We start from the raw sequence: 1030719 nt of genomic DNA, 5'->3' as shown, positions 1-1030719 counted from the left end.
ATCCTCCATCCTCCCCCTCCTCTCCTCCTCCTCCTCATCCTCCATCCTCCTCTCCTCCATCCTCCATCCTCCTCCTCCATCCTCCATCCTCCATCTGCCATACTCCTCCTCCTTCCTCCTCCTCCATCCTCCTCCTCCTCCTCCATCCTCCATCCTCCTCCTCCTCCTTCTCCTCCTCCTCCTCCTCCATCCTCCATCCACCATACTCCTCCTTACTCCTCCTCCATCCTCCTCCTCCTCCTCCTCCCTCCTCCCTCCTCCTCCTCCATCCTCCTCCTCCATCCTCCATCCTCCTCCATCCTCCATCCTCCTCCTCCTCCTCCTCCATCCTCCATCCTCCATCCTCCTCCTCCTCCTCCTCCTCCATCCTCCATCCTCCATCCTCCTCCTCCTTCTTCCTCCTCCATCCTCCTCCTCCTCCTCCTCCCTCCTCCTCCTCCATCCTCCTCCTCCTCCATCCTCCATCCTCCACCTCCATCCTCCATCCTCCTCCTCCATCCTCCATCCTCCTCCTTCTCCTACTCCATCCTCCATCCTCCATCCTCCTCCTCCTCCTCCTCCATCCTCCATCTCCTCCTCCTCCTCCTCCTCCTCCTCCTCCTACATCCTCCATCCTCCTCCTCCTTCCTCCTCCTCCATCCTCCTCCTCCTCCTCCTCCATCCTCCTCCTCCCTCGTCCTCCTCCATCCTCCTCCATCCTCCATCCTCCTCCTCCTCCTCCATCCTCCATCCTCCATCCTCCTCCTCCATCTCCTCCTCCTCCTCCATCCTCCTCCTCCTCCATCCTCCTCCATCCTCCTCCTCCTCCTCCATCCTCCTCCATCCTCCTCCTCCTCATCCTCCATCCTCCATCCTCCTCCTCCTTCCAACTCCTCCATCCACCTCCTCCTCCTCCTCCTCCCTCCTCCTCCATCCTGCTCCTCCTCCATCCTCCATTCTCCATCCTCCTCCTCCTCCTCCTCTTCCATCCTCCATCCTCCATCTCCTCCTCCTCCTCCTCCATCCTCCTCCATCCTCCTCCTCCTCCTCCTCCATCCTCCTCCATCCTCCTCCTCCTCCATCCTCCTCCATCCTCCTCCTCCTCCTCCTCCATCCTCCATCCTCCTCCTCCTCCATCCTCCTCCTCCTCCTCCCTCCTCCTCCTCCATCCTCCATCCTCCTCCTTACTCCTCCTTCATCCTCCTCCTCCTCCTCCTCCTCCTCCCTCCTCCTCCTCCATCCTTCTCCTTCTCCATCCTCCATCCTCCTCCTCCTCCTCCATCCTCCATCCTCCTCCTCCATCCTCCATCCTCCTCCTTCTCCTACTCCATCCTCCATCCTCCCTCCTCCTCCTCCTCCATCCTCCTCCTCCTCCTCCCTCCTCCTCCTCCATCCTCCTCCTCCTCCATCCTCCATCCTCCATCCTCCTCCTTACTCCTCCTCCATCCTCCTCCTCCTCCTCCTCCCTCCTCCCTCCTCCTCCTCCATCCTCCTCCTCCTCCATCCTCCATCCTCCTCCTCCTCCTCCATCCTCCATCCTCCTCCTCCATCCTCCATCCTCCTCCTTCTCCTACTCCATCCTCCATCCTCCCTCCTCCTCCTCCTCCTCCTCCTCCTACATCCTCCATCCTCCTCCTCCTTCCTCCTCCTCCATCCTCCTCCTCCTCCTCCTCCATCCTCCTCCTCCTCCTCCCTCCTCCTCCTCCATTCTCCTCCATCCTCCATCCTCCTCCCCCTCCTCCTCCTCCATCCTCCATCCTCCTCCATCTCCTCCTCCTCCTCCTCCTCTATCCTCCTCCTCCTCCATCCTCCTCCATCCTTCTCCTCCTCCTCCATCCTCCTCCATCCTCCTCCTCCTCATCCTCCATCCTCCATCCTCCTCCTCCTTCCTTCTCCTCCATCCACCTCCTCCTCCTCCTCCCTCCTCCTCCATCCTCCTCCTCCTCCATCCTCCATTCTCCATCCTCCTCCTCCTCCTCCATCCTCCATCCTCCATCTCCTCCTCCTCCTCCTCCATCCTCCTCCATCCTCCTCCTCCTCCTCCATCCTCCTCCATCCTCCTCCTCCTCCATCCTCCTCCATCCTCCTCCTCCATCCTCCTCCTCCTCCATCCTCCATCCTCCTCCATCCTCCATCTCCTCCTCCTCCTCCTCCATCCTCCTCCTCCTCCATCCTCCTCATCCTCCTCATCCTCATCCTCCTCATCCTCCTCATCCTCCATCCTCCATCCTCCTCCTCCTTCCTCCTCCTCCATCCTCCTCCTCCATCCTCCTCCTCCTCCTCCCTCCTCCCTCCTCCTCCTCCTCCTCCATCCTCCTCCATCCTACATCCTCCATCCTCCTCCTCCTCCTCCTCCTCCTCCTCCATCCTCCATCCTCCATCCTCCATCTCCTCCTCCTCCTCCTTCTCCTACTCCATCCTCCATCCTCCTCCTCCTCCTCCTCCTCCATCCTCCATCCTCCAACCTCCATCTCCTCCTCCTCCTCCTCCTACATCCTCCATCCTCCTTCCTCCTCCTCCATCCTCCTCCTCCTCCTCCATCCTCCTCCTCCTCCTCCTCCTCCATCCTCCTCCATCCTCCTCCTCCTCCTCCTCCTCCTCCATCCTCCATCCTCCTCCTCCTCCATCTCCTCCTCCTCCTCCATACTCCTCCTCCTCCATCCTCCTCCATCCTCCTCCTCCTCCTCCATCCTCCTCCATCCTCCTCCTCCTCCTCCTCATCCTCCATCCTCCTCCTCCTTCCTCCTCCTCCATCCACCTCCTCCTCCTCCTCCCTCCTCCTCCATCGTCCTCCTCCTCCATCCTCCATTCTCCATCCTCCTCCTCCTCCTCCATCCTCCATCCTCCATCTCCTCCTGCTCCTCCTCCATCCTCCTCCATCCTCCTCCTCCTCCATCCTCCTCCATCCTCCTCCTCCTCCTCCTCCTCCATCCTCCATCCTCCTCCTCCTCCTCCTCCTCCATCCTCCATCCTCCATCCTCCTCCTCCTCCTTCTCCTCCCTCCTCCCTCCTCCTCCATCCTCCTCCATCCTCCATTCTCCACCCTGCTCCTACTCCTCCATCCTCCATCTCCTCCTCCTCCTCCTCCATCCTCCTCCATCCTCCTCCTCCTCCTCCTCCATCCTCCTCCTCCTCCTCCTCCATCCTCCTCCATCCTCCTCCTCCTCCTCCTCCATCCTCCATCCTCCTCCTCCTCCTCCTCCTCCATCCTCCATCCTCCATCCTCCTCCTCCTCCATCCTCCTCCTCCTCCTCCTCCCTCCTCCTCCTCCATCCTCCTCCTCCTCCATCCTCCATCCTCCTCCATCCTCCATCTCCTCCTCCTCCTCCTCCATCCTCCTCCTCCTCCATCCTCCTCATCCTCCTCATCCTCATCCTCCTAATCCTCCTCATCCTCCATCCTTCATCCTCCTCCTTCCTCCTCCTCCATCCTCCTCCTCCATCCTTCTCCTCCTCCTCCTCCTCCCTCCTCCCTCCTCCTCCTCCATCCTCCATCCTCCATCCTCCATCCTATTTCCTCCTCCATCCTCCTCCTCCTCCTCCATCCTCCATCCTCCTCCTCCTCCTCCTCCTCCTCCTCCATTCTCCATCCTCCATCCTCCATCCTCCTCCTCCATCCTCCATCCTCCATCTGCCATCCTCCATCCTCCATACTCCTCCTCCTCCCTCCTCCTCCTCCATTCTCCTCCATCCTCCATCCTCCTCCCCCTCCTCCTCCTCCATCCTCCATCCTCCTCCATCTCCTCCTCCTCCTCCTCCTCTATCCTCCTCCTCCTCCATCCTCCTCCATCCTTCTCCTCCTCCTCCATCCTCCTCCATCGTCCTCCTCCTCATCCTCCATCCTCCATCCTCCTCCTCCTTCCTTCTCCTCCATCCACCTCCTCCTCCTCCTCCCTCCTCCTCCATCCTCCTCCTCCTCCATCCTCCATTCTCCATCCTCCTCCTCCTCCTCCATCCTCCATCCTCCATCTCCTCCTCCTCCTCCTCCATTCTCCTCCATCCTCCTCCTCCTCCATCCTCCTCCATCCTCCTCCTCCTCCATCCTCCTCCATCCTCCTCCTCCATCCTCCTCCTCCTTTATCCTCCATCCTCCATCCTCCTCCATCCTCCATCTCCTCCTCCTCCTGCTCCATCCTCCTCCTCCTCCATCCTCCTCATCCTCCTCATCCTCATCCTCCTCATCCTCCTCATCCTCCATCCTCCATCCTCCTCTCCTCCTTCCTCCTCCTCCATCCTCCTCCCTCCGTTCCTCCTCCTCCTCCTCCCTCCTCCCTCCTCCTCCTCCTCCTCCATCCTCCTCCATCCTACATCTACATCCTCCTCCTCCTCCATCCTCCTCCTCCTCCATCCTCCTCATCCTCCTCCTCCTCCATCCTCCTCCATCCTCCTCCTCCATCCTCCTCCTCCTCCATCCTCCATCCTCCTCCATCCTCCATCTCCTCCTCTCCTCCTCCATCCTCCTCCTCCTCATCCTCCTCATCCTCCTCATCCTCATCCTCCTCATCCTCCTCATCCTCCATCCTCCATCCTCCTCCTCCTTCCTCCTCCTCCATCCCTTCCTCCTCCTTCCATCCTCCTCCTCCTCCCCTCCTCCCTCCTCCTCCTCCTCCTCCATCCTCCTCCATATTACATCCTCCATCCTCCTCCTCCTCCTCCTCCTCCTCCTCCTCCATCCTACATCCTCCATCCTCCATCTCCTCCTCCTCCTCCTTCTCCTACTCCATCCTCCATCCTCCTCCTCCTCCTCCTCCTCCATCCTCCATCCTCCAACCTCCATCTCCTCCTCCTCCTCCTCCTACATCCTCCATCCTCCTTCCTCCTCCTCCATCCTCCTCCTCCTCCTCCATCCTCCTCCTCCTCCTCCCTCCTCCTCCTCCATCCTCCTCCATCCTCCTCCTCCTTCTCCTCCTCCATCCTCCATCCTCCTCCTCCTCCATCTCCTCCTCCTCCTCCATACTCCTCCTCCTCCATCCTCCTCCATCCTCCTCCTCCTCCTCCATCCTCCTCCATCCTCCTCCTCCTCCTCCTCATCCTCCATCCTCCTCCTCCTTCCTCCTCCTCCATCCACCTCCTCCTCCTCCTCCCTCCTCCTCCATCGTCCTCCTCCTCCATCCTCCATTCTCCATCCTCCTCCTCCTCCTCCCATCCTCCATCCTCCATCTCCTCCTGCTCCTCCTCCATCCTCCTCCATCCTCCTCCTCCTCCATCCTCCTCCATCCTCCTCCTCCTCCTCCTCCTCCATCCTCCATCCTCCTCCTCCTCTCCTCCACTCCTCCTCCTCCATCCTCCATCTTCATCCTCCTCCTCCTCCTTCTCCTCCCTCCTCCTCCTCCTCCATCCTCCTCCATCCTCCATTCTCCATCCTGCTCCTCCTCCTCCATCCTCCATCTCTCCTCCTCCTCCTCCATCCTCCTCCATCCTCCTCCTCCTCCTCCTCCATCCTCCTCCATCCTCCTCCTCCTCCTCCATCCTCCTCCATCCTCCTCCTCCTCCTCCTCCATCCTCCATCCTCCTCCTCCTCCTCCTCCATCCTCCATCCTCCATCCTCCTCCTCCTCCTCCTCCTCCTCCCTCCTCCTCCTCCATCCTCCTCCTCCTCCATCCTCCATCCTCCTCCATCCTCCATCGCCTCCTCCTCCTCCTCCATCCTCCTCCTCCTCCATCCTCCTCATCCTCCTCATCCTCATCCTCCTAATCTCCCTCATCCTCCATCCTCCATCCTCCTCCTCCTTCCTCCTCCTCCATCCTCCTCCTCCATCCTTCTCCTCCTCCTCCTCCTCCCTCCTCCTCCTCCTCCTTCATCCTCCATCCTCCATCCCCTCCTTCTCCACCTCCTTCTCCTCCTCCTCCCTCCTCCATCCTCCTCCTCCATCCTCCATCCTCCATCCTCCATCCTATTTCCTCCTCCATCCTCCTCCTCCTCCTCCACCTCCATCCTCCTCCTCCTCCTCCTCCTCCTCCTCCATTCTCCATCCTCCATCCTCCATCCTCCTCCTCCATCCTCCATCCTCCATCTGCCATCCTCCATCCTCCATACTCCTCCTCCTTCCTCCTCCTCCATCCTCCTCCTCCTCCTCCATCCTCCATCCTCCTCCTCCTCTTCTCCTCCTCCTCCTCCTCCTCCATCCTCCCATCCTCCTCCTTACTCCTCCTTCCATCCTCCTCCTCCCTCCTCCCTCCTCCTCCTCCATCCTCCTCCTCCTCCATCCTCCATCCTCCTCCTCCTCCTCCATCCTCATCCTCCTCCTCCTCCATCCTCCATCCTCCTCCTCCTCCATCCTCCATCCACCATCCCTCCTCCTCCTCCTCCTCCTCCTCCTCCATCCTCCATCCTCCATCATCCTCCTCCTTACTCCTCCTCCACCTCCTCCTCCTCCCTCCTCCTCCTCCACCTCCTCCTCCTCCATCCTCCATCCTCCTCCTCCTCCTCCATCCTCCATCCTCCACCTCCATCCTCCATCCTCCTCCTTCTCCTACTCCATCCTCCATCTCCATCCTCCTCCTCCTCCTCCATCCTCCAACCTCCATCCTCCATCCTCCATCTCCTCCTCCTCCTCCTCCTCTCCTCCTCCTACATCCTCCATCCTCCTCCTCCTCCTCCACCTCCACCTCCTCCTCCTCCTCCTCCTCCATCCTCCTCCTCCTCCTCCCTCCTCCTCCTCCATCTCCTCCATCCTCCATCCTCCTCCTCCTCCTCCTCCTCCTCCTCCATCTCCTCCTCCTCCTCCTCCTCATCCTCCTCCTCCTCCACCCTCTCTTCCATCCTCCTCCTCTCCTCCATCCTCCTCCATCCTCCTCCTCCTCCTCATCCACCATCCTCCATCCTCCTCCTCCTTCCTCCTCCTCCATCCACCTCCTCCTCCTCCTCCCTCCTCCTCCATCCTCCTCCTCCTCCAACCTCCATTCTCCATCCTCCTCCTCCTCCTCCATCCTCCATCCTCCATCTCCTCCTCCTCCTCCTCCATCCACCTCCATCCTCCTCCTCCCTCCTCCTCCACCCTCCTCCATCCTCCTCCACCTCCATCCTCCTCCTCCTCCTCCTCCTCCTCCATCCTCCATCCTCCTCCTCCTCCTCCTCCTCCTCCTCCTCCTCCATCCTCCATCCTCCTCCTCCTCCATCCTCCTCCTCCTCCTCCCTCCTCCTCCTCCATCCTCCTCCTCCTCCATCCTCCATCCTCCCATCCTCCTCCATACTCCTCCTCCATCCTCCTCCTCCTCCTCCGTCCTCCTCCCTCCTCTTCCTCCATCCTCCTCCTCCTCCATCCTCCATCCTCCTCCTCCTCCTCCATCCTCCATCCTCCTCCTCCATCCTCCATCCTCCTCCTTCTCCTACTCCATCCTCCATCCTCCATCCTCCTCCTCCTCCTCCTCCTCCTCCACCATCCTCCATCCTCCATCCTCCATCTCCTCCTCCTCCTCCTCCTACATCCTCCATCCTCCTCCTCCTTCCTCCTCCTCCATCCTCCTCCTCCTCCTCCTCCATCCTCCTCCTCCTCCTCCCTCCTCCTCCTCCATTCTCCTCCATCCTCCATCCTCCTCCTCCTCCTCCATCCTCCACCTCCTCCTCCTCCTCCATCCTCCCTCCTCCTCCATCCTCCTCCATCCTCCTCCTCCTCCTCCTCTATCCTCCTCCATCCTCCTCCTCCTCCTCCTCATCCTCCATCCTCCATCCTCCTCCTCCTTCCTCCTCCTCCATCCCACCTCCTCCTCCTCCTCCCTCCTCCTCCATCCTCCTCCTCCTCCATCTTCCATTCTCCATCCTCCTCCTCCTCCTCCTCCTCCATCCTCCATCCTCCATCTCCTCCTCCTCCTCCTCCTCCATCCTCCTCCATCCTCCTCCTCCTCCTCCTCCACCTCCTCCATCCTCCTCCACCTCCATCCTCCTCCTCCTCCTCCTCCTCCTCCATCCTCCATCCTCCTCCTCCTCCTCCTCCTCCATCCTCCATCCTCCTCCTCCTCCATCCTCCTCCTCCTCCTCCTCCTCCCTCCTCCTCCTCCCTCCTCCTCCTCCATCCTCCTCCTCCTCCATCCTCCATCCTCCATCCTCCTCCTTACTCCTCCTCCATCCTCCTCCTCCTCCTCCGTCCTCCTCCCTCCTCTTCCTCCATCCTCCTCCTCCTCCATCCTCCATCCTCCTCCTCCTCCTCCATCCTCCATCCTCCTCCTCCATCCTCCATCCTCCTCTTTCTCCTACTCCATCCTCCATCCTCCATCCTCCTCCTCCTCCCTCCTCCTCCATCCTCCATCCTCCATCCTCCATCTCCTCCTCCTCCTCCTCCTACATCCTCCATCCTCCTCCTCCTTCCTTCTCCTCCATCCTCCTCCTCCTCCTCCTCCATCCTCCTCCTCCTCCTCCCTCCTCCTCCTCCATTCTCCTCCATCCTCCATCCTCCTCCTCCTCCTCCCTCCTCCATCCTCCTCCTCCTCCTCCTCCATCCTCCTCCTCCTCCATCCTCCTCCATCCTCCTCCTCCTCCTCCTCTATCCTCCTCCACCTCCTCCTCCTCCTCCTCATCCTCCATCCTCCATCCTTCTCCTCCTTCCTCCTCCTCCACCACCTCCTCCTCCTCCCTCCTCCTCCATCCTCCTCCTCCTCCATCTTCCATTCTCCATCCTCCTCCTCCTCCTCCTCCTCCATCCTCCATCCTCCATCTCCTCCTCCTCCTCCTCCATCCTCCTCCATCCTCCTCCTCCTCCATCCCTCCTCCATCCTCCTCCTCCTCCATCCTCCTCCATCCTCCTCCTCCTCCTCCTCCTCCTCCTCCTCCTCCTCCATCCTCTCATCCCCTCCTCCTCCTCCTCCTCCTCCTCCATCCTCCATCCTCCTCCTCCTCCCATCCTCCCTCCTCCTCCTCCCTCCTCCTCCTCCATCCTCCTCATCCTCCATCCTCCTCCATCCTCCATCTCCTCCTCCTCCTCCTCCATCCTCCTCCTCCATCCTTCTCATCCTCCTCATCCTCATCCTCCTCATCCTCCATCCTCCATCCTCCTCCCTCCTTCCTCCTCCTCCATCCTCCTCCTCCATCCTCCTCCTCCTCCTCCCTCCTCCCTCCTCCTCCTCCTCCTCCATCCTCCTCCATCCTACATCCTCCATCCTCCTCCTCCTCCTCCATCCTCCATCCACCATCTCCCTCCTCCTCCTCCTCCATCCTCCATCCTCCATCCACCATCTCCTCCTCCTCCTCCTCCTTCTCCTACTCCATCCTCCATCCTCCATCCTCCTCCTCCTCCTCCATCCTCCATCCTCCATCCTCCATCTCCTCCTCCTCCATCCTCCTCCTCCTCCTCCCTCCTCCTCCTCCATCCTCCTCCATCCTCCATCCTCCTCCTCCTCCTCCTCCTCCTCCTCCTTCCTCCATCCCCCTCCTCCTCCATCTCCTACTCCTCCTCCTCCTCCATACTCCTCCTCCTCCATCCTCCTCCATCCTCCTCCTCCTCCTCCTCCATCCTCCTCCTCCTCCTCCTCCTCCTCATCCTCCATCCTCCATCCTCCTCCTCCTTCCTCCTCCTCCATCCACCTCCTCCTCCTCCTCCCTCCTCCTCCATCCTCCTCCTCCTCCATCCTCCATTCTCCATCCTCCTCCTCCATCCTCCATCCTCCATCTCCTCCTCCTCCATCCTCCTCCATCCTCCTCCTCCTCCATCCTCCTCCATCCAACTCCTCCTCCTCCTTCTCCTCCTCCATCCTCCATCATCCTCCTCCTCCTCCTCCTCCTCCTCCATCCCTCCATCCTCCATCCTCCATCCTCCTCCTCCTCCATCCTCCTCCTCCTCCTCCTCCTCCCTCCTCCTCCTCCATCCTCCTCCTCCTCCATCCTCCATCCTCCATCCTACTCCATCCTCCATCTCCTCCTCCTCCATCCTCCTCCTCCTCCATCCTCCTCATCCTCCTCATCCTCATCCTCCTCATCCTCCTCATCCTTCCTCCTCTCCATCCTCCTCCTCCATCCTCCTCCTCCCTCCTCCCTCCTCCTCCTCCTCCATCCTCCTCCTGCTCCATCCTCCATCCTCCTCCTCCTCCATCCTCCATCCTCCATCCTCCTCCATCCTCCATCTCCTCCTCCTCCATACTCCTCCTCCTCCATCCTCCTCATCCTCCTCATCCTCCTCATCTTCCATCCTCCATCCTCCTCCTCCTTCCTCCTCCTCCATCCTCCTCCTCCATCCTACTCCTCCCTCCTCCCTCCTCCTCCTCCTCCATCCTCCTCCTGCTCCATCCTCCATCCTCCTCCTCCTCCTCCTCCTCCTCCTCCTCCTCCTCCCATCCTCCATCCTCCTCCTCCTCCTCCTCCTCCTCCATCCTCCATCATCCTCCTCCTCCATCCACCTCCTCCTCCTCCCTCCTCCTCCTCCATCCTCCTCCTCCTCCATCCTCCATCCTCCATCCTCCTCCTTACTCCTCCTCCATCCTCCTCCTCCGCCCTCCTCCCTCCTCCTCCACCATCCCTCCTCCTTCTCCATCCTCCATTCTCCTCCTCCTCCTCCATCCTCCATCCTCCTCCTCCATCCTCCATCCTCCTCCTTCTCCTACTCCATCCTCCATCCTCCATCCTCCTCCTCCTCCTCCATCCTCCATCCTCCATCCTCCATCTCCTCCTCCTCCTCCTCCTACATCCTCCATCCTCATCCTCCTTCCTCCTCCTCCATCCTCCTCTCCTCCTCCTCCATCCTCCTCCTCCTCCTCCCTCCTCCTCCTCCATTCTCCTCCATCCTCCATCCTCCTCCTCCTCCTCCATCCTCCATCCTCCTCCTCCTCCTCCTCCTCCATCCTCCTCCTCCTCCATCCTCCTCATCCTCCTCCTCCTCCTCCATCCTCCTCCATCCTCCTCCTCCTCCTCCTCATCCTCCATCCTCCATCCTCCTCCTCCTTCCTCCTCCTCCATCCACCTCCTCCTCCTCCTCCCTCCTCCTCCATCCTCCTCCTCCTCCATCTTCCATTCTCCATCCTCCTCCTCCTCCTCCTCCTCCATCCTCCATCCTCCATCTCCTCCTCCTCCTCCTCCATCCTCCTCCATCCTCCTCCTCCTCCATCCTCCTCCATCCTCCTCCTCCTCCATCCTCCTCCATCCTCCTCCTCCTCCTCCTCCTCCTCCTCCATCCTCCATCCTCCTCCTCCTCCTCCTCCTCCATCCTCCATCCTCCTCCTCCTCCATCCTCCTCCTCCTCCTCCTCCCTCCTCCTCCTCCATCCTCCTCCATCCTCCATCCTCCATCCTCCTCCATCCTCCATCTCCTCCTCCTCCTCCTCCTCCTCCATCCTCCTCCTCCATCCTCCTCATCCTCCTCATCCTCATCCTCCTCATCCTCCTCATCCTCCATCCTCCATCCTCCTCCTCCTTCCTCCTCCTCCATCCTCCTCCTCCATCCTCCTCGTCCACCTCCCTCCTCCCTCCTCCTCCTCCTCCTCCTCCATCCTCCTCCATCCTACATCCTCCATCCTCCTCCTCCTCCTCCTCCATCTCCTCCTCCATCCTCCCTCCTCCTCCTCCCTCCACCTCCTCCATCCTCCTCCATCCCCATCCTCCTCCTCCTCCTCCTCCCCTCCTCCACCTCCTCCTCCACCTCCTCCCTCCATCTCCTCCTCCTCCTCCTCCTCCATACTCCTCCTCCTCCACCTCCACCCATCCTCCACCTCCTCCTCCTCCACCTCCTCCATCCTCCTCCCCCCTCCACCACCTCCTCCTCATCCACCATCCTCCACCTCCTTCCCTCTCCTCCATCCACCTCCTCCTCCACCTCCCTCCTCCTCCACCTCCTCCTCCTCCATCCTCCATCACCATCCTCCTCCTCCTCCTCCTCCTCCATCCTCCATCCTCCCATCTCCTCCTCCCTCCATCCATCCTCCATCCTCCTCCTCCTCCATCCTCCACCACCTCCATCCTCCTCCATCCTCCTCCTCCATCCTCCATCTCCTCCTCCTCCTCCTCCATCCTCCATCCTCCATCCTCCATCCTCCACCTCCTCCATCCTCCTCCTCCTCCTCCTCCTCCCTCCTCCTCCTCCATCCTCCTCCTCCACCATCCTCCCATCCTCCAACCACCTCCATCCTCCATCTCCTCCTCCTCCATCCTCCTCCTCCTCCATCCTCCTCATCCTCCTCATCCTCCTCATCCTCATCCTCCTCATCCTCCTCATCCTTTATCCCCTCCATCCTCCTCCTCCTTCCTCCTCCTCCATCCTCCTCCTCCCTCCTCCTCCTCCCTCCCCCTCCCCCCTCCTCCATCCTCCTCCTCCATCCTCCTCCTCCCTCCTCCCTCCTCCTCCTCCTCCTCCATCCTCCTCCTGCTCCATCCTCCACCTCCTCCTCCTCCTCCTCCTCCACCCATCCTCAATCCTCCATCCACCATCCTCCTCTCCTCCATCCTCCATCTCCTCCTCCTTCTCCTCCTCCATCCTCCTCCTCCTCCTCCTCCTCCATCCTCCTCCTCCTCCTCCTCCTCCATCCTCCTCCATCCTCCTCCATCCTCCTCCTCCTCCTCCTCCTCCTCCTCCTCCTCCTCCTCCTCTTCATCCTCCATCCTCCATCCTCCTCCTCCTTCCTCCTCCTCTATCCCTCCTCCTCCTCCCACCTCTCTCCTCCTCCTCCTCCTCCATCCTCCCCTCCTCCATCCTCCATCCTCCTCCTCCTCCTCATCCTCCATCCTCCATCCTCCTCCTCCATCCTCCATCCTCCTCCTTCTCCTCCTCCTCCTCCCTCCTCCTCCTCCTCTACATCCTCCATCCTCCATCCTCCTTCCTCCTCCATCCTCCTCCTCCTCCTCCTCCATCCTCCTCCTCCTCCTTCTCCATCCTCCATCCTCCTCCTACATCCTCCATCTGCCATCCTCCATCCTCCTCCTCCTTCCTCCTCCTCCATTCTCCTCCTCCACCTCCTCCTCCTCCTCCATCCTCCATCCTCCTCCTCCCTTCTCCTCCTCCTCCATCCTCCATCCTCCTCCTTACTCCTCCTCCATCCTCCTCCTCCTCCTCCCTCCTCCTCCTCCATCCTCCTTCTCCTCCATCCTCCATCCTCCTCCTCCTCCTCCATCCTCCATCCCTCCTCCTCCTCCTCTCCATCCTCCATCCTCCTCCTCCTCCTCCTCCATCCTCCATCCTCCACCTCCATCCTCCATCCTCCATCCTCCTCCCCTCCTCCATCCTCCATCCTCCTTCCTCCTCCTCCATCCTCCTCCTCCTCCCTCCTCCCTCCTCCTCCTCCATCCTCCTCCTCCTCCATCCTCCATCCTCCTCCTCCTCCTCCTCCTCCATCCTCCATCCTCCTCCTCCATCCTCCATCCTCCTCCTCTCCCCTCCATCCTCCATCCTCCTCCTCCTCCTCCTTGGTCCTCCTCCTCCATCCTCCATCCACCATCTCCTCCTCCACCTCCTCCTCCTACATCCTCCATCCTCCTCCACCTTCCTCCTCCTCCATCCTCCTCCTCCTCCTCCTCCTCCATTCTCCTCCTCCTCCCTCCTCCCTCCTCCTCCTACATCCCTCCTCCATCCTCCATCCTCCTCCTCCTCCTCCTCCTCCATCCTCCATCCTCCTCCATCCTCCATCTCCTCCTCCTCCTCCTCCTCCATCCTCCTCCTCCATCCTCCTCCATCCTCCTCCTCCTCCTCCTCCATCCTCCTCCATCCTCCTCCTCCTCCTCATCCTCCATCCTCCATCCTCCTCCTCCTTCCTCCTCCTCCATCCACCTCCTCCTCCTCCTCCCACCCTCCCTCACCTCCATCCTCCTCCACCTCCATCCTCCATTCTCCCATTCTCCTCCTCCTCCTCCATCCTCCATCTCCTCCTCCTCCTCCTCCTCCATCCTCCTCCATCCTCCTCCTCCTCCTCCTCCTCCATCCTCCTCCTCCTCACATCCTCCATCCTCCACCTCCTCCTCCTCTCCTCCTCCTCCTCCTCTCCTCCTCCATCCTCCATCCTCCATCCTCCTCCTCCTTCCTCCTCCTCCATCCACCATCCTCCATCCCCTCCTCCTCCTCCCTCCTCCCTCCTCCCTTCTCATCCCTCCATCCTCCATCCTCCTCCTCCACCTTCTCCATCCTCCTCCTCCTCCTCCTCCTCCTCCATCCTCCATCCTCCTCCTCCTCTTCACCTCCACCATCCACCATCCTCCCCCCTCCTCCTCCTCCATCCCTCCATCCTCCACCTCCTCCTCCTCCTCCACCTCCTCCTCCATCCCCCTCCTCCACCCTTCATCCTCCTCCTCCTCCTCCTCCACCTCCATCCTCCATCCTCCTTCCTCCATCCTCCTCCTCCTCCTCCTCCTCCATCCACCTCCTCCTCCTCCTCCCACCTCCTCCATCCACCACCTCCTCCATCCTCCATTCTCCATCCTCCTCCTCCACCTCCTCCACCATCCTCCATCCTCCATCTCCTCCTCCTCCATCCTCCTCCATCCTCCTCCTCCTCCCTCCTCCATCCTCCTCCTCCTCCATCCCCTCCACCTCCTCCTCCTCCTCCTCCTCCTCCATCCTCCATCTTCCTCCTCCTCCTCCTCCACCTCCATCCTTCATCCTCCATCCTCCATCCTCCTCCTCCTCCATCCTCCTCCTCCTCCCTCCTCCTCCTCCATCCTCCTCCTCCTCCATCCTCCACCTCCATCCACCTCCATCCTCCATCTCCTCCTCCTCCACCTCCTCCTCCTCCATCCTCCTCATTCTCCTCATCCTCCTCATCCTCATCCTCCTCATCCTCCCACATCCTCCACCTCCATCCACCTCCTCCTCCACCTCCTCCATCCTCCTCCTCCATCCTCCTCCTCCCTCCTCCCTCCTCCTCCTCCTCCATCCTCCTCCTGCTCCATCCACCATCCTCCTCCTTCTCCTCCTCCTCCTCCTCCTCCATCCACAACCTCCATCCTCCATCCTCCCTTCTCCTCCACCTCCATCTCCTCCTCCATCTCCTCCTCCATCCTCCTCCTCCTCCTCCCCTCCATCCTCCTCCATCCTCCTCCTCCTCCTCCTCCTCTCATCCTCCATCCTCCATCCTCCTCTTCCTTCCTCCTCCTCTATCCTCCTCCTCCTCCTCCTCTCTCCTCCTCCCCACCTCCACCTCCTCCCCACCATCCACCACCACCCATCCTCCTCCTCCTCCTCCTCCTCATCCTCCATCCTCCATCCTCCTCCACCTCCTCCTCCATCCTCCATCCTCCATCCTCCTCCTTCTCCTCCTCCTCCTCCTCTTCATCCTCCATCCTCCATCCTCCTTCCTCCTCATCCTCCTCCTCCTCCTCCTCCTCCTCCTCCATCCTCCTCCTCCTCCTCCTCCATCCTCCATCCTCCTCCTCCATCCTCCATCTGCCATCCCTCCATCCTCCTCCTCCTCCTCACCTCCATTCTCCTCCTCCTCCTCCTCCTCCTCCATCCCACCATCCTCCACCTCCACCTTCACCTCCTCCTCCATCCTCCATCCACCTCCTTACTCCTCCTCCATCCTCCACCTCCTCCTCCACCCACCCCTCCACCATCCTCCTTCTCCTCCATCCTCCATCCACCTCCACCATCCTCCATCCTCCACCTCCTCCACCACCCACCATCCTCCTCCACCCACCTCCTCCACCACCACCTCCACCACCCTCCATCCCTCCACCTCCAACCCTCCATCCACCTCCTCCACCTCCATCCTCCATCCTCCATCCTCCTTCCCTCCACCACCATCCACCTCCTCCTCCCACCTCCCTCCACCTCCTCCATCCACCTCCTCCTCCATCCTCCATCCACCACCTCCTCCTCCTCCTCCTCCTCCATCCACCAACCTCCTCCTCCATCCTCCATCCTCCTCCTTCTCCTCCTCCATCCCATCCTCCATCCTCCCTCCACCTCCTCCTGCTCCTCCACCTCCATCCTCCATCCTCCATCCTCCACCTCCTCCTCCTCCTACTCCTCCTACATCCTCCATCCACCTCCTCCTTCCTCCTCCTCCATCCTCCTCCCTCCTCCTCCTCCCTCCATCCTCCTCCTCCTCCTCCTCCCTCCTCCTCCTCCATCCTCCTCCATCCTCCATCCTCCTCCTCCTCCACCATCCTCCATCCTCCTCCATCCTCCATCTCCTCCTCCTCCTCCTCCTCCATCCTCCTCCTCCATCCTCCTCCATCCTCCTCCTCCTCCTCCATCCTCCTCCATCCTCCTCCTCCTCCTCATCCTCCATCCTCCATCCTCCTCCTCCTTCCTCCTCCTCCATCCACCTCCTCCTCCTCCTCCTCCTCCCTCCTCCTCCCTCCTCCTCCTCCTCCATCCTCCATTCTCCATTCTCCTCCTCCTCCTCCATCCTCCATCTCCTCCTCCTCCTCCTCCATCCTCCTCCATCCTTCTCCTCCTCCTCCTCCATCCTCCTCCATCCTCCTCCTCCATCCTCCCCATCCTCCTCCTCCTCCTCCACCATCCTCCATCCTCCTCCTCTCCTCCCTCCCTCCTCCTCCATCCTCCATCCTTCATCCTCCTCCTCCTCCATCCTCCTCCTCCTCCTCCTCCCTCCACCCTCCTCCTCCTCCATCCTCCTCCTCCTCCATCCTCCATCCTCCTCCTCCTCCTCCATCCTCCTCCTCCTCCACCTCCATCCTCCATCCTCCTCCTCCTCCTCCTCCTCCTCCTCCTCCTTCTCCTCCTCCATCCTCCATCCTCCATCCTCCTTCCTCCTCCTCCATCCTCCATCCTCCATCTCCTCCTCCTCCTCCCTCCTCCCTCCTCCCTCCTCATCCTCCATCCTCCATCCTCCTCCTCCATTCTCCATCCTCCTCCTCCTCCTCCTCCTCCTCCATCCTCCATCCTCCTCCTCCTCTTCCTCCTCCTCCATCCACCATCCTCCTCCTCCTCCTCCTCCATCCTCCATCCTCCATCCTCCTCCTCCTCCTCCTCCTCCTCCTCCTCCATCCTCCTCCTCCACCCTTCATCCTCCTCCTCCTCCTCCTCCATCCTCCTTCTCCATCCTCCTCCTCCTTCCTCCTCCCTTCTCCCTCCTCCTCCCTCCATCCTCCTCCTCCTCCTCCATCCTCATCCTCCTCCTCCTCCTCCATCCTCCTCCTCCTCCATCCTCCATCCTCCATCCTCCTCCTCCTCCTCCTCCTCCTCCTCCTCCTCCTTCTCCTCCTCCATCCTCCATCCTCCTCCTCCTTCCTCCTCCTCCATCCTCCATCCTCCATCTCTCCTCCTCCTCCCTCCTCCCTCCTCCCTCCTCCCTCCTCATCCTCCATCCTCCATCCTCCTCCTCCATTCTCCATCCTCCTCCTCCTCCTCCTCCTCCTCCATCCTCCATCCTCCTCCTCCTCTTCCTCCTCCTCCATCCACCATCCTCCTCCTCCTCCTCCTCTATCCTCCATCCTCCATCCTCCTCCTCCTCCTCCTCCTCCTCCTCCTCCTCCATCCTCCTCCTCCACCCTTCATCCTCCTCCTCCTCCTCCTCCATCCTCCTTCTCCATCCTCCTCCTCCTCCTCCTCCTCCCTTCTCCCTCCTCCTCCCTCCATCCTCCCTCCTCCTCCCTCCATCCTCCATCCTCCTCCTCCTCCTCCATCCTCCTCCTCCTCCTCCATCCTCCTCCTCCTCCTCCATCCTCCATCCTCCATCCTCCTTCCTCCTCCTCCATCCTCCTCCCTTCTCCTCCTCCTCCTCCTCCTCCTCCCTCCATCCTCCATCTCCTCCTCCTCCTCCATCCTCCATCCTCCTCCTCCCTCCTCCTCCTCCATCCTCCATCCTCCTCCTCCTCCTCCTCCATCCTCCATCCTCCATCATCCTCCTCCTCCTCCTTCTCCTCCTCCTCCTCCATCCTCCATCCCAGTGGTGCTCACCGCCAGGTCGTGATCACGCTTATGCGTGGATTTACGACCATTTTGACGCATTCCACCTCGGACACGCTAAGCCGTGAATAGATTTTCAACCACGAAAATCTACTTCGGCTTCGCGTGAATGCGGACAGAAATCCGCATTCACGCTCGCGAAACCCGGTGCTGAAGTCGTGGTTTGCGGAAATGCTTCAAACTATGCGGAAGTGACACGCCAATCAGAGTGCCCCAGCCAGGCCCTAGCAACCAATCACAGGAGGAGAGCTATGCCCTACTCTCCTGAATATAAAGCGGCGGCCATGATGGAAAAGCTCTGTCCTTGCTAGACTGTGGTGCTGAGAGGATTATCTTCCAGGCCATTGTTGTTTGAGCAAGTGCATTTATTGTGGTTAAAAACAAAGCGTTTTTTTTTTGCTAACACTGCTCTTAGGGCCCTTTTCCACCAGCGCTTTTGCGCTGGCTGAATCGCAAAGTCGCAAACCGCTAGCGATTTTACAATCGCTACGGTTTGCTTTTTAACATAGGAATCGCGGGTAGGTCATTTCCACTACCGCGATTCGTTTTTTACCCGAACGCGAACGCGCGGCGATTTTGCTATGCAGTGCATAGCATAGCAAAATCGCAGGCCGCAAAACATCGGGGAATCGCCGGTTTTGCGATTCAGCAATCGCTAGCGTTCAGCGTGAACGCTAGCGACTGCAGGTGGAAAAGGGCCCTTATACTGTACACAGTTAGCTAGTCAGTGAGTGATTGCCGTAGTTAGTTGTAGTCAGTGTAGTGTAGTGGGAGTGTGGGAGTCTAGTGATTATTTAACTGTGTGTAGTGCAGGCAGGTTCAGTGCTGCAGTGTAGTCAGTGTAGTGGGAGTGGGGGATTATCTGTGTGTAGTGCAGGCAGGCAGGTTAGTGCAGCTGCAGTGTTCACTTGCATATTCCAGTGACAGTTATACACTTGTACTATTTGCAGGCAGCCAGTCACACCGCCGGCGCCGCCACTCTCTGCCAGCGCTGTTCATTCATTCTGTCAGTGACCTTGTGCCATGCCCAGTGCCCACTGCTCGCTCGCTGGCATATGAGCATCTCATTACACAGTGTGACATCCTTGTGTGCCCACTGCATCCTTCAGTGACCTAGTTGTATATCCAGTGCCCACTGCTGTGCCCACTGCATCCTTCAGTGACCTTGTACTGTGCCCACTGCATCCTTAAGTGAGCTAGTTGTATATCCAGTGCCCACTGCATCCTTCAGTGACCTTGTACTGTGCCCACTGCATCCTTCAGTGACCTAGTTGTATATCCAGTGCCACTGCTGTGCCCACTGCATCCTTCAGTGACCTTGTACTGTGCCCACTGCATCCTTCAGTGACCTAGTTGTATATCCAGTGCGCACTGCTGTGCCCACTGCATCCTTCAGTGACCTTGTACTGTGCCCACTGCATCCTTCAGTGACCTAGTTGTATATCCAGTGCCCACTGCTGTGCCCACTGCATCCTTCAGTGACCTTGTACTGTGACCACTGCATCCTTCAGTGACCTAGTTGTATATCCAGTGCCCACTGCTGTGCCCACTGCATCCTTCAGTGACCTTGTACTGTGACCACTGCATCCTTCAGTGACCTTGTACTGTGCCCACTGCATCCTTCAGTGACCTAGTTGTATATCCAGTGCCCCACTGCTGTGCCCACTGCATCCTTCAGTGACCTTGTACTGTGACCACTGCATCCTTCAGTGACCTTGTACTGTGCCCACTGCATCCTTCAGTGACCTAGTTGTATATCCAGTGCCCACTGCTGTGCCCACTGCATCCTTCAGTGACCTTGTACTGTGCCCACTGCATCCTTCAGTGACCTTGTACTGTGCCCACTGCATCCTTCAGTGACCTAGTTGTATATCCAGTGCCCACTGCTGTGCCCACTGCATCCTTCAGTGACCTTGTACTGTGCCCACTGCATCCTTCAGTGGCCTTGTACTGTGCCCACTGCATCCTTCAGTGACCTAGTTGTATATCCAGTGCCCACTGCTGTGCCCACTGCATCCTTCAGTGACCTTGTACTGTGACCACTGCATCCTTCAGTGACCTTGTACTGTGCCCACTGCATCCTTCAGTGACCTAGTTGTATATCCAGTGCCCACTGCTGTGCCCACTGCATCCTTCAGTGACCTTGTACTGTGCCCACTGCATCCTTCAGTGGCCTTGTACTGTGCCCACTGCATCCTTCAGTGACCTAGTTGTATATCCAGTGCCCACTGCTGTGCCCACTGCATCCTTCAGTGACCTTGTACTGTGCCCACTGCATCCTTCAGTGACCTAGTTGTATATCCAGTGCCCACTGCTGTGCCCACTGCATCCTTCAGTGACCTTGTACTGTGCCCACTGCATCCTTCAGTGACCTAGTTGTATATCCAGTGCCCACTGCTGTGCCCACTGCATCCTTCAGTGACCTTGTACTGTGCCAACTGCATCCTTCAGTGACCTTGTACTGTGCCCACTGCATCCTTCAGTGACCTAGTTGTATATCCAGTGCCCACTGCTGTGCCCACTGCATCCTTCAGTGACCTTGTACTGTGCCCACTGCATCCTTCAGTGACCTTGTACTGTGCCCACTGCATCCTTCAGTGACCTAGTTGTATATCCAGTGCCCACTGCTGTGCCCACTGCATCCTTCAGTGACCTTGTTCTGTGACCACTGCATCCTTCAGTGACCTTGTACTGTGCCCACTGCATCCTTCAGTGACCTAGTTGTATATCCAGTGCCCACTGCTGTGCCCACTGCATCCTTCAGTGACCTTGTACTGTGACCACTGCATCCTTCAGTGACCTAGCTGTATATCCAGTGCCCACTGCTGTGCCCACTGCATCCTTCAGTGACCTTGTACTGTGCCCACTGCATCCTTCAGTGACCTTGTACTGTGCCCACTGCATCCTTCAGTGGCCTAGTTGTATATCCAGTGCCCACTGCTGTGCCCACTGCATCCTTCAGTGACCTTGTACTGTGCCCACTGCATCCTTCAGTGCCGTTGTACTGTGCCTGGTGCATCCTTCAGTGACCTTGTACTGTGCCCACTGCATCCAGTGATTCATTACTAGCAACATGTCTGGCAGGGTTTTGCGGGGTGAGAGGAAAGGGAGATCAATTGCCTCAGCCACTTCTGGGACTGCTCCACGTCCAGGGAGAGGACGCCCAGCTGTACATGGTCGTGATGCAGCAGAACGGGGGGCAGCAAAGCCTGGGCCGAGTCAGCGGACGCCATTGTCCAAATATTTTAAAGTTTCTGGTCCCCGTGTGGTGGTTGAGCAAATGGAACCTGACGTACTCATGGACATCATGACTTCCTCCCAGACCTCTACTGTGAGCACCACTCCAAGCAGCAGCCAACGTCCCACGCTTGTTGTGACATCCACCCCAGCACCCACTGGTCAGCAGCCCTCCCAGGATGACAGCGTTCTGTCCCTCAGTCCGGCTTCTGGGAACCTGCTGATGCAAGAAGCTCAGGACTTACTGGGGACTGATGTGGCAGAGATTGAGATCGGGCCACAATCACAAGCGTTGTTGAGTTCTGGTGATGAAGAAGAGGGGTCTGTGTCTGGGGGTGTAGGGACAGAAGAGGAGGCGGGGGAGTCAGAGGAAGAGCTGGATTATGATGATGCTGCTGATGATGACGACGTTGTGGACCCTAACTATGTGCAGCCTGCTGAGTCCGTGGAAGAATGGTCAGAGGCAGAGCAGGATGACGAGTCACCTCGGCCTAGGCAAGGATATCGCCATATGTCAGGCAGGGGCAGGGGCATCGGCAGCAGTGGGCGTGAAGGAAGTAGACAGGACACTGCTTCAGCCGGCACCACCACCATGCAACCCCCGGCAACTACTACCACACATTGTTCCGCTGCACCCTCTGCTAGTGGGGGCGTTGGTGTACACACCGCTCTACCCACCAATCGCTGTACTGTGCAGGATTAGGTCAGCAAAGCCCACAGTATACGTCAAAGGAGGAGGTCCGCACCAGTTCAGGATTCTAGGTGTGTATCTTTATTCAGGACGTATCCAATATAAAATAGACACATGCATCAAATGCTGACATGTTTCGAGCTATCTCAGCTCTTAATCATAGCTGGTTTAAAAATGGCAACACCCCCTATATAAATAGGAAGAAGTCATGTATCCGCCTTCCAAAGCCCCTCCCCCCGAATGGAAGTGGGAGGAAAGGCAATCTTTCACAATAATAAACAGATACTAAATCCATACCATCTACCACAATACAGGATGCTGTGTACAGAAAGATAAAATATTGTTCACATATGAAGATGCAAAATACAAAATATAAAAATTGAAGATTAAAATATGACTGGAAGAGCGTGTGAGTCAACTATATATAATTATACCCGGGTATCACCAGCCAGCAGTAGGGCTTAAGGGAAAAAGGGAAGGAGGGGGGGGGGGGGGAAAGATGGGAAGGGAAAGGGGAAGAGGGGGGGGGAGGGAAGAGAGAAGAAAGGAGAAGTGGAGAAAAGGAAAAAGAGTCACTGAGTGATGAAGGCCAGGTCCCACCTGGCATTAAGACCATGGGGCGACCTAGTCCCCAAACGGTATATCCACATGGCCTCTCTTTTGAGAAGGATCTTATATAGGTCACCCCCTCTTCTTGATGACATGACCTTCTCTACCTCCTGAAACCGGAAACCCGTCATGTCACCCCCATGCACTTCCCTAAAATGCTTAGCCACGTTCGAAATGTGAGTGGAGGACCACCCTGCCCCTAAATAATGTTCGGCAATTCTCTGTCTCATAGGCCTGGTGGAACACCCAACATATTGGAGGGAACAAAGAGTGCAGTCAATGAGATAAATAACATAGCGTGTGCCACAATTAATGAACTGCTTAAGACTATAAGTGTGGCCATTAGAGACAGAGACAGCCGTCCTGGTTTTATTATGGAGGTGGCAGTATCTACATGTGGCTATCCCACACTTGTAGGACCCCTTGACTGTCAGCCAGGTGTCCATTGTGGCACTAGACGTGAATAGACTAGGGGAAAGGATTTGTCCCAAAGTGGGGGCCCGCCGACTAGAAAACCTGACTCCATTCCTCAGAATAGGCAAGAGACCTTCATCCCCTTCCAAAATAGGAATTGGTATTGTGGTAGATGGTATGGATTTAGTATCTGTTTATTATTGTGAAAGATTGCCTTTCCTCCCACTTCCATTCGGGGGGGGGAGGGGCTTTGGAAGGCGGATACATGACTTCTTCCTATTTATATAGGGGGTTTTGCCATTTTTAAACCAGTTATGATTAAGAGCTGAGATAGCTCGAAACATGTCAGCATTTGATGCATGTGTCTATTTTATATTGGATACGTCCTGAATAAAGATACACACCTAGAATCCTGAACTGGTGCAGACCTCCTCCTTTGACCTCTGCTAGTGGGGGCCGCAGTAAATTAAAGTCACCAGTGTGGGATTGCTTTGAGGAATGTACTGATGACAAAAGGTATGCGGTGTGCAGGTTATGCAGCAAAAGATTGAGCCGTGGGAAAAGTCTGAGCAAGATGGGTACCTCATCCCTCCAGGGCCACCTGAGAAGTTGCCACTGCCGCGAGTATGCGGACTTTAAGAGGAAGCAGGCACTGCTGGCAGGGGTTCCTGAGAGCAGAAGGCCCACCAGCGCAGCAGCATCATCCCTCCCTCAGGGTCGTGAATCCCCCACAGCAGCAGCAGTAGTAGCACGCAAGCGCTCTTCCACCTCGGCAACTCAGGACACAGACATTGAGGCTGGCAGCCAGTGTTCGTCTCTCTCCTCTGTCTCCCCTGCATCCCAGCGTCGTCAGACCCTGCTGAGCGACACCTTTCAGGGTCTGACCAAGCCTCTGCCTCCAAGCCACAGGCAGATCCGCAAACTAAATGGCTTGCTGGCCCGGGCCATGGCATCACAGCTGCTTCCCTACTCCCTGGTGCAGGAGGGGAGCGCCATGCGGAAGCTGCTCCAATTTGGCATCCCTGAGTGGCAAGTCCCCAGTCTCCACTATTTCAGTAGGAGCGCGATCCCAGCACTCCACAAGTTTGCGGTGGAAAACGTGGCCCGTTCCCTGGACTACCCTGTGGGCAAGCGGGTCCACGTGACCATGGACTCGTGGAGTAGCAGATTTGGGACAGGTCGCTACCTGTCCTTTACGGCCCACTGGGTGACACTGATGGAAGGGAGGGAGGACAAGAGCTTATCAGCCCAGCTAGTGGTGCCACCACGCGGGATCAGGGGGGATGCAGAAGGGTCCTGTCACGACACTCCCTCTGCACCCGGAAAGCAAGCCCACCTCGGCAGCAGCAGCGCCAAGCTTCGGCACTGCCAAGCCCTTTTAAAATTGGTGACCCTGGGGAAGGAGAGGCTTATGGCCACCAACGTCCTGGCCGCCCTCAGAAAGCAGGAGCGGAGGTGGCTGACCCCCAGAGGCCTGGAAGTGGGGTATGTGGCAGCCGATAACGGGGCCAACCTGGTGGCAGCAGTGCAGCAGGGAAACCTCCAGCACATCCCCTGCTTGGCCCACGTGCTCAATCTTGTGGTGCAGCGCTTCTTGCGCACCTACCAGGGGATGAGCGAGCTGCTGCAGGATGCCCGGGCGGTGGTACGCTTTTTCCGCCTGTCAGCCACTGCCTCTGCACTCTTGTCCACCTTACAGCAGCAGTATGGAAGGCCACAACACCGGATGATCATCGACATGCCAGTTCGCTGGAATTCGACTCTGGCCATGTTGGAGCGGCTGTGTCAGCACAGGCTGGCTCTTAGGGCCTACATGCTAGACCCAAGTGTCCCCAGCAACCAGCAAGTCCCCATGATTACTGCCACTCAGTGGACACTGATGCAGCAAGTATGCCTGGTGCTGAGTCCCTTCCTGGAGGCAACCAAGATGGTCAGTGAGGAGTGGGCCTCTGTGTGCCAGTGGGTGCCCTTGGTTTGTCTACTGGAGCAGGCAATGGACAATTTAATTGAGCGTGGGGTGAAGCCCTGAGGCAGTTGGAAGAACAGGAGCAGATGGCAGCACAGTCCAGCTCAGAGGAGGGCTCACAGCAGGTAGTGGAAGAGTTGGAGGTCCCTAACCTGAATGAGGAGGAGGAGCAGAGTGCAGCAGGTGTTGTACGTGGATGGCGGTTTGAGGAGGACAGGCATGTGTTATGGGACAATGGCGAGGACGAGGAAGATCTTGCTGGCAGGGCCCACTTGTTTCCCATGGCTGTGCACCAGTGGTGCTCAGCAGAGCTCGAATATTCGAGTAGCTCGAATATTCGAGCTCTTTTTCAGCTATTCGAGCTCGGTATTCGAGCTCCGAATAGCTGCAGCTATTCGAATGGGCTATTCGAGTAAACGCGAATAGCCCATTCACTATTCGAGCTATTCGAGCAAACGGCGCTATTCGAGCTCGAATACCGAGCTCGAATAGCGTCATAGCCCAGATTGATGTCCTTAGAGCCAATCAGAGGGCTCCCAGGCCCTCTGACGGCAGCCAATCACAGAGGGGGACCCTGGCCAGCCCCTACCCTATAAATAGCGGCCGCCATGTTCCGTTTCTCGGTCCTTGCCTGAGACTTGCATAGAGAGAGAGTTGCTCCTTTGTGCTTTGGCTTAGCAAGAGCTCTATTGTGGTCATTTACCTAGCGTTTTTGCTCACATACACCTCCTATACACACCTATATTGTTGTTAGTTAGATAGCCATTGTATTTTAGTTAGTAGCTTTTGTGTTACATAGAGACAGGCCAGCTGCTGCTGCAGGCTTACAGCTTTAGGCCTCAGGGCCTGCCTGTGTGGGCAGCTGTCCTCCTGTCCTCTGTTAGTTTATTTCTCATTAGTATTAGACAGTATTAGACAGTATTAGATAGTATTAGACAGTATTTCTGCTGTCCTTTACTACTTAGTGATTGTATTTTGTATTGTAGTTATATACTGTAACTGTACTAGGACACTCACTGACTGTCACTGTTCATAGGCTAGCTCCTGCGTGTGCTTGCACTCACTGTCTGTGTACACACACTCTATTTCCTTCTGAATAGTTATATACTGTAACTGTACTAGGACACTCACTGTCACTGTTCATAGGCTACTAGCTCCTGCGTGTGTGTGTGCACTCACTGTCTGTGTACTGTACACACACTCTATTTCCTTCTGAATAGTTATATACTGTAACTGTACTAGGACACTCACTGACTGTCACTGTTCATAGGCTAGCTCCTGCGTGTGCTTGCACTCACTGTCTGTGTACACACACTCTATTTCCTTCTGAATAGTTATATACTGTAACTGTACTAGGACACTCACTGTCACTGTTCATAGGCTACTAGCTCCTGCGTGTGTGTGTGTGTGCACTCACTGTCTGTGTACTGTACACACACTCTATTTCCTTCTGAATAGTTATATACTGTAACTGTACTAGGACACTCACTGACTGTCACTGTTCATAGGCTAGCTCCTGCGTGTGCTTGCACTCACTGTCTGTGTACACACACTCTATTTCCTTCTGAATAGTTATATACTGTAACTGTACTAGGACACTCACTGTCACTGTTCATAGGCTACTAGCTCCTGCGTGTGTGTGTGTGCACTCACTGTCTGTGTACTGTACACACACTCTATTTCCTTCTGAATAGTTATATACTGTAACTGTACTAGGACACTCACTGACTGTCACTGTTCATAGGCTACTAGCTCCTGCGTGTGTGTGCACTCACTCACTGTCTGTGTACTGTACACACACTCTATTTCCTTCTGAATAGTTATATACTGTAACTGTACTAGGACACTCACTGACTGTCACTGTTCATAGGCTAGCTCCTGCGTGTGCGTGCACTCACTCACTGTCTGTGTACTGTACACACACTCTATTTCCTTCTGAATAGTTATATACTGTAACTGTACTAGGACACTCACTGACTGTCACTGTTCATAGGCTAGCTCCTGCGTGTGCGTGCACTCACTCACTGTCTGTGTACTGTACACACACTCTATTTCCTTCTGAATAGTTATATACTGTAACTGTACTAGGACACTCACTGACTGTCACTGTTCATAGGCTAGCTCCTGCGTGTGCGTGCACTCACTGTCTGTGTACTGTACACACACTCTATTTCCTTCTGAATAGTTATATACTGTAACTGTACTAGGACACTCACTGTCACTGTTCATAGGCTACTAGCTCCTGCGTGTGTGTGTGCACTCACTGTCTGTGTACTGTACACACACTCTATTTCCTTCTGATTACTGATTGATTATTGTAAATTCTACTTCCTGACAGTTACTACTTACTTACTGTAGTAGGGACACTCACTCAGTCACTGTTCATAGGCTAGCTCCTGCACGTGTGTGCGCGTGCGTGCACTCACTGTCTGTAGTGTACACACACTCTATTTCCTTGTGATTACTACTGATTATTGTAACTTCTAGTTGTACTTCCTGACTGTTACTACTTACTTACTGTACTAGGGACACTCACTCACTCTCTGTTCATAGGCCAGCTCCTGCGCGTGTTTGCGCGTGCGTGCACTCACTGTCTGTAGTGTACACACACTCTATTTCCTTGTGATTACTACTGATTATTGTAACTGCTAGTTGTACTTCCTGACTGTTACTACTTACTTACTGTACTAGGGAGTCGGGACACTCACTCAGTCACCTCACCCACCAACCCACTCCATTAAAGTACCCCACTTTTCACCCGCCCTTTTCAAAAACTTTTGTGTTTACGCCCAAAACATCGAAGATGTCTGGAAGTGGCTGCCAGCGCGGTTTGGGCAAGGGGAAGGGCAGCAAGGGAATCAGGAGGAGAGGGAGCAGCATTGTGGCAAGCCGCGGGCGCGGCCGCGCCACCATGCACAGTTCCGCAGCAGCGTCAGTGGCTAACATTCCTCCCATAGCCACTGGCCGTGGACGCCTTGGGCGCCGCCCAGCAGGAGCATCTGCAACTCATGCTGCAGAGACACAGCAGCAGCAGCAGCGTGTAGCACCTGCTCCGATTTTCCTCCAGCCGGGTTGGAAACGTCCCATTGAGGAAAAGGATGCAGACACTGTGGTGCAACTGATGACGGAGGATGAGCAGCCCGCCATCAGCTCTGCATCCGAGGCCTCCACCCTCACCACCACCACCACCACCCCTGTTCGCAGCAGCCGCCCAGCAGGGCCTGGGGAGGAGGCCAGTTCACCGTCAGTCGCCGACCTGTCACTCAGCACTCTTTTGACCCCAGGCATGATGCGTCAATTGTCTGCTGTTGTTGGCGATTTGGAGGAGGAGATGCTGATGGGCACTTTGGGGGATGAGGGATTGGACAGCAAGACTGTGGCGACAGTCAAGCAGCCCATCCATGCATCAGGAGAGGAGTTTGGGGGGTCATCATCCCAGCAGGACATGTTTCAGGAGGGGGAGGCTGATGATGACACGGTGACAGACAGAGACTGGGTGCCACCACCTCCAGGGGATGTCGTCCTCAGCAGCTCTGAGGAGGAGGAGGAGGATGCGCTTGTGGGCCTTGCAAGGAGGCGCATCATTGCAAGCATTGGCAGCAGTAGGCAGGTCCCACAGCCTGCTGGTGTCTCAGGCTCAGCAGCAGCAGCAGCAGCATCTGCCAGTACCACCACCAGCCGCACCCAAGCCCCCCCCCCCCCAACCACCACAGGGAGACAGGCAGCAGCGGTTCCATGCCGTAGGGGGTCGTTTTTGTCACCAATCTGGCGTTTTTTCACCATGCCCACAGTGTACAGCAAGTACGCCACTTGCAACCACTGTCAGCGGAAGTTGAGCAGAGGTGCAGACCCCTTAAAGTTCAGCACCAGCTCGCTCATCAACCACCTTGCTGTGAAACATTTCCACCAGCATGAGGAGTTCCAGAGGCTGAAGGCATCTGGTGCTGGCAGTGGCACCACACCCATCACTGCACGGCCTTCAGCAGCAGCAGCAGCAGCAGCAACAGCAGCCACCCGCCCTCCTCCTCCTCCAGCAGCACCAGCAGGAGTGCGGAAACGCACTGCTCCTCCCCCCTCTGCAACTCCTGCCGCCGACACTGAGGCCTGTTCTGGCAGCCAGTCCTCAGTGGCCTCCTCTGCTGTGTCTGCTGATTCCCGTGCCAGCAAAAGGCCACGCCAGAGCCTTTTGAGCGAGTCCTTCCAGGGGGTGGTTAGGGCTCTGCCTCCCAGCAGCCGTCGCGTGCGGCAGCTGAACGGCTTGCTGGCACGGGCCATGTGCTCCCAACTCCTGCCGTACATGCTTGTGCAGGAGGGGAGCGACATGCGTGCGCTGCTTGCTTGTGCAGCCCCAGACTGGCAGCTCCCCAGCAGACACTTCTTCGCCCGCAAGGCCATTCCTGCACTGCACCGCTTTGTGATGGCCAATGTGGAGCGAGGGCTGGAGCACGCGGTTGGTGAAAGGGTCCACGTCACCATGGACTCCTGGAGCAGCCGCTTCGGGACAGGCCGCTACCTGTCTTTCACTGTCCACTGGGTCAGCTTGGTGGAAGGGGGTGAGGATGGGAGAGCAGCAGCGGGCACAGCAGCAGCAACACAGTGGGTGGTGCCCCCCCCACAGGGTCAGGGGAACTGCAGCAGGTTCCTCCGATCCTCTGCCATCCTCCGGCACACCTGGCCAAACCCCCCGCCTCAGCAGCAGCGTGAAGGCCCGCCACTGCCAAGCGCTGCTGCACTTGGTCAGCCGTGGGAAGACCAAGCTGACGGCAACCCATGTGTTGGCCAAACTCCAGGAGCAGGAGAGGATTTGGCTGACCCCCAGAGGCCTCAGAGTCGGAGAGGTGGTGGCCGACAATGGGGCCAATCTGGTTGCCGCAATAGACAGGGGAAACCTGACCCACATCCCCTGTCTTGCCCACGTGCTGAACCTGGTGGTGCAAAAGTTCTTGCGCACCTACCAGGGGATGGGCGAACTGCTGGAAATGGCAAGGAACATTGTGCGTCACTTCCGGCGCTCGGCTGCAGCCTGTGCGAGCCTGGAAGACGTGCAAAAGGAGCTGGAGCTGCCATGCCATCGGCTGATCCTTGACGTTCCGACTCGCTGGAACTCCACCCTGGCGATGTTGGAGCGTCTGGTTGAACAGAAGAACGCTGTCAACCAGTACCTTGCCCTGGCCACTGTTTCCGCCGCTCGGAGAAGGGACAAGACCAGCAACATCCCGTCCATCGTCCCCGATGATGACTGGAGGCACATGCAGCAGGTGTGCTTAGTGCTGGCTCCCTTTCTGCAGGCCACTAACATGGTGAGCAGGGACCATGCTATGGTCTGCGAGTGGGTGCCCCTGGTTTGTCTGCTAAACAGGGCCCTCGATGCTTTGCTGGAACAGGGAGCGGCAGCCTTGGACCAGCAGGAGCGGCAAGCAGCTGCACAGTCCACCTCTGAGGGGGAGGAGGAGGAGGACTTGGTGGAGGTCCCTGACCTTGCTGCTGATGAGGGGGATCAGCACAGCGCAGCTGAGTTGGTGCGGGGGTGGAGAGAGGATGAGGCAGCAGAGGAGGAGGATGAGGATGACAGCACTGCCGTCGATGTGCCAGCACACGTGGCCCGCCTCTTCCCAATGGCAGCGCACATGCTGGCGTGCCTGCGCAAGGACCCCAGGGTGATCCAGATGAAGCAGAGGGAGGACATCTGGATCAGCATGATGTTGGACCCACGCCTCAAGGGGAAGTTGAGCCAGTTCCTGCCGCCTGCAGGAGGAGACCCAGCGCAACAAATAAGGAGCTTGCAGCAGGCCCTTGTTGAGCGCTTGGAGGAAGCCTCCCCCCAGCCTTCCACCCCCACTGTCCAGCAGCCAGCACAGAGGCAGCAGCAGGTGCCTGCATCCAGCAGCAAGCGCCCCACAGACCTGCTGTCTCTCAGCCACGAGCTCTACAGGACTGTAGAGGCTCCGGCAGCAGTGACTAGAGAGGAGGTGCATGATGCAGCAGCATCCTCCTCCGGTCACAGCCAGCGCCTGACCCGCATGGTGGCTGACTACATGGGGTCCTACAGCGGGCTTGACAGCGATGCCCTTGTTGATCCCATGGAGTATTGGGTCAAGCGCCTGGAGATCTGGAGCGAGCTGGCGCAGTACGCCCTGGAAGTGCTGTCCTGCCCCCCTTCCAGCGTGCTGTCCGAGCGCTGCTTCAGTGCAGCTGGTGGCGTGGTCACCGAGAAACGCTCACGTCTGTCTCACAAGTCTGTGGACAGACTGACGTTTCTCAAGATGAACCAGGCGTGGGTGGAAGGCGAGTTCCTGGCCCCTGTTGTCGGCGAGAGGGGGACAAGAACTGGCTAAGAACCATCGTTAATGTGCCTTACCACCCTTTACCACCTCCTGGCTCCTGCTCACTAAGCCAGCCTGGTTCAGTTTGACTATTACGTCGCCTGCAGCCACACATTTTACACCTACAGTGGGCTGCTGTGTACTGCCCTTCTGCTGTCTGTCTGTGTTTCCCACTGCCAGGGTACACAGAATTACATTCTGCTGCCACTCTGCCACCAGCTATTACGTCAAACAATAGCTATATATCTGTGTAATTGGTTGTACAAACAAAACCAAAAAACTATTAAAAAAAAAAAAAAAAAAGGTTTAATTTTTCTGAGGTGCCCGGGTTGAAAACTGTGTTGTCCCAGTTGTGTATTGGACACGATGTGGGCTGCACGACCGCTGTCTGGGACCTCCTGTTGTGTTTATTTACAGCCCTGTTATCACCGCTAGGTACCAGGGCTATTATGTCACGCTGCCTGCCTGCTGCCACACTCACACTACTCCTCCATTCCTCCTGCTGCTGCTGTCTGTCTGTGTTTCCCACTGCCAGGGTACACAGAATTACCTTCTGCTGCCACTCTGCCACCAGCTATTACGTCAAACAATAGCTGCTCACATTACTCCTCCATTCCTCCTGCTGCTGCTGCTGTCGGTCTGTGTTTCCCACTGCCAGGGTACACAGAATTACATTCTGCTGCCACTCTGCCACCAGCTATTACGTCAAACAATAGCTATATATCTGTGTAATTGGTTGTACAAACAAAACCAAAAAACCATTTAAAAAAAAAAAAAGGGTTTAATTTTTCTGAGGTGCCCGGGTTGAAAACTGTGTTGTCCCAGTTGTGTATTGGATACGATGTGGGCTGCACGACCGCTGTCTGGGACCTCCTGTTGTGTTTATTTACAGCCCTGGTATCACCGCTAGGTACCAGGGCTATTATGTCACGCTGCCTGCCTGCTGCCACACTCACACTACTCCTCCATTCCTCCTGCTGCTGCTGTCTGTCTGTGTTTCCCACTGCCAAGGTACACAGAATTACCTTCTGCTGCCACACTGCCACCAGCTATTACGTCAAACAATAGCTGCTCACATTACTCCTCCATTCCTCCTGCTGCTGCTGCTGTCGGTCTGTGTTTCCCACTGCCAGGGTACACAGAATTACATTCTGCTGCCACTCTGCCACCAGCTATTACGTCAAACAATAGCTATATATCTGTGTAATTGGTTGTACAAACAAAACCAAAAAACCATAAAAAAAAAAAAAAAAAGGTTTAATTTTTCTGAGGTGCCCGGGTTGAAAACTGTGTTGTCCCAGTTGTGTATTGGACACGATGTGGGCTGCACGACCGCTGTCTGGGACCTCCTGTTGTGTTTATTTACAGCCCTGTTATCACCGCTAGGTACCAGGGCTATTGTGTCACGCTGCCTGCCTGCTGCCACACTCACACTACTCCTCCATTCCTCCTGCTGCTGCTGTCGGTCTGTGTTTCCCACTGCCAGGGTACACAGAATTACATTCTGCTGCCACACTGCCACCAGCTATTACGTCAAACAATAGCTGCTCACATTACTCCTCCATTCCTCCTGCTGCTGCTGCTGTCGGTCTGTGTTTCCCACTGCCAGGGTACACAGAATTACATTCTGCTGCCACTCTGCCATCAGCTATTACGTCAAACAATAGCTATATATCTGTGTAATTGGTTGTACACACAAAACCAAAAAACCATAAAAAAAAAAAAAAAAAGGTTTAATTTTTCTGAGGTGCCCGGGTTGAAAACTGTGTTGTCCCAGTTGTGTATTGGACACGATGTGGGCTGCACGACCGCTGTCTGGGACCTCCTGTTGTGTTTATTTACAGCCCTGTTATCACCGCTAGGTACCAGGGCTATTATGTCACGCTGCCTGCCTGCTGCCACACTCACACTACTCCTCCATTCCTCCTGCTGCTGCTGTCGGTCTGTGTTTCCCACTGCCAGGGTACACAGAATTACATTCTGCTGCCACACTGCCACCAGCTATTACGTCAAACAATAGCTGCTCACATTACTCCTCCATTCCTCCTGCTGCTGCTGCTGCTGCTGCTGTCGGTCTGTGTTTCCCACTGCCAGGGTACACAGAATTACATTCTGCTGCCACTCTGCAACCAGCTATTACGTCAAACAATAGCTATATATCTGTGTAATTGGTTGTACAAACAAAACCAAAAAACCATTAAAAAAAAAAAAAAGGTTTAATTTTTCTGAGGTGCCCGGGTTGAAAACTGTGTTGTCCCAGTTGTGTATTGGACACGATGTGGGCTGCACGACCGCTGTCTGGGACCTCCTGCCTGCTGTGTTTATTTACAGCCCTGGTATCACCGCTAGGTACCAGGGCTATTATGTCACGCTGCCTGCCTCATTGACTGCCTGCTGCCACACACTCATCCTCCTCCTCCTGCTGCTGAATTTACCTCCTGCTGTCTGTGTGTTTCCACTGCCAGGGAGCACATACAATGGCGCTTCCAACATGCATGCGCCACCAGCTATTTGTTACACTCAAAAATAGCTGCATTTCTTTAAAAAAAAATTGAAAAGAGAAATAAGTGAAGAAGAAGACGATATAGAAGAAGATGAAGAAGAAGAAGATGAAGAAGAAGAAGGAGAAGAAGATGAAGAAGAAGAAAATGAAGATGAAGAAGAAGAAGATGAAGAAGAAGAAGGAGAAGAAGAAGAAGAAGATGAAGAAGAAGAAGATGATGAAGAAGAAGAAGATGAAGAAGATGAAGAAGAAGATGAAGAAGAAGAAGATTAAGATGAAGAAGAAGAAGATGATGATGAAGAAGATGAAGAAGATGATGATGAAGAAGATGAAGAAGAAGAAGAAGAAGAAGAAGAAGAAGAAGAAGAAGAAGAAGAAGACAATATAGAAGAAGAAGAAGATATAGAAGAAGATATAGAAGAAGAAGATATAGAAGAAGAAGATATAGAAGAAGAAGAAGATAGAAGATAAAGAAGAAGAAGAAGAAGAAGAAGAAGAAGTATATACAGTACTGAACAAAATTCTGGACACAACTTCTCTTTTCACCTTTTTTTTTTTTGAAGGAACATCCCCACATAATCACTTGCTGTTGTTACTTGGAAAAAAAGATGTTTCTTGCATCATTCACCCTCAAAACAAGTGTTGGAAGCTATTTAAGGCCAATTCGAATAGTCAGCTCGAATAATGAGCTCGAATACCGACTCGAATAGTGAGCTCGAAGTCCGAGGTCGAATCGAATAGTAAAAATGATTCGACTCGAATATTCGACTGACCTCGAATAATTTACTATTCGAATTCGACCAAACTCGAATTTTAAAAAGGGGTATTTGAGCACCACTACTGTGCACATGTTGCGCTGCCTTCGCAGGGACCCCCGGGTGATCCAGATGCGTTCAAGGGAAGACATCTGGATTACCTTGATGCTTGATCCCCGTCTGAAGGGGAAGCTGGGAGACTTAATGACGCCATCCACCACCGAGCAACGCACAAGGGAGTTGAAGGAGGCCCTTGTGCGCAGACTACTGGAAGCATTCCCCCAGCCTTCCACCCCCACTGTAACTGCTCTGCCAAGCCAGCAAGAGGTGCCTGCCATTGCCACTAGCAGCGCAACAACAACCACCAGCAGCAGCAGCAGCAACTGGCGCCCCGGAGACCTGAAGAGCCTAAGCAAGAGCCTGTATGCAGTGCAGCAGCCCAGAACAGAGGTGCCCGCCACAGCATCCACCACCAACCAGCACAAGCAACGACTGACCACCATGGTGTCTGACTATATGGGGTCATCCAGTGGGCTCAATGACACCGACAGCCCCGTGGACCCCTTGGAGTACTGGGTCAAGAGACTGGACATCTGGAGCGAGCTTTCCCAGTACGCCCTGGAACTCCTATCCTGCCCTCCTTCCAGTGTCCTCTCAGAAAGATGCTTTAGTGCGGCCGGTGGCGTGGTCACAGAGAAGCGCTCTCGGCTCTCCCACGCCTCTGTGGACAAACTCACCTTCCTGAAAATCAACCAGGCTTGGGTGGAAGGTGAGTTCCTGGCCCCTATTGTCGGACACAGGGGGATATGAAGTGGCTGCTGCATGTGCTGTTGTTAACTATGCCTGCCTTTATAAAGACAGTTACTACCTGCCTAGTGCCTACCTTGGTTAATTTTTTGGTGTTATGGTACTACTACCAGTAAGTTGCCATGGTCCTCCTTCTGAGCTGCTGAACTGACCGCCCGCTTTGTCCTCCTGACTCAGTCGCTACTACACTCTGCGTTCACACTGCCCGGGTCACTGGGTGCATTTAATTTTTTGGCCAGCACTATGACGCTGTGCTACTACTACTACCACCAGTATGTTGCCATGGTCCTTCTGTGCTGCTGAACTGACCGCCCGCATTGTCCTCCTCCTCCTGACTCAGTCGCTTCCACCAATGTACTCTGTCTGCGTTATCACTGCCCGGGTCACCGGGTGCATTTAATTTTTTGGCCAGCACTATGACGCTGTGCTGCTACTACTACCACCAGTATGTTGCCATGGTCCTTCTGTGCTGCTGCTGCTGCTGAACTGAACGCCCGCTTTGTCCTCCTCCTGACTCAGTCGCTACCACGGTACCACCAATGCACTCTGTCTGCGTTATCACTGCCCGGGTCACCGGGTGCATTTAATTTTTTGGCCAGCACTATGATGCTGTGCTGCTACTACTACCACCAGTATGTTGCCATGGTCCTTCTGTGCTGCTGCTGCTGCTGAACTGAACGCCCGCTTTGTCCTCCTCCTCCTCCTGACTCAGTCGCTACCACGGTACCACCAATGTACTCTGTCTGCGTTATCACTGCCCGGGTCACCGGGTGCATTTAATTTTTTGGCCAGCACTATGACGCTGTGCTGCTACTACTACCACCAGTATGTTGGCATGGTCCTTCTGTGCTGCTGCTGCTGAACTGACCGCCCGCATTGTCCTCCTCCTCCTGACTCAGTCGCTTCCCGCTGCTGCACTCTGCGTTCACACTGCCCGGTTCACCGGGTGCATTTAATTTTTTGGCCAGCTCTATGACGCTGTGCTGCTACTACTACCACCAGTATGTTGGCATGGTCCTTCTGTGCTGCTGCTGCTGAATTGACCGCCGGCATTGTCCTCCTCCTCCTGACTCACTCGCTTCCACCAATGTACTCTGTCTGCGTTCACACTGCCCGGGTCACCGGGTGCATTTAATTTTTTGGCCAGCACTATGACGCTGTGCTGCTACTACTACTACCAGTATGTTGCCGTGGTCCTTCTGTGCTGCTGAACTGACCGCCCGCATAGTCCTTCTCCTGACTCAGTCGCTACCACCACTGCACTATGCGTTCACACTGCCCGTGTCCACTGACAACTCTGCTGCGATGTCATTGCTAATTGCTGCAAAAAAAACAAAAAAAAATTACAAAAACCTCTCTGGGGCCTTTTTGGCGTCAGCCACTCATCCTCCTCCAGCGGTACCTTCGCCGCCAAGTGCCATTGGAACTCGCCTTCACCTCTTTGACTGCTTAACGCGTATATCCCTTTTTAAAACCACTTATTACCAATTAAAAGCCCCATTTAAAGTGTTGATTTCACTTTAAAATCCATTTTCTCTAGAAAAAAAATGTTTGGGGAATTTTTTATGTTGAAGTTATGTTGAACCTTATCACCTCGATAATCCATGCAATTTGGGGGATTGTAGCATGTATGGGGGCTTTGTTATTAATGTTAAAAGAAAATCCGCCTCCGGGCCGGAATCCACGCGTGATTACGCCATTCACGGCAGAAAATCCGTGTGGTTGCGTGGACGCGGACGAAAATCCACATGCGGCGGGGCCGAATGCGGATTTTTTTTGCAACCACGCGGATTGCCGAATTCGTGGATGAGGCACATCCGAGCATCCCTGCTCCATCCTCCATCCTCCTCCTCCTCCATTATCCTCCATTATCCTCCTCCTCCATCTCCATCTCCTCCATCTTCTCCATCTTCTCCATCTCCTCCATCTTCTTATATAATCAAGTAGGGAATTGCAGATTTTCAAAACACCTTAAATACCATAGCTGGGATTAGACCCCAGGACTCAGTGTGTAGTAGGTCTCTGTCTTACCCACTAGACCATCAGCCACACTACATGCTAAAGCTGGCCTAGCATCATTGTACCATACTACTATTATGATCAATTCAATAGAAAAAGTAGCATGATTAAGGATTTGTACTTTTTGAAAAGCCAGATAACATAACACAGCTGGGATTAGAACCCAGGACTCAGTGTGTAGTAGGTATCTGTCTTACCCGCTAGACCATCAGCCACACTACATGCTAAAGCTGGCCTAGCATCATTGTACCATACTACCATTATGATCAATTCAATAGAAAAAGTAGCATGATTAAGGATTTGTACTTTTTGAAAAGCCAGATAACATACCATAGCTGGGATTAGAACCCAGGACTCAGTGTGTAGTAGGTATCTGCCTTACCCTCTCGACCATGAACCACACTACATGCTTTTCAAAAAGTGCAAATCCTTAAACATGCTACTTTTTCTATTGAACTGATCATAATGGTAGTATGGTTTATGCTAGGCCAGCTTTAGCATGTAGTGTGGTTCATGGTCTAGAGGGTAAGACAGATACCTACTACCCACTGTGTCCTGGGTTCAGATCCCAGCTATGGAATATAAGCATGCTTTTCAAAAAGTACAAATCCTTAATCATGCTACTTTTTCTATTGAATTGATCATAATGGTAGTATGGTTTATGCTAGGCCAGCTTTAGCATGTAGTGTGGTTCATGGTCTAGAGGGTAAGACAGATACCTACTACACACTAAGTCCTGGGTTCTAATCCCAGCTATGGTATATTATCTGGCTTTTCAAAAAGTACAAATCCTTAATCATGCTACTTTTTCTATTGAATTGATCATAATGGTAGTATGGTACAATGATGATAGGCCAGCTTTAGCATGTAGTGTGGCTGATGGTCTAGTGGGTAAGACAGAGACCTACAGAGTCCTGGGTTCTAATCCCAGCTATGGTATATAAGCTGTTTTGAAAATCTGCAATTCCCTACTTGATTATATAAGAGGATGGATGGATGGATGGATGGATGGATGGAGAGAGAGAGAGAGAGAGATTTTTCCGACGGAATTCCGAATACGTTGGAATTCCGCGGAACAGCTCCGGAATACCATCGGAATGAAACGGTAGCGGTATGACGGTATGCGGAAATGGGCTCTTCCGATCATGCCTACCAGAGACCCCTCCCACCCTGGCAGCCTCTTTTTTGAGCTCCTCCCATCTGGTCGGCACTTCCAAACTATCCCTTCCAAGACCACCAGGCGCAGGAACTCCTTCTTCCCCCAGGCAGTTCTACTACTCAACAACACCGACCCCTGACTCTTCCCTCCTAGACTGCAATCAGCATGCGTGCCATAGGAGCTGCTCTTCTGCCTTCTCTTCTGAATCTCTAACACGCACTATTACTTAGATGTTATCGGACCGTTAATGCTGTGTATGTGTAATTGTAGCTGTAAATTTACTGTTAATGTTGTCAACATGTGTAATCTTGCTGTATACAGTATGTAACATGTACAACTGTTGTTGTGTACTTTGCCTAAGCCATATGTACCACAAGCAATTCCAAGTACGGCACCACCATACTTGGCGAATAAATCCATCTTGTAAATTTTGCCTGCAGGCCGCTTGACTGCCTTCTCCGCCACCACCAACAGGGTCCAGGACTCTGGTGCGTGTACATGCCTGCCTAATTTTTCTGGCTGTACTGTGGCTGCAACAACAAGAGAAAAGGCATGTACATGTGTCAATTCCCCTTCGTGATCGTTGCCGCGGTGAAGGGGCTTGCGTATCACAATGAAGCAATGACCGGCTATATGAGTGTGTTGGGGGGCACACCCAAGATAGTAAGGTTGTTGCTTCATTGTGGACAGACCAAATTCGATCAGCTGGACAGTCACTGTTGTTCTGTCATTGAGCTACCTCAGCCCAACCATATGGGCTTGAAAACCACCATCGCCTGCACTCTCGCCATGGTGCGCACCAGTCCAGCACGGCTATCACTACACAAACAGCTGTTTGCAGTGCGTTACACAGTGAGTTTGATCGGTCAGTGTGAAGCAGTACACTACTTACACCAACTGCTGATCCATGTATACACATGCAAGATATTTTCAAGCACTTTATGCCTCCAATTTAGGAATGCAATGTGATTTCTTCCCTTTAGGGACTATAATCCTGCTGTGCATCAAATCCGTTATTTTCCCCAGGACTTTTGGCGTGTATCCCACTGTGCCATGCCCCCCTCCAGGTGTTAGACCCCTTGAAACATCTTTTCCATCACTTTTGTGGCCAGAAACCATGTTTCTAGTTTTTCAAGTTCGCCTGCCCATTGAAGTCTAATGCAGTTCGCTGAGTGCGGCGGTTTATGAACTTTTGCGGAAGTTTGCATTCGCGGTACGCAAACCAAAAATCTGAGGTTCGAGCCATCTATAGTGCTGGGGGCTTTGCAGGGTGATGTGCTGGGTAGTGTTGATCGAGCACCCAGGTATTCGGGCTCGGGTCGGCTCGGCCGAACATGATCCAGATGTTCGGGATATTCGGCCGAACACCGAGCCTAATGGAAGTCAATGGGGACCCAACTTGCAAAATGAGGGAAATTTCTGCAAAAGTTTTCAACAATAAGCAACAGTAAAATGCAATAAAGTGTGTTTATGTTATGGGCACAACTGATCCCAGTTGGCACTGACAGTACTGTTTTTTTTCCCAACAATAAGCAACAGTAAAATGCAATAAACTGTGTTTTTTATGGGCACTGTAGCTGCTGCTAGTGGTGAGGCTGGGGCACTGTGGCTGCTGCCAATGCCTGGCAGTGGTGAGGCAGGGGCTCTGTGGCTGCTGCTGGCAGTGGTGAGGCAGGGGCTCTGTGGCTGCTGCTGGCAGTGTTGAGGCTGGGGCACTGTGACTGCTGCTGGCAGTGGTGGTGAGGCTGGGGCACTGTGGCTGGCTGGCAGTGCTGGCACCTAACCGCTAGCTCTGTATCCCTACCTACCCCAAGCTAAACCCCAATTCGAATGGCGGAGTGAGCCGCGCGTTCAGGTATTTATATACCTGGAACACGTGACCCGCTCGGCCAATCACAGCTATGGTCACAGCCAGCTAGGCTGTGTGACCATAGCTGTGGAAGAAGCATCGTCACAGCTTATTGGCTGCCTGTAAAGACGACAATAAGCAAGGGGAGGAGACCGAGCAGCGCGGCGAGCACCATGCAGTGCTTGGCTGTGCTCGACCTGAATCCAAACACCGTAATGTTCAGGGAATAACGAACAGTATCGAGCACTGTTCGATCAACAGTAGTGCTGGGCTCAGGGCTTTGTTGGGTTATTTGCTGGGTGCTGAGTGCTTTGCTGTGCTGGGGAGTGCTGAGGCTTTGGTAGGCAATTTGCTGAGTACTAGGCTGGAGGCATGGCTGGGGAGGGCTGGGGGCTTTGCTTGGTGATTTACTGGAGGCTTTGCTGGGCAATTTGCTGGGCACTTTGCTGGCCTGGATCCTTACTGGGTGCCTTACTGGGCTGGGGGCTTTGCTTTGTGCTTTGCTGGGCTGTTGGCTTTGCTGGGCACTGCACTAACGCTATTCGCAGACCTCAGATCGTTGCGACCAGATAGAGGCAGAGCAGGGTGCATGCAATTGGCCCGGACCCAGTACACTTCACATGCAGGAATGACCAATTGCGTCACTTCTACTTTTGAAGCTTCCCATCCACAGTTAGTGTGCACCCTCCTCTGCCTCTTTCCAGTTGCCGCTGATCTGAGGTATGATTAAGAGAGAGGCAGCAAAGGACCACAGGCAGGCACAAGTGGTGACGCAATGGTGAGTGGGGTGGCAGGCCATGCACACCTCCAGATATGCAACTGTAGCTGAGATATGTGAGGGTGCACTGCAGGCTAACACTTCAAATAAATCATGAGGCGGCACACCACTGGCTGCAAATATGCTTGTATTAAGAAACAGAAGCACTACATGTTACGGAAAATCCTTCATCAGGTGCATAACAATGTCTCACACCACCAACAAACAGATAAAGACTGGGGTAAGCATGCCACACCCGAGTCCACCTCTGGCTCCACCCATATCATTAACCCACAGTGTTAGCCTTATAAATACAATGTACAAAAACATACAAAATTGTGCAAAAATGTGCAACTTATACAAATAGTCCAATGCTCCATTCAAGGGCACTCCTTTGGGCTACCCATGGTATAATAGTCACTGACCGAGATTCTGGGCACTCCCATTACAGTCTACCCTCTCACAAGAACAACCTGTAAAAATACAAAATAAATAATAATACAAAAGTGCATTAAAAACATGTTTCACACTATTGCACTAGCAATCAAGATTGACACATTACACGTTGTTGCACCAAAGCTGATAATCCCTATTATTGTATATTGAATGGGGGCTGAATGCTTAAAGTTGTCTCGTTTCACACTACTGCACTACTACATTTAAACTAACGTTCATAAAAAGCATTTCAATGGCAGCCTCTCATTCATGCCTCTTGGATGAACAACATCTAGGTCATGAATCCATTTGGATTCTTTCCTTTTTAGTCTTTTCTCCAAATCGCCTCCATCATCTGACTTTTGCATAGCCTCCAACACACACCATTTTAATTGCGCTGCGTTATGGCCTTTTTCTTTGAAATGTCTTGACACTGATGTTTCATAATCACTTTCCCCTTTAGAAAACCTAGTTATGTCCCTTTTGTGTTCTTGTATACGCTTTTTTACCATTCTAGTCGTTTCTCCTACATACATAAGACCGCACGGACATTTGAGGCCGTATATCACCCACGGGGTTGTACAATAATATCTGCCCTTGATTTTAACCTTCTGGCCAGTGTGCGGATGACAAATAGCATCTCCTTTGATAATAGCATTGCACACATTGCAATTTAAGCACGGATGGGTACCCATTTTGCCAGTAATCACTTGTTTCACCTCGGGTGCTGTGTCCACCTTTCTCACATAATCTTGAATGGTTTTCCCCCGTCTTAAGGAAAACACCGGCTCGTTCTGAAACAAAGTTCCAATCTCCTTATCCGTGCTTAATACCGGCCAGAATTTGCGCACAGCGTTTTTTATCCTTGCGGTGTTTTTACCTAAGCCCATTACCAAAGGGACCCCTTTGCGTTCAGTGGGTCTGCTGTTCCTCTTCAACAACGTGGCTCTATCCATAGCGCTAACCTGTTTCCTCACTTCCTCAATTTTGTGTCGTTTATAACCTTTCTGTTCAAATTTATTCATGAGCTCCAGGCTAGTTTTGACGTAATCCGCTTTTTTCATGCAGATTCGTCTGGCTCTGAGGAACTGACCCCTGGAAATGGCTTTAACTACATGGCCATGATGGTAGCTGTCAAAACGTAATAGATTGTTCCGGTCCGTGGGCTTCCGGAACAATCTGGTAACGAGGCGTCCCTCAACCCGTTTAATCGTCACATCGAGAAAATTGACCTCCTCTCTGGACGTCTCCAGGGAGAACTTAATGGTGGGATGTGCATTGTTCGCCGCCTCAACCATTTCCATGAGCAATTCCTCAGAGCCATTCCACAACACCAATATGTCATCGACAAAACGGTAATAGCCAAACACATTGGGCTTGTATTTGGGATTGTTTAGAAACACTGTTCTCTCTAGGGATTCTACAAAAATGTTAGCTATGGAGGGGGCTGCTGGGGATCCCATGCTCGCTCCTTGTCGCTGGAAGTAAATGTCAGTATGAAACCTAAAATAATTAGATTTTAAAATTAGTTCCAAGCTATCCAGTAGAAAGTAAACTAAACCATTTGGCAGGTTCGTCTCCAGTAACCTATCCTCAATGATGGTGATAGCCTCGTCTTGGGGTATGGAAGTGAACAAACTCTGTATGTCAAGACTACAAAATATCAGATCCTCTGGTAACTCCGTTATCGCTTCTAATCTGTTCAGGAGGTCAGTGGTGTCCCTTAAACAATGTTGAAATGTTGACACAATGTCCTGTAAATGCACATCTAAAAAGCCTGCCAGGGGATACAGTACCGACCCCCTGCTGGCCACAATGGGACGTCCCGGTGGATTGTATAGCTGTTTGTGTATCTTCGGGAGGAGGTACATGAGGGGGACCTTGGGGTGATTTATCATCAGTCCCTTAGCTGTCTTTGGATCCAGGACTTCATCTTCAATGGCAGAACTGAGTAATCTATCGACTTTCTCTTTGATAGATGTGGTGGGGTCGTTGTCACATTTGGTGTAATGGTCATTATTCTGGACATGTTTGTGTCCTTCCTCCAAGTAGCTAGTGGTGTTCTGAATGACAGTAGCCCCTCCTTTAAAAACAATAATGGTGCACAAGCCAGCCTGGGGCCCCAGGAACTCTCACTGCCCGGGGCCCCAGAACCAGCATGCAACACCATATGTGAGCGCAGCCAAGCCCTGGATCTGCCACACCCAGGAGCTTGTCCCCAACTGCTCTAAGACTTACCAAACACACAGGAGATACTCACTTCCCAAACAGTTCTCTGCTGCTTATATAAAGCCTGCAGGCTGCTTGTAAGCCAATCAAGAAGTGCACATACACATGACACCTAGTCTGCAGTGATTAATTCAAACAGAAGCTGAGCTACTCAGCTAGTAATTGGAGAGGGTTTCAGTTGCATATAGACAATGGCTATATGGCCAGCAGGGGGCACCAGCGTGCAGGATATACCCTCTCATCTGCCCCTCCTTTGTCTGTCTTAGTAATAATTATATGGGGGTTCTTACTCAAGCGAATGAGCGCTTGCTGCTCGGCAAACGAGATATTGCGACGTGAGTGCCTGCTGTTGTCCCACTCTCGCAATACCTCAGATCTCACTGCCTTCTCAAAAGTTTCAATAGCTTTAAACCTTTCCTCTGGAATCCAATCAGATCTCTGTAAATATCTTTGCACTCTATTGTCCCCATCTTCATATGCCTGATCTTTAAAAAATGCTTTTAACTTAAGTCTCCGGATGAACTTAAAAAAATCAATCTCCCAATCAAAGACAGAATCGCTGTGTGTGGGCACAAACCCCAATCCCTTCTCCAGTACAGAGAGCTCAATCTGGTCTGGCACAGATTGTGAAATATTAATCACATTGCTCACCTTTGCTCAGTTCTGCCATTGAAGATGAAGTCCTGGATCCAAAGACAGCTAAGGGACTGATGATAAATCACCCCAAGGTCCCCCTCATGTACCTCCTCCCGAAGATACACAAACAGCTATACAATCCACCGGGACGTCCCATTGTGGCCAGCAGGGGGTCGGTACTGTATCCCCTGGCAGGCTTTTTAGATGTGCATTTACAGGACATTGTGTCAACATTTCAACATTGTTTAAGGGACACCACTGACCTCCTGAACAGATTAGAAGCGATAACGGAGTTACCAGAGGATCTGATATTTTGTAGTCTTGACTAGTGTTGGGCGAACAGTGTTCGCCACTGTTCGGGTTCTGCAGAACATCACCCTGTTCGGGTGATGTTCGAGTTCGGCCGAACACCTGACGGTGCTCGGCCAAACCGTTCGGCCACATGGCCGAACTAAGAGCGCATGGCCGAACGTTCCCCGAACGTTCGGCTAGCGCTGTGATTGGCCGAACGGGTCACGTGGTTTGGGCCCGAACGCGCTCTGATTGGCCGAACGGTCACGTGGTTCGGGTAAATAAATACCCGAACCACGTCATATCTCCGCCATTTGTCTGTGGGTTTAGCTTTGGGTAGGCAGGCAGGGTAGTTCGCTCTCCAGCCACGCTAGCCAGGGTCCCCCCCAGTCATTGTGTGTCGCTGCTGGGAACAGTAGTACACCGCTCGCTCAGCCACACTATATATAGCATTGTTTACTGCCACTGTGTACCTCGCTCAGCCACGCTATATATATAGCATTGTGTTTTCTGACACTCTGTGTACACGGCTTAGGCTAGCCTGACTAATATAGCATTGTGTGTACTGCCACTGTGCACCTCGCTCAGCCACGCTATATATAGCATTGTGTGTACTGCCACTGTGCACCTCGCTCAGCCACGCTATATAAAGCATTGTGTGTACTGCCACTGTGCACCTCGCTCAGCCACGCTATATATAGCATTGTGTGTACTGCCACTGTGCACCTCGCTCAGCCACGCTATATATAGCATTGTGTGTACTGCCACTGTGCACCTCGCTCAGCCACGCTATATATATAGCATTGTGTTTTCTGACACTCTGTGTACACGGCTTAGGCTAGCCTGACTAATATAGCATTGTGTGTACTGCCACTGTGCACCTCGCTCAGCCACGCTATACATAGCATTGTGTGTACTGCCACTGTGCACCTCGCTCAGCCACGCTATATATAGCATTGTGTGTACTGCCACTGTGCACCTCGCTCAGCCACGCTATATATAGCATTGTTTGTACTGCCACTGTGCACCTCGCTCAGCCACGCTATATATAGCATTGTGTGTACTGCCACTGTGCACCTCGCTCAGCCTGACTAATATAGCATTGTGTGTACTGCCACTGTGCACCTCGCTCAGCCACGCTATATATAGCATTGTGTGTACTGCCACTGTGCACCTCGCTCAGCCACGCTATATATAGCATTGTGTTTTCTGACACTCTGTGTACACGGCTTAGCCTGGCTCTATAGCATTGTGTGTACTGCCACTGTGCACCTTGCTCAGCCACGCTATATATAGCATTGTGTTTACTGCCACTCTGTGTACACCGCTCAGCCAGACTATATACCGTTGTTTACTGACACTCTGTGTACACCGCTCAGCCAGACTATATACCATTGTTTACTGACACTCTGTGTACACGGCTCAGCCTGACTATAAAGCATTGTGTGTACTGCCACTGTGCACCTCGCTCAGCCACGCTATATATAGCATTGTGTTTTCTGACACTCTGTGTACACGGCTTAGCCTGGCTATATAGCATTGTGTGTACTGCCACTGTGCACCTCGCTCAGCCACGCTATATATAGCATTGTGTTTACTGCCACTCTGTGTACACCGCTCAGCCAGACTATATACCGTTGTTTACTGACACTCTGTGTACACCGCTCAGCCAGACTATATACCGTTGTTTACTGACACTCTGTGTACACCGCTCAGCCAGACTATATACCATTGTTTACTGACACTCTGTGTACACGGCTCAGCCTGACTATAAAGCATTGTGTGTATTGCCACTGTGCACCTCGCTCAGCCACGCTATATATAGCATTGTGTTTTCTGACACTCTGTGTACACGGCTTAGCCTGGCTATATAGCATTGTGTGTACTGCCACTGTGCACCTCGCTCAGCCACGCTATATATAGCATTGTGTTTACTGCCACTCTGTGTACACCGCTCAGCCAGACTATATACCGTTGTTTACTGACACTCTGTGTACACCGCTCAGCCAGACTATATACCATTGTTTACTGACACTCTGTGTACACGGCTCAGCCTGACTATAAAGCATTGTGTGTACTGCCACTGTGCACCTCGCTCAGCCACGCTATATATAGCATTGTGTTTTCTGACACTCTGTGTACACGGCTTAGACTGGCTATATAGCATTGTGTGTACTGCCACTGTGCACCTCGCTCAGCCACGCTATATATAGCATTGTGTTTACTGCCACTCTGTGTACACCGCTCAGCCAGACTATATACCGTTGTTTACTGACACTCTGTGTACACCGCTCAGCCAGACCATATACCATTGTTTACTGACACTCTGTGTACACGGCTCAGCCTGACTATAAAGCATTGTGTGTACTGCCACTGTGCACCTCGCTCAGCCACGCTATATATAGCATTGTGTTTTCTGACACTCTGTGTACACGGCTTAGCCTGGCTATATAGCATTGTGTGTACTGCCACTGTGCACCTCGCTCAGCCACGCTATATATAGCATTGTGTTTACTGCCACTCTGTGTACACCGCTCAGCCAGACTATATACCGTTGTTTACTGACACTCTGTGTACACCGCTCAGCCAGACTATATACCGTTGTTTACTGACACTCTGTGTACACCGCTCAGCCAGACTATATACCATTGTTTACTGACACTCTGTGTACACGGCTCAGCCTGACTATAAAGCATTGTGTGTACTGCCACTGTGCACCTCGCTCAGCCACGCTATATATAGCATTGTGTTTTCTGACACTCTGTGTACACGGCTTAGCCAGACTATATAGCATTGTGTGTACTGCCACTCTGTGTACACCGCTCAGCCAGACTATATAGCATTGTGTTTACTTCCACTCTGTGTCTGCTGGGCCTGGGAACAGTAGTACACCGCTCACCCGCCACTGTACAGCATTGTGCTCTGTGTCGCTGCTGGGAATAGTGGTACTGTATAGCATTTCTGTACTGCCACTGTACTGCTGCCAGTCAGCGTGTACTGTAAGGATAAGTGAAATGAGGAAGAAATCCGGTGAAAGAGGAAGGGGCAAGGGAAGAGGTGTTTCCCCTGACGGTTCACGTACAGGCCACAGGGGAGCACCCAAGAAAACCCACTCAATACCGCCCATGTTGTCCAGGACAACAACCCTCACAAATCCAAAAGAACAGGACCAGATAATTACTTGGATGACCTCTCAAGCGTCCAGCAGTGGGTTAAGCAGCACCAGCACATCACGCACGAGGTCCGAGTCCTCAGCCAGTTACAAGGAGCCAGTGGGCACAAAGCTGACACAACCGGCAGCGACACCACGCACACAACTGCCAGATAACCAGTCCTATGAATTACCTCAGGACACAATGGGGTATTCGCAGGAGCTATTCCCAGCCCAACAAACTTCCACCTATGAAAGGTCAATGGAGGAACAGCCAGAAATGTTGTGCCCGGATTCACAACCATTAACTGTGGGAAATGCACCGCGCACTGAAATACAAGGCGAGTCCGAGGAGGACTCGGAAACCCAAATCCCAGAGCAAGTTGGGCAGGAGGGGTTGCAATTGCAGGAGGTCGGCCGACAAGATCTGGAAGACGACGTTGGAGTGAGCTGCGCAGAGGTTGTTCTGGGGAGCTCTACTCCACGGCGGCGGCCCCCCACAATGACATATGACGAGTTTGAGGAGATGGAAGAGGAGGGTATGGACAATGTGGACAGAGACCCAGATTTTATTTGTGAACGAGAACATCGCCGTCGTAGCAGCAGCACAGATGAGTCTGTTGAAGAACCCACTGCTGCACGAGTTCGCCTTGTGCCACAAGGTAGGCGGCGCGCAATTTCAGGCACCACAAGCGTGGAAGTTAGAGTGAGAGGCAAAAGAGGAGGAAACAGAAATTGCCAGCAAGGAGGCAGGTGCTCCAAAGTCTGGGCTTTCTTTGAAGACTGCACTGAGGATGTTACCATGGCGATTTGCAAGGTGTGCAAGACTCGCCTGAGCAGGGGGAAAAGTATTAACAACCTCTCCACCACCAGCATGAGCCGCCACATGCTATCCAAACATCCCACTCTGTGGGCAAACGCGGCAGGACAGGGTACCAGCAACACTGCCTCCCTTGGGTTCACCAGACTCACCACCAGACCCGCCTCAGCAGCAGCAGTAGCCCAGCCATTGCGTGGTTCACAACATTCACAAACATCAGACGACGCTGACACTGTCACTTTCCGGAATAGTGCTCTTGAGGTCTCCCAGTGTTCATCAAACACAACAACCAACAGCCCTTCCGTGTGCAGCGCTACGGTTCAGTTGTCTGTGTCGGAGATGTTTGAGCGCAAGAGGAAATTGCCAGCAAATGACCCCCGGGCCGTGGCAGTAACAGCCAGCATAGCCAAGCTTCTGGCCTGCGAAATGCTGCCATATCGAGTGGTGGAGACCAACAGCTTCAAGGGCATGATGTCAGTGGCCATCCCACGTTACGTGGTTCCCAGCCGCTACCACTTTGCGCGCTCTGCAGTGCCTGAGTTGCATGAGCACGTGGTCAGCAAAATAACCCGAAGCTTGAAGAATGCCGTTGCCTGCAAGGTTCACCTCACCACTGACACTTGGACGAGTGCGTTCGGCCAGGGTCGATACATCTCCCTTACCGCGCACTGGGTGAACCTTGTGGAGCCTGGCAGCGATTCCTCACCTGCTATGGCGCGGGTGTTGCCCACGCCGCAAACAGTGGCACCGCCGTCCCTCCCACTGGATAACAACAGCAGCACCTACCTCTCTGACTCCTTCTCCTCCAACGCATCTCAAAGCTGTACCTCATCCGGAAACGCTAACCCAGCAGCAGTAGGATCGTGGAAGCAGTGCAGCACAGCTGTTGGCATGCGTCAGCAAGCGTTGCTGAAGCTGATCTGCCTTGGGGATAAGCAGCACACAGGGGAGGAAATTTGGAAGGGAATAAAGGAACAGACGGATTTGTGGCTGGCACCGCTGGACTTGAAACCGGGCATGGTTGTGTGTGATAATGGGAGTAATCTCATTCGCGCTTTAAGGTTGGCTAAGCTGACACACATCCCTTGCCTGGCGCACGTGATGAACCTAGTAGTTCAGCGGTTCCTGAGGACATACCCAGGCGTGGCCGATCTTCTGTTGAAGGTGCGTCGAGTGGCCAAACATTGTAGAAATTCCAGTACTGCTTCGGGGGCACTCGCCAAGATGCAGGAGCGCTTCAATCTCCCCCACCATCGCTTGCTGTGTGATGTCCCTACGCGCTGGAATTCTACGCTGCACATGCTAGCACGCTTTTGTGAGCAGAAGAGTGCAGTGGTCCAGTACATGACGGCGCAGTACCGAGGCGCATCCGGCCAGCTGCCAAGCTTCTGTGGATCCGATTGGGCCAACATGTTGGACCTCTGCCAAGTCCTCCAAAATTTTGAGCAATCCACGTTGCTTGTGAGCAGTGACAACTCTTCAGTCAGCATTACCATACCACTGCTGTGTTTACTGAAGAGGTCAATGTTGAAAATCAAGGAAACAGCTGTCATGATGCAACTGGGGGAATCTGAAGGAGAAAACGATCAGCGTGATGGTACCAACATCAGGCCATCCGCCTCAGGGAACGCTGGCCCCAGCAGCTATGACGAAGAAGAGGAGGAGGAACAGCTGGAGTTGGAGCAGGAATTTCATGCCACCACTGACGAGGGCCAGAGCGGTGCACGTTGGACTTCCACAATTCAGCGCGAATGGTCAGCAGAAGCAGACCAGGAGGAAGGTGACGACTATGATGCATCACAACAACTATCACAATGCTCACAAGAGGATGATGAGGATTCTGGTAGGACTCTTGCACACATGGCTCAATTCATGCTAGACTGCATTGAACGCGACCCACGCATTGTGCGCATTCTGGACAACACCAATTACTGGGTTTATACCCTTCTGGATCCACGGTACAAACACAATGTTCCAAAACTGCTTGAAGAAAGAGTCAGACAGGTCAAAATGGAAGAATACCAGCAGGCCCTTGTGGAGACTTTAGAGAGGAGATTGACATCCTCCCCCTCCTCTAGCCAGTTGTACGCCGACAGACTGACTTCCGCAAACCCAGGACGACCAGGAGGGCAGCAAACAACGCAAGCCGCAGCTAGTGCCCAAAAGGGAACGGTATCGGCAGTGTCCTTGGAGTGGGAAAATTTTCTGACACCCATGCAGCAGCAGCCCACTGAACAGGAAGCGTGCAGATCCACCTCCAACACCGATCGCCTGGAGAAGATGGTCAAGGACTACATGTCAGATGACGTAGCTGTGTCGAACAATCCATCTGCACCCTTCAACTATTGGGTATCGAAGCTAGACACCTGGCACGAACTGGCAATGTACGCAATAGAGGTGCTGGCTTGCCCGGCAGCCAGCGTTTTGTCGGAACGCTGTTTCAGTGCTGCCGGAGGCATCGTCACAGATCGGCGTATCCGCCTCTCCACAGAAAATGCAGACCGTCTGACTCAAATTAAAATGAATCAATCCTGGATTGGAAACGACTACGCAACACTCCAGGACCCCAACCAAGTAACATGACCAATGAACATCTGGGATGGTGTAGCGTTACCGGTCCCTGTTTATTGAACCTCTCATCTGTATTACATTTATGACTGCATGGCGGCAAAAAGCATTGCTGCTATATCCGCACGCTTTTTGTCCTCATGCAAGGCCTGGGTTGTTGTGTCTCAAAAAGCATGGCCTTCTCCTCCTGCGCCTGCTCCTGTTCCATCACGTGTGCTGCTGCTGCTGCTGGGTTAGCGTTGCCGGTCCCTGTTTATTGAACCACTTATCTTTATTACATTTATGACTGCATGGCGGTACAAAGCATGCTATCCGCACGCTTCTTGTCCTCATGCAAGGCCTGGGTTGTTGTGTCTCACAAAGCGTGGCCTTCTCCTCCTGCGCCTCCTCCTGTTCCATCACGTCTGCTGCTGCTGGGTTAGCGTTGCCGCGTGGTCCCTGTTTATTGAACCACTTATCTTTATTAAATTTATGACTGCATGGCGGTACAAAGCATGCTATCTGCACGCTTCTTGTCCTCATGCAAGGCCTGGGTTGTTGTGTCTCACAAAGCGCGGCCTTCTCCTCCTGCGCCTCCTCCTGTTCCATCACGTCTGCTGCTGCTGGGTTAGCGTTGCCGCGTGGTCCCTGTTTATTGAACCACTTATCTTTATTACATTTATGACTGCATGGCGGTACAAAGCATGCTATCCGCACCCTTCTTGTCCTCATGCAAGGCCTGGGTTGTTGTGTCTCACAAAGCGTGGCCTTCTCCTCCTGCGCCTCCTCCTGTTCCATCACGTCTGCTGCTGCTGGGTTAGCGTTGCCGCGTGGTCCCTGTTTATTGAACCACTTATCTTTATTACATTTATGACTGCATGGCGGTACCTCATGCAAGGCCTGGGTTGTTGTGTCTCACAAAGCGTGGCCTTCTCCTCCTGCGCCTCCTCCTGTTCCATCACGTCTGCTGCTGCTGGGTTAGCGTTGCCGCGTGGTCCCTGTTTATTGAACCACTTATCTTTATTACATTTATGACTGCATGGCGGTACAAAGCATGCTATCCGCACGCTTCTTGTCCTCATGCAAGGCCTGGGTTGTTGTGTCTCACAAAGCGTGGCCTTCTCCTCCTGCGCCTCCTCCTGTTCCATCACGTCTGCTGCTGCTGGGTTAGCGTTGCCGCGTGGTCCCTGTTTATTGAACCACTTATCTTTATTACATTTATGACTGCATGGCGGTACAAAGCATGCTATCCGCACCCTTCTTGTCCTCATGCAAGGCCTGGGTTGTTGTGTCTCACAAAGCGTGGCCTTCTCCTCCTGCGCCTCCTCCTGTTCCATCACGTCTGCTGCTGCTGGGTTAGCGTTGCCGCGTGGTCCCTGTTTATTGAACCACTTATCTTTATTACATTTATGACTGCATGGCGGTACCTCATGCAAGGCCTGGGTTGTTGTGTCTCACAAAGCGTGGCCTTCTCCTCCTGCGCCTCCTCCTGTTCCATCACGTCTGCTGCTGCTGGGTTAGCGTTGCCGCGTGGTCCCTGTTTATTGAACCACTTATCTTTATTACATTTATGACTGCATGGCGGTACAAAGCATGCTATCCGCACCCTTCTTGTCCTCATGCAAGGCCTGGGTTGTTGTGTCTCACAAAGCGTGGCCTTCTCCTCCTGCGCCTCCTCCTGTTTTATCACGTCTGCTGCTGCTGGGTTAGCGTTGCCGCGTGGTCCCTGTTTATTGAACCACTTATCTTTATTACATTTATGACTGCATGGCGGTACCTCATGCAAGGCCTGGGTTGTTGTGTCTCACAAAGCGTGGCCTTCTCCTCCTGCGCCTCCTCCTGTTCCATCACGTCTGCTGCTGCTGGGTTAGCGTTGCTGCGTGGTCCCTGTTTATTGAACCACTTATCTTTATTACATTTATGACTGCATGGCGGTACAAAGCATGCTATCCGCACGCTTCTTGTCCTCATGCAAGGCCTGGGTTGTTGTGTCTCACAAAGCGTGGCCTTCTCCTCCTGCGCCTCCTCCTGTTCCATCACGTCTGCTGCTGCTGGGTTAGCGTTGCCGCGTGGTCCCTGTTTATTGAACCACTTATCTTTATTACATTTATGACTGCATGGTGGTACCTCATGCAAGGCCTGGGTTGTTGTGTCTCACAAAGCGTGGCCTTCTCCTCCTGCGCCTCCTCCTGTTCCATCACTTCTGCTGCTGCTCGGTTAGCGTTGCCGCGTGGTCCCTGTTTATTGAACCACTTATCTTTATTACATTTATGACTGCATGGCGGTACCTCATGCAAGGCCTGGGTTGTTGTGTCTCACAAAGCGTGGCCTTCTCCTCCTGCGCCTGCTCCTGTTCCATCACGTGTGCTGCTGCTGCTGCTGGGTTAGCGTTGCCGGTCCCTGTTTATGGAACCTCTTATCTTTATTACATTTATGACTGCATGGCGGTACAAAGCATGCTATCCGCACGCTTCTTGTCCTCATGCAAGGCCTGGGTTGTTGTGTCTCACAAAGCGTGGCCTTCTCCTCCTGCGCCACCCTCCTCCTGTTCCATCACGTGTGCTGCTGCTGGGTTAGCGTTACCGGTCCTTTTTCCTGGAACCTCTTATATGTATTACATTTATGACTGCATGCCGACAAAAAGCATGTTACCTGTGCAAAGAAAACAGACATTTCCCGCATTTAAAAGACAGTTTTCCCTTTGAAACTTTAAAATCGATTTTCTCAAAAACTATAACCTCTTTTTGCTAAAAAAATTTTTCCTCTTGTACCCACTCCCAAGGTGCACATACCCTGTAAATTTGGGGTATGTAGCATGTAAGGAGGCTTTACAAAGCACAAAAGTTCGGGTCCCCATTGACTTCCATTATGTTCGGAGTTCGGGTCGAACACCCGAACATCGCGGCCATGTTCGGCCTGTTCGGCCCGAACCCGAACATCTAGATGTTCGCCCAACACTAGTCTTGACATACAGAGTTTGTTCACTTCCATACCCCAAGACGAGGCTATCACCATCATTGAGGATAGGTTACTGGAGACGAACCTGCCAAATGGTTTAGTTTACTTTCTACTGGATAGCTTGGAACTAATTTTAAAATCTAATTATTTTAGGTTTCATACTGACATTTACTTCCAGCGACAAGGAGCGAGCATGGGATCCCCAGCAGCCCCCTCCATAGCTAACATTTTTGTAGAATCCCTAGAGAGAACAGTGTTTCTAAACAATCCCAAATACAAGCCCAATGTGTTTGGCTATTACCGTTTTGTCGATGACATATTGGTGTTGTGGAATGGCTCTGAGGAATTGCTCATGGAAATGGTTGAGGCGGCGAACAATGCACATCCCACCATTAAGTTCTCCCTGGAGACGTCAAGAGAGGAGGTCAATTTTCTCGATGTGACGATTAAACGGGTTGAGGGACGCCTCGTTACCAGATTGTTCCGGAAGCCCACGGACCGGAACAATCTATTACGTTTTGACAGCTACCATCATGGCCATGTAGTTAAAGCCATTCCCAGGGGTCAGTTCCTCAGAGCCAGACGAATCTGCATGAAAAAAGCGGATTACGTCAAAACTAGCCTGGAGCTCATGAATAAATTTGAACAGAAAGGTTATAAACGACACAAAATTGAGGAAGTGAGGAAACAGGTTAGCGCTATGGATAGAGCCACGTTGTTGAAGAGGAACAGCAGACCCACTGAACGCAAAGGGGTCCCTTTGGTAATGGGCTTAGGTAAAAACACCGCAAGGATAAAAAAACGCTGTGCGCAAATTCTGGCCGGTATTAAGCACGGATAAGGAGATTGGAACTTTGTTTCAGAATGAGCCTGTGTTTTCCTTAAGACGGGGGAAAACCATTCAAGATTATGTGAGAAAGGTGGACACAGCACCCGAGGTGAAACAAGTGATTACTGGCAAAATGGGTACCCATCCGTGCTTAAATTGCAATGTGTGCAATGCTATTATCAAAGGAGATGCTATTTGTCATCCGCACACTGGCCAGAAGGTTAAAATCAAGGGCAGATATTATTGTACAACCCCGTGGGTGATATACGGCCTCAAATGTCCGTGCGGTCTTATGTATGTAGGAGAAACGACTAGAATGGTAAAAAAGCGTAAGAACACAAAAGGGACATAACTAGGTTTTCTAAAGGGGAAAGTGATTATGAAACATCAGTGTCAAGACATTTCAAAGAAAAAGGCCATAACGCAGCGCAATTAAAATGGTGTGTGTTGGAGGCTATGCAAAAGTCAGATGATGGAGGCGATTTGGAGAAAAGACTAAAAAGGAAAGAATCCAAATGGATTCATGACCTAGATGTTGTTCATCCAAGAGGCATGAATGAGAGGCTGCCGTTGAAATGCTTTTTATGAACGTTAGTTTAAATGTAGTAGTGCAGTAGTGTGAAACGAGACAACTTTAAGCATTCAGCCCCCATGCAATATACAATAATAGGGATTATCAGCTTTGGTGCAACAACGTGTAATGTGTCAATCTTGATTGCTAGTGCAATAGTGTGAAACATGTTTTTAATACACTTTTGTATTATTATTTATTTTGTATTTTTACAGGTTGTTCTTGTGAGAGGGTAGACTGTAATGGGAGTGCCCAGAATCTCGGTCAGTGACTATTATACCATGGGTAGCCCAAAGAAGTGCCCTTGAATGGAGCATTGGACTATTTGTATAAGTTGCACATTTTTGCACAATTTTGTATGTTTTTGTACATTGTATTTATAAGGCTAACACTGTGGGTTAATGATATGGGTGGAGCCAGAGGTGGACTCGGGTGTGGCACGCTTACCCCAGTCTTTATCTGTTTGTTGGTGGTGTGAGACATTGTTATGCACCTGATGAAGGATTTTCCGTAACATGTAGTGCTTCTGTTTCTTAATACAAGCATATTTGCAGCCAGTGGTGTGCCGACTCATGATTTATTTGGAGTGTTACTAGGAGACCGTGTGAGCAATCTGGTCGAGGCTCGGCACCGGCAAACTCCAGGATACAAAATACCTGGCACTGCTACCGTGGAATTGTACAGTTTGTGCACTGCAGGCTAGTGTAGTACCATATTTTCTGGTTGAACTCAAGGTGCGTATATTTTTTTTCAACCCAACTTACTGTGTTGTTAAAGGGGAACTGAAGAGAGAGGTATATGGAGGCTGTCATGTTTATTTCCTTTTAATCAATACCAGTTGCCTGGCAGCCCTGCTGGTCTATTTATCTGCAGTAGTATCTGATTAAAACCAGAAACAAGCATGCAGCTAGTCTTGTCAGATCAGACTTATAAGTCTGAACCACTGAAACACCTGATCTGCTGCATACTTGTTCAGGGGCTATGGCTAATAGTATTAGAGGCAGAGGATCAGCAGGGCTGCCAGGCAACTGGTATTGTCTAAAAGGAAATAAACATGACAGTCTCCATATACCTCTCTCTTCAGTTCCCCTTTAAAGTAATATAGAGTGTAGTCCTGAAATATGTTGTATGTCTAATTTAGAGGGCCATCAACAAAATAGATAATGGTATACAATGCTTTCCTTACACAAGAATAATCTGGAAGCTAAACTATGTTTTTATGATGTACATACAACATTAAGCAATTAATGCAGCTATAACAAATAAATTAATACACATAAAAAACATCAAACAGCAGCTGTTATTTTATTGTAGCTTAATGTTATTTAAGCAAAAAAATAATATTATTGGCATACATGTATACATTTTATAAACATAAAGTGAAAACTTTTACTGAATTTGTAATTTTACAGTCAATACAAATAATTTATTTTTCATGAATGACTTGTTTCTTCTGAGGATTTTTGCAAGGAAAAGTTATCCAGTGCTTCAGACTCTGAAAATAAGATGTCAAACATACAGATGTTAAATTATGATGAGATTAGCATGAAAAAAAATATTTACTGATATTTACTGGTAAAATCAAAATAATAGAAAAATGCTTACATTTCATTTCCAAGTTTTTACATTTTGTACCAAATATACCTTCAACCATTTCACATAAAGGATAGCTAAATGTTAGCTTGTGTGAGTACCAATAAAGCAAATGCCTGTAACACCTGCAGACATGTCAAGGTTGAGTTGCATTACTGCTAGACGCCTTCTAGCTTTCAAATATATAGTAGGCATAAATGCTGCCTGCCTGCTTTTTTGATAGCTTTGGTAGTGTCTGAATCAAACAGCTGAAACAAGCATGCAGATTGTGTGTTAAGACTTAAAGTGATCCTTAAGGCTAGTTACACACCAGGACGTTGCGTTTAGGGGACGTTATAGGGCACATAACGTGCCCCTAACGCAACGCCTGGTGCTCTCTGGTGTGGACGTCGGAGTGAGCCGCGTTGTGCAGCTCACTCTGGTGTCCGTGATGCCGTGATGCGTACTCTTGGACGCATGCGGCATCACGTGGTCCCGCCCGGCCAATCGCCGCACAGAGTGGCCGCTCCAGGAAGTAAACACTGCACGCTACTGAGTGCAGTGAATATTAATTAGCCATGTGCCCGGCCGCTCTCCCCTCCTCCCCAACATGACTGAGCATGTCCAAACAGTCTAGCCGCGTAGAACGCACAGCATGCAGCACTTTGCTGCATAACTATTTAACGCAACGTGGGCAGTGTGAACAGCCCACTTGTGTTACATTGCTGTGCGTTGGGGGAGCGTTACAGGCTGCACTAACGTGCGCCTGTAACGTCCCTGTGTGCAAGAAGCCTAAGTCTATAAAAAAAATGAGATTTACTCACCTAGGGCTTCCCTCAGCCCCCTGCAGCCAATCGGTGCACTCGCAGCCCAGGAGGCCGCAATAGCCAGCATAGGGGGTGATATTATGGCTGGGAACGCGGAGAATCACTCGCGTTCCCATGCCTGTCGGCAGGTGACGGCCAAACCGGAAGTGTTCGCCGGCGGGTGCAGGAGCATTTGAGCGGGGCTGCAAGGGCACCGATCGGCTGCAGGGGGCTGAGGGAAGCCCCAGGTGAGTAAATCTCATTTTTTTTATAGACTTAAGGATCACTTTAAGTCAAAACATTGGATCTGCATAACTGTTCTGAGTATGCGGCTTAAAGTGTAACTGTCAGGCATAAAATCAAAAAAATCAATTCTTTATTTGTATCTGGTAAACAAGTAATGAGGATGCTAACCAAGCTATCCAAAAGTTAGAAAGCACTCCTACTTTTCTTCTCCATAAAACATCATTCTCCTGTTTCCCTGGCTCTTATTTTGCACATCTGCTGCACAAAGGAAGTTGCAGGGTATGCTGAGTTTTTTTTCTTCTTTACTTCCCCTCAGACATAACTAATGCAGCTGAAGCCTCTCCCTCCCGTTTTCCCCTCCCACACCTCTGTTCCTCTCTGATTGACATGACCGGATTTCTGGCAAGGCCACAAAGGCCATAGCCTAGGGCACCAGGAAAGCAAGGGACGGGCTGTGGGCAGCAGGGTGGCATTAGCAGTTAGCGTGCCGAACATTTGTCCTGCAACACAGAGTTTACACATGGCGGTGGGTGTCTACCAACAGCCGGATCTGGCACTCAGTGGATGAAGGGGCAGCAGACAGGCACTAGTGTTCTCTGAGCTGCCTGTCAATCACCAAATGTGCCGCCCGCCAAGGAGTTTACAATCTAATCCCTTCCATCACTAACTGTTCTCAGAGGACCCTACAATTTAATCCCTGCCGTGTTGGGGGGGGGGGGGGGGGAGTTTAGGATGCTGTTGGTCCGGTGGAAGAGGGTCATAGTGGGCCTTGGGCGGCAAAAAGTTCAAATCTGGCCCTGCTGATTGGCCAATCTTTCTCATGCTGAGACAATGCACTTTCTACTGCACAGCTGGGTGGGAGTGTTTGAAGTCTGGGAGGAGGATGGGCAATGATACACAGACAGATTAAGGGAGGAAATTATGTCAGGATTGGCTTCAATATAGACACAGTCAAAATGGAAAATCCTAAAAAGGATTTTCTCTTCTTTTACTATAGAAAAATCACTTAAAGGAGTCATCAGGCAACATACAGTAAAATGAGTGGTACTTACCGGGGGCTTCCTCCAGCTCCAAGCTCCCAGGATGTCTCTCACCGCAGCTCTCCCCGCAGCCGTTTGCCGCAGGTCTGTCCCGGTCCCCGGCGATGACGTCAGAGCGACCTGGAGGTCGCTCTGTACTGCGCCTGCATGAGCGGCGCTGTCAATCACCGCCACGTGGGCCGGAGCGGACTGGGCTGGCGCAGTAGTTCCGCGCTTGCGCAGTCCGCTCCGGGCCACATGGCGGTGATCGACAGTGCCGCTCACGCAGGCGCAGTACAGAGCGACCTCCAGGTCGCTGTAATGTCATTGCCGGAGACTGGGTCGGTGCTGCAGTGAATGGCTGCAGGGAGAGCTGCGGCGAGGGACATCCTGGGAGCTTGGAGCTGGAGGAAGCCCCCGGTAAGTACCACTCATTTTCCTTTACGTTGCCTGATGACTCCTTTAAATAAAAATGTGGACAGTGCAATACATACTGTATGTTATGTAAGTAGAGCAAGTATTTATTTACTTATATACAGTATGTGTTTTTTTTTTCTGAGATAGTATGGCTGACAGCTGCTCTTTAAAGCATTAGAAGCACAGGGTCAGTGGCAAAGTTGGGCTTTGTCAAAATGAAAACAGATCTTGTTGACACTCTCAGGTGTTCTGCCCAGAGTGGCCATGTAAAGAACACATGAGAGCAACACCAACCCTAATTTAGTAACACCCACAACCATTACACAACACCCAGATTGGGGCCAATACATATCAATATCTATCAATATTATTTATCCAAGGCAACACTACAGCCTCAATATAATAGGTGCTAACAGATGAGGTCTCAACTAGTGTTGGGCGAACAGTGTTCGCCACTGTTCGGGTTCTGCAGAACATCACCCTGTTCGGGTGATGTTCGAGTTCGGCCGAACACCTGATGGTGTTCGGCCAAACCGTTCGGGTTCGCCCGAACTACTCAATGCCCGGGCCCTGTTCGGCCGAACAGGGCCCTGTTCGGCCGAATACGGCCCCCCTATGGGGTCGCAGGCATAAGGGGGGAGCATGCCCCGATCGCGGAGGGGGGGTCGGAAATTCCCCCCACCCCCTCCGCTAGCGCTCCCCCCTCTGCCCGCTTCCCCATAAAAAAGTTGGCGTAAAGTTAAATATTACCGGTGGTGGCTGCTGCAGTGGCTGGCTGGCAGTGGTGTGAATGAGGAGGAGGAGTCCGAGTATGACGCATTGAGGCCGGGCAGCGGGCGGTTCAGCGGTAGTACCCTTGTGGTACTTCCGCCCTTTCTCTGACCTCACGTCCTCTACGTGATGACGCATACGAGGGTACGCGTCATGCGTACCCTCGTATGCGTCATCACGTAGAGGACGTGAGGTCAGAGAAAGGGCGGAAGTACCACAAGGGTACTACCGCTGAACCGCCCGCTGCCCAGCCTCAACGCGTCATACTCGGACTCCTCCTCCTAGTCCTCACTCACACCACTGCCAGCCAGCCACTGCAGCAGCCACCACCGGTAATATTTAACTTTACGCCAACTTTTTTATGGGGAAGCGGGCAGAGGGGGGAGCGCTAGCGGAGGGGGTGGGGGGAATTTCTGACCCCCCCCCCCACGATCGGGGCATGCTCCCCCCTTATGCCTGCGACCCCATAGGGGGGCCGTATTGCGGCATGTTCGGGTCCCCATTGACTTGCATTGAGTTTGGGGTTCGGGCCGAACATGCCGAACATCTGGCCCATGTTCGGCCTGTTCGGCCCGAACCCGAACATCCAGGTGTTTGCCCAACACTAGTCTCAACCCATGTTATCATTTCTCTTCTTATGCTATAGTGAGCAAGTTAATTGTTATGTTAAACTAGTAGCCCTGGTATTCCACCCCTATCCTCCCCACTAACCCGTTACTTAATTGAATAAGCGTCATATGATTTCAGGAAGATACAAGTGGGTAAACGACAAAATGTGAATGTCTCCATGTATCATGACGGCTACGCAGCTATGCTTACATGTGTCACAATATCAGATGTTGTAGTTATTAGAGTTTATAGTGTTAAATTAAGCTTCATAGCAAAAAGTATATCTATAAGCTGCATCAATATGGAATTATTTGTATTGCAATCATTTCAATGTCAACATTCTTTTCATTTTTATGTCAAACAGTTGTCTTTTCATCAAAATGTTTTCTTATCCTGTGATATGCTATGAAACTGAATAAAAAATATATATATATAAAAAAAATGAAAACAGATATGACAGCCTCCACATCCCTCTCACTGCAGGCTCACAGGCTCACTTGTGTTGCTGAGGGCTAGTGGCTGTCAGGTTCATGCCCCCCCCCCCCCCTTCCCCCATACGGTCTAATAAGGGTCGGAAATCTTCTGTCTTGTCAACCTGTTAAGCTTGGAGGTGTAATCTCCACAGTCAGCACGCAACACACAAGCCGACGTGAAGGAGGTACACACACCAGCACAAGGAATCAGGATATCCCCAGTTTAGTGGAGGAGAGGACTGACTCCAATAGGAGATTGTGGTGCACAGAGCCGGTGCAGATCCGAACAGCCACAAACAACACTTTCGTAACAACGTCTCAGCGCAAAGTAGCACTGAGCGCATAAACCAGGACTGAGGAGATCAGGACAGGTAGACAGAATGAACGCTTGCTTAACTAGCCACTACTTAGTGACAGCAAACGTCCACAATAAAACAGGCTGGAATGAGGTAGCCAATGCGTTTGCAGCAATGGCGTGCCTCACAAAGACAGGACAGGATAGTCAGGAAATAGCAGGATCAAGATAGATGAACGTAACACAGATAAATATACAATAAGTATGATTTCCTAGCGTATTACAATTACAGCTATCAATGAAACTATTTGTAACGTCTGACTAACATATTGTTATAAACTGTTCTTATCACCTTGCTTCCACATTATCGTCTCACAGACTGTGAGATCACTTGACTCTCCACACAGCAAACAGGAAATAGACTTTCTCAGGCTTCTCCAATGTTTCCGTTATTTATTCAAGTCACAGAAAGACAGATAGATACAGTCATCATATCCTAGCTATGCAAATCTTCATGTTGCATTACAAGCTCTTGATTAGACTCCCTACCGAAGTCTATCAGGTACCTTCTTCCTACCTACGTTACACTAAACTACCTATGTACATAGCATACATTATATCAGCTTACATAAAGGAAGAACATGCTTAGAGAAATAATTGGGTTCCAGTCAGTATTGCGAGCTAGTGCGGAAGGAAGAAGCCGAAGTGCCCTCTCCATCGCTCGCTCCAGATTTAATACCGACTAAGAAAGAGTTAAATCTGACATCATCTTCGCCACCCCCTATATCAGTCTATTGGTGGACCCACTCGTGGCGTCATCATACCCGCCTACTCGATTAATAATCAATGAGACATTTGACATACATGCAGGAATGTGAATATTTACAAAACATGACTGATGTTTATTGTTCCAGGCCCAGGTCAGGGAGACCTGCGGCCTTGTTCAGAACAGCTTCTTGGTATGTTCTAGTTCTGCTGACAGAACTGCAGATTTTCTCTCTTCAGAGAAAATCCCCTTAAAGGGCAGGTCTGCTCATCAAGCCTTTTTGACTAACTCAGTCCAAATAACTGAGGCCTACTTAAATTATAACAATCCCCCCTAAAACGGCTTGACCCGCAGATCCCAGCGTCTGAACCTCCCAGTACCTGGTTTCTTTCGTTTATGTTTCACTTTTCGATGTTCGTGCTCACACAACTTCTCTGCTCTCGGTGGTTACCCCTGGAAGAGAGAGAGCAAGACCTCTTGGTCTTCCTGGAACCAGGCTCTCTGGGGAAGCCCTACTTCTAAGTCCCTCAATACCACATGCTCAGCATTTGCGTCACTTGCGTATCACTCACAAACTTGCATGACCACAGAAAAGTGAAACTCGTTTGTTTGTTACTCGATGGAGCAGGGCCAGGTGCCGTCTAAAAGAGCGCCTTTATACAATCAGCTCCATCACAGGTACTACTAAACCTATACCCGTAACCCTGTATATCCCTTAATTTAAACTATTGGTTCAGTAGATTGTTTATGAGGCACCAATCTCTGGACCAGGTTAATTTATTTTACGTAATTTTAACCCGCAACCTCACCTGGATAATGATGCCTAAAGTTGTCATCCCCATCCAGACGACCAGTGGGTGTAGAAAGAACTTTGGAACTGCAGATGCCCCGTCCGAGTGTCCCTGGAACATCACCGGAACCTTTGTTCACCAGGGCAGACTGGAACTCACCTGCTCATTTTTGTGTTCTACCTCGTTAAGATCACCTGTATCATGGTGAAATCTTACCTCTAACTTAGTGTACTGTTTGTTTAACCTTTGTAACAAAATGTGGTCGTCATGGATCAAAACCTGTTCCCCTTTGTCCCATGTCGTGTTCTCTTTCAGGACGGGAACTACCCGTGAAGCTTTGACCTTCAGAGTTCTCTTAACAATTTGAGAAACAACGTCATCAAACCTGGATGACAGGATCCATATGGGATCTCCACTCACACAATATGTTCCCCTTGGAAACTCCCCCTTATCGGAACAATTATGAGAATATACCTTGAATGTATCATTAGACCTTATGTTAAAAAACCAAACCTTTCCTTCAGCCACCGGAACTATTGGTTTGGCTTCAGGGTGGATCTTTTGAATGGTAGCCTCGCATTCTGCGTTATTGAGCCTGCAGGCTTCTTCACTAAATTTGGCTTGCCCCGGCCAACCAGATACTTCTGCAAGAATTGCCCGCATGAGGACAACTCTACTTGCTTCACCTCCCCGTCTAGCACCAAAAAAGGTTGACCTCTCAGGTCCTGGTGTAAGACACGGGTTGAGGTGGGAACTAAGGAAGTAGCGGTGCCTAAAGGAATGTTGCACCGTTTCCATTTGTTCACCCAAACATCTCGAAGCTGCCATGCAAAAGATCCTTCTCCAGAAAAATTAATATACCTCCCCTTGTCCAATCTCTCGCTGACAAAATATGTCCCCAGCTGTCCTGATTGGACCTCTTTCCCCCTTATGTCCTGAGGCACACTATGTACCTGAGGTCGGGAAGACGGTACTCTCTGCAATCGTTCGATTAAGAGTACCTCTTCACTTACCCAACTATCATGAGGATAAGCTGTTGCATATGGACTGTGTAATATCGTCCCCTGTTGTGACCCGTGTGGTGTGAATGGGGTTCCCTGTGTGGGCTTTCCCTCCCCCGCAGCAGGAATAATCCCATAAGGAACCCAGTACAGACCACTCAGTCAAGCTCTGGCCCTGTCCACGACAAAAACCGGAAAAAAACGTTACCGCTCTGCAGAAGCGGCGACGGAAACCCGAATTGGTCAACTCCCGGGTTTCGGCACCACTGTTATAAACTGTTCTTATCACCTTGCTTCGACACCATCGTCTCACAGACTGTGAGATCACTTGACTCTCCACACAGCAAACAGGAAATAGACTTTCTCAGGCTTCTCCAATGTTTCCGTTATTTATTCAAGTCACAGAAAGACAGATAGATACAGTCATCATATCCTAGCTATGCAAATCTTCATGTTGCATTACAAGCTCTTGATTAGACTCCCTACCGAAGTCTATCAGGTACCTTCTTCCTACCTACGTTACACTAAACTACCTATGTACATAGCATACATTATATCAGCTTACATAAAGGAAGAACATGCTTAGAGAAATAATTGGGTTCCAGTCAGTATTGCGAGCTAGTGCGGAAGGAAGAAGCCGAAGTGCCCTCTCCATCGCTCGCTCCAGATTTAATACCGACTAAGAAAGAGTTAAATCTGACATCATCTTCGCCACCCCCTATATCAGTCTATTGGTGGACCCACTCGTGGCGTCATCATACCCGCCTACTCGATTAATAATCAATGAGACATTTGACATACATGCAGGAATGTGAATATTTACAAAACATGACTGATGTTTATTGTTCCAGGCCCAGGTCAGGGAGACCTGCGGCCTTGTTCAGAACAGCTTCTTGGTATGTTCTAGTTCTGCTGACAGAACTGCAGATTTTCTCTCTTCAGAGAAAATCCCCTTAAAGGGCAGGTCTGCTCATCAAGCCTTTTTGACTAACTCAGTCCAAATAACTGAGGCCTACTTAAATTATAACACATATGTATATATCGGCAATGAACCGATATATGACATAAGCAGGAACTCTGACTAAGACTGGAGTAATACAGGGAACAGGACTCAGAAGGATTCGCTATCTCTTCGCAGAGATGAACGCAATCCACAAACAGGACCAGGAACAGGATAACTAGCTCAGCGTGCTGGAACGCTGACTAACGGAACACAGGATATAAACAGTTCGTGTACGTATATATCAGCGACACTGATGTATCAACGTAACATGAATACAAGGAAAATAATAAACGTGCAAGTATGCGTATATATTGGCGATGAACCAATATATGACACAAGACAAGCAAAGTAACAACTTCTAGAAACAAGAGCAGAACTAGGAGGACTCGCTGACCCCTTCGCAGGAGTCAGCGCAGTCCACACGGACTAGGAACGAGGTGGGGCACGAGCAGAGTAACAGACAGGATCTGAGACTATGGTAGCCCATGAGACATTGCAGGAAGCAGTTCTTTATACTGAGGTCATCCAATGGGAGCAGACCTGCAGATTCCCACACAAGTGAATGGTAATTAATCACAGGCTGATAGCAGGAAAAGGCAGACAATGATATGCAGCCTGCAGGAAAGGGATTGCCCCTCCATTGCAGCAGACAATGTTTGTTTACACAAAAACATATTAAACTGTCATTAACTTCAGAGCGACTGCAGATGGAATCAGCAACTAGTTTAAGTGCAAACCAAACTATGCAAGCAAATGCATGTAATGACATTAGAACTGCTTGGTTTGCAATACCACTGCAGTCAGCAGTAAACGCTGCAGAAGCGATCATAACAGTACCCCCTCCCTTAAACGCGGCCTCTGGGCGCCTATAAAAACTGACATATTTCTCCTGAACCACCCAAACCAAAAAATCAGAAGTAGGAAATCCAGCAAACTGATCTGACTGAAAATTCATGAAGGTCGGATCAGCCCGACAAAACCAAATTCCCGAATCAGTCTCACCAAAACTAGACCAATTGGAACCAGAACCTACCGAACCATGCCCATCAGCACTACAAGCCTCAGTGTGATACCCATCGCCTTCCAGGGACTGTCCAAAAACGCCAAAGACTTTGCAATGCCCACCGGAACTGTCCTTACCAACACAAAACCCACTGTTGAACCAGTCCAAGGTACCAGGACAAGTTTCCTCAGAGATCTCCCAGAACACTTGGAAGCTCCAAAGAGATCCCCACAGGTCAGAACGCCCCTTAGGCTCACATGGAGAACTATCAAGAACCCCTATGGAACCCAGGGCAACTCCAGAGTCAGGGTCACAAGGACAAACATCAAGATCAGGGCTTTTAGGGACCAGAACCATCTCCGGGCATGCAGGCCAACCGGCAACATCAGAACATGTCTCCACTAGGGAAGCACGTGAGCACGCTAACACAGACACATCTGGGCACTCTGGCACAAGAGAAAGCTCTGGGCATGTCAAGGAACTGCGAACCTCAAAGTCAGTCAAGACAGGACCGAAACCAGAACTGGGCAAAAAAAATTCATCATGACTAGACTTCACAGTTACTGGATTCTCACTAAAAACTGTAGGATCAGACTTAGATGTCGCTGATTCCAGCAGGGTTATTAACAAATCATGTTCAGGGGCATTTACAAGACAGGGCAAATCTTCTGATGTATGCACTGAACTAGACAAGGTTCCCATAGCTTCTTCTGGACTAGACAGAGACTCATCAAATACACTGGATTGGAGCTCATGAAGGGCTGCAAAACAAGTCAATATTGCAGCAATCCCCACTGAACTAGGCAAAACTGAGAAACTCACTGGACAGGAAGGGGACTCTGGAACTACTGCCACACCGGGCAGAAAAATAGAATTTTCCAGGATACAGGGCTGGGTTTCAGAAACACTCATTAACCCGGACTGAAATTCTGAGATTTCTATTATTTTTTCCAGCGAGTCAGAATTATCCATGTTACAGGGCAAGACTTCTGAAACATTCAGAGGACAGGGCTGGAGTTCCTCGGCTGTTACAACACTGGAGAGGGACTCAACAACATTGGTTAAATCAGACTGTGTACAGGGCAAGGTATCTAACACACTTGCTGACGAGGACAATATTTCTATGGCTTCTGCTTTGCTGGGCAGAAATTCATCAAGTTTTATTAGAGCAGACTGTAATTCCAAAACAGCTGCTAGACAAGTGAATATTACTGCAACACCAACTGAGGTAAGCAGTGCCTCAGACTCCTCTGCTAGAGGGTTTGAAGTATCCAAAGTACTGGGTGAAGCATAAGACTCTGCGACCACAGCTTCACTGGACAGGATCACTGAACAGTCCATATTGCAGGGCAAAACCATGGAAGCACCTGCTGGACAGCATAATGATTCTGTGACCTGATTTTCATTGGGAAGATCTACTGCACAATTCATGGTACAGGGCAAATTTACTAGAACATTTTCTGAACAAGGTAATAATTCTACGATTTCAGGTTCACATAGCAGATGCTCTGAGCTATTCATGAAACTAGAGCGAGGTGTAGTGTTGGGCGAACAGTGTTCGCCACTGTTCGGGTTCTGCAGAACATCACCCTGTTCGGGTGATGTTCGAGTTCGGCCGAACACCTGACGGTGCTCGGCCAAACCGTTCGGCCACATGGCCGAACTAAGAGCGCATGGCCGAACGTTCCCCGAACGTTCGGCTAGCGCTGTGATTGGCCGAACGGGTCACGTGGTTCGGGCCCGAACGCGCTCTGATTGGCCGAACGGTCACGTGGTTCGGGTAAATAAATAAATACCCGAACCACGTCATATCTCCGCCATTTGTCTGTGGGTTTAGCTTTGGGTAGGCAGGCAGGGTAGTTCGCTCTCCAGCCACGCTAGCCAGGGTCCCCCCCAGTCATTGTGTGTCGCTGCTGGGAACAGTAGTACACCGCTCGCTCAGCCACACTATATATAGCATTGTTTACTGCCACTGTGTACCTCGCTCAGCCACGCTATATATATAGCATTGTGTTTTCTGACACTCTGTGTACACGGCTTAGCCTGACTAATATAGCATTGTGTGTACTGCCACTGTGCACCTCGCTCAGCCACGCTATATATATAGCATTGTGTTTTCTGACACTCTGTGTACACGGCTTAGCCTGACTAATATAGCATTGTGTGTACTGCCACTGTGCACCTCGCTCAGCCACGCTATATATAGCATTGTGTGTACTGCCACTGTGCACCTCGCTCAGCCACGCTATATATAGCATTGTGTGTACTGCCACTGTGCACCTCGCTCAGCCACGCTATATATAGCATTGTGTGTACTGCCACTGTGCACCTCGCTCAGCCACGCTATATATATAGCATTGTGTTTTCTGACACTCTGTGTACACGGCTTAGCCTGACTAATATAGCATTGTGTGTACTGCCACTGTGCACCTCGCTCGGCCACGCTATATATAGCATTGTGTGTACTGCCACTGTGCACCTCGCTCAGCCACGCTATATATAGCATTGTGTGTACTGCCACTGTGCACCTCGCTCAGCCACGCTATATATAGCATTGTGTGTACTGCCACTGTGCACCTCGCTCAGCCACGCTATATATATAGCATTGTGTTTTCTGACACTCTGTGTACACGGCTTAGCCTGACTAATATAGCATTGTGTGTACTGCCACTGTGCACCTCGCTCAGCCACGCTATATATAGCATTGTGTGTACTGCCACTGTGCACCTCGCTCAGCCACGCTATATATAGCATTGTGTGTACTGCCACTGTGCACCTCGCTCAGCCACGCTATATATAGCATTGTGTGTACTGCCACTGTGCACCTCGCTCAGCCACGCTATATATATAGCATTGTGTTTTCTGACACTCTGTGTACACGGCTTAGCCTGACTAATATAGCATTGTGTGTACTGCCACTGTGCACCTCGCTCAGCCACGCTATATATAGCATTGTGTGTACTGCCACTGTGCACCTCGCTCAGCCACGCTATATATAGCATTGTGTTTACTGCCACTCTGTGTACACTGCTCAGCCAGACTATATACCGTTGTTTACTGACACTCTGTGTACACCGCTCAGCCAGACTATATACCATTGTTTACTGACACTCTGTGTACACGGCTTAGCCTGACTAATATAGCATTGTGTGTACTGCCACTGTGCACCTCGCTCAGCCACGCTATATATAGCATTGTGTTTTCTGACACTCTGTGTACACGGCTTAGCCAGACTATATAGCATTGTGTGTACTGCCACTCTGTGTACACCGCTCAGCCAGACTATATAGCATTGTGTTTACTTCCACTCTGTGTCTGCTGGGCCTGGGAACAGTAGTACACCGCTCACCCGCCACTGTATAGCATTGTGCTCTGTGTCGCTGCTGGGAATAGTGGTACTGTATAGCATTTCTGTACTGCCACTGTACTGCTGCCAGTCAACGTGTACTGTAAGGATAAGTGAAATGAGGAAGAAATCCGGTGAAAGAGGAAGGGGCAAGGGAAGAGGTGTTTCCCCTGACGGTTCACGTACAGGCCACAGGGGAGCACCCAAGAAAACCCACTCAATACTGCCCATGTTGTCCAGGACAACAACCCTCACAAATCCAAAAGAACAGGACCAGATAATTACTTGGATGACCTCTCAAGCGTCCAGCAGTGGGTTAAGCAGCACCAGCACATCACGCACGAGGTCCGAGTCCTCAGCCAGTTACAAGGAGCCAGTGGGCACAAAGCTGACACAACCGGCAGCGACACCACGCACACAACTGCCAGATAACCAGTCCTATGAATTACCTCAGGACACAATGGGGTATTCGCAGGAGCTATTCCCAGCCCAACAAACTTCCACCTATGAAAGGTCAATGGAGGAACAGCCAGAAATGTTGTGCCCGGATTCACAACCATTAACTGTGGGAAATGCACCGCGCACTGAAATACAAGGCGAGTCCGAGGAGGACTCGGAAACCCAAATCCCAGAGCAAGTTGGGCAGGAGGGGTTGCAATTGCAGGAGGTCGGCCGACAAGATCTGGAAGACGACGTTGGCGTGAGCTGCGCAGAGGTTGTTCTGGGGAGCTCTACTCCACGGCGGCGGCCCCCCACAATGACATATGACGAGTTTGAGGAGGTGGAAGAGGAGGGTATGGACAATGTGGACAGAGACCCAGATTTTATTTGTGAACGAGAACATCGCCGTCGTAGCAGCAGCACAGATGAGTCTGTTGAAGAACCCACTGCTGCACGAGTTCGCCTTGTGCCACAAGGTAGGCGGCGCGCAATTTCAGGCACCACAAGCGTGGAAGTTAGAGTGAGAGGCAAAAGAGGAGGAAACAGAAATCGCCAGCAAGGAGGCAGGTGCTCTAAAGTCTGGGCTTTCTTTGAAGACTGCACTGAGGATGTTACCATGGCGATTTGCAAGGTGTGCAAGACTCGCCTGAGCAGGGGGAAAAGTATTAACAACCTCTCCACCACCAGCATGAGCCGCCACATGCTATCCAAACATCCCACTCTGTGGGCAAACGCGGCATGACAGGGTACCAGCAACACTGCCTCCCTTGGGTTCACCAGACTCACCACCAGACCCGCCTCAGCAGCAGCAGTAGCCCAGCTATTGCGTGGTTCACAACATTCACAAACATCAGACGACGCTGACACTGTCACTTTCCGGAGTAGTGCTCTTGAGGTCTCCCAGTGTTCATCAAACACAACAACCAACAGCCCTTCCGTGTGCAGCGCTACGGTTCAGTTGTCTGTGTCGGAGATGTTTGAGCGCAAGAGGAAATTGCCAGCAAATGACCCCCGGGCCGTGGCAGTAACAGCCAGCATAGCCAAGCTTCTGGCCTGCGAAATGCTGCCATATCGAGTGGTGGAGACCAACAGCTTCAAGGGCATGATGTCAGTGGCCATCCCACGTTACGTGGTTCCCAGCCGCTACCACTTTGCGCGCTCTGCAGTGCCTGAGTTGCATGAGCACGTGGTCAGCAAAATAACCCGAAGCTTGAAGAATGCCGTTGCCTGCAAGGTTCACCTCACCACTGACACTTGGACGAGTGCGTTCGGCCAGGGTCGATACATCTCCCTTACTGCGCACTGGGTGAACCTTGTGGAGCCTGGCAGCGATTCCTCACCTGCTACGGCGCGGGTGTTGCCCACGCCGCAAACAGCTGCACCGCCGTCCCTCCCACTGGATAACAACAGCAGCACCTACCTCTCTGACTCCTTCTCCTCCAACGCATCTCAAAGCTGTACCTCATCCGGAAACGCTAACCCAGCAGCAGTAGGATCGTGGAAGCAGTGCAGCACAGCTGTTGGCATGCGTCAGCAAGCGTTGCTGAAGCTGATCTGCCTTGGGGATAAGCAGCACACAGGGCAGGAAATTTGGAAGGGAATAAAGGAACAGACGGATTTGTGGCTGGCACCGCTGGACTTGAAACCGGGCATGGTTGTGTGTGATATCTCATTCGCGCTTTAAGGTTGGCTAAGCTGACACACATCCCTTGCCTGGCGCACGTGATGAACCTAGTAGTTCAGCGGTTCCTGAGGACATACCCAGGCGTGGCCGATCTTCTGTTGAAGGTGCGTCGAGTGGCCAAACATTGTAGAAATTCCAGTACTGCTTCGGGGGCACTCGCCAAGATGCAGGAGCGCTTCAATCTCCCCCACCATTGCTTGCTGTGTGATGTCCCTACGCGCTGGAATTCTACGCTGCACATGCTAGCATGCTTTTGTGAGCAGAAGAGTGCAGCGGTCCAGTACATGACGGCGCAGTACCGAGGCGCATCCGTACAGCTGCCAAGCTTCTGTGGATCCGATTGGGCCAACATGTTGGACCTCTGCCAAGTCCTCCAAAATTTTGAGCAATCCACGTTGCTTGTGAGCAGTGACAACTCTTCAGTCAGCATTACCATACCACTGCTGTGTTTACTGAAGAGGTCAATGTTGAAAATCAAGTAAACAGCTGTCATGATGCAACTGGGGGAATCTGAAGGAGAAAACGATCAGCGTGATGGTACCAACATCAGGCCATCCGCCTCAGGGAACGCTGGCCCCAGCAGCTATGACGAAGAAGAGGAGGAGGAACAGCTGGAGTTGGAGCAGGAATTTCATGCCACCACTGACGAGGGCCAGAGCGGTGCACGTTGGACTTCCACAATTCAACGCGAATGGTCAGCAGAAGCAGACCAGGAGGAAGGTGACGACTATGATGCATCACAACAACTATCACAACGCTCACAAGAGGATGATGAGGATTCTGGTAGGACTCTGGCACACATGGCTCAATTCATGCTAGACTGCATTGAACGTGACCCACGCATTGTGCGCATTCTGGACAACACCAATTACTGGGTTTATACCCTTCTGGATCCACGGTACAAACACAATGTTCCAAAACTGCTTGAAGAAAGAGTCAGACAGGTCAAAATGGAAGAATACCAGCAGGCCCTTGTGGAGACTTTAGAGAGGAGATTGACATCCTCCCCCTCCTCTAGCCAGTTGTACGCAGACAGACTGACTTCCGCAAACCCAGGACGACCAGGAGGGCAGCAAACAACGCAAGCCGCAGCTAGTGCCCAAAAGGGAACGGTATCGGCAGTGTCCTTGGAGTGGGAAAATTTTCTGACACCCATGCAGCAGCAGCCCACTGAACAGCAAGCGTGCAGATCCGCCTCCAACACCGATCGCCTGGAGAAGATGGTCAAGGACTACATGTCAGATGACGTAGCTGTGTCGAACAATCCATCTGCACCCTTCAACTATTGGGTATCGAAGCTAGACACCTGACACGAACTGGCAATGTACGCAATAGAGGTGCTGGCTTGCCCGGCAGCCAGCGTTATGTCGGAACGTTGTTTCAGTGCTGCCGGAGGCATCATCACAGATCGGCGTATCCGCCTCTCCACAGAAAATGCAGACCGTCTGACTCAAATTAAAATGAATCAATCCTGGATTGGAAATGACTACGCAACACTCCAGGACCCCAATCAAGTAACATGACCAATGAACATCTGGGATGGTGTAGCATTTCCGGTCCCTGTTTATTGAACCTCTCATCTGTATTACATTTATGACTGCATGGCGGCAAAAAGCATTGCTGCTATATCCGCACGCTTTTTGTCCTCATGCAAGGCCTAGGTTGTTGTGTCTCAAAAACCGTGGCCTTCTCCTCCTGCGCCTGCTCCTGTTCCATCACGTCTGCTGCTGCTGGGTTAGCGTTGCCGCGTGGTCCCTGTTTACTGAACCACTTATCTTTATTACATTTATGACTGCATGGCGGTACAAAGCATGCTATCCGCACGCTTCTTGCCCTCATGCAAGGCCTGGGTTGTTGTGTCTCACAAAGCGTGGCCTTCTCCTCCTGCGCCTGCTCCTGTTCCATCACGTCTGCTGCTGCTGGGTTAGCGTTGCCGCGTGGTCCCTGTTTATTGAACCACTTATCTTTATTACATTTATGACTGCAAGGCGGTACCTCATGCAAGGCCTGGGTTGTTGTGTCTCACAAAGCGTGGCCTTCTCCTCCTGCGCCTGCTCCTGTTCCATCACGTGTGCTGCTGCTGCTGCTGGGTTAGCGTTGCCGGTCCCTGTTTATGGAACCTCTTATCTTTATTACATTTATGACTGCATGACGGTACAAAGCATGCTATCCGCACGCTTCTTGTCCTCATGCAAGGCCTGGGTTGTTGTGTCTCACAAAGCGTGGCCTTCTCCTCCTGCGCCTCCTCCTGTTCCATCACGTCTGCTGCTGCTGGGTTAGCGTTGCCGCGTGTTCCCTGTTTATTGAACCACTTATCTTTATTACATTTATGACTGCATGGCGGTACAAAGCATGCTATCCGCACGCTTCTTGTCCTCATGCAAGGCCTGGGTTGTTGTGTCTCACAAAGCGTGGCCTTCTCCTCCTGCGCCTCCTCCTGTTCCATCACGTCTGCTGCTGCTGGGTTAGCGTTGCCGCGTGGTCCCTGTTTATTGAACCACTTATCTTTATTACATTTATGACTGCATGGCGGTACAAAGCATGTTATCCGCACGCTTCTTGTCCTCATGCAAGGCCTGGGTTGTTGTGTCTCACAAAGCGTGGCCTTCTCCTCCTGCGCCTCCTCCTGTTCCATCACGTCTGCTGCTGCTGGGTTAGCGTTGCCGCGTGGTCCCTGTTTATTGAACCACTTATCTTTATTACATTTATGACTGCATGGCGGTACAAAGCATGCTATCCGCACGCTTCTTGTCCTCATGCAAGGCCTGGGTTGTTGTGTCTCACAAAGCGTGGCCTTCTCCTCCTGCGCCACCCTCCTCCTGTTCCATCACGTGTGCTGCTGCTGGGTTAGCGTTACCGGTCCCTTTTCCTGGAACCTCTTATATGTATTACATTTATGACTGCTTGCCGACAAAAAGCATGTTACCTGTGCAAAGAAAACAGACATTTCCCGCATTTAAAAGACAGTTTTCCCTTTGAAACTTTAAAATCGATTTTCTCAAAAACTATAACCTCTTTTTGCTAATTTTTTTTTCCTCTTGTACCCACTCCCAAGGTGCACATACCCTGTAAATTTGGGGTATGTAGCATGTAAGGAGGCTTTACAAAGCACAAAAGTTCGGGTCCCCATTGACTTCCATTATGTTCGGAGTTCGGGTCGAACACCCGAACATCGCGGCCATGTTCGGCCTGTTCGGCCCGAACCCGAACATCTAGATGTTCGCCCAACACTAGCGAGGTGTAGAGACAGGAAGATCAAGACACAAAGTTTGTGCATCTGAAGCACTATTCAATTGTAAAATTGGAAAATTCAGATGCTGGGGTTTGAGGTTTCTAGACAGGATTGCTGGGACTCAGAAACTAATGTAGTGCATCTACTGGCATCTGCTGGATCAGACAGAAGTTGAACTTTATTAACACAGGTAATTTCTGCAGAAGTGTTTGCAGAGACAGGCAAGATTTTTCTGGTGTCTGTTTCACTGAACAAAGACTCATAAGTACTGGCTAGGCTGGACTCAGAAGTCAACAGGACCTCTGGATTCTCTGCTGAGAAATTTGTGCAGGGCAAAGTTAAGAAAGTATCAGTGGCTTCTGTTTTACTGGGAAGTAACACTGAGTTATCCATGGTACAGGGTGGAGTTAGAGGAACATTCACAAGACATGGCAGGGACTCTGTCAATTGGAGACTGTCCCACTTCTCCAGTTACTGTGTGTCTTCCCTGGTATCAACTGATTGAATCGCATAAAAATCGTCCAAAATCATCTTCCACACATCGATCAATGGAGCCACAAAGTCATACCCACACACACCAGTTTTTATTAGGTTATAGGCAGACTTAATGCATGCATTCAATACTAATTCACTTTTTGCACTGTAAAACTGACAAAATGAACTTGCATCTTTCTTCCATTCATAGACCAGGGCTTCCATCTCTCCTTTCTCAAATGGAGGATCCCATGCATATTTAAAAGCTGGGCATTCAAGCTGATCATAGTTTGCAAATGTGTTAGTGGCAGAAACATACATTGGGTTATTTAGCAGGTGATTGGCCGATTTCTTATTCCTAAGGATCTCCAATACCTGTAGCAAGTGTTGAACTGTAGTGTATGCAAATTTCCCTTGCTGCACGAATAAATTGATCTGTTCAATACTCTGTAATATATCTTCATAATCATATTCAGATAATTCATTTAAACAAGAACTTTTATTTTCCCTGGCTAGCAATGAAAGTTCATTAGTAGTTTCATAGGTCCATTTGACTCCCCTGAATGGTGACTGAATTTCATTATCTGCTACTGGCGGAGTCTCATTACAGATCTGATGCGCAGTCGCCAAGGGCAACGACTCCGCTGATTGTAACGCTTTTCTTTTGGAGCGTTTACGTTTGGCTTTAGACCCTGCTGCCTTAGCAGAAGAAAAGTTATCAGAACAATTATCTGCTTGCTGATTATTTTTGTAGGCAGTAGAAGGAGCAGCTGATTGACAAGCTGCCAGGAGCTTATCAAAAGGGCTAGGCAAATCGGTTTTGCGCAGCCAGTTATGGATCACAAACGCTAGAAATTCCAGTGGTCTCTCTTTTAAATTGGTATGATCCAAGACATCGTACGCCCACTGGAACAAATTTCCCTTAAACAAAACATAAATTAACTGGGGGGGCCCACGTTGAAACAGGAGTAGCCTGGAGCTCGGGATTGGCCAAAAACCTGGTACATTCAGAAAAAAACTCATTTTCTGTTTCAGAATTTAGTTTCTCAAATTTCTTAAAGGAACAGGAACCATAACAAACAGTGTCATTTTTGCTGGGAACCCCCCCCCCCCCCCCCCACAATGGGGATTGGTAATGGGGCTACCATAATGTTAAGCTTGGAGGTGTAATCTCCACAGTCAGCACGCAACACACAAGCCGACGTGAAGGAGGTACACACACCAGCACAAGGAATCAGGATATCCCCAGTTTAGTGGAGGAGAGGACTGACTCCAATAGGAGATTGTGGTGCACAGAGCCGGTGCAGATCCGAACAGCCACAAACAACACTTTCGTAACAACGTCTCAGCGCAAAGTAGCGCTGAGCGCATAAACCAGGACTGAGGAGATCAGGACAGGTAGACAGAATGAACGCTTGCTTAACTAGCCACTACTTAGTGACAGCAAACGTCCACAATAAAACAGACTGGAATGAGGTAGCCAATGCGTTTGCAGCAATGGCGTGCCTCACAAAGACAGGACAGGATAGTCAGGAAATAGCAGGATCAAGATAGATGAACGTAACACAGATAAATATACAATAAGTATGATTTCCTAGCGTATTACAATTACAGCTATCAATGAAACTATTTGTAACGTCTGACTAACATATGTATATATCGGCAATGAACCGATATATGACATAAGCAGGAACTCTGACTAAGACTGGAGTAATACAGGGAACAGGACTCAGAAGGATTCGCTATCTCTTCGCAGAGATGAACGCAATCCACAAACAGGACCAGGAACAGGATAACTAGCTCAGCGTGCTGGAACGCTGACTAACGGAACACAGGATATAAACAGTTCGTGTACGTATATATCAGCGACACTGATGTATCAACGTAACACGAATACAAGGAAAATAATAAACATGCAAGTATGCGTATATATTGGCGATGAACCAATATATGACACAAGACAAGCAAAGTAACAACTTCTAGAAACAAGAGCAGAACTAGGAGGACTCGCTGACCCCTTCGCAGGAGTCAGCGCAGTCCACACGGACTAGGAACGAGGTGGGGCACGAGCAGAGTAACAGACAGGATCTGAGACTATGGTAGCCCATGAGACATTGCAGGAAGCAGTTCTTTATACTGAGGTCATCCAATGGGAGCAGACCTGCAGATTCCCACACAAGTGAATGGTAATTAATCACAGGCTGATAGCAGGAAAAGGCAGACGATATGCAGCCTGCAGGAAAGGGATTGCCCCTCCATTGCAGCAGACAATGTTTGTTTACACAAAAACATATTAAACTGTCTAGAACAAAAAAACATAGCCACGAAAAAAGTCCTTTAATATTCTTAATTAACCATTAATACTTACCTGTCCCTTTAAATAAATGATCCCTCGCAATAGCCTCGGAAATGTTCTATCAGTTACAATGTAACAAAGTTATTACAATGTAACAACTTTGTTACATTGTAACTACGCCGCACCCGACGTCACTCGCCGGCTCCCGCTGCCCTCCCCGCCTCTCCCACATGTCACCCACATGTCACCCACATGTGGGTGACATGTTGGTGACAGATGTGGGCGGGGTGGACAGCGGGAGCCGGCGGGGACTTAGCGTCCTGCAAGGACGCGTAAGTGTATGCGGCGGCTGAGCGGCGTCGGGTGCGGCGTAGTTACAATGTAACAAAGTTGTTACATTGTAATAACTTTGTTACATTGTAACTGATAGAACATTTCCGAGGCTATTGCGAGGGATCATTTATTTAAAGGGAGAGGTAAGTATTAATGGTTAATTAAGAATATTAAAGGACTTTTTTCGTGGTTATGTTTTTTGTTCAATTAAAATACTTTTTCTATGTGTTTGTGTGTTTATTTACTTTTAACTCTTAAAGGAAATGGGTAAGGGGTACAAGTACCTCTATACTCATTTCTCCTGGGAGGGGGGGTGGGCATCTGGGGGACCCCTTTTTAAAGGGGACTCCCAGATGCCACCATGAACCCCCCCCCCCAGGAAATCACGGCCTCCACCTCCACCGCCCATCGGAGGTGGAGAAGAGCCCCTTGTCCTTGGATTGGACAAGGGCTCGGAGGGGGAGGGGAAAGCTTGGCTGCCCCTCCCCTTCCGAGACCCCCCAATCCATGGACCACGTGGGCTGGTATAGTCAGGGTGCGGAGCCCCACGCGGCTGGTGCTCCGCATTCTGGCTATCCCAGCCTGCATGGGGGACAAGGGGTTAAAGAGGTCTGGGAGGGGGGACCCCACATTGTTTTTTTTTTATATTTCCCACACTCAGAACGAAGTAAGTAAAACTCTTCCCACTTGGGGGAATCTATGAAAATAATAAACTATTGTTACCTGTGCAAAAAAAAACTGACATTTTCCGCATTTAAAAGACATTTTCCCCCTTGAAAATTAAAAATCGATTTTCTCAAAAACTATAAGGTCTTTTTGAAAAAACATTTTTTCCTCTTATTCCCACTGATCCCCTTAATATACCCTGGGAATTTGGTGTTCCTAAACTTTAAGCAGGCTTTGCTATTAACCGTTAAATTCGGCGGGTTTTTCAATGTATACATTTTTCCTTTGAAACTTTAACATCTATTTTCTGAAAAACTATAAGGTCTTTTTGAAAAATTTTTTTTTCCTCTTATTCCTTTTGATCTCCTTAATATATTCTCCAAATTTGAGGCTCTTAGCATTTAAGGGGGCTTTGTTATTAACCCTTAAAGTCAGCGGCTTTTTTATACGGGAGCGTTACGGTTTAATGCAAAATTACGGTATGAACGAAACGCGAAATTACGCGTTGAAAATTACGCTTACGGTATTTTCAATTACGATTTTAATGGCAATTACGCTACCGTAATTTCGCATCGTAATACCAAATTTCGCATGCGTAATTATTGTAACGCGAAATTTCGAAAATGTCAGCTCAACTCTAGTGACGCACAACCTTCCTTGCCGCCTCAAGGAGTCGGTCCATCCCCTGGTAGGTCCGCAGGAACTTTTGGACTACCAGGTTCAGGACGTGCACCAGGCAGGGGATGTGGGTCAGGTCTCCCCTGCTGATGGCAGCAACCAGGTTTGCCCCATTGTCGGACACCACCTCTCCGACTCTGAGGCCTCTGGGGGTCAGCCAATTCCTCTCCTGCTCTTGAAGTTTGGCCAGGACGTGGTTCGCCGTCAGTTTGGTCTTCCCCAGGCTGACCAATTCCAGCAGCGCTTGGCAGTGGCGGGGGATGGAAGCGGATCAGAGGAACCTGCTGCTGTTCCGCTGACCCTGCATGGTGGCACCACCCACTGCGTTGTTGGTGCTGCTGCTGCTCTGACAGTGCCCGATGCTGCTCCCCCCTCCTCACCCCTTCCACCAAGCTGACCCAATGCGCGGTGAAGGACAGATAGCGGCCTGTCCCAAACCGGCTGCTCCACGAGTCCATGGTGACGTGGACCCGTTGACCCACCGCGTGCTCCAGCCCTCTCCCGACATTGGCCATCACAGAGCGGTGAAGTGCAGGGATGGCCGTGCGTGCTAAATAATGTCAGCTGGGGATTGGCCAATCGGGGGCTGCACACATCAGGAGCGCACGCATGTCGCTCCCCTCCTGCACAAGGGAATAAGGCAGGAGTTGGGAGCACATGGCCCGTGCCAGCAAGCCGTTCAGCTGGCGCACGCAACGGCTGCTGAGAGGCAGAACCCTGACCACCCCCTGGAAGGTGTCACTGAGCAGGGTCTGGCGAGGTCTTTTGCTGGCACGGGAAGCAGTGGAGGGAGCAGAGGAGGCCACTGAGGACTGGCTGCCAGAACAGGCCTCAGTGTCGGCGACAGGAGTTGCAGAGGGAGGAGGAGCAGTGCGTTGCTGACGCACTCCTGCTGCTGACGGCTTCGCAGTGGTGGCGGGTCTGCCACTGCCACTGCCAGCTTCCTTCAACTTCACGAACTTCTCATGCTCGTGAAAGTGTTTCCCTGCAAGGTGGTTGACCAGAGAGGTGGTGCCAAACGCAGAGGGCTCCTTCCCTCTGCTGAGCTGCTTGCGGCACTGGTTGCAGGTGTCATACTTGCACTCCGAATATGGAAGGGTGAAAAAATTCCATATTGGGGAGGTGAAGTTGCCCCTTCGGCTGGAAGGTGCTGCTGCCGCTGGTCTCCCTGTGGTGGTTGGGGGGGCAGAGGTTCTTGGTGCGGCTGGTGGTGGCACTGGCAGAACTCGTCTCCTGATCAGCACGCTGTGTTAGCCTGCATACCACGCCCACTTGTGATCCTGCCCATGTCTGCGATGCTGATCATTCTAGCAAGGCCCGCAGACGCATCCTCCTCCTCCTCAGAGCTGATGACATCCCCACTCCTAGGACTAGTGTTGGGCGAACACCTGGATGTTCGGGTTCGGGAAAGTTCGCCGAACATGGCCGCGATGTTCGGCATGTTCGGGCCGAACCCCGAACTCCCCGAACATCCCGCTTTTGGGGGCCCTATGGGGTCGCAGGCATAAGGGGGGAGCATGCCCCGATCGCGGGGGGGGGGGGGGGGGGTCGGAAATTCCCCCCAACCCCTCCGCTAGCGCTCCCCCCTCGGCCCGCTTCCCCATACAAAAGTTTGGCAAAAGTAAAATAGTACCGGTGGTGGTGGTGGCCTTGCACTGTGAAGTGAGTGAGGAGGAGTCCGGAGAGTGACGCGTTGAGGGAGGCCGGGCAGCGGGCGGTTCAGCGGTAGTACCCTTGTGGTACTTCCGCCCTTTCTCTGACCTCACGTCCTCTGCATACGAGGGTACGCGTCACGCGTACCCTCGTATGCGTCATCACGCAGAGGACGTGAGGTCAGAGAAAGGGCGGAAGTACCACAAGGGTACTACCGCTGAACCGCCCGCTGCCCGGCCTCCCTCAACGCGTCACTCTCCGGACTCCTCCTCCTCCTCACTCACTTCACAGTGCAAGGCCACCACCACCACCGGTACTATTTTACTTTTGCCAAACTTTTGCATGGGGAAGCGGGCCGAGGGGGGAGCGCTAGCGGAGGGGGTGGGGGGAATTTCCGACCCCCCCGCGATCGGGGCATGCTCCCCCCTTATGCCTGCGACCCCATAGGGGGGCAGTATTCGGCCGAACAGGGCCCTGATGATGGGTGATGTTCTGCAGAACCCGAACAGTGGCGAACACTGTTCGCCCAACACTACCTAGGACCTGGCAACCAGTCTTTGTCCTTCACAATGTCATCATCATCCTCCCCCTCCACAAACATGTCCTGCTGGGATCTCCCAAACTCCCCTTCTGCATGCATGCGCGGATGGACAGTCACCACTGTCTGACTGTCCAAAGCATCATCCCCAAAGTGCCCATCAGCATTTCTTCCTCCTCCATTGCAAACTCTGCCGCAACAGCGCTCCATAGCCCCGCTGTGCTTGGGGATAAGAAGGTGCTGAGTGACAGGGTGCTGGTGTCGCCCGCTGGGGCTGGAGAACTGCACTCCTCCTCCTGCTCCCCAGGCAGTGCTGGGTGGCTGCTGCTGCTCTTGCGAACAGGAGTGGTGGCGGGGGTGGAGGACTCGGTTCCAGAGCTAATGGTGGCCTGCTCATCCACCATCAGTTCCACCACAATGTCTGCGTCCTTCTCCTCAATAGGACGGCTACGACCTGGCGGTGGGAGGAACATCTGGGCCACACGCTGCTGCTGCTGTGTCTCTGCAGCGTGACTCCCAGCTGTTGGGCGTCCAAGGCGTCCACAGCCAGTGGCTAATGGCGGAATAGCCACTGGTGCAGACGCAGAACTGCGCATGGTGGTGGTGGCGCGGCTGCCACGCCCACGACCTCCTCTCTTGGCGATGCCCTTGCTGCCCCTGCCCAGACCGCGGCTGCCAGTGCCAGACATTGTATATTTTTAATATTATACAAATGAAAAAAAAAACTTATGTATGTAAAGGCGGGTGGGACAAGTGGGGTACTTTAATGGGGTGGGACTGGTGGTGGTGGGTGTGTGAGGTGACGGACAGGTGTACTCTAGTGTTGGGCGAACAGTGTTCGCCACTGTTCGGGTTCTGCAGAACATCACCCTGTTCGGGTGATGTTCGAGTTCGGCCGAACACCTGACGGTGCTCGGCCAAACCGTTCGGCCATATGGCCGAACTAAGAGCGCATGGCCGAACGTTCCCCGAACGTTCGGCTAGCGCTGTGATTGGCCGAACGGGTCACGTGGTTCGGACCCGAACGCGCTCTGATTGGCCGAACGGTCACGTGGGTCGGGTAAATAAATACCCGAACCACGTCATATCTCCGCCATTTGTCTGTGGGTTTAGCTTTGGGTAGGCAGGCAGGGTAGTTCGCGCTCCAGCCACGCTAGCCAGGGTCCCCCCTGTCATTGTGTCACTGCTGGGAACAGTAGTACACCGCTTGCTCAGCCACACTATATAGCATTCTGTTTACTGCCACTCTGTGTACCTCGCTCAGCCACACTATATAGCATTCTGTTTACTGCCACTCTGTGTCTGCTGGGAATAGTAGTACACCGCTTGCTCAGCCACACTATATAGCATTCTGTTTACTGCCACTCTGTGTACCTCGCTCAGCCACACTATATAGCATTCTGTTTACTGCCACTCTGTGTCTGCTGGGAATAGTGGTACACCGCTCGCTCAGCCACACTATATAGCATTCTGTTCACTGTTCTGTGTCTGCTTGGAATAGTGGTACACCGCTCGCTCAGCCACACTATATAGCATTCTGTTTACTGTTCTGTGTCTGCTGGGAATAGTGGTACACCGCTCGCTCAGCCACACTATATAGCATTCTGTTTACTGTTCTGTGTCTGCTGGGAATAGTGGTACACCGCTCGCTCAGCCACACTATATAGCATTCTGTGCACTGTTCTGTGTCTGCTGGGAATAGTGGTACACCGCTCGCTCAGCCACACTATATAGCATTCTGTTCACTGTTCTGTGTCTGCTGGGAATAGTGGTACACCGCTCGCTCAGCCACACTATATAGCATTCTGTTTACTGTTCTGTGTCTGCTGGGAATAGTGGTACACCGCTCGCTCATCCACACTATATAGCATTCTGTTCACTGTTCTGTGTCTGCTGGGAATAGTGGTACACCGCCCGCTCAGCCACACTATATAGCATTCTGTTCACTGTTCTGTGTCTGCTGGGAATAGTGGTACACCGCTCGCTCAGCCACACTATATAGCATTCTGTTCACTGTTCTGTGTCTGCTGGGAACAGTAGTACACCGCTCGCTCAGCCAGAGTATATAGCATTGTGTTTACTGCCACTCTGTGTACACCGCTCAGCCAGACTATATACCATTGTTTACTGACACTCTGTGTACACCGCTCAGCCAGACTATATACCATTGTTTACTGACACTCTGTGTACACCGCTCAGCCAGACTATATACCATTGTTTACTGCCACTCTGATTCTGCTGGGAACAGTAGTACACCGCTCGCTCAGCCAGACTATATAGCATTGTGTTTACTGCCACTCTGTGTACACCGCTCAGCCAGACTATATACCATTGTTTACTGACACTCTGTGTACACCGCTCAGCCAGACTATATACCATTGTTTACTGAAACTCTGTGTACACCGCTCAGCCAGACTATATACCATTGTTTACTGCCACTCTGATTCTGCTGGGAACAGTAGTACACCGCTCGCTCAGCCAGACTATATACCATTGTTTACTGACACTATATAGCAGACTATATAGCATTGTGTGTACACCGCTCAGCCAGACTATATACCATTGTTTACTGACACTCTGTGTACACCGCTCAGCCAGACTATATACCATTGTTTACTGCCACTCTGATTCTGCTGGGAACAGTAGTACACCGCTCGCTCAGCCAGACTATATACCATTGTTTACTGACACTCTGTGTACACCGCTCAGCCAGACTATATACCATTGTTTACTGCCACTCTGATTCTGCTGGGAACAGTAGTACACCGCTCGCTCAGCCAGACTATATACCATTGTTTACTGACACTCTGTGTACACCGCTCAGCCAGACTATATACCATTGTTTACTGCCACTCTGATTCTGCTGGGAACAGTAGTACACCGCTCGCTCAGCCAGACTATATACCATTGTTTACTGACACTATATAGCAGACTATATAGCATTGTGTGTACACCGCTCAGCCAGACTATATACCATTGTTTACTGACACTCTGTGTACACCGCTCAGCCAGACTATATACCATTGTTTACTGCCACTCTGATTCTGCTGGGAACAGTAGTACACCGCTCGCTCAGCCAGACTATATACCATTGTTTACTGACACTCTGTGTACACCGCTCAGCCAGACTATATACCATTGTTTACTGCCACTCTGATTCTGCTGGGAACAGTAGTACACCGCTCGCTCAGCCAGACTATATAGCATTGTGTTTACTGCCACTCTGTGTACACCGCTCAGCCACACTATATAGCATTGCGTACTCTGCCAGTCAGTGTGTATATTGCTGGGATCAGTAATACTCCACTCACCGTCAACCACTATATGAGCTCAACATGAGTTCCCCAGAGACCTCCGCTGTGAGCAGCACTCCCAACAACAGCAACAGCCAACGCCCCACGCAAGCTATAACATCCACCCCAGCAGCCAGTGGTCAGCAGCAGCCCTCCCCGGAGGAGAACGTTGTGTCCATCAGTCCGTCGCCAGAGCGATTAATGAGGGCTGCCATTGAGGAGATGATGGGGCCTGATGTGGAGGAGGAGGTCTGGCTCAGGCCAGCATCCCAAGTTAATGTTGAGGACGATGAGGGGTCTGTGTCTGGGGATGTTGGGGTGGCAGAGGTGGTGGGTGGGTCAGACTCAGGAGAAGAGTTGTATGATGAGGATGATGATCGGGACCATCTGTATGTGCCTCAGAGTCCGACCCCGGAAAACATGTTGTATCGTGTGTTTAGGTACTAAAATCTGCGTTCCCTCCCAGTAGTGTTGGGCGAACAGTGTTTGCCACTGTTCGGGTTCTGCAGAACATCACCCTGTTCGGGGTGACTATATAGCAGACTATATAGCATTGTGTTTAATGCCACTCTGTGTACACGGCTCAGCCACACTATATAGCATTGTGTTTACTTCCACTCTGTGTCTGCTGGGAACAGTAGTACACCGCTCACCCGCCACTGTATAGCATTGTGCTCTGTGTCACTGCTGACAATAGTGGTACACCGCTCACCCACCACTGTATAGCATTTCTGTACTGCCACTGTACTGCTGCCAGTCAGCGTGTACTTTAAGGATAAGTGAAATGAGGAAGAAATCCGGTGAAAGAGGGAGGGGCAAGGGAAGAGGTGTTTCCCCTGACGGTTCACGTACAGGCCACAGGGGAGCACCCAAGAAAACCCACTCAATACTGCCCATGTTGTCCAGGACAACAACCCTCACAGATCCAAAAGAACAGGACCAGATAATTACTTGGATGACCTCTCAAGCGTCCAGCAGTGGGTTAAGCAGCACCAGCACATCACGCACGAGGTCCGAGTCCTCAGCCAGTTAAAGTCTGGGCTTTCTTTGAAGACTGCACTGAGGATGTTACCATGGCGATTTGCAAGGTGTGCAAGACCCGCCTGAGCAGGGGGAAAAGTATTAACAACCTCTCCACCACCAGCATGAGCCGCCACATTCTATCCAAACATCCCACTCTGTGGGCAAACGCGGCAGGACAGGGTACCACCAGCAACACTGCCTCCCTTGGGTTCACCAGACTCACCACCAGACCCGCCTCAGCAGCAGCAGTAGCCCAGCCATTGCGTGGTTCACAACATTCACAAACATCAGACGATGCTGACACTGTCACTTTCCGGACTAGTGCTCTTGAGGTCTCCCAGTGTTCATCAAACACAACAACCAACAGCCCTTCGGTGTGCAGCGCTACGGTTGAGTTGTCTGTCTCTGAGATGTTTGAGCACAAGAGGAAATTGCCAGCAAATGACCCCCGGGCCGTGGCAGTAACAGCCAGCCAGCATAGCCAAGCTTCTGGCCTGCGAAATGCTGCCATATCGAGTGGTGGAGACAAACAGCTTCAAGGGCATGATGTCAGTGGCCATCCCACGTTACGTTGTTCCCAGCCGCTACCACTTTGCGCGCTCTGCAGTGCCTGAGTTGCATGAGCACGTGGTCAGCTAAATAACCCGAAGCTTGAAGAATGCCGTTGCCTGCAAGGTTCACCTCACCACTGACACCTGGACGAGTGCATTCGGCCAGGGTCGATACATCTCCCTTACCGCGCACTGGGTGAACCTTGTGGAGCCTGGCAGCGATTCCTCACCTGCTACGGCGCGGGTGTTGCCCACGCCGCAAACAGCTGGATAACAACAGCAGCACCTACCTCTCTGACTCCTTCTCCTCCAACGCATCTCAAAGCTGTACCTCATCCGGAAATGCTAACCCAGCACCAGCAGCAGTAGGATCGTGGAAGCAGTGCAGCACAGCTGTTGGCATGCGTCAGCAAGCGTTGCTGAAGCTGATCTGCCTTGGGGATAAGCAGCACACAGGGGAGGAAATTTGGAGGGGAATAAAGGAACAGACGGATTTGTGGCTGGCACCGCTGGACCTGAAACCGGGCATGAAGCTAGACACCTGGCACGAACTGGCAATGTACGCAATAGAGGTGCTGGCTTGCCCGGCAGCCAGCGTTATGTCGGAACGCTGTTTCAGTGCTGCCGGAGGCATCATCACAGATCGGCGTATCCGCCTCTCCACAGAAAATGCAGACCGTCTGACTCAAATTAAAATGAATCAATCCTGGATTGGAAACGACTACGCAACACTCCTGGACCCCAACCAAGTAACATGACCGATGAACATCTGGGATGGTTTAGCGTTTCCGGTCCCTGTTTATTGAACCTCTCATCTGTATTACATTTATGACTGCATGGCGGCAAAAAGCATTGCTGCTATATCCGCACGCTTTTTGTCCTCATGCAAGGCCTGGGTTGTTGTGTCTCACAAAGCGTGGCCTTCTCCTCCTGCGCCTCCTCCTGTTCCATCACGTGTGCTGCTGCTGCTGCTGCTGCTGCTGGGTTACCGTTGCCGGTCCCTGTTTATGGAACCTCTTATCTTTATTACATTTATGACTACATGGCGGTACAAAGCATGCTATCCGCACGCTTTTTGTCCTCATGCAAGGCCTGGGTTGTTGTGTCTCACAAAGCGTGGCCTTCTCCTCCTGCGCCTCCTCCTGTTCCATCACGTGTGCTGCTGCTGCTGCTGCTGGGTTACCGTTGCCGCGTGGTCCCTGTTTATGGAACCTCTTATCTTTATTACATTTATGACTACATGGCGGTACAAAGCATGCTATCCGCACGCTTTTTGTCCTCATGCAAGGCCTGGGTTGTTGTGTCTCACAAAGCGTGGCCTTCTCCTCCTGCGCCTCCTCCTGTTCCATCACGTGTGCTGCTGCTGCTGCTGCTGCTGCTGGGTTACCGTTGCCGCGTGGTCCCTGTTTATTGAACCTCTTATCTTTATTACATTTATGACTACATGGCGGTACAAAGCATGCTATCCGCACGCTTTTTGTCCTCATGCAAGGCCTGGGTTGTTGTGTCTCACAAAGCGTGGCCTTCTCCTCCTGCGCCTCCTCCTGTTCCATCACGTGTGCTGCTGCTGCTGCTGCTGCTGGGTTAGCGTTGCCGCGTGGTCCCTGTTTATTGAACCTCTTATCTTTATTACATTTATGACTACATGGCGGTACAAAGCATGCTATCCGCACGCTTTTTGTCCTCATGCAAGGCCTGGGTTGTTGTGTCTCACAAAGCGTGGCCTTCTCCTCCTGCGCCTCCTCCTGTTCCATCACGTGTGCTGCTGCTGGGTTAGCGTTGCCGCGTGGTCCCTGTTTATTGAACCACTTATCTTTATTACATTTATGACTGCATGGTGGTACAAAGCATGCTATCCGCACGCTTCTTGTCCTCATGCAAGGCCTGGGTTGTTGTGTCTCAAAGCGTGGCCTTCTCCTCCTGCGCCACCCTCCTCCTGTTCCATCACGTGTGCTGCTGCTGGGTTAGCATTACCGGTCCCTTTTCCTGGAACCTCTTATATGTATTACATTTATGACTGCATGCCGACAAAAAGCATGTTACCTGTGCAAAGAAAACAGACATTTCCCGCATTTAAAAGACAGTTTTCCCTTTGAAACTTTAAAATCGATTTTCTCAAAAACTATAAGCTCTTTTTGCTAAAAAAATTTTTCCCCTTGTACCCACTCCCAAGGTGCACATACCCTGTAAATTTGGGGTATGTAGCATGTAAGGAGGCTTTACAAACCACAAAAGTTCGGGTCCCCATTGACTTCCATTATGTTCGGAGTTCGGGTCGAACACCCGAACATCGCGGCCATGTTCGGCCTGTTCGGCCCGAACCCGAACATCTAGATGTTCGCCCAACACTAGTGTACTCTACAGCAGAGATCGGTGTAGCGCTAACGAGAGAGTGCGCACTGTGCACACAAAGACCCTAGCTGACGCTGACTGACGGTGTCCCTATACACAGACTACAGTACAAGTCAGCAAATACACAATAGAAGTAATATATAAACAATAGGACGGGTGTAGCACTAACGAGAGGGTGTGGACAGCGCAGACGTGCACTGCGCACACAAAGACCCTAGGTAACGCGGTGACGGACGGTACCTATACACAGACTAGAGTACAGTACACTACAGTACTACTAACTAAACAATAGAAGAATCTAGCTAATTAATACAACAGGTGTGACTAGATTACAGAGAGCAGATACAGCAGGACAGGTATAGCAGTAAAGCTGGGCCTTGCTAACTATAAAATAGTACAATATCTATCTAACACAGAAGTAGTACAGTAAGGACAGGTGAGAGCACAGGTGAGGTGAGGTAACTAGAGACTAGAGCAAGAGCACAGAGCAGGGCAGGCACAGGGCCTAGCTGCTGGCTGCAGGCCTGCAGCAGCAGCACCAGTGACAGACTCTCCCTCCCTAGTCCCTAATCACACAACCTAAACTGCCTAAAATACAATCTATCTACAATACAAAGCAATACAGTTGAAGATCAAGTGTTGGAGTGTAAAAACGCTAGGTTTAGAACAATAGCAATGCACTTGCACACAGACAAAAAGCACTGGAGCAGTCTCTCAGTACAATCAGTCAGTAAGTCGTAACTTCGTAAGCAGGACGAGTGAGGCAAGATGGCGTCCGCTATTTATAGATTGGCCAGGCTCCCCCTCTGTGATTGGCTACAGTCAGAGGTCTTGGAGCTTGTGAGGACTCGAGGTGACGTCTGTCTTGACGCTATCCGAGCTCGTGACGCTATCCGAGCTCGGATAGCCTAGGATATCTCCGGATAGCTGCTTGCTATCCGAGTGCGATCGGATAGCACAGCCCGGATAGTTAATACTATTCGAACTCGGTATTCGAGCTCGAATAGTGAAAAAAGAGCTAGGATATCCGAGTAACTCGGATATCCTAGCAACTCGGATATCCTAGCTCAGATGAGCATCACTGCCGCCGTGGGACCACCGCTAGGTCCCATGGCTTACGCAAAAACTCCTGCTGCTCCAAACCACACTTATAATGACCGCCGTGGAACACCACGGCTTACGCGACAACTCCTGCTGCAAAAAAAAAAAAAAAAAAAAACCCAAAAAACAAATAAATGACCGGTGGAACAGCCACTAGGTTCCATGGGCTACCATTTAGCACAAACGAGGTTTCAATTGTGATTACTTTAATTTTTCTGCCAGAATGCGTAATTCTGCGGAAATTTGCAAAATTTCACGGAAATGTAATGGCGACGGAATTTAGCTCTGGCGGAATTCCGGAATTCCGGCTGAACGGAATTCGGACGTTCCGATCATCCGAGTGAGTGTTGGTGTGCTGGATATTTTGGTGCAGTGGAGTGCTCCTCACTATTAAGTGTTTTTAGGGTAGGGGCATGTGCTTTTTGTATTTTGTCATATTGAAATAAAGGTGGTTAATTTAATTTACCAAATTCCCTGAGCGGTAGCATAATTTATTATTGTATATTGCTTATTCAGTCCTTTTTATGAGGCTGCTCCTGTTTGAATACAATTGTGGGTATTATGAATTGGTGAGTGACAGGGGCGTCGCTAGCCCTATTTTGGGGTTGCACGTGCCCCCAATCTGTCCTGGGGTGCCACGGATCTCAGCGGCTCCCTCCAGCCGCCGCCGCCGCGTCACTCAGACCTCAGGATCAGGCGGCGAGCCGGCGTCCAATCGTGCGGGCGCTAGGACCCAGCGCCCGCACTGATATGCGGAAGTGACATCACTTCCGCATATAGAGCGGGTGCGTCCGGCGCCCGCTCGTACTACTGGTCGGGTCGCCGCTGATCCTGAGGTCTGAGGGGGGCCTCCCTGTCACTCACTCACTACCTAAAGGGGCTCCCTGTCACTCACTCACTACCTAAAGGGGCTCCCTGTCACTCACTCACTACCTAAAGGGACTCCCTGTCACTCACTCACTACCTAAAGGGCCTCCCTGTCACTCACTCACTACCTAAAAGGGCTCCCTGTCACTCACTCACTACCTAAAGGGGCTCCCTGTCACTCACTCACTGCCTAAAGGGGCTCCCTGTCACTCACTCACTGCCTAAAGGGGCTCCCTGTCACTCACTCACTGCCTAAAGGGGCTCCCTGTCACTCACTCACTGCCTAGAGGGGCTCCCTGGCACTCACTCACTGCCTAAAGGGGCTCCCTGGCACTCACTCACTTCCTAATGGGGCTCCCTGGCACTCACTCACTACCTAAAGGGGCTCCCTGTCACTCACTCACTGCCTAAAGGGGCTCCCAGGCACTCACTCACTGCCTAAAGGGGCTCCCTGGCACTCACTCACTGCCTAAAGGGGCTCCCTGGCACTCACTCACTCCCTAATGGGGCTCCCTGTCACTCACTCACTTCCTAAAGGGGCTCCCTGGCACTCGCTCACTACCTAAAGGGACTCCCTGTCACTCACTATCGGGGTCCCTGTCACTCACTACCTAACTGGAGGCGCCTGTCACTCACTAGCTAACCTGGGGGTCCCTGTCACTCACTCACTACCTAAAGGGGCTCCCTGTCACTCACTACCTAAAGAGGCTCCCTGTCACTCACTCACTACCTAAAGGGACTCCCTGTCACTCACTCACTACCTAAAGGAGCTCCCTGTCACTCACTCACTACCTAAAGGGGCTCCCTGTCACTCACTCACTCACTACCTAAAGCGACTCCCTGTCACTCACTCACTACCTAAAGGGGCTCCCTGTCACTCACTCACTCACTCACTACCTAAAGGGCCTCCCTGTCACTCACTCACTACCTAAAGCGGCTCCCTGTCACTCACTCACTACCTAAAGGGGCTCCCTGTCACTCACTCACTGCCTAAAGGGGCTCCCTGTCACTCACTCACTGCCTAAAGGGGCTCCCTGTCACTCACTCACTGCCTAAAGGGGCTCCCTGTCACTCACTCACTGCCTAAAGGGGCTCCCTGTCACTCACTCACTACCTAAAGGGGCTCCCTGTCACTCACTCACTACCTAAAGGGACTTCCTGTCACTCACTCACTACCTAAAGGGCCTCCCTGTCACTCACTCACTACCTAAAGGGGCTACCTGTCACTCACTCACTACCTAAAGGGGCTCCCTGTCACTCACTCACTACCTAAAGGGGCTCCCTGTCACTCACTCACTGCCTAAAGGGGCTCCCTGTCACTCACTCACTGCCTAAAGGGGCTCCCTGGCACTCACTCACTGCCTAAAGGGGCTCCCTGGCACTCACTCACTCCCTAATGGGGCTCCCTGTCACTCACTCACTACCTAAAGGGGCTCCCTGTCACTCACTCACTGCCTAAAGGGGCTCCCTGGCACTCACTCACTGCCTAAAGGGGCTCCCTGGCACTCACTCACTACCTAAAGGGGCTCCCTGTCACTCACTACCTAACTGGAGGCGCCTGTCACTCACTAGCTAACCTGGGGGTCCCTGTCACTAACTCACTACTTAAAGGGGCTCCCTGTCACTCACTCACTACCTAAAGGGGCTCCCTGTCACTCACTCACTACCTAAAGGGACTCCCTGTCACTCACTCACTACCTAAAGGAGCTCCCTGTCACTCACTCACTACCTAAAGGGGCTCCCTGTCACTCACTCACTACCTAAAGGGGCTCCCTGTCACTCACTCACTACCTAAAGGGGCTCCCTGTCACTCACTCACTACCTAAAGGGCCTCCCTGTCACTCACTCACTACCTAAAGGGGCTCCCTGTCACTCACTCACTACCTAAAGGGGCTCCCTGTCACTCACTCACTGCCTAAAGGGGCTCCCTGTCACTCACTCACTGCCTAAAGGGGCTCCCTGTCACTCACTCACTGCCTAAAGGGGCTTCCTGGCACTCACTCACTGCCTAAAGGGGCTCCCTGTCACTCACTTACTACCTAAAGGGGCTCCCTGTCACTCACTCACTACCTAAAGGGGCTCCCTGTCACTCACTCACTACCTAAAGGGGCTCCCTGTCACTCACTCACTACCTAAAGGGGCTCCCTGTCACTCACTCACTACCTAAAGGGACTCCCTGTCACTCACTCACTACCTAAAGGAGCTCCCTGTCACTCACTCACTCACTGCCTAAAGGGGCTCCCTGTCACTCACTCACTACCTAAAGGGGCTCCCTGTCACTCACTCACTACCTAAAGGGGCTCCCTGTCACTCACTCACTACCTAAAGGGGCTCCCTGTCACTCACTCAATACCTAAAGGGGCTCCCTGTCACTCACTCACTCACTACCTAAAGGGGCTCCCTTTCACTCACTCACTGCCTAAAGGGGCTCCCTGTCACTCACTCACTGCCTAAAGGGGCTCCCTGTCACTCACTCACTGCCTAAAGGGGCTCCCTGGCACTCACTCACTACCTAAAGGGGCTCCCTGTCACTCACTATCGGGGTCCCTGTCACTCACTACCTAACTGGAGGCGCCTGTCACTCACTAGCTAACCTGGGGGTCCCTGTCACTCACTACCTAACTTGGGGAGCTACCATATTAAGGGGGCATTCTGCCTATTTATGTGAAATGCTGTCTATTTATGTGCCTCGTCATGACTGCTGAATTTGTCTTGTTGGGAGCCTTATGATTTGTTGGGGGCCTCAAGATTGCTGAATTTGTCTTGTTGGGGGCCTCATGATTTGTTGGAGGCCTCATGATTGCTGAATTTGTCTTGTTGGGGGCCTCATGATTTGTTGGGGGTCACATGATTGCTAACTGCGAGACTATGGGAAAAGCTGAATCCTTAGCATATGAGACAATAGCATTAAACCTACTTTTTTAGCTTTTTAAAACAGAAAATGAAACTGGGAGGTTCTAAAAAATTGAATACATTTTTCAGGAGTAGGATGGATGAAATTGTTTATCTTCACAGTTTATTTTCAACTTGGATTTTCCATAATGTTCATGTATGAGTTAAGACGTTTGTACTGTATTTAGTTTAAATTGCTGTTGCCACTTTGCGATAGATAAGTGAATTTTGGGTTGCAGTTTGGGCACTCGGCCTCCAAATGGTTTGCCACCACTGTCATAATCTAATGTCCCACCATTGCTAGGTTCATGTAAATTTGTCTCCACCCGTTACCACACCTATATTCTGGTCCATGGCCCACCCATTTTTCGGTGCGGTGCGATAAGCACGCCGCACAACGTGATCCTCATATTTTTGGCACGCTAGCTGCAGTGTGCTGAATTTTGCTGCCTACAGTATACACAGTATACGCTGTTCTCTAGTGCTTGCACTGTATGCTTATCTACCTCCAGTGTGTACAGTGTAAGGTGTTACTCTGTGCCTTTACTGATTGTAAACCAGCTATATTGTATGCTGATCCCTGCTACTTTCAGTATGTACAGTATTAGCTGTAAAGCCTGGTACACACATACAATTTTGATTAGCCAATTTTAGCTCTGTTCATAAAATTCATTGTCTGTTGGCCCACTTACTGCACAGGGGTGGTAAAATTGGGGGTCAGTGATTGACCAATCAAAATTGTATGTGCGTATACATCTTTGATCTATGCCTATGCTGATTGTAAATTATCCAAATAAAGGACAGGGGGCTCCATCCAATATTTCGATGGGCAGGCCCGTTATCCGTAGCTTACACCGCTGCTAAGTTCATGTACATTTGGCCCCACCCATGACCACGACCACTCACCCCGTGGCCACACCCATTTTTTGCCGCGGCGGCGCGCATATACCTCCCCACCTGGCGCCCACAGGTGCCCCCGATCTCCAAGGACCCTAGAAACGCCCCTGGTGAGTGAGATAGACAGGTGTATCATTTAATCGAGCCATCTCTAACCATGAGTTTTTCTCCTTTATGCCAAACGCAGCCAATGATGCAGGGGTATTCCTTGCAGCATGAGGTGGTGCATTGATCATGAATGAAGATGATCAAAGAAAGCCCAGTTCATCTTTTTGTGCCATGGCATTAAGACCCCGTTCAGACTATGTGCGTTCCTAGCCATTGTAACAGAACACGTACAGACATATTTTGCACATAGAAATGGCTACTAATGTTTTTGAATGGCCTCGTTCACATGTATGCGTATGAGACACATACGTTTCTCATCCGCATTGCTGCACGCAGTTCTGTGCGTCACGCACAGAAACGGACGCAATGAATGTGTATAGACGCGTATCAAAAACACGTACTATTGCGTTTTAGCGAACGTTTCCCTCTGCGTTTCTCATAATTCTTTTCTGTTTCCCGTGTCACGTGTGTGTGTGCAAAACGCAATAGAAAACACATTCGAGAGCCTGAATCAACAGCGCAGAAAGAGACTTGGCAGGCCCCTCTAATAACAGACGTAGGCGAAGATCCACACAAGAGGATGCTTGAAAACACTCAGTAATGAGGCGATAAGAAGTTCCTTCCTCAGAACTGACAGAGGGATTTTTGGATCTACCGAGAGTTTTGTGTATGATACTATCACTGGATTGCGTTTTGCGGTATAACAGCGTTTTTGTTTTTCAGTTTTTCTTTGTAATATCTGCACCATAGAACTACCATTATATGGTTAGAGAACATATAATTCTGGGATTTTGCCTGTCGTGAGCCTCATTCCCACGTGAAATATGGCTGTGGGGATGGGATTTACGAAGATAGAAAGAAATATGGATGAGTGAGAGGAATTTCACACGATGAGCCCATTGTTTCCAAGTTTCAGGTGCTGTAACCTCCCCAAGGAGTCGGACTGGAGGAGGTACCATATATAAATCTGTGTAAAAGACAGCAAATATTAGCTAATACTAGCATATCGTGTGACTAATATGGTAATGCAGGTTATTAATAGCATTGGATGTTTCTTTTAGATAAGCAAACCTTGTTGGGTTTTAAAAGTTAGATATGGCGGGGATAGACTGTGGAGCCGTTGCCAGTCACGTTACCCCGAGAGGTGAGAGGGCGGTCTGGTTTTAGGTGGAAAGGCCGCAGCGATGTAATATCGCTTAGTCCTTGGGGCCCATTTTCTGGACTCCGAGGATGTGCTGCTGGGGTAAAGATCAGCTGGATAGCTGAAGGAATACTGGGAATGGGTGGGGGGAGGGGCCTCCTCTCTTGGATTGCGCAACAGGGAATATATATTCGGGAAAATCCTAGTCAGACATGACAATCAAGGTGTGCTCTTTAAATGCGAATGGCCTCAATGAACCGGTTAACCTCCTGAGCGGTATGGACGAGCTCAGCTCGTCCATCACCGCCAGAGGCTGCCGCTCAGGCCCTGCTGGGCCGATTTTCCTCAAATAAAAAGCAGCACACGCAGCCGGCACTTTGCCAGCCGCGTGTGCTGCCTGATCGCCGCCGCTCTGCGGCGATCCGCTGCAAGCAGCGGCGAAAGAGGGTCCCCCCAGCCGCCCGAGCCCTGCGCAGCCGGACCAATCAGTTCCGGCCAGAGCTAAGGGCTGGATCAGAGGCGGCTGACGTCAGGACGTCGGCTGACGTCCATGACGTCACTCCGCTTGTCGCCATGGCGACGAGGAAAGCCAAACAAGGAAGGCTGCTCATTGCAGCCTTCCTTGTTACTTATGCTTGCCGGAGGCGATCGGAAGAACGCCTCCGGAGCGCCCTCTAGTGGGCTTTCATGCAGCCAACTTTCAGTTGGCTGCATGAAATAGATTTTTTTTTATAAAAAAAAAAAACCCTCCCGCAGCCTCCCTGGCGATCTCAATAGAAAGCCGGGGAGGTTAAAAGATGCCATATATTATATCGCTGTCATAGGGAAAGGGTGAAAATGCTTATGCTGCAGGAGACGCATTTTAAAGAAGGTAAAGCTCCTAATATGACCCACAATAAATATTATCCACATTGGATTTGTAGTTATTATAGGGAAGGGAAATCTAGGGGGGTGGCAATTGCTTTCCACAAAACATGCAATTTTGAGCTATTAGATAGCAAAACGGACGTGCAGGGCAGATATATCTTCGCTAAAATTAAGATCTCAAATATAATACTCACCATAGCAAATGTATATCTTCCAAATATTGACCAAGTTAATGCACTCTGTGCAATATTAACGCAGTTAGAATTATTTAGCGAAGGAAGAGTGATTGTAGGAGATAATAATTTAACTTTAAACCCAGCCATGGATACCTCCCGGGGTTCATCCTCAATCTCCCGTTAAAAGCTAAAATCCATAAAAAAAATCCTATTTGAACAGCAACTGGTTGACATTTGGAGATTGGGACATCCGAAAGATCGGGACTACACATTCTATTCGCACTCACATAATTGTTACAGTCGGATAGATCTCTTTTTAACCTCCCATGCATTGCTCTCATGGAATGCCACTTCATACATTGGGAATCAGCTATGGTCAGACCACTCCCCGATATATTTGAAGTTTGATATACCGGGGGGAAGCCCCCCTAGATTCTCATGGAAATTAAATAATGCTTTATTACATGATCCTGAGTATAAAGTTCGAATTTCACAAGCCTTACAGGATTACATAACACACAACTCCCGTGACGAAGTGTCATTCGCAATCTCCAAATGGTATGCACATAAATGTGTGATGCGAGGAGTGTTTATCCAATTCGGGGCAAAAAGGAAAAGAGAAAAAGCTGCCCAAATTAAAACCCTTATAGAGGAGATATATAGGCTGGAATAAAGCCATAAAAGGCTAGGTGAGCAGCAAATTATGCAGAAGTTGCAAGAAACTAGAGCTAAATTAAAACAGATCTTGGAATTTGCACGAGTGGATTAGAGTTGGGCCGAACAGTTCGCCTGCGAACGGTTCCATGCGAACTTCCGTGGTTCGCGTTCGCGTCCCGCAGGCGAACCTTTGCGGAAGTTCTGTTTGCCCCATAATGCACATGGAGGGTCAACTTTGACCCTCTACATCACAGTCAGCAGGCCCAGTGTAGCCAATTAGGCTACACTAGCCCCTGGAGCCCCACCCCCCTTATATAAGGCAGGCAGCGGCGGCCATTACGGTCACTCGTGTGCCAGCATTAGTGAGAGTAGGGCGAGCTGCTGCAGACTGTCTCTCATAGGGAAAGATTAGTTAGGCTTAGCTTGTTCCTGGCTGCATACCTGTTCTGTGAACCCACCACTGCATACCTGTACTGTGAACCCACCACTGCATTCCTGTTCAGTAAACCCAACACTGCATACCTGTTCTGTGAACCCACCACTGCATACCTGTACTGTGAACCCACCACTGCATACCTGTTAAGTGAACCCACCACTGCATACCTGTTCAGTGAACCCACCACTGCATACCTGTTCAGTGAACCTGCCACTGCATACCTGTTCTGTGAACCCACCACTGCATACCTGTTCTGTGAACCCACCACTGCATACCTGTTCTGTGAACCCACCACTGCATACCTGTTGTGTTCAGTGAACCTGCCACTGCATACCTGTTCTGTGAACCCGCCACTGCATACCTGTTCTGTTCAGTGGACCCGCCACTGTATACCTGTTCTGTTCAGTGAACACGCCACTGTATACCTGTTCAGTGAACCCGCCACTGCATACCTGTTCTGTTCAGTGAACCTGCCACTGCATACCTGTTCTGTGAACCCGCCACTGTATACCTGTACTGTTCAGTGAACCCGCCACTGCATACCTGTTCTGTTCAGTGGAGCCGCTACTGTATACCTGTTCTGTTCAGTGAACCCGCCACTGTATACCTGTACTGTTCAATGAACCCGCCACTGCATACCTGTTCTGTTCAGTGGAGCCGCTACTGTATATCGGTTCTGTTCAGTGAACCCGCCACTGCATACCTGTTGTGTTCAGTGAACCCGCCACTGTATACCTGTACTGTTCAGTGAACCCGCCACTGCATACCTGTACTGTTCAGTGAACCTGCCACTGCATATCTGTTCTGTGAACCCGCCACTGTATACCTGTACTGTTCAGTGAACCCGCCACTGCATACCTGTTCTGTTCAGTGAACCTGCCACTGCATACCTGTTCTGTGAACCCGCCACTGTATACCTGTACTGTTCAGTGAACCCGCCACTGCATACCTGTTGTGTTCAGTGAACCTGCCACTGTATACCTGTTCAGTGAACACGCCACTGCATACCTGTTCTGTTCAGTGAACCTGCCACTGCATACCTGTTCTGTGAACCCGCCACTGTATACCTGTACTGTTCAGTGAACCCGCCACTGCATACCTGTTCTGTTCAGTGAACCTGCCACTGCATACCTGTTCTGTGAACCCGCCACTGTATACCTGTACTGTTCAGTGAACCTGCCACTGTATACCTGTTCTGTTCAGTGAACCCGCCACTGTATACCTGTTCAGTGAACCCGCCACTGCATACCTGTTCTGTTCAGTGAACCTGCCACTGCATACCTGTTCTGTATACCTGTACTGTTCAGTGAACCCGCCACTGCATACCTTTTCTGTTCATTGAACCCGCCACTGCATACCTGTTCTGTTCAGTGAACCTGCCACTGCATACCTGTTCTGTGAACCCGCCACTGTATACCTGTTCTGTTCAGTGAACCCACCGCATCAGTGCGCATACCTGTGCAGTTAAGTGAACCCACCTACCTACGTGAGTGCACGCAGTGTGATATACTACTCCGTGCATACCCGATATGGACAAAACAGGTAGAGGAAGAGGTAGTGCCAGAGCCAGAGGAAGGCCACCCGGCAGGTCTGCGCGAGGTCGTGTAAATGTAATTTCGTGTGGACCTGGCCCACAGTACAGTGCTCGGAAGAAGGCACGTCCCATCACCTCCCAAGATTGTCAGGACGTGGTTGAGTATTTAGTGACACAGAACACCTCATCTTGCTCAGCCACCAGCGCTACTACTAGCACCACTTCCGCTGCATTTGACACTTCGCAAGAATTATTTAGTGTTGAAATCACTGATGCACAGTCATTGTTGTTACAGCCAGATGAATTTTCACCAGCTCATATGTCTGAGTTACGCGGCAACACTATGGATGTAACGTGTAAGGAGGATGAAGGACCTACTGATGGTGCATGTTTGGATTTGTCTGAGGCAAGCGAAGCTGGGCAGGATGATTACGATGATGACGATGATAGGGATCCTCTGTATGTTCCCAATAGAGGAGATGAAGAGGGGGACAGTTCAGAGGGGGAGTCAGAGAGTAGTAGGAGGAGAGAAGTTGCTGAAAGAAGCTGGGGCAGCTCTTCGTCAGAAACAGCTGGTGGCAGTGTCCGGCACCATGTATCGCCACCTATGTACAGCCAGCCAACTTGCCCTTCAGCATCAGCTGTTGAGGTCCCCATAGTGCCCACATCCCAGGGTGGCTCAGCGGTGTAGAAATTTTTTAATGTGTGTGCCTCAGATCGGAGCAAAGCCATCTGTTCGCTCTGCCAACAAAAATTGAGCCATGGAAAGGCCAACAAAGTCACGTAGGGACAAGTGCCTTACGAAGGCACCTGGAGAAAAGGCGCAAACAGCAATGGGATGGCCACCTGAGCAAAAGCAGCAGCAGCACACAAAAGCAAAGCCACCCTCCTTCTCCTCTTCCTCCTCCATCAGGTGCATCATCTGCTTCTGCCGCTTTCTCCCTTCCACCTTCACAGGCACCCTCCTCCACTCCACCTCTGCCCTTGAGCGGTTCCTGCTCCTCTGCCCACAGCAGCAGTCAGGTGTCCGTGAAGGAAATGTTTGAGCGGAAGAAGCCAATTTCGGCCAGTCACCCCCTTGCCCGGCGTCTGACAGCTGGCGTGGCGGAACTGTTAGCTCGCCAGCTGTTACCATACCGGCTGATGGACTCTGAGGCCTTCCATAAATTTGTGGCCATCGGAACACCGCAGTGGAAGATGCCAGGCCGCACTTATTTTTCGAGAAAGGCCATACCCCAACTGCACCGTGAAGTTGAGAGGCAAGTGGTGTCATCTCTTGCGAAGAGCGTTGGGTCAAGGGTACACCTGACCACGGATGCCTGGTCTGCCAAGCACGGGCAGGGCCGCTAGATTACGTACACAGCCCATTGGGTCAACCTGGTGGTGAACGATGGCAAGCAGGGCGCAGCGGACCAAATTGTGACACCTCCACGGCTTGCAGGCAGGCCTCCTGCCACCTCCTCTCCTCCTGCTACATGCTCTTCGCTGTCCTCCTCCTCCTTGGCTGAGTGGCAGTTCTCCTCTCCAGCTACACAGCCCCAGCTCCGCAGGGCCTATGCTGCATGCCAGGTACAACGGTGTCACGCCATCTTAGACATGTCTTGTCTCAAAGCGGAGAGTCACACTGGAGCAGCTCTCCTGGCTGCTCTTAAGAAACAGGTGGATGAGTGGCTGACCCCGCACCACCTGGAGATAGGCAACGTGGTGTGCGACAACGGCAGCAATCTGCTTGCCGCTTTGCATATGGGGAAGCTGACACGCATACCCTGCATGGCACATGTCATGAATCTAGTTGTTCAAAGATTTGTGGCAAAGTACCCTGGCTTAGCGGATGTCCTGAAGCAGGCCAGGAAGGTCTGTGGGCATTTGAGGCGGTCTTACACAGCCATTGCACGCTTTGCGGAAATTCAGCGGAAAAACAACATGCCGGTGAGACGCCTCATTTGCGATAGCCCGACTCGCTGGAATTCGACCCTGCTCATGTTCTCCTGCCTGCTAGAATAGAAGAAAGCCGTCACCCACTACCTCTACAACTACAGTAGAATGAAACAGTCTAGGAAGATGGGGATGTTCTGGCCCGACAACTGGACACTGATGAAAAATGCATGCAGGCTCATGCGGCCGTTTGAGGAGGTGACCAACCTGGTGAGCCACAATGAGGGCACCATCAGCGACTTAATTCCCTACGCTTACTTCTTCGAGCGTGCTGTGCGTAGAGTGGCGGATGAAGCTGCGAATGAGCGTGACCAGGAACCGTTACGGCAGGAACAGGCATGGGACCAATTTTCATCAGACCCAGCTGTTTCCTCAACACCTGCGGCAGCACAGAGGGGGGAGGAGGAGGAAGAAGAGAAGTCGTGTGCAGAAGATGAGTCAGACTCAGAGGATGATGAGCAAGGTGTTTCTTTGGGGGAGGAGGAGGAGGAGGGGACGGCGGCAGGCGAACACCCGCAGCAGGCGTCGCCGGGGGCTTGTGCTGCTCAACCTTCCCGTGGTATTGTTCGCGGCTGGGGGGAGGAGGTTGACTTACGTGACGTCACTGAGGAAGAGCAAGAGGAGATGGAGGGTACTGGATCCGACTTTGTGCAGATGTCGTCTTTTATGCTGTCCTGCCTGTTGAGGGACCCCCGTATAAAAAACCTCAAGGGGAATGAGCTGTACTGGGTGGCCACACTACTAGACCCTTGGTACAGGCACAAAGTGGCGGACCTGTTACCAACTCACCTGAAGGTGGAAAGGATGCAACACATGCAGAACCAGCTGTCAACTATGCTTTACAATGCCTTTAAGGGTGATTTGACAGCACAACGCCAGCAAGGTACCACTGCCACTAATCCTCCTCCCGTGTCCACGCTGTCAAAGACAGGACGCTCCAGCGATCTCATGGTGATGTCGGACATGCGGACGTTCTTTAGTCCAACGCCTCGCCGTAGCCCTTCCGGATCCACCCTCCACCAACGCCTGGAACGGCAGGTAGCCGACTACCTGGCCTTAAGTGTGGATGTAGACACTGCTGTGAACAGCGATGAGGAACCCTTGAACTACTGGGTGCGCAGGCTTGACCTGTGGCCAGAGCTGTCCCAATTTGCCATCCAACTTCTCTCCTGCCCTGCCGCAAGCGTCCTGTCAGAAAGGACCTTCAGCGCAGCTGGAGGCATTGTCACTGAGAAGAGAAGTCGCCTAAGTCACAAAAGTGTTAAGTACCTCACCTTTATCAAAATGAATGAGGCATGGATCCCGGAGGGCTGCTGCTTGCCCCAAGACTAAGTCAGTCCCCGCACACACAGCATCTCTGCCTGCACGCCGTGTGACTGGCTGCCTGGCCTGCCCCAAGAAGACTAAGTCGCTCCCAGTCCCTCCACACAGCATGTCTGCCTGCAGGCCACTTGACTACCTTCTCCGCCACCACCAACAGGGTCCGGGACTCCAGGCGGATTGCTGAATTTTTTAGGCCGCTGCTAGCAGCGGCCGCTGTAATAATTTTTCTGGTGCGTGTACATGACTGCCTAATTTTTCTGGCTGCACTGCGGGCAGCTGAAGCAACAAAAGAAAAGGCATGTACATGCGCCCATTCCCCTTCGTGATCATTACCTTGCCGTGGTGAAGGGGCTTGCGTATCACAATGAAGCAATGACCGGCGCCTAGATGAGTGTCTCGGGGGGCACACAAAAGATAATAAGGTCGTTGCTTCATTGTGGTCAGACCAAATTTGATCAGCTGGACAGTCACTGTTCTGTCATTCAGCTACATCAGCCAGGCGACCATATGGGCTGTAAAGCCACCAAAACCTGCACTCTCGCCATGGTGCGCACCAGTCCAGCACGGCCGTCACTACACAAACAGCTGTTTGCGGTGCGTTACACGGTGAGTTTGGTGTGTCAGTGTGAAGCAGTACCTTAATTACACTACCTGATTGATGTATACACATGCAAGATGTTTTAAAGCACTTTAGGCCTGTCATTTAGAATTCAATGTGATTTCTGCCCTTAAAACGCTGCTTTGCGTCAAATCCAGATTTTTCCCGGGGACTTTTGGCGTGTATCCCACTCCGCCATGCCCCCCTCCAGGTGTTAGACCCCTTGAGGCTGCTTGCACACCAAGACGTTACAGGCGCACGTTAGTGCGCCTGTAACGCTCCCCCAACGCACAGCAATGTAACACAAGTGGGCTGTTCACACAGCCCACGTTGCGTTACATGTAACGCTGCACGTTCTGTGCAAAGTGCAGCATGCTACGGCGTTGGAGCGGCTATAGCCGCGTTAGACTGTTTGCACATGCGCAGTGGGGGGCGGAGGAGGCGGGGAGAGCCAGCTACAGTAGCCGCGCACATGGCTACTTAATATTCACTGCACTGGCGGCAGCTGATTGGCCGGCGGGACCACGTGATGCGGAGTGTCTCGCTCCGCATCACGTGGTCCCGCTGGCCAATCAGCGCCACTCTGGGAGATATTATGGGCATCGAGCAGCCTAACGCGGCTCACTCTACCGTCGGCTTTTGCAGCACCATACGTTGTGTTAGGTGCACGTTATGCGACCTTAACGTGCCACCTAACACAATGTCTTGGTGTGCAAGAAGCCTGAAACATCTTTTCCATCACTTTTGTGGCCAGCATAATTTTTATTTTTTTCAAAGTTCGCATCCCCATTGAAGTCTATTGCGGTTCGCGAACTTTAACGCGAACCGAACCTTCCGCGGAAGTTCGCAAACCCGGTAGGCGAACCTAAAATCGGAGGTTCGGCCCAACTCTAGAGTGGATAATGTTATGAGATATAGGGGTCATATTTATGAGTATGCCAATAAATGTAGTAAAATGCTGGCGCTCTCTTTAAGACACAAAAGAGCATCTAGATATATTCCATGCATTACGAATGCTCAGGGAGGCAGGGTTAACTCGTCTGAAGAAATTGCTAAAGTATTTCATAAATATTACTCTAATTTATATAAATTAGCAGTAAAAGAGCCTTCTAAAGCAGATCTTAACGAGTTTTTATCTCAGAATAAATTACCATCATTGTCCCCAGAGCAAATTGAAGATTTAAATGCACCAATTTCAGAAGACGAGTTTCTTGCCTCAGTTAGCAATATCAAAGCAGGGAAAGCAGCAGGTCCGGATGGTTACTCAATAGAATATTTTAAAATGTTTAAAGGTATCCTGGCATCTTTGTTCGTACCGGCTTTCAATTCTTTGGGCTCTGGTTCTTTTCTCCCAGTAGAGGCACAGCTAGCACACATCACTGTCATTCCAAAGCCGGGGAGGGATCCAGCTTTTAGCACGAATTATAGACCGATCTCTTTAATTAATGTAGATCTTAAGATCTATTCGAAAATTTTAGCAAATCGCCTGCTACAAATTATCCCATATATCATTCACTCTGATCAGGTCGGATTCGTGCCTGGCAGAGAAGCGAGGGATAACACCATTAAGACGCTTCTACTCTCTAATCATGTTCAATATAAGAAACAACAGGCTTTATTATTATCCATCGATGCCGAGAAAGCCTTTGATAGGCTTTCCTGGAAATTTTTAAGGGGGTCCTTATCACAGCTGGGTCTCTCCCCGGATTCGAGATTTTATGACAGTGTTGGTGCTCTATATGATCAACCATCAGCGCAAATTAAAATCAATGGCACCCTGTCTGAGAGAATTATGATCCAAAATGGCACAAGACAAGGGTATCCATTGTCACCATTATTATATATTATTTCAATGGAGCACCTAGCTATTGCATTGAGAAAGGATACAAATGTGCATGGTATTAAAGTAGGAAACAGCCACTACAAACTGTCCATCTTCGCAGATGATCTGCTGATCTATGTCACGGAACCTCTTATCACATTACCTAATATTTTATCAATCTTTAAGACTTTTGGGGAAATGAGCAATTTTAAAGTCAATCTTTCAAAAAGTGAAGTGCTTAATTTATCTATCCCAGACCGTTTAGCTGCTGACTTAAAGAAGGCGTTCTCTTTCTCTTGGAAAGAAGATCATATCACTTACCTTGGTCTTAGATTGACTAAAGACCCCGCCAAATTATACAAAGAAAACTTTATACCTCTCCTTCATAAATTCACAGAGGACTTGAAGAGATGGGACAACATGTTTCACTCATGGACAGGCCGGATTAATATTTTAAAAATGAATCTTATGCCGCGACTGCTGTATCCTTTGCAGACACTACCTATATACATCCCAAATAAGTTCTTTAAAATGATTTCATCTATGTGGTCAAAATTTATTTGGAGAGGTTGTCGCCCTAGATTGGCAGCAAGGCTGCTATATAGAGCCAAAGAAGAGGGAGGACTAGCGCTCCCAGAGCCTAAATTATATCGGTTAGCCTCTCATTTAAATAGAATAAAAGATTGGGAGTTGGGCACCCGTCAGTGGGCAAAATCAGAAGACGAGTGTAACGATTGTGGAACTTTCTCCGTGATCAGCGCACAACGCGTGCGCTGACACGGGGGAAATCCTCCACAAGCGTGTAATTGCAGGCACCCAGCAAAAGGTGCTACGCACCTGTAGAGGGAAATTCCTGTCGGCAGATGGCGCTGGGGAGTGCAAAGGAACCAATCCTCTGTACCTCCACAAATGCCAGACAGGAATTGTACGAAGCGCAGAACGCAATCGCAAGAGAGGCGATTGCGAATGAGAACGAGCAAAGGGACAGGCTGTATGTGTGTGCGCCAATCCAGTCGCCACCCCGCGACCGCGCACATACAACAGCAGATATGAAATAGGAACGCGATCGCGAGAGGTGTGATCGCCAGACGTGACACAAGGCAGATCAGGACAGAATATGAGGGTAGCAAAGGCACAGCAAATAAAACAAATGAGGAGATACGGAAAATAACAAACGCTAGCTAACCGCGAACACCGCACTCATTCGCAACAGTGCACGCGGTTATGCGCGGTCTCCACGTGATAAGCACAATAGAGACAAGCACGCCTAACTAACCATTAACAGACAAACATGAAACAGAGGACGCGAGCGCTTGCTTAACGGTTACCTCACCGAGCCTCCAGCAAGCGTAGCAGACAAGACAGACACACGAAAACAGGGACAAGCGAAAGATAGGATCCACAGCACTAGCGAAAAGTGGCTAGCGCGATCCAGGTACAGAGTAGCAGAACAGAAGGATCCCCAGCGCCAGCGAAAAGTGGCCAGCGCGATCCCAGAAGACAGAACAGAAGGATCCCCAGCGCTAGCGAAAAGTAGCTAGCGCGATCCCAGGAGACAGAACAGAAGGATCCCCAGCGCTAGCGAAAAAGTAGCTTGCGCGATCCCAGGAGACAGAACAGAAGGATCCCCAGCGCTAGCGAAAAGTAGCTAGCGCGATCCCAGGAGACAGAACAGAAGGATCCCCAGCGCTAGCGAAAAGTAGCTAGCGCGATCCCAGGAGACAGAACAGAAGGATCCCCAGCGCTAGCGAAAAGTAGCTAGCGCGATCCCAGGAGACAGAACAGAAGAGATAGCTGGTAGCAACCGCTGCACTAGCTATACTCCAAGAACAGAGATCAGAACCATTTCCTGTCGACCACCATTGGGACTGGACAATGGCAACAGGCAAGACAAGACAGAACAGGCAATACAGATAATACAATCCTAACTGCACTAGGGAAATCTGCCTAGCGCAGATTCAGGAATTACTCTAAGCTGATGTTCAAACAGAGAGCAAGGCTGACACCCCACCAGGAGTGTTACATAGGACAAAATCCTTATGAACAGCGAAGCATTGTGGGAAAGACATAGTACTTATAGTACACGCCTCCAATGAATGTGGCCAGGCTATTTGCATGACAACGTATGCAAATTCCTCTGCAAGCACAAGCTGCAAAACTGACAGAAGCTCTTCTTTCCAGAGTCCTGCAGCATGCAAATCAAAACAATGGTCAAAAAGCTGCCTGCCTGCACAGGCAGCTGAGCAAATCATCACAGTACTCCCCCCCCCCCCCCCCCTCCAGGGTCGAATTCCAGACAACCCTCAAAACTGCTATTAGCAACAGACTCAAACTGAAGACTCATGAAGGTCAGGACAGCCCGACAAGGTCCAATTCCAGAGTCAGTCCACCCGAAACCGACCTCATCGGAAACAGAAGCCACCGAAACATGCCCATCAGTACTACCAGTCTCAGTATAACACCCATCAGGACTGTGAACGCCAGAGAAGAAGCCATCGACACCCTCCAGACAATACCCACCACCTTCCAAGGAGCGTCCGAAAATACCAAACCTGCCACAATACCTGTTCGAAGTGTCCCTTACAACACAAAAGCCACCGTTGATCTTATCCAGGGTACCAAGCAAAATTTCTCCCGGAATCTCCCAGAACCTTTTGAAGCTCCACAGAGATCCCAAGAGGGCAGAACAATCACCAGGCTCACATGGAGAATTACCAAGAACCCCCATGGAACCAATGACAATTCCGGATTCAGAATTACGAGGACCCCCATCAAGATCAAGACTTTTAGGGACCACTTCTGGGCATGCAAGCAGGCAGGCCATATCAGAGCATGTCTCCACCGAGGAAGCATCGGAGTACGCTGGTAACCGAGGCACACTTGGGCTTTCTGGGTCACAGAGCACACTGGGGTACACCAGCACAGGAGAAACCTCAGGACATGTCAGGGAACTGCCAACCTCAGAGTCCAGCACGAGGAAACCAAAACCAGGACTGGACAGAGAATCATCACGAGCAATGGTCTCAAGCACTGGACTTTCAAAAGAAGACTCGGATTCAAATTCGAAAATTTCTGTGACTGCAATATCATCATTGACTACACATGACTGAAGCTCCACCAGAGCTGAAAAGGTAGCCAGCAAGGCAGCAATGCCTACGGAAGAGGGCAACACCTCAGAAGGACTTGGGGAACAGGAGACATCTCCTACAAGTTCTGCACCCTTTGGGAGGAACTCGGAAACCTCCAGATCAAACAAGACCTCAGGAACATCATTTTTCAAGTTTTCTAGGAAGGATTCTGAACTATCTATGTTACAGGGCAAAACTGGAACTTTATTTTGTGGACAGGGCAGATGTCCCAGGAATGGTTCCACCATAACCTGAGACTGGATCTCATCATCATGAGGGGAAGGTACAGGTATATTTACTGGAACACACACTGACTCCCTAACTTCATTCTCACTGTACCCAGAATTCTGTGTGGCAGTCAAACTAGCTTGTAACTCCAAAACTGCAGAAAAACAAGTAAAAATAGCAGCAATACCTAGACGAGCCTCTAGGGGCAGGGCAGGAGATATTGTACAAGGCAATGTTGACTCATCCAGAGTACAGGGTGGAGAGTCAAAACTTCCCTCAGAGCAAGAAAGGGACTCACAAATGTCAGTGTGATTGGACATCATATTGTTATTCATGGTACAGGGCAGGTTCAGAGAAAGCGTCTCTGAATAAGGCAAAGAGGGTTCAGCATCAGATTCGCAAAACCGAAGTGCTGTCTCACTCTTAGATTCGGCTAACAATGTTGAATCCGAGGAATCAGAACGCAAAACCTGCGAATCAAAATTCACTTTAGGTTGTGAAACTGACGCTTCTATAGCGCAAACCTCCGCGATCTGCGGAGCAGACTGCAAGGCATCTAGGACCGAAACGCTGGAGCAACTGTCCCCAGGCAACGGGCCCTTACAGGTGTGAACAGGGTGAGACAGAGACTCATCTGCAGAAGAAATAGTGACATCAACAGGACAAACTTTATTAGGCATATTAAATTTACTTTTGACGCTGCATAGTCGAGAACTTTTCCCCATAGCAGGGTCACAGACGGAAGATCTCAAAGATCTGTTTCTAAATGACAAAGGATCCCACACATCCTTGAGGAAACCGGCAGACTCATGCCGATCACAATCTGCAGGAACATCCGAGAAACAGGCATCAGATCGCACAGATTCAAACTGCACACTGTCAGGAGCGAATCCTTCAGGATTCGCACAGGAATCAACCACAGCGGCACACTCATTCATTTCAGATTGCACAAAGTCAAGACTCACATGCTTTACCCCAGAAAGGCAGGAACAATCATCCGACAACGATGTCTCTTTATTGGAATCAATTGGTTGGTGTGTGTGCAACTCATCCAAAATCGTTTGCCATTCATTGATCACCAGATCCACATCATCCTTGTCACATTCATCAGAATCGATCAGAAGGTACATAGAATCGAGACAAGCATTCAAAACATCTTTGCTTTTTGCGATGTAAAAATCGCAAAAGGCTTTCCAATCAAAATCGAATTCTTCCAGCAAGGCCCCAATATCCCAGGAAGCAAATGGGGGTTCAAACAGGCCAGTATCCAAATAATCTCCATAGGGGTGGAGTTCAGGAACAAGAACAGATTTTTTAACTGCTTTAATGTAGTGTGCGATCCTACCTATAGCAGGATCCACATAAGCTTTGTATTGGGGCAAAAAACCCGGAGACGGAACAACATCATTACAAACATCAATAGGAAGTGTTTTATTCCGATGCTTGTGTTTTTTAGTTTTTCTCTTTTTCGCCACTTTGCATGTCTGGTGTTTAAAACCTGAAGTGGCAACAGACACATTGAACTGATTGTCATACTGAAAAGTTTTGCATGGAAGGGAAAGATCAGCTGACTTATCAGCAGCTACACACTCAATCAGAGCAGGTGGTAAGCCAGGCAGTTTAAACCAGTGAGAGAATATCACTGCAAGCAACTGATACAGAAAACCATTCCAAGAATTGATTTTTAACAGATTATATGCCCAGGTGAACAAATCGTCTTTTAAGAGCACATAGGCAAACAGAAGAGTCGACGTGGATAGATCAGAAATCTGAAAGGTGGGATTCAGACAAAACCTCACACATTCAGAAAGAAATTCCGCCTTGGTCTCTGAATTTAGCCTTTTAAAGCTCTTAAAGACACAGGACCCAAACTCGACAAAATCGTACAAATCAGAAATTCCGTCTACACTGGGGTTTTGGGTTACGCTGTTCATACTGTAATGATTGTGGAACTTTCTCTGTGATCAGCGCACAACGCGTGCGCTGACACGGCGGAAATCCTCCACAAGCGTGTAATTGCAGGCACCCAGCAAAAGGTGCTACGCACCTGTAGAGGGAAATTCCTGTCGGCAGATGGCGCTGGGGAGTGCAGAGGAACCTCCACAAATGCCAGACAGGAATTGTACGAAGCGCAGAACGCAATCGCAAGAGAGGCGATTGCGAATGAGAACGAGCAAAGGGACAGGCTGTATGTGTGTGCACCAATCCAGTTGCCACCCCGCGACCGCGCACACACAACAGCAGATATGAAATAGGAACGCGATCGTGAGAGGTGCGATCGCCAGACGTGACACAAGGCAGATCAGGACAGAATACGAGGGTAGCAAAGGCACAGCAAATAAAACAATGAGGAGATACGGAAAATAACAAACGCTAGCTAACCGCGAACACCGCACTCATTCGCAACAGTGCACGCGGTTATGCGCGGTCTCCACGTGATAAGCACAATAGAGACAAGCACGCCTAACTAACCATTAACAGACAAACATGGAACAGAGGACGCGAGCGCTTGCTTAACGGTTACCTCACCGAGCCTCCAGCAAGCGTAGCAGACAAGACAGACACACGAAAACAGGGACAAGCGAGAGATAGGATCCACAGCACTAGCGAAAAGTGGCTAGCGCGATCCAGGTACAGAGTAGCAGGACAGAAGGATCCCCAGCGCCAGCGAAAAGTGGCCAGCGCTATCCTAGAAGACAGAACAGAAGGATCCCCAGCGCTAGCGAAAAGTAGCTAGCGCGATCCCAGGAGACAGAACAGAAGGATCCCCAGCGCTAGCAATAAAGTAGCTAGCGAAAAGTAGCTAGCGCGATCCCAGGAGACAGAACAGAAGGATCCCCAGCGCTGGCGAAAAGTAGCTAGCGCGATCCCAGGAGACAGAACAGAAGGATCCCCAGCGCTAGCGAAAAGTAGCTAGCGCGATCCCAGGAGACAGAACAGAAGAGATAGCTGGTAGCAACCGCTGCACCAGCTATACTCCAAGAACAGAGATCAGAACCATTTCCTGTCGACCACCATTGGGACTGGACAATGGCAACAGGCAAGACAAGACAGAACAGGCAATACAGATAATACAATCCTAACTGCACTAGGGAAATCTGCCTAGCGCAGATTCAGGAATTACTCTAAGCTGATGTTCAAACAGAGAGCAAGGCTGACACCCCACCAGGAGTGTTACATAGGACGAAATCCTTATGAACAGCGAAGCATTGTGGGAAAGACATAGTACTGATAGTACACGCCTCCAATGAATGTGGCCAGGCAATTTGCATGACAACGTATGCAAATTCCTCTGCAAGCACAAGCTGCAAAACTGACAGAAGCTCTTCTTTCCAGAGTCCTGCAGCATGCAAATCAAAACAATGGTCAAAAAGCTGCCTGCCTGCACAGGCAGCTGAGCAAATCATCACAACGAGTTAGTGCAACATGGCATTAGGTCAGCGGTTTGGGTTAATAAAACTGATCGGAAAAAGTTACACGTATCATGGCCACAAATCACAAGAGTAACATTGGATTTATGGGATAGATTCTTATGCCAACATCGCGCCTCGTCATATATGAGTCCTATAACACCACTCTGGAATAACTATTTGTTTCAGCCAGGGTGCAGCTCATCTTTTCTGGGTAGGATACTCCTGGGAGAAGGAATTAGGTTAAAAGACTTGATGCCCATAGGTCTACCCCTCACGCGAGCAGAGATGATAAATAGAGGAGAAGGGAAAGCACTTCCACAATTTGCATACCTACAACTAGTTCACTTCTTGAGATGGTGTTTGAAAGTGGGATATAGCAGTCGAGACCCTTCAGATATTGAAAGGCAATTTTTTATTAGTCCCCCAGAGAAACAAGCCCTCTCACTTTATTATAAAACTCTCCTAGAGATAGTGTATGACCCAGCTCCATCATTTATTAAGAAGTGGCAGAATGAACTTAACATTGAATTTTCAGAGAAGGCGTGGAGCAAAGCATTTACTTTTGTTAATAAGGTATCTATATCGGGTAGGGGGAAAGAGAACGCTTTTAAAGTTATATCTTGTTGGTACAGAATCCCATTAGTGCTTTACAAAATTAATCCAGATAATTCACCTTTATGTTGGAGATGTGGTATAGAAGAAGGGTCAATGACTCATATCTGGCATGCTTGTGAACGAATACAACCATTTTGGTTGAAAATTTGTAAAATAGCTCAAGACTGCCTAAATTTCGAGCTGAAAAATGATCCTGCTTCACTGTTACCATTAATGATACCTATGCCAATAAAGAGATTTAAAAAATCTCTGTTAAGACACCCTCTAACGGCTGCAAGATTAATTATTCCCAAATACTGGAAATCTATAGAAACACCGACTATCAAAGCTTGGAAAGCTGAGATGGACTACATTGAGCGAATGGAAGCTCTGGTACAGGAGGCACATACAAAACCTATCTCACACTCAAATTCTTGGTTGCTGTGGCTGGCACATTTACGCAGAATCGGATGCAGGCAAACTAATGCTATCGGTAACTGGATAGATAGGCTATCTGGTTGTTGATAGAGCGGTCGAGAGTCTATTTGAATATTGACATTGTGAGGTCACTAGTACAGGTTTTTTTCTTTCTGTCATGAAAGCGGGAACATTGTTTAATGTGGCGCAGGAAAAGAGAGGAGGTGGAGAGGGAGGGGGAAGGGGAGGGAGATGAGGATGGGAGAAGTTTTAGGCGGGAGGGGAGGAAAGGTAAGGGGAGGGAGGAGGGGAGGAAAACAAAAAGGGGTATTGATCTGCTTCTCTGACACAGTGGGGGTATCATTAGCCTCAAATATCCTGCATAGAAATATCACGATAAATATTGTGCTTTCTCAAGTTATTGTGAATAGCCTACGATGTTATTTTATATACTTGCTAACGTGTGATGTACCTCACTGTTTTGAAGGTGATAAGTGTGTTAAACAAACCCAATAAAACTTTTTTGAAATCAAAAAAAGAAAACGCATTCGAACGCAAGAAAAACACATTCAAACGCATGCGTTTTGCAACTCGCATTTCTTTGAATTTCTATGCGTTCTGCAAACGCTGAAAGTATGAACAGGGTCTTAGTGGTCAGTCTTTTCAGAGGTCATTAGCACACCGTCAGGGACCCTAACTCTCCCCATGATTTCAGCACAAAACATTACTCCACTACCTTATTGCTGACGTCTTAGCCTTGTTGGCATATGGTGACCATCCATCACTCCATCCTCTTGGACTGTCCAGGGATGCATGGCACTCAACAGTAGGGATGATCGGAAGAGGCAATTTCCGATATTGCGGTAATTCCGCGCACCGTAATAACGAAATTCCTCTATCGCTACATTCCGGCGTTATTCCGCAGTATTCCGCATTCCAGCGGTACAATTTCTGTAATGTTAAAAGGATTTCTGTAAATTTCTGAGGTGTTACTCACAGGCTCATTTGAAACATTGTTTTTGAAACATCGTAGGCCATGGGACCTAGAGGTTGTTCCACGGTGGTCATTACAATTTTTTTTTTTTTGGAGCAGCAGAAGTTGGCGTAGACCATGGGACCTAGAGGTGGTTTCAAGGCAGTCATTACAATTTCTTTTAGGAGCAGCAGGAGTTTTAGGCCATGGGACCTAGAGGTTGTTCCACGGCGGTCATAACAATTTTTTTTTTGGAGCAGCAGAAGTTGGCGTAGGCCATGGGACCTAGAGATGGTTTCACGGCAGTCATTACAGTTTTTTTTAGGAGCAGCAGGAAAAGTTGTAGGCCATGGGACCTAGAGGTTGTTCCACTGCAGTCATTACAATTTTTTTCCCCGCCTCTTCACCTGTCATCCTCACCTAGCCTGGCACCTGGTGAACCCATAGGTGCACTGGGTGCCACCCTAGGTGAGGGTGGCAGGTGCAGGCAGGTGGGGAGAGATTGCGGGAGCCGGTGCTATGCGTCCGCACAGGACGCATTCTAAGGTATAGTAACCGGCTCAAAAATGAGGCAGTTCTTTTTGTATTGAATCAAATGAATCGATTCAGAGCCGGTTCATTTGATTCGATACAAAAAGAACCGGCTCATTTATGAGCCGGTTACTATACCTTAGAATGCGTCCTGTGCGGACACATAGCGCTGGCTCCCGCAAATCTCTCCACACCTGCCTGCACCTGTCACCCTCACCTAGGCTGGCACCAGGTGCACCAGGTGCCAGGCTAGGTGAGGGTGACAGGTGAGGAGGCGGGGAGGACAGCGGGAGGTACAGGTAAGTATTTCTGGTTAATTAAGATTATTAAAATACTTTTCTCGTCGTTGTGTTTTTATTTCATTTAACCCTTTGTGGAAATGGGTAAGGGGTACCCCTATACTCATTTCTCCTGGGAGGGGGGTGGGCATCTGGGGTCCCCTTCTTAAAGGGGACTCACAGATGCCACCATGAACCCCCCCAGGGAGTGGTCGCCCCCACCTCCTCCTGGGGCACCGGAGGTGGGGAAGAGTCCCTTGTCCATGGATTGGACAAGGGCTCCGGGGGGAGGGGGGAGGCTTGTCCGCCCCTCCCCCCAGAGCCCCCCCATACCATGGACCATGCAGGCTGGTATAGCTCAGGGTGCAAAGCCCCAGTCGGCAGGGGCTCCGCATTCTGGCTATTCCAGCCTGCATGGGGGACAAGGGATTACAGAGGCTCAGGAGGGGGGACCTCACATCATTTTTTTTTCAGATTTCCCACATTCAGCACATAAAAAAATATATATATTTTTTAAAGGATTTCCGAGGCCACAAGTATGAAAAAAGTTAAATACCATTTCATAATCCAGATCCACGGAGGACGCCATCCGCACCCTCCCGTTCATTCCGCCATGGCACCCACAGTAATGCCGGGGCGGTGCTGAATTTTTGCCTTTGGCTTTTATTGGGCTCCCTATTTCACTTTCAAAAATCTCAAATCTTTTCAAAGGGTGATGGCTCAGCAGTGGCACATTTTCTAGCATTGTAGGGATTCTTAGGGGGATCATGACTGGTGAGTTTCGGGCCCCTAGGCCAATGAGGTCATAGCCTAGGGTCACAAAAAACTGTTTATTTTGGCAATGTTAATGGTAGAGATTCTGACAAATATAAATCGCAGCCATGGCCGTTAGCAAAGTCTGAATCTCACGACATGTTTCATGCAGGTAGAAGGCATATTGTTGTACTTGCACTCCAGTGTTGGGTTCCCTAAATCTCTGCAAACCAGAGTTACGGGGGTGCAGCAGTGGCAAATTTTCTAGCATTGTAGTAACTCTTAGGGGGTAGAGATGTCCCGAACCTCCGATTTTCTGTTCGCAAACCGGGTTTGCGAATTTCCGCAAAAGTTCAGTTCGCGCGAACTTTCGCGAACCGCAATAGACTTCAATGGGGAGGCGAACTTGGAAAACTAGAAAAAATTATGCTGGCCGCAAAAGTGATGGAAAAGATGTTTCAAGGGGTCTAACACTTGGAGGGGGGCATGGCGGAGTGGGATACATGCCAAAAGTCCCGGGAAAAAAATCTGGATTTGACGCAAAGCAGCGCTTTATGGGCAGAAATCACATTGAATGCTAAATGACAGGCCTAAAGTGCTTTAAAACATCTTGCATGTGTACACATCAATCAGGTAGTGTAATTAGTGTACTGCTTCACACTGACACACCAAACTGTTCACTGAACAGAACAAGAAATTGTTAAAGCTTACATCTATTTTTTTTACATTACATTTTCTGCTTGCGGTTCAGTACCTGCAACGAGAATCTATTATGGAGGGCAAGTCTGCCACTGTGAGTGACCACAGGTAATAGCCGGGGAATCCTGGTTCTATTCCGGTCCGGAGTTGGAGCCTAAGAAACGGCTACCACCACACACAGCTAGGGATGGTCGGAAAATTCCGCGGAATTATTAACCTGCCTGGCGTTCTATTAAGATCGCCAGGGAGGCTGCGGGAGGGTTTTTTTTTTTAATAAAAAAAAAACTATTTCATGCAGCCAACTGAAAGTTGGCTGCATGAAAGCCCACTAGAGGGCGCTAGGAAGGCGTTCTTCTGATCTCCTCCGGCGGCCAGAAGTAACACGGAAGGCCACAATGAGCGGCCTTCCGTGTTTCGCTTACCTCGTCGCCATGGCGACGAGCGGAGTGACGTCATGGACGTCAGCCGCCTCCGATCCAGCCCTTAGCGCTGGCCGGAATTTTTTGTTCCGGCTACGCTGGGCTCAGGCGGCTGGGGGGACCCTCTTTCACCGCTGCATGCGGCGGATCGCCGCACTGCAGCGGCGATCAGGCAGCACACGCGGCTGGCAAAGTGCCGGCTGCGTGTGCTGCTTTTTATTTGAGCCAAATCGGCCCAGCAGGGCCTGAGTGGCAGGCTCCGGCAAAACTGGACGAGCTGAGCTCGTCCAGACCGCTCAGCAGGTTAATTCCGTGATTCCGGCCGGAATTAGCTAATTCCGATTCCGGTGGTCGGAACGGAATTCCTATACCTCTTAAACGGTATTCCGCTGAAATTTTATAATTCCAACGGAATTTCACCCAAAATCTCTCTCTCTCACTCTCTCACTCTCTCTCTCTTTTCAAAACAGCTTATATACCATAGCTGGGATTTGAACCCAGGGCACAGTGTGTAGTAGGTAGTCTTACCTTCTAGACCATGAACCACACTACATGCTAAAGCTGGTCTAGCATAAAGCATACTACCATTATGATCAATTCAATAGAAAAAGTAGCATGAATAAGGATTTGTACTTTTTGAAAAGCATGCTTATATACCATAGCTGGGATTTGAACCCAGGACACAGTGTGTAGTAGGTATCTGTCTTACCCCCTAGACCATGAACCACACTTCATGCTAAAGCTGGCCTAGCATAAAGCATGCTACCATTATGATCAATTCAATAGAAAAAGTAGCATGAATAAGGATTTGTACTTTTTGAAAAGCATGCTTATATACCATAGCTGGGATTTGAACCCAGGACACAGTGTGTAGTAGGTATCTGTCTTACCCTCTAGACCATGAACCACACTACATGCTAAAGCTGGCCTAGCATAAAGCATACTACCATTATGATCAATTCAATAGAAAAAGTAGCATGAATAAGGATTTGTACTTTTTGAAAAGCATGCTTATATACCATAGCTGGGATTTGAACCCAGAACACAGTGTGTAGTAGGTATCTGTCTTACCCTCTAGACCATGAACCACACTACGTGCTAAAGCTGGTCTAGCATAAGGCATACTACCATTTTGATCAATTCAATAGAAAAAGTAGCATGAATAAGGATTTGTACTTTTTGAAAAGCATGCTTATATACCATAGATGGGATTTGAACCCAGGACACAGTGTGTAGTAAGTATCTGTCTTACCCCCTAGACCATGAACCACACTACATGCTAAAGCTGGCCTAGCATAAAGCATACTACCATTATGATCAATTCAATAGAAAAGTAGCATGAATAAGGATTTGTACTTTTTGAAAAGCATGCTTATATACCATAGCTGGGATTTGAACCCAGGACACAGTGTGTAGTAGGTATCTGTCTTACCCCCTAGACCATGAACCACACTACATGCTAAAGCTGGTCTAGCATAAACCATACTACCATTATGATCAATTCAATAGAAAAAGTAGCATGAATAAGGATTTGTACTTTTTGAAAAGCATGCTTATATACTATAGCTGGGATTTGAACCCAGGACACAGTGTGTAGTAGGTATCTGTCTTACCCTCTAGACCATGAACCACACTAAATGCTAAAGCTGGTCTAGCATAAAGCATACTACCATTATGATCAATTCAATAGAAAAAGTAACATGAATAAGGATTTGTACTTTTTGAAAAGCATGCTTATATACCATAGCTGGGATTTGAACCCAGGACACAGTGTGTAGTAGGTATCTGTCTTAACCTCTAGACCATGAACCACACTACATGCTAAAGCTGGCCTAGCATAAAGCATACTACCATTATGATCAATTCAATAGAAAAGTAGCATGAATAAGGATTTGTACTTTTTGAAAAGCATGCTTATATACCATAGCTGGGATTTGAACCCAGGACACAGTGTGTAGTAGGTATCTGTCTTACCCCCTAGACCATGAACCACACTAAATGCTAAAGCTGGCCTAGCATAAAGCATACTACCATTATGATCAATTCAATAGAAAAAGTAGCATGAATAAGGATTTGTACTTTTTGAAAAGCATGCTTATATACCATAGCTGGGATTTGAACCCAGGACACAGTGTGTAGTAGGTATCTGTCTTACCCCCTAGACCATGAACCACACTACATGCTAAAGCTGGCCTAGCATAAAGCATACTACCATTATGATCAATTCAATAGAAAAAGTAGCATGAATAAGGATTTGTACTTTTTGAAAAGCATGCTTATATACCATAGCTGGGATTTGAACCCAGGACACAGTGTGTAGTAGGTATCTGTCTTACCCCCTAGACCATGAACCACACTACATGCTAAAGCGGGCCTAGCATAAAGCATACTACCATTATGATCAATTCAATAGAAAAGTAGCATGAATAAGGATTTGTACTTTTTGAAAAGCATGCTTATATACCATAGCTGGGATTTGAACCCAGGGCACAGTGTGTAGTAGGTAGTCTTACCTTCTAGACCATGAACCACACTACATGCTAAAGCTGGTCTAGCATAAAGCATACTACCATTATGATCAATTCAATAGAAAAAGTAGCATGAATAAGGATTTGTACTTTTTGAAAAGCATGCTTATATACCATAGCTGGGATTTGAACCCAGGACACAGTGTGTAGTAGGTATCTGTCTTACCCCCTAGACCATGAACCACACTTCATGCTAAAGCTGGCCTAGCATAAAGCATGCTACCATTATGATCAATTCAATAGAAAAAGTAGCATGAATAAGGATTTGTACTTTTTGAAAAGCATGCTTATATACCATAGCTGGGATTTGAACCCAGGACACAGTGTGTAGTAGGTATCTGTCTTACCCTCTAGACCATGAACCACACTACATGCTAAAGCTGGCCTAGCATAAAGCATACTACCATTTTGATCAATTCAATAGAAAAAGTAGCATGAATAAGGATTTGTACTTTTTGAAAAGCATGCTTATATACCATAGATGGGATTTGAACCCAGGACACAGTGTGTAGTAAGTATCTGTCTTACCCCCTAGACCATGAACCACACTACATGCTAAAGCTGGCCTAGCATAAAGCATACTACCATTATGATCAATTCAATAGAAAAGTAGCATGAATAAGGATTTGTACTTTTTGAAAAGCATGCTTATATACCATAGCTGGGATTTGAACCCAGGACACAGTGTGTAGTAGGTATCTGTCTTACCCCCTAGACCATGAACCACACTACATGCTAAAGCTGGTCTAGCATAAACCATACTACCATTATGATCAATTCAATAGAAAAAGTAGCATGAATAAGGATTTGTACTTTTTGAAAAGCATGCTTATATACTATAGCTGGGATTTGAACCCAGGACACAGTGTGTAGTAGGTATCTGTCTTACCCTCTAGACCATGAACCACACTAAATGCTAAAGCTGGTCTAGCATAAAGCATACTACCATTATGATCAATTCAATAGAAAAAGTAACATGAATAAGGATTTGTACTTTTTGAAAAGCATGCTTATATACCATAGCTGGGATTTGAACACAGGACACAGTGTGTAGTAGGTATCTGTCTTAACCTCTAGACCATGAACCACACTACATGCTAAAGCTGGCCTAGCATAAAGCATACTACCATTATGATCAATTCAATAGAAAAGTAGCATGAATAAGGATTTGTACTTTTTGAAAAGCATGCTTATATACCATAGCTGGGATTTGAACCCAGGACACAGTGTGTAGTAGGTATCTGTCTTACCCCCTAGACCATGAACCACACTAAATGCTAAAGCTGGCCTAGCATAAAGCATACTACCATTATGATCAATTCAATAGAAAAAGTAGCATGAATAAGGATTTGTACTTTTTGAAAAGCATGCTTATATACCATAGCTGGGATTTGAACCCAGGACACAGTGTGTAGTAGGTATCTGTCTTACCCCCTAGACCATGAACCACACTACATGCTAAAGCTGGCCTAGCATAAAGCATACTACCATTATGATCAATTCAATAGAAAAAGTAGCATGAATAAGGATTTGTACTTTTTGAAAAGCATGCTTATATACCATAGCTGGGATTTGAACCCAGGACACAGTGTGTAGTAGGTATCTGTCTTACCCCCTAGACCATGAACCACACTACATGCTAAAGCGGGCCTAGCATAAAGCATACTACCATTATGATCAATTCAATAGAAAAAGTAGCATGAATAAGGATTTGTACTTTTTGAAAAGCATGCTTATATACCATAGCTGGGATTTGAACCCAGGACACAGTGTGTAGTAGGTATCTGTCTTACCCCCTCCAAGGAAGGCAGCAGGCATGGCATGCACATCCTGAAGTAGTGACCAAAAATAACAATACAGGAGGAGGACTTTCGAGGCCCTGCTGTATTTGAAATGAATTAACTTTAAATCCTTTAACGAGAATCTGTTGTGGCGGACAATGATGACACCACTTGCCTTTCACCAGAATCTGTTCTGGAGGGCAAATCTGCCATTGTGACCAGTGGGTAATGGCCGGGGAATCAGGGTTCAATTCTGGACCGAAGTGGGAGCCTGAGACCCATGCTGTATAAGTAATGTACCTGCCCTGACTGTGCTTTGCAGACCAGGCATCTGTGGTCAGATGGGCCCTGGCCTTGACCCAGCAGAAGATAAACCAATTTGAACGCATTTGCCAAGAATGTGTTATGGAGGACAAGTCTGCCATTCATTCAACTGTGTGAAATTTTTGACTGACCAGGGGTAATGGCCGGGGAATCCCGGTTCGATCTTGGTCTGGAGTGGTAGCCTAAGAAACGGCTACCACCACCACACATCCAAGGAAGGCAGCAGGCACGCTGTGGGCAAAGGAGCAGGAACGGCTACCGCCACACATCCAAGGAAGGCAGCAGGCATGGCATGCACGTCCCGAGGTAGTGACCAAAAGTAACAATACAGGAGGACTTTCGAGGGCTTGCTGTATTTGAAATGAATGAACTTTAAATCCTTTAACGAGAATCTGTTATGGTGGACATTGATGACACCACTTGCCACAACAGCTAGGTATATGCAGTGATGAGGTGGGTTCACTGAACACAAAAGCTAGGTATATGCAGTGATGAGGTGGGTTCACTCAACAAAACAGCTAGGTATATGCAGTGATGAGGTGGGTTCACTGAACACAAAAGCTAGGTATATGCAGTGATGAAGTGGGTTCACTCAATAAAACAGCTAGGTAAATGCAGTGATGAAGTGGGTTCACTCAACACAAAAGGTAGGTAAGTATATGCAGTGATGAGGTGGGTTCACTCAACACAACAGCTAGGTAAGTATATGCAGTGATGAGGTGGGTTCACTGAACACAACAGCTAGGTATATGCAGTGATGAGGTGGGTTTACTCAGCACAAAAGGTAGGCAAGTATATGCAGTGATTAGGTGGGTTCACTGAACACAAAAGCTAGGTATATGCAGTGATGAGGTGGGTTCACTGAACACAACAGCTAGGTATATGCAATGATGAGGTGAGTTCACTCAGCACAACAGCTAGGTATATGCAGTGATGAGGTGGGTTCACTCAACACAAAAGGTAGGTATATGCAGTGATGAGGTGGGTTCACTGAACACAACAGCTAGGTATATGCAGTGATGAGGTGAGTTCACTCAGCACAACAGCTAGGTATATGCAGTGATGAGGTGGGTTCACTCAACACAAAAGGTAGGTGTATGCAGTGATGAGGTGGGTTCACTCAACACAACAGTTTGGTATATGCAGCAATGGGTATTACAATGTGCAGCTGCCTATCACACACACAGGTAGTCACTGAATGTGCTGGGCCTGGCAGTGGCACACACACAGTATGAATTACAAAAGCTGTCCATGCAACACAAGTGTCAGTTAGATCAGTGGGACACACCGAAAAAAATAGATCATAAGAACAAGATTAGCTCTCAAAAGAGCTGTTGTGGGGTGCTATTATAGCAATAAGAATCAGCCAGGAGCAAGCTAACAAGCCAAGAGCCTAACTAATCTTTCCCTAGGAGAAAGAGTCTGCAGCAGCTTCCCCTTCTCTCACTATAGCAGGCACACGAGTGAGTGTAATGGCCGGTGCTCCCTGCCTTATATAAGGTGGGAGTGGCTCCAGGAGTGAGTGTACCCTGATTGGCTACAAAGTTGACCCTAAGGGAGCATTATGGGGAGAAGCGAACTTCCGGGAAGGTTCGCGATCGCATGCGAACGCAAACCACCCAAAGTTCGCCTGGAACCGTTCGCCAGTGAACCGTTCGGGCCATCTCTATTAGGGGGATCATGACTGGTGAGTTTCGGGCCCCTAGGCCAAAGAGATCATAGCCTAGGGAAACAAAAACCTGTTTATTTTGGCAATGTTAATGGTGGAGATTCTGACGAACATAAATCGCAGCCATGGCCGTTAGCAAAGTCTGAATCTCACGATATGTTTCATGCAGGTAAAGGGCATATTGTTGTACTTGCACTCCAATGTTGGGTTCCCTAAATCTCTGCAAACCAGAGTTACGGGGGTGCAAAAGTGCTAAATTCCCCTATAGGCTTTCATTGGGCCTCCTATATCACTTTTCAAAATCTCACATTTTTTCAAAGGGCGATGGCTCAGCAGTGGCAAATTTTCTAGCATTGTAGGGACTCTCAGGGGGTAGAGATGGCCCGAACCTCCGATGTTCTGTTTGCGAATTTCCGCAAAAGTTCAGTTTGCGCGACTTTCGCGAACCGCAATAGACTTCAATAGGGAGGCGAACTTGGAAAACTAGAAAAAATTATGCTGGCCACAAAAGTGATGGAAAAGATGTTTCAAGGGGTCTAACACCTGGAGGGGGGCATGGCGGAATGGGATACATGCCAAAAGTCCCGGGGAAAAATCTGGATTTGACGCAAAGCAGCGTTTTATGGGCAGGTATGGGTATCACCACTGTACTATGTTGTGTATCACCACTGTACTACATTATGTTTGATGTATGCTACCTGTTATCTCTGTTGCCTGTCCTTTTTTTCTGTACCTGCTTGTGCCAAGCCCAATTCCGGGCACGACCAAGTCGTGCTTGGCGATAAATAAAGTGATTCTGATTCTGATTCTGATATCACAGTGAATGCTAAATAGCAGGCCTAAAGTGCTTTAAAACATCTTGCATGTGTATACATCAATCAGGTAGTGTAATTAGTGTACTGCTTCACACTGACACACCAAACTCACTGTGTAACGCACCGCAAACAGCTGTTTGTGTAGTGACGGCCGTGCTGGACTACTGCGCACCATGGCGAGATTGCTCTTCCTCACTCAGTGATGTCAGGTTAGGTATTGTCTGACTGCCTTATCAACTTTCCATGGTTCTTTCTCTACCATTGTTAAAGAGACACTGAAGCGAAAAAAAATGATGATATTATGATTTGTATGTGTAGCACAGCTAAGAAATAAAACATTAAGATCAGATACATCAGTGTAATTATTTCCAGTACAGGAAGAGTTGAGAAACTCCAGTTGTTATCTCTATGCAAACAAGCCATTAAAGGGAACCTTAACTGAGAGGGATATGGATGTTTCCTTTTAAACAATACCAGTTGCCTGGCAGTCCTGCTGATCTCTTTCGACGCAGTAGTGGCTGAATCTCACACCTGAAACAAGCATGCAGCTAATCCAGTCTGATTTCAGTCAGAGCAACTGATCTGCATGCTTGTTGAGGGGTTGTGGCTAAAAGTATTAGAGACACAGGATCAGCAGGAGAGTCAGGCAACTGGTATTATTTTAAAAGGAAAAAATCTGTATCCTTCTCAGTTTAGGTTCCCTTTAAGCTCTCCGACTAAGTTAGTCGTGGAGAGGGCTGTTATCTGACTTTTATTATCTCAACTGTTCCTGGACTATTTACTTTTCCTCTGCCAGAGGAGAGGTCATTACTTCACAGACTGCTCTGAAAGACTCATTTTGAATGCTGAGTGTTGTGTAATTTTTTTTTTCCGCTTCAGTGTCTCTTTAAAGCTTACATCTATTTTTTTCTACATTACATTTTCTGCTCGCGGTTCAGTACCTGCAACGAGAATCTATTATGGAGGGCAAGTCTGCCATTGTGAGTGACCACAGGTAATAGCCGGGGAATCCTGGTTCTATTCCGGTCCGGAGTTGGAGCCTAAGAAACGGCTACCACCACACATCCAAGGAAGGCAGCAGGCAGGCATGCACGTCCCAAAAACAATATAGGAGGAGGACTTTCGAGGCCCTGCTGTGTATGTGAAATTAATCAACTTTAAAACCTTTAACGAGAATCTGTTATGGAGGGCAAGTCTGATGGTGCCTTCACTGCAATTCACCAGGTTGGTCTCCTCCTCAAGGAGGCAAGAATCTTTTATGGAGGGCAAGTCTGCCATTGTGAGTGACCACAGGTAATAGCCGGGGAATCCTGGTTCTATTCCGGTCAGGAGTTGGAGCCTAAGAAATGGCTACCACCACACACATCCAAGGAAGGCAGCAGGCATGGCATGCACGTCCCGAGGTAATGACCAAAAATAACAATACAGGAGGAGGACTTTCGAGGCCCTGCTGTATTTGAAATGAATTAACTTTAAATCCTTTAAGGAGAATCTGTTATGGCGGACAATGATGACACCACTTGCCTTTCACGAGAATCTGTTCTGGAGGGCAAATCTGCCATTGTGACCAGTGGGTAATGGCCGGGGAATCAGGGTTCGATTCCAGTCCGAAGTGGGAGCCTTAGAACCATGCTGTATAAGTAATGTACCTGCCCTGACTGTGCTTTGCAGACCAGGCATCTGTGGTCAGATGGACCCTTGGTATCCTTGTCAGGCATGAGGTCCTCTGCCAGTTCTATGAAGACAGTGGGCACAAAGGTGACACAACCAGCAGCTACAACAGGCACACAACAACCAAATACAGAGTCTGAACAATTCTTGTACGACACACTGGGCTATTCGGAGGAGCTATTCGCACCCGCACAAACTGCCATCTGTGAAAGGTCAATGGAACAGCCACAAATCTTGTGCCCGGATTCACAGGCAGTGGATGATGAAAATGCACCAATCACTGAAAGGCAAAGCGAGGACGAAGACACCCAAATCCCAGAGCAATGTTCGCAGCAATTGGAATGGCAGGAGGGCTGCACAGAACATGAACAACAGATGGGATTGAGGTGCACAGAGGTTGTTCTGATGAGCTCTACTCCACTGCACACACATGAGGACGACTCGGAGATGGAAGAGGAGGTTTTGGACGATGATCGCACAGACCCGGATTGGCCAACAGCAGCACGTGGCCATCAGGACAGCAGTACAGATGAGTCAGCTGAAGAACCTACTGCATCAAGAGTTCGCATTGTGCCACAAAGGAGTCAGGGAACATCGGCCACAACAAGCGCATAAGTGAGATGCAAAAGAGGTACGCGCCAAACTCCCAAGCAAAGCAGTAGGTCCTCCAAAGTCTGGGATTTCTTTGAAGACTGCAGCAAGGATGTAACCATGGTGATTTGCAGGGTGTGCAGGAAGACACTGAGCAGGGAAAAATGTGAACAACCTCAGCACCACCAGCATGCGCCGGCACATGGAAGCCAAACATTCCACTCTGTGGTCAAACGCGCAAGGCCAGGGTACCGTTGGCTCGCTTCCAGCCCCCAGCAACACTGCCTTCGGTGTGGACACCAGACCCTCCTCAGCAGACCAGCCATTACGTGGTGGACAAACATCCGTACCAACCGATGTGAGTTTAAACAGTAGTGCTCTTGACTGTTCCCAGTCATCGACAACAACCAACTGCCCTTTAGTGTGCGAGCCTACTGTTCAGCTATCTGTCCCGGAGATGTTGCAGCACTGGAGAAAAATGCCAGCAAATGACCCCCAGGCCATCGCACTAACCGCCAGCATTGCCAGGTTCCTGGCCTGCGAAATGCTTCCATATAGAGTGGTGGAGACAGACAGCTTCAAATGCATGATGTCGATGGCCATACCATGTTACGCGGTTCCCAACCGCCACTACTTTGCGCGCTGTGCCGTGCCAGCATTACATGATCACGTGGTTGGCAAAATCACTCGAAGCCTGAAAAATGCCATTGCCTGCAAGGTTTACCTCACCACTAACACCTGGACGAGTGCGTTTGGCCAAGGTCGGTACATCTCCCTTAAGGCGCACTGGGTGAACCTTGTGGAGCCTGGCAGCGACTCCTCACCCGCTACAGCACAGGTGTTGCCAACGCCGCAAATTGCCGGACCTGCTTCCCTGTGAGTCAATGACAACAGCGACCTCTCTGGCTCCTTCTCCTCCACCGCCTCTCCAAGCTCGTCTCATCCGGCATCGCTAACCCAGCAACAGGAGCGTGGAAGCGGTGCAGCACAGCTCTTGCCATGCGTCAGCAAGCCTTACTGAAGCTGATCTGCATTGGAGATAAGCAGCACACAGGTGCAGAAATTTGGAAGGCAATCAAGGAACAGACCCAGTTGTGGCTGGCACCGCTGTACCTGGAACCAGGCATGGTTTTGTGTAGTGTTGGGTGAACATCTAGATGTTCGGGTTCGGGCCGAACAGGCCGAACATGGCCGCGATGTTCGGGTGTTCGACCCGAACTCCGAACATAATGGAAGTCAATGGGGACCCGAACTTTTGTGCTTTGTAAAGCCTCCTTACATGCTACATACCCCAAATTTACAGGGTATGTGCACCTTGGGAGTGGGTACAAGAGGAAAAAATTTTTTAGCAAAAAGAGGTTATAGTTTTTGAGAAAATCGATTTTAAAGTTTCAAAGGGAAAACTGTCTTTTAAATGCGGGAAATGTCTGTTTTCTTTGCACAGGTAACATGCTTTTTGTCGGCATGCAGTCATAAATGTAATACATATAAGAGGTTCCAGGAAAAAGGACCGGTAACGCTAACCCAGCAGCAGCACACGTGATGGAACAGGAGGAGGGTGGCGCAGGAGGAGAAGGCCACGCTTTGTGAGACACAACAACCCAGGCCTTGCATGAGGACAAGAAGCGTGCGGATAGCATGCTTTGTACCGCCATGCAGTCATAAATGTAATAAAGATAAGTGGTTCAATAAACAGGGACCACGCGGCAACGCTAACCCAGCAGCAGCAGACGTGATGGAACAGGAGGAGGCGCAGGAGGAGAAGGCCACGCTTTGTGAGACACAACAACCCAGGCCTTGCATGAGGACAAGAAGCGTGCGGATAGCATGCTTTGTACCGCCATGCAGTCATAAATGTAATAAAGATAAGAGGTTCCATAAACAGGGACCGGCAACGCTAACCCAGCAGCAGCAGCAGCACACGTGATGGAACAGGAGCAGGCGCAGGAGGAGAAGGCCACGCTTTGTGAGACACAACAACCCAGGCCTTGCATGAGGTACCGCCATGCAGTCATAAATGTAATAAAGATAAGTGGTTCAATAAACAGGGACCACGCGGCAACGCTAACCCAGCAGCAGCAGACATGATGGAACAGGAGGAGGCGCAGGAGGAGAAGGCCACGCTTTGTGAGACACAACAACCCAGGCCTTGCATGAGGACAAGAAGCGTGCAGATAGCATGCTTTGTACCGCCATGCAGTCATAAATTTAATAAAGATAAGTGGTTCAATAAACAGGGACCACGCGGCAACGCTAACCCAGCAGCAGCAGACGTGATGGAACAGGAGGAGGCGCAGGAGGAGAAGGCCACGCTTTGTGAGACACAACAACCCAGGCCTTGCATGAGGACAAGAAGCGTGCGGATAGCATGCTTTGTACCGCCATGCAGTCATAAATGTAATAAAGATAAGTGGTTCAATAAACAGGGACCACGCGGCAACGCTAACCCAGCAGCAGCAGACGTGATGGAACAGGAGGAGGCGCAGGAGGAGAAGGCCACGCTTTGTGAGACACAACAACCCAGGCCTTGCATGAGGACAAGAAGCGTGCGGATAGCATGCTTTGTACCGCCATGCAGTCATAAATGTAATAAAGATAAGAGGTTCCATAAACAGGGACCGGCAACGCTAACCCAGCAGCAGCAGCAGCACACGTGATGGAACAGGAGCAGGCGCAGGAGGAGAAGGCCACGCTTTGTGAGACACAACAACCCAGGCCTTGCATGAGGTACCGCCATGCAGTCATAAATGTAATAAAGATAAGTGGTTCAATAAACAGGGACCACGCGGCAACGCTAACCCAGCAGCAGCAGACATGATGGAACAGGAGGAGGCGCAGGAGGAGAAGGCCACGCTTTGTGAGACACAACAACCCAGGCCTTGCATGAGGACAAGAAGCGTGCAGATAGCATGCTTTGTACCGCCATGCAGTCATAAATTTAATAAAGATAAGTGGTTCAATAAACAGGGACCACGCGGCAACGCTAACCCAGCAGCAGCAGACGTGATGGAACAGGAGGAGGCGCAGGAGGAGAAGGCCACGCTTTGTGAGACACAACAACCCAGGCCTTGCATGAGGACAAGAAGCGTGCGGATAGCATGCTTTGTACCGCCATGCAGTCATAAATGTAATAAAGATAAGTGGTTCAATAAACAGGGACCACGCGGCAACGCTAACCCAGCAGCAGCAGACGTGATGGAACAGGAGGAGGCGCAGGAGGAGAAGGCCACGCTTTGTGAGACACAACAACCCAGGCCTTGCATGAGGACAAGAAGCGTGCGGATAGCATGCTTTGTACCGCCATGCAGTCATAAATGTAATAAAGATAAGTGGTTCAATAAACAGGGACCGGCAACGCTAACCCAGCAGCAGCAGCAGCACACGTGATGGAACAGGAGCAGGCGCAGGAGGAGAAGGCCATGCTTTTTGAGACACAACAACCCAGGCCTTGCATGAGGACAAAAAGCGTGCGGATATAGCAGCAATGCTTTTTGCCGCCATGCAGTCATAAATGTAATACAGATGAGAGGTTCAATAAACAGGGACCGGTAACGCTACACCATCCCAGATGTTCATTGGTCATGTTACTTGGTTGGGGTCCTGGAGTGTTGCGTAGTCGTTTCCAATCCAGGATTGATTCATTTTAATTTGAGTCAGACGGTCTGCATTTTCTGTGGAGAGGCGGATACGCCGATCTGTGACGATGCCTCCGGCAGCACTGAAACAGCGTTCCGACATAACGCTGGCTGCCGGGCAAGCCAGCACCTCTATTGCGTACATTGCCAGTTCGTGCCAGGTGTCTAGCTTCGATACCCAATAGTTGAAGGGTGCAGATGGATTGTTCGACAAAGCTACGTCATCTGACATGTAGTCCTTGACCATCTTCTCCAGGCGATCGGTGTTGGAGGTGGATCTGCACGCTTCCTGTTCAGTGGGCTGCTGCTGCATGGGTGTCAGAAAATTTTCCCACTCCAAGGACACTGCCGATACCGTTCCCTTTTGGGCACTAGCTGCGGCTTGCGTTATTTGCTGCCCTCCTGGTCGTCCTGGGTTTGCGGAAGTCAGTCTGTCGGCGTACAACTGGCTAGAGGAGGGGGAGGATGTCAATCTCCTCTCTAAAGTCTCCACAAGGGCCTGCTGGTATTCTTCCATTTTGACCTGTCTGACTCTTTCTTCAAGCAGTTTTGGAACATTGTGTTTGTACCGTGGATCCAGAAGGGTATAAACCCAGTAATTGGTGTTGTCCAGAATGCGCACAATGCGTGGGTCGCGTTCAATGCAGTCTAGCATGAATTGAGCCATGTGTGCAAGAGTCCTACCAGAATCCTCATCATCCTCTTGTGAGCGTTGTGATAGTTGTTGTGATGCATCATAGTCGTCACCTTCCTCCTGGTCTGCTTCTGCTGACCATTCGCGCTGAATTGTGGAAGTCCAACGTGCACCGCTCTGGCCCTCGTCAGTGGTGGCATGAAATTCCTGCTCCAACTCCAGCTGTTCCTCCTCCTCTTCTTCGTCATAGCTGCTGGGGCCAGCGTTCCCTGAGGCGGATGGCCTGATGTTGGTACCATCACGCTGATCGTTTTCTCCTTCAGATTCCCCCAGTTGCATCATGACAGCTGTTTCCTTGATTTTCAACATTGACCTCTTCAGTAAACACAGCAGTGGTATGGTAATGCTGACTGAAGAGTTGTCACTGCTCACAAGCAACGTGGATTGCTCAAAATTTTGGAGGACTTGGCAGAGGTCCAACATGTTGGCCCAATCGGATCCACAGAAGCTTGGCAGCTGTCCGGATGCGCCTCGGTACTGCGCCGTCATGTACTGGACCACTGCACTCTTCTGCTCACAAAAGCGTGCTAGCATGTGCAGCGTAGAATTCCAGCGCGTAGGGACATCACACAGCAAGCGATGGTGGGGGAGATTGAAGCGCTCCTGCATCTTGGCGAGTGCCCCCGAAGCAGTACTGGAATTTCTACAATGTTTGGCCACTCGACGCACCTTCAACAGAAGATCGGCCACGCCTGGGTATGTCCTCAGGAACCGCTGAACTACTAGGTTCATCACGTGCGCCAGGCAAGGGATGTGTGTCAGCTTAGCCAACCTTAAAGCGCGAATGAGATTACTCCCATTATCACACACAACCATGCCCGGTTTCAAGTCCAGCGGTGCCAGCCACAAATCCGTCTGTTCATTTATTCCCTTCCAAATTTCCTCCCCTGTGTGCTGCTTATCCCCAAGGCAGATCAGCTTCAGCAACGCTTGCTGACGCATGCCAACAGCTGTGCTGCACTGCTTCCACGATCCTACTTCTGCTGGGTTAGCGTTTCCGGATGAGGTACAGCTTTGAGATGCGTTGGAGGAGAAGGAGTCAGAGAGGTAGGTGCTGCTGTTGTTATCCAGTGGGAGGGACGGCGGTGCAGCTGTTTGCGGCGTGGGCAACACCCGCGCCGTAGCAGGTGAGGAATCGCTGCCAGGCTCCACAAGGTTCACCCAGTGCGCGGTAAGGGAGATGTATCGACCCTGGCCGAACGCACTCGTCCAAGTGTCAGTGGTGAGGTGAACCTTGCAGGCAACGGCATTCTTCAAGTTTCGGGTTATTTTGCTGACCACGTGCTCATGCAACTCAGGCACTGCAGAGCGCGCAAAGTGGTAGCGGCTGGGAACCACGTAACGTGGGATGGCCACTGACATCATGCCCTTGAAGCTGTTTGTCTCCACCACTCGATATGGCAGCATTTCGCAGGCCAGAAGCTTGGCTATGCTGGCTGTTACTGCCAAGGCCCGGGGGTCATTTGCTGGCAATTTCCTCTTGCGCTCAAACATCTCCGACACAGACAACTGAACCGTAGCGCTGCACACGGAAGGGCTGTTGGTTGTTGTGTTTGATGAACACTGGGAGACCTCAAGAGCACTACTCCGGAAAGTGACAGTGTCAGCGTCGTCTGATGTTTGTGAATGTTGTGAACCACGCAATGGCTGGGCTACTGCTGCTGCTGAGGCGGGTCTGGTGGTGAGTCTGGTGAACCCAAGGGAGGCAGTGTTGCTGGTACCCTGTCCTGCCGCGTTTGCCCACAGAGTGGGATGTTTGGATAGCATGTGGCGGCTCATGCTGGTGGTGGAGAGGTTGTTAATACTTTTCCCCCTGCTCAGGCGAGTCTTGCACACCTTGCAAATCGCCATGGTAACATCCTCAGTGCAGTCTTCAAAGAAAGCCCAGACTTTGGAGCACCTGCCTCCTTGCTGGCGATTTCTGTTTCCTCCTCTTTTGCCTCTCACTCTAACTTCCACGCTTGTGGTGCCTGAAATTGCGCGCCGCCTACCTTGTGGCACAAGGCGAACTCGTGCAGCAGTGGGTTCTTCAACAGACTCATCTGTGCTGCTGCTACGACGGCGATGTTCTCGTTCACAAATAAAATCTGGGTCTCTGTCCACATTGTCCATACCCTCCTCTTCCATCTCCTCAAACTCGTCATATGTCATTGTGGGGGGCCGCCGCCGTGGAGTAGAGCTCCCCAGAACAACCTCTGCGCAGCTCACTCCAACGTCGTCTTCCGGATCTTGTCGGCCGACCTCCTGCAATTGCAACCCCTCCTGCCCAACTTGCTCTGGGATTTGGGTTTCCGAGTCCTCCTCGGACTCGCCTTGTATTTCAGTGCGCGGTGCATTTCCCACAGTTAATGGTTGTGAATCCGGGCACAACATTTTTGGCTGTTCCTCCATTGACCTTTCATAGGTGGAAGTTTGTTGGGCTGGGAATAGCTCCTGCGAATACCCCATTGTGTCCTGAGGTAATTCATAGGACTGGTTATCTGGCAGTTGTGTGCGTGGTGTCGCTGCCGGTTGTGTCAGCTTTGTGCCCACTGGCTCCTTGTAACTGGCTGAGGACTCGGACCTCGTGCGTGATGTGCTGGTGCTGCTTAACCCACTGCTGGACGCTTGAGAGGTCATCCAAGTAATTATCTGGTCCTGTTCTTTTGGATTTGTGAGGGTTGTTGTCCTGGACAACATGGGCGGTATTGAGTGGGTTTTCTTGGGTGCTCCCCTGTGGCCTGTACGTGAACCGTCAGGGGAAACACCTCTTCCCTTGCCCCTTCCTCTTTCACCGGATTTCTTCCTCATTTCACTTATCCTTACAGTACACGCTGACTGGCAGCAGTACAGTGGCAGTACAGAAATGCTATACAGTACCACTATTCCCAGCAGCGACACAGAGCACAATGCTGTACAGTGGCGGGTGAGCGGTGTACTACTGTTCCCAGGCCCAGCAGACACAGAGTGGAAGTAAACACAATGCTATATAGTCTGGCTGAGCGGTGTACACAGAGTGGCAGTACACACAATGCTATATAGTCTGGCTAAGCTGTGTACACAGAGTGTCAGAAAGCACAATGCTATATATAGCGTGGCTGAGCGAGGTGCACAGTGGCAGTACACACAATGCTATATAGTCAGGCTAAGCCGTGTACACAGAGTGTCAGAAAACACAATGCTATATATAGCGTGGCTGAGCGAGGTGCACAGTGGCAGTACACACAATGCTATAGAGCCAGGCTAAGCCGTGTACACAGAGTGTCAGAAAACACAATGCTATATATAGCGTGGCTGAGCGAGGTGCACAGTGGCAGTACACACAATGCTATATTAGTCAGGCTAAGCCGTGTACACAGAGTGTCAGAAAACACAATGCTATATATAGCGTGGCTGAGCGAGGTGCACAGTGGCAGTACACACAATGCTATATATAGCGTGGCTGAGCGAGGTGCACAGTGGCAGTACACACAATGCTATATATAGCGTGGCTGAGCGAGGTGCACAGTGGCAGTACACACAATGCTATATATAGCGTGGCTGAGCGAGGTGCACAGTGGCAGTACACACAATGCTATATTAGTCAGGCTAAGCCGTGTACACAGAGTGTCAGAAAACACAATGCTATATATATAGCGTGGCTGAGCGAGGTGCACAGTGGCAGTACACACAATGCTATATATAGCGTGGCTGAGCGAGGTGCACAGTGGCAGTACACACAATGCTATATATAGCGTGGCTGAGCGAGGTGCACAGTGGCAGTACACACAATGCTATATATAGCGTGGCTGAGCGAGGTGCACAGTGGCAGTACACACAATGCTATATTAGTCAGGCTAAGCCGTGTACACAGAGTGTCAGAAAACACAATGCTATATATATAGCGTGGCCGAGCGAGGTGCACAGTGGCAGTACACACAATGCTATATATAGCGTGGCTGAGCGAGGTGCACAGTGGCAGTACACACAATGCTATATATAGCGTGGCTGAGCGAGGTGCACAGTGGCAGTACACACAATGCTATATTAGTCAGGCTAAGCCGTGTACACAGAGTGTCAGAAAACACAATGCTATATATATAGCGTGGCTGAGCGAGGTACACAGTGGCAGTAAACAATGCTATATATAGTGTGGCTGAGCGAGCGGTGTACTACTGTTCCCAGCAGCGACACACAATGACTGGGGGGGACCCTGGCTAGCGTGGCTGGAGAGCGAACTACCCTGCCTGCCTACCCAAAGCTAAGCCCACAGACAAATGGCGGAGATATGACGTGGTTCGGGTATTTATTTACCCGAACCACGTGACCGTTCGGCCAATCAGAGCACGTTCGGGCCCGAACCACGTGACCCGTTCGGCCAATCACAGCGCTAGCCGAACGTTCGGGGAACGTTCGGCCATGCGCTCTTAGTTCGGCCATGTGGCCGAACGGTTTGGCCGAGCACCGTCAGGTGTTCGGCCGAACTCGAACATCACCCGAACAGGGTAATGTTCTGCAGAACCCGAACAGTGGCGAACACTGTTCGCCCAACACTAGTTTTGTGTGATAATGGGAGCAATCGCATTCGCGCCTTACAGTTGACAAAGCTGAGACACATCCCTTGCCTGGCCCACGTTCTGAACCTAGTTGTTCAGCGGTTCCTGAGGACATACCCAAACGTGGCGGATCTTCTGCTGAAGGTGCGGTGAGTGGCCAAACATTTCCAAAAGTCCAGTGCTGCTTCGGCCACACTCACCAAGTTGCAGCAGCGCTTCAGTCTACCCAACCATTGCTTGGTGTCTGATGTCCCCATGCGGTGGAATTCTACGCTGCACATGCTAGCAATGCCTTTGCGAGCAGAGGAGTGCAGTAGTCCAGTACTTGACGGAGCAGTACCGAGGTGCATCCGGTCAGCTGCCAAACTTCTGTGGATCAGAATGGGCCACCATGTTGGACCTCTGCGAAGTCCTCCAAAATTTTGAGCAATCCACGTTGATTGTGATAACTCTTTAGTCAGCATTGCAATACCACTGCTGTGTTTACTGAAGCAATCAATGTTGCAGATCAAGGAAGAGGCAATCAGGATGGAAGAGGAGGAATTGAGAGAGGACAACGATCAGCGTGATGATACTATACATCAGGCAATCTGCCTCAGGAACCACTGGTCCCAGATATGATGAAGAAGAGGACGAGAAACAGCTGGAGTTGAAGCAGGACTTGGATGCCTCCACTGCCAAGGAACATGGCCGTGCACGTTTGACTTCCACAATTCAACGGGAATGGACAGGAGAATAAGACCAGGAAGAAGGTGCTGGTGATGGTGCATTACAACAATCAAGCACAGAACATGATGAGCATCCTGGTGGGACTCTGGCACACATGGCTCAGTTCATGCTAGGCTGCATTGAACGCGACCCGAGCATTGTCAGAATTCTGGACGACCTGGATTACAGGGTTTATACCCTTCTGGATGCACGCTACAAAGAAAATGTTCCCATACTGATTGAAGAAAGTGTCAGACAGGTGAAAATGGAGGAATACCAGCAGGTCTTTGAGGAGAAATTAGTGTGGAGATTTGCATCCTCCTCCAGCCATGTCAACAGACTGACTTCCGCTAACCCAGGACTAGGAGAGGAGCAAAGAACACAAGCTGCAGCTAGTGCCCACAAGGGAATGGTATCAGCAGTGACCAAGGTGTGGCAAACTTTTCGGACACCCAGGCCGCAGCCCACAGAACAGCATTCGGCCAGTTCCACCTACAACGCCGATTGCCTGCAGAAGATGGTAAAGGACTACATGTCTGATGGCGTAGCCGTGTTCAACAATCCATCAGTCCCCTTTAACTATTGGGTCTCTAAGCTAGACACCTGGCACGAACTGGCAATGTACGCAATAGAGGTGCTGGCTTGCCCTGCAGCCAGCGTTATCTCCGAACGCTGTTTCAGTGCTGCCGGAGGCATCATTACAGATCGGCGTTTCCACCTCCACAGAAAATGCAGACCGTCTGACACAAATTAAAATAAATAAATCGTGGATTGGAAACAACTTCGCAACACCCCACGACCCAGCACCATGAACATCTGTGCTGGGTTAGTGTTTCCGCTCTCTTTTTAAGGAATATCTCATTCTATTATATTTATCACTGCATGGCGACAAAATGCTTTGCTGTACGCGTGCATTTTGTCGCCATGCCAGGCCTGGGTTGTGTCACAAAGCGTGGCCTTGCTCTCCTGTAGTACCTCCTCTTCCATCCTGTGTGCTGGGTTAGCATTGCCGCTCTCTTTTTAAGGAATATCTTCTCATTCTATTATATTTATCACTGTATGGTGACAAAATGCTTTGCTGTACGCATGCATTTTGTTGCCATGCCAGGCCTGGGTTGTGTCACAAAGTATGGCTTTGCTCTCCTGTAGTACATCCTCTTCCATCCTGTGTGCTGGGTTAGCGTTGCCACTCTCTTTTTAAGGAATATCTCATTCTATTATATTTATCACTGCATGGCGACAAAATTCTTTGCTGTACGCATGCATTTTGTCGCCATGCCAGGTCTGGGTTGTGTCACAAAGCGTGGCCTTGCTCTCCTGTAGTACCTCCTCTTCCATCCTGTGTGCTGGGTTAGCGTTGCCATTCTCTTTTTAAGGAATATCTCATTCTATTATATTTATCACTGCATGGCAACAAAATGCTTTGCTGTACGCGTGCATTTTGTCGCCATGCCAGGCCTGGGTTGTGTCACAAAGCGTGGCCTTGCTCTCCTGTAGTACCTCCTCTTCCATCCTGTGTGCTGGATTAGCATTGCCGCTCTCTTTTTAAGGAATATCTTCTCATTCTATTATATTTATCACTGTATGGTGACAAAATGCTTTGCTGTACGCATGCATTTTGTCGCCATGCCAGGCCTGGGTTGTGTCACAAAGTATGGCTTTGCTCTCCTGTAGTACATCCTCTTCCATCCTGTGTGCTGGGTTAGCGTTGCCACTCTCTTTTTAAGGAATATCTCATTCTATTATATTTATCACTGCATGGCGACAAAATTCTTTGCTGTACGCATGCATCTTGTCGCCATGCCAGGCCTGGGTTGTGTCACAAAGCGTGGCCTTGCTCTCCTGTAGTACCTCCTCTTCCATCCTGTGTGCTGGGTTAGCGTTGCCATTCTCTTTTTAAGGAATATCTCATTCTATTATATTTATCACTGCATGGCAACAAAATGCTTTGCTGTACGCATGCATTTTGTCGCCATGCCAGGTCTGGGTTGTGTCACAAAGCGTGGCCTTCTCCTCCTGCACCTCCTCTTCCATCCTGTGTGCTGCGGGGTTAGCGTTGCCGGTCCCATTGGTAGTACTACGACAGCTTTCCAGGATCTCATTTGCCCCCCCCCCCCCACTATTCCCAAGCCATTTTGCAGAAGTTTCCCTAATTTTTTAAGGTTTTTCTGGTCTGCAAAGCAGAAATATTCAGGTCCCCATTGACTTGCATTGGGTTCAGAATTCAGCCCGAACATGCTGAATATCGGGCGACATTCGACCGAACCGAACATTTTGGTGTTCGATCAACACTATTAAAAAGGTATTATAGGTACGGGGGCGCATGCACGGCGCGGAGAGAGGCGGATGCCGACTCCGTGAGCTCTGACCATAGCAAGGACCTTTGATGGCATAACTCCCGATCCGAAGACTCAAAACGGGCAGTACCGACACAGGAATATAGTGGACAACCTGCTCCTACACTGTATGCCGTCCACTCAGAGCAAAACAAAAGAATTAGTGCCCAAATCGCTGGACTTTTTCAAGCCGCGCGGCACAGCTGCAGCTAAGATGGCCGCCGAGAAACCACAAGAACCACGCGCTCTCACAGAGAAGAAAGGCGAAATGGTACACCGGACTGACTTCTCCCTAAAGGACATTACAGATCTTCTATCGGATCTTAAAGCCTCCTTCACCAATGACATAAGAGCTGCTGTCTAAACACTGTCTGCCCAATTGGAGGATTTAGGGGACACAACGAGCAGGCTGGAATACAAAATGGATGAAGCAGCTGACATTATTACAAGCCTCCAGAACCAGATCGCTGCCCAGGAGGAAAGACAGCTCAGCACGGATAACAAAACTAGAGGACTTAGATAATAGAGGAAGGAGGGAGAACTTAAGTCAGTTCCTGAAACCGTAGAAGATTTTAAAAGCTATGTGACTGCTCTGTTCAAAGCTCTCTTACCTAACCATCCTGATAAAATGTTTAGATTCAATAGAATCCATAAGACCCTTAAAGCTCCAAAGAATCCAGACTGGCCGAGGGATATTATCTTAAAAGTGCACTACTCTGAAACCAAAGAGGAAATTATTAGAGCTGCTAGAGATATGGGTCCGGGCGGAATTGGAGAACACAAGGTGCAGATCTTCCCAGACCTGTCACCAATAACCCTGGCAAAACGCAAAGCTCTAAAGTCAGTAACCTTAGCACTACAACAGAGAGCGGTCCAGTACAGATGGAGATTCCCCTTTGCACTGGCATTCAACTTTGGCCCAAAGAAATACCAAAGTCCATACTCTAGAAGAAGGCCTGAGAGCCCTCAAAGAAAATGGAGTACAAGACATACCAGTCGAGTCGCTATGGATTCCTCCAGTAAAACTTAAAGGCTCAACAGAGACTGGAGTGACGTACAACACTCAAAATACAAAAGAAGCAAAGACGGACACTTGACCCCCTCTAAGATACCGAGAGAGCGCCTAGATCCAGCAACGACAATGACTGATCCAGCATTCACCCAGCATGACTAACTGGCACAGCAATCCTGAAATAGAACCTTCTCCTTTACCGGCTAGTAAGAAATACCACACAGAAGCCCAGGTGGTAAGCAAGTTGTCTGCTCCTATAGACACCTATAGACACTTTAAAGACTGCCCGATTGAAGTCCGAGGTTAAGTAGTATATAGGTTAAATGTTTTATGTCACAGGTCCTGCTATGTTAATTGTAGCTCCAAAAGTTCCCGATTTGACAGGAATGTGTTCAATACTTAGTGTTCATTCATGTGAGATTTCATTGTTATTGGTTAGCATAGTTCACCTACTCTTAAACAGACATATCAGCTTGTCCCAAAAGTATTACCAATCTACTCAACAGAATGGGTTACTAGATATACACAAAAGCCCGCACTTTCTAAACTCAAAATCACTTTATGAGGGATCATTCAGAGTTATCTATTTGTATATGCTCATGCTCAGATAATATTCCAAGGTTCTCACAAGTGGGGAAAGATAGCAACTATACCTCTCAGACTCCCTGATACATGAAAGTAATTTCCCATAATGTTCAGGGCCTTAACAGCCAAACCAAAAGAGCAAAATGTATGCGCTTTTATGGCACTAAAAATCCCTCTATAGTCATGTTACAAGAAACCCACTTTACTAAAACATCATACCCAAAATTTTTCCATAAGACCTTTCCTGAAGTCTACCTATCCAACCATACAACAGACAAAAGAGGCGGAGTTGCTATCCTCTTCCATAAAAACACGCCCTTTACACTAAAGACGAAATTAACTGACAAAGAAGAACGCTACATTGTCTTAGAAGGTGAACTAGCAGGGACCCCAACTCTTTTGATCAATATATACGCGCCCTCAATCAAGAATGGAGCCTTCTTTACAGAAATAATCGAGATCATTCAAAAGTTTGATACAAACTACATGATCATAGGAGGAGACATGAATCTTGTTATAAACCCAAAATTAGTCTATCAGGCTACCTCTAACACCTCCGTCAGATCTACTCCCCCGAAATAATTTATAAAGCAACTGAAGGAATTTAATTTAGCAGACACATGGAGAGAATCACACCCTAAAAAGATAGATTTCTCCTTCTTCTCTAATCCCCATCACAGCTTCTCGAGATTAGATTATATTTTCACCTCTAAACTATATACCATTAGGATAAAAAGTTAATTAATCATTCACACGCCTCTGTCAGACCATTCAATTATATGTACAACTAGAGTTGGGCCGAATCTCCGATTTTAGGTTCGCGAACTTCCGCGGAAGGTTCGGTTCGCGTTAAAGTTCGCGAACCGCAATAGACTTCAATGGGGATGCGAACTTTTAAAAAAAAAAAGAATTTATGCTGGCCACAAAAGTAATGGAAAAGATGTTTCAAGGGGTCTAACACCTGGAGGGGGGCATGGCGGAGTGGGATACACGCCAAAAGTCCCGGGGAAAAATCTGGATTTGACGCAAAGCAGCGTTTTAAGGGCAGAAATCATATTGAATGCTAAATGACAGGCCTAAAGTGCTTTAAAACATCTTGCATGTGTATACATCAATCAGGTAGTGTAATTAAGGTACTGCTTCACACTGACACACCAAACTGTTCACTGAACAGAACAGGTATGCAGTGGCGGGTTCACTGAACAGAACAGGTATGCAGTGGCGGGTTCACTGAACAGAACAGGTATGCAGTGGCGGGTTCACTGAACAGAACAGGTATGCAGTGGCGGGTTCACTGAACAGAACAGGTATGCAGTGGTGGGTTCACTGAACAGAACAGGTATACAGTGGAGGGTTCACTGAACAGAACAGGTATGCAGTGGCTAGTTCACTGAACAGAACAGGTATACAGTGGCGGGTTCACTGAACAGAACAGGTATACAGTGGCAGGTTCACTGAACAGAACAGGTATGCAGTGGCGGGTTCACTGAACAGAACAGGTATGCAGTGGCGGGTTCACTGAACAGAACAGGTATGCAGTGGCGGGTTCACTGAACAGAACAGGTATGCAGTGGCGGGTTCACTGAACAGAACAGGTATGCAGTGGCGGGTTCACTGAACAGAACAGGTATGCAGTGGCGGGTTCACTGAACAGGTATGCAGTGGTGGGTTCACAGAACAGGTATGCTGTGGTGGGTTCACAGAACAGGTATGCAGTGGTGGGTTCACAGTACAGGTATGCAGTGGTGGGTTCACAGAACAGGTATGCAGTGGTGGGTTCACAGTACAGGTATGCAGTGGTGGGTTCACAGAACAGGTATGCAGTGGTGGGTTCACAGAACAGGTATGCAGTGGTGGGTTCACAGAACAGGTATGCAGTGGTGGGTTCACAGAACAGGTATGCAGCCAGGAACAAGCTAAGCCTAACCAATCTTTCCCTATGAGAGAGAGTGTGCAGCAGCTCGCCCTACTCTCACTAATGCAGGCAGGCAGTGGCACACGAGTGACCGTAATGGTCGCCGCTGCCTGCCTTTTAGTAGGGGAGAGTGGCTCCAGGGGCTAGTGTAGCCTAATTGGCTACACTGTGCCTGCTGACTGTGATGTAGAGGGTCAAAGTTGACCCTCCATGGTGCATTATGGGGCGAACCGAACTTCCGCAAAGGTTCGCCTGCGGGACGCGAACGCGAACCACGGAAGTTCGCATGGAACCGTTCGCAGGCGAACCGTTCGGCCCAACTCTATGTACAACCCTCATCTCTCAAAGTAAATCTGCAGGCACACGAAGGTGGAGAATTCCACCCTTCATTTTAAATAATCCTAAGTAGGTAGATAGACTCTCACAGCTACTAAAAGAATACTTTCAATTCAACAACCCTGAGGATACAAAAATCAGTAACTGGTGGGATGCCCACAAAGCCTATATAAGGGGCCATCTTATCAGCCTCATGACATCTGTGAAAAAAGATAAGGAGGCTAATAAGACGGCCCTGGAAAAGGAACTACAGACTTTGTGGGATAGGTATCAAACCTCTAAATCAATATCTCTCCTGAAACAAACACAGTGAAGGAACAACTGGACACTATTATTTATTTATTTATTTATTGTATTTATAAAGCGCCAACATATTACGCAGCGCTAAATTAGTTCAGAAGAGGTAGCGAGATCATTTCGCTGGCTGGGCAGCAAAAATTACCACTAAGCTAATTCAAAACTAGCTAAAATATTGACTGGCCAAAAGAGAGCTTCCAGATTCTCCCCAATTAAACTACCTAGAGGGGGTGTAACACATAACCCAGATAGGATCGCTGAATTATTTAGGGAATTTTACGAAAAACTGTATGCTAATAACAAATCCTCCACACCGGACGCTATACGGGATTTTCTGAGCCAGATTAATCTCCCCCAACACACACAACAACAGATGAATTGCATTAATCAACCCTTTTCTCTAAAAGAAGTCCTACAGACTATCAAAAATCTAAAACCTTTGAAAAGCTCCAGGCCCTGACGGCCTAACAGGCCAATATTATAAAACTTTTCAAGAAATTGTTGCCCCTCAATTATTGTTATATCTATCCGCAATTAGAGATGGACACCCTATCTCTCAATTATCAAACAACGCAACAATTACAGTGATCCCAAAAGAGGGCAGAGATAACACACTCTGCAAAAAAAGGCTTCCAGGTGGGCTCAAAGTCATACAAATGCAATGCATTTGCAGATGACCTCCTATTGACGCTCACAGAACCCATTGTCTCTTACCTAATGTTCTTAAAATATTAAAATCTTTTGGTCTAGCCTCAGGCCTAAAAGGCAATCAAGAAAAAACTGAAGCCCTTCTTATAAATCTTCCTATTGGACTAGATTCACAGATCAAAGAAAACTTTCAATTTATATGGAAAGATAAAAGCTGAAAGTATCTGGGTATCCAAATTTCTAGATCACTCAAAACCCTTTACGAACAAAATTATCCCCCTCTGTTCAAAGCCCTCTCACTTAAACTAAACTACTGGAGCAGACTGAACCTGTCATGGATAGGCAGAATTACCTCTACAAAAATGATTATCCTACCTAAATTACTATATCTTTTTAGATCCTTACCCATAGAAATCCCCTTAACACAGCTCCAAAAATTTAAAAGAGAAATACTTAGATTCGTCTGGAATAAAATAAAATCTCGTATAGCATCAGATATTATGTTCAGACATAGAACGGAGAGAGGACTGGGAGTTTCCGAAATAACAAAATTCGTTCAAGCTGCCAGAATCTCTCAACTACTAAGCACATCATCTAAAAGTCACGCCTCATAATGGAGAGATATTGTAAACTCCTCATCCACACCATCCCGCATACAGGACATGATTTGGGTAAAGAATATCCCCCAGGCAATTATGAGTTCAAATAACCCTTTTACAGCATTGTCTTTTAAACTCTGGAACATTCTGAGATTCAAATATAGGCTCATATCTGAGGTCTCCCCCATGGCTCCTATAATAAGGAACCCTGAATTTACCCCGGGTCTAGAACCCAAAAACTTCCACTTGTGGTCCTCTAATAATATTCAGACCTTTCATGATATACTTAAGAAGGGGAAAGGTAATATCCAAGATACGATATCCCCTCCGACCTCGGAAGTATTCAGATCTTTACAACTGCAACATTATATATCGCAACACTGGAAGGCCAATTATGTTCCTCCACTAACCCTGATAGAGAAAACATTAGGTAATGGAGAAGACCTATCTAAATCAATCTCATTAATATACAAAATACTCATTACACCACTAGCCCACAAGAAAAAGCTCTCCCAAAAGCACTGGAAAAAAGATCACGGTTATGAAATTACAGAAACACAATGGACATCCATATGGAAGAACACCTCTAGATGCTCAAACAATGTTTCGTTATCTGAAACGTCCATTAAACTTTTATTCCACACTTACTTAACTCCTTCGAGAATAAGTAAATACAACACACAAAAACCTAATACATGTTACAGAGGTTGCTCGGTTTTAGGTGACCTCCTCCACATTTGGTGGAGCTGCCCGGTAGTACAAACAATTTGGTCTAAGACCTTTTACTTAACGAAAAAGCTATGGAACAAACCTTCCTCTCTCAACCCCTTGCCAGCCTTACTTAATATAAGCATGCCTAACTTATCCCGCTCAGAAAACACCTTATTTACGAAGATATTAGTAGCTACTAGATCACATATAGCACACAATTGGCTTTCTAAAGATCTGAGCTGGGAAAAAGTAGTACAAAAAGTTAACTACATTTGTCTGAATGTATTCATAATGGCTCTAACAAATGGGGATATCTCATTGTTTTATTTTATTTGGACCCCCTGGTTGTTATCAGACCATGGGAAACACATCAAAAGAATTATGGACAAATACTAACTGCAGATAACGCTTTGTTTGACCCCTACTTACTATAAAGATAAACCAATAGAGGAACCTGAGTGGGCAGGCACCTATCACGTTAACTTACAATAGTATCCCTGATTCGATTGCAATTACAGCTTGTTTGCTCTGTTTATAAAAATATACACTGTTGTTTAGATGTTTCTATGCTAATACTTATCCCTTGTACCATCTAACGGGAATTTATAATGATTTGTTTGTGCTACCGTTTTGTCTGCTATACTGTTATTAGCACTGTACAAACTCTTTTGTTCTTCTGAAAAATTAATAATAATAAAAAAATTTTGAAAGTAAAAAAAAGGTATTATAGGTACATTCATGGGAAGAGGAAAAAGGACACGGGTTAGCTATAGGTTACAGACGATGGATAGAAAGGGAAGGGGACTTGCGATACCGGACTGTAAGCAATATGCGGAAGCAGCCACCCTAGTCCGAATTATAAACTGGAATAGAAATTAAGGGGAGAAAAGGTGGGTCTCTATGGAAGAAAAAATAGTGGGAGGTTTCATTGGTAATCTACCATGGATACAGGAGAAGAGTAGGACAATCAGTTATAAAAAAAAAGGGGCAGAATTGGTGAGAGGTACATTGAATATTTTCGATAAATGGAGGAAAAATCCAGGTATGTCGCCTTGGCCCACACCAATGACTCCAATCTTTGGTAATTTAAAATTCCCCCCGGGATTAGATTCCATTAACTATACACATTAGAACAAGTCACAGGACTTGAGGGCTAATTCAGGAATTAGTAAATGTGGGAGGTAGGGGATACCAGGATGAATGGAAGTACATTCAGATAAAGTCCTATTTGAGAAGTTGTGGAACGAAAGAGGCCCTGATTAGGAAACTAACACCATTCGAGGAACTATGTAGAGACAGGGAACAAAATAGAGGAATGCTGTCAAGGGTGTATAAGATCCTCAATAAGGTTGAGGACCCCACAGCGGCATTGAGGGGGAAATGGGAGAAGGACCTAGGGAGAGAGTTCACAGAGGAACAATGGAACAAGGTGACATCCCTGGCAAGTAGGGCAGCTATCCCCACTAAAGGGCAAGAAGCTGGATATAAGATTTTTGCGAGGTGGTATTATAGACCGATAAGCTAAGTAAGATGTTCCCAGATACTTTGTCGTTGTGCCGGAGGTGTGGAAAAAGTAGGGGTGACCTGATACATATTTTTTGGGGATGTAAAGAAATTGGGAGGTTTTGGACAGATGTAAGCAAGCACGTGCACAGGGGGGTGCTCTGGGTGCCCAGGCACCCCCCTTTTTAAAATCTTCAAAAAAGGCCCCTCTCGCCGAGCAAAAAAAGCTCCGCCCCCGACCGCGATAAGCCCGCCCACTCGCGGGAAGCTCCGCCCCTGCCTGGGACACTTTTAAGTGAAGAGGCCCAGACAGGAACCCTAGTTTGGCATACTGACCTCTCCCTCCACCTAGGACCCATACTGACCTCTACCTCCCCCAGCACCCATAGTGACCTCTCCCTCCACCTAGTACCCCGTGACCACTCCCTACCCAGTACTCACAGTGACATCTCCCTTCACCTAGCACCCACAGTGACCTCTCCCTCCCCAAGCACCCACAGTGACCTCTCCCTCCACCTAGCACCCACAGCGACCTCTCTCTCTTACCCAGTACCCACAGTGACCTCTCCCTCCACCTAGCACCCACAGTGACCTCTCCCTCCACCTGGGACCCATAGTGACCCCTCCCTCCCCAGCACCCACAGTGACCTCTTCCTCCACCTAGCACCCACATTGACCTCTCTCTTACCCAGCACCCACAGTGACCTCTCCCTCCACCTGGGACCCATAGTGACCTCTCCCTCCCCAGCACCCACAGTGACCTCTCCTTCCACCTAGCACCCACAGTGACCTCTCCCTCCACCTGGGACCCATAGTGACCTCTCCCTCCCCCAGCACCCACAGTGACCTCTCCTTCCACCTAGCACCCACAGTGACCTCTCTCTTACCCAGCACCCACAGTGACCTCTCCCTCCACCTAGCACCCACAGTGACCTCTCCCTCCACCTAGCACCCACAGTGACCTCTCCCTCTACCTGGGACCCATAGTGACCTCTTTCTCCCCAGCACCTGCAGTGACCTCTCCCTCCACCTAGCACCCACAGTGACCTCTCTCTTACCCAGCACCCACAGTGACCTCTCCCTCCACCTGGGACCCATAGTGACCTCTCCCTCCCCAGCACCCACAGTGACCTCTCCCTCCCCCAGCATCCACAGTGACCTCTCCCTCCCCCAGCACCCACAGTGACCTCTCCATCCCCCAGCACCCATATTGACCTCTCCCTCCACCTAGCGCCCATAGTGACCTCTCTCTTACCCAGCACCCACAGTGACCTTTCCCTCCACCTGGGACCCATAGTGACCTCTCCCTCCCCAGCACCCACAGTGACCTCTCCCTTCCCCAGCACCCACAGTGACCTCTCCCTTCCCCAGCACCCACAGTGACCTCTCCCTCCCCCAGCACCCACAGTGATCTCTACCTCCACCTAGGACCCACAGTGACATCTCCCTCCACCTAGCACCCACAGTGACCTCTCCCTCCCCAGCTCTAGCAGTGATCCTGCCTACCCCAGAATCCACACTGACCTATAACTCCCCCAGCACCCACAGTGATTTTTCCCTCCCCCAGTGGCTACCCTCCCGTCCCCTGCAGCACCCACAGGGACCTCCCATCCCAAAAGCAGCACCTACAGTGACCTCTCCCATTGCCAGCGCCCACAGTGGCTTCTCCCAACATCCAGCATCCACTCCCTCCTCCAGTAACCACACTGACTTCTCCCAGCACCCACAGTGGCCTACCCTTGCCCCAGCACCCACACTGACCTCTACCTCCCTTAGCAGCAACTATGCCATTCATAGCAGCACCCATAGTGACCTCCCATCCCCTACACCCACAATGACCTCTACCTCCCGAGACCCACAGTGATCTCCCCCAAAGGACCCACAGTGACCTCCCTTTCCTCCAGCATCCATACTGACCTCTACCTTCCACAGCACCCACAGTTACTTCTCCCCCCAGCACCCACAGTGACCTACCCTTCCCCATCAACCACACTGACCTCAAGCTCCCCTAGCAGAAACTATGCCATTCATAGCAGTACCCACAGTGACCTCCAACTTCCTTGCACCCACAGCAATCCCACCAATATTCAGCACCCACATTACACTCAACCAGTAACCCCCACTATAGCAAGCACCCAGTACTTGCACCAAGCACCCTGCACCCAATACTCACATGCGGCCTCAATATGGCACTTAGTACTTGCATCAAACAGCCACATGACACCCAATACCTGCACCCCTTTACCTTATAGCTGGCACCCAGTACTCAAACCTACATGGCACAGTACTTGCACCCAGCTCTGACATGTCACTCACTACTCACACCTGCACACAGGCCACATGGCACCCACTCACATAACCAGTGCTAGCACCCGAAGTACCTGCACTCAGAACCCACGTGACACACAACACCCACCCAGAGCTAGCACCCAGTGCCGGCATGGCACCAAGTATTTGCACCTATGTGATACCCGGTACCTGCACCCAACACCCACATGTTTCATCTGCAGTAGTTCCAGTTGCACTAAGCCTCCACTTGGTGCCCAGCACCCACAGCAAGCACTCACATAGGACATCCAGTACTTGCACCCAGAACTCAAAAGGGACTGAGTACCTGCAATCAACACCTACATGATGGTTGATACACACCCATACAGCCAGAATCCACATGACACCCTGTGCCAGCACCTAGAACTCACATGGCACCCAGCATCTTCCTTTAGCACCCACATGACAACAAATACCCCAGTAGCCAGCACCCATCACCCATATGTCACCATGTACTCACTCCCAGTACCCACTTTGCACTCAGTATTTGCACCTAAGACCCACATACCCCCATAATCAACACCCACATGGCACAGTACTCACACGTCATCAAGTTCCAAAGTCATTATATGCAGCTAGTACCCATCCATGGTCAGCACCCAAATAGTACCCAGTACCCATCCTTGGTCCGAACCCATATGAGACACGGTACTCTCCCATGGCACACATCCAGACCACACATGGCACTCCCTACTCACTCATGTCCAACACTCACATGGCTCCCTGTACCAATTAGCACTCACATGGCACCTACTATTGTTTATCACCATCTGCCACTCATTCAGCACCCAATACTGCATAGCACCCACTGCAAATAAACACCCAATACAAACTGGACCTTGGTACCCAAAGCAGCTTGACACAGACTTTACTTTGGTATCTCGGCACCCACTGCAACTTACCACAAAGTGAATCTTTGTGTCTTACCATCTACTGCATCTGGGCAGTGCTGCTCGGATACCCCTTTTCAAAATCCGGATCCGATTCGGATCCAGATACCCCGCTATCCGATCCGGGTCGGATATCCGAATTCAAAATTTTCCGATCCGAATCCGATTCGGATATCCGACCCTAGTATCCGATCGGATTCGGATATCCGTGTTTAATCCCGGAAGTGGCCTTTAAATTGCTTTAAAAAGGTTTTTTAGGGTATATGAGGCATGTAGCATCATAATTTTGAAAATGGAAACACTGATGATGTGGGGAGTGGACTTAAAATCCCCCCCCCCTAAAAAAAATGGCTGTCAATCAACATCAGAGTGGTATCAGGAAGCAGTCGTACTGACGCAGTTGGGGCCTCCCCACAACTCGGACAGCAGACACCTCCAAAAAAAATTACACAGCTATTGTGTTTAGATAGTTGACCATGGCACTGTTGTAGGTACCACGGCACAGTAAAAAATTAGTAGAGGTTCCAGGAAGCGGTCGGTCGTACTGCCGCAGTTGGGGCCCCACAACTCGGACAGCACAGACACCTCCAAAAAAATTACACAGCTATTGTGTTTACATAGTTGACCATGGCACTGTTGTAGGTACCACGGCACAGTAAAAAATTAGGAGAGGTTCCAGGAAGCGGTCGGTCGTACTGCCACAGTTGGGGCCCCACAACTCGGACAGCACAGACACCTCCAAAAAAATTACACAGCTATTGTGTTTACATATTTGACCATGGCACTGTTGTAGGTACCACGGCACAGTAAAAAATTAGGAGAGGTTCCAGGAAGCGGTCGTACTGACGCAGTTGGGGCCTCCCCACAACTCGCACAGCACAGACACCTCCAAAAAAATTACACAGCTATTGTGTTTACATAGTTGACCATGGCAGGTACCACGGCACAGTTCAAAAAATAAGAACCTGGCTTCATGAAGATGGAGTCAGGAGGTTGTGGTGGTAAAGGGTGGTTAAGCAGCAAGCAGGCATAGTGATAACCACTCAGCCACTTCATTTCCCCCTCTTGCCAACAACAGGGGCCAGGAACTCACCAATTGCCCAAGCCTCGTTCATCTTTAAAAAAGTCAGTCTGTCCACAGACTGGCCTGACAGACAAGAGCGCTTCTCAGTGACCACGCCACCGGCCGCACTGAAGCACCTTTCCGACATAACGCTGGAAGGCGGGCAGGACAGCACTTCCAGGGCGTATTGCGCCAGCTCGCCCCAGATATCCAGGTGCTTCACCCAGTACTCCAAGGGGTCCACAGGGGTGTCGGTGTCAAGCCCGCTATAGGACCCCATATAGTCGGCCACCATCCGGGTCAGGTGCTGGTTCTGGCTTTGAGAGCCGGATGCTGCTGCAGGCACCTCCTCTGTAGGCAGCGGTACTGGTGTGGCATAGAGCGCCTTTGTCAGAGACAGCAGGTTTGTTGGGCGCCTGCTGATGCTGGATGCAGGCACCTGCTGCTGTGCTGGCTGGACTGAGACAGCAGGGGGGGTGGGAGTCCGGGGGAAGGCTTCCTCCAAGCGCCGAACCAGAATCCGCTGCAAGTCCCTGATTCGGCGCACAGGGTCTCCTCCTACAGGCAGGAACTGAGCCAGCTTCCCCTTCAGCCGTGGGTCCAGCATCAGGGTGATCCAGATGTCCTCCCGAGCACTCATCTCCTTCACCCTTGGGTCTTTGCGCAGGCACTGCAGCATGTGCACTGCCATGGGGAAGAGGGCTGCCATCTCTGCTGACCTATCATCTTCTGCACCGCTGACAGTGCTGTCGTCCTCCTCTGATTCCGGAGCCTCATCTTGCTCTCTCCACCCCCGCACTACTGCAGCTGCACTCCGCTGTGCCCCCTCCTCTTCAAGGTCAGGGACCTCCAACTCCTCCAAGTCCTCCTCCAACTCCTCCGAATCCTCCTCCTGCTGCACAGAGGTGGACTGTGAAGTGTGCTGCTGCTGCTCCTGCTGCTGGATCAAGGCTTCCTCTCCCACTTCCAGCAGAGCATCGAGGGCCTTGTCCAGCATGCACACAATGGTCAACCACTCACACAGCGACGCATGGTCCCGGCTGACCATGTTGGTGGCCTCCAGGAAGGGTGCCAGCACAAAGCACACCAGCTGCATTTTTCCCCACTCAGCAGGGCGGATGATGTCTGGGAGGTGGGTGGTGCCGGTCCCCAACAAGTTGGCATCCATGGTGGCTCTGGCCAGGTACAGGTTGACAGCCCGCCTCTGTTCAACCAGACGTTCCAACATCGCCAGGGTGGAATTCCAGCGTGTTGGAACGTCTATAATGAGGCGGTGCTGTGGGAGGTTCAGCTCCATCTGCACGGCTGTAAGGGTCGCTGTGGCACCACCCGAGCGGCGAAAATGACCCACCGTTTTCCTTGCCGCTCCCAAAAGAGTGTCCATCCCCTGGTAGGTGTGCAGGAATTTCTGCACCACTAGGTTCAGGACGTGGGCCAGACAGGGGATGTGGGTGAGGTTTCCCCGCTGGATGGCGGCAACCAAGTTTGCACCATTGTCGGCCACCACCTCTCCGACTCTGAGGCCTCTGGGGGTCAGCCAACTCCTCTCTTGCTCTCGGAGCTTGGCCAAGACGTGGTCTGCCGTCAGCTTGTTCTTGCCCACCGTGACCATCTGCAGCAGCGCTTGGCAGTGGTGGGCCTTCACGCTGCTGCTGAGGCGGGGTTGTTTGGCGGCGGATGGAACCGGATCAGAGCTGGAAGCTGCTGCACTTCCCCTGACCCTGCTGCGGGGTGGCACCACCCACCGTGGTGATGATGCTGCTGTCTCCTCTTCACCCCCTTCCACCAAACTGACCCAGTGCGCGGTGAAGGACAAATAGCGGCCTGTCCCGAACCGGCTGCTCCATGAGTCCATTGTCACATGGACGCGCGCCCCAAGCGCATGATCCAGCCCACGCTCCACGTTGGCCTTTACAAAGCAGTGCAGTGCTGGGATGGCCTTGCGTGCGAAGTAGTGCCGGCTGGGGATTGGCCAATCCGGCGCTGCGCACTGCAGGAGCGCACGCATCCGGCTCCCCTCCTGCACAAACGAGTACGGGAGGAGCTGGGAGGACATGGCCCGTGTAAGCAAGCCGTTCAGCTGGCGTATGCGACGGCTGCCGGGAGGCTGAGCCCTGACCACAAAAGAGTCACTCAGCAGGGTCTGGTGGTGGGGGCGTTTTAGGCTTGCACGGGAAGCTGAGGAGGGAACAGAGGAGACCACTGAGGAGGACTGGCTGCCTGAACAGGCCTCAGTGTCAGCAGGAGTGGCAAAGCTGGTTATAGTGCTCTGACCTCTGCAAGGGCCAGCGCCAGCTTCCTTCAGCAGCTTGAATTCCTGATGCTCAGGTTTGTGCTTATTGCCCAGATGGTTGATGAAGCTGGAGGTGCCATAACTGGAGGGGTGAGACCCTCTGCTCAGCTTCACATGGCATAATTTGCACGTTACAAATTTGCTATCCAGTGAGGGCAGATGGAAAAACTGCCATATTGGGGATTGGAGTTTTCCCTTACGTGGCTCAGAACGGGATGCTGCTGTGGATTTTCTCCCGGTGGTGGTTGGGGCCTGGGGTTGAGTGGTGCGGCTGGTGGTAGTCGTGCCACTGACAGATGGAGCAGCAGCCTGCGGGTCACGTATTCCATGCCCACTGCTGCTCCTGCCAATCCCTGCAATGCTCAACCTGCGTGCCATACACACTGACTCCTCCTCCTCAGAGTCAGAGCTGACATGCCCCTCCGGTCGCTGGTAGTCCGGGTCCTTCACCTCATCATCAAACTCCCCTTCGTAAAACTGCTGGGATGATGAGCCCGCCTCAAACTCCTCTTCTGCTGACACATCATGGATGGGCTCCCCCCCAACAATTACTGTCAGCATCTCAGACTCTTCTGTAAAGCCAATTTTGCTGAGAATATTTTCTCTAGGGCTAGGGCTGGTGGTGGTGGCCTCACTGTCACTGGCTTGCTCCTCGTCATGCGCCATCTGCTGCATCACAGACGCGGCGTCCTTCTCCTCCAATCTGCGCCGCTGACCCTGCTTGAAAATTGACGCAACACGCTGCTGCGTCTCTGCAGCGTGACTGCCAGTGGGTAGCGGCGGAATGACTGATGCGGCAGAACTGCTGCCAGAGGCCGCAATGTTGCTCACTCTCCTTCTGGCCTTGCCCCTCCCCCGTCTCACACTGCCAGTGCCAGACATAGTACAAGACTCACTGTCACTGATGAGTCGACGTCACAGATGATGTGTGTGGGGTACTTGGTGCACTTTTATTATTGGCGGCGGGCTTGGAAATGATCAGCAGATTGACAGACAGGAGTACAACAACTAAACACACTGACACTGCTCACTCAGCAGCAGCACAGCAGCAATAATCTGTAGTACTAGCACTGTCTGCAACTACACAATATAAAACCACAGTAGCAGTAGTAATAGCAGCCCAGCCAGCAGCAAGGAGCCTGGAGTGTGTGCACACAGACACAGCACACACAAAGACACAGGACCTAGTAGCAGGCACAGGCAGCAGCAAGGAGCCTGGAGTGTGTGCACACAGACACAGCACACACAAAGACACAGGACCTAGTAGCAGGCACAGGCAGCTGCTGCAGCTGAAAGACTGACTGACAAGACTGACTGACACTAACAAATTACACAGACTAGCTAAGCTAACTACAACACAGTAAAACAGTAAAACCAGAAGGTGTTTTAGTGTTAAAACGCTGGGTTATCACTGGGATAATGTACTTGCTTCAGCCAAACACACTGGACAAACTATCTCAGTGGCAGTCACAAAGCAAGGACGAGATTCTTAACATGCCCCCCTCCTTATATACAGGAGGGACTGGCCAAGGTTCCCCTCTGTGATTGGGTGCTTGGGCTTAGGCTGGGAGCGCTCTGATTGGCTGAATGACGTCATGGACATCATGTCCATGGTTACAGTACCCGGATTCGGATATCCGATCGGTATCCGCGGATATCCGGGTTATGCGACCAACTATCCGCATAGAGCTATCCGGATTTCCGTCCAGCTATCCGGAATCCGGATCCGATCGGATAGGCCTAAAAAGTTCGGATATCCGAGTCTATTCGGATATCCGGTATCCTGATGAGCAGCACTGCATCTGGGCACCCACTGCACCTTGGCACTTACTGCAGTTTCGCATCTACTTATGCTTAGCAACCACTGCATATTGGTAAACACTTGTTTGCCTGAAAAGAGGCTTGGGTGCTGATCAAGAGGGACAGAGGTCCCAATAATGAAAGGTGAGTCTGTGCCTCCACAGTGGGCTCCACTGTGCCAACTCTAACCCACAGTGGGCACCTATCACTGCTGATTTGAGGGTGGTAGCACCGAAAGAGTTGGAAGGAGACACAAAGTCTGCCTGATACTGCTATACTGCTATAAAGGTGTGTGTGTGTGTGTGGGGGGGGGGGGGGGGTTAAGACTGCCTTATTGCTTTCTGGAGAGGGGGAATTACATATACAATTTAACACGATTTATCGATTTCAAATTTGAGCACGACACCCTTGAGGATCTTTTGCATGGCCCTGCCCCTTCCTGCAGCACCCACACTGACCTCTACTTTTCCCATCAGCCACCCCTTCCCCTCATAGCTGGCAACCAGTACTCACATTCACATGACACCAAGTATCTGCACCCAGGCGTAAAATTGCACCCAGTACTCACACCTACAAACGGCATTTACTATCTGCACCAAGTATCCACTTAACCCGTATCCGCACCCAAAGTACCTGCATTCATAATGTGATGCCCAAAGCCCACCCATAGCCAGCACCCAGTAGAGGCATGGCAGCACGTATTCGCACGCATGTCACACCTGGTACCTGCACCCAGCACCCACATGACATCCAGTACATGCACCCAGACTTTACATGGCACTAAGTTTTTGCAATCAACACCCGCATGACACTTGATATCCAACCATAGCCAGAACCCACATGACACTCAGTACTTACACACAGAACCCACATGGCACCCATCATCGGCATTCAGCAGCATGACAATCAATACCCCCCTAGCCAGAAACGAGGAAGGGGGGGCACATGCGGGGCAAGGCATCGACAGGCCCCTTCTTTAAATTTGAGCACCCCCCACTTAAGGACCCTCTGCACTGCCCTGGATGTAAGAGCCCTTATAAAACGGATAACAGGGTTAGAGACACAAGAGTACCCAGCATTTTTTCTCCTCCATAGTAACAATTGGTCAGTGATAAATATAAAAACTCTTTATTGAAATGTTTAATAAGGGGCGCCTCTAGCCATTTTGTCACAGGCGAGTAAACCTGTGGCGCCCCCCCCCCCCCCCCCCTCCATGAAAATAATCGTAAGGCAGCAATTTTCACCAAAAAAGAATCGTGATGCAGCAATGTTTTACCATAAAATAATCGTAATGCAGCAATGTTTCACCATAAAATAATCGTAATGCAGCAATCTATCACCAGAAAATAATTGTAATGCAGCAATCTATCACCAGAAAATAATCATAATGCGCCAATGTTTCACTAGAAAATAATCGTAATGCGCCAATGTTTGTCCAGAAAGTAATCGTAATGTGTCAATTTTTCTCCAGAAAATAATCGTAATGTGCGCAGCGTTTCACCAGAAATTAATCACAATGTAGGCAGCGTTTCACAGGCACCCCTGGGTACAGGAAAGGGAGAGTGGGAAAGAAAATAAGTAGATAGGCGGGAGAGATGTTGGAAAATGGAGGAGATGTTAATGAGTGAGAGACAGATGTGTCTCACCACAGGTGGTCCTGTTTGAAGGGGCATGTTGAAGCACTTGGGGAATACAAGAGGAGGGAGGGAGGGGAGGGAGAGAGGGGGAGGGAGATGGAGTATATGGAAACAGATTCCAGCAGGGAAATTACACAGACCAGCCAGACACACGAACTTTACAGTGGCTATTACCTTCTTCAATGTGTCTGTGTCTCTGCTCCTGTCATCAGGAGGGGGGCCGTCTCACACAGCTCTGTCTGCTCACATGAGACCTCCTGTCAGATACTGCTGCGCTGGTGCTTCTGACCCTCGTCTGACTGTCCCTCTGGCTGAAGCTCGCTCGCTATCTCTCTCTTCTCTCCCCCGCTCTGCTGTCCATCGGGGGATGCAGGGGGGCACAGACTGGCAATCTCCTGAAGTAAGGGGCCAGAGGTCAGCAGCAACATCCAGCCTGGCATCTATGGTAACTACAGGCATGAATGGCGGTGGGTGGAGTTAGGGGTGTGGCTACATGCAGTAAACACTGCGTCTGTGGCTGGTTAGAGGAGGAGAGGCATGGAGCAGAGCATTCCTCCCTGTCTATTGGCCGGCCAGCTCCAGGGGGCGGAGGGGAGAGACATGAGTGCGGCAGCACGCTGCACTCACGTGCATCATCACCCGGATGCTGGCTGCCGCTGCTGATGGAAGGGGACAGATATAAAATATAAATTAGTAGCTGCAGGCGGCCGCAACTGCGCCTTGTGATTGGACTCCGCCCAAAGCGACTGCCTATATTGCCTATGGCAAAAGGCGCCCCTGTGTTTAATTAACGCCGCAAGGGTATTGGTGGCAAGACACTGGAAGTCCACCCAAGGTCCTACAATACAGGAATGGCTTGGAGAAGTGACCGAAATACAGAGAATGGAAGAGTTCTAGTTTTGTAAGGAGAGATGGTCAAATTTATGAAGGTAGATGGCACCAGTGGGACCAGTTTAAAAAAAAACAAGGGAATATGATAGACTATGGAATTAGAATAGATTAATAGATGTCCCTCTAGGCATCAGTGGTATGAAATAATGAAATAAACATCAATATATGTTATATTAACAAAATTTGGTTTGACCCAGAGAATGAGTGGAATGGGATAGCAGTGAAGGAGAATATGGGTAGAGTGTAACGATATGACTGTTATGGATGAGGAAGAATGTGAAAAGAGGTAGATTAAAAAAAAAAAAAAAGCTGTGGATAGTTCCCTTTTTCTTTTCTTTTTTTTCCCTTGTTGTTTTATAGGCAATAATTGGAAATAATACAGGATCATGTGGTGAGATATATTTGGTAGTATTTTATATAGTATACAATAGGGACCTGCTCCATTGGCTTTGTATGGGAGGGTTAGATTGTTGTACCACTTTTATATAATTTTATATTTGAAAATTGCATAAATAAAGATATAAAAAAATAAAATAATGGGTTACTAGGCTAGGTTTGCGTTAAAAATTAATGGGGAATTAAAAAAAAATACTTTTTATTTTATTGGGACTATGTCACTTTAATTTTCTTTTGTTTCTTTTACAACTTTTTTCCCCCTAACTTTATTGAATGATTGTTGCTAGCTAACAGCAACAATCATTCACTGAGCCATCCACGCGACTGTGCACGAGCGTGCACGGTCACGTGCACACGCGGTCATGTGCACACGTTTAACGTGGCGGCAGATGGCGGGAATTAATGCAGGACGTACATTCTACATCCTAGAACACACAGGGGAGCTAATTAGGATGTAGAATCTACGTCCTGAAACTTTAATCAGTTAATATTATTCTATGAAAATTTCCAATAAAACTAAAGATAAATAAAATACTGCTAACAATTTAGAAGAAGTAATAATAGGGTCCTGTGAAACATTCTCATCTACCTTAGCAACTAAAAATACTACTCATTTAACTCCTTGCATGGAAATTTGATTAGGAAAATATCTATATGTTTTTCAAACAAAGTATGTGTCGCAGAGCCGGCCTTTGGGGGGGGGGGCAACTGGGGCAATCGCCCCAGGCCCCCCCCCCCGGCCGCATGCCCAGGAGGAGAGCAGCGCAGTGTAAGGAGATCTGTGGGCAGCGGCGGAGAAGGGGGCCCATCTCTCACCTTAGTGCTCTCCCTCCCTCGCTCTCTCCTCCAAAACTAATGTGCAGGTGGCTAGCAGTGGGCGGAACTTGCCTTCCGTCTCACTCCAGCGCCGGAAGTTCTGCTGCCGCTGCTCTGGTCTGGACCAGAGTAGTGGCAAATCCATCCCGCGCCGGCCCTGCATCAAGACGGATGTAAGTTCTGCCCGCTGCCTGCCAGCCACCGCACATTAGTAGTCATCAAAGGTCCGCACCATCCAATATTCAAGTTTCTTTATTTATAGCTCTTATTAAAAAGACATGTGTAAAAGCAAGTCTGCATAATGATAACGCACAAGCGTTTCGATCTCTCTTCTTCAAATCATTGCAGAGTCTGACAATCCATTACACATCACACACATCTTATATTGGTCTCAAGAGGACCTGATGGAAGACTTACAATTTGCATATTCATGAGTGAGATCTACCAATCACAAAGCTATAATGTGAATTTGATAGCAAATTTAGATATTTTTTCACAACATATCAATCATGATTAAAATCAATTCTAAGTTCCAATTCTGACATAAATTCACATTTCAAACATTTAAAAACACCCTCCAATGTCTCACTTATTGTTTCTCTGGCTCAAAGAAAGCAATTACCATACTGTGGGACACCCAACCAATCACCTGCAAGCCTACAACGTCCGCTTCAAAAATACGCGGATACGTAATGCACGTACGCATGGAATATGCCAACAACGTCCGCCTAAAGATTTCTACCCATCACATCCGTATATACATACGCATTGGTCATAGCCAATCGTGATCATGCCTACAGCGTCCGCATAAAGACTATTGACGCGACACACCCGTACAAATGTACGCGTCCAGTCACAAAAAGCGCCTAAAACATCCACAAAACGACATATACGCGGAACAAAAGTGCATTCAAAAGCGTAAAAATTGCAAAAGAAGGATGCATTGATTGTAAAGTGTCCCCACAGATGGCAACAACCTCCCAAATAGACCTCCATCTATTCAGCTTGAGATCAATTATATAATAAGTTTGCAAATATTGTATTCACGATTTAAACCTTTAGGTTCCAAGGTATCAAATATTTTTATCCCAAAATACTCCCTTTTTAGCAATTCCTTAAGTCTGTCACCTCCCCTCCTCTGTGGCGGCACCCCTTCCAAAACCTGCACCCTTAATTGAGACACATTGTGTTCAAATTTACAAAAATGTTTAGAAACAGTCAGCTCTTGATTCTTAGTCCTAATGCTAGATTTATGTGAAGCAATTCTGTCCCTGAGGCACTGGGTGGTTTGACCCACATATCCAGTGCCACAGGGACATTTCAGCAAATAGACAACATATTTCGACTCACATGTAAAATACTCATTAATTTTGAATTTTGACCCTGTACTCGGATGTGTGAATGTGTCCCCTTTGACAATGTGACTACATAGGTGGCATCCAAGACAGGGAAAAGTACCCTTCCTGGTAGTCACCCGTGCAATCTCAGTACCGATGTCACCCTTAACCATCTTATCCCTCAAAGATGGTGCTCTTTTGAAGGACAAGAGTGGATGCACATGAAATTCACGTTCAGTGGGCAATCCTTGTTTTAAAATCGACCAGTGTTTATTAACTATAACACCTGTTTTTTTCTGACAATACATTGTATGTTGTAACTAATGGAATTCTATCCCTAATCTCTGCCCTTTCACTTCTTAATGTAGTTTTTTGGACCCCAAATCTTCCTTTGCAAGCTCTAATGTCAAAGTCTTTTTCCAAGCACATCGCCGGGTAGCCCCTAGCCAAAAATGTATATCTCATCTCTTTCAGCCTTTTTTCCCTCATCTCCAGATTACTTACAATTCTTTCAACTCTCTGGAGTTGACCCTTAGGAATATTTAATTTTACATGGGGAGTATGAAAGCTGGCAAAATGAAGTATTGAGTTCCTATCTGTTGGCTTTACATATAGGACTGTCTCCAATCTACCTCCTTTCTTGATCACCCAAGTATCCAAAAAATTCACTCTCTCATGATCACAATGTACTGTTAGGACAATCTCAGGACACTTTAAATGTAACTCTTCAACAAAGGAGTCAAGGCTTGAACGTGGTCCCGCCAACAAACAAAAGATATCGTTGATATATCGACGCCAAAAAGGGCATATTTACAAAAAACTTTGCTAGAAAAAACAAAAACCTCCTCGAATAAACCCATAAATAAATTAGCATAGGACGGGGCCACGTTTGAGCCCATTGCTGTACCCCTTCGCTGTACATAGAATGAATCTCCAAAAAGAAAATAGTTCTTTCTCAATACAATTTCTAATAAAGCAATCAAAAACTTTCTTTCAGCAATAGAGAAATCTGTATATACCTCTAAATAATACTTAATTGCCTCCACACCCCCTTCATGGGGTATGGAAGTATACAAAGCACCAACATCAATGGCTACAAGTAACACTTCCTGTTTTACATTTTCAATTTTTCTGATATCCTGCAAGAAATCTCCCATGTCCCTAGTATATGAGTCCAAAGTGAGGACAATGGGCCTCAATATTCTATCTAAGAATATGGAGATATTGGAAAAAACAGAATCTATACTAGACACTATGGGCCTTCCAGGAGGATCCTTCAACCTTTTGTGAATTTTGGGCAAAATATATATAATTGGAACTCTTGGATATTTTTTAATCAACATTTTTTTAAAATCACTATCAATTAAACCCTGACTCTCTGCTGACATCACAACTTCTTCAATTAATTTCTGAATGTCTCTAGTGGGATCACAAGATAATTTCTCGTATACATCACCATCCTGTAGTTGTCAGAAGATTTCTTTCTTGTAGTCCTCAGTGTCCATTATAACGACAGCTCCACCCTTATCGGCTGGCTTCACTGTGATTAATTTGTTCTTTGATAACGAGTCCAACGCAACCTTTTCATCCATTGTCATGTTCCATGGGATATTCTTGATTTTTTTAGATTCAAACAATTCTTGTAGTTCTTTGATATCCTGGTTCACCTTGTTAATGAAGCTATCAATTACGCCATGTGATGTAGGAAGAAAGGTACTGTTGTTTCTTAGACCCCATTCTTTCAATTTGATACAATCCACAGCGGGTGGTAACGAGTGAGACAAAAAATGATTAATTCCCAAAAAATATTTTAACTTCAAGGATCTATAGAATCTAGCTAGTTCCACGTCGAGTAGAAAGAAATCGGGATAGTTCGTAGGACAAAAGGACAGTCCATAGTTCAACACCTTGTGTTCCACTTCAGTCAAACAATACGAGGATATATTGACCACTAAATCGACAGGAATTATTTCCGATTTCTCAATTCCATTTTCAAACTGCTTTTCTTTTTGTCTTTGTTTTTGCCTTTGATATCTTTTTCCTCCCCGCCGCTTGCACTGTCTGATTGCAGTGATTGTTCGTCTCTTGTGGTTAAAAAATCAGTAGAGGAATGTCCTGTGTTGTCACCTGGAGGACGGGGCATTGGAGACTTCTTGGGTTTCTGTGGCCTAATAGGCCGTGGGCATCTAGGATAGGCACCTCTCCCTCCTCTTTGCCATCTGTATACATAACCCGTCAGATAGTCTTGGGTATCTCGATGGAATTTGCTTCTTTTTGCCTCCTCTAGCGACATTTCATATTCCTTTAGTGTCACATCCAAGGTCTGTTTAACCTTGTCAAAGTCCTCTTTCTCCATCATCTCAGCTAATGATTGATATAATTTAGAAAGTTGTTCCTCCAATAACGGCAATTCTTTCATAATTTTCTGAATAGTACACAGCATTGCATCAAATGATGCTCGATTCCAAATTTGTTCCCATGTCTCGACATGTTCTTTATATTTAGGAAACAGGCTTGGAGGAATCTGTATACGCTTGCTCCTTGGAATTTTCCCTTCCTTATAATACTCTACTAGAGTCTTTGCATGCAAATCAAGATCAATATATTTTTTCTTTAAGCTCTCCAGATCCCGTTTTATCAGCTTGACATCTGGTTTCTTCAGAAAGCCACCACTGGACGAGACCGAGGCCACAATACTAGCAGCTTGTTCTTGGGAGTATGCAAATGACTTGCTTGACACCTTGTCCCCCAAAGCCTCCATTGTGCACAATAACAGTACTCCAAGTACATCAATCGAACCAGCGTTGCTGCACCAATGGGTTAGATGTGCAGAGAGTCTGAGACCACCCCTGGAGTCACAGGGAAATATCAGTAGTCATCAAAGGTCCGCACCATCCAATATTCAAGTTTCTTTATTTATAGCTCTTATTAAAAAGACATGAGTAAAAGCAGGTCTGCATAATGATAACGCACAGGCGTTTCGATCTCTCTACTTCAAATCATTGCAGAGGCTGACAATCCATTACACATCACACACATCTTATATAGGTCTCAGGAAGACCTGATGGAAGACTTACAATTTGCATATTCATGAGTGAGATCTACCAATCACAAAGCTATAATGTGAATTTGATAGCAAATTTAGATAAATTTTCACAACAACATATCAATCATGATTAAAATCAATTCTAATTTCCAATTCTGACATAAATTCACATTTCAAACATTTAAAAACACCCTCCAATGTCTCACTTATTGTTTCTCTGGCTCAAAGAAAGCAATTACCATACTGTGGGACACCCAACCAATCACCTGCAAGCCTACAACGTCCGCTTGAAAAATACGCGGATACGCAATGCACGTACGCATGGAATATGCCAACAACGTCCGCCTAAAGATTTCTACCCATCACATCCGTATATACGTACGCATTGGTCATAGCCAATCGCGATCATGCCTACAGCGTCCGCATAAAGACTATTGACGCACCCCAACCGTACATATGTATGCGTCCAGTCACAAAAAGCGCCTAAAACGTCCGCAAAACGACATATATGCGGAACAAAAGCGCATTCAAAAGCGTAAAAATTGCAAAAGAAGGATGCATTGATTGTAAAGTGTCCCCACAGATGGCAACAACCTCCCAAATAGACCTCCATCTATTCAGCTTGAGATAAATTATATAATAAGTTTGCAAATATCGTATTCACGATTTAAACCTTTAGGTTCCAAGGTATCAAGTCTTTTTATCCAAAAATACTCCCTTTTTAGCAATTCCTTAAGTCTGTCACCTCCTCTCCTCTGTGGCGGCACCCCTTCTAAAACCTGCACCCTTAATTGAGACACATTGTGTCCAAATTTACAAAAATGTTCAGAAATAATCAGCTCTTGATTCTTAGTCCTAATGCTAGATTTATGTGAAGCAATTCTGTCCCTGAGGCACTGGGTGGTTTGACCCACATATCCAGTGCCACAGGGACATTTCAGCAAATAGACCACATATTTCGACTCACATGTAAAATACCCATTAATTTTGAATTTCGACCCTCTACTCGAATGTGTGAATGTGTCCCCTTTGACAATGTGACTACATAGGTGGCATCCAAGACAGGGAAAAGTACCCTTCCTGGTAGTCACCCGTGCAATCTCAGTACCGATGTCACCCTTAACCATCTCATCCCTCAAAGATGGTGCTCTTTTGAAGGACAAGAGTGGATGCACATGAAATTCACGTACAGTGGGCAATCCTTGTTTTAAAATCGACCAGTGTTTATTAACTATAACACCTGTTTTTTCTGACAATACATTGTATGTTGTAACTAATGGAATTCTATGCCTAATCTCTGCTCTTTCACTTCTTAATGTAGTTTTTTGGACCCCAAATTTTCCTTTGCAAGCTCTCATGTCAAAGTCTTTTTCCAAACACATCGCCGGGTAACCCCTAGCCAAAAATGTATATCTCATCTCTTTCAGCCTTTTTCCCCTCATCTCCGGATTACTTACAATTCTTTCAACTCTCTGGAGTTGACCCTTAGGAATATTTAATTTTACATGGGGAGTATGAAAGCTGGCAAAATGAAGTATTGAGTTCCTATCTGTTGGCTTTACATATAGGACTGTCTCCAATCTACCTCCTTTCTTGATCACCCAAGTATCCAAAAAATTCACTCTCTCATGATCACAATGTACTGTTAGGACAATCTCAGGACACTTTAAATGTAACTCTTCAACAAAGGAGTCAAGGCTTGAACGTGGTGCCGTTCGAGACTTGACCACATTCGAGCCTTGACTCCTTTTTTAAATGTTTGAAATGTGAATTTATGTCAGACTTGGAAATTAGAATTGATTTTAATCATGATTGATATGTTGAAGAAAAAAAGGTCCGCACTTGTCACGAAAGGTGAACTTTATTGAAGGACGTATCCATAAACAGCCAAGGCAACATCTATGTATTCACATTATAGCTTTGTGATTGGTAGATCTCACTCATGAATATGCAAATTGTAAGTCTTCCATCAGGTCTTCTTGAGACCTATATAAGATGTGTGTGATGTGTAATGGATTGTCAGACTCTGCAATGATTTGAAGAAGAGAGATCGAAACGCCTGTGCGTTATCATTATGCAGACCTGCTTTTACTCATGTCTTTTTAATAAGAGCTATAAATAAAGAAACTTGAATATTGGATGGTGCGGACCTTTGATGACTACTGATATTTCCCTGTGACTCCAGGGGTGGTCTCTGTACATCTAACTCATTGTGCAGCAACGCTGGTTCGATTGAGCCACCGCACATTAGTTCTGGAGGGGAGAGCGAGGGAGGGAGAGTACAAAGGTGAGGGAAGGGGGGGGGGGAGATGTCCGCCCTTCCCCGCTGTCCCCACAGCTCTCCCTCTTCTCTGCGCTGCTCCCCTCCTGCTGGGGGCACACCTGGCTACCTATTCTGGGACATATACCCCGACTACATATACTGGGGACATATACCCCTGCCTACATACTGTATACTGGGGACATATACCCCTGGCTACATATACCGGGCACATATACCCCTGGCTACATATACTAGGTGCATATACCCCGCCTACATATACTGGGACATATACACCTGGCTACATATACTGTGGACATATACCTCTGGCTACATATACTGGGCACATATACACCTGGCTACATATACTGGGCACATATAACCCTGGCTACATATACTGGGGATATATACCCCTGACTACATATACTGGGCACATATACCTCTGGCTACATATACTGGGGACATATACCCCTGGCTACCTGTTCTCGGGACATCTCTACCTCTGGCTACCTGTTCTGGGGACATCTATACCACTGGCCACCTTTTCTGGGGACATCTATTATTATTATTATTATTATTTATTTATAAAGCGCCAACATATTCCGTGGTGCAGTACAATGTAAGAAAACAAACAAGGGATACATAATGATACAGACAATGATATACATCAAATATGAACACTGATACAAGATACAGCACTGCTGATTACAATTTGATGTAACATGATGACTAAAATGTATAAATGTTAACAGTGTGCAAGCAATTAAATTAATAACATTCCATGACACAAAAGGGTGAGAGCCCTGCCCTTGCGAGCTTACAATCTAAAGGTACAATCTATACCGCTGGCCACCTATTCTGGGGACACCTATAGACCTGGGGCTACCTATTTTTGGGGAACCACTGCTGTCAGATTGAGTGTATTTTGGGGAACATTCTGCCTATTTATGTGAAATGCTGTCTATTTATGGGCCTCATGACTGCTGAATTTGTCTTGTTGGGGCCCTCAAGGTTACTGAATTTGTCCTATTGGGGGCCTCATGATTTGTTGGGGGCCTCAAGATCACTGAATTTGTCTTGTTGGGGGCCTCATGATTGCTGAATTTGTCTTGTTTGGGGCCTCATGATTGCTGAATTTGCTGAATTTTGCAAGACAAAAGTTACTACAACAATGTGAATTTTGTAAAAAACATGAACCTTAGAATTTCCAAATTAATTGAAGCATGAGCTCCCCCACCCCCGCACTTAAAACCACAATGCAAATGTTTGTTTTTATATTGGTTGGCTTAGTGGCCCTTACCTGACATAATTGTTTTCAAACAATAATAATAAGGAATACTGCGGTAAAGGTGGACAAGCCCATGAACGTGGCGATACGTTATATGGCCTACACTTATGGCTCTATGCCCCGCAAGTGACACTCGCCCCAGGCCCCGCATACTCTAAGTCCGCCTCTGATGTGTCCCCTACACCTTTTATATCAAATAGTTTGCACAAAACTGAAGTTAAGCTTACAGATCTATAATTTCCCAGATCTGATTTTTTTTGCCCTTCTTAAATAATGGGAAAATGTGGGCTGTACGCCAATCTGTTTGAACTCTGCTAGTTTAAAGAGCGTCACAAAAGATAGGATAAAGGGGATTATCAATAACTGAATTTCATTCCCTTAGGACCCGAGGATGTATGCCATCCGGGCCAGGTGCCTTATCTATTTTGTATTTATTAAGTGTTGCCTTCTTCCTGTGTTAAGTATTTAATATTACAGTTGGAAGATTGAGACCCTTCCGCATCTGTAATTTGCAACAGCGATAATTCCATTGTGAAGATAGAAGCAAAGAAAGCATTTAATAACTCCGCCCCACCTTGGTCATCCACCATTGAGTTCCCACCCTCATCCTTTAATCTCCCTAGTGGTAACCGCGAGCCGAGCTCAGGATAGGAAAAACTTGCTGGGAGAGGTAATCCTGAGTTCAGCTCCAAAACTTATTTTGCTTGAAATAGTTTTTTATTTTAGGTGGGTTTTTTTTGGGGTGGAGGGGCGGTGGGGGGAATAGCAAAACAAAATAAACCAAGCAACAGTTAATGTGTTGAGTTGGAGTATCCCACTCAACCGGGCTTGGGCATCACAGTATGCTTACTAAGAGGAGCATGCAAACATCAAGAGGAGCTAAGGGTTTAAAAGTGGTGAGACCTCGCCTAACAGTTCCATCACTTTGTGCTTACAGAGAGGGTCCAGTAGCATTGCCACCCAGTACAGGTCATTCTCCTTTAACCATTTTTATACGGGGGTACCTCCCTCAACGGCCAGGACAGCATGAAATACCCCATTTGAACGAAGATGGATGCAGAGATGGCCAGTTCCTCTTCCACACTGAGGTCACAAAAGATCTCCTCCCTCCAAGCCCCTCAGTGACAGTGTTGTGTCTGTGGAGTATCACACAGACACAGAGCTATGCAATAGTGAAAACACAATACAGTGATAACAGAGGCCCTGGAGCTCCACCATGGTAACTAGTTATGGGACCATGCAGCCACACGATATTGGGCAGTAACAGGTCTGTAAGGCCCTTAGCTCTGCCGGTGCTGCATGCACCCTCAACTGAATGGACCAGCTTGGGCGTTGTTATTTATAAAAAAAAAAGTATTTGTTTTTTGAAAAAAAAAGTCAATGTCATTTACCAAAAAAAGAAGTAAGTTAGTGCGTTATGCTCAAGTAAACGGACCAGTGTAGCGCCATGATGTCACATGTACCAGAGGCCTAGATGGGATGGGAAGTTAATTATAGAACTTTATGATGGTAGCAAACAGACAGGCTCACTGTACAACCTATTATTTTCTTTGTTTTTCTTAAAGCAGGTTTGTCAAATTTAACAAAAATTATTTTTAACGTTTATTTGTGTGCTGCTTTTGTGTGCATACCATTGGTGTTTGTGTTTTGCGATCAGGTCCCTTTGCAAAGCAGTTGTCCCTAGTTGGGTGTTGGGCTTTCCACAACTCAGTTTCTTTTGGCAGAGGCTGCAGATGGCATTGCTGGTATCAGAGGCACACAAACAAAAAAAATGCCACACTGGTGAGCTTTGGGATGTTGGCTTTTGGGTGGTGGCAACAGCAGGCATTGAAGGGCGTGTTGGCTGGATGACCCCAAGTGTATCACTAAATGCAACATGTGTGAATCACTCCTCTGACACATCAAGCCTAGCTAATTGTCCCTGTCTCTCTGTGGGCTGTATGCAGTGTGAACCACAAAGGGAGCTATGGTATAGTACGTTCAATCACAGATACAGTGGAAAGGTATGCACTGGTATAATACAGTGTGCTGTCACACAGGTACTTAGGAAGTGTATGCACTGGTATAAAAGAGTGTGCTGTCACACACGTACAGAGGAAAGGTATGCAGTGGTATAATATAGTGTACTTTCACACAGGTACAGAGGAAAGGTATACACTGGTATAATAGAGTGTGCTGTCACACAGGTACAGAGGAAAGGTATACACTGGTATATTTTTATTATTATTATTTAGTATTTATATAGCGCCGACATCTTACGCAGCGCTGTACAGTATATATATATTGTATTGTCACTAACTTTCCCTCAAAGGAGCTCACAATCTAATCCCTACTATTATCATATGCCTCTGTATGTATTATGTAGTGTAAGTACTGTAGTCTAGGGCCAATTTAGGGGTGAGCCAACAAACTTATCTGTATGTTTTTGGGATGTGGGAGGAAACCGGATTACCCGGAGGAAACTCACGCAGACACGGGGAGGACATACAAACTCCTTGCAGATGGTGCCGCGGCTGGGATTCAAACTGGGGACCCAGCGCTGCAAAGCGAGAGTGCTAACCACTACGCCACCGTGCTGCCCACTTGGTATAATAGAGTGTGCTGTCACACAGGTACAGAAGAAAGGTATGCACTGGTATAATAGAGTGTGCTGTCACACAGGTACAGAGGAAAGGTATGCACTGGTATAATAGAGTGTTCTGTCACACAGGTACAAGGAAAAGGTATGCACTGGTATAATAGAGTGTGCTGTCACACAAGTACAGAGGAAAGGTATACACTGGTATAATAGAGTGTGCTGTCACACAGGTACAGAAGAAAGGTATGCACTGGTATAATAGAGTGTGCTGTCAAACAGGTACAGAGGAAAGGTATGCATTGGTATAATAGAGTGTGCTGTCACACAGGTACAGAGGAAAGGTATACACTGGTATAATACAGTGTGCTGTCACACAGATACAGTGGTAAGGAATGCACTGGTATAATAGAATGTGCTGTCACACAGATACAATGGGAAGGTATGCACTGGTTTAATACAGTGTGCTGCTAGTATTGGGACTACAAATCCCAGCTGGCCTGGTAACTGTCTGAGGGCTCTATCTACAGTATGGTTGTAGGGAGGAGAAGAAAGCGCCGGCACTGCTGTTACACACTTTATTATAACGTTGATAAAATCAATACAGGGACATTCATCCAGACAAATTGGAGAAACACATACCGTGGGTGGGTGTAGAAGGTGCGGTGGGTGCGGTGGGTGCAGAGCCTGACGGCCGTTTCGCGCTACAAAATTCAGTGAGGAGCAAGCTAACAAGAACCTAACTAACGCTTTCCCTATCTCTCCAGCAACCTCTCCCTTCCCCTCACTATAGCAAGATCAGCAGACTGAGAACATGGCCGACACTGCTGCATTTTTACAGGGAGGCGGGGGTCCATGGGTGAGTGCAGCCTGATTGGCTGCCATGTGTCTGCTGACTGTGATGTAGACAGGGCCGGATTTGTACTTTTTACTGCCCAAGGCCCACTAACACCTGCCCCCCCCCCGACAACAGTGGAGTTAGAAAAGGTTTAACAGACATGGAAAAGTGGAGAGGTTAGGGATAAGGAGGAGTTAAAGTAAGGTAAAAGTGACAAAAAGGTGGTAAGGGGAAATTAAATGCTAGGTACTTGGGAAATTTAGGATGAGGCTAGGAATTTGAGAATAGGATAATGGGTAAATGGATTCAATTAAGTATCAAGTTAGGGTTACAAATCAAGAGGTTAGGGTGATTAAATTGACTAAGGACAGTTAAGGTAGCCATACATTTAGCTATTTGGCGGTACAATCAACCATTTGATTCGAGTGATGAGTCGATCGAACAGGATGTGCAAAATATCGGTTGATCGCACAGGGATCAGCTACTGTTCACGTATTGTGAAGAAGCGCGGAAGAGCCGCCGCCATGAGTCAGCGGCAGGCGGCTCTTTCCGCGCACGGCGGGGCAGAGCACGGGAAGGCAGCCGCCTCCACTCAGTCTGAGGCGGCTGTCCCCGTGCAGGGCATGGCGGAGCGCGGAATAACCCCATTACTGAGGCACCGCAGAGCGGTGCTGGTGTGGCTGGGACACATAGTCCCTCTAGGTTTAGAGTGACGCGCGCGCGCACTCAGGCAAGGAAAATATGACGGCCAGAAATGAGTCAGCTGACCAGGCTGGTCAGCTGACTCTGGCTCCACTCCTCATTGGTCCAGCACTTAGGGAGGTGCTGGAGGGATACCTGTGTATATATACTGCCAGCTGTTCAGTTGCTGGTTGTCTGGCATTGCGAACACATACGTGGGAGCACTCAGACCTGTAGTCAGATCCTTAAGTGTGCCGGGACCAGCTGGAGCTGTAATCCTACACTTAGCTAGATTCTGTTGATAGCTAAAGTACTAGTTTGATTGTGATCATCTGTTATGACTTTTTGCCTGCCTGACTATCCTCCTGAACTCTGATCTTGTACCTTGCCATTCTGATACTCTGTTGTCGAACCCCGGCTCGTCCTTAGACTCTGCTTCTGCCTCCTGATCTTGTACCTCAATATTTCTGATACCCTGTTGCCGAACCCTGCCTGTACCTAGACTCCGCCTCTGCCTTCTGAATCTGTACTTTATCTGTCCGTGTGTTTACGACCTGGCTTGTCCGACCTCGAGAACCGACCTTACTATTGGAGGGGTTCCCCGTCCTGTTAGTGACACTTCCTCCTGAGTGTCACTTTCAGACAATCCTTCCTACTCTCGACCTGACTCTTCCCGCCTTGGAGAGTTCAGGTCTTCGGAAGGAATCCGTGCAGTACTTCTTACTGCGCTGAGGTCTAGTCCTCTAAGTGTTATTGTTGCACCTAACACTACACTCTACTCAGGTGAACAGAGGTTAGCTGGTATATCGGATTATCGATGATACTGCAGATCACTTATAATCTGGTATATATCTGTATTCCCAGTGATACTGCAGATCACCGGTAATCAGATCCTCTCTGTGCTTCACCGATCGTTACACCTATCATTCAATCGACTCTGAATCAATTTTTGCATTCAGAGCATGGAGGTACAACATAGGTCAGATCGACTAGTGAAGGTGAATCGCATAGGATATCACTTGTAGTGTGTCTGACACTAGTCGCTTAATACATTTTATTGCTTTATCGATTGAATCAGAATCACTAGATGTATGGCTATCTTTAGTGATATGACTGTGTACTCTGCTGCAGAAGATGTTAGTGCTACAGAAATACATAATAATAATATGGTAGAACATTAGACTATGACTATGATAGATTAGTTTGTGAGCTCCTTTGAGGACAGTCAGTGACATGACTATAGTTACATATTTAAATAGTGATCTGGGTTGAAAAAAGACATACGTCCATCGAGTTCAACCAGAGAACAAAGTACAACAGCAGCCTGCTCCCTCAGTAATCCCTGTTGATCCAGAGAAAGGCGAAAAAATCCTTAAAGGCATGGTCCAATTAGCCCCAAAAGGGAAAAAAATCCTTCCCGACTCCAGATGGCAATCAGATAAACTCCCTGGATCAACATCACTGGGCATTACCTAGTAATTGTAGCCATGGATGTCTTTCAACGCAAGGAAAGCATCTAAGCCCCCTTTAAATGCAGGTATAGAACTTGCCATAACTACTTTCTGTGGCAATGCATTCCACATCTTAATCACTCTTACTGTAAAGAACCCTTTCCTAAATAGATGGCTAAAACGTTTTTCCTCCATGCGCAGATCATGTCCTCTAGTCCTTTGAGAAGGCCTAGGGAAGCTCATCCGCCAAGCTATTATATTGCCCTGTGATGTATTTACACATGTTAATTAGATTCCCTCTAAGGTGTCTTTTCTCTAGACTAAATAAACCCAGTTTATCTAACCTTTCTTGGTAATTGAGACCTTCCATCCCACGTATCAATTTTGTTGCTCGTCTCTGCACCTGCTCTAAAACTGCAATATCTTTTTTTGTAATGTGGTGCCCAGAACTGAATTCCATATTCCAGATGTGGTCTTACTAGAGAGTTAAACAGGGGCAATATTATGCTAGCATCTCGAGTTTTTATTTCCCTTTTAATGCATCCCAAAATTTTGCTAGCTTTAGCTGCAGCGGCTTGGCATTGAGTACGATTATTTAACTTGTTGTTGATGAGTACTCCTAAGTCCTTCTCCAAGTTTGATGTCCCCAACTGTATCCCATTTATTTTGTATGGTGCTAGACCAGGCATGGGCAAACTTGGCCCTCCAGATGTTAAGGAACTACAAATCCCACAATGCATTTGCCTTTATGAGTCATGACTGTGGCTGTCAGACTCCTGCAATGCATTGTGGTACTTGTAGTTCCTTAACAGCTGGAGGGCCAAGTTTGCCCATGCCTGTACTAGACCATTGGTACGACCAAAATGCATGACTTTACATTTTCAAACATTTAATTTCATCTGCCATTTATGTGCCCATATAGCCATCCTATCCAGATCCTGTTGCAATATGTCACTATCTTCCCGAGAGTTGATGATTCTGCGCAATTTTGTATCATCTGCAAAAATAGCAACATTGCTTTCTACTGTAAACTGCTGAAGATGTCAGTGCTATTTAAATACATAATAATAATAATAATAATATGGTAGGACTTTAGACTATGACAGGATTAGATTGTGAGCTCCTCTGAGGACTGCCAGCGACATGACTATGTGATCAGTAAAGTGCTGAGAAGATGTCAGTGCTATAGAAATACATAATATTAATAATAATAATAATAATAATAATAATAATAATAATCTGGTAGGACATTAGGCTATGACTATGGTAGGGATTAGATTGTGAGCTCCTCTGAGGACAGTCAGTGACATGACTATGTACTCTGTAAAGTGCTGCAGATGTCAGTGCTGTACACATACTTATTAAGGTGGTTCTGTGGTCTGGAAAAACAAAAAGTGTCACTTACCTGGGGCTTCTAACAGCCCCCTGCAGATATCCTGTCCTGCACCATCACTGAAGAATCCTCTGTTTCCCACTGCGGGTCACCATCCAATTATTCGTCTAACAAGATGAATGTCACAGTGGCTGCGCAGCCGTGGCTGTGCATGTCCTCGCTACCATCTCCGGGAGCTTACTGTACAGGTGCAGTATGAAGTTTTTTCGTACTGCATAGTAAGCTCCCGGAGATGCAAGTGGAAGCAAGGATGCCACGGCTGCGCAGCCGCTTTGATATTCATCTAGTTATACAAATCGTGACAGGTAAAAATGGTGCCCAGCACCAGAGGAATGAAAATGGCGCCGCATAGACTTACATCATATAACGCTATTTTGCGTTATAAGTGTTAAAAAATGGCGCAGGCAGCGTGCCTTACACTTATAACGCTAAATAGCATTATAAGTCTTCAAAAATGCAGAGGGCAGAGGGGTCGGGAGGGGGGGAGAGGCAGCGGACACTGGAGGGAATAGGCATCGGTGGAGGATGTGTGCAATATGCATACATTACCTTGTCCTGGGCCGCCGATCGCTCCTTCACTCCGCTCCTTCACTTCTTCCATTAGTTTGCTGTAGTCCTGCAGCTGGCCTATCACCATGTGGTTTCAGTCCCTGCATGGTGAATGGCTGGCTGCAGAACTACAGCAAACAAACTAGGCAGTGAAGGAGCGGAGGGAAGGAGCGATCGCCGGGACAAGGTAATGTATGCATATTACACACATCCTCCCCCCCTCTATGCCTATTCCCTCCAGTGTCCCGCTGCCCCTCTCCCCCCAACCCCCGCTGCTTATACTAGCCTCCTGCTTTTTTTTTAAAGACGCACCATTCTGCAATAAATGTATCATAAAACGTTATTTACCGTTTTAATATATTTACATTAAAATGATAGATAGCGGTTTATGATAAATTTATCGGCAGAACGGTGCGCCATTTTTCTCCCTGCGCCATTTTTAGATGGACGCATACAAATACCCACATTAGATGGTGACCCGCGGTGGTAGCAGAAAAGTGTTTTAACACAAGCAAACATTAGCTAAACGAGCTGCCACCAACTGTCTACAGAAACCCATCTAAATCATCCCTTCTCCTGCTTCGGTCCCACTGCCTCTGCTAGAAATCCACAGAGCCCAATTCCAAAATACTAGCATGTAGCATCCGCAATAATATCTCGCGTTTAGCTTTGTGTAAGATGTGAGATACAGGCATTACTTTAAAAAAAATTGTGGATTTCTCAAAAGACAAAGTCACCATAATTTACTACAAAGCAGAACAACATAACTAACTTAATGTTGGCCAGCACTGTGTAGGATTGCAGCACGCTTCATGTTTTTTGTGTGACCCCATTCATAAGACTAGTTAAAAAAAAAATGCCCTAGCATAGTACCTTTGCATACCACTGTGCAAGTTCAAGTTCACATTCCTGCACACTTCTTGCCATCTCTAGTGCTGGATGGAGCACAGGCAGCTTTCTGTCCTCCTGGCTGGCTCCCTCCTGCTTCTGTGTTTGTGCCCATGCAGAGGGGCGGGGGCGGGGCCGATGCAGATCACGTCTCCCCTGCCAGGTCACATTCTCAGATAATGGCAGGGGAGAGCGCGAGAACCTGGACAGCCTGCAAGCAGACCAATTAAGCTGCAGCTAATAAGAAGCATAAAGTGCAGGAGAGTGCTCTCTTTGCTTTCAGAATGCAGCTGTGGACAGACGGGCCTGAGGGATGTGCGTGAGGCTGTATTGTTAGGATAGGGAATTGTGTGCGCAGCTCCCCGTCCGCTCCTTTAAGTAACAAAGACGTCTTCATCCTATTAACTTGCCTAGTGGGCCTGCCCAGAAATCAGGCCCTGGATGTAGAGGGTCAAAGTCAGCTCAATGACGAGGCATAGGAGGCGGGATGTGTTCGCAACCTGCCACGGGCGCGGTTAGCTGATATCAGCCCGAACTACCCGCGGGGTGAACCGTTCAGGCCATCTCTACTGGTGGATTGTTTGAATATATTCCAGTCAGTTAAATCAAAGCAGCTCTGTAGTTTTTCTACAGCAGGGCTGCCCAATAGGTCGATCGCGATCTACCGGTAGATCGCGACCGCCTGTTTGGTAGATCGCGGCCTCATGGCCGCGTCCCATTGAATTTTGTTGCTGGCAGTTGTAGAATCCCATCAGATTCAGCTGCTGGCCGCTGTTCTCGCCAATCAGGGGAGGAGAGAGGCTCGGCTGAGAGGCCAGGGGCGGCTCTGCCATGACGTAGTGTCATGGCTGGGGGCAAAACGGGAAGCAACACTTCCGCCCAGGGATGGATTTACAAGAGAACAATGGTGCCTGCCTGGTCTGCTTTTGGAAAGGCTTCTCCCTCCCATCCCCGAGTGTCTCTCTCTCTCAGGCTTTCACAGACACGTGCCGCAGCTATGCTCTGACCGGAGAGCAGCTCCTGTGTAATGTACATCCCGCCTCCCCCTCCCTCCTAACGGGGCTGTCTGTGGCGAGATCCAGCAGGGAAGAAGTGACACTACTTTGGAGAGAATGTTGATTAGCCGTCACCCTGCCCCCTCCACTCTAAGCAACAGTAGTGAAGTGATAAGCATCCCACCAGGACTGACAGAAGTCATGCTGCAGGGTCCTAAATGTTGGTCTATTGTTATGTAAGTAAGTAAAGAGCAGGTTACATAGTTACCTAGTTATTTTGGTTGAAAAAAGACATACGTCCATCGAGTTCAACCAGTAACCAGGTTTTTTTATGTTGATTCTTCTCTCTCATTTACTCCTCACATTAACTCCCTAACCAGCTCCTGCCATTTCCAACTGAAAAACATAGCACGTATCCGACCTTTTCTCTCCCATGACACAACCAAAATGTTAGTACATGCTCTTATTATATCTCGATTGGACTATTGCAATATATTGCTTGGTGGACTTCCAACTAACCGACTAACACCGCTCAATTCTGTACTGAACTCTGCTGCTTGACTCATTCATCTCTCCTCTCGCTCTTCCTCTGCTGACCCTCTCTGTCAAGCTCTTCACTGGCTACCAATTAATGAGAGGATTCAGTTCAAACTCTTAACCCTAACCTACAAAGCTCTCCACAATCTCTCTCCCCTGTACATCTCCTCACTAGTCTCCAGATACCAACCCAACCACAATCTCAGATCTGCACACGAGCTTCTTCTATCATCTTCTACAATTACCTCCTCACATTCACGTGTACAAGACTTCTCACGTGCCTCACCCCTCCTCTGGAATGCCCTTCCACAACACATTCGCCACTCTCCCACCTTTGAAATTTTTAAACGCTCCCTCAAAACCCACCTTTTCCGACAAGCATATTCTCTAGCTTAGGCCATGCACTCACTAAATAACCTAATTGCGCACTGCCTGTACATATACTGTATACATCCCCACCTCTTGTTTCCACCCCATTCCTTTAGATTGTAAGCTCGCAAGGGCAGGGCTCTCATCCTTTTGTGTCATGGACTGTTATTAATTTAATTGCTTGCACACTGTTAGACATTTATACATTTTAGTCATCATGTTAAATCAAATTGTAATCAGCAGTGCTTTATCTTGTATCAGTGTTCATATTTGATGTATATCAATGTCTGTATCATTATGTATCCCTTGTTTGTTTTCTTACATTGTACAGCGCCATGGAATATGTTGGCGCTTTATAAATAAATAATAATAATAATCACTGATACAGGAGCTAAACTAAATGTCTGCAGATTTACTTATCTGGGGCTTATCCAGCCCCTAGCAGCCTCTGTGTCCCTCAAAGCAGCTCCACTTTTATCTTCTCTCCTGGGGTCCCATCCATAGTGGCCATTGAACGTGCATGCGCATATCTATCTATCTATCTATCTATCTATCTCTGCATCAGGATATGATATTCATCCAGTAGATGACGCATACTATATCACTTGTAATGCAGGTGATATAGGGCTCAATTGGGGCTCAAACTGTGCTGCTCTAGCAGCATATATTAAAAGACAACTTGCACACGCTAGGTGCAGCCATGCTGCATAGCAAACGTTCCTTAGTTACGCTCATTGTCTACTTGGTTGGTAGATCTCCTGGCCTTGGCAAATTTTAAAGTAGCTCGTGAGCCGAAAAAGTGTGGACACCCCTGTTCTACAGCTTCGCTAGTCCATTACTTAACTGTGGTCACTATAGGTTTGGAAGTTTTTAGTCTTTGTATGTATGTTGGAATAAGCTGTATAACAGCATGATCCAAGTAGAGATGGCCCGAACCTCCGATTTTAGGTTCGCGAACCTTCGCCAAACGTTCGATTCGCACGAACTTTCGCGAACCGCAATAGACTTCAATGGGGAGGTGAACTTTGAAAACTAGAAACATTTATGCTGGCCACAAAAGTGATGGAAAAGATGTTTCAAGGGGTCTAACACCTGGAGGGGGGGGGGGGGGCATGGTGGAGTGGGATAGACGCCAAAAGTCCCGGGGAAAAATCTGGATTTGATGCAATGCAGCGCTTTAAGGGCAGAAATCACATTGAATGCTAAATTGCAGGCCTAATGTGTATACATCAATCAAGGAGTGTAATTAGAGTACTGCTTCACACTGACACACCAAACTCACTGTGTAACGCACCGCAAATGGCTGTTTGTGTAGTGACGGCCATGCTGGACTTGTCAGAATTCTAACGGTTTTATTTATGCAGGAAAAACTGTCATATGTATAGGTTATACATTTTAATGTTCTATGCAAAATTTCATTGTAAACTGTAAAGTTGGGTTACTTCTTTAAAATATTGCTATGTGACATTTAAGCATATTCCAGGCTGTAAAGCTTATGAGATTATTTTAACTTGCAAGCTGGCAGATAATAGACATACTGGTTACAAGAAGCCAGAACATTCTTGTTTATGTTAGTGCGTGGCCTTGACATTTGAAATCACATTACTGCAGTAAAATCACATTACTGCAGTAATTATATATGCACATTTTCTTAATTCTTACGCATAGATATTATTAATCTAAATATTAATAATCAATACAGTCCTTCTAAAGAAAGAAATAGTTATTGTTAAACCCTAAAGAAAAGAATGTATTACTTTGAATTACATGTAAGCTGTATTCTACCCGTGAAAGATGAGACAGTAAGACATTCTCGTGAGATTGTTATGATTCTGGAAGGTTGTTGACGTGCTCTAGTCTCAGAAAGCTGATAACACATGATGTTTTGGGAACAAGTTATATAAATATTAAACAAAGAAGGTGTTTTCCCAATTAGTTAAAGATGATTCAATGATGCCACTTGGTGGTTTCATAGTCTTATAAAATTAATATTATTTGTTATGAAAGGCTGACCTCTGCCGGTTGAAGTTATTATATTTATATGGAAAAATGATTTTATATATTAAGATTTAAAATGCAATTATTTCTTATATGATTAATTGTTTTAAGAAGAATTATATAATGAGCTTTATATTTAAATAAGTATATTAAAAGCCCTGTATGTTTTAATAAGCCTTAAATTGCTGAAGACTCTCACAGGTCTGGTTACAGTGTCAACCTGATCAATCTCATGTCTGGGGAAATACCAAGACATTCCAACCTAATTAGCAGTGAACACTTTATCAGAAATGCGTCATGAATGACATTGTTTAGTCTCAATGTCTGGGGCAGCCAGCAGATAAGATGGCTGGTGATGTCCATTTTTAATTAACTGCATCAAATATGACCTTTTTATCAAATGTCAAAATGTCAGATGACGTTAATTCCCACAAGATAAGTTCATTAAGAATTTATAAACAATAATATTGTGATTTAGGTATTCAAAACATAGATAGCGTTTGACGCACGGAAGCTTTAGCCAATCAGAGTCTGAGATCCAGGGAAATTCCAGATTAGGCAGTCATATTGCATCCTGCCCCTATAAAGGTAGGGGCTGAAAGCTCATAGTTTGCAGCAGCCAACAATCTCCTGAGAAGACACATGAGGCAGAAGCTACCTTCCCACAAGTGGTTCTAGATGCTGAAGAGTAGAGTTGGGCCGAACGGTTCGCCTGCGAACGGTTCCATGCGAACTTCCGTGGTTCGCGTTCGCGTCCCGCAGGCAAACCTTTGCGGAAGTTCGGTTCGCCCCATAATGCACCATGGAGGGTCAACTTTGACCCTCTACATCACAGTCAGCAGGCCCAGTGTAGCCAATTAGGCTACACTAGCCCCTGGAGCCACTCCCCCCCTACTAAAAGGCAGGCAGTGGCAACCATTACGGTCACTCGTGTGCCTGCATTAGTGAGAGTAGGGCGAGCTGCTGCACACTCTCTCTCATATGGAAAGATTAGTTAGGCTTAGCTTGTCCCTGGCTGCATACCTGTTCTGTGAACCCACCACTGCATACCTGTTCTGTGAACCCACCACTGCATACCTGTACTGTGAACCCACCACTGCATACCTGTTCAGTGAACCCACCACTGCATACCTGTTCTGTGAACCCACCACTGCATACCTGTTCTGTGAACCCACCACTGCATACCTGTTTAGTGAACCCGCCACTGCATACCTGTTCTGTGAACCCACCACTGCATACCTGTTCTGTGAACCCACCACTGCATACCTGTTCTGTGAACCCACCACTGCATACCTGTACTGTGAACCCATCACTGCATACCTGTACTGTGAACCCACCACTGCATACCTGTACTGTGAACCCACCACTGCATACCTGTTCTGTGAACCCACCACTGCATACCTGTACTGTGAACCCACCACTGCATACCTGTTCTGTGAACCCACCACTGCATACCTGTACTGTGAACCCACCACTGCATACCTGTTCAGTGAACCCGCCACTGTATACCTGTTCTGTTCAGTGAACCCGCCACTGCATACCTGTTCTGTTCAGTGAACCCGCCACTGTATACCTGTTCTGTTCAGTGAACCCGCCACTGCATACCTGTTCTGTTCAGTGAACCCGCCACTGTATACCTGTTCTGTTCAGTGAACCCGCCACTGCATACCTGTTCTGTTCAGTGAACCCACCACTGCATACCTGTTCTGTTCAGTGAACCCGCCACTGCATACCTGTTCTGTTCAGTGAACCCGCCACTGCATACCTGTTCTGTTCAGTGAACCCGCCACTGTATACCTGTTCTGTTCAGTGAACCCGCCACTGCATACCTGTTCTGTTCAGTGAACAGTTTGGTGTGTCAGTGTGAAGCAGTACCTTAATTACACTACCTGATTGATGTATACACATGCAAGATGTTTTAAAGCACTTTAGGCCTGTCATTTAGCATTCAATATGATTTCTGCCCTTAAAACGCTGCTTTGCGTCAAATCCAGATTTTTCCCGGGGACTTTTGGCATGTATCCCACTCCGCCATGCCCCCCTCCAGGTGTTAGACCCCTTGAAACATCTTTTCCATCACTTTTGTGGCCAGCATAAATTTTTTTTTCAAAGTTCGCATCCCCATTGAAGTCTATTGCGGTTCGCGAACTTTAACGCGAACCGAACCTTCCGCGGAAGTTCGCGAACCCGGTTCGCGAACCTAAAATCGGAGGTTCGGCCCAACTCTACTGAAGAGATGACAGAGAAGGGGTAATATGCTAAATTTGCTGGTGATTTACTTTATTAAATTTTTCAGCATTAAGTTTTGTTAAGATGTTAGCAAGAAGTTTTTTTAGAAGCTATTTTTTATGCTATTTCTTTAAGAAGATTACTACAAGTTTTACACTGCTATTATATACACAGCTATTGATACAGATGAGACTATTTGTTATCTTATTCTACATAACACAACTGTTATATTCTTTTTTTAATGTACTTAGAAGATTGATGATCGCTAGGCTATAAATCCTTGATGAGATGGAATACTGTTAGAAGGAAAAACTACTTGGAACTGTTCATATTTTGTATATATGCTGTATGATAAGCAAATACAATTTTTTTATATAAAATCTTATACTGAGTGCTCTGATTCATTTCAAGGTACACCGTCAATCTATAATTACTGTTATAGAGGGTTCAGACCCCACTATGCCGGATTTATATGATAGCAACGCTTTAAGGGCTGGTCCTTTACTGAGTTAGCAACCATGAAAAAGGCAAGAACCGCTCAGGTTTTTGACAGTTGGAGCCCAACAGTTGATGGTTATCTTGATTGTTATCTTGAAATATACTTTCTATGGTGGAAGTATAGACCATAGTTTTCTATCGCGGTAAGAGAATAAAAAAGTACTTATATACTCAAATATAGAATTGGATATGCATATGAAGCATCCAAATATCTAAAGCAAAGAAGGAAGATATTCTTATGCTTTAAAGTCTCATAGAAGAGAAATGTTAATGAGCACACTCAGTTTATAGTCTATGAAAAGACTCAGAAGAGAAAATAAATACTTTGGCCTATTAAACCTGAGAAAAGGAATAGTGCTACATGTATTTTTATATCTGACAAAATGAAGCAGATTATATTGGAGCAGCATACTGAAGCAGAGTATATAACTATACATTATGAAAATGGCTACCTTAGAAGTACAGAAAAACTTTTTTGAGACAAGCTCAGTGAAAAAGAAAAATGAGAGAGCAGTTTTTTTCAAACAAAGAACATTTTTTTTTATATATGAAGAGATTCTACTATCAAAAGAATTAACATTGTTTTTATACTAGACAATTGAACAGACTTTGTGATGAAAGCAAAATCTCCTATAATTTTTTTTGAAAGAAAGAGAGAAAAATCCTGTTTTAAAGATGTATGTCTCTTTTAAATGTAGAAAACTGCAGATACAAAACAAGTTGCAACAGGCATAAATGAGATGTAAGAAGACATTTTTATTTTTGTATTTTTTTTATGAGAACAAGAATCTTTAGTGTGTGGTTAGCACTACCAGATGCCGACACAGGAGAAGACAAGACAATCCTCCAACTGACAGCAACACAACATGCATTCAGAAATAGACTTAAAGAGATATGGCACTTGATTTTTTTTTCCTCTCAGACTATAAATGAAGGATTTTTTTTATATGACTGCTGATCTCAGTTTTTAGGTTGAAGAAAAAAAAACTACTACAGTCTTTTTATACAGAAGTTACTCAACAATTATGCTCAGAAGGAAATAGAAGAAGAATGCACTAGTGAAGATTCAAGTTTTGTTTTTGTTTTTTTGTTTGTTTTTTAATTTTTTTATGAGAAGCTAAAGGAGTAATGAAGACTCAGATATAGCAGCTGCCATGTTTTGATGTAACAGATGAATACACAGAAGTGATAGTTAAACAAGAAGGTTTTTCATTTTTATAGTCCTAGCCTAAAGGGGGGAAACATCTACTTATTTTTGAGGCTAGATCATATTAAGAAGCATCAAGAGAGACTCTATTTTTGTGATGACATTATACTGAGAAGGTTTGACTACAGAATAATTTAAAATGTTGCTATTGAAGCTTGGAGGTCTCACAAGATAATCTCCTTTGTCTAAGCCAAAGAAGACTCCAAACAAGCATTCCTTGCAGGCACCTAGAAGAAACCCGCTAAGATAAGCGATGAAAGCTACATGCTAGAAGACTATGCAAAGACATCAACATGAAGACAAGCCATTGAATGAGGCTATGTTATAAGAAGCTCTGATCTGAAAACAGCTGAAGAAGAAACAATTGGAACTGGAGTAACCAGAGAAGTGTGAGGACTAAAAAGTACTTTTACTTCTTTAACAACTCCAACCACTGGTTGACGCACCATCTGAGAGAAGATCAGCACTAAGAGAAAAGTGGGCCTGAAGGTATACAAGAAAAGAAGATCAGACAGAAAAAGACACCAGGTTAAATATAAATGAGATTATCAGGTGAGTGAAGAGAGAGCATTAGAAGATGAAGATGGAGATATTCAGTTTTTACAGATAAAATCTGATGAACTAGAAGAGGACAGATTTTTGACATATAAAATACCAGAAGATGAGTGAAAGAAAGTTTTGATAGACATTTGAAACTACGATAGAGACTGTTACATCATATCAAGATTTCAGGATCAAGACTAAGATGTCAAGATTATCCAGTCATTGAAGAAGCAAGCCAATGTACACGTTTTTGAAAAAGACTGATACGTATACTTAGATATTCTATTTGTGATTCCATAAATGAAGAAGGTGTGAAAGATATAGATTTTTCTACCTATGCAGTGATACACTGCCATGCTACAAATACAGAAGCTGATGCAATAAAGTTTTATGAGAAGTTACAGGAAGAAAGCCATACTACAGGAGAAACAAGGAGATAACTGTTCACAATAAAGACATACAGCAATCAAGCTGGTACTACAGAAGACTGCACTTAACTACATTACATGTATAAGATGATTAAAGGCCTAATGTGAAGAATGAAGCCTGCATTGATGAAGACTTTTAAATACATGAAGGAGAAAAGAAGTTATGTACACCAAGAGACTGGAAGAGAAATCCATGCTTTGGGCAAGAGACTGACGAAGTTCAAGAAGAACAGTTTCAAGATGAATACTCTATTCAAGAAGTGTGATACTGAGGACAACAGTTTACAAAAGTGATGAACAACAGATAACAAGAGAAAATGTTTTTGTAAATGGACAAGGATTTACTTACTGATGTAAAGCTAGGAAAAAGCCACGACACGCATGAAGCCACCAATGAAGACATGTATGATATGCTATCGATGGATTCTTATGCACAGCTTAAAAGAAAGGTTTTTTTTATTTCAGAAAAAGAAAATGAACACTTTTCAAAGAGAAGACATATCTCAACATTTACAGAAAATGGATAATACTACTTTGATTTTTACAAGACAAACTAAGATGTACTTAAGGAAAGACATAAGCAAGAAGAGAATGAACCTGCTGTTATAAGTTTGAACACTAGAGCAAACTAGTAAGAATGCACTCAGCACCATATAGCATCACAGTGTTTTTCTTTTTGAACCACAAGTAGGAAGGTAGTAGTGAGTTTAGTTTTTTTTATGCTGAAAATTCACCAGAATGTTGCATATTACTTTTTTGTGTTTTCCCCTTCTCTCCTCTTCCTTTTAATTTTTTCTCATAGGTGCTGAGAACAATACCAATTATCTGCAAAAATACCCATACAATGGGGTTTGCTGTACATGATACATTTGATGACTACAAAAGCTGAACTTTGCAACTTACCAGGAAGACTTCAAAATAAATTGAACTTGATGCATCAACAGTATGCCCAGCGCCTGAACAAGAGTGACTGCTGGATTTGCTCATACAGCCTTTACCCTTGAAGATGATGCCCAATCTAGCCATTCCAGTACTATCTGAAGAGTTGGAAACCAGAGTGTCCGGAGGAAACCCACACAGACACCGAAAGCACATACAGACTCCTTTCAGACCCAGCGCTGCAAGGCGAGAGCATTAACCCCTACACCATTGTGCTGTTCACATGAAGTTAAAGAAAATATTCTTCAGAAACATTCAAATATGCAATACATGGACAATTAAAAGAGAAAATCCAATTTACAAGAATAAAGGATAGTTTAACATTTGTTTGTATCCCAAGGGAGATGAAAATATCCTAAATGATGAAAAGATATGTTCAGCAAGGGACTATCATAAATCTGCACACAGCTCTGCATAGTGAATGGCAACTGTACTAAATTGCAACCCGACTAATAAGGAGAACAATACAAAGATCTCTTTGAAACTTGTAGATGACCGTTGTTACTCATCCCTTTCAAGTTTCAAGAAAGCATCCTGGCACAAATGAAATTGCCCTATGACTGGTTCTAGCATACAAGTTATTGCGTGATGGTGGATGCACCATAACAAGAGGAACACCCGCTACATGACTTAAGGAGCAAGAACAGCTCAAATATCAATTAAATACCCAATCCGTATATATACAAGAAAAGTATTGAAGAAACTAAGAGAGTGAAACGCCTTCAAGGTCCATGTTATGCAAAGATCGCCGTATACACTAGACTTATAAATGCAAGATGACTAGCTATAATCAACTCAGAAAATATTTATAGAGTTTTTTGTGTGACTATTTGATATTACAGATGAAATGTTCTAAACAACCTGAACTGTCAATAATGTGTTAAAGTGGCAGACTTAACTGCTAGTAAAACACTGGACTGATACTAGATTGCTATAAAGTGGCACAAGGGGGGATCCTATCGTGCTATCAGGAGAACTGCATACAAGATTTACAGATACTTGACTGAAGCTATACGAACCATATGATACCTGTGAAAGAAGTTTCCAGAAAAGAAAATTCTGAATGACTACTGATTCCAATACTAATGATCGATTGGTGCGGAGAACTACTTCAATCAGAGAGAAGATCTACACATGACATATCCAGGATCAAGCATGTAACTACATTAAATATTGCCATGAGAAGAGATTGTGCTTAACAAGAAAACAACCTTATATCAAACTTAATCTACAAGATAATCTATCACATTTGACTTTTTGTGAAAATAAACATGCATTATTTACATACAAGAATGCTGACAGTCTACAACATAAGTTTCAAGAGACTTTTAAATCAACAGTAAAGATCATGATCAATTCAAGAGAGAGAATTACTGCAAAATACTGGAAACATGAAGTGAAGAAGCAACTTCAACAATGAGATGTTAATATATATATTTTATTGAGAACATATTTGAAAACAGCTACTGCAACTAGCTAGCTTGCAATTTGAATTGCTAAAGAACTTTTCAATGCTTACATTTTTTAATATATCTATATTTAAATAGAAAGATGACATTATTTTATGGGATTCTGCTAGCAAACTACACATACTTTATTTTACTACATACTGTAACGATCGGTGTCAGCACGCAGAGAGAATCTGATTATTGGCGATCTGCAGTATCACCAAGAATGCAGATATATACCTGATTATTGATGATCTGCAGTATCACCGATAATCAGATATATTGCTAACCTCTGGACACCTGAAGCGTGTGAGTGTTTGGTGTAACAGTAGAAATTGGACCACCGGGGTAGCAGGTGGTCCAATGAGTAGAGACAGACTCTACTGCAGACAAAGACTCCAGGGAAAGGAGACCTTGACTGATTTATCAGCAGTGCCCCCTCTGAGAGGCAGAGGGCCCCTGCAGGGAGGCTGAACACCCAAGGGGTGGGTGACAGCCAGAAAGGTCAAACAGGCCGGGTCGGTAACACACTGACAGATAAGGTACAAAACAGTAAGCTGATTCGGTATCCAAGGCAAGCGGGGGTTTGGCAATGGAATATCAGAAATGCAAGGTACCGAATCAGAGATCAAAAGGAGTGGTCAGGAAAGCAATACGTCATAACAGATATCAAACAATGCCTAGTCTGGGTGTGAGGTCCGTGGTCTCTACACCCTGGAACTAGCCTAGGAAATAACACAGATGGTACACAAGTTCCCTAGTCTGGGTGTGAGGTCCTTGGTCTCACACCCTGGAACTGGTCTAAGAAATAACACAGATGATACACAGTATTTCTAGTCTGGGGTGTGAGGTCCGTGGTCTCTGCACTCTGGAACTGGTCTAAGGAATAACACAGATGATACACAGTATTCCTAGTCTGAGGTGTGAGGTCCGTGGTCTCTACACCCTGGAACTGGTCTAATGAATAACACAGATAATACACAGTAAACACACAAAGTGTGGATTCCCAGGTCCTCCTGGTTCCACCACACTGAAAGATTCAGTCTGAGGTCTGAGTGCTAACACATAGGTATTCGCAACGCCAGACAACCAGCAACTGAACAGCAAGAGATATATATAGTGGAGCGCTCTCCAGCGCCACCCAGCTCCCATCAACCAATCAGCAACTGAGCTGGAATCAGCTGATCGCCTCGATCAGCTGACCCTTCTCCTATTGGTATAAAGAGCCTGTCTTGCGGTGCACAAGCGCGTAGCTCTCCATCTGTGTGCACTACTGGGTCCAGCCAAACCAGACACATGTTGCTGTGGGGAAACTGCCACTCTGTGCGCGGAAACTGCCGCCTTGTGCGCGGAAACCGCCGCCTGACTGTCAGAAGGCGCGGCGGTTTCTCCGCTTTCCATCACACATACAATTTGTGAAAGAAACCTTGTGGTATAAGAAAGGTGTTATTAACTGTATTAATACATAATACTAACCAACTAACTAACCAATGTAAGCTAACAATAAAATGTTGAATGTATTGTGTTCCAAAGAACCTAGGGGCCACATGAACGGTATAATTCCGGTTTATACATTTTGAACTTTAAGTTTTACTACATGACTTGACAAATATTGCCTAGATTTTTCCTACATATCTACACAAGCTACCACAGTGATAGAAACTACAAATTAAAGGGTGAATTCATACATATGTCATATATAAAGACTATAGCCATATCTAGACCAGCAAAAAATGTTTATTGGAGAAGATATTAATCTTACTATTGAGTCTATTGTCAGGCAGGCAACGCAGCTGACAACGCTACTTAATGAGCAAGGTTTTGCATGAATGAAAGATTGCATTAATTTTAAATTACAGAATTTTTTTTCCCCGGAGAAATATAACAACTACGGAGATTGCGAATCATCTGCCATCATTTTCCTGCAAGGGGGGATGTCAGAATTCTAACGGTTTTATTTATGCAGGAAAAACTGTCATATGTATAGGTTTTAAATTTTAATGCTCTATGCAAAATTTCATTGTAAACTGTAAAGTTAGGTTAGTTCTTTAAAATATTGCTATGTGACATCTAAGCATATTCCAGGCTGTAAAGCTTATGAGATTATTTTAACTTGCAAGCTGGCAGATAATAGACGTACTGGTTACAAGAAGCCAGAACATTCTTGTTTATGTTAGTGCGTGGCCTTGACATTTGAAAGAGGCTTCTGTGTGAAGACAGAGAAGCAAGTTAAACTCACATTACTGCAGTAATTATATATGCACATTTTCTTAATTCTTACGCATAGATATTATTAATCTAAATATTAATAATCAATACAGTCCTTCTAAAGAAAGAAATAGTTATTGTTAAACCCTAAAGAAAAGAATGTATTACTTTGAATTACATGTAAGCTGTATTCTACCCGTGAAAGATGAGACAGTAAGACATTCTCGTGAGATTGTTATGATTCTGGAAGGTTGTTGACGTGCTCTAGTCTCAGAAAGCTGATAACACATGATGTTTTGGGAACAAGTTATATAAATATTAAACAAAGAAGGTGTTTTCCCAATTAGTTAAAGATGATTCAATGATGCCACTTGGTGGTTTCATAGTCTTATAAAATTAATATTATTTGTTATGAAAGGCTGACCTCTGCCGGTTGAAGTTATTATATTTATATGGAAAAATGATTTTATATATTAAGATTTAAAATGCAATTATTTCTTATATGATTAATTGTTTTAAGAAGAATTATATAATGAGCTTTATATTTAAATAAGTATATTAAAAGCCCTGTATGTTTTAATAAGCCTTAAATTGCTGAAGACTCTCACAGGTCTGGTTACAGTGTCAACCTGATCAATCTCATGTCTGGGGAAATACCAAGACATTCCAACCTAATTAGCAGTGAACACTTTATCAGAAATGCGTCATGAATGACATTGTTTAGTCTCAATGTCTGGGGCAGCCAGCAGATAAGATGGCTGGTGATGTCCATTTTTAATTAACTGCATCAAATATGACCTTTTTATCAAATGTCAAAATGTCAGATGACGTTAATTCCCACAAGATAAGGTAATTAAGAATTTATAAACAATAATATTGTGATTTAGGTATTCAAAACATAGCGTTTGACGCACAGAAGCTTCAGCCTATCAGAGTCTGGGATCCAGGGAAATTCCAGATTAGGCAGCCAAATTGCATCCTGCCCCTATAAAGGTAGAGGCTGAAAGCTCATAGTTTGCAGAAGCCAACAATCTCCTGAGAAGACACATGAGGCAGAAGCTACCTTCCCACAAGTGGTTCTAGATGCTGAAGAGATGACAGAGAAGGGGTAATATGATAAATATTCTGGTGATTTACTTTATTAAATTTTTCAGCATTAAGTTTTGTTAAGATGTTAGCAAGAAGTTTTTTTAGAAGCTATTTTTTATGCTATTTCTTTATGAAGATTACTACAAGTTTTACACAGCTATTATATACACAGCTATTGATACAGATGAGACTATTTTTGATCTTATTCTACATAACACAACTGTTATATTCTTTTTTGAATGTACTTAGAAGATTGATGATCGCTTGGCTATAAAGCCTTGATAAGATGGAATACTGTTAGAAGGACAAACTACTTGGAACTGTTCATATTTTGTATATATAAACAACAAGTGTCAGCGCCAAGGCAGAAGGCGACCGCAGCCGAGAAGGACAATGTCCAAAAGTCCACACAAGCAATGAATATATAAAGTCAGCGCAGGTCTATAGTAATACAGCTTTCATCATTTTTTGGTATACAGGATCTTCGAACAAAAGGGTAAAGAAGCAAGGCTTACCAGATTCCAACAACCCACATTATAAGGTTGTAAACGAGTTTGATAGGTGGTCCGCAGAACTTTCAAATACTGTCGTTTCACCAGCGATGTTGCACACTACAGATTCCTCCGGAATATAGTAGATATCCTGAGATCGCAAAGACTCACCAAAGGGGAGTCCAGTAGGATAGTGACATGAAAGAGATGTACGGCACATCTAAGTGTAAACCGTCTTTATTACATAACAAGTAAAACAATTAAAAACAAGGATAAAGGAAAACTCACATACGAGGCCCGTGCACTGGGAACCCCGAAAAAGTAGCGCGCATAAAATGGTCAATAGAAGACCTCAAATAAAATGGTGCCGCCTGTCGCCTTCCCGACCGGTTTCGCAATCTTGCGTCATCAGGGGAGAAAGGCGACCAGGCGGCCAGCACCAACTTTATAACATTTTTGAATTAAAAAGTGGGAGTGGTTAGGCTCCACCTTATTCAGACTACACTAGTCAAAGGCAGAAAGCATCAAACATGAAATAAAACATTGTGACAAATTGCATTGTGTCAGAGAGACAGTAGCAAAAGATCTCTCAGATAGTGTGAATAAAAAGAGGTGAATGCAATATTACCTGCATATTCAATTCGTAGTAGGCGAGTTAAGGCTAAATTAAAAGCTAGATTGATTACTCTGCCCTAGGGATATGAATTGAATATGCAGGTAATATTGCATTCACCTCTTTTTATTCACACTATCTGAGAGATCTTTTGCTACTGTCTCTCTGACACAATGCAATTTGTCACAATGTTTTATTTCATGTTTGATGCTTTCTGCCTTTGACTAGTGTAGTCTGAATAAGGTGGAGCCTAACCACTCCCACTTTTTAATTCAAAAATGTTATAAAGTTGGTGCTGGCCGCCTGGTCGCCTTTCTCCCCTGATGACGCAAGATTGCGAAACCAGTCGGGAAGGCGACAGGCGGCACCATTTTATTTGAGGTCTTCTATTGACCATTTTATGCGCGCTACTTTTTCGGGGTTCCCAGTGCACGGGCCCCGTATGTGAGTTTTCCTTTATCCTTGTTTTTAATTGTTTTACTTGTTATGTAATAAAGACGGTTTACACTTAGATGTGCCGTACATCTCTTTCATGTCACTATCCTACTGGACTCCCCTTTGGTGAGTCTCTGCGATCTCAGGATATCTACTATATTCCGGAGGAATCTGTAGTGTGCAACATCGCTGGTGAAACGACAGCATTTGAAAGTTCTGCGGACCACCTATCAAACTCGTTTACAACCTTATAATGTGGGTTGTTGGAATCTGGTAAGCCTTGCTTCTTTACCCTTTTGTTCGAAGATCCTGTATACCAAAAAATGATGAAAGCTGTATTACTATAGACCTGCGCTGACTTTATATATATATTTTGTATATATGCTGTATGATAAGCGAATACATTTTTTTATATAAAATCTTATACTGAGTCCTGTGATTCATTTCAAGGTACACCGTCAATCTATAATTACTGTTATAGAGGGTTCAGACCCCACTTTGCCGGATTTATATGATAGCAACGCTTTAAGGGCTGGTCCTTTACCGAGTTAGCAATCATGAAAAAGGCAAGAACCGCTCAGGTTTTTGACAAACTGATGCGCATCATGATGAGAGTGCAGGTGATGGTGGCTTTCCAGCCCATATGGTCACTGGGCTGAGGTAGCTGAATGACAGAACAGTGACTGTCCAGCTGATCAAATTTGGTTTGTCCCCAATGAAGCAACGACCTTATTATCTTGGGGGTGCCACCCCCTGAGACACTCATATAGCCGCCGGTCATTGCTTCATTTTTATACGCAAGCCCCTTCACTGCGGCAAGGGAATGATCATGAAGGGGAATGGGCACATGTACATGCCTTTTGTTTTGTTATTGCAGCTGCAGTGCAGCCAGAAAAATTAGACAGGCATGTACACGCACCAGAAAAAAATCATTATAGCGGCCGCTGCTAGCAGCGGCCTTAACAATTCAGGAATCCACCTGGAGTCCTGGACCCTGTTGGTGGTGGCGGAGAAGGCAGTCAAGTGGCCTGCGGGCAGAGGTGCTGTGTGGGGAGTGACTTATTCTTGGGGCAGGCAGTCACACGGCATGCAGGCAGAGATGCTGTGTGTGGGGACTGACTTAGTCTTCGGGCGGGCGGTAGCCCTCTGGGATCCATGCCTCATTTATTTTGATAAAGGTGAGGTACTGAACACTTTTGTGACTTAGGCAACTTCTCTTCTCAGTGATAATGCCTCCAGCTGCGCTGAAGGTCCTTTCTGACAGGATGCTTGAGGCAGGGCAAGACAGAGGTTGTATGGCAAATTGGGACAGTTTTGGCCACAGGTCAAGCCTGCACACCCAGTAGTCCAAGGGTTTATCGCTGCTCACAGTGTCTACATCCACACTTAAGGCCAGGTAGTCGGCTACCTGCTGGTCCAGGCGTTGGTGGAGGGTGGATCCGGAAGGGCTAAGGCGAGGCGTTGGATTAAAGAATGTCCGCATGTCCGACATCACCATGAGATCGCTGGAGCGTCCTGTCCCTGCCTGAGTGGACATGGGAGGAGGATTACTGGCAGTGGTACCTTTATTGCGTTGTGCTGTGACATCACCCTTAAACACATTGTAAAGCATAGTTGTCAGCTTGTTCTGCATGTGCTGCATCCTTTCTGCCTTCAGGTGAGTTGGTAACATGTCCACCACTTTGTATATATCTATACCGAGGGTCTAGTAGCGTGGCCACCCAGTACAGCTCATTCCCCTTGAGTTTTTTTATATGGAGGTCCCTCAACAGGCTGGACAGCATGAAAGATGCCATCTGCACAAAGTTGGATCCAGACATACTATCCATCTCCCCTTGCTCTTCCTCAGTGACATCAGGTAAGTCTTCCTCCTCCCCCCAGCCATGAACAATACAACGGGAACGTCGAGCAGCACAAGCCCCCTGCGATGCCTGCTGTGGTTGTTCTTTTGCCGCCGCCTCCTCCTCCTCCTCCTCCAAAGAAACACCTTCCTCATCATCCGAGTCTGACTCCTCACACGACTCTTCCTTCTTCTCCCCCCTCTGTGCTGCCGCAGGTGTTGAGGAAACTTCTAGTTCTGATGAAATTTGCTCCCACAGCTGTTCCTCCCATAACTGTTCCTGTTCACGCTCCTCCACAGCTTGATCCACCACTCTACGCTCCAGGAAGTAAGCGTACGGGATCAAGTCGCTGATGGTGCCTTCACTGTGACTCACCAGGTTGGTCACCTCCTCAAACGGCCGCATGAGCCTGCATGCATTTCGCTTCAGTGTCCAGTTGTTGGACCAGAACATCCCCATCACCCCAGATTGTGTCCTTGTACTGCAATTGTACAGGTACTGGGTGATGGCTTTCTCCTATTCTAGCAGGCGAGAGAACATGACCAGGGTCGAATTCCAGTGAGTCGGGCTATCACATATCAAGCGTCTCACCGACAAGTTGTTTCTCTGCTGAATGTCCGCAAAGCGTGCCATGGCATTATAAAAACGCCTGAAATGCCCACACAACTTCCTGGCCGGCTTCAGGACGTCCTCTAAGCCTGGGTACTTTGACACAAATCTTTGAATGACTAGATTCAGCACATGTGCCATGCGGGGTACATGTGTCAGCTTTCCCAAATTCAAAGCGGAAAGGAGATTGCTGTTGTTGTCAAACACCACGTTGCCAATCTCCAGCTGGTGCAGGGTCAGCCACTGATCCACCTGTTTGTTAAGAGCAGCCAGAAGAGCTGGTCCAGTGTGACTCTCCGCTTCGAGGCAAGACATGTCTAAGATGGCGTGACTCTATCGTACCTGGCATGCAGCATAGGCCCTGGGGAGATGGGGCTGTGTAGCTGGAGAGGAGATCGCAGCACCAGTAGAGTTGAACTGCCACTCAGCCAAGGAGGAGGAGGAGGACGATAGCGAAGAGGATGTAGCAGGAGGAGTAGGAGGAGAAGGAGAGGAGGTGGTAGGAGGCCTGCCTGCAAGCCGTGGAGGTGTCCCAAGTTGGTCCGCTGCACAGCCACGTACTCCCTGCTTGCCATCGGTCACCAGGTTGACCCAATGGGCTGTGTAAGTAATGTAGCTGCCCTGACCGTGCTTGGCAGACCAGGCATCCGTGGTCAGGTGGACCCTTGACCCAACACTGTGTGCCAGAAATGACACCACTTGCCTCTCAACTTCACGGTACAATTTGGATATCACCTTTTTAGAGAAATAATTGCGGCCTGGTATCTTCCACTGCGGTGTCCCAATGGCCACAAATTTATGGAAGGCCTCAGAGTCCACCCGCTGGTATGGCAACAGCTGGCGAGCTAACAGTTTCGCCAAGTCAGCTGTCAGACGCCGGGCAAGGGGGTTACTGGCAGAAATTGGCTTTTTCCGCTCAAAGATTTCCTTCACGGACATCTGGCTGCTGTGGGCAGAGGAGCAGGAACCGCTCAAGGTGAGAGGCGGAGTGGAGGAGGTTGGCTGTGAAGGTGCAAGGGAGAAAGCGGCTGAAGATGCTGCACCTGAAGGAGGAAGAGGAGAAGGAGGATGGCTTTGCTTTTGTGTGCTGCTTTTGCTCAGGTGCTCTTCCCATTGCAGTTTGTGCCTTTTCTGCATGTGCCTTCGTAAGGCAGTTGTCCCTACGTGGGTGTTGGCCTTTCCACGGCTCAATTTTTGGAGGCAGAGAGAACATATGGCATTGCTCTGATCTACAGATGACACACTAAAAAAATTCACCCCCTGGGGTGATGGCACTATGGTGGCATCAGCAGCTGACGTTGAAGGGCATGTTGGCTGACGCCCGACACTGCCACCAGCTTTTTCTGACAATGAGCTCCCCCTGCTTCTTTCAGCAACTCGTCTCCTCCTACTCCTCTCTGGCTCCCCCTCTGAACTGTCCCCTTGGTCATCTTGTCTCTTAGGATCCCACGTGGTATCCGTATCATTGTCATCATCATAATCATCCTGCCCAGCTTCGCTTGCCTCAGAAACCTCCAAAACTGCACCAACAGCAGGTACTTCATCATCCCCATCCTCACACGTTACGTCCAAAGTGTCGCCGCCTAACTCAGACATATAAGGTGGTGTAACTTGCTTAGCGCCTTCATCTGGTTGTAACAATAATGGCTGTGAATCAGTTAATTCCCCACCAATTAACTCCTGTGAAGTGTCAAATGCAGCGGCTGTGGTGCTTGTTGTAGCGCTGGTGGCTGCGGAAGATTAGGTATTCTGTGTTAAATAGTCAACCACGCCCTGACAATCTTGGGAGGTGATGAGACATTCCTTCTTCTGAGCACTGTACTTTGGGCCAGGGCCGCACAAAATCACATCAACACAACCTCGCACAGACCTGCCGGGTGGCCTTCCTCTGGGTCTGCCTCTACCTCTGCCTCTACCTGTTTTGTCCGTTTTGTCCATATCGGGGGGGATGAAGTGAAAGGTATGCACTGAGTTGACTAATACAATGTGCAGTCACACAGGTGCAGTTAACAGGTATGCACAGAGTGGTATATCACACTGCGTGTGCTCACGTAGGTGGGTTGGGGCACAGTGAACAACAGGTAGGTATATGCAGTGGGTATTACAATGTGCACCTGTCACACACAGACAGGTACCGGACAGGCACAGTGACACTGCGTGTGCTTACGTAGGTGGGTGGGGGCACATTGAACAACAGGTAAGTAAATGCAGTGGGTATTACAATTTGCACCTTTTACACACAGACAGGTACTGGACAGGCACAGTGACACTGCGTGCGCTCACGTAGGTGGGTGGGTGCACTGCGAACAACAGGTAGAAAGGTATATGCAGTGATGGGTATTATAATGTGCACCTGGCACACACACAGGTAGTCACTGAATGTGCTGGGCCTGGCAGTGGCACACACAGTAGGAATTACCAAGGCTGTCTATGCAACACAAGTGTCAGTGGGACACACACACACAAACACAAAAAAGAGATTACAAGAACAAGATTAGCTCTCAAAAGAGCTGTTGAGGGGTGGTTTTTTTTTAGCAATTAGAATCAGCAAGGAGCAAGCTAAGAAGCCTACAAGAGCCTAACTAATCTTTCCCTATGAGAGTCTGCAGCAACTTTCCCTTCTCTAATTACTAAAGGCACACGAGTGAGTAAAAAGCCTGACGCTGCCTGCCTTTTATATGGGGGTCGAGGGCCTCCAGGAGGGAGTGTACCCTCCTCATGATGCACTATGGGGGCAAATCGCTCTTCCGTTAAAGTTTGCGGTTCTCCGCGATTGCGAACCCCGGAAGTTCGCCGGGAACCGTTCGCCAGTGAACCGTTCGGGCCATCTCTAGATCCAAGCAGGGTTGAGCAGAAACTACGCCAGTGCGAATTTACGCATCGTATTTCGCATCTACGCATCGTAGTTCATAGGCGAAGTTTCAAACCTACGCTTACGAATTTACGCGTAGCGAAGTACTGTTACGCGTAGCTTACGCCCACTATGCGTAGTTAACATGTGTATTGCGTAGTGAACTACGAATGCGTTACTCGCGTCTAATTTTCCGCATGCGATTGTATGCATACAAATTTACGCGTTGGAAAGGGGAATGTACGCATAGAATGGTTCCCAGTATATGTATTGATAAAGAAATTAATGCGTACAATTTTCTGCATACGGGCATAAGTATCTGCATACACTACGCATCGCACTACGCGTAATTGCGTATTTTAACGCGTATTCTACGAAATTCATACGACGCGAATATTTGTTTTCGAAGCCATAGTTTGGCGAAGCGTAATTGCGTAAAACTACGCGTATTTCCAGTGTAGCGAAGTTGGCTGACTACGACCATCCCTGGATCCAAGTTCCCCAAGGCTGCTCTGCTGACAGAGTGATACGAGTCCTTAGTCAAAGTGTAACAGTGATCAAGTGTCTTACCTTCTCCAGTTGCGCTTGTGACATGTTGCCTGTATTTAGGGAGTTCATTGGAAAGGTTAGCACTGTTGATATTCCCTAGTCAGGGGAGTATCAATAGGGGTTGCAGAGGTTGAGACCACATTGGGGCCCTTGGGCCAGGGGGGCCCCAAAGGGCCCCCCCTCAACTGCAGCATTAGCTCTTTTTTGGTCCTGTGCTGATAATAATTACTTCTATAGATACTTTGAATGGTAGTAATCATTAACAAACTGTTCCCCATTCCCTTCTGGCACCTCAGACACTGTAGTTGCCACTAGCAGGTTACATAGTTACATAGTTATTTTGGTTGAAAAAAAGACATACGTCCATCGAGTTCAACCAGAGAACAAAGTACAACACCAGCCTGCTCCCTCACATATCCCTGTTGATCTAGAGGAAGGCGAAAAAACCGGCATGGTCCAATTAACCCCAAAAGGGAAAAAAATTCCTTCCCGACTTCAGATGGCAATCAGATAAAATCCCTGGATCAACATCATTAGGCATTAATACCTAGTAATTGTAGCCATGGATGTCTTTCAACTCAAGGAAAGCATCTACCGTATTTTTCGGAATATAAGACGCACTTTTTCTTCCCCAAAACTGGGGGGAAAAAGTGGGTGCGTCTTATATTCCAAAGGTACGGTATTTTCGCCCCATAACATACTTACCGGATCCTGCCGCCGCGATCCTAGCCTCCTTCGTCTGTCCGCCGTCATCCAATGTCGCAGCAGCCGTCATCAGAGGGTCCAGCAATCCCATCCAGTATCCTCGACTGATCCCCGCTCTTTAAGTGTCCAAGTCGCCGGCTCCTCTTCACTGCAGTCATGCTTGTATGCAGGCTCGCGGTGATTACGCGCTGCCGGGGCCGCCTTCCTCCATAGTTACGGCGTCCTCTTCTTAGATACAGTGCCCCCTTCTGTGTGACGAGCGGCGCATGTGCGCCGGGGTCACGCATGACGTCAGGCGCACGTGCGCCGCTCGTCACGCAGAACGGGGCAGTGTATCTAAGAAGAGGACGCTGTAACTATGGAGGTAGGCGGCCCCGGCAGCGCGTAATCACCGCGTGATCACCCCGGGGCTGCATACAAGCATGACTGCAGCGAAGAGGATCCGGCAACCTGGACACTTAAAGAGCGGGGATACTGGATGGGATTGCTGGACCCTCTGATGACACCTAATGGGACCCTCAGATGACGGCGGCTGCGACTCTCGGGTGATGACAGGCAGATGGAGGAGGGGAGGATCGCGGCGACAGGATCAGGTGAGATGCAGCAGGGGTGTAGTGTAGTGTTGTTTGGGTTGGCTGAAGGGGTTACTTAGTGAAGTGTAGTGTAGTTTGGGTTGGCTGCAGATGTTAGTGAGGGAAGTGTAGTATACTGTAGTGTAGTGTAGTGTAGTGTAGTGTAGTTGTAGTAGGGGTTAGTGAAGTAATGTGTAGTTGATGGGGGCAGCAGGGGTGAAGTGAAGTGTAGTGTAGCAGGTGTTAGTATAGATGGGCAGTGTAGCTTAGATAAATACAGTTTTGGGGGAGTTAGAGGTCCATAAGAAGCCCCTGCACCATAGACGCACCTAGGTTTAGTTTATTTTTTTTTCCTGATTTTTGCCCTCTAAATCTAGGTGCGTCTTATATGCCGGAGCGTCTTATATTCCGAAAAATACGGTAAGCCCCCTTTAAATGCAGGTATAGAGTTTGCCATAACGACTTCCTGTGGCAATGCATGCCACATCTTAATCATTCTTACTGTAAAGAACCCTTTCCTAAATAAATGGCAAAAACATTTTTTCCTCCATGTGCAGATCATGTCCTCTAGTCCTTTGAGAAGGCCTAGGGACTAAAATCTCATCCGCCAAGCTATTGTATTGCCCTCTGATGTATTTATATATGTTAATTAGATCCCCTCTAAGGCGTCTTTTCTCTAGACTAAATAAACCCAGTTTATCTAACCTTTCTTGGTAAGTGAGACCTTCCATCCCACGTATCAATTTTGTTGCTCGTCTCTGCACCTGCTCTAAAACTGCAATATCTTTTTTGTAATGTGGTGCCCAGAACTGAATTCCATATTCCAAATGTGGTCGGGCTGCCCTCCCTGCAGCTGCGGCTCCCCCTCCATTACAGCGCTCCCCTCCCAATAGCACTCAGGGCGGCTGCATGGCTGCACGGCCCTAGAAACGGGCATGCCCAAGGTCTCCTACTGAATAGGTTCTGGCTTACTAAACAGCCAGAGCCAAAATTCAAACCCAGGTCTCCTGTGTCAGAGGCAGAGCCCTTAACCATTGCACTATCCAGCCACTACTGGACTTGCATCAGGGCCCAGAGCTCCTTAGCTACACCACTGCCCCTGGTATGATTAAAAAAAGAATCATGGTACTCCCTTTCCACCTCAGTAATTTGATCTGCGAGATGTTGGAGCGCAGGCTGCATACATGTTTGCGGAGGGATGTACACAGCAATCAAAATAAATGAAGAAAACTCATGGGGTGAATAGTAGGGTCTACAGTTTATGAAGAGTGTTTCCAGCGCAGCCCAGCATGTCCTCTTAATAACTGTAACATCCGTGCACCACCTATCATTCTTCCAGGGCTGCAGGAAATCACAGCAGCACGACCTTGAGGACAAAAAATTGGATGAAAAATGGCAGATATCAAAATATATCCGCCATAATAAAATAGTATATCTGGATAGTATAGTCATGTGGGAGAATGTGCCCCCCCAAAAAAGAGGGGAAAGGCATCTGCCAGGAAATAGGAGCTGCACCCATCATCCAAACCCTACAGAGGCGCTATTCGTGACCTTGAGAATTTACTGTGTACTTCTATCTGTGTATTGCCTGAGGAAGCGGGAACATACCCGTGAAACACGTTGCACTGCTTGTTTTGTAGTATATTAATAAACCTGTTGTCATAAAACTGACGGTATCTTGTCTGCTTCGAGGAGGCGAGTCCACCACCACCTCCTGAGGGATTTTAAGCCTTTTAGAACCTTTTATCCTGCTGGCGCCTCTGTTCACTCTTACATCAAACTGGCAACAGTTTCTTCATCCACATTGATCGATGTGAATGGAAAAATCGGGTTTGCCAAGGCATGCAAGCTGAAGTGGGTTTCACTTCAGCTTGCATGCCTTGGCAAACCTGATTTTTCCATTCACATCGATCAATGTGGATGAAGAAACTGTTGCCAGTTTTGTTACAAAGTGCTTGCCAAAGCATATGAACTCCCACACTGCCCCTCAGCTCATATGCCTTGGCAAACATGTTTTTTTGTTTGTTTGTTTTTTACTGCGGAGGAGAAATCTCGTCTGGCAATGCTGCATGCACTGACTTTGTGTAACCTGGCAGATACGCAATGCTTCTGTCAGGATCCATATATCAGTGCTTCAGCTGGTCGGTCGTTCTCCTTCTTCTTCTTCATTTTCATCTTCTTCTTCTCCTTCTTCATTTTCATTTTCATCTTCTTCTTCTTCTCCTCCTCCTTCTTCATCATCAAGTTCTTCTTCTTCTTCACCATCTTCTTCACTATATTCTTCTTCATCTTCTTCCCCAGCTTCTTCTTCTCCATCTTCATCTTCTTCTCCATCTTCATCTTCTTCTCCATCCTCTTCTTCTCCATCTCCTTCTCCTTTTTCATATTCTCCTTCTTCATCAAGTTCTTCTTCACCATCTTCTTCTTCATCTTCTTCTCCATCTTTTTCTTCTTCACCATATTCTTCTTCTTCTTAATCATGTTCTTCAACTTTAATGTTTTTCTCTTTGTGGCAGTTTTTTTTTCTTAAACAGCATAGCTATATTTGTGGTGTAATAGCTAGTGGCGCATGGCAGCAACACCTTATTCTGTGGACCCTGGCGGTGGGAGCACAGAGAGCAGGAGGTAAAAGCAGCAGCAGCAACAGGAGGAGGAGGAGTAACGTGTGGCAGCAGGCACTCTAATAGGCCATGGCACCTCGCAGTGATACCACAGCTGTAAATATAAAACAGAGAAAACAGCAGGAGGTTCCAGACAGCATCGTGAAGCTCACATTGTGTCCAATACACAATTGGGGCAGCACAGGTTTCAACCCAGACACCTCAGAATGTATTATTTTTTTACAACAATATATAGCTATTGTAGTGGCATAATAGCTGGTGCCGCATGGCAGCATCACCTTATTCTGTGGACCCTGGTAGTGCACGGCCATCACTACATAAACATTGCCGCAGAGAGGACTGACATGTCCTGAGAGTGTTAAGTAATGAAAACCCTTTGCAGCTTTTTGCGGTGGTGCGTTAAACAGTGAGTTTGGTCTGTCAGTGTGAAGCAGTACACTACTTACACTACCTGATCGATGTATACACACGCAAGATGTTTTAAAGCACGTTATGCCTCCAATTTAGCAATGCAATGTGATTTCTGCCGTTTAGGGATTGTAGCAAATATATGCCAAAAACATAATTTTTCGAGGGACTTTTGGCATGTATCCCACTCCGCCATGCCTCCCTCCAGGTGTTAGACCCCTTGAAAAAACTTTTCCATCACTTTTGTAACCAGAAATAGTCCCTGTATGTTTTGAAATTCGCCTACTCAATGAAATTCTCCTGCCCATTGAAGTCTATGGCGGTTCGCCCAGTTCGCATAAACACAAACTTTTGAAGAAGTTCGTGTTTGCAGTTCGTGAACCCAAAATCTGAATTTCGGGCCATCTCTACAAAATATGTGCTAGGTCTTATTTTCGGGAGGTCTTATATATTCTATTAGGGAAGCAAGATCCCCTTTCCCCCACTGCCACTTTACTTCCTGATGAACCCCTTCTCCATAAAGACGCATCCCCGTTCTACCCTGCCCGACATACCGGTAATTCAAGAAGCAGATCAGTGGTAAACTGACCAGGAAGTAAACAGAGAGATTTCACTTCCTGTACATTGAAGCACTGTTACAGTGTAACTAGCTGCCTTCACCGCAGTTTACCGCTGATCTGCGGTTTGAATTATGCCAGTGGGCAATGGAGGATGGGGCCAGCAGAAGATAAAGCAGCGGTGGAGAAATCAGCAGTTTACTGCTGATCTGGGGCTTGAATTACCGATATGTCAGGCAGTGTAGAACGGGGATGCGTCTTTCTGAAGGAAGGGGGTTATCAGGGGGTAAAGTGGCGACGGCCGAATGGGGGGGGGGGGGGGGGTCTTAGACAGATGGGACTTCCACAGCCACTAGGGCTTATTTTAGGGGTAGGGCTTATATTTCAAACTTGCTCAAAATATGTGATAGGTCTTACATTAAGGGGATGTCCTACTTTCGGCGAAACACGGTATACACACACACACACACACATGTATATATATATATATATATATATATATATATATATATATATATATATATATATATATATATATTTGTATCCACTGCTACAGTGGGTGTCCTCCTGTGTAAGACTTCACTGGCAGGCCCTTTATTTTGTGGTGATTGTTGCACATTGCAAATGAAGTAGGTAGAAAAAAACAAAGTTTTGTAAAAGTAATACCTTTTATGGCTAACTAATAAAGTTAAATTATGCAAGCTTTCTGGGATCTAGTGCCCTTCTTTAGGTATATTCCAGATGTTAGCTGATTTTTGCATCAAGAAAAGAGTTACTGCTCACTTCTTGTTCATGGTTGCATTGTATAGTTGAAACACCCTAAATGAACAAACGCTGCTGTAATGTATTTAAACAGTGTTTATGGCAAACCCAAGCTCGGAAGACAAAACAAAAAAACCCCAAAACACTTATCTAGGTAGACAAGAGCTTGTCGGATATGGTCTTGTGGCCATCAGGGGTGCTCGGATACCCCTTTTTAAAATATGAATAATGAATTGATTTGGATCCGGATACCCAGATATCTGGATCCGAATCGGATATCCGAATCCGAACTTTTTGGTATCCGAGTAAACTCGGATATCCGAACCTAATATCCCGCCGGATTCGGATATCCGGATAGAAAACCGAAAGTGACCTGAAAATGGCTTAAAGAGACTCCGTAACAAAAATTGCATCCTGTTTTTTATCATCCTACAAGTTCCAAAAGCTATTCTAATGTGTTCTGGCTTACTGCAGCACTTTGTACTATCAAAGTCTCTGTAATAAATCAATGAATCTTTCCCTTGTCAGACTTGTCAGCCTGTGTCTGGAAGGCTGCCAAGTTCTTCAGTGTTGTGGTTCTGCTATGCACTCCCCCCTCAGGGGGGAAAGAAACAAATGATCTCTTGAGATTCAAAAGGGAATCTGTATACAGCCTGCTTGTGTATGGATGTATTTTCTATGTGTGGACATACTGTACATCAACCTACTTCCTGTTTTGGTGGCCATTTTGTTTGTTTATAAACAAACTTTTTAAAACTGTTTTTAACCACTTTTAATGCGGCGGGGAGCGGCGAAATTGTGACAGAGGGTAATAGGAGATGTCCCCTAACGCACTGGTATGTTTACTTTTGTGCGATTTTAACAATACAGATTCTCTTTAAAATGCTTCCAAAAGTCTCTTCAGATGGCAAAAACCCATTTTGGAGGTCTCTCTGTGAAGGATTGCGGAATAGCCGCCGTGTGATCTGACGGCGTGGCGGCTATTTCCGCGTCCAGTCCGGCGGTTTACGCACGGCGACATGTGTCTGATCTGGTACAGCCTTCCTGTGCACATAGGCTGAGGAATACACGCACGCGCGCACGGAGAGACAGAAGCTTTATGGGAAGCAGAGAGGGATCAGCTGACTCCTTTGGTCAGCTGATCCCAGGATGTATGCGGATTGGCTGGCAGGGACTGGGCGGCGCTGGTCAGCGCTGCACTATATAACCACTCGTCCCTCAGTCTCACATTGTCTGCCGTTGCGAATGCTTTATGTGTTAGCCCACAGACCTCAGTCAGATCCAACAGTGTGTTAGAACCAGGAAGGACCTGGGGATTCACACTGAGCTAGAATACTCTCGCAGGTTATGCTATAGACTAGTTCCAGGGTGTTGTGACTACGGACCTCACACCCAAGCCTAGGAAACTGTGTCAATGCTATGTTATGCTATAGACTAGTTCCGGGGAGTTAAGACTACGGACCTCACACCCAAGCCTAGGAAACTGTGTCAATGCTATGTTATGCTATAGACTAGTTCCGGGGTGTTGTGACTACGGACCTCACACCCAAGCCTAGGAAACTGTGTCAATGCTATGTTATGCTATAGACTAGTTCTGGGGTGTTGTGACTACGGACCTCACACCCAAGTCTAGGAAACTGTGTCAATGCTATGTTATGCTATAGACTAGTTCCGGGGTGTTGTGACTACGGACCTCACACCCAAGTCTAGGCTACTGTATCATTCTATGTTATGAGCAGGGACGGCTCTAGACTTTTTGCTGCCTGAGGCAAACTTGTGAGGATGCATTCCCCCCTCCCCCCACCCATTTTGAATGATCACACGGGCACCCGACAATTAACTCTGCTTCATTCAATATTGTTACATGACATGCTGAAGCTCAACACAATAGCACATTGGCTGGATGTGGGTCTGTGACAAACAAACTGCTTTCCACAGCTACTCCATTCCTCCTCAGTCAGGACAGCAGAGCCACCTCCTCCCTTCTGCTGTGCAAATCAAATGAAACACTGCTGCTCTCCTGCCTCCCCCCTCCTCACTCACTGTCAGACTCCTCAGACAGCACAACAAGCTGCTTTTCCCCAATGATGACCTCTTCACCTCGCTCTCCTCTCGCTTCTCCTCCTACTCTGACTGCATGCTGTAAGTGTAAACACAGTACAAACATGCCGCCCCTGTCATCTCTGCACCTGATGCAAATGTCTCACCTTGCTTCATGACAGAACCGACCCTGGTTATGAGATAGACTAGTTCCAGGGTGTTGTGACTACGGACCTCACACCCAAGACTAGCACTGTGTACCTGTATTATCTTGGCCCGCCACTAGGGTGTAGAGAGCTAGGATCTCGCATCCAGTAAGGGCAAGTCTGTTCATCTTAGCAGCAGGGCATCCTGCAACCAAGCCTAGGCCCCTCTCCTAGGAAGCCTTTGGCCTATAGGGATTCACCCACAGTCTGGGGTGAATTCCCTTCTTCTTCCTACCTCCAGTTCCTCTGGTAGTTCTCACTCAAAGTGCTACTGTTACACCGTACACTCATATCTCAGGTGTCCAGAGGTTAGACATACCTGGATTATTAGTGATTCTGCAGATCATTCATAATCTGGTGTATATCTGCATTACTGGTGATTCTGCAGATCACCAATAATCAGATTCTCTCTGCGTGTTGACACCAATCATTACACTTTCTCTTTCTCTCTTTCTCTCTCTCTTTCTCTCTCTCTCTCTCTCTCTCTCTCTCTCATTTTTTGCCATTGAAGGTGATTTTGGCTTCTGCTCGGATATCTGAACTAACTATCCGCCCGGATTTCGGATTTTAAAAAATATCCGAATTGCTATTCAAAGTTCGGATAGTGGAAAAAGTTCGGATTATCTGGGTAGTTCAGATATCCGAAATCTTGCTGAGCACCACTGGCGGCCATGATAGGCTCCATGCTACTGCCCAGGAATGGCCACACTAGCACAGGTACAACGTGGGTGTTCTGTTCTCATTCACAAAATAGTGTGTGCCTGCAATCTGTCAGAGGGTCCCGGCCAGTGGCAGTGGGGTCAAGGAGGACGTGGGAATACTCTAGACTTTCCAGAGGTTTCCTGCTTATTAGGTAAGTATCCAACTTTTTATTTGTTTTACAGCTCAGGTTTTCTATAAGCCTAAATAAACTAATTAAATACAGATAAACAAGAAGTAGCAAAATGCTGCACTGTAGTTAATCAGTTCTTAAACACCCTTAAAATTGATGAGGGTGAACAATAACTAAATGATACACTGTAAATAAATACTACCCAAAACCTGTTCTCATTGTTCTTTCATTTGACATAAATTATTCAGGTTTGTGCCCAAAATAAACATAGGTCATAGGCAGTCCCAGATTTACCTCAGAGAAGCCTATAGGCACAGATGTCCTGGCACTTTAGACTTTGCCCTCCAGGAATCGACAAACCCCCGCTGAACCGCACAGCAAGTGTGCTGGCTGTCCCAGCTGTCACATCTGCCTTACTTTCCTTGCCCATCAGAGGTAGCTACAGGTGTCCCCTAGTATTAGGTAGTCAGACATATACTCACGCATGGATTTGCTTCCATTGTTTGTATTGTGAGATGCATTCGTTCTTAATGCACCTGTTCCACTCCAATGAGCACACTTGTGCCTTTGAGAGGCGTATTAGCCCTATGCAGTGAGTGTCTATCAGGTGCATCTTGGTTAGATGCGCGACCATTTCATTTTCTCCCCTATTGCATAGTGTTGTATCTTTTTTCTTTGGGTTTTTCCTTTGGGTTGGATTGTGGTTGTGGGCGGTGTCCCCGGGCAGTGAGAGTTCCTGGGGTGCCGCCCACGCCACACCCCTTCCCCTTTATATGGCCTGCTGCTCCCAAGTCAATGTTGCTAGCATGTTCCCATAATGTTGGGTGATTTTACATTTAGGTTAGGGTGGGGACCCCGAGAGAAGGCTGCATGAGCCGTCCCTGCTAACATGCTTTGCAGCGTGGAACCGATGTCTCTCTCAATAAGAGAAGGGTAAATCATGTGTAACGCATGGATTTGCTTCCATTGTTTGTATTGTGAGATGCATTAGTTCTTAATGCACCTGTTCCAAGGCAATGAGCACACTTGTGCCTTTGAGAGGCTTATTAGCCCTATGCAGTGAGTGTCTATCAGGTGCAGGGCCGGGACAAGGTCCAAGACCAGCAGAGGCTGAGCTGCCCAATAGCGCCCCCCCCCCTTACAGTCCAAGTCCCTCCGGCCAGCATTGGTGATCACCACAAAGCTGGCCACACAACCAGGAACCACTCAGTCAGGAATCAGGATGAGGATCTAAGTACTTGCAGTAGTACTACTAACTGTAAATTGAAAATATTACCGCGGGTGTCAGTCCCCACTACACAGCCAGCAGCCAGAAGACGCCTGTGAGGGACATTCATGAGAAGAAGGCAGGCGGTCTCAGGCAAACACACAACAACAGCCAGCCAGCGTCAACAGAAGGGGGTGGAGCAGGAGTCACGGGGGAGCCACCAGGAAGCGTCAGGCACAGTAAGCATAGGCTTACGTGAGATGCAGTCACAGGATCAATTTCTTCCTATTAGCTGTGTGCCAGCACTGCCCGGCGCCCGCCCCGCTATTTGCCTCTGTTAGTTTGGTGTTGCGAGCGGCAGTGGCGCAGATTGCCTTGTACTCTCTCCGAGAGAGAGTGTACAGTGGTTGCCATGGTGACGAATGTCGTCGGCGCCGCCCCCCGCCCAGCCGCTGCCGGTATTTTTGTAACTAATCATGCATTAGTTACAAGAATACGCGGCTGGGTGGGGGGGTGGCGCCGACGACATTCGTCACCATTAGTTTTGGGTGAACACCTGGATATTCGGGTTCGGGTCCGTTCTGCCGAACATGGGCCAAATGTTCGGCATGTTCGGCCCGAACCCCGAACTCAATGGAAGTCAATGGGACCCCCGAACATGCCGCTTTTGGGGGCCCTATGGGGTCGCAGGCATAAGGGGGGAGCATGCCCCGATCGCGGGGGGGTCGGAAATTCCCCCCACCCCCTCCGCTAGCGCTGCCCCCTCTGCCCGCTTCCCCATAAAAAAAGTTTGCGGAAAGTTAATAGTACCTGGTGGCTGGCTGGCTAGCTGGCAGTGGTGAGATGAGTGAGGAGGAGTCCGACTAGGAGACGCGTTGAGGCCGGGCAGTGGGCGGTTCAGTGGTAGTACCCTTGTAGTACTTCTGCCCTTTCTCTGACCTCACGTCCTCTACGTGATGATGCATACGTCATATGCGTCATCACGTAGAGGACGTGAGGTCAGAGAAAGGGCGGAAGTACCACAAGGGTACTACCGCTGAACCGCCCGCTGCCCGGCCTAAACGCGTCTCCTATTCACTGCCAGCCAGCCACCAGGTACTATTAACTTTCCGCAAACTTTTTTTATGGGGAAGCGGGCAGAGGGGGGAGCGCTAGCGGAGGGGGTGGGGGGAATTTCCGACCCCCCCCCGCGATCGGGGCATGCTCCCCCCTTATGCCTGCGACCCCATAGGGGGGCCGTATTCGGGCGAACAGGGCCCTGTTCGGGGGGCATTGAGTAGTTCGGGCGAACCCGAACTAAAAGGCCGAACACCATCAGGTGTTCGGTCGAACTCGAACAGCACCCGAACAGGGTGATGTTCTGCAGAACCCGAACAGTGGCGAACACTGTTCGCCCAACACTAGTCACCATGGCAACCACTGTACACTCTCTCTCGGAGAGAGTACAAGGCAATCTGCGCCACTGCCGCTCGCAACACCAAACGAACAGAGGCGAATAGCGGGGCGGGCGCCGGGCAGTGCGGGCACACAGCTAATAGGAAGAAATTGATCCTGCGCCCCTCAATGACCTCACTGACCAGCGCTCAGAGGCTGTAGCCTTGCCTTCCTATTAGCTGTGTGCCCGCACTGCCCGGCGCCCGCCCTCTAGTGGTGTTTCATGTAGCTACCACTCTGGTAGCTTTACATGAAACAAAAAAAATAAAATAAAATAAAAAAATGGATTTCTGCCTATTTGGCAGAAAAAAATCAACCACCAGGAGGGCTCGCTGCAGGGCCGCACAACTCAGCACACAAGTGATCTCTCCCCATTTCCTGCCCACCAACAGAGCTCGCTGTTGGTGGGCAAGGACTGTTCTTAGGGTGTTTATTTTTTTTTTTAGTTAATATTTATTTCATTATTTTTGTAACAAAAAAAGCCTATTTATTTCAATATTTTTTACAATCCCCCCCTCCCCCCCCCCACCAGCCAATCACCGTGATCTGCTGCCAGGCATCAGCCTATGACAGCCGATCACTGCTGAGCCTCTAGAGGGGACAGCCGTGTCACATGGCTGTCTGCAGTACAGCGCTGCCTTAGATCACAGCGCTGTACTGTGTCAATAGACGGCAGTTTCGCCATCTAACAGTCTCCGAGCGGCGATCGCCTCTGGGAGACTGAAGGTGGAGTAGAGCTCCATCAACAAAGTGGAGGTTCACGCATCGGCATGCACAATCTCCTGCAATCCACGCCCCAAGGACTTTATGCTGATCGGCATTAGGCGGTCCTGGGCTGGCGCCACGTGCACGCCCATGGGCGTGACGGGCTCGCCTACTGGTTAAGGGACTAGAGTTGCCCCCAAGTATTAAAGGAACCAGAGATGAATAATTAAAAAGATTTTATACATACCTGGGGCTTCCACCAGCCCCATCTGCTTGGATCGCTCCCAACCGCCATCCTCGGCTGCCCGCATCTACGAGAACCAGGTTCATTGACGTCATCGAAGCCAGCCTAAGCAGGAGAAGTGCATCTTTTATGTATCTCTCCAGTGGCTACTGGAGAGATACGCAAACAGTGCACTTCTCTTACGCTAGATTGGGTGCGACTGATGGAAGTGCAGTTGAATGCAGAGAGTGGATTGAGTAATCTCTCATTTACTATCATCAGGACTCTGCATAGGGAAGGAGGGAGGGTAGCACTCGGGGAGGGGAGTGGGCCACCTTTCCATCATCAGGCACCTGTAGGCACATGCCTACAGTGCCTTATGGTAAATCCAACCCTGGTCATAGGTAATTTTTGGTTACAGATTGCCTAGCAAACTCATAGTGAACCAGAACTCCCAGGAGTGTGTAAGGGGCTAAAAAGGACCAAAAAGCCCTCTTGCTAAAGCAAAAAAAAAAAAATTTGAAAGTTGAATGCCAGGCTCTGGTACACAAGGTAGGAATGCTACAGTTATAGCCATAGTTAAAATATTAATATTTCAGTGTATTATTTTATAAAACCAATATACATCCCTTACCTTTGAGATGCAAGTTCAGATAAGATAAAAGTTCAAGAAGTGTATTCAGAACATTATCATCAGACAGGAACTTATAGAAGTTTCCTAAAACAAGATGCATTTGTACAATATTAAAATTCAAACTTTTACAGAGTTTATATAAAACATTTCATTTGTAAAGAATTATCTCCATGGTGTGGCGGCAAATCATGGAGCCCCCTGCAAAAATTAAAGACCCACCCATCTACAGTGTACCCCCCTTTCTCACTAGTAAGTGTGCCAGTATAAAAAATAAGTCTTTCCTGACCCATTAATTTAATAAGTGTGCAAATAATATACACAAGCACAATTTCTATATAAAAGTCAAGCAAGGTCTAGCCTTCCATCATCACTATCATCACAACATGTATATACTGTAAAGAATTTCAGCTTGCACTCTGCCAATGATAAATTATGTACAATACAATACAATACAATAACATTTCTATAGTGCTTTTCTCCCATAGGACTCAAAGCGCTTAATGTAAACTTACTTAGAGAAAAATTGGTTCTGGAGTGAATGCAAAAACTTTCATATAATTTTTATCCAATACATATTGTGCAAGAAGACCCAGTTTCTTAAGAAAACACACACTAAGTGCTCCATTAGAAAATACACCATATTTTTAGGAATATAGGACAAACTTTTTCTTCCTCAAAAGTAGGAAGAAAAAGTCAGTGTATCTTATAGTCGGAATAACACAAATCCGACTGGCACCTTGCGTCCCCCCACAAGTATATGCTGCAGTGTCTGCTGACATCAGATCCTCTAATCATGGCCACCCACTGCCATGTGTTTTAACTGGTGCTGATGACCTCACAGAGAGGACCAAAGCTCTCATTGGGACCAATCACTGCACTCACTCAGCAGCAGTGACCTATCAGACATCAGCTCCAATTAACATAGAAGTGGGTGCCTACCCCGGGATGCTGCGTGCTGGCCCGGGATGCTGCGGGCTGGCCCCCCTCTCTTATGCCGCTCTCCTGTGTCCGCAAGTATGAACACAGCGGAGGGTCTTTAGAATTTCACCTACTCTGATGCTCATCCATCCTCATCACCAGCCAGCTGCTCTCTACTTCCTGGTTCTCTTCCGTGTCCCATGATTAAAGATTCAAGCAGAAAGAGAGAAGCTAGCTGGTGATGAGGGTGGACAAGTGTCACAGGAACCCTGGTGGTCAGACCGCAAATGGCCTTCCAAACGGTGCCAGCGCACAGTTCGTGCGAACTCTGGTCGCAGTCAATGCGCAGGAACCGTTAAGAATTAGCCGCAGACAAACCAGAAGGGAGCCTGTGAGATATGGGTGATTACAACTCACACACGATTCAGGGTATACTGCCACCACCACGGGTAGGGGCCCGTGGACCTGACTGCCTGACTGATCCTGCGAATAAAAATGGTTAAAACACGCTGTATTCTGTCTAGCCAAAAACAACCAATAGTAGCGTCTCTCCAGAGACCCGGGATCAGTTCTGTGTGTGCTGATAAGCAGGGTAGCAGACAGTGAATGACTTGGATAAAAGTCGTTTATTCACGGCAATATAAATAATTAATATATACAAACAATTATTAAAATCAACAATTATTAAAACAGTAATAGCCAGTATAAAAAATAAAAGAAGGGAGAAAAATACTTAGTTCCTGGAAAGATGTCCTTTTTGTGGGAAGAATCAGAGTTCTTGATTTCAATCAAAGCTCAGAGTTCAGACCAGGTGGATGCCAGCATATCCTCAAGCTGGCACAGATGAGTTCAAGATGTTTCAGGGTGGAGGACACTGAGTTTGGGTCCTCTGCCATTCTTATGCCCCTGATTTAGTAGGAGGGAGTGAGGGCGGGGCCACACACCCCCTTAGAACATGAGATGAGTCCTCCCCTTGTCCTGGGTACCAGAAATCATACCTTAACCATATATGGGCTCTATCTCACAGAACCGTACAGGTCAGGGCAGATTTACTAATATTTTCAGGTCTGCCTCGATGTACCCAGCAGCCTGATACCAAACATGAGGGGTCGGACCCCTGTGGTATCATTAGGGCACTGTTGAACTGCCTAACTGACAGTCTTTACCTCAGAATGTTCTGAAATGTTCTCAGAACCAACGCCAGACAGGGCCCTCCATGCTCTGTTAGTTTGGAGGGTCTGCCAGCCTGGCAACACAGAAAATATGACACATATAGCAGTTTATGGAATATGATCTACATCTGGGATTGATAGCAGGTCATTCCTAGGTGAGGTCCTTTTGAAGCTGGCAACAGCAAGCCACATGTCAGCTCCCCTGCTGGGGGAAGGAGCCAGAGGGTCTGAGTTGTCCCACTCTAGATTGCTTCTGTCATGGTGCTTGCCACCTCTATCTGATGGATGGCCCATCAGCACAGCTTGAAGCCAGGGACTCTTCTCCAGCAGATTAGGCCCCAGGCTCATTAGCATATCAAAAGAGCCATCCTGCAGTCAGGCTGATGCTATCTCTTTGCTGAGAAAAGACTCAGCTGCTCCTACACACTCAACCCAGATTCTATCGATCTGAAGCGCAATCGATGCAGAGAATCGAGTGCGATCGCTTTTCCTTCACGGGTGGTTCCAGGACGCGTCTGCGGCCCCGCAACCGTCCGTGACAGCCCCCCCTCTGGTCTGCGGCTTAGAAACACATCCGCAAGATGTGTGGCAGCGCCGCTAACCTGGCTGATGGGTCTCGAGCTGCTGGCGCGGCGGGAAAACCCATTGGCGCCTGCGGCTCGGTTCCACTGGATAGGTCGCGGTCTGCCAGGACTGCTGACAACGGGCAGTGGTTTGGGTAGGTCAACAGCCAGCCCACGCAGGGGTTCCCTGCGAAGTGGCTGTGGACCTAAGGGAACCCCGCGGGAATCCCTGGACCTTCCCAGCTCCTGACAGGCGGCACATGCTTTGCAGTGGTTTGCTACATCCCTGTTCATCCTGGGCCAATAAAACTGTTTCCGAATACCGGCAAGTGTCTTGTGGACATCTGAGTGCCCTGTCAGGGGATTACCATGTGTGGATTTCAGCACATGTCCCCTGAACGCACTCGGGACCACAAGCCATTTGGTATTCGCGTGTGATCTACCTGTAGGGGGCTGTACAGACTCACTGTACAGTCTCCCACCTTCCCAGTACACCTTGAAATCGGCCCCGTCTGCGAGGGGCTCAGCGGCTTGCTGCCTGAGCACCTCCAGGCTTGGGTCACTTTGTAGTGCGGCTGAGAATACGGCGCTGTCAGTTTCAGCCAACTGGCTCATGTCACACGAGGCCAGCGGCTGAAAGGTCTCATCCCTGCAGTCAGAGGAGGGGGAGGAGGCCGGAACCCCCTCCACCTGTTCTGAGCTCGGGTTCTGAGCAGTGCAGCTGCGCGGTACTGCTAGCACAGGTACACTGTCAGAATGGCACAGATGGACATTACTCAAATCATCGTTGCATGCCGTAATGACATTGACAGGTATAGACATTTTTTCATTACAGACAGGTTGTACAGTAAACTCAGGTACAGTTACAGCATCATCACAACAGACAGTCTGTACATCAAACTCAGGTGCCTTTGAAGCAGGCACTATTGAACCGGGTACCCTTGAACTGGGCACATTCAACCCACCTCCCCCTGGTGCTCCCCCAAGTGTATAAAGTACCTGGTGGTGGGCGGAGAGTCCGTCTCCTTCCGTGAGCGACAAGGCGGTCGTGGCAGGTTCATAGTAGGACACAAGCTTGCCCAAATCAGTCCCCAGCAACACAGGGACTGGGAGATCCTTCATAACCCCAACAACCCTTTCTTGGATTCCAACCCCCCAATCCATCTTCACTCTCGTGTGGGCTATGTGAAAAAGGGTGCCCTCTACTCCAGTAAGGGCAAGGGATCGGCTGGAGCTGATGCTCTCCTTTGGCACAAGGTGTGAGTGAACTAACGTGATGTCAGCTCCGGTGTCTCAGAATCCGGTGACAACTTTGCCGTTCACTCTAACAAGTTGCTGCTGGTCGGTTCGGTCGCAGATTTCCTTTCCGCGGGCAAACAGGATAAAATCTGATGATCCAGGCTGTGGTTCGCTGGCGGGTTGCCTCTGCTGTGGGTGAGGTGCAGGTGATGCAGATGATCCAGGTGCTAGTGGTGTCTGTCTCCGCTCCGGACAGTTGAATTTCATGTGTCCGGGCTGGCGGCAGTAGTGACAGGTGACCTCTCCAGGGGCTGCAGACCTGGGTGCAGAAGCTGTATGGGAGGCCTCTGTGGCTGACGGCTCACAGGGGCAGGAGAGTCTGCCGAGGTATTGGGCTGACCTCCTCTCCAGCTGGATGGGACAGTTCTGCGTGTATCAGCCACCCGGGTAGTCGCAAAAGTCTCAGCAAGGTCGGCAGCGACAGTTGCTGACGCCGGCTTGCGTTCTAGCACAAACTGTCGTACATCAGCAGGGCAAATGTTCACAATGATGTTCCCAGGCGATAAAGATTTCTGCAAGGGATGGGAAGGGTTCTGGAATAAAGTCGCTTTAGACTTGTGATGATTTGCTCAGCTGCCTGTGCAGGCAGGCAGCCTTTTGACCATTGTGTAGGTTTGCATGCTGCAGGACTCTGGAAAGAAGAGCTTCTGTCAGTTTTGCAGCTTGTGCTTGCAGAGGAATTTGCATACGTTGTCATGCAAATTGCCTGGCCACATTCATTGGAGGCGTGTACTATAAGTACTATGTCTTTCCCACAATGCTTGGCTGGTCATTCCTTCAGGGTTTGTAGTACACACTCCTAGAGAGTGTCAGCCATGCTCTTGGTTTGAAGATCAGCTTAGAGTAATTCCTGGAAACTGTGCTAGGCAGATTTCCCTAGTGCAGTTAGGATTGTTTATCTGTTTTGTTTGTCTGTTGCGATTGTCCTGTCCCAGCGGTGGTCGATAGGAAGTCGTTCTGATCTCTGTTCTTGGAGCATAGCTGGTGCAGCGGTTGCTACCAGCTATCTCCTCTGTTCTGCCTCTCTGGATCGCGCTAGCCACTTTTCGCTAGCGCTGTGGATCCTTCTGTTCTGTCTCCTGGGATCGCGCTAGCCACTTTTCGCTAGCGCTGTGGATCCTTCTGTTCTGCGACTCTGTACCTGGATCACGCTAGCCACTTTTCGCTAGTGCTGTGGATCCTATCTCTCGCTTGTCCCTGTTTTCGTGTGTCTGTCTAGTCTGCTACGACCGCTTGCTGGAGGCTTGGTGAGGTAACCGTTAAGCAAGCGTTCACGTCCTCTGTTTCATGTTTGTCTGTCGATGGTTAGTTAGGCGTGCTTGTCTTTATTGTGCTTATCACGTGGAGACCGCGCATAACCGTGTGCACTGTTGCGAATGAGTGCGGTGTTCGTGGTTAGCTAGCGTTTGTTATTTTCTGCATCTTCTCATATTATTTGCTGTGCCTTTGCTACCCTCGTATTCTATTCTGATCTGCCTTGTGTCACGTCTGGCGATCGCACCTCTCGCGATCGCGTTCCTATTTCATATCTGCTGTTGTGTGTGCGCGGTCGCGGGGTGGCGACTGGATTGGCGCACACACATACAACCTGTCCCTTTGCTCGTTCTCATTCGCAATTGCCTCTCTTGTGATTGCGTTCTGCGCTTCGTACAATTCCTGTCTGGCATTTGTGGAGGTACAGAGGATTGGTTCCTCTGCACTCCCCAGCGCCATCTGCCGACAGGAATTTCCCTCTACAGGTGCGTAGCACCTTTTGCTGGGTGCCTGCAATTACACGCTTGTGGAGGATTTCCGCCGTGTCAGCGCACGCGTTGTGCGCTGATCACGGAGAAAGTTCCACAATTGTTACAAGACTCCATTTTGTTTACAATCGTGAGAATACATCGAGAACTACAGGTGATCGATGAAAAAGTGAAAGCTCTAGAGACGGAACTGAGCCATGCACTGACACCTATAACCTTTCAGAACACCTGGATTACTTGGGATGGCAAAGATTTAAGCTGGATTGGATCTTCCTTGGTATCACACACGGCTGAACACTGCACACCTTCCTTGGAATTGACCTGAGACCTTAAAGACTTTCTGCCTCTTTGTGCCTGCCCTCTCCCATCCTGTGAGTAACTTTCATCGATTATCTACAGCATCTATGCTCAATAGACTATATTTTTCTACATATATTATACATTATATCTTCAAATTCCTAAACAAAGAACTGTGTTTTCAAATTCATGCTGTCCATCCATACATCTCTGTGTAAGGGCAATTCAGTCTATACAGGCCCTTTGATCTCTGCAGGATACCAGCCACAGCTGACAAAATTCACACCTTGACTCTAAATAGGACCTATCTCAGCAGGATCCCTGAGCTGTCTCTTGTCCATCCTAATGTGTAAACATCAATATTCAGCAGAGAGACTTCTAGCTGTATACCAACCAAGAAATATCTATCCAATTGACAAATCCACAATAATTCTACTGAAGTCTGTTGGAATCTTCAGAAAGACAAAGAGAGGCTCGAGAGGACGTGGGAAAAGATATTCTTCACCGCAGAACCAAAATAACTCTGTGACAAAATCTACAGAGTACACCCAGCCAACAACCCTAATAGCTCCAGCACAATCCAGCAGAGATGACAGCCACACATCTGGAGACTGTTCTGTCTTGGAGTCAACAATCTCAGACCCTAGCTCCCAGGGTAGCCCCATCAAGGCTGTCCTCTGTAATGTCAGATCGATAAACAACAAAACAGCAATCATACATGATCTAATAGAGTCTTCTGATCTGGCCTGCCTGACTGAAACCTGGCTTTCTGAACCAGTTGGCCCCATCCTGGAGGCTGCCGTGCCAACAAACTATTCCGTGATATACTGCAACAGGAAAGAACGCAGGGGAGGAGGGGTTGCACTTTGCTTTAGATCAGCTTTGAAAATCAGACCACTTACTGTAGGTCCTACCAACTCGTTTGAATGCTTGGGGGTGCAACTTTCAGCTGAGAAAAACATTAACCACCTGAGCGGTCTGGACGAGCTGAGCTCGTCCAACACCGCCGGAGGTCGCCGCTCAGGCCCTGCTGGGCCGATTTTAATCAAATAAAAAGCAGCACACGCAGCCGGCACTTTGCCAGCCGCGTGTGCTGCCTGATCGCCGCCGCTCTGCGGCGATTCGCCGCGAGCAGCGGCGAAAGAGGGTCCCCCCAGCCGCCTGAGCCCAGCGTAGCCGGAACAAAAAGTTCCGGCCAGCGCTAAGGGCTGGATCGGAGGCGGCTGACGTCAGGACGTCGGCTGACGTCGATGACGTCACTCCGCTCGTCGCTATGGCGACGATATAAGCAAAACAAGGAAGGCCGCTTATTGCGGCCTTCCTTGTTTATTCTGGGCGCCGGAGGCGATCGGAAGATCGCCTCCGGAGCGCCCTCTAGTGGGCTTTCATGCAGCCAACTTTCAGTTGGCTGCATGAAATAGTTTTTTTTTTATTCAAAAAAAACCCTCCCGCAGCCACCCTGGCGATATAATCAGAACGCCAGGGTGGTTAACATATTGCTGATCTACCGCCCACCAGAAAAACACTCAGACTTCCTTAAGGAACTTGTAGACCTCCTATGCAACCTAACACTGGAACACCCCAGATGGATTGTTCTTGGAGATTTTAATACATGGGTGGACGACTCCTCTTCACAATTTGGAAAAGAGCTACCTCGTGCCTTACATGAACTGGGCTTCCTCCAATCAATCAGCTCTGCTACTCACAGGAAAGGCCACACTCTGGACCTTATATTCCATACTGGGCTGTCAATAGCCAATGTGGAAATTAATCCTGTTGCCTGGTCAGACCATCACACTATCCACTTCTCCCTCTCAATACCAGCTGTCAAACACCAGGTCAAGAATCAAATAAAATATCGCCGCTTAAAAGGGCTAACACCTCAACATATCCGAGATAACCTTAGCTTTGATGAATTGACTGACTCCAGCTTGGACCCTGATACTCTGGTGTTTAAATACAACAAATGTGTGTCCTCCACCTTTAAGACCATTGCTCCTCTGCGCACCAAATATCTTACTCCACACCATCATGCACAGTGGTTTGATAACGCTATAAAAGAGCTGAAAAGACAAGGGCGAAAACTTGAGAGACTGTGGCGCAAATCTCAGTCCCCAGAAGACAAACATGCCTTAATCCTCCACTTGAAGAGCTACCAAAAGGTAATCACGGGAAAAAAAATCATCCTTTCTATCACAAGAGATTGCAAATGCAGTTAACAAACCAGCCCAACTGTTCCGCACAGTGGAAAAACTCTGCAACCCGGCATGTCAAAAACTTAACATCGAGTCTTCAAAGGACCTCTGTGACCAATTTGCCCATTTCTTCACAGACAAAGTCTCCACTATAAGGTCCGCCATCCAACTTACAGCATCTGAGCCTAATATAGCGGCGAAGACCATTAGCAGAGACAATGTAACACCTTGGTCAAACTGCAAAGAAATTGATGAAGAAGTCACATCAAGCATCCTCCTTCACGTCCGCCTAACTACCTGTGACCTAGATCCTGGCCCAACACAGTTCATGTTGAACTGCCCCGACCTGTTCGTACCGGTATTCCTAAAAATTGTTAACTGTTCCTTCAAATCAGGGATATTTCCTGCTTTACTGAAGGAAGCAATCATCAGGCCTCTCCTCAAAAAACCCTCCCTGGACCCAGATGCAATGACCAGCTACAGACCTGTCTCTAACCTCCCCTTTCTGGGCAAGATAATTGAAAAAGCTGTTTACCTCCAGCTAGAAGCCAAAATCCTACAAAACAACAGTTATGACCCATTCCAGTCTGGCTTCAGGAAACACCACAGCACTGAAACTGCCCTCATCCAAATATGCAACCACCTGCTCATGGCAAGAGACAGAGGAGAGTGCTCCATCCTCATACTGCTAGACCTTTCTGCAGCCTTTGATACAGTTGACCATGACATCTTGATAAACAGGCTACAGGAATACTGCGGCATTGATGGCATAGTTCTTCAGTGGTTCCAATCCTTCTTGCGTGGCAGAACCCACAAAGTGTCTATGGGGCCCTTCCTGTCCACCCCTGTATCACTTAAGTATGGGGTGCCCCAGGGCTCAATCCTCTCTCCCCTGCTTTTCACGGTTTACATGTTACCGCTGGGAAAACTAACCCAAAAACATGGCCTGACATACCACTGCTATGCAGACGACACCCAACTATATCTTTCCTTCAAGCCTGGTGTGACAGACCCAACTCTAACTATAAACGTCTGCTTACGTAAACTACAGCAATGGATGAATGACAACTGGCTGAAACTAAATGCAGACAAAACTGAAGTCCTTCTGATAGGAGGGCAGAGCATGATAACAAAACAACTTAACTTGCAGTCTTCACCACTGGGAATAGGAGGCACGGATCTGCGCAGCTCTGATCATGTGCGTAGCCTGGGAGTTCTAATTGATTGGGATTTAAACTTCAGAACTCAAATCTCTGCTGTGGTGAAATCATCCTATTTTCACCTGAAGAACATTGCAAAAATCAAGCACCTCATACCCCCAGAAGATCTGCCAACCTTAGTCCACGCCTTCATCACATCCCGACTGCACTACTGCAATGCTCTCTACACTGGCCTTCCAAAAAAGGTCTTGTACCGCCTACAGCTGATACAGAATACTGCTGCCAGACTGCTAACCAACCAACCCCGTCACTGCCACATAACGCCAGTCCTGCACTCCCTTCACTGGCTACCTATAGAATGGAGGGTCCTATTCAAGATCGGCCTACTGACATTTAAATCCCTGAATAATTTAGGCCCTGGATACATGAAAGATATGTTGCAGCTGCGTAGCAATCCCCGCATTCTCAGATCGACAGGTTCTAATAATCTAGTCATACCCAGAGTCCACTTGGAAACTTTTGGTCCCAGAGCCTTCTGTCATGCTGCCCCTACGTTTTGGAACACCTTACCTCAACAGATCAGGACAGCTCCATCCCTGGACGTGTTTAAATCCAGACTGAAAACCCACCTGTTCAGTTTGGCATTTGCAGAAATATAACTTTTGTTGTGTGAATACTTCATCCTACTAATTACTGAATCTGAGAGAGCCTAAGCGCTTTGAGTCCTATGGGAGAAAAGCGCTATAGAAATGTTATTGTATTGTATTATTGTATGTCTCCGACTATACAAGTGGATATGTGTACACATGGCAGAAGGTTCCCAACCCTGCAGCGGGCAGGGGACGAGGACGCGGCAGACCCAGACCTCGTAACCCTCCACGCCCGAAGTGTGAAGCTACAGGTAGTTCCGCTGAGGAAAGTAACACATCTGAGACCTCGGTACCCTCGGGGGACTCCTCACCTGCAAGCACAGGAAAAGGAGCCGCAGGGGTGGTAGGAAACACAGGTGCAAAGGGCAAAAACAACAGGAGAAATCAAATGCAATTACGCCAGAGGAAAACGTAGTTTCCCTCGTTGTGAACATCTCAGATTCTCCTCTTAGTGCAGTTGAAGAGAGGGTTCTTAATTTTGGAATTTCTTTTTGTCCAACCAATTTCCCCAATTTTTTCTTTTGGATACTGAATTACACAGTTTCTTTAGATCAGTGAAACTCAAGAACTTTTTTCAGCAATGCGTTGGAAAGTCCGGTTACTCAGGAAATCAAAGAACATGGCCTGTCCCTTAAAAATACTGGTCTTAGGAACAAGAGTGCTTTTAAGCCACCTTCCAATCCTGCCATCAATCTCTTTATGCCCAATGTTAAGCGAGAACAGGCCATTATTGAGGCGGAGTGCAAAAATGGTCTACGGAGTGTCCAATTTAACTAGTGAGGAACGTCTGGTGGTCACTAGCCTTCAAGAGTGGAAGGATATCATGATTCGTCCTGCTGACAAAGGAGGGGCGGTAGTGGTCTTTAATACATCGTACTATGTGGAGGAGTGTAACGATTGGTGTCAGCACACAGAGAGAATCTGATTGTTGATGATCTGCAGAATCACCAATAATACAAGTATGACTAACCTCTGGACACCAAATGAGTAAAGTACTAGATGAACTGAAGGCTATCTCCCGAGGAGCGGGAGATATAAATGGCTCGGCCAAGAGCCACCTGAGGGGCAGGTGGCTCTGGGCAGTGCAGAAACTATCTCCTAGATAGCAAAGGCCTAGTAGCCAGGGATCAGATGGTAAACTGTACTGCAGCCAGAGGAAGAGACCACTGGCTGCTAACAGGCCGGGCTCTCTGACAAGCGGGAGCCCTGTATGCAGCCAACACCTGGTGGAATGGTGTTACTGCTAGTACAGATAGACTTAGCACTCTGGGAGAGTGACAGCTTGTGTGGTCGGGCAGGCCAGGTTGGCAACACACGAGCAGATTAGGTACAGAGAGAGAGACTGATTCGATAACCAGGTACAGGCAGGGTCTGGCAACAGGTAGGCAGATATGCAGAGGTACCGAATCAGAAGACAAGAGCAAGGTCGACAGAGCAAATGGTCATAACATATCAGTATAAGAAAATCCTAGACTGAGGTGTGAGTTCCTTGGTCTTGACACCCTGGAACTAGTCTAGAGTATAACACAGTATTGGTACAGTGTTCCTAAACTTGAGTGTGTGGTCCTTGGTCACAACACTCTGGAACTGGTCTAAATGATAACAAGGCAATGGCACAGTATCCCTAAGCTTGGGTGTGAGGTCCTTGGTCACAACACCCTGGAACTGGTCTAAAGTATAACACATCAATGACACAAACGTAATCTGGCTTAGTGTGAATTCCCAGGTCCTCCTGGTTCTAACACACTGTGGGATCTGACTGGTCTGAGTGCTCACACGTTAGTATTCGCAACGGCAGACAACCAGCAACTGACAGGCAAGACGTATATATAGAGCAGCGCTCCTCAGCGCCGCCCAGCCCCACTCAGCCAATCACCCACTGCGCTGGGATCAGCTGATTGTCCTGATAAGCTGATCCCTCTCCTATTGTCATAAAGGTCCTGCCTCCTAGCGCGCGCGCGCATAGCTCTCCATCTGTGTGCACTACTAGGCTCAGACCCACCAGACGCATGCTGCTGTGCGGACACCGCCAGTCTGAACGCGGAGACAGTCGCCCTGCTGCCAGACCGCGCGATGGTGTCTCCGCAATCCAGTACAAGGAGATACTTATGCAGTTGGCTAATGGCAATGTGTATGAAGAACTGCCTTGTGATCCTACACACCGAGTACAACAGAAACTCAGGAGATTAATTGACAATGCTGCTAGTCAGGGTGTTGTGGAAGAGGACTTGCAACAGTTCTTGATCAATGAACATATTCAGTTCCTTTATTTTACACATTGTCAAAGTTACATAAGGACCTCCAAGGCCCCCCCGGAGGACCAATTGTTGCCACAGTGGACTCAGTGTTCACTCCTGCAGCTCAATTTTTGGATAAGGTGTTACAACCATGGGCCATATGCAATTCGAGGAGATAAGAAGCTGAAAACATGCGAGCTTCTTATCTCCTCACATCACTCAGGATTTACCGGCAAATTCAATTGCCAGTTTCACCTGAGCGATGTCCTTGCGTAAAGGAGCATAACTCAGGCGAATACTAGGTATTCGCTGAGCGATGCTCCTGTGTGGCCAGCGATGTGGAGTAAGGCATTAGTGCTGGGGAGCTGTCCTTCAGCACCACACCACTGCAGCCTCGCTCCCCGGGAGATGCTCGCATTGTCGCAAGGCTCTTACCTGCCGCCCGTCGCCTCCTGCCGCTCGTCGCTGCTGGAAAATTCTGAAAAAACATACCTCCATCGTTCCGGCTCGCCGCATGTCCCACGCTGCTCCTCCACTCATCTCTGTCTCTGTGTGTATTCTTGGAGCCCGGCAAAGCATCTTTGAGTCTCCCGCTGGGGCTCCCCATTCATCCACTAGGTAGCCCAATGAGAATCATCCTGATTCTCTTTGGTCCAATGAGAATCAGGATGATTCTCATTGGGCCACCTAGTGGATGAATGGGGAGCCCCGGCGGGAGACTCAAAGATGCTTTGCCGGGCTCCAAGAATACTCACAGAGACAGAGATGAGCGGAGGAGCGGCGTGGGACATGCGGCGAGCCGGAACGATGGAAGTATGTTTTTTTGTTACATTTTAAATAGGTAAGGAGTCAAAACTGACTCCTTTACCTATTTAAATCCCTGGCATCTGGGGTTTCCTTAGTAAAGGAGGCTCCCAGATGCCAAAAACAGCCCGCAGACACCGGCGATAGGTCTTTTCGCCTGCTCAGAGCAGGTGAAAAGTTAGCACCTATGTTTGGCGGGAAGCATCGCTTCCCGGGGGGTGCAAAATGCAATTGCATAGGGGAAAGGAACTTGCTGGGCGATTATATCGCCCAAGAGAGTTCTTTTCCGCCCTCGGGGGTGTTAAATGCAATTGCATTAGGCGACCTTGCTGACGCCTAATTTAAGAACTCGCCAGCACTTAGCGCTGGCGAGTTTGGTAATTGCATAGGGCCCCATATGTTACACAGTTAGACTCCTATATTAAGGACATAGGAGATTTCCTAAGTAAACTTGCCTCCATTGAGCAGGTAGAAGGTTCGTGGTTGCTGGTCACCATTGATGTTGATAGCCTCTACACCGCCATCCCACACAATGGCAGTGTGGAGGCTGTAGACCACTATTTGTTCACCAGGTCCGATTATGATCACCAACAGCGTGGTTTTTTGATAGCTCTCTTAGATTTGATTTTACGTGAGAATTATTTTTCTTTTGAAGGTCTTTTTTTTGTACAGCGACATGGTACTGCCATGGGGTCCAACGTGGCCCCTTGTTATGCCAATCTTTACATGAGCCTCTGGGAGGAGGCGTTTGTGTATCATGACCCACTGTTCTCGATGTACACCAGAGGATGGTGGTGGTACATCGACGACATTTTTTTATTTGTGGGCGGGGCCACGTTCGACCCTATTAGCGTTCGATGAGGTTTTACACAGTAAATGTAGCCATATACGGTTGGTGGTCAACGTGGACCGGGAGAAAGCGTCCTTTTTGGACACGTGTGTCTAGAAGAAGGATGGGAAGCTCAGCACTGACCTGTTCGTTAAGGCTAAGGACAGGAATTTGGTGCTTCATTTTAATAGCTTCCATCCACATCATCAGTGGTCAGCATCCCTAATAGCCAATACGATCGGGTATCGAAAATTGTTGGGGACACTCAATTGAGGGAAAGGAGACTGGTGGAAATGGGCAGGAAGTTCCATTTGAGAGGTTATCCATCTGATACACTAATGAGATTCCAAAAGAGAAGAGTTAAATCAGGTAGAAGGGGTAGGAATGAGGGACGAATGGCATTCGTCTCTAAGATTATATGGCAGTGGTTCCCCCAAAATAGACAATGTGGCAGCAGCAGTTCCCCCAACATACACATAATTTGGAAGCAGTTGCCCAAAATACGCAAAACCTGGCAGCGGATCACCCAAAATACACGTAACACCCAAAATACTTATAATCTGGCAGCAGTGGTCCCCCAAACATACACAATCTGGCAGCAGTTCCCCAAAATACACGTAATCTGGCAGCAGCTGTTCCCCTAACATACACATAATCTGGCAGCTGTTCCCCAAAATAAATAACAGCGGTTCCACAAAAATGCAGATAATCTGACAGCAGTTCCCCCAGCATAGGTAGCCAGGTCTATAGGTGTCCCCAGTATAAGTAGCCATGAGTAGAGTAGTCCCCAGTATATGTAGCCAGAGGTATAGTTGCCTAGTATATGTAGCCAGGGGTATATAATAATAATAATAATAATAATAATAATAATAATAATAATAATTCTTCCTTTTTTTGTATAGCACCTTTCTCCTGTCGGACTCAAAGCGCTTGCGAGGCAGCAAGAAGAGCGCACTCAGTAGGCAGTAGCAGTGTTAGGGAGTCTTGCCCAATGAACTCCTTACTGAATAGGTGCTGGCTTACTGAGTAGGAAGAGTCAGGACTTGAACCCAGGACTCCTACATCAGAGGCAGAGCCCTTAACCATTACACTATCCAGCCACTATATGTGCCCAGTATATGTAGTCAGGGGTTTAGAAGTCCCCAGTATATGTAGCCAGAGGTATAGGTGTCCAGTATATGTAGCCAGGGGTATAGGTGCCCAGTATATGTAGGCAGGGGTATAGGTGCCCAGTATATGTAGCCAGGGGTATATGTGCCCAGTATATGTAGCCAGGGGTATATGTGCCCAGTATATTTAGGCAGAGGTATATGTCCCAGTATATGTAGTCAGGGGTATATGTCCCAGTATATGTAGCCAGGAGTATATGTCCCAGTATATGTAGCCAGGAGTATATGTCCCAGTATATGTAGCCAGGGGTAGATGTGCCCAGTATATGTAGGCAGGGGTAGATGTGCCCAGTATATGTAGGCAGGGGTAGATGTGCCCAGTATATGTAGGCAGGGGTAGATGTGCCCAGTATATGTAGGCAGTGGTATATGCCCCCAGTATATGTAGCCAGGGGTATATGTGCCCAGTATATGTAGTCAAGGGTATATGTGCCCAGTATATGTAGGCAGGGGTATATGTCCCAAGTATATGTAGTCAGGGGTATATGTGCCCAGTATATGTAGGCAGGGGTATACGTGCCCAGTATATGTAGTCAGGGGTATATGTCTCCAGTATATGTAGTCAGGGGTATATGTGCCAAGTATATGTAGTCAGGGGTATATGTCCCCAGTATATGTAGGCAGGGGTATATGTGCCCAGTATATGTAGGCAGGGGTATATGTTCCCAGTATATGTAGGCAGAGGTATATGTCCCCAATATATGTAGGCAGGGGTATATGTCCCCGGTATATGTAGTCAGGGGTATATGTCCCAGTATATGTAGTCAGGGGTATATGTGCCCAGTATATGTAGTCAGGGGTATATGTCCCCAGTATATGTAGTCAGGGGTATATGTCCCCAGTATATGTAGGCAGGGGTATATGTCCACAATATATGTAGGCAGGGGTATATGTCCCTAGTATATGTAGGCAGGGCTATATGTGCCCAGTATCTGTAGGCAGGGGTATATGTGCCCTGTATATATAGCCAGGGGTATATGTCCCAGTATATGTAGGCAGGGGTATATGTCCCCAGAATAGGTAGTCAGGTGTCCCCCCCAGCAGGAGGGGAGCAGCGCAGTGGAAGGAGAGCTGTGGGGACAGCAGGGAAGGGGGGCCATCTCCCCCCTCCTTTCCTCACCTTAGGGCTCTCCATCCCTCGCTCTCCCTTCCAGAACTAATGTGCGAGCGGGACTTACCTCTTCCTCGTTCCGGCGCAAGAGGAAACTATCCGCTGCCGCTAGTCTGGTCTGGTCTTACCCAGTGCTTGGATCGAGGAAGAGGTAAGTCCCGCCCACTGCCAGCTGCCGCACATTAGTTCTGGAGGGGAGACCGAGGGATGGAGAGCCCTAAGGTGAGGGAAGGAGGGGGGAGATGGCCCTCCTTCTCTGCCGCTGCCCACAGCTCTGCTTCCACTGCGCTGCTCCCCTCCACACATGCCAGGGTGGACGGTGTCCACCCTCTGAAAAAAGCAGGTGGACGTCGTCCACCCGAGTTCACGCAGGACTCCACCCCTGTTGCTGTCATTTCCTAGGTAAAAAAACAAAAAACATAAGTGTAATTGGTCTGAGGTCTTTAACAGCACTGACTAGTAATAAATTATCAGCAGCAAGTCAGGGGAGAGGAGAGCTGATCATTTCTGTCTGTGAATGCGTGCATGAAGAAACAAATCCAAACTCAAGAGTTCTGCTACTTGAGCCCATATATTTTTCTTCACACAGCAGCTTGTATATCCCCCATCATCATGCAGAGGACAAAATCATCAGGTGACAGCAGATGCTGACTGTCATAACACACACTCTGCACAGTAAGAGAGATGCAGGGATCTCTAGAATTCAGGCAGACCAGAGCAATGCAGGAAAGATGATTTACTTTGACATGTGACCTCTTATCTCTCCAAGTCCTACGCCCTGCTGATTATTATCGCATTAGGCAATATCGCCTTAGGCCATGCCCTTTGTGGCCTTCCCAGAAATCTGGCCCTGTCTACCAGGATATGAATAGGGAAGCAGTCACCCTAAACCCAACCCTTACAAATGAATTTCTATCTCACAGCTATGATTTTACTGTACATCACTCAGTTCCTTGCTCTGGTTAATACTAAAACCTTGTTAACCACTTCACAATTGAGGGGTTTTACCCCTTGAGCACCAGAGCAACTTTTTTACCTTTCAGCGCTCCTTCCATTCATTCATCTATAACTTTATCATTACTTATTGCAATGAAATGAACTATATCTTGTTTTTTTCGTCACCAATTAAGCTTTCTTTAGGTGGGACATTATGCCAAGAATTATTTTATTTTAAATGTGTTTTAATGGGAAAAGAGGAAAAAATGTGGGAAAAAACATTATTTTTCAGTTTTTGGCCATTATAGTTTTTAAATAATGCATGCTACTGTAATTAAAACCCATGAAATGTATTTGCCCATTTGTCTCGGTTATAAAAACGTTTAAATTATGTCCCTATCACAATGTTTGGTGCCAATATTTTATTTGGAAATAAAGGTGCATGTTTTTCAGTTTTGTGTCCATCCCCAATTACAAGCCCATAGTTTATAAAGTAACAGTGTTATACCCTCTTGACATACATATTTAAAAAGTTCAGTCCCTGGGGGCGCATGCGCGGAGCAGCATCACAGTCCCCAAACAGGACAATTCAGCTCTCCTTAATTCGATACAAAAGATGCTAAAGAGAGAGCTCGACAGTGCAGTAGCAACTATTAACAACAATATACGAGACTTGGGGGATCGGGTCCATGTGATCGAGCAGAGGTTGGACTCATTTGCAGACGCACTGGCCGAAGACAAGAAGCGCCTGGATATCCATGACCAGAGGCTAGATGCGATTGAGGCAAGGCAGGAGGACCAGGAAAACAGGGCCCGTAGATCCAACATACGGATACGAGGCTTACCCGAATCCTTCACGGACCTCCGCACAGTTGCCGTCAACTTATTCTCGGCCATCTTGCCTCAGGTAGAGCAATCTATGTTCAGACTGGACAGAATACACAGGGCTCTGGGCAGGCCGCGAAATCCTGATCTACCCCGAGACGTAATCCTTAAATTTCACTATTACGAAACTAAAGAACAACTAATGCTGGCCGCCAGAAACCTGACCTCCTTGCCGGGGGTCCCCGGATCAGTGCAGCTTTATGCAGATCCATCGCCGCTGACTTTACAAAAACGGAGAGCCTTCCGGCCGATTGCACAAGCTCTGCTTGCGGAGGGCATTCGCTATAAATGGGGCTTTCCATGCTCCATGATCTTCCCACTTCAAGGCACTACCCATCGGATCACTACAGTCGAAGAGGGTAAGCGTTTACTGGGAGCCGCTAACATAACAGTAAATACTACGCAGGCTCCGGAGACGCCTAGGCCGCAGAGACCAGAACGAGAGTGGCAGACGGCGGGAAGAAGATCTGGATCACAAGCAGGGACACCGTCCTCGTCTCTGAGATGACTTCAGATTTGAATACAGATTTGTTCCTGACCAATGCATCTTCAACACCAGTCCTAATCATATAAAGCAATGCTTTGTGAGTACACTAATTTCTTTTTACAGTAAAAGCCGTCGCTAGATGTAGCGAGCGACTAAGGCCTTCCTGCAGTGCTAGCCCAGGGACGGTCCTACCTTGTCTTCAGGACATAATAGCTTTAAAAATGGGTACGAACTTTATACAACCTATCCCTTCTTGATTACTTATTCTTCTGATATTTTTGATATTTTTGAAAATACCGAGACTTTATTTTTATAAATGTGAGATGCTATAAACGCCCGCCATAATGCTAACGGTAGACTATTTTTCGCAACTACCCTCCACTTTTTGTGACTTTCTCTTACAACCGAGGGAGAAACGATCTGGCGCTAGGTTGAAGGGAGGCGTTTTTACACCTGTATGTTTTAATGGGATCCATAAATGCTGTCTGGACGGCTAATCCTCATAATCATTATAAATGTGTTTACAGATCTTAGCATACGTAACTATGACAGGTCATGCCTAATGACAATGTTATTCTAGCATCTTACTAATGCTTATGTTTTTGAATGTTACCCCCTCCAGTACTAAGTCATTAAGAAAGGGGTTATTCCCCCTAAAGCAGACAGTAAATGTATATGTGAAGTTCACAGTAAAATAATTGAGAATGTCCTTCTTCCCTATTTAAAAAAAAACAAAAAAAAACAGAGGGATACTAACTTTATCCCTAATGGTAACTTGACTACTTAAATAGTTAATTACGAAGCTAGGACTACCCCACACATACGAGATCCACCCCAATCAGGCTTCTCACTAGCTAAGTTTACCATATGTGAGGCCGATTACTGCCTGCTATCTTATATATCCTCCATTCACTCAGGGTTCCTATGTTGATTCCCCCCACACGAAGCAGACAACTGAGGTGATTATTAAGACCCTCATGTCTGCCCGAATGTTAAAGGGCGACTCGCCCAGCCATTTAGGTATATTTTCTGCCTGTTGCAATGTTAATGCTAATAAGGTTTGTTTTATTTGTTACGGTGGTTATCTGTGTTATCAACAGGGCTATGACTACACAGCAATCTATATTCTATATCCTGTAAATCCTATACACTCCCTATGGAGACTCTAAAACTTGTATCCCTCAATGTGAGGGGATTTAATTGTCCACAGAAAAGAAGGAAGGCACTAGTGGAGATACTGAGACATAAACCTGATGTAATATGCCTGCAGGAGACGCACCATACACAAACCTCCTGCCCACGCTTCTACCATAAAAGCTTTAAAATAGTGTACCAAGCCCATGCGGATAAAAAACATAGGGGAGTTATGATTCTAATCAGAAACACGTTACCCCTTGATGTCACCACAGTAGAAGTGGACCCTAAAGGCTGCTATATCATTTTGAAAGGTACACTTTATGGTAAAACACTGTATCTAATTAACGCCTATGCACCCCCAGAAATTGCACTACAAACTTTTACTGAAATACAAGAAGGAATTGAAGTAGGGCCCAATACCATTTTTATGTGGTGTGGTGATTTCAATCTGACTTTGCATGAGGGGCTTGATAAGTCCAAACCAACCCCAGATAAGCTAACTAAGACCCAAAGAGCACAACTTAATGCCATGATAGAAGATAACTTTCTGGTAGATGTATGGCGAGAGCTATATGGTTCCAAGCGGGGCTACACACACTTCTCAAGCGCACATAGCACCTATGCCAAGATAGATCACATTTTGGTTACCTCTTCAGTGGTCCCCTCATTACAATATCTACGACATGTTCCAGTTACGTTTACAGACCATGATCTTCTGCTGGTCAGTCTTGAACTACATGCCTCAGCATCCCCACGCACACATTGGCGAATAAATGAATCTATGGTTATTAATCAAAAAACCAGATCACAAATAACTGCGTTCTTAAAGGAGTACTTCAACTTAAATGATACTGAGGATGTAACACCAACCACGTTATGGTTGGCGCACAAAGCGGCAGTAAGGGGCTTTTTCATTAAAACCGCTTCGCAAATAAAAAGACGCTCTCTTGAAATATATGATAACCTACAGTTTAAACTAATGAGGCTCCAACGCATTCACCAACATGAGCCATCACTTTACATCCTTAAACAAATAAAAGACACCAAGGCGCAAATTGATGTACTCCTAGCTAAAAAAAAACAGAAAGAGCACTTAGACTCACTAAGGCAAGCTATTATCGTTATGTAAACAAACCAGACTCCTGGTTAGCTGCCAAGCTGCAAGACCAAAAGAAGTTTAATACTATAAATAAAATTCGCACAACAACAGGCCAAATAACAAGTAACCCCGACAAAATCTATCAAGCCTTTCATGCATACTATTCGAATCTCTACTCAGCACAACCTCCAGACCTAAACATTAACATCCCGGACTTTCTTAAAACCTTAGACCTACCTAAACTATCCCCCAATGCAGTAAAAGATATAAACCGGCCTTTTACTGAAGAGGAGGTTGAAGATACAATTAAAAAGACCAAACTTCATAAGTCACCTGGCCCCGATGGCCTGAGTGCTATATATTACAAGAAATTTACTGAAATCTTGACTCCCTACTTGACTAAAACATATAACAACATAAGAACAAAGCCACTTGGCTATGCAGAATTCCTAGATGCCCATATAACTACATGTCCCAAACCAGACCGTGATAAGCTAAACACCAAAAACTACAGACCCATAGCCCTGTTAAATCAAGATTACAAAATTCTAACAAGTATATTGGCGACACGTATTAATAAGGTCCTCCCCTACCTGATACATAGAGATCAAGTGGGATTTGTCCCCTATAGGCAGGCCACAGACAACATACGCAAAGCAATTAATATACTCCAACATGCAAAAGTAACGGGAACACAGGTGGTGTCGTTGGCCTTGGATATTGAAAAGGCCTTCGACACCATCTCCTGGAACTATATGTTCGAAGTACTGGAACATGTCGGACTGAAGGGGGCATTCGTCCACATAATGTGACAGCTGTACTCGACGCCCAAAGCTTATCTTAAACTACCAGGGTCCACAAGTGTCCCAATCCCTATACATAGAGGTACCCGTCAAGGTTGTCCGCTTTCACCTGCGATATTCGCATTAATTATGGAGCCTTTAGCAACCTCTATACGCCTCAATCCGGATATACAGGGTTACCATATCGGTGGGCATGAGTACAAGCTGAGCTTATTTGCGGACGACGTCCTACTAACACTAACCAACCCAGTCATAACTATCCCCAATCTGTTAAAGTCCCTCAAATATTTCGGAAACATCTCAGGACTTAAGTTAAATCTAACAAAATCAGAGGCTATGTTTAGTAATTTCCCAAAAGGCATGGGCCAGTACATCAGTAACCTTTTTCAGTTCAAATACCAACCACACTACCTTAAATATCTGGGAGTCAGGATTGCAGTGGACCCAGCACAACTTTACTCATGGAACTATACCCCCCTCTGAACTATAATATATCATGGGCAGGCAGAATATCTGCTATTAAAATGACCCTCCTACCGAAAATATTATATTACTTTCGTACCCTCCCAGTATTGATAACAAAAAAAGCATTAGAGCCCCTGCAAAAAAGTATCTTTCAGTTCATATGGGCACAAAAGAAACCCAGGATCACAAGGACCACCATGATGCTGCATAAAAAGGAAGGGGGCCTCTCAGTCCCAAACCTTTATAAATATTATCAAGCAGCTCAATTAGCCTTTTTACCTGCAATATACGCTGGAGTACATTCTCCCCTATGGGTAAAACTGGAAAATGACTGCATGACCCCTTTAAGTTGGAAAGGCATACTCTGGGCAAGTGGGTGGGATAGTTCCATGATTAAGAAAAGGTCACCTTTCACACACCTTACAATCCTAATTTGGAAAAGAGTGAGATTCAAGTACCATCTGCAATCGAACCCCTCCCAGTTAACTGAGATCCTGCACAATCCTGAATTTCCAGAAGGACAAATTGTATCAAACTTTAATTGGTGGCGACAGCATGATCTAACTACCCTGGGGCGACTGTTGCACAGAGGCAGAATTGTCAATCAACAGAATATGGCAACTAACCTAACAATACCGAATAGCAAACTTTTTAGGCTACAACAGCTACACCATTATATAAAGTCATTAGCAAAAGTAGGCCAGGAAGTACTAAAGACACCGTTTGAAAGCATCTGTGCGACAGACCCCCTGAAAAAAAGTATACTGTCCTATATCTACACCACCTTAAATGCCAAAACCCAGGAGTTTAAATCCACATATCAGTTGGCGTGGGAGGGTGACCTTCAAAAAGAACTAGATGACGAAAATTGGACACAATGTCTCGATACGCTCTCAAAAGGGAGTCTCTATGTTACTGATATGGAGGTATCTTTACGTCTGCTCCATAGGACCTATATGGTACCGGCTAGACTGCATAGTATGTTTACTGATGTTTCGGAGCTCTGTTTCAGGGGATGCCAGGAAATAGGTACTACCTTCCATATGTGGTGGTCCTGCCCGATAGCTACTTCATTATGGGAAAAATTAATCCGCAAAATTAAAAATATCTTAGTGATACATTTAGATTTTGATCCAGCAGTATGCCTCCTAGGTTGGCAACCAGAGCATGTTACCAACGCTCAACATAAACTTATACAATTTTTAATGAACTCAGCTAAAACTTATATAGCTTCACAATGGAAGCAGACTAATTTGATATACTCTAGAGTGCTTTCAAAAATGCACACCACTATTCTTAATGAGAAAATAAAGGCAAATCTACTTGATAGGACCGACCACTTTGAAAAAATCTGGCTCCCCTGGATACAGAACGCTTCTACACCAGGAATCAGAAGTTTATTAGAATCCTTCTGAAATATAAGAGAGAGCTACAATACAGTAAAATAAAAAAAAGAGGGAGATTGTGAACCTAACCTTCCCCAATCACAAGGGGGTGAAGTCAATGCCACTATACATAGGCATCACAAGCCCTATTATGCTGAAACTCCATACACAGATAGCCACCGGCCGTTGTTTGTTGTTAGTTTTCTTATTTTTATATAGTTTAATTGTTTAGCTAGCTCAGCTCTTTGGGAGCATAAAATATAAGCACTTAAGTGAAAGTTTCCTCACTCTCCTATAAGATACACCTATGAGAATATAAGGAGCTGAACTACATTTATTGATGCTAAAAATTTATATAGGTAGCATAACCCTCCTATGTATAATGCTACCCAAATGCACTACACTGGCATAAAGCGCTATGTTTCACGATTTATACTACTATATTGTATTAAGTTAAAGAAATACTTTACCTGTATTTTTCAAAGTTTTGAAAGCATATTTGTAATCTATACTGCTACCTAATAAAAAAGATTTGAAACTAAAAAGTTCAGTCCCTAAGGTAACTATTTATGTATTTTTTTTATTGTAATTTTTTTTTTATTACAAAGTGTGGGAGGTAATGAGTTATTTTTTAGTGTAAAACTAATGTATTTGTATATGAAAAATGCTTTAGGGTGTAGTTTTATTATTTGGCCACAAGATGGCCACAGTAACTTTTTGTTTATGCGGCCTGCAAGCGTAGGAAGTACGCTTGCAGGAAGTCTTATGAGGCTGGGAAACTTTTTTTTCACATAGAAGCAGCCGATCATTTTACCCGTTCATTGATCTCCGGGCGAGCAGGTGGTGGCGTGCACAAGAGCAGGAGCACGCGCACAAGCGAGCGGGATTGTGGGAGGTGCGGATATCCGCACCGATGGAGGTAAAGTGGTTAAATGTAAAAACAAAACCATGTTCAGTACTGGCTAGTCCAGTGTTAGCTCATATCTCATACCCCTCCACCATTGACTTTATGGACAGTGTTTTTATAGCAAAAATAAGCCCATTACTATATTTGGCTTTTTTTTTTTTTTTTTTTTTTTTGAAAAATTTAGTAGCTAAGTTAATTATTATATAATAAATGTTACCTGATTTTGCATCCTCTTGTTGTAATTCACGTTTTCCAGCTATTCCATGTTTCTCATTAAATGTTCTGTGATTATCTATTGCATCTGGCAAATAATAAAATAGGTTACATTGTTTGACTTCTGTTCTGCACAACTTATACTCTACAATGCATGATAAAGAGTGAAACATACATTTTTTTTAGTGGAAATAAGATTCAAAATTGATGAAAGCACAATATCATGCAAAACATGATACATTATACTGTATATTTTGTGAAATAACCATTTTTTTAGCTTAATGCACAGGATAAAGTGACAACCTAGTTTAAATAATGTGAAATTAAATAGAGAAAATTGATTTTTCACAAGGCTTCCCAATGTTCTAGGTCTATGTTAAAGAGAGTCTGAAGCTATATAAATTACCTCCTCTTAAGCATTAAAGGGATACTGTAGGGGGGGGTCGGGGGAAAATGAGTTGAAGTTACCCGGGGCTTCTAATGGTCCCCCGCAGACATCCTGTGCCCATGCAGCCGCTCACCGATGCTTCGGCCCCGCCTCCTGTTCACTTCTGGAATTTCAGACTTTAAAGTCTGAAAACCACTGCGCCTGCGTTGCCGTGTCCTCGCTCCCCCTGATGTCACTAGGAGCGTACGGTGCAGGCACAGATCATACTGGGCCCGCGCAGTACGCTCCTGGTGACATCAGCGGGAGTGAGGACACTGCAACGCAGGCACAGTGGTTTTCAGACTTTAAAGTCTGAAATTCCAGAAGTGAACCGGAGGCGGGACCGAAGCATCTGTGAGTGGTTGCGCGGGCACAGGATGTCTTTGGGGGACCATTAGAAGCCCCGGGTAACTTCAACTCATTTTCCCCCGACCCCGCTACAGTATCCCTTTAAGATCAAAGCTTATTTGCTGCATTCCCACGGCAGAACAAGGTATTTATTCCCCGAAATCCAAGGGGCAAAATTGTGCAATTGCAGAACTTTGCTTCCTGGAAGAGGCAGAACTTTGCACAGTAGGTCTGCCTCTGCTCCAGTCAATCTCCGTCGATCTCCACCTCTCCCTGCCTCTTTCAGTCTTCTTTCACTGAGAGGGGCGGGGAGAGGCAGAGATCAGCAGAGACTGACTGGACTGGAGGCAGAGCTACTACGCAAAGCTTTGCCTCCCCTGGGCAGCAAAATCTATGACCATGGAATTTTGCCCCGGGATTCGGGGGAATAAATACCTCGTTCTACTGCAGGAATCCAGTGAATCAGCTTTGATCTTAATGCTTAAGATAACTGGACAATAAAAAAAGTAATTTATATGGCTTCAGACTCTCTTTAAATCAACCAAGGACTGTACATAAATAGGGTAAAAATGGACAACATCGGCCAATTTCAATTTAAAAATACATCAATTAGCGTTTGTTAAAAGATCCCAAAACCCACCTTTTTTGTCAAAATAAGAACATTTGCTTTCGTTAATAGATCATTTTCTTACAAAGTTTCAAAAACTACATTTCAGACATGATACTGTACAAAACTGGATATTACATGCACAAGTGTGTATATATGAGTAGGAATGGTCAATGAGATGCAAATAATTCTGAGTAGTTGTAGGATTATGCAAATGTTATATGGTGTATGGAAATAAATTCATTTTTAAAAAAGACCAAACAACATCTACCATGCCAGGATTGGAATGCTTCATTTTCAAGCTGAATACATTTGCATACAAAATTTGCCTAATTTGCATTAGCTGAGTATTTTTGCATCTCATTGACCATCCCTATATATGAGACATTAGAAAGGCCACAAAAATGATTTTATGCGTGTGTACAGTAGAGTTGGCTGATGGTGTAATGGTTAAGGGCTCTGCCTCTGACACAGGAGACCAGGGTTCGAATCTCGGCTCTGCCTGTTCAGTAAGCCAGCACTAATTCAGTAGGAGACCTTTGGCAAGTCTCCCTTACACTGCTACTGCCAATAGAGCGCGCCCTAGTGGTTGCTGCTCTGCTCTGGCGCTTTGAGTTCGCAAGGAGAAAAGCGCAATATAAATGTTATTTGTCTTGTCTTGTCTAGAGGTGGCCCGAACATCAGATTTTGGGTTTGCGAACTGCTAACACAAACTTAAGCAAAAGTTCTAGTTCACGTGAACCGCCATAGACTTCATTGGGCAGATAAATTCTAAGCTCCAGAACGGACAGGATGGAGCAGGACCATCCACTCTGGCATCCAGCATGACACCCAGTGAGCACAGGCCAGGCACAGCAACACCCCAGGGTGCTGCTTGGTGTGGGAGAGGTCAAGGCACGGGATATGCTGTTTCCCATAGGGCAGCTCCCCCCAGCGGTTCATCCCAGAACCGGGATGACAGAAATTTTGTTTGCGCACGGGAGTTCTAGCCACTCAAAGAAGAGCAAGAACAAAAAAGGGCTCTGGAACTGTTGCTGTTCAGCTCAGGGGGAACAGGCCTGTTTACCCAGCGCTGTCGGAATCACCACATCAGGATACAGGGATGGAGTCGAGATCCGAAGGCGAGGTCTCCTCCACTAAAGCCGAAGACCAGCCACATTGTGGATCCAGCCTGCCTGCTGATCGGGACCGACGTTCAATGCAGCTCGGTGAGTCAGCACCCTTATCTGTTATACATGATGTACCTAGTCTTGGGTAATTATGGGAGGGGGGTTTATCGGGGCTCCTGTTAGGCAGTGCTGCTGACTGTGCCCCAAGGGTTGCCACAGGCAGGGAGGGAGAGGGTTGGCGACTGATGCCACCCTGTCACTCTTTAATTCAGTGATTCTTGGTATTTGGGAAGCATTGTCTAAGGGTGCGGGCGAGTCTGCACCAGCGCACCCAATGGTCGCGTGGACGGGCCCGATGGTTGTTCCCCCAGTGGTGTCTCCGCCTGCGCTGGCAGTGATCACGCCACTAGTGTCGTTGCAGGTTTCCGGTGCGTCGAGTGTTAAGCCGAGTGATGCGGCGGTTAACGACGCCCCCCTTTCAGACGTGCCGCATGAGGAAGTTTACGTATGTTTTGATGGTCCTTTGGGGGTGCATTTAAAACAAGAGGTGCATGAGCGCATATGGAAGGGTGAGTATGTAAAGATATTCTCTCTGCTTCCACTTGAGAAAATTTTTTTGCAATTAAAGTTTATTAAAAGAAAAACTTAGTAATGTGAACAAACGTTAGAAAAATCAGCAGATATATTACAGGTAGGCAACATAGCTTCAATTACATCTAGATGAAAGCAATATAACAGCATTGTTGTGTGAAGACATTGCAGAAACAGGATGAAAATATTTCTGTTTAGCTTATGAATCAAATGAACAACAAAACTGAATATCCATCTTATCAAATAGGGGAAGCAGACACTAAACCTTGTGTAATCCCGTCCCATATAGAGTAAGTATATCTAGAAACCTTCTATCTTTGCCCACACTGGGAGGAAGATAAATTAAAGAGAGTTAGAAAGAGGTAGGGAAAGAAAAGAGAATAAATACATTGTTAGAAAGTACATCTAATCGGGATTCATGAACTGTTTGTATTCATCTGAACACTGGAAATCATTCCAAACTGACCATGTTATGGTGTATTCTTCAGATCTGTCTTGAGACATAAGTATCATGTGTTCCATGGTCGTGACACTATCCACCTGTTTCAACCATGATTTAATAGGAGGGGTTAGAGGAGGCTTCCAGTGTAGAGGGATCATAGCCCTAGCCACATTGATAAGGTGGATCCCAACTTCATCTATCGATTTCTATCTGATTGCATTATTATATGTCTGTTTATAACATACCATGGCCTGTTATCTGACTATGGGACATTCTTGGTTTTAAATGTGTGTCAACCTCTGATCTTTGGTTCCATTCCACTAGTTCCCAGCTTTTGGCCTTATCTAGCTCTTGGCCTTAAATTAACATATAATTTATTGCCTTGCCAGCTGTTTATGCAGTGTTGTATGCTGTGTTTGATCTGTGAGTTACAAATCTGTCCAGCCACACATGCAGAGTCTCCTTTAAATCCAGCCTACAAGGCTGAGACTCCCATTCAAACACTCCACCATCTCACCTGCACTCAGTCTGCAAATTAAGATGCTGGCAGCCTGTATGCATATAGCTAGGATAGGAGGTCAATTTTGAACACTGGTCAGTTTTGAGCATCTGAACTCAAAGTGCATCTGTAACTCTAAGTGTTAAGAAAATACAATGACCAGAATTAGACCAGAATTGAACCAGAAGAGAACAGAAGGAACTGACAGAAAACTCTGCTTCTCTGGTTAGTTGCAAAAATGTTTAACCTAGTGTTTACTATCTGCCTGCTCCCCCCAGCCATCCTCAAATCTCTCCACACACTACATCCCCCTGCTGTCAGCAATATGCTGTACATTTCACCATCCCTCCTATCCACTCCACAGCTCGCCTCTCATGAGATTTTCTTGTACTTACAACCTCACCTTCCTTGTCACACTACGTCTAAATATAAGTCTACACCGCAACTTCTGCTCCGCTATATCTGCCTACTCCTCCTCCTTGTTGCTGGGGACATTTCACCTAACCCTGGACCCCCACTCTCCCCTGCTAATCACACTGTATGCAATAAATCAAATTTCCCTCCCTTTTACTGTAAACCTTATTAATATTCCACTCCTTCCCCCTACACCCCCTCTTATCTCGGCTGCCCTCTGGAATGCCCGCTCAGTCTGCAACAAACTGCCCTTTATCCATGATCTTTTCATTTCCAATGCTTTCACATTCTTTGGGATCACTGAAACCTGGCTGGCCCCTTCTGACACAGTCTCACCTGCCGCCCTCTCCTATGGAGGTTTCCACTTTAGCCACGCTCCTAGAAGTGGGAATAAACATGGTGGTGGTGGTGTGTGGGCATTCTCCTCTCAGATAAGTGCTCCGTCAAGCCTCTCACTCCTATTCCCTCCCTCTCCCTGCCATCCTTTGAAGTCCATGCAGTCCAACTATACTCTCCCTCGAACCTCCAAATTGCAGTTATTTACCGCCCTCCAGGCCCTGCTTCTGTTTTATTAGATCATTTCTCTGCCTGGCTTCTCCAGTTCCTATCCTCTGACATCCCTACCATCATAATGGGTGATTTTAACATTCCTATTGACACCGATAACACTGTTTTCAAAAAACTTCTATCACTCACTTCCTCCTATGGCTTGTCTCAGTGGTCCTCTACCTCAACCCACACTGATGGCCATACGCATGACCTCGTATTCTCTCGGCTATGTTCTGTCACTGACTTGATAATGGTAGAGCCTATCATCCCCTTAATATTTAACTATCCCCCACACAACCCTTCCCCTTCTCTTAACCTAAAAAATAAAACACGGACCACCTTGGCATTGGATTAATTTAGGCCAGAGCAGCCCATCTTTATTTAGCCAAAATTAACAATAAACCAAAACATATACAATTCACTAATCAGAGAGCTGGGGTACAGGGGTCCGGAGGTACCAACTGAACGTCCTTTAAACACCTGAGTGACATGCAGCCTTGTACCCGGCCCACAGCCGCGTCTCCCGACTCGCGGACAGCTGCATGCCCCGGAAAATAATCACCTCATGCCGTGACTTCCCCCAACCGGATTTGTCCCGTGACAAAACCAATAACCGACCTCCGGAGCCCCCTTTTACCCCTCCTGCTGCAATGACATTTTTTTTATAACAGACCCCCCTTTCCCCCTTATTATTATTATCTTTCCTTTTTCTTTTCTTTTTTTTTTTTTTTTTATATATATATACAACCCCCCAACACCCCTTAACCCACCCCCTTTACACACAAAAAGAGGGAGGGAGCTTCTTTCACCAGCTCTGCCAGAAGCCGAATGACCCGCCCCTTCCTTTGGCGCCTACCCCAGCTACCCCCCTGTTCCTTGCACGTACGCATGGAACCACGCCTCCTCCCACTACATTAACCCCTAGCGCTGCCGGGGAATCAGCTACCCCATCATGCAGTGCCTTCCGCAAGTCGCGTGCTCCGCTCCAGGCCCCTTCTTGATAATGGTAGAGCCTATCATCCCCTTAATATTTAACTATCCCCCACACAACCCTTCCCCTTCTCTTAACCTAAAAAATAAAACACGGACCACCTTGGCATTGGATTAATTTAGGCCAGAGCAGCCCATCTTTATTTAGCCAAAATTAACAATAAACCAAAACATATACAATTCACTAATCAGAGAGCTGGGGTACAGGGGTCCGGAGGTACCAACTGAACGTCCTTTAAACACCTGAGTGACATGCAGCCTTGTACCCGGCCCACAGCCGCGTCTCCCGGCTCGCGGACAGCTGCATGCCCCGGAAAATAATCACCTCATGCCGTGACTTCCCCCAACCGGATTTGTCCCGTGACAAAACCAATAACCGACCTCCGGAGCCCCCTTTTACCCCTCCACCACGAAAGGGTATGACCCCTTATACCCTTGAGGCCCCCAACCTCAAAGCTCTCTGTATTCCGTCCTCAATCCCCAGGGCCCACAAATCCATACCAATATCAGTGAGGTGTACTCCATCCCCCCTGAGGAATAACCCGATGTCCTCCTCCAACTCCACATGTCTAATGGCCAACCCACCATTCCTCACAAAAAATCTCGCCACCTCCTTGTTCAGTTTAATCCTGGCCTTATTAACCTTCCGAACTGAATTGGCCAACCCCCAGTACTCCCTTGCCACCACATCCGACCAAACGACCACCGTTTCCGGGAAAAGAGCCCGAATACGAAGGAAATCAAACCTAATTTCCTTAATAATAACCCTGGTCGATCTAGAGGCCAAGTCGTTGCCCCTGACATGCAGCACCAGGACATCAGGGGCCCTATCAAATCTAGCCAACCTGTGTAATTCAGGCAAAAGGCTGGGCCACACCATCCCGGGAAAACCTCTCCAGTGCATACGTACCTGGGCCCTCGGAAAACCCAACTGTCGGCCTTCCGGCCGCACATCGGCCCTCCTGGCACCCCTGCTGACATATGAATGTCCCACAATCCAAACGATGGCCGGATGACCTGCAACAAGAAATCAACGCACTGATAGCAACAAAGAAAAAAAAAACTCTTCCCCCAAAGAAAAAGCTCACTACCCCTACACTAAATGAGGCCTAACATAAGATTTGTAACGCATAGAATCCCAGCGACCGATACGCTTAATAACCCCCTCCCCTAATCCCCAGCGCGACGCCTCCGTAGCTGCCCCGATTCTGAAGGAGTGGGAGGCAAACTCGGAATACGGGAGCCCGAGGGACCCCAGACATTTGCGAAACACGGCCACAAATTGAAAACGGGACAAACTAGACCCGTCCTGATGCGACAAAAACACTGGCGCTTGAGGAGGCCGGACCAACCGGAAGCTAGCGACACTGCCGTGGTGGCACAATGGCCCCCCGATCGGGAAAAAGATGACATCTCTCCCTTTTCCCGACTGATCGGTCTTGGACCGTTGCAACCGAATCACCACCGAATCGCTAAGCAATGTCACATGCTGTGCAAGGATGCCTCCCACTCCCCGTTTGCTGCGGCTCACTAGTTCCCCCACCCTGAAAGCCCCAAAAAAGGCCAGAACAAATGCTGTGGAGAATAAAGTGCACTCATAACTGGAGGAACAAACATCCGGCAAGACACCCAGCAACCTTCCAAGCAACTGGAACGTGACCGGGCGCCTAGCTTCCCGACTAACCACCCCTTTTCGATAACCCTTCAACGCCTGCCGAACCCTAAAGTCTTTAGTCATATCTGACAGCCCTCTAACCTTAAACCAAAAGGCCATTGCTGCCAACTTCTTTGCTACGGCTGACGCGGACACCCCTTCTACAAAATTCCTCCCCAAGAAATACAATAACAGGCACAGTCTATCCTCATCCGAATCACAACCCCCGACCTGCGACATCAAAGCATCCCACGCGTTCCATACCAACATGTATGCTGCTGAAGACGATTCCGACAATGATCTCCCGATCATCTGGGACACAGACTGAAGGGAATCCTCCACACCATGGATGGGCAAGGAACCCCACGCTCTTCTGCCGTGGGAGCCGCCGCCCGGAATCTGTCCCACTGAAAGCGAGAAAGCGCATCAGCAATCACATTGTCAACCCCAGGTACATGCACTGCAAACACATATGTGTTAAGGTGCAAACACTCCAACACTAATTGTCGCAGCAGGCATATCACCGGCGGGGAAGACGCCGAGCAATTATTGATCGCCGAAACCACTCCCATGTTGTCACAGTGAATCCTAACTCTCCTGTTTGCCAGCTGCTGCCCCCAAACCTGCAGAGCCACAACTATGGGGAACAACTCCAACAGTACCAAGTTAGAAGTAAAGCCAGCCTCAATCCATGAAAAATCCCAGGGGGCCGCGCACCATTGCCCCCCCAAGAAAGCCCCAAAACCATGAGACCCTGATGCGTCGGTAAACAACTCCAGCTCCGAATTACTCACCGTGTCCTGCATCCAGAACGCCCTGCAGTTGAACTCCTCCAGAAAAGTCAGCCAAACTTGAAGATCTGCCCGAAGATCCGCCGTCATGCGAATACGGTGATGCGGGGCCACTACTCCTGCTGTTGCCAATGACAATCTCCTGCAGAATATACGCCCCTTAGGCATAATTCTGCATGCGAAATTAAGTTTACCCACTAAGGACTGCACCTCCCTCAATGTCAACTTTCTTCTGAGAACCGCCAGCAAAATGGCCCCCCTTAAGTCATCTACCTTGTCTTGCGGGAGCCTGCATTCCATTGCCATCGTATCAATGGTGATACCCAGGAATTTCAATACCGTAACTGGCCCTTCCGTCTTTTCTTCCGCTAGTGGGACCCCGAGGCGTTCACAAACATGTCTCATCATGGCCAACGCATAAGCACAATCCGGCGAATTACTCGAACCCATGAACAAAAAATCATCCAGATAATGGATGACTGACTGTACACTGGACACGTCCTTCACCACCCATTCCAAAAAAACGCTGAATTTCTCAAAAAACGCACATGAAACCGAACAACCCATAGGAAGGCATCTATCTACAAAATACTTACCTCTCCAAAAACAACCAAGCAAACGAAAACTGGATGGGTGAACCGGTAGCAACCGAAAAGCCGACTCGATGTCAGTTTTCGCCAAACGCGCACCCCGCCCCAAACGCCTAACCCAACTCACCGCCGCATCAAAAGAAGTATAAACCACTGATGCGTCGTCCTTGGACAACCCATCATTGACGGAATCACCCCGTGGAAAGGAGAGGTGATGAATCAATCGGAAGGAACCCGGCTCCTTCTTTGGCACCACCCCCAAAGGTGACACCACCAGATCCGCTAAAGGACAATACTGAAAAGGACCTGCCAAGCGCCCCGCCTCAACCTCCTTTTTAATTTTACTATCTACAACCTCAGGGTGCTCGTTAGCGGATTTCAGATTCCTAAAAGGGGGGCTACACTGCAACAAGCAACTACTAGGAATGACAAAACCGTCCTGAAAACCTGCCCCAAGAAACTCAGCTACCTCCCGATCAGGAAACCTGCTTAGGTACCCCGCCATCTCTACCACCCTCACCGGCGTCGTCCCTTTTGTGCCCAGCGTCTGTATGTCTGCTTCTCTTTTGCTTATAGCATCTAGCTGCTGTATGCGAGCCTCCGCAATTGGAGCACTCATGCTTGAAGCGACAGGACTGGCCGAACCGACATGCTCCATCATTATACTGCCAGCACACCCCTTTTCCTTTTCCGGCCAGCTGACCGCCCGAAACCGATCCACTGGCCGTTGTTGGAAAGGACTGCGGGCTCCTAGAGAGAATCATGAGACGCATCCATAAAGTAATGTCCTTATGGTCCCATCTCACAGCAGACCGAACCGCCTTCGTCTGTCTAAACTGCTCATCGTAACGCAACCAAGCGTTACCGCCGTACGATCGATGAGCCTCACCTATCGAATCCATATAACCAAAAAGAGCCGAGCAATGCTCCGGCTGCTTTTCACCAATCACACTTGCCATAATTGAGAACGCCTGAAACCAATTTTGGAAAGTGCGCGGTATCAACCTATACCTGCGCTCCTCCTCCCTCTTCTTCTCGTCCGGCTTCCCCTTATCTAAGTTGAACTTTTCCAGAGGAAGCAAGGAGAATATTTCTATATACTCCCCCTTCCAAATCCTCTCCTTAACTTCCTGTTTTAAGGGAGAACCCAGGAGACCATTAAAAACACACATACAACTCCGCATGCGCCGCGTCCGCTAACCGCACCTGCCCAGCCCCATCAGACTTCCCTGCTTCACTTGAAGATGTCTCCGTTTGCACCGCCGCCTCCGCCTGTGCTCCCCCCAAACCCAATGATGCCGGTGCCTCCACCTGCACCACACCTTGCGCTAGTGGAACCCCGACCTGCGACGTAACTCCTGCAGTAGGAGCCAGTGTACCCGGGACCCCTGGCCCCGAACCACCAGCCAACTGTGTCCAGGCATTCACTGGCGATGACAACAGACCCCCTGTAACTCCACCAAGCACCCCCGGAACATTTGACCCCCCACCAAGTGCCCCCTGTGTCTGCACTGAATGTGAAGCCCCCAATAAACCAGGCCCACTACCTAAACCCCCGGAATTACCCCCACACATCCCCAACAACATTGTGGCTAACGCCCTAACCACAGCTAAATTGGCCTCACCTGGCTGTTCCAGACGCAAGTCCCTGCCAGCCGTCACTCCGGATCCATCCGCTGCGACCACTTCTCCTTCGCCTGCAGATTCAGCCTCGGAAGTAGAACTGCCCCTGGCCGCCTAGCCACTGGGCCGCCGGTTGTGATGCTCCACCTGTTGCCTCCCGCTGTCCTGCCTTGTCTTGCCTTTCTTCTTGGGCACAGCTGCCCGGCCTCCCGACTTGGACTTGCTGCTGGAACTCCTTCCCCCACCAAGGCCTGAACGGGCCGCCGCCGTTTGGGATGGGGCGGCGCCCGCAGCACTGGCATCCTTGTTCCTGACCCTCTTAGTCTGCCGCGCAGAGCGGGGACTAATGGCCGCATGACCTCCGGCTACCACCACACTCCTGACAGCGGGGGCCACACCTGACGACCCCTCTCCTGGGGAGCCCTGCCGGCGAGTTGGATTCCTCCCACCAGCCCCCTTAGAGCCATCTGACACTCGCTTCGCAGGGGAGGCGGAGGGTCCCCGTGGGGGCTCCCTGCCTGGCGCTGTGCCCTTCCGTGAGGCTCTGGGCTGAGCCGATCCAGTGGGTGGGACGCTCTCCTCTCCCCTTCTGCTGGGGTCGGAACGCTGGTCGCCGCATCTGCAGCCGACTCCCCGGGCGCACCAGTCTCCGCAACTCTGCCTGTCCCCATCGCTGCCAATTGTACCTGGACCCAGGATGGGCCCCGTGAAGCGGCTTCTGCCCGGATCCGGCCAACTAACTCCTCCAGGTTCTCCATTTTCTTGTGCGGGCGTTCGGCTTGGAGCTTCTTTCACCAGCTCTGCCAGAAGCCGAATGACCCGCCCCTTCCTTTGGCGCCTACCCCAGCTACCCCCCTGTTCCTTGCACGTACGCATGGAACCACGCCTCCTCCCACTACATTAACCCCTAGCGCTGCCAGGGAATCGGCTACCCCATCATGCAGTGCCTTCCGCAAGTCGCGTGCTCCGCTCCAGGCCCCTTCTTTACTAATGTAAAAATAAAAAATGGATGATATGGTGGTATGATTGTGGATTGTTGATTGTGGATTACTTTTTATGAGTATAGGATCCTTTTAGGTAAACATTTTTATCGACATATTGTTTCATTTGATCATCTGCTTAAAAGTGGTTGACATTTTAGAAGCGCATGTTCCTTCTTTTTATATTTATCCAATTGAAAAGGTTTGTGGAATCCCCTTTTGGAATATTGCAGCTGAGAGAACCCATTAGCGCCGCTTCTCACTAAGCTCTTGACTTTACTAATGATCCACTACCACTCTCTGACCATAACCTACTTAGCTTCTCTCTCTCCTCATCTTTTCCTACCACCCTGGCACAAGCACGCTCACATACTCGAAGAAACTATCGCAATCTAGACATGCAATCTGTCTCTGATGCCCTGGCACCTCTCCTCACATAATTCTTCACTGACCCAGACTCAGCTGCTATACACTACAACAGCTCCATTACAAAAGTCATGGATGACTTCACCTCCCTCGTCAATGCCTGCCCTCACCGTGTCTGTCACCAACCCTGGATGACCAAAACAACTAAACAGTTAAAAAGATGCTCTAGAGCAGCTGAACGGTGCTGGAGGAAAAGTAACACAAGTGAGGACTTCATCTCATATAAAATTGCCTTGAACAACTTCAGAAATGCACTCTCCGTGGCAAAAGCCAAACTTACCTCGGGTAATGTCTTTTCCAGTAGTCCGAGTGACAGCACCCCTCCTATGAGACTTGTCTCCCTCCTAAACTTTGGACAGGAAGCTAGAAGATACAAATTTGCATAATAGGCAGGCAGGAGTAGTATATAAAGATGTTACCCACCAAAGGTATCCAGTTATAAAAAAAAGACACGGACAACATATGCTGCTGAAACAATACTTTAATTATCCCCTCTAATAGGGTGGGCCGGAGGGGTGCTGTCACTCGGACTACTGGAAAAGACATTACCCGAGGTAAGTTTGGCTTTCCCAGAACGTCCTCCTGACAGCACCCCTCCTATGAGACGATAAACAAGAACATTATACACTAGGGAGGGACTACTGCCTGCAACACTTTTCTTCCAAATGACAGATCAGTATTGGCTAATAAGTTTAGTCTATAATGTTTCACAAACGTATTTTGTCTGGACCAGGTGGCCGCTCTGCAAATCTGCTCTATCGAGGCGCCTGCCCTCTCTGCCCAAGATGTTGATACGCCTCTTGTGGAGTGAGCTTTAATTGAGGTTGGTAAAGGTCTCCCTTGAGCCCGATAAGCCGCAGTGATAGCTTGTCTGATCCATCTTGCAATTGATGGTTTAGAGGCTTGCCTTCCTTTGAATTTCCTCGCAAACAGCACCAACAAGGCATCTGATTTTCTCAAAGATACAGTCCTTTCAAGATAATGAAGGATACACCTTCTAACATCCAAACAATGAAGTTTCTTCTCCTTTTCATTCGTTGGTTTATCACAGAATGATGGCAGAAAGATCTCCTGAGATCGATGAAATCTTGAAGACACTTTAGGAAGGAAAGCAAAGTCTGGACGCAGAGTAATCCTATCCTCTGAGATAGTACAATAAGGTTGCTTAATGGATAAGGCCTGAAGTTCGCTGACTCTCCTGGCTGTGGTGATTGCCAGAAGAAAGGCCGTTTTCAACGTCAGAAGTTTATCCGGAATCTGATCCAGAGGCTCAAAGGGATGTTCACAAAGACTCTGCAACACGATATTCAAGTCCCAAGGAGGCACCTTAGATATCACCACCGGCCTGAGACGTTTAATTCCCTGAAAAAAACGAAGAAAAAACTCCTCCTGAGCTAATCTTCTTTCTAAATATACACTTAAAGCTGCTGTCTGAACTTTAAGAGTACTGGCACTTAATCCCATGTGAAATCCATCCTGAAGAAACTCCAGAGCTGAGGCGGAAAGTGTAGGATCATTATCCTTCCTAGTACACCATTCACAGTAAATGTACCATGTTTTTTGATAAATCTTTCTCGTAACCTTCTTGCGGGATTGTATTAACGTCTCAGAAAGTCCATCCGAAAACCCCTTAGATTTCAGGATTCCCCACTCAATCTCCATGCTGAAAGGTGAAGGCGCTTGAGGTCCGGGTGAAGAACTGGGCCCTGCGACAACAGATCTGTTCTGAGTGGAAACAATATTGGTTGACATATTGCTAACTTCTGTAACAGAGCAAACCATGGTCTTTTTGGCCAGAAAGGTACTATGAGGATTACTTGTGCTCTGTCCTGCATAATTTTGTTCAGAACCCTTGATATTAGAGGTATTGGAGGAAATGCATACATCAGGTTCAACCTCCACTCTATGGAGAAGGCGTCTATCTGCCACGGATTGTCCTTTGGATACAGGGAGCAAAAGTTTTGACACTTTGAATTTTGCCTCCTTGCGAATAAGTCTACTGCAGGAATGCCCCATGCCTGACTGATCTGAACAAATACTTCTGGATTCAGAGACCACTCGTCCTGTAAAATCGCTGACCTGCTGAGATAGTCTGCCACAACATTGCAAGTCCCCTTCAGATGAATCGCTCTGATGGAAGATAAGCTGTTCTCTGCCCAATGCAGAATTCTTGCTGTCTGAGACCACAACCGAGGACTTCTTGTTCCTCCCTGATGATTCAGGTAAGCCACTACACTGCTGTTGTCGGACCGGATCAGGACGTGACAGTGATTGATCTGATCCTTGAAGAATTGAAGGCCTCTCCATACTGCTTCCAGTTCTCTGCTGTTGGAGGATCGTCTTGCCATCGTACTGGACCACTGACCCTGTGCTGGAAGAGAGTCCATGTGAGAGCCCCACCCCCATGTACTGGCATCCGTCGTTATGATTCTTTGAACTGGAAAAAACCACATGCGACCTTCTGACAGGTGAGACAGTTCCTGCCACCAGTTTAATGACACTTTTACACTGTATGGGATCAGAATCTTCCTTTCTAGGGCTGAAATAGTCCTGTTCCAGCTCCTTAGTATCCACAACTGCAGGGTCCTGACATGGAATTGACCCCATTGTACTGCAGGGAAGACTGAGCTTAACAGACCGAGTAATGCCATGGCTTTTCTTATACTGATGGCTCTTGATTCCTGAAAAGAAAGAACAGAATTAAGTACTGCCGAAATTTTCCTTTCTGGGAGAAAAACTCTTTCTTGGCGGGAGGAAAACATAAATCCCAGATATTCCATAGACTGGCTGGGTATTAGTGCAGATTTTGACCAGTTAATTAACCAGCCTAAAGACTCTAGACTGTCAATGCATGATTTAACCTGATCACTTACAGACTGTAAAGAATTACCCCAAATTAGTAAATCATCTAGGTAAGCAATGATGTTAATGGATCTACACCTTAAGACTGCCAATACTTCTGCCATCACCTTTGTGAACAGCCAAGGGGATGAAGCTAGCCCAAAAGGTAACACATTAAATTGGAAATGTCTTACCTCTTCTTGAAGGTGAATTGCAAATCTTAGGAACTGCTGGGACTCTAGATGGACTGGCACATGCAGGTAGGCATCTTTGAGGTCCAGAGAAGCTAGAAAACAGTCTTTTTGCAACAGGGTTATTACAGAATTCACATTGTCCATTCGAAACTTCCTGTATTTTACGGCCTTGTTCAACCCCTTTAAATTTAGAATAAATCTGAAGGCTCCCTGAGGCTTTTTTATCAGAAAAACTGGTGAGTAGAACCCTAGGCCTCTCTGGCAGGATGGTACTTCTCTGATCACTCTTTTCTCCAGAAGTGAAGCCACCTCCTCCTGTAACGCCTCTCTTTGGTCTGTTGACCCTGGCTGCGGAGTTACCACATACTGCTGGGGTGGGGGATATTCGAATTCTATTCTGTACCCTTCCAATATTATTTTCAAGAGCCACTGACTTGTGAACCGCTGGCACCACCTTTCGTAGTAGTGGGAAAGCCTTCCCCCTACTGGAATACTGGCGTCATTGCTTATTGGGTTGGTTGGGCCGGGGAAAAAGAGCCTTCCCTTTTTGGTTTCTACTTGGAATCCACTTTTTCCTAGGTGGGATCTTTGCCTCAGGTTCCCTGTTGCCACTGCGAGCTGGGCCCTTGTACTGAAAAGCTCTCTTTCTTGTAGGGAAATTTTTCTTATAGTCTGAGGTTCTTTCTAGCGTCTGGTCTAGCTTTGAACCAAATAACAGCTCACCTTCACAGGGTAAACCACATAACTTGGAGCGAGATGAATTGTCCCCCTGCCAAGTTTTCACCCATATTCCTCTCCTTGCCGAGTTAACAAGGGCAGTTGTTCTGGCTGTTAATTTAACCGTATCATCCGCTGCATCTGTTAAGTAATTAGTAGCATTAAATAAATTCGGAAAGTCCTCTAAAATCTCTTCTCTGGGCACCCCCGAAGCTATCTTAGACTGAGTCTGCGTGAGCCAAGCTTTAAGGGATCGTCCCACTGCCGTAGATGCCACTGCTGGCTTAAATGTTAAAGATGCTGACTCCCATGCCCTACGCAACAGATTGTCCATCTTTTTATCAATCGGGTCTTTTAAATTGCCAAAGTTCTCAAACTGTAAATCAGATCTTCTGGACACCCTTGAAAACGATGGGTCCAGTTTGGGAACCGGCCCCCAGAATTTTTGATCATCAGGACTGAAAGGATAACGACGAGAAAGAGACTTGGGCCAAAACGCCCTCCTTTCAGGGTTATCCCACTCCTTCCCAATCATTGACTTTAGAGAGGAATGGACTGGGATGAAGCAATTCTGGGGTTCCGCCAAACTCACGTACATCTGATCCAAGGGGGTCAAGGATTTTCGCTCCACTGTTATACCCATAGTGCTCTGCATAGCAGACAACAAGTCCTTCATTAAGTTAGGTGCAAAGGCGAACTTCTGAGGAACCTCTGGGTTCTCCTCCTCTTCTCCAGAAATTTCCTCTAAAGATGAAATTTCTCCTTCCTCTCCTGATAATTCTGAATCCCCTGACTCATTATCCTTCCTTTTACGCTTAGCTGCAATTTGATGCGGTGAAGAGGGAACCTGTAAGGCTTCTAACTGACTGGGCCCCTCCATCACCAGGGCTGGAGGATTTCCGTCTAAAGGAGCAGATATAGTACCAGTAACAGAGGCTGAAGTAGAAGGAACTGCAGACTCCGCCAATGCAGAATCCTTTATCTCTTTAATGGCCGAGGCCATCTCAGACCGCATCCACCCCATCAAGTCCTTAAACACCACTGCGGATTCCTCTTTGACTACTTTCTCTCTACATGACTGGCAAAGTTTCTTTGTAGAGGAAGAATAGAAGCGTGAGTTACACATAACACAGTGTTTCTCAGTTCTGCCCGAAGCTTGTCCACCTTGAGTTTGCTGAGATACCGATTTATCCTTGTCTTTATCACTTTTAGAGGGTTTAGGCTAAAAGAAAAAATAAAGAGACTATCAGCCTTACAAGGTGGACCCAGACACTTACAAACAGCCCTCTCAAAGCCTGATAACCTTTAGCTCACCAGAGAGGGGATAGCGCCAGACTCCGCAGAAGTCAGAGGAGAAGGGCCTACATCGTCCTCCATGATCACCGACAGTAATGGTGATCGTGGCTCAACATATACATATATATATACTCTTCGGAATTACCTGCAGCTGAAGTCAATTCTCTTTTCCCGCCGCGGCCCCTGCCGCTGCCGTCAGCTGACATGTCATGCGGGACGCATGCGCATGACTTCACATCCGCCCGGAACTTCCGGTATGCGCTCCTGCCGCCATAAAGCTTCTGCATTTCTGGGAGAAGCCTCCTCCACGCTGTGCGCTGGACCAGCCGAGTTCCCTGCTCAGCCTTAGTATGCCCGCGCTGCACCGCTGCCCTCGCCGCCTGACGTAGTAGCACTGGAGACCTCTCAAAGTGTCCCGTCCGGGACAGGAAAAACAACTGGATACCTTTGGTGGGTAACATCTTTATATACTACTCCTGCCTGCCTATTATGCAAATTTGTATCTTCTAGCTTCCTGTGCAAAGTTTAGGAGGGAGACAAGTCTCATAGGAGGGGTGCTGTCAGGAGGACGTTCTGGGAAAAAGTCCTATTTTTCTTCCCTAATATCCGCCCATTTACACAATCCAAAACGCTTGTTCAGCATCTTCAACTCCATTCTCCATCCCCCTCCTCCTCCTCCTTCATCTTGCTTATCAGCTGAAAAATTTGCAACATACTTCACTGCTAAAATTGACAAAATCAGAAGTGAATTCTCCACACAGCCCTCAAATCCCACCTCCACACCTCTCATTGACTGTTCTCTAACTGCCTTCTCTCCACTCTCTGAACACTCTCTCTCCTCTGTAATTGCCAAAGCTAATCTAACCACCTGTTCTTTGGATCCTATTCCCTCCCATTTCATTCCGCAGCTATCCTCATCTCTCTTGCCTGCACTAACAACGCTATTTAACCTGTCCCTCTCTACTGGCATCTTTCCGTCCCCACTCAAAAAAGCTGTTGACACCACTACGTAAAAAACCTTCTCTAGATCCTACCACACTTGCCAACTACCGCCCAGTGTCACTTCTCCCATTTGCATCCAAACTACTTGAACGCCATATATATGCAGAATTAAGCCATTATTTATCTGCTAACTCCCTACTTGATAAGTTCCAGTCTGGCTTTCGCTCTAACCACTCCACGGAAACAGCCCTTACCAAAGTGGCCAATGACTTTCTTACAGCCAAATCCAAAGGTCGATTTTTCATACTCATCCTTCTTGACCTGTCATCAGCATTTGATACTGTCGATCACACCTTACTCCTACAAATACTTTCAAATGTAGGAATAAAGGGCCTTGCTCTCACATGGTTATCTTCCTACCTCTCTGGAAGGTCCTTCACAGTCTCCTACTCAGATCAAATCTCTTCTCCTCATGCTTTGTCTGTCGGGGTTCCCCAAGGCTCTGTCCTTGGTCCCCTCCTCTTTTCCATCTACATGCACGGTCTTGGTGATTTATTCAACTCATTCGGGGTTCAATACCACCTCTATGCAGACGATACACAACTGTACCTCTCTGCCCCAGACCTTAACTCCCTCCTTAAACGTGTTCCTGACTAGAGTTGGGCCGAACGGATCGCCTGCGAACTGTTCCATGCGAACTTCAGTGGTTCGCGTTCGCGTCCCGCAGGCGAAGTTTTGCGGAAGTTCGGTTCGCCCCATAATGCACCATGAGGGTCAACTTTGACCCTCTACATCACAGTCAGCAGGCCCAGTGTAGCCAATTAGGCTACACTAGCCCCTGGAGCCACTCCCCCTCTAATAAAAAGGCAGGCAGCGGCGGCCATTAAGCTCACTCGTGTGCCTGCGTTAGTGAGAGTAGGGCGAGCTGCTGCAGACTGTCTCTCATAGGGAAAGATTAGTTAGGCTTAGCTTGTTCCTGGCTGCATACCTGTTCTGTTCAGTGAGCCCATTGGATACCTGCATACCTTCAGTGAACCTGCCACTGCATACCTGTTCTGTGAACCCACCACTGCATACCTGTACTGTGAACCCACCACTGCATACCTGTTCAGTGAACCCACCACTGCATACCTGTTCAGTGAACCCACCACTGCATACCTGTTTAGTGAACCTGCCACTGCATACCATTACTGTTCAGTGAACCCGCCACTGCATACCTGTTCTGTTCAGTAAACCTGCCACTGTATACCTGTTCTGTTCAGTGAACCCGCCACTGCATACCTGTTCAGTGAACCCACCACTGCATACCTGTTCACTGAACCCACCACTGCATACCTGTTCAGTGAACCTGCCACTGCATACCTGTACTGTTCAGTGAACCCGCCACTGCATACCTGTTCTGTTCAATAAACCTGCCACTGTATACCTGTTCTGTTCAGTGAACCCGCCACTGCATACCTGTTCAGTGAACCCACCACTGCATACCTGTTCACTGAACCCACCACTGCATACCTGTTCAGTGAACCTGCCACTGCATACCTGTACTGTTCAGTGAACCCGCCACTGCATACCTGTTCTGTTCAATAAACCTGCCACTGTATACCTGTTCTGTTCAGTGAACCCGCCACTGCATACCTGTTCAGTGAACCCACCACTGCATACCTGTTCACTGAACCCACCACTGCATACCTGTTCAGTGAACCTGCCACTGCATACCTGTTCTGTTCAGTGAACCCGCCACTGTATACCTGTTCTGTTCAGTGAACCTGCCACTGTATACCTGTTCTGTTCAGTGAACCCGCCACTGCATACCTGTTCTGTTCAGTGAACCCGCCACTGCATACCTGTTCAGTGAACCCACCACTGCATACCTGTTCTGTTCAGTGAACCCACCACTGCATACCTGTTCTGTTCAGTGAACCCGCCACTGTATACCTGTTCTGTTCAGTGAACCCGCCACTGTATACCTGTTCTGTTCAGTGAACCCGCCACTGCATACCTGTTCTGTTCAGTGAACCCGCCACTGCATACCTGTTCTGTGAACCCACCACTGCATACCTGTTGTGTTCAGTGAACCCACCACTGTATACCTGTTCTGTGAACCTGCCACTGCATACCTGTTCTGTGAACCCACCACTGCATACCTGTTCTGTTCAGTGAACCTGCCACTGCATTCCTGTTCTGTTCAGTGAACCCGCCACTGCATACCTGTTCTGTTCAGTGAACCCGCCACTGTATACCTGTTCAGTTAACCCGCCACTGCATACCTGTTCTGTGAACCCACCACTGCATACCTGTTCTGTTCAGTGAACCTGCCACTGCATTCCTGTTCTGTTCAGTGAACCCGCCACTGCATACCTGTTCTGTTCAGTGAACCCGCCACTGTATACCTGTTCAGTTAACCCGCCACTGCATACCTGTTGTGTTCAGTGAACCCGCCACTGTATACCTGTTCTGTTCAGTGAACCTGCCACTGTATACCTGTTCTGTTCAGTGAACCCGCCACTGCATACCTGTACTGTTCAGTGAACCCGCCACTGCATACCTGTTCTGTGAACCCGCCACTGCATACCTGTTGTGTTCAGTGAACCCGCCACTGTATACCTGTTCAGTGAACCTGCCACTGCATACCTGTTCTGTGAACCCGCCACTGCATACCTGTTGTGTTCAATGAACCCGCCACTGCATACCTGTTCTGTGAACCCACCACTGCATACCTGTTGTGTTCAGTGAACCCGCCACTGTATACCTGTTCAGTGAACCTGCCACTGCATACCTGTTCTGTGAACCCACCACTGCATACCTGTTGTGTTCAGTGAACCCGCCACTGCATACCTGTTCAGTGAACCCACCACTGCATACCTGTTCTGTTCAGTGAACCCGCCACTGCATACCTGTTCTGTTCAGTGAACCCACCGCATCAGTGTGCATACCTGTGCAGTTAAGTGAACCCACCTACCAGTGTGATATACCACTCCGTGCATACCCGATATGGACAAAACAGGTAGAGGAAGAGGTAGTGCCAGAGCCAGAGGAAGGCCACCCGGCAGGTCTGTGCAAATGTAATTTCGTGTGGACCTGGCCCACAGTACAGTGCTCGGAAGAAGGCACGTCCCATCACCTCCCAAGATTGTCAGGACGTGGTTGAGTATTTAGCGACACAGAACACCTCATCTTGCTCAGCCACCAGCGCTACTACTAGCACCACTTCCGCTGCATTTGACACTTCGCAAGAATTATTTAGTGGTGAAATCACTGATGCACAGCCATTGTTGTTACAGCCAGATGAATTTTCACCAGCTCATATGTCTGAGTTACGCAGCAACACTATGAATGTAACGTGTAAGGAGGATGAAGGACCTACTGATGGTGCATGTTTGGATTTTTCTGAGGCAAGCGAAGCTGGGCAGGATGATTACGATGATGACGATGATACGGATCCTCTGTATGTTCCCAATAGAGGAGATGAAGAGGGGGACAGTTCAGAGGGGGAGTCAGAGAGTAGTAGGAGGAGAGAAGTTGCTGAAAGAAGCTGGGGCAGCTCTTCGTCAGAAACAGCTGGTGGCAGTGTCCGGCACCATGTATCGCCACCTATGTACAGCCAGCCAACTTGCCCTTCAGCATCAGCTGCTGAGGTCCCCATAGTGCCCACATCCCAGGGTGGCTCAGCGGTGTAGACATTTTTTAATGTGTGTGCCTCAGATCGGAGCAAAGCCATCTGTTCGCTCTGCCAACAAAAATTGAGCCGTGGAAAGGCCAACACTCACGTAGGGACAAGTGCCTTACGAAGGCACCTGGAGAAAAGGCACAAACAGCAATGGGATGGCCACCTGAGCAAAAGCAGCAAAAGAAAAGTCACCCTCCTTCTCCTCTTCCTCCTTCAGGTGCATCATCTGCTTCTGCCGCTTTCTCCCTTGCACCTTCACAGGCACCCTCCTCCACTCCGCCTCTGCCCTTGAGCGCTTCCTGCTCCTCTGCCCACAGCAGCAGTCAGGTGTCCGTGAAGGAAATGTTTGAGCGGAAGAAGCCAATTTCGGCCAGTCACCCCCTTGCCCAGCGTCTGACAGCTGGCGTGGCGGAACTGTTAGCTCGCCAGCTGTTACCATACCGGCTGGTGGACTCTGAGGCCTTCCGTAAATTTGTGGCCATCGGGACACCGCAGTGGAAGATGCCAGGCCGCACTTATTTTTCTAGAAAGGCCATACCCCAACTGCACCGTGAAGTTGAGAGGCAAGTGGTGTCATCTCTTGCGAAGAGCGTTGGGTCAAGGGTACACCTGACCACGGATGCCTGGTCTGCCAAGCACGGGCAGGGCCGCTACATTACGTACACAGCCCATTGGGTCAACCTGGTGAACGATGGCAAGCAGGGCGCAGCGGACCAAATTGTGACACCTCCACGGCTTGCAGGCAGGCCTCCTGCCACCTCCTCTCCTCCTGCTACATGCTCTTCGCTGTCCTCCTCCTCCTTGGCTGAGTGGCAGTTCTCCTCTCCAGCTACACAGCCCCAGCTCCGCAGGGCCTATGCTATATGCCAGGTACAATGGTGTCACGCCATCTTAGACATGTCTTGCCTCAAAGCGGAGAGTCACACTGGAGCAGCTCTCCTGGCTGCTCTTAAGAAACAGGTGGATGAGTGGCTGACCCCGCACCACCTGGAGATAGGCAACGTGGTGTGCGACAACGGCAGCAATCTGCTTGCCGCTTTGCATATGGGGAAGCTGACACACATACCCTGCATGGCACATGTCATGAATCTAGTTGTTCAAAGATTTGTGTCAAAGTACCCTGGCTTAGCGGATGTCCTGAAGCAGGCCAGGAAGTTCTGTGGGCATTTGAGCCGGTCTTACACAGCCATGGCACGCTTTGCGGAAATTCAGCGGAAAAACAACTTGCCGGTGAGACGCCTGATTTGCGATAGCCCGACTCGCTGGAATTCGGCCCTGCTCATGTTCTCCCGCCTGCTAGAACAGAAGAAAGCCGTCACCCAGTACCTCTACAACTACAGTAGAATGAAACAGTCTGGGAAGATGGGGATGTTCTGGCCCGACAACTGGACACTGATGAGAAATGCATGCAGGCTCATGCGGCCATTTGAGGAGGTGACCAACCTGGTGAGCCGCAGTGAAGGCACCATCAGTGACTTGATTCCCTAAGCTTACTTCTTGGAGCGTGCTGTTCGTAGAGTGGCGGATGAAGCTGCGAATGAGCATGACCAGGAACAGTTACGGCAGGAACAGGCATGGGACCAATTTTCATCAGACCCAGCTGTTTCCTCAACACCTGCGGCAGCACAAAGGGGGGAGGAGGAGGAAGAAGAGAAGTCGTGTGCAGAAGACGAGTCAGACTCAGAGGATGATGAGCAAGGTGTTTCTTTGGGGGAGAAGGAGGAGGAGGAGGGGACGGCGGCAGGAGAACAACCGCAGCAGGCGTCGCAGGGGGCTTGTGCTGCTCAACCTTCCCGTGGCATTGTTCGCGGCTGGGGGGAGGAGGTTGACTTACGTGACGTCACTGAGGAAGAGCAAGAGGAGATGGATGGTACATCTGGATCCGACTTTGTGCAGATGTCGTCTTTTATGCTGTCCTGCCTGTTGAGGGACCCCCGTATAAAAAACCTCAAGGGGAATGAGCTGTACTGGGTGGCCACACTACTAGACCCTCGGTACAGGCACAAAGTGGCGGACCTGTTACCAACTGACCTGAAGGTGGAAAGGATGCAGCGCATGCATAACAAGCTGTCAACTATGCTTTACAATGCCTTTAAGGGTGATGTGACAGCACAACGCCAGCAAGGTACCACTGGCACTAATCCTCCTCCTGTGTCCACGCAGTCAAAGACAGGACGCTCCAGCGATCTCATGGTGATGTCGGACATGCGGACGTTCTTTAGTCCAATGCCTCGCCATAGCCCTTCTGGATCCACCCTCCACCAACGCCTGGAACGGCAGGTAGCCGACTACCTGGCCTTAAGTGTGGATGTAGACACTGCTGTGAACAGCGATGAGGAGCCCTTGAACTACTGGGTGCGCAGGCTTGACCTGTGGCCAGAGCTGTCCCAATTTGCCATCCAACTTCTCTCCTGCCCTGCCGCAAGCGTCCTGTCAGAAAGGACCTTCAGCGCAGCTGGAGGCATTGTCACTGAGAAGAGAAGTCGCCTAAGTCACAAAACTGTTAAGTACCTCACCTTTATCAAAATGAATGAGGCATGGATCCCGGAGGGCTGCTGCCCGCCCCAAGACTAAGTCAGTCCCCGCACACACAGCAACTCTGCCTGCACGCCATGTGACTGGCTGCCTGGCCTGCCCCAAGAAGACTAAGTCGTTCCCAGTCCCTCCACACAGCATGTCTGCCTGCAGGCCGCTTGACTACCTTCTCCGCCACCACCAACAGGGTCCAGGACTCCAGGCGGATTGCTGAATTTTTTAGGCCGCTGCTAGCAGCGGCCGCTGTAATAATTTTTCTGGTGCGTGTACATGACTGCCTAATTTTTCTGGCTGCACTGCGGGCAGCTGCAACAACAAAAGAAAAGGCATAGCAGTAGGAGAACAGAGGCGCCAGCAGGATAAAAGTGGATAAAAACTTTAAAATTTGCTGGGAGGAAGTGGTGGACTTACCTCCATAAAGCAGACACGAAAGACTGTCTGAATAGTAGTCACATTTATTACTTAGTACCCCAAAACAGTGCAACGTGTTTCGCTGTCCCAGCCCGCTTCATCAGGCATTAAAAATGGGGACAAGACTGTAGACAAGAGACAGTACATTATGCTATAGTAAATTCTGCAAATTTGCATATTAATATATTGCATATCATAAAGCATACCATATGAAATAAATAGCTTCGTGGAGATGGCATAAAAGAGTTGGGTGTGCAAGTAGACAATAGGGGGTAGAGGCTATGGTGCTCGTGACAGTAATGGGCTATGGGGTGTTATTTTACACAGATTTGCAATGAGTGGTATTGGTAATGGAAAAGGGTATATGTCAGCAAGAGTAATGGGTAATAGAGCATTGAGGAGGGAACAGGGGGCCAGAAATACAGGGTAAAGTATGCAAATAAAATAACATAAAGAACTCACCAGAATTTCAGCAATAGCAGGTGTAGTGGTGAGGATGCTCAGCTCCTCATATATACAGGTTCTTGCTAAAAGGGCCAATTAGATGTATGGGAGGTATTTGGTGGGCGGGGTTAGGGTGAGTGTGCGAGCAGCCAATGGGCTCTCGCCACCTGTGTTCAGTGAATTGGGTTTTTGGGAAGGGTGGGTGGGGTTAGGGCGGGCTTGTGAGTAGCCAATGGGCTCTCGCCACCTGTGTTCGGTTTATTGGGTAGTTGGGGGGCGGATACAGGTATCATGGTTACCAAATGTGCAGCTGAATAGTGTACTAGCTGAATAGAGAACTGGTTAAGGGCACTGCCTTTGACATGGTAGGCCAGGGTTCAAATCCCGGCCGGGGCATTATCTACTCATTGGTGTTTGGATGCTGTAAATGGGCAAAAGAATAAATTAAGTAAAAAGGAATATGCAAAGGTCTTTTTCAAGATTTAAATAAATATAATGATTCGATCCAGTGGGAATAAAATTAGTATATTTGACAGAGGGATTGATGTGTAAAAGTATTTAGCTGCCATCTAGTGTTGTGGGTAGTATAGGTCGTAGATAGGGGTCTTGCATAAGGATGTCCCATCGGTTTTTTAGGATATTGCGGATGGACAGATGTTGGGCATTGTAACGAGTGATGAATCTGGGGGGGCATGTAGTATTAGTAGGTTGTTTGGTAGTGGTATGAGCAGTGGCGTAGCTAAGGAGCTGTGGGCCCCGATGCAAGTTTTACAATGGGGCCCCCCAAGCACTCTAAACATAACAATTGATAAGATGCACCAAAACCTGCCAATGGCAACTACAGTGTCAGAGGTACAAGAAGGGGATGGGGAACAGTCTGTTAATGATGACTATTATTTAAAGTATCTATAGAAGTGATTATTATGAGCACAGGACCAATAGAGAGCTAATACTGTAGTTGAGGGTAGAGTTGGGCGAACACCTGGATGTTCGGGTTCGGGAAAGTTCGCCGAACATGGCCGCAATGTTCGGCATGTTCGGGCCGAACCCCGAACTCCCCGAACATCCCGCTTGTAGGGGCCCTATGGGGTCGCAGGCATAAGGGGGGAGCATGCCCCGATCGCGGGGGGGGGTCGGAAATTCCCCCCACCCCCTCCGCTAGCGCTCCCCCCTCTGCCCGCTTCCCCATACAAAAGTTGCAAGAAGTACCTGTGTCCGGGTGGTAGTGGGTGGCTGTCTGGCTGGCAGTGGGCGGCACTATGCAGTGACTAAATGAGGAGGAGGAGTCCGGAGAGTGACGCGTTGAGGGAGGCCGGGCAGCGGGCGGTTCAGCAGTACTACTGCTGAACCGCCCGCTGCCCGGCCTCCCTCAACGCGTCACTCTCCGGACTCCTCCTCCTCATTTAGTCACTGCATAGTGCCGCCCACTGCCAGCCAGGCAGCCACCCACTACCACCCGGACACAGGTACTTCTTGCAACTTTTGTATGGGGAAGCGGGCAGAGGGGGGAGCGCTAGCGGAGGGGGTGGGGGGAATTTCCGACCCCCCCCGCGATCGGGGCATGCTCCCCCCTTATGCCTGCGACCCCATAGGGGGGCCGTATTCGGCCGAACAGGGCCCTGTTCGGCCGAACAGGGGCCCTGTTCGGCTAGTAATTTGGCAGTTCGGGCGAACGCGAACAGTTTGGCCGAACGTTCGGCCGAACTCGAACATCACCCGAACAGGGTGATGTTCTGCAGAACCCGAACAGTGGCGAACACTGTTCGCCCAACACTAGTTGAGGGAAGGTCCTTCGGGGCCCCTCTGGCCCAAGGGCCCTGATGCGGTCGCTACCTCTGCAACTCCTATTGCTATGCCCCTGGGTATGAGGGTTGGGATGTTTGGCTCTGTATCTTGCATCTTTGATCAGTTTTTTGGGGTAATGGCGGTCTGTGAATTTTTTGGTAAGGATCTCTGATTGAATGTCAAATTGTGAATTTACTAAAATACCTCCTGTACCGTTTTTCTTTTATCTTGGCCGCTCTCTTTTACCCTTTTTTTGTCTTGTTTCATGACTTTTTATTTATTGTATTTTATTTTATTTGTCCCAATAAGTTTTAGTGTAACCGTCCATTTTTACAACTACACCTCTGGCTCGATTATAATTCTACATATTTTTATGTCAAAAAGTGTAATTTGGTTTGATTGTATTGTGCTTTTTTACCAGTTGCTACAATTGTCCAGGACTACTAAGTTGATCCATATTTGGTTATTTTTATATTATATTTATGTTTCTATTAATTTTTATGGTGCTTTTACATGTCTATTTATTCTATTAATTTTTATGTTGCTCTTACATGTCTATTGATGCTTGTGTCTTAGGACCGGGTCATAACTTTTTGGTCCACTAGATGGCAGCTAAATACTTTTACACATCAATCCCTCTGTCAAATATACTAATTTTATTCCCACTGGATCGAATCATTATATTTATTTAAATCTTGAAAAAGACCTTTGCATATTCTTTTTACTTAATTTATTCTATTGCCCATTTACAGCATCCAAACACCAATTAGTAGATAATGCCCCAGCCGGGATTTGAACCCTGGTCTCCCATGTCAAAGGCAGTGCCCTTAACCAGTACGCTATTCATCTAGTACACTATTCAGCTGCACATTTGGTAACCATGATACCTGTATCCGCCCCCCAACTACCCAATACACCGAACACAGGTGGCGAGAGCCCATTGGCTACTCACAAGCCCGCCCTAACCCCACCCACCCTTCCCAAAAACCCAATTCACTGAACACAGGTGGCTAAAGCCCATTGGCTGCTCACACACTCACCCTAACCCCGCCCACCAAATACCTCCCATACATCTAATTGGCCCTTTTAGCAAGAACCTGTATATATAAGGAGCTGAGCATCCTCACCACCTCACTGAGGCGCTACACCTGCTATTGCTGAAATTCTGGTGAGTTCTTTATGTTATTTTATTTGCACACTTTACTCTGTATTTCTGGCCCCCTGTTCCCTCCTCAATGCTCTATTACCCATTACTCTTGCTGACATATACCCTTTTCCATTACCAATACCACTCATTGCAAATCTGTGTAAAATAACACCCCATAGCCCATTACTATCACGAGCACCATAGCCTCTACCCCCTATTGTCTACTTGCACACCCAACTCTTTTATGCCATCTCCACGAAGCTATTTATTTCATATGGTATGCTTTATGATATGCAATATATTAATATGCAAATTTGCAGAATTTACTATTGCATAATGTACTGTCTCTTGTCTACAGTCTTGTCCCCATTTTTATTGCCTGATGAAGCGGGCTGGGCCTGAGAAAACGCGTTGCACTGTTTTGGGGTACTAAGTAATAAATGTGACTACTATTCAGACAGTCTTTCATGTCTGCTTTATGGAGGTAAGTCCACCACTTCCTCCCAGCAAATTTTAAAGTTTTTATCCACTTTTATCCTGCTGGCGCCTCTGTTCTCCTACTGCTATACCGTGTCCACCCCTGGTGGAGGGGTGATCTACCCCCTTTCGCATCTACAGAGAGCGACTTCTTATCCCTGAGTGAGGACAGGTCTAATCTCCTCACCTGCCTATACAGTGGTTGCCTGTGTGGTAACCCATGTTTGTGAGTATAATTTTCTCACGATAACCTTTACTTCATTTATGCTTAACATACTACACTATATTGGGCTCTCGGTTTCTCTACACTTTAAAAGAAAAGGCATGTACATGCGCCCATTCCCCTTCGTGATCATTACCTTGCCGTGGTGAAGGGGCTTGCGTATCACAATGAAGCAATGACCGGCGCCTAGATGAGTGTCTCGGGGGGCACACCCACGATAATAAGGTCGTTGCCTCATTGTGGTCAGACCAAATTTGATCAGCTGGACAGTCACTGTTCTGTCATTCAGCTACATCAGCCAGGCGACCATATGGGCTGTAAAGCCACCAAAACCTGCACTCTCGCCGGGTCTAGTTAAAAATGGCGCCAGCCGAATAATGGCGCCATTTTTAGAACGATATTTTAAAATGATATTTATCGTTTTATATAAAAACGATAATTATAGTTTTTAATTGCTCTGCACGAAATTTATAGTTTTTAACGTTAGCCCTAACTATACCGCCGCATTCCCGACGCTCTTATCTAACTAAATCCCCCCTAAATCCCCGGGGGGCAATCTAGCAGCGTTTCCGAGTGAAGCAGGGCTATGAGCTGAAGCCCTGCCTCACAGGTGTCTGTCATCGGCAGATCTCCGCCTCTCCCCGCCCCTTTCAGTCTTCCTCCTCTGAGAGGGGCGGGGGAGAGGCGGAGTTCCGCCGATGACAGACACGAGTGAGGCAGGGCTTCAGCTCATAGCCCTGTCTCACTCTGAAGCTAATACTGTCAGCAAAATCCACGACTGAGAAATTCGTGGATTTTGCAGGTGGACAGTGAGGGGGGAGTTTGGGGGGGTCTACATAGTTTCATGTGGCCGTTTTCTTAGGGCTATTAGGTAATATATGTATTTAAATAAAATTAGGTTTTTACACAATTTTTCTCTTTAAAGCAATAAAATTAATTCATTTGTTTAATATAAATGGATATTTAATTTAATTGACATTTGTATATTTCATTTTAATTATTTTAATAAAAAAAAAAAAAAATCAGAACCTTGAGTCTCGAACTTAAAAAATTGTGATGCCAGGCTTACTAACCCATTCATCTACCCACCATGCTATTTTTTTTTTTTAATTGTTAACAGAGCTAGTAATGTTTTAGTTCTTTTTTTTTTTTTTAAACATACACATTAGTTCAATAGCGCCATCTAGCAATTACATTAAATACAGATTGTTGTAAAGATAAATTAGCTGCTGATATTAATTTAATAATACTTGTAATAGACCGATATGTATGTATCAATATATCTTTATCTCTATATCTCTCTGTGTGTGAATATCATCGAAAATATATATATTAATATTTATAAATATAATTTATGGAAGAAGGTTCATACATGTATTTATACATGTATTCACGTATATTTTTATCCCCTTCCCGACCGCCCACAGCCGATAGGCGGGGTGAAAGTGGTGTCTGCAACGACCACAATACGCCCTTCGTTGGCGGCTCGTTGCGTAGTAGCTGGCCGTGGATCGTGCGTTTGGATGCGCGTGCACCCGTCGGCAATAGGCTCCGCCCACCCACAACGTCAGCCTGCTGTCCGTTCGGCCGCGGGTTGTTAACTCCTTGATCGACGCATACAATGCGTATAATACGCTTTCTAATGTAAACAAAGCGTATTGTACAGGCTGCCTCCTTCCCTGAGGGACCACCAGGGCAGGCTGCAGCCCCCCTATTATGCACCCAAACACACTGATCCTCCCCCCCCCCTGCCCCCTGATCGCCCACAGCACCCCTCATACCCCCCTCCCCCCTGAACACCCTCTCAGACCCCTGTTTGCACCCAATCACCCCCCTACTCACCCATCAATCACTCCCTGTCACTATGATTCAACGCTATTTTTTAGATTAGGCCCTAAACTACCCCCTGGGTGCTCCTGATCACCCCCCCTCACCCTCATATCCTCCACAGAACACCCCCCCCCACCAGGTGTACTGTATACATCTATTCTCCCCTATAATCACCACTTATCACCTGTCAATCACCTGTCAATCACCCCCTGTCACCACCTGTCACTGCCACCTATCAGATCAGACCCTAACCTGCCCCTTATGGGCACCCTATCACCCGCCCACACCTTTAGATCTCCCTCAGACACCCCCCTCCTAGAGATGAGCGTAATGACGTAATTACGATTTCGCGAAATTTCGCGTAATTAGTGTAATTACGATTATGGCCGTAAGTACATAATCGTAATGAAGAAGGATTTCGCGAAATTTCGCGTAAGCGTAATTTTCGCGTAATTTTCGCATTACAGCCTCAAATTTGGAGAATATATTAAGGAGATCAGGAGGAATAAGAGGAAACATTTTTTTTTTCAAAAAGACCTTATAGTTTTTGAGAAAATCGATGTTAAAGTTTCAAAGGAAAAATGTAAACATTTAAAAACCCGCCGACTTTAACGGTTAATAGCAAAGCCTGCTTAAAGTTTAGGAACACCAAATTTCCAGGGTATATTAAGGGGATCAGTGGGAATAAGAGGAAATTTTTTTTTTTCAAAAAGACCTTATAGTTTTTGAGAAAATCGATTTTTAAGTTTCAAGGGCGAAAATGTCTTTTAAATGCGGAAAATGTCAGTTTTTTTGCACAGGTAACAATAGTGTATTATTTTCATAGATTCCCCCAAGTGGGAAGAGTTTTACTTACTTCGTTCTGAGTGTGGGAAATATAAAAAAAAAACGACGTGGGGTCCCCCCTCCCAGACCTCTTTAACCCCTTGTCCCCCATGCAGGCTGGGATAGCAAAGATGCTTAGAGAGCTCTGAGCTATATAGCTCAGAGCTCTGTCGGGTGCGTGCAGGACGCTAAGTCCCCGCTGGCTCCCGCTGTCCACCCCGCCCACATCTGTCACCCACATGTCACCCACATGTGGGTGACATGTGGGTGACATGTGGGAGAGGCGGGGAAGGCAGCGGGAGCCGGCGGGGACTTAGCGTCCTGCACAAACTCGACAGAGCTCTGAGCTATATAGCTCAGAGCTCTCTAAGCATTTTTGTATTTGGGCTCCAAGGAGCCCCATTGGTCCTTAGCAGACCAATGGGGTTCCTTCTGATTTCAAGAAACCCCATTGGTCTGCTAAGGACCAATGGAGCTCCTTGGAGCCCAAATACAAAGATGCTTAGGGAGCTCTGAGCTATATAGCTCAGAGCTCTGTCGGGTGCCTGCAGGTGCGGCGAGTGACGTCGGGTGCGGCGTAGTTACAATGTAACAAAGTTGTTACATTGTAATAACTTTGTTACATTGTAACTGATAGAACATTTCCGAGGATATTGCGAGGGATCATTTATTTAAAGGGACAGGTAAGTATTAATGGTTAATTAAGAATATTAAAGGACTTTTTTCGTGGTTATGTTTTTTGTTCAATTAAAATACTTTTTCAAAGTGTCTGTGTGTTTATTTACTTTTAACTCTTAAAGGAAATGGGTAAGGGGTACAAGTACCTCTATACTCATTTCTCCTGGGAGGGGGGGTGGGCATCTGGGGGACCCCTTTTTTAAAGGGGACTCCCAGATTCCACCATGAACACCCCCCCAGGAAATCGCGGCCTCCACCTCCACCGCCCATCGGAGGTGGAGAAGAGCCCCTTGTCCTTGGATTGGACAAGGGCTCGGAGGGGAGGGGAAAGCTTGGCTGCCTTCCCCTTCCGAGACCCCCCAATCCATGGACCATGCGGGCTGGTATAGTCAGGGTGCGGAGCCCCACGCGGCCGGTGCTCCGCATTCTGGCTATCCCAGCCTGCACGGGGGACAAGGGATTAAAGAGGTCTGGGAGGGGGGACCCCACGTCATTTTTTTTTTTATATTTCCCACATTCAGAACGAAGTAAGTAAAACTCTTCCCACTTGGGGGAATCTATGAAAATAATACACTATTGTTACCTGTGCAAAAAAACCTGATATTTTCCGCATTTAAAAGACATTTTTGCCCTTGAAACTTAAAAATTGATTTTCTCAAACTATAAGGTCTTTTTGAAAAAAAAAGTTTTCCTCTTATTCCCACTGATCCCCTTAATATACCCTGGGAATTTGGTGTTCCTAAACTTTAAGCAGGCTTTGCTATTAACCGTTAAAGTCGGCGGGTTTTTAAATGTTTACATTTTTCCTTTGAAACTTTAACATCGATTTTCTCAAAAACTATAAGGTCTTTTTGAAAAAAAAAAATTCCTCTTATTCCTCCTGATCTCCTTAATATATTCTCCAAATTTGATGCTGTAATGCGAAAATTACGCGAAAATTACGCTTACGCGAAATTTCGCGAAATTCTTCTTCATTACGATTATGTACTTACGGCCATAATTGTAATTACACTAATTACGCGAAATTTCGCGAAATCGTAATTACGTCATTATGCTCATCTCTAGGAGGGGGGTGTCTGAGGGAGATTTAAAGGTGTGGGCGGGTGATAGGGTGCCCATAAGGGGCAGGTTAGGGTCTGATCTGATGGGTGGCAGTGACAGGTGGTGACAGGGGGTGATTGATGGGTGATTGACAGGTGATTGACAGGTGATAAGTGGTGATTATAGGGGAGAATAGATGTATACAGTACACCTGGTGGGGGGGGGGGTGTTCTGTGGAGGATATGAGGGTGAGGGGGGGGGGGTGATCAGGAGCACCCAGGGGGTAGTTTAGGGCCTAATCTAAAAAATAGCGTTGAATCATAGTGACAGGGAGTGATTGATGGGTGAGTAGGGGGGTGATTGGGTGCAAACAGGGGTCTGAGAGGGTGTTCAGGGGGGGGGGGTATGAGGGGTGCTGTGGGCGATCAGGGGGCAGGGGGGGAGGATCAGTGTGTTTGGGTGCATAATAGGGGGGCTGCAGCCTGCCCTGGTGGTCCCTCAGGGAAGGAGGCAGCCTGTACAATACGCTTTGTTTACATTAGAAAGCGTATTATACGCATTGTATGCGTCGATCAAGGAGTTAACAACCCGCGGCCGAACGGACAGCAGGCTGACGTTGTGGGTGGGCGGAGCCTATTGCCGACGGGTGCACGCGCATCCGAGCGCACGATCCACGGCCAGCTACTACGCAACGAGCCGCCAACGAAGGGCGTATTGTGGTCGTTGCAGACACCACTTTCACCCCGCCTATCGGCTGTGGGCGGTCGGGAAGGGGATAAAAATATACGTGAATACATGTATAAATACATGTATGAACCTTCTTCCATAAATTATATTTATAAATATTAATATATATATTTTCGATAGATAGATAGATAGATAGATAGATAGATAGATAGATAGATATTCACACACACAGAGATATAGAGATAAAGATATATTGATACATACATATTGGTCTATTACAAGTATTATTAAATTAATATCAGCAGCTAATTTATCTTTACAACAGTCTGTATTTAATGTAATCGCTAGATGGCGCTATTGAACTAATGTGTATGTTAAAATAAAAAAGAACTAAAACATTACTAGCTCTGTTAACAATAAAAAAAAAATAGCGTGGTGGGTAGATGAATGGGTTAGTAAGCCTGGCATCACAACTTTTTAAGTTCGAGACTCAAGGTTCTGATTTTTTTTTTTTTATTAAAATAATTAAAATGAAATATACAATTGTCAATTAAATTAAATATCCATTTATATTAAACAAATGAATGAATTTTATTGCTTTAAAGAGAAAAATTGTGTAAAAACCTAATTTTATTTAAATACATATATTACCTAATAGCCCTAAGAAAACGGCCACATGAAACTATGTAGACCCCCCCCCAAACTCCCCCCTCACTGTCCACCTGCAAAATCCACGAATTTCTCAGTCGTGGATTTTGCTGACAGTATTAGCTTCAGAGTGAGACAGGGCTATGAGCTGAAGCCCTGCCCCACAGGTGTCTGTCATCGGCGGAACTCCGCCTCTCCCCGCCCCTCTCAGAGGAGGAAGACTGAAAGGGGCGGGGAGAGGCGGAGATCCGCCGATGACAGACACCTGTGGGGCAGGGCTTCAGCTCATAGCCCTGCTTCACTCGGAAACGCTGCTAGATTGCCCCCCGGGGATTTAGGGGGGATTTAGTTAGATAAGAGCGTCGGGAATGCGGCGGTATAGTTAGGGCTAACGTAAACGATAAAAAAAAAAAAAATAGCACAAAAACGATAAATAATGTTTTGGCCGGCGGCGCCATTTTTTAACATAGTAAAACGATAAATATCGTTGAATAATGCATTTATATGGGGCGCCATTTTTTAAAAACGGTATCTGGCGCCATTTTTAATAGACCCGCTCTCGCCATGGTGCGCACCAGTCCAGCACGGCCGTCACTACACAAACAGCTTTTTGCGGTGCGTTACACGGTGAGTTTGGTGTGTCAGTGTGAAGCAGTACCTTAATTACACTACCTGATTGATGTATACACATGCAAGATGTTTTAAAGCACTTTAGGCCTGTCATTTAGCATTCAATGTGATTTCTGCCCTTAAAACGCTGCTTTGCGTCAAATCCAGATTTTTCCCGGGGACTTTTGGCATGTATCCCACTCCTCCACCTGGGGGTCCAGGTGTTAGACCCCTTGAAACATCTTTTTCATCACTTTTGTGGCCAGCATAATTTTTTTTTTTCAAAGTTCGCATCCCCATTGAAGTCTATTGCGGTTTGCGAACGTTTACGCGAACGAACCTTCCGCGGAAGTTCGCGAACCGAAAATCGAAGGTTCGGCCACACTCTATTCCTGACTGCTTGTCTGCTATATCCTCCTTCATGTCCTCTCGCTTCCTAAAACTTAATATGAGGAAAACAAAACTAATAATTTTTCCACTGTCTCTGTCCACTTCCCTGCCTGAAGTAACAATAAATGTTAATAACACTCCCATAACTTCAGTTCCCAAAGCTCGGTGCTTTGAGGTGATATTTGACTCATCTCTCTCTTATTCCTCATGTTCACTCCATAACCAGCTCCTGCCATCTCCAACTCAAAAACATATCTCGCATCCATCCTTTTCTCACTCAAGACACAACTAAAATGTTAATACATGCTCTTATAATTTCTCGTCTGGACTACTGCAATATACTACTCTGTGGACTACCTTCTAACAGACTGACCCCACTCCAGTCGGTACTGAACTCAGCTGCTCGTCTCATTCATCTTTCTTCTCAATCTTCCTCTGCCGACCCTCTTTGTCAAGCTCTTCACTGGCTGCAAATTAACCAGAGGATTCAGTTCAAACTCCTAACCCTAACCTACAAAGCTCTCCACAATCTCTCTCCCCGATACATATCCTCACTAATTTCCAGATACAAACCCAATCGCAATCTCAGATCGGCACATGATCTTCTGCTGTCCTCCTCTAGAATCAACTCCTCAAATTCACGATTACAAGACTTTGCACGCGCTTCACCCCTCCTCTGGAATGCCCTCCCACAATACATCCGTCACTCGCAAACCTTTGTTACCTTTAAACGCTCTCTAAATACACACTTGTTCCGAAAAGCATATGCGCTACCTTAGGCCACTTCCCTTTGTCCTTGTTATGATCACTTCTGCAGCATGTACTGCACGCTGCAGTTTTACTAAAGACAAGCAGTTTTCTATTTCTTTGCGTGCATTTGCTCGCATAGTTTTGCGTGCGCTTACACTGAGCGTTGATTCCATCTGCAGTCGCTCTGAAGTTAATGACAGGTTAATATGCTTTTGTGAAAACAAACATTGTCTGCTGCAATGGAGCTGCAATCCCTTTCTTGCAGGCTGCATATCATTGTCTGCCCTTTCCTGCTGTCAGCCTGTGATTAATTACCATTCACCTGTGTGGGAATCTTCATGTCTGCTCCCATTGGATGACCTCAGTATAAAGGACTGCTTCCTGCAGTGCTCCATGGGCTATCATGGTCTCAGATTCAGTCTGTTACTCTGTCCGAGCCCCCTCCATTTCAAGATCTCGTGTGGACTGCACTGACTCCTGCGAAGGGGTCAGTGAGTCCTTTCAGTTCAGCTCTTGTTATCAGCAATTTTTACTTTGCTAGTCTTGCATCATATATTGGTTCATCGCCAATATATACGCATACTAGCACGTTTGTCATTTTCCTTGTATTCGTGTTACGTTAATACATCAGTGTCACTGATATATACAGTACGTACTCGAACTGTTTATTTCCTGTGTTCAGTCAGTTAGTTTCCAGCACATTTTGGTAGGTTGCGCGTAACGTGATCACCCGTGCTTAGCTAGTTCAGTCCTGTTCCTAGTCCTGTTCCAGTTCTTAGTCAGTGTTCCTTGCTTATGTCATATATCGGTTTATCGCCGATAAATACATATGTCAGTTAGTCGTTTGTAGTTCATTGATATCTGTAATCGTAATACGCTAGGAAATCATACTTATTGTATATTTGTGTGGATTACGTATGTCTTCTTTAACTCTATTGTCCTGACTATTCTGTCCTGTCCTTGTGAGGCACGCCACCGCTGCAATCGCATAGGCTGCCTCATTCCAGTCTGTCTTGTCTTGGACGTTTGCTGTCACTTAAGCAGTGACTAGTTTAGCAAACGTTCATTCTGTTACCTGTCCTGATCTTCTGAGTTCTGGTTTATGCGCTCAGCGCTACCTTGCGCTGAGCCACTACAGTGGAGGGATTGTTTGTGGCTGTTCGGATCTACGCCTGCTCTGTGCGCCACATCTCCTGTTGGAGTCAGTCCTCTCCTCCACTAAACTGGGGATATCCTGGTTCCTTGTGCTAGCGTGTGTACCTCCTTCACTTCAGAATCCGCATTGTGTGCTGACCGTGGAGGATATACCACCAAGCTTAACAGTCCTAAGACCAAATTGCACTCCTACTAGGTATCCTAAAACACACAACCTCTATATATATTTGCTGCATATTACCCCTCCTCCTGTCCCCCCCCCCCCCCCCCCCCCATTCCCTTTAGATTTTAAGCTCGCAAGGGCAGGGCTCTCTCCCCTTTTTGTGTCTTGGTAACCATTATACATTTTATTCATCATGGTAATTTTATCACTGTCATTACCAATTCTATAATTTGTATTTTGTATCATTCTTTGTATTTTGTCACTAATTATGTATCTTGTATTTTGGTGTACACCATTGTCTGTATTATTATGTACCCCATGTTTGTTTCTTACTTTGTACAGCGCCACAGAATATGTTGGCGCTTTATAAATCAATAATAATAACAATTTATTTTTTGTAGATCCTGATTGATTCATGTGTGTCATGAAATAATAGGCAACTTAGAGTAAAATCAATCTTATTACTTGAAATCTTTTCTATAAGGCAATGGACTTCAGACCAAAATGGAGTAATATTAGGGCAGGACCAGAAAATGTGAAGAATGTCCCCCCAGGTGGACCACTTCTCCAACAGAGGTCAGGGAATGATGGAAATATTTTATGCAATATTTGAGGAGTCCTATACCATCTTAAGAAAATTTTGAATCTGAGTTCTTGAACATTAACATTCAGGGATCCCATGTGGTTAAGCGTGAACATTTTTTGACATTGTTCCTCCTCTTGTTCCAGACCAAGATCTTTCTCCCACGATTCCTGATATTTAATTTTGGATGGAGACAAGGTGACCAGAAGCATTTGGTAAATGTAATGATCAGCAGTGATCAGCTCAGCGTGCTACTGACGTCAGTTTACTTTAATGGATGTATTATGCAAGTGATTGGTGCACACGTTACACAACAATATTTATAACAGTAATACAGAGGTAATAACCCCCAGTGGCGAGGACCCACTGGTGGGGATGAGGAGTAACCCCCAGTGGCTAGGTCCCACTGGTGGGAGCAAGGTCAGACAGGCAGTACAGAATCGTAAGGCAGAATCAGAATCAAGAACAGGCAAAGAGTCAACAACAAGTAATCAATACAATGTATATATAGTTCCTAGTGTAGTGTGAAATCCCCGGGGTCCTGCCGGATCAAAGCACACAAGGATCTGACTAAGGTCTGAGCGCTAGCACCGTGAAGTATTCACAACAACAGACAATGGGCTACTGACATCTCCAAGCTTAAATGCAGACAGGCAATTCCAAGCGTCCCGCCCAGAATCCTTCCACCAATCAGCAAAGAGAAACAGCAGCCAGATGTCAGCTGACCGGCCGGTCAGCTGACTCGTCTCCTAAGCCCATAAAGGGCTTGCCGCTCCGTGCGCGAGAGTGCCGACCTGACCCCGATGTGCAGCAGAGAGACCTGTTCTGCCGGAGGCTGTGATAGACGCCTAAGATGATGCGGCGACAGCCGCCATGATGTCAGACGTTGAAGCGGTGGTCACGTTGCTTTCCGCCGCTGAGGTAATTCCACTATCCCTAACATTATCCCCCCCCCCCCCCCCCCCTTGAGGCGTGGACTCCGGACATGCCCAGAATGGTTTCTCAGCATGTGATGAGTGAAATTGTTGTTTTAATTCCTCAGCAGGAAGACGATTGGCTGGTACCCATGATCTTTTCTCAGGACCAGAACACTTCCAGTGGACCAGATACTGCACAGAATTCTGCACCCTGCGAGAATCCAGGATCGCCTCAGTTTCATACTCAGGCTCCCCATCAATCACTACAGTGGGGGGGTGGAGGAATCCCCACTAATAAGCATGCTTGTTTGCGTAATATTGGGGAGGATGATTCTGGAGTAGCAATGCTGCAGCAGGATGTGCTCCTTAGTAACCAAGGGGCAGACTGCTGCAATGAGAAAGGGAATAGGAGTGCAGCTAAGGCTAGACAGGTACTGGTGGTAGGGGATTCAATTATTAGGCGCACAGATAGGTTAATCTGTCGAAGAAACCGTGAATGCCATACAGCCTGTTGCCTCCCGGGTGCTCGGGTTCAGCATGTAGTGGAAAGAATTGACAGATTACTGGGTGGGACTGGGGAAGACCCGGCTGTCATGGTACACATTGGCACCAATGAAAAAGTTAGTGGGAGATGGAAGGTCCTCAAAAAGGATTTTCAGGTACTTGGAGATAAACTTAAAGAGAATCTGTATTGTTAAAATCACACAAAAGTAAACATACCAGTGTGTTAGGGGACATCTCCTATTACCCTCTGTCACAATTTTGCCGCTCCCCGCCGCATTAAAAGTAGTCAAAAACAGTTTTTAAAAGATTGTTTGTAAACAAACAAAATGGCCACCAAAACAGGAAGTAGGTTGATGTACAGTATGTCCACACATAGAAAATACATCCATACACAATCAGGCTGTATACAGCCTTCCTTTTGAATCTCAAGAGATCATTTGTGTGTTTCTTTCCCCCTGCAGCTCACTGAAGAGTTACAAGCTGATTGTTTGCTTACTCTTGCAGACAGCTCTGCCCGGTTGTCTGTTATGGCCCATACTCACGAGTGACATTTGTCGCGCGCGTGTTGCGGCGACAGGTCGCCCGTGAGTATGGGCCGCCGCACGCGCGCGCACCCTGAACTGTCGCTCATGTCGCCAGGCGATTGAAACTTTCAAACGCATGGCGACAGTAGCCGCTGCCCCCCCGCCGCAACTGTCGCTAGTCCGCGTGAGTACGCGGACTAGCGACAGCAACCTCCATTGAGGTTTATGGAGCTTCCGGCGGGGGGAGGAGGAACGTCGGCGACAGCTTCCGTCTCGCCGCTGGTCCCTCTTCCGCGTGAGTACGCGGAGGGACCTGGAGAGAAGCTGTTGCCGGCCTGTCGCCCACACGCTCACGTGTGCTGGCGACAGGCGATTTTTGCAGCCCGTGAGTACGGGCCATAATTCTGCAGTATGTGACTCATCAGTATGTGAACAGAGGATTTATCCAGCTTGTAAAAGATAAGAGAGCAGAGAAAAGCTGGCTAATGTAAATAACACACACACACAGGGGAGTGTGCATTGAGGGGGCATGCATAGCAGATCACACTGAAGAGTTGGCAGCCTTCCAGACACAGGATGACAAGTCCGACAGGGGAAAGATAAGCTGATTTATTACAGAGATGGTGATAGTATAAAGTGCTGCAGTAAGCCAGAGCACATTATAATAGGTTTAGGAACCTTTAGGATGGTAGAAAACACAATGACATTTTTGTTACAGAGTCCCTTTTAAAGCAAGGACCTCCAAGGTGGTGTTCTCTGAAATACTGCCAGTGCCACGTGCTACATCTGAGAGACAGAGGGAGCTTAGGGAGTTAAATAAGTGGCTGAGAAATTGGTGTAGGAAGGAGGGGTTTGGGTTCCTGGAGAACTGGGCAGACTTTGCAGTTGGCTACAGGTTCTACAGCAGGGATGGGCTGCACCTTAATGGGGAGGGTGCAGCTGCATTGGGGGAGAAGATGGCTAAATGGTTGGAGGAGATTTTAAACTAGGATCTGGGGGGAGGCGGGAGGATAAAGTCTCAATACGTAGACAAGATAAGGTAAAAAGACAATGGGAGTCTAACATTATGGGGGGTGGAGAGGGGGTTGGGGGCAGTGTAAAGATTAAGGAGGTTGGTAAAATTTCAAGTAGCCCATTTCATGTAAACAAAATTGGTAAATGTGGTGGTAAAAATATAAAGTGCATGGTAACCAATGCTCGGAGTCTTGCAAATAAAATAGACGAACTAGAGTTCATTCTGAATGACAAAGGCTATGACATTGTGGGAATAACCGAGACATGGATGGATGAAAGCCATGACTGGGTAGCTAATTTAAAAGGATACAATGTGTTTAGGAAGGATAGAACAGGGAAAAAAGGTGGAGGGGTTTGTCTCTTTGTTAAGAATTCTTTTACAGCTATCCTCAACGATGAGATGGAGGAAGATTGCGAAGATGTGGAGTCCGTTTGGGTAAATATTCATGGTGGAAATAAAAGTTGCCAATTGCTTATTGGGGTATGCTACAGGCCACCTCATATTAATGAAGCTGCAGAACTGCGATTACTACAGCAGATTGAAAAAGCTGCAAGTAAAAATGAGGTCATAATTATGGGCGACTTAAACTTTCCAGACATTGACTGGAGTATTGAGGCTACCCATTCTGGTAAAAGCAGCAGATTTCTGGCAGCATTACAGGACAATTACTTGACTCAAATGGTAACGGAACCAACTAGGGGGAATGCGTTACTGGATCTGATCATTTCTAATAGACCAGATAATGTATCAAATGTGCAGGTTCAAGAACATTTGGGAAATAGTGATCACAACATGATAACATTTGATCTGGTGACTGATAAGCCACGGGGCAGCGGGACCACTAAAACTATGAATTTTAGAAAAGCAATGTTCAATCAAATTATCTTTGCTTCTGTCTTCACAAAGGAAACAGCACTGTTGCAAATTACAGAGGCAGAAGAGTCTCAATCTTCTAACTCTAATATGAAATACTTAACGCAGGAAGAAGTGAAGGTAAGACTAAATAAATTAAAATAGACAAGGCACCTGGCCCGGATGGCATGCATCCTCAGGTCCTAAGGGAATTAAGTTCAGTTATAGTTAAACCCCTTTATCTTATCTTTTGTGACTCTCTTTCAACTGGCAGAGTCCCAGTGGATTGGCGTACAGCCCACGTTTTCCCATTATTTAAGAAGGGCAAAAAAATCAGATCCAGGAAATAATAGACCTTTTAGCTTAACATCAGTTGTATGCAAACTATTTGAGGGGTTACTAAGAGATACTATACATGACTTCATAGTAGAAAATAATCTTATTTCTCAGCATCAACATGGGTTTACTAAAGACAGGTCCTGTTTGACTAACATGCTCAGCTTTTATGAGGTAGTGAATGCTAATATGGATATTGGGAATGCTGTAGATGTGATATACTTGGACTTTGCAAAGGCCTTCGACGCTGTTCCCCACAAAAGTCTGGTGCAAAAGTTGAGGATGCAAGGACTGGGGAAGAGTCTGTGTGCATGGATAGGGAACTGGCTAATGGACAGAAAACAAAGAGTTGTGGTCAATGGATCGTGCTCAAAATGGGAGACTGTTAGCAGTGGGGTCCCACAGGGGTCTGTTCTGGGTCCAGTGCTCTTCAATTTATTTATTAATGACCTAGTAGATGCAGTAGTGAGCAATGTTGCTATTTTTGCAGATGATACAAAATTGTGCAGAATCATCAACTCTCAGGAAGATAGTGTCATATTGCAACAGGATCTGGATAGGATGGCTATATGGGCACATACATGGCAGATGAAAATCAATGGTGAAAAATGTAAAGTCATGCATTTTGGCCGTACCAATGGTCTAGCACCATACAAAATAAATGGGATACAGTTGGGGACATCAAACTTGGAGAAGGACTTAGGAGTACTCACCGACAACAAGTTAAATAATCATACTCAATGCCAAGCAGCTGCAGCTAAAGCTAACAAAATTTTGGGATGCATTAAAAGGGAAATAAAAACTCGAGATGCTAGCATAATATTGCCCCTGTTTAACTCTCTAGTAAGGCCACATCTGGAATATGGAATTCAGTTCTGGGCACCACATTACGAAAAAGATAATGCAGTTTTAGAGCAGGTGCAGAGACGAGCAACAAAATTGATACGTGGGATGGAAGGTCTCACTTATCAAGAAAGGTTAGATAAACTGGGTTTATTTAGTCTAGAGAAAAGACGCCTTAGAGGGGATCTAATTAACATGTATAAATACATCAGAGGGCAATATAATAGCTTGGCGGATGAGCTTTTTGTCCCTAGGCCTTCTCAAAGGACTAGAGGACATGATCTGCGCATGGAGGAAAAATGTTTTAGCCATTTATTTAGGAAAGGGTTCTTTACAGTAAGAGTGATTAAGATGTGGAATGCATTGCCACAGGAAGTCGTTATGGCAAACTCTATACCTGCATTTAAAAGGGGCTTAGATGCTTTCCTTGCATCGGAAGACATCCATGGCTACAATTACTAGGTAATGCCTAATAATGTTGATCCAGGGATTTTATCTGATTGCCATCTGGAGTCGGGAAGGAATTTTTCCCTTTTGGGGCTAATTGGACCATGCCTTGTAAGGGTTTTTTCGCCTTCCTCTGGATCAACAGGGATATGTGAGGGAGCAGGCTGGTGTTGTACTTTATACTGGTTGAACTCGATGGACGTATGTCTTTTTTCAACCAAAATAACTATGTAAGTATGCACAGCAGGTTTTAACAATGAAACATGAAAAGATTTTACACCCCTCATACTGGCCGGAAGAGCCACCCTGTATGCCACCTCATTAATCTTTTCAGTAATGGGATATGGACGAATGTATCTAGACCCCAATTTAGCAGAAGGTTGTCTTAAGGCAATATGACGGGTGGAGACCCACACCATGTCTCCTGGTGTGAAAACCCATTCAGGAGATCGTCTTTTATCAGCTTGCCTTTTTTGAACCTCAAAGGATTTCTCCAGATTGACTTTCACCATTGCCCACGTTCTCTTTAAGGACTCTTGCCATCCCTCTAATGCAGGGAAGGGAGAATTACTCACAGGTAATGGAGAGAATTTAGGTGACCTCCCTGTGACTACCTGAAAAGGTGAAAAGCCTGAGGACGAGTTTCTAAGATTGTTATGTGCGAATTCTGCGAAGGGAAGGAACTTAACCCATTCATGCTGAGCATCTGCCACATAACATCTAAGAAACTGTTCAAGGGACTAGTTCATCTTTTCTGTTTGACCAGTCGTCTGGTAGTGATATCCAGAAGAAAAAGACAAGGTCAAACCCAATGACTGACAGAAAGCTCGCCAAAACTTAGAAACAAACTGAACTCCCCTGTCTGAAACCACATTCACCGGTATCCCATGCAGCCGGAAAATGTGAGTGACATATAAGTCAGCAAGTTCCTGGGCAGAGGGAAGTTTTTTCAAGGGCACAAAACGAACCATTTTGCTGAAACGGTCCACTACCACCAATATAACTGTCTTCCCTTCAGAACTAGGGCGTTCTCCCACAAAGTCCATGGAAATGTGGATCCAAGGCTCCGCAGGCACTGGCAATGGTTGCAGTGTCCCTGCAGGAGCTTGCCTGGAAGATTTGCTCAGAGCACAAACTGAACAGGACATCACAAACTCCTTACAGTCATTCTTAAGCAACGGCCACCACACACATCGAGACAACAGTTCCTGGGTTCTGGTTATGCCCGGGTGTCCCATATTCTTATGACCGTGAAACAGTTGTAAAACATGAAAACGCAGATGTACAGATCCTCCTGATGTTTAGTAGCTGCCACCACTACATGCTGAGGTAGAATGTTTACAGGTGATGAGGGCTGAACTGTCTCTGGCTCAAAGCATCGGGACAATGCGTCTGCTTTGATATTTTTGTTACCCGGTTTATAAGTTATTATGAACTTGAATCTAGAGAAAAATAGTGCCCACCGAGCTTGTCTTGGGTTGAGCCTCTTAGCCCCTTCAATGTACTCCAAATTCTTATGAACAGTATAAACCGTGATCACATGCTCAGCTCCCTCCAACCAATGATGCCATTCCTCAAATGCCATTTTAATTGCCAACAACTCCCTGTTACCGATTTCATAGTTTTTCTCTGCTGATGAAAACTTGCGAGAAAAAAAAGCGCATGGGTGCAAACGTCCCTGAATCCCTGAATGTTGAGACAGAACAGCCCCCACTCCTATCTCAGAGGCATCTACCTCCACAATGAAAGGACGTGTCACATCCACATGTCTGAGGATAGGGGCAGAACAGAATAGTGTTTTTAACTGGGAAAATGCTGCATAAGCTTCCTCAGACCAGTTGCAGACATCTGCCCCTTTTTTTGTTAGTTTAGTGAGAGGGGCAACCAAAGAACAGAACCCTTTGATACATTTTCTATAATAATTTGCAAATCCCAGGAATCTTTGTAGTGCCTTCAAACCAGAGGGTTGAAGCCACTCCAACACAGCAGAGACTTTCTTTGGGTCCATGGACAGGCCAGTAGTGGAGATAATGTATCCCAAAAAGGGAACCTCAGAGACTTCAAACAAACACTTTTCAATCTTTTCATACAAACAATTTTGTCTTAATTTATTCAGCACAAACTTAACATGCTCCCTGTGTTCCTCGAGAGTTCTATAGAAAATCAAAATGTCGTCTAAATAAACGACTACGAACCGGCCGAGTACATCTCTGAAAATCTCATTCACCAACTCCTGCAACACAGCTGGAGCATTGCATAGCCCAAAGGGCATGACCAAATACTCATAATGGCCATCAGGTGTATTGAAGGCAGTTTTCCATTCGTCCCCTTGTCTAACTCGTACCAAGTTGTATGCCCCCCTCAGACCCAGTTTAGAGAAAATACGAGCTCCCAATATCTGAGAGAACAGATCATCAATCAGGGGCAACGGGTATCAATTCTGAATAGTAATTTTGTTCAAAGCTCTGTAATCGATGCAAGGACGGAGTCCTCCGTCTTTCTTTTGAACAAAAAAGAATCCTGCCCCTGCCGGTGATTTAGAGTGACGAATGAACCATTTTTCAAGATTTTCCTTGTTTCATGGCAATCTGTTCTGGACCTGAGAGGTTATACAGATGACCTCTGGGGGGACATGGTACCAGGCCTTAACTCAATGGGACAATCAAACTCTCTGTGTGGAGGAAGTTTATCGGCAGATCGTGGGCAAAAAACATCAGAGTAAGCCCGATACTGTGGTGGTACACCATCAATTTGAATGTTAGTAGAACACAAGGTAATTCTCTCCAGACAGTGACCTTGACAAGCAGAAGACCAGGCCAGTAATTGCCCAGAGTTCCAATCTATTTCGGGAGAGTGTTTGCGTAACCAAGGCAACCCAAGCACCACTGTAGAAGAAGCCATCTTTAACACATAAAATTGAATCTGCAGGGCCCCTACCCTCAAACTGAGAAGTGGTATCTGAGAGAGAGGTTGTTTGTTCTGTAGAGGAGAATCATCAATGGCAGTTACATAAACCTGTCTCTCCATAGAAAGTATAGGTATTTTCCATTTTAGAGCAAATTCAAAATCAATGAAGTTAGCTGCCGAACTTGAATCTATGAATGCCTGAGTGTCACAACTCAAATTCTCCCACGAGATAGAACAAGGTAATAACACTTTACCCTTTTGAGGAGGTAAAACTGGTTCGCCTAGGGTAGTACTTCCAACTACACCTAGGCGCAGAAGTTTTCCGACTTCTTAGTGCAATTTTGAATAAGATGACCCTTCTCCCCACAATACAAACAAAGGCCCTCTCTTCTCCTCCTACTCCTCTCCGCTTCAGAGAGCATGGAATGGCCTAACTGCATCGGCTCATCTGAAGTGGACATAACTGAAGGAGTGGAAGATAACCTGTTGAAATGTGCCCCAGACCTGCCCTGTTTGTGGAACCAAATTCTTTGGTCAATTTTAATGGCAAAATGTAACACACGAGGCAGCTGCGGCGAACAGCACCACCGCCGCAGCTGCCTCCATGCCGCCATCCGCCCTGCAGGCGTCTAGGATGCCGAGGACGGAACGTTCTTTTGATCAAGAGGTCACCATCTCACACGGGTGCGCGCACAGACGGGACCTTTATGCGGGGAGGAAGCCCGTCAGCTGACCTGCTGGTCGGCTGACGTCAGAGGAGTCCCACGGCGCCCAGGATTGGCTGATTCAGGAGGGACGTGCCAGTGGGGTCTCCTCTGCTTCTTAAGCCTCGGGCTTCATCCAAATCCAAAAAAGCTTTATTGGCAGGACCAAATACATTTAGCATTGCCAAAGCAAAACAAAACATTAACGTGGGGGGGGGATTGTGGGAATAAGGGAAGGATATGGGTATACAGTCCGTAGGAGGATGTAAGGGATGGTATGGGGGGGATGGGGTATATAGTCCATAGGGGAGGGGGGTATAGGCATACAGTCCATAGGGGAGGGGAGTATGGGGTTATACAGGCCATGTGGTATCATGTTCCTCTCAGTTGGTGGCAGGCCGTGACATATCGGGCAGCTATTTGCATAGTTTTTTCCTTTTCCCCCAGTAGGATGTAGAGTTTCCTCTCCTCATCTGTGGAGGTGAAATCTGCGATGTGGGCGGAGAGTCTTTGGAAATGGGCGGTCCTCAACAGTGTATATTTACTGCAGTGTAGCAGAAAGTGGGCCTCATCCTCCAAAACCCCCTGGTCACATTGCCTGCACAGTCTCTCCTCCCGGGGCTCCCATGTCTGTCTGTGTCGTCCTGTCTCTATCTCCAGGTTGTAGGTGCTCAGACGATACAGGCTCAAGGCCTCTCTATCATTGTGGTGGTGTAGCCTCTCCAGATATGGAGCCATTGTGTACTCCCTCTGCAGGGGCGTAGCAATAGGGGGTGCAGCGGTAGCGACCGCATCGGGGCCCTTGGGCCAGAGGGGCCCCGAAGGGCCCTCCCTCAACTACAGTATTAGCTCTCTATTGGTCCTGTGCTCATAATAATCACTTCTATAGATAGCTTTGAATAGTGGTAATCATTAACAAGCTGTTCCCCATCCCCTTCTTGCTCCTCTGACATTGTAGTTACCATTGGCAGGTTTTGGTGCGCCATATCAATTGTTATGTATAGAGTGCTTGAGGGGCCCCATTGTAAGACTTGCATCGGGGCCCACAGCTCCTTAGCTACGCCACTGTCCCTCTGTAGTGATTGGTAGATAGTGAGTTTCTGGGAGTTCTTTATGTCACTTCTCCATTCCTCTAGGTATCAGTCCTTGCAGCTTTCTATCATTCCTTTTATTTGGGCTTTTGTCAGCCTGTGTTGGTGGTCTTGGCTGGGCTGGCTGTTGACGCTTTGTTTCAAAGCGTGTGGTATGGCCTCCCCACCCTGGCTCAGTGAGGCTTTATGGTGGTAAGTGCTGGGGTTGCTGCTCTGTATATGCGCCCAGTATGAGAGCGCCCTCTGCTGGATAGTCAGCCATAGTGGGAATCTGCTTAGCTCTGCCCGGCAAGCTGAGTTCGAAGTGCTGCGATGGACTTGGAGAAGATACTTGCAGAACTCCAGATGGAAGATTTCTGTTGGGCTGGAGTCCCATTTTGATTGGTCAGGGTAGGTGACCGGGCCCCATACCTCACTGCTATAGAGCAGGATTGGGGTGATGATGCTGTTGAATATCTTTACCCACACTCTCACTGGTGGTTTTAGGTGGTAAAGTTGCCTTCTGATGGTATAAAACGTTCTGCAGGCTTTTTCCTTCAGGGCCTCTACTGCTGGTTTAAAGCTCCCCGTTTGGTTAATTTCCAGCCCCAGGTAGGTGTAACTGTTTGTGGTCTCCAGTGGGCAGCCATTTAATATAAATGAAAAGGTGGGCATTTTTAGATTTTTTTTTTTTCTCTGGAACACCATCACTTTTGTCTTCTTTGGGTTGATGGGCAGTGCCCATGTGGTGCAGAAACTCTCCAGTACTGCCAGGCTGTCCTGTAGGCCCCTTTCTGTTGGGGAGAGCAGCAGGAGATCACCTGCATACAGCAGGAACTTCACCTCATGGTCATGCAAGAGGAGGCCTGGTGCTGGGGAGGATTCCAGGGCTACAGCCAGTTGGTTAATGAATATGTTAAAGAGCGTTGGGCTCAAACTGCAGCCCTGCCTGACTCCTCGACACTGCTTGAAGAACGCGCTTCTCTTCCCGTCCACTTTCACACTGCATTGGTTCCCAGTATATGAACTCTTGATGACATCATAAATTCTACCTCCTATTCCGCTCTCTAGGAGTTTTAGGAAAAGGCCTGGGTGCCACACCGAGTCAAACGCCTTCTTAAAATCCACAAAGCAAGCGTGTATTTTGCTGCGTGAGCTGTGGACATGGGTCTTGATAAGGCTGTGCAGTGTGTACATGTGGTTGGTTTTGCAGTGGTTTGGCATGAACCCAGCTTGGCTTTTGCTGAGTACGTCCTGCTGTGTGAGGAAGGAGAGGATCCTTTTATTGATGATGCTGTTAAACAGTTTCCCCAGTGTACTGCTGACACAGATTCCTCTGTAGTTTGCTGGATCGTATCTGTCCCCATTCTTGTAGATGGGTGTTATGAGGCCTTCACTCCAGGCCTGAGGAAAGGAGCCCGCACTCAGGACAAGGTTGAATAGTCTTGCGAGTGCCTCATGTATGTCCGGGGGGTTGTATTTGATCATCTCCAAATATGCAACCACCTGCTCATGGCAAGAGACAGAGGAGAGTGCTCGATCCTCATACTGCTAGACCTTTCTGCAGCCTTTGATACAGTTGACCATGACATCTTGATAAACAGGCTACAGGAATACTGCGGCATTGATGGCATAGTTCTTCAGTGGTTCAAATCCTTCTTGAGTGGCAGAACCCACAAAGTGTCTATGGGACCCTTCCTGTCCACCCCTGTATCACTTAAGTATGGGGTGCCCCAGGGCTCAATCCTCTCTCCCCTGCTTTTCACTATTTACATGTTACCACTGGGAAAACACCTGACATACCACTGCTATGCAGACGACACCAAACTATATCTTTCCTTCAAGCCTGGTGTGACAGACCCAACTCTAACTATAAACGCCTGCTTACGTGAACTACAGAAATGGATGAATGACAACTGGCTGAAACTAAATGCAGACAAAACTGAAGTCCTTCTGATTGGAGGGCAGAGCATGATAACAAATCAACTTAACTTTCAGTCTTCACCACTGGGAATAGGAGGCACGGATCTACGCAGCTCTGATCATGTGCGTAGCCTGGGAGTTCTAATTGCTTGGGATTTAAACTTCAGAACTCCAAATCTCTGCTGTGGTAAAATCATCCTATTTTCACCTGAAGAACATTGCAAAAATCAAGCACCTCAACCCCCCAGAAGATCTGCCAACCTTAGTCCACGCCTTCATCACATCCCGACTGGACTACTGCAATGCTCTCTACACTGGTCTTCCAAAAAAGGCCTTGTACCGTCTACAGCTGATACAGAATACTGCTGCCAGACTGCTAACCAACCAACCCCGTCACTGCCACATAACGCCAGTCCTGCACTCCCTTCATGAGGCTACCTATAGAATGGAGGGTCCTATTCAAGATCGGCCTACTGACATTTAAATCCCTGAAAAATCTAGGCCCTGGATACATGAAAGATATGTTGCAGCTACGTAGCAATCCCCGCATTCTCAGATTAACAGGTTCTAATAATCTAGTCATACCCAGAGTCCACCTGGAAACGTTTGGTCCCAGAGCCTTCTGTCATGCTGCCCCTACGTTTTGGAACTCCTTACCTCAACAGATCAGGACAGCTCCATCCCTGGACGTGTTTAAATCCAGACTGAAAACCCACCTGTTCAGTTTGGCATTTGCAGAAATATAACTTTGTTGTGTGAATACTTCATCCTACTAATTACTGAATCTGAGAGAGCCTAAGCGCTTTGAGTCCTATGGGAGAAAAGCGCTATAGCAATGTTATTGTATTGTATCTCTGGCAGGATGCCATCGGTACCGCTAGCCTTCTTACATTTTATCAGCTTTGTTCTTTCTCTTATTTCCTCCATCGTGATTGGTGTATCCAGAGGGTTTTGAAAGTCCTTGATTGTCTCCTCCATGTCCTTCAGCTTTGCGGCTATTTGTTTCTGTTCCGGGGTTTGGGCATTTTCTGGGATGTCTTTGTAGAGGTCCCTGAAGTAGTGGAGCCAGATGTGGCCATTTTGGATGTGTAGAGGGCTTTTCTTGGGCTTTGTCCCAATGTGGTTCCAGGTCTCCCAGAATGAGTTGTCTTGGAGGGAGTCCTCCAGCTCTTGGAGTTTGTGGGAGATGTGGCTCTGTTTTTTTCCGCCTGAGGGTGTCTTTGTATTGTCTCTGTAGGTGGTCATGGGCTTCCCTTAGGTCCTGGTTGTTGGGGTCTCTGTGCTTTTGGTTAGAGGCTGCCCTTAGAGAATTACATAGAGCCTTGCACTCACTGTCAAACCATTTTTGGGACTGTTTATTTGTGGATCTCTTAAAGTTGGTCTGCTTGAGGCCAGCGAGTACTGCCATGTTATGTAAGATGTTGCTGAAGTCCTTCACTGCATGGATGACACCTTGGTTTGGTTCATATAGGTTGGTATGAAAGTTTGTCAGCAGTTCTTGGATTTTGGCAGTGTTGGTCATGTTGGTGAATTTGATGGCAGACTCTTTGGGCCATTTGAAGGATGGTGGCAGCTTGTAGAGACCGATCTGGTGAGGTTGCTGTACAGTTGCTTTATCGGTGGATTTCAGGTACAGCAAGATTTGGTTGTGGTCTGACAGGTGTGTTTCAGGGGTGACTGAGGGCATTGATGTTTATGGGGTCTGTGTCTGTGACAGCAGAATCTACCACACTGCTGCCTACATGTGAGTTCATAGTAAATCTCCCAAGAGAGTCACCCCAATTTCGCCCATTCATTATGTATAGGCCGAGGCTCCGGCACAGGTTCAGCAGGGCTTTCCCACTTTTGTTTACTGTCTTATCATAGCTATTTCTTGCTGTCTGCATTGGTTCCTGGTAGTAGCTCTCTCCTCCAAGTATGTATGTGTTTCCCTCAGAAATCAGATAGTCCTTCTCTGTGCCTGTTCTGGCGTTGAGGTCTCCATAGATGAGCACTCTGCCCTGAGACTGGAAGTGGCTGGCTTCTCTTTGTAGGACCTCATAGATGTCAGGTTTGTAGTAAGGGGACTCTGTTGGGGGGATGTATGCTGCACACAGGTACATGTCAGACTGAGAGGTGAGGATGGAGCTGTTTATTTTGATCCAAATGTGGCTGTCTCCTCGTTTGATTGCTTTGATGTGCTCTGTAAGCTCCTCCTTATACCAGATTAGTATGCCTCCTGAACGGCGGCTCTGTTTTTCTGGGCAGATGTGGAGAATTCCCGGTACCCCATGGGTACGAAAGATTCATCCTCTGCCCGGGTCCATGTCTCCAGGAGGATTTGGATATCAATGTTTTCAAGTCTCTTTTTAAAGTCTGGATCATTTGTTTTGGATCCAAAAGCTGAGGCGTTCAGCCCTTGGATGTTCCAGCTACTGATGATAAGGGATGTCATTTTGAGTCAGTTTACTTTGTAATGAGCAGAAATTTTCATAGGTTTCAGTATTTTCAGGGGGAGGGTGGACACTGTTGTGGGTGTCACCTCAATCTGCTTTGTATGTTGATAAGCAAAGTTCTGATTTCCGCCATGATGCTACCCTCTGTTGCTTTGTGTTGCCATTTGGGGCAGGCGGTTTCCTACATGTTTGCCATGCTTGTGGGCTCTCTCTCTGGTGTTGGGACATTGTGGTTTGCTGTCTGATTGTTGAGTTAGGGCTTTCTTGGAGTCTCTGGGGTCTATTTAGCACCATGTCCTTTAGTTCCTTTGCTAGGCGGTTGACTCCTTGTTTGTCAAGGTGCTTGTTGTTGTACAGGTGTCGGTAGTGATTGTGGTGTGCTGTGCCAGTTGTATGTCTGGTGAGGATCTGAGACTGGAGGCCAGCTCTGCATTGATCTGTGTAATTGTCTGGTGAGGAATGTCTTTTCTTGGGAGCAGGGAAGAGAGGATAATCTTTGTGCTGGGGAATTTCTGCTGAGCCCTTTTGACCAGTTGTGACAATTTGTATGTGATGGTTTCTTGGTCTGTGGTGTTTTCTTGTATAATGTCATTGGTGCCGGTGTGCAGGATGAGATGTTTTGGGTCGGTGAAATAAGGCTCATTAATGACCTGTGTTACTTTTTCAATAGTTGAAGTGATGATTTTGATGGCATGCATCCCTGGAAAGAGTCTTCTTATGTCCAGGTATTTTCCATTAGAGTCTATAACCAGCACAATGTCAGGACTGCGATGTTTATAGGAGCAATTTGCTTGGTGTTTAGGCTTGGGCTGTGGGTTGTTGTATGAGGCTGTGTTGGCAGTATTTGGAGAGGGGGCTGGATGGCTGTAATTGTCACTGGTCTCTTGGGTGATTATTGCATCCTGTGTGTTTTGCGGAGCACTGTCTTTGGTCGGCATAGGTTTTGTGGGGGCCTTTGTGCTTTTTGTTGTCTCCTCTAACTTTTGTGGCTGTTTTAATATTTTTAATTTCCTGATCTCCTCTTTAAGTTGTGAGCTTTCCTCCTGTAGTTTTTGTAGGGAAATGTTTATATCATTCAAGGCTGAAGTGTGCTCAGCTTTCATCCTGGCTATTTCTTCTCTCAGTTGATCATTTGCATTTTTCACACCTTGGCTGCTTTTCCTTTCTTCCCTGAAAAGGGTGAAATCTCTTTCTAATTGGGACAGACAGTCTCTGAGAGTCTCCAGGGAGGGGTGTGAGAAGCCTGGTGTCTGGTCTCTGGAGAGGGGCTGTTGTTTTGGAGATTGGTCTTCAGCCTTCTCCCTGGGAACAGTCCTTGCAGATAATTTACGACCATTGTTTGTGTTGACAGAGTTTGTCTGGTTTTCTTTAAAGTTAATTGCAAGTATTTCAATATCAGGATAAAGCTTTTCAAATATATTTAAGTAACGTTCTGCCCCCTGGATCAAGACACTGCCATTGTGGTATACAGTTACTGTAAGTGTAGTAGCTTCTGGGTCCTCCTTGTCTTTTATTCTGATTTGTCTCCCATTCATGATACCATTTTTTTTAATGCTTTTTTCAAATTTTTCACAAATGGCAGTATGCCAGGCTTGGGTGTCATGTGTAAAAAATGTCCGGTTTGTTCTTACTTTAGGGTTAGAGGAATAGTCAGCAAAGAGCAAACAGAGTCTCTGGCATGCTTTTAGTTAGTTTCAATCTTTCTTCTTTCTTTGCATCATTGCTTTTATTGCCAGGAGAGTAAACAATCTCCCGAGTGCCAGACCGCCTGCTGCTAGATGTGCTGGGCTTATCTGCATCCTGGCTTGCCTTTTGATCTGCTGGCTCCAAGGTTTCCATTGTGAATCCCTTGATAAACTTTTTCTTATTTCTATAAGTAATATTCAGCAGAAATGCCCTTACCTTGTTTTCTGCAGGTTTGGTCAGTTCTGGGGTTACTCTCTGCTGGTGTTAGGATCTGTTGGTTGGCTGGAGCTGGCTGCTGCTGCTTGTTGCTTTTCCTCTGAGTGACACAGCTTGTTTATCCTTTTTATAGGTGGTTATCTTCTCCATTCAGAGCATTTGCTTTTTAATCTTTAGTCTTTTTATTCTTTAGACTTCCATAGGCTCCTCTGGTTTCCATGTTATGTCTTGGTCTTGGCTGTGTCTTGATTGTGTCCTTTGTGTCCATTCAGTTGCCCATTACAAGGTAAAATTGGAAAAGTTTCAGGAGCTCATGTTCAGTGCTGCCATTGTCTCTGGCTGCTTCTTATCTACCTTCATTCAGAGGTTGTCTGCTGTCGTGAATACCTCTCGTGTTAGCGTTCAGACCTTAGACTAGACCCCAGGTGTTGATATCAAGGACTTCACACCTAGACTAAGATATTGTTATATTGTACTGATTACCTGTGTATGACTCTTGGCTAAACTCTGACTCTGATCTCGCTTTCTGATTCTGTACATCTGCCTATCTGCCTTATTAGTTGCTGAACCTCTGCCTGATTACCGATTACTCTCTTGCCTCACGATTCTGTACTGATACTTACCTCTCTGTTGCTGAATCTCTGCCTGATTACCGATTACTCTCCTGTCTCATGATTCTGTACCGATACTTACCTCTCTGTTGCCGAACCTTGCCTGTCAGACCATTCTACTCACTAGTGGGCCCTCGCCACTGGTGAGGTGCTAGCTTCACCAGCTCCTCTGGTGAAGTTATTCTTTAGTGCAGTACTGTTTGCGTTTTCTGCTCCTAGGCTGCAGTACAGTCTGAATCACCTGCTTCTCAGGCGATCATTAGTGCAGTACTGTTTGTGTCTCCTGCTCCTAGGCTGCAGTACAGTCTGAGTCACCCGCTCCTCGGGTGATCACTCGGCTACAGTACACTCTGAATCACCCGCTCCTCGGGAGATTCGATCTCTTCAGTATTGTATCTCCAGCTTGCTGGAGCTTGAACTCTATTACACGGTCAGTGTACCGATAGTACCTCACCAGCCCCTCTGGTGAGGTCTCATAAAACTATTTAAGTTACGGTTGCACCAAACACTACACACTCAGCTCTTTGTGTTGCTATACTGGTGTTATTGGTTATTCTGCAGATCACACATAATCAGGTATAGCGTCTGCATTATTGGTGATTCTGCAGATCACCAAATAATCAGACATCTGAGTTGCGACACCTAACCGTTACACCAAAGAGATAGCTTCATCCAGGGATTTAGATTCTGGGTGACTTATCATAACGTCAGCAACAGATTCTGATAACCCTGTGAGAAAGCGGTCTAGCAGTGAATAATGTTCCCACCGAGAAGAGACTGCCCACTTCCTAAATTCAGAAGCATAGTCCTCCACAGTACCATGCCCCTGACGGAGATTTTTTAACTTTCTCTCCGCTGTAGCTGCAATGTTTGGGTCATCATAAATGACTGCCATGGCCTCAACGAATGCCTGCACGGACGTCAAAGCCTCATGTCCGACAGGTAGACTATAGGCCCAGGTTTGTGAGTCACCGTGTAACAATGTTTTTATTAAAGTTACTCTCTCTAATTCAGTGCCTGAAGCCATAGGCCTCATTTCAAAATAAGACATACATCTATTCCTGAAAATATTCAAATCTGACCTGACTCCCGAGAATCTTTCTGGGAGTGCCATTTTAGGTTCTAATACATGAACGGGAGGCAATGTCAGTGCAGGTGCCTGCAAAGAATGCACAGCATCAGACAAAAGGTTTAATTGTGTCTGCTGTGAATTGACAGTGTTGGTCAATTGATTCACTGCCGTGGTTATGGCCTGAACCTGCTGACAAAGTGCCTCCATAATATTGGTCTGTTGTTATGTAATGATCAGCAGTGATCAGCTCAGCGCGCTACTGACGTCAGTATACTTTAAGAGGTAATAACCCCCAGTGGCGAGGGCCCACTGGTGGGGATGAGGAGTAAGCCCCAGTGGCGAGGGCCCACTGGTGGGAGCGAGGTCAGACAGGCAAAAGTTGGCAACAGATCAGATTGGTAAAGGTACAGAATCGTAAGGCAGAATCAGAGTAAGTATTCAGGCAGAAGTCGGCAACAGATCAGATTGGCAGAGGTACAGAATCGTAAGGCAGAATCAGAGTCAAGAACAGGCAAAGAGTCAACAACCAGTAATCAATACAATGTATATATATTTCCTAGTCTAGAGTGAAATCCCCGGGGTCCTGCCGGATCAAAGCACACAAGGATCTGACTAAGGTCTGAGCGCTAGCACCGTGAAGTATTCGCAACAACAGACAATGGGCTACTGACATCTCCAAGCTTAAATGCAGACAGGCAATTCCAAGCGTCCCGCCCAGAATCCTTCCACCAATCAGCAAAGAGAAACAGCAGCCAGATGTCAGCTGACCGGCTGGTCAGCTGACTCGTCTCCTAGGCCCATAAAGGTCCTGCCGCTCCATGCGCGAGCGTGCCGACCTCACCCGATGTGCAGAGAGACCTGTTCTGCCGGAGGCCGTGATAGACGCCTGCGATGATGCAGCGACAGCCGGCATGACGTCAGACGTGGAAACGGCGGTCGCATTGCTTTCCGCCGCTGAGGTAATTCCACTATTCCTAACAGTAAAGCGTAGAAACCAAATGCCTGTTCCGGCTTTCAAAATAGATTGTAAAAAATGTCTGATTTGAAAAAACTGCCAGTTACATGGGGATATGTCTTAACAGGGACATTTCCTGAAAAGTTTTAGCCCTCCCTTGTATAATAAAGTCCTTAACCCTTGGGATTTTACCATTAATCCAGAAAGACAGTAAGGGGATGTCAGCCGCAGGTGTAAAAGCAGGGTTTTTGCATAATGGGGTCAGTGAACCGGGAAACCGTGTCATGCCAGGTAAGTAACGTCTCATATACTTCTCAGAAGCAATCATGAGGGGATTTTGCCATAACGTTATCTTGAGGCCAGGACAATGTGTCCATCCTAATGCCGCAGCGGAGCTCCTTGCTGTTTCTTGCTCAATGCCCATTGCCCACCCATGGTTTAGGAGTATCAGAGGAGTTCCATTCCATCACACTCTGCATAATTGGAAAGCCATATGGTATTTCTGAAGATCTGGCAGGTCCATTCCCCCTAGGTGGTTTACTGCCCCATATACAGTATATTTGTTAATTTGCGTCTCTAAATTTTTCAGGAAGCTTGGAGGAAGTTCTATTGGAATGCATTGGCTTATATATAAAATTCTCGGGAGTACATTCATTTTAATTGATGCCATCCTGCCAAACCAAGAGCTGTGGTTCTGATTACCCCATTTCTGCAAATCTAATTGTATAGTGCTACCAATGTTCTCATAATTAGCTAAGAAAAGTCCCGTCAGGTCGCTAGTAATATTGATGCCCAAGTATTTAAAAGATTCATTAGCCTATTGAAAAGCAAAAGAACTTTTGCAAGCATGTACCAACCCAGAATCTAGAGAAATATTCGAGGCCTGCGATTTGTGGAAGTTTACTTTCAAATTAGAAATATGGCCAAATTCTGTGAATTTTTGGATTAAGTTGGGTAAAGAAATCAGGGGGTTACGCAAAAAAAGAGCAAGTCATCAGCAAATGCAGCAACAACATGGTAGGAGTTCCCAACTGTCAGACTTTGAATGTTAGAGTCTGATCTAACTGCATTTAAGAATGGTTCCAAAATAAGTATATAGATCAAAGGTGACAGGGGGCCCCTTAACATGACCAGATGGATTGGTATTCAAGAGGCCCATCCATCTGCACATAGGTTCTCCTATACCTAAGCATGACAGGACATCATGGGTCTTATCCCACGCCACCCTGTGAAATGCCTTTTCATTGCATTGGTGGAAAGTAAAAAGGCTTTTAAGCCTCTTTTCTTCACAAAGGCCATAATATCAATGGTTCTCATGACATTGTCCTTGGCCTCACCGCCAGGGACAAAGCCCGCCTGATCTGAGTTGATATGACCCGGGACAAACGGGAGGAGGCTGTTTGCAAGCCAGGATTTTTGCATCAAGATTTAGTAGAGAAATCAGCCGATAGTACAGAACTGAGGATCCTTGTCAGGCTTCAGGATCATGGCAATATGCTCCTCCTAAAATTGGGGAGATGGGACAGTCTCAGATGTGATAGCATTAAAGGTAGCTACAAAAGCTGGGGCCAGTTTGTTGGTAAAGGCCTCATAGTATTGACTTGTAAGCCCATCTGGACCGGGTGCATATTATGTCGGCGCCGCTCAGTTCGGTGCGGGGAGAGCTGAATGGCGGCTTTCTCCACTGCCGCTAAACTCAAAGGCGGCAGTAAATACTATTCCCCCTCCAAGTCGTCGCAACTTGGAGGGAGATGTAATTCGGGCTCTGGCAGCCACCAGAGCTCCGAATTACCCCTATGTGGGGCACGCATCATAGCATTGCTGCTATGACGGCGCCCAGTTTCGGCGCTTGGCTCTCAGAGCCGCGCACCGTAATGAACTGATCTGCATCTGGACCTGGAGCATTGCCTGGTTTCAAGGCTTTTACTGCTGTAAAAAATGTGTCCTCTGTTAGCGGCAGTGGCGTAGCTAAGAAGCTGTGGGCCCCGGTGCAAGTTTTACATGGGGCCCCCCAAATGCTATATACATAACAAATTATACGGTGCACCAAAACCAATCAAGGACAACCACAGTGTCAGAGGTGCAATAAGGGGATGGGGAACAGTGTATTAATGATTACTACTATTCAAAACATCTTTAGAAGTGATTATTATCAGCACAGGACCAATAAAGAGTGAATGCTCTGGTTGAGGGAGGGCCCCTCTGGCTCAAGGGCCCCGATGCGGTGGCTACCTCTGCACCCCCTATTGCTACGCTACTGGTTAGCGGGGATATCTAGGTCCTCTCGGTCTGCTTGGTCTAGCTGGAGACCTGAAGAATATTTAGAGAGAAATTCTTCTGTGCATACATTTCTGGAAGAGCCTGTAGGCTGTTTTGTGTTAGAATCATGTAGGTTATACAAGGAGACATAATATTTCCGAAACTCCTCTGCAATATCCTCAGTTCTGTGTAACTTTTTTTGCTGATTGTTAATCAGGCAAGACGTGGGGGAGTGGAGAGATTGTTTGCTCAAAGCTCTGGCTAAATATTTCCCACTTTTGTTACAGTGTTCGCAGAAGGAAGATTGGAGCATGATCGAAAATGATTCTAGAACCAATAGAGGTTCCTTTAATGAGCGATAGATCTCTTTGCGGGATAAAAAAATAATGAATCCTAGAATATTTGTTATGGACACTGGAGAAATATGTGAAATCTTTCTCATATGGTGTAAAGTGGGTGGGAGATTCTCCACGGGTCCATGAGTGTTAAGATTTTTCAGTTTTTGTTTTGATATATCTAATGCTGGGTACACCCTTTACGTTTTTTCGTGCGATTTTCCAACCCGATCATTTTTTTCCGCTCGATTCTGCCCTCGATTCTTTTATCTTCGCTCGTTTTTATTATCTTTTTCCATTCACTTGTATGAGAAATCGAGCGCAGAATTGATCTGGAGTAAAATCATACCGTATGTACCCAGCATAAGAGCTCTATAGGACAGTGTTGAGGTACCATTAGAACAATCCTGGAGGTGGTTCAATGGGATATTGAAGTCCCTGCCCAGAATGAGTAGGCCTCTGGTAAAATCTGCTAGTTTGGTCAGTGCGGATACTATGTAGGAGGGTTGCTGTTTTATAGGTTAGCTAATGTGACTTCTTTGATGGCAATTTACCTCTAATAAACAAAAAGCGACCCTCCGGATCTTGCTCAATATCCTCCAACACAAACGGCACTTCTCTATGAAAGAATATGGACACACCCTTAGTTTTAGACGATGGAAAGGTTGCATGAAATGCCAAAGGAAATCTTTGGTCAAAGCTATTTGGCATATGATTAGTTCGAAGGTGCGTCCACTGGCGTAACAATAGGACCTGCAGCCCCTGCCCCGTGGGCCGTTTTGGGGGATGGAGGGGTCGCAGCATGAGGGGAAAGCCATGCTGCACTTCGGTGGGGAGGGGGGATGGTCCCCCCCTCCCTCACCTCAGGCTCTCCCCTCTGCGCTCCCCTCCAGCATCAATAGGATTGTGTGTACAGCGGCAGGCAGCGGCAGATACATACCTTCCGTGCACTCCAGCGTGGACATTTCTCCCTCTAGTGTCTGACGCGACTTCCTTTTTATACAGGAAGTCGCGTCAGAGGCTAGAGAGAGAGGAACATCCACGCTGGAATGCACGGGTGGTATGTATCTGCCGCTGCCTGCCACTGCACACACAATCGTATTGATGCTGGAGGAGAGCACAGAGGGGAGAGCCCGAGGTGAGGGAGGAGGGGGAGCCGTCTCCCCTCCCCACTGAAGTGCAGCATGGCTTTCCCCTCATGCTGCGACCTCTCCAGCCCCCCAAAACGACCCAGAATTTCTGCAGGGGGGCCCTAGTTACGCCCCTGGGTGCGTCTCTTGCAGAAACGCAATTTAAACCTTCTCCTTACGTAAATAGTCAAATACCGTAGATCGTTTTTCATGTAAGTTTAAGCCGTTTATGTTGAAGGTGACCAGCTTCCAATCTGAGTGTCCGACATCATCTCTAGTATGCTTTGAAGTTTCAGAAGGCATGAGCTCCATGAATGTGGTTCTGTTGAGAGGAGAACAGGGTCTGGATACGTAGGTTAAGTGCAAGGAAGATAAGAGAAAAAAGAGAGTAAAAGAAAGGATGATAGAAAAGCATAAGATCCCGGTGCTGGAGAAGGGATAAGATCTGCATGTGTCCAAAAACCTGAAGGGACAGGAAAAAAAGGGAGGGGGAGGGAGATCCCATGTAAGCACAACTTGGGGAGCCGCACTCACAACCTTCGTGGGTTTAAAATTTCAGTGTATATAAAAAGATACTGGGCTCGATTCACTAAAGCGTGATAACACAGTTATCACGTGTTAAAGCCGTAGGTACAGTGCCAGTTGCAGTCCCCTTTGCCGCACTCCCAGCCGGAGTCCCAGAGGTGGCAGTCACCACCACCACAGTCGCCGCAGCCCCATTCCTCACACCTCAGGCAGCCACACTACGTCACAGCGGGCAAGCACCAAAGACACAAGGGTAAGGGGGATACAGTTCTCAGATACTGAGAATTTGGCGCTTGTCTTATTTTACCCCGAATTGTACGAGTATCTGTCTCGCAAGACAGATGTCCGTACAAAAAAAGAATTCTGGGGGATCATTAGAGATGCTGTCAGTGATGTGGAAGGTGTTCACCAATCAGCGCAGCAATGCCAGAAACGTTTTGCCGATATCAGGCTAAGGCTGCGCAAGAAGCTGACCAAGCTGCAACAGTATGCGTAAGTTCTTATGTATTTATAGTAAACGTATTAACATATACAGTTGCGAATGTATAATAATACACAACTGAAGTTAGAGGGATATGTGTGTAGTAATTTTAGCCCACAACTATAGCACGAAGTATCACGAGATAGAGCATGATGAACATTTTTTAGGGGTGGGCCAGAGAGAAATATGGGGATATCAACATACACAAAGGGGAGACGATTGGGGAGGGGGCCAAGGAAGAACAGACGAGGCACCTGAGGGGGGAGAAGACAACAGATCAAAATGAAACCCAAAGGAGTGGGGATCTTTAATATCAGTGGGATCCCTCTAGATAAGCAACAACTTACACTCCTGGATAAAGGGCTGAATTTTGCCCCCCCCCCCCCAAAAAAAAAGTTAAACAAGTTTGAAACCTATGTGGGGATTAACAAGTACATGAACACAATGTGAAAAAATACTTTTTGAATAAAACAGGATCCACTGTACAGAGAAATAATCCACCCCAGGAGTATGTACATATGCAGCGTAAAATAGATCTATGTTTAACCCCCAAGACCAGTCCAAAGGGGGTACAATAGAAACTTTCAAAAGAGCAGTACTTAACCACCCTGGCGTTCTATTGAGATCGCCAGGGCGGCTGCGGGAGGGTTTTTTTTTTTAAATAAAAAAAAGATTTTATGCAGCCAACTGAAAGTTGGCTGCATGAAAGCCCACTAGAGGGCGCTCCTGAAGCATAATTCCGATCGCCTCCGGCGATCAGAATTAACAAGGAAGGCTGCAATGAGCAACCTTCCTTGTTTGGCTTTCCTCGTCGCCATGGCGACGAGCGGAGTGACGCCATGGACGTCAGCCGACGTCGTCCTGACGTCAGCCGCCTCCGATCCAGCCCTTAGCGCTGGCCGGAACTATTTGTTCCGGCTGCGCAGGGCTCGGGCGGCTGGGGGGACCCTCTCTCGCCGCTGCACGCGGCGGATCGCCGTGCTGCGGCGGCGATCAGGTAGCACACGCGGCTGGCAAAGTGGCGGCTGCGTGTGCTGCTTTTTATTTTATCAAAATCGGCCCAGCAGGGCCTGAGCGGCACCCTTTGGCGGTAATGGACGAGCTGAGCTCGTCCATACCACTAAGGTGGTTAATGATCTGGAAGCACTGGATGTGAAAACACAAAAGAATTCTAAACTATATGTGTTATGATCTGTGCCTTTGTCATCCTGCTGGTGGCAGCACTGAGGAACTTGAAGTGGACTTCCGCTGTCTACCAGCAGATGGCTCTCATATTGCTGGGAGCTGTGCAACTCCACGGATCACCAGCAGATGGAACTGTGGAATATTCTGGCCAGTCACCTGATCAATGTGCTGCATATATAAGGATGGACTTGCTAGCAGCACATTGCTAGGTCATTTTGTCTTGTTCCTGCAGTGTTGTGACTCTGGCCATCACTCCTGTATCCTGAACTCCTGGTATATTGACCCCTGCTTGGCCGACTAATCTCTTGCCTTCTGATTCTGTACTTCTTATCTATTCTGATTGCCTGGTTTGATTACTGCCTGTCTGACTATTCTCTCGTATGCTGATTTGAATATATGCTCCTGTATATAGTGTGTGGTATGTATCATTGTATGTTTTGTATAGATAGACTATAGGGTCAGTTAGTTGTGGTGCACCACGTGTAGGTAGTATAATGATTGTATGTGTTTGGTGATCTGCGTTTGTACACTTTGCATTATTGTAAATAAACACATTTATCATTTCTACTCCGTTGTACAGACGTGTGTATTTCAGTGTGATCTTCTGGTTTTGTTTAAACCTAAAGGATTGTCATGCAGAGATTGTGGATCTTCCAGTCTGGTTCCAGTCACGACCACGATCTGCATGATCGATCCATACAATATGGTGAGCAAATCAAGAAACTGGTGGAAGATAAACATTTAATACTGAAGCCAGCTGATAAGGGGGGGGGGGGGGGTATGCTGGTGATCATGAATGTGCAACAGTACAAAGCCGAAATGACCAGGATTTTCAGTGATGGGGATACATATGAACTTTTGAATAGGAACCCCACTTTTGAATACAAAGGCACCCTAAAAACAAAACTATTAGAAGGAGAAAAGAATGGGTTTATTACCATTGAAGAGTTTAAATATCTGTTGCCTACTAACTCGGATACCTGTCATCTATTTCAACCCAAAAATTCATAAGGATATAAGCAACCCACCGGGTAGACCTATAGTCAGCGGGGAATAACACACAGTCTAACACACAGACTGGGGAATACATAGATGTGTTCCTACAACCAGAAGTGGCAAAACTACCCTTTTTCCTAAGAGACACAAAACAACTTTTACAAAAAAATATCCAACATTGTTATACAACCTGGGGACCTGCTTTTTACAGGGGATGTAACCTCACTGTACACAGTAATCTCACACGAAAAAGGTATACTGTAGAAATTGTGGGGAAATCTTTGAGAAGAGGGGAAGATCTAAAGGAAACTGAGGTAAAGTTCCCGTTGGAGCTATTAAGATACTCACTAACCCACAATTATTTCTGGTACCAAAATGGCTATAACCTACAAAAGACTGGCTGCGCTATGGGGGCTAAGTTTGCCCCCAGCGTAGCCAATCTATACATGGGACAATGGGAAGAAGAAATATTACAAATTAATGGTGGGGGGAATATTATATCCTGGAATACTGGGGAAGAGTCTGTGTTAATGGATAGGGAACTGGCTAATGGACAGAAAACAAAGAGTTGTGGTCAATGGATCGTACTCAAAATGGGAGACTGTTAGCAGTGGGGTCCCACAGGGGTCTGTTCTGGGTCCAGTGCTCTTCAATTTATTTATTAATGACCTAGTAGATGCAGTAGTGAGCAATGTTGCTATTTTTGCAGATGATACAAAATTGTGCAGAATCATCAACTCTCAGGAAGATAGTGTCATATTGCAACAGGATCTGGATAGGATGGCTATATGGGCACATACATGGCAGATGAAATTCAACGTTGACAAATGTAAAGTCATGCATTTTGGACGTACTAATGAACTAGCACCATACAAAATAAATGGGATACAATTGGGGACATCAAACTTGGAGAAGGACTTAGGAGTACTCATTGACAACAAGTTAAATAATCGTACTCAATGCCAAGCAGCTGCAGCTAAAGCTAACAAAATTTTGGGATGCATTAAAAGGGAAATAAAAACTCAAGATGCGAGCATAATATTGCCCCTGTTTAACTCTCTAGTAAGGCCACATCTGGAATATGGAATTCAGTTCTGGGCACCACATTACAAAAAAGATATTGCAGTTTTAGAGCAGGTGCAGAGACGAGCAACAAAATTGATACGTGGGATGGAAGGTCTCACTTATCAAGAAAGGTTAGATAAACTGGGTTTATTTAGTCTAGAGAAAAGACGCCTTAGAGGGGATCTAATTAACATGTATAAATACATCAGAGGGCAATATAATAGCTTGGCGGATGAGCTTTTTGTCCCTAGGCCTTCTCAAAGGACTAGAGGACATGATCTGCGCATGGAGGAAAAACGTTTTAGCCATTTATTTAGGAAAGAGTTCTTTACAGTAAGAGTGATTAAGATGTGGAATGCATTGCCACAGGAAGTCGTTATGGCAAACTCTATACCTGCATTTAAAGGGGGCTTAGATGCTTTCCTTGCGTTGAAAGACATCCATGGCTACAATTACTAGGTAATGCCTAATGATGTTGATCCAGGGATTTTATCTGATTGCCATCTGGAGTCGGAAAGGAATTTTTCCCTTTAGAGGCTAATTGGACCATGCCTTGTAAGGGTTTTTTCGCCTTCCTCTGGATCAACAGGGATATGTGAGGGAGCAGGCTGGTGTTGTACTTTATACTGGTTGAACTCGATGGACGTATGTCTTTTTTCAACCAAAATAACTATGTAACTATGTAACTATGGAATAGATTTATTGATGATCTCTTCCTTATCTGGAGAGGATCAAGAAAGGAGCTAGATATATTTTGTATAGCCATGAATGAACATTGGCCTGAAGTGAAAATCTCAGTGAGTATTGATGAAACAAAAGTAAATTTCCTTGATCTGGTTATTAAAGCTGAAGGCACAAAGCTGGAAACCAGCACATTCTTTAAACCCAGTGATAAAAATGGATATATTCCTAAGGAAAGCTGTCATCATAACATACCTAAGGGCCAACTGATGAGGATCAGGCATAATTGCTCCAAAATGGAGGAGTTTAGGGAGCAGAGTAAAGTCCGTATCCAGAGTAGTGTTGGGCGAACAGTGTTCGCCACTGTTCGATTCTGCAGAACATCACCCTGTTCGGGTGATGTTCGAGTTCGGCCGAACACCTGATGGTGCTCGGCCAAACCGTTCGGCCGCACGGCCGAACTAAGAGCGCATGGCCGAACGTTCCCCGAATGTTCGGCTAGCGCTGTGATGGCCGAACGGGTCACGTGGTTCGGACCCGAATGCGCTCTGATTGGCCGAACGGTCACGTGGTTCGGGTAAATAAATACCCGAACCACGTCATATCTCCGCCATTTCTCTGTGGGTTTAGCTTTGGGTAGGCAGGCAGGGTAGTTCGCTCTCCAGCCACGCTAGCCAGGGTCCCCCCCAGTCATTGTGTGTCGCTGCTGGGAACAGTAGTACACCGCTCGCTCAGCCACACTATATATAGCATTGTTTACTGCCACTGTGTACCTCGCTCAGCCACACTATATATAGCATTGTTTACTGCCACTCTGTGTACACCGTTCAGCCACACTATATAGCATTATATGTACTGCCACTGTGTACCTCGCTCAGCCACGCTATATATAGCATTGTGTTTACTGCCACTCTGTGTACACCGCTCAGCCAGACTATATAGCATTGTGTGTACTGCCACTCTGTGTACACGGCTCAGCCAGACTATATAGCATTGTGTGTACTGCCACTCTGTGTACACCGCTCAGCCAGACAATATAGCATTGTGTGTACTGCCACTCTGTGTACACCGCTCAGCCAGACTATATAGCATTGTGTTTACTGCCACTCTGTGTACACCGCTCAGCCACACTATATAGCATTGTTTACTGCCACTCTGTGTACACCGCTCAGCCAGACTATATAGCTTTGTGTGTACTGCCACCTGTGTACACCGTTCAGCCAGACTATATAGCATTGTGTGTACTGCCACTCTGTGTACACCGCTCAGCCAGACTATATAGCATTGCGTACTCTGCCAGTCAGTGTGTATATTGCTGGGATCAGTAATACTCCACTCCCCGCCAACCACTATATGAGCTCACCATGAGTTCCTCAGAGACCTCCGCTGTGAGCAGCACTCCCAACAACAGCAACAGCCAATGCCCCACACAAGCTATAACATCCACCCCAGCAGCCAGTGGTCAGCAGCAGCCCTCCCCGGAGGAGAACGTTGTGTCCATCGGTCCGTCGCCAGAGCGATTAATGAGGGCTGCCATTGAGGAGATGATGGGGCCTGATGTGGAGGAGGAGGTCTGGCTCAGGCCAGCATCCCAAGTTAATGTTGAGGACGATGAGGGGTCTGTGTCTGGGGATGTTGGGGTGGCAGAGGTGGTGGGTGGGTCAGACTCAGGAGAAGAGTTGTATGATGAGGATGATGATCGGGACCATCTGTATGTGCCTCAGAGTCCGACCCCGGAAAACATGTTGTATCGTGTGTTTAGGTACTAAAATCTGCGTTCCCAGTAGTGTTGGGCGAACAGTGTTCGCCACTGTTCGGGTTCTGCAGAACATCACCCCGTTCGGGGTGACTATATAGCATTGTGTTTACTGCCACTCTGTGTACACGGCTCAGCCACACTATATAGCATTGTGTTTACTGCCTGTCTGTGTCTGCTGGGAACAGTAGTACACCGCTCACCTGCTCACTGTATAGCATTGTGCTCTGTGTCGCTGCTGGCAATAGTGGTACACCGCTCACCCACCACTGTATAGCATTTCTGTACTGCCACTGTACTGCTGCCAGTCAGCGTGTACTTTAAGGATAAGTGAAATGAGGAAGAAATCCGGTGAAAGAGGGAGGGGCAAGGGAAGAGGTGTTTCCCCTGACGGTTCACGTACAGGCCACAGGGGAGCACCCAAGAAAACCCACTCAATACTGCCCATGTTGTCCAGGACAACCACCCTCACAGATCCAAAAGAACAGGACCAGATAATTACTTGGATGACCTCTCAAGCGTCCAGCAGTGGGTTAAGCAGCACCAGCACATCACGCACAAGGTCCGAGTCCTCAGCCAGTTACAAGGAGCCAGTGGGCACAAAGCTGACACAACCGGCAGCGACACCACGCACACAACTGCCAGATAACCAGACGACGTTGGAGTGAGCTGCGCAGAGGTTGTTCTGGGGAGCTCTACTCCACGGCGGCGGCCCCCCACAATGACATATGACGAGTTTGAGGAGATGGAAGAGGAGGGTATGGACATAGACCCAGATTTTGTTTGTGAACGAGAACATCGCCATCGTAGCAGCAGCACAGATGAGTCTGTTGAAGAACCCACTGCTGCACGAGTTCGCCTTGTGCCACAAGGTAGGCGGCGCGCAATTTCAGGCACCACAAGCGTGGAAGTTCAAGTGAGAGGCAAAAGAGGCGCAAACAGAAATCGCCAGCAAGGCAGGTGCTCCAAAGTCTGGGCTTTCTTTGAAGACTGCACTGAGGATGTTACCATGGCGATTTGCAAGGTGTGCAAGACCCGCCTGAGCAGGGGGAAAAGTATTAACAACCTCTCCACCACCAGCATGAGCCGCCACATGCTATCCAAACAAACATCCCACTCTGTGGGCAAACGCGGCAGGACAGGGTACCACCAGTAACACTGCCTCCCTTGGGTTCACCAGACTCACCACCAGACCCGCCTCAGCAGCAGCAGTAGCCCAGCCATTGCGTGGTTCACAACATTCACAAACATCAGACGCTGACACTGTCACTTTCCGGAGTAGTGCTCTTGAGGTCTCCCAGTGTTCATCAAACACAACAACCAACAGCCCTTCGGTGTGCAGTCCTACGGTTCAGTTGTCTCGGAGATGTTTGAGCGCAAGAGGAAATTGCCAGCAAATGACCCCCGGGCCGTGGCAGTAACAGCCAGCATAGCCAAGCTTCTGGCCTGCGAAATGCTGCCATATCGAGTGGTGGAGACAAACAGCTTCAAGGGCATGATGTCAGTGGCCATCCCACGTTACGTGGTTCCCAGCCGCTACCACTTTGCGCGCTCTGCAGTGCCTGAGTTGCATGAGCACGTGGTCAGCAAAATAACCCGAAGCTTGAAGAATGCCGTTGCCTGCAAGGTTCACCTCACCACTGACACCTGGACGAGTGCGTTCGGCCAGGGTCGATACATCTCCCTTACCGCGCACTGGGTGAACCTTGTGGAGCCTGGCAGCGATTCCTCACCTGCTACGGCGCGGGTGTTGCCCACGCCGCAAACAGCTGCACCGCCGTCCCTCCCACTGGATAACAACTGCAGCACCTACCTCTCTGACTCCTTCTCCTCCAACGCATCTCAAAGCTGTACCTCATCCGGAAACGCTAACCCAGCACCAGCAGCAGTAGGATCGTGGAAGCAGTGCAGCACAGCTGTTGGCATGCGTCAGCAAGCGTTGCTGAAGCTGATCTGCCTTGGGGATAAGCAGCACACAGGGGAGGAAATTTGGAGGGGAATAAAGGAACAGACGGATTTGTGGCTGGCACCGCTGGACCTGAAACCGGGCATGAAGCTAGACACCTGGCACGAACTGGCAATGTACGCAATAGAGGTGCTGGCTTGCCCGGCAGCCAGCGTTATGTCGGAACGCTGTTCCAGTGCTGCCGGAGGCATCGTCACAGATCGGCGTATCCGCCTCTCCACAGAAAATGCAGACCGTCTGACTCAAATTAAAATGAATCAATCCTGGATTGGAAACGACTACGCAACACTCCAGGACCCCAACCAAGTAACATGACCAATGAACATCTGGGATGGTTTAGCGTTTCCGGTCCCTGTTTATTGAACCTCTCATCTGTATTACATTTATGACTGCATGGCGGCAAAAAGCATTGCTGCTATATCCGCACGCTTTTTGTCCTCATGCAAGGCCTGTGTTGTTGTGTCTCAAAAAGCACGGCCTTCTCCTCCTGCGCCTGCTCCTGTTCCATCACGTGTGCTGCTGCTGCTGGGTTAGCGTTGCCGGTGCCTGTTCATGGAACCTCTTATCTTTATTACATTTATGACTGCATGGCGGTACAAAGCATGCTATCCGCACGTTTCTTGTCCTCATGCAAGGCCTGGGTTGTTGTGTCTCAAAAAGCGTGGCCTTCTCCTCCTGCGCCTCCTCCTGTTCCATCACATGTGCTGCTGCTGCTGGGTTAGCGTTGCAGGTCCCTGTTTATGGAACCTCTTATCTTTATTACATTTATGACTGCATGGCGGTACAAAGCATGCTATCCGCACGCTTCTTGTCCTCATGCAAGGCCTGGGTTGTTGTGTCTCAAAAAGCGTGGCCTTCTCCTCCTGCGCCTCCTCCTGTTCCATCACGTCTGCTGCTGCTGCTGCTGGGTTAGCGTTGCCGGTGACGGTCCCTGTTTATGGAACCTCTTATCTTTATTACATTTATGACTGCATGGCGGTAAAAAGCATGCTATCCGCACGCCTCTTGTCCTCATGCAAGGCCTGGGTTGTTGTGTCTCACAAAGCGTGGCCTTCTCCTCCTGCGCCTCCTCCTGTTCCATCACGTCTGCTGCTGCTGGGTTAGCATTGCCGCGTGGTCCCTGTTTATTGAACCACTTATCTTTATTACATTTATGACTGCATGGCGGTAAAAAGCATGCTATCCGCACGCTTCTTGTCCTCATGCAAGGCCTGGGTTGTTGTGTCTCACAAAGTGTGGCCTTCTCCTCCTGCGCCTCCTCCTGCTCCATCACGTCTGCTGCTGCTGGGTTAGCGTTGCCGCGTGGTCCCTGTTTATTGAACCACTTATCTTTATTACATTTATGACTGCATGGCGGTAAAAAGCATGCTATCCGCACGCTTTTTGTCCTCATGCAAGGCCTGGGTTGTTGTGTCTCAAAAAGCGTGGCCTTCTCCTCCTGCGCCTCTTCCTGTTCCATCACGTGTGCTGCTGCTGCTGGGTTAGCGTTGCCGGTCCCTGTTTATGGAACCTCTTATCTTTATTACATTTATGACTGCATGGCGGTACAAAGCATGCTATACGCACGCTTCTTGTCCTCATGCAAGGCCTGGGTTGTTGTGTCTCACAAAGCGTGGCCTTCTCCTCCTGCGCTTCCTCCTCCTGTTCCATCACGTGTGCTGCTGCTGGTGCTGGGTTAGCGTTACCGGTCCCTTTTCCTGGAACCTCTTCTCTGTATTACATTTATGACTGCATGGCGACAAAAAGCATGTTACCTGTGCAAAGAAACATGACATTTTCCACATTTAAAAGACAGTTTTTCCTTTGAAACTTTACAATCAATTTTCTCAAAAACTAGAAGTTCTTTTTTAAATATTTTTTTTCCTCTTGTACCCACTCCCAAGGTGCACATACCCTGCTAATTTGGGGTATGTAGCATGTAAAGAAGCTTTACAAAGCACGAAAGTTCGGGTCCCCATTGACTTCCATTATGTTCGGAGTTCGGCGCGAACACCCGAACATCGCGGCGATGTTCGGAGAACGTTCGCGAACCCGAACATCTAGGTGTTCGCCCAACACTAATCCAGAGATTCTTATAAAAAGGTTATGACAAGGAAGTACTACAACTAGAGGTTGAAAATGTGGCAAGTATGCGCCAGGAGGACCTGCTAAAAGATAAAACTGAAACAGACAGGAAATTTGGGGAATTTGACATAGTGTTGGATTACAATAGTCAATATAGGGACCTAGAGAAGATCATCAAAAAACACTGGAACATACTACAGTTAGACTCCACCCTCCAGAGAGCCACCCAGGAAAGACCAAGTTTTAAATATTAAAGAGCACCTAATCTGAAATCGAGACTGATCAACAGCTACATAGAACCCCTGAGAGTTTCATCAAGTAACCTGCTGGGCCAGAATGGCTTTTTTTCCATGCAGGGGATTTAGGGTATGTAGGGAGGTCAGAGCCATTAGGGGGGATCAACTGGTATCTAGGAACACGGGAAAAGTATGGAAAATCAGACAATGCATAACGTGCAATAGTATTGGGGTGGTATACATATTATGGTGCCTTTGCGGGATGGAATACGTGGGGAGAACAACTAGGGCCCTGTGTAAAAGGATAGGGCAACATATTTATAATATTTCTAAAGGGCTACAAACACATAGTATGTCAAACCACTTCAGAGTGGCCCATGGAGCAGACCTAAGTAGCCTCAAATTTATGGGAATAGAAAAATATGTAAAAAAAAAATGGAGAAGATCCAGCCTGGTTAAAGAATCTCTAAAGCAGAGGGAAAATAGATTTATAACCTGGGAACGCTACACCCAGGAGTAGAGATGAGCCAAACCTCCGATTTTTGGTTCGCGAACCTACCGCGAAAGTTCGGTTTGCGCAAACTTTCGCGAACCGCAATAGACTTCAATGGAGAGGGGAACTTTGAAATTTAAAAAAAATTATGCTGGCCAGAAAAATGATGGAAAATATGTTTTAAGCGGTCTAATACCTGGACAGAGACATGGTTGAGTGGGATAGACGTCAAAAGTCTCAATAAAAAACTTAGATTTGTTGCAAATGACTGTTTTAAGGTCAGAAAGCACATTGAATGTTGAATTGCAGGCCTAACCTCCTCCCTTTCTCCTCCTCTGGAGGAGGTGGATGATCTTGTCTTCCAGGGATCTGTAGGATGTCAAAAGCACACTCACATACAGTGACCAGGAATCAAACCCAGGTTGACTGCTTGGAGGGCAGCTATGCTCACCACTATACCACCAACACTACAGTCTGAAGCCAGTCTAGCTGGCCTGGGAAGGATGAAAAGCTAGGTGCCCATGCAACCATTCCTGCTAACCTAAAGCTTACTTGTGTCTTACAACACATTGGCTTAAGACTTTACCAAATCCAATGCTCCAATATGGGGAAGCTTCTCTGTTTGCTTTTTTTTTTTTTTTTCTTAGCCAGGCACGTGCAGAGAGGGGGGCTCTGGATGCTCAGGCACCCCCCTCTTCTATGTTATCTATAAAGAGGCCCCTTTTGGCCACTGGAAAACCCCGCCCACAAATCGCGGGAAGCTCCACCCCCACGTGGGAAAGTGTAGAGTGAAGAAATGCACGTTAATATGCAGGGAGCTCTGATTGGCTGCTGCTGAGAGCTGACACTGACAGAAGCTTGAGTGTGAGCAGTGAAAGCAGCCCCATAGCCTCCTCCCTCATGCTAGTTAGTCAGAGCAGGAAGAAGACAAAACTGTGGTTCAGCAGTCTCCCTACCCTCCCTGCAGTAGAGTCTTCTAGAGTGTGCAGATTGGGTTCTGACTCTGTATGACTCCAGAGAGAGCTGTGATCAGCTCATCAGCTTGTGTGCCTGAGTGTGACTCCACCTCCCTCCTCGTGTTATTGGAGCACAGCTTGGAAACTTTCATCTGTGTCCAGCACTGCCTGTTAGTGTCTCTCATCTCTGCTCCCCAAATCTGCAATCAGTGCAGGCTGCAGTCTGATGTTCCATTGCCAGGAAGATAAAAGGAGAAGGCTGAAGGAATGCATGCTTCTTGCAGGGTACCCCTCTCTCCTGGCTGGGGTGTTAGGGATTTGAATTTGGCTCTGAGATTCTTATGGCTGGCAACTTTCTTTGGTAAGCAAGTAGTAAGTGAATGTACTGTACACCTACTTTTTTCCCTCAATGTTTGCTTCAGGTATCCTTTAAAGGTAACCTTAAGTCGGAAAAAAAATGAGTTTAACTCATCTGGGGCTTCCCTCAGCCCCCTGCAGCTGATCGGTGCCCTCGCAGCCCCGCTCCGATGCTCCTGGTCTCACCGGCGACCACTCCCGGTTTCGCCGTCACCGGCCGACAGGCTGGGAACGCGAGCGATTCTTCGCGTTCCCAGCCATAATAGCACCCCCTATACTGCTATTGCGGCCTTCCTTGAGGTGAGTTAAACTCATTTTTTTCCCCTGACTAAGGTTACCTTTAAGGTGATATCATGTAAAGCTAAAGCCTCATAAGCTCGATAGGCAGGAGGCATTGGAGGCTGCCTCAGCTGAGGATCTAGAGCAGTGTTTCTCAACATTTCATGGGTATGTACCCCTTTTGAAGGCCTGTGCTGGCCAAGTACCCTCTGATATGGTAAGAACTATCTCAAGTACGCTTGATACAGATACACTGAATAGTAGAACTTGATAATTGTTTCTAAACCGTTTCCAAGCATTTGCTATTGTTTTTAATTAGCTGACATACTAGTTTGACTGTTGTTTAAATAGGATTTGTTGTTTTCTGAAACCAAACATTTATTAAACTTAATTAAATACATCAAGCCCAAGTACCCCCTGGACCCATCAGAAGTACCCCCTGGGGTACGCGTACCGCATGTTGAGAACCTTGGATCTAGAGTGCCCACAGGTGTCACATAGAGTTGTTGCCGTCATGACTGCGAAGACGCGGCTGCCTAGGAGACAGAAAAGACGAGAACGTGTGGCCACCGGTGACTGATCCGAATGACTCCACACTGTTGAATTTTGAATGAGAAGGTCCCCCACCACTTGTTACTACTGTGCATTTTTTTGAGGGGGGGGAGGCCCCTTTTTAAAATGTGAGCACCCCCCATTTAAGGACCCTCTGCATGGCCCTGGTGTTAGCTACCGTAATATCTATGTTACGGCAGGGCCCTTATTACACTTTCTCTTACAGGGCTATGAAACCCGTTTTGCCCATCTTTAAGTTTAAGAAGGGTACAGTAGTTAAAATAGTTACACTACAATGTATGTTACAGCAAGGCCCTAATGACACTTTCTCTTAAAGAGAATCTGTATTGTTAAAATCACACAAAAGTAAACATACCAGTGCGTTAGGGGACATCTCCTATTACCCTCTGTCACAATTTTGCAGCTCCCCGCCGCATTAAAAGTGGTTAAAAACAGTTTTAAAAAGTTTGTTTATAAACAAACAAAATGGCCACCAAAACAGGAAGTAGGTTGATGTACAGTATGTCCACACATAGAAAATACATCCATACACAAGCAGGCTGTATACAGCCTTCCTTTTGAATCTCAAGAGATCATTTGTGTGTTTCTTTCCCCCTGTATCTCTCATGCACTGAAGTTTCAGGCTGCTTGTTTCTTCCTGCAAACAGCTTTGCCCTTGTCTGTAATTCCTCACTATGTGAAAGCCCAGCCAGCTCAGAGGACGATTTATCCAGCTTGTAAAAGATAAGGGAGAAGAGAGAAGCTGCTCTAATCTAAATAACACACAGGCAGTGTGCATAGAGGGGCCTGAAAGGAGGAGTTCATAGCAGAACCACAACACTGAAGAACTTGGCAGCCTTCCAGACACAGGCTGACAAGTCTGACAAGAGAGAGATAAGTTGATTTATTACAGAGACTGTGATAGTACAAAGTGCTGCAATAAGCCAGAACACATTAGAATAGCTCTTGGAACTTGTAGGATGATAAAAAACAGGATGCAATTTTTGTTACGGAGTCTCTTTAAGGCCATGGACAGGCAACATTCTAAAATGCATGCAGTGCTTATAATAAAAGCAAGAAGTTTTAAATCAAGATGATACTTTCATGCTTTTACTGATGGCTAACACGGTACAATACCCTACTGCTACTTATAATAAAAAGCACATGTAGGCCACAATAGAAATGGACAATAGCATTGTAAGGCTATGTCCCCCAAATCGTTAATTTACGCTGCATCATGGAGAAAAAAGGGAGCATAAAAAAAAAAAAAAATCAGCAATAATGCTTTCACGCACTTGATTGCCTGCTTGGATTGCCTCGTGGACGTCAGCATCCAAGTCATCAGCATAAACAGATAACTGTGTGTGGGGAAGCCTGTTGCCAGGGAGGTTTCCTTTAATGCAAATGTTATGTAACACACAGCAGGCCACTATAATGTCAATGACCTTCTGTGGTTTGTATAACAGTGCACTTCCACTGTGGTCGAGGCAGCGAAAACAACTTTTTAAGTGGCCAATACAACGCTCTTTAACAGAGCGGGTACTAACGTGTGCTCTGTTACAGGGTTCTTCCTCACTATTGCTTGCAAGGGCAAGAGGTGTCATAAGCCATGGTAGGCAAGGATATCCTGCATTACCTTCAATTAACTATTTCTGCCACCCAGACATGAAGCCCCCATGCCCCCGTGGTGTCCCCCGGTAGCCCTGGGATCAGTGAACGGGAACATGGTTCCCGATCACCGATCAGTGTCCCCCGCAGAAAAACCGAAGCGCTCTTACAAGAGACTTCAGTTTTTCTGCCTGGAAAAATTTTCGCATCCCCCTTGTACTTCCGCTTAGCGAGAAGCACAAGGAGGGGGAAAAAATGAATGTGGCCATCTTGTGGCCAAATAGTAAAACTGTAATGATCTGCTCTGCTGTCTGCACAGGCAGACAGCTTTTTGACCATTTGTTAGGTCTGAGTGCTGAAGGTCCCTGGAAAAGAGACCTGTCTCCACTCTGCAAGCTGCAGAGTTGCTGTTCTGGTGAGGAATTTGCATCCACTTGTCATGCAAATTGCTTAGCTGCTTCCTCTGATGGCTTGCAGTATAAATACCATTTCCTCCCAGAATTCCTTGCTGGTCATGATGGTTTGTTCCTGCTAACTTACCTGGAGTCTCAGCCCTTTGCTTACTGTTTGATAATATTGCTATCTTAGAGTAGTTCCTTGGGAGTGCCCTAGCATTCCTGTTAGCATAGTCAGGTTGTTTGTTTCCTGTATTGCTTTGTACTGTCTATCTGTTGCGATTGTCTTGTTGCCAGCGGCAGTCAACAGGAAATCGTTCTGTCTGTTGGGATCGCATTCGCCTTGTCTGGGAGTGTAGCCAGAGCAGCGGTTGCAACTGGTTGCTCCATCTGTCTGTCTGTTTGGATTGCATTCGCCCTAGCGGTAGAGGCGGTGATTCCTTCTGTATTCTGCCTTTGGAGTATAGCCAGAGCAGTGGTTGCTACTGGCTGCTCCATCTGTCTGTCTGTCTGGAACGAACGCTTGCTGTCGTCTCGGTGAGGTAACCGTTTAGCAAGCGTTCGCATTCTCTTTTGTTTTCGTGCTTCTTTGGTTAGTCAGGGTTGGTACGCTTTGTCGCTATTGCGCTTCTCGTGTGGTGACCGTGCCGCGCATGTGCTTTGTCGCTATTGCGTCTAACGTGTGGTGACCACGTGTAATTAGTCCTGTCTGCTCCTGTGTGTGGGATTACTGTTTGTTATCAGTTCTGTCTTTATTCTGTTCCTTTGCTCTGTATTACTCAGTCTGGTGTCGCTATTAGCAATCTCCATTCTTGCGATTGCGTTCCCACTTGGTTTTCGTTGTTGTGTGTTCACCGTCGCCGGGTGGCGACTAGATTGGTGGACACACAAACATTCTGTCTCTGTACTCTCTCTCTCTCTCCAAGGGCTATCTTGTCCTATATTGTTTCACAACATACAATTCCCATCTGGCATCTGTGGCAGTGCAGAGGGTTTATTCCTCTGCACTCCACAGCTCCATTTGCCGGTGGGAATTTCCCTCTACAGGTGCATAGCACCATAGCTGGGTTCTGTATTTTATACGCTTGTGGAGGATTTCCGCAGTGTCAGCGCGCATCTTGTGCGCTGACCACAGAAATAATTCCCCAATCGTTACAAAAACTACATCTACATATTACAATTTACACATATAACAACATTAAAATGGAAACAATGCACGTTTATTTTCAAATAAAATATTGTCGCCATACATTGTGATAGGGACAAAATTTAAATGGTGTCATAACCAAGACAAACGGGCAAATAAAATACATAGGTTTTAATTATGGTAACATGGATTATTTTAAAGCTATAATGGACGAAAACTGAGAAATAATGATTTTTTTCCATTTTTTTCTTATTAATCCTGTTAAAATGCATTTATAAAAAAATAATTCTTAGCAAAATGTACCACCCAAAGAAAGCCTAATTAGTGGCGGAAAAAACAGATATAGATCAATAAATTGTGATAAGTAGTGATAAAGTTATTAGCGAATGAATGGGAGGTGAAAATTGCTCTGATGCATAAGGTAAAAAATCCCCGCGGGCTGAAATAGTTAAAAAAAAAAATAGCAGAAAATGAAAAATATATAATACAATCACAAATTATAAAATGTTTAATGTAAATTACCAAGCAACCAGCCACCAACCTGATACACTGCTTCAAAGAAATTGAAGAGGCCTGATTGCCTCAAAATATGGGCATCGTGGCAAGAACCAAGGAATTTAGCCACAACGGTGAAAACTTCCATGTCAAGGCCAAACACTATTAGGAAATTCAGTGAATGGCCAAACTTCCTGTTCCTATACATGTATTCATGTTCACTTGGAGGGACAAGTGCAACATGGGTGCAGTCAATGGCCCCGATGACATTGGGCATTTGGGCAAGATGGTAAAATGCCACCTTGACTGCATCCCATTGGGCATGGGAACAAGGAAAGTGGTTAAACTGTCTGCTTATCCTCCGCATGCCCTTCAGGAACTGGGATAGAACCCTGCTCATGGCGAAGCCACCCAACCTTTGAAAGCTCCTATTGGCCAGGAACTGCAGGCAGGCAAACAACTTAATTTGCCCACTAACCGCATGACTTTGAGATGTTAATGGAGTCCAAACGAGCATAGAGCTCATCAAAGGCTGCCCTGTTCAGCCTTGTCAGCCTCAACAGTTCACCATCTGAAAGCAAAGACACATCAGTGCGTTCCCGTAAGAGATGTAGAATGTGTCTCCAGCGCATATCATAGCGGCGTATGCAGTTGACAAACTCAGCCTCATCCACCCAAACCTCAAATGGCTCCATCTGTGAATGAAAATGGAAAGGAAATAACAATAACATTAATTAAAATATAAAAAAATACAAATTAAAGGTACAGGAACCAACAAAATTAAATAAGTACTGTATTATTCATTGCACCTACTTTAATGCAAAAAAAAAACAAAAAACTTCACAACAGCATTACAAACTTACAGAACAAAAAAAAAAAACAAAAAAAAAAAAAACATGGATTATTAATTAACACAGGTGCATAGCAGTAAGTGTTGCAGACGTTCTAACACAATCAGGGCCCCTCAGGGCACCACATCAACTGCAGTTTTTGCTCTCTATTGATACTATGTGCACAATAATGACTTACACAAGTACTATGAATACAGTAAAACAACAAAAACAAAATTTGGAAATGTATACAGCTCATTACCAAAAACACTAACTTTCAGTTCACATTACACCACTACATCGCAATGTCAATGCAAACTTTTACAATTATGACACCAATAACATTAAAAAAGTAATGACAGCACATCAGAAACTACACACTGAAACACTACACACCACAGTTTACATTGTCCTAAAATAATAATAAAAAAATATTACATTAAATACATAAGGGATCCACACAAACCAACAACACTTACTTGCTCAGTCTCAAACCATTCTGAAGCAGGTGGTGATAAGCAAAGCTTTTAAAGGCAAAAAATAGCTGATAAATGTTAAGGAGCAATCATTATTATAAACACATGCATCATTGCATTTAGCGTGCGCAATAGTTTGCGTTTTGCCGCACGCAATAGTTTGCGCGGGCAAAGTTCTACGCTGATCACGTGCAAAGTTAATAACACGCGATCTGTATTCCGTTTGCGTGATTTTCAGTGTTATCACATGATACTGATGTTTATCACACGATTTACCGCCTTTGCGCAAAGTCATTAGTTAATGTGCGCAAACCTTTTTCTTTCGTGTGCGCAAAACCGCTTATCACTGCCGTGATAAGCGTTTGCACTCTTTAGTGAATCAAGTTCACTTTGTGGGGGTTTGGAAGACGTGCTATTAAGCAAGCCCAAATAGATGGAAAAACGGTATAACATGACAAAGCCACTATGTCTTCCACCAATAACCTTATAGGGATCGGGTCAACCCACATGAAAATATGCTCAGATGCCTCGGGCACCTCCAACATTCCCAAAATGCCTGAGACAACCGGATACCCAAAACTAGACCAAGTGTATAAAAAGGAGTGCTTGAGAGGAGAGAAGGATTCTAACATACTAGTCAAAAAAAAACAAAACTCTTAAACCCCAAAAGTACACAGAATGGTCTATGCTAACCACTAAGTACCAAATAAACCAATACAACATATATAGATAGAACATGTAAGACTATTACTCCCATTAGTTGATTCAATTGTGATATGAAGGAGAACATGAAAAATAGCAAACAGTATAAGAGGGATAAGTAGGAGGGAGAGGGGGGAAAGAAGCATATAGAGGGGAACGAGGAAGAGAGAGTCAGAATTGAGCTATGGGCCACCTCATTTGGATCAACCTAAATAATGGCAATTGTATAGCAAAAGACATATAGGGCTTGATTCACAAAGCGGTGATAACTCAGTTATCACGCCTAAAAGACTTTAGGCGTGATAAGCGGTGCAAAGCTGAGTTATCACCGATTTGTGCTGCTCTTCGCGCGAAGCTCCCGCGCGCAAAGTTTTGCGCGCGTAGCACACCGCGCTGCGCGCGCAAAGTCCTATGGGGCTCAATGGACGCTGCGCGCGAAGCACGGCACACTGCGCGCGCAGCGCGGTGCGCTACGCGCACAAAACTTTGCGCGCGGGAGATCGCGCGAGTTTCTTCTTATCACTCCTAAACTGAGTTTAGGCGTGATAAAGGGCTTTTCACAGGCGTGCAAACACTTTGCACCGCTTTGTGAATCAAGCCCTTAGTCTCAATATCTACCCTAAATTTTCTGACTAGTAATAAAGTCGCCTCTAGACTTATAGAGAAAGAATCTGAAAGATGTAGGTTTTAGTTAGGAGGCCATCTCCTACAAGGAAAACTCCTAGAAGGGGGCGTGACTCATCAGGGGCTAGCCCCTGATGAGTCACACCCCCCAAGTGACTAAATGCGTTGGGCGGAGCCTGAGACACGTACGCTGCCTGTTACATCTCCCCAATACACTTGCCAGACGGAGGGTATTCCCGGACGAGGCGTGGAGTGACCTGCCAGTCGCCGGTTATGTGAGATATGCTGTTTTTTTTATTACTATTTGGTACGCAGAACTTTTTTAGCAGGGCTTGTGAGCCATATTAAATGAAATTTTTTAAACTATGAGAAGCGGTCTTTGTGTTTACCTTTAGTAATTCAAGTGATTTGTGATATGCTTTGCTACAAGAAACTATCTGGTGAGCAGGGGACTGACGGGGGAGTGTGTGTGCCCCATCCCTGCACGTGGTGGAGTTAACCCCGACACAGTGTGTGTTCAGAGCACAAGATGTACTGTTGTTGGAAGTTACCCGCTATGTTTTGCATTTGATTATTTTTAGGAATCGTATTATATGCCAGAAAGTGCGGCTGTGATGAATGACTATTTGTAAAAGGAAGGAGCCATGTAACCTTTTGGACAGCAAGCAGCAAGTCGGACAATAACTCTTTTATCTGTAAGGTGGTGAGCGCTGTATCGTTTTGGTGCAAGGGCTGGCTCCAAAGCCCAGGGGAAGTAAAAGAAAGAATTGCAATTACCTCAGCGCAAAATAATAAGCAAAGTCTGAGAATCAGGGGGCCACTTGCAGCTGAATTTGCAGCAAGGCTCCACTCTGCTGTATGCAAAACACCAACTGCCTGGACTCCCCAATCAGGTGACCTCTCCAACTTACTGCTTCCACCTGTTCCACAGTGGTTTCTTCCTCTCAGTGAAAACCCTGGCTGTTGCTTCCTGGCTAGAGGAGATAAAATGGAACAATAGTGCACTCTGCTGGAAGAAAGGGGCGGCACACGGATATCACTTGCTAGAAAAATGTCTTGTTTATTTGCATATAACAAAAGTAGCCTTCACTCTCTCTTGCCTGCACTAACAACTATCATGCATGATGCGGTAACAGATCACACAGATAATACAATACAGTAATAATAGCGAGGTTGATCAGTACTTGTGCACAAGTAATTAGTCGAGGTACCAAGTCGTGAAACGTAATTTAGAGTCAAAGTTCAAGCTAGGTCATTCACGTGTATCAGATGGCTATCGCATTGCAAGGATGAGACGGATGAGAAGGATGAGTCAGGGACAGGCTGAGGTCGGTAATGAGAAATCAGATGACTGAGGTACAAAAGGACTAAACAGAAGCAAGGTCAGAAAACAGGCAGAGAGTCGGTACACAGAAAATTACAATGATAATAATACTCGATAATACCAAAGTAGTATTACGAGAAATTACAGTTACAGCTATCAATAATTATACAGGCAGAGCACGGGGCCAAGAACCAGCGAGCTGATTAGTATCTAGGCCAACGACAAACTGCAAGTTCTGGCCTTATAGACCCAGATGCTAACCCAGAACCACTCCCTCGGGCTGTGTCTAAGTGACATCACAGTTGATGTCACTTAGATCCTCCTTCTGAGCCTATAAGGCACGCTCCAGCTCGCGCGTGCGTCATGCGACCTCGAGGTCACGCGCGAGCCGGAAATCACCGCTGGAGGGATGCCGCCCGTGGGTGTCAGGGCGGCAGTCCCGCCGCACACCCGGACCGAGCGAGAGACGCCGTGGGACCTGCCGCTGGAAGGTAAGATCTGACTCATCCTTCTCATCCGTCTCATCCTTGCAATACGATAGCCATCTGATACACGTGAATGACCTAGCTTGAACTTTGACTCTAAATTACGTTTCACGACTTGGTACCTCGACTAATTATTTGTGCACAAGTACTGATCAACCTCGCTATTATTACTGTATTGTATTATCTGTGTGATCTGTTACCGCATCATGCATGATAGTTGTTAGTGCAGGCAAGAGAGAGTGAAGGCTACTTTTGTTATATGCAAATAAACAAGACATTTTTCTAGCAAGTGATATCCGTGTGCCGCCCCTTTCTTCCAGCAGAGTGCACTATTGTTCCATTTTATCTCCTCTAGCCAGGAAGCAACAGCCAGGGTTTTCACTGAGAGGAAGAAACCACTGTGGAACAGGTGGAAGCAGTAAGTTGGAGAGGTCACCTGATTGGGGAGTCCAGGCAGTTGGTGTTTTGCATACAGCAGAGTGGAGCCTTGCTGCAAATTCAGCTGCAAGTGGCCCCCTGATTCTCAGACTTTGCTTATTATTTTGCGCTGAGGTAATTGCAATTCTTTCTTTTACTTCACCTGGGCTTTGGAGCCAGCCCTTGCACCAAAACGATACAGCGCTCACCACCTTACAGATAAAAGAGTTATTGTCCGACTTGCTGCTTGCTGTCCAAAAGGTTACATGGCTCCTTCCTTTTACATTACAACAACGCTATTTAACCGGTCCCTCTCTACTGGCATGTTTCCGTCCCCACTCAAAAAAGCTGTTGTGATACCACTACTTAAAAAACCTTCTCTAGATCCTACCACACTTGCCAACTACCGCCCAGTGTCACTTCTCCCATTTGAATCCAAACTACTTGAACGCCATATACATGCAGAATTAAGCCATTATTTATCTGCTAACTCCCCACTTGATCAGTTCCAGTCTGACTTTCGTTCTAACCACTCCATGGAAACAGCCCTTACCAAAGTGGCCAATGACCTTCTTACAGCCAAATCGAAAGGTCAATTTTCCATACTCATCCTTCTTGACCTGTCATCAGCATTTGATACTGTCGACCACACCTTACTCCTACAAATATTTTCAAGTGTAGGAATAAAGGGCCTTGCTCTCACATGGTTATCTTCCTACCTCTCTGGAAGGTCCTTCACAGTCTCCTACTCAGATCAGATCTCTTCTCCTCATGCTTTGTCTGTCGGGTTTCCCCAAGGCTCTGTCCTTGGTCCCCTCCTCTTTTCCATCTACATGCACGGTCTTGGTGATTTAATCAACTCATTCGGGTTTCAATACCACCTCTATGCAGACGATACACAACTGTACCTCTCTGCCCTAGACCTTAAAGAGACTCTGAAGCGAGAATAAATCTCGCTTCAGAGCTCATAGTTAGCAGGGGCATGTGTGCCCCTGCTAAAACGCCGCTATCCCGCGGCTAAACGGGGGTCCCTTCACCCCCAAACCCATCCCGCAAGACTTGGTCGCAAAGTTGGTCATGAAAAATCTCTTCCTGGAGGCAGGGCTAACGGCTGCAGCCCTGCCTCTAGTCGCGTCTATCAGACGCGCATCGCCGCCTCTCCCCCGCCCCTCTCAGTGAAGGAAGACTGAGAGGGGCGGGGGAGAGGCGGAGATACACGTCTGACAGATGCGCATGGGGCAGGGCTGCGGCGGTTAGCCCTGCCCCAATGCGGAAGCGCTCCCCCGCAGTACGGAGGGGATTTGGGGGTGAAGGGACCCCCGTTAAGCCGCGGGATAGCGGTGTTTTATCAGGGGCACACATGCCCCTGCTATCTATGAGTCTGAAGCGAGATTTATTCTCGCTTCAGACTCTCTTTAACTCCCTCCTTAAATGTTTTCCTGACTGCATGTCTGCTATATCCTCCTTCATGTCCTCTCACTTTCTAAAACTTAATATGAGTAAAACAGAACTAATACTTTTCCACCGTCTCTGTCCATCTCCCTGCCTGAAGTAACAATAAATGTTAATAACACTCCCATAACTTCAGTTCCCAAAGCTCAGTGCTTGGGGGTAATATTCGACTCATCTCTCTCTTTTATTCCTCATGTTCACTCCATTCATAACCAATTCATGTTCATAACCAGCTCCTGCCATCTCCAACTCAAAAACATATCTCGCATCCGTCCTTTTCTCACTCAAGACACAACTAAAATGTTAATACATGCTCTTATAATTTCTCGTCTGGACTACTGCAACATACTACTTTGTGGACTACCTTCTAACACACTGGCCCCGCTCCAGTCGGTACTGAACTCAGCTGCTGTATTCATCTTTTTTCTTGATCTTCCTCTGCTGACCCTCTTTGTCAAGCTCTTCACTGGCTGCTAAATAACCAGAGGATTCAGTTCAAACTCCTAACCTACAAAGCTTTCAACCATCTCTCTCCCCGGTACATATCCTCACTAATTTCCAGATACAAACCCAATCGCAATCTCAGATCAGCACATGATCTTCTGTTGTCCTCCTGTAGAATCATCTCCTCACACTCACGTTTACAAGACTTCGCATGCGCTTCACCCCTCCTCTGGAATGCCCTCCCACAACACATCCGTTACTCTCCAACGTTTGTTACCTTTAAACGCTCTCTAAAAACACACTTGTTTCGACAAGCATATGCGCTACCTTAGGCCACTTCCCTTTGTCCTAAGACCAAATTGCACTCCTACTAGGTATCCTAAAACACACAGCCTCTATATATTTGCTGCATACTACCCCTCCTCCTGTCCCCCCCCCCCCCCCCATTCCCTTTAGATTGTAAGCTCGCAAGGGCAGGGCTCTCTCCCCCTTTTGTGTCTTGGTAACGATTACACATTTTATTCATCATATTAATTTTATCACTGTCATTACCAATTCTATAATTTGAATTTTGTATCATTCTTTGTATTTTGTCACTAATTATGTATCTTGTATTTTGGTGTACACCATTGTCTGTATTATTATGCACCCCATGTTTGTTTCTTACTTTGTACAGCACCATGGAATATGTTGGCACTTTATAAATCAATAATAATAATAATTAGGGATGGGACGAATCCACAATTTCTTCGAATCCGGATCCGAATCTAAAAAGGTTCTCGAATATCTCGAACCTTTCGAATCCCGAATCTAACGAATCCTGCACATACGAATTGTGCGATCCGTGGTATAGTTGCCCGCAGTATAGGTAGCGAGGTAAAGGTGCCTTCAGTATAGCTAGCTAGGTATGGGTGCCTTCAATATTGGTAGCTTTCAGTATAGGTAGCAAGGTATATGGGCCTTCAGTATAGGTAGAAAGGTATATGGGCCTTCAGTATAGGTAGCAGGGTATATAGGCCTTCAGTATAGGTAGCAGGGTATATGTGCCTTCAGTATAGGTAGCAGGGTATATGTGCCTTCAGTATAGGTAGCAGGGTATATGTGCCTTCAGTATAGGTAGCAGGGTATATGGGCCTTCAGTATAGGTAGCAGGGTATATAGAGGCCTTAAGTATAGGTAGGTATGTAGGTAGGTATAGGGGCCTTTAGGTAGGTAAAGGGACCTTCAGTATAGGTAGCAGGGTATAGGGCCTTCAGTATAGGTAACAGGGTATATAGAGGCCTTAAGTATAGGTAGGTATGTAGGTAGGTATAGGGGCCTTTAGGTAGGTAAAGGGACCTTCAGTATAGGTAGCAGGGTATAGGGCCTTAAGTATAGGTAGGTATGTAGGTAGGTAGGTATAGGGGCCTTTAGGTAGGTAGGTATAGGGGCCTTTAGGTAGGTAGGTAGGTAGGTACGTATAGGGGGCCTTTAGGTAGGTATAGTGGCCTGTAGGTAGGTAGGTAAGTATAGTGGCCGGTAGGTAGGTAGGTATAGTGTCCTGTAGGTAGGTAGGTAGTTAAAGGGACCTTCAGTATATGTAGCAGGGTATAGGGCCTTAAGTATAGGTAGGTATGTAGGTAGGTAGGTATAGGGGCCTTTAGGTAGGTAGGTATAGGGGCCTTTAGGTAGGTAGGCACGTATAGGGGGCCTTTAAGTAGGTAGGTAGGTATAGAGGCCTGTAGGTAGGTATAGGGGCCTTTAGGTAGGTAGGTAGGTAGGTAAGTATAGGGGCCTTTAGGTAGGTAGGTAGGTATAGGGGCCTTTAGGTAGGTAGGTATAGGGGCCTTTAGGTAGGTAGGTAGGTACGTATAGAGGGCCTTTAGGTAGGTATAGTGGCCTGTAGGTAGGTAGGTAGGTATAGTGGCCGGTAGGTAGGTAGGTATAGTGTCCTGTAGGTAGGTAGGTAGTTAAAGGGACCTTCAGTATAGGTAGCAGGGTATAAGGCCTTAAGTATAGGTAGGTATGTAGGTAGGTAGGTATAGGGGCCTTTAGGTAGGTAGGTATAGGGGCCTTTAGGTAGGTAGGCACGTATAGGGGGCCTTTAGGTAGGTAGGTATAGAGGCCTTTAGGTAGGTATAGGGGCCTTTAGGTAGGTAGGTACATATAGGGGGCCTTTAGGTAGGTATAGGGGCCTGTAGGTAGGTAGGTATAGTGGTAGGTAGGTAGTATAGGGGGCCTTTAGGTAGGTATAGGGGCCTGTAGGTAGGTAGGTATAGTGCCCGGTAGGTAGGTAGGTACGTATAGGGGGCCTTTAGGTAGGTATAGTGGCAGGTAGGTAGGTAAAGTGGTAGGTAGGTAGGTGTCGCTCCCCCCCCCATGCCTCCTCCGCTCACCCCCATGGCCTCCTCCGTCCCCCATGCCTCCTCGCTCACCCCTGCTTAAGTATCAACTCACCTGTCCAGTGGAGCGCAGAGCGGCAGACCTCGTCCTTACTTGTCGGCTCCCTCTAGTGGCCGGACCGGCTTTTACTGATGACGTCATTGTAAAAGCCGTCACTAGAGGGAACCAGGAAGTCAGCGAGAGATCTGCCGCTCTGTCTGCGCTCCACTGGACGGGTGAGTTGATACAAAGTATGCGGGCGGCCGGGCGGAGGAGGCGCGGGGCGGTCGGAGGAGGCGCGGGTCGGAGGAGGACGAGTGCGAGCGGCGGATGCGCGGCGATGCAGCGTCGGGATTCGGCGGATTTGTAAAGTGGAAAATGGCGTCGGGATTCGAATCCACGAATCTCGAATATTTCCCAATATTCGAGGGATTCGTGGATTCGCCGGATTCGTCGTCCCATCTCTAATAATAATAATAATACAGCTTGCAGAGTGGAGCCTTGCTGCAAATTCAGCTGCAAGTGGGCCACTGGATGTCGGGATTACATCAAGTTTTTACATCTATGGTGCAGTTTGAGCACGCTTCTCTGGAGGTTTGGTTACTACAGGATAAGGTACTGCAAGTTTTACAATCTCCTGGCTACACTGATTCTCAGACTTTGCTTATGATTTTGCGCTGAGGTAATTGTAACTCCTACAAGGAGTTGAGGGTGAGGCATAGGCATGGAGGAGAAAAAAAAGAAAAGCCATGTTGGTCACGGAATGCACCTTTAATCTGTAATTAATCAAAAGGGCCAGAAAGTGACCATAGTGATGAGAGTCAAAATTGCAGAGTGACCAACAGGGCTTAAGGTAGAGATAGAAAAGGGGGAAAAGATGAGGTCAGAGACATATGGGCCTATAAGATAGCATATATAAAATGAGGCCTCACATATACATATCATCTATCTAAATTAGCAAAAGAAATGCACATGCCAAAAGACATGGGGTTTGATTCACAAAGCAGTGCTAACCTACTTAGCACGTCTAAAGTCTTTAGATGTGCTAACCAGGGTGCTAAGTAGGTTATCACCGGATCTCTCAATCAGATCGCGCGCTAACTTTGTGCGCGTAAAGTTTTACGTGCGCAAAATCTTATGCGCACTAAGTTCCATAGGCTTTAATGGGCACTTCGCGCGGAGCGCCCTGCGCTCTGTGCACTGCGCGCGTAAAGTTTTACGCGCTTAAAGTTTTGGGTGCGTACAGTTTTAAGCGCGAAAAGCTCATTTAGACGTGCTAAGGGGGTTTTCACAGGCGTGCTAACAGTTAGCACCGCTTTGTGAATCAAGCCCATTGAGTATAATCTGTATCAGAATCGTTCTAACATCATAATACGGTTATCGACATATCATACACTATGTGGATCTAAACAAAGCCAAACATGCTTCTCTAGCCTCCCCCAAAAGATCGGCATGTAAAGTTATGTATAGTTAATCAACTTTCAAACTTTCTAGTTAATATGTATATGTGTTCTCTGCGAACAACAAGAGTTCAGAAGAAAGAAAAAATCCAACACAACAGGGAAATAAGAACATAAAAAATTGCCCCATATATAGTTCACATTGCCTCGTTCAAACCAGGGAGATAGTTCAAATATAGACCTGTAGGAGAGATACAGCATTTAAAGAATAATAATTACCATCGCAATAGTCAGCAATCGGTCAGTGTGATTCAGTCAGTGTGTGTCAGTGTCATTTTTATTTGAGGAATTAGAATCATGATGTATACGATCTGGGGATTCATGTCTCACCGACTCCCGGCTTCTGGAGCTACGAGGAAAGGTTTTGCTGTTGATATCCAGAGTAGTGTTGGGCGAACACCTAGATGTTCGGGTTCGCGAACGTTCGCCGAACATGGCCGCGATGTTCGGGTGTTCGCGCCGAACTCCGAACATAATGGAAGTCAATGGGGACCCGAACTTTCATGCTTTGTAAAGCTTCCTTACATGCTACATACCCCAAATTAGCAGGGTATGTGCACCTTGGGAATGGGTACAAGAGGAAAAAAATATTTGAAAAAGAGCTTATAGTTTTTGAGAAAATTGATTGTAAAGTTTCAAAGGAAAAACTGTCTTTTAAATGTGGAAAATGTCATGTTTCTTTGCACAGGTAACATGCTTTTTTTCGCCATGCAGTCATAAATGTAATACAGAGAAGAGGTTCCACGAAAAGGGACCGGTAACGCTAACCCAGCACCAGCAGCAGCAGACGTGATGGAACAGGAGGAGGCGCAGGAGGATAAGGCCACACTTTGTGAGACACAACAACCCAGGCCTTGCATGAGGACAAGAAGCGTGCGGATAGCATGCTTTGTACCGCCATGCAGTCATAAATGTAATAAAGATAAGTGGTTCAATAAACAGGGACCACGCGGCAACGCTAACCCAGCAGCAGCAGACGTGATGGAACAGGAGGAGGCGCAGGAGGAGAAGGCCATGCTTTGTGAGACACAACAACCCAGGCCTTGCATGAGGACAAGACGCGTGCGGATAGCATGCTTTGTACCGCCATGCAGTCATAAATGTAATAAAGATAAGTGGTTCAATAAACAGGGACCACGCGGCAACGCTAACCCAGCAGCAGCAGACGTGATGGAACAGGAGGAGGCGCAGGAGGAGAAGGCCACACTTTGTGAGACACAACAACCCAGGCCTTGCATGAGGACAAGAAGCGTGCGGATAGCATGCTTTGTACCGCCATGCAGTCATAAATGTAATAAAGATAAGTGGTTCAATAAACAGGGACCACGCGGCAACGCTAACCCAGCAGCAGCAGACGTGATGGAACAGGAGGAGGCGCAGGAGGAGAAGGCCACGCTTTGTGAGACACAACAACCCAGGCCTTGCATGAGGACAAGAAGCGTGCGGATAGCATGCTTTGTACCGCCATGCAGTCATAAATGTAATAAAGATAAGTGGTTCAATAAACAGGGACCATGCGGCAACGCTAACCCAGCAGCAGCAGACGTGATGGAGCAGGAGGAGGCGCAGGAGGAGAAGGCCACGCTTTGTGAGACACAACAACCCAGGCCTTGCATGAGGACTAGAAGCGTGCGGATAGCATGCCTTGTACCGCCATGCAGTCATAAATGTAATAAAGATAAGTGGTTCAATAAACAGGGACCACGCGGCAACGCTAACCCAGCAGCAGCAGACGTGATGGAACAGGAGGAGGCGCAGGAGGAGAAGGCCATGCTTTGTGAGACACAACAACCCAGGCCTTGCATGAGGACAAGAAGCGTGCGGATAGCATGCTTTGTACCGCCATGCAGTCATAAATGTAATAAAGATAAGTGGTTCAATAAACAGGGACCACGCGGCAACGCTAACCCAGCAGCAGCAGACGTGATGGAGCAGGAGGAGGCGCAGGAGGAGAAGGCCACGCTTTGTGAGACACAACAACTCAGGCCTTGCATGAGGACAAGAAGCGTGCGGATAGCATGCTTTGTACCGCCATGCAGTCATAAATGTAATAAAGATAAGTGGTTCAATAAACAGGGACCACGCGGCAACGCTAACCCAGCAGCAGCAGACGTGATGGAGCAGGAGGAGGCGCAGGAGGAGAAGGCCACGCTTTGTGAGACACAACAACCCAGGCCTTGCATGAGGACAAGAAGCGTGCGGATAGCATGCTTTGTACCGCCATGCAGTCATAAATGTAATAAAGATAAGTGGTTCAATAAACAGGGACCACGCGGCAACGCTAACCCAGCAGCAGCAGACGTGATGGAGCAGGAGGAGGCGCAGGAGGAGAAGGCCACGCTTTGTGAGACACAACAACCCAGGCCTTGCATGAGGACAAGAAGCGTGCCGGATAGCATGCTTTGTACCGCCATGCAGTCATAAATGTAATAAAGATAAGTGGTTCAATAAACAGGGACCACGCGGCAACGCTAACCCAGCAGCAGCAGACGTGATGGAACAGGAGGAGGCGCAGGAGGAGAAGGCCACGCTTTGTGAGACACAACAACCCAGGCCTTGCATGAGGACAAGAAGCGTGCGGATAGCATGCTTTGTACCGCCATGCAGTCATAAATGTAATAAAGATAAGTGGTTCAATAAACAGGGACCACGCGGCAACGCTAACCCAGCAGCAGCAGACGTGATGGAACATGAGCAGGCGCAGGAGGAGAAGGCCACGCTTTGTGAGACACAACAACCCAGGCCTTGCATGAGGACAAAAAGCGTGCAGATATAGCAGCAATGCTTTTTGCCGCCATGTAGTCATAAATGTAATACAGATGAGAGGTTCAATAAACAGGGACCGGAAACGCTACACCATCCCAGATGTTCATTGGTCATGTTACTTGGTTGGGGTCCTGGAGTGTTGCGTAGTCATTTCCAATCCAGGATTGATTCATTTTAATTTGAGTCAGACGGTCTGCATTTTCTGTGGAGAGGCGGATACGCCGATCTGTGATGATGCCTCCGGCAGCACTGAAACAGCGTTCCGACATAACGCTGGCTGCCGGGCAAGCCAGCACCTCTATTGCGTACATTGCCAGTTCGTGCCAGGTGTCTAGCTTCGATACCCAATAGTTGAAGGGTGCAGATGGATTGTTCGACACAGCTACGTCATCTGACATGTAGTCCTTGACCATCTTCTCCAGGCGATCGGTGTTGGAGGTGGATCTGCACGCTTGCTGTTCAGTGGGCTGCTGCTGCATGGGTGTCAGAAAATTTTCCCACTCCAAGGACACTGCCGATACCATTCCCTTTTGGGCACTAGTTGCGGCTTGCGTTGTTTGCTGCCCTCCTGGTCGTCCTGGGTTTGCGGAAGTCAGTCTGTCGGCGTACAACTGGCTAGAGGAGGGGGAGGATGTCAATCTCCTCTCTAAAGTCTCCACAAGGGCCTGCTGGTATTCTTCCATTTTGACCTGTCTGACTCTTTCTTCAAGCAGTTTTGGAACATTGTGTTTGTACCGTGGATCCAGAAGGGTATAAACCCAGTAATTGGTGTTGTCCAAAATGCGCACAATGCGTGGGTCACGTTCAATGCAGTCTAGCATGAATTGAGCCATGTGTGCCAGAGTCCTACCAGAATCCTCATCATCCTCTTATGAGCGTTGTGATAGTTGTTGTGATGCATCATAGTCGTCACCTTCCTCCTGGTCTGCTTCTGCTGACCATTCGCGCTGAATTGTGGAAGTCCAACGTGCACCGCTCTGGCCCTCGTCAGTGGTGGCATGAAATTCCTGCTCCAACTCCAGCTGTTCCTCCTCCTCTTCTTCGTCATAGCTGCTGGGGCCAGCGTTCCCTGATGTTGGTACCATCACGCTGATTGTTTTCTCCTTCAGATTCCCCCAGTTGCATCATGACAGCTGTTTCCTTGATTTTCAACATTGACCTCTTCAGTAAACACAGCAGTGGTATGGTAATGCTGACTGAAGAGTTGTCACTGCTCACAAGCAATGTGGATTGCTCAAAATTTTGGAGGACTTGGCAGAGGTCCAACATGTTGGCCCAATCGGATCCACAGAAGCTTGGCAGCTGCCCGGATGCGCCTCGGTACTGCGCCGTCATGTACTGGACCACTGCACTCTTCTGCTCACAAAAGCTGGCTAGCATGTGCAGCGTAGAATTCCAGCGCGTAGGGACATCACACAGCAAGCGATGGTGGGGGAGATTGAAGCGCTCCTGCATCTTGGCGAGTGCCCCCGAAGCAGTACTGGAATTTCTACAATGTTTGGCCACTCGACGCACCTTCAACAGAAGATCGGCCATGCCTGGGTATGTCCTCAGGAACCGCTGAACTACTAGGTTCATCACGTGCGCCAGGCAAGGGATGTGTGTCAGCTTAGCCAACCTTAAAGCGCGAATGAGATTACTCCCATTATCACACACAACCATGCCCGGTTTCAGGTCCAGCGGTGCCAGCCACAAATCCGTCTGTTCCTTTATTCCCTTCCAAATTTCCTCCCCTGTGTGCTGCTTATCCCCAAGGCAGATCAGCTTCAGCAACGCTTGCTGACGCATGCCAACAGCTGTGCTGCACTGCTTCCACGATCCTACTGCTGCTGGGTTAGCGTTTCCGGATGAGGTACAGCTTTGAGATGCGTTGGAGGAGAAGGAGTCAGAGAGGTAGGTGCTGCTGTTGTTATCCAGTGGGAGGGATGGCGGTGCAGCTGTTTGCGGCGTGGGCAACACCTGCGCCGTAGCAGGTGAGGAATCGCTGCCAGGCTCCACAAGGTTCACCCAGTGCGCGGTAAGGGAGATGTATCGACCCTGGCCGAACGCACTCGTCCAGGTGTCAGTGGTGAGGTGAACCTTGCAGGCTACGGCATTCTTCAAGCTTCGGGTTATTTTGCTGACCACGTGCTCATGCAACTCAGGCACTGCAGAGCGCGTAAAGTGGTAGCGGCTGGGAACCACGTAACGTGGGATGGCCACTGACATCATGCCCTTGAAGCTGTTTGTCTCCACCACTCGATATGGCAGCATTTCGCAGGCCAGAAGCTTGGCTATGCTGGCTGTTACTGCCACGGTCATTTGCTGGCAATTTCCTCTTGCGCTTAAACATCTCCGACACAGACAACTGAACCGTAGCGCTGCACACGGAAGGGCTGTTGGTTGTTGTGTTTGATGAAGACTGGGAGACCTCAAGAGCACTACTCCGGAAAGTGACAGTGTCAGCGTCGTCTGATGTTTGTGAATGTTGTGAACCACGCAATGGCTGGGCTACCGCTGCTGCTGAGGCGAGTCTGGTGGTGAGTCTGGTGAACCCAAGGGAGACAGTGTTGCTGGTACCCTGTCCTGCCGAGTTTGCCCACAGAGTGGGATGTTTGGATAGCATGTGGCGGCTCATGCTGGTGGTGGAGAGGTTGTTAATACTTTTCCCCCTGCTCAGGCGGGTCTTGCACACCTTGCAAATCGCCATGGAAACATCCTCAGTGCAGTCTTTAAAGAAAGCCCAGACTTTGGAGCACCTGCCTTGCTGGCGATTTCTGTTTGCTCCTCTTTTGCCTCTCACTTGAACTTCCACGCTTGTGGTGCCTGAAATTGCGCGCCGCCAACCTTGTGGCACAAGGCGAACTCGTGCAGCAGTGGGTTCTTCAACAGACTCATCTGTGCTGCTGCTACGACGGCGATGTTCTCGTTCACAAACAAAATCTGGGTCTCTGTCCACATTGTCCATACCCTCCTCTTCCATCTCCTCAAACTCGTCATATGTCATTGTGGGGGGCCGCCGCCGTGGAGTAGAGCTCCCCAGAACAACCTCTGCGCAGCTCACTCCAACGTCGTCTTCCAGATCTTGTCGGCCGACCTCCTGCAATTGCAACCCCTCCTGCCCAACTTGCTCTGGGATTTGGGTTTCCGAGTCCTCCTCGGACTCGCCTTGTATTTCAGTGCGCGGTGCATTTCCCACAGTTAATGGTTGTGAATCCGGGCACAACATTTCTGGCTGTTCCTCCATTGACCTTTGAAAGGTGGAAGTTTGTTGGGCTGGGAATAGCTCCTGTGAATACCCCATTGTGTCCTGAGGTAATTCATCGGACTGGTTATCTGGCAGTTGTGTGCGTGGTGTCGCTGCCGGTTGTGTCAGCTTTGTGCCCACTGGCTCCTTGTAACTGGCTGAGGACTTGGACCTCGTGCATGATGTGCTGGTGCTGCTTAACCCACTGCTGGACGCTTGAGAGGTCATCCAAGTAATTATCTGGTCCTGTTCTTTTGGATTTGTGAGGGTTGTTGTCCTGGACAACATGGGCGGTATTGAGTGGGTTTTCTTGGGTGCTCCCCTGTGGCCTGTACGTGAACCGTCAGGGGAAACACCTCTTCCCTTGCCCCTCCCTCTTTCACCGGATTTCTTCCTCATTTCACTTATCCTTACAGTACATGCTGACTGGCAGCAGTACAGTGGCAGTACAGAAATGCTATACAGTACCACTATTCCCAGCAGCGACACAGAGCACAATGCTATACAGTGGCGGGTGAGCGGTGTACCACTATTCCCAGCAGCGACACAGAGCACAATGCTATACAGTGGCGGGTGAGCGGTGTACCACTATTCCCAGCAGCGACACAGAGCACAATGCTATACAGTGGCGGGTGAGCGGTGTACTACTATTCCCAGAAGACACAGAGTGGCAGTAAACAGAATGCTATATAGTGTGGCTGAGCGAGGTACACAGAGTGGCAGTAAACAGAATGCTATATAGTGTGGCTGAGCGAGCGGTGTACTACTATTTCCAGCAGACACAGAACAGTAAACAGAATGCTATATAGTGTGGCTGAGCGGTGTACCACTATTCCCAGCAGCGACAGACAGCACAATGCTATACAGTGGCAGGTGAGCGGTGTACCACTATTCCCAGCAGCGACACAGAGCACAATGCTATACAATGGCGGGTGAGCGGTGTACCACTATTCCCAGCAGCGACACAGAGCACAATGCTATACAGTGGCGGGTGAGCGGTGTACCACTATTCCCAGCAGCGACACAGAGCACAATGCTATACAGTGGCGGGTGAGCGGTGTACTACTATTCCCAGAAGACACAGAGTGGCAGTAAACAGAATGCTATATAGTGTAGCTGAGCGAGGTACACAGAGTGGCAGTAAACAGAATGCTATATAGTGTGGCTGAGCGAGCGGTGTACTACTATTCCCAGCAGACACAGAACAGTAAACAGAATGCTATATAGTGTGGCTGAGCGGTGTACCACTATTCCCAGCAGCGACACAGAGCACAATGCTATACAGTGGCAGGTGAGCGGTGTACCACTATTCCCAGCAGCGACACAGAGCACAATGCTATACAGTGGCGGGTGAGCGGTGTACCACTATTCCCAGCAGCGACACAGAGCACAATGCTATACAGTGGCGGGTGAGCGGTGTACTACTATTCCCAGCAGACACAGAGTGCAGTAAACAGAATGCTATATAGTGTGGCTGAGCGAGCGGTGTACTACTATTCCCAGCAGACACAGAACAGTAAACAGAATGCTATATAGTGTGGCTGAGCGAGGTACACAGAGTGGCAGTAAACAGAATGCTATATAGTGTGGCTGAGCGAGCGGTGTACTACTATTCCCAGCAGACACAGAACAGTAAACAGAATGCTATATAGTGTGGCTGAGCGAGGTACACAGAGTGGCAGTAAACAGAATGCTATATAGTGTGGCTGAGCGAGCGGTGTACTACTATTCCCAGCAGACACAGAACAGTAAACAGAATGCTATATAGTGTGGCTGAGCGAGGTACACAGAGTGGCAGTAAACAGAATGCTGAGCGAGCGGTGTACTACTATTCCCAGCAGCGACACAATGACTGGGGGGACCCTGGCTAGCGTGGCTGGAGCGCGAACTACCCTGCCTGCCTACCCAAAGCTAAACCCACAGACAAATGGCGGAAATATGACGTGGTTCGGGTATTTATTTACCCGAACCACGTGACAGTTCGGCCAATCAGAGCGCGTTCGGGTCCGAACCACGTGACCCGTTCGGCCAATCACAGCGCTAGCCGAACGTTCGGGGAACGTTCGGCCATGCGCTCTTAGTTCGGCCATGTGGCCGAACGGTTTGGCCGAACACCATCAGGTGTTCGGCCGAACTCGAACATCACCCGAACAGGGTGATGTTCTGCAGAACCCGAACAGTGGCGAACACTGTTCGCCCAACACTAATCCAGAGGTCGGTCACTGTCCTGGCATGTAGTGCCAAATTTTTGGAAAGGAGTAGCTTTATCCCAGTTCGGTAGGTCTAATAGGGGTAGGCCAACATCTTTGTAGAAGTCTTTGGTGCCAGCAGAATTACGGAGAGTCAGGGGCGTAGCAATAGGGGGTGCAGCGGTAGCGACCGCATCGGGGCCCTTGGGCCAGAGGGGCCCCGAAGGGCCCTCCCTCAACTACAGTATTAGCTCTCTATTGGTCCTGTGCTCATAATAATCACTTCTATAGATAGCTTTGAATAGTGGTAATCATTAACAAGCTGTTCCCCATCCCCTTCTTGCTCCTCTGACATTGTAGTTACCATTGGCAGGTTTTGGTGCGCCATATCAATTGTTATGTATAGAGTGCTTGAGGGGCCCCATTGTAAGACTTGCATCGGGGCCCACAGCTCCTTAGCTACGCCACTGCGGAGAGTGTAGATCTTGCCGCCATCAAAGACTGACAGAGAAAATGGAAAGCGCCAGTGATAAGCCAGACCTTTGTCCTTCAGGGCCTGCAGTAGGGGTTTTAGCATACGCCTTTTAGCCAAGGTGATTGCGGATAAATCTTGGTAATGTTGAATAGGCACGTAGTTGAACACAATTCCATCTTGTGTGCGAGCAGCACTCATAATTAGAGATGGCCCGAACGGTTCAACCGCAAACTAGTTCACGCGAACCTCGGTGGTTTGCGTTTGCGAACAAAGGCGAACTTTATGGTGGTTCGACCCGCATTCTATACTACATCATTAAGGTCAACTTTGACCCTATACATCACAGTCAGCAGGCACAGGGTAGCCAATCTGGCTACACTCCCTCCTGGATCCCCCCCCCTTCTAAATAACAGGCAGCGTCAGCCATTTCACTCACTCGTGTGGCTGCAGTAATTAGAGAAGGGAGAGGTGCTGCAGAGACATTAGGGAAAGCATAGTTAGGCTTGTTAGGTTGCTCTTTCTTGCTGATCCTTATTGCTAAAAAGCACTTCTCATCCTCAACAGCTCTTTTAAGAGCTAATGCTGTTCTGATCTATTTTTTTTTGTGTGTGTGTGTCCCACAGACACTTGTGTTGCATATACAGCCCTGTCAGTCATTCTTAGCTGCTGGACCTTGGCCCCTTGTAATTCCTACTGTGCCACTGCCAGGCCCAGCACATTCAGTGACTACCTGTGTGTGTGACAGACAGCTGCATATTTGTAATACCCATCACTGCATATACCTACCTTTTGTTCAGTGCACCTACCTGTCTACGTGAGCGCACGCAGTGTGATATTTAATACCACAAGTTACTGCACCTGTTCATGGTACGTGTGTGTGTGTGTGTGTGTGTGTGTGACAGGCAGCTGCACATTTGTAATACCCATCACTGCATATACCTACCTGTTGTTCAGTGCACCCACCTACCTACGTGAGCGCACACAGTGTGATATTTAATACCACCAGTCACTGCACCTGTTCACGGTACCTGTGTGTGTGTGTGACAGCTGCATATTTGTAATACCCATCACTGCATATACCTACCTTTTGTTCAGTGCACCTACCTGCCTACGTGAGCGCACGCAGTGTGATATTTAATACCACCAGTTACTGCACCTGTTCATGGTACGTGTGTGTGTGTGTGTGTGTGTGTGTGTGTGTGTGTGTGTGTGTGTGTGTGTGTGTGTGTGTGTGTGTGTGTGTGTGTGACAGGCAGCTGCACATTTGTAATACCCATCACTGCATATACCTACCTGTTGTTCAGTGCACCCACCTACCTACGTGAGCGCACACAGTGTGATATTTAATACCACCAGTCACTGCACCTGTTCACGGTACCTGTGTGTGTGTGTGACAGCTGCACATTTGTAATACCCATCACTGCATATACCTACCTGTTGTTCAGTGTACCCACCTACCTATGTGAGTGCACACAGTGTGATATTTAATACCACCAGTCACTTCACCTGTTCACGGTACCTGTGTGTGTGTGTGTGTGTGTGTGTGTGTGTGAAAGGCAGCTGCATGTTTTTAATACCCATCACTGCATACCTACCGGTTGTTCAGTGCACCCACCTACCTACGTGACCACACGCAGTGTCACTGCACTTGTTCATGGTACCTGTGTGTGTGTGTGACAGCTGCACATTTGTAATACCAATCACTGCATACCCACCTGTTGTTCAGTGCACCTACCTACCTACGTGACCGCACGCAGTACCACTGCACCTGTTTATGGTAACTGTGTGTGTGACAGCTGCAAATTTGTAATACCAGTCATTGCATAATTGTTCACAGTACCTGCGTGACCGCACGCTGTGTAATATACCAGTCCGTGCACACCTGTTAACTGCACTTGTGTGACAGCTGCACATTGTATTGTAATACCAGTCACTGCATACCTTTCAATGCACCTGTGTGACTGCACATTGTATTAGTCAAGTCAGTGCATACCTTTCACTTCATCCCCCCCAATTTGGACAAAACAACAGGCAGAGGCAGACCCAAAGGAAGGCCACCCGACAGGTCTGTTCGAGGTCATGATGATGTGATTTCGTGCGGCCCTGGACCAAAGTACAGTGCTCAGAAGAAGGCACGTCCCATCAACTCCCAAGATTGTCAGGACATGGTTGACTATTTAACACAGAACACTTCATCTTCTGCAGCCACCAGCGCTACTACAAGCACCACATCCTCTGCATTTGACACTTCACAGGAGGTATTTGGTCTGAGGCAAGCTGTTAAGCTTGGTGGTATATCCTCCACAGTCAGCACGTAGTGTATATCCTTGACGTGAAGGAGGTACACACACTAGCACAAGGAACCAGGATATCCCCAGTTTAGTGGAGGAGAGGACTGACTCCAACAGGAGATGTGGCGCACAGAGCAGGCTAGATCCGAACAGCCACAAACAATCCTTCCACTATAGTGGCTCAGCGACAGGGAGCGCTGAGCGCATAAACCAGAATTCAGAAGATCAGGACAGGTAACAGAATGAACGCTTGCTAACTAGTCACTGGTTAAGTGACAGCAAACGTCCAAGCCAAGACAGACTGGAATGAGGCAGCCAATGCGAATGCAGCGGTGTCGTGCTTCACAAGGACAGGACAGAATAGTCGGGAAATAGTCAAAGAAGACAGACATAATACAAATATACAATAGGTATGATTTCCTAGTGTATTACGATTACAGCTATCAATGAACTACAAACGACTAACTGACATATGTACTGTATATATCGGCGATAAACCGATATATGACATAAGCAAGGAACACTGACTAAGAACTGGAGCAGGACTAGGAACAGGACTAGCTAAGCACGGGTGATCACGATACGCGCAACCTACCAAAACGTGCTCAAAAACTAACTGACTGAACACAGGATATAAACAGTTTGAGTACGTATATATCAGCGACACTGATGTATTAACGTAACACAAATACAAAGAAAATAACAAACGTGCTAGTATGTGTATATATTGGCGATGAACCGATATATGACGCAAGACAAGCAAAGTAACAACTTCTGATAACAAGAGCAGAACTAGGAGGACTCGCTGACCCCTTCACAGGAGTCAGCGCAGTCCACACGGACTAGGAACGAGGTGGGGGCCAGACAGAGTAACAGACTGAATCTGAGACTATGATAGCCCATGGAACACTGCAGGAAGCAGTCCTTTATACTGAGGTCATCCAATGGGAGCAGACATGCAGATTCCCACACAGGTGAATGGTAATCAATCACAGGCTGACAGCAGGAAAGGGCAGACAATGATATGCAGCCTGCAAGAAAGGGATTGCAGCTCCATTGCAACAGGCAATGTTTGTTTTCACAAAAGCATATTAATCTGTCATTAACTTCAGAGCATCTGCAGATGGAATCAACGCTCAGTGTAAGAGCACGCAAAACTATGCGAGCAAATGCACGCAAAGAAATCAAAAACTGCTTGTCTTCAGTAAAACTACAGCCAGCAGTACATGCTACAGAAGTGATCATAACACAAGCGAAGCTGGGGAGGATGATTATGATGATGATATGGATGCCATGTGGGATCCTAGAGACAAAGGCCTTGATTCACTAACCGGCGCTAAGCCGGGTTCGTGTGCCTTATCACTTAGTGGGCATAAATTACAGTGCTAACCTTATCTGAGGTTAGTGTGCCTTATCTGAGGTTAGTGTTCCTTATCTGAGGTTAGCGTGCATTATCTGAACTTTGTGCATCTTTTAGTGTGCACAAAGCTACTTAAGGGGCACTAAGCTACATCGTGCACTGCACCGCGCACAGCGCAGAGTAATGTGCCGATCTTTGCGTGCGGTGCGATGATAACATCGCACCCGCTATACTGTACATGATGCGACCTTAAGGTCGCGTAGGATGCGTCCTAAACGGCGCATCAGTGCACCATTATCATCGCAACCTATGCGACCTTACAGTCGCATCATATACAGTATAGCGGGTGCAACGTTATCGACGCACCACGCGCAAAGATCGGAGCATTACGCTGTGCGTGGTGCAGTGCGCGATGTAGCTTTGTGCATCTTTTAGTGTGCACAAAGCTACTTAAGGGGCACTAAGTTCAGATGAGGCACACTAACTTAGCTTAGCGCCGGTGTAACAAACGTTGGAGAGGCAGTTGCGGTGAACAGCGATACCACCGCAGTTGCCTCCAGCTCTCTTCCTAGCAATCTATCCGTGCCTCGGGCGTCTAGCACGCCGAGGACGGGTTTGTCCGCTGCACACAAGGTCGTCATGTCGCGTGCACAAGCGCACAGACAGGACCTTTATGCGGGGAGGAGGCGCGTCAGCTGACTGGCAGGTCGGCTGACATCAGAGGAGACACTCGCCGCTCCTCATTGGCTGAGAGGAGTAGGCGTGATAGAGGGGTTTCCTCTGCTTCATAAGCCAAGCTGAATCACTCGCAACTTGTCTGCTGTTGCGAATACTTGGTGTTAGAGCTCACACCTTAGATAGTTCCGGTCAGGGGTCTAGTCCTGGGAAAAGAAGTGAGTGGACTCACCCGGAGAACCTCTGCTTCGCGCTGCGCGCCAAAAAATGGGCGTGGTCAAGCACACCGTGGGCGTGGTCATGGGTGGGGCCAAATATACATGACCTTAGCAGTGATGTAAAAGGTCTGCCAAGGAAGTTTGAGCTCTGCCGTAGTGTATCCTCCAAAAATTGATGTAATCTGACAGCATTTCACCAAAAAGACACATAATCTGGTAGAAGTTCCTCCAAAATACAGATAATATGGAAGTGGTTCCCCCAAAATAGACAGTGTGGCAGCAGCAGTTCCACCAACATACACATAATTTGGAAGCAGTTCCCCAAAATACGCGAAACCTGACAGCGGATCACCCAAAATACACGTAACACCCAAAAGACATAATCTGGCAGTAGTGGTCCCCCAAACATACACAATCTGGCAGCAGTTCCCCAAAATACACGTAATCTGGCAGCAGCCGTTCCCCTAACATACACATAATCTGGCAGCTGTTCCCCAAAATACATAACAGCGATTCCACAAAAATGCAGATAATCTGACAGCAGTTCCCCCAAAATAGGTACCCCCAGGTAGCCAGGTCTATAGGTGTCCCCAGTATAAGTAGCCATGAGTATAGTAGTCCCCAGTATATGTAGCCAGAGGTATAGTTGCCTAGTATATGTAGCCAGGGGTATATGTGCCCAGTATATGTAGCCAGTGGGATATGTCCCCAGTATATGTAGGCAAGGGTATATGTCCCCAGTATATGTAGGCAGGGGTATATGTCCCCAGTATATGTAGGCAGGGGTATATGTCCCCAGTATATGTAGGCAGGGGTATATGTCCCCAGTATATGTAGGCAGGTGTATATGTCCCCAGTATATGTAGGCAGGGGTATATATGCCCAGTATATGTAGGCAGGTGTATATGTCCCCAGTATATGTAGGCAGGTGTATATGTCCCCAGTATATGTAGGCAGGGGTATATGTCCCCAGTATATGTAGGCAGGGGTATGTCCCCAGTATATGTAGGCAGGGGTATATGTCCCCAGTATATGTAGGCAGGGGTATGTCCCCAGTATATGTAGGCAGGTGTATATGTCCCCAGTATATGTAGGCAGGGGTATGTCCCCAGTATATGTAGGCAGGGGTATATGTCCCCAGTATATGTAGGCAGGGGTATATGTGCCCAGTATATGTAGCCAGTGGGATATGTCCCCAGTATATGTAGGCAGGGGTATATGTCCCCAGTATATGTAGGCAGGTGTATATGTCCCCAGTATATGTAGGCAGGGGTATATGTCCCCAGTATATGTAGGCAGGGGTATATGTCCCCAGTATATGTAGGCAGGTGTATATGTCCCCAGTATATGTAGGCAGGGGTATATATGCCCAGTATATGTAGGCAGGTGTATACTTCCCCAGTATATGTAGGCAGGTGTATATGTCCCCAGTATATGTAGGCAGGGGTATGTCCCCAGTATATGTAGGCAGGTGTATATGTCCCCAGTATATGTAGGCAGGTGTATATGTCCCCAGTATATGTAGGCAGATGTATATGTCCCCAGTATATGTAGGCAGGTGTATATGTCCCCAGTATATGTAGGCAGGTGTATATGTCCCCAGTATATGTAGGCAGGTGTATATGTCCCCAGTATATGTAGGCAGGTGTATATGTGCCCAGGTAGCCAGGTGTGCCCCCAGCCCCCCACCCGGAGGGAGCAGAGCAGGGAAGACGAGCTATAGGGACAGCGGGGATGGGCGGACATCTCCCCCCCCATCCCTCACCTTTGTGCTCCCCCTCCTGCCTCTCCCCTCCGGCGTTTTTAAGTGTCGGCCCGGCGGCGAAAGTGGGCGGAGACTTACCTCGTTCCAGCCGCAAGGGACGCTCCGCTCTGTGTGCGGCTAGAAGACCAGACTAGCCGCACACAGAGCGGAGCGTCCCATGCGACTGGAACGCAGAAAGTCTCCGCCCACTTTCGCCGCCGGCCCAACACTTAAAAACGCTGGAGGGGAGAGGCAGGAAGGGGAGCACAAAGGTGAGGGATGGGGGGGAGATGTCCGCCCATCCCCACTGTCCCTATAGCTCGCCTTCCCTGCTCTGCCCCCCTCCACACAAGCCAGGGTGAACGGCGTTCACTTTGAAGAAAAAGTGGGTGGACGCCATTCACCCGCGTTCACGCAGGACTCGACCCCTGGTTCCGGTGTGCTTTGATCCGGGAGGAAACCGGGGATTTCACACAAGATAGAAATTGTTTGATAACTATAAAGATTATTCATTACTGTGTTATTATCTGTGCATGACTCTGGCTCATTCTGACTACTCTTCTGCTCAGTGATTCTGTACCTCTGCCCATCTGATCTTGCTGCCGACTCTGCCTGTTTAAATCTTCCTGTCTCTGCCTTCCGATTTTGTACTGCATCTGTCTGTCTGTTGCCAACCCGATTAGTCTGACCACTCTACTCTCACCAGAGGGCCCTTGACTCTGGTGAGTGGCGCTGTACTGTTAGTACCCACCAGCTCCTCTGGTGAGGTATAGCTAAACCTATCAGTACTACTGTTGCACCAATCACTATACTTGCTATTGCTGTCACATCATCTGTCTGATATACCTGCATTATATTCTGCAGATCACCATATAATCAGGTATATACAGTATCTGCATTATAGTTGATACTGCAGATCACCTAATAATCAGAACTCTGTTTCTTGCTGACACAAATCGCTACAGCCGGTTAGTGAATCAAGGCCAAAATAACCAAGGGGACAGTTCAGAGGGGGAGTCAGAGAGGAGTAGGAGGAGATGAGTTCCTGAAAGAAGCAGGGGGAGCTCATCGTCAGAAACAGCTGGTGGCAGTGTCCGGCACCATGTATTTCCACCTATGTACAGCCAGCCAACATGCCCTTTAACGTCAGCTGCTGATGCCACAATAGTGCCATCACCCCAGGAGGGCTCAGCGGTTTTGAAATTTTTTTTTTTTCAACAATAAAACTTTTATTGGAAAACTTCTTGTACATACAGCGTATTTCAGTAAGCAATAGTGTTCATTTCCGATTTTGGTATCAGTCATTGATCAACTACAGAATGAAGCCAAATCTGTGAGTAATAATCATGTCATTATCATAACAGCAATTACAATGGTGCGTATAGATCAGCCAAAAGTATCTAACAGTTCCCGGTTCCGGTGGCCTATAATGCTCACAAAAGTCATCAGGGGGAGAAAGAATAGTTAACAACATAATCAATCTGTTATAAGACGTTCCTGCAAACCTCTTACAAAAATCTCTCCACCCAAGGTGACCATATCTTGTCAAACCGATCCTCCTCGTCATATAGAGAAGCTGTTATCTTCTCCATCCAATAGTATTCATTGATTTTGTGCATAAGGACGGTTTTTGGCAGGGAAGGAGATTTCCACTCTTTCGCTATAATAGCCTTGGTGGCGTTACAAAGGTGTACTAACAATTTATTGTTATGTTTAGAGAGAAGAGGATCAGAGTGACCAAACAGGGCCACCCATGGGTCAGGGGTAACCTCTGTGTTCAAGACTGTGGAAGCCAGTTGGAAGCACAATTTCCAGAAGTCCTGCACTATTCCGCAGAGCCACCAACAGTGTACATGGTCTGCCTGCTGTGCGCAACCTCTAAAACAGACATCTGTGGGGGAAAGACCCCTTTTAAAGAGAAGTGCAGGGGATCTGTACCAGTCATACAGAATTTTGTACCCTCTTTCCCTAACCAGACTATTCCTAGATGATTTGGCTATATCTAGACAGATAATTTCCCAGTCGTCCAAGGACCACACCTTCTGAAGTCTCTCCTGCCACTTAACCATGGCAGGGGAGATTTCTTCCAGATGCCGATACCAAATTTCATGGTAGAATAGTGATATCATACCGGGAGTATGCTTATAAGAGTGGAACTCTCTAGAGATAGGAGGTGTTGAGGTCTCGAGGCCCTCCACTACGCAACTCTGCACAAAGTGCCTAACTTGAAGATATCAAAAAAAGTCTTGTGCCTGTAACTTAAATTTAGCCTGGGTTTCCTCCCAGGGGGCTATAATACCTCCAGGAGCTATATCCTTAAGTGTAAAGGGTCCCGACTTCAGCCAGTTTACCCATGGTTGGGTTTCCAGTCCCGGTGGGAAGTCCCGATTTAAAAAGATAGATTCATCTAGAGATCGCTTACAGAGGAGCCCGAGACTAGATTGTTGTCTTTTCCAGATAGATAGGGATTCTAGGATTACAGCTATAGGTCCTGATTTATTCAAAAAGGGGCGCTTAGTCCAAAGTAACGATGACAGAGGGAAAGGATGGATTATAGCTGCCTCCAGATCTACCCATCTAATTGTGCCCCTAGGGGCTGACCATTGTGCAAGTTGGGCTAGCCTAGAGGCATAGAAGTATTTAAGTAACATAGGTGCTCCCAGGCCTCCCTGACTTTTTCCTCTGGCTAAATATTGATAGCTTATTCTAGGGGCTTTGCCTGCCCATAAGAATTTCAGAAAGTGCGACTGTAATTTTTTAATATCTAAAAGCAAAATCCTGGTAGGAAGAGCTCGGAAGAGATAGAGGATCTTCGGTAGGGCTGTCATCTTGAGGGCGTTTATATGACCAGTCAGTGAAATATTATATTGGTTCCACTCATTCAGTAAGGAGTGAAGTTTGGAAATGATGGGAGTATAGTTGGCTGTATAGAGTTGCGTAATAGAGGGCGTCAGGACAACCCCTAGGTATTTCAGACCTTTATTTTGGATCTTAAATTTAAAAGAGGTGGCCAAAGCTTCTTGTTGCAAAAGTGTCAGCCCAAATGTCATTGCTTCCGACTTAGTGCGATTAATTTTAAAGCCAGATACAGAGCAAAACTCATCTATAAGCTGAAATAAAGCTGGCAAGGAGGTGTGAGGACTGGAGAGGGTGAACACTGTATCATCTGCAAACAAGGCGATTTTAAATTCCTCCTCTCCAATCCTCACACCCCTGACATTAGTGTCACTTCTGACAAATAGAGCCAAAGGTTCAATGCACAGGGCAAAAAGAAGGGGAGAGAGAGGGCACCCCTGTCTAGTACCATTCATGATCGGGAAAGGTTTGGATCGCAACCCCATATTACAAACCGATGCAGTTGGATGTGTATACAAACTTCGTACACCGTTAAGAAATTCCCCAACTATCCCAAATTTCTGTAAAACCAGGCGTAGATATCTCCAATCAACCCTATCAAAGGCCTTCTCTGCATCCAATGATAGAAGCAGAGAAGGCCCTCTAGTATGATTCATAACCTCTATTGTGCTCACCATTCTTCTGATGTTATCAGTAGTTTGTCGCCCCATTACAAATCCCGTTTGGTCTGGGTGGATGACCTTTGGTAGTAAGCTATTTAACCTATCGGCCAATATTTTTGAGAATATTTTAATATCCGAATTTATTAGAGAAATTGGGCGATAATTTGTGATTTCAGCACAGTCTCTTCCTGGTTTGGGGATAACTACCACTGACGCCTGGAGAAACTCTGGCAATAAATCCTCCTCTCCTAACAGCAGTTTATTGAAGAGAGGGGTTAGCACTGGCACTAATTGTGATTTGAATGTTTTATAAAAAAGAGCTGTGTAGCCATCTGGTCCAGAAGCTTTACCATTCTTCAATGATGAGATGGTAAGCTCAAGCTCTTTGGGAGAAATGGGAGCATTTAGTTTAGATATATCCTCTTGGGAAAAGGAGGGTATTTGGATTTTATCTAAATATTGGAGGATGGAGCGAGCTGTCATCCTAGATTTATCTGTCGTAGTGCCATCATATAAGCTTGTATAATACTGCGAAAAAAGATCTATTATATGGGAGGGGTCATAGGACTTCTTCCCTTGCTGGTCTCTGATAGGGTGTATTCTGTTCTGGGCCAATCTCTGAGATAGTTTGCGCGCTAACAAGGTGTCAGGCTTATTAGCTTTATCATAAAACTTTTGGTTTGTAAGTCTTAAAGAGCATTCTGCCCTCTTATACAGAATAGCGTGAAGTTCTTGCCTTAATGACAGAAGTTGGTCCAGGACATCCTGTCCCCCAGAGTCAGCATGTAGTTTTTCTAGGTCCTTAATTTGGGTTTGGATTTTTTTGGTTTTAAGCTCATTAGCTCTCTTTCTCTGGGAGGAAATTTTGATTAGTGTACCTCTAACTGTGGCCTTCAAGGCTGCCCAATGTATATTCCTGGAAGTGTCATTTGGGGAATTATGTGAGAGATATCGCCTGAGGGATTCACAGACCTCTGCCTGCACTTCATGTTCTTTTAATAAAGATTCGTTTAGCCTCCACTGAAAATGTGTAGGGGGGCTCTGTATGGATATGAGGGCACTGACTGAGGCATGATCAGACCAAGATATTTCTGACATGTCTATTGTGTTAGATCTTTCTAAAAGAGTTGCATCCATAAAAATAAAATCGATTCTGGAGTACGTGCCATGTGGGTGCGAATAGAAGGAGTGCCCTCTCTCTCCCGGGTGTGAAGCCCGCCAAGCATCCCAGACATTAACCTCTTGCAAAAAAGATATAAGGGCTTTACTGGGGGGGTCTACGCAAAGACGAATTTTCGGGTGGCGTGTCCAAGGTTGTATTGAAATCTCCAACTAAAAGGAGTTTGCCTTCTCTATGCAATGCGACCTTGGAGGCAAGAGTATTTAAGAAACGTTTCAACCCTTCAGAGGGAGCATATATGCTTACAATAGTATACACACACCTAGATATTGAGGCTATGACTATGAGGAACCTACCCTCAGGGTCTCTGATTACTTTGGACACATTCAGAGTGACATTTTTCTTAAAGAGCACAGCCACCCCACATTTTTTAGATGGGGCTGAGGCATAGTAAGTGTGGGGATAGGCTTTATGCCAATATTTTGGTTCAGATCCTTTTTTGAAATGGGTCTCAGTGATGCTCAAATACCCCTTTTCAAAATTCGAGTTAGGTCGAATTCGAATAGTAAATTATTCGAGATCAGTCGAATATTCGAGTCGAATAATTTTAACTATTCGATTCGACCTCGGAATTCGAGCTCACTATTCGAGTCGGTATTCAAGCTCATTATTCGAGCTGACTATTCGAAATGGCCTTAAATAGCTTCCAACACTTGTTTTGAGGGTGAATGATGCAAGAAACCTCTTTTTTTCCAAGTAACAACAGCAAGTGATTATGTGGGGATGTTCCTTTAAAAAAAAAAGTTGAAAAGAGAAGTTGTGTCCAGAAATTTGTTCAGTACTGTATATACTTCTTCTTCTTTATCTTCTATATCTTCTTCTTCTTCTTCTTCTATATCTTCTTCTTCTATATCTTCTTCTTCTATATCTTCTTCTATATCTTCTTCTTCTTTTATATTGTCTTCTTCTTCATCTTCTTCATCATCATCTTCTTCTTCTTCATCTTCTTTTTCTTCATCTTCTTCATCTTCTTCTTCATCTTCTTATTCATCTTCTTCATCTTCTTCTTCATCTTCTTCATCTTCTTCTTCATCTTCTTCATCTTCTTCTTCATCTTCTTCTTCTTCTTCATCATCTTCTTCATCTTCTTCATCTTCATCTTCTTCATCTTCTTCATCTTCTTCTTCTTCATCATCTTCATCTTCTTCTTCATCTTCTTCTTCTTCATCATCTTCATCTTCTTCTTCTTCTTCTTCATCTTCTTCATCTTCTTCATCTTCATCTTCTTCATCTTCTTCATCTTCATCTTCTTCATCTTCTTCATCTTCTTCTTCTTCATCTTCTTCTTCTTCATCTTCTTCTTCTTCATCTTCATCTTCTTCTTCTTCTTCTTCATCTTCTTCTTCTTCATCTTCTTCTTCTTCTTCTTCATCTTCTTCTTCTTCATCTTCTTCTATATCGTCTTCTTCTTCACTTATTTCTCTTTTCAAATTTTTTTTTTTAAAAGAAATGCAGCTATTTTTGAGCGTAACAAATAGCTGGTGGCGCACGCATGTTGGAAGCGCCATTGTATGTGCTCCCTGGCAGTGGAAACACACAGACAGCAGGAGGTAAATTCAGCAGCAGGAGGAGGAGGATGAGTGTGTGGCAGCAGGCAGTCAATGAGGCAGGCAGCGTGACATAATAGCCCTGGTACCTAGCGGTGATACCAGGGCTGTAAATAAACACAGCAGGCAGGAGGTCCCAGACAGCGGTCGTGCAGCCCACATTGTGTCCAATACACAACTGGGACAACACAGTTTTCAACCCGGGCACCTCAGAAAAATTAAACCTTTTTTTTTTTTTATGGTTTTGTAGTTTTGGTTTTACAACCAATTACACAGATATAGCTATTTTTTGACGTAATAGCTGGTGGCAAAGTGGCAGCAGAAGGTAAATCTGTGTACCCTGGCGTTGGGAAACACAGACAGACAGACAGCAGCAGCAGCAGCAGCAGCAGGAGGAATGGAGGAGTAATGTGAGCAGCTATTGTTTGACGTAATAGCTGGTGGCAGAGTGGCAGCAGAAGCTAATTCTGTGTACCCTGGCAGTGGGAAACACAGACAGACAGCAGCATCAGCAGGAGGAATGGAGGAGTAGTGTGAGTGTGGCAGCAGGCAGGCAGCGTGACATAATAGCCCTGGTACCTAGCGGTGATACCAGGGCTGTAAATAAACACAGCAGGCAGGAGGTCCCAGACAGCGGTCGTGTAGCCCACATTGTGTCCAATACACAACTGGGACAACACAGTTTTCAACCCGGGCACCTCAGAAAAATTAAACCTTTTTTTTTTTTTTATGGTTTTGTAGTTTTGGTTTTACAACCAATTACACAGATATAGCTATTTTTTGACGTAATAGCTGGTGGCAGAGTGGCAGCAGAAGGTAAATCTGTGTACCCTGGCGTTGGGAAACACAGACAGACAGACAGCAGCAGCAGCAGCAGGAGGAATGGAGGAGTAATGTGAGCAGCTATTGTTTGACGTAATAGCTGGTGGCAGAGTGGCAGCAGAAGCTAATTCTGTGTACCCTGGCGTTGGGAAACACAGACAGACAGCAGCATCAGCAGGAGGAATGGAGGAGTAGTGTGAGTGTGCCAGCAGGCAGGCAGCGTGACATAATAGCCCTGGTACCTAGCGGTGATACCAGGCCGTAAATGAACACAACAGGAGGTCCCAGACAGCGGTCGTGCAGCCCACATCGTGTCCAATACACAACTGGGACAACACAGTTTTCAACCCGGGCACCTCAGAAAAATTAAACCTTTTTTTTTTTTTTATGGTTTTTTGGTTTTGTTTGTAAAACAAATTACACAGATATATAGCTATTGTTTGACGTAATAGCTGGTGGCAGAGTGGCAGCAGAAGGTAAATCTGTGTACCCTGGCAGTGGGAAACACAGACAGACAGCAGAAGGGCAGTACACAGCAGCCCACTGTAGGTGTAAAATGTGTGGCTGCAGGCGACGTAATAGTCAAAGTGAACCAGGCTGGCTTAGTGAGCAGGAGCCAGGAGGTGGTAAAGGGTGGTAAGGCACATTACCGATGGTTCTTAGCCAGTTCATGTCCCCCTCTCGCCGACAACAGGGGCCAGGAACTCTCCTTCCACCCACGCCTGGTTCATCTTGAGAAACGTCAGTCTGTCCACAGACTTGTGAGACAGACGTGAGCGTTTCTCGGTGACCACACCACCAGCTGCACTGAAGCAGCGCTCGGACAGCACGCTGGAAGGGGGGCAGGACAGCACTTCCAGGGCGTACTGCGCCAGCTCGCTCCAGATCTCCAGGCGCTTGACCCAATACTCCATGGGATCAACAGGGGCATCGCTGTCAAGCCCGCTGTAGGACCCCATGTAGTCAGCCACCATGCGGGTCAGGCGCTGGCTGTGACCGGTGGAGGATGCTGCTGCATGCACCTCCTCTCTAGTCACTGCTGCCGGAGCCTCTACAGTCCTGTAGAGCTCGTGGCTGAGAGACAGCAGGTCTGTGGGGCGCTTGCTGCTGGATGCAGGCACCTGCTGCTGCCTCTGTGCTGGCTGCTGGACAGTGGGGGTGGAAGGCTGGGGGAAGGCTTCCTCCAAGCGCTCAACAAGGGCCTGCTGCAAGCTCCTTATTTGTTGCGCTGGGTCTCCTCCTGCAGGCGGCAGGAACTGGCTCAACTTCCCCTTGAGGCGTGGGTCCAACATCATGCTGATCCAGATGTCCTCCCTCTGCTTCATCTGGATCACCCTGGGGTCTCTGCGCAGGCACGTCAGCATGTGCGCTGCCATTGGGAAGAGGCGGGCCACGTCTGCTGGCACATCGACGGCAGTGCTGCTGTCCTCATCCTCCTCCTCTGCCTCGTCAGCCTCATCCTCTCTCCACCCCCGCACCAACTCAGCTGCACTGTGCTGCTCCCCCTCATCAGCAGCAAGGTCAGGGACCTCCACCAAGTCCTCCTCCTCCTCCCCCTCAGAGGTGGACTGTGCAGCTGCTTGCCGCTCCTGCTGGTCCAAGGCTGCCGCTCCCTGTTCCAGCAAAGCATCGAGGGCCCTGTTCAGCAGACAAACCAGGGGCACCCACTCGCAGACCATAGCATGGTCCCTGCTCACCATGTTAGTGGCCTGCAGAAAGGGAGCCAGCACTAAGCACACCTGCTGCATGTGCCTCCAGTCATCATCGGGGACGATGGACGGGATGTTGCTGGTCTTGTCCCTTCTCTGAGCGGCGGAAACAGTGGCCAGGGCAAGGTACTGGTTGACAGCGTGCTTCTGTTCAACCAGACGCTCCAACATCGCCAGGGTGGAGTTCCAGCGAGTCGGAACGTCAAGGATCAGCCGATGGCGTGGCAGATCCAGCTCCTTTTGCACGTCTTCCAGGCTCGCACAGGCTGCAGCCGAGCGCCGGAAGTGACGCACAACGTTCCTTGCCGTTTCCAGCAGTTCGCTCATCCCCTGGTAGGTGCGCAAGAACTTCTGCACTACCAGGTTCAGCACGTGGGCAAGACAGGGGATGTGGGTCAGGTTTCCCCTGTCTATTGCGGCAACCAGATTGGCCCCATTGTCGGCCACCACCTCTCCGACTCTGAGGCCTCTGGGGGTCAGCCAAATCCTCTCCTGCTCCTGGAGTTTGGCCAACACATGGGTTGCCGTCAGCTTGGTCTTCCCAAGGCTGACCAAGTGCAGCAGCGCTTGGCAGTGGCGGGCCTTCACGCTGCTGCTGAGGCGGGGGGTTTGGCCAGGTGTGCCGGAGGATGGCAGAGGATTGGAGGAACCTGCTGCAGTTTCCCTGACCCTACGGGGTAGCACCACCCACTGTGTTGCTGCTGCTGCTGTGCCCGCTGCTGCTCTCCCATCCTCACCCCCTTCCACCAAGCTGACCCAGTGGACAGTGAAGGACAGGTAGCGGCCTGTCCCGAAGCGGCTGCTCCAGGAGTCCATGGTGACGTGGACCCTTTCACCAACCGCGTGCTCCAGCCCTCGCTCCACATTGGCCATCACAAAGCGGTGCAGTGCAGGAATGGCCTTGCGGGAGAAAAAGTGTCTGCTGGGGAGCTGCCAGTCTGGGGCTGCGCAAGCAAGCAGCGCACGAATGTCGCTCCCCTCCTGCTCGAGCGTGTACGGCAGAAGCTGGGAGCACATGGCCCGTGCCAGCAAGCCGTTCAGCTGCCGCACGCGACGGCTGCTGGGAGGCAGAGCCCTAACCACCCCCTGGAAGGACTCGCTCAAAAGGCTCTGGCGTGGCTTTTTGCTGGCACGGGAATCAGCAGACACAGCGGAGGAGGCCACTGAGGACTGGCTGCCAGAACAGGCCTCAGTGTCGGCGGCAGGAGTTGCAGAGGGGGGAGGAGCATTGCGTTTCCGCACTCCTGCTGGTGCTGCTGGAGGAGCAGGAGGGCGGGTGGCTGCTGTTGCTGCTGCTGCTGAAGGCTGTGCAGTGATGGGTGTGGTGCCACTGCCAGCACCAGATGCCTTCAGCCTCTGGAACTCCTCATGCTGGTGGAAATGTTTCGCAGCAAGGTGGTTGATGAGCGAGCTGGTGCTGAACTTTAAGGGGTCTGCACCTCTGCTCAACTTCCGCTGACAGTGGTTGCAAGTGGCGTACTTGCTGTACACAGTGGGCATGGTGAAATATCGCCAGATTGGTGACAGAAACATCCCCCTACGGCATGGAAGCACTGCTGCCTGTCTCCCTGTGGTGGTTGGGGGGGGGGCTTGGGGGGCTTGGGTGTGGCTGGTGGTGGTACTGGCAGATGCTGCTGCTGCTGCTGCTGAGCCTGAGACACCAGCAGGCTGTGGGACCTGCCTACTGCTGCCAATGCTTGCAATGATGCGCCTCCTTGCAAGGCCCACAAGAGCATCCTCCTCCTCCTCCTCAGAGCTGCTGAGGACGACATCCCCTGGAGGTGGTGGCACCCAGTCTCTGTCTGTCACCGGGTCATCATCATCCTCCCCCTCCTGAAACATGTCCTGCTGGGATGATGACCCCCCAAACTCCTCTCCTGATGCATGGATGGGCTGCTTGACTGTCGCCACAGTCTTGCTGTCCAATCCCTCATCCCCCAAAGTGCCCATCAGCATCTCCTCCTCAAAATCGCCAACAACAGCAGACAATACCCTGATGGTGCCTGGGGTAAAAAGACTGCTGAGTGACAGGTCGCCAACTTGTGAACTGGCCTCCTCCCCAGACCCTGCTGGGCGGCTGCTGCGAACAGGGGTGGTGGTGGTGGTGGTGAGGGTGGAGGCCTCGGATGCAGAGCTGATGGCGGGCTGCTCATCCTCCGTCATGAGTTTCACCACAGTGTCTGCATGCTTTTCCTCAATGGGACGTTTCCGACCCGGCTGGAGGAAAATCGGAGCAGGTGCTACACGCTGCTGCTGCTGTGTCTCTGCAGCGTGAGTTGCAGATGCTCCTGCTGGGCGGCGCCCAAGGCGTCCACGGCCAGTGGCTATGGGAGGAATGTTAGCCACTGACGCTGCTGCTGCTGCTGCGGAACTGTGCATGGTGGCGCGGCCGCGGCCTGCCACAATGCTGCTCCCTCTCCTCCTGATTCCCTTGCTGCCCTTCCCCTTGCCCAAACCGCGCTGGCTGCCACTTCCAGACATCTTCGATGTTTTGGGCGTATAGACAAAAGTTTTTTAAAAGGGCGGGTGAAAAGTGGGGTACTTTAATGGAGTGGGTTCGTGGGTGAGGTGACTGAGTGAGTGTCCCTAGTACAGTAAGTAAGTAGTAACAGTCAGGAAGTACAACTAGCAGTTACAATAATCAGTAGTAATCACAAGTAAATTTAGTGTGTGTACACTACAGACAGTGAGTGCACGCACGCGCAAACACGCGCAGGAGCTAGCCTATGAACAGTGACTGAGTGAGTGTCCCTAGTACAGTAAGTAAGTAAGTAGTAACAGTCAGTAAGTACAACTAACTAATTACAATAATCAATCAGTTATCAGAAGGAAATAGAGTGTGTGTAGTGTGTGTACACAGACAGTGAGTGCACACACGCAGGAGCTAGTAGCCTATGAACAGTGACTGAGTGTCCTAGACTCCTAGTACAGTAAGAGTAAGTAGTAACAGTAAGTACAACTAACTAATTACAATAAGCAATCAGTTATCAGAAGGAAATAGAGTGTGTGTAGTGTGTGTACACAGACAGTGAGTGCACACACGCAGGAGCTAGTAGCCTATGAACAGTGACTGAGTGTCCTAGACTCCTAGTACAGTAAGAGTAAGTAGTAACAGTAAGTACAACTAACTAATTACAATAAGCAATCAGTTATCAGAAGGAAATAGAGTGTGTGTAGTGTGTGTACACAGACAGTGAGTGCACACACGCAGGAGCTAGTAGCCTATGAACAGTGACTGAGTGTCCTAGACTCCTAGTACAGTAAGAGTAAGTAGTAACAGTAAGTACAACTAACTAATTACAATAAGCAATCAGTTATCAGAAGGAAATAGAGTGTGTGTAGTGTGTGTACACAGACAGTGAGTGCACACACGCAGGAGCTAGTAGCCTATGAACAGTGACTGAGTGTCCTAGACTCCTAGTACAGTAAGAGTAAGTAGTAACAGTAAGTACAACTAACTAATTACAATAAGCAATCAGTTATCAGAAGGAAATAGAGTGTGTGTAGTGTGTGTACACAGACAGTGAGTGCACACACGCAGGAGCTAGTAGACTATGAACAGTGACTGAGTGTCCTAGACTCCTAGTACAGTAAGAGTAAGTAGTAACAGTAAGTACAACTAACTAATTACAATAAGCAATCAGTTATCAGAAGGAAATAGAGTGTGTGTAGTGTGTGTACACAGACAGTGAGTGCACACACGCAGGAGCTAGTAGACTATGAACAGTGACTGAGTGTCCTAGACTCCTAGTACAGTAAGAGTAAGTAGTAACAGTAAGTACAACTAACTAATTACAATAAGCAATCAGTTATCAGAAGAAAATAGAGTGTGTGTAGTGTGTGTACACAGACAGTGAGTGCACACACGCAGGAGCTAGTAGCCTATGAACAGTGACTGAGTGTCCTAGACTCCTAGTAAAGTAAGAGTAAGTAGTAACAGTAAGTACAACTAACTAATTACAATAAGCAATCAGTTATCAGAAGGAAATAGAGTGTGTGTAGTGTGTGTACACAGACAGTGAGTGCACACACGCAGGAGCTAGTAGCCTATGAACAGTGACTGAGTGTCCTAGACTCCTAGTACAGTAAGAGTAAGTAGTAACAGTAAGTACAAACAACTAACTAATTACAATAATCAATCAGTTATCAGAAGGAAATAGAGTGTGTGTAGTGTGTACACAGACAGTGAGTGCACACACGCAGGAGCTAGTAGCCTATGAACAGTGACTGAGTGTCCTAGACTCCTAGTACAGTAAGTAGTAACAGTAAGTACAACTAACTAATTACAATAATCAATCAGTTATCAGAAGGAAATAGAGTGTGTGTAGTGTGTACACAGACAGTGAGTGCACACACGCAGGAGCTAGTAGCCTATGAACAGTGACTGAGTGTCCTAGACTCCTAGTACAGTAAGTAGTAACAGTAAGTACAACTAACTAATTACAATAATCAATCAGTTATCAGAAGGAAATAGAGTGTGTGTAGTGTGTACACAGACAGTGAGTGCACACACGCAGGAGCTAGTAGCCTATGAACAGTGACTGAGTGTCCTAGACTCCTAGTACAGTAAGTAGTAACAGTAAGTACAACTAACTAATTACAATATTCAATTACAATAATCAATCAGTTATCAGAAGGAAATAGAGTGTGTGTAGTGTGTACACAGAAAGTGAGTGCACACACGCAGGAGCAGCTAGTAGCCTATGAACAGTGACAGTGAGTGTCCTAGTACAGTTACAGTATATAACTACAATACTAATACAATCAGTAGTAAAGGACAGCAGAAATACTGGTATAGAATAGAGAGAAATAAACAGAGGACAGGAGGACAGCTGCCCACACAGGCAAGGCCCTGAGGCCTAAAGCTGTAAGCCTGCAGCAGCTGGCCTGTCTCTATGTAACACAAAAGCTACTAACTAAAATACAATGTCTAACTAACTAACAACAATATAGGTGTGTATAAGAGGTGTATGTGAGCAAAAACGCTAGGTAAATGACCACAATAAAGCTCTTGCTAAGCCAAAGCACAAAGGAGCAACTCTCTCTCTATGCAAGTCTCAGGCAAGGACGGAGAAACGTAACATGGCGGCCGCTATTTATAGGGTAGGGGCTGGCCAGGGTCCCCCTCTGTGATTGGCTGCCGTCAGAGGGCCTGGGAGCCCTCTGATTGGCTCTAAGGACATCAATCTGGGCTATGACGCTATTCGAGCTCGGTACCGAGCTCGAATAGCGCCGTTTGCTCGAATAGCTCGAATAGTGAATGGGCTATTCGAGTGTACGCGAATAGCCCATTCGAATAGCTACAGCTATTCGGAGCTCGAATACCGAGCTCGAATAGCTGGAAAAGAGCTCGAATATTCGAGCTACTCGAATATTCGAGCTCTGCTGAGCACCACTGATGGGTCTCCTGAAGGCAGAGTATGTCTGCGTTCTGACTTTTATAAAAATTGCTCACCATTCTTCTTTTTTGGGGTGCATTCAGGCCTTTAACATTGTGAGTAACAATTTTAAGATCAGTAGGAACCGCATTGGTAAAAGGGATCGAGGAGGGGCCTGTCGTTGAGAACTGACTCATATTAAATGTAAGGTAGCCGTGCTCTCGTATATTAATGACACCACAGGGTTAGATATTAATAAAATCACCATAGGGATAATGACAGTGCAGACTGAATACCAGTTAAGTAGCACATTTTGATGTTTGTACGCTTGTACTGCGACTATAACCTGTAGCCTAGTAAACATAACATAAAGAAACGTAAAAGAATAACATAAAAGCAATAACTCTGCCATGGGGAACTTGGCGAGGTAGGGAGCCATATCTTTGACTTCCCTAATAAACTTCGAGTTAGCTGCGTGAATGGTATGTGCAGCTTCCGTGGGGGTCGGTATGCCTCAGATGCCAAGTCCGAGTGACGCAGGCCTTAGGTCCGACTTAGGCCCTGTTGTAGTAATACGCAGGGCAGACAGACTATTGTCTCTCTTTGTTGGCAGGCCAAAATAGAGAAATACAAGTAGAGACGATAACACAGTCATAGTTCAATATTCAGTGTTAGCGAGGCGGTCATGCTGATTCACATTTCGTACAGATTTCCTGGATCTCACCTTTGTCCAAACGACCCGAGGAGAGGCCACCCGGCCTTGGGGAGTGGTTGCGGGTGATGTCTGACTCTCAGGGGACTCGATACCAAGCTTGTCCAGCGTGTCCTGGATCATATGCGGACCTTGAACCACAAGCTGTTGACCGTTATGTAGCACGATGAGCTTGAACGGGAATCCCCATCTGTACTTGATCTTGTTGCGCACTAATAAAGAAGTTAGGGGCTTCATATCTTTTCTTCTTTTCAAGGTGATCTGGGAGAGATCAGGGAAAAAGGTGATATGGTCGTCTCCAAAAGTGAGGTCAGGCGAGTTGCGTGAGTGGTATAATAATGCTTCACGAGTGCTGTAATAATGGAACCGCAGTATTATATCACGCGGAGGCTCATCATCTCGCGGCTTAGCTCTAAGAGCTCTGTGAGCTCGGTCCATGCGTAATTCAGCGGGTGGGAGATCGGGCAGCAAGGAGGCAAAGAGGGATTCAAGGTAAGGAGTTAGTTCAACAATCGACTCCAGGACCCCTCTTACCCTGAGATTATTCCTCCTGTCCCTGTTCTCCTGGTCTTCCTGACCATCTTTAAGGGCCTGTACATCTGTGCGTATCTCCGCTAGGTCTTGTTCTGTCTGCGTGCAGAAGGCCTTGACCTCATCCACCTCCTCCTCTAGCTCGTGTAGTCTCTCACCAAGCGCTGAAATCTCCCCTCTGATTTCTTTGACCACGCTAGTGTTGGATGTCTTCACCAGTTTTTCGATATCTTGATAGAGCTGCTTCAAGTCTGCTTTGGTCGCCGTGCCTGGGGCGGGGGAGGCCTTGTTCTGAGGCTGTGCTGTATCACCAAGCGGGCGGGCGCCATCTTGGGAGTTCCCCACCTTGTTCTTCCGAGTGAACATATCTGGGATTCCAGGGTCAGTATCGGCTCCATTCTTCTTAGGGCCCATCTCGAAGATACACTGGAGCTTCTCAGCTTCCCTTTAGTGAGAGAGAGGAGGTTTCCGTGAGGCAAGGGTGCTCGGTAAGGCCTGGGTAGTCGGAGCTAGTCCTACATGCGTCCTCTCAGCAGCGCGTCCAGGCTCCGCCCCCGGTTTTGAAATTTTTTAGTGTGTCTGCCTTATCCTTAAAGTGAACCTCCGGACTAAAAATCGACTCAGCAGAACTGAAAAGGCTTGGTGTTTCTTTAACAGTTTCACAGCATCAAAACTTTGTTTCTCTTATATAAGCCTGATTTTTAGCTGCACAGTAGAAAACTGCCCAGGCTTTTTTCCCCTGATGCTGTGCAAAGCATGATGGGATTTCTGATGTTGTTGTTCTCGTTCTGCATTTTTGGTTCAATTTTTTTTTTTTTACATTTTGAATTTGACATTTGAAGCCTAGCGTGTGCAGCTGGGAGGGGTAATCAGGACAAAGGACCGTTGGAACTGTGTCTCCTGCTCCTTGTCACCTTCTTTCAACCAAAACGATGGCTGCCCCATGACAAAGATGGCAGCCCCCATGAATCACAAACATTTGCCTGTTCTTTTAAAACAGGGTGGGTAAGAGATTATATTACCTATCTGTTCTAATTAACATAACTAATGTAACTTGATGACAGTATGTTTGTTTAGGCTGAAGTTCCCCTTTAAGCACGCTACTTTTTCTCGTGAATTGATCATAATGGTACATGCTAGGCTGGCTTCCACATGTAGTGTTGTTGGTGGTATAGTGGTAAGTCAGTTATACAATAACACACACTGAGACTTGAGCTCAATTCCCAGCCTCGGTTCAATTCCCATTGATGGTGAGTTGGTTTTTGACATGCTACAAATCCTTAAAGAGAACTTCAGCCTAAACAAACATACTGTCATGAAATTACGTTATGTTAATTAGAACAGATAGGTAATATAATCTCTTACCCACTCTGTGCAGCTAAAAATCAGGCTTATATAAGAGAAACAAAGTTTTGATGCGGTGAAACTGTTAAAGAAACACCAAGCCTTTTCAGTGCTGCTGAGTCGATTTTTAGTCCGGAGGTTCACTTTAAGCACGCTACTTTTTCTCGTGGATTGATCATAATGGTACATGCTAGGCTGGCTTCAGCATGTAGTGTTGTTGGTGGTATAGCGGTAAGTCAGTTACCTAACTTCTCAAAAAAGGCGATACCTAAACTGTACCGTGATGTTGAAAGGCAAGTGGTGACATCTCTGGCACACAGCATTGGGTCAAGGGTCCATCTGACCATGGATGCCTGGTCTGCAAAGCACGCTCAGGCCTGCCTGAAGACTAAGTCAGTCACCACACACATAATCTCTGCCTGCACGCTGTGTGACTTGCCTACCCCAAGACTAAGTCGGTCCCCACACAGCATCTCTGCCTGCAGGCCGCTTGACTGCCTTCTTCACCACCACCAACAGGGTCCACTAGGACTCCAGGCGGATTCCGGAATTTTTAAGGCCGCTGCTAGCAGCGGCTGCTATAATCATTTCTCTGGTGCATGTACATGCCTGCCTAATTTTTCTGGCTGCACTGCAGCTGCAACAACAAAACAAAAAGCATGTACATGTGTCAATTCCCCTTCGTGATCGTTACCTTGCCGCGGTGAAGGGGCTTGTGTATCACAATGAAGCAATGACTGACGGCTATATGAGTGTCTCGGGGGGGGGGGGGGGGGGGCACACCCAAGATAATAAGGTCGTTGCTTCATTGTGGACAGATCAAATTCGATCAGCTGGGCAGTCACTGTTCTGTCATTGAGCTACCTCAGCCCGGCGACCATATGGGCTTGAAAATTGCCATGGTCTGCACTCTGGCCATGGTGCGCACCAGTCTAGCACGTCCGTCACAACACAAACAGCTGTTTGCAGTGGGTTACACAGTGAGTTTGGTCTGTCAGTGTGAAGCAGTACTCTAATTACACTTCCTGATTGATGTATAAGCAAGAAGTTTTGAATCAGGATGATACCATTTATTGGCTAACTTAGAGATGGATAAACAGTGAGCTTTCGACTTATAAAAAGCCTTCGTCGGACTGGTTCCTGACCAAAACGGAAAAACACAGTGTAACGATTAGTGTCAGCACACAGAGAGAATCTGATTATTGGTGATCTGCAGTATCACCAACAATACAGATATATACCTGATTATTGATGATCTGCAGAATCACCAATAATGCAAGTATGACTAACCTCTGGACACCTGATAAAGTGTAAGTGTTTTGGTGCAACAGTGGGTTGTCTCCCGTGGGGCGGGAGACGCAAATAACAATGAGCATGGACCACCTGAGGAGCAGGTGGCCCTTGGTAGAGGATGAACTATCTCCTAGGGAGGGAGATAGAGATAACCTGCGAGTCAGTGATTCCCTGTAATACTGGAAATCAGACTATACTGCAGCCAAAAGACTCCAAAGGGATGGAGCCCCTGACTGGACTGCAGAGAGGCCTCTCTGAGGAGCAGGAGGTCTCTGCAGCTACCTGACACTTAGCAGAGTAGTGTCGCAGGTAGTACAGACAGATTGAACACTCAAGGAATGAGTGACAGCCAGCAGGGTCAGCCAGGCCAGGTCGGCAACACACGAGCAGATAAGGTACAGAGACATAAGGCTGATTCGGTAACCAGGTACAGGCAGGGGTTTGGCAACAGGTAGGCAGATATGCATAGGTACCGAATCAAAAAGCAGGAGAGAGGTCGAGAGAGCAAAGGGTCATAACAGATAAAGCAGAGGCCTAGTCTAGAGTGTGAGGTCCGAGGTCTCAACACCCAGGAACTGGTCTAAAGTATAACACAGCAATGACACAGTATTCCTAAGCTTGGGTGTGAGGTCCTTGGTCACAACACCCTGGAACTGGTCTAAAGTATAACACAGCAATGAGACAGTATCCCTAAGCTTGGGTGTGAGGTCCTTGGTCACAACACCCTGGAACTGGTCTAAAGTATAACACAGTAGGACACAAGTGTAATCTGGCTCAGTGTGAATTCCCAGGTCCACCTGGTTCTAACACACTGTGTTAGAACCAGGCAGACAACCTGAGACTGACCGGCGAGATTTATATATAGTGCAGCGCTCCTCAGCGCCACCCAGCGCCACTCAGCCAATGACCGTCTGCGCTGGGATCAGCTGACCAACCTGATCAGCTGATCCCTCTCCTCCTGGCATAAAGGTCCTGCCTCCCAGCGCGCATAGCTCTCCATCTGTGTGCACTAGAAGGCTCAGACAAACCAGACGCATGCTGCTGTGCGGAAACTGCCGGTCTGAACGCGGAGACAGCCGCCCCGCCGTCAGACCGAGTGGCGGCATCTCCGCAATCCTTTACACCAGCTTATATACACTGACATACAGAGGAGAAACATTCTTTAGCAAACATAAATGTAATTAGATGTCTCAACTGTTACTGAGGAGGCTTTCCCAGGCATCCGAGCTAAATTGATAAGATCAACAGTTCCCTCAACATGACGGGAAGCAGACTCTGGTGATGGGGAGACATCGTAAATTCCGAGTTCAAATTGTAACTGGGCTGTGTGAGAGAAAACGCGGAAAAGCCGCCCCATGTGCTGCTGAGGAGGCGGCTGATTCCGCGTCCAATGCGGCGGTTTGCATGCGGAGGCGTGCGTCTGGTAACAGGGCAGAACGCGGAAAAGCCGCCGCATGTAACAACAGTAAGGCGGCTGGTTTCGCGTCCAGCGCGGCGGTTTGCACGCGGCAGCATGTGTCTGGTGTGGTTGAGTCTGTTAGTGCACACAGGCTTAGGAATACGCGCGGGCGGCTGAGAGGCAGAACTCCTATACTGCGCAAGGAGAAGTCAGCTGATCATGCCGATCAGGTGACTCCAGAGCAGGATACTATTGGTTAATTAGGGGTGGTGCCGGAGAGCACTACTCCATATATAGTTACTGCTGGCCAGTCTCAAGTTGTCTGCCTTTGCAAACACTACGTGGAAGCACTCAGACCTTAGTCAGATCCTACAGTGTGCTTGAACCAGGTGGACCTGGGAATTTACACTGAGCCAGATTACTTGTACTGTTATTCTGTTTATGCTTAGACTATTTCCAGGGTGTAGAGACCACGGACCTCACACCCAGACTAGGGAACTTGCATTATCAATCTGTTATACTTCAGACTAGTTCCAGAGTGTAGAGACCACGGACCTCACACCCAGACTAGGGACTTGCATTATCAATCTGTTATACTTCAGACTAGTTCCAGGGTGTAGAGACCACGGACCTCACACCCAGACTAGGGAACTTGTGTTAACTATCTGTTATACTTCAGACTAGTTACAGGGTGTAGAGACCAAGGACCTCACACCCAGAATAGGCATTGTTGATATCTGTTATGACTTTACTGCTGTCTTGACTATCCCTCTAATCTCTGATTCGGTACCTCGCATATCTGATATTCCGTTGCCAGACCCTGCTTGCCTAGGATACCGATTAAGCGTTCTGTCTTTGTACTTTATCTATATTAATATTATTATTATTTATCTGTCAGTGTGTTGCCGACCAGGCGTGCCCGACCTCGAGAGCTATCTCTCCACTTAAGAGATAGTCTCCAGATCTAATAGTGACATCCACCTTCAGGTGTCACTCACTCTCTGGTCCTACCCATCTCCAGCCTGACTCCACCCCTTGGAGAGTCTCAGGCTGCTGGAAGGGTCCTGTGTCCTCAAGAGCAGAATTCCAGGCTGCTTCTGATCACCTGCTCAGCAGGTACATGTCTCAAAGTATTACTGTTACACCAAACACTCACATATCTTAGGTGTCCAGAGGTTAGCAATATATCTGTATTATCGGTGATTCTGCAGATCATCAATAATCAGGTATATATCTGCATTCTTGGTGATACCACAGATCACCAATAATCAGATTCTCTCTGCGTGCTGACACCAATCGTTACAGAACGGCAGACCAAACCCAAATGGACGCACTCCGCAGCCGTCTTGATGCACTCACCACCTCGGTGGAAAATTTCATCTCAGTGCTGGGCGATCATCAGAACCAGATCAATGCCTTGTCTGGGTCTGCGCAAGCCCTACAGACGGCTGTGGATACAGTGCGATCTCCTCCTAGCACAGACATACCCATGTCTGTACCTGAAAGGTTTTCGAGCCACAGATCTGACTTTCGGAACTTTAAAAACCGAGTGTTATCATACTTCGAGTTGAGACCTAATTCTTCAGGAACCGTAGCCCAGAGAATTACATTTATCAAGACACTATTGTCAGGAGATTCCCAGACTTGGGCATATAATCTCCCGCCAGGTGATAACGCGCTGGTTTCGGTTGAGGCATTTTTTGAAGCTATGGCTATAATTTATGATGACCCGGACATTGCCTCTACCGCAGAGCGGAAGCTCAAGACATTACGGCAGGGCAAAGATCCGGTTGAAAGTTACGCAGCTGAGTTCAGGAAGTGGGCGGTTTCAGCCAGATGGGGCTTATTTGCATTATTAGACTGTTTTTTGTCAGGGCTGTCAGACGCGGTCTCAGAGTTAATGTTGGGTCATCCTGAGCCCAAATCCATCGATGAGGCCATTTCATTGGCCATCAGAATTGACCGTCGCTTACGATACCAAAGACAGACCCGGGGTAGGAACAATGTGAGACACTTGTCCTACGCAGCGTCTCCTTCTGTTCCATCTCCACCTGCTTCACCTCCACCGGAACCAATGCAGATTGGTCGGTCAAGATTGTCTCAGGTGGAACGGAGACGCAGAGAAAAAGAGAAGCTCTGTCTATACTGTGCAGAGGGGGGTCATAAAGTGCAGAATTGTCCCAAGAAGTCGGGAAATGCTGCCGCCTAGGTGTAGTCGGAGGTAATACCCTAGGCGCGCAATCTTTACCTCTAGATGTTAAACGTTTTTTTCTCCCTTGTACTATATCCTGGCAGGATAAGACAGAGACTACTGAGGCCTTTGTAGATTCTGGCTCAGCAGCTAACTTTATGGATTATGAATTTGCTAAGAAATTGGGGATTCCGATCTCCCCACTAAAACAACAGATCCGGGTCACTGCAGTGGATGATTCCCCCATGCAGAGTAACCACCCTCTCTCCCAGACCCCAGACTTGGGGGTCACAATAGGGGTGTTGCATAAAGAAAGTTTACCATTTTTTGTGTTACGAATGGCATCCTCCACGATTATTCTTGGCATGCCATGGTTACAAATTCACTCGCCTCAGATCAATTGGGCTACGGGTCAGCTAACTAGCTGGTCTGCCCATTGCTATCATCATTGTCTAGCGAAAGTAACCTTTGGTAAAACCAAGATTCACATGGAGGGATTGCCAGATCAGTATTCAGAATTTGCGGACGTGTTTTGTCCCAAGGCAGCAGATAAACTTCCTCCACACCGTCCTTTTGATTGCCCCATTGATCTCAGGTCTGGTTGTATGCCCCCTAGAGGTCATCTCTATAATTTATCTGGGCCAGAGAAATTGGCCATGCAGGAATACATCCAAGAGAACTTGGCTAAAGGTTTTATTCGCCCTTCTCGGTCCCCGGCAGGGGCAGGGTTCTTTTTTGTGAAAAAGAAGGATGGAGGCCTCCGTCCATGTGTTGATTATCGGAGCTTAAATAAAATTACAGTAAAAAAATCGCTATCCTTTGCCTTTAATAGACGATTTATTTACTCAGGTCACCAATGCTAAGATTTTCTCGACACTGGATTTAAGGGGTGCGTACAACCTTGTGCGGATCAGGGACGATGATGAGTGGAAGACGGCCTTTAACACACCCGACGGGCACTATGAGTACCTGGTGATGCCCTTCGGGTTGTGTAATGCCCCAGCCGTCTCTCATGAGCTGATTAACGAAGTCTTTAGAGAAGTATTGGGCAGATTCATCTTAGTATACTTAGACGACATACTAATCTTCTCGTCCAACCTCTCAGAGCACAGAAAGCATGTTAAGTTTGTGTTACGGAAGTTGAGACAAAATATGCTGTACGCTAAACTGGAGAAATGCATTTTCAAAGTAACCTCTGTTGCCTTTCTGGGGTACGTAATTTCAACCTCTGGCCTCTCTATGGACCCTGGGAAAGTTTCAGCTGTTTTGAAGTGGCCCCAACCTGTGGGACTGAAGGCTCTCCAGAGGTTCCTGGGGTTCGCCAACTACTATAGGAGGTTTATAAAGGGGTACTCTACGGTGATCTCACCTCTCACCAGTCTCACAAAGAAAGGGGCAGATACTCATCACTGGTCCCCTGAGGCCAATGCTGCTTTCTCCACTTTAAAGAAATTGTTCTGTACTGCACCCATTTTGAGACATGTTGACACCACCTTCCCCTTTATTGTGGAGGTAGATGCCTCAGAGGTAGGGGTAGGGGCTGTGCTGTCTCAGCGTTCTGGGCTGCAGGGAAGATTACACCCCTGTGCCTATTTTTCACGTAGGTTTTCACTCACAGAGAAGAACTACGATATAGGCAATAGGGAACTTCTAGTCATTAAGTTGGCCTTTGAGGAATGGTGACATTAGCTAGAAGGCGCAGAACATACCATTACTGTCTATACTGACCACAAGAATTTGGAGTACATTGAGGGTGCTAACAGGCTCGGTGGTCATTATTTTTCTCAAGATTCAGATTTGTAATCACGTATACCCCTGGTAGTAAGAGCATCAAAGCTGATACCTTGTCCAGATGTTTTGAGCCCGAGACAGCACAGCCCTCAGACCCAGAAACCATTCTCCCTCAGAAAGTGGTTCTGGCCGCCACTGAGACCTGGAGGGACTGGACAGAAACGTTGGGTCCGTTCCAACCTGATGTACCAGAGGGAAAGCCTGAAGGGGTCATGTTTGTACCATTGCCTTTTCGTCTACAGATACTGCAGTTGTTCCATTCTGTAACGATCGGTGTCAGCAACCAGAGAGAGAATCTGATCCTTGGCGATCCGCAGTATCCCCAAGAATACAGATATACCCGATTATTGAGGATCTGCGGAATCGTCAATAATCAGATATGTCTAACCTCTAGACACCTGAGAGAGTGTAAGTGTTTGGTGCAACAGTAACAACTCTGAGTGAAGACCACCAGGAGAGCTGGCGGCCTAAGACTCCTGAGGAATTCACCCCTGACTATGGGTGATATTCCTATAGCCTGTGGACCCCTGGGCGAGGGACCGAGACTGGGTTGCAGGAAGCCCTGCTGCTAATATGCAAGGTATTGCCCTGAACTGGGCTAAAGTAACACAGTAATAGCAATACTAGTCTGGAGCATAACATGAATGAAAATACAATTCCCTAGTCTTGTGTGTGAGTTCCGTGATCATCAACACCCTGGAACTAGTCTGGAGTATAACATAAATGATAATACAATTCCCTAGTCTTGGGTGTGAGTTCCCGTGATCATCAACACCCTGGAACTAGTCTGGAGTATAACATAAATGATAATACAATTCCCTAGTCTTGGGTGTGAGTTCCCGTGATCATCAACACCCTGGAACTAGTCTGGAGTATAACATAAATAATAATACAATTCCCTAGTCTTGGGTGTGAGTTCCGTGATCATCAACACCCTGGAACTAGTCTGGAATATAACACAAAGACAATACAGTTCCCTAATCTTGGGTGTGAGGGCCTTGATCTCAACACCCTGGAACTGGTCTAACAAATAATACAATTCAATTAGTACTTTAAGCTATCAACAGAATCTGGCTAAGTGTGAATTCCCAGGTCCACCTAGTTCAAACACACTGTAAGGATCTGACTATGGTCTGAGTGCCTTCACGAAGTGTTAGCAATGGCAGACAACCAGCAACTGACAAGCAACAGAATATATAGTTGCTGGACTCTGCCGCCCCGCCCGAGCCATTCAGCCAATCATAAGTCCTGCAGGAATCAGCTGATCTTCCTGATCAGCTGACACTTCTCCTGCTGGTATAAAGGTCCTGAGTTCATGCCCGCGCGCACGTAGCTCTCTATCTGCCTATGTGCACTGACAGACCCAGCCACACCAAGCGCACGCTGCTGCATGCAAACCGCCGCGTTGGACGCAGAAACAGCCGCTTTGCTGTCAGGACATGCGGCGGCTTTTCCGCATTCCACCATACTACCTGACGCGTGTCTATGCGTGCAAACCGCTGCGTTGGACGCGGAGTCAGCCGCCTCGCTCTTGGCACATGCGGCGGAATTTTTGCGTTTTCTCACAGTAACCCCCCCCCCCCCCTGAGGAGTGGACTCCGGACATCTCCTTCCTGGCTTTCCAGGATGTAAGTTAGAGTAGAGAATTTCCTCTTTATCTCATACTCAGGCCGGCCATCAATCAACCCAGGGAGGGAGGGAGTGGAATTCACATGCAGCGCTGACCCGGGCAGGGATACAGAAAATGATTTCTTGTCAGCCTGTTTTTTCGGTGGTAGAATGGTTTTGCGCCCAAAACCCCTGTCTAAAGCGTCTGCTTTGGGGCTTTTGCTATCAGATTTATGCATGAGGGGTAACCATGAGGAACTGGAACCATTAAAAATATCTGTACACTGTCCTGCCTTTTCTGCGACCTGTATTTTTGTTTTATCCACCTCACCCTTCTTCAAACAGTGCTCATGACAATGGGCTGACCAGTTCAGTAGCTGTCCTGAAGCCCAGTCAATCCGCGGAGAGTGAAGTTGCAACCAGGGCATACCGAGAACAACAGCAGAGCCTTTCATTGGCAGGACCAGGAACTGTAAACTCTCTTCATGCAATGCCCCAAAACAACATGACAGTAGGGGGGTCTGGGAAAGAAACTGGGCACTGCGCAATGGAGAGTCATCCACTGCAGTGACCGAAATCTGCCGGTCGGGTGCAGATAACGGTATCCCCAGACTTTTGGCAAAATCATAATCTATGAGGTTCGCTGACGAACCCGAGTCCACCATGGCTTCTGCGGACTTGGTCCGACCTTCCCACGTAACCGAACAAGGAAGGATCAGCCGACCATCGTTCAGGGATGAACCCTGCTCACCTATGGTTTTGACTAATCCTAGGCGATAGCATTTGTCTGGCCTAGTGGAACCATGTAAAGCGTTCCTCTTTGGGCTCCTGCGACTCTTTTCCCCCAGACTCAACCTTGTGTACCCAATCTGCATAGGTTCGCCTGGAGGTGAGGGAGACCAAGAAGAGTCGTGTAAGATAGACCTTCTGGCCACTCTACCATGAACCTGTCTCTGGTGGCGCAAACGGCGATCTATCTGTATGGCCAAAGAGATTGCCTCATCCAATGATTCGGGCTCAGGATGGCCTATCATTACCTCATGAATAGTATCTGACAATCCGGCCAAAAAACAGTCTAGGAGGGCGAATGCGTCCCATCTAGCCGAGACTGCCCACCTCCTGAACTCCGCAGCATAATTCTCCACCGGACCTTTGCCCTGATGCAGAAGCCTGAGCTTCCGTTCAGAAGTCGAGGCGATGTCTGGGTCATCGTAAATCATAGCCATAGCCTTAAAAAATTTATCGACCGAGGTCAGGGCCTGATGCCCAATAGGAAGACCATATGCCCAGGTCTGGGAATCCCCTGACTGAGTCTTAATGAACGTAAATCTCTGTGCCTCGGTATCAGACAAATTAGGCCTTAACTCAAAGTATGATAACACTCTATTTCTAAAGTTCCGAAAGTCAGATCTGTCGCCAGAAAATTTTTCAGGCACGGACATACGGATGACCGTAACTAGAGGAGATCGCACTGAGTTCACAGCTGATTGAAGTTCCTGAATAGCTCCAAATATCTGACATATCTGGGTCTGTTGGTTCAAAACTGCAGTGGAAAGTTGGTTTACCGCGGTGGTCAGGACTTCAACATGGCTATACAGTGTGTCCATTTGGGTTCGGTCTGCCATTCTGTAACGATCGGTGTCAGCAACCACAGAGAGAATCTGATCCTTGGCGATCCGCAATATCCCCAAGAATACAGATATACCCGATTATTGAGGATCTGCGGAATCGTCAATAATCAGATATGTCTAACCTCTAGACACCTGAGAGAGTGTAAGTGTTTGGTGCAACAGTAACAACTCTGAGTGAAGACCACCAGGAGAGCTGGCGGCCTAAGACTCCTGAGGAATTCACCCCTGACTATGGGTGATATTCCTATAGCCTGTGGACCCCTGGGCGAGGGACCGAGACTGGGTTGCAGGAAGCCCTGCTGCTAATATGCAAGGTATTGCCCTGAACTGGGCTAACGTAACACAGTAATAGCAATACTAGTCTGGAGCATAACATAAATGAAAATACAATTCCCTAGTCTTGGGTGTGAGTTCCGTGATCATCAACACCCTGGAACTAGTCTGGAGTATAACATAAATGATAATACAATTCCCTAGTCTTGGGTGTGAGTTCTGTGATCATCAACACCCTGGAACTAGTCTGGAGTATAACATAAATGATAATACAATTCCCTAGTCTTGGGTGTGAGTTCCCGTGATCATCAACACCCTGGAACTAGTCTGGAATATAACACAAAGACAATACAGTTCCCTAATCTTGGGTGTGAGGGCCCTGATCTCAACACCCTGGAACTATGCTAGAGAATACACAGAAGATACACAGTATTCCTAGTCTTGGGTGTGAGGGCCTTGATCTCAACAGCCTGGAACTGGTCTAACAAATAATACAATTCAATTAGTACTTTAAGCTATCAACAGAATCTGGCTAAGTGTGAATTCCCAGGTCCACCTGGTTAAAACACACTGTAAGGATCTGACTATGGTCTGAGTGCCTTCACGAAGTGTTAGCAATGGCAGACAACCAGCAACTGACAAGCAGCAGAATATATAGTTGCTGGACTCTGCCGCCCCGCCCGAGCCATTCAGCCAATCATGAGTCCTTCAGGAATCAGCTGATCTTCCTGATCAGCTGACACTTCCCCTGCTGGTATAAAGGTCCTGAGTTCATGCCCGCGCGCGTAGCTCTCCATCTGCCTATGTGCACTAACAGACCCAGCCACACCAAGCGCACGCTGCTGCATGCAAACCGCCGCGTTGGAAGCGGAAACAGACGCTTTGCTGTCAGGACATGCGGTGGCTTTTCCGCATTCCACCATACTACCTGACGCGTGTCTATGTGTGCAAACCGCTGCGTTGGACGCGGAGTCAGCCGCCTTGCTCTTGGCACATGCGGCGGCTTTTCCACGTTTTCTCACACATTCCCACAAGAATGCTGGACATCCTGGGGCCACCAGTACTCAGGACCTCATTGCGAGATGTGCCTGGTGGCCGTCATTGGCAACTGACTGCAAAGAGTATGTAAGAGAATGTGCAGTGTGTGCTAGGAGCAAACCCTCCCGTCAGGCACCAGTTGGAACTTTGCAACCACTGCCAGTCTCGAGTGAACCATGGACCCATCTGTCCATGGATTTTGTGGGCGAACTCCCCAGGTCTGAGGGCAAGACGGTCATTTGGGTGGTAGTCGTTCGATTCAGCAAGATGGCCCATTTTGTTCCCCTGAAAGGACTCCCAGTCCAATTTGTTTCTAAGTTTTGGAAGGCATTCTGCCATCAGTTAGACATGGAGCTATCTTTTTCATCAGGCTACCACCCACAGACCAATGGCCAGACCAAGAGAACCACCAGTCTCTGGAGCAGTTTCTAAGGTGTTATGTGGCAGATGTTCAAACCGACTGGGTCAAATTCCTGCCATTTGCAGAATTTGCACACAACAATTTGAAAAGCTCCAAATTCCAGGTGGTGACAGGAAGGTCACCTAGGTTCACCCCATTACCAGTGGCTGCCACTCCGTTTTCAGCCCTGGAGGATTGGCAGAAGTCCTTAAAACAAGTTTGGGGAATGGTAGAAAGGAATTTGAGGAGGGCTTTTCAGAGTCAGAAGAAACAGGCTGATAAGAGACGTTCCATAGAGTGGGAATTCCTTCCAGGAGACTTGGTCTGGGTGTCCACACGACATTTGGCTTTGAAGCAACTGTCTCCCAAGTTAGGTCCCAGATTTGTGGGTCCGTTTCCAGTGACCGGGAAAATCAATGACGTCACTTATGCCATTGATCTCCCTACCAGCATGCGAGGTGTGAGATTGTTCCATGTGTCCTTGCTCAAGCCGGCAGTGCACGTGGATTCCGCTCCCCCCCCCCCCCCCTGTGTTGATTAATGACCAGCCTGAGTATGAAATTGAGAAGATTCTGGACTCCCGGCTTGTGCAGAACTCGGTGCAGTATTTGGTGCACTGGAAGGGGTATGGCATTGAAGAGAGAACTTGGGTGCCAGAATGTCGCATGCACGCAGAGGACTTGAAAAGGGAGTTCCATAACTTGCATCCTGAGAAGCCGGGCAGGAGATGTCCGGAGTCCACTCCTCGGGGGGTGGGGTACTGTGAGAGAACGCGGAAAAGCCGCCGCATGTGCTGCTGAGGAGGCGGCTGATTCCGCGTCCAATGTGGCGGTTTGCACGCGGAGGCGTGCGTCTGGTAACAGGGCAGAATGCGGAAAAGCCGCCGCATGTAACAACAGTAAGGCAGCTGGTTTCGCGTCCAGCGCGGCGGTTTGCACGCGGCAGCGTGTGTCTGGTGTGGCTGAGTCTGTTAGTGCACACAGGCTTAGGAATACGCGCGCGGGCGGAGAGGCAGAACTACTGGGCAAGGAGAAGTAGCTGATCACGCCAATCAGCTTACTCCAGAGCAGGATACTATTGGTTGATCATTAGGGGTGGTGCCGGAGAGCACTACTCCATATATAGTTACTGCTGGCCAGTCTCAAATTGTCTGCCGTTGCGAACACTATGTGGAAGCACTCAGACCTTAGTCAGATCCTACAGTGTGCTTGAACCAGGTGGACCTGGGAATTTACACTGAGCCAGATTACTTGTACTGTTATTCTGTTTATGCTTAGACTAGTTCCAGGGTGTAGAGACCACGGACCTCACACCCAGACTAGGGAACCTGCATTATCAATCTGTTATACTTCAGACTAGTTCCAGGGTGTAGAGACCACGGACCTCACACCCAGACTAGGGAACTTGCATTATCAATCTGTTATACTTCAGACTTGTTCCAGGGTGTAGAGACCACGGACCTCACACCCAGACTAGGGACTTGCATTATCAATCTGTTATACCTCAGACTAGTTCCAGGGTGTAGAGACCACGGACCTCACACGCAGACTAGGGACTTGCATTATCAATCTGTTATACTTCAGACTAGTTCCAGGGTGTAGAGATCACGGACCTCACACCCAGACTAGGGAACTTGTGTTATCAATCTGTTATACTTCAGACTAGTTCCAGGGTGTAGAGACCACGGACCTCACACCAGACTAGGGAACTTGTGTTAAGTATCTGTTATACTTCAGACTAGTTCCAGGGTGTAGAGACCAAGGACCTCACACCCAGAATAGGCATTGTTGATATCTGTTATGACTTTACTGCTGTCTTGACTATCCCTCTGATCTCTGATTCGGTACCTCGCATATGTGATATTTCGTTGCCAGACCCTGCTTGCCTAAGATACCGATTAAGCGTTCTGTCTTTGTACTTTATCTGTCAGTGTGTTGCCGACCAGGCATGCCCGACCTCGAGAGCTATCTCTCTGCTTAAGAGATAGTCTCCAGATCTGATAGTGACATCCACCTGAAAAAATCATACAAATCGGAAATTCCCTCTACACTGGGAATTTCGGTTTGGCTGGTCATACTGTAACGATTGTGGAATTATCTCTGTGGTCAGCGCACAAGATGTGTGCTGACACTGCGGAAGTCCTCCACAAGCGTATAAAACGACAGAACCCAGCTTGGTGTAATGTACTTGTAGAGGGAAATTCCCACCGGCAGATGGAGCTGTGGAGTGCAGAGGAACAACCCCTCTGTACTGCCACAGATGCCAGATAGGAATTGTACGAATTGCAACAATGCAGGGCAAGATAGCCCTCAGAGAGAGAGTGAGCACAGCGACAGAATGAATGTGTATCCACCAATCTAGTCGCCACCCGGCACACACAACAGCGTAAACCAGGTGGGAATGCAATCGCAAGAGTGGCGATTGCCAACAGTGACACAAGACCGAATAAAGACAGAGCACAAGTGTAGCAAGAAGGACACAACAAATGACAATGATCAGAACGCCAATGAAAATAACAAACGCACTCGCTAAGCGCGGTCGCCGCGCGAAAAGCAAAACAGCGACAAAGCACGCTAATGGCGCGGTCTCCGCACGAAAAGCGCAACAGAGAAAAAGCACGCCAACCCTAACTAACCAATGTAACACGAAAATGAATAGAGAACGCGAACGCTTGCTAAACGGTTACCTCACCGAGCCTACAGCAAGCATTCGTTCCAGACAAGACAGACAGAAGGAGTAGCCAGTAGAAACCGCAGCTCTGGCCTACACTCCCAGACAGAGTACAGACGGAACCACCGCCACTACCGCTAGGGCGGATGCGATCCAGACAAACAGACAGATGGAGCAACCAGTAGCAACCGCTGCTCTGGCTTGCACCCCTAAGACAGAGTACAGAAGGAACCACCGCCACTACCGCTTGGCGAATGCGATCCCAACAGACAGAACAATTTCCTGTCGACCGCCACTGGCGACAAGACAATTGCAACAGAAAGACAGTACAAGGCAATACAGATAATACAACAACCTGACTACGCTAGAAGGAATGCCTCGTGCACTTCCAAGGAATTACTCAAAGATAATCTTAGCAAACAATTAGCAAAGGCTGAGACTCCAGGTAAGTTAGCAGGAACAAACCATCATAACCAGCAAGCAATTCTGGGAAGAAATGGTTTTTATTCTGCAAGCCATCAGAGAAAGCAGCTAAGAAATTTGCATGACAAGTGGATGCAAATTCCTCCCCAGAACAGCAACTCTGCAGCTTGCAGAGTGGAGACAGGTCTCTTTTCCAGGGACCTGCAGCACTCAGACCTAACAAATGGTCAAACAGCTGTCTGCCTGTGCAGACAGCAGAGCAGATCATTACAGTCCCACTGACATTGGGTTGCATAAACAGCCTTGGTAATGTGTGTGCCACTGCCAGCCAGGCCCAGCACATTCAGTGACTACCTGTGTGTGTGACAGGTGCACATTGTAATACCCTTTACTGCATATACCTACCTACCTGTTGTTCACAGTGCACCCACCGACCTACGTGAGTTGAGCGCACGCAGTGTCACTGTGCCTGTCCGCTACCTGTCTGTGTGTGACAGGTGCACATTGTAATACCCATTACAGCATTTAACTACCTACCTGTTGTTCACAGTGCACCCACCTACCTACGTGAATTGAGTGCACGCAGTGTCACTGTGCCTGTCCACTACCTGTCTATGTGTGGCAGGTGCACATTGTAATACCCATCACTGCATATACCTACCTGTTGTGTTCAGTGCACTCACCTCATCACTGCAAATACCTACCTGTTGTGTTCAGTGCACCCACCTACCTATGTGAGTGCACGAAGTGTGATATACCACTCCGTGCATACCTGTTAACTGCACCTGTGTGACTGCACATTATATTAGTCAAGTCAGTGCATACCTTTCACTTCATTCCCCCCCCCCCCCCAATATGGACAAAACAAAAGGCAGAGGCAGGCCACCTGGCAGGTCTGTTCGAGGTCACGCTGTCGTGATTTTGTGCAGCCCGCGACCAAAGTACAGTGTTCAGAAGGAGGCACGTGCCATCAACCCCCAATATTGTCAGGTCGTAGATGACCATTTAACACAGAACACCTCATCTTTCTCAGTGTCCGCATGGAAGCGTGACATATCTTCCTCCTCCTGTTCTGATTCTGGCACCCCACTTAACACTTAGTCGGCCGCCACCACCAAAATGCCATCACCCCAGGGCTCAGTGGTGTGCACATTTTTTTGTTTGTCTGACTCAGATGAAAGCAATGCCACCTGTACTCTCTGCCACCAAAAATTGAGCCGTGGAAAGACCAAGACCCACGTAGGGACAACTACCTTATGAAGGCACATGATTACAAAGCACAAACTGCAATGGGATGACCACCTGAGGGAAAGCAGCACACAAAAGCAAATCTACACACCGCAGTGGAAGATATGCAATTATTTCTCAAAAAAGGTGATACCCAAACTGTGCCGTGATGTTGAAAGGCAAGTGGTGTCATCTCTCTGGCACACAGCGTTGAGTCAAGGGACCACTTGACCACGTGGTCTGCAAAGCACGGTCAGGCCTGCCCGAAGACTAAGTCAGTCCCTACACACAGTATCTCTGCCTGCATGCCGTGTGAATGCCTGCCCCAACACTAAGTCGACCCTCCAGGACTCCAGGCGGATTTCTGAATTTTTAAGGCCGCTGCTAGCAGCGGGCGCTATAATAATTTTCCTGGTGCATGTACATGCCTGCCTAATTTTTCTGGCTGCACCGTGGCTGCAACAACAAACCAAAAGGCATGTACATGTGCCAATTCCCCTTCGTGATCATTACCTTGCTGCGGTGAAGGGGCTTGCGTATCACAATGAAGCAATGACCACCGGCTATATGAGTGTGTCGGGGGGGAGGCACACCCAAGATAATAAGGTTGTTGCTTCATTGTGGACAGACCAAATTTGATCAGCTGGGCAGTCACTGTTCCGTCATTCAGCTATCTCAGCCCGGCGACCATATGGGCTTGAAAACCGCAATGGCCTGCACTCTCGCCATGGTGCGCACCAGTCCAGCACGGCCGTTACTACACAAACAGCTGTTTTTGGTGCGTTACACAGTGAGTTTGGTGTGTCAGTGTGAATCAATACTCTAATTACACTCCCTGATTGATGTATATACATGAAAGATGTTTTAAAGCACTGGGCTTGAAAACCGCCATGGCCTGCAATCTGGCCATGGTGCGCACCAGTCCAATACGGCCATCACTACACAAACAGCTTTTTGCTGTGCGTTACACAGTGAGTTTGGTGTGTCAGTGTGAAGCAGTACTCTAATTACACTTCCTGATTGATGTATACACATGCAAGATGTTTTAAAGCACTTTAGGCCTGCAATTTAGCGTTCAATGTGATTTCTGCCCTTAAAACGCTGCTTTGCGTCAAATCCAGATTTTTCCCTGGGACTTTTGGCATCTATCCCACTCATCCATGTAAAAACTCAGATGTTAGACCCCTTGAAACATCTTTTCCATCACTTTTGTGGCCAGCATCAATTTTTCTAGTTTTCACAGTTCGCCTCTCCATTGAAGTCTATTGCGGTTCATGGAAGTCCGCGCGAACCGAACTTTTGGCGGAAGTTCGCGAACCGAAAATCGGAGGTTAATCTCTACTGATGATATCATAGCTACCTTCCTTTACTTTATGCTAAACTTATTGCAAACAGGTTAATGCAATGAACCCCCTCCCTGCTATCATATGATCAAGTGGGCATTACCAAGGGAAGGCAGGCCTCCGATGGCACTAGACGTATACTGGACGTGATCAGATATGTAAATCTCTGTCGGATGCCTTCTGTGATGCTTACCTTAGATGCAAGGAAGGCATTCAACAGAGTTCATTGGCAGTTTTTTGAGGCTACGTTACATAAATTTGGGGTTACAGGCCATATAGCTACTGCTATTATGGCTCTTTACACATCTCATTCAGCTAGTGTTAATGCTGCTGGCTTTGTGTCTAAACCCTTTACAATTACAAATGGCACCCGACAAGGCTGCCCGCTCTCTCCTAAAATCTTTGTTCTGCTAATAGAAACTGTCGCCCAAAAAATCTGAACAAATCCACAGATATCTGGTGTTTCAATTGGTGATTCAAACCATCTCATAAGTATGTTTGTTGATGGCGTAGCCTTAATTGTAACCAATCCTGAGAAATCTCTCCACTATCTATTGGAAGATCTTCAATCCTTCTCTCAAGCGTCCTTCTACAAACTTAAAATGCTTAAGTCCTTTATGATGGGATTTAATATGCCTTCCCCACTGGCGCACGGAAGGGGGTGTTCCGGGTGTCTGTAACCACCCCCTTGCACCTGGACCGGAAGTGCCTCCGGAATCTGAGCAGTGGCAGCCACTGAATGTAATAATGCAGCTGCGGCCTGCTCATGTGTGTGCGCAGCAGGGGGGCCCGGGGCCCGCTAGCCGTGTGGGGGGGAGCGCTGTCACCCTCCCTATTGAGGGACCCCCCAGCCAGATATACTGCTTCTTCCCCGCAGCCCCACAGTCTCCCGGAGGCAAAGTAGGGCTACGGCAAGATGGCTGCCGAAGCCCTGCTCTGGAGACTATTTGTGTCTCCAGTACAGGGCTTCGGGAGCCATCTTGTTATAGCCCTGCACTCTGCCTGTCAGCGTGGGACTGAGATGTGCTGCAGGAGGATCGTCGGGGAGCTGTGTGCCAGATGCCGGGAGAGGAGAAGACTTCTGTCAGGTAAGTGAATTGTTTTTTTTTCACAGGTGCATTTTTTTTTCTAGTTTCTGCTGCCCAGTGCCCACATTACGATTATCTGGTGTCTGCTGCCCACATTACGATTTTCAGGTGTCTGTTGCCCACATTACGATTTTCAGGTGTCTGCTGCCCACATTGCGATTTTCAGGTGTCTGCTGCCCACATTACGATTTTCAGGTGACTGCTGCCCACATTGCGATTTTCAGGTGTCTGCTGCCCACATTATGATTTTCTGGTCACTGCTGCCCACATTGCGATTTTCTGGTGCCTGCTGCCCACATTGCGATTTTCAGGTAACTGCTGCCCACATTGCGATTTTCTGGTGTCTGCTGCACACATTGGTATATTCAGGTGTCTGCTGCCCACATTACGATTTTCTGGTCACTGCTGCCCACATTGTGATTTTCAGGTGTCTGCTGCCCACATTACGATTTTCTGATGACTGCTGCCCACATTGCGATTTTCACGTGTCTGCTGCCCACATTACGATTATCAGGTGCCTGCTGCCCACATTGCGATTTTCTGGTAACTGCTGCTTACATTGCGATTTTCTGGTCACTGCTGCCCACATTGCGATTTTCTGGTGCCTGCTGGCTGCCCACATTGCGATTTTCTGGTCACTGCTGCCCACATTGCGATTTTCTGGTGCCTGCTGCCCACATTGCGATTTTCTGGTAACTGCTGCCCACATTGCGATTTTCTGGTGCCTGCTGCCCACATTGCGATTTTCTGGTAACTGCTGCCCACATTGTGATTTTAAGGTGTCTGCTGCCCACATTACGATTTTCTGGTCACTGCTGCCCACATTGTGATTTTTCAGGTGTCTGTTGCCCACATTACGATTTTCTGATGACTGATGCCCACATTGCGATTTTCAGGTGTCAGCTGCCCACATTACGATTTTCTGGTGCCTGCTGCCCACATTGCGATTTTCTGGTAACTGCTGCCCACATTGCGATTTTCTGGTAACTGCTGCCCACATTGTGATTTTAAGGTGTCTGCTGCCCACATTACAATTTTCTGGTCACTGCTGCCCACATTGTGATTTTCAGGTGTCTGCTGCCCACATTGCGATTTTCAGGTGTCTGCTGCCCACATTACGATTTTCAGGTGTCTGCTGCCCACATTACGATTTTCAGGTGTCTGCTGCCCACATTACGAATTTCTGGTCACTGCTGCCCACATTGCGATTTTCAGGTGTCTGCTGCCCACATTACGATTTTCAGGGGACTGCTGCCCACATTGCGATTTTCAGGTGTTTGCTGCCCACATTACGATTTTCTGGTGCCTGCTGCTCACATTGCGATTTTCTGGTAACTGCTGCCCACATTGCGATTTTCTGGTCACTGCTGCCCACATTGCGATTTTCAGGTGTCTGCTGCCCACATTGCGATTTTCTGGTGCCTGCTGCCCACATTACGATTTTCTGGTAACTGCTGCCCACATTGCGATTTTCTGGTGCCTGCTGCCCACATTGCGACTTTCTGGTAACTGCTGCCCACATTGTGATTTTAAGGTGTCTGCTGCCCACATTACGATTTTCTGGTCACTGCTGCCCACATTGTGAATTTTAGGTGTCTGCAGCCCACATTGCGATTTTCAGGTGTCTGCTGCCCACATTACGATTTTCTGGTGCCTGCTGCCCACATTGCGATTTTCTGGTAACTGCTGCCCACATTGCGATTTTCTGGTAACTGCTGCCCACATTGTGATTTTAAGATGTCTGCTGCCCACATTACGATTTTCTGGTCACTGCTGCCCACATTGTGAATTTTAGGTGTCTGCAGCCCACATTGCGATTTTCTGGTGCCTGCTGCCCACATTGCGATTTTCTGGTAACTGCTGCCCACATTGTGATTTTAAAGGTGTCTGCTGCCCACATTACGATTTTCTGGTCACTGCTGCCCACATTGTGATTTTCAGGTGTCTGCTGCCCACATTGCGATTTTCTGGTAACTGCTGCCCACATTGCGATTTTCTGGTAACTGCTGCCCACATTGTGATTTTAAGGTGTCTGCTGCCCACATTACAATTTTCTGGTCACTGCTGCCCACATTGTGATTTTCAGGTGTCTGCTGCCCACATTGCGATTTTCAGGTGTCTGCTGCCCACATTACGATTTTCAGGTGTCCGCTGCCCACATTACGATTTTCAGGTGTCTGCTGCCCACATTACGATTTTCTGGTCACTGCTGCCCAAATTGCGATTTTCTGGTAACTGCTGCCCACATTGCGATTTTCTGGTGTCTGCTGCCCACATTGTGATTTTCAGGTGTCTGCTGCCCACATTACGATTTTCTGGTTACTGCTGCCCACATTGCGATTTTCAGGTGTCTGCTGCCCACATTACGATTTTCTGGTCACTGCTGCCCACATTGCGATTTTCAGGTGTCTGCTGCCCACATTACGATTTTCTGGTGCCTGCTGCCCACATTGCGATTTTCTGGTAACTGCTGCCCACATTGCGATTTTCTGGTCACTGCTGCCCACATTGCGATTTTCAGGTGTCTGCAGCCCACATTGCGATTTTCTGGTGCCTGCTGCCCACATTGCGATTTTCTGGTAACTGCTGCCCACATTGCGATTTTCTGGTGCCTGCTGCCCACATTGCGATTTTCTGGTAACTGCAGCCCACATTGTGATTTTAAGGTGTCTGCTGCCCACATTACGATTTTCTGGTCACTGCTGCCCACATTGTGATTTTCAGGTGTCTGCTGCCCACATTACGATTTTCTGATGACTGCTGCCCACATTGCGATTTTCAGGTGTCTGCTGCCCACATTACGATTTTTTAGTGCCTGCTGCCCACATTGCGATTTTCTGGTAACTGCTGCCCACATTGCGATTTTCTGGCAACTGCTGCCCACATTGTGATTTTAAGGTTTCTGCTGCCCACATTACGATTTTCTGGTCACTGCTGCCCACATTGTGATTTTCAGGTGTCTGCTGCCCACATTGCGATTTTCTGGTGCCTGCTGCCCACATTGCGATTTTCTGATAACTGCTGCCCACATTGTGATTTTAAAAGGTGTCTGCTGCCCACATTACGATTTTCTGGTCACTGCTGCCCACATTGCGATTTTCTGGTGCCTGCTGCCCACATTGTGATTTTATGGTAACTGCTGCCCACATTGTGATTTTCAGGTGTCTGCTGCCCACATTACGATTTTCTGATGACCGCTGCCCACATTGCGATTTTCAGGTGTCTGCTTCCCACATTATGATTTTCTGGTCACTGCTGCCCACATTGCGATTTTCTGGTGCCTGCTGCCCACATTGCGATTTTCTGGTGCCTGCTGCCCACGTTGTGATTTTCTGGTGACTGCTGCCCACTTTACGAATATTTTCTGGTGACTCCTGCCCACATTACGATTATTTTCTGATGACTGCTGGCTGCTGCCCACATTACGATTATTTTCTGATGGTTGCTGCCCACATTACGATTATATATATATATATATATATATATATATATATATATATATATATATATATATATATATATATATATATATATATATATATATATATATATACACTGGCTGTATGCAGGGGGATCTGGCTATATACACTGGCTATATGCAGGGGGAGGCATCTGGCTACATACAGTGGGTATATGGGTATATACAGGGGGGGATCTCTGGCTATATATACAGGGGATCTGACTATATACACTGGCTATATATACAAGGGGGATCTGGCGAAATACAAGGGGGAATGTACTGAACGGGGAGTTATCTGGCTATATACTATAAATGGGGATCATGTGGTTACTTATCCTAACTGGGGGGGGGCTCATCTGGCTACCTGTGTGATAAATTGGGGTCATCTGGTCACCTATACTAAAGAGGGGTGGGGTAATTTTGTTATCCATAATAAAGGGGGGTTATCTGGCTACTTAATCACTGCCACATTATATATATTTTGGCGAAACGCTACTGCATCATGTGTATTTTGTAGGGAAACACTGCGCATTGTGTGTATTTTGTGGAGAAATGCTGTGCATCATGTGGATTTTGTGGGCAAACGCATGCGCGGTAGTGTGCGGCTTGCCAAAAGAGACCTATCAGGAATCCCCCCCTTGAAAATCCTGGATTTGCCCCTGTTCCCCTGTAAAAGCTAATAGAACAACTAAGTTTCAGTTTCCTTGGGCATCCTCAGAAGTGCCTTATTTAGGGATCAAGGAAGGTAACTAAAAACCCAGCTGAGCTTTTTAAAAGGAACTATATCCCCCTTCTATCTGCTATCAAAGAAGAATCCTCTTTGCCATGTCTAAGTTTTGGCTTTCATGGACAGGTCACATAGCTGCATTTAAAATGTTCCTCCTCCCTAAAATACTATACATTTTTTGAACATTACAAATTGTTCTACGCAAATCCTTTCTTCTTGACCTTAAAAAATGCATTAACCACTTTGTTCCCTTTGAGATCATAGTACTCCCCAAACAAAAAGGTGAGTTATGCCTCCCATGTATTGTCCTATTACCACGCCGCCACGCTAGAATCAGATATTATTAGACATTGGTAGTCTCCAAACTCTCTTAAACTGGGTTATTCTAGAACAAACTCTGTTAGGCTCTTCTCTCAAAACGATATTGATGGGAATGATCCTAGGTGCCCCAACCCACTCAGTATCCCTCCGTTCAAGCCTCACTGAAGTCCTGGGAATATTTCCTTAAACATTCTCCAGACCCTTAACACTCTCATACCCCTATGATTACGATTAATGCACTAAAACAATTCGCAACTAACCTAGACCTCTCTCATTGGCACCTTGCCAGTGTAGATTTCTTAAACGACCTCTATGCTGGCCAAAACTTCAAATCCTTCAGCACTCTACAAAACAGTTTTAATTTACCCCATTCACAACTGTACACATACCATAGAATGTATAACCAGGTTAAAACCCGTCATGTTGTCCCCCACAAATCTCTAGTAAAATTTTAATGATGCTAAGGAAGAACGTTTCACCACTTCAGAAGTATGCTCATACTTAGCCTTACGATCTTAACTCTCCCATATCAATTGCTCTCCTGATTAAACCCACATCCTTAATCACCAAATACTCAAGATGCAACTCTCATTGGTAAATGTCGCGCAAACTTTTGTTTAAATGGCACTATACTCCTCGTAAAATTTCAGCATTTACACCCGACATTTCCCCTCTATGTTGGCATTGCTCTTCTTATGTAGGTACTCTACTACACATGGTATGGGACTGCCCCAAAATCAAGACATTTTGGCTACAAACAGAAACTTTAATTAAAAAATTCTTCTTACATGACTTTAACATTTCTCCTAAACTAGCTATATTACTAATAGATAGAGATGATCGGAACAGGCGGTTTCCGATACCACGGAAATTCTGGATTCCGCGTTAACAAAATTCTGTAACCACTACCTTCCAGCGGATCCCCGCGGTATTCCACAGAATTCCACATTCTGGCTAAACCATTTTCACAATGGAACAAATACCAGTTCCCTGGCAGTCCTGCTGATAACTTTGGCTTTATTGGTGGCTGAATCACAATCCTGATTACAATTTTTTTTTTTGGAGCAGCAGGAGTTGTCGTAGGCCATGGGACCTAGAGGTGGTTCCATGGCAGTCATTATAATTTTTGTTTGGAGCAGCAGGAGTCGTTGTAGGCATGGGACCTAGAGGTGGTTCCACGGCAGTCATTATAATTTTTATTTGGAGCAGCAGGAGTTGTCGTAGGCCATGGGACCTAGAGGTGGTTCTATGGCAGTCATCACAAGTTTTATTTGTAGCAGCAGGAGTTGTCGTAGGCCATGGGACCTAGAGGTGGTTGCACGGCAGTCATTATAATTTTTATTTGGAGCAGCAGGAGTTGTCATAGGCCATGGGACCTAGAGGTGATTTCACGGCAGTCATTATAATTTTTTTTGGAGCAGCAGGAGTTGTCGTAGGCCATGGGACCTAGAGATGGTTCCACGGCGGTCATCACAATTTTTATTTGGAGTAGCAGGAGTTGTTGTAGGCCATGGGACCTAGAGGTGGTTCCATGGCAGTCATTACAGCAAAATTTTAATTGAGTCTGTCCAATCTTCATTGTGAATCAGTGAGAGGGGCCTTGTAATTATCACTGATCCATGACTCGTTTATTTTTATGAACGTTAGTATGTCCACATTGTCTGTGGACAGATGGGTCCGTTGGTCGGTGACCACCCCACCTGCAGCACTAAACACTCGCTCAGAAAGAACACTGGTGGTGGGACATGCAAGAACCTCCAGTGCATACTGAGTGAGTTCAGGCCAGGTATCCAGTTGTTTTGTCCAATACTCCATGGAGTCATCATTACTCTCCATATTGTCTGGAGCACTGGCCGGTGCTGCTGCTAGAAGGAGTATCTGGCATTGGCTGATAAAATTCCTTCAACATACTTAGCAGGTTCACAGATTGGCTATTGGTGCTGCTGCTGGGAGTGGGACCACCAGACCTTTGCTGAGCATGATGAGGCTTGGTAGCTTGGGCCTGGGATACAGGTTCAGGAAACGCATCTCTTACCTAACGAAGAAGAGCATCCCGGATCTGGCTCTTCCTGGCGTCTGCTTGGGAGGGGGTTATGAATTGCCGCATTTTCCCCTTGCACCGGGGATCTAAGATGGTGGCCGCCCACATGTCGAGCCTTGATTTTAACGTTTTGATCTGGGGGTCCTTACGGAGGCACTGGAGCATATGCGCAGCCATAGGGAAGAGATGTCTGCCATCAATCACCTCTTCCTGGCTGTCAGAACTGTCGTCATGCTCTAGCTCCACATCAGAATCTTCTTCCCACCCCCGGACAATGGGCTCTTCTGCTTCCACAAGCTCTGCCTCCTCATCCAGGACTTGAGCATGCTCACTCACTCCCCCACTTGACTGACCACTGTTCAGTAGGGCTTCCTTCCCCTGTCTGAGCACTTTGTCAAGAGTCTTGTCCAGCATGAAGATAATAGGGAGCACTTCTGATAAGCTTCAGTGCTCCTCACTGACCAATTTTGCTGCCTGCTCAAATGGCTCCAACACTTTACAGACCTGCCCAATCAGCTGCCACTGGTCCCCAGTAATGTAGTCCAGTGGTCCTGTTCTGGGGGAAGAGGTCTGAGATCGGTATAGCCTGACCGCCATTCGCTGCTCCCACAACCTCTCCAGCATGTGGATGGTCTCTTCCAATGCCTCCCCCCAATCCTTCTCCAGTCTCCACATCTCTCTCATCAACATAGGTGTGCTTTACTTCTGGAGGAGAGTACTGGGAGGAAGCAACCTTGTCAAGAGAAGCAGTTGCGGTCGGGTTCTGGTCATAAGGAACCTGGTGGCCACTACTGGTGCTGCTGCCACTAACTTCAATTTCCTCAGACTGGGTAGAGGGTTCCTGATCTAAATAATCAACAACTCTGTTTGCCTGCTGCTCTGTCAAAATTTTCCTGCGTCCAAACAGAGGGAAGACATCTCTGACCAGGGGGGAATGCTTCCTGATGCTGCTGCCCCCCTCAACCTGATCACGTACTTCACGTGATCCACCAACACCACCATCACTCCATTTTCTTTTAGGAGTGGCAGGAAATTGCTGCTGCTCTCGCTCCATTGCTTTGGGGCCAAAAACTTTATTGTGGAAGGGATATGAGCGACAGAACCAAAGTCAAGTAAATAAAGAAAATAAATCAAAAACAAAATAAAGAAAACAAAACAAATAAAAACTTGCACTACACTCAACTAATCAATCACCTCTCTCACTCTGTCAAACACTAAGCTTGCAGCCTGGCTGGCTGTCTAACCCTCTCCACAAAGCAACCACTAGTATACTACACTACAATCTATCACTCAAACTATCACTAATACACCTAGCTAGCTACTACTAATATAGCTCACACTCAATCTAATTCTCTCACACAGTCTTTAAAAAGACTTTTGGTTTATATACAGTCTTTAAAAAGAGTATTGTTTTATGTTGAAACAACTAATATGGGTCTGTCTCTCCTCTCTCCAACACCAGACTGAAACCCACAAACTTTCGTGCCTGTCACACCTCTCGTATATACAAAATGGGTGGGATAGCTGATGATAGGTAGCTAGGAGCTGCTTGCTAATGTAGAATTGGTTGTTATTTGTTAAGACTCTAATTGGTGCAGAAATTCCATTTTTAATGCAGAAATCTTAATGTGTTAAGCTTCTGTGATGGGTCTATCCCTTCTTATTGGCTAATGCAGCTTTTACACGCTTCTATTTAAATTCCGACGGAATTCCGCGTCGAAATTTTGCTATTTCCGATTATTTCCGATTAGTGCTATAGGTTTCCGTTCCGGCTCAACGGAACGGAATTGCCAATTTTCAACTGGAATCGCGTAAATCTTCATTCCGCGGAATCCGACGAGCATCTCTACTAATAGACCCAGATAAACTGTCTACTCAGGTTCAACCCCAGATATGCCATGTATTACTAGCAGCATTATCCCTTATTTTTAATAACTGGAAATCTGCTGATCAACTCTCTCTACTAATGCTAATATCTATAGTCCAGAGAAACATTTCCTTAGAGAAGAGAATAAGATGCAGATCTCTAGGTTACCAGTTTATCGTTTCCCTTCCTGGATCCTGACTACAATATAATCCATGATAAATGTTTAACATAAAGAAATACGAGCAACACTTATTTTGGTCTAGTGGCTCTATGTGTTTTTTATTTTCTTTTGTTCCTTTTCTTTGTGTTGTTAGTTTGTTCTGGTTCTCTTCAATATTCACTATCCCCACATTTCTAGGGCGGTACGTGTGATTTTCTTACAATTTATGTGCTATCGAAGGGGCTTAGCCCTCTGCTTTCGATGGCGTCAACCTATAATACATGGTGTCAGCCTGATGGGCCATGTTAATTATACCATGTTTGGTTTTCCTTACATTACCTGTACCATAAACTATGTTCCTCATAGGATAGTTGTTCTATGTATGTTTTTTTCCTTTGAATTGTTTCTCTTATGCAGCTCCTCTCGTGATTTCTGCATATTTTGCTGATATACTTGGTATTGTCATATGGAAGTTTTACTGTACTCTTTGGTTTACATTGTGTATGTCAATACCTAATAAAAATGTACTATAACGAAAAAAAAGGAAAAAAAAACAGGCCCAGTGGATAGCAAATCCATAATAAATAGCAGCCTTTTTTCAGCTGCATGATGACAAATATAAAATATTTTACATTTATTGGAGGAACCCCTCCCTTCCTTTCAAATTGCCGGGACAAAATTCGGCAAACTGGTGGAGTAGGTGGTGTCCGGCAATGGAGGAATTGCTAATGGCTGCCACCTGTATAACCCTAGTTATGAAAAGAGAAGGGTGAAAAGCATGCACTGAAATGCTCATCGGTTTGAAGGAGTGTGTAATGATCTGCTCAGCTGCCTGTGCAGGCAGGCAGCTTTTTGACCATTGTTCAGGTCTGCATTCTGCAGGTCTCTGGAAGAAAGACCTTTTGTCAGTTTTTCAGCTTGCTGCTGCTGAAGAATTTGAATACGTTTGTCATGCAAATTGCCTAGCCACATCCCTTGTAGGCTTGCTCTATATATACCATATGATATCACAGACCTTGGCTGGTCATAAGGATTCTTCCTGTGAAACACTCCGGAGAGTGTCAGCCTTGCTCATTGTTTGAAGATTAGCTTAGAGTAATTCCTGGGACTGCACTAGGCAGGTTTCCCAAGTGCAGTTAGGATTGCATATCTGTTTTGCCCGTCTGTTGCGATTGTCCTGTCCCTGCGGTGGTCGACAGGACGTCGTTCTGATCTTTGTTCTTGGAGTATAGCTGGAGCAGCGGTTGCTACCAGCTATCTTCTCTATCTGTCTTGCCTGGATCACACTCGCCTAGCGCTAGTGCTGTGGATCCGTCTGATCTCCATCTCTCTGTCTCCCTGGATCGCACTGGCCTCTTTTCGCTAGTGCTGTGGATCCTATCTCTCGCCTGTTCCTGTTTTCGTGTGTCTGTCTTGTCTGCTACAAACGCTTGCTGGAGGCTCGGTGAGGTAAACGTTAAGCAAGCGCTCGCGTCCTCTGTTTCATATTTGTCTGTCGGTGGTTAGTTAGGCGTGCTTGTCTCTATTGTGCTTATCACGTGGAGACCGCGCACAAACGCGTGCACTGTTGCGAATGAGTGCGGTGTTCGCGTTTAGCTAGCGTTTGTTATTTTCCTTATCTTCTCATTGTATGATTTGCTGTGCCTTTGCTACTCTCGTGCTCTGCCTTGCTGTAGCCTTGTGTCACGTCTGGCGATCTCACCTCTCGCGATCGCGTTCCTACTTTATATCTGCTGTGGTGTGTGCACCGTCGCGGGTTGGCGACTAGTTTGGTGCACACACATACAATCTGTCTCTGTGCTCATTCTCAATCGCCTCTCTTGCGATTGCGTTTCTTCCCTTCGTACAATTCCTGTCTGGCGTGTGTGGTAGGACAAAGGAGCTGTTCCTCTGCACTCCACAGCTCCACCTGCCGACAGGAATTTCCCTCTACAGGTGCATTGCACCTTCTGCTGGGTTTCCTCAAATTATACGCTTGTGGAGGATTTCCGCAGTGTCAGCGCACGCCTTGTGCGCTGACCACGGAGAGAATTCCATAATCGTTACAGACTGTTTATTTATCTTTGTATGTGTCAGAGTGGTACAACTAAATATTTTTAATTAAAAAAAAATGTTTGGTTTGGGTCCGCTTTAAAGATTGAGAAGTTTTATCATTCAAGCGTGTTGCTCCTGGATACTTTATCTTTGATTGTCTAGTGTATATATAAGAGACAGAACCCATAATCACCTCATATCCTTTTACCCATACATAATTGTCATATGGCTGCATATTATAAGAAACATGCCAAATTAAAATCTGAATTCAACCCCGTAGGGGCAATGGTGTCCAGCCGGAAAATCCATTTGGATTCGATTTGAATCAATGTTTTGTCCAGGTTTTCCCCCTGATCCCATTTTTCCATGATTGAATTCCCCAGAAACAGATGTCAAAGCGAGAGTGTGGATGTACCAGATTTATATGTCTTGCGATGGAAGTGTCATTGTTGTGTTTTATATTGCCTATGTGCTCAAGTAACCAGTCCTTGAGAGTCCGAGTGGTTTTTCCTATGTACCACAAATTACATTTGCAGTAGTCTGCGTACACCACCCCACGGGTATCACATGTATGAAGGACAAGATGGTGTATACCCTTCCATCATTAGGTGAGGTAAATGTCTTTTTTGTCGGCATGTACTTGCATGCCTTACATTTACCACATTTGAAGGACCCATTAGGTTTAATTGACAGCCATGTGTTCACTGGTGATGGTGTTTTGGGAAAGGTGCTATGCTATGGACCAACATATCTCTCAGGTTCGGCAACCTTTTATATGTGATAGTTGGATTGGGTGGTAATATATATTTTTCATCATACAATAATTTTATTGAATTTTGAAATATTGGACATACATAAACATAAACAAGCTATGAAAATCATGATTCAGAACATTAACTTTAACATAGCAAAATCATTATTACATACGATAATCAAATTATATGACTAGATGGTTACAGATGAATCTCTTGAACAATATTAGGACCTTAGAATCAAGTGACCAATCAGACCTGAGATACTCTCAATACAGGCATTTACAGTACCTAATAGGTAGCCAGGAAGAGGATATCTATGGAATAGTCAGGATTGTAGATATTCCAGTAAAATCAGTAGGCCAGAACGGGCCTTCACTAGAATAGTAGCCAGGAGTGGATGTCATATAGTATTCAATATAAAAGGAAATAAAACGAGAAAAAAAGGTATCCGAACCTGATTAGGGAATCAACAATATGGGACATATTGTTAGCTATATTATTATCAAACTATAAACTAAACATAAACCATGAACTAGTTTTGAATAATAGGAGTTATCTATGCCTATATCTTGTCTCTCATAGGTGGTGGAGAGCAAAATTGTTATAATTTATAATGGTACTTATAATGGTACTTGATTTAGGAGGTGGGGAGGAGTACCATGGATCTAGAACTCAATTAGATTGGATAGAACTCAGGTAATATTGGTTCATTTAATGACACCACTCTGTTGGCATATAGAAGTTAGAAGTTTCGAGACCTAATCTGCCTCTTGATGCTTGTTCCATACATATATTATTTTGGTGTAGAAAAGGAGTTGGTAAGCGGGTATTTCTTCCTGTGCTTTCCAGTTTGAGGTTAGTAAGTAAAGAGCAGTGAGTATAAGGTGATAAATGGGAGGTCTAATGTTGGAAGGTATATGACCATCACTTATGAGAAGGAGGGCGAATTTTGGCGAGAGCTGGAAGCCGTTTTTAAAAATTCTGCAGATAAGTTTTTCTACTAGGGACCACAGTTTGGAGACTAGAGGGCATTGCCAAAACATATGAAGGTATGTGCCTAGGTGAGTATTGCATTTCCAGCAGATTGGAGAAGCTGAGGCTGTAAAAGAAGCCAGTTGTCTGGGAGTTCTATTCCATGTATACACTATTTTCTTAGTAATTTCCCAATGGGAATTGCAGCGTGATATTTTAGCCACAATCTTTTTAGCTGTTCGTAGATTTGCAACTGAGATGTTACTGTTGAGATCTACTGACCATACTGTAGCATATCTGTTTAGAGGTGATATGTCTTCATTTCTGAGTTGTTTGTACCAGGTAGAGATACCACCTTTAAAATGTCCTGTGTAGTTGAGCATGGTTAGAATATTTTGGGGTAAGGAAGGAATAGTTTAATATTTCTAATTAAATGGAAGATTCTATGGTATGTAAATAATTCGTAATGTGGAAGGTTATAATGTTTTTGTAGCTCCGCGAATAGTTTGAGGTGTGAGTCATTAAAGAGGTCTTGTACATACATTATACCTGAGTTTGTCCAAGCATGTAGATCTAGATCTTTGGTGAAGTGTTTGAGGGCTGATAAAGGAGTTGGGAAATGGATTGTGCTATTATGGGGTGGTGGGTTTTTGACAAAGTATTCCTGGGATCTTAGGGATGCTTAAATGGAAGGATAAACCGATTGGGGTGGTTTGGCGCCCATCAAAATACTGATTAAGATTTCTCTTAGGTTGGATCTCAGAAGAGCACAGTCAAGCTGGACCCAGGGTTTTAGGGAGGCAGGATACCATTAGTACCATTAGTGATGGGGAAGGATTTTGAGATGAAACCAGCTGCGTTTACTCGAGCAGATGGCGCAGAGTAGAGAGCCATAATGGCTGATAATATTGGGCCAGTAAAGCCAAACTTTGCCAGAGTGGCCCTGAGGAATTGCCAGTGGACTCTGTCGAATGCCTTCTCCGCATCCAAAGTTAGGAGCAGAGAAGGCATCTGACAGAGCTGCACATGGACGAGAGCTGTAACCATCCGTCTTGTTGCATCTGAGGCTTGACGCCCAGAGGTAAAGCCCACCTGATCCTGGGCCAGAAGAAAGGGGGTGTACCTCATCAGTCTATTCGCTAACAGCTTAGCATATACCTTTACGTCAGAGTTCAGCAATGAAATTGGCCTATAATTGGTCATTAAGGATTATAGCCTGCAGATATTCCTCTGGTATTGAGCCGGATGTGGCAAATTCATTGAATAGGTCCGTCAAAAGGGGGGATATGGTGGGATTGAAGGCTGTTAGAAATTAATTCCCAAAACCATATGGTCCAGGAGCTTTATTACGTTTAAGGGATTTAATTGTAGAAATAATTTTGTCTGTTTTAAAGGGGGGTGTTGAGGTTGTCTAGTTGTGAGGGGGTCAAGGAGGGGAGGTTTATGGATTTTAAGAAGTTAGAGATAGAGGCTTCATTGGGATGGGTTAAGGAGTCATGTGATTGGAGGTTATATAAAGTAGCGTAATAATCGCAGAATGCATCTGCAATTAGTTTGGGATTGGACACTGTTTCTTTGGTGGAGGGATGCTTAATTAAATGGATATTTGTTTTGGCCTGTCTTAATTTTATTAGTCTGGCAAGATAGGAACCTGCTTTATCACTATGAGTATAGGTATCTAGTTTTAGTTTTTGTCTCAGGAATTCGTATTTGGATTGAAGAATGTTATTTAGATCTTGTCTTAGGTGGAATAGTTCTCTTTCTAGGTCTGGAGAAGGGGACTGCTTATGTTATCTTTCTCGCATCTGGATCTGTTTTAACAGTAGGTTGAATTTGTCAGTTCTTTTCTTTTTCAGGAAGGAACCTTGCATTATCAAAATACCCCTTGTGAATGCCTTTAATGCAGACCAAATCACGGCCACCCCCATACCAAGAGTACTGTTTTCTTGATTAAAGTTTTGGATATCTCCCTTTAGTTTCTTATAGAATACAGTGTCTGTGAGCAAGGAGGTATTGAGTCTCCAAAGCGAAGGTCTAGTGTCAACAATATTGGCATCGAGTGCAATGTTAATTGGGGCATGGTCTTACCATGTCTTAATATCAATGAGGGGATCAGAAGCTTTTTGCAGAAGTATTTTGTCTGTTAAAAAGAGGTCTATTCTGGAATATGTTTTATGTACTGGAGAGAAATAGGCAGGTAATTATCGTTTTTATATATGATGTGCCATATTAGCATATGGCTCATATATATTCCGGATAATTCCAGCCTTAATGTGAGGAAGACAGCATTTTATTGCTGTTTCTCACAGACATGTCACCCAGGAGCATCCTCTGCTGCTTTTTAGCAGCAAGAGAACTCTACGGCCGCGGGTCGGTATAACTATGTGTACGGGTTACCATCGTAACCCGTACAGCGACGTTTCCATAGCGACGCGGATGCGTAGCACAGTGCGCATGAGCATTGCGCATCATCCGTGACGTGTGCGGAGGGCGGGAGGTCCTCTGCCCGCTTAGTGCGGATTGGCTTACCGGCAGCGCACAGCGCTCTGGGTAGCAGGTTGCGATGGCAACTATCGATGGAGGCAGACCCGGCGGAGATAATGGCTGGAACAACGGGAGGCGGTGGTTTGCCGCGATTTATTGAGCCAATGGATTTGAAACTATGGATGATTGACAGGTAATGGTGTGATATAGATTGGGGTACTTACAGTGATCATGCCCATATATTTATGTATGTCCCATGTAACTCATCCTCCTATGCTATGACTATTGCGTATATGTACTTGTTGGAATTATGATTACTGAACTGGAGGACAGTAATGCAATGTTTACATTGAGATGAGGGAGGGATGTACCTTATGATTGGGGGTGGTTCTGTTTAATCACTTGGTGTATATACTTAGTGCAAATTTTTTATTACACTGTTTGTCTGCACTGTTCTGATGAATGGGACCCCTTGTGGCCCCGAAACAATTGTTAACTTGCGTGTTGACATGTGATTGATTAAACTTCGTTCATTGAAGAAACTGGTGTGCTGACCAACCTCCTTACCTCTGTTATGTACTGGAGAGAAATAGGCAAAAAAGATGACCAGCACTTGCCAATTCTTAAAAAGCAGGATATTTATTCACAAAAAAGAGTGAATAAAAATAGCCATGACATCCGGACTCCCAGAATGTAACTATAGCTCTTGGTAGTAAGTATAGCTCTTAGCTGCATACAATGGCATGAGGACTTCCTCCAGGATAGGTTACGCCTCCATTGCAGCCCAATTCTAATCACAACGGACTGTCGCCACTTCGAACGGATAAACCGCTCTTTGTCAAGTGAAAGCATGTCACTATTGCCTGCCTAAACCCTATTTATACCCCTCCCCCCTAAGCTATAGCCAATCGCTACAGAGGTGGACCTGATGGGGAACTGGAAGAAAACTCCAAAACATCCAATCACATACCTGGATAAGCAAATTTGAAAAGCCGTTAACTGGGAGTGTGTAAAACGTCATGTCTACCAATCACAATCCAAAACGTCATATTCATACATAAAAACGGTCGCATTAGACTCGTCAAAAAAACCCGTCGAATAATTATCACGCAAGCCGTATTAGCGTTATGCGTACAAATTTACGCATCACTTACACATATGTACGTATGGATAAATTCAATGCCATCTAGTGGCCACATAAGAGAATGAACCTTTAAAAATACAATTCTGCTTTGCCATAAGCTCTCATCAAATACTAATAGACACATGGGTCCTAAAATTACTGGACATCCATACATACCGCCACATTTAGGTTTCATTTGAGGGACAGCAAAGCAGAATAGAATATCCAGGCATTGTTCACCAGATGTGGAGTACTCCCATCCTATCATCCTAAAAACTAAAAACAATTTTAAATGAAAACGCTTTATAAAAAGAGGGATAAAGGGGTTAAGTAAAAACAAAATGACAAAAATAGTGAAAAAATATAGAATGGGCTGCAATGTGGCGATCAACCTTTACATTAATCAATAAAGTCAGATTACAGGTAACAGGTCATATTCCCGGTTTAGACCCTGGGGATGTAAAGATCCCAATTGTCTGATCCACCATGCTTCGGCCTACAGGAGTAATTTTAAACGATCCCCACCTCTCCTTGGTCTATGAATCTGCTGTAATACTTGGAAACGTAATGACGCCACCCTATGTGACATTTCAGTAAAATGGGCAGAAACTGCCTGTTCCATTCGTTTTTTTCTAATTGCGGATTTGTGGGCAGAGATCCTATCTTTCACCCTCTGAGTGGTTTGGCCCACATATAATAGCCCACATGGGCACTTTATGCAATATACTACAAATTTTGAGTTGCAGTCAAAAAAACCTTTCAGTGGGAAATTTCTTCCACTCAGAGGGTGTCGGACAGAGTCACCACCCAAAACATTTCCGCACTGGACACAATCCCTGCAGAGGAACATTCCCCTCCTTCTCGTGCCTACATTGTCAACTGAAGGACCCAAATCTGACCTTACTAACTTATCCCTAAGTGAGGGTGCCCGTCTGAAGGAGAACAAAGGAGGATCCCTAAATTCAGGAACCCTCGGAAGTCCCTCCCTCAGAATGGACCATCTTTGCTTTATAATACCTTTAACCTGATTTGAAATTGTGCTAAACCTTGAGATAAACGGAATCCTACCACTATTTTCTCTTCTCTTCTTCCCACCCCTCTGGTGCCCATCCCTTACTTTTAAGACCCCTTCCGGGTAACCTCTCACCCTAAATCTATCTCCTAATTCCTCTAACTGTAAATCACATGTGGTTGGATCAGAAACTATTCTCTCAACTCTCAATATTTGAGATCTAGGAATTGCACTTTTTAGAGATAATGGATGAAAGGAGTCAAAGTGTAGAGTGGAATTTCTATCCGTTCATTCTCTAAAAAGGTCGGTGACAAACCTTCCTTTTCCACACTGGACCCTGACATCCAAAAAATCAATACAGGTACTGCTGACATGTGACGTCAACTTAATAAAAGGAAACCTTCCGTGCAGGTCCAGGATAAAGGCATCAAGGCTCAAACGTGGCCCCACCCACAAAAGAAAAACATCATCAATATATCTTACCAACATCCTCGAATGTGCATGAAACAATGGATGCGTATACACGAACGCCTCTTCGTATGCTTCCATAAAGAGGTTCGCATAGCATGGGGCCACGTTCGAGCCCATCGCCGTCCCCCCGACCTGCTCATAAAAGACATCACCAAAAAGAAAATAATTCATCGTCAGCACTACCTGTAAGAGAGACATAAGGAAATCACATTGCTGTTTATCAAAATAAGAACGGGTGTCAAAGACATGTTGTATTACCTCCATTCCCTCCTGGTGGGGAATGGAGGTGTACAAATGCTCCACACCCATGGTGACCATAAGGAATTCTCCTTCAGGGTAAGGTTGAGACTTCAATAATTCCAGAAACATGCCCATATCTCTCACATACAAGGCCTGAATCTGTAAATACGGTTGAAGAACAGCATCAATAAAGATGGCCAGAGGGGATAACACAGAATCCAACCCGGAGACGATAGGTCTCCCCTGGGGGATTCTGTAGATTTTTGTGAATTTTAGGTAAGGTGTAAAACACCGGTGTGATAGGATGTTTTTTTATCAAGAACTTTGCCAGGCCCTCATCGATAATTTCCTTTAGAGTTGCTTCCTGTACTAATCTCCCTATTATTCTTTCAATCCTTGGGAGTGGATCACTATCAAGTCGTCGATATGTAGAAGTGTCCTCCAAGAGGCACTGCACACTCTCCAAGTAGAAGGACTTGTCCATCACAACTAGGGCTCCCCCCTTGTCCGCCGATTTGATAATTATCTCATCTGCGGACTGCAGGGATTGTAGAGCCAGTTTCTCTGTCTGTGAGAGATTGTTCTTATAGCCATGACGTCTCCCAAGTTTTACTTCGGCCTCCAGTTTGTGGACATCCTCCTTCACACAATCTATAAAGTTCTCAATTGTTGGATTGGACGATGGATTAAAGTCACTTCGATATTAATATCTCCTCTCGTGCTCTTTCTGAGGAAGAAGAGGGAGTTCTTAAGAGGGGCTTATCGTTTTGTCCTATGTTTTTACCTGATTTTTTGGAGTTGGACATTGAGTTAACGAGATTTTTTCGGAATATCAGACTCAAGAACTTTTTCGCCAATCTCCCTTCTCGAGATCAAGGATCTGCTGTTCCGGAGTCTTCACTCCCTCTATCCTTGGGTCCTCTTGGCTTAAAAAATCGAAGTGACTTTAATCCATCGTCCAATCCAACAATTGAGAACTTTATAGATTGTGTGAAGGAGGATGTCCACAAACTGGAGGCCGAAGTAAAACTTGGGAGACGTCATGGCTATAAGAACAATCTCTCACAGACAGAGAAACTGGCTCTACAATCCCTGCAGTCCACCGATGAGATAATTATCAAATCGGCAGACAAGGGGGAAGCCCTAGTTGTGATGGACAAGTCCTTCTACTTGGAGAGTGTGCAGTGCCTCTTGGAGGACACTTCTACATATCGACGACTTGATAGTGATCCACTCCCAAGGATTGAAAGAATAATAGGGAGATTAGTACAGGAAGCAACTCTAAAGGAAATTATCGATGAGGGCCTGGCAAAGTTCTTGATAAAAAAAACATCCTATCACACAGGTGTTTTACACCTTACCTAAAATTCACAAAAATCTACCTAATCCCCCAGGGGAGACCTATCGTCTCCGGGTTGGATTCTGTGTTATCCCCTCTGGCCATCTTTATTGATGCTGTTCTTCAACCATATTTACAGATTCAGGCCTCGTATGTGAGAGATACGGGCATGTTTCTGGAATTATTGAAGTCTCAACCTTACCCTGAAGGAGAATTCCTTATGGTCACCATGGGTGTGGAGAGTTTGTACACCTCCATTCCCCACCAAGAGGGAATGGAGGTAATACAACATGTCTTTGACACCCGTTCTTATTTTGATAAACAGCAATGTGATTTCCTTATGTCTCTCTTACAGGTAGTGCTGACGATGAATTATTTTCTTTTTGGTGATGTCTTTTACGAGCAGGTCCGGGGGACGGCGATGGGCTCGAACGTGGCCCCATGCTATGCGAACCTCTTTATGGAAGCATACGAAGAGGCGTTCGTGTATACGCATCCATTGTTTTATGCACATGCGAGGATGTGGGTAAGATATATTGATGATGTTTTTCTTTTGTGGGTGGGGCCACGTTCGAGCCTTGATGCCTTTATCCTGGACCTGCACGGAAGGTATCCTTTTATTAAGTTGACGTCACACGTCAGCAGTACCTGTATTGATTTTTTGGATGTCAGGGTCAAGTGTGGAGAAGGAAGGTTTTTAGAAAATGAACGGATAGAAATTCCACTCTACACTTTGACTCCTTTCATCCATTATCTCTAAAAAGTGCAATTCCTAGATCTCAAATATTGAGAGTTAAGAGAATAGTTTCTGATCCAACCACATGTGATTTACGGGTAGAGGAATTAAGAGATAGATTTAGGGTGAGAGGTTACCCGGAAGGGGTCTTAAAAGTAAGGGATGGGCACCAGAGGGGTGGGAAGAAGAGAAGAGAAAATAGTGGTAGGATTCCGTTTATCTCAAGGTTTAGCACAATTTCAAATCAAGTTAAGGGTATTATACAGCAAAGATGGTCCATTCTGAGGGAGGGACTTCCGAGGGTTCCTGAATTTAGGGACCCTCCTTTGTTCTCCTTCAGACGGGCACCCTCACTTAGGGACAAGTTAGTAAGGTCAGATTTGGGTCCTTCAGTTGACAATGTAGTCACGAGAAGGAGGGGAACTTTCCCCTGTAGGGATTGTGTCCAGTGCGGAAATGTTTTGGGTGGTGACTCTGTCCAACACCCTCTGAGTGGAAGAAATTTCCCACTGAAAGGTTTTTTTGACTGCAACTCTAAATTTGTAGTATATTGCATAAAGTGCCCATGTGGGCTATTATATGTGGGCCAAACCACTCAGAGGGTGAAAGATAGGATCTCTGCCCACAAATCCGCGATTAGAAAAAAACGAATAGAACAGGCAGTTTCTGCCCATTTTACTGAAAGGTCACATGGGGTGGCGTCATTACGTCTCCAAGTATTACAGCAGATTCATAGACCAAGGAGAGGTGGGGATAGTTGAAATTACTCCTTAAGGCCGAAGCATGGTGGATCAGACAATTGGGGACTTTACATCCCCGGGGTCTAAACCGGGAATATGACCTGTTACCTGTAATCTGACTTTATTGATTAATGTAAAGGTTGATTGCCACATTGCAGCCCATTCTATATTTTTTCACTATTTTTGTCATTTTGTTTTTAATTAACCCCTTTATCCCTCTTTTTTTAAAGTGTTTTCATTAAAACGAGATAAACAGAGGAACACCAAGAGCCCCAATAGTGTAGTATGTATTGACAAAGGGGATAATGACAAAGAGTAATAGTTGTTATACTCACAAGCATGGGTCACCAATAGGCAACCACTGTAAAGGCAGGTGGGGAGATTATCCTGACCCCACTCAGGAATAAGAAGTAGCTCTCTGTAGATAGTAGCAAAGTGTCGCAACCCTCCACCCAGGGTGGATACAATATTATATAGGAGAGAACAGAGGCGCCAAAAGGATAAAAGGGGTTTTAAAGGAGCTTAAAAGCCAAAAATGTGGTAATTAGAGGAGGCAGTGGTGGACTTACCTCCTCCAAGCAGACACAACACGACTGTACATTCAGTCTATTTATTAACGAACTCCAGATAAAACAAAGCAACGCGTTTCACGGGTCAGTGCCCGCTTCCTCAGGCAATAGAAAAAGGAGTTACAGCATCTAGAGGTGCCGAGTGTTGTTTGTTTTGCTAGATGCTGTAACTCCTTTTTCTATTGCCTGAGGAAGCTTGGAGGAGGTAAGTCCACCACTGCCTTCTCTAATTACCAAATTTTTGGCTTTTAAGCTCCTTTAAAACCCCTTTTATCCTTTTGGCGCCTCTGTTCTCTCCTATATAATGTTTTTATTAAAAATTCTTTTTAATTTTTAGGATGATAGGATGGGAGTACTCCACATCTGGTGAACAATGCCTGGATATTCTATTCTGCTTTGCTGTCCCTCAAATGAAACCTAAATGCAGCGGTATGTATGGATGTCCAGTAATTTTAGGACCCATGTGTCTATTGGTATTTGATGAGAGCTAATGGCAAAGCAGAATTGTATTTTTGAGGTGCATTCTCTTATGTTGCCACCAGATGGCATTGAATTTATCCATGCGTACAAGACGCTAATGCGGCTTGCGTGATAATTATGCAACCTTTTTTTGACGCGTCTAATGCGACCGTTTTTATGCATGAATATGACGTTTTGGATTGTGATTGGTAGACATGGCGTTTTACACACTCCCAGTTAACGGCTTTTCAAATTTGCTTATCCAGGTATGTGATTGGATGTTTTGGAGTTTTCTTCCAGTTCCCCATCAGGTCCACCTCTGTAGCGATTGGCTACAGCTTAGGGGGGAGGGGTATAAATAGGGTTTAGGCAGGCAATAGTGACATGCTTTCACTTGACAAAGAGCAGTTTATCCGTTCTAAACAGTGACAGTCCGTTGTGATTAGAATTGGGCTGCAATGGAGGCGTAACCTATTCTGGAGGAAGTCCTCATGCCATTGTATGCAGCTAAGAGCTATACTTACTACCAAGAGCTATAGTTACATTCTGGGAGTCCGGATGTCATGGCTATTTTTATTCACTCATTTTTTGTTAAATAAATATCCTGCTTTTTAAGAATTGGCAAGTGCTGATCATCTTTACTTTTTTGCTTGCATCAAGTCTGTATCAGCCACACAGGCTAGACCTGGCACAGCCGTTGAACCAAGATTGGTGTGCTGTCCAAGAAGTACGAAACCTGTAGAGAACTAGGTGTAGTCCTTAGCTGAGGGGTTGAAAATGCGCCAAGGGTCATATAGGTCATGCCACCCGTAGTTGTTTATCAATAGTAATTGTTCCGGGGTTTGGAGGAGGAGTCTAAGATGGAGGGATAGGCATTAAAATCGCCACCTAGCAGTAATTGACCCTTTTGAACAGACTTGATATTTGCAAAAAGTTTTTGGTAAATGGTCTGGTGAGCATTATTGGGGCCATACACTGCTACCAGGGTAAGAATTTGGTCGTTAATTTGTCCAATAAAGATTATATATCTACCGTTGGTATCAGTTATTGTCTCAAAGGTGTTTACTTTAAGATCTTTGTGGAATGCCATCAAAACCCCACGTTTTTTCTTAGAGAAGGTACTATGGAAGATCATTGGTAATTATTTATTAACAAACAAGATGGATATGTTTCTCCTCCAAATGTGTCTCTTGGGCGAATATAATTTGTGAGTTGTGTTGTTTGACCTCATTCCACAGGAGATGTCTTTTATAGGGGGAATTTAGCCCTCGGACATTAATGGACGTAAGTTTTATAGACATGCTGTTATTGACCACATGGTAGATTTGTATAGTAGGATTGTCATATTAGAAACCAATAAATCAGGTATTTGGATTTCAAAATATAGCCACCTAAAGAGACACATACTAGTCAAATTGTTAATATTTAGTATCCCAGTAACTCTTGTGAGAATAGGTATAAGATCAGATTGAGAGCCATAGACTAACGCTAATAACGTAAAACACATATAACCTCAACATTATGAAACAGATCAACCAAAACATAAAATGGCTTAGTATGTAAGCGGCTGGTACTGTTGGAGGGTATACAGATCACATGATCTCTCCATATAGATATAGCAGAAATGATAAGCAATAATGTTAGGCTTAGAAGCCTGGTAGAACAAAATGTTCCTTGCTCTACATCTTGGGGGAGGGCAGGAAAGGACCTGCACAGGTGCATAGAGATAGAAAAGGCACCAGACATGAAAAAATACAGTTTGGCCAGGTGAAAGCAAACTCCGGCTTAGGTAGGTACATTGCGCCAATCTTGATTTATTTTTGAAGAGGAGAAGCTCTTAGGTGAGAGTTCTTCCTGGAGCTGGATTTTCAGGTTTTTCAGTAGGGTGCGACCTGCAGTGATCGATGGTATGATATGTTGCTGGGCCTGTATAGAAAGGATAATTTCCGTGGGGTCACCCCATTTATATGGGATATTTGCTGCTCTCAGAGCAGTGGTGATCGGCTGTAATTTGTTGGCTGATGGTGTAATGGTTAAGGGCTCTGCCTCTGACACAGGCGACCAGGGTTCGAATCTCGGCTCTGCCTGTTCAGTAAGCCAGCACTAATTCAGTAGGAGACCTTTGGCAAGTCTCCCTTACACTGCTACTGCCAATAGAGCGCGCCCTAGTGGCTGCTGCTCAGCTCTGGCGCTTTGAGTCCGCAAGGAGAAAAGCGCAATATAAATGTTATTTGTCTTGTCTGTCTAATTCTTTCTGAAGTTGTAGAGTATGTTGCGATAGGTCTGCAAATACTTTGATTTTATCAAATGGATCAGGCAGTGTTCCTTTTTTCCTTATTGCAAATAACAGGTTATATTTGACATGGTAACACAGGTATCGGATGATAACATCGCGTGGAGTGTGGGTAGGTAAGTGCAATGGCTTAAGCAGGCGGTGCACCCTGTCGATTATCAGTTCAGTTTCATTCGCACCAGGTAGTGCAGTTTTTGTGATCTGCTGAATGTAGGATTTCAAATCACTTGTGGGCACATTCTCTGGGATCTCCCTAAATTTTAGATTATTTCTCCTTGACCTTGAGACATCCACCATAATATTGTGCTCTGCTACAATTTCAGTGATTTTATGCTCTATATCGTCCTCTCTGTCTCCTACATCATTTAGGTTATTGTGCAGTGTGGAGGAGATGGCAGCAATGTCAGCCAGTAGAGAGGATCGGAATGAGAATAGGATCTCCTTGATGAAGGCCTGTGACGCAGGTTGATCTGTGCCCGGGAAGTCAGCAAACATGGCTGGAGCCTGTGCAGTGGGGGATCATGTGCTCTTACCGGTTCTTTGTCGCTGCTGTCATCTACCCGGAGTCTGGATCTCGCCGGGCTGTTGGTAGGAGAGGGAACCGGTGAGTTCAGTGGTTGGATGCCGTCTAGGTCTGGATGTTTGCCTGCAGAGTTCGGGTTGTCAGCGGTGGCGTGGTTAGAGCTGCCGGCGCCATCTTGGGATCTCCGGGAAGGCCTCTGACCCTTTGCACCGAAGTAGTCTATGAGTTTGTGCGGCTTTAAAGTGCCAAATTTATGATTCTTGCTTGCATCCAGCTCTGTCTCCATCTCCTCCTGCAGAGTCTGGATGTTTGTAGCGGTTTGCGCCATGCTGTGAGCCGGTTTATGTGAGCCGAAACTGATCTAGCAAGCATCCGTCTTGCTTGCCGTCGCGGTCACGCCCCCTGTCTGGTAATATCTTAACGAGGTCCTAGTTCTTCTGCAAGATTGGCCAATAGTGTTTCATGATTTCGATGTAGAAAGTGGTCTACATATTGGCTGACTTCGTCAGTGAGATTCCCTCCCACGCCCAGAGACTATTGGTCTTCCTGGTAGTGGAATCCTGCCCTTATACATTTTAGGTATTTTGTCACCAACTCCACTGTAGAGCCATGCATTCCATGCTTCCTAGCCATCAGCAGGTTTACCCAGTGGGCAGTGTAGATGACATACCTGCCCTGACCATGCTTTGAGGACCAGGTATCAGTGGTCATATGGACCCTGCCCCAACACTGTGTACCAGAGCTGAGCTGACTTGGCTCTGCACATCATGGCACAGGTTTGGTATTACCTTTTTGGAGAAAAAGTTTCTGCCTGGCACCTTCCACTGTGGTGTCCCAATCGCTACAATTTTTTTTAAATGTCTTAGAGTCCACCAGCTGGGGTATAGTAAAATGTCTTCCACAGAAACTTGACTGTGGGCAGGAACTGGTCAAGGTGAGAGGCGGAGTGGAGGGTGGTTGAGAAGGGTCAAGGAGCACAGAGGTAGACATTGAAGAAGAAGCAGGACCAGGAGGAGGGTGGATTTGCGTTTATGTGCTGCTTATGTTCATGTGTTGATTCCTTTGTCGTTTGTGATGGGAGATCAGGTGCCTTCACAAAACAGTTGTACCTAAGTGGGATTTGGCCCTCCCATGACTCTTATGGCACAGGTTGCAAATGGAATCGCTGTTGTCAGAGGCACACACGTGCAAAAAAATTCCACACTGCTTAACCTTGCGATGATGGCATTCTGGTGGTGAAGTTGGCGGGTGTGTTGGCTGGCTGACCCTAGGTGCTTTTTGCCATCAGCTTTTTGTGAGTTCTCCCTGCTTTAGACTAGTCTTCTGCTCCCTCTGTCTGACTGTCTCCCCATCTGAACTGTCCTCTTTTTGATCTGTTCTTGTGGGCACCAACATCACATCCATCGACACATTGTCAGCACCAGCTGCTTCACTCACAAAAGGCAGCAGCAAGGACATCATCCATCATCACACCTTATGCTGGATACACACGGTGCGTTCCCGCACTCGATGCGCCGCTCAATTTCCAGCTGCTCGATTATTTCCGAGCATTTCCGAGTGCATTTCGATGATTGTTAGGTCGATTCACATGTAAAGTATGCCAAATCGACCTAACAATCCATCGAAACGCGAATCGGACATGTCGGAAATAATCAAATCGATGGGAATCGAGCAGTGCATCGAGTGCAGGAACGCACCGTGTGTATCCAGCATTACATTTATCTGTGTAATGTCTCCTGACTGAGACATATCAGATATAACATTCTTATCTCCATTCTCTGGCAATAATGCTTGTGCATCACTAATTTCCTCAAACTGATGTGTAAATAACTCCTCTGACACATCAAGTGAAGAGCCTGTGGTGTTAGTGGTGGTGGTGGTGAGTGGTAAGTCGTGGGGTGCCCATATCAAAGCAGGATTAGGATGGTGTGGCAAGGTTCCAAGCAGAAGCAGTAGAAGATGGGGTGTGCTGTGTAAGCCAGTGAAGTATGTCATCAGCATTTTGTGAGTTAAGGGTATGTGTTCTCTGAACACTGGGCATTATTCTATGGTCACAGGTAATCACAGCAGAGGTGTGGCCTGCCTTTGCCTGACATTTTTTTTAAACCATATTAAATAGCAAAAAAAAAAAAACAGGGCCTCTGTTATCATCACTCAATTGTGTTTGAAGTGTTGCGGTCTGTGTGTTATTGCACAGACAGCACACTGGCACAGAGCCGCACTTGTGCCCACCTTCAGTAGTATTGAATTTTGTGCCACATAAAGAAAGCACAAGCATGGTTTTACCACTAGTGCTCCAGAGCCTCTGTTATTGTCAATGTATTGTGTTTGAACTGTTGCGTATCTCGGTGTGTGTCACTACACAGCCCAATGACAACCAGAGCTAATGCTATTGTTGCTGCCATATTCAGTTGCAGGAACCTCCACTGCATTACTTTTCACTTTTTGCAGGCACAGTACCCCAATAAAAAAAAAATGCCAGGCAAAGACAGAGGCAGGCCACCCCGCAAGTGTCCTTGAGGTCATGCTGCTGTGATTTCCTTCGGCCCTGGAAGAATGCACAGTATTCAGGGCACATACCCTCAACCCCCAAAATTCTGAAAATGTGGTTGACTGGCTTACATATGGCACCACATTTTCCACAGCTTCCGCACAGAACCTCCTTGACACACCGTCCTCCTCCTGCTCTGCTAAGTCTGCTTCTGGTACCCCACAAAAACTTAACACCACCACTAGCAACACAGCTGCCCACTTGATGTGTCAGAGGAGATGCATTTAGTGATGCACTTGGGGTCATCCAGAAAACGCGCCCTTAAATGCCGGCTTTTGCCAACATCTGAATACCGACATTCCAAAGCTCACCAGTGTGGAATTTTTTTTTGTGTGTGCCTCTGATACCAGTAATGCCATCTGCAACCTCTGCCAAAAGAAACTAAGTCACAGGAAGCCCAAAACCTAACTAGGAACAACTGTTTTGCGAAGGCACCTAATCGCAAAACACAAACACCAATGGTATGCACACGTTAATAAAAGCAGCACACAAATATACACGTGAGAAATAATTTTTGATACATTTTACAAACATGATTTAAGAAAAACAAAAGAAAATAGGTTGTACAATGAGCCACCAGTCTGCTTGCTACCATCATAAAGTTATGAAATTAACTTTCCATCCCATCCAGGCCTCTGGTACAGGTGACATCCTGATGCTGGTCCATTTACATGAGTGTAACGCACTGACTTAATTGTTCCCAGCACTTAAAGAAAGATGAGCTTATCACACAGCTGAATGGAAGGCTCATGGTGAAGGAACTGCCAGCTTGTGGGCATATTTGCAGGGTGCACTGCTGACTAGAGATGGCCCGAACAGTCCGCCCGGCAGGTAGTCCGCGCGGATATCAGCTACCCGCGCCCACGGCGGGTAGCAAATAGGGATGGTCGCTGGACTCCGAGGAATTAAAAATTCCGTGATTCCGGCTGGAATTTGATGATTCCGTTCCGTTGTGAATTTCCGCGGAATTTTACGGAATTCAAATTTTTTTTCCCACTGAACTGATTTCTGCCTAATCAGAAGAATTTCTTCTCAACAGACTCGTCTTCCAGGGAATTGTAGGATTTCAAAAGCCAGCTTACATACCTTGGCCGGGAATAGAACCCAGGTCTAGTGCTTGGTAGGCAGCTCTCTTCACCACTATACCACCACCAACACTATATGCTGAAGCCAGCCTAGCATGTACCATTGTGATATATCCAAGAGAAAAATGAGCTTGCTTAGGGAATTGTAGGATTTCAAAAGCCAGCTTACATACATTGGCTGGGAATCAAACCCAGGTCTAGGGCTTGGTAGGCTGCTATTCTAACCATTAGACCACCAACACAACACACTACAATGCTACATGCTGAAGCCAGCCTAGCATGTACCATTGTGATATACCCAAGAGAAAAATGAGCTCTCTCTCTCTCTCTCTCTAGGACTTGATGCCATTGAACTGAATTTTCAGCTTAAAACCATCAACGGATACTGGCAGAATTTCGCAGATAATTTCTGAATTCCGCCGGATTGAAAAAGCAATTCCATTCCGACCAAACGGACTGGAATGACCAATTTCCGCCCAAAATTGCGAAAAATACAATTCCGCAGAAAGCGATGATCATCCCTAACAGAGAGAGAGAGATATAAATCTACATGGCTATCTGAGGTTCTCTTCGGACAACTGTTGAACACCAAAGGCAAGGCCATGCCTGGGTGGGCTTGAACCACCAACCTTGCAGTTAACAGCCAAAAGCGCTAACCAATTGTGCCACAGAGACTGTGTACCACAAAGACTGTGCACACAGTTGCTGTTGAATGATTTTATGGGGATGTATGTGTGTCTTTTGGAGGCAGGAAGTAAGTCTGCTCCAAGAAGTTTCAGCATGTAGTGTTGGTGGTATAATGGTTAGGATAGCAGCCTACCAAGCGGTAGGCCTGGTTTTTATTCCCAGCCAATGTATGTAAACTGGCTTTTAAAATCCTACAATTCCCTAAGCAAGCTCATTTTTCTCTTGGATATATCACAATGGTACATGCTAGGCTAGCTTCAGCATGTAGCATTGTAGTGTGTTGTGTTGGTGGTGTAATGGTTAGGATAGCAACCTACAGAGCGGTAGGCCTGGGTTCGATTCCTGGCCAATGTATGCAAGTTGGCTTTTGACATCCTACAAATCCCTAAGCAAGCTCATTTTTCTCTTGGATATATCATAATGGTACATGCTAGGCTGGCTTCAGCATGTAGTGTTGGTGGTGGTATAGTGGTGAAGAGAGCTGCCTACCAAGCACTAGACCTAGGTTCTATTCCTGGGCAAGGTATGTAAGCTGGCTTTTGAAATCCTACAATTCCCTGGAAGACGAGACCCGAGGGAGGAGATAAAGGACTAAGGGAACAGTCAATAGGTTCTTGTAAGGCTTGGTGGTGTATTCTCCACAGTCAGCATGCAACGCATGAGCTGGCGTGGAGGAGGTACACACACTAGCACCAGGAAACAGGCTATCCCTAGTATAGTGGAGGGGAGGACTGACTCCAATAGGAGATTGTGGCGCACAGAGCCGGTGCAGATCTGACAGCCACAAACAATGCTTTCGTATAACGTCTCAGCGCAAAGTAGCGCTGAGCGCATAAACCGGAACTGAGGAGATCAGGACAGGTAGACAGAATGAACGCTTGCTAGCTAGCGGCTACTTAGCGACAGCAAGCGTCCAAAACCAGACAGACTGGAATGAGGCAGCCAATGCGATGCGGCGATGGCGTGCCTCACAAAGACAGGACAGGATAGTCAGAAAATAGCAGGATTGAGATAGATGAACATAACACAGATAAATATACAATAAGTATGTTTTCCTAGCGTATTACAATTACAGCTATCAATGAAACTATTTGTAACGTCTGACTAACATATGTATATATCGGCAATGAACCGATATATGACATAAGCAGGAACGCTGACTAACACTGGAGCAAAACAGGGAACAGGGCTCAGAAGGATTCGCTATCTCTTCGCAGAGATGAACGCAATCCACAAACAGTGACAGAACAGGATTCAGAAGGATTTGTTATCTCTTCGCAGAGATGAACGCAATCCACAAACGGTACCAGGAACAGGATAACTAGCTCAGCACGGGTGCTCACGGTACGCGCAAACTACCAAAACGTGCTGGAAGGCTGACTAACTGCACACAGGATATAAACAGTTCGTGTACGTATACATCAGCGACACTGATGTATTAACGTAACACAAATACAAGGAAAATAATAAACGTGCTGGTATGCATATATATTGGCAATGAACCAATATATGATGCAAAGACCAGCAAAGTATCTTTATAACAAGAAACACGATCGGGGGCTAAAGCGACAGCAAGGCAGGCTTAAGCTGAAGCTATGAAAACCCAAGGAAACCCTGCAGGAAGCAGATCTTTATACTGAGGTCATCCAATGGGAGCAGACATGCAGATTCCCACACAGGTGAATGATAATCAGTCACAAGCTGACAGCAGGGAAAAACAGACAAAGCTATACAGCTTGCATGGAAATAGATCAGAACTGCCTGAGCTGCAGCACTACCTCCAGCAATAGCTGCTGCAGCAGCGATCATTACAGTACCCCCGCCTTTAAAAGTGGATTCCAGACGCTTTTCAAAACTGAAATTTCCAACAAAACAGTCTGACTGATAATTCATGATGACCGGGACAGCCCGGCAAGACCGAATTCCAGAATCAGTCCCCACAAGACTGGACCCATCAGAACCAGAACCTACAGAACCATGCCCATCAGTACTACAAGCCCCAGTGTGACACCCATCAGAACCATGATTTCCAGAAGAAAGCCCTCCGAAACTCCCTGAGCGATACCCACCGCCTTCCAGGAACCGTTCAGAAACGCCAAAGCCTTTGCAATGCCCACCGGTACTGTCTTTACCAACACAAAACCCACTGTTGAACCAGTCCAAGGCACCAGGACAAGTTTTCTCAGAGACCTCCCAGAACACCTTGAAGCTCCAAAGAGATCCCCATAGGTCAGAATGCCCCTTAGGCTCACATGGAGAACTATCAAGAACCCCTATGGAACCTAGGGCAATTCCCGAGTCAGGGCCACAAGGACAAACATCAATATCAGGGCTTTCAGGGACCAGAACCATCTCTGGGCATGCAGGCAGACTGGCAATATCAGAACGTGTTCCCACTAAGGAAGCATCAGAGCACGCTAACACCTTAAACACACTTGGGCATTCTGGCACACAAAGAACATCTGGGCACACTGGCACAAGAGAAACCTCTGGGCATGTCAAGGAACTGTGAGCCTCAGGGTCAGCCAAGACAGGACCAAAACCAGGACTGGCCAAAAAAAAATCATCATGACTAAACTTCGCAACTACTGGACTTTTACACGAGAATGCTGGATCAGACTTAGATGTCGCTGATTCCAGCAAAGTCAGTAACAAATCAGATTCAGGGGCACTAACAAGACAGGACACATCTTCTGATGTATGCACTGAACCAGACAGGGACTCCACAACTACCTCTGGACTGGACAGAGACTCATTTAATACACTGGATTGGAGCTCATGAGGCGCTGCAGAACAAGTCAGTATTGCAGCAGCCCCCACTGGACTAGGCAAAACTGAGGAATTCCCTGGACAGGAAGGGAACTCTGGAACCTCTGCCACAGCGGCCAGAGAACCAGAATCTTTCAGGATACAGGGCTGGGTTTCAGGAACACTCATCAGACCGGACTGAAATTCTGAGATTTCTATTATTTTGACCAGAGAATCAGAATTATCCATGTTACAGGGCAAGACTTCTGAAACATTCAGAGGACAGGGCTGGAGTTCCTCGGCTGTTACAACACTGGAGAGGGACTCAACATTGGTTAAATCAGACTGTGTACAGGGCAAGGTATCTGACACACTTGCTGACGAGGACAATATTTCAATGGCTTCTGCTTTGCTGGGCAGAAATTCATCAAGTTTTATTAGAGCAGACTGTAATTCCAAAACAGCTGCTAGACAAGTGAATATTACTGCAACACCAACTGAGGTAAGCAGTGCTTCAGCCTCCTCTGCTAGAGGGTTTAAAGTCTCCAAAGTACTGGGTGAAGCATAAGACTCTGCGACCACAGCTTCACTGGACAGGATCACTGAACAGTCCATATTGCAGGGCAAAACCATGGAAGCACCTGCTGGACAGCATAATGATTCTGTGACCTGAGTTTCATTGGAGAGATCTACTGCACAATTTATGGTACAGGGCAAATTTATTGGAAAATTTTCTGAACAAGGTAATAATTCTGCGATTTCAGGTTCACATAGCAGATGCTCTGAGCTATTCACGAAACTAGAGCGAGGTGTAGAAACAGGAAGATCAAGACACAATGTTTGCGCATCTGAATCACCATTCATTTGTAAAATTGGAAAATTCAGATGCTGGGGTTCTGAGGATTCTAGACAGGATTGCTGGGACTCGGAAACTGATGTAGTGCATCTATTGGCATCTGCTGGATCAGACAGGAGTTGAACTTTATTAACACAGGTAATTTCTGCAGAAGTGTTTGCAGAGACAGGCAAGATTTTTCTGGTGTCTGTTTCACTGAACAAAGAGTCATGAGTACTGGCTAGGCTGGACTCGGAAGTCAGCAGGACCTCTGGATTCTCTGCTGAGAAATTTGTGCAGGGCAAAGTTAAGAAAGTATCAGTGGCTTCTGTTTTACTGGGAAGTAACACTGAGTTATCCATGGTACAGGGTGGAATTGCAGGAACTTCAACTTCACACAAAAAGAGCTCCGAATCACCTGCTGAATCAGCCAAAGGTGCTGAAGCAGGCGGGTCAGAACGCCAAATTTGCGAATTCGGAGTCACAAAAAAATCATCCAAAATCAGTTCCCACACATCAATCAATGGAGCCACAAAGTCATACTCACACACACCAGTTTTTATTAGGTTATAGGCAGACCTAATGCATGCATTCAATACCAATTCACTTTTTGCACTGTAAAATTGACAAAATGAACTTGAATCATTCTTCCATTCATTGACCAGAGCTTCCATCTCTCCTTTCTCAAATGGAGGATTCCAAGCATACTTAACAGGCAGATCATGGTTTGCAGATATGATTGTGGCAGGCACATGTATAGGGTTAATTAGCAGGTGATTGGCAGATTCCTTATTCCTAAGAATCTCCAATACCTGTAGCAAGTGCTGAACTGTAGTGTATGCAAACTTTCCTTGCTTTACAAATAAGTTGATTTGTTCAATAATCTGTAATATCTCCTCATAATCATACTCAGATAATTCTTTTAAACAAAAATCTTTATTTTCCCTAGCCAGGGAGGAAAGTTCATTAGTAGTTTCATAAGTCCATTTAACTCCCCTGAAAGACAATTGCATTTCATTATCTGTTAATGGCAGAATCTCATTATAGGTCTCAGTCGCTAAGGATAACGATTCTGCAGATTGGACACGTTTCTTAGAACGTTTGCGTTTTGCCTTTGACCTTGCGGTTTTTGGTGATTTATTCAAAGCTGCAGGAAAATTATCAGTAACACTTTCTGCTTGCTGCTCATTCTTGCAAGCAATTGAAGGAGCAGCTGATTGGCCTGCTGCCAGGAGTTCATTAAGAGGAAAAGGCAATGGATCTATGCGCAACCAGTTATGGATCACAAACGCTAGAAATTCCAGCGGTCTATCTTTCAAATCGGAATGATTGAGAACATCAAATGCCCACTGGAATAATTCCCCTTTAAACAAAATATAACTTAGTTGGAGTGCCCAGGTTGAAACAGGAGTCGCTTGGAGATCAGGATTGGTCAGGAACCTGGCACATTCAGAGAAAAACTCATTTTCTGTTTCAGAGCTAAGTTCTTCAAATTTCTTAAAGGAACAGGAACCATAATTAACAGTGTCATACTTTCTGGGAATCCCCCCCACAATGGGGATTGGTAATGGGGTTTTCATAATGTAAGGCTTGGTGGTGTATTCTCCACAGTCAGCATGCAACGCATGAGCTGGCGTGGAGGAGGTACACACACTAGCACCAGGAAACAGGCTATCCCTAGTATAGTGGAGGGGAGGACTGACTCCAATAGGAGATTGTGGCGCACAGAGCCGGTGCAGATCTGACAGCCACAAACAATGCTTTCGTATAACGTCTCAGCGCAAAGTAGCGCTGAGCGCATAAACCGGAACTGAGGAGATCAGGACAGGTAGACAGAATGAACGCTTGCTAGCTAGCGGCTACTTAGCGACAGCAAGCGTCCAAAACCAGACAGACTGGAATGAGGCAGCCAATGCGATGCGGCGATGGCGTGCCTCACAAAGACAGGACAGGATAGTCAGAAAATAGCAGGATTGAGATAGATGAACATAACACAGATAAATATACAATAAGTATGTTTTCCTAGCGTATTACAATTACAGCTATCAATGAAACTATTTGTAACGTCTGACTAACATATGTATATATCGGCAATGAACCGATATATGACATAAGCAGGAACGCTGACTAACACTGGAGCAAAACAGGGAACAGGGCTCAGAAGGATTCGCTATCTCTTCGCAGAGATGAACGCAATCCACAAACGGTAACAGGACAGGATTCAGAAGGATTCGTTATCTCTTCGCAGAGATGAACGCAATCCACAAACAGTGACAGAACAGGATTCAGAAGGATTCGTTATCTCTTCGCAGAGATGAACGCAATCCACAAACGGTACCAGGAACAGGATAACTAGCTCAGCACGGGTGCTCACGGTACGCGCAAACTACCAAAACGTGCTGGAAGGCTGACTAACTGCACACAGGATATAAACAGTTCGTGTACGTATACATCAGCGACACTGATGTATTAACGTAACACAAATACAAGGAAAATAATAAACGTGCTGGTATGCATATATATTGGCAATGAACCAATATATGATGCAAAGACCAGCAAAGTATCTTTATAACAAGAAACACGATCGGGGGCTAAAGCGACAGCAAGGCAGGCTTAAGCTGAAGCTATGAAAACCCAAGGAAACCCTGCAGAAAGCAGATCTTTATACTGAGGTCATCCAATGGGAGCAGACATGCAGATTCCCACACAGGTGAATGATAATCAGTCACAAGCTGACAGCAGGGAAAAACAGACAAAGCTATACAGCTTGCATGGAAATAGATCAGAACTGCCTGAGCTGCAGCACTACCTCCAGCAATAGCTGCTGCAGCAGCGATCATTACAGTTCTATGGGCTACCATTTAGTATAAATAAGGTTTCATTTTCATTTATACAGCCCTGTCTGTCACAGCTTGCCCTTGTTGTACTATTGTGCCAGGCCCAGCACACTGTATTTCCACTGTGCATACCTTTACACTGCATTTGTGTGACAGCACACTCTATTATACCAGTGCACACCTTTCCGCTGTATTTGTGTGACAGCACACTGTATTATACCAGTGCATACCTTTCCACTGGATCTTTGTGACAGCACACTGTATTATACCAGTGCATACCTCCGCTGTATCTGTGTGACAGCACACTCTATAATATGACCTATATGAGTGTGTTGGGGGCACACCCAAGATAATAAGGTCGTTGTTTCATTGTGGACAGACTAAATTCGATCAACGGGAGAGTTACTGTTCTGTGGGCATATTTGCCCTTGAAACAACTTTTCCATTACTTTTGTGGCCAGAAATAGTCCCTGTAGGTTTTGATATTTTCGCCTGCCCATTGAAGTCTATGGTGGTTCACCCGGGTTCGCCTCTTCACAAACTTTTTGGGTGCGTGGACTCAAAATCTGAGTGCTGGCACTCGGATGGTCCCAGGCCAGTTCCAGTACATGTGGCATGATTTGAAAGTCAACCTTTGTAGATGCCCAGGGCTGAGGTTTGCAGTGTTCATCAGAGCCGAATTAAGGCCGAATGGGGCCCTAAGCAAAGTAGCAGGTTTGGGCGCCCTCCCTTAGCCCCCTCTGTTCCCCACCCCTGCATAAAATTATAATTATTTAGTATTTATATAGCACTGACATCTTCCTGAGAGCTGTACAGAGTATATAGTCTTGTCACTTAACTTTCCCTCAGAGGAGCTCACAATCTAATACCTGCCATAGTCATGGCTATGTATGTAGTGTATGTATCATAGTCTGGGGCCAATTTATGGGGAAGCCAATTAACATCTGTATGTTTTTGGAATGTGGGAGGAAACTGGAGTGCCCGGGGAAACCCATGCAGATACAGGGAGAACATACAAACTGCTTGCAGAAGTTTCCCTGGCTGGGATTCAAACCGGGAATCCAGCACTACAAGATGCTATAGCGCTGACATCTGCATCATTTTACAGAGTACATAGTCATGTCACTGACTGTCCTCAGAGGAGCTCACACTGTAATCTTACCATATTCATAGTCTAATGTCCTCCAAAATTATTAATATTATTATGTATTTATATAGCACTGACATCTTCTGCAGTGCTTTACAGAGTACATAGTCATGTCACTGACTGTCCTCAGAGGACCTCACACTCTAATCCTACCATAGTCATAGTCTAATGTCCTACCACATTATTATTATGTATTTATATAGCAATGACATCTTCTGCAGCACATTTCAGAGTACTTAGTCATGTAATTCACTGTCCTCAGTAGAATTCACAATCCAGCTGCTCCTGGCAATGAGGCCAGGAGCAATCGTCAGAAGCAGCCCTTCGAAGTGTGGCCAGGATGGTGACCCCCGCAGGTAACCAATTGCGCTCCTTTTAACCCCCAGGCACCCCTTATGGCAGCTGCTCCCGCTTAACAGCCATGCTTTTGGTGTATATGCAGAGCTTCTGTTTGGGTTCAAGGTGCGTTTGTAGTTCCTGGGGGGGCTCAGCGCATCTCTGATGAAGGCCATTCGGAGGCGGCCTGGTGTTGCGCTGATCCACCTTTTGCGCAATTTTCAATTTTCGATTTTATTTGATTAGCCGCACCCAGGCTATGCATATACATAGGTTAGGATTTAGTTAGTGTTAGGTCCCTCCCATGGAGGATTGACTTCTTTGCAGTGGGAGGGACGAGTACTTAATAGGTTGCATGCAAGCTGTTAATGGAAACCAACATCCTCCTCTAGTGGTAGACAGGTCATGTGTATGCTCGGTGTGTATTCGACCCCACAAGTGGGGCTTGCACTCTTTTGCAGGTAGGCACTAGTCTGTTTTTAAGTAGCGCTGCTCATTTCCTTGCTGTGTACTAATGTAATTCGTTTTGGTCAGCTGCTCCCGCTTAACAGCCATGCTTTTGGTGTATATGCAGAGCTTCTGTTTGGGTTCAAGGTGCGTTTGTAGTTCCTGGGGGGGCTCAGCGCATCTCTGATGGAGGCCATTCGGAGGCGGCCTGGTGTTGCGCTGATCCACCTTTTGCGCAATTTTCAATTTTTGATTTTATTTGATTAGCCGCACCCAAACTATGCATATAAATAGGTTAGGATTTAGTTAGTGTTAGGCCCCTCCCATGGAGGATTGACTTCTTTGCAGTGGGAGGGACGAGTACTTAATAGGTTGCATGCAAGCTGTTAATGGAAACCAACATCCTCCTCTAGTGGTAGACAGGTCATGTGTATGCTCGGTGTGTATTCGACCCCACAAGTGGGGCTTGCACTCTTTTGCAGGTAGGCACTAGTCTGTTTTTAAGTAGCGCTGCTCATTTCCTTGCTGTGTACTAATGTAATTCGTTTTTGGTCAGCTGCTCCCGCTTAACAGCCATGCTTTTGGTGTATATGCAGAGCTTCTGTTTGGGTTCAAGGTGCGTTTGTAGTTCCTGGGGGGGCTCAGCGCATCTCTGATGGAGGCCATTCGGAGGCGGCCTGGTGTTGCGCTGATCCACCTTTTGCGCAATTTTCAATTTTATTTGATTAGCCGCACCCAGGCTATGCATATACATAGGTTAGGATTTAGTTAGTGTTAGGCCCCTCCCATGGAGGATTGACTTCTTCGCAGTGGGCGGGACGAGTACTTAATATGCAAGCTGTTAATGGAAACCAACATCCTCCTCTAGTGGTAGACAGGTCATGTGTATGCTCGGTGTGTATTCGACCCCACAAGTGGGACTTGCACTCTTTTGCAGGTAGGCACTAGTCTGTTTTTAAGTAGCACTGCTCATTTCCTTGCTGTGTACTAATGTAATTCGTTTTGGTCAGCTGCTCCCGCTTAACAGCCATGCTTTTGGTGTATATGCAGAGCTTCTGTTTGGGTTCAAGGTGCGTTTGTAGTTCCTGGGGGGGCTCAGCGCATCTCTGATGGAGGCCATTCGGAGGCGGCCTGGTGTTGCGCTGATCCACCTTTTGCGCAATTTTCAATTTTTGATTTTATTTGATTAGCCGCACCCAAACTATGCATATAAATAGGTTAGGATTTAGTTAGTGTTAGGCCCCTCCCATGGAGGATTGACTTCTTTGCAGTGGGAGGGACGAGTACTTAATAGGTTGCATGCAAGCTGTTAATGGAAACCAACATCCTCCTCTAGTGGTAGACAGGTCATGTGTATGCTCGGTGTGTATTCGACCCCACAAGTGGGGCTTGCACTCTTTTGCAGGTAGGCACTAGTCTGTTTTTAAGTAGCGCTGCTCATTTCCTTGCTGTGTACTAATGTAATTCGTTTTTGGTCAGCTGCTCCCGCTTAACAGCCATGCTTTTGGTGTATATGCAGAGCTTCTGTTTGGGTTCAAGGTGCGTTTGTAGTTCCTGGGGGGGCTCAGCGCATCTCTGATGGAGGCCATTCGGAGGCGGCCTGGTGTTGCGCTGATCCACCTTTTGCGCAATTTTCAACCCCTTATGGCATGCAGTGTTCCAAACCTTCCTTATGGCGAGGTTCAATGCAAAAACATGTTTTATTTTTGTGCACAGTTACCATTAAGCTCCAGAAGTGTGATTGTACAAGGGGGAGGGGGATCACTACACTGTCCTAGGATCAGATACAGGCAACTGAACTCAATGACACCAACCTCAGCTTCTACACAGACATGTCTGATACAGCTGGACAAGACTTTTTCATTGGCGGAGAGAGGCCCCAAAATGAAAGGGACTTACTGATTGGTGGGTGGCAGGGGCAGAAAGAGGCCTGTTAATTTTTTTAGCTCAGCTAGCCTGACTACGCAGGAAAACTACAGTCATGGCAATGAGCTCCATTTTAGGTGGACACCTGTCCCAAAAGGACAGACAGTATGGACACTAACTATTTAGTGTCATTTGGACACACTGCCTCTCCAAATATGGACAGTTGGCAACCCTGATGGGGCCCTTTAGACCCTGAATGGGGCCCTAAGCAGCTGCTTGATTTGCCTGGTTGAAAATCCGGCCCTGGTGTTCATCATTACATACAGGGCCGGATTTGTACTTCTTACCACCCAAGGCCCACTTTCACCAACCGCCCCTCCCAAGTTTCAGTAGAGCCTGTACATGTGAAAATAGCCCTGCATATGATTGCCTACAACACAGGAGCTGATCACATGGTGGGTTGGAGTAATTATATGTTCCTACTATCACATGCCCAATAAACGTGTTCACATTTCTTAAAGTGTACCTAAGACGAGAGGTGTCTCAGGCATCCATACTTACCTGAGGCTTCCTTAAGCCCCCTTAAGGTTGCTCATCTCTCACCATCTCACTGAGTAGTAGTTATTGTCCCCTGCAATTCAGCCCGAATGCCTGGCCGAGTCATGAGTGCGCACCTGGCCGGGCATGCGTGACGAAGTGTGACTCGGCCAGGTATTCTGGCTGAATTGCAAGTGACAGGAACCACCCGGAGAGAAGGCGAGGGATGAGCAGCCTCAAGGGGACTTAAGGAAGCCTCAGGCAAGTATGGAACCCGAGCCGCTTCTCGTCTCAGGTTCCCAGAAATAATGTTTTTTTTTTATTAAATGAGTTTGAAGAGTAATCAGCAGAACTGCTCACTGCAGTTACTCAGTGGAACCTATAATTGAAAAGTAAAATTTTTTCCCATACCTCCCAACCAATAAACAAAACACGGAATACTTATATCACGCTTTTCTCCTGTCAGATTCAAAGCGCCAGAGCTGCAGCCACTAGGACACACTCTATAGGCAGTAGCAGTGTTATAGAGCGTGTCCTGTTAGGGAGCAGTGTTAGGGAGTTTTGCCTAAGGTCTCCTACTGAATAGGTGCTGGCTAACTGAACAGGAGGAGCCAAGATTTGAACCCTGGTCTCCTGCGTCAGAGGCAGAGCCCTTAACCATTACACTGTCCATTATATTATGTGCACAAAATGAATCCTATATAATAATACCTAAGTGTCTCTGCGTCCTGTCCATGTGTGTCCGTGCGTTTGCGCTACTGCGCATGTCCTGCACGGGGAGCCGTTGGGACAGGAGCAGGACAGGCTGGCCGGACTGACATGTGGTGGAGGTGACAGACCTAGAGCCCGTTTTTAAATGGGCTTAGGTCACTAGTAGTTCCATAAGTTCTTTCTGTCAATCACACTGGGCAACCCATGCACAAATGCAGTCTCATGCATGCATTGCAACACATGGAAGTGCACATTGCAATGCGCTAAATCGCATGCGTCTTCCATCCCTTTGAAGAAAAATGCATGAAAATGCGTGCATAATGTGCTAGGATGTTCCCGGCTGCGTTATAACACATCGCACGGGAACGCACTCTGCAGTGTGAATGGTAAGTCTTTAGACAAGTGCAGTGCTGTCATGTCAGTCATGACACACCATAGTGTGAACGAGCCCTAAAGCAATACCAACTGCCAACTGCCAATGAGTGACCAAACAAACCAATTCAATTGTGCTGTATCTTTTAACACCTAACCACCCTAATAACAGCATAAAAAGCAAACCTATCTCCATTATGCATATAACAAGACACTTGTTTCAAGAGTGGAATACATAACAGCACAAAGACAGCCACTAACCAACTCTGCAAGTCTCTGCACACAGACAGTCAGCTCTCACTTCCCTTCCTCTGCCCTTTCAGCCTGTTCTCTTAAATTACACTGCAATGATAGGCAATGTTTCTGCTATCATTGCAAGTGCTAAGGAATTCCAAGTATGCAGGAGGGAGACGCTTTGAAAGGCAACTTCTACAGGACAAGATCGCTACCATGCAGACTCTTCTGGAGGGGACTGAGACTAGCCCAGAGCATGTGTAAATAAAGGCACTCAGCGAGCACACTCACAGACTAGCACAGAAGGTGGAAGCAGATCTGCTGTTGCACCAGTCCATCTGATCAGCGCTTTGATCCTCCATCTCTAATTTCCCGGGGCAGCTCTGACGTCTGACCTGCTCAGCCCCTCCCATCAGTGTCAGAGTGAAGGAAAAGGGCGGAAGAGGAGAGAGAGCAATGCGTGCAGGAAAGAGGCGAGGAGGAAAAAATCAGCTCTGAGCAGAGAAGCAATTATAGAACAGTTGATCTGCCAACAGTTGTAACTCCGCCCCAGCCTTTGCTCCGCCCTAGTCCCCAGCCTGTGTGGCCTGCCCACAAATCCGGCCCTGATTACATACTGTATATAGTGAGAGATCTTTGCCTGACATGGTGGGAGAGCAGGAGGAAATCCACCCAGTCACAGTTGGTGACAGTGTGGACCAACACGTAACCGGGAGCAGGATTAACAAATGCTCAAGACGCGGAGCAGTACAGATTGGTTTTGATCCTTTTCTGGTCTACGGTGACAATCATGCGAGGGTAATAATTTTCAAAAGTACCAAAGCAGGTATGTAACTGTGGGATCTCAGAATTCTGCACTGTGCTGAGCTGTCCATCTGACACTCCAGGTCGGTACACCCCAATCTTCTCTGGCAGCGCATGATTTACCTCAAAGTATTTCTGGAGAGTGGCCCCAACGCACAGCTTCATGCCATCCATAATCTCCTGATGTGGAAGTTGAAAGACTACATGGGAGTAGCAGCAGGTCAGGCAAGAATTTATGCTGGCCACAAAGCCTGCCACTGAACTTGAACTCCGGCCAGCATCATGGTAGATCCATTCTGATTACCATAACATTTTTCAGGGGAATGTCCTCTCCCCAGACCTCTCCTCCAAGCTTGCAATTTATCTGCAGCAACATTTTTCTGTGTGATGCTTCTCAGTTTTGTTAGAGTAGAGAATGTTTTTTTTTTTTTTTTCAATTTTCAAAATGTCAAAAACACAAATATGTTATATATGTAAGTATATTTTTCAAAAATATAGGTAAACTAAAAAAAAGGAGGGTGTCAGTTCACGGCGCACAGCAGCCACCACCAACACCCTCCCTTCTCATTCTCTGTTCTTCAAACACCTTGATGGAGTTTCAGGTAGCCTGCATTTCATTCCTTGCAAGCCTCCACTGCGTGGCTCTGCAGTGACATTGGTGGCACTACAACTAGAGATGTTGTGAACCTCTGATTTTCGGTACGCGAACCCTGTTAGCGAACCTCCGCGGAAGGTTCGGTTCGCGAAAAAGTTTGTGAACCACAATAGACTTCAGTGGGGAGGCAAACTTGGAAAACTAGAAACACTTATGCTGGAAAACTAGAAACTCACTGTGTAACGCACCGCAAACAGCTGTTTGTGTAGTGACGGCCGTGCTGGACTACTGCGCACCATGGCACCATGGCGAGGATTGCTCTTCCTCACTCAGTGATGTCTGGTTAGGTAATGTCTGTCTGCCTTATCAACTTTCGATGGTTCTTTCTCTACCATTGTTAAAGCTTACATCTATTTTTACATTACATTTTCTATTTGCTGTTCAGTACCTGCAACGAGAATCTGTTATGGAGGGCAAGTCTGCCATTGTGACCAAGGGTAATGGCAGGGGAACCACCCCCACCCGAGACACTCATATAGCCGGCGGTCATTGCTTCATTGTGATACGCAAGCCCCTTCACCGCGGCAAAGTAATGATCATGAAGGGGGATGGGCACATGTACATGCCTTTTTTTTTTGCAGCCGCCCGCAGTGCAGCCAGAAAAATTAGGCAGGCATGTACACGCACCAGAAAAATTAGTATAGCGGCCGCTGCTAGCAGCGGCCTTAAAAATTCTGGAATCCGCCTAGAGTCCTGGACCCTGTTGGCGGTGAAGGAGAAGGCAGTCAAGCGGCCTGCAGGCAGAGATGCTGTGTGTGGGGACTGACATAGTCTTCGGTCGTGCAGTAGCCCTCCAGGATCCATGCCTCATTCATTTTGATAAAGGTGAGGTACTGAACACTGTTGTGACTTAAGCGACTTCTCTTCTCTGTGACAATGCCTCCAGCTGCACTGAAGGTCCTTTCTGACAGGACGCTTGCGGCAGGGCAAGAGAGAAGTTGGATGGCAAATTGGGACAGCTCTGGCCACAGGTCAAGCCTGCACACCCAGTAGACCCCTTGGGTACCCCTTCATCGTCGCTGCTCGCAGTGTCTACATCCACACTCAAGGCCAGGTAGTCGGTTACCTGCCGGTCCAGGCGTTGGTGGAGGGTGGATCCGGAAGGGCAACGGTGAGGCGTTGGACTAAAGAATGTCCGCATGTCCGACATCACCCCGAGATCGCTGGAGCGCCCTGTCCTTGCCTGCGTGGACTTGGGAGGAGGAGGATTACTGCCAGTGGTACCTTTATTGCGTTGTACTGTCACATCATCCTTAAAAGCATTGTACAACATAATTGCCAGCTTGTTCTGCAAGTGCTGCATCCTTTCCGCCTTGTGTTGAATTGGTAACAGGTCCGCCACTTTGTGCCTATACAGAGGGTCTAGCAGCGTGGCCACCCAGTACAGGTCATTCCTCTTGAGTTTTTTGATACGGGGGTCCCTCAACAGGCTGGACAACATGAAAGAGGCCATCTGCACAAAGTTGGATCCAGACGTACTCTCCATCTCCTCTTGCTTTTCCTGAGTGACGTCACGCAAGTCCTCTTCCTCCCCCCAGCCACGAACAATACCACAGGAACGTGGAGCAGCAGAAGCCCCCTCTGATGGCTGCTGCGGTTTTTCTTCTGCCGCCGCCTCTTCCTCTTCCACAGAAACACCTTCCTCATCCTCGTCTGACTCCTCTCCTTCCCCACACGACTCCTCCTCTTCCCCTCCCCCCCCCCCCCCCCCCCCTCTGTGCTGCCGCAGGTGTCGAGGAAACATCTGGTTCGGATGAAAATCGCTCCCACGACTCCTCCTGCCATAACTATTCCTGTTCACGCTCCTCGACAGCTTCATCCACCACTCGACATACGGCACACTCCAGGAAGTAAGCCTAGGGGATCAAGTCGCTGGTGGTGCCTTCAGCGCGACTCACCAGGTTGGTCACCTCCTCAAACGGCTTTATGGTCCTGCACGCATTTTGCATCAGTGTCCAGTTGTTGGGCCACAACATCCCCATCTTCCAAGATTGTTTCCTTCTACTGTAATTATACAGGTACTGTGTTACGGCTTTCTCCTGGTCTAGCAGGTGAGAGAACATGAGCAGGGTGGAATTCCAGCGAGTCGGGCTATCGCAAATAAGGCGTCTCACCGGCAAGTTGTTTCTCCGCTGAATGTCCGCAAAGCGTGCCATGGCCGTGTAAGACCGCCTGAAATACCCACACAACTTCCTGGCCTGCTTCAGGACGTCCTCTAAGCCTGGGTACTTTGAGACAAATCTTTGTACGACCAGATTCAGCACATGTGCCATGCAGGGTACATGTGTCAGCTTTCCCAAATTCAACGCGAAAATGATATTGCTGCCATTGTCACACACCACGTTGCCAATCTCCAGCTGGTGCGGGGTCAGCCATTGCTCCACCTCTTTGTTAAGAGCAGCCTGGAGAGCTGGTCCAGTGTGACTCTCCGCTTTGAGGCAAGACATGTCTAAAATGGTGTGACACCGTCGTACCTCGCATGCAGCGTAGGCTCTGGGGAGATGGGGCTGTGGAGCTGAAGAGGAGGAGATGGCAGCATCGCTAGAGTTGAACTGCCACTCAGCCAAGGAGGAGGAGGAGGAGGACAGTGAAGAGGATGTAGCAGGAGGAGAAGGAGAGGAGGTGGCAGGAGGCCTGCCTGCAAGATGTGGAGGTGTCACAAGTTGGTCCACTGCTGGCAGAAATGGGCTTCTTCCACTCAAAGACTTCCTTCACTGCTGTGAGCAGAGGACCAGGAACCGCTCAAGGGCACAGGTGGTGTGGAGGAGGGTGGCTCTGAAGGTGCAAGGGAGAAAGCGGATGAAGACGATGCACCTGAAGGAGGAAGAGGAGAAGGAGGGTGTCTTTTGGGTGCTGCTTTTCCTCAGGTGTTCATCCCATTGCTGTTTGTGCCTTTTCTCCAGGTGCCTTCGTAAGGCACTTGTCCCTACATGAGTGTTGGCCTTTCCACGGCTCAATTTCTGGAGGCAGAGAGAACAGATGGCTTTGCTCCGATCTGAGGTACACACATTAAAAAATTTCCAAACCGCTGAACCCCCTTGGGGAGATGGCACTACGGTGGCATCAGCAGCTGACCTTTAAGGGCATGTTGGCTGCCTGTCCATAGCTGGTGATACATGGCGCCAGACACTGCCCCAGCTGTTTCTGAGGACGAGCTCCCTCTGCTTCTTTCATGGACTCTTCTCCTCCTACTCCTCTCTGGCTCCCCCTCTGAACTGTCCCCCTGGTCATCTCCTCTATTGGGAACCTTTTTGGCATCCGTATAATCGTCATCATAATCCTCCTGCCCAGCTTCGCTTTCCTCAGACACCTCCACAACTGCACCAACATCAGGTGCTTTATCATCCCCCTCCTCACACGTTACGTCCATACTATCGCCACCTAACTCAGACGTATGAGGTGGGGTAACTTGCTTAGTTCCTTCATCTTGTTGTAGCAGTATTGGCTGTGAATCAGTGCTTTCCACACCAAATAACTCCTGCGAAGTGTCAAATGCAGGGGATGTGGTGCTTGTTGTAGCGCTGGTGGCTGCGGGAGATGAGGTGTTCTGTGTTAAATACTCAAGCACATCCTCACAATTTTGGGAAGTGATGGCACGTGCCTTCTTCTGAGCACTGTACTTTGGGCCAGGTCTGCACGAAATCACAGCAACACCACCTCGCACAGACCTGCCTGTGCCAGGTGGCCTTCCTCTGGGTCTGCCTCTACCTCTTCCTCTACCTGGTTTGTCCATTTTGTCCATCTCGGGGGATGCTAGGTATATGCAGTGAGGTGGGTTCACTCAACCCAAAGGTAGTTATATGCAGTGAGGTGAGTTCCCTAAACAAAAGGTAGTTATATGCAGTGAGGTGAGTTCACTGAACACAAACGTAGTTATATGCAGTGAGGTGAGTTCACTCAACACAAAGGTAGTTATATGCAGTGAGGTGAGTTAAATGAACACAAAGGTAGTTATATGCAGTGAGGTGAGTTCACTAAACAGAGGTAGTTATATGCAGTGAGGGGAGTTCACTGAACACAAAGGTAGTTATATGCAGAGAGGTGAGTTCACTCAACACAACAGCTAGTTATATGCAGAGAGGTGAGTTCACTCAACAAAGGTAGTTATATGCAGGGAGGTGAGTTCACTAAACAAAGGTAGTTATATGCAGTGAGGTGAGTTCACTGAACACAAAAGGTAGTTATATGAAGTGAGGTGAATTCACTAAACAAAGGTAGTTATATGCAGTGAGGTGAGTTCACTGAACACAATGGTAGTTATATGCAGAGAGGTGAGTTCACTCAACACAAAGGTAGTTATATGCAGAGAGGTGAGTTCACTCAACAAAGGTAGTTATATGCAGTGAGGTGAGTTCACTCAACACAAAGGTAGTTGAATGCAGTGAGGTGAATTCAATGAACACAAAGGTAGTTATATGCAGAGAGGGGAGTTCACTCAACACAACAGCTAGTTATATGCAGAGAGGTGAGTTCACTCAACAAAGGTAGTTATATATGCACTGAGGTGAGTTCACTCAATACAAAGGTAGTTATATGCAGAGAGGTGAGTTCACTCAACACAAAGGTAGTTATATGCAGTGAGGTGAGTTCACTCAACAAAGGTAGTTATATGCAGTGAGATGAGTTCACTCAAAACAAAGGTATTTATATGCAGAGAGGTGAGTTCACTCAACACAACAGCTAGTTATATGCAGAGAGGTGAGTTCACTCAACAAAGGTAGTTATATGCAGTGAGGTGAGTTCACTGAACACAAAAGGTAGTTATATGCACTGAGGTGAATTCACTCAACATAAAGGTAGTTATATGCAGAGAGGTGAGTTCACTCAACACAAAGGTAGTTATATGCACTGAGGTGAGTTCACTCAACACAAAGGTAGTTATATGCAGAGAGGTGAGTTCACTCAACACAAAAGGTAGTTATATGCACTGAGGTGAGTTCACTCAACACAAAAGGTAGTTATATGCACTGAGGTGAGTTCACTCAACACAAAGGTAGTTATATGCAGTGAGGTGAGTTCACTGAACACAAAAGGTAGTTATATGCACTGAGGTGAGTTCACTCAACACAAAGGTAGTTATATGCAGAGAGGTGAGTTCACTCAACACAAAGGTAGGCATATGCAGTGATGAGGTGGGTGAACTAAACACAACAGGTACTAGTAGGTATACGCAGTACTGTGTAGTACAATGTGCAGCTCCCTGTCACACACACAGGTAGTCACTGAATGTGCTACTTGGCTGCTGGCAGTGGCACACACTGTATGAATTAGCAATGCTGTCTATGCAACAACACAAGTGTCAGTTTGACACACAGAAAAAAAAAAAACAGGATTAGCTCTGAAAAGAGCTGTTGAATGAGGGGTGCTATTTAAGCAATATGATTCAGCCAGGAGCAAGTTAACAAGCCAAGAGCCTGACTAATCTGTCCCTAGGAGAACAAGTCTGCAGCAGCTCGCTCTATTCTGACTAGCAGCAGGCACACGAGTGAGTCTAATGGCCGCCGGAGCCTGCCTTATATAAGGGGGGGGGGGGGGGGGCTCCAGGGCTGAGTGTAGCCGGATTGGCTACAATGTGCCTGCTGACTGTGATGTAGAGGGTCAAAGTTGACCCTCATAGAGCATTATGGGGCGAATCGAACTTCCGGGAAAGTTCGCCTTCGCCAGTGAAGGCGAAGCACCCGAAGTTCGCCGGCGAACCGTTCGGGACATCTCTAACCACAACCAGGAATGGTAGACAGGACTGCTGCCAGCCTGCCACCCACAGTACACCAATGACAACTGACTCTGCATTGGTGTTTGGTGACACCACCACATCACCCCCACCACGTATGGCAGGCAGGCCTCCAGCCATTTTTTGAAAATTATCATTGAAATGTTAAATATTTTCTTGAAATTTTGTATTTTTTATAAATAAATTTGTATTTTTAATCTGTTATAAATTACAAATCTATAAATAAATAATTTTCAAAATATTTTTTTATCAATAACTTTAACAAATAGGCCCAAGAAAACAAAATCAGCTGTACACTGAGGCAGTCTGCCTCAGTTGAGCACGCATGCAGTGCCCACACACCTAGGGGCCTTACATAACTGTTAGCACTCAATCTCGGTAAACACACATTTGGTCTGTCAGTGTGAAGCGGGTATAACCGTTACATTACCACTCTGGACATTTTAAAGCAGCCCTGTTCCTCAAATGTGGGAATGAACTGAGATTTCTGCCCTTTAGGGATTAAAATCACAAACACTGGTTCGCATGACAGCCGCAGGCCCCAGACTCTCTCACTGGCCAGGGCCCCCACACCACCATGCGATACAGAGAAAAGTGCTGGCGAGCCCTGGACCTCTCACCACCAGTTAATTCACCCCCACTGCCTCTGAATTGAATGCTATTGCTAACTGCAACACACACAATTGCTCACTCCCAGCTAAAGCAATTTTCTACTTGTTATAAACTGTTCTAATCACCTTGCTTCGACACCATTAACTTCTTACAGTTGCGTCTCACAGACTGTGAGATCACTTGACTCTCAACTAGTGTTGGGTGAACACCTAGATGTTCGGGTTCGCGAACGTTCGCCGAACATCGCCGCGATGTTCGGGTGTTCGACCCGAACTCCGAACATAATGGAAGTCAATGGGGACCCGAACTTTCGTGCTTTGTAAAGCTTCCTTACATGCTACATACCCCAAATTTGCAGGGTATGTGCACCTTGGGAGTGGGTACAAGAGGAAAAAATTTTTTTAGCAAAAAGAGCTTATAGTTTTTGAGAAAATCGATTTTAAAGTTTCAAAGGGAAAACTGTCTTTTAAATGCGGGAAATGTCTGTTTTCTTTGCACAGGTAACATGCTTTTTGTCGGCATGCAGTCATAAATGTAATACATATAAGAGGTTCCAGGAAAAGGGACCGGTAACGCTAACCCAGCAGCAGCACACGTGATGGAACAGGAGGAGGGTGGCGCAGGAGGAGAAGGCCAAGCTTTGAGACACAACAACCCAGGCCTTGCATGAGGACAAGAAGCGTGCGGATAGCAATTTGTGTTTTGTCGCCATGCAGTCATAAATTTAATACAGATGAGAGGTTCAATAAACAGGGACCGGAAACGCTAACCCATCACAGATGTTCATTGTTCATGTCACTTGGTTGGGGTCCGGGAGTGTTGCGTAGTCGTTTCCAATCCAGGATTGATTCATTTTAATTTGAGTCAGACGGTCTGCATTTTCTGTGGAGAGGCGGATACGCCGATCTGTGACGATGCCTCCGGCAGCACTAAAACAGCGTTCCGACATAACGCTGGCTGCCGGGCAAGCCAGCACCTCTATTGCGTACATTGCCAGTTTGTGCCCGGTGTCTAGCTTCGATACCCAATAGTTGAAGGGTGCAGATGGATTGTTCAACACAGCTATGCCATCTGACATGTAGTCCTTGACCATCTTCTCCAGGCGATCGGTGTTGGAGGTGGATCTGCACGCTTGCTGTTCTGTGTGCTGCTGCATGGGTGTCAGAAAATTTTCCCACTCCAAGGACACTGCCGATACCATTCCCTTTTGGGCACTAGCTGCGGCTTGTGTTGTTTGCTGCCCTCCTGGTCGTCCTGGGTTTGCGGAAGTCAGTCTGTCAGCGTACAACTGGCTAGAGGAGGGGGAGGATGTCAATCTCCTCTTTAAAGTCTCCACAAGGGCCTGCTGGTATTCTTCCATTTTGACCTGTCGGACTCTTTCTTCAAGCAGTTTTGGAACATTGTTTTTTTACTCGTGGATCCAGAAGGGTATAAACCCAGTAATTGGTGTTGTCCAGAATGCGCACAATGCGTGGGTCGCGTTCAATGCAGTCCTAGGCCGAAGAGGTCATAGCCTAGGGTCACAAAAACCTGTTTATTTGGGCTATTTCAATGGTAGTGATGGTGACGTACATAAATCTCAGCTATGGCCGTTAGCAACGTCTGAATTTCACGAAATGTCTCATGCAGGTAGAAGACATATTGTTAGACTTGGATTCCAAAGATGGGGTCCCTACATCTCTGCAAACCAGAGTTACAGGGGTCCAAAATTGGTAAAATCCCCCATAGACTTTCATTGCCTCCCTATTTCACTTTCCAAAATCTTACATCTTTTCAAAGGGCAATGGCTCAGCAGTACCAAATTTTCTAGCATTGTAGGGACCCTTAGGGGGAACATGACTGGTGAGTTTCGGGCCCCTAGGCCAAAGAGGTCATAGCCTAGGGTCACAAAAACCTGTTTATTTGGGCTATTTCAATGGTAGTGATGGTGACGTACATAAATCTCAGCTATGGCCGTTAGCAACGTCTGAATTTCACGAAATGTCTCATGCAGGTAGAAGACATATTGTTAGACTTGGATTCCAAAGATGGGGTCCCTACATCTCTGCAAACCAGAGTTACAGGGGTCCAAAATTGGTAAAATCCCCCATAGACTTTCATTGCCTCCCTATTTCACTTTCCAAAATCTCACATCTTTTCAAAGGGCAATGGCTCAGCAGTACCAAATTTTCTAGCATTGTAGGGACCCTTAGGGGGAACATGACTGGTGAGTTTCGGGCCCCTAGGCCATAGAGGTTAAAGCCTAGGGTCACAAAAACCTGTTTATTTGGGCTCTTTCAATGGTAGTGATGGTGACGTACATAAATCTCAGCTATGGCCGTTAGCAACGTCTGAATTTCACGAAATGTCTCATGCAGGTAGAAGACATATTGTTAGACTTGGATTCCAAAGATGGGGTCCCTACATCTCTGCAAACCAGAGTTACAGGGGTCCAAAATTGGTAAAATCCCCCATAGACTTTCATTGCCTCCCTATTTCACTTTCCAAAATCTCACATCTTTTCAAAGGGCAATGGCTCAGCAGTACCAAATTTTCTAGCATTGTAGGGACCCTTAGGGGGAACATGACTGGTGAGTTTCGGGCCCCTAGGCCAAAGAGGTCATAGCCTAGGGTCACAAAAACCTGTTTATTTGGGCTATTTCAATGGTAGTGATGGTGACGTACATAAATCTCAGCTATGGCCGTTAGCAACGTCTGAATTTCACGAAATGTCTCATGCAGGTAGAAGACATATTGTTAGACTTGGATTCCAAAGATGGGGTCCCTACATCTCTGCAAACCAGAGTTACAGGGGTCCAAAATTGGTAAAATCCCCCATAGGCTTTCATTGGGCCTACTATTTACCGTTCCAAAATCTCACACCATTTCAAAGGGCAATGGCTCAGCAGTGGCAAAACTCACCAGTCATGATCCCCCTAAGGGTCCCTACAATGCTAGAAAATTTGGTACTGCTGAGCCATTGCCCTTTGAAAAGATGTGAGATTTTGGAAAGTGAAATAGGGAGGCAATGAAAGTCTATGGGGGATTTTACCAATTTTGGACCCCTGTAACTCTGGTTTGCAGAGATGTAGGGACCCCATCTTTGGAATCCAAGTCTAACAATATGTCTTCTACCTGCATGAGACATTTCGTGAAATTCAGACGTTGCTAACGGCCATGGCTGAGATTTATGTACGTCACCATCACTACCATTGAAATAGCCCAAATAAACAGGTTTTTGTGACCCTAGGCTATGACCTCTTTGGCCTAGGGGCCCGAAACTCACCAGTCATGATCCCCCTAAGGGTCCCTACAATGCTAGAAAATTTGGTACTGCTGAGCCATTGCCCTTTGAAAAGATGTGAGATTTTGGAGAGTGAAATAGGGAGGCAATGAAAGTCTAAGGGGGATTTTACCAATTTTGGACCCCTGTAACTCTGGTTTGCAGAGATGTAGGGACCCCATCTTTGGAATCCAAGTCTAACAATATGTCTTCTACCTGCATAAGACATTTCGTGAAATTCAGACGTTGCTAACGGCCATGGCTGATATTTATGTACGTCACCATCACTACCATTGAAATAGCCCAAATAAACAGGTTTTTGTGACCCTAGGCTATGACCTCTTCGGCCTAGGACTGCATTGAACGCGACCCACGCATTGTGCGCATTCTGGACAACACCAATTACTGGGTTTATACCCTTCTGAATCCACGGTACAAACACAATGTTCCAAAACTGCTTGAAGAAAGAGTCCGACAGGTCAAAATGGAAGAATACCAGCAGGCCCTTGTGGAGACTTTAAAGAGGAGATTGACATCCTCCCCCTCCTCTAGCCAGTTGTTCGCCGACAGACTGACTTCCGCAAACCCAGGACGACCAGGAGGGCAGCAAACAACACAAGCCGCAGCTAGTGCCCAAAAGGGAATGGTATCGGCAGTGTCCTTGGAGTGGGAAAATTTTCTGACACCCATGCAGCAGCACACAGAACAGCAAGCGTGCAGATCCACCTCCAACACCGATCGCCTGGAGAAGATGGTCAAGGACTACATGTCAGATGGCATAGCTGTGTTGAACAATCCATCTGCACCCTTCAACTATTGGGTATCGAAGCTAGACACCTGGCACAAACTGGCAATGTACGCAATAGAGGTGCTGGCTTGCCCGGCAGCCAGCGTTATGTCGGAACGCTGTTTCAGTGCTGCCGGAGGCATCGTCACAGATTGGCGTATCCGCCTCTCCACAGAAAATGCAGACCGTCTGACTCAAATTAAAATGAATCAATCCTGGATTGGAAACGACTACGCAACACTCCCGGACCCCAACCAAGTAACATGAACAATGAACATCTGTGATGGGTTAGCGTTTCCGATCCCTGTTTATTGAACCTCTCACCTGTATTACATTTATGACTGCATGGCGACAAAACGCAAATTGCTATCCGCACGCTTCTTATCCTCATGCAAGGCCTGGGTTGTTGTGTCTCAAAGCGTGGCCTTCTCCTCCTGCGCCACCCTCCTCCTGTTCCATCACGTGTGCTGCTGCTGGGTTAGCGTTACCGGTCCCTTTTCCTGGAACCTCTTATATGTATTACATTTATGACTGCATGCCGACAAAAAGCATGTTACCTGTGCAAAGAAAACAGACATTTCCCGCATCTAAAAGACAGTTTTCCCTTTGAAACTTTAAAATCGATTTTCTCAAAAACTATAAGCTTTTTTTTGCTAAAATTTTTTTCCTCTTGTACCCACTCCCAAGGTGCACATACCCTGTAAATTTGGGGTATGTAGCATATAAGGAGGCTTTACAAAGCACGAAAGTTCGGGTCCCCATTGACTTCCATTATGTTCGGAGTTCGGCTCGAACACCCGAACATCGCGGCCATGTTCGGCCCGAACCCGAACATCTAGATGTTCGCCCAACACTACACGTGACCCGTTTGGCCAATCACAGCGCTAGCCGAACGTTCGGGTAACGTTCGGCCATGCGCTCTTAGTTCGGTCATATGGCCGAACAGTTTGGCCGAACACCATCAGGTGTTCGGCCGAACTCGATCATCACCCGAACAGGGTGATGTTCTGCAGAACCCGAACAGTGGCGAACACTGTTCGGCCAACACTACTCTCAACACAGCAAGCAGGAGATAGACTTTCTCAGGCTTCTTCAAGGTTTACGTTATTTATTCAAGAGACAGAAATACAGATAGACACAGTTCATCATATCCTAGCCACGCCAATCTTCATGTTGCGTTACAAGCTTCTTGATTAGACTTCCTGCTGAAGTCAATCAGGTACCTTCTTCCTAACTACGTTACACTAGACTACCTACAGTATGTACAGCATACATTATATCAGATTACATATAGAATGAAAATAGAGGTTCCAGTCAGCCTTTAGATCTAGTGGGAAAGTCAGAAGCAGAGTGAGCTCTGAGCACCCACCTAGGTTTTTAATACCGACTAGGAAAGAGTTAAACGTGACATCATATTCGCCATCCCCTAGACCAGACTATTGGATGAGCCCCATCGTGGTGTCATAATACCCACCCACTCGATTAATATTTAATGTCACCTTTCCTTTACTTACTGGAATGTGGATATTTAGTAAATATGGCTGATGTTTATTGTTCCAGTGGCGTACAAGCTGAGGTCAGTGAGACCTGCGGCCTTGTCCATAGAACAGCTTCTTGGTATGTTCTAGTTCTGCTGACAGAACTGCAGATTTTCTCTCTAAGAGAAAATCCCTTAAAGGGCAGGTCTGCTCCTCAAGCCTTTTTGACTAACTCAGTCCAAATAACTGAGGCCTACTTAAATTATAACAATCCCCCCTAAAAAGGCTTGATCCGCAGATCCCAGCTTCTGAACCTAACCGTACCTGGTTTCTTTCCTTTATGTTTCACTTTTCGATGCTCACACAACTTCACTGTTCGTGCTTACACAACTTCTCTGCTCTCGGCGGTTATTCCTGGAAGAGAGAGAGCAAGACCTCTTGGTCTTCCTGTAACCAGGCTCTCTGGGTAGGCCCTACTTCTAAATCCCTCTATACCACATGCTCAGCATTTGCGTCACTTGCGTATCACTCACAAACTTGCATGACCACAGAAAAGTGAAACTCGTTTGTTTGTTACTCAATGAAGCAGTGCCAGGTGCCTTCTAAAAGAGCGCCTTTATACAATCAGCTCCATCACCGGTACTACTAACCCTATACCCGTAACCCTGTATATCCCTTAATTTGAAAATATTGGTTCATGAGATTGTTTATGAGGCACCAATCTCTCGATCGTGTTAATTTGTTTGCGTAATTTTACACACAAACTCACCTGTATAATGATTCCCAAGATTGCCACCCCCATCACCAGGGCCGGATTTGTACTTTTTACCGCCCAAGGCCCGCTATCACCAGCCGCCCCCTGTCCTGACCAATAGAAACACCCCCACCCCACACACACAACTTATACACACAATTGAAAAGCCACTATAACCCCATGAATACAAACATTAGGTTGCAGTAGCTTCCCTAGATACAAGAAGTAGCCACATGCTCTCAGATTAAACAATTACGTATTCACATTACATGCCTATAGATAAAATAATTTAGTAGTCACATGCCTCAGGATAAAAGAATCAAGTGGTCACATGCCCCAAGATAAAAGAATACAGTAGCTAGATGCCAAAGATAAAAAGTAGTGATCCCAGATAAGAGAATTAAAAGACAACTGCAAGCAAGAGGTATGTGGAGACTGTCATATTTTTTTCTTATTAAGAAATTCCACTTGCCTGGCTGTCCTGCTGATCTAAAACGTTTAGCCATAGTCGCTGAACAAGCATGCAACAGATCAGGCATTTCTGACATTATTGGTGTGATTTAGACATTACTGCAGCCAAATAGATCAGCAGGGCTGCCAGGCAACTGGTATTGTTTAAAAGAAAATAAATATAGCAGCCTCCATATTCTTCTCACTTCAGTTGTCCTTTAAGTAATCACATGCCTCCATGTAAAACAAACAGTCACATGCCTGCAGATACAATAATTACCAGTAAGGGGCCAGAAGTTAAATGAAACCACAAGTTGCCTCAAGATAAAATAATTAAGCAGCAACATTATGAATATTATTGATTTATAAGGCACCAACGTATTCCGTGGCGCTGTATAAAGTAGGAATATAAACACAGCGTACATAATAATACAGATAATGGTGTACACCAAATATAGACACTGTACAAAGCACAGAAGTGGTCATTGCAGTGACAAATGTAACTTGATGAATAAAATATGTAAGAAATTGCCCCCCCCCCCGGCCCCCATTTAGTATAGGTAGCCAGATGACCCACTCCTTACAGTATAAATGCTTGATGACCCTACCCCACCCGTCCCCCTAGTACACGTTTCCAAATGACCCCCCCCCAGGACAAAATAGAGATGAAGTTCCCCATACATTATATGTAGCCAGATGACCTCCCCCCTCCTCCAGTGCAGTATAAGTAGCCAGATGACCACTACCTCACCTGCCCCCAGTCAAGTGTAGGTAAGCAAGGTGAGCTCTCCCATCCCCCCTCCCTCCCAATTCAGTATAGGTAGCCAGATGAGCTCTCCCTCCACCCAACCCCAGTTCAGTATAGGTAGCCAGGTGAGCTCTCCCTCCCCCCAATTTAGTATAGGTAGTCAAGTGAGCTCTCCCTCCCCCCAATTCAGTATAGGTAGCCAGGTGAGCTCTCCCTTCCCCCAACCCCAGTTCAGTATAGGTAACCAGGTGAGCTCTCCCTTCCCCCAACCCCAGTTCAGTATAGGTAGCCAGGTGAGCTCTCCCTCCCCCCAACCCCAGTTCAGTATAGGTAGCCAGATGAGCTCTCCCTCCCCCCAACCCCAGTTCAGTATAGGTAGCCAGGTGAGCTCTCCCTCCCCCCAACCCCAGTTCAGTATAGGTAGCCAGATGAGCTCTCCCTCCCCCCAACCCCAGTTCAGTATAGGTAGCCAGGTGAGCTCTCCCTCCCCCCAACCCCAGTTCAGTATAGGTAGCCAGGTGAGCTCTCCCTCCCCCAACCCCAGTTCAGTATAGGTAGCCAGGTGAGCTCTCCCTCCCCCCAATTTAGTATAGGTAGTCAGGTGAGCTCTCCCTCCCCCAATTTAGTATAGGTAGCCAGGTGAGCTCTCCCTCCCCCCAACCCCAGTTCAGTATAGGTAGTCAGGTGAGCTCTCCCTCCCCCCAATTTAGTATAGGTAGTCAGGTGAGCTCTCCCTCCCCCCAATTTAGTATAGGTAACCAGGTGAGCTCTCCCTCCCCCCAACCCCAGTTCAGTATAGGTAGCCAGGTGAGCTCTCCCTCCCCCCAACCCCAGTTCTGTATAGGTAGCCAGGTGAGCTCTCCCTCCCCCCAATTTAGTATAGGTAGCCAGGTGAGCTCTCCCCACCCCAGTTCTGTATAGATACCCAGGTGAGCTTCCAAAAGACCCCTCCCATAGACCATTCTTCCTTGGCTCTTACCTAAGCCCCTCCGGCTGGCTCCCGTCAGTCCTCATTCGCTTCTTGCTCTCCTCCGTCCGGCATTTGGCTCCTCTTAGCTCCCCCTCGCTCGCTGCCTGCTCAGCATACATACTCGCACCACAGATCAGCGCCGGTAGCCGGGGTGCCGCTCACAGAGATGAGGACAGCGAGAGGCGTACAGTGTAGTGCATGCCATGTAGTTCAAATACAAGGACATGACGGTGATGTCACTTCCTGTATACGGCACTGCACTGTACGCCTCTCGCTGTCCTCATCTCTGTGAGCGGCGCCCCGGCTACTGGCGCTGATCTGTGGTGCGAGTATGTATGCTGAGCAGGCAGCGAGCGAGGGGGAGCTAAGAGGAGCCAAATGCCGGTACACCTGACCCCGGACAGAGGAGAGCAGAAGCAAGCCGGGGAGGGAAGCAGGCGGGTGACAGGAGGAGCGGGCGGACATACACCAGACGGGCAGATGCAGATCGCATAGAGGGCGGGCAGAGCAAGGACGCATTGACGAGCAGAGGCAAGCATGAATCGCCCCAGCCATCCCATCGTCCTAGGCTCCGCCCTAGGCCCCAGCCTTGGTGGCCTGCCCACAAATCCGGCCCTGCCCATCACTACGACCAGTGGATGTAGGAAGAAATTCTGAATTGCAGAGGCCCAGTCCGAATGTCCCTGGAATATTGCCAGAAACCGTTTCCACCAGGTCAGACTGGAACTCACCTGATTATATTTGTGTTCAACCTCTTTAAGATCGCCTTGATCATGACGAAATATCACCTCTAATTTAGTGTTCTATTTGTTTAACCGTTTTAACAAAGTGTGATCTTGTGTCAAAACCTGTACCCATTTGTCCCATGGCGTGTTATCCCTCAGGATGGGCACCTCCTGTGGAGCTTTGAACTTTAGAGTTCTCCTCACAATTTGAGGAATCACGTAGTCAAACCTGGATGAATTGATCCGTATGGGATCTCCGCTCACACAATATGTTCCCCTTAAAAGACCAACCCTATCGGAACAATTATGAAAATGTACAATGAATCTGTCATTAGACCTCATGTTTAAAAAACACACTTTTCCTTCAGCCACCGGAGATATTGGTTTGGCATTATGAGGGATCTTTTGGATGGCAGCTGCGCACTCTGTGTTATTGAGCCAGCAGGCTTCCTCACTAAATCGGACTTGCCCCGGCAAACACAGTTACCTCTCTGAGAATTGCCAGCATGATGACAAATCTACTTATTTTACCTCCCCGTCTAGCACCAAAACCGTTGACCTCTCAGGTCATGGTGTAAGACATGTGTTGAGGAAACGGGCGTACCCAGGGATACTACTGGAAAAACTACCTGAGTTTCTCCGCCGCTAGGAACTAAGGAAGTAGCGGTGCATAAAAAATTGTCGCACCCCATACATTTGTTTATCCACACCTCTCGGTGCCTCCATGCAAAAGATCCTTCCCCCGGAAAATCGACAAATCGCTCCTTGTCAAGTCTCAGCTGTAAAGGAGTTTTACCTTCTGATAAGGCTTGAGCCATTATCTTAAAATCTGCTGTTAACTCGGTCTGCATTGACAGGCATGCTGTCTCCCATGCAGTACCCCTAGCATGTTCAATCATCTTCTGAAGAATTATTTGAATGTGCCTTTGAGTGTACCCCTGAACTCTATAGGTGTTGTGCGTTAACTGTTCCAAAACCAAGTTCAGATGGTGTTGGGTACCCACATTCTGTTGTCCCAATGTGCCTAATTGTTGAATGACCTCTGTCATCCCTTCTATGTCTACACTGTTTGCTACCCCCATTCCAGCGCCCATTCCTCCCAAGAGTGTATCTGTTAAATCTCGGGACCTCCTTATGGCTACGCTATTCCCTGTGGAATGCGCCCATGAAATAAAAGCCTGTACCAGGGTGGCAGTGACAGTGCTGCAGTTAGGGTATATATTAGATATTACCCACTCTTCTAAATTAATCTGCCAAGTGATCAATTGAATCTGGGCCTCCATGATAACTGGAGTCGCCCTCAGTTGATTTAACTGGAAAGGGCCACTTTTTACAACCTGATGTATCTCACATGACGGTAGGTGGGGTTCCTGAGTAGTCCCTGGCAGGGTGACTAACTGAGCTTTAGGCGTTGTGTGAACCCCCACTTTTACTGTCACGTAATAACGTTATAACACTACTTTTACTTGGTCAGCAGGCGCCATTCAGCCAATCAGGTGTACTGTTATACACCGATTGCCTGCCGTACCAAATCTAGCAGGAATTGCATAAATTAGGTAGCATTCAGGTGGGAGGCTTCGGTTGGACGTAATCGTAGATTACATCGCTAGCAGGGCAACCCCCTGTGCAGGAAGGTCTCCCACACGGTCCCCTCCCTAACCACTCACCTGTTTACCGCATCCTGGAAGCTGCAAAAAAAGAAATTTAAAATCACAAACACTGGTTCGCACGACAGCCAGGGGCCCCGGACTCTCTCACTGGCCAGGGCCCCCACACCACCATGCAATACCCAGAGGAAAGTGCAGGCGAGCCCTGGACCTCTCACCACCAGGGAATTCACCCCTACTGTCTCTGAACTGAATGCTAACTGCAACACACACAATTGCTCACTCCCAGCTAAGGCAATTTCCTATCTTTATTTGGTCAGCAGGTGCCATTCAGCCAATCAGTTGTACTGTTATACACTCTTTGCCTGTCGTACCAAATCTAGCAGGAATTGCATAAATTAGGTAGCATTCAGGTGGGAGGCTTTGGTTGGATGTAATCGTAGATTACATCCTCGAAGCTGCTAAAAAGAAATTTAATGTGAGAGTCCAGGGCCCCCGGCTGTCGTGCGAACCAGTGTTTGTGATTTTAAATTTCTTTTTTGCAGCTTCCAGGATACAGTTGACAGATGAGTGGTTAGGGAGGGGACCGTATGGGAGATCTGCCTGCACGGGGCATCCCTGCTAGCGATGTAATCTACAATTATACCCACCCGAAGCCTCCCTCCGGAATGCTACCTAATTTATGCAATTCCTGCTAGATTTGGTATGGCAGGCAAAGGGTGTATAAGAGACAGTACACCTGATTGGCTGACTGGCACCTGCTGACCAAATAAAGGTAGGAAATTGCTTTAGGGATTAAAACTTGACTCTGCGTCAACTCCGTATTTTTTGGTGGGACTTTTGGCATGGATCCTCCACCGCCATGCCCATGTCCAGGTCTTAGAGCCTTTGAAACTAGTTTTCCATAACTTTGTGTCCAGAAACAGTTTTAGTAGTTTGTGAAATTTGCCTGCCCATTGAAGTCTATGGAGGTTCACTCGGTTTGTGCGAATCCAAACTTTTTCCGGAAGTTCGGATTCAACATTTGTGAACCCAAAATATGATGTTTGTGACATCTCTACACCACCTCTGCCTACCTCCAGTGCCCTACTATTGCCCTGTTAACTCATCCCCCCATGCTCCCCTCTTTCCCTTCATCTTTATACTCTGTTGACAGCCCTTCACGACCCTTTAGCTCTTGTCCAAGCCACCTTAAAGGAATACTTAAAGAGACACTGAAGCGAAAAAAAAATGATGATATTATGATTTGTATGTGTAGTACAGCTAAGAAAAAAAACATTAAGATCAGATACATCAGTCTAATTGTTTCCAGTACAGGAAGAGTTGAGAAACTCCAGTTGTTATCTCTATGCAAAAAAGCTATTAAGCTTTCCGACTAACTTGGTCGTGGAGAGGGCTGTTATCTGACTTTTATTATCTCAACTGTAATTGAACTGTTTACTTTTCCTCTGCTAGAGGAGAGTTAATTACTTCACAGACTGCTCTGAAAGACTCATTTTGAATGCTGAGTGTTGTGTAATCTGCACATATTATAGAGTGATGCAATGTTAGAAAAAACACTATATACCTGAAAATAAAAATATGAGAATATTTTCTTTGCTGCTAATCTTCTAGTAATTATTCATAGTACACAACCAATTCATTATATCATATATTTTTTTTCGCTTCAGTGTCTCTTTAAGTCTGTTAAAAAAAATGACTTTTACTCACCCGGGGCTCCCCTCAGCCCCCTGCAGCTGAACGGTGCCCTCGTCGTGTTCCTCCGATGCGCCTGAACTCGCCGGCGGCCACTTCCGGTTTGGCCGTCACCGGCCGACAGGCTGGGAACGCGGCTGATTATCCGCATCCCCGGCCGCAATAGCATTATAGAGGGCGCTATTGCGGCCGGGAACGCGGATAATCAGCCGCGTTCCCAGCCTGTCGGCCGGTGACGGCCAAACCGGAAGTGGCCGCCGGCGAGTCCAGGCGCATCGGAGGGACACGGCGAGTGCACCATTCAGCTGCAGGGGGCTATGGGGGGCCCCGGGTGAGTAAAAGTAATTTTTTTAACAGACTTAAGTATTCCTTTAATTTTCAATATCCCTCCCTCCTAGTATAGGGCCCTGTGTCTTTATACTACCGTAGTGATTGGGGGCTTATATATGTGAATGTGCAATATTTTATATATGTAGACATATGTATTGATAGAAAACCTAGGATATGCATTTCCCAGAGTTTGTTTGTCCTTTTTAAAATAATCATCTATTTAATGGTGTATGAATATATCATAACAAATAATGACATATGAATGCACTGCAGATGTTGTATTATATTTTATCTGTAGTATATTGGTTTTCTCCCAGTATATATTAATCTCATTCTCATCCATTGGGAATGCTATATATATATATATATATATATATATATATATATATATATATATATACAGGATCTTCTCAAAAAATTAGCATATTGTGATACAGTTCATTATTTTCTGTAATGTACTGATAAACATTAGACTTTCATATATTTTAAATTCAAATACACACAACTGAAGTAGTTCAAGCCTTTTATTGTTTTAATATTGATGATTTTGGCATACAGCTCATGAAAACCCAAATTTCCTATCTCAAAAAATTAGCATATTTCATCCGACCAATAAAAGAAAAGTGTTTTTAAAACAAAAAAAGTCAACCTTCAAATAATTATGCTCAGTTATGCACTCAATACTTGGTCGGGAATCCTTTTGCAGAAATGACTGCTTCAATGCGGCGTGGCATGGAGGCAATCAGCCTGTGGCACTGCTCAGGTGTTATGGAGGCCCAGGATGCTTCGATAGCGGCTTTAAGCTCATCCAGAGTGTTGGGTCTTGCGTCTCTCAACTTTCTCTTCACAATATCCCACAGATTCTCTATGGGGTTCAGGTCAGGAGAGTTGGCAGGCCAATTGAGCACAGTAATACCATGGTCAGTAAACCATTTACCAGTGGTTTTGGCACTGTGAGCAGGTGCCAGCTCGTGCTGAAAAATGAAATCTTCATCTCTATAAAGCTTTTCCGCAGATGGAAGCATGAAGTGATCCAAAATCTCCCGATAGCTAGCTGCAGTGACCCTGCCCTTGATAAAACACAGTGGACCAACCCCAGCAGAACACCAGCAGCTGACATTGCACCTCAGACCATCACTGACTGTGGGTACTTGACACTGGACTTCATGCATTTTGGCATTTCCCTCTCCCCAGTCTTCCTCCAGACTCTGGCACCTTGATTTCCGAATGACATGCAAAAGTTGCTTTCATCCGAAAAAAGTACTTTGGACCACTGAGCAACAGTCCAGTGCTGCTTCTCTGTAGCCCAGGTCAGGCGCTTCTGCCGCTGTTTCTGGTTCAAAAGTGGGTTCATGCTTCCACCTGCTGAAAAGCTTCATGGAGATGAAGATTTCATTTTTCAGCATGACCTGGCACCTGCTCACAGTGCCAAAACCACTGGTAAATGGTTTACTGACCATGGTATTACTGTGCTCAATTGGCTTGCCAACTCTCCTGACCTGAACCCCATAGAAAATCTGTGGGATATTGTGAAGAGAAAGTTGAGAGACGCAAGACCCAACACTCTGGACGAGCTTAAGGCCACTATCGAAGCATCCTGGGCCTCCATAACACCTGAGCAGTGCCACAGGCTGATTGCCTCCATGCCACGCCGCATTGAAGCAGTCATTTCTGTAAAAGGATTCCCGACCAAGTATTGAGTGCATAACTGAACATAATTATTTGAAGGTTGACTTTTTTTGTTTTAAAAATACTTTTCTTTTATTGGTCGGATGAAATATGCTAATTTTTTTAGATAGGAAATTTGGGTTTTCATGAGCTGTATGCCAAAATCATCAATATTAAAACAATAAAAGGCTTGGACTACTTCAGTTGTGTGTATTTGAATCTAAAATATATGAAAGTCTAATGTTTATCAGTATATTACAGAAAATAATGAACTTTATCACAATATGCTAATTTTTTGAGAAGATCCTGTATATATATATATATATATATATATATATATATATATATATATATATATATATATATGTATATATATATGTATATATATATATTATGGTTTCGCCCGCTACTGGTATGCTAAGCTTATAGCATTGTTGTAATTTTGTTGTGATGGCTTTTATCTGTAAATATTATCATGCAGTTCTGTTATATAATTTTCTTCACACTATGTGATAGTTTGCATCTGATTGCCACCTTTTGTTCTGTTTTCTTTTTCAATTGGACCCGAGGAAGCGGCTTTTCACCGAGAAACACGTCGTGACTGTACTTTATGTAAATAAATATTAGAACCTTTTTTATCTGAACTTCTATCTCTTTAACATTTTTGGGTGCCTCCAGCACCTGTTCCAAAATGAGGAAGGGTTCTGCTAAACAAATACATCAGATTAAGAGAACAGCTGCTAAAATACCATTACAAAGCAGAAAACACATATTTGAAGCTGAGAGTGCCTCCGGAGACCCACAAACATCCAAATGCAGGATTCTTTAAAGAATTTCAGTGCATAAACCTTCTATTCAACCACACCTAACCTAAGCTCACAAGCAGAAGCAGCTGCAGTAGGCCCAGAACTATAGAAAATGTTCAGTCTTGTTTCCTGATAAGTGCCGTGCAACTCTTCATGGTCCAAATGGAGTGGTGGATGTGTCAGAATCTCATATTAATGCAGAGAACTGATCATCCCCCTTGCCCAAATCATATACAAATGTTAAATGTTTTGCAGATAATTTGAGTGAATTTCGAAATTTGTGAGTATGATCAGAAACAGAATTAGATTTTTGGAAGTAAGCTGTTTATTTCTATAAGGTTAAGAATGAGATAGTATTGAAGAGATGTTCACATGTTATGCAGTATTGTTGTGTTAGTAAGTTCAACCATCTAGGGTCAAGATATACACTGCTTAAGCTAAGCCTATTTTATACGCAATATGTTAATCACATAGTGTTCACGCATATCTAATAAGCTGATCAATAATATACACTTTATGTCGGATTGTGTTAAAACAGTAGGCCTTAAGCCTTGTGCTTGCTACTACCACTTATAACCACAAGGGGCATCTAGAGATCCCCATCTAAAAAATAAAAAGTGAGGTCATGTACATGTATTTTTAGAAGGTTATAAAAAGAACATGACTTCATGTAAAATTAGTGTTGGGCGAACACCTGGATGTTCGGGTTCGCGAACGTTCGCCAAACATGGCCGCGATGTTCGGGTGTTTGCGCCGAACTCCGAACATAATGGAAGTCAATGGGGACCCGAACTTTCGTGCTTTGTAAAGCTTCCTTACATGCTACATACCCCAAATTTGCAGGGTATGTGCACCTTGGGAGTGGCTACAAGAGGAAAAAAAATATTTGAAAAAGAGCTTATAGTTTTTGAGAAAATTGATTGTAAAGTTTCAAAGGAAAAAATGTCTTTTAAATGTGGAAAATGTCATTTTTCTTTGCACAGGTAACATGCTTTTTGTCGCCATGCAGTCATAAATGTAATACAGATAAGAGGTTCCAGGAAAAGGGACCGGTAACGCTAACCCAGCAGCAGCACACGTGATGGAACAGGAGGAGGGCGGCGCAGGAGGAGAAGGCCACGCTTTGAGACACAACAACCCAGGCCTTGGATGAGGACAAGAAGCGTGCGGATAGCAATGCATTTTGTCGCCATGCAGTCATAAATGTAATACAGATAAGAGATTCCGTAAAAAGGGACCGGCAACGCTAACCCAGCAGCAGCACACGTGATGGAACAGGAGGAGGCGCAGGAGGAGAAGGCCACGCTTTCAGGCGCAACCCAGGCCTTGCATGAGGACAAGAAGCGTGCGGATAGCAAAGCATTTTGTCGCCATGCAGTCATAAATGTAATACAGATAAGAGGTTCCGTAAAAAGGGACCGGCAACGCTAACCCAGCAGCAGCACATGTGATGGAACAGGAGGAGGTGCAGGAGGAGAAGGCCACGCTTTCAGGCGCAACCCAGGCTTTGCATGAGGACAAGAAGCGTGCGGATAGCAATGCATTTTGTCGCCATGCAGTCATAAATGTAATACAGATGAGAGGTTCAATAAACAGGGACCGGAAACGCTAATCAATCACAGATGTTCATTGTTCATGTTACTTGGTTGGGGTCCGGGAGTGTTGCGTAGTCGTTTCCAATCCAGGATTGATTCATTTTAATTTGAGTCAGACGGTCTGCATTTTCTGTGGAGAGGCGGATACGCCGATCTGGGACGATGCCTCCGGCAGCACTGAAACAGCGTTCCGACATAACGCTGGCTGCCGGGCAAGCCAGCACCTCTATTGCGTACATTGCCAGTTCGTGCCAGGTGTCTAGCTTCGATACCCAATAGTTGAAGGGTGCAGATGGATTGTTCAACACAGCTACGCCATCTGACATGTAGTCCTTGACCATCTTCTCCAGGCGATCGGTGTTGGAGGTGGATCTGCATGCTTGCTGTTCTGTGGGCTGCTGCATGGGTGTCAGAAAATTTTCCCACTCCAAGGACACTGCCGATACCATTCCCTTTTGGGCACTAGCTGCGGCTTGTGTTTTTTGCTGCCCTCCTGGTCGTCCTGGGTTTGCGGAAGTCAGTCTGTCGGCGTACAACTGGCTAGAGGAGGGGGAGGATGTCAATCTCCTCTCTAAAGTCTACACAAGGGCCTGCTGGTATTCTTCCATTTTGACTTGTCTGACTCTTTCTTCAAGCAGTTTTGGAACATTGTGTTTGTACCGTGGATCCAGAAGGGTATAAACCCAGTAATTGGTGTTGTCCAGAATGCGCACAATGCGTGGGTCGCGTTCAATGCAGTCTAGCATGAATTGAGCCATGTGTGCCAGAGTCCTGCCAGAATCCTCATCATCCTCTTGTGAGCGTTGTGATAGTTGTGATGCATCATAGTCGTCATCTTCTTCCTGGTCTGCTTCTGCTGACCATTCGCGCTGAATTGTGGAAGTCCAACGTGCACCGCTCTGGCCCTCGTCAGTGGTGGCATGAAATTCCTGCTCCAACTCCAGCTGTTCCTCCTCCTCTTCTTCGTCATAGCTGCTGGGGCCAGCGTTTCCTGAGGCAGGTGGCCTGATGTTGGTATCATCACGCTGATCGTTTTCTCCTTCACATTCCCCCAGTTGCATCATGACAGCTGTTTCCTTGATTTTCAACATTGACTTCTTCAGTAAACACAGCAGTGGTATGGTAATGCTGACTGAAGAGTTGTCACTGCTCGCAAGCAACGTGGATTGCTCAACATTTTGGAGGACTTGGCAGAGGTCAAACATGTTGGCCCAATCGGATCCACAGAAGCTTGGCAGCTGACCGGATGCGCCTCGGTACTGCGCCGTCATGTACTGGACCACTGCACTCTTCTACTCGAAAAAGCGGGCTAGCATGTGCAGCGTAGAATTCCAGCACGTAGGGACATCACACAGCAAGCGATGGTGGGGGAGATTGAAGCGCTCCTGCATCTTGGCGAGTGCCCCCGAAGCAGTACTGGAATTTCTACAATGTTTGGCCACTCGTCGCACCTTCAACAGAAGATCGGCCATGCCTGGGTATGTCCTCAGGAACTGCTGAACTACTAGGTTCATCACGTGCGCCAGGCAAGGGATGTGTGTCAGCTTAGCCAACCTTAAAGTGCGAATGAGATTACTCCCATTATCACACACAACCATGCCCGGTTTCAGGTCCAGCGGTGCCAGCCACAAATCCGTCTGTTCCTTTATTCCCCTCCAAATTTCCTCCCCTGTGTGCTGCTTATCCCCAAGGCAGATCAGCTTCAGCAACGCTTGCTGACGCATGCCAACAGCTGTGCTTCCACGATCCTACTGCTGCTGGGTTAGCGTTTCCGGATGAGGTACAGCTTTGAGATGCGTTGGAGGAGAAGGAGTCAGAGAGGTAGGTGCTGCTGTTGTTGTTATCCAGTGGGAGGGACGGCGGTGCAGCTGTTTGCGGCGTGGGCAACACCCGCGCCGTAGCAGGTGAGGAATCGCTGCCAGGCTCCACAAGGTTCACCCAGTGCGCGGTAAGGGAGATGTATCGACCCTGGCCGAACGCACTCGTCCAGGTGTCAGTGGTGAGGTGAACCTTGCAGGCAACGGCATTCTTCAAGCTTCGGGTTATTTTGCTGACCACGTGCTCATGCAACTCAGGCACTGCAGAGCACGCAAAGTGGTAGCGGCTGGGAACCACGTAACATAGGATGGCCACTGACATCATGCCCTTGAAGCTGTTTGTCTCCACCACTCGATATGGCAGCATTTCGCAGGCCAGAAGCTTGGCTATGCTGGCTGTTAGTGCCACGGCCCGGGGGTCATTTGCTGGCAATTTCCTCTTGCGCTCAAACATCTCCAAGACAGACAACTGAACCGTAGGGCTGCACACTGAAGGGCTGTTGGTTGTTGTGTTTGATGAAGACTGGGAGACCTCAAGAGCACTATTCCGGAAAGTGACATTGTCAGCGTCGTCTGATGTTTGTGAATGTTGTTGTGAACCACGCAATGGCTGGGCTACTGCTGCTGCTGAGGAGGGTCTGGTGGTGAGTCTGGTGACCCCAAGGGAGGCAGTGTTGCTGGTACCCTGTCCTGACGCGTTTGCCCACAGAGTGGGATGTTTGGATACCATGTGGCGGGTCATGCTGGTGGTGGAGAGGTTGCACACCTTGCAAATCACCATGGTACCATCCTCACTGCAGTCTTCAAAGAAAGGCCAGACTTTGGAGCACCTGCCTTGCTGGCGATTTCTGTTTGCGCCTCTTTTGCGTCTCACTTGAACTTCCACGCTTGTGGTGCCTGAAATTTCGCGCCGCCTACCTTGTGGCACAAGGCGAACTCGTGCAGCAGTGGGTTCTTCAACAGACTCATCTGTGCTGCTACGACGGCGATGTTCTCCTTCACATACAAAATCTGGGTCTCTGTCAACATTGTCCATACCCTCCTCCTCTTCCATCTCCTCAAACTCGTCATATGTGATTGTGGGCCGCCGCCGTGGAGTAGAGCTCCCCAGAACAACCTCTGCGCAGCTCACTCCAACGTCGTCTTCCAGATCTTCTCGGCCGACCTCCTGCAATTGAAACCCCTCCTGAACAACTTGCTCTGGGATTTGGGTTTCAAAGTCCTCGGACTCGCCTTGCATTTCAGTGCGCGGTGCATTTCCCACAGTAAATGGTTGTGAATCCGGGCACAACATTTCTGGCTGTTCCATTGACCTTTGAAAGGTGGAAGTTTGTTGGGCTGGGAATAGCTCCTGCGAATACCCCATTGTGTCCTGAGGAAATTCTTCGGACTGGTTATTTGGCAGTTGTGTGCGTGGTGTCGCTGCCGGTTGTGTCAGCTTTGTGCCCACTGGCTCCTTGTAACTGGCTGAGGACTCGGACCTCGTGCGTGATGTGCTGGTGCTGCTTAACCCACTGCTGGATGCTTGAGAGGTCATCCAATTAATTATCTGGTCCTGTTCTTTTGGATTTGTGAGGGTTGATTTCCTGGACAACATGGGCGGTATTGAGTGGGTTTTCTTCGGTGCTCCACTGTGGCCTGTACGTGAACCATCAGGGGAAACACCTCTTCCCTTGCCCCTCCCTCTTTCACAGGATTTCTTCTTCATTTCACTTATCCTTAAAGTACACGCTGACTGGCAGCAGTACAGTGGCAGTACAGAAATGCTATATAGTGGTGGGTGAGCGGTGTACTACTATTCCCAGCAGCGACACAGAGCACAATGCTATACAGTGGTGGGTGAGCGGTGTACTACTATTCCCAGCAGCGACACAGAGCACAATGCTATATAGTGGTGGGTGAGCGGTGTACTACTATTCCCAGCAGCGACACAGAGCACAATGCTATACAGTGGTGGGTGAGCGGTGTACTACTTTTCCCAGCAGCGACACAGAGCACAATGCTATACAGTGGTGGGTGAGCGGTGTACTACTATTCCCAGCAGCGACACAGAGCAAAATGCTATACAGTGGTGGGTGAGCGGTGTACTACTATTCCCAGCAGCGACACAGAGCACAATGCTATACAGTGGTGGGTGAGCGGTGTACTACTGTTCCCAGCAGCGACACAGAGCACAATGCTATACAGTGGTGGGTGAGCGGTGTACTACTGTTCCCAGCAGCGACACAGAGCACAATGCTATACAGTGGTGGGTGAGCGGTGTGCTACTATTCCCAGCAGGGATGAGCAGAAACTACGCCAGTGCGAATTTACGCATCGTAGTTTGCATCTACGCATCCTAGTTCGTAGGTGAAGTTGCAGAACTACGCTTACGAATTTACGCGTAGCGAAGTACCGCTACGCGTAGCTTACGCTTACTATGCGTAGTTAACATGTGTATTGCGTAGTGAACTACGTATGCATTACTCGCGTCTATTTTTCCGCGTACGATTGTATGCTTACAAATTTACGCATTGGAAAGGGGAATGTACGCATAGAAGAGTTACCGGAATAAGCATCTAAAGAGGAATTAATGCGTAAAATTTTCTGCATACAGGCATAAGCATCTGCATACACTACGCTTCGCACTACGCTTAATTGCGTATTTTAATGCGTATTCTACGAAATGCATACGAAGCGAATATTTGATTTTGAAGCCGTAGTTTGGCGAAGCGTAATTGCGTAAAACTATGCATAGTTCCAGCGTAGCGAAGTTGGCTGACTACGACCATCCCTGATTCCCAGCAGCGACACAGAGCACAATGCTATACAGTGGTGGGTGAGCGGTGTATTACTATTCCCAGCAGCGACACAGAGCACAATGCTATACAGTGGTGGGTGAGCGGTGTACTACTGTTCCCAGCAGCGACACAGAGCACAATGCTATACAGTGGTGGGTGAGCGGTGTACTACTATTCCCAGCAGCGACACAGAGCACAATGCTATACAGTGGTGGGTGAGCGGTGTACTACTATTCCCTGCAGCGACACAGAGCACAATGCTATACAGTGGTGGGTGAGCGGTGTACTACTGTTCCCAGCAGCGACACAGAGCACAATGCTATACAGTGGTGGGTGAGCGGTGTACTACTATTCCCAGCAGCGACACAGAGCACAATGCTATACAGTGGTGGGTGAGCGGTGTACTACTATTCCCAGCAGCGACACAGAGCACAATGCTATACAGTGGTGGGTGAGCGGTGTACTACTATTCCCAGCAGCGACACAGAGCACAATGCTATACAGTGGTGGGTGAGCGGTGTACTACTGTTCCCAGCAGCGACACAGAGCACAATGCTATACAGTGGTGGGTGAGCGGTGTACTACTATTCCCAGCAGCGACACAGAGCACAATGCTATACAGTGGTGGGTGAGCGGTGTACTACTATTCCCAGCAGCGACACAGAGCACAATGCTATACAGTGGTGGGTGAGCGGTGTACTACTATTCCCAGCAGCGACACAGAGCACAATGCTATACAGTGGCGGGTGAGCGGTGTACTACTGTTCCGAGCAGAGACACAGAGTGGCAGTAAACACAATGATATACAGTGGTGGGTGAGCGGTGTACACAGAGTGGCAGTAAACACAATGCTATATAGTGTGGGTGAGCGGTGTACTACTGTTCCCAGCAGCGACACAATGACTGGGGGGACCATGGCTAGCCTGGCTGGAGAGAGAACTACCCTGCCTGCCTACCCAAAGCTAAACCCACAGACAAATGGCGGAGAAATGACGTGGATCGAGTATTTATTTACCCGAACCACGTGACCCGTTCGGCCAATCAGAGCGCGTTCGGGTCCGAACCACGTGACCCGTTCGGCCAATCACAGCGCTAGCCGAACGTTCGGGGAACGTTCGGCCATGCGCTCTTAGTTCGGCCATATGGCCAAACGGTTTGGCCAAACACCATCAGGTGTTCGGTCGAACTCGAACATCACCCGACCAGGGTGATGTTCTGCATTACCCGAACAGTGGCGAACACTGTTCGCCCAACACTATGTAAAATCCCCTACCCCGACACCATATTGGAAAAATTACAATAAAAAGGCCTGGCAGGCTAGCACATTGGAGCATCAAGCCTGAAACTCTACTGAGATCGATTGAGGCCTAGCAAGAGACTACCTTCCATTGTGACTCTGAAACCCAAAGAGAGGTAATATGCAATAATTCTTGGTGAATTCTTTGACAGTTAGTCTATGCAAATGTTAAGACTTGTCATTTTCACACTTCAGCAGTTTTTTGAGTTTTTTAGATAACTTTTTTCTATGCTCTATTTCATATACATCAGTAAGCATTACTGTTCAAATGCAAATGCAAGCTTAGAGATAATTACCAAGCTTTGATTGATTAAGATATATCTACTTTAAGTTTTTTATATAAGAATAGAACTTCATATATCATTTTTAAGGATAAAGCTATATTGTGTGTAACATACACTGTACAATCTCGAGACAATAATTATCGATGAAGGATAAAAGCTACAGTAGAATATTTGCTATATTGAAATGGACTGGTTTAACTAAAGGAACTTTGAAAACGTATTTTTGGATGAAAATGTATTTTTTTGGATGATTGACAACAACTGGAGAGATGTATATTCCTGTATATATATGCTTTATCTAATTTTTATAACAAGATAATTTTATAAAATTCAACAGCTGGGTGTTGCGTATTTCTTTCAGAGGTAAAACTGTTAACCTATAAATATTGTGTTTATAGTGAGATACGCACCCACTATTGTCTAATCCTGGCCCTTTGAGGTAGTTGATAATCATTTTAAGCAGATATCGATCAGATATTTGACAGATGGTTGGTTAACAGCAGTGATCAGCAAAAATGCTAATATACGTTAAATGTGGTGTTTCGTCTGTCAGTGTGAACCGTGCCTAACCCTTACACTACCTGATCGATGTGTACACACGCTGGACATTTTACAGCACTTTATTACACAAATGTAGGAATGTAATGTGATTTCTGCCCATTAGAGATTAAAACATGACTTTGGGTCAGCTGTGTTATTTTTGGTGGGTCTTTTGCTATGGTCCATGTGGTCCATGTGAGGTCATGTACATGTATTTTTAGAAGGTTATAAAAAGAACATGACTTCATGTAAAATCCCCTACCCCAACGCCATATTGGAAAAAGGGAGGGGGGACACCAAGAGCCCAATAGTGTGATATTGTATAGATGATAATTAATAATGAGTAATATAACAATGTAATACTCACAAACCAGGGTTAATCACAAACCAGGGTTACCATTAGGCAACCACTGTGAAGGCAGGTGGGGAGATTAACCTGACCCCACTCAGGATTAAAAGTCGCTCTCTGTAGATGAGAAGAAGATGGGTACAACCCTCCACCAAGAGTGGACTTAGCAATATGTAGAAGCTTTCCAGAGGCGCCAATAGAATAAAAGTCACTTAAACAAGCTTAAAACCGATGGGGCAGTGGTGGGCCTATCCCATCCATGCAGACAAAGCAAACAAAGGAAGGACTGTGGCATCAACAGTCAAACAACAATGTATTTATACTCCACAGTAAAAATAGGCAACGCGTTTCACGGGCTCAATCCCGCTTCATCAGGCCAATCAAAAAGGAGCATACAGCTTAACAGCATCAAAACCACACTGAGCGCCTCTGTCATATTGGAAAAATTACAATAAAAAGGCCTGGCAGGCTAGCACATTGGAGCATCAAGCCTGAAACTCTACTGAGATCGATTGAGGCCTCACCTTCCATTGTGACTCTGAAACCCAAGAGAGGTAATATGCAATAATTCTTGGTAAATTCTTTGACAGTTAGTCTATGCAAATGTTAAGACTTGTCATTTTCACACTTCAGTAGTTTTTTTAGTTTTTTAGATACCGTATTTCGCGCCGTATAAGACGCTCCAGAATATAAGACGCACCCAGGTTTAGAGGGCAAAATCCAGGAAAAAAAAATATAAACTAAACCTGGTGCGTCCATATTTCAGGAGCGTCTTGTACATGACCTCCCCCAAATGGTGTCCTCCTGTGTAATGCTGTCTGCCCCCATGTGTCCTGCTGTCTGCCCCCATGTGTCCTGCTGTCTGCCCCCATGTGTCCTGTTGTCTGCCCCCATGTGTCCTGCTGTCTGCACATTGCTGTCTGCCCCCATGTGTCCTGCTGTCTGCCCCCATGTGTCCTGCTGTCTGCCCCCATGTGTCCTGCTGTCTGCCCCCATGTGTCCTGCTGTCTGCCCCCATGTGTCCTGCTGTCTGCCCCCATGTGTCCTGTTGTCTGCCCCCATGTGTCCTGCTGTCTGCCCCATGTGTCCTGCTGTCTGCCCCCATGTGTCCTGCTGTCTGCCCCCATGTGTCCTGTTGTCTGCCCCCATGTGTCCTGCTGTCTGCACATTGCTGTCTGCCCCCATGTGTCCTGCTGTCTGCCCCCATGTGTCCTGCTGTCTGCCCCCATGTGTCCTGCTGTCTGCCCCCATGTGTCCTGCTGTCTGCCCGGGTCCCCCCTGTGTGTGCTTGCCGGGTCCCCCTGTGTGTGCTTGCCGGGTCCCCCCTGTGTGTGCTTGCCGGGTCCCTCCTGTGTGTGCTCGCCGGGTCCCCCTGTGTGTGCTCGCCGGGTCCCCCTGTGTGTGCTCGCCGGGTCCCCCTGTGTGTGCTCGCCGGGTCCCCCTGTGTGTGCTCGCCGGGTCCCCCCTGTGTGTGCTCGCCGGGTCCCCCCTGTGTGTGCTCGTCAGGTCCCCCTGTGTGTGCTCGCCGGGTCCCCCTGTGTGTGCTCGCCGGGTCCCCCCTGCTTGCCCCCCTCCTCGTATCCCCCCTGTGTGTGCTCGGGCCCCCCTCTGATTGAGAAGCGGCAGCTCTTACCTCCTCCATCTTGCCCGTGGCGATTGAAGACATCCTGCTTCTGTGGGCGTCATCGATGACGCGTCATTACAAGCCGGCACTACAGGAAGCCGCCCACAGAAGCCGGATGTCTTCAATCGCCGCGGGCAAGATGGAGGAGGTAAGAGCTGCCGCTTCTCAATCAGAGGGGGGCCCGAGCACACACAGGGGGGACACGAGGAGGGGGGCAAGCAGGGGGGAAGGAGGAGACGGCCACAGCAGGATACACAGGCAGGGAATCCCCGACGGCGGGTCGCGGTTCGTATCGGCGGGCGTTCGTAAGTCGGGGATTCCCTGCCTTTGCCGTATAAGACGCAGGGACTTTTTTTGGGGAGAAAAAGTGTGTCTTATACGGCGAAAAGTACGGTAACTTTTTTCTATGCTCTATTTCATATACATCAGTAAGCAGTACTGTTCAAATGCAAATGCAAGCTTAGAGATAATTACCAAGCTTTGATTGATTAAGATATATCTACTTTAAGTTCTTTATATAAGAATAGAACTTCATATATCATTTTTTAAGGATAAAGCTATATTGTGTGTAACATACACTGTACAATCTCGAGACAATAATTATCGATGAAGGATAAAAGCTACAGTAGAATATTTGCTATATTGAAATGGACTGGTTTAACTAAAGGAACTTTGAAAACGTATTTTTGGATGAAAATGTATTTTTTGGATGATTGACAACAACTGGAGAGATGTATATTCCTGTATATATATGCTTTATCTAATTTTTATAACAAGATAATTTTATAAAATTCAACAGCTGAGTGTTGCATATTTCTTTCAGAGGTAAAACTGTTAACCTATAAATATTCTGTTTATAGTGAGCACGCACCCACTACTGTCTAATCTTGGTTATGACGACCTCAAGGCTGGCCCTTTGAGGTAGTTGATAATCATTTTAAGCAGATATCGATCAGATATTTGACAGATGGTTGGTTAACAGCAGTGATCAGCAAAAATGCTAATATACGTTAAATGTGGTGTTTCGTCTGTCAGTGTGAACCGTGCCTAACCCTTACACTACCTGATCGATGTGTACACACGCTGGACATTTTACAGCACTTTATTACACAAATGTAGGAATGTAATGTGATTTCTGCCCATTAGAGATTAAAACATGACTTTGGGTCAGCTATGTTATTTTTGGTGGGTCTTTTGCTATGGTCCATGTGTTAGGCCCCTTGAAACAACTTTTCCATCACTTTTGTGGCCAGAAACAGTCCCTCCATGTTTTAGAATTTGCTTGCCCTTTGAAGTCTATGGCGGTTCGCATGGTTTGCCAGTTCGTGAACGTTTGCGGCAAATTCGCATTTGCAAACAAAGAAGTTTGCAACATCACTAGTGTGGACCATTGTGATGTACCCAAGAGAAAAATGAGCTTGCTTATTTACCTAATTTGCTAGATGAAAGCAGTGGGACACAGTGATACTGCGTACAGGCTTCAATTCAAGACTTCAGAAAGATCATGTGCCCCCCTGGATGATGCTGGTGTAACACACACAGCAAAGGACAGCAATTTGAAGTCTGGAAAATTCCAGGGCAAGGGTGTGAAGTATGAAAAGCTAGGTGGCCATGCAACCAATCCTGCTGCTTTTTTTTTTTACATTTAGAATTTGACATTTAAAGCCTAGCGTGTGCAGCTGGGAGGGGTGATCAGGACACAGGACAGTTGGAACTGTGTCTCCTGCTCCTTGTCACCTCCTTTCAACCAAAAAGATGGCTGCCCCCATGACAAAGATGGCAGCCCCCATGAATCACAAACATTTGCCTGTTCTTTTAAAACAGGGTGGGTAAGAGATTATATTACCTATCTATTCTAATTAATATAACTAATGTAACTTGATGACAGTATGTTTGTTTAGGCTGAAGTTCCCCTTTAAGACTTTGCCAAATCCAATGCTCCAATATGGGGAAGCCTCTCTGTTTGCTGTTTTTTGGGTGGTTTTTAAGTGTGGTGTCACAGTTCACTCACCTCTTCAACTACAAGAAAGGCCCAGGAGTAGTCTTAGCTACCGTAATATCTATGTTACGGCAGAGCCCTTATTACACTTTCTCTTACAGGGCTATGGAAACCATTTTGCCCATGCGATAAAGCGAGGTGCAAAAATGAAATCATGCCTAGCAAAGGATGGGTTCAATCCATCAACCTCTGGGTTATGGCCCCAGCACACTTCCGCTGCATCACTCTGCTTACGTTTGTATATAACCTTCTAGTTTAAGAAGGGTACATTAGTTGAAATAGTTACAGTATTATCTATGTTACAGCAAGGCCCTAATGACACTTTCTCTTATGGGGCTATGGCTGGCTTCAGCATGTAGCGTTGGTGGTATAGTGGTGAGCATAGCTGCCTTCAAAGCAATTGACCTGGGTTTGATTCCTGGCCAATGTATGTGAGGTTGCTTTTGACATCCTACAAATCCCTAAGCAAGCTCATTTTTCTCTTGGGTATAACACAATGGTACATGCTAGGCTGGCTTCAGCATGTAGCTTTGGTGGTATAGTGGTGAGCATAGCTGCCTTCAAAGCAGTTGACCTGGGTTCTATTCCTGGCCAATGTATGTGAGGTTGCTTTTGACATCCTACAAATCCCTAAGCAAGCTCAAATTTCTCTTGGGTATTTCACAATGGTACATGCTAGACTGGCTTCAGCATGTAGTGTTGGTGGTATAGTGGTGAGCATAGCTGCCTTCAAAGCAGTTGACCTGGGTTTGATTCCTGGCCAATGTGAGGTTGCTTTTGACATCCTACAAATCCCTAAGCAAGCTCATTTTTCTATTGGGTATATCGCAATGGTACATGCTAGGCTGGCTTCAGCATGTAGTGTTGGTGGTATAGTGGTGAGCATAGCTGACTTCAAAGCAGTTGACCTGGGTTCGATTCCTGGCCAATGTATGTGAGGGTGATTTTAACATCCTACAAATCCCTAAGCAAGCTCATTTTTCTCTTGGGTACATCACAATGGTACATGCTAGGCTGGCTTCAGCATGTAGTGTTGGTGGTGTAGTGGTGAGCATAGCTGCCTTCAAAGCAGTTGACCTGGGTTCGATTCCCGGCCAATGCATGTAAGCTGGCTTTTGACATTCTACAAATCCCTGGAAGACAAGACAAGAGAGGAGGAGGTGGAGGGGAGGAAGAATTACACTCCCTGATTGATGTATACGCTTGCAAGATGTTATAAAGTAGTTTAGGCCTGCAATTTAGCATTGAATGAGATTTCTGCCCTTAAAACACTGCTTTGCGTCAAAACCAATTTTTTTTCCGGGACTTTTGACGTCTATCCCTCTCAACCATGTCTCCCTCCAGGTGTTACACCCTTTGAAACATCGTTTCCATCACTTTTCTGGCCAGCATAATTTTTTCAAATTTTCCAAGTTCGCCTCCCCATTGAAGTCTATTGCAAAAGTTCGTGCGAACCGAACTTTTGCGGTAGGTTCGCGAACCGGGTTCACGAACCTAAAATCGGAGGTTCGGCCCATCTCTATAAGATAATACAGGAATACAAGAATAACCTGATCCCACAGCACAAGGTAATGCTTAGTCAGTCACTGGATGAAAGCATGGAGAATAGGCAAGTCGAGTTCACTCAAGAGTTCTCTCAGATCCATAGGATGGGTGTACGGTAATGGAGATGCATGAACAGGTAGGAGACATAAGGAGGACCTGTTAAGTTGTTTTTGAGTGAAATAGCTTTGGATTTCAGTAAATATGATCTCCTTCCTAATGCAGTAAATTAAACAAATGAACATTTTCAGTTCTTTACAACCTATAATATGTTTTGAAACTCTTTTTTCATGTTTGCAGGGATGAGCAGAAACTACGCCAGTGCGAATTTACGCATCGTAGTTCGCATCTACACATTGTAGTTCATAGGCGAAGTTTCAAACCTGCGCTTACGAATTTACGCGTAGCGAAGTACCGCTACGCGTAGCTTACGCCCACTATGCGTAGTTAACATGTGTATTGCGTAGTGAAATACGAATGCGTTACTCACGTTTAATTTTCCGCATGCGATTGTATGCATACATATTTACGCATTGGAAAGGGGAATGTACGCATAGAAGGGTTCCCAGTATATGCATTTCTAAAGAAATTAATGCGTACAATTTTCTGCATACGGGCATAAGTATCCGCATACACTACGCTTCGCACTACGCGTAATTGCGTATTTTAACGCGTATTCTACGAAATGCATACGAAGCGAATATTTGTTTTCGAAGCCGTAGTTTGGCGAAGCGTAATTGCATAAAACTACGCGTATTTCCAGCGTAGCGAAGTTGGCTGACTACGATCATCCCTGCATGTTTGAAAAACATACTGTTATTATTAGGAGCTTTGTTCAGTAACATTCAAATTATACCCTGATGGTTGATTACTCAGAAATTATGTTGACTGCCGCTTGCATCAATTATTTAGTGAAATAAGAGAAACATATGATTTGCATAATAATTTGAAATGCAGTGTAGTTTGATAATTATCAATAGTGAACTTGTGCATGCTAATATGCTGATGCAGCGTTTGCCTTGTTTCCCCATGTAAAGTCTCATGGAGTATTTTGCACACATGATTAGGTATACCAGGTTTGTAATTCAAACAGGAGACAAACAAACACTGAAAGGGGGAGGGAGACGTTTGAAAGTGAGGTACAGATATTTACGATAACATCTACAGCATGATGATTCTGCATTTTGTGATGGTCAGTTGCTGAAGAACTAAAGAAGTAAATGCACCTCTCTCAGTAAATAAATAAATAAATAAAATAAAAGCACAATGTGATTTCCCATGGATTCATGTTTACCTCTGGACATAGTTCTATTTTTTATTTCATAGAAAAGAATACACTGCAAATCTTTAACCACTTGAGGACCGCGGTGTTAAACCCCCTAGTGACCAGGCCATTTTTAACTAAATGGGCCACTGCAGCTTTAAGGCCTAGCTGCAGGGCCACACAACTCAGCACACAAGTGACCCCCTCCCCCCTTTTCTCCCCTCCAACAGAGCTCTCTGTTGGTGGGGTCTGATCGCTCCCCCAATGTTTATTTCTTTTTTTTTGTAAATATTTTCTTTTTTAAATAAATGTACTTATTTTTTTTTTTATTAGTTTTCCCTCCTTCCCTCTCTCCCTCCCCCAGTCAGCCTATCACAGTGATCGGCTGTAATATGCTTCAGCCTATCACAGCGGATCACTCCTGTGTCCCCCAGGGGGACACCCATGTCATTTGGCTGTCCCCAGTACATCGCCTGAGATCGCAGCGATGTACAGTGATAAAAGCCGTCTAACAGTCTCCGATCAGTGATCGCCGCTGGGAGACTGAAGGTGGAGCTCCGTCATCCAAGCAGAGATGCGTGCGCTCCTGCAATCCCCATAGGAAGCCATTCACGCCAATCGGCGTGGAGTGGTCCTTGTGCTGCTGTCGCAATCATGCCAATCGGTGTGGAGTGGTCGGCAACAGGTTAAAGCAGAATTCAACATTTTAAACATAATTATTGTATGATTTCATCTATTCTTTATTGTATGTATCAAACATGTGGAAGCAAATGGCTTGGATTTTATAATTCCACTTAATAATTTCACCGTATACACTTATTTAAGTTTTTCTGGGATAGAGCTAGCTTTATTTTGGGGGTTTTTTGTGGAGATGATTTGTAGGTAAAGAGGCATGGAGTCAACATACTTAATTTTTAATATTAATGTTTGCTTAGGAGTCATATTTTTTCTTTAAAAAGCTATGTAATGTACTTAGTGTAGTAATTTGTAATTATCACATTCTAAGGCCTCTTTCACGGTGGGACGGTGCGTTTGATGCGACGTTAAGGTTGTATAACGTGTCCCTAATGCAACGCATTGAAAGACTAACTTGGACGTTATAGTACATTCTTTAGCCCTGCATTTGGTGCGCCGTTTTCATCACACAGTAATGGAACGAAAATGGTGCATGCGTTACATAAAAAAAAATAAAAAAACATTACTGAGCATGTGCAACACATACAACACAGCAGATTTATTGCTAAACGCACAGCATGCAGCACTTTCTAAATATTGCTACACGTTACACACAACGGAACGTGTGCACTGTGAATGTTGCACAGACTTAATATTGCTATGTCTTAGTCCACGTTAAAACATTTTGTAACGTGCGACTTTAACGTCACACTGTAAAAGAAACCTAATTGTATGTAATTATAAATACGTGCACAGTAAAATAAATTGGCGCTAGTCTACTTTAGGGGACCCAGCAGGAATCCTCATAATGATCAGTACTTCAATCCCTGTACCCTCTTACAGCACAAAGCATTGTGATTGGTCAAATAGTGTGGGAATAGTTTACTACAACCTATTGGAAGTCTAGCAGCTTCAGAGGGCGCTGCCCATCCAACCGTGTTAGCTGAATTTCATTATGAGGTTTCCTGCTGGGTTCCCTAAAGTAAACTAGCATCAAGAAACTTGGACATGGAAATGCAGAGTATATAAAACTGCTGTTGTTACTTACGTGGTCCTAATAGATAACCTGCACTGTTCAACGTCCAACCACGTTTGTCTTTACCCTACGAAGAAATGACAATTTAAGCTGAAAAAAAAAATGTAAAAGGGTATAACAGGAAAATTAAAGCGGATCCGAGATGAAAAACTAACTATAACAAGTAACTTGTCTATATAGCTTATCTAAAGTTTAGATGGTTTACACAGCAAATCTAGCTGCAAACAGTTTTAATAGAATATGATTATTTATTCCTGTGATACAATGACAGCAGCCATGTTGTTTGTAAACATTACACAGAGGCAGGCTTATCTGTATCTTGAGCCATCAGCCTAATCCCCTCTCCTCCCCTCTGCCTCTGAAATCAATGGCTAGTAACAGGCCCGTTTTTAGCGCCGTGCGGCCCGTGCCGCCGCCCGGGGCGCTGTTGGGAGGTGGGTGCTGAAATGGAGGGGGGAGCCGGAGCCGCGGGGAGGGCAACCCGACCTCTCCCTCCCTCTCCCCGGGCCGCCCTCCGTGCTCCCCCCTCAGATGCAGAGCGCAGCAGCAGCCAGGGAGGAAGCGCTGTAAACAACATACCTCCCTGCGTTCCAAGCGCTGCTCTCTCGCCGCCGGTCTCTTCCTCTCTGCCGCCTATACGATGATGCACACACTAGTTCCGGCTAACAGGAACCAGCGTGTGCATCATCGTATAGGCAGAGAGGAAGAGACCGGCGGCGAGAGAGCAGCGCTTGGAACGCAGGGAGGTATGTTGTTTACAGCGCTTCCTCCCTGGCTGCTGCTGCTGCTGCGCTCTACATCTGAGCGGGGAGCACGGAGGGCGGCCCGGGGAGAGGGAGGGAGAGGTCGGGTTGCCCTCCCCACGGCTCCGGCTCCCCCCTCCATTATGGGGGACAGCTACCTATCTAACCTACGCTGGGGGGCACCTACCTATCTATCCTATACTGGGGGCACCTACCTAAGCTAACCTACCCTGGGGGGCAGCTACCTATCTAACCTATACTGGGGGGCACCTGTCTAATCTAGCCTATACTGGAAGGGGGGGGGGCAGCTACCTAATCTAACCTACGCTGGGGGGCACCTACCTATCTATCCTATACTGGGGGGCACCTACCTAATCTAACCTACCCTGGGGGGCACCTACCTAATGTAACCTACCCTTGGGGGCACCAACCTAATCTAACCTATACTGGGCGGCAGCTACCTAATCTAACCTACGCTGGGGGGCACCTACCTATCTAACCTACACTGGGGGCACCTACTTAATCTAACCTACACTGGGGGGCACCTACCTAATCTAACCTATACTGGGGGGCAGCTACCTAATCTAACCTACACTGGGGGGCACCTACCTAATCTAACCTACACTGGGGGGCACCTACATAATCTAACCTACGCTGGGGGGCAGCTACCTAATCTAACCTATACTGGGGGGCAGCTACCTAATCTAACATATGCTGGGGGGCAGCTACCTAATCTAACCTATACTGGGGGGCAGCTACCTAATCTCACCTATGCTGGGGGGCACCTACCTATCTAACCTATACTGGGGGGAACCTACCTAATCTAACCTACACTGGGGGGCACCTACTTAATCTAACCTACGCTGGGGGGCAGCTACCTAATCTAACCTATACTGGGGAGCAGCTACCTAATCTAACCTATACTGGGGGGCACCTACCTAATCTAACCTATACTGGGGGGCAGCTACCCATCTAACCTATACTGGGGGGAACCTACCTATCTAACCTATGCTGGGGGCAACTATTCTGGCTACCTATATTAGAGGCACCCACCTAGCTAACCTGTACTGGGGCACCTACCTAACTAACTTATACCGGGGGCGCCTGCCTATCTAACCTATACTGGGGGCAACTATACTGGCTACCTATACTGGAGGCACCTACCTGGCTAACCTATAGCGGGGGCAACTATACTGGCTCACCTATGCCTGGCTACCTATACTGGGATACCTATTCTTGGCTACCTATACTGGGGGGACCTATACTAAGTGCAACTAGACCTGGCTAACCTATACTGCGGGCACCCATACCTTGCTTGGGGGGGGGGAGGGGGCGCAATTTTTACACACTCGCCCTGGGTGCATTTTAGCCTAGAAACTGCACTGGCTAGTAACACCACTCCCTGCTCCTGCCCAGACTGAGCTCCCATGAGCCCTTGCTACTGCCAAGGCTCTCTGAAAACCTGTCGGTGTGGCTTTTTTAGTTTATAGGGAATTGGAGTATTAAAACAAAAACAAAAAAGTATTTGGCTTGAGGAATGCCCTATAAACAATAGGAAAGGAACACAATTATGCAATGTGTAAAAGTTCACCTCGGTACTTAAAGACAAAGAAAGAGGCTCTAAACTGCAAGAATATGGAGGATTCCACTGCTTTTCTCTGAAAATGTTACTGTATCTGTCATAAAACCCTAGAATGGAAAGCTGCATAAAAAGCCAAGAACAACAATACTTCTTGCAGATAGATTGACTCTTTTAAAGAGAAACCATGCCTCAAATGTTCAAAGAAGGCATTTTTTGTATGTAAGTCCAGTAGTTTAAGATCTCACGAGGCATAGCACAATAATTTTGAATTTGATGCATCTCCCACATCATTCTAAGGTACAGCATTCTTTTATGTTACCACAGTATGTAGCGAAAGAGAAAGGAAATCATGTTACTCCCCTTTAAGAGGGATGTCCAAAAGATGACATCACTCACTGCTGTAGTTGAGGCTGATAAGTTATACCTGTGAAAATGTTTTAGCAATGCTGCTGTAACGATCGGTGAAGCACAGAGAGGATCTGATTACCGGTGATCTGCAGTATCACAGGGAATACAGATGTATATCAGATTATAAGTGATCTGCAGTATCACCGATAATCCAATATACTAACTAACCTCTGTTCACCTGAGTAGAGTGTAGTGTTTTGGTGTAACAGTAACACTTGGAGGCCAAGGCCTCAGCGCAGTCGAGAGTACTGCACGGATTCCATCCGCAGACCTGGACACTCCAAGACGGGAGGAGTCAGGCTGACAGTAGGAAGGATTGTCTGGAAGTAACCCACAAGAGGAAGGGTCACTAACAGAGCGAGGAACCGCCTCTAACTGCAAGGTCGGTTCTCGAGGTCGGACAAGCCAGGTCGTACACACACAGACAGATAAAGTACAAGATCAGGAGGCAAAGGCGGAGTCAAGGTACAGGCAGGGGTCGGCAACGGGATATCAGATAGATTGAGGTACAAAATCAGGAGGCAGAAACAGAGTCTAGGAACGAGCCGTGGTTCGGCAACAGAGTATCAGAAATATCGAGGTACAAGATCAGAGTTCAGGAGAATGGTCAGGCAGACAATAGGTCAAACAGATAATCACAATCAAACTAGTACTTTAGCTATCAATATCTAGCTAAGTGTAGGATTACAGCTCCAGCTGGTCCCGGCACACTTGCGGATCTGACTACAGATCTGGGTGCTCCCACATATGTGATCGCAACGCCAGACACCCGAGAAATGACCAGCCAGCAGTATATATACACATCTCGCTCCCCAGCACCTTCCACAGTGCTGGACCAATGGGGAGTGAAGCCAGAGTCAGCTGACCAGCCTGGTCAGCTGACTACCTCTGGCTACCATATAGGCCCTGCCTGAGTGCGCGCGCGCGCGCGTCACTCTAAATCTGGAGGGACTACATGTCTCAGCCACAGCAGCCCCGCTCTGTGCCTCCATCGTGGAGGTATGCGCGCTAACCGCCGCGTCCAATGCGGCGGTTTCTCCGCACTCCGCATGCTTCTGCACAGGGACAGCTGCCTCCTGCTGGGAGGAGGTGGCTGCCTCTCCGTGTGTGTGGCCGCTGTACGCGGAAAGAGCCGCCAGCCGCTGGCTCATGGCGGCGGCTCTTCCGCGTTTTCTCACAGTACCCCCCCCAGAGGAGTGGACTCCGGACAGCTCCTTCCAGGTTTTTCCGGATGTAAAGCATGAAATTCCCTCACTAACTCGTCCGCATGCATGCGGTTCCCAGGTACCCATTGCCTCTCCTCAATGCCGTACCCCTTCCAATGTACGAGATACTGTACCGAGTTTTGTACAGTACGTGAGTCTATGATCTTCTCCACCTCATATTCGAATTGGGCATCAACTAAGACAGGAGGAGGAGGAGTGGGAGCAACCTGGACTGCGGGTTTGAGAAGTGATACGTGGAAGGACCTCACCCCCCGCATGCTGGTGGGAAGATCAACGGTATATGTGACATCGTTGATTTTCCTAGTAACTGGGAATGGACCCACGAACCTGGGACCAAGTTTGTCAGAAGGTTGCCTCAGGGTCAAGTGACGTGTGGATACCCAGACCAAGTCTCCTGGTCGGAACCTCCACTCCACTGAGCGTTTCTTGTCAGCTTGACCCTTCTGACTCAGAAATGCCTTTTCTAGGTTACTCTTTACCGTCCCCCAAAGGTCCCTAAATGAGCTTTGCCAGACCTCCAGGGCTGGGAACGGAGTAGAGGCCCCAGGTAATGGGGAGAACTTGGGTGATCTCCCCGTTACTACCTGGAAGGGAGAAAATCCGGAAGATGAGTTTTTTAAATTATTCTGAGCAAACTCTGCGAAGGGCAAGAATCTGACCCAATCGTCTTGCGCCTCTGCAACATAGCACCTCAAGAACTGCTCTAAGGACTGATTTATCCTCTCAGTCTGGCCATTTGTCTGAGGATGATAACCTGATGAAAATGATAGCTTTATGTCCATAAGCTGACAAAAAGCCTTCCAAAATCGGGAAATAAATTGGACTCCCCTATCAGAGACTATGTCTTCAGGAATGCCGTGCAATCGAAAGACGTGAGTAATGAATAACTCGGCCAATTCCTGAGCCGAAGGGAGTCCTTTCAATGGCACAAAGTGGGCCATTTTGCTAAAGCGGTCAACTATGACCCAAATGACCGCCATGCCTTCAGATCTGGGAAGTTCACCCACAAAATCCATGGACAGGTGGGTCCATGGCTCACTCGGGGTGGGCAAAGGCTGCAGAGTACCGACAGGTGCCAGCCGGGAGGGTTTGCTCCTGGCACATATCGCACACTCCCTCACATACTCCTTGCAATCCGCTGCCAGAGAGGGCCACCAGGCACATCTAGCCACCAGATCCTGTGTTCTGGATGCCCCTGGATGTCCAGCATTCTTATGTGTATGAAATACCTCCAGTACCTGGAGACGAAAAGGCAGAGGGATGAATAAAACCCCTGCGGGCTTCCCTTCCGGGATGTCCTGCTGAAAGGGGATCAAAGTTTCCTTCCAATCCTCCCAAGTTCCAGTTGCTGCCAATATCAACCTCTGGGGAACAATGGTCTCTGGAACGGAGGGCTGTGCTGTCTCTGCCTCAAAACACCTGGACAACGCATCCGCCTTAACGTTCTTGCTACCCGGAGTGTACGTAATAATGAAACTAAACCTAGAGAAAAATAACGATCGAGCCTGACGAGGGCTCAACCTTTTAGCCCCCTCGATGTACTCTAAGTTCTTGTGATCGGTGTAAACCGTGATGGTATGCTCAGCTCCCTCCAACCAATGTCGCCATTCCTCGAAAGCCAATTTAATAGCCAAGAGCTCCCTGTTGCCAATATCATAGTTCTTTTCTGCAGGGGAGAACCTCCGAGAAAAGTAAGCACACTGATGCATTCTACCCTGCAAACCTGACCGCTGGGACAGCACAGCCCCCACTCCAACCTCCGAAGCATCCACCTCAACAATAAACGGGAAGGACGTATCCACATGTCTGAGGATGGGTGCTGAACAGAATAGGCTTTTCAGGGTGGCAAACGCCCGTACAGCCTCAGGAGACCAGTGAGTTGTATCCAGTGGCGGACATACGGCCGTGCAGGCCGTGCCGCCGCACAAGGGCCCCTGAAGTTCCGCTGCTTCAGGGGCCCATTAAGTATTGCAGTTTTTTTTTTTTAATTTTACCTTTTATTTTTATTTTAACCTGGGGGGCCCCTACTCCTGTCCTCCCCCCTCACATCGGCCCCCCCCTCCCCCTCATGCGATGCGGCGGGAGAGCAGAAAATACAGGAAGTCTCCGCCGGGGCTGCAGCAGACACTAGAGGCTGCTGCCGCTTGGTCTCCCGTGTCTCCTTTGTACACTGCTCGCTACTAAACCAGGAAGTAGCGAGCAGTGTACAAAGTTGGAGACACGGGAGACCAAGCGGCAGCAGCCTCTAGTGTCTGCTGCAGCCCCGGCGGAGACTTCCTGGATTTTCTGCTCTCCCGCCCGCGCCGCGCATACCGGGAGGGGGGCCCCGAGGTGAGTGAGGGAGGATAGGAGTCGGGCCCCCCACCCGGATAGCTACACACCCATCCACCCGGCTACCTTACCCACCCGGCTACCCACACACTCACCCGGCTACCTACCCACCCGGCTACCTAACCACCCACCCACCCGGCTACCTAACCACCCACCCAGCTACCTACCCGGCTACCTAACCACCCACCCGGCTACCTACCCACCCGGCTACCTACCCGGCTACCTAACCACCCTGCCGGCTACCCACCCACCCACCCGGCTACCTACCCGGCTACCTAACCACCCTGCCGGCTACCTACCCACCCACCCGGCTACCTACCCACTCGGCTACCTAACCACCCACCTGGCTACCTACCCACCCGGCTACCTACCCGGCTACCTAACCACCCACCCGACTACCTACCCACCCGGCTACCCACCCACCCGGCTACCTAACCACCCACACATCTACGCACTCACCCGGCTACCTACCCACCCGGCTACCTAGCCACCCACCCGTCTACCCACCCGGCTACCTACCCACCCGGCTACCTACCCACCCAGCTACCTAACCACCCTGCCGGCTACCTACCCACCCACCCGGATACCTACCCACCCACCCGGCTACCTACCCACCCAGCTACCTACCCGGCTACCTAACCACCCACCCGGCTACCCACCCGGCTACCTAACCACCCACACATCTACCCACCCGGCTACCTAACCACCCACCCGTCTACCTACCCACCCAGCTACCTAACCACCCTGCCGGCTACCTACCCACCCGGCTACCTACCCACCCGGCTACCTACCCACCTGGCTACCTACCCACCTGGCTACCTACCCACCCGGCTACCTACCCACCTGGCTACCCACCCACCCGGCTACCCAACCACTCACCCGGCTACCTAACCACCCACCCGGCTACCTACACACCCACCCGGCTACCTACCCACCCACCAGGCTACCTACCTACCCACCCGGCTACCTACCAACCCACCAGGCTACCTACCTAAAGACCCACCAGGCTACCTACCCACCCACCCAGCTACCTAACCACCCACCTACCCACCCACCAGGCTACCTACCCACCAGGCTACCCACCCACCCGGCTACCCAGCCACCCACCAGGCTACTTACCCACCCGGCTAAGGGCTGCCTACCTACCTACCCACCAGGCTACCTATCCACCCAACCACCCATGGGAGCTGCGCGCTGGATGGAGGCTGGGACAGGAGGTCTGCTGCTGCAGGTGAGTAAATGGTTTTTTTTATTATTTATTTTAGCAGGTGTATGTTCTGGGCAGGTCTGCCACATGATTGCGTGTATGTTCTGGGCAGGTCTGCCACATGATTGCATGTATGTTCTGGGCAAATTTGCTACATGATTGCATGTGTTTTCTGGGCAAATCTGCCGACATGATTGCACGTATTTTCTGGGCATATCTGCCGACATGATTGCACGTATTTTCTGGGCATATCTGCCGACATGATTGCACGTATTTTCTGGGCATATCTGCCGACATGATTGCACGTATTTTCTGGGCATATCTGCCGACATGATTGCACGTATTTTCTGGGCATATCTGCCGACATGATTGCACGTATTTTCTGGGCATATCTGCCGACATGATTGCACGTATTTTCTGGGCATATCTGCCGACATGATTGCACGTATTTTCTGGGCATATCTGCCGACATGATTGCACGTATTTTCTGGGCATATCTGCCGACATGATTGCACGTATTTTCTGGGCATATCTGCCGACATGATTGCACGTATTTTCTGGGCATATCTGCTCACATTATGTGTATTTTCATGAGAAAACCTGCTCACATTATGTGAATTTTCTGGGGAAAGGGTCACCAAAACCTGGGCCCACTGTCTTTGCGTTGCACTTTTCAAGGGAACCTGAGGTGAGAATAATATTGAGGCTGCCATATTTCTCTCCTTTTAAGCAATACCAGTTGCCTGGTTGCCGTTCTGGTCCTCTGCCTCTTATTCTTTCAACCATAGACCCTGAACAAGCATGCAGCAGGTCAGGGGTTTCTGACAATATTGTCAGAACTGAGAAGATTAAGCTGCATGCTTGTTGCTGGTGTAATTCAGTTTATTACTGCAGCCAAATAGATCAGCAGGGCCGCCAGGCAACTAGTATTGTTTAAAAGGAAATAAATATGGCAGCCTCCATATCACTCTCACCCCGGGATCACTTTAAATTACAGTTAGCTCCGCCCTTATCCGGTCATTGCCACGCCCATTTTTTGCCGCGGCGCTACGCGCCGCAGGTTCTATCCACACCCATTTTTTGCTGCGGCGTGCTTCGCGCGTCGTAGGTTATAGCCACGCCCATTTTTTGCCGCGGCGCGCTTCGCGCGCCGCAGGTCAGGGGGGACCCCACAATTGATATTTTGCACAGGGGCCCACTGCTGCCTGTGTCCGCCACTGGTTGTATCTGCCCCTTTTTTAGTAAGACTGGTAAGGGGAGAGATGACCGTGGAGTACCCCTTTATAAATCTCCTAAAATAGTTGACAAAACCGAGAAAACGTTGGAGGGACTTTAACCCAACCGGCTGAGGCCACTCTAGAACTGCAGAGACCTTGGCGGGATCCATAGCCAGGCCCGTGGTGAAAATTATGTACCCCAGGAAGGCAACAGAAGTTACTTCAAAAATACATTTTTCAAGTTTGGCATACAAGGAGTTCTGCCTTAACTGATTTAACACAAACCTCACATGGGTTCTATGTTCGGAGAGGTTGTTGGAGAAGATAAGGATGCCGTCGAGGTAGACTAGAACGAATCTCCCCAACACTTCCCTGAAGACCTCATTGATGAGTTCCTGGAAAACGGCCCGGGGCATTACATAGCCCGAAGGGCATTACCAGGTACTTATAATGCCCATCTGGAGTATTAAAGGCCGTTTTCCATTCATCGCCCTTTCTTATGCGTATGAGGTTGTACGCGCCCCGCAAATCTAGTTTGGAAAAGATCTTGGCATCAGTGATTTGAGTGAACAAATCGTCTATCAACGGCAGCGGATAGCGATTCTTCACTGTAATTTTGTTAAGGCCGCGATAATCAATGCAAGGTCGCAGGCCTCCATCTTTCTTTTTAACAAAAAAGAACCCGGCTCCAGCGGGAGACCGGGATGGGCGAATGAAGCCTTTGGCCAAATTCTCACGGATATAATCCTGCATGGCCAATTTTTCGGGCCCCGATAAATTGTACAAATGGCCCCGGGGGGGTACACAACCTGAACGGAGATCGATGGGACAGTCGAAAGGGCGATGTGGGGGCAGTTTGTCAGCTGCCTTGGGACAAAATACATCGGAATATTCTGAGTACTGGTCTGGCACACCTCCCACCTGAATTCTGGTTTCCAATGTTATCTTTCCCAAACACCGTTGAAAACAATGAGGTGACCAGGTAGTTAACTGACCCGTGGCCCAGTGTATTTGAGGTGAATGAGTTTGCAACCATGGCATGCCTAGGATAATAGTGGAGGTGGACATCTGTAATACAAAAAATCGTAACTGTTCCCCATGTAATACCCCTATGGTGACTCCCACCTCCGGGGTCTGTGACAGTGGGCGCTCTCGTTGCAGAGGAGAATCGTCCACTGCCGTGACCTGAATGGGGGGACTTACTGGAGTGAGGGGAATACCCAACTCCTGAGCAAATTCAAGGTTCATAAAGTTAGCCGCTGAACCAGAATCAATAAACGCTTCAGTGGCTACTGACTTATTCTCCCATGTAACCGTACAGGGGAGAAGCAATTTCTTCTCTTTAAGGGGTGAAAATTGTGTGCCCAGGGTGTCACCCCCCACTACTCCTAGGCAAACTCGTTTCCCGAATTGTTAGGGCAGTTTCGCACCCTATGCCCTGCCTCTGCACAGTATAGGCACAGTTGTTCCGTGATTCTCCGCCTTCGCTCCACCTGGGTCAGTTTAGATCGACCAATTTGCATTGGCTCGGGTGGAGGCAAGGCTGGAGAGGGTGAGACAGGCGGAGCTGCTGTTACTGAGGATGCAGCGGATGGTGCCGCGTACGAAGTCACCCTGACACGGTGACTGCCCCTAGCCTGCCTCTGATGGCGTAGCCTGCGATCAACTCGAATGGCCGATGATATGGCCTCATCAACTGTCTTGGGCTCAGGTACGGTTAACATCAGGTCGGAGACCTCCTCCGACAACCCAGACAAGAAGTAATCCATCAAGGCAAAGTTGTCAAATATAGCGGTGACTGACCACCTGCGGAATTCTGCCGCATAATCCTCGACCGAACCTCTGCCTTGCCGCAAAAGTTTGAGCTTCCGCTCCGAGGACGCAGCAAGGTCAGGGTCGTCGTAAATTACGGCCATGGCCTTAAAGAATTCCTCTACCGAGGTCAGAGCTGTATCGGTAGGGGGCAGGTTGTATGCCCAGGACTGGGAGTCACCGGTCAGCAAAGTTTTAATAAAGATGACCCGTTGGGTCTCAGTCCCCGAGGATCGGGGTCTCAACTCGAAATACGACAACACTCTACTCCTGAAATTCCGGAAGTCAGACTTGTGACCGGAAAATTTATCAGGTACAGGCATATGTATGTCATCACTAGGAGGGGATCGCACTGAATCAACTGACGTCTGGAGGGTTTTCACAGAGCCTGATAAGGCATCAATTAAGGCTTTGTGCTGGCCCAATGCTTGATGGATGTTATCCACCCGAAGTGGCAAGCACAGTCAGAGGATCAGTGCGTGAATCCATAGCTTTGTGGTCTGGCGTTCTGTAACGATCGGTGAAGCACAGAGAGGATCTGATTACCGGTGATCTGCAGTATCACAGGGAATACAGATGTATATCAGACTATAAGTGATCTGCAGTATCACCGATAATCCAATATACTAACTAACCTCTGTTCACCTGAGTAGAGTGTAGTGTTTTGGTGTAACAGTAACACTTGGAGGCCAAGGCCTCAGCGCAGTCGAGAGTACTGCACGGATTCCTTCCGCAGACCTGGACTCTCCAAGACGGGAGGAGTCAGGCTGACAGTAGGAAGGATTGTCTGGAAGTAACCCACAAGAGGAAGGGTCACTAACAGAGCGAGGAACCGCCTCTAACTGCAAGGTCGGTTCTCGAGGTCGGACAAGCCAGGTCGTACACACACAGACAGATAAAGTACAAGATCAGGAGGCAAAGGCAGAGTCAAGGTACAGGCAGGGGTCAGCAACAGGATATCAGATAGATTGAGGTACAAAATCAGGAGGCAGAAACAGAGTCTAGGAACGAGCCGTGGTTCGGCAACAGAGTATCAGAAATATCGAGGTACAAGATCAGAGTTCAGGAGAATGGTCAGGCAGACAATAGGTCAAACAGATAATCACAATCAAACTAGTACTTTAGCTATCAATAGCTAGCTAAGTGTAGGATTACAGCTCCAGCTGGTCCCGGCACACTTGCGGATCTGACTACGGATCTGGGTGCTCCCACATATGTGATCGCAACGCCAGACACCCGAGAAATGACCAGCCAGCAGTATATATACACATCTCGCTCCCCAGCACCTCCCACAGTGCTGGACCAATGGGGAGTGAAGCCAGAGTCAGCTGACCAGCCTGGTCAGCTGACTACCTCTGGCTACCATATAGGCCCTGCCTGAGTGCGCGCGCGCGCGTCACTCTAAATCTGGAGGGACTACATGTCCCAGCCACAGCAGCCCCGCTCTGTGCCTCCACCGTGAAGGTATGCGCGCTAACCGCCGCGTCCAACGCGGCGGTTTCTCCGCGCTCCGCACGCTTCTGCACGGGGACAGCTGCCTCCTGCTGGGAGGAGGCAGCTGCCTCTCTGTGTGTGTGGCCGCTGTACGCGGAAAGAGCCGCCAGCCGCTGGCTCATGGCTGCTTAGAACTTATATATTTAATGTGTTAACGTGTATGCTAAATGTATGCAGGAAAAGTTTGCGGTTCTCCGCGATCGCGAACCCCGGAAGTTTACCGGCAACCGTTCGCCGGCGAACCTTTCGGGCCATCTCTATCCACAGATGTTTATAATTTTTGGACACAATTATCATGCTGTGGTGCCACCAGTGAGGTGCCATTCCCTTCTGTACTGCTGCGACTGAGTGCTGCTAAGTCCTCCCCCTCCTGCTGCCACTGATGATATATTTAACTACTAAAGTCTGTGTTCCCACCGCCAGGGTCCATGGATGGTTACAATTTTCGGTCACTATTATCGTGCTTTGGTACCACCACCAGTGAGGTGGCATGTCCTTCTGTGCTGCTGCAGAGTGCTGCTTAGTCCACCCCCTCCTGCTAATTATGTATTTAACTACTGAAGTCTGTGTTCCCACCGCCAGGGTTCACAGATGGTTACAATTTGTGGGCACAATTATTGAGCTCTGGTGCCACCAGTGAGGTGCCATGCCCTTCTGTGCTGCTGCTGCTGCTGAGTGCTGCTTAATCCTCCCCCGCCTACTGCCGCTGATGATGTATTTAACTACTAAAGTCTTTGTTCCCACTGCCAGGGTGTAATGGATTGCGGAGGCACCGCCGCACGGTCTGACAGCGGGGCGGCTGAATCTGCATTAAGACTGTGGTTTCTCCGCAGCGGCATGCATCTGGTTTGTCTGAGCCTAGTAGTGCACACAGATGGAGAGCTACGCGCGCGCGTGCTAACAGGCAGGCCCTTTATGCCAATAGGAGAGGGATCAGCTGATCAGGACGATCAGCTGATCCCAGCGCAGTAGGTGATTGGTTGAATGGAACTGGGCGGCGCTGGGGAGCGCTCTGCTATATATATTTCTCGTCTGTCAGTGGCTGGTTGTCTGCCGTTGCGAATGCTTATGTGTTAGCACTCAGACCATAGTCAGATCCTTTAGTGTGTTTGAACCAGGTGGACCTTGGAATACATACTTAGCCAGATTACTGTATTACTACTGTGTTATACTTTAAGAGAACCCGAGGTGGGTTTGAAGAATATTATCTGCATACAGAGGCTGGATCTGCCTATACAGCCCAGCCTTTGTTGCTATCCCAAACCCCACTAAGGTCCCCCTGCACTCTGCAATCCCTCATAAATCACAGCCACGCTGCTGACAAACAGCTTGTCAGAGCTGGCTGTGTTTATCTCTATAGTGTCAGTCTGCTGCTCTCCCCGCCACCTGCAGAACTCCAGTCCCCGCCTGCATCCCTTCCCTCCCTGCTGATTGGAGGGAAGGGACGGGGGCAGGGACTGGAGCTATGCAGGAGGCGGGGGAGCAGCTGAGACTGACACTACAGATGTAAACAGAGACTCATAGCACTGCTGTGATTTATGAGGGATTGCAGAGTGCAGGGGGACCTTAGGGGGGTTTGGGATAGCAACAGAGGCTGGGCTGTATAGGCAGATCCAGCCTCTGTATGCAGATAACATTCTTTAAACACACCTCGGGTTCTCTTTTAGACCAGTTCCAGGGTGTTGAGACCACGGACTTCACACCCAAGATTAGGGATACTATGTCATTGCTGTGTTATTCTGTAGATCAGTCCCTGAGTGTTTAGACCACGGACCTCACACTCCAGACTAGGCCTCTGCTTGATATCTGTTATGGCCTATTGCTCTCTTGACTCTGCTCTTGCTATCTGATTCGGTACCTTTGATTACCTGTTGCCAACCCTGTCTGTCCCTGGTTACCGAATCAGCCTTCTGTCTCTGTACTTTATCTGCTCGTGTGTTGCCGACCCAACCTGACTGACCCTTCTACCTGTGACAACCCCCGGTGGGGTGTCCAGTAGCTGCAGGGGCTCCCTGTCTCTCAGAGGTACCTGTCTGCAATCCAGTCAGGGACTCAATCTCATTGGAGTCATTTGACTACAGTAGAGTCTGATTCACAGCTGTTCAGGGAATCACTGACTCTCTGTGTATCTCCAACCTTCCAGGAGATACTCATTATACGGCCTAGGGTCACCTGCTCCTCAGGTGGTCCAGACTCATATACAGTTGCACCAAACAGGTACACTTATCAGGTGTCCAGAGGTTAGTTATACTTGTATTATTGGTGATTCTGCAGATCATCAATAATCAGGTATAATCTGTATTCTTGGTGATACTGCAGATCACCAATAATCAGATTCTCTCTGTGTGTTGACACCGATCGTTACAGAACGGCAGACCTAAAAAACAAAATGGACGCACTTAACAGCCGTCTTGATACACTCACCACCTCGGTGATCCAGACCCAGATCTCTGCCTTATCTGGGTCCTTACAGGTCCTTCAGACGGCTGTAAATTCAGTGCGATCTCCTCCAGTTACAGACTTACGTATGGCTGTACCCGAAAGGTTCTCTGGTCATAGATCTGACTTTCAGAATTTTAAGAATCGTATAATGTCGTATTTTAAACTGAGACCTAACTTGTCAGGAACAGAGGCACAGAGAATTACATTTATTAAGACCCTGCTGTCAGGAGGTGCTCAAACTTGGGCATATAGCCTACAGACAGGGCACGAGGCACTGACATCAGTAGAGGCATTTTTTACGTCCATGGCCATAATTTATGACGATCCGGACATTGCCTCTACTGCTGAGCGGAAGCTAAAAACCTTGCATCAAGGAAAGGATCCAGTAGAAGTCTATGCGGCTGAATTCAGAAAGTGGTCTGTGTCAGCTAGGTGGGGGGCTTTTGCACTGTTAGATTGTTTTTTATCAGGGTTGTCAGACGCAGTTTCAGAGTTGATGTTGGGACACCCTGAACCAAAGACTATTGATGAGGCAATCTCATTGGCTGACGGGTTGACCGCCGTTTACAGTATCAGAAGCAAACTCGTGGTAGGAACGCGGTCAGATATGTCTCTTACACCTCTCCTCCACCCATCTCACCTCTGCCAGAACCAATGCAAATTGGTCAGTCCAAGTTGACACGGATGGAGAGGAACCGCAGGAAAACAGAACAGCTCTGTTTATACTGTGCAGAGGAGGGCCATAGAGTGCAGAATTGCCCCAAGAAGTCGGGAAACGCTGCCGCCTAGGTGTAGTCAGAGGTAATACCCTAGGCGCGCAGTCTTTACCTCTAGACAACAATTGTTTGCTCCTTCCAGTTCTGTCACATGGAAAGGTCAGACTGTTACCATTGAAGCTTTCGTTGACTTTGGTTCAGCGGCTAACTTTATAGATTACGACTTTGCAAAGAAATTGGGAATTCCTATACTCCCATTGGACCAACCGATTTTGGTCACTGCTGTAGATGACTCTCCTCTTCAAAGTAAACATCCTCTGTCCCGTACTCCAAATTTGAGGTTCAGTGTTGGGGTACTACATGAGGAGAATCTGCAATTTCTGGTCTTGCGTATGGCAACCTCCACCATCATTCTTAGCATGCCCTGGTTACAACTTCACTCCCCTCAGATAGACTGGGTTTCAGGTCAGCTAACGAGCTGGTCGACCCATTGTTATCATCATTGCTTAGCGAAAGTAACCATGGGTAATACCAGCATTCAGGTTGAAGGTGTGCCAAAACAATACGCAGAGTTTGCTGACATCTTCTGTCCCAAGTCGGCAGATAAACTTCCCCCCCCCCACCGTACCTTCAATTGTCCCATTGAATTGAGATCTGGTCGTATGCCTCCCAGGGGTCACCTCTATAATCTGTCTGGGCCTGAGCAACTAGCTATGCAGGAATACATCAGAGAAAACTTGGCTAAAGGGTTCATCCGTCCCTCCCGTTCACCAGCAGGGGCAGGATTCTTTTTTGTTAAGAAAAAAGATGGAGGCCTTCGCCCTTGCATTGATTACAGAGGCCTAAATAAGATCACGGTGAAAAATCGCTACCCTTTACCTTTAATTGATGATTTGTTCACACAGGTGACCAACGCCAAGATTTTCTCAAAGCTAGATCTGCATACAATCTGGTGCGTATTAGGCATGGTGACGAATGGCTAGTGATGCCCTTCGGGTTGTGTAACGCTCCGGCTGTCTTCCAGGAGTTAATTAACGAGGTATTCAGAGAGGTGTTGGGGAAGTTCGTGTTAGTCTATCTGGACGACATACTGATCTTTTCGTCCAATCTTTCTGCACACCGCAGGCCTGTTAAGTTTGTACTGGAAAAGTTAAGACAGAATCAGCTTTATGCCAAACTGGAGAAATGCCTCTACGAAGTAACCTCGGTTGCCTTCTTGGGGTACATTATCTCCACCTCTGGCCTCTCAATGGACCCAGGGAAGGTTTCCGCAGTCCTGGAGTGGCCTCAGCCTGTTGGACTGAAGGCGCTCCAAAGATTTTTGGGCTTTGCCAACTACTACAGAAGGTTCATAAAGGGGTACTCTACCATCATCTCGCCCCTCACCAGTCTCACAAAAAAAAGGGGCTGATACTCATCACTGGTCACCAGAGGCTCATGCGGCTTTTTCCACACTAAAGAAACTGTTCTGTTCCGCACCTATATTGAGACATGTCGATGTCACCTTTCCTTTTATCGTGAAGGTTGACGCTTCAGAGGTGGGGGTAGGAGCTGTATTGTCTCAGAGGTCAGGCTTGAAGGGTAAACTCCACCCATGTGACTACTTTTCTCGTAGATTTTCGCCCGCAGAGAAAAACTACGACATAGGCAACCGGGAGCTTCTGGCCATCAAGTTAGCTTTTGAGGAATGGCGACACTGGCTAGAAGGTGCAGAACACACTATCACAGTTTATACATAAGAATCTGGAGTACATAGAAGGTGCTAAGAGACTTAGCCCTCGCCAGGCCCGGTGGTCTCTGTTCTTCGCAAGATTCAGATTTGTAATTACATATACCCCTGGTAGTAAAAACATCAAAGCCGATGCCTTATCCAGGTGTTTTGAACCTGAAACAGTACAGCCCTCAGCCCCTGAGACCATTCTACCTCAGAAGGTAGTTCTGGCAGCCACTGAGACCTGGAGGGATTGGATAGTCACTCTGAGTCCTTACCAACAGGATGTTCCAGAGGGGAAGCCTGATGAAGTCATGTTTGTACCACTGCCTTTCTGTTTACAACTCTTGCAAATGTTTCATTCCCACAAGAATGCTGGTTATCCCGGGGCCACCAGAACTCAGGATCTACTGACCAGATGTGCGTGGTGGCCTACATTGGCAACAGATTGTAAAGAGTTTGTAAGAGAGTGTGCAGTGTGTGCAAGGAGTAAACTCTCTCGTCAAGCCCCTGTTGGCACCTTACAGCCCTTGCTAGTTCCAAGTGAACCATGGACCCATGTCTCCATGGATTTTGAGGGTGAGCTCCCTCAGTCTGAGGGCAAAACGGTCATTGGGTGGTAGTGGACAGATTCAGTAAGATGGCTCATTTTGTCCCTTTGAAAGGACTCCCCTCAGCCTAGGAACTGGCTGATCTCTTCATCCAGCACATTTTCCGGCTGCATGGCATTCCGGAGAATGTAGTGTCAGATCGGGGAGTCCAATTTGTTTCCAAGTTTTGGAGAGCCTTCTGTCATCAGTTGGACATGGATCTTGCATTTTCATCAGGCTACCACCCATAGACCAACGGCCAGACCGAGAGAGTTAACCAATCCCTGGAGCAGTTCCTCAGGTGTTACGTTGCAGATGCGCAATCCGATTGGGTAAACTTTTTGCCGTTTGCGGAATTTGCGCACAACCACCTGAAAAGCTCCTCTTCTGGGTTTTCCCCATTCCAGGTAGTGTCAGGAAGGTCACCTAAGTTTGCTCCTTTGCCAGTCGCATCTACACCATTCCCAGCCCTGGAAGATTGGCAGAGGGCTCTAAAGGAGATTTGGGGAATGGTTAAGAGGAATCTGGGGAAAGCTTTCCAAACCCAGAAGAGACAGGCAGATAAAAGACGCTCTGTGGAGTGGAAGTTCTCTCCAGGAGATTTGGGTGTCCACTCAACATTTGGCCTTGAAACAACTGTCCCCCAAACTTGGCCCTAGGTTTATAGGACCATTTCCAGTGTCCTAGAAAATCAATAATGTCACTTACGCAATTGATCTCCCAGCCAGTATGAGAGGTGTGAGATCATTCCATGTGTCTCTTTTGAAGCCAGCAGTACACGTGGATTCCTCTCCCCTCCCCCTCCCCCCTGTGTTGGTGGATGACCAACCAGAGTATGAAATTGAAAAAATTCTGGACCTTCTGGATTCTTGCTTAGTGCAGAATTCCATGCAATATCTGGTCCACTGGAAAGTATATGGCATAGAGGAAAGATCTTGGGTGCCAGATTGCCGCATGCATGCGGAGGAATTAAAGAAGGAGTTAACTTTCATGACTTACATCCTGGGAAGCCTGGTGGGAAGTGTCCGGAGTCCACTCCTCGAGGGAGGGTACTGTAATGGATTGCGGAGACATCGCCGCGCCGTCTGACAGCGGGGCGGCTGAATCCGCGTTCAGACCGGCGGTTTCTCCGCAGCGGCATGCGTCTGGTTTGTCTGAGCCTAGTAATGCACACAGATGGAGAGCTACGCGCGCGCGCTAACAGGCAGGCCCTTTATGCCAATAGGAGAGGGATCAGCTGATCAGGACGATCAGCTGATCCCAGCGCAGTAGGTGATTGGTTGAATGGAACTGGGCGGCGCTGGGGAGCGCTCTGCTATATATTTTTCTCGTCTGTCAGTGGCTGGTTGTCTGCCGTTGCGAATGCTTATGTGTTAGCACTCAGACCATAGTCAGATCCTTTAGTGTGTTTGAACCAGGTGGACCTGGGAATACATACTTAGCCAGATTACTGTATTACTACTGTGTTATACTTTAGACCAGTTCCAGGGTGTTGAGACCACGGACCTCACACCCAAGACTAGGGATACTGTATTACTACTGTGTTATACTTTAGACCAGTTCCAGGGTGTTGAGACCACGGATCTCACACCCAAGATTAGGGATACTGTGTCATTGCTGTGTTATTCTGTAGATCAGTCCCTGAGTGTTGAGACCACGGACCTCACACTCCAGACTAGGCCTCTGCTTGATATCTGTTATGACCTATTGCGGTCTTGACTCTGCTCTTGCTATCTGATTCTATAAATTCTATAAACTTGGTCACTCCCAGAGTGCACCTCAAAAAATCTGGAGACAGAGCCTTCTGTCATGCTGCCCCTACTCTTTGGAACTCCCTACCACACCCAGTAAAGACAGCACCATCCCTGGAGCTATTCAAATCCAGACTGAAAAGCCACCTGTTTAGCCTGGCATTTCCAGATTTATAAAATTCTTCCCCTGTACCACGATGGTCGGAGCCATGCTTATGCGCTTTGAGTCCCACGGGAGAAAAGCGCTCTACAAATGTTATTTGTTGTTGTTGTTGTTGATTCGGTACCTTTGCACATCTGACTACCTGTTGCCAACCCTGTCTGTCCCTGGTTACCGAATCAGCCTTCTGTCTCTGTACTTTATCTGCTCGTGTGTTGCCGACCCGGCCTGACTGACCCTTCTACCTTTGACACCCCCTGGTGGGGTGTCCAGTAGCTGCAGGGGCTCCCTGTCTCTTAGAGGGTCCTCTCTGCAATCCAGTCAGGGACTCAATCTCATTAGAGTCCTTTGACTGCAGTAGAGTCTGATTCACAGCTATTCAGGGAATCACTGACTCTCTGTGTATTTCCAACCTTCCAGGAGATACTCATTATACGGTCTAGGGTCACCTGCTCCTAGGTGGTCCAGACTCATATACAGTTGCACCAAACACGTACACTTATCAGGTGTCCAGAGGTTAGTTATACTTGTATTATTGGTGATTCTGCAGATCATCAATAATCAGGTATAATCTGTATTCTTGGTGATACTGCAGATCACCAATAATCGTAACACAGGGTCCACGGATTGTTACAATTTTTGGGCACAATTATCGTACTGTGGTACCACCACCAGTGAGGTACCATGCTCTTCTGTGCTGCTGCTGAGTCCTTAGAAATCCTCCTGCTGCCACTGATGTTGTATTTGACTACTAAAGTCTGTGTTCCCACCGCCAGGGTTCACGGATGGTTACAATTTTTGGGCACACTTATCGTGCTGTGGTGCCACCAGTGAGGTGCCGTTCCCTTCTGTGCTGCTGCTGATGCTTAGTCCTCCACCGGAAGTTCGGTTCGCCCCCATAATGCATCATGAGGGTCAACTTTGACCCTCTACATCACAGTCAGCAGGCACATTGTAGCCAATTAGGCTACACTCCCTCCTGGAGTGCCATCCCCCCTTATAAAAGGCAGGCAGCTTCAGGCATTGAACTCACTCGTGTGCCTGCAGTAATTAGTGAAGGGATAGCTGCTGCAGACTCTCATAGGGAAAACTTAGTTAGGCTCTTGTAGGCTTCTTAGCTTGCTCCTTGCTGATTCTTATTGCTAAAAAAGCACCCCACAACAGCTCTTTTGAGAGCTAATCTTGTTCTTGTGATCTATTTTTGTGTGTGTGTGTGTCCCACTGACACTTGTGTTGCATAGACAGCCTTGGTAATTCCTACTGTGTGTGCCACTGCCAGGCCCAGCACATTCAGTGACTACTAGTAGGGATGGTCGCTGGATTCCGCGGAATTAAAAATTCTGTGATTCCGGCCGAAATTTGGTAATTGCTATATCACTATGGCGGAATTTCCGCGAAACAATATGAAATTCCGCGAGATTTTAGGGAATTCAAATTTTTTCCCCCACCGAACTGATTTCAACTGATTTCGGCCTGAAAAGAAGAATTTCTGCTCAACAGACTTCCTGCCTCCCTTCTCCCGGAGGGAGGAGGGTCTTGTCTTCCAGGGAATTGTAGGATTTCAAAAGCCAGCTTACATACCTTGGCCAGAAATTGAACCCAGGTCTAGTGCTTGGTAGGCAGCTCTCTTCACCACTATACCACCACCAACACTACATGCTGAAGCCAGCCTAGCATGTACCATTATGATATATCCAAGAGAAAAATGAGCTTGCTTAGGGAATTGTAGGATTTCAAAAGCCAACTCACCAGGGGTGTTCAGCAGGACCCCGAATGCGAAGTTTCCCCGAAAATTCGGGTGTTTTTTGGGGTTTGCCGAATGCAAACCCGAACCCGAATGCTGCAATCCGAGCCGAACCCGAATACGAAGCCTGCCGAATGTGCGCACTCGAAGTCCGCCGGATGGAGCTGTGGGTTCGGTTTCGGCTTCGGTATTCGGGGATGACGTCATTGGGCCACACAGAAGTCCTCCTGTTGAGGACCTGACAACCCTAGCAACCAATAAGAGGAGGGTAGCCTGGCCCTCCCCTCCTCTATATAAGGTGGCGGCCATCTTGCGGAGCCACGCACTTGTGTGACTGCTGCTGGTACTGAGAGATTCTCCAGTGCTGTGCTGTGTCTGAGCAAGTGCTTTTCACTGCTAAACCTAGCGTTTTGCTTCCTAAACACCTCCTAAACACATTTATTGTTGTCTTATATAGTTAGTTAGTATTTTGATTGTTTTTAGTCAGCTAGTGTATAGTGTATACTGTGCTAGGCTAGTGTTGGTCTGTGTGCAGGCTAGACCTGCTAGCCTAGGTAGCCTTAGCCTACTACTAGCTTAGGTAGGTTAGGGATTCTAGTTAGTTGTGTACTTAGTAGTACTAGTTTAGTTAATTCATACTGCTGTAGTCTGTTACTTTATTAGTTTCAGTACTGTGTTAGTTAGTTACTGACTGTGACAGGCCACCACCAGCATCCGTTGTGAGTGACCTGTGACTGCCTGTCGCCTGCCCGAGCCTATTGATTGCATGATTGTGTATGACCGTGTGTGACCGATTGTAATTGTCACCGACTGACTGCCGCACGACTTACTTATAGTGTAGTACGCTAGGTGTTTCTTAGTTACCTGCGTGCGTGCACACTACTACTAGTGTCTACAACAATACTACTAGTACCCGTTCACTTATTTTTTTTTCACTGTTACTGTGTGATTGTATTATCATCTGTAGTGTGTGTAATAAATAAGAGTTACAACACATACAGGCCACCACCAGCATCCGTTGTGAGTGACTTGTGACTGTCTGTCACCTGCTCGAGCCTATTGATCGATTGATTGCGTGTGACCATGTGTGAGTGATTGTAATTGTCACCGACTGTCTGCCGCACAACTTACTTATAGTGTAGTATGCTAGGTGTTTCTTAGTTACCTGCATGCGTACTACTACTAGTGTCTATTACTATACTTTTAGTCTACTAGTACCCGTTCACTTATTTTCTTTTTTCACTGTTACTGTGTTATTTTATTATCATCTGTAGTGTGTAATAAATAGGAGTTACAACACATACAGGCCACCACCAGCATCCGTTGTGAGTGACTTGTGATTGTCTGTCACCTGCCCGAGCCTATTGATCGATTGATTGCGTGTGACCGTGTGTGACTGATTGTAATTGTCACCGACTGTCAGCCGCATGACTTACTTATAGCGTAGTATGCTAGGTGTTTCTTAGTTACCTGCGTGCGTACTACTATTAGTGTCTACTACTATACTACTAGTCTACTAGTACCCGTTCACTTATTTTTTTTTTCACTGTTACTGTGTGATTTTATTATCATCTATAGTGTGTAATAAATAAGAGCTACAACACATACAGGCCACCACCAGCATCCGTTGTGAGTGACTTGTGACTGTCTGTCACCTGCCCGAGCCTATTGATCGATTCATTGCGTCTGACCGTGTGTGACCGATTGTAATAGTCGCCGACAGTCTGCCGCATGACTTACTTATAGCGTAGTACGCTAGGTGTTTCTTAGTTACCTGCGTGCGTACTACTATTAGTGTCTACTACTATACTACTAGTCTACTAGTACCCGTTCACTTATTTTTTTTTTCACTGTTACTGTGTGATTTTATTATCATCTGTAGTGTGTAATAAATAAGAGTTTCAACACATACAGGCCACCACCAGCATCCGTTGTGAGTGACTTGTGACTGTCTGTCACCTGCCCGAGCCTATTGATCGATTGATTGCGTCTGACCGTGTGTGACCGATTGTAATTGTCACCGACTGTCTGCCGCACAACTTACTTATAGTGTAGTATGCTAGGTGTTTCTTAGTTACCTGCATGCGTACTACTACTAGTGTCTATTACTATACTTTTAGTCTACTAGTACCCGTTCACTTATTTTCTTTTTTCACTGTTACTGTGTTATTTTATTATCATCTGTAGTGTGTAATAAATAGGAGTTACAACACATACAGGCCACCACCAGCATCCGTTGTGAGTGACTTGTGATTGTCTGTCACCTGCCCGAGCCTATTGATCGATTGATTGCGTGTGACCGTGTGTGACTGATTGTAATTGTCACCGACTGTCAGCCGCATGACTTACTTATAGCGTAGTATGCTAGGTGTTTCTTAGTTACCTGCGTGCGTACTACTATTAGTGTCTACTACTATACTACTAGTCTACTAGTACCCGTTCACTTATTTTTTTTTTCACTGTTACTGTGTGATTTTATTATCATCTATAGTGTGTAATAAATAAGAGCTACAACACATACAGGCCACCACCAGCATCCGTTGTGAGTGACTTGTGACTGTCTGTCACCTGCCCGAGCCTATTGATCGATTCATTGCGTCTGACCGTGTGTGACCGATTGTAATAGTCGCCGACAGTCTGCCGCATGACTTACTTATAGCGTAGTACGCTAGGTATTTCTTAGTTACCTGCGTGCGTACTACTATTAGTGTCTACTACTATACTACTAGTCTACTAGTACCCGTTCACTTATTTTTTTTTTCACTGTTACTGTGTGATTTTATTATCATCTGTAGTGTGTAATAAATAAGAGTTTCAACACATACAGGCCACCACCAGCATCCGTTGTGAGTGACTTGTGACTGTCTGTCACCTGCCCGAGCCTATTGATCGATTGATTGCGTCTGACCGTGTGTGACCGATTGTAATTGTCACCGACTGTCTGCCGCACAACTTACTTATAGCGTAGTATACTAGGTGTTTCTTAGTAACCTGCGTGCATACTACTACTAGTGTCTACTACTATACTACTAGTCTACTAGTACCCGTTCACTTATTTTTTTTTCACTGTTATTGTGTGATTTTATTATCATCTGTAGTGTGTAATAAATAAGAGAGTTACAAAACATACAGGCCACCACCAGCATCCGTTGTGAGTGACTTGTGACTGTCTGTCACCTGCCTGAGCCTATTGATCGATTGATTGCGTCTGACCGTGTGTGACCGATTGTAATTGTCACCCAATGTCAGCTGCACGACTTACTTATAACGTAGTACGCTAGGTGTTTCTTAGTTACCTGCGTGCGTACTACTACTAGTGTCTACTACTATACTACTAGTCTACTAGTACCCGTTCACTTTTTTTTTTTTCACTGTTACTGTGTGATTTTATTATCATCTGTAGTGTGTAATAAATAAGAGTTACAACACATACTCACAACGGATGCTGGTGGTGGCCTGTATGTGTTGTAACTCTTATTTATTACACACTACAGATGATAATAAAATCACACAGTAACAGTGAAAAAAAAATAAGTGAACGGGTGCTAGTAGACTAGAAGTATAGTAGTAGCCACTAGTAGTCGTACGCACGCAGGTAACTAAGAAACACCTGGTATACTACGCTATAAGTAAGTTGTGCGGCAGACAGTCGGTGACAATTAAAATCGGTCACACATGGTCAGACGCAATCAATCGATCAATAGGCTCGGGCAGGTGACAGACAGTCACAAGTTACTCACAACGGATGCTGGTGGTGGCCTGTAACTTGTGACTGTCTGTCACCTGCCCGAGCCTATTGATCGATTGATTGCGTCTGACCATGTGTGACCGATTTTAATTGTCACCGACTGTCTGCCGCACAACTTACTTATAGCGTAGTATACCAGGTGTTTCTTAGTTACCTGCGTGCGTACGACTACTAGTGGCTACTACTATACTTCTAGTCTACTAGCACCCGTTCACTTATTTTTTTTTCACTGTTACTGTGTGATTTTATTATCATCTGTAGTGTGTAATAAATAAGAGTTACTGTCATGATTCTGTTGCATTGGTATACAATGCAAGGGAATCGCAAGGAAGATTGCTCTGTCAGTATGCAAGAAACACTGAGACTGGAATTAAAGGAATAAACATAAAGATTTATTGTAATCAGCATAAATGTTGCACATTAAGTTCATGCACAGAGTTATGCAACTAAACAGTTGCACAGCTTACAAACAAACAAACAAACAAACAATCAGCATTAAGATCATGCAGAGAGTCAAACAAACAGGACGCATAAACAAGATTAAGTTTATGCAGAGAATCTGACCATCAGAATGCATATACCATTAGCATTAAGTTTATGCAGAGAATTACTCTATCAGGATGCATAAACAATCAGTATTAAGTTTATGCAGAAAATCATGCAGACATCAGGCAAGTAATATAAGCAATGGAGCAACTGGAAACTAACACATAATCAGAATATATCAGGTATTGCAGATGCTATGGACCCCCTGCATATAGGATAATATGCAAAGGTATCCAAGCATAACAATATAGTGTGCACACTGAACCCCAAACCTGACTAATATATATACATGAGAATCATATACATTATATACAGAGACAAAGCATCAGAATTATAATCGGCAGGCAACGGAACGTCAAACATGCAGGGTCAAACCAGAGATACAAACAAGATACAAATCGCTTAGGCAAAGGGTTAGTCAAAAACAGAAAACAGGTCAAACACGATAATTACAAATACAAAGCTGAGCAAGACAGGAAGGCTAGGACTCAGGATCAGGAACTGACTTTGATGAGCTAGCACAGAGTGGTCTGTAAAGGCAGCTTAAATAGTGTCCAAAAAGTCAGATGACAGAGTCCAGGTGATCACAGAGCTGCCCTCATTAAATCTGCAATAACAGTTCTTGTGAGTGAGACCTCTGCTGGTGGCAGAGGATACTTCCAGCAGTTTCAAACTCTGAGGACACAGATGACATCTGCTGGCGAAATGGAGGAAGTTCATCAATCGTTCAGGAAATTCGCCAGCAGATGCATTTTGTGACAGTTACAACACATACAGGCCACCACCAGCATCCGTTGTGAGTGACTTGTGACTGTCTGTCACCTGCCTGAGCCTATTGATCGATTGATTGCGTCTGACCGTGTGTGACCGATTGTAATTGTCACCGACTGTCTGCCGCATGACTTACTTATAGCGTAGTACGCTAGGTGTTTCTTAGTTACTTGCGTGCGTACTACTACTAGTGTCTACTACTATACTACTAGTCTACTAGTACCCGTTCACTTATTTTTTTTTCACTGTTACTGTGTGATTTTATTATCATCTGTAGTGTGTGTAATAAATAAGAGTTACAACACATACAGGCCACCACCAGCATCCGTTGTGAGTAACTTGTGACTGTCTGTCACCTGCCCGAGCCTATTGATCGATTGATTGCGTCTGACCATGTGTGACCGATTGTAATTGTCACCGACTGTCTGCCGCACAACTTACTTATAGCGTAGTATACTAGGTGTTTCTTAGTTACCTGCGTGCGTACTACTACTGGTGTCTACTACTATACTACTAGTCTACTAGTACCCGTTCACTTATTTTTTTTTCACTGTTACTGTGTGATTTTATTATCATCTGTAGTGTGTAATAAATAAGATTTACAACACATACAGGCCACCACCAGCATCCGTTGTGAGTGACTTGTGACTGTCTGTCACCTGCCTGAGCCTATTGATCGATTGATTGCGTCTGACCGTGTGTGACCGATTGTAATTGTCACCGACTGTCTGCCGCATGACTTACTTATAGCGTAGTACACTAGGTGTTTCTTAGTTACCTGCGTGTGTACTACTACTAGTGTCTACTACTATACTACTTGTACCCGTTCACTTATTGTTTTTTTCACTGTTACTGTGTGATTTTATTATCATCTGTAGTGTGTAATAAATAAGATTTACAACACATACAGGCCACCACCAGCATCCGTTGTGAGTGACTTGTGACGTTCTGTCACCTGCCAAAGCCTATTGATCGATTGATTGCGTCTGACCGTGTGTGACCGATTGTAATTGTCACCGACTGTCTGCCGCACAACTTACTTATAGCGTAGTATACTAGGTGTTTCTTAGTTACCTGCGTGCGTACTACTATTAGTGTCTACTACTATACTACTAGTCTACTAGTACCCGTTCACTTATTTTTTTTCACTGTTACTGTGTGATTTTATTATCATCTGTAGTGTGTAATAAATAGGAGTTACAACACATACAGGCCACCACCAGCATCCGTTGTGAGTGACTTGTGATTGTCTGTCACCTGCCCGAGCCTATTGATCGATTGATTGCGTGTGACCGTGTGTGACTGATTGTAATTGTCACCGACTGTCAGCCGCATGACTTACTTATAGCGTAGTATGCTAGGTGTTTCTTAGTTACCTGCGTGCGTACTACTATTAGTGTCTACTACTATACTACTAGTCTACTAGTACCCGTTCACTTATTTTTTTTCACTGTTACTGTGTGATTTTATTATCATCTGTAGTGTGTAATAAATAAGAGTTTCAACACATACAGGCCACCACCAGCATCCGTTGTGAGTGACTTGTGACTGTCTGTCACCTGCCCGAGCCTATTGATCGATTGATTGCGTCTGACCGTGTGTGACCGATTGTAATTGTCACCGACTGTCTGCCGCACAACTTACTTATAGCGTAGTATACTAGGTGTTTCTTAGTAACCTGCGTGCATACTACTACTAGTGTCTACTACTATACTACTAGTCTACTAGTACCCGTTCACTTATTTTTTTTTCACTGTTATTGTGTGATTTTATTATCATCTGTAGTGTGTAATAAATAAGAGAGTTACAAAACATACAGGCCACCACCAGCATCCGTTGTGAGTGACTTGTGACTGTCTGTCACCTGCCTGAGCCTATTGATCGATTGATTGCGTCTGACCGTGTGTGACCGATTGTAATTGTCACCGACTGTCTGCCGCATGACTTACTTATAGCGTAGTACGCTAGGTGTTTCTTAGTTACTTGCGTGCGTACTACTACTAGTGTCTACTACTATACTACTAGTCTACTAGTACCCGTTCACTTATTTTTTTTTCACTGTTACTGTGTGATTTTATTATCATCTGTAGTGTGTGTAATAAATAAGAGTTACAACACATACAGGCCACCACCAGCATCCGTTGTGAGTAACTTGTGACTGTCTGTCACCTGCCCGAGCCTATTGATCGATTGATTGCGTCTGACCATGTGTGACCGATTGTAATTGTCACCGACTGTCTGCCGCACAACTTACTTATAGCGTAGTATACTAGGTGTTTCTTAGTTACCTGCGTGCGTACTACTACTGGTGTCTACTACTATACTACTAGTCTACTAGTACCCGTTCACTTATTTTTTTTTCACTGTTACTGTGTGATTTTATTATCATCTGTAGTGTGTAATAAATAAGATTTACAACACATACAGGCCACCACCAGCATCCGTTGTGAGTGACTTGTGACTGTCTGTCACCTGCCTGAGCCTATTGATCGATTGATTGCGTCTGACCGTGTGTGACCGATTGTAATTGTCACCGACTGTCTGCCGCATGACTTACTTATAGCGTAGTACACTAGGTGTTTCTTAGTTACCTGCGTGTGTACTACTACTAGTGTCTACTACTATACTACTTGTACCCGTTCACTTATTGTTTTTTTCACTGTTACTGTGTGATTTTATTATCATCTGTAGTGTGTAATAAATAAGATTTACAACACATACAGGCCACCACCAGCATCCGTTGTGAGTGACTTGTGACGTTCTGTCACCTGCCAAAGCCTATTGATCGATTGATTGCGTCTGACCGTGTGTGACCGATTGTAATTGTCACCGACTGTCTGCCGCACAACTTACTTATAGCGTAGTATACTAGGTGTTTCTTAGTTACCTGCGTGCATACTACTACTAGTGTCTACTACTATTCTACTAGTCTACTAGTACCCGTTCACTTATTTTTTTTTCACTGTTACTGTGTGATTTTATTATCATCTGTAGTTTGTAATAAATAAGAGTTACAACACATACAGGCCACCACCAGCATCCGTTGTGAGTGACTTGTGACTGTCTGTCACCTGCCTGAGCCTATTGATCGATTGATTGCGTCTGACCGTGTGTGACCGATTGTAATTGTCACTGACTGTCTGCCGCATGACTTACTTATAGCGTAGTACGCTAGGTGTTTCTTAGTTACCTGCGTGTGTACTACTACTAGTGTCTACTAGTGTTGGGCGAACAGTGTTCGCCACTGTTCGGGTTCTGCAGAACATCACCCTGTTCGGGTGATGTTCGAGTTCGGCCGAACACCTGGTGGTGTTCGGCCAAACTGTTCGGGGTTCGCCGAACTACTGAATGCATGGCCGAACAGGGCCCCTGTTCGGCCGAACAGGGCCCTGTTCGGCCGAATACTGCCCCCCATGGGGTCGCAGGCATAAGGGGGGAGCATGCCCCGATCGCGGGGGGGTCGGAAATTCCCCCCACCCCCTCCGCTAGCGCTCCCCCCTCTGCCCGCTTCCCCATACAAAAAGTTTGAAACAAGTTCAATAGTACCTGGGCTGGTGGCACTGGCTGGCAGTGGAGTGAGGAGGAGGAGGAGTCCGAGTAGCAGAGTGAGGTTGAGGCCGGGCAGCGGGCGGTTCAGCGCTAGTACCCTTGTGGTACTTCCGCCCTTTCTCTGACCTCACGTCCTCTGCATACGAGGGTACGCATCACGCGTACCCTCGTATGGGTCATCACGCAGAGGACGTGAGGTCAGAGAAAGGGCGGAAGTACCACAAGGGTACTAGCGCTGAACCGCTCGCTGCCCGGCCTCAACGTCACTCTGCTACTCGGACTCCTCCTCCTCCTCACTCCACTGCCAGCCAGTGCCACCAGCCCAGGTACTATTGAACTTGTTTCAAACTTTTTGTATGGGGAAGCGGGCAGAGGGGGGAGCGCTAGCGGAGGGGGTGGGGGGAATTTCCGACCCCCCCCGCGACCGGGGCATGCTCCCCCCTTATGCCTGCGACCCCATGGGGCCCCCAAAATGGGCATGTTCGGGGGTCCCATTGACTCCCATTGAGTTCGGCGTTCGGGCCGAACATGCCGAACATCTGGCCCATGTTCGGCCTGTTCGGCCCGAACCCGAACATCCAGGTGTTCGCCCAACACTAGTGTCTACTACTATACTACTTGTACCCGTTCACTTATTGTTTTTTTCACTGTTATTGTGTGATTTTATTATCATCTGTAGTGTGTAATAAATAAGATTTACAACACATACAGGCCACCACGAGCATCCGTTGTGAGTGACTTGTGACGTTCTGTCACCTGCCAAAGCCTATTGATCGATTGATTGCGTCTGACCGTGTGTGACCGATTGTAATTGTCACCGACTGTCTGCCGCACAACTTACTTATAGCGTAGTATACTAGGTGTTTCTTAGTTACCTGCGTGCATACTACTACTAGTGTCTACTACTATTCTACTAGTCTACTAGTACCCGTTCACTTATTTTTTTTTCACTGTTACTGTGTGATTTTATTATCATCTGTAGTTTGTAATAAATAAGAGTTACAACACATACAGGCCACCACCAGCATCCGTTGTGAGTGACTTGTGACTGTCTGTCACCTGCCTGAGCCTATTGATCGATTGATTGCGTCTGACCGTGTGTGACCGATTGTAATTGTCACTGACTGTCTGCCGCATGACTTACTTATAGCGTAGTACGCTAGGTGTTTCTTAGTTACCTGCGTGTGTACTACTACCAGTGTCTACTACTATACTACTTGTACCCGTTCACTTATTGTTTTTTTCACTGTTACTGTGTGATTTTATTATCATCTGTAGTGTGTAATAAATAAGATTTACAACACATACAGGCCACCACCAGCATCCGTTGTGAGTGACTTATGACTGTCTGTCACCTGCCCAAGCCTATTGATCGATTGATTGCATCTGACCGTGTGTGACCGATTGTAATTGTCACAGACTGTCTGCCGCACAACTTCCTTATAGCGTAGTATACTAGGTGTTTCTTAGTTACCTGCGTGCGTACTACTACTAGTGTCTACTACTATACTACTAGTCTACTAGTACCCGTTCACTTATTTTTTTTTTCACTGTTACTGTGTGATTTTATTATCATCTGTAGTGTGTAATAAATAAGAGTTACAACTCATACAGGCCACCACCAGCATCCGTTGTGAGTGACTTGTGACTGTCTGTCACCTGCCTGAGCCTATTGATCGATTGATTGCGTCTGACCGTGTGTGACCGATTGTAATTGTCACCGACTGTCTGCCGCATGACTTACTTATAGCTTAGTACGCTAGGTGTTTCTTTGTTACCTGCGTGCGTACTACTACCAGTATCTACTACTATACTACTAGTCTACTAGTACCCGTTCACTTATTTTTTTTTTCACTGTTACTTTGTGATTTTATTATCATCTGTAGTGTGTAATACATAAGAGTTACAACACATACAGGCCACCACCAGCATCCGTTGTGAGTGACTTGTGACTGTCTGTCACCTGCCTGAGCCTATTGATCGACTGATTGCGTCTGACCGTGTGTGACCGATTGTAATTGTCACCGACTGTCTGCCGCACAACTTACTTATAGCGTAGTATACTAGGTGTTTCTTAGATACCTACGTGCATACTACTACTAGTGTCTACTACTATTCTACTAGTCTACTAGTACCCGTTCACTTATTTTTTTTTCACTGTTACTGTGTGATTTTATTATCATCTGTAGTTTGTAATAAATAAGAGTTACAACACATACAGGCCACCACCAGCATCCGTTGTGAGTGACTTGTGACTGTCTGTCACCTGCCTGAGCCTATTGATCGATTGATTGCGTCTGACCGTGTGTGACCGATTGTAATTGTCACTGACTGTCTGCCGCATGACTTACTTATAGAGTAGTACGCTAGGTGTTTCTTAGTTACCTGCGTGTGTACTACTACTAGTGTCTACTACTATACTACTTGTACCCGTTCACTTATTGTTTTTTTCACTGTTACTGTGTGATTTTATTATCATCTGTAGTGTGTAATAAATAAGATTTACAGCACATACAGGCCACCACCAGCATCCGTTGTGAGTGACTTGTGACTGTCTGTCACCTGCCCAAGCCTATTGATCGATTGCATCTGACCGTGTGTGACCGATTGTAATTGTCACCGACTATCTGCCGCACAACTTACTTATAGCATAGTATACTAGGTGTTTCTTAGTTACCTGCGTGCGTACTACTACTAGTGTCTACTACTATATTACTAGTCTACTAGTACCCGTTCACTTATTTTTTTTTCACTGTTACTGTGTAATTTTATTATCATCTGTAGTGTGTAATAAATAAGAGTTACAACACATACAGGCCACCACCAGCATCCGTTGTGAGTGACTTGTGACTGTCTGTCACCTGCCTGAGCCTATTGATCGACTGATTGCGTCTGACCGTGTGTGACCGATTGTAATTGTCAAAGACTGTCTGCCGCACGACTTACTTATAGCGTAGTACGCTAGGTGTTTCTTAGTTACCTGCGTGCGTACTACTACTAGTGTCTACTACTATACTACTAGTCTACTAGTACCCGTTCACTTATTTTTTTTTCACTGTTACTGTGTGATTTTATTATCATCTGTAGTGTGTAATAAATAAGAGTTACAACACATACAGGCCACCACCAGCATCCGTTGTGAGTGACTTGTGACTGTCTGTCACCTGCCTGAGCCTATTGATCGAATGATTGCGTCTGACCGTGTGTGAGCGATTGTAATTGTCACCGACTGTCTGCCGCATGACTTACTTATAGCGTAGTACGCTAGGTGTTTCTTAGTTACCTGCGTGTGCACTACTACTAGTGTCTACTACTATACTACTTGCACCCGTTCACTTATTGTTTTTTTCACTGTTATTGTGTTATTTTATTATCATCTGTAGTGTGTAATAAATAAGATTTACAACACATACAGGCCACCACCAGCATCTGTTGTGAGTGACTTGTGACGTTCTGTCACCTGCCCAAGCCTATTGATCGATTGATTGCGTCTGACCGTGTGTGACCGATTGTAATTGTCACCGACTGTCTGCCGCACAACTTACTTATAGCGTAGTATACTAGGTGTTTCTTAGTTACCTGCGTGCATACTACTACTACCGTCTACTACTATACTACTTGTACCCGTTCACTTATTGTTTTTTTCACTGTTACTGTGTAATTTTATTATCATCTGTAGTGTGTAATAAATAAGATTTACAACACATACAGGCCACCACCAGCATCCGTTGTGAGTGACTTGTGACTGTCTGTCACCTGCCCAAGCCTATTGATCGATTGATTGCATCTGACCGTGTGTGACCGATTGTAATTGTCACAGACTGTCTGCCGCACAACTTACTTATAGCGTAGTATACTAGGTGTTTCTTAGTTACCTGCGTGCGTACTACTACTAGTGTCTACTACTATACTACTAGTCTACTAGTACCCGTTCACTTATTTTTTTTTTCACTGTTACTGTGTGATTTTATTATCATCTGTAGTGTGTAATAAATAAGAGTTACAACTCATACAGGCCACCACCAGCATCCGTTGTGAGTGACTTGTGACTGTCTGTCACCTGCCTGAGCCTATTGATCGATTGATTGCGTCTGACCGTGTGTGACCGATTGTAATTGTCACCGACTGTCTGCCGCATGACTTACTTATAGCTTAGTACGCTAGGTGTTTCTTTGTTACCTGCGTGCGTACTACTACCAGTATCTACTACTATACTACTAGTCTACTAGTACCCGTTCACTTATTTTTTTTTTCACTGTTACTTTGTGATTTTATTATCATCTGTAGTGTGTAATACATAAGAGTTACAACACATACAGGCCACCACCAGCATCCGTTGTGAGTGACTTGTGACTGTCTGTCACCTGCCTGAGCCTATTGATCGACTGATTGCGTCTGACCGTGTGTGACCGATTGTAATTGTCAAAGACTGTCTGCCGCACGACTTACTTATAGCGTAGTACGCTAGGTGTTTCTTAGTTACCAGCGTGCGTACTACTACTAGTGTCTACTACTATACTACTAGTATACTAGTACCCATTCACTTCTTTTCTTTTTTCACTGTTACTGTGTGATTTTATTATCATCTGTAGTATGTAATAAATAAGAGTTACAACACATACAGGCCACCACCAGCATCCGTTGTGAGTGACTTGTGACTGTCTGTCACCTGCCTGAGCCTATTGATCGATTGATTGCGTCTGACCGTGTGTGACCGATTGTAATTGTCACCGACTGTCTGCCGCACAACTTACTTATAGCGTAGTATACTAGGTGTTTCTTAGTAACCTGCGTGCATACTACTACTAGTGTCTACTACTATACTACTAGTCTACTGGCTGGATGGTGTACTGGTTAAAGGCTCTGCCTCTGACATGGGAGACCTGGGTTCGAATCTCGGCTCTGCCTGTTCAGTAAGCCAGTAATGCAGTAAGGAGTTCATTGGGCAAGACTCCCTAACACTGCTACTGCCTACTGAGTGCGCTCTAATGGCTGCCTCGCAAGCGCTTTGAGTCCGACAGGAGAAAGGCGCTATACAAATACTGCCATTATTATTATTATTATTATTACTAGTACCCGTTCACTTATTTTTTTTCCCTGTTATTGTGTGATTTTATTATCATCTGTAGTGTGTAATAAATAAGAGAGTTACAAAACATACAGGCCACCACCAGCATCCGTTGTGAGTGACTCTGTCACCTGCCTGAGCCTATTGATCGATTGAATGCGTCTGACCGTGTGTGACCGATTGTAATTGTCACCCAATGTCAGCTGCACGACTTACTTATAACGTAGTACGCTAGGTGTTTCTTAGTTACCTGCGTGCGTACTACTACTAGTGTCTACTACTATACTACTAGTCTACTAGTACCCGTTCACTTATTTTTTTTTCACTGTTACTGTGTGATTTTATTATCATCTGTAGTGTGTAATAAATAAGAGTTACAACACATACAGGCCACCACCAGCATCCGTTGTGAGTAACTTGTGACTGTCTGTCACCTGCCCGAGCCTATTGATCGATTGATTGCGTCTGACCATGTGTGACCGATTGTAATAGTCACCGACTGTCTGCCGCACAACTTACTTATAGCGTAGTATACTAGGTGTTTCATAGTTACCTGCGTGCGTACGACTACTAGTGGCTACTACTATACTTCTAGTCTACTAGCACCCGTTCACTTATTTTTTTTTCACTGTTACTGTGTGATTTTATTATCATCTGTAGTGTGTAATAAATAAGATTTACAACACATACAGGCCACCACCAGCATCCGTTGTGAGTGACTTGTGACTGTCTGTCACCTGCCTGAGCCTATTGATCGATTGATTGCGTCTGACCGTGTGTGACCGATTGTAATTGTCACCGACTGTCTGCCGCATGACTTACTTATAGCGTAGTACGCTAGGTGTTTCTTAGTTACCTGCGTGTGTACTACTACTAGTGTCTACTACTATACTACTTGTACCCGTTTACTTATTGTTTTTTTCACTGTTATTGTGTGATTTTATTATCATCTGTAGTGTGTAATAAATAAGATTTACAACACATACAGGCCACCACCAGCATCCGTTGTGAGTGACTTGTGACTGTCTGTCACCTGCCTGAGCCTATTGATCGATTGATTGCGTCTGACCGTGTGTGACCGATTGTAATTGTCACCGACTGTCTGCCGCATGACTTACTTATAGCGTAGTACGCTAGGTGTTTCTTAGTTACTTGCGTGCGTACTACTACTAGTGTCTACTACTATACTACTAGTCTACTAGTACCCGTTCACTTATTTTTTTTTCACTGTTACTGTGTGATTTTATTATCATCTGTAGTGTGTTATAAATAAGAGTTACAACACATACAGGCCACCACCAGCATCCGTTGTGAGTAACTTGTGACTGTCTGTCACCTGCCCGAGCCTATTGATCGATTGATTGCGTCTGACCATGTGTGACCGATTGTAATTGTCACCGACTGTCTGCCGCACAACTTACTTATAGCGTAGTATACTAGGTGTTTCTTAGTTACCTGCGTGCGTACTACTACTGGTGTCTACTACTATACTACTAGTCTACTAGTACCCGTTCACTTATTTTTTTTTCACTGTTACTGTGTGATTTTACTATCATCTGTAGTGTGTAATAAATAAGATTTACAACACATACAGGCCACCACCAGCATCCGTTGTGAGTGACTTGTGACTGTCTGTCACCTGCCTGAGCCTATTGATCGATTGATTGCGTCTGACCGTGTGTGACCGATTGTAATTGTCACCGACTGTCTGCCGCATGACTTACTTATAGCGTAGTACACTAGGTGTTTCTTAGTTACCTGCGTGTGTACTACTACTAGTGTCTACTACTATACTACTTGTACCCGTTCACTTATTGTTTTTTTCACTGTTATTGTGTGATTTTATTATCATCTGTAGTGTGTAATAAATAAGATTTACAACACATACAGGCCACCACCAGCATCCGTTGTGAGTGACTTGTGACGTTCTGTCACCTGCCAAAGCCTATTGATCGATTGATTGCGTCTGACCGTGTGTGACCGATTGTAATTGTCACCGACTGTCTGCCGCACAACTTACTTATAGCGTAGTATACTAGGTGTTTCTTAGTTACCTGCGTGCATACTACTACTAGTGTCTACTACTATTCTACTAGTCTACTTGTACCCGTTCACTTATTGTTTTTTTCACTGTTACTGTGTGATTTTATTATCATCTGTAGTGTGTAATAAATAAGATTTACAACACATACAGGCCACCACCAGCATCCGTTGTGAGTGACTTGTGACTGTCTGTCACCTGCCCAAGCCTATTGGTCGACTGATTGCATCTGACCGTGTGTGACCGATTGTAATTGTCACCGACTGTCTGCCGCACAACTTACTTATAGCGTAGTATACTAGGTGTTTCTTAGTTACCTGCGTGCATACTACTACTAGCGTCTACTACTATACTACTTGTACCCGTTCACTTATTGTTTTTTTCACTGTTACTGTGTAATTTTATTATCATCTGTAGTGTGTAATAAATAAGATTTACAACACATACAGGCCACCACCAGCATCCGTTGTGAGTGACTTGTGACTGTCTGTCACCTGCCCAAGCCTATTGATCGATTGATTGCATCTGACCGTGTGTGACCGATTGTAATTGTCACAGACTGTCTGCCGCACAACTTACTTATAGCGTAGTATACTAGGTGTTTCTTAGTTACCTGCGTGCGTACTACTACTAGTGTCTACTACTATACTACTAGTCTACTAGTACCCGTTCACTTATTTTTTTTTTCACTGTTACTGTGTGATTTTATTATCATCTGTAGTGTGTAATAAATAAGAGTTACAACTCATACAGGCCACCACCAGCATCCGTTGTGAGTGACTTGTGACTGTCTGTCACCTGCCTGAGCCTATTGATCGATTGATTGCGTCTGACCGTGTGTGACCGATTGTAATTGTCACCGACTGTCTGCCGCATGACTTACTTATAGCTTAGTACGCTAGGTGTTTCTTTGTTACCTGCGTGCGTACTACTACCAGTATCTACTACTATACTACTAGTCTACTAGTACCCGTTCACTTATTTTTTTTTTCACTGTTACTTTGTGATTTTATTATCATCTGTAGTGTGTAATACATAAGAGTTACAACACATACAGGCCACCACCAGCATCCGTTGTGAGTGACTTGTGACTGTCTGTCACCTGCCTGAGCCTATTGATCGACTGATTGCGTCTGACCGTGTGTGACCGATTGTAATTGTCAAAGACTGTCTGCCGCACGACTTACTTATAGCGTAGTACGCTAGGTGTTTCTTAGTTACCAGCGTGCGTACTACTACTAGTGTCTACTACTATACTACTTGTACCCGTTCACTTATTGTTTTTTTCACTGTTATTGTGTGATTTTATTATCATCTGTAGTGTGTAATAAATAAGATTTACAACACATACAGGCCACCACCAGCATCCGTTGTGAGTGACTTGTGACTGTCTGTCACCTGCCTGAGCCTATTGATCGATTGATTGCGTCTGACCGTGTGTGACCGATTGTAATTGTCACCGACTGTCTGCCGCATGAGTTACTTATAGCTTAGTACGCTAGGTGTTTCTTTGTTACCTGCGTGCGTACTACTACCAGTATCTACTACTATACTACTAGTCTACTAGTACCCGTTCACTTATTTTTTTTTTCACTGTTACTTTGTGATTTTATTATCATCTGTAGTGTGTAATACATAAGAGTTAAAACACATACAGGCCACCACCAGCATCCGTTGTGAGTGACTTGTGACTGTCTGTCACCTGCCTGAGCCTATTGATCGACTGATTGCGTCTGACCGTGTGTGACCGATTGTAATTGTCAAAGACTGTCTGCCGCACGACTTACTTATAGCGTAGTACGCTAGGTGTTTCTTAGTTACCTGCGTGCGTACTACTACTAGTGTCTACTACTATACTACTAGTATACTAGTACCCATTCACTTCTTTTCTTTTTTCACTGTTACTGTGTGATTTTATTATCATCTGTAGTGTGTAATAAATAAGAGTTACAACACATACAGGCCACCACCAGCATCCGTTGTGAGTGACTTGTGACTGTCTGTCACCTGCCTGAGCCTATTGATCGATTGATTGCGTCTGACCGTGTGTGACCGATTGTAATTGTCACTGACTGTCTGCCGCAGTACTACTACTACCGATTGTCACTCACTGACTGTCTGTACTACTTATAGCGTAGTACGCTAGGTGTTTCTTAGTTACCTGCGTTTGTACTACTACTAGTGTCTACGACTATACTACTTGTACCCGTTCACTTATTGTTTTTTTCACTGTTACTGTGTGATTTTATTATCATCTGTAGTGTGTAATAAATAAGATTTACAACACATACAGGCCACCACCAGCATCCGTTGTGAGTGACTTGTGACTGTCTGTCACCTGCCCAAGCCTATTGATCGATTGATTGCATCTGACTGTGCGTGACCGATTGTAATTGTCACCGACTGTCTGCCGCACAACTTACTTATAGCGTAGTATACTAGGTGTTTCTTAGTTACCTGCGTGCGTACTACTACTAGTGTCTACTACTATACTACTAGTCTACTAGTACCCGTTCACTTATTTTTTTTTCACTGTTACTGTGTGATTTTATTATCATCTGTAGTGTGTAATAAATAAGAGTTACAACACATACAGGCCACCACCAGCATCCGTTGTGAGTGACTTGTGACTGTCTGTCACCTGCCTGAGCCTATTGATCGACTTATTGCGTCTGACCATGTGTGACCGATTGTAATTGTCAAAGACTGTCTGCCGCACGACTTACTTATAGCGTAGTTCGCAAGGTGTTTCTTAGTTACCTGCGTGCGTACTACTACTAGTGTCTACTACTATACTACTAGTCTACTAGTACCCGTTCACTTATTTTTTTTTCACTGTTACTGTGTGATTTTATTATCATCTGTAGTGTGTTATAAATAAGAGTTACAACACATACAGGCCACCACCAGCATCCGTTGTGAGTAACTTGTGACTGTCTGTCACCTGCCCGAGCCTATTGATCGATTGATTGCGTCTGACCATGTGTGACCGATTGTAATTGTCACCGACTGTCTGCCGCACAACTTACTTATAGCGTAGTATACTAGGTGTTTCTTAGTTACCTGCGTGCGTACTACTACTAGTGTCTACTACTATACTACTAGTCTACTAGTACCCGTTCACTTATTTTTTTTTCACTGTTACTGTGTGATTTTATTATCATCTGTAGTGTGTAATAAATAAGAGTTACAACACATACAGGCCACCACCAGCATCCGTTGTGAGTGACTTGTGACTGTCTGTCACCTGCCTGAGCCTATTGATCGATTGATTGCGTCTGACCGTGTGTGACCGATTGTTATTGTCACCGACTGTCTGCCGCATGACTTACTTATAGCGTAGTACGCTAGGTGTTTCTTAGTTACCTGCGTGTGTACTATTACTAGTGTCTACTACTATACTACTTGTACCCGTTCACTTATTGTTTTTTTCACTGTTATTGTGTGATTTTATTATCATCTGTAGTGTGTAATAAATAAGATTTACAACACATACAGGCCACCACCAGCATTCGTTGTGAGTGACTTGTGACATTCTGTCACCTGCCCAAGCCTATTGATCGATTGATTGCGTCTGACCGTGTGTGAGCGATTGTAATTGTCACAGACTGTCTGCCGCACGACTTACTTATAGCGTAGTACGCTAGGTGTTTCTTAGTTACCTGCGTGTGTACTACTACTAGTTTCTACTACTATACTACTAGTACCCGTTCACTTTTTTTTTCACTGTTACTGTGTGATTTTATTATCATCTGTAGTGTATAATAAATAAGAGTTTCAACACATACAGGCCACCACCAGCATCCGTTGTGAGTGACTTGTGACTGTCTGTCACCTGCCTGAGCCTATTGATCGATTGATTGCGTCTGACCGTGTGTGACCGATTGTAATTGTCACCGACTGTCTGCCGTACGACTTACTTATAGCGTAGTACGCTAGGTGTTTCTTAGTTACCTGCGTGCGTACTACTACTAGTGTCTACTACTATACTACTAGTCTACTAGTACCCGTTCACTTATTTTTTTTTCACTGTTACTGTGTGATTTTATTATCATCTGTAGTGTGTAATAAATAAGAGTTACAACACATACAGGCCACCACCAGCATCCGTTGTGAGTGACTTGTGACTGTCTGTCACCTGCCCGATCGTATTGATCGATTGATTGCGTCTGACCGTGTGTGACCGATTGTAATTGTCACAGACTGTCTGCCGCACGACTTACTTATAGCGTAGTACGCTAGGTGTTTCTTAGTTACCTGCGTGTGTACTACTACTAGTGTCTACTACTATACTACTAGTACCCGTTCACTTTTTTTTTCACTGTTACTGTGTGATTTTATTATCATCTGTAGTGTATAATAAATAAGAGTTTCAACACATACAGGCCACCACCAGCATCCGTTGTGAGTGACTTGTGACTGTCTATCACCTGCCTGAGCCTATTGATCGATTGATTGCGTCTGACCGTGTGTGACCGATTGTAATTGTCACCGACTGTCTGCCGCACGACTTACTTATAGCGTAGTACGCTAGGTGTTTCTTAGTTACCTGCGTGCGTACTACTACTAGTGTCTACTACTATACTACTAGTCTACTAGTACCCGTTCACTTATTTTTTTTCTCTGTTACTGTGTGATTTTATTATCATCTGTAGTGTGTAATAAATAAGAGTTACAACACATACAGGCCACCACCAGCATCCGTTGTGAGTGACTTGTGACTGTCTGTCACCTGCCTGAGCCTATTGATCGATTGATTGCGTCTGACCGTGTGTGACCGATTGTAATTGTCACCGACTTTCTGCCGCACAACTTACTTATAGCGTAGTATACTAGGTGTTTCTTAGTTACCTGCGTGCGTACTACTACTAGTGTCTACTACTATACTACTAGTCTACTAGTACCCGTTCACTTATTTTTTTTTTTACTGTTACTGTGTGATTTTATTATCATCTTTAGTGTATAATAAATAAGAGTTTCAACACATACAGGCCACCACCACAATCCGTTGTGAGTGACTTGTGACTGTCTGTCACCTGCCCGACCCTATTGATCGATTGATTGCGTCTGACCGTGTGTGACCAATTGTAATAGTCGCCGACAGTCTGCCGCACTACTTACTTATAGCGTAGTACGCTAGGTGTTTCTTAGTTACCTGCGTGTGTACTACTACTAGTGTCTACTACTATACGACTAGTACCCGTTCACTTTTTTTTTCACTGTTACTGTGTGATTTTATTATCATCTGTAGTGTATAATAAATAAGAGTTTCAACACATACAGGCCACCACCAGCATCCGTTGTGAGTGACTTGTGACTGTCTGTCACCTGCCTGAGCCTATTGATCGATTGATTGCGTCTGACCGTGTGTGACCGATTGTAATTGTCACCGACTGTCTGCCGCACGACTTACTTATAGCGTAGTACGCTAGGTGTTTCTTAGTGACCTGCGTGCGTACTACTACTAGTGTCTACTACTATACTACTAGTCTACTAGTACCCGTTCACTTATTTTTTTTCTCTGTTACTGTGTGATTTTATTATCATCTGTAGTGTGTAATAAATAAGAGTTACAACACATACAGGCCACCACCAGCATCCGTTGTGAGTGACTTGTGACTGTCTGTCACCTGCCTGAGCCTATTGATCGATTGATTGCGTCTGACCGTGTGTGACCGATTGTAATTGTCACCGACTTTCTGCCGCACAACTTACTTATAGCGTAGTATACTAGGTGTTTCTTAGTTACCTGCGTGCGTACTACTACTAGTGTCTACTACTATACTACTAGTCTACTAGTACCCGTTCACTTATTTTTTTTTTACTGTTTCTGTGTGATTTTATTATCATCTGTAGTGTATAATAAATAAGAGTTTCAACACATACAGGCCACCACCAGCATCCGTTGTGAGTGACTTGTGACTGTCTGTCACCTGCCCGAGCCTATTGATCGATTGATTGCGTCTGACCGTGTGTGACCAATTGTAATAGTCGCCGACAGTCTGCCGCACTATTTACTTATAGCGTAGTACGCTAGGTGTTTCTTAGTTACCTGCATGTGTACTACTACTAGTGTCTACTACTATACTACTAGTCTACTAGTACCCGTTCACTTATTTCTTTTTTCATTGTTACTGTGTGATTTTATTATCATCTGTAGTGTGTAATAAATAAGAGTTACAACACATACAGGCCACCACCAGCATCCGTTGTGAGTGACTTGTGACTGTCTGTCACCTGCCCGATCCTATTGATCGATTGATTGCGTCTGACCGTGTGTGACCGATTGTAATTGTCACAGACTGTCTGCCGCACGACTTACTTATAGCGTAGTACGCTAGGTGTTTCTTAGTTCCCTGCGTGTGTACTACTACTAGTGTCTACTACTATACTACTAGTACCCGTTCACTTTTTTTTTCACTGTTACTGTGTGATTTTATTATTATCTGTAGTGTATAATAAATAAGAGTTTCAACACATACAGGCCACCACCAGCATCCGTTGTGAGTGACTTGTGACTGTCTGTCACCTGCCTGAGCCTATTGATCGATTGATTGCGTCTGACCGTGTGTGACCGATTGTAATTGTCACCGACTGTCTGCCGCACGACTTACTTATAGCGTAGTACGCTAGGTGTTTCTTAGTTACCTGCGTGCGTACTACTACTAGTGTCTACTACTATACTACTAGTCTACTAGTACCCGTTCACTTATTTCTTTTTTCATTGTTACTGTGTGATTTTATTATCATCTGTAGTGTGTAATAAATTAGAGTTTCAACACATACAGGCCACCACCAGCATCCGTTGTGAGTGACTTGTGACTGTCTGTCACCTGCCTGAGCCTATTGATCGATTGATTGCGTCTGACCGTGTGTGACCGATTGTAATTGTCACAGACTGTCTGCCGTACGACTTACTTATAGCGTAGTACGCTAGGTGTTTCTTAGTTACCTGCGTGCGTACTACCACTAGTGTCTACTACTATACTACTAGTCTACTAGTACCCATTCACTTATTTTCTTTTTTCACTGTTACTGTGTGATTTTATTATCATCTGTAGTGTGTAATAAATAAGAGTTACAACACATACAGGCCACCACCAGCATCCGTTGTGAGTGACTTGTGACTGTCTGTCACCTGCCCGATCCTAATGATCGATTGATTGCGTCTGACCGTGTGTGACCAATTGTAATTGTCACAGACTGTCTGCCGCACGACTTACTTATAGCGTAGTACGCTAGGTGTTTCTTAGTTACTTGCGTGTGTACTACTACTAGTGTCTACTACTATACTACTTGTACCCGTTCACTTATTGTTTTTTTCACTGTTACTGTGTGATTTTATTATCATCTGTAGTGTATAATAAATAAGAGTTTCAACACATACAGGCCACCACCAGCATCCGTTGTGAGTGACTTGTGACTGTCACCTGCCTGAGCCTATTGATCGATTGATTGCGTCTGACCGTGTGTGACCGATTGTAATTGTCACCGACTGTCTGCCGCACGACTTACTTATAGCGTAGTACGCTAGGTGTTTCTTAGTTACCTGCGTGCATACTACTACTAGTGTCTACTACTATACTACTAGTCTACTAGTACCCGTTCACTTATTTTTTTTCTCTGTTACTGTGTGATTTTATTATCTTCTGTAGTGTGTAATAAATAAGACTTACAACACATACAGGCCACCACCAGCATCCGTTGTGAGTGACTTGTGACTGTCTGTCACCTGCCTGAGCCTATTGATCGATTGATTGCGTCTGACCGTGTGTGACCGATTGTAATTGTCACCGACTTTCTGCCGCACGACTTACTTATAGCGTAGTACGCTAGGTGTTTCTTAGTTACCTGCGTGCGTACTACTACTAGTGTCTACTACTATACTACTAGTCTACTAGTACCCGTTCACTTATTTTTTTTCTCTGTTACTGTGTGATTTTATTATCATCTGTAGTGTGTAATAAATAAGAGTTACAACACATACAGGCCACCACCAGCATCCGTTGTGAGTGACTTGTGACTGTCTGTCACCTGCCTGAGCCTATTGATCGATTGATTGCGTCTGACCGTGTGTGACCGATTGTAATTGTCACCGACTTTCTGCCTCACAACTTACTTATAGCGTAGTATACTAGGTGTTTCTTAGTTACCTGCGTGCGTACTACTACTAGTGTCTACTACTATACTACTAGTCTACTAGTACCCGTTCACTTATTTTTTTTTTTACTGTTACTGTGTGATTTTATTATCATCTGTAGTGTATAATAAATAAGAGTTTCAACACATACAGGCCACCACCAGCATCCGTTGTGAGTGACTTGTGACTGTCTGTCACCTGCCCAACCCTATTGATCGATTGATTGCGTCTGACCGTGTGTGACCAATTGTAATAGTCGCCGACAGTCTGCCGCACTACTTACTTATAGCGTAGTACGCTAGGTGTTTCTTAGTTACCTGCGTGTGTACTACTACTAGTCTCTACTACTATACTACTAGTCTACTAGTACCCGTTCACTTATTTCTTTTTTCATTGTTACTGTGTGATTTTATTATCAACTGTAGTGTGTAATAAATAAGTTACAACACATACAGGCCACCACCAGCATCCGTTGTGAGTGACTTGTGACTGTCTGTCACCTGCCCGATCCTATTGATCGATTGATTGCGTCTGACCGTGTGTGACCGATTGTAATTGTCACAGACTGTCTGCCGCACGACTTACTTATAGCGTAGTACGCTAGGTGTTTCTTAGTTACCTGCGTGTGTACTACTACTAGTGTCTACTACTATACTACTAGTCTACTAGTACCCGTTCACTTATTTTTTTTCTCTGTTACTGTGTGATTTTATTATCTTCTGTAGTGTGTAATAAATAAGACTTACAACACATACAGGCCACCACCAGCATCCGTTGTGAGTGACTTGTGACTGTCTGTCACCTGCCTGAGCCTATTGATCGATTGATTGCGTCTGACCGTGTGTGACCGATTGTAATTGTCACCGACTTTCTGCCGCACGACTTACTTATAGCGTAGTACGCTAGGTGTTTCTTAGTTACCTGCGTGCGTACTACTACTAGTGTCTACTACTATACTACTAGTCTACTAGTACCCGTTCACTTATTTTTTTTCTCTGTTACTGTGTGATTTTATTATCATCTGTAGTGTGTAATAAATAAGAGTTACAACACATACAGGCCACCACCAGCATCCGTTGTGAGTGACTTGTGACTGTCTGTCACCTGCCTGAGCCTATTGATCGATTGATTGCGTCTGACCGTGTGTGACGGATTGTAATTGTCACCGACTTTCTGCCGCACAACTTACTTATAGCGTAGTATACTAGGTGTTTCTTAGTTACCTGCGTGCGTACTACTACTAGTGTCTACTACTATACTACTAGTCTACTAGTACCCGTTCACTTATTTTTTTTTTACTGTTTCTGTGTGATTTTATTATCATCTGTAGTGTATAATAAATAAGAGTTTCAACACATACAGGCCACCACCAGCATCCGTTGTGAGTGACTTGTGACTGTCTGTCACCTGCCTGAGCCTATTGATCGACTTATTGCGTCTGACCATGTGTGACCGATTGTAATTGTCAAAGACTGTCTGCCGCACGACTTACTTATAGCGTAGTTCGCAAGGTGTTTCTTAGTTACCTGCGTGCGTACTACTACTAGTGTCTACTACTATACTACTAGTCTACTAGTACCCGTTCACTTATTTTTTTTTCACTGTTACTGTGTGATTTTATTATCATCTGTAGTGTGTTATAAATAAGAGTTACAACACATACAGGCCACCACCAGCATCCGTTGTGAGTAACTTGTGACTGTCTGTCACCTGCCCGAGCCTATTGATCGATTGATTGCGTCTGACCATGTGTGACCGATTGTAATTGTCACCGACTGTCTGCCGCACAACTTACTTATAGCGTAGTATACTAGGTGTTTCTTAGTTACCTGCGTGCGTACTACTACTAGTGTCTACTACTATACTACTAGTCTACTAGTACCCGTTCACTTATTTTTTTTTCACTGTTACTGTGTGATTTTATTATCATCTGTAGTGTGTAATAAATAAGAGTTACAACACATACAGGCCACCACCAGCATCCGTTGTGAGTGACTTGTGACTGTCTGTCACCTGCCTGAGCCTATTGATCGATTGATTGCGTCTGACCGTGTGTGACCGATTGTTATTGTCACCGACTGTCTGCCGCATGACTTACTTATAGCGTAGTACGCTAGGTGTTTCTTAGTTACCTGCGTGTGTACTATTACTAGTGTCTACTACTATACTACTTGTACCCGTTCACTTATTGTTTTTTTCACTGTTATTGTGTGATTTTATTATCATCTGTAGTGTGTAATAAATAAGATTTACAACACATACAGGCCACCACCAGCATTCGTTGTGAGTGACTTGTGACATTCTGTCACCTGCCCAAGCCTATTGATCGATTGATTGCGTCTGACCGTGTGTGAGCGATTGTAATTGTCACAGACTGTCTGCCGCACGACTTACTTATAGCGTAGTACGCTAGGTGTTTCTTAGTTACCTGCGTGTGTACTACTACTAGTTTCTACTACTATACTACTAGTCTACTAGTACCCGTTCACTTATTTTTTTTTCACTGTTACTGTGTGATTTTATTATCATCTGTAGTGTATAATAAATAAGAGTTTCAACACATACAGGCCACCACCAGCATCCGTTGTGAGTGACTTGTGACTGTCTGTCACCTGCCTGAGCCTATTGATCGATTGATTGCGTCTGACCGTGTGTGACCGATTGTAATTGTCACCGACTGTCTGCCGTACGACTTACTTATAGCGTAGTACGCTAGGTGTTTCTTAGTTACCTGCGTGCGTACTACTACTAGTGTCTACTACTATACTACTAGTCTACTAGTACCCGTTCACTTATTTTTTTTTCACTGTTACTGTGTGATTTTATTATCATCTGTAGTGTGTAATAAATAAGAGTTACAACACATACAGGCCACCACCAGCATCCGTTGTGAGTGACTTGTGACTGTCTGTCACCTGCCCGATCGTATTGATCGATTGATTGCGTCTGACCGTGTGTGACCGATTGTAATTGTCACAGACTGTCTGCCGCACGACTTACTTATAGCGTAGTACGCTAGGTGTTTCTTAGTTACCTGCGTGTGTACTACTACTAGTGTCTACTACTATACTACTAGTACCCGTTCACTTTTTTTTTTCACTGTTACTGTGTGATTTTATTATCATCTGTAGTGTATAATAAATAAGAGTTTCAACACATACAGGCCACCACCAGCATCCGTTGTGAGTGACTTGTGACTGTCTATCACCTGCCTGAGCCTATTGATCGATTGATTGCGTCTGACCGTGTGTGACCGATTGTAATTGTCACCGACTGTCTGCCGCACGACTTACTTATAGCGTAGTACGCTAGGTGTTTCTTAGTTACCTGCGTGCGTACTACTACTAGTGTCTACTACTATACTACTAGTCTACTAGTACCCGTTCACTTATTTTTTTTCTCTGTTACTGTGTGATTTTATTATCATCTGTAGTGTGTAATAAATAAGAGTTACAACACATACAGGCCACCACCAGCATCCGTTGTGAGTGACTTGTGACTGTCTGTCACCTGCCTGAGCCTATTGATCGATTGATTGCGTCTGACCGTGTGTGACCGATTGTAATTGTCACCGACTTTCTGCCGCACAACTTACTTATAGCGTAGTATACTAGGTGTTTCTTAGTTACCTGCGTGCGTACTACTACTAGTGTCTACTACTATACTACTAGTCTACTAGTACCCGTTCACTTATTTTTTTTTTTACTGTTACTGTGTGATTTTATTATCATCTTTAGTGTATAATAAATAAGAGTTTCAACACATACAGGCCACCACCACAATCCGTTGTGAGTGACTTGTGACTGTCTGTCACCTGCCCGACCCTATTGATCGATTGATTGCGTCTGACCGTGTGTGACCAATTGTAATAGTCGCCGACAGTCTGCCGCACTACTTACTTATAGCGTAGTACGCTAGGTGTTTCTTAGTTACCTGCGTGTGTACTACTACTAGTGTCTACTACTATACGACTAGTACCCGTTCACTTTTTTTTTCACTGTTACTGTGTGATTTTATTATCATCTGTAGTGTATAATAAATAAGAGTTTCAACACATACAGGCCACCACCAGCATCCGTTGTGAGTGACTTGTGACTGTCTGTCACCTGCCTGAGCCTATTGATCGATTGATTGCGTCTGACCGTGTGTGACCGATTGTAATTGTCACCGACTGTCTGCCGCACGACTTACTTATAGCGTAGTACGCTAGGTGTTTCTTAGTGACCTGCGTGCGTACTACTACTAGTGTCTACTACTATACTACTAGTCTACTAGTACCCGTTCACTTATTTTTTTTCTCTGTTACTGTGTGATTTTATTATCATCTGTAGTGTGTAATAAATAAGAGTTACAACACATACAGGCCACCACCAGCATCCGTTGTGAGTGACTTGTGACTGTCTGTCACCTGCCTGAGCCTATTGATCGATTGATTGCGTCTGACCGTGTGTGACCGATTGTAATTGTCACCGACTTTCTGCCGCACAACTTACTTATAGCGTAGTATACTAGGTGTTTCTTAGTTACCTGCGTGCGTACTACTACTAGTGTCTACTACTATACTACTAGTCTACTAGTACCCGTTCACTTATTTTTTTTTTACTGTTTCTGTGTGATTTTATTATCATCTGTAGTGTATAATAAATAAGAGTTTCAACACATACAGGCCACCACCAGCATCCGTTGTGAGTGACTTGTGACTGTCTGTCACCTGCCCGAGCCTATTGATCGATTGATTGCGTCTGACCGTGTGTGACCAATTGTAATAGTCGCCGACAGTCTGCCGCACTATTTACTTATAGCGTAGTACGCTAGGTGTTTCTTAGTTACCTGCATGTGTACTACTACTAGTGTCTACTACTATACTACTAGTCTACTAGTACCCGTTCACTTATTTCTTTTTTCATTGTTACTGTGTGATTTTATTATCATCTGTAGTGTGTAATAAATAAGAGTTACAACACATACAGGCCACCACCAGCATCCGTTGTGAGTGACTTGTGACTGTCTGTCACCTGCCCGATCCTATTGATCGATTGATTGCGTCTGACCGTGTGTGACCGATTGTAATTGTCACAGACTGTCTGCCGCACGACTTACTTATAGCGTAGTACGCTAGGTGTTTCTTAGTTCCCTGCGTGTGTACTACTACTAGTGTCTACTACTATACTACTAGTACCCGTTCACTTTTTTTTTCACTGTTACTGTGTGATTTTATTATTATCTGTAGTGTATAATAAATAAGAGTTTCAACACATACAGGCCACCACCAGCATCCGTTGTGAGTGACTTGTGACTGTCTGTCACCTGCCTGAGCCTATTGATCGATTGATTGCGTCTGACCGTGTGTGACCGATTGTAATTGTCACCGACTGTCTGCCGCACGACTTACTTATAGCGTAGTACGCTAGGTGTTTCTTAGTTACCTGCGTGCGTACTACTACTAGTGTCTACTACTATACTACTAGTCTACTAGTACCCGTTCACTTATTTCTTTTTTCATTGTTACTGTGTGATTTTATTATCATCTGTAGTGTGTAATAAATTAGAGTTTCAACACATACAGGCCACCACCAGCATCCGTTGTGAGTGACTTGTGACTGTCTGTCACCTGCCTGAGCCTATTGATCGATTGATTGCGTCTGACCGTGTGTGACCGATTGTAATTGTCACAGACTGTCTGCCGTACGACTTACTTATAGCGTAGTACGCTAGGTGTTTCTTAGTTACCTGCGTGCGTACTACCACTAGTGTCTACTACTATACTACTAGTCTACTAGTACCCATTCACTTATTTTCTTTTTTCACTGTTACTGTGTGATTTTATTATCATCTGTAGTGTGTAATAAATAAGAGTTACAACACATACAGGCCACCACCAGCATCCGTTGTGAGTGACTTGTGACTGTCTGTCACCTGCCCGATCCTAATGATCGATTGATTGCGTCTGACCGTGTGTGACCGATTGTAATTGTCACAGACTGTCTGCCGCACGACTTACTTATAGCGTAGTACGCTAGGTGTTTCTTAGTTACTTGCGTGTGTACTACTACTAGTGTCTACTACTATACTACTTGTACCCGTTCACTTATTGTTTTTTTCACTGTTACTGTGTGATTTTATTATCATCTGTAGTGTATAATAAATAAGAGTTTCAACACATACAGGCCACCACCAGCATCCGTTGTGAGTGACTTGTGACTGTCACCTGCCTGAGCCTATTGATCGATTGATTGCGTCTGACCGTGTGTGACCGATTGTAATTGTCACCGACTGTCTGCCGCACGACTTACTTATAGCGTAGTACGCTAGGTGTTTCTTAGTTACCTGCGTGCATACTACTACTAGTGTCTACTACTATACTACTAGTCTACTAGTACCCGTTCACTTATTTTTTTTCTCTGTTACTGTGTGATTTTATTATCTTCTGTAGTGTGTAATAAATAAGACTTACAACACATACAGGCCACCACCAGCATCCGTTGTGAGTGACTTGTGACTGTCTGTCACCTGCCTGAGCCTATTGATCGATTGATTGCGTCTGACCGTGTGTGACCGATTGTAATTGTCACCGACTTTCTGCCGCACGACTTACTTATAGCGTAGTACGCTAGGTGTTTCTTAGTTACCTGCGTGCGTACTACTACTAGTGTCTACTACTATACTACTAGTCTACTAGTACCCGTTCACTTATTTTTTTTCTCTGTTACTGTGTGATTTTATTATCATCTGTAGTGTGTAATAAATAAGAGTTACAACACATACAGGCCACCACCAGCATCCGTTGTGAGTGACTTGTGACTGTCTGTCACCTGCCTGAGCCTATTGATCGATTGATTGCGTCTGACCGTGTGTGACCGATTGTAATTGTCACCGACTTTCTGCCTCACAACTTACTTATAGCGTAGTATACTAGGTGTTTCTTAGTTACCTGCGTGCGTACTACTACTAGTGTCTACTACTATACTACTAGTCTACTAGTACCCGTTCACTTATTTTTTTTTTTACTGTTACTGTGTGATTTTATTATCATCTGTAGTGTATAATAAATAAGAGTTTCAACACATACAGGCCACCACCAGCATCCGTTGTGAGTGACTTGTGACTGTCTGTCACCTGCCCAACCCTATTGATCGATTGATTGCGTCTGACCGTGTGTGACCAATTGTAATAGTCGCCGACAGTCTGCCGCACTACTTACTTATAGCGTAGTACGCTAGGTGTTTCTTAGTTACCTGCGTGTGTACTACTACTAGTCTCTACTACTATACTACTAGTCTACTAGTACCCGTTCACTTATTTCTTTTTTCATTGTTACTGTGTGATTTTATTATCAACTGTAGTGTGTAATAAATAAGTTACAACACATACAGGCCACCACCAGCATCCGTTGTGAGTGACTTGTGACTGTCTGTCACCTGCCCGATCCTATTGATCGATTGATTGCGTCTGACCGTGTGTGACCGATTGTAATTGTCACAGACTGTCTGCCGCACGACTTACTTATAGCGTAGTACGCTAGGTGTTTCTTAGTTACCTGCGTGTGTACTACTACTAGTGTCTACTACTATACTACTAGTCTACTAGTACCCGTTCACTTATTTTTTTTTCTCTGTTACTGTGTGATTTTATTATCTTCTGTAGTGTGTAATAAATAAGACTTACAACACATACAGGCCACCACCAGCATCCGTTGTGAGTGACTTGTGACTGTCTGTCACCTGCCTGAGCCTATTGATCGATTGATTGCGTCTGACCGTGTGTGACCGATTGTAATTGTCACCGACTTTCTGCCGCACGACTTACTTATAGCGTAGTACGCTAGGTGTTTCTTAGTTACCTGCGTGCGTACTACTACTAGTGTCTACTACTATACTACTAGTCTACTAGTACCCGTTCACTTATTTTTTTTCTCTGTTACTGTGTGATTTTATTATCATCTGTAGTGTGTAATAAATAAGAGTTACAACACATACAGGCCACCACCAGCATCCGTTGTGAGTGACTTGTGACTGTCTGTCACCTGCCTGAGCCTATTGATCGATTGATTGCGTCTGACCGTGTGTGACGGATTGTAATTGTCACCGACTTTCTGCCGCACAACTTACTTATAGCGTAGTATACTAGGTGTTTCTTAGTTACCTGCGTGCGTACTACTACTAGTGTCTACTACTATACTACTAGTCTACTAGTACCCGTTCACTTATTTTTTTTTTACTGTTTCTGTGTGATTTTATTATCATCTGTAGTGTATAATAAATAAGAGTTTCAACACATACAGGCCACCACCAGCATCCGTTGTGAGTGACTTGTGACTGTCTGTCACCTGCCCGAGCCTATTGATCGATTGATTGCGTCTGACCGTGTGTGACCAATTGTAATAGTCGCCGACAGTCTGCCGCACTATTTACTTATAGCGTAGTACGCTAGGTGTTTCTTAGTTACCTGCATGTGTACTACTACTAGTGTCTACTACTATACTACTAGTCTACTAGTACCCGTTCACTTATTTCTTTTTTCATTGTTACTGTGTGATTTTATTATCATCTGTAGTGTGTAATAAATAAGAGTTACAACACATACAGGCCACCACCAGCATCCGTTGTGAGTGACTTGTGACTGTCTGTCACCTGCCCGATCCTATTGATCGATTGATTGCGTCTGACCGTGTGTGACCGATTGTAATTGTCACAGACTGTCTGCCGCACGACTTACTTATAGCGTAGTACGCTAGGTGTTTCTTAGTTCCCTGCGTGTGTACTACTACTAGTGTCTACTACTATACTACTAGTACCCGTTCACTTTTTTTTTCACTGTTACTGTGTGATTTTATTATTATCTGTAGTGTATAATAAATAAGAGTTTCAACACATACAGGCCACCACCAGCATCCGTTGTGAGTGACTTGTGACTGTCTGTCACCTGCCTGAGCCTATTGATCGATTGATTGCGTCTGACCGTGTGTGACCGATTGTAATTGTCACCGACTGTCTGCCGCACGACTTACTTATAGCGTAGTACGCTAGGTGTTTCTTAGTTACCTGCGTGCGTACTACTACTAGTGTCTACTACTATACTACTAGTCTACTAGTACCCGTTCACTTATTTCTTTTTTCATTGTTACTGTGTGATTTTATTATCATCTGTAGTGTGTAATAAATTAGAGTTTCAACACATACAGGCCACCACCAGCATCCGTTGTGAGTGACTTGTGACTGTCTGTCACCTGCCTGAGCCTATTGATCGATTGATTGCGTCTGACCGTGTGTGACCGATTGTAATTGTCACAGACTGTCTGCCGTACGACTTACTTATAGCGTAGTACGCTAGGTGTTTCTTAGTTACCTGCGTGCGTACTACCACTAGTGTCTACTACTATACTACTAGTCTACTAGTACCCATTCACTTATTTTCTTTTTTCACTGTTACTGTGTGATTTTATTATCATCTGTAGTGTGTAATAAATAAGAGTTACAACACATACAGGCCACCACCAGCATCCGTTGTGAGTGACTTGTGACTGTCTGTCACCTGCCCGATCCTAATGATCGATTGATTGCGTCTGACCGTGTGTGACCGATTGTAATTGTCACAGACTGTCTGCCGCACGACTTACTTATAGCGTAGTACGCTAGGTGTTTCTTAGTTACCTGCGTGTGTACTACTACTAGTGTCTACTACTATACTACTTGTACCCGTTCACTTATTGTTTTTTTCACTGTTACTGTGTGATTTTATTATCATCTGTAGTGTATAATAAATAAGAGTTTCAACACATACAGGCCACCACCAGCATCCGTTGTGAGTGACTTGTGACTGTCACCTGCCTGAGCCTATTGATCGATTGATTGCGTCTGACCGTGTGTGACCGATTGTAATTGTCACCGACTGTCTGCCGCACGACTTACTTATAGCGTAGTACGCTAGGTGTTTCTTAGTTACCTGCGTGCATACTACTACTAGTGTCTACTACTATACTACTAGTCTACTAGTACCCGTTCACTTATTTTTTTTCTCTGTTACTGTGTGATTTTATTATCTTCTGTAGTGTGTAATAAATAAGACTTACAACACATACAGGCCACCACCAGCATCCGTTGTGAGTGACTTGTGACTGTCTGTCACCTGCCTGAGCCTATTGATCGATTGATTGCGTCTGACCGTGTGTGACCGATTGTAATTGTCACCGACTTTCTGCCGCACGACTTACTTATAGCGTAGTACGCTAGGTGTTTCTTAGTTACCTGCGTGCGTACTACTACTAGTGTCTACTACTATACTACTAGTCTACTAGTACCCGTTCACTTATTTTTTTTCTCTGTTACTGTGTGATTTTATTATCATCTGTAGTGTGTAATAAATAAGAGTTACAACACATACAGGCCACCACCAGCATCCGTTGTGAGTGACTTGTGACTGTCTGTCACCTGCCTGAGCCTATTGATCGATTGATTGCGTCTGACCGTGTGTGACCGATTGTAATTGTCACCGACTTTCTGCCTCACAACTTACTTATAGCGTAGTATACTAGGTGTTTCTTAGTTACCTGCGTGCGTACTACTACTAGTGTCTACTACTATACTACTAGTCTACTAGTACCCGTTCACTTATTTTTTTTTTTACTGTTACTGTGTGATTTTATTATCATCTGTAGTGTATAATAAATAAGAGTTTCAACACATACAGGCCACCACCAGCATCCGTTGTGAGTGACTTGTGACTGTCTGTCACCTGCCCAACCCTATTGATCGATTGATTGCGTCTGACCGTGTGTGACCAATTGTAATAGTCGCCGACAGTCTGCCGCACTACTTACTTATAGCGTAGTACGCTAGGTGTTTCTTAGTTACCTGCGTGTGTACTACTACTAGTCTCTACTACTATACTACTAGTCTACTAGTACCCGTTCACTTATTTCTTTTTTCATTGTTACTGTGTGATTTTATTATCAACTGTAGTGTGTAATAAATAAGTTACAACACATACAGGCCACCACCAGCATCCGTTGTGAGTGACTTGTGACTGTCTGTCACCTGCCCGATCCTATTGATCGATTGATTGCGTCTGACCGTGTGTGACCGATTGTAATTGTCACAGACTGTCTGCCGCACGACTTACTTATAGCGTAGTACGCTAGGTGTTTCTTAGTTACCTGCGTGTGTACTACTACTAGTGTCTACTACTATACTACTAGTCTACTAGTACCCGTTCACTTATTTTTTTTCTCTGTTACTGTGTGATTTTATTATCTTCTGTAGTGTGTAATAAATAAGACTTACAACACATACAGGCCACCACCAGCATCCGTTGTGAGTGACTTGTGACTGTCTGTCACCTGCCTGAGCCTATTGATCGATTGATTGCGTCTGACCGTGTGTGACCGATTGTAATTGTCACCGACTTTCTGCCGCACGACTTACTTATAGCGTAGTACGCTAGGTGTTTCTTAGTTACCTGCGTGCGTACTACTACTAGTGTCTACTACTATACTACTAGTCTACTAGTACCCGTTCACTTATTTTTTTTCTCTGTTACTGTGTGATTTTATTATCATCTGTAGTGTGTAATAAATAAGAGTTACAACACATACAGGCCACCACCAGCATCCGTTGTGAGTGACTTGTGACTGTCTGTCACCTGCCTGAGCCTATTGATCGATTGATTGCGTCTGACCGTGTGTGACGGATTGTAATTGTCACCGACTTTCTGCCGCACAACTTACTTATAGCGTAGTATACTAGGTGTTTCTTAGTTACCTGCGTGCGTACTACTACTAGTGTCTACTACTATACTACTAGTCTACTAGTACCCGTTCACTTATTTTTTTTTTACTGTTACTGTGTGATTTTATTATCATCTGTAGTGTATAATAAATAAGAGTTTCAACACATACAGGCCACCACCAGCATCCGTTGTGAGTGACTTGTGACTGTCTGTCACCTGCCCGACCCTATTGATCGATTGATTGCGTCTGACCGTGTGTGACCAATTGTAATAGTCGCCGACAGTCTGCCGCACTACTTACTTATAGCGTAGTACGCTAGGTGTTTCTTAGTTACCTGCATGTGTACTACTACTAGTGTCTACTACTATACTACTAGTCTACTAGTACCCGTTCACTTATTTCTTTTTTCATTGTTACTGTGTGATTTTATTATCATCTGTAGTGTGTAATAAATAAGAGTTACAACACATACAGGCCACCACCAGCATCCGTTGTGAGTGACTTGTGACTGTCTGTCACCTGCCCGATCCTATTGATCGATTGATTGCGTCTGACCGTGTGTGACCGATTGTAATTGTCACAGACTGTCTGCCGCACGACTTACTTATAGCGTAGTACGCTAGGTGTTTCTTAGTTACCTGCGTGCGTACTACTACTAGTGTCTACTACTATACTACTAGTCTACTAGTACCCGTTCACTTATTTCTTTTTTCATTGTTACTGTGTGATTTTATTATCATCTGTAGTGTGTAATAAATTAGAGTTTCAACACATACAGGCCACCACCAGCATCCGTTGTGAGTGACTTGTGACTGTCTGTCACCTGCCTGAGCCTATTGATCGATTGATTGCGTCTGACCGTGTGTGACCGATTGTAATTGTCACAGACTGTCTGCCGTACGACTTACTTATAGCGTAGTACGCTAGGTGTTTCTTAGTTACCTGCGTGCGTACTACCACTAGTGTCTACTACTAGTCTACTAGTACCCATTCACTTATTTTCTTTTTTCACTGTTACTGTGTGATTTTATTATCATCTGTAGTGTATAATAAATAAGAGTTTCAACACATACAGGCCACCACCAGCATCCGTTGTGAGTGACTTGTGACTGTCACCTGCCTGAGCCTATTGATCGATTGATTGCGTCTGACCGTGTGTGACCGATTGTAATTGTCACCGACTGTCTGCCGCACGACTTACTTATAGCGTAGTACGCTAGGTGTTTCTTAGTTACCTGCGTGCATACTACTACTAGTGTCTACTACTATACTACTAGTCTACTAGTACCCGTTCACTTATTTTTTTTCTCTGTTACTGTGTGATTTTATTATCTTCTGTAGTGTGTAATAAATAAGACTTACAACACATACAGGCCACCACCAGCATCCGTTGTGAGTGACTTGTGACTGTCTGTCACCTGCCTGAGCCTATTGATCGATTGATTGCGTCTGACCGTGTGTGACCGATTGTAATTGTCACCGACTTTCTGCCGCACGACTTACTTATAGCGTAGTACGCTAGGTGTTTCTTAGTTACCTGCGTGCGTACTACTACTAGTGTCTACTACTATACTACTAGTCTACTAGTACCCGTTCACTTATTTTTTTTCTCTGTTACTGTGTGATTTTATTATCATCTGTAGTGTGTAATAAATAAGAGTTACAACACATACAGGCCACCACCAGCATCCGTTGTGAGTGACTTGTGACTGTCTGTCACCTGCCTGAGCCTATTGATCGATTGATTGCGTCTGACCGTGTGTGACCGATTGTAATTGTCACCGACTTTCTGCCTCACAACTTACTTATAGCGTAGTATACTAGGTGTTTCTTAGTTACCTGCGTGCGTACTACTACTAGTGTCTACTACTATACTACTAGTCTACTAGTACCCGTTCACTTATTTTTTTTTTTACTGTTACTGTGTGATTTTATTATCATCTGTAGTGTATAATAAATAAGAGTTTCAACACATACAGGCCACCACCAGCATCCGTTGTGAGTGACTTGTGACTGTCTGTCACCTGCCCAACCCTATTGATCGATTGATTGCGTCTGACCGTGTGTGACCAATTGTAATAGTCGCCGACAGTCTGCCGCACTACTTACTTATAGCGTAGTACGCTAGGTGTTTCTTAGTTACCTGCGTGTGTACTACTACTAGTCTCTACTACTATACTACTAGTCTACTAGTACCCGTTCACTTATTTCTTTTTTCATTGTTACTGTGTGATTTTATTATCAACTGTAGTGTGTAATAAATAAGTTACAACACATACAGGCCACCACCAGCATCCGTTGTGAGTGACTTGTGACTGTCTGTCACCTGCCCGATCCTATTGATCGATTGATTGCGTCTGACCGTGTGTGACCGATTGTAATTGTCACAGACTGTCTGCCGCACGACTTACTTATAGCGTAGTACGCTAGGTGTTTCTTAGTTACCTGCGTGTGTACTACTACTAGTGTCTACTACTATACTACTAGTCTACTAGTACCCGTTCACTTATTTTTTTTCTCTGTTACTGTGTGATTTTATTATCTTCTGTAGTGTGTAATAAATAAGACTTACAACACATACAGGCCACCACCAGCATCCGTTGTGAGTGACTTGTGACTGTCTGTCACCTGCCTGAGCCTATTGATCGATTGATTGCGTCTGACCGTGTGTGACCGATTGTAATTGTCACCGACTTTCTGCCGCACGACTTACTTATAGCGTAGTACGCTAGGTGTTTCTTAGTTACCTGCGTGCGTACTACTACTAGTGTCTACTACTATACTACTAGTCTACTAGTACCCGTTCACTTATTTTTTTTCTCTGTTACTGTGTGATTTTATTATCATCTGTAGTGTGTAATAAATAAGAGTTACAACACATACAGGCCACCACCAGCATCCGTTGTGAGTGACTTGTGACTGTCTGTCACCTGCCTGAGCCTATTGATCGATTGATTGCGTCTGACCGTGTGTGACGGATTGTAATTGTCACCGACTTTCTGCCGCACAACTTACTTATAGCGTAGTATACTAGGTGTTTCTTAGTTACCTGCGTGCGTACTACTACTAGTGTCTACTACTATACTACTAGTCTACTAGTACCCGTTCACTTATTTTTTTTTTACTGTTACTGTGTGATTTTATTATCATCTGTAGTGTATAATAAATAAGAGTTTCAACACATACAGGCCACCACCAGCATCCGTTGTGAGTGACTTGTGACTGTCTGTCACCTGCCCGACCCTATTGATCGATTGATTGCGTCTGACCGTGTGTGACCAATTGTAATAGTCGCCGACAGTCTGCCGCACTACTTACTTATAGCGTAGTACGCTAGGTGTTTCTTAGTTACCTGCATGTGTACTACTACTAGTGTCTACTACTATACTACTAGTCTACTAGTACCCGTTCACTTATTTCTTTTTTCATTGTTACTGTGTGATTTTATTATCATCTGTAGTGTGTAATAAATAAGAGTTACAACACATACAGGCCACCACCAGCATCCGTTGTGAGTGACTTGTGACTGTCTGTCACCTGCCCGATCCTATTGATCGATTGATTGCGTCTGACCGTGTGTGACCGATTGTAATTGTCACAGACTGTCTGCCGCACGACTTACTTATAGCGTAGTACGCTAGGTGTTTCTTAGTTACCTGCGTGCGTACTACTACTAGTGTCTACTACTATACTACTAGTCTACTAGTACCCGTTCACTTATTTCTTTTTTCATTGTTACTGTGTGATTTTATTATCATCTGTAGTGTGTAATAAATTAGAGTTTCAACACATACAGGCCACCACCAGCATCCGTTGTGAGTGACTTGTGACTGTCTGTCACCTGCCTGAGCCTATTGATCGATTGATTGCGTCTGACCGTGTGTGACCGATTGTAATTGTCACAGACTGTCTGCCGTACGACTTACTTATAGCGTAGTACGCTAGGTGTTTCTTAGTTACCTGCGTGCGTACTACCACTAGTGTCTACTACTAGTCTACTAGTACCCATTCACTTATTTTCTTTTTTCACTGTTACTGTGTGATTTTATTATCATCTGTAGTGTATAATAAATAAGAGTTTCAACACATACAGGCCACCACCAGCATCCGTTGTGAGTGACTTGTGACTGTCACCTGCCTGAGCCTATTGATCGATTGATTGCGTCTGACCGTGTGTGACCGATTGTAATTGTCACCGACTGTCTGCCGCACGACTTACTTATAGCGTAGTACGCTAGGTGTTTCTTAGTTACCTGCGTGCGTACTACTACTAGTGTCTACTACTATACTACTAGTCTACTAGTACCCGTTCACTTATTTTTTTTCTCTGTTACTGTGTGATTTTATTATCATCTGTAGTGTGTAATAAATAAGAGTTACAACACATACAGGCCACCACCAGCATCCGTTGTGAGTGACTTGTGACTGTCTGTCACCTGCCTGAGCCTATTGATCGATTGATTGCGTCTGACCGTGTGTGACCGATTGTAATTGTCACCGACTTTCTGCCGCACAACTTACTTATAGCGTAGTATACTAGGTGTTTCTTAGTTACCTGCGTGCGTACTACTACTAGTGTCTACTACTATACTACTAGTCTACTAGTACCCGTTCACTTATTTTTTTTTTTACTGTTACTGTGTGATTTTATTATCATCTTTAGTGTATAATAAATAAGAGTTTCAACACATACAGGCCACCACCACAATCCGTTGTGAGTGACTTGTGACTGTCTGTCACCTGCCCGACCCTATTGATCGATTGATTGCGTCTGACCGTGTGTGACCAATTGTAATAGTCGCCGACAGTCTGCCGCACTACTTACTTATAGCGTAGTACGCTAGGTGTTTCTTAGTTACCTGCGTGTGTACTACTACTAGTGTCTACTACTATACGACTAGTACCCGTTCACTTTTTTTTTCACTGTTACTGTGTGATTTTATTATCATCTGTAGTGTATAATAAATAAGAGTTTCAACACATACAGGCCACCACCAGCATCCGTTGTGAGTGACTTGTGACTGTCTGTCACCTGCCTGAGCCTATTGATCGATTGATTGCGTCTGACCGTGTGTGACCGATTGTAATTGTCACCGACTGTCTGCCGCACGACTTACTTATAGCGTAGTACGCTAGGTGTTTCTTAGTGACCTGCGTGCGTACTACTACTAGTGTCTACTACTATACTACTAGTCTACTAGTACCCGTTCACTTATTTTTTTTCTCTGTTACTGTGTGATTTTATTATCATCTGTAGTGTGTAATAAATAAGAGTTACAACACATACAGGCCACCACCAGCATCCGTTGTGAGTGACTTGTGACTGTCTGTCACCTGCCTGAGCCTATTGATCGATTGATTGCGTCTGACCGTGTGTGACCGATTGTAATTGTCACCGACTTTCTGCCGCACAACTTACTTATAGCGTAGTATACTAGGTGTTTCTTAGTTACCTGCGTGCGTACTACTACTAGTGTCTACTACTATACTACTAGTCTACTAGTACCCGTTCACTTATTTTTTTTTTACTGTTTCTGTGTGATTTTATTATCATCTGTAGTGTATAATAAATAAGAGTTTCAACACATACAGGCCACCACCAGCATCCGTTGTGAGTGACTTGTGACTGTCTGTCACCTGCCCGAGCCTATTGATCGATTGATTGCGTCTGACCGTGTGTGACCAATTGTAATAGTCGCCGACAGTCTGCCGCACTATTTACTTATAGCGTAGTACGCTAGGTGTTTCTTAGTTACCTGCATGTGTACTACTACTAGTGTCTACTACTATACTACTAGTCTACTAGTACCCGTTCACTTATTTCTTTTTTCATTGTTACTGTGTGATTTTATTATCATCTGTAGTGTGTAATAAATAAGAGTTACAACACATACAGGCCACCACCAGCATCCGTTGTGAGTGACTTGTGACTGTCTGTCACCTGCCCGATCCTATTGATCGATTGATTGCGTCTGACCGTGTGTGACCGATTGTAATTGTCACAGACTGTCTGCCGCACGACTTACTTATAGCGTAGTACGCTAGGTGTTTCTTAGTTCCCTGCGTGTGTACTACTACTAGTGTCTACTACTATACTACTAGTACCCGTTCACTTTTTTTTTCACTGTTACTGTGTGATTTTATTATTATCTGTAGTGTATAATAAATAAGAGTTTCAACACATACAGGCCACCACCAGCATCCGTTGTGAGTGACTTGTGACTGTCTGTCACCTGCCTGAGCCTATTGATCGATTGATTGCGTCTGACCGTGTGTGACCGATTGTAATTGTCACCGACTGTCTGCCGCACGACTTACTTATAGCGTAGTACGCTAGGTGTTTCTTAGTTACCTGCGTGCGTACTACTACTAGTGTCTACTACTATACTACTAGTCTACTAGTACCCGTTCACTTATTTCTTTTTTCATTGTTACTGTGTGATTTTATTATCATCTGTAGTGTGTAATAAATTAGAGTTTCAACACATACAGGCCACCACCAGCATCCGTTGTGAGTGACTTGTGACTGTCTGTCACCTGCCTGAGCCTATTGATCGATTGATTGCGTCTGACCGTGTGTGACCGATTGTAATTGTCACAGACTGTCTGCCGTACGACTTACTTATAGCGTAGTACGCTAGGTGTTTCTTAGTTACCTGCGTGCGTACTACCACTAGTGTCTACTACTATACTACTAGTCTACTAGTACCCATTCACTTATTTTCTTTTTTCACTGTTACTGTGTGATTTTATTATCATCTGTAGTGTGTAATAAATAAGAGTTACAACACATACAGGCCACCACCAGCATCCGTTGTGAGTGACTTGTGACTGTCTGTCACCTGCCCGATCCTAATGATCGATTGATTGCGTCTGACCGTGTGTGACCGATTGTAATTGTCACAGACTGTCTGCCGCACGACTTACTTATAGCGTAGTACGCTAGGTGTTTCTTAGTTACCTGCGTGTGTACTACTACTAGTGTCTACTACTATACTACTTGTACCCGTTCACTTATTGTTTTTTTCACTGTTACTGTGTGATTTTATTATCATCTGTAGTGTATAATAAATAAGAGTTTCAACACATACAGGCCACCACCAGCATCCGTTGTGAGTGACTTGTGACTGTCACCTGCCTGAGCCTATTGATCGATTGATTGCGTCTGACCGTGTGTGACCGATTGTAATTGTCACCGACTGTCTGCCGCACGACTTACTTATAGCGTAGTACGCTAGGTGTTTCTTAGTTACCTGCGTGCATACTACTACTAGTGTCTACTACTATACTACTAGTCTACTAGTACCCGTTCACTTATTTTTTTTCTCTGTTACTGTGTGATTTTATTATCTTCTGTAGTGTGTAATAAATAAGACTTACAACACATACAGGCCACCACCAGCATCCGTTGTGAGTGACTTGTGACTGTCTGTCACCTGCCTGAGCCTATTGATCGATTGATTGCGTCTGACCGTGTGTGACCGATTGTAATTGTCACCGACTTTCTGCCGCACGACTTACTTATAGCGTAGTACGCTAGGTGTTTCTTAGTTACCTGCGTGCGTACTACTACTAGTGTCTACTACTATACTACTAGTCTACTAGTACCCGTTCACTTATTTTTTTTCTCTGTTACTGTGTGATTTTATTATCATCTGTAGTGTGTAATAAATAAGAGTTACAACACATACAGGCCACCACCAGCATCCGTTGTGAGTGACTTGTGACTGTCTGTCACCTGCCTGAGCCTATTGATCGATTGATTGCGTCTGACCGTGTGTGACCGATTGTAATTGTCACCGACTTTCTGCCTCACAACTTACTTATAGCGTAGTATACTAGGTGTTTCTTAGTTACCTGCGTGCGTACTACTACTAGTGTCTACTACTATACTACTAGTCTACTAGTACCCGTTCACTTATTTTTTTTTTTACTGTTACTGTGTGATTTTATTATCATCTGTAGTGTATAATAAATAAGAGTTTCAACACATACAGGCCACCACCAGCATCCGTTGTGAGTGACTTGTGACTGTCTGTCACCTGCCCAACCCTATTGATCGATTGATTGCGTCTGACCGTGTGTGACCAATTGTAATAGTCGCCGACAGTCTGCCGCACTATTTACTTATAGCGTAGTACGCTAGGTGTTTCTTAGTTACCTGCATGTGTACTACTACTAGTGTCTACTACTATACTACTAGTCTACTAGTACCCGTTCACTTATTTCTTTTTTCATTGTTACTGTGTGATTTTATTATCATCTGTAGTGTGTAATAAATAAGAGTTACAACACATACAGGCCACCACCAGCATCCGTTGTGAGTGACTTGTGACTGTCTGTCACCTGCCCGATCCTATTGATCGATTGATTGCGTCTGACCGTGTGTGACCGATTGTAATTGTCACAGACTGTCTGCCGCACGACTTACTTATAGCGTAGTACGCTAGGTGTTTCTTAGTTCCCTGCGTGTGTACTACTACTAGTGTCTACTACTATACTACTAGTACCCGTTCACTTTTTTTTTCACTGTTACTGTGTGATTTTATTATTATCTGTAGTGTATAATAAATAAGAGTTTCAACACATACAGGCCACCACCAGCATCCGTTGTGAGTGACTTGTGACTGTCTGTCACCTGCCTGAGCCTATTGATCGATTGATTGCGTCTGACCGTGTGTGACCGATTGTAATTGTCACCGACTGTCTGCCGCACGACTTACTTATAGCGTAGTACGCTAGGTGTTTCTTAGTTACCTGCGTGCGTACTACTACTAGTGTCTACTACTATACTACTAGTCTACTAGTACCCGTTCACTTATTTCTTTTTTCATTGTTACTGTGTGATTTTATTATCATCTGTAGTGTGTAATAAATTAGAGTTTCAACACATACAGGCCACCACCAGCATCCGTTGTGAGTGACTTGTGACTGTCTGTCACCTGCCTGAGCCTATTGATCGATTGATTGCGTCTGACCGTGTGTGACCGATTGTAATTGTCACAGACTGTCTGCCGTACGACTTACTTATAGCGTAGTACGCTAGGTGTTTCTTAGTTACCTGCGTGCGTACTACCACTAGTGTCTACTACTATACTACTAGTCTACTAGTACCCATTCACTTATTTTCTTTTTTCACTGTTACTGTGTGATTTTATTATCATCTGTAGTGTGTAATAAATAAGAGTTACAACACATACAGGCCACCACCAGCATCCGTTGTGAGTGACTTGTGACTGTCTGTCACCTGCCCGATCCTAATGATCGATTGATTGCGTCTGACCGTGTGTGACCGATTGTAATTGTCACAGACTGTCTGCCGCACGACTTACTTATAGCGTAGTACGCTAGGTGTTTCTTAGTTACCTGCGTGTGTACTACTACTAGTGTCTACTACTATACTACTTGTACCCGTTCACTTATTGTTTTTTTCACTGTTACTGTGTGATTTTATTATCATCTGTAGTGTATAATAAATAAGAGTTTCAACACATACAGGCCACCACCAGCATCCGTTGTGAGTGACTTGTGACTGTCACCTGCCTGAGCCTATTGATCGATTGATTGCGTCTGACCGTGTGTGACCGATTGTAATTGTCACCGACTGTCTGCCGCACGACTTACTTATAGCGTAGTACGCTAGGTGTTTCTTAGTTACCTGCGTGCATACTACTACTAGTGTCTACTACTATACTACTAGTCTACTAGTACCCGTTCACTTATTTTTTTTCTCTGTTACTGTGTGATTTTATTATCTTCTGTAGTGTGTAATAAATAAGACTTACAACACATACAGGCCACCACCAGCATCCGTTGTGAGTGACTTGTGACTGTCTGTCACCTGCCTGAGCCTATTGATCGATTGATTGCGTCTGACCGTGTGTGACCGATTGTAATTGTCACCGACTTTCTGCCGCACGACTTACTTATAGCGTAGTACGCTAGGTGTTTCTTAGTTACCTGCGTGCGTACTACTACTAGTGTCTACTACTATACTACTAGTCTACTAGTACCCGTTCACTTATTTTTTTTCTCTGTTACTGTGTGATTTTATTATCATCTGTAGTGTGTAATAAATAAGAGTTACAACACATACAGGCCACCACCAGCATCCGTTGTGAGTGACTTGTGACTGTCTGTCACCTGCCTGAGCCTATTGATCGATTGATTGCGTCTGACCGTGTGTGACCGATTGTAATTGTCACCGACTTTCTGCCTCACAACTTACTTATAGCGTAGTATACTAGGTGTTTCTTAGTTACCTGCGTGCGTACTACTACTAGTGTCTACTACTATACTACTAGTCTACTAGTACCCGTTCACTTATTTTTTTTTTTACTGTTACTGTGTGATTTTATTATCATCTGTAGTGTATAATAAATAAGAGTTTCAACACATACAGGCCACCACCAGCATCCGTTGTGAGTGACTTGTGACTGTCTGTCACCTGCCCAACCCTATTGATCGATTGATTGCGTCTGACCGTGTGTGACCAATTGTAATAGTCGCCGACAGTCTGCCGCACTATTTACTTATAGCGTAGTACGCTAGGTGTTTCTTAGTTACCTGCATGTGTACTACTACTAGTGTCTACTACTATACTACTAGTCTACTAGTACCCGTTCACTTATTTCTTTTTTCATTGTTACTGTGTGATTTTATTATCATCTGTAGTGTGTAATAAATAAGAGTTACAACACATACAGGCCACCACCAGCATCCGTTGTGAGTGACTTGTGACTGTCTGTCACCTGCCCGATCCTATTGATCGATTGATTGCGTCTGACCGTGTGTGACCGATTGTAATTGTCACAGACTGTCTGCCGCACGACTTACTTATAGCGTAGTACGCTAGGTGTTTCTTAGTTCCCTGCGTGTGTACTACTACTAGTGTCTACTACTATACTACTAGTACCCGTTCACTTTTTTTTTCACTGTTACTGTGTGATTTTATTATTATCTGTAGTGTATAATAAATAAGAGTTTCAACACATACAGGCCACCACCAGCATCCGTTGTGAGTGACTTGTGACTGTCTGTCACCTGCCTGAGCCTATTGATCGATTGATTGCGTCTGACCGTGTGTGACCGATTGTAATTGTCACCGACTGTCTGCCGCACGACTTACTTATAGCGTAGTACGCTAGGTGTTTCTTAGTTACCTGCGTGCGTACTACTACTAGTGTCTACTACTATACTACTAGTCTACTAGTACCCGTTCACTTATTTCTTTTTTCATTGTTACTGTGTGATTTTATTATCATCTGTAGTGTGTAATAAATTAGAGTTTCAACACATACAGGCCACCACCAGCATCCGTTGTGAGTGACTTGTGACTGTCTGTCACCTGCCTGAGCCTATTGATCAATTGATTGCGTCTGACCGTGTGTGACCGATTGTAATTGTCACAGACTGTCTGCCGTACGACTTACTTATAGCGTAGTACGCTAGGTGTTTCTTAGTTACCTGCGTGCGTACTACCACTAGTGTCTACTACTATACTACTAGTCTACTAGTACCCATTCACTTATTTTCTTTTTTCACTGTTACTGTGTGATTTTATTATCATCTGTAGTGTGTAATAAATAAGAGTTACAACACATACAGGCCACCACCAGCATCCGTTGTGAGTGACTTGTGACTGTCTGTCACCTGCCCGATCCTAATGATCGATTGATTGCGTCTGACCGTGTGTGACCGATTGTAATTGTCACAGACTGTCTGCCGCACGACTTACTTATAGCGTAGTACGCTAGGTGTTTCTTAGTTACCTGCGTGTGTACTACTACTAGTGTCTACTACTATACTACTTGTACCCGTTCACTTATTGTTTTTTTCACTGTTACTGTGTGATTTTATTATCATCTGTAGTGTATAATAAATAAGAGTTTCAACACATACAGGCCACCACCAGCATCCGTTGTGAGTGACTTGTGACTGTCACCTGCCTGAGCCTATTGATCGATTGATTGCGTCTGACCGTGTGTGACCGATTGTAATTGTCACCGACTGTCTGCCGCACGACTTACTTATAGCGTAGTACGCTAGGTGTTTCTTAGTTACCTGCGTGCATACTACTACTAGTGTCTACTACTATACTACTAGTCTACTAGTACCCGTTCACTTATTTTTTTTCTCTGTTACTGTGTGATTTTATTATCTTCTGTAGTGTGTAATAAATAAGACTTACAACACATACAGGCCACCACCAGCATCCGTTGTGAGTGACTTGTAACTGTCTGTCACCTGCCTGAGCCTATTGATCGATTGATTGCGTCTGACCGTGTGTGACCGATTGTAATTGTCACCGACTTTCTGCCGCACGACTTACTTATAGCGTAGTACGCTAGGTGTTTCTTAGTTACCTGCGTGCGTACTACTACTAGTGTCTACTACTATACTACTAGTCTACTAGTACCCGTTCACTTATTTTTTTTCTCTGTTACTGTGTGATTTTATTATCATCTGTAGTGTGTAATAAATAAGAGTTACAACACATACAGGCCACCACCAGCATCCGTTGTGAGTGACTTGTGACTGTCTGTCACCTGCCTGAGCCTATTGATCGATTGATTGCGTCTGACCGTGTGTGACCGATTGTAATTGTCACCGACTTTCTGCCTCACAACTTACTTATAGCGTAGTATACTAGGTGTTTCTTAGTTACCTGCGTGCGTACTACTACTAGTGTCTACTACTATACTACTAGTCTACTAGTACCCGTTCACTTATTTTTTTTTTTACTGTTACTGTGTGATTTTATTATCATCTGTAGTGTATAATAAATAAGAGTTTCAACACATACAGGCCACCACCAGCATCCGTTGTGAGTGACTTGTGACTGTCTGTCACCTGCCCGACCCTATTGATCGATTGATTGCGTCTGACCGTGTGTGACCAATTGTAATAGTCGCCGACAGTCTGCCGCACTACTTACTTATAGCGTAGTACGCTAGGTGTTTCTTAGTTACCTGCGTGTGTACTACTACTAGTCTCTACTACTATACTACTAGTCTACTAGTACCCGTTCACTTATTTCTTTTTTCATTGTTACTGTGTGATTTTATTATCAACTGTAGTGTGTAATAAATAAGTTACAACACATACAGGCCACCACCAGCATCCGTTGTGAGTGACTTGTGACTGTCTGTCACCTGCCCGATCCTATTGATCGATTGATTGCGTCTGACCGTGTGTGACCGATTGTAATTGTCACAGACTGTCTGCCGCACGACTTACTTATAGCGTAGTACGCTAGGTGTTTCTTAGTTACCTGCGTGTGTACTACTACTAGTGTCTACTACTATACTACTAGTCTACTAGTACCCGTTCACTTATTTTTTTTCTCTGTTACTGTGTGATTTTATTATCTTCTGTAGTGTGTAATAAATAAGACTTACAACACATACAGGCCACCACCAGCATCCGTTGTGAGTGACTTGTGACTGTCTGTCACCTGCCTGAGCCTATTGATCGATTGATTGCGTCTGACCGTGTGTGACCGATTGTAATTGTCACCGACTTTCTGCCGCACGACTTACTTATAGCGTAGTACGCTAGGTGTTTCTTAGTTACCTGCGTGCGTACTACTACTAGTGTCTACTACTATACTACTAGTCTACTAGTACCCGTTCACTTATTTTTTTTCTCTGTTACTGTGTGATTTTATTATCATCTGTAGTGTGTAATAAATAAGAGTTACAACACATACAGGCCACCACCAGCATCCGTTGTGAGTGACTTGTGACTGTCTGTCACCTGCCTGAGCCTATTGATCGATTGATTGCGTCTGACCGTGTGTGACGGATTGTAATTGTCACCGACTTTCTGCCGCACAACTTACTTATAGCGTAGTATACTAGGTGTTTCTTAGTTACCTGCGTGCGTACTACTACTAGTGTCTACTACTATACTACTAGTCTACTAGTACCCGTTCACTTATTTTTTTTTTACTGTTACTGTGTGATTTTATTATCATCTGTAGTGTATAATAAATAAGAGTTTCAACACATACAGGCCACCACCAGCATCCGTTGTGAGTGACTTGTGACTGTCTGTCACCTGCCCGACCCTATTGATCGATTGATTGCGTCTGACCGTGTGTGACCAATTGTAATAGTCGCCGACAGTCTGCCGCACTACTTACTTATAGCGTAGTACGCTAGGTGTTTCTTAGTTACCTGCATGTGTACTACTACTAGTGTCTACTACTATACTACTAGTCTACTAGTACCCGTTCACTTATTTCTTTTTTCATTGTTACTGTGTGATTTTATTATCATCTGTAGTGTGTAATAAATAAGAGTTACAACACATACAGGCCACCACCAGCATCCGTTGTGAGTGACTTGTGACTGTCTGTCACCTGCCCGATCCTATTGATCGATTGATTGCGTCTGACCGTGTGTGACCGATTGTAATTGTCACAGACTGTCTGCCGCACGACTTACTTATAGCGTAGTACGCTAGGTGTTTCTTAGTTACCTGCGTGCGTACTACTACTAGTGTCTACTACTATACTACTAGTCTACTAGTACCCGTTCACTTATTTCTTTTTTCATTGTTACTGTGTGATTTTATTATCATCTGTAGTGTGTAATAAATTAGAGTTTCAACACATACAGGCCACCACCAGCATCCGTTGTGAGTGACTTGTGACTGTCTGTCACCTGCCTGAGCCTATTGATCGATTGATTGCGTCTGACCGTGTGTGACCGATTGTAATTGTCACAGACTGTCTGCCGTACGACTTACTTATAGCGTAGTACGCTAGGTGTTTCTTAGTTACCTGCGTGCGTACTACCACTAGTGTCTACTACTAGTCTACTAGTACCCATTCACTTATTTTCTTTTTTCACTGTTACTGTGTGATTTTATTATCATCTGTAGTGTATAATAAATAAGAGTTTCAACACATACAGGCCACCACCAGCATCCGTTGTGAGTGACTTGTGACTGTCACCTGCCTGAGCCTATTGATCGATTGATTGCGTCTGACCGTGTGTGACCGATTGTAATTGTCACCGACTGTCTGCCGCACGACTTACTTATAGCGTAGTACGCTAGGTGTTTCTTAGTTACCTGCGTGCGTACTACTACTAGTGTCTACTACTATACTACTAGTCTACTAGTACCCGTTCACTTATTTTTTTTCTCTGTTACTGTGTGATTTTATTATCATCTGTAGTGTGTAAATAATAAGACTTACAACACATACAGGCCACCACCAGCATCCGTTGTGAGTGACTTGTGACTGTCTGTCACCTGCCTGAGCCTATTGATCGATTGATTGCGTCTGACCGTGTGTGACCGATTGTAATTGTCACCGACTTTCTGCCGCACAACTTACTTATAGCGTAGTACGCTAGGTGTTTCTTAGTTACCTGCGTGCCTACTACTACTAGTGTCTACTACTATACTACTAGTCTACTAGTACCCGTTCACTTATTTTTTTTCTCTGTTACTGTGTGATTTTATTATCATCTGTAGTGTGTAATAAATAAGAGTTACAACACATACAGGCCACCACCAGCATCCGTTGTGAGTGACTTGTGACTGTCTGTCACCTGCCTGAGCCTATTGATCGATTGATTGCGTCTGACCGTGTGTGACCGATTGTAATTGTCACCGACTTTCTGCCTCACAACTTACTTATAGCGTAGTATACTAGGTGTTTCTTAGTTACCTGCGTGCGTACTACTACTAGTGTCTACTACTATACTACTAGTCTACTAGTACCCGTTCACTTTTTTTTTTTTTTACTGTTACTGTGTGATTTTATTATCATCTGTAGTGTATAATAAATAAGAGTTTCAACACATACAGGCCACCACCAGCATCCGTTGTGAGTGACTTGTGACTGTCTGTCACCTGCCCAACCCTATTGATCGATTGATTGCGTCTGACCGTGTGTGACCAATTGTAATAGTCGCCGACAGTCTGCCGCACTACTTACTTATAGCGTAGTACGCTAGGTGTTTCTTAGTTACCTGCGTGTGTACTACTACTAGTGTCTACTACTATACTACTAGTCTACTAGTACCCGTTCACTTATTTCTTTTTTCATTGTTACTGTGTGATTTTATTATCAACTGTAGTGTGTAATAAATAAGTTACAACACATACAGGCCACCACCAGCATCCGTTGTGAGTGACTTGTGACTGTCTGTCACCTGCCCGATCCTATTGATCGATTGATTGCGTCTGACCGTGTGTGACCGATTGTAATTGTCACAGACTGTCTGCCGCACGACTTACTTATAGCGTAGTACGCTAGGTGTTTCTTAGTTACCTGCGTGTGTACTACTACTAGTGTCTACTACTATACTACTAGTACCCGTTCACTTTTTTTTTCACTGTTACTGTGTGATTTTATTATCATCTGTAGTGTATAATAAATAAGAGTTTCAACACATACAGGCCACCACCAGCATCCGTTGTGAGTGACTTGTGACTGTCTGTCACCTGCCTGAGCCTATTGATCGATTGATTGCGTCTGACCGTGTGTGACCGATTGTAATTGTCACCGACTGTCTGCCGCATGACTTACTTATAGCGTAGTACGCTAGGTGTTTCTTAGTTACCTGCGTGCGTACTACTACTAGTGTCTACTACTATACTACTAGTCTACTAGTACCCGTTCACTTATTTTTTTTCTCTGTTACTGTGTGATTTTATTATCATCTGTAGTGTGTAATAAATAAGAGTTACAACACATACAGGCCACCACCAGCATCCGTTGTGAGTGACTTGTGACTGTCTGTCACCTGCCTGAGCCTATTGATCGATTGATTGCGTCTGACTGTGTGTGACCGATTGTAATTGTCACCGACTTTCTGCCGCACGACTTACTTATAGCGTAGTACGCTAGGTGTTTCTTAGTTACCTGCGTGTGTACTACTACTAGTGTCTACTACTATACTACTAGTCTACTAGTACCCGTTCACTTATTTCTTTTTTCATTGTTACTGTGTGATTTTATTATCATCTGTAGTGTGTAATAAATAAGAGTTACAACACATACAGGCCACCACCAGCATCCGTTGTGAGTGACTTGTGACTGTCTGTCACCTGCCCGATCCTATTGATCGATTGATTGCGTCTGACCGTGTGTGACCGATTGTAATTGTCACCGACTGTCTGCCGCACAACTTACTTATAGCGTAGTACGCTGGGAGTTTCTTAGTTACCTGCGTGCGTACTACTACTAGTGTCTACTACTATACTACTAGTCTACTAGTACCCGTTCACTTATTTTTTTTCTCTGTTACTGTGTGATTTTATTATCATCTGTAGTGTGTAATAAATAAGAGTTACAACACATACAGGCCACCACCAGCATCCGTTGTGAGTGGCTTGTGACTGTCTGTCACCTGCCTGAGCCTATTGATCGATTGATTGCGTCTGACCGTGTGTGACCGATTGTAATTGTCACCGACTTTCTGCCGCACAACTTACTTATAGCGTAGTATACTAGGTGTTTCTTAGTTACCTGCGTGCGTACTACTACTAGTGTCTACTACTATACTACTAGTCTACTAGTACCCGTTCACTTTTTTTTTTCACTGTTACTGTGTGATTTTATTATCATCTGTAGTGTATAATCAATAAGAGTTTCAACACATACAGGCCACCACCAGCATCCGTTGTGAGTGACTTGTGACTGTCTGTCACCTGCCCGACCCTATTGATCGATTGATTGCGTCTGACCGTGTGTGACCAATTGTAATAGTCGCCGACAGTCTGCCGCACTACTTACTTATAGCGTAGTACGCTAGGTGTTTCTTAGTTACCTGCGTGTGTACTACTACTAGTGTCTACTACTATACTACTAGTCTACTAGTACCCGTTCACTTATTTCTTTTTTCATTGTTACTGTGTGATTTTATTATCATCTGTAGTGTGTAATAAATAAGAGTTACAACACATACAGGCCACCACCAGCATCCGTTGTGAGTGACTTGTGACTGTCTGTCACCTACCCGATCCTATTGATCGATTGATTGCGTCTGACCGTGTGTGACCGATTGTAATTGTCACAGACTGTCTGCCGCACGACTTACTTATAGCGTAGTACGCTAGGTGTTTCTTAGTTACCTGCGTGTGTACTACTACTAGTGTCTACTACTATACTACTAGTACCCGTTCACTTTTTTTTTCACTGTTACTGTGTGATTTTATTATTATCTGTAGTGTATAATAAATAAGAGTTTCAACACATACAGGCCACCACCAGCATCCGTTGTGAGTGACTTGTGACTGTCTGTCACCTGCCTGAGCCTATTGATCGATTGATTGCGTCTGACCGTGTGTGACCGATTGTAATTGTCACCAACTGTCTGCCGCACGACTTACTTATAGCGTAGTACGCTAGGTGTTTCTTAGTTACCTGCGTGCGTACTACTACTAGTGTCTACTACTATACTACTAGTCTACTAGTACCCGTTCACTTATTTCTTTTTTCATTGTTACTGTGTGATTTTATTATCATCTGTAGTGTGTAATAAATTAGAGTTTCAACACATACAGGCCACCACCAGCATCCGTTGTGAGTGACTTGTGACTGTCTGTCACCTGCCTGAGCCTATTGATCGATTGATTGCGTCTGACCGTGTGTGACCGATTGTAATTGTCACAGACTGTCTGCCGTACGACTTACTTATAGCGTAGTACGCTAGGTGTTTCTTAGTTACCTGCGTGCGTACTACCACTAGTGTCTACTACTATACTACTAGTCTACTAGTACCCATTCACTTATTTTCTTTTTTCACTGTTACTGTGTGATTTTATTATCATCTGTAGTGTGTAATAAATAAGAGTTACAACACATACAGGCCACCACCAGCATCCGTTGTGAGTGACTTGTGACAGTCTGTCACCTGCCCGAGCCTATTGATCGATTGATTGCGTCTGACCGTGTGTGACCGATTATAATAGTCACCGACTGTCTGCCGCACGAGTTATCTATAGCGTAGTACGCTAGGTGTTTCTTAGTTACCTGCGTGCGGACTACTACTAGTGTCTACTACTATACTACTAGTCTACTAGTACCCGTTCACTTATTTTTTTTTTCACTGTTACTGAGTGATTTTATTATCATCTGTAGTGTGTAATAAATAAGAGTTACAACACATACAGCCCACCACCAGCATCCGTTGTGAGTGACTTGTGACTATCTGTCACCTGCCTGAGCCTATTGATCGATTGATTGCGTCTGACCGTGTGTGACCGATTGTAATTGTCACCGACTGTCTGCCGTACGACTTACTTATAGCGTAGTACGCTAGGTGTTTCTTAGTTACCTGCGTGTGTACTACTACTAGTGTCTACTACTATACTACTAGTCTACTAGTACCTGTTCACTTATTTTTTTTTCACTGTTACTGTGTGATTTTATTATCATCTGTAGTGTGTAATAAATAAGAGTTACAACACATACAGGCCACCACCAGCATCCGTTGTGAGTGACTTGTGACTGTCTGTCACCTGCCCGACCCTATTGATCGATTGATTGCGTCTGACCGTGTGTGACCAATTGTAATAGTCGCCGACAGTCTGCCGCACTACTTACTTATAGCGTAGTACGCTAGGTGTTTCTTAGTTACCTGCGTGTGTACTACTACTAGTGTCTACTACTATACTACTAGTCTACTAGTACCCGTTCACTTATTTCTTTTTTCATTGTTACTGTGTGATTTTATTATCATCTGTAGTGTGTAATAAATAAGAGTTACAACACATACAGGCCACCACCAGCATCCGTTGTGAGTGACCTGTGACAGTCTGTCACCTGCCCGAGCCTATTGATCGATTGATTGCGTCTGACCGTGTGTGACCGATTATAATAGTCACCGACTGTCTGCCGCACGACTTATCTATAGCGTAGTACGCTAGGTGTTTCTTAGTTACCTGCGTGCGTACTACTACTAGTGTCTACTACTATACTACTAGTCTACTAGTACCCGTTCACTTATTTTTTTTTTCACTGTTACTGAGTGATTTTATTATCATCTGTAGTGTGTAATAAATAAGAGTTACAACACATACAGCCCACCACCAGCATCCGTTGTGAGTGACTTGTGACTATCTGTCACCTGCCTGAGCCTATTGATCGATTGATTGCGTCTGACCGTGTGTGACCGATTGTAATTGTCACCGACTGTCTGCCGCACGACTTACTTATAGCGTAGTACGCTAGGTGTTTCTTAGTTACCTGCGTGCGTACTACTACTAGTGTCTACTACTATACTACTAGTCTACTAGTACCCGTTCACTTATTTTTTTTCTCTGTTACTGTGTGATTTTATTATCATCTGTAGTGTGTAATAAATAAGACTTACAACACATACAGGCCACCACCAGCATCCGTTGTGAGTGACTTGTGACTGTCTGTCACCTGCCTGAGCCTATTGATCGATTGATTGCGTCTGACCGTGTGTGACCGATTGTAATTGTCACCGACTTTCTGCCGCACAACTTACTTATAGCGTAGTACGCTAGGTGTTTCTTAGTTACCTGCGTGCCTACTACTACTAGTGTCTACTACTATACTACTAGTCTACTAGTACCCGTTCACTTATTTTTTTTCTCTGTTACTGTGTGATTTTATTATCATCTGTAGTGTGTAATAAATAAGAGTTACAACACATACAGGCCACCACCAGCATCCGTTGTGAGTGACTTGTGACTGTCTGTCACCTGCCTGAGCCTATTGATCGATTGATTGCGTCTGACCGTGTGTGACCGATTGTAATTGTCACCGACTTTCTGCCTCACAACTTACTTATAGCGTAGTATACTAGGTGTTTCTTAGTTACCTGCGTGCGTACTACTACTAGTGTCTACTACTATACTACTAGTCTACTAGTACCCGTTCACTTATTTTATTTTTTACTGTTACTGTGTGATTTTATTATCATCTGTAGTGTATAATAAATAAGAGTTTCAACACATACAGGCCACCACCAGCATCCGTTGTGAGTGACTTGTGACTGTCTGTCACCTGCCCAACCCTATTGATCGATTGATTGCGTCTGACCGTGTGTGACCAATTGTAATAGTCGCCGACAGTCTGCCGCACTACTTACTTATAGCGTAGTACGCTAGGTGTTTCTTAGTTACCTGCGTGTGTACTACTACTAGTGTCTACTACTATACTACTAGTCTACTAGTACCCGTTCACTTATTTCTTTTTTCATTGTTACTGTGTGATTTTATTATCAACTGTAGTGTGTAATAAATAAGTTACAACACATACAGGCCACCACCAGCATCCGTTGTGAGTGACTTGTGACTGTCTGTCACCTGCCCGATCCTATTGATCGATTGATTGCGTCTGACCGTGTGTGACCGATTGTAATTGTCACAGACTGTCTGCCGCACGACTTACTTATAGCGTAGTACGCTAGGTGTTTCTTAGTTACCTGCGTGTGTACTACTACTAGTGTCTACTACTATACTACTAGTACCCGTTCACTTTTTTTTTCACTGTTACTGTGTGATTTTATTATCATCTGTAGTGTATAATAAATAAGAGTTTCAACACATACAGGCCACCACCAGCATCCGTTGTGAGTGACTTGTGACTGTCTGTCACCTGCCTGAGCCTATTGATCGATTGATTGCGTCTGACCGTGTGTGACCGATTGTAATTGTCACCGACTGTCTGCCGCACGACTTACTTATAGCGTAGTACGCTAGGTGTTTCTTAGTTACCTGCGTGCGTACTACTACTAGTGTCTACTACTATACTACTAGTCTACTAGTACCCGTTCGCTTATTTTTTTTCTCTGTTACTGTGTGATTTTATTATCATCTGTAGTGTGTAATAAATAAGAGTTACAACACATACAGGCCACCACCAGCATCCGTTGTGAGTGACTTGTGACTGTCTGTCACCTGCCTGAGCCTATTGATCGATTGATTGCGTCTGACTGTGTGTGACCGATTGTAATTGTCACCGACTTTCTGCCACACGACTTACTTATAGCGTAGTACGCTAGGTGTTTCTTAGTTACCTGCGTGTGTACTACTACTAGTGTCTACTACTATACTACTAGTCTACTAGTACCCGTTCACTTATTTCTTTTTTCATTGTTACTGTGTGATTTTATTATCATCTGTAGTGTGTAATAAATAAGAGTTACAACACATACAGGCCACCACCAGCATCCGTTGTGAGTGACTTGTGACTGTCTGTCACCTGCCCGATCCTATTGATCGATTGATTGCGTCTGACCGTGTGTGACCGATTGTAATTGTCACCGACTGTCTGCCGCACAACTTACTTATAGCGTAGTACGCTGGGAGTTTCTTAGTTACCTGCGTGCGTACTACTACTAGTGTCTACTACTATACTACTAGTCTACTAGTACCCGTTCACTTATTTTTTTTCTCTGTTACTGTGTGATTTTATTATCATCTGTAGTGTGTAATAAATAAGAGTTACAACACATACAGGCCACCACCAGCATCCGTTGTGAGTGACTTGTGACTGTCTGTCACCTGCCTGAGCCTATTGATCGATTGATTGCGTCTGACCGTGTGTGACCGATTGTAATTGTCACCGACTTTCTGCCGCACAACTTACTTATAGCGTAGTATACTAGGTGTTTCTTAGTTACCTGCGTGCGTACTACTACTAGTGTCTACTACTATACTACTAGTCTACTAGTACCCGTTCACTTTTTTTTTTCACTGTTACTGTGTGATTTTATTATCATCTGTAGTGTATAATCAATAAGAGTTTCAACACATACAGGCCACCACCAGCATCCGTTGTGAGTGACTTGTGACTGTCTGTCACCTGCCCGACCCTATTGATCGATTGATTGCGTCTGACCGTGTGTGACCAATTGTAATAGTCGCCGACAGTCTGCCGCACTACTTACTTATAGCGTAGTACGCTAGGTGTTTCTTAGTTACCTGCGTGTGTACTACTACTAGTGTCTACTACTATACTACTAGTCTACTAGTACCCGTTCACTTATTTCTTTTTTCATTGTTACTGTGTGATTTTATTATCATCTGTAGTGTGTAATAAATAAGAGTTACAACACATACAGGCCACCACCAGCATCCGTTGTGAGTGACTTGTGACTGTCTGTCACCTGCCCGATCCTATTGATCGATTGATTGCGTCTGACCGTGTGTGACCGATTGTAATTGTCACCGACTGTCTGCCGCACAACTTACTTATAGCGTAGTACGCTGGGAGTTTCTTAGTTACCTGCGTGCGTACTACTACTAGTGTCTACTACTATACTACTAGTCTACTAGTACCCGTTCACTTATTTCTTTTTTCATTGTTACTGTGTGATTTTATTATCATCTGTAGTGTGTAATAAATTAGAGTTTCAACACATACAGGCCACCACCAGCATCCGTTGTGAGTGACTTGTGACTGTCTGTCACCTGCCTGAGCCTATTGATCGATTGATTGCGTCTGACCGTGTGTGACCGATTGTAATTGTCACAGACTGTCTGCCGTACGACTTACTTATAGCGTAGTACGCTAGGTGTTTCTTAGTTACCTGCGTGCGTACTACCACTAGTGTCTACTACTATACTACTAGTCTACTAGTACCCATTCACTTATTTTCTTTTTTCACTGTTACTGTGTGATTTTATTATCATCTGTAGTGTGTAATAAATAAGAGTTACAACACATACAGGCCACCACCAGCATCCGTTGTGAGTGACTTGTGACAGTCTGTCACCTGCCCGAGCCTATTGATCGATTGATTGCGTCTGACCGTGTGTGACCGATTATAATAGTCACCGACTGTCTGCCGCACGACTTATCTATAGCGTAGTACGCTAGGTGTTTCTTAGTTACCTGCGTGCGTACTACTACTAGTGTCTACTACTATACTACTAGTCTACTAGTACCCGTTCACTTATTTTTTTTTTCACTGTTACTGAGTGATTTTATTATCATCTGTAGTGTGTAATAAATAAGAGTTACAACACATACAGCCCACCACCAGCATCCGTTGTGAGTGACTTGTGACTATCTGTCACCTGCCTGAGCCTATTGATCGATTGATTGCGTCTGACCGTGTGTGACCGATTGTAATTGTCACCGACTTTCTGCCGTACGACTTACTTATAGCGTAGTACGCTAGGTGTTTCTTAGTTACCTGCGTGTGTACTACTACTAGTGTCTACTACTATACTACTAGTCTACTAGTACCCGTTCACTTATTTTTTTTTCACTGTTACTGTGTGATTTTATTATCATCTGTAGTGTGTAATAAATAAGAGTTACAACACATACAGGCCACCACCAGCATCCGTTGTGAGTGACTTGTGACTGTCTGTCACCTGCCCGAGCCTATTGATCGATTGATTGCGTCTGACCGTGTGTGACCGATTGTAATTGTCACAGACTGTCTGCCGCACGACTTACTTATAGCGTAGTACGCTAGGTGTTTCTTAGTTACCAGCGTGCGTACTACTACTAGTGTCTACTACTATACTACTAGTCTACTAGTACCCATTCACTTATTTTCTTTTTTCACTGTTACTGTGTGATTTTATTATCATCTGTAGTGTGTAATAAATAAGAGTTTCAACACATACAGGCCACCACCAGCATCCGTTGTAAGTGACTTGTGACTGTCTGTCACCTGCCCGAGCCTATTGATCGATTGATTGCATCTGACCGTGTGTGACCGATTATAATAGTCACCGACTTTCTGCCGCACGACTTATCTATAGCGTAGTATGCTAGGTGTTTCTTAGTTACCTGCGTGCGTACTACTACTAGTGTCTACTACTATACTACTAGTCTACTAGTACCCGTTCACTTATTTTTTTTTTCACTGTTACTGAGTGATTTTATTATCATCTGTAGTGTGTAATAAATAAGAGTTACAACACATACAGCCCACCACCAGCATCCGTTGTGAGTGACTTGTGACTATCTGTCACCTGCCTGAGCCTATTGATCGATTGATTGCGTCTGACCGTGTGTGACCGATTGTAATTGTCACCGACTTTCTGCCGCACAACTTACTTATAGCGTAGTATACTAGGTGTTTCTTAGTTACCTGCGTGCATACTACTACTAGTGTCTACTACTATACTACTAGTCTACTAGTACCCGTTCACTTTTTTTTTTCACTGTTACTGTGTGATTTTATTATCATCTGTAGTGTATAATCAATAAGAGTTTCAACACATACAGGCCACCACCAGCATCCGTTGTGAGTGACTTGTGACTGTCTGTCACCTGCCCGACCCTATTGATCGATTGATTGCGTCTGACCGTGTGTGACCAATTGTAATAGTCGCCGACAGTCTGCCGCACTACTTACTTATAGCGTAGTACGCTAGGTGTTTCTTAGTTACCTGCGTGTGTACTACTACTAGTGTCTACTACTATACTACTAGTCTACTAGTACCCGTTCACTTATTTCTTTTTTCATTGTTACTGTGTGATTTTATTATCATCTGTAGTGTGTAATAAATAAGAGTTACAACACATACAGGCCACCACCAGCATCCGTTGTGAGTGACCTGTGACAGTCTGTCACCTGCCCGAGCCTATTGATCGATTGATTGCGTCTGACCGTGTGTGACCGATTATAATAGTCACCGACTGTCTGCCGCACGACTTATCTATAGCGTAGTACGCTAGGTGTTTCTTAGTTACCTGCGTGCGTACTACTACTAGTGTCTACTACTATACTACTAGTCTACTAGTACCCGTTCACTTATTTTTTTTTTCACTGTTACTGAGTGATTTTATTATCATCTGTAGTGTGTAATAAATAAGAGTTACAACACATACAGCCCACCACCAGCATCCGTTGTGAGTGACTTGTGACTATCTGTCACCTGCCTGAGCCTATTGATCGATTGATTGCGTCTGACCGTGTGTGACCGATTGTAATTGTCACCGACTGTCTGCCGTACGACTTACTTATAGCGTAGTACGCTAGGTGTTTCTTAGTTACCTGCGTGTGTACTACTACTAGTGTCTACTACTATACTACTAGTCTACTAGTACCCGTTCACTTATTTTTTTTTCACTGTTACTGTGTGATTTTATTATCATCTGTAGTGTGTAATAAATAAGAGTTACAACACATACAGGCCACCACCAGCATCCGTTGTGAGTGACTTGTGACTGTCTGTCACCTGCCCGAGCCTATTGATCGATTGATTGCGTCTGACCGTGTGTGACCGATTGTAATTGTCACAGACTGTCTGCCGCACGACTTACTTATAGCGTAGTACGCTAGGTGTTTCTTAGTTACCAGCGTGCGTACTACTACTAGTGTCTACTACTATACTACTAGTCTACTAGTACCCATTCACTTATTTTCTTTTTTCACTGTTACTGTGTGATTTTATTATCATCTGTAGTGTGTAATAAATAAGAGTTTCAACACATACAGGCCACCACCAGCATCCGTTGTAAGTGACTTGTGACTGTCTGTCACCTGCCCGAGCCTATTGATCGATTGATTGCATCTGACCGTGTGTGACCGATTGTAATTGTCACCGACGGTCTGCCGCACAACTTACTTATAGCGTAGTACGCTGGGTGTTTCTCTTAGTTACCTGCGTGCGTACTACTACTAGTGTCTACTACTATACTACTAGTCTACTAGTACCCGTTCACTTATTTTTTTTCTCTGTTACTGTGTGATTTTATTATCATCTGTAGTGTGTAATAAATAAGAGTTACAACACATACAGGCCACCACCAGCATCCGTTGTGAGTGACTTGTGACTGTCTGTCACCTGCCTGAGCCTATTGATCGATTGATTGCGTCTGACCGTGTGTGACCGATTGTAATTGTCCCCGACTTTCTGCCGCACAACTTACTTATAGCGTAGTACGCTAGGTGTTTCTTAGTTACCTGCGTGTGTACTACTACTAGTGTCTACTACTATACTACTAGTCTACTAGTACCCGTTCACTTATTTCTTTTTTCATTGTTACTGTGTGATTTTATTATCATCTGTAGTGTATAATCAATAAGAGTTTCAACACATACAGGCCACCACCAGCATCCGTTGTGAGTGACTTGTGACTGTCTGTCACCTGCCCGACCCTATTGATCGATTGATTGCGTCTGACCGTGTGTGACCAATTGTAATAGTCGCCGACAGTCTGCCGCACTACTTACTTATAGCGTAGTACGCTAGGTGTTTCTTAGTTACCTGCGTGTGTACTACTACTAGTGTCTACTACTATACTACTAGTCTACTAGTACCCGTTCACTTATTTCTTTTTTCATTGTTACTGTGTGATTTTATTATCATCTGTAGTGTGTAATAAATAAGAGTTACAACACATACAGGCCACCACCAGCATCCGTTGTGAGTGACTTGTGACTGTCTGTCACCTGCCCGATCCTATTGATCGATTGATTGCGTCTGACCGTGTGTGACCGATTGTAATTGTCACAGACTGTCTGCCGCACGACTTACTTATAGCGTAGTACGCTAGGTGTTTCTTAGTTACCTGCGTGTGTACTACTACTAGTGTCTACTACTATACTACTAGTACCCGTTCACTTTTTTTTTTCACTGTTACTGTGTGATTTTATTATCATCTGTAGTGTATAATAAATAAGAGTTTCAACACATACAGGCCACCACCAGCATCCGTTGTGAGTGACTTGTGACTGTCTGTCACCTGCCTGAGCCTATTGATCGATTGATTGCGTCTGACCGTGTGTGACCGATTGTAATTGTCACCGACTTTCTGCCGCACGACTTACTTATAGCGTAGTACGCTAGGTGTTTCTTAGTTACCTGCGTGTGTACTACTACTAGTGTCTACTACTATACTACTAGTCTACTAGTACCCGTTCACTTATTTCTTTTTTCATTGTTACTGTGTGATTTTATTATCATCTGTAGTGTGTAATAAATTAGAGTTACAACACATACAGGCCACCACCAGCATCCGTTGTGAGTGACTTGTGACTGTCTGTCACCTGCCTGAGCCTATTGATCTATTGATTGCGTCTGACCGTGTGTGACCGATTGTAATTGTCACAGACTGTCTGCCGTACGACTTACTTATAGCGTAGTACGCTAGGTGTTTCTTAGTTACCTGCGTGCGTACTACTACTAGTGTCTACTACTATACTACTAGTCTACTAGTACCCGTTCACTTATTTTTTTTTCACTGTTACTGTGTGATTTTATTATCATCTGTAGTGTGTAGTAAATAAGAGTTACAACACATACAGGCCACCACCAGCATCCGTTGTGAGTGACTTGTGACTGTCTGTCACCTGCCCGAGCCTATTGATCGATTGATTGCGTCTGACCGTGTGTGACCGATTGTAATTGTCACAGACTGTCTGCCGCACGACTTACTTATAGCGTAGTACGCTAGGTGTTTCTTAGTTACCAGCGTGCGTACTACTACTAGTGTCTACTACTATACTACTAGTCTACTAGTACCCATTCACTTATTTTCTTTTTTCACTGTTACTGTGTGATTTTATTATCATCTGTAGTGTATAATAAATAAGAGTTTCAACACATACAGGCCACCACCAGCATCCGTTGTGAGTGACTTGTGACTGTCTGTCACCTGCCTGAGCCTATTGATCGATTGATTGCGTCTGACCGTGTGTGACCGATTGTAATTGTCACCGACTTTCTGCCGCACGACTTACTTATAGCGTAGTACGCTAGGTGTTTCTTAGTTACCTGCGTGTGTACTACTACTAGTGTCTACTACTATACTACTAGTCTACTAGTACCCGTTCACTTATTTCTTTTTTCATTGTTACTGTGTGATTTTATTATCATCTGTAGTGTGTAATAAATTAGAGTTACAACACATACAGGCCACCACCAGCATCCGTTGTGAGTGACTTGTGACTGTCTGTCACCTGCCTGAGCCTATTGATCTATTGATTGCGTCTGACCGTGTGTGACCGATTGTAATTGTCACAGACTGTCTGCCGTACGACTTACTTATAGCGTAGTACGCTAGGTGTTTCTTAGTTACCTGCGTGCGTACTACTACTAGTGTCTACTACTATACTACTAGTCTACTAGTACCCGTTCACTTATTTTTTTTTCACTGTTACTGTGTGATTTTATTATCATCTGTAGTGTGTAGTAAATAAGAGTTACAACACATACAGGCCACCACCAGCATCCGTTGTGAGTGACTTGTGACTGTCTGTCACCTGCCCGAGCCTATTGATCGATTGATTGCGTCTGACCGTGTGTGACCGATTGTAATTGTCACAGACTGTCTGCCGCACGACTTACTTATAGCGTAGTACGCTAGGTGTTTCTTAGTTACCAGCGTGCGTACTACTACTAGTGTCTACTACTATACTACTAGTCTACTAGTACCCATTCACTTATTTTCTTTTTTCACTGTTACTGTGTGATTTTATTATCATCTGTAGTGTGTAATAAATAAGAGTTTCAACACATACAGGCCACCACCAGCATCCGTTGTAAGTGACTTGTGACTGTCTGTCACCTGCCCGAGCCTATTGATCGATTGATTGCATCTGACCGTGTGTGACCGATTGTAATTGTCACCGACTGTCTGCCGCACAACTTACTTATAGCGTAGTACGCTAGGTGTTTCTTAGTTACCTGCGTGCGTACTACTACTAGTGTCTACTACTATACTACTAGTCTACTAGTACCCGTTCACTTTTTTTTTTTTCACTGTTACTGTGTGATTTTATTATCATCTGTAGTGTGTAATAAATAAGAGTTACAACACATACAGGCCACCACCAGCATCCGTTGTGAGTGACTTGTGACTGTCTGTCACCTGCCTGAGCCTATTGATCTATTGATTGCGTCTGACCGTGTGTGACCGATTGTAATTGTCACAGACTGTCTGCCGTACGACTTACTTATAGCGTAGTACGCTAGGTGTTTCTTAGTTACCTGCGTGCGTACTACTACTAGTGTCTACTACTATACTACTAGTCTACTAGTACCCGTTCACTTATTTTTTTTTCGCTGTTACTGTGTGATTTTATTCTCATCTGTAGTGTGTAATAAATAAGAGTTACAACACATACAGGCCACCACCAGCATCCGTTGTGAGAGACTTGTTGACTGTCTGTCACCTGCCCGAGCCTATTGATCGATTGATTGCGTCTGACCGTGTGTGACCGATTGTAATTGTCACAGACTGTCTGCCGCACGACTTACTTATAGCGTAGTACGCTAGGTGTTTCTTAGTTACCAGCGTGCGTACTACTACTAGTGTCTACTACTATACTACTAGTCTACTAGTACCCATTCACTTATTTTCTTTTTTCACTGTTACTGTGTGATTTTATTATCATCTGTAGTGTGTAACAAATAAGAGTTTCAACACATACAGGCCACCACCAGCATCCGTTGTAAGTGACTTGTGACTGTCTGTCACCTGCCCGAGCCTATTGATCGATTGATTGCATCTGACCGTGTGTGACCGATTGTAATTGTCACCGACTGTCTGCCGCACAACTTACTTATAGCGTAGTACGCTAGGTGTTTCTTAGTTACCTGCGTGCGTACTACTACTAGTGTCTACTACTATACTACTAGTCTACTAGTACCCGTTCACTTATTTTTTTTTCACTGTTACTGTGTGATTTTATTATCATCTGTAGTGTGTAATAAATAAGAGTTACAACACATACAGGCCACCACCAGCATCCGTTGTGAGTGACTTGTGACTGTCTGTCACCTGCCCGAGCCTATTGATCGATTGATTGCGTCTGACCGTGTGTGACCGATTGTAATTGTCACAGACTGTCTGCCGCACGACTTACTTATAGAGTAGTACGCTAGGTGTTTCTTAGTTACCAGCGTGCGTACTACTACTAGTGTCTACTACTATACTACTAGTCTACTAGTACCCATTCACTTCTTTTCTTTTTTCACTGTTACTGTGTGATTTTATTATCATCTGTAGTGTGTAATAAATAAGAGTTTCAACACATACAGGCCACCACCAGCATCCATTGTAAGTGACTTGTGACTGTCTGTCACCTGCCTGAGCCTATTGATCGATTGATTGCATCTGACCGTGTGTGACCGATTGTAATTGTCACCGACTGTCTGCCGCACAACTTACTTATAGCCTAGTACGCTGGGTGTTTCTTAGTTACCTGCGTGCGTACCACTACTAGTGTCTACTACTATACTACTAGTCTACTAGTACCCGTTCACTTATTTTTTTTCTCTGTTACTGTGTGATTTTATTATCATCTGTAGTGTGTAATAAATAAGAGTTACAACACATACAGGCCACCACCAGCATCCGTTGTGAGTGACTTGTGACTGTCTGTCACCTGCCTGAGCCTATTGATCAATTGATTGCGTCTGACCGTGTGTGAGCGATTGTAATTGTCACAGACTGTCTGCCGTACGACTTACTTATAGCGTAGTACGCTAGGTGTTTCTTAGTTACCAGCGTGCGTACTACTACTAGTGTCTACTACTATACTACTAGTCTACTAGTACCCATTCACTTATTTTCTTTTTTCACTGTTACTGTGTGATTTTATTATCATCTGTAGTGTGTAATAAATAAGAGTTTCAACACATACAGGCCACCACCAGCATCCGTTTTAAGTGACTTGTGACTGTCTGTCACCTGCCCGAGCCTATTGATCGATTGATTGCGTCTGACCGTGTGTGACCGATTGTAATTGTCACCGACTTTCTGCCGCACAACTTACTTATAGCGTAGTATACTAGGTGTTTCTTAGTTACCTGCGTGCGTACTACTACTAGTGTCTACTACTATACTACTAGTCTACTAGTACCCGTTCACTTTTTTTTTTCACTGTTACTGTGTGATTTTATTATCATCTGTAGTGTATAATAAATAAGAGTTTTAACACATACAGGCCACCACCAGCATCCGTTGTGAGTGACTTGTGACTGTCTGTCACCTGCCCGACCCTATTGATCGATTGATTGCGTCTGACCGTGTGTGACCAATTGTAATAGTCGCCGACAGTCTGCCGCACTACTTACTTATAGCGTAGTACGCTAGGTGTTTCTTAGTTACCTGCATGTGTACTACTACTAGTGTCTACTACTATACTACTAGTCTACTAGTACCCGTTCACTTATTTCTTTTTTCATTGTTACTGTGTGATTTTATTATCATCTGTAGTGTGTAATAAATAAGAGTTACAACACATACAGGCCACCACCAGCATCCGTTGTGAGTGACTTGTGACTGTCTGTCACCTGCCCGATCCTATTGATCGATTGATTGCGTCTGACCGTGTGTGACCGATTGTAATTGTCACAGACTGTCTGCCGCACGACTTACTTATAGCGTAGTACGCTAGGTGTTTCTTAGTTACCTGCGTGTGTACTACTACTAGTGTCTACTACTATACTACTAGTACCCGTTCACTTTTTTTTTCACTGTTACTGTGTGATTTTATTATCATCTGTAGTGTATAATAAATAAGAGTTTCAACACATACAGGCCACCACCAGCATCCGTTGTGAGTGACTTGTGACTGTCTGTCACCTGCCTGAGCCTATTGATCGATTGATTGCGTCTGACCGTGTGTGACCGATTGTAATTGTCACAGACTGTCTGCCGCACGACTTACTTATAGCGTAGTACGCTAGGTGTTTCTTAGTTACCTGCGTGCGTACTACTACTAGTGTCTACTACTATACTACTAGTCTACTAGTACCCATTCACTTATTTCTTTTTTCATTGTTACTGTGTGATTTTATTATCATCTGTAGTGTGTAATAAATTAGAGTTTCAACACATACAGGCCACCACGAGCATCCGTTGTGAGTGACTTGTGACTGTCTGTCACCTGCCTGAGCCTATTGATCGATTGATTGCGTCTGACCGTGTGTGACCGATTGTAATTGTCACAGACTGTCTGCCGTACGACTTACTTATAGCGTAGTACGCTAGGTGTTTCTTAGTTACCTGCGTGCGTACTACTACTAGTGTCTACTACTATACTACTAGTCTACTAGTACCCGTTCACTTATTTTTTTTAACTGTTACTGTGTGATTTTATTATCATCTGTAGTGTGTAATAAATAAGAGTTACAACACATACAGGCCACCACCAGCATCCGTTGTGAGTGACTTGTGACTGTCTGTCACCTGCCCGAGCCTATTGATCGATTGATTGCGTCTGACCGTGTGTGACCGATTGTAATTGTCACAGACTGTCTGCCGCACGACTTACTTATAGCGTAGTACGCTAGGTGTTTCTTAGTTACCAGCGTGCGTACTACTACTAGTGTCTACTACTATACTACTAGTCTACTAGTACCCATTCACTTATTTTCTTTTTTCACTGTTACTGTGTGATTTTATTATCATCTGTAGTGTGTAATAAATAAGAGTTTCAACACATACAGGCCACCACCAGCATCCGTTGTAAGTGACTTGTGACTGTCTGTCACCTGCCCGAGCCTATTGATCGATTGATTGCATCTGACCGTGTGTGACCGATTGTAATTAACACCGACTGTCTGCCGCACAACTTACTTATAGCGTAGTACGCTAGGTGTTTCTTAGTTACCTGCGCGCGTACTACTACTAGTGTCTACTACTATACTACTAGTCTACTAGTACCCGTTCACTTATTTTTTTTTCACTGTTACTGTGTGATTTTATTATCATCTGTAGTGTGTAATAAATAAGAGTTACAACACATACAGGCCACCACCAGCATCCGTTGTGAGTGACCTGTGACTGTCTGTCACCTGCCCGAGCCTATTGATCGATTGATTGCGTCTGTCCGTGTGTGACCGATTGTAATTGTCACAGACTGTCTGCTGCACGACTTACTTATAGCGTAGTACGCTAGGTGTTTCTTAGTTACCAGCGTGCGTACTACTACTAGTGTCTACTACTATACTACTAGTCTACTAGTACCCGTTCACTTTTTTTTTTCTCTGTTACTGTGTGATTTTATTATCATCTGTAGTGTGTAATAAATAAGAGTTACAACACATACAGGCCACCACCAGCATCCGTTGTGAGTGACTTGTGACTGTCTGTCACCTGCCTGAGCCTATTGATCAATTGATTGCGTCTGACCGTGTGTGACCGATTGTAATTGTCACCGACTTTCTGCCGCACAACTTACTTATAGCGTAGTATACTAGGTGTTTCTTAGTTACCTGCGTGCGTACTACTACTAGTGTCTACTACTATACTACTAGTCTACTAGTACCCGTTCACTTTTTTTTTTCACTGTTACTGTGTGATTTTATTATCATCTGTAGTGTATAATAAATAAGAGTTTCAACACATACAGGCCACCACCAGCATCCGTTGTGAGTGACTTGTGACTGTCTGTCACCTGCCCGAGCCTATTGATCGATTGATTGCGTCTGACCATGTGTGACCAATTGTAATAGTCGCCGACAGTCTGCCGCACTACTTACTTATAGCGTAGTACGCTAGGTGTTTCTTAGTTACCTGCGTGTGTACTACTACTATTGTCTACTACTATACTACTAGTCTACTAGTACCCGTTCACTTATTTCTTTTTTCATTGTTACTGTGTGATTTTATTATCATCTGTAGTGTGTAATAAATAAGAGTTACAACACATACAGGCCACCACCAGCATCCGTTGCGAGTGACTTGTGACTGTCTGTCACCTGCCCGAGCCTATTGATCGATTGATTGCGTCTGACCGTGTGTGACCGATTGTAATTGTCACAGACTGTCTGCCGCACGACTTACTTATAGCGTAGTACGCTAGGTGTTTCTTAGTTACCTGCGTGTGTACTACTACTAGTGTCTACTACTATACTACTAGTACCCGTTCACTTTTTTTTTTCACTGTTACTGTGTGATTTTATTATCATCTGTAGTGTATAATAAATAAGAGTTTCAACACATACAGGCCACCACCAGCATCCGTTGTGAGTGACTTGTGACTGTCTGTCACCTGCCTGAGCATATTGATCGATTGATTGCGTCTGACCGTGTGTGACCGATTGTAATTGTCACCGACTGTCTGCCGTACGACTTACTTATAGCGTAGTACGCTAGGTGTTTCTTAGTTATCATCTGTAGTGTATCATTATCATACTACGTTAGCGTAGTATGCTAGGTGTTTCTTAGTTACCTGCGTGCGTACTACTACTAGTGTCTACTACTATACTACTAGTCTACTAGTACCCATTCACTTATTTTCTTTTTTCACTGTTACTGTGTGATTTTATTATCATCTGTAGTGTGTAATAAATAAGAGTTTCAACACATACAGGCAACCACCAGCATCCGTTGTAAGTGACTTGTGACTGTCTGTCACCTGCCCGAGCCTATTGATTGATTGATTGCATCTGACCGTGTGTGACCGATTGTAATTGTCACCGACTGTCTGCCGCACAACTTACTTATAGCGTAGTACGCTGGGTGTTTCTTAGTTACCTGCGTGCATACTACTACTAGTGTCTACTACTATACTACTAGTCTACTAGTACCCGTTCACTTATTTTTTTTCTCTGTTACTGTGTGATTTTATTATCATCTGTAGTGTGTAATAAATAAGAGCTACAACACATACAGGCCACCACCAGCATCCGTTGTGAGTGACTTGTGACTGTCTGTCACCTGCCTGATCCTATTGATCGATTGATTGCGTCTGACCGTGTGTGACCGATTGTAATTGTCACCGACTTTCTGCCGCACAACTTACTTATAGCGTAGTATACTAGGTGTTTCTTAGTTACCTGCGTGCGTACTACTTCTAGTGTCTACTACTATACTACTAGTCTACTAGTACCCGTTCACTTTTTTTTTTCACTGTTACTGTGTGATTTTATTATCATCTGTAGTGTATAATAAATAAAAGTTTCAACACATACAGGCCACCACCAGCATCCGTTGTGAGTGACTTGTGACTGTCTGTCACCTGCCCAACCCTATTGATCGATTGATTGCGTCTGACCGTGTGTGACCAATTGTAATAGTCGCCGACAGTCTGCCGCACTACTTACTTATAGCGTAGTACGCTAGGTGTTTCTTAGTTACCTGCGTGTGTACTACTACTAGTGTCTACTACTATACTACTAGTCTACTAGTACCCGTTCACTTATTTCTTTTTTCATTGTTACTGTGTGATTTTATTATCATCTGTAGTGTGTAATAAATAAGAGTTACAACACATACAGGCCACCACCAGCATCCGTTGTGAGTGACTTGTGACTGTCTGTCACCTGCCCGATCCTATTGATCGATTGATTGCGTCTGACCATGTGTGACCGATTGTAATTGTCACAGACTGTCTGCCGCACGACTTACTTATAGCGTAGTACGCTAGGTGTTTCTTAGTTACCTGCGTGTGTACTACTACTAGTGTCTACTACTATACTACTAGTACCCGTTCACTTTTTTTTTTCACTGTTACTGTGTGATTTTATTATCATCTGTAGTGTATAATAAATAAGAGTTTCAACACATACAGGCCACCACCAGCATCCGTTGTGAGTGACTTGTGACTGTCTGTCACCTGCCTGAGCCTATTGATCGATTGATTGCGTCTGACCGTGTGTGACCGATTGTAATTGTCACAGACTGTCTGCCGCACGACTTACTTATAGCGTAGTACGCTGGATGTTTCTTAGTTACCTGCGTGCGTACTACTACTAGTGTCTACTACTATACTACTAGTCTACTAGTACCCGTTCACTTATTTTTTTTCTCTGTTACTGTGTGATTTTATTATCATCTGTAGTGTGTAATAAATAAGAGTTACAACACATACAGGCCACCACCAGCATCCGTTGTGAGTGACTTGTGACTGTCTGTCACCTGCCCGAGCCTATTGATCGATTGATTGCGTCTGACCGTGTGTGACCAATTGTAATAGTCGCCGACAGTCTGCCGCACTACTTACTTATAGCGTAGTACGCTAGGTGTTTCTTAGTTACCTGCGTGTGTACTACTACTAGTGTCTACTACTATACTACTAGTCTACTAGTACCCGTTCACTTATTTATTTTTTCATTGTTACTGTGTGATTTTATTATCATCTGTAGTGTGTAATACATAAGAGTTACAACACATACAGGGCACCACCAGCATCCGTTGTGAGTGACTTGTGACTGTCTGTCACCTGCCTGAGCCTATTGATCGATTGATTGCGTCTGACCGTGTGTGAGCGATTGTAATTGTCACAGACTGTCTGCCATACGACTTACTTATAGCGTAGTACGCTAGGTGTTTCTTAGTTACCAGCGTGCGTACTACTACTAGTGTCTACTACTATACTACTAGTCTACTAGTACCTATTCACTTATTTTCTTTTTTCACTGTTACTGTGTGATTTTATTATCATCTGTAGTGTGTAATAAATAAGAGTTTCAACACATACAGGCCACCACCAGCATCCATTTTAAGTGACTTGTGACTGTCTGTCACCTGCCCGAGCCTAGTGATCGATTGATTGCATCTGACCGTGTGTGACCGATTGTAATTGTCACCGACTGTCTGCCGCACAACTTACTTATAGCGTAGTACGCTGGGTGTTTCTTAGTTACCTGCGTGCGTACTACTACTAGTGTCTACTACTATACTACTAGTCTACTAGTACCCGTTCACTTATTTTTTTTCTCTGTTACTGTGTGATTTTATTATCATCTGTAGTGTGTAATAAATAAGAGTTACAACACATACAGGCCACCACCAGCATCCGTTGTGAGTGACTTGTGACTGTCTGTCACCTGCCTGAGCCTATTGATCGATTGATTGCGTCTGACCGTGTGTGACCGATTGTAATTGTCACCGACTTTCTGCCGCACAACTTACTTATAGCGTAGTATACTAGGTGTTTCTTAGTTACCTGCGTGCGTACTACTACTAGTGTCTACTACTATACTACTAGTCTACTAGTACCCGTTCACTTTTTTTTTTCACTGTTACTGTGTGATTTTATTATCATCTGTAGTGTATAATAAATAAGAGTTTCAACACATACAGGCCACCACCAGCATCCGTTGTGAGTGACTTGTGACTGTCTGTCACCTGCCCGACCCTATTGATCGATTCATTGCGTCTGACCGTGTGTGACCAATTGTAATAGTCGCCGACAGTCTGCCGCACTACTTACTTATAGCGTAGTACGCTAGGTGTTTCTTAGTTACCTGCGTGTGTACTACTACTAGTGTCTACTACTATACTACTAGTACCCGTTCACTTTTTTTTTCACTGTTACTGTGTGATTTTATTATCATCTGTAGTGTATAATAAATAAGAGTTTCAACACATACAGGCCACCACCAGCATCCGTTGTGAGTGACTTGTGACTGTCTGTCACCTGCCTGAGCCTATTGATCGATTGATTGCGTCTGACCGTGTGTGACCGATTGTAATTGTCACAGACTGTCTGCCGCATGACTTACTTATAGCGTAGTACGCTAGGTGTTTCTTAGTTACCAGCGTGCGTACTACTACTAGTGTCTACTACTATACTACTAGTCTACTAGTACCCATTCACTTATTTTCTTTTTTCACTGTTACTGTGTGATTTTATTATCATCTGTAGTGTGTAATAAATAAGAGTTTCAACACATACAGGCCACCACCAGCATCCGTTGTAAGTGACTTGTGACTGTCTGTCACCTGCCTGAGCCTATTGATCGATTGATTGCATCTGACCGTGTGTGACCGATTGTAATTAACACCGACTGTCTGCCGCACAACTTACTTATAGCGTAGTACGCTAGGTGTTTCTTAGTTACCTGCGTGCGTACTACTACTAGTGTCTACTACTATACTACTAGTCTACTAGTACCCGTTCACTTATTTTTTTTTCACTGTTACTGTGTGATTTTATTATCATCTGTAGTGTGTAATAAATAAGAGTTACAACACATACAGGCCACCACCAGCATCCGTTGTGAGTGACCTGTGACTCTCTGTCACCTGCCCGAGCCTATTGATCGATTGATTGCGTCTGACCGTGTGTGACCGATTGTAATTGTCACAGACTGTCTGCCGCACGACTTACTTATAGCGTAGTACGCTAGGTGTTTCTTAGTTACCAGCGTGCGTACTACTACTAGTGTCTACTACTATACTACTAGTCTACTAGTACCCGTTCACTTATTTTTTTTCTCTGTTACTGTGTGATTTTATTATCATCTGTAGTGTGTAATAAATAAGAGTTACAACACATACAGGCCACCACCAGCATCCGTTGTGAGTGACTTGTGACTGTCTGTCACCTGCCCAACCCTATTGATCGATTGATTGCGTCTGACCGTGTGTGACCAATTGTAATAGTCGCCGACAGTCTGCCGCACTACTTACTTATAGCGTAGTACGCTAGGTGTTTCTTAGTTACCTGCGTGTGTACTACTACTAGTGTCTACTACTATACTACTATACTACTAGTCTACTAGTACCCGTTCACTTATTTCTTTTTTCATTGTTACTGTGTGATTTTATTATCATCTGTAGTGTGTAATAAATAAGAGTTACAACACATACAGGCCACCACCAGCATCCGTTGTGAGTGACTTGTGACTGTCTGTCACCTGCCCGATCCTATTGATCGATTGATTGCGTCTGACCGTGTGTGACCGATTGTAATTGTCACAGACTGTCTGCCGCACGACTTACTTATAGCGTAGTACGCTAGGTGTTTCTTAGTTACCTGCGTGTGTACTACTACTAGTGTCTACTACTATACTACTAGTACCCGTTCACTTTTTTTTTTCACTGTTACTGTGTGATTTTATTATCATCTGTAGTGTATAATAAATAAGAGTTTCAACACATACAGGCCACCACCAGCATCCGTTGTGAGTGACTTGTGACTGTCTGTCACCTGCCTGAGCCTATTGATCGATTGATTGCGCCTGACCGTGTGTGACCGATTGTAATTGTCACCGACTGTCTGCCGCACGACTTACTTATAGCGTAGTACGCTAGGTGTTTCTTAGTTACCTGCGTGCGTACTACTACTAGTGTCTACTACTATACTACTAGTCTACTAGTACCCGTTCACTTATTTTTTTTTCACTGTTACTGTGTGATTTTATTATCATCTGTAGTGTGTAATAAATAAGAGTTACAACACATACAGGCCACCACCAGCATCCGTTGTGAGTGACTTGTGACTGTCTGTCACCTGCCTGAGCCTATTGATCGATTGATTGCATCTGACCGTGTGTGACCGATTGTAATTGTCACAGACTGTCTGCCGTACGACTTACTTATAGCGTAGTATACTAGGTGTTTCTTAGTTACCAGCGTGCGTACTACTACTAGTGTCTACTACTATACTACTAGTCTACTAGTACCCATTCACTTATTTTCTTTTTTCACTGTTACTGTGTGATTTTATTATCATCTGTAGTGTGTAATAAATAAGAGTTTCAACACATACAGGCCACCACCAGCATCCGTTGTGAGTGACTTGTGACTGTCTGTCACCTGCCTGAGCCTATTGATCGATTGATTGCATCTGACCGTGTGTGACCGATTGTAATTGTCACAGACTGTCTGCCGTACGACTTACTTATAGCGTAGTACGCTAGGTGTTTCTTAGTTACCTGCGTGTGTACTACTACTAGTGTCTACTACTATACTACTAGTACCCGTTCACTTTTTTTTTTCACTGTTACTGTGTGATTTTATTATCATCTGTAGTGTATAATAAATAAGAGTATCAACACATACAGGCCACCACCAGCATCCGTTGTGAGTGACTTGTGACTGTCTGTCACCTGCCTGAGCCTATTGATCGATTGATTGCGTCTGACCGTGTGTGACCGATTGTAATTGTCACCGACTGTCTGCCGCACGACTTACTTATAGCGTAGTACGCTAGGTGTTTCTTAGTTACCTGCGTGCGTACTACTACTAGTGTCTACTACTATACTACTAGTCTACTAGTACCCGTTCACTTATTTTTTTTTCACTGTTACTTTGTGATTTTATTATCATCTGTAGTGTGTAATAAATAAGAGTTACAACACATACAGGCCACCACCAGCATCCGTTGTGAGTGACTTGTGACTGTCTGTCACCTGCCTGAGCCTATTGATCGATTGATTGCATCTGACCGTGTGTGACCGATTGTATTTGTCACAGACTGTCTGCCGTACGACTTACTTATAGCGTAGTACGCTAGGTGTTTCTTAGTTACCAGCGTGCGTACTACTACTAGTGTCTACTACTATACTACTAGTCTACTAGTACCCATTCACTTATTTTCTTTTTTCACTGTTACTGTGTGATTTTATTATCATCTGTAGTGTGTAATAAATAAGAGTTTCAACACATACAGGCCACCACCAGCATCCGTTGTAAGTGACTTGTGACTGTCTGTCACCTGCCCGAGCCTATTGATCGATTGATTGCATCTGACCGTGTGTGACCGATTGTAATTAACACCGACTGTCTGCCGCACAACTTACTAATAGCGTAGTACGCTAGGTGTTTCTTAGTTACCTGCGTGCGTACTACTACTAGTGTCTACTACTATACTACTAGTCTACTAGTACCCGTTCACTTATTTTTTTTTCACTGTTACTGTGTGATTTTATTATCATCTGTAGTGTGTAATAAATAAGAGTTACAACACATACAGGCCACCACCAGCATCCGTTGTGAGTGACTTGTGACTGTCTGTCACCTGCCCGAGCCTATTGATCGATTGATTGCGTCTGACCATGTGTGACCAATTGTAATAGTCGCCGACAGTCTGCCGCACTACTTACTTATAGCGTAGTACGCTAGGTGTTTCTTAGTTACCTGCGTGTGTACTACTACTATTGTCTACTACTATAATACTAGTCTACTAGTACCCGTTCACTTATTTCTTTTTTCATTGTTACTGTGTGATTTTATTATCATCTGTAGTGTATAATAAATAAGAGTTTCAACACATACAGGCCACCACCAGCATCCGTTGTGAGTGACTTGTGACTGTCTGTCACCTGCCTGAGCCTATTGATCGATTGATTGCGTCTGACCGTGTGTGACCGATTGTAATTGTCACCGACTGTCTGCCGCACGACTTACTTATAGCGTAGTACGCTAGGTGTTTCTTAGTTACCTGCGTGCGTACTACTACTAGTGTCTACTACTATACTACTAGTCTACTAGTACCCGTTCACTTATTTTTTTTTCACTGTTACTGTGTGATTTTATTATCATCTGTAGTGTGTAATAAATAAGAGTTACAACACATACAGGCCACCACCAGCATCCGTTGTGAGTGACTTGTGACTGTCTGTCACCTGCCCGAGCCTATTGATCGATTGATTGCGTCTGACCGTGTGTGACCGATTGTAATTGTCACCGACTGTCTGCCGCACAACTTACCTGTAGCGTAGTACGCTGGGTGTTTCTTAGTTACCTGCGTGCGTACTACTACTAGTGTCTACTACTATACTACTAGTCTACTAGTACCCATTCACTTATTTTCTTTTTTCACTGTTACTGTGTGATTTTATTATCATCTGTAGTGTGTAATAAATAAGAGTTACAACACATACAGGCCACCACCAGCATCCGTTGTAAGTGACTTGTGACTGTCTGTCACCTGCCCGAGCCTATTGATCGATTGATTGCATCTGACCGTGTGTGACCGATTGTAATTGTCACCGACTGTCTGCCGCACAACTTACCTATAGCGTAGTACGCTGGGTGTTTCTTAGTTACCTGCGTGCGTACTACTACTAGTGTCTACTACTATACTACTAGTCTACTAGTACCCGTTCACTTATTTTTTTTCTCTGTTACTGTGTGATTTTATTATCATCTATAGTGTGTAATAAATAAGAGTTACAACACATACAGGCCACCACCAGCATCCGTTGTAAGTGACTTGTGACTGTCTGTCACCTGCCCGAGCCTATTGATCGATTGATTGCATCTGACCGTGTGTGACCGATTGTAATTAACACCGACTGTCTGCCGCACAACTTACTAATAGCGTAGTACGCTAGGTGTTTCTTAGTTACCTGCGTGCGTACTACTACTAGTGTCTACTACTATACTACTAGTCTACTAGTACCCGTTCACTTATTTTTTTTTCACTGTTACTGTGTGATTTTATTATCATCTGTAGTGTGTAATAAATAAGAGTTACAACACATACAGGCCACCACCAGCATCCGTTGTGAGTGACCTGTGACTGTCTGTCACCTGCCCGAGCCTATTGATCGATTGATTGCGTCTGACCGTGTGTGACCGATTGTAATTGTCACAGACTGTCTGCCGCACGACTTACTTATAGCGTAGTACGCTAGGTGTTTCTTAGTTACCAGCGTGCGTACTACTACTAGTGTCTACTACTATACTACTAGTCTACTAGTACCCGTTCACTTATTTTTTTTCTCTGTTACTGTGTGATTTTATTATCATCTGTAGTGTGTAATAAATAAGAGTTACAACACATACAGGCCACCACCAGCATCCGTTGTGAGTGACTTGTGACTGTCTGTCACCTGCCTGAGCCTATTGATCAATTGATTGCGTCTGACCGTGTGTGACCGATTGTAATTGTCACCGACTTTCTGCCGCACAACTTACTTATAGCGTAGTATACTAGGTGTTTCTTAGTTACCTGCGTGCGTACTACTACTAGTGTCTACTACTATACTACTAGTCTACTAGTACCCGTTCACTTTTTTTTTTTCACTGTTACTGTGTGATTTTATTATCATCTGTAGTGTATAATAAATAAGAGTTTCAACACATACAGGCCACCACCAGCATCCGTTGTAAGTGACTTGTGACTGTCTGTCACCTGCCCGAGCCTATTGATCGATTGATTGCGTCTGACCATGTGTGACCAATTGTAATAGTTGCCGACAGTCTGCCGCACTACTTACTTATAGCGTAGTACGCTAGGTGTTTCTTAGTTACCTGCGTGTGTACTACTACTATTGTCTACTACTATACTACTAGTCTACTAGTACCCGTTCACTTATTTCTTTTTTCATTGTTACTGTGTGATTTTATTATCATCTGTAGTGTGTAATAAATAAGAGTTAAAACACATACAGGCCACCACCAGCATCCGTTGTGAGTGACTTGTGACTGTCTGTCACCTGCCTGATCCTATTAATCGATTGATTGCGTCTGACCGTGTGTGACCGATTGTAATTGTCACCGACTTTCTGCCGCACAACTTACTTATAGCGTAGTATACTAGGTGTTTCTTAGTTACCTGCGTGCGTACTACTACTAGTGTCTACTACTATACTACTAGTCTACTAGTACCCGTTCACTTTTTTTTTTCACTGTTACTGTGTGATTTTATTATCATCTGTAGTGTATAATAAATAAGAGTTTCAACACATACAGGCCACCACCAGCATCCGTTGTGAGTGACTTGTGACTGTCTGTCACCTGCCCAACCCTATTGATCGATTGATTGCGTCTGACCGTGTGTGACCAATTGTAATAGTCGCCGACAGTCTGCCGCACTACTTACTTATAGCGTAGTACGCTAGGTGTTTCTTAGTTACCTGCGTGTGTACTACTACTAGTGTCTACTACTATACTACTAGTCTACTAGTACCCGTTCACTTATTTATTTTTTCATTGTTACTGTGTGATTTTATTATCATCTGTAGTGTGTAATAAATAAGAGTTACAACACATACAGGCCACCACCAGCATCCGTTGTGAGTGACTTGTGACTGTCTGTCACCTGCCCGATCCTATTGATCGATTGATTGCGTCTGACCGTGTGTGACCGATTGTAATTGTCACAGACTGTCTGCCGCACGACTTACTTATAGCGTAGTACGCTAGGTGTTTCTTAGTTACCTGCGTGTGTACTACTACTAGTGTCTACTACTATACTACTAGTACCCGTTCACTTTTTTTTTTCACTGTTACTGTGTGATTTTATTATCATCTGTAGTGTATAATAAATAAGAGTTTCAACACATACAGGCCACCACCAGCATCCGTTGTGAGTGACTTGTGACTGTCTGTCACCTGCCTGAGCCTATTGATCGATTGATTGCGTCTGACCGTGTGTGACCGATTGTAATTGTCACCGACTGTCTGCCGCACGACTTACTTATAGCGTAGTACGCTAGGTGTTTCTTAGTTACCTGCGTGCGTACTACTACTAGTGTCTACTACTATACTACTAGTCTACTAGTACCCGTTCACTTATTTTTTTTTCACTTTTACTGTGTGATTTTATTATCATCTGTAGTGTGTAATAAATAAGAGTTACAACACATACAGGCCACCACCAGCATCCGTTGTGAGTGACTTGTGACTGTCTGTCACCTGCCTGAGCCTATTGATCGATTGATTGCATCTGACCGTGTGTGACCGATTGTAATTGTCACAGACTGTCTGCCGTACGACTTACTTATAGCGTAGTACGCTAGGTGTTTCTTAGTTACCAGCGTGCGTACTACTACTAGTGTCTACTACTATACTACTAGTCTACTAGTACCCATTCACTTATTTTCTTTTTTCACTGTTACTGTGTGATTTTATTATCATCTGTAGTGTGTAATAAATAAGAGTTTCAACACATACAGGCCACCACCAGCATCCGTTGTAAGTGACTTGTGACTGTCTGTCACCTGCCCGAGCCTATTGATCGATTGATTGCATCTGACCGTGTGTGACCGATTGTAATTGTCACCGACTGTCTGCCGCACAACTTACCTATAGCGTAGTACGCTGGGTGTTTCTTAGTTACCTGCGTGCGTACTACTACTAGTGTCTACTACTATACTACTAGTCTACTAGTACCCGTTCACTTATTTTTTTTCTCTGTTACTGTGTGATTTTATTATCATCTATAGTGTGTAATAAATAAGAGTTACAACACATACAGGCCACCACCAGCATCCGTTGTAAGTGACTTGTGACTGTCTGTCACCTGCCCGAGCCTATTGATCGATTGATTGCATCTGACCGTGTGTGACCGATTGTAATTAACACCGACTGTCTGCCGCACAACTTACTAATAGCGTAGTACGCTAAGTGTTTCTTAGTTACCTGCGTGCGTACTACTACTAGTGTCTACTACTATACTACTAGTCTACTAGTACCCGTTCACTTATTTTTTTTTCACTGTTACTGTGTGATTTTATTATCATCTGTAGTGTGTAATAAATAAGAGTTACAACACATACAGGCCACCACCAGCATCCGTTGTGAGTGACCTGTGACTGTCTGTCACCTGCCCGAGCCTATTGATCGATTGATTGCGTCTGACCGTGTGTGACCGATTGTAATTGTCACAGACTGTCTGCCGCACGACTTACTTATAGCGTAGTACGCTAGGTGTTTCTTAGTTACCAGCGTGCGTACTACTACTAGTGTCTACTACTATACTACTAGTCTACTAGTACCCGTTCACTTATTTTTTTTCTCTGTTACTGTGTGATTTTATTATCATCTGTAGTGTGTAATAAATAAGAGTTACAACACATACAGGCCACCACCAGCATCCGTTGTGAGTGACTTGTGACTGTCTGTCACCTGCCTGAGCCTATTGATCAATTGATTGCGTCTGACCGTGTGTGACCGATTGTAATTGTCACCGACTTTCTGCCGCACAACTTACTTATAGCGTAGTATACTAGGTGTTTCTTAGTTACCTGCGTGCGTACTACTACTAGTGTCTACTACTATACTACTAGTCTACTAGTACCCGTTCACTTTTTTTTTTTCACTGTTACTGTGTGATTTTATTATCATCTGTAGTGTATAATAAATAAGAGTTTCAACACATACAGGCCACCACCAGCATCCGTTGTAAGTGACTTGTGACTGTCTGTCACCTGCCCGAGCCTATTGATCGATTGATTGCGTCTGACCATGTGTGACCAATTGTAATAGTTGCCGACAGTCTGCCGCACTACTTACTTATAGCGTAGTACGCTAGGTGTTTCTTAGTTACCTGCGTGTGTACTACTACTATTGTCTACTACTATACTACTAGTCTACTAGTACCCGTTCACTTATTTCTTTTTTCATTGTTACTGTGTGATTTTATTATCATCTGTAGTGTGTAATAAATAAGAGTTAAAACACATACAGGCCACCACCAGCATCCGTTGTGAGTGACTTGTGACTGTCTGTCACCTGCCTGATCCTATTAATCGATTGATTGCGTCTGACCGTGTGTGACCGATTGTAATTGTCACCGACTTTCTGCCGCACAACTTACTTATAGCGTAGTATACTAGGTGTTTCTTAGTTACCTGCGTGCGTACTACTACTAGTGTCTACTACTATACTACTAGTCTACTAGTACCCGTTCACTTTTTTTTTTCACTGTTACTGTGTGATTTTATTATCATCTGTAGTGTATAATAAATAAGAGTTTCAACACATACAGGCCACCACCAGCATCCGTTGTGAGTGACTTGTGACTGTCTGTCACCTGCCCAACCCTATTGATCGATTGATTGCGTCTGACCGTGTGTGACCAATTGTAATAGTCGCCGACAGTCTGCCGCACTACTTACTTATAGCGTAGTACGCTAGGTGTTTCTTAGTTACCTGCGTGTGTACTACTACTAGTGTCTACTACTATACTACTAGTCTACTAGTACCCGTTCACTTATTTATTTTTTCATTGTTACTGTGTGATTTTATTATCATCTGTAGTGTGTAATAAATAAGAGTTACAACACATACAGGCCACCACCAGCATCCGTTGTGAGTGACTTGTGACTGTCTGTCACCTGCCCGATCCTATTGATCGATTGATTGCGTCTGACCGTGTGTGACCGATTGTAATTGTCACAGACTGTCTGCCGCACGACTTACTTATAGCGTAGTACGCTAGGTGTTTCTTAGTTACCTGCGTGTGTACTACTACTAGTGTCTACTACTATACTACTAGTACCCGTTCACTTTTTTTTTTCACTGTTACTGTGTGATTTTATTATCATCTGTAGTGTATAATAAATAAGAGTTTCAACACATACAGGCCACCACCAGCATCCGTTGTGAGTGACTTGTGACTGTCTGTCACCTGCCTGAGCCTATTGATCGATTGATTGCGTCTGACCGTGTGTGACCGATTGTAATTGTCACCGACTGTCTGCCGCACGACTTACTTATAGCGTAGTACGCTAGGTGTTTCTTAGTTACCTGCGTGCGTACTACTACTAGTGTCTACTACTATACTACTAGTCTACTAGTACCCGTTCACTTATTTTTTTTTCACTTTTACTGTGTGATTTTATTATCATCTGTAGTGTGTAATAAATAAGAGTTACAACACATACAGGCCACCACCAGCATCCGTTGTGAGTGACTTGTGACTGTCTGTCACCTGCCTCAGCCTATTGATCGATTGATTGCATCTGACCGTGTGTGACCGATTGTAATTGTCACAGACTGTCTGCCGTACGACTTACTTATAGCGTAGTACGCTAGGTGTTTCTTAGTTACCAGCGTGCGTACTACTACTAGTGTCTACTACTATACTACTAGTCTACTAGTACCCATTCACTTATTTTCTTTTTTCACTGTTACTGTGTGATTTTATTATCATCTGTAGTGTGTAATAAATAAGAGTTTCAACACATACAGGCCACCACCAGCATCCGTTGTAAGTGACTTGTGACTGTCTGTCACCTGCCCGAGCCTATTGATCGATTGATTGCATCTGACCGTGTGTGACCGATTGTAATTAACACCGACTGTCTGCCGCACAACTTACTAATAGCGTAGTACGCTAGGTGTTTCTTAGTTACCTGCGTGCGTACTACTACTAGTGTCTACTACTATACTACTAGTCTACTAGTACCCGTTCACTTATTTTTTTTTCACTGTTACTGTGTGATTTTATTATCATCTGTAGTGTGTAATAAATAAGAGTTACAACACATACAGGCCACCACCAGCATCCGTTGTGAGTGACTTGTGACTGTCTGTCACCTGCCCGAGCCTATTGATCGATTGATTGCGTCTGACCGTGTGTGACCGATTGTAATTGTCACAGACTGTCTGCCGCACGACTAACTTATAGCGTAGTACGCTAGGTGTTTCTTAGTTACCAGCGTGCGTACTACTGCTAGTGTCTACTACTATACTACTAGTCTACTAGTACCCATTCACTTATTTTCTTTTTTCACTGTTACTGTGTGATTTTATTATCATCTGTAGTGTGTAATAAATAAGAGTTTCAACACATACAGGCCACCACCAGCATCCGTTGTAAGTGACTTGTGACTGTCTGTCACCTGCCCGAGCCTATTGATCGATTGATTGCATCTGACCGTGTGTGACCGATTGTAATTGTCACCGACTGTCTGCCGCACAACTTACTTATAGCGTAGTACGCTGGGTGTTTCTTAGTTACCTGCGTGCGTACTACTACTAGTGTCTACTACTATACTACTAGTCTACTAGTACCCGTTCACTTATTTTTTTTCTCTGTTACTGTGTGATTTTATTATCATCTATAGTGTGTAATAAATAAGAGTTACAACACATACAGGCCACCACCAGCATCCGTTGTAAGTGACTTGTGACTGTCTGTCACCTGCCCGAGCCTATTGATCGATTGATTGCATCTGACCGTGTGTGACCGATTGTAATTGTCACAGACTGTCTGCCGCACGACTTACTTATAGCGTAGTACGCTAGGTGTTTCTTAGTTACCAACGTGCGTACTACTACTAGTGTCTACTACTATACTACTAGTCTACTAGTACCCATTCACTTATTTTCTTTTTTCACTGTTACTGTGTGATTTTATTATCATCTGTAGTGTGTAATAAATAAGAGTTTCAACACATACAGGCCACCACCAGCATCCGTTGTAAGTGACTTGTGACTGTCTGTCACCTGCCCGAGCCTATTGATCGATTGATTGCATCTGACCGTGTGTGACCGATTGTAATTGTCACCGACTGTCTGCCGCACAACTTACTTATAGCGTAGTACGCTGGGTGTTTCTTAGTTACCTGCGTGCGTACTACTACTAGTGTCTACTACTATACTACTAGTCTACTAGTACCCGTTCACTTATTTTTTTTCTCTGTTACTGTGTGATTTTATTATCATCAATAGTGTGTAATAAATAAGAGTTACAACACATACAGGCCACCACCAGCATCCGTTGTGAGTGACTTGTGACTGTCTGTCACCTGCCTGAGCCTATTGCTCAATTGATTGCGTCTGACCGTGTTTGACCGATTGTAATTGTCACCGACTTTCTGCCGCACAACTTACTTATAGCGTAGTATACTAGGTGTTTCTTAGTTACCTGCGTGCGTACTACTACTAGTGTCTACTACAATACTACTAGTCTACTAGTACCCGTTCACTTTTTTTTTTCACTGTTACTGTGTGATTTTATTATCATCTGTAGTGTATAATAAATAAGAGTTTCAACACATACAGGCCACCACCAGCATCCGTTGTGAGTGACTTGTGACTGTCTGTCACCTGCCCGAGCCTATTGATCGATTGATTGCGTCTGACCGTGTGTGACCAATTGTAATAGTCGCCGACAGTCTGCCGTACGACTTACTTATAGCGTAGTACGCTAGGTGTTTCTTAGTTACCAGCGTGCGTACTACTACTAGTGTCTACTACTATACTACTAGTCTACTAGTACCCTTTCACTTATTTTCTTTTTTCACTGTTACTGTGTGATTTTATTATCATCTGTAGTGTGTAATAAATAAGAGTTACAACACATAGAGGCCACCACCGGCATCCGTTGTGAGTGACTTGTGACTGTCTGTCACCTGCCTGAGCCTATTGATCGATTGATTGCGTCTGACCGTGTGTGACCGATTGTAATTGTCACAGGCTGTGTTCCGCACGACTTACTTATAGCGTAGTACGCTAGGTGTTTCTTAGTTACCTGCGTGCGTACTACCACTAGTGTCTACTACTATACTACTAGTCTACTAGTACCCATTCACTTATTTTTTTTCACTGTTACTGTGTGATTTTATTATCATCTGTAGTGTGTAATAAATAAGAGTTACAACACATACAGGCCACCACCAGCATCCGTTGTGAGTGACTTGTGACTGTCTGTCACCTGCCCGAGCCTATTGATCGATTGATTGCGTCTGACCGTGTGTGACCGATTGTAATTGTCACCGACTGTCTGCCGCACATCTTACTTATAGCGTAGTATACTAGGTGTTTCTTAGTTACCTGCGTGCGTACTACTACTAGTGTCTACTACTATACTACTAGTCTACTAGTACCCGTTCACTTATTTCTTTTTTCATTGTTACTGTGTGATTTTATTATCATCTGTAGTGTGTAATAAATTAGAGTTTCAACACATACAGGCCACCACCAGCATCCGTTGTAAGTGACTTGTGACTGTCTGTCACCTGCCTGAGCCTATTGATCGATTGATTGCGTCTGACCGTGTGTGACCGATTGTAATTGTCACAGGCTGTCTGCCGCACGACTTACTTATAGCGTAGTACGCTAGGTGTTTCTTAGTTACCTGCGTTCGTACTACTACTAGTGTCTACTACTATACTACTAGTCTACTAGTACCCATTCACTTATTTTTTTTTTCACTGTTACTGTGTGATTTTATTATCATCTGTAGTGTGTAATAAATAAGAGTTACAACACATACAGGCCACCACCAGCATCCGTTGTGAGTGACTTGTGACAGTCTGTCACCTGCCCGAGCCTATTGATCGATTGATTGCGTCTGACCGTGTGTGACCGATTATAATAGTCACCGACTGTCTGCCGCACGACTTACCTATAGCGTAGTACGCTAGGTGTTTCTTAGTTACCTGCGTTCGTACTACTACTAGTGTCTACTACTATACTACTAGTCTACTAGTACCCATTCACTTATTTTTTTTTTCACTGTTACTGAGTGATTTTATTATCATCTGTAATGTGTAATAAATAAGAGTTACAACACATACAGGCCACCACCATCATCCGTTGTAAGTGACTTGTGACAGTCTGTCACCTGCCCTAGCCTATTGATAGAATGATTGTGTCTGACCGTGTGTGACCGATTGTAATTGTCACCGACTGTCTGCCGCACGACTTACTTATAGCGTAGTATGCTAGGTGTTTCTTAGTTACCTGCGTGTGTACTACTACTAGTGTCAACTACTATACTACTAGTACCCATTCACTTATTTTTTTTTTTCACTGTTACTGTGTGATTTTATTATCATCTGTAGTGTGTAATAAATAAGAGTTACAACACATACAGGCCACCACCAGCATCCGTTGTGAGTGACTTGTGACTGTCTGTCACCTGCCTGAGCCTATTGATCGATTGATTGCGTCTGACCGTGTGTGACCGATTGTAATTGTCACCGACTGTCTGCCGTACGACTTACTTATAGCGTAGTACGCTAGGTGTTTCTTAGTTATCATCTGTAGTGTATCATTATCATACTACGTTAGCGTAGTATGCTAGGTGTTTCTTAGTTACCTGCGTGCGTACTACTACTAGTGTCTACTACTATACTACTAGTCTACTAGTACCCGTTCACTTATTTTTTTTTCACTGTTACTGTGTGATTTTATTATCATCTGTAGTGTATAATAAATAAGAGTTTCAACACATACAGGCCACCACCAGCATCCGTTGTGAGTGACTTGTGACTGTCTGTCACCTGCCCGAGCATATTGATCGATTGATTGCGTCTGACCGTGTGTGACCAATTGTAATAGTCGCCGACAGTCTGCCGCACTACTTACTTATAGCGTAGTACGCTAGATGTTTCTTAGTTACCTGCGTGTGTACTACTACTAGTGTCTACTACTATACTACTAGTACCCATTCACTTATTTTTTTTTTCACTGTTACTGTGTGATTTTATTATCATCTGTAGTGTGTAATAAATACGATTTACAACACATACAGGCCACCACCAGCATCCGTTGTGAGTGACTTGTGACTGTCTGTCACCTGCCTGAGCCTATTGATCGATTGATTGCATCTGACCGTGTGTGACCAATTGTAATTGTCACCGACTGTCTGCCGCACGACTTACTTATAGCGTAGTATGCTAGGTGTTTCTTAGTTACCTGCGTGCGTACTGCTACTAGTGTCTACTACTATACTACTAGTCTACTAGTACCCGTTCACTTATTTCTTTTTTCATTGTTACTGTGTGATTTTATTATCATCTGTAGTGTGTAATAAGTAAGAGTTACAACACATACAGGCCACCACCAGCATCCGTTGTGAGTGACTTGTGACTGTCTGTCACCTGCCCGAGCCTATTGATCGATTGATTGCATCTGACCGTGTGTGACCGATTGTAATTGTCACCGACTGTCTGCCGCACAACTTACTTATAGCGTAGTACGCTGGGTGTTTCTTAGTTACCTGCGTGCGTACTACTACTAGTGTCTACTACTATACTACTAGTCTACTAGTACCCGTTCACTTATTTTTTTTCTCTGTTACTGTGTGATTTTATTATCATCTATAGTGTGTAATAAATAAGAGTTACAACACATACAGGCCACCACCAGCATCCGTTGTAAGTGACTTGTGACTGTCTGTCACCTGCCCGAGCCTATTGATCGATTGATTGCATCTGACCGTGTGTGACCGATTGTAATTAACACCGACTGTCTGCCGCACAACTTACTAATAGCGTAGTACGCTAGGTGTTTCTTAGTTACCTGCGTGCGTACTACTACTAGTGTCTACTACTATACTACTAGTCTACTAGTACCCATTCACTTATTTTCTTTTTTCACTGTTACTGTGTGATTTTATTATCATCTGTAGTGTGTAATAAATAAGAGTTTCAACACATACAGGCCACCACCAGCATCCGTTGTAAGTGACTTGTGACTGTCTTTCACCTGCCCGAGCCTATTGATCGATTGATTGCATCTGACCGTGTGTGACCGATTGTAATTGTCACCGACTGTCTGCCGCACAACTTACTTATAGCGTAGTACGCTGGGTGTTTCTTAGTTACCTGCGTGCGTACTACTACTAGTGTCTACTACTATACTACTAGTCTACTAGTACCCGTTCACTTATTTTTTTTCTCTGTTACTGTGTGATTTTATTATCATCTATAGTGTGTAATAAATAAGAGTTACAACACATACAGGCCACCACCAGCATCCGTTGTGAGTGACTTGTGACTGTCTGTCACCTGCCTGAGCCTATTGCTCAATTGATTGCGTCTGACCGTGTTTGAACGATTGTAATTGTCACCGACTTTCTGCCGCACAACTTACTTATAGCGTAGTATACTAGGTGTTTCTTAGTTACCTGCGTGCGTACTACTACTAGTGTCTACTACTATACTACTAGTCTACTAGTACCCGTTCACTTTTTTTTTTCACTGTTACTGTGTGATTTTATTATCATCTGTAGTGTATAATAAATAAGAGTTTCAACACATACAGGCCACCACCAGCATCCGTTGTGAGTGACTTGTGACTGTCTGTCACCTGCCCGAGCCTATTGATCGATTGATTGCGTCTGACCGTGTGTGACCAATTGTAATAGTCGCCGACAGTCTGCCGTACGACTTACTTATAGCGTAGTACGCTAGGTGTTTCTTAGTTACCAGCGTGCGTACTACTACTAGTGTCTACTACTATACTACTAGTCTACTAGTACCCTTTCACTTATTTTTTTTTTCACTGTTACTGTGTGATTTTATTATCATCTGTAGTGTGTAATAAATTAGAGTTTCAACACATACAGGCCACCACCAGCATCCGTTGTAAGTGACTTGTGACTGTCTGTCACCTGCCTGAGCCTATTGATCGATTGATTGCGTCTGACCGTGTGTGACCGATTGTAATTGTCACAGGCTGTCTGCCGCACGACTTACTTATAGCGTAGTACGCTAGGTGTTTCTTAGTTACCTGCGTTCGTACTACTACTAGTGTCTACTACTATACTACTAGTCTACTAGTACCCATTCACTTATTTTTTTTTTCACTGTTACTGTGTGATTTTATTATCATCTGTAGTGTGTAATAAATAAGAGTTACAACACATACAGGCCACCTCCAGCATCCGTTGTGAGTGACTTGTGACAGTCTGTCACCTGCCCGAGCCTATTGATCGATTGATTGCGTCTGACCGTGTGTGACCCATTATAATAGTCACCGACTGTCTGCCGCATGACTTACCTATAGCGTAGTACGCTAGGTGTTTCTTAGTTACCTGCGTTCGTACTACTACTAGTGTCTACTACTATACTACTAGTCTACTAGTACCCGTTCACTTATTTTTTTTTTCACTGTTACTGAGTGATTTTATTATCATCTGTAATGTGTAATAAATAAGAGTTACAACACATACAGGTCACCACCATCATCCGTTGTAAGTGACTTGTGACAGTCTGTCACCTGCCCTAGCCTATTGATAGAATGATTGTGTCTGACCGTGTGTGACCGATTGTAATTGTCACCGACTGTCTGCCGCACGACTTACTTATAGCGTAGTATGCTAGGTGTTTCTTAGTTACCTGCGTGTGTACTACTACTAGTGTCAACTACTATACTACTAGTACCCATTCACTTATTTTTTTTTTTCACTGTTACTGTGTGATTTTATTATCATCTGTAGTGTGTAATAAATAAGAGTTACAACACATACAGGCCACCACCAGCATCCGTTGTGAGTGACTTGTGACTGTCTGTCACCTGCCTGAGCCTATTGATCGATTGATTGCGTCTGACCGTGTGTGACCGATTGTAATTGTCACCGACTGTCTGCCGTACGACTTACTTATAGCGTAGTACGCTAGGTGTTTCTTAGTTATCATCTGTAGTGTATCATTATCATACTACGTTAGCGTAGTATGCTAGGTGTTTCTTAGTTACCTGCGTGCGTACTACTACTAGTGTCTACTACTATACTACTAGTCTACTAGTACCCGTTCACTTATTTTTTTTTCACTGTTACTGTGTGATTTTATTATCATCTGTAGTGTATAATAAATAAGAGTTTCAACACATACAGGCCACCACCAGCATCCGTTGTGAGTGACTTGTGACTGTCTGTCACCTGCCCGAGCATATTGATCGATTGATTGCGTCTGACCGTGTGTGACCAATTGTAATAGTCGCCGACAGTCTGCCGCACTACTTACTTATAGCGTAGTACGCTAGATGTTTCTTAGTTACCTGCGTGTGTACTACTACTAGTGTCTACTACTATACTACTAGTACCCATTCACTTTTTTTTTTTTTCACTGTTACTGTGTGATTTTATTATCATCTGTAGTGTGTAATAAATACGATTTACAACACATACAGGCCACCACCAGCATCCGTTGTGAGTGACTTGTGACTGTCTGTCACCTGCCTGAGCCTATTTATCGATTGATTGCATCTGACCGTGTGTGACCAATTGTAATTGTCACCGACTGTCTGCCGCACGACTTACTTATAGCGTAGTATGCTAGGTGTTTCTTAGTTACCTGCGTGCGTACTGCTACTAGTGTCTACTACTATACTACTAGTCTACTAGTACCCGTTCACTTATTTCTTTTTTCATTGTTACTGTGTGATTTTATTATCATCTGTAGTGTGTAATAAATAAGAGTTACAACACATACAGGCCACCACCAGCATCCGTTGTGAGTGACTTGTGACTGTCTGTCACCTGCCCGAGCCTATTGATCGATTGATTGCATCTGACCGTGTGTGACCGATTGTAATTGTCACCGACTGTCTGCCGCACAACTTACTTATAGCGTAGTACGCTGGGTGTTTCTTAGTTACCTGCGTGCGTACTACTACTAGTGTCTACTACTATACTACTAGTCTACTAGTACCCGTTCACTTATTTTTTTTCTCTGTTACTGTGTGATTTTATTATCATCTATAGTGTGTAATAAATAAGAGTTACAACACATACAGGCCACCACCAGCATCCGTTGTAAGTGACTTGTGACTGTCTGTCACCTGCCCGAGCCTATTGATCGATTGATTGCATCTGACCGTGTGTGACCGATTGTAATTAACACCGACTGTCTGCCGCACAACTTACTAATAGCGTAGTACGCTAGGTGTTTCTTAGTTACCTGCGTGCGTACTACTACTAGTGTCTACTACTATACTACTAGTCTACTAGTACCCATTCACTTATTTTCTTTTTTCACTGTTACTGTGTGATTTTATTATCATCTGTAGTGTGTAATAAATAAGAGTTTCAACACATACAGGCCACCACCAGCATCCGTTGTAAGTGACTTGTGACTGTCTGTCACCTGCCCGAGCCTATTGATCGATTGATTGCATCTGACCGTGTGTGACCGATTGTAATTGTCACCGACTGTCTGCCGCACAACTTACTTATAGCGTAGTACGCTGGGTGTTTCTTAGTTACCTGCGTGCGTACTACTACTAGTGTCTACTACTATACTACTAGTCTACTAGTACCCGTTCACTTATTTTTTTTCTCTGTTACTGTGTGATTTTATTATCATCTATAGTGTGTAATAAATAAGAGTTACAACACATACAGGCCACCACCAGCATCCGTTGTGAGTGACTTGTGACTGTCTGTCACCTGCCCGAGCCTATTGATCGATTGATTGCGTCTGACCGTGTGTGACCGATTGTAATTGTCACCGACTGTCTGCCGCACATCTTACTTATAGCGTAGTATACTAGGTGTTTCTTAGTTACCTGCGTGCATACTACTACTAGTGTCTACTACTTTACTACTAGTCTACTAGTACCCGTTCACTTATTTCTTTTTTCACTGTTACTGTGTGATTTTATTATCATCTGTAGTGTGTAATAAATAAGAGTTTCAACACATACAGGCCACCACCAGCATCCGTTGTGAGTGACTTGTGACTGTCTGTCACCTGCCCGAGCCTATTGATCGATTGATTGTGTCTGACCGTGTGTGACCGATTGTAATTGTCACCGACTGTCTGCCGCACATCTTACTTATAGCGTAGTATACTAGGTGTTTCTTAGTTACCTGCGTGCATACTACTACTAGTGTCTACTACTTTACTACTAGTCTACTAGTACCCGTTCACTTATTTCTTTTTTCACTGTTACTGTGTGATTTTATTATCATCTGTAGTGTGTAATAAATAAGAGTTACAACACATACAGGCCACCACCAGCATCCGTTGTGAGTGACTTGTGACTGTCTGTCACCTGCCCGAGCCTATTGATCGATTGATTGCGTCTGACCGTGTGTGACCGATTATAATACTCACCGACTGTCTGCCGCACGACTTACTTATAGCGTAGTACGCTAGGTGTTTCTTAGTTACCTGCGTGCGTACTACTACTAGTGTCTACTACTATACTACTAGTCTACTAGTACCCGTTCACTTATTTCTTTTTTCATTGTTACTGTGTGATTTTATTATCATCTGTAGTGTGTAATAAATTAGAGTTTCAACACATACAGGCCACCACCAGCATCCGTTGTAAGTGACTTGTGACTGTCTGTCACCTGCCTGAGCCTATTGATCGATTAATTGCGTCTGACCGTGTGTGACCGATTGTAATTGTCACAGACTGTCTGCCGCACGACTTACTTATAGCGTAGTACGCTAGGTGTTTCTTATTTACCTGCGTGTGTACTACTACTAGTGTCTACTACTATACTACTAGTACCCGTTCACTTTTTTTTTTCACTGTTACTGTGTGATTTTATTATCATCTGTAGTGTATAATAAATAAGAGTTTCAACACATACAGGCCACCACCAGCATCCGTTGTGAGTGACTTGTGACTGTCTGTCACCTGCCTGAGCCTATTGATCGATTGATTGCGTCTGACCGTGTGTGACCGATTGTAATTGTCACCGACTGTCTGCCGCATGACTTACTTATAGCGTAGTACGCTAGGTGTTTCTTAGTTACCTGCGTGCGTACTACTACTAGTGTCTACTACTATACTACTAGTCTACTAGTACCCGTTCACTTATTTCTTTTTTCATTGTTACTGTGTGATTTTATTATCATCTGTAGTGTGTAATAAATTAGAGTTTCAACACATACAGGCCACCACCAGCATCCGTTGTAAGTGACTTGTGACTGTCTGTCACCTGCCTGAGCCTATTGATCGATTGATTGCGTCTGACCGTGTGTGACCGATTGTAATTGTCACAGGCTGTCAGCCGCACGACTTACTTATAGCGTAGTACGCTAGGTGTTTCTTAGTTACCTGCGTTCGTACTACTACTAGTGTCTACTACTATACTACTAGTCTACTAGTACCCATTCACTTATTTTTTTTTTCACTGTTACTGTGTGATTTTATTATCATCTGTAGTGTGTAATAAATAAGAGTTACAACACATACAGGCCACCACCAGCATCCGTTGTGAGTGACTTGTGACAGTCTGTCACCTGCCCGAGCCTATTGATCGATTGATTGCGTCTGACCGTGTGTGACCGATTATAATAGTCACCGACTGTCTGCCGCACGACTTACCTATAGCGTAGTACGCTAGGTGTTTCTTAGTTACCTGCGTTCGTACTACTACTAGTGTCTACTACTATACTACTAGTCTACTAGTACCCGTTCACTTATTTTTTTTTTCACTGTTACTGAGTGATTTTATTATCATCTGTAATGTGTAATAAATAAGAGTTACAACACATACAGGCCACCACCATCATCCGTTGTAAGTGACTTGTGACAGTCTGTCACCTGCCTGAGCCTATTGATAGAATGATTGTGTCTGACCGTGTGTGACCGATTGTAATTGTCACCGACTGTCTGCCGCACGACTTACTTATAGCGTAGTATGCTAGGTGTTTCTTAGTTACCTGCGTGTGTACTTCTACTAGTGTCAACTACTATACTACTAGTACCCATTCACTTATTTTTTTTTTTCACTGTTACTGTGTGATTTTATTATCATCTGTAGTGTGTAATAAATAAGAGTTACAACACATACAGGCCACCACCAGCATCCATTGTGAGTGACTTGTGACTGTCTGTCACCTTCCTGAGCCTATTGATCGATTGATTGCGTCTGACCGTGTGTGACCGATTGTAATTGTCACAGGCTGTCTGCCGCACGACTTACTTATAGCGTAGTACGCTAGGTGTTTCTTAGTTACCTGCGTGCGTACTACCACTAGTGTCTACTACTATACGACTAGTCTACTAGTACCCGTTCACTTATTTTTTTTTCACTGCTACTGTGTGATTTTATTATCATCTGTAGTGTGTAATAAATAAGAGTTACAACACATACAGGCCACCACCAGCATCCGTTGTGAGTGACTTGTGACTGTCTGTCACCTGCCCGAGCCTATTGATCGATTGATTGCATCTGACCGTGTGTGACCGATTGTAATTGTCACCGACTGTCTGCCGCACGACTTACTTATAGCGTAGTACGCTAGGTGTTTCTTAGTTACCTGCGTGCGTACTACTACTAGTGTCTACTACTATACTACTAGTCTACTAGTACCCATTCACTTATTTCTTTTTTCATTGTTACTGTGTGATTTTATTATCATCTGTAGTGTGTAATAAATAAGAGTTACAACACATACAGGCCACCACCAGCATCCGTTGTGAGTGACTTGTGACTGTCTGTCACCTTCCTGAGCCTATTGATCGATTGATTGCGTCTGACCGTGTGTGACCGATTGTAATTGTCACAGGCTGTCTGCCGCACGACTTACTTATAGTGTAGTATACTAGGTGTTTCTTAGTTACCTGCGTGCGTACTACTACTAGTGTCTACTACTTTACGACTAGTCTACTAGTACCCGTTCACTTATTTCTTTTTTCACTGTTACTGTGTGATTTTATTATCATCTGTAGTGTGTAATAAATTAGAGTTACAACACATACAGGCCACCACCAGCATCCGTTGTGAGTGACTTGTGACTGTCTGTCACCTGCCCGAGCCTATTGATCGATTGATTGCGTCTGGCCGTGTGTGACCGATTATAATAGTCACCGATTGTCTGCCGCACGACTTACTTATAGCGTAGTACGCTAGGTGTTTCTTAGTTACCTGCGTGCGTACTACTACTAGTGTCTACTACTATACTACTAGTACCCGTTCACTGTTTTTTTTCACTGTTACTGTGTGATTTTATTATCATCTGTAGTGTGTAAAAAACAAGAGTTTCAACACATACAGGCCACCACCAGCATCCGTTGTGAGTGACTTGTGACTGTCTGTCACCTGCCTGAGCCTATTGATCGATTGATTGCGCCTGACCGTGTGTGACCGATTGTAATTGTCACCGACTGTCTGCCGCACGACTTACTTATAGCATAGTACGCTAGGTGTTTCTTAGTTACCTGCGTGCGTACTACTACTAGTGTCTACTACTATACTACTAGTCTACTAGTACCCGTTCACTTATTTCTTTTTTCATTGTTACTGTGTGATTTTATTATCATCTGTAGTGTGTAATAAATAAGAGTTTCAACACATACAGGCCACCACCAGCATCCGTTGTGAGTGACTTGTGACTGTCTGTCACCTGCCTGAGCCTATTGATCGATTGATTGCGTCTGACCGTGTGTGACCGATTGTAATTGTCACAGACTGTCTGCCGTACGACTTACTTATAGCGTAGTACGCTAGGTGTTTCTTAGTTACCTGCGTGCGTACTACCACTAGTGTCTACTACTATACTATTAGTCTACTAGTACCCATTCACTTATTTTTTTTTCACTGTTACTGTGTGATTTTATTATCATCTGTAGTGTGTAATAAATAAGAGTTACAACACATACAGGCCACCACCAGCACCCGTTGTGAGTGACTTGTGACTGTCTGTCACCTGCCTGAGCCTATTGATCGATTGATTGCGTCTGACCGTGTGTGACCGATTGTAATTGTCACAGACTGTCTGCCGTACGACTTACTTATAGCGTAGTACGCTAGGTGTTTCTTAGTTACCTGCGTGCGTACTACTACTAATGTCTACTACTATACTACTAGTCTACTAGTACCCATTCACTTATTTTTTTTTTCACTGTTACTGTGTGATTTTATTATCATCTGTAGTGTGTAATAAAAAAGAGTTTCAACACATACAGGCCACCACCAGCATCCGTTGTGAGTGACTTGTGACTGTCTGTCACCTGCCCGAGCCTATTGATCAATTAATTGCGTCTGGCCGTGTGTGACCAATTGTAATAGTCGCCGACAGTCTGCCGCACGACTTACTTATAGCGTAGTACGCTAGGTGTTTCTTAGTTACCTTCGTGTGTACTACTACTAGTGTCTACTACTATACTACTAGTCTACTAGTACCCGTTCACTTATATTTTTTTTCACTGTTACTGTGTGATTTTATTATCATCTGTAGTGTGTAATAAAAAAGAGTTTCAACACATACAGGCCACCACCAGCATCCGTTGTGAGTGACTTGTGACTGTCTGTCACCTGCCCGAGCCTGTTGATCGATTGATTGCGTCTGGCCGTGTGTGACCAATTGTAATAGTCGCCGACAGTCTGCCGCACGACTTACTTATAGCGTAGTACGCTAGGTGTTTCTTAGTTACCTTCGTGTGTACTACTACTAGTGTCTACTACTATACTACTAGTACCCGTTCACTTATTTTTTTTTTCACTGTTACTGTGTGATTTTATTATCATCTGTAGTGTGTAATAAATAAGAGTTTCAACACATACAGGCCACCACCAGCATCCGTTGTGAGTGACTTGTGACTGTCTGTCACCTGCCCGAGCCTATTGATCGATTGATTGCGTCTGACCGTGTGTGACCGATTGTAATTGTCACCGACTGTCTGCCGCACGATTTACTTATAGCGTAGTACACTAGGTGTTTCTTAGTTACCTGCGTGCGTACTACTACTAGTGTCTACTACTATACTACTAGTACCCATTCACTTATTTTTTTTTCACTGTTACTGTGTGATTTTATTATCATCTGTAGTGTGTAATAAATAAGACTTACAACACATACAGGCCACCACCACCATCCGTTGTGAGTGACTTGTAACTGTCTGTCACCTGCATGAGCCTATTGATCGATTGATTGCATCTGACCGTGTGTGACTGATTGTAATTGTCACCGACTGTCTGCCGCACGACTTACTTATAGCGTAGTACGCTAGGTGTTTCTTAGTTACCAGCGTGCGTACTACTACTAGTGTCTACTACTATACTACTAGTCTACTAGTACCCGTTCACTTTTTTTTTTTTCACTGTTACTGTGTGATTTTATTATCATTTGTAGTGTGTAATAAATAAGAGTTACAACACATACAGGCCACTACCAGCATCCGTTGTGAGTGACTTGTAACTGTCTGTCACCTGCCTGAGCCTATTGATCGATTGATTGCATCTGACCATGTGTGACTGATTGTAATTGTCACCGACTGTCTGCCGCACGACTTACTTATAGCGTAGTACGCTAGGTGTTTCTTAGTTACCTGCGTGTGTACTACTACTAGTGTCTACTACTATACTACTAGTCTACTAGTACCCATTCACTTATTTTCTTTTTTCACTGTTACTGTGTGATTTTATTATCATCTGTAGTGTGTAATAAATAAGAGTTACAACACATACAGGCCACCACCAGCATCCGTTGTGAGTGACTTGTGACAGTCTGTCATCTGCTCGAGCCTATTGATCGATTGATTGCATCTGACCGTGTGTGACTGATTGTAATTGTCACCGACTGTCTGCCGCACGACTTACTTATAGCGTAGTACGCTAGGTGTTTCTTAGTTACCAGCGTGCGTACTACTACTAGTGTCTACTACTATACTACTAGGCTACTAGTACCCATTCACTTATTTTCTTTTTTCACTGTTACTGTGTGATTTTATTATCATCTGTAATGTGTAATAAATAAGAGTTACAACACATACAGGCCACCACCAGCATCCGTTGTGAGTGACTTGTGACAGTCTGTCATCTGCTCGAGCCTATTGATCGATTGATTGCATCTGACCATGTGTGACTGATTGTAATTGTCACCGACTGTCTGCCGCACGACTTACTTATAGCGTAGTACGCTAGGTGTTTCTTAGTTACCTGCGTGTGTACTACTACTAGTGTCTACTACTATACTACTTGTCTACTAGTACCCATTCACTTATTTTCTTTTTTCACTGTTACTGTGTGATTTTATTATCATCTGTAGTGTGTAATAAATAAGAGTTACAACACATACAGGCCACCACCAGCATCCGTTGTGAGTGACTTGTGACAGTCTGTCATCTGCTCGAGCCTATTGATCGATTGATTGCATCTGACCGTGTGTGACTGATTGTAATTGTCACCGACTGTCTGCCGCACGACTTACTTATAGCGTAGTACGCTAGGTGTTTCTTAGTTACCAGCGTGCGTACTACTACTAGTGTCTACTACTATACTACTAGGCTACTAGTACCCATTCACTTATTTTCTTTTTTCACTGTTACTGTGTGATTTTATTATCATCTGTAGTGTGTAATAAATAAGAGTTACAACACATACAGGCCACCACCAGCATCCGTTGTGAGTGACTTGTGACAGTCTGTCATCTGCTCGAGCCTATTGATCGATTGATTGCATCTGACCGTGTGTGACTGATTGTAATTGTCACCGACTGTCTGCCGCACGACTTACTTATAGCGTAGTACGCTAGGTGTTTCTTAGTTACCTGCGTGCCTACTACTACTAGTGTCTACTACTATACTACTAGTCTACTAGTACCCGTTCACTTATTTCTTTTTTTACTGTTACTGTGTGATTTTATTATCATCTGTAGTGTGTAATAAATAAGAGTTACAACACATACAGGCCACCACCAGCATCCGTTGTGAGTGACTTGTGACTGTCTGTCACCTGCCCGAGCCTATTGATCGATTGATTGCGTCTGACCGTGTGTGACCGATTGTAATTGTCACCGACTGTCTGCCGCACGACTTACTTATAGCGTAGTACGCTAGGTGTTTCTTAGTTACCTGCGTGCGTACTACTACTAGTGTCTACTACTATACTACTAGTCTACTAGTACCCATTCACTTATTTCTTTTTTCATTGTTACTGTGTGATTTTATTATCATCTGTAGTGTGTAATAAATAAGAGTTACAACACATACAGGCCACCACCAGCATCCGTTGTGAGTGACTTGTGACTGTCTGTCACCTTCCTGAGCCTATTGATCGATTGATTGCGTCTGACCGTGTGTGACCGATTGTAATTGTCACAGGCTGTCTGCCGCACGACTTACTTATAGTGTAGTATACTAGGTGTTTCTTAGTTACCTGCGTGCGTACTACTACTAGTGTCTACTACTTTACGACTAGTCTACTAGTACCCGTTCACTTATTTCTTTTTTCACTGTTACTGTGTGATTTTATTATCATCTGTAGTGTGTAATAAATAAGAGTTACAACACATACAGGCCACCACCAGCATCCGTTGTGAGTGACTTGTGACTGTCTGTCACCTGCCCGAGCCTATTGATCGATTGATTGCGTCTGGCCGTGTGTGACCGATTATAATAGTCACCGATTGTCTGCCGCACGACTTACTTATAGCGTAGTACGCTAGGTGTTTCTTAGTTACCTGCGTGCGTACTACTACTAGTGTCTACTACTATACTACTAGTCTACTAGTACCCGTTCACTTATTTTTTTTTCACTGTTACTGAGTGATTTTATTATCATCTGTAGTGTGTAATAAATAAGAGTTACAACACATACAGGCCACCACCAGCATCCGTTGTAAGTGACTTGTGACTGTCTTTCACCTGCCCTAGTCTATTGATAGAATGATTGTGTCTGACCGTGTGTGACCGATTGTAATTGTCACCGACTGTCTGCCGCACGACTTACTTATAGCGTAGTAAGCTAGGTTTTTCTTAGTTACCTGCGTGCGTACTACTACTAGTGTCTACTACTATACTACTAGTCTACTAGTACCCGTTCACTTATTTTTTTTTTCACTGTTACTGTGTGATTTTATTATCATCTGTAGTGTGAAATAAAAAAGAGTTACAACACATACAGGCCACCACCAGCATCCGTTGTGAATGACTTGTGACTGTCTGTCACCTGCCCGAGACTATTGATCAATTGATTGCGTCTGACCATGTGTGACCGATTGTAATTGTCACCGACTGTCTGCCGCACGACTTACTTATAGCGTAGTACGCTAGGTGTTTCTTAGTTACCTGCATGTGTACTACTACTAGTGTCTACTACTATACTACTAGTACCCGTTCACTGTTTTTTTTCACTGTTACTGTGTGATTTTATTATCATCTGTAGTGTATAATAAATAAGAGTTTCAACACATACAGGCCACCACCAGCATCCGTTGTGAGTGACTTGTGACTGTCTGTCACCTGCCTGAGCCTATTGATCGATTGATTGCGTCTGACCGTGTGTGACCGATTGTAATTGTCACCGACTGTCTGCCGCACGACTTACTTATAGCGTAGTACGCTAGGTGTTTCTTAGTTACCTGCGTGCGTACTACTACTAGTGTCTACTACTATATTACTAGTCTACTAGTACCCGTTCACTTATTTCTTTTTTCATTGTTACTGTGTGATTTTATTATCATCTGTAGTGTGTAATAAATAAGAGTTTCAACACATACAGGCCACCACCAGCATCCGTTGTGAGTGACTTGTGACAGTCTGTCACCTGCCTGAGCCTATTGATCGATTGATTGCGTCTGACCGTGTGTGACCGATTGTAATTGTCACAGACTGTCTGCCGTACGACTTACTTATAGCGTAGTACGCTAGGTGTTTCTTAGTTACCTGCGTGCGTACTACCACTAGTGTCTACTACTATACTACTAGTCTACTAGTACCCATTCACTTATTTTTTTTTCACTGTTACTGTGTGATTTTATTATCATCTGTAGTGTGTAATAAATAAGACTTACAACACATACAGGCCACCACCACCATCCGTTGTGAGTGACTTGTAACTGTCTGTCACCTGCATGAGCCTATTGATCGATTGATTGCATCTGACCGTGTGTGACTGATTGTAATTGTCACCGACTGTCTGCCGCACTACTTACTTATAGCGTAGTACGCTAGGTGTTTCTTAGTTACCTGCGTGTGTACTACTACTAGTGTCTACTACTATACTACTTGTCTACTAGTACCCATTCACTTATTTTCTTTTTTCACTGTTACTGTGTGATTTTATTATCATCTGTAGTGTGTAATAAATAAGAGTTACAACACATACAGGCCACCACCAGCATCCGTTGTGAGTGACTTGTGACAGTCTGTCATCTGCTCGAGCCTATTGATCGATTAATTGCATCTGACCGTGTGTGACTGATTGTAATTGTCACCGACTGTCTGCCGCACGACTTACTTATAGCGTAGTACGCTAGGTGTTTCTTAGTTACCAGCGTGCGTACTACTACTAGTGTCTACTACTATACTACTAGGCTACTAGTACCCATTCACTTATTTTCTTTTTTCACTGTTACTGTGTGATTTTATTATCATCTGTAGTGTGTAATAAATAAGAGTTACAACACATACAGGCCACCACCAGCATCCGTTGTGAGTGACTTGTGACAGTCTGTCATCTGCTCGAGCCTATTGATCGATTGATTGCATCTGACCATGTGTGACTGATTGTAATTATCACCGACTGTCTGCCGCACGACTTACTTATAGCGTAGTACGCTAGGTGTCTCTTAGTTACCTGCGTGCGTCCTACTACTAGTGTCTACTACTATACTACTAGTCTACTAGTACCCGTTCACTTATTTCTTTTTTCATTGTTACTGTGTGATTTTATTATCATCTGTAGTGTGTAATAAATAAGAGTTACAACACATACAGGCCACCACCAGCATCCGTTGTGAGTGACTTGTGACTGTCTGTCACCTTCCTGAGCCTATTGATCGATTGATTGCGTCTGACCGTGTGTGACCGATTGTAATTGTCACAGACTGTCTGCCGTACGACTTACTTATAGCGTAGTACGCTAGGTGTTTCTTAGTTACCAGCGTGCGTACATCTACTAGTGTCTACTACTATACTACTAGTCTACTAGTACCCTTTCACTTATTTTCTTTTTTCACTGTTACTGTGTGATTTTATTATCATCTGTAGTGTGTAATAAATAAGAGTTACAACACATACAGGCCACCACCAGCATCCGTTGTGAGTGACTTGTGACTGTCTGTCACCTGCCCGAGCCTATTGATCGATTGATTGCGTCTGGCCGTGTGTGACCGATTATAATAGTCACCGATTGTCTGCCGCACGACTTACTTATAGCGTAGTACGCTAGGTGTTTCTTAGTTACCTGCGTGCGTACTACTACTAGTGTCTACTACTATACTACTAGTCTACTAGTACCCGTTCACTAATTTTTTTTTTCACTGTTACTGAATGATTTTATTATCATCTGTAGTGTGTAATAAATAAGAGTTACAACACATACAGGCCACCACCAGCATCCGTTGTAAGTGACTTGTGACTGTCTTTCACCTGCCCTAGTCTATTGATAGAATGATTGTGTCTGACCGTGTGTGACCGATTGTAATTGTCACCGACTGTCTGCCGCACGACTTACTTATAGCGTAGTAAGCTAGGTGTTTCTTAGTTACCTGCGTGCGTACTACTACTAGTGTCTACTACTATACTACTAGTCTACTAGTACCCGTTCACTTATTTTTTTTTTCACTGTTACTGTGTGATTTTATTATCATCTGTAGTGTGTAATAAAAAAGAGTTACAACACATACAGGCCACCACCAGCATCCGTTGTGAATGACTTGTGACTGTCTGTCACCAGCCCGAGCCTATTGATCGATTGATTGCGTCTGACCGTGTGTGACCGATTGTAATTGTCACCGACTGTCTGCCGCACGACTTACTTATAGCGTAGTACGCTAGGTGTTTCTTAGTTACCTGCGTGTGTACTACTACTAGTGTCTACTACTATACTACTAGTACCCGTTCACTGTTTTTTTTCACTGTTACTGTGTGATTTTATTATCATCTGTAGTGTATAATAAATAAGAGTTTCAACACATACAGGCCACCACCAGCATCCGTTGTGAGTGACTTGTGACTGTCTGTCACCTGCCTGAGCCTATTGATCGATTGATTGCGCCTGACCGTGTGTGACCGATTGTAATTGTCACCGACTGTCTGCCGCACGACTTACTTATAGCGTAGTACGCTAGGTGTTTCTTAGTTACCTGCGTGCGTACTACTACTAGTGTCTACTACTATACTACTAGTCTACTAGTACCCGTTCACTTATTTCTTTTTTCATTGTTACTGTGTGATTTTATTATCATCTGTAGTGTGTAATAAATAAGAGTTTCAACACATACAGGCCACCATTGCATCCATTGTGAGTGACTTGTGACTGTCTGTCACCTCCCTGAGCCTATTGATCGATTGATTGCGTCTGACCGTGTGTGACCGATTGTAATTGTCCTAGACTGTCTGCCGTACGACTTACTTATAGCGTAGTACGCTAGGTGTTTCTTAGTTACCTGCGTGCGTACTACCACTAGTGTCTACTACTATACTACTAGTCTACTAGTACCCATTCACTTATTTTTTTTTCACTGTTACTGTGTGATTTTATTATCATCTGTAGTGTGTAATAAATAAGAGTTACAACACATACAGGCCACCACCAGCACCCGTTGTGAGTGACTTGTGACTGTCTGTCACCTGCCCGAGCCTATTGATCGATTGATTGCGTCTGACCGTGTGTGACCGATTGTAATTGTCACCGACTGTCTGCCGCACATCTTACTTATAGCGTAGTATACTAGGTGTTTCTTAGTTACCTGCGTGCGTACTACTACTAGTGTCTACTACTTTACGACTAGTCTACTAGTACCCGTTCACTTATTTCTTTTTTCACTGTTACTGTGTGGTTTTATTATCATCTGTAGTGTGTAATAAATAAGAGTTACAACACATACAGGCCACCACCAGCATCCGTTGTGAGTGACTTGTGACTGTCTGTCACCTGCCTGAGCCTATTGATCGATTGATTGCGTCTGACCATGTGTGACCGACTGTAATTGTCCCCGACTTTCTGCCGCACAACTTACTTATAGCGTAGTATACTAGGTGTTTCTTAGTTACCTGCGTGCGTACTACTACTAGTGTCTACTACTATACTACTAGTCTACTAGTACCCGTTCACTTTTTTTTTTCACTGTTACTGTGTGATTTTATTATCATCTGTAGTGTATAATAAATAAGAGTTTCAACACATACAGGCCACCACCAGCATCCGTTGTGAGTGACTTGTGACTGTCTGTCACCTTCCTGAGCCTATTGATCGATTGATTGCATCTGACCGTGTGTGACCGATTGTAATTGTCACAGGCTGTCTGCCGCACGACTTACTTATAGCGTAGTACGCTAGGTGTTTCTTAGTTACCTGCGTGCGTACTACTACTAGTTTCTACTACTATACTACTAGTCTACTAGTACCTGTTCACTTATTTTCTTTTTTCACTGTTACTGTGTGATTTTATTATCATCTGTAGTGTGTAATAAATTAGAGTTACAACACATACAGGCCACCACCAGCATCCGTTGTGAGTGACTTGTGACTGTCTGTCACCTGCCCGAGCCTATTGATCGATTGATTGCGTCTGGCCGTGTGTGACCGATTATAATAGTCACCGATTGTCTGCCGCACGACTTACTTATAGCGTAGTACGCTAGGTGTTTCTTAGTTACCTGCGTGCGTACTACTACTAGTGTCTACTACTATACTACTATTCTACTAGTACCCGTTCACTTATTTTTTTTTTCACTGTTACTGAGTGATTTTATTATCATCTGTAGTGTGTAATAAATAAGAGTTACAACACATACAGGCCACCACCAGCATCCGTTGTAAGTGACTTGTGACTGTCTTTCACCTGCCCTAGTCTATTGATAGAATGATTGTGTCTGACCGTGTGTGACCGATTGTAATTGTCACCGACTGTCTGCCGCACGACTTACTTATAGCGTAGTAAGCTAGGTGTTTCTTAGTTACCTGCGTGCGTACTACTACTAGTGTCTACTACTATACTACTAGTCTACTAGTACCCGTTCACTTATTTTTTTTTTCACTGTTACTGTGTGATTTTATTATCATCTGTAGTGTGTAATAAAAAAGAGTTACAACACATACAGGCCACCACCAGCATCCGTTGTGAATGACTTGTGACTGTCTGTCACCTGCCCGAGCCTATTGATCGATTGATTGCGTCTGACCGTGTGTGACCGATTGTAATTGTCACCGACTGTCTGCCGCACGACTTACTTATAGCGTAGTACGCTAGGTGTTTCTTAGTTACCTGCGTGTGTACTACTACTAGTGTCTACTACTATACTACTAGTACCCGTTCACTGTTTTTTTTCACTGTTACTGTGTGATTTTATTATCATCTGTAGTGTATAAAAAATAAGAGTTTCAACACATACAGGCCACCACCAGCATCCGTTGTGAGTGACTTGTGACTGTCTGTCACCTGCCTGAGCCTATTGATCGATTGATTGCGCCTGACCGTGTGTGACCGATTGTAATTGTCACCGACTGTCTGCCGCACGACTTACTTATAGCGTAGTACTCTAGGTGTTTCTTAGTTACCTGCGTGCGTACTACTACTAGTGTCTACTACTATACTACTAGTCTACTAGTACCCGTTCACTTATTTCTTTTTTCATTGTTACTGTGTGATTTTATTATCACCTGTAGTGTGTAATAAATAAGAGTTTCAACACATACAGGCCACCACCAGCACCCGTTGTGAGTGACTTGTGACTGTCTGTCACCTGCCCGAGCATATTGATCGATTGATTGCGTCTGGCCGTGTGTGACCAATTGTAATAGTCGCCGACAGTCTGCCGCACAACTTACTTATAGCGTAGTACGCTAGGTGTTTCTTAGTTACCTTCGTGTGTACTACTACTAGTGTCTACTACTATACTACTAGTCTACTAGTACCCGTTCACTTATTTTTTTTTTCACTGTTATTGTGTGATTTTATTATCATCTGTAGTGTGTAATAAAAAAGAGTTTCAACACATACAGGCCACCACCAGCATCCGTTGTGAGTGACTTGTGACTGTCTGTCACCTACCTGAGCCTATTGATCGATTGATTGCGCCTGACCGTGTGTGACCGATTGTAATTGTCACCGACTGTCTGCCGCACGACTTACTTATAGCGTAGTACGCTAGGTGTTTCTTAGTTACCTGCGTGCGTACTACTACTAGTGTCTACTACTATACTACTAGTCTACTAGTACCCGTTCACTTATTTCTTTTTTCATTGTTACTGTGTGATTTTATTATCATCACATTACATTACTTATTCATTACACACTACAGTGTGTAATAAATAAGAGTTTCAACACATACAGGCCACCACCAGCATCCGTTGTGAGTGACTTGTGACTGTCTGTCACCTGCCTGAGCCTATTGATCGATTGATTGCGTCTGACCGTGTGTGACCGATTGTAATTGTCACCGACTGTCTGCCGCTTTACTTACTTATAGAGTAGTATGCTAGGTGTTTCTTAGTTACCTGCGTGCGTACTACTACTAGTGTCTACTACTATACTACTAGTCTACTAGTACCCGTTCACTTATATTTTTTTTCACTGTTACTGTGTGATTTTATTATCATCTGTAGTGTGTAATAAAAAAGAGTTTCAACACATACAGGCCACCACCAGCATCCGTTGTGAGTGACTTGTGACTGTCTGTCACCTGCCCGAGCCTGTTGATCGATTGATTGCGTCTGGCCGTGTGTGACCAATTGTAATAGTCGCCGACAGTCTGCCGCACGACTTACTTATAGCGTAGTACGCTAGGTGTTTCTTAGTTACCTTCGTGTGTACTACTACTAGTGTCTACTACTATACTACTAGTACCCGTTCACTTATTTTTTTTTTCACTGTTACTGTGTGATTTTATTATCATCTGTAGTGTGTAATAAATAAGAGTTTCAACACATACAGGCCACCACCAGCATCCGTTGTGAGTGACTTGTGACTGTCTGTCACCTGCCCGAGCCTATTGATCGATTGATTGCGTCTGACCGTGTGTGACCGATTGTAATTGTCACCGACTGTCTGCCGCACGATTTACTTATAGCGTAGTACGCTAGGTGTTTCTTAGTTACCTGCGTGCGTACTACTACTAGTGTCTACTACTATACTACTAGTACCCATTCACTTATTTTTTTTTCACTGTTACTGTGTGATTTTATTATCATCTGTAGTGTGTAATAAATAAGACTTACAACACATACAGGCCACCACCACCATCCGTTGTGAGTGACTTGTAACTGTCTGTCACCTGCATGAGCCTATTGATCGATTGATTGCATCTGACCGTGTGTGACTGATTGTAATTGTCACCGACTGTCTGCCGCACGACTTACTTATAGCGTAGTATGCTAGGTGTTTCTTAGTTACCAGCGTGCGTACTACTACTAGTGTCTACTACTATACTACTAGTCTACTAGTACCCGTTCACTTATTTTTTTTCACTGTTACTGTGTGATTTTATTATCATTTGTAGTGTGTAATAAATAAGAGTTACAACACATACAGGCCACCACCAGCATCCGTTGTGAGTGACTTGTAACTGTCTGTCACCTGCCTGAGCCTATTGATCGATTGATTGCATCTGACCGTGTGTGACTGATTGTAATTGTCACCGACTGTCTGCCGCATGACTTACTTATAGCGTAGTACGCTAGGTGTTTCTTAGTTACCTGCGTGTGTACTACTACTAGTGTCTACTACTATACTACTAGTCTACTAGTCTACTAGTACCCGTTCACTTATTTCTTTTTTCACTGTTACTGTGTGATTTTATTATCATCTGTAGTGTGTAATAAATAAGAGTTACAACACATACAGGCCACCACCAGCATCCGTTGTGAGTGACTTGTGACAGTCTGTCATCTGCCCGAGCCTATTGATCGATTGATTGCATCTGACCGTGTGTGACCGATTGTAATTGTCACCGACTGTCTGCCGCACGACTTACTTATAGCGTAGTACGCTAGGTGTTTCTTAGTTACCAGCGTGCGTACTACTACTAGTGTCTACTACTATACTACTAGTCTACTAGTACCCGTTCACTTATTTTTTTTTCACTGTTACTGTGTGATTTTATTATCATTTGTAGTGTGTAATAAATAAGAGTTACAACACATACAGGCCACCACCAGCATCCGTTGTGAGTGACTTGTAACTGTCTGTCACCTGCCTGAGCCTATTGATCGATTGATTGCATCTGACCGTGTGTGACTGATTGTAATTGTCACCGAATGTCTGCCGCATGACTTACTTATAGCGTAGTACGCTAGGTGTTTCTTAGTTACCTGCGTGTGTACTACTACTAGTGTCTACTACTATACTACTTGTCTACTAGTACCCATTCACTTATTTTCTTTTTTCACTGTTACTGTGTGATTTTATTATCATCTGTAGTGTGTAATAAATAAGAGTTACAACACATACAGGCCACCACCAGCATCCGTTGTGAGTGACTTGTGACAGTCTGTCATCTGCTCGAGCCTATTGATCGATTGATTGCATCTGACCGTGTGTGACTGATTGTAATTGTCACCGACTGTCTGCCGCACGACTTACTTATAGCGTAGTACGCTAGGTGTTTCTTAGTTACCAGCGTGCGTACTACTACTAGTGTCTACTACTATACTACTAGGCTACTAGTACCCATTCACTTATTTTCTTTTTTCACTGTTACTGTGTGATTTTATTATCATCTGTAGTGTGTAATAAATAAGAGTTACAACACATAAAGGCCACCACCAGCATCTGTTGTGAGTGACTTGTGACAGTCTGTCATCTGCTCGAGCCTATTGATCGATTGATTGCATCTGACCGTGTGTGACTGATTGTAATTGTCACCGACTGTCTGCCGCACGACTTACTTATAGCGTAGTACGCTAGGTGTTTCTTAGTTACCTGCGTGCCTACTACTACTAGTGTCTACTACTATACTACTATACTACTAGTCTACTAGTACCCGTTCACTTATTTCTTTTTTCACTGTTACTGTGTGATTTTATTATCATCTGTAGTGTGTAATAAATAAGAGTTACAACACATACAGGCCACCACCAGCATCCGTTGTGAGTGACTTGTGACTGTCTGTCACCTGCCCGAGCCTATTGATCGATTGATTGCGTCTGACCGTGTGTGACCGATTGTAATTGTCACCGACTTTCTGCCGCACAACTTACTTATAGCGTACTATACTAGGTGTTTCTTAGTTACCTGCGTGCGTACTACTACTAGTGTCTTCTACTATACTACTAGTCTACTAGTACCCGTTCACTTTTTTTTTTCACTGTTACTGTGTGATTTTATTATCATCTGTAGTGTATAATAAATAAGAGTTTCAACACATACAGGCCACCACCAGCATCCGTTGTGAGTGACTTGTGACTGTCTGTCACCTGCCTGAGCCTTTTGATCGATTGATTGCGTCTGACCGTGTGTGACCGATTGTAATTGTCACCGACTGTCTGCCGCACGCCTTACTTATAGCGTAGTACGCTAGGTGTTTCTTAGTTACCTGCGTGCGTACTACTACTAGTGTCTACTACTATACTACTAGTCTACTAGTACCCATTCACTTATTTCTTTTTTCATTGTTACTGTGTGATTTTATTATCATCTGTAGTGTGTAATAAATAAGAATTACAACACATACAGGCCACCACCAGCATCCGTTGTGAGTGACTTGTGACTGTCTGTCACCTTCCTGAGCCTATTGATCGATTGATTGCGTCTGACCGTGTGTGACCGATTGTAATTGTCACAGGCTGTCTGCCGCACGACTTACTTATAGTGTAGTATACTAGGTGTTTCTTAGTTACCTGCGTGCGTACTACTACTAGTGTCTACTACTTTACGACTAGTCTACTAGTACCCGTTCACTTATTTCTTTTTTCACTGTTACTGTGTGATTTTATTATCATCTGTAGTGTGTAATAAATAAGAGTTACAACACATACAGGCCACCACCAGCATCCGTTGTGAGTGACTTGTGACTGTCTGTCACCTGCCCGAGCCTATTGATCGATTGATTGCGTCTGGCCGTGTGTGACCGATTATAATAGTCACCGATTGTCTGCCGCACGACTTACTTATAGCGTAGTACGCTAGGTGTTTCTTAGTTACCTGCGTGCGTACTACTACTAGTGTCTACTACTATACTACTAGTCTACTAGTACCCGTTCACTTATTTTTTTTTCACTGTTACTGAGTGATTTTATTATCATCTGTAGTGTGTAATAAATAAGAGTTACAACACATACAGGCCACCACCAGCATCCATTGTAAGTGACTTGTGACTGTCTTTCACCTGCCCTAGTCTATTGATAGAATGATTGTGTCTGACCGTGTGTGACCGATTGTAATTGTCACCGACTGTCTGCCGCACGACTTACTTATAGCGTAGTAAGCTAGGTGTTTCTTAGTTACCTGCATGCGTACTACTACTAGTGTCTACTACTATACTACTAGTCTACTAGTACCCGTTCACTTATTTTTTTTTTCACTGTTACTGTGTGATTTTATTATCATCTGTAGTGTGTAATAAAAAAGAGTTACAACACATACAGGCCACCACCAGCATCCGTTGTGAATGACTTGTGACTGTCTGTCACCTGCCCGAGACTCTTGATCGATTGATTGCGTCTGACCATGTGTGACCGATTGTAATTGTCACCGACTGTCTGCCGCACGACTTACTTATAGCGTAGTACGCTAGGTGTTTCTTAGTTACCTGCGTGTGTCCTACTACTAGTGTCTACTACTATACTACTAGTACCCGTTCACTGTTTTTTTTCACTGTTACTGTGTGATTTTATTATCATCTGTAGTGTATAATAAATAAGAGTTTCAACACATACAGGCCACCACCAGCATCCGTTGTGAGTGACTTGTGACTGTCTGTCACCTGCCTGAGCCTATTGATCGATTGATTGCGCCTGACCGTGTGTGACCGATTGTAATTGTCACCGACTGTCTGCCGCACGACTTACTTATAGCGTAGTACGCTAGGTGTTTCTTAGTTACCTGCGTGCGTACTACTACTAGTGTCTACTACTATATTACTAGTCTACTAGTACCCGTTCACTTATTTCTTTTTTCATTGTTACTGTGTGATTTTATTATCATCTGTAGTGTGTAATAAATAAGAGTTTCAACACATACAGGCCACCACCAGCATCCGTTGTGAGTGACTTGTGACTGTCTGTCACCTGCCTGAGCCTATTGATCGATTGATTGCGTCTAACCGTGTGTGACCGATTGTAATTGTCACAGACTGTCTGCCGTACGACTTACTTATAGCGTAGTACGCTAGGTGTTTCTTAGTTACCTGCGTGCGTACTACCACTAGTGTCTACTACTATACTACTAGTCTACTAGTACCCATTCACTTATTTTTTTTTCACTGTTACTGTGTGATTTTATTATCATCTGTAGTGTGTAATAAATTAGAGTTACAACACATACAGGCCACCACCAGCATCCGTTGTGAGTGACTTGTAACTGTCTGTAACCTGCCTGAGCCTATTGATCGATTGATTGCATCTGACCGTGTGTGACTGATTGTAATTGTCACCGACTGTCTGCCGCACGACTTACTTATAGCGTAGTACGCTAGGTGTTTCTTAGTTACCTGCGTGTGTACTACTACTAGTGTCTACTACTATACTACTTGTCTACTAGTACCCATTCACTTATTTTCTTTTTTCACTGTTACTGTGTGATTTTATTATCATCTGTAGTGTGTAATAAATAAGAGTTACAACACATACAGGCCACCACCAGCATCCGTTGTGAGTGACTTGTGACAGTCTGTCATCTGCTCGAGCCTATTGATCGATTGATTGCATCTGACCGTGTGTGACTGATTGCAATTGTCACCGACTGTCTGCCGCACGACTTACTTATAGCGTAGTACGCTAGGTGTCTCTTAGTTACCTGCGTGCGTACTACTACTAGTGTCTACTACTATACTACTAGTCTACTAGTACCCGTTCACTTATTTCTTTTTTCACTGTTACTGTGTGATTTTATTATCATTTGTAGTGTGTAATAAATAAGAGTTACAACACATACAGGCCACCACCAGCATCCGTTGTGAGTGACTTGTGACTGTCTGTCACCTGCCTGAGCCTATTGATCGATTGATTGCGTCTGACCGTGTGTGACCGATTGTAATTGTCACCGACTGTCTGCCGCACATCTTACTTATAGCGTAGTATACTAGGTTTTTCTTAGTTACCTGCGTGCCTACTACTACTAGTGTCTACTACTATACTACTAGTCTACTAGTACCCGTTCACTTATTTCTTTTTTCACTGTTACTGTGTGATTTTATTATCATCTGTAGTGTGTAATAAATAAGAGTTACAACACATACAGGCCACCACCAGCATCCGTTGTGAGTGACTTGTGACTGTCTGTCACCTGCCCGAGCCTATTGATCGATTGATTGCGTCTGACCGTGTGTGACCGATTGTAATTGTCACCGTCTTTCTGCCGCACAACTTACTTATAGCGTACTATACTAGGTGTTTCTTAGTTACCTGCGTGCGTACTACTACTAGTGTCTTCTACTATACTACTAGTCTACTAGTACCCGTTCACTTTTTTTTTCACTGTTACTGTGTGATTTTATTATCATCTGTAGTTTATAATAAATAAGAGTTTCAACACATACAGGCCACCACCAGCATCCGTTGTGAGTGACTTGTGACTGTCTGTCACCTGCCTGAGCCTATTGATCGATTGATTGCGTCTGACCGTGTGTGACCGATTGTAATTGTCACCGACTGTCTGCCGCACGACTTACTTATAGCGTAGTACGCTAGGTGTTTCTTAGTTACCTGCGTGCGTACTACTACTAGTGTCTACTACTATACTACTAGTCTACTAGTACCCATTCACTTATTTCTTTTTTCATTGTTACTGTGTGATTTTATTATCATCTGTAGTGTGTAATAAATAAGAGTTACAACACATACAGGCCACCACCAGCATCCGTTGTGAGTGACTTGTGACTGTCTGTCACCTTCCTGAGCCTATTGATCGATTGATTGCGTCTGACCGTGTGTGACCGATTGTAATTGTCACAGGCTGTCTGCCGCACGACTTACTTATAGTGTAGTATACTAGGTGTTTCTTAGTTACCTGCGTGCGTACTACTACTAGTGTCTACTACTTTACGACTAGTCTACTAGTACCCGTTCACTTATTTCTTTTTTCACTGTTACTGTGTGATTTTATTATCATCTGTAGTGTGTAATAAATAAGAGTTACAACACATACAGGCCACCACCAGCATCCGTTGTGAGTGACTTGTGACTGTCTGTCACCTGCCCGAGCCTATTGATCGATTGATTGCGTCTGGCCGTGTGTGACCGATTATAATAGTCACCGATTGTCTGCCGCACGACTTACTTATAGCGTAGTACGCTAGGTGTTTCTTAGTTACCTGCGTGCGTACTACTACTAGTGTCTACTACTATACTACTAGTCTACTAGTACCCGTTCACTAATTTTTTTTTTTCACTGTTACTGAGTGATTTTATTATCATCTGTAGTGTGTAATAAATAAGAGTTACAACACATACAGGCCACCACCAGCATCCGTTGTGAATGACTTGTGACTGTCTGTCACCAGCCCGAGCCTATTGATCGATTGATTGCGTCTGACCGTGTGTGACCGATTGTAATTGTCACCGACTGTCTGCTGCACGACTTACTTATAGCGTAGTACGCTAGGTGTTTCTTAGTTACCTGCGTGTGTACTACTACTAGTGTCTACTACTATACTACTAGTACCCATTCACTGTTTTTTTTCACTGTTACTGTGTGATTTTATTATCATCTGTAGTGTATAATAAATAAGAGTTTCAACACATACAGGCCACCACCAGCATCCGTTGTGAGTGACTTGTGACTGTCTGTCACCTGCCTGAGCCTATTGATCGATTGATTGCGCCTGACCGTGTGTGACCGATTGTAATTGTCACCGACTGTCTGCCGCACGACTTACTTATAGCGTAGTACGCTAGGTGTTTCTTAGTTACCTGCGTGTGTACTACTACTAGTGTCTACTACTATACTACTAGTCTACTAGTACCCGTTCACTTATTTCTTTTTTCATTGTTACTGTGTGATTTTATTATCATCTGTAGTGTGTAGTAAATAAGAGTTTCAACACATACAGGCCACCATTGCATCCGTTGTGAGTGACTTGTGACTGTCTGTCACCTCCCTGAGCCTATGGATCGATTGATTGCGTCTGACCGTGTGTGACCGATTGTAATTGTCACAGACTGTCTGCCGTACGACTTACTTATAGCGTAGTACGCTAGGTGTTTCTTAGTTACCTGCGTGTGTACTACCACTAGTGTCTACTACTATACTACTAGTCTACTAGTACCCATTCACTTATTTTTTTTTCACTGTTACTGTGTGATTTTATTATCATCTGTAGTGTGTAATAAATAAGAGTTACAACACATACAGGCCACCACCAGCACCCGTTGTGAGTGACTTGTGACTGTCTGTCACCTGCCCGAGCCTATTGATCGATTGATTGCGTCTGACCGTGTGTGACCGATTGTAATTGTCACCGACTGTCTGCCGCTTGACTTACTTATAGCGTAGTATGCTAGGTGTTTCTTAGTTACCTGCGTGCGTACTACTACTAATGTCTACTACTATACTACTAGTCTACTAGTACCCGTTCACTTATTTTTTTTTTCACTGTTACTGTGTGATTTTATTATCATCTGTAGTGTGTTATAAAAAAGAGTTTCAACACATACAGGCCACCACCAGCATCCGTTGTGAGTGACTTGTGACTGTCTGTCACCTGCCTGAGCCTATTGATCGATTGATTGCGTCTGACCGTGTGTGACCGATTGTAATTGTCACCGACAGTCTGCCGCTTGACTTACTTATAGCGTAGTATGCTAGGTGTTTCTTAGTTACCTGCGTGCGTACTACTACTAGTGTCTACTACTATACTACTAGTCTACTAGTACCCGTTCACTTATTTTTTTTTTCACTGTTACTGTGTGATTTTATTATCATCTGTAGTGTGTAATAAAAAAGAGTTTCAACACATACAGGCCACCACCAGCATCCGTTGTGAGTGACTTGTGACTGTCTGTCACCTGCCCGAGCCTGTTGATCGATTGATTGCGTCTGGCCGTGTGTGACCAATTGTAATAGTCGCCGACAGTCTGCCGCACGACTTACTTATAGCGTAGTACGCTAGGTGTTTCTTAGTTACCTTTGTGTGTACTACTACTAGTGTCTACTACTATACTACTAGTACCCGTTCACTTATTTTTTTTTCACTGTTACTGTGTGATTTTATTATCATCTGTAGTGTGTAATAAATAAGAGTTTCAACACATACAGGCCACCACCAGCATCCGTTGTGAGTGACTTGTGACTGTCTGTCACCTGCCCGAGCCTATTGATCGATTGATTGCGTCTGACCGTGTGTGACCGATTGTAATTGTCACCGACTGTCTGCCACACGATTTACTTATAGCGTAGTACGCTAGGTGTTTCTTAGTTACCTGCGTGCGTACTACTACTAGTGTCTACTACTATACTACTAGTACCCATTCACTTATTTTTTTTTCACTGTTACTGTGTGATTTTATTATCATCTGTAGTGTGTAATAAATAAGAGTTACAACACATACAGGCCACCACCAGCATCCGTTGTGAGTGACTTGTAACTGTCTGTCACCTGCCTGAGCCTATTGATCGATTGATTGCGTCTGACCGTGTGTGACTGATTGTAATTTTCACCGACTGTCTGCCGCACGACTTACTTATAGCGTAGTACGCTAGGTGTTTCTTAGTTACCAGCGTGCGTACAACTACTAGTGTCTACTACTATACTACTAGTACCCATTCACTTATTTTTTTTTCACTGTTACTGTGTGATTTTATTATCATCTGTAGTGTGTAATAAATAAGACTTACAACACATACAGGCCACCACCACCATCCGTTGTGAGTGACTTGTAACTGTCTGTCACCTGCATGAGCCTATTGATCGATTGATTGCATCTGACCGTGTGTGACTGATTGTAATTGTCACCGACTGTCTGCCGCACGACTTACTTATAGCGTAGTACGCTAGGTGTTTCTTAGTTACCTGCGTGTGTACTACTACTAGTGTCTACTACTATACTACTTGTCTACTAGTACCCATTCACTTATTTTCTTTTTTCACTGTTACTGTGTGATTTTATTATCATCTGTAGTGTGTAATAAATAAGAGTTACAACACATACAGGCCACCACCAGCATCCGTTGTGAGTGACTTGTGACAGTCTGTCATCTGCTCGAGCCTATTGATCGATTAATTGCATCTGACCGTGTGTGACTGATTGTAATTGTCACCGACTGTCTGCCGCACGACTTACTTATAGCGTAGTACGCTAGGTGTTTCTTAGTTACCAGCGTGCGTACTACTACTAGTGTCTACTACTATACTACTAGGCTACTAGTACCCATTCACTTATTTTCTTTTTTCACTGTTACTGTGTGATTTTATTATCATCTGTAGTGTGTAATAAATAAGAGTTACAACACATACAGGCCACCACCAGCATCCGTTGTGAGTGACTTGTGACAGTCTGTCATCTGCTCGAGCCTATTGATCGATTGATTGCATCTGACCATGTGTGACTGATTGTAATTGTCACCGACTGTCTGCCGCACGACTTACTTATAGCGTAGTACGCTAGGTGTCTCTTAGTTACCTGCGTGCGTACTACTACTAGTGTCTACTACTATACTACTAGTCTACTAGTACCCGTTCACTTATTTCTTTTTTCACTGTTACTGTGTGATTTTATTATCATCTGTAGTGTGTAATAAATAAGAGTTACAACACATACAGGCCACCACCAGCATCCGTTGTGAATGACTTGTGACAGTCTGTCATCTGCCCGAGCCTATTGATCGATTGATTGCATCTGACCGTGTGTGACCGATTGTAATTGTCACCGACTGTCTGCCGCACGACTTACTTATAGCGTAGTACGCTAGGTGTTTCTTAGTTACCAGCGTGCGTACTACTACTAGTGTCTACTACTATACTACTAGTCTACTAGTACCCGTTCACTTATTTTTTTTTCACTGTTACTGTGTGATTTTATTATCATTTGTAGTGTGTAATAAATAAGAGTTACAACACATACAGGCCACCACCAGCATCCGTTGTGAGTGACTTGTAACTGTCTGTCACCTGCCTGAGCCTATTGATCGATTGATTGCATCTGACCGTGTGTGACTGATTGTAATTGTCACCGACTGTCTGCCGCACGACTTACTTATAGCGTAGTACGCTAGGTGTTTCTTAGTTACCTGCGTGTGTACTACTACTAGTGTCTACTACTATACTACTAGGCTACTAGTACCCATTCACTTATTTTCTTTTTTCACTGTTACTGTGTGATTTTATTATCATCTGTAGTGTGTAATAAATAAGAGTTACAACACATACAGGCCACCACCAGCATCCGTTGTGAGTGACTTGTGACAGTCTGTCATCTGCTCGAGCCTATTGATCGATTGATTGCATCTGACCGTGTGTGACTGATTGTAATTGTCACTGACTGTCTGCCGCACGACTTACTTATAGCGTAGTACGCTAGGTGTTTCTTAGTTACCTGCGTGTGTACTACTACTAGTGTCTACTACTATACTACTAGGCTACTAGTACCCATTCACTTATTTTCTTTTTTCACTGTTACTGTGTGATTTTATTATCATCTGTAGTGTGTAATAAATAAGAGTTACAACACATACAGGCCACCACCAGCACCCGTTGTGAGTGACTTGTGACTGTCTGTCACCTGCCCGAGCCTATTGATCGATTGATTGCGTCTGACCGTGTGTGACCGATTGTAATTGTCACCGACTGTCTGCCGCTTGACTTACTTATAGCGTAGTATGCTAGGTGTTTCTTAGTTACCTGCGTGCGTACTACTACTAGTGTCTACTACTATACTACTAGTCTACTAGTACCCGTTCACTTATTTTTTTTTTCACTGTTACTGTGTGATTTTATTATCATCTGTAGTGTGTAATAAAAAAGAGTTTCAACACATACAGGCCACCACCAGCATCCGTTGTGAGTGACTTGTGACTGTCTGTCACCTGCCCGAGCCTGTTGATCGATTGATTGCGTCTGGCCGTGTGTGACCAATTGTAATAGTCGCCGACAGTCTGCCGCACGACTTACTTATAGCGTAGTACGCTAGGTGTTTCTTAGTTACCTTTGTGTGTACTACTACTAGTGTCTACTACTATACTACTAGTACCCGTTCACTTATTTTTTTTTCACTGTTACTGTGTGATTTTATTATCATCTGTAGTGTGTAATAAATAAGAGTTTCAACACATACAGGCCACCACCAGCATCCGTTGTGAGTGACTTGTGACTGTCTGTCACCTGCCCGAGCCTATTGATCGATTGATTGCGTCTGACCGTGTGTGACCGATTGTAATTGTCACCGACTGTCTGCCGCACGATTTACTTATAGCGTAGTACGCTAGGTGTTTCTTAGTTACCTGCGTGCGTACTACTACTAGTGTCTACTACTATACTACTAGTACCCATTCACTTATTTTTTTTTCACTGTTACTGTGTGATTTTATTATCATCTGTAGTGTGTAATAAATAAGAGTTACAACACATACAGGCCACCACCAGCATCCGTTGTGAGTGACTTGTAACTGTCGGTCACCTGCCTGAGCCTATTGATCGATTGATTGCGTCTGACCGTGTGTGACTGATTGTAATTTTCACCGACTGTCTGCCGCACGACTTACTTATAGCGTAGTACGCTAGGTGTTTCTTAGTTACCAGCGTGCGTACTACTACTAGTGTCTACTACTATACTACTAGTACCCATTCACTTATTTTTTTTTCACTGTTACTGTGTGATTTTATTATCATCTGTAGTGTGTAATAAATAAGACTTACAACACATACAGGCCACCACCACCATCCGTTGTGAGTGACTTGTAACTGTCTGTCACCTGCATGAGCCTATTGATCGATTGATTGCATCTGACCGTGTGTGACTGATTGTAATTGTCACCGACTGTCTGCCGCACGACTTACTTATAGCGTAGTACGCTAGGTGTTTCTTAGTTACCTGCGTGTGTACTACTACTAGTGTCTACTACTATACTACTTGTCTACTAGTACCCATTAACTTATTTTCTTTTTTCACTGTTACTGTGTGATTTTATTATCATCTGTAGTGTGTAATAAATAAGAGTTACAACACATACAGGCCACCACCAGCATCCGTTGTGAGTGACTTGTGACAGTCTGTCATCTGCTCGAGCCTATTGATCGATGAATTGCATCTGACCGTGTGTGACTGATTGTAATTGTCACCGACTGTCTGCCGCACGACTTACTTATAGCGTAGTACGCTAGGTGTTTCTTAGTTACCAGCGTGCGTACTACTACTAGTGTCTACTACTATACTACTAGGCTACTAGTACCCATTCACTTATTTTCTTTTTTCACTGTTACTGTGTGATTTTATTATCATCTGTAGTGTGTAATAAATAAGAGTTACAACACATACAGGCCACCACCAGCATCCGTTGTGAGTGACTTGTGACAGTCTGTCATCTGCTCGAGCCTATTGATCGATTGATTGCATCTGACCATGTGTGACTGATTGTAATTGTCACCGACTGTCTGCCGCACGACTTACTTATAGCGTAGTACGCTAGGTGTCTCTTAGTTACCTGCGTGCGTACTACTACTAGTGTCTACTACTATACTACTAGTCTACTAGTACCCGTTCACTTATTTCTTTTTTCACTGTTACTGTGTGATTTTATTATCATCTGTAGTGTGTAATAAATAAGAGTTACAACACATACAGGCCACCACCAGCATCCGTTGTGAATGACTTGTGACAGTCTGTCATCTGCCCGAGCCTATTGATCGATTGATTGCATCTGACCGTGTGTGACCGATTGTAATTGTCACCGACTGTCTGCCGCACGACTTACTTATAGCGTAGTACGCTAGGTGTTTCTTAGTTACCAGCGTGCGTACTACTACTAGTGTCTACTACTATACTACTAGTCTACTAGTACCCGTTCACTTATTTTTTTTTCACTGTTACTGTGTGATTTTATTATCATTTGTAGTGTGTAATAAATAAGAGTTACAACACATACAGGCCACCACCAGCATCCGTTGTGAGTGACTTGTAACTGTCTGTCACCTGCCTGAGCCTATTGATCGATTGATTGCATCTGACCGTGTGTGACTGATTGTAATTGTCACCGACTGTCTGCCGCACGACTTACTTATAGCGTAGTACGCTAGGTGTTTCTTAGTTACCTGCGTGTGTACTACTACTAGTGTCTACTACTATACTACTAGTCTACTAGTACCCGTTCACTTATTTCTTTTTTCACTGTTACTGTGTGATTTTATTATCATCTGTAGTGTGTAATAAATAAGAGTTACAACACATACAGGCCACCACCAGCATCCGTTGTGAATGACTTGTGACAGTCTGTCATCTGCCCGAGCCTATTGATCGATTGATTGCATCTGACCGTGTGTGACCGATTGTAATTGTCACCGACTGTCTGCCGCACGACTTACTTATAGCGTAGTACGCTAGGTGTTTCTTAGTTACCAGCGTGCGTACTACTACTAGTGTCTACTACTATACTACTAGTCTACTAGTACCCGTTCACTTATTTTTTTTTCACTGTTACTGTGTGATTTTATTATCATTTGTAGTGTGTAATAAATAAGAGTTACAACACATACAGGCCACCACCAGCATCCGTTGTGAGTGACTTGTAACTGTCTGTCACCTGCCTGAGCCTATTGATCGATTGATTGCATCTGACCGTGTGTGACTGATTGTAATTGTCACCGACTGTCTGCCGCACGACTTACTTATAGCGTAGTACGCTAGGTGTTTCTTAGTTACCTGCGTGTGTACTACTACTAGTGTCTACTACTATACTACTAGGCTACTAGTACCCATTCACTTATTTTCTTTTTTCACTGTTACTGTGTGATTTTATTATCATCTGTAGTGTGTAATAAATAAGAGTTACAACACATACAGGCCACCACCAGCATCCGTTGTGAGTGACTTGTGACAGTCTGTCATCTGCTCGAGCCTATTGATCGATTGATTGCATCTGACCGTGTGTGACTGATTGTAATTGTCACTGACTGTCTGCCGCACGACTTACTTATAGCGTAGTACGCTAGGTGTTTCTTAGTTACCAGCTTGCGTACTACTACTAGTGTCTACTACTATACTACTAGGCTACTAGTACCCATTCACTTATTTTCTTTTTTCACTGTTACTGTGTGATTTTATTATCATCTGTAGTGTGTAATAAATAAGAGTTACAACACATACAGGCCACCACCAGCATCCGTTGTGAGTGACTTGTGACAGTCTGTCATCTGCTCGAGCCTATTTATCGATTGATTGCATCTGACCGTGTGTGACTGATTGTAATTGTCACCGACTGTCTGCCGCACGACTTACTTATAGCGTAGTACGCTAGGTGTCTCTTAGTTACCTGCGTGCGTACTACTACTAGTGTCTACTACTATACTACTAGTCTACTAGTACCCGTTCACTTATTTCTTTTTTCACTGTTACTGTGTGATTTTATTATCATCTGTAGTGTGTAATAAATAAGAGTTACAACACATACAGGCCACCACCAGCATCCGTTGTGAGTGACTTGTGACAGTCTGTCATCTGCCCGAGCCTATTGATCGATTGATTGCATCTGACCGTGTGTGACTGATTGTAATTGTCACCGACTGTCTGCCGCACGACTTACTTATAGCGTAGTACGCTAGGTGTTTCTTAGTTACCTGCGTGTGTACTACTACTAGTGTCTACTACTATACTACTTGTCTACTAGTACCCATTCACTTATTTTCTTTTTTCACTGTTACTGTGTGATTTTATTATCATCTGTAGTGTGTAATAAATAAGAGTTACAACACATACAGGCCACCACCAGCATCCGTTGTGAGTGACTTGTGACAGTCTGTCATCTGCTCGAGCCAATTGATCGATTGATTGCATCTGGCCGTGTGTGACTGATTGTAATTGTCACCGACTGTCTGCCGCACGACTTACTTATAGCGTAGTACGCTAGGTGTCTCTTAGTTACCTGCGTGCGTACTACTACTAGTGTCTACTACTATACTACTAGTCTACTAGCACCCGTTCACTTATTTCTTTTTTCACTGTTACTGTGTGATTTTATTATCATTTGTAGTGTGTAATAAATAAGAGTTACAACACATACAGGCCACCACCAGCATCCGTTGTGAGTGACTTGTGACTGTCTGTCACCTGCCTGAGCCTATTGATCGATTGATTGCGTCTGACCGTGTGTGACCGATTGTAATTGTCACCAACTGTCTGCCGCACTACTTACTTATAGCGTAGTACGCTAGGTGTTTCTTAGTTACCAGCGTGCGTACTACTACTAGTGTCTACTACTATACTACTAGTCTACTAGTACCCATTCACTTATTTTCTTTTTTCACTGTTACTGTGTGATTTTATTATCATCTGTAGTGTGTAATAAATAAGAGTTACAACACATACAGGCCACCACCAGCATCCGTTGTGAGTAACTTGTGACTGTCTGTCACCTGCCTGAGCCTATTGATCGATTGATTGCGTCTGACCGTGTGTGACCGATTGTAATTGTCACAGGCTATCTGCCGCACGACTTACTTATAGCGTAGTACGCTAGGTGTTTCTTAGTTACCTGCGTGCGTACTACTACTAGTGTCTACTACTATACTACTAGTCTACTAGTACCCGTTCACTTATTTTTTTTTTCACTGTTACTGTTTGATTTTATTATCATCTGTAGTGTGTAATAAAAAAGAGTTTCAACACATACAGGCCACCACCAGCATCCGTTGTGAGTGACTTGTGACTGTCTGTCACCTGCCCGAGCCTGTTGATCGATTGATTGCGTCTGGCCGTGTGTGACCAATCGTAATAGTCGCCGACAGTCTGCCGCACGACTTACTTATAGCGTAGTACGCTAGGTGTTTCTTAGTTACCTTCGTGTGTACTACTACTAGTGTCTACTACTATACTACTAGTACCCGTTCACTTATTTTTTTTTTCACTGTTACTGTGTGATTTTATTATCATCTGTAGTGTGTAATAAATAAGAGTTTCAACACATACAGGCCACCACCAGCATCCGTTGTGAGTGACTTGTGACTGTCTGTCACCTGCCCGAGCCTATTGATCGATTGATTGCGTCTGACCGTGTGTGACCGATTGTAATTGTCACCAACTGTCTGCCGCACGACTTACTTATAGCGTAGTACGCTAGGTGTTTCTTAGTTACCAGCGTGCATACTACTACTAGTGTCTACTACTATACTACTAGTCTACTAGTACCCATTCACTTATTTTCTTTTTTCACTGTTACTGTGTGATTTTATTATCATCTGTAGTGTGTAATAAATAAGAGTTACAACACATACAGGCCACCACCAGCATCCGTTGTGAGTGACTTGTGACTGTCTGTCACCTGCCCGAGCCTATTGATCGATTGATTGCGTCTGACCGTGTTTGACTAATTGTAATAGTCGCCGACAGTCTGCCGCATGACTTACTTATAGCGTAGTACGCTAGGTGTTTCTTAGTTACCTGCGTGCGTACTACTACTAGTGTCTACTACTATACTGCTAGTCTACTAGTACCAGTTCACTTTTTTTTTTTCACTGTTACTGTGTGATTTTATTATCATCTGTAGTGTGTAATAAATAAGAGTTACAACACATACAGGCCACCACCAGCATCCGTTGTGAGTGACTTGTGACTGTTTTTCACCTGCCCTAGCCTATTGATCGATTGATTGCGTCTGACCGTGTGTGACCGATTGTAATTGTCACCGACTGTCTGCCGCACGACTTACTTATAGCGTAGTACGCTAGGTGTTTCTTAGTTACCTGCGTGCGTACTACTACTAGTGTCTACTACTATACTACTAGTCTACTTGTACCCGTTCATTTATTCCTTTTTTTCACTGTTACTGTGTGATTTTATTATCATCTGTAGTGTGTAATAAATAAGAGTTACAACACATACAGGCCACCACCAGCATCCGTCGTGAGTGACTTGTGACAGTCTGTCATCTGCTCAAGCCTATTGATCGATTGATTGCATCTGACCGTGTGTGAATGATTGTAATTGTCACCGACTGTCTGCTGCACGACTTACTTATAGCGTAGTACGCTAGATGTTTCTTAGTTACCTGCGTGCGTACTACTACTAGTGTCTACTACTATACTACTAGTCTACTAGTACCTGTTCACTTATTTCTTTTTTCACTGTTACTGTGTGATTTTATTATCATCTGTAGTGTGTAATAAATAAGAGTTACAACACATACAGGCCACCACCAGCATCCGTTGTGAGTGACTTGTGACTGTCTGTCACCTGCCCGAGCCTATTGATCGATTGATTGCGTCTGACTGTGTGTGACCGATTATAATAGTCACCGACTGTCTGCCGCACGACTTACTTATAGCGTAGTACGCTAGGTGTTTCTTAGTTACCTGCGTGTGTACTACTACTAGTGTCTACTACTATACTACTAGTCTACTAGTACCCGTTCACTTATTTCTTTTTTCACTGTTACTAGTGTCTACTACTATACTACTAGTACCCGTTCACTTATTTTTTTTTTCACTGTTACTGTGTGATTTTATTATCATCTGTAGTGTGTAATAAATAAGATTTACAACACATACAGGCCACCACCAGCATCCGTTGTGAGTGACTTCTGACTGTCTGTCACCTGCCTGAGCCTATTGATCGATTGATTGCGTCTGACCGTGTGTGACCGATTGTAATTGTCACAGACTGTCTGCCTGTAACGATTGTGGGATATCTCCGTGTTCAGCGCACAAAGATGTGCGCTGACACTGCGGAGGTCCTCCACAAGCGTGTCAAGATACTAGAACCCAGCTTTTGGTGCAAGCACCAGTAGAGGGAAATTCCTGTCGGCAGAGGGCGCTGGGGAGCGCAGAGGAACCAATCCCCTGCACCTCCACAAATGCCAGACAGGAATTGCACGAAGCGCAGAACGCAATCGCAAGAGAAGCGATTGCGAATGAGAACGAGCAAAGGGACAGGTTGTATGTGTGTGCGGCAATCTAGTCGCCACCCCGCGACCGCGCACACACAACAGCAGGTGCGAAACAGAAACGCAACCGCCAAGAACGGCGATTGCCAGAAGTGACACAAGGCAGATCAGAACAGAATACGAGGATAGCAAAGGCACAGCAGATTATACAATGAGAAGATACGGAAAATAATAAACGCTAGCTAACCGCGAACACCGCACTCATTTGCAACAGTGCACGTGGTTATGCGCGGTCTCCACGTGATAAGCACAATAGAGACAAGCACGCCTAACTAACCATCAACAGACAAACACGAAACAAAGAACGTGAACGCTTGCTTAACGGTTACCTCATCGAGCCTACAGCAAGCGCCCGTATCAGACAAGACAGACAAACGAGAAACAGGAACTAGGCAGAAAGGATCCACCGCTCTTCCGCCAGAGGAAGTGCGATCCAAGCAGGAACACAGACCAGAAAGATCCACAGCTGCTAACGCTAGCGGCCAGTGCAATCCAAACAAGACAGATCAGATGAGGTAGCTGGTAGCAACCGCTGCTCCAGCTTACACTCCAGGAACTAGATCAGAAGGATCCACAGCCGCTACCGCTAGAGGCTAGTGCGATCCAAACAAGACAGAGCGATTCGCTATCAACCGCCGCTGGTGACAGCGCAATCGCAACAGACAAGACAGGACAGAATAGGCAGTACAAATTATACACAAACTGACTGCACTAACTAGGAATGCAAGGAGCACTCCCCAAGAATTAACTATACTAAGATAGCAGTGGCTGACACTCCAGGTGAGTCCAGCAGGAACAAACCTCTATGAGCAGCGAAGCATTGTGGGACACACATAGTACTTATAGTACACGCCTCCAATGAATGTGGCCAGGCAATTTGCATGACAACGTATGCAAATTCCTCAGCAAGCACAAGCTGCAAAACTGACAGAAGGTCTTCTTTCCAGAGTCCTGCAGCATGCAGACCTGAATAATGATCAAAAGGCTGCCTGCCTGCGCAGGCAGCTGAGCGGATCGTTACACTGCCGCACGACTTACTTATAGCGTAGTACGCTAGGTGTTTCTTAGTTACCAGCGTGCGTACTACTACTAGTGTCTACTACTATACTACTAGTACCCATTCACTTTTTTTTTTTCACTGTTACTGTGTGATTTTATTATCATCTGTAGTGTGTAATAAATAAGATTTACAACACATACAGGCCACCACCAGCATCCGTTGTGAGTGACTTGTGACTGTCTGTCACCTGCCTGAGCCTATTGATCGATTGATTGTGTCTGACTTGTGACCGATTGTATTTGTCACCGACTGTCTGCCGCACAACTTACTTATAGCGTAGTACGCTAGGTGTTTCTTAGTTACCTGCGTGCGTACTACTACTAGTGTCTACTACTATACTACTAGTCTACTAGTACCCGTTCACTTATTTTTTTTCACTGTTACTGTGTGATTTTATTATCATCTGTAGTGTATAATAATTAAGAGTTACAACACATACAGGCCACCACCAGCATCCGTTGTGAGTGACTTGTGACTGTCTGTCACCTGCCTGAGCCTATTGATCGATTGATTGTGTCTGACCTTGTGTGACCGATTGTAATTGTCACCGACTGTCTGGCGTACGACTTACTTATAGCATAGTACGCTAGGTGTTTCTTAGTTACCTGCGTGCGTACTACTACTAGTGTCTACTACTACACTACTAGTCTACTAGTACCCGTTCACTTATTTCTTTTTTCACTGTTACTGTGTGATTTTATTATCATCTGTAGTGTGTAATAAATAAGAGTTACAACACATACAGGCCACCACCAGCATCCGTTGTGAGTGACTTGTGACTGTCTGTCACCTGCCTGAGCCTATTGATCGATTGATTGCGTCTGACTGTGTGTGACCGATTGTAATTGTCACTGACTGTCTGCCGCACAACTTACTTATAGCGTAGTACGCTAGGTGTTTCTTAGTTACCTGCGTGCGTACTACTACTAGTGTCTACTACTATACTACTAGTCTACTAGTACCCATTCATTTATTTTCTTTTTTCACTGTTACTGTGTGATTTTATTATCATCTGTAGTGTGTAATAAATAAGAGTTACAACACATACAGGCCACCACCAGCATCCGTTGTGAGTGACTTGTGACTGTCTGTCACCTGCCCGAGCCTATTGATCGAATGATTGCGTCTGACCGTGTGTGACCGATTGTAATTGTCACAGACTGTCTGCCGCACGACTTACTTACAGCGTAGTACGCTAGGTGTTTCTTAGTTACCTGCGTGTGTACTACTACTAGTGTCTACTACTATACTACTTGTACCCGTTCACTTATTTTTTTTTTTCACTGTTACTGTGTGATTTTATTATCATCTGTAGTGTGTAATAAATAAGAATTACAACACATACAGGCCACCACCAGCATCCGTTGTGAGTGACTTGTGACTGTCTGTCACCTGCCCGAGCCTATTGATCGATTGATTGTATCTGACCGTGTGTGACCGATTGTAATTGTCACCGACTGTCTGCCGCACAACTTACTTATAGCGTAGTATACTAGGTGTTTCTTAGTTACCTGCGTGCGTACTACTACTAGTGTCTACTACTATACTACTAGTCTACTAGTACCCATTCATTTATTTTCTTTTTTCACTGTTACTGTGTGATTTTATTATCATCTGTAGTGTGTAATAAATAAAAGTTACAACACATACAGGCCACCACCAGCATCCGTTGTGAGTGACTTGTGACTGTCTGTCACCTGCCCGAGCCTATTGATCGATTGATTGCATCTGACCGTGTGTGACCGATTGTAATTGTCACAGACTGTCTGCCGCACGACTTACTTATAGCGTAGTACGCTAGGTGTTTCTTAGTTACCTGCGTGCGTACTACTACTAGTGTCTACTACTATACTACTAGTCTACTAGTACCCGTTCACTTATTTCTTTTTTCACTGTTACTGTGTGATTTTATTATCATCTGTAGTGTGTAATAAATAAGAGTTACAACACATACAGGCCACCACCAGCATCCGTTGTGAGTGACTTGTGACTGTCTCTCACCTGCCCCAGCCTATTGATCGATTGATTGCATCTGACCGTGTGTGACCGATTGTAATTGTCACCGACTGTCTGCCGCACAACTTACTTATAGCGTAGTACGCTAGGTGTTTCTTAGTTACCTGCGTGCGTACTACTACTAGTGTCTACTACTATACTACTAGTCTACTAGTACTCGTTCACTTATTTTTTTTTCACTGTTACTGTGTGATTTTATTATCATCTGTAGTGTGTAATAAATAAGAGTTACAACACATACAGGCCACCACCAGCATCCGTTGTGAGTGACTCGTGACTGTCTGTCACCTGCCTGAGCCTATTGATCGATTGATTGCGTCTGACCGTGTGTGACCGATTGTAATTGTCACCGACTGTCTGCCGCACAACTTACTTATAGCGTAGTATACTAGGTATTTCTTACTTACCTGCGTGCGTACTACTACTAGTGTCTACTACTATACTACTAGTCTACTAGTACCCGTTCACTTATTTCTTTTTTCACTGTTACTGTGTGATTTTATTATCATCTGTAGTGTGTAATAAATAAGAGTTACAACACATACAGGCCACCACCAGCATCCATTGTGAGTGACTTGTGACTGTCTGTCACCTGCCTGAGCCTATTGATCGATTGATTGCGTCTGACCGTGTGTGACCGATTGTAATTGTCACAGACTGTCTGCCGCACGACTTACTTATAGCGTAGTACGCTAGGTGTTTCTTAGTTACCTGCGTGTGTACTACTACTAGTGTCTACTACTATACTACTAGTACCCGTTCACTTATTTTTTTTTTTCACTGTTACTGTGTGATTTTATTATCATCTGTAGTGTGGAATAAATAAGATTTACAACACATACAGGCCACCACCAGCATCCGTTGTGAGTGACTTGTGACTGTCTGTCACCTGCCTGAGCCTATTGATCGATTGATTGCGTCTGACCGTGTGTGACCGATTGTATTTGTCACCGACTGTCTGCTGCACAACTTACTTATAGCGTAGTACGCTAGGTGTTTCTTAGTTCCCTGCGTGCGTACTACTACTAGTGTCTACTACTATACTAATAGTCTACTAGTACCCGTTCACTTATTTTTTTTTCACTGTTACTGTGTGATTTTATTATCATCTGTAGTGTGAAATAAATAAGAGTTACAACACATACAGGCCACCACCAGCATCCGTTGAGAGTGAATTGTGACTGTCTGTCACCTGCCCGAGCCTATTGATCGAATGATTGCGTCTGACCGTGTGTGACCGATTGTAATTGTCACAGACTGTGTGCCGCACGACTTACTTATAGCGTAGTACGCTAGGTGTTTCTTAGTTACCTGCGTGTGTACTACTACTAGTGTCTACTACTATACTACTAGTACCCGTTCACTTTTTTTTTTTCATTGTTACTGTGTGATTTTATTATCATCTGTAGTGTGTAATAAATAAGATTTACAACACATACAGGCCACCACCAGCATCCGTTGTGAGTGACTTGTGACTGTCTGTCACCTGCCCGAGCCTATTGATCGAATGATTGCGTCTGACCGTGTGTGACCGATTGTAATTGTCACAGACTGTCTGCCGCACGACTTACTTATAGCGTAGTACGCTAGGTGTTTCTCAGTTACCTGCGTGTGTACTACTACTAGTGTCTACTACTATACTACTAGTACCCGTTTACTTTTTTTTATTTCATTGTTACTGTGTGATTGTATTATCATCTGTAGTGTGTAATAAATAAGATTTACAACACATACAGGCCACCACCAGCATCCGTTGTGAGTGACTTGTGACTGTCTGTCACCTGCCTGAGCCTATTGATCGATTGATTGCGTCTGACCGTGTGTGACCGATTGTAATTGTCACCGACTGTCTGCCGCACGACTCTCTTATAGCGTAGTACGCTAGGTGTTTCTTAGTTACCTGCGTGCGTACTACTACTAGTGTCTACTACTATACTACTAGTCTACTAGTACCCGTTCACTTATTTCTTTTTTCACTGTTACTGTGTGATTTTATTATCATCTGTAGTGTGTAATAAATTAGAGTTACAACACATACAGGCCACCACCAGCATCCGTTGTGAGTGACTTGTGACTTTCTGTCACCTGCCTGAGCCTATTGATCGATTGATTGCGTCTGACCGTGTGTGACCGATTGTAATTGTCACAGACTGTCTGCCGTACAACTTACTTATAGCGTAGTATACTAGGTGTTTCTTAGTTACCTGCGTGTTTACTACTACTAGTGTCTACTACTATACTACTTGTACCCGTTCACTTATTTTTTTTTCACTGTTACTGTGTGATTTTATTATCATCTGTAGTGTGTAATAAATTAGAGTTACAACACATACAGGCCACCACCAGCATCCGTTGTGAGTGACTTGTGACTGTCTGTCACCTGCCTGAGCCTATTGATCGATTGATTGCGTCTGACCGTGTGTGACCGATTGTAATTGTCACAGACTGTCTGCCGTACAACTTACTTATAGCGTAGTATACTAGGTGTTTCTTAGTTACCTGCGTGCGTACTACTACTAGTGTCTACTACTATACTACTAGTCTACTAGTACCCATTCATTTATTTTCTTTTTTCACTGTTACTGTGTGATTTTATTATCATCTGTAGTGTGTAATAAATAAAAGTTACAACACATACAGGCCACCACCAGCATCCGTTGTGAGTGACTTGTGACTGTCTGTCACCTGCCCGAGCCTATTGATCGAATGATTGCGTCTGACCGTGTGTGACCGATTGTAATTGTCACAGACTGTCTGCCGCACGACTTACTTACAGCGTAGTACGCTAGGTGTTTCTTAGTTACCTGCGTGTGTACTACTACTAGTGTCTACTACTATACTACTTGTACCCGTTCACTTATTTTTTTTTTTCACTGTTACTGTGTGATTTTATTATCATCTGTAGTGTGTAATAAATAAGAATTACAACACATACAGGCCACCACCAGCATCCGTTGTGAGTGACTTGTGACTGTCTGTCACCTGCCCGAGCCTATTGATCGATTGATTGTATCTGACCGTGTGTGACCGATTGTAATTGTCACCGACTGTCTGCCGCACAACTTACTTATAGCGTAGTATACTAGGTGTTTCTTAGTTACCTGCGTGCGTACTACTACTAGTGTCTACTACTATACTACTAGTCTACTAGTACCCATTCATTTATTTTCTTTTTTCACTGTTACTGTGTGATTTTATTATCATCTGTAGTGTGTAATAAATAAAAGTTACAACACATACAGGCCACCACCAGCATCCGTTGTGAGTGACTTGTGACTGTCTGTCACCTGCCCGAGCCTATTGATCGATTGATTGCATCTGACCGTGTGTGACCGATTGTAATTGTCACAGACTGTCTGCCGCACGACTTACTTATAGCGTAGTACGCTAGGTGTTTCTTAGTTACCTGCGTGCGTACTACTACTAGTGTCTACTACTATACTACTAGTCTACTAGTACCCGTTCACTTATTTCTTTTTTCACTGTTACTGTGTGATTTTATTATCATCTGTAGTGTGTAATAAATAAGAGTTACAACACATACAGGCCACCACCAGCATCCGTTGTGAGTGACTTGTGACTGTCTCTCACCTGCCCCAGCCTATTGATCGATTGATTGCATCTGACCGTGTGTGACCGATTGTAATTGTCACCGACTGTCTGCCGCACAACTTACTTATAGCGTAGTACGCTAGGTGTTTCTTAGTTACCTGCGTGCGTACTACTACTAGTGTCTACTACTATACTACTAGTCTACTAGTACTCGTTCACTTATTTTTTTTTCACTGTTACTGTGTGATTTTATTATCATCTGTAGTGTGTAATAAATAAGAGTTACAACACATACAGGCCACCACCAGCATCCGTTGTGAGTGACTCGTGACTGTCTGTCACCTGCCTGAGCCTATTGATCGATTGATTGCGTCTGACCGTGTGTGACCGATTGTAATTGTCACCGACTGTCTGCCGCACAACTTACTTATAGCGTAGTATACTAGGTGTTTCTTACTTACCTGCGTGCGTACTACTACTAGTGTCTACTACTATACTACTAGTCTACTAGTACCCGTTCACTTATTTCTTTTTTCACTGTTACTGTGTGATTTTATTATCATCTGTAGTGTGTAATAAATAAGAGTTACAACACATACAGGCCACCACCAGCATCCATTGTGAGTGACTTGTGACTGTCTGTCACCTGCCTGAGCCTATTGATCGATTGATTGCGTCTGACCGTGTGTGACCGATTGTAATTGTCACAGACTGTCTGCCGCACGACTTACTTATAGCGTAGTACGCTAGGTGTTTCTTAGTTACCTGCGTGTGTACTACTACTAGTGTCTACTACTATACTACTAGTACCCGTTCACTTATTTTTTTTTTTCACTGTTACTGTGTGATTTTATTATCATCTGTAGTGTGGAATAAATAAGATTTACAACACATACAGGCCACCACCAGCATCCGTTGTGAGTGACTTGTGACTGTCTGTCACCTGCCTGAGCCTATTGATCGATTGATTGCGTCTGACCGTGTGTGACCGATTGTATTTGTCACCGACTGTCTGCTGCACAACTTACTTATAGCGTAGTACGCTAGGTGTTTCTTAGTTCCCTGCGTGCGTACTACTACTAGTGTCTACTACTATACTAATAGTCTACTAGTACCCGTTCACTTATTTTTTTTTCACTGTTACTGTGTGATTTTATTATCATCTGTAGTGTGAAATAAATAAGAGTTACAACACATACAGGCCACCACCAGCATCCGTTGAGAGTGAATTGTGACTGTCTGTCACCTGCCCGAGCCTATTGATCGAATGATTGCGTCTGACCGTGTGTGACCGATTGTAATTGTCACAGACTGTGTGCCGCACGACTTACTTATAGCGTAGTACGCTAGGTGTTTCTTAGTTACCTGCGTGTGTACTACTACTAGTGTCTACTACTATACTACTAGTACCCGTTCACTTTTTTTTTTTCATTGTTACTGTGTGATTTTATTATCATCTGTAGTGTGTAATAAATAAGATTTACAACACATACAGGCCACCACCAGCATCCGTTGTGAGTGACTTGTGACTGTCTGTCACCTGCCCGAGCCTATTGATCGAATGATTGCGTCTGACCGTGTGTGACCGATTGTAATTGTCACAGACTGTCTGCCGCACGACTTACTTATAGCGTAGTACGCTAGGTGTTTCTCAGTTACCTGCGTGTGTACTACTACTAGTGTCTACTACTATACTACTAGTACCCGTTTACTTTTTTTTATTTCATTGTTACTGTGTGATTGTATTATCATCTGTAGTGTGTAATAAATAAGATTTACAACACATACAGGCCACCACCAGCATCCGTTGTGAGTGACTTGTGACTGTCTGTCACCTGCCTGAGCCTATTGATCGATTGATTGCGTCTGACCGTGTGTGACCGATTGTAATTGTCACCGACTGTCTGCCGCACGACTCTCTTATAGCGTAGTACGCTAGGTGTTTCTTAGTTACCTGCGTGCGTACTACTACTAGTGTCTACTACTATACTACTAGTCTACTAGTACCCGTTCACTTATTTCTTTTTTCACTGTTACTGTGTGATTTTATTATCATCTGTAGTGTGTAATAAATTAGAGTTACAACACATACAGGCCACCACCAGCATCCGTTGTGAGTGACTTGTGACTGTCTGTCACCTGCCTGAGCCTATTGATCGATTGATTGCGTCTGACCGTGTGTGACCGATTGTAATTGTCACAGACTGTCTGCCGTACAACTTACTTATAGCGTAGTATACTAGGTGTTTCTTAGTTACCTGCGTGTTTACTACTACTAGTGTCTACTACTATACTACTTGTACCCGTTCACTTATTTTTTTTTCACTGTTACTGTGTGATTTTATTATCATCTGTAGTGTGTAATAAATTAGAGTTACAACACATACAGGCCACCACCAGCATCCGTTGTGAGTGACTTGTGACTGTCTGTCACCTGCCTGAGCCTATTGATCGATTGATTGCGTCTGACCGTGTGTGACCGATTGTAATTGTCACAGACTGTCTGCCGTACAACTTACTTATAGCGTAGTATACTAGGTGTTTCTTAGTTACCTGCGTGCGTACTACTACTAGTGTCTACTACTATACTACTAGTCTACTAGTACCCATTCATTTATTTTCTTTTTTCACTGTTACTGTGTGATTTTATTATCATCTGTAGTGTGTAATAAATAAAAGTTACAACACATACAGGCCACCACCAGCATCCGTTGTGAGTGACTTGTGACTGTCTGTCACCTGCCCGAGCCTATTGATCGATTGATTGCATCTGACCGTGTGTGACCGATTGTAATTGTCACAGACTGTCTGCCGCACGACTTACTTATAGCGTAGTACGCTAGGTGTTTCTTAGTTACCTGCGTGCGTACTACTACTAGTGTCTACTACTATACTACTAGTCTACTAGTACCCGTTCACTTATTTCTTTTTTCACTGTTACTGTGTGATTTTATTATCATCTGTAGTGTGTAATAAATAGGAGTTACAACACATACAGGCCACCACCAGCATCCGTTGTGAGTGACTTGTGACTGTCTCTCACCTGCCCCAGCCTATTGATCGATTGATTGCATCTGACCGTGTGTGACCGATTGTAATTGTCACCGACTGTCTGCCGCACAACTTACTTATAGCGTAGTACGCTAGGTGTTTCTTAGTTACCTGCGTGCGTACTACTACTAGTGTCTACTACTATACTACTAGTCTACTAGTACTCGTTCACTTATTTTTTTTTCACTGTTACTGTGTGATTTTATTATCATCTGTAGTGTGTAATAAATAAGAGTTACAACACATACAGGCCACCACCAGCATCCGTTGTGAGTGACTCGTGACTGTCTGTCACCTGCCTGAGCCTATTGATCGATTGATTGCGTCTGACCGTGTGTGACCGATTGTAATTGTCACCGACTGTCTGCCGCACAACTTACTTATAGCGTAGTATACTAGGTGTTTCTTACTTACCTGCGTGCGTACTACTACTAGTGTATACTACTATACTACTAGTCTACTAGTACCCGTTCACTTATTTCTTTTTTCACTGTTACTGTGTGATTTTATTATCATCTGTAGTGTGTAATAAATAAGAGTTACAACACATACAGGCCACCACCAGCATCCGTTGTGAGTGACTTGTGACTGTCTGTCACCTGCCTGAGCCTATTGATCGATTGATTGCGTCTGACCGTGTGTGACCGATTGTATTTGTCACCGACTGTCTGCTGCACAACTTACTTATAGCGTAGTACGCTAGGTGTTTCTTAGTTCCCTGCGTGCGTACTACTACTAGTGTCTACTACTATACTAATAGTCTACTAGTACCCGTTCACTTATTTTTTTTTCACTGTTACTGTGTGATTTTATTATCATCTGTAGTGTGAAATAAATAAGAGTTACAACACATACAGGCCACCACCAGCATCCGTTGAGAGTGACTTGTGACTGTCTGTCACCTGCCCGAGCCTATTGATCGAATGATTGCGTCTGACCGTGTGTGACCGATTGTAATTGTCACAGACTGTGTGCCGCACGACTTACTTATAGCGTAGTACGCTAGGTGTTTCTTAGTTACCTGCGTGTGTACTACTACTAGTGTCTACTACTATACTACTAGTACCCGTTCACTTTTTTTTTTTCATTGTTACTGTGTGATTTTATTATCATCTGTAGTGTGTAATAAATAAGATTTACAACACATACAGGCCACCACCAGCATCCGTTGTGAGTGACTTGTGACTGTCTGTCACCTGCCCGAGCCTATTGATCGAATGATTGCGTCTGACCGTGTGTGACCGATTGTAATTGTCACAGACTGTCTGCCGCACGACTTACTTATAGCGTAGTACGCTAGGTGTTTCTCAGTTACCTGCGTGTGTACTACTACTAGTGTCTACTACTATACTACTAGTACCCGTTTACTTTTTTTTATTTCATTGTTACTGTGTGATTTTATTATCATCTGTAGTGTGTAATAAATAAGATTTACAACACATACAGGCCACCACCAGCATCCGTTGTGAGTGACTTGTGACTGTCTGTCACCTGCCTGAGCCTATTGATCGATTGATTGCGTCTGACCGTGTGTGACCGATTGTAATTGTCACCGACTGTCTGCCGCACGACTCTCTTATAGCGTAGTACGCTAGGTGTTTCTTAGTTACCTGCGTGCGTACTACTACTAGTGTCTACTACTATACTACTAGTCTACTAGTACCCGTTCACTTATTTCTTTTTTCACTGTTACTGTGTGATTTTATTATCATCTGTAGTGTGTAATAAATTAGAGTTACAACACATACAGGCCACCACCAGCATCCGTTGTGAGTGACTTGTGACTGTCTGTCACCTGCCTGAGCCTATTGATCGATTGATTGCGTCTGACCGTGTGTGACCGATTGTAATTGTCACAGACTGTCTGCCGTACAACTTACTTATAGCGTAGTATACTAGGTGTTTCTTAGTTACCTGCGTGCGTACTACTACTAGTGTCTACTACTATACTACTTGTACCCGTTCACTTATTTTTTTTTCACTGTTACTGTGTGATTTTATTATCATCTGTAGTGTGTAATAAATAAGAGTTACAACACATACAGGCCACCACCAGCATCCGTTGTGAGTGACTTGTGACTGTCTGTCACCTGCCTGAGCCTATTGATCAAATGATTGCGTCTGACCGTGTGTGACTGATTGTAATTGTCACCGACTGTCTGCCGTACAACTTACTTATAGCGTAGTATACTAGGTGTTTCTTAGTTACCTGCGTGTTTACTACTACTAGTGTCTATTACTATACTACTTGTACCCGTTCACTTATTTTTTTTTCACTGTTACTGTGTGATTTTATTATCATCTGTAGTGTGTAATAAATAAGAGTTACAACACATACAGGCCACCACCAGCATCCGTTGTGAGTGACTTGTGACTGCCTGTCACCTGCCCGAGCCTATTGATCGAATGATTGCGTCTGACCGTGTGTGACCGGTTGTAATTGTCACAGACTGTGTGCCGCACGACTTACTTATAGCGTAGTACGCTAGGTGTTTCTTAGTTACCTGCGTGTGTACTACTACTAGTGTCTACTACTATACTACTAGTACCCGTTCACTTTTTTTTTTTCATTGTTACTGTGTGATTTTATTATCATCTGTAGTGTGTAATAAATAAGATTTACAACACATACAGGCCACCACCAGCATCCGTTGTGAGTGACTTGTGACTGTCTGTCACCTGCCTGAGCCTATTGATCGATTGATTGCGTCTGACCGTGTGTGACCGATTGTAATTGTCACCGACTGTCTGCCGCACGACTCTCTTATAGCGTAGTACGCTAGGTGTTTCTTAGTTACCTGCGTGCGTACTACTACTAGTGTCTACTACTATACTACTAGTCTACTAGTACCCGTTCACTTATTTCTTTTTTCACTGTTACTGTGTGATTTTATTATCATCTGTAGTGTGTAATAAATTAGAGTTACAACACATACAGGCCACCACCAGCATCCGTTGTGAGTGACTTGTGACTGTCTGTCACCTGCCTGAGCCTATTGATCGATTGATTGCGTCTGACCGTGTGTGACCGATTGTAATTGTCACAGACTGTCTGCCGCACGACTTACTTATAGCGTAGTACGCTAGGTGTTTCTTAGTTACCTGCGTGCGTACTACTACTAGTGTCTACTACTATACTACTAGCCTACTAGTACCCATTCACTTATTTTTTTTTCACTGTTACTGTGTGATTTTATTATCATCTGTAGTGTGTAATAAATAAGAGTTACAACACATACAGGCCACCACCAGAATCCGTTGTGAGTGACTTGTGACTGTCTGTCACCTGCCTGAGCCTATTGATCGATTGATTGCGTCTGACCGTGTGTGACCGATTATAATAGTCACCGACTGTCTGCCGCACGACTTACTTATAGCGTAGTACGCTAGGTGTTTCTTAGTTACCTGCGTGCGTACTACTACTAGTGTCTACTACTATACTACTAGTCTACTAGTACCCGTTCACTTATTTTTTTTTTCACTGTTACTGTGTGATCTTATTATCATCTGTAGTGTGTAATAAAAAAGAGTTACAACACATACAGGCCACCACCAGCATCCGTTGTGAGTGACTTTTGACTTTCTGTCACCTGCCCGAGCCTATTGATCGATTGATTGCGTCTGACCGTGTGTGACCGATTGTAGTTGTCACTGACTGTCTGCCGCACGACTTACTTATAGCGTAGTACGCTAGGTGTTTCTTAGTTACCTGCGTGTGTACTACTACTAGTGTCTACTACAATACTACTCGTACCCGTTCACTTATTTTTTTTTTCACTGTTACTGTGTGATTTTATTATCATCTGTAGTGTGTAATAAATAAGAGTTTCAACACATACAGGCCACCACCAGCATCCGTTGTGAGTGACTTGTGACTGTCTGTCACCTGCCCGAGCCTATTGATCGATTGATTGCGTCTGACCGTGTGTGACCAATTGTAATAGTCGCCGACAGTCTACCGCACGACTTACTTATAGCGTAGTACGCTAGGTGTTTCTTAGTTACCTGCGTGTGTACTACTACTAGTGTCTACTACTATACTACTAGTACCCGTTCACTTTTTTTTTTTTTTCACTGCTACTGTGTGATTTTAATATCATCTGTAGTGTGTAATAAATAAGAGTTACAACACATACAGGCCACCACCAGCATCCATTGTGAGTGACTTGTGACTGTCTGTCACCTGCCTGAGCCTATTGATCGATTGATTGCGTCTGAACGTGTGTGACCGATTGTAATTGTCACAAACTGTCTGCCGCACGACTTACTTATAGCGTAGTCTGCTAGGTGTTTCTTAGTTACCTGCGTGCGTACTACTACTAGTGTCTACTACTATACTACTAGTCTACTAGTACCCATTCATTTATTTTTTTTTCATTGTTACTGTGTGATTTTATTATCATCTGTAGTGTGTAATAAATAAGAGTTACAACACATACAGGCCACCACCAGCATCCGTTGTGAGTGACTTGTGACTGTCTGTCACCTGCCTGAGCCTATTGATCGATTGATTGCGTCTGACCGTGTGTGACCGATTATAATAGTCACCGACTGTCTGCCGCACGACTTACTTATAGCGTAGTACGCTAGGTGTTTCTTAGTTACCTGCGTGCGTACTACTACTAGTGTCTACTACTATACTACTAGTCTACTAGTACCCGTTCACTTATTTTTTTTTTCACTGTTACTGTGTGATCTTATTATCATCTGTAGTGTGTAATAAAAAAGAGTTACAACACATACAGGCCACCACCAGCATCCGTTGTGAGTGACTTTTGACTTTCTGTCACCTGCCCGAGCCTATTGATCGATTGATTGCGTCTGACCGTGTGTGACCGATTATAATAGTCACCGACTGTCTGCCGCACGACTTACTTATAGCGTAGTACGCTAGGTGTTTCTTAGTTACCTGCGTGCGTACTACTACTAGTGTCTACTACTATACTACTAGTCTACTAGTACCCGTTCACTTATTTTTTTTTTCACTGTTACTGTGTGATCTTATTATCATCTGTAGTGTGTAATAAAAAAGAGTTACAACACATACAGGCCACCACCAGCATCCGTTGTGAGTGACTTTTGACTTTCTGTCACCTGCCCGAGCCTATTGATCGATTGATTGCGTCTGACCGTGTGTGACCGATTGTAGTTGTCACTGACTGTCTGCCGCATGACTTACTTATAGCGTAGTACGCTAGGTGTTTCTTAGTTACCTGCGTGTGTACTACTACTAGTGTCTACTACAATACTACTAGTACCCGTTCACTTTTTTTTTTTTTTCACTGTTACTGTGTGATTTTATTATCATCTGTAGTGTGTAGTAAATAAGAGTTTCAACACATACAGGCCACCACCAGCATCCGTTGTGAGTGACTTGTGACTGTCTGTCACCTGCCTGAGCCTATTGATCGATTGATTGCGTCTGACCGTGTGTGACCGATTGTAATTGTCACCAACTGTCTGTCGCACGACTTACTTATAGCGTAGTACGCTAGGTGTTTCTTAGTTACCTGCGTGCGTACTACTACTAGTGTCTACTACTATACTACTAGTCTACTAGTACCCGTTCACTTATTTCTTTTTTCACTGTTACTGTGTGATTTTATTATCATCTGTAGTGTGTAATAAATAAGATTTACAACACATACAGGCCACCACCAGCATCCGTTGTGAGTGACTTGTGACTGTCTGTCACCTGCCTTAGCCTATTGATCGATTGATTGCGTCTGACCGTGTGTGACCGATTGTAATTGTCACCGACTGTCTGCCGCACGACTTACTTATAGCGTAGTACGCTAGGTGTTTCTTAGTTACCTGCGTGCGTACTACTACTAGTGTCTACTACTATACTACTAGTCTACTAGTACCCATTCACTTATTTTCTTTTTTCACTGTTACTGTGTGATTTTATTATCATCTGTAGTGTGTAATAAATAAGATTTACAACACATACAGGCCACCACCAGCATCCGTTGTGAGTGACTTGTGACTGTCTGTCACCTGCCTTAGCCTATTGATCGATTGATTGCGTCTGACCGTGTGTGACCGATTGTAATTGTCACCGACTGTCTGCCGCATGACTTACTTATAGCGTAGTACGCTAGGAGTTTCTTAGTTACCTGCGTGCGTACTACTACTAATGTCTACTACTATACTACTAGTCTACTAGTACCCGTTCACTTATTTTTTTTTTCACTGTTACTGTGTGATTTTATTATCATCTGTAGTGTGTAATAAATAAGAGGTACAACACATACAGGCCACCACCAGCATCCGTTGTGAGTGACTTGTGACTGTCTGTCACCTGCCTGAGCCTATTGATCGATTGATTGCGTCTGACCGTGTGTGACCGATTGTATTTGTCACCGACTGTGTGCCGCACGACTTACTTATAGCGTAGTACGCTAGGTGTTTCTTAGTTACCTGCGTGTTTACTACTACTAGTGTCTACTACTATACTACTTGTACCCGTTCACTTATTTTTTTTTCACTGTTACTGTGTGATTTTATTATCATCTGTAGTGTGTAATAAATAAGAGTTACAACACATACAGGCCACCACCAGCATCCGTTGAGAGTGACTTGTGACTGTCTGTCACCTGCCCGAGCCTATTGATCGAATGATTGCGTCTGACCGTGTGTGACCGATTGTAATTGTCACAGACTGTGTGCCGCACGACTTACTTATAGCGTAGTACGCTAGGTGTTTCTTAGTTACCTGCGTGTGTACTACTACTAGTGTCTACTACTATACTACTAGTACCTGTTCACTTTTTTTTTTTCATTGTTACTGTGTGATTTTATTATCATCTGTAGTGTGTAATAAATAAGATTTACAACACATACAGGCCACCACCAGCATCCGTTGTGAGTGACTTGTGACTGTCTGTCACCTGCCCGAGCCTATTGATCGAATGATTGCGTCTGACCGTGTGTGACCGATTGTAATTGTCACAGACTGTCTGCCGCACGACTTACTTATAGCGTAGTACGCTAGGTGTTTCTCAGTTACCTGCGTGTGTACTACTACTAGTGTCTACTACTATACTACTAGTACCCGTTCACTTTTTTTTTTTCATTGTTACTGTGTGATTTTATTATCATCTGTAGTGTGTAATAAATAAGATTTACAACACATACAGGCCACCACCAGCATCCGTTGTGAGTGACTTGTGACTGTCTGTCACCTGCCTGAGCCTATTGATCGATTGATTGCGTCTGACCGTGTGTGACCGATTGTAATTGTCACCGACTGTCTGCCGCACGACTCTCTTATAGCGTAGTACGCTAGGTGTTTCTTAGTTACCTGCGTGCGTACTACTACTAGTGTCTACTACTATACTACTAGTTTACTAGTACCCATTCACTTATTTCTTTTTTCACTGTTACTGTGTGATTTTATTATCATCTGTAGTGTGTAATAAATTAGAGTTACAACACATACAGGCCACCACCAGCATCCGTTGTGAGTGACTTGTGACTGTCTGTCACCTGCCTGAGCCTATTGATCGATTGATTGCGTCTGACCGTGTGTGACCGATTGTAATTGTCACAGACTGTCTGCCGTACAACTTACTTATAGCGTAGTATACTAGTTGTTTCTTAGTTACCTGCGTGTTTACTACTACTAGTGTCTACTACTATACTACTTGTACCCGTTCACTTATTTTTTTTTCACTGTTACTGTGTGATTTTATTATCATCTGTAGTGTGTAATGAATAAGAGTTACAACACATACAGGCCACCACCAGCATCCGTTGTGAGTGACTTGTGACTGTCTGTCACCTGCCTGAGCCTATTGATCGAATGATTGCGTCTGACCGTGTGTGACTGATTGTAATTGTCACCGACTGTCTGCCGTACAACTTACTTATAGCGTAGTATACTAGGTGTTTCTTAGTTACCTGCGTGTTTACTACTACTAGTGTCTATTACTATACTACTTGTACCCGTTCACTTATTTTTTTTTCACGGTTACTGTGTGATTTTATTATCATCTGTAGTGTGTAATAAATAAGAGTTACAACACATACAGGCCACCACCAGCATCCGTTGTGAGTGACTTGTGACTGTCTGTCACCTGCCCGAGCCTATTGATCGAATGATTGCGTCTGACCGTGTGTGACCGATTGTAATTGTCACAGACTGTGTGCCGCACGACTTACTTATAGCGTAGTACGCTAGGTGTTTCTTAGTTACCTGCGTGTGTACTACTACTAGTGTCTACTACTATACTACTAGTACCCGTTCACTTTTTTTTTTTCATTGTTACTGTGTGATTTTATTATCATCTGTAGTGTGTAATAAATAAGATTTACAACACATACAGGCCACCACCAGCATCCGTTGTGAGTGACTTGTGACTGTCTGTCACCTGCCTGAGCCTATTGATCGATTGATTGCGTCTGACCGTGTGTGACCGATTGTAATTGTCACCGACTGTCTGCCGCACGACTCTCTTATAGCGTAGTACGCTAGGTGTTTCTTAGTTACCTGCGTGCGTACTACTACTAGTGTCTACTACTATACTACTAGTCTACTAGTACCCGTTCACTTATTTCTTTTTTCACTGTTACTGTGTGATTTTATTATCATCTGTAGTGTGTAATAAATTAGAGTTACAACACATACAGGCCACCACCAGCATCCGTTGTGAGTGACTTGTGACTGTCTGTCACCTGCCTGAGCCTATTGATCGATTGATTGCGTCTGACCGTGTGTGACCGATTGTAATTGTCACAGACTGTCTGCCACACGACTTACTTATAGCGTAGTACGCTAGGTGTTTCTTAGTTACCTGCGTGCGTACTACTACTAGTGTCTACTACTATACTACTAGTCTACTAGTACCCATTCACTTATTTTTTTTTCACTGTTACTGTGTGATTTTATTATCATCTGTAGTGTGTAATAAATAAGAGTTACAACACATACAGGCCACCACCAGAATCCGTTGTGAGTGACTTGTGACTGTCTGTCACCTGCCTGAGCCTATTGATCGATTGATTGCGTCTGACCGTGTGTGACCGATTATAATAGTCACCGACTGTCTGCCGCACGACTTACTTATAGCGTAGTACGCTAGGTGTTTCTTAGTTACCTGCGTGCGTACTACTACTAGTGTCTACTACTATACTACTAGTCTACTAGTACCCGTTCACTTATTTTTTTTTTCACTGTTACTGTGTGATCTTATTATCATCTGTAGTGTGTAATAAAAAAGAGTTACAACACATACAGGCCACCACCAGCATCCGTTGTGAGTGACTTTTGACTTTCTGTCACCTGCCCGAGCCTATTGATCGATTGATTGCGTCTGACCGTGTGTGACCGATTGTAGTTGTCACTGACTGTCTGCCGCACGACTTACTTATAGCGTAGTACGCTAGGTGTTTCTTAGTTACCTGCGTGTGTACTACTACTAGTGTCTACTACAATACTACTCGTACCCGTTCACTTATTTTTTTTTTCACTGTTACTGTGTGATTTTATTATCATCTGTAGTGTGTAATAAATAAGAGTTTCAACACATACAGGCCACCACCAGCATCCGTTGTGAGTGACTTGTGACTGTCTGTCACCTGCTCGAGCCTATTGATCGATTGATTGCGTCTGACCGTGTGTGACCAATTGTAATAGTCGCCGACAGTCTACCGCACGACTTACTTATAGCGTAGTACGCTAGGTGTTTCTTAGTTACCTGCGTGTGTACTACTACTAGTGTCTACTACTTTACTACTAGTACCCGTTCACTTTTTTTTTTTTCACTGCTACTGTGTGATTTTATTATCATCTGTAGTGTGTAATAAATAAGAGGTACAACACATACAGGCCACCACCAGCATCCGTTGTGAGTGACTTGTGACTGTCTGTCACCTGCCTGAGCCTATTGATCGATTGATTGCGTCTGACCGTGTGTGACCGATTGTAATTGTCACAGACTGTCTGCCGCACGACTTACTTATAGCGTAGTACGCTAGGTGTTTCTTAGTTACCTGCGTGCGTACTACTACTAGTGTCTACTACTATACTACTAGTCTACTAGTACCCATTCACTTATTTTTTTTTCACTGTTACTGTGTGATTTTATTATCATCTGTAGTGTGTAATAAATAAGAGTTACAACACATACAGGCCACCACCAGCATCCGTTGTGAGTGACTTGTGACTGTCTGTCACCTGCCTGAGCCTATTGATCGATTGATTGCGTCTGACCGTGTGTGACCGATTATAATAGTCACCGACTGTCTGCCGCACGACTTACTTATAGCGTAGTACGCTAGGTGTTTCTTAGTTACCTGCGTGCGTACTACTCCTAGTGTCTACTACTATACTACTAGTCTACTAGTACCCGTTCACTTATTTTTTTTTTCACTGTTACTGTGTGATCTTATTATCATCTGTAGTGTGTAATAAAAAAGAGTTACAACACATACAGGCCACCACCAGCATCGGTTGTGAGTGACTTTTGACTTTCTGTCACCTGCCCGAGCCTATTGATCGATTGATTGCGTCTGACCGTGTGTGACCGATTATAATAGTCACCGACTGTCTGCCGCACGACTTACTTATAGCGTAGTACGCTAGGTGTTTCTTAGTTACCTGCGTGCGTACTACTACTAGTGTCTACTACTATACTACTATACTACTAGTCTACTAGTACCCGTTCACTTATTTTTTTTTTTCACTGTTACTGTGTGATCTTATTATCATCTGTAGTGTGTAATAAAAAAGAGTTTCAACACATACAGGCCACCACCAGCATCCGTTGTGAGTGACTTTTGACTTTCTGTCACCTGCCCGAGCCTATTGATCGATTGATTGCGTCTGACCGTGTGTGACCGATTGTAGTTGTCACTGACTGTCTGCCGCACGACTTACTTATAGCGTAGTACGCTAGGTGTTTCTTAGTTACCTGCGTGTGTACTACTACTAGTGTCTACTACAATACTACTAGTACCCGTTCACTTATTTTTTTTTTCACTGTTACTGTGTGATTTTATTATCATCTGTAGTGTGTAGTAAATAAGAGTTTCAACACATACAGGCCACCACCAGCATCCGTTGTGAGTGACTTGTGACTGTCTGTCACCTGCCCGAGCCTATTGATCGATTGATTGCGTCTGACCGTGTGTGACCAATTGTAATAGTCGCCGACAGTCTACCGCACGACTTACTTATAGCGTAGTACGCTAGGTGTTTCTTAGTTACCTGCGTGTGTACTACTACTAGTGTCTACTACTATACTACTAGTACCCGTTCACTTTTTTTTTTTTTCACTGCTACTGTGTGATTTTATTATCATCTGTAGTGTGTAATAAATAAGAGTTACAACACATACAGGCCACCACCAGCATCCGTTGTGAGTGACTTGTGACTGTCTGTCACCTGCCTGAGCCTATTGATCGATTGATTGCGTCTGACCGTGTGTGACCGATTGTAATTGTCACCAACTGTCTGTCGCACGACTTACTTATAGCGTAGTACGCTAGGAGTTTCTTAGTTACCTGCGTGCGTACTACTACTAGTGTCTACTACTATACTACTAGTCTACTAGTACCCGTTCACTTATTTTTTTTTTCACTGTTACTGTGTGATTTTATTATCATCTGTAGTGTGTAATAAATAAGAGGTACAACACATACAGGCCACCACCAGCATCCGTTGTGAGTGACTTGTGACTGTCTGTCACCTGCCTGAGCCTATTGATCGATTGATTGCGTCTGACCGTGTGTGACCGATTGTAATTGTCACCGACTGTCTGCCGCATGACTTACTTATAGCGTAGTACGCTAGGTGTTTCTTAGTTACCTGCGTGCGTACTACTACTAGTGTCTACTACTATACTACTAGTCTACTAGTACCCATTCACTTATTTTCTTTTTTCACTGTTACTGTGTGATTTTATTATCATCTGTAGTGTGTAATAAATAAGATTTACAACACATACAGGCCACCACCAGCATCCGTTGTGAGTGACTTGTGACTGTCTGTCACCTGCCTGAGCCTATTGATCGATTGATTGCGTCTGACCGTGTGTGACCGATTGTAATTGTCACCGACTGTCTGCCGCACGACTCTCTTATAGCGTAGTACGCTAGGTGTTTCTTAGTTACCTGCGTGCGTACTACTACTAGTGTCTACTACTATACTACTAGTCTACTAGTACCCGTTCACTTATTTCTTTTTTCACTGTTACTGTGTGATTTTATTATCATCTGTAGTGTGTAATAAATTAGAGTTACAACACATACAGGCCACCACCAGCATCCGTTGTGAGTGACTTGTGACTGTCTGTCACCTGCCTGAGCCTATTGATCGATTGATTGCGTCTGACCGTGTGTCACCGATTGTAATTGTCACAGACTGTCTGCCGCACGACTTACTTATAGCGTAGTACGCTAGGTGTTTCTTAGTTACCTGAGTGCGTACTACTACTAGTGTCTACTACTATACTACTAGTCTACTAGTACCCATTCACTTATTTTTTTTTCACTGTTACTGTGTGATTTTATTATCATCTGTAGTGTGTAATAAATAAGAGTTACAACACATACAGGCCACCACCAGAATCCGTTGTGAGTGACTTGTGACTGTCTGTCACCTGCCTGAGCCTATTGATCGATTGATTGCGTCTGACCGTGTGTGACCGATTATAATAGTCACCGACTGTCTGCCACACGACTTACTTATAGCGTAGTACGCTAGGTGTTTCTTAGTTACCTGCGTGCGTACAACTACTAGTGTCTACTACTACACTACTAGTCTACTAGTACCCGTTCACTTATTTTTTTTTCACTGTTACTGTGTGATCTTATTATCATCTGTAGTGTGTAATAAAAAAGAGTTACAACACATACAGGCCACCACCAGCATCCGTTGTGAGTGACTTTTGACTTTCTGTCACCTGCCCGAGCCTATTGATCGATTGATTGCGTCTGACCGTGTGTGACCGATTGTAGTTGTCACTGACTGTCTGCCGCACGACTTACTTATAGCGTAGTACGCTAGGTGTTTCTTAGTTACCTGCGTGTGTACTACTACTAGTGTCTACTACAATACTACTAGTACCCGTTCACTTATTTTTTTTTTTCACTGTTACTGTGTGATTTTATTATCATCTGTAGTGTGTAGTAAATAAGAGTTTCAACACATACAGGCCACCACCAGCATCCGTTGTGAGTGACTTGTGACTGTCTGTCACCTGCCCGAGCCTATTGATCGATTGATTGCGTCTGACCGTGTGTGACCAATTGTAATAGTCGCCGACAGTCTACCGCACGACTTACTTATAGCGTAGTACGCTAGGTGTTTCTTAGTTACCTGCGTGTGTACTACTACTAGTGTCTACTACTATACTACTAGTACCCGTTCACTTTTTTTTTTTTTCACTGCTACTGTGTGATTTTATTATCATCTGTAGTGTGTAATAAATAAGAGTTACAACACATACAGGCCACCACCAGCATCCGTTGTGAGTGACTTGTGACTGTCTGTCACCTGCCTGAGCCTATTGATCGATTGATTGCGTCTGACCGTGTGTGACCGATTGTAATTGTCACCAACTGTCTGTCGCACGACTTACTTATAGCGTAGTACGCTAGGTGTTTCTTAGTTACCTGCGTGCGTACTACTACTAGTGTCTACTACTATACTACTAGTCTACTAGTACCCGTTCACTTATTTCTTTTTTCACTGTTACTGTGTGATTTTATTATCATCTGTAGTGTGTAATAAATAAGAGTTTCAACACATACAGGCCACCACCAGCATCCGTTGTGAGTGACTTGTGACTGTCTGTCACCTGCCTTAGCCTATTGATCGATTGATTGCGTCTGACCGTGTGTGACCGATTGTAATTGTCACCGACTGTCTGCCGCATGACTTACTTATAGCGTAGTACGCTAGGAGTTTCTTAGTTACCTGCGTGCGTACTACTACTAGTGTCTACTACTATACTACTAGTCTACTAGTACCCGTTCACTTATTTTTTTTTTCACTGTTACTGTGTGATTTTATTATCATCTGTAGTGTGTAATAAATAAGAGGTACAACACATACAGGCCACCACCAGCATCCGTTGTGAGTGACTTGTGACTGTCTGTCACCTGCCTGAGCCTATTGATCGATTGATTGCGTCTGACCGTGTGTGACCGATTGTAATTGTCACCGACAGTCTGCCGCATGACTTACTTATAGCGTAGTACGCTAGGTGTTTCTTAGTTACCTGCGTGCGTACTACTACTAGTGTCTACTACTATACTACTAGTCTACTAGTACCCATTCACTTATTTTCTTTTTTCACTGTTACTGTGTGATTTTATTATCATCTGTAGTGTGTAATAAATAAGATTTACAACACATACAGGCCACCACCAGCATCCGTTGTGAGTGACTTGTGACTGTCTGTCACCTGCCTGAGCCTATTGATCGATTGATTGCGTCTGACTGTGTGTGACCGATTGTAATTGTCACCGACTGTCTGCCGCACGACTCTCTTATAGCGTAGTACGCTAGGTGTTTCTTAGTTACCTGCGTGCGTACTACTACTAGTGTCTACTACTATACTACTAGTCTACTAGTACCCGTTCACTTATTTTTTTTTTCACTGTTACTGTGTGATCTTATTATCATCTGTAGTGTGTAATAAAAAAGAGTTACAACACATACAGGCCACCACCAGCATCCGTTGTGAGTGACTTTTGACTTTCTGTCACCTGCCCGAGCCTATTGATCGATTGATTGCGTCTGACCGTGTGTGACCGATTGTAGTTGTCACTGACTGTCTGCCGCACGACTTACTTATAGCGTAGTACGCTAGGTGTTTCTTAGTTACCTGCGTGTGTACTACTACTAGTGTCTACTACAATACTACTCGTACCCGTTCACTTATTTTTTTTTTCACTGTTACTGTGTGATTTTATTATCATCTGTAGTGTGTAATAAATAAGAGTTTCAACACATACAGGCCACCACCAGCATCCGTTGTGAGTGACTTGTGACTGTCTGTCACCTGCCCGAGCCTATTGATCGATTGATTGCGTCTGACCGTGTGTGACCAATTGTAATAGTCGCCGACAGTCTACCGCACGACTTACTTATAGCGTAGTACGCTAGGTGTTTCTTAGTTACCTGCGTGTGTACTACTACTAGTGTCTACTACTATACTACTAGTACCCGTTCACTTTTTTTTTTTTTCACTGCTACTGTGTGATTTTATTATCATCTGTAGTGTGTAATAAATAAGAGGTACAACACATACAGGCCACCACCAGCATCCGTTGTGAGTGACTTGTGACTGTCTGTCACCTGCCTGAGCCTATTGATCGATTGATTGCGTCTGACCGTGTGTGACCGATTGTAATTGTCACAGACTGTCTGCCGCACGACTTACTTATAGCGTAGTACGCTAGGTGTTTCTTAGTTACCTGCGTGCGTACTACTACTATTGTCTACTACTATACTACTAGTCTACTAGTACCCATTCACTTATTTTTTTTTCACTGTTACTGTGTGATTTTATTATCATCTGTAGTGTGTAATAAATAAGAGTTACAACACATACAGGCCACCACCAGCATCCGTTGTGAGTGACTTGTGACTGTCTGTCACCTGCCTGAGCCTATTGATCGATTGATTGCGTCTGACCGTGTGTGACCGATTATAATAGTCACCGACTGTCTGCCGCACGACTTACTTATAGCGTAGTACGCTAGGTGTTTCTTAGAGACCTGCGTGCGTACTACTACTAGTGTCTACTACTATACTACTAGTCTACTAGTACCCGTTCACTTATTTTTTTTTTCACTGTTACTGTGTGATCTTATTATCATCTGTAGTGTGTAATAAAAAAGAGTTACAACACATACAGGCCACCACCAGCATCGGTTGTGAGTGACTTTTGACTTTCTGTCACCTGCCCGAGCCTATTGATCGATTGATTGCGTCTGACCGTGTGTGACCGATTATAATAGTCACCGACTGTCTGCCGCACGACTTACTTATAGCGTAGTACGCTAGGTGTTTCTTAGTTACCTGCGTGCGTACTACTACTAGTGTCTACTACTATACTACTATACTACTAGTCTACTAGTACCCGTTCACTTATTTTTTTTTTTCACTGTTACTGTGTGATCTTATTATCATCTGTAGTGTGTAATAAAAAAGAGTTACAACACATACAGGCCACCACCAGCATCCGTTGTGAGTGACTTTTGACTTTCTGTCACCTGCCCGAGCCTATTGATCGATTGATTGCGTCTGACCGTGTGTGACCGATTGTAGTTGTCACTGACTGTCTGCCGCACGACTTACTTATAGCGTAGTACGCTAGGTGTTTCTTAGTTACCTGCGTGTGTACTACTACTAGTGTCTACTACAATACTACTAGTACCCGTTCACTTATTTTTTTTTTCACTGTTACTGTGTGATTTTATTATCATCTGTAGTGTGTAGTAAATAAGAGTTTCAACACATACAGGCCACCACCAGCATCCGTTGTGAGTGACTTGTGACTGTCTGTCACCTGCCCGAGCCTATTGATCGATTGATTGCGTCTGACCGTGTGTGACCAATTGTAATAGTCGCCGACAGTCTACCGCACGACTTACTTATAGCGTAGTACGCTAGGTGTTTCTTAGTTACCTGCGTGTGTACTACTACTAGTGTCTACTACTATACTACTAGTACCCGTTCACTTTTTTTTTTTTCACTGCTACTGTGTGATTTTATTATCATCTGTAGTGTGTAATAAATAAGAGTTACAACACATACAGGCCACCACCAGCATCCGTTGTGAGTGACTTGTGACTGTCTGTCACCTGCCTGAGCCTATTGATCGATTGATTGCGTCTGACCGTGTGTGACCGATTGTAATTGTCACCAACTGTCTGTCGCACGACTTACTTATAGCGTAGTACGCTAGGAGTTTCTTAGTTACCTGCGTACGTACTACTACTAGTGTCTACTACTATACTACTAGTCTACTAGTACCCGTTCACTTATTTTTTTTTTCACTGTTACTGTGTGATTTTATTATCATCTGTAGTGTGTAATAAATAAGAGGTACAACACATACAGGCCACCACCAGCATCCGTTGTGAGTGACTTGTGACTGTCTGTCACCTGCCTGAGCCTATTGATCGATTGATTGCGTCTGACCGTGTGTGACCGATTGTAATTGTCACCGACTGTCTGCCGCATGACTTACTTATAGCGTAGTACGCTAGGTGTTTCTTAGTTACCTGCGTGCGTACTACTACTAGTGTCTACTACTATACTACTAGTCTACTAGTACCCATTCACTTATTTTCTTTTTTCACTGTTACTGTGTGATTTTATTATCATCTGTAGTGTGTAATAAATAAGATTTACAACACATACAGGCCAACACCAGCATCCGTTGTGAGTGACTTGTGACTGTCTGTCACCTGCCTGAGCCTATTGATCGATTGATTGCGTCTGACCGTGTGTGACCGATTGTAATTGTCACCGACTGTCTGCCGCACGACTCTCTTATAGCGTAGTACGCTAGGTGTTTCTTAGTTACCTGCGTGCGTACTACTACTAGTGTCTACTACTATACTACTAGTCTACTAGTACCCGTTCACTTATTTCTTTTTTCACTGTTACTGTGTGATTTTATTATCATCTGTAGTGTGTAATAAATTAGAGTTACAACACATACAGGCCACCACCAGCATCCGTTGTGAGTGACTTGTGACTGTCTGTCACCTGCCTGAGCCTATTGATCGATTGATTGCGTCTGACCGTGTGTCACCGATTGTAATTGTCACAGACTGTCTGCCGCACGACTTACTTATAGCGTAGTACGCTAGGTGTTTCTTAGTTACCTGCGTGCGTACTACTACTAGTGTCTACTACTATACTACTAGTCTACTAGTACCCATTCACTTATTTTTTTTTCACTGTTACTGTGTGATTTTATTATCATCTGTAGTGTGTAATAAATAAGAGTTACAACACATACAGGCCACCACCAGAATCCGTTGTGAGTGACTTGTGACTGTCTGTCACCTGCCTGAGCCTATTGATCGATTGATTGCGTCTGACCGTGTGTGACCGATTATAATAGTCACCGACTGTCTGCCGCACGACTTACTTATAGCGTAGTACGCTAGGTGTTTCTTAGTTACCTGCGTGCGTACTACTACTAGTGTCTACTACTATACTACTAGTCTACTAGTACCCGTTCACTTATTTTTTTTTCACTGTTACTGTGTGATCTTATTATCATCTGTAGTGTGTAATAAAAAAGAGTTACAACACATACAGGCCACCACCAGCATCCGTTGTGAGTGACTTTTGACTTTCTGTCACCTGCCCGAGCCTATTGATCGATTGATTGCGTCTGACCGTGTGTGACCGATTGTAGTTGTCACTGACTGTCTGCCGCACGACTTACTTATAGCGTAGTACGCTAGGTGTTTCTTAGTTACCTGCGTGTGTACTACTACTAGTGTCTACTACAATACTACTAGTACCCGTTCACTTTTTTTATTTTCACTGCTACTGTGTGATTTTATTATCATCTGTAGTGTGTAATAAATAAGAGTTACAACACATACAGGCCACCACCAGCATCCGTTGTGAGTGACTTGTGACTGTCTGTCACCTGCCTGAGCCTATTGATCGATTGATTGCGTCTGACCGTGTGTGACCGATTGTAATTGTCACCAACTGTCTGTCGCACGACTTACTTATAGCGTAGTACGCTAGGTGTTTCTTAGTTACCTGCGTGCGTACTACTACTAGTGTCTACTACTATACTACTAGTCTACTAGTACCCGTTCACTTATTTCTTTTTTCACTGTTACTGTGTGATTTTATTATCATCTGTAGTGTGTAATAAATAAGAGTTTCAACACATACAGGCCACCACCAGCATCCGTTGTGAGTGACTTGTGACTGTCTGTCACCTGCCTTAGCCTATTGATCGATTGATTGCGTCTGACCGTGTGTGACCGATTGTAATTGTCACCGACTGTCTGCCGCATGACTTACTTATAGCGTAGTACGCTAGGAGTTTCTTAGTTACCTGCGTGCGTACTACTACTAGTGTCTACTACTATACTACTAGTCTACTAGTACCCGTTCACTTATTTTTTTTTTCACTGTTACTGTGTGATTTTATTATCATCTGTAGTGTGTAATAAATAAGAGGTACAACACATACAGGCCACCACCAGCATCCGTTGTGAGTGACTTGTGACTGTCTGTCACCTGCCTGAGCCTATTGATCGATTGATTGCGTCTGACCGTGTGTGACCGATTGTAATTGTCACCGACTGTCTGCCGCATGACTTACTTATAGCGTAGTACGCTAGGTGTTTCTTAGTTACCTGCGTGCGTACTACTACTAGTGTCTACTACTATACTACTAGTCTACTAGTACCCATTCACTTATTTTCTTTTTTCACTGTTACTGTGTGATTTTATTATCATCTGTAGTGTGTAATAAATAAGATTTACAACACATACAGGCCACCACCAGCATCCGTTGTGAGTGACTTGTGACTGTCTGTCACCTGCCTGAGCCTATTGATCGATTGATTGCGTCTGACCGTGTGTGACCGATTGTAATTGTCACCGACTGTCTGCCGCACGACTCTCTTATAGCGTAGTACGCTAGGTGTTTCTTAGTTACCTGCGTGCGTACTACTACTAGTGTCTACTACTATACTACTAGTCTACTAGTACCCGTTCACTTATTTCTTTTTTCACTGTTACTGTGTGATTTTATTATCATCTGTAGTGTGTAATAAATTAGAGTTACAACACATACAGGCCACCACCAGCATCCGTTGTGAGTGACTTGTGACTGTCTGTCACCTGCCTGAGCCTATTGATCGATTGATTGCGTCTGACCGTGTGTCACCGATTGTAATTGTCACAGACTGTCTGCCGCACGACTTACTTATAGCGTAGTACGCTAGGTGTTTCTTAGTTACCTGCGTGCGTACTACTACTAGTGTCTACTACTATACTACTAGTCTACTAGTACCCATTCACTTATTTTTTTTTCACTGTTACTGTGTGATTTTATTATCATCTGTAGTGTGTAATAAATAAGAGTTACAACACATACAGGCCACCACCAGAATCCGTTGTGAGTGACTTGTGACTGTCTGTCACCTGCCTGAGCCTATTGATCGATTGATTGCGTCTGACCGTGTGTGACCGATTATAATAGTCACCGACTGTCTGCCGCACGACTTACTTATAGCGTAGTACGCTAGGTGTTTCTTAGTTACCTGCGTGCGTACTACTACTAGTGTCTACTACTATACTACTAGTCTACTAGTACCCGTTCACTTATTTTTTTTTTCACTGTTACTGTGTGATCTTATTATCATCTGTAGTGTGTAATAAAAAAGAGTTACAACACATACAGGCCACCACCAGCATCCGTTGTGAGTGACTTTTGACTTTCTGTCACCTGCCCGAGCCTATTGATCGATTGATTGCGTCTGACCGTGTGTGACCGATTGTAGTTGTCACTGACTGTCTGCCGCACGACTTACTTATAGCGTAGTACGCTAGGTGTTTCTTAGTTACCTGCGTGTGTACTACTACTAGTGTCTACTACAATACTACTAGTACCCGTTCACTTTTTTTTTTTTTTCACTGTTACTGTGTGATTTTATTATCATCTGTAGTGTGTAGTAAATAAGAGTTTCAACACATACAGGCCACCACCAGCATCCGTTGTGAGTGACTTGTGACTGTCTGTCACCTGCCCGAGCCTATTGATCGATTGATTGCGTCTGACCGTGTGTGACCAATTGTAATAGTCGCCGACAGTCTACCGCACGACTTACTTATAGCGTAGTACGCTAGGTGTTTCTTAGTTACCTGCGTGTGTACTACTACTAGTGTCTACTACTATACTACTAGTACCCGTTCACTTTTTTTTTTTTTCACTGCTACTGTGTGATTTTAATATCATCTGTAGTGTGTAATAAATAAGAGTTACAACACATACAGGCCACCACCAGCATCCGTTGTGAGTGACTTGTGACTGTCTGTCACCTGCCTGAGCCTATTGATCGATTGATTGCGTCTGACCGTGTGTGACCGATTGTAATTGTCACCAACTGTCTGTCGCACGACTTACTTATAGCGTAGTACGCTAGGTGTTTCTTAGTTACCTGCGTGCGTACTACTACTAGTGTCTACTACTATACTACTAGTCTACTAGTACCCGTTCACTTATTTCTTTTTTCACTGTTACTGTGTGATTTTATTATCATCTGTATTGTGTAATAAATAAGAGTTACAACACATACAGGCCACCACCAGCATCCGTTGTGAGTGACTTGTGACTGTCTGTCACCTGCCTTAGCCTATTGATCGATTGATTGCGTCTGACCGTGTGTGACCGATTGTAATTGTCACCGACTGTCTGCCGCATGACTTACTTATAGCGTAGTACGCTAGGAGTTTCTTAGTTACCTGCGTGCGTACTACTACTAGTGTCTACTACTATACTACTAGTCTACTAGTACCCGTTCACTTATTTTTTTTTTCACTGTTACTGTGTGATTTTATTATCATCTGTAGTGTGTAATAAATAAGAGGTACAACACATACAGGCCACCACCAGCATCCGTTGTGAGTGACTTGTGACTGTCTGTCACCTGCCTGAGCCTATTGATCGATTGATTGCGTCTGACCGTGTGTGACCGATTGTAATTGTCACCGACTGTCTGCCGCACGACTTACTTATAGCGTAGTACGCTAGGTGTTTCTTAGTTACCTGCGTGCGTACTACTACTAGTGTCTACTACTATACTACTAGTCTACTAGTACCCATTCACTTATTTTCTTTTTTCACTGTTACTGTGTGATTTTATTATCATCTGTAGTGTGTAATAAATAAGAGTTACAACACATACAGGCCACCACCAGCATCCGTTGTGAGTGACTTGTGACTGTCTGTCACCTGCCTGAGCCTATTGATCGATTGATTGCGTCTGACCGTGTGTGACCGATTGTAATTGTCACAGACTGTCTGCCGCACGACTTACTTATAGCGTAGTACGCTAGGTGTTTCTTAGTTACCAGCGTGCGTACTACTACTAGTGTCTACTACTATACTACTAGTACCCGTTCACTTATTTTTTTTTTCACTGTTACTGTGTGATTTTATTGTCATCTGTAGTGTGTAATAAATAAGAGTTACAACACATACAGGCCACCACTAGTGTTGGGCGAACAGTGTTCGCCACTGTTCGGGTTCTGCAGAACATCACCCGGGTGATGTTCGAGTTCGGCCGAACACCTGATGGTGCTCCGCCAAACCGTTCGGCCACATGGCCGAACTAAGAGCGCATGGCCGAACGTTCCCCGAACGTTCGGCTAGCGCTGTGATTGGCCGAACGGGTCACGTGGTTCGGACCCGAACACGCTTTGATTGGCCGAAGGTCACGTGGTTCGGGTAAATAAATACCCGAACCACGTCATATCTCCGCCATTTCTCTGTGGGTTTAGCTTTGGGTCTGCAGGCAGGGTAGTTCGCTCTCCAGCCACGCTAGCCAGGGTCCCCCCCAGTCATTGTGTGTCGCTGCTGGGAACAGTAGTACACCGCTCGCTCAGCCACACTATATATGGCATTGTTTACTGCCACTGTGTACCTCGCTCAGCCACACTATATATAGCATTGTTTACTGCCACTCTGTGTACACGGCTCAGCCAGACTATATAGCATTGTGTGTACTGCCACTGTGTACCTCGCTCAGCCAGACTATATAGCATTGTTTACTGCCACTCTGTGTACACCACTCAGCCAGACTATATAGCATTGTGTGTACTGCCACTGTGTACCTCGCTCAGCCAGACTATATAGCATTGTTTACTGCCACTCTGTGTACACCGCTCAGCCAGACTATATAGCATTGTGTGTACTGCCACTCTGTGTACACCGCTCAGCCAGACTATATAGCATTGTGTGTACTGCCACTCTGTGTACACGGCTCAGCCACACTATATAGCATTGTTTACTGCCACTCTGTGTACACGGCTCAGCCAGACTATATAGCATTGTGTGTACTGCCACTCTGTGTACACCGCTCAGCCAGACTATATAGCATTGTTTACTGCCACTCTGTGTACACCGCTCAGCCAGACTAAATAGCATTGTGTGTACTGCCACTCTGTGTACACCGCTCAGCCAGACTATATAGCATTGTTTACTGCCACTCTGTGTACACGGCTCAGCCACACTATATAGCATTGTTTACTGCCACTCTGTGTACACCGCTCAGCCAGACTATATAGCATTGTGTGTACTGCCACTCTGTGTACACGGCTCAGCCACACTATATAGCATTGTGTGTACTGCCACTCTGTGTACACGGCTCAGCCACACTATATAGCATTGTGTGTACTGCCACTCTGTGTACACCGCTCAGCCAGACTATATAGCATTGTGTGTACTGCCACTCTGTGTACACCGCTCAACCAGACTATATAGCATTGTTTACTGCCACTCTGTGTACACGGCTCAGCCACACTATATAGCATTGTTTACTGCCACTCTGTGTACACGGCTCAGCCACACTATATAGCATTGTGTGTACTGCCACTCTGTGTACACCGCTCAGCCAGACTAAATAGCATTGTGTGTACTGCCACTCTGTGTACACCGCTCAACCAGACTATATAGCATTGTTTACTGCCACTCTGTGTCTGCTGGGAACAGTAGTACACCGCTCACCCGCCACTGTATAGCATTGTGCTCTGTGTCGCTGCTGGCAATAGTGGTACACCGCTCACCCACCACTGTATAGCATTTCTGTACTGCCACTGTACTGCTGCCAGTCAGCGTGTACTTTAAGGATAAGTGAAATGAGGAAGAAATCCAGTGAAAGAGGGAGGGGCAAGGGAAGAGGTGTTTCCATTGACGGTTCACGTACAGGCCACAGGGGAGCACCCAAGAAAACCCACTCAATACCGCCCATGTTGTCCAGGACAACAACCCTCACAGATCCAAAAGAACAGGACCAGATAATTACTTGGATGACCTCTCAAGCGTCCAGCATTGGGTTAAGCAGCACCAGCACATCACGCACGAGGTCCGAGTCCTCAGCCAGTTACAATGAGCCAGTGGGCACAAAGCTGACACAACCGGCAGCGACACCACGCACACAACTGCCAGAAAACCAGTCCGATGAATTACCTCAGGACACAATGGGTTATTCGCAGGAGCTATTCCCAGGCCAACAAACTTCCACCTTTGAAAGGTCAATGGAGGAACAGCCAGAAATGTTGTGCCCGGATTCACAACCATTAACTGTGGGAAATGCACCGGGCACTGAAATACAAGGCGAGTCCGAGGACTTTGAAACCCAAATCCCAGAGCAAGTTGGGCAGGAGGGGTTGCAATTGCAGGAGGTCGGCCGAGAAGCTCTGGAAGACGACGTTGGAGTGAGCTGCGCAGAGGTTGTTCTGGGGAGCTCTACTCCACGGCGGCGGCCCCCCACAATGACATATGACGAGTTTGAGGAGATGGAAGAGGAGGGTATGGACAATGTGGACAGAGACCCAGATTTTGTTTGTGAACGAGAACATCGCCGTCGTAGCAGCAGCACAGATGAGTCTGTTGAAGAACCCACTGCTGCACGAGTTCGCCTTGTGCCACAAGGTAGGCGGCACGCAATTTCAGGCACCACAAGCGTGGAAGTTCAAGTGAGAGGCAAAAGAGGAGCAAACAGAAATCGCCAGCAAGGCAGGTGCTCCAAAGTCTGGGCTTTCTTTGAAGACTGCACTGAGGATGTTACCATGGCGATTTGCAAGGTGTGCAAGACCCGCCTGAGCAGGGGGAAAAGTATTAACAACCTCTCCACCACCAGCATGAGCCGCCACATGCTATCCAAACATCCCACTCTTTGGACAAACGCGGCAGGACAGGGTACCAGCAACACTGCCTCCCCTGGGTTCACCAGACTCACCACCAGACCCGCCTCAGCAGCAGCAGTAGCCCAGCCATTGCGTGGTTCACAACATTCACAAACATCAGACTACGCTGACACTGTCACTTTCCGGAGTAGTGCTCTTGAGGTCTCCCAGTGTTCATCAAACACAACAACCAACAGCCCTTCCGTGTGCAGCGCTACGGTTCAGTTGTCTGTGTCGGAGATGTTTGAGCGCAAGAGGAAATTGCCAGCAAATGACCCCCGGGCCGTGGCAGTAACAGCCAGCATAGCCAAGCTTCTGGCCTGCGAAATGCTGCCATATAGAGTGGTGGAGACAAACAGCTTCAAGGGCATGATGTCAGTGGCCATCCCACGTTACGTGGTTCCCAGCCGCTACCACTTTGCGCGCTCTGCAGTGCCTGAGTTGCATGAGCACGTGGTCAGCAAAATAACCCGAAGCTTGAAGAATGCCGTTGCCTGCAAGGTTCACCTCACCACTGACACCTGGACGAGTGCGTTCGGCCAGGGTCGATACATCTCCCTTACCGCGCACTGGGTGAACCTTGTGGAGCCTGGCAGCGATTCCTCACCTGCTACGGCGCGGGTGTTGCCCACGCCACAAACAGCTGCACCGCCGTCCCTCCCACTGGATAACAACAGCAGCACCTACCTCTCTGACTCCTTCTCCTCCAACGCATCTCAAAGCTGTACCTCATCCGGAAACGCTAACCCAGCACCAGCAGCAGTAGGATCATGGAAGCAGTGCAGCACAGCTGTTGGCATGCGTCAGCAAGCGTTGCTGAAGCTGATCTGCCTTGGGGATAAGCAGCACACAGGGGAGGAAATTTGGAGGGGAATAAAGGAACAGACGGATTTGTGGCTGGCACCGCTGGACCTGAAACCGGGCATGGTTGTGTGTGATAATGGGAGTAATCTCATTCGCGCTTTAAGGTTGGCTAAGCAGACACACATCCCTTGCCTGGCGCACGTGATGAACCTAGTAGTTCAGCGGTTCCTGAGGACATACCCAGGCGTGGCTGATCTTCTGTTGAAGGTGCGTCGAGTGGCCAAACATTGTAGAAATTCCAGTACTGCTTCGGGGGCACTCGCCAAGATGCAGGAGCGCTTCAATCTCCCCCACCATCGCTTGCTGTGTGATGTCCCTACGCGCTGGAATTCTACGCTGCACATGCTAGCCCGCTTTTGCGAGCAGAAGAGTGCAGTGGTCCAGTACATGACGGCGCAGTACCGAGGCGCATCCGGACAGCTGCCAAGCTTCTGTGGATCCGATTGGGCCAACATGTTGGACCTCTGCCAAGTCCTCCAAAATTTTGAGCAATCCACGTTGCTTGTGAGCAGTGACAACTCTTCAGTCAGCATTACCATACCACTGCTGTGTTTACTGAAGAGGTCAATGTTGAAAATCAAGGAAACAGCTGTCATGATGCAACTGGGGGAATCTGAAGGAGAAAACGATCAGCGTGATGGTACCAACATCAGGCCATCCACCTCAGGAAACGCTGGCCCCAGCAGCTATAACGAAGAAGAGGAGGAGGAACAGCTGGAGTTGGAGCAGGAATTTCATGCCACCACTGACGAGGGCCAGAGCGGTGCACGTTGGACTTCCACAATTCAGCGCGAATGGTCAGCAGAAGCAGACCAGGAGGAAGGTGACGACTATGATGCATCACAACAACTATCACAACGCTCACAAGAGGATGATGAGGATTCTGGTAGGACTCTGGCACACATGGCTCAATTCATGCTAGACTGCATTGAACGCAACCCACGCATTGTGCGCATTCTGGACTACACCAATTACTGGGTTTATACCCTTCTGGATCCACGGTACAAACACAATGTTCCAAAACTGCTTGAAGAAAGAGTCCGACAGGTCAAAATGGAAGAATACCAGCAGGCCCTTGTGGAGACTTTAGAGAGGAGATTGACATCCTCCCCCTCCTCTAGCCAGTTGTACGCCGACAGACTGACTTCCACAAACCCAGGACGACCAGGAGGGCAGCAAACAACGCAAGCCGCAGCTAGTGCCCAAAAGGGAATGGTATCGGAAGTGTCCTTGGAGTGGGAAAATTTTCTGACACCCATGCAGCAGCAGCCCACTGAACAGCAAGCATGCAGATCCACCTCCAACACCGATCGCCTGGAGAAGATGGTCAAGGACTACATGTCAGATGAGGTAGCTGTGTCGAACAATCCATCTGCACCCTTCAACTATTGGGTATCGAAGCTAGACACCTGGCACGAACTGGCAATGTACGCAATAGAGGTGCTGGCTTGCCCGGCAGCCAGCGTTATGTCGGAACGCTGTTTCAGTGCTGCCGGAGGCATCGTCACAGATCGGCGTATCCGCCTCTCCACAGAAAATGCAGACCGTCTGACTCAAATTAAAATGAATCAATCCTGGATTGGAAACGACTACGCAACACTCCAGGACCCCAACCAAGTAACATGACCAATGAACATCTGGGATGGTTTAGCGTTTCCGGTCCCTGTTTATTGAACCTCTCATCTGTATTACATTTATGACTGCATGGCGGCAAAAAGCATTGCTGCTATATCCGCACGCTTTTTGTCCTCATGCAAGGCCTGGGTTGTTGTGTCTCAAAAAACATGGCCTTCTCCTCCTGCGCCTGCTCCTATTCCATCACGTGTGCTGCTGCTGCTGCTGGGTTAGCGTTGCCGGTCCATGTTTATGGAACCTCTTATCTTTATTACATTTATGACTGCATGGCGGTACAAAGCATGCTATCCGCACGCTTCTTGTCCTCATGCAAGGCCTGGGTTGTTGTGTCTCACAAAGCGTGGCCTTCTCCTCCTGCGCCTCCTCCTATTCCATCACGTCTGCTGCTGCTGGGTTAGCGTTGCCGCGTGGTCCCTGTTTTTACTGAACCACTTATCTTTATTACATTTATGACTGCATGACGGTACAAAGCATGCTATCCGCACGCTTCTTGTCCTCATGCAAGGCCTGGGTTGTTGTGTCTCACAAAGCGTGGCCTTCTCCTCCTGCGCCTCCTCCTGTTCCATTACGTCTGCTGCTGCTGGGTTAGCGTTGCCACGTGGTCCCTGTTTATTGAACCACTTATCTTTATTACATTTATGACTGCATGGCAGTTCAAAGCATGCTATCCACACGCTTCTTGTCCTCATGCAAGGCCTGGGTTGTTGTGTCTCACAAAGCGTGGCCTTCTCCTCCTGCGCCTCCTCCTCCTGTTCCATCACATGTGCTGCTGCTGGAGCTGGGTTAGTGTTACCGGTCCCTTTTCCTGGAACCTCTTCTCTGTATTACATTTATGACTGCATGGCGAAAAAAAGCATGTTACCTGTGCAAAGAAACATGACATTTTCCACATTTAAAAGACAGTTTTTCCTTTGAAACTTTACAATCAATTTTCTCAAAAATTATAAGCTCTTTTTCAAATATTTTTTTTCCTCTTGTACCCACTCCCAAGGTGCACATACCCTGCTAATTTGGGGTATGTAGCATGTAAGGAAGCTTTACAAAGCACGAAAGTTCGGGTCCCCATTGACTTCCATTATGTTCGTAGTTCGGCGCGAACACCCGAACATCGCGGCGATGTTCGGCGAACGTTCGCGAACACGAACATCTAGGTGTTCGCCCAACACTAGCCACCACCAGCATCCGTTGTGAGTGACTTGTGACTGTCTGTCACCTGCCTGAGCCTATTGATCGATTGATTGCGTCTGACCGTGTGTGACCGATTGTAATTGTCACCGACTGTCTGCCGCACGACTTACTTATAGCGTAGTACGCTAGGTGTTTCTTAGTTACCTGCGTGCGTACTACTACTAGTGTCTACTACTATACTACTAGTCTACTAGTACCCGTTAACTTATTTTTTTTTCACTGTTACTGTGTGATTTTATTATCATCTGTAGTGTGTAATAAATAAGAGTTACAACACATACAGGCCACCACCAGCATCTGTTGTGAGTGACTTGTGACTGTCTGTCACCTGCCTGAGCCTATTGATCGATTGATTGCGTCTGACCGTGTGTGACCGATTGTAATTGTCACCGACTGTCTGCCGCATGACTTACTTATAGCGTAGTACGCTAGGTGTTTCTTAGTTACCTGCGTGCGTACTACTTCTAGTGTCTACTACTAAACTACTAGTCTACTAGTACCCGTTCACTTATTTCTTTTTTCACTGTTACTGTGTGATTTTATTATCATCTGTAGTGTGTAATAAATAAGAGTTACAACACATACAGGCCACCACCAGCATCCGTTGTGAGTGACTTGTGACTGTCTGTCACCTGCCTGAGCCTATTGATCGATTGATTGCGTCTGACCGTGTGTGCCTGATTGTAATTGTCATAGACTGTCTGCCGCACGACTTACTTATAGCGTAGTACGCTAGGTGTTTCTTAGTTACCAGCGTGTCTACTACTATACTACTAGTCTACTAGTACCCATTCACTTATTTTTTTTTCACTGTTACTGTGTGATTTTATTATCATCTGTAGTGTGTAATAAATAAGATTTACAACACATACAGGCCACCACCAGCATCCGTTGTGAGTGACTTGTGACTGTCTGTCACCTGCCCGAGCCTATTTATCGATTGATTGCGTCTGACCGTGTGTGACCGATTGTAATTGTCACCGACTGTCTGCCGCACAACTTACTTATAGCATAGTATACTAGGTGTTTCTTAGTTACCTGCGTGCGTACTACTACTAGTGTCTACTACTATACTACTAGTCTACTAGTACCCGTTCACTTATTTCTTTTTTCACTGTTACTTTGTGATTTTATTATCATCTGTAGTGTGTAATAAATAAGATTTACAACACATACAGGCCACCACCAGCATCCGTTGTGAGTGACTTGTGACTGTCTGTCACCTGCCCGAGCCTATTGATCGATTGATTGCGTCTGACCGTGTGTGACCAATTGTAATAGTCGCCGACAGTCTGCCGCACGACTTACTTATAGCGTAGTACGCGAAGTGTTTCTTAGTTACCTGCGTGTGTACTACTACTAGTGTCTACTACTATACTACTAGTACCCGTTCACTTATTTTTTTTTTCACTGTTACTGTGTGATTTTATTATCATCTGTAGTGTGTAATAAATAAGAGTTTCAACACATACAGGCCACCACCAGCATCCGTTGTGAGTGACTTGTGACTGTCTGTCACCTGCCCGAGCCTATTGATCGATTGATTGCGTCTGACCGTGTGTGACCAATTGTAATAGTCGCCGACAGTCTGCCGCACGACTTACTTATAGCGTAGTACGCTAGGTGTTTCTTAGTTACCTGCGTGTGTACTACTACTAGTGTTTACTACTATACTACTAGTACCCGTTCACTTATTTTTTTTTTCACTGTTACTGTGTGATTTTATTATCATCTGTAGTGTGTAATAAATAAGAGTTTCAACACATACAGGCCACCACCAGCATCCGTTGTGAGTGACTTGTGACTGTCTGTCACCTGCCCGAGCCTATTGATCGATTGATTGCGTCTGACCGTGTGTAACCAATTGTAATAGTCGCCGACAGTCTGCCGCACGACTTACTTATAGCGTAGTACGCTAGGTGTTTCTTAGTTACCTGCGTGTGTACTACTACTAGTGTCTACTACTATACTACTAGTACCCGTTCACTTATTTTTTTTTCACTGTTACTGTGTGATTTTATTATCATCTAAAGTGTGTAATCAAAAAGAGTTACAACACATACAGGCCACCACCAGCATCTGTTGTAAATGACTTGTGACTGTCTGTCACCTGCCCTAGCCTATTGATTGATTGATTGATTGATTGCGTCTGACCGTGTGTGACCGATTGTAATTGTCACCGACTGTCTGCCGCACGACTTACTTATAGCGTAGTACGCTAGGTGTTTCTTAGTTACCTGCGTGTGTACTACTACTAGTGTCTACTACTGTACTACTAGTACCCGTTCACTTATTTTTTTTTTTCACTGTTACTGTGTGATTTTATTATCATCTGTAGTGTGTAATAAATAAGAGTTACAACACATACAGGCCACCACCAGCATCCGTTGTGAGTGACTTGTGACTGTCTGTCACCTGCCCGAGCCTATTGATCGATTGATTGCGTCTGACCGTGTGTGACCAATTGTAATAGTCGCCGACAGTCTGCCGCACGACTTACTTATAGCGTAGTACGCTAGGTGTTTCTTAGTTACCTGCGTGTGTACTACTACTAGTGTCTACTACTATACTACTAGTACCCGTTCACTTATTTTTTTTTCACTGTTACTGTGTGATTTTATTATCATCTGTAGTGTGTAATAAATAAGAGTTTCAACACATACAGGCCACCACCAGCATCCGTTGTGAGTGACTTGTGACTGTCTGTCACCTGCCCGAGCCTATTGATCGATTGATTGCGTCTGACCGTGTGTAACCAATTGTAATAGTCGCCGACAGTCTGCCGCACGACTTACTTATAGCGTAGTACGCTAGGTGTTTCTTAGTTACTAGCGTGCGTACTACTACTAGTGTCTACTACTATACTACTAGTCTACTAGTACCCTTTCACTTATTTTCTTTTTTCACTGTTACTGTGTGATTTTATTATCATCTGTAGTGTGTAATAAATAAGAGTTACAACACATAGAGGCCACCACCGGCATCCGTTGTGAGTGACTTGTGACTGTCTGTCACCTGCCTGAGCCTATTGATCGATTGATTGCGTCTGACCGTGTGTGACCGATTGTAATTGTCACCGACTGTCTGCCGCACGACTTACTTATAGCGTAGTACGCTAGGTGTTTCTTAGTTACCTGCGTGTGTACTACTACTAGTGTCTACTACTATACTACTAGTACCCGTTCACTTATTTTTTTTTTACTGTTACTGTGTGATTTTATTATCATCTGTAGTGTGTAATAAATAAGAGTTTTAACACATACAGGCCACCACCAGCATCCGTTGTGAGTGACTTGTGACTGTCTGTCACCTGCCCGAGCCTATTGATCGATTGATTGCGTCTGACCGTGTGTGACCGATTGTAATTGTCACCGACTGTCTGCCGCACAACTTACTTATAGCATAGTATACTAGGTGTTTCTTAGTTACCTGCGTGCGTACTACTACTAGTGTCTACTACTATACTACTAGTCTACTAGTACCCGTTCACTTATTTCTTTTTTCACTGTTACTTTGTGATTTTATTATCATCTGTAGTGTGTAATAAATAAGATTTACAACACATACAGGCCACCACCAGCATCCGTTGTGAGTGACTTGTGACTGTCTGTCACCTGCCCGAGCCTATTGATCGATTGATTGCGTCTGACCGTGTGTGACCAATTGTAATAGTCGCCGACAGTCTGCCGCACGACTTACTTATAGCGTAGTACGCTAAGTGTTTCTTAGTTACCTGCGTGTGTACTACTACTAGTGTCTACTACTATACTACTAGTACCCGTTCACTTATTTTTTTTTTCACTGTTACTGTGTGATTTTATTATCATCTGTAGTGTGTAATAAATAAGAGTTTCAACACATACAGGCCACCACCAGCATCCGTTGTAAGTGACTTGTGACTGTCTGTCACCTGCCCGAGCCTATTGATCGATTGATTGCGTCTGACCGTGTGTGACCAATTGTAATAGTCGCCGACAGTCTGCCGCACGACTTACTTATAGCGTAGTACGCTAGGTGTTTCTTAGTTACCTGCGTGTGTACTACTACTAGTGTTTACTACTATACTACTAGTACCCGTTCACTTATTTTTTTTTTCACTGTTACTGTGTGATTTTATTATCATCTGTAGTGTGTAATAAATAAGAGTTTCAACACATACAGGCCACCACCAGCATCCGTTGTGAGTGACTTGTGACTGTCTGTCACCTGCCTGAGCCTATTGATCGATTGATTGCGTCTGACCGTGTGTAACCAATTGTAATAGTCGCCGACAGTCTGCCGCACGACTTACTTATAGCGTAGTACGCTAGGTGTTTCTTAGTTACCTGCGTGTGTACTACTACTAGTGTCTACTACTATACTACTAGTACCCATTCACTTATTTTTTTTTCACTGTTACTGTGTGATTTTATTATCATCTAAAGTATGTAATAAAAAAGAGTTACAACACATACAGGCCACCACCAGCATCTGTTGTAAATGACTTGTGACTGTCTGTCACCTGCCCTAGCCTACTGATTGATTGATTGATTGCGTCTGACCGTGTGTGACCGATTGTAATTGTCACCGACTGTCTGCCGCACGACTTACTTATAGCGTAGTACGCTAGGTGTTTCTTAGTTACCTGCGTGTGTACTACTACTAGTGTCTACTACTATACTACTAGTACCCGTTCACTTATTTTTTTTTTCACTGTTACTGTGTGATTTTATTATCATCTGTAGTGTGTAATAAATAAGAGTTACAACACATACAGGCCACCACTAGCATCCGTTGTGAGTGACTTGTGACTGTCTGTCACCTGCCTGAGCCTATTGATCGATTGATTGCGTCTGACCGTGTGTGACCGATTGTAATTGTCACCGACTGTCTGCCGCACGACTTACTTATAGCGTAGTACGCTAGGTGTTTCTTAGTTATCTGCGTGCGTACTACTACTAGTGTTTACTACTATACTACTAGTCTACTAGTACCTGTTCACTTATTTCTTTTTTCACTGTTACTTTGTGATTTTATTATCATCTGTAGTGTGTAATAAATAAGATTTACAACACATACAGGCCACCACCAGCATCCGTTGTGAGTGACTTGTGACTCTCTGACAACTGCCTGAGCCTATTGATCGATTGATTGCGTCTGACCGTGTGTGACCGATTGTAATTGTCACCGACTGTCTGCCGCATGACTTACTTATAGCGTAGTACGCTAGGTGTTTCTTAGTTACCTGCGTGCGTACTACTTCTAGTGTCTACTACTAAACTACTAGTCTACTAGTACCCGTTCACTTATTTCTTTTTTCACTGTTACTGTGTGATTTTATTATCATCTGTAGTGTGTAATAAATAAGAGTTACAACACATACAGGCCACCACCAGCATCCGTTGTGAGTGACTTGTGACTGTCTGTCACCTGCCTGAGCCTATTGATCGATTGATTGCGTCTGACCGTGTGTGACCGATTGTAATTGTCATAGACTGTCTGCCGCACGACTTACTTATAGCGTAGTACGCTAGGTGTTTCTTAGTTACCAGCGTGTCTACTACTATACTACTAGTCTACTAGTACCCATTCACTTATTTTTTTTTCACTGTTACTGTGTGATTTTATTATCATCTGTAGTGTGTAATAAATAAGAGTTACAACACATACAGGCCACCACCAGCATCCGTTGTGAGTGACTTGTGACTGTCTGTCACCTGCCCGAGCCTATTGATCGATTGATTGCGTCTGACCGTGTGTGACCGATTGTAATTGTCACCGACTGTCTGCCGCACAACTTACTTATAGCATAGTATACTAGGTGTTTCTTAGTTACCTGCGTGCGTACTACTACTAGTGTCTACCACTATACTACTAGTCTACTAGTACCCGTTCACTTATTTCTTTTTTCACTGTTACTGTGTGATTTTATTATCATCTGTAGTGTGTAATAAATAAGAGTTTCAACACATACAGGCCACCACCAGCATCCGTTGTGAGTGACTTGTGACTGTCTGTCACCTGCCCGAGCCTATTGATCGATTGATTGCGTCTGACCGTGTGTAACCAATTGTAATAGTCGCCGACAGTCTGCCGCACGACTTACTTATAGCGTAGTACGCTAGGTGTTTCTTAGTTACCAGCGTGCGTACTACTACTAGTGTCTACTACTATACTACTAGTCTACTAGTACCCTTTCACTTATTTTCTTTTTTCACTGTTACTGTGTGATTTTATTATCATCTGTAGTGTGTAATAAATAAGAGTTACAACACATAGAGGCCACCACCGGCATCCGTTGTGAGTGACTTGTGACTGTCTGTCACCTGCCTGAGCCTATTGATCGATTGATTGCGTCTGACCGTGTGTGACCGATTGTAATTGTCACCGACTGTCTGCCGCACGACTTACTTATAGCGTAGTACGCTAGGTGTTTCTTAGTTACCTGCGTGTGTACTACTACTAGTGTCTACTACTATACTACTAGTACCCGTTCACTTTTTTTTTTTTACTGTTACTGTGTGATTTTATTATCATCTGTAGTGTGTAATAAATAAGAGTTTCAACACATACAGGCCACCACCAGCATCCGTTGTAAGTGACTTGTGACTGTCAGTCACCTGCCCGAGCCTATTGATCGATTGATTGCGTCTGACCATGTGTGACCAATTGTAATAGTCGCCGACAGTCTGCCGCACGACTTACTTATAGCGTAGTACGCTAGGTGTTTCTTAGTTACCTGCGTGTGTACTACTACTAGTGTCTACTACTATACTACTAGTACCCGTTCACTTATTTTTTTTTTCACTGTTACTGTGTGATTTTATTATCATCTGTAGTGTGTAATAAATAAGAGTTACAACACATACAGGCCACCACTAGCATCCGTTGTGAGTGACTTGTGACTGTCTGTCACCTGCCCGAGGCTATTGATCGATTGATTGCATCTGACCGTGTGTGACCGATTGTAATTGTCACCGACTGTCTGCCGCACGACTTACTTATAGCGTAGTACTCTAGGTGTTTCTTAGTTTCCTGCGTGCGTACTACTACTAGTGTCTACTACTATACTACTAGTCTACTAGTACCCGTTCACTTATTTCTTTTTTCACTGTTACTGTGTGATTTTATTATCATCTGTAGTGTGTAATAAATAAGAGTTACAACACATACAGGCCACCACCAGCATCAGTTGTGATTGACTTGTGACTGTCTGTCACCTGCCCGAGCCTATTGATGGATTGATTGCGTCTGACCGTGTGTGACCAATTGTAATTGTCACTGACTGTCTGCCGCACAACTTACTTATAGTGTAGTACGCTAAGTGTTTCTTAGTTACCTGCGTGCGTACTACTACTAGTGTCTACTACTATACTACTAGTCCACTATTACTCGTTCACTTATTTTTTTTCACTGTTACTGTGTGATTTTATTATCATCTGTAGTGTTTAATAAATAAGAGTTACAACACATACAGGCCACCACCAGCATCCGTTGTGAGTGACTTGTGACTACTAGTACCCGTTCACTCATTTTTTTTTTCACTGTTACTGTGTGATTTTATTATCATCTGTAGTGTGTAATAAATAAGAGTTACAACACATACAGGCCACCACCAGCATCCGTTGTGAGTGACTTGTGACTGTCTGTCACCTGCCCGAGCCTATTGATCGATTGATTGCGTCTGACCGTGTGTGACCGATTATAATAGTCACCGACTGCCTGCCGCACGACTTACTTGTAGCGTAGTACGCTAGGTGTTTCTTAGTTACCTGCGTGCGTACTACTACTAGTGTCTACTACTATACTACTAGTCTACTAGTACCCGTTCACTTATTTTTTTTTTTCACTGTTACTGTGTGATTTTATTATCATCTGTAGTGTGTGTAATAAATAAGAGTTACAACACATACAGGCCACCACCAGCATCCGTTGTGAGTGACTTGTGACTGTCTGTCACCTGTCCGAGGCTATTGATCGATTGCGTCTGACCGTGTGTGACCGATTGTAATTGTCACCGACTGTCTGCCGCACGACTTACTTATAGCGTAGTACGCTAGGTGTTTCTTAGTTACCTGCGTGCGACCTACTACTAGCGTCTACTACTTTACTACTAGTACCCGTTCACTTATTTTTTTTTTCACTGTTACTGTGTGATTTTATTATCGTCTGTAGTGTGTAATAAATAAGAGTTACAACACATACAGGCCACCACCAGCATCCGTTGTGAGTGACTTGTGACTGTCTGTCACCTGTCCGAGCCTATTGATTGATTGATTGCGTCTGACCGTGTGTGACCGATTGTAATTGTCACCGACTGTCTGCCGCACGACTTACTTATAGCGTAGTACGCTAGGTGTTTCTTAGTTACCTGCGTGCGACCTACTACTAGCGTCTACTACTTTACTACTAGTACCCGTTCACTTATTTTTTTTTTCACTGTTACTGTGTGATTTTATTATCATCTGTAGTGTGTAATAAATAAGAGCTACAACACATACAGGCCACCACCTGCATCCTTTGTGAGGTACTTGTGACTGTCTGTCACCTGCCCGAGCCTATTGATGGATTTATTGCGTCTGACCGTGTGTGACCGATTGTAATTGACACCGCCTGTCTGCCGCACAACTTACTTATAGCGTAGTACGCTAGGTGTTTCTTAGTTACCTGCGTGCGTACTACTACTAGTGTCTACTACTATACTACTAGCCTACTAGTACTCGTTCACTTATTTCTTTTTTCACTGTTACTGTGTGATTTTATTATCATCTGTAGTGTGTAATAAATAAGAGTTACAACACATACAGGCCACCACCAGCATCCGTTGTGAGTGACTTGTGACTGTCTGTCACCTGCCTGAGCCTATTGATCAATTGATTGCATCTGACCGTGTGTGACCGATTGTAATAGTCACCGACAGTCTGCCACACGACCTACTTATAGTGTAGTACGCTAGGTGTTTTTTAGTTACCTGCGTGCGTACTACTACTAGTGTCTACTACTATACTACTAGTACCCGTTCACTTTTTTTTTTCACTTTTACTGTGTGATTTTATTATCATCTGTAGTGTGTAATAAATAAGAGTTACAACACATACAGGCCACCACCAGCATCCGTTGTGAGTGACTTGTGACTGTCTGTCACCTGCCCGAGCCTATTGATCGATTAATTGCGTCTGACCGTGTGTGACCGATTGTAATTGTCACCGACTGTCTGCCGCACGACTTACTTATAGCGTACTACGCTAGGTGTTTCTTAGTTACCTGCGTGCGTACTACTACTAGTGTCTACTACTATACTACTAGTCTACTATTACCCGTTCACTTATTTTTTTTTTCACTGTTAGTGTGTGATTTTATTATCATCTGTAGTGTGTGTAATAATTAAGAGTTACAACACATACAGGCCACCATGAGCATCCGTTGTGAGTGACTTGTGACTGTCTGTCACCTGCCCGAGCCTATTGATCGATTGATTGCATCTGACCGTGTGTGACCATTTGTAATTGTCACCGACTGTCTGCCGCATGACTTACTTATAGTGTAGTACGCTAGGTGTTTCTTAGTTACCTGCGTGCGTACTACTACTAGTGTCTACTACTATACTAGACTACTAGTACCCATTCACTTATTTTTTTTTTCACTTTTACTGTGTGATTTTATTATCATCTTTAGTGTGTAATAAATAAGAGTTACAACACATACAGGCCACCACCAGCATCCGTTGTGAGTGACTTGTGACTGTCTGTCACCTGCCCGAGCCTATTGATCGATTGATTGCGTCTGACTGTGTGTGACCGATTATAAAAGTCACCGACTGTCTGCCGCACGACTTACTTATAGCGTAGTACACTAGGTGTTTCTTAGTTACCTGCGTGCGTACTACTACTAGCGTCTACTACTTTACTACTAGTACCCGTTCACTTATTTTTTTTTTCACTGTTTCTGTGTGATTTTATTATCATCTGTAGTGTGTAATAAATAAGAGAGTTACAACACATACAGGCCACCACCAGCATCCGTTGTGAGTGACTTGTGACTGTCTGTCACCTGCCCAAACCTATTGATCGATTGATTGCATCTGACCGTGTGTGACCAATTGTAATTGTCACCGACTGTCTGCCGCACGACTTACTTATAGCGTAGTACGCTAGGTGTTTCTTAGTTACCTGCGTGCGTACTACTACTAGTGTCTACTACTATACTACTAGTCTACTATTACCCGTTCACTTATTTTTTTTTTCACTGTTACTGTGTGATTTTATTATCATCTGTAGTGTGTGTAATAAATAAGAGTTACAACACATACAAGCCACCACCAGCATCCGTTGTGAGTGACTTGTGATTGTCTGTCACCTGCCCGAGCCTATTGAATGATTGATTGCGTCTGACCGTGTGTGACCGATTGTAATTGTCACCGACTGTCTGCTGCACGACTTACTTATAGCGTAGTACACTAGGTGTTTCTTAGTTACCTGCGTGCGTACTACTACTAGCGTCTACTACTTTACTACTAGTACCCGTTCACTTATTTTTTTTTTCACTGTTTCTGTGTGATTTTATTATCATCTGTAGTGTGTAATAAATAAGAGAGTTACAACACATACAGGCCACCACCAGCATCCGTTGTGAGTGACTTGTGACTGTCTGTCACCTGCCCAAACCTATTGATCGATTGATTGCATCTGACCGTGTGTGACCAATTGTAATTGTCACCGACTGTCTGCCGCACGACTTACTTATAGCGTAGTACGCTAGGTGTTTCTTAGTTACCTGCGTACGTACTACTACTAGTGTCTACTACTATACTACTAGTCTACTAGTACCCGTTCACTTATTTTTTTTTCACTGTTACTGTGTGATTTTATTATCATCTGTAGTGTGTGTAATAAATAAGAGTTACAACACATACAGGCCACCACCAGCATCCGTTGTGAGTGACTTGTGACTGTCGATCACCTGCCCGAGCCTATTGATCGATTGATTGTGTCTGACCGTGTGTGACCGATTGTAATTGTCACCGACTGTCTGCCGCACGACTTACTTATAGCGTAGTACGCTAGGTGTTTCTTAGTTACCTGCGTGCGTACTACTACTAGTGTCTACTACTATACTACTAGTCTACTAGTACCCGTTCACTTTTTTTTTCACTGTTACTGCGTGATTTTATTATCATCTGTAGTGTGTGTCAGTGATGAGCGAAAATGCAAATATTCTTTTCGCCGAATTTTCGCGAAAATAAGTACTATTTTCGTTTCGAAAGGCGAAAATTCGCCGAATATTTTCGCATTAATTTTCGCTTAAAGTCCGTTTTTTTCGCGTTGAATTTCTAAGCCCCCTTACAAGCTAGAATCACCAAATTTGCAGGGTATATTAAGGAGATATGTGGGTACAAGAGGAAAAAGAAATTTTTCAAAAAGACCTTATAGTTTTTGAGAAAATCGACTTTAAAGTTTCAAAGGAAAAAAAGTATACATTTAAATGCAGTAAATGACAGTTACTGTAGCAAACCTAGCAGTAGTGTAAATTTACTAATATCAAAAGAAAGGGCCAAGTGTAAGTGCCATGGGCTAAGTGTCAAGTGCAAACTGCCAAGTGCAAAGGGCCGAGTGCCAAGTGCAAAGGGCCAAGAGCCAAGAGCAAGTGCCAAGTGCAAACGGCCAAGTGCCAAGGGCCAAGTGCCAAGAACAAGTGCCAAGTGCAAACGGCCAAGTGCAAGTGCAAAGGGCCAAGGGTCAAATGAAAAGGGCCAAGTGCAAAGGGCCAAGTGCAAAGAGCCCTTGGCTCTTGGCCCTTTGCCTTTGCACTTGGCCCTTTTCATTTGACACTTGGCCCTTTGCACTTGCACTTGGCCCTTTGCACTTGGCCCTTTGCCTTTGCACTTGGCCCTTTGCACTTGCAATTGGCCCTTTGCCTTTGCACTTGGCCCTTTGCACTTGGCCCTTTGCACTTGGCCCTTTGCACGTGCAATTGGCCCTTTGCACTTGGGCCTTTGCACTTGGCCCTTTGCACTTGGGCCTTTGCCTATGCACTTGGCCCTTTGCACTTGGCCCTTTGCACTTGGCCCTTGCACTTGGCCCTTTGCACTTGGCAGTTTGCACTTGGCACTTGGCCCTTTCTTTTGATATTAGTAATTTTACACTACCTCTAGGTTTGCTTAAAGAGATACTGTAGGGGGGGGGGGGGGTCGGGGGAAAATGAGTTGAAGTTACCTGGGGCTTCTAATGGTCCCCCGCAGGCATCCTGTGCCCGCGCAGCCACTCACCGATGCTCCGGCCCTGCCTCCAGTTCACTTCTGGAATTTCAGACTTTAAAGTCTGAAAACTACTGTGCCTGCGTTGCCGTGTCCTTGCTTCCCCTGATGTCACCAGGAGCACACGGCACAAGCACAGACCATACTGGGCCTGCGCAGTATGCTCCTGGTACCATCAGCGGGAGTGAGGACATGGCAACGCAGGCGCAGTGGTTTTCAGACTTTAAAGTCTGAAATTCCAGAAGTGAACCAGAGGCGGGGCATTGGGGAGTGGCTGCGTGGGCACAGGATGTCTGTGGGGGACCGCTAGAACCCCCGGGTAACTTCAACTAATTTTACCCCGACCCCTCCAACAGTATCCCTTTAAGTAACTGTCATTTACTGCATTTAAATGTATACTTTTTTCCTTTGAAACTTTAAAATCGATTTTCTCAAAAACTATAAGGTCTTTTTGAAAAATGTCTTTTTCCTCTTGTACCCACATATCTCTTTAATATACCCTGCAACTTTGGTGATTCTAGCTTTTAAGGGGGCTTAGATATTCAACGCGAAAAAAACGGACTTTAGGCGAAAATTAATGCGAAAATATTAATGCGAAATTTCGCCCTTTGAAGCGAAAATAGTAGTTATTTTCGCGAAAATTCGGCGAAATCGAAAATGGGATTTTCGATGCGAAAATGGCTTTGGCGAAAATTCGCAAGCAACACTGGTGTGTGTAATAAATAAGAGTTACAACACATACAGGCCACCACCAGCATCTGTTGTGAGTGACTTGTGACTGTCTGTCACCTGCCCGAGCCTATTGATCTATTGATTGTGTCTGACCGTGTGTGACCGATTGTAATTGTCACCGACTGTCTGCCGCACGACTTACTTATAGCGTAGTACGCTAGGTGTTTCTTAATTACCTGCGTGCGTACTACTACTAGTGTCTACTACTATATTACTAGTCTACTAGTACCCTTTCACTTTTTTTTTTTACTGTTACTGTGTGATTTTATTATCATCTGTAGTGTGTGTAATAAATAAGAGAGTTACAACACATACAGGCCACCACCAGCATCCGTTGTGAGTGACTTGTGACTGTCTGTCACCTGCCCAAACCTATTGATCGATTGATTGCATCTGACCGTGTGTGACCAATTGTAATTGTCACCGACTGTCTGCCGCACAACTTACTTATAGCGTACTACGCTAGGTGTTTCTTAGTTACCTGCGTGCGTACTACTACTAGTGTCTACTACTATACTACTAGACTACTAGCACCCATTCACTTATTTCTTTTTTCACTGTTATTACTGTGTGATTTTATTATCATCTGTAGTGTGTGTAATAAATAAGAGTTCCCCAGTGAAGGGGAACAAGGATGTTAAATGTTCCCCCTCACTGGGCGGGCCACAGTGAATCTTAGGAGGCGAAGGACATTAGTATCATATCATATGCATTACTAGAAAAGTTGGTAAATAACATCAACAGGATGGAACCGTATACATATATGGGGTTGAAACCACCTATGTAACCAGAGTTATCTATAGGTGGCTAGGCACACCAAAGGGTATAGTAACAGTGAAGGGTCATAAAGAGCATGGATGCATATAGGGATAGGGAGAGGGGAAGGGGGGAAGAACTGGGAATGGGGGGATGGGAATGAAGGTGGGGAGGGGGAAAGGGGAAAAGGAAAGGAAAAAGGGTAAAGGACAGGGAAGGGAATGTCCATGCTTAATGCAACAGGAAGAGTTCTTCTAATATACTCTAAAAGTTTGTCAGTCCTTTAATGGGACAGGGAGGCACAATTTGGGAAATCAAGGGTCTGGTTACATAGGTGGTTTCAACCCCATATATGTATACGGTTCCATCCTGTTGATGTTATTTACCAACTTTTCTAGTAATGCATATGATATGATACTAATGTCCTTCGCCTCCTAAGATTCACTGTGGCCCGCCCAGTGAGGGGGAACATTTAACATCCTTGTTCCCCCTTGCTTATTGTTTCTAGATTTCCAACATTTTGTCCATCACCTTTTTGTCAGCACAAGTGGCATATAGCACATTTCCACTAGGATCAGAGTCCTGGACGCATTTGGTTTTTAGGTCCACTACCACTATTGTTTCACATATTATGCACCGTGACAGGTGTCTTATTCCCCCCCCCCCCCTTATTTCACTTCCCCTTCATGGATTTTTAGTGCCAACATAAACACAATTTTTACACGTTTTTTACAATTTTTCATAATTATTTATTGCACAATTTTGCACATAATGCCCATGCAATCCAATTATGTCCAGTGATAATTTTGACCACGTTTCAAACCTGTAATGTTTTATATATATGCATTTATTTGCCCCTATGAATTTATAAATTGATTAATTCTGCACTATTATGCACTTTGCAACTTTGAGTTGCAGCATACATTTTGGCCACAAGATGGCAGCAATGCTTCCTGACTTACGCAATAGGCCTGGTCTGCATAGGTTGCTAGGGAAACCTAATAGAGTGTTTCCCGTACAGGCCACCGTAGTCAGGAAGTACCTGACGTCACTCGTCTCCAGCTGCCCACGCTCGTAGCGGCCAATGGAGAGACGTGCCGTGATGGTCCCCGGGGGAGGCGGTGCTTCGGGCGGCGGATCGCCGCACGCCGACCTAGGAAAAGTATATAAGTCTGCCGGCACCAACACCCCCTTGTAGCCTCCGTAGAAGCGCATAACGCGCGAAACGGCCGTCAGGCTCTGCACCCTCTGTGCCCACCGCACCATCCACAGACACCCAGGGTATGTGTGGTTTACATTTTGCACGGACAATGTTCATTTTTTGACGTTTTTATTATCTTGGAATAAAGTGTGTGACAGCAGTGCCGGCGCTTTCCCCTCCTTTATTTTGCATGAAGACTTGACCTTCTGCCTGAGCACGCTGAGGATCCACTGTGCACATACCATTGTTTGGGACTGTGTTGCCTCTCCCTCCCTCCCCCCTCCTTGGATAGTGGATGGCTCCTGCAGTGCCAGCATTCCCCTTTTTTTTCGCTCATACTTATGTGACATCTTGGAACCTTTATTATTGTTTGCTTGAGCACGCAGCTATGACATCCATGACCACTAGTAATGATGCAGTGTATTCTGATTCTGAAAACGAAGATTCCCTGAGTGGAGAGGAACAAGAGGGGGTGGCAGTTGAAAAAGGCAGGAATGATGTGAAGACATTCTTCAAAAATCCTGCCGCATCGACAATAGCCAATAAAACGGTGGGTGCTAGGGTGGCGGAAACTAACCTGGAAAGGCTAAGTGAAAAGGAGGTGAAGTTGTTTTGGACAAAAACCACATTACAGCAATACAAAGATGATGGTATAACAGCACGGGGTTTTAGGAGGTACGCCGAACCGTCGGAGTACCAGGACAACGAGGATTTTGTCAAGAAATGGAAGGGAGCCTTCATTGAGCAGGCCGTCCGTCTGCAAGACATAGTACTTGAACGTACGAAACAAGAGCACACCAAGGTGTTGAAAGAAATTGATACAATTAAAACACAATACCTAGGATTGGTTAATCGAGAGCAGTATACAAAAACCTTGAAACGTATCGATCGTAAACTAACAGTGATACAGGAACAGGATACTGTCAAAGAACGCAAATTGCGTAAATTCCAGAGGGACAAGGAGGACTACACACTTAAACGATTATTTTCTTGGCAGAGGACAAAGACGCAAAGGCCCCCGAGAAAAGGCAAGGGCCATTGGACTACTGAGTCAGACTCCAGCGATGATGAGAACACTAAGCCGAAGTTGAGGGGGCAGCCTGTTGACACAAGGCCGGAGGGACGCCCTTTAGGAGGAGGACAAGGAGGGGGAGAGGCAAGAAAAAGGCAAAAGAGGAAAGGGAGGAACGTTTCCTGGGAAGACAGGAAAGACCCGGCACAACCGAAACGGAGAAGGAACTGAGGTTGCAGGACCCTTCCCACGAACAACTGCAAATCTTAAATTTAACGGAGTACCATCTTCCGGAGGGCACTATGAGTTTGTTGCAGAAGGGACTTAACTTTAGTATCACCACAGAATTTGATTATGTCCAGTACAGAATAGATTTATACAAAAACATAAGAAGATTAAATATACAGCTACAGTTTGCTAAGAAAGATTTCGTCACAAGCAAGCAAGCAAATGTGGGACGAGGCACCATGATAAGTTCACTTGGTTTCAGTCCTGGTCTTGAATGGGACCAGCAGGATCTTCTCAACCTTGAAATACTTAAGGAGTTAGAGGATGAGGAGTCTAAGGATAAGATGCTAAAAACTCTACAGACCAATTTTAAAGCTTGCAAATCTTTAGTACCATTTACTGTACAGCCTGGATCTAGCTTGGATATCTTCCAAAAAATCATGAAAAAAGAAATAAAAGCGGAAATTTATCCACGAAGTCCTAAGAATCTGTCACCACAGGAGGAAAGAGCCTTGCAATGGCTGCAGAAAAGACCGGACCTTCAGATAAAACACGCAGACAAGGGTGGAGCAATTGTTATCATGACAAGGGAGCAATATAGAACAGAAGCTTTGAGGCAATTGCAAGACACCAGTACCTACAGGCCATTACGCCGGGACCCTACTATAACTTACCAGGACCGTTTGAGGTCTCTTTTAAGAGAGGGTGCTGAGAAGGGAGTATTAGACCCCAAGCTAGCAAAAGACTTACTGCCGGACTTTCCCATCAAACCAGTGTGGTACCATATACCCAAGGTGCACAGGTCCCAGACCAACCCCCCGGGCCGACCCATTGTCTCGGGCATTGGGTCGGTTACCGAAAGGTTGTCCAGATATCTGGACCACGTCCTGAGACCCCTGTTCGATGAAATTCCCTCTCATCTACAGGACACATTGGATGTCCTTGTGGGTCTCGACACTTTAACGTGGGTTAAGGGTGATCTGCTTGCAACCATTGACGTAGAAAGCCTCTACAGCCGCATCCCCCATAATTTGGGGGTGCAGGCTGTGAGAGTCTTTCTGGACAGAACAAACAGAAGTGAAGACTTCAAGAACTTTATATGTGAGTGTCTCATGTTTGTCCTGTCACATAATGCATTTCTATTCGACGGTGCTTGGTATTGGCAGGTGTCGGGGACCGCCATGGGTACGGCCGTCTCCTGCACCTATGCCAATATCTTCCTTGCTTGGTTTGAGAAACAATATATTCATATACCTTCAAACCCGTTCCAGCGGCACCTCAGGATGTGGTCCAGATATGTGGACGACATCCTTATCTTTTGGTCTGGGACTTGTGCAACCTTTGATGACTTCCTAGCGTATTTAAACAACAATACTATGAATATGGCATTTACTGCCACAATCGATTGCAAAAGGGTTGCCTTCCTGGACTTGGAGTTAGAGGTGCAGGGCAACACCCTGATCCCCAGGGGTTTTAGGAAACCAACCGCCTCTAATGTCCTCCTACACAGATCAAGTTTTCATCCTAACCATGTGACCCAATCAATACCCTATAGTCAGTTCCTTAGGCTGCAGAGAAACAATGCGGATGACGCAAACTTTGTATTCCAATCAGAAGAATTGGGAGGAAGACTTATGGATAGAGGGTATGAACAAGAAGTCATCCAGAAAGCCTTTAAGGAGGCTAATAGAATGAACAGGAAACAACTTCTGGAAAGACGGAGCAAAGGAAGGAAGAAAAACTTAAAAAGAGGACAGGTCCCATTCACGTTTGATTATACCCCCATGGCTGACAAGATTAAGGAGATCACCAAGAAGAATTGGGATATCCTTTTGAGAGACCCTATCTTGAAGCCATTGGTTGAAGAAGGACCCCTATTCTCTTTTAGGAGGGCCTCAACCGTTGGCTCAAAGATCAGCAGGAGTGAATTCCGGTCACAGAGTAGTGATAGTAACTGGCTGAGCAGCCATCTGCCTCAGGGGAACCACAGATGTGGCCGGTGCGTATCGTGTGAAAACATGGCCACTGGCTCTTTTTACCAGGTGGGCCCAATACGTCGTTACGTACGGGATTTTTTCACTTGTCAGACGACTTTTTCCGTTTATGCATTGTGGTGCCCCTGTGGCAGATTCTATATAGGGGAAACCACTAGGTCTTTGAATAGGAGGTTTCGCGAACATTTTCACTCAATCGGGTCGGGCAAAGGTTCCACTCGGGTGATTGCCCACATGAGAGAGGCCCACCAAGGAGACCCCACTAAGCTGACCTTTGCAGGATTGTTGCAGGTACCACCTCCAAGACGTGGAGGTAATAGGGAAAGAAACCTGAAAAGAGAAGAGGCCCGCATGATATTAAGGACTGATGCCATGGGCCCACTCGGAATGAACGATCACACTGATCTTTCTTGTTTCTTGGACCCTTGATTTCCCAAATTGTGCCTCCCTGTCCCATTAAGGGACTGACAAACTTTTAGAGTATATTAGAAGAACTCTTCCTGTTGCATTAAGCATGGACATTCCCTTCCCTGTCCTTTACCCTTTTTCCTTTCCTTTTCCCCTTTCCCCCTCCCCACCTTCATTCCCATCCCCCCATTCCCAGTTCTTCCCCCCTTCCCCTCTCCCTATCCCCATATGCATCCATGCTCTTTATGACCCTTCACTGTTACTATACCCTTTGGTGTGCCTAGCCACCTATAGATAACTCTGGTTACATAGGTGGTTTCAACCCCATATATGTATACGGTTCCAACCTGTTGATGTTATTTACCAACTTTTCTAGTAATGCATATGATATGATACTAATGTCCTTCGCCTCCTTAGATTCACTGTGGCCCGCCCAGTGAGGGGGAACATTTAACATCATTGTTCCCCCTTGCTTATTGTTTTTAGATTTCCAACATTTTGTCCATCACCTTTTTGTCAGCACAAGTGGCATATAGCACATTTCCACTAGGATCAGAGTCCTGGACGCATTTGGTTTTTAGGTCCACTACCACTATTGTTTCACATATTATTCACCGTGACAGGTGTCTTATTCCCCCCCCCCCCCTTATTTCACTTCCCCTTTATGGATTTTTAGTGCCAACATAAACACAATTTTTACACGTTTTTTACAATTTTTCATAATTATTTATTGCACAATTTTGCACATAATGCCCATGCAATCCAATTATGTCCAGTGATAATTTTGACCACGTTTCAAACCTGTAATGTTTTATATATATGCATTTATTTGCCCCTATGAATTTATAAATTGATTAATTCTGCACTATTATGCACTTTGCAACTTTGAGTTGCAGCATTCATTTTGGCCACAAGATGGCAGCAATGCTTCCTGACTTACGCAATAGGCCTGGTCTGCATAGGTTGCTAGGGAAACCTAATAGAGTGTTTCCCGTACAGGCCACCGTAGTCAGGAAGTACCTGACGTCACTCGTCTCCAGCTGCCCACGCTCGTAGCGGCCAATGGAGAGACGTGCCGTGATGGTCCCCGGGGGAGGCGGTGCTTCGGGCGGCGGAACGCCGCACGCAGACCTAGGAAAAGTATATAAGTCTGCCGGCACCAACACCCCCTTGTAGCCTCCGTAGAAGCGCATAACGCGCGAAACGGCCGTCAGGCTCTGCACCCTCTGCGCCCACCGGTGCGGTGGGCGCAGAGGGTGCAGAGCCTGACGGCCGTTTCGCGCGTTATGCGCTTCTACGCTTCTACAACACATACCCTGGGTGTCTGTGGATGGTGCATCCACAGACACCCAGGGTATGTGTTGTTTACATTTTGCACGGACAATGTTAATTTTTTGACGTTTTTATTATCTTGGAATAAAGTGTGTGACAGCAGTGCCGGCGCTTTCCCCTTCTTTATTTTGCATGAAGACTTGACCTTCTGCCTGAGCACGCTGAGGATCCATTGTGCACATACCATTGTTTGGGACTGTGTTGCCTCTCCCTCCCTCCCTCCTCCTTGGATAGTGGACGGCTCCTGCAGTGCCAGCATTCCCCTTTTTTTCGCTCATACTTATGTAATAAATAAGAGTTACAACACATACAGGCCACCACCAGCATCCGTTGTGAGTGACTTGTTACTGTCTGTCACCTGCCCGAGCCTATTGATCGATTGATTGCGTCTGACCGTGTGTGACCGATTGTAATTGTCACCGACTATCTGCCACATGACTTACTTATAGTGTAGTACGCTAGGTGTTTCTTAGTTACCTGCGTGCGTACTAGTACTACTACTGTCTACTACTACTACTAGTCACCACCAAGTCACCACCAACACAGACTTTATTAAAGTTTACACTCTGTCCCGCCCTCTTCTATTTTTTTTTTTTACTGTATTTGTATAGTGCACAATGACTGGCAGAGGTAGAGGTAGAGGGCGTGGCACCACCAGGAGAGGCAGCGCCATTGCAGGAGCCACTGCCAACAGCAGCAGGTCTGGGACTGGTCCACCGCCAGCCACTGACCGCAGGGAGGAGGGAGCAGAGGCGCAACAGCAGCATGTTGCGCCCATCTTTGAGACGGGTCTATTGGGGAGAGTCAGGTGCAGGCTGTGGTGGAAATGATGGCGGAGCAGGAAGCCACCATTTCCAGCCAGGCCTCCAGCACCAGCGAGACCAGTGCCACCACCATCAGCACTCCGGTCCGCAGCAGGCCTCCACCAGCGCTTGAGGCCATGGTCACGGTGACCCCATCAACCAGCCTGTCCTCAATGAGCACGCTCTTCTCCCCTGAGACTGTGACCATGTACAGGGATGCTTTGGAGAAGTATGAGTTGGAGATCATGGGGCCATCCAAGGAGGAGGAGGAGGAGTTTGAGGTGCAGAAGTTTTTTGTTGGTGCTGAGAAGGAGGGGCATGATGCAGGGGATGTTGTGGTAGAGGAGTTGGTTGAGGCGGGCTCACAGGATATGTTTGGGGTTGATGATGATGACTTGATAGATCCTTCCTATGTGCCACCAGTACCACCAGCACCGTTGGTTGAAGGCAGCTCGTCATCGGAGGAGGGGGCATCTCTGGCGCAGAGGCACGGCAGCAGTAAGGCGGCCAGCACAGGGCATGGAAGACAGGAGCCACAGCCTGCTGCTTCAGTCGCTACCACCACCCACAGCAAACCTCTAACTAAAACCAAAAAGGCACAATCCTCCAAGGACACCCAAAAACCCCAGCCCTCAAGCTCAAAGAGCAGGTTGAAGTCCCCAGTCTGGCGGTACTTCACCAAGTGCCCAGTGGACCCGACCCGTGCAATTTGCAACAGTTGCAATCTCAGTCTCAGCAGAGGTCGTGATATCCACAAATTGAGTACCTCGTGCCTGCAGACCCACTTACAGAGCAGACATTTTGAGGACTTTAATGAGTTGGAGAAGCTTATGCAAAGTGGTGCAGGCAGTGGTCAGAGCCAGACAGCCACTGCACAGATTTCAGCAGCAGCAGCAACAGCAGCCGACCCTCCTGCCCATCCAGCAGCAGCAGCAGGAGCACAGCAGCAACTCACTCCCACACCCCCCCGGGCAGCCAGTCCTCAGTGGCCTCATCAGCTTCCTCCACAGTGGCCTCATCAGCTCCCTCCACAGTGGCCTCCTCATCCTCCTGTGCAGGCAAACGCCGCCAGACCCTGCTCAGCGAAGCATTCCCTGGTGTGACCAAGCTGCTGCCTTCTACCCACAGGCGCTTCCGGTTGCTGAACGGGTTGCTTGCCCGGGCCATGTGCTCCCAGCTCCTGCCATATTCCTTTGTGCAGGAGGGGAGTGACATCAGAGCGCTGCTGCAGGTTGGGATCCCGGAGTGGCAAGTCCCCAGCCGCCACTATTTCTCCCGCAGGGCGATCCCAGCACTGCACCGCTCTGCCATGGCGAACGTGGGCCGCGCGCTGGATCACGCTGTGAGTGCGCGGATCCACATAACCATGTATTCATGGAGCAGCCAGTTTGGGACAGAGCGCTATCTGTCCTTTACTGCCCACTGGGTCAGCCTGGTGGAAAGCCCGAGCGAGGAAGCAGCAGGTCCACCCTCGGGCGCAGCAGCACCAGTCGCCCACTATGTGGTGCCACTGCGCGGGGTCAGGGGAGAAGCAGCAGCTCCTGCCGCCAAGCGATCCCGTCTCTCCAGCAGCGTGAAGGCCCGCCATTGCCAAGCGCTGCTGGAGATGAAAAGCCTGGGGGAAAACTCCTTGACGGCATCAAACGTGCTCCGGTATCTCAGGGAGCAGGAGAGGACGTGGCTGACCCCCAGAGGCCTCACTGTGGGATTGGTGGTGTCCGACAATGCCGCCAACCTGCTGGCTGCCATCAGCAGTGGAGACTTGCTCCACGTCCCTTGCTTGGCCCACGTCCTGAACCTGGTGGTGCAAAAGTTCATGCGCACCTACCTGGGGATGGAGGAGCTGTTAGAAGCGGCGCGGAAAATTGTGCGCACTTTCCACAAATCAGCAGCTGCCACAAAACTGGCAGACATCCAGCAGCAGGAGGGCCTGCCACGACACCGCCTCATCATAGATGTGCCAACTCGCTGGAACTCCACCCTGGCGATGTTGGAGCGGCTGGTTGAGCAGAGGAGGGCTGTCAACCGGTACATCTATGATGCCACTGTCGCCGGCACCGGCAGCAGAAGCAGCACCACACTCCAGCTCCTCACCAACGCGCAATGGGGGCAGCAGGTCTGCTTGGTATTGGCTTCCTTCCTGCAGGGAACCAACCTGGTGAGTAAACAACGGGCATCCCTCTGCCAGTGGGTGCCCTATGTTTGTCTGCTGGACAGGGCACTTGGCGATTTGGTGGATTTGGGAGAGGAGGCCCTGAAGCAGCTGGAACAGCAGCCGCCTGCGCAGTCCACTGCTCCGCAGGTATTTGAGTCCCTGGAGGAGGAGTTGGAGGTGCTGGATGTCGCTGCTGGGGGGGGGGGGACATCAGAGCGCAGCAGCAGTGGTGCGAGGGTGGAGAGAGGAGGAAGAGTCTCAGGGGCAAGAGGAGGAGGAGGATGCTGACCTGATGTCTCTGTTAAACGGTCCACCCTGTTCCCCATGGCAGCGCACATGCTGCGCTGCCTGCGCACAGACCCCAGGGTCAAGCAGATGCAAGCGAGGGAGGACGCTTGCATCAGTATGATCCTGGACCCACGGCTGAGGGGGAGGTGGGATCAGTTTCTGCCTGCCAGAGACCATGAGCAGCGAGTAAGAGAGTTGCAGGAGATCCTTGTTCGGCGACTGGAGGAAGCCTTCCCCCCACCTTCCAATCCCTCTGTCCCTGTCCAGCAGCCAGCAGCACAGCAGCAGGTGCCTGCGGCCAGCAGCAGTGTCAGGCGCCCAGGAGACCTGCTGTCATTGACGCAGGCATTCTACATGAAGGTACAGCAGCCGAGAGAGGAGGTGCGGGCAGCAGCCACCTTCGGTGAGAGTCACAGCCAGCGCATGATCCGGATGGTTGCAGACTACCTGGGGTCCTTGAGTGGGCTTGACACCGGCAGCGAGGAGCCTGTGGACCCCATGGAGTACTGGGTGGAGCGCTTGCACATCTGGAGGGAGCTTGTGCACTACGCCCTGGAGGTATTGTCTTGCCCCCCTTCCAGCGTGCTGTCTGAGAGGTGCTTCAGTGCGGCCGGTGGCGTGGTCACCGAGAAGCGCTCTCGTCTGTCCACAGAGGGCGTGGACAGGCTGACATTTTTGAATATTAACCAGGCCTGGATAGAAGGCACGTTCCTGGCACCTGTTGTTGGCGAAAGGAGGACATGAGGTGCCTGCCTGGGAATTACAATACATTGCCTGCTGCCTGCCATACGTGACGACTCCTCCTCCTCCTGTTGGCCTGCTGCATTGATTTACCTATGAATTTACTTATGTATTTATTTTTTTTTCTACCTGACTCCTCCTGCTGCTGCTGGCCTGCTACATTGATTTACCTATGAATTTATTTATGTATTTATTGTATTTCTACCTGACTCCTCCTGCTGCTGCTGGCCTGCTGCTGGCCTGCTGCATTGATTTACCTATGAATTTATTTATGTATTTATTGTATTTCTACCTGACTCCTGCTGCTGCTGGCCTGCTGCATTGATTTACCTATGCATTTATGTATGTATTTATTGTATTTCTACCTAACTCCTCCTGCTGCTGCTGGCCTGTTGCATTGATTTACCTATGAATTTATTTATGTATTTATTGTATTTCTACCTGACTCTTCCTGCTGCTGCTGGCCTGCTGCATTAATTTATTTATGAATTTATGAATTGATTTATGTATTTATTGTATTTTTAAAGCGGCAACATATTACACCGCACTCATTTTCATCCTGCTGCTGTCAGTGGTCCCACCGCCAGGGTCCACACTATGCATTGCCTGCTGCCAGTGCCACACGTCACTCCTCCTCCTGTTGCTGCTGTTGTATTTATCCTGCTGCTGTTAGTGGTCCCACCGCCAGGGTCCACACTATGCATTGCCTGCTGCCAGTGCCACATGTTACTCCTCCTCCTGCTGCTGCTGTTGTATTTATCCTGCTGCTGTCAGTGGTCCCACCGCCAGGGTCCACACTATGCCCTGCCTGCTGCCAGTGCCACACATCACTCCTCCTCCTGCTGCTGCTGTATTTATCCTCCTGCTGACAGTGGTCCCACCGCCAGGGTCAACACAATACATTGCCTGCTGCCAGTGCCACACGCCACTCCTCCTGCTGCTGCTGCATTTATCCTCCTGCTGCTGTATTTATCCTCCTGCTGTCAGTGGTCCCACCACCAGGGTCCACACAATACATTGCCTGCTGCCAGTGCCACATGTCACTCCTCCTCCTGCTGCTGCTGTTATATTTATCCTGCTGCTGTCAGTGGTCCCACCGCCAGGGTCCACACTATGCATTTCCTGCTGCCAGTTCCACACGTCACTCCTCCTCCTCCTGCTGCTGCTGTTGTATTTATCCTCTTGCTGTCAGTGGTCCCACTGCCAGGGTCCACACAATACATTGCCTGCTGCCAGTGCCACACGTCACTCCTCCTCCTGCTGCTATTGTATTTATCCTCCTGCTGTCAGTGGTCCCACCGCCAGGGTCCACACTATGCATTGCCTGCTGCCAGTGCCACACGTCACTCCTCCTCCTACTGCTGCTGTTGTATTTATCCTGCTGCTGTCAGTGGTCCCCCCACCAGGGTCCACACTATGCATTGCCTGCTGCCAGTGCCACACGTCACTCCTCCTCCTCCTCCTGCTGCTGCTATTGTGTTTATCCTCCTGATGTCAGTGGTCCCACCGCCATGGTCCACACAATACATTGCCTGCTGCCAGTGCCACACGTCACTCCTCCTACTGCTGCTGTATTTATCCTCCTGCTGTCAGTGGTCCCACCGCCAGGGTCAACACAATACATTGCCTGCTGCCAGTGCCACACGTCACTCCTCCTCCTGCTGCTGCTGTATTTATCCTCCTGCTGCTGTATTTATCCTCCTGCTGTCAGTGGTCCCACCGCCAGGGTCCACACTATGCATTGCCTGCTGCCAGTGCCACACGTCACTCCTCCTCCTACTGCTGCTGTATTTATCCTCCTGCTGTCAGTGGTCCCACCGCCAGGGTCAACACAATACATTGCCTGCTGCCAGTGCCACATGTCACTCCTCCTCCTGCTGCTGCTGCTGTATTTATCCTCCTGCTGCTGTATTTATCCTCCTGCTGTCAGTGGTCCCACTGCCAGGGTCCACACAATGTATTGCCTGCTGCCAGTGCCACACGTCACGTTTTTAGTTCTGGTTTTTTTAAGTACACCTATTTCAATGTGATTTCCCTTAAAAAAAAACACACAAAAAAATCCCCCGAATTCGCGAACACGAATTTTTACCGAATTTTGAGGCGTAACCCCGAACCGAATATGAATGCGAACCGAATTTCGTGGTCAAAGGCGAATTCGAATTCGAATGTCATGCGGACCCGAATTCGAATGTACCTGAACCGAATTTTGGTACGTCTGAGCATGCCTGCAACTCACATACATTATCCAGGAATCGAACCCAGGTCTAGTGCTCTGTAGGCTGCTATCCCAACCATTATACCACCAACACAACACACTACAATGCTACATGCTGAAGCCAGCCTAGCATGTATTATTGTGATATATCCAAAAGAAATACGAGCTTGCTTAGGGAATTGTAGGATTTCAATAGCCAGCTTACATACATTGGCCGGGAATCAAACCCAGGTCTAGTGCTCGGCAGACTCCTATCCTAACCATTAGACCACCAACACAGCACACTACAATGCTACATGCTGAAGCCAGCCTAGCATGTACCATTGTGATATATTCAAGAGAAACATGAGCTTGCTTAGGGAATTGTAGGATTTCAAAAGCCAGCTTACATATATTGGCCAGGAATCGAACCCAGGTTTAGTGCTCAGTAGGCTGCTACCCTAAACATTAGACCACCAACACAACACACTACAATGCTACATACTGAAGCCAGCGTAGCATGTACCATTGCGATATACCCAAGAGAAAAATGAGCTCTCTCTCTCTCTCTCTCTCTAGGACTTGATGCCATTGGACTGAATTTTCAGCTTAAAACCATCAACGGATACAGGCAGAATTTCATAGGCAATTTTATGGGGGAATGATTTTATGGGGATTTATGTGTGTCTTTTGGAGGAAGGAAGTAAGTCTGCTCCAAGAACTTTCAGCATGTAGTGTTGGTGGTATAATGGTTAGGATAGCAGCCTACCAAGCGATAGGCCTGGGTTTGATTCCTGGACAATGTATGTAAGCTGGCTTTTGAAATCCTACAAATCCCTAAGCAAGCTCATTTTTCTCTTGGATATATCACAATGGTACATGCTAGGCTGGCATCAGCATGTAGCATTGTAGTGTGTTGTGTTGGTGGTATAATGGTTAGGATAGCAGCCTACAGAGCAGTAGGCAGGGCCGGCGCTACCATTAAGGCAAAGGAGGCAGCTGCCCCAGGGCCCCAGAGGTTGTAGGGGCCCCCAGTGGCTACAAGAGGAAAAAATTTTTTGCAAATCGACCTTATAGTTCCTGAGAAAATCGATTTTAAAGTTTCAAAGGAAAAAAAATACACATTTAAAAACCAGCCGACTTTAATGGTTAATAGCAAATCCACCTTAAATTCTAGAAACCCTAAATTTGCAGGATATGTTAAGGAGATCATTGGGAATAAGAGGAAAAAACAATTTTTCAAAAAGACCTTATAGTTTTTGAGAAAATCGATTTTAAAGTTTCAAAGGAAAAAAGCATACTTTTAAATGCGGTAAATGTCACTTTTAGTACCTAACGGTAGTGTAATTTTACATGTATCAAAAGAAAGAGCAATACATTTCCAGACAGGGTTTCCAGGGGGTCCATACGCAGCCGCAGCGGTTTGGCCAGGAATCGCTATACAGCCGCAATATGGCTGTATGAAGATCCCTGGCATTTTTTTCCTATTTTCCCAATTTTTTTTTTATGTTTAGAGTGTGGGAATTTGTTTTTTTTTTTAATTATTTGGGGTCCCCCCTCCTGAAACTTTTTAACCCCTTGTCCCCCATGCAGGCTGGGGTAGCCAGAATGTGGAGCTCCGACCGATTGGGGCTTCAAACCCTGACTATACCAGCTGCAAAAAGGTCCCTTAATACCAATTTTTGCTCCGGGGTATCTGTTGGGGGGCCCCCCAGGTTTATTTTGCCCTGGGGCCCCATTGTTGCTTAAACCGGCCCTGGCAGTAGGCCTGGGTTCGATTCATGGACAATGTATGTGAGTTGGCTTTTGACATCCTACAAATCCCTAAGCAAGCTAATGTTTCTCTTGGATATATCATAATGGTACATGCTAGGCTGGCTTCAGCATGTAGTGATGGTGGTGGTATAGTGGTGAAGAGAGCTTCCTACCAAGCACTAGACCTGGGTTCAATTCCCGGCCAAGGTATGTAAGCTAGCTTTTGAAATCCTACAATTCCCTGGAAAACAAGACCCTCCACCGGGAGGAGGGAAGAAATGAGAAAAAGGACTAAGGGAACAGTCAACAGGTTCTAGGGGCTACCATTTAGCATAAAGAAGGTTCCATTTGCGATTATTTTAATTTTTCCGCCGGAATCCGGAATTCAACGGAATTTCGCAAAAATCCGGCGAAATTTCATAGCGATGGAATTCAGCGCTGGCGGAATCCACAAATTCCGGTGGAACGAAATTTGCTCTTTCTGATCATCCCTAGTGACTACCTGTGTGTGAGAGGTGCACATTACCCATCACTGCATATACCTACCTGTTGTTCACTGTGCACCCACCCACCTACGTGAGCGCAAGCAGTGTCACTGTGCCTGTCTGGTACCTGCTGTCTGTGTGTGACAGGTGCACATTGTAATACCCATCACTGCATATACCTACTACTGTTAAAAGGGTTAAATAAAGTGCGCTCCTCACTGACTGTTGTTGTTATTATCTCTAAATTTATACCTGGTGCGCTGTGAACAATGGAAAGTGTATATACCCTCTAAAAAAATTATATGTTCAAAAGATGTCAGCTCTCAACAAGTCCTCATTAACTTAAGACTATTCCCTGGGGCTCAGCACCCTCCAGCAAGTTAGCTTCAATAACCACAATTTCCCCACACAAAAAAAAAAATCACTGGTTCAGGTCCTAATACATAAGCCCCTGGTGAATAAATTGTGCGCTAATATCCTCCTGGCAGGCTATATATGAGCATGTTTCTACAATTTTTTTTTAGAATTCAACTTGATAGCACACAGGTCCTGGCATATAAGACCTAATTATCACATATAAATGTTACTTAAAAAGATACAGAACGATTAAGCGACATATCCCAATACTCATAACCCACAATTGCAGCAGCGAGGGGGACTTAATCTCTAATGCACAAAACACCAAAAATGCAAAAGTCCCAGTATGTAAGTCCTAATCCGGAATTGCAACAGAATGCTTGTTTAACTTCTCAACACAATGGCATCTGGAATCCAAATTTAGAAAAACAATACTGCTCACCAGATTCCACTGCCAATTATGACAGTTGGCACATAGCACATGTGGTCCAGCCAGCGTAACTCCTCCGATCTCTTATATCCACAGTGATCTCTTATATCCTCAATGATGTTCCGGCCATTCATATAAAAGGAGAAAGAGGCTTTCTAGCGTAGTATGTTAATGCTGAGTACACAACACCGCGTGCTTAACACACAGGCCTTCACCAGTTGTCACCAGGTGCCCTTAAAGACTCCCCAGGCACTAGACATAAACACTAGCCCCTTACCAGATAGTGTGGCTGACCATTCACGACCAGCAATAACGTTTATCGAGCTACACAGCTCCTTCTGACTGACGTTTCCAGTATGGCAGCACCTTAAACTCAAACAAATGCTTCTATGGTGTAGTAAAGTTTTATTCCAGTAAAAATGTTTTAAAATTGCACTTACAAACATCCATATAAAATGTGCATATCAGTAAAAGCCTCGAGGTCCGGCGTCTCTCTCCGTGGTTAGGCTCCGCCCAACTAGTTTCGTCATAGATGACTCATCAGGGGCATGGCCTTCCATTGAAGGAGACGCTATTTATGCTAAAACATTCCTCATATGCTTCACGTGTTAAGGTGCCGCCCACTGACTTCATTCACCTCATTGGAGGTTTTCACTGGCCTTAAAAAACGCCACTCTGACTTTCCCTTTATATGCACCCCTCCCCTGTCCTATGACCCTGGCAACTTACCAGCCACCCCTCTTCCTTCAAATACATATTACCATTGCAGGAATATATTAGTTGGGTCAATGACAACAAATTGGGTATTCATCTTACAGCTAAGAGTGACACAGAGGAGCTGGATTTTCTTGATATTGTTATTATGAAAAGGGATGGCATAGTGCGAACCAAAACATTTTAAAAAAAAACTGACAGAAATTCCTATATACCCGTTGAGAGTTGCCATCATCCCAAATGGCTTAAAAACATCCCTAAGGGGCAGTTCTGTAGAATCCGCAGGAACTGCACCAGGGACACTGACTATATTATACAGGCAGGATTGTTAATTGAGAAATTTGTTGAGAAGGGGTACAGACGAATGGAATTAGAAAGGACAGCAGATGAGATTTTACAGTGCAAAAGAGAAAGTTTTTTAACAGGAAGGAGAATACAGAATGGTCATAATAATAATAACAATAATTTTGAATATGCATTATTATTGGATTATAACTCCCATTATAGGGAAGTGGAAAAAGTTATTGGGAGACATTGGGGGCTACTGAAGAACGATCCAGTTTTGGGGGCTGCACTACCGGGTAAGCCAAAATTTATTTACAGAAGGGCAGACAATTTACAAAGACAACTGGTTAGAACTTACATAGAGGGCCCCAAGGTTAACAATAGAACTGATTTGTGTGGACAGGTGGGGTTTTTCCCATGTAGGCACTGTACTGTATGTGAAAGGGCACGAGGCATAAGAGCACACACTATAGTGAGTCAAGTTACTGGTAAAAATTTTAAGATTCGGGAGTTTATGCACTGCTGTAGTACCCATGTGGTGTATCTTTTTAGGATGCCCATGTGGGCTACAGTATGTGGGGAGAACAAAAAGATCTTTAAAGGCACGAGTGGGGGAGCACATTAATAATATCGTAAAAGGTTTTCAGAGCCATAGTGTATCCAAACACTTTGATGAGAAGCACTCCAGAGACCCTAGCCTACTTACCTTTCAGGGTATCCAAAAATTAACTACCAAATGGAGGGGTTGTCACAAAGTGAGGGAAATTTCCAAGATGGAAACTCGTTGGATATATGAGTTGAAAACGATGAAACCGGAGGGGTTGAATGTAGAATTGGACATGAATTGTTTTATATCTGATGATTGATTGATAAGTATTGTAAGTTTTTTAGTATTATGATTTTATGTATATATGTGGTATAAAGGAGGTAGATACCTCTCTGTTAAGGTGGGCACATGAACTATATTTCCACTTACATGCAGCAGCAGCTGCAGGGATTAGTGAGAAGGATAATATATGTGTGGGAAAAACATTTATTGGTTACTAACCATATACGGGTTATGATTAGGAGTGCACGATAGGATAGGTGTCACTTTCTTCTTCATAATATCTGGGTGGAGGGGGCTCTGTTATGATAGACAATGGCTATGATAGATGGCTGCACTGCCCGCAGGCACACTCAGTTTTTTTCTGAGTTTATGTGCATTGCCAATACTTTGAGCCATCCAAAGTTCGTGTAATATACAGAGAGATAGGACGGCCTGACAGTCACTATGGTGATGTGGCAGTAGCAATGCTTAGGGGAAGGAAGATGGCGCTGTATAACCAATCAGGAACCTGAGGGGGCGGCGTCCTGGCATACGGAAGTAAATATGCAATGTTGGTGGCTACGGTGGGCTGCCGGAGAGCGCATGCGCAGACCGGGGTGAAAGCGGAAGGTGGTGCGCATATGCCGGGATGCCAAGCTGAGACGGTAATATGTATTTGAAGGAAGAGGGGTGGCTGGTAAGTTGCCAGGGTCATAGGACAGGGGAGGGGTGCATATAAAGGGAAAGTCAGAGTGGCGTTTTTTAAGGCCAATAAAAACCTCCAATGAGGTGAATGAAGTCAGCGGGCGGCACCTTAACACGTGAAGGATATGAGGAATGTTTTAGCATAAATAGCGTCTCATCCAATGGAAGGCCATGCCCTGATGAGTCATCTATGACGAAACTAGTTGGGCGGAGCCTAACCACGGAGAGAGACGCCGGACCTCAAGGCTTTTATTGATATGCGCATTTTATATGGATGTTTGTAAGTGCAATTTTAAAACATTTTTACTGGAATAAAATGTTATTACACCATAGAAGCATTTGTTTGAGTTTAAGGTGCTGCCATACTGGAAACATCAGTCAGAAGGAGCTGTGTATGGCTCGATAAATATTATTGCTGGTCGTGAATGGTCAGCCAGACTATCTGGTAAGGGGCTAGTGTTTATGTCTAGTGCCTGGTGAGTCTTTAAGGGCACCTGGTGACAACTGGTGAAGGCCTGTGTGTTAAACACGCGGTGGTGTGTACTCAGCATTAAAGAGAATCTGTATTGTTAAAATCGCACAAAAGTAAACATACCAGTGCGTTAGGGGACATCTCCTATTACCCTCTGATACAATTTCGCCGCTCCTCGCCGCATTAAAAGTGGTTAAAAACAGTTTTAAAAAGTTTGTTTAGAAACAAACAAAATGGCCACCAAAACAGGAAGTAGGTTGATGTACAGTATGTCCACACATAGAAAATACATCCATACACAAGCAGGCTGTATACAGCCTTCCTTTTGAATCTCAAGAGATCATTTGTGTGTTTCTTTCCCCCTGTTCTCATGCACTAAAGTTTCAGGCTGCTTGTTTCTTCCTGCAAACAGCTTTGCCCTAGTCTGTAATTCTTCAGTATGTGAAAGCCCAGCCAGCTCAGAGGACGATTTATCCAGCTTGTAAAAGATAAGAGAGAAGAGAGAATCTGCTCTAATCCTAAATAACACACAGGCAGTGTGCATAGAGGGGCTTGGAAGGGGGAGTTCATAGCAGAACCACAACACTGAAGAACTTGGCAGCCTTCCAGACACAGGCCGACAAGTCTGACAGGGGAAAGATACATTGATTTATTACAGAGACAGTGATAGTATAAAGTGCTGCAGTAAGCCAGAACACATTAGAATAGCTTTTTGAACTTGTAGGATGATAAAAAAACAGGATGCAATTAGAGTTGAGCCGAAATTTTCGTAATTTCGCATTACTATAATTACGCATGCGAAATTTGCTATTACGATGCGAAATTATGGTAGCGTAATCGCCATTAAAATCATAATTGAAAATACCATAAGCGTAATTTTCAACGCGTAATTTCGCGTTTCGTTCATACTGTAATTTCGCGTTAAACCATACCGTAATTTTGCGTTAAATCATAACGCTCCCGTATAATATAAAAAAGCCGCCGACTTTAAGGGTTAATAGCAAAGCCAATCCAAGGACAAGGGGCTCTTCTCCACCTCCGATGGGCGGTGGAGGTGGAGGCCGCGATTTCCTGGGGGGGGGTCATGGTGGCATCTGGGAGTCCCCTTTAAAAAGGGGTCCACCAGATGCCCACCCCCCCTCCCAGGAGAAATGAGTATAGGGGTACTTGTACCCCTTACCCATTTCCTTTAAGAGTTAAAAGTAAATAAACACACAAACACTTAGAAAAAGTATTTTAATTGAACAAAAAAACATAACCACGAAAAAAGTCCTTTAATATTCTTAATTAACCATTAATACTTACCTGTCCCTTTAAATAAATGATCCCTCGCAATAGCCTCGGAAATGTTCTATCAGTTACAATGTAACAAAGTTATTACAATGTAACAACTTTGTTACATTGTAACTACGCCGCACCCGACGTCACTCGCCGCTCAGCCGCCGCATACACTTACGCTTCCTTGCACGACGCTAAGTCCCCGCCAGCTCCCGCTGTCCACCCCGCCCACATCTGTCACCCACATGTGGGTGACATGTGGGTGACAGACATGTAGGAGAGGCGGGGAGGGCAGCGGGAGCCGGCGGGGACTTAGCGTCCTGCACGGACCCGACAGAGCTCTGAGGTATATAGCTCAGAGCTCTCTAAGCATCTTTGAATTTGGGCTCCAAGGAGCCCCATTGGTCCTTAGCAGACCAATGGGGTTCCTTCAAATCAGAAGGAACCCCATTGGTCTGCTAAGGACCAATGGGGCTCCTTGGAGCCCAAATTCAAAGATGCTTAGAGAGCTCTGAGCTATATAGCTCAGAGCTCTGTCGGGTCCGTGCAGGACGCTAAGTCCCGCCGGCTCCCGCTGCCCTCCCCGCCTCTCCTACATGTCACCTATATACATGCTGGGTGCCAGCATGTATATGGGTGACAGGTGTGGGCGGAGTGGACTGCGGGAGCCGGCGGGGACTTAGCGTAAGTGTATGCGGCGGCCGTCGGGTGAGCGGCGACAGACGTCGGGTGCGGCGGAGTTACAAAGTAACAAAGTTGTTACATTGTAACAACTTTGTTACATTGTAACTGATTAGCCAATTTCCAAGGAGCCCCATTGGTCCTTAGCAGACCAATGGGGTTCCTTCAAATCAGAAGGAACCCCATTGGTCTGCTAAGGACCAATGGGGCTCCTTGGAGCCCAAATTCAAAGATGCTTAGAGAGCTCTGAGCTATATAGCTCAGAGCTCTGTCGGGTCCGTGCAGGACGCTAAGTCCCGCCGGCTGCCGCTGCCCTCCCCGCCTCTCCTACATGTCACCTATATACATGCTGGGTGCCAGCATGTATATGGGTGACAGGTGTGGGCGGAGTGGACTGCGGGAGCCGGCGGGGACTTAGCGTAAGTGTATGCGGCGGCCGTCGGGTGAGCGGCGAGAGACGTCGGGTGCGGCGGAGTTACAAAGTAACAAAGTTGTTACATTGTAACAACTTTGTTACATTGTAACTGATTAGCCAATTTCCGAGGATATTGCGTGGGAACTGGCTTTTAAAGGGACAGGTAAGTATTACAGGTAAGTAATGGTTAATTAAGAATATTAAAGGACTTTTTTCGTGGTTATGTTTCTTGTTCAATTCAAATACTTTTTCTAAGTGTTTGTGCGTTTATTTACTTTTAACTCTTAAAGGAAATGGGTAAGGGGTACAAGTACCCCTATACTCATTTCTCCTGGGAGGGGGGGTGGGCATCTGGGGGACCCCTTTTTAAAGGAGACTCCCAGATGCCACCATGAACCCCCCCCCCCCCCAGGAAATCGCGGCCTCCACCTCCACCGCCCATCGGAGGTGGAGAAGAGCCCCTTGTCCTTGAATTGGACAAGGGCTCGGAGGGGGAGGGGAAAGCTTGGCTGCCCCTCCCCTTCCGAGACCCCCTAATCCATGGACCACGCGGGCTGGTATAGTCAGGGTGCGGAGCCCCACGCGGCCGGTGCTCCGCATTCTGGCTATACCAGCCTGCATGGGGGACAAGGGGTTAAAGAGGTCTGGGAGGGGGGACCCTACGTCGTTTTTTTTTTATATTTCCCACACTCAGAACGAAGTAAGTAAAACTCTTCCCACTTGGGGAATCTATGAAAATAATACACTATTGTTACCTGTGCAAAAAAAACGGACATTTTCCGCATTTTAAATACATTTTTCCCCTTGAAACTTAAAAATCGATTTTCTCAAAAACTATAAGGTCTTTTTGAAAAAAAAAATTCCTCTTATTCCCACTGATCCCCTTAATATACCCTGGGAATTTGGTGTTCCTAAATTTTAAGCAGGCTTTGCTATTAACCGTTAAAGTCGGCGGGTTTTTAAATGTATACATTTTTCCTTTGAAACTTTAAAATCGATTTTCTGAAAAACTATAAGGTCTTTTTGAAAAAAAAAATGTTTCCTCTTATTCTTTCTGATGTCCTTAATATACTCTCCAAATTTGAGGCTCTTAGCATTTAAGGGGGCTTTGCTATTAACCCTTAAAGTCGGCGGCTACCTAACATTGATCCATGCGTCAACTTTTCCGCTTGGGAGCATGACCATACGCATTAGTTTCGGGATACCCACTGTAATGCGAAAATTACGCGAAAAATTATGCTTACGCGAAATTTCACGAAATCCTTCTTCATTACGATTGTGTACTTATGGCCATAATCGTAATTACACTAACTACGCGAAATTTCGCGAAATCGTAATTACGTCATTACGCTCATCCCTAGATGCAATTTTTGTTACGGAGTCTCTTTAACCACTTGCCGACCGCCTACTTCATATTGGCGGCGGCAAAGTGGCAGCCCCAGGACCACGTAACGCAGATTGGCGTCAGGTCCTGGGGCACTCTCTGGCCGGGGATCGCGCGCTGGGATGCGCGCGCATCCACCGGCAATAGGCTCCGCCCACCCGCGACGTCAACCCGCCGGCCAATCGGAAGCGCCGGCGGGTTGTTAACCCCGCGATCGCCGCTACAAAGTGTATAATACACTTTGTAATGTATACAAAGTGTATTATACAGGCTGCCTCCTGCCCTGGTGGTCCCAGTGTCCGAGGGACCACCAGGGCAGGCTGCAGCCACCCTAGTCTGCACCCAAACACACTGATCTGCCCCCCCCTGCCCCCTGATCGCCCACAGTACCCCTCAGACCCCCCCCTGCCCACCCCCCAGACCACCATTTGCACACAATCACCCCCCTAATCACCAATCAATCACTCCCTGTCACTATCTGTCAACGCTATTTTTTTTTTAGTCCCTAAACTGCCCCCTGCTCCCTCCTGATCACCCCCCCACCCCTCAGATACTCCCCAGACCCCCCCCAGACCCTCCCCCCCCCTGTGTACTGTATGCATCTATCCCCCCTGATCAACTGTCAATCACCTGTCAATCACCTGTCAATCACCCGTCAATCACCCCCTGTCACTGCCACCCATCAATCAGCCCCTAACCTGCCCCTTGCGGGCAATCTGATCACCCACCCACACCAATAGATCGCCCGCAGATCCGACATCAGATCACCTCCCAAATCCATCGTTTACATCTATTCTCTCCTCTAAACACCCACTAATTACCCATCAATCACCCATCAATCACCCCCTATCACCACCTGTCACTGTTACCCATCAGATTAGACCCTTGCGGGCACCCAATCGCCCGCCCACACACTCAGATTGCCCTCAACCCCCTTCCTTATCGATTCGCCAGTGCATTATTTACATCCGTTCTTCCCTGTAATAACCCACTGATCACCTGTCAATCACCCCCTGTCACTGCCACCCATCAATCACCCCCTGTCACTGCCACCCATCAATCAGCCCCTAACCTGCCCTTTGCGGGCAATCTGATCACCCACCCACACCAATAGATCGCCCGCAGATCCGACATCAGATCACCTCCCAAATCCATCGTTTACATCTATTCTCTCCTCTAAACACCCACTAATTACCCATCAATCACCCCCTATCACCACCTGTCTCTGTTACCCATCAGATTAGACCCTTGCGGGCACCCAATCGCCCGCCCACACGCTCAGATTGCCCTCAAACCCCCCCTTATCGATTCGCCAGTGCATTATTTACATCCGTTCTTCCCTGTAATAACCCACTGATCACCTGTCAATCACCCCCTGTCACTGCCACCCATCAATCACCCCCTGTCACTGCCACCCATCAATCAGCCCCTAACCTGCCCCTTGCGGGCAATCTGATCACCCACCCACACCAATAGATCGCCCGCAGATCTGACATCAGATCACCTCCCAAGCTCAGTGTTTACATCTATTCTCTCCTCTAAACACCCACTAATTACCCATCAATCACCCCCTATCACCACCTGTCACTGTTACCCATCAGATTAGACCCTAATCTGCCCATTGCGGGCACCCAATCACCCGCCCACATGCTCAGATTGCACTCAGACCCCCCCCCTTATCAATTCGCCAGTGCAATATTTACATCTGTTATTCCCTGTAATAACCCACTGATCACCTGTCAATCACCCATCAATCACCCCCTGTCACTGCCACCCATCAATCACCCCCTGTCACTGCCACCCATCAATCAGCCCCTAACCTGCCCCTTGCGGGCAATCTGATCACCCACCCACACCAATAGATCGCCCGCAGATCCGACATCAGATCACCTCCCAAGTGCAGTGTTTATATCTCTTCTCTCCTCTAAACACCCACTAATTACCCATCAATCACCCCCTATCACCACCTGTCACTGTTACCCATCAGATTAGACCCTAATCTGCCCCTTGCGGGCACCCAATCACCCGCCCACACCTCAGAACGCCCTCAGACCCCAGCCCTGATCACCTCGCTAGTGCATTGCTTGCATCTATTTCCCCCCTCTAATCACACCTTGAGACACCCATAAATCACCTCCTGTCACCCCCTAGCACACCTACCCATCAGATCAGGCCCTAATTTGCCCCGTGTGGGCTCCTGATCACTCGGCCAAACCCTCAGATCCCCCTCAGACCCCCTTCCGATCACCTCCCCAGTGCATTGATTGCATCTATTTTCCCCTCTAACCGCCCCCTGAGACACCCATCAATCACCTCCTGTCACCCCCCTAGCACTCCTATCCATCAGATCAGGCCCAATACATCCTGTCATCTAAGAGGCCACCCTGCTTATGACCGTTTCCACAAAATTTGCCCTCTCATAGACCACCTGTCATCAAAATTTGCAGATGCTTATACCCCTGAACAGTCATTTTGAGAAATTTGGTTTCCAGACTACTCACAGTTTTGGGCCCGTAAAATGCCAGGGCAGTATAGGAACCCCACAAGTGACCCCATTTTAGAAAGAAGACACCCCAAGGTATTCTGTTAGGTGTATGATGAGTTCATAGAAGATTTTATTTTTTGTCAAAAGTTAGCGGAAATTGGATTTTTATTGTTTTTTTCACAAAGTGTCATTTTTCACTAACTTGTGACAAAAAATAAAATCTTCTATGAACTCACCATACCCCTAACGGAATACCTTGGGGTGTCGTCTTTCTAAAATGGGGTCACTTGTGGGGTTCCTATACTGCCCTGGCATTTTAGGGGCCCTTAACCGTGGGGAGTAGTCTAGAAAACAAATGCCTCAAAATGACCTGTGAATAGGACGTTGGGCCCCTTAGCGCACCTAGGCTGCAAAAAAGTGTCACACATGTAGTATCGCCATACTCAGGAGAAGTAGTATAATGTGTTTTGTGGTGTATTTTTACACATACCCATGCTGGGTGGGAGAAATCTCTCTGTAAATGGACAATTGTGTGTAAAAAAAAATCAAAAATGTGTCATTTACAGAGATATTTCTCCCACCCAGCATGGTTATATGTAAAAATACACCACAAAACACATTATACTACTTCTTCTGAGTACGGCGATACCACATGTGTGACACTTTTTTGCAGCCTAACTGTGCTAAGGGGCCCAAAGTCCAATGAGTACCTTTAGGATTTCACAGGTCATTTTGAGACATTTGGGTTCAAGACAACTACTCACGGTTTAGGGCCCCTAAAATGCCAGGGCAGTATTGGAACCCCACAAATGACCCCATTCTAGAAAGAAGACACCCCAAGGTATTCCGTTAGGAGTATGGTGAGTTCATAGAAGATTTTATTTTTTGTCACAAGTTAGCGGAAATTGATATGTATTGTTTTTTTTTCACAAAGTGTCATTTTCCGCTAACTTGTGACAAAAAAAAAATCTTCTATGAACTCACCATACCCCTAACGGAATACCTTGGGGTGTCTTCATTCTAAAATGGGGTCACTTGTGGGGTTCCTATACTGCCCTGGCATTTTACGGGCCCTAAACCGTGAGGAGTAGTCTAGAATCCAAATGCCTCAAAATGACCTGTGAATAGGACGTTAGGCCCCTTAGCGCACCTAGGTTGCAAAAAAGTGTCACACATGTGGCATCGCCGTACTCAGAAGAAGTAGTATAATGTGTTTTGAGGTGTATTTTTATACATACCCATGCTGGGTGGGAGAAATCTCTCTGTAAATGGACAATTGTGTGTAAAAAAAATCAAATAATTGTCATTTACAGAGATATTTCTCCCACCTAGCATCTGTATGTGTAAAAATACACCCCAAAACACATTATACTACTTCTCCTGAGTACGGCGGTACCACATGTGTGGCACTTTCTTGCACCCTAAGTGCGCTAAGGGGCCCAAAGTACAATGAGTACCTTTAGGATTTCACAGGTCATTTTGCGACATTTGTGTAACGATTGCGGAATCGTCTCCGTGGTCAGCGCACCAGACGTGCGCTGACGCGGCGGATTTCCTCCACAAGCGTATTATTGAGGACACCCAGGCTAGGTGCTATGCACCTGCAGAGGGAAATTCCTGTCGGCAGGTGGAGCTGTGGAGTGCAGAGGAACAGCTCCTCTGCCCTACCACACACGCCAGACAGGAATTGTACGAAGGGAAGAAACGCAATCGCAAGAGAAGCGATTGAGAGTGAGCACAGAGACAGATTGTGTGTGTGTGCATAAAATTAGTCGCCAACCCACGACTGTGCACACACCACAGCAGATAAGAAGCAGGAACGCGATCGCGAGAGGTGCGATCGCCAGACGTGACACAAGGTTACAGCAAGGCGGAGCACGAGAGTAGCAAAGGCACAGCAAATAATACAATAAGGAGATACGGAAAATAATAAATGCTAGCTAACCGCGAACACCGCACTCATTCGCAACAGTGCACGCGGTTATGCGCGGTCTCCACGTGATAAGCACAATAGAGACAAGCACGCCTAACTAACCAAAGACAGACAAACACGAAACAGAGAACGCGAGCGCTTGCTTAACGGTTACCTCACTGAGCCTACAGCAAGCGTTTCAAATCAGACAAGACAGACACACGAAAACAGGGACAAGCGAGAGATAGGATCCACAGCACTAGCGAAAAGTGGCTAGCGCGATCCAAGTACAGAGTAGCAGAACAGAAGGATCCCCAGCGCTAGCGAAAAGTGGCTAGCGCGATCCCAGAAGACAGAACAGAAGGATCCCCAGCGCTAGCGAAAAGTAGCTAGCGCGATCCCAGGAGACAGAGTAGCAGAACAGAAGGATCCCCAGCGCTAGCGAAAAGTGGCTAGCGCGATCCCAGAAGACAGAACAGAAGGATCCCCAGCGCTAGCGAAAAGTAGCTAGCGCGATCCCAGGAGACAGAGTAGCAGAACAGAAGGATCCCCAGCGCTAGCGAAAAGTGGCTAGCGCGATCCCAGGAGACAGAACAGAAGGATCCCCAGCACTAGCGCTAGGGCGAGTGTGATCCAAACACACGGCAGACAGAACAGATGAGGTAGGCAGAAACAACCGCTGTTTCAACCTACACTCCAGACTCAATCAGAAGGATCCACAGCCGCTAACGCTAGGGCTTGTACGATCCAAACACAAGACAGACGGAACAGGCAAAACAGATAATACAACCTGACTGGACTAGAAGGGGAGCCTAAAGCAACCCCCAGGAATTAACTATACTAGATAGCAATGGCTGACACTCCAGCAGTGTCCATCAGGAACAGACCATGGAAGGGAAATGTCCAGCAAAGCATTCTGGGAGCAGAATGCTTTTATAGTGCTAGTCATCAAAAGAAGGCAGGTAACGGATTTGCATGACTAATGTATGCAAATTCCTCAGCAACACAAGCTGCAGAACTGACAGAAAGTCTCTCTTAAAGAGACCTGCAGAATGCAGACGTGAACAGTGGTCAAAACGCTGCCTGTCTGCACAGGCAGCTGAGCAGATTCTCACAATTTGGTTTCAAGACTACTCCTCACGGTTTAGGGCCCCTAAAATGCCAGGGCAGTATAGGAACCCCACAAATGACCCCATTTTAGAAAGAAGACACCCCAAGGTATTCCGTTAGGAGTATGGTGAGTTCATAGAAGATTTTATTTTTGTCACAAGTTAGCAGAAATTGACACTTTGTGAAAAAAAACAATTAAAATCAATTTCCGCTAACTTGTGACAAAAAAAAAAAATCTTCTATGAACTCACCATCCTCCTAATGGAATACCTTGGGGTGTCTTCTTTCTAAAATGGGGTAATTTGTGGGATTCCTATACTGTCCTGGCATTTTAGGGGCCCTAAACCGTGAGGAGCAGTCTTGAAACGAAATTTCTCAAAATGACCTGTGAAATCCTAAAGGTACTCATTGGACTTTGGGCCCCTTAGCGCAGTTAGGGTGCAAAAAAGTGCCACACATGTGGTATCGCCGTACTCAGGAGAAGTAGTATAATGTGTTTTGGGGTGTATTTTTCCACATACCCATGCTGAGTGGGAGAAATATCTCTATAAATTGACAATTGTGTGTTAAAAAAAGAAAACAATTGTCATTTACGGAGATATTTCTCCCACCCAGCATGGGTATGTGTAAAAATACACCCCAAAACACATTATACTACTTCTCCTGAGTACGGCAATACCACATGTGTGGCACTTTTTTGCAGCCTAACTGCGCTAAGGGGCCCAAAGTCCAATGAGCATCTTTAGGCTTTACAGGGGTGCTTACAATTAGGCACCCCCCAAAATGCCAGGACAGTGAACACACCCCACAAATGACCCCATTTTGGAAAGTAGACACTTCAAGGTATTCAGAGAGTAGCATAGTGAGTCCGTGGCAGATTTCATTTTTTTTTGTCGCAAGTTAGAAGAAATGGAAACTTTTTTTTTTTTTTTTTTGTTACAAAGTGTCATTTTCCGCTAACTTGTGACAAAAAATAAAATCTTCTATGAACTCACCATGCCTCTCACTGAATACTTTGGGATGTCTTCTTTCCAAAATGGGGTCATTTGGGGGGGATTTGTACTATCCTGGAATTTTAGCCCCTCATGAAACCTGACAGGTGCGCAGAAAAGTCAGAGATGCTTGAAAATGGGAAAATTCACTTTTGGCACCATAGTTTGTAAACGCTATAACTTTTACCCAATCCAATAAATATACACTGAATGGGGTTTTTTTTATCAAAGACATGTAGCAGAATAACTTTCGCGCTCAAATGTATAGGAAATTTTACTTTATTTGAAAAATGTCAGCACAGAAAGTTAAAAAAGTCATTTTTTTGACAAAATTCATGTCTTTTTTGATGAATATAATAAAAACTAAAACTCGCAGCAGCAATCAAATAGCACCGAAAGAAAGCTGTATTAGTGACAAGAAAAGGAGGTAGAATTCATTTAGGTGGTAGGTTGTATGACTGAGCAATAAACCGTGAAAGCTGCAGTGGTCCGAATGGAAAAAAAGGCTCTGGTCCTTAAGGGGTTTTATGACTGCAGTCCTTAAGTGGTTAACATACTACGCTAGAAAGCCTCTTTCTCCTTTTTATATGAATGGCCGGAACATCATTGAGGATATAAGAGATCGGAGGAGTTACGCTGGCTGGGCCACATGCGCTATGTGCCAACTGTCATAATTGGCAGTGGAATCTGGTGAGCAGTATTGTTTTTCTAAATTTGGATTCCAGATGCCATTGTGTTGAGAAGTTAAACAAGCATTCTGTTGCAATTCCGGATTAGGACTTACATACTGGGACTTTTGCATTTTTGGTGTTTTGTGCATTAGACATTAAGTCCCCCTCACTGCTGCAATTGTGGGTTATGAGTATTGGGATATGTCGCTTAATCGTTCTGTATCTTTTTAAGTAACATTTATATGTGATAATTAGGTCTTATATGCCAGGACCTGTGTGCTATCAAGTTGAATCCTAAAAAAATTGTAGAAACATGCTCATATATAGCCTGCCAAGAGGATATTAGCGCACAATTTAATCACCGGGGGCTTATGTATTAGGACCTGAACCAGTGATTTCTTTGTTGTTGTGTGGGGAAATTGTGGTTATTTAACCTCTTCACCTCAAAGGGTTTTTCTGCTCAAAAAACCAGAGCAGTTTTCACCCGTCAGCGCTCCTTCCATTCATTCACCTATAACTTTATTACTACTTATTACAGCGAAACAATCTATATCTTGTTTTTTTTTGCCACTGTATAGGCTTTCTTTGGGGGTACTTTTTGCTAAAAATTATTTTCTTCTAACTCAGTTTTAATAAGAAGAATAAGAAAAAATTGAAAAAAAAAAAACATTATTTCTCAATTTTCAGCCATTATATTTTCAAACTGAAACATGCTACCGTAATTAAAACCCACACATTTTATTTTCCCGTTTGTATCGTTTATTGCAACTAGAGGTGTAGCGAATGATTCACCGGCGAACGGTTCCAGGCGAACATTGGTGGTTCGTGTTCGCCTGCGCCAGGCGAACTTTTACGGAAGTTCGATTCGCCCCATAATGCACTATGAGGGTCAACTTTGACCCTCTGCATCACAGTCAGCAGGCACATTGTAGCCATTCAGGCTACAGTAAGCACTGGAGCCCCACCCCCCCTTATATAAGGCAGGCTCCGGCGGCCATTACACTCACTCGTGTGCCTGCTAGTGAGAGGAAAGGGACAGCTGCTGCAGACTTGTTCTTCTAGGGACAGATTAGTTTGGTTCTTGGCTGCTTAGTTTGCTCCTTGGCTGATTGTTATTGCTTTATAGCACCCTAGCTTTTGTCAGAGCTCATCCTGTACTTTTTTTTTTTTTTTACTGTGTGTCAAACTGACACTTTTGTTGCATGCACAGCCTTGCTAATTGATAGTGTGTGTGTGCCACTGCCAGCAGCCCAGCACATTCAGTGACTGACTGCCTGTGTGTGTGACAGGGAGCTGCACATTGTACTACCCAGAACTGCATATACCCCCAGTACCTGTTGTGTTTACTTAACCCACCTCATCACTGCACATAACTACCTGTAGTGTTGAGTGAACCCAGCTCACTGCATCCTACTACTACCTGTTGTGTTTACTTAACCCACCTCATCACTGCACATAACTACCTGTAGTGTTGAGTGAACCCAGCTCACTGCATACACCTAATACCTGTTGTGTTTACTTAACCCACCTCATCACTGCACATAACTACCTGTAGTGTTGAGTGAACCCAGCTCACTGCATACACCTAATACCTGTTGTGTTGAGTGAATCCACCTCACCGCATCCTAGTACCTTTACTGTTCAGTGAACCCAGCTCACTGCATCCTACTACCTGTTGTGTTGAGTGAACCCACCTCACTGCATCCTAGTACCTTTACTGTTCAGTGAACCCAGCTCACTGCATATACCTAGCATCCCCCCGAGATGGACAAAATGGACAAACCAGGTAGAGGAAGAGGTAGAGGCAGACCCAGAGGAAGGCCACCAGGCACCGGCAGGTCTGTGCGAGGTGGTGTTGCTGTGATTTCGTGCGGACCTGCCCCAAAATACAGTGCTCAGAAGAAGGCACGTACCATCACTTCCCAAAATCGTGAGGAGGTGATTGAGTATTTAACACAGAACAACTCATCTCCCGCAGCCACCAGCGCTACAACAAGCACCACATCCGCTGCATTTGACACTTCGCAGGAGTTATTTGGTGGTGGTGGTGGTGAAATCACCGATTCACAGCCACTACTGCAACAACAAGAAGAAGGCGCAGGTACACCACCTCCTACGTCCGAGTTAGGTGGCGATAGTATGGACGTAACGTGTGTGGAGGGGGCTGATGAAACACCTGACGTTGGTGCAGTTGAGGAGGTGTCTGAGGAAAGTGCAGCTGGCCAGGAGGATTATGATGATGATTATACGGATACCACATATGTTCCCGGTAGAGGAGATGACCAGGGGGACAGTTCAGAGGAGGAGTCAGAGAGGACTAGGAGGAGACGACTCCATGATAGAAGCAGATGGAGCTCGTCCTTAGAAACAGCTGGGGGCAGTGTCCGGCGCCATGTATCGCCAGCTATGGCCAGACAGCCAACATGCCCTTCAACGTCAGCTGCTGATGCCACCGTAGCGCCATCACCCCAGGGGGGCTCAGCAGTTTGGAAATTTTTTAACGTGTGTGTCTCAGATCAGAGTAAAGCCATCTAGTGTCTCTGCCAGCAAAAATTGAGCCGTGGAAAGGCCAACTGTCACGTAGGGACAAGTGCTTTACGAAGGCACCTGGAGAGAAGGCACAAACAGCTATGGCAAGAACACCTGAGGAAAAGCAGCACCCCTCAAAAGACAAGCCGTGGAGAACAACCGCGGCAGCCGTCACAGGGGGCTTCTGCTGCTCCACGTTGCCATGGTATTGTTCGTGGCTGGGGGGAGGAAGAATGGCTACACTTAAACAATTTAAAAATACAACCATCTAAACTTTCAACCAATTTAAAAATACAACCATCTAAACGTTCAAACAATTTAAAAATACAACCATCTAAACTTTCAAACTATTTAAAAATACAACCATCTACATTTTCAAACAATTTACAAAAATGCCAACAAAACTTGCCCTCCGTAAAACATTCTTGGGAAATGCTTTCGACTTGGTTTGTCTTCCGCTGGCTCAAGGGTCCATCTGACCACAGATGCCTGGTCTGCAAAGCACGGTCAGGGCAGCTACAGCATGGGTCTCAGCAGGCTCCCACTTCGGGCCGGAATCCAACCTTCATTCCCCGCGGTGACAATGGCAGACTTGCCCTCCATAACGGATTCCCGTTAAAGGATTTAAAGTTAATTCATTTCAAATACACAGCAGGGCCTCGAAAGTCCGCCTCCTGTATTGTTATTTTTGGTCACTACCTCGGGGCGGGCGTGCATGCCTGCCTGCTGCCCTCCTTGGATGTGTAGTGGTAGCCGTTTCTCAGGCTCCACACCGGATTCCATCCCTCATTCCCCGGCCATTACCCGGGGTCACAAATGGCAGACTTGCCTGCCTCCATATGGTTCTCGTGAAAGGAATGTGGTGTCATCTTTGCCCGCCATAACTGGTTCTCGTTCAAGGATTTAAAGTACATTCATTTCAAATACACAGCAGGGCCTCGAAAGTCCGCCTCCTGTATTGTTATTTTTGGTCACTACCTCGGGGCGGGCGGGCGTGCATGCCTGTTTGCTGCCCTCCTTGGATGTGTAGTGGTAGCCTTTGCTCAGGCTCCACACCGGATTCAAACCCCTCATTCCCCGGCCATTACCCGGGGTCACAATGCCAGACTTGCCCGCCTCCACAGGACTCTCATTGTAGCGGTACTGAACAAGTACACAGCAAGTAGAAAATGTAATTTAAAAACAAAACGTAAGCTTTTTAACAATGCCATGGAAAGTTGAGAAGGAAGTCACACATTACCTGACATCACTGAGTGAGGAAGAGCAATCTCGCCATGTTGCGCAGTAGTCCAGCATGGCCGTCACTACACAAAGAGCTGTTTGCGGTGCGTTACACAGTGAGTTTGGTGTGTCAGTGTGAAGCAGTACTCTAATTACACTCCCTGATTGATGTATACACATGCAAGATGTTTTAAAGCACGTTAGGCCTGCAATTTAGCATTCAATGTGATTTCTGCCCTTAAAACGCTGCATTGCGTCACATCCAGATTTTTCCCCGGGACTTTTGGCATGTATCCCACTCCGCCATGCCCCGTCCAGGTGTTAGACCCCTTGAAACATCTTTTCCATCACTTTTGTGGCCAGCATAATTTTTTCTATTTTTCAAAGTTCGCCTCCCCATTGAAGTCTATTGCGGTTCGCAAACTTTTCCGCGAACCGAACCTTCCGCTGGAAGTTCGCGAACCCGGTTCGCGAACCGAAAATCGGAGGTTCACGACATCTCTAATTGCAATGTTTAAACTTTTTCCCTAGTACAATGTATGGCGCCAATATTTCATTTGGAAATAAAGGTGCATTTTTTAAGTTTTGCGTCTATCCCCAATTACAGGCCCATCATTTATAAAGTAATTGTACAACAACAACAACAACAAATAACATTTGTAAAGCGCTTTTCTCCCGTGGGACTCAAAGCGCATAAGCATGGCTCCGACCATCGTGGTACAGAGGAAGAATTTTATAAATCTGGAAATGCCAGGCTAAACAGGTGGCTTTTCAGTCTGGATTTGAATAGCTCCAGGGATGGTGCTGTCTTTACTGGGTGTGGTAGGGAGTTCCAAAGAGTAGGGGCAGCATGACAGAAGGCTCTGTCTCCAGATTTTTTGAGGTGCACTCTGGGAGTGACCAAGTTTATAGAACTTGCTGATCTGAGGTTGTGAGAGGTGTGGTGCAGCTTCAGCAAGTCCTTCATGTATCCAGGGCCCAGATTGTGCAGGGATTTGAATGTCAGCAGTCCAATCTTGAAGAGTATTCTCCATTCTACTGGTAGCCAGTGCAGTGAGCAAAGGATCGGTGTAATGTGACAGTGGCGAGGCTGGTTTGTTAGCAATCTGGCAGCAGCATTCTGCACTAATTGCAGGCGACGCAGGTCTTTTTTGGGGAGGCCAGCATAAAGGGCATTGCAGTAGTCCAGCCGTGATGTGATGAAGGCGTGGACTAGGGTTTGAAGATCCTCGGGGGGAATCAGATGTTTAATCTTTGCAATGTTCTTCAGATGAAAGAAGGAAGATTTAACTACAGATGAAATTTGGTTTCTGAAACTCAATTCCCCATCGATTAGTACGCCAAGGCTGCGCACAAGGTTGGAGCTGTTTATGTCTGAATTCCCAATCCTGATTGGTGTTGCATTAGGATAGAGCTGTTTTGATGGCGAGCACTGGCTTTGGACAAACAGGACCTCAGTTTTGTCAGCATTCAGTTTCAACCAGTTATTATTCATCCATGCTTGAAGCTCAGCTAAGCAAGAGTTTATTTTTGGGGTAGGGTCTATTCCACCAGGTTTGAAGGACAGGTATAGCTGTGTGTCATCGGCGCAGCAGTGGTACGTCAGGCCATGTCGTTGGATAAGTGTACCGAGTGGCAATATGTAGATTGCAAACAGCAGAGGGGATAGGATTGATCCTTGTGGCACTCCGAATTGTAGAGGTGCAGGTTTGGACATTATAGGTCCTAGGGATACTCTCTGTGTTCTGTCAGTCAGGAATGATCTGAACCACTGGAGGACTGATCCACTGATGCCACAGTACTCCTGCAGTCTGTTAAGCAGGATTTCATGGTCAACTGTATCAAAAGCAGCTGAGAGATCCAACAGGATTAGGATGGTGCATTCCCCTCTGTCCCTTGCCATGAGCAGATCGTTGCAGACTTGGATGAGGGCTGTTTCACAGCTGTGGTGTTTCTTAAAGCCAGATTGTAGAGGGTCCAGGATGTTGTTTACTGACAGCCTGGTTTCAAGTTGTAGTATACAGTAGTATACAGTTTTTGTATACATATTAAAAAAGTTCAGTCCCTAAGGTAACTATTTATGTATTTTTTTTTAATTTTGTAATTTTTTTTATTAAAAATAAAAAAAAATAAAAAAATGGTAACTTTAGGGGAGTGTGGGAGGTCAGGGGTTAATAATAATAATAAAAAAGGTAACTAGGGATAATAAACTGAAAAAAAAGGGGGATGTAATATTACAATTTGGCCACAAAATGTCCTCAGTAGTGACTTCAGCTCCGTACTGTTTGTACGGAAACGGAAGCACTACGCATACGGAATGAATGAATGGCCGAGCCGTCTGTATAGACGGCTGCAGCCATTCACACAGGGAATTAGATCAATGAATGGGATTTGTTTTCCCATTCATTGATCTAGCGGCGGGCGATCGGCGTTACCGAGCGCGGGGGGGCGAGGGGGGGGGGGCGTAGCGGGAGGGACGTAGTACCTACGTTCCTGCACAGAGTTGTGGCAGTTTGCAGGAACGTAGTTACTCGTCCCGGGGGAGGGGAAATGGTTAAGCTAACTTGCTAGAGGGTGCTGAGCCCCAGGGAATAGTCTTGAGTTAATGAGGACCTGTTGAGTGCTGACATCTTTTGACATCTTTTGAATATAGAATATACCTACTACTACCTGTTGTTCACTTCAGTGCACCCACCCACCTACGTAAGCGCATGCAGTGTCACTGTGCCTGTCCGGTACCTGTCTGTGTGTGACAGGTGCACATTGTAATACCCATCACTGCATATACCTACTACTACCTGTTGTTCACGGTATGGACAAAATGGACAAAACAGGTAGAGGCAGAGGTAGAGGCAGAACCAGAGGAAGGCCACCCCACAGGTCTGTGCGAGGTCGTGGTGATGTGATTTCATGTGGCCCTGGACCAAAGTACAGTGCTCAGAAGAAGGCACGTCCCATCAACTCCCAAGATGTCAGGATGTGGTTGACTATTTAACACAGAACACCTCATCTTCCATATCCACCAGCACTACTCCAAGTACCACATCCGCTACATTTGACAGTTCACAGGAGTTATTTGGTGGGGAAATCACTGATGCACAGCCATTATTGTTACAACCAGATAAAGCGCTAAGCAAGTTACACCACCTCATATGTCTGAGTTAGCTAGGCGACACTATGGATGTAACGTGTGGAGGGGGATGATGAAGTACTTGCTGTTGGTGCAGTTGTGGAGGTGTCTGAGGCAAACGAAGCTGGGCAGGATGATTATGATGATGACGATGATACGGATCCCACGTATGTTCCAAATAGAGGAGGTGAACAAGGGGACAGTTCAGAGGGGAAGTCAGAGAGGAGTAGGAGGAGACGAGTTCCTGAAAGAAGCAGGGGGAGCTCATCGTCAGAAACAGCTGGTGGCAGTGTCCTGCGCCATGTATCGCCACCTATGTACAGCCAGCCAACATGCCTTTCAACGTCAGCTGCTGATGCCACCATAGTGCCATCACCCCAGGGGGCTCAGCGCTTTGGAAATGTTTTAGTTTGTCTGCCTCAGATCGGAGCAACGCCATCTGTTCTCTCTTCCTCTAAAAATAAAGTCGTGGAAAGGCCAACACCCACGTAGGGACAAGTGCCTTACGAAGGCACATGGAGAAAAGGCACAAACTGCAATGGGAAGAGCACCAGAGCAAAAGCAGCACACAAAAGAAAAGCCACCCTCCTTCTACTCTTCCTCCTTCAGGTGCATCATCTTCAGCCGCTTTCTCCCTTGCACCTTCACAGCCACCCTCCTCCACTAGCCTTGTGCGGTTCCTGCTCCTCTGCCCACAGCAGCCAGGTGTCTGTGAAGGAAATCTTTGAGCGGAAGAAGCCAATTTCTGCCAGTCACCTCCTTGGCCGGCGTCTGACAGCTGGCTTGGTGGAACTGTTAGCTCGCCAGCTGTTACCATACCAGCTGGTGGACTCTGAGGCCTTCCGTAAATTTGTGGCCATTGGGACACCGCAGTGGAAGATGCCAGGCCGCAATTATTTCTCTAAAAAGGTGATACCCAACCTGTATGTGTACCTGTAAGTTGAGAGGTAAGTGGTGTCAACTCTGGCACACAGCGTTGGGTCAAGGGTCCACCTGACCATGGATGCCTGGTCTGCCAAGCACGGTCAGGGCAGGTACATTACTTACACAGCCCATTGGGTCAACCTGGTGACCGATGGCAAGCAGGGAGTACTTGGCTGTGCAGCGGACCAACTTGTGACACCTCCATGGCTTGCAGGCAGGCCTCCTGCCACCTCCTCTCCTCCTGCTACATCCTCTTCGCTGTCATCATGCTCCTCCTCCTTGGCTGAGTGGCAGTTCAACTCTACTGGTGCTGCAATCTCCTCTCCAGCTACACAGCCCCAGCTCCCCAGGGCCTATGCTGCATGCCAGGTACGACAGTGTCACGCCATCTTAGACATGTCTTGCCTCAAAGCAGAGAGTCACACTGGAGCAGCTCTCCTGGCTGCTCTTAACAAAGAGGTGGATCAGTGGCTGACCCCGCACCAGCTGGAGTTCGGCAACGTGATGTGTGACAATGGCAGCAATCTTATATCCGCTTTGGATTTTAGGAAAGCTGACACATGTACCCAGCATGGCACATGTGCTGAATCTAGTCATTCAAAGATTTGTGTCAAAGTACCCAGGCTTAGAGGATGTTCTGAAGCAGGCCAGGAAGTTGTGTGGGCATTTCAGGCAGTCTTACACAGCAATGGCACACTTTGCCGAGATTCAGCGGAGAAACAACTTGCCGGTGAGACGTCTCATTTGCGATAGCCCGACTCACTGGAATTCGACCCTCCTTATGTTCTCTCGCCTTCTAGAACAGGAGAAAGCCGTCACCCAGTACCTCTACAATTTCAGTAGAAGGACACAATCTGGGGAGATGGGGATGTTCTGGCCCAACAACTGGACACTCATGCAAAATGCATGCAGGCTCATGCGGCCGTTTGAGGAGGTGACCAACCTGGTGAGTTGCAGTGAAGGCACCATCAGCGACTTGATCCCGTACGCTTACATCCTGGAGCGTGCCATGCATAGAGTGGTGGATCAAGCTGTGGAGGAGCGTGAAGAGGAACAGTTACAGGAGGAAGTGTTGTGGGATCAATGCGCATCAGAACCAGATGTTTCCTCAACACCTGTGGCAGCAAAGAGGGAGGAGGAGGAGGAAGAGTCGTGTGGGGAAAAGGAGTCAGACTCGGATGATGAGGAAGGTGTTTCTTTGGAGGAGGAGGAGGAGGCCTGCGGACTTACCTGACGTCACTGAGGAAGAGCAAGAGGAGATGGATAGTACGTCTGGATCCAACTTTGTGCAGATGGTGTCTTTCATGCTTTCCAGCCTGTTGAGGGACCCCCGTATAAGAAAACTCAAGGGGAATGAGCTGTACTGGGTAGCCACGCTACTAGACCCTCGGTATAGGCACAAAGTGGCGAAGATGTTTCCAAATCACCAGAAGGCAGAAAGGATGAAGCACTTGCAGAACAAGCTGGCAACTATGCTTTACAATGCGTTTAAGGATGATATCACAGCACAACGCAATAAAGGTACCACTGCTAGTAATCCTTCTCCCATGTCCACGCAGGCAAGGACAGGACGCTCCAGCGAACTCATGGTGATGTCGGACATGCGGACATTCTTTAGTCCAACACCTCGCCTTAGCGCTTCCGGATCCACCCTCCACCAACGTCTGGACCTGCAGGTAGCTGACTACCTGGCCTTAAGTGTGGATGTAGACACTGTGAGCAGCGAAGAACCCTTGCACTACTGGGTGTGCAGGCTTGACCTGCTGTGACCAGAGCTGTCCCAATTTGCCATCCAACTTCGGTCTTGCCCTGTCTCAAGTGTCCTATCAAAAAAGACCTTCAGCACAGCTGGAGGCATTGTCACTAAAAAGAGAAGTCGCCTAAGTCACAAAAGTGTTCAGTACCTCACCTTTATCAAAATGAATGATGCATGGATTCCAGAGGGCTACTTCCCAAGACTAAGTCAGTCCCCACACACAGCATCTCAGCCCGCATGCCGCATGTACATGTGCCAATTCCCCTTCGTGATCATTACCTTGCCGCGGTGAAGGGGCTTGCATTTCAAAATGAAGCAATGAACGCCGGTTATATGAGTGCCTGGGGGGGGGGGGGGCACACCCAGGATAATAAGGTTGTTGCTTCATTGTGGACAGACCAAATTTGATCAGCTAGACAGTCACTGTTCTGTCATTCAGCTACCTCAGCCTTGCGACCATATGGGCTGGAAAGCCGCCATCACCTGCACTCTCGTCATGGTGTGCACCAGTCCAGCACGGCCGTCACTACACAAACAGCTGTTTGCAGTCACTGCATACCTTTTACTGCATCTGTGACTGCACGTTGACGTTGTATTATACCTGGCAGTCAGTGCATACCTTTCACGTGAATGGATGGCAGACTTGCCCTCCATAACAGATTATTGTTACAGGTAGTAGAGTCGATCAGTGTCATGTACAGCAGGGCCTCAAAAGTCCTCCTGTATTGTTATTTTTGGTTACTACCTCGGGACGTGCATGCCATGCCTGATGCCTTCCTTGGATGTGTGGTAGCTGTTCCTGTTCCTTTGCCCACAGCGTGCTTGCTGCCTTCCTTGGATGTGTGGTGGTGGTAGCCATTTCTTAGACTCCCACTCCGGACCGGAATTGAACCAGCATCCCCAGGCCATTACCCGTGGTCAGCATGCTACTGAGAAAGTGCCATCAAAAGTTTCACACAGTTGAATGAATTGCTGACTTGCCCTCCATAAGAGATTCTCATTAAAGTCAATTGGTGTCATCTCTGGCACACAGCGGTGGGTCAAGGGTCCATCTGACCACAGATGCCTGGTCTGCAAAACATGGTCAGGGCAGGTACATTACTTATACAGCAAATGGGTCCTCACTTGGATGTGTGGTGGTGGTAGCAAGCAGAGCAGGGACAAGGTCCTCCAGCACCCAAGGCTGAGACACCAAAGTGCGCCCCTCCATCCCTGCCACCCCAGCCGTCACACACTGATTGCTATTAGACTGAGAGGCGCCACAGGGCCCACAACCTCCCCAACACCTTAATATCTAGTTATCTGGCTTGCTGTCACTGCTATGTATCCCCTTTTCTTATTTCTTTCTGCTTCATACACAATTAGGAATGACAGCTGAATGAATTGTGCGCCCCCTCCTACGCTGCGCCCTGAGGCTGGAGCCTCTCCAGCCTATGCCTCGGCCCGGCCCTGGTAGCAAGTTCTCAGGCTCCCACTCCGGACCGGGATCGAACCCTGACTCCCCGGCCATTACCCGTGGTCACTCACAATGGCAGACTTCCCCTCCATAACAGATTCTTATTGCAGGTACTGAACAGCCAGCAGAAAATGTAATTTGAAAAAAATAGATGTAAGCTTTAACATTGGTAGAGAAAGAACCATCGAAAGTTGATAAGGCAGTCAGACATTACCTGATATCACTGAGGGAGAGAAATATCGCCATGGTGCGCACCAGTCCAGCACGGCCGTTACTACACAAACAGCTGTTTGCGGTGCGTTACACAGTGAGTTTGGTGTGTCAGTGTGAAGCAGTACTCTAATTACACTCCCTGATTGATGTATACACATGCAAGATGTTTTAAAGCACTGTAGGCCTGCAATTTAGCATTCAATGTGATTTCTGCCCTTAAAACGCTGCTTTGCGTCAAATCCAAATTTTTCCCCAGGACTTTTGGCGTCTATCCCACTCCGCCATGCCCCCCTCCAGGTGTTAGATCCCTTGAAACATCTTTTCCATCACTTTTCTGGGCAGCATAAGTGTTTCTAGTTTTCAAAGTTCGCCTCCCCATTGAAGTCTATTGCGGTTCGCGAAAGTTTGCGTGAACCGAACTTTCACGGAAGTTCGCAAACCCGGTTCGCGAACCGAAAATCGGAGGTTTGGACCATCTCTATCTGTGGACCCTGGTGGTGGGAACACACACTTTAGTAGTTAAATACATCATCAGTAGTAGCAGGAGGGGGAGGACAAAGCAGCATTCAATGCATGGCACCTCACTGGTGGCACCACAGCATGATAATTGTGCCCAAAAATTGTAAGTATCCGTGGACCCTGGCAGTGGGAACAAAGACTTAAGTATCTAAATACAACATCAGCGTCAGCAGGAGGAGGAGGACTAAAGACTCAGCAGCAGCACAGAAATGAAGGGCACCTCACTGGTTGTGGTACCACAGCACGATAATTGTGCCTAAACATGTTAACCATCTGTGGACCCTGGCAGTGGGAACACTGACTTTAGTAGTAAAAAATACATCATCAGTGGAAGTAGGAGGAGGACTAAGCAGTCAGCGGCAGCACAGAAGACCATGGCACCTCACAGCATGATAATTCTGCCCAAAAAATGTAAGCATGTAAATAGAGATGGCCGGAACGGTTCGCCAGGTGGGTAGTTCATGCAAATTTCAGCTGTTTACGTCTGCGGTGGGACAAGAACACATAGCACATTCGACCCGCCACCTATACCTTGTCATTGGGCTCAACTTTGACCCTCTACATCACAGTTAGCAAACACATAGCAGCCAATCAGGCTGCACTCCCCCACGAACCCCCATACCCCCCCCCCCCCCTAAAAATGCAGCAGTGCCAGCCATGTTCTCAGTCTCTGGATGGTGCTCTAGTGAGAGAGGAAGAAAGAGGTTTCTGCAATGACAAGGACAGTTGGCTAGGCTGTTGTTTAGCTTGCTCCTTGCTGAAATTTGTTGCTGAAATTAATGGCGCCTAGCGGTGGTACCACAGCACCCAAAAATAAACCATGCTAAATTAGCAGGAGACTGGTATTGAAGGTTGGTCTGCAAAAGAGATTCCCAGCCACCTCACGTCCCCCTCTCGCCAACAGCAGGGGCAAGGAACTCGCCTTCAATCCAGGCTTGGTTGATCTTCACCTCCTCTCTTGGCAGCTCTACCGTGTAGAGTGCCTTAGTCAGAGACAGCTGGTCTACTGGGCGCCTGCTTTTGCTGCTGCTGGCCGCAGGCACTGGCTGCTATGTTGACTGGACAGGGATGGGGGGGGGGTGGAAGGCTGGGGGAAGGCTTCCTCCAATCACTGAACAAGGACCCGCTGCAACTCCCTTGTTCGGCACTCAGGGTCTCCAGCAGGCAGGAACTGACCCACCTTTTCATTCAGCCATGAGTCCAGGATCATGCTGATCCAGATGTCCTCTCGAGCGCGCATCTAGATCACCCTGGGGTCCCTGCGCAGGCACTTCAGCACATGTGCTGCCATGGGGAACAGGTGAAAGACAGCAGAGACATCAGGGTCGTCGTTAACAATAACAATAATGTTTATATAGCGCTTTTCTCCCTGGGGACTCAAAGCACTGTAACCCTGCATTATGCTGTCTCAAAGTCTAGGGAAAAGAGGTGAGTTTTTAGCCTTTTTTTAAAGCTGTCCAGAGAAGGAGCCTCTCGTACTGATTGTGGAAGTGAGTTCCATAGAGTAGGGGCTGCATAGGAAAAGGCCTGAGCACCAAATGTTAAGTATATTCCGGGAATAACCAGCTTCATCTTGTTGGCAGAGTGGAGGGTACGTGGAGGGGCATAAAGTTCCAACAGATCCGCTTTGTAATTGGGTCCCACGTGGTGTAGAGCCTTGAAACGACATCACTGTCCTCCTCTGGCCCCTGAGCCTTCTTCACCCTCTCACCACTGCAGCTGTGCTCTGCACTTCCCCTTCAGCAGTCAAGTCAGGGACCTCCAACTCCTCCTCCACCAACTGCAAGTCTTCCTCCTGAGAGGTGAACTGCGCAGTTGCCTGCTGATCCAGCTGGGTCAGGGCTGCCTCTCCCTCTTCCAGCAGATCAAACAGGGCCCTGTCCAGCAGACAAACCATGGGCACCCACTCACAGAGGGATGTCCATTCCCGGCTCACCATGTTGGTTCCCTGCAAGAAGGGAGCCAACACCAAGCACACCTGCTGCATCTGCCCCATATGGGTTGGAGATCACAGATGACCTGGAGGTTGGTGGTGCCGTCCACAATGTAGTGGCTGACAGCCCTCCTCTGCTCAACCAGCCGCTCCAACATCGCCAGGGTGGAATTCCAGCGAGTTGGCACATCAATGACAAGCCGGTGTCGTGGTAGGCCCTCGCGCTGCTGCAGGTCAGCCAGGGTCACTGAGGCCCCGGCGGAGCGGCAGAAATGGTGCACAATTTTCCTTGCCGCTTCCAACAGATTATCTATCCCCAGGTAGGTGTGCAGGAACTTTGCATCACCAGGTTCAGGACGTGGGCAAAACAGAGGACGTGGGTCAAGTGTCCCCTGGTGATGGCAGCCAGCAGGTTGGACGTATTGTCAGACACCACCAATCCGACTCTGAGTCTGCTGTGGGTCAGCCAACTCTGCTCCAGCTCCCTGAGGTTGGCCAGATTGTTGGCTGCTGTCAGCTTTGTCTTCCCCAGGCTGACCATCTCCAGCAGCACTTGGCAGTGGCGGGTCTTCACGCTGCTGCTGAGGTGGGGAAGCTTTGGAGGCAGGTGTGCTGGAGGAAGGAACTAGATCAGTGGAGCCTGCTGCATCTCCCCTGACCGTGTGGGTTGGCACTTCCCACTGGGCTGCTGCTGTGCCTGATGATGCTCCTGCTGCTGCATCACCCCGTTCCATCAATCTGACCCAGTGAGCCGTGAAAGACAGGTAGCGGTCTGTCCCAAAAACGGTTACTCCAAGAGTCCATGGTGACATGGACCCACTCCCCCATGGCGTGATCGAGCGAAGGGGCCATGTTTTCCAATACAAACTGGTGCAGTGCTGGTATCACCAGCTGGGGATTTGCCACTCCTGGATCCCATACTGCAGGAGCACTCTCATGTCACTCCCCTCCTGCACAACGAAATATGACCGGAGCTGGGAGCAGATGGCATGGGCAAGCAATCCGTTCAGCATCCAGATGCACCTGTGGCTGGGAGGCAAAGCCTTGGTCACACCTGGAAAGGCCTTGCTGAGAAGAGTCTGGCAGCATTTGCCTGCACGGGAAAATGAGGAGGGAACTCTGGAGGGAGCAGTGGAGGCCACTGAGAACTGGGTGCCCATACCAGCCTCAATCACAGCAGGAGTGACAGAGTGCGCAGGGGGGAGCAGTGCATTTCCACACTCCTGCTGCTGGTTGAGCAGGAGGGTGGTTCTGCAGCTGTTGCAAACTGCCCGGCTATCATCCAGAGTGGAGACATGGAAAAACTGCCAGATTGGCGATGAGAACACACCATTACGGCTTGAAATGGGTGCTTGTCTCCCGCTGGTTGGGGGTTGACTGGTGTGGGTGGTGGTAGCTAGAGATGGCCTGAACCTACTATTTTAGGTTCGCGAATGGAGTTCGCGAACTTCCGCAAAAGATTTGGTTTGCGTGAACTTCCGCGAACCGCAATAGACTTCAATGGGGAGGCGAACTTTGAAAAATAGAAACATTTATGCTGGCCACAAAAGTGATGGAAAAGATGTTTCAAGGGGTCTAACACTTGGAGGGGGGCATGGATGAGTGGGATAGATGCCAAAAGTCCCGGGGAAAAATCTGGATTTGACGCAAAGCAGCGTTTTAAGGGCAGAAATCACATTGAATGCTGAATTGCAGGACTAAAGTGCTTTCAAACATCTTGCATGTGTATACATCAATCAGGGAGTGTAATTAGAGTACTGCTTCATACTGACACACTAAACTCACTGTGTAACGCACCGCAAACAGCTGTTTGCGTAATGACGGCCGTGCTCAGGGCCGGGCCGAGGCAGAGGCGAGAGAGCTCAGAGCTCAGTATAGGAGGGGATGCACAACTCATCTATATATATAATAGACTAAGTGCCTCAACCTTCAAACAAGAAGAAGAAGTACTTTGCATGAGAAAATTTATGCGTGATCAAACACCAAGTTTAAGGCCTCTTTTCCACGGACTGTTGAGCTGTGTGCTCAGCAAGCAGTTACCAGGCAGCAGTGAGCAGATACCAGGCAGCAACAAGCAGTTATCAAGCAGCAGCAAGCAGTTACCAGGCAGCAGTGAGCAGATACCAGGCAGCAACAAGCAGTTACCAGGCAGCAACAAGCAGTTACCAGGCAGCAACAAGCAGTTACCAGGCAGCAGCAAGCAGTTACCAGGCAGCAGTGAGCAGATACCAGGCAGCAGCAAGCAGTTACCAGGCAGCAGCAAGCAGTTACCAGGCAGCAGCAAGCAGTTACCAGGCAGCAGCAAGCAGTTACCAGGCAGCAGCAAGCAGTTACCAGGCAGCAGTGAGCAGTTACCAGGCAGCAGTGAGCAGTTGTGAGAGTTTGAGAGCCATTTCACTGCCTATTCACAGTCCATGGAAAAGAGGCCTTACCCTAGCAAGTCTGACATTGCAAATCTGGCCTAATTGGATATTCATGAGGCAATGCTCATGCAAATGCATGCACAAACCAATACCACAAAGCAGTCACCCTGCTACATGCTACATTAGCACTATCCGGCTTAGTGCACACCAGAGCGGTTCGGCAGCGTTTTGCGATCCACTTGCGGCTGCAGATACGCTTGGGTAATGTATTTCAATGGGCTGGTGCACACCAGAGCGGGAGGCGTTTTGCTGAAACGCATACTCCCGAGGTGAGGCATTTTTTTGGATTTCGGATGCGTTTCTGCCTCAATGTTAAGTATAGGAAAAACGCAAACCGCTCTTAAAAAACGGCAGTTCAGAGCGGTTTTGCAGGCGTTTTTGTTACAGAAGCTGTTCAGTAACCGCTTTACTGTAACAATATATGAAATCTACTACACCAAAAACGCTTTACAAAACCGCAAAATGCTAGGTGAAATGCTACAGAAAAATAAGAAAAAGCGTTTCAAAATCTGCTTGCATTTTGCAGATCTGCTAGCAGTTTTTGGTGTGCTCCAGGCCTCCAGGAGCACCACGGGGAGGATTCCCAATGCCCCCTTTTTATACAACTGGGGGGACCGCAGGGTCCCAGGCTCTCTCACTGCCTGGAAACCACAGCGGCACCCCGGAGGGGGAGGCTGGGTGGCGTGGACGACCCCCCCCCCCCCCCAAGTTTGGCCAGCGCCAGGGAGAGCCGTCTGCACCCACCTCCCAATAATAAAAACAGGCACTTACCTTAACGTCCATTGCGTTCTGCTACATGCGCATTAATTTGGGGGCACCACATGAGAAAGGAGAGAAGCATGGGTCACCCCGAGCTTTAGAGCTCAGGGCTGGCTCACATACAGCACTCCAGAGGGAGGGGGGGGGACAGGCGCACTCACTCCAGGGTTCACACCACCGGAGCAAGCCATCCACCACCTGCCTTCAAAGGATACAAACTGCACAAAATGCTTTCCATGAGAAAATTAATGCGCATGTAGCAGAACCCAATGGACGTTAAGGTAAGTGGCTGTTTTTAATATTAGGAGGTGGGTGCGGACGGCTCTCCCCAGCGCTGGCCACGCTTGTGGGGGGGGGGGGCAGCTGCGCCACCCAGCCTCCCACTCCGGGGTGCCGCTGTGGTTCCCAGGCAGCGAGAGAGCACTTTGCAGTATTGGTTTTTTGACCCTGCATAGTTTGGCATGCGAAAGCAAATGCATATTTGCATGAGCATTGCCTCATGAATAGCCAATTAGGCCAGATTTGCAAAGCCAGACTTGCTAGGGTTAAACTTGGTGTTTGAGCATGCATACATTTTCTCATGGAAAGCCTACTTCTTCTTGCTTCAAGGTTGAGGCACGTACTCTATTAGATAGATAGATGCGGCGTATGCTACGACGCGGGTTGGCTAGTTTAGCTATAATTCCCCTATTGTGTTTGAAGCAGAGAGAAATAAGAAAAGGGAATACATGGCAGTGACAAGCCAGATAATTAGAGATTAAGGTGTTGGAGGCCTGGGGAGCCTCTTAGTCTAATAGCAATCAGTATGTGATGGCTGGGGTGGGAGGGATGGGCACACTTTGGTGTCTCAGCCTTGGGTGCCGGAGGACCTTGTCCCGGCTCTGGCCGTGCTGGACTGGTGCGCACCATGGCGAGAGTGCAGGCCGTGGAGGTGTTCAAGCCCATATGGTCACCGGGCTGTGGTAGCTCAATGATAGAACAACAGTGACTGTCCAGCTGATCAGATTTGGTCTGTCCACAATGAAGCAACGACCTTATTATCTTTGGTGTGCCACCCCCCCGAGTCACTCATATAGCCGGCGATCATTGCTTCATTGTGATACGCAAGCCCCTTCACTGCGGCAAGGCAATGATCACGAAGGGGAATGGGCACATGTACATGCCTTTTGTTTTGTTGTTGCAGCTGCACTGCAGCCAGAAAAATTAGGCAGGCATGTACACGCACCAGAAAAATTAGTATAGCGGCCGCTGCTAGCGAAATTCGCCTGGAGTCCTGGACCCTGTTGGTGGTGGCGGACAAGGCAGTCAAGCGGCCTGTGAGCAGAGGTGCTGTGTGGGGAGAGTATAAGTCTTGGGGCAGCCAGCCAGTCACACGGCCTGCAGGCAGAGATGCTGTGTGTGGGGACTGACTTAGTCTTCGGGCGAGCAGTAGCCCTCCGGGATCCATGCCTCATTAATTTTCATAAAGGTGAGGTGCTGAACACTTTTGTGACTTAGGCGACTTCTCTTCTCAGTGACAATGCCTCCAGCTGCGCTGAAGGTCTTTTCTGACAGGACACTTGAGACAGGGCAAGACAGAAGTTGGATGGCAAATTGGGACAGCTCTGGCCACAGGTCAAGCCTGCGCACCCAGCAGTCCAAGGGTTCATCGCTGCTCACAGTGTCTACATCCACACTTAAGGCCAGTTAGTCGGCTACCTACCGGTCCAGACATTGGTGGAGGGTGGATCCGGAAGCACTAAGGCAAGGTGTTGGACTAAAGAATGTCCGCATGTCCGACATCACCATAAGATCGCTGGAGCGTCCTTTACTTGCCTGCGTGGACATGGGAGAAGGATTACTGGCAATGGCACCTTTATGGCATTGTGCTGTGACATCACCCTTATACGCATTGTAAAGCATACTTGCCAGCTTGTTCTGCATGTGCTGCATCCTTTCGGCCACTTTGTGCCTATACCGAGGGTCTAGTAGCGTGGCCACCCACTACAGCTCATTCCCCTTGAGTTTTTTGATATAGGGGTCCCTCAACAGGCTGGACAGCATGAAAGACGCCATCTGCACAAAGTTGGATCCAGACGTACTCTCCATCCCTTCTTGCTCTTCCTCAGTGACGTCAGGTAAGTCCTCCTCCTCCCCCCAGCCACGAACAATACCACGGGGACCTTGAGCAGCACAAGCCCCCTGCGACGCCTGCTGCAGTTGTTCTTCTGCCGCTGCCTCCTCCTCCTCCACTGAAACACATTCCTCATCATCCAAGTCTGACTCCTCTTCCCCACACGACTCTTCATCCTCCTCCCCCCTCTGTGCTGCCGCAGGTGTTGAGGAAACATCTGGTTTTTATGTAAATTGCTCCCACAACTGTTCTTGCCGTAACTGTTCCTCTTCACGCTCCTCCACAGCTTGATCCACCACTCTATGCATGGCATGCTCCAGGAAGTAAGCGTACCAGATCAAGTCGCTGATGGTGCCTTCACTGCAACTCACCAGGTTGGTCACCTCCTCAAACGGCCGCATGAGCCAGCATTTTGCATGAATGTCCAGTTGTTGGGCCACAACATCCCCATCTCCCCAGATTGTGTCCTTCTGCTGAAATTGTAGAGGTACTGAGTGACGGCTTTCTCCTGTTCTAGCAGGCGAGAGAACATGAGCAGGGTCGAATTCCAGCGAGTCAGGCTATCACATATCAAGCGTCTCACCGGCAAATTGTTTCTCCGCTGAATGTCCGCAAAGCGTGCCGTGGCCGTGTAAGACAGCCTGAAATGCCCACACAACTTCCTGGCCTGCTTCAGGACATCCTCTAAGCCTGGGTACTTTGACACAAATCTTTGAATGACTAGATTCAGCACATGTGCCATGCAGGGTACATGTGTCAGCTTTCCCAAATTCAAAGCAGAAAGGAGATTGCTGCCGTTGTCACACACATTACGTTGCAGATCTCCAGCTGGTGCGGGGTCAGCCACTGATCCACCTGTTTGTTAAGAGCAGCCAGGAGAGCTGCTCCAGTGTGACTCTCCGCTTTGAGGCAAGACATGTCTAAGATGGCGTGACACCGTTGTACCTGGCATGCAGCATAGGCCCTGGGGAGATGGGGCTGTGTAGCTGGAGAGGAGATTGCGGCACCAGCCAAGGAGGAGGAGGAGGATGACAGCAAAGAGGATGTAGCAGGCCGAGAGGAGGTGGCAGGAGGCCTGCCTGAAAGCCATGGAGGTGTCACAAGTTGGTCCGCTGCACAGCCACGTACTCCCTGCTTGCCATCAGTCACCAGGTTGACCCAATGGGCTGTGTAAGTAATGTAGCGGCCCTGACCGTGCTTGGCAGACCAGGCATCCATGGTCAGGTGGACCCTTGACCCAATGCTGTATGCCAGAGATGACACCACTTGCCTCTCCACGTCACGGTGCAGTTTGGGTATCGCCTTTTTAGAGAAATAATTGCGGCCTGGCATCTTCCACTGCGGTGTCCCAATGGCCACAAATTTACGGAAGGCCTCAGATTCCACCAGCTTGTATGGTAACAGCTGGAGTGCTAACAGTTCCACCACGCCAGCTGTCAGACGCCGGGCAAGGGGGTGACTGGCAGAAATTGACTTCTTCCACTCAAAAATTTCCTTCACGGACACCTGGCTGCTGTGGGCAGAGGAGCAGGAACCGCTCAAGGTCAGAGGCGGAGTGGAGGAGGGTGGCTGTGAAGGTGCAAGGGAGAAATCAGCTGAAGCCGCTGCACCTGAAGGAGGAAGAGGAGAAGGAGGGTGGCTTTTCTTTTGTGTGCTGCTTTTCCTCAGGTGCTCTTCCCATTGCAGTTTGTGCCTTTTCTCCAGGTGCCTTCGAAAGGCCCTACGTGAGTGTTGGCCTTTCCACGGCTCAATTTTTGGAGGCAGAGAGAACAGTTGGCTTTGCTCCGATCTGAGGAAGACACACTAAAAATGTTCAAACCGCTGAGCCCCCCTGGGGTGATGGCACTACGGTGGCCTCAGCAGCTGACGTTAAAGGGCATGTTGGCTGGCTGTCCATAGGTGGCGATACATGGCTCTGGGCACTGCCACCAGCTGTTTCTGACAACAAGCTCCCCCTGCTTCTTTCAGCAACTCGTCTCCTCCTACTCCTCTCTGACTGTCCCCCTGTTCATCTCCTCTATTGGGAACATACGCGGGATCCGTATCATCGTCATCATCATAATCATCCTGCCCAGCTTCGTTTGCATCACACACCTCCAAAACTGCACCAACAGCAGGTACTTCATAATTCTCCTCCTCACTGCTTACTCCATAGTGTCGCCTAACTCACACATATGAGGTGGTATAACTTGCTTAGCGCCTTCATCTTGTTGTTGCAGTAGTGGCTGGGAATCAGTGATTTCACCCCCAAATAACTCCTGCGAAGTGTCAAATGCAGTGGATATGGTGCTTGTAGTAGCGCTGGTGGCTGCGTGAGATGAGGTGTTCTGTGTTAAATAGTCAACCACGTCCTGACAATCTTGGGAGTTGATGGCACGTGCCTTCTTCTGAGCACTGTACTTTGGGCCAGGGCCACACAAAATCATATCAACACGACCTCACACAGACCTGCCGGTGCTGGGTGGCCTTCCTCTGGGTCTGCCTCTACCTCTTCCTCTACCTGTTTTGTCCGTTTTGTCCATATCGGGGGGGGGGGGGGGGGGGGATGAAGTAAAAGGTATGCACTGACTTGACTAATACAATGTGCAGTCACACAGGTGCAGTTAACAGGTATGCACGGAGTGGTATATCCCACTGCGTGCACTCACGTAGGTAGGTGGGTGCACTGAACACAACAGGTAGGTATATGCAGTGATGAGGTGGGTTCACTAAACAAAAAATGTAGGTAAATGCAGTGATGAGGTGGGTTCACTGAACACAACAGCTAGGTATATGCTGTGATGAGGTGGGTTCACTGAACACAACAGCTAGGTATATGCTGTGATGTTACATAGTTATTTTGGTTGAAAAAAGACATACGTCCTTCGAGTTCAACCAGTATAAAGTACAACACCAGCCTGCTCCCTCACATATCCTGTTGATCCAGAGGAAGGCGAAAAAACCCTTACAAGGCATGGTCCAATTAGCCCCTAAAGGGAAAAATTCCTTCCCGACTCCAGATGGCAATCAGATAAAATCCCTGGATCAACATCATTAGGCATTACCTAGTAATTGTAGCCATGGATGTCTTTCAATGCAAGGAAAGCATCTAAGCCCCCTTTAAATGCAGGTATAGAGTGTGCCATAACGACTTCCTGTGGCAATGCATTCCACATCTTAATCACTCTTACTGTAAAGAACCCTTTCCTAAATAAATGGCTAAAATGTTTTTCCTCCATGTGCAGATCATGTCCTCTAGTCCTTTGAGAAGGCCTAGGGACAAAAAGCTCATCCGCCAAGCTATTATACTGCCCTCTGATGTATTTATACATGTTAATTAGATCCCCTCTAAGGCGTCTTTTCTCTAGACTAAATAAACCCAGTTTATCTAACCTTTCTTGGTAAGTGAGACCTTCCATCCCACGTATCAATTTTGTTGCTCGTCTCTGCACCTGCTCTAAAACTGCAATATCTTTTTGTAATGTGGTGCCCAGAACTGAATTCCATATTCCAGATGTGGCCTTACTAGAGAGTTAAACAGGGGCAATATTATGCTAGCATCTCGAGTTTTTATTTCCCTTTTAATGCATCCCAAAATTTTGTTAGCTTTAGCTGCAGCTGCTTGGCATTGAGTACGATTATTTAACTTGTTGTCGATGAGTACTCCTAAGTCCTTCTCCAAGTTTGATGTCCCCAACTGTATCCCATTTATTTTGTATGGTACAGATGGCAGATGAAATTCAATGTTGAAAAATGTAAAGTCATGCATTTTGGACGTACTAATGGTCTACATTAGTACGTCCAAATTGCATGACTTTACATTTTTCAACATTGAATTTCATCTGCCATGTATGTGCCCATATAGCCATCCTATCCAGATCCTGTTGCAATATGACACTATCTTCCTGAGAGTTGATCATTCTGCACAATTTTGTATCATCTGCAAAAATAGCAACATTGCTCACTACTGCATCTACTAGGTCATTAATAAATAAGTTGAAGAGCACTGGACCCAGAACAGACCCCTGTGGTACCCCACTGCTTACAGTCTCCCATTTTGAGTACGATCCATTGACCACAAATGAGGTGGGTTCACTCAACACAACAGGTAGGTATATGCAGTGATGAGGTGGGTTCACTCAATACAACAGGTAGGTATATGCAGTGATGAGGTGGGTTCACTGAGCACAAAAGGTAGGTATATGCAGTAATGAGGTGGGTTCACTCAACACAAAAGGTAGGTATATGCTGTGATGGGGTAAGTTCACTGAACACAGCAACTAGGTATATGCTGTGATGAGGTAAGTTCACTGAACACAGCAACTAGGTATATGCTGTGATGAGGTGGGTTCACTGAACACAACAGCTAGGTATATGCTGTGATGAGGTGGGTTCACTAAACACAAAAGGTAGGTATATGCAGTGATGAGGTGGGTTCACTCAACACAACAGCCAGATCAGCAAACTAACTGGCTGCATGCTACTAGCAATGTGCAATGTAATTGACTAAACGTAGTGACTGAACAGTGGCAATGAATGCAAATAACTGAAGTTGATCACTGGCTAATGAGCTGAATATAAGTGATATTCAGTAAAATAATAAAGAGCACAAAAATGAGTGGACAGCGGTCTGCCTGCACTAATAGAACAGTACAATGTCACTGACTACATTTAGTAACTGAACAGTGGCAGTGAATGCAAGTAACTGAAGTTGATCACTGGCTGGCTGGCTTAGCTAGCTAACAGGTATACAGTAATAGAGCAGTAAAATCAGTATGAAGTTGAACCTGCCTGCACTAAGCACAGCAAATCAGTACACTGTCACTGACTACAGCTAACTTAAGTTAATCACTCACTGGCTAGCTAAATAGTATACAGTCACTAATAGAGCAGTAGTAGATAGAATCAGTGAGCCTGCCTGCCTGCCCTGCACTAAGCACAGCAATCAGTATTCAGTAGACACTCTCACTGAACTACACTGACTACAACTAACTTTAGTAATCACTCACTGGCTAGCTAGCTGAATACAAGTATATACTACAGTTTAAGAGCACTGTTAGGAGTAAAAACACTATGTTTTGGACAAAAAATGCGCTTGCTGAAGCTACAAATGGCCTGGAGATGATCCTCTCAATGCTACAGTCTAGTAGGGACAGAGCTTTTTAAGATGGCCTCCAATTTATATACAGGAGGAGAGGGCATAGCCTCCCCTCCTATGATTGGTTGCTAGGGCCTCGCTGGGGGGCCTCTAATTGGCCTAGGGATGTCATTTCCGCCCAATCATGACCTAACTAATCACAGCTTTCTACCGAGATCATGAGCGTAATCATGGCCTGAATATCTGTAATCATTAGGGATGGGACGAATCCACAATTTCTTCGAATTCTAATCCATATCCAAATCTAAAAATGTTCTTGAATATCTCGTATCTTTCGAATCCCGAATCTAATGAATTCTGCACATAAGAATTGTGCAATCTGTGGTATAATTGCCCACAGTATAGGTACCCAGGCATAGGTACCCACAGTATAGGTAGCGAGGTAAAGGTGCCTTCAGTATAGCTCAGGGGCCCCAACAGTCCCAGATTCATCGGGACGGTCACGGGTTGGGGGAGGGGTCCCGCTGTCCCAGGATACCCCCCCTTGTGTCCCGGGGCAAGCAGAGGAAGAAAAAAAAAGATCGAGGCACCAGCCGTAGACAGCCGCTGAAGTGTATAGGGGCCTTTAGGTAGGTAGGTATAGGGGCCTTCAGTATAGGTAGCAGGGTATAGTGCCTTCAGTATAGATAGGTATGTAGGTAGGTAGGTATAGGTGCCTTCACGTGGGTAGGTAGGTATATGGGACCTTCACATAGGTAGGTAGGTAGGTAGGTATATTGGGCCTTCACATAGGTAGGTAGGTATAGGGGCCTTCACAAAGGTAGGTAGGTATAGGGGCTGGTAGGTAGGTAGGTATAGTGGCTCTCAGGTAGGTAGCCCTGTGCTCTCGTAACCCCCCCAAAGCCTCCTCCATCCACCTGCGCCTCCTCCTCTCGCTCCCCCCCCCCCTGCATAAATAAGTATCCACTCACCTATCCCGTGGAGCGCAGAGCGGCAGACCTCTTTGTTACTTCCCTGTTCCCTCTACTGGCTGAACCGGCTTTTACTGATGACATAATAGTAAAAGCCGGTCACTAGGAGGAACCAGGAAGTCATCGAGAGATGTGCCACTCTGCACTCCGCTCTTGATAGGTGAGCGGCTACTATTTTAATCATGCGGGGGGGCGAGCGGAGGAGGTGCGCGGGGGTCGGAGGAGGACAAGGGCGAGCGGGGGAAGCGGTGGATGCGCGGGGATGCAGCATCGGGATTCGGCGGATTCGGGGAGCGGTAAATGGCGTCGAGATTTGAATCCACGAATCTTGAATATTTCCCAATATTCGAGGGATTCGTGGATTCACCGGATTCGTCGTCCCATCGCTAGTAATCATGTCTGCCTCGTGGCCGAATACCATGATTAAAAATGGATCACAGCTTCAGATTCGGCAGTTGAATAGTGAAAAAATGCTCATGAATCATGGGTATTCCGTGATCACAGAAATTATTTGAGCACCACTGCTGTCTGTCACACTAACAATACAGGCCGCAGTCAGAAACAGAGGCTGCCTAGCTGTAGTAGTAGTAGTAGAGTACAGTACTGCACTGAATAAATCTAACAGCACAGCAGTAGATAACTAACAAGAGTGACAGAGAGTGACACTAAAAGACTGTCTATGGGCCTGTACACACTGAAAAACCCAAGCAAAATTGCAAGCGCATGCGTTTTTAAAATCGCAAGAGCATGTAGTTTTAAAAACGCATCGTATGTATGTTTTTAAAAACGCATGCGCGTTTGCCTGCGTTTTTGATGCGTTTGCGTTTTTCTTGTAATTGCTGATTGACTAAAGAATCCTTTGTTTTTTTTCTAGTTTACATTTCAACAGGAAGCAGGAAATTGCAGAGTCTTCTGGGATACTGACTTCTGAAAAACGCAATGGAATCGCATTTTTCATGCGTTTTTCAAGCGCTGCGCTTAAAAAAGTGCAGCAGGCACTGCGATTGCGTTTTTCAAAACACATCGCACTTGTCTGTACAGGTCATTACGATTTTCATTATTATTTAAAAGACCTTGCGATTTTAAAAACGCATGCGTTTTTAAAAATGCAGTGCAAGCGCAGCAGTGTGTACAGGCCCTATCACACACTTAATAATGGCAGCCGTAGCAGTCAGAAAGAATCAAACAGATGCTGGCCTGCCTGCTTACTGGTACTGCTGCTCCTAGTCTAACACTAAATCAACTAATAGTACAAATTAACTAACTACACAACAACTAACTAATTCTTAACCTACCTACAGGCTAGTAGGCTAAGGCTACCTAGGTTAGAAGGCCTAGCCTGCACACAGACATAACACCTAGCCTAGCATGCCACGCCCACCCGAGGAAGCCAGTAGCCAGCGAAACTGTCGGGAGCTTACATGGGATGCCATGCTGCCCTGACCCCCGTAGCCATGCAAATTCTTCAGTCTGGGCAACTGGGCTGCCTCTTCTTGGATCCGTAGCTTGCCTTTCCACTGCCACACTCGCATCGTTTGAGACCTCGGAATTCACCACATATGCTAAGAGTATACAAGGATTTCTCAGCTTTACAGATCGAATGTGTGTGAAGTGAAGTATCTTAGTTTCGATCTGTAGTTGGTGAGACTATGCAGACCTTGTATTCAGCCTGATCTTATATGCTACCTGCTGCGGCGATTGCCGCTTGTCCTGCCTATATGTGAGCCTGATACTAATATCACTTATGCCTGTGCCTGCATGAAGATTACTAACTTAACCTTTGATTGATTCCACACTTTTTCCTTTTTTCCTTTGCAATGGAATATGTTTTGCTGTTGAGGTATATCTGAACTGGATGTTTTTGCATTTGGAGCCTGTTTTGGAATTTGAACTTTGTTTATCCTAAGTTTTTCTGCTCTTAAGTGGCTTTTTGCGATTCCCTGCCTTATATGTGCTCTAGTATATGGACGTTGCATGTGTGTTGTGGTGTATGTGGAGTGGTATCGGGTGGTTGTTTATGCACTTTTCACTATTTTGCTATTTTGAACAATAAAATGTGGCATACTTTCTTAATAAGAAGATGTACATCATTTTTACATTTTTGTTACAGTGGGTTGCAAAAGTATTTGGCCCCCTTGAAGTTTTCCACATTTTGTCACATTACTGCCACAAACATGAATCAATTTTATTGGAATTCCACATGAAAGACCAACACAAAGGGCTTGATTCACAAAGCGGTGCTAACAGTTAGCACGCTGGTGAAAAGCCCTTTATCATGCCTAAACTCAGTTTAGGCATGATAAGTTTAGGTGTGATAAGTTTAGGTGTGATAAGTTTAGGCATGATAAGTTTAGGTGTGATAAGTTTAGGCATGCTAAGTTTAAGCGCCAACTGCGTTAGCACCGCAGTGCACAGCTGATCAAAAGTTTTACGCTAGCAAAGACTGGTGCACTTTGTATAAAGTTTAATGGCGCTGCTTTGCGTGCGGGACTTTGCAAGCGATCTAAACTTATCTAAACTTAGCATGCCTAAACTTATCACACCTAAACTTATCACACCTAAACTTATCACGCCTAAACTGGCTTTTCACCAGCATGGTGCAATGGTTATCATGCCTAAAGTCTTTTAGGCATGCTAACTGGGTTAGCACCGCTTTGTGAATCGAGCCCAAAGGGCTCGATTCACAAAGCGGTGCTAACCCAGTTAGCACGCCTAAAAGACTTTAGGCATGATAACCATTGCACCATGCTGGTGAAAAGCCAGTTTAGGCGTGATAAGTTTAGGTGTGATAAGTTTAGGTGTGATAAGTTTAGGCATGCTAAGTTTAGATAAGTTTAGATCGCTTGCAAAGTCCCGCACGCAAAGCAGCGCCATTAAACTTTATACAAAGTGCACCAGTCTTTGCTAGCGTAAAACTTTTGATCAGCTGTGCACTGCGGTGCTAACGCAGTTGGCGCTTAAACTTAGCATGCCTAAACTTATCACACCTAAACTTATCATGCCTAAACTTATCACACCTAAACTTATCACACCTAAACTTATCATGCCTAAACTGAGTTTAGGCATGATAAAGGGCTTTTCACCAGCGTGCTAACTGTTAGCACCGCTTTGTGAATCAGGCCCAAAGTGGTGTACACATGTGAAGTGGAACGAAAATCATACATGATTCCAAACATTCTTTACAAATAAATAACTGCAAAGTGGTGTGTGCATAATTATTCAGCCCCCTTTGATCTGAGTGCAGTCAGTTGCCTATAGACATTGCCTGATGAGTGCTAATGACTAAATAGAGTGCACCTGTGTGTAATCTAATGTCAGTACAAATACAGCTGCTCTGTGAGGGCCTCAGAGGTTGTCTAAGAGAATATTGGGAGCAACAACACCGTGAAGTCCAAAGAACACACAAGACATGTCAGGGATCAAGTTATTGAGAAATTTAAAGCAGGCTTAGGCTACAAAAAGATTTCCAAAGCTTTGAACATCCCACGGAGCTCTGTTCAAGCGATCATTCAGAAATGGAAGGAGTATGGCACAACTGTAAACCTACCAAGACAAGGCCATCAACCTAAACTCACAGGCCGACCAAGGAGAGCGCTGATCAGAAATGCAGTCAAGAGGCCCATGGTGACTCTGGACGAGCTGCAGAGGTCTACAGTTCAGGTAGGAGACTCTGTCCATAGGACAACTATTAGTCATGCACTGTACAAAGTTAGCCTTTATGGAAGAGTGGCAAGAAGAAAGGCATTGTTAACAGAAAGCATAAGAAGTCCCGTTTGCAGTTTGCCACAAGCCATGTGGGGGACACAGCAACCATGTGGAAGAAGGTGCTCTGGTCAGATGAGACCAAAATAGAACTTTTTGGCCAAAATGCAAAACGCTATGTGTGGCGGAAAACTAACACTGCACATCACTCTGAACACACCATCCCCACTGTCAAATATGGTGGTGGCAGCATCATGCTCGGGGGGTGCATCTCTTCAGCAGGGACAGGGAAGCTGGTCAGAGTTGATGGGAAGATGGATGGAGCCAAATACAGGGCAATCTTGGAAGAAAACCTCTTGGAGACTGCAAAAGACTTGAGACTGGAGCGGAGGTTCACCTTCCAGCAGGACAATGACCCTAAACATAAAGCAAGGGCAACAATGAAATGGTTTAAAACAAAACATATCTATGTGTTAGAATGGCCCAGTCAAAGTCCAGTTCTAAATCCAATCGAGAATCTGTGGCAAGATCTGAAAACTGCTGTTCACAAACGCTGCCCATCTAATCTGACTGAGCTGGAGCTGTTTTGCAAAGAAGAATGGGCAAGGATTTCAGTCTCTAGATGTGCAAAGCTGGTAGAGACATACCCTAAAAGACTGGCAGCTGTAATTGCAGCAAAAGGTGGTTCTACAAAGTATTGACTCAGGGGGCCGAATAATTACGCATACCTCACTTTGCAGTTATTTATTTGTAAAAAATGTTTGGAATGATGTATGATTTTCGATCCACTTCTCAGATGTACACCACTTTGTATTGGTTTTTCACGTGGAATTCCAATACAATTGATGCATGTTTGTGGCAGTAATGTGACAAAATGTGGAAAACTTCAAGGGGGTCGAATACTTTTGCAACCCACTGTATATGGAATAATTTTGCAGATTTGAAGTTAGGACACATATGTTCCACTGCTTTATTACCACTTTCAGACAAAATATATATTAGGCTAAGGCTACCTAGGCTAGCAGGCCTAGCATGCACACAGACCTAACAGATAGCCTAGCACAGTATAATACAGTATACTAGCTACTGACTGAAAACTATCACAATCAAATCTATCTATACAGCAATGCAATAAATGTCTTCAGAATGTGTTAATATGCAAAAATGCTGGCTAAACAGTGAGAAAAGCACTTGCTCAGACCAACAATAGCACTGGAGATGTTCTCAGTACCACAGAGTCACAAGCAAGGATGAGATCCTCAAGATTGTCGCCACCTTATATAGAGGAGGGGAGGGCCAGGCTCCCCTCCACTGATTGGTTGCTAGGGCTCGGTTGGGGGCCCTCTGATTGGATCAACGACGTCATCTCCCTGGATACCACCATCATCCAGACTCGTGATCATGGGTTAACCGTGATAATGGATGCACTCAAATTCGGACCCATGATCGTGATCGATCACGAGCCCCGAATACAGAGCCTGTGATGGGGAAAAACGGCTCGTGATCATGGGCTAGCCATGATTACGAGTTCGTGATGAGCAACCCTGGTGAGGAAATACTAAGTGTATTAGGAAAAAAAAAAACATAGCATAAGGTATAGAACTCTCTCTGTGTGAGGAGTCTTTACATGAAAAGTTGAGATACTGTGGGCAATATGCAATTAACTTTTTCTCCTGAGTTTTCTGAGCGGAGATCATTTTACACCTTCAATTTAAATTAGCTTTTTTACACTATACAATGGATAAAGTACCAAAGAGTAGGGATGGCCCAGCCTTGGAGAACTCATGGAGAAGCACATGCTCAGTTTGATCAGCTAATAGATTTGTAAAGCTCAACACACACCATACAATCTTGGTTGTACAGATTTACCAAATATATGTAGTATAAGGGCCAACAGATTGAAAATACCTTGAATGATTGATTGGATAAGCTCTTATACTACATGAAAGTGGTAAGATTGAACAACCAAGATTGTATGGTGTGTGTTGAGCTTAAGGCTCTGCTTTGCTGGTCCTGATCATGTGTTAAACCAGGAAGTCATCACAGCAAATCAGAGGCTTACAAATCTATCAGCTGATCAAACTGATCATGTGCTTCTCTATGAGTTCTCCAAGGCAGGGCCATCTCTACCAAAGAGTAGGTGAAAAAGTACTGTCAAAATTATTTTGAATATTTGTTTGCTTGCTGGGGGTGTAAAAGGCATTTTCTTTACAAGTTGTGAAAATATCACCTAGGAGAAAACTCAGGTGAAAAAGTTAATTGCATATGGGTCAGTGTGTATTAAAATTGAGTTATAAAATATCTGGGCCATATGCAATTCACCTTTTCTCCTGAGTTTTCTCCAAGAAGCACATTGTTCATCTTCTATTTAAATTAACTTTTTAGCAATTAAATGTTTCCCTGTGTGAGAATACTGTGTAATATTATGCATATATAATTAGAATACAGACTTAAAGAGAAACCGTAACCAACAATTGAACTTCATCCCAATCAGTAGCTGATACCCCCTTTTACATGAGAAATCTATTCCTTTTCACAAACGGATCATCAAGGGGCTCTTTATGGCTGATATTGTGGTGAAACCCCTCCCACAGGAAACTGTGAGGACCATGGTCCTGGCAGTTTCCTGTCTGTGAACCTTGTTGCATTGTGGGAAATAGCAGTTTACAGCTGTTTCCAACTGCTGAAAAGCAAGCAGCAGCTACTTCCACTGACATTACCTGCCAGCAGTAAAAATATCACCATGTGATAAATGTCAGAATGTGAATCAGGAAGAGGAAAGCTTTTACAATGGACAAACACAGACTAAATCATTTATACATAATTATTGTAAAAATGAAGCACTTTTTTATTACATTATTACATTTTATTACATTATTTTCACTGGAGTTACTCTTTAAGTCTTATGTCTGGTGTAGGTACTATTTGACTGAAGTAAATGTTTTATACTAGCTGGACAATGGGGATGTGCTCTAGTTACATAGTTACATAGTTATTTTGGTTGAAAAAAGACATACGTCCATCGAGTTCAACCAGTACAAAGTACAACTCCAGCCTGCTCCCTGACATATCCCTGTTGGTCCAGAGGAAGGCGAAAAAACCCTTACAAGGCATGGTCCAATTAGCCCCAAAAGGGAAAAATTCATTCCCGACTCCAGATGGCAATCAGATAAAATCCCTGGATCAACATCATTAGGCATTACCTAGCAATTGTAGCCATGGATGTCTTTCAACGCAAGGAAAGCATCTAAGCCCCCTTTAAATGCAGGTATAGAGTTTGCCATAACGACTTCCTGTGGCAATGCATTCCACATCTTAATCACTCTTACTGTCAAGAACCCTTTCCTAAATAAATGGCTAAAACGTTTTTCCTCCATGCGCAGATCATGTCCTCTAGTCCTTTGAGAAGGCCTAGGGACAAAAAGCTCATCCGCCAAGCTATTATATTGCCCTCTGATGTATTTATACATGTTAATTAGATCCCCTCTAAGGCGTCTTTTCTCTAGACTAAATAAACCCAGTTTATCTAACCTTTCTCGATAAGTGAGACCTTCCATCCCACGCATCAATTTTGTTGCTCGTCTCTGCACCTGCTCTAAAACTGCAATATCTTTTTTGTAATATGGTGCCCAGAACTGAATTCCATATTCCAGATGTGGCCTTACTAGAGAGTTAAACAGGGGCAATATTATGCTAGCATCTCGAGTTTTTATTTCCCTTCTAATGCATCCCAAAATTTTGTTAGCTTTAGCTGCAGCTGCTTGGCATTGAGTACGATTATTTAACTTGTTGTCAATGAGTACTCCTAAGTCCTTCTCCAAGTTTGATGTCCCCAACTGTATCCCATTTATTTTGTATGGTGCTAGACCATTAGTACGTCCAAAATGCATGACCTTACATTTGTCAACATTGAATTTCATCTGCCATGTATGTGCCCATATAGCCATCCTATCCAGATCCTGTTGCAATATGACACTATATTCCTGAGAGTTGATGATTCTGCACAATTTTGTATCATCTGCAAAAATAGCAACATTGCTCACTACTGCATCTACTAGGTCATTCATAAATAAATTGAAGAGCACTGGACCCAGAACAGACCCCTGTGGGACCCCACTGCTAACAGTCTCCCATTTTGAGTACGATCCATTGACCACAACTCTTTGTTTTCTGTCCATTAGCCAGTTCCCTATCCATGAACACAGACTCTTCCCCAGTCCTTGCATCCTCAACTTTTGCACCAGACTTTTGTGGGGAACAGTGTCGAAGGCCTTTGCAAAGTCCAAGTATATCACATCTACAGCATTCCCAATATCCATATTAGCATTCACTACCTCATAAAAGCTGAGCATGTTAGTCAAACAGGACCTGTCTTTAGTAAACCCATGTTGATGCTGAGAAATAAGATTATTTTCTACTATGAAGTCATGTATAGTATCTCTTAGTAACCCCTCAAATAGTTTGCATACAACTGATGTTAAACTTACAGGTCTATAATTTCCTGGATCAGATTTTTTGCCCTTCTTAAATAATGGGAAAACGTGGGCTGTACGCCAATCCACTGGGACTCTGCCAGTTGCAAGAGAGTCACAAAAGATAAGATAAAGGGGTTTATCTATAACTGAACTTAATTCCCTTAGGACCCGAGGATGCATGCCATCCGGGCCAGGTGCCTTGTCTATTTTTAATTTATTTAGTCTTGCCTTCACTTCTTCCTGCGTTAAGTATTTAATATTACAGTTAGAAGATTAAGACTCTTCCGCCTCTGTAGTTTGCAACAGTGCTGTTTCTTTTGTGAAGACAGAAGCAAAGAAAGCATTTAATAACTCTGCCTTACCTTGGTCATCCACCATTGAGTTCCCATCCTCATCCTTTAGGAGTCCTATACAGTCAACCTTTCTTTTTTTTAGAGTTAATGTACTTGTAAAACTTTTTTGGGTTAGATTTGATATTCTTAGCGATTTGTTTTTCAGCTTCAATCTTTGCCTGCCTAAATTCTTTTTTACAATTTTTATTGCACTCCTTATAATTGCTTAGTGCAGCCTCGGTCCCCTCCTGTTTTAAGACCTTATAGGCATTCTTTTTCCTCTTCATTTTATCTTTAACCTTTCTATTCATCCATAGAGGCCTTTTTTTATTCCTAGACATTTTGTTTCCATATGGGATATACATACTACAGTATTGATTGAGTATAAGTTTAAAAGCTTGCCATTTCCCTTCAGTGTCTTCCCCTTGTAGTACATTATCCCAGTTCACCAAACTTAGTGCCTGCCTAATTTGATTGAACTTTGCTTTTCTAAAATTCATAGTTTTAGTGGTCCCGCTGCCCCGTGGCTTATCAGTCACCAGATCAAACGTTATCATGTTGTGATCACTATTTCCCAAATGTTCTTGAACCTGCACATTTGATACATTATCTGGTCTATTAGAAATGATCAGATCCAGTAACGCATTCCCCCTAGTTGGTTCAGTTACCATTTGAGTCAAGTAATTGTCCTGTAGTCCTGCCAGAAATCTGCTGCTTTTACCAGAATGGGTAGCCTCAATACTCCAATGTCTGGAAAGTTGAAGTCGCCCATAATTATGACCTCATTTTTACCTGCAGCTTTTTCAATCTGCTGTAGTAATCGCAGTTATGCAGTTTCATTAATAAGAGGTGGCCTGTAGCATACCCCAATAAGCAATTGGCAACTTTTATTTCCACCATGAATATTTACCCAAACGGACTCCACATCTTCGCAATCTTCCTCCATCTCATCGTTGAGGACAGCTGTAAGAGAATTCTTAACAAAGAGACAAACCCCTCCACCTTTTTTCCCTGTTCTATCCCTCCTAAACACATTGTATCCTTTTAAATTAGCTATCCAGTCATTGCTTTCATCCATCCATGTCTCGGTTATTCCCACAATGTCATAGCCTTTGTCATTCAAAATAAACTCTAGTTCGTCTATTTTATTTGCAAGGCTCCGAGCATTGGTTACCATGCACTTTATATTTTTACCACCACATTTACCAATTTTGTTTACATGAAATGGGCTACTTGAATTTTTACCAACCTCCTTAATCTTTACACTGTCCCCACCCCCCTCTCCACCCTCCATAATGATAGGTTCCCACTGTCTTTTTACCTCATCTTGTCTACGTATTGAGACTTTATCCTCCCGCCTCCCCCCAGATCCTAGTTTAAAATCTCCTCCAACCGTTTAGCCATCTTCTCCCCCAATGCAGCTGCACCCTCCCCATTAAGGTGCAGCCCATCCCTGCTGTAGAACCTGTAGCCGACTGCAAAGTCTGCCCAGTTCTCCAGGAACCCAAACCCTTCCTTCCTACACCAATTTCTCAGCCACTTATTTAACTCCCTAAGCTCCCTCTGCCTCTCAGATGTAGCACGTGGCACTGGCAGTATTTCAGAAACCACCACCTTGGAGGTCCTTGCTTTAAGTTTATCTCCAAGTACCTAAAAATCATTTTTGAGGACCTTCCATCTCCCACTAACTTTTTCATTGGTGCCAATGTGTACCATGACAGCCGGGTCTTCCCCAGCCCCACCCAGTAATCTGTCAATTCTTTCCGCTACATGCCGAACCCGAGCACCCGGGAGGCAACAGACTGTACGGCATTTGCGGTTTCTTCGACAGATTACCCTATCTGTGCGCCTAATAATTGAATCCCCTACCACCAGTACCTGTCTAGCCTTAGCTGCACTCCTATTCCCTTTCTCGTTACAGCAGTCTGCCCCTTGGTTGCTAAGGAGCACATCCTGCTGCAGCATTGCTACTCCTGAATCATCCTCCCCAATATTACGCAAACAAGCATACTTATTAGTGAGGGACAACTCGGGACTAGCCTCCCTGCCACTTTTTCCCCTACCCCTTCTAACTGTGACCCAACTAGCGGCTGCCTCTGCTTCTTGGTCCGGCTGTACTCCACCCTCCTCATCTTCAACGGTTCCATCCAGTGTCTGGATCGTGAGATCCAAGCTCTTCTCCATGTTGTGTATGCTTCTCAGTGTTGCGAGATGCTTGATGTGTACTTGATGTGAATGTGAATGGCTCTTTGTCTCTGTTTACTGAGATTTTTAACACATCTGATCAACTCCACAAAATATAAATGGTTAATTAACTAGAAAACAAATAAAATATATGCATACAGTGGCATGCGAAAGTTTGGGCAACCTTGTTAATCGTCATGATTTTCCTGTATAAATCTTTGGTTGTTATGATACAAAGTGACAGTTAAATAAATCACGTAGGAGACACATAGATATTTGAGAAGTGAAATGAAGTTTATTGGATTTTCAGAAAGTGTGTAATAATTGTTTAAACAAAATTAGGCAGGTGCATAAATTTGGGCACCACAAAAAAAGAAATGAAATCAATATTTAGTAGATCCTCCTTTTGCAGAAACTACAGCCTCTAAATGCTTCGTGTAGGTTCCAATGAGAGTGTGGTTTCTGGTTGAAGGTATTTTGGACCATTTCTATTTACAAAACATCTCTAGTTCATACAGGTTTGATGGCTCCCGAGCATGGACAGCTCTCTTTAACTTACACCACAGATTTTCAATTATATTCAGGTCTGGGGACTGAGATGGCCATTCCAGAACGTTGTACTTATTCCATGAATGCCTTAGTGGATTTTGAGCAGTGTTTAGGGTCGTTGTCTTGCTCGAAAGATCCAGCCCCGGCACAGCTTCAGCTTTGTCACTGATTCCTGGACATTGGTCTCCAGAATCTGCTGATACTGAGTGGAATCCATGCATCCCTCAACTTTGACAAAATTCCCAGTCCCTGCACTGGCCACACAGCCCAACAGCATGATGGAACCTCTACCATAAATGTGTGTTAGCATACCTCAGGCGACTCTGTTTGTGCTGTGGGCAGTGAAAAGGCTTCCTCTGCATCACTCTTGCATAAAGCATTTCCTTGTATAAAGTGCGCCCAATGGATGAATAGCTTTCTGTACTCTTCCCCTAAACCATGATGGTGAACAATCTTTGTCTTCAGGTCATTTGAGAGTTGTTTTGAGACCCCCATGTTGCTACTCTTCAGAGAAAATTAAAAGAGGAGGGAAACTTATAATTAACCCCCTTAAATACTCTTTCTCATAACTGGATTCACCTGTATATGTACGTCAGGAGTCACTGAGCTTACCAAGCCAATTTGAGTTCCAATAACTAGTTTTAAAGTTTTTGGAATCAATAAAATGATAACAGTGCCCACATTTGTGCACCTGCCTAATTTTATTTAAACAATTATTGCACACTTTCTGTAAATCCAATAAACTTAATTTCACTTCTCAAATATCACTGTGTGTGTCTCCTATATGATATATTTAACTGACATTTTTTATCGTAACAACCAAAGATTTATACAGGCAAATCATGACAATTAACAAGGTTGCCCAAACTTTCACATCCCACGGTATATAAGAGAACAAGTGCAAACCTCACAGCCGGGCAGAAACAAGGTCAAAATGTAAATATCAACTGAAACTGCTGTCGCAAGGAAGCAGAAAAAGTACAGGACCAAAGCCAATTCATGAAAATGGACCAGAACTCAGATCTAGCTACTGACTATTCTAAACAAAATTCCTTGTAGTAAAGGGATGAAATTCAGGGTTCAAAATCTACAAAAACTATGCCACAGCACAGATAACTGCCATATAAAAAAATAACTTTTATTATTCATACCTATAAAACACACCTACAAACCTCCATAATAAAATGCCCTCTAATAGGGTACTACCAGTGAGAGTCCCACAGTGCGCACTGTAATATTGAAAAAAAGGTGAACATAATCACCTAAACACCTAATCTGAGGCCTCTGAAAAACATCCATGCAGATATATCCATCAAAAAAGTATATAGATATATATCAGTAAAAAACTGGTTGAATATTAACAAAAAAAGATGCTGGTCCAGAACTTGCAAAAGTCCATGTACTGTGTGCATATTCTGCTATAATGCACAAATCACCATATAAATGGCCTTAGCTGGTGTAAAATTCATGAATTATTGTCCATATGCTGCCAACTGTGCCTTTTTGTATAAAGCCATGAGTATAACAGAGCCAAAAAACAATTAGAACGGTCTCACCAATCACCATGTTTGCCACCCTTTCGCAGTGGAATCGCTGGATTCTTCCAGTAAATTGTAAACAGACCTTGCTTCACCGCTCTGGCGACGTCTCGCCTTGCGGTTATAAAAGCTCCATGTTGTACTCTCAGCTGCCTTAATAAGGTAGATGCAGTCCCAGGCGGCGTAAAAGTCACCACGGTCCCACTGTTCAGGCACTGTAGCAGCACATCTCAAACGCGCAGTGAGGGGTTGTCATACGTGTCAACCGGTTTCACCGGACACGCCGGTTTTCTCAAGACACCTAAGTGTTACATGCTGCTTAGTTTTAAAATCAAGTTCAGATGACATCATTTCTCCTTCCTGTGAGGATGCAAAAAAAATGAAATGTCTGCACCATAGGTGCCATTTTGTTGAAGTCCTATATATAGTTTGTGCTCCTGTTCATATATTGAGCACCACTCCATCCAGGGATTCTCAAAAATATAATGATTGATTACACCCGCATTGCAAAGAGGAAAAGAACTGCTTCTAAAATATGGCATATATTCAATACATGGCAGTTATCCGTGCTGTGGCATCGTTTTTGTCGATTTTGAACCCTGAATTTCATCCCTTTATTACAATGAATTTTGTTTAGACTATGGGTTTTTCAGGTTTTTATCAATATACCAATATGTATTAATACTGACTATTCTGTCAGCCTCTCTATTCCAGTGCAACTGAGATACTTTACTAGCACAGCTGCTACTGCATTAATTAAAGTAGTAGCGGTCACACTAGTAAAAGTATCACGGTCCCCCTACATACCATCGAGTGGCACTTCAAAGGAGGATTTAACCCACTCATAATCTTTTATGAATCAATCTCTAAGTCTGACACTTAGAGTTGAGCTGAAATTTTCGTAATTTCGCATTACTAAATTTACGCATGCGAAAGTTGCGATTAAAATACGAAATTACGGTAGCGTAATTGTCATTAAAATCGTAATTGAAAATACCGTAAGCGTAATTTTCAACGCGTAATTTCGCGTTTCGTTCATGCCGTAATTTCGCATGAAACGCTACCGTAATTTCGCGTTAAACCGTAACGCTCCGTATAATATAAAAAAGCCGCCGACTTTCAGGGTTAATAGCAAAGCCCCCTTAAATGCTAAGAGCCTCAAATTTGGAGAATATATTGAGGAGATCAGGAGGAATAAGAGGAAAAAAATTTTTTTCAAAAAGACCTTATAGTTTTTGAGAAAATCGATGTTAAAGTTTCAAAGGAAAAATGTAAACATTTAAAAACCCGCTGACTTTAACGGTTAATAGCAAAGCCTGCTTGAAGTTTAGGAACACCAAATTCCCAGGGTATATTAAGGGGATCAGTGGGAATAAGATGAAAATTTTTTTTTCAAAAAGACCTTATAGTTTTTGAGAAAATTGATTTTTAAGTTTCAAGGGCGAAAATGTCTTTTAAATGCAGAAAATGTCAGTTTTTTTTGCACAGGTAACAATAGTGTATTATTTTCATAGATTCCCCCAAGTGGGAAGAGTTTTACTTACTTCGTTCTGAGTGTGGGAAATATAAAAAAAAACGACGTGGGGTCCCCCCTCCCAGACCTCTTTAACCCCTTGTCCCCCATGCAGGCTGGGATAGCCAGAATGCGGAGCACCGGCTGCGTGGGGCTCCGCACCCTGACTATACCAGCCCGCATGGTCCATGGATTAGGGGGTCTCGGAAGGGGAGGGGCAGCCAAGCTTTCCCCTCCCCTCCGAGCCCTTGTCCAATCCAAGGACAAGGGGCTCTTCTCCACCTCCGATAGGCGGTGGAGGTGGAGGCCGCGATTTCCTGGGGGGGGGGGGTTCATGGTGGAATCTGGGAGTCCCCTTTAAAAAGGGGTCCCCCAGATGCCCACCCCCCCTCCCAGGAGAAATTAGTATAGAGGTACTTGTACCCCTTACCCATTTCCTTTAAGAGTTAAAAGTAAATAAACACACAAACACTTAGAAAAAGTATTTTAATTGAACAAAAAACATAACCACGAAAAAAGTCCTTTAATATTCTTAATTAACCATTAATACTTACCTGTCCCTTTAAATAAATGATCCCTCGAAATAGCCTCGGAAATGTTCTATCAGTTACAATGTAACAAAGTTATTACAATGTAACAACTTTGTTACATTGTAACTACGCCGCACCCGACGTCACTCGCCGCCGCCGCATACGCGTCTGCGCTGCACGGACCCGACAGAGCTCTGAGCTATATAGCCCAGAGCTCTCTAAAGCATCTTTGTATTTTGGCTCCAAGGAGCCCCATTGGTCCTTAGCAGACCAATGGGGTTCCTTCAAATCAGAAGGAACCCCATTGGTCTGCTAAGGACCAATGGGGCTCCTTGGAGCCCAAATACAAAGATGCTTTAGAGAGCTCTGAGCTATATAGCTCAGAGCTCTGTCGGGTCCGTGCAGGACGCTAAGTCCCCGCAGCTCCCGCTGCCCTCCCCGCCTCTCCCACTTGTCACCCACATGTCACTCACATGTGGGTGACAGATGTGGGCCGGGTGGACAGCGGGAGCTGCGGGGACTTAGCGTCCTGCACGGACGCGTAAGTGTATGCGGCAGCGGCTGAGTGGCGAGTGACGTCGGGTGCGGCGTAGTTACAATGTAACAAAGTTGTTACATTGTAATAACTTTGTTACATTGTAACTGATAGAACATTTCCGAGGCTATTTCGAGGGATCATTTATTTAAAGGGACAGGTAAGTATTAAGCCTGGAACCCAAGACCCATCAGCATCCATAAATGCGTGTCTAGTGGATTTACAAAATTGGATGAACACCAGCTGGCTGAGGCTGAACTCTGACAAAACAGGTGTTGGTGGTAGGTGGTCCACACATGATGGATAAAGTTCAAAACGCTCACCACCTCAAACTAGCAATTGGGGGAGATACTGTACAGTATAAAGACTCTCTGTGAAACCTTGGGGTGATCCTGGATGGAAATCTAAAACTCAGACAGCAGGTATCAGCTGTCGTCAAGTCTTCCTTCTTCCATCTAAGAAATATAGCGAAAATCAAACACCTTATCCCAGCTGAAGACCTACCTGCCCTGGTTCACGCATTTGTATCCTCCCGCCTAGACTACTGCAACGCCCTGTTAATCGGATCTACAGATAAGGTTCTGCGCCCCTTACAGCTAGTACAGAATGCTGCAGCCAGACTCCTAGCCAATGCCCCCCGCAGCTCACACATCACCCCAGTACTGCAAACTCTTCACTGGTTGCCAGTAAAATGGAGAATCAATTTTAAGATCTGCCTGCTGACATTCAAGGCTCTACACCACATGGGACCCAAATACATAGCGGATCTATTGGAACTTTATGCCCCTCCACGCAACCTCCGCTCTGCCAACAAGATGAAGCTGGTTATTCCCAGGATACACTTAACATTTGGTGCTCGGGTCTTTTCCTATGCAGCCCCTACTCTATGGAACTCACTTCCACAATCAGTACGAGAGGCTCCTTCTCTGGACAGCTTTAAAAAAAGGCTAAAAACTCACCTCTTTTCCCTAGCCTTTGAGACTGCATAATGCAGGGTCACAGCGCTTTGAGTCCCCAGGGAGAAAAGCGCTATATAAATATTATTGTTATTGTTATTAATGGTTAATTAAGAATATTAAAGGACTTTTTTCGTGGTTATGTTTTTTGTTCAATTAAAATACTTTTTCTAAGTGTTTGTGTGTTTATTTACTTTTAACTCTTAAAGGAAATGGGTAAGGGGTACAAGTACCTCTATACTCATTTCTCCTGGGAGGGGGGGTGGGCATCTGGGGGACCCCTTTTTAAAGGGGACTCCCAGATTCCACCATGAACCCCCCCCCCCAGGAAATCGCGGCCTCCACCTCCACCGCCTGTCGGAGGTGGAGAAGAGCCCCTTGTCCTTGGATTGGACAAGGGCTCGGAGGGGGAGGGGAAAGCTTGGCTGCCCCTCCCCTTTCGAGACCCCCCAATCCATGGACCATGCGGGCTGGTATAGTCAGGGTGCGGAGCCCCACGCGGCCGGTGCTCCGCATTCTGGCTATCCCAGCCTGCATGGGGGACAAGGGGTTAAAGAGGTCTGGGAGGGTGGACCCCACGTCGTTTTTTTTTATATTTCCCACACTCATAATGAAGTAAGTAAAACTCTTCCCACTTGGGGGAATCTATGAAAATAATACACTATTGTTACCTGTGCAAAAAAAACTGACATTTTCTGCATTTAAAAGACATTTTTGCCCTTCAAACTTAAAAATCGATTTTCTCAAAAACTATAAGGTCTTTTTGAAAAAAAAAATGTCCTCTTATTCCCACTGATCCCCTTAATATACCCTGGGAATTTGGTGTTCCTAAACTTTAAGCAGGCTTTGCTATTAACCGTTAAAGTCGGCGGGTTTTTAAATGTTTACATTTTTCCTTTGAAATTTTAACATCGATTTTCTCAAAAACTATAAGGTCTTTTTGAAAAAAAATTTTTTCCTCTTATTCCTTCTGATCTCCTTAATATATTCTCCAAATTTGAGGCTCTTAGCATTTAAGGGGGCTTTGCTATTAACCCTTAAAGTCGGCGGCTACCTAACATTGATCCATGCGTCAACTTTTCGGCTTCGGGAGCATGGCCATACGCATTAATTTCGTAATACCCGTTGCAATGCGAAAATTACTCTTACGCGAAATTTCGCGAAATCCTTCTTCATTACGATTATGTACTTACGGCCATAAACGTAATTACACTAATTACGCGAAATTTCGCGAAATCGTAATTACGCCATTACGCTCATCTCTACTGACACTTACCCCCTTTGTCACATTGTACTGTGTAATATTGTTCTGGTGCGCATGTAATGCAGGGTGAAACTACAGCACACAAGCTGGTGCCCCCCTCTGTTGGACATGTTGCCTCATTTCACTAGTATAAGAAGGTAGGGACCCTAATGGCTCTCACCACAGCAGCACTCAGATCACTCACATTTCCCTTATACAACCATAGAAAATTAAGAGCTGGGGGAGTGCAAGGTGGTTACGAAAATTGGATTGGAAAGGGTTAATATGCATGTATCTAGGTTGTAATTGCTGTGTCTGTTATAATGGTTTTAATGTTTAGAGATAAAATAAAGGGATTTATTTTTCTGAACAAAACTTAAATTTTATTTTAAGAATTTTTTTTCAACTCACCAAGTTTAATATGAATTACATCTACTCACCGTTACAACTAGTCCAAATGTCATTGAGACAGTAGCGCACAGCAGTAAAAATACCAGAAGGATGCTTGTACACTTTTGCATCTATATGAAAACAGAAGACAAAATAGTTGTTATGAAACTATTGTTTTCCTGTATTTTACATTGACACTAGTGTTGAGCCGAAATTTTCATAATTGTATGTTTCCTTAATTACGGACGAGAATTGTGCTGCTACCACACAAATTCGTAATGTCGTAATTGCCATTATGCACATTTAGGTAATAACTAACTCAGGAAAGTCACTCATTGATTGCAATTACTGATAATGCAAAGGCCCCTACACATGCTGTTGCTTTAAATGTATCAGGAGGCTCTACCTGCAGCCACTTCTAAGACAGGTGCTCTTTGTCAAGGTGCACTTAGTGGTCATGCATGCTGAGACGCTTGGTTTTGGGCTTTGAAATATCTGATAATGCAAAGGTACATGCAAGTGCTGTCGCTTTCAATGTATCAGGAGGCTCTGGACTAGAACACAATTTTGAGAACGGACAAATTTCTGAAATTCTGATTTGTTTGTACTACATAAATGATCGTAATTGCAAAAAATTATCATAGTTAAAAAATTCCCCATAAACGCAAAATTTTGCATAATTTTGCTAAATTTGTGGAATTTCTATTACGGCCATGTGAGAAAACGCGGAAGCGGCAGGCGGCTCTTTCCACGCATAGTGGCGCCACACACGGAGAAGCAGCCACCTCCTCTCAGTATGAGGCGGCTGTCTCCGTGCAGGGCTCAACGGAGCGCGGAGAAACCGCCACGTCGGACGCGGCGGTTAGTGCGCATGCCCCCGCTGCGGAGGTACCGCAGAGCGGGGCTGGTGTGGCTAGGACACGTAGTCCCTCCAGATTTAGAGTGACGCGCGCGCGCACTCAGGCAGGGTTTATATGACAGCCAGAAGTAGTCAGCTGACCAGGCTGGTCAGCTGACTCTGGCTCCTTTACTCATTGGTCCAGCACCGTGGGAGGTGCTGGAGAGGTACAGGTGTATATATACTACTAGCTGGTCATTCCTCTGGTGTCTGGCGTTGCGATCAAATATGTGGGAGCACCCAGATCCGTAGTCAGATCCGTAAGTGTGCCGGGACCAGCTGGAGCTGTAATCCTACACTTAGCTAGATTCTGTTGATAGCTAAAGTACTAGTTTGAATGTGATTATCTGTTATGACCCTTTGCCTGCCTGACTATCCTCCTGAACTCTGATCTTGCACCTCGATATTTCTGATACTCTGTTGCCGAACCCCGGCTCGTTCCTAGACTCCGCCTCTGCCTCCTGATTTTGTACCTCGATATATCTGATACCCTGTTGCCGAACCTCGCCTGTACCTAGACTCTGCCTTTGCCTCCTGATCTTGTACTTTATCTGTCCGTGTGTGTACGACCTGGCTTGTCCGACCTCGAGAACCGACCTTACTATTGGAGGCGGTTCCCCGTCCTGTCAGTGACACTTCCTCCTGAGTGTCACTTTCAGACTATCCTTCCTACTGTCAGTCTGACTCCTCCCGTCTTGGAGAGCTCAGGTCTGCGGAAGGAATCTGTGCAGTACTCCTTGCTGCACTGAGGCCTAGTCCTCTAAGTGTTACTGTTACACCAAACACTACTCTCTACTCAGGTGAACAGAGGTTAGCTGGTATATCGGATTATCGGTGATACTGTAGAACACTTATAATCTGGTATACATCTGTATTCCCCGTGATACTGCAGATCACTGGTAATCAGATCCTCTCTGTGCTTCACCGATCGTTACAGAACGCCAGACCAAAATACTGATGGACGCACGCGCTGACCCTCTGACTGTGCTTGCCACTTCGGTGGATACCATCCATCAAGCACTGGGCCAGCACAAAGCTCTCCGTATGTAACTTACTCTGATGTTTTTTGTCCCAAGGCTGCTGACAAATTGCCTCCTCACCGAGAGTTTGATTGTCCCATCGTTTTAAGGCCTGGTACCATGCCACCCCGGGGGCATCTGTACAACCTCTCAGGTTCAGAGCAGTTAGCCATGAAAGAATATATTAAGGAGAACCTGGAAAAAGGGTTTATTCATCCATCCAAATCCCCAGCAGGAGCTGGATTCTTTTTTGTGCAAAAAAAAGATGGTGAGCTCAAGCCATGTATTGACTATAGAGCCTTGAATAAAATCACCGTTCCTAACCGTTATCCCCTGCCACTGATTGAAGATTTGTTTGCACAGGTTTCTGGGGCTCAATATTCTCCAAACTGGACCTGAGAGGGGCGTACAATTTAATTCGAATTAGACAAGGGGATAAATGGAAAACGGCCTTCAACACACCCGATGTGCATATGAGTATTTGGTGATGCCCTTCAGGTTGTGCAACGCCCCCGCAGTCTTCCAAGACTTTGTGAACAAAATTTTTAGAGAAGTCTTGGGTCGTTTTGTAGTCGTGTATCTAGACGATATACTTATCTTTTCCAGGAACCTCAGGGAACATAGGGAGCATGTCAGTTCAGTTATGTTTTGGGAAAATTGAGACAGAATCGTCTTTATGCAAAACTCGAAAAATGTTTATTCAAGGTGTCAGAGGTTGCTTTTCTGGGATACATCATCTCTGTAAATGGTCTCTCTATGGATCCCAGAAAGGTCACTGCCGTTTTTGACTGGCCACAACCTATAGGGCTGAAGGCTTTGCAGCGTTTCTTAGGATTCGTGAACTAATACAGAAAATTTATCAAAGGTTTTTCCACTGTGGTGTCACCTCTTACCAACCTCACTAAAAAAGAGGCGGATGCTTATAATTGGTCAGAAGAGGCAAGCAAAGCATTTATACAGCTTTAAACATTGTTCTGGGCTGCTCCCATTTTACACCATGCAGATGTGACCCGGCCGTTTATTGTAGAGGTAGACGCCTCCGAAGTTGGAGTGGGGGCTGTACTGTCTCAGTATTCTGGTTCCCAGGGGCGGTTGCATTCTTGTGCATTCTTTTCTCGTAAATTTTCACCAGCAGAAAGGAATTATGACATCGGTAATAGGGAGCTATTGGCCATAAAAATGGCGTTTGAGGAGTGGCGACACTGGCTGGAGGGGGCAGAACATGTAATTACAGTATATATGGACCATACAAATTTGGAGTATATCGAAGGGGCTAAAAGGCTCAACCCAAGGCAAGCTAGGTGGGCACTTTTCTTTTCATGATTCCGATTCATAATTACCTACAAGCCTGGTATAACGATTGGTGTCAGCACACAGAGAGAACCTGATTGTTGATGATCTGCAGAATCATCAACAATACAGATGTATACTTGATTATGGATGATCTGCAGAATCACCAATAATACAAGTATGACTAACCTCTGGACACCAAATGAGTAAAGTACTAGATGAACTGAAGGCTATCTCCTGAGGAGCGGGAGATATAAATGGCTCGGCCAAGAGCCACCTGAGGGGCAGGTGGCCCTGGGCAGTGCAGAAACTATCTCCTAGATAGTGAGGGCCTGGTAACCAGGGATCAGATGGTAATCTGTACTGCAGCCAGAGGAAGAGACCACTGGCTGCTAACAGGCCAGACTCTCTTAGGAGAGAGAGTCCTGGATGCAGCTGACACCTGATGGAATGGTGTTACTGCTAGTACAGATAGACTGAGCACTCTGGGAGAGTGACAGCTGGAGTGGTCGGGCAGGCCAGGTCGGCAACACACGAGCAGATTAGGTACAGAGAGAGAGACTGATTCGGTAACCAGGTACAGGCAGGGTCTGGCAACAGGTAGGCAGATATGCAGAGGTACCGAATCAGAAGGCAAGAGAAAGGTCGACAGAGCAAATGGTCATAACATATAAGTATAACAAAGTAGTGATGCTCATCCGAGCACGGATATCCGAGATACTCGGATATCCTAGCTCTTCTTTCACTATCCGAGCTCGAATACCGAACTCGAATAGTATTAGCTATCCGGGCTGTGCTATCCGAGCGCACTTGGATAGCAATCAGCTATCCGGAGATATCCTAGCGTCATCCGCTCGGATAGCGCTACGTCATGTCACCTCGAGTCCTCACAAGCGAATCAGAGGGCTCCCAGCCCTCTGACTGCAGCCAATCACAGAGGGGGAGCCTGGCCAAGCCCCCCTCTATAAATAGCGGGCGCCATGTTGCCTCACTCGTCCTGCTTGCGACTTATTGACTGACTGTACTGAGAGATTGCTCCAGTGCTTTTTGTCTGTGCAAGTGCATTTATTGTTCAATACACCTAGCGTTTTTACACTCCAACACTTGATATTCACCTGTATTGCTTTGTATTGTAGATAGATTGTATAGAGATGTCGCGAACCTTCGATTTTCGATTCGCGACCCCGATTCGCGAACCTTCGCGGAAGGTTCGGTCCGCGGAAAAGTTCACGAACCGCAATAGACTTCAATGGGGATGCGAACTTTGAAAAATAGAAAAAATTATGCTGGCCACAAAAGTGATGGAAAAGATGTTTCAAGGTGTCTAACACCTGAGATCTTTCAGTGACTACAAGAGGGGGATTTTTTTTTTCAAAAATACCTTATAGTTTTTGAGAAAATCAATTTTAAAATAACTCCTTCTGACCGTGGGAAAATTAAGCGCCCGCCGACTTTAGCAGTTAATAGCAAAGCCGCTTTAAAAGCTAGAAAACCCAAACTTGCAGAAAATGTCTCGCTACATGATAGCCGCTGCTCAGCGGCATCCCCCCAGCCCCTCCGATCGCCAGATCAGGAGATCCCGTTCAAAGAACGCAATCTCCTGGAGGGCTTCCCCCATCGCCATGGCGACGGGCGGGATGACGTCATCGACGTCGTGACGTCAAAGGGGACTCCGATCCACCCCACAGCGCCGCCCGGCACTGGTTGGCCAGGCAGCGCACGGGGTCTGGGGGGGGGCGGCTGCGGTGCGACGGATAGCGGCGGATCGGCGGGTAGCGGCGGCGATCAGATTGCACATGCAGCTAGCAAAGTGCTAACTGTGTGTAGCAAAAAAAAAAATTATGCAAATCGGCCCAGTGGGGGCCTGAGCTCAGCACGGGCTTACCGCCAGGGAGGTTAAATATTGTTTCCTGCTATCTTTTTAACATATCCTGCAAATTTGGTGTTGCTAGGATGTAAGGGGCCTTTGCTATTAACTGCTAAAGTCGGCGGGTGATGATAACCAACCAGAATTATAGGGGTGCAAAAGTGCTGAATTCTGCCATAGGCTTCCATTAGGCTCCCTATTTCACTTTCAAAAATCTCAAATCTTTTCAAAGGGCAATTGCTCAGCAGTAGCAAATTTTCTACCATTGTAGGGACCCTTAGGGGGATCATGACTGGTGAGTTTCGGGCCCCTAGGCCGAAGAGGTCATAGACTAGGGTCACAAAAACCTGTTTATTTGGGCAATTTCAATGGTGGCAATTCTGACGTACATAAATCGCAGCCATGGCCGTTAGCAACGTTTGAATCTCACGAAATGTCTCATGCAGGTAGAAGACATATTGTTAGACTTGGACTCCAAAGATGGGTTCCATACATCTCTGCAAACCAGAGTTACAGGGGTGCAAAAGTAGTAAAATCCCCCATAGGCTTTCATTGGCTCCCTATTTCACTTTCCAAAATCTCACATCTTTTCAAAGGGCAATTGCTCAGCAGTGGCAAATTTTCTAGCATTGTAAGAACTGTTAGGGGGATCATAACTGGTGAGTTTCGGGCCCCTAGGCCGAAGAGGTCATAGACTAGGGTCACAAAAACCTGTTTATTTGGGCAATTTCAATGGTGGCAATTCTGACGTACATAAATCGCAGCCATGGCCGTTAGCAACGTTTGAATCTCACGAAATGTCTCATGCAGGTAGAAGACATATTGTTAGACTTGGACTCCAAAGATGGGTTCCATACATCTCTGCAAACCAGAGTTACAGGGGTGCAAAAGTAGTAAAATCCCCCATAGGCTTTCATTGGCTCCCTATTTCACTTTCCAAAATCTCACATCTTTTCAAAGGGCAATTGCTCAGCAGTGGCAAATTTTCTAGCATTGTAAGAACTGTTAGGGGGATCATAACTGGTGAGTTTCGGGCCCCTAGGCCAAAGAGGTCATAGCCTAGGGTCACAAAAACCTGTTTATTTGGGCAATTTCAATGGTGGCAATTCTGACGTACATAAATCACAGCCATGGCCGTTAGCAACGTCTGAATCTCACGAAATGTCTCATGCAGGTAGAAGACATGTTGTTAGACTTGGACTCCAAAGATAGGTTCCATACATCTCTGCAAACCAGAGTTACAGGGGTGCAAATGTAGTAAAATCCCCCATAGGCTTTCATTGGCTCCCTATTTCACTTTCCAAAATCTCACATCTTTTCAAAGGGCAATTGCTCAGCAGTGGCAAATTTTCTAGCATTGTAGGAACAGTTAGGGGGATCATAACTGGTGAGTTTCGGGCCCCTAGGCTGAAGAGGTCATAGCCTAGGGTCACAAAAACCTGTTTATTTGGGCAATTTCAATGGTGGCAATTCTGACGTACATAAATCGCAGCCATGGCCATTAGCAAAGTCTGAATCTCACGAAATGTCTCAAGCAGGTAGAAGACATATTCTGCTCTCTGTAATCTAGTCACACCTGTTCTATTGTTTAGCTAGATTCTTCTATTGTTTAGTTAGTACTGTAGTACTGCAGTCAGTGCTAGTATATGTTAGAGTAGTAGTACTACTGTGTTATCTTTCTACAGAACTGCTGTGCTGTGAGCAGTGCCAGTGTGACAGTTAGGGCTTGATTCACAAAGCGGTGCAAAGTGTTTGCACGCCTGTGAAAAGCCCCTTATCACGCCTAAACTCACTTTAGGCATGATAAGAAGAAACTCGCGCAAATTTTCCGCGCGCAAAGTTTTGCGCACGCGCCCGTGCGATTGCGCGCGCAGCGCCAATTGAACCCTATGGGACTTTGCGCGCGCGCCTGTGCGTTTGCGCGCGCAGAACTTTGCGCGCGGGAGCTTCGCGCGAAGAGCAGCAAAAATCGGTGATAACTCAGCTTTGCACGGCTTATCATGCCTAAAGTCTTTTAGGCGTGATAGCTGAGTTATCACCGCTTTGTGAATCAAGCCCTTAGTGTGCACTAGTGTCTTCTCCTCTGCTGTCTGACTGGCACTTGGCACGTGCCACATCCGGCATGCTCCTGGCACACATTACACCTGCTGCTGCTGCTGCATTGCCCTTCTCCTGCTGCCTGTGCAGCTCCCACCGCCAGGGTGCCACAGGCCACTGATACCACCTATATTTAACCTAAAACACAATTGCTGCATAATTTTTTGGAGGTGTCTGGGGTGAAAACTGTCATGTGCCAGTTGTGCGGTTGGACTTTGGACACAAGGGGCTTGATTCACAAAGCGGTGCTAACCCAGTTAGAGACTTTAGGCATGATAACCATTGCACCACTCTGGTGAAAAGCCAGTTTAGGGGCTCGATTCACAAAGCGGTGCAAAGTGTTAGCACCATGGTGAAAAGGCCCTTATCACGCCTGGGGCTCGATTCACAAAGCGGTGCTAACCCAGTTAGCATGCCTAAAAGACTTTAGGGGCTCGATTCACAAAGCGGTGCTAACCCAGTTAGAGACTTTAGGCATGATAACCATTGCACCACTCTGGTGAAAAGCCAGTTTAGGTGTGATAAGTTTAGGCATGCTAAGTTTAGGAGTGATAAGTTTAGGCATGCTAAGTTTAGATAAGTTTAGATCGCTTGCAAAGTCCTGCACGCAAAGCAGCGCCATTAAACTTTATACGAAGTGCACCAGACTTTGCTAGCGTAAAACTTTTGATCAACTGTGCACTGCGGTGCTAACGCAGTTGGCGCTTAAACTTATCATGCCTAAACTTATCACACCTAAACTTATCATGCCTAAACTTATCACACCTAAACTTATCACACCTAGGGCTCGATTCACAAAGCGGTGATAACCCAGTTATCACGCCTAAAAGACTTTAGGCGTGATGACCTTTTCACCACTGAGTTATCACCGCTTTTTCCTGCTCTTCGCGCGAAGTTACCGCGCGTACGCGTGCGGTGAGAGCGCGCGCAAAGTCCCATAGGGCTTAATGGGAGCTTCGCGCGAAGCGGGGACGCTGCGCGCGCACGCGCGCGGTTGCGCGCGCAAAACTTTGCGCGCGGCAACTTCGCGCGAGTTTCTTCTTATCATGCCTAAAGTGACTTTAGGCGTGATAAGGGCCTTTTCACCACGGTGCTAACACTTTGCACCGCTTGGTGAATCGAGCCCCTAAACTTATCATGCCTAAACTGAGTTTAGGCATGATAAAGGGCTTTTCACCAGGGTGCTAACTGTTAGCACCGCTTTGTGAATCAAGCCCTAGGCATGATAACCATTGCACCATGCTGGTGAAAAGCCAGTTTAGGCGTGATAAGTTTAGGTGTGATAAGTTTAGGTGTGATAAGTTTAGGCATGCTAAGTTTAGATAAGTTTAGATCGCTTGCAAAGTCCCGCATGCAAAGCAGCGCCATTAAACTTTATACAAAGTGCACCAGTCTTTGCTAGCGTAAAACTTTTGATCAGCTGTGCACTGCGGTGCTAACGCAGTTGGCGCTTAAACTTAGCATGCCTAAACTTATCACACCTAAACTTATCATGCCTAAACTTATCACACCTAAACTTATCACACCTAAACTGGCTTTTCACCAGCATGGTGCAATGGTTATCATGCCTAAAGTCTTTTAGGCATGCTAACTGGGTTAGCACCGCTTTGTGAATCGAGCCCCTAAACTTATCATGCCTAAACTGAGTTTAGGCATGATAAAGGGCTTTTCACCAGCATGCTAACTGTTAGCACCGCTTTGTGAATCAAGCCCCTAAAGTCACTTTAGGCATGATAAGAAGAAACTCGCGCGAAGTTGCCGCGCGTACGCGCAACACCCGACGCTTCGCGCGTAGCTCCCATTAAGCCCTATGGGACTTTGCGCGCGCGCGTACGCAGTGCACAGCTGATCAAAAGTTTTGCGCTAGCAAAGACTGGTGCACTTCGTATAAAGTTTAATGGCGCTGCTTTGCGTGCGGGACTTTGCAAGCAATCTAAACTTATCTAAACTTAGCATGCCTAAACTTATCACACCTAGGCCTGATTCACAAAGCGGTGCTAACAGTTAGCACTGTGGTGAAAAGCCCTTTATCACACCTAGGGCTCGATTCACAAAGCGGTGCTAACCCAGTTAGCATGCCTAAAAGACTTTAGGCATGATAACCATTGCACCATGCTGGTGAAAAGCCAGTTTAGGCGTGATAAGTTTAGGCATGATAAGTTTAGGTGTGATAAGTTTAGGCATGCTAAGTTTAGATAAGTTTAGATCGCTTGCAAAGTCCCGCACGCAAAGCAGCGCCATTAAACTTTATACAAAGTGCACCAGTCTTTGCTAGCGTAAAACTTTTGATCAGCTGTGCACTGCGGTGCTAACGCAGTTGGCGCTTAAACTTAGCATGCCTAAACTTATCACACCTAAACTTATCATGCCTAAACTTATCACACCTAAACTTATCACACCTAAACTTATCATGCCTAAACTGAGTTTAGGCATGATAAAGGGCTTTTCACCAGCGTGCTAACTGTTAGCACCGCTTTGTGAATCAGGCCCCTAGGGCTTGATTCACAAAGCGGTGATAACCCAGTTATCACGCCTAAAAGACTTTGGGCTTGATTCACAAAGCGGTGCTAACAGTTAGCACCCTGGTGAAAAGCCCTTTATCATGCCTAAACTCAGTTTAGGCATGATAAGTTTAGGTGTGATAAGTTTAGGTGTGATAAGTTTAGGCATGATAAGTTTAGGTGTGATAAGTTTAGGCATGCTAAGTTTAGATAAGTTTAGATCGCTTGCAAAGTCCCGCACGCAAAGCAGCGCCATTAAACTTTATACAAAGTGCACCAGTCTTTGCTAGCGTAAAACTTTTGATCAGCTGTGCACTGCGGTGCTAACGCAGTTGGCGCTTAAACTTAGCATGCCTAAACTTATCACACCTAAACTTATCATGCCTAAACTTATCACACCTAAACTTATCACACCTAAACTTATCATGCCTAAACTGAGTTTAGGCATGATAAAGGGCTTTTCACCAGCGTGCTAACTGTTAGCACCGCTTTGTGAATCAGGCCCCTAGGGCTTGATTCACAAAGCGGTGATAACCCAGTTATCACGCCTAAAAGACTTTGGGCTTGATTCACAAAGCGGTGCTAACAGTTAGCACCCTGGTGAAAAGCCCTTTATCATGCCTAAACTCAGTTTAGGCATGATAAGTTTAGGTGTGATAAGTTTAGGTGTGATAAGTTTAGGCATGATAAGTTTAGGTGTGATAAGTTTAGGCATGCTAAGTTTAAGCGCCAACTGCGTTAGCACCGCAGTGCACAGCTGATCAAAAGTTTTACGCTAGCAAAGTCTGGTGCACTTCGTATAAAGTTTAATGGCGCTGCTTTGCGTGCGGGACTTTGCAAGCGATCTAAACTTATCTAAACTTAGCATGCCTAAACTTATCACACCTAAACTTATCACACCTAAACTTATCACTCCTTGGGCTCGATTCACAAAGCGGTGCTAACCCAGTTAGCATGCCTAAAAGACTTTAGGCATGATAACCATTGCACCATGCTGGTGAAAAGCCAGTTTAGGCATGATAAGTTTAGGTGTGATAAGTTTAGGTGTGATAAGTTTAGGCGTGATAAGTTTAGATAAGTTTAGATTGCTTGCAAAGTCCCGCACACAAAGCAGCGCCATTAAACTTTATACAAAGTGCACCAGTCTTTGCTAGCATAAAACTTTTGATCAGCTGTGCACTGCGGTGCTAACGCAGTTGGTGCTTAAACTTATCACACCTAAACTTATCACACCTAAACTTATCATGCCTAAACTTATCACACCTAAACTTATCACACCTAAACTTATCATGCCTAAACTGAGTTTAGGCATGATAAAGGGCTTTTCACCAGCGTGCTAACTGTTAGCACCGCTTTGTGAATCGGGCCCCTAAACTGGCTTTTCACCAGCATGGTGCAATGGTTATCATGCCTAAAGTCTTTTAGGCATGCTAACTGGGTTAGCACCGCTTTGTGAATCGAGCCCTTTAGGCGTGATGACCTTTTCACCACTGAGTTATCCCCGATTTTTCCTGCTCTTCGCGCGAAGTTACCGCGCGTAAGCGCGTTCGCGCGTACGCGCGTGAGAGCGCGCGCAAAGTCCCATAGGGCTTAATGGGAGCTTCGCGCGAAGCGTCGGGTGTTGCGCGCGCACTTACGCGCGTACGCGCGGCAACTTCGCGCGAGTTTCTACTTATCATGCCTAAAGTGACTTTAGGCGTGATAAGGGCCTTTTCACCACGGTGCTAACACTTTGCACCGCTTGGTGAATCGAGCCCTAGGCGTGATAACCATTTTTATCATGCCTAAACTCAGTTTAGGCATGCTAAGTTTAGGCATGCTAAGTTTAGGCATGATAAGTTTAGGCATGCTAAGTTTAGATAAGTTTAGATCGCATGCAAAGTCCCGCACGCAAAGCAGCGCCATTAAACTCTATGCAAAGTGCACCAGACTTTGCTAGCGCAAAACTTTTGATCAGCTGTGCACTGCGGTGCTAACCCAGTTGGTGCTTGAACTTATCACGCCTAAAAACTTATCACACCTAGGGCCTGATTCACAAAGCGGTGATAACCCAGTTAGAGACTTTAGGGGCTCGATTCACAAAGCGGTGCTAACCCAGTTAGCATGCCTAAAAGACTTTAGGCATGGTAACCATTGCACCATGCTGGTGAAAAGCCAGTTTAGGCGTGATAAGTTTAGGGGCCTGATTCACAAAGCGGTGCTAACAGTTAGCACGCTGGTGAAAAACCCTTTATCATGCCTAAACTCAGTTTAGGCATGATAAGTTTAGGTGTGATAAGTTTAGGTGTGATAAGTTTAGGCATGATAAGTTTAGGTGTGATAAGTTTAGGCATGATAAGTTTAAGCGCCAACTGCGTTAGCACCGCAGTGCACAGCTGATCAAAAGTTTTACGCTAGCAAAGACTGGTGCACTTTGTATAAAGTTTAATGGCGCTGCTTTGCGTGCGGGACTTTGCAAGCGATCTAAACTTATCTAAACTTAGCATGCCTAAACTTATCACACCTAAACTTATCACACCTAAACTTATCACGCCTAAACTGGCTTTTCACCAGCATGGTGCAATGGTTATCATGCCTAAAGTCTTTTAGGCATGCTAACTGGGTTAGCACCGCTTTGTGAATCGAGCCCTAGGTGTGATAAGTTTAGGTGTGATAAGTTTAGGCATGCTAAGTTTAGATAAGTTTAGATCGCTTGCAAAGTCCCGCACGCAAAGCAGCGCCATTAAACTTTATACAAAGTGCACCAGTCTTTGCTAGCGTAAAACTTTTGATCAGCTGTGCACTGCGGTGCTAACGCAGTTGGCGCTTAAACTTAGCATGCCTAAACTTATCACACCTAAACTTATCATGCCTAAACTTATCACACCTAAACTTATCACACCTAAACTTATCATGCCTAAACTGAGTTTAGGCATGATAAAGGGCTTTTCACCAGCGTGCTAACTGTTAGCACCGCTTTGTGAATCAGGCCCAAGGCGTGATAACCATTTTTATCATGCCTAAACTCAGTTTAGGCATGCTAAGTTTAGGCATGCTAAGTTTAGGCATGATGGCCTCGATTCACAAAGCGGTGATAACCCAGTTATCACGCCTAAAAGACTTTAGGGGCCTGATTCACAAAGCGGTGCTAACAGTTAGCACGCTGGTGAAAAACCCTTTATCATGCCTAAACTCAGTTTAGGCATGATAAGTTTAGGTGTGATAAGTTTAGGTGTGATAAGTTTAGGCATGATAAGTTTAAGCACCAACTGGGTTAGCACCGCAGTGCACAGCTGATCAAAAGTTTTGCGCCAGCAAAGTCTGGTGCACTTTGAATAGAGTTTAATGGCGCTGCTTTGCGTGCGGGACTTTGCAAGCGAACTAAACTTATCTAAGCTTAGCATGCCTAAACTTATCACACCTAAACTTATCACGCCTAAACTTATCACACCTGGGGCTTGATTCACAAAGCGGTGCTAACAGTTAGCACCCTGGTGAAAAGCCCTTTATCATGCCTAAACTCAGTTTAGGCATGATAAGTTTAGGAGTGATAAGTTTAGGTGTGATAAGTTTAGGCATGATAAGTTTAGGTGTGATAAGTTTAGGCATGCTAAGTTTAAGCGCCAACTGCGTTAGCACCGCAGTGCACAGCTGATCAAAAGTTTTACGCTAGCAAAGACTGGTGCACTTTGTATAAAGTTTAATGGCGCTGCTTTGCGTGCGGGACTTTGCAAGCGATCTAAACTTATCTAAACTTAGCATGCCTAAACTTATCACACCTAAACTTATCACACCTAAACTTATCACGCCTAAACTGGCTTTTCACCAGCATGGTGCAATGGTTATCATGCCTAAAGTCTTTTAGGCATGCTAACTGGGTTAGCACCGCTTTGTGAATCGAGCCCCTAAACTGGCTTTTCACCAGCGTGGTGCAATGATTATCATGCCTAAAGTCTCTAACTGGGTTAGCACCGCTTTGTGAATCGAGCCCTAGGCGTGATGACCTTTTCACCACTGAGTTATCACCGATTTTTCCTGCTCTTCGCGCGAAGTTACCGCGCGTAAGCGCGTTCGCGCGTACGTGCGTAAGAGCGCGCGCCAAGTCCCATAGGGCTTAATGGGAGCTTCGCGCGAAGCGTCGGGTGTTGCGCGCGCACTTACGCGCTTTAGGCGTGATAAGGGCCTTTTCACCATGGTGCTAACACTTTGCACCGCTTTGTGAATCGAGCCCCATAAGTTTAGGCATGCTAAGTTTAGATAAGTTTAGATCGCATGCAAAGTCCCGCACGCAAAGCAGCGCCATTAAACTCTATGCAAAGTGCACCAGACTTTGCTAGCGCAAAACTTTTGATCAGCTGTGCACTGCGGTGCTAACCCAGTTGGTGCTTGAACTTATCACGCCTAAAAACTTATCACACCTAAACTTATCATGCCTAAACTTATCGGGCTTGATTCACAAAGCGGTGCAAAGTGTTTGCACGCCAGTGAAAAGCCCCTTATCACGCCTAAACTCACTTTAGGCGTGATAAGAAGAAACTCGCGCGAAGTTACTGCGCGTACGCGCGTAAGTGCGCGCGCAGCACCCGACGCTTCCCATTAAGCCCTATGGGACTTTGCGCGCGCTCTCACGCGCGTACGCGCGTACGCGCGGTAACTTCGCGCGAAGAGCAGGAAAAAGCGGTGATAACTCAGTGGTGAAAAGGTCATCACGCCTAAAGTCTTTTAGGCGTGATAACTGGGTTATCACCGCTTTGTGAATCAAGCCCTAGGTGTGATAAAGGGCTTTTCACCACAGTGCTAACTGTTAGCACCGCTTTGTGAATCAGGCCCAATGTGGGCTGCACGACTGCTGTCTGGAACCTAGGCCTGATGTTAATTTGCAGCTATTTTTTTTTGGGGGGGGGGATTTTAAGTCCCCACATCGTCAATTAGTGTTTACCTTTACAAAATAATGATGCTACATGCCTCATACACCCTAAAAACGTTTTTTTAAAGCAATTTAAAGGCCACTTACATTTTTTCTATCCGGATATCTGAATTTGCCCGGATAGCCCAGATACTGTGGTCGGATATCCGATTTGCATTCGGATCGGAAAATTTTGACCTCGGATATCCGACCCGGATCGGATATCTGGGTATCGGGATCCGAATCGGATCGGGATTTTGAAAAGGGGTATCCGAGACTGGGGTGTGAGTTCCTTGGTCTCGACACCCTGTAACTAGTCTAGAGTATAACATAGTAATGGTACAGTGTTCCTAAACTTGAGTGTGTGGTCCTTGGTCACAACACCCTGGAACTGGTCTAAAGTATAACACAGCAATGACACAGTATCCCTAAGCTTGGGTGTGAGGTCCTTGGTCACAACACCCTGGAACTGGTCTAAAGTATAACACATCAAAGACACAAACGGAATCTGGCTAAGTGTGAATTCCCAGGTCCTCCTGGTTCTAACACACTGTGGGATCTGACTGGTCTGAGTGCTCACACGTTAGTATTCGCAACGGCAGACAATGAACCAGCAACTGACAGGGATGAAGTATAGATAGTGCAGCGCTCCTCAGCGCCGCCCAGCCCCACTCAGCCAATCACCCACTGCGCTGGGATCAGCTGATCGTCCTGATCAGCTGATCCCTCTCCTATTGGCATAAAGGTCATGCCTCCTAACGCGCGCGCGCGTAGCTTTCCATCTGTGTGCACTACTAGGCTCAGACAAACCAGACGCATGCCGCTGTGCGGAAACCGCCGGTCTGAACGCGGAGACAGCCGCCCCGCTGCCAGACCGCGCGACAGTGTCTCTGCAATCCATTACAGTACCACCCCCCCCCCTCCACACCATATCCTTTCCAGTGGACCAGATACTGTATGGAATTCTGCACTAGGCGAGAGTCCAGAATCTTTTCAATCTCATATTCTGGTTGGTCATCAACCAACACAGGGGGGGGGGGGGAGAGGAATCCACGTGTACTGCTGGCTTCAATAGAGACACATGGAATGATCTCACACCTCTCATACTGGCTGGGAGATCAATCGCGTAAGTGACATTATTAATTTTCTTGGACACTGGAAATGGTCCTATAAATCTAGGACCCAGTTTGGGTGACAGCTGCTTCAAGGCCAAATGCCGAAAGGATACCCACACCAAATCTCCTGGAGAGAACTTCCACTCTACGGACCGCCTTTTATCTGCCTGTTTTTTCTGGGTTTGAAAAGCTTTCCCCGGGTTCCTCTTAACCATTCCCCAAATCTCCTTTAAAGCTCTCTGCCAATCCTCCAGAGCCGGAAATGGTGTAGATGCCACTGGCAATGGAGCAAACTTAGGTGATCTTCCTGAGACTACCTGGAATAAGGGGAAAATCCTGAAGAGGAGCTTTTCAGGTTGTTGTGCGCAAATTCTGCAAACGGCAAACATTTTACCCAATCAGATTGTGCATCTGCAACATAACATCTGAGGAACTGTTCTAGGGATTGGTTAACTCTCTCTGGCCATTGGTCTGTGGGTGGTAGCCTGATGAGAATGCTAGGTCCATATCCAGCTGATGGCAGAAGGCTCTCCAAAACTTAGAAACAAATTGGACTCCCCGATCTGACACTATATTTTCCGGAATGCCAGGATGAAGAGATCAGCCAATTCCTGGGCCGGATGAAGAGATCAGCCAATTCCTGGGCCGAGGGGAGACCTTTCAAAGGAACAAAATGAGCCATCTTACTGAATCTGTCCACTACCACCCAAATGACCGTCTTGCCCTCAGACCTGGGGAGTTCACCCACAAAATCCATGGACACATGGGTCCAGGGTTCACTTGGGACTGGCAAGGGTTGTAAGGTACCAACAGGGGCCTGGCGAGAGGGTTTACTCCTAGCACACACTGCACACTCTCTTACAAACTCCTTACAATCTGTTGCCAATGTAGGCCACCAAGCACATCTGGCCAGTAGATCCTGAGTTCTGGTGGCCCCCGGGATGACCAGCATTCTTATGGGAATGAAAAAGTTGCAAGAGTTGTAGATGGAAAGGCAGTGGCACAAACATGATCCCATCAGGCTTCCCCTCTGGAACATCCTGTTGGTAAGGACTCAGAGTGACTGTCCAATCCTTCCAGGTCTCAGTGGCTGCCAGAACTACCTTCTGAGGTAGAATGGTCTCAGGGGCTGAGGGCTGTACTGTCTCGGGCTCGAAACACCTGGACAAGGCGTCGGCCTTGATGTTTTTACTACCAGGGGTATACGTAATTACAAATCTGAATCTTGCAAAGAACAGGGACCACCGGACCTGACGGGGGCTAAGTCTCTTGGCACCCTCTATGTACTCCAAATTCTTGTGATCTGTGTAAACTGTGATAGTGTGTTCTGCACCTTCTAGCCAGTGTCGCCATTCCTCAAAAGCTAATTTGATGGCTAAAAGCTCCCGATTGCCTATTTCGTAGTTTTTCTCTGCGGGTGAAAACCTAAGAGAAAAGTAGGCACATGGGTGGAGTTTGCCCTGCAAGCCTGATCTCTGAGACAATACAGCTCCCACTCCCACCTCTGAAGCATCAACCTCCACGATAAAGGGAAAGGTGACATCAACATGTCTCAATATAGGTGCGGAACAGAACAGTTTTTTCAGTGTAGAAAAAGCAGCATGGGCCTCTGCTCACCAGTGGTGAGTATCAGCCCCTTTGTTGGTGAGACTGGTGAGGGGCGAGACTATAGTAGAGTACCCCTTTATGAACTTCCTGTAGTAGTTGGCAAAACCCAGAAATCTCTGGAGTGCCTTCAGTTCTACAGGCTGAGGCCACTCCAGGACAGCAGAAACCTTCCCTGGATCCATAGAGAGGCCAGACGTTGAGATAATGTACCCCAAGAAGGCAACAGAGGTCACTTCGAAGAGGCATTTCTCCAGTTTGGCATAAAGCAGATTCTGTCTTAACTTCTCTAGAACAAACTTAACATGCTTGCGATGTTCCGAGAGATTGGATGAAAAGATCAGTATATCGTCCAGATAGACCAAGACGAACTTCCCCAACACCTCCCTGAATACCTCATTAATCAACTCCTGGAAGACGGCCGGAGCGTTACACAACCCGAAGGGCATCACCAGATACTCGTAATGCCCGTCGGGCGTGTTAAAGGCCGTCTTCCATTCGTCACCATCCCTAATACGAACTAGGTTGTAAGCACCTCTCAGATCTAGCTTTGAGAAAATCTTGGCGTTGGTAACCTGGGTGAATAACTCGTCAATCAAGGGTAAAGGATAATGATTTTTTACTGTGATCTTGTTTAAGACTCGATAATCAATGCTGGGATGAAGGCCTCCATCTTTCTTTTTTACAAAAAAGAATCATGCCCCTGCTGGTGAACGAGAGGGACGGATGAACCCCTTAGCCAAGTTTTCTCTGATATTTGTATGTAGAACAGAGGCGCCAGCAGGATAAAAGTCAATAAAATTTTTAAAAATTGCTTGGAGGAAGTGGTGGGCTTGCCTCCCAAAAGCAGACACGAGATCCTGTCTTCATATAAATCAATACATTTATTATACGGTACCCCAAAAACAGTGCAATGCGTTTCGCAGGCCCAGCCCGCTTCATCAGGCAATAAAAGTGGGGACAAAACTGTAGACAAGAGACAGTACATTATGCTATAGTAAATTCTGCAGTTTCAAATTTGCATATCAATATATTGCATATCATAAAGTATACCATATGAAAAATTGCTTCGTGGAGAGTTGGGTGTGCAAATAAACAATAGGGGGTAGAGGCTATGGTGCTCGTGATAGTAATGGGCTATGGGGTGTTTTCTACACAGATTTGCAATGAGTGGTATTGGTAATGGAAAAGGGTATATGTCCGCAAGAGTAACAGGTAATAGAGCATTGAGAAGAGAACAGTGGGCCAAAAATACAGGGTAAAGTGTGCAAATAAAACAACATAAAGAACTCACCAGAATTTCGTCAATAGTAGGTGTAGCGCCTCAGTGAAGTGGTGAGGACACTCAACTCCTTATATATACAGGTTCTTGCTAAAAGGGCCAATTAGATGTGTGGGAGGTGTTAGGTGGGCGGGGTTAGGGCGAGTGTGCGAGCAGCCAATGGGCTCTTGACACCTGGGGGTGAGTGAAGTGGGGTTTTGGGAAGGGTGGGCGGGGTTAAAGCGGGCTTGTGAGTAGCCAATGGGCTCTCGCCACCTGTGTTCAGTGTATTGGGTAGTTGGGGGGGCGGATATAGGTATCATGGTGACCAAATGTGCAGATGAATAGTGTACTGGCTGAATAGAGTACTGCCCTTGACATGGGAGACCAGGGTTCAAATCCCAGCCAAGGCCAGTGGTGTTTGGATGCTGTAAATGGGCAAAAGAATAAATTAAGTAAAAATGAATATTCTTTTTCAAGATTTAAATAAACATATACATACACATACATATATATATATATATATATATATATATATATATATATATATATATATATACATACATACATATATACATATATACACACACATACACATAAATACATACACATAAATACATATATACATACAGTATACGCATACATACACATACACACACATATATACACCCATACAACGATTCCATCCAGTGGGATTATAATTAGTATATTTGACAGAGGGATTGGTGTGTAAAAGTATTTAGTTGCCAAACATAACTGAGAACACTTCTTATAACTAGATATAAGTATAAACATATGAAATCTATAAAAAAGTATTGGGCTGGTTAATATGACTTATGCTAAGCTGCCATCTAGTGGCTAAAAATTATATGGCATGATGTAAATATGCTTGGGGGAATGGTCAATAAAAATTACCACATGACAGATGTAATAAATAAAACCAGCTTTGTGGATAAAGACAATTGCTTGGACATCATAAATTATAAGTGGTATATTAGATACAACTAGACCATACATAAAAAAGTTCAGAAAAAAGGGACGGTTCAGAAGCATATAAAGATGACAATGTTTCTCATTCAATATACATATTATGATAACATAAAAGAATAAAAAATTGTTTATAAAACAGGGATAAAAGAGAGCGAACTGGTTAAAAGAAAAATGGTATTGGGGTGTTTAATGGATTTTCTCTAATATTTCATTTAGGCCCTCTGGAAAGCAGTGGTGCTCGGATACCCCTTTTTATTATTCGAGTTTGGTCGAATTCGAATAGTAAATTATTCGAGTTCGGTCGAATATTCGAGTCGAATATTTTTTGCTATTCGATTCGACCTCGGACTTCGAGCTCACTATTCCAGTCGGTATTCGAGCTCATTATTCGAGCTGACTATTCGAATTGGCCTTAAATAGCTTCCAACACTTGTTTTGAGGGTGAATGATGCAAGAAACATCTTTTTTTCCAAGTAACAACAGCAAGTAATTATGTGGGGATGTTCCTTTAAAAAAAAAAAGGTGGAAAGAGAAGTTGTGTCCAAAATTCTGTTCAGTACAGTGTATATACTTCTTCTTCTTCTTCTATATCTTCTTCTTCTTCTTCTTCTTCTTCTTCTTCTATATCTTCTTCTTCTTCTATATCTTCTTCTTCTTCTTCTTCTCCTTCTTCATCTTCTTCTTCTTCTTCTTCTTCTATATCTTCTTCTATATCTTCTTCTTCTATATCTTCTTCTTCTTCTTCTTCTATATCGTCTTCGTGGTCTTCTTCTTCTTCTTCTTCTTCTTCTTCTTCTTCTTCTTCTTCTTCTTCTTCTTCTTCTTCTTCTTCTTCTTCTTCTTCTTCTTCATCATCTTCTTCTTCTTCATCTTCTTCATCTCCATCTTCTTCATCTTCATCTTCTTCATCTTCTTCTTCTTCATCTTCTTCTTCTTCATCTTCTTCATCATCTTCTTCTTCATCTTCTTCTTCTATATCTTTTTCTATATCTTCTTTTTCTATATCTTCTTCTTATTATTATTTTTCTATTTCGTCTTCTTCTTTTTCTATATCTTCTTCTTCTTCTCCTTCTTCTTCTTCTTCTTCTTCTTCTCCTTCTTCTTTTTCTATATCTTCTTCTTCTTCTATATCGTCTTCTTCTTCTTCACTTATTTCTCTTTTATTTTTTTTAAAGAAATGCAGCTATTTTTGAGCGTAATAAATAGCTGGTGGCGCAGGCATGTTGGAAGCGCCATTGTATGTGCTCCCTGGCAGTGGAAACACACAGACAGCAGGAGATAAATTCAGCAGCAGCAGCAGGAGGAGGAGGATGATTGTGTGGCAGCAGGCAGTCAATGAGGCAGGCAGCGAGACATAATAGGCAGTGGTACCTAGCGGTGGTACCAGGCCGTAAATACACAGCATGAGGTTCCAGACAGCGGTCGTGAAGCCCACATCATGTCCAATACACAACTGAAACAACACAGTTTTCAACCCGGACACCTCTAAAAATAATATCACAAAGTATTAATAAAAAGTATATATATTTTTATCTTTCTTTTAAAGAAATGCAGCTATTTTTCAGCGTAACAAATATCTGGTGGCGCATGGTGGAAGCGCCATTGTATGTGCTCCCTGGCAGTGGAAACACACAGACAGCAGGAGGTAAATTCAGCAGCAGGAGGAGGAGGATGAGTGTTTGGCAGCAGGCAGTCAATGAGGCAGGCAGCGTGACATAATAGCCCTGGTACCTAGCGGTGATACCAGGGCGTAAATAAACACAACAGGAGGTCCCAGACAGCGGTCGTGCAGCCCACATCATGTCCAATACACAACTGGGACAACACAGTTTTCAACCCGGGCACCTCAGAAAAATTAAACCTTTTTTTTTTTTTTTTTTTTTTTAAAGGTAAATACAGGCAGCAGGGGCAGCTATTGTTTGACGTAATAGCTGGTGGCAGAGCGGCAGCAGAAGGTAAATCTGTGTACCCTTGGCAGTGGGAAACACAGACAGACAGCAGCAGCAGCAGCAGGAGGAATGGAGGAGTAATGTGAGTAGCTATTGTTTGACGTAATAGCTGGTGGCAGAGTGGCAGCAGAAGGTAAATCTGTGTACCCTTGGCAGTGGGAAACACAGACAGACAGCAGCAGCAGCAGGAGGAATGGAGGAGTAGTGTGAATGTGGCAGCAGGTAGGTAGGCAGCGTGACATAATAGCCCTGGTACCTAGCGTTGATACCAGGGCTGTAAATAAACACAACAGGAGGTCCCAGACAGCGGTCGTGCAGCCCACATCATGTCCAATACACAACTGGGACAACACAGTTTTCAACCCGGGCACCTCAGAAAAATTAAACTTTTTTTTTTTTTTTTAATGGTTTACTTTTTTTTTTTTTTACAGCAAATTACACAGATATAGCTATTGTTTGACGTAATAGCTGATGGCAGAGCGGCAGCAGAAGGTAAATCTGTGTACCCTGGCAGTGGGAAAAACAGACAGACAGACAGCAGAAGGGCAGTACACAGCAGCCCACTGTAGATGTAAAATGTGTGGCTGCAGGCGACGTAATAGTCAAAGTGAACCAGGCTGGCTTAGTGAGCAGGAGCCAGGAGGTGGTAAAGGGTGGTAAGGCACATTAACGATGGTTCTTCCGGCAGCCAGTTCATGTCCCCCTCTCGCCGACAACAGGGGCCAGGAACTCGCCTTCCACCCACGGCTGGTTCATCTTGAGAAACGTCAGTCTGTCCACAGACTTGTGAGACAGACGTGAGCGTTTCTCGGTGACCACGCCACCAGCTGCACTGAAGCAGCACTCGGACAGCACGCTGGAAGGGGGGCAGGACAGCACTTCCAGGGCGTACTGCGCCAGCTCGCTCCAGATCTCCAGGCGCTTGACCCAATACTCCATGGGATCAACAGGGGCATCGCTGTCAAGCCCGCTGTAGGACCCCATGTAGTCAGCCACCATGCGGGTCAGGCGCCGGCTGTGACCGGAGGAGGATGCTGCTGCATGCACCTCCTCTCTAGTCACTGCTGCCGGAGCCTCTACAGTCCTGTAGAGCTCATTGCTGAGAGACAGCAGGTCTGTGGGGCGCTTGCTGCTGGATGCAGGCACCTGCTGCTGCCTCTGTGCTGGCTGGATAGTGGGGGTGGAAGGCTGGGGGAAGGCTTCCTCCAAGCGCTCAACAAGGGCCTGCTGCAAGCTCCTTATTTGTTGCGCTGGCTCTCCTCCTGCAGGCGGCAGGAACTGGCTCAACTTCCCCTTGAGGCGCAGGTCCAACATCATGCTGATCCAGATGTCCTCCCTCTGCTTCATCTGGATCACCCTGGGGTCCTTGCACAGGCACGTCAGCATGTGCGCTGCCATTGGGAAGAGGCGGGCCACGTGTGCTGGCACATCGACGGCAGTGCTGTCCTCATCCTCCTCCTCTGCCGCCTCATCCTCTTTCCACCCCCGCACCAACTCAGCTGCGCTGTGCTGATCCCCCTCATCAGCAGCAAGGTCAGGGACCTCCACCAAGTCCTCCTCCTCCTCCCCCTCAGAGGTGGACTGTGCAGCTGCATGCCGCTCCTGCTGGGCCAAGGCTGCCGCTCCCTGTTCCAGCAAAGCATCGAGGGCCCTGTTCAGCAGACAAACCAGGGGCACCCACTCGCAGACCATAGCATGGTCCCTGCTCACCATGTTAGTGGCCTGCAGAAAGGGAGCCAGCACTAAGCACACCTGCTGCATGTGCCTCCAGTCATCATCGGGGATAATGGACGGGATGTTGCTGGTCTTGTCCCTTTTCTGAGTGGCGGAAACAGTGGCCAGGGCAAGGTACTGGTTGACAGCGTGCTTCTGTTCAACCAGACGCTCAAACATCGCCAGGGTGGAGTTCCAGCGAGTTGGAACGTCAAGGATCAGCCGATGGCGTGGCAGCTCCAGCTCCTTTTGCACGTCTTCCAGGCTCGCACAGGCTGCAGCCGAGCGCCGGAAGTGACGCACAACATTCCTTGCCGTTTCCAGCAGTTCGCCCATCCCCTGGTAGGTGCGCAAGAACTTCTGCACCACCAGGTACAGCACGTGGGCAAGACAGGGGATGTGAGTCAGGTTTCCCCTGTCAATTGCGACAACCAGATTGGCCCCATTGTCGGCCACCACCTCTCTGACTCTGAGGCCTCTGGGGGTCAGCCAAATCCTCTCCTGCTCCTGGAGTTTGGCCAACACATGGGTTGCCGTCAGTTTGGTATTCCCAAGGCTGACCAACTGCAGCAGCGCTTGGCAGTGGCGGGCCTTCACGCTGCTGCTGAGGCGGGGGGTTTGGCCAGGTGTGCCGGAGGATGGCAGAGGATCGGAGGAACCTGCTGTAGTTCCCCTGACCCTGCGGGGTGGCACCACTCACTGTGTTGCTGCTGCTGCTGTGCCCGCTGCTGCTCTCCCATCCTCACCCCCTTCCACCAAGCTGACCCAGTGGACAGTGAAGGACAGGTAGCGGCCTGTCCCAAAGCGGCTGCTCCAGGAGTCCATGGTGACGTGGACCCTTTCACCAACCGCGTGCTCCAGCCCTCGCTCCACATTGGCCATCACAAAGCGGTGCAGTGCAGGAATGGCCTTGCGGGCAAAGTAGTGTCTGCTGGGGAGCTGCCAGTCTGGGGCTGCACAAGCAAGCAGCGCACGCATGTCGCTCCCCTCCTGCACGAGCGTGTACGGCAGGAGTTGGGAGCACATGGCCCGTGCCAGCAAGCCGTTCAGCTGACGCACGCGACGGCTGCTGGGAGGCAGAGCCCTAACCACCCCCTGGAAGGACTCGCTCAAAAGGCTCTGGCATGGCCTTTTGCTAGCACGGGAATCAGCGGACACAGCAGAGGAGGCCATTGAGGACTGGCTGCCAGAACAGGCTTCAGTGTCGGCGTCAGGAGGACTGGCTGCCAGAACAGGCTTCAGTGTCGGCGTCAGGAGTTGCAGAGGGGGGAGGAGCAGTGCGTTTCCACACTCCTGCTGGTGCTGCTGGAGGAGCAGGAGGGCGGGTGGCTGCTGTTGCTGCTGCTGCTGCTGAAGGCTGTGCAGTGATGGGTGTGGTGCCACTGCCAGCACCAGATGCCTTCAGCCTCTGGAACTCCTCATGCTGGTGGAAATGTTTCGCAGCAAGGTGGTTGATGAGCGAGCTGGTGCTGAACTTTAAGGGGTCTGCACCTCTGCTCAACTTCCGCTGACAGTGGTTGCAAGTGGCGTACTTGCTGAAAACTGTGGGCATTGTGAAAAATCGCCAGATTGGTGACAAGAACAACCCCCTACGGCCTGGAGCCGCTGCTGCCTGTCTCCCTGTGGTGGTTGGGGGGGGGGCTTGGGGGCGGCTGGTGGTGGTACTGGCAGATGCTGCTGCTGCTGCTGCTGAGCCTGAGACACCAGCAGGCTGTGGGACCTGCCTACTGCTGCCAATGCTTGCAATGATGCGCCTCCTTGCAAGGCCCACAAGCGCATCCTCCTCCTCCTCCTCAGAGCTGCTGATGATGACATCCAGAGCTGCTGGTGGTGGCGGCACCCAGTCTTTGTCTGTCACCACGTCATCATCATCATCATCATCATCATCATCCTCCCCCTCCTGAAACATGTCCTGCTGGGATGATGACCCCCCAAACTCCTCTCCTGATGCATGGATGGGCTGCTTGACTGTCGCCACAGTCTTGCTGTCCAATCCCTCATCCCCCAAAGTGCCCATCAGCATCTCCTCCTCCAAATCGCCAACAACAGCAGACAATACCCTGATGGTGCCTGGGGTAAAAATACTGCTGAGTGACAGGTCGCCAACTTGTGACGGTGAACTGGCCTCCTCCCCAGGCCCTGCTGGGCGGCTGCTGCGAACAGGGGTGGTGGTGGTGGTGAGGGTGGAGGCCTCGGATGCAGAGCTGATGGCGGGCTGCTCATCCTCCGTCATCAGTTGCACCACAGTGGCTGCATCCTTTTCCTCAATGGGACGTTTCCGACCCGGCAGGAGGAAAATAGGAGCAGGTACTACACGCTGCTGCTGCTGTGTCTCTGCAGCGTGAGTTGCTCCTGCTGGGTGGCGCCCAAGGCGTCCACGGCCAGTGGCTATAGGAGGAATGTTAGCCACTGACACAGCTGCTGCTGCTGCGGAACTGTGCATGGTGGCGCGGCCGCGGCTTGCCACAATGCTGCTCCCTCTCCTCTTGATTCCCTTGCTGCCCTTCCCCTTGCCCAAACCGCGCTGGCTGCCACTTCCAGACATCTTAGATGTTTTGGGCGTAAACAAAAAAGTTTTTTAAAAGGGCGGGTGAAAAAGTGGGGTACTTTAATGGAGTGGGTTGGTGGGTGAGGTGACTAATCACTAAGTGATTAGATCGCTAAGTGATTACTAGTACAGTACTAATACAAAATACAATAATTCAGTAATCAGTAAGTGCGAACAGTGAACAGTGAGTGTGTCCCCTAGTACACTAACTAGAAAATACAATAATCAGTAGTAATCAAATTAAGTAGAAGGAAATAGAGTGTGTGTACTGAGTGCACGCACACACACACGCAGGAGCTAGCCTATGAACAGTGACTGAGTGTCCCTAGTACAGTAAGTAGTAACAGTAAGTAGTACAACTAGAAATTACAATAAGTAATCAGAAGGAAATAGAGTGTGTGTACTACTGTACAGACAGTGCACGCACACACACACACAGGAGCTAGCCTATGAACAGTGACTGAGTGTCCCTCCCTAGTAGTAAGTAGTAACAGTAAGTACAACTAGAAATTACAATAATCAGTAGTAATCAGAAGGAAATAGAGTGTGTTCTGTACAGACATATACACAAACAACACACAGCGCTTAGGATAATCAACCAATACCAATATGGTTTACCAAAAATTAAATTGAATATGTATATATTAAATCAATATGATTAGAAATGAACTGGCCAATGTGGTATTTATATTTCTGGCTGGGTACAAAGAGAAAAAAAGGGAAGAACGTCCTGGGAATAGTGACCAAATAGCATCCAAGTGTCCTAGTTCTAAAGTCCTAGAAATGCAAAAGGTGCGCTGCTGTTCCTAGGAATGAGCCAATTCCTCCTTTCAAATATTCACTCTAAATCAGCTAAGCGCTTCCTATATCTGCCACGTGACCTTCTTCTTCAATGTGCAACCAAAATCAGCTACACCTCCACCAGGGACACCCTGTGTGATCCAAACTCACCAAAGATGGTGGGCCATGTATTACAGTGGCCTTTCACACTTCTGGGGCATTAACAGGCTCCCCACGCCCTCGAGCTCTCCTCTTCTCAAAACACCATCAGCTCAGCAGCATATGTTTCCATAGACATTTACCTCAATGACAATAAAACGCTTTCATTGCGCAATATAGTTTAAAAACAGTTTACTTTATTATGATGTTACACTCACATTCAGCAGGATTTGGCCAAGCATGTGGAGTTACTAACGGGCTCCCCCCCCCCGTGCAGTCTCCCGGGCTGACCGCCGTATAGTTGTAATCAGGGTGCGCGTTCGCTTCCACCACCAGCCTCCCTCCGCTAGACACGAGACTTCTTCCGCATGTGACTCCTCCCAACTAGTTTCGTCACAGCACCTGAATGAGTCACGTGCTGTGACGAAACTAGTTGGGAGGAGCCACATGCGGAAGAAGTCTCGCGTCTAGCGGAGGGAGGCTGGCGGTGGAAGCGAACGCGCACCCTGATTACAACTATACGGCGGTCAGCCCGGCAGACTGCACGGGGGGGAGCCCGTTAGTAACTCCACATGCTTGGCCAAATGCTGCTGAATGTGAGTGTAACATCGTAATAAAGTAAACTGTTTTTAAACTATATTGCGCAATGAAAGCGTTTTATTGTCATTGAGGTAAATGTCTATTGAAACATATGCTGCTGAGCTGATGGTGTTTTGAGAAGAGGAGAGCTCGAGGGCGTGGGGAGCCTGTTAATGCCCCAGAAGTGCGAAAGGCCACTGTAATACATGGCCCACCATCTTTGGTGAGTTTGGATCACACAGGGTGTCCCTGGTGGAGGTGTAGCTGATTTTGGTTGCACATTGAAGAAGAAGGTCACGTGGCAGATAAAGGAAGCGCTTAGCTGATTTAGAGTGAGTACTGTACAGACAGTGCACGCACACACACACGCAGGAGCTAGCCTATGAACAGTGACTGAGTGTCCCTAGTAGTAAGTAGTAAGTAAGTACAACTAGAAATTACAATAATCAGTAGTAATCAGAAGGAAATAGAGTGTGTGTACTGCACGCACACACGCAGGAGCTATGAACAAACAGTGACAGTGAGTGTCCTAGTACAGTTACAGTATAACTACAAAATGAAAATACAATCACTCAGTAGTAAAAGACAGCAGAAACACTGGTATAATAAACTAACAGAGGGCAGGAGGACAGCTGCCCACACAGGCAAGGCCCTGAGGCCTAAAGCTGTGTAAGCTTGCCTGCAGCAGCTGCCTGTCTCTGTGTAACACACAAGCTACTAACTAAAATACAATGTCTATCTAACTAACAAGAATATAGGTGTGTATAGGAGGTGTATGTGAGCAAAAACGCTAGGTAATTGACCACAATAGAGCACTTGCTAAGCCAAAGCACAAAGGAGCAGATCTCTCTCTGTACAAAGTCAGGCAAGGACGGAAAAACGGAACATGGCGGCCGCTATTTATAGGGTAGGGGCTGGCCAGGGTCCCCCTCTGTGATTGGCTGCTGTCAGAGGGCCTGGGAGCCCTCTGATTGGCTCTAAGGACATCAATCTGGGCTATGACGCTATTCGAGCTCGGTATTCGAGCTCGAATAGCGCTGTTTGCTCGAATAGCTCGAATAGTGAGTGGGCTATTCGAGTTCACTCGAATAGCCCATTCGAATAGCTGCAGCTATTCGAGCTCGGTATTCGAGCTCGAATAGCTAAAAAAAGAGCTCGAATATTCGAGCTACTCGAATATTCGAGCTCTGTTGAGCACCCCTGCTGGAAAGAGGGTTTTGAGGGTTTGGATCCAAAACATTTCTTACTTTTTCAGCTGTTCAAACGCGTTCGGTACTCTGGCATCCACTGAGTCCGATTCTGCTACGGGCCAGTTGTGTGGTCCTCCCCACGTACTGGCAAGGACATGAGATCAAGTAGATGACGTATTTAGATTCACACGTAAAACGTTTTTTTATGGGAAATTGGATGCCCTTACTGGAAGACGTGAATGATGTGCCCGGAAGTATGAATTGGCATGCTAAACAACGATTTTTCATACAGGGGAAGCAGCCAGGCTCCTGTGGCAATTGGGTGGTTGGATGATTAGTAGTATTGGGTATACGTAATTTGCTAGGTGCTAAAATGTTACGGAGGTTGGGAGCTCTCCTAAAGGTGATTGAGGGTGTTTTAGGTAACAGAGGTCGTAGAAAAGGATCCTGCATGAGAACATCCCATCTGTTTTTAAGGATGTTCCGGATGGTCATGTGTTGGGCATTAAAACGGGTTATAAATCTCGGTGGATCAATATTGTTGGTTTTTGGAGTATTACTAGAGGGAGGGTAGGGGTGTTTAGCTCTATATTTGGCATCTTTAATGAGTTTTTTTGGGTACTGGCGGTCGATGAATTTATTGGTGAGAATTTCCAATTGTATGTCAAATTGTGATGGGTCTGTGCAATTTCTGTGGATCCTTCTATATTGACTGTAGGGGGTGTTAGTGATCCATGGGTGATAATGGAAGCTGTTAAAATGTATATAGTTATTGACATCAACCGGTTTGAAGTATGTTTTAGTTTTAATACAGTTCGATTCAATGTACAATGTAAGGTCGAGAAATTCTATAGATGAAGAATGATGGTGGTATGTAAATTGGAGTTCTGCTGGGTTGGAGTTAAGATAGCTGACAAATTTTGGGATGAGGAGAACATCTCCTTTCCAAATGAAGACAAGATCGTCTATATAGCGTTTATAGAAGATGATGTTGTTTGCAAAAGGGTTGTCAGGGGAAAACTTTAATCTTTCCAGAAGGCCCATAGTGAGATTGGTGTAAGAGGGGGCGAAGAAACTTCCCATTGCCGTGCCGCTTGTCTGGTGATAGATTTTATCATTAAACGTGAAAATATTATTATGAAGTATAAATTCTGCACACTGTAGCAAGAAGGTTTGCTGTACAGATGGCATTGATGGGTTGGTGGCCAGGGAGTGTTGTAGGGCTTGGAGACCGAAGGAGTGGGGGATATTAGTGTAGAGGGCTGTGACATCGCATGTAAGCCAGACGAAGTCTGCATGCCATGCAACATCTTGTAGAAGAAGGATAAGCTGTTGGGAATCTTTAAGGAAGGACGGAAGGGACTGTACATGTGGTTGTAGATGTTGATCTAGGAATCTCGAAAGGTTGCAGGTGATGGAATTGATGCCTGAAATGATAGGCCTGCCTGGTGGTTTATGTAGGTTTTTATGTATTTTTGGTAGATAGTAGAATATGGGGGTTGTAGGTTGGGTATTTATAATGAAGTTCTTTTCGTTTTTTGTGATTATATTAGACATAAAGGCGTTATTAATAAAGGATTTGAGGGAGTTATTCAGGGTGATGGTGGGATCGGTGGTCAGCGTTCTGTAATGTTTTGGGTTATCCAGGAGCCTGGCTGCCTCCTCCAAATAGTCAGAGCGGTTTAGTATCACTATACCCCCGCCTTTGTCCGCTGGTTTGATAACCAAATTGTAGTTTTTTAACCAGTTCGGCCTATCTGGACGAGCTTCCTCGTCCAGATAGGCACTGCTGCTGCCGCCGCCTCGTGCGCGCGATCGGGCGCGCCCCCACGCACGCTCCCGCTGCCCGCCGCTAGCCCCCGATCAGTGAATGGGAATATAATTCCCATTCACCGATCTATCTTCCCCGCAGAAATACCGACGCTTTCTCTCCAGAGAGCGCGGTATTTCTGCCCCCAGGAAACATTTCCCCTGCTTTTAAGTTCCTAGATGCGAAATCGTTCGCATCTAGGACTTTTTTCACTGTGGCCATCTTGTGGCCGAATAGTAAACTGCACCACAATTCATTTTTAATAAAAAAAAATATATATTTTACATTTAAAATTAACAGTTTCCCTCCCACACCAAAAATTACCCACATACACTTTTTTATTAAAAATAAAAATAAAAAATACAACTAAACAAAAACAACATTAATAGTTACCCAAGGGTCTGAACTTTTTAAATATGCATGTCAAGAGAATATGTTATTATATTATTTAAAATTATAAGCTTATAAATAGTGATGGACGCAAATTGAAAAAATGCACCTTTATTTCTAAATGAAATATCGGCACCATAAATTGTGATAGGGACATCGTTTAAATGGTGTAATAAGAGGGACAGATGGGCAAATAAAATACATGAGTTTTAATTACGGTAGCGTATATTAATTTCAAACTATAATGGCCAAAAACTAGGAAATAATGAATTTTTTTCATTTCTTTCTTAATCTTCCTGTTAAAATAGATTTAGAAAAAAATAATTCTTAGCAAAATGTAGCACCCAAAGAAAGCCTAATTAGTGGCGGAAAAAACAAGATATAGATCAATTCATTGTGATAAGTAGCAATAAAGTTATAGGCGAATGAATGGGAGGTGAACGTTGCTCGGATGCATGACATTTTCGGACTGCGGTGCTGAACCGGTTAAGGGCCAAGGATTCTTGTTGGGTGAGATTGGATTTGTAGGTTGGTGAATGGTCTTGTATGGCTTGTAAGTCTTTAAGTATCAAAGAATAAAAAGTTTCAATAAAGCAACCCTTTGAGGCTACTGGGTAAAACCTCGACCTCCCTTTTAACTGTGTGGTAATGTATTTTTCCAAGTTAACGTCAGAGTGGGAAACGATCGTAGTGGGTATGGTATCATTGGCCGTGATGATGAGTGAGGTTGTATCGGTGTCGGCGGTGGATTGAGGTTTTTCATGGCATAATGTCTCTTTAGGGTTAATTTGCGGATGTAGCTATTCAGGTCTGTAAAGAGTTCAAAATTATTGATTTGGTTGGTGGGACAGAATGATAGGCCTTTTTCCAAAAGGGTGGTTTCATGGGTACTGAGGATATGATCTGATAGATTGAAAATGTATTTGTTTTTGGAAGGGGGTGGGGCTGGTAAATTTACTGTTTGTTTCTTTTTTCCTTTTCCCTCTACTTCCTCTTTTTCTGTGTCTGATAGCTGTCGTTTTGATTTGTTGGTAGGTTGGAAGAATACCCTCTCTGATCAGGGACTCGGTAATTGGGTGGATAGGATGTTCTGTGATAGGGCTGAAGGAAGCTCTAAAAAAGAGGGAGAAAGGGTATGGTTAGCTGAGTTTTGACCTGAGGAGGGGTTCTCATCGCTGGGTTGAAAAAAGGTTTTTATGTTGGTTTGATGCGTATGAGGGCTAGTGGAGTGTTTATTATTGGGCGAGGTCGGGGATTGATTAGTCGGGGATTGTGTTGTAGGGTGTAGTGTGTAATTTAGCGAGTCAAGCTCTGAATTACAAATGCTAATCTGAGAATTTGGAATTGGTGAGTCCGGGGTGGCGGGAGGAGGTTTAGTGGGTTTGGGTGTTCCGGTATTGGACATATGGGAAACTTGAAACAATGTAGCTGGGGGGCCATTTGGAATGAAATTAAATTTGATGCTTGGCTGATCTTTGTTGATTTTTTTGCCGGCCCCAGTACGTGGAGCGGAGGTGGTGGGCATTTTTTTGTTTATTTTGGTTCGATGGGACTTTGGTGCTGTGGAGGACATTTTGGTGATGTCGAAACTTTTTGGGGGAGGGGCAGTACTCGTGAAAGGAGTGGATTTGAGAGGAAAATTCGTACGTGGTGGAGGGATAGTGTGCGAGAATCGAGGTATAGGGATGGGTGGTTGGGGACTTGGATTAATTCTTTGTGGTGCAGGGAGATGATGTAAAAAGCAATTGTCTTTATCCACAAGGCTGGTTTTATTTATTACAACTGTCATGTGGTAATTTTTGACCATTCCCCCAAGCATATTTACATCATGCCATATAATTTTTAGCCACTAGATGGCAGCTTAGCATAAGTCATATTAACCAGCTTAATACTTTTTTATAGATTTCATATGTTTATACTTATATCTAGTTATAAGAAGTGTTCTCAGTTATGTTTGGCAACTAAATACTTTTACACACCAATCCCTCTGTCAAATATACTAATTATAATCCCACTGGATGGAATCGTTGTATGGGTGCATATATGTGTGTGTATGTGTATGTATGTGTATATGTATATATGTATTTATGTGTATGTATTTATGTGTATGTGTGTGTATATGTGTATATATTTATATATATATATATATATATATATATATATATATATATATATATATATATATATATATATATATATATATATATGTGTTTATTTAAATCTTGAAAAAAGAATATTCATTTCTACTTAATTTATTCTTTTGCCCATTTACAGCATCTAAACACCACTGGCCTTGGCTGGGATTTGAACCCTGGTCTCCCATGTCAAGGGCAGTGCCCTTAACCAGTACTCTATTCAGCCAGTACACTATTCATCTGCACATTTGGTCACCATGATACCTATATCCGCCCCCCCCCCCCCAACTACCCAATACACTGAACACAGGTGGCAAGAGCCCATTGGCTACTCACAAGCCCGCCTTAACCCCGCCCACCCTTCCCAAACACCCAACTCACTGAACACAGGTGTCAAGAGCCCATTGGCTGCTCGCACATAGTGTTGGGCGAACAGTGTTCGCCACTGTTCGGGTTCTGCAGAACATCACCCTGTTCGGGTGATGTTCGAGTTCGGCCGAACACCTGTTGGTGTTCGGCCAAACCGTTCGGCCACATGGCCGAACTAAGAGCGCATGGCCGAACGTTCCCCGAACGTTCGGCTAGCGCTGTGATTGGCCGAAAGGGTCACGTGGTTCGGACCCGAACGCGCTCTGATTGGCCGAACTGTCACGAGGTTCGGGTAAATAAATACCCGAACCACGTCATATCTCCGCCATTTGTCTGTGGGTTTAGCTTTGGGTAGGCAGGCAGGGTAGTTCGCGCTCCAGCCACGCTAGCCAGGGTCCCCCCAGTCATTGTGTCGCTGCTGGGAATAGTAGTACACCGCTCGCTCAGCCACACTATATAGCATTCTGTTTACTGCCACTCTGTCTACCTCGCTCAGCCACACTATATAGCATTCTGTTTACTGCCACTCTGTGTCTGCTGGGAATAGTAGTACACCGCTCGCTCAGCCACACTATATAGCATTGTGTTTACTGCCACTCTGTGTACCTCGCTCAGCCACACTATATAGCATTCTGTTTACTGCCACTCTGTGTCTGCTGGGAATAGTAGTACACCGCTCACCCGCCACTGTATAGCATTGTGCTCTGTGTCGCTGCTGGGAATAGTGGTACACTGCTCACCCGCCACTGTATAGCATTGTGCTCTGTGTCTCTGCTGGGAATAGTGGTACACCGCTCAGCCACACTATATAGCATTCTGTTTACTGTTCTGTGTCTGCTGGGAATAGTAGTACACCGCTCGCTCAGCCACACTATATAGCATTGTGTTTACTGCCACTCTGTGTACCTCGCTCAGCCACACTATATAGCATTCTGTTTACTGCCACTCTGTGTCTGCTGGGAATAGTAGTACACCGCTCACCCGCCACTGTATAGCATTGTGCTCTGTGTCGCTGCTGGGAATAGTGGTACACCGCTCACCCGCCACTGTATAGCATTGTGCTCTGTGTCGCTGCTGGGAATAGTGGTACACCGCTCAGCCACACTATATAGCATTCTGTTTACTGCCACTCTGTGTCTGCTGGGAATAGTAGTACACCGCTCACCCTCCACTGTATAGCATTGTGCTCTGTGTCGCTGCTGGGAATAGTGGTACACCGCTCACCCGCCACTGTATAGCATTGTGCTCTGTGTCGCTGCTGATTCCCAGTGGTACACCGCTCAGCCACACTATATAGCATTCTGTTTACTGTTCTGTGTCTGCTGGGAATAGTAGTACACCGCTCGCTCAGCCACACTATATAGCATTCTGTTTACTGTTCTGTGTCTGCTGGGAATAGTAGTACACTGCTCGCTCAGCCACACTATATAGCATTCTGTTTACTGCCACTCTGTGTACCTCGCTCAGCCACACTATATAGCATTCTGTTTACTGCCACTCTGTGTCTGCTGGGAATAGTAGTACACCGCTCGCTCAGCCACACTATATAGCATTGTGTTTACTGTCACTCTGTGTACCTCGCTCAGCCACACTATATAGCATTGTGTTTACTGCCACTCTGTGTCTGCTGGGAACAGTACTACACCGCTCGCTCAGCCACACTATATAGCATTGTGTTTACTGCCACTCTGTGTCTGCTGGGAACAGTAGTACACTGCCGCTCACTCAGTCACCCCATTACTATATAGCATTGCTGGGATCTGTAGTACTCGGCTCACCCACCCATACCATTGTACTGCCAGTCACTGTGTATATTGCTGGGATCTGTAGTACTTCACTCACCGTCAACCACTATATATCATTGCGTACTCTGCCAGTCAGTGTGTATATTGCTGGGATCAGTAATACTCCACTCAACGTCAACCACTATATGAGCTCACCATGAGTTTCTCAGAGACCTCCGCTGTGAGCAGCACTCCCAACAACAGCAACAGCCAACGCCCCACGCAAGCTATAACATCCACCCCAGCAGCCAGTGGTCAGCAGCAGCCCTCCCCGGAGGAGAACGTTGTGTCCATCGGTCCGGCGCCAGAGCGATTATTGAGGGCTGCCATTGAGGAGATGATGGGGCCTGATGTGGAGGAGGAGGTCGGGCTCAGGCCAGCATCCCAAGTTAATGTTGAGGACGATGAGGGGTCTGTGTCTGGGGATGTTGGGGTGGCAGAGGTGGTGGGTGGGTCAGACTCAGGAGAAGAGTTGTATGATGAGGATGATGATCGGGACCATCTGTATGTGCCTCAGAGTTCGACCCCGGAAATACATGTTGTATCGTGTGTTTAGGTACTAAAATCTGCGTTCCCACTTCCCAGTACTGCCCGGGTCCACGGATCCATATAATTTTTTGGGCAGCACTATCAAACTGTGGTACTATGAGTGAGTTGCCATGGTCCGTCTGTGCTGTCACACTCACCGTCTGTCTGCAGATGGATTGTTCAACACAGCTACGCCATCTGACATGTAGTCCTTGACCATCTTCTCCAGGCGATTGGTGTTGGAGGACGTGGAACTGCCCGATTGCTGTTCTGTGGGCTGCTGCATGGGTGTCAGAAAATGTTCCCACTCCAAGGACACTGCCAATACCATTCCCTTTTGGGCACTAGCAACAGCTTGTGTTCTTTGCTGCCCTCCTGGTCCTCCTGGGTTTGCTGAAGTCAGTCTGTCGGCGTACAACTGGCTAAAGAAGGAGGAGGATGTCAATCTCCTCTCTAAAGTCTCCATCCTCAAGGGCCTGCTGGAATTGTTCCATTTTTGACCTGTCTGACACTTTCTTCAATCAGTTTTTTAACATTGTGTTTGTATAAACTGGGTATAAACCCAGTAATTGGTGTTGTCCAGAATAATGAATAATAATGAATAGTGAATAATGCGCGGGCCGCGTTCAATGCAGTCTAGCATAGTGGTGCTCAAATACCCCTTTTCAAAATTCGAGTTAGGTCGAATTCGAATAGTAAATTATTCGAGATCAGTCGAATATTCGAGTCGAATAATTTTTACTATTCGATTCGACCTCGGAATTCGAGCTCACTATTCGAGTCGGTATTCGAGCTCATTATTCGAGCTGACTATTCGAAATGGCCTTAAATAGCTTCCAACACTTGTTTTGAGGGTGAATGATGCAAGAAACCTCTTTTTTTCCAAGTAACAACAGCAAGTGATTATGTGGGGATGTTCCTTTAAAAAAAAAAAGTTGAAAAGAGAAGTTGTGTCCAGAAATTTGTTCAGTACTGTATATACTTCTTCTTCTTCTTCTTTATCTTCTATATCTTCTTCTTCTTCTTCTTCTATATCTTCTTCTTCTATATCTTCTTCTTCTATATCTTCTTCTATATCTTCTTCTTCTTTTATATTGTCTTCTTCTTCTTCTTCTTCATCTTCTTCATCATCATCTTCTTCTTCTTCATCTTCTTTTTCTTCATCTTCTTCATCTTCTTCTTCATCTTCTTCTTCATCTTCTTCATCTTCTTCTTCATCTTCTTCATCTTCTTCATCTTCTTCTTCTTCTTCTTCTTCATCTTCTTCATCTTCTTCATCTTCTTCTTCTTCATCATCTTCTTCATCTTCTTCATCTTCTTCTTCATCTTCTTCATCATCTTCTTCTTCTTCATCTTCTTCATCTTCTTCATCTTCTTCATCTTCTTCTTCATCTTCTTCATCTTCTTCATCTTCTTCTTCTTCATCATCTTCATCTTCTTCTTCATCTTCTTCTTCTTCATCATCTTCATCTTCTTCTTCTTCATCTTCTTCATCTTCATCTTCTTCATCTTCTTCTTCTTCTTCATCTTCTTCATCTTCTTCATCTTCTTCTTCATCTTCTTCTTCTTCTTCATCATCTTCTTCTTCTTCATCTTCTTCATCTTCTTCATCTTCATCTTCTTCATCTTCTTCATCTTCTTCTTCTTCATCATCTTCATCTTCTTCTTCTTCTTCTTCATCTTCTTCTTCTTCATCTTCTTCATCTTCTTCTATATCGTCTTCTTCTTCACTTATTTCTCTTTTCAAATTTTTTTTTTAAAGAAATGCAGCTATTTTTGAGCGTAACAAATAGCTGGTGGCGCACGCATGTTGGAAGCGCCATTGTATGTGCTCCCTGGCAGTGGAAACACACAGACAGCAGGAGGTAAATTCAGCAGCAGGAGGAGGAGGATGAGTGTGTGGCAGCAGGCAGTCAATGAGGCAGGCAGCGTGACATAATAGCCCTGGTACCTAGCGGTGATACCAGGGCTGTAAATAAACACAGCAGGCAGGAGGTCCCAGACAGCGGTCGTGCAGCCCACATTGTGTCCAATACACAACTGGGACAACACAGTTTTCAACCCGGGCACCTCAGAAAAATTAAACCTTTTTTTTTTTTATGGTTTTGTAGTTTTGTTTTTACAACAAATTACACAGACAGATAAAGCTATTTTTTGACGTAATAGCTGGTGGCAGAGTGGCAGCAGAAGGTAAATCTGTGTACCCTGGCGTTGGGAAACACAGACAGCAGCAGCAGCAGCAGGAGGAATGGAGGAGTAATGTGAGCAGCTATTGTTTGACGTAATAGCTGGTGGCAGAGTGGCAGCAGAAGGTAAATCTGTGTACCCTGGCGTTGGGAAACACAGACAGACAGCAGCATCAGCAGGAGGAATGGAGGAGTAGTGTGAGTGTGGCAGCAGGCAGGCAGCGTGACATAATAGCCCTGGTACCTAGCGGTGATACCAGGGCTGTAAATAAACACAGCAGGCAGGAGGTCCCAGACAGCGGTCGTGTAGCCCACATTGTGTCCAATACACAACTGGGACAACACAGTTTTCAACCCGGGCACCTCAGAAAAATTAAACCTTTTTTTTTTTTTTTATGGTTTTGTAGTTTTGGTTTTACAACCAATTACACAGATATAGCTATTTTTTGACGTAATAGCTGGTGGCAGAGTGGCAGCAGAAGGTAAATCTGTGTACCCTGGCGTTGGTAAACACAGACAGACAGCAGCATCAGCAGGAGGAATGGAGGAGTAGTGTGAGTGTGGCAGCAGGCAGGCAGCGTGACATAATAGCCCTGGTACCTAGCGGTGATACCAGGGCTGTAAATAAACACAGCAGGCAGGAGGTCCCAGACAGCGGTCGTGTAGCCCACATTGTGTCCAATACACAACTGGGACAACACAGTTTTCAACCCGGGCACCTCAGAAAAATTAAACCTTTTTTTTTTTTTTTATGGTTTTGTAGTTTTGGTTTTACAACCAATTACACAGATATAGCTATTTTTTGACGTAATAGCTGGTGGCAGAGTGGCAGCAGAAGGTAAATCTGTGTACCCTGGCGTTGGGAAACACAGACAGACAGCAGCATCAGCAGGAGGAATGGAGGAGTAGTGTGAGTGTTTTTTTTTTTTTTTAATGGTTTTTTGGTTTTGTTTGTAAAACAAATTACACAGATATATAGCTATTGTTTGACGTAATAGCTGGTGGCAGAGTGGCAGCAGAAGGTAAATCTGTGTACCCTGGCAGTGGGAAACACAGACAGACAGCAGAAGGGCAGTACACAGCAGCCCACTGTAGGTGTAAAATGTGTGGCTGCAGGCGACGTAATAGTCAAAGTGAACCAGGCTGGCTTAGTGAGCAGGAGCCAGGAGGTGGTAAAGGGTGGTAAGGCACATTAACGATGGTTCTTAGCCAGTTCATGTCCCCCTCTCGCCGACAACAGGGGCCAGGAACTCGCCTTCCACCCACGGCTGGTTCATCTTGAGAAACGTCAGTCTGTCCACAGACTTGTGAGACAGACGTGAGCGTTTCTCGGTGACCACACCACCAGCTGCACTGAAGCAGCGCTCGGACAGCACGCTGGAAGGGGGGGCAGGACAGCACTTCCACGGCGTACTGCGCCAGCTCGCTCCAGATCTCCAGGCGCTTGACCCAATACTCCATGGGATCAACAGGGGCATCGCTGTCAAGCCCGCTGTAGGACCCCATGTAGTCAGCCAACATGCGGGTCAGGCGCTGGCTGTGACCGGTGGAGGATGCTGCTGCATGCACCTCCTCTCTAGTCACTGCTGCCGGAGCCTCTACAGTCCTGTAGAGCTTGTGGCTGAGAGACAGCAGGTCTGTGGGGCGCTTGCTGCTGGATGCAGGCACCTGCTGCTGCCTCTGTGCTGGCTGCTGGACAGTGGGGGTGGAAGGCTGGGGGAAGGCTTCCTCCAAGCGCTCAACAAGGGCCTGCTGCAAGCTCCTTATTTGTTGCGCTGGGTCTCCTCCTGCAGGCGGCAGGAACTGGCTCAACTTCCCCTTGAGGCGTGGGTCCAACATCATGCTGATCCAGATGTCCTCCCTCTGCTTCATCTGGATCACCCTGGGGTCTCTGCGCAGGCACGTCAGCATGTGCGCTGCCATTGGGAAGAGGCGGGCCACGTCTGCTGGCACATCGACGGCAGTGCTGCTGTCCTCATCCTCCTCCTCTGCCTCGTCAGCCTCATCCTCTCTCCACCCCCGCACCAACTCAGCTGCACTGTGCTGATCCCCCTCATCAGCAGCAAGGTCAGGGACCTCCACCAAGTCCTCCTCCTCCTCCCCCTCAGAGGTGGACTGTGCAGCTGCTTGCCGCTCCTGCTGGTCCAAGGCTGCCGCTCCCTGTTCCAGCAAAGCATCGAGGGCCCTGTTCAGCAGACAAACCAGGGGCACCCACTCGCAGACCATAGCATGGTCCCTGCTCACCATGTTAGTGGCCTGCAGAAAGGGAGCCAGCACTAAGCACACCTGCTGCATGTGCCTCCAGTCATCATCGGGGACGATGGACGGGATGTTGCTGGTCTTGTCCCTTCTCTGATCGGCGGAAACAGTGGCCAGGGCAAGGTACTGTTTGACAGCGCGCTTCTGTTCAACCAGACGCTCCAACATCGCCAGCGTGGAGTTCCAGCGAGTCGGAACGTCAAGGATCAGCCGATGGCGTGGCAGATCCAGCTCCTTTTGCACGTCTTCCAGGCTCGCACAGGCTGCAGCCGAGCGCCGGAAGTGACGCACAACGTTCCTTGCCGTTTCCAGCAGTTCGCCCATCCCCTGGTAGGTGCGCAAGAACTTCTGCACCACCAGGTTCAGCACGTGGGCAAGACAGGGGATGTGGGTCAGGTTTCCCCTGTCTATTGCGGCAACCAGATTGGCCCCATTGTCGGCCACCACCTCTCCGACTCTGAGGCCTCTGGGGGTCAGCCAAATCCTCTCCTGCTCCTGGAGTTTGGCCAACACATGGGTTGCCGTCAGCTTGGTCTTCCCAAGGCTGACCAAGTGCAGCAGCGCTTGGCAGTGGCGGGCCTTCACGCTGCTGCTGAGGCGGGGGGTTTGGCCAGGTGTGCCGGAGGATGGCAGAGGATCGGAGGAACCTGCTGCAGTTCCCCTGACCCTGCGGGGTGGCACCACCCACTGTGTTGCTGCTGCTGCTGTGCCCGCTGCTGCTCTCCCATCCTCACCCCCTTCCACCAAGCTGACCCAGTGGACAGTGAAGGACAGGTAGCGGCCTGTCCCGAAGCGGCTGCTCCAGGAGTCCATGGTGACGTGGACCCTTTCACCAACTGCGTGCTCCAGCCCTCGCTCCACATTGGCCATCACAAAGCGGTGCAGTGCAGGAATGGCCTTGCGGGAGAAAAAGTGTCTGCTGGGGAGCTGCCAGTCTGGGGCTGCGCAAGCAAGCAGCGCACGAATGTTGCTCCCCTCCTGCACGAGCGTGTACGGCAGGAGTTGGGAGCACATGGCCTGTGCCAGCAAGCCATTCAGCTGCCGCAAGCGACGGCTGCTGGGAGGCAGAGCCCTAACCACCCCCTGGAAGGACTCGCTCAAAAGGCTCTGGCGTGGCCTTTTGCTGGCACGGGAATCAGCAGACACAGCGGAGGAGGCCACTGAGGACTGGCTGCCAGAACAGGCCTCAGTGTCGGCGGCAGGAGTTGCAGAGGGGGGAGGAGCAGTGCGTTTCCGCACTCCTGCTGGTGCTGCTGGAGGAGCAGGAGGGCGGGTGGCTGCTGTTGCTGCTGCTGCTGAAGGCTGTGCAGTGATGGGTGTGGTGCCACTGCCAGCACCAGATGCCTTCAGCCTCTGGAACTCCTGATGCTGGTGGAAATGTTTCGCAGCAAGGTGGTTGATGAGCGAGCTGGTGCAGAACTTTAAGGGGTCTGCACCTCTGCTCAACTTCCGCTGACAGTGGTTGCAAGTGGCGTACTTGCTGTACACTGTGGGCATGGTGAAAAAGCACCAGATTGGTGACAGAAACATCCCCCTACGGCATGGAAGCGCTGCTGCCTGTCTCCCTGTGGTGGTTGGGGGGGGGGCTTGGGGGGCTTGGGTGCGGCTGGTGGTGGCACTGGCAGATGCTGCTGCTGCTGCTGCTGAGCCTGAGACACCAGCAGGCTGTGGGACCTGCCTACTGCTGCTGCCAATGCTTGCACTGATGCGCCTCCTTGCAAGGCCCACAAGAGCATCCTCCTCCTCCTCCTCAGAGCTGCTGAGGACGACATCCCCTGGAGGTGGTGGCACCCAGTCTCTGTCTGTCACCGGGTCATCATCATCCTCCCCCTCCTGAAACATGTCCTGCTGGGATGAGGACCCCCCAAACTCCTCTCCTGATGCATGGATGGGCTGCTTGACTGTCGCCACAGTCTTGCTGTCCAATCCCTCATCCCCCAAAGTGCCCATCAGCATCTCCTCCTCAAAATCGCCAACAACAGCAGACAATTGACTCATGATGCCTGGGGTCAAAAGACTGCTGAATGACAGGTCGCCAACTGACGGTGAACTGGCCTCCTCCCCAGGCCCTGCTGGGCGGCTGCTGCGAACAGGGGTGGTGGTGAGGGTGGAGGCCTCGGATGCAGAGCTGATGGCGGGCTGCTCATCCTCCGTCATCAGTTGCACCACAGTGTCTGCATGCTTTTCCTCAATGGGACGTTTCCGACCCGGCTGGAGGAAAATCGGAGCAGGTGCTACAAGCTGCTGCTGCTGCTGTGTCTCTGCAGCGTGAGTTGCAGATGCTCCTGCTGGGCGGCGCCCAAGGCGTCCACGGCCAGTGGCTATGGGAGGAATGTTAGCCACTGACGCTGCTGCTGCTGCGGAACTGTGCATGGTGGCGCGCCCGCGCCCGCGGCTTGCCACAATGCTGCTCCCTCTCCTCCTGATTCCCTTGCTGCCCTTCCCCTTGCCCAAACCGCGCTGGCTGCCACTTCCAGACATCTTCGATGTTTTGGGCGTATAGACAAAAGTTTTTTAAAAGGGCGGGTGAAAAGTGGGGTACTTTAATGGAGTGGGTTGGTGGGTGAGGTGACTGAGTGAGTGTCCCTAGTACAGTAAGTAAGTAGTAACAGTCAGGAAGTACAACTAGCAGTTACAATAATCAGTAGTAATCACAAGTAAATTTAGTGTGTGTACACTACAGACAGTGAGTGCACGCACGCGCAAACACGCGCAGGAGCTAGCCTATGAACAGTGACTGAGTGAGTGTCCCTAGTACAGTAAGTAAGTAAGTAGTAACAGTCAGTAAGTACAACTAACTAATTACAATAAGCAATCAGTTATCAGAAGGAAATAGAGTGTGTGTAGTGTGTGTACACAGACAGTGAGTGCACACACGCAGGAGCTAGTAGCCTATGAACAGTGACTGAGTGTCCTAGACTCCTAGTACAGTAAGAGTAAGTAGTAACAGTAAGTACAACTAACTAATTACAATAAGCAATCAGTTATCAGAAGGCAATAGAGTGTGTGTAGTGTGTGTACACAGACAGTGAGTGCACACACGCAGGAGCTAGTAGCCTATGAACAGTGACTGAGTGTCCTAGACTCCTAGTACAGTAAGAGTAAGTAGTAACAGTAAGTACAACTAACTAATTACAATAAGCAATCAGTTATCAGAAGGAAATAGAGTGTGTGTAGTGTGTGTACACAGACAGTGAGTGCACACACGCAGGAGCTAGTAGCCTATGAACAGTGACTGAGTGTCCTAGACTCCTAGTACAGTAAGAGTAAGTAGTAACAGTAAGTACAACTAACTAATTACAATAAGCAATCAGTTATCAGAAGGAAATAGAGTGTGTGTAGTGTGTGTACACAGACAGTGAGTGCACACACGCAGGAGCTAGTAGCCTATGAACAGTGACTGAGTGTCCTAGACTCCTAGTACAGTAAGAGTAAGTAGTAACAGTAAGTACAACTAACTAATTACAATAAGCAATCAGTTATCAGAAGGAAATAGAGTGTGTGTAGTGTGTGTACACAGACAGTGAGTGCACACACGCAGGAGCTAGTAGCCTATGAACAGTGACTGAGTGTCCTAGACTCCTAGTACAGTAAGAGTAAGTAGTAACAGTAAGTACAACTAACTAATTACAATAAGCAATCAGTTATCAGAAGGAAATAGAGTGTGTGTAGTGTGTGTACACAGACAGTGAGTGCACACACGCAGGAGCTAGTAGCCTATGAACAGTGACTGAGTGTCCTAGACTCCTAGTACAGTAAGAGTAAGTAGTAACAGTAAGTACAACTAACTAATTACAATAAGCAATCAGTTATCAGAAGGAAATAGAGTGTGTGTAGTGTGTGTACACAGACAGTGAGTGCACACACGCAGGAGCTAGTAGCCTATGAACAGTGACTGAGTGTCCTAGACTCCTAGTACAGTAAGAGTAAGTAGTAACAGTAAGTACAACTAACTAATTACAATAAGCAATCAGTTATCACAAGGAAATAGAGTGTGTGTAGTGTGTGTACACAGACAGTGAGTGCACACACGCAGGAGCTAGTAGCCTATGAACAATGACTGAGTGTCCTAGACTCCTAGTACAGTAAGTAGTAACAGTGAGTACAACTAACTAATTACAATATTCAATTACAATAATCAATCAGTTATCAGAAGGAAATAGAGTGTGTGTAGTGTGTACACAGAAAGTGAGTGCACACACGCAGGAGCAGCTAGTAGCCTATGAACAGTGACAGTGAGTGTCCTAGTACAGTTACAGTATATAACTACAATACTAATACAATCAGTAGTAAAGGACAGCAGAAATACTGGTATAGAATAGAGAGAAATAAACAGAGGACAGGAGGACAGCTGCCCACACAGGCAAGTCACTGAGGCCTAAAGCTGTAAGCCTGCAGCAGCTGGCCTGTCTCTATGTAACACAAAAGCTACTAACTAAAATACAATGTCTAACTAACTAACAACAATATAGGTGTGTATAGGAGGTGTATGTGAGCAAAAACGCTAGGTAAATGACCACAATAAAGCTCTTGCTAAGCCAAAGCACAAAGGAGCAACTCTCTCTCTATGCAAGTCTCAGGCAAGGACGTAGAAACGTAACATGGCGGCCGCTATTTATAGGGTAGGGGCTGGCCAGGGTCCCCCTCTGTGATTGGCTGCCGTCAGAGGGCCTGGGAGCCCTCTGATTGGCTCTAAGGACATCAATCTGGGCTATGACGCTATTCGAGCTCGGTACCAAGCTCGAATAGCGCCGTGTGCTCGAATAGCTCGAATAGTGAATGGGCTATTCGAGTGTACGCGAATAGCCCATTCGAATAGCTACAGCTATTCGGAGCTCGAATACCGAGCTCGAATAGCTGGAAAAGAGCTCGAATATTCGAGCTACTCGAATATTCGAGCTCTGCTGAGCACCACTGGTCTAGCATGAATTGAGCCATATGTGCCAGAGAATCCTGCCAGACTCCTCTGTCTTCATGTTCTTGTGAGCGTTGTGATTGTTGTGATGCACCATATTCGTCACCAGCATCACTTTCTTCCTCTTCTGCTGTCCATTCCCGCTAAATTGTGGAAGTCCAACGTGCAGCGCTCTGTCCCTCGGCAGTGGGGGCATCAAATTCCTGCTCCAACTCCAGCTGTTCCTCGTCCTGTTCTTTGTCATAGCTGGGACCAGCGTTTCCTAAGGCAGGTTGCCTGATGTTGGTATCATCACGCTGATCGTTTTCATCTTCAGATTCCCCCACTTGCATCATGCCAGCGGTTTCCATCTTCAACATTGATTTCTTCAGTAAACACAGCAGTGGTATTGTAATGCTGACTGTAGAGTTGTCACTGCTCAGTCACAAGCAACGTGGATTGCTCAAAATTTTGGAGGACTTGGCAGAGATCCAACATGGTGGCCCAATCAGATCCACAGAAGCTTGGTAGCTAGCTGCTGGAATGCGCCTCGGCACTGCGCAAAAGCGTGCTAGCATGTGCAGCGTAGAATTCCAGCGCGTAGGGAGGGACATCACCCAGCGAGCGATGGTGCGCTAGATTGAAGCGCTCCTGCATCTCTTGGTGAGTCCTTCAGAAGCGGTACTGGACTTTAAAAAATGTTTGTTTTTTTTCCTTCAACAGAAGATCTGCCACGTTGGAGTGAGGAGGACGCCGCCGACCCCGACACCAAGCTGAACCCCGGCGAACTCCAAGCAGAGGATCTTCAGGAACCCTCAAGGCTTTGAGCAAGCTGAGGAGGATCAGCAGTCCCGACGAGACCTCTCCTCATATGTGACTGTGTGCAGTGGAGTAGAGCTCCCCAGAACAACCTCTCACTTGTCACTTTGTCACTTTGTCACTTGTCACTTTGTCATTTTGTCACTTTGTCATTTTGTCACTTTGTCAGTCACTTTGTCACTTTGTCACTGGTCACTTTGTCACTTTTCACTTTGTCACTTGTCACTTGGTCACTTGTCACTTAGTCACTTGGTCACTTGTCCAGATGATCTCGGTACACCTCCTGCGATTCAAATTCCTGCACACATTGCTCTGGGATTTGGGTGTGATGAATGATGCATCTAACTGGCCACCGGAGGCAATTAAGGCCTTCAAAACATTGAAAGCAGCTTTCTGTTCCGCCCCCATTTTGCGTCATGTTGAGTTGTTGACGTCATGTTCATCCTCGGCCTCGCCTTGCATTTCAGTGTGAGGTGCATTTTCCACAGAAAAAGGTTGTGAATCCGGGCACAACATTTGTGGCTGTTCCATTGACCTTTCACAGGTAGAAGATTGTGGGGGTGGGAATAGCTCCTCCGAATAGTCCATTGTGTCCTGAAAACTACTCATTGCATTGCTTTGCGCACGCATTTTTTTGTCCTCATGCAAGGCCTGAGTTGCGCCTGAAAGCGTGGCCTTCTCCTCCTGCGCCTCCTCCTGTTCCATCACGTCTGCTGCTGCTGGGTTAGCGTTGCCGCCCGGTCCCTGTTTATTGAACCTCTTATCTTTATTACATTTATGACTGCATGGCGACAAAAAGCATGTTACCTGTGCAAAGAAACATGACATTTTCCACATTTAAAAGACAGTTTTTCCTTTGAAACTTTACAATCAATTTTCTCAAAAACTATAAGCTCTTTTTCAAATATTTTTTTTCCTCTTGTACCCACTCCCAAGGTGCACATACCCTGCAAATTGGGGTATGTAGCATGTAAGGAAGCTTTACAAAGCACGAAAGTTCGGGTCCCCATTGACTTCCATTATGTTCGGAGTTCGGCGCGAACACCCGAACATCGCGGCGATGTTCGGCGAACGTTCGCGAACCCGAACATCTAGGTGTTCGCCCAACACTACTCGCACACTCGCCCTAACCCCGCCCACCTAACACCTCCCACACATCTAATTGGCCCTTTTAGCAAGAACCTGTATATATAAGGAGTTGAGTGTCCTCACCACTTCACTGAGGCGCTACACCTACTATTGACGAAATTCTGGTGAGTTCTTTATGTTGTTTTATTTGCACACTTTACCCTGTATTTTTGGCCCACTGTTCTCTTCTCAATGCTCTATTACCTGTTACTCTTGCGGACATATACCCTTTTCCATTACCAATACCACTCATTGCAAATCTGTGTAGAAAACACCCCATAGCCCATTACTATCACGAGCACCATAGCCTCTACCCCCTATTGTTTATTTGCACACCTAACTCTCCACGAAGCAATTTTTCATATGGTATACTTTATGATATGCAATATATTGAAATGCAAATTTGTAACTGCAGAATTTACTATAGCATAATGTACTGTCTCTTGTCTACAGTTTTGTCCCTACTTTTATTGCCTGATGAAGCGGGCTGGGCCTGCGAAACACGTTGCACTGTTTTTGGGGTACCGTATAATAAATGTATTGATTTATATGAAGACAGGATCTCGTGTCTGCTTTTGGGAGGCAAGCCCACCACTTCCTCCAAGCAATTTTTAAAAAATGTATTGACTTTTATCCTGCTGGCGCCTCTGTTCTACATGCAAATACTCTGTGTCCACTCCTGGTGGAGGGGAGTGCTACCCCCTTTCTTGTTTCATTGCTACAGAGAGCGACTTCTTAATCCTGAGTGAGGACAGGTCTAATCTCCTCACCTGCCTATTGAGTGGTTGCCTGAATGGTAACCCATGTTTGTGAGTATAAATTCTCTCACTAAACCACTTACCAATTGTCTTTAACATACTACACTGTATTGGGCTCTCGGTTTTTTTCTATAAGTTTTCTCTGATGTATTCGTGCATAGCTCGATTCTCAGGCCCAGACAGATTATAGTGGTGACCCCTGGGAGGCATACAACCAGATCTCAAATCGATGGAACAGTCGAAGGTACAGTGGGGGGGGGGAGTTTATCTGCCAATTTGGGACAGAACACGTCAGCAAATTCTGCGTATTGCTTTGGCACACCTTTAATCTGAATCTTGGTGTTACCCATGGTTACTTTCGCTAAACAATGATGATAACAATGGGTAGACGAGCTTGTTAGCTGACCTGAAACCCAATCTATCTGAGGGGAGTGAAGTTGTAACCATGGCATGCCAAGAATGATGGTAGAGGTTGCCATACGCAGGACCAGAAATTGCAGATTCTCCTTATGTAGCACCCCAACACTGAACGTCAAATTCGGGGTTCGAGACAGAGGATGTCTACTTTGCAGAGGAGAGTCATCTACAGCAGTGACCAAAACCTGTTGGTCTAATGGGAGTATAGGAATCCCCAAATTTTTTGCAAACTCGAAATCTATAAAGTTAGCTGCTGAACCAGAGTCTACGAAAGCTTCAGTGGTAACAGTCGTCTGGCCCTCCCATGTGACAGAACCGGGAAGGAGCAAACAATTGTTGTTTAGAGGTAAAGACTGCGCGCCTAGGGTATTACCTCTGACTACACCTAGGCGGCAGCGTTTCCCAACTTCTTGGGACAATTCTGCACCTTATGACCCTCCTCTGCACAGTATAAACAGAGCTGCTCTGTTTTCCTGCGATTCCTCTCCACCCGTGTCAATTTGGGCTGTCCAATTTGCATTGGCTCTGGTGGAGGTGAGATGGGTGGAGGAGAGGCATAGGAGACATATCTTACAGTGTTCTTACCACGGGTTTGTTTCTGATACCGTAAATGGCGGTCAACCCGTACTGCTAAAGCGATTGCCTCATCAATAGTTTTTGGTTCAGGGTGTCCCAACATCAAATCCGAGACTGCGTCTGACAACCCTGATAAAAAACAGTCCAATAGTGCAAATGACCCCCACCTAGCTGAAACAGACCACTTCCTGAATTCAGCTGCATAGACTTCTACCGGATCCTTGCCTTGACGCAAGGTCTTAAGCTTCTACTCAGCAGTGGAGGCAATGTCCGGATCATCATAAATTATAGCCATGGCCTTGAAAAATTCTTCAACTGACGTTAAAGCCTCATGCCCTTCCTGCAGGCTATATGCTCAAGTTTGAGAATCTCCTGACAGAAGGGTCTTAATAAATGTGATTCTCTGTGCCTCAGTACCTGATGAATTGGGTCTCAGTTCAAAATACGACATTACTCGATTTTTAAAGTTCTGAAAGTCAGGTCTATGACCAGAAAACCTTTCGGGTACAGACATGCGTAAGTCTGTAACTGGAGGAGATCGCACTGTGTTTACAGCCATCTGAAGGACATGTATGGACCCAGACAATGCTGTGATCTGGGTCTGATGACCGTCCAGCACCCTGATGAAATTTTCCACCAAGGTGGTGAGTGCATCAAGACGGCTATTAAGTGCGTCCATTTTGTTTTTCAGGTCTGCCGTTCTGTAACGATTGGTGTCAGCACACAGAGAGAATCTGATTGTCGATGATCTGCAGAATCATCAACAATACAGATTTATACTGGGAATTTGGATGATCTGCAGAATCACCAATAATACAAGTATGACTAACCTCTGGACACCAAATGAGTAAAGTACTAGATGAACTGAAGGCTATCTCCCGAGGAGCGGGAGATATAAATGGCTCGGCCAAGAGCCACCTGAGGGGCAGGTGGCCCTGGGCAGTGCAGAAACTATCTCCTAGATAGAGATGTAGCGAACGGTTCGCCGGCAAACGGTTCCAGGCGAACTTAGGGGGTTCGCGTTCGCCTGCACCAGGCGAACTTTTGCGAAACTCCAGTGATATTGTATGCCGTCTAACTGAAGAGTAAAACCACCAAAATATGTGAAAGGTGGAAAGGAAAAAGAAGGAAAGGAAAAAGAAGGAAGCTTACCACCAAAGTCCCCGTATCGACAGCCTGTTCCGCAGACCCCTCTGCTTCCTCGCGTTACAAAACGCCAGACGCATGCACTGACCCTCTGACTGTGCTTGCCACTTCGGTGGATAGCATTCATCAAGCACTGGGCCAGCACAAAGCTTTAATTGATGCCCTATCGGGCTCTGTGCGAACCCTCCAGACGTCAGTTGATTCGGTGCGATCCCCTCCTAGTGAGGACATACGTATGCCCGTACCTGAGAAATTTTCCGGCCACAAATCTGACTTTCAGAATTTTAAGAGTAGAGTGTTATCATATTTCGAGTTGAGACCCCGATCCTCGGGTACTGAGACCCAACGGGTCATATTTATTAAAACTTTGTTAACTGGTGACTCCCAATCCTGGGCATACAACCTGCCCCCCCACAGATACAGCTCTGACCTCGGTAGAGGAATTCTTTAAAGCCATGGCAGTGATATATGACGACCCAGACCTTGCTGCGACTTCTGAGCGGAAGCTCAAACTTTTGCGCCAAGGCAAAGGCTCAGTCGAAGATTACGCGGCAGAATTTCGTCGGTCAGTTACGGCCAGGTTTGATACCTATGCCTTGATGGATTATTTCCTGTCTGGACAGTCGGATGAGGTCTCCGACCTAATGTTGAGCCTACCCGAGCCCAAAACAGTCAATGAGGCCATCTCATCGGCCATTCGAATCGACCGTAGGCTACGTCATCAAAAACAGACTAGAGGCAGTCATCGGGTCAGGGTAACATCTTACACAGCACCTCCCTCAGCACCCCTGGTATCTCCATCTCCTTCGGTCTCATCATCTCCAGTCCTGCCTCCACCGGAACCGATGCAGATCGGTCGGTCTAAGCTGACTCAAGTGGAGAGAAGACGGAGAATGACGGAACAGTTATGTTTGTACTGTGGTGAAGGGGGGCATAGGGTACGAGACTGTCCCATTAAGCCGGATAAGAATAAACCGGGAAACGCTACCGCCTAGGATTTGTAAGGGGTGACACCCTGGGCGCCCAACTCACACCCCTAAAAGAAAAACGTTTGCTCCTTCCTTGTACGATTACGTGGGGGGACAAATCTGAAGCCACGGAGGCCTTTGTTGACTCAGGCTCTGCGGCTAACTTTATGAGTTCTGAGTTTGCAGAGAAGTTGGGCATTACACTCACCCCAGTAAAACCACCCATCCAGGTTACTGCTGTGGATGACTCCCCATTGCAAAGGGACTGTCCACTGTCTCAGACACCAGAGGTGGAAGTCATTATTGGGGTTCTGCATAAGGAGGGTTTAAGTTTTTTTGTACTACACATGTCTACCTCCACAATTGTCCTAGGTATGCCCTGGCTACAGCTCCATTCGCCGTAGATTAATTGGGCTGCAGGACAATTAACCAAGTGGTCAGACTTTTGTTCCCAGCAGTGTCTAGGGCAGGGGTCTCAAACTCGCGGCCCGCGGGCCATTTGCGGCCCGCGATACAATATTTTGTGGCCCCAGGGCCCCAGAGCTTGTAGGGGCCCCCAGTGGCTACAAGAGGAAAAAAAAAATTTTCAAATCGGCCTTATAGTTTTTGAGAAAATTGATTTTAAAGTTGCAAAGGAAAAAAATACACATTTAAAAACCCGCCGACTTTAATGGTTAATAGCAAATCCACCTTAAATGCTAGAAACCCTAAATTTGCAGGATATGTTAAGGAGATCATTAGGAATAAGAGGAAAAAACAATTTTTCAAAAAGACCTTATAGTTTTTGAGAAAATCGATTTTAAAGTTTCAAAGGAAAATAGTATACTTTTAAATGCGGTAAATGCCACTTTTAGTAGCAAGCCTAACGGTAGTGTAATTTTACATGTATCAAAAGAAAGAGCAATACATTTCCTGACGGGGTTTCCAGGGGGTCCATACGCAGCCGCAGCGCTTTGGCCAGGGATCGCTATACAGCCGTAATATGGCTGTATGAAGATTCCTGGCATTTTTTCCTATTTTCCCAATTTTTTTTTTTATGTTTAGAGTGGGCGGGCAGAGGCGGCGATCCGCCGCGATTGACTTCAGGAGGGGCAGAGCTGAAGCTGAAAGCTCTGCCCCTTCCAGGAAATGCCGGCGGATTGCCCCCCGGGGCGATTTGGGGGCTCTGCAGCCCTCGTTTTGCGGCGGGGACATGTGAACTCCCTTATGCGGCCCAGCCTCATCCTGACTTTGCCTCCTGCGGCCCCCGGGTAAATTGAGTTTGAGACCCCTGGTCTAGGGGAAGTGACATTAGGTCAGACCAAGATTGACATGGAGGGTGTTCCCGAGTCATATTCTGAATTTTCAGATGTATTTTGTCCCAAGGCTGCTGATCAGTTACCTCCTCATCACCCTTTCGATTGCCCCATTGATCTCCTTGCTGGTTGTATGCCCCCTAGGGGTCACCTGTATAACTTGCCTGGACCAGAGAAGATGGCTATGCAGGAGTACATTCGTAACAACCTGGCCAAGGGGTTCATTCGGCCCTCCCGGTCGCCTGCTGGGGCCGGTTTCTTTTTTGTTAAGAAAAAAGACGGAGGTCTTCGACCTTGCATCGATTACCGGGGCCTGAATAAAATCACGGTGAAAAATCGCTATCCGTTACCATTGATAGACGACTTATTCACGCAGGTCACAAACGCAAAGATCTTCTCTAAATTGGATCTGAGGGGTGCATACAACCTGATCCGCATTAGAAAGGGCGATGAATGGAAGACGGCCTTCAACACACCCGACGGGCATTACGAGTACTTAGTGATGCCCTTCGGGTTGTGCAATGCGCCAGCCGTGTTCCAGGAATTAATCAATGAGGTATTCAGGGAGGTATTTGGTAGATTCATGCTGGTATACCTTGATGATATACTAATCTTGTTATGATCGCTTCTGCAGCGTTTTCTGCTGACTGCAGTGGTATTGCAAACCAAGCAGTTCTAATGTCATTACATGCATTTGCTTGCATAGTTTGGTTTGCACTTAAACTAGTTGCTGATTCCATCTGCAGTCGCTCTGAAGTTAATGACAGTTTAATATGCTTTTGTGTAAACAAACATTGTCTGCTGCAGTGGAGGGGCGGTCCCTTTCCTGCAGGCTGCATATCATTGTCTGCCTTTTCCTGCTATCAGCCTGTGATTAATTACCATTCACTTGTGTGGGAATCTGCAGGTCTGCTCCCATTGGATGACCTCAGTATAAAGAACTGCTTCCTGCAATGCCTCATGGGCTATCATAGTTTCAGACTCTATCTGTTACTCTGCTCGTGCCCCACCTCGTTCCTGGTCCGTGTGGACTGCGCTGACTCCTGCGAAGGGGTCAGCGAGTCCTCCTAGTTCTGCTCTTGTTCTAGAAGTTGCTACTTGCTTGTCTTGTGTCATATATTGGTTCATCGCCAATATATACGCATACTTGCGCATTTTGTTATTTTCCTTGTATTCGTGTTACGTTAATATATCAGTGTCGCTGATATATACGTACACGAACTGTTTATTTCCTGTGTTCAGCTAGTCAGTTTTCCAGCACGTTTTGGTAGTTTGCGCGTATCGTGAACACCCGTGCTGAGCTAGTTATCCTGTTCCTGGTCCTGTTTGTGGATTGCGTTCATCTCTGCGAAGAGATAACGAATCCTTCTGAATCCTGTTCCTGGTCCTGTTTGTGGATTGCGTTCATCTCTGCGAAGAGATAGCGAATCCTTCTGAGTCCTGTTCCCTGTATTACTTCAGTCTTAGTCAGAGTTCCTGCTTATGTCATATATCGGTTCATTGCCAATATATACATATGTTAGTCAGACGTTACGAATAGTTTCATTGATAGCTGTAATTGTAATACGCTAGGAAAACATACTTATTGTATATTTATCTGTGTTACGTTCATCTATCTCGATCCTGCTATTTCCTGTCTCTCCTGTCCTGTCTTTGTGAGGCACGCCATCGCCGCAACGCATTGGCTGCCTCATTCCAGTCTGTCTGGTTTTGGACGCTTGCTGTCGCTAAGTAATCGCTAGCTAGCAAGCGTTCATTCTGTCTACCTGTCCTGATCTCCTCAGTCCTGGTTTATGCGCTCAGCGCTACCTTGCGCTGAGACGTTATTACGAAAGTGTTTGTGGCTGTTCAGATCTGCACCGGCTCTGTGCACCACAATCTCCTATTGGAGTCAGTCCTCTCCTCCACTAAACTGGGGATATCCTGATCCCTTGTGCTGGTGTGTGTACCTCCTTCACGTCAGCTTATGTGTTGTATGCTGACTGTGGAGATTACACCCCCAAGCTTAACATTATGATAGCCCCATTACCAATCCCCATTGTGGGGGGGGTTCCCAGCAAAGATGACACTGTTTGTTATGGTTCCTGTTCCTTTAAGAAATTTGAGAAGCTCAATTCTGAAACAGAAAATGAGTTTTTTTCTGAATGTGCCAGGTTCCTGGCCAATCCTGAGCTCCAGGCTACTCCTGTTTCAACGTGGGCCCCCCAGCTAGTTTATGTTTTATTTAAGGGAAGATTGTTTCAGTGGGCCTACGATGTCTTGGATCATACCAATTTAAAAGAAAGACCACTGGAATTTCTAGCGTTTGTGATCCATAACTGGCTGCGCAAAACCGATTTGCCTAGCCCTTTTGATAAGCTCCTGGCAGCTTGTCAATCAGCTGCTCCTTCTACTGCCTACAAAAATAATCAGCAAGCAGATAATTGTTCTGATAACTTTTCTTCTGCTAAGGCAGCAGGGTCTAAAGCCAAACGTAAACGCTCCAAAAGAAAAGCGTTACAATCAGCGGAGTCGTTGCCCTTGGCGACTGCGCATCAGATCTGTAACGAGACTCCACCATTAGCAGATAATGAAATTCAGTCACCATTCAGGGGAGTCAAATGGACCTATGAAACTACTAATGAACTTTCATTGCTAGCCAGGGAAAATAAAGGTTCTTGTTTAAATGAATTATCTGAATATGATTATGAAGATATATTACAGAGTATTGAACAGATCAATTTATTCGTGCAGCAAGGGAAATTTGCATACACTACAGTTCAATACTTGCTACAGGTATTGGAGATCCTTAGGAATAAGAAATCGGCCAATCACCTGCTAAATAACCCAATGTATGTTTCTGCCACTAACACATTTGCAAACTATGATCAGCCGGAATGCTCAGCTGTTAAATATGCATGGGATCCTCCATTTGAGAAAGGAGAGATGGAAGCCCTGGTCTATGAATGGAAGAAAGATGCAAGTTCATTTTGTCAGTTTTACAGTGCAAAGAGTGAATTAGTATTGAATGCATGCATTAAGTCTGCCTATAACCTAATAAAAACCGGTGTGTGTGGGTATGACTTTGTGGCTCCATTGATCGATGTGTGGAGAATGATTCTGGACGATTTTTATGCGATTCAATCAGTTGATACCAGGGAAGACACACTGTCTAGTGGAGATTGTTCCACTTCCTCAGTTCCTGAGGACTCGCCTGCTTCAGCACCTTTGGCTGATTCAGCGAGTGATTCAGAGCTCCTTTTGTGTGAAATTGAAGTTCCTGTAATTCCACCCTGTACCATGGATAACTCAGTGTTACTTCCCAGTAAGACAGAAATTACTAATACTTCCTTAATCTTGCCATGCACAAATTTCTCAGCAGAGGACCCAGAGGTCCTGCTGACTTCTGAGTCCAGCTTAGCCAGTACTCATGAGTCTTTGTTCAGTGAAACAGACACCAGAAAAATCTTGCCTGTCTCTGCAAATACTTCTGCAGAAATTACCTGTGTTAATAAAGTTCAACTTCTGTCTGATCCAGCAGATGCCAATAGATGCACTACATCAGTTTCTGAGTCCCAGCAATCCTGTCCAGAAATCTCAGAACCCCAACATCTGAATTTTCCAATTTCACAATTGAATGGTGATTTAGATGCGCAAACATTGTGTTTTGATCTTCCTGTTTCTACACCTCACTCTAGTCTCATGAATAACTCACAGCGTCTGCTATGTGAGTCCGAAATCGCAGAATTATTACCGTGTTCAGAAAATGTTCCAGTGAACTTGCCCTGTACCATGAATTGTGCAGTAGATCTCTCCAATGAAACTCAGGTCACAGAATCATTATGCTGTCCAGCAGGTGCTTCCATGGTTTTGCCCTGCAGTGTGGACTGTTCGGTGATCCTGTCCAGTGAAGCTGTGGTCACAGAGTCTTATGCTTCACCCAGTACTTGGGATACTTCAAACCCTCTAGCAGAACAGTCTGAGGCACTGCTTACCTCAGTTGGTGTTACAGTAATATTCACTTGTCTAGCAGCTGTTTTGGAATTACAGTCTGCTCTAATAAAACTTGATGAATTTCTGCCCAGCGAAGCAGAAGCCATTGAAATATTGTCCTCGTCAGCAAGTGTGTCAAATACCTTGCCCTGTACACAGTCTGATTTAACCAATGTTGTTGAGTCCCTCTCCAGTGTTGTAACAGCCGAGGAACTCCAGCCCTGTCCTTTGAATGTTTCAAAAGTCTTGCCCTGTAACATGGATAATTCTGACTCGCTGGAAAAAATAATAGAAATCTCAGAATTTCAGTCCGGGTTAATGAGTGTTTCTGAAACCCAGCCCTGTATCCTGGAAAATTCTGGTTCTCTGGCCGGTGTGGCAGAAGTTCCTGAGTCCCCTTCCTGTCCAGTGAGTTACTCAGTTTTGCCTAGTTCAGTGGGGATTGCTGCACTACTGACTTGTTTTGCAGCCCTTCATGAGCTCCAATCCAGTGTATTTGATGAGTCTCTGTCTAGTCCAGAAGAAGTTATGGGAACCCTGTCTAGTTTGGTGCATACATCAGAAGATTTGTCCTGTCTTGTAAATGCCCCTGAACATGATTTGTTAATAACTTTGCTGGAATCAGAGACATCTAAGTCTAATCCTGCATTTTTTAGTGACAATCCAGTAACTGTGAAGTCTAGTCATGATTTTTTTTTGCCCAGTCCTGGTTTCGGTCCTACCTTGACTGACTTTGAGGTTTGCAGTTCCTTGACATGCCCAGAAGTCTCTCTTGTGCCAGTGTGCCCAGATGTGCTTCGTATGCCAGAGTGCCCAAGTGTGTCTGTGTTGGCGTGCTCACACACTTCCCTAGTGGAGACATGTTCTGATGTTGCCGGTTGGCCTGCATGCCCGGAGATGGTTCTGGTCCCTAAAAACCCTGATCTTGATGTTTGTCCTTGTGACCTTGACTCTAGAGTTGCCCTGGGTTCCATAGGGGTTCTTGGTGGTTCTCCATGTGAACCTAAGGGGCGTTCTGACCTGTGGGGATCTCTTTGGAGCTTCCAGGTGTTCTGGGAGATCTCTGAGGAAACTTGTCCTGGTACCTTGGACTGGTTCAACGGTGGGTTTTGTGTTGGTGGGGACAGTTCCGGTGGGCATTGTAAAGGCTTTGGCGTTTTTGGACAGTTCCGAGAAGGCGGTGGGTATCGCTCAGAGAGTTTCTGGGGGCTTTTCTCTGGAAGTCGTGGTTCTGATGGGTATCACACTGAGGCTTGTAGTGCTGACGGGCATGGTTCGGTAGGTTCTGGTTCCAATTGGTCTAGTTTTGGTGAGACTGATTCGGGAATTTGGTTTTGTCGGACGGATCCGACCTTCATGAATTTTCAGTCAGATCAGTTTGCTGGATTTCCCACTTCTGATTTTTTGGTTTGGGTGGTTCAGGAGAAATATGTCAGTTTTCATAGGCGTCCAGAGGCCGCGTTTAAGGGAGGGGGTACTGTTATGATCGCTTCTGCAGCGTTTTCTGCTGACTGCAGTGGTATTGCAAACCAAGCAGTTCTAATGTCATTACATGCATTTGCTTGCATAGTTTGGTTTGCACTTAAACTAGTTGCTGATTCCATCTGCAGTCGCTCTGAAGTTAATGACAGTTTAATATGCTTTTGTGTAAACAAACATTGTCTGCTGCAGTGGAGGGGCGGTCCCTTTCCTGCAGGCTGCATATCATTGTCTGCCTTTTCCTGCTATCAGCCTGTGATTAATTACCATTCACTTGTGTGGGAATCTGCAGGTCTGCTCCCATTGGATGACCTCAGTATAAAGAACTGCTTCCTGCAATGCCTCATGGGCTATCATAGTTTCAGACTCTATCTGTTACTCTGCTCGTGCCCCACCTCGTTCCTGGTCCGTGTGGACTGCGCTGACTCCTGCGAAGGGGTCAGCGAGTCCTCCTAGTTCTGCTCTTGTTCTAGAAGTTGCTACTTGCTTGTCTTGTGTCATATATTGGTTCATCGCCAATATATACGCATACTTGCGCATTTTGTTATTTTCCTTGTATTCGTGTTACGTTAATATATCAGTGTCGCTGATATATACGTACACGAACTGTTTATTTCCTGTGTTCAGCTAGTCAGTTTTCCAGCACGTTTTGGTAGTTTGCGCGTATCGTGAACACCCGTGCTGAGCTAGTTATCCTGTTCCTGGTCCTGTTTGTGGATTGCGTTCATCTCTGCGAAGAGATAACGAATCCTTCTGAATCCTGTTCCTGGTCCTGTTTGTGGATTGCGTTCATCTCTGCGAAGAGATAGCGAATCCTTCTGAGTCCTGTTCCCTGTATTACTTCAGTCTTAGTCAGAGTTCCTGCTTATGTCATATATCGGTTCATTGCCAATATATACATATGTTAGTCAGACGTTACGAATAGTTTCATTGATAGCTGTAATTGTAATACGCTAGGAAAACATACTTATTGTATATTTATCTGTGTTACGTTCATCTATCTCGATCCTGCTATTTCCTGTCTCTCCTGTCCTGTCTTTGTGAGGCACGCCATCGCCGCAACGCATTGGCTGCCTCATTCCAGTCTGTCTGGTTTTGGACGCTTGCTGTCGCTAAGTAATCGCTAGCTAGCAAGCGTTCATTCTGTCTACCTGTCCTGATCTCCTCAGTCCTGGTTTATGCGCTCAGCGCTACCTTGCGCTGAGACGTTATTACGAAAGTGTTTGTGGCTGTTCAGATCTGCACCGGCTCTGTGCACCACAATCTCCTATTGGAGTCAGTCCTCTCCTCCACTAAACTGGGGATATCCTGATCCCTTGTGCTGGTGTGTGTACCTCCTTCACGTCAGCTTATGTGTTGTATGCTGACTGTGGAGATTACACCCCCAAGCTTAACAAATCTATTCCAATAATCTCTCCAAGCACAGGGTCCATGTTAAATTTGTGTTGAACAAATTAAGACAAAATATGCTTTATGCTAAAGTGGAAAAGTGTATTTTCGAGGTGACCACGGTCACGTTCCTAGGGTATGTAATTTCCACTACAGGCCTGTCAATGGATCCTGCCAAGGTCACAGCGGTGTTGGAATGGCCACAGCCAGTGAGGTTGAAGGCCCTGCAGAGATTTTTAGGTTTTGCGAACTACTACAGGAGGTTCATTAAGGGGTACTCCACGATAGTTGCTTCCCTTACCAGTCTCACAAAAAAAGGGGGCAGATACCAACCACTTGTCCCCTGAGGCCATGGCAGCCTTTTCTCACTTAAAAAAATTATTCTGCTCAGCGCCTATCTTGAGGCATGTAGACACGTCCTTTCCCTTTATTGTGGAGGTTGATGCCTCGGAGGTTGGGGTGGGGGCAGTGCTGTCTCAACGGTCAGGGTTGCAGGGCAGATTACATCCGTGCGCTTACTTTTCCCGTAGGTTTTCACCTGCAGAAAAAAATTACGATATAGGCAACCGGGAACTTCTGGCCATTAAATTGGCATTTGAGGAATGGCGGCATTGGTTAGAGGGGGCAGAACACACGATCACAGTTTACACTGACCACAAGAACTTGGAATACATCGAGGGGGCTAAGAGACTAAGTCCCCGTCAGACCCGTTGGTCTTTATTTTTTACGAGGTTCAGGTTTATAATTACGTACACTCCAGGCAGCAAAAATATCAAGGCAGATGCCCTGTCCAGATGTTTCGAACCAGAGACAGCACAGCCCCCCACTCCTGAGTCCATTATCCCGCAGAGACTAGTGTTAGCAGCCACAGAGACCTGGGAGGATTGGACAGAGGTTTTGGGTCCCTTTCAGCAAGATGTCCCTGAGGGAAAACCTGAGGGGGTCATGTTTATCCCACTGCCATTTCGTTTACAGGTTCTGCAACTATTTCATGCCCATAAGAATGCTGGTCATCCTGGAGCTGCCAGAACGCATAATCTGGTTGCCAGGTGTGCTTGGTGGCCTTCTTTGGCAACAGATTGCAAGGAGTATGTCAGGGAGTGTGCGGTATGTGCCAAGAATAAACCCTCCCGGCTGGCACCTGTAGGGAGGTTACAGCCTTTGCCCACCCCGAGTGAGCCATGGACCCACCTGTCCATGGATTTTGTGGGGGAATTGCCCAAGTCTGAAGGCATGTCGGTCATTTGGGTGGTAGTCGACCGTTTTAGCAAAATGGCCCATTTTGTGCCCCTGAAAGGACTCCCCTCGGCTCAGGAACTGGCCGAGTTATTCATCATTCACTTTTTCCGGCTGCATGGCATTCCGGAAAACATTGTGTCAGATAGGGGAGTCCAATTCGTGTCTGGATTCTGGAGGGCATTTTGCCACCAAATGGGCATGAAACTGTCTTTCTCGTCAGGCTACCACCCACAGACAAATGGGCAGACTGAATGGATTAATCAGTCTTTGGAGCAATTCCTAAGATGTTACGTTGCGGAGGCACAGAGTGACTGGGTAAAATCTCTGGCCTTCGCAGAATTCGCACAAAATAATTTGAAGAGCTCTTCTTCTGGTTTCTCTCCATTCCAGATTGTGACAGGGAGGTCACCCAAATTCCCCCCTTTTCCAGTTGTCTCTTCTCAATTTCCAGCATTGGAGGATTGGCAGAGGTCACTCAAGGACAATTGGGGAATTGTTAAGGGAAACTTGCAGAAGGCGTTCCAGATTCAGAAGGGTCAAGCGGACAAGAGACGGTCCGTGGAATGGAAGTTCCAGCCAGGGGATTTAGTCTGGGTGTCCACACGTCACTTGACCTTGAAGCAGCCATCTGCCAAACTGGGCCCCAGGTTTGTGGGTCCATTTTCCGTGACTAAAAGGATTAACAACGTCACTTACGCCATTGATCTTCCCGCCAGCATGCGGGGCGTAAAATCTTTCCACGTGTCCCTACTTAAACCTGCAGTCCATGTGGGTCCCACTCCTCCTCCTCCTGTGATGGTGGATGAGAAACCTGAGTATGAGGTAGAGAAAATCTTAGATTCACGCATGGTGCAGAACTCAGTACAGTATCTGGTGCATTGGAAAGGGTATGGCATTGAGGAGAGACAATGGGTACCTGAGAACCGCATGCATGCAAACAAATTAAGGAAGGAGTTTCACGCCTTACATCCCGAGAAGCCTGGTAGGAGTTGTCCGGAGTCCACTCCTCGGGGGGGGGGGGGGGGGGGGGTACTGTAATAATGCGCGGAAGCGCAGCCGCTCGCTCTCAGAGCGGGGCGGCTGCTTCCGCATCAAGCATGGCGGCGCCGCATGGAGGAGCCGCCGCACGCCGCGTGAGTAGCGGTGAAAGTGGAAAAGCCGCCGCGTGCAGTGCGGCGGCTCCCGCGGCGGACGCCAGAGGGAGTGCTGGTGTGGCTGGGACTCATAGTCCACCAGCCTTAAGAATGACGCGCGCGCTGAGGCAGAGCATATATGACAGGCAGAAGTGAGTCAGCTGACCAGGCTGGTCAGCTGACTCTGGCTCCTCTCCCCATTGGTCCTGCACTTAGGGAGGTGCTGGAGAGGGGCTTGTGTATATATACTGCTAGTTGGTCATTTCTCTGGTGTCTGGCGTTGCGAACACATACGTGGGAGCACTCAGACCTGTAGTCAGATCCTTAAGTGTGCCGGGACCAGCTGGAGCTGTAATCCTACACTTAGCTAGATTCTGTTGATAGCTAAAGTACTAGTTTGATTGTGATTATCTGTTATGACTTTTTGCCTGCCTGACTATCCTCCTGAACTCTGATCTTGTACCTTGCCATTCTGATACTCTGTTGCCAAACCGCGGCTCGCCCTTAGACTCTGTTTCTGCCTCCTGATCTTGTACCTCGATATTTCTGATACCCTGTTGCCGAATCCTGCCTGTACCTTAGACTCCGCCTCTGCCTACTGTATCTGTACCTTATCTGTCCGTGTGTTTACAACCTGGCTTGTCCGACCTCGAGAACCGACCTTACTGTTGGAGGCGGTTCCCCATCCTGTTGGTGACACTTCCTCCTGAGTGTCACTTTCAGACAAACCTTCCTACTCTTTCAGCCTGACTTCTCCCGCCTTGGAGAGTTCAGGTCTCCGGAAGGAATCTGTGTAGTACTCCCTGCTAGTCTGAGGCCTAGCCCTCTAAGTGTTACTGTTACACCAAACACTACACTCTACTCAGGTGAACAGAGGTTAGCTGGTATATCGGATTATCGGTGATACTGCAGATCACTTATAATCTGGTATATATCTGTATTCCCAGTGATACTGCAGATCACCGGTAATCAGATCCTCTCTGTGCTTCACCGTTCGTTACATTGTCATTTTATTGATTCCAAAACCTTTAGAACTAATTATTGAAACTCAGATTGGCTTGGTAAGCTCAGTGACCCCTGACCTACATACACAGGTGAATCCAATTATGAGAAAGAGTATTTAAGGGGGTAAATTGTAAGTTTCCCTCCTCTTTTAATTGTCTCTAAAGAGTAACAATGTGGGGGTCTCAAAACAACTCTCAAATGACCTGAAGACAAAGATTGTTCACCATCATGGTTTAGGGGAAGGATACAGAAAGCTGTCTCAGAGATTTCAGCTGTGTGTTTCCACAGTTAGGAACATATTGAGGAAATTGAAGACCACAGGCTCAGTTTAGGTTAATGCTCAAAGTGACAGACCAAGAAAAATCTTGGATAGGCAGAAGAAACGAATAGTGAGAACAGTCAGAGTCAACCTACAGATCAGCACCAAAGACTTACAACATCATCTTGCTGCAGATGGAATCACTGTGCATCGTTCAGCCATTCAGTGCACTTTACACAAGGAGATGCTGTATGCAAGAGTGATGCAGAGGAAGCCTTTTATCCGCTCACAGCGCAAACAGAGCCACTTGAGGTATGCTAAAGAACATTTGGTCAAGCCAGCTTCATTTTGGTATAAGGTGCTGTAGACTGGTGTAACAAAATTGAGTAATGTAGGCATAACAAGGGGTGGAGGAAAAAGAACACAACATTCCAAGAAAATATATGCTACCTACATTAAAATATGGTGTTGGTTCCATTATGCTGTGGGGCTGTGTGGCCAGTGCAGGGATTGGGAAATCCTGTCAACGTTGAGATGCATGGATTCCACTCAGTATCAGCAGATTCTGCGCCGGGGCTGCATCTTTCAACAAGACAGTGACCCTAAACACTGCTCAAAATCCACTAAGGCATTCATGCAGAGGAACAAGTACAACATTCTGGAATGGCCACCTCAGTCCCCAGACCTGAATATAATTGAAAATCTGTGGTGTGAGTTAAAGAGTAGAGATGGCCCAAACCTCTGTTTGCGAACTTCCGCAAAAAGTTTGGTTCGCACAAACTTCCGCGAACCGCAATAGACTTCAATGGAAAGGCGAACTTTGAAAACTAGAAAAAATTATGCTGACCACAAAAGTGATGGAAAATATGTTTCAAGGGGTCTAACACCTGCAGGGGGGCATGGCGTGGTTGGATACTTGCCAAAAGTCCTGGGGAAAAAACTGGATTTGACGCAAAGCAGCATTTTAAGGGCAGAAATCACAATGAATGCTATATTGCATGCCTAAAGTGCTTTAAAACATCTTGCATGTGTACTATAAATCAATCAGGGAGTGTAATTGGAGTACTGCTCACACTGACACACCAAACTCACTGTGTAACGCACCGCAAAAAGCTGTTTGTGGTGACGGCCTTGCTGGACAGGTGCGCACCATGGTGATAGTGCAGGCCGTGGCGGTTTTCAAGCCCATATGGTCACCGGGCGGTGGTAGCTCAATGATAGAACAACAGTGACAGTCCAGCTGATCAAATTTTGTCTGTCCACAATGAAACAACAACCTTATTATCTTTGGTGTGCCACCCCCCGAGACACTCATATAGCCGGCAGTCATTGCTTCATTGTGATACGCAAGCCACTTCACCGCGGCAAGGTAATGATCACAAAGGGGAATGGGCACATGCACATGCCTATGGTTTTGTTGTTGCAGCTGCAGTGCAGTCAGAAAAATTAGGCAGGCATGTACACGCACCAGAAAAATTAGTATAGCGGATGCTGCTAGCAGCGGCCTTACAAATTCAGGAATCCGCCTGGAGTCCTGGACCTTGTTGGTGGTGGCGGAGAAGGAAAGCGACCTGCAGGCAGAGATGCTGTGTGTAGGGACTGACTTAGTCTTTGGGTGGGCAGTAGCCCTCCGGGATCTATGCCTCATTCATTTTGATAAAGGTCAGGTACTGAACACTTTGTGACTTCTCTTCTCTGTGACAATGCCTCCTGCTGCGCTGAAGGTCCTTTCTGACAGGACGCTTGAAGCAGGGCAAGACAGAAGTTGGATGGCAAATTGGGACAGCTCTGGCCACAGGTCAAGCCTGCACACCCAAGGGTTCATCACTGCGCACAGTGTCTACAACCACACTTAAGGCCAGGTAGTCGGCTACCTGCTGGTCCAGGCATTGGTGGAGGGTGGATCCGGAAGGGCTAAGGTGAGGCATTGGACTAAAGAATGTGCGCATGTCTGACATCACCATGAGATCACTGGAGCATCCTGTCCTTGCCTGCGTGGACATGGGAGAAGGATTACTGGCAGTTGTACCTTTATTGTGTTGTGCTGTGACATCACCCTTATACGCATTGTAAAGCATACTTGCCATCTTGTTCTGCATGTGCTGCATCCTTTCTACCTTCAGGTGAGTTGGTAACATGTCCGCCACTTTGTGCCTATACCGAGGGTCTAGTAGCATGGCCACCCAGTACAGCTCATTCCCCTTGAGTTTTTTTATATGGGGGTCCCTCAACAAGCTGAACAGCATGAAAGACGCCATCTGCACAAAGTTGGATCCAGACGTACTATCCATCTCCTCTTGCTCTTCCTCAGTGACGTCATGTAAGTCCTCCTCCTCTCCCCAGCCACGAACAATACCACGGGAACGTTGAGCAGCACAAGCCCGCTGCGACGCCTGCTGCGGTTGTTCTTCTGCCGCTGCCTCCTCCTCCTCCACAAAAACACCTTCCTCATCATCCAAGTCTGACTCCTCCTCCCCACACGACTCTTCCTCCTCCTCCTACCTCTGTGCTGCAGGAGGTGTTGAGGAAACATCTGGTTCTGATTAAAATTGCTCCCACAACTGTTCCTGCCATAACTGTTCCTCTTCATGCTCCTCCACAGCTTGATCCACCACTCTACGCATGGCACACTCCAGGAAGTAAGCGAACGGGATCAAGTCACTGTTGGGGCCTTCACTGCGACTCACCAGGTTGGTCACCTCCTCAAACAGCCGCATGAGCCTGCATGCATTTCGCATCAGTGTCCAGTTGTTGGGCCACAACATCCCATCTCCCCAGATTGTGTCCTTTTACTGTAATTGTACAGGTACCGGATGACGGGTTTCTCCTGTTCTAGCAGGCGAGAGAACATGACCCGGGTCGATAGTCGGGCTATCACATATGAGGCATCTCATTGGCAAATTGTTTCTCTGCTGAATTTCCGCAAAGCGTGCCATGGCCGTGTAAGACCACCTGAAATGCCCACACAATTTCCCAGCCTGCCCCAGGACTTCCTCTAAGCCGGGGGTACTTTGACACAAATCTTTGAATGATTAGACTAAGCACATGTGCCATGCAGGTATGCTCAGATGTACCAAAATTCGATTCTAGTACATTCGAATTCAGGTCCAGGTAAAATTCGGATTCGTAAAAATTCGAATTCGGATGCAACCACCAAATTCGACTTCGGTTAGGGGATCTGTAATAAAATTCGACCAAAGATTTTGAGAATTCAGATGTGTTTTTATTCTCTTTCTCTCTCATAGAATGTCAAAAGCCAGCTCACATACATTGGCCATGGCCAGGAATCAAACCCAGCTCAACTGCTTGTAAGGCACTCAAGGCAGCTGTGCTCACCATTATACCACCAACACTGCCTAGCATCTACCATTGTGACATACCTTGAATCTACATGGCTATCTATGGATCTCTTCTGACAATTCTTGTACAAAAAATGCAAGGCCATCCCGCGGTGGGCTTGAACCACCAACCTTTCAGTAAACAGCCAAATGCACTAACCAATTGTGCCACAACCAGGACTGTGTATAGGTCATGGCTGCTAAATGGCTATCTCGGGTTTTCTTCGGACAACTGTTGAACACAAAAGCATCCCTAGCAGGAAGGGTTGCATGGCCTCCTAGCTTTTCAACCTTCCCACCCTTGCCCTGGAATCTTCCAGACTTCAAATTGCTGTCCTTTTCCTTTGCTGTGTGTGCTACACCAGCATCATCCAGTGGGGCACATGATCTTTCTGATTCTGAAGTCTTGAATTGAATCTTGTAAGCAGTTTCACCATGTGTCCCACTGCTTTCATCTAGCAAATTAGGCAAATAAGCAAGCTCATTTTTCTCTTGGGTATATCACAATGGTACATGCTAGGCTGGCTTCAGCATGTAGTGCTGTCGGTAGTATAGTGGTGAGCATAGCTTAGCAGCCATGACCTACACACAGTCCTTGTTGTAGCACAATTGGTTAGTGCATTTGGATGTTAACTGTAAGGTTCGGTGGTTCAAGCCCACCCAGGGATTGCTTTGCCTTTTGTGTTCAACAGTTGGCTAAAGAAAACCCCAGATAGCCATTTAGCAGCAACTACCTACATGTAGACCTTTCGGGCTTGTGGCACAATTGGTTATTGCATTTGGCTGTTAACTGAAAGGTTGGTGGTTCAAGCCCACCCAGGGAAGGCGTTGTGTTCCAACAGTTGTCCGAAGAAAACCCCAGATAGCCATTTAGAAGCAACTACCTACTTGCAGACTTTGTGGGCTTGTGGCACAATTGGTTAGCACATTTGGCTGTTAACTGAACATAGCTGCCTTGAGTGCCTTCCAAGCAGTTGACCTGGGTTTGATTCCTGGCCATGGCCAATGTATGTGAGCTGGCTTTTGACATCCAGAGAGAGAGAGCGCGAGAGAGATTTTTTGAAAATAAAAACATATACGAATTCTTAAACACAAATTTTTGGCCGAATTCAGAATTATGCGGGCGAATTTTAGAAACAGTATTCTGGTAAATTCGAATTTGAATCATCAGAATTCGGATTTGGATTCTAATTCCGCAACCATGAAAAGTCACCCGAATTTTCGGGTACATAATATATTCACGAATTTGGAGAGCAACCCTGGTGCCATGCAGGGTACATGTGTCAGCTTTCCCATATTCAAAGTGGAAAGGAGATTGCTGCCGTTGTCACACACCACGTTGCCGATCTCCAGCAGGTGCGGGGTCAGCCACTGATCCACCTGTTTGTTAAGAGCAGCCAGGAGAGCTGCTCCAGTGTGACTCTCCTCTTTGAGGCAAGACATGTCTAAGATGGCATGACACTGTCGTACCTGGCATGCAGCAAAGGCCCTGGGGAGATGGCGCTGTGTAGCTGGAGAGGAGATCGCAGCACCAGCCAAGGAAAAGGAGGAGGATGACGACAGCGAAGAGGATGTAGCAGGCAGAGATGAGGTGGCAGGAGGCCTTCCTGCAAGCCGTGGAGGTGTCACAAGTTGGTTCGCTGCACAGCCACGTACTCCCTGCTAGAGATGGCCTGAACCTCTGATTTTCGGTTTGCAAACCGGGTTCGCGAATTTCTGCAAAAGTTCGGTTCGCGCGAACTTTCGCGAACCGCAATAGACTTCAATGGGGAGGCGAACTTGGAAAACTAGAAAAAATTATGCTGGCCAGAAAAGTGATGGAAAAGATGTTTCAAGGGCTTCAAGACCTTGGAAAACTAGGAAAAAATATGCTAGCCAGAAAAGTGGTGGAAAAGATGTTTCAAGGGGTCTAACACTAGAGTTGGGCCAAACGGTTAGCCTGCGAACGGTTCCAGGCGAACTTTGGGGGTTCGCGTTCGCCTGCATCAGGCGAACTTTTGCGGAAGTTCGATTCGCCCCATAATGCTGTATTGAGCAAAATTTTTAGCCTCCATTTCACTGTCAGCAGACATGTTGTCAAACACACTGCTTTCAGTGTTAGAGAACCCACCCACCCTTCCTTCAAGCTAGGTCCTTTATACCATTTGACTCAGTTGTCTGCCTACACTAATTAATTATTGGACAGCTGCTACACACTCTGCTAGGGAGATTTTAATTCCTTCCACCTCCCTTCTACCCATTCCCTCCTCCCTCCTACCGGAGGGAGGAGGGTCTCTTCTGCCAGGGAATTATACTATTTTAAAAACCAGTATACATCATACCATAGCTGGTACATCATACCATAGCTGGGAATACATACATGAGTATACATCATACCATAGCTGGGAATTGAACCCAGGTCTCACTGTGTGGTGGACACGTCACCCTAAGCACTGTACCACTACAGAAGTAAGTGAAGCTAGCCTAAAATTTAACATTTATGCTCAATGCAATAGAACCATTAGGTTGCTTAAAGGAGAACTGTAGTGAGAGGTATATGGAGGCTGCCATATTGATTTCCTTTTAAGCTATACCAGTTGCCTGGCAGCCCTGCTGATCTATTTGGCTGCAGTAGTGTGAATCACACCAGAAACAGGCATACAGCTAATCTTGTCAGATCTTACAAAAATGTCAAACACCAGATCTGCTGCATGCTTGTTCAGGGTCTAGGGCTAAAAGTATTGGAGGCAGAGGATCTGCAGGATAGCCAGGTAACTGGTATTGCTTAAAAGGAAATCAATATCGTAGCCTCCATATACCTTTCACTACAGTTCTCCTTTAAAGGGAACCTTAACTGAGAGTGATATGGCTGTTTCCTGTAAACAATACCAGTTGCCTGGCAGTCCAGCTGATCTTTGTGACTGCAATAGTGGCTGAATCACACCCTGAAACAAGCATGCAGCTAATCCAGTCTGACTTCAGTCAGAGCACCTGATCTGCATGCTTGTTCAGGGGCTGTGGCTAAAAGTATTAGAGACACAGGATCAGCAGGCAATTCAGGCAACTGGTATTATTTTAAAAGGAAAAATTAGCTGCATGCTTGTTTCTGGTGTGATTCACACTACTGCAGCCAAATAGATCAGCAGGGCTGCCAGGCAACTGGTATAGCTTAAAAGGAAATCAATATGGCAGCCTCCATATACCTCTCACTACAGTTCTCCTTTAAGCAACCTAATGGTTCTATTGCATTGAGCATAAATGTTAAATTTTAGGCTAGCTTCACTTACTTCTGTAGTGGTACAGTGCTTAGGGTGACGTGCCCACCACACAGTTAGATCTGGGTTTGATTCCCAGCTATGGTATGATCTGGTGTTTGACATTTTTGTAAGATCTGACAAGATTAGCTGCATTCTTGTTTCTGGTGTGATTCACACTACTGCAGCCAAATAGATCAGCAGGGCTGCCAGGCAACTGGTATAGCTTAAAAGGAAATCAATATGGCAGCCTCCATATACCTCTCACTACAGTTCTCCTTTAAGCAACCTAATGGTTCTATTGCATTGAGCATAAATGTTAAATTTTAGGCTAGTTTCACTTACTTCTGTAGTGGTACAGTGCTTAGGGTGACGTGTCCACCACACAGTGAGATCTGGGTTCGATTCCCAGCTATGATATGATGTATACTCATGTATGAATTCCCAGCTATGGTATGATGTACCAGCTATGGTATGATGTATACTGGTTTTTAAAATAGTATAATTCCCTGGCAGAAGAGACCCTCCTCCCTCCAGTAGGAGGGAGGAGGGAATAGGTAGAAGAGGAGCAAGGGAGGAGGGAGGAGGGAGGAGGAAGGTATTAAAATCTCCCTAGCAGAGAGTGTAGCAGCTGTCCCATAACTAATTAGTGTAGGTAGGCAAATGGTATAAAGGACCTTGCTTGGAGGAGGGAGGGAGGGTGGGCGGGTCCTCCAGCAGTGATGTGTATTTCACTCAATTAGGTGTGGTTACAGGTTTTCTATCATTTTTCCAGTTGATAGAATTTTTTAAAACTTTGAAAGTTCGCCTCCCCATTGAAGTCTATGGCGGTTCGCGAACTTTTTCGCGAACCGAACCTTTCGCGGAAGTTCGCGAACAGGGTTCGCGAACCTAAAATCGGAGGTTCGGCCCAACTCTATAACACCTGGAGGGGGGCATGGCGGAGTGGCATACATGCCAAAAGTCCCGTGGAAAAATCTGGATTTGACGCAAAACAGCGTTTTATGGGCAGAAATCACATTGAATGCTAAATAGCAGGCCTAAAGTGCTTTAAAACATCTTGCATGTGTATACATCAATCAGGTAGTGTAATTAGAGTACTGCTTCACACTGACACACCAAACTCACTGTGTAACGCACCGCAAACAGCTGTTTGTGTAGTGATGGCCGTGCTGGACTACTGCGCACCATGATGAGAGTGCAGGTGATGGCGGCTTTCCAGCCCATCTGGTCGCTGGACTAAGGTAGCTGAATGACAGAACAGTGACTGTCCAGCTGAACAAATTTGGTCTAACCACAATGAAGCAACGACCTTATTATCTTTGGTGTGCCAACCTCTGAGACACTCATATAGCCGGCGGTCATTGCTTCGTTGTGATATGCAAGCACCTTCACCGCAGCAAGGTAATGATCATGAAGGGGAATTTGGCACATGTACATGCCTTTTGTTTTGTTGTTGCAGCTGCAGTGCAGCCATAAAAATTAGGCAGGCATGTACACGCACCAGAAAAATTAGTATAGCGGCCGCTGCTAGCAGCGGCCATAAAAATTCAGGAATCCACCTGGAGTCCTGGACCCTGTTGGTGGTGGCGGAGAAGGCAGTGAAGTGGCCTGCGGGCAGAGATGCTGTGTGGGGAGTGACTTAGTCTTGGGGCAGGCAGTCAGTCACACGGCGTGCAGGCAGAGATGCTGTGTGTGGGGACTGACTTAGTCTTGGGGCGGGCAGTAGCCATCCCGGATCCATGCCTCATTCACTTTGATAAAGGTCAGGTACTGAACACTTTTGTGACTTAGGCAACTTCTCTTCTCAGTGACAATGCCTCCAGTGTCCAGTTCGGTGGCCAGAACATCCCCATCTCCCCATGATTGTGTCCTTCTACTGTAATTGTACAGGTACTGGGTGACGGGTTTCTCCTGTTCTAGCAGGCGAGAGAACATGAGAAGGGTTTAATTTCCAGCGAGTCAGGCTATCACCGGCAAGTTGTTTCTCCACTTAATGTCCGCAAAGCATGCCATGGACGTGTAAGACCGCCTGAAATGCCCACACAACTTCCTGGCCTGCTTCAAGTCCATGCAGGGTACATGTGTCAGCTTTCCCAAATTCAAAGCGGAAAGGAGATTGCTGCCGTTGTCACACACCACATTGCCGATCTCCAGCTGGTGCTGGTCCAGCAGCCACTGATCCACATGTTTGTTAAGAGCAGCCAGGAGAGCTGCTCCAGTGTAACTCTCCGCTTGGCGTGACACCGTCGGAACTGGCATGCAGCTTAGGCTCTGGGGAGATGGGGCTGTGTAGCTGGAGAGGAGATGGCAGCACCAGTAGAGTTGAACTGCCACTCAGCCAAGGAGGAGGAGGAGGATGTAGCAGGAGGAGAAGGAGGAGAAGAAGAGGAGGTGGCAGGAGGCCCGCTGCACAACCACATACTCCCTGCTTGCCATCGTTCACCAGGTTGACCCAATGGGCTGTGTAAGTATTGTAGCGGCCCTGACCGTGCTTGGCAGACCAGGCATCCGTGGTCAGGTGGACCCTTGACCCAACGCTGTGTGCCAGAGGTGACACCCCTTTCCTCTCTACTTCACGGTACAGTTTGGGTATGGCCTTTTTAGAGAAATAATTGCGGCATGGCATCTTCCACTGCGGTGTCCCAATGGCCACAAATTTACGGAAGGCCTCAGAGTCCACCAGCTTGTATGGTAACAGCTGGCGAGCTAACAGTTCCACCATGCCAGCTGTCAGACACCGGGCAAGGGGGGTGACTGGCAGAAATTGGCTTCTTCCACTCAAAGATTTCCTTCATGGACACCTAGCTGCTGTGGGCAGAGGAGCAGGAACTGCTCAAGGGCAGAGGCGGAGTGGAGGAGGGTGGCTGTGAAGGTGCAAGGGAGAAAGCGGCTGAACATGCTTCACCTGAAGATGAAAGAGGAGAAGGAGGGTGGCTTTTCTTTTGTGTGCTGCTTTTCCTCAGGTGCTCTTCCCATTGCAGTTTGTGCCGTTTCTCCATGTGCTTTCATAAGGCACTTGTCCCTACGTGAGTGTTGGCCTTTCCACAGCTCAATTTTTGGAGGCAGAGACAGCAGATGGCTTTGCTCCGATCTGAGGCAGACACATGAAAAAAATTCCAAACTGCTGAGCCCCCTTGCTGTGATGGCACTATGGTGGCAAAAGCAGCTGACGTTGAACGGCATGTTGGCTGGCTGTACATAGTTGGGGATACATGGCGCTGGACACTGCCACGAGCTGTTTCTGACGACGAGCTTTCCCTGCTTCTTTCAGCAACTCGTCTCCTCCTACTCCTCTCTGACTCCCCCTCTGAACTGTCCCCTTGGTCATCCTGTCTCTTAGGAACCCATGTGGGATCCGTATCATCATAATCATCATAATCATCCTGCCCAGCTTCACTTGCCTCAGACACCTCTAAAACTGCAGCAACAGCAGGTACTTCATCATCCTCCTCCTCACACATTATGTCCACAGTGTCGCCTAACTCAGACATATGAGGTGGTGTAACTTGCTTAGCGCCTTCATCTTGTTGTAGCAGTAGTGGCTGTGAATCAGTGATTTCACCACCAAATAACTCCTGCGAAGTGTCAAATGCAGCGGATGTGATGCTTGTAGTAGCACTGGTGGCTGCGGAAGATGAGGTGTTCTGTGTTAAATAGTCAACCACGTCCTGACAATCTTGGGAGTTGATGGTACGTGCCTTCTTCTGAGCACTGTACTTTGGGCCAGGGACACACAAAATCACATCAACACGACCTCACACAGACCTGCCGGGTGGCCTTCCTCTGGGTCTGCCTCTACCTCTTCCTCTACCTGTTTTGTCTGTTTTGTCCATATATCGGGGGGGGGGGGATGAAGTGAAAGGTATGCACTGACTTGACTAATACAATGTGCAGTCACACAGGTGCAGTTAACAGGTATGCACGGAGTGGTATATCACACTGCGGGTACTCACGTATATATGTGTATATATCACACTGCGTGCACTCACGTAGGTAGGTGGGTGCACTAAACACAACAGGTAGGTATATGCAGTGATGAGGTGGGTTCACTAAACCCAACAGGGAGGTATATGCAGTGATGAAGTGGGTGCACTGAAAACAACAGGTAGGTATATGCAGTGATGAGGTGGGTTCACTGAACACAACAGCTAGGTATATGCAGTGAAGAGGTGGGTGCACTGAACACAACAGGTAGGTATATACAGTAATGAGGTGGGTTCACTGAACACAACAGGTAGGTATATGCAGTGATTAGGTGGTTTCACTGAACACAACAGGTAGACATATGCAGTGATGAGGTGGGTTCACTGAACACAACAGGTAGGTATATGCAGTGATGCGGTGGGTTCACTGAACACAACAGGTAGATATATGCAGTGATGAGGTGGGTTCACTGAACACAACAGGTAGGTATATGCAGTGATGAGGTGGGTTCACTGAACACAACAGGTAGGTATATACAGTGATGAGGTGGGTTCACTGAACACAACAGGTAGGCATATGCAGTACTGGGTATTACAATGTGCACCTGTCACACACACACACACAGGTAGTCACTGAAAGTGCTGGGCCTGGCTGGCAGTGGCACACACACAGTATGAATTAGCAATGCTGTCTATGCAACACAAGTGTCAGTGGGACACACAGAAAAAAAAATAGATCACAAGAACAAGATTAGCTGTCAAAAGAGCTGTTGTGGGGTGCTATTTTAGCAATAAGCAATCAGCAAGGAGCAAGCTAACAAGCCTACAAGAGCCTAACTAATCTTTCCCTATGAGAGAGACTGCAGCAGCTGTCCCTTCTCTATTTACTGCAGGCACACGAGTGAGTGTAATGGCTGGCGGTGCCTGCCTTTTATAAGGGTGGAGTGGCTCCAGGAGGGAGTGTAGCCTGATTGGCTACAATGTGCCTGCTGACTGTGATGTAGAGGGTCAAAGTTGACCCTCACGGTGCATTATGGGGGCGAACCGAACTTCCGGAAAAGCTTGCGGTTCTCCACGATCGCGAACCCCGGAAGTTCGCCGGGCCATCTCTATCAAAGAGAGCTATCGATTCTTGGAAGCCATCAAACCTGAATGAACTAGAGAGGTTTTGTAAAGAGGAATGGTCCAAAATACCATCATCCAGAATCCAGACTCTCATTAGAACCTACAGAAAGTGTCTAGTGGCTGTAATTTTTGCAAAAGGAGGATCTACTAAATATTGATTTCATTTCTTTTTTTTGTGGTGCCCAAATGTATGCACCTGCCTAATTTTATTTAAATAATTAATGCACACTTTCTGCAAATCCAATAAACTTATTTTCTCTTCTCAAATATCACTTCCTATATGATATATTTAAACTTTGCTTGAAGTTACCTTACATCACAATCATCATAATCATCCTGCCCAGCTTCACTTGCCTCAGACACCTCCAAAACTGCAGCAACAGCAGGTACTTCATCATCCTCCTCCTCACACATTATGTCCACAGTGTCGCCTAACTCAGACATATGAGGTGGTGTAACTTGCTTAGCGCCTTCATCTTGTTGTAGGAGTAGTGGCTGTGAATCAGTGATTTCACCACCAAATAACTCCTGCGAAGTGTCAAATGCAGCGGATGTGATGCTTGTAGTAGCACTGGTGGCTGCGGAAGATGAGGTGTTCTGTGTTAAATAGTCAACCACGTCCTGACAATCTTGGGAGTTGATGGCACATGCCTTCTTCTGAGCACTGTACTTTGGGCCAGGGCCACACAAAATCACATCAACACGACCTCACACAGACCTGCCGGGTGGCCTTCCTCTGGGTCTGCCTCTACCTCTTCCTCTACCTGTTTTGTCCATTTTGTCCATATATCGGGGGGGGGGGGGGAATGAAGTGAAAGGTATGCACTGACTTGACTAATACAATGTGCAGTCACACAGGTGCAGTTAAAAGGTATGCACGGAGTGGTATATCACACTGCGTGTACTCACGTATATAGGTATATATCACACTTCGTGCACTCACGGAGGTAGGTGGGTGCACTGAACACAACAGGTAGATATATGCAGTGATGAGGTGGGTTCACTAAACCCAACAGGGAGGTATATGCAGTGATGAAGTGGGTGCACTGAAAACAACAGGTAGGTATATGCAGTGATGAGGTGGGTTCACTGAACACAACAGCTAGGTATATGCAGTGATGAGGTGGGTGCACTGAACACAACAGGTAGGTATATGCAGTGATGAGGTGGGTTCACTGAACACAACAGGTAGGTATATGCAGTGATGAGGTGGGTTCACTGAACACAACAGGTAGGTATATGCAGTGATAAGGTGGGTTCACTGAACACAACAGGTTGGTATATGCAGTGATGAGGTGGGTTCCCTGAACACAACAGGTAGGTATATGCAGTGATGAGGTGGGTTCACTGAACACAACAAGTAGGTATATGCAGTGATGAGGTGGGTTCACTGAACACAACAGGTAGGTATATGCAGTGATGAGGTGGGTTCACTGAACACAACAAGTAGGTATATGCAGTGATGAAGTGGGTGCACTGAACACAACAGGTAGGTATATGCAGTGATGAGGTGGGTTCACTGAACACAACAGGTAGGTATATGCAGTGATGAGGTGGGTGCACTGAACACAACAGGTAGGTATATACAGTACTGGGTATTATAATGTGCACCTGTCACACACACACAGGTAGTCACTGAAAGTGCTGGGCCTGGCTGGCAGTGGCACACACACAGTATGAATTAGCAATGCTGTCTATGCAACACAAGTGTCAGTGGGACACACAGAAAAAAAATAGATCACAAGAACAAGATTAGCTGTCAAAAGAGCTGTTGTGGGGTGCTATTTTAGCAATAAGAAATCAGCAAGGAGCAAGCTAACAAGCCTACAAGAGCCTAACTAATCTTTCCCTATGAGAGAGACTGCAGCAGCTGTCCCTTCTCTATTTACTGCAGGCACACGAGTGAGTGTAATGGCTGGCGGTGCCTGCCTTTTATAAGGGTGGAGTGGCTCCAGGAGGGAGTGTAGCCTGATTGGCTACAATGTGCCTGCTGACTGTGATGTAGAGGGTCAAAGTTGACCCTCACGGTGCATTATGGGGGCAAACTGAACTTCCGGAAAAGCTTGCGGTTCTCCACGATCGCGAACCCCGGAAGTTCGCCGGGCCATCTCTATCAAAGAGAGCTATCGATTCTCGGAAGCCATCAAACCTGAATGAACTAGAGAGGTTTTGTAAAGAGGAATGGTCCAAAATACCATCATCCAGAATCCAGACTCTCATTGGATCCTACAAAAAGTGTCTAGTGGCTGTAATTTTTGCAAAAGGAGGATCTACTAAATATTGATTTCATTTCTTTTTTTTGTGGTGCCCAAATTTATGCACCTGCCTTCTTATTTAAAGAATTAATGCACACTTTCTGCAAATCCAATAAACCTTTTTTTCTCTTCTCAAATATCACTTCCTATATGATATATTTAAACTTTGCATGAATTTACTTTTATTTAACCAGCAAATAATTTTTGAAGGAAAATGACATAGTTGTCTCCCAAAACATAATAAGACCATGTACAAGAGGTATTATTGTGGAAAAGAAACATTTCTCAGCTTTTATTTACATTTGAGCAAAACGTGCCCAGTCCAAAATTACTCATACACTTCAAAAACTGTCTGTGGGAAAATCCAAAGTTCTATACCATTCCAAATAGTCCAAGCTGTTCTAAAGCATCCTAAGTACCCTGATTAATTAGGAACAGCTGTTTTAATCAACTTAACAGTTGAAAAACAGCAGCTCTCTGCAGCTGGTTTGTGGGCAGTAGAGATGTCCCGAACGATTCGCTGGCGAACGGTTCCAGGCGAACTTCGGGTGGTTCGCCTTCGCAGAGAACTGGGAACCTTTTTTCAAAAAAGTTTGGTTCGCCCATAGACTTTAATCGTGCCGACTTTAGCGGTTAATAGCAAAGTCCCCTTACATATTAAATACACCAAAATTGTTGGGAATGTTAAGTGGAATAGGGGGAACAAGAGGAAAACATTTTTTTTTTCAAAAAGACCTTATACTTTTTGAGAAAATCAATTTTAAAGTTTCAAAGTAAAATGAGCCGATTCATAAAAAAAGAACCGATTCATTAAAAAGAACTGGATGATTCATGAACCGTTAGTACAGCAGAGAATGCGTCCTGAGCAGGACGTGAAGCTGCCGGCTCCGCTGCTGTCTCTCCCCACCTGCCTGCACCTGTCACCCTCACCTAGCCTGGCACCCGGTGCACCCATGGGTGCCAGGCTAGGTGAGGGTGACAGGTGAGGAGGTAGAGAGAGACAGCAGGAGCCAGCAGCTATGCATCCAAAAGGACGCATTCTCTGCTATGTGGGAGGCGTCGGAGATCTTCAATCAACTTAATCGCAACATAAGATCGCCACATAAGAGGATACAGTTCGTTGGATCGTTTACCGTGGATATTGGCGTGGGAAAACTTTTTTAAAGTTTCTATATGGTTAATTTAGAATAATAAAATACTTTTCTCATGGTTGTGTTTTTATTTCATTTAACCCTTTGTGGAAATGGGTAAGGGGTACTTTGTACCCCTATACTCATTTCTCCTGGGAGGGGGGTGGGCATCTGGGGTCCCCTTCTTAAAGGGGACTCCCAGATTCCACCATGAAACCCCCCCCCAGGGAGTCGTCGCCCCCACCTCCTCCTGGGGCACCGAAGGTAGGGAAGAGCCTCTTGTCCATGGATTGGACAAGTGCTCCGGGGGGAGGAGGGGAGGGCTTGGCCGCCCCCCCCCCGGAGCCCCCCCATACCATGGACCATGCGGGCTGGTATAGCTCAGGGTGCGAAGCCCCAGTCGGCCGGGGCTCCGCATTCTGGCTATCCCAGCCTGCATGGGGGACAAGGGGTTACAGAGGCTCGGGAGGGGGGACCCTACGCCATTTGTTTTCAGATTTCCCACACACAGCACATAAAAATAATATATATATAATTTATTTATTTATTTTTTTAAAGGACTTACGAGGCCACAAGTATGAAAAAAGTTAAATACCTTTTCATAATCCAGATCCATTGAGGACGCCATCCGCACCTTCCCGTTCATTCCCCCATGGCTCCTGCACTAATAACGGCCCCGGTCGAGTCCCGACCCCTCTGAACTGGTCGGGTTCTCAACTCATTCCCCCCTCAATATGGCCACCGCAGATTGCCATGGCTGCGCAGTCCGCATAGACGCGATTGTGGCTGCGCAGCTCTAGCACTTCCTCCCGATGCGTCCGATGTATGCACGCATATTGATGACGCGGCGGGAGGAGGGCCTAGAGCTGCGCAGCCGCAATCGCGCCTATGCAGACTGCACAGCAGCGGCAATCTGTGGCGGCCATATTGAGGGGGGAATGAGAACCCGATTCGTTTGCAGGGGTCGGGGCCCGACCGGGGCCGGTATTACTGTGGGAGCCATGGGGGAATGAACGGGAGGGCGCGGATGGCATCCTCCATGGATCTGGATTATGAAAAGATATTTAACTTTTTTCACATTTGTGGCCTAGGAAGTCCGTTAAATATTGTTTCCCACTATCTTTTTAACATATCCTGCAAATTTGGTGTTGCTAGGATGTAAGGGGCCTTTGCTATTACAACAAAAGAGGAGAGGGATCGGCACTGCAGAGATACATTTATTGTCCAAAGTGAGGCTCAGTACAAAAAAGGTTTAGGCGTTCAGTGCCCAGCACCCACCACACCTACCACATCTTGCAGCACCGGTACGTTTCTAATGTATAGCTGCCGCATACTTGTTATTTTTTGTACTGAGCCTCACTTTGGACGATAAATGTATCTCTGCAGTGCCGATCCCTCTCCTCTTTTGTTGTAAAATGCATCTGCTCCAGGACCAGAGCACGCAACATACATCCTAGTGAGTGAGCTGTGTTTATACTGCCTACCCCAGACGTCACCAGCTATCTTATACTGCAGTGCCAACTACTCCTCTATTTGCTCACATGGGCCTTTGCTATTAACTGCTAAAGTCGGCGGGTGATGATGATAACAAACCAGAATTACAGGGGTGCAAAAGTGCTGAATTCTGCCATAGGCTTCCATTAGGCTCCCTATTTCACTTTCAAAAATCTCACATTTTTTCAAAGGGCGATGGCTCAGCAGTGGCAAATTTTCTAGCATTGTAGGGACTCTTAGGGGGATCATGACTGGTGAGTTTCGGGCCCCTAGGCCAAGGAGGTCATAGCCTAGGGCACGGGTGCCCACACTTTTTCGGCTTGCAAGCTACTTTAAAATTTGCCAAGCCCAGGAGATCTACCAACATTTAGGTAGCTAGGTATACGTGCCTTCAGTATAGGTAGATAGGTATAGGGGCCTTCAGTACAGGTAGCCAGGTATAGTGTAGTTAGGTGTAGGAGCCTTCAGTATAGTTAGACAGGTATAGTGTAGTTAGGTGTGGGTGCCTTCAGTATAGTTAGCCAGGTATAGAGTAGTTAGGTGTGGGTGCCTTCAGTATAGTTAGCCAGGTATAGAGTAGTTAGGTGTGGGTGCCTTCAGTACAGGTAGCCAGGTATAGAGTAGTTAGGTGTGGGTGCCTTCAGTATAGTTAGCCAGGTATAGTGTAGTTAGGTGTAGGAGCCTTCAGTATAGTTAGCCAGGTATAGTGTAGTTAGGTGTAGGTGGCTTCAGTATAGTTAGCCAGGTATAGAGTAGTTAGGTGTGGGTGCCTTCAGTATAGTTAGCCAGGTATAGAGTAGTTAGGTGTGGGTGCCTTCAGTATAGTTAGCCAGGTATAGAGTAGTTAGGTGTGGGAGCCTTCAGTATAGTTAGCCAGGTATAGTGTAGTTAGGTGTAGGTGCCTTCAGTATAGTTAGCCAGGTATAGTGTAGTTAGGTGTGGGTGCCTTCAGTATAGTTAGCCAGGTATAGTGTAGTTAGGTATAGGGGCCTTCAGTATAGTTAGCCAGGTATAGTGTAGTTAGGTGTAGGAGCCTTCAGTATAGTTAGCCAGGTATAGTGTAGTTAGGTGTGGGTGCCTTCAGTATAGTTAGCCAGGTATAGAATAGTTAGGTGTAGGTGGCTTCAGTATAGTTAGCCAGGTATAGTGTAGTTAGGTGTGGGTGCCTTCAGTATAGTTAGCCAGGTATAGTGTAGTTAGGTATAGGGGGCCTTCAGTATAGTTAGCCAGGTATAGAGTAGTTAGGTGTGGGTGCCTTCAGTATAGTTAGCCAGGTATAGTGTAGTTAGGTGTAGGAGCCTTCAGTATAGTTAGCCAGGTATAGTGTAGTTAGGTGTGGGTGCCTTCAGTATAGTTAGCCAGGTATAGAATAGTTAGGTGTAGGTGGCTTCAGTATAGTTAGCCAGGTATAGTGTAGTTAGGTGCGGGTGCCTTCAGTATAGTTAGCCAGGTATAGTGTAGTTAGGTATAGGGGCCTTCAGTATAGTTAGCCAGGTATAGAGTAGTTAGGTGTGGGTGCCTTCAGTATAGTTAGCCAGGTATAGTGTAGTTAGGTATAGGGGCCTTCAGTATAGTTAGCCAGGTATAGTGTAGTTAGGTGTAGGAGCCTTCAGTATAGTTAGCCAGGTATAGAATAGTTAGGTGTAGGTGGCTTCAGTATAGTTAGCCAGGTATAGTGTAGTTAGGTGTGGGTGCCTTCAGTATAGTTAGCCAGGTATAGTGTAGTTAGGTATAGGTGCCTTCAGTATAGTTAGCCAGGTATAGTGTACTTAGGTGTGGGTGCCTTCAGTATAGTTAGCCAGGTATAGTGTAGTTAGGTGTAGGAGCCTTCAGTATAGTTAGCCAGGTATAGTGTAGTTAGGTGTAGGTGCCTTCAGTATAATTAGCCAGGTATAGTGTAGTTAGGTGTAGGGGCCTTCAGTATAGTTAGCCAGGTATAGTGTAGCTAACTAAGTGTAGGGGCCTTCAGTATAGTTAGCCAGGTATAGTGTAGTTAGGTGTAGGGGCCTTCAGTATAGTTAGCCAGGTATAGTGTAGTTAGGTGTAGGAGCCTTCAGTATAGTTAGCCAGGTATAGTGTAGTTAGGTGTGGGTGCCTTCAGTATAGTTAGCCAGGTATAGTGTAGTTAGGTATAGGGGCCTTCAGTATAGTTAGCCAGGTATAGTGTAGTTAGGTGTGGGTGCCTTCAGTATAGTTAGCCAGGTATAGAATAGTTAGGTGTAGGTGGCTTCAGTATAGTTAGCCAGGTATAGAGTAGTTAGGTGTGGGTGCCTTCAGTATAGTTAGCCAGGTATAGTGTAGTTAGGTATAGGGGCCTTCAGTATAGTTAGCCAGGTATAGTGTAGTTAGGTGTAGGTGCCTTCAGTATAGTTAGCCAGGTATAGAGTAGTTAGGTGTAGGAGCCTTCAGTATAGTTAGCCAGGTATAGTGTAGTTAGGTGTGGGTGCCTTCAGTATAGTTAGCCAGGTATAGTGTAGTTAGGTATAGGGGCCTTCAGTATAGTTAGCCAGGTATAGTGTAGTTAGGTGTGGGTGCCTTCAGTATAGTTAGCCAGGTATAGATAGTTAGGTGTAGGTGGCTTCAGTATAGTTAGCCAGGTATAGTGTAGTTAGGTGTAGGGACCTTCAGTATAGTTAGTCAGGTATAGTGTAGTTAGGTATAGGGGCCTTCAGTATAGTTAGCCAGGTATAGAGTAGTTAGGTGTGGGTGCCTTCAGTATAGTTAGCCAGGTATAGTGTAGTTAGGTGTAGGTGGCTTCAGTATAGTTAGCCAGGTATAGTGTAGTTAGGTGTAGGGACCTTCAGTATAGTTAGCCAGGTATAGTGTAGTTAGGTATAGGGGCCTTCAGTATAGTTAGCCAGGTATAGTGTAGTTAGGTGTAGGTGCCTTCAGTATAGTTAGCCAGGTATAGAGTAGTTAGGTGTAGGTGCCTTCAGTATAGTTAGCCAGGTATAGTGTAGTTAGGTGTGGGTGCCTTCAGTATAGTTAGCCAGGTATAGTGTAGTTAGGTGTAGGGACCTTCAGTATAGTTAGCCAGGTATAGTGTAGTTAGGTATAGGGGCCTTCAGTATAGTTAGCCAGGTATAGTGTAGTTAGGTGTAGGTGGCTTCAGTATAGTTAGCCAGGTATAGTGTAGTTAGGTGTGGGTGCCTTCAGTATAGTTAGCCAGGTATAGTGTAGTTAGGTGTGGGTGCCTTCAGTATAGTTAGCCAGGTATAGAATAGTTAGGTGTAGGTGGCTTCAGTATAGTTAGCCAGGTATAGTGTAGTTAGGTGTAGGGACCTTCAGTATAGTTAGCCAGGTATAGAGTACAATACACAAACCTGATTTTTAATTATACACACAATTGATCCCTACAGAAGTCCTTAAAATATAACTTTTATTAATTACTTATTAAACATTTTCCATATTTGTTTTCATTTTATAATGTATAGACAACCCCAGATTAGATCTCTGGTACTGTATTGAGCATTTTCACCAATTTACGGTTTTTAGTGATCATGCTCTAAGACCTAAATCTGAGTTAATTGCTTTGTACTTTCTACATATAATTAATAAACCCCCCACCAATCCGACATGTTTTGACTCCTTAACATGGAGTCATCGTCAGGGAAAAAAAGTGCTTAGTGCAAAGAGTTGCTAGTGCATATAGAAGGAAGAAGCATTATATATACATTTCAGTAAGGAAAACAAAAAATGAGAGCATAGTGCTCTCTAGCTCTGTTAGCATTGTTGAATAGAGGAAGTACAAATAGAGACAGACCGCTCTACCTCTGATACCTTTAAGCAAGGTGCTGGATGCCAGAACAGCAGGGCAGGAACACAGTGAAGATGAAATCCGCACACTCGCTGGTACAGTCCAAGGGTTTTTATTTGAATCCAACTTGCAAATACAGAAATTTGGCTGACATGTTTCGGATAAGATCCTTACTCATAGCCTAAAACACTGACATCTTGGTGGAACATATATACTGTCAAGACCGCCCATAAGGGCGTATATTCCTCCGCCCATGGGAGGAAAGCCCTGACTTAAATTTAAAGGCACAGATCAGGGTCTGCAAGAATATGTCCACCATAACACTATATATAAAATGACAACAATGACAAGAATACAATAGCAAGGTAAAAAGGTACAAAATTACAAAATTACAATTACAATTTTTGTAATTTTGTAATTTTGTACCTTTTTACCTTGCTATTGTATTCTTGTCATTGTCATTTTATATATAGTGTTATGGTGGACATATTCTTGCAGACCCTGATCTGTGCCTTTAAATTTAAGTCAGGGCTTTCCTCCCATGGGCGGAGGAATATACGCCCTTATGGGCGGTCTTGACAGTATATATGTTCCACCAAGATGTTAGTGTTTTAGGCTATGAGTAAGGATCTTATCCGAAACATGTCAGCCAAATTTCTGTATTTGCAAGTTGGATTCAAATAAAAACCCTTGGACTGTACCAGCGAGTGTGCGGATTTCATCTTCACTGTGTCATTGTTGAATAGAGTAGTTAGGTGTAGGTGCCACTCATCTCCCTCCAGTTCCAGTGGCGGTGTCTGGGGCTCCTCCTGGTCTCACATCCTTCGGCCGTGCTGGCTAGTCAGTGCAGATGCGCGGCATAGAAGAAGACTCCGGCGAGCGAAGGGGGTGGCGGGCAGCGGGCGCTGACGCATTGTCCCCAGCACCGCCCCCCGATATGACGTCGCGTGTCCTCCATTCCCGCTGCACCGCCCCTCTCCTCTCTGCCTCTTCCGATTGGCTAGTGGCCGGCAGGGGTGCAAAAGTGGTAAAATCTCCCATAGGCTTTCATTGGGCCTCCTATTTACCGTTCCAAAATCTCACACCATTTCAAAGGGCAATGGCTCAGCAGTGGCAAAACTCACCAGTCATGATCCCCCTAAGAGTCCCTACAATGCTAGAAAATTTGCCACTGCTGAGCCATCGCCCTTTGAAATGGTGTGAGATTTTGGAACGGTAAATAGGAGGCCCAATGAAAGCCTATGGGGGATTTTACCACTTTTGCACCCTGTAACTCTGGTTTGCAGAGATGTAGGGAACCCATCTTTGGATTCCAAGTATAACAATATGCTTTCTACCTGCATGAGACATGTCGTGAGATTCAGACATTGCTAATGGCCATGGCTGCGATTTATGTTCGTCAGAATTTCCACCATTGACATTGCCCAAATAAACAGGTTTTTGTGACCCTAGGCTATGACCTCTTTGGCCTAGGGGCCCGAAACTCACCAGTCATGATCCCCCTAAGACTCCCTACAATGCTAGAAAATTTGGTACTGCTGAGCCATTGTCCTTTGAAAAGATTTGAGATTTTTGAAAGTGAAATAGGAGGCCCAATGAAAGCCAATGGCAAAATTCAGCACTTTTGCAGTGCACCCCCATAACAACACCAAATTTGCAGCATATGTTAAAAAGATAGCAGGAAACAATATTTAAAGGACTTCCGAGGCCACAAATATGAAAAAAGTTAAATACCTTTTCATAATCCAGATCCATGGAGGACGCCATCTGCGCCCTCCCATTCATTCCGCCATGGCTGCCGCAGTAATACCGGCCCCGGTCGGGTCCCGACTCCCGACCCCTTTGAACGGGTCGGGTTCTCATTCCCCACTCAATATGGCCGCCACAGATTGCCGCGGCTGCGCAGTCCGCATAGATGCGATTTCGGCTGCGCAGCTCTAGGGCCTCCTCCTGACTCGTCATCAATATGCGTGCATACATCGGACGCATCGGGAGGAGGACCTAGAGCTGCGCAGCCGCAATTGCGTCTATGCGGACTGCGCAGCCGTGGCAATCTGTGGCGGCCATATTGAGGGGGGAATGAGAACCCGACCCGTTTGGAGGGGTCGGGACCCGACCGGGGTCGGTATTACTGCGGGTGCCATGGCGGAATGAACAGGAGGGGATCCTCCATGGATCTGGATTATGAAATGGTATTTAACTTTTTTCATACTTGTGGCCTCGTAAGTCCTTTAAAAAAAATAAAAATAAATTATATATATATATATATATATATATATATATATATTATTTTTATGTGCTGAGTGTGGGAAATCTGAAAAAAAATGACGTGGGGTCCCCCCTCCCGAGCCTCTGTAACCCCTTGTCCCCCGTACAGGCTGGGATAGCCAGAATGCGGAGCCCCGGCCGACTGGGGCTTCGCACCCTGAGCTATACCAGCCCGCATGGTCCATGGTATGGGGGGGCTCCAGGGGGGGAGGGGCAGCCAAGCCTTCCCATGAGTGCACTGGGTGCCAGCCTAGGTGGGGGTTGACAGGTGCAGGCAGGTGGGGAGAGACAGCAGCGAGAGCCAGCAGCTTCGTGTCCTGCCAAGGACGCATTCTCTGCTATACTAACTGCTCATGAATGAGCCAGATCTTTTTAATGAATCAGTTCTTTTTTTATGAATCGACTCTTTTTTTAACTTTAAAATCAATTTTCTCAAAAACTATAAGGTCTTTTTGAAAAAATGTTTTTTTCCTCTTGTTCCCACTGTTCTTCTTAACATTCCCAGTAATTTTGGTGTTGCTAGCTTTTGAAGGGGCTTTGCTATTAACCGTTAAAGTTGGCAGGGGTATATTTTCCCACGGTCAGAAGGAAAATTTACATTGAAAAGTTAAAATTGATTTTCTCAAAAACTATAAGGTCTTTTTGAAAAAAAAATGCCTCTTGTTCCCACTGTTCTTCTTAACACTTCCTGCAAGTTTGGTGTTTCTAGCTTTTAAAGGGGCTTTGCTATTAACTGCTAAAGTCGGCGGGCGTTTAATTTTCCCACAGTCAGACACCTTGAAACATCTTTTCCATCACTTTTCTGGCCAGCAGAAATGTTTCTAGTTTTCAAAGTTCGCCTCCCTATTGAAGTCTATTGTGGTTCACGGAAGTTCGTGCGAACCGAACCTTCCATGGCAGTTCACGAACAGGGTTCGCGAACCAAAAATCGGAGGTTCGCTACATCACTAGTGGGCAGTCATAGCTAAGACAAAGGAGCTCAGTGAGGACCTGGCTGCTCACAAGTCAGGAAAGGGCTATAAGACCATTTCTAAATGTTTTCAAGTTCCAGTGGCTATAGCGCAAAGTATTATTAAAAAAAACAAGATGTTCCGCACTGTGGAAAATCTCAGAGGACGTGGCCGGAAGCCAAAAAAGTGACACCTGTGGTGCAAGGAGGATAGTGAGAGATTTGAAAAAGAATCCAAGGATCACCACCAAGGCAATCTTGGTGAATCTTGGCTCTGCTGGTGGCAATGTCCCAAGGCAGACAATCCAACGGACACTGCACACTGCTGGGTTCCACGGATGCAGACCAAGGAGGATGCCACTTCTCCAGATAAGGCACACAAAAGCTCACTTGTCCTTTGCAAATACTCATTGTAAGGAATTGCGGAGATGCCGCGGCATCAGAGAGTGGCATGGCGGCTATCTCCGCGTCTCAGCCGGCGGTTTCCGTCACGCAGATACATGATGGAAATATGCCTGGGATTGTGGGGAATGAGGAGGAAGCCGCCGCAGCACCGAGTGGCATGGCGGCTGTCTCCGCGTCTCAGCCAGCGGCTTTCGTCGCATGGTCGCATGGTGGAACTTTTCCTGCTCCTTCAGTCGCACATAGACTGAGGTCTACATGCGCGCGCACAGACAGGATCTTTATGCAAGCAGAAGGGGAGTCAACTGATCAGCCGGTCAGCTGACTCCAGCACTGATCCTGATTGGCTGAGTGACTGGGGTGGTGCTTAGGAGCGCTCCCAGTATATGTAGAACAGGCCTGTCAGTTGTTCCTCGTCTGCTGTTGCATATGCTACGTGTTAGCACTCAGACCCATGGTCAGATCCGAAAGTGTGCCTAGAACCAGCAGGAGCTGGGGATCCACACTTAGACAGATTCTGTTGATAGCTTAAAGTACTAATTGAATTGTATTATTTGTTATGACCCTCTGCTAGCCTTGACTACTCTTCTGTCTTATGATTCTGTGCCTTTGCCTATCTGATCCAGTTGCCGAGTTGGCTATCCCTCACTCTGATTCTGTCTTCCGCCTTTGTACCGTATCTGTCCGTGTGTTGCCGAACCTGCTTGTCTGACTCTTCTGCCCTCACCAGGGAGCTAGTCCTGGTGAGGGGTTCTCAGTGTAGTATCACCTGCTCCTCAGGTTGATAGCTGCAGTATAGTCTGAATCACCTGCTCCTCAGGTGGATAGCTGCAGTATAGTCTGAATCACCTGCTCCTCAGGTGGATAGCTGCAGTATAGTGTGAATCACCTGCTCCTCAGGTTGATAGCTGCAGTATAGTCTGAGTCACCTGCTCCTCAGGTTGATAGCTGCAGTACAGTCTTAATCACCTGCTCCTCAGGTGACTAGCTATCATTATATGCTTTCTGCATCTCCTGCCCCTCAGGGGATCGCCTGTTGCAGTACAGTCTGAATCACTCGCTCCTCGAGTGATCTCGCTACATTGTCTTACTGTGCATCACCCGCTCCTCGGGTAAACCTATCAATACTCCTCTGAGTCTCCAGCTTGCTGGAATACTGATTACTGTGTTGATTAGAGATACCCCCTTCACCAGCTCCTCTGGACAGTGGGTATCTCCATCTATATTTACTGTTGCACCAAACACCATCTTACATCTCTGTATCCTGTGTGTCTTGCTATACTTGTTTTATTGGTGATTCTGCAGATCACCACATAATCAGGTATAACATCTGTATTATTGGTGATACTGCAGATCACCAATAATCAGAAAATCTGTTGTGGCTGACACCGATCGTTACACTCATATGGATAACGAAGAAGACTTCTGGTCTTCAGTGTTATGGTCAGATGAAACAAAAATGTAATTGTTTGGTCACAATGATGTTTCCTTCATTTGGTGTAAAAAAGGAGAAGCCTTCAAACCAAAGAACACCATCCCCACTGTCAAACATGGTGGTGGGAACCTAATGTTTTGGGGCTGTTTTTCAGCCAATGGACCAGGGAACCTAAGCACAGTAAATGGCACCATGCAAAAAGAGCAGTACATGAGGATTTTTAACAACATCAGTCTACAGAGAAACTTGGCCTTGGACACAAGTGGACATTTTAGCATGACAATGACCCAAAACACACAGCAAAAGTGGTGAAGAAATGGTAAGAAGAAAACAACATTAACATTTTGGAGTGTCCCAGCCAGAGTCCTGACTTGAATCCAATTGGGAATCTGTGGAGGGAGCTAAAGATCAGGGTGATGACAAGAAGACCCTCCAACCTGAAAGATTTGGAGTTTACTGCTAAAGAGGAATGGGCAAAAATACCTGTAGAGCCATGCAAAAAGCTGGTCTGCAATTTTAGAAAGCTTTTGATTGCTGCAATAGCCAATAGAAGTGTTTCTATTGATTCTTGAGAAGGGTGTGAATAATTTTGGACTCAACACTGTTTGCTCAAATATAAATAAAAGCTGAGAATTTTTTTTCCACGATAATGCCTCTTATACATCATCGTATTATCTTTTGGGAGACATCTATGTCATTTCCCATCAACAAATAACTTGCTGGTTGAATAAAAGTAACGTTAAGTCAAAATTTGCCAATGGTATAAATAATTATGGACAGCACTGTATATATATATATAGCGGTGGTACCATGGCTGTACTAAAAACAGAGCAAACAGCAGGAAGTTCAAGACATATATATATATATAGCTATTGTAGTGGTGTAATAGCTGGTGGTGTGTGGCAGCAGCAACTTATTCTGTGGACCCTGGCAGTGGGAGCACAGAGAGAAGGTAGTACATGCAGCAGCAGGCGGAGGAGTAACATGTAGCAGCAGGCAATATAATAGGCCATGGCACCTAGCAGTGGTACCACGGCTGTAAATATAACACCGATAAAACAGCAGGAGGTTCCATACAGCGGTCCTGAAACCCACATTGTGTTCAATACACAACTGGGACAGCACAGTTTTCAACCCAGACACCTCAGAATTTTTTACAACAATATATATAGCCATTGTAGTGGCATAATAGCTAGTGGTGCATGGCAGAAGTGACTTATTCTGTGGACCCTGGTGGTGGGAGCACAAAGAGTGGGAGTTACAAGCAGCAGCAGCAGCAGGAGGAGGAGGAGGAACGTGTGGCAGCAGGCAATATAATAGGCCATGGCACTTAGAGGTGGTACTACGGCACATTTAAACCATAAAAACAGTGAGGTTCCAGGAATCGGTCGTACAGCCGCAGTTGGAGCCTCCCCACAACACAGATAGCACAGTTTTCATCCCAGACACCCCAAGAAAATTTTAAAAAAAATTAACAACAACGACATAGCTATTTTGTGGGCAAAATAGCTATCAACTGCAGTGGCGTGTGGCACCAAGGTGGTGGGAGCACAGACAGCGGGAGCAGGGCAATGCAGCAGCAGGATGAAGAGGGGGTGTAGCGTGCGGCAGCAGCAGTATTACAGGCAGCAGTGGGCCATGGCACCTAGCAGTGGTACCATGGCACAATTACACCACTACAGTGAGGTTACAGGAAGTGGTCGTACAGCCACAGTTGGGGCCTCCCCACAACTCAAACAGCACAGTTTTCATCCCAGACACCTCTAGAATTTTTTTTTTTACAACAATATAGCTATTTTGTTGGCGTAAGAGCTGGTGGTGCATGGCAGCAGCAGATTAGACTGTTGACTCTAGCAGTGGAATCACAGTCAGCAGGAGGTTCATGCAGCAGCAGCAGGAGGAGTAGCGTATAGCATTAGCAGTATTGCAGCATGGCACCTAGCGGTGGTAGCACAGCAAAAATCGTAAGAACCAGGCCTAATATCATTTGCAGGAGGTTGTGCTGTTGACGGTTAGTCTGCATAGCACTTTTCCCAGCCATCTAGTGTTGAGCCGAAATTTTTGTAATTTCCTTAATTATGGATGTGAATTTTTCCACTACGACACAAATTCATAATTTTGTAATTGCCATACAAACCATAATTCAGAATTCCGTAAGCAAAATTTCAGTTTCGTAATTTAGCATTTTGGTGCAAATTCGTGTTTAACGCAAAATTTCGTAATTTTCCATTTTCTATAAAAACAAAGTTATTTTAACCTCCTGAGCGGTATGGACGAGCTCAGCTCGTCCATCACCGCCGGAGGCTGCCGCTCAGGCCCTGCTGGGCCGATTTTCTTCAAATAAAAAGCAGCACACGCAGCCGGCACTTTGCCAGCCGCGTGTGCTGCCTGATCGCCGCCACTCTGCGGCGATCCGCCGCGAGCAGCGGCGAAAGAGGGTCCCCCCAGCCGCCCGAGCCCTGCGCAGCCAGACCAATCAGTTCCGGCCAGCGCTAAGGGCTGGATCGGAGGCGGCTGACGTCAGGACGTCGGCTGACGTCCATGACGTCACTCCGCTCGAGTGACGAGGAAAGCCAAACAAGGAAGGCTGCTCATTGCGGCCTTCCTTGTTTATTCTGGGCGCCGGAGGCGATCGGAAGAACGCCTCCGGAGCGCCCTCTAGTGGGCTTTCATGCAGCCAACTTTCAGTTGGCTGCATGAAATAGTTTTTTTTTAATAAAAAAAAAACCCTCCCGCAGCCTCCCTGGCGATCTCAATAGAACGCTGGGGAGGTTAATTACGAAAATAAACATAATTTTGTTTCTAATAGTAATTTTGCACATTTAGGTAATGACTAAACTCAGGAAAGTCACTCATTAATTGCAATTACTGATTGCAATTACTGATAATGCAAAGGCCCCTACACATGCTGTCGCTTTAAATGTATCAGGAGGCTCTATCTGTCACCACTTCTAAGACGGGTGCTCTTTGCCATGGTGCACTTAACAGTCATGTTGAGATGCTTGGTTTTGGGCCTTGCAATATCTCATAATGCAAAGGTCCTTGCACAAAGCTCTACCTGCAGCCACTTCTAAGGCCAGAAACCTACTAGAAGTGATTTTCTGAGCGCTTTGCGATTTGAAAACTCTTGCTAATGTAATGCTATGTGTGTGATCCCACTAGCGGTTAGAAATTGCTCCTAGTGGGTTTCTGGCCTGAGACAGGTGCTCTTTGTCAAGGTGCACTTAGCGGTCATGCAGGCTGAGACACTTGACTTTGGGCCTTGCAAATGCAATATCTGATAATGCAAAGGTCTCTGCATGTGCTGTCACTTTAAATTTATCAGGGGGCTCTGGATTGGAACACAATTTTGAGAAGGGACGAATTTCCATGTTAAACACTAAATTCTGATTTGTTTGTGTTACGTAAAAGATTGTAATTACGTCCGTATTCGTAATTTTACGAATCATGGAAAATTTAGTGTAATCGTAATTAGGTCTTTACGCTCATCACTACAGCCACCTCATGTCCTCCTCTCACCGACAGCAGAGGCCAGGAACTCACCTTCAACCCAAGCCTGGTTCATCTTGAGCAGTGGTGCTCGGATAATTTCTATGATCACAGAATAGCCGTGATTCATGTAACGATTGGTGTAGCAACACAGACGTCTGATTATGTGTGATCTGCAGAATCACCAATAATACAGGCGCTATACCTGATTATGTGGTGATCTGCAGTATCACCAATAATACACGTATAGCTGGCAAAATACAAGGTATGTGTAGTGCTTGGTGCAACAATAGACTGGGCCTTACCAGTGGAGCTGGTAGGCACTATAAGAACACAGTAACAATAAGTTTGCAAGACCTCACCAGAGGAGCTGGTGGGTGCTTATTAGAACACAGTAACAATAAGTTTGCAAGACCTCACCAGAGGAGCTGGTGGGTACTTATTAGAACACAGTAACTTATTAGTTTAGCTGAGCCTCACCAGAGGAGCTGGTGGGCACTATTAGAATACAGTAACTGATTAGTTTAGCTGAGCCTCACCAGAGGAGCTGGTGGGCACTAATAGAATACAGTAACTGATTAGTTTAGCTGAGCCTCACCAAAGGAGCTGGTGGGCACTAATAGAATACAGTAACTGATTAGTTAAGCTGAGCCTCACCAGAGGAGCTGGTGGGCACTAAAAGAATACCTCACCAGTGGCGAGGGCCCACTGGTGAGTCGGAGCGTCAGACAGGCTAGGTTCGGCAACTAAGAGTCAGATACAGTACAGAGTCAGAAGGCAAAAGAGTAGTAGGTAATCAGGCAGGGATTCGGCAACTAGATCAGAAGGGCAGAAGTACAGAGACGAATAGCAAATAGCAGAGTCAGAGGTCAGCCAGAGTCATACACAGAATATCAATAATATACAGTAAACAATCTCCTAGTCTTGTGTGAAATCCCTGGTTTCCTACCAGATCAAAGTACACCGGATACTAGTCTAAGGTCTGAGCGCTAGCCCTAAGTGTTCGAAACCGCAGACGAGTTGCGAGTGAGCAGAGACGGCTTAAGAAGCAGAGGACACCTCCAAGCCGCGCCCACTCCAATCAGCCACTCCTGAGCGGCGAACGTCCGCTCTGACGTCAGCCGACCAGCGGGTCAGCTGACGCGCCTCCTCCCAGCATAAAGGTCCTGTCTACGCGCGCGGCCGTGCGATACAGAAACCTTATGTGCAAATGACAATTCCGTCCTTGGCACGCTAGACGCCAAGGGAATGGAAAAAGACTCTGAATAGGGAACCGAAGTGGCTGCGGAGACAATTCACGAGCACTTTTTCACTATTGAACTTCCGATTTCGAATCCGTGATTCTGGATCACGGAAATAGGCCAAGGAAATTCCATGATTGCAAACATTCAGACTGTGGTTACGGCTGTGATCGCGGTTGAAATCCGTGATTCAGTCGTGATTTGGCGAAAATGGGCAGAATTGACATCCCTTGGCCAATAAGAGGACCCCAGCCAGGCCCTAGCATCCAATCATAGGAGGGGAGGCTCTGCCCTCCCCTCCTGTATATAAAGTATGGGCCATTTCTAGAGCTCCGTCCTTGCTAGACTCTGTGGCACTGAGAGGATCTTATCCAGGCCATATTGTACATCAGCAAGAGCATGTTAGGTCCTTATACTGTATCTGATACTTGTATTCAGCTAGCTAGCCAGTGAGTTATTATTTAAGTTAGTTGCAGTCAGTGTAGTTGTCAGTGAGAGAGTGTACTGATTGCTGTGCTTAGTGCAGGCAGGCAGGTTCAACTTCACACTGATTCTACTGCTCTATTAGGCCCGGTTCACATTAGCGTTCCAGGTCCGGCTTCCCCGGACCCGGAACGCTCCGTACACAGCGGATGGTGAATGGATACATTGTTAATCAATGTATCCATTCACACTCGTGCGACCGTCCGGATCCGATCCGGGAACGCAGCTCCGGGACGATCCGGCTTTTTTCCAACATGCTCCATTTTTGCCGTCCGTCCCCGTGCGGCTGCTGACCCGGATCGGTTCCTGACCCGAACATGCGGCCATGCTGTGCAATGAGAAACGGATGTTTCTCATCACACTGGCAATAGGACCGGATGCTTCCAGCACCGTTCCTATGCCACTTGGGGGGGCCGGACTACACGCCGGTATCCCCCATGCTTGCGGTGCCTTTCTGGCACTGCAATGTATCTAGTTCCGGCTACTTTATTGTAGCCGGAACTGATACATTCCGGATCCGCAACTGGTGGCAACTTGTGGCCACCTCACAGAAGAAAAATTGTTAGGCAGGCACTCGTGGATAAAACCGTTGTCATTTATTGCCTATTCCATGCACATAGCAAACAGCTGCAAAGCATCAACATCAGAATCACTTCTATGCGTTTAAGCAAGCGTGACTAGATTGTCCATATAGCATGTAGCACAGAGTCAAGCCAAGTAAACATGCGAGGAGCAAAAGATGAACAGTGCAGGCAATACTTGCGTTACTGTAGACATGTGATGGCAGGCATGGGTATGGACAGAAGTGTGGGTGCGCTCAGGGATGCTCCAGGTCTGCTGCCCTTACAGCCGTTTTGCCCATACTTGCTTAGGGCCTCATCAGAGGGGCAAGATAGCACGCCTAGGGTCCCGGTAGTGTGGACCGAGCGGGTCCCTCCTGTTAGTCCGCGTAGCGCGCCTCGTTGGCTTCTAGTGTACAATGGACGGCGTCTTCCGCCTATTTAGGCGTAGCGCCGTCACTCAGACACTCCCTCACATCCGCCGACGTCATCCTGGCGTTCACCAAGCTTCTGTGTTAACCAAGTTACCACACTGCGTGATTTCCACCTCGGATGTTAGCGCGCTGTGGCCATCTTGTGGCCAAAAGCCTAACTGCACGAAATTCACCCTGCTTCTGTCACATAACCACTGAAGCCTGCTAAAAGGATGGAAAGGGGCATATAAGTGTCGGAAAGAAAACCGAATGGTGCAAGGAATAACCATCACCTTTATCTATCCCTACACCGGCTATACAGTTCGATTCACTAATACTCAGTTTAAAGTCATATCACATCATGAGCATTGAGTTACATTTTTTATCAGGTATTAATAAAACTTATTTTTAGCAGAACATAGTTTCTTAAAGGACCATGAAGTTTACAAAAACAAAGGCGCCCCTTTTGTTTTACCCCCTGTTATTCACTATAAAGGACCAATGACTGCCCCAAGGTTGCATTATTATATGAACAAATCTCAAACCTTCATTAATCAATTAGGATAATTATTTAGGGGGAAAAAAAGGGATAATATTGTTACCATGGAGAAGGACTAAAGTTATTAATAGGGAAGAATGACTGAGGGAGGGGAGGGGGGATTTTTTCACTTTAATAACTCCAATAACATCCCTGAAAACCAGACTCATAGGAAGCATGTCAAGTCATTGCGCTCATTAAAGTGACTCTGTAACAAAAATTACAACGTTTTTTTCTACCTTCCTACAAGTTCCTAAGCCTATTCTAATGTGATCTGGCTTGCTGCAGCTCTTTCTACTATAACCATCTCTGTAATAAATCAATGTATCTTTCCCCTGTCAGACTTGTCTGCCTGTGTCTGGAAGGCTGCCAAGTTCTTCAGTGTTGAACTGTTCCTCTATGCACACTCCAGTGTGTGTTTTATGTACATAAGCCAGCAGCTTCTCTGCTATCTTATCAGTGATAGAAGAGAGCTGGATAAAAATCCTCCTCTGGAGGCTGTAAAAGGAGCTGGTCTGTCACATACTAAGGAATTAACGACATAGGCAGAGCTGTCTGCAGGAAGCCTGTAATGTTCAGTGCATGAGAGAAGCTGGGGACAGAAGGTAAACACACACAAGTGATCTCTTGAGATTCAGAAGTAAGGCTGTATACAGCCTGCTTGTGTATGGATGTATTTTCTATGTGTGGACATGCTGTACATCAACCTACTTCCTGTTTTGGTGGCCATTTTGTTTGTTTATAAACAAACTTTTTAAAACAGTTTTTGACTACTTTTAATGCGGCGGGGAGCGGTGAAATTGTGACAGAGGGTAATAGGAGATGTCCCCTAACGCACTGGTATGTTTACTTTTGTGCGATTTTAACAATACAGATTCTCTTTAAGGCCTAATGGGCCAAGAGCTTCTGTTATACTAATTAACCAAGCTTCTTTTTGTAATAGGATAGTCTCTCTATTACCTCCCCTACTACTGGGTGAGACCTGCAACAAACCTATTCCTCGCATTTCCGAAGTCCTCCCTCCATGTTCAGCATTCATGTGTTCTATTAATCGTGGACAACCCACACCTGACCTAATAGACTTGACATGTTCCCTAATCCGTCTTTTCGGACTTCTTGTTGTCATACCTATATAGTATCTATTACAGTTACAAAGTATAGCGTAGACCACGAACTCGGTCTTACATGTAATCAGAGTTTTAATTTTCCATTCGATTGGTCCAAATTTAAAGATTTCCCCTCTGGCCATATTGGGACAGGACACACAGTGGCCACATGGTCTGGACCCCCTAAATCTCATATTATCAAGCCAAGTGCCAGTTTTTTCATTACGGTATTCGCTATGTGTAATTTTACTACCTATAGTGTCACACCTTCTAAACGTAATTAGTGGTCTCACTTTTTTATCGTTAGAAATTTCTCTATCATCTTTTAGTATGGGCCAGTGTCTTTGAATTATTTCTTTAATACTCTTTGCCATTGGGTTATAATCAAACACAAAAGAAAACATCTCTTTACCCTTTTTCCTCTTTTTATAGTTGAGCAATCCTGCTCGATCCAACCTTGAAGCTTTTTCCAAAGCCTGCTGTATGTTCTTCTCCTGATAACCTCGAGCTAGCAATCTCGCCTTTAACTCTAAGGCTTGTTCCATAAATGTAGTAATCTCTGAATTGTTTCTACGTAATCTTACAAATTGTCTGTAGGGAATTGCTTCAATTGTATGTCTCAGGTGATAACTCTCCCCATGTAAGACCAAGATCGTGGCCGTTGGCTTCCTGTAGCCCTCTGTGACCACTCTACCATTCTCCACCACCAGTCTAAGATCTAAAAAAGTAATTTCTTTTCCTCCCCACTCACTCGTGAAAGATAAATCAAAGGCATTGTCCTGTAAATATTGTACAAACTCTGCAAATTTTTCCGTGGTCGATCCCCAAACGACCAATATGTCGTCCACATATCTCTTCCACACCCCCAGTGATTGTCTATAAGGATTTCTAGAACTATATATATACTCTTCTTCCCATAGGGAGAGGTACAAGTTGGCGAGAACAGGGGCCACAGGGGTCCCCATCGCTGTTCCCGTCACTTGCTGAAACCATTCTGCCCCAAACTTAAAGGCATTTGAATTCAATACCCAAGTAAGACACCCTCCTATAAAAGAGACATAACCTGCATCTTTATTACTCCTACACAATATTTCTTCAACCGCGATAACACCTTTTTCCTGTGGAATACTTCCATATAAATTCACTACGTCGATACTAGCCAAACTGTACACAGAACCTAATTCCCATTCATCAACTAATTTTAGAACTGCAGTTGAATCCTTCAAATAGGAGGGTATGCTCTCCAAGAAGGATCTGAGGGTGTGGTCTAGATACTTAGAGAGGGGCTCTGACACTGACCCCCTCCCTGACACTATCGGCCGTCCTGGGGGATCGACCAGGGACTTGTGTATTTTGGGCAGAAAATACCACACGGGATGCCGTGGGTATTCAACAAACAGTTGTTCACTTAATTTCTGACTAAGATATCCACTCTCCACTCCTCTCCGAAGTTAAGAACGCAATCTATCCTGGAACTTCGTTGTTGGGTTCCCTTTTAGCTTTTTATAAGACTTTTGGTCCAACAACTGTCGCTGTGCCTCTTTTACATAATACTCTCTACTCATTGCCACAATATTCCCCACCTTATCTGCTTTTTTTATTATTAAATCTTTTCTTGTTTTTAACCATTTTAAAGCCCTTAATTCCCTTTCGTTCAAATTTGGGGGAGTTCCAGGATAAATTTGCGCCTTAACGTCTCTCAGCACTGCTTCATGAAAGATATCTACTGGTGACCCCGGTGTCAATGGGAAGGGAGTCTGAGACCTAATATGAAACCCCTCTCTTATTTCTTCTATATCCACCTCGTGACCTCGAGGTATACCGCTATCTCCTACATCAGAACAATCCAGCAGGTCACATAAGTCTTTCAAGGCGGAAGAGTCACTTTCTTTTAACCTTGCCATGAATCCTAAATTTCCTGGAATCCCATGACCCAAAGGGTTTTGGATCTGTTTTATGTCTTCTCCTTCCAGTTTGTTATAAACCCGATCTATTTGAATTTTCCTCGTTGCTTTATATAAATCCACTTCAAATTTATGAAAATCAAACTTCTGGGTTATTCCATAGTTCAATCCTTTACTCAACAGTTCTATACATTCAACTGGTAAATCGACCCCTGTTAAATTCACAACGGTCATTGTTAAATTATTTTCTCCTATTTCTTGGTCCTTACTACACTGATCTACATCTTTCCCATTTAACTCTTCTTGTACTGTGATACTCCCTTCCATGATACTTGTTTCAGTATTCCCGCTTGGGAATTCTGATCTGTTTCTCTGCCTCTTTCTCCTCCCCCTTCTTTTCCTCCCCTTGGGCGCTTCCCCTTTTTTTTTGGTGTAATTCATTTTGTTTTTTGTAGGACCGTCTCCTTCCTTCTCATCTGGACTATCTGACCCTAAACCTGAGGTCCAGTGATCTCTCTTGACTTGTGGCCACCGCAGAGACCCGTACGGTAGTGTTGGGCGAACAGTGTTCGCCACTGTTCGGGTTCTGCAGAACATCACCCTGTTCGGGTGATGTTCGAGTTCGGCCGAACACCTGATGGTGTTCGGCCAAACTGTTCGGCCGAACACCTGATGGTGTTCGGCCAAACTGTTCGGCCATATGGCCGAACTAAGAGCGCATGGCCGAACGTTCCCCGAACGTTCGGCTAGCGCTGTGATTGGCCGAACGTGTCACGTGGTTCGGACCCGAACGCGCTCTGATTGGCCGAACGGGTCACATGGTTCGGGTAAATAAATACCCGATCCACGTCATTTCTCCGCCATTTGTCTGTGGGTTTAGCTTTGGGTAGGCAGGCAGGGTAGTTCTCTCTCCAGCCAGGCTAGCCAGGGTCCCCCGGTCATTGTGTCGCTGCTGGGAATAGTAGTACACCGCTCACCCACACTATATAGCATTGTGTTTACTGCCACTCTGTGTCTCTCTGCTGGGAACAGTAGTACACCGCTCACCCTGTATAGCATTGTGCTCTGTGTCGCTGCTGGGAATAGTAGTACACCGCTCACCCACGCTATATAGCATTGTGTTTACTGCCACTCTGTGTGTCTGCTGGGAATAGTAGTACACCGCTCAGCCACACTATATAGCATTGTGTTTACTGCCACTCTGTGTGTCTGCTGGGAACAGTAGTACACCGCTCACCCTGTATAGCATTGTGCTCTGCGTCGCTGCAGGGAATAGTAGTACACCGCTCACCCACACTATATAGCATTGTGTTTACTGCCACTCTGTGTGTCTGCTGGGAATAGTAGTACACCGATCAGCCACACTATATAGCATTGTGTTTACTGCCACTCTGTGTGTCATCTGGGAACAGTAGTACACCGCTCACCCTATATAGCATTGTGCTCTGTGTCGCTGCTGGGAATAGTAGTACACCGCTCACCCACACTATATAGCATTGAGTTTACTGCCAGTCTGTGTGTCTGCTGGGAACAGTAGTACACCACTCAGCCACACTATATAGCATTGTGTTTACTGCCACTCTGTGTGTCTGCTGGGAACAGTAGTACACCGCTCACCCTGTATAGCATTGTGCTCTGTGTCGCTGCTGGGAATAGTAGTACACCGCTCACTCACACTATATAGCATTGAGTTTACTGCCACTCTGTGTGTCTGCTGGGAACAGTAGTACACCGCTCACCCTGTATAGCATTGTGCTCTGTGTCGCTGCTGGGAATAGTAGTACACCGCTCACCCACACTATATAGCATTGAGTTTACTGCCACTCTGTGTGTCTGCTGGGAATAGTAGTACACCGCTCAGCCACACTATATAGCATTGTGTTTACTGCCACTCTGTGTGTCTGCTCACACATGCTATCCGCACGCTTCTTCTTGTCCTCATGCAAGGCATGGGTTGTTGTGTCTCAAAGCGTGGCCTTCTCCTCCTGCGCCTCCTCCTGTTCCATCACGTGTGCTGCTGCTGGGTTAGCGTTGCCGGTCCCTGTTTATGGAACCTCTTATCTTTATTACATTTATGACTGCATGGCGGCAAAATGCATGCTATCCGCACGCTTCTTGTCCTCATGCAAGGCCTGGGTTGTTGTGTCTCAAAGCGTGGCCTTCTCCTCCTGCGCCTCCTCCTGTTCCATCACGTGTGCTGCTGCTGGGTTAGCGTTGCCGGTCCCTGTTTATTGAACCTCTTATCTTTATTACATTTATGACTGCATGGCGGCAAAAACCATGCTATCCACACGCTTCTTGTCCTCATGCAAGGCCTGGGTTGTTGTGTCTGAAAGCGTGGCCTTCTCCTCCTGCGCCTCCGCCTGTTCCATCACGTGTGCTGCTGCTGGGTTAGCGTTGCCGGTCCCTGTTTATGGAACCTCTTGTCTTTATTACATTTATGACTGCATGGCGGCAAAAAGCATGCTATCCGCACGCTTCTTCTTGTCCTCATGCAAGGCCTGGGTTGTTGTGTCTCAAAGCGTGGCCTTCTCCTCCTGCGCCTCCCCCTGTTCCATCACGTGTTCTGCTGCTGGTGTAGCGTTGCCGGTCCCTGTTTATGGAACCTCTTATCTTTATTACATTTATGACTGCATGGCGGCAAAATGCATGCTACCTGTGCAAAGAAAACAGACATTTCACGCATTTAAAAGACAGTTTTTCCTTTGAAACTTTAAAATCGATTTTCTCAAAAACTATAAGCTCTTTTTGTTAAATTTTCCTCTTGTACCCACTCCCAAGGTGCACATACCCTGTAAATTTGGGATATGTAGCATGTAAGGAGGCTTTACAAAACACGAAAGTTCGGGTCCCCATTGACTTCCATTATGTTCGGAGTTCGGCGCGAACACCCGAACATCGCGGCCATGTTCGGCGAACGTTCGCGAACCCGAACATCCAGGTGTTCGCCCAACACTACCGTACGGTCTCTTTGCGGCCCCCGGACCCCCGGACACTTGCGGACTCGAACCGCAAGTGTGAACGGGGCCTTACTGTATACTTGTTAGCTAGCTAAGCCAGCCAGCCAGTGATTAACTTCAGTTAGTTGCAGTCACTGCCACAGTTGTTCAGTCACTAAGTTTAGTCAGGGACCTTGTACTTTGCTACTAGTGTGCAGCCGGTTAGTTTGCTGTGCGCATAGTGCAGGCAGACCACGGCACTGTGCACTGATTTTCGTGTTCTATTTTACTGTATTCAGTATTTTGTTTTTCTTTTCTTTTCTGAAATCAATAAAAGCCCCCTGTTATATTCCGTCTGTCCCCAGGCCCACACACACGTATTGACTGTGAAAAGCAGCACACTTTCTCCACCTTGAAATTTCTTGCATAGTATACAACATGTCTGGCAGGGGTTGTGGGTGTGGCAGGAGAGGAAGTGCCATTGCCTCCGCCACTTCTGGGACTGGTCCACGGCCAGGGAGAGGGTGCTCAGCTGTAGAGAGGTGTCTATCAGCAGCACAGCCTGTGCTGAGTCAGCTGACACCGGTGTCGCCCATTTTCAGCACCTTGGGTCGCCTTGTGGTCATTCAGGAGATAGACTCACAGGCATTGATGGACATGATGACGGAGGAGCAGAACATCATTACTTTATCCCAGACCTCTGCTGTGAGCAGCATTCCCAACAGCAACAGCCCCACACTTGCTGTGACATCCACAGATGCATGTAATTTTTTGGGCAGCATTATCATGCTGTGGTACAACCAGTGAGGTGCCATGGTCATTATGTGCTGCCGCTGTCCTCATCCTGCTGCCGCTGATGTTCTAATTCACTACTAAAGTCCGTGTACCTGCCGCAAGCGGCCATGGACAACTCTGCAACCATGTCATTGCTATCGCTGCAAGGAAAAAAACCAAACATTTACACAAACTTCTCTGGGTGTTTTTGTGGCGTCGACCACTCATTCTCACCAGGCACCATTGGGACTCACCTTCACCTCTGTTATTGCTTAAAGTGAACCTCCTGACTAAAAATCGACTTAGCAGCACTGAAAAGGCCTGGTGTTTCTTTAACATTTTCACAGCATCAGAACTTTGTTTCTCTTATACAAGCCTCATTTTTAGTTGCACAGAAGAAAACTGCCCGGGCTTTTTTCCCCTGATGCTGTGTAAAGCATGATGGGATATCTGATTTTGTTGTTCTCGTTCTGCTGTTTTGGTGCAATCTTTTTTTTTTACATTTTGAATTTCACATTTGAAGCCTAGCGTGCGCAGCTGGGAGGGGTAATCAGGACACAGGATAGTTGGAACTGTGTCTCCTGCTCCTTGTCACCTCCTTTCAACCAAAAAGATGGCTGCCCCCATGACAAAGATGGCAGCCCCCATGAATCACAAACATTTGCCTGTTATTTTAAAACAGGGCGAGTAAGAGATTATATTACCTATCTATTCTAATTAACATAACTAATGTAACTTGATGACAGTATGTTTGTTTAGGCTGAAGTTCCCCTGTAAAGTGTATTTCCCTGTTTAAAACCACTTATTACCAATTAATAGCCACATTTAAAGTGTTGATTTAACTTAAAAATCAATTTTCTCAAAAACTAAAAGTTATTTTTGGAATTTTATTGTAGCCCCTTATCACCTTTATAATCCATGCAATATGGGGGATTGTAACATGTATGGGGGCCTTGCTATTAGCTAAAATGCTTTTCCATAATCACGGCCGTGAATTTCCGTGATTGCTTCATTCACAGAAAAAATCCGGATTGAATTTGTGAGTCTGTTGAAAATCTGGGAATTAATTACGGAACTTCCGTATTTTTTTTCAATCACGGCTGAATAGTCGAATCCTAGCATCACTGATCCTGAAAAAGGTGAATCTGTCCACAGACTGTGTGGACAGACTAGAACGCTTCTCTGTGACCACGCCACCGGCTGCATTGAAGCATCTCTCCGACAGCATGCTGGAAGGGGGCAGGACAGGACTTCCAGGGCATACTGGGCAAGCTCCCTCCAGATCTCCAGCCTCTTGACCCAGTACTCAACTCCATGGGGTCCACAGGGGCCTCGGTGTCAAGCCCACTAAAGGGTGTCTATCAAAAAAGGGCGCGTGGAAAAAAGGGCGCGGGGTGTAGCCGAAATTGTACGTTTGAATGCAAAACCATATTTTCGTTTAATATGTTATAAACGATAATTTAGTGCTAAATAGGTTAAATAAACGGAAATGAAATGGCAAAATACCGTCTATAACAGTAAACGAATTCTGAAATAAAATGTCAAATAGCGTCTATAGAAAACAACGCTATTTACACGTGTATTAAGCATAGTATTAGAATGGTAGGTTTTACAGGTATTTTACTACACTTATACCTAACTTTAGGGTCACAGATATATCTCCTTATCCCTATCCCTCTCACCTAGACCCCCCTTTTGTGTAAATACACATAATTTAATAAATTGTATATATGACATATATTGTACTATAACTATACCTAACCTTACTCTCACACAGAGCCCTCCCTGTACCTATCCCTAACCCCTAGACCCCCCTGGTGGTGCCTAAACCTAAGACTCCCCTGGTGGTGCCTAAAACTAACCACCCCCCTGGTGGTGCCTAAACCTAACCACCCCCCTGGTGGTGTATATTGCACTGTAAGTATACCTAACCCTCCCTGTACCTATCCCTAACCCCTAGACCCCCCTGTTGGTGCCTAAACCTAAGACCCCCCTGGTGGTGCCTAAACCTAAGACCCCCCTGTTGGTGCCTAAACCTAAGACCCCCCTGTTGGTGCCTAAACCTAAGACCCCCCTGTTGGTGCCTAAACCTAACCTTAAAATCACTTATGCATTAGAAATCTTAAAATAACAGTAATATTTAAAGCGATATTTTAGTAACTATAATCAACGCATTATAAATGTAAAAACAAAGTTAATACCAAAAGCGATGTGTTTGTAATACAATCAGGTTGAGAAACGTTATTTAAGCATTATACATATGAAAACGAATTTTAAATGCACAAAGAAGTGTAAACGAAATTTTAGTTGTAATAGGTTTGTAAGCGTAATTTTAAAACGAAAAAAACTAGTTAAAACTCATATAAGCGAAATTTACAAACGAAAAAATAAGTATAATACAAAGTCAAAACGAACTTGTAAATGATATTTGTTATAAACTTTATCCTGTAAACGGAGCCTTTTGTTAACACGATCCCTGTAAAACGCTATTTCTCGGGTGCCCTTTTTTCCTGTCGGGCGCCGAATAGCCGATATTTTGCATTGCAGTCTATGGCGGCGCCCTTTTTGTCCACTATCCCTGTGCACCCTTTTTTGCTAGCCCGCACTAAAGGACCCCATGTAGTCTGCCACCATGCGGGTCAGATGTTGTTGCTGACTAGAGGAGGATACTGCTGCTGATGGCACCTCCTATCTAGGCAGCTCTACCATGTAGAGTTGACTCATCAGACTCAGCAGATCTCCTGGATGCCCGCTGCTGCTTCTGGCCGCAGGCACCAGCTGCTGTGTTGGCTACTGGACAGGGGCAGGGGGGGGGTGGAAGGCAGGGGGATATGCTTCCTCCAGTCTGGGGGCCGCCTGCAACTCCCTTGTTCGACGCTCTGGGTCTCCACGTTGCATGAACTGACCGAGCTTGCCCTTCAGTTGAGGGTTCAGGATCATAGTGATCCAGATGTCCTCCCTCTCCTGCAACTGGATCACCCTGGGGTCTCTGCGCAGACAGAACAGAATGTGTGCAGCCATGGAGAAGAGTGCAGCCACAGCAAACACATCATTGTCATCGTCACCTGCCTCTGAGACAACACGCTAGTGTTGCTCGGATACCTCATTATCCTATTCGAGTTTGGTCGAATTCGGATAGTAAACTATCCGAATTCACTCGAAGTTCAATATCCGATGTAATCGAATATCTGATTCGACCTCGGATATCCGACGTCACTATCCGAGTCTGTATTCAAGTAAAATATTCAAGCTGGCCTTAAATAGCTTGTAAAACTTGTATTAGAGGTCAATGATGCACGAAACCACCTTTTTTTATGAAGAAAAACATCAAGTGATTAGGTGGTGATGTAGTAGTTATAAAAAAGGCATCAAAAATAGTAAGTTAACTTCATGAAAAGTGTTTGCATGAGAAGGTGTGTCCAAAATGGTTGTAAGTTGGAAGTCTTCATTTACGTCGTCTTCATCTTCTTCTTCTATATCTTCTTCTTCTTCTTCTATATCTTCTTCTTCTTCTTCTATATCAGTGGTGCTCAACCTTTTTTGGCCCGAGGGCCGAACTTCAAATCAAGAAAAATCTCGAGGGCCGGAACACATGCATACAAAATTTCGATGTAAAACGTTTAACGTTTTTCTAGTAACAGTTAACATGGTGTTGGAAATGGAAAGAAACCGACAATATAAGAATTGTTGTACTCACCATTTGAAGCACATTTTCTTAATGAGAAGTTTGTGGCTGTTTGGGTGTATGCACAGGGCAGATTAATGCAGCAATGCTATCAGAGTGGCCTGTAGTGTGCTGGCTGAGCAGGCTGTCAGCTCTGTGTGGGGTTGAGGAGGCTGTCAGCTCTGTGTGGGGCTGAGGAGGCTGTCAGCTCTGTGTGGGGCTGAGGAGGCTGTCAGCTCTGTGTGGGGCTGAGGAGGCTGTCAGCTCTGTGTGGGGCTGAGGAGGCTGTCAGCTCTGTGTGGGGCTGAGGAGGCTGTCAGCTCTGTGTGGGGCTGAGGAGGCTGTCAGCTCTGTGTGGGGCTGAGGAGGCTGTCAGCTCTGTGTGGGGCTGAGGGGGCTGTCAGCTCTGTGTGGGGCTGAGGGGGCTGCCAGCTCTGTGTGGGGCTGAGGGGGCTGCCAGCTCTGTGTGGGGCTGAGGGGGCTGCCAGCTCTGTGTGGGGCTGAGGGGGCTGCTGAGGGGGCTGTCAGCTCTGTGTGGGGCTGAGGGGGCTGCCAGCTCTGTGTGGGGTTGAGGGGGCTGCCAGCTCTGTGTGGGGCTGAGGGGGCTGTCAGCTCTGTTTGGGGCTGAGGGGGCTGCCAGCTCTGTGTGGGGCTGAGGGGGCTGCCAGCTCTGTGTGGGGCTGAGGGGGCTGTCAGCTCTGTGTGGGGCTGAGGGGGCTGCCAGCTCTGTGTGGGTCTGAGGGGGCTGTCAGCTCTGTGTGGGGCTGAGGGGGCTGTCAGCTCTGTGTGGGGCTGAGGGGGCTGTCAGCTCTGTGTGGGGCTGAGGGGGCTGCCAGCTCTGTGTGGGGCTGAGGGGGCTGCCAGCTCTGTGTGGGGCTGAGGGGGCTGCCAGCTCTGTGTGGGGCTGAGGGGGCTGCCCGCTCTGTGTGGGGCTGAGGGGGCTGCCAGCTCTGTGTGGGGCTGAGGGGGCTGCCAGCTCTGTGTGGGGCTGAGGGGGCTGTCAGCTCTGTGTGGGGCTGAGGGGGCTGTCAGCTCTGTGTGGGGCTGAGGGGGCTGCCAGCTCTGTGTGGGGCTGAGGAGGCTGTCAGCTCTGTGTGGGGCTGAGGAGGCTGTCAGCTCTGTGTGGGGCTGAGGGGGCTGCCAGCTCTGTGTGGGGCTGAGGGGGCTGTCAGCTCTGTGTGGGGCTGAGGGTGCTGCCAGCTCTGTGTGGGGCTGAGGGTGCTGCCAGCTCTGTGTGGGGCTGAGGGGGCTGCCAGCTCTGTGTGGGGCTGAGGGGGCTGCCAGCTCTGTGTGGGGCTGAGGGGGCTGCCAGCTCTGTGTGGGGCTGAGGGGGCTGCCAGCTCTGTGTGGGGCTGAGGGGGCTGCCAGCTCTGTGTGGGGCTGAGGGGGCTGCCAGCTCTGTGTGGGGCTGAGGGGGCTGCCAGCTCTGTGTGGGGCTGAGGGGGCTGTCAGCTCTGTGTGGGGCTGAGGGGGCTGTCGGCTCTGTGTGGGGCTGACACAGCGTGTCCCGTTGTCTGCCCACGATGTCTGCCTGCGGAGGAGGAGAGGATCGGGTGGTATTGCGTAGTATGGCACTCGGCGGGACGCGCATACACCAGCGTGTGCTTGTATTCAGCCCCGGGTAGTGCTGGGATAGTTAGAAAGCCTCGCTCATTGGTTACTGCAGGAACCTTCCTCCAATAGGAACTAGGCTGATTCCTATATCTTCTTCTATCTTCTTCTTCTTCTATATCTTCTTCTTCTTCTATATCTTCTTCTTCTTCTATATCTTCTTCTTCTTCTTCTTCTTCTTCTTCTTCTTCTTCTTCTTCTTCTTCTTCTTCTTCTTCTTCTTCTTCTTCTTCTTCTTCTTCTTCTATATCTTCTTCTTCTATATCTTCTTCTTCTTCTTCATCTTCTTCTTCTTCTTCCTCTTCTTCTCTATCATTATATTATGTGTCTTTGTTTTCCTTTCTTTTGTAATATTTTTTTTACTTCATTTGTGGAAATATTTTATTTTAATAACACCATAGTTATATTTGTGTTGATGGCATAATAGGTAGGTAGTGGCACATTGCAAGCCACAGCGCCTTTTTCTGTGTACCCTGGCGGTGGTAAAACACAGACATCAGCAGGGGGAGGCAGTAGTTGCAGGCTTGCAGCTATTTGTAGTGTGTGATAATAGTCGGTCGTTACTCGGTAGGAGAGTGGGTGGGCAGGTGGCAGCAGAAAATAGTTCTTCTTCTGTTCTCACTGGCAGTGGTAGCAGCACACAGACAGCAGAAGCTGGTTCCTAGGAGGAGGAGTAATGTGTGTCAGGCAGTGTGATGTGACTGACATAATAGGCCCTGGTTCCTAGTGGTGGTACCAGGGCCATAAATGAACATCATGAGGTTCCAGACAGCGGTCGTGAAGCCCACATTGTGTCCAATACACAATTGGGACAGCACAGTTTTCAACCCGGACACCTCTAAAATAATTTAAAAAAAAAATTTGTTTTTAAATTATTGCAGCTATTGTTGAGTGTAATAGCAGGTGGCGCATGGGCAGCAGCACCTTGTAATGTGTTCCCTGGCAGTGGAGAGGAGACACAGACAGCAGGAGGAAATATAACAGCAGGCAGCGTGAGGAGGATAAGTGTGTGGCAGACTGGCATTTGGCAGCAGGCAGGAGGGCAGGCAGCGAGACATAGTAGGCCCTGGGTCCTAGCGGTGGTTCCAGGGCCGTGAATACACAGCATGAGGTTCCAGACAGCGGTCGTGAAGCCCACATTGTGTCCAATACACAATTGGGACAGCACAGTTTTCAACCCGGACACCTCTAAAATAATTACAATTTTTTTTTTGTTTTTAAATTATTGCAGCTATTGTTGAGCGTAATAGCTGGTGGTGCATGGGCAGCAGCACCTTGTAATGTGTTCCCTGGCAGTGGAGACACAGACAGCAGGAGGAAATACAACAACAGGCAGCGTGAGGAGGATGAGTGTGTGGCAGACTGGCAGCAGGCAGGAGGGCAGGCAGCGAGACATAATAGGCCCTGGTTCCTAGCGGTGGTTCCAGGGCCGTAAATAAACACCATGAGGTTCCAGACAGCGGTCGTGAAGCCCACATTGTGTCCAATACACAATTGGGACAGCACAGTTTTCAACCCGGACACCTCTAAAATAATTACAAATTATTTTTTTTTCAAAATAATGCAGCTATTGTTGAGCGTAATAGCTGGTGGAGCATGGGCAGCAGCACCTTGTAATGTGTTCCCTGGCAGTGGAGAGGAGACACAGACAGCAGGAGGAAATATAACAGCAGGCAGCGTGAGGAGGATAAGTGTGTGGCAGACTGGCATTTGGCAGCAGGCAGGAGGGCAGGCAGCGAGACATAGTAGGCCCTGGGTCCTAGCGGTGGTTACAGGGCTGTAAATACACAGCATGAGGTTCCAGACAGCGGCCGTGAAGCCCACATTGTGTCCAATACACAATTGGGACAGCACAGTTTTCAACCCAGACACCTCTAAATTAATTACAATTTTTTTTTTCAAAATAATGCAGCTATTGTTGAGCATGATAGCTGGTGGCGCATGGGCAGCAGCACCTTGTAATGTGTTCCCTGGCAGTGGAGACACAGACAGCAGGAGGAAATACAACAGCAGGCAGCGTGAGGAGGATGAGTGTGTGGCAGACTGGCAGCAGGCAGGAGGGCAGGCAGCGAGACATAATAGGCCCTGGTTCCTAGCGGTGGTTCCAGGGCCATAAATAAACACCATGAGGTTCCAGACAGCGGTCGTGAAGCCTACATTGTGTCCAATACACAATTGGGACAGCACAGTTTTCAATCCGGACACCTCTAAATTAATAACAATTTTTTTTTCCAAATTAATGCAGCAATTGTTGAGCGTAATAGCTGGTGGCGCATGGGCAGCAGCACCTTGTAATGTGTTCCCTGGCAGTGGAGACACAGACAGCAGGATGAAATATAACAGCAGCAGCAGCAGCAGGTGTTTGTGTGTGTGCCAGTCGTCACTTCATGTCCCCCTCTCGCCGACAACAGGGGCCATGAATTCGCCTTCCACCCAAGCCTGGTTCATTTTGAGAACCGTCAGTCTGTCCACAGACTTGTGAGACAGACGAGATCGCTTCTCAGTGACGACTCCACCGGCTGCACTGAAGCAACGCTCTGACAGTATGCTGGAAGGGGGACAGGAGAGCACTTCCATGGTGTACTGCGCAAGCTCGCTCCAGATCGGCAAGTGCTTGACCCAAAACTCCATGGGATCAACAGGTGCCACGCTGTCAAGCCCGCTGAAGGACCCCATGTAGTCAGTCACCATGCGGGTCAAGTGCTGCCTGTGACTGGAGAAGGATGCTGCTGCAGGCACCTCCTTTCTAGTCCTTGACAGCTCTACACTCATTAAGAGCTCTTGGGTCAGAGACAGCAGGTCTGTGGTGCGTGTGCGCTTGCTGCTGGTGGATGCAGACACTTGCTGCTGCCTCTGTGCTGGCTGGACAGTGGGGGTGGATGTCTGAGGGAAGGCTTCCTCTAAGCGCTCAACAAGGGACAGCTGCAAATCCCTCATTTGTTGCGCACGGTCTCCTCCTGCAGGCAGGAACTGGCTGAGCTTCCCCTTCAGACGTGGGTCCAGCATCATGCAGATCCAGATGTCCTCCCTCTGCTTCATCTGGATCACCCTTGGGTCCTTGTGCAGGCACCTCAGCATGTGCGCTGCCATTAGGAAGAGTCTGGCCACGTCTGCTGGCACATCATCGGCAGCCCCAGAGCCGACAGTGCTGTCCTCCTCTTCCTCTGCCTCCTCCACCTCATCCTCTCTCCACCCCTGCACCAGTCCAGCTATGCTCTGCTGCTCCCCCTCATCAGCAGCAAGGTCAGGGACCTCCACCAAATCCAAGCCCTCCTTCCCCTTAAAGGTGGCCTGTGAAGCTGCCTGCAGCTCCTGCTGGTCCAAGGCTGCCGCTCCCTCTTCCAGCAGTGCATACAGGGCCCTGTCCAGCACACACACCATGGGCACCCACTCGCACACCATTGCATGGTCCCTGCTCACCATGTTGGTGGCCTGCAGGAAGGGTGCCAGGACTGAGCACACCTGCTGCATGTGCCCCCAGTCCTCCATGGAGATAATGGACGGGAGGTTGGTGGCGGCACGCCCAGTTGCAGTGAGGGAGGCAACTGTTGCTCGTGCAACGTACTGGCTGACAGCCTGCCTCTGTTCAACCAGACGCTCCAACATCGCCAGGGTGGAGTTCCAGCGAGTTGGAACATCGAGCATGAGCCGGTGCTGTGGCAGGTTCAGCTCTTTCTGCACCTCTTCCAGGCTCGCCACGGCTGCAGGCGAGTGCCAGAAGTGACGCACAACCTTCCTTGCCGCCTCAAGGAGTCGGTCCATCCCCTGGTAGGTCCGCAGGAACTTTTGGACTACCAGGTTCAGGACGTGCGCCAGGCAGGGGATGTGGGTCAGGTCTCCCCTGCTGATGGCAGCAACCAGGTTTGCCCCATTGTCGGTCACCACCTATCCGACTCTGAGGCCTCTGGGGGTCAGCCAATTCCTCTCCTGCTCTCGGAGTTTGGCCAGGACGTGGTTCGCCGTCAGTTTGGTCTTCCCTAGGCTGACCAATTCCAGCAGCGCTTGGCAGTGGCGGGGCTTCACGCTGCTGCTGAGGCGGGGGGTTTGGGCTGGTGTGCCGGAGGATGGAAGCGGATCAGAGGAACCTGCTGCTGTTCCGCTGACCCTGCATGGTGGCACCACCCACTGAGTTGTTGGTGCTGCTGCTCTGACAGTGCCCGATGCTGCTCCCCCCTCCTCACCCCCTTCCACCAAGCTGACCCAATGCGCAGTGAAGGACAGATAGCGGCCTGTCCCAAACCGGCTGCTCCACGAGTCCATGGTGACGTGGACCCGTTGACCCACCGCGTGCTCCAGCCCTCTCCCGACATTAGCCATCACAGAGCGGTGAAGTGCAGGGATGGCCGTGCGTGCAAAATAATGTCGGCAGGGGATTGGCCAATCGGAGGCTGCACACATCAGGAGCGCACGCATGTCGCTCCCCTCCTGCACAAGGGAATAAGGCAGGAGTTGGGAGCACATGGCCCGTGCCAGCAAGCCGTTCAGCTGACGCACACGACAGCTGCTGAAAGGCAGAACCCTGACCATCCCCTGGAAGGTGTCGCTGAGCAGGGTCTGGCGAGGCCTTTTGCTGGCACGGGAAGCAGTGGAGGGAGCAGAGGAGGCCACTGAGGACTGGCTCCCAGAACAGGCCTCAGTGTCGGTGGCAGGAGTTGCAGAGGGAGGAGGAGCAGTGCGTTGCTGATGCACTCCTGCGGCTGACAGCTTCGCAGTGGTGGCGGGTCTGCCACTGCCACTGCCAGCTTCCTTCAACTTCACGAACTCCTCATGCTCGTGAAAGTGTTTCCCTGCAAGATGGTTTACCAGAGAGGTAGTGCCAAACGCAGAGGGCTCCTTCCCTCTGCTGAGCTGCTTGCGGCACTGGTTGCAGGTGGCATACTTGCACTCCAAATATGGAAGGGTGAAAAAATTCCATATTGGGGAGGTGAAGTTGCCCCTTCGGCTGGAAGGTGCTGCTGCCGCTGGTCTCCCTGTGGTGGTTGGGGGGGGGTTCTTGGTGCGGCTGGTGGTGGCACTGGCAGAACTCGTCTCCTAATCAGCACGCTGTGTGGCCTGCATACCACGCCCACTTGTGATCCTGCTCATGTCTGCGATGCAGATCCTTCTAGCAAGGCCCGCAGACGCATCCTCCTCCTCCTCCTCAGAGCTGATGACATCCCCACTCCCAGGACCTGGCAACCAGTCTTTGTCCTTCACAGTGTCATCATCATCATCCTCCCCCTCCACAAACATGTCCTGCTGGGATCCCCCAAACTCCCCTTCTGCATGCATGGGCGGATGGACAGTCACCACTGTCTGACTGTCCAAAGCATCATCCCCCAAAGTGCCCATCAGCATTCCTTCCTCCGCCAATTCTGCCGCAAAAGCATTCCATAGCCCCGCTGTGCTTGGGGATAACATGAAGGTGCTGCTGAGTGACAGGGTGCTGGTGTTGCCCGCTGGGGCTGGAGAACTGCACTACTCCTCCTCTCCCCCAGGTAGTGCTGGTCGGCTGCTCTTGCGAACAGGAATGGTGGCGGGGGTGGAGGACTCGGTTCCAGAGCTAATGGTGGCCTGCTCATCCACCATCAGTTCCACCACAGCGTCTGCGTCCTTCTCCTCAATAGGACGGCTACGACCTGGCGGTGGGAGGAACATCTGGGCCACACACTGCTGCTGCTGTGTCTCTGCAGCGTGACTCCCAGCTGTTGGGCGGCCAAGGCGTCCACAGGCAGTGGCTAATGGCGGAATAGCCACTGGTGCAGATGCAGAACTGCGCATGGTGGTGGTGGCGCGGCTGCCACGCCCACGACCTCCTCTCTTGGCGATGCCCTTGCTGCCCCTGCCCAAACCGCGGCTGCCAGTGCCAGACATTGTATATTTTTAATATTATACAAATGAAAAAAAACGTATGTATGTAAAGGCGGGTGGGACAGGTGGGGTACTTTAATGGGGTGGGACTGGTGGTGGTGGGTGTGTGGGGTGACGGACAGGTGTACTCTACAGCAGAGATCGGTGTAGTGCTAACGAGAGAGTGCGCACTGCGCACACAAAGACCCTAGCTGACGCTGACTGATGGTGTCCCTATACACAGACTACAGTACAAGTCAGCGAATACACAATAGAAGTAATATATAAACAATAGGACGGGTGTAGCACTAACGAGAGGGTGCGGACAGCGCAGACGTGCACTGCGCACACAAAGACCCTAGGTAACGTGGTGACGGACGGTACCTATACACAGACTAGAGTACAGTAGTACACTACAGTACTACTAAGTAAACAATAGAAGAATCTAGCTAAATAATACAACAGGTGGGACTAGATTACAGTGAGCAGATACAGCAGGACAGGTATAGCAGTAAAGCTGGGCCTTGCTAACTACAAAATAGTACAAATCTATCTAACACAGAAGTAGTAGTAGTACAGGAGTAGAGTAGGACAGGTGATAGCACAGGTAAGGTAACTAGAGACTAGAGCGCAAAGCAGGGCAGGCTGCCTTGCCTAGGCACAGGGTAACAGTAAAAAAAGGGCACAGGAGGCTAGTGGACAAATCGGGCGCCGCCATTCACACCCATAATAAATATCGTTTACTGGGCGCCGAACGGGAAAAAAGGGCGTCCGAGAATAATAACGTTTTCCAAGGGCGCCCGAAGATTTTTAATGTTTTATAACTGCTTGTGATGATTTACGTTTCCTATTTCAATAAAACACTATTTTAAATGTTATCCCTTACTGTTTGTAAAACATTATTATTCACAAAATAAAGCGATCAGTACGTAACGTAAATTGTAATATATTTTATCCCTTACTGTTTCTAAAACATTATTCTACACACAATACAGTGATCACTAAGGAGGGTCTTAGGTTTAGGCGCCACCAGGGGGGTCTTAGGTTTAGGCACCACTAGGGGGGTCTTAGGTTTAGGACCACCAGGGGGGTCTTAGGTTTAGGCACCACCAGGGGGGTCTTAGGTTTAGGCACCACCAGAGGGGTCTTAGGTTTAGGCACCACCAGGGGGATCTTAGGTTTAGGCACCAATACGGGGGTCTAGAGGTTAGGGGTAGGTACAGGGAGGGTTACTTACTAATTTTTTTTTTAAACGTTATTATACATTTCACTTTTTAAACGGAAGATTAACGTTTTCACAATTGCCGATTTCATGAACATTATTTAATGATTTATAACTTTATAAAAACGAATATTTAAACGAAATATAGTACATTATATTTTTAAACGTTATCCATGTTTATCGTTTAAAACCCCGCACCCTTTTTTCCCAGCGCCCATTTTTAATGTACGCAGGCACAGGGCCTAGCTGCTGGCTGCAGGCCTGCAGCAGCACCAGTGACAGTCTCTCTCCCTCCCTAGTCCCCCTAGTAATCACCCAAACTAAACTGCCTAAAATACAATATATCTACAATACAAAGCAATACAGTTGAAGATCAAGTGTTGGAGTGTAAAAACACTAGGTTTAGAACAATAGCAATGCACTTGCACACAGACAAAAAGCACTGGAGTAGTCTCTCAGTACAGTCAGTGACAGTCAGTAAGTCACAAGCAGGATGAGTGAGGCAACATGGCGCCCGCTATTTATAGAGGGGGGCTTGGCCAGGCTCCCCCTCTGTGATTGGCTGCAGTCAGAGGGCTGGGAGCCCTCTGATTCGCTTGTGAGGACTCGAGGTGACGTCTGGCTTGACACTATCCGAGCTCGGATAGCTAGGATATCTCCGGATAGCTGCTTGCTATCCGAGTGCGCTCGGATAGCACAGCCCGGATAGCTAATACTATTCGAGCTCGGTATTCGAGCTCGAATAGTGAAAAAAGAGCTAGGATATCCGAGTAACTCGGATATCCTAGCTCAGATGAGCATCACTGCAACACGCCTCTCCTTTTGTTGTGCCTGCTGTCGCCGAGCCTCGTCCTGACCTCTCCACCCTCTCGCCACTGCAGCTGCACTCTGCTGGTCCCCCTCAACCGCAAAGTCGGGGACCTCCAACTCGTCCTCCACCAACTGCAAGTCCTGCTGTCAAAAAACCTGAGCGGTTCTTGCCTTTTTCATGATTGCTAACTCAGTAAAGGACAAGCCTTTAAAGCGTTGCTATCAGTTAAATACGGCATAGCGGGGTCTGAACCCTCTATAACAGTAATTATAGATTGACGGTATACCTTGAAATGAATCAGAGCACTCAGTATATGATTTTACATAAAAAATTGTATTTGCTTATCATACAGCATATATACAAAATATGAACAGTTCCAAGTAGTGTTTCCTTCTAACATTATTCCATCTTGTTAAGGCTTTAGAGCCAAGCGATCATCAATCTTCTAAGCACATTCAAAAAAGAATATAACAGTTGTGCTATGTAGAATAAGATCAAAAGTAGTCTCATCTGTATCAATAGCTGTGTATCTAGTAGCTGTGTAAAACTGCAGTAATCTTCTTAAATAAATAGCATAAAAAATAACTTCTAAAAAAACCTTCTTGCTAACATCTTAACAGAATTTAACAGAACTTAATGCTGAAAAATTAATAAAATAAATCACCATAATATTAAGCATATTACCCCTTCTCTGTCATCTCTTCAGCATCTAGAACCACGTGTGGGAAGGTAGCTTCTGCCTCGTGTGTCTTCTCAGGAGATTGGTAGGCTAGTGCAAACGATGAGCTTTCAGCTCCTACTTTTATAGTGATTGGATGCAATATGGCTGCCTAATCTGGAATTTCCCTTAATCCCAGGTTCTGATTGGCTGAAACTTGCATACGTCAATGCTATCTTTGTTTTGAATACTGTAAATAGCTGACATTTAAAATAACCATAACATTTTTGTTTATAAACCAGCAGACAAGATGGCTGGTGATGTCCATTTTTAATTTAAGAATTCAAATATGACCTGATATCAAATGTCAGAATTTGTAAACACTCCAAATGACTTTAATTCTCACAAGATAAGGTAATTTAGGATAATTACCTTATCTTGTGAGAATTAAAGTCATTTGGAGTGTTTACAAATTCTGACATTTGATATCAGGTCATATTTGAATTCTTAAATTAAAAATGGACATCACCAGCCATCTTGTCTGCTGGTTGACTTATTTGCCCCAGGCATTTGGACTTTCAGACATTAAACAATGTCATTTATAACGCATTTCTGATAATGTGGCCTTCTGCTAAATAGTTTGGAATGTGTCTGTCCTTTCCCAGACATAAGATTGGTCAGGTTGACACTAACACCGACCTGTAATAGTCTTCAGCAATTTAAAGGGACTCCGAGCTCATCTAAAAAATAAAAGTTGTACTCACCCGGGGCTTTTTCCAGCCCAGTGCTGGTCGGGAGGTCCCACGATGGCGTCCTGGCTCCTCTACTACTCCCCGCTCCGGAATGGCTGACCGGCCGCAGCCCGGGCGATACTCGGCCTAGTGTCGGGCTGCTCCTTCCGCGTATGACACGGCTGACGTCACACGCCAGCCGCCTCGCGTCATCATGGCGGCCGGCGTGGCAGTACCGCGCATGCGCGTCATACGCGGAAGGAGCAGCCCGACATTAGGCCGAGTGTCGCCCGGGCTGCGGCTGGTCAGCCATTCCAGAGCGGGGAGTAGGAGAGGAGCCAGGACGCCGTCGTGGGACCTCCCGACCAGCACTGGGCTGGAAAAAGCCCCGGGTGAGTATAACTTTTATTTTTTAGATAAGCTCGGAGTCCCTTTAAGGCTTATTGAAACATACAGGGCTTCTAATATACTTCTTTAAATATAATGCTTATTATATAATTCTTCTTAAAACAATTAATCATATAAGATATAATTGCATATTAAAACTTAATCATTTAAAATCCTGTTCTATAAATTTGTCTCTTAGAAATAAATAAATGTAATATTTTCCACCGGCAGAGGTCACCATTTCATAATTTTTAAAATAATTGGTAAAACCCCTTATTGTTTTATATAGTTGATTAATTTTCCCAAAACATAGCATGTATTATCAGTGTTCAGCTAGCTGAGATGTCCTTCAAGCAAGATGAACATATAAACAATCTTCTAGAACTAAAACAATCTTATGAAAATCTTTTACTGTCTCAAAGTATCACTGGCTAAATCCAGCTTTTAAAATGTATTTCAAAAGTAATAAATTCTATTATATGTAATTATTATAGGGTTTAACTATAGAGATGGCCCGAATGGTTCGCCGGCGAACTTTGAGTGGTTCACGATCACATGCAAACTTTCCCAGAAGTTCAGTTCGCCCCCATAGTGCACCATTAGGGTCAACTTTGAACCTCTACATCACAGTCAGCAGGCCCGTTGTAGCCAATCAGGCTACACTATCTCCTGCAGCCACCCACCCCTTATATAAGGCAGGCAGCGCCGGACATTATAGTCGTTCGTGTCCTTGTAGTAATTAGTGAAGGGAAAGCTGATGGCAGACTCTCATAGGGAAAGATTAGTTAGGCTCTTGTAAGCTTGTTAGCTTGCTCCTGGCTGATTGTTATTCCTAAAATAGCACCCCAAAACAGCTCTTTCGAGAGCTAATCTTGTTCTTGTGCTTTTTTTTTCCACCCTCTTCTTCCTCTTTCAGGGATTTGTAGGATGTCAAAAGCCAGCTTACATACATTGGCCAGGAATTGAACCCAGGTCACCTGCTTTGAAGGCAGCTATGCTCACCACTATACCACCATCACTACATGCTGAAGCCGGTGCTAGTAAAAAAAAGGGCACACAGGAATAGTGGACAAAAAGGGCGCCGCCATAGACTACAATGCAAAATATCGGCTATTCGGCGCCCGCCAGGAAAAAAGGGCGCCCGAGAAATAGCGGTTACAGAGATCGTGTTAACAAAAGTTTTCGTTTACAGGATAAGGTTTATAACAAATATCGTTTACAAGTTCGTTTTGACTTTGTGTTATACTTATTTTTTCGTTTTTAAATTTCGGTTATAGGAGCTTTTACTTCTTTTTTCGTTTTAAAATTTCGCTTACAAAAGTATAACAACTAAATTTTTGTTTACACTTCTTTGATCATTTAAAAATTCGTTTTCATATGTATAATGCTTAAATACCGTTTTCAACCTAATTGTATTAGAAATACATCGCTTTTGGTATTAACTTTGTTTTTACACTTATAATGCGTTGATTATAGTTACTAAAATATCGCTTTTAATACTACTGTTATTTTAAGATTTCTAATGCGTACGTAATTGTAAGGCTATTTATTGTATTGTATATATTTATATATGCTTTCTATATTTATAATATTAATGTATATGTGATTTTAAGGCTATTTATTCTATTACAAATATATAAATTATTTTATTCATGTTATTTGTAGTGAAGTATTTTAAGGATTAAATATAGTTACATAGTTACATAGTTATTTTGGTTGAAAAAAGACATACGTCCATCGAGTTCAACCAGTACAAAGTACAACTCCAGCCCGTCCCCCACATACCCCTGTTGATCCAGAGGAAGGCGAAAAAAAACCCACAAGGCATGGTCCAATTAGCCCAAAAAGGGAAAAATTCCTTCCTGACTCCAGATGGCAATCAGATAAAATCCCTGGATCAACATCATTAGGCATAACCTAGTTATTGTAGCCATGGATGTCTTTCAACGCAAGGAAAGCATCTAAGCCCCCTTTAAATGCAGGTATAGAGTTTGCCATAACGACTTCCTGTGGCAATGCATTCCACATCTTAATCACTCTTACTGTAAAGAACTCTTCCCTAAATAAATGGCTAAAACGTTTTTCCTCCATGCGCAGATCATGTCCTCTAGTCCTTTGCTATGATTAAGGACCAGTGTGTGTCCGAAACATGTCGGTGTATCTTGTGCTGTGTCATTAGTACCCAATAAAGTCATTTTTTATATTTTTGCAACATCGAGCGGAACCTCACCTTTCTTTTTCCATGGTTGGGGCATGAGTCGCCTGGTTCCAGCTCTGTTCCTCATGACAAGGTTTGAGCGGATGTCACATTGAACATTCCTTTGAGAAGGCCTAGGGACAAAAATCTCATCCGCCAAGCTATTATATTGCCCTCTGATGTATTTATACATGTTAATTAGATCTCCTCTAAGGCGTCTTTTCTCTAGACTAAATAAACGCAGTTTATCTAACCTTTCTTGGTAAGTGAGACCTTCCATCCCACGTATCAATTTTGTAGCTCGTCTCTGCACCTGCTCTAAAACTGCAATATCTTTTTTGTAATGTGGTGCCCAGAACTGAATTCCATATTCCAGATGTGGCCTTACTAGAGAGTTAAACAGGGGCAATATTATGCTAGCATCTCGAGTTTTTATTTCCCTTTTAATGCAACCCAAAATTGTGTTCGCTATATCTGCAGCGGCTTGGCATTGAGTACTATTATTTAACTTGTTGTCAATGAGTACTCCTAAGTCCTTCTCCAAGTTTGATGTCCCCAACTGTATCCCATTTATTTTGTATGGTGCTAGACCATTGGTACGACCAAAATGCATGACTTTACATTTGTCAACATTGAACTTCATCTGCCATGTATGTGCCCATGTAGCCATCCTATCCAGATCCTGTTGCAATATGACACTATCTTCCTGAGAGTTGATGATTCTGCACAATTTTGTATCATCTGCAAAAATAGCAACATTGCTCACTAATGCATCTACTAGGTCATTAATAAATAAATTGAAGAGCACTGGAGCCAGAACAGACCCCTGTGGGACCCCACTGCTAACAGTCTCCCATTTTGAGTACGATCCATTGACCACAACTCTTTGTTTTCTGTCCATTAGCCAGTTCCCTATCCATGCACACAAACTCTTCCCCAGTCCTTGCATCCTCAACTTTTGCACCAGACTTCTGTGGGGAACAGTGTCGAAGGCCTTTGCAAAGTCCAAGTATATCACATCTACAGCATTCCCAATATCCATATTAGCATTCACTACCTCATAAAAGCTGAGCATGTTAGTCAAACAGGACCTGTCTTTAGTAAACCCATGTTGATGCTGAGAAACAAGATTATTTTCTACTATGAAGTCATGTATAGTATCTCTTAGTAACCCCTCCAATAGTTTGCATACAACTGATGTTAAGCTTACAGGTCTATAATTTCCTGGATCTGATTTTTTGCCCTTCTTAAATAATGGGAAAACGTGGGCTGTACGCCAATCCACTGGGACTCTGCCAGTTGCAAGAGAGTCACAAAAGATAAGATAAAGGGGCTTAGCTATAACTGAACTTAATTCCCTTAGGACCAGAGGATGCATGCCATCCGGGCCAGGTGCCTTGTCTATTTTTAATTTATTTAGTCTTGCCTTTACTTCTTCCCGCGTTAAGTATTTAATATTACAGTTAGAAGATTGAGACTCTTCTGCCTCTGTAATTTGCAACAGTGCTGCTCTTTCCTTTGTGAAGACAGAAGCAAAGAAAGCATTTAATAACTCTGCCTTACCTTGGTCATCCACCATTGAGTTCCCACCCTCATCCTTTAGGAGTCCTATACAGTCAACCTTTCTTTTTTTTAGAGTTGATGTACTTGTAAAACTTTTTTGTGTTAGATTTGATATCCCTAGCGATTTGATTTTCAGCTTCGATCTTTGCTGTAACGATTGTGGAACTTTCTCCGTGTGCAGCGCACAACGCGTGCGCTGATACGGCGGAAATCCTCCACAAGCGTATAATTGCAGGCACCCAGCAAAAGGTGCTACGCACCCGTAGAGGGAAATTCCTTTCGGCAGATGGCGCTGGGGAGTGCAGGGGAACCAATCCTCTGTACCTCCACAAATGCCAGACAGGAATTGTATGAAGCGCAGAACGCAATCGCAAGAGAAGCAATTGCGAATGAGAATGAGCAAAGGGACAGGTTGTATGTGTGTGCGCCAATCTAGTCGCCACCCCGCGACCGCGCACACACAACAGCAGATACGAAACAGAAACGCAACTGCAAGAACGGCGATTGCCAGAAGTGACACAAGGCAGATCAGAACAGAATACGAGGATAGCAAAGGCACAGTAAACCATACAATGAGGAGATACGGAAAATAACAAACGCTAGCTAACCGCGAACACCGCACTCATTCGCAACAGTGCACGCGGTTATGCGCGGTCTCCACGTGATAAGCACAATACAGACAAGCACGCCTAACTAACCATCAACAGACAAACATGAAACAGAGGACGCGAACGCTTGCTTAACGGTTACCTCACTGAGCCTCCAGCAAGCGTCCGTAGCAGACAAGACAGACACACGAAAACAGGGACAAGCGAGAGATAGGATCCACAGCACTAGCGCAAGGCGAGTGCGATCCAGGAAGGCAGAACAGAAGGATCCACGGCACTAGCGGAAAGTGGCTAGCGCGATCCAAGGAGACAGAACAGAAGGATCCACAGCACTAGTGCAAGATGCTAGTGCGATCCAAGTGAGACAGATGAGAAGAGATAGCTGGTAGCAACCGCTGCTTCCAGAGTCCTGCAGCATGCAAACCTAAACAATGGTCAAAAAGCTGCCTGCCTGCACAGGCAGCCGAGCAGATCATCACAGTACCCCCCCCCCCCCCTCCAGGGTCGAATTCCAGACGACCCTCAAAACTGCTATTAGCAACAGACTCAAACTGAAGACTCATGAAGGTCGGGACAGCCCGACAAGGTCCAATTCCAGAGTCAGTCCACCCGAAACCGACCTCATCGGAAACAGAAGCCACCGAAACATGCCCATCAGCAGTACAAGTCTCAGCGTAACACCCATCAGGACTGTGGATACCAGAGAAGAAGCCACCGAAACTCTCCAGACAATACCCACCAACTTCCAAGGAGCGTCCGAAAATACCAAATCTGCCACAAAACCTGTTCGAAGTGTCCCTTACAACACAAAAGCCACCGTTGATCTTATCCAGGGTACCAAGCAAAATTTCTCCCAAAATCCCAGAACGTTTTGAAGCTCCACAGAGATCCCAAGAGGGCAGAACAATCACCAGGCACACATGGAGACCTATAAAGAACCCCTATGGAACCAATGACAATTCCAGACTCAGAATTACGAGGACACCCATCAAGATCAAGACTTTCAGGGACCACTTCTGGGCATGCAAGCAGGCAGGCTAAATCAGAACATGTCTCCACCGAGGAAGCATCGGAGTATGCTGGTAACCGAGGCACACTTGGGCTTTCTGGGTCACAGAGCACATTGGGGTACACCAGCACAGGAGAAAGCTCAGGACATGTTGGGGAACTGCCAACCTCAGAGTCCGACACGAGGAAACCAAAACCAGGACCGGGCAGAGAATCACCACGAGCAATGGTCTCAAGCACTGGACTTTCAAAAGAAGACTCGGATTCAAATTCGGAAATTTCTGTGACTGCAATATCATCATTGACTACACATGACTGCAGCTCCACCAGAGCTGAAAAGGTAGCCAGCAAGGCAGCAATGCCTACGGAAGAGGGCAACACCTTAGAAGGACTTGGGGGGCAGGAGACATCTCCTACAAGTTCTGCACCCTTTGGGAGGAACTCTGAGACCTCCAGAACATCAAACAAGACCTCAGGAACATCATTTTTCAAGTTTTCTAAGAAGGATTCTATACTATCCATGTTACAGGGCAAAACTGGAACTTTATTTTGTGAACAGGGCAGATGTCCCAGGTAAGGTTCCACCATAAACTGAGACTGAATTTCATCAACATGAGCGGAACGTACAGGAATATTCACTGGACCACACACTGACTCCCTAACTTTAATCTCGCTGCACTCAGAATTCTGCGTAGCAGTCAAACTAGCTTGCAACTCCAAAACTGCAGAAAAACAGGTGAGTATAGTGGCAATACCCAGACGAGCCTCTAGAGACACTGCATGGGATTCTAAGCAAGGCCACATTGACTCATCCAGAGTACAGGGTGCAGAATCGGCACTTCCCTCAGAGCAAGAAAGGGACTCACAAATGTCAGTGTGATTGGACATCATATTGTTATTCATGATACAGGGCAGGCTCAGAGAAACTCTCTCTGGACCCAGCAAAAATGACAATCAGTTCAATGTGTCTGTTGCCACTTCAGGTTTTAAACAGCAGACATGCAAAGTTGCAAAAAAGGGAAAAATTAGAAAGCGCAAGCAAAATGTTTCAGAGTCAGATTCGCAAAACTGAAGCGCTGTCTCACTCTTAGATTCGGCCAACAATGTCAAATCCGAGGAGCCAGGATGCAAAACCTGCGAATCAAAAATCACTTTAGGTTGTGAAACTGACGCTTTCATAGCGCAAACCTCTGCGATCTGCGGAGCAGACTGCAAGGCATCTAGGACCGAAACGCTGGAGCAACTGTCCCCAGGCAACGGGCCCTTACAGGTGAGAACAGGGTGAGACAGAGACTCATTTGCAGAAGAAATAGCGACATCAACAGGATAAACTTTATTAGGCATATTAATTTTACTTTTGACGCTGCATAGTCGAGAAATTTTCCCCATAGCAGGGTCACAGACGGAAGATCTCAAAGATCTGTTTCTAAATGAAAAAGGATCCCACACATCCTTGAGGAAACCGGCAGACTCATGCCGATCACAATCTGCAGGAACATCCGAGAAACAGGCATCAGATCGCACAGATTCAAACTGCACACTGTTAGGAGAGAATCCTTCAGGATTCGCACAGGAATCAACCACAGCGGCATACTCATTCATTTCAGATTGCACAAAGTCAAGACTCTCATGCTTTACCCCAGAAAGGCAGGAACAATCATCCGACAACGATGTCTCTTTATTGGAATCAATTGGTTGGTGTGTGTGCAACTCATCCAAAATCGTTTGCCATACATAGATCACCAGATCCACATCATCCTTGTCACATTCATCGGAATCAATCAGAAGGTACATAGAATCGAGACAAGCATTCAAGACATCTTCGCTTTTTGCGATGTAAAAATCGCAAAAGGCTTTCCAATCAAAATCGAATTCCTCCAATAAGGCCCCGACATCCCATGAGGCAAATGGAGGTTCAAACAAGCCAGTATCTAGATAATCTCCATATGGGTGGAGTTCAGGAACAAGAACAGATTTTTTAACTGCTTTAATATAGTGTGCGATCCTACCTATAGCAGGATCCACATAAGCTTTGGATTGGGGCAAAAAACCTGGAGATTGAGCAACATCACCATACACATCATTAGGGAGTTGCCCCCAGGCAACTGTCCCCGTTGCCTGGGGACAGTTGCTCCAGCGTTTCGGTCCTAGATGCCTTGCAGTCTGCTCCGCAGATCGCAGAGGTTTGCGCTACGAAAGCGTCAGTTTCACAACCGAAAGTGATTTTTGATTCGCAGGTTTTGCATCCTGGCTCCTCGGATTTGACATTGTTGGCCGAATCTAAGAGTGAGACAGCGCTTCAGTTTTGCGAATCTGACTCTGAAACATTTTGCTTGCGCTTTCTAATTTTTCCCTTTTTTGCAACTTTGCATGTCTGCTGTTTAAAACCTGAAGTGGCAACAGACACATTGAACTGATTGTCATACTGAAAGGTTTTACATGGAAGGGAAAGATCAGCTGACCTATCAGCAGCTACACACTCAATCAGAGCAGGTGGCAAGCCAGGCAGTTTAAACCAGTGAGAGAATATCACTGCAAGAAACTGATACAGATTATCATTCCAGGAATTGATTTTTAACAGATCATACACCCAGGTGAACAAATCGTCTTTTAAGAGCACATAGGCAAACAGAAGAGCCGACGTGGACGGATCAGAAATCTGAAAGGTGGGATTCAGACAAAACCTCACACATTCAGAAAGAAATTCCGATTTGGTCTCTGAATTTAGCCTTTTAAAGCTCTTAAAGACACAGGACCCAAACTCGACAAAATCGTACAAATCAGAAATTCCGTCTACACTGGGGTTTTGGGTTGGGCTGGTCATACCGTAACGATTGTGGAACTTTCTTCGTGTGCAGCGCACAACGCGTGCGCTGATACGGCGGAGATCCTCCACAAGCGTATAATTGCAGGCACCCAGCAAAAGGTGCTACACACCCGTAGAGGGAAATTCCTGTCGGCAGATGGCGCTGGGGAGTGCAGGGGAACCAATCCTCTGCACCTCCACAAATGCCAAACAGGAATTGTACGAAGCGTAGAACGCAATCGCAAGAGAAGCGATTGCGAATGAGAACGAGCAAAGGGACAGGTTGTATGTGTGTGCGCCAATCTAGTCGCCACCCCGCGACCGCGCACACACAACAGCAGATACGAAACAGAAACGCAACCGCAAGAACGGCGATTGCCAGAAGTGACACAAGGCAGATCAGAACAGAATACGAGGATAGCAAAGGCACAGCAAACCATACAATGAGGAGATACGGAAAATAACAAACGCTAGCTAACCGTGAACACCACACTCATTCGCAACAGTGCATGTGGTTATGCGCGGTCTCCACGTGATAAGCACAATAGAGACAAGCATGCCTAACTAACCATCGACAGACAAACATGAAACAGAGGACGCGAACGCTTGCTTAACGGTTACCTCACTGAGCCTCCAGCAAGCGTCCGTAGCAGACAAGACAGACACACAAAAACAGGGACAAGCGAGAGATAGGATCCACAGCACTAGCGCAAGGCGAGTGCGATCCAGGAAGGCAGAACAGAAGGATCCACAGCACTAGCGGAAAGTGGCTAGCGCGATCCAAGGAGACAGAACAGAAGGATCCACAGCGCTAGCGCAAGATGCTAGTGCGATCCAAGTGAGACAGATCAGAAGAGATAGCTGGTAGCAACCGCTGCACCAGCTATACTCCAAGAACAGAGATCAGAACGATTTCCTGTCGACCACCATTGGGACAGGACAATCGCAACAGACAAACAAAACAGATAAACAATCCTAACTGCACTAGGGAACCTGCCTAGCACAGTTTCCAGGAATTACTCTAAGCTGATCTTCAAACAAAGAGCATGGCTGACACTCTCCAGAGTGTTTCACAGGAAGACTCCTTATGAACAGCCAAGCATTGTGGGAAAGACATAGTACTTATAGTACACGCCTCCAATGAATGTGGCCAGGCAATTTGCATGACAACGTATGCAAATTCCTCTGCAAGCACAAGCTGCAAAACTGACAGAAGCTCTTCTTTCCAGAGTCCTGCAGCATATAAACCTAAACAATGGTCAAAAAGCTGCCTGCCTGCACAGGCAGCCGAGCAGATCATCACATTTGCCAGCCTAATTTCTTTTTTACAATTTTTATTGCACTCCTTATAATTGCTTAGTGCAGCCTCGGTCCCCTCCTGTTTTAGGACCTTATAGGCATTCCTTTTCCTCTTCATTTTATCCCTAACCTTTCTATTCATCCATAGAGGCCTTTTTTTATTCCTAGACATTTTGTTTCCATATGGGATATACATACTACAATATTGATTGAGAATAAGTTTAAAAGCTTGCCATTTCCCTTCAGTGTCCTCCCCTTGTAGTACATTATCCCAGTTCACCAAACTTAGTGCCTGCCTAATTTGATTGAACTTTGCTTTTCTAAAATTCATAGTTTTAGTGGTCCCGCTGCCCCGTGGCCTATCACTCACCAGATCAAACGTTATCATGTTGTGATCACTATTTCCCAAATGTTCTTGAACCTGCACATTTGATACATTATCTGGTCTATTAGAAATGATCAGATCCAGTAACGCATTCCCCCTAGTTGGTTCCGTTACCATTTGAGTCAAGTAATTGTCCTGTAGTGCTGCCAGAAATCTGCTGCTTTTACCAGAATGGGTTAGTGTTGGGCGAACAGTGTTCGTCACTGTTCGGGTTCTGCAGAACATCACCCTGTTCGGGTGATGTTCGAGTTCGGCCGAACACCTGATGGTGTTCGGCCATATGGCCAAACTAAGAGCGCATGGCCGAACGTTACCCGAACGTTCGGCTAGTGCTGTGATTGGCCGAACGGGTCACGTGGTTCGGACCCGAACGCGCTCTGATTGGCCGAACAGGTCACGTGGTTCGGGTAAATAAATACCCGATCCACGTCATTTCTCCGCCATTTGTCTGTGGGTTTAGCTTTGGGTAGGCAGGCAGGGTAGTTCTCTCTCCAGCCAGGCTAGCCAGGGTCCCCCGGTCATTGTGTCGCTGCTGGGAATAGTAGTACACCGCTCAGCCACACTATATAGCATTGTGTTTACTGCCACTCTGTGTGTCTGCTGGGAACAGTAGTACACCGCTCACCCTGTATAGCATTGTGCTCTGTGTCGTTGCTGGGAATAGTAGTACACCGCTCAGCCACACTATATAGCATTGTGTTTACTGCCACTCTGTGTGTCATCTGGGAACAGTAGTACACCGCTCACCCTGTATAGCATTGTGCTCTGTGTCGCTGCTGGGAATAGTAGTACACCGCTCAGCCACACTATATAGCATTGTGTTTACTGCCACTCTGTGTGTCTGCTGGGAACAGTAGTACACCGCTCACCCTGTATAGCATTGTGCTCTGTGTCACTGCTGGGAATAGTAGTACACCGCTCAGCCACACTATATAGCATTGTGTTTACTGCCACTCTATGTGTCTGTTGGGAACAGTAGTACACCGCTCACCCTGTATAGCATTGTGCTCTGTGTCGCTGCTGGGAATAGTAGTACACCGCTCAGCCACACTATATAGCATTGTGTTTACTGCCACTCTGTGTCTCTGCTGGGAACAGTAGTACACCGCTCACCCTGTATAGCATTGTGCTCTGTGTCGCTGCTGGGAATAGTAGTACACCGCTCAGCCACACTATATAGCATTGTGTTTACTGCCACTCTGTGTGTCTGCTGGGAACAGTAGTACACCGCTCACCCTGTATAGCATTGTGCTCTGTGTCGTTGCTGGGAATAGTAGTACACCGCTCAGCCACACTATATAGCATTGTGTTTACTGCCACTCTGTGTGTCATCTGGGAACAGTAGTACACCGCTCACCCTGTATAGCATTGTGCTCTGTGTCGCTGCTGGGAATAGTAGTACACCGCTCAGCCACACTATATAGCATTGTGTTTACTGCCACTCTGTGTGTCTGCTGGGAACAGTAGTACACCGCTCACCCTGTATAGTATTGTGCTCTGTGTCACTGCTGGGAATAGTAGTACACCGCTCAGCCACACTATATAGCATTGTGTTTACTGCCACTCTGTGTGTCTGTTGGGAACAGTAGTACACCGCTCACCCTGTATAGCATTGTGCTCTGTGTCGCTGCTGGGAATAGTAGTACACTGCTCAGCCACACTATATAGCATTGTGTTTACTGCCACTCTGTGTCTCTGCTGGGAACAGTAGTACACCGCTCACCCTGTATAGCATTGTGCTCTGTGTCGCTGCTGGGAATAGTAGTACACCACTCACCCACACTATATAGCATTGTGTTTACTGCCACTCTGTGTCTCTGCTGGGAACAGTAGTACACCGCTCACCCTGTATAGCATTGTGCTCTGTGTCGCTGCTGGGAATAGTAGTACACCGCTCAGCCACACTATATAGCATTGTGTTTACTGCCACTCTGTGTCTCTGCTGGGAACAGTAGTACACCGCTCACCCTGTATAGCATTGTGCTCTGTGTCGCTGGTGGGAATAGTAGTACACCGCTCAGCCACACTATATAGCATTGTGTTTACTGCCACTCTGTGTCGCTGCTGGGAACAGTAGTACACCGCTCACCCACCACTGTATAGCATTGTGTTTACTGCCACTCTGTGTCTCTGCTGGGAACAGTAGTACACTGCTCACCCACCACTGTATAGCATTGTGTTTACTGCCACTCTGTGTCGCTGCTGGGAACAGTAGTACACCGCTCACCCACCACTGTATAGCATTGTGTTTACTGCCACTCTGTGTCTCTGCTGGGAACAGTAGTACACCGCTCACCCACCACTGTATAGCATTGTGCTCTGTGTCGCTGCTGGGAACAGTAGTACACCGCTCAGCCACACTATATAGCATTGTGTTTACTGCCACTCTGTGTCTCTGCTGGGAACAGTAGTACACTGCTCACCCACCACTGTATAGCATTGTGTTTACTGCCACTCTGTGTCGCTGCTGGGAACAGTAGTACACCGCTCACCCACCACTGTATAGCATTGTGTTTACTGCCACTCTGTGTCTCTGCTGGGAACAGTAGTACACCGCTCACCCTGTATAGCATTGTGCTCTGTGTCGCTGCTGGGAATAGTAGTACACCGCTCAGCCACACTATATAGCATTGTGTTTACTGCCACTCTGTGTCGCTGCTGGGAACAGTAGTACATCGCTCACCCACCACTGTATAGCATTGTGTTTACTGCCACTCTGTGTCTCTGCTGGGAACAGTAGTACACCGCTCACCCACCACTGTATAGCATTGTGCTCTGTGTCGCTGCTGGGAACAGTAGTACACCGCTCAGCCACACTATATAGCATTGTGTTTACTGCCACTCTGTGTCTCTGCTGGGAACAGTAGTACATCGCTCACCCACCACTGTATAGCATTGTGCTCTGTGTCGCTGCTGGGAATAGTAGTACACCGCTCACCCACCACTGTATAGCATTGTGCTCTGTGTCGCTGCTGGGAATAGTAGTACACCGCTCACCCACCACTGTATAGCATTTCTGTACTGCCACTGTACTGCTGCCAGTCAGCGTGTACTTTAAGGATAAGTGATATGAAGAAGAAATCCTGTGAAAGAGGGAGGGGCAAGGGAAGAGGTGTTCCCCCTGACGGTTCACGTACAGGCCACAGTGGAGCACCGAAGAAACCCACTCAATACCGCCCATGTTGTCCAGGAAATGAACCCTCACAAATCCAAAAGAACAGGATCAGATAATTAATTGGATGACCTCTCAAGCGTCCAGCAATGGGTTAAGCAGCACCAGCACATCACACACGAGGTCCGAGTCCTCAGCCAGTCACAAGGAGCCAGTGGGCACAAAGCTGACACAACCGGCAGCGACACCACGCACACAACTGCCAAATAACCAGTCCGAAAAATTTCCTCAGGACACAATGGGGTATTCGCAGGAGCTATTCCCAGCCCAACAAACTTCCACCTTTCAAAGGTCAATGGAACAGCCAGAAATTTTGTGCCCGGATTCACAACCATTGACTGTGGGAAATGCACCACGCACTGAAATGCAAGGCGAGTCCGAGGAGGACTTTGAAACCCAAATCCCAGAGCAAGTTGGGCAGGAGGGGTTTCAATTGCAGGAGGTCGGGCGAGAAGATCTTGAAGACGGAGTGTGCTGCGCAGAGGTTGTTGTGGGGAGCTCTACTCCACGGCGGCGGCCCACAATCACATATGACGAGTTTGAGGAGATGGAAAAGGAGAAGGGTATGGACAATGTTGACAGAGACCCAGATTTTGTATGTGAAGGAGAACATCACCGTCGTAGCAGCAGCACAGATGAGTCTGTTGAAGAACCCACTGCTGCACGAGTTCGCCTTGTGCCACAAGGTAGGCGGCGCGAAATTTCAGGCACCACAAGCGTGGAAGTTCAAGTGAGACGCAAAAGAGGCGCAAACAGAAATCGCCAGCAAGGCAGGTGCTCCAAAGTCTGGCCTTTCTTTGAAGACTGCAGTGAGGATGGTACCATGGTGATTTGCAAGGTGTGCAAGACCCGCCTGAGCAGGGGGAAACATATTAACAACCTCTCCACCACCAGCATGACCCGCCACATGGTATCCAAACATCCCACTCTGTGGCCGCCAGGACAGGATACCAGCAGCAACACTGCCTCCCTTGGGGTCACCAGACTCACCACCAGACCCTCCTCAGCAGCAGCAGTAGCCCAGCCATTGCGTGGTTCACAACAACATTCACAAACATCAGACGACGCTGACACTGTCACTTTCCGGAATAGTGCTCTTGAGGTCTCCCAGTCATCAAACACAACAACCAACAGCCATTCAGTGTGCAGCCCTACGGTTCAGTTGTCTGTCTCGGAGATGCTTGAGCGCAAGAGGAAATTGCCAGCAAATGACCCCCGGGCCGTGGCAGTAACAGCCAGCATAGCCAAGCTTCTGGCCTGCGAAATGCTGCCATATCGAGTGGTGGAGACAAACAGCTTCAAGGGCATGATGTCAGTGGCCATCCCACGTTACGTGGTTCCCAGCCGCTACCACTTTGCGTGCTCTGCAGTGCCTGAGTTGCATGAGCATGTGGTCAGCAAAATAACACGAAGCTTGAAGAATTCCGTTGCCTGCAAGGTTCACCTCACCACTGACACCTGGACGAGTGCGTTCGGCCAGGGTCGATACATCTCCCTTACCGCGCACTGGGTGAACCTTGTGGAGCCAGGCAGCGATTCCTCACCTGCTACGGCGCGGGTGTTGCCCACGCCGCAAACAACTGCACCGCCGTCCCTCCCACTGCATAACAACAGCAGCACCTACCTCTCTGACTCCTTCTCCTCCAACGCATCTCAAAGCTGTACCTCATCCGGAAATGCTAACCCAGCAGCAGTAGGATCGTGGAAGCAGTGCAGCACAGCTGTTGGCATGCGTCAGCAAGCGTTGCTGAAGCTGATCTGCCTTGGGGATAAGCAGCACACAGGGGAGGAAATTTGGAGGGGAATAAAGGAACAGACGGATTTGTGGCTGGCACCGCTGGACCTGAAACCGGGCATGGTTGTGTGTGATAATGGGAGTAATCTCATTCGCGCTTTAAGGTTGGCTAAGCTGACACACATCCCTTGCCTGGCGCACGTGATGAACCTAGTAGTTCAGCGGTTCCTGAGGACATACCCAGGCGTGGCCGATCTTCTGTTGAAGGTGCGACGAGTGGACAAACATTGTAGAAATTCTAGTACTGCTTCGGGGCCACTCGCCAAGATGCAGGAGCGCTTCAATCTCCCCCACCATCGCTTGCTGTGTGATGTCCCTACGCGCTGGAATTCTACGCTGCACATGCTAGCCCGTTTTTGCGAGCAGAAGAGTGCAGTGGTCCAGTACATGACGGCGCAGTACAGAGGCGCATCCGGACAGCTGCCAAGCTTCTGTGGATCCGATTGGGCCAACATGTTGGACCTCTGCCAAGTCCTCCAAAATTTTGAGCAATCCACGTTGCTTGTGAGCAGCGACAACTCTTCAGTCAGCATTACCATACCACTGCTGTGTTTACTGAAGAAGTCAATGTTGAAAATCAAGGAAACAGCTGTCATGATGCAACTGGGGGAATCTGAAGGAGAAAACGATCAGCGTGATGGTACCAACACCAGGCCATCTGCCTCAGGAAACGCTGGCCCCAGCAGCTATGACGAAGAAGAGGAGAAGGAACAGCTGGAGTTGGAGCAGGAATTTCATGCCACCACTGACGAGGGCCAGAGCGGTGCACGTTGGACTTCCACAATTCAGCGCGAATGGTCAGCAGAAGCAGACCAGGAAGAAGGTGACGACTATGATGCATCACAACAACTATCACAACGCTCACAAGAGGATGATGAGGATTCTGGCAGGACTCTGGCACACATGGCTCAATTCATGCTAGACTGCATTGAACGCGACCCACGCATTGTGCGCATTCTGGACAACACCAATTACTGGGTTTATACCCTTCTGGATCCACGGTACAAACACAATGTTCCAAAACTGCTTGAAGAAAGAGTCAGACAGGTCAAAATGGAAGAATACCAGCAGGCCCTTGTGGAGACTTTAGAGAGGAGATTGACATCCTCCTCCTCCTCTAGCCAGTTGTACGCCGACAGACTGACTTCCGCAAACCCAGGACGACCAGGAGGGCAGCAAACAACACAAGCCGCAGCTAGTGCCCAAAAGGGAATGGTATCGGCAGTGTCCTTGGAGTGGGAAAATTTTCTGACACCCATGCAGCAGCAGCCCACAGAACAGCAAGCGTGCAGATCCACCTCCAACACCGATCGCCTGGAGAAGATGGTCAAGGACTACATGTCAGATGGCGTAGCTGTGTTGAACAATCCATCTGCACCCTTCAACTATTGGGTATCGAAGCTAGACACCTGGCACGAACTGGCAATGTACGCAATAGAGGTGCTGGCTTGCCCGGCAGCCAGCGTTATGTCGGAACGCTGTTTCAGTGCTGCCGGAGGCATCGTCACAGATCGGCGTATCCGCCTCTCCACAGAAAATGCAGACCGTCTGACTCAAATTAAAATGAATCAATCCTGGATTGGAAACGACTATGCAACACTCCTGGACCCCAACCAAGTAACATGAACAATGACCATCTGTGATGGGTTAGCGTTTCCGGTCCCTGTTTATTGAACCTCTTATCTTTATTACATTTATGACTGCATGGCGGCAAAAAGCATGCTATCCGCACGCTTCTTGTCCTCATGCAAGGCCTGGGTTGTTGTGTCTCAAAGCGTGGCCTTGTGCCTCCTCCTGTTCCATCACGTGTGCTGCTGCTGGGTTAGCGTTGCTGGTCCCTGTTTATGGAACCTCTTATCTTTATTACATTTATGACTGCATGGTGGCAAAAAGCATGCTATCCGCACGCTTCTTGTCCTCATGCAAGGCCTGGGTTGTTGTGTCTCAAAGCGTGGCCTTGCGCCTCCTCCTGTTCCATCACGTGTGTTGCTGCTGGGTTAGCGTTGCCGGTCCCTGTTTATAGAACCTCTTATCTTTATTACATTTATGACTGCATGGCGGCAAAAAGCATGCTATCCGCACGCTTCTTGTCCTCATGCAAGGCCTGGGTTGTTGTGTCTCAAAGCGTGGCCTTCTCCTCCTGCGCCTCCTCCTGTTCCATCACGTGTGCTGCTGCTGGGTTAGCGTTGCCGGTCCCTTTTTATGGAACCTCTTATCTTTATTACATTTATGACTGCATGGCGGCAAAAAGCATGCTATCTGCATGCTTCTTGTCCTCATGCAAGGCCTGGGTTGTTGTGTCTCAATGCGTGGCCTTGCGCCTCCTCCTGTTCCATCACGTGTGCTGCTGCTGGGTTAGCTTTGCCTGTCCCTGTTTATGGATCCTCTTATCTTTATTACATTTATGACTGCATGGCGGCAAAATGCATGCTACCTGTGCAAAGAAAACAGACATTTCCCGCATTTTAAAGACAGTTTTCCCTTTGAAACTTTAAAATCGATTTTCTCAAAAACTATAAGCTCTTTTTGCTAAATTTTTTTCCTCTTGTACCCACTCCCAAGGTGCACATACCCTGTAAATTTGGGGTATGTAGCATGTAAGGAGGCTTTACAAAGCACGAAAGTTTGGGTCCCCATTGACTTCCATTATGTTCGGAGTTTGGCGCGAACACCCGGACATCGCGGCCATGTTCGGCGAACGTTCGCGAACCCGAACATCCAGGTGTTCGCCCAACACTAGAATGGGTAGCCTCAATACCCCAGTCAATATCTGGAAAGTTGAAGTCGCCCATCTTTACTTGCAGCTTTTTCAATCTGCTGTAGTAATCACAGTTCTGCAGCTTCATTAATAAGAGGTGGTCTGTAGCATACCCCAATGAGCAATTGGCAACTTTTATTTCCACCATGAATATTTACCCAAACGGACTCCACATCTTCGCAATCTTCCTCCAACTCATCGTTGAGGACAGCTGTAAAAGAATTCTTAACAAAGAGACAAACCCCTCCACCTTTTTTCCCTGTTCTATCCCTCCTAAACACATTGTATCCTTTTAAATTAGCTATCCAGTCATGGCTTTCATCCATCCATGTCTCGGTTATTCCCACAATGTCATAGCCTTTGTCATTCAGAATGAACTCTAGTTCGTCTATTTTATTTGCAAGGCTCCGAGCATTGGTTACCATGCACTTTATATTTTTACCACCTACATATATTATTGTTTATATGTGTTTAGGGTGTTTGTGCGGTGGGGATGGTTAGGTTTAGGCATTACCAGGGGGGGTCTAGGCATTAGGGATAGGTACAGGGAGGGTTAGGTATAGTTACAGTATAATATACGCAACCAGGGGGTGGTTAGGGTTAGGCACCACCAGGGGGGTGGTTAGGGTTAGGCACCACCAGGGGGGTCTAGGGGTTAGGGTTAGGTGCAGGGAGGGTTAGGTATAGTTACAGTGCAATATACACCACCAGGGGGATGGTTAGGGTTAGGCATCACCAGGGGAGATTTAGGGTTAGGCACTACTAGGGGGGTGCTTAGGTTTAGGCACCACCAGGGGGATGTTAGGTTTAGGCACCACCAGGTGGGTGGTTAGGTTTAGGCACCACCAGGGGGGTGGTTAGGGTTAGCCACCACCAGGGGGGTGGTTAGGGTTAGCCACCACCAGGGGGGTTAGGGTTAGGCACCACCAGGGGGGTGGTTAGGGTTATGCACCACCAGGGAGTGGTTAGAGTTAGGGTTAGGCACCACCAGTGGGGTGGTTAGGGTTAGGCACCATCAGGGGGGTTTTAGGGTTAGGCACCACCAAGGGACGGTGAGGGTTAGGCACCACCAGGGGGGTGGTTAGGGTTAGGCACCACCAGGGGGGTCTAGGGGTTAGGGATAGGTACAGGGAGGGCTCTGTGTGAGAGTAAGGTTAGGTATAGTTACAGCACAATATATGTAATATATACAATGTATTAAATTATGTATATATTTAAACAAAGAGGGGGTCTAGGGGTTAGGGATAGGGATAGATCTGTGTGAGCCTACAGTTAGGTATAATTGCAGTAAAATATCTGTAAAATCTACCATTGCATTGCTACGCTTAATACAAGTGTAAATATCGTTTTTGTTATAGATGCTATTTGACGTTTCATTTCAGAATTCATTTGTTGTTATAGACGGTATTTTACCATTTAATTTCCGTTTATTTAACCTATTTAGCACTAAATTTTCGTTTACAACCTCTTAAACAAAAAATATGGTTTTGCATTAAAACTTACAATTTCGGCTATACCCCGCATCCTTTTTTCCAGACGCCCTTTTTTGATACACGCAGGGATGCTCGGTTGTGCCTCATCCACGAATTCGGAAATCCGCGTGGTTGCAAAAAAAAATCCGCATTCGGCCCCACCGCATGCGGATTTTCGTTCGCGTCCACGCAACCACGCGGATTTTCTGCTGTGAATGGCGTAATCACGCGTGGATTCCCGTCCGGAGGCGGATTTTCTTTTAACGTTAATAACAAAGCCCCCATACATGCTACAATCCCCCAAATTGCATGGATTATCGAGGTGATAAGGGGCAACATAACTTCAACATAAAAAATTCCCCCAAATTTTTTTTTTCTAGAGAAAATGGATTTTAAAGTGAAATCAACACTTTAAATGGGGCTATTAATTGGTAATAAGTGGTTTTAAAAAGGGATATACGCGTTAAGCAGTCAAAGAGGTGAAGGCGAGTTCCAATGGCACTTGGCGGCGAAGGTACCGCTGGAGGAGGATGAGTGGCTGACGCCAAAAAGGCCCCAGAGAGGTTTTTGTAATTGTTTTTTTTGTTTTTTTTTGCAGCAATTAGCAATGACATCGCAGCAGAGTTGTCAGTGGACACGGGCAGTGTGAACGCAGAGTGCAGTGGTGGTAGCGAGTCAGGAGAAGGACTATGCGGGCGGTCAGTTCAGCAGCACAGAAGGACCACAGCAACATACTGGTAGTAGTAGTAGCAGCACAGCGTCATAGTGCTGGCCAAAAAATTAAATGCACCCGGTGACCCGGGCAGTGTGAACGCAGACAGAGTACATTGGTGGAAGCGAGTGAGTCAGGAGGAGGAGGACAATGCCGGCGGTCAATTCAGCAGCACAGAAGGACCATGGCAACATACTGGTGCTAGTAGTAGCAGCACAGCGTCATAGTGCTGGCCAAAAAATTAAATGCACCCGGTGACCCGGGCAGTGTGAACGCAGACAGAGTACATTGGTGGAAGCGACTGAGTCAGGAGGAGGAGGACAATGTGGGCGGTCAGATCAGCAGCAGCAGCACAGAAGGACCATGCCAACATACTGGTGTTGGTAGTAGTAGTAGCACAGTGTCATAGTGCTGGCCAAAAAATTACATGCACCCGGGTGACCCGGGCCGTGATAACGCAGACAGATTGCATTGGTGGTACCGTGGTAGCGACTGAGTCAGGAGGAGGAGGAGGACAAAGCGGGCGTTCAGTTCAGCAGCAGCAGCACAGAAGGACCATGGCAACATACTGGTGCTAGTAGTAGCAGCACAGCGTCATAGTGCTGGCCAAAAAATTAAATGCACCCGGTGACCCGGGCAGTGTGAACGCAGAGTGCAGCAGCGGGAAGCGACTGAGTCAGGAGGAGGAGGACAATGCGGGCGGTCAGTTCAGCAGCAGCAGCAGAGAAGGACCATGCCAACATACTGGTGGTAGTAGTAGCAGTAGCAGCACAGCGTCATAGTGCTGGCCAAAAAATTAAATGCACCCGGTGACCCGGGCAGTGATAACTCAGACAGAGTACATTGGTGGTAACGTGGTAGCGACTGAGTCAGGAGGAGGAGGAGGACAAAGCGGGCGTTCAGTTCAGCAGCAGCAGCACAGAAGGACCATGGCAACATACTGGTGCTAGTAGTAGCAGCACAGCGTCATAGTGCTGGCCAAAAAATTAAATGCAACCGGTGACCCGGGCAGTGTGAACGCAGAGTGCAGCAGCGGGAAGCGACTGAGTCAGGAGGAGGAGGACAAAGCGGGCGTTCAGTTCAGCAGCAGCAGCAGCACAGAAGGACCATGCCAACATACTGGTGGTAGTAGTAGCAGTAGCAGCACAGCGTCATAGTGCTGGCCAAAAAATTAAATGCACCCGGTGACCCGGGCAGTGTGAACGCAGAGTGTAGTAGCGACTGAGTCAGGAGGACAAAGCGGGCGGTCAGTTCAGCAGCTCAGAAGGAGGACCATGGCAACTTACTGGTAGTAGTACCATAACACCAAAAAATTAACCAAGGTAGGCACTAGGCAGGTAGTAACTGTCTTTATAAAGGCAGGCATAGTTAACAACAGCACATGCAGCAGCCACTTCATGTCCCCCTGTGTCCGACAATAGGGGCCAGGAACTCACCTTCCACCCAAGCCTGGTTGATTTTCAGGAATGTGAGTTTGTCCACAGAGGCGTGGGAGAGCCGAGAGCGCTTTTCTGTGACCACGCCACCGGCCGCACTAAAGCATCTCTCTGAGAGGACACTGGAAGGAGGGCAGGATAGGAGTTCCAGGGCGTACTGGGAAAGCTCGCTCCAGATGTCCAGTCTCTTGACCCAGTACTCCAAGGGGTCCACGGGGCTGTTGGTGTCATTGAGCCCGCTGGATGACCCCATATAGTCAGACACCATGGTGGTCAGTCGTTGCTTGTGCTGGTTGGTGGTGGATGCTGTGGCGGGCACCTCTGTTCTGGGCTGCTGCACTGCATACAGGCTCTTGCTTAGGCTCTTCAGGTCTCCGGGGCGCCAGTTGCTGCTGATGCTGCTGCTGGTGGTTGTTGTTGTGCTGCTAGTGGCAATGGCAGGCACCTCTTGCTGGCTTGGGAGAGCAGTTACAGTGGGGGTGGAAGGCTGGGGGAATGCTTCCAGTAGTCTGCGCACAAGGGCCTCCTTCAACTCCCTTGTGCGTTGCTCGGTGGTGGATGGCGTCATTAATTCTCCCAGCTTCCCTTTCAGACGGGGATCAAGCATCAAGGTAATCCAGATGTCCTCCCTTGAACGCATCTGGATCACCCGGGGGTCCCTGCGAAGGCAGCGCAACATGTGCACAGCCATGGGAAACAAGTGGGCCCTGCCAGCAAGATCTTCCTCGTCCTCACCATTGTCCCATAACGCATGCCTGTCCTCTTCCTGTGCCATGTCGTTGTCCTCCTCAAACCGCCATCCACGTACAACGCCTGCTACACTCTGCTCCTCCTCCTCCTCCTCATTCAGGTTAGGGACCTCCAACTCTTCCACTACCTGCTGTGAGCCCTCCTCTGAGCTGGACTGTGCTGCCATCTGCTCCTGTTCTTCCAACTGCCTCAGGGCTTCATCCCCACGCTCAATTAAATTGTCCATTGCCTGCTCCAGTAGACAAACCAAGGGCACCCACTGGCACACAGAGGCCCGCTCCTCACTGACCATCTTGGTTGCCTCCAGGAAGGGACTCAGCACCAGGCATACTTGCTGCATCAGTGTCCACTGATTGGCAGTAATCATGGGGACTTGCTGGTTGCTGGGGACACTTGGGTCTAGCATGTAGGCCCTAAGAGCCAGCCTGTGCTGACACAGCCGCTCCAACATGGCCAGAGTCGAATTCCAGCGAACTGGCATGTCGATGATCATCCGGTGTTGTGGCCTTCCATACTGCTGCTGTAAGGTGGACAAGAGTGCAGAGGCAGTGGCTGACAGGTGGAAAAAGCGTACCACCGCCCGGGCATCCTGCAGCAGCTCGCTCATCCCCTGGTAGGTGCGCAAGAAGCGCTGCACCACAAGATTGAGCACGTGGGCCAAGCAGGGGATGTGCTGGAGGTTTCCCTGCTGCACTGCTGCCACCAGGTTGGCCCCGTTATCGGCTGCCACATACCCCACTTCCAGGCCTCTGGGGGTCAGCCACCTCCGCTCCTGCTTCCTGAGGGCGGCCAGGACGTTGGTGGCCATAAGCCTCTCCTTCCCCAGGGTCACCAATTTTAAAAGGGCTTGGCAGTGCCGAGGCTTGGCGCTGCTGCTGCCGAGGCGGGCTTGCTTTCCGGGTGCAGAGGGAGTGTCGTGACAGGACCCTTCTGCATCCCCCCTGATCCCGCGTGGTGGCACCACTAGCTTGTCCTCCCTCCCTTCCATCAGTGTCACCCAGTGGGCCGTAAAGGACAGGTAGCGACCTGTCCCAAATCTGCTACTCCACGAGTCCATGGTCACGTGGACCCGCTTGCCCACAGAGTAGTCCAGGGAACGGGCCACGTTTTCAACCGCAAACTTGTGGAGTGCTGGGATCGTGCTCCTGCTGAAATAGTGGCGACTGGGGACTTGCCACTCGGGGATGCCAAATTGGAGCAGCGTCCGCATGGCACTCCCCTCCTGCACCAGGGAGTAGGGAAGCAGCTGTGATGCCATGGCCCGGGCCAGCAAGCCATTTAGTTTGCGGATCCGCCTGTGGCTTGGAGGCAGAGGCTTGGTCAGACCCTGAAAGGTGTCACTCAGCAGGGTCTGACGATGCTGGGATGCAGGGGAGACAGAGGGGAGAGACGAACACTGGCTGCCAGCCTCAATGTCTGTGTCCTGAGTAGCCGAGGTGGAAGAGCGCTTGTGTGCTACTACTGCTGCTGCTGTGGGGGATTTACGACTCTGAGGGAGGGATGATGCTGCTGCGCTGGTGGGCCTTCTGCTCTCAGGAACCCCTGCCAGCAGTGCCTGCTTCCTCTTAAACTCCGCATACTCGCGGCAGTGGCGGCTTCTCAGGTGGCCCTGGAGGGATGAGGTACCCATCTTGCTCAGACTTTTCCCACGGCTCAATCTTTTGCTGCATAACCTGCACACTGCATACCTTTTGTCATCAGTACATTCCTCAAAGCAATCCCACACTGGTGACTTTAATTTACTGCGGCCCCCACTAGCAGAGGGTGCAGCGGAACAATGTGTGGTAGTAGTTGCCGGGGTTGCATGGTGGTGGTGCCAGCTGAAGCAGTGTCCTGTCTACTTCCTCCACGCCCACAGCTGCTGATGCCCCTGCCCCGCCTGACATATGGCGATATCCTTGCCTAGGCCGAGGTGACTCGTCATCCTGCTCTGACCATTCTTCCCCGGACTCAGCAGGCTGCGCATAGTTAGGGTCCACAACGTCGTCATCATCAGCAGCATCATCATAATCCAGCTCTTCCTCTGACTCCCCCGCCTCCTCTTCTGTCCCTACATCCCCAGACACAGACCCCTCTTCTTCATCACCAGAACTCAACAACGCTTGTGATTGTGGCCCGATCTCAATCTCTGCCAAATCAGTCCCCAGTAAGTCCTGAGCTTCTTGCATCAGCAGGTTCCCAGATGCCGGACTGAGGGACAGAACGCTGTCATCCTGGGAGGGCTGCTGACCAGTGGGTGCTGGGGTGGATGTCACAACAAGCGTGGGACGTTGGCTGCTGCTGCTTGGAGTGGTGCTCACAGTAGAGGTCTGGGAGGAAGTCATGATGTCCATGAGTACGTCAGGTTCCATTTGCTCAACCACCACACGGGGACCAGAAACTTTAAAATATTTGGACAATGGCGTCCGCTGACTCGGCCCAGGCTTTGCTGCACCCCTTTCTGCTGCATCACGACCACGTACAGCTGGGCGTCCTCTCCCTGGACGTGGAGCAGTCCCAGAAGTGGCTGAGGCAATTGAACTCCCTTTCCTCTCACCCCGCGAAACCCTGCCAGACATGTTGCTAGTAATGAATCACTGGATGCAGTGGGCACAGTACAAGGTCACTGAAGGATGCACCAGGCACAGTACAACGGCACTGAAGGATGCAGTGGGCACAGTACAAGGTCACTGAAGGATGCAGTGGGCACAGCAGTGGGCACTGGATATACAACTAGGTCACTGAAGGATGCAGTGGGCACAGTACAAGGTCACTGAAGGATGCAGTGGGCACAGCAGTGGGCACTGGATATACAACTAGGTCACTGAAGGATGCAGTGGGCACAGTACAAGGACACTGAATGATGCAGTGGGCACAGCAGTGGGCACTGGATATACAACTAGGTCACTGAAGGATGCAGTGGGCACAGTACAAGGTCACTGAAGGATGCAGTGGGCACAGCAGTGGGCACTGGATATACAACTAGGTCACTGAAGGATGCAGTTGGCACAGTACAAGGTCACTGAAGGATGCAGTGGGCACAGCAGTGGGCACTGGATATACAACTAGGTCACTGAAGGATGCAGTGGGCACAGTACAAGGTCACTGAAGGATGCAGTGAGCACAGCAGTGGGCACTGGATATACAACTAGGTCACTGAAGGATGCAGTGGGCACAGTACAAGGTCACTGAAGGATGCAGTGGGCACAGCAGTGGGCACTGGATATACACCTAGGTCACTGAAGGATGCAGTGGGCACAGTACAAGGTCACTGAAGGATGCAGTGGGCACAGCAGTAGGCACTGGATATACAACTAGGTCACTGAAGGATGCAGTGGGCACAGTACAAGGTCACTGAAAGATGCAGTGGGCACAGCAGTGGGCACTGGATATACAACTAGGTCACAGAAGGATGCAGTGGGCACAGTACAAGGTCACTGAAGGATGCAGTGGGCACAGCAGTGGGCACTGGATATACAACTAGGTCATTGAAGGATGCAGTGGGCACAGTACAAGGTCACTGAAGGATGCAGTGGGCACAGCAGTGGGCACTGGATATACAACTAGGTCACTGAAGGATGCAGTGGGCACAGTACAAGGTCACTGAAGGATGCAGTGGGCACAGCAGTGGGCACTGGATATACAACTAGGTCACTGAAGGATGCAGTGGGCACAGTACAAGGTCACTGAAGGATGCAGTGGGCACAGCAGTAGGCACTGGATATACAAATAGGTCACTGAAGGATGCAGTGGGCACACAAGAATGTCACACTGTGTAATGAGATGCTTATATGCCAGCGAGCGAGCAGTGGGCACTGGGCACGGCACAAGGTCACTGACAGAATGAATGAACAGCGCTGGCAGAGAGTGGCGGTGCCGGCGGTGTGACTGGCTGCCTGCAAATAGTACAAGTGAAGTGTATAACTGTCACTGAAATAATATACAAGTGTGTAATGAGATGCTTATATGCCAGCGAGCGAGCAGTGGGCACTGGGCACGGCACAAGGTCACTGACAGAATGAATGAACAGCGCTGGCAGAGAGTGGCGGTGCCGGCGGTGTGACTGGCTGCCTGCAAATAGTACAAGTGTATAACTGTCACTGGAATATAAGAGTGAACACTGCAGCTGCACTAACCTGCCTGCCTGCACTACACACAGATAATCCCCACTCCCACTACACTGACTACACTGCAGCACTGAACCTGCCTGCACTACACACAGTTAAATAATCACTAGACTCCCACACTCCCACTACACTACACTGACTACAACTAACTACAGCAATCACTCACTGACTAGCTAACTGTGTACAGTATAAGAGCAGTGTTAGCAAAAAAAACGCTTTGTTTTTAACACAATAAATGCACTTGCTCAAACAACAATGGCCTGGAGATAATCCTCTCAGCACCACAGTCTAGCAAGGACAGAGCTTTTTCATCATGGCCGCCGCTTTATATTCAGGAGGGGAGGGCATAGCTCCCCTCCTGTGATTGGTTGCTAGGGCCTGGCTGGGGCCCTCTGATTGGCCTGCAATGTGTCACTTCCGCATAGTTTGACGCATTTCCGCTAACCACGACTTCAGCGCCGGGTTTCACGAGCGTGAATGCGGATTTCTGTCCGCATTCACGCGAAGCCGAAGCAGATTTTCGTGGTTGAAAATCTATTCATGGCTTAGCTTGTCCGAGGTGGAATGCGTCAAAATGGTCGTGAATCCACGCGTAAGCGTGATCACGACCTGGCGGTGAGCACCACTGGTCAACGCTAATGTGGATATTGGGAATGCTGTAGGTTATTAGTATTATTATTTATTGTATTTATAAAGCGCCAACATATTTCGCAGCGCTGCACAATAGATAAATGGGTTAACATACAGGTAGAACATACGGAAACTCACAACAAAACAAGATGATTCAAATGATTTGATAACAATACAGTGTCATAGGTCAAAATAGAGACTGTTCGAGTCTACAAGAAGGGTGGTTGTGAGTAAGATTGCATAATCAAGCTGGATACATTAGGAAGGAGGGCCCTGCCAGAGGCTTACAAACTAAAGGGTGGGGTGGAGACAATAGGTGCGTCTTTTGAGAGGGGGTCTAACAGAACATATTATGGTGCTGGTGTAGGGGGGTATGCGAACGTGAAGAGGTGAGTCTTGAGAGCTTGTTTGAAGGTATTAAAGGTGGGGATGAGTCTGACAGCTGGTGGGAGAGAGTTCCAGAGAGTAGGGGCAGCCCTGGTGAAGTCCTGCAATCGTGCGTGTGACTGAGTTATGCGAGGTGCGACTAGGCGCAGGTCATTGGAGGATTGGAGGGGGCGGGCTGGTATGTGCCTGTGGACCAGATCAGAGATGTAGGTCGGGCAGGTCTTGTGCACTGATTTGTAGGCCAAGCACAGGATTTTGAAATTTATCCTAAAGCTGACGGGGAGCCAGTGTAATGCTTTACAGAGCGGAGTTGTAGTGGGGCTGCGGTGAGAAGAATGTATCAGTCTGGCTGCTGCATTCATTACCAATTTAAGTGGGTCAGTACGGTTAGAGCGGAGGCCATATAAAAGAGAATTGCAGTAGTCTAGGCAGGAGATGACAAGGGCGTGGATAAGGAGTTTAGTGGTGTCAGGGGACAGGTAGGAGCGGATCTTGGAGATGTTGTGGAGGTGGAAGTTGCAGGATCTGGCAATACCTTGGATGTGGGCTGTAAAGGAAAGTTCAGAGTCCCGAGTAACGCCTAGACAGCGGGCTTGGGAGGTAGGGTGGATAGTAGTATTTTCAATAGTGACGTGCAGATCTGGGAGGGGTGCAGCTGTGCGGGGTGGGAATATTAGAAGGTCAGTCTTGTCCAAATTAAGCTTCAGGTACCTGGCAGCCATCCAGGAGGAAATGGATGTGAGGCAGGCAGAGACTTTGTCCATGGTAGAGGAGGAGAGATCTGGGGTGTGGAGATACTGTATATCTGGGTGTCGTCGGCATACAGGTGATAATTGAAACCCATGGAGGAGATGATTTTGCCAATTGAGGCAGTATAGAGTGAGAACAGTAGTGGTCCTAGGACGGAACCTTGAGGAACACCAACTGAGAGGGGTGTAGGAATGGATGAGGAGCCATTGAAAAATGTTGTGAAGGAGCGGTTGGAGAGGTAGGAGGAGATCCAGGCTAAGGCTAGGTCCTGAATGCCCATTAGCTGCAGGGAGTGGAGGAGGAGGGAGTGGTCGACAGTGTCAAAAGCCGAGGAGAGGTCCAGGAGGAGCAGGATGGAGTATTTACCTTCGGCTTTGGCAAGGGCAAGGTCGTTTACTACTTTGGTCAGGGCTGTTTCTGTAGAATGGGCTGTGCGAAAACCAGACCGCAGGGGATCGAGAAGGGAGTTGGAGTTAAGGAAATTGGTCAGGCGTTGGTGGGCCAGGCGTTCAAGAATTTTTGAGGCAAAAGGGAGGAGAGAGATTGGGCGGTAGTTGGATGGCAGAGCAGGGTCAAGTGAAGATTTCTTTAGCAGGGGAAGCACAGTGGCCTGTTTGAATATGGAGGGGAAGATGTCGGAGGAGAAGGAGAGGTTGAACAGATGGGTGAGGACAGGGGCCAGATCAGAAAAATGCGGGCACAGAGAAACAGATGGGACCGGATCTAGGGGGCAGGAAGTGGCAGGTGAAGTTGCCAGCAGCTGGTTGACTTCATCCACCGTGACAGAATTGAAGGAGGTAAGGGAGGAGAAAGAGGCAGGAGTCGGATGTGGTGGGGAGGCGGGGGCGATAGAGTGGAGGAGAGAAATATCCCTCCGGATGGTTGTAATTTTGTTGATAAAGTAGTTTGATAGGTCAGTGGCTCAGAGGATGGAGTTTGGGGGGGGAGGTGTGGGGTTAAGTAGGGCATTGAAGGTGGCAAAAAGACGACGTGGGTTGGAGGCTTGGGTAGCGATCAAGTGAGTGAAGTATATCTGTTTACTATCAGCGAGGGCAGTATGGTACGTCTGCAACTTGGTCTTGTATCCCAGGAAATCATTGTTGTGGCGGGATTTCCTCCATTTGTGTTCTGCAGCTCGTGTCTCATTTTGTAGTTTTTTTGTGAGGGCAGTGTGCCAAGGTTGAGGGTTGGGGCGACTGTTGGTACGGAAGGTCAGGGGAGCAACATGGTCTAAGGCTGCAGAGAGGTTACTGTTGAATTGAGCTGCCGCTTCGTTGGGGCAGGTTAGGCTGGGGAGGGAGGAGGAGAGAGAGTGGGGGGGTGTGGCTAGTACATTGGGGTCAAGGTTGTGCAGATCTCTCTGCCAACGTCCAGTTTGGGGAGGGGGACAGGGGGTGCTGGATGGAGTGAGGGTGAAGGTGATGAGGTGGTGGTCGGAGATGGGGAATGGTGTAATGTCCATTGGTAAGTGCGATGGCTTTGGAGAAAATTAGGTCCAAAGTATTACCAGCACTGTGGGTTGTGGTGTTAGTATGCTGAGTGAGGCCAAGGGAGTTGGTGAGCGAGAGAAGCTGAGTGGCAGAAGAGGTGGTAGGCTCATCAATTGGAATGTTAAAGTCTCCGAGGATGATTGTTGGGAGGTCGGAGATGTGATATACTTGGACTTTGCAAAGGCCTTCGACACTGTTCCACACAAAAGTCTGGTGCAAAAGTTGAGGATGCAAGGATTGGGGAAGAGTCTGTGTGCATGGATAGGGAACTGGCTAATGGACAGAAAACAAAGAGTTGTGGTCAATGGATCATTCTCAAAATGGGAGACTGTTAGCAGTGGGGTCCCACAGGGGTCTGTACTGGGTCCAGTGCTCTTCAATTTATTTATTAATGACCTAGTAGATGCAGTAGTGAGCAATGTTGCTATTTTTGCAGATGATACAAAATTGGGCAGAATCATCAACTCTCAGGAAGATAGTGTCATATTGCAACAGGATCTGGATAGGATGGCTATATGGGCACATACATGACGGATGAAATTCAATGTTGAAAAATGTAAAGTCATGCATTCTGGTCGTACCAATGGTCTAGCACCATACAAAATAAATGGGATAAAGTTGGGGACATCAAATTTGGAGAGAGACTTAGGAGTACTTATCGATAACAAGTTAAATAATCGTACTCAATGCCAAGCCGCTGCAGCTAAAGCGAACAAAATTTTGGGATGCATTAAAAGGGAAATAAAAACTTGAGATGCTAGCATAATATTGCCCCTGTTTAACTCTCTAGTAAGGCCACATCTGGAATATGGAATTCAGTACTGGGCACTACATTACAAAAAACATATTGCAGTTTTAGAGCAGGTGCAGAGACGAGCAACAAAATTGATACGTGGGATGGAAGGTCTCACTTACCAAGAAAGGTTAGATAAACTGGGTTTATTTAGTCTAGAGAAAAGACGCCTTAGAGGGGATCTAATTAACATGTATAAATGCATCAGAGGGCAATATAATAACTTGGCGCATGAGCTTTTTGTCTCTAGGCTTTCTCAGAGGACTAGAGGACATGATCTGCGCTTGGAGGAAAAACGTTTTAACCATTTATTTAGGAAAGGGTTCTTTACAGTAAGAGTGATTAAGATGTGGAATGCATTGCCACAGGAAGTCGTTATGGCAAACTCTATACCTGCATTTAAAGGGGGCTTAGATGCTTTCCTTGCGTTGAAAGACATCCATGGCATACAATTACTAGGTAATGCCTAATGATGTTGATCCAGGGATTTTATCTGATTGCCATCTGAAGTCGGGAAGGAATTTTCCCTTTTGGGGCTAATTGGACCATGCCTTGTAAGGGTTTTTTTCGCCTTCCTCTGGATCAACAGAGATATGTGAGGGAGTAGGCTGGAGTTGTACTTTGTACTTGTTGAACTTGATGGACGTATGTCTTTTTTCAACCAAAATAACTATGTAAATATGTAACTATGTGACAGTCATCTGCCTGACCCTACTGATTGCGTCCGTGTGTGACAGACTTTTATTTGTCACTGTCTGTCACACGAGTTAGTTATTGACTACTGTAGACTACACTACTGTTAGTACTACTACTATTAAAAAAACAAACAAACGAAAAAGCCTTTCTTTTTTTTGTCACTCACCACCAGTCACCACCAACCCAGACTCTTTATTAAAGTTTATATCCTTTCCCGCCCCTTTATATTACCTGCTGCCAAATGTTACTCCTCCTGCTGCTGCTGCTGCTGCTGCTGCTGTATTTAACCTCCTGCTGTCTGTGTTCCCACTGCCAGGGTCCACAGAATTTTTGCACTGCTGCCATGCGCCACTAGCTATTACGCCACTATAATAGCTATATTTTTTTGTTTAAAAAAATATATTTCTGAGGTGTCTGGGTTGAAAACTGTGCTGTCCCACTCGTGTATTGGACAAAATGTTGACTTCACGACTGCTGTCCGGAACCTCCTGCTGTATGGTGTTTATTATTACAGCCGTGGTACCAATGCTAGGGACCATGGCCCGTTACATTACCTGCTGCCAAATGTTACTCCTCCTCCTGCTGCTACTGCTGTATTTAACCTCCTGCTGTCTGTGTTCCCACTGCCAGGGTCCACAGAATTTTTGCGCTGCTGCCATGCGCCACAGGCTATAACGCCACTATAATAGCTATATTTTTTTTGTTTAAAAAAAATATATTTCTGAGGTGTCTGGGTTGAAAACTGTGATGTCCCACTCGTGTATTGGACACAATGTTGGCTTCACGACTGCTGTCCGGAACATCCTGCTGTATGGTGTTTATTATTACAGCCGTGGTACCAATGCTAGGGACCATGGCCCGTTATATTGCCTGCTGCCAAACGTCACTCCTCCTCCTGCGGCTGCTGTATTTAACCTCCTGCTGTCTGTGTTCCCACTGCCAGGGTCCACAGAATCATGCGCTGCTGCCATGCGCCACTAGCTATTATGCCACTACAATAGCTACATTTTTTTAATTTTTAATTTATATATTTCTGAGGTTTCTGGGTTGAAAATTGTGCTGTCCCACTTGTGTATTGGACACAATGTGGGCTTCACGACTGATGTCTGGAACCTCCTGCTGTTGGTGTTTATTTACAGCCGTGGTACCAACGCTAGGTGCCACACATCGCTCCTAGTCCTCATGCTGCTGTATTAACTTCCTGCTGTCTGTGTTCCCACCACCAGGGTCCACAGAATTATGCTAAATTTTTTGTTTAAAAATAAAAATTTATATTTCTGAGGTGTCTGGGTTGAAAACTGTGCTGTCCCAGTTGTGTATTGGACACAATGTGGGCTTCACGACTGATGTCTGGAACCTCCTGCTGTTGGTGTTTATTTACAGCCGTTGTGCCAACGCTAGGTGCCATGCAGCCACACGTCGCTCCTCCTCCTCCTGCTGCTGTATTTAACCTCCTGCTGTCTGTGTTCCCACCACCAGGGTCCACAGAATTATATGCTGCTGCCATGCGCCACTAGCATTTACACCACTACAATAGCTACATTTTTTATTTTTTTTTTATTTATATATTTCTGAGGTTTCTGGGTTGAAAACTGTGCTGTCCCACTTGTGTATTGGACACAATGTGGGCTTCACGACTGATGTCTGGAACCTTCTGCTGTTGGTGTTTATTTACAGCCGTGGTACCAACGCTAGGTGCCATGCTGCCACACATCGCTCCTCCTCCTCCTGCTGCTGTATTAACTTCCTGCTGTCTGTGTTCCCACCACCAGGGTCCACAGAATTATGCACTGCTGCCATGCGCCACTAGCTATTATGCCACTACAATAGCTACATTTTTTGTTTAATAATAAAAATGTATATTTCTGAGGTGTCTGGGTTGTTGTCCCAGTTGTGTATTGGACACAATGTGGCCTTCACGAATGCTGTCCGGAACCTCCTGCTGTATGGTGTTTATTATTACAGCCGTGGTACCAACACTAGGGACCATGACCCGTTACATTGCCTGTTGCCAAACGTCACTCCTCCTCCTGCTGCTGCTGTATTTAACCTCCTGCTGTCTGTGTTCCCACTGCCAGGGTCCACAGAATTATGCGCTGCTGCCATGCGCCACTAGCTATTACGCCACTACAATAGCTACATTTTGTATTAAAAAAAATTATATTTCTGAGGTGTCTGGTTTGAAAACTGTGATGTCCCACTTGTTTATTGGACACAATGTGCGCTTCACGACTGCTGTCTGGAATCTTCTGCAGTATGGTGTTTATTATTACAGCCGTGGTACCAATGCTAGGGACCATGGCCCGTTACATTACCTGCTGCCAAATGTTACTCCTCCTCCTACTGCTGCTGCTGCTGCTGCTGTATTTAACCTCCTGCTGTCTGTGTTCCCACTGCCAGGGTCCACAGAATTTTTGCGCTGCTGCCATGCGCCACTAGCTATTACGCCATTATAATAGCTATATTTTTTGTTTAAAAAAATATATTTCTGAGGTGTCTGGGTTGAAAACTGTGCTGTCCCACTCATGTATTGGACACAATGTTGGCTTCACGACTGCTGTCCGGAACCTCCTGCTGTATGGTGTTTATTATTACAGCCGTGGTACCAATGCTAGGGACCATGGCCCGTTACATTGCCTGCTGCCAAGCGTCACTCCTCCTCCTCCGGCTGCTGTTTTTAACCTCCTGCTGTCTGTGTTCCCATTCAGGGCCGGATTTGTGGGCAGGCCAAAGGGCTCGTGCCTAGGGCGGAGCCAAGGAAGGGGCGGGTTGACAAACAAGCAGTCAACCTTCCAAACGGTGTCCCCAGCTGCTGACTCTATCCTCCACAATAATGGACTGGCAGTGCCATGTTTATCCACGGCCGCCCCTGCTTTGCTCTGCACATAAAGTAGCATGTCTGTATGAGCAGCAGCAGCAACGGACATGGACAGGGCAGACAGCTTTACTAACGTGAGTGTGAAAGGAGCAGCGGCTGTATCGCTGCAGCCCTGCCCACTGTCATTCTCTTAAAAGTGAAAGATTTAGGCTGCCCCACCCCTGCTTCCTCCCCCTTGCTTGTGTGCCTGAGACATGCGTGCTGTTAGAGGAGTTTTGTGTTCAGCAGATAACGAAAGTGACTAGAGGCTCAGCTCATCCCCCCTCTTTTCCACATGGCTGAACTACCTGCAGGAATTGTACAGCTGCCGAATGCCGATGCACGCTGAGTCCTGGCCTCACATCTAGCTGTAAAAGTGAGTGAGAGAGCACATCGTGTTTCAGTGGGGGAGGGCACCCAGGATATTGTAGGTTGATTAAGATGTGCTGGATGTGTTTTGAATGAGACCTATAGCTTAAAAAACAGCAACACACAAACAGGATTGACATTCCTAAGTTTTCTTCCACCCCCCATCCCTATACAGTTCTTGCCCCTCAGTTCCTTAGAACTCCTTTCATATTGCTGTCAACCCTCTAAAAAACTGCAACTGGGCAGCCCAGTGATGTTCTGTGCATGCACAATTTTGATTACTTCCAAACTACACATGTGCAGAGCACTCTGACCCACAGCTTCTGTGCCTAGCTACTTGGAAGCATGATGGAGGAGGTTGCATGCACCATAGCTGTGACTGAGGCTAGTCACAGCTTTTTAGTGTGGCTACAGCAGATGGAGGAATGTAAAGGAACTGAGGGGCCAGAAGCAGTATCCCCCCTTCCCTGCTGGTAGAAACCCCAAGCATGTGTAAATCCTGTTTTGTTTTTGCTTAGTTCTGATTTTCTGGAATTGTGTGGTGGTGTTTTTTTTATTCTTTAAAGCACACCTAAGCTGTTCTTAAAACTAGGTACTTTTACATACCTGGGGCTTCTTCCAGCCCCCCATAGTCCGTGAGGTCCTACAGCAATCTCTGGTCCCCCTCCATTCTCCCACTGGCGGCTCTGTAAGTTTGGTAACTGAAACTTCAGGCACTCCGACTGCGTATGCACGGTCCTATTCATGCGCCTTTCTCAAGTGTGCCCCCTTTCCATCCTGGTCCTCTGTAATTTTGATGACTGGAACTCCAAGCACTCATACTGCGCATGCACGGTCCCATTCATGCATCCTTCTCAAGTGGTCCCTCCCTAACCCATTCTGTGGCTCCCAGATCTGGTGCTCCTGACCCCTAAAGCAGGGGTGGGAGAGCGGGTCATGCGTAATATTGGGGAGGATGATTCAGGAGTAGCAATGCTGCAGCAGGATGTGCTCCTTAGCAACCAAGGGGCAGACTGCTGTAACGAGAAAGGGAATAGGAGTGCAGCTAAGGCTAGACAGGTACTGGTGGTAGGGGATTCAATTATTAGGCGCACAGATAGGGTAATCTGTCGAAGAAACCGTGAATGCCGTACAGTCTGTTGCCTCCAGGGTGCTCGGGTTCGGCATGTAGCGGAAAGAATTGACAGATTACTGGGTGGGGCTGGGGAAGACCCGGCTGTCATGGTACACATTGGCACCAATGACAAAGTTAGTGGGAGATGGAAGGTCCTCAAAAATGATTTTCAGGTACTGGGAGATAAACTTAAAGCAAGGACCTCCAAGGTGGTGTTTTCTGAAATACTGCCAGTGCCACGTGCTACATCTGAGAGACAGAGGGAGCTTAGGGAGTTAAATAAGTGGCTGAGAAATTGGTGTAGGAAGGAAGGGTTTGGGTTCCTGGAGAACTGGGCAGACTTTGCAGTCGGCTACAGGTTCTACAGCAGGGATGGGCTGCACCTTAATGGGGAGGGTGCAGCTGCATTGGGGGAGAAGATGGCTAAACGGTTGGAGGAGATTTTAAACTAGGATCTGGGGGGAGGCGGGGGGTAAAGTCTCAATACGTAGACAAGATGAGGTAAAAAGACAGTGGGAACCTATCATTATGGAGGGTGGAGAGGGGGGTGGGGACAGTGTAAAGATTAAGGAGGTTGGTAAAAATTCAAGTAGCCCATTTCATGTAAATAAAATTGGTAAATGTGGTGGTAAAAATATAAAGTGCATGGTAACCAATGCTCAGAGCCTTGCAAATAAAATAGACGAACTAGAGTTCATTCTGAATGACAAAGGCTATGACATTGTGGGAATAACCGAGACATGGATGGATGAAAGCCATGACTGGATAGCTAATTTAAAAGGATACAATGTGTTTAGGAGGGATAGAACAGGGAAAAAAGGTGGAGGGGTTTGTCTCTTTGTTAAGAATTCTCTTACAGCTGTCCTCAACGATGAGATGGAGGAAGATTGCGAAGATGTGGAGTCTGTTTGGGTAAATATTCATGGTGGAAATAAAAGTTGCCAATTGCTTATTGGGGTATGCTACAGGCCACCTCTTATTAATGAAGCTGCAGAACTGCGATTACAACAGCAGATTGAAAAAGCTGCAAGTAAAAATGAGGTCATAATTATGGGCGACTTCAACTTTCCAGACATTGACTGGAGTATTGAGGCTACCCATTCTGGTAAAAGCAGCAGATTTCTGGCAGCACTACAGGACAATTACTTGACTCAAATAGTAACTGAACCAACTAGGGGGAATGCGTTACTGGATCTGATCATTTCTAATAGACCAGATAATGTATCAAATGTGCAGGTTCAAGAACATTTGGGAAATAGTGATCACAACATGATAGCGTTTGATCTGGTGACTGATAGGCCACGGGGCAGCGGGACCACTAAAACTATGAATTTTAGAAAAGCAAAGTTCAATCAAATTAGGCAGGCACTAAGTTTGGTGAACTGGGATAATGTACTACAAGGGGAAGACACTGAAGGGAAATGGCAAGCTTTTAAACTTATACTCAATCAATATTGTAGTATGTATATCCCATTCCCATATGGAAACAAAATGTCTAGGAATAAAAAAAGGCCTCTATGGATGAATAGAAAGGTTAAAGATAAAATGAAGAGGAAAAAGAATGCATATAAGGTCTTAACCTTCCTGGCGGTATAAAAAAATCTGCCAGGAGGGAGCGCAGCAGTTTTTTTTTTAATTTTTTTTTCCTATATCATGTAGCGAGCCCAGGGCTCGCTACATGATAGCCGCTGCTCAGCGGCATCCCCCCGCCCTCTTCGATCGCCTTCGGTGATCTCCGATCAGGAAATCCCGTTCAAAGAACGGGATTTCCTGGAGGACTTCCCCCGTCGCCACGGCGACGGGGCGGGATGACGTCACTGACGTCGGGACATCATTGGGAGTCCCGGGCCACCCCTCGGCGCTGCCTGGCACTGATTGGCCAGGCAGCGCACGGGGTCTGGGGGGGGGGCGTGCGGCGCGACGGATAGTGGCGATCGTGCGCGGGGGGGCGGCAATCAGTGTGCTGGCGCAGCTAGCAAAGTGCTAGCTGCGTCCAGCAAAAAAAAATTAAACAAATCGGCCCAGTAGGGCCTGAGCGGCACCCTCCGGCGGCTTACCCCGAACTACGTTCGGGGATACTGCCAAGGAGGTTAAAACAGGAGTGGACCGAGGCTGCACTAAGCAATTATAAGGAGTGCAATAAAAATTGTAAAAAATAAATTAGGCAGGCAAAGATTGAAGCTGAAAAACAAATCGCTAAGGATATCAAATCTAACCCAAAAAAGTTTTACAAGTACATTAACTCTAAAAAAAGAAAGGTTGACTGTATAGGACTTCTAAAGGATGAGGGTGGGAAGTCAATGGTGGATGACCAAGGTAAAGCAGAGTTATTAAATGCTTTCTTTGCTTCTGTCTTCACAAAAGAAACAGCACTGTTGCAAACTACAGAGGCGGAAGAGTCTCAATCTTCTAACTGTAATATTAAATACTTAACGCAGGGAGAAGTGAAGGCAAGACTAAATAAATTAAAAATAGACAAGGCACCTGGCCCAGATGGCATGCATCCTCGGGTCCTAAGGGAATTAAGTTCAGTTATAGCTAAACCCCTTTATCTTATCTTTTGTGACTCTCTTGCAACTGGCAGAGTCCCAGTGGATTGGCGTACAGCCCATGTTTTCCCATTATTTAAGAAGGGCAAAAAATCAGATCCAGGAAATTATAGACCTGTAAGCTTAACATCAGTTGTATGCAAACTATTTGAGGGGTTACTAAGAGATACTATACATGACTTCATAGTAGAAAATAATCTTATTTCTCAGCATCAACATGGGTTTACTAAAGACAGGTCCTGTTTGACTAACATGCTCAGCTTTTATGAGGTAGTGAATGCTAATATGGATATTGGGAATGCTGTAGATGTGATATACTTGGACTTTGCAAAGGCGTTCGACACTGTTCCCCACAAAAGTCTGGTGCAAAAGTTGAGGATGCAAGGACTGGGGAAGAGTCTGTGTTCATGGATAGGGAACTGGCTAATGGACAGAAAACAAAGAGTTGTGGTCAATGGATCGTACTCAAAATGGGAGACTGTTAGCAGTGGGGTCCCACAGGGGTCTGTTCTGGGTCCAGTGCTCTTCAATTTATTTATTAATGACCTAGTAGATGCAGTAGTGAGCAATGTTGCTATTTTTGCAGATGATACAAAATTGTGCAGAATCATCAACTCTCAGGAAGATAGTGTCATATTGCAACAGGATCTGGATAGGATGGCTATATGGGCACATACATGGCAGATGAAATTCAACGTTGACAAATGTAAAGTCATGCATTTTGGACGTACTAATGGTCTAGCACCATACAAAATAAATGGGATACAGTTGGGGACATCAAACTTGGAGAAGGACTTAGGAGTACTCATTGACAACAAGTTAAATAATCGTACTCAATGCCAAGCAGCTGCAGCTAAAGCTAACAAAATTTTGGGATGCATTAAAAGGGAAATAAAAACTGGAGATGCTAGCATAATATTGCCCCTGTTTAACTCTCTAGTAAGGCCACATCTGGAATATGGAATTCAGTTCTGGGCACCACATTACAAAAAAGATATTGCAGTTTTAGAGCAGGTGCAGAGACGAGCAACAAAATTGATACGTGGGATGGAAGGTCTCACTTATCAAGAAAGGTTAGATAAACTGGGTTTATTTAGTCTAGAGAAAAGACACCTTAGAGGGAATCTAATTAACATGTATAAATACATCAGAGGGCAATATAATAGCTAGGCAGATGAGCTTTTTGTCCCCAGGCCTTCTCAAAGGACTAGAGGACATGATCTGCGCATGGAGGAAAAACGTTTTAGCCATTTATTTAGGAAAGGGTTCTTTACAGTTAGAGTGATTAAGATGTGGAATGCATTGCCACAGGAAGTCGTTATGGCAAACTCTATACCTGCATTTAAAGGGGGCTTAGATGCTTTCCTTGCATTGAAAGACATCCATGGCTACAATTACTAGGTAATGCCTAATGATGTTGATCCAGGGATTTTATCTGATTGCCATCTGGAGTCGGGAAGGAATTTTTCCCTTTAGGGGCTAATTGGACCATGCCTTGTAAGGGTTTTTTCGCCTTCCTCTGGACCAACAGGAATATGTGAGGGAGCAGGCTGGAGTTGTACTTTGTACTGGTTGAACTCGATGGACGTATGTCTTTTTTCAACCAAAATAACTATGTAACTATGTCATCCGGCTACCTATACTGAAGGGAGGCAGTGATCTGGATACCCATACTGGTGCACAAAACTCTCCTCTTGTTTGTGGCTGCACTCTCATCTGTGTACAAACACAACCGTGCTGGGCATGTGCAAGTACAGTCTGAACGTGTCCAGTAGCACAAATCCACTCATGTAAAAAAGGAAAAGGACATATGCAAGCGGCTTTGTGTTACTGGGCATGTGCAGACCATACTCGAGCATGCCCACTACATTTGGGCTTGTGCATAAAGTGAAGTACAGCCTGGAAAAAGAGGGTCCTGAGCAGCAGTGGTGGGGTCTGAACATGCTCAGAGGGTCCCAGCACTGGAATAGTGGGCCCCAGGAGGATCTACCATGGTAAGTATCTAATCTTTATTTTGCTTCAGGTTCACTTTAAGACTATATTTTAGGGGGGACAGTGTATGTAAGTTGGGGGGTGGGGTTGGTTGAGATGCTGTTAGGTTGGTCCAGGGGCGGCTGGTGACAATGGGCCTTGGGCAGTTAAAAGTAGAAATCCGGCCCTGTTCCCACTGCCAGGGTCCACAGAATTATGCGCTGCTGCTATGCGCCACTAGCTATTACGCCACTACAATAGCTACATTTCGTTGTAAAAATAAAATTATATTTCTGAGGTGTCTGGTTTGAAAACTGTGATGTCCCACTTGTATATTGGACACAATGTGCGCTTCACAACTGCTGTCTGTAACCTTCTGCTGTATGGTGTTTATTATTACAGCCGTGGTACCAATGGTCCGTTACATTACCTGCTGCCAAATGTTACTCCTCCTCCTGCTGCTGCTGTATTTAACCTCCTGCTGTCTGTGTTCCCACTGCCATGGTCCACAGAATTTTTGCGCTGCTGCCATGCGCCACTAGCTATTACGCCACTATAATAGCTATATTTTTTTGTTTAAAAAAATATATTTCTGAGATGTCTGGGTTGAAAACTGTGCTGTCCCACTCGTGTATTGGACACAATGTTGGCTTCACGACTGCTGTCCGGAACCTCCTGCTGTATGGTGTTTATTATTACAGCCGTGGTACCAATGCTAGGGACCATGGCCCGTTACATTGCCTGCTGCCAAACGTCACTCCTCCTCCTGCGGCTGCTGTATTTAACCTCCTGCTGTCTGTGTTCCCACTGCCAGGGTCCACAGAATTATGCGCTGCTGCCATGCACCACTAGCTATTACGCCACTACAATAGCTACATTTTGTTGTAAAAATAAAATTATATTTCTGAGGTGTCTGGTTTGAAAACTGTGATGTCCCACTTGTATATTGGACACAATGTGCGCTTCACGACTGCTGTCTGGAACCTTCTGCTGTATGGTGTTTATTATTACAGCCGTAGTACCAATGCTAGGGACCATGGCCCGTTACATTACCTGCTGCCAAATGTTACTCCTCCTCCTACTGCTGCTGCTGCTACTGTATTTAACCCCCTGCTGTCTGTGTCCCCACCGCCAGGGCCCACAGAATTTTGTGCTGCTGCAATGCGCCACTAGCTATTACGCCACTACAATAGCTACATTTTGTTGTCAATTTTTTTTTTTTATTTCTGAGATGTCTGGGTTGAAAACTGTGCTGTCCCACTTGTGTATTGGACACATTGTGGGCTTCACGACTGATGTCTGGAACCTCCTGCTGTTGGTGTTTATTTACAGCCATAGTACCAATGCTAGGTGCCATGCTGCCACATGTCGCTCCTCCTCCTCCTGCTGCTGTATTAACTTCCTGCTGTCTGTGTTCCCAACGCCAGGGTCCACAGAATTATGCACTGCTGCCATGCGCCACAGGCTATTACACAACTACAATAGCTACATTTTTTGTTTAAAAATAAAAATGTATATTTTTGAGGTGTCTGGGTTTAAAACTGTGCTGTCCCAGTTGTGTATTAGACACAGTGTGGGCTTCACGATTGCTGTCCGGAACCTCCTGCTGTATGGTGTTTATTATTACAGCCATGGTACCAATGCTAGGGACCATGGCCCGTTACATTACCTGCTGCAAAATGCTACTCCTGCGGCTGCTGTATTTAACCTCCTGCTGTCTGTGTGCCCACCGCCAGGGTCCACAAAATTTTTGCGCTGCTGCTATGCGCCACTAGCTATTACGCCACTACAATAGCTATATTTTTTTGTTTAAAAAAATATATATTTCTGAGGTGTCTTGGTTGAAAACTGTGTTGTCCCACTTGTGTATTGGACCCAATGTTGGCTTCACGACTGCTGTCCGGAACCTCCTGCTGTATGGTGTTTAATATTACAGCAGTGATATCAATGCTAGGGACCATGACCCGTTACATTGGCTGCTGCCAAACGTCACTCCTGTTCCTGCTGCTGCTGCTGTGTTTAACCTCCAGCTGTCTGTATTCCCACCGCCAGGGTCCACAGAATTTTGCGCTGCTGCAATGCGCCACTAGCTATTACGCCACTACAATAGCTACATTTTTTTTTATTTTTTTTTATTTATATATTTCTGAGGTGTCTGGGTTGAAAACTGTGCTGTCCAAGTTGTGTATTGGACACAATGTGGACTTCACGACTAATGTCTGGAACCTCCTGCTGTTGGTGTTTATTTACAGCCGTGGTACCAACGCTAGGTGCCATGCTGCCACACATCGCTCCTCCTCCTTCTGCTGCTGCTGCTGTCTTAACTTCCTGCTGTCTGTGTTCCCACTGCCAGGGTCCACAGAATTATGTGCTGCTGCCATGTGCCACTAGCTATTAAACCACTACAATAGCTACATTTTTTGTTTAAAAATAAAAATTTATATTTCTGAGGTGTCTGGGTTGAAAACTGTGCTGTCCCAGTTGTGTATTGGACACAATGTGGGCTTCACGACTGCTGTCCGGAACCTCCTGCTGAATGGTGTTTATTATTACAGCCGTGGTACCAACACTAGGGACCATGGCCCGTTACATTGCCTGCTGCCAAACGTCACTCCTCCTCCTGCTGCTGCTGTATTTAACCTCCTGCTGACTGTGTTCCCACTGCCAGGGTCTACAGAATTATGCACTGCTGCCATGCGCCACTAGCTATTACGCAACTACAATAGCTATTTCTGAGGTGTCTGGTTTGAAAACTGTGATGTCCCACTTGTGTATTGGACACAATGTGTGCTTCACGACTGCTGTCTGGAACCTTCTGCTGTATGGTGTTTATTATTACAGCCGTGGAACCAATGCTAGGGACCATGGCCCGTTACATTACCTGCTGCCAAATGTTACTCTTCCTCCTGCTGCTGCTGCTGTATTTAACCTCCTGCTGTCTGTGTTCCCACTGCCAGGGTCCACAGAATTTTTGCGCTGCTGCTATGCGCCACTAGCTATTACGCCACTATAATAGCTATTTTTTATTGTTTAAAAAAAATATATTTCTGAGGTGTCTGGGTTGAAAACTGTGATGTCCCACTTGTGTATTGGACACAATGTGTGCTTCACAACTGCTGTCTGGAAACTTCTGCTGTATGGTGTTTATTATTACAGCCGTGGAACCAATGCTAGGGACCATGGCCCGTTACATTACCTGCTGCCAAATGTTACTCTTCCTCTTGCTGCTGCTGCTGCTGCTGTATTTAACCTCCTGCTGTCTGTGTTCCCACTGCCAGGGTCCACAGAATTTTTGCGCTGCTGCCATGCACCACTAGCTATTACGCCACTATAATAGCTATTTTTTATTGTTTAAAAAAATATATATTTCTGAGGTGTCTGGGTTGAAAACTGTGCTGTCCCACTTGTGTATTGGACACAATGTTGGCTTCACGACTGCTGTCCGGAACCTCCTGCTGTATGGTGTTTATTATTACAGCCGTGGTACCAATGCTAGGGGCCATGGTCCGTTACATTGCCTGCTGCCAAACGTCACTCCTCCTGCGGCTGCTGCTGTATTTAACCTCCTGCTTTCTGTGTTCCCACTGCCAGGGTCCACAGAATTATGCGCTGCTGCCATGCGCCACTAGCTATTACGCTGCTACAATAGCTACATTTTGTTGTAAAAAAAATTATATTTCTGAGGTGTCTGGTTTGAAAACTATGATGTCCCACTTGTGTATTGGACACAATGTGCGCTTCACGACTGCTGTCTTGAACCTTCTGTTGTATGGTGCTTATAATTACAGCCGTGGTACCAATGGTCCGTTACATTACCAACTGCCAAATGTTACTCCTCCTCCTGCTGCTGGTGCTGCTGCTGCTGTATTTAACCTCCTGCTGTCTGTGTTCCCACTGCCAGGGTCCACAGAATTTTTGCACTGCTGCCATGCGCCACTAGCTATTACGCCACTATAATAGCTATTTTTTTTGTTTAAAAAAACATATTTCTGAGGTGTCTGGGTTAAAAAATGTGCTGTCCCACTTGTGTATTGGACACAATGTTGGCTTCACGACTGCTGTCCGGAACCTCCTGCTGTATGGTGTTTATTATTACAGCCGTGGTACCAATGTTAGGGACCATGGCCCGTTACATTGCCTGCTGTCAAACGTCACTCCTCATCCTGCTGCTGCTGCTGTATTTAACCTCCAGCTGTCTGTGTTCCCACCACCAGGGTCCACAGAATTTTGTGCTGCTGCTATGCGCCACTAGCTATTATGCCACTACAATAGCTACATTTTTTTGTTTAATTTTATTTTTATTTTTTATATTTCTTAGGTGTCTGGGTTGAATATTGTGCTGTCCCACATGTGTATTGGACACAATGTGGGCTTCACGACTGCTGTCTGGAACCTCCTGCTGTTGGTGTTTATTTACAGCCGTGGTACCAACCCTAGGTGCCATGGCCCGTTACATTGCCTGCTGCCACACGTCACTTCTCCTCCTCTTCCTGCTGCTGCTGTATGTAACCTCCTGCTGTCTGTGTGCCCACCGCCAGCATCCACAGAATTATGCGCTGCTGCAATGTGCCACTAGCTATTACTCCACTACAATAGCTCCATTTTTTGTTAAAAAAAAATAATATTTTACTGAGGTGTCTGGGTTGAAAACTGTGCTGTCCCAGTTGTGTATTGGACACAATGTGGGCTTCACAACTGCTGTCTGGAATCTCCTGCTGTTGGTGTTTATTTACAGCTGTGGTACCAACTCTAGGTGCCATGGTCCGTTACCATGCCTGCTGGCACACGTCACTTCTCCTCCTCCTCCCCCTGCTGCTGCTGTGCAGGGATGCTCATCCAGATCCGGGTACCCGGGTAAACCCGGGTACTCAACCATTTTTACGCTATCTGGGTCGGATCCAGATACCTGGGCCAATATCTGGATAGCTCTATGTGGGTATCTGGCCGCATAATCCGATGGATATCCGGATCTGGGTACTGTAACAAGGAAGATGATGTCATTGAGCCAATCAGAGGGCTCCCAGCAGAAGCCCTAGCAACCAATCACAGAGGGGAACTCTGGCTAATAAGGAGGGCTGGCATGATGAGACAGATCGTCCTTGCTTGTCTGGCTGGCTCTCTGGCTGGCTGGTCACTGACAGACTTGCTCCAGTGCTGTTGGCTTAGCAAGTACTGCCTGTATACAGTGATAAACCTAAAGCTTTGAGTCCTAAACACCTTCAATACACTATTGTTCTATTGTTTTTTTAGCTAGCTAGTGTAATTGTTTGATTTCATTCACTCACTTAGGTCCTGTCTGTGTCTGTGTGTGCTGTGCAGGCCAGCAGGACAGTATAGGTTAGGGATTAGGATTACTGTGTTATTGTATTGTATTGTATTATATAGTTAGTACTGCAGTTATTTGTTAGAGAGAGTAGTACTGTGTTAGCTTACTACAGATTACTGCAGTGCTGCTGTGCTGAGCATTGTCAGTGTGACAGTTAGACAGATAGTGTGCACTGTCTGTCCTCTACTCTGCGGTCTGTAACTCTGTGCCGATTTGATTTAAAGTCCAACCCCGATTTCATTAAAGTAAAAGTACCCCACATCATCTGGTGACATCATCACGTCTAAGTTGTACTATGTCTGCTGGCACCGGCAGCTGGGGGAGGGGCAGCAAGGGCAAGAGGACAGGGAGCAACATTACGGCCACCCTCAGAAGGTCTGCCATGTCAGTGTCGACCCCAGCGGGCAACCTACCCTCAGTCAGCGAGCTTTTCGCTCCAGGTGGAGGGGGGGTATGATGTTGATGATGGGATGAAGGACCGGGGCTACCATCCACAGGATGGGGATTTCAGCTCTGACTTTGAGGAGAAGGATGCATCGGTGGGTTTGGCACGGAGGATCAGCATTGCAGACAGTGGCCGTGGAATGCGGGGCCCACCACATCCTTCTGCTGCTACCACCAACCGCAACAGGGAGAATAGCCGCAGCATCCCATTCAGGCCGCAGGGGAATCTTCACCTCCCCAATCTGGCGTTTTTTCCCTCTGCCCTCATTGGACAGCAAGTTTGCCATATGCAATGTGTGAAAACTACAGATGAGCAGAGGTTGTGACCCCTACAAGTTTGGCACCTCCAGCTTCATCACCCATCTGGCCAAAAAACATGTCGTTGAGCATGAGGAGTTCAAGAGGCTGAAGCAAGCTGGTGCTGGCTCCCACCGCCACGGTGCCACAGGCCCCTGCTGCTGATACCACCATCTATATTCAACCCAAAACACAATTGCGGTGTCATTTTTTGGAGGTGTCTGGGCTGAAAACTGTTATGTCTCAGTTGTGCTATTGGACTTTGGACACAATGTGGGCTGCACGACCGCTGTCTGGAACCTAGTCCTGATGTTAATTGACAGCTTTTTTTTTTTTTTTTTTCATTTTATGTCCACCAAATAATAAATTAGTGTTTCCCTTTAAAAAAACATGATGGTACATGCATCATTTACCCTAGCTTTTTAAAGCTATTTAAGGGGCACTTTCGGTTTTTCTATCCAGATACCCGAATAGGTCGGGTACCCGCGGGTAATTTGGTCGGGTACCCGAATTCACTCGGGTATCCGCAAGGTCGGATCCGGGTACCCGAATCGGATCCAGATATCTGGGGATCCGGATCCGGGCGGGTATTAAAAAGTACTACCCGAACAACCTTACTGCTGTGTGTAACCTCCTGCTGTCTGTGTTCCCACTGGCAGGGTCCACAGAATTATGCACTGCTGCCGTGCGCTACTGGCTATTACGCCACTACAATAGCTACATTTTTGGTTAAATTTTTTTTTCTGAGGTGTCTGGGTTGAAAACTGTGCTGTCCCAGTTGTGTATTAGACACAATGTGGGCTTCATGACTGCTGTCTGAAACCTCCTGCTGTTGGTGTTTATTTACAGCCGTGGTATCAACGCTAGGGACCATGGCCCGTTACATTGCCTGCTGCCAAACGTCACTCCTGCTCCTGCTGCTGCTGCTGTATTTAACCTCCAGCTGTCTGTGTTCCCACCGCCAGGGTCCACAGAATTTTGTGCTGCTGCTATGCGCCACTAGCTATTATGCCACTACAATGGCTACATTTTTTTGTTTACATTTTTTTTAATATTTCTGAGGTGTCTGGGTTGAAAACTGTGCTGTCCCACTTGTGTATTGGACACAATTTGGGCTTCACGACTGATGTCTGGAACCTCCTGCTGTTGGTGTTTATTTACAGCCGTGGCACCAACGCTAGGTGCCATGCTGCCACACATCGCTCCTGCTCCTTCTGCTGCTGCTGTATGAACTTCCTGCTGTCTGTGTTACCACCGCCATGGTCCATAGAATTATGCACTGCTGCCATGCGCCACTCGCTATTACACCACTACAATAGCTACATTTTTTGTTTAAAAATAAAAATGTATATTTCTGAGGTGTCTGGGTTGAAAACTGTGCTGTCCCAGTTGTGTATTGGACACAATGTGGGCTTCACGACTGCTGTCCGGAACCTCCTGCTGTATGGTGTTTATTATTACAGCAGTGGTACCAACACTAGGGACCATGGCCCGTTACATTGCCTGCTGCCAAACATCACTCCTCCTTCTGCTGCTCCTGCTGTATTTAACCTCCTGCTGTCTGTGTTCCCACCGCCAGGGTCCACAGAATTATGTGCTGCTGCCATGCGCCACTAGCTATTACGCCACTACAATAGCTACATTTTGTTGTGAAAAAAAAAAATTATATTTCTGAGGTGTCTGGTTTGAAAACTGTGCTGTCCCTAGCGCTGATACCACGGCTGTAATAATAAACACCATACAGCAGGAGGTTCCAAACAGCAGTTGTGAAGCCCACATTAGGCTTGATTCACAAAGCCGTGCAACCTGTTTAGCACGGGTGTGCTAAACAGTTAGCACGTGAAGTGCCGTTAGCGGACTTTTGCGCACGCTAAGTGCCGTGAACGGCACTTCATGTGCTAACTGTTTAGCACACCCATGCTAAACAGTTTGCACAGCTTTGTGAATCAAGCCCATTGTGTCCAATACACAAGTGGGACAGCACATTTTTAAAATCAATTTACAACAAAATGTAGCTATTGTAGTGGTGTAATAGCTAGTGGCACATGGTAGCAGTGCAAAATGCTATGGACCCTGGTGGTGGGAATACAGACAGCAGGAGGTTAAATACAGCAGCAGCAGGAGGAGGAGTGACGTTTGGCAGCTGGCGATGTAACGGGCTATGGTCCCTAGTGTTGGTACCATGGCTGTAATAATAAACACCATACAGCAGGAGGTTTCAGACAGCAGTCGTGAAGCCCACATTGTGTCCAATACACAACTGGGACAGCGCGGTTTTCAACCCAGACACCTCAGAAATATAATTTTTTTTCACAACAAAATGTAGCTATTGTAGTGGCGTAATAGCTAGTGGCGCATGGCAGCAGCGCAAAATTCTGTGGACCCTGGCGGTGGGAACAAAGACAGCAGGAGGTTAAATACAGGAGGAGTGCCGTATAGCAGCAGGCAATGTACCAGGCCATGGTCCCTAGCGGTGGTACTACAGCACCTACAGAAACACCAGGCCTAATTAGCAGGAGACTGAAAGTTGATGCTGTGAAAAAATAATTCCCAGGCACCTCATGTCCTCCTCTCGCCGACAACAGGTGCCTGGAACGTGCCTTCAATCCAGGCCTGGTTGATCTTTAAACTGTGAGTCTGTCCACGGACTATGTGGACAGATGAGAGCGCTTCTCCGTGAGCACGCCTCCGGCTGCACTGAAGCACCACTCGGACAGCAGGCTGGAAGGGGGGCAAGAGAGCACTTCCAGGGCGTACTGCGCCAACTCACTCCAGATCTGCAACCACTCGACCCAGTACTCCAAGGAGTCCACAGGCTCTTCGCCGGTGTCAAGTTTACTGAAGGACCCCATGTAGTCGGCCACCATCTGGGTCAGGCGCTGGCTAGGACTTTGAGAGGAGGATGCTGCTGCACGCACCTCCTCTCTCGGCTGCTCTACCATCATGTAGAGTGCCTTTGTCAAGGACAGCAGGTCTCTTGGGCACCTGATGCTGCTGCTGCTGCAGGCTGAAGGCACCAGCTGCTGTGCTGGCTGGACAGGGACAGAGGGGGTGGAAGGATGCGGGAAGGCTTCCTCCAATCGCTGAACAAGGATCTCCTGCAACTCCCTTGTTCACTGCTCAGGGTCTCCAGTAGGCAGGAACTGAGTCACCTTCCCCTTCAGCCATGGGTCCAGGATCATGCTGATGCAGGCGTCCTCCCGAGCTTGCATCTGCTTCACCCCTGAGGTCTGTGCGCAGGCACCACAGCATGTGTGCTGCCATAGGGAACAGGGTGGTCCATCCAGCAGAGACATCAGGTTCAGTGGCCACAACACTGTCCTCCTCCTCTGACCCCTGAGCCTCTTCCTCCTCTCTCCCCCCTTGCACCACTGCAGCAGCGCTCCGCTGTTCCCCCTCAACAACAACGTCCAGGACCTTCAAATTTTCCTCCTCCTCCTCCAACAACTCAAAATCCAGTGCAGAAGTGGACTGCACAAGTGGCTGCTGTTCCAGCTGGATCAGGGCCTCCTCTACCACATCCAGCAGATCACCCAGGGCCCTGTAAATAAACACCAACAGCAGTTGTGAAGTCCCTATTGTGTCCAACACACAACTGGGACAGCACAGTTTTCAACACCTCAGAAAAATATTTTTTTTTTAAATGTAGCTATTGTAGTGGAGTAATAGCTAGTGGCACATTGCAGCAGCACATAATTCTGTGGACCCTGGCGGAGGGAACACAGACAGCAGGAGGTTAAATACAGCAGCAGAAGGAGGAGGAGAAGGAGTGACGTGTGGCAGCAGGCAATGTAACAGACCATGGCACATAGCGTTGGTACCACGGCTGTAAATAAACACCAACAGCTGGAGGTTCCAGACAGCAGTCATGAAGCCCACATTGTGTACAATACACAACTGGGACAGCACAGTTTTCAACCCAGACACCTCAGAAAAAAAATATATTAGCTATATTAGCTATAGAATAGCTACATTTTTTGCTTATAAAAAAATACTTTTCTGAGGTGTGTGGGTTGAAAATTGTGCTGTTCCAGTTGTGTATTGGACGCATTGTGGGCTTCACGACTGCTGTCTGGAACCTCCTGCTGTTGGTGTTTATTTACAGACGTGGTGCCAACGCTAGGTACCATTGCCCCTTTACATTGCCTGCTGCCACACGTCACTCCTCCTCCTCCTCCTCCTGCTGCTGCTGTATTTAACATCCTGCTGTGTGTGTTTCCACTGCCAGGGTCCACAGAATTATGCGCCGCTGCAATGCGCCACTAGCTATTACTCCACTACAATAGCTACATTTTTTGTTTAAAAAAAGAATATTTTTCTGAGGTGTCTGGGTTGAAAACTGTGCTGTCCCAGTTGTATATTGGACACAATGTGGGCTTCACGACTGCTGTCTGGAACCTCCTGCTGTTGGTGTTTATTTACAGCCGTGGTAACAACGCTAGGTGCCATGGTCCGTTACATTGCCTGCTGTCACACGTCACTCTTCCTCCTGCTGCTGCTGTATGTAACCTCCTGATGTCTGTGTTCCCACCACCAGGGTCCACAGAATTATGCACTGCTGCCATTCGCCACTGGCTATTACACCACTACAATAGCTACATTTTTTGTTAAGAAAAAAATATTTTTTCCTGAGGTGTCTGGTTTGAAAACTGTGCTGTCCCAGTTGTGTATTGGACACAATGTGGGCATCATGACTGCTGTCTGTAACCTCCTGCTGTTGGTGTTTATTTACAGCCGTGGTACCTACGCTAGGTGCCATGGTCTGTTACACTGCCTGCTGCCACACATCACTCCTCCTCCTCCTCCTGATGCTGTATTTAACCTCCTGCTGTATGTGTTCCCACCACCAGGGTCCACAGAATTATGCGCTGCTGCAAGGCACCACTAGCTATTACTCCACTACAATAGCTACATTTTTTGTTAATAAAAAAAATACTTTTCTGAGGTGTCTGGGTTGAAAACTGTGCTGTTCCAGTTGTGTATTGGACACAATGTGGGCTTTATGACTGCTGTCTGGAACCTTCTGCTGTTGGTGTTTATTTACAGCCGTGGTACCAATGCTAGGTGCCATGGCCCGTTACATTGCCTGCTGCCACACGTCACTCCTCCTCCTCCTGCTTCTGCTGTATATAACCTCCTGCTGTCTGTGCTCGCACCGCCAGGGTCCACAAAATTATGCACTGCTGCCATGCGCCACTGGCTATTACACCACTACAATAGCTACATTTTTTGTTTAATTTTTTTTTTTTTCTGAGGTGTCTGGGTTGAAAACTGTGCTGTCCCAGTTGTGTATTGGACACAATGTGGGCTTCATGACTGATGTCTGGAACCTCCTGCTGTTGGTGTTTATTTACAGCCGTGGTGCCAACGGTAGGTGCCATGGCCTGTTACAGTGCCTGCTGCCACACGTCTCTCCTCCTCCTCCTGCTGCTGTATTTAACCTCCTGCTGTCTGTGTTCTTACTACCATGGTCCACAGAATTATGCCCTGCTGCCATGCGCCACTAGCTATTACGCCACTACAATAGCTACATTTTGTTGTTAAAATATATATATATATATATTTCTGAGGTGTCTGGGTTGAAAACTGTGCTTTCACAGTTGTGTATTGGACACATTGTGGGCTTCACGACTGCTGTCTGGAACCTCCTGCTGTTGGTGTTTATTTACAGCCATGGTGCCAACGCTAGGTACCATGGCCCGTTACATTGCCTGCTGCCACACGTCACTCCTCCTCCTTCTCCTCCTGCTGCTGCTGTATTTAACCTCCTGCTGTATGTGTTTCCACCACCAGATTCCACAGAATTATGCGCCGCTGCAATGCGCCACTAGCTATTACTCCACTACAATAGCTACATTTTTTGTTAAAAAAAAAAGAATATTTTTCTGAGGTGTCTGGGTTGAAAACTGTGCTGTCCCAGTTGTATATTGGACACAATGTGGGCTTCATGACTGCTGTCTGGAACGTCCTGCTGTTGGTGTTTATTTACAGTTGTGCTACCAATGCTAGGTGCCATGGTCCGTTACATTGCCTGCTGCCACACGTCACTCCTACTCCTGCTGCTGCTGTATGTAACCTCCTGCTGTCTGTGTTCCCACCACCAGGGTCCACAGAATTATGCACTGCTGCCATGCGCCACTGGCTATTACTCCACTACAATAGCTACATTTTTTTGTTAAGAAAAAAAAATTTCTGAGGTGTCTGGGTTGAAAACTGTGCTGTCCCAGTTGTGTATTGGACACAATGTGGGCTTCTTTACTGCTGTCTGGAACCTCCTGCTGTTGGTGTTTATTTACAGCCGTGGTACCTAAACTAGGTGCCATGGTCCGTTACATTGCCTGCTGCCACACACCACTACTCCTCCTCCTCCTGCTGCTGTATTTAACCTCCTGCTGTATGTGTTCCCACCGCCAGGGTCCACAGAATTATGCGCTGCTGCAATGCGCCACTAGCTATTACTCCACAACAATAGCTACATTTTTTGTTAATTAAAAAAATACTTTTCTGAGGTGTCTGGGTTGAAAACTGTACTGTTCCAGTTGTGTATTGGACACAATGTGGGCTTTACGATTGCTGTCTGGAACCTCCTGCTGTTGGTGTTTATTTACAGCCGTGGTACCAATGCTAGGTGCCATGGCCTGTTACATTGCCTGCTGTCACACGTCACTCCTCCTCCTCCTCCTGCTTCTGCTGTATATAACCTTCTGCTGTCTGTGTTCCCACCGCCAGGGTCCACAAAATTATGCACTGCTGCCATGCGCCACTGGCTATTACACCACTACAATAGCTACATTTTTTGTTTAAAAAAATATTTTTTTTCTGAGATTTCTGGGTTGAAAACTGTGCTGTCCCAGTTGTGTATTGGACACAATGTGGGCTTCATGACTGCTGTCTAGAACCTCCTGCTGTTGGTCTTTATTTACAGCCGTGGTGCCAACGCTAGGTGCCATGGCCCGTTACACTGCCTACTGCCACACGTCTCTCCTCCTCCTCCTACTGCTGTATTTAACCTCCTGCTGTCTGTGTTCCCACTACCAGGGTCCACAGAATTATGCTTACCTGAAGAAACTTTATGCGTGCTCTAACACCAAGTCTTAACCCTAGCAAGTCTGGCTCTGCAAATCTGGCTCAATTGGCCATCCATGAGGCAATGGCCATGCAAATATGCATCTGCCCTCGCACGCCAAACTATGCAGGGTCAAAAAACGAATACCGCAAAGCGGTCGCCCCACGGGAACTAGTTCATGCCACATAAGCACTATCCAGGAGCGCCACGGGGAGGCTTCCCAATGCCCCCATACAACTGGGGGAACGGCGGGGTCCCAGGCACTCTCACCGCCTGGGAACCGCAGCTGCACCCCGGAGGGGGGAGGCTGGGTGGCGCAGGCGACCCCCCCAAGCGTGGCCAGCGCCGGGGGGAGCCGTCCGCTCCAACCTCCCATTATTAAAAACAGGCACTTACCTCAATGTCCATTGCATTCTGCTTCATGCGCATTAACTTGGGGGCACCACATGAGAAAGGAGTGAAGCATGGGTCACCCCAAGCTTTAGAGCTCAGGGCTGGCTCACACACAACACTCCAGAGGGGGGGAGGACAGGTGCAAACAACTCACTCCAGGGCTCACACCACCAGAGCAAGCCATCTTCCACCTGCCTTCAAAGGATACAACTACAAAAAATGCTTACCTGAAGAAAATTTATGCGTGCTCTAACACCAAGTCTTAACCCTAGCAAGTCTGGCTCTGCAAATCTGGCTCAAATGGCCATCCATGAGGCAATGCCCATGCAAATATGCATCCGCCCTCGCACGCCAAACTATGCAGGGTCAAAAAACAAATACCGCAAAGCGGTCGCCCCGCGGGAACTAGTTCATGCCACATAAGCACTATCCAGGAGCGCCACGGGGAGGCTTCCCAATGCCCCCATACAACCGGAGGAACCGCGGGGTCCCAGGCACTCTCACCGCCTGGGAACCGCAGCTGCACCCCAGAGGGGGGAGGCTGGGTGGCGCAGGTGACCCCCCCCCCCCAAGCGTGGCCAGCGCCGGGGGGAGCCGTCTGCTCCAACCTCCCATTATTACAGAATTATGCCCTGCTGCCATGCACCACTAGCTATTACGCCACTACAATAGCTACATTTTGTTGTTAAAAAATATATATATATATTTCTAAGGTGTATGAGTTGAAAACTGTGCTTTTACAGTTGTGTATTGGACACAATGTGGGCTTCAGGACTGCTGTCTGGAACCTCCTGCTATATAATGTTTATTATTACAGTCATGGTACCAACGCTAGGGACCATGGCCCGTTACATTGCCTGCTGCCACACATCACTCCTCCTGCTGCTGCTGCATTTAACCGCCTGCTGTTTGTGTTCCCACCACCAGGGTCCACAGAATTATGCACTGCTGCCATGTGCCACTAGCTATTACGCCACAAACTTAGCTATGCTGTTTACAACAAATTTTTTGCAACAGTTAAGTTCTGTAAGGGAAAAAAACATTACGTTGGGTGCAAGAGGAAGAATATGAACACAAAAAAAAATGGTGGTGAAGAAGAATAATAATAATAAGAAAAATCAGGTGAAGAAGAAGAAGAAGAATAACCAGGTGGTGAAGAAGAAGAAGAATAACCAGGTGGTGAAGAAGAAGAAGAATAACCAGGTGAAGAAGAAGAAGAAAAAGAAGAAGAAGAAGAAGAAGAAGAAGAAGAAGAAGAAGAAGAAGAAGAAGGAGAAGAAGAAGAAGAAGAAGGTGAAGAAGAACCAGGTGAAGAAGAACCAGATGATGAAGAAGAAGATGAAGAAAAAACAGGTGAAGAAGATGATGAAGATGATGGTGATGAGAAAGAAGATGGTAAAACAGAAAAAGTTATATCTATTTAATTGTGATTTCCTTTTTAAAAAAAATTGCTGATCACGACTATTACCCAAATTCAATTACCGACCACGACTTGAATTCAAATTCGAATCGAATTCTACTGGTCGTGATCACGACCGAATCCGAATTTGACCCGGACCCGAATTTGAATGTACTCGAATCAAATTTGGGTACATTTGAGCATCCCTGGTGAAAAGACAATTTAGAGGTGTTAAAATTAGCATGTATAAACACATCAGAGGATAAATACATCAAAGGGCAATATAAAAGCTCATCAGATGTGCTTTTTGTCCTTAGGTTTGTGCAAAGGTCTAGAAGACATGATCTGCACAAGAAGGAAAAAGGCTTTGCCATCTATTTAGGAAGGGGTTCTTTACAATAAGAGTGATTAACTACTTCAGCCCTCAGTCATTTTCACTTTATGCATTCGAGCAATGTTCACCTCCCATTCATTAGCCTATAACTTTATCACAATGAACTGATCTATATCTTGTTTTTTCCACCACCAATTAGGCTTTCTTTTGGTGGCACATTTTGCTAAGAGCCACTTTACTGTAAATGCATTTTAACAGGAAGAATAAGAAAAAAACGGAAAAAATTCATTATTTCTCAGTTTTCAGCCATTATAGTTTTAAAATAATACATGCCTCCATAATTAAAACTCACGTATTGTATTTGCCCATTTGTCCCGGTTAATACATAGTTTAAATTATGTCACTATCACAATGTATGGTGACAATATTTTATTTGGAAATAAAGGTGCATTTTTTCCTTTTTGCATCCATCACTATTTACAAGTTTAAAATTAAAAAAAAAAATACAAATATTTAATCTTTACATTGATATTTAAAAAGTTTAGACCCTTAGGTAAATATTTACATGTTTTTTTTATTGTAATTTTTTTTTATATATTAAACATTTTATTTGGGTATTTTTGGGAGGGTGGGATATAAACAGTAATTTTTTTCAGTAAATATGTGATGATTTTTATTTTTTTTTACATTTGGTTGTAGTTTTACTTTTTGGCCACAAGATGGCAGCCATGAGTTTGTTTACATGACGTCACTCTAAGCATAACACGTACGCTTAGAGGGACGCATGGGGACGCTAGAGCCAGGAAAAGCGAAGCTTCCGAGAGAAGCTGTCGCTTTTTCTGCGGGGGAGAGTAATCAGTGATCGGGCACCATAGCCCGATTCACTGATTGCCTGGCTAACGAACCACGGGCCGGGAGCGCGCATACACGCGCGCGATCGGCAGCGGGAGAGCGTGCACGCGCACATGGCCTCCTGGACATAGCTAATACGTCCAGGAAGCGAAAGTAGTTGAACTGTGATATGCATTACCACAGGAAGTATTTATGGCAAAATCTATATCTATATTTAATTGGGGCTTAGACACTATTCTTGTATTGGGGGACATCCATGGCTATAATTACTAGGTAATTTCCATTCGTGTTGATCCAGAGATGTTATCTGATTGATATCTGAAGTCGGAAAGGATTTTTGGGGGCTGACAGCCTTGTAAGGGTTTTTCACGTCCTCTGAATCAACTGTATTCTCTTGTCAAACTCGATTTATGTGTGAATGTCTTTTTTTTTTAACCCAGCTAAATATGTAACGATGTACTATGTATAAGCAACCTGCAGCAGTTGTTCAAAAAAGATTGGAAACTTGGGGGAAGCTGTGTGTACGTATTTTCTTAATGGATTACTCTACAATATAGAGATGTACACAGTAGAAATAAATGGCAGCACTTCTAAAGCTCAGCTCCACCTGACTGACTCTAGCTGCACAGGGCTGCAAAACCTCTTAAAGGCACAAATGTGCTAATTACAGCTGAAACAGGTGCTATAAACTTACACTAATGGATGACGTTTACTTCCAAAATAATTTGCATGCAAAATATTTTGTATTAGACCCTTCGACAGCATAACATTTGCATGTTTTTTAAGGGATTTAGACGATTTTAAGCATGGGTTAGGGTCCATTCCAACAAGATGACCTCGTAGCAGTGGAAGGGTTTCGTACAATTTTTTTGCTTGAAAACTATTTTGGAAGCAATCTTTCTCCATTATTGTAAGTTCGTAGCACCTGTTTCAACTGTAACAAGCACAGTTGTACCTTTAAGAGGCTTTAAAGCACCCTATGCAGCTAGTGTCAATCAGGTGCAGCTTGGTTTTATATCCGCTGCTACTTCTTTCTACTGTATGCAACACTGTAAGCTCTTTTCCTACTGTGTAAACATTTAGAAGGGTGTGTGAAGTACATGCTGTACCCCTTCCTTCCATTTTTATGGTTAGCTGCTCCCAGATGACACTAATATTTGCAAGTTTTCTAGAGATGTGAATAATTTTAAACATAGGTCAAGGTCCCTTCCTATAGGATGACTTCATTGCGGTGGAAGAGTCTAGTATGAAATCTTTTGCAGGCAAACTATTTTGGAATCTAACATCCTCCATTATTGTACATTTGTAGCACCTGTTTCAGCTGTAATGAGCACAGTTGTGCCAAGTGGCACTGAAACAAAACAAAAACAAACTTATGATATAATGAATTGTATGTGTAGTATGGGCAATTCATATAACATTCGTATCAAAGAAAAGTGTTTCATATTTATATTTTTATTTATATAGCTTTTTATAACATTGCATAATTCTCTAATATTTGCAGTTTACAAACTATACTCTGTATTTTAAATTATAGAACAGAGCAGGAAAGTTCAAAGAGTCATTAGCTCCGCAATAAAACCTTAATCAAACAAGAAACAGTGAGAGACAGGTTGAGATAAGTGCTTCAGAAAAGAGCACTGCTCTCTTACCAAATTAGTCGGAGAGCTCAGATAAGCTGTTTTGCATAGATAACAACTTAAGTTTCTTAACTCTTCCTGTACTGGAAACAATATGAGACTCATATCTGTGCTATTAATGTTGTATTTCTTAGCTGTACTACACATACAAATCATTATATTGTAGGTTTATTTTCACTTCAGATTCTCTTTAAGAGGCTTTGCAATCCTATGGAACTAGTGTCAGCTAGGTACTATCAGTGTCAGGTAGGCTTTAGATGTGCTGCTTTTTCTTTATACTGTGTAAAAAACTGTAAGGTCAATTTTCCTATTATAGTAGGATGCGAAAGTTTTGGCAACCTTGTTAATCATCATGATTTTCCTGTATAAATCGTTGGTTGTTACGATAAAAAATGTCAGTTAAATATATCATATAGGAGACACACACAGTGATATTTGAGAAGTGGAATGATGTTTATTGGATTTACAGAAAGTGCGCAATAATAGACAGGGGCATAAATTTAGGCACCACAAAAAAGAAATGAAATCAATATTTAGTAGATCCTCCTTTTGTAGAAATCAAAGCCTCTAAATGCTTCCTGTAGGCTCCAATGAAAGTCTGGATTCTGGTTGAAGGTATTTTGGACCATTCCTCTTTACAAAACATCTCTAGTTCATTCAGGTTTTATTGGCTTCTGAGCATGGACAGCTCTTTTTAAAGAGACTCCGTAACAAAAATTGCATCCTGTTTTTTATCATCCTACAAGTTCCAAAAGCTATTCTAATGTGTTCTGGCTTACTGCAGCACTTTCTACTATGACAGTCTCTGTAATAAATTGTAACGATCCGCTCAGCTGCCTGCGCAGGCAGGCAGCCTTTTGATCATTATTCAGGTCTGCATGCTGCAGGACTCTGGAAAGTAGACCTTCTGTCAGTTTTGCAGCTTGTGCTTGCTGAGGAATTTGCATACGTTGTCATGCAAATTGCCTGGCCACATTCATTGGAGGCGTGTACTATAAGTAGTATGTGTGTCCCACAATGCTTCGCTGCTCATAGAGGTTTGTTCCTGCTGGACTCACCTGGAGTGTCAGCCACTGCTATCTTAGTATAGTTAATTCTTGGGGAGTGCTCCTTGCATTCCTAGTTAGTGCAGTCAGTTTGTGTATAATTTGTACTGCCTATTCTGTCTTGTCTTGTCTGTCGCGATTGCGCTGTCACCAGCGGCGGTTGATAGCGAATCGCTCTGTCTTGTTTGGATCTCACTAGCCTCTAGCGGTAGCGGCTGTGGATCCTTCTGATCTGAGTTCCTGGAGTGTAAGCTGGAGCAGCGGTTGCTACCGGCTACCTCATCTGATCTGTCTTGTTTAGATCGCACTAGCCGCTAGCGTTAGCGGCTGTGGATCTTTCTGATCTGTGTTCCTGCTTGGATCACACTTGCTCTGGCGGAAGAGCGGTGGATCCTTTCTGCCTAGTTCCTGTTTCTCGTTTGTCTGTCTTGTCTGATACGGGCGCTTGCTGTAGGCTCGATGAGGTAACCGTTAAGCAAGCGTTCACGTTCTTTGTTTCGTGTTTGTCTGTTGATGGTTAGTTAGGCGTGCTTGTCTCTATTGTGCTTATCACGTGGAGACCGCGCATAACCGCGTGCACTGTTGCGAATGAGTGCGGTGTTCGCGGTTAGCTAGCGTTTATTATTTTCCGTATATTCTCATTGTATTTGCTGTGCCTTTGCTACCCTCGTATTCTATTCTGATCTGCCTTGTGTCACGTCTGGCGATCGCACCTCTCGCGGTCGCGTTCCTATTTCGTATCTGCTGTTGTGTGTGCGCGGTCGCAGGGTGGCGACTAGATTGGCGCACACACATACAACCTATCCCTTTGCTCAATCTCATTCGCAATCGCCTCTCTTGCGATTGCGTTCTGCGCTTCGTACAAATTCCTGTCTGGCATTTGTGGAGGTACAGAGGATTGGTTCCTCTGCACTCCCCAGCGCCATCTGCCGACAGGAATTTTCCCTCTACTGGTGCTTGCACCAAAAGCTGGGTTCTAGTATCTTGACACGCTTGTGGAGGACCTCCGCAGTGTCAGCGCACATTTTTGTGCGCTGAACACGGAGATATCCCACAATCGTTACATTATGAGCAGCCCAACCCAAAACCCCAGTGTAGAGGGAATTTCTGATTTGTACGATTTTGCTGAGTATGGTTCCTGTGTCTTTAAGAGTTTCAAAATATTAAATTCAGAGACGAAAGAGGATTTTCTCTCTGAATGCGTAAAATTTTGTCTGAATCCTACTTTTCAAATTACTGATCCGTCCACGTCTGCTCTCCAATTAGCTTATGTGCTTTTGAAAGATGATCTGTTTGTATGGGCTCATGAAATCTTGCAAGACAATTCTTGGAATGATAATCTATATCAGTTTCTTACATTTACATTCTCCTACTGGTTTGAGTTGCCTTGCTTGCCACCTGCCCTGTATGAGTGTGTAGTTGCTAATGAGTCAGCTGCTCTACCTACTTCATGCAAAACCATTCAGTTTGAAAATGAATGCAGTAACTATTCCCCTGTGTCTAAACAGCAGCCACCTAAAGCAGCAAGGACTAAAAGCAGGAAAAAAAGGAAGACTTCTCAGCTGAAAAATCCGTTGCCCATAGCAACTACAAATAAAAAAATTGTTTCTGTAAAGTCTGAAATTTCTCAGTCTCAGGTTTCATTACCCCAAGAAAGGGCATTTGTGGATCCTTTGATAGGCAGAATTATTTTCTATATTAAAGGAGTGAGAAAATCTTTGCATGTTCCTGACCCCAACCCTTATGAGGGTTTCTTGGAAACTGAGTTGTTTGAACCCCCATTTGCTCCATGGGATATTGGAGCATTAATTGAGGAGTTCGAAATTGATTGGAAGGCGTTTTGCGATTTTTACATCGCAAAAAGCGCAGAGATTCTTTATGCTTGTCTTGATTCGGTGTACGCTTTGATTGACTCTGATGAGTGTGATGAATGTTTTGTGAATCCGGTGACTTATGTGTGGCAGACGATTTTGGATGAATTGCACACACACCAATCTATTGACATCAATAAAGAGACATCGTTATCGGATGATTGTTCCTGCCTTTCTGGGGTAAAGCATGTGAGTCTAGATATTGTGCGACCTGACATGAATGGGTGCACTACTGTGGTTGATTCTTGTGCGAATCTTGAAAGATTCTCTCCTGATTGCGTGAAGTTTGAATCTATGCGATGTAATGCCTGTTTCTCAGATGTTCCTGCAGATTGTGATCAACATGAATGTGCCAGTTTTCTCAAAGATATGTGGGATCCCTTGTCATCTAAGAACAGATCTTTAAGATCTTCCATCTATGATCCTGCTATGGGAAAAATTCCTAAACTATGCAGCATCAAAAGTGAAATTAATATGCCTAATAAAGTTTATTCTGTTGATGTCGCTATTTCTTCTGCAGATGAGTCTCTGTCTCACCCTGTTCACACCTGTAAGGGCCCGTTGCCTGGGGACAATTGCTCCAGTGTTTCGACCCTAGATGCCTTGCAGTCTGCTCCGCAGATCGCGGAGATTTGCGCTATGGAAGCGTCAGTTTCACAACCTAAAGCGATCTTGGATTCGCAGGTTTTGCGTTCTGGCTCCTCGGATTTGACATTATTAGCCGAATCTAAGAGTGAGACAGCGCTTCGGTTTTGCGAATCTGACTCTGAAACATCTCTGCTGGGTCCAGAGAAAGTTTCTCTGAGCCTGCCCTGTACCATGAATAACAATATGATGTCCAATCACACTGACATTTGTGAGTTCCTTTCTTGTTCTGAGGAAAGTGCTGATTCTGCACCCTGTACTCTGGATGAGTTAAGATGGCCTTGTTTAGAGTCTCCTGCAGTGTCCCTAGAGGCTCGTCTAGGTATTGCCACTATACTCACCTGTTTTTCTGCAGTTTTGGAGTTACAAGCTAGTTTGACTGCCACACAGAATTCTGGGTACAGTGAGAATGAAGTTAGGGAGTCAGTGTGTGTTCTAGTAAATATACCTGTACATTCCCCTCATGATGATGAGATCCAGTCTCAGGTTATGGTGGAACCATTCCTGGGACATCTGCCCTGTCCACAAAATAAAGTTCCAGTTTTGCCCTGTAACATGGATAGTTCAGAATCCTTCCGAGAAAACTTGAAAAAAGATGTTCCTGAGGTCTTGTTTGATGTTCTGGATGTCTCCGAGTTCCTCCCAAAGGGTGCAGAACTTGTAGGAGATGTCTCCTGCCCCCCAAGTCCGTCTGAGGTGTTACCCTCTGCCGTAGGCATTGCTGCCTTGCTGGCTACCTTTTCAGCTCTGATGGAGCTTCACTCATATGTAGTCAATGATGATATTATTGTCACAGAAATTTCTGAATTTGTATCCGAGTCTTCTTGTGAAAGTCCAGTGCCTGTGACCTCCACTCATGATGATTCTCTGTCCGGTACTGGTTTTGGTCTTGTCGTGCCGGACTCTGAGGCTGGCAGTTCCCCGACATGTACTGAGGTTTCTCCTGTGCTGGTGTACCCCAGTGTGCTCTGTGACCCAGAAAGCCCAAGTGTGCCTCGGTTACCAGCGTACTCAGATGCTTCCTCGGTGGAGACATGCTCTGATTTAGCCTGCCTACTTGCATGCCCAGAAGTGGTCCCTGAAAGTCTTGATCTTGATGGGTGTCCTCGTAATTCTGAATCCGGAATTGTCATTGGTTCCATGGGGGTTCTTGGTAATTCTCCATGTGAGCCTGGTGATTGTTCTGCCCTCTTGGGATCTCTGTGGAGCTTCAAAAGGTTCTGGGAGATTCCGGGAGAGATTTTGCTTGGTCCCCTGGATAAGATCAACGGTGGCTTTTGTGTTGTAAGGGACACTTCGAACAGGTATTGTGGCAGGTTTGGTATTTTCGGACGCTCCTTGGAAGGTGGTGGGTATTGTCTGGAGGGTGTCGATGGCTTTTTCTCTGGTATCCACAGTCCTGATGGGTGTTACGCTAAGACTGGTAGTACTGATGGGCATGTTTCGGTGGCTTCTGTTTCCGATGAGGTCGGTTTCGGGTGGACTGACTCTGGAATTGGACCTTGTCGGGCTGCCCCGACCTTCATGAGTCTTCAGTTAGAGTTTTTTGGTAACGCCAGTTTTGAAAGACGTCTGGAATTCGTCCCTAGAGGGGGGGGTACTGTAACGATCCGCTCAGCTGCCTGCGCAGGCAGGCAGCCTTTTGATCATTATTCAGGTCTGCATGCTGCAGGACTCTGGAAAGTAGACCTTCTGTCAGTTTTGCAGCTTGTGCTTGCTGAGGAATTTGCATACGTTGTCATGCAAATTGCCTGGCCACATTCATTGGAGGCGTGTACTATAAGTAGTATGTGTGTCCCACAATGCTTCGCTGCTCATAGAGGTTTGTTCCTGCTGGACTCACCTGGAGTGTCAGCCACTGCTATCTTAGTATAGTTAATTCTTGGGGAGTGCTCCTTGCATTCCTAGTTAGTGCAGTCAGTTTGTGTATAATTTGTACTGCCTATTCTGTCTTGTCTTGTCTGTCGCGATTGCGCTGTCACCAGCGGCGGTTGATAGCGAATCGCTCTGTCTTGTTTGGATCTCACTAGCCTCTAGCGGTAGCGGCTGTGGATCCTTCTGATCTGAGTTCCTGGAGTGTAAGCTGGAGCAGCGGTTGCTACCGGCTACCTCATCTGATCTGTCTTGTTTAGATCGCACTAGCCGCTAGCGTTAGCGGCTGTGGATCTTTCTGATCTGTGTTCCTGCTTGGATCACACTTGCTCTGGCGGAAGAGCGGTGGATCCTTTCTGCCTAGTTCCTGTTTCTCGTTTGTCTGTCTTGTCTGATACGGGCGCTTGCTGTAGGCTCGATGAGGTAACCGTTAAGCAAGCGTTCACGTTCTTTGTTTCGTGTTTGTCTGTTGATGGTTAGTTAGGCGTGCTTGTCTCTATTGTGCTTATCACGTGGAGACCGCGCATAACCGCGTGCACTGTTGCGAATGAGTGCGGTGTTCGCGGTTAGCTAGCGTTTATTATTTTCCGTATATTCTCATTGTATTTGCTGTGCCTTTGCTACCCTCGTATTCTATTCTGATCTGCCTTGTGTCACGTCTGGCGATCGCACCTCTCGCGGTCGCGTTCCTATTTCGTATCTGCTGTTGTGTGTGCGCGGTCGCAGGGTGGCGACTAGATTGGCGCACACACATACAACCTATCCCTTTGCTCGATCTCATTCGCAATCGCCTCTCTTGCGATTGCGTTCTGCGCTTCGTACAAATTCCTGTCTGGCATTTGTGGAGGTACAGAGGATTGGTTCCTCTGCACTCCCCAGCGCCATCTGCCGACAGGAATTTTCCCTCTACTGGTGCTTGCACCAAAAGCTGGGTTCTAGTATCTTGACACGCTTGTGGAGGACCTCCGCAGTGTCAGCGCACATTTTTGTGCGCTGAACACGGAGATATCCCACAATCGTTACATAAATCAATGTATCTTTCCCCTGTCAGACTTGTCAGCCTGTGTCTGGAAGGCTGCCAAGTTCTTCAGTGTTGTGGTTCTGTGATGCATCTTCCCCCTCCAGGCCCCTCTCTGCACACTGCCTGTGTATTATTAAGATTAGGGCAGCTTCTCTCTTCTCTCTTATCTATTACAAGCTGGATAAATCCTCCTCTGAGCTGGCTGGGCTTTCACATACTGAGGAATTACATACAGGCAGAGCTGTCTGCACTCTGCAGGAAGAAATAGCCTGACACTTCAGTGGAAGATAGCTGCAGGGGGAAAGAAACAAATGATCTCCTGAGATTCAAAAGGAAGGGTGTATACAGCCTGCTTGTGTATGGATGTATTTTCTATGTGTGGACATACTGTACATCAACCTACTTCCTGTTTTGGTGGCCATTTTGTTTGTTTATAAACAAACTTTTTAAAACTGTTTTTAACCACTTTTAATGCGGCGAGGAGCGGCGAAATTGTGACAGAGGGTAATAGGAGATGTCCCCTAACGCACTGGTATGTTTACTTTTGTGCAATTTTAACAATACAGATTCTCTTTAAAGGGGTAGTTTAGTGAAAATTATTCTTTTCCATTAACCCCATATCAGATATTTAATATGGAGAGCATACATTTCTCCAGAGACCTTGTGTTAAAAATAAAGTAGATGATAACACGTAAATAAACAGTACAGGCTGCTAACTAAGTAAGTAACTAATTAGCAGCCTGTTTTATCTATTTACTTAGCTAGTTACATGTGAGAACAGCAGGGCTCTCTGTAGTGAGTGAGCCAGCCGTTATAAATCAGCTGGAGTGTCTGCTACTATCAGTGAAGTCCATCGATTAGCATGCTAATGACGCAGCTCAGCTGTCTTAAACAGCAGAAGGTGCTATCATCTACTTTATTTTTAACACAAGGTCTCTGGAGAAATGTATGCTCTCCATATCAAATATCTGATATGGGGTTAATGGAAAAGAATAATTTTCACTAAACTGCCCCTTTAAAGAGAGCTGTCCATGCTCAGAAGCCAGTGAAGTCCATCGATTAGCATGCTAATGACGCAGCTCAGCTGTCTTAAACAGCAGAAGGTGTTATCATCTACTTTTTGTTTTTTTTAACACAAGGTCTTTGGCAAAATGTATGCTCTCCATATTAAATAACTGATATGGGGTTAATGGAAAATAATAATTTTCATTAAACTGCCCCTTTAACTCACACCACAGATTTTCAATTATAATCAGGTCTGAGGACTGAGATGGCCATTCCAGAACATTGTACTTGTTCCTCTGCATGAACGCTTTAGTGGATTTTGAGCAGTGTTTAGGGTTGTTGGCTTGTTGAAAGATCCAGCCCCGGCGCAGCTTCAGCTTTGTCACTGATTCCTGGACATTAGTCTCCAGAATCTGATGATACTGAGTGAAATCCATGCATCCCTCAACTTTGACAAGATTACCAGTCCCTGTACTGGCCACACAGCCCCTCAGCATGATGGAACCACCACATTTTACTGTAGGTAGCAGGTGTTTTTCTTGGAATGCTGTGTTGCTTTTCCTCCATGCATAACGCCCCTTGTTATTCCCAAATAATTCAATTTTAGTTTCATCAGTCCACAGCACCTTATTCCAAAATTAAGCTGGCTTGTCCAAATGTGCTTTAGCATACCTCAAGCGGCTCTGTTTGTGCTGTGAGAGGATAAAAGGCTTCCTCAGCATCTCTTTGTGTAAAGTGTGCAAAATGTTTGAACGATGCACACAGTGACTCCATCTGCAGCAAGATGATGTTGTAGGTCTTTGGTGCTGGTCTGTGGGTTGACTGACTGTTCTCACCATTCGTCGCTTCTGTCTATGCAAGACTTTTCATGGTCTGCCACTTCAAGACTTAACTTGAACTGAGCCTGTGGTCTTCCATTTCCTCAAAATATCAGTTTGTGTGTCTCCTATATGATTTATTTAACTTACATTTTTTATCGTAACAACCAACGATTTATACAGGAAAATCATGATGATTTACAAGGTTGCCCAAACTTTCGCATCCCAGTGTATATAGAGATGTATGTGTGAAGGAGAAAAAGGCTGGTGGCACTAGATGAAGATCAGATGAGGATGGCTAGTACTGGAGTATAACCTATAGTTACGTGCACAACATATAGATTGCTTACTGTGTCATCAGAAGAAAAAGATTGAGGCTTAGAATAAGCTTCCTCAGAGGCCAAAGGTACATACCTTTGGCCTCTGAGGAAGCTTATTCTAAGCGAAAACAGCTGTCAGGCCTAGTCACCCCCACCGCAATTCCGCTGTCTGTATACTGTGAGTAAAAGTACCTTTTGCAAGTTACAGTGCCTCAATCTTTTTCTTCTGATGACACAGTATATAGAGATGTGCTGTCTGCTGGAGGAATTCAGTTTTTGTCCAGAGTACCAATTTATAAACCAATAAGCACAGGAAGTATAGTAAATGTCGATATCTAAAATTAAAGCATTTGATTTCAGCCTCAGACAAATAATTATGGATTATCATTTAAAGAGACACTGAAGCGGAAAAAAATATATGATATAATGAATTGGTTGTGTACTATGAATAATTACTAGAAGATTAGCAGCAAAGAAAATATTCTCATACTTTTATTTTCAGGTATATAGTGTTTTTTCTAACATTGCATCATTCTATAGGCCCATACACACGTCGGATTTTAGCGAACGACCCGTCGTTTGAACGTTCCGTCGTTCGGACGTTTTCGCGCCAAATCCGACGTGTGTACAGACTATCGTTCGGGTGATAAGACTGGTTACCAACGATCCGACGGACTGTTCAAACGACGGGTCGTTCGCTAAAATCTGACGTGTGTATGGGCCTTTAAATATGTGCAGATTACACAACACTCAGCATTCAAAATTAGTCTTTCAGAGCAGTCTGTGAAGTAATGAACTCTCCTCTGGCAGAGGAAAAGTAAACAGTTCAATTACAGTTGAGATAATAAAAGTCAGATAACAGCCCTCTCCACGACTAACTTAGTCGGAGAGCTTAATAGCTTTTTTGCATAGAGATAACAACTGGAGTTTCTCAACTCTTCCTGTACTGGAAACAATTAGACTGATGTATCTGATCTTAATGTTTTATTTCTTAGCTGTACTACACATACAAATCATAATGTCATAATTTTTTTTTCGCTTCAGTGTCTCTTTAAATGTGCAATTACCATAAATAATATAGGAGAGATGGTTTAACATGTATTAAACATGTATTACATGTTCTATATATCTGTTTCACACTTATCAACTTAAAACATTCTATGTTCCAATAACTAACTAGGTTCATCCACATACAAATGTTTATTATAGAACATGAATTTGATATATTTTTGTTGGATTCAATGTATGTGTAGGGTCCTTATCAGTTTCATACATTTTTTATAATTAAACAGTCAATATTGCTGTCTGCAGGCAAAGACCTCAAAATGCACATTATATTAATGCATAACCTTAGCTAAACCTATATAGTTGAAGTACATCAAATTTGAATACCAATCAACATAGTTCCTTACTTTATTTACTATGTCTGGTAGACTGAAAAATGTTTTGGTCTTTTAAATAAATGTAACCATAAAAAAAATTAAAGTTTTGAGCAAAACAAATATGTATGTCTGTTGCTTTAAATGCAAAAGTATGTAATGACCTAAACTAACTTGGTTGTTTAATCTAAACAAAACTGTGGACATGACAAATTAAATACGTGCATATTTGTATTGTTACAGATACTTAGCACGATAGAAAAAAAATACATAAAACATAAGGTTACAATTGCACACCATAAAAAAGTTAAAAATATAAAAGACAAACCTTGAGCTGATTAGTGAAGATATGTTTGCAGCTTCTAATTTCTTTATTTTAGGTTACAAGACTCCCAGATCGCATACAGAAGTAAAACTGTGCAGGTTAGACCAAGAAAGAAACAAACCTCAAAATGCTCACAGCATTGTATGACATGAAAGTTTTTGCTGGCTGTATGTGAAATAGCTAGGGCCCTTCAGTATTTATGGTCCTGCAACAGCATCATATGGACTAGTAAGCCCCCCCTTCCTCCCACAGAGTGCATATTAGGGACTTAGACGTCACTGGATCATTTCCACTCCACAAGGCACTGCATTAAGGGAGGGAAAAATTACAGCAATTCAATTAAATGTACTTTAAAGCAGTATGAAGGCAAAAGACAAATTACAGCCTTCATAATTACCTTTGATTATGGTATGGGTGGGCTTGTTGTCCAAAGAAATCAGTCCTCCTTGTGTCTTCTACTTCATGCACTGTATTATTACATATCTGGAAATGAATGAATTGGAAAATATTCATTTATATTTCTGCTGCATAGATTTAAATACATTTAGGATGCCAGGAAAAGAAAAGCACCATTCATGAATGGGAAACTATATACACGGTTTTTTTTTTTTTATCATTTCTCATCAATCTTTATTTACAAAAGAAAATGTGAATCTGTAGTTCATATTGCAAAAAAATTGTATATATTTTCACATTTTGTCTTAATTTAAAAGAACAATCAAAAATTGCCACAGCTAAATTGTTACAGCTGTAGAGTATATGCTTGAGTGCATTGGCAATTTAAGAATCAACCCTAGCCTATAATAAGATTAATTTCATAATTATATTTGATCATATATTGTTACATTGATATTTATGCCGTAGATTGGTTTCTAGTTTATTATATAAACTATTCTCAAATATGTGTATGAAGAATAATTTTTCCAGTTTATTGTATAACTAATCATTGAATACATGTATGAAGAATATTTGTTTTTCTTCCATCCACTGGAGAAAATAACTGACACTCTGCTTATTGAGCAAATGCCATTTACTTATGCAAAGAGCTGAATGTATTTCCTTGAAATGCAGGATGTGGGCGGCTGTCATCATCATTATGCACTTAGACAAAATCTTATGTTTAAGAAGGAAACTAAAGCATTAATACTTGGAAATGGAGACAGATTACAGAGGTCATAAATAATCAAACATAATAATTAATCATTTATAATGCTAAACTTGTTGTCAATAGGGATGAGACGGACAAACTCAAGTAACAACTAAATGAAGTAGTAATTTGAAGGACATGTTGGTGTCAAGCAAGTACAAAAAACATAATTCAACAGTAGTCCGAAGAAAAGGAATGTATAAATGTTTAAACTGCTTTCATTGTAGATATGTCAAAGAAGGGGATGTATTTGATGATAGCTCTGGAAGTAAGGAATTTAAAAAATTCATGATTACATAACGTGTTCTACCACAAAAGTCATCTATCAGATACTATGCCCATGTGGTAAGATATATGTGGGAAAAACGAGAAGAGATTTGGGCACGAACAGGGGAACACCTAAATAATATTAAAAATAAGAGTGGAATAAGTGGAAAGTGCAGTTGCAGTACATTTTAATGAATGCCAAGGAGGGAGTTGCAGAGGTTTCAAATTCAGGGGTATATATAATCTGAAGATAAGCCCCAGAAGAGGTGATTTTGATAGAATCCTACTCCAGAAAGAGTGTATGTGGTCTATAAATGCAATACTATAGCACCCCATGGGTTAAATGTCAATTTAAATTTTGGGGGGTGTTCCTATCATGTGTGCATGCAAACCAGATCTTTCCCCATCATGAATTTAAAAATGTGATAAAATTATAAATAAAATGTGGGGGAGGTTGGTGCAATTTTTGGGTGTCTCCTGGGTCCCCTCTTGGTGAGGCATTATATACAATAGGTCCCAAAAGAAAATAGAGAGCTTAAAATGGCCAGGGAAAAATGCAATAGGAAACCCTCAATATAAAATTCTTTTGAGAAGTTCAATAGATGGCGCTAAATTAGTGCAATTTAAAAGAACGAATATTTCTATGTGAAAAAGTTATAAAAACATCCACAAGATGGTACTGGTGAGGACTATTGTAGAAAATATGAATATTCATGAAGTAAAGGTCTATTTAAAAGCCACAAGAGGCCACTCTCATTTCAATTATGCCTATATGCCTTAAAGGACTTACGAGGCCAATAATAGAGAGGAGCTCGACCCGGGCCGTGCGGTCGGGGACCGTTCGGGGGGCTATTGGGAAACCGGCGGAACGGCACGGAGGGCGCAGACGGCGTCCTCCGTGCCTTACAAGCTGACGCAGGTAGCTAACTTTTTTATTTTTTTTCTCTATTATTGGCCTCGTAAGTTCTTTAAAAAAATTTGCATGGAGCGAGTGAAACGCGTCGGCAGAAGATTGGGCACAGCCGGCCACCGTAGTTGTAGCAAGGAGAAGTTTGCAAGAAGCCCGCAAAGGAAATAAGAGTCCGCGACTGATCCGGTGATACCGGTCTGCTGGGAGAAAGACACCACTTGATGAGGGAGCTAGTAGGATAAAAAAAGAGTAAGTGGGGACGCCCGCACGCTCAGTCCTCGCTCCTGGAGGACCCGAGGTTGGTAAGGGCCTGTTTCCACTACACGCAGATTGGATGCAGAATGGATGCAGAAAAACTGACTCTAATGAAAGCCTATGGGCCTGTTTCCACTGGACGCAATTTTTCTGATGCAGATTTTCCCATAGGCTTTCATTGGAGTCAGTTTTTCTGCATCCATTCTGCATCCAATCTGCGTGTTCTGGAAACAGGCCCTAAGAGATTGTATGAACTAAATGCGATCAGTCTGTGTACAATAGCGGGCTGCATACCCTCGCATACACTGCGGAAAGGCTGCTGCTTTTTAAATTGGGACTTTGTTATCCCCAATCACCATTACCGGCAAAAAATTAAAGTCAGGACACTTTTCATAGACCAGCACTGTGGAGTTGCATAATTAACAGAAAAAAAACAGCGCTGGTGATCTAACATTCATTAAAAGTCCTGCAGGCTGGGGAGGGTTTGAGGGGGTTCTTGTTTGGGTATGTGCAACTTCATGGGAAGTTTGTAGATGTTGGTAATGCAATGGATGTCCATATTTAATACAATTTTTTGTAGTCAGCAAACGGTCTCATGGTGTGTTGTTTAGTGTTATTCATGCTGTGCTATGCATAGAATATATGGTGAGAAGAAAAAGCCTGGCACTAGATGCTGACCAAAGGATTACTGGTTTCACTGGATTATGTACTTCGTGTCCAATTGTGCACTCAGAAGCAAGCATGCATGTATTGAGGTTAGAAGAGAAGAGGCACTAATTGTTGCAAAAGAAGGTACCTTTAATCCATGGTGGTAGGATACATCGGGGTATACAGTGGGGGTGAGGGAGGCCTGACAGCCGTTTCACTTACAAAGCTTCCTCAGAGGCCAATAGAAGGAACAATCAGATCCAAATGTCTATCCGCATTAAATAGTTTCACTTAGGGCGGTATTTGGGTCTGATTGTTCCTTCGATTGGCCTCTGAGGAAGCTTTGTAAGTGAAACAGCTGTCAGGCCTCCCTCACCCCCACTGTATACCCCGATGTATCCTACCACCATGGATTAAAGGTACCTTCTTTTGCAACAATTAGTGCCTCTTCTCTTCTAACCTCAATCTATGCATAGAATATGGTGGAGGTATTATAAGTACTGCTTCACACTGACAGACCAAACTCACTGTGTAACGCACCGGAAACAGCTGCAGTCAAGTGGCCTGCAGGCAGAGATGCTGTGTGGGGACCGACTTAGTCTTAGGGCAGGCAGTCACACGGCGTGCAGGCAGAGATGCTGTGTGTGGGGACTGACTTAGTCTTCGGGCAGGCAGTAGCCCTCCAGGATCCATGCCTCATTCATTTTGATAAAGGTGAGGTACTGTAAACTTTTTTGACTTAGGCGACTTCTCTTCTCAGTGACAATGCCTCCAGCTGCGCTGAAGGTCCTTTCTGACAGGACACTTGAGGCAGGGCAAGCCAGAAGTTGGATGGCAAATTGGGACAGCTCTGGCCACAGGTAAAGCCTGCGCACCCAGTAGTCCAGGGGTTCATCCCTGCTCAGAGTGTCTATATCCGCACTTAAGGCCAGGTAGACGGCTACCTGCCGGTCGAGGCATTGGTGGAGGGTGGATCCAAAAGGGCTAAGGTGAGGCGTTGGACTAAAGAATGTCCACATGTCTGACATCACCATGAGATTGCTAGAGCGTCCTGTCCTTGCCTGTGGACATGGAAGGAGGAGGAAGATTACCTGCAGTGGCACATTTATTCTGTTGTGCTGTGACATCACCCTTAAAAGCACTGTAAAGCATACTTGCCAGCTTGTTGTGCAAGTGCTGCATCCTTTCTGCCTTCTCTTGATTTGGTAACATCTCCGCCACTTTGTGCTTATACCGAGGGTCGTGTAGCGTTGCCACCCAGTACAGCTCATTCCCCTTGAGATTTTTTATACGGAGGTCCCTCAACAGGCTGGACAGCATGAAAGCCCCCATCTGCACAAAGTTGGATGCCAACCTTCTAGCCATCTCCTCTTGCTCTTCCTCAGTGATGTCAGATAAGTTTTCCTTCTCGCTCCAGCTACGAACAATACCATGGGAAAGGTGAGCAGCACAAGCCCCCTGTGACACCTGCCGTGGTTGTTTTTCTGCCTCCTCCTCAAAAAAACACCTGCCTCATCTGACTCCTCTTCCCCAAATGACACCTCCTCCTCCTCCTCTGTGCTGCCACAGGTGTTGATGACAAATCTGATTCTGCTGATGATTGTTCCCACTCTTCCTCCTCTTCCTGTTCACACTCTATAGCTTGATCCACTGCTCTACGCACGGCACGGTCCAGGAAGAAAGCATATGGGATCAAGTCGCTGATGGCGCCTTCACTGCAACTCACCAGGTTTGTCAACTCCTCAAACGGATACATGAGCCTGCAGGCAATATGCATGAGTGTCCAGTACCTTGGCAAGAAAATCCCCAGCTCCCCAGAGCCTGCTCTAGCACTGTAGCTGTACAGATACTCGTTGACGGCTTTCTCCTGTTGTAGCAGGTGGTCAAACATGAGCAGCGTTGAATTCCAGCAAGTCGGGCTATCGCAAATCAAGCGCCTCACCAGCAAGTTGTTTCTCTGCTGAATATCGGCCAATCACGCCATGGCCGTGTAGGAACGCCTGAAATGCCCACACACCTTCCTGGCTTCCTTTAAGCCTGGGTACTTACACACAAATCTTTGGATTATTAGATTCAGCACATGTGCCATGCAGGGTACATGTGTCAACTTTCCCAAACTCAAAGCCAAAATGAGATTGCTGCCATTGTCACACACCACGTTGCCAATCTCCAGTTGGTGTGGGGTCAGCCACTGATCCACCTGTTTGTTCAGAGCAGCTAGGAGAGCTGCTCCAGTGTGACTCTTGGCTTTAAGGCAAGACATGTCCAAGATGGTGTGACGCCATCGTACTTGGCATGCAGCATAGGCCCTGGGGAGCTGGGGGTGTGTAATTGGAGAGGAGATCACAGTACCAGTAGAGTAGCACTGCCACTCAACTGAGGAGGAGGAGGATGACAACGAAGAGGATGTAGCAGAAGGAGTAGGATGAGAAGGATAGGAGGTGGCAGCAGGCCAGGGCGGAGGTGTCACAACAAGGTCTGCTGCACAGCCATGTACTCCCTGCTTGCCAGCAGTCACCAGTTTGACCCAATGTGCTGTATAAGTAATGTACCTGTCCTGACCGTGCTTTGCTGACCAGGCATCCATGGTCAGATGGACCCTTGACCCAACGCTGTGTGCCAGAGATATGCCAGAGATAACACCACTTGCCTTTCAACATCATGGTACAGTTTGGGTATCAGCTTTTTTGAGAAATAATTGCAGCCTGGTATCTTCCACTGGCGGTGTCCCAATCGCCACAAATTTTCGGAAGGCCTCAGAGTCCACCAGCTAACAGTTCCGCCAAGCCAGCTGTCAGATGCAAGGCAAGGGGGTGACTGGCAGACTTTGGCTTATTCCGCTCAAAGATTTCCTTAACGGACACCTGGCTGCTGTGGCCAGAGGAGCAGGAACCGCTCAAGGTGAGAGGCGGAGTGGAGGAGGGTGGCTGTGAGAGTGCAAGGGATAAAGCGGCTGAAGATGCTGCACCTGAAGGAGGAAGAGGAGGCGGAGGGTGGCTTTGCTTTTGTGTGTTGCTTTTCCTCAGGTGGTCATCCCATTGTCGTTTGTGCTTTTTCATCATGTGCCTTCATATGGCGGTTGTCCCTACGTGGGTCGTGGTCTTTTCATGGCTCAATTTTTGCTGGCAATGAGTACAGATGGCATCGCTGTCATCTGAGGCAGACACACAAAAAAATGTCCACACCACTGAGCCCTGGGATGAAGACACCTTGGCAGTGGCGGCAGCAGCTGACCTTGCAGGGCATGTTGGCTGGCTGTCCATAGGTGGCTATACATGCCGCCGGACACTGCCACAAGCTGTTTCTGATGACAAGCTCCCCCTGCTTCTTTCAGCAACTCGTCTCCTCCTGCTCCTCTATGGCTCCCCCTCTGAACTGTCCCCCGGTTCATTTGGTGTATTGGGAACCCACGTGACATTCATGGCAGTATCATCATCATCATAATCATCCTCCACAGCTTCACTTATATCAGACATCTCCAAAACTGCACCAACAGCAGGTACTTCACCCTCCTCCTCACACCTTATGTCCATACTGACGCCTAACTCAGACATATGAGGTGGTGTAGCATGCTTTGCACCTTCATCTTGTTGTAACAATAATGGCTGTGAATCAGTTAATTCCCCACCAAATAACTCTTGCGAAATGTCAAATGGAGTGGATGTGGTGCTAGTAGTAGCGCTGGTGGCTGCCGACTATGTGTTAAGTGGGGTGCCAGAATCAGAGCAGGAGGAAGAAGATATGTCACGGTTTCATTCAGAAGCTGAGGAAGATGAGGTGTTCTGTGTTAAATAATCATCTACATCCTGACAATCTTGGGAGTTGATGGCAAGTGCTTTCTGAACACTGTACTTTGGTCCAGGGCCGCACAAAATCACGTCAGCATGACCTCGAACAGACCTGCCGGGTGGCCTGCCTCTGGGTCTGCCTCTGCCTGTTGTTTTGCCCATATTGGGGGAGGGGGGGATACAGTGAAAGGTATGCACTGACTGCTGGTATAATACAATGTGCAGTCACACAGATGCAGTGAAAGGTATGCAGTGACTGGTATTATAATACAATGTGCAGTCACACAGATGCAGTGAAAAGGTATGCACTGACTGTTATATAAAACAGTGCAGTAACACAGATGCAGTGAAAGGTATGCAGTGACTGCTGGTGGTATAATTATATGTGCAGTCAAAAAGGTGCAGTGAAAACGTATGCAGTGACTGCTGGTGGTATAATGCAATGTTCAGTCACACAGGTGCAGTGAAAAGGTATGCAGTGACTGCTGGTAGTATAATACAATGTTCAGTCATACAGGTGCAGTGAAAAGGTATGCAGTGACTGCTGGTGGTATAATACAATGTGCAGTCACACAGGTGCAGTGAAAAGGTATGCACTGACTGGTATATAGAACAGCGCGCTGACGGTCACACAGATGCACTGAAAGGTATGCAGTGACTGCTGGAGGTATAATGCACAGGTGCAGTGAAAAGGTATGCACTGAATGTGCTGGGTCTGACACAGTATAGCAATTAGCAAGGGCCAGCTGCGACAGACAGGGCTGTATATGCAGTGTCAGTGGGCCACAAAAAAAAAAAAACACATCACAAGAACATTAGCTCTCAAAAGAGCTCTTTTTGTGGTGCTTTTCAGCAACAAATTTCAGCAAAACAGACCTCCTAACTATAGCTTTCCCTATCTCTCCAATGGCTCTTCCTTCTCTCACTAATAGCAGCAGTAGAGATGTCCCGAACGGTTCGCCGGCGAACGGTTCCAGGCGAACTTCGGGTGGTTCGCCTTCGCCGGCGAATGCGAACTTTCCCGGAAGTTCGATTCGCCCCATAATGCTCTTTGAGGGTCAACTTTGACCCTCTACATCACAGTCAGCAGGCACATTGTAGCCAATCCGGCTACACTCAGCCTTGGAGCCCCACCCCCCCTTATATAAGGCAGGCGCCGGCGGCCATTAGACTCACTCGTGTGCCTGCTGCTAGTCAGAATTAGGCGAGCTGCTGCAGACTTGTTCTCCTAGGGACAGATTAGTCAGGCTCTTGGTTTGTTAACTTGCTAATGGCTGAATCTTATTGCTAAATCTCCTTAGCGGTAACCCCGTGCTGGACACGGGGTAAGCCGCGCAGGAGGATTTCTCAGGCCTCGTTGGGCCGATTTGCACAATTTTTTTTTTAGACACGCAGCTAGCACTTTGCTAGCTGTGTGTTACCTGCGATCGCCCCCGCTCCGCAGCGATTCGCTGCTACCCGCCGCGTCAGAGGGTGCCCCCCCTCCCTCCAATCAGTGCCAGGCTGCGTTGAGGACTCCTTTTGGCGACGGGGGGAGGGCCTAATGGAAATCCCATTCAGAGCGGGATTTTCTGACGGGCCTGATCGCCGGTGGCGATCGGAGGGGATGGGGAATGCCGCTGCGCACCGGCTGTCATGTAGCTAGCGCTAGGCTAGCTACATGATTTAAAAAAAAAATTAAAGAATAGTGAAGCGCCGCCTCCCTGGCGGATTTAATTGACCGCCAGGGAGGTTAAATAGCACCCCTCATTCAACAGCTCTTTTCAGAGCTAATCTTGTTTTTTTTTTTTCTGTGTGTCAAACTGACACTTGTGTTGTTGCATAGACAGCATTGCTAATTCATACAGTGTGTCTGCCACTGCCAGCAGCCCAGCAGCACATTCAGTGACTATCTGTGTGTGTGACAGGGAGCTGCACATTGTACTACACAGTACTGCATATACCTACTAGTACCTGTTGTGTTTAGTTAACCCACCTCCTCACTGCTTACTACCTTATGCTACCTTTGTGTTGAGTGAACTCACCTCAGTGCATATAACTACCTTTGTGTTGAGTGAACTCACCTCTCTGCATATAACTACCTTTTGTGTTCAGCGAACTCACCTCACTGCATATAACTACTTTTGTTAAGTGAACTCATCTCTCTGCATATAACTAGCTGTTGTGTTGAGTGAACTCACCTCTCTGCATATAACTACCTTTGTGTTCAGTGAACTCACCTCACTGCATATAACTACTTTTGTTAAGTGAACTCGCCTCTCTGCATATAACTAGCTGTTGTGTTGAGTGAACTCACCTCTCTGCATATAACTACCTTTGTGTTCAGTGAACTCACCTTACTGCATATAACTAGCTGTTGTGTTGAGTGAACTCACCTCACTGCATATAACTACCTTTGTTGAGTGAACTCACCTCTCTGCGTATAACTAGCTGTTGTGTTGAGTGAACTCACCTCTGCATATAACTACCTTTGTTGAGTGAACTCACCTCTCTGCGTATAACTAGCTGTTGTGTTGAGTGAACTCACCTCTGCATATAACTACCTTTGTGTTGAGTGAACTCACCTCACTGCATATAACTAGCTGTTTTGTTGAGTGAACTCACCTCTCTGCATATAACTACCTTTGTGTTGAGTGAACTCACCTCAGTGCATATAACTACCTTTTGTGTTCAGTGAACTCACCTCTCTGCATATAACTACCTTTGTGTTGAGTGAACTCACCTCACTGCATATAACTACCTTTTGTGTTCAGTGAACTCACCTCACTGCATATAACTCACTTTTGTGTTGAGTGAACTCACCTCACTGCATATAACTACCTTTGTTGAGTGAACTCACCTCACTGCATATGTTGAGTGAACTCACCTCTCTGCATATAACTACCTTTGTGTTGAGTGAACTCACCTCAGTGCATATAATTACCTTTTGTGTTCAGTGAACTCACCTCACTGCATATAACTACCTTTGTTGAGTGAACTCACCTCTCTGTGTATAACTACCTTTGCGTTCAGTGAACTCACCTCAGTGCATATAACTACCTTTTGTGTTCAGTGAACTCACCTCACTGCATATAACTACCTTTGTGTTGAGTGAACTCTCCTCAGTGCATATAACTACCTTTTGTGTTCAGTGAACTCACCTCACTGCATATAACTAGCTGTTGTGTTGAGTGAACTCACCTCTCTGCATATAACTACCTTTGTGGTAATTTCTCCCTTGCACCTTCACAGCCACCCTCCTCCACACTGCCTCTGCCCTTGAGCGGTTCCTGCTCCTCTGCCCACAGCAGTAGCCAGGTGTCCATGAAGGAAGTCTTTGAGCGGAAGAAGCCCATTTCTGCCAGTCACCCTCTTGCCCGGCATCTGACAATGGGCGTGGTGGAACTATTAACTCGCCAGCTATTACCATACAAGCTGGTGGAGTCAGAGGCTTTCCGTAAATTTGTGGCCATTGAGACACCGCAGTGGAAGATACCAGGCCGCAATTATTTTTCACAAAAGGCCATACCCAAACTGTATCGTGCAGGCGAGTGGTGGCATCTCTTGCGAAGAGTGTTGGGTCAAGGGTCCACCTGACCACGGATGCCTGGTCTGCCAAGCACGGGCAGGGCCGCTACATTACGTACACAGCCCATTGCGTCAACCTGGGGACCGATGGCAAGCAGGGAGTACGTGGCTGCGCATCGGACCAACTTGTGACACCTCCACGTCTTGCAGGCAGGCCTGCTGCCACCTCCTCTCCTTCTCCTCCTGCTACATCCTCTTTGCTGTCATCCTCCTCCTCCTCCTTGGCTGAGTGGCAGTTCAACTCTAGCGGTGCTGCCATCTCCTCCTCTCCAGCTACACAGCCCCATCTCCCTAGAGCCTACGCTGCATACGAGGTACGACGGTGTCACGCCATTTTAGACATGTCTTGCCTCAAAGCGGAGAGTCACACTAAACTAGCTCTCCTGGATGCTCTTAACAAAGAGGTGGAGCAATGGCTGACCCCGCACCAGCTGGAGATCGGCAACGTGGTGTGTGACAACGGCAGCAATCTCCTTTCCACGTTGAATTTGGGAAAGCTGACAAATGTACCCTGCATGGCACATGTGCTGAATCTGGTCGTGCAAAGATTTGTCTCAAAGTACCCAGGTTTGGAGGACGTCCTGAAGCAGGCCAGGAAGTTGTATGGGCATTTCAGGCGGTCTTACACGGCCATGGCACGCTTTGCAGACATTCAGCGGAGAAACAACTTGCCTCATTTGCGATAGCCCGACTCGCTAGAATTCCACCCTGCTCATGTTCTCTCGCCTGCTAGACCAGGAGAAAGCTATCACCCAGTACCTGTATAATTACAGTACAAGGACACAATTTGGGAAGATGGGGATGTTGTGGCCCAACAACTGGACACTGATGCGAAATGCATGCAGGACCGTGAAGCCATTTGAGGAGGTGACCAACCTGGTGAGTCGCGCTGAAGGCACCATCAGCGACTTGATCCCCTACGCTTACTTCCTGGAGCGTGCCATGCGTCGAGTGGTGGATGAAGCTGTGGAGGAGTGTGAACAGGAACAGTTACGGCAGGAGGAGTCGTGGGAGCGATTTTCATCTGAACCAGATGTTTCCTCGACACCTACGCCAGCACAGAAGGGGGAGGAGGAGGAAGAAGAGGAGTCGTGTGGGGAAAGAGAGAGGTCAGACTCGGAAGATGATGAGGATGGTGTTTTTGTGGAGGAGGAAGAGGCGGCGGCAGAAGAACAACCGTAGCAGCCGTCAGAGGGAGCTTCTGCTGCTCCACGTTCCCGTGATATTGTTCGTGGCTGGGGGGAGGAAGAGGACTTGTGTGACGTCACTCAGGAAGAGCAAGAGGAGATGGAGAGTACGTCTGGATCCAACTTTGTGCAGATGGCCTCTTTCATGTCGTCCAGCCTGTTGAGGGACCCCCGTATCAAAAAACTCAAGGGGCATGACGTGTACTGGGTGGCCTACTAGACCCTCGGTACAGGCACAAAGTGGCCAACTCAACAGAAGGCGGAAAGGATGGAGCACTTGCAGAACAAGCTGGCAATGATGCTGTACAATGCTTTTAAGGGTAATGTGACTGTACAACGCAATAAAGGTACCACTGGCAGTAATTCTTCTCCTCCCAAGTCCACGCAGGCAAGGACAGGACGCTCCAGCGATCTTGGGGTGATGTCAGACATGCGGACATTCTTTAGTCCAACGCCTCGCCGTAGCCCTTCCGGATCCACCCTCCACCAACGCCTGGACCGGCAGGTAGCCGACTACTTGGCCTTGAGTGTGGATGTAGACACTGCGAGCAGCGACGATGAACCCTTGGTCTACTGGGTGCGCAGGCTTGACATGTGGCTAGAGCTGTCCCAATTTGCCATCCAACTTCTCTCTTGCCCTGCCGCAAGCGTCCTGTCAGAAAGTACCTTCAGTGCAGCTGGAGGCATTGTCACTGAGAAGAGAAGTCGCTTAAGTCACAACAGTGTTCAGTACCTCACCTTTATCAAAATGAATGAGGCATGGATCCGGGAGGGCAACTGCACGACCAAAGACTAAGTCAGTCCCCACACACAGCATCTCTGCCTGCAGGCCGCTTGACTGCCTTCTTTGCCACCACCAACAGGGTCCAGGACTCTAGGCGGATTCCAGAATTTGTAAGGCCGCTGCTAGCAGCGGCCGCTATACTAATTTTTCTGGTGCGTGTACATGCCTGCCTAATATTTCTGGCTGCACTGCGGGCGGCTGCAACAAAAAAAGGCATGTACATGTGCCCATCCCCCTTCATGATCATTACCTTGCCGCAGTGAAGGGGCTTGCGTATCACAATGAAGCAATGACCGCCGGCTATATGAGTGTCTCGGGTGGGGGTGGCACGCCAAAGATAATAAGGTTGTTGTTTCATTGTGGTCAGACCAAATTTGATAAGCTGGACAGTCACAGTTTTGTCATTCAGCTACATCAGGCGGGCTGTAAAGCCACCATCACCTGCACTCTCGTCATGGTGCGCACCACCAGTCCAGCACGGCTGTCACTACACAAATGGCTGTTTGCAGTCACTGCATATCTTTCACTGCATCTGTGACTGCACATTGTATTATACCTGGCAGTCAGTGCATAACTTGCACTTGAATGGATGGCAGACTTGCCCTCCATAACTGATTCCCGTTAAAGGATTTAAAGTTGATTCATTACAATTAGGGTCTCAAAAGTCCTCCTGAGTCCTGTATTGTTATTTTTGGTCACTACCTCGGGGCGGGCATTCCTGCTGCCCTCCTTGCCTGGATGTGTGGTGGTAGCCGTTTGTTAGGCTTCAACTCCGGACCGGAATCACACCAGGAAGGGTTCCCCCTCCATTACACATGGTCAGTGGTCACAATGGCAGACTTGACCTCAATAACAGATTCTCGCCGGAGACCAACCTGGTGAATCGCAGTGAAGGCACCATCAGACTTGCGCTCCATAACTGATTCCTGTTAAAGGATTTAAAGTTGATTCATTACAATTAGGGCCTCAAAAGTCCTCCTGAGTCCTGTATTGTTATTTTTGGTCACTACCTCGGGGCGGGCATGCCTGCTGCCCTCCTTGCCTGGATGTGTGGTGGTAGCCGTTTCTTAGGCTCCAACTCCGGAACGCAATAGAAACCGGATTCCCCAGCCATTACCCGTGATCAGTCACCATGGTACTGAGACTATAGTACCATCTACAGTTTCACACACTTGAAAAAATGGCAGACTTGCCCTCCATAAAACATTCTTGGCAAATGTTTTCAACTTGGTTTGTCTTCCGCTGGGTCAAGGGTCCTTCTGACCACAGATGCCTAGTCTGCAAAGCTCGGTCAGGGCAGGTACAGCATGGGTCTCAGCAGGCTCCCACTTCGGACCGATATCGAACTTTGATTCCCCGGCCATTACCCATGGTGACAATGGCAGACTTACCCTCCATAACTGATTCCTGTTAAAGGATTTAAAGTTGATTCATTACAATATGGGCCTCAAAAGTCCTCCTGAGTCCTGTATTGTTATTTTTGGTCACTACCTTGGGGCGAGCATGCCTGCTGCCCTCCTTGACTGGATGTGTGGTGGTAGCCGTTTCTTAGGCTCCAACTCCGGAACGCAATAGAAACCGGATTCCCCGGCCATTACCCGTGGTCAGTCACCATGGTACTGAGACTATAGTACCATCTACAGTTTCACACACCTGAAAAAATGGCAGACTTGCCCTCCATAAAACATTCTTGGCAAATGCTTTCGGCTTGGTTTGTCTTCCGCTGGGTCAAGGGTCCATCTGACCACAGATGCCAGCATGGGTCTCAACAGGCTCCCACTTTGGACCGGAATCGAACCTTGATTCCCCGGCCATTACCCATGGTGACAATGGCAGACTTGCCCTCCATAACTGATTCTCGTTAAAGGATTTAAAGTCAAATCATTTCAAAAACAACAGGGCCTTCCGAGTCCCGTATTGTTATTTTTGGTCACTACCTCGGGGCGGGCATGCCTGATGCCCTCCTTGCAATGGATGTGTGGTGGTAGCCGACCGTTTGTTAGGCTACAACTCCGGACCGGAATCACACCAGGAAGGGTTCCCCCGCCATTACCCTTGGTCACAATGGCAGACTTGCCCTCCATAATAGATTCTTGTTGCAGGTACTGAAAAGCAAGTAGAAAATGTAATGTAAAAAAAATAGATGTAAGCTTTAACAATGGTAGAGAAAGAACCATCGAAAGTTGATAAGGCAGACAGACATTACCTAACCAGACATCACTGAGTGAGGAAGAGCAATCCTCGCCATAGTGCACAGTAGTCCAGCACGGCCGTCACTACACAAACAGCTGTTTGTGGTGCGTTACACAGTGAGTTTGGTGTGTCAGTGTGAAGCAGTACACTAATTACACTACCTGATTGATGTATTGTGATACGATTCTGACAAAAATGTGACGTATGCCTGGATATAGACAGTACAGTATAGTACAGTATATATACATATATATATTCAGAATAGACAGTAATGGCTCTCACTTTATATGAAACTATTTCACGGCTATTGGGGCCTAAGATGGTAAATCCTCCTGTTATCTCAAGGAATGTGAGATGATACAGGCTGGCACATGGCCATTTGGGCCTAGGATAGCAGCATATGACCCTGAATCCTCTTATTTATTTTGAGGACTGTGAGGTGCCACAAACTGGTTCAGAAGTGCTGATTAAGCATTCTTCCCCTGAAAACACAAGTTACTGAGCATGCGTATCTCATAGGTGATTGCTCAATAAGCGCATAACCGTAAGCTCGCACAAACACAACTTAACTCTAACTAGTAGTCACATGTGACTCTCAAGCACGAGTATACCGTGCTATTAACCAATAGGAGGAGGCGACGGGGTCGTGCTTACCCGACACGCTTTGTGCTAAGCTCTTGGCAGAACTGTATATAAGGTATATGCAGATACCAGGAGCTTGGGATCTCTTGTGCCACAACAGACATGTTGTGTGATGTCTTGTATGCATTCCGGTACCTCCTGATGATCGTTGAGCTACAATATCCGGTAATGTATTGATGTTTTACCTCTGTGATGATTACTGCTTACCATATTTAAAGCTGTATACTTAATAATTCTTAATAAACACAGATATATATATATACTGTATATGTTTTGCACCTTATACCTTTGCCTGTCTTGTATGACAGTGAGCGCTGGGTGGGGTCACCTCAAGGGTTGGCAGAACATAAAATTGGCGACGAGGATGGGATCTGTCTTTTTGTTGAATAATGATTGTAGGTATTGACAATTTAAGATATATAGGGCTTGATTCACAAAGCGGTGCTAACCTACTTAGCACGTCTAAAGTCTTTAGACGTGCTAACCAGGGTGCTAAGTAGGTTAGCACCGGATTTCTCAATCAGATCGCGCACTAACTTTGCGCGCGTAAAGTTTTACGCGCGCAAAGTTTTACGTGCGCTAAGTCCCATAGGCTTTAATGGGCACTTCGCGCGGTGCGCCCTGCGCTCTGTGCAGTACGCGCGTAAACTTTTACGCGCATAAAGTTTTGCGCGCGTAAAGTTTTATGCGCGAAAAGCTTGTTTAGACGTGCTAAGGGGGTTTTCACAGGCGTGCTAACAGTTAGCACCGCTTTGTGAATCAAGCCCATAAAGTGCTTATAATTGATTTTTAGTATATTTTGGAGAAGTTGGCGAATTGCCAAATTGTTTCAAAAGTTTATAACTTTTGTTCTGTTTTTGTGTTGTATTTGTGCTATTAACAGAAGAGTCTTCTAGGGGAGTGGCACCACTACCCAAAATCTGGGGTAGATCGGTGCATCCACCTAGTTTCAAAATCATAAAAGTTTTCTTGGAAAAATATTTGTGCCAGGATATTTGGGGAAGTAGTTCAAACTCGCGAGGGGCACCTCTGACCAAAATCTTAGGCATCTGGCATTCTGCCAAAAAGTACAACTCTATATAAAAATAATACTGTTGTACTGAGGGACTTGTATTTTAAAATATACAGAGTATATATCAAGGAGCACCACTGGTCCAAATATGATACCAGCTGGGGCTTATAAGTAGTTTTAAAGTTGGATAACTCAAATTGCCAAGTGCCTTTTACTGTGATATTTAGTGTGATAGCCCAAGCTTGTGAGGGGCACCTCTGACCAGGGGTGTAACAATAGGCCCTGCAGCGCCTGCGCCCGCGGGGGGGCCCGGCCCCCCCTGGGGCCCGCTCGGGGCCGTTTTTTGGGGGCTGGAGGGGTGGCAGCATGAGGGGAAAGCCTTGCCCACAGTCGGCGGGGAGAGGGGAAGTTCCCCCCTCTCCCTCACCTCGGGGCTCTCCCCTCTGAGCCCCCCTCCAGTTAGTGAATGTGTGTGGGCAGCAGCGGCGGCGGGATACATACCTTCTTCCTTGCGTTCCATCATCGCCTTCTCGCTCTAGCGGCTGACGTCACTTCCGGAAGCGGAAGTGACGTCAGCCGCTAGAGCGAGAAGGCGGCGATGGAACGCAAGGAAGAAGGTATGTATCCCGCCGCCGCTGCTGCTCGCTGCCCACACACATTCACTAGCTGGAGGGGGGCGCAGAGGGGAGAGCCCCGAGGTGAGGGAGAGGGGGGAACTTCCCCTCTCCCCGCCGACTGTGGGCAAGGCTTTCCCCTCATGCTGCCACCCCTCCAGCCCCCCAAAACCGGCCACGAGCGGGCCCGGGGGGGGGGGTCCGCTCTGAAATTCTGCAGGGGGATTTTCAGGTGCCTGCTGCCCACATTACGATTTTCTGGTGTCTGCTGCCCCCATTACGATTTTCAGGTGTCTGCTGCCATATTATGATTTTCTGGTGTCTGCTGCCCACATTGCGATTTTCTGGTGTCTGCTGCCCACATTACGATTTTCTGGTGTCTGCTGCCCACATTACGATTTTCTGGTGTCTGCTGCCCACATTGCGATTTTCAGGTGTCTGCTGCCCACATTACGATTTTCTGGTCACTGCTGCCCACATTGCGATTTTCAGGTGTCTGCTGCCCACATTACGATTTTCAGGTGCCTGCTGCCCACATTACGATTTTCTGGTGTCTGCTGCCCACATTACGATTTTCAGGTGCCTGCTGCCCACATTACGATTTTCTGGTGTCTGCTGCCCACATTACGATTTTCAGGTGTCTGCTGCCCATATTATGATTTTCTGGTGTCTGCTGCCCACATTGCGATTTTCTGGTGTCTGCTTCCCACATTACGATTTTCTGCTGTCTGCTGCCCACATTGCGATTTTCAGGTGTCTGCTGCCCACATTACGATTTTCTGGTCACTGCTGCCCACTAGTGTTGGGCGAACACCTGGATGTTCGGGTTCGGGCCGAACAGGCCGAACATGGGCCAGATGTTCGGCATGTTCGGCCCGAACGCCGAACTCAATGGAAGTCAATGGGACCCCCGAACATGCCCATTTTGGGGTCGCAGGCATAAGGGGGGAGCATGCCCCGATCGCGGGGGGGTCGGAAATTCCCCCCACCCCCTCCGCTAGCGCTCCCCCCTCTGCCCGCTTCCCCATAAAAAAAGTTTCAGGCAAGTTAAATAGTACCTGGTGGCTGGCACTGGCAGTGGAGTGAGGAGGAGGAGGAGTCCGAGTAGCAGAGTGACGCGTTGAGGCCGGGCAGCGGGCGGTTCAGCGGTAGTACCCTTGTGGTACTTCCGCCCTTTCTCTGACCCCACGTCCTCTACGTGATGACGCATACGAGAGTACGCGTGACGCGTACCCTCGTATGCAGAGGACGTGAGGTCAGAGAAAGGGCGGAAGTACCACAAGGGTACTACCGCTGAACTGCCCGCTGCCCGGCCTCACTCTGCTACTCGGACTCCTCCTCCTCCTCACTCCACTGCCAGTGCCAGCCACCAGGTACTATTTACCTTGCCTTAAACTTTTTTTATGGGGAAGCGGGCAGAGGGGGGAGCGCTAGCAGAGGGGGTGGGGGGAATTTCCGACCCCCCCCCGCGATCGGGGCATGCTTCCCCCTTATGCCTGCGACCCCATAGGGGGGCCGTATTGCGGCATGTTCGGGCGAACAGGGCCCTGTTCGGCCGAACAGGGGCCCTGTTCGGCCCTGTTCGGCGGGCATTGAAAAGTTCGGGCGAACCCGAACTAAAAAGGCCGAACACCATCAGGTGTTCGGCCGAACTCGAACATCACCCGAACAGGGTAATGTTCTGCAGAAACCGAACAGTGGCGAACACTGTTCGCCCAACACTACTGCCCACATTGCGATTTTCAGGTGTCTGCTGCCCACATTACGATTTTCAGGTGTCTGCTGCCCACATTACGATTTGCAGGTGTCTGCTGCCCACATTATGATTTTCAGGTGTCTGCTGCCCACATAATGATTTTCAGGTGTCTGCTGCCCACATTGTGATTTTCAGGTGTCTGCTGCCCACATTACGATTTTCAGGTGTCTGCTGCCCACATTGCAATTTTCTGGTGTCTGCTGCCCACATTACGATTTTCTGGTCACTGCTGCCCACATTGCGATTTTCAGGTGTCTGCTGCCCACATTACGATTGTCTGGTGAATGCTGTCCACGTTACAATTCTCTGGTGACTGGTGCCCACATTACGATTTTCTGGTGAACTCTGCCCACATTATGATTTTCTAAAGGCCCACATTACGATTTTCTGGTGAACTCTGCCCACATTACGATTTTCTGGCCCACATTACGATTGTCTGGTAAAATGCAGCCCACTTTACAATTAATTTACAATGAAACGCTGCCCCATTACGATTATTTGGCACCTATGGGGGGGGGGGGCATCCAAATATTCGCAGGGGGGCCCAGCGATTTCTAGTTACGCCCCTGCCTCTGACCAAAGTATCAACCATTTGGCATTCTGCCAAAAGGGGTAATCATGCTCAGAAAGAAAGACAGATCCAAAAATAATGATAAGGTGGAGATTCCCGGCTGGACCGAGAGTCCCTACCATATTTTAGCTCAAGTAATAGCTAATCATGGTTTGGCAGAATCATAGGAAGGTAAGCTCAAAGATTTTGAACCTCTCAATGTTGTTAAAGTACTTGAGGGGGGGTCCCCGTTAAAGCAGGTGATGTTGTCCCCGTTAAAGCGGGTGATGTTGTTGAACCTCTCAATGTTGTTAAAGTACTTGAGGGGATGTAGATAAGACTATAGAGGGGGGCCCTGTTAAGGCGGGGCATGATGTAGCTCTCGGACGACATAGTGGGATGTTGTTGACAGCTTATAGAAAGCTTCAACAAAGTTTGTGTAAGTTAAAAGAATCAGAATCCCTCAATGTTGTTACATTACTTGAGGGTATTCCTGTTGGAAAACGGAACTAGAGCAGGATGGCAGAGTGATAGTTGTACAAGTGTCATCATAGGCAGCTGCAGGATAAATACCAACATGTAACAGAATCTGCAGCAGGAATAATAAATGTACTGGAGGAAGTAGCTGGGGAAGAGGCTCCTGTGATGACACATTTTGGATTGTTATCAGTGGAGCAGGAAGCTTCTGTAAATAAAAGGAAGCCAAACTGATCATTGCACAAGAAATAGGACAGTGTGCATTTAACTGGGTTTGATATAAGTATATCAGGTTTAGTGAAGTAATTGTTTTGTTTTGTTGTTTTGTTTTGTTTTTTGGAAGTTTTTAGCACAAATGTATTTTGTTGTATTTGAAAAGATTAGGAATAGCTGGGAGCTTTCTTTAGGTTGTTACTGCTGTTTTTGTCCCTTTTAACCACTTGCCGACCGCACACTCATAACGTGCGTCGGCAAAGTGGCAGCTGCAGGACCAGCGACGCAGTACTGCGTCGCCAGCTGCAGCCTAATTAATCAGGAAGCAGCCGCTCGTATGAGCGGCTGCTTCCTGTCAATTCACGGCGGGGGGCTCCGTGAATAGCCTGCGGGCCGCCGATGGCGGCTCACAGGCTAGATGTAAACACAAGCGGAAATAATCCGCTTTGTTTACATTTGTACGGCGCTGCTGCGCAGCAGCGCCGTAAGGCAGATCGGCGATCCCCGGCCAATCAGCGGCCGGGGATCGCCTCCATGTGACAGGGGACGTCCTGTCACTGGCTGCACAGGACGGATAGCGTCCTGTGCAGCCCAGATCTCCCGGGGGAGCAGGTAGGAGAGGGAGGGGGAGGATTTCGCCGCGGAGGGGGGCTTTGAGGTGCCCCCCCCGCAAAATGCCAGCCAGGAGGAGCGATCAGACCCCCCCTGCACATCATCCCCCTAGTGGGGAAAAAAGGGGGGCGATCTGATCGCTCTGAGTGCCCTTTGATCTGTGCTGGGGGCTGCACAGCCCACCCAGCACAGATCACCTAAAACAGCGCTGGTCCTTAAGGGGGGGTAAAGGGTGGGTCCTCAAGTGGTTAAGGAAAACCCTATATTTTTTATGATAAAATAGGGATGGGAAAAAGGGACAGAGAGTAACCTGACAGTGAATCTCAGCTCTTACTACTACGGTTTTTAATACAGTCTGTGTCTTTGTTGTGTAGATTTCGGAGTATATTCTCCACAGAATCTTGGAGTGCTATGGTTAAACTTGTAAAGCAAATTTCTTAAAGTGACAGTACCCGACTGCACTGGCAGAGATGAAATGGTAATATAATCTGGACAAGACAGGTGGGTTAACTTTGTTGTTTCTAGTGAATGTTTTATATGGTGAATCCGTTATAGCGAGTCCTGATTAATCATGTATTCATATGTCTGATTTTGTTTAATTGAAGGCATAGAGGAATGTTTGAAAAAAAAAGAAAACGCATTTGTGCATGAGTGTTGAGTGCTCCTAAGGAATGTGTGCAAGCCAGTGAGTGTTTGAGATGCTGCTCTCCTCAGTTGGGGGCGCTTGGCAAGCATTATTTTTCATTCAGGGGTACATGCTGTAAAAAATATTGACCTTTAACTCTTACTTCATGGGATATGCATCTTGTTTGATAAATAAATGGTTAAAGAGGTGAGAAATAGTAATGCAACTTTCGTGTGTGTGTGTGTGTGTGTGTGTGTGTGTGTGTGTGTGTGTGTGTGTGTGTGTGTGTGTGCGCGCGCGTGCGTGCGTGCGTGCGTGCGTGCGCGTGCGTGTGTGTGTTGTTTGGTGCAGCACTGTGAGTGTTGGGTTTTGCTAGAATTTCAAAATCCCTGCAAATGCTCACTTTTTGGTTACAGGGTTAAATGTGATTGTTCTGTTGATGTCACAGTGAAATCTGTGCCAGCAATGTTTCCCTTGGTTTCTAGCTATAATTATGCAGGAGTGAAATTGTTTACCTGTTAAACTGAAAGCTAGATTAGATGAGACTGTGTGAAAGAAATAAAATTGTGAAGTCTAGTATGGCAATGTGGCATGAAAATATTGCGTAATTAGACTGAAAAACAAGCTTTTTATATAATATGCCTGATTGCGTCTATTCAGAGTTTTGTTTTGTTTTTGTTTTGTTTTTTTTAGCACTGCACATGTGCAGGGAGCAGTGGTGTTCACCGCCAGGTCGTGATCACGCTTACGCGTGGATTCACGACCTTTTTGACGCATTCCGCCTCGGACACGAAAATCCGTGAATAGATTTTCAACCACGAAAATCTGCTTCGGCTACGCGTGAATGCGGACAGAAATCCGCATTCACGCTCGTGAAACCCGGCGCTGAAGTCGTGGTTTGCGGAAATGCGTCAAACTATGCGGAAGTGACACATTGCAGGCCAATCAGAGTGCCCCAGCCAGGCCCTAGCAACCAATCACAGGAGGGGAGCTATGCCCTCCCCTCCTGAATATAAAGCGGCGGCCATGATGGAAAAGCTCTGTCCTTGCTAGACTGTGGTGCTGAGAGGATTATCTCCAGGCCATTGTTGTTTGAGCAAGTGCATTTATTGTGTTAATAACAAAGCGTTTTTTTTGCTAACACTGCTCTTATACTGTACACAGTTAGCTAGTCAGTGAGTGATTGCTGTAGTTAGTTGTAGTCAGTGTAGTGTAGTGGGAGTGTGGGAGTCTAGTGATTATTTAACTGTGTGTAGTGCAGGCAGGTTCAGTGCTGCAGTGTAGTCAGTGTAGTGGGAGTGGGGATTATCTGTGTGTAGTGCAGGCAGGCAGGTCAGTGCAGCTGCAGTGTTCACTTGCATATTCCAGTGACAGTTATACACTTGTACTATTTGCAGGCAGCCAGTCACACCGCCGGCGCCGCCACTCTCTGCCAGCGCTGTTCATTCATTCTGTCAGTGACCTTGTGCCGTGCCCAGTGCCCACTGCTCGCTCGCTGGCATATGAGCATCTCATTACACAGTGTGACATCCTTGTGTGCCCACTGCATCCTTCAGTGATCTAGTTGTATATCCAGTGCCCACTGCATCCTTCAGTGACCTTTGTACTGTGCCCACTGCATCCTTCAGTGACCTAGTTGTATATCCAGTGCCCACTGCTGTGCCCACTGCATCCTTCAGTGACCTTGTACTGTGCCCACTGCATCCTTCAGTGACCTAGGTGTATATCCAGTGCCCACGGCTGTGCCCACTGCATCCTTCAGTGACCTTGTACTGTGCCCACTGCATCCTTCAGTGACCTAGTTGTATATCCAGTGCCCACTGCTGTGCCCACTGCATCCTTCAGTGACCTTGTACTGTGCCCACTGCATCCTTCAGTGACCTAGGTGTATATCCAGTGCCCACTGCTGTGCCCACTGCATCCTCCAGTGACCTTGTACTGCGCCCACTGCATCCTTCAGTGACCTAGTTGTATATCCAGTGCCCACTGCATCCTTCAGTGACCTTGTACTGTGCCCACTGCATCCTTCAGTGACCTAGTTGTATATCCAGTGCCCACTGCTGTGCCCACTGCATCCTTCAGTGACCTTGTACTGTGCCCACTGCATCCTTCAGTGACCTAGTGGTATATCCAGTTTCCACTGCTGTGCCCACTGCATCCTTCAGTGACCTTGTACTGTGCCCACTGCATCCTTCAGTGACCTAGTTGTATATCCAGTGCCCACTGCTGTGCCCACTGCATCCTTCAGTGACCTTGTACTGTGCCCACTGCATCCTTCAGTGACCTTGTACTGTGCCCACTGCATCCTTTAGTGACCTTGTATTGTGCCCACTGCATCCTTCAGTGACCTAGTTGTATATCCAGTGCCCACTGCTGTGCCCACTGCATTCTTCAGTGACCTTGTACTGTGCCCACTGCATCCTTCAGTAACCTAGTTGTATATCCAGTGCCCACTGCTGTGCCCACTGCATCCTTCAGTGACCTTGTACTGTGCCCACTGCATCCTTCAGTGCCGTTGTACTGTGCCTGGTGCATCCTTCAGTGACCTTGTACTGTGCCCACTGCATCCAGTGATTCATTACTAGCAACATGTCTGGCAGGGTTTCGCGGGGTGAGAGGAAAGGGAGTTCAATTGCCTCAGCCACTTCTGGGACTGCTCCACGTCCAGGGAGAGGACGCCCAGCTGTACGTGGTCGTGATGCAGCAGAAAGGGGTGCAGCAAAGCCTGGGCCGAGTCAGCGGACGCCATTGTCCAAATATTTTAAAGTTTCTGGTCCCCGTGTGGTGGTTGAGCAAATGGAACCTGACGTACTCATGGACATCATGACTTCCTCCCAGACCTCTACTGTGAGCACCACTCCAAGCAGCAGCAGCAGCAGCAGCCAACGTCCCACGCTTGTTGTGAAATCCACCCCAGCACCCACTGGTCAGCAGCCCTCCCAGGATGACAGCGTTCTGTCCCTCAGTCCGGCTTCTGGGAACCTGCTGATGCAAGAAGCTCAGGACTTACTGGGGACTGATGTGGCAGAGATTGAGATCGGGCCACAATCACAAGCGTTGTTGAGTTCTGGTGAAGAAGAAGAGGGGTCTGTGTCTGGGGATGTAGGGACAGAAGAGGAGGCGGAGGAGTCAGAGGAAGAGCTGGATTATGATGATGCTGCTGATGATGACGACGTTGTGGACCCTAACTATGTGCAGCCTGCTGAGTCCGTGGAAGAATGGTCAGAGGCAGAGCAGGATGACGAGTCACCTCGGCCTAGGCAAGGATATCGCCATATGTCAGGCAGGGGCAGGGGCATCGGCAGCAGTGGGCGTGGAGGAAGTAGACAGGACACTGCTTCAGCCGGCACCACCACCATGCAACCCCCGGCATCTACTACCACACATTGTTCCGCTGCACCCTCTGCTAGTGGGGGCCGCAGTAAATTAAAGTCACCAGTGTGGGATTGCTTTGAGGAATGTACTGATGACAAAAGGTATGCTGTGTGCAGGTTATGCAGCAAAAGATTGCGCCGTGGGAAAAGTCTGGGCAAGATGGGTACCTCATCCCTCCAGGGCCACCTAAGAAGCCGCCACTGCCGTGAGTATGCAGACTTTAAGAGGAAGCAGGCACTGCTGGCAGGGGTTCCTGAGAGCAGAAGGCCCACCAGCGCAGCAGCATCATCCCTCCCTCAGGGTCGTGAATCCCCCACAGCAGCAGCAGTAGTAGCACGCAAGCGCTCTTCCACCTCGGCTACTCAGGACACAGACATTGAGGCTGGCAGCCAGTGTTCGTCTCTCTCCTCTGTCTCCCCTGCATCCCAGCGTCGTCAGACCCTGCTGAGCGACACCTTTCAGGGTCTGACCAAGCCTCTGCCTCCAAGCCACCGGCGGATCCGCAAACTAAATGGCTTGCTGGCCCGGGCCATGGCATCACAGCTGCTTCCCTACTCCCTGGTGCAGGAGGGGAGCGCCATGCGGACGCTGCCCCAATTTGGCATCCCCGAGTGGCAAGTCCCCAGTCGCCACTATTTCAGCAGGAGCGCGATCCCAGCACTCCACAAGTTTGCGGTGGAAAACGTGGCCCGTTCCCTGGACTACTCTGTGGGCAAGCGGGTCCACGTGACCATGGACTCGTGGAGTAGCAGATTTGGGACAGGTCGCTACCTGTCCTTTACGGCCCACTGGGTGACACTGATGGAAGGGAGGGAGGACAGGAGCGCATCAGCCCAGCTAGTGGTGCCACCACGCGGGATCAGGGGGGATGCAGAAGGGTCCTGTCACGACACTCCCTCTGCACCCGGAAAGCAAGCCCGCCTCGGCAGCAGCAGCGCCAAGCCTCGGCACTGCCAAGCCCTTTTAAAATTGGTGACCCTGGGGAAGGAGAGGCTTACGGCCACCAACGTCCTGGCCACCCTCAGGAAGCAGGAGCGGAGGTGGCTGACCCCCAGAGGCCTGGAAGTGGGGTATGTGGCAGCCGATAACGGGGCCAACCTGGTGGCAGCAGTGCAGCAGGGAAACCTCCAGCACATCCCCTGCTTGGCTCACGTGCTCAATCTCGTGGTGCAGCGCTTCTTGCGCACCTACCAGGGGATGAGTGAGCTGCTGCAGGATGCCCGGGCGGTGGTACGCTTTTTCCGCCTGTCAGCCACTGCCTCTGCACTCTTGTCCACCTTACAGCAGCAGTATGGAAGGCCACAACACCGGATGATCATCGACATGCCAGTTCACTGGAATTCGACTCTGGCCATGTTGGAGCGGCTGTGTCAGCACAGGCTGGCTCTTAGGGCCTACATGCTAGACCCAAGTATCCCCAGCAACCAGCAAGTCCCCATGATTACTGCCACTCAGTGGACACTGATGCAGCAAGTATGCCTGGTGCTGAGTCCCTTCCTGGAGGCAACCAAGATGGTCAGTGAGGAGCGGGCCTCTGTGTGCCAGTGGGTGCCCTTGGTTTGTCTACTGGAGCAGGCAATGGACAATTTAATTGAGCGTGGGGATGAAGCCCTGAGGCAGTTGGAAGAACAGGAGCAGATGGCAGCACAGTCCAGCTCAGAGGAGGGCTCACAGCAGGTAGTGGAAGAGTTGGAGGTCCCTAACCTGAATGAGGAGGAGGAGGAGCAGAGAGCAGCAGGCGTTGTACGTGGATGGCGGTTTGGGGAGGACACCGACATGGCACAGGAAGAGGACAGGCATGCGTTATGGGACAATGGCGAGGACGAGGAAGATCTTGCTGGCAGGGCCCACTTGTTTCCCATGGCTGTGCACATGTTGCGCTGCCTTCGCAGGGACCCCCGGGTGATCCAGATGCGTTCAAGGGAGGACATCTGGATTACCTTGATGCTTGATCCCCGTCTGAAGGGGAAGCTGGGAGAATTAATGACACCATCCACCACCGAGCAACGCACAAGGGAGTTGAAGGAGGCCCTTGTGCGCAGACTACTGGAAGCATTCCCCCAGCCTTCCACCCCCACTGTAACTGCTCTCCCAAGCCAGCAAGAGGTGCCTGCCATTGCCACTAGCAGCACAACAACAACCACCAGCAGCAGCAGCAGCAACTGGCGCCCCGGAGACCTGAAGAGCCTAAGCAAGAGCCTGTATGCAGTGCAGCAGCCCAGAACAGAGGTGCCCGCCGCAGCATCCACCACCAACCAGCACAAGCAACGACTGACCACCATGGTGTCTGACTATATGGGGTCATCCAGCGGGCTCAATGACACCGACAGCCCCGTGGACCCCTTGGAGTACTGGGTCAAGAGACTGGACATCTGGAGCGAGCTTTCCCAGTACGCCCTGGAACTCTTATCCTGCCCTCCTTCCAGTGTCCTCTCAGAGAGATGCTTTAGTGCGGCCGGTGGCGTGGTCACAGAGAAGCGCTCTCGGCTCTCCCACGCCTCTGTGGACAAACTCACCTTCCTGAAAATCAACCAGGCTTGGGTGGAAGGTGAGTTCCTGGCCCCGATTGTCGGACACAGGGGGACATGAAGTGACTGCTGCATGTGCTGTTGTTAACTATGCCTGCCTTTATAAAGACAGTTACTACCTGCCTAGTGCCTACCTTGGTTAATTTTTTGGTGTTATGGTACTACTACCAGTAAGTTGCCATGGTCCTCCTTCTGAGCTGCTGAACTGACCGCCCGCTTTGTCCTCCTGACTCAGTCGCTACTACACTCTGCGTTCACACTGCCCGGGTCACTGGGTGCATTTAATTTTTTGGCCAGCACTATGACGCTGTGCTACTACTACTACCACCAGTATGTTGCCATGGTCCTACTGTGCTGCTGCTGCTGCTGAACTGAACGCCCGCTTTGTCCTCCTCCTCCTCCTGACTCAGTCGCTACCACGGTACCACCAATGCACTCTGTCTGCGTTATCACTGCCCGGGTCACCGGGTGCATTTCATTTTTTGGCCAGCACTATGACGCTGTGCTGCTACTACTAGCACCAGTATGTTGCCATGGTCCTTCTGTGCTGCTGCTGCTGCTGCTGCTGAACTGAACGCCCGCTTTGTCCTCCTCCTCCTCCTGACTCAGTCGCTACCACGGTACCACCAATGTACTCTGTCTGCGTTATCACTGCCCGGGTCACCGGGTGCATTTAATTTTTTGGTTAGCACTATGACGCTGTGCTGCTACTACTACCACCAGTATGTTGCCGTGGTCCTTCTGTGCTGCTGCTGCTGCTGAACTGAACGCCCGCTTTGTCCTCCTCCTGACTCAGTCGCTACCACGGTACCACCAATGCACTCTGTCTGCGTTATCACTGCCCGGGTCACCAGGTGCATTTAATTTTTTGGCCAGCACTATGATGCTGTGCTGCTACTACTACCACCAGTATGTTGCCATGGTCCTTCTGTGCTGCTGCTGCTGCACTGAACGCCCGCTTTGTCCTCCTCCTCCTCCTGACTCAGTCGCTACCACGGTACCACCAATGTACTCTGTCTGCGTTATCACTGCCCGGGTCACAGGGTGCATTTAATTTTTTGGCCAGCACTATGACGCTGTGCTGCTACTACTACCACCAGTATGTTGCCGTGGTCCTTCTGTGCTGCTGCTGCTGCTGAACTGAACGCCCGCTTTGTCCTCCTCCTCCTCCTGATGCAGTCGCTACCACGGTACCACCAATGCACTCTGTCTGCGTTATCACTGCCCGGGTCACCGGGTGCATTTAATTTTTTGGCCAGCACTATGACGCTGTGCTGCTACTACTACCACCAGTATGTTGCCGTGGTCCTTCTGTGCTGCTGCTGCTGAACTGAACGCCCGCTTTGTCCTCCTCCTGACTCAGTCGCTACCACGGTACCACCAATGCACTCTGTCTGCGTTATCACTGCCCGGGTCACCGGGTGCATTTAATTTTTTGGCCAGCACTATGACGCTGTGCTGCTACTACTACCACCAGTATGTTGCCATGGTCCTTCTGTGCTGCTGCTGCTGCACTGAACGCCCGCTTTGTCCTCCTCCTCCTCCTGACTCAGTCGCTACCACGGTACCACCAATGTACTCTGTCTGCGTTATCACTGCCCGGGTCACTGGGTGCATTTAATTTTTTGGCCAGCACTATGACGCTGTGCTGCTACTACTACCACCAGTATGTTGCCATGGTCCTTCTGTGCTGCTGCTGCTGAACTGAACGCCCGCTTTGTCCTCCTCCTCCTCCTGACTCAGTCGCTACCACGGTACCACCAATGTACTCTGTCTGCGTTATCACTGCCGGGGTCACCGGGTGCATTTAATTTTTTGGCCAGCACTATGACGCTGTGCTGCTACTACTACCACCAGTATGTTGCCATGGTCCTTCTGTGCTGCTGCTGCTGCTGAACTGAACGCCCGCTTTGTCCTCCTCCTCCTCCTGACTCAGTCGCTACCACGGTACCACCAATGCACTCTGTCTGCGTTATCACTGCCCGGCAGGGGCGTAACTAGAAATCACTGGGCCCCCCTGCGAATATTTGGATGGGCCCCCCCCCATAGGTGCCAAATAATCGTAATGGGGCAGCGTTTCACTGTAAATTAATTGTAAAGTGGGCAGCGTTTTACCAGACAATCGTAATGTGGGCCAGAAAATCGTAATGTGGGCAGAGTTCACCAGAAAATCGTAATGTGGGCCTTTAGAAAATCATAATGTGGTAGGAGGCGCATGCGCGACGTCAGCGGGAATGGCCGCCTAGATCCGCAGCTCCAGCCCGTCTCCGCATAACGCGAGCCGCTATAAGCTACACAAAAGCTCCTGAAGCGCGGCTCCTACCAGGACAGACTCCACAGACCCCTCCGCTGCTGATGCCTACAAAAGCTCCCGCTAAGATGTCACAACAAGCGGGCACGCTAGATCGTTTCGTCCGCCCAGCCGGATTACAAGATGGCGCCGGACAGCAAGACAGCTCACCCACGCTGCAGAACCAGGCCTGTATAACCCCCGACACAACTCCTATTACCACTGCCATACTAGAGTCCGCTCTAGATAAACAATTCCGAGCCATTAATGAATCCTTCCAGAATTTAATCCTATCTGCTGTTAAGGAGCTAAAAGCGGAAATTGCAGGCCTGGGAGAGCGCACGAATGCTTTAGAACACAAAATGGACACTCTGACACAGAAACAGGGTGAGCTGGAGGATGAGCAGCGCATTATACAATCTGACTTGAGAGCGCTCCATACAGCTCAAGAGGACTCAGAGAACAGAGACAGGAGACAGAACATACGGGTAAAGGGGGTCTCTATGTCGGTGAAACCTGACCAAATCAAGGCCCACCTAACTGAACTGTTCAAATCATTAGCACCAGATATCTCAGACGAGCTGTGGCGCATGGACAGGGCACATAGATCCCTGGGCGAACGCTCCCCCTCAGCTCAAAGACCCAAAGACATAATAGCTAAAATGCACTACTATGAAGCTAAAGAATCTTTATTGCAAGCTACACGCAAAATTCCTTCTATCTTATTTAAAGGGGACGAGCTCCATATATATAACGATCTATCGCTGATAACCTTATCAAAGCGTAGAGCTCTAAAACCCACTACACAACTTCTAAGGGACGCAAACATCCCCTACAAGTGGGGCTTCCCCTTTCGCCTCATAGTCAATCGACAAGGAATGACTTTTACCCTCTCGGACCCAGATGATGCCCCAATGTTTTTGAAACAAATGGGACTCAGGCCCCCGCCACCGACCTCGACTTTACACCTCAGATCCCCACCAGCGATATCCCCACCAAGAAAAATCCGCCACCTCTCAGACTGGTCAAGAGCTCCAGTTCGGGCCCTAACATACACCCAACGCTCGGAGGAAATGGACGCCCAGTCAAGCTAACTGAGAAATACTTACCTCTCACACCATCACTGGGGTTCTCCACTTCCTTAATACCTGCCTATTCCAGCTATTATGTGATATCAGCATTGTACTATTTAATGTACCTTATCCTGTCCTGACCGCACATGTTATTTTCCTGGTCCTTGCGGTCCCTGGGCTGTCACTTCCCGGTGACTCCACATGTACCTCAGGAGATCCATACCCGAAATTGCACAACCCAAAGTTGGCTCGGACATTTCTGAGGCGATCTCATTCAGACTGCTATGTTTAGTAGTCTCCCTATGTCGCCACTCGATACACAGTGGCATTTCTTATATTTTACAGTTTCAGTTATTAGTTACAGTACTGTTGTTATTATTGTTATCATTTTTGATCTATACCCCCCGATTTCACCTACCTCTAGTCACTGAGTCGCAGTGGTCTGACCTCACTTATAAACATAATAACCTACATCTTTTAGATCATGGTTAAACTCCTTACCTTAAATACGAAGGGCCTCAACATACCCCAGAAAAGACTCTCCCTACTAAAGGACCTCAAACATCTAGACATAGATATTGCTATGCTACAGGAAACTCACATACGTAAACAAGATCCAATACGATTGAACAATAGACACTACTCTGGGGTATATCTAGCTTCTGGGTTGACTAAACGAGCTGGAGTTGCCATCATTTATAAATCCAACCTCCCCTTACAAATTACTAAATCCATACAAGACAAGAACGGCCACTACATAATACTAACTGGCTCCCTGGCGGGTAAACCAATAACTCTCGCAAATGTCTACGTCCCTAATAATCAGCAAATCTCCTTCCTGACCGCCTTTCTATCTAAACTCCAAAAAGTAACAACAGGCTCCCTCATACTGGCTGGAGACTTTAACCTAGCTTTCTCCTCAATTAAAGACAGAAGTACTTGTTCATCCACTCAATCGACCGCAACCCACGACCGTAACTCGAGGAAATTCAGAGCATTAATGAGAAAACATAACCTTCTGGATCTATGGAGAATCTGTAATCCAACCTCAATAGATTATACTTTCTTCTCCCCTCCTCACGCATCTCACTCACGCATTGACTATTTCTTTGCCAACCCCTCCCTACTGCCCTTATTAAAAAGCTCGGACATAACCCCTATGGCATGGTCTGACCATCAATCCGTCACAGTAGATCTCAACTGGCTTCACAGACCACACAAACCATTCAATTGGAGATTAAATGAATCTTTACTACATGACAAAACTCTAGTTTCTAAATTTCTAGAGGAACTTCAATCGTACTTTACTACCAATATACAATCTATCTCCTCATATGGTATGGTTTGGGAGGCCCATAAAGCCTTTATAAGAGGTCTCTTCATAGCTGAAGGAACCAGACGGAAGCACACATCCTCACAAAAATTCCTCTCTCTACAAAACTCACTCATCAAGGCCCAACAAACCTACAAAGCTAACCCCTCACAACCCCACTTCTCTGACATACAACATCTCAAACAAGAAATCCGATCCCTCCAGATGGCCCAATTGGAGAAGAGTCTTAGGTGGTCCAAACAACTCTTCTTTGAGAGGGGCAACAAGCCCCACACACTATTAGCACATAAACTAAAACCTAAATCCTCCCAACACTCAATATACTCCATTAAGGACTCCAAGGGTACAATACACTACGACCCACAGAAAATTGCTAACATCTTTACGGAGTATTATGCACAACTATACGACCTACCCAGCCAACCTAACAACCCCTCCTTCACACACGCGATAGATTCCTTCTTAACACCACTTAACCTACCCAAACTCACTGAAGATCAACGTAAAGCACTCAACTCTCCCTTTACAAATACGGAAATCTCAGAAGTCCTAAAACTACTCCCGTCCTCCAAGAGCCCGGGACCAGATGGTCTCCCCTACTCATACTACAAAAAATTTGAATCCGTCCTAACCCCTCACCTAGTTACCCTGGCCAATAAAATAATGAAAGGTGATTCCCCTCCCTCAACCATGCTTAACTCTCTCTTAACTATGATTCCCAAAGAAGGGAAAGACCCACAACTCCCCCAAAGTTATCGGCCAATATCCCTCTTAAACTCAGACTTAAAAATCATCACTAAGACGATAGCCAATCGCCTTAATCCGATACTCACCACATTAATTAACAATGACCAGGTAGGCTTCATCCTTGGCCGCCAGGCTGGTGATAATACCAGGAAAGCCATTAATCTAATATCCCTTATGAATAGGTCTGGGAGGCCTTCTCTGCTTCTGAGTTTGGACGCAGAGAAGGCCTTCGACAGACTGTCATGGCCCTTCCTATTTAGAGTTCTAGAACATCAAGGTTTTGATGGCCCCTTTATTCAACTTCTACACTTTCTATATTCCGCGCCAACTTCTACAATTAAACTACCCTATACCTCCCCTAGCCCTTTTCACATCCATAATGGCACCCGCCAAGGCTGCCCCCTCTCCCCTCTCCTCTTTGCCATCAGTATAGAACCCCTCGCCTCAGCCATTAGACTCAATCCAAACATCCACGGAGTTCGACAAAAAGACCATGATTACAAAATATCACTATTTGCAGATGATATATTACTTACTATCACACAACCTTTAATCTCCCTACCAAATCTGCACAAAACCATCTCTAACTATGAATCTCTCTCCAACTTTAAGCTAAACCAGGATAAAACCGAGGCCCTACCAATCAAAATCCCCTCTGAACTCCTTCTAACACTAAAATCTCACTACCCCTACAAATGGAGGACACAATCCCTCAAATACCTAGGGATCTTCCTCACACCCACGTATTCTACCATATACAAACAAAACTTCCCCTCCCTAATCCACACCATACTCCAAGACCTACACAAATGGACGGCTTACAAGATTTCATGGCTAGGAAGAATATACGCACTGAAGATGAATATATTACCTCGTCTACTATATCTCTTTGAGACTCTCCCAGTCCGGGTCCCCTCATCCCAACTCTCTCATTTACAGTCGGAGTTCCTTAAATTTACCTGGAACCATAAGAGACCTAGAGTCCTTAAATCAGTACTCCTTTCCCCCAGAGAATTAGGAGGACTGAGCCTTCCACACCTAAAATACTATTACCTAGCCTCACACTTAAGACAATTAACAGAATGGACAAGTTTTCGGGTTTTCTCCAAGTGGGCCTTACTGGAGGCTACTGACGTGCTACCCCTATCCCTAGCTTCCTTTATATGGGCAACACTCCCCCCTAAAATACCCCACACTAACCTACTCCCTACAATCACCTTTTCTCTACACATTTGGAAAACCTCTGTTCACATGGCACATTTACGATCCAATCCCTCGCCATTGTACCCAATATTAGGAAACCCCTCTTTTCCTCCCGGAATCTCAAAGAACTTCATGGACAAGTGGTTCTCATTGGGTTACTTTAACCTTCATAACTGGACAGACCCACTTACTAAAAAACTGCTATCCAAGACAACCTTAGAGGAAAGGATAACTTTTACCCCTCAAACATCCCTAGAATTTAACCAGATTAGCCATTTCCTACATAAATATACCCACGACTCTACATCCATCTCAACATATACCCCCTTTGAAAGACTATGTGAACGCAAAGGACATCAGAAAGGCCTAATTTCACAAATTTATCTGATGCTACATGACAAATCAGGTTCCCTGATCCCTTCCCACCCTTACATGTCAAAATGGGAAAGCTCTCTCTCCACAACTATCTTCACTCAAGATTGGGAAGACATCTGGGAGAATGCTAAACACTCCTCAATATGCACCCATATTAAAGAAAATATCTATAAAATTTTATTCCGATGGTACCTGACTCCTGAGATGTTGTCAAAAATATACCCAGGCACCTCTGATCTATGCTGGAGGGGTTGCGGAGAGAAAGGCACTCTAGAACACATATTTTGGTCCTGCCCTCTGATAATCCCACTATGGCAACAGGTACAATCCCTAATCCTTAACGTAGTTGGTATCCAAGTCCCCCTTGACCCCATCATAATGCTATTAGGCAAACCTATACCGGACCTAAACAGACATACTTTACGTCTCATCACTCACATACTCACTGCCACCAGACTATCCATAGCTACATCCTGGAAAAATATCGCCCCGCCGAGCATTCTAGATGTTAAATTAAAAATCTCATGGACTAAGTCTATGGAACAAATGACAGCATCTCTAAGGGACACAGAAGACAAATTCCATAAAATATGGGACCCATGGACGCAAACTATTCCAGACTATAGGCCCCCCTGAATCCAATACTCCAATAACTCGAGGCCTACGAACCCGCAACGTCCCTTTCTAAGTCCCCCAAGACTCCACCTACACCTCCACCCACCCCATTACACATCATAACCCAAAGAAGCCCTTCGTTTCCTCCCTCTACTACCTCCACCTAAAAAAACATACGAGAGGCACATAACCACTGCGACTCATGACAACTCCTGATATTCCTTTCCCTCCCCCCCCCCTCCTGTCTTTCATCTTCCACTCATCTCCCCTTTAAATACACCCCCCAATCTTCTCCTACCCTTTCCCCCCTCTTACTCCATATTTTCCCACTACTCCATATTTCCACAACCTAACTCTCTAATCTTTCATAATATGTTTCTAATGGACAATCAAGAACTTCCTCTTCTGCTTAGATTATTGTAAGAGTCTGGGACTGCAGGCCGAAGATCTTGTAAAAGACCCGCAAAACGATGCAGCCCCCCCCCCAACGGCATTTTTTCTATGCTTTCTAAAGAAACTCTAGACCTGTTCAATATCCCATAATCTTGTTGTACGCTCACTTATTATCTTCAATAAAAATCAGTGTTGAAAAAAAAGAAAATCATAATGTGGGCAGAGTTCACCAGAAAATCGTAATGTGGGCAGAGTTCACCAGAAAATCGTAATGTGGGCACCAGTCACCAGAAAATCGTAACGTGAGCAGCAGTCACCAGAAAATTGTAACGTGGACAGCATTCACCAGACAAACGTAATGTGGGCAGCGTTCACCAGTTAATCGTAATGTGGGACAGAAAATCGTAATGTGGGCAGAGTTCACCAGAAAATCATAATGTGGGCAGCGTTCACCAGAAAATTGTAACATGGACAGCATTCACCAGACAATCGTAACGTGAGCAGTGTTCACCAGAAAATCGTAATGTGGGCCAGAAAATCGTAATGTGGGCAGCGTTCACCAGAAAATCGTAACGTGGACAGCATTCACCAGACAATCGTAACGTGGGCAGTGTTCACCAGAAAATCGTAATGTGGGCCAGAAAATCGTAATGTGGGCAGAGTTCACCAGAAAATCGCAATGTGGGCAGCAGTCACCAGAAAATCGCAATGTGGGCAGCAGTCACCAGAAAATCGCAATGTGGGCATCAGTCACCGGAAAATCCTAATGTGGGCAGCAGTCACCAGAATATCGTAATGTGGGCAGCAGTCACCAGAAAATCGTAATGTGGGCAGCAGTCACCAGAAAATCCTAATGTGGGCAGCAGTCAGTCACCAGAATATCGTAATGTGGGCAGCAGACACCAGAAAATCCTAATGTGGGCAGCAGTCACCAGAAAATCCTTATGTGGGCAGCAGTCACCAGAAAATCGCAATGTGGGCAACAGACACCTGAAAATCGTATTGTGGTCAGCAGTCACCAGAAAATCGTAATGTGGGCAGCAGACACCTGAAAATCGCAATGTGGGCAGCAGACACCTGAAAATCGTAATGTGGGCAGCAGTCACCAGAAAATCGCAATGTGGGCAGCATACACCAGAAAATCGTAATGTGGGCAGCAGACACCAGAAAATCGTAATGTGGGCAGCAGACACCTGAAAATCGCAATGTGGGCAGCAGACACCTGAAAATCGTAATGTGGGCAGCAGTCACCAGAAAATCGCAATGTGGGCAGCAGTCACCAGAAAATCGCAATGTGGGCAGCAGACACCTGAAAATCGTAATGTGGTCAGCAGTCACCAGAAAATCGTAATGTGGGCAGCAGACACCTGAAAATCGCAATGTGGGCAGCAGACACCTGAAAATCGTAATGTGGGCAGCAGTCACCAGAAAATCGCAATGTGGGCAGCATACACCAGAAAATCGTAATGTGGGCAGCAGTCACCAGAAAATCGCAATGTGGGCAGCAGACACCTGAAAATCGTAATGTGGGCAGCATACACCAGAAAATCGTAATGTGGGCAGCAGTCACCAGAAAATCGTAATGTGGGCAGCAGACACCTGAAAATCGTAATGTGGGCAGCAGACACCTGAAAATCGCAATGTGGGCAGCAGTGACCAGAAAATCGTAATGTGGGCAGCAGTCACCAGAAAATCGTAATGTGGGCAGCAGACACCTGAAAATCGTAATGTGGGCAGCAGACACCTGAAAATCGCAATGTGGGCAGCAGACACCAGAAAATCGTAATGTGGGCAGCAGACACCAGAAAATCGCAATGTTGGCAGCAGACACTAGAAAATCATAATGTGGGCAGCAGACACCTGAAAATCATAATGTGGGCAGCAGGCACCTGAAAATCGCCCTGCAGAATTTCAGAGCGCCACCCCCCCCCCCGGGGCCCGCTCGTGGCCGGTTTTTGGGGGCTGGAGGGGTGGCAGCATGAGGGGAAAGCCTTGCCCACAGTTGGCGGGGAGAGGGGAAGTTCCCCCCTCTCCCTCACCTCGGGGCTCTCCCCTCTGCGCCCCTCTCCAGCTAGTGAATGTGTGTGGGCAGCGGGCAGCAGCGGCGGCGGGATACATACCTTCTTCCTTGCGTTCCATCGCCGCCTTCTCGCTCTAGCGGCTGACGTCACTTCCAGAAGAAAAGGTGGTCTGATGGGGGACGGGGGCGCAATTTCAGTGTTTGCCATAGGTGCTATGTCCCCCAGATACGCCCCTGCCCTCACAGGTTACAACCATTCCCACAGGTATAGGATGTAAAATACCTGACCAACATTATGGGCAAATAGCTACTCGATCCAGTTTTGCTCAGAAAGGAGCTATAGTGATAGGAGGAGTAATTGACTCTGACTATCAAGGTATAAGGCTTGGTGGTGTATTCTCCACAGTCAGCATGCAACGCATGAGCTGACGTGGAGGAGGCACACACACTAGCACAAGGAAACAGGCTATCCCCAGTTTAGTGGAGGGGAGGACTGACTCCAAAAGGAGATTGTGGCGCACAGAGCCGATGCAGATCCGACAGCCACAAACAATGCTTTCGCTATAACGTCTCAGCGCAAGGTAGCGCTGAGCGCATAAACCAGAACTGAGGAGATCAGGACAGGTAGACAGAATGAACGCTTGCTAGCTAGCCGCTACTTAGTGACAGCAAGCGTCCACAACAAGACAGACTGGAATGAGGCAGCAATGCGTAGCAGCGATGGCGTGCCTCACAAAGACAGGACAGGATAGTCAGGAAATAGCAGGATCAAGATAGATGAATGTAACACAGACAAATATGCAATAAAGTATGTTTTCCTAGCGTATTACAATTACAGCTATCAATGAAACTATTTGTAACGTCTGACTAACATATGTATATATCGGCAATGAACCGATATATGACATAAGCAGGAACACTGACTAGGAGTGGAGTAATACAGGGAACAGGACTCAGAAGGATTCGCTATCTCTTCGCAGAGATGAACGCAATCCACAAACGGTAACAGAACAGGATACAGAAGGATTCGTTATCTCTTCGCAGAGATGAACGCAATCCACAAACAGTAACAGAACAGGATTCAGAAGGATTAGTTATCTCTTTGCAGAGATGAACGCAATCCACAAACGGTAACAGAACAGGATTCAGAAGTATTCGTTATCTCTTCGCAGAGATGAACGCAATCCACAAACAGAACCAGGAGCAGGGAAACTAACTCAGCACGGGTGATCACGATACGCGCAACCTACCAAAACGTGCTGGAAAGCTGACTAACTGCACACAGGATATAAACAGTTCGTGTACGTATACATCAGCGACACTGATGTATCAACGTAACACGAATACAAGGAAAATAATAAACGTGCTGGTATGCATATATATTGGCAATGAACCAATATATGATGCAAAGACCAGCAAAGTATCTTTAGAACAAGAAACACGATCGGGGGCTGAAGCAACAGCAAGACAGGCTTAAACTGAAGCTATGATAACCCGAGCAGTCCTGCAGGAAGCAGATCTTTATACTGAGGTCATCCAATGGGAGCAGACATGCAGATTTCCACACAGGTGAATGATAATCAGTCACAAGCTGACAGCAGGGAAAGGCAGACAAAGCTATGCAGCTTGCATGGAAAGAGATCAGAACTGCCTGAGCTGCAGCACTACTACTTCCAGCAATACCTGCTGCAGCAGCGATCATGACACAAGGATAAATTAAAGTGATCATGATTAATCTGGGAAATAGTGAGTTAATTATTGGAAAAGGAGAGAGGATGGATTAAAGTTTTTAGGGGAGGACACTGTGTATACACAGGCCAAAGAGTCGTATAGCCCAGGTTCTCCTGAGGGCCCTTTTACACTTAATGTGTTGGTATGCATACAGTTTTTTTGTTGTTGTTTTTTTTTTTCTTGTTGTTTCCTGTTTTTTTTTCTTTTCCCCAATGGCAATGCATTGTGAAGACTTTTTTTTTCCCAGTGTAATTTTTTCAGTGTATCGTGTGAAAGAGGCCATAGGGGGACACGGACGCTGGACTGCACATCAGTTGTTTTTTCGGTTACAGCTGACAGCAGCTGATTAAGTACCGCGATGACACGAACGAGGGTACGCATCATCTACATGATGACACGTACCCTCGTACGCATCATCGCGGTACTTCTGCGCTCTCTTGACGCGACTTCAAATGTAAACAGGAAGTGCATCAAGAGAGGGCGGAAGTACCAGATGGTACTAGCGCCTAGCATCTCTGGCTGCCCGCTTCCTGCCCTCCTCCTCAGGTACTTTTGGGGGGCTTAAATTTAACGTTATAGGGTACCGGCAAAAGGGAGAGCTTAGCGGGGAGGGGTGGGGGGCATTTCCGACCCCCCCCCCCCCCGCGCTCGGGGCATGCTTTCCCTTTATGCTGGGACCCTATAGGGGGCTATGTTCGGCCGGACACGGCTGTGTTCGGCCGAACAAAGAAGGCACGTTCGGGTTCGGGCAGCGTGGCCGAGCACCCTCCCGAAAACCATGAGGTGTTCGGGGGGTGCCGAACCGAACCCGAACAGGCCAAAATCCGGGCGAACCCGAACAGTGGCGAACACTGTTCGCCCATCACTATTTAATAACTCTTCTGAGCTGTTTTACAGTTATCACAATTATATCACCATGGTGATAACTGTAAAACAGCTCAGAAGAGTTATTAACCTCCTTGCCAGTCTAATTCCCCCGGCAAGGAGGCAGCGCTGCACATTTTTTTTTATTTATTTTTTTTAAATCATGTAGCGAGCCTAGGGCTCGCTACATGATAGCCGCTGAGCAGCGGCAGCTCCGCAACTACTCAGAACGGGATTTCCTGCTGGGCTTCCCCGGTCGCCATGGCGACGGGGTGGGGTGACGTCACCGACGTCATCGACGTCGGGACGTCATAGGGAATCCCGATCCACCCCTCAGCGCTGCCTGGCCCTGATTGGCCAGGCTGCGCAGGGGTCTGGGAGGGGGGGAGGCGGGTCGGCGCGGCGGATTGTGGCGCATCGGCGGCGAGCGGTGGCGATTGGAAGTTAAAAGCAGCTAGCAAAGTGCTAGCTGCTTGTAACAAAAAAAAATATGCAAATCAGCCCAGCGGGGCCTGAGAAATCCTCCTGCGCAGGTTACCCCGAGCTGAGCTCGGGATAACCGGCAAGGAGGTTAAAGACAGGAGTTAAGCTTAGTGAATTGAGGCCAATGTATCAGCAACAACAAAAAATGACCTTTCAGACCCTGGTGATGACAGGTAATGAACAGGTATGGAGAAGTGTGTTCAGTGAACCCATCTGACGGACGGATTGGTTGCATTTGGAACCTCAAAAAGTGGTATTTGAAGACAGTGTCTGCATAGGGACTATTACAATATATAATGTTACAAAAAGTAGTGTAATGTGTAAAGTTGTAGTGTTGTTATTATTAATGGGACCCCCAGGTAATCAACATTTTTGGGTACCCAAATTTAATGGTGATGTTATAGATGAGTATAACCGGACTCATGTTTTAACTTTTTGTTTTAACTTTTTGTGATAAAACTTTGGAGGGAAAAATCTGTAAATTACAGTCTTCTGTATATGAACCTTGTTTGTTACAGAACACTGTAAATGTCTGTGAGTGGACCATTATGCCAACTAACTACAGGTGGATGGTAGAAATAGCACCACAAGTGGTTTGTATGGCAACCGATCAACCGGCAGTGCCAAGAATGGAGGTACCATTCTCAGGTTGCATACATGATATGTCTGTCTTAAGGTGGGAAAATCAAACATTTATATTAATGACAGCAGTAAATAAGATATGGAAACCAGCGAAATTATCAATCCCTAATTGGGATTTCAATTTGACCAAGTTACATGCGCTCATTAACCAGTCACAAAGTGTAAAAGACTATATTAGGTCTTTAAACAAGAGTGTAGAGGCACATATGCTCAAAACCACGGTAATAGCAAATCAATTAGTCAAAATTGGTTCTGCTATTGCTGAAGCTACCTCCCATCATTGGTGGGATGTATTTATGGGATGGTCTCCATCGACATCACAAATGCTAAACTTTTTGATACATCCATTATTGGTGGTAATGGGTGTGGTGGTAATTCTATCTGTATGGAATTGCTACATGATATATAACGTATGCTGTAAGAAGCGACGAGTATTGATGGTTTCATATTCAAGCAAAAGTCATTAAGGACCAATTGTGATACGATTCTGACAAAAATGTGACGTATGCCTGGATATAGACAGTACAGTATAGTACAGTATATATACATATATATATATATTCCGAATAGACAGTAATGGCTCTCGCTTTATATGAAACTATTTCATGGCTATTGGGGCCTAAGATGGTAAATCCTCCTGTTATCTCAAGGAATGTGAGATGATACAGGCTGGCACATGGCCATTTGGGCCTAGGATAGCAGCATATGACCCTGAATCCTCTTATTTATTTTGAGGATGGGAGGTGGCACAAACTGGTTCAGAAGTGCTGATTAAGCATTCTTCTCCTGAAAACACAAGTTACTGAGCATGCGTATCTCATAGGTGATTGCTCAATAAGCGCATAACTGTAAGCTCGCACAAACACAACTTAACTCTATCTAGTAGTCACATGTGACTCTCAAGCACGAGTATACCGTGCTATTAACCAATAGGAGGAGGCGACGGGGTCGTGCTTACCCGACACGCTTTGTGCTAAGCTCTTGGCAGAACTGTGTATAAGGTATATGCAGATACCAGGAGCTTGGGATCTCTTGTGCCACAACAGACGTGTTGTGTGATGTCTTGTATGCATTCCGGTACCTCCTGATGATCGTAGATGGTCCCCCGGTCACGGAGTGTTGAGCTACAATATTACGTAATGTATTGATGTTTTACCTCTGTGATGATTACTGCTTACCATATTTAACACAGCAAAGAAATGAACAGCGCTACTTAAAAACAGATGAGTGCTTACCTGCAAAAAAGTGCACACCCCACTCATGGGATTCAAATACACAATGAGCATACACATGACCTGTCTACCACTTGGAGGATGTTAGTTTCCGCTAACAATTTGCAATTTGTTAGGTACTTGTCCCTCCCACTGTCGAAGAAGTCTTTCCTCCATGGGAGGGGACCTAACACTAACTCAATTCTACCTATGCATATGCATAGCCTGGGCGCGCTACCAGTAAAATTGAGAATTGCGCAAAAAAAGTGGGATCAGCGCATCACCAGGCCGCCTCTGAATGGCCTCAGCTCAGAGATGCGCTGAGCCCCCCCAGAAACTGCAAACGCACCTTGAACCCAAACAGAGGCTCTGCATATACACCAAAGGAAGACTATTAAGTGGGAGCAGCTGACCAGAAATAAATCAATCAAACATAGCAAAGAAATGAACAGCGCTACTTAAAAACAGATGAGTGCTTACCTGCAAAAAAGTGCACACCCCACTCATGGGATTCAAATACACAATGAGCATACACATGACCTGTCTACCACTTGGAGGATGTTAGTTTCCGCTAACAATTTGCAATTTGTTAGGTACTTGTCCCTCCCACTGTCGAAGAAGTCTTTCCTCCATGGGAGGGGACCTAACACTAACTCAATTCTACCTATGCATATGCATAGCCTGGGCGCGCTACCAGTAAAATTGAGAATTGCGCAAAAAAAGTGGGATCAGCGCATCACCAGGCCGCCTCTGAATGGCCTCAGCTCAGAGATGCGCTGAGCCCCCCCAGAAACTGCAAACGCACCTTGAACCCAAACAGAGGCTCTGCATATACACCAAAGGAAGACTATTAAGTGGGAGCAGCTGACCAGAAATAAATCAATCAAACATAGCAAAGAAATGAACAGCGCTACTTAAAAACAGATGAGTGCTTACCTGCAAAAAAGTGCACACCCCACTCATGGGATTCAAATACACAATGAGCATACACATGACCTGTCTACCACTTGGAGGATGTTAGTTTCCGCTAACAATTTGCAATTTGTTAGGTACTTGTCCCTCCCACTGTCGAAGAAGTCTTTCCTCCATGGGAGGGGACCTAACACTAACTCAATTCTACCTATGCATATGCATAGCCTGGGCGCGCTACCAGTAAAATTGAGAATTGCGCAAAAAAAGTGGGATCAGCGCATCACCAGGCCGCCTCTGAATGGCCTCAGCTCAGAGATGCGCTGAGCCCCCCCAGAAACTGCAAACGCACCTTAAACCCAAACAGAGGCTCTGCATATACACCAAAGGAAGACTATTAAGTGGGAGCAGCTGACCAGAAATGAATCAATCAAACATAGCAAAGAAATGAACAGCGCTACTTAAAAACAGATGAGTGCTTACCTGCAAAAAAGTGCACACCCCACTCATGGGATTCAAATACACAATGAGCATACACATGACCTGTCTACCACTTGGAGGATGTTAGTTTCCGCTAACAATTTGCAATTTGTTAGGTACTTGTCCCTCCCACTGTCGAAGAAGTCTTTCCTCCATGGGAGGGGACCTAACACTAACTCTGAGCTGAGGCCATTCAGAGGCGGCCTGGTGATGCGCTGATCCCACTTTTTTTGCGCAATTCTCAATTTTACTGGTAGCGCGCCCAGGCTATGCATATGCATAGGTAGAATTGAGTTAGTGTTAGGTCCCCTCCCATGGAGGAAAGACTTCTTCGACAGTGGGAGGGACAAGTACCTAACAAATTGCAAATTGTTAGCGGAAACTAACATCCTCCAAGTGGTAGACAGGTCATGTGTATGCTCATTGTGTATTTGAATCCCATGAGTGGGGTGTGCACTTTTTTGCAGGTAAGCACTCATCTGTTTTTAAGTAGCGCTGTTCATTTCTTTGCTATGTTTGATTGATTTATTTCTGGTCAGCTGCTCCCACTTAATAGTCTTCCTTTGGTGTATATGCAGAGCCTCTGTTTGGGTTCAAGGTGCGTTTGCAGTTTCTGGGGGGGCTCAGCGCATCTCTGAGCTGAGGCCATTCAGAGGCGGCCTGGTGATGCGCTGATCCCATTTTTTTTACCATATTTAAAGCTGTATACTTAATAATTCTTAATAAACACAGATATATATATAGGGTACATCAAAAAAGGGCGTCGGGAAAAAAGGGCGCGTGGTGTAAACGATAAACAGTATTATCTTTTATTGAAATATTGTGTAGAATTTCGTTTAGAAATAGTGTTTTAAGAATTTATAAATCACTAAATAATGTGTATGAGATCAGCAATTCTTAAAACGTTAATCTTCCCTATTTGTAAACTGAAACTTATTTTAACGTTTGTTAAAAACCCTCCCTGTACCTCTCCCTAACCCCTAGACCCCCTGTTGGTGCCTAAACCCAAGACCCCCCTGTTGGTGCCTAAACCTAAGACCCCCCTGTTGGTGCCTAAACCTAAGACCCCCCAGTTGGTGCCTAAACCTAAGACCCCCCAGTTGGTGCCTAAACCTAAGACCCCCCAGTTGGTGCCTAAACCTAAGACCCCCTAGTTGGTGCCTAAACCTAAGACCCCCCTGTTGGTGCCTAAACCTAAGACCCCCCTGTTGGTGCCTAAACCTAAGACCCCCCTGTTGGTGCCTAAACCTAAGACCCCCCTGTTGGTGCCTAAACCTAAGACCCCCCAGTTGGTGCCTAAACCTAAGACCCCCCCTGTTGGTGCCTAAACCTAAGACCCCCCAGTTGGTGCCTAAACCTAAGACCCCCCTGTTGGTGCCTAAACCTAAGACCCCCCTGTTGGTGCCTAAACCTAAGACCCCCCAGTTGGTGCCTAAACCTAAGACCCCCCTGTTGGTGCCTAAACCTAAGACCCCCCTGTTGGTGCCTAAACCTAAGACCCCCCTGTTGGTGCCTAAACCTAAGACCCCCTATGGATAATAATGTTTTACAGACATTAATAAATAAAAAATGTAAATAAAAAAATGTAATAAATTTTTTTGGGTGGATAATAATGTTTTAGAAATGTTTTATAAATAGTGATTTAGTATCTTTATAAACGTTATTCGTCACGGGCTGATTTTGTAAAGTTAAATCATCACAAACATAGTCATAAATCCTTAAAATTCTCCGGGCGCCGTTTGTTAAAACGTTCATAATCTCGGGCGCCTTTTTCTCCCTGTTCGGCGCCCGATAAACGATATTTATAATGGGAGTGAATGGGGCGCCCTTTTTGTCCACTTGTCTCATGCGCCCAAATCTACTGCTTCCATATATATATATATATACTGTATATGTTTTGCACCTTCTACCTTTGCCTGTCTTGTATGACAGTGAGCGCTGGGTGGGGTCACCTCAAGGGTTAGCAGAACATGTATACACATGCAAGATGTTTTAAAGCACTTTAGGCCTGCAATTTAGCATTCAATGTGATTTCTGCCCATAAAACGCTGCTTTGCATCAAATCCAGATTTTTGGCATGTATCCCACTCAGCCACCTGGGGGTCCAGGTGTTATACCCCTTGAAACATATTTTCCATCACTTTTGGGGCCAGCATAAGTGTTTCTAGGTTTCCAAGTCCCTCTCCCCATTGAAGTCTAATGCGGTTCGTGAACTTTTTCGTGAACCGAACCTTCCACGGAGGTTCGCGAACTGAAAATCTGAGGTTCGCGACATCTCTAAGCAGCAGCAGACAGAGTGAGAAAATGGCTGATGCTGCTGCCTTTTATAATGGGGGGGGGGGGGTCCAGGAGGGAGTGCAGCCTTATTGGCTGCCATGTGTCTGCTGACTGTGATATAGAGGGTCAAAGTTTAGCCCAATGATGTAATATAGGGCGCTCAAACTTGCTAAAACGTTGCGTTTTGATGCGAACGTTAACTCACGTTGTTCGCACGAACAAGTTTGCGTTCGAACCGTTCGGGCCATAACAAGCAGTGCATAGCTTGCAACTGTACAGTGGGTTGCAAAAGTATTCGGCCTCCTTCAAGTTTTCCACATTTTGTCACATTGCTGTCACAAACATGCATCATTTTATTGGAATTCCACGTGAAAGACCAATACAAAGTGGTGTACATGTGAGCAGTGGATCGAAAATCATACATCATTCCAAACATTTTTTACAAATAAATAACTGCAAAGTGGGGGTGTGCGTAATTATTCGTCCCCCTGAGTCAATACTTTGTAGAACCTCCTTTTTGCTGCAATTACAGCTGCCAGTCTTTTAGGGTATGTCTCTACCAGCTTTGCACATCTAGAGACTGAAATCCTTGCCCATTCTTCTTTGCAAAACAGCTCCAGCTCAGTCAGATTAGATGGACAACGTTTGTGAACAGCAGTTTTCAGATCTTGACACAGATTCTTGATTGGATTTAGATCTGGACTTTGACTGGGCCATTCTAACACATAGATATGTTTTGTTTTAAACCATTCCATTGTTGCCCTGGCTTTATGTCTAGGGTCATTGTCCTGCTGGAAGGTGAACCTCCGCCCCAGTCTCAAGTCTTTTGCAGTGTCCAAGAGGTTTTCTTCCAAGTTTGCCCTGTATTTGGCTCCATCCATCTTCCCATCAACTCTGACCAGCTTCCCTGTCCCTGCTGAAGAGATGCACCCCCTGAGCATGATGCTGCCACCACCATATTTGACAGTGGGGATGGTGTGTTCAGAGTGATGTGCAGTGTTAGTTTTCTGCCACACATAGCGTTTTGCATTTTGGCCAAAAAGTTCCATTTTAGTCTCATCTGACCAGAGCACTTTCTTTCACATGGTTGCTATGTCCCCAACATGGCTTGTGGCAAACTGCAAACGGGACTTCTTATGCTTTCTGTTAACAATGGCTTTCTTCTTGCCACTCTTCCATAAAGGCCAACTTTGTACAGTGCATGACTAATAGTTGTCCTATGTAAACAACAAGTGTCAGCGCCAAGGCAGAAGGCGACCGCAGCCGAGAAGGACAATATCCAAAAGTCCACACAAGCAATGAATATATAAAGTCAGCGCAGGTCTATAGTAATACAGCTTTCATCCTTTTTTGGTATACAGGATCTTCGAACAAAAGGGTAAAGAAGCAAGGCTTACCAGATTCCAACAACCCACATTATAAGGTTGTAAACGAGTTTGATAGGTGGTCCGCAGAACTTTCAAATGGTGTCGTTTCACCAGCGATGTTGCACACTACAGATTCCTCCGGAATATAGTAGATATCCTGAGATCGCAGAGACTCACCAAAGGGGAGTCCAGTAGGATAGTGACATGAAAGAGATGTACGGCACGACTAAGTGTAAACCGTCTTTATTACATAACAAGTAAAACAATTAAAAACAAGGATAAAGGAAAACTCACATACGGGGCCCGTGCACTGGGAACCCCGAAAAAGTAGCGCGCATAAAAAGGTCAATAGAAGACCTCAAATAAAATGGTGCCGCCTATACCAAAAAATGATGAAAGCTGTATTACTATAGACCTGCGCTGACTTTATATATTCAATAGTTGTCCTATGGACAGAGTCTCCCACCTGAGCTGTAGATCTCTGCAGCTCGTCCAGAGTCACCATGGGCCTCTTGACTGCATTTCTGATCAGCGCTCTCCTTGTTCGGCATGTGAGTTTAGGTGGATGGCCTTGTCTTGGTAGGTGTACAGTTGTGCCATACTCCTTCCATTTCTGAATGATCGCTTGAACAGTGCTCCGTGGGATGTTCAAGGCTTTGGAAAGCTTTTTGTAGCCTAAGCCTGCTTTAAATGTCTCAATAACTTGATCCCTGACCTGTCTTGTGTGGTCTTTGGACTTCACAGTGTTGTTGCTCCCAATATTCTCTTAGACAACCTCTGAGGCCCTCACAGAGCAGCTGTATTTGTACTGACATTAGATTACACACAGGTGTACTCTGCTTAGTCATTAGCACTTGTCAGGCAATGTCTATAGGCAACTGACTGCACTCAGATCAAAGGGGGCCGAATAATTATGCACACCCCACTTTGCAGTTATTTATTTGTAAAAAATGTTTAGAATCATGTATGATTTTCGTTCCACTTCTCATGTGTACACCACTTTGTGTTGGTGGCAGTAATATAACAAAATGTGGAAAACTTCAAGGGGGCCGAATACTTTTGCAACCCACTGTATGAGATCCTATACTGGTGGCAGCTATGCCTGGCTACCTACCTATACTGAGTCTGAGATTTTTTTTTGGGGGGGGTGCACTGCAGCTATAATGCATGGTGCAAATTTTCGGTTTATATCTAAATAGGTGGGGGGCTAACTGTCCCACTGATTGTTTTTATTAATATTCCTGAGAGGTTCTAGCCTTAATTTTTAAGTATATTCAGGATAATGTAATCTTTCCATCCATTTGTGGTTATTAATAATATTTTTTCTATTATACATATGTGACGTGTCACGGAGATATGAGCATTTGGTGTGATGTGTCACAACGTCAAAAAGGTTGGGAACCACTGTCCTAGGAGGTAACTAAGGTGAATTGCATATGGGCGTGTGTGTGTGTGTGTGTGTGTGTGTGTGAGCGTGCGTGCGTGCGTGCATCAGTGTTGCCAACCTTTCAAAAAAAAAATTACTGACAAAGATCTAAAAATTTACTGACAAAGGAACTTTTTTACCGACAAAAACGAGCCGAAAAGTGGGCATGGCCATGTAATAGAACATGGGCGTGGTCATGGGTGGAGCCATACGTACATGAACTTAGCAGTGGTGTAAGTGGGCCTGTTCAGCAAAAAGTTTGCTGTAGCCCTCCCTTTCCTACAAAAAATAATGCCCACAAAAAACACTCTCCAGGAGCACTGTGCACTCGCGTAGTTCCCAAAAGAATTGTACTGTGCCGTGTGCACACACAGAACACTCCTGGTGATGGGAGCACAATCAAGGAGGCCCACAAATGCCAAGACTGGGCATGTGCAGTTGCTGCAACTAGAGCTCTAGTCGCAGTGCTTTTAGAGGAGGCAACAAGTAAGCGACCCAGGGGACAATGAGGGACCTGAAAGACTACAGTGTGCTGGAAGAAGCCCCAGGTAAGTAAAACATCACCTTTTTTGGTGCCAATTCAGTGGTACTTTAATGCAGATTACATTCTTTACACTATCTGAACCTGTGGCTTCTTCCTGGCCCCTGTAATTCATATGTTTCCCTGGTGTCCATCTGGTCTGGTCTATTCTCCAGCAGTCAGCTCTGGTAAAGGACTACTGCACATGCGCAGCCCTGGCCGTGCACCTCCTTGGTTGCGTTCGTAGTCAGGAGCATTCTGTGCCTTAGTAGTTACAAGCTTTAACTAACTTTGCAGGTGCAGTACGCTGCTCGCCACAGGAATGTGACCAAGGAGACGCATGGCCAGAGCCACGCATGTGCTGTAGTACCCGACTACTGGTGCTGACAGTGGTTATTGACAGAACGGCTTGGGAGAACACAGAGAGGCTTACAGAAGGAAACCCCAGGTAAGTATATATGCTTGCTTGTGCGCCATCTCAGCAGGCACCAGTGAAAGGAAACTTAAAGGGAATCTTAAGTCAAATAAAAAAAAGATTTTCGCTTACCTGGGGCTTCTTCCAGCCCCCTGGACTTCTATGCCCACAACGTCCTCCTGATACCCTCCGGTCAGCGGTGGCGACCCCACTGCGCATGTGCGGCCCCGAGCTGCATGCACCCTAGTTGCGCTCCTGTGGCTGAGAGGAGAACGAAAGGGGGGGGGGGCTGTGAGCAGTAGGCATCAGCACAGGTAACAGTATATGCCTGCTCCCCCCAAATGTTTGTGCTGATAACGTCTTTCATGCTGTCCAGCTTGTTGAAGAACCCCTGTATTAAAAAAAACTCAAGGGGAATGAGCTGTACTGGTTGGCCACGCTATTAGACCCTCGGTATAGGCACAAAGTGGCGGACATGTTACCAACTCACCTGAAGGCAGAAAGGATGCAGCACTTGCAGAACAAGCTGGCAACTATGCTTTACATTCATTTAAGGATGATGACACAGCACAACGCAATAAAGGTACCGCTGCCAGTAATCCTTCTCCCATGTCCACGCAGGCAAGGACAGGACACTCCAGCGATCTCATGGTGATGTCGGACATTCTTTAGTCCGCCTCGCCTTTGTGCTTCTGGATCCACCCTCCACCAACGCCTGGACCGACAGGTAGCCGACTACCTGGCCTTAAGTGTGGATGTAGACGCTGTAAGCAGTGATGAACCCTTGGACTACTGGGTGTGCAGGCTTGACCTGTGGTCAGAGCGGTCCCAATTTGCCATCCAACTTCTGTCTTGCCCTGCCTCAAGCATCCTATCAGAAAGGACCTTCAGCGCAGCTGTAGGCATTGTCACTGAGAAGAGAAGTCGCCTAAGTCACAAAAGTGTTCAGTACCTCACCTTTATCAAAATGAATGAGGCATGGATGCCGGAGGCCTACTGCCCGCCCCAAGACTAAGTCCATCCTCACACACAGCATCTCTGCCTGCACGCTGTGTGACTGCCTGCCCCAAAACTAAGTCGCTCCCCACACAGCACCTCTGCCCGCAGGCCGCTTGACTGCCTTCTCCACCACCACCAACAGGGTCCAGGACTCCAGATGGATTCCTGAATTTTTAAGGCCGCTGCTAGCAGCGGCCACTATAATAATTTTTCTGGTGCGTGTACATGCCTTCCTAATTTTTCTTGCTGCACTGCAGCTGCAACAACAAAACAAATGTACATGTGCCAATTCCTCTTCGTGAACATTACCTTGCCGCAGTGAAGGGGCTTGCGTATCACAATGACGCAATGACCACCGGCTATGTGAGTGTCTTGGGGGCGGCACACCCAAGATAATAAGGTCGTTGCTTCATTGTGGACAGACCAAATTTGATCAGCTGGACAGTCACTGTTCTGTCATTCAGCTACCTCAGCCAGGCAACAATATAGGCTGTAAAGCCGCCATCACCTGCACTCTCATCATGGTGCGCACTAGTCCAGCACGGCCGTCACTACACAAATAGCTGTTTTCAGTCACTGCATACCTTTCACTGCATCTGTGACTGCACATTGTATTATACGTGGCAGTCAGTGCATACCTTTTACTTAAATGGATGGCAGACTTGTCCTCCCTAACAGATTCTTGTTACAGGTAGTAAAGTCGATCAGTGTCAAATACAGCAGGGCCTCGAAAGTCCTCCTGTATTGTTATTTTTGGTCACTACCTTGGGACGTGCATGCCATGCCTGCTGCCTTCCTTGGATGTGTGGTAGCTGTTCCTGCTCCTTTGCCCACAGTGTGCCTGCTGCCTTCCTTTGATGTGAGGTGGTGGTAGCCATTTCTTAGGCTCCCACTCCGGACTGGAATCGAACCCCCATTCCCCAGCCATTACCCGTGGTCACTCACAATGGCAGACTTGCCCTCCATAACAGATTCTCGTTGCAGGTACTGAACAGAAAGCAGCACAAGAATTTAAAAAAATAGATGTAAGCTTTAACAATGGTAGAGAAAGAACCATCAAAAGTTGATAAGGCAGTCAGACATTACCTGATATCACTGAGGAAGAGCAATCTCGCCATGGTGCGCACCAGTCCAGCATGCCCGTCACTACACAAACAGCTGTTTGCGGTGAGTTACACAGTGAGTTTGGTGTGTCAGTGTGAAGCAGTACTCTAATTACACTCCCTGATTGATGTATACACATGCAAAATGTTTTAAAGCACTTTAGGCCTCCAACTTAGCATTCAATGTGAGATCTGCCCTTAAAACGCTGTTTTGCGTCAAATCCAGATTTTTCCTTGGGTGTTTATCCCACTCCGTCATGCCCCGCTCCAGGTGTTAGACCCCTTGAAACATCTTTTCCATCACTTTTCTGGCCAGCATAAGTGTTTCTAAGAATTGCGCAGAAAAAGTGGGATCAGCGCGTCACCAGGCCGCCCCTGAATGGCCTCAGCTCAGAGATGCGCTGAGCCCCCCCAGGAACTACGAACGCACCTTGAACCAAACAGAGGCTCTGCATATACACCAAAGAAACACTAACAAGTGGGAGCAGCTGACCAGAATTTAAATCAAACACAGCAAAGAAATGAACAGCGCTACTTAAAAACAGATGAGTGCTTACCTGCAAAAAAGTGCACACCCCACTCATGGGATTCAAATACACAATGAGCACACACATGACCTGTCTACCACTCCTCCAAGTGGTAGACAGGTCATGTGTGTGCTCATTGTGTATTTGAATCCCATGAGTGGGGTGTGCACTTTTTTGCAGGTAAGCACTCATCTGTTTATAAGTGTTTCTAGTTTTCAAAGTTCGCCTCCCCATTGAAGTCAATTGCGGTTTGCGAAAGTTTGCGTGAACCGAACTTTTGCAGAAGTTCGTAAACCCAGTTCACAAACCAAAAATCGGAGGTTCGGGCCTTCTCTATCCATAATATCCTGGTGTGGAAGCTGAAATGCTACTAAGTAGCAGCGGGTCAGAATGAATTTGTTGGTTCCACACAACAAAGCCTGTAGCTGAACAGGAACAGCACATGATTTACCTTGTAGTACTTCTGGACGGCCATCACTACACAAACATTGTATGTCCTGGGAGAGTCAACTAATGACAACCCTTTCTGGTGGTGCGTTAAACAGTGAGTTTGGTCTGTTAGTGTGAAGCAATACACTACTTACACTACCTGATCCATGTATACACACGCAAGATGTTTTCAAGCACTTTATGCCTCCAATTTAAGAATGCAATGTGATTTCTGCCCTTTAGGGATTGTAACCCTACTCTGTGTCAAATCCGTAATTTTCCCAGGGACTTTTGGAGGGTATCCCACTCCTTCATGCCCCCCTCCAGGTGTTAGACCCCTTGAAACATATTTTCCATCTCTTTTGTGGCCAGAAACAGTGTTTGGAGTTTTTAAAGTTTACCTCCCCATTGAAGTCTATTGCGGTTCGCTGATTCACGGACTTTTGCGGAAGTTCGCATCCACGGTCCACAAACTCAAAATCTGAGGTTCGCACCATCTCTAGCCGTAATAGGAATTACGGCTATAGCGGCCCTCAGTGAGTAATCTGAGTACTGTCAAAAGAGGGAGCACAAATTACTAAAAAAAATTTAGCAAATTACATCTTTCCCCCACTACCCATGGCAGCCTGGAGGGGGAAGGTGACACTATTGAGAAGATGCAGCACAGTATGGTGCAGGGAACTGAAAACAGGTGAGCAATGCTGAGCTATGTACTGAAGTGCTGTTAGCTGTGGGTTGGCAGCAACACATATGGTGAGAGGCTTGAATATGCCGGTGGAGGTGAAAACAAACATAGTTTTGCATGGTGGTGGCCATGATTGTTATATGGAGTTACATTATGCTCTCTATGTCTTTTAGCTTCTCCAAAGGTGGTACTGGATAAATAGAGACTAAAAGTACATGATAGGAGCATTGGGATTTGAAAGTTTATATAATATATTTTCTAGGTGTTTGAGAATTATCCTTCCATGACAGTCCTAGCATCATTGTGAGAATACATTTGGATTTACTTCATTGGTCGCTTGGTACTCTCTTTGCATTGCACACCTGCCTTTTTTGATACCAATAGGATCATCTAAACCAAACTTTCTATTTATATGGTCTAAAGCATGACAGGGGAACATAACTGAATTGAAAGTGTGTGGGATTGCAGCATACATGTTCCCTGGGCCTAATTTTAATATTCAGTCTTAATTCCTGTCCAGATTGGGGGGATTGGGGGAGAGGTTATCTCTCAAGGATGCTTTCTTGAGATGATGTGACAAAATATATTACATATATAGTATTAAATATACATTTATAAAAATGACTAGCAGGACCAGTTAAGGAAAACACAGAAGACTGAATTGTCTGTTAAGCCCAATCTACACAATACGATTCTTTGTATAATTCGATTACGATTCTATTTACAATCCAAATAAATCTGACATGTCCGATCGGGATTCGATTCAATTCCGGTTTTCCATTCCAAATCAATGGCAAATCGAATTGAATTGAATCGAATCCCGATTGGACATGTCGGATTTAATTGGATCGTAAATAGAATCGTAATCGAATCGTACAAAGAATCGTATCGTGTAGATTGGGCTTTAGACAATACCAGTTGATTGTTGCCATCTCAGTAGATGTTGTTGGATAGCAAATAAAGCATTAATGGTCAAGCTAAAAGTTGGCACTTAAAGGGACATTTAAGCCAGAAAAAAAAAATGAGTTTTACTCACCTGGGGCTTCTACCAGCCCCCTGCAGCAGTCCTGTGCCCTCGCAGCCACTCACTAATCCTCTGGTCCCCCACTGCCAGCCAGTTTCGTTTTTGCCGACAGGCCCGTCAGGACTGGCCACGCGTAGCTTTTTCCGCATTCCCGACTGAAATTAGCGCTATTGCGGGCCGCAACGCATGCAAAAATACGCATTGCCGCATTACGAACGCATAGATATTGAGGTGAGTAAAACTCATTTTTTTTTTCTGACTTAAGGTTCACTTTAAGGAACTGGCATGTGATTGAGGTTGAAAGTGACAAACTACAGTATTTAAATACAAGTTATTTAACCACTTGCCGACCGCACACTCATACCGTGCGGCGGCAAAGTGGCAGCTGCAGGACCAGCGACGCAGATCTGCGTCGCCGGCTGCAGACTGATTAATCAGCGATCGCGCGGCCACAGCCGTGCGATCGCTACGTCACACTGTTCGGCCCCCTTGTGACGTTAGGCCGCCGGCCAATCAGCAGCACCGGCGGGCTGTAAATTTTCAAAAACACCAATAGAACGCATATAATACAGTTTGTTTATGTAACAAACTGTATTATACTGCCTGCCTCCCGCTGGTGGTCACACTTAGCGATCGACCACCAGCGAGGAGAGCAGGCACAGTATAGCAACACACATACACACTTTAGGAGCCCCACAGACCCCCCGATCACCCGCAGCACCCATCAGACCCCCCCCCCCCCTGTACCCCCCCTGCAGCCCGCAGATTAGACCTAACCACCCCCCATATCACCCATCAATAAATCCTTGTCACCTCCTGTCACTTCTATCCTTCAGATCAGACCCCCAACTACCCCTTAGGGGTATCTGATCACCCCCCACACCTCCAGATCTCCCCCCCGACCCCCCCCCCCCCCCCCCCGGATATTGAACCTATCTATCTCCCCTGCATCTGTCTATCTCCCCACTGATCAGCTGCCAATCACCTATCAGTCACCTGTCAATCATCCCTTGTCACCACCTGTCACTGCCCCCCATCAGATTAGACCCTCAACTGCCCCTTAGGGGCTTCTGATCACCCACCCTTTCAGATCCCCCTGAGGACCCCCCCCCCCCCCCCTCATCACATCAGCAATTCATCATTTACATCTGTTGTTCCCTGTAAACACACACTTATTACCTGTCAATAACCCATCTATCACCCCCTGTCACTCCCTATCCATCAGATCAGACCCCCAACTACCCCTTAGGGGTATCTGATCACCCCCCCCTGAAACCCCCCCACCGTATACTGCATCTATCTATCTTCCCTGTAATTGCCCGCTGATCAGCTGTCAATCACCTATCCGTCACCTGTCAATCATCCCCTGTCACCACCTGCCACTGGCCCCCATCAGATTAGACCCCCAACTACCCCTTAGGGGTATCTGATCACCCCCACCCCTTCAGATCCTCCCCACACCTTCCTAGTGCATTGATTGCGTATATTCTCCCCCCTGCCATTGTTTATCTTATCTCCTGTCTGTAAGGCTTGATTGTGCTTTGTTTGGCTACAATTGTCTCAATTGCACTGTGATTGGCATCGATTGTCGTGTGATTGGCTTCGATTGTCATGTAATTGGTTTTCGATTGTCGCGTGATTGGCTTCAATTGCCTGTGATTGGTTTTGATTGTGCCAATTGCCCTCTGATTGGCTGTTTTGCCCTGTGTCTCGATTGTCTCAATTGCCCTGTGATTAGCATCGATTGTCGTGGGATTGGCTTCAATTGTCACGTAATTGGTTTTTGATTGTCGTGTTATTGGATTCAATTGCTCCTTGATTGGCTTTGATTGCGCAGATTGCTGTAATTGTGTTGTAATTGCCTCGTGATTGTTTTTGATTATTTGTGATTGCTCTCTGATCCCCAACCCCCCCTCACCGTCACTATCCTAGTGATCTAAAAACAGTGATCAGTGAAAACTGTCACTTTTTTAGTATCACTAGTGGTAACAGTTAGGCCAGTTAGCTAGGCAAAAGGGTTGTTAGTGTCAGTTAGTGCTTAGCCCACTGCACCACAGTCACTAATTAGCGTCATCACTGTCGCTAATCAGCATTGGTACTATATAGTATCTGTAAGTGATCATTAGTGATCACAGTCAGATCTATATTAGGGTCACTAGGATCCACAAAAAACGCAGTGTTTGCCCGATCAGACCTGATCGTTCGCCTGCACTGCGTTCAGCCCGCCCCACCGCAGTGACAGAAAATTTTTTTCTGATCACTGCAAAAAACACTGTACACTAGCTGTGGCACTGTAAACATCAGTTTGGATTTTTTTTTTTAATCTAAACTCAGTGACCACAGCTTTCTACCTCTCAAGTACTCCCTTTCGCTAGGTATGTGCTCTTTTCCTGGGTAGTCTCAGAGGAATACCTCCTAAATTTAGCAGGCCACCATGGCAAAAAAGAGGTTTTCCAATGAAGACATCTACAGGTACATGGACCAGTCGGATGAGGATGATTGGGTCGACTTATTCGACGAATCTTCTGGTTCAGAGTACGATCCTGTAGACAGCAGTGGCTCTCTGACCGATAGTTCCGATGACTAGGTTGAGGTCCCGGCTAGAGCCAGGTGTACCCCATGTCACATGACTGCAGGTGGCGGAAGATCTGTCTCAAGGGCAGCAGAGTGGTGCTGGCGCTGATCTGATTTTTCTTAGTGAGGCATGCACCAGCAGTGCAGCATCTCCTGGACCTATCAACACCAGTACTTCCGTAGAAGACCCTGGTGAAGTGGCGAACACCAGCCTGGAAGTAGAAACTGGTTCGGTGGTACGTGAATTAAGATCCAATCCGCAGCCACCAAGTAGACGGGCCCGTACTCCCATTGGTTTTCCAGAGGTGCTGGCAAACCCTGATTGGCATTCCCCTGATCCCGCCGCACCCGTACTGCCCCCTTTCACTGCCCAGTCTGGAGTCCAGGTGGAGACAGTTGAACTAGGATCGGCCCTAGACTTTTTTGAACTGTTCCTCACCCAAGATCTTCTTGACTTAATTGTGGCTGAGACCAACCTATATGCCACACAATTTATAACCGCCCATCCGAAAAGCTGCCACGCCCAGCCTTTTTGGTGGAAACCACTCCAAGTTTCCGAACTTAAAATTTTTTGGGGCCTTCTCCTCAACATGGGTATTACCAAAAAAAATGTATTGCACTCTTATTGGTCTACACGCCAAATACATAACATGCCCGTGTTCTCTGCTGCCATGTCCAGGACGCGATTTGAGATCATCCTGCGCTTCCTGCATTTCAATGACAACGACACCTGTCATGCAAGAGACCACCCAGCTTATGACCGGCTCCACAAAATTCGGCCCCTCATAGACCACCTGTCATCCACATTTGCAGATGCTTATACCCCTGAACAGAACATCTGTGTAGACGAGTCCCTCGTACATTTTACCGGGCGCCTTGGCATCAAACAGTACATCCCAAGCAAGCGCGCCCGGTATGGGGTGAAACTGTATAAGCTCTGTGATAGGGTCACAGGCTATACATCTCGTTTTAGGGTCTATGAGGGAAAAGACTCAAAATTGGAGCCGGTCGGATGTCCTGACTACCTGGGGAGCAGTGGAAAGATTGTGTGGGACTTGGTGTCACCCTTGTTCCATATGGGGTACCATCTTTATGTGGACAACTTTTACACAAGTGTGGCCCTCTTTCAGCACTTAAAGTTAAAAGGAATCCGATGCTGTGGCACCGTGCGTCCTAGTCGCCGGGGCTTCCCCAATGGCTCGTTAACACCAGACTTCAACGGGGGGAGAGGGCCGTCTTGTGTACCGATGACTTGCTCTTGGTGAAATGGAAGGACAAGAGGGACGTTTACCTCCTGTCTACCATTCACACAGACATGACAGTACAAATAACACGGGCAACAGAGGTCATTGAAAAGCCCCTCGCCGTCCACAGCTATAATGCCAACATGGGAGGGGTGGACTTCAATGACCAGATGTTAGGGCCCTATTTAATTTCCCAGAAAACCAGACGCTGGTATAAGAAAATGTCTGTGTATTTAATTCAATTGGTGATGTACAACAGCTTTGTTCTCTACAGTAAGGCTGGGAGAACTGGATCTTTCCTTCAATTCCAGGAAGAGATCGTTTCGGCACTCCTGTATCCAGAAGGTGCCAGAGCCCAACCCCCAAATGCAACTAGCCGGCTGCATGGCAGGCATTACGCCTACCCGATTCCCAGTACCCCAACTCAACGCAACCCCAGAAAAAGATGTCGTGTCTGCAGCAAGGCTGGAATAAGGCGTGACACCCCCGTTTACTGGCCCTCCTGTGCTGACCAGCCTGGCCTATGCCTAGAGGAGTGTTATGAGAGGTACCACGAGAAGGCACACTTTTAGAACCTAGGGAACTACAGACACAGCAGTAGGCACACAAGGGTCTCTCAGTGCTATTTCACACTGGCGCGATGCGTTAGGGCAAATTGCCTAGCAAAAGTCACACTTTGCGGTCCCCTCCTATGCCGGAAGTGCTTGACTTAACGCTAGTGCATGCCTACGTTACTGCGTGGCTTCTGCGGCAATTTGGGTCGGCCCGGAAGTCATGTTAGTCTACGGTGACGCAGTTAATTACTAGGCCGAATGCTACTCTTGTGGTATTCCCTGAAGATCTATTTTGGGCGAGACGGTGCGGCGGGCTCCACCGACCGGATAGGCCAGTATGCAGTGTGAACCCAAACATCAGGTTTTGAGAGATCCAAATACACTGGCCTGCCAGAAACCTCTCCTTTCACTTGAGACAGAATGCATAATGTACTTCGCCACATATCTGTGCGATTTGCACTTTGCACATTGACCCATGGGGGAGGAGAAGTTTATCCTCAGCTCGCAAGTAAAAAACAAAAGAAAAAAAAAGCAAAAAAGTTAATATTTGGTTACCAATGTTATTGTTTGGTTTGAACATATTTAATAACGTTTAAAAAGTTAATGTTATTGAAGTGCTTTGCTGCTTGCTTGCTTTTTTTTTTTTTGCTTTTTTTTTCTTCTTCTCTCTTTTTTTCCAACCGACCAATCAGCTGCAGCACTGATGATGCATCCTGACAGAAGCATTGCGCTTCTGTCAGGTTACACAAAATCGGTGCATGCAGCGCTGTAGGACGAGATTTCTCCTCCACAGTAAAAACGATACGTTTGCCGAGGCATATGGGCCAAGGAGTGGTGTTGGGGTTCATATGCTTTGGCATGCACTTTGTATCAAAAAAGAACTCAAGCAATGATTTCTTCATTCACATCGATCGATGTGGATGAATAAATCAGGATTGCCTTGGCATACGAGCTGGTGGTTTTGGATTTTTGGGGTGGCAGCTCCTATGTCCATGCGGACGCCTTCCCCTCCTTTTTGTTTTGTTTTTTTCGTTTTTCTTCTCTCTTTTTTCTATCCAGACAGACCGACCGACCAATCAGCTGCAGCACTGATGTTGCATCCTGACAGAAGCATTGCGCTTCTGTCAGGTTACACAAAATCGGTGCATGCAGCGCTGTAGGACAAGATTTCTCCTCCACAGTAAAAACGATAAGGTTGCCGAGGCATATGGGTCAAGGAGTGGTGTTGGGGTTCATATGCTTTGGCAAGCACTTTGTATCAAAAAAGAACTCAAGCAATGATTTCTCCATTCACATCGATCAATGTGGATGAATAAATCAGGATTGCCTGGGCATACGAGCTGGTGGGTTTGGATTTTTGGGGTGGCAGCTCCTATGTCCAGGCGGACGCCTTCCCCTCCTTTTTGTTTTTTCGTTTTTCTTCTCTCTTTTTTCTATCCAGACAGACCGACCGACCGACCAATCAGCTGCAGCACTGATGGTGCATCCTGACAGAAGCATTGCGCTTCTGTCAGGTTACACAAAATCGGTGCATGCAGCGCTGTAGGATGAGATTTCTCCTCCACAGTAAAAAGATACGTTTGGCGAGGCATATGGGCCAAGGAGTGGTGTTGGGGTTCATATGCTTTGGCAAGCACGTTGTATCAAAAAAGAACTCAAGCAATGATTTCTCCATTCACATCGATCGATGTGGATGAATAAATCAGGATTGCCTTGGCATATGAGCTGGTGGTTTTGGATTTTTGGGGTGGCAGCTCCTATGTCCAGGCGGACGCCTTCCCCTCTTTTTTTTTCTTTTCACATTTTTTTGGCAGATATTTGTTCATCCACATTGATCGATGCGAATGAAGGGATGTTTGACGTTCATTTTTCCTTTTAGCCCAGAATGCACTACCTGTATGCCCAATATAAGGAGTATAGAAGAAATACTGGCCATACATGTAATGATTGCAGAGACCCTAAAATGTCAGGACAGACCCCACAAATGACCCCATTTTGGAAAGAGGACACCCCAAAGTATTCTGTGAGGTGCATGGTGAGTTCATAGAAGATTTTGTTTTTGTCACAAGTTAGCATAAATAGTTTTTTTTTTTTCACAAAGTATCCTTTTCTGCTAACTTGTGACAAAAAAATATTTTTTTTTATAAACTCACCATGCCCCTAATGGAATACTTTGTGGTGTCTTATTTCCAAAATGGGGTCATTTGTGGGGTTTGTTAACTGTCCTGTCATGTGGGGGGGGGGGGGCTAAATTGTGAGCACCCCTGTAAAGTCCAAAGGTAGTCATTGCACGTTGGGCCCCTTAGCGCAGTTATGCTGCAAAAAAGTGCCACACGTGCTATCGCCGTACCCGGGAGAAGTAGACCAATGTGTTTTAGGGTGTATTTTTACACATACCCATGCTGGGTAGAATAAATCACTCTGTAAATGACAATTTTTTGATTTCTTTACACACAATTGTCCATTTACAGAGATATTTCTCCCACCCAATATGGGTATGTGTAAAAATACACCCCAAAACACATTGTACTACTTCTCCTGAGTACGGCGATACCACATGTGTGGCACTTTTTTGCACCCTAACTGCGCTAAGGGGCCCAAAGTCCAATGAGTACCTTTAGCATTTCACAGGTCATTTTGAAACATTTGGTTTCAAAACTACTCCTCACGGTTTAGGGCCCCTAAAATGCCAGAGCAGTATAGGAACCCCACAAATGACCCCATTTTAGAAAGAAGACACTCCAAGGGACTCCATTAGGAGTACGGTGAGTTCATCGAAGATTTTACTTTTTGTCACAAGTTAGCGGACAGCGTTAACTTGTGACAAAAAATAAAATCTTCTATGAATTCACCATACTCCTAACGGAATACCTTGGGATGTCCTCTTTGTAAAATGGGGTCATTTGTGGGGTTACTACACTGCCCTGGCATTTTAGGGGCCCTAAACCGTGAGGAGTAGTCTTGAAACCAAATGTTTCAAAATGACCTGTGAAATGCTAAAGGTACTCATTGGACTCTAGGCCCCTTAGCGCAGTTAGGGTTCAAAAAAGTGCCACACATGTGGTATCACCGTACTCAGGAGAAGTAGTACAAAGTGTTTTGGGGTGTATTTTTACACATACCCATATTGGGTGGGAGAAATATCTCTGGAAATGGACAATTGTGTGTAAAGAAATCAAAAAATTGTCATTTACAGAGAGATTTCTCCCACCCAATATGGGTATGTGTAAAAATACACCCCAAAACACATTGTACTACTTCTCCCGAGTACGGCGATACCACATGTGTGGCACTTTTTTGCACCCTAACTGCGCTAAGGGGCCCAGAGTCCAATGAGTACCTTTAGCATTTCACAGGTCATTTTGAAACATTTGGTTTCAAGACTACGCCTCACGGTTTAGGGCCCCTAAAATGCCAGAGCAGTATAGGAACCCCACAAATGACCCCATTTTACAAAGAGGACATCCCAAGGTATTCTGTTAGGAGTATGGTGAGTTCATAGCAGATTTTATTTTTTGTCACAAGTTAGCGGAAAATGACACTTGTTAAAAAAACCAATAAAAATCATTTTCCGCTAACTTGTGACAAAAAGTAAAATCTTCTATGAACTCACCGTACTCCTAATGGAGTACCTTAGGGTGTCTTCTTTCTAAAATGGGGTCATTTGTGGGGTTCCTATACTGCTCTGGCATTTTAGGGGCCCTAAACCGTGAGGAGTAGTCTTGAAACCAAATGTTTCAAAATGACCTGTGAAATGCTAAAGGTACTCATTGTAGAGATGAGCGTAATGACGTAATTACGATTTCGCGAAATTTCGCGTAATTAGTGTAATTACGATTATGGGCGTAAGTACATAATAGTAATGAAGAAAGATTTCGCGAAATTTAGCGTAAGCGTAATTTTCGCGTAACTTTCGCATTACAGTGGATATTACGAAATTAATGCGTATGGTCATGCTCCCAAGCGGAAAAGTTGACGCATGGATCAATGTTAGGTAGCCGCCGACTTTAAGGGTTAATAGCAAAGCCCCCTTAAATGCTAAGAGCCTCAAATTTTGAGAATATATTAAGGAGATCAGAAGGAATAAGAGGAAAACATTTTTTTCAAAAAGACTTTATAGTTTTTCAGAAAATCAAAGTTAAAGTTTCAAAGGAAAAATGTATACATTTAAAAACCCGCCGACTTTAACGGTTAATAGCAAAGCCTGCTTACAGTTTAGGAACACCAAATTCCCAGGGTATATTAAGGGGATCAGTGGGAATAAGAGGGAACAATTTTTTTTTCAAAAAGACCTTATAGTTTTTGAGAAAATTGATTTTTAAGTTTCAAGGGGGAAAATGTCTTTCAAATGCGGAAAATGTCAGGTTTTTTTGCACAGGTAACAATAGTGTATTATTTTCATAGATTCCCCCAAGTGGGACGAGTTTTACTTTCTTCGTTCTGAGTGTGGGAAATATAAAAAAAAACGACGTGGGGTCCCCCCTCCCAGACCTCTTTAACCCCTTGTCCCCCAAGGTCTTTTTGAAAAAAAAAATTTCCTCTTATTCCTTCTGATCTCCTTAATATATTCTCCAAATTTGAGGCTCTTAGCATTTAAGGGGGCTTTGCCCTTAAAGTCGGCGGCTTTTTTATACGGGAGCGTTACGGTTTAATGCGAAATTACGGTATGAACGAAACGCGAAATTACGCGTTGAAAATTACGCTTACGGTATTTTCAATTACGATTTTAATGGCAATTACGCTACCGTAATTTCGCATCGTAATCGCAAATTTCGCATGCGTAATTATAGTAATGCGAAATTACGAAAATTTCGGCTCAACTCTAACTCATTGGACTCTGGGCCCCTTAGCGCAGTTAGGGTGCAAAAAAGTGCCACACCATATTGGGTGGGAGAAATATCTCTGTAAATGGACAATTGTGTGTAAAGAAATCAAAAAATTGTCATTTACAGAGAGATTTCTCCCACCCAATATGGGTATGTGTAAAAATACACCCCAAAACACATTGTACTACTTCTCCCAAGTACGGCGATGCCACATGTGTGGCCCTTTTTTGCACCCTGAGTGTGCTAAGGGGCCCAAAGTCCAATGAGTACCTTTAGGATTTCACAGGTCATTTTGAGACATTTGGTTTGTAGACTACTCCTCGCGGTTTAGGGCCCCTAAAATGCCAGGGCAGTATAGGAACCCCACAAATGACCCCATTTTACAAAGAGGACATCCCAAGGTATTCCGTTAGGAGTATGGTGAGTTCATAGAAGATTTTATTTTTTGTCACAAGTTAGCGGAAAATGACACTTGGTAAAAAAAAACAATAAAAATCATTTTCCGCTAACTTGTGACAAAAAGTAAAATCTTCTATGAACTCACCATACTCCTAATGGAGTACCTTGGGGTGTCTTCTTTCTAAAATGGGGTCATTTGTGGGGTTCCTATACTGCCCTGGCATTTTAGGGGCCCTAAACCATGAGGAGTAGTCTTGAAACCAAATGTCGCAAAATGACCTGTGAAATGCTAAAGGTACTCATTGGACTCTGGGCCCCTTAGCGCAGTTAGGGTGCAAAAAAGTGCCACACATGTGGTATCGCCGTACTCAGGAGAAGTAGTACAATGTGTTTTGGGGTGAAATCTCTCTGTAAATGGACAATTGTGTGTAAAAAAAAAATCAAAAAATTGTCATTTACAGAGATATTTCTCCCACCCAGCATGGGTATGTGTAAAAATACACCCCAAAACACATTGTACTACTTCTCCCGAGTATGGCGATACCATATGTGTAACACTTTTTTTCAGCCAAACTGCGCTAAGGGGCCCACAGTGCAATGACTACTTTTAGGCTTTACAGGGGTGCTTACAATTCAGCACCCCCCAAAATGCCAGGACAGTAAACACACCCCACAAATGACCCCATTTTGAAAAATAGACACTTCAAGGTATTCAGAGAGGGGCATGGTGAGTCCGTGGCAGATTTCATTTTTTTTTTTTGTTACAAGTTAGCAGAAATGGAAACCTTTTTTTTTTTTTGTCACGAAGTGTCATTTTCCGCTAACTTGTGACAAAAAATAAAATCTTCTATGAACTCACCATGCCTCTCAGTGAATACTTTGGGATGTCTTCTTTCCAAAATGGGGTCATTTGGGGGGTATTTATACTATCCTGGAATTCTAGCCCCTCATGAAACATGACAGGTAGTCAGAAAAATCAGAGGTGCTTTAAAATGGGAAAATTCACTTTTGGCACCATAGTTTGTAAACGCTATAACTTTTACCCATACCAATAAATATACACTGAATGTTTTTTTTTTATCAAAGACATGTAGCAGAATAACTTTTGCGCTCAAATGTATAGGAAATTTTACTTTATTTGAAAAATGTCAACACAGAAAGTTACAAAAATCATTTTTTGACAAAATTCATGTCTTTTTTGATGAATATAATAAAAACTAAAACTTACAGCAGCAATCAAATAGCACCAAAAGAAAGCTGTATTAGTGAGAAGAAAAGGACGCAAAATTCATTTAGGTGGTAGGTTGTATGACCGAGCAATAAACCGTTAAAGCTGCAGTGGTCTGAATGGAAAAAACAGCGCTGGTCCTTAAGGGGGGGTAAAGGCTGAGTCCTCAAGTGGTTAAAGCGTTTTAAGAATAACAGTAAAAATGTTAGCTTCGGACATCAAATAAGATGAAGGGGGAAAAAAAGAAGAGGTACATTTCCAAACAGGTACAGTGCAATAAAAATACATGTAACAATAATGCCTATATATATTAGCCATGCTGCAGCTCTAATAATTATACCTAAGAACTTGAGTTATTTAGAATAGCATTGTACAATTTTCTAACAGCATACCATTATAGATTATAATGCTCCTTCCAACAGGAAATGTGGTCCAGTACACAATGACATCACCTATTATCCAGGCTGTACATCATTAATCACATATTTGTAAAGGTGCATTAGCACAAATGCACATTGTATTTGACCCACTTACAATCCATGTTCCATTTGCTGCAAAATAAATACTTGAGTGGGGGCTGTGTTGAACCCTATTATATTGACATCAAACAACAAGCATGATGCCTTTTACCGGACAATTACATTGGTTGTCATTATTCAGTTTTGTAAGAACATTATAATCTGTTCTTGTATTGAAAATGTGCTTCAGCGACCTAAATATATCTCATTTTCCAGTTAAAATCCATGTTTAATTACAATGTTTTTAAGTGGTCTAAAGACAATAAAACAGGATGCCAGGTATGAAAAAGTTTTGTTTATCTTTCCCCATGTATAGCCCATAAATTCCAGTTAGCAGGCCTGTAAATCACAGATGCATACAACACTTAGGGCTTGTTCACACTATGAGCACTTTTCTTCTTTTTTTTTTGCGCTGGCGATTTCCAAAACCGCTTTAAAAGTGCTTGAGCAATGTATTTAAATGTGAGTGTTCTCCTATGAGCGATGAGCTTTCTTTCCAATCCCAAACGCGGGTCCTGCACCATTTTCTGAGCATTTGCGATTCAATAGAAGGTATAGGAAAATTGCTAAGCACTTTAAAAAGTGCGTGGCTAAGCGATTTTGTAAGCGCTTTTCTAAAAAAATAACATTAAAGAGATTCAGTTCCAGGTCACTTCCTGATTGTCTGGTTAAAAAAAAAAACCCTGCTAATCATCAAACCAAAGCACTTACAAAAGCGCTTTGATAAATCTCAAATTGCTCTAAAACTCCAGAAAAAGCGCTTTAAAAAGCACTCACAAAAGCGATCAGCACTTGCAATTGTGCTGGTAATTAGAGATGGCCCAACCCTCCGATTTTTGGAACTTCCGCAAAAAGTTCGGTTCGCGCGAACTTCCGCGAACCGCAATAGACTTCAATGGGGAGGCGAACTTTGAAAACTAGAACAAATTATGCTGGCCGCGAAAGTGATGGAAAAGATGTTTCAAGGGGTCTAACACCTGGAGGGGGGCATGGCGAAGTGGGATACATGCCAAAAGTACAGGGGAAAAATGTGGATTTGACACAATGCAGAGTTTTAAGGGCAGAAATCACATTGAATGCTAAATTGCAGGCCTAAAGTGCTTTAAAACATCTTGCATGTGTATACATCAATCAGGGAGAATAATTAGAGTACTGCTTCACACTGACACACCAAACTCACTGTGTAATGCACCGCAAACAGCTGTTTGCGTAGTGATGGCCGTGCTGGACTGGTGTGCACCATGGCCAGAGTGCAGGCCGTGGCGGTTTTCAAGCACATATGGTCGCTGGGCTATGGTAGCTCAATGATAGAACAACAGTGACTGTCCAGCTGATCAAATTTGGTCTGTCCACAATGAAGCAACAACCTTATTATCTTTGGTGTGCCACCTCCCAAGACACTCATATAGCCAGCGGTCATTGCTTCATTGTGATACACAAGCCCCTTCACCGCGGCAAGGTAATGGGCACATGTACAGGCCTTTTGTTTTGTTTTTCAGCAGCAGTGCAGCCAGAAAAATTAGGCAGGCATGTACACGCACCAGAAAAATTAGTATAGCGGCCGCTGCTAGCAGCGGCCTTAAAAATTCAGGAATCCGCATGGAGTCCTGGACCCTGTTGGTGGTGGCGGAGAAGGCAAGCGGCCTGCAGGCAGAGATGCTGTGTGTGGGGACTGACTTACTCTTCGGGCGGGCAGTAGCCCTCCGGGATCCATGCCTCATTCATTTTGGTAAAGTCAGGTACTGAACACTTTTGTGACTTAGGCGACTTCTCTTCTCAGTGACAATGCCTCCAGCTGCGCTGAAGGTCCTTTGACAGGACGCTTGAGGCAGGGAAAGACAGAAGTTGGATGGCAAATTGGGACAGCTCTGGCCACAGGTCAAGCCTGCGCACCCAGTAGTCCAAGGGTTCATCGCTGCTCACAGTGTCTACATCCACACTTAAGGCCAGGTAGTCGGCTACCTGCCGGTCCAGGCATTGGTGGAGGGTGGATCCGGAAGGGCTAATATTGTACTAAAGAATGTCCGCATGTCAGACATCACCATGAGATCGAGAACAATAATGGCTGTGAATCAGTTAATTCCCCACCAAATAACTCCTGCGAACTGTCAAATGTAGTGGATTTGGTACTTGTAATAGCTCTGGTGGCTGCGGAAGATGAGGTGTTCTGTGTTAAATAGTCAACCAGGTCCTGCCAATCTTGGGAGTTGATGGGACGTGCCTTCTTCTGAGCACTGTACTTTGGGCCAGGGCCGCACGAAATCACATCAACACGACCTCGCACAGACCTGCTGGGTGGCCTTCCTCTGGGTCTGCCTATACCTCTACCTGTTTTGTCTGTTGTGTCTGTATCGGGGGGGGGATGAAGTGAAAGGTATGCACTGACTTGACTAATACAATGTGCACTCACATAGGTGCAGTTAACAGGTATGCACGGAGTGGTATAGCACACTGTGTGCACTCACGTAGGTAGGTGGGTGCACTGAACACAACAGGTAGGTATATGCAGTGATGAGGTGGGTGCACTGAACACAACAGGTAGGTATATGCAGTGATGGGTATTACAATGTGCACCTGTCACACACAGACAGGTAGCGGACAGGCACAGTGACACTGCGTGCGCTCAACTCACGTAGGTGGGTGGGTGCACTGTGAACAACAAGTAGGTAGGTATATGCAGTATTGGGTATTACAATGTGCACCTGTCACACAAAGACAGGTAGCGGACAGGCACAGTGACACTGTGTGCGCTCAACTCACGTAGGTAGGTGGGTGCATTGTGAACAACAGGTAGTAGGTATATGCAGTACTGGGTATTACAATGTGCACCTGTCACACACACAGGTAGTCACTGAATGTGCTGGGCCTGGCTGGCAGTGGCACAAACACAGTATGAAATAGCAAGGCTGTCTATGCAACACAAGTGTCAGTGGGACACACAGAAAAAAAAATAGATCACAAGAACAAGATTAGCTCTCAAAAGAGCTGTTGTGGGGTGCTATTTTAGCAATCAGAAATCAGCAAGGAGCAAGCTAACAAGCCTACAAGAGCCTAACTAATCTTTCCCTATGAGAGAGTCTACAGCAGCTATCCCTTCTCTAATTAGTGCAGGCACTCGAGTGAGTGTAATGGACGGCGGTGCCTGCCTTTTATAAGGGGGGAGTGGCTCCAGGAGGGAGTGTAGCCTGATTGGCTACAATGTGCCTGCTGACTGTGATGTAGATGGTCAAAGATGACCCTAATGGTGCATTATGGGGGTGAACCGAACTTCTGGAAAAGTTTGCGGTTCTCCACATTCGCGAACCCCGGAAGTTCGCTGGGAATCGTTCGCCGGTGAACCGTTCAGGCCATCTCTACTGGTAATTTATAATGTGAACTAGGACTTACTTTTATAAAAAAGCACTTAAAGGACCTCTGTCATGAAAATCTTAAAATTTTAAATACATGTAAACATATACAAATAAGTAGTATGTTTCTTCCAGAGTAAAATGAGCTATAAATTACTTTAATTCTCCTATGTTGCTGTCACTTACAGTAAGTAGTAGAAAGCTGACATTACCAACAGATTTTGGATTAGCCCATCTTCAAATGGGAGGTTCTCGGGGTTTTCTTTATTTTTAAAAGCACTTAGTGAGTGGCAGTTGCTCCGTCAAACTGCCAAAATAGTGTGCAGCGAGCAGGGAGGCTGGCCAGCATCTTTGTATAAATCTTTTTCAGGGAATGTCTTTATAAAGAATAAAGGCCATGCTGAGAATCCCCTATGGACTAGCCCAAAATCTGTCAGTAATGTGTCAAAAGAAATAAAAACACTATGAGACCTTCTTCTTGTAGCCAATGAAAGTAAAACCTTTATTTACTCAGCCGAGGACTTTTCCATATGCAAGCATATAAAGACAGCAAGACTGACTGCAGCTTCACTATCAGGGGAAAGTTATAATTCCTTTGTTAGCTCTATCTTTATACCCCAGTTAATATGTTAACATATTCCTCCCTTCAGGCAGTCCCTTCTTCTATGAATCCAATCAGCATTATGTTAAGGTGGCTTGAACCTCCTTGCTGGGTGGGATCATCTGTGTCCTTCATGAGACTTCCTGAAGGTAACTTCCACTTTGTGCTAAGTTTCATTTCCTTGAAATGACACAGAAGTCCTGGTAGATTAAGTTTCGAGTTTCGACCTCTAGTCAGTGACCAGCAAGGATAAAACCCACCTCTGGAAATCTGTCTTAGACCGCCTCTCAGATTCCTCTCTCGTCGTTTGAGACTGGAATTCCACTGCAAATGCATAAAAAGCTATGCACAGTAAATGAGCTCAAAAGGAACATTTATTTAGTAATATTGTGATAACTCTTAAAGCAATATTTATAATCATATTCTTAAAGTGTCACCCTAGCACACTAGCCTGATTACATTAATGTGATTCTTATAGCAGCATGGGAATATAAAAGATTAATTATAAAATATTCATTAATTCTTTCCACATTTCCCTCCTGTTTATAATTAATACTGTGGGTTGTGGCTTGATTATATATTTGTGTATATATAAGGAAAAAAAAGTATTTACATTCACATTTCCGTGCTTATGCTTGCTTAAGTCTCGGTTATCTGCAAATGTGTCTCCACTACAGAGATTGGAGACTCAAACAAGCACAGCCTTCTATCCCCCTTCACTGCAAATGGGTATGCACTACAGCAAGCAAGTCGGGGCATAAAAGTGAAATGATCAAAAAAAAAATCAAACACTGCTGGCCGTGAGCTGGAACAACTGCCTCACACATTGGCCTGGCCATCACCTCCCAGCATGCTATCATAATCTCCTTCCTGATCACAGTATGATCCTTCATCATGCTGCTAAGGCTGCTGTGATGATTTGCTCAGCTGCCTGTGCAGGCAGGCAGCTTTTTGACCATTGTTTTGATTTGCATGCTGCAGGACTCTGGAAAGAAGAGCTTCTGTCAGTTTTGCAGCTTGTGCTTGCAGAGGAATTTGCATACGTTGTCATGCAAATTGCCTGGCCAAATTCATTGGAGGCGTGTACTATAAGTACTATGTCTTTCCCACAATGCTTCGCTGGTCATAAGGATTTCGTCCTATGTAACACTCCTGGTGGGGTGTCAGCCTTGCTCTCTGTTTGAACATCAGCTTAGAGTAATTCCTGAATCTGCGCTAGGCAGATTTCCCTAGTGCAGTTAGGATTGTATTATCTGTATTGCCTGTTCTGTCTTGTCTTGCCTGTTGCCATTGTCCTGTCCCTATGGTGGTTGACAGGAAATGGTTCTGATCTCTGTTCTTGGAGTATAGCTGGTGCAGCGGTTGCTACCAGCTATCTCTTCTGTTCTGTCTCCTGGGATCGCACTAGCTACTTTTTGCTAGCGCTGTGGATCCTTCTGTTCTGTCTCCTGGGATCGCGCTAGCTACTTTTCGCTAGCGCTGGGGATCCTTCTGTTCTGTCTCCTGGGATCGCGCTAGCTACTTTTCGCTAGTGCTGTGGATCCTATCTCTCGCTTGTCCCTGTTTTCGTGTGTCTGTCTTATCTGCTACGACCGCTTGCTGGAGGCTCGGTGAGGTAACCGTTAAGCAAGTGTTCGCGTCCTCTGTTTCATGTTTGTCTGTCGATGGTTAGTTAGGCGTGCTTGTCTCTATTGTGCTTATCACGTGGAGACCGCGCATAACCGCGTGCACTTTGCTACCCTCGTATTCTGTCCTGATCTGCCTTGTGTCACGTCTGGCGATCACACCTCTCGCGATCGCGTTCCTATTTCATATCTGCTGTTGTGTGTGCGCGGTCGCGGGGTGGCGACTGGATTGGCGCACACACATACAACCTGTCCTTTTGCTCGTTCTCATTCACAATCGCCTCTCTTGCGATTGCGTTCTGCGTTTCGTACAAATTCCTGTCTGGCATTTGTGGAGGTACAGAGGATTGGTTCCTCTGCACTCCCCAGCGCCATCTGCCGACAGGAATTTCCCTCTACAGGTGCGTAGCACCTTTTGCTGGGTGCCTGCAATTACACGCTTGTGGAGGATTTCCGCCGTGTCAGCGCACGCGTTGCGCGCTGATCACGGAGAAAGTTCCACAATCGTTACAGCTGCATACATATATACCATAAAAGTGTAGGGACAAAAGAGTGAGTATTCTCACTCAGGGGCTGTCTGGCATTTGTTTTAGGCACTGGTCTCCCTTAGGCTTTCACCAGTGTCGTCATAAAATCCAGTCTCCCTCTCAGTTTACACACACACTTATCCCAGAATATAGCCCTTATAACATCAATGTACACATGTGGATCTCAATTGCCCATAAGGGAAGATTTGGGGTAAGGGCATGTTCTCCTGACCATACAACAGGCAAATGTAGTTTTCGCTTCAAGTCACCTCTTCGGTCAGTAGATTATCACTTGTAAGATAAGTCACTCCCAGGGTCTGTGGTATTACTGTCAGTATCTGTCATTGTCATTCCAGGGCTCTTTTTTTTTTTTTTAAATGCTATGGTTTTAACCCAACTTGGTTCAAGAAAAGTAATTCACCTATGTAGCCTTTCAGGTGTCTGTCCCTTTAGTTCCCCTATCTCCTTTTCACCACAGTTCAAGATAAAGAAATACACATGTGCCTTAGGAAAAATCTCTAATATCTTCCCACAGCCTTTGAGATCGTGGTCGCACTGAAGCTCAAGCAAATGTTCCCGTCACTTCAAGATCTCAAATTTCCGGCCCTCTATTCCATGTGGTGCTAACTATTAAGAACAGATTCAGTCTGGCTACTGTTTAAAAGGAAATGACAGCTGAGCACTTTTCTTGACCAAGGCTCAAACAAATATTTCTTTTAACTCCAAACAACTAAAGCTTCATGTAAGTGCCCGTAATAAGCTGTGGCTCTGGACCTTCAATTAATCTAGACTCCGAAGGCCCATGTGTGCCCTCTTGCGAAGACTCAAATGCACCCATGTTGTTCTTTCTGCTATTCTAACAGCTGTTGGTGTGCTAATTAAGACTTGGTAAGGGCCCTCCCACCTTGGAGAGGACCAACACTTTCTCTTAATCACCTTTATCCAAATCCAATCTCCTGGACTCAGTTCCTGTCCCTCTTCCACCTCACCTTTAGGTATTGGACCTGGATGTCTGGCCCTTTGTCTGCAGATGTACCTCAGGAAGTCAGCAAGCTCACAGTCTTCTAAAGGTTGTTCTTTTGTGTCAAAGTCAGGGAGTCTGTACTGTCTGCCAAACAATATCTCATAAGGTGACAGTCTCTTTTTTCCTGGTGTTATTCTAATGCTCAGCAGCACTGCTGGCAAACACCATACCCAACCCCTCCCTGTTTCCTTGATGGCTTTACTGAGGTTAATCTTAATTGTCCCGTTGACTCTTTCCACACTGCCCGCTGACTGAGGATGGTACGCACAATGGTTTCTGACATCTAAACACAATGAGGTAGTCAAGTGGGATATAACCTCATTTACAAAGTGGCTACCATTGTCGCTAATTATTTTCTCTGGGATCCCCCATCTAGGCATAGTATCTGTTCAAATATAGCTACCATCCCTCCTGTTGACACATGTGAAATCCCGTGTGTCACAATTGCAAGCAGTCTGAACAAAGTCCTTGGTATACAAGGTTTATCATCAACCATCCACAAGCCTGTGGAAGACTGAGTGGCACCTGCTTTCAGCCACGTTTCCATCTCCTGCTGGGGGGCTTGCTTTTGGAAACTCAACAGGTCAGTGGAATGCAAAGTCTCTGGTTCTTTGGAATGCAAGTCAGCAGGGGGTGTAACTGCGGCTAGCTTAGCTGCTTTGTCTGCCAGGTTATTGCCACGAGTGTCAGGGGAGTCATAATTTCTATGGGCAGCACATTTGCAAATAGACAACTTTGAGGGTGCCTGGATAGCTTCTATTAGTTGGAGAAGCAACTCTTTGTAACGGACAGGCTTCCCTGCTGCTGTAACCATACCCCGCTGGTGCCACTGAGCTGCAAATGTATGCATGGTTGAAAAAGCATACTTACTGTCAGTGTAGACAGTGAGGGATTGATCCTTGTGCAGCAAACAGGCTCTAGTAAGAGCATAAAGTTCTGCAGCTTGAGCAGAAAATGTGGAAGGGAGCTTACCGGCATCCACGGTCGATTCTAGCGTCACTACTGCATAACCCACTAAGTTTTCTCCATTCTCTCCTCTGCTTGCAGAGCCGTCCACAAAGACTACTTTGCTCCCCTGTAGGGGCTCACTCTGGAGGTCTGGACAGGGAAGAAAACTACGGTGGGAGTCCTCAAGATAGTCGTGTGAAGACTGGTTGTCAGATGGCAAGGGTAATAAAGTGGCGGGGTTCAGGGTGGTACAGTGTTGGACAGTGATGTAGGGTTGTCCAAGCAAAGTGGCTGTACAATACAGATGACAAGCAGGTGTTAGTAGGGCCGTCTTTTCCTGCAGGAGCAGGGTATGAACAGCATGTGGCTTTTTTACTATTAGTTTGTGATTGAAGACAATACCTGCTGTGCTGTCCACAGCTTTGGCTGCAGCTATGACAGCTTGGACACAATGTGGCAATGCTTTGGTGAGTCTAGTGGTGCTGAGTAGTAGGCCAGAGGCCTCATTTTGTCACCCCACTCCTGGCAGAGGACTGCTGTCATGCACCCTTCTCTGCAATCTGTCATGGGATGGAATGGCTTGCTGTAGTCAGGATAGGCCAAGACCAAGGGGTCTTTCAGTCTGTCTTTACACCTCTGGAAGCATTCCATCAACTTGTCATTCCACTGTATCTTGTCTAGCATACCCATTGGTTGTGAATGTATAGTATCATACAATGGGCGTGTGATGATGGAACAGTCAACTATCCAGGCTCTGAAGTAGTTCAGGGTACCCAAAAAAGTCATCATGTCTTTCTTAGTGACAGGTGGGTGTATCACAGTGATTGCAGTAATTCTGTCATGATCTAGGGACTTACCCCCTGGGGTTAGAATGTGACCAAGGTATTTAACCTCCTGTTGGCAAAACTGTAGTTTAGCTTTCGAGGCCTTGTAACCTTCTTGTGCTAGGAACTTAAGCAGGTCAAGGGACACCTTTAGACACAGGTGCTTGTCAGGGGCTGCTATCAAAAGGTCATCTACATAGGTCAGGAGAACACACCCAGGTGGGACAGGGAAAGGTTCCAGAGAGCAGTCAATTTCAGCCGAATAAATTGCCGGACTGTCACAGAAACCTTGCGGCAACCTTGTGCACGTGTACCTTTTGTTCCTGAAGGTAAAAGCAAACCAGAACTGACTATCCTTGTGCAGTTGCACAGAAAAAAAACGCGTTGGCAAGATCCACAATTGTAAAAAACTGCACATCGGGTGGTATGGAGTTAAAGGTAACCTTAAGTCTGCAAAAAAAAATGACATTTACTCACCTGGGGCTTTCCTCAGCCTCCTGCAGCCGATCGGTGCCCTCACCGTGTCTCAGAGATCATCCCATCCTCACCGGCGACCACTTCCGGTTTCGCCGTCAGGACCCGACAGGCATGGGAATGCGAGTGATTCTTCGCGTTCCAAGCCACAATATCGCCCCCTATGCTGCTATTGCGGAAGTGGTCGCCAGCGAGGACGGGAGGATCTCCAAGACACGGCGAGGGAACAGATCGGCTGTAGGGGGCTGAGGGAAGCCCCAGGTGAGTAAATGTCATTTTTTTTTGCAGACTTAAGGTTACCTTTAAGCAGAGTGCTGGGGTCTGGGACCACCGGCGCTCTGGGGATGATGGCAGCATTTACAGCTTGCAGATCATGGACCATGCGGTACGTCCCGTCATTCTTGCGTACTGGGAACAAAGGAGTGTTACATGGAGAGTTATTTTCTTCCCTGATTACCCCCTGTTCAAATAGCCCCTGTATGGTAGGGACGATGCCCGCCTCTGCCTCTGGTTTCAAGGGATACTGTCTCTGGTAAGGTCTGTAGTTGCCTTTTGGCGTAATAACCACTGGGTCTGCTGTCCTGATCAGGCCTACATCAGTTTTAGACTTGGCCCACAGCTGAGATGGGACATCGGTTAAGACATCCTCTTCTGTTAATAACTGTCAGGCAGAATTGGGAGGGGCCTCCTGGTATCTGGTCAGCTCACCAGTAAAAACATGATCAACATCCATTCACCTTACACCTTCTTTTTCCAGTTCCTCCTTCTTCATACCTTCCCACTTAGTCACAAGCTCACCACACCGTTTCCATGCACTCCACTGAGGTTTTCTCAAAGACACATGTGGTACCACTTCATTCAACCTGTACATTTCATCTCCCATGTAGTTAAAAGGGGAGTTCTTGGTGTATCCTGGTACTACACATGCACACACAACATTCCCCTTGTTGTCTGTATACACACGTCTCATTCTTACTTTCGCTCTATTTCCCAGGGGATATTTTTCCTCATATCCAATGTCTGGAACACATGTGTTGAGGAAGTGGATAGTTACATGGGGGTTGGTAGTACAGTCCCCCTCTCCAGGGAACCTTTCCAGTTGTGTTTTAACCCATTGTTGTGGGGACTGATCCAACACTAACCCATACCAGATGTAACCCTCTTTGGCTATGGAGCCCCCCCCTTACCACTCTAAGGGAATCCTCCCCAGGAACTATGGTGATGCCTAGATCAATTATCAGGTCCCTGCCGCACAAGTTAATCGGGCAGGCTTTTGAGACAATGAACTGACATTCTACCCTTTTCTTTGTGTAGGGATCTTCTACCACTATGGGGTCACTGACTGGTTCCCAGGACGCCCCACCTCCAGCATTCCTAGCGAGGACTGACCCTTGTTGTTTCCACTTCACACCACTCTCAGCCATCAGCACAGATCTACAGGCTCCTGTATCCACCAAAAATGTAACTTTCACATTAGCCACAAGTAGGGTAACCTCAGGCTTATAGCGATCTGCATAGTTGATCTCTACAACCTCGGTACCTTCACCCACACTTAGTCATTGTGGACCTCGGTGTCTCTCAGGACACTGACGGACCAGATGACCCCTTTTACCACATTCAAAACATTCTCCGCGTTCTTTGCGAAATTCATAGTCCTTAAATCTGTGCTTTTGTGGGCGTGTGAAGCGCCCACTGTCATTCGCATAACAACCACTTTCATCATCACTGCAATCATAAACATATGCTGCAGCTTTCTTCCCCTTCTTTCCCTTTTCTTTGATAACATGTTCAGCATGCCGGGCGTATTCTAGAAAATCAGTCAGTATGCAAGTTCTTTGATTAACCATATGCTTTGTCACAAACTTGTCTACCTCTTCTTTCAAAGCTCTGTGTACAGCAATCTTGAGTTGTTGTTCATATGGGGAATCTGCTGTTCTGTCAGCAGGGGGAGCTATGCCACTATGTCTGTTGAAAACCTCCACCATTACATAGTTACATAGTTATTTTGGTTGAAAAAAGACATACGTCCATCGAGTTCAACCAATACAAAGTACAACTCCAGCCTGCTCCCTCACATATCCCTGTTGATCCAGAGGAAGGCGAAAAAACCCTTACAAGGCATGGTCCAATTAGCCCCAAAAGGGATAAATTCCTTCCCTACTCCAGATGGCAATCAGATAAAATCCCTCGATCAACATCTTTAGGCATTACCTAGTAATTGTAGCCATGGATGTCTTTCAACACAAGGAAAGCATCTAAGCCCCCTTTAAATGCAGGTATAGAGTTTGCCATAACGACTTCCTGTGGCAATGCATTCCACATCTTAATCACTCTTACTGTAAAGAACCCTTTCCTAAATAAATGGCTAAAACCTTTTTCCTCCATGCGCAGATCATGTCCTCTAGTCCTTTGAGAAGGCCTAGGGACAAAAAGCTCATCCGCCAAGCTATTATATTGCACTCTGATGTATTTATACATGTTAATTAGATCTCCTCTAAGGCGTCTTTTCTCTAGACTAAATAAACCCAGTTTATCTAACCTTTTTTGGTAAGCGAGACCTTCCATCCCACGTATCCGACCAATGTGACGAACAGCCCCGCGATCTCGTCTAACTTACTCCAGTACCATCAGGGATTAATCGCCTCTGATGGCTTGTAAGACTGTGAGCAAGTTGACGTTAAAAATTTTAACTTAAAATACCGGTTGCTGGGTCGTCAGGTAATAATGTGACAACGCGCGCCAATCTTGTCTAATCTGACACCGTTACCATTCGGGGAATAGGCACATCCGATGGTTTGTAATATGGTGAACAGAGTGACGCCAAAGATTGGTCGCACCGCTGCCGGCAATGTGACGTATGCGCAGTCACCCACCAATTCCTGTTCCCTTTGCTGCAGTTTACCATAAAGCCTTAGACCCTGAGGGAATCCTGAAGACAGTCAGAACTGCAGGCAAAGTAACCTTTTGGATTGGTTGATGAGTCCACACACAGTCAAATTTTGATTGTACATACAATCGATACAATCTGTGCTCTCATATAGAGGCCAGGTCGCTGCCACCAATCCGCAATAAAAGCGTGCGAATGCGCTAATTCTAACTCTAGTTAAATCCTGTAGGAAAAAGGGTTAATTTGACAACCTTTCTAGAGATAGTGGCTGGAAGGTGTAATGGTTAAGGGCTCTGCCTCTGACACAGGAGACCAGGGTTTGAATCTCAGCTCTGCCTGTTCAGTAAGCCAGCACCAATTCAGTAGGAGACCTTAGGCAAGTCTCCCTAACACTGCTAATGCCTATAGAGCGCGCCCTAGTGGCTGCAGCTCTGGCACTTTGAGTCCGCCAGGAGAAAAGCGCGATATAAGTGTTATTTGTCTTGTCTTGTCTTGTCTAGCAAAACTAACAATATTTAATATCAAAACAGTTATGGTAACATGTCTCTCTTTGAAGGCGTGAATTCTTTTGGCGGAGATTTGTTTCAGAACAGCACTTAGACGAACGTTTTTTTTTTATTGTTTATTTAAAGAAATAATGCAGAACAAAATATAGCAATAGAAACAAATGGATACAGAAATAATAAGGGTTCAATATGAAAATAATAGCTGATTACAGTCTGAGCAGTTTGTCAAGTTACCGTGTCCTTTGTGATAAGTCCCACAGAAGATATGTAGTCCAATTCCGGAAAGTTCTGTGGAATGGGTATTGAAAGGATAGGACAGTTATAACTCCTTTATCATTCATTATTAGTTAATCAATATCTTTTGTTTGCTCATACACATAGCCATATAAGAGAAGTTGGATAATATTGATATACTCATACAATTATAATACATAGCTTAGCACAGTAACTGAACGCTGTACCAACTGACTCCTTTTGATGTAGAAATTTAGTCTTTTGAAGCACACACCACAGGTCAAGCTTTTCCGCTCCATTTTAAACTACATATGCATCCAAAAGCCCCGAACACGTAACCACAGTCTGGGTGTACAGCCAGGACCTTTTACACTTGCTTTAAAGAGAATCTGTATTGTTAAAATCGCTCAAAAGTAAACATACCAGTGCGTTAGGGGACATCTCCTATTACCCTCTGTCACAATTTCGCCGCTCCTCGCCGCATTAAAAGTGGTTAAAAACAGTTTTAAAAAGTTTGTTTGTAAACAAACAAAATGGCCACCAAAACAGGAAGTAGGTTGATGTACAGTATGTCCACACATAGAAAATACATCCATACATAAGCAGGCTGTATACAGCCTTCCTTTTGAATCTCAAGAGATCATTTGTGTGTTTCTTTCCCCCATGCACTGAAGTTTCAGGCTGCTCTTTTCTTCCTGCAAACAGCTTTGCCCTTGTTTGTAATTCCTCAGTATGTGAAAGCCCAGCCAGCTCAGAGGACGATTTATCCAGCTTGTAAAAGATAAGAGAGAGAAGAGAGAAGCTGCTCTAATCCTAAATAACACACAGGCAGTCTGCATAAAGGGGAGTTCATAGCAGAACCACAACACTGAAGAACTTGGCAGCCTTCCAGACACAGGCCGACAAGTCTGACAGGGGAAAGATACATTGATTTATTACAGAGACTGTGATAGTACAAAGTGCTGCAGTTAGCCAGAACACATTAGAATAGCTTTTGGAACTTGTAGGATGATAAAAAACAGGATGCAATTTTTGTTACGGAGTCTCTTTAAGTCTCTGACAGCTAGTAGCTGATAACAGTATAATGATACTTTTCACTTATTTACTATTATCCATTCTAACTGATACTCTTTATCTTATATACATAAATACGCAAGGAAAGGAAATAAGCATTGATATATCCATATAATCTTACTATTAGGGTACTATGTTTAGCTCATGGACTGTAAGGCATACAAACTGAGGCTCAGCTAAAGTGCATAGTAAGGCCAAATGACGCCATATTAAGATGTGTTATTAGGATGTAGGTCATCTCTCTAGCACCTCTGTTGGAAATCAACCACAAGAACATGTCTGATACTGAAACCTTTGTTAAAACCCATTCTAGCATCCTGCCACATATTCAGGGCATGATGCCAATATTTCCTTTCTACATGTAATTCTGTAAAAGATGAACATTTAGGTGATTTTATAAATGATGTATAAGACTCCAGTATACTTTACGCATGTGCAAATGTTCTTTTCCTTTATTATAATTTTGTGGTTTTGCCCTTTATAAGCCAAGGGCAGAATAAAGATTTCCGTTCCTATCCACGATACCTATCTCTGTGTATCATTTCATGTGAATGGGACCATGACATGTCATTGCTATTGGATACAATTATATACTAAGTGTTATTGTTAATTCTTAAGTTTATTTTATAATAGGGTTTGAGTTATTGAACGCTTTCAGGTATTAATCCTTTTATCATCCAGCCCAAATCCGTGATGGTACAGGATGGCTGGGGTCTCTCCCTCCAGGCTGAGTGTCAGTCGGTTTTGACAACCTGCGACCTGGACCCTGGACCAACTAAATATATGCTGAAATGCCCTGACCTGCTTGGTCCAGCATTTCACAAAATAGTAAATTGCTCTCTGCAAGCAGGGAGGTTTCCTACCTCTTTAAAAGAAGGAATCATCAAGCCCCTTTTTAAAAAACCTTCCATGGATCCAGATGCAATGAGCAGCTACAGACCTGTCTCCAACCTCCCCTTCTTAGGTAAAGTTATTGAAAAGGCTGTCTATCTGCTACTTGAAAACAGGCTGTCAGTAAACAACATCCTGGACCCTCTACAATCTGGCTTTAAGAAACACCACAGCTGTGAAACAGCCCTCATGCAAGACTGCAACAATCTTCTTATGGCAAGGGACAGAGGGGAATGTTCCATCCTAATCCTGTTGGATCTCTCCGCGGCTTTTGATACAGTTGACCATGAAATCCTTCTTAACAGACTGCAGGAGTACTGTGGCATCAGTGGTTCAGTCCTCCAGTGGTTCAGATCATTCCTGACTGACAGAACACAGAAAGTATCCCTAGGACCTATAATGTCCAAACCTGCACCTCTACAATTCGGAGTGCCACAAGGATCAATCCTATCCCCTCTGCTGTTTGCAATCTACATGTTGTATCCAACGACATGGCCTGACGTACCACTGCTACGCTGATAACACACAGCTATACCTGTCCTTCAAACCTGGTGGAACAGACCCTACTCCAAAAATAAACCACTGCTTAGCTGAGCTACAGGCATGGATGAATGATAACTGGTTGAAACTGAATGCTGACAAAATTAAGGTCCTCTTTGTCCAAAGCCAGTGCTTGCCATCAAAACAGCTCTATCCTAAAGCAACACCAATCAGGATTGGGAATTCAGACATAAACAGCTCCAACCTTGTGCGCAGCCTTGGCGTACTAATCGATGGGGATTTGAGTTTCAGAAACCAAATTTCATCTGTAGTTAAATCTTCCTTCTTTCATCTGAAGAACATTGCAAAGATTAAACATCTGATTCCCCCAAAGGATCTTCCAACCCTAGTTCACGCCTTCATCACATCACGGCTGGACTACTGCAATGCCCTTTATGCTGGCCTCCCCAAAAAGGACCTGCGTCGCCTGCAATTAGTGCAGAATGCTGCTGCCAGATTGCTAACAAACCAGCCTCGCCACTGTCACATTACACCGATCCTTCGCTCACTGCACTGGCTACCAGTAGAATGGAGAATACTCTTCAAGATTGGACTGCTGACATTCAAATCCCTGCACAATTTGGGCCCTGGATACATGAAGGACTTGCTGAAGCTGCACCACACCTCTCACGACCTCAGATCAGCAAGTTCTATAAACTTGGTCACTCCCAGAGTCCACCTCAAAAAATCTGGAGATAGAGCCTTCTGTCATGCTGCCCCTACTCTTTGGAACTCCCTGCCACACCCAGTAAAGACAGCACCATCCCTGGAGCTATTTAAATCCAGACTGAAAAGCCACCTGTTTAGCCTGGCATTTCCGGACTTATAAAATTCTTCCTCTGTACCACGATGGTCTGAACCATGCTTATGCGCTTTTAGTCCTATGTGAGAAAAGCGCTCTACAAATGTTATTTGTTGTTGTTGTTGTATCATTTTTTTGCTCGTCTCTGCACCTGCTCTAAAACTGCAATATCTTTTTGTAATAGGGTGCCCAGAACTGAATTCCATATTCCAGATGTGGCCTTACTAGAGAGTTAAACAGGGGCAATATTATGCTAGCATCTTGAGTTTTTATTTCCCTTTTAATGCATCCCAAAATTTTGTTAGCTTTAGCTGCAGCGGCTTGGCATTGAGTACGATTATTTAACTTGTTGTCGATGAGTACTCCTAAGTCCTTCTCCAAGTTTGATGTCCCCAACTGTATCCAATTTATTTTGTATGGTGCTAAACCATTGGTACGACCAAAATGCATGACTTTACATTTTTCAACATTGAATTTCATCTGCCATTTATGTGCCCATATAGCCATCCTATCCAGATCCTGTTGCAATATGACACTATCTTCCTGAGAGTTGATGATTCTGCACAATTTTGTATCATCTGCAAAAATAGCAACATTGCTCACTACTGCATCTACTAGGTCATTAATAAATAAATTGAAGATCACTGGACCCAGTACAGACCCCTGTGGGACCCCACTGTTAACAGTCTCCCATTTTGAGTACGATCCATTGACCACAACTCTTTGTTTTCTGTCCATTAGCCAGTTCCCTATCCATGCATACAGACTCTTCCCCAGTCCTTGCATCCTCAACTTTTGCACCAGACTTTTGTGGGGAACAGTGTCGAAGGCCTTTGCAAAGTCCAAGTATATCACTACAGCATTCCCAATATCCATATTAGCATTCACTACCTCATAAAAGCTGAGCATGTTAGTCAAACAGGACCTGTCTTTAGTAAACCCTAGTTGATGCTGAGAAATGAGATTATTTTCTACTATGAAGTCATGTATAGTATCTCTTAGTAACCCCTCAAATAGTTTGCATACAACTAATGTTAAGCTTACAGGTCTATAATTTCCTGGATCTGATTTTTTGCCCTTCTTAAATAATGGGATATCGTGGGCTCACTGGGCTGTACGCCAATCCACTGGGACTCTGCCAGTTGAAAGAGAGTCACAAAAGATAAGATAAAGGGGTTTATCTATAACTGAACTTAATTCCCTTAAGACCCAAGGATGCATGCCATCCGGGCCAAATGCCTTGTCTATTTTTAATTTATTTAGTCTTGCCTTCACTTCTTCCTGTGTTAAGTATTTAATATTACAGTTAGAAGGTTGAGACTCTTCTACCTCTGTAATTTGCAACAGTGCTGTTTCCTTTGTGAAGACAGAAGCAAAGAAAGCATTTAATAACTCTGCCTTACCTTGGTCGTCCACCATTGAGTTCCCACCCTCATCCTTTAGGAGTCCTATGCAGTCAACCTTTCTTTTTTTAGAGTTGATGTACTTGTAAAACTTTTTTGGGTTAGATTTGATATCCTTAGCGATTTGTTTTCCAGCTTCGATCTTTGCCAGCCTAATTTCTTTTTTACAATTTTTATTGCACTCCTTATAATTGCTTAGTGCAGCCTCGGTCCCCTCCTGTTTTAGGACCTTATAGGCATTCTTTTTCCTCTTCATTCTAGCTACTAGCTCATCTACTCCCTCTCCATCCTTTTAGGTTATGATGGAAATCTGCCCCCAATCTGGTGATGTCTTATATTTCTCCCTAGCCCTGTCGAGAACAGCATCATACCTTTGAATCAGATCAGCGCTGTCCCAGGCCAGGGGTTTAGGGAGAACAGGTGGGTCGTCTGTTGGATCCCCTCCATCAAAGGGGTTCCAGGTACCAGCTACCATGTGCCAGTCTGTTTGGAACTTTCCCCTAAGAACCTTCTCACATTCCAACCCGTCTAAACCATAGCTGATACAGAGGTAATTCATATCACGTATACATGTAACTATGTCCTCACGAGGGGAGGGTATGCCCTGTAGGGCTTCCTTTACATCATTATCTGTCCATGGCCTATAAACCCTCACAGCCTCACCCCCCGCAGGATTTGGCATCTGAATCATGGGCATAGTAGTTGCCTCATAGGCAGGGGCTGTAGCCCTCAGGTGCACATATGGCAGGGGAAGTGGTGTATACACTTGTGAAACATGCACCCCTGCCTCCCCCTCTGCCTTATTTTTGTTGGCTCTTGTCAGCATTCCCCCCTTATCTATCCCCTCCTCCAAACCTCCCATGCCCCCCCTGTCTCCTCTTGCTTAGTACCACCTCCCATTCCACCTCCTTGTGGGGCCCCATCTGCATTCTGTGGGAGAGCCTCATCCTGGTCTTGGACTTGTGCGGCTTGGCCCTGGGCTGGAGGAGGGATCTGAGGGTCCTGACGTGGAGTGCGTGTTACCACCTCCAGGTCTTTGTTCTTTTTCCCTAACCAATATGTATTCACCTGTTTCTGCCTCTTATGCGCCTCTTCTAGCCATATTTTATCTTCTGCTAACCCAAACTGACCTTCTAGCTTTTTGTCACCTTGAGCTTCACATTTAATTTGAGAAACAAGTTTTTTTACACCCTTCGGGGTGCAGGTGTCCTGAAAAACCATATTTACTTCTCCACAGGCTGCAATATTTTACCCAGCTTTTGTTCCTTCTGCGCATGACATATTCATCATCAGTAGCTTTAATCTTTCCTGTACTTTGACCCATTTATGCACAAAAATCTAACAATTCCTGCCGTTTAACCCCCCCCCCTCTCCTTTTTGTTCATACACCTCCAGGGCCACCATCAGAAATTTTGGGGCCCCTCACACATCATCAGGCCTGCCCCCCCCCCCACCTTGGGCCCACCAACTGGTTGCTGTGCCCACCCACTAGCCACCCCACCTCCGTGTCCGTGCACGAAGTGCGTTGCGGCAAAAAATGTGCATGGCTCTGAAACTGAAGAAAGCGGCATGCACGGTGTGATTTGGCAAAAAGTGGGCATGACCATGGCATGTTGTAGGTGGAGCCAAATGCTAGCAAAATACAGGTAGTCCCTGGTTGACAAATGAGATAGGGACTTGTAGGTCCGTTCTTATACTTTATCCGTTATCTTTTGTCCCCCTCTTTTCTTCCTGTGCCTCTTTTGTCCCCCTCTGTCTTCCCTCAGTTTGTGTCTTTTTTGTGTCCCTCTGTGTGACCTCATGTTCCCGTCTCATCTCTTTTCTCCCTGTACCTCTTTTGTCCGCCTCTGTTCCCCCTGTGCCTCTTTTATCCCCCTGTGTTACTTCTTGTCCCCTTCTGTCTCAGCTCGTCCCCCTGCCCTAGCCAGGTATAGGCTCCCCCAGTATAGGTAGCCTGGTATGGGTAGTGCACCAGTATAGGCTAGCTAGGTACAGGTGCCCCAGTATAGGTAGCAAGCTATAGGCACCCCAGTATAAGTTGCCAAGTATAGGTGGTGCCCGAGTATAGGTAGCCAGGTACAGGTGGTGCCCTCAGTAAAGGTAGCAAAGTATAGGTGGTGCCCCATTATAGGTAGCCAGGTATAGGTGGTGCCCCAGTATAGGTAGCTAGGTATAGGTGTTTCCAGCCCCAGTATAGGTAGCCAGGTATACTGTAGGTGGTGGCCCAGTACCCAGTATAGGTAGCCTGTAACCAAATATAGATGGTGCCCCAGTATAGAAAGTCTGCTGTAGCAGGCTCAGTTAATATGCTCCTTACATTCAAGCACTGATGTCACTCTTCTCTCAGTGCTGGAACGCAGTGTGCTGGTTAGTGAGCCACAGGCCGCAGCCAGCACATGCGGCTCTTCCGGAGCTTTGGGGGGGCCCAGGGCCCCCAGAAGCCCTGGGCCCCTCACTGCAATTTTAGTTGTTGTCCCCCTGATGGCTGCCCTGCACACCTCTACACAATGTCCTGTGGGTCCCCTCCCGGAAAATATACTGCTTTCTATGCACAAAGATGTAACAATTCCTGCTAAGGCAGTGTGCCTGCACTAAGATGGAAACTTTCCTGCTAAGGCACCTTGGGGGCTGCAGCAGAGACCTGAAAATGCTCAGTGTGATGAACCGTTACTTAGGACTTAGGACGTAGAACTTAGGGAGTTAAACCTTCCAAAACACAGGCACAATCCCTGATCCAGTTCCACTCCGATATTACTGCCTGTGATGCAGCTGTATTTTGTCTTAAGGGACTTACAATTCCGCTAAGGCACACAGTAGCTTAGGAACTAGACCACGGATGGTTGCATGTGCAAAACAACATAACACATCAAAAACGTATACTCTAATTTTGCGCAGCCCTGTGTATGAGAAGTTACAGAAATAACAAGTAGTGCTTACAATTAAGAAGTTTTCAGGACACCCGAGAGCTTTGTTTTAGGATCCTAAGCAGGCGATTTCACCGACCTTGGCTGAAGAAGTCTCACGGTTCGGAATAAACCGTATGTCACAAGGACATGAGGCCTAGTTGCGTTTGGCCGCCTACTTGAAGGGAACGTTTTGCCCCGGGGGTCTTTTACTGGCCTACTATTGGATTGTTCGCCAGTCACAGACGCGCTTCTAGGTCTCAAGTCCTGTAGACTATAGGTTCCCGGTTCGACAGGACCAGATGTCAATAGAAATATGAGACCTTCTTCTTGTAGCCAATGAAAGTAAGACCTTTATTTACTCAGCCAAGGACTTTTTCATATGCCAGCATATAAAGAGAGCAAGACTGACTGCAGCTTCACTAGCAGGGAAAAGTGACAATTCCTTTGTTAGCTCTATCTTTATACCCCCGTTAATATGTTAACAGATTCCTCCCTTCAGGCAGTCCCTTCTTCTATGAATCCAATCAGCATTATGTTAAGGTGGCTTGAACCTCCTTCCTGGGTAGGATCACCTGTGTCCTTCATGAGATTTCCTGAAAGTAACTTCCACTTTGTTCTAAGTTTCATTTCCTTGAAATGACACAGAAGTCCTGGTAGATTAAGTTTCGAGTTTCGACCTCTAGTCAGTGACCAGCAAGGATAAAACCCGCCTCTGGAAATCTGTCTTAGTAATATTGTGATAACTCTTAAAGCAATATTTATAATCATATTCTTAAAGAGACTCCGTAACAAAAATTGCATCCTGTTTTTTATCATCCTACAAGTTCAAAAAGCTATTCTAATGTGTTCTGGCTTACTGCAGCACTTTATACTATCACTGTCTCTGTAATAAATAAATGTATCTTTCCCCTGTCAGACTTGTCGGCCTGTGTCTGGAAGGCTGCCAAGTTCTTCAGTGTTGTGGTTCTGCTATGAACTCCCCCTTCCAGGTCCCTCTATGCACACTGCCTGTGTGTTATTTAGGATTAGAGCAGCTTCTCTCTTCTCTCTTATCTTTTACAAGCTGGATAAATCGTCCTCTGAGCTGGCTGGGCTTTCACATACTGAAGAATTACAGACAAGGACAAAGCTGTTTGCAGGAAGAAACAAGCAGCCTGAAACTTCAGTGTATGAGAACAGGGGGAAAGAAACACACAAATGATCTCTTGAGATTCAAAAGGAAGGCTGTATACAGCCTGCTTGTGTATGGATGTATTTTCTATGTGTGGACATACTGTACATCAACCTACTTCCTGTTTTGGTGGCCATTTTGTTTTTTTATAAACAAACTTTTTAAAACTGTTTTTAACCAGTTTTAATGCGGCGAGGAGCGGCGAAATTGTGTCAGAGGGTAATAGGAGATGTCCCCTAACGCACTGGTATGTTTACTTTTGTGTGATTTTAACAATACAGATTCTCTTTAAAGTGTCACCCTAGCACACTAGCCTGATTACATTAATGTGATTCTTATAGCAGCATGGGAATATAAAAGATATACACACGATTAATTATACAATATTCATTAATTCTTTCCACAAATGTCAGATTTCTAATACTTACTGTAAGTGACAGCAACATAGGACAAAGGTTATTTAAGGCTCATTTTACTCTGGAAGAAATGAACTTCTTATTTGTATGCGTTTTAAATTTTAAGATTTTTGCGACAGTTCCTCTTTACATTTTAGCAGTAACTAGAAGTGAAGTGATTTATTTACAATGTCATAATGTTCTTTGTTTGTTTGATTGTATTTACTGCATTTTCTGTAGAAAAGGTGTTTAATTTAAAAAAACATTTTTAACTGTATTTTATTTTTCATAGATTAACCAGTTAAGCCTAACTGGACAGATATATCCATCTAGCAGGAGGCGCTTAGCAGAAGTCTGGATGGATATATCCATCCAGCAGTGTTGTGGCGGTTGCAAGGTGGTTCCCAGCAGCTATTACGGGTTATCGATTGGGGAAGGGGAACAAGTGTTCCTCCGAGCCAACCGATCCCCTGTGAATACATCAGCATGCCTGGAATCACGAAGCATGTTGATTCATAAAACTGAAAATAAATAAAATGGGGGAAAAAAAAAGATTGAGCACTTTCTGGTAACAACTGCGATAGTGCTTAGCGCCACCTACTGGCCAAAAAGTGATAATAAAGTTATAAAGAATACATGTAATATTAATTAAAATGCTATTGAAACCCCCCCCTCCAGGTGGCAACAAAAAATACAGTTTACAAAAAACACATAAATAGTTACCTTAGGGAGTAGGGACTAAACATTTTTAAATGTATGTTATGCCTATATGGACTTGAAATTAGTGATGGATGCAAAACTGAAAAAAAATGCACCTTTATTTCCCCCCAAAAATATTGGCGCTATAAATTGTATGAGGGAAATATTTTAAATGTTGCAACATCCAAGGCAAATGGGCAAATAAAGTGTGTGGGTTTTATGCACAGTAGAATGTTTTATTTTAAAACTATAATGGCCAAAAACTTAGAAATAATGCCTTTTTTTCATTTTTTTTCTTATTATTCACATTAAAATTCTTTTATAATAAAATCATTCTTAGCAAAATGTACTACCCAAAGAAAGCCTAATTGGTGGCTAAAAAAAAGGAAGATATAGATAATTTAGTTGTGATAAATAGTGATAAAATTATTGGCGAATGAATGGGAGGATCGCTGACGGGAAAATTGCTTCAGTCATTAAACCTGTGGGCTGAAGTGGTTAAAACTTTTGTCTAACGCGTGACATCTTTATTCATAATTGATATAAACTGACCGCCTATTGCCTAATTAAACAGCTTTTGCAAATTACATTTATTTACACAGTCAAATGAAAAAATAGACCTTAAATATCCTGAGTATTACAATTTCATTTATACAAACATGTCTTAAAATTTCCTAGACAATCCATCATCATGTACTAAGAATAAAAAGGAAATAAAGTAAAGCTAAGTGATAGAAATAAGAAATAAATGAAGACAAATAACAGTCATTACTTGTGCTATGGGCTAAAACACTCTGGCCTAGAAATGAACTTTATCTTTGCATAATAACTATATTTTCTCAGAATGCATTTCGCTTAAGCAAGAAGACTGACTTGCTTAACCTCCTGAGCGTACGCACGCCGGAGGGTTTGCAGCCGACAGTCCCCCATTATAATTTTAAGTGATTGTATAGATGTCATGTGAGCCATGACCAAATGGATTGGGGGTCATTTGGGGGTCCCCAAAATATACAGCGTTCCTCTGATGCCTCGGCCAGCCCATGCATTTGAGAAGCAAGCATGGGTTGGAAAGAAGCAGGCTTCTACATTACAGACTGTATTATAGACTGTGTCCTCACTTAAACACTGGCTCCGGGCTGTCTCGGACTTGCTTAGCCCTGTGATGTCACAGGCCCTTGGGAGGGGCCGACATGGCTGGAGACATTTACCACCTTGAGAGACAGTGTGTCTTCAAAAGACTATTGGTCCAGGAATATTATCTCTGTGGGGAGCCATTGTAATGTGTACAGCAGTGTATTCCAGGTGCTGGACCTTATTGTGTACAGATAGATAAGATAAACTGTTTAACCTTGTATAGTGAGTACCACATGGTTGGGATGGGCAATCCTTCCCAAAGGTGGGGGCTCTGGTGTTGTTAAAGCGGATCCGAGATGAAAAGCTAACTATAACAAGTAACTTGTCTATATATCTTATCTGAAGTTTAGATGGTTTACACAGCAAATCTAGCTGCAAACAGTTTTAATAGAATATGATTATTTATTCCTGTGATACAATGACAGCAGCCATGTTGTTTGTGAACATTACACAGAGGCAGGCTTATCTGTATCTTGAGCCATCAGCCTAATCCTCTCTCTTCCTCCCTCCTCCCCTCTGCCTCTGAAATCAATGACTAGTAACACCTCCCCCTCCTCCTGCCCAGACTGAGCTCCCATGAGCCCTTGCTACTGCCAAGGCTCTCTGAAAACCTGTGGGCATGGCTTTTTTAGTTTATAGGGAATTAGAGTATTAAAACAAAAACAAAAAAGTATTTGGCTTGAGGAATGCCCTATAAACAATAGGAAAGGAACACAATTATGCAATGTGTAAAAGTTCACCTCGGATCCACTTTAAGTGTCTAAATTGTCTTGTTTGACTAAATAAAGTAGTTACATAGTTACATAGTTATTTTGGTTGAAAAAAGACATACGTCCATCGAGTTCAACCAGTACAAAGTACAACTCCATCTCGTCCCCCACATATCCCTGTTGATCCAGAGGAAGGCGAAAAAACCCCCACAAGGCATGGTCCAATTAGCCCCAAAAGGGAAAAATTCCTTCCTGACTCCAGATGGCAATCAGATAAAATCCCTGGATCAACATCATTAGGCATAACCTAGTAATTGTAGCCATGGATGTCTTTCAACGCAAGGAAAGCATCTAAGCCCCCTTTAAATGCAGGTATAGAGTTTGCCATAACGACTTCCTGTGGCAATGCATTCCGCATCTTAATCACTCTTACTGTAAAGAACCCTTTCCTAAATAAATGGCTAAAACGTTTTTCCTCCATGCGCAGCTAGTTACTGTTTGGAATCACAGAAGTTCAGAGTGCTGTCTCTTGCTTCTGTGCGGGCTTGCTTAATGACATTGGTTCTGCCCAATGCATAGGTTTATTCCAGTACTGTCCTGCAGCTGAGTTGGTTCCTGAGGTTGTGGAAGCGTTGTCTTGACGGAGTGGTCTAGCAATCGGTTCCGTCACAAGTGGTGGCAAGTGGCGGGATGTGCTTTCTGACCTAGGACTACAGGAATCAGCAAACAGATTACCTGACGGTGGAGCCATGGGATCTGAGTTTTGGGATAACCTGCGAGAGTTACTGGTAAAGTTACTGGTAAATCTCAACCGACCAGTTACGCAGGAGGAAAGGCTGGATCTGAGAGACAAGATCCGTAAACTGCTCTGATGCTGGATCACTTTATAAAGGGAAGATGTATCCCAACTACAGAGGAAAGAGTCGCAGTCCAGTTAGAGCTGAGGATACCGTTTTTGGGGAAGAAGCCCCAGGAGAAATGGATTTCGGATTTGAAGAGGTTGGTCCAGGCTGAGGTGGAGCTGGACGACAAGTACCGCGCCTTGCAGTGGCAGGTATACCAGGACTATTTTTCTGGGTAAAACAACTGTCCCCCGGAGGGATACGAGTTTGTTGGTCCAGGATTGTTATGGGAGCGATTGGAGGATTTTGAGTTCTTTATTGAGGATGAAGAACTTACCCGGTGTGACGTTCAGGAGGAAAGGGAAGATTTGTTGGTGTCCGATGTTCAGCTTGATTTGGAGTTCCTGACTGCTAAGGAATGGAAACTTATACAGAAGTACTGGAGGCTGTTTGAAACAGTGCAGCAGCATAGTCACAGTGAACAGCTTAAAGTGGACTTGGCACCAGCACCTGAATTGCGGTCTCTTGAACATGATGCTGTCTTGGCTCACCCCCGCCTGTCAAGCGCCTTGGAGCATGAGGAGGAAGGTGTGGATATATCTGGGCTAGAACATCCAGGAGGTGAGCATGCCACTGAGCCATGTACTGTTTTACGTTGTCCCACACCTACTGATGTTCCAGAATGCCACAACCTGATTGACTTTACACCAGAGGTGCCCAGTGGTGCTCACCGCCAGGTCGTGATCACGCTTACGCGTGGATTCACGACCATTTTGACGCATTCCGCCTCGGACACGAAAATCCGTGAATAGATTTTCAACCACGAAAATCTACTTTGGCTTCGCGTGAATGCGAACAGAAATCCGCATTCACGCTCGTGAAACCCGGCGCTGAAGTCGTGGTTTGCGGAAATGCGTCAAACTATGCGGAAGTGACACATTGCAGGCCAATCAGAGTGCCCCAGCCAGGCCCTAGCAACCAATCACAGGGGGGGAGCTATGCCCTCCCCTCCTGAATATAAAGCGGCGGCCATGATGGAAAAGCTCTGTCCTTGCTAGACTGTGGTGCTGAGAGGATTATCTCCAGGCCATTGTTGTTTGAGCAAGTGCATTTATTGTGTTAAAAACAAAGTGTTTTTTTTTGCTAACACTGCTCTTATACTGTACACAGTTAGCTAGTCAGTGAGTGATTGCTGTAGTTAGTTGTAGCTCGCTCGCTGGCATATGAGCATCTCATTACACAGTGTGACATCCTTGTGTGCCCACTGCATCCTTCAGTGACCTAGTTGTATATCCAGTGCCCACTGCTGTGCCCACTGCATCCTTCAGTGATCTTGTACTGTGCCCACTGCATCCTTCAGTGACCTTATACTGTGCCCACTGCATCCTTCAGTGACCTAGTTGTATATCCAGTGCCCACTGCTGTGCCCACTGCATCCTTCAGTGACCTTGTACTGTGCCCACTGCATCCTTCAGTGACCTTGTACTGTGCCCACTGCATCCTTCAGTGACCTAGTTGTATATCCAGTGCCCACTGCTGTGCCCACTGCATCCTTCAGTGACCTTGAGCTGTTCCCACTGCATCCTTCAGTGACCTAGTTGTATATCCAGTGCCCACTGCTGTGCCCACTGCATCCTTCAGTGACCTTGTACTGTGCCCACTGCATCCTTCAGTGACCTAGTTGTATATCCAGTGCCCACTGCTGTGCCCACTGCATCCTTCAGTGACCTTGTACTGTGCCCACTGCATCCTTCAGTGACCTAGTTGTATATCCAGTGCCCACTGCTGTGCCCACTGCATCCTTCAGTGACCTTGTGCTGTGCCCACTGCATCCTTCAGTGACCTAGTTGTATATCCAGTGCCCACTGCTGTGCCCACTGCATCCTTCAGTGACCTTGTACTGTGCCCACTGCTTCCTTCAGTGACCTAGTTGTATATCCAGTGCCCACTGCTGTGCCCACTGCATCCTTCAGTGACCTTGAGCTGTTCCCACTGCATCCTTCAGTGACCTAGTTGTATATCCAGTGCCCACTGCTGTGCCCACTGCATCCTTCAGTGACCTTGTACTGTGCCCACTGCATCCTTCAGTGACCTAGTTGTATATCCAGTGCCCACTGCTGTGCCCACTGCATCCTTCAGTGACCTTGTACTGTGCCCACTGCATCCTTCAGTGACCTAGTTGTATATCCAGTGCCCACTGCTGTGCCCACTGCATCCTTCAGTGACCTTGTGCTGTGCCCACTGCATCCTTCAGTGACCTAGTTGTATATCCAGTGCCCACTGCTGTGCCCACTGCATCCTTCAGTGACCTTGTACTGTGCCCACTGCTTCCTTCAGTGACCTAGTTGTATATCCAGTGCCCACTGCTGTGCCCACTGCATCCTTCAGTGACCTTGTACTGTGCCCACAGCATCCTTCAGTGACCTTGTACTGTGCCCACTGCATCCTTCAGTGACCTAGTTGTATATCCAGTGCCCACTGCTGTGCCCACTGCATCCTTCAGTGACCTTGTACTGTGCCCACTGCATCCTTCAGTGACCTAGGTGTATATCCAGTGCCCACTGCTGTGCCCACTGCATCCTTCAGTGACCTTGTACTGTGCCCACTGCATCCTTCAGTGACCTAGTTGTATATCCAGTGCCCACTGCTGTGCCCACTGCATCCTTCAGTGACCTTGTACTGTGCCCACTGCATCCTTCAGTGACCTAGTTGTATATCCAGTGCCCACTGCTGTGCCCACTGCATCCTTCAGTGACCTTGTACTGTGCCTGGTGCATCCTTCAGTGACCTTGTACTGTGCCCACTGCATCCAGGGATTCATTACTAGCAACATGTCTGGCAGGGTTTCGCGGGGTGAGAGGAAAGGGAGTTCAATTGCCTCTGCCACTTCAGGGACTGCTCCACGTCCAGGGAGAGGACGCCCAGCTGTACGTGGTCGTGATGCAGCAGAAAGGGGGGCAGCAAAGCCTGGGCCAAGTCAGCGGACGCCATTGTCCAAATATTTTAAAGTTTCTGGTCCCCGTGTGGTGGCTGAGCAAATGGAACCTGACGTACTCATGGACATCATGACTTCCTCCCAGACCTCTACTGTGAGCTCCACTCCAAGCAGCAGCAGCAGCAGCAGCCAACGTCCCACGCTTGTTGTGACATCCACCCCAGCACCCACTGGTCAGCAGCCCTCCCAGGATGACAGCATTCTGTCCCTCAGTCCGGCTTCTGGGAACCTGCTGATGCAAGAAGCTCAGGACTTACTGGGGACTGATGTGGCAGAGATTGAGATCGGGCCACAATCACAAGCATTGTTGAGTTCTGGTGATGAAGAAGAGGGGTCTGTGTCTGGGGATGTAGGGACAGAAGAGGAGGCGGTGGAGTCAGAGGAAGAGCTGGATTATGAAGATGCTGCTGATGATGACGACGTTGGTTGTGGACCCTAACTATGTGCAGCCTGCTGAGTCCGTGGAAGAATGGTCAGAGGCAGAGCAGGATGACGAGTCACCTCGGCCTAGGTAAGGATATCGCCATATGTCAGGCAGGAGCAGGGGCATCGGCAGCAGTGGGCGTGGAGGAAGTAGACAGGACACTGTTTCAGCCGGCACCACCACCATGCAACCCCCGGCAACTACTACCACACATTGTTCCGCTGCACCCTCTGCTAGTGGGGGCCGCAGTAAATTAAAGTCAGTGAGGAGCGGGCCTCTGTGTGCCAGTGGGTGCCCTTGGTTTGTCTACTGGAGCAGGCAATGGACAATTTAATTGAGCGTGGGGATGAAGCCCTGAGGCAGTTGGAAGAACAGGAGCAGATGGCAGCACAGTCCAGCTCAGAGGAGGGCTCACAGCAGGTAGTGGAAGAGTTGGAGGTCCCTAACCTGAATGAGGAGGAGGAGCAGAGTGCAGCAGGCGTTGTACGTGGATGGCGGTTTGAGGAGGACAACGGCATGGCACAGGAAGAGGACAGGCATGCGTTATGGGACAATGGCGAGGACGAGGAAGATCTTGCTGGCAGGGCCCACTTGTTTCCCATGGCTGTGCACATGTTGCGCTGCCTTCGCAGGGACCCCCGGGTGATCCAGATGCGTTCAAGGTAGGACATCTGGATTACCTTGATGCTTGATCCCCGTCTGAAAGGGAAGCTGGGAGACTTAATGACGCCATCCACCCCCGAGCAACGCACAAGGGAGTTGCAGGAGGCCCTTGTGCGCAGACTACTGGAAGCATTCCCCCAGCCTTCCACCCCCACTGTAACTGCTCTCCCAAACCAGCAAGAGGTCCCTGCCATTGCCACTAGCAGCACAACAACAACCACCAGCAGCATCAGCAGCAACTGGCGCCCCGGAGACCTGAAGAGCCTAAGCAAGAGCCTGTATGCAGTGCAGCAGCCCAGAACAGAGGTGCCCGCCACAGCATCCACCACCAACCAGCACAAGCAACGACTGACCACCATGGTGTCTGACTATATAGGGTCATCCAGCGGGCTCAATGACACCGACAGCCCCATGGATCCCTTGGAGTACTGGGTCAAGAGACTGGACATCTGGAGCGAGCTTTCCCAGTACGCCCTGGAACTCCTATCCTGCCCTCCTTCCAGTGTCCTCTCAGAGAGATGCTTTAGTGCGGCCGGTGGCGTGGTCACAGAGAAGCGCTCTCGGCTCTCCCACGCCTCTGTGGACAAACTCACCTTCCTGAAAATCAACCAGGCTTGGGTGGAAGGTGAGTTCCTGGCCCCTATTGTCGGACACAGGGGGACATGAAGTGGCTGCTGCATGTGCTGTTGTTAACTATGCCTGCCTTTATAAAGACAGTTACTACCTGCCTAGTGCCTACCTTGGTTAATTTTTTGGTGTTATGGTACTACTACCAGTAAGTTGCCATGGTCCTCCTTCTGAGCTGCTGAACTGACCGCCCGCTTTGTCCTCCTGACTCAGTCGCTACTACACTCTGCGTTCACACTGCCCGGGTCACCGGGTGCATTTAATTTTTTGGCCAGCACTATGACGCTGTGCTGCTACTACTAGCACCAGTATGTTGCCATGGTCCTTCTGTGGTGCTGCTGCTGCTGCTGAACTGAACGCCCGCTTTGTCCTCCTCCTCCTCCTGACTCAGTCGCTACCACGGTACCACCAATGTACTCTGTCTGCGTTATCACTGCCCGGGTCACCGGGTGCATTTAATTTTTTGGCCAGCACTATGACGCTGTGCTGCTACTGCTACTACTACCACCAGTATGTTGGCATGGTCCTTCTGTGCTGCTGCTGCTGAACTGACCGCCCGCATTGTCCTCCTCCTCCTGACTCAGTCGCTTCCCGCTGCTGCACTCTGCGTTCACACTACCCGGGTCACCGGGTGCATTTAATTTTTTGGCCAGCACTATGATGCTGTGCTGCTACTACTAGCACCAGTACGTTGCCATGGTCCTTCTGTGCTGCTGCTGCTGCTGAACTGAACGCCCGCTTTGTCCTCCTCCTCCTCCTGACTCAGTCGCTACCACGGTACCACCAATGCACTCTTTCTGCGTTATCACGGCCCGGGTCACCCAGGTGCATTTAATTTTTTGGCCAGCACTATGACACTGTGCTACTACTACTACTACCACCAGTATGTTGGAATGGTCCTTCTGTGCTGCTGCTGCTGAATTGACCGCCGGCATTGTCCTCCTCCTCCTGACTCACTCGCTTCCACCAATGTACTCTGTCTGCGTTCACACTGCCCGGGTCACCGGGTGCATTTAATTTTTTGGCCAGCACTATGACGCTGTGCTGCTACTACTACTACCAGTATGTTGCCGTGGTCCTTCTGTGCTGCTGAACTGACCGCCCGCATAGTCCTTCTCCTGACTCAGTCGCTACCACCACTGCACTCTGCGTTCACACTGCCCGTGTCCACTGACAACTCTGCTGCGATGTCATTGCTAATTGCTGCAAAAAAAACAAACAAAAAAATTACAAAAACCTCTCTGGGGCCTTTTTGGCGTCAGCCACTCATCCTCCTCCAGCGGTACCTTCGCCGCCAAGTGCCATTGGAACTCGCCTTCACCTCTTTGACTGCTTAACGCGTATATCCCTTTTTAAAACCACTTATTACCAATTAATAGCCCCATTTAAAGTGTTGATTTCACTTTAAAATCCATTTTCTCTAGAAAAAAAAAATTTGGGGGAATTTTTTATGTTGAATTTATGTTGCCCCTTATCACCTCGATAATCCATGCAATTTGGGGGATTGTAGCATGTATGGGGGCTTTGTTATTAACGTTAAAAGAAAATCCACCTCCGGGCGGGAATCCACGCGTGATTATGCCATTCACGGCAGAAAATCCGTGTGGTTTGCGTGGACGCGAACGAGAATCCGCATGCGGCGGGGCCGAATGCGGATTTTTTTTTGCAACCACGCGGATTTCCGAATTCGTGGATGAGGCACATCCGAGCATCCCTGGAGGTGCCAACCATTACACCTCTGGGTGATAATCCAGCAACCAGGCAGAATGGCATTGGCATGGCAAGGGAAGTTATGCTGGAAATGGTGAATGTTGTGGTCTTTCCTGAGGCATCACCAGCAGTTGAGCCACTAACAGATTCATTGGAAGAGGGCCAGAGTGTTTCTGGGGTTTGCCACTACATTTCAACAGCACCAGTAGAACAAACAAACACAGAACATTTATATTGCGCTTTTTTCCTGGCGGACTCAAAGCTCCAGAGCTGCAGCCACTAGGACGCACTCTATAGGCAGTAGCAGTGTTAGGGAGACTTGCCCAAGATCTCCTACTGAATAGGTGCTGGCTTACTGAACAGGCAGAGCCGAGATTTGAACCCAGGTCTCCTGTGTCAGAGGCAGAGCCCTTAACCATTACACTATCCAGCCAACATAGAAGAGCTGGCTACAGCAAGGAACATTTCGGACTGCCCTCTGTCAGGTGAGACCACAGTCATAGTGCTCCCAGAAGCATTAGAGAACTTTGCTGTCCTCAGCCCAGGGACTGAAAACACTGCTGGTCTTATGGTGTTCCCTCAAGATGTACACTGCTTGGAGCGCTCAGTCAATGTGTCAGATAAATCCATCCCTTTGGTGCCACCAACAGGAGTTTGCCTGGAGACTGTGGCAGGAGTACAAGGACAAAGTTTTGTCAACCTCTGCCCACCCAACCCAGCTGTTGTTGAGGTACTCAAGAGTCCCCAGAAGGTGCCTGAGGAAATGGTGGACTTGATGGCCAAACAAGCGGAAGAGCTTGCCACAGGGCAGAATGTCGCTGACCTCTGCCCAGCACCGATGCCCACCCTTGCGTTCCCAAGTGAAGAAACTGGAGAATCGTCTCCCCACCGTTCCATAGACTTTGGATTTATGCCAAGTTCAGGAGGAGGTGGGTTACCGACTACCGCGGGTCCAGACCTGTTGGAGGTCTGTGACCCGGGTAGTCTATGTGTTGGGGGGAGAAATGTCACGTGAGCCATGACCAAATGGATTGGGGGTCATTTGGGGGTCTCCAAAATATACAGCGTTCCTCTGATGCCTTGGCCAGCCCATGCATTTGAGAAGCATGCATGGGTTGGAAAGAAGCAGGCTTCTACATTACAGACTGTATTATAGACTGTGTCCTCACTTAAACACTGGCTCCGGGCTGTCTCGGACTTGCTTAGCCCTGTGATGTCACAGGCCCTTGGGAGGGGCCGACATGGCTGGAGACATTTACTATCTTGAGAGACAGTCCGTCTTCAAAAGACTATTGGTCCAGGAATATCATCACCTAATTTAATTATCTCTGTGGGGATCCATTATAATGTGTACAGCAGTGTATTCCAGGTGCTGGACCTTATTGTGTACAGATAGATAAGATAAACTGTTTAACCTTGTGTAGTGAGTACCACATGGTTGGGATGGGCAACCATCCCAACCATGTGTATAAATTGTCTTGTTTGACTAAATAAAGTAGTTACTGTTTGGAATCACAGAAGTTCAGAGTGCTGTCTCTTGCTTCTGTGCGGGCTTGCTTAATGACATTGGTTCTGCCCAATGCATAGGTTTATTCCAGTACTGTCCTGCAGCTGAGTTGGTCATGCTCAGACCCGATCCTCCCCATAGAGAAGACCGGAGACTAGTGTTGGGCGAACAGTGTTCGCCACTGTTCGGGTTCTGCAGAACATCACCCTGTTCGGGTGATGTTCGAGTTCGACCGAACACCTGATGGTGTTCGGCCAAACCGTTCGGCCATATGCCCGAACTAAGAGCGCATGGCCGAACGTTCGGCTAGCGCTGTGATTGGCCGAACGGGTCACGTGGTTCGGACCCGAACGCGCTCTGATTGGCCGAACGGGTCACGTGGTTCGGGTAAATAAATACCCGATCCACGTCATTTCTCCGCCATTTGTCTGTGGGTTTAGCTTTGGGTAGGCAGGCAGGGTAGTTCTCTCTCCAGCCTGGCTAGCCAGGGTTCCCCCAGTCATTGCTGGAAACAGTAGTACACCGCTCACCCACACTATATAGCATTGTGTTTACTGCCACTCTGTGTCTCTGATGGGAACAGTAGTACACCACTCACCCGCCACTGTATAGCATTGTGCTCTGTGTCGCTGCTGGGAATAGTAGTACACCGCTCACCCACCACTGTATAGCATTGTGCTCTGTGTCGCTGCTGGGAATAGTAGTACACCGCTCACCCACCACTGTATAGCATTGTGCTCTGTGTCGCTGCTGGGAATAGTAGTACACCGCTCACCCACCACTGTATAGCATTGTGCTCTGTGTTGCTGCTGGGAACAGTAGTACACTGCTCACGCACCACTATATAGCATTGTGCTCTGTATCGCTGCTGGGAATAGTAGTACACCGCTCACCCACCACTGTATAGCATTGTGCTCTGTGTCGCTGCTGGGAATAGTAGTACACCGCTCACCCACCACTGTATAGCATTGTGCTCTGTGTCGCTGCTGGGAATAGTAGTACACCGCTCACCCACCACGGTATAGCATTGTGCTCTGTGTCGCTGCTGGGAATAGTAGTACACCGCTCACCCACCACTGTATAGCATTGTGCTCTGTGTCGCTGCTGGGAATAGTAGTACACCGCTCACCCACCACTGTATAGCATTGTGCTCTGTGTCGCTGCTGGGAACAGTAGTACACCGAGGTAAGGAAAAAGTGACTGGGTCTCCACCTGGATTTTGTGCAAAAATTGCTAAAAATTTATTTATTCCATAGTACAAAAATCAACACGACTTTTCGGCCTGCGGCCTTTATCAAGTGTTACAACAGACTGAGCGAAGCTCACATTTAAATTACAAACTTTCACATACAACACACCCTCTAGGGGTGGGTACATACTTAATAAGAAGAGATTTAAAGGGACAGTGTACCTAAACGTCTGAGATTACAAAAAGCACTTTAAACTGAACTCTTCATTAAGTCCATTTGGAGCCAACGTATTCAGCTTACAAATCCATCTGCTTTCCCTTTGAAGGAGGATCATCTCATTATCCATTCCCTCGCCTGGTACGACCTTCTCCAGTACGCACCAGCGCAAATCGCCAACCATATGATTGGATTCATAAAAATGTCTACCTAAGGAAGAATCAAAACTTTTTTTAGGGTCATTTATGTATTTCCTATATAACCTAATGTTGCTGCGATGCTCATTCAACCTAACTCTAATCCTTTGGCCTACGTAGCCCATCCCACAGGGGCACTTCAATAAATAAACCACATTTGATGTGAGACAAGAAAAACTTCCATTCAATTTAACCCTCGTGCCCCTTCTGGGATGGGCAACACCGTCACCCCTCACAATGCTGCTACAGTTCTGGCAGTTCAGACACGGGAACGTACCCATCTTTTTTGGTAAAAATGTCGACATCTGTCTTGGGTTAGTCTTCAGATCTGCCCTGACTAATCTATCTCTAATTCTCTTACCCCTTCTATACACAAAGCTTGGGGGGGAAGGAAACACTTCAGACAAAAGGGGATCAGCCTCTATCAATGACCAATTACTAAGTATCGTCCTCTTCACCAATTGAGCATGGTTATCATATGCTGATATAAATTGCACTCCCCTTTCGCTATCTTCTCTCTGCTTTCTCTGTCTCAAAATTTTTCTATCTAATCCTGCTACCATATCAGCTGTCTCCCTAACTTCTTCTCTCCTATAGCCTCTCGCTACAAAATTCTCCACTAACGTCTCAGCCTACTTATGATAAGTCGCATCATTTGAAGTAATTCGTCTAGCGCGAATAAACTGGCTCTTTGGGAGGCCCTTAAGCAAGGGTCGGGGATGACAGCTACTAGCTAGTAGAGCATTATTACGGTCTGTAGACTTTTTGAACAAATCAGTTTGGAAACCACTCCCATCAAAAGTGATATCCACATCCAAAAAAATGTAATTTACAAGGATGGAATTCCAAAGTGAACTTAATGGTCTCATGGCAACAATTCAAACCATTAAAAAATTCCATTAAACTTTCTTCTGAACCCGTCCAACAAAAAAAATAAATCATCTATAAAACGACAATAACCTCTACCAAATTTCAAAAAAATATCGTTCGTCAAAATGTGAACTGAATCGAATTCCGCCATGAAAACATTAGCTAACGTTGGAGCATAAGGGGCCCCCATAGGTACTCCCCTTACCTGTAAATAAAAATCTTTCTGCACCCTGAAATAATTTGATTTCAGACATAAAACCAGCAAATCATATACAAATGACACATTAACACTTGGATCCACCAAATTTGCCATAGCTTTCTTAATCGAGTCCAATGCTTCCATGTGAGGTATGTTAGTGTATAGACTCTTGATATCCAGACTCACAAGAAACCTAATGTCACTGGTATTAACCTCTTCCAGAGTATTCAAAAAATGCGTAGTGTCCTGTAAACACAACCTATTACTTCTCACAATTGGTTGTAAAGCACTATCAATATAAATGCCCAATGGTTCCATCAATGAATTAACTGCTGACACTACTGGTCTTCCTGGTGGATGTGAAATGTCCTTATGGACCTTTGGTAGTGTATACATTACTGGTATCTTATACTGTTCCTTGAGTAATGCCGACAACACTGCACTGGAGATCTGGCCCTCATTATAAGCCCCTGTAACGAGAGACGATATCTGATCTTTGATCATCAAGGAGGGGTCCCCGGGGAGGGAAACATAAGTGTCAGTATCGTTTACCTGCCTCAATAGCTCAGACACATATTCATTCCTATTTTGCACAACCAGTGATCCTCCTTTGTCAGCCTTTTTATATATAACATTATTGTCCTCTTGCAGGGATTTAAGGGCTTCCCTTTCTTTTCTAGACAAATTATGCATTGTTTGATATTTCCTATCCTCCCAACTTTCCTCCAGTGAATGGATAACCATATTTTCAAAAATATCCAAAACAGGATTCTCTATTGGTGGGTCACTTTTATTCCTGGCTCTCAGTCTAGGAGGAAGTTCAAAATCCTCTCTATTTTCAGATCTATCAAGACTGTTTGCTGGTCTTCTCAAAAAATGCCACAACTTCCACTTTAATTTCCTCACAAATTTATACAGATCAACTCTGATGTCAAACAAATCCTGATAAAAACTTGGGACAAAGCTCAATCCACGATTCAACACCGCCATTTCAGGGGAATTGAACTGTTTATCAGCTATGTTAATCACTAGCCCTTCTGTATGGGTCAGAGATGTTCCCCTAGTAGTTTCAACAGTCATACTGCCCGATCCTACTCCAGGGCAAACCGCCCCCATGACTTCCAATACATTCTCCATGTTACTCACGGTCAGTTGCGGGCAAAATGCTTCCAGGGATTGCGGCTCTGACTCCGCGTTACTCTCGCTGTCACTGGTTCTGAGAACTCCTCTCTCCTGGAACGGTGTTTCCCTCCCCGAGACTGAGGCTTGGAACGCGGCGCTGCCGCGCCTGTGACGTCTCTGTCTCCTCCGCCTCCGTCTACGGTGTCCGTCCTGGGAAAAAAAAAACGTTGAGTGCCCCCTGGTTGATCCAGATCTGAATCAGACTCGCCTGCTCCTCTCTGGTGCGGCCGTCCTCCCCGGCCACCGAATCCTCGTCTCACTTGTCGCTGGGCCCGGCGAATCAAACTCCAGGTATAAATCTGATTGTTGGCATAGTCCTGAGCATCCCTCTGGAACTTTTGTACTTTAGTCTTAAGTGTAGTTTCTTTAGTCTCTTTTATCACCTCATCCAGTTTACATTTGAACTCCGCATAAGCTGCAATTGTATCCTTTGCCAATAATTCATTTTTCAGGCGATCAATATCTGCCTTAATTTTATCAATCTGTGGGTGCAGATGTTGTATAGTTAGGTACATTAAAGGGACTCCGAGCTCAGACTAAAAATAAAATTTGAACTTACCCGGGGCTTTCTCCATCCCAGCCCTGGTCGGGACGTCCCACGCTGGCCTCCTGGCTCTTCTCCCGGCGGCTGTCCGCATAGCGCGTACAGGCCGGTCCCCCGGGCGACACTGGCGAGTGTCGGGCCTTCTCCTTCCTTATACGTCACGAATGACGTCACACACCGGCCGCCGCGCGTCATGACGGCGGCCGGCTGACAGCACGGCGCATGTGCGATTAAACCGCGCATGCGCCGTGCTGTCACGCCGGCCGCCGTCATGACGCGAGGCGGCCGGCGTGTGACGTCATTCGTGACGTATAAGGAAGGAGAAGGCCCGACACTAGCCAGTGTCGCCCGGGGGACCGGCCTGTACGCGCTATGCGGACAGCCGCCGGGAGAAGAGCCAGGAGGCCGGCGTGGGATGTCCCGACCAGGGCTGGGATGGAGAAAGCCCCGGGTAAGTTCAAATTTTATTTTTAGTCTGAGCTCGGAGTCACTTTAAGTCCATCGAACATTTGTTCAAAATTCCATGCCAATTTTTTAACAAATTCTTGATCATCCTTGCAGAAAATAGGAGTGATGGTCACCCTCAAACCTCTCGGGATCCATTCCACCCGCAGGTATTCAGTAAGGGTAGAGACATGCAGCGACAGGTTAACCTCCTTGATAGACAAATCTTCAATTTGCTTCTTCAAACTTTCAATTGGGTCGGATTCCTCCGAGGTAAAAGTATAACGAACTGACCCGCCTAACGCCAAAATGGCTAATCTCTCTTCATCAGAAAAACTATGGTATTCTATTTGCTGATTTCCATCAGAAGACAATTCCTCCTGTGACATACTTGTCAAATCTCTTCAATTCGCAGGAGCTGCCGGGCAACAGGATCCAACTTCAACACCACAAGAAAACGCTACCCCTCTGCTCACACTGCATTCATCATTTTTCTTTCACCAGGGAATCTACCAGTCCACACCCGGATCCTAAGGGTGTGAATGTTGCAACCAAGGTAAGGAAAAAGTGACTGGGTCTCCACCTGGATTTTGTGCAAAAATTGCTAAAAATTTATTTATTCCATAGTACAAAAATCAACACGACTTTTCGGCCTGCGGCCTTTATCAAGTGTTACAACAGACTGAGCGAAGCTCACATTTAAATTACAAATTTTCACATACAACACACCCTCTAGGCAGAGCCGGATTAAGGCTAAATGGGGCCCTAAGCAAAGTAACTGATTTGGGCCCCCCCATCATGTCGTAATAGAATCAGAAGATGCAGCTGCACAGCAATATGCCGCACACACCGGGCAGCCGAGCTACTGGTTGCTATGGGCAACAGCACGCTTTCCTCTGTGGGTGCGCAATGCAGGGAATAGCAGCGGCAAAATGCAGAGTGAGAGATGAATGGCTGGGACATTTGCACTCAGAGGCTGGGGCACCCCTGTGAAGAGGGCGCCAGATATCACAGCAGCAGCACTTTCCCACCTGCATCTCCAGCCTGGCAATAGCAGAAAGCTCTGGACACCGCCAAACCGGAAGCCGTTCCCCAGACAGAATTACATAACCACTCCCACCACCGAACAACCAATTTCCTCCCAAACTAGACAGCCACCATGCAGCCTCCATCCCAGTGAATACGATAGTCCAGCAGAGAAGGCAGCCACAGTGAGGGAGAATGACAGCACCAGATGACTCACATTCACCTATTGCAATCCAAGCAATAGAGGTCCCGTCATCCGGAGCCCATCTGTCTCCTCTAGAGTGCTGCCGCTCTGTTACTACTACTATTACTACTTCCTACTTCCTGTCTGATCTGAGAATCAGGAAGTTCAGAGCGAGCCGCTGCACTGTAGAAGAGACAGATGAGTTTCAGATGACGGGATCTCTATCGCTTGGATCATGGATAGGTGAGTGAGCATTTGCCATCTGCTGCTATCATTCTTGCTGCAGCTGTGGTTCTCTGTGGGAAGGGAGGGTGGAGTGGGCAGCGGCAGAGCGCACAGTAGCAGGAGAGAGCTGCAGCCACTAGGACGCGCCCTATAGGCAGTAGGAGTGTTAGAGAGACTTGCCTACGGTCTCCTACTGAATAGGTGCTGGCTTACTGAACAGGCTAAGCCGAGATTCGAACCCTGGTCTCCTGTGTCAGCGGCAGAGCCCTTAAAGGGACTCCAAGCAGTGCCTGTGGATATGCCTTTAAGCATACCCACAACTAATTCATTACATCCTCACACCTACCAGCATGATGTTTGTAATTATATCCCCCTGGGTTCCTTATATTTCATTGCATTGTGCTGAATCGAGCTGCCAACTTTGGAGAAAAGTCGTCCTGTGGCCGTGAATTCGATCACGAAAATATTGAAAACTAAAAGGCATAGAGCAGCCGTTTATATATCATTGGAAAGAGGAGAAAGAGAGCTTTAAAATGATATGCATCTTTCCATAGTTACTGCACTGCTCAGAGTCCCTTTAACCATTATACCATCCAGCCACCGCTGACATCCTGGCAAGGGCTGGTTTATGTGCTGATGGGGCCCCTTTGACTCTGAATGGGGGCCCCAAGCGACTGCTTTTGTTGCCTGGTCGGTAATCCGGCCCTGCCTCTAGGGGTGGGTACATACTTAATAGGAGAGATTTAAAGGGACAGTGTACCTAAACGTCTGAGATTACAAAAAGCACTTTAAACTGAACTCTTCATTAAGTCCATTTGGAACCAACGTATTCAGCTTACAAATCCATCTGCTTTCCCTTTGAAGGAGGATCATCTCATTATCCATTCCCTCGCCTGGTACGATCTTTTCCAGTACGCACCAGCGCAAATCGCCAACCATATGATTGGATTCATAAAAATGTCTACCTAAGGTAGAATCAAAACTTTTGTCAGGGTCATTTATGTATTTCCTATATAACCTAATGTTGCTGCGATGCTCATTCAACCTAACTCTAATCGAACTCGAGGTTTGGCCTACGTAGCCCATCCCACAGGGGCACTTCAGTAGTACACCGTTTACCCACCACTGTATAGCATTGTGCTCTGTGTCGCTGCTGGGAATAGTAGTACACCGCTCACCCACCACTGTATAGCATTGTGCTCTGTGTCGCTGCTGGGAATAGTAGTACACCGCTCACCCACCACTGTATAGCATTGTGCTCTGTGTCACTGCTGGGAACAGTAGTACACCGCTCACCCACCACTGTATAGCATTGTGCTCTGCGTCGCTGCTGGGAATAGTAGTACACCGCTCACCCACCATTGTATAGCATTGTGCTCTGTGTCGCTGCTGGGAACAGTAGTACACCGCTCACCCACCACTGTATAGCATTGTGCTCTGTGTCGCTGCTGGGAAAAGTAGTACACCGCTCACCCACCACTGTATAGCATTGTGCTCTGTGTCGCTGCTGGGAACAGTAGTACACCGCTCACCCACCACTGTATAGCATTGTGCTCTGTGTCGATGCTGGGAAAAGTAGTACACCGCTCACCCACCACTGTATAGCATTATGCTCTGTGTCGCTGCTGGGAACAGTAGTACACCGCTCACCCACCACTGTATAGCATTGTGCTCTGTGTCGCTGCTGGGAATAGTAGTACACCGCTCACCCACCACTGTATAGCATTGTGCTCTGTGTCGCTGCTGGGAATAGTAGTACACCGCTCACCAACCACTGTATAGCATTGTGCTCTGTGTCGCTGCTGGGAACAGTAGTACACCGCTCACCCACCACTGTATAGCATTGTGCTCTGTGTCGCTGCTGGGAATAGTAGTACACCGCTCACCCACCACTGTATAGCATTGTGCTCTGTGTCGCTGCTGGGAACAGTAGTACACCGCTCACCCACCACTGTATAGCATTGTGCTCTGTGTCGCTGCTGGGAATAGTAGTACACCGCTCACCCACCACTGTATAGCATTGTGCTCTGTGTCGCTGCTGGGAATAGTAGTACACCGCTCACCCACCACTTTATAGCATTGTAGCATTGTGCTCTGTGTCACTGCTGGGAAAAGTAGTACACCGCTCACCCACCACTGTATAGCATTGTGCTCTGTGTCGCTGCTGGGAACAGTAGTACACCGCTCACCCACCACTGTATAGCATTGTGCTCTGTGTCGCTGCTGGGAACAGTAGTACACCGCTCACCCACCACTGTATAGCATTGTGCTCTGTGTCGCTGCTGGGAATAGTAGTACACCGCTCACCCACCACTGTATAGCATTGTGCTCTGTGTCACTGCTGGGAACAGTAGTACACCGCTCACCCACCACTGTATAGCATTGTGCTCTGTGTCGCTGCTGGGAACAGTAGTACACCGCTCACCCACCACTGTATAGCATTATGCTCTGTGTCGCTGCTGGGAATAGTAGTACACCGCTCACCCACCACTGTATAGCATTGTGCTCTGTGTCGCTGCTGGGAACAGTAGTACACCACTCACCCACCACTGTATAGCATTGTGCTCTGTTTCGCTGCTGGGAACAGTAGTACACCGCTCACCCACCACTGTATAGCATTGTGCTCTGTGTCGCTGCTGGGAACAGTAGTACACCGCTCACCCACCACTGTATAGCATTGTGCTCTGTGTCGCTGCTGGGAATAGTAGTACACCGCTCACCCACCACTGTATAGCATTGTGCTCTGTGTCGCTGCTGGGAACAGTAGTGCACCGCTCACCCACCACTGTATAGCATTGTGTTTACTGCCACTCTGTGTCGCTGCTGGGAACAGAAGTACACCGCTCACCCACCACTGTATAGCATTGTGCTCTGTGTCACTGCTGGGAACAGTAGTGCACCGCTCACCCACCACTGTATAGCATTGTGCTCTGTGTCGCTGCTGGGAATAGTAGTACACCGCTCACCCACCACTGTATAGCATTGTGCTCTGTGTCGCTGCTGGGAATAGTAGTACACCGCTCACCCACCACTGTATAGCATTGTGCTCTGTGTCGCTGCTGGGAATAGTAGTACACCGCTCACCAACCACTGTATAGCATTGTGCTCTGTGTCGCTGCTGGGAATAGTAGTACACCGCTCACCCACCACTGTATAGCATTGTGCTCTGTGTCGCTGCTGGGAATAGTAGTACACCGCTCACCCACCACTGTATAGCATTGTGCTCTGTGTCGCTGCTGGGAATAGTAGTACACCGCTCACCCACCACTGTATAGCATTGTGCTCTGTGTCGCTGCTGGGAATAGTAGTACACCGCTCACCCACCACTGTATAGCATTGTGCTCTGTGTCGCTACTGGGAATAGTAGTACACCGCTCACCCACCACTGTATAGCATTGTGCTCTGTGTCGCTGCTGGGAATAGTAGTACACCGCTCACCCACCACTGTATAGCATTGTGCTCTGTGTCGCTGCTGGGAATAGTAGTACACCGCTCACCCACCACTGTATAGCATTGTGCTCTGTGTTGCTGCTGGGAACAGTAGTACACCGCTCACCCACCACTGTATAGCATTGTGCTCTGTGTCGCTGCTGGGAACAGTAGTACACCGCTCACCCACCACTGTATAGCATTGTGCTCTGTGTCGCTGCTGGGAAGAGTAGTACACCGCTCACCCACCACTGTATAGCATTGTGCTGTGTGTCGCTGCTGGGAATAGTAGTACACCGCTCACCCACCACTGTATAGCATTGTGCTCTGTGTCGCTGCTGGGAATAGTAGTACACCGCTCACCCACCACTGTATAGCATTGTGCTCTGTGTCGCTGCTGGGAATAGTAGTACACCGCTCACCCACCACTGTATAGCATTGTGCTCTGTGTCGCTGCTGGGAATAGTAGTACACCGCTCACCCACCACTGTATAGCATTGTGCTCTGTGTCGCTGCTGGGAACAGTAGTACACCGCTCACCCACCACTGTATAGCATTGTGCTCTGTGTCGCTGCTGGGAATAGTAGTACACCGCTCACCCACCACTGTATAGCATTGTGCTCTGTGTCGCTGCTGGGAATAGTAGTACACCGCTCACCCACCACTGTATAGCATTGTGCTCTGTGTCGCTGCTGGGAATAGTAGTACACCGCTCACCCACCACTGTATAGCATTGTGCTCTGTGTCGCTACTGGGAATAGTAGTACACCGCTCACCCACCACTCTATAGCATTGTGCTCTGTGTCGCTGCTGGGAATAGTAGTACACCGCTCACCCACCACTGTATAGCATTGTGCTCTGTGTCGCTGCTGGGAATAGTAGTACACCGCTCACCCACCACTATATAGCATTTCTGTACTGCCACTGTACTGCTGCCAGTCAGCGTGTACTTTAAGGGAAAGTGAAATGAAGAAGAAATCCTGTGAAAGAGGGATGGGCAAGGGAAGAGGTGTTTCCCCTGACGGTTCACGTACAGGCCACAGTGGAGCACCGAAGAAAACCCACTCAATACCGCCCATGTTGTCCAGGAAATTAACCCTCACAAATCCAAAAGAACAGGACCAGATAATTAATTGGATGACCTCTCAAGCATCCAGCAGTTGGTTAAGCAGCACCAGCACATCACGCACGAGGTCCGAGTCCTCAGCCAGTTACAAGGAGCCAGTGGGCACAAAGCTGACACAACCGGCAGCGACACCACGCACACAACTGCCAAATAACCAGTCCGAAGAATTTCCTCAGGACACAATGGGGTATTCGCAGGAGCTATTTCCAGCCCAACAAACTTCCACCTTTCAAAGGTCAATGGAACAGCCAGAAATGTTGTGCCCGGATTCACAACCATTGACTGTGGGAAATGCACCGCGCACTGAAATGCAAGGCGAGTCCGAGGACTTTGAAACCCAAATCCCAGAGCAAGTTGGGCAGGAGGGGTTTCAATTGCAGGAGGTCGGCCGAGAAGATCTGGAAGACGACGTTGGAGTGATCTGCGCAGAGGTTGTTCTGGAGAGCTCTACTCCACGGCGGCAGCCCACAATCACATATGACGAGTTTGAGGAGATGGAAGAGGAGGGTTTGGACAATGTGGACACAGACCCAGATTTTGTATGTGAAGGAGAACATCGCCGTCGTAGCAGCACAGATGAGTCTGTTGAAGAACCCACTGCTGCACGAGTTCGCCTTGTGCCACAAGGTAGGCGGCGCGAAATTTCAGGCACCACAAGCGTGGAAGTTCAAGTGAGACGCAAAAGAGGTGCAAACAGAAATCGCCAGCAAGGCAGGTGCTCCAAAGTCTGGCCTTTCTTTGAAGACTGCAGTGAGGATGGTACCATGGTGATTTGCAAGGTGTGCAAGACCCGCCTGAGCAGGGGGAAACATATTAACAACCTCTCCACCACCAGCATGACCCGCCACATGGTATCCAAACATCCCACTCTGTGGTCGCCAGGACAGGGTACCAGCAGCAACACTGCCTCCCTTGGGGTCACCAGAGTCACCACCAGACCCTCCTGAGTAGTGTTGGGCGAACATCTAGATGTTCGGGTTCGGGCCGAACAGGCCGAACATGGCCGCGATGTTCGGGTGTTCGACCCGAACTCCGAACATAATGGAAGTCAATGGGGACCCGAACTTTTGTGGTTTGTAAAGCCTCCTTACATGCTACATACCCCAAATTTACAGGGTATGTGCACCTTGGGAGTGGGTACAAGAGGAAAAAAAATTTAGCAAAAAGAGCTTATAGTTTTTGAGAAAATCGATTTTAAAGTTTCAAAGGGAAAACTGTCTTTTAAATGCGGGAAATGTCTGTTTTCTTTGCACAGGTAACATGTTTTTTGTCGGCATGCAGTCATAAATGTAATACATATAAGAGGTTCCAGGAAAAGGGACCGGTAACGCTAACCCAGCAGCAGCACACGTGATGGAACAGGAGGAGGCGCAGGAGGAGAAGGCCACGCTTTGTGAGACACAACAACCCAGGCCTTGCATGAGGGCAAGAAGCGTGCGGATAGCATGCTTTGTACTGCCATGCAGTCATAAATGTAATAAAGATAAGTGGTTCAATAAACAGGGACCACGCGGCAACGCTAACCCAGCAGCAGCAGACGTGATGGAACAGGAGGAGGCGCAGGAGGAGAAGGCCACGCTTTGTAAGACACAACAACCCAGGCCTTGCATGAGGGCAAGAAGCGTGCGGATAGCATGCTTTGTACCGCCATGCAGTCATAAATGTAATAAAGATAAGTGGTTCAATAAACAGGGACCACGCGGCAACGCTAACCCAGCAGCAGCAGACGTGATGGAACAGGAGGAGGCGCAGGAGGAGAAGGCCACGCTTTGTGAGACACAACAACCCAGGCCTTGCATGAGGGCAAGAAGCGTGCGGATAGCATGCTTTGTACCGCCATGCAGTCATAAATGTAATAAAGATAAGTGGTTCAATAAACAGGGACCACGCGGCAACGCTAACCCAGCAGCAGCAGACGTGATGGAACAGGAGGAGGCGCATGAGGAGAAGGCCACGCTTTGTAAGACACAACTACCCAGGCCTTGCATGAGGGCAAGAAGCGTGCGGATATAGCAGCAATGCTTTTTGCCGCCATGCAGTCATAAATGTAATACAGATGAGAGGTTCAATAAACAGGGACCGGAAACGCTACACCATCCCAGATGTTCATTGGTCATGTTACTTGGTTGGGGTCCTGGAGTGTTGCGTAGTCATTTCCAATCCAGGATTGATTCATTTTAATTTGAGTCAGACGGTCTGCATTTTCTGTGGAGAGGCGGATACGCCGATCTGTGACGATGCCTCCGGCAGCACTGAAACAGCGTTCCGACATAACGCTGGCTGCCGGGCAAGCCAGCACCTCTATTGCGTACATTGCCAGTTCGTGCCAGGTGTCTAGCTTCGATACCCAATAGTTGAAGGGTGCAGATGGATTGTTCGACACAGCTACGTCATCTGATATGTAGTCCTTGACCATCTTCTCCAGGCGATCGGTGTTGGAGGTGGATCTGCACGCTTGCTGTTCAGTGGGCTGCTGCTGCATGGGTGTCAGAAAATTTTCCCACTCCAAGGACACTGCCGATACCATTCCCTTTTGGGTACTAGCTGCGGCTTGCGTTGTTTGCTGCCCTCCTGGTCGTCCTGGGTTTGCGGAAGTCAGTCTGTCTGCGTACAACTGGCTAGAGGAGGGGGAGGATGTCAATCTCCTCTCTAAAGTCTCCACAGGGGCCTGCTGGTATTCTTCCATTTTGACCTGTCTGACTCTTTCTTCAAGCAGTTTTGGAACATTGTGTTTGTACCGTGGATCCAGAAGGGTATAAACCCAGTAATTGGTGTTGTCCAGAATGCGCACAATGCGTGGGTCACGTTCAATGCAGTCTAGCATGAATTGAGCCATGTGTGCCAGAGTCCTACCAGAATCCTCATCATCCTCTTGTGAGCGTTGTGATAGTTGTTGTGATGCATCATAGTCGTCACCTTCCTCCTGGTCTGCTTCTGCTGACCATTCGCGTTGAATTGTGGAAGTCCAACGTGCACCGCTCTGGCCCTCGTCAGTGATGGCATGAAATTCCTGCTCCAACTCCAGCTGTTCCTCCTCCTCTTCTTCGTCATAGCTGCTGGGGCCAGCGTTCCCTGAGGCGGATGGCCTGATGTTGGTACCATCACGCTGATCGTTTTCTCCTTCAGATTCCCCCAGTTGCATCATGACAGCTGTTTCCTTGATTTTTAACATCGACCTCTTCAGTAAACACAGCAGTGGTATGGTAATGCTGACTGAAGAGTTGTCACTGCTCACAAGCAACGTGGATTGCTCAAAATTTTGGAGGACTTGGCAGAGGTCCAACATGTTGGCCCAATCGGATCCACAGAAGCTTGGCAGCTGGCCGGATGCGCCTCGGTACTGCGCCGTCATGTACTGGACCACTGCACTCTTCTGCTCGCAAAAGCGGGCTAGCATGTGCAGCGTAGAATTCCAGCGCGTAGGGACATCACACAGCAAGCAATGGTGGGGGAGATTGAAGCGCTCCTGCATCTTGGCGAGTGCCCCCGAAGCAGTACTGGAATTTCTACAATGTTTGGCCACTCGACGCACCTTCAACAGAAGATCGGTCACGCCTGGGTATGTCCTCAGGAACCGCTGAACTACTAGGTTCATCACGTGCGCCAGGCAAGGGATGTGTGTCAGCTTAGCCAACCTTAAAGCGCGAATGAGATTACTCCCATTATCACACACAACCATGCCCGGTTTCAGGTCCAGCGGTGCCAGCCACAAATCCGTCTGTTCCTTTATTCCCCTCCAAATTTCCTCCCCTGTGTGCTGCTTATCCCCAAGGCAGATCAGCTTCAGCAACGCTTGCTGACGCATGCCAACAGCTGTGCTGCACTGCTTCCACGATCCTACTCCTGCTGGGTTAGCGTTTCCGGATGAGGTACAGCTTTGAGATGCGTTGGAGGAGAAGGAGTCAGAGAGGTAGCTGCTGCTGTTGTTATCCAGTGGGAGGGACGGCGGTGCAGCTGTTTGCGGCGTGGGCAACACCCGCGCCGTAGCAGGTGAGGAATCGCTGCCAGGCTCCACAAGGTTCACCCAGTGCGCGGTAAGGGAGATGTATCGACCCTGGCCGAACGCACTCGTCCAGGTGTCAGTGGTGAGGTGGACCTTGCAGGCAACGGCATTCTTCAAGCTTCGGGTTATTTTGCTGACCACGTGCTCATGCAACTCAGGCACTGCAGGGCGCGCAAAGTGGTAGCGTCTGGGAACCACGTAACGTGGGATGGCCACTGACATCATGCCCTTGAAGCTGTTTGTCTCCACCACTCGATATGGCAGCATTTCGCAGGCCAGAAGCTTGGCTATGCTGGCTGTTACTGCCACGGCCCGGGGGTCATTTGCTGGCAATTTCCTCTTGCGCTCAAACATCTCCGACACAGACAACTGAACCATAGCGCTGCACACAGAAGGGCTGTTGGTTGTTGTGTTTGATGAACACTGGGAGACCTCAAGAGCACTACTCCGGAAAGTGACAGTGTCAGCGTCGTCTGATGTTTGTGAATGTTGTGAACCACGCAATGGCTGGGCTACTGCTGCTGCTGAGGCGGGTCTGGTGGTGAGTCTGGTGAACCCAAGGGAGGCAGTGTTGTTGCTGGTACCCTGTTCTGACGCGTTTGCCCACAGAGTGGGATGTTTGGATAGCATGTGACGGCTCATGCTGGTGGTGGAGAGGTTGTTAATACTTTTCCCCCTGCACAGGCGGGTCTTGCACACCTTGCAAATCGCCATGGTAACATCCTCAGTGCAGTCTTCAAAGAAAGCCCAGACTTTGGAGCACCTGCCTCCTTGCTGGCGATTTCTGTTTGCTCCTCTTTTGCCTCTCACTTGAACTTCCACGCTTGTGGTGCCTGAAATTGCGCGCCGCCTACCTTGTGGCACAAGGCGAACTCGTGCAGCAGTGGGTTCTTCAACAGACTCATCTGTGCTGCTGCTACGACGGCGATGTTCTCGTTCACAAACAAAATCTGGGTCTCTGTCCACATTGTCCATACCCTCCTCTTCCATCTTCTCAAACTCGTCATATGTCATTGTGGGGGGCCGCCGCCGTGGAGTAGAGCTTCCCACAACAACCTCTGCGCAGCACACTCCAACGTCGTCTTCCAGATCTTGTCGGCCGACCTCCTGCAATTGCAACCCCTCCTGCCCAACTTGCTCTGGGATTTGGGTTTCCGAGTCCTCCTCGGACTCGCCTTGTATTTCAGTGCGCGGTGCATTTCCCACAGTTAACGGTTGTGAATCCAGGCACAACATTTCTGGCTTTTCCTCCATTGACCTTTGAAAGGTGGAAGTTTGTTGGGCTGGGAATAGCTCCTGCGAATCCCCCATTGTGTCCTGAGGTAATTCATCGGACTGGTTATCTGGCAGTTGTGTGCGTGGTGTCGCTGCCGGTTGTGTCAGCTTTGTGCCCACTGGCTCCTTGTAACTGGCTGAGGACTCGGACCTCGTGCGTGATGTGCTGGTGCTGCTTAACCCACTGCTGGACGCTTGAGAGGTCATCCAAGTAATTATCTGGTCCTGTTCTTTTGGATTTGTGAGGGTTGTTGTCCTGGACAACATGGGCGGTATTGAGTGAGTTTTCTTGGGTGCTCCCCTGTGGCCTGTACGTGAACCGTCAGGGGAAACACCTCTTCCCTTGCCCCTCCCTCTTTCACCGGATTTCTTCCTCATTTCACTTTTCCTTACAGTACACGCTGACTGGCAGCAGTACAGTGGCAGTACAGAAATGCTATACAGTACCACTATTCCCAGCAGCGACACAGAGCACAATGCTATACAGTGACGGGTGAGCGGTGTACCACTATTCCCAGCAGCGACACAGAGCACAATGCTATACAGTGGCGGGTGAGCGGTGTACTACTATTCCCAGCAGACACAGAACAGTAAACAGAATGCTATATAGTGTGGCTGAGCGAGCGGTGTACCACTATTCCCAGCAGACACAGAACAGTAAACAGAATGCTATATAGTGTGGCTGAGCGAGCGGTGTACCACTATTCCCAGCAGACACAGAACAGTAAACAGAATGCTATTTAATGTGGCTGAGCGAGGTACACAGAGTGGCAGTAAACAGAGTGCTATATAGTGTGGCTGAGCGAGCGGTGTACTACTATTCCCAGCAGACACAGAACAGTAAACAGAATGCTATATAGTGTGGCTGAGCGAGCGGTGTACTACTATTCCCAGCAGACACAGAACAGTAAACAGAATGCTATATAGTGTGGCTGAGCGAGCGGTGTACCACTATTCCCAGCACACACAGAACAGTAAACAGAATGCTATATAATGTGGCTGAGCGAGGTACACAGAGTGGCAGTAAACAGAATGCTATATAGTGTGGCTGAGCGAGCGGTGTACTACTATTCCCAGCAGACACAGAACAGTAAACAGAATGCTATATAGTGTGGCTGAGCGAGCGGTGTACTACTATTCCCAGCAGACACAGAACAGTAAACAGAATGCTATATAGTGTGGCTGAGCGAGCGGTGTACTACTATTCCCAGCAGACACAGAACAGTAAACAGAATGCTATATAGTGTGGCTGAGCGAGCGGTGTACCACTATTCCCAGCAGACACAGAACAGTAAACAGAATGCTATATAATGTGGCTGAGCGAGGTACACAGAGTGGCAGTAAACAGAATGCTATATAGTGTGGCTGAGCGAGCGGTGTACTACTATTCCCAGCAGACAAAGAACAGTAAACAGAATGCTATATAGTGTGGCTGAGCGAGCGGTGTACTACTATTCCCAGCAGACACAGAACAGTAAACAGAATGCTATATAGTGTGGCTGAGCGAGCGGTGTACCACTATTCCCAGCAGACACAGAACAGTAAACAGAATGCTATATAATGTGGCTGAGCGAGGTACACAGAGTGGCAGTAAACAGAATGCTATATAGTGTGGCTGAGCGAGCGGTGTACTACTATTCCCAGCAGACACAGAACAGTAAACAGAATGCTATATAGTGTGGCTGAGCGAGCGGGTACTACTATTCCCAGCAGACACAGAACAGTAAACAGAATGCTATATAGTGTGGCTGAGCGAGCGGTGTACCACTATTCCCAGCAGACACAGAACAGTAAACAGAATGCTATATAATGTGGCTGAGCGAGGTACACAGAGTGGCAGTAAACAGAATGCTATACAGTGTGGCTGAGCGAGCGGTGTACTACTATTCCCAGCAGACACAGAACAGTAAACAGAATGCTATATAGTGTGGCTGAGCGAGCGGTGTACCACTATTCCCAGCAGACACAGAACAGTAAACAGAATGCTATATAGTGTGGCTGAGCGAGCGGTGTACCACTATTCCCAGCAGACACAGAACAGTAAACAGAATGCTATATAATGTGGCTGAGCGAGGTACACAGAGTGGCAGTAAACAGAATGCTATATAGTGTGGCTGAGCGAGCGGTGTACTACTATTCCCAGCAGACACAGAACAGTAAACAGAATGCTATATAGTGTGGCTGAGCGAGCGGTGTACTACTATTCCCAGCAGACACAGAACAGTAAACAGAATGCTATATAGTGTGGCTGAGCGAGGTACACAGAGTGGCAGTAAACAGAATGCTGAGCGAGCGGTGTACTACTATTCCCAGCAGCGACACAATGACAGGGGGGACCCTGGCTAGCGTGGCTGGAGCGCGAACTACCCTGCCTGCCTACCCAAAGCTAAACCCACAGACAAATGGCGGAGATATGACGTGGTTCGGGTATTTATTTACCCGAACCACGTGACAGTTCGGCCAATCAGAGCGCTCTTAGTTCGGCCATGTGGCCGAACGGTTTGGCCGAACACCATTAGGTGTTCGGCCGAACTCGAACATCACCCGAACAGGGTGATGTTCTGCAGAACCCGAACAGTGGCGAACACTGTTCGCCCAACACTACTCCTGAGCAGCAGCAGTAGCCCAGCCATTGCGTGGTTCACAACAACATTCACAAACATCAGACGACGCTGACACTGTCACTTTCCGGAATAGTGCTCTTGAGGTCTCCCAGTCTTCATCAAACACAACAACCAACAGCCCTTCAGTGTGCAGCCCTACGGTTCAGATGTCTGTCTCAGAGATGTTTGAGCACAAGAGGAAATTGCCAGCAAATGACCCCCGGGCCGTGGCACTAACAGCCAGCATAGTCAAGCTTCTGGCCTGCGAAATGCTGCCATATCGAGTGATGGAGACAAACAGCTTCAAGGGCATGATGTCAGTGGCCATCCCACGTTACGTGGTTCCCAGCCGCTACCACTTTGCGCGCTCTGCAGTGCCTGAGTTGCATGAGCACGTGGTCAGCAAAATAACCCGAAGCTTGAAGAATGCCATTGCCTGCAAGGGTTACCTCACCACTGACACCTGGACGAGTGCGTTCGGCCAGGGTCGATACAACTCCCTTACCGCGCACTGGGTGAACCTTGTGGAGCCTGGCAGCGATTCCTCACCTGCTACGGCGCGGGTGTTGCCCACGCCGCAAACAGCTGCACCGCCGTCCCTCCCACTGGATAACAACAGCAGCACCTACCTCTCTGACTCCTTCTCCTCCAACGCATCTCAAAGCTGTACCTCATCCGGAAACGCTAACCCAGCAGGAGTAGGATCGTGGAAGCAGTGCAGCACAGCTGTTGGCATGCGTCAGCAAGCGTTGCTGAAGCTGATCTGCCTTGGGGATAAGCAGCACACAGGGGAGGAAATTTGGAGGGGAATAAAGGAACAGACGGATTTGTGGCTGGCACCGCTGGACCTGAAACCGGGCATGGTTGTGTGTGATAATGGGAGTAATCTCATTCGCGCTTTAAGGTTGGCTAAGCTGACACACATCCCTTGCCTGGCGCACGTGATGAACCTAGTAGTTCAGCGGTTCCTGAGGACATACCCAGGCGTGGCCGATCTTCTGTTGAAGGTGCGACGAGTGGCCAAACATTGTAGAAATTCCAGTACTGCTTCGGAGGCACTCGCCAAGATGCAGGAGCGCTTCAATCTCCCCCACCATCGCTTGCTGTGTGATGTCCCTACGCGCTGGAATTCTACGCTGCACATGCTAGCCCGCTTTTGCGAGCAGAAGAGTGCAGTGGTCCAGTACATGACGGCGCAGTACCGAGGCGCATCCGGCCAGCTGACAAGCTTCTGTGGATCCGATTGGGCCAACATGTTGGACCTCTGCCAAGTCCTCCAAAATTTTGAGCAATCCACGTTGCTTGTGAGCAGTGACAACTCTTCAGTCAGCATTACCATACCACTGCTGTGTTTACTGAAGAAGTCAATGTTGAAAATCAAGGAAACAGCTGTCATGATGCAACTGGGGGAATCTGAAGGAGAAAACGATCAGCGTGATGATACCAACATCAGGCCATCTGCCTCAGGAAACGCTGGCCCCAGCAGCTATGACGAAGAAGAGGAGGAGGAACAGCTGGAGTTGGAGCAGGAATTTCATGCCACCACTGACGAGGGCCAGAGCGGTGCACGTTGGACTTCCACAATTCAGTGCGAATGGTCAGCAGAAGCAGACCAGGAAGAAGGTGACGACTATGATGCATCACAACTATCACAACGCTCACAAGAGGATGATGAGGATTCTGGCAGGACTCTGGCACACATGGCTCAATTCATGCTAGACTGCATTGAACGCGACCCACGCATTGTGCGCATTCTGGACAACACCAATTACTGGGTTTATACCCTTCTGGATCCACGGTACAAACACAATGTTCCAAAACTGCTTGAAGAAAGAGTCAGACAGGTCAAAATGGAAGAATACCAGCAGGCCCTTGTGGAGACTTTAGAGACGAGATTGACATCCTCCCCCTCCTCTAGCCAGTTGTACGCCGACAGACTGACTTCCGCAAACCCAGGACGACCAGGAGGGCAGCAAACAACACAAGCCGCAGCTAGTGCCCAAAAGGGAATGGTATCGGCAGTGTCCTTGGAGTGGGAAAATTTTCTGACACCCATGCAGCAGCCCACAGAACAGCAAGCGTGCAGATCCACCTCCAACACCGATCGCCTGGAGAAGATGGTCAAGGACTACATGTCAGATGGCGTAGCTGTGTTGAACAATCCATCTGCACCCTTCAACTATTGGGTATCGAAGCTAGACACCTGGCACGAACTGGCAATGTACGCAATAGAGGTGCTGGCTTGCCCGGCAGCCAGCGTTATGTCGGAACGCTGTTTCAGTGCTACTGGAGGCATCGTCACAGATCGGCGTATCCACCTCTCCACAGAAAATGCAGACCATCTGACTCAAATTAAAATGAATCAATCCTGGATTGGAAACGACTACGCAACACTCCCGGACCCCAACCAAGTAACATGAACAATGAACATCTGTGATGGGTTAGCGTTTCCGGTCCCTGTTTATTGAACCTCTCATTTGTATTACATTTATTACTGCATGGCGACAAAATGCATTGCTATCCGCACGCTTCTTGTCCTCATGCAAGGCCTGGGTTGCTGTGTCTCAAAACGTGGCCTTCTCCTCCTGCGCCGCCCTCCTCCTGTTCCATCACGTGTGCTGCTGCTGGGTTAGCGTTACCGGTCCCTTTTCCTGGAACCTCTTATCTGTATTACATTTATGACTGCATGGCGACAAAAAGCATGTTGCCTGTGCAAAGAAAAATGACATTTTCCGCATTTAAAAGACATTTTTTCCTTTGAAACTTTACAATCAATTTTCTCAAAAACTATAAGCTCTTTTTCAAATATTTTTTTCTCCTCTTGTACCCACTCCCAAGGTGCACATACCCTGCAAATTTGGGGTATGTAGCATGTAAGGAAGCTTTACAAAGCACGAAAGTTCGGGTCCCCATTGACTTCCATTATGTACGGAGTTCGGCGCGAACACCCGAACATCGCGGCCATGTTTGGAGAACGTTCGCGAACCCGAACATCCAGGTGTTTGCCCAACACTACCGGAGACGTGCAGGCCGGCTGCGCCATCGCTGGATCCAGGGGGGGTAATGTATTTAGTGGCGATCGGGAGGATCAGAAGTAATCAGGGGGATGCCGGCCACCATTGCTAGCTAGCCTAGTGCTAGCTGAAGATATTACAACTACACGATCACTAAAAATTATAATGAGGGACTCCTGGGGACAGCTAAGGAGGTTAAGCTGACAATAGCCTGTGAAAATAGCCTGTGTTGATAGAAAATTGGGGAGGGGGAAATTGCCCAAGAACAATCCAGTTACTGGCAATATACAGGGTGGGCCATTTATATGGATACACCTTATCTATGGATACACCCCATATACCACATCATACCTAGTGTTGGGCGAACACCTGGATGTTCGAACATGGCCGCGATGTTCGGGTGTTCGCGCTGAACTCCGAACATAATGGAAGTCAATGGGGACCCGAACTTTCGTGTTTTTTAAAGCCTCCTTACATGCTACATACCCCAAATTTACAGGGTATGTGCACCTTGGGAGTGGGTACAAGAGGAAAAAAAATTTAGCAAAAAGAGCTTATAGTTTTTGAGAAAATCGATTTTAAAGTTTCAAAGGGAAAACTGTCTTTTAAATGCGGGAAATGTCTGTTTTCTTTGCACAGGTAGCATGCATTTTGCCGCCATGCAGTCATAAATGTAATAAAGATAAGAGGTTCCATACACAGGGACCGGCAACACTACACTAGCAGCAGCACACGTGATGGAACAGGAGGAGGCGCAGGAGGAGAAGGCCACGCTTTGAGACACAACAACCCAGGCCTTGCATGAGGACAAGAAGAAGCGTGCGGATAGCATGCTTTTTGCCGCCATGCAGTCATACATGTAATAAAGATAAGAGGTTCCATAAACAGGGACCGGCAACGCTAACCCAGCAGCAGCACACGTGATGGAATAGGAGGAGGCACAAGAGGAGAAGGCCACGCTTTCAGACACAACAACCCAGGCCTTGCATGAGGACAAGAAGCGTGCGGATAGCATGCATTTTGCCGCCATGCAGTCATAAATGTAATAAAGATAAGAGGTTCCATAAACAGGGACCGGCAACGCTAACCCAGCAGCGGCACACTTGATGGAACAGGAGGAGGCGCAGGAGGAGAAGGCCACGCTTTCAGAAACAACAACCCGGGCCTTGCATGAGGACAAGAAGAAGCGTGCGGATAGCATGCTTTTTGCCGCCATGCAGTCATAAATGTAATAAAGATAAGAGGTTCCATAAACAGGGACCGGCAACGCTAACCCAGCAGCGGCACACGTGATGGAACAGGAGGAGGCGCAGGAGGAGAAGGCCACGCTTTGAGACACAACAACCCACGCCTTGCATGAGGACAAGAAGCGTGCGGATAGCATGCATTTTGCCGCCATGCAGTCATAAATGTAATAAAGATAAGAGGTTCCATAAACAGGGACCGGCAACGCTAACCCAGCAGCAGCACACGTGATGGAACAGGAGGAGGCGCAGGAGGAGAAGGCCACGCTTTCAGACACAACAACCCAGGCCTTGCATGAGGACAAGAATAAGCATGCGGATAGCAGGCTTTTTGCCGCCATGCAGTCATAAATGTAATAAAGATAAGAGGTTCCATAAACAGGGACCGGCAACGCTAACCCAGCAGCAGCACACGTGATGGAACAGGA

The 1030719-nt window shown here is 46.6% G+C and overlaps 1 protein-coding gene across 1 annotated transcript; it reads right to left on the bottom strand.

Moving 5' to 3' along the window:
* Positions 1-56628: 56628 nt before the first annotated feature.
* On the bottom strand, positions 56629-908351 carry GAL (galanin and GMAP prepropeptide). Its single transcript, XM_068260562.1, has 6 exons — positions 908200-908351; positions 724465-724545; positions 452276-452330; positions 232974-233057; positions 208507-208590; positions 56629-56807 (listed from the first exon to the last, which is right to left on the bottom strand). Exons 2-6 carry the CDS (start codon positions 724543-724545, stop codon positions 56746-56748), a joined length of 366 nt encoding a protein of 121 aa, XP_068116663.1. The 5' UTR covers positions 908200-908351; the 3' UTR covers positions 56629-56745.
* Between the last annotated feature and the right edge of the window lie 122368 nt (positions 908352-1030719).

The sequence above is a fragment of the Hyperolius riggenbachi genome, chromosome 11 (assembly GCF_040937935.1).
Source record: "Hyperolius riggenbachi isolate aHypRig1 chromosome 11, aHypRig1.pri, whole genome shotgun sequence".
Taxonomy (NCBI): Eukaryota; Metazoa; Chordata; class Amphibia; order Anura; family Hyperoliidae; genus Hyperolius; species Hyperolius riggenbachi.
This window is presented reverse-complemented; position numbering and strand designations above follow the sequence as displayed.

Bases quoted from the DNA above. Each gene is read 5' to 3' on its own strand.
- GAL (XM_068260562.1), bottom strand. From the start codon at position 724,545: ATGCAAAAGTGTACAAGCATCCTTCTGGTATTTTTACTGCTGTGCGCT. The intron at 452,331-724,464 runs GTGAGTAGATGT...ATTTCTTCGTAG, and splicing joins CATTTGGACTAGTTGTAACG to GGTAAAGACAAACGTGGTTG. The intron at 208,591-232,973 runs GTAACATTTATT...ATCTTGTTTTAG, and splicing joins ACAAGAGGATGCAAAATCAG to GAAACTTCTATAAGTTCCTG.